At 43.5% G+C, this 1,153,433-nt stretch overlaps 10 protein-coding genes, 2 long non-coding RNA genes, 1 other non-coding gene and 5 pseudogenes across 118 annotated transcripts; 10 read left to right on the top strand and 8 right to left on the bottom strand.

The window, feature by feature from the left end:
• Positions 1–6,733: 6,733 nt before the first annotated feature.
• On the bottom strand, positions 6,734–18,872 carry GRM2 (glutamate metabotropic receptor 2). 6 transcript variants are annotated; one of them, XR_012431230.1, is made up of 6 exons: positions 18,759–18,872; positions 16,511–17,096; positions 12,180–13,017; positions 9,194–10,269; positions 7,529–8,555; positions 6,734–7,307 (listed from the first exon to the last, which is right to left on the bottom strand). XR_012431230.1 is itself a non-coding variant. In XM_005547266.3 (6 exons), exons 2-6 carry the CDS (start codon positions 16,958–16,960, stop codon positions 7,234–7,236), a joined length of 2,619 nt encoding a protein of 872 aa, XP_005547323.1. In that variant the 5' UTR covers positions 16,961–17,096; positions 18,759–18,872; the 3' UTR covers positions 6,734–7,233. The 6 variants fall into 6 exon arrangements, 3 of the variants coding, with proteins under 3 accessions (XP_005547323.1, XP_073888454.1, XP_015301453.1); XM_005547266.3 differs by having other exon boundaries at positions 7,529–7,709; XR_012431231.1 differs by lacking the exon at positions 16,511–17,096.
• Positions 18,873–21,599: 2,727 nt separating this feature from the next.
• On the bottom strand, positions 21,600–188,316 carry LOC102125569 (RAD54 like 2). 15 transcript variants are annotated; one of them, XR_012431228.1, is made up of 28 exons: positions 188,093–188,316; positions 185,357–185,509; positions 132,010–132,202; positions 93,007–93,208; positions 91,268–91,407; positions 90,343–90,459; positions 89,802–90,028; positions 87,225–87,407; positions 86,947–87,080; positions 85,193–85,389; positions 83,741–84,083; positions 82,927–83,104; positions 81,578–81,829; positions 81,249–81,367; positions 79,376–79,494; positions 77,299–77,398; positions 76,030–76,235; positions 75,475–75,647; positions 74,756–74,952; positions 69,567–69,766; positions 68,071–68,160; positions 65,611–65,703; positions 63,199–63,649; positions 51,241–51,532; positions 45,942–46,026; positions 41,184–41,405; positions 26,311–26,479; positions 21,600–22,199 (listed from the first exon to the last, which is right to left on the bottom strand). XR_012431228.1 is itself a non-coding variant. In XM_045386176.3 (28 exons), exons 4-28 carry the CDS (start codon positions 132,146–132,148, stop codon positions 21,907–21,909), a joined length of 4,836 nt encoding a protein of 1,611 aa, XP_045242111.1. In that variant the 5' UTR covers positions 132,149–132,202; positions 185,357–185,418; positions 186,892–186,942; positions 188,093–188,316; the 3' UTR covers positions 21,600–21,906. The 15 variants fall into 15 exon arrangements, 13 of the variants coding, with proteins under 13 accessions (XP_045242111.1, XP_045242110.1, XP_005547320.2 ...); XM_045386176.3 differs by lacking the exon at positions 45,942–46,026 and adding an exon at positions 186,892–186,942 and having other exon boundaries at positions 185,357–185,418; XM_045386175.3 differs by lacking the exon at positions 45,942–46,026.
• On the top strand, positions 31,278–31,392 carry LOC123572124 (5S ribosomal RNA; annotated as a pseudogene).
• Positions 109,898–110,003, top strand: LOC123572083 (U6atac minor spliceosomal RNA; annotated as a pseudogene).
• Positions 188,317–195,325: 7,009 nt separating the features above from the next.
• LOC102134018 (suppressyn-like) lies at positions 195,326–216,581 on the top strand (annotated as a pseudogene).
• A 10,736-nt stretch (positions 216,582–227,317) lies between these two features.
• On the top strand, positions 227,318–327,226 carry DCAF1 (DDB1 and CUL4 associated factor 1). Of its 4 annotated transcripts, XM_045384861.3 has the most exons (25): positions 227,318–227,444; positions 229,863–229,909; positions 242,653–242,770; positions 255,973–256,049; positions 260,099–260,172; positions 263,716–263,829; positions 276,897–277,034; positions 278,912–279,424; positions 279,738–279,839; positions 287,903–288,061; positions 290,212–290,391; positions 290,960–291,169; positions 292,901–293,070; positions 298,617–298,741; positions 300,038–301,301; positions 302,151–302,349; positions 302,827–302,909; positions 304,170–304,254; positions 310,494–310,727; positions 311,306–311,399; positions 311,963–312,067; positions 312,284–312,357; positions 312,856–312,957; positions 321,786–322,038; positions 326,241–327,226. In XM_045384861.3, exons 3-25 carry the CDS (start codon positions 242,661–242,663, stop codon positions 326,297–326,299), a joined length of 4,524 nt encoding a protein of 1,507 aa, XP_045240796.1. In that variant the 5' UTR covers positions 227,318–227,444; positions 229,863–229,909; positions 242,653–242,660; the 3' UTR covers positions 326,300–327,226. The 4 variants fall into 4 exon arrangements, with proteins under 4 accessions (XP_045240796.1, XP_045240795.1, XP_073888452.1 ...); XM_045384860.3 differs by lacking the exon at positions 229,863–229,909; XM_074032351.1 differs by lacking the exon at positions 260,099–260,172.
• A 3,342-nt stretch (positions 327,227–330,568) lies between these two features.
• Positions 330,569–333,683, bottom strand: RBM15B (RNA binding motif protein 15B). The gene has a single exon (XM_045384864.2). It carries the CDS (start codon positions 333,573–333,575, stop codon positions 330,903–330,905), a length of 2,673 nt encoding a protein of 890 aa, XP_045240799.1. The 5' UTR covers positions 333,576–333,683; the 3' UTR covers positions 330,569–330,902.
• Positions 333,684–335,611: 1,928 nt separating this feature from the next.
• On the bottom strand, positions 335,612–339,754 carry MANF (mesencephalic astrocyte derived neurotrophic factor). The gene is given in 5 exon segments (XM_065540647.2): positions 335,612–336,043; positions 337,088–337,229; positions 338,617–338,744; positions 339,516–339,713; positions 339,716–339,754. Coding segments are annotated over 5 exon segments (684 nt in total). The 5' UTR covers positions 339,747–339,754; the 3' UTR covers positions 335,612–335,858.
• A 119-nt stretch (positions 339,755–339,873) lies between these two features.
• LOC141409686 (uncharacterized) lies at positions 339,874–343,171 on the top strand. Of its 2 annotated transcripts, none has more exons than XR_012431227.1 (2): positions 339,874–340,396; positions 343,061–343,171. It is a non-coding gene; the product is annotated as an uncharacterized lncRNA (long non-coding RNA). The 2 variants fall into 2 exon arrangements; XR_012431226.1 differs by having other exon boundaries at positions 342,934–343,171.
• DOCK3 (dedicator of cytokinesis 3) lies at positions 340,729–1,028,450 on the bottom strand. Of its 17 annotated transcripts, none has more exons than XM_005547251.5 (54): positions 1,028,086–1,028,450; positions 952,615–952,698; positions 887,543–887,583; positions 841,626–841,681; positions 799,170–799,266; positions 669,919–670,067; positions 659,472–659,556; positions 643,992–644,033; positions 642,890–643,044; positions 581,196–581,277; positions 564,823–564,883; positions 563,423–563,570; positions 516,801–516,889; positions 511,967–512,092; positions 500,176–500,300; positions 498,493–498,655; positions 497,844–497,950; positions 497,100–497,271; positions 496,014–496,111; positions 489,468–489,551; positions 488,307–488,407; positions 475,718–475,799; positions 459,221–459,391; positions 453,201–453,393; positions 448,999–449,126; positions 446,450–446,596; positions 444,014–444,112; positions 415,619–415,713; positions 413,878–413,953; positions 413,379–413,479; positions 413,055–413,113; positions 410,816–410,964; positions 395,100–395,185; positions 392,332–392,358; positions 392,106–392,201; positions 386,953–387,013; positions 386,343–386,436; positions 383,991–384,139; positions 376,478–376,564; positions 375,028–375,132; positions 370,441–370,582; positions 369,213–369,379; positions 368,977–369,063; positions 368,329–368,508; positions 367,290–367,373; positions 367,052–367,168; positions 364,524–364,645; positions 363,167–363,305; positions 362,493–362,640; positions 350,656–350,774; positions 349,410–349,497; positions 345,354–345,476; positions 344,719–344,801; positions 340,729–343,873 (listed from the first exon to the last, which is right to left on the bottom strand). In XM_005547251.5, the coding sequence occupies exons 1-54, from the start codon at positions 1,028,120–1,028,122 to the stop codon at positions 343,364–343,366; spliced, it is 6,216 nt and encodes a 2,071-aa protein (XP_005547308.1). In that variant the 5' UTR covers positions 1,028,123–1,028,450; the 3' UTR covers positions 340,729–343,363. The 17 variants fall into 17 exon arrangements, with proteins under 17 accessions (XP_005547308.1, XP_005547309.1, XP_015301446.1 ...); XM_005547252.5 differs by having other exon boundaries at positions 350,656–350,756; XM_015445960.4 differs by having other exon boundaries at positions 362,493–362,574.
• On the top strand, positions 850,427–851,817 carry LOC102140211 (hsc70-interacting protein pseudogene; annotated as a pseudogene).
• Positions 943,696–944,709, top strand: LOC141406923 (zinc finger protein 652-like; annotated as a pseudogene).
• Positions 1,028,451–1,055,367: 26,917 nt separating the features above from the next.
• MAPKAPK3 (MAPK activated protein kinase 3) lies at positions 1,055,368–1,094,311 on the bottom strand. Of its 34 annotated transcripts, XM_074032327.1 has the most exons (15): positions 1,093,509–1,093,661; positions 1,092,930–1,093,024; positions 1,091,859–1,092,087; positions 1,089,118–1,089,279; positions 1,088,069–1,088,339; positions 1,064,484–1,064,623; positions 1,064,265–1,064,390; positions 1,063,166–1,063,230; positions 1,062,597–1,062,676; positions 1,060,135–1,060,258; positions 1,058,893–1,058,968; positions 1,058,414–1,058,538; positions 1,057,852–1,057,937; positions 1,057,474–1,057,554; positions 1,055,368–1,056,778 (listed from the first exon to the last, which is right to left on the bottom strand). In XM_074032327.1, exons 8-15 carry the CDS (start codon positions 1,063,227–1,063,229, stop codon positions 1,056,626–1,056,628), a joined length of 789 nt encoding a protein of 262 aa, XP_073888428.1. In that variant the 5' UTR covers position 1,063,230; positions 1,064,265–1,064,390; positions 1,064,484–1,064,623; positions 1,088,069–1,088,339; positions 1,089,118–1,089,279; positions 1,091,859–1,092,087; positions 1,092,930–1,093,024; positions 1,093,509–1,093,661; the 3' UTR covers positions 1,055,368–1,056,625. The 34 variants fall into 34 exon arrangements, with proteins under 34 accessions (XP_073888428.1, XP_073888415.1, XP_045242120.2 ...); XM_074032314.1 differs by lacking the exons at positions 1,064,265–1,064,390; positions 1,093,509–1,093,661 and adding an exon at positions 1,094,095–1,094,311 and having other exon boundaries at positions 1,088,970–1,089,279; XM_045386185.3 differs by lacking the exons at positions 1,064,265–1,064,390; positions 1,093,509–1,093,661 and adding an exon at positions 1,094,095–1,094,311.
• Positions 1,094,058–1,099,132, top strand: CISH (cytokine inducible SH2 containing protein). 3 transcript variants are annotated; one of them, XM_005547244.5, is made up of 3 exons: positions 1,094,058–1,094,201; positions 1,097,031–1,097,251; positions 1,097,482–1,099,132. In XM_005547244.5, the coding sequence occupies exons 1-3, from the start codon at positions 1,094,182–1,094,184 to the stop codon at positions 1,098,015–1,098,017; spliced, it is 777 nt and encodes a 258-aa protein (XP_005547301.1). In that variant the 5' UTR covers positions 1,094,058–1,094,181; the 3' UTR covers positions 1,098,018–1,099,132. The 3 variants fall into 3 exon arrangements, with proteins under 3 accessions (XP_005547301.1, XP_073888437.1, XP_005547300.1); XM_074032336.1 differs by having other exon boundaries at positions 1,094,058–1,094,816; XM_005547243.5 differs by lacking the exon at positions 1,094,058–1,094,201 and adding an exon at positions 1,095,047–1,095,244.
• HEMK1 (HemK methyltransferase 1, mitochondrial release factors N(5)-glutamine) lies at positions 1,097,481–1,137,271 on the bottom strand. Of its 27 annotated transcripts, none has more exons than XR_012431217.1 (13): positions 1,137,178–1,137,271; positions 1,134,782–1,135,183; positions 1,134,313–1,134,404; positions 1,133,905–1,133,998; positions 1,132,319–1,132,469; positions 1,131,230–1,131,300; positions 1,129,165–1,129,299; positions 1,128,778–1,128,842; positions 1,128,136–1,128,185; positions 1,126,279–1,127,189; positions 1,126,080–1,126,175; positions 1,125,790–1,125,903; positions 1,125,326–1,125,638 (listed from the first exon to the last, which is right to left on the bottom strand). XR_012431217.1 is itself a non-coding variant. In XM_074032305.1 (13 exons), the coding sequence occupies exons 4-13, from the start codon at positions 1,133,995–1,133,997 to the stop codon at positions 1,125,602–1,125,604; spliced, it is 918 nt and encodes a 305-aa protein (XP_073888406.1). In that variant the 5' UTR covers positions 1,133,998–1,134,057; positions 1,134,313–1,134,404; positions 1,134,782–1,135,183; positions 1,136,938–1,137,271; the 3' UTR covers positions 1,125,326–1,125,601. The 27 variants fall into 27 exon arrangements, 22 of the variants coding, with proteins under 22 accessions (XP_065396713.1, XP_065396716.1, XP_065396715.1 ...); XM_074032305.1 differs by having other exon boundaries at positions 1,127,084–1,127,189; positions 1,133,905–1,134,057; positions 1,136,938–1,137,271; XM_045386192.2 differs by having other exon boundaries at positions 1,127,084–1,127,189; positions 1,136,938–1,137,271.
• Positions 1,103,955–1,107,233, top strand: LOC123571826 (uncharacterized). Its single transcript, XR_006696089.3, has 3 exons — positions 1,103,955–1,104,086; positions 1,104,647–1,104,710; positions 1,107,045–1,107,233. It is a non-coding gene; the product is annotated as an uncharacterized lncRNA (long non-coding RNA).
• On the bottom strand, positions 1,115,479–1,115,550 carry TRNAA-AGC (transfer RNA alanine (anticodon AGC)). The gene has a single exon. It is a non-coding gene; the product is annotated as a tRNA-Ala (tRNA).
• Positions 1,137,272–1,137,349: 78 nt separating the features above from the next.
• LOC101866674 (uncharacterized protein C3orf18) lies at positions 1,137,350–1,148,720 on the top strand. 6 transcript variants are annotated; one of them, XM_015445301.3, is made up of 5 exons: positions 1,138,989–1,139,325; positions 1,140,882–1,141,277; positions 1,145,012–1,145,037; positions 1,145,695–1,145,842; positions 1,147,021–1,148,720. In XM_015445301.3, exons 2-5 carry the CDS (start codon positions 1,141,044–1,141,046, stop codon positions 1,147,099–1,147,101), a joined length of 489 nt encoding a protein of 162 aa, XP_015300787.1. In that variant the 5' UTR covers positions 1,138,989–1,139,325; positions 1,140,882–1,141,043; the 3' UTR covers positions 1,147,102–1,148,720. The 6 variants fall into 6 exon arrangements, with proteins under 6 accessions (XP_015300786.2, XP_015300787.1, XP_073888440.1 ...); XM_074032339.1 differs by having other exon boundaries at positions 1,145,570–1,145,842; XM_015445300.4 differs by lacking the exons at positions 1,138,989–1,139,325; positions 1,140,882–1,141,277 and adding an exon at positions 1,137,350–1,137,563 and having other exon boundaries at positions 1,145,570–1,145,842.
• The last annotated feature ends 4,713 nt before the right edge of the window (positions 1,148,721–1,153,433 follow it).

Below are 1,153,433 nucleotides of genomic sequence, written 5' to 3'. Positions count from 1 at the left end.
ACACCTAAAGCACAGGCAACAAGGGCAAAACTAGACGAATAGGGTTGCATCAAACTATAAAGCTCCTGTACAGCAAAGCACAAAATCAGAGTGAAGAGACAACCTGAGGAATCGGAGAAAAACTTTGCAAACCATATATGATAAGGAGTTCATATCCAAAATAGGTAATAAATTCATAAAACTTAATAACAAAAAAAACCTGATTTAAAAACGGGCAAAGAACATGAATAGACAGTTTTCTTTTTCTTTTTTCTTTTCTTTTTTTTCTTTTTTTTTTTTTTGAGACAGGGTCTTGCTCTGTTGCCCAGGCTAGAGTGCAGTGGCGTGATCTCGGCTCACTGCAACCTCCACCTCCCAAGTTCAAGCGATTCTCGTGCCTCAGCCTCTCCAGTAGCTAGGATTACAGGTGTGCGCCACCAGGCCCAGCGAATTTTTTATTTTTAGTAGAGACAGGGTTTCACCATGTTGGCCAGACTGGTCTCAAACTCCTGACCTCACGTGATCCGCCCGCCTTGGCCTCCCAAAGTGCTGAGATTACAGGCATGAGCTGCACTGGGCCAAATAGACATTTTTCAAATGAAGGCATACAAATGACAAACGGGATATGAAAAGGTGTTCAACATCACGAATTATCAGGGGAATGCAAATGAACACCACTATGAGATACCGCCTTGCATCTGTTAGAATGGCTATTATTAAAAAAGATAAAAGACAGCAAGCATTGGCAAGGATGTAAGAAAAAGAGAACTCTTGACCAGGTGTGGTGCTTGCGTCTGTAATCCTAGCACTTTGGAAGGCTGAGGCAGGCGGGTCACCTGAGGTCAGGAGTTCTAGACCAGCCTGGCCAATATGGTGAAACCCCATCTCTACTAAAAATACAAAAATTAGCGGGGCATGGTAGCACACACCTGTAATCCCAGCCACCTGAGAAGCTGAGGCAGAAGAATCACTTGAACCCAGGAGACAGAGGCTGCAGTGAGCCGAGATCGAGCCACTGCACTCCAGCCTGAGTGACAGAGTGAGACTCCGTCTCAAAAAAAAAAAAAAAAAAAAGAGAGAGAGAACCCTCATACACTGTTGGTAGGGCTGTAAACTGTGCAGCCATTATAGAAAACAGTACAGAGGTTCCTCAAAAACTTTAAAATAGAACTATTATATATATAACCCAGCAATCCTACTCCTTCCTGTATAACCAAAGGAAATGAAGTCAGTATTTTCAAGAGATATCTGCACCTCCATGTTCATTGCAACATTATTTGCAATAGCAAAAATATGGAACCAACCCAAGTGTCTACTGACAAATAAATGAACTTTTTAAATGTAGTATATATATATATAATCAAATATTATTCGGTCTTAAAAAGGAAATAAATTCTGTCATTTGCCACAACATAAACGAACCTGGAGGACATTGTGCTCAGAGAAATAAGCCAGGCAGAAAAAGACAAATACTGCATGATCTCACATTTATGAGAAATCTAAAAAAGTCAAAACTCATAAAAACCAAGAGTAGAATAGTGGTTGCCAGGGTCTGGGGGGAATAAGGGAATGGGGGATGTCGATCAAAAGGTACAGAGTTTCAATCAGACAGAATTAGTTCTGGAGATCTACTGTATAGCATGGTGACTATAGTTAATAATGACATATACTTGAAAATTGCTAAGAGAGATCTTAAGTGTTCTCACTACCAAAAAAAAAAATTCTAAACCTACATCAGGTAATTTTAAAAATAGTTAAAAAGGTAAATTTTATGTCATATATAATTTGACATAATTTTAAAAATCAATGGTATTTTTATACACTAGCAACAAACAACTGGAAAAAGAAAAGATACTTTAAAAAATTATTTCCAGGCCAGGTGTGGTGGCTCATGCCTGTAATCCCAGCACTTTGGGAGGCTGAAGCAGGAGAATCATGAGGTCGAGATCGAGACCACCCTGGCTAACACAATGAAACCCTGTCTCTACTAAAAATAGAAAAAATTAGCCGAGTGTGGTGGCAGGCATCTGTGGTCCCAGCTACCTGGGAGGCTGAGGCAGGAGAATGGCGTGAACCTGGGAGGCAGAGGTTGCAGTGAGCCGAGATCGTGCCACTGCACTCCAGCCTACCCAACAGCAAGACTCTGTCTAAAAAAAAAAAAAAAAAAAAAAAAAAAACCGAAAAAAAAGAAAATTATTTCCAGAGGGCAAGGTGGGCAGATCACCTGAAGTCAGGAGACCAGCCTGGCCAACATGGTGAAACCCCATCTCTACTAAAAATACAAAAATTAGCCAGGTGTGGTGGCACATGCCTGTAATCCCAGCTACTCAGGAGGCTGAGGCAGGAGAATCGCTTGAACCCAAAAGGCAGAGGTTGCGGTGAGCCGAGATCACAGCACTGCACTCCAGCTTAGGCAACAGAGTGAGACTCCGTCTCAAAAAAAAAAAAAAATTACCATAAAGCTATAGTAAGTCAGACAATGTAGTGTTTATTAGGATAAACAAGTAGATCAACAAAACGCAACAGAATCCAGAAATAGACCCACCCACTTATGGTCCACCGATTTAAAGCAAGGGTTATTACCAGTATAATTCAGTATAGGAGGAAAGTCTTTTCAACAAACAATGCTGGAACAACTGAATATCTATATGGGTAAAAAATAATATTGACCCCTATCTCACCCACAAAAGTTATTTTGAGAAGGACCAAAGACCTAAATCTAAAAACTATAATGTTTCTAGAAAAAATCAGGGCCAGGCGAGGTGGCTCATGGCTGTAATATCAACACTTCAGGAGGCCAAGGTGGGAGGATCACTTGAGGCCAGGAGTTTGAGGCTGCGGTGAGCCATGATAGTGCCGCTGCATCCCCACCTGGGGGACAGAGCAAGACCCTGTCTCTATATTAAAAAAAAAGAAGAAGAAGAAAGAAAGAAAAGGGAAGGAGAGGGGAAGGGAGGGGAGGGGAGGAAGAGAAAGAATCAGGAAAGAAGTAACATCCATGACAGCGACAGAGTAGGTAGGTTCAAGGACCCATCCCTCCCCAGGCATGCTTCAGTATGGTGCCTGCCTCCTTCCCATTGTTGAGTGTGGCTGCTGTGCATGAATGACAGGCATTCAGTCCATAATCCCAGGACCAGGAGCAGTGTGCATCGGACCCACTTGGGTCAGCAGACTCCCGCTTTCCCCAGGAGATGATTCCTTCCATTCACATTGCAAGGTTGACAACACAGGTCTAACTCTCCTCAGATCCCCTGAGACTGATGGAATGTTTACCTGTGAATGTCACTCCATCCCTTTTCTTAAACTTAGAAGGATCTTTCAAGGAGGAAAAATATCTCATGGTGCATAAATGTGGAGTTCAAGAATTTCTTGTTTTACTTCTGATTCATTTTCTTCAATTAGAGTCAAGTAAAATTAAATCTTTGCTAAAAAAAATAGACATATGGTATGATCCCATTTTTATGAAAGTATTTCTATCTCTCCTATCTGTAAAAATGCATAGAAATATGTTGAGGATGCTGTACCAGAAATGTTAATGACGGTTATATTTGAATGATAGAACTTGAGGTAATACTTTTTTCTTTTTGTACTTTTCTGCAACGCTTAAGCTGTTTGTAGGGAGCATATACTGTTTTCACAGAAAGAATAAAGTAATTTTTTTTAAAGAAAAAACTGACCCCCTGGCAGGAGGCCTTGGGGTTTAACACGTCCCTATTTTACTTTCCTCCTCCTGCTCCTCGCTTCCTGTCCCCTCACCCTCAGTCCCCTCCATTTCCCTCTTCCTGTTTTCTCACACACGTGCAGAGACACACATCCACACATGCGCACACACGTGCACATGCACCCTTTTCTCCTTCCCCCGCTTTCCCCACATCTAGTCTCTCTCCCACAGGCTGAGAAGTCTCGTCTCTCAGTGCTGAACTCCCCGCTGGCTCATGGGGGTAGGAGCCGTGGTCTCCATTCCTTTTTCTGCTGGAACTTGAGGCAGAGACATCTTGAGGGGCTTTTGAGACCTTCAGTGGTCCCTCCTTTCCCCTCTGCCTCCCATGACCCCTCAGCCCAGGGGAGAAGGATGAGCAGCCAGGCTGGGCTGGGAGAACAAGGGAGAGCATTGGCCTGATGCGGCTCTAGGCAGTGTCCACCTTCAGGGCTCTGGGGTATGGCAGATTCTGAATCTCATTCCCAGCTCCATGTCATCCCTTGGCTCCACTTTTTGTTCCCAGCCCCTTTGTCCAATGTATCCACTTCCTCTTGGATTTTGGTGTGCTATCTCAAGGGTCTGCTGCTGGACAGGGCTCAAATGTAGGAAGCGGGCATCGTCAGAGCTGCCATTGTAACATGGCTCTTCCCCTCCCCCTTTCCCATGTCAGGACTTGGGGAGCCAAGAGCAGCATGGCCCGAACCACCCTTTCCCAAGCTGCGGGAGCTTATGGTTCAGTAAGAGAGAGCCAGGCCCACCCAGACAGGGAGAGGGCTACTCTGCAGTCTTACAGGACCAATGCAAGGGACAGGGGAAAGGATAGAAGTGGATCTGGGAGAGCCTTCGAACACAGCCATGGGAGAAACACCTATGTCCCAGTGTAAGTTCTGGCTATCCAAGTAAAGCAACCTGGTAGTTACACTCACAGACAGTGAATTCACCATGATGGGTGCCTCCCTAGGGTGGAAGAGAACACAAAATGCTGGACACCTCTGGTCCTCAGTCTCCACAAGGGGAAGAGCTCTCCTTTGAGGACTCCAAGTCTAACGCAAGCAGATGGGTCAGTGTTTGTAGGACATGGACTATGGTATTGGAGAAGAGGAGATCCAGAGATGTAAAGCCAGGCCACTCCATATCCCAGGACTCCCAGCCTTGGAGCTCTGGCCTGGAGCTCCCACCAGGCCAGAGCTCCTCCGGGGACTGGAGAAAGCTGGCAGGTCTTAGTAATGTGTGCTAAGGACTGACAGCTGAGGTGTGAAGGCCAAGATTTGCTGCCCACAACACAATAAGGATGGGTGGGAGGGATCATGTAATACAGGTGTATGGGTCATGACTGAGGGGTGGAGCCATTGAGACAACAGGACAAAAAATAAGAAGGCCGCTCTCACAAATGCAGGAAGGGGAAATGAGAGGAGCAGGCGGAAGAAAAGAGGTGTGACAGGCAGATGTGAGGACTGGTCCTTAGGAATTCTTTCTGGACTTCTTCCCTGGCCCCCAGGCCTTTGGCTCTCCCTGCTAGATGGGTGGCAGGGATAGAAGGCGATTCCTCACTGGATACCCTTTGAACCTTTTTAGCTGCGAACCATGTTCGTAACTACTTGTTTTGTTGTTGCTGTTGTTGTTTTACATTTTAAGGAAAATATTCCTGAGCCATATGAAGAAGGGTTGCTTTTTGGGTACAAGGGGTTCAGAGCCCCGTCTTCATTTGTCTGGGTGCTGGGCATGGTGGGCAAATGTCCTCAGAGTCCAGTTTGGCAGGAAGACCCAGAAAAGGCCATACTGGAAGTGGGGGCTGGGGCTGCGGGTACCGTGGGGTGCATTTCCCTGGTGACCAGCCACTGGGGAAAGCACCCAGGCCTGAGTTATTGGGGGATCTAGAATACAGACTGGCCCAAAAGTGTTGCCAAAATGAACAGATGAAAATACAGGATGTCCAGTTAAAGTCGAATGTCAGATAAATAACCAAAATTTTTAATATAAGTATGTCCCAAATATTGTGTGGGACATATTTATACTAAAAAAGAGTATTCGTTGTTTATGATATTCAAATTTAACTGCGCAGTCTGTATTTCATTTGTCATTCGTACATCCCAGATGTTGGCTGTTCCTGCAATTTTCTTTGTTTATTTTTGTTTTTGTTTTTTAAATTGTTTACCCAAATTTCCACAGCCTTGCCAGCCTGTGGATGCAAATGGGCTCACTTAAAAATAACAAATGCCCTGGGCTGCTGGCTAATGCAGGACTTTGTCCCTCTGCGCCACGCAGTCTGGGGACTCTCCAGAAGCTGCTGTTTTCCGGTTCGGTGCCCGCTGCCTTCTAGGCCACAGGAGGGCAGCGGTCGCCTGGCCACAGTCATGTACCTTAGCGCCCTCTGCTGGTGAACCCTGACAGCAAACTCCGAAGATGCCCAAAGGCTCTGGGCTCCTCAACCGGCCCACCAGGCCAGAGCTCCTCCGCGGACTGGAGAAAGGTTCCCTTTTCTGACTTCTCGCTGGGCCTGACAGCAGATGGTGTCTCCAGCTGCTCCGCCTCTGCCCTCCCTGCTTCACCCACCCCCTCTCCCCAAAAGCTCTTTCTGCCTTTGTAAGTGCCATGTGAACAGGCGACGTTCAGTCCATGCCTCCTCTCGGTTCCCCCTGCACCAAATGCTTGGTGTGGCTCCATACACTTGGAGGATCCAGTGCCAGGCTGGCCAGCTGTGGGGAAAGCCCACTATTCCCGGAGGTCACTCCTGCTCCATCACCCACACCATCGTGGAGGCCAGGACCCCAGGGAAACCCCTGGACTGCCAGATAAGCCTGTTCATTCATCTCTATCCATTTAAAGCCCCCATCCAACCCCAGGATGCCTGGGCCAGTCTGCAGTGGCTCCTTTTAAGGGAGCATGGCTCATTCATTTTCCATCTCCCCACCAGGCAGGGCTGGGTCTGTCTCGGTGGCAGACAGGTCCTAACATCAGGCGCAGAGCAGAGTCAATGTTTAAACACTAGCAGAATGATGGCTGGGAGGCTGTGGAGGGCATGAGGGGCCTTGCTGGGTCAAAGGCAAAGAGTGATTTTTTAAAATAAAGCCACTTTATTTACAGGTAATACAAAATAAACGACAGGACAAACTACTGTGTGGGGGAGGGGCAGCCCCCACAATAACCACCCTCCCCATCCCAGAGTAACTGATATAAAAAATAAAAAAGGCCCTAGATAGGGGGAGGGGCTGGGCTGGAAGCACCTTTGCTGGTTAGGACTGGGGCCTGCCGTCCTCCGCCACCCCGGTCCAGGACAGACTGGACCCTGGCTTGCTCCTCTCCGAGCCCTGGGCCTGGCCAGGATGAAACACAGCTACAACGGCAGTTCGTGGCCACTGCAGAGGCTCCCGGCCAAGGCTCCTGACTTCTGAGTCTGAAGAGTTGGGGTAAGGAGGTGGGTAAGTGACTTTGGGGGCAGACATGGGGTGGGTAATAAATTATTGCAGTGCTCCAGCCAACTTCCTCCTGGCCCTGGACGCGGGTCTGCACTAGGTTTCCAGGAGCAGCTGTGTCAGGGCGGGAGTATGGGGTCTTCAAAGTGATGATGTTGTCGAGTCTACCACCTCACGGCCATTGCAAACGGTGGGGACAAACTGGGAGCCAGACCCTAAGAAAAGGAAGCCAGAGGTTGGGGCCACCTCCGAGGTCCTCCATGGAGGGCAGGCAGCGGGGAAGCAGGGCTGTGAGGGAAGCCTCCCCTCCCTTCTCCCATCCTCTCCTGCCAGTGTCATTTGAGGGGCACCTCACCCCCAGACAAGAGATCTCAGCAACCCAAGGAGCTGGACAGGGAGAGGGGAACAGGCAGAGAGGGCTGCTTACGACACTGACCTTGGCCAACGCTGGAGCTGGCCCTGGCAGCAGCACTGCCAAAGCGGCTGGTGGGCGCCCGGTGGCTAACCACGTTCTTCTGCGGCTGGAAGAGGATGATGTGCAGCTTGGGCGCAAAGAGGCAGCCAAGCACCACGGAGCCGCTGAGGCTGACTGACACGCACATGGTGGTGGTCTGTACCTGCAGTGGGTGAGTGGGTGAACAGGCACAGGTCAAGACCTGGGCCTGACCCCAGGATCCCCTGCCCGGGCTGTGGGGGAGGGAGTGGGGGAGACTGAGCATCCAACACTGGGCTGTGGTCCATTTGCCAGGTCCCAAAGCATTGCTAGGAAAATTGGGCACAGTCCCAGCATCAGACCCAGACCATTTTCCCAGGGTGACAAGAGTTCCAGCTGAAGGGGAGAACATGCAGGGGTGCATGTATGCACAGGGGTGTGTGCATTTGAGGGGGTACAGGTATGGAGTGCATGCATGTAGGTGTGTATATCTGTGTAAGTGCATGTATGTGGGGTGGTGAATTTCTGCAGGTGTCTGCATGAGTGTATGTGTGTGTGAGTGTAGGGTGCATGGATATGGATTCATTTGTTAGGAAGATATGTGTGTGTGTGCCAACGAGTGTGTGTATGTGGGATATGTGTGTGTGCATGCATGTGGCTATGTCTGTGTGTACAAGTGTGTGTGTGTGCATGCATGTATGGGTACAGTGTGTGTCCCAGGTGAGTCCTTAGCTGCCTGTGATTGGCATGCAAATGCAAATCATATGCAAATACAGGCTGAGTTGGAGCAGAATCCCTCCCCAGCCCTGGCCTCTACCACCCAAGCAGGTGGCCCAGCAGGTGCAAGCAGAGCAGCCAAGCCCAGCGGTCCCTGGCCCCCAGCACTGTGCCACCACACCTCTGTCCTGGGGAAGGGGCCTTTGCCGGGGCTTTCGCCTCAATTTTTCTGCAGTTCAGACCCTGCTCTGCACTGCCAAGCTGAGTGACCTTGGGCAAGGGATTGAACCTCCCTGAGTCTCTGTTTCTTCATCTGTAAAATGGGAGAGCCATGGAGCTTACTCAAGTCATGAAGATTAACCAAGATGACCCTCTTATTCAGGACACAGCTCTTCTGTCACCTCCTCAGGGCTTCCCTGACCACCCTATCTGAAGCAGTCATTGCCCCTTGGAGCTGGGGAGACCATTGAGACACAGTGCCAGTTGGAACCAAATTTGCTCAGAAGCCACCAACTGGGGAACAATTTTCACCTGCTTTAGCTTTTCTCAACTCTATACCACAGATCTCCTCCCCTACCCACCTTGCTTCATCTTTCCTGCCTTCCCTGGCTTCATCTCGCAACCCCTTCTGCAGCTGACCCCTCAGTGGAGCAGGGCAGAACCCTGTTCATTTGAACATATTTCTGCACCCCTATTTCCTCCCAGGATAGGGGATGACATGCAAGTCCTGAAATCCCAGCTCTCTCTAACTCGAGTTCCCCACCTCCCTGGCCATTTCCCTAGGCCCTATTCAGCCCTCCCACCTTCCCCTTGGGATCCACACAAGCTGTGGTCCCCTAAGTGGGCATTTAACCTCTTGGAGCCCCAGAGCTACCAGTAAATTAAGTAAGATACCAGGAAACAGAGGGTCTGGTGTCCCATCTCCCCTGACCTCTGTGGCAGGTAGCTCACCCGGTAGTCACTGGAGGTGACGTAGAAGATGGGCAGGAATGCCAGCCAGATGATGCAGGTGGTGTACATGGTGAAGCCAATGAACTTGGCCTCATTGAAGTTTTCAGGGCACTTGCGAGTCTTGAAGGCATAAAGCGTGCAGAGTGCGATGAGGAGCACGTTGTAGGCCAGCGAGCCCAACATACTTGCATCGCGGTGGTTGCAACGCAGTGTCACCACCTCCCGCCGTTCGGGGGCCGTCTCCTTGCCTGTGCCCGGTGCCTCCACCACCAGCCAGGCGATCACAATGAGCAGCTGGCCCGAGATAAGCGCCAGGCAGATGGCCACCTGTGAGGCAGGACTGATGAAGCGTGGCCGCTGGGCACCCTCCCGGGCCCCACCGAAGATGCGTGCAATGCGGTTGGTCTTGGTGAGCAGGGCTGAGTAGCAGACAGAGAAGGCAGTGCCCAAACCAAGACGCCGTAAGGTACACACTGCCGTGGATGGCTTGGCAATGAAGATGAAGGTCATGCAGTAGCAGAGGAAGACACCACCCAGCAGGATGTAGCAGAGCTCCCGACCCGAGGCCTTGACCACTGGTGTGGCATTGTGCCGCACAAAGACACCCAGCACAAAGAGGGTGGCCAGAGCACCCAGGCAGGCGATGGTGACAGGTCCCACGGCCCAGGCATCGCCCCAGCGGATGTACTCCTGGGGAAGTTCAAAGCAGCCAGTCAGGCTGGCATTGGGCCAGTAGCCCAGGCCACAGTCGGCACAGGTGAATTCGTCCAATCGGTACTCATAGGGCTGGCACGGGATGCAGAGCCAGCAGCAGACCTCGCCCGGCTGCACACTCTTCACCTCATTTCGGAGGCAGGGCTCACTGCAGCGAGAGGCAGGCAGGGGGCCGGCTGAGGGTGAGGCCCATGGGATGAGGCTGGTGTCCAGAGTCAAGCCTTCTGCCCAGTAGCCCACCTTCTGGTAGCGATAGCGCCCACTGCCTGCACGCAGATAGGTGAAGATGTTGTAGCGGCCAATACCATCACCAAAGCGGTCAAAGCGGACCTCATTGTGGGTGTCAGCTGGGCGAAAGGGGGCTAGGATGGGGAAGGGAAGGAAGAGAAGATTGGACTAGTGTGTTACCCTGATGTGACCTCAACATCCTCCCTAACATGGAACCCAAACGCCAGAGCTAAGGCCACCATTAGCCCTTCCAATCCTTAACCCAATACTAAATCCTGTCTTGACCCCAGTCATTTTTCTAAATGAGAGATGACAACAGTCTTACTCCTAAACTCCAACATCAAACCCCAACCCTAAATGCCAAATGTAATCCCAGCCTTAAAGCCCAGACATCTCCAAAAACCTAATGCCCACATCAGTCCCCAACCATGACTCCCCAAATTCAACTTTAGTACTATCCAACACTTTCCAACCCAGGCCCCAAATCCCAACTTCATTGAAACATACACTACAGCCCTCTCCCCAGACTCAATGCTAAGACTAAACCCAGTCTCAGTTCCAATCCTGTCCCCACTAATCCCAACAACAACCCCACCTCCAGCACCCCCAGTCCTAATAGTCATCCTGGTGCAAACTGAATCCCAACCTCAGAGGTCACCTGCAACCATTGCCATTCGCCAGAATGTGCTCAGTGGCTGGAAAATCACTTCCTCTCTCCACTCCCACTTCATCCCTCACATCTCCCAGCCAGGCTCTAGCCAGAATTTACAGCCATCCCCAGCCCGTGAGAAATCAGGGTTCAAGAAAGCAAAAGACATGCTTAAGGCCCCATGAGTGAATAGTGCAGCCTAGATTCAAACCCAGGTCCCCTCAAGTACCTACTCTTTCTACTCAGCCTAAAAGTTCTCAAAATCCAACTCTAGCCCTACCATAAATGCCACTCAAGTCAAACATGCTGAATTTAGCCTTGCTCTAACATCAGCCCAATTGGACCCCAGACTCCAACCCTAACCCCTACGCTGATTGTAGCATAACTCTGAATGTCACTTCTATTGGAATTACTCTTCATCTTAACCCTGAGCCAGGGCTTCCAAGTTTTGTCTCCCACTGTTCCCATGGTGATTCTTCCTGAAGCATAGTGATGATCTGTAGCACTCACTTCTCTTAAAGCTGGCACTCTTGTTAAAATAACTTTTGATTTCAGGAGACTTTCAGGTCACCTTGAGTGGAAAATCAAGATTAGGAATAGAAATTTTCCCTGAAGCTAGGCACAGTGCCACATGCCTGTCATCCTAGCTACTCTGGAGACTGAGGCAGAAGGATCACTTGAGCCCAGGAGTTGGAGGCTGTATTGTGCTTGTGAATAACCACTGCATTCCAGCCTGGACAATATAGTGAGACCCCATCTCTGAAAGAAAAAGAGAGAGAGAAAGAAAGAAAAAGAGAGAGAGAAAGAAAGGAAAGAAAGAGAGAGAGAGAGAAAGAAAGAAAGAAAGAAAGAAAGAAAAAGAAAGAAAGAAAGAAAGGAAGGAAGGAAGGAAGGAAGGAAGGAAGGAAGGAAGGAAAAAGAAAGAAAGAAAAAAGAGAGAAAGGAAAGAGAAAGAAAGAAAGAAGAAAGAAAGAAGAAAGAAAGAAGGAAAGAGAAAGAAAGAAAGAATATAGTGTCATCCTGATGCTCACCCTCAAGCCAGACTGATTCTAACTCTCACTGGTGCCTGAGAATGGGCTTGAGGTCTCCTGGTCTCCACCTTTGGCAAGATAAGGAGATAGAAGATAGAGGGCAGGGCCCAAGGAGGAGCCAGAGACCCTCAAAATGGCAGGACCAGGCCAGAGGTCTACTCTCTGGAAGAAAGTGGAACCTCAGCCCTGGCTTCAGTTGGAGTCCTCTCTGCCTAGCATCCTTGCCCTGGCTCTGATGCCACTCCTGGGTGAGTCCTTTACTTTCACTCTACTGTTTCCTTAGCAAAGGAATGGAAGCTGAAGGCCTGCTTCCCCTCATCCTCTGACAGCCAGCAAGCCAATGGACACTGGCCAACAACATTACCATCAAACTTGACGTTGAGCACAAAGTCCTTGTAGAGGCGGCGCCCGTTGACTGGCCGCATTGCGTCACAGAGCCGGGTGGTGTTGGGGCAGAGGGCACGGTGCATGTTGTGGAGCGCGTGGGCCATGGCATACACTGCATTGACCACAAACATGATCTTAGACTCCTGCTCAAAGGGCACGGCCCGGAGAGAGTGGACTGCGCAGTCTCGCTGCCGGAAGCTGCAGCGGAACCTCTGCTCCCAGAATTCACGGAACCAGGGATTCCGGCTGTTGTTCCAAGGGTCCAGGCTCTGGAAGTAGGAGGCAAAGTCACTGATGGGGTAGGAGGCCAGCTCGATGGTGATGGCACCCTCAGCAGCCCCCTCACTGCCTGCCACCACACTCTCCAGGGCCCCCCAGCCATCACTGGCCACCCAGGTGAAGCTGGCATTAAGACGCTGGCTGGCAGCAAGCAGCTCCCGGGCATCCTCAGAACGGGTGAACAGGACAGCCACGCGGGCACTGGGCTTCTGCAGCAGGGCTCGCACCACACCCTCAAAGGCTGCACGGTTCATGGCACGGCCCACTTTCTCCGAGGTGGCCACACAGATGTTGCGGGCACGAGCCTCTAGCTCAAAGGCCTCAATGCCTGTCTCGCCATAGTCGCCCTCAGACGCCACAGTGGACACATAGGTCCAGTTGAAGAAGCGGAGAATCTCAGCCATGGCCTTGGCTTGGAAGAAGTCAGGGGGCACTGTGCGGGCAAAGTAGTCATAGCGGGACTTGTCACTCAGCTTGGCACTGGTGGAGGCATAGCTGATCTGCGGGATCTGAAATAGCCGCAAGAGGTTGGCCACCTGGGGGAGGATTAGAGAAGGCAAAGATCAGAGGTCAGATCAAACACTAGAGACAGGTGCATCCCCCACAGCTAGCAGGTCTTGGTGTCAAGTGTCCGCAAGGTCAGCCCTAAAGGCTCCCTCTCTAAAGCCCTGCATCCCGACTTGACAGTCTTCCCTGTGGGGTAGGGAGTTTTTTTAATATCTTTCCAAGGGCTGAGGGAGAGAAGACCCAGGGCTGAGACACCACGGTCGTGAGCCACACCTGATCCCCTCTGCCATCCCCTTTTAGACACATGGCAGGGGGGCCAAGGGAAGGCCTGGGTGGAGGGAGGTTGGCACCTGGCTACACTGGGGCAGAGGGAGGCTTGAGATGGCATCTGGCTACTCAGAGCTCTTTGGCTCTCTACTTATTTGAGGGTAGGTAGCCCTTCCCCTGAATCAATCTGACAGAATGATACAGAAAGAAGGAAAGGTTCCCTCAGGAAGAAAGACACAGATCCCAGGGTCCCATGACCCTAATAGTCCAAGGCTTGGTCTCCATTGGATGCGTGAGTCTTAAATAAACAAGGCTTCTGCTCTACCACTAGCTTCCTGGCACCCCATCTTCCACCCTCAGGTCCCACAGGAGTGGGATCCAGCCAAGGGCCAGGTAGAGGGTGGGTAGGTGAAAGCAGAGCACGGCTCAGATTCTACAGCAGAGGGTGAGTCTTGTGTTGCAACTGGATACAGCCTATGGCTCTGACAGTCTAGGGTTCAATGTCTCCTCCCCTCCCACACGTTCTACCTTTGGGCCCCTGGAGTTGGCAAATCTCCCTGAGCCTCAGTTTCATGTCCCTGCCCTACAAGGCTGCTGAGAGGATAAAAACGATAATGCATGGGAGGCCACAGTGCCTGGCAAAGGGAAGATGATAGGGACATGGGCAAGAGAGAAGGAGCAGCCATGAGGGGGAATATCAACAGGTAGGTGCAGCCTACGGGTGACAGGCTAGCCTCATGTTGATCAGGACAAGGGAGAAGCAGACCACTGCTGAGGCATGGGTCCTGATCCAGGAGGCAGGCAGCTCGGGATGGCAAGCAGGTAACTGGACTTCTGGAGATAAATACATGGGCCCTAAGGAGAACTGTGGAGAAAACATCAGCAGAGGTCCTGGAAGACAGCAGCAGGTAGGAGGCCACCCACTCATCCCTGCCCCAACCCAGGGCTGCAGACGTAGATGCTAGCAAGCCACATTTCCCCAGGCTGCTGCCTAGCCACCTCCAGTGACTGGGACTAGCAGGACAGCTGCCTAGCCACCTCCAGTGACTGGGACTAGCAGGACAGATAATCCACTCCCAGCAGTGGACAGCGTGGCCAGGCCTCCCCGACTCCAGGCCAGTAACTGACTCCAGGGTTCTGATTGCTGCTTCTGCTCCATTTCTCCTGAACAACTGTTCCAGGATAGGGGGCCTGGCCCTCTCCATCATGACAATGCCCTCAGTCACTCTCCTATAGGAAGCTGAGGCCCAGCCAAGGCCTACCTTATGTCCCCCAGCCCTGATCCTAGCTCCAGCCACATCTTCCAGCAGCCTGTGCTGGGCACTTGGCAAGCGGGAATCTGGATGAGAGGTAGGACCCAGTCAGAGACAGGAGGATCACAGCTGGGCACAGCTCTGGGAGCAGCAGAGGGCTCAGCGGGGCCAGCAGCCTCTGCTGAAGCTGAACCACAGGGCACCCTCTGCTGGCCCCTGTGGGAAAGTAGGAGGCTAAGGGCAGGGGAGCTGGCTCCCCACCCTTCCCACCCCCTCAAATCCTGTGCCCCCTGAAGACTCTCTGGTGCCCTCCCCCGACACGTTCTGTTTATCTTCCTCCTGACTCCTCTGCCCTGATTCTCTCCTCTGGCCACTCCTGGATTCTATCTGGCCACCCCTCTCCAATCCAGGCAGAGATGATCTGACAAGTCAGGAGTCCCTTGGCCAAGAGCCGATTTCACAGCTCCCCTCCACCACTGCCTTGAATGTGGCCCACCTCTCTCTGAGCCTTGGTTTCCTCATCTATAAAATGGGTTAAAAACAATAGCAGCTAATATCAACTGTGCCCTTATGACTTGTCAGGCCCCCGATACATACTATGCATGTATCAACTCATTAAATTTCCATGGCAAACCTAAAAGTAGAAAGTATGTGGGCCGGGCACAGTGGCTCACGCCTCTAATCCCAGCACTTTGGGAGGCCAAGATGGGCGGATCACCTCAAGTCAGGAGTTTGAGACCAGCCTGACCAACATGGTGAGGTCAGGCTCGTCTCTACTAAAAATACAAAAATTAGCCGGGCATGGTGGCAGGCACCTGTAATGCCAGCTACTTGGGAGGCTGAGGCAGGAAAATCGCTTGAACTCAGGAGGCAGAGGTTGCAGTGGGCTGAGATCTCACCACTGCACTCCAGCCTGGGAGACAGAGCAATATCTTGTCTCAAAAAAGAAAACAAAAAAAAAGTGTTGTGAATCCAATTTTATAAGGAAGAAACTGTGACACAGAAAAGAGAAATAACGTGCCAGGGTCATGCAGTTAGTAAGTGGGGAGACCTGGCTATTAAGCCCCTCAGGGTTGTTTAACATCAAGGGTGAGGGTGTGTGTGTGTGAGAGAGGGTGTGTGTGGGGGTGTGTATGGGTGTGTGGGGGGTGTGTGGGTGTGTGTGTGGGGGGGGTGTGGGGTGTGGGTGTGTGTGGGGGGTATGGGTGTGTGGGGGTATGTCGGGGGTGTGGGTGTGTGTGGGGGGTGTGAAGGTGTGGGTATGGGTGTGGGTGTGTGGGGGTGTGTGGGTGTGGGTGTGTGTGGGTGTGTGGGTGTGTGTGGGGGTGCATGTGTGGGTGGGTGGGTGTGGGTGTGTAGGGGTGTGTATGGGGGTGTGGGTGTTTGGGGTGTGGGTGTTTGGGGTGTGGGTGTGGGGGTGTGTGTGGGGGTGTGGGTGTTTGGGGTGTGGGTGTGGGGGTGTGTGTGGGTGGGTGTGTTGGGGGTGTGTGGGTGGGGGTATGTGTGGGGATGGAGGTGTGGTTGTGTATGGGGTGTGTGGGGGTGTGTGGGTGTGTGTGTAGGTGTGTGGGGCTGTGGGTGTGGGGTGTGTGGGTGTGTGTGGGGTGTGTGTTGGTGTGTGGGTGTGTGTGTGGGTGTGTATGGGGTGTGTGTTGGTGTGTGGGTGTGTGTGTAGGTGTGTGGGGGTGTGGGTGTGGGGTGTGTGGGTGTGTGTGGGGTGTAGGGGGTGTGTGGGGGTGTGGGGGGTGTGTGTGGGGGTGTGTGTGTGTGTGTAGGGTGTGTGTGTGTGAGGGTGTGTAGGGTGTGTGTGGTGGGAGTAATAGGAGTAAGATGTTCTCCTGCACAGTCTCTAAAAATTGACCGCCATTATGTGACCAGGGCACTTTCTTAGCTTCTGTAAAAGCTACTGCAGGGAAGCTTCTAGTTTCCCTTTTCAGCAGGAATTCTGGGTCACCACCTCTGGCCTCCCTCCCTAGCCCCCATTTGGGTGGCCTCCACGTACCTGGATGGAGACATCACTGTAGGAACCGCCAATAACACCAGTGATGGCAGTGGGAGCATCACCATGGGTGGCGTAAGAGCCGTCAGGGCAGATGTGGCGTGAGCCATCAGCACCACGGCTGAGTGAGGCACGCACAAAGTCCAGTGCCTGCTCCAGCGCATGTGTGTCCTTGGAACAGCTGTCGAGGATGTGCGCACCCAGGCGCACGCCAGGCAGCAGGTGTGGGTCACGGTTGATGCGGTCCAGTGCAAAAAGCATGGCCTCCAGGCGCTGGATGCCACGGTGCTCATTGACAGGACCACAGTCCTCTGCTGGGCCGCCCTTCTGGTGCACTGGGAACAGCCCACCCAGCACCAAGTCTCCCTCCAGGGTCAGCACCTTCTTGGCTGGGCCCTCAGCCACAGCACCCCACAGCAGCAGCAGTGCCAGGAGCCCAAGCAGTGATCCCATGGCCCCAAAGGGGATGGATGGGTCCAGCAGACCTGGGTCTCCAGGGGATGAGATTAGAAGCAGCGAAGGCAAAGAGAGGAGGAAACAGGGACCAGGAAAGGACAGACAAGAAGAGAGATGCGAAGGGACCCAGCTCCTGCAGAGATACAGAAAGACAGAAAAACAGACCAGGAAAAGTGGAGCCTGAGAGCAGTTGCCCCTTCTGACTCTGCCTCCCCACAAGCCCCTTTCCTGGGTACTCAAGAACAAGGGACAGGATGGTGTCATTAAGTAGGTTGAGAAGCTCCTGGGACTCCCCTGGGCCTGTCTCTCAGCCCTGGCCTCAGCTGGGTGAGAGATGGGCCCTATTCACCTACCAAACTCAGCAGTGGGGAGGGATGCAAGCAGTGAAGTCCTAGGCAGAGGACAGGAGACCCTAGCCAATGCTGACCCCTCTGTAAATCAAAGGGTGTCCAAGAACAGTATAAACCTCCCAGGATCCTGAGGTCAATACCTTTGGAACAGACTATGTCAGAGTTACAAACTCAGAGGTCCCCATCCTGAGCCTTGAATTTCCAGAGAGAAGGAACTGCTGTCTAAGGACCCACCAGGGAAGAGGAAAAGACAGTCTCTAAGGGACAGTCTCCAACCCGTGGGGAGACTGGAGCCCATGTGAACACCCAAGGGTGCTAGCCTGTGGTTCTTAAAAAGCCATCCCCACAGTTTCCTGACTGAGGAAGAAATAGAGACACTAAGCCCTGGGAATGAGACAGCAAGGTAGAATGGCTGGCCTCAGGGAGGGTACCAAAGTGGCTCAAGGTCCTAAGTCAACAGGGCAAGCAGATGTTCATGTATGTGTGTGTCAAGGTTGGGGGCCAGAGTCTCCAAACAGTGCTGAGGGTGAGAGTGCGGGACTCTCTAGCTCTATGTAGAACGCTGTTTGAGACTTTGTGCCTCTGTTTTCTCTTCACTCCCAACCCAGCAGAGAAAGTCACCATTTCCAATCTCCCCATCCTCAGCTTCAGGGTCCTGCCCACCCTAGCCATGGCCCTCAGAGACCCCCTCCCTGTCTCTTCCCCACTGTGTCCTATCATTTGTACCCCAGTTGCCTTCCCAAACACACACCCCACAAGGCTCTCACAATCACACGGGCATGGAAAGGCTGGGAGAGGGACATACCTCTTTCCTCAGAACAGGAAAGGAAACTGAGTTTGAAGAAGGGCAGCAACTAACTCAGGGACCCCATGTGCTGGCCACGGAGGCTGGGCCTCTCCATTTTGCCCCTCCCCAGGGCAGGGGCACTGGGCTCCTCTGGGGATCAGGAAAGAAGCAGCTCACCCAGGCAAGCGAGGGAGAAGCGGGGAGGAAGACCAGCACAGATGGGGACAGGGACCCAGATGGGGGCTGAGGCCAAAACTGGTCAAGTCGCAAGCCTCCCACAGGGGAGGCCCAGATAGAAGCTCAGAGGCAGGAAGGGGACAGAAACCCGGAGTCAGGCAGCCGGGGGCCTGGGCCACAAAATCTGGGCAGGGAGCGAGCAAGCCTGAGAGGTTGAGACAAAGACGGAGGCACAGACAGAAAGAAGGACCAGAGGACGTTGGAGCAGGAGGAATGGGAGAGCGCGATGCGGGGCTTGCGTTTTCTGGAGAAGAAAGGCGGGACGCCCGGGGCTGTCTTCCCGCCTCCCAGAGCTCGCAAGGAACGTTGTCTGGACACCCCAGTGCGGACGCCCCACAACTCGAGGGCCCGCGGGGCCCTGGGACATAAGGTAAGGGCCAAAACGATCGGCAGCGGCAGCGGCACCGCCGGCTCACCCTACCTGGCGCGCCCGGCTCTGGCGCGGAGAGAACCGGAGTGGAGCTGGGGGCGCGGGGTTCCGGCTCCCGCTAGCTCGCTTGCTCGCTGGCTCTGCGCTCTCCGCCCCTGCGCTCTCCTCCCGCCCGCTCACCCCGCCGCTTTCAATCGCGGCCCGCCCCGCCCCCGGCCCCGGCCCGCCCCCAGCCCCTCCTCCGTTCCTCCCAACTCCGGGTCTCCTGCTCCCAACCCGGCCTCCGCCTGCCTCTGGACCCTCCACGCTCTTGCTCTTCTCGGGACCTCAGGACCTGGAGCTGTCCGCCTCGTGGTGCTGAATCCCCGAGCGCTCTCGCTCTGCGCTGGAGCAGATGCTTGGTGGCCCACTCCGCTCCATAGTCAGACTACCACCTAGAGAGCACAGGTGCGGGGCGGGGGGATGCCACGGGGCACGGGGTGGGGAGGTCACTGCGCCCCGACAGGTTCACATAGTGCTACTGCAGAATGGAGGAGTTGGCCCTGGAGGAGCTGGCCCTAGTGCAAGGGGTGCCTCTGGGGGATAGGTAAAGGGGCGCGTGGGAGACGGGTGGAGGCTATTCTCCCCACCCAGCCATTTCAGCTGGGTCCACATCCCAGGCCTGAGGTTGAGGCATATGTCCTCAGTCCCTTGTGAGAGCTGGAGCCCGAGTCACTAAGAGGAAAAGATTGGGGGAAGGGAGAGGTCAGAGGAGAATGGGGCTTCCCCTTCCTTCCTGCAGATGCCCTTTAAACCTGCCACCCACTCCCATGTAAAAAGGGTAGTTAAGCAAGGAGAGAGCAACCTGCAGGAAGGGTTGCAGAACCAAGTACTAGGGTCAACCCTGAGGGAGTGTTAGGGATGGCAGGGGGATCTGGGAGGGGAGGGGCCTAGGGAAAGGCTTCTGGAACTGGCTGCTGCGTAGGAGGGAGTGAGAGCTGGAGCCCAAGCAGAGGGAGGACAGCTCTGAGAAGATGCTCTTGACTCTTCCCTCCCACAGCAGGATGGGGAAGGATGCCCCTGGGTAGAGGGTAGTGGATAAGCTGTAGTGCCAGACTGTGCTGAAGGAATGGGGATTAGAGAGCCTGTGCTATCTGCCCCTAACATGTGCATACACTTAACAAGTGCCAAGGGGCATGGCATCCCCTACACACATTCCCCTGACACTGCCCTTTCTTCCACAAGTGTCAGTGGAAGAAAGCCCAGCTCAGATACATGCTAATGAACATGCCAAGCCCAGACCCCTCAGACACATACACCCACTTGTGCATGTGGCAGTTCGTAGGGGGGCGGGGGTGATCACCAAGGACGAGCATTTTCCCTGGACACAGAAACCCGATGCCCTGCTGCTGTGGAAAGAACACAGCTTTGAAACAAAACAGACACATCAAACCCAAACAAACACAAGCCCCATCACTAACAGGAGACAAGGTGGCAGTGGGAGACAGACATGCTGTCTTCTACCTCCAACTCTGCCACCGGCTGCTCTCACCCTCTCTGGCTGTTGAAGAGCAACTGCTCCCTGGGGTAGGTGAGCAATGGGCCAGGCCTCTGTTGACAGCAGGAGGGTGCTGAGGTGAGGAGTCACACACTCCTTCTAGCCACACTCCCAACCAGCTCTACAAGTCAGCCTCACAAAAGGCACAGGGCTGTAAACACAGATATGGCTATGTACAGCACCAGCCAGAAAAGTCCATGATGTGGCCTGCAGCAAACAAGCTGCACAGTCACAGCTCATGGACACACAGTTACACACAGCTAGGCAGCCACTACTCCCAGCTGTGTGCACACAGATGAGGACATACACCTAGCCTTACACACAGTTGTACATGTGGACATGGCCACATACACAGTACATGTAAACATGCAACCACACACAGCTATACTTGTAGACAGCAATAATACACATGGGCACACCCCTGCCCCTAAGAACATGTGACCATGTCTACACATGGCTGCACATGTGGACACAGCCACATATATACAGCTGCTCACACAGACATGCCACAAATAGCTGTACACCAAAACATGTCCACACATACATCGCCATAATTATGGATACACGGCTGCACAGAGCCATAGCTTTTATATGTGGACACAGCAAAACACATAGCTTTATACATGAATGTCATGAACATCACCACACACACAGTTACACACACAGCCACACACAGTTCTATATGAACAAAGACCCCATAGAGATGCTGTTAGATGGCCTCACATGCTCCTATAATACAACCATACACAGACACAAAGCACAGCAATACACACACACACACACACACACACACACACAGGCACACAGCCATCCACACAGACTCAGCCACGCTCAGGTACAATCATACCCTGATGCTCACCTGGGCACAGCTTTACCCAAGCAGCCCCATCCATGGTTATACAGAGCCAAATGCATGAGCATGGGGGCACATGCACACACACAGGTACACAGACACTGGTAGGCACAGTGGGGCAGCCTCGCCTACTGGGGAAGTACCAGCGTGCAGGCACACTAGAGCTACAGACACAAAGGCATCCCTTGGAGGCAGACAAAGACAGGCTGTGAGCTCCCCACTCCTGAACCCTGGAGGGTACCCCATGCTCAGCTCTCACCCAAGCCAGGCTCTGCTTGCTCTCTGGCAACTGCAGTGGGGGGGCAGCTGGCCACTGGGGTCACAGAGTAGGAGGTGGAGGATCTCTAACACCCCTCCTCCCCCGACCCCAGGGTACCTGCCATGTTCCCTCTTTTCTTTGTCCTGGGGAGGGGAGGCTCCTTCCCACTCCCAGCCTATCTGTACAGCCACTCCCCGCCACCCCCAACCAAGGCAGAACTAACAAACAAATACACAACCCAAATCCAGGTGAAACAAGTAAATCATTGGCTTTATTGTGGGTCCTGGAAGCTCCGATGTGAGTCTGAAAAAAAGACACAACAGGGGCGGCAGCCCTGGGTGCTGATGCAGAAAATAGTCCCTGGCTCCTTTGGCCCTGGGAGCCTAAAGGGCAGTGAGGAGAAGGCGTAGCAAGAGGCCTGGAGCAGGGGAAGTCAGGTCCCTCAGGAACCCCTCCTCCCCCAAAGGAAGGAGGAAGAAGGCTGGAGAGTCTGCTGGAGAGTCTGCTCAGTTCCTCAGCAACTGCACTGCAGGAGGGTGCAGGTCACGGGTTACTCCTTGCCCTTCTCAGGAGCACTGGGCTCCCAGGGCCACTTGGTAGTCCCCAGGGGCTCAGTCTCAGGTTCCAGCCGTGACTCCCCTAAGGGCCCCTCACCCTCCAGGTCCAGCTCCTCAAAAGAGGAGCCGCTGGCGCCTGACTCGCTGTAGCTGTGCTCGCTGCGGGTGTCACCATCATCCCAGCCACGGCTGCTCGCCCCAGGTGACAGTGTAGCAACTGAAGTCTCCCGGCTGCCAGGGCTCACCTCCAAGCTTACAGAACTCGTGTCACTCATTGTGTCAGCTCCTATGGCCAGGAAAAGGGAGCACAGGTTAGCCAGGACCACCCCACCCTCTCCTCCAGGGAGAGGCAACTCAGCACACAGTGCACTCATGAATAATGCAGCCTCCTGGGCTCAGGGGGCTCACTCCAGCTGCCCTCTGTCTTCTACCCTGACTGGGGCTGCACAGACAGGGCAGAGGGAAAGAGCGGGGAGGGAGGGAGGAGGTAGCTGTGCACTCCTCTCCCCACCCTGAATTAGCCTCAGCTCCCTGCACTTCCACACAGCCTGCTGCCCTTCCCCCTACATTTATTAAGGGCCACTCAGCCCTGAGGTGAGGAGCTGAGATAGAACAAAGAGACCCAAGTAGTGTCCCCTCCACCTTCCCCCAACCCCATTTCAAGCTTGGAGAGAGATGTATCCAGGGCCAGCTACAGAACATCACCCAAGGGCATGAGGACTGCAGAATACAGCAGGAGGCCCCTCTGCAGCCCTCCCCCATGCAGGGTTCCCAGGAGCAGCATCCAGGGAGTCAGCAGGCCCCTGCCTCTGGCCCACACCAAGTCCCCACTTGAGGGGGGAGCTGAAGTATGAGCAGGATGGAGAAGGCCTGAGAAACACTCAACCAGCTGCAAGGAGGAGGGTGCTGGGATAAAACATGTTGGCTTTCTCTCCCTATGCCTGGGCTGACCCTGAGAAACCCTTACCCACCCCACCCCCAACGACTGGTGCTTCCTGAACCACAAGATAGCAAAAGCGGATGATGAGAGCACTCTGCTGGTGGTTGGGGTGCCCCAAACCAGTGCTGAGCCAGGCTGATGGCCCAAACCCCTTCTAACCTGTTCCTTCCACCCCCAATACATCCTCCAAACAAGCAGCCCCTTCATCTGCCCTGTCCAGGAACAACCCCTGGGTTCATCTCCCTGGATCAGAGGCACTGAATGCAGGCTGGGGTAGCAAGGAGGAACACAGGGCTCAGGCCTGCTGTGTGCAGGAATCCAGACTGGGAGAGAGTGGATCTGCTACCCTTCATGTGTGATGGGGAGAGGGTCAGCTGTCAAACATCACAGGTGAGGGGTGGGCCAGCTTCCCCAGTCGCTGTCTCCATGGTGCTGGAGCCAAGCTAGGTGCAGCTGGGGTCTGCCTGGCACCTGGACTCAGCCTGGGGCTTTTCTTGAGCCTCAGCTGGGGCCTAGGTTAGGGGTGGGAGAATTAGGAGGTGGGGGAATTTGGGGTCTCTCCCTACCCCTACTACCCACTCAGCCCCCAGAATATGCCCTCTGGGTGCTACTGGCAGAGGTGAGGTAAGTCCTAGAAGCCCAGGCTGCTGGCTCAGGGCTCCCCTCCTGCTGAGGCCCCAGGTGTGGCTCCCAGGACAGGGGCCTGTGAATGAGGCGGTAGGGGAGAAGTGGGGGAATGAGTTTTGGGTAGTTTCTTCTGACCAGGGGACAGGATGCCAGGCCCTCACTGCTCCTTAAATAATGATCAGTGCCCTAGGGGCTGCAGGCCTGAAAAGAGCAAAGGAGGGAGACAGTTTCTCCCTGGCCCTATTAAACTATATGTTCTGTCTGCCCACCCACTCAATGGCTCTCTTGGGACCCCAGGTACAGGAATGTGCCTGCTTCCCAGCATGCTACCTCCTACCACCCAATTCCTAGGCTAGGAGTGTTCAGAGGAAGGAGCCTAGGGGTGCCACCTTCAGGCCAGGACAGCCTGCTGAGATGAAGACAGCCCCTGGGGACATATATACACTTCAAGCAAAGGAATTCAGCTGGAGGCCAGGCACAGTGGCTAACGCCTGTAATCCCAGCACTTTGGGAGGCTGAGGTAGGGGGATCACATGAGGTCAGGAGTTCCAGACCAGCCTGGCCAATATGGCAAAACCCCATCTCTACTAAAAATACAAAAATTAGCCAGGCATGGTGGCAGGCACCTGTAATCCCAGTTACTCGGGAAGCTGAGGCAGGAGAATCGCTTGAACCCAGGAGGCGGAGGTTGCAGTGAGCCAAGATCATGCCACTTCACTCCAGCCTGTGCAAAAAAGGAAAACTCCATCTTTAGGGGGGAAAAAAAAAAAAAAAAAGGAATCCAGCTAGGCATGGTGGCTCATGCCTAGAATCCCAACACTTTGGGAGGCTGAGGCAGGATCACTTGAGCTAACAAGTTCAAGGCCAGCCTGGGCAATATGGCAAAACACCATCTCTATAAAAAATACAAAAATTAGCCAGGCGTGGTGGTGCACACCTGTTGTCCCAGATACTTAGAAGGTTGAGGTAGGAGGACAGCTTAAGCCCGGGAGGCAGAGGTTGCAGTGAGCTGAGATCTTGCCACTGCACCACTCCAGCATGGGCAATAGGGTCAGACCTTGCCTCAGAAGAAGAAAAAAAAAAAAAAAAAAAAAAAAGCAATACAGGGAAGTAGCATCCCTATAGCCCCACTGAGATCTACACAGGAGGAGGTCCAAGAGTCCCATGCCTGCATCCCTGAGGAGAAGATACCAGGCAAGGCAGGGCCCTATCTAAATCCCCAGGGCTGCTGAGGCAGGGGATTTGAAGTCCACCCTCTTCACCCCAATCCCTCCCTCCCACTCTGCCCACAGCCAGTGCAAGATGATCAAATATTCATCGCCTCTCTGGAGCTAAATAATACATCAATGTAGTAACAGGCACAAGGCAGCTAATCACCCCCTTTCACCTCTCAGCCCAAGCTGGGGCCACAGCAGGGAGGTGGGCAGGGGCAGGCCAAGCCTTGGGCAGTCAGACACCCTGCATGCACCCACCACCAACTGCTGTGTCAGTGGCATGCACCTGGCGGGCAAACACCGAGTCCCTCTGGGGTGTCAGGACAGGCCCTGTGAGAGGCGGGCAGACCCCTTGGTCCCAACACCAGGGAGTGGGTGGGCGGGCTGGAGGGGAGGAAAACAGGCTGAGGAGCTGGGGAATGTGGGAGCCGCTGCTGCAGCCAGCTGTAGCGGGTGCCAAGCAGTCCTTCAATGTCCCTGGCAGGCAGTGTTTGGGAGGGAAGGAAGCTGGGTGGGTGGGTCAAGGAGGGGGAGGCTGGCAGCAGAGGGAGGTCACAGGAAAGTGAAGGCACTCTGTCTTCCTGCCCTGGAGGCTGCCTGGGCCTGCTGACCTTGTGCCATGTCCTGTGCCCACAGTAGGGGAACTGAAGAGTGTCTGCTGGGCACTACCAGGCAGAAGGGAGCTGTACCCCATGGAGGTAATTAAGTGGCAGATGAAGTTAACTGTGTTGGACACAGGCCCCTAGGGAGTAGAGACTGCTCCTGTCCAGCCCTAGCTGACACACATCTCCCTAGGGTGACCTTGGCTGTTGACTGGATGGGCAGATCATCTGTTAAAGAAGGAGGGGAGGAGGGACAGTTCCTCTCCCCACAGCCCTGTACCACTCCTAGAAGTCACAAATTCCACCAGGTTGGCCAAGGATAAGGTCCCCTGGGACCATCTGGGATGTAACCCAGCAGATCCCCTTGTGCCTGAGACAGCCCGGGGTCACAGAGATCATTGCAGACAGGTGGGCAGGCAAGCAGCCTTCCAGCCTGGACCTGGGGCCTTGAGGCTGCCAGCAGGAGTGTGGACTGGCCCTGGAGGATGGCGCAGGGGACGGATCTCCTGGCTCCCCTCTGCATGCTCCCTGGTTGTTCCCTGGCAGGGAGAAAGCAGCTGGCTCTGGGTGGGGCCCGTACTGAGGGACAGGAGAACACTTTGCTCCCTTCCTTACCTTCCAGATCTATGCCAATCTTACTTCCTGCTGAGCCCCACCCAAGGGACTCCTTTCCTGAGCAGCCTCAGCCCCCTCCCATGAACATCAAGTTGTCTGTGATCTTTGTTTCCAAGGGTACTCCTGCTGCATCTGGAGGGAATCCAGGCAGGGTCTTTGTATCTGTGTTGCCAGGAGGTAATGTGTGTGAATCCAGATCTATGTAGATCCATGTGTCTGGGAATAGGCAACTCCACATGTGGGTCCTCAGGTAGGTGGGTCTCCTTTCTCCCTCTGCCAAGCATAGCCTGACACCCACAGTGCCAACCCAGAGAGGGAGGAGCCTCCTCAACCAAGCCCCTGGAGTCCAGAAGAGAGGAGCTCCAGGAGGGCCCCATCCTCATACCCCACCTTCTGTACCTGTGCCATCCACCTGGGTATCACTGGCCTCCACAAGCCCCCGCCATTTCCGCTCTGTCTCCTTCACCTCAGGCACATAGAAGTCTCCCTGCCGTGCCAGTGGGCACATGAAATGGATCTGGTCTTCCTGGTAGATCTCCAGCCGAGGATAGGCACACAGCTTCCGTGCCTAGTCAGAGAGTGGCAAAAGGTAAAATGAGCCCTACAGGGCCCCTGACTCACTTGTCCCTGGGTGGCCCCCAGAACTGTCTATTACCTATTCCGTCCCAGGGGCTGGTTCTGCCTCTCAACCTCTTCCAAGTTCCAAAGCCCTGCTGAGGGAGGCACACATAGATCACCCTAACAGCAGGGTCCCATAGTCCAGAGTGCAATAATAGTCTGAAGACCGAGGATGACACCCTAGGGCAAGCGGTAAAAGAACCCAGGAGCCTGGCACTGCTCTCTTATGTGTACATCTGAGACCAGAAATCTGTTCCAGGAGGCACTGGTCTCACAGAGCCATAAAGCTTGGCACCCCTGGATCACCCCAGGATAGGGACCCCATGTGCCCAAGCCAAAGTCTCACCTGCCAGACTTTCCATCCCAGGACCCCCTGGACCTGACCTCCTCTCCACCCTGGACAACGCTGACTGACCCATAGATATCAGAAGACCAGTACCCTCAGTCCTTAGGCCTCCAGCCCTTGCTCTTGCAGACATGCTACTATAGACCCTGAACAAGGATCAAGGCCAGTTAAACACCACTTCCACTCCCATTAATTCCCCTGCTAGTTCAGATCTATATCAACCTCTGAGACTATCAGGTGTGGTTCCCATACCTCCTCACGTATAAACCCAGGGTTTTAGCTGATGGGGAGGAGGGAGACCCTGGACTGGAAGGGCAGGTAAGACAAGTAGATCTAGCACAGGACATTACGCAATGGGCTGATGTACCACCTTTTGGGCCCCAAGTTCCAAAAGGCACTCCACCTCCCTCTGCCTAGACACAGAATCCAGTGCTCTGATGTGTATGGAGGGGCACAGACATGCCAGAGCCACCCTGAGGCGGGCAGTGACAGCCAGAACAGGGGGTCAAGTGCTTCTCACTCACGGTCTGCCCTCCAACCTTTCCTGCGACGGAGCACAAATACCCACTAAGATGATTGCAAGGCCCCTGCCCTGTCACTGCTCACCCGCCAACCTTCACAACATGACTATTTATAGCACTTGCCCCGCTCTCACCATGAGCTCTGAAATGAGCCTTCCACTTAGCAGTAATGAGAAACTTATTGCCTGGCAAGGAGAAGCCATTCCAGGACTCCACTTGTCTGCCTGCCTGGACAACCCTAGGGTTGAGGAACCTCGTTCAACTAAAGCAAGCAAGCAAAGAACAGTTAAAAGCAAGCCCATGGATGATAAAGGGAAAGGGGAGTGAGCCTGAAAGGTTTATCTAGCTAGTACCCTCAGCAGCCAGCTGGAGGAAGGGTGCATCTAGGAGGCCACGTGGGAGGTGGATGGCCTGGCCCAGGTCTGGTTGTGGCTCAGCCTCTGACTCCACGGGTGATCCAGGCAAAGCCTTTCATCCTAAGTCTCCATGTGCTCAACGGCAAAGTAGAACACCCCAACCCTGATGCTTCCAAGGTCAGTGAAGGAAAGTCATTATTTTTTAATAGTTGGATTCAAATCTTCTTTGCCAACCTGGGTGCCCTTGGGGCTTCCTCCATCTCAAGAGTCCATGCCCCTGACACCTCCCATTTCTAAACACACAGATGGCTGTCTTTGCTTCTCTACCCACCCACATACCCACTCCAGCCTTGGTCTCCAGGAGGATGCTAAACAAGATCACAGTGTCAGGAAGCAGGAGCTGTCAGGCTCTGGGGCCCCTCCAATGCCAGCACTTAGAGGCAGGCATCTGCCAAACCTGAGCTCCACTCAGGAAACTGGGCCAGGTCACTGAGGCCAGGGGCAGGGAGGCCCCTGAAGAAGATCCAGGTCCTTCCCCAGTAGCTAGATGGAAGAAAAGGATCCCTGAATTTAGTCAGGGCATGGCCTTCACCAACATCCTCACACTCTGGACAAAGGGTCCAAAGGGTAGCAGCTGAGTGGCCATCACAAGAGCAGCAGACATTTGGCTTTGGGGAAGATCCCAGAGGCCAGAGCCTGTGTCCACCCACAGATTCCAGGGACAACAAGGACCCTACCCCAACCCCTCTCAACACTCAAGCCACCTCCCTAGCTTCCCTTCTGGAGGAACTTGGCAGTAACAAGATGATAAGAGGGAGTACTGCTCTTTCCACCCTCTCCCCTAGGCTGGGCAGCACCAGGCTGCCACCCGGTGCCACCTGCTCTGCCAGCCCCCTTGTTGGCAGGCGGGAGGCAGTCTGCGGCTGTTCTGCGCATCTGCCTCCTCCGGAGAGCCCGGCTCTGAAGTTGCCTGGCTGTGGACAGCCCCGTTGCCATGGAAACTGCATCCTCCATCCTTGCCATCGCCTTCATCTCAAAGCCATCGGGGAGAATAGAGGAACAAGGGAGACAGCGGATGGAGAGAAAACCATGTCCCTGCCACACAGCCCTTCCTTCTCTGCCCAGCTCTCCCTCCTCACAGCATCCCACACAGGGAGCACCAGGTCCTACAGCCTGTTCCCAGACCCCTGGAGGGGCAGCCTCAGGCCCAAAACTAGCCTGGTCCTACCCACTGTTACCTGGGGGCCCTGCTCCTCCCTACTGGAGGGAGGCATGGAGCTAATTAAAGTGCCATTGACTGTTCAGCCCCAAATCATTGTAACACCAGGTCCTACCAAAATTCAGACTTGGGTAGAGAAGGGGCAGGAAGAAGGCAAAGGAGCAAACTTATAAGCCAGGCCCACAGGCAGAGAAGGGGCTTGTAGCTGGCCCTGGCCCTTCCTGGGAGACTGCTCTCCCTTCCATGCTCTGCCCACTGAGCAAAAACGAGTCTAGTGGGGGCTGGGGATAGAGGGTGAGGGGCAGGACGAGCTATATGCTCTGTCCCTGAGTGACTAGGCAGAGAGGACAAGCCCTTTCCCTCCCAGTCAGGTGCAACCTCAGAGGGAAGAGAGGGTGACCATGGGCTGGCTCTCAGGTCCTTGCTGCGCGGTAGGAGCCATGGCCCGGGCAATATGTCAATGAGCCAGTAAATATTGGAAAATCATTGGAGGAAGGCGAGGCCAGCTGCCTCTCCCTCAGCTAGCCCCAGGGAGCCCTTGGAGAGCAGACTGCCAACGGCCAAGGACACTAGCTCAAGGTCACACTGGGCTGGCCCCTCTGGTGAAGAGCCTGGGTGGGCCTGGGGTCCTCCTACCCCTGGCACACCCCCTTCCACAGCCCAGACAGCCAGAAGTGTGTGGAAGCATTGCCAGGACATGAGAACATGCTCTGCCACTGACACCACTGGCCATCTGACAAACCCACAGCCCAGAGCAGCTCACTCCCACACACAGACCCAAGGAGGCCATAAAGCCTCTTTCCAAGGTGGGAAAGTTGCAGATGTTCACATTCCTCTCCACCTAACAGGCAAAAGTCAGTGAATCATGCCAAGGTGCCGCCAATGACTGCCAGAAACTGGATTCAGAGTTCCGGTCCCTCAGACACACCTCTGGGCCTTCCCTCCCACCTGGGTCTTCCACATGCAGAAACAAGATGGGGACTTGTGACACCACCCATGATGCAGGAATTTCTAAGAGACCCCAAACACCAGCACTTCCCTACCACCACCCCACCCTGCACCAACACCTGCTCACCCACTCAGGAGAGCTGGTAAAAAAGGGAAGGAGCAGCTCACCCACCTCACACAGGCTGCCACAGTGCCACTGCCTCGGCTACCTTGGGGACACGCCACACACTCCCAACTCACCTCAGCCTCAGTTCGTCTCCTGGGTAGGGTGCAGGCATTTAGCCCATTCAGCTAAGGGCTCCCACAACAGGGCAAGACTGATACACCAGGCCAAGGTTTCCCCACAGGACCCACAGTGCCTCCCCAGCAGGTCTTTCTGAATTATGGGAGAGGAAGAAAAGAGATGAGAGAGGACCTGAACTATCCTCATTTAGTGCTTTGTACTCAGGACATCACCCTGTGCCCTGGCTTCATCTAGGCGTTGGGAGCAAATCGAAGACAGAAGAGGTCAGGCCCAGGATGGAGGCTGATGATGGGTCCCACTCCCAGGCTACCCAGAGGCTGAAGGTTTGCTTAGAATTAGGTGGCTGCAAATGCTCAAAAGAAGGAGGCAACGTGTGGGCCAAGGACTGGGTCACATTTCCTACCTAAGCTCTAGGCCCAGAAAGGCATGAGGTCTGGCTGAGGGGCCCTGGGCCTTGCCTTACTGTTCACCCTGAGCTACCCAATCCTATCTATCCTTCTGTGCCAGGCTGGACACCCAGGCAGCTGCACAGCCAGAAAGCAGCTGTTGCATCCCACCCGAGGTGGTGGCGTCTCCTTGCTGGGCGAAGTGATGCATGTTCGTTTTTAATTACAGACACCGACATGTACCTGCCTGCACACAGCAGTCCCTGCAAGTGGGGGCTCAGACCCTGGAGGCCCCTCAGGCAGCTGGTCTTCATGGCATGTGAATGCTTTGGGGAGGTATAGCAAGAGGCTGCAGCTAGAAGGTAGCAGGTTATTATTCTGCCCAGAAACTTTCCTCTCACCCCCACCAGGCTGCCTCAAAGCCTCTGGCCCAGAAGCTAGACCTGTCTGTTGGTGCTCTGGGGCCTTGCCACACCAACAGGGAGAGCCTGCAGAAGGGCTGGTGAGCACTTCCCCTCTCTCTACTCTCCTCTCACACCAGGAGAGCCCAAAGCTCTGAAAATGGCAGGCAAAGGAGATAGGGAGTAAGACAGGATTGCCAGGGAGGGGAGAGAGAGGAAGTAGGACATGGCAGAGAGCACCCCAGGCAGGAGCCTAGGGCATTGGCTTGGCTAGACAAATGGGTAGCTTCCCTCTGGCCCTCAATTTGCCCAAGTATGAAATAAAGGGTCTACAGCCATACCACCCTGAATGCGCCTGATCTTGTCTGATCTCAGAAGCTAAGCAGGATCGGGTCTAGTTAGTACTTGGATGGGAGACTGGGAACACCAGGTGCTGTAGGCTTTTGGCCTATCGCTCCCTCCCTCTTTCCCTCTTTGGCCAGGCGTGGTGGCTCACGCCTGTAATCCTAGCACTTTGGGAGGCCAAGGCGGGTGGATTACTTGAGGTCAGGAGTTTCAGACCAGCCTGGCTAACACGGTGAAACCTTAACTCTACTAAAAATACAAAAATTAGCCAGGTGTGGTGGCAGGTGCCTGTAATCCCAGCTACTTGGGAGGCTGATGCAGAATTGCTTGAACGCGGGAGACAGAGGTGCAGTGAGCTGAGATCGCACCACTGCACTCCAGCCTGGGCAACAGAGCAAAACTCTCTCAAAAAAGAAAAAGAAAAAGAAAAAAAAAGAAGGAAGGGAGGGAGGGAGGGAGGGAGGGAAGAAAGGAAAGGAAGGGACGGAAGGAAAGGAAGGAAAGGGAAAGAAAGGAAGAGATTAGAATAGATGATCTCAAAAGAAGTGAGGAACTGGAAACGATGAATAAAAACACCATTATGTGAAGATAAGAAAACTGTATACTCAGAAAACCCAAAAAGACTCAATGGAGGGACTAGTACGAACATTAAGTCACAAAGGTAACTCAAGCACAGCCCATTTTTCTGTGCAGCAGATCAGCCAATTAGAAAACATAATGGAGGCCAGGCATGGTGGCTCACACCTGTAATCCCAGCACTTTGGGAGGCCGAGGCGGGCGGATCACCTGGGGTCAGGAGTTTGAGACCAGTCTGGCCAACATGGTGAAACGCTATCTCTACTAAAAATATAAAAATTAGCCGGGCATGGTGGTGGATGCTTGTAGTCCCAGCTACTTGGGAGGCTGAGGCAGGAGAATTGCTTGAACCCGGGAGGCAGAGGTTGCAGTGAGCCAAGATAGTGCCACCGCACTCCAACCTGTGTGACAGAATGCGACTCTATCTCAAAAAAAAAAAAAAAAGAAAACATAATGGAAACGAGATATAACAGCCCTCTTGGGGTTAGGATGAACCCAGGGCCAGTCTGGGAGCCCCGTGTTGAAAGGCAGGGAATGGCAGACGAGCCAGGCAGGCAGGTCCAGGCCTGGGCGGGAATGTGGGGAAGACTGCAGAAGGGGGAAGGTGTGAGGGAGAGTGGGGCGGGAGACGGTGTGCTGTGCCTGGCACCCCAGCCTGCTGCGCCTGCTGCTGCCACTGCCTGAAGACTTTTCATTTTCACCTCAGAGCCGGCAGCTTGCCACACAATTTACACCTCTGTTCATCTCCCTGGCACGACGCAGACCCTGGCTTCCTGGGCAGCCCGTGGAGGAGGGCCTAGGCAGCAGTCAAGCACCAGGGCAGTCTGGGGTATTGAGGGGTGGGGAAATAATGTTTCCTTCTAAGCAGGCACATGGGACACAGGCTCTGAAGCACCTCAGTGCCCAGATGGACTGGGAGGCCCCTAATCCTGCATCCATACCCAGTCTTACCTTTCTCTAGGCCCAGAGGGCCAAGATACAACCCTGGCTCAGCCCTGCTCTGGCCTTCTCGGGCCTGGGCCCTTGTGTGGCCGGACCAGAGCGTTGGAGAGTACGGGAGTGAGTACCCCAAGGAGAGCTCAGTTAGAGCACAGAGTGAGTCAGCCCTGAGATCCCATCGCTCTCCCTTGCAAATCTGGGAGGAGAGCTACAGCCTTCCAGATGATGGCCCTACCATCGCAGGCTCCACAGCCCACCCCCTCTCCAAGATCCAGCACTCTTAGCAGCTTGTCTGTGTAGTCAAGGACCTTGAGCCCTGTCCTGCTCACAAGCTGACAAACTGGTTGCTGATGATTATCCAGCAGCAGGAAGGCTGCTCGTACAGATGGAGCTGTGAAGCCAAGCACCTGAGAGCCAGAGGAGTCAGGAATTGCCAGAGGGGAAGGACAAGTGGGCAAGTGGGGATGCAGAGGAGACAGGGGACAGAAGAGAGGGAGAGGAAAAGGCCCTGAATTTCTCATCTCCAACTGGTACCTCTGACCTCTGCTCCACTCCTCAGGAAGTCCTTTCCTTCCCACCTGCGTAACTAGACAGCTAGCCTCTCCTCATCTGAGGGCTCAGCTGAAGGAGAAGTTGTTCTGCTTGGGGGAGAGGGGGTGCACTGCAAGTTCTTTCCTTGGAATCTCTTTCCTCTCCCTAATTCCAATCTTGAGCTTCCTGGAGAAGAGCAACAGAATTCTTCCTTGATAAGTAAATTCCATCTGCCTGGGGAAGAAGGCTCCCTCTGGATTGGTGACAGCCCAACCCCACAGCACCATCCAGACAAGCTTCAGCCCCCAGGGTCCTGCAGGGCTGCCAAGCTACAATATCCGAGCTGGTATTTTGAGAGTGGTGGCTCCCACGCCGCCCCAGCAAAGGCTGGCTTTGTGCTTTCATTCCTGGGGGAAGGGAGGGAGGTGGGGTAAAGCCAGAGAGGCTAAGGAGCAGGTTCCAGTGCCTAGGCCAACAAAAGGGAGAGGCCTGGCCCTCAACACCTCAACACCCAAGGGCAGCTCCCTAAGGGGGCCAGGGAAGCCAAGCCCTGATGTGGTGGGAGGATCGCCTCTTGGCTTGGGGACATCTGGGAATGAAAAGTCACTGCTACTTACTGCTAACTTGCATTATCCTTTTGCAGAATTTAGCTGTGGCCTCTGGCTCTTCCTCCTTATCTCCCAGGTACTCAAGAGACTTGATCTGAATCCCAGCTTGGATACTGTCACTCATCTGCTCAGACGCCATCAGTGTCTCCCTAGTGCCTGCAGGACCCAGCCTAATCTCTTAGGCCCAAACTCGCTCCTCTCCTGTACTCCAGTCTCACTGGATACACAAGCCATGACTGCCACCAAGCCAGTACCTCTGCCTGACATGCCTTGCCACCTGGGGAACACTGCCCACCTTATAGGTGCAACCCAAATACCACCACCCTACAAGGGTTGTTTTGCCTTTCCCAGTGAATCTATCCCTCCCCTCCCCACCCCCAGTCATGGCTAGGCTCTGTGGCTGGAGGAGATGGAGGAGGAAAGAGTGCTGGAGGATTGTCACTCAGCTCCAGGTCCTGATGCTGTCAAAAGTGCCCTCCTCCCTGTGCCAGAACAGGCCACTTAGCAGGTGGCAGCACCAGCAGGTGAACCAGCCCTTGAGATCCAGGGAGGGAAGCCTGGGAATAGAACCGCCTCTGCCTCACTGAGGGTGTGGACATGAGGCCTGATAAGGTGCCTGCAGCAGCTGCTTCCTGTGCCCAGGGCACTAGTGAGTGCCTGCTGGGCAAGCAGGTACACAGCCTCTTCTTATGCTTAGACTCGGCTCTCCCAGCAGTCTCCTAGACCTGAAGCCTCAGCCCCCAACTGTGACTACCAGGGTTGGAGAAAGAAGATCAAGTGGATTTGGGATATGCTCGGGATGGTGCCCTGCCAAATTGACGACAAGTCCTCGGCCTCTTGGTTCCAGCCCCACTTATGTATAGGACGAGTGGCAAAAGGCATGTAGCCATCAGAACGATCCTCAGCCTAAGGGACCCAGTCTGGACTCAGCCACTGCTCCATCCCTTGACCTTGGGGCACCTTCCTTCCCTAGGCCTCAGCCTCCCCATCTGTAAAACAATGAGGATGCTGGCTTTGATTAGGACTCTATCATGCCTCCTAGCTGGTTCCTCCATGCACAGAACAATGACACACACAAGAGACCTCAGTAAATAACTGCTGAATAAGTGACTGAGCTGAGATGCCAAGAGGGCCTCCCTTGTTAAAAATAAAGTTTGGAAGCCTCCCACGTTAGCCTGGCAAAGGTGACAGTCAGGAAGAGGGAAATGACCGCAGATTTCACATTCCTGTTAGGGCTTCCTCACCTGCTTTTTTTTTTTTTGAGATGGAGTCTTGCTCTGTCACCCAGGCTGAAGGGCAGTGTCATGATCTCAGCTCACTGGGCAGTGTTGTGATCTCAGCTCACTGTAACCTTTGCCTCCCGGGTTCAAGCAATTCTCGTGCCTCAGCCTCCTGAGTAGCTGAGATTACAGGCGTGTGCCACCAAGTCCAGCTGATTTTTGTACTTTTAGTAAAGATGGGGTTTCACCATGTTGGCCAGACTGGTCTCAAACTCCTGACCTCAGGTGATCCAGCCACCTCAGCCTCCCAAAGTGTTGGGATTACAGGCGTGAGCCACCATGCATGGCGTCCTCACCAGTATTTTCCCTGCCGTGGCCTTGTTGCTCTGCACTGGTGTTTTGACCCCAGCGTGGACTCAGACCCACCCACTGACTCCCTCAGGGTCACTGAGGCAGACTAAGGGGAAACAAACAGAAGGGGTTCTGTTCCCACTGGACAGAACACAGGCTGTGGCCAGGCTATTTCGAGCTTCCTCACAGCCACGGCTCAACAGGCTGACCCACTTCCACAGGCACCCTGCTGGGGCCCATAGGCCTTAGTTCTAAGATGGCTGCCCCATAATGCTATCACCACTCAGGAGTTCAGTCACCACCACCCCAGGAGAACTCCAACCTGCAGCTCCCCAGGGTCCCTCCGGGTCCAGCTTCCAATCAGTCACACTCCCCTCAAGACAAGTGCGTCTCTTTGGAGCCCCTGCCCTACCTGCACAAGGGCTGGGCCCTGGTGCCTCCCAGATCCACTCACACTGCAGTTACAGCATCCTCAGGATCGAGAACAGACATGCAGTGGGCGGGACTGGAGGTGGCATCTGCCCAGTATTGCACCTCTCTTAGGACAGGTTTTCAAACCAGTTGAGCCTCAGAAGCTCCCTTCCAAACAAAAGCTCAAGACACCTGGGTTGTAAAACGCACAGGCAGAACTACTTCAGGTGAAGCAGGTAAGGGTCTGAGTACAGCCTCCACCCTAGGCTAATAGCCACAGGGCACCTCAGCACAGTCAGAGCAGTCTGAGAACTATGGTCTGGGGTCCTTGCCTTACTTCCTTACTTTACTTCCTTCCTTTTCCTTGCTTCCTTCCTTTTCCTTCCTTCCTTGCTTCTTTTTTTTTTTTTTTTTTAAATGTTTTTACTTTTATTTTTTTGAGATGGGTTTCACTCCTGTTACCCAAGCTGATGTGCGATAGCGTGATCTTGGCTCATTGCAGCCTCTGCCTCCTGAGCTCAAGCAATTCTCCTGTCTCAGCCTCCCGACTAGCTGAGACCACAGGTCCATGCCACCATGCCCAGCTAATTTTTTTGTATTTTTTTTCTGTAGAGATGAGGTTTCACCATGTTGCCCAGGCTGGTCTCAAACTCCTGAGCTGGAGTAATCCACCTGCCTCAGCCTCCCAAAGTGCTAGGATTACAGGTGTGAGCCACCATGTCCTCTTCATTTATTTATTTATTTTTGAGCAGAGTCTCACTCTGTCACCCAGGATAGAGTGCAGTGGCATAATCATGGCTCACTGCAGCCTTGACCTCCCAGGCTCAAGCGATCCTCCCACCTCAGCCTCCTGAGTAGCTGGGACTATAAGTGCCTGGCTAATTTTTTTTTTTCTGTTTTTTGTTTTTTAGAGGCAGGGTCTCACTTATGTTGCCCAGGCTGGTCTTGAACTCCTGGGCTCAAGTGATCCTCCCGCCTCAGGTTCCCAAAGTGTTGGGATTACAGGCATGAGCCACCACACCTGGCCTTATCCCCTTTAAGCCCCTGGTAAGACAGTCCCAGTCAACTCAGCTGTCCCAGAATTCAGCCACCAAGGTTCCCCTCAGAGGCTTACTACATCCCCTCGGTGACCCCTCCCCACACACTTTTCTCCAATTTGATGGTGGATGGTCAGACATTAGTCTGACCTCCAGGGCCACCTGCACTCCCCAGCCAATCAGCCACTACATGAACAATGCCCTGTAACACCCTGAACTTGGGAGAAGAAGATCAAACCATTTTACAAAGACCCTCCCCTAAAAACTCCCTGAAATCAGAGACAACGGGGAAGGGCACTTATGAAAAGGATTTTGAACGGGTCTGGGAGAGAAGTCAGGTATGGGGGCTTGGCTATGCCAGTGGAGCACTCTCAATGGCCTGTCCCACCAAGTGCTACAGACAGATATGAGCAAACTGCACTAGAGACCTTACACACAAAATCCCACACATGGAATTCCCAGGCCCATCCCTCAGTCCTGGTCTGTTCCATGTGTCCGAAGCCTTCCCTGGACACTCATTAAGACTGTGGTGAATTTGGGGGCCTCTGCCCATTGCTCTGGGCCCCATCTCTCCTCTGCAGGTTTGCAATTTCAAACAAGTTCTGTTCCATCCTGCAGCTTCCAGAAGACACCCCCTTCCTGGGACTTGGGGAGTGGTCTCCTCCTGTACTAGAGGCCACCTCCTTGGACTCCAGGGGAGCAGCCTGATAAAGCTGAGGCATCTTCCATATGGAGTGATGGTCACACGGTACCCATGGATTCCTGGGGAATGAGTGTTCAGCCTGGGGGCCCTTAGCAGTTTATATGGAGAAAGGCAGAGTTCCAGCTCCTATAGCAGTTTGCCAGGCTGCCAAGCTGGGGAAGACTAGCCAGAGAGCCAGAGGCTGCCATGCAAACCAGGAAAGCTGAGATCAGCCATCCCTTCCAGAATCCCGAGAGTCCTGACAAGTGCTTCTCCTTGGGCCTCTCACTGTGAACTTCAGGTTTGTTGGTCTCAGGTCCCTCTGTCTCATGAGACCAATCTGGTCCCAGGCTCAGGCACATCTGCAACTCCCAGGACAGCAGCTGCTCTCCACCTCTCAAACCCAAAGCTAAGATCCATTCACCCCTGCCCCTCACCCAGCCTCTAGAGAGGCTGGTGAGCCTGACACATCCTCCCCCCGCAACTCCTGGCAGCAGGGCTCCTGGCCTCCCTCACCCCTGCCAAAACAGAAAGCTGATGGCTGCTGTCATTCCATTTGAAGAACCTTCACAGCAGTCCCAGATCCAGAGAGAAAAAAGAAGGGTGTACACACATGCACACACACACGGCTAAAGGCAGTCAGCTGTTGGTGCTACAGTCAGAAGCACCCAGTCTCATTAGTAATCTCCTTTCTCTGACCCCAGGGCAGGGGAGATGAAGGCAGGGATGGAAGGGAACCTTATATTCTCTCCTTGCTGTCTCCTGGGCTGAGAGAGGCACAGGGCCACCCCTGTCCACTGCAGGCTGTGACCAGCAAACAGAGCTAGCCCCTTCCTCATCTCTCCCCTGGCTTTGTTCCCTAAGACGCAAGGTCAGGCTAAACACAGGAGTAGAGGCAACCCCCACACCCTGCTGCCAATACAAGCCCAGGACCTTGGGCCATGCCTCTTCTGTGGGCAGCTGGTCTCTATCTTACTTTCCCTGCTGATGGCCAAGCCCACACAAGCATGCCTCACAGGGGAGAAGCCCCTTGCTCTCCCCCACATCCCTGGCTTTCTTGCCTCAACCCCCACTCTAGGAGCACAGCTGACAGGCTCCCATGGGAGCGGGGAGGAAGGAGGAAGGGCTTTCATCAAAGAGGTGACGTCAAAACCAGGCAACTTGTGAAACTGTCAGGGGCCAGGAAATTTGGACAAAGGTGTCTAAAAATAAACCCCTGAAGCCAGGAAAAGGCTTTGGTGGCTGAGTTGCTCGCCACCACACCACATGCCACACGTCCTGTTCTGAGGTCTGGAACCCAAGAAGTCTCTTCCCAGGGGTGCCCCTCCAGACGGGCCCATGAGGCTGAGGATGGCACCGACAGGACTGGAGAGGCCTTCCTTGAGTGAAATGGGGGAGGACTCCCTAGAGGTGGCACACTAAGCAGGCCTAGGGCACTGGTATCTTCCTTCCTGCCCACACCACCAGCCAGCCCACCCCCACCTCCAGTCCAACCGCAGCCAGGCAAGCACATCCTGCCTAGCACCCCTTCTGGCCACCACCCTCCAGCTCACAAAGGAAACTCCCCTCTATTTTCCCTGTGCCCCTGCCCTACCACTGTGACAGCCCTCCCCTTTCCAGGTCTTCTCACTCCTGATTCTTTAAACCTGTCCTTGACCACCAAGGACACAGCTGGTGACCCAGGGCCTCATTTATTCATTCCTCAGCCCCAACACCAGACTCCAGGGACATCTGAGCTCCCATTTCCATCATCAACACTCTGTCCCTTTCCCCAAGCTGCTTTGGTGAACAAAGTTGCAAGGATCCTCCAAGTGTACCAGGCTCTCACTCCCACTGACTCTCTTGTCCTGTTCCCTGACCCCTGCCACACTGGCCATACCCTCTGTGCAGCCTTTGCTGCCACAGGTTGTCTATCGCCTACCTGGCCCCACAGAGGCTGGGAGGCACAGGGCAGCCTCCCAGGTCAAATACTGCCAACAGGCTGATGTCCCCAAATATATCCACCAGCCCAGCCTTTTCTCAACTCCAGGCCACACATACCATTGCTGACTCCACACCCCCCAACTTAGATGTATCTCAGGCAGCTCCCCTGACATAGCCCAAATAGCTACCTTCCCCACAAAACCAGGACCTCCCTCAGTTTCCCACATGTCAGTGAAAAGCATCACTACACGCTTGCCCACCTGCCCAGGCCAGAGGGGAGCAGAGCCCTCTGTGACTCCCTCATTGCCTCTCCTTCCCCAACAGCGAATCCACCCAAAGTCCATCAGTTCTATCCCAAAAGTGATTGTAAATCTCTATCCTTGTCCACATCTCTGTAGCCACTGGGCCTGCCCAAGCTGCCACCACTTACAATGGGATTCATGACAGCCTCCTAGGCTAATTCCTCAGCCCTAGGTCTAAGCATCTCCACCTGGTCCCAGGTCTATGGTCCAGTCCCACCCTGCCCAGATATGGGACAGCCCATCTTGTACAGACGTGGCTCCAACTGTGTTATTTTCCTGGCTGGAACACTGCAGTGACTTCCTGATGCATGTAGATCAAAGCTCTGCCTAGAAGTTCTTATCTCCTCTCTAAAGGCTCTTGTAGGACTCTGCCTTGAGGTTGTCTCCTCTGAGAGGCTGTCCCTGATCATTCTGTCCAAGTTGGTTCCCTGACTTTTCTCACCCTCTCCTTCTCTAGCACATGTCCCATTTTTGTCTGACATTTATTACCTATCTTCACCACCTCACTGTGAATGTCTGTTTCATGCACCAATGTTTCATTCACATTGTGCCCATTATAGCACCTGGCACACAGACAATAAATACAAGTTAAATGAATGAACAAACAATCACGTCCAAACCCAACTGGGGTCATTTCCCTAGCACCCCAGTTTACAAAACGTTTAGGGGAGGAGGGATGTGTAACAGGGCATGTTTTTACAAAATATATCTCTGTAGACACAGAAATTCCTGTCAGATGACCTGGTGGCTGGCTCTCCTTCCTCCAGGAAGGTTGGGCTGCCAGCATTGCCAGCGACCAAGTCAGGAAGTAAAGGAGACAGAGCCTGCCACTGCTGCCCCAGCCCTGGCCTCTGGGAGCAGGTATATAAGCCCATGCAGAGGCAGGGCCACGGGCAATACATGATTACCTGGGGCCTGCCCAGACACTGGGAGCCTCAGGTCCTTGCTGTGCAGGCCTCCAGCAGGATGAGAATAAAGTGGCCTGTCCATTCATCTGAGCCAGAGTGTGGGATAAGCACTAAGGATGTCTTTGGTCAAAGCCAGAGAGCCAAACTAACCAGACCAGGTTTATGAACAAGCTCTCCATGCTCTTGGGATATGCTCCGGCTCCCACAAGATCTTGGGCATCTGAAAGAGATGCCAACAACCTCTGCCCATCTTCCTAGCTCCACAGGTACCTGTTCCATGAGGGTCCCAGGGTGCTGCTCTGCCAAAACCACCTCTTCCTCCCATTCTAGGCAGGCCTCCTCAGCTCCACCCAAGGGGCCTGGCTGTCCCCAACACACACACCCCAGGCCTGTGCCTCACCTTGATGTAGGTGTCCAAGGCAGGATGGACACGGCGGGTAGCCAGCCAGATGGACAGGATGGTGGTGTAGGGGAAGGTGGCTGTCACCACGTGGCTGGGTGCCGGGAAGGAGAACACCTTGAAGCCAAATTTCTGGTAGAGGTCGATGAGTTCAGGGGAGGGCGATTCCTCACCTTCACTCAGGATGCTGCCCACGGCACATCGGCACTTATCAGGGGGCACCTGGGGAAGCAAAGCATGGGTGTGAGAGTTGGGCAAAGGGAGGAGGCCCTCAGACCTCCTTCCTCCTGGAGTTGTGCCAGATCAGGCCTAAAACAACCACCAGCTCTGACAAGCCATGAAGCCCCAGATACCAGGACAGAGCTAGCTGTTTTCTTACTGGAACCCACCTATGGCCCCTGCCTGTGGCATCGTACCGCAGGACTCTCATCTATTCCTTCAACAAACAGGCCACGCCCTGTGGAAACCCAGGGATCATGCTGAGGGGTTAGACTTGGTCTCTGCCCTCCCAGAGGCCAGGAGAGGGAAGGACAGAGAGGACCTCTGACCATCACCCTCCACATGCCTCCACTGAGGGGGCCATTCCACCCCACCATGAGACCCGCTGTCAGCCCCCACGCCCCAGGGCCACCAGCAGAACTGTACAGTGGCTGATCCTTCAGCCTGGGTCCAGCACAATCCTATTAGCTCATTTCCCTCCTATCTCCTGGAGAAGAGCAGGCTTCAGGGGCAGAGAAATTATGGCAGGCAAGGGAGCAAAACTGAGGAGTAGGAATAAAGAGCTCAGAGCCCTCCAAGGTCATGCCCTAGGAAAGCAAGAACATATGTGTGTGTGTGTGTGTGTGTGTGTGTGTGTGTGTGTGTGTGTGTGTGTGTGTTTACACACATGCTTGCAGGGTCAGGACCTGGCAAGTGGCTGTGGAGGGGCTGCAGGAAGCACCTGTCAGGACACAGAATTGGGATCACTGGCCTCTGGGTTGCTGGTGAAATTCTGTGAAGAGATCATCCTCCCCATCCCTCTCGTAGGGCCAGCTACCATCACCAGAGCCTCTAGACTTCTTCTCCAACCCATGGCCCATCCAGGGACCTATCCCACTTCCTAAGTCCCTTCCTGGCTAAAAGCCAAGACCACTGGGTTCCCCTTCAAGTCTCTATAGGTTGTTAGTGCCTGCACTTTCCACTCTGCTCCTCTCCCTACCTAACTTCCCTCCTCTGGCTCCCAGAAACCTTAGCCATGTAAGGCTCCCGTGTGAGCCTCCATCACTTCCTAGGACTGACCCAAGGCTGCAAGACCCAGTACTCATTTCTCCTCCTGGCATCAGGAGGCCTCACTTTGTCTCACCTACTGCTCCCTGTTTCCCATGTCGGCTTTCCAGGTGCCTAAGTCTGTACCAGCCTTCAGGCTGAGCCCTCAGAGGCATGTGATCTTAAATCCAAGAGATTCAGCACAGACCTTGTACCCTCAATCCTGGGTTTTGCTCAACTCTAAAGGCTCCTTTCTCCCCACCCACCACAAAAAAATTTTTTTTTTGCCAGCAGTTCACCTTCACAGGGATGACCCCTAAGTTTAAACAGGCTTCTCCCTCTACCTCCACTTACTCCTGTCCCTACCCCTCCTTCCCAGCACTGTGAAGTCATTATTACCTGTTCTCACCTCTCCCTCCCATTACAGCCCTTTCCAAGCCCTCTCTGAAATCCCCTGGGGGTTTCTCAGCCCTGAATGGCCTCCTCTGCTGAAGCCAACCCAGCCCTTCCTTTTAGTCACAGTTTGCCTGGGACTTGGGCACCTATTCCAGGCTCTCACCTCTAAGCAGACCCTAACGGTAACCCTCAACTGCCTGTGGCTCTGGTCCCCTTGCAGCCCCCTTGAATCCTATGGCATCCAAACCGGGCTCAGAGCTTTAGTAGCAGGCAACAGGGTATAGTGGTCAGAAACACAGCTTGAGAGAGGCAAGCCATGGTGTGAATCTGAGTCGTGTGATTCTAGACAAGTCCCTTGGGTTCTGGGAGCCCCAGTGCCTCAATACCTATTACAGAACTGCCATATTAAACAAGAAACTTCACGAGAGCTTAGCCTGGGCCCAGCATTCAGCAAGTGCTCCATAATTGTTGGTTATTAGTAGCTATGACACAGTCCAAACAACTGTCCATGGCCTAGAATGCCCAGCGACCCAAACCTCTGAATATGCAGCTCCTCCCTGCCTGTCCTTCAGGTTCAAATGCCCTCTTGGAGAGCCTTTCAGAGTGGTTCAGTGGCACTCTCTTCTCCCCCAATAATTTGCTGTAAACTCTCTTGACCTCCACAAGTCTACCTTGCACACAGTCACTTCTCTTGGCCTAAAACTCCTCCCACCCCACCCAGAGGCACAGGAGACCACTGCAATACCACTTCTTGTCTCTAGATGGTGCAACTGCCCTACTCACACGCCAAGACTTGAGCATGACCAGATATAGGCAGGAAGTTACCTGGTGGACCTCCTGCTGACAAGCCAAGGGACACTGCCTGCCACAAAGCCTATCTTCATGTCCCTGACCTTACCAACCTGTGCTGTGCAAAAGAAACATCTACATAAGTCACATGGAGAAACAAGTGGAAGGTCACTTGATCTCTTCCTCTCTACTGCTGGCTTGCCTGGGTTTGAGTTCCAGGGTCTTTCCTGGGAACGCTTCAGCAGCCCTCATGGGACTCCCAGCTCAACATCCTCTTCAGTAGCCAAAAGGCAACAGAACACATGTGGTCATCTTGCTTAGAACCGCTCAATGGCTCCCAATTTACCTCTAGGATGAAACTAAATTCACAAGCCAAGTAGGCAAGGTTCTTTTGGAGTGGCCTACATAATACTGCATGAATTTGCCCACACACTCACCTTGCACTCCCCTTCTGCAGCCTCAGGCCCCAGCAGGGGCCACAGCTCAGATGGGCAGGCACCTACTGAGTGTCTGCATGGCAGAGGGAGGGATGGATCCAGGCTCTGGCCCAGCCCGCCTTGCCAGCCTCCTCACCCGCCACACCCCCACACACACCCACATGAAACTATTTGCAGCTCCCCAAACATGCCACGTCCTCCCATGCTTCCTGCCTTTGCGTAAGCTACTTCCTCTGTCTGAAATGTCCTTCTTCACTCTATTCCAGAGTCCCTTCTGCCTGGGAAACTCTTGCCCATCCTGCAAGACTCAGCTCAACTTTCTCCTTCAAAGCCTTCTGTTGCTCTCCACCAAGCAGCCCCTCCTCTCTGATCCCAAGTACCCACCAGGGAGAAGGTCTTGTGCTGCACTGTAACTGATGGCCTCCCCATCTCTCTCCATTACTCCAGGCCTCTAGGCAAAAAGGTCCAGGATCCTGCGCACACAGAAAGTTCTTGAGGCATGCTCAGTGACAGTACATGCATGCACACACAAGCCCTGCACCGTAACAAACTTCCTCTCCCTCTACCTGGAGAAAAGGTGGAGCTCCTGTCACAGTGGAAGAAGGGAGCTAAGAAGGCAGGGCTCCTAGGATCCAGGAGGTGTGTGGGGCACAGCAGCTCCTTTCCTGGCTGAGCAACCCCCTAATTCTACAAGTAAGAACACTTCCTACCCCCTCCCCTGCCTTGGCCTAAGTGGGAGCCTAGAAGGTCCCTCAGCAAGCCTACCACCCACTAAGCAGCCCCATGCAAAGTTGAAGCTGGGAAGCAGCTGAACAAGGCACCAGCAAGAAGGAAATGGAACAGGCCCTAAAATAACCCAGAGAGTGGCAAGGCTGATCCAGTGGCAGAAGAAAGCTTTCCTGGCCTCCCAGTAAAGCCCAGACCCGCCTCCAGGGAAAAGGCCTACTAAGGCTGTCAAGCACCCAGAAGGCTGGGATGTCCCGACGGGCAAGAGACCCCATCCACCTTGGCTCAATGCAGTATCTTTATTTGGGCCTAACCCTAGGACACAGGCCTGGGCCTCCCAGCTCTACCTGCCTGCTCCTCTTCCTCCCCAGATCAGCTATTTCTCTGGGTACCTCTGCCCAGAACAAGAATTGGATCAGAACTAGTACCTACAAGGAACCACACCCAGGAAACAGGGCAGTGGCCAGGCCCACCACCACTCGGGGTAAAGACAAGCCCATCCAGGATGTGTCCTCAAAGCAAGAGTACCAGGAAAACAATAGAGGCATGCCAGACCCCAGAGCATCTCCTTTGGGCAGAGAAGCCTCCTAAGTCCCATTACTGGGAGAAGAGGGCAATCTGCTTAGAACCTGAAGCTTTCAGGTCTGAACTAGTCCTAAGGCTGGCCCCACTGGCCCTTCCTGAGTGGTGTCACAGTGCCCTGCTGACCCTGTTGCGTGAGGCTATAGTAAAGATAGCCACTTCAGGGCCCCTGCCAAGCCAAGACTTTGATGAGTCTGGGAACTGGACAAGACTGATAATCTTTCAGGATGCAGGAATGAGAAATGGTGTCAGCGGCCCAGACCAAATGTAGCCGTTGGGTTCAGGGTTAATAGAAACAGCCAACCCCAGGCCCACAACCTACACAACCTGACAGGGACAGCAGCACCATCTCTCAAACCCAGGCACAGAGGGCTGCCCTTACTCTTCCCATGCCAGCCTACTGACCCAGAGCTACCCAAGTTAAGGGGGAAAGTAGAGGCAGGGCCCTTCGTTTGCACTGGTACTCCCAAGGGAATAGAGGAGCTGCACTGGCCCATGACTAGAGGGTTGATATGGGACCTCGTTTGCCCTCCTAGGTACTACAGGTCAACACGCCAACCCCCAACTTCCCTGGGAAGCTTACGCCCAAAGGCACATGGAGACAGGCACCAGTCAGGACACGAGATGATGCAGACAGCCAGGCCAGAGGACAGGACTCATTCTTCAGGCTCGGGAGGAAAGAGAGGAGTCAACAAGATACCAGCCCTCAAAGGTGAGTTTACTTAGAAACCTTTCAGGAACCTTCCTCTATACCCCTACACCTTCAAACAGAATCCTAAAAATAGCTGATATCTGACCAGGCACTCACCACTTTCCCCAGGTGCTGCCTTCCAAGCCTAAGCTCATTAAATCCAAACAGGCTTCTATGGTTGGTACTGTTTTCACCCCTGTTCCTGATTCAGCCAATATCACACAGCAAGACAGTGCTGAAGTCAGGATTCAAACCCAAGCAGACCAGCTTCAGAGCTGCACTACACAACCCAGAGGCATCCAAGAGTCCGAGAAATTGGCCCTGGCAAGGAGCAGGCTTCACAATGGCTTTTCCCTGTACTTTGCCACCTCACATTGCCCAGACAACCCGCAGGAGGCTGGGACTAAACCAGAAAGGCAGGCAGGGTCCCTAAAAGTACAAAGTCCCAGTGGCATGAGGTCCTCAGGCAGGACTGGATGTCAAGTGTGATACCCACCTATTAAGGGCTGGGTATTGGACCATATCCTTATCAATTAGCCCCCATAAAACAAAAACCCTGAGGTAGGGATTCTTTTATTCTCATGTGATAGATGAGGAGACAGACTCAGACAGGCCAAGTGAGTCACTTAAAGTCACACACTGGTTAGCAGTGGAGCCTTGATTCAAACCTATAAGGGCAAATCCAAAGCCCCTTCCTCTCACACCTCATCTCACCTCACCTCAAGGACAGTTCTAGTGGGCAGAGAGGAGCTCGTGCCTCCAGACCTGTTCCACATAGTTAACCTGCTGCACAGCAAATGCCTGGACTCCACTTGGCAGAAAATAACCATGGAGTAACCAGGATAGGGGGCAGCCTGGGCCCTCAGGAAACATCCCAGCCCACATTCCCATTGCCCTTGTTGAGGAGGTCAGTCCTGGGAAATCTTGTTCCCTCACCCCTTCCCAGGCTCCATCCAAACTAAGTGCCTCCAGGGAGGGCAGGGAGCCTCCTCTCCACACATACTGAGGGAAGAGGGAGTGTGACACAGGCCTATGTCAGAACTCTCACCAGCCTCAGCCCCTGCAGACCTAGTGGCCCTGGGCCTTGGTTCTCACTGGACTAGGGGAAAGGGGGCTTTGATGGCAGTCTTGCTTACTAAAGGCAGAAGCAAGTACCACCAGTTCCCCAACCCACTCCATGCCTGGAGCAAACACCACCTCCTAGGTGGTAGGTGTAAGCAGCAAATACAGGTCCACATAAATTGAACTAGCTGCCACACTCCTCTTGCCCCAGCCAGGCTCCCCAAACAAGCAAGCAGGCAGGTTGCTTAAGTCCCAAACACAGCAGCGGTAGTGGTGGTGGCATGGAGTGGGGCAGGAGGTAAAGGGCCAGCCTGGCAGACAGGATGGGCCCACAGGCACAGTGACAGCAGCCCATCTACTAGGGCCTGTCCACGGGCCAGAGCAGGCCAGGATCAAGCGAGGCACTCAGGGTCCTCCCAGCTCCTTCCTTCCCCTCCAACACTGAAGGCTCCCAGAGGGACAAGGCCCAAAAAGGGAGCCTGAAGTCACTTTCCAAGCCCCCAGCACCCACCCCAGAAGCAGGGCTGAGGGCAGAGCAGTTTTTCTAGTCAGGACCCTTCTTCAGCCATGCAAGGGCAGTATGGACCAGTGTGTGTAAGGTAGCAGATCTGTGACTGATATCCACCTACACATGACCCTTATCTCTGAACTCATCCCCCTTCCCTTGCATACCTTGAAGAGGAATGGCCCACACTCCATGAATGCTGGGCTCTGAGGTGGGTGAGTACACCCATGAGCCCCTGCCAGGGTCTGTCCACTTCCCAAGAGACTTCTTCCCTACCTTCCCATCCCCAACCATGCCAAGGCTTTCAGGGATGGAGAATGGAATCCTTCCTCCTGCCTCACAGGAACCACTCACCCAGACCTGCAGCCTCTTCCCATATAGGACTCCAGGGCTCAAGGCTAAGAGCTCCAGCAGCAGCTACTATGAACAGGTCCACAGCAACTGCCACTGTCCCACCTTAGTGGTACCCTTTCTTGTGCTACTTCCTGAGTCCACACCCAGCCTAGGTGGGACCAGCTTCCTCCCTGCCCAGCTGAGGACAGGAAGAGGCATGCCTAGGGAACTGTCCGTCACACCTCATGGGGGTGGGCAGCATCTAAAGGTGGCACCTCTCACCTGGTTACTCACCACCCCACTCACAGAGACTGACACAGCCTCACTGCCTCTCCACACTCACAGAGAAGCAGATACTGGCACCTGTTGCTCTGGGCAAGGGAAGGACACAATGGGGGTGGGACACTCAACAGGTCAGCCTCTATTCTCTTTCTCTGAGAACCAGAGCATGCCCCAGACTGCATACTGCTGGTGGAGGCAGCCTAGGGGGCAAAAAGCTTGGGTTCTCAGCCCACTCCAGGACCAGAATGGGGCCTTTCCTCTAGGCTCCTAACACCCACACACTGGCAGGTCCTGGTCCCCATGGTACCCTAGTGCCCAACACAGAGCCTCGTACAGAGCAGGTGCTCAGATATTTGTTAAATGAAAACAAAAACGTATGAGATCAGCACCTTACTCCTACTATCTGAACCTGTTTTCCCCTCCATAATAGGGACTGTGGACCAGGAGGCCTCAGGTCCTTCCGGACCAGTCTGTGATAGCCACGAGCACCTGAAGCCTGGGGATCCGTGGTTCCCTGAACCTGTTACAATCTCTGTCAGGCAGAGAATGCAATGACCAGCTCCCACAGTAGATGGGGACCCAAGTGTCCCTGAGCCATCCCACGTGCCAGAGTGTGATGTAGCTCTAAATGGGGACACAGGTGTCTTTCGGACTGACACAGGACTGGGAGGGGCAGGGTCACAAGGGCCATCTTGACCTGTTCATCATCCTCTGTGCCAGCCAAATGACCACAGCCAGGCCAAGGGTCTAGGTTTGCTCAGTCTGACCTCTCAGCACATGTTAGCACAAGTGGTTTTCCCACCTGTCTTTGTTGTTGTTAAGCATCTGTTGAGGGCTAAGTGCTGGGATAAATGCCTCACCTATATCACTTAACTCTTCTCAGTCTACTATGAAGCAGGTATTTTATCATTACTCTGCAGACAAGGAAATACAGGCTCAGAAAGATTATGTGATATGCCTAAGATCACTCAGCAGGATAGTGATGGGACAGAATCAGAACTCGGGATTGCTAGCCTCAAGGCTGTGCTCTCAGGCCACAGTCCCCCAGACAAGCACCCAAGTCAGACTATGACCAACCAACCCTGGAGACCCAGGGCCCACCCCATGGGGTCCACCACATCTCTGGGAAAGCTGCAGGAGGCAGTGGCCAGGCCAGAATATCCCATGCCAGGTTTCTTCCATCTCACTCTTCCCTAGACCAGCCTCCAGCACTGACCCCAGAGTACCCTGCTGCCTTAGCCCTTTCCCATCCAGGAATTAGCACTTCCAACCCAAGAGGCAACATGTTGATTCCAGAACAGGCAGACATGCCAATGGGAAGAGAGCCAGATGCAAGGACTCTCCTTGCAGAAGGCTCTGACAGGGCCAGGTGTGGAAGGAGGAGCAGGGGCTTACACAACAGAGCCTTTGAAGGGGTGAGGGTCACACATCTGATCTAGGAGCTCCCCATAGCCCACTGTCTGTCCCATCTCACTCAGGCTCCAGTGCTCCCAACTTCAGTTAGTGCCATCTCCTGGCCATGTGACTGCAAAACCTCAACCAACCCATGTCACCTCTCACCTGGGCCCAGCCCAATCTCTTCTATGGCCTCCTGCCTCATCTCCTTCCCTCCTCCACTTGCCCTTCAGCTAACTTCCTAAAACAAAGGTGGCAAATTGTGCCACACCCTTCTCTTCAACCTGCTGTACTTCCCTACCACCTGGCTGAGCAAACCCTTCCACCTTTCTCCACCCACAACATGTCTACTAACCACAATTCTCCAGTCATCCCATGTCTTCAGGCTCTTGCTGTCGCAGTTTTCTTAGCCAAGTACCCCTTCCCAACAGAGCAAAAATTCTACTTACGTGAGAAGGCCCAGTAGACATCTACCCCTTCTCTGAGCCTCCCCAGCAGACTCATGGCAGCCTCCCTGAACCTACAGCTCAAAGTTCTGTGGACATCAAGCACAGTGTCTTGCTGCAGAATCACTTGTGTGGGGCTGACATGTCAGCCACACAGAGCTTCCTGAGGGCACAGCCAGGTCTGATTCATCTCCAGAGTGTAGGTGTAGAGTAGAACCTGGCACAGACAGGGAGCCAGCACACCCTGTTTCAACTAGTGCCCCAGTGAGCCAGTCAGCAGGCATTGGGTAGGCTGCAGGGCTTGTCCACTTGAGCTCTCCAGGCAAAGAAATCAGAGCTGGGGATTCCAAATGCTTGGTTTGGCACAGCTTAGTATTAGAGGCTGAAGAACCCTTGACAGAGCTGCCAGCCCATCCAGCTGTGGGCAGCACCACCCCATAGCATAGCAGTAGGCTACACTGGCAAGCTCTGACTCACCATAGGTTGTAAGAACAGCCAGACGCCCACAGGGTGCTAGTGATGCTGGATTAGTCTTTGACATCAGCATTCTGAACAATCTTAGTAGCTCATCTGGCTCCACTAGCCCCCTAGGCCATCTCCCAACTAGGCAGCTTGAGGTCTAAGGAAATGCCATATCACTGGGTTGGGGGGCATCAGAATGGCTGAAGAGGTAAGATTCCAAGCCCCATGCCCAGGGACTGCCCTCTCAGCCCTCAAGGGCCTACAACTATGGCAGGAGAGCTGAGGGATGGAAAGCACAGAAACAGCAAGATGTAACCCCAAAGAGTGGGCAGAATCTGAATGGCTTGGCCTTAGAGCACTGGCCCCAAATGGAGATGGAAGGAGGGATGACAAGAAGAGGAGGCAGGGGACCAAAGTCCTGGCAGAAGCTAGGGATTCATGGTGGTATAGTCCACTGCATTTGGAAATCCACAATTAGCCATGGGCAAGGGGAACCAGACCTGGGCAAACAGAAAGCCCACATATGGATGCTGGGAGCAGAAGTCCAGGCTAAATCTGGAAGGCGCTTCAAGCTCTTAGAGGAGGGGTGTGAAAGCCAGCTTGAAGATTCTCCCACCCTTTCCTCAGCAACCAAAACTACCCTCCCCAAAGAAGCCCTGGCCCACCAGGTCCATCAATGGAGCAGAACCCCATGGAGGCTCCTTACCATGTGGGGGTTGTCATAGTAGACAGCGATGGAGCGGAGCTTGGGAGAGATGCTGCAGCTCTCGGTGAAAAGCCGCCCAGTCTCACCATAGGGCCCCATGTGGAACTTGTAGGCCACAGTGACGTTGCGGATGGGGGGTGACCCAGCACTCACTGCCACCCCAGCCAGCAGCCCTGAGTACCCGGCAAAGGCCAGCAGCGTCAGCAGCAGTAAGAGAGTCAGGCCCCCAATCAGGCCCAGTAGTAGCAGGTCCGACATGGCTCTGGACCCCCCACACTGCACCTCAAGGCAGCTGTAAAGGAGAAAGAAGGGAGAGGAGGCTGGTAGCCTGCTCTGACAATGTGCCCACCTGCCCGCCAAGCAGTTCTGGCCCAACCTCCTCAGTCCTGCCTTGGGTGCTCTGACCCAGAGAGGGGAGGGGCCAGAGGTGTTTACACACAGAGTGACCTAGAAGGGAGCTACAAAGGATGACTGAAGCCACAAGCCTCTTTATTTCTTAATCGCAGTTGGTGAGGATCTCAGAGCAGCTCTACCTGTGAGCTGGCAGCCCTGGTCATACCTGGGGAAACTGAGTCATAGAGGGGCACAGGAATGAGTCAGCCAGAGACATACTCCTGGCCCTGAAAAGTCTCCCCCAAGATGCACCAGATACCAGCCAGCCTGCCTTTCCTCCACATTACCTCTTCCTCCCCACAGCTGAACCACGCCACCAGCCCAGCCTCCCCAAGCCTCAGGGAGGACTGCCAGAGGGAGGACTGGCAAATGCTAGGGTTCAAACACTTATTAATGAACAGGGAGACAAACCATACCGAACAAAAACCCGTGAGGGAAAATGTGCCTCAGGAAGAGAATTCCATAAGAAACTCTCCTTTTCTAAGTACATCTGGCCTTCAGGGACCTTGCAATCCAGCAAGCTCACCCATCCAGAACCAGAGGAAAGACCAGAGCAAAACGGCCTGAGCAGCTAGAACAAAGTCCAACACTAAGCTTCCCAGACTTGAACCACCAATGTTAACAAGCTTCATCCCAATTTTCCAGCCCATAGAAGAAACAGTGAGGAGTAAGAGGAAAAGGCTGCTAAAAGGGGAGTCGCATAGCAGGAAGAAGTAAAAATTATCCATAAGAGGAAAAGAAGCTGTTCAACAGCAGGCCCAGGAACGTAACACAGAGGCCAGTGTGTGAGCTATTCAAGGCAGGCTGCCTAGGTCTTCAGGCAGCTTGGGGTCAGAGGCCTAACCCTCTTACAAGGAGGGCTTGACCTGAGTTGCCCAGGCGGGGGGAATAAATCACAGCCCAGAGAAGACTGTTTAAAGAGGAAGGGAGCCATGTGACCCACTGGGGGGACATTCCCACCTCAATTATTTAAAAGTAATATTTAACATTTAAAAAGTTTTGAAGCTGAAAAGGCCACACTGCAGCTTTGTGGAAAACTTAGCTCTGTGTAATTATTTCTTCCCTGTGGGTGCTGGGTGTTGATTTTATGCAAAAAAAAAAAAAAAAAAAAAAAAAAAACCGTCTTTGGAGTCAATGAGCACACAGTATTTGCTCACAAAGAGGCAAAGTAAATTTCTAAACTTTTTGTGTCAGGAAATTGAGGTGTTGCCCACTAGTCTCACCCATCTGTGCTTCTACCCATCAGTATCTCTCTCTTTTCTGCCTGTCCTACTCATCTCATCTCCAGTTACTTTCATTCCAATTTTCTTTGATAATGATGAGAAATCTTCCACAGAACACTTACTATATGCCAGGAACTGTCTAAATGTTGAAACACAGCTACTTCATTACCTTAAAGCAATCAAGAGGTAGGTAAGGCTAAAGGTACAAGTGGTTAGAGGTTAAGAGACTTGCCTAAGGTAACACAGGTATTAAACAGAGCCACGTGGACCAAAATGCAGGCAACACAAGCCCAGACACTCTGACTCCAGGCCCCCATTTCCACTTTCTCTCTCTTCTCTGGTGACTGGCTTCCAGAAAGGCTCAAGCATTAAATCCTTGTTGGACATCTCTGAGCCCAAAGCTGGAAAACTCTCAGCATCTAGGCCCCCACTTGCCTTGGGAATGACAGACTCTCACCCTGATCTGCCATTTCAGCTGAACACTTCCTGTCTCCTCAAGCAAACTTAGTATCTACCTTTCTCTTCCTCTCACTTCCCAAACTGCTCAGAAAGGGGGGGGGGGGGGGGGGAATGCACCTGTGCGTCTCAGAGGCTTGGTCGGCACGGGGAGGCGTAACATGAATTTCCCCTATATTCAAAAGTAAAGGAAGACGGTCTGGGAGTTCACCTGAAATGCCAGGCTCACTTTTAGTAACTGCTTGCATCCAGTGCGGCAGGAGCCGAGCGCTCCAGTGCTGGGAGCTGAAAGAACAGCCACCCCTGCCCAGGAAATAACCACTGAGCCGACCATCGTGCCCTGACTACCCTCCTCAGGGAAAGCCTACCGGGGCCTCTAAAGCACCGTCGTCCCATTCTCAAACCCTTTGGGGGAAATCAGAAGCTAAACCTAGCTTTACAAGGTCAGGGCTCTTCACTGGAGCTCTGGTCACGCCCCTCTTCCTGGAGGGCTCCAACCACACTTGGCGCTCAGAAACTGCCGCTGCCGCCGACCTTGGGCAGACTGCGCCCTCCCTCTAGCCTCGGTTTCCCCTCCGCTCGGAGGCCCGGCATGAACGCGTGCGGCCGGTGCCGGCGAGCGTCAGGGATGGCTGCGCCCAGCCGGCTTCCTGGTGCCGCTCACGTGCGAGGCGGCGGAGGGCCGGGCCCTTAAACGGCCCCAGTCCTAGGCTAAACTTCGGTGCTAGCAGGCAGCGGGTGGACTATGGTGGGTCGGGGACCGCCGCCTCCCACTTTCGGATTCCAGCCCCTGCTCATCCCGGGCCTCGCCTATTTACTCAGAGCCTTTCTCTTCGCCCACCTCCTCACGGAGCCCCACGCACATCTGTAACTTAAGGGACGCTAAAGTTTGCAGCCCAGGCTGCGAGGCGCGGCCTTGGGGGACAGGGGCGGAGTTAAAACGCGACTCGCGCCTCTTTCCCCCACCTCCACGGCCCCGGGGCATGCCCTGCACCGGTGGCCGCCGCAGTGGGCTGCCCGTAAGAGTAGGGGCTGCCCCAACGTCGCATCCAGGCCCTCGGACCCGAGGCCATCTGTGGGCAAGACGATGCAAAGAGCGGCCCGGGCCGCGGGGGTCACGGAGGGGACACGGGGAGTCCTGAGGTCGCGCCAGGGCGGACAGGGGTCCCAGACCTACGCCCCAGCGGGTATGCCTCTTCTCTGGCCCGGCCCTCACCTCAGCAGCCGCCCGCTGCGGACGCCGATCCGCGCAGGCGGCTCAGGGCTCGGTTACGGAGCCTGCGCGCGCCCGCCGCGCACGGTCGCTCCGCCCCCTCTCGCGGCGGGACGTGGCCGTGGCCGTGGGCGCGTGCGCGCGGGAACCCGAGAGCGGAGCCTGCCCCGCCCCGTCTCCATGGCAACGGGCGTGCGCCTAGTCCCAGCGCCAGCTGCGGCGGAACCCACGGCGTACCTTCCCGCCTCCAACAAACTATCCGGTTGCTGAGGTTGATTTAGCAACACCCCCCGGCATCTGGGTTGCCAGGAGCACCATAATGACAGCCTGGCCCAGGCTTGGGTACGGGAGGCAGCCCAGTGGTCCGCAGTAGAGGGCCAGGCTGGGGACCAGGGAGCTGGGGCTGAGGAGAATTTGTACAGGCTAAGGAGGTGCAGCACAGCAGTATCAGCCTCTGGCATTTGTACCACCTTTAGTCCTGCCACTTTCTCTCACTGTGGCTTCACAACAGACTTGGGAACCAAGCAAGGCATACACAGCTGAGGAAGCTGAAGCCCAGTCTGGGCTCGCGGAAGAAACTGGTGGATCCAATCTCTGCGTAGTGCAAATATCTGCTTCCTGCCTCTGTCCACCCATTCCCACTTCCGTGAGTACATTCATCCATGCAACACTTATTATCACTCCTTGCCAGGACAGTTCTAGGGGCTGGGGATAGAGTGAACAAAACCAAGGCACCGCCCTCCTGGAGTTCACGTTCCATGGGAATGCCCTTCTTCCAGGCTCCTCCCTCAGTGCCCGGGTTGTAGCTGGGGGAGGCTGGTCTACTTTTCTGGTTTAGCGATAACTTACGTGATTCCCACATCAAGTGTAAGCTCCTTGATGATTGGTTCAATCTTCGCCTCAAATTTCTGAGGACCTACAAACTACAAAGCACTCTTCTAGGGGCCCAAAGATAAAACGCTCCCCTAGTGAGAGTCCCGGACTTTTGGTGGGAGGTGGGGAACGTGACAACTATGCTTCTAAGCTTGGCTACAAGACCGGCGAGGCCAAGAGCTACTTTGGTATCCTGACAAGGACTGATGTTTGGGAGGGGATCCAGCAGATGGGAACACCACGAAGGTGGTGGTGGGAAAAGTCAGCAGTCACAGGGTGGTTCACCTTGTGGATCCCCACTACTGCACCAGCAAAGAGCAGGCTGGGCACACAGAGGCAGTCAGAATCCCAGCTTCCTTTCCCTGTGCTTCACATTCTTCCTTCTGCAGGCAGGGGAGATTGAACTTTATCCACAGGGCCAAGCCTGTCCCAGCTCTCTAGGCACACTGGCAGAACAGGCAGCTGGACCCTCACAGGCACTCCGGGCTGGGCCAGTGCAGGTCGCAGCAGTTGTTTTACCTATGAACATCAAGCACATGGTCAAACCCTCAGCTTAGGTGCCCCAGGCAGGCGGGCTACACACTTAGAAGCATTTCCTTTGACACAATGAGCGGCCATGGCCCAGGCTCAGAGACTGACAGCCTCTGCCTTCGGGGTCTGCGTGGTCATTTCTCCTGCTTCTCAGAAGGTGGTGAGCTTTTCCCAGGAAACCATTATAAGGAGGTGCCCATTCTTTATCTTGTTCTCTCTGCTCACTTCCTTTAGCCTGACTGGGGAACTCTAGAGCCCCACATCAGAGTTCAGCATGTGCCTCAGGAGCTTCAGCACCTCTTTTGTGGAAGGAGAGTCCGCTGGTGACTGGAGCTGCAGGCCATCACATCAGCCTGCCCAGCTTCACCTCAGGCTGCTTCCAACAGTGCCCAGTGAAGTCCCTTGGCAGGATCCCTGCAAGGCAGCGGCTGGCCACCAGGAGGCAGCAGCCTACTCTGCAAGGCACTTTCTTTACTCCAACCCCTTGTAACAAGTTGGAGGAAACAAGTTCGCCCAGCCACCTGCTACCACCCTCCACTCCCAATCTTTTTTTTTTTTTTTTTTTTGAGACAGAGTCTCGCTCTGTCGCCCAGGCTGGAGTGCAGTGGCGCGATCTCCACTCACTGCAAGCTCCGCCGCCTCCCAGGTTCACACCATTCTCCTGCCTCAGCCTCCCAAGAAGCTGGGACTACAGGCCCCCACCACCACGCCCGGCTTATTTTTTTTTTTACATTTTTAGTAGAGACGGGGTTTCACCATGTTTTGCCAGGATGGTTTCAATCTCCTGACCTCGTGATCCGCCCGCCTCGGCCTCCCAAAGTGCTGGGATTACAGGCGTGAGCCACCACGCTCGGCCTCCACCCCCAATCTTATCTCCCAATAGCACAGATTCCCCTATCATGAGTCCAGACTTGGCCTTCATCTCCTCTTGCCTTCCTCTGTCCAAGGAATCACTACAGAGATTCTTTCTCTATCCTTCTTTGTACATTTCCAGAAAATTGTTTCCCCAGGGCCCCTCCCCTTGAAGAATTAAACAGGAAGCTGGAGTAGACTGTCCCTTCTTTCCCCCACCTCTCACACTCCAAAGCTCTGGTTAACTCTGTGGGCCAGTGACTTAGATTCCCCAACACGGATGACAATCAGAGAATACACATGCAGTAAGAATGCTTTCGCTGCCACCAGCCACTCACAGACACACCATCTCCCACCCTCTGAAGGCACTGTGCCCAATCCCCAGCCACTCACTTGGTCTAGTCAGGGCTGCCCCTTCACTGGTCTTGCCTTGGCTGAGGACTAGCTAGCTTCAAGCCACTCTGAAGTCAGCTTGCTGTTTCCCCTGGAGCCTGGTAATACATCCTTCTTCAGGTGAACAAAAGCAGAAAAAGCCCAGTGAACCCCACTGCAACAAAGAGCCTGCCAGCAGTCTTCCTTCTTCTGCTCCTGCCTATCTCACCACCCAAGGGCTATCCCAGAGCCCACTATGTTCTAAGATCTATTCCTTTCACCACCACCCAGCCAAACAGCTATCCAGACAATTCCTTGATCAAGCAACACTGCCTTCTTGAGTTTAAATTTTATTTTACAAAAAGAGAAATAAAGAAAACTGATAGGCAGTTATACTGACTTACAATTGTTCTGTTTGCTTTTTTTTTTAAAAAAGTGACATGAAACACAAGTAAAAATAAATACGTCATAGAAACAGCCAGTTGCCCAGTCTCTGGCGCAGGAGCGCCTGCCCTGCTGAGAGGAGGGAAGCCCATGATCACACCAGCAGCTGGATCACCCAGCCACAGATGCTCCTCAAAGCCAGGCACAGGTCCCAGGCCTCAGGGGCGTCCTGAGGAAAGAAGACGGAAAACCAAAGCCAGATGCCAGGACCCTGGGGCCACCTCATTATCCCCCACTCCTCCTGGCAGCAGTCTGGTCTTAGTGGTTGTCCATAGCGACCCCCCTTAACCCACCTGGACCCTCTTCCCCTGACCTCTCTGAAGATGGTACAAGGGAAAAACCTGTCTTGGGCAGGCTGGGGGGGATTCTTCTGGTGAGTCCCCAGCCCACCCTGAGTAACACAACCAGATAACAGTCATTTTACACCCAGGTGCAGATGAGCACAGCACACACATACATACACACGCGCGCGCGCACACACACACACACACAGCTGGGCTGAGCTCTCTTCCAGGGAGGGTCCTGGGTCCGGTCACAGTATTAGGTCCTCTCTCTTCTGAATATCATCCCAGTAGTGGCAGCAGAGAGTACCCAAACCTCCCCAAGCCCTCTGCATTGCAGACACTGCAGCCTGCTTGGCTACCCCTCCCCAACGCACTAGATTACTATGTCAAATAGACCTGCAAAAGCGAAAGGTGCACACTCAGGTCCCTGAAGAGCAAAGAAGTTGGACACTGCCTGCTCAAGTTCATCGTTATAAGACTCAGATATTCATAAAAGGCCTAGGGCCAAGCTAGTAGCACAGAAAAGCCATTAAGGGGATCACAGCAAAATACACAGGGCAGAAGAGAAGAGCTGGCAGCAGGGGAACAGAGTCTGAAGGTGACCAATGGAGAGCACAGCATTCTCAAATAGTCCTTGAGATACTGATTCCTGGGAGTAGTCAGCAGAGGGCCAGAACATCTCCCCGGTGTCCTTTTGGGGAAGGATGACTTCACCTAGTTTTGGAGGTGAAGAGCCACTGAGCTGGGTGCACAGAAGGCCATGGCTCAGAAGGGAAAGACTGATCTTCTGAGAAATCAAAAGGAAGTGGGGGCTGGGAGCAGTGGCTCATGCCTGTAATCCCAACATTTTGGGAGGCCAAAGCAGGCGGATCCACTTGAGGTCAGGAGTTCAAGGCCAGCCTGACCAACATGGTGAAACCCCGTCTCTACTAAAAAATACAAAAATTACTGGGCGTAGTGGTGTGCACCTGTAATCCCAGCTACTTGGGAGGCTGAGGCAGGAGGATCGCTTGAACCCGTGAGTGGAGGTTGCAGGGAGACAAGATCATGCCCCTGCACTCCAGCCTGGGCAACAAAGCAAGACTCCATCTCAAAAAAAAAAAAAAAAAAAGAAGTGGAAAGCAGAAGGTAATATCCAGAACACTAGTAACAAAGAATGTAAAGCCCCCAGAAGACCTTCTCCATGGGATAAGGACTTAATTTCAGAACAATACCAGGCTTGAATAGACTGACACAGAGGGCCCTTCTCTGCTGACAACTTTGGGAGTGATGGTCCTACCCAGGTCACTTAAGTTTGGCTAAGTGTTTCAACCAATCTGCAAAACTTTACCCCAGCACTTTGCTTCCTGCTCCTGAATTGAGAAATTTCATATTTAGTTGTGAATCACAAGCATATAGAGACTCCACACACTAATTCTTAGGGAAGAGAGCTCCAAGGACCAGACAGAATTATCCTTAAATCAGGAGATGATGAGATAGATGGCTAAGAAGCATAACTCAAAGTGTGGACTTCATAGATATCCAATCTAAATAAAATGATATGACCCAACATGGTTCACTTCCTTTCTTAAATAGCTACTTTGTCCCTGTTCAATTTTTATCTACAAATATATTAAGGAAATCAAGCATCACTATAAATGGTAAACCTGAATCATTAAGTAGTACTGTGTTCCCCAGGCTGAGAACTTGGCTAAACCAGATGAATGGGGCTTGAGAGGCCCTTGAAAACATTTCATGAAGACAATGGTAAGGGAAAACGCCTAGGCCTGATTTTCTGCCCTCCCTCTTATTACCAGCCACAACCCCCACTCAGGCCTGGATGGTGGGTGGAAGACACCACCAAGTGTTTATGATCAAAGAAACTGTAAAACATGGTTCTTAGGCTCTGAGATACTTCCCGCTTCCCTCACAAACATGCTTATGTTTGGTATGCATGCACATTTGCCTACCAGCACACATAAAGAGACAGCGGAAAAGTCAGAAGTGTTTTCAGGTTCTTTTCTTTAAAAAAAAAAAAAAAAAGCAAAAACCACGGACCTGGTAGCACTCCAATTTCCCATGATCCCACCCCCAACCCCTCTACACAATAGAAACTGCACATATGAGAGAAAGTCTTCTCTAGTCAGGTCAGCCTCTCAGAATGATGGCCTCTGCTGAGTAGAAGCAAGACCCAGTCCCTGGAACACTGGGTAGAGAGTAAGCATGTGCTGCCTCTCAGAATACCCATTTACTTTCTGTCAACTTCAAAAGTCAAGCCCATCCCTCCAGGGAATGGTTTCAGTTCCCGGCTGGGAAGGTTTCCGGATTCTTGGAGGTTGGTACAGTGATTTCCTAGAAGTGAACACAGAAATACCCCCTTCTCCCGACAAAACACACACACACACACATACACACTTGCACACATGCGTCTCTGGGATCCCAGTGCTCCAGGGCCTGAGAGGCATCAGTGTAACCCAGGTTCTGAGTATGTCCTGTAAATTGGAGATTCAGTCTAGCTCACTCCTACTGCACCAGCCTCAACCTGAGAGCCCACTCCAACTGAGTCCCTTCACCATCCATTCTTGGGATGCATCTGAAAGAGAAAGCACTGGTTGGAACTGCTATTTTTAAATTATTAAAATAATTTGCATAGCTAAATTGTAGATCTAAGGCTTCCATGAGTAGAAGAGTTAAGTGTCTGGCAGGGTGCTTATGAAAACACAAAGCTTCTTAAGTTCCACTTTTGGTGTTATTGGACAGCAGACAAACACACATATACACATGCATCCCATCCATCATGTCCTTGTCTCTTCTCTGAGGACAATACCCCAGAGTCTGCTAAGGCCCTCCAAAGATGGAAATGGGCTGGTCAGAAGAACTGCAGGAGCTACTACTGGGATAACCTGACTAAGCTGCCTTCTGGGCTGGGAAGAGGCAGGTACAGCACCTGCCCAGTAAGGAGGGAGCCATGGGTAAGTGGTAAAGCTCTAAAGCCAAAGTTTGTTCATCATAAAGAACCGTCTGGCAAAGTCTTGGGGTGGTGGATACAGAGGGGGCAGGGACACCAATAGGAAGACAGCCAGTGTTTATGCTTAAGGACTAGACGACCCTCCCCTGGCAATGGCAATAATGGGAGACCCAGAATGACTGGCGCGTTAAGGTAAAACCCAGACTTAGGGCTCCTACAGAGAAAGGGCTCCTCCATGTTCCTTCAAATATGGAGGCAGCAGACACCAGGCCTACATGGACTACCTGAAGACATTTCCTAACAAGAAATCAATAATCCCTCAACCCAGCAACCACCTATCCACAGCTTCACTATTTGGCATAGACAGCCAGCCTCTAAGGTCATCCCAGGAGGATATAGCTCCAAATCTGGGGTCTCTTACTTTCCAATTGCAAACTCTATGATCACAACTTTCAATTTCTGTGGAATGAGTCCCACCCTCCACTAACTATCCAGTCTCAGGATTCCCTGATCTTCCTGAAAAGCCATCTCTCAAAAATATAGTTGTTTAATCCAAACCTTGGTCAAACCTAACTCTTTCCCTGGTCAATTTACCATCCATCCAGGATTGTTTTTCACCAGTAGCTATAGGGTCTGGGATATCTTAAAACTTCCCTTTCTATCTCCTATCCTCCTTACCCCTAACCTCCCCCCACCCCACCCCCAAATAAACAAGACACATGAAAAGTCCAAGTAATAAATAATTGCCCATAAGAAATAAATTAACATGGAGCTCTCTAAAGGGGAAGGAAAGAAACAGGAAAGACTACCAGGATAGGCAGCTGGAGGCTCAGTTCCACCCTGGTGAAAAATGTCTTTTCCAGCCACAACTCTATGACCTTTCATTCACATACTGCAGTGCTTCTCCCTCCCAGCCTCTGCACACAAACAACCTTCCACGCTGGAAAGGGAGAGCTGCTCAGAGATAGCCACCGGGGTTAAGAGACATAGATTGGTAATGCCCATTTTCTCTCATGAATTTCCCCACATTCTCACACAAATGTGGCTCTGAAAACCAGACACTTGAGTTAGCTGGGCCTTCTCTTCACCCATCTAGAAGGAAACTTGTGATTTCCATGGCTCTTCTGGGCTCACCCTGATGTTCACACTAATAGGTGCCATGAACCACCAAACTGACTTCCATTTAAAGAAAGATAAATTCATTTTTCAGTTTCCCTCTTAGTTCTTCCCTCCCTCCCCTCCCACCTTCACCCCTGCTCTGTTCCATACATATACATACATACATACATAAACATACACCCACACACTCACAAACACACATACCTGGTCAGCTTCCTTCCCAACCCCTAAAAAGACCCCACTTCACATGGGATCACAGTCTGCTCCTGCTACCCACCCTCCTTCTCTCACTCATTCTCCCTCCCTTCAATCCCCTCCCCAGGCCAAGCTAAGTCACCTAGTAAGGCAGCTCTCTTGGGAGAGAATGTTCCCAAAAACAGAAATGGGATGTGCGCTTCTACACTCAGATGGGCGAGTAAGCAAGCAGACAGCATAAGCAAGGCAGGAAGGAAAAGAGGCTGCACTGCCCCTCCATCCCTGTTTTGGGTCCCTGATTTCCCACTATTGCTGCTCTGTTGGACCTTTTTTTTTTTGCCTCTTTTGTTAAACAGCAACAGAGCTCTGCCACTTTGGCCAACCACCCTCCTTTGTCCTCTTCCTTTTCCCTCCTGCCAAGTGTCCTATTCTCAAAAAGTCTAAATCACTGCCTTCCAGCTTGGTGGGCAACCTGCTGGGGGCCCCAAGTGAGGTGGGGAGGGGCTCCCCAGCTATTTCCCAGTGACCTCTATCACATCATCGTCCTTATCCTCATCATCATTGGAGCTGAACCCCACCTCGGCGACCTCATGAGAGTCAAATGGAGGCACCTGGGACCGTAGAAGGCCACCAGCTGGGTAGCCTGCATGTGGGGACATGTAGCCTGGATAGATAGACATGCCCCGCGAAAGGTTGCTGGGCAAGACAGGGGAAGGAAAAGGCGCAAACATCCTCGGCTCGGACAGGAGTGGCTGTGAGAATGGGAGTGAATAGCTGGGTAGTATCCCTGGCACAGAAGGGTTGAGCATGAAGGAGGGGTTGCTGGCAGTGACTGAGGTAGCCGTGGAAGAGGAACTGACGGGGCCTGCTGGCACCAGAGGGTCAGTAGTCACTGGAAACACCAGGCGGGCATCTGCCAGCAAATTGGACAGCTGGTAGTAGGAGGGGGTACTGCCCATAAACAGGGAGTTCTCCCCAGCCTGGGAGGTGAAGGGGGTGGTGAGGTTATGGTTTAAGGAGACGGGTGGCATGGCAAACCCGCCAGAGACTGGATACCCGTGTTCATACGGCTGCACGGGGACTGGCAGATGACCCTTCCTGGACCGCCGGCGGGATGACTCCTGGGCAGCAGGTGGTGTGGCCAACTTTCGCTTGTGGCCCCTTAAGTCCAGCACTGGGTGCCTATCACCACAGGGCTGGCCAGTCACCAAGAGGGAACTACTGAGGCAATGACCCCCTAGTCGAGGCTCAGTTCCGAGAGCTGTCCCAGGAACAGCACTGCTGTCCATAAGTTGGGCCGGGGGGCCAGGCAGGGCGGCACTGGCGCTTGGGGAGCTCTGATGGGATTCCCGGGCAGCAGCCACATCTGCATACTGCTGAAGCTCACTGATGATCTCTGGGCTGTCAGGAGAGACGGGCCTGGCCAGCCCCTCAGGATCAGGGGCTTTGGGTGATGAGGCACTGTGTCTGCCGTTGCTTGTGGACTCGCAAGAAGGTCCCTGGGAACCTGGGGACAAAATGTAGGTAACTGAGAACCAGAGTGGCCAGGGAGAGAAGAAGGGTGGAGGAGAAAACTCCATTAAAAAAAATCCTATCCTGTAGTCCCCAAAATTATAATAGTTTGATGTCTAAACAACATCACCCAGTCAACCTTTTCCAGTCACAATGAAAGAAATTCTTTGACCCCAGAAATAAGTCTATCTATGACAAGACATGTAACTTTTCTGCATCCCAGTTCCCCAAACTGTAAAAGTATACCAAAGTAAATCCTATGAGATAAGGGATATGAAACACTAAGAGATCATTCTTAAAACTAGTCAAACTTTTTCTGGCAGTAAGAGACAGTCAGTGATCAGTGTGGGAGAAAGAGGAAAATCAAGCTAAAAAGCACTTCATTCTGATTTGAAAACAAAACAAAATCCATAGCTATGAAAGACAACTGGGACAAATAGGAATCTCAATTTTGGAATACTAGGTAATTTTATGGAACTGTTAGCTTTCTTTAGTGTAATAATGATATTGTGGCTAGGAAGAGAATATCTTTAATCTTAGCAGATGTATGTTGAAGTAGAGATAAGATGACATGATGAAAAACATGACATGATATCTTCAACTTACAAATGACTCAAATAATAGAAAGGGAGGGAGAGAAAGAAGAAGGTTTATGAAAACCAACAATCATTAAATCTAGGTGCAGGATATATGGGTGCTCATGGTGCTATTTTTCAACTTTTCTGTATGTATGAAAATTTGAAATTTCCATAATACAAAGCAGGGAATAAGAGCATTCTAGCCCTCTAGAATTCTAGCTTGGGGTGGGAGGATTCAATGAGAACCACTCCCACTGAGGGGAACTTGGCAAGAGTTCTTAACACTGTTCATGTGCCACACATACGCCCTTTGACCTGGCAATCCCACTTTAAGGAACATATCCTATAGATATAACCACCTCTGAAAAAGCACTGTCAGTGATGGTGGAGTATAATAATCAAAATGTATGTTGACAGGGAACTAGTTAATACATTGTGTTATAGCTCATCCTGTGCGAACCTTCAAGGAGACATATCTAGAAGAAATGATAAGGAATAAACTATTACTGGTAAGTGAAAAAAGGAGTAAATAGTATTTTATGGTATGTTAGCATTTGTTTTAAAAATACAAAGAAAGTTGGCTGGGCAAGGTGGCTCACACCTTAACACCAGCAATTTGGAAGGCCGAGGTGGGTGGATCACTTGAGGTCAGGAGTTAGAGACCAGCCTGGGCAACATGGTGAAACCCCATCTCTACAAAACATGCAAAAATTAGCTGGGTGTGGTGGCACGCACCTGTAATCCCAGCTAATTGGGAGGCTGAGTCAGAAGAATCGTTTGAACCCGGGAGGTGGAGGTTGCAGTGAGCTGAGATTGCGCTACTGCACTCCAGCCTGGGTGACAGAGCAAGACTGTGTCTCAAAAAAAAAAAAAAAAAAAAAAAAAGGAGGAGCAATGGATGGCTGCGAACATGGTGGAGGAAAAACTTATGGCCCGGCGTGGTGGCTCACGCCTGTAATCCCAGCACTTTGAGAGGCCGAGGCAGGCGGATCACGGGGTCAGGAGTTCAACACCAGCCTGATAACATGGTGAAATCCCATCTCTACTAAAAATACAAAAATTAGCTGGGTGTGGTGGCATGCTCCTGTAATCGCAGCTACGCAGGAGGCTGCGGCGGGAGAATCACTTGAACATGGGAGGCGGAGGTTGCAGTGAGCCGAGATTGCACCATTGTACTCCAGCCTAGGCAACAGAGCGAAACTCCATCTCAAAAAAAAAAAAAAAAAAAAAAAAACCTTACTTTTCACTTTACCTCTTTGTGTACATTCTGAATTGTGAACCATGTACATATTATCTGTTCACATAATAAGTTAATACCTAACCAAAATAAAGCAAACGAATGTTTGAAAAGTAAAATGGAAAGTAAAAGCCATCACACCTGAGGCAGCCATCCGACCATCTTCAGGAACCTTTGGTTTGCCAGTTGCCCGGACAGCAAAGATCCGTCCATCACTGGTACGGATGTATGTCCCTAAGAATAGACATGAGGAAGACAGTTAGAAGCAGACATTCAATACAGCCAATCCTGGGAAACTCCAGGCTATGCGCCATGGGCTTGTAAATAGCTATGCAATTAGCTATACCATCTCCCAAGACCCCTGAAATAAGGAGTGGGGTGACTGAGCTATGGACTCATAATTATTCATTTATTTCACAAACATTGATTACATGACTACCATGTGCCAGGCACTGTTCTAGACACTAGAATGCACAAGGCAGAAAAAGTCCCTGTCTCATGGAGCTTAGTCTCTAGAGGGAGACAGAGACTTACACCACAAAGTATCAGGAAGGGTTCAATGCAATGGAGAAATAAATAAGGTACTACAAAAGAGAGTAAGTTGGCATCCTATGTTCCCAGGCACTCTGGCCCAGGTCCTCCTCTTGATCTGGAAGGAAGGAACCTTATTGCTTCAATATCCTCTCTCCCCTAGTAGGAATAATTCAAGAAAGACCTGCATTCTATTCCCACAAGGCACTAATCTATCTTCTCTTCAGCCTTGGGTATGTCATTTGATCAACCTCCTTGAATGTCAGTGCTGCCTTTAGGCCGGGAGTTGGCAAACTTTTTTACAAGAGCCAGATAGTTTTTGGGCCAGGCAGGGTGGCTCACGTCTGTAATCCCAGCACTTTGGGAGGCCGAGGCAGGAGGATCACGAGGTCAGGAGATTGAGACCATCCTGGCTAACACGGTGAAACCCGGTCTCTACTAAAAATACAAAAAATTAGCTGGGCGTGGTGGTGGGCGCCTGTAGTCCCAGCTACTCGAAAGGTTGAGGCAGGAGAATGGCATGAACCTGGGAGGCGGAGCATGCAGTGAGCCGAGATCACGCCACTGTACTCCAGCCTGGATGACAGAGCGAGACTCCGTCTCAAAAAACAAAACAAAACAAAACAAAACAAAACAAAACAAAACAAAAACAAGAGCCAGATAGTTTTATAAGAGCTTTATAAGTCATAAAGTCTTTATAAGTCATAAACTCGTCAATTCTGCTGCTGTAACACAAAAATAGCTTGGCATGACTGTTCTCCAATAAATTTTTATGGACACTGAAATGTGAAATTCATATAATTTCACATGTCACAAAATATTACTCTTTTGATTTTTTTTCAACCAATTAAAAATGTAAAACCCATTCTTATCTTACAGATATTACAACAGGTAGCAGGCTAGATTTGGCCCATGGGGCATAGAGTTTGGTGACTCCTGCTATACACTAGGAAGAGAGCAGTAAAGGGGGCTGGGATCTAGACTAGGAAGAATCCAGTAAGGAGGCTGGGAATGGTGTTTTCTGTGAGTCCGGGTATTTCATGGCACTTTTTCCCTAACCTCAAAGGTATTCTAATCCAATAGAAGCTAGGGCAAAATCTCTTTACTGAACAAAAAGTCTCAAAGAGCCTCACACAATCATGGGGCTTAAAGGCTAATATGTAAAACAGGCTTGGTTAGGAGATGTGGGTGCAGAAAAGAGGGGGAAAAACAGGCTTAGATTGTGTCTCAACACTGTTCAGCTCAGCTTTTTTATTCCACCAATCTCATGTCCCTCTGTAAGGAAGACAGAGGCAGATGTGGACTTTTCAAATTACCACATGCAAAAATTCTATCATGCAACCCATGTGTAATTCATCCACATAATACATTTCCTATCAGGGGACTCCCACCCTGCTCCAAGCAAGTGGGTAAATATATGTAGGCTTATAACCCATTCCACCGCTCTTTCCCTCCAATTTTGGTCTCCTTGTGTCTACTTGTCCCATCCCAAGATTCTCATAAAAATGACAGTAAGGGCCGGGTATGGTGGCTCACGCCTGTAATCCCGGCACTTTGGGAAGCCAAGGTGGGCGGATCATGAGGTCAAGAAATTGAGACCATCCTGGCCAACATAATGAAACCCCGTCTCTACTAAACAAAAAAAAAAAAAGTACAAAAATTAGCTGGGCGTGGTGGCACGTGCCTGTAGTCCCAGCTACTTGGGAGGCTGAGGCTGAAGAATCGCTTGAACCTGGGAGGTGGAGGTTGCAGTGAGCCAAGATCGCGCCACTGCACTCCAGCCTGGCGATAGAGCGAGACTCCGTCTCAAAAAAAAAAAAGGACAGCAAGATAAGAGAAATGTAGGGACCTTAATTTCCTTCTTTTAAACCACTGACTAATAATCCTATGGGCTCAACCCAACTCCCCTAAGCTCCTACAAATGCTATTTTCTCATTCAGTTCCCAAATGTGACATCCTAATGGGATGATTCCTATGCCCTGTCTAGCTCAAGTCATACATATTTATTATTCTTCCCAGCCCAGCACTTTCAACCAAAGGCAGGGCACAGGTCCTTGGTCAGGCTCTTACCTTTTGTCCCACGGATGATGTGGATGCTCTCACCAGCATTAATTCTTGCCTGTACATCTGTGGAGCTGTTCAGTCCAGGAATAACAATATCTAGGAAAAACACAGATCTTAAATTTAGATTGCACGGGGCCTGACTGAAGGAGGGGGGGAAATTGCAAAGTCCCACATCTACCCCAGTTCTTCATTGGTTTCCCTACAGCCTCTCAGTGGGGCATAGGTCCAAAACCAAGGAAGGTAAAGCAAGCAGGATCTTTCACAATTATCTAAACAAAGAATACTATGAAAACAGGAACCTCGCCAGAAATCTGAGCTGATTATCTTTGTAATCAATTTCCCTTGATTTAAATAGAAATTCATAGTTTTTGGTGTGAAAAATGTTTTAGTTCAGATGGTTGTTTCTGTGTATTTTTTTCCTCCTCCCTAAACTATTTGCACGTATCTGCTCCACATCACTTTAGGCTCCAAAAATGGCCTAATCCTCTTCCTTGCTGGCATTACCCCCACACCTGGGAAACAGTATTTTCAAGAATTAGTAGATAATAGGATTACAAGGGGCTCTCTTTTTCACTCGTTTCAAATTTTTTACTTAGAAAAATCAGTTAAGATCTTTTCATTAAAATTTATATATTGGCCGGGTGCAGTGGCTCACACCTGTAATCACAGCACTTTGAGAGGCCACGGCGGGTGAACTGCTTGAGCTCAGGAGTTTGAAACCACCCTGGACAATATGGTGAAACCCCATCTCTACCAAAATACAAAAAAGTTCACTGGGCATGGTGGTGCATGCCTGTAATCCCAGCAACTTGGGAAGCTGAGGCAGAAGAATCACTTGAGCCTGGAAGTGCAGTGAGCCAAGATCGTGCACTCCAGCCTGAGCAACAGAGCAAGACTCCATCTTCAAAAAAGTAATAATAATAATAATTTATATATAACAAATATTTCCAAATAACAAGATAAAAAACAGGATCACAAAATGTTTTCCATCTTAATCATACTGAATTACAGAACAAGCTCCTGGAGTGGATGGGTTGGCTACCTCCCACCACTGCTGACTGGCCCACCATGCTCAATTTACATCAGACTCGCAAAGGTAGAGCAAGTGACAATTCAGGTCTTCTAATTATGTACAAAGGTTGACAGCTGTCTTTTAAACCCAGATGGCTCTACAGTCAGGCAGGGTTCAGCATATTCACAGCTCTGTAAGAACCTGAGACCGACCCTGTGTTCCAGTGACATTTCCACAATTCCTGCAGCGCTCAGAGTCTATCTCACCCACCAAATCCAAGAAAACCCAGTTCTGTGTTGTTATTCTCAAGATATTTCACTAGAATCCAAATTCCTCAAGACCAGGGACTGTTGTCTTCCCTATTTTTTATCAACAGTGCCAAGTGTAGTAAGGTCAAAAATACAAAAGGTGTTTAATAAGATACTTCCTAAATGAACAAAGTAATTTTAAAAGGGACAGCAGCTCTGCCACAGAACCCAGGAGTTCCCACCTGTTGTGGTGACCACCTTCTGCACAAGGACTCCTGCACGCTGCAAGTAGTTGATCGGAAAGTTCATGGATGGATTTGTGCTGGAGGCAGAGCTTACGCTGCCTCCCAGTGGGACATGCCGGGGCATCATGGGGATGGGGGTGGACTGTACAGGACGAACACTGGCCACAGGCTTTTCATCACCCTTCAAAGTTGGCTGCCTGTAAGAGAAAGACAAGGACACTAAAAGAGTTTGCCAGAACAACTCTTACCTTTCTCCAAAGGCTACAGAGCCTCTCTAGGCTGTCCCATTCTACACCATCAGTTGCTGCTCAGAGAAGGATCAGAAGAATCTGCAGGGTCTGGTTAATTCAAAAGGAGACTAGAAGGCAGGACTCAATTGTAGCAAAAGAGGCAGAGGGATAAAATCTGTCAAAGTCTAAGGATAATCAGATGTTGGTGGAATAATATTTTCTGGACACGCAAGACAGTATTTGCTCCTCTAGAACCTGGACTATCTACACTAGGAGTTAGTCCCTAAAGGGAAGCCAGGAAGCTGTCAAGATGCAATAAGGCAGGAAAAGTTCTCCTGACCACGGCATATGTTAAGTTGAGATGGGCAGAATTTTCCCCATTCACCCATGGAAAATGGGCCATGTAATGACACATGTTTAGGTGATCCTAAAAAATAGTGTCCCAACTTTAAACATCTTTACTTTCTCTCTGAAACCTTGAGTCTCAATAAGTAATACAGACACCTCTCTCTCTCTTCTGCATTACTTTTCATTGAGTTCATCCTAGCTCCAGCCTGGACCAACCCTCAAAGTGCCCCTCCAGTCATGACAACAAAAGCAGCAGCTGCCAAAGCACTGTGTACAAAAGCCAGGCTTCTACTGATTTAAGATTTTTGAAAAGTCCCTGTCTACAAGCTTTCTTAAGTCTGCATCTTTTGTCTTTGGGCCTGGGGCGGAGGCAGGGGGTTGTGGAAACCCTTGGACTGATACATTCTTCCTCATCTGACTGAAGACTGGCACATAAAATAACACTTTTATACCACTCTGCTGTTGGAGCTGGTCTGCATGACTCCTCAATCACATTGCTCTTAGGTTTTTAAAGGCCCCTTTGGTCAGCCCTTTGTCCCTGTGGACCTCCAACTTCCCAGATGGGCCCCAGACCTGTACTATCTGGCCTGTTTCCCCAATGTCTTCCTAGGATGGTTTGGCAGGAGTTAGAGGCCCTGGTCAGGTATCAATGTAACAGAAACCCAGCCCAAGCCTCATACCCTGCAGGCACTAAGACTAAGAATTTGGGTAAGAAGTGTTCCTCACATGTACCCATGTGGACAAAAAAAAACTCAGCAGGATCATGAACTCATCAAATGCTGTGAGAAGCTGGTGCCCCCATAGGGCCAGAACTAAGCCAGAAACAAAGCTGACATCTCCTTATAGCCAGCCTGGACCATTTGTCACATCTCTCCATGTGGCTTTTCTCACTGGGCTCAGATTTAGTCCATTCCTGATGTTACACAGAAAAGCCCAAAAAAGGGGGGGGGGGGGGGGAGAGGGGGACGCCGGTGGAGGAAAAGAGAAGAGACCATTCCTGAGCAATACTATCTTGGGAAATGACAGAAGTAAAGTCTGAAAGTTTTGAAAGAGAGTGACTTTCTCTTTTGAGATTGGGTCCCACTATGTTGCCAAGGCTGGTCTCCAATTACTGGAGTTTCTGCCGAGAGATCCACCGTTAGTCTGACGGGCTTCCCTTTATGGGTAACCCGACCTTTCTCTCCGGCTGCCCTTAACATTTTTTCCTTCCTTTCAACCTTGGTGAATCTGACAATTATGTGTCTTGGGGTTGCTCTTCTCGAAGAGTATCTTTGTGGTGTTCTCTGTATTTCCTGAATTTGAATGTTGGCCTGCTTTGCTAGGTTGGGGAAGTTCTACTGGATAATATCCTAAAGAGTGTTTTCCAGCTTGGTTCTATTCTCCCTGTCACTTTCAGGTACACCAATCAAGCGTAGATTTGGTCTTTTCACATAGTCCCATATTTCTTGGAGGCTTTGTTCGTTTCTTTTTACTCTTTTTTCTCTAAACTTTTCTCACTTCATTTCACTCATTTGATCTTCAATCACTGATGCCCTTTCTTCCAGTTGATCAAATCGGCTACTGAAGCTTGTGCATGCGTCACATAGTTCTCATGCCACAGTTTTCAGCTCCATCAGGTCATTTAAGGTCTTCTCTACACTGTTCATTCTAGTTAGCCATTTGTCTCATCTTTTTTCGAGGTTTTCAGCTTCCTTGCAATGCATTTGAACATCCTCCTTTAGCTCAGAGAAGTTTGTTATTACCGACCTTCAGAAGCCTGCTTCTGTCAACTTGTCAAAGTCATTCTCTGTCCAGCTTTGTTCTGTTGCTGGCAAGGAGCTGTGATCCTTTGGAGGAGAAGAGGTGCTCTGGTTTTTAGAATTTTCAGCTTTTCTGCTCTGGTTTCTTCCCATCTTTGTGGTTTTATCTACATTTGGTCTTTGATGCTGGTGACGTACAGATGGGGTTTTGGTGTAGATGACCTTTTTGTTCATGTTGATGCTATTCCTTTCTGTTTGTTAGTTTTCCTTCTAACAGTCAGGTCCCTCAGCTGCAGGTCTGTTAGAGTTTGCTGGAGGTCCACTCCGGACCCTGTGTGCCTTGGTATCACCAGCGGAGGCTGCAGAACAGCAAATATTGCTGCCTGAACCTTCCTCTGGAGGCTTCGTCTCAAAGGGGCACCTGGCTGTATGAGTGTCAGTCAGCCCCTACTGGGAAGTGTCTCCCAGTTAGGCTACACGGGGGTCAGGGACCTTCTTGAGGAGGCAGACTGTCCATTCTCAGAGCTCAAACATTGTGCTGGGAGAACCACTGCTCTCTTCAGAGCTGTCTGACAGGGACATTTAAGTCTGCAGAAGTTTCTGCTGCCTTTTATTCAGCTATGCCCTGCCCCCAGAGGTGAAATCTACAGAGGCAGGCAAGCCTGGTTGAGCTGTGGTGGGCTCCACCCAGCTGCAGCTTCCGGACTGCTTGTTTACCCATTCAAGCCTCAGCAATGGTGGACATCCCTCCCCAAGCCAGGCTGCCACCTTGCAGTTCGATCTTGGAGTGCTGCACTAGCAGTGAGCAAGGCTCCATGGGCGTGGGACCCACTGAGCCATGCACGCGGTATAATCTCCTGGTGTGCCGTTTGCTAAGACCATTGGAAAAGCGCAGTATTTGGGTGGCAGTGTACCAATTTTCCAGGTACAGTCCATCACGGCTTCCCTTGGCTAGGAAAGGGAAATCCCCAGACCCCTTGTGCTTCCCAGGTGACGCGATGCCCTGCCCTGCTTTGGCTCACCCTCTGTGGGCTGCACCCACTGTCTAACCAGTTCCAATGAGACGAACCAGGTACCTCAGTTGGAAATGCAGAAATCACCTGACTTCTGCATCGATCATGCTGGGAGCTGCAGCTTGTTTGTTTTTAACATGAGAATCTTAATAAGGAAAAAAAATTTTAGGCTGGGCATGGTGGCTCATGCCTGTAATTATGACATTTTGGGAGGCTGATATGGAAGGATCACTTGAGCCCAGGAGTTCTAGACCAGTCTGAGCAACACAGTGAGACCTCATCTCGACTAAAAGAAAATTTTTTTTTTTTTTTTTTTTTTTTTTTTTGGAGACGGAGTCTCACGCTGTTGCCCAGGCTGGAGTGCAGTGGCGCGATCTCGGCTCACTGCAAGCTCCGCCTCGCGGGTTCTCGCCATTCTCCTGCCTCAGCCTCCTGAGTAGCTGGGACTACAGGCGCCCGCCACCGCGCCCGGCTAATTTTTTGTATTTTTAGTAGAGACGGGGTTTCACTGTGGTCTCGATCTCCTGACCTTGTGATCCGCCCGCCTCGGCCTCCCAAAGTGCTGGGATTACAGGCTTGAGCCACTGCGCCCGGCCAATTTTTTTTTTTTTTTTTTTTTGAGACAGAGTTTCGCTCTTGTTGCCCAGGCCAAAGTGCAATGGCACGATCTTGGCTCACCACAACCTCTACCTCCCAGGTTCAAGCAATTCTCCTGCCTCAGCCTCCCAAGTAGCTGGGATTACAGGCACACGGTACCACACCCAGCTAATTTTTGTATTTTTAGTAGAGATGGGGGTTTCTCCGTGTTGGTCAAGCTGATCTTGAACTCCCGACCTCAGATGATCTGCCCGCCTCGGCCTCCCAAAGTGCTGAGATTATAGGCATGAGCCACTGCGCCCAGCCAAAAAAATTTTTTTAATTAGCCAGGCATAGTGATGCACACCTGTAGTCCCAGCTACTTGGGAGGCTGAGGTGTTAGGATCACTTGAGCCCAGCAGGTCGAGGCTGCAGGGAGCTGTGATCGCACCCCTGCACTCCAGCCTAACAACAGAGTAACACCCTGTCGCAAAAAAGAAAGAAAATTTAAATCTGTTCACATCAAATAATTATTTTTAATTCAAGATAATCAAATAATTAAAAATGCAAGCTACTGAATCAGGTAGCAGATCTGATCAGTAAGTGGAGGGTGAGAGCTGTGAGGCACTGTTTTGAAATTAAAAAAAAAAAATTAAACCTAGATAACTGTTCTGTAATATCTTACAAGGAGCCTCTCTCTCTGCTTAGCAGTTGGCTTCTATTCTGTTAATATTCTGAACAAGTCTAGATGTTGTACTCAAAAAAGAGATTTTTTGGTTCCAGATCATGGCACAGACATAGAATGAATCCCCTTAGGAGCAGCAGGATTCCCTGACTGTAATCTGAGAGAACAGATCCTTTATCCTTGAACATCACTGCTAAGTGAGGCCTAGAACTAAGGTGCTAGGGGTAAGATGCACCTGTGTGGAATGGCTGGGCCTCTTTTTGGGAAGTTTTATCCCCGACTCCTATCCAGGTGTCCAGAAGGACTCTCCTGGGTCACGGGCCAGCAGCTCACTTTTCCAGCTAGGGCAGTCAAAACCAGAACCATTCAAAACACCAGGGCTGCTGAACTACTTTCACACCTACCCTAGAGCAGAGCCTGTCAATTCACAGCAGTCAAGGAACAAGTTGTAGGCTCTGCTTTTGTTTAAAATATGAACAAGTTGAAAGGTGTTTGTGCCTGGCCCAGCAGGAGACCCTCCCCTTTCTGGCCATAACGGTATACCCAACATACCACCTGGGCATCATGGCAAGGGTTCCAGGAAGCATCAACTCACCAGTTTCTCTGGCTGAAGGCAGGGATGCTGGTCAGGCTCTGATCACTGGCAGGGTAATACTGCGCATACGATGGGCGGGTATAGGGGACTGACGTGCGTTTGTCTTCCTCATAGCTTTTCTTTGCTGCTTTTTTCTCAGCCTTGGTTAGCTTGTGATCCTTTCGGTTCAGGAGCAATGACTCATGCTCGAAAGGCTCCTGGGACACAGGAGGATGTTGATTTAGTTACCAATATGGCTGATGGATAATGAGCCTTACTTTAAGACCAAGAAAAGAGCTGGCTGTCTCCAGCACTAGTGAAGAGACTGCTCATAGATACACAGGCTGGTTTACTGTCTTTCTGTCAAGAGTGTAATTTATAGCTCTAACCTAGGACCAGCTTTAGACATCAAAGCCTGCCTTCCCTATCAAAAGAATGGGGGAGTTCAGATAATTAACAAACCACATTTTTAGAAATTTCCCCTCTCTTTCTGCTAAGAAGACTCACACTGGCCAAATTATTATACATGGCTAACCTTAGCACTCCCAGGACCAGATTAGGGAAGGGGGTAAGTGGTTGGGGAAAGGGAGGGGGACTGAGTGGGGCAAGAAAAAGAAGCCCTTGAGTCCAAGTCACCTGCATGAAACATCACCTTGGATGAAGAAAACAAGCTTACAAGACAAGCCTCCCTTGACAGAGAGATTCCCACTCCGGGGACTGCATGCATACCAAGTTCTTACCTTGGTGATGAGGTGAGGGTACTTCAGACAAGCCAGTTGCAGGACTGACTCCTTGATCCCCTTTATGTTCAAGGAAACTTGGGGAGCTGGCTCCTTCTCAACAAAGTGCAGTAGGTTTTCTACCTCTTTCCGGGTAAAGTTCAGCATTGGATTTAGATCATCCACCACCCGATCTAGAAGGATAAAAACATGGAGAAAGTCAGCACACCGCATTAAAAACTGTAAAGGTCAACAGAGAGAAGTAGCATAACTGTCACTAATAATGAAAAGTCATCCCATATCTGAAAGTCAAAGACTAGGTCTGAGGTCCTGGTGACACTGGAAACATCATATAAGGGGAGAACTTGTATAACGAGCTTGGTTTGTTATCATTAAACTCACCTTCAACAAGTTGAGGTCAATTACCTTTTAAGCAATGTGAATCAGAATGAGATAGGAGGAAATGATGGCTTTCTCGAAGCCTGCCTGTGTTCCCATATCCTGCTCCTCCTCTCCCACCCTTGATACTAAAAGGCTGTATAGATGTGCCTCTCTGAAGTCTGGAAGATGGCCCACCTGACATGCCCTGCTTGGAAATCTGACGGTCATAGATCTTCTTTTCTAGAGTGTAATCAGCCACAAGGCGATAGATGTAACAGGGCTTTTTCTGGCCATAACGGTATACCCGACATACTGCCTGGGCGTCATGGCAAGGGTTCCAGGAAGCATCAAACACCACCACTCGGTTGGCACCAATCAGATTCACACCCAAGCATCCGGCCCTTTAAAAGACAAGCCAACAATCACAGAATCTTTAGTCTTAAAAAAGGTTTTCAAATCAGTTTTGCCTTCTGTGACTTCTACCCCAATATTACTCTGTCCTAAGCCCTAAGCACAACATACTCAAGAATTTTGCTGTCCTGCTGATAAACAGTACATTCCTCAAGCACTGAAAATTGTGCCCTGAAATCCAACATGAAAGTGTCTACCAGCTCAGAAAGAAAACTTACTCTCCTCTTCTCTGTACCAAGTAAGGCCCCCACATCCTGGCCTTGGAGTGATGTTCCTTGGTGAGGGGAAACTTCTGCACACAGATGTTTCCACTATTTTTAGTCCAACAGCTTAGAAGAGTGACTGGCTCACAGCCTGCCAAGGGCATTATGATGGCAGAAGGCAGCACAGCCTTCAAGCTGCTTGGCATGAGACAATGCCATCAGCCTTTTACAGTTACCTTGCACTTTCTCCTTTTTAAAGCACTTTCACATTCACCACATCATCTAAGCCTCATAACACTCCTGAGAGAAAAGCCAATTAAAACCCTTGGGTATTTTTTGTTGCTGTTGTTTGTTTTTTTCAAAAATGAGACGGGGTCTCACTCTGTCACTCAGGCTGGAGTGCAGTGACTCAATCAGAGCTCACTGCAGCTTCAACCTCTCAGATTCAAGCCATCCTCCTGCCTCTGCCTCCCAAGCAGCTGGGACCACAGGCGCATGCCACCACACTCAGCTAATTGTTTGATTTTTTGTAGAGACAAGGTCTTAGTACGTTGCCCAGGCTGGTCTTGAACCCCTGGGTTCAAGCAATCCTCCCACCCTGGCCTCCCAAAGTGCTGGGGTTACAGGCATGAGCCACAACCATTGTTAATGAAGGTCTCAAAAAATTTTATGATACCATCATGACTGCCCTGCTAACCTAATTTCCTTTTGAAGTCCCCTCTCTGACCCCAAAAACAATTACAAATCTAAGCTGATCTCTTCTGAGGGAACTTGGAGTTTTGGGGTACCAGCCCAGGTGGCCAACAGCCTGTACAGATTCCTTTGACCTCACCTCTTGGGATCCACTCACCTTGTAGAAAGAAGGAACAGCCAGGTGGTGAGGTTGCTGGGATCATTGAACTGATTAATGAGCCGCTCCCTCTCAAAGGCAGGGGTGCTACCATCTAGCCCTAGGAGGAAGGAAAACCATAAGAAGTGGATATATTAGAGCAAGGATACACAGCAAAATCACTGGGCAATGTCTTTTAAAGAGCAAAACAAACAGAAACACAACAGTGCTCAGATCTCACCCCTTGGACATATCATGGGCCTACAGTAAGTAAGGCCCAGGCATCTACAATTTGAAAATATCCCCAGGTGATTCTCAGGTGCACCATGGATTATAAACTACATTTCTCCCCTTTAGTTCTTAGGTCAATTCTAAAGCCAAGAATCCTAGACTTCAGAGTGTATAGTAATCACCTAGGGAATTTGGAAAATACTGGCTCAAGGTGACCTCTCTGCCTCAGTCTTGTGAGTCCTGGTGAGTGCAGAAGGACTAAGAGTTTGTGTTTTGATATGGATTATGTTCCTCCACTAGGAATCTGCATTTTTAACAAGCTCCTGAGGCTAAGAACTTGCTGTAAGGAGACATAAAGGAAATACATCTGGAACAGTAGGATGAAACACATGAATGAAAGGTGGGAAGCTCAAAAGAGGGAGAAAAAATAGCCTTTAGGGCCGGATGCACTGGCTCACGCCTGTAATCCCAGCACTTTGGGAGGCCAAGGTGTGCAGATCACGAGACCATCCTGGCCAACATGGTGAAACCCCGTCTCTACTAAAAATACAAAAATTAGCTGGGCGTGGTGGCCTGTGCCTGTAGTCCCAGTACTTGGGAGGCTGAGGCAGGAGAGTCGCTTGAATCTGGGAGACGGAGGCTGCAATGAGCTGAAATCGTGCCACTGCACTCCAGCCTGGCAACAGAGTGAGACTTTGTCTCCCAAAAAAAAAAACAAAAAAAAAAAACTTCAGTTAAGAAACATAAATAGTAAGGGTAACACTTATCATCTTGAGTAAACAGCAAAACTAAGGGCATGAAATACCACCTGGAAAACTGAATTACTACTGTTGTAGGTAGCAACAGTTTAATTGCTTGGTACTGGGGTTCTATGTCAGGACCCAAACCTACCTTTCCAACCTGAGTTCCAACAGTTTCCAAGCACAGCTCACCATTGAGTTATAGGGCAAGCTCTGAGCCACACCTTGTGCTGGGGGTCTTCCTGCTACTCCCTGAACTTCCAGCTCTCTAAATCCTTCCATTAAGGCAGTGGAATGAGGGCGATTTCTCCACACTCCCACTCCCCACAGGACATCTGGCAATGTCTGGAGATATTTTGGTTGTCACTACTGCCATCTACTGAGTAGAAACCAGGGATGCTACTAAATGTCCTATAATATACAGGACAGCCCCTTAAAACAAAGAATTATCTGGCCCAAATGTCAGCAGTGCTGAGGTCTGTATTTCTCAACTTTTTTTTCATTACCACCCCACTAAGGAATGATTTTTTTTCCCCAATGACACTATGTCCTCCATGAAATTTAATACCACAGATATACTGTATATCTGTTTATGTACTGTATGTATATCTGTGACTTACACATTTTAAAAGTTAAGATTTCCACCCTCTGCTCAAAAAAAAAAGTTCAGCCCTTTAAAGTATTACCTCCCCCACAGAGAATGCATGATCTAGGCTTGTGTTCACTCTGATCTTTCAGCCTGGAATGATCCTCAGGCAACAATAGCCCTGTATATTCAAATCCTCCCCATTTTTGAGACACCTTGGCCAATCATCCTCACCAGAGTGATTCTATCCTCCTTAGAACCCCAGTTAGGGCACTCAATTGTTCTTGAATTGTCATATCTCAGATGAAGAGAAGGCCTATGCCTTCTATTTCTCTATACTCTCCCATCTCTCTCAATCCCCCAGCCCCTAGTACAGTACCCTGTACGCAATGACTGGCTCTTAGTATTCCCCTGCTCCTTGGCTAATCACAAATATTCCTATGCATTTGATGGAGTGGAGAAAAAGAAAAGAGAGAGAAGGAAAGGAAACCCTTAAGCAGACCTTGCCAAGGCTTCAAGAACAACGCAACAATGAACTCACGGAAGTAGCTAATGTTTCGAACCCACTTCTGTGCTCCTTGCCCCTCGGCACCAGGTGGACAGGGTACTTCTCGTTTTCCAAGGAATTCCTCGATGAGAGCCAAGGTGGAAAGGCTCTGGCTGAAATGGAAAACACTTTGTTCAGATGGCTCCCAGAATTGAGGGAACATTGTTCCCAATAGGTTCATACTCTTGTACAACTTTCTGACAATGGGAGCTCCAGAACCTAGCACTAGTAAGAGGTAACTCTAGGCTGGGCACAGTGGCTCAAGCTTATAATCCCAGCACTTTGGGAGGCCAAGGCAGGTGGATCACTTGAGGTCAGGAGTTCAAGACCAGCCTGGCCAACATGGCAAAACCCCATCTCTACTAAAAATACAAAAATTAGCTGGGTGTGGTGGCACACGCCTGTAATCCTAGCTATTTGGGAGGCTGAGGCAGGAGAATCACTTGAACCTGGGAGGCGGAGGTTGCAGTGCAGGATCACACCGTTGCACTCCAGCCTGGGCAACAAGAGTGAAACTCTGTCTCAGAAAAAAGGAAAAAAAAAAAAAGAGGTAACTCTAGGTTCAGCACAGTGGCTCACGCCTGTAATCCCAGCACTTGGGAGGCCAAGGTGGGCGGATTACCTGAGGTCAAGAGTTCAAGGCCAATCTGGCCAACATGATGAAACCCCATCTCTACTAAAAATCCAAAAATAATTAGCCTGGCATGGTGGCACGTGCCTGTAGTCCCAGTTACTTAGGAGGCTGAAGCAGGAGAATCGTATGAACCTGGGAGGTGGAAGATGCAGTGAGCCAAGATCGCACTACTGCACTCCAGCCTGGGCAAGAAGAGTGAAACTCCATCTCAAAAAAAAAAAAAAAAAAAGAAAAAGAAAAAGAAAGAGGTAACTCTACCAAGAACAACCAAGGGTATCCTTCCTAGCACATAATGGGAGCAGAGTCATCCACATACTTATGACTACCACCACACTGAAAAAATACTCTCTTCATTCTTCACTTCCACAGTTGAAAGTTTCTGGGGTTTAGCTCAATGCAGAGTAACAAATAGCATTTAGCATTAAACACTACCACTGCATGAATATACATCAGATATGATTATGGGTTTTACTAGAGAGACAAAATCACTCAACTGCTTCCAAGATATCATGAGAGCCAGTGTCCTTAGAAGTGATCCATAAAATCAACACTAGGCTCTCCCCAAGCTAGAATCACTGCTGTCCTCTCAAAGTGTGTCACATGTGGAAGCCCTCACTCTGAGGCTCCTGAGCCAGGCTCCTGCCACTTGGTTCTTCTTGGAGCATAATCTGGTCAGATTATAAAGGAGGAGAAGCAATCAACTTCATTTTCCTGGGGAGTCAAGTCTTAATGAGACTCAAAGCTCTAGCCAGACTGAGAATATAACTTGGAGCAAACTACATCACTTATTTGGCTTTACAGACAAAGCTTAAAACCGAAAATAAAAGGTTAGGGAGGGACAGAAGATTAAACCAAGGGTCAGCAAACATTTTCCGTAAAAGGACACACAGCAAATATTTTAGGCTTTCTTGGCCACATAGAGTCTCTGCCACATATTCTTTGTATGTTTTTTATAACCCTTTAAAAATGTAAAAACTATCCTTAGCTCTCAAAGTAAACAAAAACAGGCCAGAATTTGAAAGATTAGACTCCAATGCTAACCTAGGGTTCTAAATTGTTCTCTGTGGAGAAATCAAATTGGGCAATGAAATAAACTCCAAGAGACAGACAACATGCAAGAAGGTCCTCACAATAAGCACTTGTGGGGGGGCGGTGGCCTTGGTCTTGTTCTGTGGTGGTTTTGTCATTCTTTACCACAGACACACAGCCTCAACTGGAAGTTTCTCATCCTACCTAAACACAAGGATCTTGTCCCCAAGCTTCACACTTTCCTCAATCAGGTGGAAAAGCAGTACCATCTTGGGAGAGTTTTCTAAGACTCCAGTCTGGTAATTAGTCAGAAGGTCCTTGGCCTGCAAGAGAGAAACAAGGCAGCTTGGAGCAGGTGCAAGGTCAGATCACTAGAAATAAAATTCTTTCCTTCCAAGGCAGCAGCTCATTGGCCACCTTTGTAATTCCATAAAGAGACCCTAGCCGTGCATCCCTACCCTTTCCCCACGCAGGACTTGCACCACCCCTTCTCAGCAATAGTTTATGGTTCCTGAAGGATCTGTTTGACTTACCCATTCATATGTGACGATGTTGTTGCCTCGCTCCTGGAAAGGGTTGAAGCCAACGCCCTGTAGGAACTTGCTATTGGTTGCCTCTCCCACTGAGGAAGCCAAGGGGCTATCCTCCCCCTTGCCTTTTGTTCCCTGTGGTGGACAGCGGGTACTGGTCCCCGCAGAGCCAAGTTCTTCCACATCTAGGTCCTGCTCATTGGCCAAGCTCTCCTTCTGAAGGGCTTCATACAGCACATCAGGGTGATTCCAGATCTGAGGTTCAAGGAAAGGGAGAGGGGACACAGGACAAAGAACAATGCAAGGGTGTCCCAGGAAGTCTGGAAACACATACTTACTCAAACACACACGTTCCACAGTAAACACTGTCACACCAAAAATTAAAGTCAGAGCCCTTCACAGCCAAAGAGCCTGCATATTTGTTTTCATTGCCAGTTCTGGTCACCATGACACATGAATGGGAGCATTCATACCAGGAGCCATACCAGTAAGTATGTTTGCTACATAATCAAAAAAGCTGTCACAAGCCTTTTTGACATTCTTATTCAAATAAGAGTAAGAATGTTCCAGTTTCACCGTGTGACTACAGTCTGCTACTGTATAAAACTATAGACAAAAATGTATCCGACTTATAGTAGATCAATCACATATCATTTCAGGGAGTATTCCTAGCAAGAGTTGAGAACTCCCAGGAGAAGAGAGGAAAGGAAGAAGGAAGGATGCAGTGACACCAAAGCATCATCACAGAACATGTTTGCCTTAGTTTCCTGGCCTTGACTCAGCACTGTGGCTATAAAAGAAATATTTGGAAACCCCTCCTAAGCTCAGACACATACCTTCTGCTGACTTATCAAAGCAGTGGCCAATTAAGAATAATACCTAACAGGTCTGCTAAAGAGTAGCCAGAGGTAGAGGTACAAGGTCAATGAAACAGGTCCCTCAACAAAAGAATGAAAGCAATCTCAATATGATTAGTATGGAATCCAACGGAAGGTATCCCTAATAACTTGTCTAAGCTATATATCTCTTGAATTCTGATTATGCTAGCAGTCAAAAACACTGCCCCACAGTATTTTTCCATTATCCCCCTTGGTATAACAAGTTGTGCAGCTAAGTTGCACACTGCAGGAAGCATCAGTTATATTACACTGTGTGAATGGCACCCCCAGGAGTTATGTGGTACACGACCAGCACCTCTCTCCTTAGAGCCCCCAAACCTCCAGTGCAGTGAACTGAGGTGGCCCCTTCTCACTTTATTCTTCCTTTATTGAAGACTCTCAGTAGAAGTAACTCCCTTGGGACCATGTGTATCCTTAGTACCCATCTCAATCTTTCCTGAGGCCCCAATGCACCTTGCAACACACGCAGAATGCCTTAAGGGGGTTCAGCCCCAGCCAACCGCTGCTACCACAGTCCCTGAAGCGATCCATGAACTGCGTGTACAAATCTCGCTGGATCTTGGAGAGCCGCACAAGGATCACATTTTCTTCCTTGGCAGGGAGATGAATCTTCAGCACAGTGTGGCCTCTCCTACGGAGGCAAACAGATCAGAAATGGCAAGGTAGTGTGGCCAGGAGGGGTCAGAGCAAGATAAAAACAGAGCCTTTTGCACTCCTACCACACCTCCCTCTTGAGGATCTCAACATGCACTGCAGCCTTGCAATAATGCAGAGCGGTTCAACAAGCAAGAAGAAACTCACCTTAAGGATGAAAACTAACACTAAGAGGCAGAGTGACCTGTCCCAGGTCATGTTTGACTGCATGACAGAGACAGGGGAACCTGAGGTTCTTACTTTAATTTGGGCTGCCTCTCTGAGCTTTCGCTCCATATGCCATCTCAACAAGGAAAAATGAGGGATCTGCTTTAGACTAGCCTAAAGTAAGTCAGCAGAATGGTACCTTTTTCTTGCTTCTCTCAGCAAGAGAGGTGTCTCCAGTACCTTTAAAGATAACTTTTGAGAGAAGCACTTCTAGGCCAAACTTTCAGAGAATTGAAACAGTGGATATCCACCATCTGCTAGCTTGTCACAGGAAGCAAAGTTTTACTACTGCCTCAGGGAAGGGGCCCTCCTACTCCAACATCCTATCCTATATAACAGGCTTGGCATGCCCTTGGCAACAGGGCCCTCTGAAAATTCAGGAAGCAGGACCCTGAGGATGGCTCACCTCTGCACAAAGCCCTCCAGAAGGCTGTGCAAGACATGGCTCCGGTACCGCATGAGACGGACGTCCTGAGGTGTGCTGTCAATACATTGCCCGTTCAGGATAGGGCGTTCAAACATGTTGCTGAACTCCTGCCGGGTGCCAAGGAAGTCTGGGCGCACAAAGTCCACCATGCACCAGTACTCAATGAGGTTGTTTTGCAGAGGGTACCCCGTCAGCACCACCCGGCGGCGAGAGCGGATATTCTTCAGAGCCTGTGAGGTGCTGGCCTGGCAGTTTTTGATGCGGTGTCCCTCATCACAGATTACTACATCAGGGCCAGGGCGGCATAAAGCCTTCTCAAACTCTAGGGAGGGAAGAGGATCCGGAGTCAGAGGGTGACAGGGCCTGCTCTTAGTCAATAATATGAGAAGTAGGGGTGCACCCTGGAGGAGACAGAAGAAATGAAGGAAGCAGGAAGCAAGAGTCAGCCCCCCTTGGTGAGAGGGTGCCAGCCATTCAAGCTCCTGGATATGACTGGTATGACTTGGTATGACGCTAATCTGGCAGTTGACTCTTGCAATAAATATCCCTTTCCCCTGTTCCTTTCCTTACTTTGTTTTTCTTTATGTGAAAAGTATAACTGACTTGCATTCCTAGGGCTTGGACCAACTGGGCAGCAGAGAGAGGGACCTTACAGAGTGCCAGCCTAGGATTAAAAATGCATCTGGATGAAACCAATGGGAATAATCCAGACACTTTAGTGGGCTCTCACCATTGCCAGCGTCTTGACTCCATCTGAAGGCTGGCTGGTAAGAGCTAGCTAAAGGACAGGGTCTTCCCGCAGTTATTCTCCAGTCATTGCTAAATGGCAAATTCATCCCAGCTCTACCATAGAAGCAAACCTAAAACAAACATAATCTCATAGATGAAGAGACTTATAAAGTGAAATGGCCTCTGAGCCCTTAAAAACTTTCTTTCGCAAATGAGCAAAGGCCCCTTAGAAGATGGAGTAGAATTAGAACTATGACAGGAATGGTTTTCACTAAAAGCAACTGGGATACATTCTTTTTTATAAATTCACAAACAATAGTATTACTACTTTGTCTTTATATTAGTGATTTAAACACTTTATATTTTCTTCATGCTTTCTCAGAACATCTCTAGAAAGTGGTAAAGGAAATGGTTACTATTCCAACTGTTCTGTGAGAGAAACAGGGACAGACGAACAGAGGAATAATCTCCCCCAAGCCAGTGTGTGGCCTGGCCTAACCATAACTGCACAGCTGGCAGAGAAAGCAGTACCTTCTAAGAGCCATTGGAAGTCATCCTACTCATCTTGGGAACCAGGATTTTTGATCCATGATAACAATTCACATCAATAATGCCCTTTACATCTGACTAGGTGCTATTAGTAGACATGATTTCTTTTTTCGTGAAACACCAACAAGAGTATTCCTGGGATAGGCTGCCCACCTCTCCGAAACTCCTGCTGCCGATCTTCCTCATCTAGATCAATGATGACTGGGTGAGAACGTTTCTTGGTTTTCTTCGGTCTACCTGTGGCAAATGATTTCTTCAGAGTGAGGAGTCTGTACATCTCGTACCCCATCAGTAGCACCCCACCCTCTGACACCCAATCAGCCATTACTTTAGCACGAGATGCCATCGTCCTGCAAGGTAAACAGAGAAAATTGTGTGAGATGTGAATTATATCTCAAGAATTATTGTTTCCACTGCTCCCAAGGAAGAATTGCTCACAATCAAAGCTGTGTTGATGTACATTCAGAACTTCTTATTACCAAAGATTTCATGTGGCAGCAAGCACAGGGCTAGCTAGCCTACCACCCAAGGACCTCCCATCATCTCAGAGAAACTAATTGCACTCAGGATGAACTGGATCATTGATGGTGGTTAAACAACAAGAAACATAGCAATTCAACTACATAAGGCAACAGAAAATGAAAATCCCCTTGGATATTCACGCATGACTACAACTCAACATTTGAAGGAGCATTTCAATCCCATGATAAATACAAGGTCACAGAAGGAAGGGCAACATTCTGCAGTTTACTTGCCTGGGCTCAAGTGAATAAAGAGCCACAAACAGTAAAGAGGAAAGAGAAGAGACCAGATGACCCTCAGTAAGTCACTCCACTTCCAAACACCAGAGCCCTCACTGTATTTCATTGATTGCATGTGGACTAAAAGTCCTGAAATCTAAGAAAGCAGAGCAACCACCTGAGGTCAACTCATCATCTCCTCATTTTTATGTGTGTGTCCAAACATCACAAAAGGCACCCTCTGCAAAAAATACAGTAAGTCTACCTTCTCAATTATCCATACCAATGAGGGGAAAGGTTAGCATATAGAGCTGGTTTGTTGAACCAAGAAATAGCTTTAGACTTTTGGAAATCAGGTTGACTTTATGGCATACATAGATAGATAATTTTATTTAAATCTAAAACAAAGCAAGGCTTACACCTTTCAAAGCTTTGGGAGTTGTACCATTAAAGGTCAACTGCAGACCAGTGCCTAAAAGAAGTGACTAATGATTAGGTTTTTAAGAAAAGTGAAATGTAATAAGTAAAAAATTAGACAGTAGAGGCCAGGCACGGTGGCTTACGCCCGTAATCCCAATACTCTGGGAGGACGAGGTGCGTGGATCACCTGAGGTCAAGAGTTCGAGACCAGCCTGGCTAACATGGCAAAACCCTGTCTCTACTAAAAATACAAAAATTAGCCGGACATGGTGGTGGGCGCCTGTAAACCCAGCTACTCGGGAGGCTGAGGCAGGAGAATCACTTGAACCCAGGAGGCGGAGGTTGCAGTGAACTGAGATCGCACCACTGCACTCCAGCCTGGGTGAAAGAGCAAGACTCCGTCTCAAAAAACAAAAAAAAAAAATCTGACAATGGAAAGATCCATTGTTTCGTGCTGAATTTTACTACAATATGCATGGGGAAAATATGACCATCCCCACATATTTTTCAAGATCTAAAAGCCTCCTAAAGCAGAACACAGGAAATTTCTCAGGCTACTTAACTCTGGCTTTCCTGAAAAGCTAGGTAGAGAAAAAAATGAGTAGCAAGAACAGAGAAAGTAACACATCAAGAAACCAAAACAAATCTGGATGCACAGGCTACATACTCAAAGAGACTGCCTTAACATCAGATCCCAGACAGAAGTCTAAAAGGAAAGGGGCAGAGAGGAAAGGGCAGGCCACCTACTTGTGCTCATCATTCAAGATGTGAACTTTAAAGAACCGAGGCTGGACTTCTTCAGGCTTGTTGTCAGCCGGGAGGGCTTCAGGAGGTGGAAGCCACATGTTGAACTCTGCCAGCCAATTCTGAAGAGTATTAACCTATTAGAAAGCCAAGTCCAAAAAGAGAGTTTTATGGAACAAACTCAGAGCTGAGCTCATCAAGCCTTTTGGTGCCCAGTAAAGGCATTAACGCAGAGCTCTTCAGAGGAGTGACTTAAGTGGTGCCTTCCCAAAAACTCTTACCGGCACAATGGCAAGGACTGTTTTGGCTGGCGTGTGGCGGAAGAGGACATCGACGAAAGAGATCACTTGCAAAGTTTTCCCCAGACCCATGCTGTGGGCCAGAATACAGCCAAAGCCACTGCTGGTCTTAAACCTCTCCAGGGATTCCACCAAGTTATCATAAAGGAACCGGATTCCGCCAATCTGACAAGGGACAAAGACAAATGTCAGAGGGGCTCAAAAAGATGAGGGCTCCAGTTTTTACTCACTTTGTAATTAGTAAGAATTAAGTAAATGAGAAGGCATTATAATAGATAGCAGGTGTGGATGGCCATAGAAGATTCCCTGTACCTTGACTGGTCTATTTGCTGGTGACAGTCCTCTTGGAAAAAACAGAAAAGCATTCACTAGTACAGTGTAATGCCCCATGTAATGCATGAATCAGTAGTGTCAAATTCCTGACAGGATCTTTCAGTCAGTCTGGTTTCCCTCAGCGTTGGGAAGCTCACCCTCTTAAGGCAGCCCATTCCATAGGAGTAGTTTTTTTTGTTTTTGTTTTTGTTTTTGAGACAGAGTCTCGCTCTGTCACCCAGGTTGGAGTGCAATGGTGCGATCTCAGCTCACTGCGACCTCCCATCTCCCAGGTTCAAGCAATTCTCCTGCCTCAGCCTCCAGAGTAGCTGAGACTACAGGTATGCACCACCATGCCCACCTAATTTTTGTATTCTTAGTAGAGACGGGGTTTCACCATGTTGGCCAGGATGGTCTCAATCTCCTGCCCTGGTGATCTGCCCACCTCGGCCTCCCAAAGTGCTGGGATTACAGGTGTGAGCCACCACGCCCGGCCTGTTAAAGAGTTCTTAAGGCTGGGCTCGATGGCTCATGTCTGTAATCCTAGACCTTTGGGAGGCCAAGGTGTGCAGATTACCTGAGGTTGAGAGTTCAAGACCATCCTGGCAAACATGGTGAAACCCCGTCTTTACTAAAAATACAAACGATTAGCCGGGTACAGTGGCACACAACTATAATCCCAGTTACTTGGGAGGCTGAGGCAGGAGAATCATTGAGCCTGGGAGGCAGAGATTGCAATGAGCCAAGATTGTGCCACTGCACTCCAGCCTGGGCTACACAGCGAGACTTCATCTCAAAAACAACAACAACAGCAGCAGAGTTTTTAAGCTGAGTTATGCACAATAGCCAAAATATGTAATCAACGCAAGTGTCCATCAGTGGAAGAAAGGATAAAGAAAATGTGGTGCCTATGCACAATGGAATATTATTCAGCCATGAAAAATGAAATCCTGTTATTTGCAGCAACATGGATGGAAGTGGAGGTCATTATGTTAAATGAAACCCGCCAGGCACAGAAAGACAAGTATCACACATTCTCACACATGTGGGAGAGCTAAAAAAGTCAATCTCATGGAAGTAGAAAATAGAATGGTAATTACCAGAGGCTGGGAAGGGAGAGGAGGGGGAGGAAGAGACGTTGGTTAATGGGTACAAAAATACAGTTACTAGGTCAGGCACGGTGGCTCATGCCTGTAATCCTAATGCTTTGGGAGGCCAAGGCAGGAGGATCACTTGAGCTCAGGAGTTCAAAAACAGACTAGGCAACACAGTGAGACCTCGTCTCTACAAGAAAATTAAAAATTAGCTGGGCTTGGTGGCATGAGGCTATAGTCCCAGTTATTCAGGCTGAGTTGGAGGATCACCTGAGCCCAGGAAGTGAAGGCTGCAGGGAGTCATAATCACTGCACTCCAGCCTGGGCGACAGTGCAAGAGTCTGTCTCAAAAACAAAAAGTTCTCAGCCAGGCACAATGGCTTACGCCTGTTATCCCAGCACTTGGGGAGGCTGAGGCGGGTGGATCACTTGAGCTCAGGAATTCAAGATCAGCTTGAGCAACATGGTGAAACCTCATCTCTACAAAAAAAAAAAAAAAATTAGCTGGGTGTGGTGGTATAGGCCTATAATCCCAGCTACCTGGGAGGCTGAGGAGGGAGGATCACTTAAGCCAGGGAGGTCAAGGCTGCAACGAGCAGACATTGTGCCACTGCACTCCAGCCTCAGCAACAGAGCAAGACCCTGTCTCAGAAAAAAAAAAAAAAAAGTTCTTAATTGTAAACTGAGTCAATGTCTGTCTTCATGGAACTTTTACTCACCAGTCCTGGTTCCAGGGTCTGGATCAACACAAACTACTCTACTCCCTCCTATCAGAAAGTCCCTCCATCTTCTGACTCTCACATCTCTTCTAGATACAGACCTTCCTAATCAAAGCACTGCTCGCCAGAGACCACCTCAGTCATGGGATCCCACAGAAAGAGGCTCAAATTATTAGGTCAAGAGATCCAGTGCTTTCTACGGGGCAGGGCAAACCTGAAGCTTGTCTCTTCCCTTTCCCCATCCCTTCCTATTCATCAGGAATCCTGAAGCATCAACTGCTGGAAGGAAGTAGCAGGTCTTTTCAATAGCTGAACAAGCTGCTCTTGGTACCAAACAAGTACTTCACAGGCTGTGACGCTAATAACCACCAGCAGGCAATGTTCATAACAAGGAAACAAAAAGAAAAAGGAGAAACAGTCAAGGTTTGCTGTACCTGATGAGGTTTCACAGCCCGTGCCAACTGTGGGGCAAGGAAGACATTTTCCTCCTCTGGAGGGTGGTTTAGGTTGACAAGGACCCGCCCAAGGGCATCACGCTGGTTTAAGACATCATTGACATGGGTGCCACCCTTCTCTTCTTCCTCATCGTCTTCACTGACAGACTCACTGCTGTCCACAATATGCAGAGTGTCCTCCTCTCCAGAGCTCAGTTCTATCACCTCTGAGACAGCAAAAAAAGCAAAACCAAAAATCCATGGAGTGAAGATAATTTACTGCACACAGTCAGAGCAGAAGACTACAGAAACTTAAAGTTAGAACTTCTCATCACTTATTAAAATTTTGACTTTTACTATTTCTCTCTTTCAGCTCAAGTTAAGACAAGCAAAAAACTTATATTTACCAATGAGACACAGGGAAATTAGTCAAAGCCACATCCCAAACTGAATGAGGAAGGACTGGACTCTTTTCAAAGTACAGTCAATCTCAGCATGAACACCAGGTCGGGAGAAAGGGAGGCACCTGGTTTCATCTTACCATCTCGACTGCTTTTTTCATCCTCACTGCCACTGCTACTGTCCAAACAAATGACTTCCTGGGCCAAGACCCGAGGAGGCAGTTGGGGACCATCACTTGCTCTTAAAGCAATTTCCTCTAGGAAAAGCAAAATGGAAGGGAACGATGTCAAGACCACATTCGGCTCTAACATATTTCCCAAAACAATTCACCACCCCTTTTCTTTTATAGCTCTCTTGGGGAGTATCCACCAAGAAGAGAAACAGAGCCCATCTCAAAAACCTCAGCCCTCCTTCCAAATTCCCTTTCTCTACTGGTTTTTTCTTCCTGCTATCCACCTGACCACTAGAAAAGGTCCCAATCTTTTGGCAAGTTAAAATCCAAAGTTAAGAGAAAAAATCTAGATAAAAACCTATTTAAAGAGTACATTTTTATTCATTTTAGCTTTTTAGATGATTTTCTTCTGATTGTGTGCTCTCAAGAAGCTGAATGACTTTAAAGGATTCCTGAGAGGCCACAATCATTTTATTTTTATTTATTTATGTATTTATTTTTGAGATGGAGTCTCACTCTGTCGCCTAGGTTGAAGTACAGTGGCGCAATCTCAGCTCACTGCAACCTCCACCTCCCTGGTTCAAGCTATTCCCCCTGCCTCAGCCTACTAGTAGCTGGGATTACAGGTGCACGCCACCATACCTGGCGAATTTTTTTTTTTGTATTTTTAGTAGAGATGGGGTTTCACCATGTTGGCCAGACTGGTCTCAAACTCCTGACCTCAGGCAATCCGCCTGCCTCAGCCTCCCATAGTGCTGGGATTACAGGCGTGAGCCACAGCGCCCAGCCAAGAGGCCACAATCTTATTCCAGATCTGCTTTTGACCACTGTGTGCACCTAGGGCTTCTTCCTCCTGAAGCAAAGGGCCTTCCCTGCCATGTCCACTGCTTACCAGGGAGGAATTCCAGCGGAACAGTAGGAATAGGGGCTGCATAATCTTTCCTCTGCTGCTCCAGGCGCTTCCTTCTTTCCAACTCTTCTTGCTGTGCTGCTTTGGTAACAGGCTCCAATTGATCCTCCCGGAGTAGCTTTCTAAACATTCACATAAGAGACAGCACTTGGGTTCAATTAAGATTTGGGCAATGTAATGGCAAGCTAAAGAGAGAAATAGCCATTGCTGATCTCAGAGAGTTGAGGCAGGAGAAAGAGAAGCCACATCAGCCTCACCACACCCATGCAAGGAACAGCATTAAGAAAATAGGACATCAAGCTCAGATGGCTCTAGAAAAACATACTTTCCATATTATTTAACTCCCTGACAGATGCCCCTGCCAACTCATCTCTCCACATAACAGATCAAGAATAAACTAGAGTAATATTTGATTCACGAAGCTGAAAAGCAGTATTAAAAATAGTGTTGTTGGCCAGGCGCAGTGGTTCACGCCTATAATCCCAGCACTTTAGAGACTGAGGCAAGTGGATCACCTGAGGTCAGGAGTTCGAGCCCAGCCTGGTCAACATGGCAAAACCCCGTCTCTACTAAAAATACAAAAATTAGCCAGGTGTGGTGGTGCACACCTGTAGTCCCAGCTACTCAGGAGGCTGAGGCAGGAGAATCGCTTGAACCTGGGAGGCAGAGGTTGCAATGAGCCAAGATTACACCACTGCACTCCAGCCTGGGTGACAGAGTGAGACTTCATCTCAAGAAAAAAAATAATAATAATAGTATTGTCATGTAGAAAAGAAACTAGGATTGGCCGGGCACAGTGGCTCATGCCTGAAATCCCAGCACTTTGGGAGGCGAAGGTGGGCAGTTCACTTGAAGCCAGGTGTTCCAGACCAGTTGAACCAACATGGCAAAATCCTGTCTCTACTACAAATACAAAAATTAGCCAGGGGTGGTGGCGGATACCTGTGGTTCCAGCTACCCAGGAGGTTGAAGCACAAGAATTGCTAGAACACGGGAGGTGGGGGTTACAGTGAGCCGAGACTGCGCCACTGCACTCCAGCATGGGCAACAGAGAGAGACTTTATCTCAAAAAAATGAAAGAAAAGAAATTTAAAAAAAAGAAAAGAAACTAAATTTACAGGGATTTTATATTATTTTCAAACTCAGAGTAATATTTCAAGTTGTCATTATTGTTATTCTTTTTTAAGTGGAGGCAGAAGGAGAAAAAGATATCACTGATTTCCTTTCAATGGCACATATTGTTATTTGATAGAAGGAAGAACTGTTGGGGATTTGGACAGTTAAAGAAGTTCACATTTTTGCTCTTAGAAGGAGCCTTGCTTTGGGTCAGACAGTCCTCTACCATTAGAATTTGACATCTAAGAAGATGAGAACTCAACTTGTAAAGTCTTGTTTTGAGACATAAGAAAAATAGAGGAAAAACCGGAAAGTCCAGCTGAGAGCACCTTATCATCTTTGGGCTGCCACCTGGGGTCTCCAGAGAGTAGAACACCCTCCCACAGTGGTCAAGGCCTTTCTCATTCTCCCTACAGTCCTCTGAAAGCCCAAGTCCAGTGATCCTGAGCTGCACCTTCACTATTAATGGAGACACACACTTGACACTTTTCTCCTTTGGAGAGAGAATTCTCCTTCCCAAATCAGTCTTTCTGCTATTGACAGCCTTAAGATGAAGGTAAAACCTCTATTCCCTTCCCTCTCCTCTTACACAGAGCACAGCTCACCGTATGTTTCTTCTCATGTGGGAGGGCTTCTGAGCTCTCTTCTTTTTGGGGTCCTCTGAGACTAGGTTCTTGCCTTGGTGGTGCCTAAGCTGCTCTGAAGGCTCAGACTGAGATGAGGTAGTTGAAGTGCACCGCGGTGGCTGCTGCCCATCTTCTCCCAACTGGGCATGCTCAGTGCCACACATGCCTTCCAGGGATGGGTCTGAAAAAACAAAGGGAAAGACATTGCTTTACAGGGGTGAGGGGGAATGAGTTTTGATGCCAGACACACCTGGGTTCAAATCTCAACTCAGCAACTTATTAGCTGGGAGTCTAAGGCAAATTATTTATATCTCTCTGAACATCAGTGGATGTATCTACAAAATGAGGATAGTGAGGCCCATACCTCAGAGCTATTGTGAGGACTGAATAGTGTGCATGCCTAGAACCAAGCCTGGCCCAGAGTAAGCCCACAACAAATGATAGCCATCACTCTTACTATAGTTTAGTGCTATGATCAGAGTGAGGAAGTTTCATGGCCTCAGAATGCTCAGAAAGGGACAATCTGAGCAGCCGGGCTCCAAATATAGCTCATAATCAGTTGTATGACTTTAAGCAAGTCCATTCACCTCTCATCTGCCAACAGGGACAATATTACTCCTTTTAGTGTCGTAAAGCATTCACTCATTCAAACTTGCCAGTCATTTCATGAGGGCTTATGGCAAGCACTATCCTAGATGCTTCAAGGGATATTTCTAAGACTCCTTCCCTTCAAGAAGTTTAGAAGGTTTTGTAAGACTCCTTCCCTTCAAGAAGTTTGTGTTCTGCTTAGGGAGACAGGGCACGTACACACACAGACTCAACATGGCAAGGTGTGCTAAATATCACAGGAAGGGCAGATCAACAGATATAAAGAACTTTAAGGTTGACGACATCACAGGAATTTGAAAGACACTAATACATGTGATGATCATGCAGGAACTATATGGGAGGTAAAATGTGAGTCAGGCCTTGAAAGATAAGCAGAATGTCTAAAGGTAATACCTTAAAAGATAGTTGGGGGCCGGGCGTGGTGGCTCATGCCTGTAATCCCAACACTTTGAGAGGCTGAGGCGGGAGGATCACCTGAGGTCAGGAGTTCGAGACCAGCCTGGCAAACATGGCAAAACCCAGTCTCTACTAAAAATACAAAAATTAACCAGGCATGGTGGCAGGTGCCTGTAATCCCAGCTACTCGGGAGGCTGAGGCAGGAGAATCACTTGAACCCAGGAGGTGGAGGTTGCAGTGAGCCAAGATCACACCACTGCACTCCAGCCTGGGCGACAGAGTGAGACTCCGTCTATTAAAAAACACACACAAAAAAGGTTGGGGGTCCAGGGAAGATTCCTGATAGCAGGAATGTCATTTGTAACATCCAGTACCAGCAAGGATTGGGGTTGGAGTAGGCGAATCCATGTACACACCCCTGTCCTCAGCCTGCTGAGTAGCATTCTGTTCAATGGGTAGACAGGCTTTGAGAGTCACATAGACCACAAGCCTGTCCCCAAATTCGTCAGAGCTTCCCAGACATAAGCACTACACAACCAAAAGGTCTTTCCCAAAGGTAACAGGAATTCAGAACTAGAATATAAATGCCAGAACTGAGGTGCTCTAGACAATGCCATTTGGATCTTAGGCAGGAAGGAACCAGGAGCTTTGTGGGGTTTTTCTGTTAGTTTTTTTTTTTTTTTTTGAGGGGTGCAGTCAGGGGGCTGGTGGCTTATTGTTTGCTTTTAACTATAGACTTTATTTGGATTTCACCAGTTTTCCATTAATATCCTTTTTCTGTTACAGGATCCCATCCAGGATACCATGTTGCATTTAGCTGTCATATCACCTTAGTCTCCCCTAAACTATGGCAGCTTCTCAGTCTATTCTGGTCTCTCATGACTGTAACACTATTTTTTAGAGATAGGGTCTTGCTCTGATGCCCAATCACAGCTCACTGTAGCCTCAAACTCCTGGGCTCAAGAGATCTCCCAGTCTCGGCCTCTCAGGTAGCTGGGACTACAGGTGCACGCCATCACACCCAGCTAATTTTTTTTTTTCTTTTTTGTAGAGACAAGGTCTCGATATGTTGGCCAGGCTCATTTCAAACTCCTGGACTCAAGTGATCCTCCTGCCTCACATTTCCAATGTGCTTGGAGTATAGCCATGAGCCACTGCACCAAGCCTTACCCACTAATTTTAACGTTCATCAATGGGTCTTACCTAGAACTAATTATTATTGTAGTATGTTAATGGTGGTTTTCTATTTTCCTCTTTCCTTCTACATTTATTATTTGGAATTTTTCTGTAAGGAAGAATTGTCCTATTGATTGATTGATTGATTGATTGGAGATGGAGTTTCGCTCTTGTTGCCCAGGCTGGAGTACAATGATGCGATCTCGGCTCACCTCAACCTCCACCTCCCAGGTTCAAGCGATTCTTCTGTCTCAGCCTCCCAAGTAGCTGGGATTACAGGCATGCACCACCACGCCCAGCTAATTTTGTATTTTTAGTAGAGACGGGGTGTCTCCATGTTGGTCAGGCTGGTCTCGAACTCCCAACCTGAAGTGATCCGTCCACCTCGGCCTCCCAAAGTGCTGGGATTACAGGCGTGAGCCACTGTGCCCGGCCTCCCATTTATTTATTTATTCAATTTTTTTTTCTATGAGTATGCAGTCAAGGGTCTTTGGGGTAAGAAACATTCAACCTGAGAGCCTTTGGTAAAGAGACGTCGGGCTGTCATTAAGTCTTGATGAATGAACCTGTAGGCTGATGTCCCTAGGCCAAAAGAATGATGTACCATGGGTCATCATCATCCTATGCACTCAGTCACTACTAAGAAATAACATATGGGCTGTCTCACCACTCACTGGCTGAATCAGGCAATCATGAGTATCCATGTTACTGCTCACCTTCCATAGCTTGGTATGGCCTCCTCCTTGTCATATTACTACTCCAGCTTCCTTATGGTCCCTTTCAGATTGATGCCAGATTCTAGAACAGCATGAAGTTCAAAACTAATGTTTGCTAAGAGTTAACATGGCATAGGGGTGCAGTAAGGACACTGGAACCAGACCGATGGAGTGTGAACTCCAGCTATGCCCCTTATTATACCTTTCTGTTCATGTTTATAAAGGGACTGGAGGAGAACAATTGTAGTAACCTCTAAGGGTTGTGGTGATGATTTTATGAGATAGCCTAAATTAAGAACTAAAACAGGCCAAGTGTGGCTCACGCCTGTAATCCCAGCACTTTGGGAGGCCATGGTCGGGGAACAGCTTAAGCCCAGGAGTTTGAGACCAGCCTGGGCAACATAGCAAAACCCCATCTCTACAAAAAAAAAAAAAAAAAAAAAGAAATTAAATTAAATTAAAATGAGCATGGTGGCATGCGCTTATAGTCCCAGCTACTCAAGAGGCTAAGACGGGAGGATTGCTTAAGCTTGGGAGGTGGAGGCTGCAGTGAGCCATGATCACACCACTCACTGTACTGCATGCAGCCTGGGCAACAGAGCAAGACCCTATCTAAAAAAAAAAAAAAAAAAAGAAAGAAAGAAAGAAAGAACTAAAACAGTGCCTGCCACATAGTAAACACTACATTTAAAAAACAAATAAACAAACAAAAAACAGCTGCTGCTTTTACTATGACTACTACTACTCCAGGTATGAGGTATGGATTTAGTTTTTTACATTGCCTCCTTTCTCCCTTATAATAACTCTACAAGAGTTTTGCTCCCCTAATTCTAAACATGAGAATTTTTGCTCCCCTCTTTTTTTTTTTTTTTTTTTGAGATGGAGTCTCGCTGTGTCACCCAGGCTGGAGTGCTGTGTGGCGCAATCTCAGTTCACTGTAAGCTCTGCCTCCCGGGTTCACGCCATTCTCCTGCCTCAGCCTTCTGAGTAGCTGGGACTACAGGCACCAGCCAATACGCCCGGCTAATTTTTTAATATTTTTAGTAGAGATGGGTTTCACCATGTTAGCCAGGATGGTCTTGATCTCCTGACCTCGTGATCCACCCGCCTTGGCCTCCCAAAGTGCTGGGATTACAGGCGTAAGCCACTACGCTTAGACTTTGCTCCCCTAATTCTAAATATAAGACACTGAAGCCCTGAAAAGTTAAAAATACTTGCCCATGGGAATATAAGAAATAAGCAGAAAAACAGGAGCAGGCAGTTAAAAGTATGAGCTTTGCATTCAGGCAGTGCTGCCTTTAAATCCTGTAGCTCTATGTTTACAGACGCAACTTCTCTGAGCCACAGTTTCCACATCTGCAAAATAGGGATGTCAACGGTTTTCTTGTGGAAGATAGTATTCTTCAAACCCTTGTCTGCCTAACGCCGTGGAATTCCATACTCCCAACCACATTGAACGGTCTGGGAGCATGCAAAGCTCGGGGGCCTTGGTCAGACATGCTAACATTTGTGTGAGAATTCAAATCTCAACTATATATTCTAATCAAAGATCAGAAATAAGAAAGCAAAGGGGGAAGCAGAAATGACATGTGCAAACTGCATCTTGTCACAAAATCAATGTTTCTTACACACACACATACTGCCTCCATGAAATTGTAGACTACACTTTCACGTTAAACCTCTCCATGTGAGACTACTACAAACCAGCCACTGTTGCCTCTCCTGCTCCCTGCTTTCAATTTAGCCCAATACACATATGAGCATCTGCTAGGTACCAGGCCCTGTGCCAAGGCACAGTGGAACAGACCACATGGGGAAACACATATGCTATATGGAAAGTGCCCAAGAGCAATAACACTTGAGGAAAAGACACCAAATCCAGGCTTACTGGCTGGGCATTGGGGCGCTTCCTTGGGAAGACCGAGACCTGGTCTTCAAAATGAAGGAAGTAAAGCAGCAACAGGAAGGACCTTCCAACCCAAGAACCACTTTCCTGTGCCTTTCCTAGAGCTCCGCATCCAAGGGAGACTTAGGTGAGGATCTAAGATCCTTCTCTGTATGCTGGTACAGAAGTCAACCCCAGTCCTGGGGAAGACTACTCCCAAACCTCTCCTTCCTGGCATTCTACTTTCCACTGTCCTAGTGTTTGGGTGGAGAGGGGAGGCTAATGTGGTTAGAGTAAAAGTGGACAGATGGGTGGGTCTCACATGTGGATGCCCAGGATGATTCACTCCCCTGCAGCAGCACTGGCAGCAACTTCCTTGGCCCTCAACTGAGAGAAGGTTTCAGGTAGACAGCTTTTGCTTTTCGAAAAGCAGAGGGGACACGGTCAAGAAAGGCATCAGACAAGAAATGCTCATGATGGGACACTGCAATACCATTAACATAAGCAAGAGTTTAAAATGTCACACTCCCTTCTCCATTGCCACCGGTCTGTAGTAGGCCTACCACAAAAAGCCTCCCAAAGAAAGCAGAGCCTAGGGTGGCAAGCAGCACTAGGAATGTACTGTGTGTGTAAGCCTTGGCTCACGGACATGTTCTACCTGCTGAGGAAACAAAGTGCCATTGCTTATGTGCCCAGCCAGACATGAGAACTAAAAGAGAAGTTTCAAAATAGAGCTCCAAGTCTGACTAGTTGCCCTCCCAAATTCACTAACCTCTTCAAACAGTGCTCTCCAATTTCCATCTGAAACATCATAGGAGAAAGTTCAGCAATTCCCTGTTTTCCTTTAAAAGAACTATCACTCTTTCAGGCCCCCTACCCTTCCAAAGACCTAACACTTCCACAGCATTTCACATAATACTGCTGTCAACTTCTTCCTACTTCACAGCCCTGAATTCTTCCCTCCTAAAAGGGGAGGCCATCAAATTCCTCCTCCCAAACAAACAGTTGGCTGGGCAGCAGACTCCCCAAGAGGGGATATCCACTGCTAAATGACTACTTCCACCAATACTGCAGCTTGGCCTACAACATACCAACTACACTTGGGGCGGGGTTGACACACTTCAACTTAGTGTTTTGCTAGGTCCTCTGGCCTGGTTCTGATAATGACCCCGATGCTCTCCTGGTCTTTTTTGTTTTGTTTTGTTTCTATTTCACAAGAAAATTTATTGGGCAATCACTTGGAGAAACAGTTGGAGGCAAGATTAGAGAGTAAGCAGATAGGACAGAGTCAGAGAATAGAGCGCAAGTCCAGAGGGGTTTGAAATTGATCTGCTGGGCAGGGGGAACTTTTTGCCAACTGCTATATTTCCTTGTTCTAGCTTCTGCCTTGCGGAATGGGCTGTTCCTGGGAGGATAAAGAATAGAACCTGCTGACCTTTCAATATCACCAACAGATTTATTATCAAACATTCATCCCAAGTTACAAGGCTTGTGACCCAACTGTGAACTCCTGTCTGACATGGGGCTGAACATGGCCAAGTGCAGTAACAATTTTAAAATCATCAGGCACAGTATATTTAATTCTCATGCCTTATACAGATGATACACGTCTAAACCAGCTCCTTACCACCCAGCATTCTTTGAGTGAATCCTCAGCTTCTGGGTTCATCAACTACTTTTAGCTTATTAAAGGAATTTAGTTTACAGATGTGCTAATATTTAAAGCTCATTGTCATGTAAATCAATGTCTTTCAAGTGCTTCATTTTTGCTGTTTCATGATGATTATGGTTTTTACATAATAACAGATGCTATACCTTTAATAAACTATTCTTAATAATAAATCTATTTCAAAAATTCTATAATTAAATTTCCTTCAGTCAAAATGTAACTTTTCACTATGTGTTCTTTTTTTACCTTCTGAACACTGAATCAAGCGAATTTACAACCTAAGCAAAATAATTTAACTTCCAAAAAATAGCCCTTCCCCAGATTCTAGACTATAATCCACCAACAGTTACTGAGAGAAAAGAAAAAAAGTTCAATAAGGAGGAAAAGAGACATGTGCTTTGACAGACAACAAATGTAAATTAAATTAGTATCTGCATAGCTTAAAAGTCAATGACTATTACCACCACAATTCAGGATTACAGAATCAGACCTAGTTGCAAATACCCCTGAACTTTCTCCTTCACGTGAGCCAGCTGTGAGCAGTAACCGCAAGAGTTATATAAACACCAAAGAACACTTATGTAAGTTTCTTGGGAATGAATTATGAACACCACCACTATAAATTTGACCAGGCAAATGAGTAGCTTTGAAAGAAAAATTCCTACATTACATTCAATGAAGGCACAAGGTACAAACACTTCCAGGACTCTTTTTCCAGGGGTTCCATCTCTTCTCTCTCCTATGGTATAAAAAAGACTAACCGAACTCCTGAGAGATGCAATTTACCTATATAAAAAACCCACACATGTACCCCTGAACCTAAAAGTTAAAAAAAAAAAAAAGACCAGTAGGACCAGGCCCAGTGGCTCATGCCTGTAATCCCAGCATTCTGGGAGGCTGAGGTGGAAGGATCACTTGACCCCAGGAGTTCAAGACCAGCCTGGGCAACACAGGGAAACCGCCATCTCTACAAAAAATAAATAACAACAAAAAAAAATAGCTGAGCATAGTGTTGCAGGCCTGTAGCAACCCAGGAGGCTGAGATGGGAGGACCGCTCGAGCCCAGGAGGTTGAGGCTACAGTGAGCCAAGGTTATACCACTGCACCGCACTCTAATCTGGGCAACAGAGCAAGATCCCGTCTATTAAAATAAAATAAAAATAAAATAAAATAAAATAAAATAGACTCAAAGTCGCACCATATTTCTCCTGATGTGATGCAACTGGATGCACACACTACAACCTACGATGTATGTGTGCCAAAAACTCTGCACTGGAGCCTGAACACACCTTAAGATCTCACTCTTAGTTTACAAAAATACAGAGGACAACAGCAGAATGCAGTCTCTACAATGCATAATGCACAGAGACCATTGTTTAATCAAAATTCACTAGATATGCAAAGAACAGGAAAATATGATCCATAGCCCAGAAAATTCAGTCAAGAGCAATGTAGATAGACTAGCTGTTAGATTGCCAGCCAGGACCTTCCTGAATTGCTTACCTTCAGAAGCCAAGAGAAATAATAGTTTTAAGCCACTAAGTTTCAGGGTGATTTATGACACAACAGTAGTAATTGAAATAGAAATTTGGTACATGGGTCCTGCCACACAATAAAAAATTAAACCATGACATTGTATTTGAGATAAGGTGGTGAATGGAAAACTGGAAAGGCCATGAGGAGACCGGTAGTAAAAGCCTATAGGTCATCAAGGATATTGTTGGTAAAGTGTAAAGGAAAACGTTAAAGGAAGCTGGAAAAAAAGACAGAGACACATTGCACTGTGTCAGAAACTTGAGCAACTTTTGTCACCTGCAATAATATGAAAAACAGAGACTGAATCCAGAGCAGGCCTATGAGACCTTTTGTTACAGTCTCAGAAATATTTAAGATAGTGCCTAGGCCAGGCGCAGTGGCTCATGCCTGTAATCCCAGCACTTTGGGAGGCCAAGGTGGGCAGATCACGGGGTCAGGAGTTCGAGACCGGCCTGACCAACATGGTGAACTCCTGCCTCTACTAAAAATACAAAAAATTAGCCACTCATGGTGGTGGGCACCTGTAATTCCAGCTACTCAGGAGGCTGAAGCAGGAGATTTGCTTGAACCCGGGAGGCGGAGGTTGCAGTGAGCTGAGATCGCGCCACTGCACTCCAGCCTGGGCAACAGAGTGAGACTCTGTCTAAAACAAACAAACAAAAAAGATAGGGCCTCATAGACCTTTTCCAACAGATAAGAGACCTCCTGAAGATCTTAAAGGCATACCTAGCAGACCTTCTCCATTAAACAGAGCTTAGAAAAATCTTAGAGTTATGCCACAGCAGCTCCAGGAACTCCTTTCCCACCCACGTTCAAGGGAAATTAGAACCCACCTCTCAACTGGAGGAGTTATCAAGGTCAACTCTAGAAAAGCATGTGGGATAGAATATGTTGTTGTATTCATCTATGGAAAAAAGTCTGTCATATTCCACTCTCTGGCCACAGTAACTCACATTCTTCTCATATGCAAAATACACTTCCCTCTCTGAAGAACCCCTCCAAGTCATTACAGCATCAGCTCAAAGTCCAAGATCTTATTGTCTAACTCAAATTGATGTATGGATGTGGCTCTCCATTGTAGTTCCTTGGATACACTTTTTACGTATAGTTTCTCTTTCCTTCTTTCTTTATTTTTTCAGATAGAGTCTTGGTCTGTCACCCAGTCTAGAGTATGATGGCACAATCAATGCTCACTGCAGCCACCACCTCCAGGATTCAAGCAATCGATCCTCCCACCTCAGGCCCCTGAGTAGCTGGACCACAGACACATACCATCACATCTGGCTAATTTTGTAATAAAGATTTAATAAAGAAGGACACAAAAAGCTCAAATCACAAATAAAAAACCTGGTAAAATGTACTTCATCAAAATCTAAAACCTCTGCTCCTCAAAAGACACCGACAGAAAAAAGAAAATCAAGTCACAATCTGGCCGGTCGTGGTGGCTCACACCTGTAATCCCAGCACTTTGGGAGGCCAAGGCAGGCAGATCACGAGGTCAGAAGATTGAGACCATCCTGGCTAACACAGTGAAACCCCGTCTCTACTAAAAAAAAAAAAATACAAAATATTAGCTGGGCGTGGTGGCACGTGCCTGTAGTCCCAGCTACTCATGAAGATGAGGCAGGAGAAACGCTTGAACCCGGGAGGCTGAGGTTGCAGTGAGCCGAGATCCTGCCACTGCACTCCAGCCTGGGTGACAGAGTGAGACTCTGTCTCAAAAAAAAAAAAAAAAAAAAAAAGACATATATCTAGAAACATGTATGTATTAAGTATACATTATTTATTATATATTTAAAATGTGGTGTATTTATATTTTAGAGACAGAATTTTGTTCTGTCATGAGAGTTGAAGTGCAGTGGCACAATCATGGCAGCCTGAAACTCCCAGGTTCAAGTGATCTTCCTGCTCAAGTAGTTCTCCTGAGTAGCTGGGACTACAGGCAAGCACTACCACACCTAGCTAATTTTTAAATTTTTTGAAGAGACAGGGTCTCACTATGTTGCCCAGGCTGATCTCAAACTCCTAGCCTCAAGTAATCCTCCCGCCTCAGCCTCCCAAAGCTCTGGCCTAGAGTCACCACACCTGGCCTAGAATATATTTTTAAAGCTCTTACAATTCAGTAAGACTACACAGAATCCAATAAAAAGGGGCAAATGAGGAGAAACATACTTTACAAAAAGAGACATACAAATAGCCAATGAACATGTGAAAAGATGCTCAATATCATTAGAAAAATGCAAATTTAAAATATGAGATGACATTTGACACTCACTAGAATGACTAAAACTAATAAGACTGACCATACCAAGTGCTAACAAAGATATGGGGCACGTGGAACTCTCATACACTGCTGGCAGGAGTAGAGTGGTATAATCATTCTGGGAAACACTTTGGCAGTTTCTTATCAAGTTAAACACATCTATTATATAACCCAGCGATTCACTTCTTGGAATTTTATCTAAGAGAAACGAAAACATATCTATAATTTTGAAAAAAAAAACAGCAAACCATCTCTAGATGAATGTTCAGAGCAGCTTTATTCATAAGAGTCAAATGTCCATCAACAGGTGAATGGATAAACAAGTTTTAGTACACTGATACAATTGGAATACTACTCAACAATAAAAAGGAACAAACTATGGACACGTGCAACAACACAGATGAATCTCAGACATTACGCTGAGCAAAAGAGGCCATACACAGAAGAATATGTGTTGTATAATTTCATTTATATCAAATTCTAGAATAGGCAAAGCTAATCTATAATGACAGAAATCAGTTCATTGGTTGCCTGGAAAATTAAAGTTCCCAGAAAGAGGAATTTCTGGGACAATGGAAATTTTCTTTTCTTTCTTTTTTTTTTTTTGAGACAGAGTCTCACTCTGTCACTCAGGCTGGAATGCAGTGGCACGATCCCCACTCACTGCAACCTCCGCCTCCTGGGTTCAAGCAATTTTCCTGCCTCAGCCTCCCAAATAGCTGGGATTACAGGTGCCTACCACCAAGCCTGGCTAATTTTTCTATTTTTAGTAGAGACGGGGTTTCGCCACATTGGCCAGGTTGGTCTCGAACTCCTGACCTCAGATGATCCATCCACCTCAGCCTCCCAAAGTGCTGGGATTACAGGCTGAGCCATCACGCCCAGCCGACAGTGGATATTTTCTTTACCTTGATTATAGTGGTGATTACCTGGATGTATACAACCAATAGTCACATACATGTGAAATATGTGAGTTTTATTTTATTTAAATTATACAATAATGCTGATTTTTTTTAAAAAAACTTATGCCGGGCGCGGTGGCTCAAGCCTGTAATCCCAGCACTTTGGGAGGCCGAGACGGGCGGATCACGAGGTCAGGAGATAGAGACCATCCTGGCTAACACGGTGAAACCCCGTCTCTACTAAAAAAAAATACAAAAAACTAGCCGGGCGAGGTGGCGGGCGCCTGTAGTCCCAGCTACTCCGGAGGCTGAGGCAGGAGAATGGCGTAAACCCAGGAGGCGGAGCTTGCAGTGAGCTGAGATCCGGCCACTGCACTCCAGCCTGGGCTACAGAGCAAGACTCCGTCTCAAAAAAAAAAAAAAAAAAAAAACAAAACAAAAAAAACTTATGATATTGCTAGTTATGCTTAGGAGGAAATACATAGCCTTAAATGAACATGTTTAAAAAGAATAAAAGGTAAAAAGTCAATGATATCAATTTTCTTTTCAAGAAATTAGAGATACCAGAAGTTGGAAAGGTAGGGGAGAGAGGATGAAGAGAGATTGATTAATGGGTATAAATATACAGTATAATAGAAGAAATAAGACCTAGTCTTTGACAGATCAGTAGGATGAGTATATAATACTCTACTGTATATTTCAAAATAGCTAGAAGGGAATAATTTAAATGTTTCTAGCATAAAGAAAAGACAAATATTGAAGGTTATGGATATCCCAATTACACTGATTTGAACTTGAAACATATGAATGTACAAAATTATCACATGTGCCCCCCAAATATGTACATCTATTATGCATCAATTTTAAAAAGCCTTTTTTTGAAAAAGAGAGAACTAGAAATAAAACCCCAGAAAAGTAGTAGGAAGAAAACAAAAAGCAGATTAATAGAGAAATGAAAAATAATGTTAAGAACAAAAACATTGTAATCTTCTTTATAAACCAGACATAAGTTTAAAAAAAGAACAAAACCACAACCAAATTGTTTTGAAAAGACAAGTACAAATGCTGCCTCCTCAGAAGACTCCTGACCACTCTAGCTGAAATAGGCCCTTCCTCCCTACTGCTGGGGCTCACTCCTTTATTGTCTACATGGTTCTTACCAAGATCTTATCAATTTTAGTAATTTGATTAAAAACTTGTCATCACACACCGGGGCCTATCACGGGGAGGGGGAAGGGGGAGGGATTGCATTGGGAGTTATACCTGATGTAAATGACAAGTTGATGGGTGCTGATGAGTTGATGGGTGCAGCACACCAACATGGCACAAGTATACATATGTAACAAACCTGCACATTATGCACATGTACCCTAGAACTTAAAGTATAATTAAAAAAAAAAAAAACAAAAACTTGTCATCTGTCTCCCCTTCTATAATGCAGCTCCTTGAGGGCAGGGATTATGTCCATCTCAATCACCATTGTATCATTATGCCTGACAAAAATGCCTATCACATAACAAGCATTCAATAATTAATTTTAAATGAGTTTTTAAAATTTTTTAAATTTTAAAAATTTTGCCACTAGAGTAAAATATGTATGAATAAAAAATCCACTGACGTATATCAGTCCTTATTCAATATGTTTATTTATCATCTGCAATCACATGTTGATATTCTCTGTGGACCACACTTTCCCTAATTCTTCACGTTATACAAAGGCAATATATTTGCCAAGAGGCCTAAATAAATTAAAAACTCGGCCGGGCGCAGTGGCTCATGCCTATAATTCCAGTACTTTGGGAGACCAAGGTGGATGGATCACCTGAGGTCAGGAGTTCAAGATCAGCCTGGCCAACATGGTGAAACCCCATCTCTACTAAAAATACAAAAAATTAGCCAGGCATGGTCATGGGCACCTATAATCCCAGCTACTTGGGAGGCTGAGGCAGGAGAATTGCTTGAACCCAGGAGGTGCAATAAGCCAGTAAGCCAAGATCACGCCATTGCACTCCAGCCTGGGCAACAAGAGCAAAACTCCATCACAAAAAAATAAAATAAAATAGAATAAAATAAAATTAAAAACTAATTAAAAACTCATGCAAACCAAAATGTAATTCACCTTTGAAATAGTCATGAAGCCAGCTTTAGGGAAAAAAAAAAAAAATTTCTCATCATAGTTACACCCTGGGACAAAAAAAAAAATCATTATAGCATTAATATTAAAGGCAGCTGGGGATTCTAAATAAATCTTTAAAAATGGGATTAGAGGCCAGGGGCTAGTGGCTCCCGCCTGTAATCCCAGAACTTTGGAAGGCCAAGAGAGGAAGACTGCTTGAGCCCAGTAGTTCAAGACCAGCCCAGACAACATAATGATACCTTGTCTCTACTAAAATATAAAAAATTAGCCCGATATGGTGGCACATGTCTATATTCCCAGCCACTAGAAGGCCAAGATGGGAGGTTCACTTAAGCCAAGGAGTTCAAGGTTGCAGTGAGTTATAATTGCACCACTGCACTCCAACTTGGGCAACAGAGCAAGATCTTGTCTAAAAAAAAGAGATCTGAGAGCAAGGGGACCAAGATCATTCTGACTGCTCAAGAAACAACCTAAGCCAGGTGTGGTGGCTCATGTTTTTAATCCCAGTGCTTTGGGAGGTTGAGGCAGAAGGATCGCTTGAGGTCAGGAGTTTGAGACCAGGCTGAGGAACACAGCAAAAGCCCGTATCTACAAAAAATATAACAAAATTAGCCGGGCATGGTGGCACATGCCTGTAGTCCTAGCTACTTGAGAGGCTGACATGAGAGGATTGCTGGAAGCCAAGACATCTAGGTTACAGGGAACTAAGATCATTCCACTGCCCTCCAGCTTGGGCAACAGAGCAAAACTCTTTTTCTAGAGAGAGAGAAAAAAAGAAAAAAAAAAAATGAAGAAATGAAATGGCCAGCCTTCCCACTCAGCTCTCACAAGGGATGGGAACAACTACAGACCATTTTTAAAAGATAGCAAGGCTACACAGGGTTTCTCAACCTTAGCACTACTAACATTTGAGATTAGATAACGCTGTGGTGGGAGAAGCTATCCTGTGTGCTGTAGGACGTTTAGCAGCATCCCTGACCTCTATCCACTAGATTCCAGTAGCAGCATCCTGATTGTAACAACCAAAAATATCTCCAGACATTGTCAAATGTCCCCTTCAGGGCCAAATCACTCCCCCAGTTGCGAATCACTGCTTTAGCAGAATTAAGGCTAAAACAGTAGCAACGAAACAATCATTCTTAAATACAACTACATGCCTTTTTTTTTTTTTTTAGACAGAGTCTCACTCTATCGCCCAGGTTGGAGTGCAGTGGCATGATCTCAGCTCACTGCAACCTCCGCCTCCCAGGTTCAAGCAATTCTCCTGCCTCAGCGTCCAGTAGCTAGGACTACAGGTGCGCGTCACCACGCCCAGCTAATTTTTGTATTTCTACTAGAGACGGGGTTTCACCATGTTGGCCAGGCTGGTCTCGAACTCCCGATCTCATGATCTGCCTGCCTCGGCCTCCCAAAGTGCTGGGATTATAGGCGTGAGCCACCACGCCCAGCCTACATGCCTTTTTAACCATCTTAAATTCTATCCCTGTGCTGAAGACAGAATTAATTTTGACTCTGCTTAGCATCATGATGATTTTTGGCCACCACTGCAACCATAGGCAAGAATTACCATGTTCTCAGCAAACCAGCCACAAAGTGGGAACGTCTCAGATAGAAGTAAAAGAAGAAGGACTACGTATGATAACGTGAAGGGTTCTAGTTTAATTTCTGAATAACAGAGTTATGAAAACATATAAAGTATATGCCTGAGGCCAGGCTCACACCTGTAATCCCAGCACTTTGGGAGGCCGAGGTGGGCGGATCATGGGGTCAGAAGATGGAGACCATCCTGGCTAACACGGTGAAACCCCATCTCTACTAAAAATATTTAAAAATTAGGCCGGGAGCGGTGCCTCAAGCCTGTAATCCCAGCACTTTGGGAGGCCGAGACGGGCGGATCACGAGGTCAGGAGATCGAGACCATCCTGGCTAACACGGTGAAACCCCGTCTCTACTAAAAAATACAAAAAACTAGCCGGGCGAGGTGGCGGGCGCCTGTAGTCCCAGCTACTCCGGAGGCTGAGGCAGGAGAATGGCGTAAACCCGGGAGGCGGAGCTTGCAGTGAGCTGAGATCCGGCCACTGCACTCCAGCCTGGGCGACAGAGCGAGACTCAGTCACAAAAAAAAAAAAAAAAAAAGAAAAAAAAAAAATTAAAAATTAGCCAGGCGTGGTGGCGGGCGCCTGTAGTCCCAGCTACTCGGGAGGCTGAGGCAGGAGAATGGCGTTGCGTGAACCCAGGAGGGAGGGCTTGCAGTGAGCCGAGATCGTACCACTGCACTCCAATCTGGGCAACAGAGCAAGACTCGTCTCAAAAATAATAATAATAAATAAATAAAATAAAGTACATGCCCGGTTCTACTAAAATCTTATAGACAGGGAAGTATCAAGAAAAATTTCAAAAAGTCCAAAATTTTAAAATCCAAATTAAAACTAAAGACACTGATGAAAATCATATTCCAATCTTTAAAGTATGCCTCTCCTATGTCCTTACTTTTTCACTCATGAAATAAATGACTATGAAACAAGGGAAAAGACTGCTTAAACTGACTACAATAAAATTAGTTTTTGTTTTTTTTTTTTTACAACAAAGACCATCATGAACTAAGTTAAAAGATAAGCCACAGACTAGCTATTACTAACAATATAAGTAACAAAGGATTAGTATATCTAGAATACAAAAAGAACACTTAAAAATATGTAAAACACTGTTATCTCACATATCCAAAGCTAACATCACTGCATTACTGCTTCAGAAATTTGAACTGATTCTATTTTTTTGTTTGTTTGGTTTGGTTTTGAGACCGAATCTTGCTCTGTCGCCCAGGCTGGAGTGCAGTGGTGCAATCTCGGCTCACCACAACCTCCGCCTTCTGGGTTCAGGTGATTCTCCTGCTCAGCTTCCCAAGTAGCTGGGATTACAAGCGTCCACCATGCCCGGCTAATTTTTGTTTTTTTAGTAGAGATGGGGTTTCGCCATGTTGGCCAGGCTGGTCTTAAACTTCTGACCTCAGGTGATCCGCCCGCCTCGGCCTCCAAAAGTGCTGCGATTATAGGCGTGAGCCACTGTACCCGGCCTTGAGCTGATTTTTAAAAGTACTCCCCCACTTTCTCCAATCACTCAACTTCATTATTCCATCAGCTATGAGAAAAGATCCACTAATTTTATCTGTCTTTAACCAAAGTCCTTATGCCAAACATAAATGCTGAATCACATATTTAGTTCGATTTCCCTCATTCCTTCCATCTCCCAGAATTCCAGAAGCAATCTTATACATAGCCATCACCACACATTAAGGATGGGAAATAATATAAAAATTAGCCGGGCGTGGTGGCAGGCACCTGTAATCCCAGCTACTCGGGAGGCGGAGGCAGAGAACTGCTTAAACCCAGAGGCTGAGGTTGTAATGAACCGAGATTGCGCCACCGCACTCCAGCCTGGGCAACAGAGCAGGACTCCGACTCAATCAAATTAAAAAAAAAAAAAAAGAGGAGAGGGGAGGAGAAGGAAGGGGAGGGGACGGGAACGGAGGGGAAAGGAGGCGAGGGGAGGAAAGGGCAGTGGAGGGGAGGGGAGACACAGCAAAGATTGCAATGTCCTTGACAAGGATGAAAGAGGCCCTCGGCCTGAAAATATACATACAGTTAAGGCATAGCCACCTACTTTGAAGCATCAAACTATAGCTTTTATAACTAAAAGAATATAATTGGATTGTCTGCAACATAAAGAATATAATTGGATTGTTTGCAACATAAACAGTAAATGCTTGAGGGGATGGATACCCTATCTTCCATAATGTGATTATTATACATTGTACGCATGTATCAAAACATCTCATGTACTCCATAAATATATACACCTGCTACGTACTCACAAAAATTAAAAAAAAAAAAAAAAAAGGCAACAGGCAATCCTTGGTCCCTGTTACCCATCTGAACCCTTCCTTCCAGGCACTGCCAAAGGATTCAAGTGACAATAGGTTGACCACTTAAGAGCTCCTCTTACAATTTTACCTCCAAGGGTCTCTCATCTCTCTAAGGAAAAAAAATAAAAAATCTATTAAAGGAATGGTATCTGAATAGGAGAACAGAGGTGATAAAATATTTTCTTTTCCTTTTTTTTTTTTTTTTTTTTCCCTGAGACAGAGTTTTGCTCTGTCGCCCAGGCTGGAGTGCAGTGGCGCAACCTTGGCTCACTGCAAACTCCACTTCCCAGGTTCATGCCATTCTCCTGCCTCAGCCTCCCGAGTGGCTAGGACTAAAGGCGCCTGTCACCATGCCCAGCTAAGTTTTTGTATTTTTAGTAGAGATGGGATTTCACCGTGTTAGCCAGGATGGTCTCGATCTCCTGACCTCGTGATCCGCCCACCTTGGCCTCCCAAAGTGCTGGGATTACAGGCGTGAGCCACCACTCCCGGCCAATATTTTCTTGCTTACTTCCCAAAGTATGAATAAAACATGGGAATAAATAAAAATAGAATTAAAGCCTTAAGCATATTATTCTTGGAAACTTCAGAATCACTAAAGGGTCGGTGATTCCTCCACCTGATATTATGCACTACAAGGAATAAAATGGTTCCAGACACTGCAGTTGCCTGATGTGTTGGATTTAGAGCTGGTATAAGGGTCATATCAATCGGTGCTGGGCTTCCTGCCCCTCTTAAGGGCTCCAACTGGCGGCCTCTCTCAAGGAGACACAGAAAGCTCTCTCCTAGCATCTCCAGAGAGCCTGGGAGCTGAGAGTTGGAGGAGCAAAAGGAATCTTTATATCCTAAAAGGGGAGATTATTAAAGAAGATTAATTCTTTCTCTTTTTTTTTTTTTTTTTTTTTTGAGATGAAGCCTCACTTTTGTCGCCCAGGCTAGAGTGCAGTGGCATAATCTTGGCTTACTGCAACCTCTGCCTCCCAGGTTCAAGCGATTCTCCTGTTTCAGCCTCCTGAGTAGCTGGGATTATAGGCGCCTACTACCACGCCCAGCTAATTTTTATATTCTTAGTAGAAATGGGGTTTCACCATGTTGGCCAGACTGGTCTCAAACTCCTGACCTCAAGTGATCCACCCACCTCAGCCTCCCAAAGTGCTGGGATTACAGGCGTGAGCCACCAAGCCTAGCCCCAAAGATTCATTTTTTAATAACGAATGAGATACAGGTAATAATAATGAGAACAAATCTGTAGCCTCGGGGGATTGTGATCCTTCCCTAAGGGCTTAGCCAGGTAATACCTCATGTTATAGTGCAGAATCACACCCATTCTCCCTCCCCAAAATCCATTTTATTTATTTATTTATTCATTCATTCATTCATTCATTCATTCATTCATTTAGAGATGGAGTCTCGCCTCGCTCTATCGCCCAGGGTAGAGTGCAGTGGCTCACTGCAAGTTCCGCCTCCCGGGTTCACGCCATTCTCCTGCCTCAGCCTCCGGAGTATCTGGGACTACAGGCGCCTGCTGCCACGCCCGGCTAATTTTTTTTACCCCAAATCCATTTTAAATGGTGACAGAGATATGGAATAGTATACAAATCTTTCCATAACACACAAACTCCTCTAAGGCCCCGTGTAGAGGTGGCCACATCATTCGAGAAGAAACTAGGAGAGGAAACTACTGTCCCTTTTAAGAAGGAATGGGCAAAAAGGAACAATAGCTCATTCTGCTTATTTTATTTGAGAGGACTTAGGTATACAAACTAAAGTGATAATCCCTCCAAATTTTTTGCTATTATGTCTGTTACCTTAAGAGAGAAGACGACAATAAAATTGATCCTATGAACAAACAAAAGCATGCTAGCAACCTGTGCGGTGTGGGGGCGGAAGCCACAGAACTCAGTTTACTATTCCATTCGACTGGTGAACACTTTGAAGGACTGAAACTACAAACCACACATACACACACACACACACACACACACACACACATACACACAAATGCCCAAAAGGATTCAGTAGTTGAGGAAAAAAGGACTGAACGAAGACTGGGGTTTCACAAGCAGAGCATCAGATGTCATAGCAAACACTATGCTGGGAAAGCACAAGAGGCAAGGAAGAAATAAGAAACCTTTACAAAATCACAAATTAAAGAATATTGCTATAGCCCATAATTTCCTCCATAAAATGCACTTAAGTATAACTGAAAATTTTACATGATCCCTTCAGAACCTTAATGATGATAAGAATTGCTGATTCAGGAGTAGAGAATAGAGTAGGTTGAAGAGCATATGCTGTGGAGGGCAGGGCCAAGTTACCAGTTCCCACACCCCAGCCTAAGAGAAAGGATAAAGCAAGCATCATTTAAAGCCATGCCTTGGCAAAATAATAAACTAATGCATGTAATGAGCCTTCTGAACTATCTCATTAGTTGAAACCCTAAATCTTAACACTGTGAATGCAAAAAGCTGGAGAGTAAACTCTGGTCAGAGAAGGCAGGTAAAGCCTTTTCTGACTGGCCATTTAAAAACTAAAACAGGCTGGGCGCAGTGGCTCACACCTGTAATCCCAGCACTTTGGGAGGGCAAAGCAGGCAGATCACTTGAGACCAGCCTAGCCAACATGGTGAAACCCCATTTCTACTAAAAATACAAATATTAGCAGGGCGTGGTGGTGGGCACCTGTAATCCCAGCTACTCGGAAGGCTAAGGCAGGAGAATCTCCTCAACCTGGGAGGCGGAGGTTGCAGTGAGCTGAGATCGTGCCACTGTACTCCAGCCTGTGCAACGAAGCTACATTCTGTCTCAAAATAATAATAATAATAAATAATAATAATAAATAAAACAATAGGCTAGGCACAGTGGCTCATGCCTGTAATCCCAGCACTTTGGAAGGCCAAGGTGGGGGGATCACCTGAGGTCAGCAGTTTGACACCAGCCTGGCCAACGTGATGAAACCCCGTTTCCACTAAAAATACAAAAATTAGCCAGATGTGTGGCAGGCGCCTGTAACACCATCTACTTAGGAGAGTGAGGCCGGAGAATAGTGTGAACCTGAGAAGTGGAGGCTGCAGCGAGCCGAGATTGCACCACTGCACTCCAGACTGAGGGACACAGCAAGACTGTCTCAAAATACATACATACATACATACATACATTTTAAAAAATAAACTTTTTCCATAGGATGATAGAAAATTCAAAGAAAATATGTATTTATCTGGGACCATGGTGTAACATTGCTTCCTGATGGGTGAAAAGAAAGGAACAACGAAAAGAAGAAAAGAAAAAGAACAAAGAAAAGAAGAACACAGTACAAAGTCTCTAAGCTAGAAGGGCATTTTTAGAGCAGTGGCTCTTTCAAGATCCTACACTCCACAATGTCACCATCAAGAAAAAGAAAATGTCATCCTTGCCTTTTCTTATGTCCATCATGGATTCTGTACCTAAAGAGTATACCTAAGTATCTCAGGCTACTCCTCTCTGTACCATTGCTACTACCTGGTCTGGATTCCTACACCAACCTCCACATAGTCTCCCTGCCTCCTAACTTGTTTCCTCTCCAACCCACAATGCAGGGAGTGTGAGCTTTCTGAATTTGACCATGTGAGTCTTCACCCACCCAGGACCTTTTAAGACACTACACCTATCCCTTTTGCGCTTAGGATAAAAATCTAAAATGTTTAAGGGTTCTTTTGATTGCTCACCTCTTGCCTTCTCTCTGACCACCTACTACCTCCCTCCAACCACCTCTACCCACACAGCTTCTGCCCAGTGATCTTCAGTCTCAAAATCGCAGTGCTCTCACAGGTCTCTGGGCCTTTGCTGATGCTGTCTCCTTCTTTCCCCACCTCTTAATCCAACAGTTACGAATGACTTAATTTTAATTCATGTTCTCAGGTTTCAGTTTAATGGTTATTCCTCCAGAAAGCCTTCTCTAGGTTCCTTTCACTTTATTACAGTGTGCCCAACATTGCCACACTGCATGCCTATCAGTAAAGCTGCAGAGAGAAAGGCAATGGCTGCTGCTGTCTCTAATTATAATTACTGTTTGAGAAACTACATTCAAAACTAGAAGTATTTAAAATACACAAAATTCAGGCCGGGTGCAGTGACCCACGCCTGTAATCCCAGAACTTGGGAGGCCGAGGCAGGTGGGTCACTTGAGGTCAGGAGTTCGAGACCAGCCCAGTCAACATAGTGAAATCCTGTCTCTACTAAAACTACAAAATTAGCCAGGTGTGGTGGTGGGCACCTGTAATACCAGCTACTCAGGAGGCTGAGGCGGGAGAATCGCTGACAGCTGGGAGGTGGAGGCTGCACTGAGCCAAGATCACGCCACTGCATTCCAACCTGGGCAACAAGAGTGAAACTCTGTCTCAAAAAAAAAAAAAAAAAAACCCTCAAATTCAAGCAAATACATCCTGTTTCTGTAATCTTAATTGTATCAAAAGCCACTGGAAGGCCAGGTGCAGTGGCTCACACCTCTAATCTCAGTCAGCACTTTGGGAGGCTGAGGTGGGTGGATCACTTGAGGTCAGGAGTTTCAGACCAGCCTGGCCAACATGGTGAAATCCCATCTCTACTAAAAATACAAAATTAGCTGGGCATGGTGGTGGGGGCCTGTAATCTCAGCTACTCGGGAGGTTGAGGCAGGAGAATCACTTGAACCCAGGAGGCAGAGGTTGCAGTGAGCAGAGATCGCGCCACTGCACTGCAGCCTGAGCGATAGATCAAGACTCAGTCTCAAAAAAAAAAAAAAAAAAAAAAATTAGCCAGGTATGGTAGTTCACACCTGTAATCCCAGCTACTTGGGAGGCTTAGGCAGGAAGAATCACTTGAACCTGGGAGGCGGAGATTGCAGTGGACCGAGATCACACCACTGTCGCCTGGGCGACAGAGTGAGACTCCAAAAAAGAGAAAAAAAAAGAAAAAAGAAAAAAAAAAAGGAAAAGAAAAAGAAAAAAGAAGACCACTGGAAGACTTCAGAAGATAACAATTCAAAGAAGAGTTAACCAATTTCCCTTCAGGAAGGTTGGCAGAACAGACTATTGCCTACAGCCCCAGTCCCAAGTCTGTGATGAGCCCTTCTAGAGAGGAATTCCATTGTATTCCCACTCATATCCAAGGCCATCCAACAACTACTCCAGTCACTCCTGCAGGAGCACTGGGTCCAGCCCATCAGCAATGCTTATTATCCTTCTTCAGCTATTTAGTCACCTTACAACATAAACTAATTCAGTCATCAAACAATCCTATTAAGGAAATCATGCTCTAATTGTTCCCATTTTACAGATGAGGACATTTACTGCACAAAGCCCTAAGGGGTAAAGATAAGATTTGATTCCAGGCCGGGCGCAGTGGCTCACGCCTGTAATCCCAGCACTTTGGGAGGCCGAGGCGGGCGGATCACAAGGTCAGGAGATCAAGACCACGGTGAAACCCTGTCTCTACTAAAAATAGAAAAAAACTAGCCAGGCATGGTGGCGGGCGCCTGTAGTCCCAGCTACTCGGGAGGCTGAGGCAGGAGAATGGCACGAACCCAGGAGGCGGAGCTTGCAGTGAACTGAGATCGCGCCACCGCACTCCAGCCTGGGCGACAGAGCGAGACTCCGTCTCAAAAAAAAAAAAAAAAAGATTTGATTCCAAGTGGTTGATTTGTCTACAAAGTCCATGCTCTAACTCACCACACTGCACTACCTCCCCTCTACTCCCATTTCCCTGAAAGCTATGTGGGAACAAAATAGAGAGTTCAGATCCACACATGCACTATACCTTGGTTTACAACAAAGGGTACAACAAAAATGCAATGCAGAGTGCTGGATCAATTAGATAATCATACTGGGGCAAAGGGGGATGAACCTCGACCCCTATCTCACATCACACAAAAATCAATTCCTGATGGATTACAAACCTAAACGATGGATTCCAAAACCAAACTCCTATCTGCTCCCTGTCTGTACCTCCCCAACAATCTTCCCAAGCTCAGAAAATGGCATCTTCCAGTTTATCAGTCCAAGTACCATGGAATTCATCCTTAATTTCTCTCATACAATCTATATCCATTTGACTAACAAATCCAGTTAGCTCTATCTTCAAAACATATCCAGAATCCAACTACTTTCACCACCTCCACCAAGCTATCATCACCTCCTGCTTAGATTTCTGCAATATCTTCCTAGCTGGCCTCCCTGCTTGATCCCTTATCCCCCATACAGGCAATTATCTCCATATCGGCGAGAATGATCTTTTTTTTTTTCAGACGGAGTCTCGCTCTGTCGCCCAGGCTGGAGTGCAGTGGCCGGATCTCAGCTCACTGCAAGCTCCGCCTCCCAGGTTCACGCCATTCTCCTGCCTCAGCCTCCCGAGTAGCTGGGACTACAGGCGCCCGCCACCTCGCCCGGCTAGTTTTTTGTATTTTTTTTTAGTAGAGACGGGGTTTCACCGTGTTAGCCAGGATGGTCTCAATCTCCTGACCTTGTGATCCGCCCGTCTTGGCCTCCCAAAGTGCTGGGATTACAGGCTTGAGCCACCGGGGGCCCCTGGCCATCAGAATGATCTTTTAAAAGTCAGATTGTGTCACTCCTCTGCCCAAACTCTCCAACAGCTCTTGCTATTCCACTTGTCTACAATATTTTTTCCCTAGACAACCACCTGAGTAGCCCACTTACTTCCCTCAGGTGCAGTGCCTCATATCTGTAATCCCATCACTTGGAAGGCTGAGGTGGGAGTACTACTCAAGGCCAGGAGTTCAAGACTAGCCTGGACAATAGAGCAAGACCTCACCTCTACCCCCAAAATTATTTATTTATTTATTCATTCATTCATTCATTTATTTTTCAGGCAGCCTTCCAAGCCACAGTAGGCTTGGAGACCCCCATTTACTTACTTATTTATTTATTTATTTATTTAGAGGCAGAGTCTCATTCTGTCACCCAAGCTGGAGTGCAACAGCACAATCTTGGCTCACTGCAATCTCCACTCCCAGGTTCAAGCAGTTCTCCTGCCTCAGCCTCCCAAGTAGCTGGGATTACAGGTACCTACCACCATGTTCAGCTAATTTTTGTATTTTTTAGTAGAGACAGGGTTTCACCTTGTTGGCCAGGCTGGTCTCAAACTCCCAACTTCAAGTGATCTACCTGCCTCGGCCTCCCAAAGTGCTGGGATTATAGGCATGAGCCATTGTATCCAGCCTATTTATTTATTTTTTGAAACAAAGTCTCACTCTGTCACCCAGGCTGGAGTGCAGTGGCACAAAGTTGACTCACTACAGCCTCAACCTCTGGCTCAAGTGATCCTCCCACCTCAGCCTCCTAAGCAACTGGGACTACAAGTGCTTGACACCATGCCCGGCTTTTTTTTTTTTTTTTTTTTTTGTAGTAGTAGTAATGAGGTCTCACTCTGTTGCCTAGGCTGGTCTCAAACTCCTGACCTCAAGTGATCCTCCCACCTCAGTGTCCCAAAGTGCTTGGATTACAGGCATAAGCCACTAGTCTCAGCCTCTCTACAATAAGTTTTTTAAAAATTGCTGGAGTGGTGGTATGCACCTGTAGTCCTAGCTACTTGGAGGCTAAGGCAGGTGGATCCTTTCAGCCCAGCAGTTCAAGGCTACAGTGAGCTCTGTCTCTAAAAAAGAAGCACCACCCCAGACTTTACCTACTCTCCCTTTCTTCATAACACTTATACCTTCTGATATATTGTTTATATACTTGTTTACCATCTATCTCTCCCTACTAAAATGAAAATCCCATGAGGACAGGCATTTTTGTTCCCCATTCCCAATGCCCACGACAATGCCTGGCAAAGAACAGGTGCTCAATAATTATTATTGAATGCCTGGATGAATGTATTTCTTTCCCCTGCTGCTGTCACACACTGTTATTGCTTTCCTAATGCCCACTGGTCTCTTTGATACTCATGGGGCTACACAGCTTTTCAAGCAACTTTCACTCCAAGCTGACTTTTAACTACCAGGTACATACCTAACAAGAAATTAATTTCAACTAACGCTTTTGACAAAGTCTATTCTGATAGTCCTATAGATCATATGGTGATCTGTGGGCTGGAGAGTAGTCACATAGATTCAGAGACAGATGAATAACCTTATTCACTGAATGATAATGGTTCAGCTAAAGGGAGATCTCTAGCAAAGTGCCACTAAGTTCTATTCTCAGTTTTAATCTATTCCATTTTTTCCCCATAATGTGGATAGTCAGTAGTGTGGCAGAATCCATTATCTAAGCAAAATTAAAGCACATGCCCCACAAAGACTTGTACCTGAATGTTCATAGTGGTCTTATTTGTAACTGAAAACAAAAACAAAAAAGCAACATCTTGGGCCAAAAAAAAAAAAAAAGAAAGAAAACGAAGCTGAGTGCAGTGGCACAAGTGTGTAATCCCAGCATTTTGGGATGTGAAGGAAGGCAGATCACTTGAGGTCAGGAGTTCAAGACCAGCCTGGCCAACATGGTGAAACCCCATCTCTATTAAAAATACAAAAACTTAGCTGGGCATGGTGGCAGGCGCCTACAATCCCGGCTACTCAGGAGGTTGAGGCAGAGGTTGCAGTAAGCCGAGATCGCACCACTGCACTCCAGCCTGGGCGACAGAGCAAGACTCTTTCTCAAAAAAACAAAAAAAACAAAAAAAAAAAACCCAAATGGATAAACAAATTGGGATATATATCCATAAAGTGGAATACTACTGAGTAATGAAAGGGAATGAGCTATTCAAATATACGAGAATGAATCTCTGGCCAGGCGTGGTGGCAAATGCCTGTAATCCTAGCACTTTGGGAGGCAGAGGTGGGCGGATCACGAGGTCATAAGTTTGAGACCAGTCTGACCAACATGGTGAAACCCCGTCTCTACTAAAAATACAAAAATTAGCAGGGCATGGTGGCACGCACCTGTAATCCCAGCTACTCAGGAGGCTGAGGCAGGAAAATTGCTTGAACCCCTGAGGCAGAGGTTGCAGTGAGCCAAGATCATGCTACTGCACTCCAGCACTCCAGCCTAGGGGATATAGCAAGACTCCGTCTCAAAAAAAAAAAAAAAAAAAAGGTAGACACAGTGGCTCACGCCTGTAATCCTAGCACTTTGGGGGCTGAGGCGGGTGGATCACGAGGTCAGGAGTTCAAGACCAGCATGGCCAAAATGGTGAAACCTCATCTCTACTAAAAATACAAAAACATTAGCTGGGCATGGTGATTAGTTAGTTAGGAAATACATTTATTTTAAAAATCATGTGTTCATAACAATACTCTTAATTTCAGTTCTCCTATTCCATATCTGTATCTCTTCTGTCCCCCAGTGAGAACCTTGTTTCCAACAGCATCAATACATTTGCTTATTTGCCCAGTCCTACTCAAAATAGGTGGGTTTTGTTTTTGTTTTTTTGAGATGGGGTCTTGCTCTGTCACTGAGGCTGGAGTGCAGTGGTGCGATCTCGGCTCACGGCAACCTCTGCCTCCTGGGTTCAAGCGATTCTCCTGTCTCAGCCTCCCGAACTGCTGGAATTACAGGTGCATGCCACCACACCCGGCCAATTTTTGTATTTTTAGTAGAGACGGGGTTTCACGATATTGGTCAGGCTTGTCTCTTGACTCCTGACCTCATGTGATCTATGCGCCTTGGCCTCCCAAAGTACTGAGATTACAGTCGTGAGCTGCCACGCCCAGCCTCAAAATAGTTTCAAATAGTTTCATTACAAACAATAAATCTAAGTAAAGATCAAGGTTTTACTTTATTTTTTTGAGACAGAGTCTCACTCTGTCACCAAGGCTGGAGTGCAGTGGCATGATCACAGCTCACTGCAGTCTTGACCTCCTAGACTCAATGAGTCTTCCTGTCTCAGCCTCCTGAGTAGCTTGGACTACAGCTGCACACCACCACGCCTGGCTAATTTTTAAATTTTTTGTAGTGATGGAGTCTCATTATTTTGTTCAGGCTGGTCTTGAACTCCTGGGCTCAAGGGATCCTCCTGCCTTGGACTCCCAAAGGGCTGGGATTATTGGTGTAAACCATTGTGGCCAGCAATAAGATTTTTATTTTTTTACGGTTTTTTTCCCCATATAATATATTCCACTGAGTGGTATAGACAGAGTACTATATTAAAAGTTACTTGGGGCCAGGCATGGTGGCTCATGCCTGTAATCTCAGCACTTTGGGAGGCCGAGGCAGGCAGATCACAAGGTCAGGAGTTCAAGACCAGCCTGGCCGGCATGGTGAAACCCCATCTCTACTAAAAATATACTAAAAATACAAAAATGAGCCAGGCATGGTAGCAGGTGCCCGTAGTCAGTCCCAGCTACTGGGGAGGTTGAGGCAGGATAATCGCTGGAACCTGGGAGGCGGAGGTTGCAGTGAGCCAAGATCACACCACTGCACTACAGCCTGGGTGACAGTGAGGCTCCGTCTGGAGAAAAAAAAAAAAAAAAGTTAACTTGGGGTGAGGCACAGTGGCTCATGCCTGTAATCCCATCACTTTGGGAGGCTGAGGCGGGTGGATCACTCGAGGCCAGGAGTTTGAGACGAGCCTGGTCAACATTGTGAAATCCTATCTCTACTATTTGATTGGTGCAAAAGTAATCGCGGTTTTTTGTTGTTTTTTTTTTTTGTAAAAAATACAAACACTAGCCGGGTGTGGTGGGGTACACCTACAATTTCAGCAATCTCAGCTACTCGGGAGGCTGAGGCAGGAGAATTGCTTGAACCTGGGAGATGGAGGTTGTAGTGAGCCAAGATTGCATCACTGCATTCCAGCCTGGGTGACAGAGCATGAGACTCTGTCTCAAAAAAAAAAAAAAGATACTTGGATTTTTTTTAATTTTTTTTCACATTTTTCCCATCTTTATTCAGGTTTGATTGTATACTATTTATATAAAACTAATAAAAATCAAGATAATGATCATGTGTCACCCTGAAAGTTTTTATGCCCCTTTAAAGTCCTTCTCTCCTCTCTCTGCCCCTAATCCTATCCCTAGAGAAGCATTAAGCTGCTTTCTGTCATTAAGGATTGGTTTGTATTTTCTAGACTTTTAATACAAATGAAATCACATGATGTATTCTCTCTCTCTTGCTCTCTCACTCTCTTTTGGAAAAACTCTAAAACCATGGTTTTCCTCTGCTCTCACACACTACAACAACAATCACCACCACAGAAGAATTCTAGTGACCAAATGTGTGGGGATTTCTCCCCACCACCAAGCGACCAATTAATTCTGCAGTAGATATCAGCTAGGTGCCCTCCAAATCAATTATAACACTATCTACCTGGAGATAATGTCAGATCCCACTATGTCAGATAGTATCAAATCCATTTAAGTGCTCAGTCCCAAGACTGCGCCCTGACACACACCAGCTGATAGGCTTCCTATTGGGGTTCCCATGAACCCCTCCTTGGGTTCAATTAATTTGCCGGAACCACTCACAGAACTCAGAGAAACACGTTTACTGGTATTATAAAGGATATTACAAAGGACACAGATGAGGAGATGGTAGGGTAAGGTATGGGGGAAGGAGTGCAGAGCTTCCATGCCTTCCCTTTGTGTGACACCCTCCAGAAACCTCTACATGTTCAGCTATCCATAAGCTCTCCAAACTCGGTCCTCTAGGGTTTTTTGTTTGTTGGAGAGTCTCACTCTGTCACCCAGGCTATAGTGTAGTGGTGCAATCTTGGCTCACTGCAGTCTCTGCCTCCTGGGTTCAAGCAATTCTCCTGCCTCAGTCTCCCGAATAGTTGGGATTACAGGCATGCACCACCACGCCCAGCTAATATTTGTATTTTTTAGTAGAGATGGGGTTTCAACATGTTGACCAGGCTGGTCTCGAACTCCTGGCCTCAGGTGATTCTCCTTCCTCGGCCTCCCAAAGTGATGGGATTACAGGCCTGAGTCACCACGCCCATCCCCTCTAGGGTTTTTATGGAAGCTTCACGTCAGTATTACTTCCCCAGTGTATAAGTGGGACCCTCTCTGGAATGAGGGTCTTATGAGCCATAATTAGAAAGGGGGGCTTGGAATTTTAGAGTCCTGCCTTGGGGCAGGTAAAAGGATGGCAAGAGTAGGTCAGAGAGATTCTGTTTCCTGAGATATCCCCCTGAGGCCTAACACATGCACCATTATAACAAAAGACTGCAACAAAGACTATGGGAGTTAGAAGCCAAGAACTGTGGAAGAAAACTAATATATATGGCACTATATATATATGTGTATATATGTGTGTGTATGTATATAGCCATATATATATCGGTTTATATATATATATATTTTTAGATATATATAACAGTGTGTATATATACACACACACATATATACATATATATACACACACACACATATATATGTATACATATACACACACACATATATATAGCCCCTAATCCTATCCCTAGAGAAGCACTAAGCTGCTTTCTGTCATTAAGGATTGGTTTGTATTTTCTAGGCATATCCATATATATGCCTAGAAATATATATATATACACACACACACACACACATATGGCTATCCATATATATATATATAAAAAATGGCTATTTTAGGCTTAATACCACATTCTTCCTTATTCTCTCTCTCACTCTCTTGCTCTTTTTCTTTCTCTCTCAGGAGTTCTGGCTTTCACTCAGCATAATTATTTTGATATTCATTCTTTTTTTTTTTTTTTTTTTGAGACAAAGTTTCGCTCTGTAGCCCAGGCTGGAGTGCAGTGGCGTGATCTCGGCTCACTGCAACCTCTGCCTCCCAGGTTTAAGCAATTCTCCTGCCTCAGCCTCCAGAGTGCTGGAATTACAGGCGAGCACCACTATGCTCTGTCACCCAGGCTGAAGTGCAATGGCACAATCTTGGCTTGCTGCAACCACTGCCTCACGAGTTCAAGTGATTCTCGTTCTTCAACCTCCCAAGTAGCTGGGACTATAGACATGGGCCACCACACCCAGCTAAGTTTTGTATTTTTAGTAGAGATTGGGTTTCGCCATGTTGGCCAGGCTGGACTCTAACTCCTGACCTGAGGTGAACCACCCTCCTTGGCCTCCCAAGGTGCTGGAATTACAGGTATGAGCCACCGCGCTCGGCCAAAATATCTTACTTCATCTTAAAAAATATATGTGAATTTTTATTTCTATGTCATAATTTTCATTATAAAAAAAACATTTAAATTCTTTACCAGTTAAAGTACCAAACCTCCTAACCTTGACACCACTTCACCAATCTTCCGGTAAAACTGACGTTCCAACAAGTTTGTCAAGTTCATCCTAAAGCTCCATAAACTCCCAGTTATCCCCAACCACAAATGAAGGAACTAACTTTGGAAATAAAACCCTATGGCAAGCAGTCATTCTTAGAATAACCAGTAAGTTACTTATGTCTGTAGTTTCTGGTCTGGGCTTTGATTTGTTTTACAATAAAATTCTTGACAAAAGCCCTACTCTTTTTTTTTTTGAGATGAAGTCTCGCTCTTGTACCCCAGGCTGGAGTGCAATGGCGCGATCTCAGCTCACTGTAACCTCCGCCTCCCGGGTTCAAGCAATTCTCCTGCCTCAGTCACCTGAGTAGCTGGGATTACAGGTGTACCTGCCTCAGTACACCTGAGTAGCTGCCATCACGCCCGGCTAATTTTTGTATTTTTAGTAGAGACGGGGTTTCACCATATTGGCCAGGCTGGTCAAACTCCTGACCTCAAGTGATCCGCCCACCTCAGCCTCCCAAAGTGCTAGGATTACAGGCATGAGCCACTGCGCCTGGCCGAGAAAAGCCCTACTCTTGTCTTAGCTGAACATGGCTATCCACAATGTAGGCCAAACAGTTTTGATGAGCAGAGTGTTCTCAGAAGACAAGGATGGTGGTGGCTCAGGATACCTTCTTGGAGAACCAAAGACCAAAGAAACCAGCACAGGTAATAAAGTAAAAGCAATGGAGGAAAAGAACTGGGACATCTGGCTTTTCCTTGCAAATATTCACATGAGAAAAAGGGTAGCCTAAAAGAAATGCAAGTGGTACTGGGAAGGGGAATCTCATTATTAACTAAGATTTGACATATATCTGGAAAGTAGTTGAAATTCTGGAGTGAAACTAGGAACTGGATCCATAAGTCTGCATGAATAAGAAACATAAAATTCTTGTTAAACAAAGAAAACATATTAAATTCTAACAGTCTCCTTTACCCTCCAACCTTTAGTGCATATTCAAGCCCAGGTTTCTTCTTGTTATTTTTCTCCCATGTTTTTCTGCTGCAGGAGGGCAAGAAATTACTTTGGAGAAATAATATTAGGATTTTTGCCATTTGTACAGACTGACAGACCCTTGGACAACTCTCTTAGTCTGGGCTCCCTATCATGGACAGTTGACAGAGCTATCAACCATTAAGGAAGAGTCTACTGCAGGCTTAAAGAGTGATGTAAGGCCAGGAGCAGTGGCTCACGCCTGTAATTCCAGCACTTTGGGAGGCCGAGGTGGGTGGATCACTTGAGGTCAGGAGTTTGAGACCAGCTCAGCCAACATGGTGAAACACGTCTCTACTAAAAACACAAAAATTAGCCAGGTGTGGTGGTGTGTGCCTGTAATTCCAGCTACTCAGGAGGCTGAGGCAGGAGAATCACTTGAACCTGGGAGGTGGAGGCTGGGAATCTGAGCCGAGATCCTGCAACTGTACCCCAGCCTGGACAACAGAGTGAGACTCTGTCTCAAAAAAAAAAAAAAACAAAAAAAAACAAAAAAAAAAACAGTGAAGTGACATCAAGGAAATAAATAAACGTGCCAATGAACCAGCAATACACTGGAAAATCCCTTTACAAAGCCACGAAAACATAGGACTCTACCTGCGACATGTATCCAATCATTCCACACTTTCACATCCACTGGAACATACATTAAGCAGCAACTGGAAATAAACTTTTTAAAATAAAGGCTGGATTATTCCAGGAGTTCTTTTCATCTAAATATTCCAAAGTACCTCATGTGGGGCAATAGACTGGACCTGAAGCTAAGCTAGAAGAAAATATGGAGCCCCAAAACCATTACCAGGCCAAGTGCGGTGGCTCACGCTTGTTATCCCAGCACTTTGGGAGGCTGAGGCAGGCAGATTGCTTGAGTCCAGGAGTTTGAGACCAGCCTGGGCAACATGGCAAAACCCTGTCTCTGCAAAAAAAAAAAAAAAATTAGCCAGGCTGGGCGCAGTGGCTCATGCCTGTAATGCTAGCACCTTTGGGAGGCCAAGGCAGGAGGACTGCTTGAGGCCAGGAGTTCAAGAGCAGCCTGGCAACATAGAGAGACCCTGTCTCTATTTTTTAAAAAAATTTTAAAAGCCTGTAATCCCAGCACTTTGGGAGACTGGGGTGGGTGGATCATTTGAGGTCATAAGTTTGAGATCAGCCTGGCCAACATGGTGAAACCCCAGCTCTACTAAAAAAAACACACACACAAAAATTAGCCAGGCATGGTGGCACATGCCTGTAATCCCAACTACTTGGGAGGCTGAGGCAGCAGAATCGCTTGAACCTGGGAGGCGGAGGTTGCAGTGAGCTGAGATAGCTCCACTGCACTCCAGCCCAGGCAACACAGTGAGACTCCATCTCAAAATAAAATAATATATATTTTTTTAATTTTAAAAATTAGCTGGGCATGGTGACGCACGCCTGTAGTCTCAGCTACCTGGGAGGCTAAGGTGGGAGGACCACCTGACCCTGGGGGGGCTGCAGTGAGTCGTGATCATGCCACTGTACTCCAGCCTGAGTGATCCTGGGTGAGACCCTATCGCAAAAAAAAAAAAAAAAGAATGAATGAATGAAAGAAAAACCATCACATAAGGAAAGCCAATCCCAGAGGTATCAAATTTTGAACCTCTACCTTTAGTAACAACAGACCCTAAAGGTGTTAACACCCTACCTTCCCTACTATTCTGAAAGAATAGAGAAAGCTAAGGACAGATATCAGGAGAAAAGAAAAAGAGGGGGGTGAAAAACCAAATCTAAAATGTCTCACAACATGTCATGGGTCCTTTAACATGTTATAAACAAAAAGAACTATCTTCTCCTCACTTGAAGGTTGGTTTGAAGATAAAAGTCATGGTGCTATTCTCCAACAGCCAAACCTCTGTGTTCTATAATAACCAGTTCTTGCACTACTATTCCACTACTCAACATACAAAGGTCAGTATCAAGGAGGAAACAATGCCCCGACTTATTGTAGTAAAGCCAAAAATAGCTTTCACTCCCCCATCCACTCTCTATCCTGTTCATCCCACCTTTGTAAAAGATCTCATCATCTTCCTAGGCTTTTACCCATCCCTCTTCAATCTGCCCCACAAATCCAATAAGTCATCAAGTCCTATAAAATCCAATGCAACAAGTCTGACCATTTACTTCTCCTGTGTGATTGACTGACACAAACAGTTCTAATCCTCATTACCCTTTCCCATAGAGTTCTACTACAGACCTAATTGATCCTGCCTATCTACAATACAGTCCATGTCTTTGATGCAGTGCTAGAGTAACATTCCTGAAGTCAAAGGTCTGATGGATGCTCCTCAGTAAAAGTGCCCATCGGCCAGGCACAGTGGCTCACGTCTATAATCCCAGCACTTTGGGAGGCTGAGGCAGGTGGATTAATTGAGGTCAGGTATTTGAGACCAGCCTGACCAATGTGGTGAAACCCTGTCTCTACTGAAAATACAAAAAATTAGCAGGGTGTGGTGGCGGTGCCTGTAGTCCCAGCTACTCAGGAGACTGAGGCAGGAAAATCGCTTGAACCTGGGAGGTGAACGTTGCAGTGAGCCAAGATTGTGCCACTACACTCCAGCCTGGATGACAGAGTGAGACTCCATTCAAAAAAAAAGAAAAGCACCCATCAATTCCATGTTGCCTATAAAGCAAATTCTAAACTACTCCATGATCTATCTGACCATAGGTCATCTCTCCAGTCTGACTCCAGTGATCCCCGTCTTGTGTCCAGTGCATTAACAAGTAAGACAGCTCATCATTCCTTAGCATTTGCCATACTTTGCCTTCTACTTTGCCTTATACCTGCAGTTACTTCTAACTGTCCTTCCACCTCTGCTCTACAATAATCAACAATCACCTTCTTCCCTCAAAGCAGAAACTAGGAAAGAAAGCAAAATTATCACAGGAAAGGGTATTGTAAGAATCTATGGTCTCAGAAGCAGCATTGGTTTGAAAAAAGAGCACTGCCTTCAAGATCAAAAGTCTAGCTTTGCCACTTTCTTGTTAAGTTATACTGAGTAAGCCACTCACCTTTCTGAGTCTCAGTTTCCCCATATGTAAAATGTATCTACCCTACCTAACACACAAGATTATCCAGACAATTAAGTATGGGCCGGGCGTGGTGGTTCATGCCTGTAATCCCAGCACTCTGGGAGGCAGAGGCAGGCGGATCACCTGAGGTCAGGAGTTTGAGACCAGCCTGGCCAACATGGTGAAACTATGTCTCTACTAAATACAAAAACTTAGCCAGGCATAGTGGTGCATGCCTGTAATTCTAGCTACTACTCGGGAGGCTGAGGTGGGAGAACTGCTTGAACTCAGGAGGCAGAGGTTGCAGCAAGCTGAGATCACGCCACTGCACTCCAGCCTGGGCTACAGAGCAAGACTCCATCTCAAAAGAAAAAAAAAAGGAAAAGAAAAAAGAAAGACAATTAAGTATGATAAAGTGTGTCAAAATGCTTATGGGGGAACGGAGCTAAAGCTTATAGGGAAAATTATACCTTTAAATGCTTATATAGAAAAAAATCTAAAAATTAATGAGCTATGCACATTCTTAAGAAGTTTGAAAGAAAGCTTTAAATACTTATATAGAAAAACATCTGAAAATTAATGAGCTACACACATTCATAAGAAGTCTGAAAGAAAGGCAAAATAAACCCAAAAGAAATAGAAAAGAAAATAATAAAGTAGAAATTAAAAAGAAAACAAACACAATATACCAAAGCCAAAAGACAGTTTTTTGAAAAGAATAAGATTGTTCACATGCTTGTGTAAACTATGACAAACAATATAAAAGTAAGCTATGGTTATCCATTAGAAATGAAACTTCAGGCTGGGCGCGGTGGCTCAAGCCTGTAATCCCAGCACTTTGGGAGGCCGAGGCGGGCGGATAACAAGGTCAGGAGATCGAGACCATCCTGGCTAACACGATAAAACCCCGTTCTCTACTAAAAATACAAAAAATTAGCCGGGCGTGGTGGCGGGCGCCTGTAGTCCCAGCTACTCAGAGGCTGAGGCAGGAGAATGGCATGAACCGAGGAGGCGGAGCTTGCAGTGAGCCAAGATTGCACCACTGCACTCCAGCCTGGGCGACAAAGCGAGACTCCGTCTCAAAAAAAAAAAAAAAAAAAAAAAAGAAATGAAACTTCAAATAAAAAGGGCTGAAGGAAATTTCCTTTGTGAAATGGGTTTCTCAGATCTCAGTACTATTGACATTTGGGACAGATAATTTTTGAGGTGAGCTGGGGGCTCTCCTATGCATTATAGGATGTTTAATAGCATCCTCAGCCTCTATCCACAAGAAGACAGTAACATCCCTATCCTATCCCCAAGAATCCTGACAACCAATGTCTTCATACATTGTAAACTGTTCCCTAAGAAGCAAAATCATACCAGGATGAGAACCACTGCTCTAAGAAAACAAAAAGGCCGGCCGGGCGCGGTGGCTCAAGCCTGTAATCCCAGCACTTTGGGAGGCCGAGACGGGTGGATCACGAGGTCAGCAGATCGAGACCGTCCTGGATAACACGGTGAAACCCCGTCTCTACTAAGAAATACAAAAAACTAGCCGGGCGAGGTGGTGGGCGCCTGTAGTCCCAGCTACTCGGGAGGCTGAGGTCGGAGAATGGCGTGAACCGTGAACCCGGGAAGCGGAGCTTGCAGTGAGCTGAGATCCGGCCACTGCACTCCAGCCTGGGCTACAGAGCGAGACTCCGTCTCAAAAAAAAAAAAAAAAAAAAAGAAAACAAAAAGGCCACATCACACTACGCCAACTAAAACTAGATTATTCATAGCTATTCTTTTTTTTTTTTTTTTTTGAAACAGAGTCTCGCTCTGTTGACCAGGCTGGAGTGCAGTGGCGTGATCTCGGCTCACCGCAAGCTCCGCCTCCCGGGTTCACGCCATTCTCCTGCCTCAGCCTCCCAAGTAGGTGGGACTACAGGCGCCCGCCACCACGCCTGGCTTTTTTTTTTTTTTTTTTTTTTTTTTTTTTTTTTTTCTGTATTTTTAGTAGAGACAGGGTTTCACCGTGTTAGCCAGGATGGTCTCAATCTCCTGACCTCATGATCCGCCCACCTTGGCCTCCCAAAGTGCTGGGATTACAGGTGTAAGCCACTGCACCCAGCCTATTCACAGATACTCTTAATGGTAGAATAGCTAGCTGCTCTACCCATGACTACGGGATGGCAGCAAGGACAAGACTAAAGACATAGGCAGGTCTTGGATTTTTCAGGAAAATTGCATAGAGTGCTCAACATGAGAGGAAAAGAAAAGCTTTAGGCCGGGCTTGGTGGCTAACACCTATAATTCCAGCACTTTGGGAGGCCGAGGGGGGTGAATCACCTGAGGTCAAGAGTTCAAGACCAGCCTGGCCAAAATGGAGAAACCCGGTCTCTACTAAAAATACAAAAATTAGCTGGGCGTGGTGGCAGGCACCTGTAATCTCAGCTACTCAGGAGGCTGAGGCAGCAGAATTGCTAGAACCTGGGAGGCAGAGTCTGCAGTGAGCCAAGATCACGCCATTGCACTCCAGCCAGGGCCGACCAAAAAAAAAAAAAAAGCTTTAAGAGGTAAAATAGGATAAAAGACACTACAAGTAACAGAAGTATCACTTTTACTTTTGTGGCTCTAACACTGTAGTGAAATATAAAAGATGGTCCATGAGTCAAATTCCAAGAAGTCAGTTAACCTAGCAGAGCACAGCAGGACATAGTGCCTAATGGGACGTTTGTTTATCACTCTGAACTTCAATAAAAATGAGTCATTTCAAAATTTGAAAAAAGTATTTAAGGCTGGGCACAGTGGCTCGCCCCTGTAATCTCAGCACTTTGGGAGGCCAAGGCAGGCAGATCACCTGAGGTCAGGAGATCGAGAACAGCCTGACCAACATGAAGAAATCCCATCTCTACTAAAAATCCAAAATTAGCCAGGAATGGTGGCAGGCACATGTAATCCCAGCTACTCAGGAGGCTGAGGCAGGAGAATCGCTTGAACCCGGGAGGTGAAGGCTGCAGTGAGCCGAGTTGGCACCATTCCACTCAGCCTGGGCAACGAGAGAAACTCTGTCTCAAAAAAAAAAAAAAAATTGAATTACACAGCTACACTATTCTGAGACAAATCACAATTAAATTGTTGTCATTTCTAAATAATAGTAAAGTCCACAGAAGCATATCATAATTTTTGAATAATTAACAATTTTACAAGGAAAAGAGAATTCCAAGCAGCCAACAGGGAAGACAGTGTGTATAAATCCATTACATTCACCAGAAGCATCTAAAATCCAATCTAAACCTGATGGGAGTTCTAAGGGTGTCTGTAAATACAGTTATGAGAACCCAAATGATGAAAAGCAAAAAGTGATGTTGACACCTAGGGACTCTAACATCATCTCAGGAATAATAAGAACCAAGCAAACATTACTGTCTTCCATTGTTTCTATTCATTCTACTTTCTAGAAATAAGACTCCAACTGAATAAGCTAGCAATGGACAGCAAATGCTATTGGGGGGATAAAAGTGAAAGGTCATTTCCCTGCAGAAATGGAGAGAGGCTTCTAGACAGTATAAAGGAGGGCAAATGGATCCCAAGCCACATAACAGCTGTTAGGATGAATGAGAACTGAAGATAGTAAACATCAGCAAAGACGGAGGATCAGTGCTCATCCTCCTGGAATCTGGAGAATGGCAGGAGTGCATTTTCCTATGTTCCTTCAGATTCAAGTAAATAGATGATCTAATGCAAGGTTCAGTTCCACTAGGGGGTCTGCTATGAACAGACAAAAACCCTATTCCTCAGTCAGTAGGAAGCTTACAAACAACTAAATCCCATGCCATAAAAGGCTGGAATTAATTGAGAAGTCTTGTGGCTGGCCAAATGACCTAACATTAGACTGAACATTAAAAGTCCAATGCCATTTCAAGAAGCTGAGGGCAAAGAAAGGAGTGAGCTGAGCAAACCAAATAGAAGGCATCAAAAGGGGGCCTACCAGCTATGGAGATGCAGTGCCCTCCCAGTAGGAGCAATTTATAGTCACTGGAATGGCTAAGAGGTAGAGCAGCACTGCAGGAGATGCAGTGACCTTTCTGAAGTTGTGAAACTGTCTGAGAATCTCTGCCTGGGGAATTCTCTCATGTACACACAAGCAGAATTGTATGTATAATTTCAGAAAACTTACAGACCACTCACAGTTACCCTCACATCTACCTGAAGAGCCCATGGCCTCCAGACTGCAAAGTCTTACCATAGGGACTCTGCCATTGACTCCTCCATAACCTGGGCAAGTATGTAACACTCGAATCTCTGGACCTGAGTCCATAAATCTGTCAGAGACAAGCTAAAGGCTAAAGGTTCTTTCAGCAGTAAAACAAAGCTTATGTGGAGGAACAACAATCCACTTCCTAGGAAAGAGCAGCTGAGTTCATTGCATCTCAGTTCCTAGTCTGTGTCTTCTCACTATGGATGACCTAAGAAATCCCACTGGAAACACCAAAGTCTCCCAGCAAAAATTCCATTGGAGGAAAATATAAGGCAATTTCTGCCACTCAGTAGAGCCCACTTACCATCCAGCAGGTCTTCTTCATCATCCCTGTCACACTCCTCCACTGCCACCTCCTCCTCCTCCTCCTCCTCTTCCGCATCCTCCAGCTCCACGTCCGGGTCCAGGTCTGGATCGCTCCCTGAGGCAGATTCGTCTGACATGGCTCCCAGAGGTCCTCAGTGGGCATTACCGACTCATGGTCCACTGCAGGGGTGCTAGGAGGAGGATAAGAGACATCAGAATCACCAAGGGTTTTGCTTAGAAGCACAAGTCTTTCAAAGAAAAAACTGCCAGCTGGGCACAGTGGCTCACGCCTGTAATTTCAGCACTTTGGGAGGCCAAGGTGGGTGGATCACTTGAGGTCAGGAGCTCGAGACCAGCCTGGCCAACATGGTGAAACCCCATCTCTACTAAAAATACAAAAGTTAGTAAAGCATGGTGGCACACACCTGTAATCCCAGCTATTCAGGTGGCTGAGGCATGAGAATTGCTTGAACCAGGGAGGTAGAGGTTGCAGTGAGCCAAATGGCGCCACTGCACTCCAGCCTGAGCGACGAGGTGAGACTCTGTCTCCAAAATAAAAACAAATAAAAAAATGCTGAACATGAATTCCCTGGAACTTCTCTAAGAAAGGAAAGCTGGCCGGGCGCGGTGGCTCAAGCCTGTAATCCCAGCACTTTGGGAGGCCGAGACGGGCGGATCACAAGGTCAGGAGGTCGAGACCATCCTGGCTAACACGGTGAAACCCCGTCTCTACTAAAAATACAAGAAAATTAGCCAGGCGAGGTGGCGGGCGCCTGTAGTCCCAGCTACTCGGGAGGCTGAGGCAGGAGAATGGCGTGAACCCAGGGGGGCGGAGCTTGCAGTGAGCCAAGATCGTGCTACTGCACTCCAGCCTGGGGCACAGAGCAAGACTCCGTCTCAAAAAAAAAAAAAAAAAAAAAAAGAAAGGAAAGCTAACCGTACCCAAATCACAACATTCTCTATGAGTGTACTGGCTCTGAGTCATGTTTTGGTGACTCTGCATAGCTCAAACATCTCTTGGCTATTTTGACAAGAAAACACCTTAAAGTAACAATAACAACAAAACTATAAACCTTAAAATTCCCATTTGTTCATTCCTTCCTGCATCAACTGTTTCCTAAGCACCAACTCTCTATATTTCTTTATACATATACATATATGTGTGTGTGTATATATATATGTATGTGTGGGTGTGTAAATATATATGTACATATATATACACACAGAGTCCCCAACCTGCAATGGTTTACCTTACAATTGTGCGAAAATGACACACATTCAGTAGAAACTGTACTTCAAATTTTAAATTTTTCCCAGGCTAGTAACATATGAAACTATACTCTCTGGCAATGCTGAGTAGCGGCAACGAGCCGAAGCTTCCAATCCACCATGCTATCATAAAGTATGCAGTTTTCTGTGCTGCCAGATGATTTTGACTGTAAACAATGTAAGTGCTCTTTATTTTATTTATTTATTTTTAGACAAGGTCCAGCTCTGTTGGCCAGGCTGGAGTGTGGGTGGAGTACATTGGCGCAATCATAGATCACTGCAGTCTCAAATTCCTGGGTTCAAGCAATATTCCTGCTTAAGACCTCCTGAGTAGCTAGGATGACAGGCACATACAACCATGCCTGGCTAAGACAGTGTTAAGTGTTCTGAGCATCTTTAAGGTAGTCTAGGCCAAACTATGATGTTCAGTAAGGTAGGTGTATTAAACAGACTTTCAACTTACAATATTTTTAACTTACGATGCATTTACCAGGATGTAACCCCACTGTACGTGGAGGAACAGCTGTATATAATCGCAGGTGCTATTCTAGAGTTTGGGGACACAGAAGGAGGCAGAACAAAGCATGCAGGGAGTACTCAAGGCTGGTGTGTGGCAGGAGGAGCTGCTAGTTTATATAGGGGAGGTCAGTGAAGTTCTCACTGAGCAGAAACCAAAAGAAAGGAAGAAAGCCATACAGACATCTGGAGGGAGTGTGTTCCAGGTAGAGTGAGCACCAACGGCAGAGGAGGAGTGGCTGGGAGTACTCAGGAGCTAGAATTATGTTTTACCCAAGTTATTCATTCATTCACATTCAGTCCGTCATTTGTTAACCTGCTATATTATGTCTACCATGTGTCAGGTACTGTGCATGTCTGTTTGTCTCTCATCACTTTACCATTAGCTATAAAGGTCACTCCTTCTTGAGGGTTAAAAAAAAAAAAAAACCATGGTAAAGAGATGGCTAGTTGGGTAGCTCTGTGATAAAGTAAATATAGCAAAATGTTAACTAGTAAGTTCACTGGCCAATTCTTTCCACTTTTTCTGTATATTTCAATTTTTCTTTTCTTTTCTTTTTTTCTTTTTCTTTTTTTTTTTTTTGAGATGCAGTTTCACTCTGTTGCCCAGACTGGCATGCAGTGGCACGATCTCGACTCACTGCAACCTCCACCTCCTAGGTTCAAGTGATTTTCCTGCCTCAGCCTCCCGAGTAGCTGGGACTACAGGTGTGTACCACCACACCCAGCTAATTTTTGTATTTTTAGTAGAGACGGGGTTTTAACATGTTGGCCAGGCTGGTCTCAAACTCCTGACCTTAGGTGATCCTCCCTCCTTGGCCTCCCAGAGTGCTGGGATTACAGGCATCAGCCACTGCACCCAGGCTCAAATTTTCATACTAAAATCAGAGAAGAGGTAAATCATCTTTTTTTTTTTTTTTTTTTTTGAGACGGAGTCTCACTCTGTCACCCAGGATGGAGTGCAGAGGTGCAATCTTGGCTCACCGCAAGCTCCGCCTCCCAGGTTCACGCCATTCTCCTGCCTCAGCCTCCCTCCCCCGTAGCTGGAACTACAGGCGCCCACCACCACACCCGGCTAATTTTTTGTATTTTTAGTAGAGATGGGGCTTCACCCTGTTAGCCGGGATGGTCTCCATCTCCTGACCTCGTGATCCGCCCGCCTTGGCTTCCCAAAGTGCTGGGACTACAGGCATAAGCCACCGAGCCCGGCCATAAATCATCTTTTTTTTTTTTTTTTTTTTTTGAGACAGAGTCTCTCGCTCTGTCGCCCAGGCTGGAGTGCAGTGGCCGGATCTCAGCTCACTGCAAGCTCTGCCTCCCGGGTTTACGCCATTCTCCTGCCTCAGCCTCCCAAGTAGCTGGGACTACAGGCGCCCGCCACCTCGCCCGGCTAGTTTTTTGTATTTTTTAGTAGAGACGGGGTTTCACCGTGTTAGCCAGGATGGTCTCGATCTCCTGACCTCGTGATCCGCCCGTCTCGGCCTCCCAAAGTGCTGGGACTACAGGCATAAGCCACCGAGCCCGGCCATAAATCATCTTTTATAAGACAAACTGCTGTAGATAAATACATCAACAATCAGATCATCCTCAAATTCCTATCTCCCAAAATAAAAACTGAAGTACAAGTCTCTAGTCATTTAACATAAAAAGTACTGCAGAACTGCAATCTCTTACTAAGCTTCAGATAATTTGAAACATAACATCTATCTTCTCGTGAACAGAGAAGAAGAAAAGAAAAGCAAACTATTTAGAGTTTTGGAAAACTAGAACTTTAGGATTGTTCAGAGTTAGAAATAACAGGAATTAAGAGTACGTGTGTCCAGATGGTTCATGTACTTAGCCTCTTAAGACAAAGTAAAAAACAGCTGTGAAAGGATCTAGTAATAAAATTTAAATTTTTGCATTAATAACTCACTTTCAAAAACATCTGCAAAGGGCATTAAGGGACAGGGGAGAAATGTGATCAACAAATACAAATTCATATAACTAATGCTGAGCTACCATTCACTTAGTGACCTGGCAGATTTTAAATCTCTGTAGAAATGACTATCCGGACGGGCGTGGTGGCTCACACCTGTAATCCTAGCACTTTGGGAGGCCGAGGCGGGCAGATCACGAGGTCAGGAGTTTGAGACCATCCTCACCAACATGGTGAAACCCCGTCTCTACTAAAAATACAAAAATTAGCTGAGCATGGTGGCACATGCCTGTAATCCCAGCTACTCGGGAGGCTGAGGGGAATTGCTTGAACCCCAGAGGCACAGGTTGCAGTGAGCCGAGATCATGCCACTGCACTCCAGCCTTGGCAACAGTGCGAGACTCCGTCTTTAAAAAAAAAAAAAAAAAAGGGCCAGACAAGTTGGTTCATGCCTGTAATCCCAGCACTTTGGGAGGCCGAAGCGGGCGGATCACGAGGTCAGGAGATGGAGACCATCCTGGCTAACAGGGTGAAACCCCGTCTCTATTAAAAGACAAAAAATTAGCCAGGCGTGGTAGCAGGTACCCGTAGTCCCGGCTACTCCGGAGGCTGAGGCAGGAGAATGGCGTGAACCCAAGAGGCGGACCTTGCAGTGAGCCCAGATCGCGCCATTGCACTCCAGCCTGCGCGACACAGTGAGACTCCATCTCAAAAAAAAAAAAGAAAGAAAGAAAGAAAGAAATAACTATCCTGTGTCACTGGTTCATAAAGGAAGTAGTAAATCAATTAGCTATCAACAACTTTGGAAGTAAAATTTACTTCTTAATATTTGCAGTGAAATTTATTTCTGAATGTTAGTATATTCATCAATAACTACTCTGTGTTTGGAAGTCAATAGTTGCAATCAGCATAACCCCTCTCTTTCATCCTAGACTCCTTGAGATAAGAGTGTTTTGGCCGGGCACGGTGACTCAAATCTGTAACCCCAGCACTTTGGGAGGCCGAAGTGGGCAGATCACCTGAGGTCAGGAGTTCAAGACTAGCGCAGCCAACATGGTGAAACCCCCATCTCTACTAAAAATACCAAATTAACCAGGCATAGTAGTGCATGCCTGTAATCCCAGCTACTCAGGAGGCTGACGCAGGAGAATCGCCTGAACCCGGGAGGCGGAGGTTCCAGTGAGCTGAGATCCCGCCACTGCACTCCAGCCTAGGCAACAAGAGTGAAACTCCATCTCAAAAAAAAAAAAAAAGAGTGTTTTCTCTGCAGTGTGCTTGGCTGATTTTAGAGAACCATTTTTAATTAGCAAGTACTTTTAGGTAATCTGAATGCCTGTCATTCTAGGGAAGAAATTGTGTGGTGGCAACAGAGAGAGACTCCCAGGCCCCTGTCCAAAAAAAAAAAAAGGCAACAAAGAGCCTGGTGTGGTGGTTCGCGCCTGTAATCCCAGCACTTTGGGAGGCCACGGTGGGGGAACTGCTTGAGTCCAGGAGTTCAAGATCAGCCTGGGCAACACAGCGATGCCCATATCTACAAAATATACAAAAACTAGCTGGGCATGGTGGCGTGCACCTGTAGTCCCAGCTACTTAGGAGACTGAGGAGGGAGGATCACTTGAGCCCAGGCAACAAGTGAAAATGGCAGAGGAAAAGCTGGCCTTGGTGGGCAGCAGCAGTCAACTGTATTCTGTCTCTAAGGGGCTCCACACTCACACACACATACCTCTATGGGGGCATAGCCTTTCAGAACACAAGGCAGCCTTGATTCAGTACTCAGCTCTTAGAACTGTTAGACAGACACGGTTGGTGGGGGGGGGGGTGATAAAGAAAATAATCCATCTCCCTCATTTGCTCCTCATTCCAGGGAAAACACTGCTTCAATCTCCAGTGACAAGGAGCTCTGCCTCTAATGCATAGAAACCACAAGAGCAATAATGGGTATGCTGCACCTTAATGAGGACCTGTGTTCCTACAAAGCAAATTCTGGGAATCAAATTATATTTTAATGAAACTGGAGAACTAGCTATTTAAAGGAATTCTAAAGAGGACCACTCTGAAAAGCAAATATTCAACCCCTAAGTGTTTTAATAAGTCTGCAGTTTAATATATTGGGTTTGTTAAAAAGAGGCTGTAATTATTAAGAAACCCACAGACAATCCTAACCTAGCACCTCATGGCAATCTTGAGAGTGAAGGAAAATGTTGTTCGGCTTTGCTAAGTTCAAAGACAAAAACACCTGTCAGTAGAGTGGTACCTGGCCAAGAATCAGCAGAATTAATCATGCAGGCACAGCCCTTAGAGACATGAGGCATGGCAAGGTGGGGATATTAGGACATAAACAAGAGGAAACACACACACAAAGCCTTTGTTCACAACGCAGACCACCAGACTTGCAGAGTTCACATTGAAATCATAAGACTCCGAGCATACACGCTGTCTCATCATTGTGAGGCAGCTCATGAAATTTCAAAGATGTCATTATGGTCCTTGATAGCATCATGATTGTTCCTTTTAAATAAAAGGATCCTTCCCAGACTGCCATGTCCTCATTAATTTTGGTGACCTTGAGTAGTACTAAAATCTGTCAAATGATCTCAAAGCAAGTCCACGGCAAGCGCAAATGACTTGTTTTTTTCTTGAAGAATACACAAAACACTGGATTTGAGCTAATTTACAAGGAGAAGAAAGTCTTTTAAGAGTAGAAAAACAGGCCGGGCGAGGTGGCTCACGCCTGTAATCCCAGCACTTTGGGAGGCTGAGGCAGGTGGATGACGAGGTCAGGAGATTGCGACCATCCTGGCTAACACGGTGAAACCCCGTCTCTACTAAAAACACAAAAAATTAGCCATACTTGGTGGCGGGTGCCTGTAGTCCCAGCTACTCGGGAGGCTGAGGCAGGAGAATGGCGGGAATCCAGGAGGCGGAGATTGCAGTGAGCCGAGATCGCGCCACTGCACTCCAGCCTGGGCGACAGAGCAGGGTGACAGAGCAAGACTCCATCTCAAAAAAAAAAAAAAAAAAAGAGTAGAAAAACAGGCCAGGCATGGTGGCTCACTCCTATAACCCCAACACTTTGGGAGACTGAGGCAGGATAATCATTCGAGCCCAGGAGTTTGAGACCAGCCTGGGCAACATAGGAACACCCCATCTCTACAACAACAACAACAAAAATTAGCCAGGCATGGTGGTGTGTATCTGTAGTCCCAGCTACTTGGGAGGCTGAGATGGGAGGATCACTTCAGCCCAGAAGGTTAAGGCTGCAATGAGCCATGACTGCACCACTGCACTCCAGTCTAGGTAATAGAGCCAGTCTCAAAAAGTAAATAAATAAATAAATAAATAATTTTTAAAAAGAACATCAGGAAAACATTCAGTCCAAAGCTTTGGTCAATACCCTTAAAAAATTAGACAAGGAATTTATATAATTTAAAGACAAAAGAAAGAGTTCAGTTACTCCATAGAGTATATATAGTATAGTATATATAGCACATATATATATATAGTGTATGTAGTACTATATAGTACTCACCAAGTACCCACAGAATTCTTCCAGTCTGCTGAGAGATCCACCATGGATTGTTAAAGTTCTTTCCAAACACCTTCCTATGCAAAACAGACACTACTCCAATCACACCCAATGCATACTTCAAACCTCCAGTAGCCCAATGCCTTTTGAGTGTCTATCAGTTACTTAAAAAAAATTTAGATCACACAAAGCAGCCACAGAGCTAAACTGACATAACAGCTCAACATTTTTCTTGGAAATATAAAGATGATTTTGGCAATTTGAAACTTAAGAGAAAATAAGAAACAAAAGGTGAACAAATGCATTCAAGACTTGGACCAGGGCCACAGGAGACAACTCTCTCCACAGGAGACAACTACCTCCAAAAGATAGCACAATGGAGCCTGGCCCCAGGGAATCAGAACCTCGCATAGCACTAGACACATATTTACAGAATCAGTCAAGAAACCTAAATCCAGCCACAGCTCTATGAGTAACTAGCTGCATGACTTTGTGCAAGTCAGTCCTCCCTCAGCTTCAATCACTCCTCTTATTCCAACCCAGGGAGAAACGGGCCTGAGTTAATCTTCAAGATCTCTTCCAGATTCTAAAACAGCAATTCTCAAAGTATGGCCCGGGAACCCCTGGGAGTCCCCAAGACCCTTTCAATGGAACTACAATGTCAAAATTATAGTTTAAAGAGACATTCAGGGCATCTCTGAGCCCACTCTGGCTCAAGAGGCTACCCCAATTAAAAAACAACAACAAAAAAAGCCATTCAAAGCGCAAGATAAAAAATGGATTTTTATGTTAACAAAGTACAAAAAAATTTCTTCAGGTAATTTTTTCAAACTCTGTATTACAATTAACCTTTAAGAAGCTACCACTTGTCAGCCGGGCGCGGTGGCTTACGCCTGTAATCCCAGCACTTTGGGAGGCCGAGGTGAGCGGATCACGAGGTCAGGAGATCGAGACCACCCTGGCCAACATGGTGAAACCCCGTCTCTACTAAAAATACAAAAATTAGCTGGGCATGGTGGCACGTGCCTGTAATCCCAGCTACTTGGGAGGCTGAGGCAGGAGAATCGCTTGAACCTGGGAGGTGGAGGTTGCAGTGAGCAGAGACTGCTCCACCGCACTACAACCTGGAGATAAAGCAAGACTCCATCTCAAAAAACAAAAACAAAACAAAACAAAACAAAAAACTTAGTCTTTGCTGTTCTAAGACTACAAAACTCTAAGATCTATGATCTCCTCCCTCAAATTTTCAGGTGTCACAAAGAAAAAAAATTTACTTTTTTTTTTTTTTTTTAAACAGAGTCTTGCTCTGTCACCCAGGCTATAGTCCAATGGCACAATCTTGGTTCACTGCAACCTCCCCCTCCCGAGTTCAAGCAATTCTCCTGCCTCAGCCTCTTGAGTAGCTAAGATTACAGGCACCTGCCACCATGCCCGGATAATTTTTTGCATTTTTAGTAGAGACAGGGTTTCGCCATGTTGATCAGGCTGGTCTCAAACTCCTGACCTCAGGTGATTCACCCACCTCAGCCTCCCAAAGTGCTAGGATTACGGGCATGAGGCACCGCGCCCAACCAAGAATTTTTACATTCTAAAAATCTAATATGCAGAGGACCAAATTACATGTGAACATCATAAAATATCTGAACTGTTCCATATTGTCTTCAAATAGGCCAGACATGGTAGCTCACACCTACAATCCCAGCACTTTAGGAGGCCAAGATGGGAGGAATGCTTAAGTCCAGAAGTTTAAGACCAGCCTGGGAAGCCCGTGGTTGAGACTGCAGTAAACTGTGATCGTGCCACTACCCTCCAGCCTGGGAAACAGTGAGACAAAATAGTGTTTTGTCTCAAAACAACAACAGGCTGGGCGCGATGACTCACACCTGTAATCCCAGCACTTTAGGAGGCCAAGGCGGGTGGATCACGAGGTCAGGAGATCGAGACCATTGTGGCTAACATGGTAAAACCCCATCTCTACTAAAAATAGAAAAAATTAGCCAGGCGTGGTGGCGGGCGCCTGTAGTCCCAGCTACTTGGGAGGCTGAGACCCAGGAGGCGGAGGTTGCAGTGAGCCAAGATCACACCACTATACTCCAGCCTGGGCAACAGAGCAAGATTCCATCTCCAAAAAAAAACCAACAAAAACAACAACAACAAAATATAAGATTAATCTGATACATAAATGATATATGTATTTTACAAATGTGTTATTGATAGGTTATTTTATATACGTAAGTAGCCATCAAAGGCAAGCTTTCTCAATGACTGAAGTTAATGCTGTATTTGCAAAGTCAACTTTTTACCTTTACCACTGAATCTGCTATCCACAACTGGTTTAAAATGGACAAGAGCTGAGAGGTTCTCTGTGGCCCCCCTCAAGACTTCCCTGGCTTAGGCCCTTCAAGTAGGAAGTCATTGAATAGCACACCCCTACAGGATTATTCCCAGATATTTTGAGTAAATAGACGTAAAGTTCTAGAAGGCCATTCTGAGGGGAGCAAATGAAAGGTTCGTTTCCTTCTCCATGGAATCATGGCCAGCAGGAAAAAAAAAAAAAAAAACAGCAGAGTTGTGGGGGGTGGAGGGTAGAGAACAATTAGGAAGAGATGAGCTAAAGCAGGGACGACAGTTTGAGCTATAAGAAGCCTGTGTGACAGACACCGCTCCACCCTCTAGAAAGCTGAGCTCTGAAAAATTCACTCACAAACACACACACAAAACAAAAAACATCAGACCAGTGTAATATGAAGTGATAAAAAGAGGAAAAAAATAAGATCTCTGGATACAGGGGATGACGCAAGAATGAGAAAGAAATTCTTTGCATGTGAACAAAGGCTTTGTTTGTGTGTGTGTTTCCTCCTGTGTATGTAGTATGTTACCATTCGACCTGTGAGTCCTATGTCTTTCCACACAGCTCTAACTTCTTAAGATGGTGATTACTGGCCAGGCAGAGTGGCTCATGTCTATTATCTCAGAACTTTTGAGAAGCCAAGGTGGGAGGATCACTTGAGCCCAGGAGTTTGAGACCAGCCTGGGCAACATAGTGAGATCCCATCTCTACAAAAAAATTTAAAAATTAGCCAGCATGCTAGTGCCCACCTATAGTCCCAGCTACTTGGGAGGCTGAGGCCAGAGGATCACTTGAGCTCAGGTGTTCAAGGTTCCAGTGGGTCATGATCATACCCCAGCACTTTAGCCTGGGTGACAGAGTAAGACCCTGACTCAAAAAAAGAAAGAAAAGAAAAGAAAAGAAAAGAGAGAGAGAGAGACAGAGAGAGAGAGAGAGAGAGAGAGAGAGAGACAGAGAGAGAGAGAGAAAGAAAGAAAGAAAGAAAGAAAGAAAGAAAGAAAGAAAGAAAGAAAGAAAGAGAGGAAGGAAGGAAGGAAGGAAGGAAGGAAGGAAGGAAGGAAGGAAGGAAGGAAGGAAGGAAAAAAAAGAGGACAGAAGACTACAGAAACAAGAACCCACATGGCAGGGACATGGAGGGCCCACTTTCCTCAGAATTCCCTAAGCCTAAATCAGCCCTGAGTTCAGAACAGCTTAAAAGCAGATCAGGTTTATCTGCTAGACAATGAGACTGAAGAGGCTTGGAAAAAAGCCAAGCCACGCTCAGTGTCTCATCCTTCCAACTCCCCAATCACCACTGCCTCCATTCTCCCTTACCAGTCTCTTCTCAAATTTCAAGCCCTCTGAGGATCCTCCCTCTCCTGAGAGCTCTATCACAGAGCCACAGAGCTCAGTCTGGGTGCTTTCAAGTCCAGACCAATACAAGCTGTGCACAGAGGAAATGTTTTGCCCTACATAGCCGCACGAACATTCAGTATGAAATCCGTGACAAAGATTATATCTAGTCAAACTACTCACCAGACATGATCCCAAAAAGCTCTGTGGAAATAGCATTTCAACAAATCAAAGCTTTTAAATAAGACTTGCAGGAATTCTACATGAATCCTTCTATAATGCAAATAGGCACAGTGCCTCATGCCTGTAATCCCTGCAATTTGGGAGGCTGAGGTGGGTGGATCACTTGAGGCTAGGAGTTCGAGACCAGTCTTGCCAACACAGTGAAACCCCGTTTCTACTAAAAATACAAAAATTAGCCGGGTGTGGTGGTGGGTGCCTGTAGTCCCAGCTACCTGGGAGGCTGAGGCAGGATAATCGCTTGAACCCAGGAGACAGAGGTTGCAGTGGACCCAGACTGCACCACTGCACTCCAGCCTAGGCGACAGAGTCAGACCCCGTCTCGATAAGAATACTAACAACCACCGCTGATTTTCTGAGCTGACACTGGTCACTTTAGCTTTTCAATTACTAATTCTTTTAAAATAGCTACACCTACATGGTATACAGGTTGTTTCTAGACTACAGTTTTTCCTTAATTGGTATCTACTACAAATAAAAGTTTTAATGGATGACTACTAAGTTGTGATACATACTTTTGTATTTTCAAAATATTCTACAGAAAATAATATACTAATATTATTGCATTTGTATAGTTATTAACGCTTCTCCACTGTGACTTTGCCAGTGACTTGGGCATTCTATGCACTTAGCTTCAAGACAGGAGTAAACTCTTTTGGCTCTGCTTCTCACAGTTTAAAATCAATGTTAATGTTAGCTGCAGGCCCTTTGTGGTGCTTTGGGTATAAGACAAAAGATATTTGGTCTCTGTCCCAGGTTCCCAGCACAGAACTCCTAAAACCCTTGGAATTTCCTAAGTGATAGGAGTGTCTTTTGTTATTTATAATCAGCCCCTTTGGATCACACCAGAGTTTATGCTAATAAACTTAGGGGTGGGGCCCCTAGATAGCCTCAGGATGGGACTGGAAAGTCCTAGAAAGACCCTGTCCGTAGAATGACCAGGGACTACAGGATGGAACTTTCAGTCCCACCCACTGAACTCTAAGAAGTAGGGTTGTCAGGGCTGGAAATTGAGCTATATAAAAATTATTGAACAATGAGATTCAGAGCACTTCCAAGTTGGAGAACACATCAAAGTGCTGGGAGGGTGACACTCCAGGATAGGGCACAGAAGCTCTGCCCTCCACTCCCTCCATACCTTGTCCTTGGCATCTCTTCCACTTTGCTGTTCCTGAATTGTATCCTTTATGAGAAACAGGTAAACCTAAGTAAAGTGCGTTCCTGAGTTCCATGGGCCATTCAGGCAAATTATTAAACCTGAGGAGGGGTCTTGGGAATGCCCTATTCATAGCTGGTTGGTCAGAAGTTACTGGTGGGCCAAGACTTCAGACTAGTGTCTAAAGTGGGGGTGTTGTTGTAAGACTGAGCCCTTAGCCTGTGGTATCTGCTCCAACTCCTGGCAGTGTCAGAATTGAAGACTGTTGAACATCTAGTCGCTGTCCAGAGAATCGGACAATTGGTTGTTAATGCTGGAAACACCACGGTGCTGTTTGGAGAAGTGATTGTACAAGGATTTAAGTGGCAAATAAGGGTAAAAAGTTTCTATCTGCAAAGTGCAACAGAAAGTTTGAAGATTAATTTCTTGACTTCCCACATGTAAAAATAAACTATGGAAAACAACAGGTAAACTGCACCTTTTTTTATCTATATACTACTTATTTAACTTTTTTGTTTGCCTGTGATACAGCCTCAGAGATCCTGAGAACACAGGATCCCTGTGTACAGTGTACAGTTAAAGCCCCTAACTGTACCTTTAAACTACTAAATGTCACATTTCTAGTTATTAATTTAATGACTTAGTCATTAAATGGTACAGGGGTTTGTAAATAGAAATACGTAGTGAGTTTCACCCCCTCAATTCACAAAGGAGGACAAGAATCTCACATGAACCAAATTTGTTTCAGATGTACTGTTTTCCATATTTTAAGTAATAATAAAACTGATGGCCAGGCGCTGTGGCTCACGCCTGTAATCCCAGCACTTTGGGAGGCTGAGGTGGGCAGATCACGAGGTCAGGAGATCGAGACCACCCTGGCTAATACAGGTGAAACCCTATCTCTACTAAAAATACAAAAAAAAATTAGTCAGGCGTGGTGGCGGGCGCCTGTAGTCCCAGCTACTCAGGGAGGCTGAGGCAGGAGAATGGAGTGAACCCCGGAGGTGGAGCTTGTAGTGAGCCAAGATTGCGCCACTGCACTCCAGCCTGGGCGACAGAGCGAGACTCCGTCTCAAAAAAAAAATAATAATAATAATAAAACTGATAATGAGAATTAGGAGAAAACTGATGGAAACAGGAGGAAGGGAAATTCTGGGCAGAAGAGGGCAGGTCCCTGGCAAGGGCCCCACCCTCAAGCCTGGAACCATGGCCCAAAGTGAGAACTTACATCCGTTTTCCCAACCAAATGTCTGCTTTTCCAAAACCAACCAAGGCCTGCCCTGCCCCCAATCCTGCACCCATAAAAACCCCAGGCTCGAGGCAGAGTTTGCAGTGAGTCGAGATCATGCAGCTGCACTCCAGCCTGGGTGACAGAGCAAGACTCCGTCTCAAAAAAAAAAAAAAAAACAGGCTCAGCCAGCAGAGAGAGAAGCAGGTGTGCATCAGAGACTATGTTTGGATGTCACAGAAAAGCAGTTTGACTTCAGAGGGATAGCTTGATGGTGTAGCTTCGTAGAGGAGTCCAGCCAGGGAAGGCCTACAGGGAAAGATTACAGTCCCGCTCTGTCCCCTTTTCAGCCCCCCTTCTGGCTGAGAGCTACTTTCCTCAGCAATAAAAGCCCCCGCATTTACCACCTTCAATTCGTTCCTGCAACCTCATTCCTCCTGGACGCCGAACAAGAACTCAGGTGCTATGAGGGTGGGTGCAAGAGGCTGTCACACGGACCCTCCGCTGAGCTGTTAACACGTAAGCCATCCACAGATTACAAAGCTAAGAGAGTACTGCAACACTTCCTCAGCCTCACCCAGGAAGCACAAGGGGTCGGGGAATTCCCTTTCCTAGCCAAGGGAAGCTGTGACAGATGGTACCTGGAAAATAGGGACACTCCCACCCTAATACTGCACTTTTCCAGTGGTCTTAACAAACAGCACACCAGGAGATTATATCCTGCGCCTGGCTCAGCAGGTCCCACGCCCATGGAGCCTTCCACACTGCTAGCACAGCAGTCTGAGACTGAATTGCAAGGTGGCAGCAAGGCTGAGGGAGGGTGTCCGCCATTGCTGAGGCTTGAGTAGGTAAACAAAGCAGCCAGGAAGCTCGAACTGGGGGGAGCCCACCGCAGCTCAACGAGGCCTGCCTGCCTCTGTAGACTCCACCTCTGGGGGCAGAGCAGAGCTGAACAAAAGGCAGCAGAAACTTCTGTAGACTTAAACGTCCCTGTCTGGCAGCTGTGAAGAGAGTAGTGGCTCTCCCAGCACAGAGTCTGAGATCTGAGAATGGACAGACTGCCTCCTCAAATGGGTCCCAGAACCCCGAGTAGCCTAACTGGGAGATACCTCCCAGTAGGGGCCAACTGACACTTCATACAGCCAGGTGCCCCTCTAAGATGAAGCTTTCAGAGGAAAGATCAGGCAGCAACATTTGCTGTTCTGCAATATTTGCTGTTCTGCAGCCTGCATGGATGATACCCAGGCAAACAGGGTCTGGAGTGGACCTCCAGCAAACTCTAACAGACCTATAGCTGAGGGTCCTGACTGTTAGAAAGAAAATTAACAAACAGAAAGGACATCCACACCAAAACCCCATCTGTACATCACCATCATCAAAGCCCAAAGGTAGATAAAATCACAAAGATGGGGAGAAACCAGAGCAGAAAAGCTGAAAATTCTAAAAATCAGAGCACCTCTTCCCCTCCAAAGGAACACAACTCCTCGCCAGCAGTGGAACAAAACTGGACAGGGAATGACTTTGACAAGATGAGAGAAGGCGGCTTCAGACGATCGGCAATAACAAACTTCTCCGAGGTAAAGGAGGATGCTCAAATCCATTGCAAAGACGTTAAAAACCTTTAAAAAAACAGTAGATGAATGGCTAACTAGAATAAACAGCGTAAAGAAGACCTTAAATGACCTGATGGAGCTGAAAACCACGGCACGAGAACTATGTGATGCATACAGGAGTTTCAGTAGCCAATTCAATGAAGTGGAAGAAAGGGTATCAGTGATTGAAGACCAAATGAATGAAATGAAGAAAGAAGAGAAGTTTAGAGAAAAAAGAGTAAAAAGAAATGAACAAAGCCTCCAAGAAATATGGGAATATGTGAGAAGACCAAATCTCCGTCTGATTGGTGTACCTGAAAGTGATGGGGAAGATGGAACCAAGTTGGAAAACACTCTTCAGGATATTATCCAGAAGAACTTCCCCAACCTAGCAAGGCAGGACAACATTCAAATTCAGCAAATACAGACAACGCCACAAAGATACTCCTTGAGAAGAGCAACTCCAAGACACATAATTGTCAGATTCACCAAAGTTGAAATGAAGGAAAAAATGTTAAGGGCAGCCAGAGAGAAAGGTCGGGTTACACACAAAGGGAAGCCCATCAGACTAACAGCAGATCTCTTGGCAAAAACTCTACAAACCAGAAGACAGTGGGAGCCAATATTCAACATTCTTAAAGAATTTTCAACCCAGAATTTCTTTTTTTTTTTTTTTTTTTTTTTTTTTTTTTTTTTTGAGACAGAGTCTCGCTCTGTCACCCAGGCTGGAGTGCAGTGGCCGGATCTCAGCTCACTGCAAGCTCCTCCTTTTCGGGTTCACGCCATTCTCCTGCCTCAGCCTCCCGAGTAGCTGGGACTACAGGCACCCGCCACTTCGCCCAGCTAGTTTTTTGTATTTTTAGTAGAGACGGGGTTTCACCTATGTTAACCAGGATGGTCTCGATCTCCTGACCTCGTGATCCGCCCGTCTCGGCCTCCCAAAGTGCTGGGATTACAGGCTTGAGCCACCGCGCCCGGCCTCAACCCAGAATTTCATATCCAGCCAAACTAAGCTTCATAAGTGAAGGAGAAATAAAATCCTTTACAGACAAGCAAATGCTGAGAGATTTTTGTCACCACCAGGCCTACCTTACAAGAGCTCCTGAAGGAAGCACTAAACATGGAAAGGAACAACCAGTACCAACCACTGCAAAAACATGCCAAATTGTAAAGACCATCGATGCTAGGAAGAAACTGTATCAGCTAACGAGCAAAATAACCAGCTAACATCATAATAACAGGATCAAATTCACACATAACAATATTAACCTTAAATGTAAATGGGCTAAATGCTCCAATTAAAAGACACAGACTGGCAAATTGCATAAAGAGTCAAGACCCATCAGTATTCTGTATTCAGGAGACCCATCTCATGTGCAGAGAGAGACACATAGAGACTCAAAATAAAGGGATGGAGGATGATCTGTCAAGGAAACAAAACAAAAAAAAGCAGAGGTTGTAATCCTAGTCTCTGATAAAACAGATTTTAAACAAACAAAGATCAAAAGAGACAAAGAAGGCCATTACATAATAGTAAAGGGATCAATTCAACAAGAAGAACTAACTATCCTAAATACATAAACACCCAATACAGGAGCACCCAGATTCATAAAGCAAGTCCTTAGAGACCTACAAAGAGACTTAACTCCCACACAATAATAATGGGTGACTTTAACACCCCACTAGACAGATCAACGAGACAGAAAGTTAACAAGTATCTCCAGAATTTGAACTCAGCTCTGCACCAAGCGGACCTAACAGACATCTACAAAATTCTCCACCCCAAATCAACGGAATGTACATTCTTCTCAGCACCACATCACACTTATTCCAAAATTGACCACATAGTTGGAAGTAAAGCACTCCTCAACACATGTAAACGAACAGAAATTATAAAACACTGTCTCTCAGACCACAGTGTAATCAAACTAGAACTCAGGATTAAGAAACTCACTCCCAACCGCCCAACTACATGGAAACTGAACAACCTGCTCCTGAATGACTACTGCATACATAACAAAATGAAGGCAGAAATAAAGATGTTCTTTGAAACCAATGAGAACAAAGACACAACATACCAGAATCTCTGGTACACATTTAAAGCAGTGTGTAGAGGGAAATTTATAGCACTAAATGCCCACAAGAGAAAGCAGGAAAGATCTAAAATTGACACCCTAACATCACAATTAAAAGAACTAGAGAAGCAAGAGCAAACACATTCAAAAGCTAGCAGAAGGCAAGAAATAACTAAGATCAGAGCAGAACTGAAGGAGATAGAGACACAAAAAACCCTTCAAAAAAATCAATGAAGGCCGGGCGCGGTGGCTCAAGCCTGTAATCCCAGCACTTTGGGAGGCCGAGACGGGCGGATCACAAGGTCAGGAGATCGAGACCATCCTGGCTAACATGGTGAAACCCCGTCTCTATTAAAAATACAAAAAACTAGCCGGGCGAGGTGGCGGGCGCCTGTAGTCCCAGCTACTCCGGAGGCTGAGGCAGGAGAATGGCGTGAACCCGGGAGGCGGAGCTTGCAGTGAGCTGAGATCCGGCCACTGCACTCCAGCCTGGGCGACAGAGCGAGACTCCGTCTCAAAAAATAAATAAATAAATAAATAAATAATAAATAAAAAAATAAAAATCAATGAATCCAGGAGCTGGTTTTTTGAAAAGATTAACAAAATTGATAGACTACTAAGACTAATAAAGAAGAAAAGAGAGAAGAATCAAATAGACACGATAAAAAATGATAAAGGAGATATCACCACCAATCCCACAGAAATACAAACTACCATCAGAGAATACTGTAAACACCTCTACACAAACTAGAAAACCTAGAAGAAATGGATAAATTCTTGGACACATACACCCTCCCAAGACTAAACCAGGAAGACGTTGAATACCTGAATAGACCAATAACAGGCTCTGAAATTGAGGCAATAATTAATAGCCAACCAACTAAAAAAAGTCCAAGAGCAGACGGATTCACAGCCAAATTCTACCAGAGGTACAAAGAGGAGCTGGTACCATTCCTTCTGAAACTATTCCAATCAATAGAAAAAGAGGGAATCCTCCCTAACTCATTTTATGAGGCCAGCATCATCCTGATACCAAAGCCTGGCAGAGACACAACAAAAAAGGAGAATTTTAGACCAATATCTCTGATGGACATCGATGCAAAAATCCTCAATAAAATACTGGCAAACCGAATCCAGCAGCACATCAAAAAGTTTATCCACCACAATCAAGTTGGTTTAATCCCTGGGATGCAAGGCTGGTTCAACATATGCAAATCAACAAACGTAATCCATCATATAAACAGAACCAAAGACAAAAACCACATGATTATCTCAATAGATGCAGAAAAGGCCTTTGACAAAATTCAACAGCCCTTCATGCTAAAAACTCTCAATAAACTAGGTATTGATGGGATGCATCTCAAAATAATAAGGGCTATTTATGACAAACCCACAGCCAATATCATACTGAATGGGCAAAAACTGGAAGCATTCCCTTTGAAAACTGGCAAAAGACAGGGATGCCCTATCTCATCACTCCTATTCAACATAGTGTTAGAAGTTCTGGCCAGGGCAATCAGGCAGGAGAAAGAAATAAAGGGTATTCAATTAGGAAAAGAGGAAGTCAAATTGTCCCTGTTTGCAGATGACATGATTGTGTATTTAGAAAATCCCATCGTCTCAGCCCAAAATCTCATTAAGTTGATAAGCAACTTCAGCAAAGTCTCAGGATACAAAATCAATGTGCAAAAATCATAAGCATTCCTATACGCCAATAACAGACAAACAAAGAGCCAAATCATGAATGAACTCCCATTCACAATTGCTACAAACAGAATAAAATACCTAGATATCCAACTTACAAGGGATGTGAAGGACCTCTTCAAGAAAAACTACATGGCCGGGCGCAGTGGCTCAAGCCTGTAATCCCAGCACTTTGGGAGGCCGAGGCGGGTGGATCACGAGGTCAGGAGATCGAGACTATCCTGGCTAACATGGTGAAACCCCGTCTCTACTAAAAATACAAAAAACTAGCCGGGCGTGGTGGCGGGCGCCTGTAGTCCCAGCTACTTGGGAGGCTGAGGTGGGAGAATGGCGGGAACCCGGGAGGCGGAGCTTGCAGTGAGCCGAGATCACGCCACTGCACTCCAGCCTGGGAGACACAGCGAGACTCCGTCTCAAAAAAAAAAAAAGAAAGAAAAACTACAAACCACTGCTGAATGAAATAAAGTGGAAGAACATTTCATGCTCATGGATAGGAAGAATCAATACTGTGAAAATGGCCATACTGCCACAGGTAATTTATAGATTCAATGCCATCCCCATCGAGCTACCAATGATTTTCTTCACAGAATTGGAAAAAACTACTTTAAAGTTCATATGGAACCAAAAAAGAACCCACATTGCCAAGACAATCCTAAGAACAAAGCTGGAGGCATCACGCTACCTGACTTCAAACTATACTACAAGGCTGCAGTAACCAAAACAGCATGCTACTGGTACCAAAACTGAGATATAGACCAATGGAACAGAACAGAGCCCTCAGAAATAATACCACACAACTACAACCATCTGATCTTTGACAAACCTGACAAAAACAAGCAATGGGGAAAGGATTCCCTATTTAATAAATGGTGCTGGGAAAACTGGCTAGCCATATGTAGAAAGCTGAAATGGATCCCTTCCTTACACCTTATACAAAAATGAATTCGAGATGGATTAAAGACTTAAATGTTAGATCTAAAACCATAAAAACCCTAGAAGAAAACCTAGGCTATACCATTCCGGACACAGGCATGGGCAAGGACTTCACGACTAAAACACCAAAAGCAATGGCAACAAAAGCCAAAATTGACAAATGGGATCTAATCAAACTAAAGAGCTTCTGCACAGTGAAAGAAATGACCATCAGAGTGAACAGGCAACCTACAGAATGGGAGAAAATTGTTACAATCTACCCATCTGACAAAGGGCTAATATCCAGAATCTACAAAGAACTTAAACAAATTTACAAGAAAAAATCAAACAACCCCATCAAAAAGTAGGCAAAGGATATGAACTGACACTTCTCAAAAGAAGACATTTAATTTATGCAGCCACCAGACACATGAAAAAATGATCATCATCACTGGCCATCAGAGAAATGCATATCAAAACCACAATGAGATACCATCTCATACCAGTTAGAAAGATGATCATTAAAAAGTCAGGAAACAACAGGTGCTGGAGAGGATGTGGAGAAATAGGAACACTTTTACACTGTTGGTGGGACTGTAAACTAGTTCAACCATTGTGGAAAACAGTGTGGCGATTCCTCAAAGGTCTAGAACTAGAAATACCATTTGACCCAGCCATCCCATTCCTGGGTATATACCCAAAAGATTATAAATCATGCTGCTATAAAGCACATGCACACGTATGTTTATTGCAGCACTATTCATAATAGCAAAGACTTGGAACCAACCCAAATGTCCATCAATGATAGATTGGATTAAGAAAATGTGGCACATATACACCATGGAATACTATGTAGCCATAAAAAAAGATGAGTTCATGTCCTTTGTAGGGACATAGATGAAGCTGGAAACCATCATTCTGAGCAAACTGTCACAAGGACAGAAAACCAAACACAGCATGTTCTCATAGGTGGGAATTGAACAATGTCCCCACTTGGACACAGGGTGGGGAACATCACACACCGGGGCCTGTCATGGGGTGGGGAAGGAGGGAGGGATAGCATTAGGAGATATACCTAATGTAAATGATGAGTTAATGGGTGCTGCACACCAACAAGGCACATGTATACACATGTAACAAACCTGCACGTTGTGCACATATACCCTAGAACTTAAAGTATAATTTTAAAAAATAAATAAAAAATAAATAACTTTCTAAAAGACAATTACAAGGAAGAAAATAAATATTTCTGTCCCTAGTTCTCCAAAGATTTAAACACTTAAAAAATCCCAAAACATCTCATTTCAAAGTACAGATTTGGGCCGGGCACAGTGGCTCACCTGAGGTTAGGAGTTCAAGACCAGCATGGCCAACATGGCAAAACCCCATCTCTACTAAAAATACAAAAATTAGCCAGGTGTGTTGGCACACCTATACTCCCAGCTACTCGGGTGTAGTGGTGCATGCCTGTAATCCCAGCTACTTGGAGGCTGAGACAGGAGAATCACTCGAACCCAGGAGGCGGAGGCTGCAGTGAGATTGTGCCACTGCACTCCAGTCTGGGCGACAGAGCAAGACTCCATCTCAAAAAAAAAAAGATAGATTTGAAATATAACCTAACTGACCATTCTCTATAGTTAGTTAATAACAAATTAGTAACAAACTTCCTTTCCTTTAAGACACAATGACTTAGGGTTAAAAAGGCTAATTAAGCCTACCTTCTAAAGGGGTGAGTCTCTTTCCTTCTTCCTCTGAGCACAGCAGGAACTAGAACCATCTCTGAGGAAAAAGTCTCACTTGGCCTGTCTTTGGAAGGCTCTAGGCATGATCAATGATGTAAATAAACAGCACCCCACATGCGGGTAGAAATTGTACTCACCAGCTTGCCCTCCCTCTGTGTATGGATGTGGCCCAGTTCTGAAGAATCTTGTAAAGAGACTTATGTATCCATCTAGATTACATATTTCACTATTACTTTATGGACAAAGTTATTCTAACCTGTGCCCACATTTTCTGTTTCTGTTTTAGGCTCCTACACACACACATACACACACACATACACAACTCAGCATTGTAGAAATAAGAGAGCTTAAGATTTACAGCACCTTTTGCCGGGCGCAGCGGCTCACACCTGTAATCCCAGCACTTTGGGAGGCTGAGGCAGGCGATTCACAAGGTCAGGAGTTCGAGACCAATCTGGCCAACATGGTGAAAGGCCATCTCTACTAAAATTACAAAAAATTAGCTGGGCGTGGTGGCGGGCACCTGTAATCCCAGTTACTTGGGAGGCTGAGGCAGGAGAATCACTTGAACCCGGAAGGCAGAGGTTGCAGTGAGCCGAGATGGCACCACTGCACTTCAGCCTGGGTGGCAGTGCGAGGCTCCATCTCAAAAAAAAAAAGATTCATAGCATTTTTTTTTTTTTTTTTTTTTTGAGATGGAGTCTCACTCTGTCGCCCGGGCTGGAGTGCAGTGGCGCGATCTCAGCTCACAGCAAGCTCCACCTCCCAGGTGCACGCCATTCTCCTGCCTCAGTCTCCCGAGTAGCTGGGATTACAGGTGCCCGCCACCACACCCGGCTAATTTTTTGTAGTTGTAGTAGAGACGGGGTTTCACCATGTTAGCCAGGATAATATGGTGAAACCCTGTCTTTACTCAAATATAAAAATTAGCCAGGCACGATGGCAGGCGCCTGTAATCCCAGCTACTCAGGAGGCTGAGGCAGGAAAATCGCTTGAACCCCTGAGACAAAGATTGTAGTGAGTCAAGATCATGCTATTGCACTCCACCTGGGCAACAAGAACAAAACTCCATCTCAAAAATAAATAAATAAACAAAAGCCTATGCATTCTCTGTATAAAGACACCACACCAATGACAAAACATTGATTCTTAAAAATAAAAATTTTAAAGATGGACAGGTGCGGTGGCTCACGCCAGTAATCCCAGCACTTTGGGAGGCTGAGGTGGGTGGATCGAGAGGTCAGGAGTTCAAGACCAGCCTGGCCAAGATGGTGAAACCTCGTCTCTACTAAAAATACAAAAGTTAGCCAGGCATGGTGGTGGACGCCTGTAATCCCAGCTACTCAGGAGGCTGAGGCAGGAGAATTGCTTGAACCCAGGAGGCAGAGGCTGCAGTGAGCTGAGATCGCGCCACTGCACTCCAGCCTGGGTAAGAGTGAGACTCTGTCTTCAAAAAAAAAAAAAAATTAAAAAGGCTGGGCACAGTGGCTCACGCCTGTAATCCCAACACTTTGGGAGGTCAAGGCAGGAGGATCACTTGAGGCCAGGAGTTTGAGAACAGACTGGGCAACATAGTGAGACCCTGTCTCTATAAAAAACTAAAAAATCAGCTGGGCATGGTGGTGCATGTCCGCAGACCCAGCTACTCAGGAAGGTGAAGTGGAAGTATTTTGAGCCTAGAGCGTCAAGGCTGCAGTGAATTGTGATTATATCACTGCACTCCAGCCAACAGAGCGAGACTGTGTCTTGAAAATACAATAAAATAAAACAAATGATGATAAATAAAATGCTAGCATATTATAAAAATATAAATTAAAAAGACACTGTGCCAGCCACTATGATGCACAAATATAAGCATCAAATAAAAGAACTCAGATAAGAACAAAAAGCAGTAAGACTATTTGACTCAAAAATAGAGAGAATTAGGCCAGGCACAGTGGCTCATGCCTGTAATCCCAGCACTTTGGGAGGCCAAGGCGGGTGGACCATGAGGTCAGGAGTTCAAGACCAGCCTGGCCAACATGGTAGAACCCCGTCTCTACTAAAAATACAAAAATTAGCTGGGCATGGTGGCGGGCGCCTGCAATCCCAGCTACTTGGGAGACTAAGGCAGAAGAATTGCTCAAACCCAGAAGGCAGAGGCTACAGTGAGCTGAGATCGTGCCACTGCACTCCAGCCTGGTTGACAGAGCAAGACTCCATCTAGGAAAAAAAAAAAAAAAAAGAGAGAGAATCAACAAAAATACCCTATTTGGTCATCAAAGAAGTCTGTATCATTTCGTGAAAATAAATAATTCAAACTTAAAGCTGTCAGAATTTTAAATTATTCTGAGCCTTGAGAGGAATGTGGCTATGCTGTCTGAGTGACTTGGCATGCAGCTATAACTACTGTATTTTTTTCTATAAACAATTAGGAAGACCAGTGGCACTAGAGATAAGATCTCTCAGATCCCTGCCCCTATTTATTAAGTAATAAAGTAATCTTGCTTGAAATGTAGCAATCTATAACCAATCAAATGGCTGTAGATATGCATTGGTCTTCTGTGGAAAACGTTATAATCCTACTGGAACTTCTCTGTCTCTACCTACGTAAGTGAAACCTTAACTCTTCCACTTTGGAATGCTGACCCCATTTGTTTGGACTCAGTGTTTCCAGATGGCCATCCTCAAGCTTTGCACTCAAATAAATGCCATACTTAATCATATCCTCTGAAATGCATTATTTAAGGTTGACAATTTGAATAAACACCAAATTAAAACATATCATAATATAAAATTATATCCCTAATACAAAAATGAAAGATAGCACTACATTCCCCACCAGGAAATTTATAATCCTTTCTCTTCCCTAATTACACATCCTGCCTTGAACACTTCTACAGGCTCCAACCTGGTACCCTACTGCTCAAGGATACTCAGTTAAGAGTACCATGTAGGTCTGCATGATTTCTAACCATGGGGCCGCAGCCTGGAATTAAACCCCAAATCCCTGCCTCACCAGTGCTCACTGTGTCAACCTATAACAGTTGGCAACCAATCATTGTCTCAGACAATCTAGCTGACTAAGAGTGAAAAATAAAAGTGGAACACCTAGAAAAAGCTGCCAAAACTCAAGGACAGAGACTTTAGGCCTGCATTTGAGTAGGAGGGTTCATGAAGTTACAATCTTCCGGTTATTCAGTCAACAAGTAGTTATTAAACATTCTTGTGACCTAGTCTCAAGTGAACATTTCCCCAGCACTGTAGCCAAAATAAAAATGTCTGTCCAAAAAAGGGAAGAGGAGTGAATGACAGAAAAAGGACAGGATGAGGAGCTAATCCTCCCTTCTGCTCACCACAGCATACAAGAATGAGGACTGCAACTCACTGTTACATAACAGTGAAGCTGAACAAAAGGCCCAGCTAAGTCAATGATGACAGCTGCAGAACATTATAAACCAGGGCTGGAGACTGCCACTCAGCCATACGAAGTAGTAAACTACCAAATGCCCCACACCACAGCCACTTCTATTTCTAGAATCTCATCATCTCTCCCACTAAAGCTAAAAAACATGAGCTACCATAACAATTCGAAAGGAGTGCACCTTCACATCCAAATATCCCCATTTTTAAGATATTCCTGTTCTTTTTTTTTTTTTTTTTTGAGACAGGGTCTTGCTCTGTCACCCAGGCTCAAGTGCTGTGGCACCAACATAGCTCACTGCAGCCTCAACCAACTGGGCTCAAGGGATTTTCCTGCCTTATTCCTGCACTAAATTATTTTTTGTGCTAGCTTGGATATGACATACTGAAAAGGCCTCTACTTAGATTTCTGACTACATATTAATACTATACCAACTGGAGTTTACTCTTTACAGTAATTAAAATATTAAAATTAAAAGAATAATTACGTATTTTGAGCTTGGATAGAATCTGAAAAACACCATTCACATAAAAGGATGAGAAGGACCCATGTCGTTTTACAAACACCTTTAGTGCTGCTGCTGTCTTGATCAATGAGTATGAAATACGCCCATTTCAAATTTCAGAATTAACACAAACCAAGATTAAGTATGTCATTTTATAGCTTCCCTACTGATTCCATTTTTGCAGCAAAAGCCTATAAAATTATTATCTGCAAAAACAAAAAAATTGCAAAAGTTAACAAAAAAAAGTACTGAGAGGAAGTACTTGAATAACTGGTAGAAACCAACAAGATAACACAATGAAAAAGGTACATCTAACAAGTTGGACAAGAACTTCCTACTTGGTACCTTGGCAGTTAAAGAAAACATGCAACTTATCCCAATGCAAAACACCTAGAAATGTGGATAAAATTATAGTAACTGTCCTTTTTAAATGATTCACAGCTAGGCTTATAAAAAAGGTAATATAAACCCCCAAGGACCAAGAATGAAAAACAAACTGAAAACATAGACTAATACTCTTGAGAGCTGACACTGCAGCAGTTCTGGGAGAAGAGGTTGCCAATCTTGAGGAACAAATAAAAGGTAAGAGATAATGCCTTGGGCTCAAAAAAGCTAAAAAGGAGTAACTATGACCTCTACCTAAAGCCAGGACCTTAAGGAGTTAAAATCTCATGAAAGAATGAACTAGAAAAAAATCTGCCAGCCAATACAGAAGACAACATAAAAGCTGCGTCAACCTAGGTTGGAGGATGGAGACAAAATGGGAGCCTGTAATCATCAGTCGGCCCTCAAATCAGTTTGAGGTTTAAATACATACTTACCTACACTGTCCAAGAAATTAACCAAAACTAAAGTGGTCCTAGGCAAATGATACATCTTAGTTGCCTAGAAGCAAATGCAAAATAGCTCAGGCACATATCTCGACTCAGGCCATGTGAGATTCCCACAGATAAAGTCTTGCTCACAATCCAAACATACAAACACACGAGGAACAAATCAAACAGAAGAAAGAGCCAACAGGGTCAACAGACATAACTATCTCTAAAAATGCAGAAAAATGGTGGTGCATGCCTATAGTCACAGCTATTCAAGAAAGCTTAAGCCTGGCAGTTCGAGGCTGCAGTGAGCTGTGATGGCACCACTACACTCCATCCTGGGTGACAGAGTGAGACTGCCATTAAAAAAAAAAAAAAAAAAACACACACAGAAAAGGCTGTGATAAAATTCAGAACCTATTCATGATTACAAAAGCAAACAAACCCTTAGCAAACATGAGGAAAACTTCCACTGGATAAAAGGAGTCTACTAGAAACAAGCCCCACACAGTATAACTGGGAGCGTACCCTTTAAATTCAGAACAAGATAAGGTTGCATGCAGTCAGTCAGAGTGTTTCTCTCAACATCAAACTGGAGTCTACAATACGTAAGATGAAAAAAAAAGGCAAAGGGACTGGAACAAAGAAAGAAAACTGTAAAGTGTCAAGGACTACATTATCTCAACATAGAAAATCCACAGTCAGGCCGGGCGCGGTGGCTCAAGCCTGTAATCCCAGCACTTTGGGAGGCCGAGACGGGTGGATCACGAGGTCAGGAGATCGAGACCATCCTGGCTAACACGGTGAAACCCCGTCTCTACTAAAAAATACAAAAAAACTAGCCGGGCGAGGTGGCGGGCGTCTGTAGTCCCAGCTACTCGGGAGGCTGAGGCAGGAGAATGGCGTGAACCCAGGAGGCGGAGCTTGAGGTGAGCTGAGATCTCGCCACTGCACTCCAGCCTGGGTGACAGAGCAAGACTCCGTCTCAAAAAAAAAAAAAAAGAAAATCCACAGTCAAACTACTAGACACAACAGGAGCTCAGTGCCGGGCGCAGGGGCTCACGCCTGCAATCCTAGCACTTTGGGGGGCCAAGGCAGGCAGATCACGAGGTCAGGAGATCGAGACCATCCTGGCTAACACAGTGAAATTCCATCTCTACTAAAAATACAAAAAATTAGCCGGGCGTGGTGGCGGGGGCCTATAGTCCCAGATACTTGGGAAGCTGAGGCAGGAGAATGGCATGAACCCGGGAGGTGGGGCTTGCAGTCAGCCGAGATGGCACCACAGCACTCCAGCCTGGGTGACAGAACAAGATTCCGTCTTAAAAAAAAAAAAAGGAAGCTCAGTAAGGTGGCTACATGAAAGATCAATAAGGAAAAATCTATTTTAGGCTGGGCACAGTGGCTCACGCCTGTAATCCCAGCACTTGGGGAGGCTGAGGCGGGTGGATCACCTGAGGTCAGGAGTTCAAGAACAGCCTGGCCAACACAGTGAAACCCCATCACTACTAAAAATATAAAAATTAGCCTGGCAAGGTGGCACACACCTGTAATCCTAGCTACTCAGGAAGCTGAGGCAGAATTGCTTGAACTGGGGAGGCGGAGGCTGCAATGAGCCGAGACGGCGCCACTGCACTCCAGAGTGGGTGACAGAGCGAGACTCCATCTCAAAAAATAAAAATCTATTTTATTTCTATGTAGTCAATACCTACAAGTATAAACACACACACACACACACACACACACACACATATATACACACATATTTTTTTTGAGACAGAGTCTCACTCTCTCACCCAGGCTGGAGTGCAGTGGTGCCATCTTGGCTCACTGCAAGCTCGCCTCCTGGGTTGAGGCCATTCTCCTGCCTCAGCCTCCCAAGTAGCTGGGACTACAGGCGCCCGCCATCACGCCCAGCTAATTTGTGTGTGTGTGTGTGTGTGTGTGTTTTTTTGAGATAGAGTCTTGCTCAGTCACCCAGGCTGGAGTGCAGTGGTGCAATCTCGGCTCATTGCAAGCTCCGCTTCCCGGGTTCCCGCCATTCTCCTGCCTCAGCCTCCCGAGTAGCTGGGACTACAGGCACCCGCCACTACGCCCGACTAATTTTTTTTGTATTTTTAGTAGAGACGGGTTTCACCGTGTTAGCCAGGATGGTCTCGATCTCCTGACCTCGTGATCCACCCGTCTCGGCCTCCCAAAGTGCTGAGATTACAGGTGTGAGCCACCACGCCCGGCCTTTTTTGTGTTTTTAGTAGAGATGGGGTTTCACCGTGTTAGCCAGGATGGTCTCGATCTCCTGACCTCATGATCCGCCCGCCTTGGCCTCCCAAAGCGCTGGGATTACAGGCCTAAGCCACCGCACCCACCACATATATATATTTTTTAAGACAGGGTCTCATTTTGTCACCCAGGCAGCTGGAGTACAGTGGTGAGATCTCAGCTCACTGCAGCCTGCAGCCTCTACCTCCCAGGCTCAAGCCATTCTTCCATCTTAGCAACCCCACCCCCAACCCCAGTAGTTAGGACCACAGGCATGCGCCACCACACCAAGCTAACTTTTTTTTCACTTTTTGTAGAGACAGGGTCTATGTGGCCCAGGCTGGAAAGTATTTTTTTTAAAGCCTATTTACCTTTGCTACAATAATTATACAGTATGTTTTTGACATTCTAGCACCTCATGCAGGCTTCTCCAAGCACCTGAGGACTAGCAATTAGACTGAGTAGTGAGTAGTGTACAGGAGTGAAAAGGCCTCTTTGTTCTAATCTCAGGTCTAGACACTGACTTCAGAGTGTCATCAACAAAATGGGAAGAAATAAGGCTTTCCTCATTTGAACTTACAGAAAAGAATCAAACACGTGATCTTCAAATGAAAAGCTGTTTCTTACCAGCATTCTAACATATAAATAACATGTACTACATGCTCCTGCAAAGCTGTGACTGCTCTCTCTTAACTCTTTTTCCCCTATTATATTTGAGCCAGTTTTTTTTTTTAATTTTAAAAACTTAATAAACAGAAAATCAAAAAAATGGCCGGGCGCGGTGGCTCAAGCCTGTAATCCCAGCACTTTGGGAGGCCGAGACGGGCGGATCACGAGGTCAGGAGATCGAGACCATCCTGGCTGACACGGTGAAACCCCGTCTCTACTAAAAAATACAAAAAACTAGCCGGGCGAGGTGGCGGGCGCCTGTAGTCCCAGCTACTCGGGAGGCTGAGGCAGGAGAATGGCATGAACCCAGGAGGCGGAGCTTGCAGTGAGCTGAGATCCGGCCACTGCACTCCAGCCTGGGCGACAGAGCGAGACTCCGTCTCAAAAAAAAAAAAAAAAAATAGAGATGAGGTTTCACCATGTGGCCCAAGCTGGTCTCGAACTCCTGGGCTCAAGCCATCCGCCCACCTCAGCCACCCAAAGTGCTGGGATTACAGGTGTGAGCCACTGCGCCTGGCCTGAGCCATGTCTTCAACAGGCTAGTATAGTTAAGCCAAGAAGCCAATGTCTAAGTTTTGCTGAATCCTAATAATACTAATTTGCCTTATTTAGATGGCTAAAGGAAAGGGCAGACCCCAAGAGCTCCCCTTATACCTCCTCCTATCCAGTCTCTCCATTCCTAACTCCTGAGTCTATGTTTACATAGTAGTAGTAGATAACAAACCTCCTATCTGCAGTTACAGGACTCCAAATCTAATGTATTCTGTGGCCCAGAGTGAAGCATTCCCTGTTTTCCTGTGTAAGGCAGAGACATATTGCTTCATTGCGATTTAAGAGAAGAATAGAAAAGAAGCCTGGCCTGAGATTTCCTAAGGCTTTACCAGGCACTGGCAGCAGCCTCAAACCCTTCAGAAGGGTTTGTATCTATACAAGTCATTAACATCAGAATTAAAATACTATAGCCAGCAGACTCAAAACCTTGAAAAGCCCATTGATACCTAAATCAATTATTTAATTTTGCTTTCCATAAGTTGTCCCCCTCTGGGCTGCCTCTAAACTTGACAGGAAGTGGCATGTTTTAAGAAAGATTTACAAATAACCACAGGACATTTAGGGAATTATTTAAGAGAAACCTCCGTGAAAGAAAAGGGATCACGATCTGTGCAGAACAAGCTGATAGTCTACCACCTAATAACTAATCCTCCCACACCTGGGCCTTTTCCAGTGTCAGTGATAGTCAACACTTTCATTATCTGCAGGCTTAACAATCAGTTAAAACTCACTAAATGTATTACCAAATGCTTAAACACAGAAAAAAATAAAAAATAAACCCTTCTCTGCAAAATGATAAAGCAAATACTACGGTATTATTACTTTCTAACTATTGACCCTGATGATCTTTGATAAACACACCGGGGAGGGAACCGTGGCAAAAACCAGAAGGTCGTTCTACTAAAATGCACATTCTATGCACCCTGACATAAAGAGGCTCTCAAGGCATGGATCAGGCTGTTCTATGAAGCTTCAGAGAAAAAGTAAATGGGATGGATGAGAACCAATACTTGGAAAGCTCTTATACCATATGAAATGAAAGCCATTAAAATAAGGAACAGTCTCCTAGGGTACTAGTCCAAAAATGAAGACTAAATAGTAATAGAAGTTTAAAAAGGAGGAAGAAGATGGTTCTACAAAGATAGTTCTAACACATCCAGGTGCCAAAATCTAAACATGCTCTTATTAATAGGTTTATATCCTTCAAGTCAGAAATTGACCCTTACCTACTCAGGTTTTTTAAATTTACAAAACAGCTTACCAATGTGGAAGCTTTGGTGGTCTCTGGAATGTCTGCTTCTAGAGAGTCACATCTCCAAAGATTCTGTTCAGCTCAACAAAGACTTATTAAACAACTACTATCTACTGGAGACACAAAGATACACAGGTCAGGTCAGGAAAGGCTAAAAACACTAAGAGTGAGGCTCAAAGAGAGTTTTGAAGAAAGAATTGGACTGTTAGGTAATGTCCAGGGAATGGGGTAGGCAGAGGTACTGACTGGGAATGACTGGGAAGAACTTCAAAGACAAGAAATTTCTGGCCAGACTCAGTGGCTCATGCCTATAATCCCAGCATTTTGGGAAGCTGAGGTGGGAGAATGGCTTGAGTCCAAGAGTTTGAGATCAGCCTGGGCAACAAAGTGAGACCTCATCTCTACAAAATATCAAGCTGGGTGTGGTGGCTTTCACCTGTAATCCCAGAACTTTGGGAAGCCAAGGTGGAAAGATTGCTGAGCACAGACTTCGAGACCGGCCTAAGCAACATAGGGAGACCCCATCTCTACAAAAAAACAAACAAAAAAATTAGCTGGCCAGGCGTGGTGGCTCATAACTGTAATCCCAGCACTTTGGGAGGCCGAGGCAGGTGGATCACCTGAGGTCAGGAGTTCAAGACCAGCCTGGCCAACATGGTGAAACCTTGTCTCTACTAAAAACACAAAAATTGGCAGGGCACAGTGGCTCACGTCTATAATCCCAGCACTTTCAGAGGCCCAGGCAGGCAGATCACCTGAGGTCCAGAGTTCAAAACCAGCCTGGCCAACATGTATATTTAGTCTCTACTAAATATACAAAAATTAGCCAGATGTGGTAGCAGGCGCCTATAATCCCAGCTACTTGGGAGGCTGAGGCAGGAGAATTGCTTGAACCCAGGAGGTGGAGGTTGCAGTGAGCTAAGATCACGCCACTGCACTCCAGCCTGGGCAACAAGAGCGAGACTCCATCTCAAAAAAAATAAAATTTAAAAAATTTAAAGAATAAAAATACAAAAATTAGTTGGGTGTGGTGGCTCACGCCTGTAGTCCCAGCTACTTGGGGGGCTGAGGGATGATAATCGCTTGAATCCAGGAGGCAGAGGTTGCAGTGAGCCGATATCACACCACTGCACTCTAGCCTGGGCAACAGAGTGAGACTCGGTCTTGGGACGAAAAAAAAGATTAACTGGGCAGGGTGCCACACACCTATAGTCCCAGTTACTTGGGAGGCTGAGGTGTGGGGATTGCTTGGGCCCAGGAAGTCAAAGCTGTAGTGAGCCACAATTGCATCACTGTACTCCAGCCTAGGCAACAAAGTGAGACCTTGTCTCAACAATAAATAAATAATCAAAGAATCAGCCAAGTCAGGCGTGATGACCCACACCTGCAATCCCAGCACTTTGGGAGGCTGAGGCAGGAGGACTGCTTAAGCATAGGAATTCAAGACCAGTCTGGGCAACATAGGGAACAAAAAATAAAATAAAATAATTAGCGAGGAATGGTGGCATGCTCCTGTGGTCCCAGCTCCTCAGGAGACTGAGGTGGGAGGATTGCTTAGCCTGGGAGGTTGAGGCTGCAGTGAGCTGTGATTGCAATACTGCACTCCAGGCTGGGCAAAAGAGTGAGACTCCGTTTCAAAAAAAAAAGAAAAAGATAAAAGGGAATTTCGGCGGGGCGTGGTGGTGCATGCCTGTAATCCCAGCTAGTTGGGAGGCTGAGAGAATCACTTGAACCCATGAGGTGGAGGTTGCAGTGAGCCAAGATCACATTTCAGCCCTCCAGCCTGGGTGACAGAGCGAGACTGTTTCACCAAAAAAAAAGGGGGAGGGGGAGGGGAATTTCATGAACAATGATTCAGAAACAAGAAAGCAGAATGTTTTCAAGGAAATCCAAGAAGTCTGTATTACTAAAGCATAAAGTAGGAAGTATGGGATTAGAGTAGGAAATGAGCCTGGAGAAGTAACAGGGTCAAGAACATAGAGCAACTGGAGACCTGCTAAGGAGATAGGATTTTAGCCTCCAAGCAAGAGCTGAATGGTATAAGTAGATCTGTCTTTTATAAAGGTCACTCTGCGGCACAGAATGTTAATGCTTAAAAGCAGTTTCAAACTGAAAACAAGTACCAGCTCATTTTGCTACATGAGCTTCAGCAAGCTACCTAAATTCTTTGGACCACAGTTTGTTTCCTCACTTGTAAAATGAAGATATTCCCTACCTTCAAATTTTCTTAAGAGGATCAAGTGGTGAATGAATATAAATTGTACAATAAAGATACCTGGCTCAGTATTTAGCACATTGTATTCAAAACATGGCCTAGAAGAAAAATTTGCTGGAAGAAATGTGGAAGGCGGAATAAAGGGGGATTGAAAATAGAAGGCCAGTTAAAAAGCCAGAGGAAAGGCCAGATTTGAAAACTATTTGGGCGGCCAGGCGCAGTGGCTCACACATGTAATCCCAGCACTTTGGGAGGCTGAGGCGGGCAGATCACGAGGTCAGGAGATCGCATCCTGGCTAACGCAGTGAAACCTTATCTCTACTAAAAAATACAAAAAATTAGCCAGACGTGGTGGTGGGCACCTGTAGTCCCAGCTACTCAGGAGACTGAGGCAGAAGAATGGCGTGAACCCGGGAGGCAGAGCTTGTAGTGAGCTGAGATTGCACCACTGCACTCCAGCCTGGGTGACAGAGCGAGACTCCATCTCAAAAATAAATAAATAAATAAATAAAAGAAAACTACTTGGAAGGTAAAATAAACTACGCTAGTAAAGTACTGCTCTTCAAGCCTCAATAAAAGAGTAAAAGACATATGAGGTTTCTTTTCCAGGTTTCCCTAACCAGGGCCTACAGTGCTATTGTCACCTCCTCCTCAAACACCACCCCAGGCTGAAGACCAGACGCCACACATATTTCAGCTTTTACTATCAACGCTGCTGAAGGGGCCATAGGTATATCACGGGGTGGGAGCTCTTTGGTGTCAGACACCTGGTTTAACAGCACCACTTAACTGGAGCAAATCACTTAGTTTCTCACCTGTGCAACTGGCATAATGGCATCCACAGCTCTGTGCTGTGAGGATTCACACAGCATACAACATGGCAATCATTCAATAGCAGCACATCACAAACAAATCCTATATAGATGTGAAACATACTAAACAGTGTCTCTTATGAAAATACTACATAGCCTTATCATATCTGTAGTCCATTTGGAAGCTCCTGTAGCTGAAACTGCCCAGTACTCATCAGTATGTTGGCTCTCATACAGACAACCGGTGTTCCATTTAGAGGAAGATTGTTTTTATTTTCAATATAGGTATATCTTCCACCATAATATGTGCTATCTGGTTCCTAAACAAATAAAACTGATTTCAGAGAGTTCATCTCTAGAACAGCAGCTGGGATACAGTTTTACCCAAAAGTTAAGTAAAAATTTGGCCCCAAGCCCAGAAAACATGCATTCCTCACAGACAAAACTAGATAAACCAAATCTACAATGAGTGGATAAAACAGTAGGGAAGGGAAGAGCTCTAAGACAGCTAGAATAACCCAGATGGAAAGACCCACTCAGAATCAAGTGGAATCAAGTGAGGCAGTGGGATGAATCAGTTTGGATCTGATGAAGCACTCAGGGGAGGCACTGTGTTACCAAGTATAAGACACCAAACTTACTAAATTTAAGATATCTGGGACATAAATATTCTACATGTTATTTATGTAACATGAAAGATTTATGCAAGCACAAAAAGCCAACGTTCTATCCTCATTAAGATTCAAGATTCCTTATGAGAGGTTAGGAAGCTGGAGAGCATAACCTGGGGAGAATATCAGTGGAGATAAAATTTAGACACATTAAATGTGAAAGAGTAACCCTTTCCATTTCAGTGGGCTATTGTTGGCCGGGCATGGTGGTTCATGCCATTAATACACGCCTGTAATCCCAGCACTTTGGGAGGCCGAGGAGAGTGGATCACCTGAGGTCAGAAGTTCGAGACCAGCCTGGTCAACATGGTGAAACCCCCTCCCTACTAAAAATACAAAAAATCATCCGGGTGTGGTGATGTATGCCTGTAATCCCAGCTACTAGGGAGGCTATTGCAGGAGAATTGCTTGAACGTGGGAGGCAGAGGTTGCAGTAAGCCAAGATCATGCCACTGCACTCCAGCCTGGGCAAGAGTGAGACTCTGTCTCAAAAATAAATAGGCTATTTGTTAATGCTGCTATTGTTACACAGTTGATTTCTATTAAGGAATGTATTGACTGTATACTTCACAAGGCATTCTTTGCTATTCCACTTATAGGATAGTAAAAGAAATACCAGTATGGTGCCTCATGCCTGTAATCTCAGCACTTTGGGAGGCAGAGGTGGGAGGATTGCTTGAGCCCAGGAGTTCAACACCAGCCTGGGCAACATAGCAAGACCCCCATCTCTACAATAATTAAAGAATTAGTCGGGCATGGTGGTACATGTCTGTGGTCCCAGCTACTCTGGAGGCTAAGGTGGGGGGAGTCACTTGCACCCAGGCAGCTGAGGCTGCAGTGAACCATAATCATGCCACTGCACTCCAGCCTGAGCAACACAGCAAGCAAGACCCTGTCTCAAAAAAAAAAAAGAGAGAGAGAGAGAGAGAGAGAAGTGGACCTTCAAGGGAAAAAAGCTTGCCAAAATCACTTTGAAATGAAATTGATCTTTAAGATGCTGATATGGCACATAATTTTGATTAGAAAAAAATAGTCTTCCTCTAAACATCTAAGAAATTTTTCAAACATTTAATCTAAGAAAAAATTTAAAACATTTAAAACAGGAGCCAACTGACAGATAAGACCAGGTCACACGTCTCTGGTGGAGAAACTGGCTCTGAAAGCACAGATTAGGTCAATCAGTAAATTCTACTTTGCCCTAATCAGCTTACAAGCCAGACTTCATAAGATTCATAAACAAATCGGCCAGGGGTGGTGGCTCACACCTGTAATCCCAGCACTTCGGGAGGCTGAGGCAGGTAGATTGGTTGAGTTTATAAATTTTAGACCAGCCTGGGCAACACAGTAAAAACCCTCTCTCTACAAAATATACAAAAATTAGCTGGGCATGATGGCACACGCCTGTGGTTTCAGCTACTCCTGGGGCTGAAGTAGGAGGATCACTTGAGCCTTGGGAGGTGAAGGTTGCAATGAGCAGAGATTGCGCCACTGCACTCCAGCCTGGGCAACAGAGCAAGACCTTGTCTCAAAAAAATAAAATAGAATGTTCTTTTTTTTTTTTTTTTTTTGAGATGGAGTTTCGTTCTTGTTACCCAGGCTGAAGAACAGTGGCACAATCTTGGCTCACTGCAACCTCCACCTTCTGGTTTCAAGCGATTCTCCTGCCTCAGCCTTCTGAGTAGCTGGGATTACAGGTGCCCACCACCATGCCTGGCTAATTTCTGCATATTTAGTAGAGACGGTGTTTCACCATGTTGGTCAGGCTGGTCTCGAACTCCTGATCTCGTGATCTGCCCACCTCAGCCTCCCAAAGTGTTGGGATTACAGGCGTGAGCTGCCGTGCCCAGCCAGAATATTCTTATTAATTAAAGATAAACACTCAGTGTCAATGTCTAGGATCTAGCTTTAAAATATGCCAACAACAGCCTGGTGCAGTGGCTCACACCTGTAATCCCAGCACTTTGGGAGGCTGAGGCAGAAGGATAGCTTGAGCCCAAGAGTTTTGAGACCAGCCTGGGCAATGTGGTGAGACCCCATCTCTACAAAAATTTAAAAATTAGCTGGGCATGGTGGTGTGCACTTGTAGTCCCAACTACTCAGGAGGCTGAGGTTGGAGAATCCTTTGAGCTGCGAGGTCAAGGCTGCAGTAAGCCATGCCACTGCATGCCAGCCTGGGCAACAGAGTGAGACCCTGTCTCAAAAAAAAAGTCAACAACAACAAAAATTTGGGAATATATTGAAAAAGATGGGGAAGGATTGAAAATTGTTGAAACAGGGTGACAGGTACATGAGGCTTCATGATGCTATACTCTCCACAGCTGTACATGTATGCCACACATGTGCAACATCCCTCCCAGCAAGGATGATGGGAAAGGGGAAGTTAGAACAAGGGAGAATAAACATCAGGAAAAGAATCTTTGGTACAGGCAACGAGGAACTCACCTCAGAGATATTGCTCAGGAGGAATGTAGGACTAAGCCAGACAATAAAGGATTAAGAGATATATAGGCCAGGTGTGGTGGCTCATGCCTGTAATCCCAGCACTTTGGGAGGCAGAGGTGGGCAGATCACCTGAAGTCAGGAGTTCGAGAACAGCCTGACCAACATGCAGAAACCCTGTCTATGCTAAAAATACAAAATTAGCCAGGCATAGTGGCGCATGCTTGTAATCCCAGCTACTCTGGAGGCTGAGGCAGGAGAATCACTTGAACCTGGGAGGCAGAAGTTGCAGTGAGCCAAGATCACACCACTGCACTCTAGCCTGGGCAACAACAGTGAAACTCTGTCTCAAAAAAAGAGAGGGAGAGAGAGAGAGATAAAGCTTCTGGTTGGCACTGAGCGAGGTGGCCCACACCTGTAATCCCAGCACTCTGGGAGGCTAAGGCTGGAGGATCACTTGAGGACAGGAGTTTGAGACCAGCCTGGGCAACATAGGGATACCCTGTCTCTACAAAATAAAAAATAAAAAGTGAAATCTAGCCAGCCATGGTGACACCCGCCTAAGAGGATAGCATGGGCCAGGGAGGTTGAGGCCACAGGGAGCAGACTGTACCACTGCACTACAGCCCGGGTAAAAGAGCAAAACCCTGTCTCAAAAACAAAACAAAACAAAAAAGCAGTTGGTAAGGAAATGGCAGTAAAACTTAATGAGAGGATGATAAAAAATAAACCAAAGGAGGACAGGAAGGAGAAAGCTAGGCTATCATGAGAGGCACAGAGCTAAGCAGTTACTGTGGTCCTACTGTTATGTAGGAAAAACAAAAGGGGAGGGGATCAAGGCTAGGAAAAACTATAGGAGGACCTTAGAAAGGATGTAACAGGTAAATCAAGGTTACAGAAAAAACAGGAATAGATAAAATTCAATTCAAGGGGTTAGACTGAAAAAACAATGAAGACCATCTCTTCTGGGAGAATGAATATAGAGAAAGGTAACATTCTGAAACTAGAATGCAAAAGGGGCCATGTAATACCACAGTTAAGGGAGGAGGCTCTGACATTCAACCATTTGACTTTGATCTCAGCTTGTCACCGTCACTGAAGTTGACATAAGTAAAGTACTTGTGTCTGGGGGTAAATACAGACATATGCTGTTTCATTACTGTCAATGAAATGAATCTAACTGTAAAATAATTAGAGATTTATTCTGAGCCAAAAATGAATGACCATGGCCCAAGGCACGGTTTCAACAGGTCCTGAAAACATGTGCCAAAGGTGGTTGAGTTACAGCTTGGTTTTATACTTTTTTTTTTGAGATGGGGAGTCTCATTCTGTCACCCAGGCTGGAATGCACTGGTGCAATTTCAGCTCATTGCAACCTCCGCCTCCCTCGGGTTCAAGCAATTCTCCCGCCTCAGCCTCCGAGTAGCTGGGATTACAGGTGTGCAACACCATGCCTGGTTAATTTTTGTGTTTTTAGTGGAGACAGGGTTTCACCATATTGGCCATGCTGGTCTCCAACTCCTGACCTCAGGTGATCTGCTCCCTTTGGCCTCCCAAAGTGCTGGGATTACAGGTGTGAGCCACTGTGCCCGGCCAGTTTTATGTATTTGAGGGAAACATAAAACATCATCTCAGTATCTGTGAAGTATGTATCAGTTCTGTCCAGAAGGTAGCACAACTACAGTGGGGGAGGGGAGAGGCTTTACAGATCACAGATTAAAAGATTTTCTGATTGGCAATTGGCTGAAAGAGTTATCATCTAAAAACCTGGAATCAATAGAAAGGAGTGTCTGAGACCGCCACAATGGCTCACACCTGAAATCCCAGCATTTTGGGAGGCTGATGCGGGCGGGTCACTTGAGGCCAGGAGTTTAAGACCAGCCTGGCCAACATGGCTAAACCCTTTCTCTACAAAAAATACAAGAATTAGCCAGGTATGGTGGCACACACCTTTCATCCCAGCTACTCAGAAGGCTGCAGCAAGAGAATCGCTTGAACCTAGGAGGCAGAGGCTATAGTGAGCAGACGTCGTACCACTGCACTCTAGTCTGGTAGAGAGAGGGAGACCTTGTCTCAAAAAAAAAGAGAAAAGAAAAGAAACGAAATGAGTGTCTGAGTTAAGACAAGGGATGGTGGAGACCAAGGTTCTTATTATGTAGATGAAGTCTTAAAGGTGGTGCCCTTAGAGGCAATAGATGGCAAATGTTTCCTAGTCAGACCTTTAAAAGGTACTAGACTCGGCCGGGCGCGGTGGCTCAAGCCTGTAATCCCAGCACTTTGGGAGGCCGAGATGGGTGGATCACGAGGTCAGGAGATCGAGACCATCCTGGCTAACACGGTGAAACCCCGTCTCTACTAAGAAATACAAAAAAAAAAATAGCCGGGCGAGGTGGCAGCGCCTGTAGTCCCAGCTACTCGGGAGGCTGAGGCCGGAGAATGGCGTGAACCCGGGAGGCGGAGCTTGCAGTGAGCTGAGATCCGGCCACTGCACTCCAGCCTGGGCTACAGAGCGAGACTCCGTCTCAAAAAAAAAAAAAAAAAAAAAAAAAAAGGTACTAGACTCTCAGGTAATCTCTCCAGGACTGGGAGAACCTGGAAAGGAAAAGATCTAGTTGTGTTCATAGAGACTCTTTACAGATGCAAATTTTCCACCACAAATAATGGCTTTGCAGATGTCAAAATATAGCGAAGAAATATATTTTGGGTAAAATATTTTGATTTCTTCATCTGACTTTTATTTACTTATTTTTTGAGATGGAGTTTCACTCTTATTGCCCAGGCTGGAGTGCAATAATGTGATCTCAGCTCACTGCAACCTCCGCCTCCCGGGTTCAAGTGATTCTCCTACATCCTGAGTAGCTGGGATTACACCTGTGCACCACCACACCCAGCTAATTTTTTTTTTTTTTTTGAGAGAGAGAGTCTTGCTTTATCGCCCAGGCTGGAGTGCAGTGGCGTGATCGCGGCTCACTGCAACCTCCGCTTCCATGGATTAAGAGATTCTCCTGCCTTAGCTTCCAGAATAGCTGGGATTACAGGTGCGTACCACCAAGCCCGGCTAATTTTTGTATTTTTTGTATTTTTTTTTTTTTTTTTTTGAGATGGAGTCTCGCTCTGTCGCCCAGGCTGCAGTGCAGTGGTGCAATCTCAGCTCACTGCAAGCTCCGCCTCCCGGGTTCACACCATTCTCCAGCCTCAGCCTCCCAAGTAGCTGGGACTACAGGCGCCCACGACCACGCCTGGCTAATTTTTTGTATTTTTTTTTAGTAGAGATGGGGTTTCACTGTGTTAGCCAGGATGGTCTCGATCTCCTGACCTCGTGATCCGCCCATCTCGGCCTCCCAAAGTGCTGGGATTACAGGCGTGAGCCACCACGCCCGGCCTAATTTTTGTATTTTTAGTAGAGACGGAGTTTCACCATGTTGGTCAGGCTGCTCTCGATCTCATTTCACCATGTTGGTCTCTTGACCTCGTGATCTACCCACCTCGGCCTCCCAAAAGTGCTGGGATTACAGCCATCACGCCCAGCCTACAGAGATCTCTTTTATGAGAAGAAAAGCTGATCAATGCAGCGAATTTCACTGTTGTCTTATTTTCAGAAATTGCTACAGCTACTCCAATCTTCAGCAATCACCACCCTGATCAGTCAGCAGCCATCAATGTCTAGGCAAGATCCACAACCAGCAAAAGGATTCCAAGTCCTGAAGGCTCAGGTGATTGATTTTTTTTTTTTTTTTTTTTTTTTGAGACGGAGTCTTGCTCTGTCTCCCAGGCTGGAGTGTAGTGGCACAATCTCGGCTCACTGCAATCTCCACCTCCTGGGTTCACACCACTCTCCTGCCTCAGCCTCCCAAGTAGCTGGGACTACAGGCACCCACCACCGTGCCTGGCTAATTTTTTGTATTTTTAGTAGAGATGAGGTTTCACCATGGTCTTGATCTCCTGATCTCGTGATCCGCCCGCCTCTGCCTCCCAAAGTACTGGGATTACAGGCATGAGTCACTGCGCCTGGCCGGCTCAGGTGATTGATAACATTTTTTGGCAATAAAGTATTTTAAAATGAAGGTATGTACATTGCTTTTTTTAGACATAATGCTATTAGGAACTTAATAGACTATAGTATGGTGCAAACATAACTTTCTTTCCTCTAAGATGAGATCTTGTTCTGTCGCCCAGGCCAGAGTGCAGTGGTGCAATGATGGCATACTGCTGCCTCAAACTCCTGGGCTGGCAAGTGATTCTTCCACCTCAGCCTCCAGAGTATCTAGGACTAAACAGTTGTACACTGCAACACTCGGCTTTTTAAAAACTTTTTTGTAGAGGCAGGGTCTCGTTATGCTGCCCAGACTGGTCTTGAACTTCTGGCCTCAAGTGATTCTCCCATCTCCACCTCCCAAAGTACTGGAATTATGGACATAAGCCACTATGCCAAGCCTGTACACATAACTTTTTTTTTTTTTTTTTTGAGACGGAGTCTCGCTCTGTCGCCCAGGCTGGAGTGCTGTGGCCAGATCTCAGCTCACTGCAAGCTCCGCCTCCCGGGTTCCCGATAACTTTTATATGTACTGGGAAACAAAAAAATGTGTGTGACAGGCTTTACTGCAATATTTGCTTTATTGTAATGGTCTAGAACTCAACCTGCAATATCTCCAAAGCATGCCTGTATACAGTATGTGAGCTGCTATTATTATTATTAGTAAAACCAAAGATAGGCCGGGTGCGGTGACTCACACCTGTAATCCCAGCACTTTGGGAAGCCAAGACAGGTGGATCATGAGGTCAAGAAACTGAGACCATCCTGGCCATCATGGTGAAATCCTGTCTCTACTAAAAATACAAAAATTAGCTGGGTGTGGTAGTGGGCACCTGTAGTCCCAGCTACTCAGGAGGCTGAGACAGGAGACTCACTTGAACTTGGGAGGCGGAGGTTGCAGTGAGCCGAGATTGCACCACTGCCCTCCAGTCTGGCAATAGAGTGAGACTCCCTCTCAAAAAAAAAAAAAAAACGAAGTTAAAATTCATAATAGTCAAAAACTTCTCACAAATCAACAAAATAAATTAAATCAGCCAAAAAGTTGACAAAGGACAAGAAATGAATACACAGATGAAATAAACACGTGAAAAGATGCTCATCCTCTTCAATAAAGAAATATAAATAAAAATTAGTTACCTAGGCTTCAAATTGGCAAAGATTCAAAATATTGATTCCCTGCCTGGCATGGTAGCTCACACCTGTAATCCCAACACTTGCGGAGGCCAACTGGGGAGGATTGTTTGAGTCCAGAGGTTCAAAACCAGCCTGGGCAACACAGTGAGACTTCATCTCTACAAAAAATGGACATAGTAGTGAGCGCCTGTAATCCCAGCTACTCAGGAGGCTAAAGTGGGAGGATCACTTGAGCCCAGGAGACAGGTTGCAGTGAGTCATGATCATTGTGCCACTGCACTCCAGCCTGGGCAAGAGTCAGACCCTGTCTTTAAAAAAAAAGAAAAGGCCAGGCACGGTGGCTCGTGCCTGTAATCCCAGCATTTTGGGAGGCCGAGGCGGGTGGATCACGAGGTCAGGAGATCAAGACCATCCTGGCTAACACAGTGAAACCCCGTCTCTACTAAAAATACAAAAAATTAGCTGGGTGTGGTGGCGGGCGCCTGTAGTCCCAGCTACTCGGGAGGCTGAGGCAGGAGAATGGCATGAACCCGGGAGGCAGAGCTTGCAGTGAACCGAGATCTCACCACTGCACTCCAGCCTGGCAACAGAGCAAGACTCCATCTCAAAAAAAAAAAAAAGAAAGAAAAGGAAATGTATCCTACAGGCTGGGTGCAGGGGCTCATGCCTGTAATCCTTGCACTGTGGGAGGCCGAGGTAGGTAGATCACTTGAAGTCAGGAGTTCGAGACCAGCCAGGCCAACATGGTGAAACCCCACCTCTACTAAAAGTACAAAAATTAGCCAGGCGTGTGGTACACGTCTGTAATCCCGGCTACTTGGGAGGCTGAGGCACGAGAATCACTTGAACCCAGGAAGCGGAGGTTGCAGTGAGCCGATATCACGCCACTGCACTACAGCCTGGATGATAAAGTGAGACTCCACCTAAAAAAAAAAAAAAATTAAATTAAATTAGGCCGGGCATGATGGCTCATGCCTGTAATCTCAGCAGTTTGGGAGGCCAACACAGGCAGATCACTTGAGCCCAGGAGTTCAAGACCAACCTGGGAAACATAGCAAAATCCCATCTCTACAAAAAATACAAAAATTAGCTGGGCATGGTGGCATGCACCTGTGTCCCCAGCTTCTCAGGAGGCTGAGGCAGGAAGACTGCTTGAGCCTGGGAGGTCAAGGCTACAAAGAGCTATAATCACACCACTGCATTCCAGCCTGGCTGACAGACTGAGACCTTGTCTCAACAACAAAAAAGATTAAATGAAAAAAAAAAGTCACAGAAAGGTAGATAGACTGTGACCCCATTTCTGTACAAAGGAATTACTTTCTCTTACACATGTACACACATCTGTTAGTATGACTATCACTCAGGCTGGAGTACAGTGGCGCCATCTCAGCTCACTGAAACCTCCACCTCCTGGGTTCAAAGGATTCTCGTGCCTCAGATTCCCAAGTAGCTGGGATTACAGGCATGTACCACCACACTGGCTAATTTTTATATTTTTAGTAGGGACAGGGTTTCACCATGTTGGCCTAGCAGTTCTTGAATTCCTGGCCTAAAGTGATTTGCCTACCGCAGCCTCCCAAACCAAAATGCTGGGATTACAGGTGTAAGCCACCGTGCCTGGACTTTATTTATTTATTTATTTTTAGAGACAGGATCTCACTCTGTTGCCCTGGGCCAGAGTGCAGTGGCACAATAGCAGCTCACTGCATCTTCTACCTCCCACGGTCAGGCAATTCTCCCACCTCAGCCTCCTGAGCAGCTGGGAACACAGGGGCGCACCACCACACTGAGCTAATTTTTGTGTTTTTGTAGAAATAGAGCCTCCCTATGTTGCCCAGGCAGGTCTCGAAATCCTGGACTTAAGCAATACACCCGTCTCAGCCTCCCAAAGTGTTGGGATTACAGGCATAAACCACTGCACCCAGCAGGCCTAAATTTAAGGTAGTTAACAATGAAATATCAAATTATGGTTTCCTTTCTCTATTTAAAAATGCCTGAATTTTACTGTACTCATACATTGTTTATGTGACCAGAGAAAAAAGGTCAAGGACTTTCTAAAAGCAAGAGACTGGATGACGAAAGTATGGTGAGAGAAAGAATGGGGAAAATATTTGCGAACACAAGCCCTAAAATGAGGTCACTGGTTCAGCGCCTGGGGAAAAGGCACCTTTGGGAAACATGCAAACAGCTGCTGTAGGAAATGGGATCCTTAGGAGGCAGCACAGGAGCACCCTGAGGGGCAGAGAGAGCTCAGCTCAAGTGAGGCAGTAGGAACTGCTAGCAACCAAGATAGCACATGTTCCTGACTGTCCAGAAACACTAGGAATGGGCAGCCTAGGGGCAGTGAAAAGCAGCCAGGCAAGAGAATTCAGAGATAGCAACTAGCATAGCCGGCAGAGCACAAAGGGAGGCAAAGGGTTCTAATACCTGGGGAAGGAACACTGGAACTGTGGACCATGACCAACCAGAGCTAAGCTAGTAGGGGAGGTAGGTGAAACACAGAGAAAGAAAAATGAAGAGATAGGGTGTGGGGGACAGTGGTACTGGAAGGCACAATGACAGCAGAGCTCAAGCCAGAATACATCCATTTTTCTTCCCTCTTTTTGACTCGCTCTATCACCCAGGCTGGAGTGCAGTGGCGTGATCTTAGTTCACTGCAACCTCCACCTCCCGTGTTCAAGTGATTCTCCTGACTCAGCAATACCGAGTACCTAGGATTACAGGTGTCCGCCACCACGTCTCGCTAATTTTTGTATTTTCAGTAGAGACGGGGTTTCACCATGTTGGCCAGGCTGGTCTCGAACTCCTGACCTCAGGTGATTCCCCTGCCTCGGCCTCCCAAAGTGCTGGGATTACAGGTATAAGCCACCGCACCCAGTCTTTTTCTTCCAATTTCTATACAATATACATTAGGAGAAAGGCTCCTACTTGTTTCATGGGCCTCAATTGCAGAACTATCTCCACCTGGTTCTGGATTTTTCTCCTGACCACTAAGCAATCTGTGAAGACAGTAGAGCTCCCTCTAGTTTCCTCCAGCAGCCAGCTCTTCCAGAGTTACTGGGCTGCTAGGCCGGGAGCGATGATCCACGCCTGTAATCCCAGCACTTTGGGAGTCCAAGGCAGGTGGATCACCTGATGTCCAGGAATTTGAGTCCAGCCTGGCCAAATGGCAAAACCTATCTCTACTAAAAATACAAAAATTAGCTGGGCGTGGTGGTGGGTGCCTGTAATCCCAGCTACTCGGGAGGCTGAGGCAGAGAGAATAGCTTGAACTCAGGAGGCGGAGGTTGCAGTGAGCTGAGATCGCGCCATTGCACTCCAGCCTGCGCAGAGCGAGATTCTGTCTCAAAACACAAATACAAAAAACTTAGCCGGGCGTGGCGGCCCGTGCCTGTAATCCCAGCTACTTGGGAGGCTGAGGCAGAATCGTTTGAACCCCGGAAGCAGAGGCTGCAGCGAGTGGAGGCAGCGCCACTGCACTCTAGCCTGGGCAACAGAGCAGGACTCCATCTCAAAAAAAAAAAAAAAAAGCAGAGTTACTGGGCCGCTAGAGCAGAGATTCTACTCACTGTGTAGCACTATCTTCCTTGTGAGTATCCCCTATTGGCCAGCAGCCTGAAATAAGGGGTGACTGCCATGCCAAACTGAAGCCCTAACAATATCCTATAAGGATATAAAAAGAGATCTAAACTTAGCATCAGAAAACAGGCAGCAATTCCCAGCTTTTCTTATTATCAGCTCTGTGTACTGGAAAGCAAGCCACTTCACCTTTTCGGGTTTGCTTCCTCATCTGTATAATGGGGATACTTGCCTCACAGGGTTGTTGGGAGGATGAAGTAAATATATATATGAAAATGCTGGCCGGGCATGGTGGCTAACGCCTGTAATCCCAGTACTTTGGGAGGCCAACCAGGCAGATCACCTGAGGTCAGGAGTTCAAGACCAGTCTGGTCAACATGGTAAAACCCCATCTCTACAAAAATACAAAAATTAGCTGGGCATGATGATGGGTGCCTGTAATCCCAGCTACTCAGGAGGCTGAGGCAAGAGAATCACCTGAACCTGAGAGGCAGAGGTTGCAGTAAGCTGAGATCGCACCACTGCACTCCAGCCTGTGCGACAGAGCAAGACTTCGTCTCAAAAAAAAGAAAGTGGCAGGGCACAGTGGCTCAAGCGTGTAATCCCAGCACTTTGGGAGGCCAAGACGGGCGGATCACGAGGTCAGGAGATAGAGACCATCCTGGCTAACACGGTGAAACCCCGTCTCTACTAAAAAAAAACACAAAAAACTAGCCGGGCAAGGTGGCGGGCGCCTGTAGTCCCAGCTACTCGGGAGGCTGAGGCAGGAGGACGGTGTGAACCCAGGAGGCGGAGCATGCAGTGAGCTGAGATCGCGCCACTGCACTCCAGCCTGGGCGACAGAGCAAGACTCCATCTCAAAAAAAAAAAAAAAAAGGAAGTGGCTGGGCACAGTGGTTCACACCAGTGATCCACACCAGTGATCCCAACATTTTGGGAGGCCAAAGTGGGCAGATCACCTGAAGTCAGAAGTTCGAGACCAGCCTGCCCAACATGGCAAAACCCCATCTCTACTAAAAATACAAAAAATTAACCGGGCGAGGTGGCGGGAACCTGTAATCTCAGTTACTCGGGAGGCTGAGGCAGAAGAATCACTTGAACGCAGGAGGCAGAGGTTGTGGTGAGCTGGGATGGCGCCACTGCACTCCAGCCTGGACGAGCAAAACTCTATCTCAAAAAAAAAAAAAAAAGAAGTATTTTACAGGCTGGGCACGTCTGTAATCCCAGCACTTTGCGAGGCCAAGGTGGGTGAATCGCTTAAGCTCAGGAGTTCGAGACTAGCCTGGGAAACATGGCAAAAACCTCTCTCTGCAAAAAATACAAAAATTAGCTGGGCACAGTGTCACATGCCATTAGTCCTAGCTACTGAAGAGGCTGAGGAGGGAGGATGACTTGAACAAAGGAGGTGGAGGCTGCAGTGAGCTGAGATCATGCCACTGCACTCCAGTCTGGGTGACAGAGCCAGATCCTGTCTCAAATGTAAAAAAAAAAAAAAAAAAAAAGTGTTTTATAAACAGAATACGTATGCAAAGTATACTTATCATAGTAAAGCAAACATTTTTCATTTCTGCCTACTACTGATGGTACTACAAAACCATAAGCACATGTTAGTACCTCCAATGTGCCTCCACTGGCTGAAATTTCCTGTGTTTGTATCACTTTCAACCTATATGATAACATCTTCCTTCTTTTTTTTGTTTTTGAGGCAGGGTCTTACTCTGTCGCCCAGGCTGGAGGATAGTGGCACAATTACAGCTCACTCCAGCCTCTGTCTCTGGAGTTCAGGCAATCCTCCGACCTCAGCCTCCTAACTGGGACACTGGTAGCTCAGATGTGGCCCATAACTTCTAGGTGTATGTCACCTTGCCCAGCTAATTTTTATTTAATTTTTATGTAGAGATGAGGTCTCACTATGTTGCCCAGGCTAGTCTTAAACTCCTGGGGTCAAGCAACCCTCCCATGTCAGCCTCTCAAAGTGCTGGGACGCTGCACCTGGCCAACCAACAACTTCCTTTTTTTTTTTTTTTTTTTTTAAAGACAAAGTCAAGTCTCACTCCGTTGCCCAGGCTAGAGTGCAGTGGTGAGATCTCGGCTCACTGCAACCTTTGCCTCCCAGGTTCAAGCAATTCTCGTGCTTCAGCGTTCCAAGTAGCTGAGACTACAAGGCATGCGCCACCACATCCAGCTAATTTTTATATTTTTAGCAGAGACGGGGTTTCGCCATGTTAGCCAAGCTGGTCTCAAACTCCTGACCTCAGGTGATCTGCCTGCCTCAGCCTCACAAAGTGCTGGGATTACAGGCGTGAGCCACCGCCCCCAGCCTCAACAACTTCCTCCTAACATCTCGACGCTGCTCACAAAATGTCATCAATTTTTAACAGCTACTGCCAAATTTAAAGTGCCTCAGTGTTTTTGTTTTTGTTTTTATTTGCGATGGAGTTTCGCTCTTGTTGCCTAGGTTGGAGTGCAATGGCGCGATCTCAGCTCACCACAACCTCCGCCTCCCAGGTTCAAGCGGTTCTCCTACCTCAGCCTCCTAAGTAGCTGAGATTACAGGCATGTGCCAGCACACCCAGCTAATTTTGTACTTTTAGTAGAGATAGGGTTTCTCCATGTTGATCAGGCTGGTCTTGAACTCCCAACATCAGGTGATCTGACCGCCTCAGCCTCCCAAAGTACTGGGATTACAGGCGTGAGCCACAGTGCCTGGCCCTCAGTTTTCCTTTTTGTCTGATATCAACTTTTATCTTTAACCTAACTACAGTTACTTTACATGCTTTTATTTTCTGCAGTCTGCTATTTTATCACTTGCATGAAAGAATAATTGCATTTGGCTGGGCGTGGTGGCTCAAGCCTGTAATCCTAGCACTTTGGGAGGCCAAGGTGGGGGGTGGGGGCGGGGATCACCTGAGGTCAGGAGTTCAAGACCAGCCTGGCCAACATGGCAAAACCCTGTATCTACTAAAAATACAAAAATTAGCCAGGCGTTGTGGCACATGCTTGTAATCCCAGCTACTTGGGAAGCTGAGGCAGGAGAATCACTTGAACCCAGAAGGCAGAGGCTGCAGTGAGCTGAGATCATGCCATTGCATTCCAGTTGGGCTACAGAGAGAGACTCTGTCTCTAAAAAAAAAAAAAAGAATTGATGTAGGCTTTGATAAGTTTCCTAACACCCAGCCTTCAATAGGGATTTCTATGCAGTCTAATCACCCATAAAAACTAATTTGATTGGGAGGCCAATGCAGAGAGATCACTTGAGCCCAAGAGTTTGAGACCAGGCTGGGCAACATAGTGGGACCCCGACCTCTACAAAAAATATAAAAATTAGCCAGGCAAGGTCATGCATGTCTGTACTCCCAGCTACTCAAGAAGCTGAGGTGAAAGGATTGCTTGAGGCTGAGAGGTCAAGGCTACAGTGAGCTATGATCATGCCACTATACTTACTCTAGCGTGGGTGACAAAGAGAGACTCTGTCTCAAAAAAAAAAAAAAAGTAAAAATTAAAAAAAATCTTAAAAAACCTAATTCAGGCCGGGCGCGGTGGCTCACGCCTGTAATCCCAGCACTTTGGGAGGCCGAGGCGGGCGGATCACAAGGTCAGGAGATCGAGACCACGGTGAAACCCCGTCTCTACTAAAAATTACAAAAAATTAGCCGGGCGCGGTTGTGGGCGCCTGTAGTCCCAGCTACTCGGGAGGCTGAGGCAGGAGAATGGCGTGAACCCGGGAGGCGGAGCTTGCAGTGAGCCGAGATCGCGCCACTGCACTCCAGCCTGGGCGACAGAGCGAGACTCTGTCTCAAAAACAAAAAACAAAAAACAAAAAACAAAAAAAAAAAAAAAAAAAAAAAAAACCTAATTCAAAGTAATTTAGATAGTATACTCAAGTTATTTTACCACTAAGATCCAGGAGGGTGGCTAGGCGCGGTGGCTCACGCCTATAATACCAGCACTTTGAGAGGCAGAAGCAGGCAGATCACAAGGTCAGGAGTTCGAGACCAGCCTGACCAACATGGTGAAACCGTCTCTACTAAAAATACAAAAACTAGTCAGGCATGGTGGCACGCACCTGTAATCCCAGCTGCTCAGGAGGCTGAGGCAGGAGAATCACTTGAACCCGGGAAGCAGAGGTTGCAGTAAGCTGAGATAGAGCTACCACACTCCAGCCTGGGTGACAGAGCAAGACTGTCTCAAAAACAAAACAACAACAAAAAAGATCCAGGAGGGTAAATAAATTGGCACAATTCTGTAATTTCTAGGTAAATAACTCAGAACATACAGCTCCAGACACTTCAGAATTAGTACAGTATTAGACTGAGCAGAAAACGGATACAGATAATTTTACAGTCACTGAATTCTAACCCCTGAATAAAGTTTGTTCAAATAATTGTATTTCCTGAATATGGTGACACTGAGCTCAGATAGGTCTCCAAAAGGCCAACCAGGCAGCAAAAGTCACAATATCCTAGTGTTAAATCCATTACCCATTCCCAGGCCAGGCGCAGTGGCTCATGCCTATAATCCCAGCACTTTGGGACGCCAAGATGAGCGGATCACTTGAGGTCAGGAGTTCAAGACCAGCCTGGCCAACATGGAGAAACTCCATCTCTACTAAAAACACAAAAATTAGCCAGGTATGGTGGCGTACCTATAGTCCCAGCTACTTGGGAGGATGAGGCAGGACAATAGCTTCAACCCAGGAGGTGGAGGTTGCAGTGAGCCTAGATTGCGCCACTGCACTCCAGCCTGGGCGACAGAGCAAGACTCCATCTCCAATCAATCAATCAATCAATCAGGTCATTCCCCATTCCCAGCAGGTGGTGGCTCACCAGTAGTTAGTTGTCTAGATACCCTGTGGCCCAAACTAGTCACTTCTTTACATATGAGGACAAAGCACTCAGAGCAATAAATGGCCTGCAGATCAAACAATACCAATGAAGAACTGTCACATTTTCTCCCAAAGGAAATGTTTGCAAAACCCAAAAAAAGCAAGTAATAGCCCTCCAGCCTCAAAATTATGAACATATGAATAAGCAACACATTCTCATAACAAAGTGTTGCCTTTAGCAACCTGGAAATACAAAAGCGGAGATACTGCTTCAGCCAGGATCAGATGCAGCCACGAAGTCAGAACTCTCATCACATCACTAGCTCCACGGTGAATTATTTCCTGTTATTTCATAAGCAAAGGTTATTCATTTGTTCACTCAACAAACATTTGCCAAGTAGCTACCCTGTGCCAGAAATGGTCAGGTGCTGGGATATAAACAAGGCAAGCTCCTGCCTTCAAGTAGGTAATAAACTAGGTATGGGAAACACACAAAAAAATACCAAAACATGGTAAAAAGGAATTTGAGGAAAAAAAATAAAAATAAATATAATTTTAAAAAAAAAACCAAACCTTAGCAGGACAGAATGATTATAAAAGCTTGCACAGACTGCAATGTCATACAGAAGAGAGGCATTCTGCTGAACCTGGAGGGAATCAAGGAAGGCTTTTATTAAGAGAAGGTGGTGCCTGAACTCCTGGCTCAAGCCTTAGAGTCAGCCAAGCTGTAGAATGGAGAGCAAAGTATCACAGAAGGAATAGCCTGAGAATGCTGGGACCTTCAAGGAGTTCACTATAACTGAGCCTCACATGCCAGAGTAATTGTGGCAGGGGAGAAAGGAAGATAAAGAAGTGGCCAGGTGATAAAGGTCCTTATGAGATGCTGAAGCAGATACAGGCCAGGGTCTAGATGTTCAAGACCAGAGGTATATTATTTACTCTTATCTGGAATTAAAGACCACCAGAATGGAGGGGGCATTTGACTACAGCAAGACTGCAAGAAATTAGAGACCAGTTATTTCTTTTTTTTTTTTTTTTTTTTTTTTTTGAGACAGAGTCTCGCTCTGTCGCCCAGGCTGGAGTGCAGTGGCGCGATCTGGGCTCACTGCAAGCTCCGCCTCCCGGGTTCACGCCATTCTCCTGCCTCAGCCTCCCGAGTAGCTGGGACTACAGGTGCCCGCCACCTTGCCCGGCTAGTTTTTTTGTATTCTTTTTAGTAGAGACGGGGTTTCACCGTGTTAGCCAGGATGGTCTCGATCTCCTGACCTCGTGATCCGCCCGTCTCGGCCTCCCAAAGTGCTAGGATTACAGGCTTGAGCCACCGCGCCCGGCCCAGTTATTTCAAATCACTTCTGGCCTCTACTTATTTTTCTCTTAAATATTAGTGGGACTTTTTTTTTTCCTCTCTTATTGGGAAAAAATAAAACTGAAAATTCTATAACTAAGTCTGTGAGCCGTCTGTTCATCAAAAACATGCCTGAACAGAGTGCTAGATTCTACCAAAGTAGCCCCAATTAAAGAAGATGACAAATCTCTCCTGCATCTGGAGAATTCCTGGCAAAAACACCAAAGCCAGGTCTCTGGTGCCAGCAGAAGAAAGCTAGAAAAATGTCCTGATCGGGGCGATACAGAACACAATGCTGCCTGGTACACCGTAGTGTTCTATCAATGGGAATGCCCATGGTTCCCAAAGAACATGCCAAACGGTTACCTCCTGGTTTCTCCATACGAACTGTCAGGAAAAAAACCTTCTACTGCCAGGAATGACCTTGGACTTTATCGTGTGGACTCCTGCCTACCAGCACTGAATAAAGACAATCTCAAAATTCCCTCACCTGTCCGGAGTGCCAACAGGTACAGACAGCTGCCTTCCTCACCAGACAAAGAAACTGGGCACTTGAACCCTGCACAGCACCACAGCACCCAGCCACATTCCTACTATTAATACTACTGAGATTAGAGGTCCTATATAATAATACACATTAACTACTACTGACAGCCAGCACTGACCACCCCCAAAGCTTGAGGCCCTCATCTCCAGTCCTCAATGCAATCTGCAAAGAAGGCTGTATTAGGCCTATGTTACAGATGGAAAAACAAAACAAAACCAAAGCTCAGAGAGGTTAACAGTTTATCCAGGGTTAAAAATTGAGCAATAAAAAGTGTGAAGACTCCAAAAACCAAGCTCTTCCCATTGTACCAGACATTTCTTCTCTCAGGCTTTTTCTAAAGAAATAGAAACACTCTAAGCCTTATTTCCAAGAGTTTCTGAAGTTGATCCATTTAACTAAGAGGTGGCCAAAAACATTTATTTAAGCAATCACCTTGCCTTCAAGGCAACAAATAAACAAGTTTTTATTTTCTTTGATCAAGTGAATAGTCCAGATAGAAAACGAGATATTTTGAAGAATTCACTTATTATCTAAATACCTTGATTTTATATTTCTTCATTTATTTTTGCCCAAGATACATACACAGAGAGATAGAGAAGACAGCAAAAGGCAGAATTTCATTTTACTAAATCAGAATGAAGAGTAACAAAGCAAAAACATTCAGATTTACGTTATATTTTATGCAGTAAAAATGAAGAGACAAGTGACTTTCAAACAGACTGAGCCTTACCTCAATCTTACTCCTCCTGTTCCAAGGGACAGCACTCCAGGTGATCAGCAGACACTCCCAGCCTACATACAGTGAACCAGACACAGGGGATAAGCAACGCCTTCATGCTCCCAAAACCACAGTGGGAAGGAGTGTGATGGCTTCCTAGGGAATCTGAACACATATAGTATTTGTAAATCACTGCTCATTGAGACATACACCAAAACAAAATGTTTTACCTGTGGTTTGTCTACAGGAGTACTTAAAATTAACAGGTGTATAAAATAATGCAAAAATAATCCCATATCAACATGAACTCACAGTGATAGCTAAACTTTTTCCATGAAGATGTTAAGATAATTAACTGTCACCAGTCAAAATTAATACATTATAAAAACTTTATTCAATGGCTTTACTGATTACAAGCTTGATATACCTGAATCACTTCTTTCTTCAAAGACCTATAACCACATGTAAACCAGGAACTACCACTAATAAAATGTTAAAAATACCATCAGCATTTTGGAGGTGCCCAAAGCAGTACCTGGCATAATGCAGTCAATGTTCGTTTATGAAACAATGAATGGAGAGAGAGAAAGAATACCACTTTTTTTTTTTTTTGTGAGTCGGAGTCTCGCTGTGTCGCCCAGGCTAGAGTGTAGTGGCACAATCTGGGCTCATTGTTACCTCTGCCTCCCGGGTTCAAGTGATTCTTGTGCCTCAGCCTCCAGAGTAGCTGGGATTACAGGCACATGCCACCACACCCAGCTAATTTCTGTATTTTTAGTAGAGACAGGATTCTGCCATGCAGGCTCGAACTCTGACCTCATGCGATCCACCTGTCTCGGACTCCCAAAGTGGTGGGATTACAGGCGTTAGCCACCACACCCAGCCAAGAGAGAAAGAATACCATTGAAGAAAAATAATTATTTAAAGCTTAAGAAAAAAGATAATGTTTACCATAATGAGAACTCTCAGTACAACAAAAACAGAATTACCTAACATTGCACTTGAAAGTTTATACTAGACTCCAGTTAGGCTATACTTCCTACCACTCTAAACTCAGAAGGTACAATGATTCTGATACTGTTTCTGTACATGTTGGGTTCCCTTTATACCTCACCTACAGCCAACACACCAACTTTTGCCTGAATAATACATACAGAGCTCTGGCCCACAGCTGCAGGCCTCAGAGTTGGAGTTTGCGTACTGTCTTTCAATGATACAGATTGTCACAGGGAGACAGTGTACAGGCCAAATTCACTGAAGATGGATAATACTTCTAGTGAAGACAATGTCCTGTGAGAGTAAACAAGGATGCTGAAATGAGAGTCACTAAGATTTAACAGATTCAACAAACTCACTTCATGGCAGTAAGAGAAGATGAAATTTCATGGATTTAAGCATGGAAAGACCATTTAACAACATAAATGTTAAGGTTTTCCTATCCTTCTTTAGTGTTGCACACATTAAACAATGGCACACAAATTAGTGAAAAGAAGCTTTTAAATTAATTTAGATTTATAAGAATTGGACTAAAAATGCCTGGAACTTACATGTATGATGAAGTCTAAGTTTGTCTATCATTTCAAACAATAGCCACAGTGCTGAAAAGAAAGTATGAGTCACAATTCAAAAACAACGGAGGAAAGAAAAAAATGAACAAAGAAAAGCTGTGGATCCAAATACCACAAAGAAATTCCTTACTTAAAATGTTGTCAAATGACAACCACCACTCTGACTTGGAGTAAGAAAGAAAGGTCCACACTGTCCTCTACATGGGAACAAACTCATCCAGCCCCACATAACCCTTCCAGTTGCATACACCTCAATGTTCAGCCACCAATATAGTCAGCCACAATCCCTAGCAAGCAACAGGAATCCTAACAGATAATGAGTCACCCACTCCCACGCAGTAAGAGGTCATTCTCCATCAGGAAGCCCACTCTGCAAAGTTTCCTTGTTCATCTCCCAGGCTGCCACCACCATGACCCAAATAAAGCTGATTCTCCAATCTCAGTAGCCTATCAACCCTCGTCTACACTCCCCAAACCACAACTCCCACCAGCCTCACCCTAACGACAAGACAGCTAGCACTACTCACCGTGTGTCACTACTCACTCTTCTGATAAGTTCCTTGCCTGAGAACCACTCCTCGTCAGGGTGCATCAAGGCCCCGGAGGATCCAGTTCTCTGCTTAACTCTCCTGTGCCCAGCTGAGCTCCTGCCTTTCCAGGAACTAATCACCAGTTACCTCAGACAAGCTAAACTCTCAATGCCTCTTCTGCCCCAGCCCGACCGCAGTCTGCCAAATTCCCAGACCTCAGGAGAGGGTGGCCGGGAAACGCGTCCAGATGCGCCTTAGAGATTAGACACACAGAGGCCCCTAAAATTCCAAATACTTCCCCTACCCCACACCGCGCTCTGGTCATCCTCCGGGGCGCCAGCATCCAGCGCCAAAAGCGCAGGGCGACCACAGTTAGGTCTCCGTGTCCCTATGACTCCCTTCCCCGGCTACGAAATCCTCAAATATCAAGCCTCTGAGGCCCCGGGTCGAGGCCCAAGACCCCCGCCAAGCCTCCGGTCACTGGAGTTTCCCGGGTGGGACCCCGTGTCCCGAAGGCCCGGGGTGCTGGGTCCATCTAGCTGCCCCGAGCCACTGCATGCCAGGGGCCCAGGCCGCGTCTCCAGTCGGTCCCCATTGTTGCGGGACCCGGCGGCCCCGACCGGGAGCGAGGAACCGGCACCGGCTCTCACCTCCTGCGCCGCGGCTCCGGGCCGCGCCGGACCGCGCAGGGCCGAGGGACCTCACGTTCCGCTGCGCCCGCCTAGGCAAAGTCTGCGGCGGCGGAGGCGGAGGCGGCGGCTGAGGCGGGAAGCAGCCGGCCAGGCCCGGGCGCAGCGGGCTGGCTCTGGCCGAGCGTCGGTCTCCACCGGCGGCGGCGCTCGCCAGCCTCCGCTCGCGGTCCGCGCCAGAAAGCGTCCCCCTCCCGGCCCGCGCGCCCGACCGCACGGACGGGAACACGCGCCGCGGAGAGGAAAGTTCCGCTGAGAGCCGACTGAAGGCAGTTCCCCGCCGCCGGGTGTACGGCGATTCCTGCCTGGATGGGACCGTTTCTGGAGTGAATGCCGTACGGAAATCCCAAGCCAGAAGCTGCCTGAGAATGGTTCTAGGGGTGGGTCCAACGGAATGGTTTTGCACTCGCCAGCCATTTAGCGCCTCAATTGAGCCGCAGTTTCTCCTCATTTCTCATTGGGAATAATCTAGGCGGCTTGTTAGAATTGAATGAAGTGATGCGAATACCTCGCTCAGAGATAGGGAGCTCTACACTGGGGTTACGATCGTTACTGATCCTGCCAATGCTGCTGCTACTATTGCCTCCAACGTAGGTTGTGCTCAGCCCTCAAGGGCCCTTGAAATTATGCGCACCATGTAACTCTTCCTTTTTCACCCTCGGTCCCCACCTAGCATCCTGTTTCCTGTTAAGCTGTCTTCAGAATTCCCTGGAAGAGAAGCAGAAGCAAAACGGGGCTTTCTTGATTGTTGACACTCAAGTGGAGGTTAAGAATGCAGGTTCTCCTTCCTCAAGTTGGGAATTACTGCCATGTGGGCTCCAGTTACTGATGGGACTATAACAGCTCTCTCTGCTACAGCCTCAGGTTCTCTTCTCCTCTTCCCAAGACTTGAATGTTAACAAAATGATTTTTTTTTTTTTTTTTTTTTTTTTTTGAGACAGAGTTTCGCTCTTGTCGCCCAGGCTGGAGTGCAGTGGTGGGATCTTGGCTCACTGCAACCTCCGCCTCCCGAGTTCAAGCGATTCCCCTGCCTCAGACTCTCGAGTAGCTGGGATTACAGGCGCCCGCCACCAAGCCCGGCTAATTTTTTGTATTTTTAGTAGAGACGGGGTTTCGCCATGTTGAGCAGGCTGGTCTCGAACTCCTGACCTCAGGTGATCCGGCCCACCTCGGCCTCCCAAAGTGCTGGGCCACCAGGCGTGAGCCACCGCGTCCGGCCCACAAAATGGTGTTTTAAATTATGAAAGTGGATCTTTCTTTGAAGATTTTGTATTTTATTCATGAAATCAAGAGGATAACAATTCCTTTCTCGTCCCCACTTCCCTTTTCTTCTAGGCCTTCACACCTCTAAGACACCAGATGCAGTTATTTTTGGAGCTAACTATCGATGGGAATTAGGTCTGCAGAAGGTGTTCCAAAAAAATATCCTAGATTTAGGCCGGGCGCGGTGGCTCAAGCCTGTAATCCCAGCACTTTGGGAGGCCGAGGCGGGCGGATCACAAGGTCAGGAGATCGAGACCACAGTGAAACCCCGTCTCTACCAAAAATACAAAAAATTAGCCGGGAGCGGTGGCGGGCGCCTGTAGTCCCAGCTACTCAGGAGGCTGAGGCAGGAGAATGGCGGGAACCCGGGAGGCGGAGCTTGCAGTGAGCCGAGATCGCGCCACTGCACTCCAGCCTGGGCAACTGCGTGAGACTCCGTCTCAAAAAAAAAAAAAAAAAAAAAAAAAAAAATCCTAGATTTCAGGTGTTCTCAAATTTCCCATTTTTACATATCCCCTTGACTTCTGAGACACATATATGCCTGATTTTCCATGTATATTATTTTCTGGAGGTAATGAAAGGGTTCTGCCTGTCAAAAGGCACTTTGCTATCTGATATGGATCTGTGTCCCCACCCAAATCTCATGTTGAATTGTAATCCCCAATGTTGGAGGTGGGGTCTGGTGGGAAGTAATGGGATCATGGGGGTAGATCCTTCATGAATGGCTTAACACCGTGCCTTTGGTTCTCTTCTGGTGATGGTGAGTGAGTTCTCACAAGATGTGTTTGCTTAAAAGTGTATGGTGCCGACTAGGCCTAGTGGCTCACACCTGTAATCCCAGCACTTTGGGAGGCCAAGGCAAGTAGATCACCTGAAGTTAGGAGTTTGAGACCAGCCTGGCCAACATGGCAAAACCCTGTCTCTACTAAAAATACAAAAATTAGCCAGGCATAATGGTGCGTGCCTGTAATCCCAGCTACTCAGGAGGCTGAGGCAGGAGAATCACTTGAACCCAGGAGGTGGAGGTTGCAGTGAGCCAAGATTGTGCCACTGCACACCAGCCTGGGCAACAGTGAGATCGTCTTTAAAAAAGAAAAAAAAAAAGTGTATGGCACCTCCCCCCACTTCTCTTTTCCTCCTACTCCAGCCTTGTGAGGTGCTCGCTCCCCCTTTGCCTTCCTCCATGCATGTAAGTTTTCTGAGTCCTCCCCTGAAGTCTAGCAGATGCCAGCATCATGCTTTCTGTACAGCCATGAGCCAATTAAACCTCTTTATAAATTACCTAGTGCCAGGCATTTCTTTATAGCAGTGTGAGAATAGACTAATAGAGTGTCCCTTCTGGAAACAGCAGGCTCATGGGTTAGAAAACAGCACAGTCAAAGCCTCTGGAAGATACTCTGCTCCCTCAGGTGAGAGGAACTTCATCCTAGGTTCTTCAGAGGCAAAGGATGCCTCAAAAGCTGGTTCCAGCCAAGTGCAGTGGCACATTTCTGTAGTCCCAGCTTCTCAGAAGGCTGAGGCAGGAGGCTCACTTGAGCTCAGGAATTCAAGTTCAGCTTCGGCAATATAGCAAGACACTGCCTCTTAAAAAAATAAATAAAAATTTTAAAAGGCTAGTTAACTTCTCTCAAGCAGCCTGAGGTCAGATCAGCATTCCAATCCCTCCCAGCTTCACGTCTTGCATTTTACCCATTTGGCCTCTTAGCTGGGACTCTCTGGGTGACACAGAGAGCAGATTTGGCCTCAAGAATTGCAAAGGGTTCACATGAGAGCCCCAGAGACTACCAAAGAGAGAAGAAAGAAACCAGTCAGGTTGGTCAGATTAAAAAAAAACACTCCTATTGTTAATCCCCCCACCTCCATCCTCCGACCCCCAATTAAAAGACTTAAGGCACAACCACCAAAACACAGGCACTTACATTTCTCATATCACTAAAGTTGGAGCCACAAAGGCCAGAGCTAGCTCCCCTGGTGATGGAAGCCTCTTCCATTCCCTCCTCCCAGGATGCCATTGCCCTTCTGTAACATCTGTTTCCTCACCCTCCTAGAGCTTCCCTGACTACTTGGATGATGTCACACCCTCACAACAACCTCTGAGATTCATGGTACCCCAAAATTCACCTGTAGAAAGATGGGTTCTATTAGGGGGAAGTCCCAAGAGTGATTTATGCATATACCTGCTTATTGTTGGCTATACCTTTAAATGAGTTTAAAAGATCTGGGACTGCCCTTCTGGGATTAGGCAAAATTCTCCATGGACTTGTTGATTAATCAGAAACCAGAACAAGGCTGTCTTCATCACCATGAAAACACAAATGGAAAAACACCCTCTTCATTTTTTTTTTTTTTTTTTTTTTGAGATGGAGTCTTGCTCTGTTACCCAGGCTGGAGTGCAGTGTCACGATCTCGGCTCACTGCATCCTCCGCCTCCCAGATTCAAGTCACCCTCTTCATTTTATCTGTTTCACCTCCTCCTTATTCCATGAGAGTTAGCTTAATCCTGCATCCACCAGCCACACTTAATGGCCCTCCCTCACTTCTGAATGCCAAAGCCGTGATCATTCTGAACCAGATTCCAAGACGACAAAGAGTTGTATTGCTTTCTTCAACAGTTATCCCATTCTTAGGATTTTTTTTTACCTTTCTGCTTGTATAACACTCATCACCCAGATTATAATGTCCTAGGAGATTTTTAAAAAATTGACCCCAGTTTCTAATGACAGCCTAGTATAATTGCTACACCATAAAATTCCCCATTCAGCAACTATTTACTGGGTACCAATATGTACCAGGCACTGGCCAGGCGCGGTGGCCCATGCCTGTAATCCCAGCACTTTGGGAGGCTGCAGTGGGTGGATCACGAGGTCAGGAGATCGAGGCCATCCTGGCTAACATGGTGAAACCCCATCTCTACTAAAAATACAAAAATTAGCTGGGCGTGGTGGCGGGCACCTGTAGTCCCACCTACTCAGGAGGCTGAGGCAGGAGAATGGTGTGAACCCGGGAGGCAGAGCTTGCAGTGAACTGAGATCATGCCACTGTACTCCAGCCTGGGCGACAGTGTGAGACTCCATCTCAAAAAAAAAAAAAAAAAAAGTACCAGGCACTGTACCCAATGCTGGGGAATAGTAATAAGACATGACAGGCATGACCATAAGCATTTTACAGTTATTAACTCATTTAATCCTCACATCAACATTCCACTTCAAAGGTGGAAAAATAAGCTGAGAAGTAAGAAGAGGGATGGGGTTTGAGTGCAGACCATCTAGGTCCAGAGCCCATGCTTATAACCATCCCCATCATGAATGAAGAAGTATGTTCAGAGTTGAGCCTGGAAGAGTGTGGTCTGTAAAGTGTGACTAATAGAAACCTATCCTGTATGGATGTTCATTCAGATGAACAGATGTTTATTGTTCCCCAGTTGTATTTCAGATGCTGATATGCCCTGGGGAACACAGCACTAAACAGGAGGGAACAGGTATCTGCCCTCAAGTAGCTTACCTTCTAAACAGGGAGGAAAGACAGTACAAAATAATTGCAAATTCTAATAAGTGCTGAAAACACAAAACAGAGACCAGTATGGGAGAGAGGCTGTTGGAAGAGAGAAGGCATTGGGTAAGACCAACCCAATGAGGTGACCTGTGAGCTGAATCCTGAATGCCAAGAATGCTAGAGAGAATCACGTAAAGTCTGGGGGAAGAAGAATTCTAGGCAGAGGGACCAGAACTTGGGGGCAGCATGCTGTGTAGGTGTAGTGAGAAGCCCCAGAAAACTGCTCTTTGAAAGATTCTCCCCGGGGCCCGAAAGCTTGAAGGAATGAGTAACTCCTCCCTTCTCAGGCCCGGTCCCAAGGCAAAAGGCCACTTGTGCCAGGAGTATCTGTCAGCAAGATAGCAGAAGCAGGAAGAGAGCCGGCCAGAAGACATCTACCCAGGCCAGAAGACACCTACCCTGGCTGGAAGACACGTACCCCCGAAGATCAAGAAAAAGGCCACCCAGATACCACGTAGCAGTTACGCCAGACGGGGACACTTCCTGTTTACAGGAGACTATAAAACCCCTGCCCCATCCTCACTTGGGACTGATGCCATTTTAGGCCTCAGCCCACCTGCACCCAGGGGCTCATTAAAACAGCGTGTTGCTCCACACCGCCTCGTGTTGTCTGTTGGCGTGCTCCCAGGTTTCGGCACCCGATGAAAGTTCTTGTATCGGTTCAAACCCCGAGGGCGTGTTGTGGAGCAACACGCTGTTTTAATGAGCCCCTGGGTGCAGGTGGGCTGAGGCCTAAAATGGCATCAGCCCCAAGTGAGGACGGAGCAGGGGTTTTCCACTCCTCCTGGGCACCACCTCCCAAAAAGCTGAACTCATTGCTCTCACTCAAGCTCTCACTCTAGCAGCTGGACAACAAATTAACATATATTTGGATTCTCGTTATGCATTCCATATAGTACACTCACCACACTCATCTATCTGGAAAGAACGAGGTTTCCTAACTGCAAAAAACACTCCTGTCATAAATGGCTCTCTCATCAGCAAGCTCCTTCAAGCTGCCAGGCTCCCACAGAAAGTTGCCATCATTCACTGCAGGGGCCACCAAACCCCAGACAATCCCGTATTGGCCGGAAACGCTTTAGCAGATCAGGTAGCCAAACAAGTAGCTCTACAACCTGTGCAAGGCCAGTTTCTGTCCCTGTCCTTGTTCTCTCCTCTTTACTCCTCAGAAGAAAAGGAGGACTTCCAGGCCCAGAACCTCCAAAAGCAAGGACCACGGTATGTCAAGGAAGGGCACTTCATTCTTCCTCACTCTCAAACAATTCCTATCCTCCAAAGTCTCCACAACTCTTCATGTAGTTACAAACCTCTCTTAAAACTCTCTGCCCTATTCCCACTTGTTCTCACCTTTCCAGCTGCGTCCGAGTGATTTTTCCAGTCCTGCTCTATCTGCCACTCAGTGTCACCCCCGGATTCCCTCCAGCCACTACCTTTTCCTACCCACCAAGCCCAGGGCCAAATCCCAGGCAAGACTGGCAAGTAAACTTCACTCACATGCCGCCCAATAAACGGCTCTGCTATCTTCTAGTCTTTGTACTTTCTCCAGGTGGATAGAAGTATTCCCAATAACTTGAGAAGGGGCAAATATCGTCACACAAACTCTCATCATGCCTATAATTTCCTGTTTCGGACTCCCAACATCCATCCAGTCTGCTAACGGGCCTGCCTTCATCAGCCAAATTACCTAAGGCATCTCTACATCCTGAGGAATAAAGTGGATTCTCCACACACCTTACAGGCCTCAATCTTCAGGCAAAGTTGAAAAGGTCTACTCTGTCCTTAAAGTCCAACTCACTAAGCTAGCTCTAGAAACCCATCAGTCATGGACAAGAAATCTCCCCGTCACCCTCATGGGACTCTGCGCAACACCAAAAGCATCCTCTTTTTATAGTCCCTTCGAAATCATGTGTGGCCGAACTTTTGTCTTAGGGCCTTCATCCCCCCCAGACTCTGAGCCACTCAGGAATTACCTCCCCTCCGTAATCCAGACATGGTCTTTCATCTGTTAAGCAGCAAATGAGGCAATGCCTCTCCTGGTCGACACCTCCTTGTCCTCTCAATATAACTGTCTTGCAGGCACAGAGGTGTTCATCTGCCAACTCGACCCTCACAAAAAGCTGCGACCGAAATGGACAGGCCCCTACACTGTGATACTCAGCATGCCAACTGTAGTGAGAGTCCAAGGACTCCCCCACTGGATCCATCACAACAGGGTTAAACTCATCCCAAAGGCTACGTCTTCCTCTAAAACATTAACAGTTAAGTGGTCATCAAGCACAATTTCTCCTACCACGCTGAAATTAACCAAAAAACCTTCTTAAAACCAAAAACCCCCTAGAAAGCATAAACACAGGGAAGACTAATTACCTGCTTCCAGAAATGGCGTGTATCTACCCAACCACTTGCTGTGCCTCACTTCCAACCAAAAGTCTTTTTTTTTTCCTTTTTTGAGACGGAGTCTCACCCTGTTGCCCAGTCTGGAATGCAGTGCTGCTATCTTGGCTCACTGCAACTTCCACCTCCCAGGTTCAAGCAATTCTACTGCCTCAGCCTCCCTAGTAGCTGGGATTACAGGTGTGCACCACCACACCAGGCTAATTTTTTCTATCTTTAGTAGAGATGGGGTTTCACCATGTTGGCCAGACTGGTCTTGAACTCCTGACCTCGTGTTCCACCTGCCTCGGCCTCCCAAAGTGCTGGGATTATAGGCATGAACCACCGTGCCTGGCCCCAACCAAAAGCCTTAATACAGGAATATCCCTCATCACAATCCTAATGCTGTCAGTAGCCACCCTGCTGTCCACAGCAGCCCTTCAAGTTGCCGTGAGTGTTATCAGTCTTTCTACTATGGAGGAAAAAAATGCAACAGTCCTTTACTTACCATACTCATATAGAAAGATCCTGCTATGGAACCTTAGTTGAAAAATGTGTTGAATCAGGGAAAAGTTATTATAAAGTAAAAAATCTAGGAGTATCTGGCAGTCGTAATGGGGCTATATGCCCCAAAGGGAAGCAGTGGCTTTGCTTCACCAAAATTGGACACTGGGGAGTAAATACTCAAGTGCTAGAGGACATAAAGAGAGAACAGTTTATAGCCAAAGCAAAAGCCAAAGCCAACAACTATCACCCAAAACCACCCATAGTATTTCCATCCCTTTATTAAAAAAACTACGAGCAGACATATCCCTTCCCAAGCCAAGAAAAACCTGTTTGTAGATCTAGGAGAACGCATCGTGCTTACCATGAATGTGTCCAATTGCTGGGTATGCAGGGGAGCCTGTATGAGTGAACAGTGGCCATGGTATGGGATAGACATTCCCCCTTACTAATATCCCAAAACTACAGCCTCACTTTCACTCCTCAGGAATGCCTGCAGTCCTGGACACTTACCAACCCAGTAAGAGGGATGGTGTGCATATCCTACAAGTGGACTAATAAAACCCATTGCATTGTAGGTGAAAGCACTTGTCACCAAACCCTAACAGTCAACGCCTCCACAGCCGAGTGGTGGCCAAGGTTACTCCACAGAGCCTGGTCTCTCTCTAACTTAAGCTACCTCAATTGTGTTCCATCAAAAAGGGCCTGGAACTGTACAAATACCACTAACCCTTATGCCACATACCCCCGCCTAAGTGCACTATGGGAAAATCCTATGAACACCAGCCTACAATGGATTGCCCCAATGGATTCTTTTGGATATGTGGAATCCAAGCTTACTCATGGCTACCTTATCACTGGCAAGGTACTTGCTTCATAGGCACAATTAAACCTGACTACTGACTTGGCGAATGCATAAGGTGGGAGTGTTGTACAAAGGAAGAAGACTTGCTGAAGAAGGCCTTTTAAGGGTGAGGAGGACTCGGATTGAAGAACAGCATGACAAAAGGCATGGATGTGGGAAAGACAAGAGAGAGGTAGTCCTAGCTGGACTCGAGGGTTTGTCTGGGAAGGCCAGGATGTACCATTCCTAGTGACTCCCAACAGCTCAGTCAGTAGCCACTCTCAAATCACTGTAGAGCCAAAGTTTTGGTGGCAGGGTCAGCTTTCATGATAAAAATACTCAGCAAACTAGTAAAGAAAGAAAGTTGGTCAGGCACAGTGACTCACACTTGTAATCACACACTTTGGGAGGCCGAGGTGGGCAAATTACTTGATGTCAGGAGTTCGAGACCAGCCTGGCCAACATGGTGAAACTCCATCTCTACCGAAAATACAAAAAATTAGCCAGGCATGGTGGTGTGTGCCTGTAATCCCAGCTACTCATGAGGCTGAGGCAAGAGAATCCCTTGAACCCGCGAGGTGGAGGTTGCAATGAGCTGACATTGTGCCACTGCACTCCAGCCTGGGCAACAGAGGGAGACTCCCTCTCAAAAAAAAAAAAAAAAAGAAAGAAAGAAAGAAAGTTATTTAGTCTGAAAAGGGCATTTATATAAAACCCAAAGCTAAATCATACTCAATGATGAAATACTGAAACCTTTGTACCCTTTCTCCGTAAGACCAGAATAAGACAAGATGCTCACTTTCACCACTGTTATTTAATATTGTACTGTAAATTCTAGCCAGAGCAATTAGGCAAGAAAAAAAAAGGCATCTGAATTCGCCTTTTCATGAGAAAAGCACTCAACAAACGAGCAATAGAGAAGAAACATAATAAATATTGTATATGAAAAAATTCATAGCTAATGTCATGTTTAAGTATAAAACTTGAAACTGTTTCCTCTAAGATCAGAAACAAGACAAGGATGCCAACTTTTTTTTTTTTGGAGATGAAGTCTCACTCTTGTTGCCCAGGCTGGAGTGCAATGGCGTGATCTCGGCTGACTGCAAGCTCCGCCTCCCGGGTTCATGCCATTCTCCTGCCTCAGCCTCCTGAGTAGCCGGGATTATAGGCGCCTGCCACCACGCCCAGCTAATTTTTGTATTTTCAGTAGAGACGGGGTTTCCCTGTGTTGGCCAGGCTGGTCTCGAACTCCTGACCTCAGGTGATCCAGCCTACCTCGGGCTCCCAAAGTGCTGGGATTATAGGCGTGAGCCACCACGCCTGGCTTAGATGCCCACTTTTGCTGCTTCTATTTAACATAGTTCTGGAAATTGTAGCCAGAGCAATTAGGCAATAAAAAGAAATACAAGAAATCCAAATTGGAAAGGAAAAAGTAAAATTATCTCTATTTTCAGATGGCCATGATTTTTTATTCATTTCTTTATTTTTTAGAGACAGGGTCTCACTTTGTTGCCCAGGCTGGAGTGCAGTGATGCAATCGTAGCTAAGTGCAGCCTGGGACTCCAGGAAACTTAAGCAGTGCTCTTGCCTCAGCCTCCAGAGTAGCTGGGACTATAGGTACATCAGGCTTTTTTTTTTTTTTTTTTTTTTTTTGTAGAGAAAGGGTCTCACTATGTGCCCAGGCTGGTCTCAGAACTCCTAGCCTCAAGTGATATTCTTGCCTTGCCTCACCCTTCCAAAGTGCGGGAGCTACAGGCATGAGCCACCACACCCAGCCAGCTGACATGATTTTATATGTAGAAAACCTAAAGAGTCTACAAAAAAAAAAAGTGTGAGAACTAATAAAGGCAGCAAGGTTGCAGAATACAAAATGAACACACAGGCTGGGTGCAGTGGCTCAAGCCTGTAATCCCAGCACTTTGGGAGGCCAAGGCGGGTAGATCACCTGAGGTCAGGAGTTCAAGACCAGTCTGGCCAACAAGGTGAAACCCTGTGTCTACTAAAAATACAAAAAATTAGCCAGGCATGGTGGCAGGTGCCTGTAATCCCAGCTGTTTGGGAGGCTGAGCTAGGAGAATTGCTTGAACCCAGGAGGCGGTGGTTGCAGTGAGCCGAGATTGCCAATTGCACTCCAGCCTGGGCAACAAGAGCAAAACTCTGTCTCAAAACAAAAACAAAATCAACACACAAAAATCAGTTGAAGCCAGGTGCAGTGGCACACACCCATAATCCCTCAAACTCATGAGGCTGAGGCAGGAGGATTGCTTGAGACCAGGAGTTCAAGTTCAGCCTGGACACAACAATGAGACACTGTCTCTAAAAAGTAAAAAATTAAAAAAATTAAAAACTCAGTTTAATTTGTATACACTAAAAACGAACAATTCAAAGGAAATTAAGAAAATAGGCCAGGCATAGTGGCTCATGCCTGTAATCACAGCACACTTGGAGGCCAAGGCAGGCAGATCACTTGAGGTCAGGAGTTGGAGACCAGCATGAGTAACATGTTGAAACCCTGTCTCTACTAAAAATACAAAAATTAGCCAAGCATGGTGGCAGGCACCTGTAATCCTAGCCACTCAGGATGCTGAGGCAGGAGAATCACTTGAACCTGGGAGGCAGAGGTTGCAGTGTGCTGAGATTGACCCACTGCACTACAGTCTGGGTGACAGGGTGAGACACCATATGAAAAGAAAGGAAGGAAGGAAGGAAGGAAGGAAGGAAGGAAGGAAGAAAGAAAGAAAGAAAGAAAGAAAGAAAGAAAGAAAGAAAGAAAGAAAGAAAGAAAGAAAGAAAGAAAGAAAGAGAGAGAGAGAAAGAAGGAAAGAAAGAAAGAAAGAAAGAAAGAAAGAAAGAAAGAAAGAAAGAAAGAAAGAAAGAAAGAAGGAAGGAAGGAAGGAAGGAAGGAAGGAAGGAAGGAAGGAAGGAAGGAAGGAAGGAAGGAAGGAAGGAAGGAAGGAAGGAGGGGGAGGGAGGGAGGGAGGGAAGGAAGGAAGGAAGGAAGGAAGGAAGGAAGGAAGGAAGGAAGGAAGGAAGGAAGGAAGATAATTCCGTTTGCAATAGCATCAAAAAGAGCAAAATAGGTTAGGCATGGTGACTCACACCTGATTTTGGGAGGCCAAGGCAGGAGGATCGCTTGGGGTGAGGAGTTTGAGACTAGCCTGGGCAACGTAAAGAGACCCTGTCTCCATGAAAATATTTAAAAAGTAGCCAAATGGCGAATGTCTATAGTCTTAGCTACTCAGCTACTCAGGAGACTGAGGTGAGAGGATAGCTTGAGCCCCAGAGTGAGCTATGGCCATGCCAGTGCACTCCAGCCTGGGCAAAGAAGTAAGACCCTATTGCAAAAAGAAAAAAAAAAGGAATAAACTTAACTAAGGAGAAAAAAAGACTTGTACACAGAAAACTACAAAACTGCCGAAATAAAGACACAAATAAAAATCCTGTGTTCATGGATCAAAAGACTTGATGTCACTAACATGGCAATATTACCAAAAGTGATCAACAGATTCAATGCAATCCCTATCAAATTCCAACAATATTTTTGCAGAAATAGAAAAACCCATCCAAAAATGCATGTGAACTCTCTAGAGATCCCCAAATACCCAAAACAATCTTGAAAATGAAGAACAATGTTGGAGATCCCACACTTGCTGATTTCAAAACTTATTACAAAGCTATAGTAATTAAAACTGTGTGGTACTGGCACAAAGAACACCTTATAGACTAATGGAATGGAATAGAGAACCCAGAAGTAAATCCTTCCATATATGGTCAAATGATTTTCAGCAGGGATGCTAAGGCCATTAAATGGAAAAAAAGACAGTTTTTTTCAACCAATGGTGCTGGGAAAATTGGCTATCCACATACAAAAGAATGCAGTTGGACCCTTAGCTTACACTATATACAAAAATTAAGTTAAAATGCATAAAAAACCTAAATGTAAGAGTGAAGACTGTAAAACTCTTGGAAGAAAATATAGAGGGGAAAACTTCAGGACATTAGATTTGGCAATGAGTTCTTGGAAATGACAACAAAAATACAAGCAACAAAGTAAAATAAATAAATTGGACTTCATCAACATTAAAAACTCGTGTGCATCAAAGGACACTATTAACAGAGTGAAAAAGCAACCTATGGAATGGGAGAAAATATTTGCAAGTTATATGTCTGATAAGAGATTGGTGTCTGGAATATATAAAGAACTTCTGCAGGAGCCAGGCATGGTGGCTCACAGCTGTAATCCCAGGTACTCAGGAAGCTGAAGTAGGAGGATAGCTTGACCCCATGAGTAACATACCCTTAGCAACATAGTGAGATCCCAGCTCTCAAAAAGTAAAAAAAAAAAAAAAAAAAACTGCTGGGCATGATGGTGCACACCTGTAGTCTCAGCTACTTGGGAGGCTGAGGTTGGAAGATCGAATAACTTCAGCCCAGGAGTTTGAGGCTGCAGTAAGCTATGATTGTGCCACTGCACTTCAGCCTGGACAACAGAGTGAGACTCCGCTTCTAGAAATAAATAAATAAAGACAGAAAGAACTTCTACAATTAAACAACAACAAACACCTGATTCAAAAGCGGGCCAAGAATTTGGACGTTTCTCCAAAGAGGAGCTATATAATGGCCAATAAACTTGGGGAAGGATGTCAAACATCACTAAATAGGGAACACAAATTAAAACTACAGAAAGATATTACTTCACATTTATTAGGATGGATGTTTTAAAATATAGGACGTTATTTTTTAAAAAACAGAAAATAACAATTCTCAGTGAGAATGTGGAGAAACTGGAACCTTTGTGTCTTGCTGGTAGAGATGTAAAAACTACAGCAACTGTGTAAACAGTATGGCCATTTCTCAAAAAACTAAACATAGCATCACTGTAATTCCACTTCTGGAAATATATCCAAAAGAAACAAAAGCAGGCCTTGAACAGATACTTGTACATTCATGTTCATAGCAGCATAATTCACCATAGCTAAAAAGCAGAAGCAACCCAAGTGTCCACAGACAGATAAATGAATAAACAAAATGTGGGGTATAAATTGATGGAATATTATTCAGCCTTTAAAGGAAAGGAAAATCTGACACATGCTGTAATATGGGTGAACTTTGAAGAAATTATGCTAAGTTAATTATGCCAGACATAAAAAGGACAAATATTATATATTCGACTTATATGAAGTACCTAGAATAGTCAATTTTATAGAGACAGAAAGTAGAATGGTGGTTGCCAGAGACCATAGGGAGTGGGGAATGGGCAATTATTGTTTAATAGGTACAGAGTTTTTTTGAGAAGATGAAAAAGTTCTGGAGATCGATGGTGGTGATGATTGCACAACAATGTGAATGTAATGCCACTAAACTGTACACTTAAAAATAGGTAAAATGGGCTGAACACGGTGGCTCACACCTGTAATCCCAGCACTCTGGGAGGCCAAGGTGGGCGGACCACGAGGTCAGGAGTTCGAGACCAGCCTGGCCAACATGGTGAAACCCCGACTCTAATAAAAATACAAAAAATTAGCCGGGGGTGGTGGCACGTACCTGTAGTCCCAGCTACTCAGGAGGCTGAGGCAGGAGAATGGCATGAACCCAGGAGGCAGAGGTTGCAGTGAGCCGAGATCGCACCATTGCACCCCAGCCTGGGGGACAGAGCAAGACTCCCTCTTGAGAAAAATAAATAAATGAATAAAAATAGCTAAAGTGGGTCGGGTTCAGTGGCTCACGCCTGTAATCTCAGCATTTTGAGAGGTCGAGACAGGTGGATTACCTGAGGTCAGGAGTTTGAGTACAGCCCTACCAACGTGGTAAACCCCGTCTCTACTAAAATACAAAATTAGCCAGGCATGGTGGTGGGCGCCTGTAGTCCCAGCTACTCAGGAGGCTGAGGCAGGAGAATTGCTTGAACCTGGGAGACGGAGGTTGCAGTGAGCTAAGATCTCGCTATTGCACTCCAGCCTGGGCAACAGAGACTCCATCTGAAAAAAAAAAAAAAAAAAAAATTTTTTTTAAAAAGCTAAAGTGATAAATTTTGTTATGGATATTTTGTCACAATAAAAAAGCATTGGCCGGGCACGGTGGCTCAAGCCTGTAATCCCAGAACTTTGGGAGGCCGAGCCAGGCGGATCACGAGGTCAGCAGATCGAGACCATCCTGGCTAACACGGTGAAACCCCGTCTCTACTAAAAAATACAAAAAACTAGCCGGGCGAGGTGGCGGGCGCCTGTAGTCCCAGCTACTCCGGAGGCTGAGACAAGAGAACGGCGTAAACCCGGGAGGCGGAGCTTGCAGTGAGCTGAGATCCGGCCATTGTACTCCGGCCTGGGCGACGGAGCGAGACTTCGTCTCGAAAATAAAAATAAAAATAAAATTAAATAAATAAAATAAAATAAAATAGCATTATAAAGGCCGGGCGCAGTGGCTCACGCCTGTAATCCTAGCACTCTGGGAGGCCGAGGTGGGCAGATCACCTGAGGTTGGGAGTTTGAGAACAGCCTGACCAACATGGAGAAACCCCATCTGCACTAAAAATACAAAATTAGCCAGGCGTGGTAGCACATGCCTGTAATCCCAGCTACTCGGGAGGCTGAGGCAGGAGAATCGCTTGAACCTGAGAAACAGGTTGCAGTGAGCTGAGATGGCGCCATTGTACTCCAGCCTGGGCAAGAAGAGCAAAACTCCATCTCAAATAAATAAAAAAAGAAAAAAGCATTATAAAAATAGATAAATTGGATTTTATCAAAATTTAAAGTTCGGGAAATCATAGCCATTATCCGAAAAGTGAAAAGTGCTGGATGCAGTGGCTCATGCCGAGGTGGGAAGAAAACTTGAGCCCAAGCGTTTAAGACCAGCCTAGCCTATCTCTACAAAAAATTTAAAAATTGGCCGGGCACGGTGGCTCATGCCTGTAATCCCAACACTTCGGGAGGCCGAGGTGGGCGGATCACGACGACTTCAGGCGATCGAGACCATCCTGGTTAACATGGTGAAACCCCGTCTCTACTAAAAATACAAAAAATTAGCCAGGCGTGGTGGCAGGCACCTGTAGTGCCAGCTACTTGGAAGGCTGAGGCAGGAGACTGACGTGAACCCGGGAGGCGAAGCTTGCAGTGAGCCAAGATTGCGCCACTACACTCCAGCCTGGGCGGCAGAGCGAGACTCCATCTCAAAAAAAAAAAAAAAATTAAAAAATTAGCCATATGTGGTGGCACGTGCCTGTGCTCTCAGCTACTTTGGGGCTGAGGTGGGAAAGTCACTTGAACCTAGGAGTTTGAGGCAGCAGTGAGCCATAATCTTACCACTGCACTCCACTCTGGGTGACAGAGCCAGACCCTATTTCAAAAAAAATTAAAATTAAAATTAAATTTTAAAAATGTAAAACAAAAAAGAAAAAATGTGTGCAGGATTTTATTTTGGGGTGATGAAAATGTTTTGAAACTAGATAGAGGCTGGACACAGTGGCTCAGGCCTGTAATCCCAGTACTTTGGGGGGGCCGAGGTGGGTGGATCGCCTGAGGTCAGGAGTTCAAGACCAGCCTGACCAATACGGCAAATACTAAAATTACAAAAAAGTCAGGCATGGTGGCGTGCACCTGTTCTCCCAGCTACTCAGGAGGCTGAGACAGGATAATTATTTGAACCTGGGAGGCGGAGGTTGCAGTGAGCTGAGATCATGCCACTGCACTCCAGCCTGGAGGACAGTGTGAGACTCCTTGTCAAAAAAAAAAAAAAAAAAAAAAGCCGGGCACAGTGGCTCACGCCCGTAATCCCAGCACTTTGGGAGGTGGAGGCAGGCAGATCACGAGGTCAGGAGTTCAAGACCAGCCTGGTCAATATGGCAAAACCCTGTCTCTACTAAAGATACAAAAAATTAGCAGGGCCTGGTGGGGCATGCCTGTAATTTCAGCTACTTGGGAAGCTGAGGCAGGAGAATCGCTTGAACCTAGGAGGTGGAGGTTACAGTGAGCCGAGATTGCACCACTGCATTCCAACCTGGGCAACAGGGCAAGCTCTGTCTCAAAAAAGAAATAAACTAGATAAGGTGGTGGTTGCATAACACTGTGAATGTACTGAATGCCACTTAATTCCTCATTTAAAATGACTTTATGTTATATGAATTTTACCACAGTTTTAAAGAAAAAGAAACTGAAGCTCAGAGTGGTTGAGTTACGTGAGATCTTACAGCCAGTAACTGGTGGAACCATAAATTGAACCCAGATCCGTGAATTCAAATAAAGCATATGTTACACAGTGAGAAAGCAGGTGCATTTCCTTTACTTATTTCAGGGGTAAATGACTGTTATGCTGGTGCTTTCTCTCTCTCTTTCTTCCTTCCTTCCTTCCTTCCTTCCTTCCTTCCTTCCTTCCTTCCTTCCTTCCTTCTTTCCTTCCTTCCTTTCTTCCTTTCTTTCTTCCAGAGACAGGGTCTTCATTATCCAGGCCGGATTATAGTGGCATGATCATAGTTCACTGCAGGCTTGACCTCTTGGGTTCAAGTGATCCTCTCTCCTCAACCTCCTGTGTACCTGGAACTACAAGTGTGCACCATCACATCCGGCTAATTTTATTTTTATTTTTTTTGTAGAGACAAGGTCTCACTATGCTGATGCTGGTGTTTTTCTGAGAGCAGGTGTTTGTAAGGGAGAAGGGACAGTGCCTTCTGCATAGTAGGCACACAATTTCTGTTTCTCTGAGGAAGGAAAGAGCAATGATTCCCACTGATAAGGCTCTGAAGTCTGGAGAGAACTTAGGATGTTTAGGAGGGACCATAACTCCCTCAAAGCAATGAAAGGATCTTCCTTAGGGATAGGAGGGAGGGACTAGCTTCTTTCACATGCTGTGTGACCTTGGTCAAATTACTTAACCACCCTGAGCTAGGTTCTTCATCTGTAAAATGGGAATAACATGCTTGCAGTGGTGAGAAATGGGGAAATGCCTATAAACACTTTTTAAAGTGCTAAATGGGCCACATATGGTGGCTTACGCCTATAATCCCAGCACTCTGGGAGGCTGAAGCAGGAGGATCCCCTGAGCCCAGAAGTTCAAGACTAGCCTGGGCAACATAGTGAGACCCCATCCCTACTAAAAATAAAAATAATAGCTGGGCATGGTGGTGTACACCTGTAGTCCCAGCTACTTGGGGGAGCTGAGATGGGAGGATTGCTTGAGCCCAGGAGTTTGAGGCTGAAGTGAGCTTTGATCATGCCACCGCACTCTGGGCAACAGAGCAAGACCCTGTCTCAAAAAAAAAAAAAAAAAAAGCAATACATAAGTAAGCTGGGTTCCCCAGACTCAGCTGCACTTTTGCAGTTATCTAGATTATAGCATCCCATTCTTACTGGAATTGTATCTGATTGCTCCAGATGGGACCAGGTCAGTCTATTGCAGTAGCCCCAAAAGCCCCAAAGTCTGGATGAGGATTGGCTTCTGTGAGCATGTACTGAAGAGGATATTAGGGTTGCTACTGCCCACACATTTGCCATCTGGGGATTCAGTTTCATCCACCAGACCCAGGGGACTTGTTATACAGAGATGAAAACCTCACAGTCCCTAAGGCCCCTGGGAGAAACAGGTACACAAACATAATTTTTTTTTTTTTTTTTTTTGAGATGGAGTCTCACTCTATTGCCCAGGCTGGAGTGCAGTGGCACAATCTCGGCTCACTACAACCTCTGCCTCCTGGGTTCAAGCGATCCTCCTGCCTCAGCCTCCTGAGTAGCTGGGATTACAGGCACTTACCACCATGCCTGCCTAATTTTTGTATTTTTAGTAGAGTCAGAGTTTCACCATGTTGGCCAGGCTGGTCTTGAACTCCTGAGCTTAAATGATCCACCTGCCTCAGCCTCCCAAGGTGATGGGATTACAGGCATGAGCCACTGCGCCTGGCCAACAAACATAATTATAATACAGCCTTAACTCCTGTGAGAACAGAACTATCAGCAGGGGTGTTCAGAAAAGGAAATATTTGCCTCAGACATTTAGGAGTCAAATCCCTCCTTTGGCCACTCCTCACCCATTTCCAGGCCTCATCCTAATCCCATAAAGTCACCCAATGGGTTGGATGCACAGTAATGTGTGACTGGTCCAGTTCAAGCCAGAGGGTTATCTTTCCCTCCCGACTAGTAAATCTACTCCCTCTAATGCCCAGCCCAAATGTCACCTGTTTTGTGATGGCTCCAAGAACTTGAAGGCCAGCTTTTTTTCTGTGCTTTCTTTACAATTCATCCCACAAACACTTACTGGGTAAATTTCATTTTGGCCCTGGAGATGGATTTATACCACTTGGCTTCTGTCCTAAGCGTGTATATCCACTGGGGAAGATAGAACAGCAGCAGGCAGTGATAGTTACACCACTGCAAGAGGGGAGCACAAGGTAAATACTCCCTGAAGGAGCCATGGGAGACACCTTTGGGGTCTTTTTAGCCCATTTTGCCCTCTGTAAAACTGCTTACCCACTCAGGATTGAGGCTTGCAGACCCTGTGTGTCTAGTGAGTCTTAGTTCCCTACCAGTAGCTGAGTGGCCCAGGGAGATTACTTCATTACAGGTGGGCCAATTCGATTCTGTATCCCAGGATTTGGAATCAGTTTCAAAGATGCAGAGAGCTGTGAAACAATCAGGCAGAAAGCCCTGGGCTGAGAGTACCAGAGGAGGGAGGGAGGGAAGGACAAGCGTTGTTGCCTGTGGAGTCTAAAGAACACCCCCATACAATCAGTTCTTTACAATCCTTACAATCGTCTCCTTGTTTTGCTTAAAGGAGCTTCAAGCATTCTGGATACCATTACAATGGTCCTTATTGAGGCAAGAGTAGCCAGGCAGGCTCCCAACCTATGCTGAGGTAAAGGACAGAAGGGAGCAGGCAGGACAGGCCAGGGCCAGAAATTGGGGTTGGGTGAAAGATGCAGGAGAGGATTCTGAGCAAGGGGAACAGCATAGGCAAAGGCCAAGGGATGGGAACTCCAGGAGTAAGGTGCAAAGAGGCAAGGCTGGAGATAGGGCCAGGGCCACACAGGAACTTGTAAGCCACAAGGAAGTTTAAGAAAATTGCAATTTAAAGGGACCATAAAGGCACTAAGAGTAGAAGTCTGGGGATGGTGAAACCCTATAATGGCCCCTTTGGGGAGATGGTGGTGGCCTACATTGAAAGTGAGAGGACTGGACAAGGTGTGGTGGCTCACACCTATAATCCTAGCACTTTGGGAAGCCAAGGGGAACAGATTGCTCGAGCCCAGCAGTTTGAGACCAGCTTGGGCAACATAGCAAAATTCTGTTTCTTTTTTTTTTTTTGAGACGGAGTCTCGCTCTGTCGCCCAGGCTGGAGTGCAGTGGCGCGATCTCGGCTCACTGCAAGCTCCGCCTCCCGGGTTCACGCCATTCTCCTGCCTCAGCCTCCCGAGTAGCTGGGACTACAGGCGCCCACAACCGCGCCCGGCTAATTTTTTGTATTTTTAGTAGAGACGGGGTTTCACCGTGGTCTCGATCTCCTGACCTTGTGGTCCGCCCGCCTCGGCCTCCCAAAGTGCTGGGCAAAATTCTGTTTCTACAAAGAAGACCAAAATTAGCCAGGCATGGTGGCACATGTCTGTAATCCCAGCTGCTTGGGAGGCTGTGGTAGGAGGATTACTTGAGGCTGGCAGGTGGAGGCTGCAGTGAGCCAAGATCACACCACTACACTCCAGTCTGGATGAGAGAGATCCTGCCTCCAAATAAATTAATTTAATTTAATCAAATAATTTAAAAAAAATTTTTTTTTTTTTTTTTTTTTTTTTTTTTTTGAGATGAAGTCTCACTCTTGTCGCCCAGGCTGGAGTGCAATGGTGCGATCTTGGCTCACTTCAACCTCTGCCTCCAGGTTCAAGTGATTCTCCTGCCTCAGCCTCCCAAGTAGCTGGGATTATAGGTGCCTGCCACCATGCCAGGCTAATTGTTTTAGTTTTGTTTTATTTATTTATTTAGAGACTGAGTCTCGCTCTGTCGCCCAGGCTGGAGTGCAGTGGCACAATCTCAGCTCACTGGACACGACGCCTCCTGGGTTCATGCCATTCTCCTGCCTCAGCCTCCCGAGTAGCTGGGACTACAGGTGCCCGCCACCACGCCCAGCTAATTTTTCTATTTTTAGTAGAGCCGGGGTTTCACTCGTTAGCCAGTATGGTCTCAATTTCCTGACCTCATGATCCGCCCGCCTCAGCCTCCGAAAGTGCTGGGATTACAGGCATAAGCCACCATGCCCGGCCATTTTTTTTAATTTTTACTAGAGATGGGGTTTCACCATGTTGCCAGGCTGGTCTTGAACTCCTGATCTCAGGAGATCCACCTGCCTCAGCCTCCCAAGGTGCTGGGATTACAGGCGTGAGCCACTGTGCCTGGCCCTAAATCAAATAATTATAAAAAGAGGCTGGGCACAGTGGCTCACACCTGTAATCCCAGCAATTTGGGAGGCCGAGGTGGGTGGATTACCTGAGGTCAGGAGTTCAAGACCAACCTGACCAATATGGTGAAACCCCGTCTCTACTAAAAATACAAAAATTAGCTGGGCGTGATGGCGGTGCCTGTAACCCCAGCTACTCAGGAGGCTAAGGCAGGAGAATAACTTGAACCTGGGAGGCACGCGCCTGTAGTTCGAGCTACTCAGGAGGCTGAGGCAGGAGAATTGCTTGAACCCTGGAGGCAGAGGTTGCAGTGAGCCGAGATCATACCACTGTGCTCCAGCCTGGGTGACAGAGCAAAACTCCACCTAAAAAACAAAACAATAATAATAATAATAATGGAACCAAGCAAGAAAAGCTAAAAAGAGAGAGAGAGAGAAAGAAAACTGCATGTGGCTAGATGGAGGAGCAGGGGAGAGATCAGGGGAATGGAAGAGAAAACCTGTTGGAGTCTGTGGAGAATCAGGCCTTCAGCTCCAGCAGCCCCAGCCCCAGGCCCCTAAGGAGAGCGTTGAGATTCTTTCTTTCTTTCTTTCTTTTTTTTTTTTTTTTTGAGACGGAATCTTGCTCTGTCGCTTAGGCTGGAGTGCAGTGATGCGATTTCACCTCACTGTAACCTCTGCCTCCTGGGTTCAAGCGATTCTCCTGCCTCAGCCTCCTGAGTAGCTGGGATTACAGGCATGCACCACCACGCCCGGCTAATTTTTGTATTTTTAGCAGAGACGGGGTTTCACCATGATGGCCAGGCTGGTCTTCAACTCCTGACCTCAGGTGATCCACCTGCCTCGGCCTCACAAAGTGCTGGGATTACAGGTGTGAGCCACCGCACCCGGCCAATGCTTTCTTATTCTTCCCCCAGGGCAAGTGTCCCAACAGACCTGCTGGAACCACCAATCTACTCCTGCCCCCCTGGGAAGAAGAGGCAGTCCTCCCAGGTGGCCTTTTCATTAGGCTGCTGAGGGTGTGCGGTTGGGGAGTGTCCCTGGGGTGCTGGTGGAATGTTCACTTCTGTGCCTCCTTCCTGATAGAGGAGAGCAGAAACTTTGCCTGGACTGTTCTTGTAGCTGAGTAGCCTTGAATGTGTAATTTAACTTCCCTGGGGCTCATCTTACTCATCTGTTTAAAATAGAACATAATGCCTACCCTACCTTGTCAGACTGTCGAGAGAATAATTTGAAGGCTGAACATAGGACCTGGCACAAAGTAGGTGCTTACTTCCTCTCAGGAGTCTGGGCTGAGTGCAGAATTCTGTCCCCAACAGGGATTAGTAACTGTCATCAGAGGCCTGGCTTGTAGCATCACCAGTTAAGCCATGTGCCTGAGCCAGTGACAAAGCCTCTGATGCTTCAGCATACTGAGATAAAGGGCAAGAGGGACCTGTTCCCACCATCTCCCTCCCATGAATGACAGCTGAGAGGGAACCATGGGACAGAGACGGCAATAAAAGAAAAAGCCAACTCATATTGAACACTCATCTGGCCTAGGTTAAGCCCTTCACATCCCTTAGCTCATGTAATCCTTGCAAACCCCATGGGAAAGGGTTTGCATGTGTGAGTATTTATTTATAAATATACAGATGACCTTTGAACAACACAACATAGATTTGAACTGTGAGGGTTGGTTGGACATGGTGGCTCATGCCTGTAATCCCAGTACTTTGGGAGGCCAAGGTGGGAAGATGGTTTGAGGCCGGGAGTTTGAGACCAGCCTGGACAACACAGTGAGACCCTGTGTCTACCAAAAAAAAAATTTTTTTTGAGACAGGGTCTGGCTCTTTCACCCAAGCGAGAGTGCAATGGTGCAATCTTGGCTCACTGTAACCTCCACCTCCCAGGCTCAAGCAATCCTCCTGCTTCAGTCCCCCTAGTAGCTGGGACTAGAGGCATGTGCCATCACACCGGCTAATGTTGCTATGTTGCCCAGGCTGGTCTCGAACTCCTGGACTCGAGCCATGCACCCATCTTGGCCTCCCAGCATGCTGGGATTACAGGCAAGAACAACCATGCCTGGCCTCTACAAAATAAAAAAAAAATAATAATAATTGTGCCAGGTGTGGTGGCTCATGCCTGTAATCCCAGCACGTTGGGAGGCCGAGGCAGGTGGATCACCTAGGTCAGGAGTTTGAGACCAGCCTGGCCAACATGGTGAAACCCCATCTCTACTAAAAATACAAAAATGAACCGGGCACGGTGGCACATGCTTGTAGTCCCATCTACTCGGGAAGCTGAGGCAGGAGAATCACTTGAACACAGGAGGCAGAGGAGGTTGCAGTGAGCGGAGATCTCATCATTGTACTCCAGCCTGGGCAACAAAAGTGAAATTCCATCTCAATTAAAAAAAAAAAAAAAAAAAAAAAAAAAAAAAAGGCCGGGCGCGGTGGCTCAAGCCTGTAATCCCAGCACTTTGGGAGGCCGAGACGGGCAGATCACAAGGTCAGGAGATCGAGAGCATCCTGCCTAACACAGTGAAACCCCGTCTCTACTAAAAAAATACAAAAAAAAACTAGCCGGGCGAGGTAGCGGGCACCTGTAGTCCCAGCTACTCAGGAGGCTGAGGCAGGAGAATGGCGTGAACCCGGGAGGTGGAGCTTGCAGTGAGCCGAGATCGCACCACTGCACTCCAGCCTGGGCGACAGAGCGAGACTCCATCTCAAAAAAAAAAAAAAAAAAAAAAAGAATTGTACAGGTTCACTTATACAAAAATGTTTTTCAATAAATACATTGGAAAAAATTTTGGTGCAACAATTTAAAAAACTTGCAGATAAACCTTACAGGTTAGAAATATTTTTAAAATTTAAGAAACAGTTATATCATGAATGCATAAAATATATGTAGATATGAGTTCATTTTTTCATTTACCACCATAACATATTCACAAATCTGTTATAAAAACTTAAAATTTTTAGCCAGGCATGGTAGTGCACACCTGTAACCCAAGCTACTCGGGAGGCTGAGGCAGGAGAATCACTGGAACCCAGGAGGTGGAGCTTGCAGTGAGCCAAGCAAGACTCTATCTCAAAAAAATAAAAAATAAAATAAAATAAAAAGTTAAAATTTATCAAAACTTACACATACAAGGTCACACATGTGACTCACGCCTGTAATCCCAGCACTTTGGTAGGCCAAGGTGGGTGGATCACCTGAGGTCAGGAGTTCGAGACCAACCTGGCCAACATGATGAAACCCAGTCTCTACTAAAAATACAAAAATTAGCCAGGCGTGGTGGTACACATCTGTAATTCCAGCTACTTGGGAGGCTGAGGCACAAGAATCTCTTGAACCTTGGAGGTGGAGGTTGCAGTGATCTGAGATCGTGCCACTGCACTCTAGCCTGGGCAATAAATCGAGACTCCGTCTCAAAAAAACAAAACAAAACAAAACCTTATATATGCAAACACTTAAAGACTGTATATAGCACCATTTACAGCCAAGAGAAATATGAACAAATGTAAAGATGCAGTGTTAAATCATAATTGGCTGGGTGCAGTGTCTCAAGCCTGTAATGCCAGCACTTTGGGAGTCTAAGGCAGGAGGATCACTTGAGCCTAGGAATTTGAGACTGGCCTGGCAATGTAGGCAGACCCCATCTACACACACACACACACACACACACACACACACACACTGCTGGCAGAGCGTGGTGGTGTGTGCCTATAGTCCCAGCTAATAGGGAGGCTGAGGCAAGAGGATTGAGCAAGCCCAGAAGATCGAGGCTGCAGTGAGCCATAGTTGCACTACTGTACTCCAGCCTGGATGATAGGGAGAGAAGATTCAGTCTCAAATAATGGAATGATAAGTAAATAAATAAATCATAACTGCATAGAATTAACTAGTATGTACTGTACTACTGTAATAATTTCCTAGCCACTTCCTGTTGCTATTGTGAGCTAAAGCTTAAAACATCATGTGTTGCTAATCATCACATGAGCAATTCGTCTCTCCAGTAAACTGTGTATAGCACTAAAAGTGACCTCCCCCAGTTCTCTTGTATTTTTCATCCTGTTAAGTACAATACTGTAAACTTCAAATAACGCCATGGGACCCATGTGAAGTATCACTATTGATGCTGGAAGTGCTCCCAAGAAGCTGAGAAAAGTCATGACATTATAAGAAAAAGTTGAATTCCTTGATTGAGGTTTGCAGCTGTGGTTACCCCCATTTCAGTCAGATATCATTGTAAACAGATAATGTAAACTTACGATATTGATCAATAGAGTACTATAAATGTATTTTCTCCTATGATTTTCTTTCTTTCTTTCCTTTCTTTCTTCTTTTACATTTTTTAGAGCCATAGTTTCACTATGTTGCCCTACAGCCTCAAACTCCTGGGCTTGGATCCTCTTGCCTCAGCCTCCTGAGTATCTAGGACTATAGGAGGGTCACCATGCCTAGCTTGATTTTCTTAACATTTTCTTTCTCCTTTCTTTTTGTAGAGACAGGGTCTTGCTATGTTGCCCAGGCTGGTCTCAAACTTCTGGCCTCAAGGGATCCTCCCGCCTCAGCCTCCCAGAGGTGCCACTTCATCTTCCTTCTTTTTTTTTTTTTCTGGCTCTGTTGCCCAGGCTGGAGTGCAGTGGCACCATCTCCACTCACCGCAACCTCTGCCTCCTGGGTTGAAGCGATTCTCCTGCCTCAGCCTCCTGAGTAGCTGGGATTACAGGCACCTGCCAACATATCCAGCTAATTTTTGTGTTTTTAGTAGAGACGGAGTTTCACCATGTTTGCCAGTCTGGTCTCAAATTCCCGACCTCAGGTGATCCACCCACCTCAGCCTCCCAAAGTGCTGGGATTACAGGCCTGAGCCACCGCACCTGACGCCGGCCAGCATTTTGTTTTTCCTAGTTACTTTATTCTAACAATACAGTATATAGGCTGGGTGCGGTGGCTCATGTCTGTAATCCCAGGACTTTGAGAGGCCAAGGCGGGTGGATCACCAGAGATTGGGAGTTCGAGACCAGCTTGGCCAACATGGCGAAACCCCGTCTTTACTAAAAATACAAAAATTAGCGGTGTGTGGTGGCACATGCCTGTAATCCCAGCTACTGGGGAGGCTGAGGCAGGAGAATTGCTTGAACCTGGGAGGCGGAGGTTGCAGTGAGCAGAGATAGTGCCATTGCACTCCAGCCTGGGCAACAAGAGGGAAATTCCATCTCCAAAAAAAAAAAAAAAACAAAAAAAAACAAAACCAGAATATAATACATATAACATACAAAGTATGTGTTAATTGACTGTTAATGCTATCAGTAAGGCTTCTGGTCAAAAGTAAGCTATCAGTAGTTAAGTTTTCGGGGAATCAAAAGTTATATATGGGGCCAGGCACAGTGGCTCACGCCTGTAATCCCAGCACTTTGGGAGGCTGAGGCAGGCAGATCATCTGAGGTCAGGAGTTAGAGACCAGCCTGGCCAACATGGTAAAACCCCATCTCTACTAAAACTACAAAAATTAGCTGGGTGTGGTGGTGGGCACCAGTAATCCCAGCTACTTGAGAGGCTGAGGCAGGAGAATCGCTTGAGCCTCGGAGGCGGAAGTTTCAGTGAGCTGAGATTGTGCCACTGTACTCTAGCCTGGGCGACAGAGTAAGAGTGTCTCAAAAAAAAAAAAAAAAAGTTATGCATGGATTTTCTACTGTGGTGGGGGGTCAGCACCACTAACCCCCATGCGAGAGTCAACTGTATTACTTTTTTAGAGTAATCTTAAAACAGCAAAATTGAGCAGAAAGTACAGAGTTCCCATATGCCCCTGCTCCCACACATGCACGTCCTCCTCCATTATCAACATCCTACGTCAGAGTGGTACATTTGTTACAATCAATGAACCCATACTGATATATCATTATCGACCAAAATCCATAGTCTACATTAGAGTTTACTTTTGGTGTTGTATATTCTATAGGCTTTGAAAAACATATAGTGACATGTATAGCTTTACTTTTCTTTCCTTTCTTACTTTTTTTTGGAGACAGAGTCTTGCTCTATCCCCCAGGCTGGAGTGCAGTGGTGCGATCTCAGCTCAGTGCAAAGTCCGCTTTCTGGGTTCAAGCGATTCTCATGCCTCAGCCTCCCAAGTAGCTGGGATTACAGGCGCCTGCCACCACATCTGGCTAAATTTTGTATTTTTGGTAGAGATGGTGTTTCGCCATGTTGGCCAGGATGGTCTCAAGCTCCTGACCTCAGGCAATCTGCCTGCTTTGGCTTCCCAAAGTGCTGGGATTACAGGTGTGAGCCACTGCACCTGGCCTATGCTTTACTTTTCAGTGTAATTTTGTTTGTATTAAAGTGGTACACGCTCAGCCAGGTGCAGTGGCTCATGCCTGTAATCCCAGCACTTTGGGAGGCTGAGGCAAACGGATTGCTTGAACCCAGGAGTTGGAGACCAGCCTGTGCAACACGGCGAAACTTTGTCTCCACAAAAAATACAAAAATAGCTGGGCATGGTGTCATGCATCTGTATTCCCTGCTACTTGGGTGGCTGAGATGGGAGGATCACTTGAGCATGGAGTTTAAGGCTACAGTAAGCTGCGATTGTGCCATGCACTCCACCTTGGGTGACAGTGTGAGACTCTGTTTCAAAAAAGAAAAAAAAACCACGTATACTCAGTGGCTTAAAAGTCAAAGAATACGTCGGGTGTGGTGGCTCATGCCTATAATCTCAGCACTTTCAAAGGCCAAGGCGGGTGGATCACCTGAGGTCGGGAGTTCGAGACCAGCCTGACCGACATGGACAAACTCCATCTCTACTAAAAATACAAAATTAGCTGGGTGTGGTGGCACTTGGCTGTAATCCCAACTACTCAGGAGGCTAAGGCAGGAGAATCACTTCAACCCAGGAGGCGGAGGTTGCAGTGAGCCAAGATCACGTCACTGCACTCCAGACTGGGCAACAAGAGCGAAACTCCGTCTCAAAAAAAAAAAAAAAGTAAAAGAATTCAAAAAAGGCTTATATGGAAAACCCAGCGTCTCTCTTCCCTGCATACCCCACCCACTTCCTTTTTTTTTTTTTTTTTTTTTTTTTGAGACGGAGTGTTGCTCTGTGGCCCAGGCTGGAGTGCAGTGGCGCGATCTCGGCTCACTGCAAGCTCCGCCTCCCAGGTTCATGCCATTCTCCTGCCTCAGCCTCCTGAGTAGCTGGGACTACAGGTGACTGCCACCACACCCGGCTAATTTTTTGTATTTTTAGTAGAGACAGGGTTTCACCGTGTTAGCCAGGATGGTCTCGATCTCCTGACCTCGTGATCCACCCGCCTCAGCCTCCCAAAGTGCTGGAATTACAGGCGTGAGCCACCGCGCCCGGCCCCCACCCACTTCTTAACCCCAGCCCAGGCAGAGTGGCATCTTCTTATGTAATCGTCAGCCTTGGGATGGCCATACCCTTGCCACTGAGGTAATGTACCTTCTTCTCTGTATCAGGAACATCAAAGGGGACTGGAGCCAAGTGGTCAGACTGGCTTCTACTTCAAGGATCAGTCAGGCATCTCAGATAAGATAGCCTAAAGGTATTTTTAAATCCCTACTTGCTGCTTTAGAAGCCCCAGTAGGCTGGGTAGGGTGGCTCACACCTGTAATTAGAGCAACGCAGTGGGACCCTGTCTCTACAAAAAATAAACAATATATAAAAAACTAGCTGGGCATGGTGGCGTGTGCCTGTAGTGCTAGGTACTAGGGAGGCTAAGGTTGGAGATTAACTGAGCCTGGTAGGTTGAGACTGTAGCGAGCTATGATCGCGCCACTGCACTGTAGCCTGGGTGACAGAGTAAAACCCTGTTTAAAAAAGAGAGAGAGAGAGAAAGAGAGAAGAAGCCCCTATAGTAATTTTAAGAGTTTTGCTGAGAGAGGAAAACTAAAGTTCAATACAAAAAGACTGCTGTGATGTGAAGCTGCCTGGGAGGCGGCAGATTAAGATTCTTGCTGGCTGCATGTCTGGAGCAAACCTCTCTCCTTTGGACATTGAGATCTTCATGTGAAGACAAGGGGACTGGGTAGATGATCATTAGAGCTTTGTCCAAGATGACAGAGGGAGCTGGGGTTGTGGCTGCTGCTGCTAGCAGCTTCATCTCTGGAGCCCTTCCTGTAAGCCAGTGCTTCCCATTGCCCTCCTTGCAACCACCCTCGAAGCAGGTATTACTACCTCCATTTTTTTTTTTTTTTTTTTTTGAGACAGAGTCTTGCTCTGTTGCCCAGGCTGGAGTGCAGTAATGTGATCTTGGCTCACTGCAACCTCCGCCTCCCGGATTCAAGCAATTCTCCTGCCTCAGCGTCCCAAATAGCTGGGATTACAGGCACATGCCACCACACCCAACTAATTTTTTATTTTTAGTAGAGACAGGGTTTCACCATGTTGGAAAGGCTGGTTTTGAGCTCCTGACCTTAAGTGATCCACCCACCTCAGCCTCCCAAAGTGTTGGGATTTCAGGCATGATCCACTGTGCCCGGCCTACTACCTCCATTTTACAGAGGAGGAATTGAGGCTCAAAGGGTTGCCAGGCCCACACAACTAGAGAATCCAGGGTCATGATTCTAACCTAGAGCGTATGTTTCTTCCCCTCCCTGGAGCTGGGTTCCTGAGCCTTCTGTTTTGCTTTCCCCACAAGAGGTGCTCGGTGTGTGTGGGATGTGTGTGGAGGATGTGCAGGGGTGGGTAAGAGGGAGCCCTGTGGATCCCAGGAGCAGAAAGGTCCAGCTTACTAGACCCCAACATTTTAGACCTCTAGGCCCCACCTCAGGGTAAAGGTCATCATGCCCACATCCTAGTTTTTTTTTTTTTTTTTTTTTTGAGATGAAGTCTAGTTCTTGTCCCGCAGTCTGGAGTGTAATGGCGCAATCTGGGCTCACTGCCACCTCCACCTCCCAGGTTCAAGCGATTCTCCTGCCTCAGCCTCCCGAGTAGCTGGGATTACAGGCAACTGCCACCATGCCTGGCTAATTTTGGTATTTTTAGTGGAGACTAAAAATACAGGCACCTGCCACCATGCCCAGCTAATTTTTGTATTTTTAGTAGAGACAGGGTTTCACCATGTTCACCAGGCTGGTCTTGAACTCCTGACCTCAGGTGACCTGCCCGCCTCAGCCTCCCAAAGTGCCTCGATTACAGGCATGAGCCACCACACCTGGCCCGCCCACATCCTGTTTAATGCCAGTCTTCCTCCTAGACCAGAGGTTCTCCGCCTTAGCGGAGTATTCAGAGTATTCATTATCTAGGGAGCTTTGGAAAACATTGTTGCCTGTGCCCTAGAGATTCTGACTTAATTGAACTGGGATAGGGTCTTGACACTAGAGGTTCAGAAAGGCTCTGCAGGTGATTTGAATTGCAGCCAGGCTTGAGAACCTAGTACTAGCCTGTCAGCTTAGTCTTGTTCGTTCACCATGCCTGGCCCTAAGGAATGTTCGCTTTTCTTTGCCCTGCCTCACTAGCCACAAGGCAGAGAGCAGCCTTTGCTCTCAGTTATAATGCAGCTCCCTTTCCCTGCAACAGGGCTCATGGCACCATAACTCTGCTCTCCTGACTTGCTCTTAGAATGGGCCAAGGCCATGATGCTTCTCATAAATTCTTTGAAACAAAAGCTCATAGAATTCAGACATGCCTGCCTTGTAGGGTGGGAAGCCCATCTTGCCTGTCTTCCCTCTGATCTGTATCTTAGGAGAAAAGAAAATGGAGACGGCAGGTTTTGTACTGCACCCTGGCTGTCTGAGCATCTTCTGGCAGATGAGGTTGGCAGCCCATGAAATCAAACATGCCTTGCATCCAAAAAAGGACCAGGACAATTCCAGAGGCTACAAGGATCTCAGAAGAGAGTTAGGCAAAGATGAATGTTACCTGGAGAAAGCCTCCTGTCTCCTGCCTATTGGATTCAGGTACAGAGAGGTGACTGTTGTACTCCTGACTTAGAACCCATGTGGACTTTGAGCCCCTAAGGTCTACATGCTGATTTCAGATCCTGTAAGAGAGGAGCAAAGGTAGGAGCAGAGGGCCCACTGAGAGGTGGGCTGGGGACACGCTGGTGGCTGGAAATAAGCTGAACTGGAACCAGGAACGAGAAATAGTTGTGGCAAAAATATTCAGAGCAGGACTCTTGAGGTGGCCACTACATGTGGCATTCTTTGTCCTGTTCCCATCTTTCATAGAGCTCAGGCTTTGCAGTCACAGATTCACAGCACATGAAAGGGTCTGGAAGCCATGTGGTGCATTTTTTTTTTTTTTGAGACAGAATCTCGCTCTGTCACCCAGGCTGGAGTACAGTGGCTCGATCTCTGTTCACTGCAACCTCTGCCTCCCAGGTTCAAGCAATTATCCTGCGTCAGCCTCCTGAGTAGCTGGAATTACAGGTGCCCGCCAACACACCCAGCTAATTTTTTTTGTATTTTTAGTAGAGACAGGGTTTCACCATATTGCCCAGGCTGGTCTTGAACTCCTGACCTTGTGATCCACCCGCCTTGGACTCCCAAAGTACTGGGATTACAGGTGTGAGCCACCGCGCCCGGCCGGCTGGTGCATGATTTTTAAACTGCATTCCTTGTAACGCTAGGAGTTTCTCTGCTACATCATGTCCTAGAATCCCTTGCATCATTCCTTTTCTCTACTTAACAAAGAGGTATACAAGATTTCGCTGGGACCAAAAGGACTCTGTGGTAAAATCGTAATATTAACATAATTTGAAAATCGTGGACCTAGGCCAGGCACAGTGGTTCACACCTGTAATCTTAGCACTTTGGGAGGCTGAGGTGGGTGGATCACGAGGTCAGGAGTTAAAGACCAGCCTGGCCAATTGGCGAAACCCTATCTCCACTAAAAATGCAAAAATTAGTTGGGCGTGGCGGCATGCGCCTGTAATCCCAGCTACTCGGGAGGCAGAGGCAGGAGAATCGCTTGAACGGGGGAGGTAGAGAGGTGGTAGTGAGCCAAGATTGTGCCATTGCACTCCAGCCTGGGCAGCAGAGCAAGACTCTGTCTCAGAAAGAAAGAGAAAGAGAGAAAGGAAGGAAGGAAGGAAGGAAGGAAGGAAGGAAGGAAGGAAGGAAAGAAGGAAGGAAGGAAAATAAAGAAAAGAAAGAAAGATCATAGATCTAGTAAAGCCCTCCTTATGGGGGATGGATGAGGAAACTTGCCCAGAGTCACATCTAGTCTCCTGTACGTCAGACCAGACCTGTCCCACAGGATGCCTGTTGGCTCTGTAGAGCAGATGGCAGAAACCCTCAGTGGAGGCAAGGCTTGAACACAAAATGGCCAAGAGGTCTCCTTGGTCTAGAGGAGACACATGGTGGTGAGCCACTCTCAACATAATGACACCAAGACCCAGACCTGCAGACCCTGAGAGGCAGTGAGACGCTGTCTTAGCTTAACCGCCAAAAGTCCACAGGATTTGGTCTGTTTTTGCCTTCGTGAAATGTAGTGCCCTGGACTGGGATACAAGGCTCTTGAGTTCCAGGCTGCCCCTGACTTCTGGGAATAGCAGCCTTCATTTTAAGGGAGGGAGCTGCACATGGTCATTCAGTCCTTAGACTGTGAGCCTTGAGGGCAGGGTCTGTGCTGCATTCTCCTCAGCACTGAAGACACAGGGTGCAGGGCCAGGCACAGGGCAAGGGCTCAGGAATCGTAACTTAAAACACAGTTTAGTTCTTTTTTTTTTTTTAACAGAGTCTCTCTCTGTCGCCCAGGCTGGAGTGCAGCGGCGTAATTTTGGCTCATCGCAACCTCTGTCTCTGGGATTCAAGCGATTCTCCTACCTCAGCCTCCCGAGCAGCTGGGATTACAGGAGCGCCCAGCTGATTTTTTGTATTTTTAGTAGGGATGGGGTTTCACCATGTTGGCCAGGCTGGTCTTGAAATCCTGACCTCAGGTGATTTGCCCACCTCGGCCTCCCAAAGTGCTGGGATTACAGGCGTAAGGCACCCACGCCTTGCCACTTGTTTTTAAGACAAGGTTTCCATTTAGTGGCTGCCCCCATGCCCCACTTACGAGGTGTGACCTTCCAAGGCAGTAACTGAGTTTCCACATTTTATGGAATGACACTTTTTCTCCTGGGTTGTTTTCTGTTTTCTCCCCTGGGTTGCCTCTTCAGGAGGTGGTAGTCTCTACCCTCTGGAGAGAGTGGGCACTGAGTGCTCCAGTTTCTTCTCTTGACACTCTTCTTCCTCTGCGTACTCCAACAGGTAGGGGTGCCCCAAGGCTACCAGGGCTGCTTTTCAATGCAGCAGAATTTGGTAGCATGTGCTTGCCCAGGAAACAGGTAGAAAATGGATGGTCAGGCCAGGTGCAGTGGCTCATGCCTGTAATCCCAGCATTTTGGGAGGCCAAGGCAGGTGGATCGTTTGAGGTCAGGAGTTCGACACCAGCCTGGCCAACATGATGAAACCCCGTCCCTACTAAAAATACAAAAATTAGCCAGGTGTGGTGGCAGGCACCTGTAATCTCAGCTACTCGGGAGGCTGAGGCATGAAAATCGCTTGAACTCGGGAGGTGCACATCGCAGTGAGCCAAGATCATGCCACTGCACTCCAGCCTGGGGGACAAGAGTGAAACTCCATCTCAAAAAAAAAAAAAAAGAAAAGAAAAGAAAAGAAAAGAAAGTGGATGGTCACAGAGGGATGGCACTGAGGAGAGAAGATCTGGTCCCTGGCTCAGGGGCCTTAACCTCCTTTTTCCATGGATGACCTAGAACATCAGTGATCAGGACCCTTATATATATTCAAAAGGGGCAAGAGTCCTCCTCCAGCCCTAGGGTCTCAAGGGACAGGACAATGGTCAAGGAATACAGGCACAGGCCCCAGCTGTTCTCATCTTTTGGCGATCACTGAGACATGAGAAACTAATTCCATCCTGAGTCTCCAATAACCCTTCTTGCCCACTACAGCCTGAGGCTGGTCCACTGAGCCCCTCCAGACTCCACACCCCTCTCCAGAGCCTACAGGCTGTTGTGAAGTCCTTTCTCCCCTAAAGTCATGCCCACTAGTCCCTGGTTGTCCTGGTCCCTGGTCCTGTGGGGAGGCAACCAGCTTTGTGACTTCACAAAAGGCTATCTTGTGAGAAGCCTGGACCTGGTGAAGCAGGAGCAGGGCAGAGGTGGCTCCCCTCAGGAACATCATGTGACTTTTCATAGAGAGACATCTCCACCTCTAAGGGATGAAGAACTTCCCCATGGTAAGAGCCCACGACACCCTCTATACCTAGAAACTCCCCTCCTTGGTGATTTTGGCTCCCAGGCCTAACTGGGTACCTCAGGTTGTATCTGGCAACATCTCCAAGAGGGATAGGCCCATGGTAGAGGTATTTACTTTGGGTGGTGGGGTGAGTCTCTGACCTCTGAATTTGTCCCATTCGACAAAGCCATTCTTCTCTAGGCCTTCTCTTTTTTTAACTTAAAAAATTATTATTATTAATTTTATTGTTATTATTATTATTCAAGACAGAATCTTGCTCTGTTGCCTAGGCTGGAGTGCAGTGGCATGATCTCAGCTCCTGGGTTCAAGCAATCCTCATGCCTCAGACTCCTGAGTAGCTGGGATTACAGGCATGCACCATCACACCTGGCTAATTTTTGTAATTTTTTAGCAGAGATGGGGTTTTGCCATGTTGGCCAGGCTGGTCTTGAACTCTTGGCCTCAGGTGATCCACCTGGCTTGCCCCCCTAAAATGCTGGGATTATGGCGTGAGCCACCACACCTGGCCATAAGAATTATTTTTATTTTTATTATTTTTTATAGAGACAGGGTCTCACTATGTTGCTTAGGTTGGTCTTGAACTCCTAGGCTCAACAATCCTCCTATCTCAGCCTCCCTAAGTGCTGGAATTACAGGTGTGAGCTACTGTGCCAGGCACAGGCCCTCCCAAAATGAAAGAACTGATAGAGTGGTAAACTCTTTCTGACCTGAGTCATCATGAGGGTCTGCCCCAGCAGTCTCCAGAGTAACTTCAAATGGGTCAGGCCAGAGATCCCTGAATCCTGTTGAATGGTCTTTCAAAAAATCCAGGGGTGGCCAGAGTACAGTGGTTCACACCTGTCATCCCAGCAGTTTGAGAGGCCAAGGTGGGTGGATCACTTGAGGTCAGGAGTTCGAGATCAGCCTGGCCAACACGGTGAAATCCCATCTCTACTAAAAATACAAAAATTAGCCAGGCATTGTGGCAGGCACCTGTAATCCCACCTACTCAGGAGGCTGAGGCAGGAGAATCACTTGAACCCAGGATGCAGAGGTTGCGGTGAGACGAGATTGCTTCACTGCACTCCAGCCTGGGGACAGAGTGAGGCTCCATCTGAAAATAAATATGTAAATAAAAATTCAGGGGCTTCTGAGAGCTTGGAGGCCAGGCCAACACAGACTCTCATCCCAATGTTGACTCCACTCTTCCTCCTGGAAGGAGTTCCAACCCCAGGAACCTGAGGCAAAAGAGGCTAGGTGTGCTTGCTTTTTTATCTCCCTGTTACCTGTGCCCAATGGTCGATGTCAGCACTTAAGTTGTTGACTTTGGAGTCTGTTTCTTTCTCTGTAAATTGAGAGTAGTGGATGTAGATGTAATCAGACATAATTACACACCCTTTGGGAAATGTTGTGGTGTTCCCTCTCCTCATTTTATGGGGGTGGGGTATAGGGGCCACCAGGCAGGAGCAGGGTACCCAGTGAATGATTGGGATTTCCTCTTTGTCCAGGCTGGTGTTCCCAAAGCCTGGTAGTCTTGAGCCTCTAATTGGTAGCTCCTGCAACACTCCTGGACCTTTGCAGTAGCAGTCTTGTCTAGCCAACAGGAGAGCAGGGGTGGATATGAGACAGCTGGCCTCACTTTCCAGCCCCAGGGAATTGCTGGAAGAAGCACAGGAGTTGTGGGGTGGCACCAGGGTGAGGATGGGCTGGTGGGAGCACCTGGGTAAGCCTAGAAGGAGGTGCTGGGAGTGAAAAGCTCACAGAAGGATCGGAGCGGGAGAGGGAGGAAAATGAAGGAGAAGCTTGAAGCTCAGAGGGCTTGGTGCTGTCCATTTTCCTAGCCAGGGAGTGGGCGTGCTTGGAGGTGGGAGTAGGTAGAGCATGCCTATCTGTAGGCCTTGGTCCTGGGGCCAGAGTTGGGGTCTTCTTGCCTTTTCTCTGCTGCTGGGCAGCCCCCAAAGCACTCCTCACTCTTTCAGATGGGGCTTCCTCTTTCTTGGGCACACCATGGAGCAGGGGGTGGAACAGGCAGAGCAAGGTGAGAGGGAGTCCAGAGATGTCCTACCAAAGAGGCCAATAAATCTCCTCCCAGTGGTGCAGGACCCATGTGCCAGAACTAAGCCAGGTGTGTGGGCCTGGATTGTCTGTAGCTTTGTATGTGCATATGCTTAGATGTGGAAGTATTTGTTGTGAGGACTAGGTGCCTAATGTGTAGTGTGCATGCTTGTGTATCTGGCACATGTGGGTAATACTTGAACTGTGAAATATGCCACCAAGCACACTTGGAATGCGTGAGCAGTTGGGAAAGCCTGGGTGCTCCCTCTTCCCCTTCCCAGAGGTGGGAAGGAGGTGTTTGAAGGTGCCTGCAGGTGTGTGCCTGTGTGTGTGTTGGGGAGGGGGAGGTGTTGGCAGGGGCAGAGGAGGCTGCAGGAGTTAAGAGTGCAGAATCCTGAGGGTGTGGCTGCTGGACAGGCCCTGTTTGTCTCCTGCTCTGCTTCCCCTGCCTCCTAGGCCCTGGCTTCTCCAAAGCCCCTTCTTAATGCTTCTTGCTCCCATCACCAACCCAGGACCCCAGGCTGGGTTTCTGTTTTTAAAAAAAAATTATAAAAAAAAATTTTTTTTGAGATAGAGTCTCTGTCTGTCACCCAGGCTGGAGTGTAGTGGCACAATCACAGCTCACTGCAGCTTCAACCTCCCAAGCGCTAACAATCCTCCCAAGTCAGCCTCATAAATAGCTGAGACTACAGACATGCACCACCATGTCTGGCAAATTTTTAAGATATTTTGTAGAGACAGTGGAGTGGGGGGTGTCTCTCTATGTTGCCCAGGCTGGTCTTGAACTCCTGGGATCAAGAGATTCTCAGCCTCTCAAAGTGCTGGGATTACAGGCGTGAGCCACAGCACGCTGACCAGGTTGGGTTTCTGAAATGAAGCAGTGCCATCTGGTGGCAGGCTGAGGCAGTGCCAGGAGCTGGTGAGCTGGGCCTTGAGCTCCCTTAAGGGCTCTGCCTTTTAGGACCCCAGCCACTGGAGAAGTCATCACTGGGCCGGCTAGACCATAGACAGAGGGGAGATATCTAAGGCTTAAATGTCCCATCTCCATACATTTTAGGTTCATGGCCCAGGAAAGTCACCTGAAGGAGTGCTGGAGGAAAGGCATGTGGGTTCCATTCCTTGATCTACCTCTCTGGGTTCAGATTTCTCATCTGTAAAGGTGATTAACCATATCTTCCCTGTGTGTGTGGCAGGGTAGTGAGGGTTAAATGAGAGAGTGTGGCTAGAACACTTGGCTCAGAGCCCAGCATGCTCTAAAGTTGAAAGAAATGGTAGTGGCCATTACTGATAGAGGCAAAGTTCCAGAAGCACAGAGAAGAAAGCTGTGTGTTGTTGCAGGAGAAAGAAGTGAAGAGAGGTGACATGTCTGTGGCGCTCCCAGCACACAGTAGAGTACACATTTAAGAGAAGGAGGATGGTCTCTTTTCTGGAAAGAGGGAAATGGGATCTAGTGGGGAGTGAAACCAAGGGAACCAGGATTCAGGTTCCTTACTAGCTGTGGAACACTGAGCATAGCGGCAGGCTTGCTGTGTCTTGTGTTCATGTGACAGTATTGTCCGTGAAGACTCATGGAAATGCACGGAGACTTGCTCAGCATTCCCAGAGAGATAATGAGCTGCGTAAGGCCTTGAAGGTTGGGTAGGATCTTGTCAGGTCAAGATTCTCCTCAAATGTGGAGTCATGTTTATCTTCTATGCCCCGCAAAAGGGACCGCTGGTCGGAGTAAGGAGTCTTCTGGTTCTGCTAATTGGTTGTGTGATGCTGGGCAAGTCACTCACTCCCTCTGGGCCTCATTTTTCCCAATAACATGAAGAAATTGAATTAAGTGACCTGTGAGGTCAGTCCTGCCTCAATCTATGAGCTTTTGATTTTTCACTTCTCTGCCTCACGTATAATACCTGGCAATAAGTATCTATTGATTCCTACAGGCTAGGTCTTGAACAAAAAGAGAGGCTGGGCGCAGTGGCTCATACCTGTAATCCCAACACTTTGAGGGACTGAGGCAGGAGAATCACTTGAGCCTAGAAATTCAAGACCAACCTGGACAACACAGTGGGACTCCGTCTCTACAAAAATTTTAAAAAATTAGCTGGGTGTGGTGGTGCACACCCGTAGTCCCAGCTACTTGGGAGACTGAAGTGGGAAGACAGCTCGAGCCCAGGAGGTTGAGGCTGTAGTGAGCTGTGATTGCGCCATTGCACCCCAGCGTGGGTGACAGAGCGAGGCTCTGTCTCAAAAAAAAAAAAAAAAAAAGACGGAGAACAAAGAGGCTGGGAGGCCCCGGTGGGTGGACCGCTTCAGCCCAGGAGTTCGAGACCAGACTGGCCAATATGGTGAAACCATGTCTCTACCAAATACACACACACAAAACAAAAACAAAAATTAACTGGGTGTCGTGGCATGCACCTGTAGTCTCAGCTGGAGGCTGAGGTGGGAGGACTGTTTGAGCCCGGGAGGCGGAGGTCGCAGTGAGCTGAGATCGTCACTGCACTCCAGCCTGGGCAACAGAGCGAGGCTCTGTCTCAAAACAAACACATAAAAAACAACTAGTGCCTTCTGTTTTAATGAGTGCTGTGATTTCTGATATGTTTATGAGAAAATATTTTCTTAGATCACGGTATGTTCTAGGTAAGATGAGGCAAATAGCCGAATAAAACAGAGGCTCTTTGCGCACACAGGTCAGAACAAGACACTAAAGCATCAGGCGATTATAGTACTGTCTTGGAAGGATTGACTCCCTCACTTTTCACTTCCGCTTTCCGAAGCAGCCAATGAGTACTCAGCAGTTCGCATTTATCCAAAAAAACTACAAATCCAGAAGTCAATGCGCGGGGCGAAGAGCTCATGCGTCAATTGGGACTGGTGGGCCCGCCCCTAGACGCGGAACTTCATTTCCCAGGCGTCCCCGGGGCTCTTCGATTTTCCTCGGATCGTGCAGGCGTTCTCCTCCCGCCCCTTGCTCACTGTCCTCGCGCCAAGTAGGCGCGCGCGCCCGCGCGCGCGGTGCACGTAGCGCGCGAGTGACGCATAATATGTGGGCCGCTGTGGAGCCGTGGTCGCGCTGTGTGTGTATGTGAGTGAAGAGTGAGTGCGGGACCTGAGGCTGTGTGTGTGAACTGTGGCCACTGGCGGGGTCGCGGGGGGGCAGTGGCGGAGCCGCCTCGGACGGTGAGTGGGAAATGGAGGGAGGCGACTCTACGGGAGGGGCGCGAGGAGGCAGGGCGCGTGGCTGGCCGGGCGGCAGAGTGGGCGCCGGGCTGGGGGAGGGGCGGCACCTGCTTGGGCCGCCGGCGAGGAGGGGGCGGGCCGGTCAGCCGGGAGGCTGGGCCCGGGGCCTGACAGGACTTTTCCTCCTCCTGATTCTTGTCCCGGGGGCGGGGCCTCCACGTTCTTCCTCCACTCCCCACGAGAAGCTTCCCGAGAGTAACTCTTCCGCCCGGAGTGGGGGGGCGGGGTGTGTCAGCCCCTACCTGGAGGGAGGGGCGCATGTCATATCCCTTGTCATCTTTTCCCTTCCAATCTTCCTAGTCTCTGTTCCGTACGGGCTTGGGGGGGCTCCATCTTCCGTACTATACGGCGGGCCCCTTCACGGACTGTGTCTCCGCCTCCGGCTCCAGTCACCTGGGCGGGCTCTCCAGTCTCTCGGCCTCGTGCCACCTCTCCCTGCACCCGCCCGGCTCTTGGACCTTGCGACGGGGGCGGAGCTTTCTGGTCACTCCTCTCATCCCCATGAAGAAGGGAAGGGTTGGAAAGAGGTGTGCGGGTCCCGCAGCCTGGAGTCAAACCTCAGAGTGCCCGCCAAACTTCCCGGGAGTCTGTTTCCGGGGGTTATAGTAGTTTTCAACTGGGGTTTCAGAAGCGTTTGCTTCACAACTTCACTTCCTAGACGGTTTTCTGTCTGGCTTCCTCTTACTGCAGTGGCAGCGCTCTGGTTTTCCATTTGTTGAGGAAATAGTTTTGGAGTGTTTGTATTAGTTATTTTTGAGTCAGAAATGACTTGTCCTTGGCCACGTCATGTTGGTCTCGGTTTTTCCTTACCCTGTTTTTTCGATGAAGCCTTTTAATTAGTCTTTACACGTTTTAATTTTTTATGTTAGTAGCATCTTCCTGTTCAAAATGCATTGTTAATGTACAGAATGAGAGGTTAATTGGTAATATCCTTCATTTTCTTTTTCCAGCTTACTGGAGTTTACCTTTAATGTTTATGTGTGTATATGTAGACTTTAGGAATCGATTTAGTATTTTTCTTAATGATGTGAACATTTGGGTTTTCTATATAGCAGTTATTCATTACCCATTTTTGAGTAGGTATATATATTTGGATGTTGAGATAATAGAGAATTTGGGGAGTGTAGGGAAATCATTTTTTGCTCAGTACCTCTTGGGTAGTTGCTGAGTACAGTGTTTTACTGTTCTGCCTATTATACAGTTTTTAAATTTTTTATTTTTATTCATTTATTTTTTGTAGAGACAGTAGTCTTACTGTGTTGCCCAGGCTGGTCTGGAACTCAAGTGATCCTCCCTTGTCAACCTCCCAAAGTGTTGGAATTACAGGCACGAGCCACTACACCTAGACTGTTTTTTTTTTAGATACAGGATCTTGCTCTGTAGCCTAGGCTGGAGTGCAGTGGTGTGATCATAACCCTTTTTTTTTTTTTTTTTGAGACAGAGTCTCGCTCTGTCGCCCAGGCTGGAGTGCAGTGATGCGATCTCGGCTCACTGCAAGCTCCGCCTCCTAGGTTCACGCCATTCTCCTGCCTCAGTCTCCTGAGTAGCTGAGATTACAGACGCCTGACATCACGCCCGGCTAATTTTTTGTAGAGACAGGGTTTCAGTGTGTTAGCCAGGATGGTCTCGAGTGTGATCATAACTCATTGCAGCCTCTAACTCCTGGACTCAAAGGAGCCTGCTGCCTCAGCCTCCTGAGTAACTAGGACTGCAGGCACAGGCTACCATGATTGGGTAATTTTTAAATTTTTGTGTAGACTGTGTCTCGAAATGTTGCCCAACTGACCTCAAGTAATCCTCCCGACTTGGCCTTCCAAAGTGTTGGGATTACAGGCTTGAGCCACTGTGCCTGGCAAGTTTTTAATTTTTTTTTTTTTTTTTGAGACGGAGTCTTGCCCTGTTGCCCAGGCTGGAGTGCAGTGGCATGATCTCCGCTCACTGCAACCTCCGCTTCCCGGGTTCAAGTGATTCTCATGCCTCAGCCTCTGGAGTAGCTAGGGATTACAGGTGTGTGCTACCACGCCTGGCTAATTTTTTTATTTTTAGTAGAGATGCGGATTTGCCATTTTGGCCAGTCTGGTCTTGAACTTTGGCCTCAAGTAATCCACCCACTTCAGTCTCCCAAAGTGCTAGGATTACAGGCATGAGCCATTGTGCCCGGCAAACAATTGTTAATATTATGCCATATTTTTTCTGTTTTTGTGTGTGGTATCTATATATTTATTTTGTGGACTACGCTAGCAGACACTTGTTAGGATAAGGAAATTTTACATAAGTATTTCTTGAGGCTTTGTATTATCCCACCATGGGGACAATATTGTCATTTAACCCCGCACAACAACTGTTTCCATCTTACAGATAAGGAAATTGAGATTTGGAGAAGTTAAATAACCAAGACTTCACAGGTATGTCAGCAGAATTGGGATTTGAATCCTTGAAATACTTTTTCTACCTAGTACTAGCTGGTCTTGGGGACCTCTCGGAGCTTGTTTCCTCATGTGTAAAAAAGGGTAGGATGGTTGTGAAAATTCAGAATAATGTAAGTGTAGTAAATTACTTACTCAATGTCTGTTCCATACTAGATATTCACTAATTGGTAACTATGTGTCACCATTGGACAGACCATCATTTCTTCATAGCACTTAAATAACTCACTTAAGAACTTGAGTAATGCATCCTCACTGTCTTGGGCATAACAAGGTGAAGATGACTGTCTTTTTGCTCTTGTTGCCCAAACTGGAGTGTAGTGGTGCGATCTCGGCTCCCCACAACCTCTGCCTCCTGGGTTCAAGTGATTCTCCTGCCTCAGCCTCCCGAGTAGCTGGGATTACAGGCACGTGCCACCATGCCTGGCTAATTTTTTTTGTATTTTTGTAGAGACGCAGTTTCACTATGTTGGCCAGGCTGGTCTCGAATTCCTGACCTTGTGATCCACCGGCCTCGGCCTCCCAAAGTGCTGGGATTACCAGGCGTGAGCCATTGTGCCCGGCCTAATTTTGTGTTTTTAGTAGAGACGGGGTTTCTTCATGTTGGTCAGGCTGGTCTCAAACTCCCAACCTCAGGTGATCTGCCTGCCTTGGCCTCCCAAAGAGCTGGGATTACAGGCATGAGCCACTGTGCCCAGCCTTTTTTTTTTTTTTTTCTTGAGACAAGGTCTCGCACTTTTGCTCTGGCTGGAGTACGGTGGTGCAGTCATGACTCACTGTGGCCTACACCTCCTAGGCTCAAGCAGTTCTCTTGCTTTAGCCTCCCTGAGTAGCTGGAACTACAGGTTGCAGTGAGCAGAGATTGCGCCCCTGCACTCCAACCTGGGCAACAGAGCGAGATTCCGTCTCACAAAACAAAAAATCAAAACTAAAAAACAAACATTGAAGTAGGTACTACTATTACTAATTTTTAAATTTTTTTCATAGAGGCAGGATTTCATCATGTGTTGCCCAGGCTGGTCTCAAACTCCTGGGCTCAGGTGATCTGCCCACCTAGGTTTTCCAAAGTGCTGGGATTACAAGTGTGAGCCAGCACACCCAGTTGCTGACTGTTTTCATTGATACTAAATTAATTCACATTGCTATTATTAAGTCTATTATAAGTTTATATTTTCCTTTATGTATTTAAATAATAGAGACAAGGTCTCACTGTTACCCAGGTTGGTCTCAAACCCCTGGGCTCAAGTGATCCTCCCACCTCAGCCTCCCAAAGTGCTGGCATTACAAGTGTGAACCACCACGCCTTGCCTTTATATTTTTTTATTCTTTATTATTATTAATATTTTTTTGAGATGGAGTTTTGCTCTTGTCGCCCAGGCTGGAGTGCAGTGGTGCGATCTTGGCTCACTGCAACTTCTGCCTCCCGGGTTCAAGCGATTCGCCTGCCTCAGCCTCCCGAGTAGCTGGGATTACAGGCGCCTGCCACCACGTCTGGCTAATTTTTTGTATTTTTAGTAGAGACGGGGTTTCATCATGTTGGCCAGACTGGTCTCGAACTCTTGACCTCAGATGATCCACCCACATCGACCTCCCAAAGTGCAGGGATTACAGGCATGAGCCACCACGCCTGGCCTATTTTTTATTATTTTTTTAAATAATAGAGACAAGGTCTCACTAAGGTTTATATTTTCCTTGGGCAAATGGTTATTCCCACCAAAGGTTTTTTTTTTTTTTTTTTTGAGACGGAGTCTCGCTCTGTCACCCGGGCTGGAGTACAGTGTCGCAATCTCGGCTCACTGCAAGCTCTGCCTCCTGGGTTCATGCCATTCTCCTGCCTCAGCCTCCTGAGTAGCTGGGACTACAGGCTCTTGCCACCACGCCCGGCTAATTTTTTGTATTTTTTAGTAGAGACGGGGTTTCACCATGTTAGCCAGGATGATCTCGATCTCCTGACCTTGTGATCCGCACCTCAGCCTCCCAAAGTGCTGGGATTACAGGCGTGAGCCACCACGCCTGGCCTTATTCCCAAAGTTATAATTATCTTGAGGCATAGATTAGTTGGAAGTTCTGAAAATGATACCAGAAGTATATATGTATATGTTTCTAAGTTGAACTCTAAAATTTTAGTGTTTTAGACCAGGCATGGTGGCTCATGTGTACAATCCTAGTAATTTGGAAGGCCAAGTGGAGAGGATTGCTTGAGCCCAGCAACTTGAGACCAGCCTGGGCAACATAGCGAGACCCTGTCTCTACAAAATAATAAAAATTAAAAAATTTAAAAAATATAAAATTTTAGTGTTTTAATGCCCTTGAATTCATCTTTATTAGAGGTAGTGTTTTTTTAAAAATCATGTCTTTATGTGCTCTAGTAAGCTAACTGCTTAAGTTATCTAAGAAGCAGTCTCTTCTGGATCAATTCTTTTCTCATTAAAAATTTGTGGTATATTTACATAGCATAAAATTAACCACTACCCATTTTGAAGTGTACAAATCAGTGGCATTTGTAGATTCACAGTGTCGTGCAACTGTTATCTTTCTACTTCTAGAATGTTTTTATCACCTTAAAAGGAAACCTCATACCCGTTTAGCAGTCACTACCCATTTTCCCCCTTCTTCAAGCCCTTGGCAACTACTAGTTAGCTTTCTGTATATTGGTATACCTATTTCAAGGTTTTTTTTTTTTTTTTTTTTTTTTTAATGAGACGGAATCTCTTTCTGTCGCCCAGGCTGGAGTGCAGCAGCGTGATCTTGGCTCACTGCAACCTCCGCCTCCCGGGTTCAAGCAATGCTTCTGCCTCAGCCTCCTGAGTAGCTGGCACTACAGGCGCACACCACCACGCCTGGCTTATTTTTTTACTTTTAGTAGAGATGAGGTTTCATCATCTTGACTAGGCTTGTCTCGAACTCCAGACCTCGTGATCCACTCACCTTGACCTCCAAAAGTGCTGGGGTTACAGGTGTGAGCCACCGCGCCCAGCCTTCAGTGTTTTATATTAATAGAATCATACAATATGTGCCCTTTTGGGTCTGGTTTCTTTCACTTACTGTTTTCAAGGTTTTTCCACATCTATAGCATGTTACTACTTCCTTCATTTCTATGGCTGAATATTCCATTGTATGAATATACCACATTTTGTTTATCTGTTCATCTGGTGATGGACTTTTTAGGTTGTTTCTACTTTTTGGCTATTGTGAATAATGCTACCCTGAACATTTATGTATAAGTCTTTGTTTGAATTCCCTTTTTTTTTTTTTTTTTCCTGAGATGGAGTTTTGCTCTCGTAGCCCAGGCTGGAGTGCAGTGGTGTGACCTTGGCTCACTGCAGCCTCTGTCTCCTGGGTTCAAGTGATTCTCCTGCCTCAGCCTCCCCAGTAGCTGGGATTACAGGCATGTGCCACCATGCCCAGATAATTTTGTGTTTTTAGTAGAGATGGAGTTTTTTCATGTTGGTGAGGCTGGTCTCAAACTCCTGACCTTAGGTAATCTGCTCGCCTCAGCCTCCCAAAGTGCTGGGATTACAGGTGTGAGCCACCACACCCAGCCCTGTTTTCAGTTCTTTTGGATATATATCTAGTAGTGAAATTGCTGGGTCGTATAGTAATTCTACATGTGACTTAAAAAAAAAACCCTACAGCTTTTTGAGAGAGTCCCAAACTGTTTTTTATAACTACTATACTCTTTTACATTTCTACCAGCAATATGTGTTCCAGTTTCTTCACATGCTTGCCAATGCTTATATTTTCTCATTTCTTAAACTATAGTCATCTTAGTAGGTGAGAGGTGATAGCTCATTGTGGTTTTGATTTGCAGTTCCCTAGTGACTGATGTTGAGTATCTTTCATGTGTTTCTTGGCTGGTTTTTTTTTTTTTTTTTTAAGAAGGAGTCTCACCCTTTTGCCCAGGTTGGTGCGCAGTGGGCAACCTCTGTCCCCTCCGAGTTCAAGTGATTCTCCTGTCTTAGCCTCCTGAGTAGCCGGGATTACAGGTGCCCGCCACCATGCCGGGCTATTTTTTGTATTTTTAGTATAGATGGGTTTCAACTTGTTGGCCGTGCTTGTCTCAAACTCCTAACCTCAGGTGATCTGGCTAAAGTGTTGGATTATAGGCATGAGCCAAAGCACTTGGCCCATTTTTGCGTATACTGTGAGGCAAAGATCCAACTTCACTGTTTTGTGTGATAATATCCAATTGTCTCAGGACTACTTTTTTTTTTTTTTTTTTAAGACGAGTCTTGCTCTGTCACCAGACTGGAGTCCAGTGGCACAGTCTCAGCTCACTGCAACCTCTGCCTCCCAGGTTCAAGCGATTCCCCTCCCTCAGCCCCCCAGTAGCTGGGACTACAGGCGTGTGCCACCACACCTGACTAATTTTTTGTATTTTAGTAGAGATGGGGTTTCACCATGTTGGCCAGGATGGTCTCGATTTCCTGACCTCCTGATCTGCCCACCTCGGCCTCCCACGATGCTGGGATTACAGACGTGAGCCACCGCGCCCAGCCTCATCAGTACTTTTTTTTGTGTTTTTTTTTTTTTGAGACAGAGTCTCGCTCTGTCGCCCAGGCTGGAGGGCAGTGGCTCTATCTCGGCTCACCACAACCTCCGCCTCCTGGCTTCAAGCAGTTCTCCTGCCTCAGCCCCCTGAGTAGCTGGGGTTACACGTGCGCCACCATCCCCCGGCTAATTTTTGTATTTTAGTAGAGACGGAGTTTCACCATGTTGGCCAGTCTGGTCTCGAACTCCTGCTCAAGTGATCTGCCTGTCTCGGTCTCTCAAAGTGCTGGGATTATAGGCGTGAGCCACTGTGCCCGGGCAGCACTACTTATTGAAAATACTTTTTTCCAGCCGGGCACGGTGGCTCAAGCCTGTAATCCCAGCACTTTGGGAGGCCGAGATGGGCGGATGGCGAGGTCAGGAGATTGAGACCATCCTGGCTAACACAGTGAAACCCCTCTCTACTAAAAAATACAAAAAAGTAGCCGGATGAGGTGGCGGGCGCCTGTAGTCCCAGCTACTCGGGAGGCTGAGGCAGGAGAATGGCGTAAACCCGGGAGGCGGAGCCTGCAGTGAGCTGAGATCCGGCCACTGCACCCTAGCCTGGGCAACAGAGCAAGACTCCGTCTCAGAAAAAAAAAAAAGAAAAGAAAAAAAAAGAAAATACTTTTTTCCTATTGAATGGTCTTGGTATGCTTATTGAAAATTGATCATGGCCGGGCGCGGTGGCTCAAGCCTGTAATCCCAGCACTTTGGGAGGCCGAGACGGGTGGATCACGAGGTCAGGAGATCAAGACCATCCTGGTGAACATGGTGAAACCCCGTCTCTACTAAAAAATACAAAAAACTAGCCGGGCGAGGTGGCGGCGCCTGTAGTCCCAGCTACTCGGGAGGCTGAGGCAGGAGAATGGCGTGAACCCGGGAGGCGGAGCTTGCAGTGAGCTGAGATCCGGCCACTGCAACTCCAGCCTGGGAAACAGAGCGAGACTCTGTCTCAAAAAAAAAAAAAAAAAAAGAAAATTGATCATAAATGTGAGTGCTTATTGCTGGATTATCAATTCTATTGTGTTTGTCTATACGTTGATCCTTATGTCAGTGCCATGCTGTTCCATTTACTATAGTTTTGTAGCAAGTTTTGAAATCAGAAGTGTGATTTTTCCAACTTTTTTTTTTGTTTTTGAGACGGAGTCTCAGTCTGTTGCTTTGCTGGAGTGCAGTGACGCAATCTTGGCTCACTGCAGCCTCTGTCTCCTGGGTTCAAGTGATTCTCCTGCCTCAGCCTCCCGAGTAGCTGGGATTACAGGTGCCTGCCAACGCACCCAGCTAATTTTTGTATTTTTACTAGAGATGGGGTTTCACCATATTGCCCAGAATGGTCTCAATCTCTTGACCTCATGATCCACCTGCCTTGGCCTCCCAAAGTGCTGGGATTACAAGCGTGAGCCACCAAGCCTGATCTGTCATTGGGATTTTGATAGCGATTGCATTTAATTTGTAGACCACGTTGGAGTGTATTACCATCTTGATACTAAGCTTTCTAATCTGTGAACACAGGATATCTTTTTTGTTTAGGTTATTTAAAATTTAGGTCATCATGAATTGACTCCAGCAATGTTTTGTAGTTTTCAGTATACAAGTCTTGTGTTTGTGCCTTTTTTGTTGTCGAGACAGGGTCCCACTGTGTCTTCCATGCTAGAGTGCAGTGGTATGATCTTGGCTCACTGCAGCCTCAACTTTCTGGGCTCAGGTGGTTCTCCCACCTCAGCCTGCCAAGTAGCTGGGAGTACAGGTGCACACCTTGTACAGTTTCATACCATGCCTGGCTAATTTTTTGCCTTTTTTGTAAAGACTAGGTTTTGCCATGTTGCCCCAGCTGGACTTGAATTCCTGAGCTCAAGCAATCCATCCACCTTGGCCTCCTAAAGTTCTGGGATTAACAGGTGTGAGCCACCCTTCCCGGCCTTGTGCCTTTTAAATTAAATTTGTTTCTATTTTGTATATTTTTGGTGCTATTGTAAATGAAATTGTTCTCTTTATTTACTTTCATATTGTTCTTGGCTACTGTTTAGCAGTACAACTGATTTTTGCGTGTTGCTCTTGTACCCTACAACTTTGCTGAATTCATTTATTCTAATAATTTTTATGTGGATTCTTCAGGATTTTCTATATATGGATTATGTCATCTGGGAATAAAGATAATTTTACTCCTTTCTTTTCCACTTGGATACCATACACACACACACACACACACACACACACACACACACAGACACATACAGACTTTTTTTTTTCTTTTGAGACGGAGTCTTGCCTGTCACCTGGGCTGGATTGCAGTGGTGCAATCTCGGCTCACTGCAACCTCCGTCCGCTCCTGGTTTCAAGCCATTCTCCTGCCTCAGTCTCCCCTGTAGCTGGGAATTACAGGTGCACACCACCATGCCCAGCTAATTTTTGTATTTTTAGTATAGACGGGGTTTCACCATGTTGGCCAGGCTGATCTTGAACTCCTGACCTCATGATCCTCCCGCTTCGGCCTTCCAAAGTTGTGAGATTACAGGCATGAGCCACCGTGCCCAGCCTATATTTCTTTTTCTTGCCTAATTACTCTGGCTAGGACCCTAGTAGAGTGTAGTATTTTTGTTTTGTTTTTTGAGATGGAGTCTCACTCTGTCGCCCAGGCCGGACTGCAGTGGCACAATTGTGGCTCATTGCAATGTCTGCCTCTTCAGTTCAAGCAATTCTCATGCCTCGGCCTCATGAATATCTGGGATTACAGGTGTGCCCCATCATGCCCTGCTAATTTTATATTTTTATTGGAAATGAGATTTCACCATGTTGGCCAGGCTGGTCTCAAACTCCTAGTCTCAAGTGATGCCTGCCTCGGCCTCCCAAAGTGCCGAGATTACAGGTGTGAGTCACCACGCCAGGCCGAGGACTCCAGTACAGTGTTTTAATAGAAGTAGCAAAGGCAGACATTCTTGTCTTGTTTCTGATTTTTGGGGCAAAGCTTTCCGTCTTTCATCATTGAGTATAATGTTAGTTGTGGGTTGTTCATAATCCCCTTTATCATGTTGTAAGAGGTCTCTTCTGTTCCTAGTTTATTGAGCATTACCTTCCCCCCCGCCCCCCGCGCCGAGATGGAGTCTCGCTCTGTTGCCCAGGCTGGGGTGCAGTGGCATGATCTCGGCTCACTGCAACCTCCGCCTCCCAGGTTCAAGCAATTCTGCCTCAGCCTCCTGAGTAGCCGGGATGACAGGCGCGCACCACCACCCCCGGATAATTTTTTTTTTTTTTTTGACGAAGTCTCGCTCTGTCACCGAGGCTGGAGTGCAGTGGTGCGATCTTGGCTCACTGCAACCTCTGTCTCCTAGGTTCAAGCGATTCTCCTGCCTCAGCCTTCCAAGTAGCTGGGATTACAGGCGCATGCCACCATGTCTGGCTAATTTTTGTGTTTTTAGTAGAGATAGGGTTTCAGCATGTTGGCCAGGGTGGTCTGGAACTCCTGAATTCAGGTGTTCTGCCCGCCTTGACCTCCCAAACTGCTGACGTGAGCCACTATGCCAGTCCTAACTTTTGTATTTGTAGTAGAGACAGGGTTTCACCATGTTGACCAGGTTGGTCTTGAACTCTTGACCTGATGATCCACCTGCTTTGGCCTCCCAAAGTGCTGGGATTATAGGCGTGAGCCACGTGCCTGGCCTTAATTTTCTTAATACACTGTTGGATTCTGTTTGCTAGTATTTTGTTGAGGATTTTTATGTGTACGGTCATAAAGGATATCCGGCTGTGGCTTTCTTTTCTTGTGATATCTTTATTTGGCTTTGATGTCAGTGATGATGGCTTCATGGATGAATTAGAAAGTGTCTTTCCTCGTCAGGTTTTGGAGAAGTTTGAGAAGGATTGGTGTTAATTCTTCTTTAAATGTTTGGTAGGCCTGGTGCAGTGGCTTATGCCTGTAATGCCAGCATTTTGGGATGCCGAGGCAGGCGGATTGCCTGAGGTCACGAGTTCAAGACCAGCCTGGCCAACATGGTAAAGCCCCGTCTCTACTAAAAATACAAAAATTAGCTGGGCGTGGTGGCACATGCCTGTAGTCCCAGCTACTCGGGAAGCTGAGGTAGGAGAATCGCTGGAACCTGGGAGGGGGAGGTTGCAGTGAGCCAAGTTCACACCTCTGCACTCCAGCCTGGGCAACAGAGCGAGACTCCATCTCCAAAAAAAAAAAAAAAAAAAAAAAAATTTGATAGGCTGGGCATGGTGGTTCATCCCTGTAATCCTAGCACTTTGGGAGGCTGAGGCAGGAATATTGCTTGAGCCCAGGAGTTCAAGACCAGCCTAGGCAACATGGCAGGGAGACCCCGTCTTTAAAAAAGAGAAAAAGAGAGGAGAGAGAGAGAAAGAGAGGAGAGAGACAGAGAAAGAGGAGAGAGGAAAGAGAGGATAAAGAAAGAATTGGTTAAATTGTTGCCACATTCTACCAGCCTGGCTTGTACTCTTCAGGATTGTCAAGGTCATGTAAAACAAAGACAAGCCCCCAAACTATCCATCAAACTATCCATCATAGACCACAGGACACTAGATAGACATGACAGCTGAATGCAGTGTATCCTAGATGAGATCGTGGAACAAAGCACATGATTTGAAAAATGGTGAAATCTGGATCAGGTCTGGAGCTTAGTTAATAATGTAACAATGCTGGTTTCTTAATTTTGATAGTGTACCACTATAAGATGGTAACGTTAGCGAAAACTGAACTGGGTGAGAGGTATGTGGGAACACTGTTATCTTTGCAGCTTTTCTGTGAATCTAAAATTACTCCAAATAAAAAGTTTGTTTTGGCCGGGTGCAGTGGCTCACGCCTATAATCCCAGCACTTTGGGAGGCCGTGGTGAGCGGATCATGAGGTCAAGAGATTGAGACCAGCCTGGCCAACATGGTGAAACCCCGTCTCTACTAAAAATACAAAAATTAGCTGGATGTGGTGGCGCGCGCCTGTAATCCCAGCTACTTGGGAGGCTGGGGTGGGAGAATCGCTTGAATCTGAGATACGGAGGTTATAGTGAGCCGAGATTACGCCACTGCATTCCAGCCTGGTGACAGAATGAGACTCTGTCTTAAAAAAAAAAAAAAAAAAAGTGTTTTAAAAAAATATATATCAAGGCCGGGCACAGTGGCTCACACCTGTAATCCCAGCACTTTGGGAACCAAGGTGGGCGGATCATGAGGTTAGGAGTTCGAGACCAGCCTGGCCAATGTGGTGAAATCCTGTCTCTACTAAAAATACAAAAATTAGCTGGGTGTGCTAGTGTGCACCTGTAGTCCCAGCTACTTGGGAGGCTGAGGCAGAAGAATTGCTTGAACCTGGGAGGTGGAGGTTGCAGTGAGCCAAGATCGTGCCACTGCACTCCAGCCTGGGTGACAGAGCAAGATGCTGTCTCAAAAAAAATAAAATAACAATGTATATATAGTTAGTAGACAGTAAAATATGCAACCTGAGTTTTCTCGGGTTGAAGTCAGAAGTCCATATTAGTCTGTCACACCTACAGCATTTCCTTTTTGTGACTTTGGTTAGAAAGTCTGAAAATGTGGCAGGGTGTGGTGGCTCATGCCTGTTGTTTCAGCACTTTGGGGAGCTGAGGCAGGAGGATCACTTGAGGCCAGGAGTTTGAGACCAGCCTGGGCAATAGTGAGACCCCACCTGAACAAATCATAAAAATAAAAATAAAAATAAGCTGGGCATGGCAGCACATACTGTAATCCCAGCTACTCTGGAGGCTGAGGTGAGAGGATCCCTTGACCCAGGTGGTTGAGGCTGCTGCGGTGAGCTAGGACCGCACTGAGACCCTTAAAAAAAAAAAAAATCTGTCAGACATGGTTTTCATGGCTGTAACCCCAGCACTTTGGGAGGCCGAGGCGGACAGATCATGAGGTCAGGAGATCGAGACCATCCTGGCTAACATGGTGAAACCCTGTCTCTCCTAAAAATACAAAAAATTAGCCGGGTGTGGTGGCACGAGCCTGTAGTCCCAGCTACTCGGGAGGCTGAGGCAGGAAAATGACTTGAACCCAGCAGGTGGAGGTTGCAATGAGCCGAGATTGCACCACTGCGCTCCAGCCTGATGACAGAGCGAAACTCCACCTCAAAACAGAAAAAAAAAAAAAACCAAAAAAAACAAAAAACTTTTTGATTTTGTTCAGTTTTGGGAGTGGGGCAGATATTTTCCTTTGGAGTTATGTGTAACCCAGGTGACGTGAATCACTACTACTGGAATTGCGTCTACTTGATGAAAACACAAATATTATTTACGTTTTACAATGCAGTGCAATAATGCAATGAAATAATGATATCATCTTTTACATGTATTTTATTTGGTTTTATGATAGATATCTTTAGAAGTGTTCATTTTAGATCAGCTAGTAATTCCTTTCTGATGTGAAGCTCTTTTTATGGAATGGTTGCTATTTCTGAGAAGATAACACATTTTGCTTGGCAGAATATGACATTTTGCTTTTAAGGCTACTTTTATAAGGAAGTTGATGCTATAACCTGTCAGATGTTTGCGTCTCATTTATCCCTTTTGGATCCCCTTATAAGCCTCTTGCGTGTGGGTGTCTTATTTGGACCTCCAAAGCCCACCTCAGCTCCCTGCCCTTCTGCATTCCTAGTTTGACCACTCAACCCAACCAACCTTCTCTGCCTCTCTTCCAGCGTCTTCTTTCCAGGAAATCAGCTGTGAGAGAGGTTAGGAAGCTTGAAGGATAAATGAGTTTATAGTGTTCCTTCTCCACTTTCATGCTGGCAATAGGGTCCATTTCATTTATTGGCCTCCTTAAGAATTAACAGAGCTGGGCATGGTGGGTCATGCCTATAATCCCAGCACTTTGGTAGGCTGAGGTGGGCAGATCACCTGAGGTCAGGAGTTCGAGACCAGCCTGACCAACATGGTGAAACCCTGTTTCTACTAAAAATACAAAAATTAGCTGAGCATGGTGGCGCATGCCTGTAATCCTAGCTACTTGGGAGGCCGAGGCAGGAGAATCACTTGAACCCGGGAGGCGGAGGTTGCAGTGAGCCGAGATCATGTCATTGCACTCCAACCTGGGCAATAAGAGCGAAACTCTGTCTCAAAAAAAAAAAAAACAAAAACATAAAACGGAGTTCGAGATTAGCCTGGCCAGTGTGGTAAAACTGCCTGTCTACTAAATATACAAAAATTAGCCAGGTGTGGTGGCGGGCACCTGTAATCCCAGCTATTTGGGAGGCTGAGGCAGGAGAATTGCTTGAACCCAGAAGGTGGAGGTTTCAGTGAGCCAAGATTGTGCCATTGCACTCCAGCCTGGGTGACAGAGTGAGACTCTGTCTCAAAAACAAAAAACAAAACAAAACAAAACAAAACAAAAAAAACCAGGAGTGTGCCGTTTATCTTTGGTAGAACTTCCCTCAAAGAACTAACGATCAAAATATTTTTAGGAATAGTTTTAGCCACATTTTGTACTTAAAAAAATGTAAGCACAAACCTCAGAGATCTAGGCCTCGGATTTTTGTATAACAGGTAGGCATTAGGTAAATCTATTTTTTTTTTCTTTTTGAGACAGTCTTGCTCTGTCGCCCAAGCTGGAGTGCAGTGGTGTGATCTCGGCTCACTGCAATCTCTGCCTCCTAAGTTTAAGTGATTCTCCTGCCTCAGCCTCCCAAGTAGTTGGGATTACAGTCACCTGCCACCACGCCCAGCTAATTTTTGTATTTTTAGTGGAGACAGGTTTTCACCATGTTGGCCAGGCTGGTCCCGAACTCCTGACCTCAGATGATCCACCTGCCCCAGCCTCCCAGAGTGCTGGGATTATAGGCGTGAGCCACCATGCCTGGCAGTAAATGCATTTTTGATGAGGGAAAGGTACCATATCTTTTGTCTGATTTTCAAAGGGGCTCCTCAAAAGGTTAAGAGTCACTGTTTTGATCCAGCTTCTTGCCTCATTTGACAGTTGAAGCTGAGGCTGAGAAAGGTGAAAGTACTTATTCATCATGACTGAATGGGTATCTAGGCTTGATGAGTATCCTGAGTTTTCCGCTGTACCACAAATAAATCCAAAGGTTTCAAGGGGTTAAATTTAAATTTCCCTTTTTAATTATTTCTCTTGCTTTCTCATCCCTTTTCTACCCCTTCTTCACTTTTATTTGCTTGTGTTCACTTATTGGTTGTTTTTTTAATTTTTTTTTTTTGCTTCCTTAGGCAAAGCCATGACTACAGTAGTGGTACATGTGGACTCCAAAGCTGAGCTCACTACCCTGCTGGAGCAGTGGGAAAAGGAACATGGCAGTGGGCAGGACATGGTACCTATCCTTACCAGGTATGAATAATTTTTTTAAAACCTAATTTAATAAAAAACCTCACACAACTCATATGCTAGATTTCTTGATACATACACACACACACACACACACACACACACACACAAGCTAGTTTAAAAGAAGCAAAAATTGGTATGGAGAATAGCATAGGAACATTTTCACCTAGACTGTAAATTCTAAATCAATTTTTTTCTTTCCTCAGATTTAGTCAGATTTCCCTACTTCCTGAAGCTGTTTAATTTTCTTATTTTTTATTTTTGAGACAGAGTTCTGCTCTGTTGCCCAGGCTGGAGTACAATGGCGTGATCTCGGCTCACTGCAACCTCTGCCTCCCGGGTTCAAGCGATTCTCCTGCCTCAGCCTCCCGAGTAGCTGAGATTACAGGCTCCCACCACCATGCCCGGCTAATTTTTCTGTTTTTTAGTAGAGACGGGGTTTCACCATGTTGGTCAGGCTGGTCTTGAACTCCTCACCTTAAGTGATCCACCCACCTTGGACTCCTCCCAAAGTGAGTGCTGGGATTACAGGCATGAGCCGCCGCGCCTGGCCTTTTTTTTTTTTTTTCATAGAGTTTCGCTCTTGTTGCCCAGGCTAGAGTGCAATGGCATGATATCAGCTCACTGCAACCTCCGCCTCCTGGGTTAAAGCGATTCTCCTGCTTCAGCCTCCTGAGTAGCTGGGATTACAGGCTTCTGCCACCACGCCCAGCTAAGTTTTGTATCTTTTTAGTAGAGGCAGGGTTTCACCATGTTGGCCAGGCTGGTCTTGAACTCCTGAGCTCAGGTGATCCACCTACCTTGGCCTGCCAAAGTGCTGGGATTACAGGTGTGAGCCACCATGCCTGGCCTATTTTTAAATTAGAAAAATAAAAATAAAAAAATTTGACTCATTTTGTAACTGTTTGGTGAATGTATCTTTTTTTTTTTGAGACGGAGTGTTGCACTGTCTCCTGGGCTGGAGTGCAGTGGCGCAATCTTGGCTCACTGCAACCTCCGCCTCCCGGGTTCAAGCGATTCTTCTGCCTCAGCCTCCTGAGTAACTGGGATTACAGGTGCGCGCCACCACATCCGGCTAATTTTTTGTATTTTTAGTAGAGACGGGGTTTCACCATGTTGGCCAGCCTGGTTTTGAACTCCTGAGCTCAGGTGATTCACCTGCCTCGGCCTCCCAGAGTGCTGGGATTACAGGTGTGAGCCACCACACTCGTCCTGGTGAATATATCTTTACCTGGCTCTTCTGGCTCCGTTTTTTTGGAGACAGGGTCTCACTCTGTTGCCAGGCTGTAGTGGCATAATCTCAGCTCACTGCAGCCTTGATCTTCTGGGCTCCAGCCATATTCTTACCTCAGACTCCATACTAGATGAGACCACAGGTGTGCACCCCCACACCTGACTAATTTTTAAATTTTTTGTAGAGGGAGGGTCTCCCTGTGTTACCCAGTCTGGTCTTGAACATCTGGGCTCAAGCACTCCTCCTGTCTCAGCCTCCCAAAGTGGTGGGATTACAGGCGAAACCACCGTGCTGGCCTACTTGACTCTTCCACAGATACCTGAAACAGACCATGTCCAAAATTGAGCTTATCATCCTCATTTCTGTGTGCCTTCTCATTTATTCATAACTTAACACTTTTTTTTATTCCCTACTTAGTTTTAAACTAAATGATTTTAAACTGAAAAACTTTTTTTATTTTTTATTTTTTGGGGCGATGGAGTCTCACTCTGTTGCCTAGGCTGGAGTGCAGTGGCACGATATCAGCTCACCACAACCTCCACCTCCCGGGTTCAAGGAATTCTCCCTGCCTCAGCCTCCTGAGTAGCTGGGATTACAGGTGCCTGCCATGATGCCGGCTAATTTTTGTATTTTTAGCAGAGGTGGGGTTTTGCCATGTTGGCCAGGCTGTTCTCAAACTCCTGACCTCAAGCGACCTGATTGCCTCGGCCTCCCAAAGTGCTGGGATTACAGGTGTGAGCCACTATGCCCAGCCTGTTTTTACTTTTATTTTTTTTTTTTGAGACGGAGTCTTGCTCTCTGCCCCAGGCAGTGGTGGGATCTTGGCTCACTGCAACCCCCACCTCCTAGGTTCAAGTGATTCTCCTGCCTCAGCCTTTGGAGTAGCTGGAATTACAGGCATGAGCCACCATGCTCGGCTAATTTTTCTGTATTTTTTTTATTAGAGACAGGGTTTTGCCGTGTTGGCCAGGCTGGTCTTGAACTCCTGACCTCAGGCGATCCGCCCACCTCAGCCTCCCAAAGTGCTGGGATTATAGGAGTGAGCCATTGCGCCTGGCCTTCGTTAGGTATTGCTCATGTGGACTGGCCCATTAAGCAGTGTGCCTTATAAGTTTGTCTCCAGTTTACCTTCTTTTAATACATCCCCTTGCTGAAAGGTTCCTTTTTCTCATACACAAATATGATTTCCCTACCTTCATTCATAGTTCTTCTCTGGCTTCCTTTTTCCTACAGAGTAAAATGTAAAGTTTTTAGGGTGGCCTATGAGGCCATTTATGATGTGGCTTACTTTTATAATATTGTAGTTCTTTCTCTATAAAAAGTAAGAAATCAATGTGTAAAAAGTTGTTTTCACAGCTATGATATTGGGGATGGGATGTTGAGGATTCCCACGTTCCAGTGACCTTCTCCTTAGAAAACCCATGAGCACCTCTACCCAGCCTTTACTTTTCTCTCTTTCTACCTTAACAGATTTTTTTTCAATAAAATTATGTACCACACAGTTATCAAGTACCAGGTAGTGGGTAAATCATTATTTGAGGAGACACCAATAAAAAGACATAGTATCTGCTTTCAAGAATTTTACAGTTTAGTGAGGAACCACGTGAAAAAAAGTTATAGTGTGGTATAATGGTGGAAAATAAAAATACGTACACATGAATGATAGGAGTATCAAAACAAATCAAGGGGTGCTGGGTTGGATGCCTCACACCTGTAATCCCAGCCTGTCATAAATGGCATCACATCATAAATAGCCCCATAGGATGAGAAAAAGAAGGATGGCCTCTTTTTTCTCCCTCATAGTATTAGTCTCTTTCTGTAAGTATTAACATTTTTTTTTTTTTTTTGAGATGAAATCTAGCTCTGTTGCCCAGGCTGGAGTGCAGTGGCACAGTCTCGGCTCACTGCAACCTCCGCCTCCTGGGTTCAAGCAATTCTCCTGCCTCAGCCTCCCGAGTTGCTGGGATTACAGGCGCCCACCACCACACCCAGCTTATTTTTGTATTTTCAGTAGAGATGGGGTTTCACTGTGTTGGCCAGGCGGGTTGGCCAGGCTGGTCTTGAACTCCTGACCTCATAATCTGCCCGCCTTGGCCTCCCAAAGTGCTGGGATTACAAGCGTGAACTACTGTACCCGGCTGGATTAACATATTTTTTAATGTCTATGTGCCTTTACACTTGGTATTTCTTTGGCCTGAAATGCCTTTCCTTGGCATGTCTGCATGGCAGGCCTAGTCCTTACAAGAAGTAGTTCAAGAATCATGTCTGTAAAACCTTCACTGACTGACTTCCATAGGTAGGTTTGGGCTCCCCATCATTAAACAAAAAACTTTTTTTTTTTTTTTTTTTTTTTTTTAGTGACAGAGTCTCACTATGTCACCCAGGATGAAGTGCACTGGTGTGATTATAGCTCACTGCTAAATTTTTATTTTTTAATTTTTTTGCGGGAGACAGGGTTTCACTATGTTGCTTAGGCTGTTCTCAAACTCCTCACTTCAAACGTTCCTTCTACATTGTCTCCCAAAGTGCTGGGATTACAGGTGTGAACCACCATACCGGCCACCACTTTGTTTTAATACTCCTATCATTCATATGTATGTATTTTAATTTTCACCCATTATGCCACATTGTACTATGTGTGTGTGTGTGTGTGTGTGTGTGTGTGTGTATATATATATTTTTTTTTTTTTTTGAGACAGAATCTCACTCTGTCACCTGGGCTGGAGTGCAGTGGCGCGATCTTGGCTTACTGCAAGCTCTGCCTCCTGGATTCACACCATTCTCCTGCCTCAGCTGCCCGAGTAGCTGGGACTACAGGTGCCCGCCACCATGCCTGGCTAATTTTTTATATTTTTTAGTAAAGACGGGGTCTCAGGTTTCACCGTGTTAGCCAGGATGGTTTCAATCTCTTGACCTTGTGGTCCTCCTGCCTCAGCCTCCCAAAGCGCTGGGATTATAGGCATGAGCCACCGCACCCAGCTATAATTGTTTTTTTACACGTCTCTTCACTAAATTGTAAGCTTCTTGAAGGCAGAGACTATGTCCTTTTTTTTTTTGTTTTTTTTGTTTTTGAGACAGGATCTCCCTCTGTTGCCCAGGCTGGAGTTTAGTGGTGTGATTTCGGGTCACTGCAACCTCAACTTCCTGGGCTTAGTTGATTCTCCCATCTGAGCTTCTTGAGTGGCTGTGACTACAGGCACACACCACCCTGCCTGGCTAATTTTTTGTATTTTTAGAAGAGATAGGTTTCATTATGTTGCCCAGGCTGGTCTTGAACACCTGGACTCAAGCAATCCACCTGCCTCGGCCTCCCAAAGTGCTGAGATTATAGGCGTGAGCCACCATGCCTGGCCTACGACTATGTCTTTTTATTGGTGTCTCCTCAAATGATGATTTGTCCACTGCCTGGGATATGTAGGTATATATGTATGGTATATAATTTTATTTAATAAATGTGTCAAGATGGAGAAAAAGTGAAAAGTAAAGGCTGGGGAGGGGTGCTCATGGGTTTTCTAAGGGGAAGGTCACTGGAATGTGGGGATCCTTAACGTCTCATCTTCAATACCATAGCTGTTAAAAAATTGTTTTGTTTGTGCAGTGATCTCTTACTTTTTATGGAGAACTATGATATTATGAAAGTTTAAATGGGGATAAATGCATTGTTCCTAATTGCTTTTAATACATAGGGAACATGTGAGAATACCGCGTTTCTTTAAGGAACAGGATTATTGCTGACTGGTGGAAACTGGATTTTAATTGGTAGAGGCATTGGAGATTAAGAAAGTTAGGCCAGGTGTAGTGGTTTATGCCTCTAATGCCAGCACTTTGGAAGGCTGAGGTAGGAGGATCGCTTGAGGCCACAAGTTAAAGACCAGCTTGGGCAACATAGTAAGACCCCGTCTTAATTTAAAAAACAAAACAAAAAAAGAATAATTAAACACCAGCTATTAAACAAGATACTTGAAATGCAGCCACAGTGAGTTAGAGAATCTAAATATTGTGCTGTTAACATGTGTATAATTGATGTAACTGTGAAAGGAGGAGAGTGTTGTTAATGAAGATGGTTATGTGGATTCATTCACTTGTTCAAGAAATATTCTTTTTTTTTTTTTTTTTGAGACGGAGTCTCGCTCTGTAGCCCAGGCTGGAGTGCAGTGGCCGGATCTCAGCTCACTGCAAACTCCGCCTCCCGGGTTCACGCCATTCTCCGGCCTCAGCCTCCCGAGTAGCTGGGACTACAGGCGCTGCCACCTCGCCCGGCTATTTTTTGTATTTCTTAGTAGAGACGGGGTTTCACCGTGTTAGCCAGGATGGTCTCGATCTCCTGACCTCGTGATCCGCCCATCTCAGCCTCCCAAAGTGCTGGAATTACAGGCTTGAGCCACCGCGCCTGGCCAAGAAATATTCTTTGAGCACTTATACTAAAAGTACTTAATGTTTTATTTTCAACATTATTTTACATTATCATATTTTATCCTCAACTTTTTCAATATGCTATGCTCTTCAGCAATGCAAAACCTAAAATTTGTTTGGACAGAGGGGTACTGTCCTCAAGGAGATAACTACCTGGGAAGCAACTAAGACTAACAGAGGCCTGGCATGGTGGTTCATACTTGTTATCCTAGCAGTTTGGGAGGCCAAGGCAGGTGAATTGCTTGAGCCCAGGAGCTCAAAACCAGCCTGCCCAACATGGTGAGACTCTTGTCTCTACAAAAAATGCAAAAATTAGCCAGGCGTGGTGGCACGTGCCTGTAGTCTCAGCTACTCAGGAGGCTGAGGTAGGAGGATTGCTTGAGCCAGGTAGGTCGAGGCTGCAGTGAGCTGAGATTGTGCCACTACACTCCAGCCTGGGCAACAGAGACTCTTCTCAGTAACAACAACAACAAAAACTGACAGATAAGGAACAATGCATAGTAGCACAAAATAGTATATAATGATGAAGTGCCAAGTCAGGCAGTATGGTGGTTTGTGTGTGTTTGTGTGTGTGTATATATATATATATAAAAAACACACCTACTGGAATGGAAAGGTTTATAAATATTAAAGGGGTTATCAGAATGGAAAGAAAATGAGTGAATCGGTTCATTCCACTCAACAAATATTTGAGGACATTGTTTTGGTGTCAGAACTGTAAGAGGCACTTATCTGAACTTCCCCTTCCTCATTTGTCCCTCAAAGTATCTCTGAAAGATACATCATTAAATGATAGACTTTCTCAGATTTACTTGCAAAAAACTGCATAGTGAGGCAGTGGAAACTTAGGTTAGAATCCTGGGTTTTGACTCCAATTCCAATGTTTTTTTTTTTCCCCAAGGCTGGAGTACAGTGTTGTACTCACTGCAGTCTCAACCTCCTGGACTCAAGTGATCTTCCCACCTCAGCCCTCTGAGTGGCTGGGGCACATGTTACCATGCTCCACTAATTTTTTTTTTTTTTTTTGTAGATACGGGATTTTGCCAGGTTGCCCAGGCTGGTCAGTTTATTTTATTTTAATCGCGGGGCAACTTCCCTCCTTCACCAAATTGTGGGTCTGTTTACTGGGTATTTTCTGAAATAGTTTTAGGGTTTTGTTTTTTGTTTTCTTCCCTCATCTGGCTGCAGGTTTGCGTGTTTTAGTGTATTCCAGGAAGAGCAAATGAATTTTAGGCCTGGCTGCTTTTTTATTGACCATTATTTTTATGATCTTTTGACAGTTTCGTAAGAACAATGTATGTCATTTTGTAACCTGAATCATCCTTTTATTAGTTTTTGACTTGATTCTGCTGAAAGAGGCTGGCTTTGGGCCAAGCTATGTGAGTGGGCTTTTTTTAAAAAAATTTTTTAAATTTTTTTTTTTTTTTTTTTTGAGATGGAGTCTCACTCTGTCGCCCAGGCTGGAGTGCAGTGGTGTTATCTTGGCTTACTGCAACTTCTGCCTCCCAGGTGCAAGCAGTTCTCCTGCCTCAGTCTCCCGAGTAGCTGGGATTACAGGCACCTACCTCCACACCTGGCTAATTTTTTGTATTTTTTTAATAGAGGTGGGATTTCACCACGTTGGCCAGGCTGGTCTTGTTTTTGAGACAGAGTCTGCTCTGTCACCCAGGCTGGAGTGCAGTGGTGTGATCTCAGCTCACTGTAAGCTCCACCTCCCGAGTTCACGCTATTCTGCCTCAGCCTCCTCAGTAGCTGGGATTACAGGCGCCCGCCAACACGCCTGGCTAATTTTTTTGTGTTTTTAGTAGAGACAGGGTTTCACCATGTTAGCCAGGATGGTCTTGATCTCCTGACCTCATGGTCCGCCCGCCTCTGCCTCCCAAAGTGCTGGGATTACTGCTGGCATGAGTCACTGTGCCCAGCCGTTTTTTTTTTTTGAGATGTAATTTATATACTGTAAAGTACTCTGCTAGATGGATTTTTTTTTTGTAAGACCATTATCAAGATTGAGTTATAGTAGAACTTGAGTACCAGATTGCACCCTCCTGCCTCATCCCAGTCAGTAGCTACCCTAAATTAACTGTTTTTCCTATTTTTGATTCTCAGTTTTTTGTTTGTTTTGAGATGGAGTCTCACTCTGTCACCCAGGCTGGAGTGCAGTGGCTTGATCTTGGCTCACTGCAATCTCTGCCTCCCTGGCTCAAGTGAGTCTCCTGCCTCAGCCTCCTGAGTAACTGGCATTATAGGTGCCCACCACCATGCCTGGCTAATTTTCATATTTTAGTAGAGATGGGTTTTACCCTGTTGGCCAGGCTGGTCTTGACCTCCTGACCTCAAGTGACCCACCTGCTTCAGCCTCCCAAAGTGCTGGGATTATAGGTGTGAGCCACTGTGCCTGGCCCAATTCCCAGTTTTTATAATGCCAATTACTCTTGGAAAATGAGAAGAGAAGACTAAACAGAAGGAAAAACCCCCACAATTAACACCTGAAGAGCTCTTACTTGTCAGGTTTTGTTCTAATTAACTTAAACCCAGGGAAACTCTAATGTAGACTATTAGCTTGAGGCACAGAGAGGTTACATAATTTACCCAGAGTGTCTCACACTGTGGAAGAGCTCAGATTTGAACCCTGAATATCTGGCTCCAAAAGTCACTTTTACTATTTTTTTGGAGACATGGTGCAGCAATTTTTCTTCTTATTTTTTTTTTTATTTATTTTTTGAGACGGAGTCTCCCTCTGTTGCCTGGGCTGGCATACAATGGCACAATCTCGGCTCACTGCAAGCTCCGCCTCCCGGGTTCACGCCGTTCTCCTGCTTCAGCTTCCCAAGTAGCTGGGACTACAGGTGCCTGCCACCACGCCTGGCTATTTTTTTGTATTTTTAGTAGAGTTGGGGTTTCACCATGTTAGCCAGAATGGTCTCGATCTCCTGACCTCGTGATCCTCCTGCCTCGGCCTCTCAAAGTGCTGGGATTACAGGCATGAGCCACCGCTCCCCGCCCTGGAGTGCAGCAGTTTTATCATAGCTCACTGCAGCCTTGAATTCCTGGGCTCAAGCCATCTTCCAGTCTCAGTCTCCTGAGTAGCAGGGACTATAGGATGTGTTGCCACCATGCCTGGCTAATTTTTAAATTTTTAGAGGAGATGGGGGGATTTCCCTATATTGCCCAGGCTGGTCTCTTAACTCCTTACTTCTAGTGATTTTCCCGCCTTGGCCTCCCAAAGTGCTGGGATTATAGGCATGAGCTACTGTGTCTGGCCCAGAGGCCATATTTTTAACTTCTCTGCTATATTGCTTAGTTTCAACTGAGGATACTAGTAGATCTTTTTGTTTTTTTTTTCTTTTTTGATACTAGTAGATCTTACAATATATAATTCTAAATATATTTAGTGAAGCTGAGGTGGAAGTATTGCTTGAGTCCAGGAGTTCAAGACCAGCCTGGGCAACATAGCAAGATACTGTCTATATAAAAAATTAAAAAAAATAGCCAGGTATAAGGGCAGGCACAGTGGCTCACACCTGTAATCACAGCACTTTGGGGAGCTGAGGCAGGTGGATCATGAGGTTAGGAGTTTGAGACCGCCTGACCAACATGGTGAAACCTCATTTCTACTAAAAATACAAAAACTAGCTGGGCGTGGTGGTGTGTACCTGTAACCCCAGCTACTCAGGAGGCTAAGGTAGGAGAATCGCTTGAACCTGGGAGGCGGAGGTTGCAGTGAGCCAAGATTGCGCCACTGCACTACAGCCTGGGCGACAGAGCGAGACTCCGTCTCAAAAAAAAAAAAAAAAAACACCCAGGTATGCTTATGCACACCTGTAGTCCCACCTACTTGGGAAGCTGACGCAGGAGGATTGTTTAAGCTCAGGAGTTTGAGGCTGCAGTGAGGTATGATTGTGCCACTGTGCCACTGTAGTCCAGCCTGAGAGACAGTGAAACCCTGTCTCTTAAAAAATAAAAAAGTAAAAACCATCACCAACAAAAAAAATATGTACACATACATTATTTTGTGTGATTGCCCTTTGTGTCAAAGAGAGGTTTCAGAGTTTAGAAGGAAAGGAAGAAAAAGCAGAAATACTTCTGAAGCTTGATTAGAGTGGACCAGTAATTTTTGCAGAGAGTTTAACTCTTTATTTATTTTTTTGAGACAGAGTTTTACTCTTGTTGGCCAGGCTGGAGTGCGATGGCATGATCTTGGCTCACTTCAACCTCCGCCTCCCGAGTTTAAGCGATTCTCCTGCCTCAGCCTCCCGAATAGCTGAATTTACAGGCATGCACCACCATGCTTGGCTAATTTTTTTATTTTTAGTGGAGATGAGGTTTCTCCATCTTGCTCAGGCTGATCTCAAACTCCCGACCTCAGGTGATCAGCCCGCCTCGGCTCCCAAAGTGCTGGGATTATAGGCGTGAGCCACCACACCAGCCAAGAAAGTTTAACTCTTAAGACTAGAAAGGGCTGGGCTCACACCTATAATCCTAGCACTTTGGGAAACCAAGACGGGCGGATCACCTGAGGTCAGGAGTTTGAGATCAGCCTGACTAACATGGCAAAACCCTGTCTCTACTAAAAAAAAAAAAAATAATACAGAAATTAGCTGGGCGTGGTGGCACATGTGTGTAATCCTAGCTACTTGGGAGTCTGAGGCAGAAGAATCGCTTGAACTCGGGAGGTGGAGGTTTCAGTGAGTCGACATCATGCCATTGCACTCCAGCCTGGGTGACAGAGCGAGACTCCATCTCAAAAAAAAAAAAAAAAAAAAAAAAGACTAGCAAGGCTGGGTGTGGCAGCTGAACGCCTGTAATCCCAGAACTTTGGTAGGCCAAGGTGGGCTTGAGCCCAGGAGTTTGAGTCAGCCTGGGGAGCAAATTCCCCATCTACAAAAAATTTTTAAAGTTAGCTGGGCATGGTGGTGTGCCTGTAGTCCCAGTTATTCGGGAGCCTGAGGTGGGAGGATCACTTGAGGCTTCAGTGAGCCATGAGTCGTGCTGCTGCACTGCAGCCTGAGCAACTGAGTGACACCCCGTTTTTTTTTTTTTGGTTTTTGGTTTGTTTTTTTGAGAGAATCTCATTCTGTCACCCATGCTAGACCTTGTTTCTTTAAAAAAAAAAAAAAAAAGACTAGAAAGTATGGTGTCCTGGAAATAAGCACATAGGAGAGTTTGACATAGGACAGAGCATGTTAGATGGAGAGTATGATAGTCTTGTATTGGCTTGTCATTGTAATACAGTGTCAGTCTTAGGACACTCAAATAGTAATTTTTCTTGTTTTTTTTTTTTATTTAAGATGGAGTTTCGCTCTTGCTTCCCAAGCTGGAGTACAATGGAGTGCAACCTCTGCCTCCTGGGTTCAAGCGATTCTCCTGCCTCAGCCTCCTGAGTAGCTGGGATTACAGGCATGTGCCACCATGCCCTGTTAATTTTGTATTTTTAGTAGAGATGGGGTTTCTCCATGTTGGTCAGGCTGGTCTCGAACTCCTGACCTCAGGTGATCCACCCACTTTGGCCTCCCAAAGTGTTGGTATTACAGGTGTGAGCCACTGTGTCCAGCCATTTTTCTTGCTTTATAAATAATTCATGAATAGCCAGGCGCAGTGGCTCACACCTGTAATCCCAGCACTTTAGGAGGCTGAGGCGGGCAGATCACCTGAGGTCAGGAGTTCGAGACCAGCCTGACCAACATGGAGAAACCCCATCTTTACTAACAATACAAAAATTAGCCGGGCATGGTGGCACATGCCTGTAATCCCAGCTACTCAAGAGGCTGAGGCAGGAGAATCGCTTGAACCCGGGAGGCAGAGGTCGTGGTGAGCTGAGATAGCACCATTGCCTGGGCAACAAGAGTGAAACTCCATCTCAAAAAAAAAAAAAAAAAGACTGCATGAATAAAATAGAACTTTTCATATGTTCAGCAATATGGATGACTCTCAGAACATGCTATGTGAAAGTCAGATGTAAAAAGATTATATATGGTTCAATTTATGTGAAAGTCTGGAACAAGCCAGACACAGTGTTGCGTGTCTGTAGACCCAGCTACTTGGGAGGCTGAGGCAGGAGGATTGCTTGAGGCCAAGAGTTTGAAGCTGTAGTGTGCTATGTTTATGCTTGTAAATAGCCACTATATTCCAGCCTGGGCAACATAGGAAGACCCCATCTCTACAAGAAAAAAAAGAAAAAAAATTCTGGATCAGGCAGAACTCACCTGCAGTGAGAGAAAGCAGATGTATGGTTACTTGGGGCAGGGGTGGAGGCTTAGATGGTGGGAAGAATGTTACAAGCTGAGGTAATAGCACTGTAACCCTGAATAGGAGTGAAATTGGGCTCTTTGAAGAACAGTGACTGAAGCTTAATGCGGGGGGGTGGGGATGAGTGGAAGAAATGGTCAGGAAGCAGCAGGCAGAAGCCAGATAATTGCAGGCCATAGTAGTACTTGGATTTAATTCAGGGTATTGTGGTAAGTCATTGGAAGTTGGAGAATGAATTGCGTCAGGTCAGACATGGAAGCGAGAAGCAAGGAGACTGGTAAAGAGACCATTGGAAGTAATCCAGGCACTTGATGATGGTGGTCTGGATGAGGATAGGAGTGGTAAAGAGTTAGAGAAGTGATGTGAGTCAGGAAATACCTTGTAGTAGAGCTAATAGAAATTGTTGTGGGAGAGGGAGTAGAAAAGGAAGTTTTTTTTTTTTTTTTTTGATACGGAGTTTTGCTCTTGTTGCCTGGAGTGCAATGGCGCGATCTCAGCTCACCGCAACCTCCGCCTCTTGGGTTCAAGCGATTCTCCTGCCTCGGCCTCCTGAGTAGCTGGGATTACAGGCATGTGCCACCATGCCCAGCTAATTTTGTATTTTTAGTAGAGACGGGATTTCTCCATGTTGTTCAGGCTGGTCTCGAACTCCCAACCTCAGGTGATCCTTCTGCCTTGGCCTCCCAAAGTGCTGAGATTACAGGTGTGAGCCATCGTGCCTGGCAGGAAAAGGAAGATTTTAAAGATGACTCCTAGGTTTTTGGTTTCTGAGGTGAAGGTAATGTTATTTTTTGAGGCAGGGAAAGTTTATATAAGAATGAGTTTTGGGGGCGGGGTGTGGTAGCTCACGCCTGTCATCCCAGCACTTTGGGAGGCCGAGGCGAGCAGATCACGAATTCAGGAGATTGAGACCATCCTGGCTAACATGGTGAAACCCCGTCTCTACTAAAAATACAAAAAATTAGCTGGACGTGGTGGCGGGTGCCTGTAGTCCCAGCTATGCAGGATGCTGAGGCAGGAGAATGGTGTGAACCCGGGAGGCAGAGCTTGCAGTGAGCCAAGATCACACCACTGCACTCCAGCCTGGGTGACAGAGCGAGACTCCATCAAAAAAAAAAAAAAAAAAAAAGAATGAGTTTGGGAGAAGAAACTTTTATGAGATAATTGCTTAGATTTCGGTGTACGTCAGAAGAAATAGCCTTTTTCTAACTTTGGTTTTATTTTCTACCTTGACTGTCGAATTGACTGTTGTAGGAGGTGGTGCATTTTTTTATGCTTGTCCAGAGTTGACTTCTTGTTCCCTTTGTGCTAGGATGTCTCAATTGATTGAAAAAGAAACTGAAGAGTATCGTAAAGGGGATCCAGACCCATTTGATGATCGACATCCTGGTAAGACTTGTGCTCCTAAGTGTGGGTCTTTTTTTTCTCTTTTTTTTCTTTTAAGACACTTTTATTAAAGCAAGAGTCTTGGCCGGGCGCGGTGGCTCAAGCCTGTAATCCCAGCACTTTGGGAGGCCGAGGCGGGTGGATCACGAGGTCAGGAGATCGAGACTATCCTGGCTAACACGGTGAAACCCCGTCTCTACTAAAAATACAAAAAACTAGCCGGGCGTGGTGGCGGCGCCTGTGGTCCCAGCTACTTGGGAGGCTGAGGCAGGAGAATGGCGTGAACCCGGGAGGCGGAGCTTGCAGTGAGCCGAGATCACGCCTCTGCACTCCAGCCTGGGAGACACAGCGAGACTCCATCTCAAAAAAAAAAAAAAAAAAAAAAAAAAAAAAGCAAGAGTCTTTTTTTTTCTTTTTTAAAAAAGAAAAATTGCTTATGGGAATATTTTTGAGTTGCAATAGCATCTTCTGTGGTAAGTTTTAAGACCTTTTATTTGTTAAAATGTTGCTCAAGGTGGAACCAGTGAGGAGAAATAAATTTCTGGAAAAAATTGGAAATATTTTTGGTATTTGCCGATTAAATATCACTTAACTAACCTAAAGGAACAAAAGTAGGTGTACTTTAGTTAACTCGGTTGGTATGATGACAAAGAATTAAAAAGAAAAATTGGTCTTCCTTTCGGACTTTTTCCTTTTTGGAGACGGATACTCACTCTGTTGCCCAGGTTGCAGTGCAGTGGCATGATCATAGCTCACTGCAGCCTGGATCTCCTGGCTCAAACTGTCCTCCCACTTCAAGCCTCTTGAGTAGCTGCGACTACAGGCATGTACCATCATGCCTGGCTGATTTTTATTTTTTATTTGTTTGTAGAGATGGGGTCTTGCTTTGCTGCCCAAGTTGGTCTCGAACTCCTGGATGCAAGCTGTCCTCCTGCCTGGGCTTCCCAAAGTGCTGGGATTATAGGCTTGAGCTACTGTGCCCAGCCAACTTTTTTAAACCATAAAAGCAAAAGATGTTCTTCTCTGTGCCTTCATCTTTCTAATAATAGTTATCCTTTTAATAATTATCCTTTTACTGTTGGAGAAATATAGTTGAGAAAACATTCAGTGTCCTGCTTTTAGTTAGGAAGTTGGTATTTGGAACCTTGACGTTTATGTCTGCTTTGGTGTCTTGAGAACTAAAGTGTGCCTTCTCGTGTTAATTTGGTTTTATTTTGGGCTTATTTATTTATTTATTTTTTGAGATGGCGCCTTGCTCTGTCGCCCAGCCTGGAGTGCAGTGGCACAATCTTGGCTCACTGCAACCACGGCTTCTTGGGTTCAAGCAATTTTTGTGCCTCAGTGTTCCAAGTAGCTGGGATTACAAGCATGCACCACCACAGTCAGCTAATTTTTGCATTTTTAATAGAGAAGGGGTTTCACCATGTTGGCCAAGCTGGTCTTGAACTCCTGACTCAAGTGATCTACCTGCCTCCGCCTCCCAAAGTGCTGGGATTACAGGCGTGAGCCACTGAGCCTGACCAATTTTGGGCTAATTTAATTAAGGCCATGATAGCACCTGCTTTGGTATGGAATTTGCTACTGTGGTACAGAATTATGAGGGACTTGAGACTGCCATTTTATGTTTACTATAAAGTAGATCACCAGTAGGCAAAGCTGAAGTCATTCATGGGCCCATAGTGCATATAAGCTCTATAGCCTGAAGCAGTCCTTTCTGGAGAGGAGTCTGAAATTTTGGCCTGGTGCAGTGGCTCACGCCTGTAATCCCAGCATTTTGGGAGGCCGAGGCAGGAAGATCACCTGAGGTCAGGAGTTCGCGACCAGCCTGACCAACATGGAGAAAACCCGTCTCTACTAAATATACAAAATTAGCCAGGCATAGTGGTGCATGCCTGTAATCCCAGCTACTCAGGAGGCTGAGGCAGGAGAATTTCTTGAACCCAGGAGGCAGAGGTTGTGGTGAGCCGAGATCGCTCCATTGAACTCCAGCCTGGGCAACAAGAGCAAAACTCTGTCTCAAAAAAAAAAAAAAAGAAAATTTGTGTGTGGAAAGAGAGTGTGAATGAGTGGGAGTTATAAAAATAAGAACATTGTATATTCACCTGAATGTTCCAGGGTTTACTGCTATTTCTTATACTTTTGTTCTCACATGTAAGCTAGGCATTTCAGATTGAGAGTCTAGTTGCTTATGTGATGTTATCTGCTGTTCTTGTCCTGGACATCCCTACTTGTGACTACAGAGGAATAGTCACGATTTAACCCACATCTTCAGTAACTCAAATCAGAGCATGAAGAAGAAAGTGAATGTGAAATCAGAAATTAAGTTAATGCATAGGATTATGAAAAGCATTAAAAGATAGATGATCATGCTGAGTGTCATTGCCTGGAGATGGATTAAATGGCAATGAGGAAGAAAGGAGAGACAGAAAGATATGCCATTTTTCAGTAAAGCTTAAAAAGCAATTTTTTACTAACTGTTAATGTTAAGCAATATTTGTCAGTGGCATTATCTCTTTCATTAAAAATAAGGATTTCAGTTTCATGATTTATAAACAGCTAACATTACGTAATGTATGATCTTTTTTGTTTTGGTGGTGCTTTTCTCTAATGTTTCTTTTTGTGAATTACTTTGAGATACTAATTAACAGCTTGGTAAAAACATCAGCAGCTCACATCTTGTCTTCATCCTCTATTGTATGTTTTGACTAAATTTACCTCTCTAAATGCTCTGAAAGGAAATGAAATAAATTAGAGGTTTCTGCTTTAAAAGCAAACCAGGCTGTGCGCAATGACTTATACCTGTAATCCCAGCACTTTGGGAGACTGAGGCGGGCAGATCACCTGAGGTCAGGAGTTCGAGACTAGCCTGGCCAACATGGTGAAACCCCGACTCTACTAAAAATACAAAAATTAGCCGGGCGTGGTGGCAGGCACTTGTAATCCTAGCTACTTGGGAGGCTGAGGCAGGAGAATTGCTTGAATTTAGGAGGTGGAGGTTGCAGTGAGCCAAGATTGAGCTGCTGTACTCCAGCCTTGGCGACAGAGCAAGACTCCGTCTCAAAAATCCAACAACAACAAACCGTAATTCTCCCTTCCATCAACAAATTCTTCTGTCATTAGGCTATGCATTGAGTTGATCCTAGGCCCCTGGCCTCCTTTCTTTCCACAAGAGCTAGGAAGTTAAGATGGCCAAGGTTACTGTATCTTTAGGGTTAGTGATTGCTTGGTGGAATTCACCCCCGTCACCTTGACCCAGGGTGTCCTTACATGTTTGAGGATGCATCTCTGTTGCTATTGTCATTGTAGTAGAAGGAGAGGTTGGACTTGGAGCCTGTTTTCTTCAGGCCACCCATGGTTAGAAGCATGCTTCCTACCTTTTTATGGATGGGAAGTCAGAAGTTTTCTCTCTCTTAGGTTTCTTTATGATTCTTTTGTAGACCTTGTGTACTCTTGGTGATGCTGATCTGGATCTAGTACTTGTTTAATTCAGCAGTGCTGTATAGGCAGTATGCTAGGAGATGGGAAGGCTAGAGAGCAGTGTCTCAGGTTTTTACATTGTTATTTTTAAAGCATATTTCTTTTTTTCTTTTTTCTTTTTTTCCAGACAGAGTCTTGCTCTGTCACCCAGGCTGGATTGCAGTGGTGTAATCTCGGCTCACTGCAACCTCCACCTCCTAGGTTCAAGCAATTCTCCTGCCTCAGCCTCCTGAGTAGATGGGATTACAGGTGCCCGCCACTGCACCTGGCTAATTTTTGTATTTTTACTAGAGATGGGATTTCACCATGTTGGCCAGGCTGGTCTCAAACTCCTGACCTTGTGATCTGCCCGCCTCGGCCTCCCAAAGTGCTGGGATTACAGGCATGAGCCACCACACCCAGCCTAAAGCATGTTTCTTATGTAATCTAGTTTAGCACAATAATCTTTTGTTTCTGATTATTTTTGCTGGCATTTTATTAGTTTTTGTAACAACCCAGGTGCCTTTCCAGAGGTCTAAGTTGCTTGACTGGGGTGACTTACTCATTCCTTTGTTCCTCCCCTCTTCTCTTGGTAGGTCGAGCTGATCCAGAGTGTATGCTGGGCCACTTGCTGAGAATACTCTTCAAGAATGATGATTTCATGAATGCAGTAGGTTTGCTTCTTACTTTTCTCCAGCAATTACCACCTGTAGATTTTGTATCTTTATTGTTTTTTCATGAATAGTTTGCTTTCTCCTAAGGCCTTGACAAAGTTGGGAGTAGAGTTTTTTGCCAAAGTCCTGGTTGTGGCCATAATGCTTTCTCTTTGATATGTACTTTGATATTGGTGAGGCCTCCCAAGGTATCTACGCTCATTCTTGGGCAAAATGATTTTGAATTTGAGAGTATAGGGGCCCTCTTGAGTTTTTTAATGGAAAAATAAGAGTGATGCATACAGCATGCTTCTGCACTGACACTGTGGGGTATGCATTGGGCATGCAGAGGGGGATAGAAAGGTGCTTTCTCTCTATCTTGAGGGGCATGTGAGGAGTAAATGAGAATATACGTATTTTACTCAGCTCCTGAACATAGTAATTGCTCAACAAATTGTGGCTGATAGTTTTGTTTTTGGAGGTGGGATGCCATGATGTTTGAGAACGTGGGCTTTGGGAGTCCATGTTTTGGATTTAAATCCAGCTCCATATTTCACTGACAGACTTAAGTCCCTTCAAGCTTTATTTTCTCCCCGCCTTCTTTTTCTTTTCTTCCTTTAGAGACAGGGTCTGGCTCTGTCACTCAGGCTGGAATGCAATGGCACAGTCTTGGCTCACTGCAACCTCTGCCTTCTGGGCTCAGGCGATTCTCCTGCCTCAGCCTCCCGAGTAGCTAGGACCACAGGTGCCTGCCAACCACACCTGGTTTATTTTTTTGTATGTTTAGTAGAGATGGGCTTTCACCATGTTGGCCAGGCTGATCTTGAACTCCTGACCTCAAGTGATCCACCCACCTTGGCCTCCCAAAGTGCTGGGATTACAGACGTGAACCACTGCGCCCCGCCGCAGCCTTATTTTTCTAGTCTATAAAATGGAGTTAATAGCATTTAAAACCTTTTTGGTAATCCTTGAGTGAAATTAAGCATGAAGGTGCTTGGCAGAGAGCCAGGCACATGATGAAGGCCGAATAGGTATTAGCTATTATTATCATTTATTTATTTACTTATTTATTTTTTGAGACAGAGTTTCACTTTTGTTACCCAGGCTGGAGTACAGTGGCGTGATCTCGGCTCACTGCAACCTCTGCCTCCCGGGTTTCAAGTAATTCTTCTGACTCAGCCTCCTGAGTAGCTGGGACTACAGGCATGCACCAGCATACCCGGCTAATTTTTGTATTTTTGGTAGAGACGGGGTTTCTCCATGTTGGTCAGGCTGTTCTCAAACTCCTGACCTTGGGTGATCCACCTGCCTTGGCCTGCCAAAGTGCTGGGATTACAGGCATGAGCCACTGTACCCAGCCAGTGTTAGCTATTATTATCTGTATTATGTTGACTCCTAGATTTATTTCTGTATCACCAATGTGTCTTTCTTAGTTTCAGATCACTTCCAACTGCCTTCTAGACATTTCCTTCTGGGTATCTCCCATATACACCTTGAATTTTACGTATCTAACCCCGTTTGCTCCATAATTTATTTCTCTTGTTCTCTAGTTCAGTAATGATGTCCTTGTCTAGTCAGCTAGAAAGCATCCTTTACGCCTCCAAACTCTCTTATACAGTGGATTTACAGATGTCATTATTCCCTTCACCTTAAACTTCACAAATCTCTCTAGTTCTGTTCTTGTCACCAGACCCCATTTTAGCTAGACCACAGTTGAGCCAATCATTTCTCACTTGGTTACTGAAATAACGTCTTTACTGGTTTCTTGTCTTGTCCTCCTCTAATTCATTCTTCACTTTATAGCCCAGAAATTGTGGTACCCTCTTGCTTAAAATCCATTAATGGCTTTCTGTTACCTTCAGGATAAATTTTAAGTTTCTTAGTTTGGTATAAAAAGCAAATCTGTCTCTGAACTTTGTTCTCTGCAGTTTCAGTTCTTGCCTTCTGGCCCTCCTCTCCTCCAGTGTTTCCTTAGATACTTCTTCTCATCTTTTACATCCTGGCTTGGAATCCCTTCTTCTCTTAAGTCTTCTCTGATTCCTCTGCAGGGGTTGTGTGCCCTCCTAGGGGCGTCTGTAGCATCCTTTACTCATGGTATTACCTGTTTTCCCAAATGTCACCTCTATTGAATCACACATCTTTTTTTTTTTTTGGGACAGGATCTCACTCTGAGTGCATTGGTATGATCACTCACTGCAGCCTTCCATGCTCAAGGATTCTCCTGCCTCAGCCTCCTGAGTAGCTGAGACCACAGGCATGTGCCACCATGCCTGGCTAAGTTTTAAATTTTTTTGTAGAGACAAGATTTCACTGAGTTGCCCAGGCTGGTCTTGAATTCTGGGCTCAAGCGATCCTCAGATTTTGGCCACCCAGTGTGCTGAGATTACAGGGATGAGCCACCACATCCAGCCTGGATAATCTTGGGTTGGTGGGACTGTGTCAGTTATTTACTGTTATAGGCCCAGCACAGAACATAGTTCCACTTAATGTTAGAGATTCAGTAAATAAGTGCCAAATGGAGATTTTATTAATATATATTATTATATGTATTAATTATATATATAATTTATTATAAAATCTGAGTTTTTCATTAACCATTGTCAAGAATATGGGGCTCATATTGCCCTGCTTATGCTTTTAAAAAAGTGTATATGCAGTGGTGTAGGGGCCAGATGTGATGGCTCATGCCTGTAATCCCAGCACTTTGGGAGGCTGAGGTGGGAGGATCACTTGAAGCCAAGGCTTACAGGCTAGCTCGGGCAACGTAATGAGGCCCCGTCTCTACTAAAAATTTAAAAATTAGCTGGACATGGTGGTGTGCACCTGTGGTCCCAGCTGCTTGGGAGGCTGAAGCTGGGGATCACTTGAGACTGGGAAGTTGAGACTGCAGTGAGCTGTGCTTGTGCCACTGCACTCCAGCCTAAGTGACAGAATGAGACCCTGTCCATAAAAAAAAAATAAAGTGTATATGGAAGGGGTTAGGTTTCTTTGTGGCATTCTTTTTTTTTTTGAGACAGGGTATCACTGTTGCCCAGGCTGGAGTGCAGTGGTGATTAGGGCTCACTGCAGCCTTGACTTCCTTGGCTCTGGGCATCCTCTCACCTCAGCCTCCTGTTTAGCTGGGACTACAGGCATGGGCCATCACCCTTGACTGATTTATGTATTTGTGGTAGAGATGGGGTTTTGCCATGTTGTCTAGGCTGGTTTCAAACTCTTGAGCTTAAGTGATCCTCCTGCCTTGGCTTCCCAAAGTGCTGGGATTACAAGTGTGCATCACTGGCGTCAGCATTCGAGCTTTAATTTCTGTGATTGCTGAGTTGTTTTGGGGGGATTTGGCTTTAAAGCTGCAGAAGAAATTATGTGTGATATCATCATGGCTCAGCAGGATCATAAGTGTTTATAATAATTAAAGGTTTTATTAGTAAAAGTTTAATTAGTTACATACAGTCTTCTTTCATACCTGTTAAGAAAGTAATGGGAATATGTTGAGGTTTTATTAGATGTCCTTAGTTTGACTGGGTTGAATTTTAGATGAACACTATTTCTTTTTTTCTTTATAGCTGGTGAATGCATACGTGATGACAAGCCGAGAGCCCCCTTTAAACACTGCAGCTTGCAGACTCCTACTAGACATCATGCCAGGGCTGGAAACTGCTGTTGTCTTTCAAGAAAAGGTACTTAGCGAAAAGTAAAGTCATAATGTTATGTTGTAATTGAATTATGTTCTATTTGATTTGTCTTTGTGGTTAAAATCATTGTTACAGTTTTTGTTATTCATATAGTAATACATGTTATAAAAATCTAAGAGATCCTGATAGGCAATAATAAAATTATTTATTTTTTATTATCATTTTTAAAATTGAGATGGGGTCTTGCTGTATTGCCCAGTGAGCAGCTGGGCTCAAGTGATCCTCCCACTTTAGCATTTCAGATTGTTGGGATTATAGTCGTGAGCCTCTGCGCCCAGCCAGAAATTTAAAAATAGTTATTTTGATGAATACTTGTTGCTTGGGTGCTATAGTTTTTTTTTTTTTTTTTTTTTTTGAGATGGTGTCTTGCTTTGTCACCCATGCTGGAGTTCTATGGTGCAATTTCGGCTCACTACAACCTCTGCCTCCTGGGCTCAAGCGATTCTCCTGCCTCAGCCTGCCAAGTAGCTGGGATTACAGGCGCCCACCACCATGACCAGTTAATTTTTGTAATCTTAGTACAGATGAAATTTCACAATGTTGGTCAGGCTGGCTTCGAACTCCTGACCTCAGGTGATCCACTGCCTTGGCCTCCCAAAGTTCTGGGATTACAGGTGTGAGCCATAGCGCCCAGGCAGTGTATTAAATTTTATTTTATTTACTTTTTTTTTCTTTTTTTGAGACTGAGTCTCGCTCTGCCGCCCAGGCTGGAATGCAGTGGTGCAGTCTCAGCTCACTGCAACTTCCTTCTGGGTTCAAGCAATTCTTGTGCCTCAGCCTCCTGGGTACCTGGGATTATAAGTGTTTGCCACCATGCCTGGCTAATGTTTGTATTTTTGGTAGAGACAGTGTTTCACCATGTTGGCTAGGCTGGTCTCAAACTCCTGACTCAAGTGATCTGGTCATCCTCCTTGGCGTCCCAGAGTGCTGGGATTACAGGCATGAGCTGCCGCACCTGTTTAGTATAGTATTTTTTTAAATCTTGAAACTATATGTTGTGTGGGGTTTTTTTTTTTTTTTTTTCTTTTTTTGAGACAGAGTCTTGCTCTTGTCACCCAGGCTGGAGTGCAGTGGTGTGATCTTGGCGCACTGCGACTTCCGCCTCCCAGGTTCAGATGATTCTTTTGCCTCAGCCTACCGAGTAGCTGAGACTACAAGCTTGTGCCACCATGCCTGACAAATTTTTGTATTTTTAGTAGAGACGGGGTTTCACCATATTGGTCAGGCTGGTCTTGAACTCCTGACCTCATGATCCGCCCGCCTCAGTGTCCCAAAGTGCTGGGATTACAGGTGTGAGCCACCGCACCCAGCGTTTTTTTTGAGATGGGGTCTCTGTTGCCCAGGTTGGAGTAAAGTGGTGAGATCACCATGGCTCACTGCAGCCTTGACCTCTTGGGCTGAAGCTGTTCTCCCACCTCAGCCTCCTGAGTAGCTGGGAGTAGAGGCATGTGCCACCATGCCCGGCTAATTTTTAAATTTTTTTGTAGAGACAAGGTCTCACTATGTTGCCAGGCTAGTCTTGAACTTCTGGGCTAAAATCATCTTCCTGCCTTGGCCTCCCAAAGTGCTGGGATTATAGATGTGGGACACCATGCCTGGCTCATGTGTTTCTGGAATGGATTTATGATCTCAAACTCTTACTCTTGATGAATGACCTTCCCAGTGATGAAGAGCTTTGTATTTGAGGAAGCCTTTTCTACGTGGTATTTAGTATTCGTGTAGCTAATATTAGAAGATCTCTTTTGTGCTGTGTTTGTTGTAGGGGCTTGGAATATTTTGTTAGCAACATGAGAGCTTTACATTCATGTAGGTGTTTGGGGGTGGGCAAACAAAAGTAAACTGATAATTTGAAATAAGAGTAAGTGTTAGGAAGACAAGCAAATGTTAAATTGATAGTGACTATGCACATATACTTCAACTATCAAAAATTAGGGACTGGGTTGGCCGGGCATGGTGGCTCACGCCTGTAATCCCAGCAATATGGGAGGCCAAGGTGGGTGGATCACGAGGTCAGGAGATTGAGACCATCCTGGCTAACATGGTGAAACCCCATCTCTACTAAAAATACAAAAAATTAGCCAGGCGTGGTGGTGGGCTCCTGTAGTCCTAGCTACTTGGGAGCCTGAGGCAGGAGAATGGTGTGAACCTGGGAGGTGGAGCTTGCAGTGAGCCGTGATTGTGCCACTGCACTCCATCCTGGGCGACAGAGTGATATTCCGTCCCCCCCCCAAAAAAAAATAGGGGCTGGGCATAGTGGCTCACGCCTGTAATCCCAGCATTTTCGGTGGCCAAGGCGGGTAGATCACTTGAGGCTAGGAGTTTGAGACCAGTCTGGCCAACATGGCAAAACCCTGTCTGTACAAAAAAATACAAAAATTAGTTGGGTGTGGTGGGGTGCGCCTGTAGTCCCAGCTCCTTGGGAGGCTGAGGCATGAGAATCGCTTGAACCCAGGAGGTGGAAGTTGCAGTGAGATAAGATCATGCCACTACACACACCCTGGGCAACAGAGCGAGACTCCATCTCAAATAAAATAAAATAAAATAAAATAAAATAAAGAGAAAAATTAGGGCCAGGTGAGGTGGCTCATATCTGTAATCCCAGGACTTTGTGAGGCTAGGGCAGGAGGATTGCTTGAGCCCAGTAGTTTAAGACCGGCCATATGCCTTGGCAATACAGCAAGACCCTGTCTCTACAAAAATAAATCATTAGCTGGGCACGGTAGGTCATGCCTGTAGTCCCAGATATTTGGAATGCTGAGGCGGGAGGATCGCTTCAACTCAGGAAGTAGAGGCTGTGGTGACCCCTATTCATGCTACTGCACTCCAGCCCTGACAAGAGAGTGAGACAGAAAAAAAAATTACTCAAGTTTTAGAAGTAATGTAAATATTTTGTATCCTAGCTTTAAGAATTTGCTATGTGAATTGGATATGCCCCATGGCTTGTTTTTTTTTTTTTTTGAGATGGAGTCTCGCTCTGTCGTGCAGGCTGGAGTGCAGTGGCGCAGTCTCAGCTCACTGCAACCTCTCCCTCCCGGGTTCAAGCAGTTCTCCTGCCTCAGCCTCCTGAGTAGCTGGGATTACAGGTGCGCACCACCACGCCTGGCTAATTTTTGTATTTTTAGTAGAGATGGGGTTTCTCCATGTTGGTCAGGCTGTTCTAAAACTCCCTACCTCAGGTGATCCACCTGCCTCAGCCTCCAAAGTGCTGGGATTACAGGTGTGAGCCACTGCGCCTGGCCACTTGCTTTATTTTTAAAGCTATTAAATTTTTAATCTTCTTAAGCACTCTGGAAATCCTTTTTTGTTTTCTTTTCTTTTGAGACAGGTCTCATTCTGTTGCCCAGGCTGGAGTGTAGTGGTGTGATCACAGCTCACTGCAGCCTTGACCTCCTTGTCTCAAACCATTCTCCTGCCTCAGCCTCCCAAGTAGCTAGGACCATAGGCAAATGCCACCATGCCTGGCTAATTTTTAAAAAAATTTTTTGTAGAGATGAGGTCTCCCTATGTTGCCCAGGCTGGTCTCACACTCTTGGGCTCAAGCAGTTCTACCGCCTCAACCTCCCAAAGTGCTGGGATTATAGGAATGAGTCACTGCACCCAGCCTGGAAGTCTTATCATAGTTAAGTGTATGACCCAAATTAAAGATCTGGATTCTTATTTAGCTTTTAAGAAAATTCGTATTAACTTTTATTGCAGAATAATTGTGCCACATAAAGTATTTTAAAGAATAACATGTGATTAACGTTATAATTTGCAGTATTTCTTATAGACTAATATCTCCAGTTAGCAACCCCTGTGTGAGACTAGAAGAATCTATATCTTTGTAAAAAAATTTTGATGTGGATTCTTCTGAAAATCAGGATAGTACAAGCATTTATGGCAATATATTTGTATACACAAGGTTTAGCTAAGATTACAGATTTTTTTTTTTTTTTTTTTTGAGACAGAGCCTCACTCTGTTGCCCAGACTGGAGTGCAATGGTGTGATCTCGGCTCACTGCAACTTCCGCCTCTTGGCTTCAAGCGATTCTTATGCCTCAACCTCCTGAGTAGCTGGGATTATAGGCGCCTGCCACCATGCCTGGCTAATATTTTTTTGTATTTTTAGTAGAGATGGGGTTTCACCACATTGGCCCGGCTGGTCTCGAACTCCTGACCTCAGGTGATTCACCCGCCTCAGCCTCCCAAAGTGCTGGGATTACAGGTGTGAGCCACCGCATCCAGCCAATTACAGATGATTTAACTGGGCTTTTTGAAAATTTCCATGTTGTCTTTGTAGGAAAATCATCTCTGGTTCTTTATAGTTTCATCATTGTAGATCTAAAAAGAAATGAATGCCTTTTGGAGGTTAGAAACCCTATTTAAGGGAAATTATGAATAATAAAGCTTTCTGCAAGAACAGTTCTTAATTAATGGTTTATTGGGAGAAGTGACTTACTCCATTGTGCATTAGATTGGAAATTGTCTTGAATCCAGTGTTTAGAGAACAGATTGCAAGCCTCTTTCATATTGTGTTACTTGATTACATGATGATCTGTACTCTTCAGAAGTATCCTATGCAGCTTTTTTAAATGAATCAATGTTTCTTAAAATACTTTAATTATAGCAATTAATGAGTCAGAAATAATTATTTCTCAACAAATTGACTATTGGTGTTCCTCAAAGTTATAATTAAGAGTTATTCAGCCTGGATGACCTAAGGAGACCTCATCTACAAAGAGATGGAGTCTCTTTGTGGGTGTAGTGGTGCACACTGTAGTCTCAGTTGCTTGGGAGGCTGAGATGGGAGGGTTGCTTGGGCCCAGGAGGTGGAGGCTGCAGTGAGCTGTGATTGTGCCCCTGCTTTCCAGCCTGGGAGACAGAATGAAACCCTGTCTCAAAACAGAAAAGAAAAAGACTTACTGCTCTAGGACAATGTTTTTCAAATTTTGTGAAACATAGTGATGTACTTTTTTTTAAAACCTTGAAACCCAGTCCATACATTATATGTATGAAAAAGAAGTTTTAAAAACACTGTTTACTCTTAGTGCAATTCATTCTGATACTTTTTACTTTGTTTCTTTTTTAAAATGCTGGTTCAGTGTACTAAGTTGATTTTATTCAGCCACTGTTTTTAAAAAGTTGCTGACTTTTACTTTCAGAGATATTGAAAAAAAAGCTTTACAATTTTTTTTTTGAGACTGAGTTTTGCCTGTTGCCCAGGCTAGAGTGCAGTGACGCGATCTCAGCTCACTGCAACCTCTGCCTCCTAGGTTCAAGAGATTCTCCTGCCTCAGCCTCCCGAGTAGCTGGGATTACATGGACCTGCCACCATGCCCAGCTAATTTTTTGTATTTTTGGTAGAGATGGGGTTTCGCCATGTTAGCCAGGCTGGTCTCAAACTCTTGGCCTCAGGTGATCCACCCGTGTCGGCCTCCCATAGTGCTGGGATTACAGGTATGAGCCACTGCACCTGACCCAAAATCTATTTATTTTAAAAATATATATGAAAAAATAGAGACAGAGTCTCATTATGTTGCCCAGGCCGGTCTCAAACTCCTGAGCTCAAATGATCCTCCCTGACTTGGTTTCCCAAGGTGCTGGCATTACAGGCATGAGCCACTCTGTCTGGGCTAAAATTTATTTTTATTTAAAAGTATTTGACTGCAGGCTGGGCAACATAGTGAGACCCCTTCTGTAAAAATATGTGTGTGCATATATATATGTGTGTATATATATATGTTGAGTGTGGTGGCACATGGCTGTAGTCCTGGCTGGTCGGGAGTTTGAGGCAGGAGGATTGCTTCAGCGCAGGAGTTCGAGGTTGCCGTGAGTTATGATTATGTCACTGCATTCCGGCCTGGGTGACAGAATGAGACCTTGTCACTTAAAAAAAAAAAAGAAAAATAATTTCCTTTTTAAATTTTTCATTGCTAGTGTGTAGAAATGCAACTGATTTTTGTATGTTGATTTTGTGTCCTATACTTTGCCGAATGTGTTTCTTAACTGACGGGTTTTTTTGTGTATGGAGTCTTTAGGGTTTTATACATATAAGTTCATGTCATTTGCCAACAGATGTAATCTTCTTCCTCTCTAATCTGGATTCCTTTAATTTCCTTTTTTATGTCTAATTACTTTCACTAGAACTTCCAGTACTATGTTTAATAGAAGTGGCAAAAGTGGACACCTTGACCAGGCATGGTAGCTGATGCCTGTAACCTCAGTACTTTGGGAGGCCGAGGTGGGAAGATAGCTTGTGCTCAGGAGTTCAAGACCAGCCTGGGAAACACAGGGAGACCTTGTCTTTTAAAAAAAAAGTGGACATCTTTTTCTTGATCTTAAGGGAAAGCCTTTGAGTCTTTCACTGTTGAGTATGATATTAGCTGTGAGTTTTCATAAATGGCCTTTATTATGCTGATGTTTCCTTCTATTTCTAGTTTATAGTTTTTTCATTATAAGGTATTGACTTGTCAACATTTTTTTGGTATCAGTTGCAGTGGTCATGTGGCATGTTGAACTATCTTTGAATTCCTGAAATACAGTTTATTTAGTCATGATGTATAATCCTCTTATGCTGCTGAATTCATTTTCCTAGTATTTTGTTGAGGATTTTTATAACTATAGTCATTAGTGATATATTGGTCTATAGTTTTCTTTTCTCATAGTGTCTTTAGCTTTGGTAATGCTGGCATCATAAAATGAGTTAGGAAGTGTTACTTCCTAGTCAGTTTTTGGGAGGAGTTTTGAGAAGGATTGGTGTTAATTCTTCTTTATTTTATTTAATTATTTAAAGAGATGGGTCTGATTTTGTTGCTTAAGTTGTCTCAAACTCCTAGCCTCAAGTGATCCTCCTGCCTCAGCCTCTCAAATTGTTGGGATTACAGATGTAAGCCACTGTACCTGGCTTTAATTCTTCTTTAGATGTTTTGTAGAATTTACTAGTGAAGTCATCATGTCCTGGGTTTTTCTGTTTTGAGAAGTTTTTGATTATTGATTCAATTTCCTTGCTACTTATAGGTCTGTTTAGTTTTTCTGTTTATGAGTCAGTTTTGGTAGATTTGTCCATTTTATCTTGGTTATCCAATTTGTTGTTGTACAATTGTATATGGTATTCTCTTATAAATCTTTTTATTTCTATAAAGTTGATAGTAATGAGGCCTGTTTCATTTCTGATCCTAGTAATTTGAGTCCTCTCTTTTATTCTTGACCTGTCTTGCCAAAACTTTGTCAATTTTGTTGATCTTGGTAAAGAACTTGTAGTTTCATTGACTTTCTGTATTTTTCTGTTCTCTATTTCATTTTTCTCCACTATAATCTTTATTATTTCTTTTGCTAGCTTTGAGTATTGTTTTTTTCTAGTGTCATATAGAATAAGGCATAGTTAGGCCTAGTTCCGAATTTGATTTGAGATCTTCTTTTTTAATTGTATGTGTTTGCAGCTATAAATTTCATTCTGGCTGGGTGCAGTGCCTCACGCCTGTAATCCCAGCGCTTTGGGAGGCTGAGGTGAATGGATCACCTGAGGTCAGGAGTTCGAGAGCAGCCTGGGCAACATGGTGAAACCCCATCTCTACTAAAAATACAAAATTAGCCAGGCGTAGTGGCATGTGCCTGTAGTCCCAGCTATTTGGGAGGCTGAGGCAGGAGAATCACTCAAACTCAGGAGGCAGAGCTTGCAGTGAGCCGAGATTGTGCCATTGCACTCCAGCCTGGGCAACAAGACCAAAGCTGCATCTCAAAAAAAAAGAGAAATAAATAAATAAATTTCATTTTAACCACCGCCTTTGCTGCATTCCATAGGTTTTGGTATGGTTGTGTTTTCATTTGTCCAAAGTGACTTTCTAATTTCCCTTGTGATTTCTTTGACTCATTAGTTAGTCAAGAGTGATGTTTAATTTCCATGTATTTGTGAATATTATAGTTTTCTATTGTTGATTTCTAGTTTCATTGTGTTGTGACTAGAAAAGATTATGAGATTTCAATCATTTTAAAAAATTTATTAAGACTTGTGGCCTAACATATGGTTTACTCTGGGAAAAAAAAAACATAAAAGAACATGGAAAAAGTTCTATGTGTACTCGAGAAGATTGTGTAATCTGCTGTTGTTGGGTGGAGTTTTCTGTGTACATCTTTTAGGTTCAATGTCTTATAGTGTTGTTCACGTTCTCTATTTCCTTTTTTTTTTTTTTTTTTTTTTTTTTGAGACGGAGTCTCGTGCTATCGCCCAGGCTGGAGTGCAGTGGCCGGATCTCAGCTCACTGCAAGCTCCGCCTCCTGGGTTTGTGCCATTCTCCTGCCTCAGCCTCCCAAGTAGCTGGGACTACAGGCGCCCGCCACCTCGCCCGGCTATTTTTTTTTGTATTTTTTAGTAGAGACGGGGTTTCACTGTGTTAGCCAGGATGGTCTCGATCTCCTGACCTCGTGATCCACCCGTCTCGGCCTCCCAAAGTGCTGGGATTACAGGCTGGAGCCACCACGCCCGGCCACGTTCTCTATTTCCTTATTGATCTTCTGTCTGGTTGTCTTAATCGTAATTGAAAGTGAGGGCTATAGAGTTTTTGTTTGCATAGTGAAGAAGTTCTGAAAATAGATACTATACCAGTAATAGTTATTTAACATTGTGAATGTACTTAGTCCTACTGAATTATACTCTTAAAAATGGTTAAACTATTGGATGTAAAATAAGGAATCCGAACTCTAAGAAAAGTTCAAGATTCTATGAAAAAACAAAAATTATAGTTACGGAATTTAAAAACTTAGTAAATGAGCTGGGTATAGGGATGCATGCTTATAGTCTCAGTTGCTCAGGAGGCTGAGGCAGGAGGATCCCTTGAGGCCAGGAATTCAAGATCAGCCTGGGCAACAAAGTGAGACACCTGTCTCTCTGAGTTAGAGTGAAGTTTAGACAGAGCTGAAGATACAATTAATGGACTGGAAGATCTGACAGGATAACTAATAATGAAGCTCCTAGAAATAAGAAATGAAAAGTATAAAAGAAGTTGAAACATGTACTAGAATTAGAAAGTTCAGAATATCTAAAGGGAGTTTCAGGTAGAAGGAGTAGAGAGATGAGAAAGGACAAAGGCATATTCAGAGAGATGACAGCATTCAGAGAGATGACAGTAGAATTTTAAAAATTAATGAAAGACATCACCATTCAGATTCAGGAAGTACAATGAAGATTACCAAAGAGGAGATCTTAAAAGCAACTAGAGTAAAAAAAATTCCTGCAAATAATCAAACAGAGCAAACTTTGCCACAGTGGCAGTAGAGGTCAGAAGATAGTAGAAAATATCCTCAGTGTCTGTTTGTAAACATAGGGCTATTTTTTTTTTTTTTAAATTGAGTCAGAGTTTTGCTCTGTCACCCAGGTTGGAATGCAGTGGTCTGATGTCAGCTCACTGCAACTCTGCCTCCCGGGTTCAAGTGATTCTCCTGCCCCAGCCTCCTGAGCAGCTGGGATTATAGGCATGTGCCACCACACCCAGATAATTTTTGTATTTTTAGTAGAGATGTGGTTTCGCCATGTTGACCAGGCTGGTCTCAAACTCCTGATCTCATGTAATCCACCCGCCTCCGCCTCCCAAAGTGCTGGGATTACAGGCATGAGCCACCATGCCTGGCCTGTAAACCTAGAACTGTTAATCAAAAGAAACAGTTTAGGAGGACAAAAGGTGGAACAGAATTCTTCATAACATGTCAGTGGAAGATAATAGATAGAATTAATATTTTAAGTTTTTTACACTGTTTGGAAAAAGGGCACAAAGAGATACGCTGAAAATACATGGTAAATATATTCTGTATCAGTAGAAATTTTACAACAAAATTTCCAAAAATGTGTTCTTCAGAGTAGATATTTTTTTTTTTTTTTTTTTTTTTTTTTTTTTTTTTGAGAGACAGTCTTGCTCTGTCACCTAGGTTGGAGTGCAGTGGCACAATCTCAGCTCACTGCAACCTCCGCCTCCTAGGTTCAAGCAATTCTTATGCCTCAGCCTCCCGAATAGTTGGAACTACAAGCACGCGCTTCTGTACTCAGCCAGTTTTTGTAATTTTAGTAGAGACGAGGTTTCACCATGTTGGCCAGGAGGCTGGTCTTGAGCTCCTGACCTCAGGTGATTCACCCGCCTTGGCCTCCCAAAGCGCTAGGGTTACAGGCATGAGCCACCATGCCTAACCCATAGTAGGAATTTTAAAAAAATGGTAAAAACTTTTGGTAATATATAGGAGAATGAGCTGATGACTGTTTTGAAGAATTTAAGAAAAAGAAAATATTAAGTTTTTGAAAAATTTAAAAATTATTATTATTATTATTATTATTATTATTTTTGAGACAAAGTTTTGTTCTTGTTGCCCAGGCTGGAGCACAGTGGCACAATCTCGGCTCAGTGCAACCTCCCCCTTCCGGGCTCCGATTCTCCTGCCTCAGCCTCCTGAGTCGCTGAGATTACAGGCACCCGCCACCATGCTGGCTAATTTTTGCATTTTTATTAGAAACGGAGTTTCACCATGTTGACCAGGCTGGTCTCAAAGTCCTAACCTCAGGTGATCCACCCTCCTTGGCCTCCCAGAGTGCTGGGATTACAGGTGTGAGCCACCATGCCCAGCCAGTATTTTTTTTTATTTTTAAATTTATTTTTATTTTTATTCTTTCTAGGGATGGGGTCTTGCTTTGTCACCCAGGCTGGAGTGCAGTGGTGCAGTCCTAACTCACTGCAGCCTTGAACTCCTGGGCTCAAGTGATCTTCCTGCCTCAGTCTCCCAAGTAGCTTCGACTACAGGTGTCCACCACAATGCCCAGCTAATTTTTAAATTTTTTTTGTGTGTGGAGATGGGGTCTTGCTATGTTGCCTAGGCTGGTTTCAAACTCCTGACTTCAAACACCTGACTTCAAACACCTGACTTCAAGTGATCCTCCTGCATTGGTCTCCCAAAGTGTTAGGATTACAGGCACGAGCCACTGCTCCCAGCCTTAAGTATGCTTATAAGAAAATTAAGAACTTGGCCGGGTGCGGTGGCTCACACCTATAATCCCAGCTCTTTGGGAGCTGAGTGGGAGGCGGGTGGATCCCCTGAGGTCAGGAGTTCGAGACCAACCTGGCCAACATGGTGAAACGCCATCTCTACTAAAAATACAAAAATCAGCCGGGCGTGGTGGTGTACACCTGTAATCCCAGCTACTCGGGAGGCCAAGGCAGGAGAAACGCTTGAACCTGAGAGGCAGAGGTTGCAGTGAGTCGAGATTGCGCCACTGTACTCCAGCCTGGGTGACAGAGCAAGACTGTGTCTCAAAAAAAAAAAGAACTTTTGTTTAGCAAAAGACACTGACAAAAGCAAGAGTACTTCACAGAAGCAAAAACCTGAATGGTCAACACATAAATGAAAAAATGCAGAACTTATTTAATAACCAAGGAAATTCAAATTAAATGAAATGCTATTTTTACACCCATCAGACTGATAGTGGTAGTGTTGGCAAAGATGTGGAAAAAGGAAGAGAAATTTTATTCACTATTGGTGGAAATGTGAATTGTTGCAATCACTTTGGAAAAGTTTGGCCTCATTTAGTAAAGTTGAGCATGCACATACCCTATGACCTAGCAGTTCTGTTCCTAGGTTTGTATGTTAGATACTTGGCTAGCACAAACATAGTTTATATCATCATTATTGGTCAAGCCAATAAAATAGCAGAGTATGGCAGTGAAGAGCATCTGTAGGGGTACACTGTCTAGGTTCACATCCTAGCTCTGCCCCTAACTAGTTTTGTAACTTTTGGTTCATTAGCCTCATTGTGATTCATTTTCCTCATCTGTAAATATAGTACCTGCCCAATCCTACAGGCTTGATATGAGTATGAGATAGATTAATATTTGTAGCCTGTCTTGAGTGCTATTTAAGTGTGCTACATGCAGCAATATAGATGAATCTAAAAAACATATGCTGAGTAAAAAATAAGTTGCAGCAGAATATATACACTGTCACAATTTATGTAGTTCAAAGGCATATAGCAGTTAACAAAGTTTAACAAGAAAATTCTTAAAATTTAGGAGTGTTTAAACCTCCTTGCAGGAGGTGGCATAAGGAGGGGTACATTGGAGGTTTCTATTTCTTTAAAAATTTTTTTATTTTTAAATTTGTGATCTGGAAAAGGTAAAAGAATTTTAATGTATTACTTATTTTTATTTTATGTTTTTATCAATCTTGGCCTACAGAAAGTTTCTATTTCTTAAGCTGGGCAGTAGGACATAGGTGATTTTCAAGTTCTTTGGACCATGCATGTTTATATGTATTATATTTCATAATAAAAGGTAATTAGAAATAAGTTTGGGAGGCCAGGCATGGTCGCTCACGCTATAATCCCAGCACTTTGGGAGGCTGAGGTGGGCGGATCACTTGAAGTCAGGAGTTCGAGACCAGCACGGCCAACATAGTGAAACCCCGTCTCTACTAAAAAATAAAAAAATTAGCCGGCTGTGGTGGCACATGCCTATAGGCCAAGGTACTCAGGAGGCTGAGGCAGGAGAATCGCTTGAACCTGGGAGACAGAGGTCGCAGTGAGCCAAGATTACACCATTGCACTCCAGCGTGGGCGACAGAGTGAGACTTTGTCTTAAAAAAAAAAAAAAAAAAAAGAAGGTTCTGGTATGTGGGGCCTAAATTAAACACTACTTTGATGGAGTACTTCTCAGAATGTTAATATATTATTGTGAGTTTCTATGAGGGTTACTTTCAGTGATCCCCAGTTGATCATGGAGCCTTTCGGAAGTTAACATCTAGATTAGGACTATATTCTGGAGATTGTTAATTTTTAGCTTGAGTTTTATTTATTTTTTAATTATTTTTTTCTGACTGCAAAAACCTAAAAGAGATAGATTGAGTTTTATTGGCTGAATAGGCTTCTTTTGCACAGATACTTTATATAACTAAGGAACCTATTAGATGGTGTAGTAGTGCTTTTTTTACTCTTATGAACATTGAAATATTAAAATTTTTTTCATGAGACTGAAATCTTTGCTTATATTGTTAATCATGAATGTGGACTTTTTCCGAAATGTACTATTTAATTTCCTTTACTATAGGAGGGCATTGTCGAGAATCTTTTCAAATGGGCCCGAGAGGCTGATCAACCATTGAGGACATACTCTACTGGACTGTTAGGAGGTGCTATGGAAAATCAAGACATTGCTGCCAACTATAGAGATGAAAATTCACAGCTGGTAAGGACTGTATTAGAATAAATTTTTGTATAAGGTGGGAGAGTATTCACAAATTCTTTGTTACCTGAATCTGAATAAGTAGATCCTATTGATTACCTTGTACTGGAGCATGGCTATAATTTCAATATTAGTTTCCATAAGAGTTTTTAAAAATAGAAAATAGCTGCCTTTTTTTTTTTTGGAGACGGAGTTTTGCTTTGTTGCCCAGTTTGGAGTGCAGTGATGCAATCTTGGCTCATTGCAACCTCCGCCTCCCGGGTTCAAACAATTCTCCTGCCTCAGCCTCCTGAGTAGCTGGGATTACAGGTGCCCGCTACCATGCCTGGCTAACTTTTTGTATTTTTAGTAGAGACAGGGTTTCACCATGTTGGTCGGGCTGGTCTCGAACTCCTGACCTCATGATCCACCCACCTAGGCCTCCCAAAGTGCTGGGATTACAAGCGTGAGCCACCGTGTTTGGCACAAAATAGCTACTTTTAATCTTGTCAAGGATGATGACGTTGTATGCCAATAAAGAATAGTAACATTCTCTGTTTCCCTTTCTACCATTTGTGTTATGAAAATTTTCAAATGTGTAGTAAAATTGAAAGCATTTTACAGTGAACAACTACATATATACATCACCTAAATTGATTGTGAACACTTATAATATCCATCCCTCTGCCCTTTTTTTCCCCCTCCCCCCCATCAACTTTTATTTTAAGTTCTGGGGTACCTCTCCTGGATATGCACATTTATTACATAGGTAAACATGTGTCATGGTGATTTGCTGCACAGATCAACCTATCACCTAAGTAATAGGCCCAGCATCCATTAGCTCTTCTTCCTGATTCTCTTCCCACTCCCCTTCGACAGGCCCCAGTGTGTGGTGTTCCCCGCAATGTGTCCCTGTGTTCTCATCGTTCATTTCCCACTTATAACTGAGAACATGCAGTGTTTAGTTTTCTTTTCCTGTATTAGTTTGGTGAGGATAACAGCTTCCAAGTGCCCTTCCTTTTATCTATCCACTATTCTAATTTAAAAAATGCAATTCAAAGTAAAGTGCACACATAATCCCTCTCTTTTTTTTTGAGACGGAGTTTCACTCTTGTTGCCCAAGCTGGATCACTGCAACCTCCGCCTCCCGGGTTCAAACGATTCTCCTGCCTTAGCCTCCCCAGTAGCTGGGATTACAGGCGAGCGCCTCCATGCCCGGGAAATTTTTTGTATTTTTGGTAAAGATGGGGTTTCACCATGTTGGCCAGGCTGGTCTCCAACTCCTGGTCTCGGGTGATCCACCCATCTTGGCCTCCGAAATTACTGGGATTACAGGTGTGAGCCACTGCGCCTGGCCATCCCTCTCTTTTTAAAATGAAACACAGTACCACTTTATAGGGTTGGCCCAAAAAGTAAGTACTTAAGAAGTAAAAAAAAAAAAAAAAAAAAAAAAAAAGAACTTGAAAAATGATAATGTAGTTATGTATAATATAGATGGCAATATCTAATGGAATACAACCTGCAGTAGATAAAAGTTTGAGAAACTTTCATGTTTGGTTTTCAACGACACATTAGAAAAATCATGAATATATCTAATTTCTGCCTCTTCAGGTGTGATGGTCCAGGTCAAGTTGACCCAAACAGATCAGTTGTCCATGATGTATTTTATGTGCAAATCTTCTGGTTTGGGTTCTCTGGAAAATTTTATGAGGAATAATACTTAGCTGTTACTTATTTTATCAATTTGTGGGAATCAAAGCAACATATTTATCAAATTGTTGTTATTACCAGGTATTGGGCTCACTGTGTGAGTCTCCAGTTATGTGGAAATAAGAATTATTAAGGATTACTTAATCCTTAATAAAGAGGCACCCCATTTTTCTCCAATTATCTGTTGATAGGTGGCAATAGTGCTTCGAAGACTGAGGGAGCTACAGCTACAGGAAGTGGCTTTGCGGCAGGAAAACAAGCGTCCCAGTCCACGGAAGCTCTCTTCTGAACCCCTTTTGCCTCTGGATGAGGAGGCTGTGGATATGGACTATGGTGACATGGCTGTAGATGTAGTGGATGGAGACCAAGAGGAAGCTTCTGGAGACATGGAGATCTCCTTTCATCTTGACTCAGGCCACAAGACCAGTAGCAGAGTGAACTCAACAACCAAACCTGAGGATGGAGGATTAAAGAAAAACAAGTCAGCAAAACAGGGTGACAGAGAGAACTTTAGGAAAGCCAAGCAAAAGTTGGGTTTCTCATCTTCTGATCCAGATCGCATGTTTGTTGAGCTGTCTAACAGCAGCTGGTCAGAAATGTCCCCCTGGGTGATTGGCACCAATTATACCCTTTATCCTATGACTCCTGCTATCGAGCAGCGACTCATTCTCCAGTATTTGACCCCTCTAGGAGAGTATCAGGAGGTAAGCTTATTGGGAAGAGTACTGTTCACACATAGGAATTATTGTGTTCATTTCTCTGGTGTTTTATGGTAGCATTTTATACAAAGATATATTCTAACTCTGCCGCAAACAAGACTTTGCTTGAAACTGGTCAAGTCTTATGCAGGTTGTTCCTGATATGGTCTGTTTGATTACAGTGCGTATATACATTTATCTTCATAGGGAGGGAGGAAGAGGTGTGTCATTTCTTTAGGCTTCTATCCTCAAAGAGTGGAATAGGAAATACATGAAAATAAAACCACAATTTAAGACTTGTATTTGGTCTTCATTTCAGCTACTTCCCATATTCATGCAACTTGGATCACGGGAGCTGATGATGTTCTATATTGACCTGAAGCAAACTAATGATGTCCTGCTTACATTTGAGGCACTAAAGGTAAAGTTCTTAAAAATATTGGGTCACTGGGGATTTTTTAAAAACTTTATTTTTTTTAAAATTTATTTTTTTAAGATGGAGTCTCACTCTGTTGCCCAGGCTGGAGTGCAGTGGCGCGATCTCGGCTCACTGCAACCTCCGCCTCCCGGATTCAAGTGATTCTCCTGCCTCAGCCTCCTGAGTAGCTGAGATTACTGGCACATGCCACTGTGCATGGCTGATTTGTATGTTTTTAGTAGAGACGGAGTTTCACCATGTTGGCCAGGCTGGACTCGAGCTCCTGACCTCAAGTGATCTGCCCGCCTTGGCCTCCCACAGTGCTGGGATTACAGGCGTGAGCCACCGCACCTGGTGAAGCTTTATTTATTTATTTTTAGAGATAGGTCTCACTCTGTCATCCAGGCTGGAGTGCAATGGGGTGATCATAGCTCACTGTGGCCTTGACCTCCTAGGCTCAAGCAATCCTCCTGCCTCAGTCTCCTGAGTGAGACGAGTGCATGCCACCATGCTTAGCTAATTTTTAAAAAATTTTTGTAGAGACAGTCTTACTATGTTGCCCAGGCTGGTCTTAAACTAGACTGAAGCAATCCTTCTGCTTTGGCCTCCCAAAGTACTAGGATTATAGGTATGAGCCACCATACCCTGTGTCACTGACCATTTTATTGACAGAGATGTGCTGGGGGTTTTAACATGTAATTTCTCTGCATTATATTGCTCAGGATATTTCTATAGCCAGATGCATCAGAATAGTAACAATCAAAACATTCTTGTTTAGATAGAAGAGAGGAGGCTTACTGTGTATCTCTACAGAAACTTAGGTGTTAATCTAAAGGGCTGAGTGTTGAGATAAAAAGTGGATCTAGACATGAGTTGGCCTCCATTATTGTGGCTGAATAGGAGAGGAAAAATATGAAATAGTGCTTGCTTATGCGCTACTTTTTAGATATTACCTGTATCAGCTAACAACAATTTTTTCTTTTTTTCTTTTTTGAGATGGAGTCTTGCTCTGTCGCCCAGGCTGGAGTGCAGTGGCATGATTTCTGCTCACTGGAACCTCCGCTTCCTGGGTCAAACAGTTCTCCTGCCTCAGCCTCCTGAGTAGCTGGGATTATAGGCACCTGCCACCATGCCTGGCTAACTTTTTGTATTTTTAGTAGAGATAGGATTTCACCATGTTGGCCAGGTTGGTCTCGAACTCCTGACCTCAAATGAACCACTCACCTCGGCCCCCCAGAGTGTAGGGATTACAGGTGTGAGCCATCACGCTCGGCCACAAAATTTTTTCTAAACTATGTACATATTGTATATGTTAAATTACCTAGGGGTAACAAAATATAAACTAGAAAATGAGTAATGAAATAGCAGACAGAATTAGCTGGCCATGATGGCAGGTATCTGTAATCCTAGCTATTCAGGAGGCTGAGGTGGGAGAATTGCTTGAACTTGGGAGGCGGAGGTTGCAGTGAGCAGAGATTGTGCCACTGTACTCCAGCCTGGGCAACAGAGTGAGACTCCATCCCCAAAAAAAAAAAAAAAAAAAAAAAAAGGGTCGCAGACAGGCCAGGCACGTTAGCTCACGCCTATAATCCCTGCACTTTGGGAGACGGAGGCAGAAGGATAGCTTGAGCCCAGGAGTTTGAGACCAGCTTGGTCAACATGGGAGACCTGGTCTCTACAAAAAATATAAAAATTAGCCTGGCGTGGTATCTTGCGCGTGTAATTCCAGCTACTCAGGAGGCTGAGGCATGAGCATCAGTTGAACTCGGGAGGTGGAGATTGCAGTGAGCCAAGATCACTAGGATGAGCCTGAGCGACAGGGCGAGACTCTCTCGGAAAAAAACAAGACAGGCAGACCCTAATTCAGTAAAGGTTGCAAAGGAGCTAAACATAGGAGGGCAACTAAGTCTAATTCACAAGGTCCACACTTAATTCAAGGTGACTGCTGATCTGAATGGAGAGAGAGAGTTGAATGAATAAGAATGTAGCTATCATACAGTTCTCCTCAATAGGTAACTGTTGAGAGATGAGGTCATTAAAATTACTTTTTAAAAAAAATGTATTAACACTTTGTCCGGTGCAGTGGATCATGCCTGTAATCCCAGCACTTTGGGAGGCTGAGGCAGGTGGATCACCTGAGGTCGGGAGTTCGAAACCAGCCTCACCAACTAGAGATGGAGAAACCCCGTCTCTACTAAAAATACAAAATTAGCTGGGTGTGGTGGCACATGCCTGTAATCCCAGCTACTCAGGAGGCCGAGGCAGGAGAATCGCTTGAACCCAGGAGTCGGAAGTTGTGGTGAGCTGAGCTCCTGCCATTGCACTCCAGCCTGGGCAATAACAGCGAAACTCTGAAACTCCCTGTCTAAAAAAAAAAAAAAAAAAAAAATAGTATAACATAAACAACATTGTAACAATCCTGAAAGCCCAAAAGAAAATAACATTCAGTCTCGCTTATAATAAAATAACTTTTTATTTTTGTGCTTCATTCTAATCTTTAATAGACACAGTTGCTTTGAAAATAATTGTTAGCTAGACTTTACAGTTCAGCTTCACTTGTATCCTAAGAATGTTGACATGTAGCTATATGATTGTTCTATACAAATTAGATGCTCTGTAATTTTCTTAGTTTTGTGATATACCTGTGCTGTTTCATTTTTTTGTTACAGGGGACATTGCAGTGAACATCTTTGCATATAATTTTGAGGGTTTTTTTTTTTTTTAAATTTCTACTGCTTAAAACAGGGACTGGTATATGGTAAGCAATCAACAAATAGTAGTCACTTAGGAACTGAATGAATTCCCTTAATATTTGTTTGTTGAACCATGGAAATAAGGATTTTCATGAAAAACTGAAGTTACTCTGCTAGGCTAAAGTTTAATTTTAAAGTGAAATTACAGTTAAAAAAAAAAAAGCATAACCACTCCAAACTTTTAGTGAAATCTTGGGTATGCAGAAGTCAGAAAAGAATGAATGAATATGTAACAAGTAAAATTTTAAGATGAACATGTAACAGGTATAAAATTAGCCAAGATTTGAATGGAACACAAAGATGATAAGTTACTTTGTTATAAGTGATACTGAATATAACTTTTGTTTGGGTTTCTAGGATTGTTACAGTGTTTTCTTTCTTTTTTCATTTTTCTTTTTTTTTTTCTGGTGTAGTGACTGGACTACAACAATGTTGTTTGTGTTATACATTTTATTTTATTTATTTTTTGTTATTTTTGAGGACAGGGTCTTACTCTGTCACCCAGGCTGGAGTGCAGTGGCGTGATCTTGGCTCACTGCAACTTCCACCCCCCAGGCTCAAGCCATCCTCCTGCCTCGGCCTCCTGAGTAGCTTGGACCACAGGTGTGCACCACACTGCCCAGCTAATTTTTTGTATTTTTGGTAGAGACTGGGTTTCATTATGTTGCCCAAGCTAGTCTCGAACTCTTGGGCTCAAGTTTTCCATGTGCCACCCTCCCAAAGTGCTGGAATTATAGATGTGAGCAACCATGCAATGGCCTCATCTCTCAGTAGTTACCTGTTGAGAACTGTATGATAGCCACATTGTTATTCATTCAACTGTATTGCTCCATTCAGATCAGCTTAGTCATCATGGGTAAGTGGGGACCTTGTGAGTTAGTCTTACTTGCTCTCCCATGTTCAGCCCTTTTGCAACCCAGGAAGTAATTTCCCTTTAGTGAGTTTGGGGTCTTCTTGCTCTTTTTTTTTTTTTTTGACACGGAGTCTTACTCTGTCACCCAGGCTGGAGTGCAGTGGTGCTCTTTGCTCACTGCTACCTCCGCTTCCCGGGTTCAAGCAGTTCTCCTGTCTCAGGCTACCGAGTAGCTGGGACTACCGGCATAAGCCACTACACCCAGCTAATTTTTGTATTTTTAGTAGAGACAGGGTTTCACCATGTTTACCAGGCCGTTCTAGAACTCCTGATCTTAGGTGATCCGCCCGCCTCAGCCTCCCAAAGTGTTGGGATTACAGGCAAGGGCAACCGCACCTGGCCTTTTTTTTTTTTTTTTTTTTTTTTTGACTGAGTCTTGCTCTGTCTCCCAGGCTGGAGTGCAGTGGTGTGATCTCGGCTTACTGCAACCTTTGCCTTCCGGGTTCAAGTAATTCTCCTGCCTCAGCTTCCTGAGTAGCTTAGATTACAGGCATGTGCCACCACGCCTGGCTACTTTTTAAATTTTTTGTGGAGACAGGGTTTCACCATATTGGCCAGGCAGGTCTCGAACTCCTGACCTCAAGGGTCTACCTCAGCCTCCCAAAGTACTGGGATTACAGGTGTGAGCCACCGCACCTGGCTCTTTCTTTCTTTCTTTTTTTTTTTAAAGACACTCAAATATGTCAACTTTGTTATTTCTCTATACATACCTTTATTTGTACTGAAAATTGTAAAAATAACACGGTTTCATCTTATTGCAGTCTAGATTTTTGAAAGCCAGAAAATCTATTATACTCTAGCTAAACTACCCAATGCTCTCTTTACATTCTTTCCCCACAAGTGAGTTTGCTTCAGATTCTTGATGTTGGGTTTTGTCTCACTGACTTTGGGCTTCTAAAACACATGGGAATACTTTTGTCCTCTTGGTGCTTCTTTGGGTCAAATCAAACAGTAGAGCTAAAGTATACTGAAGTTATTCAAATACGTTCAAACTATGCAGATCCTTTATAAATTATTAATATCATGGTAGGAAGGAAAAGATACAAGAAGAAAAATACATCCTAGAACTTATTTCAAAATTATCGGTATACAGTCTATCCTAGCATGGGGTAGCTTTTTCAACCTGCTACATAAAATTACTAGCAAGAAAGAAAAGTACAAGAATAAGGGTTATGGCTGGCGTGGCTCAGTGTCGTAATTCTGTATTCTAGCATCCTCAGAAGGATCCCATCAATTATACATGCAGAAACTGCAGCGACATCTGAATGGTCCACTACTTGATTCATTCTGAACTCTCTTAAGCCCATTGTTTGTTAGTTTTCTTTCAAGCCTAGAAACTCTGCTGAGTAACATGTATCTCAGTTTTGCCATCCTTTTCTTTCTACACAGACAGCAGTGTTCTTACCCCTCTCCTGTAGAGCAACTCATCTCTGACTTCCCTGAGGATCACTGCTCCTGTATATTGTTGGGGTGAATTTTCTGGTAGATGGTAAGGGAATTCAGTACTAGGGTGTGTAGTCAAGTTACTAAGGTTCTTTATCAAAGTCTCGAAGCAGAAGTTTTGAGAGGCCCGCAAATCGTCCTGGGAATTTTCTTCAGTGAGCATTTGTGAAAACTCTGGGGACCAAGGTTGGATCAAACTTTTGTGATGTGCCCATCGGTGATCTTGACACAACACTCTTCTTGCTTTTTCTTTAATCATCTTCTAGTTTATCTTCTCTTTGCCGAACTGCTTATTTTACTACCACTTGGTAACTTTATTTTTGTGTTTGTTCTTTACTGAACATTTATTGAGTGCTTTTTATGGGCCAGAGGCTTATGTTCAGGTACGAGGGATACAAGGAGGCCAACGAATAAATAAATCAAGTCTTTGTCATTTTTTGTTTGTTAAGAGATACAGACATATAAACCTATAATTTTTTTCTTTTTTTTTTTTTTTGAGACAGAGTTTCGCTCTTGTCACCCAGGCTGGAGTGCAGTGGCACGATCTCTGCTCACTGCAACCCTGGCCTCCCGGGTTCAAGTGATTATCCTGCTTCAGCCTTCTGAGTAGCTGGGATTACAGGCATGTGCTAGCATGGCCGGCTAATTTTTGTATTATTAGTAGAGGCTAGGTTTCACCATGTTGGCCAAAGTAGTATAGTTCCAAAGTATTTTGAAATGGAATAGAAATGAGGAAATTTGCCTTTTAACTTTCAGAAATTTCAAGTTTGGAGGAGGTCAGACATAATTAGAGTAACGTGTTTCTACATGTGGGATTTGGTGTGTGTGTATATTAAGTGTGTAAGCTCATGGTTATACTTCGCACAGTGGGATGAAGCTGGAGATCAAAGTTGTCTCCAGTGGCCCAACGATATTGCTTTCAGATACAATTTCTGGTCCTGAACAGGGTGCAATGGAAGAAGGGATTGGGCAGTTGCTGTTTTTATAGGTTTTTGTGTGGAGAATTATAATGGGTGTCACATAGTTTAGCTGTGTCTTGTGGGAAGGAGTGTGTGGAAGTGTGGTAGAGTGTTGTGTAACAAACAAAAAGTAGGGTAATGATAGAAGGGATTTGAATTATATATAAGGGTTAGCCTGAGCCTGGTTGTTGAGAGAACTTTTTTGAAGAGGGCACATCCCTGTTTTTTTCCATTGACCTTAGTGAGATTTGTGCAGATATCAAATCATGTTTTTGTGCATTACAAATCTATGTTGTTGGTACCTGGAAGATACCTTGACGTGGGAAACAGTAGGGGGAGCTCTAGCTTTCCCAAGGCCCTGTTTATGTTGGCCTAGGTTCAGAGTCATCAAGCAGCCTGCTGCTTGGATTATATTCTTTGCTCATAACATTGTGCAGGAGATCAAGTCCACCCAGAGAGGCTAGTGGGACTTGAACAGGCAGTTAAAAAACCTTAAAAGATAACCTTTAAGGCATCTATTTAAAATGCACATGGTTAGTTCTAAAAATATACTTGTTTAGATAATTTGCTCAAGATTCTTCTTTTGGGGATATATTGATCAATTTAAAGGAAGGCAGATTTTGGGAATTCATTAGTTGATGAGTCATTGAGCAAAAGCTAGGATATAGAGCTATTTATATTAAAAGGATTAAAATGGGAAGGTTAGCAAAAGTCCGTTAGGGAAGCTATTAAGTTGGTGCAAAAGTAACTGCAGTTTTTGCTATTGCTTTCAAAGGCAAAAACTGCAGTTTTTCACCAACCTAAATATGTAATAGTAAAATGGTTGTAGGGTTACTGATTGATTGATTGACTGACAGGGTCTTACTTTGTCACCCAGGCTGGAGTGCAGTGGTATAATTGATCTTAGCTCACTACAGCCTTGAACTCTCTGGCTCAAGCGATCCTCTTACCTCACCCTCCTAAGTAACTGGAACTACAGGCATGTGCCACTGCATTTGGTTAATTTTTAAATTTTTTGCAGAGATGGGGTTGTGCTGTGTTGTCCAGGCTGGCCCTGAACTCCTGACTTCAAGCAATCTTTTCACCCTGGCCTCTCAAAGTACTAGAATTACAGGAGTGAGACAAGCCACCTGACCAATATCATTACTTATAGTAATTTTTTTTTTTTTTTTGAGACAGAGTCTTTTTCTGTCGCCCAGGCTGGAGTGCAGTGGTGTAATCTTGACGCACTGCAACCTCTGTCTCCCGGGTTCCGGCAATCCTCCTGCCTCAGTCTCCCGAGTAGCTGGGATTACAGGCACCCACTACCATGTCTGGCAAATTGTTTGTATTTTTAGTAGAGACAGGGTTTCACCATGTTGGCCAGGCTGATCTCAAACTCTTGACCTCAAGTGATCTGCCCACCTCGGCCTCCCAAAGTGCTGGGATTACAGGCATGAGCCACCGCACCCAGCCCTTATAGCAATATTTTTCACCTTCATAAAAAAATCAGGCTGGGCATGGTGGCTCACACCTGTAATCCCAGCACTTTGGGAGGCCCCGGTGGGCGGATTACCTGAGGTCAGGAGTTCAAGACCAGCCTGGCCAACATGGTGAAACCCTGTCTCTACTAAAAAATAAAAAAATTAGCTGGACGTGGTGGCAGGTGCCTATAATCTCAGCCACTCAGGTGACTGAGGCAGGAGAATCGATTGCACCCAGGAGGCGGAGGTTGCAGTGAACCAAGACTGCGCCATTGCACTCCAGCCTGGGCAACAAGAGTGAAACTCCATCTGGGAAAAAAAAAAAAAAAAAATCCCTGGTGTTAGGAAAGAAAAGAGAAATGTTAAGGAATCTTAGTCTTTTTGTTTATTTTAAATAATATTAGGTTTTCTTTTGTGAGGGATTGGTTGTCTCCTTAGAGGACTTTTGTATTTAACAGCTTAACTGAATATTAGGTCAAGAGATTTTGTTAATTTTCTAGGTTATTTTGTGGTAATTTGTGTCCTCATTTTTTAGCACCTAGCATCTCTCCTGCTCCATAACAAATTTGCCACAGAATTTGTTGCGCATGGTGGAGTACAGAAATTACTGGAAATACCTCGTCCTTCTATGGCTGCAACCGGTGTATCTATGTGTTTGTATTACCTATCCTACAATCAGGATGCCATGGAAAGAGTAAGTCTCATCTATACAGGTTTGTGGGGATGAGATTTGGTTGGGGACAACCTCTTTAAAAGATCACATTTGCAGAATGACTTTTGGATAAGAAAAAAACAATAGTTGAATAAATAAATTTTAATGAAAGAAGCAAGGAACGTGAATATCTAGTCTTTATAAAGCATTCTAAAAATGTAAAATTGTTTAGAAATGATTCTATTTTTTTCTGACTCTACTGGGAAAATGCTGGGTGGATTGGAGTCTGGGAGCTTTATTTAGTTTTTGCCATTTCTATGGCATTAAGATTAGCCTTCAGGTACTTTTCTGATGTCTTAGTGGAGTGACGTTTATGAGTTATTGTAAAAACAACAGGCTGGGCACAGTGGCTCACACCTGTAATCCCAGTGCTTTGGGAGGTTGAGGCGGGTGGATAACCTGCGATCAGGAGTTCAAGATCAGCCTGGGTAACATGATGTAACCCTGTCTCTACTAAAAGTGCAAAAATTAGCCAGGCATGGTGGCAGATACCTGTAATCCCAGCTACTTGGGAGGCTGAGGCAGGAGAATTGCTTGAACCCAGGAGGCGGAGGTTGCAGTGAGCCGAGACTGCCATTGCACTCCAGCCTGGGCTACAGAGTAAGACTCTGTTTAAAAAAAAAAAAAAAAAAAAAAAAAAAGCCACACGCAACAGACATAGTCTCTCACTGATTCATTCACACACAAATTTATATTGTATATAGGGGTGTATATGTGTGTATATTTTTAGATACAAGGTCTCGCCCTATTGCCCAAGTGCTCAGCCTGCTAGGTAGCTAGGACTATAGGCTTGTGCCACCATGCCTGGCTACTTTTTATACTTTTTTTTTTTTTTTTTTTTTGACAGAATCTTGCTCTGTTGCCCAGGTTGGAGTGCAGTGGTGCCATCTTGGCTCACTGCAGTCTCCAACTCCCAGGTTCAAGCAATTCTCCTGTCTCAGCCTCTAGAATAGCTGGGATTACAGGCGCCCACCACTGTGCCTGGCTAATTTTTGTGTTTGTAGTAAAGGGTTTCACCATGTTGGCCAGGCTGGTCTCGAACTCCTGACCTCAAGTGATCCACCCACCTCGGCCTCCCAAAGTACTGGGATTACAGGCATGAGCCACCATGCCTGGCTTTGTGATTTTTTAAAAGTGTAAATGGGTTATACATATGTATGTGGTTTTTCGTTTTTGTTTTTGTTTTGAGGCAGGGTCTGACTCTGTCGCCTGTGCTGGAGTCCAGTGGCATGATCTTGGCTCACTGCAGCCTCTGCCTCCTGGGTTCAAACCATCCTTGCAAGTAGCTGGGACAACAAGGGCACACTACCACACCTGGTTAATTTTTACATGTTTTGTAGAGGCAGGGTTTTGCCATTTTGCCCAGGCTGTGGGTTGTACATTTGAAAAGTGATGGGCTCCTGGGATCCCCTAGGAAAGCAAAGTTCTTGTTAGTTCTATTCCTGGAACATTTTTCTAGTATTCTTATTTGGTGTGTCTTTTCTGGTAGAGTGAAATGGGTAATTTCTTCTTGAGCTATGACATTATCTTTGCTTATTAATAATATCAGTTTTAATTTTTCTTTTGGTGTTTATACAAGATAGGTAGTCTTTTGGGAGTAATAAACTAATCTGTGTGTGTACATACAAAATTACTTATGGCTAAGATAGAGAAAAAAATATCAAGGAAACCTGGGGATGCTTTACAGTTTCATTTTGTGACCCATAGTAGACATCAAAATGTGTGTGAATTAACCAGAGAATGAATACCAAACTCCTAGACTTAGGATCAGAAATCTGAGCCACTTTTATCACATTGGAGAAGTTCCTTACCTCTTCCTCTTCTTTTAAGTGAGAATCCTAATACCTGTATAATGGAGCCCTCGTGAGCAGTAAATAATGTAAATATTTGTTGGCACTTAGTAAGTATAGGTTGTATTTAAATATTTATCTAAATTTAGGTCGTTTTCAGGTTCGGAATGGATTGTGTTCTAAAATTGCCTTTGTATTATAACCTAAACTTTGTACTAAGAGTGACTTGATTGGAAATGGTCATTGTATTCTGCAGATATCTATACTGGTGAATTTTTCATCCTGTTCGAGGCTCCTTTGCCCACAATTTAAAAGCATTGCTTTATTTGTATTTTTTTGCAGGTTTGCATGCATCCCCACAATGTTCTGTCTGATGTGGTGAACTATACCCTGTGGTTAATGGAGTGTTCTCATGCTTCAGGATGCTGCCATGCTACCATGTTTTTTTCAATTTGCTTCTCATTTCGGGCCGTCTTGGAGCTCTTTGACCGCTATGATGGTCTTCGTCGTCTGGTGAACTTGGTGAGATTATTTCAGTGCTTTTCTCACTAGGATTAAGGGTCCTGGTTGTCTTGGCTGCCCTTTAACAGCACACCCTTGAAGAAAGGAAGCTTTTGGTTAGAGGAGTTTTGCTGCCATTCTTTCTGTGAAGTTTTTTTTTTTGTTTTTTTTTTTCCTTCCTTCACAAATTTCTCTTTTTCTTTAGTAGTTTGAGGACACTGTGCCATTGTAGACTTGCCTTGGATATAGTAATCTTATCACGGGGATTGGCAGTTGATGATCTTGATCTTTCTAAAAGCAATAGTTTTATGCCTGTATATTTTTTGCTGTGATTAAAAGCTTGTTCATTTTTCGGTATGGGTTTAATGTTTTGTTTTCATATAGCTACTGTTATCATGTTATATACACAGATATACATAAATATGGTTTGATATTTGTCAGTATTGTTAAGCATAAAAGTTTACTGATACATAGCAGAATGTGTGTGGAAAATAAAAAAAGTTTACTAAAATATTTTCCCATTTTTTAATCTTTTTTCTTAACTCTTGCCTTTTCCCCTCTTTTACCCCAATATTTTGTATCTTAATAGATCAGTACTTTGGAGATTCTAAATTTGGAAGATCAGGGTGCACTTCTGAGTGATGATGAAATATTTGCTAGCCGCCAAACTGGGAAACATACCTGCATGGCCTTGCGCAAATACTTTGAGGCTCACCTGGCCATTAAATTGGAACAAGTGAAGCAGTCACTTCAGAGGACTGAGGGTGGCATTCTTGTCCACCCACAACCCCCGTACAAGGTGAGAGGACCTTGTCTTGAAAGGGAAAGTTCTGTTAGCCCTCTCTGTAGCATCTCAGTCCTGAAACTCACATTCAGATCAGTGGACTCTGTGTTATGCCCATTGTTGGAGTATACTTCCCTGTTTGAAGGCAGAACCAATTGAAAAATGGATGTAATAGGTGAATTTCAGGGAATTATTTTGCTTCCAGTTGTAAGTTGCTGGGATTCTAGAACTAAAAGATTAACTGAAGTGTGTATAAAAAAGCTTTCTTTTTTTCTTTTTGAGATAGTCTCCCTCTGTCGCCCAGGGTGGAGTGCAGTGATGTGACCACAGCTCATTGCAACATTAACCTCCCAGGCTCAGGTGATCCTCCCACCTCAACCTCCTGAGTAGTTGGGGGACTATAGGCACACACCATCACACCCAGCTAATTTTTAAATTTTTTGTAGAGTTGGGGGTGCAACTATGTTGTCCTGGCTGGTCTTGAACTCCTGGGCTCAAAGAGGCCTCCCACCTCGACCTCTCAAAGTGCTAGAATTATAGGTGTGAGCCACTGTACCTGGCAAAGAACTATTTTGTATGAAAAGTACTAGATGATTTGCCTTCTATGCAGAATTTCTTTTCTGAAAATGTGTTTGTAACTCTACTTCTCTATCATTGTGGAGTTTGATATGTTTTGGGATATAGATGAGTAGCTGCATGTTTTTTAAAAAATCACCAACTGATTTCTTGAGGCCAGTAGTTTGAGACCAGCCTGGGCAACAATAGTGAGACCCTGTCTTTACAAAAGTTTTAAAAATTGGCTGGGCCCTGTGGTGTGCATCTATAGTTCTAGCTACTTCGGGGGCAGAGGTGGGAGGATCATTTGAACCCAGGAGTTCAAGACTGCTATGATCATACCACTACACTCCAGTCTGGGCACAGACTGTCTCAAAAAAAAAAAAAAAAAAAAAAAAGGCATGGTGGTGCATGAGTAGCCTCAGCTACTCTGGAGGGTGCGGTGGAAGAATCACTTCAGTCTGAGGGTTTGAGGCTGCATGTGATCAGGCTATGGCACTCCAGTCTGGGCAACAGAGTGAAACCCAGTCTTAAGAAAAAAAAGTCACAAATTGAAAAGAAATCAGTCACATGATGCTTCTTTCTCTTGAGCTATAACTTATATGCACAAAGGAAACTTGTTATCTTTTTGGACAAATCATATTGTGAGTCTAATTATAAATAAGGTAAAAGATTAATCAATATATGGTCATTATTTCACATATGGGCTTTTGACTTAAGAATTTTGGAATTTGAAAGGTATTATTATTTACTTTTTAATTAAAACCTTGGCCAAGCATGGTGGCTCATGTCTGTAATTCCAGCACTTCAGGAGGCTGAGGTGGGAGGATCACTTGAGTCTAGGAGTTCAGGGCTGCAGTGAGCTATGATCGTGCCACTGCACTCCAGCATGGACAACAAAATGAGACCCTGTCTCTACGAAAAATAAAATAATTAGCTGGGTGTGGTGGCATGTGCCTATGGTTCTAGCTACTTGGGATGCTGAGACAGGAGGATAGCTTGAGCCTGGGAGATTGAAGCTACAGTGAGCCATGATCAAGCCACTGCCCTCCAGCCTGGGCGGCCAAGTGAGACCCTGTCTTGAAATAAATAAGTAAAATGAAATATCTTGGCCAGTGAGCTGCGCTCAAGAAGGTAGTAGGCAGATGTAGAGTTATATATAATAATAATACTGTATATCTCTCCTTATAGGCATGCTCATATACTCATGAACAGATTGTGGAAATGATGGAATTTTTGATAGAATATGGCCCAGCACAGCTATATTGGGAACCAGCTGAAGTCTTCCTCAAACTTTCTTGTGTGCAACTCTTGTTGCAGCTTATTTCTATTGCCTGCAATTGGAAGACCTATTATGCAAGGTGGGACCAGAGAGAGATTTCAAATGAAGTTTGATGCATCTTTTTACTAAAGTTGATGTTGGTTTGTGCATGGTATATGCTTAACAAAATTTCTTGAATTGAAATTTTGGACTTGAAACTGAGAAATTAGGCATGAAAATATGATTTTTAATTTACAGCACACTTGTTCATATGTATGGTCTTGGTGATTGTAAATATTACGTAATAGGCAAGGATCAGCGTCTGTACTGTCAGAGAAGGTACGTGATTTACATGGCCACAGCTGCAGAGCTGGGGTTAAAGTCTTGTCTTGAGGCTAGAGTCCAGGATTCTTCAGTGCTTAGACTTTAAGTGTCTTGCTAGTACTTGACAACCATATATAATGTTTATATTATGTTCATATAAAATTGTCCTTTTACTCTTGGAATTCAACACACTGTTAGGATTTTCACAAATTAGTTGAAGGGAGAGCAGGACAAGGCCCAGAAAAGGGTGGCTGATGTAATCAGGAAATTGGGTAGGTTCTATTTGAAGATGATATAAAAAGAAATAAAACTCTTTTGAAAAAGATGGGATCTTTTTTTTTTTTTTTTTTTTTTTTTTTGAGACAGAGTCTTGCTCTGTCACCCAGGCTGGAGTGCAGTGGCCGGATCTCAGCTCACTACAAGCTCTGCCTTCCAGGTTTACGCCATTCTCCTGCCTCAGCCTCCCAAATAGCTGGGACTACAGGCGCCCGCCACCTCGCCTGGCTAGTTTTTTGTATTTTTAGTAGAGACGGGATTTCACCGTGTTAGCCAGGCTGGTCTCGATCTCCTGACCTCGTGATCCGCCCGTCTCGGCCTCCCAAAGTGCTGGGATTACAGGCTTGAGCCACCGTGCCCGGCCAAAAGATGGGATCTTAAGAGAAGATAGTAAAAAAGTTTATAAACAGAGTGCTTGACCTTCTTTTCCTATTTAATCACAGCCATAAAGATAAGAGGGGCTTATTTAGGGGAATATAGTATGTTTGTTAAATCCCAGTGTTTAAATATAGTGAGGTACTCTTGGAGCAGGTGTAATTAAACTTTTTGGGTTCAGGATACCTTTACTGTATTAATAATTACTGAGAACTCTAAAAGGCTTTTGTTTTTGTGATATATCTATCAGTGTTCATTGTATTAGAAATTAAAACAGAAAAATGTAAAAATATTTATGCACTAAAAAAATGTGGGCCAGGCACGATGGCTCATGCCTGTACTCTCAGCACTTTGGAAAGATGAGGTGGGCAGATCACTTGAGGTCCAGAGTTTGAGACCAGCCTGGGCAACATGGTGAAACCCCGTCTCTACTAAAAATAGAAAAATTATCCGGGCGTGGTGTTACACACCTGTAATCCCAGCTACCTGGGAGGCTGAGGCAGGAGAATCGATTGAACCTGGGAGGCAGAGGTTGCAGTGAGCTGAGATCATGCCACTGTACTACAGCCTAGGCAACACAGCAAGTCTTTGTCTCAAAAAAAAAAAAAAAAAAGTGAACCCATTGCATGTTTGCATTATTCATGAAAAATTTCCAAAATAAAACCAGATAATTTTAGCAAGTTCGAAAAAATGTCTGCTTTTGTATTCAGTTTTTGTGATATCACATAATCTCTGGAAGACTCTCTTACTATGCAATGAGAGAATGAGAGTGCAAAAGGAAAGTAACATCTTATTATTATGAAAATAACTTTGACTTCACAGGACCTTCTGAAAGGGTCTCAGACTTCTCGAAGTCTTCAGACTATACTTTGAGAAGTGCTGTTTTAGAATATTGGAAAAGTAGGTTATTATATTTATTTGGAGAATTGTTTAAAAAGTGATGACAGACCAGGCATGGTGGTTCATACCTGCAATCCCAGCACTTAGGGAGGCTGAGGCAGAGTTCGATGCTTGAGATCAGGAGTTCGAGACCAGCCTAGGTAACATGGTAAAACCCCATCTCTACCAAAAATAAAAAAAAATTAGCATGGTGTGTTGCCGCATGCCTGTAGTCCCAGCTACTAGGGAGGCTGAGGTGGGAGGATTGCTTGAGCCCAGGAGGTGAAGGGTGCAGTGAGCCAAGACTGTGCCACTGCACTCTAGCCTGGGCAACAGAGCGAGACTCTGTCTCCAAAAAAAAGATTATGACAGCTCACAAGATAACTAGAAAGGGTATAAATACATTTTTTAAACTGGTACATATGTATTTATTTATTTTTTTGTTGGTTTTGGAGACACAGTCTTGCTCTGTTGCCCAGGCTGGAGTGTAGTGGCACGATCTCAGCTCACTCCAACCTCCACCTCCCACGTTCAAGTGATTCTCATGCCTCAGCCTCTGAAGTAGCTGGGATTACAGGCGCACACCACCAAGCCCAGCTAATTTTTGTATTTTTTAGTAGAGATGGGGTTTTGCCATGTTGGCCAGGCTGGTCTCCAACTCCTGGCCTTGAGTGATCTGCCTGCCTTAGCCTCTCAAAGTGCTGGGATTATAGGCATGAAACACTGTCCGGCCTGTATTTGGATTATTGAAAAAATAGTCCTTGATTTTAAAAGTTTATTTTTAGAAATAAAATTAGTAAATGTTTCTGCTTTAGAATATGCAGAATCTTTTAAAGAGAAAATTACTTAGCATTCATTACATAATATTTGTAAGTACACATAATTGATATTATACTTTTTAATCAAATTCATCTTTTTTATGAATATTTTCAAAATGTAGAAAGGCACAGAGAATAGTATAACAGCTGCTCCATCATTAACCAGGATAGGCATGTTGTTGTATTTGCTTTTCCCTCAGTTCTTTTTCTGCCTCCCCAGAGTCACTCATCTTCTGAATTTGAACCATATTCTCCCCACTCATGTGTTTATACTATATATATCTGTGCTGTGTTCATAAATAATAATATAGTACTGCTTTGCATGTTTTTAAATTGTTATTTTCCTAAGTTTGTCTTTTTGCAGCTTGCTGTTTTTACACTTCTATTCTTGAGATTTATATATGTTAATATTTATTTAAAACACTGTATTTCTATACTGCAGTTTATTCTGCCATTGATGGCTAATTTAGTGTTTTTGTATTTTTTTTTTTCCTATTAAATAAATGGTATCATGAACCTCCTTTTGGAGGCTCTCTTGAGGATATGATGTAGAGCATCTGGTTTTGTAGGGTGTCTGTGTTCTTACCTTAATTGGATATTGCCAAATTGCTTCTAAAAACGTTCATGCCATTGTCATTCCCCACCAGCAATATATAGGAGCTTTCATTTCTCTACTTTTTTTTCTTTTTTTTTTGAGACGGAGTCTTGCTCTGTCACCCAGGCTGGAGTACAGTAGTGGTGTGATCTTGGTTCATTGCAACTTCCGCCTCCTGGGTTCAAGCGATTCTCCTGCCTCAGCCTCCCGAGTAACTGGGACTGCAGGCGCCCACTACCACGCCCAGCTAATTTTTGTATTTTTAGTAGAGATGGGGTTTCACCGTATTGGCCAGGCTGGTCTCAAACTCCTGACCTCGTGATCCACCCACCCTGGCCTCCCAAAGTGCTGGGATTACAGGCGTGAGCCACCGCACCCAGCCGTTTTTTTCTTTTTTAACTACAAAAGACATCCAACATTTCTCTACTTTCTTGCCAGTACTTGGTATTGTCTGATTTTTAATTTTATATCTTACATTTTTTATTTTTATATCATTAATGATGTATTTTGAACCCTTTCCCTCATTCTTTAGGGTTCTTTGAAAATGATTGTCAATGACTGTAGTTTATGAGTGTACTGTAACACATATGTTGCTCTTGTCTATGTGGGTTTTCTCATTCTTTTGCTATTTTAATGTGGCTAATGAACATCTTAATACGTAAATTCTTCTGATTCTTTCTTTCTTTTTTTTTTTTTGAGACTGAGTCTCACTGTGTTGCCCAAGCTGGAGTGCAGCGGTGTGATCTTGGCTCACTGCAGCCTCTGCCTCCTGGGTTCAAGCAGTTCTCCGTGCCTCAGTCTCCTGAGTAGCTGGGATTACAGATGCCCATCACCACGCCCGGCTGATTTTTGTATTTTTTAGTAGAGATGGGGTTTCAACATGTTGGCCAGGCTGGTCTTGAATTCCTGACCTCAGGTGATCTGCCTGCCTCAGCTTCCCACAGTGTTGGGATTACTGGCGTGAAGCACTGCACCCGGCCTGAATCTTTTTTCTTTTCTTTTTTTTTTTTGGAGACGGAGTCTCTCTCTGTGGCCCAGGCTGGAGTGCAGTGGCTCGATCTCAGCTCATTGCAACTTCTGCCTCCTGGGTTCAAGCAATTCTCCTGCCTCAACCTCCCACGTAGCTGGGACTACAGGCGCCCGCCACCAAGCCTGGCTAATTTTTTTTTTTTTGTAGTTTAGTAGAGACAGGATTTCACCATGTTGCCCATGCTAGTCTTGAACTCCAGAACTCAGGCAGTCTGCCCGCCTCAGCCTCCCAAAGTGCTAGGATTACAGGCATGAGCCACCACGCCTGGCCCCGGCCTGATTATTTCTTTAGGACAGATTGTTAGAGGTGAAATTTCTAGGACAGGGTTTATGAACATTTTAAGAATCTTGTTTCATATTTCCAGATTACTTTCTTTTTTTTTTTCATTTTTCTTTTTTTGTTTTTCGAGACAGGCTCTCACTCTGTTGCCCAGGCTGGAGTGCAGTGGTGTAATCATGGCTCACCACAGCCTCAACTTCCTGGGCATAGGTGATCCTCCCACCTCAGCCTCCTGAGAAGCTGGGACTACAGGCAGGTGCCACCACATCCGGCTAATATCTTTTGTATATATATATAAAAATATATATTTTTTGAGACGGAGTCTCGCTGTCTCCCAGGCTGGAGTGCAGTGGCACGATTTCGGCTCACTGCAAGCTCCGCCTCCCGGGTTCACGCCATTCTTCTGCCTCAGCCTCCCAGGTAGCTGGGACTAAAGGTACCCGCAACCATGCCCGGCTAATTTTTTGTACTTTTATTAGAGACAGGGTTTCACCGTGTTAGGATGGTCTTGATCTCCTGACCTCATGATCCGCCCACCTCAGCCTCCCAAAGTGCTGGGATTACAGGCGTGAGACACTGTGCCCGGCCTATATTTTTTTTAATAGAAAAATATAAAACCATGTTGCCCAGTCTGGTCTCAGACTCCTGGGTTCAAGTGATCCTTCCATCTCGGCCTCCTAAAGTGTTGGGACTATAGGCATGAGCCACCGAGCCTGGCCTCCAGATTACTTTCTGGAAAGATTGTGCTAATTTCTACTCTCACCAAAAGTTTGAGAGTGTGTGTGTCTATATATTTTCGCTAGAATGAAATGATTCAGGATTATTCTGTGTTTTTTATTGTAGAAGTTTGATAGGTAAAAATTTTATTGCTGTATTTTTTGGAAGTAATGTCATTGTAACTATAAAATCCTCTCTTGTTGTGACAGCTCGAGATAGAGCCACACTGGTAGCGGTTCTGATTTATAGTCTCTCTGTGTGCGTGTGTCTGTTTCTGTCTCTCTATCTCTGTCTCTCTTGGTTCTTGTGGCTATATTCTAATTTCCCTTTGACTAATTCTTCTTACTGTCCAGGAATGACACTGTGCGCTTTGCTTTGGATGTCCTGGCTATTCTTACTGTGGTCCCTAAAATCCAGCTCCAGTTGGCAGAATCAGTGGACGTGTTGGATGAGGCTGGATCTACAGTCTCTACTGTAGGTAGGTTATATTTTGCCATTTTTGTTGTTTCTTGGTCTGGGTTTGTTTTTTCTTTGCCACTCTGGTTGTGGTTACCTACCTGACCTAATTTTGGATTTCAGAACAAAAGTAGTAGAGGGGGGCTCCTTGTCTGTCCTTTATAAGGACTACCATTCAGCAGATCAGAAACTAATTAAAAAAAAAAAAAGAAAACAAAAATACAAACGTAGTACCAGATAGTTTGATTTAAGGGGGTCATGCTAGTAAACTCAGGTTTTCTGGCATTTCTGCTATAATGGTATATTATAGCTTTCCTGAAAAGCTCACACTCTGCAGAGTCTTGCACTAAAAGTTCATGGGAAAAATAGGTTGAGGCAGATAGTAAAAAACTTAAGCATCACAGCTTTCCAGGAGTTAAAGGGGAAAAAAAAACAAAGTGAGCAATTTTGTAACCTGAGTTAGTAATTGGCAGGTAGCTCAAAATGGGTAGAAACCATCATACATATATAAAAAAAGGAAAATACACTTTGATAATATACATTATTAAGAGCAGGGGTGATCAGGGCACTGCTGGGGTGAGCATGGGAAGTTGTGTGACAGGACAAGACGCAGGATAGGACTAAGACACAGGCACTTGTTTTTAATTTTCTTAAAATAAAGTAGAAAGGGTTCTGCTTCCACAGTAGCAGCCCAACTGAGGGCTTTCTCCATTCCTAAGGTTTTAATGTATTAAAATTAATAAATCAGAAAAGGCCGAGCGCAGTGGCTCACACCTGTAATCCCAGCACTTTGGGAGGCTGAGGCGGGTGGATAACCTGAGGTCAGGAGTTCCAGACCAGCCTGGCCAACATGGTGAAACCCCATCTCTACTAAAAATATAAAAATTAGCTGGGCGTGGTGGCAGGCGCCTGTAATCCCAGCTCTTCAGGAGGCTGAGGCAGGAGAATCACTTGAACTGGGAGGCGGAGGTTGCAGTGAGCCGAGATCGTGCCGCTGCACTCCAGCTTGAGTGACAGAGCAAGACTCTGCCTCAAAAAAATAATAAAACCAGAAAAAATTACACACGAACCTTGGTGACTTTTCCATAATTATGACATAATTTCCCTATTTAATAACTGCATATGAGATCATAAAAATACATTGTAGTAGAACTGATTGTACTTTATACAAACAATTCCTTGCAGTTTTTACAAAAATAATGTAGTTTTTTAAAGTAAAACAAAGTCAGTGGAACACCAAATTTTGACTCTGGAACAACTATTGAAATTGGTCATTAGTTTTATGATGAATAATACAGAATTTTTTTTTTCCCATTAGGTATCAGCATTATTTTGGGAGTGGCTGAGGGTGAGTTCTTCATCCATGATGCTGAAATTCAGAAGTCAGCACTTCAGATTATCATCAATTGTGTGTGTGGCCCAGATAACCGCATATCCAGTATTGGTAAATTTATCTCTGGTACTCCTCGGAGAAAGCTGCCTCAGAACCCCAAAAGCAGTGAGCACACCCTGGCCAAGATGTGGAATGTGGTTCAGTCCAACAACGGCATCAAGGTGCTCCTGTCCTTACTGTCCATTAAGATGCCCATCACAGATGCAGACCAGATCCGGGCACTGGCCTGCAAGGCCCTGGTGGGCCTGTCTCGCAGTAGCACTGTCCGGCAGATCATCAGTAAACTGCCCCTTTTCAGCAGCTGCCAGATCCAGCAGCTGATGAAGGAGCCTGTGCTGCAGGACAAGCGCAGTGACCATGTCAAGTTCTGCAAGTATGCTGCTGAACTCATTGAACGGGTGTCAGGAAAACCACTTCTCATTGGCACTGATGTTTCCCTAGCACGACTGCAGAAAGCAGATGTTGTTGCCCAGTCAAGGATCTCCTTCCCTGAGAAAGAGCTGCTTTTGTTGATACGAAACCATCTTATTTCTAAAGGGCTTGGAGAAACAGCAACCGTGCTGACAAAAGAGGCCGACCTGCCCATGACTGCTGCCTCCCATTCTTCTGCCTTTACCCCAGTCACTGCTGCTGCTTCTCCTGTCTCTCTACCCCGAACCCCTCGTATCGCTAATGGCATTGCAACTCGACTGGGCAGCCATGCTGCCGTGGGTGCCTCTGCCCCTTCTGCCCCCACTGCCCATCCTCAGCCACGGCCTCCCCAGGGTCCACTAGCTCTGCCCGGCCCATCTTATGCTGGCAACTCCCCTTTGATTGGTAGGATCAGTTTTATCAGAGAGAGGCCGTCACCCTGTAATGGCAGGAAAATCAGAGTGTTGCGGCAGAAGTCGGACCATGGCGCCTACAGCCAAAGCCCAGCCATAAAAAAGCAGCTGGACAGACATCTTCCTTCCCCACCTACGCTGGACAGTATAATCACAGAGTATCTTAGAGAACAACATGCTCGCTGCAAGAATCCAGTTGCCACTTGCCCACCTTTCTCCCTCTTTACTCCTCACCAATGTCCTGAGCCAAAACAGAGGCGGCAAGCGCCAATAAACTTTACCTCAAGGCTAAACCGCAGGGCATCATTTCCAAAGTATGGAGGGGTGGATGGCGGATGCTTTGATAGGCACCTTATCTTTAGCAGGTAAGAAGAAGGCCCCTTCTTACTCTCTGGGAATTGGAACGATTCTTTTATTTAAATCAAATTGGGCAGTATCAGCATAGTTGGCTTGAAATACCACTGATTGTCACTTTGTGTAATACTTGAACAATGTAATTGTATCACCTTTTGTCAACCATGGGCTCCTTGTGTGATTGTTGGCAGTATATTGATATAATCCTTTGTGTTCTCATCTCAACTAGTATGTTTTCTAGAACCCACACCCCCTCATTACTGTCCATAAGGAGGCTCCCAAACTTGTGCTGTTGCAAGTGGCTTCCTGTTCTGATTCTTGACAAATCTTACATAAAGGTTATGGGATCACAGGTTTTAAACATGGGAATTTTTTTTTTGTTTGTTTGAGATGGAGTGTCTCTGTCGCCTAGGCTGGAGTACAGTGGTGCAATCTTGGCTCATTGCAACCTCTGCCTCCCAGGTTCAAGTGATTCTCCTGCCTCAGCCTCCTGAGTAGCTGGGATTACAGGCAGGCGCCACCACATCTAGCTAATTTTTGCATTTTTAGTAGAGATGGGGTTTTACCATTTTGACCAGGCTGGTCTTGAATTCCTGACCTCAACTGATCCCCCCACCTGTGCTAGGATTACAGTTGTGAGCCATTGCGTCTGGCCTAAACATGGGAATTTTTGTTATTTAAATTTGTAAGTGGAAATATTTTTCTTATTTAAAATAAAAAGCACTGAAGGTCACTGTGATTTTGGAAGAACCCATTTGAAACATTAATGTTCTGTGCTTTTTCTTCTGTCCTAGCAGTTTGCTTTTTCTGAGTCCCTGCACATTCTTTGCCTCTGATTCTCTCCTTTTTTTTGTGCTTAGATTCCGTCCTATTTCAGTGTTCCGGGAAGCCAATGAAGATGAGAGTGGCTTCACCTGCTGTGCATTCTCAGCTCGGGAGCGGTTCCTGATGCTTGGCACCTGCACAGGGCAGCTGAAGCTCTATAATGTGTTTAGTGGACAGGAGGAGGCCAGCTATAACTGTCACAACTCAGCCATCACACATCTTGAACCTTCCAGGGTAAGGGTTCCTTCCTAGGATGCTGTCAGTCATTCTTCCAAGATGAATTAGTGAACTAGAGTAAAGGAGGCTTACCCTTTATTGAGCTCTCTCTTTTAAATGAGTTCTCAACTGGAAAGTCTGGTTGAGGTTAACTCATATTTCAGATGGAGACTGAGGAATATGGCAAAGTTATTAGGAAGAAAGGAACTATCTTTGACATCGTCTCATTTTTCCCACCTCCCTTTTATCTGTTCTATTTTTGTGGCTAGTTCAGTAGGATTTAATACTCTCCTAAGTTTAGTTATTTTCTAGGACACTATAGGTATATGTATTCAAATCATAGTGGCTTCTGACCATTTCTTGGTTTCTGTGGGTTATAAAATTTTCTCTTTAATTCAACAACATTTTTATGCATATATTTAAAAATGCTAATGGCAGGTAGTGACATCTGCATGTATGTAAATGCATGGTTACCCACCTTGTGCCTTCTTTTAGGATGGGTCCTTGCTGCTGACATCTGCTACTTGGAGCCAGCCTTTGTCTGCACTTTGGGGAATGAAATCAGTATTTGATATGAAGTATGTATCTGCTTTTGGAACCTAGTCTGTGTTTTATTTACCTAGTTTGTTTAGACCCCCTTTCATTTGGTTTTTAGACGAAGCTTTTGGGGAAAGAGGATGCTGTCAGTTATTGTTAACTTCTCTCTTCCTCATCTAAGACTCATGTTTAATAAGACTTTATCTTTCTTAATTCCTAGATATTTTTATGAGGTATATACATTCTCATTATGCAGCAGACCCTGACCCAGAATCTATGTATTTTCCCGTGTTCACATAGGACATTGCCGTCTTTGCTGTGTCTCCTCTCCTCTCCTCCCCTCCCCTCCCCTCCCCTCCTCTCCCCTCCCCTCCTCTCCCCTCCTCTCTTTCCTCCTCTCCTCTCCTTTTCTCTCTCCTCTCGTCTCCTTTCCTTTTCTTTTTTTCTTTTTTTTTTGTGAGACGGAGTCTCACTCTGTCACCCAGGCTGGAGGGCAGTGGCCTGATCTCAGCTCACTGCAAGCTCCGCCTCCTGGGTTCACGTCATTCTCCTGCCTTAGCCTCCTGAGCAGCTGGGACTACAGGCGCCAGCCACCACGCCTGGCTAATTTTTTGTATTTTTAGTAGAGACAGCGTTTCACTATGCTAGCCAGGATGGTCTCGATTTCCTGACCTCGTTGATCTGCCCACCTCGGCCTCCCAAAGTGCTGGGATTACAGGCATGAGCCACTGTGCCCGGCTTTTTCTTTTCTTTCCTTCTTTCGACAGGGTCTCACTCTGTCACTTAGGTTGGAGTGCAGTGGCACAAGCATGACCTACTTCATCCTCTGCCTCCCAGGCTCAAGTGATCCTCCCACCTCAGCCTGCTGATTAGCTGGGACCACAGGCATGTGCCGCCATGCCTGGCTAATTTGCAATTTTGGTAGAGGTAGGGTTTTGACATGTTGCCCAGGGTGGTCTCGAACTCCTGAGCTCAGGCAGTCCACCTGCCTCAGCCTCCCAAAGTGCTGGGATTATAGGAGTGAGCTACCGTGGCTGGCCCCTTTGCTGCGTGTTTCAAAGGCACGTATGCCCTGTTTGTCATTTCTCTAAGGAATTCCCATTCATTATTTTGTATCTGCTTGGACAAGCTGATAGAAGAAATTTTCTTTGTAATCTAAGTGTATGATTGTTTCCTCTTTGGGAGTCCAGGATCTTTAGGTGAGTGTGATTGTGCAAGAGGCTGGGGGTCACCCATGTTTCAGTTGGTTGCAGGAATATGTCCTGAAGATCTGTCACTTCAGTGCTCCTGTTTGTCCACAGGCATTCCTTCACAGAAGATCACTATGTTGAGTTCAGTAAGCACTCCCAGGATCGGGTCATCGGCACAAAAGGAGACATTGCCCACGTAAGTACTTAAGAACCACTGTTTTCAAGCTGATTATGCCCGTTTGTTCATACTGAAATCTTGATAGAATGTGAGGACCTAAGTCCTTTGGGCAACTAGAAATTAATGATATTCCTTCCAGTTAGAATCTGAAAGTGTGATAATATAGTTCTGAGCTGTATGGGAAAAATGTGTAAGGGCTCAACGTGACATTGAGAAAGATGTCATTAGCACCACAGATATTTTTGAATTCTTAGTAAGTTTTACATTAGAAATGAAGTCCCTGCCTTTAGGGACCCTCTTTGGGGAGACAATAAAGAAGCAAATAAATATATGGTGAATTTAGGTGGTAAGTGTTTCAGAGAAAATGAAAGCAAGGTAAGAGGTAGGAAATCGGTGGTGGTGTGGGGGGACTTCTCTGTTATCTAGGGTAGACAGCATCACTGATGGGGTAATGTTTAAGCAGAGCCTTGAAGGAAACACGAGGTTCAGGAAGATACCTGGAAGAACAGCGTGAGGCACAGGAAATGGCAAGGGAAAGCCCTTGCTTGGGAGGTGAGAGGAGAGCTGAGGTCAGTGAGGGGCCCATATCTGGTGGCATCTTGTAGGTGATAGTTAGGACCTTTAGCGTTTCTTTTGAGTGAGATGAACACACTGGAGGGTGAGTAGAGGATACATGAGTGGATGTAAAGTTCCTAAAGTATGACTCTGGTTTTTGTGAGAGAAGCAAGAGCAGCCTTCCAGGTTAGAGGGAGTTGTACCACTTGACACATGAGAGGAGCTGCGGGTTTGGGCCTGGGTAGGCATGGTAGAGGCTATGAGAAATGGAGGGCCTTGGCCCTGGGATTTTGGACACATGAAATTTGAGATTCTGTTAGACATTCAAGTAGAGAATGGAGATTGAATACAAAAGTTGGGAGTTGGCCAGACTAATCTCAGCACTTTGGGAGGCTGAGGTGGGAGGCCAGGAGTTCGAGACCAGTCTGGGCAACAGAGAGAGACTCCCCCCATCTCTACAAAAAATAAACAAAATCGGCTGGGCTTGGTGGGCTTGGGACCTGTGGTCCCAGCTACTCAGGAAGCTGAGGCAGGAGGGTTGCTTGAGCCCACGAGTTGGAGGCTGCTGTGAGCTACGATTGTGTCACTGTACTCCAGCCTGAGTAAACAAGTGAGACCCTGTGTCTGAAAACAAAAACAACAAAAAATTGGGAGTTCAGGAGAGAGGTGTGGGTTGGGAAATATAAAATGGGACTTGTCCACATACTGATAGTATTTATTTATTTATTTTTGAGATGGGGTCTTGTTCTATCACCCAGGCTGCAGTGCAGTGGCATGATCACAGCTCACCACAGCCTTGACTGCCTGGACTCAAGCAATCCTCTTACCTCAGCCTCCTGAGTAGCTGGGACTACAGGCAAGCACCATCACATCTGGCTAATTTTTTTGTACTTTTGTAGAGACGGCATCTCCCCAACGTTGCCCACGCTGGTCTCGAACTCCTGGGCTCAAGTGATCCACTTTCCTTGGTGTCCCAAAGTGTTGGCATTATAGGCATGAGTCACTGTCCCCAGCTGATAGTATTTAGAGCCATGAACTTATATGAGATCATCAAGGGGACTATAGAAGAGTTGTGGGTACACAACCCTGCCATGTGTTTAGGAGTTGCCAAATGAGGAACTTGGGAAGGAAATCAAATATAGTGGCCAGTAAGGCAGAATGGAACCCCGAGAAAAAGAGGTGCCTGGCCAGGAGTGGTGGCTCACACCTGTAATCCCAGCACTTTGGGAGGCAGAGGCGGGTGGATCACAAGGTCAGGAGTTCGAGACCAGCCTGGTCAATATGGTGAAACCCCATCTCTGCTGAAAATACAAAAATCAGCTGGGCGTGGTGACGCACGCCTTATTCCCAGCTACTCAGGAGGTTGAGGCAGAAGAATTGCTTGAACCTGGGAGGCGGAGGTTGCAGTGAGTCGAGATCGTGCCACTGCACTCCAGCCTGGGCGACAGAGTGAGACTCCATCTCAAAAAAAAAAAAAAGAGGTGCCCTAGAAGCCAAGGGAAGATTGTGCTTCAAGGAAGGATTGATCAGCTGGATCAGAAACTGCTGATGAGTTGCATAAGCTGAGAACTGAGAGGTGGCCTTTGACTGAACAATGTGGAGGTCATTGTTAACCATGTCAAGAAATACTTCTGAGGTCGAGGTGGGAGTCTGAGACCAACCTGGGAAACAGAGTGAGACCCCCGTCTCTACAAAAAAAAAATTAGCCAGGTGTGGTGATGTGAAACTGTAGTCCTAGCTACTTGGGAGGCTGAGGTGGGAGGATCACTTTGAGCCCAAGAGGTTGAGGCTGTGGTGAACTGTGATCATACCACTGCCTGGGTGAGAGAGAGAGACCCAGACTCAAAACAGCAACAACAACAAAAAACTTGTGTACACTGGTGGGGCAAAAGCCTCATTAGAGTTGGTTCATGAGAACAAGGGAGAAATGGGCACACAATATAGACAATTATTTCAAAGTGTTTTGCTGAAAAATGAAGCAGAGAAGTAGGGTACTAGCTTGAGGGAGTGATATGAAGTGGTAAAGGGAAGCTTTCTTCTTTGACAAACCAGACAAAAACAAGTGATGGGGAAAGGATTCTCTATTTAATAAGTAGTGTTGGGAAAACTGGCTAGTGTTATGCAGGAACCAAACTGGACACCCTCCTTACACTTTATATAAAAATTAACTCAAGATGGATTAAAGACTTAAATGTAGGCCGGGCGCGGTGGCTCAAGCCCGTAATCCCAGCACTTTGGGAGGCCGAGGCGGGCGGATCGCGAGGTCAGGAGATCGAGACCATCTGGCTAACACGGTGAAACCCCGTCTCTACTAAAAAAAAAATACAAAAAACTAGCCAGGAGAGGTGGCGGGCGCCTGTAGTCCCAGCTACTCGGGAGGCTGAGGCAGGAGAATGGCGTAAACCCGGGAGGCGGAGCTTGCAGTGAGCTGAGATCCGGCCACTGCACTCCAGCCCGAGTGACAGAGCAAGACTCCATCTCAAAAAAAAAAAAATAAAAAAAAGACTTAAATGTAAAGCCCAACACTATAAAACCCTAGAAGAAAACGTAGGCAATACCTTCAGGACATAGGCATGGGCAAAGATTTCACCAAAAGCAATTGCAGCAAAAGCCAAAATTGACAAATGGAATCTAATTAAAACTAAAGAGTTTCTGCACAGCAAAAGGAGCTACCATCAGAGTTAGCAGGCAGCTTACAGAATAGGAGAAAACTTGCGCAGTCTATCCATCTGACAAAGGGCTAATATCCAGAATCTACAAGGAACTTAAAACAAATTTATACAAGGAACTTAAATTTACAAGAAAAAAAAACCCCATCAAAAAATAGACACTTCTCAAAAGAAGCCATTTATGTGGCCAACAAAACATATGAAAAAAACTCAACGTAGGCCGGGCGCGGTGGCTCATGCCTATACCGCCAGCACTTTGGGAGGCTGAGGCAGGCAGATCACAAGGTCAGGAGTTTCAGACCAGCCTAGCCAACATGGTGAAACCCTGTCTCTACTAAAAATACAAATAAAAGTTAGCTGGCCGGGCGCAGTGGCTCAAGCCTGTAATCCCAGCACTTTGGGAGGCCGAGGCGGGTGGATCACGAGGTCAGGAGATCGAGACTATCCTGGCTAACATGGTGAAACCCCGTCTCTACTAAAAATACAAAAAACTAGCCGGGCGTGGTGGCGGGCGCCTGTAGTCTCAGCTACTTGGGAGGCTGAGGCGGGAGAATGGCGTGAACCCGGGAGGCGGAGCTTGCAGTGAGCCGAGATCACGCCACTGCACTCCAGCCTGGGAGACACAGCGAGACTCCGTCTCAAAAAAAAAAAAAAAAAAAAAAAAAGTTAGCTAGGTGTGGTGGCGGCCGCCTGTCGTCCCAGCTACTTGGGAGGCTGAGGCAGGAGAATTGCTTGAACCCAGGAGGCCGAGTTTGCAGTAAGCTGAGATCATGCCACTGCACTCCAGCCTGGGTGACAGAGCAAGACTCCATCTCAAAAAAAAAAAAAAAAAAAGCAAAGCTCAGTGTCACTGATTATTAGAGAAATGCACATGAAAACCACAATGAGAGTGGGGTACAGTGGCTCACGCCCGTAATCTCAGCACTTCAGGAGGTCGAGGTGGGGGGATCACCTGAGGTCAGGAGTTCGAGACCAGCCTGGCGAACATGGTGAAACCTTGTCTCTACTAAAAATACGAAAATTAGCTAGGCATGGTGGTGCGCACCTGTAGTCCCAGCTACTTGGGAGGCTGAGGCAGGAGAATTGCTTGAACCAGCGAGATGGAGGTTGCAGTGAGCTGAGATCACGCCATTGCACTCCATACTGGGTGACAGAGTGAGACTCCGTCTCAAAAAAAAAAAAAAAAAAAACCCCAAAACAAAACACAAAAACAGCGCAATGAGGTACCGTCTTACACCAGTCAGAATGGTGATCATTAAAGAGTCAGGAAACAACAGATGCTGGAGAGGATGTGGAGAAATAGGAATGTTTTTACACTGTTGATGGGAATATAATTAGTTCGTCGATTGTGGAAGACAGTGTGGCGATTCCTCAAGAATCTAGAACCAGAAATACCATTTGACCCAGCAATCCCATTACTGGGTATATACCCAAAGGATTATAAATCATTCTGCTATAAAGACACATGCATATGTATATTTATTGCTGCAGCACTATTTACAATAGCAAAGACGTGGATCCAAGCCAAATGACCATCAGCGATAGACTGGATAAAGAAAATGTGGTACATATACACCATGGAATACTATGCAGCCATAAAAAAGAATGAGGTGGTGTCCTTTGCAGGGACATGGATGAAGCTAGAAGCCATCATCCTCAGCAAACTAACACAGGAACAGAAAACGAAACAACGCATGTCCTCACTCACTTATAAGTGGGAGTTGAAGAATGAGAACACATGGGCACATGGAGCGGAACAACACACACTGGGACCTGTTGGGTGGTGGCATGGGGGCAGGGAGAGCATTAGGACAAATACCTAATGCATGCAGGGCTTAAAACCTCGATGACGGGTTGATAGGTGCAGCAAACCACCATGGCACGTGTATACCTATGTAACAGACCTGCACATTCTGCACACGTATCCTGGAACTTAAAAATAAAAAAATCAACAAGGTCAACTGATAAAGAAGGTACCTTGTAATCTCTGCTTCTACAACAGGAATCCAGGCCCAGTCAATAGTTTTTCTTAGTTACCAGCTGTAATTAAGGCATAAGCCTCTCCGTGATAAATAAATGATTAAACGTATCAATAAGTAACTTCACATAGGTCTGGCCAAAAAAAAGAAAAAAGAGGGAGGTGGTGGAGGGAGATTTTCCCCCTCAACTTTTCATTTGAAAATGTTAAAATATACAAAGAAACGAAAAGAATAGTCCATATACCTACTACATAGATTCATCAATTTAGTATTTTGTCATATTTTCTTTCCATGAAATGTGTTTTTGTGAACCATTTGAAAATTGCAAGTGTCATGACATTTTATGGCTAAGTCTTATAGCACGTGTCTCCTAACAATGATATTACACAATGACACTATTACCAAATTTAAGAAAATTTATAATCCGCTACATAATCATCTAATAGCCAGTCCATACTTACTCAGTTTTTTCATTGTTCCTGACGTGTTTGGTTTCAGTTTTTTTTTTTTTTTTTGTCAACCAGGATCCAGCCGTGATTCACATACTGCATTTGGTTGTTACGTCTTACTAATGTTTTAAAGCCAAGAACTAATTTTCCAGTTTTCATGACATTGACTTTTGAAGATACCAGGCTAGTTTTCTTTTCCCATGATCTGGATTTGTTTGATTGTTTCCTTCTGGTGTCTCCTTATTTGTTCCTATGTTAACGGATAATTTTTTTTTTTTAAAGATTGGAAATGTTACAGCATGCATATTTATAAGCTGATGAGAAAGATCTGGTGTCTGCATGGGTTGTACTAAATTATATAGACTTTGGAAACTTTTAATATCGCAGGGCTAAAATATGTACATTGGGTGATTTTAAGGAGAAAAGGGTGTTTCATTGATGCCTTTCTCCAAAAAGTAACCCTTCAGGAGTATTCTGTGGTAATCATTGATCCATGTGGAGAATTTGTGTGTTAATCTTAGAAACTGCTTTGCACATTTTCTCTTTAAATTTGTCAGTGGATGGATTGGTCTGATTTTTCTCTTCCCACCCCTTCTTCTCTAAAGATTTATGATATTCAGACTGGCAACAAGCTGTTGACTCTGTTTAACCCAGATCTTGCCAACAACTACAAGAGGAACTGTGCCACCTTTAATCCTACAGATGATCTTGTCTTAAATGATGGCGTCCTCTGGGATGTCCGCTCTGCACAGGCCATCCACAAGTTTGACAAGTTCAATATGAACATCAGTGGTGTTTTCCATCCAAATGGACTGGAGGTGATCATTAATACTGAGATTGTATCCTTTACAATCATGTCTTACCTTCCATTTGTTGTCCGGTTTGTGGTGCAGAAATAATGTGTTCTGTCTTTACACCAATACCTGGTTAAAGTATCCACACTGGTAATAATATGGTGCCTGTCCTTTGGTTTGAAATGTTAGTGAAATCTCCAAAGCACTGTTGCCAGTGTTAGTAATTACTGACAACTTTCACTAGCATGTTTTCTATGTGTTTGTAAGAGTGACCAGTTTCCTACCTCCCAATTCTCCAAAAATTCAATTAGCTCTTATCTGTCTTCAGAAGGATTTTACTTTTGCACTATAAAAATCACTTGCCACATAAGAGGAAAATGAAGTACTACTGTTGGGAGGAAAAGAGCTCTTAAAGCATTCCTGTATATGAGGATACCCTAGGATATTTTCAGAGACATCATGCAATAATATGCATTCTATATGTATTTGTTTTACCTCGATCTCATTGACTTTTAAAGTGTCAATACCTGGCAGGAGGAAAAAAAGTGATATTTTAGAATTTCCTCCCATGAGATTAGATAAGTTTTGTGTAAAATAGCTTTCCTTGACCATTCCCCTCCTAGTGGGACCTTCGAACTTTTCATCTTTTGCATACTGTTCCTGCTCTGGATCAGTGTCGCGTGGTGTTCAATCACACGGGAACAGTGATGTATGGAGGTAATAAATCTTATTGTTCATTGTTCTCTTTCCTTCTGCTCTACCCCTTCACTTCATTTGATACTTCTTTTTGGAACCATCTCTCACTTGTGAACTAGAAAGCATTTGAGAGTTGTAACATAAAAGATAAAAAATTGGTAGTACAAATGGTGACAAAAGATATGAAAATAATGTTGATTTAGGGTGAAAGGCAGCTGACTTTGAAGATAACAAGGAAATCTTGTGTGGAAAGAAATTTCATGCAGTATTTTCCAGTGTGTCATTATGAACTTAAGAGCTTTTGCATTTATTCTCTTGTGGTGTTGTAAGTCTTGTAAGTACTGTAACACTTCTTGGAGGTAGATGAGAGGCTGAGGATATTATTTGTCACAATAGGTGGGATATGCAAGGAAGATGCTCTGAGAGGAGCTAAGTAGATGCAGAGTAGATTTATGTACAAGGGAATCTGTATGTAAACCTATATACAAGTAGATTGTTTTGATTGGCCATTAATGTTTTCTGCACTTGTGAAGAGGGGATGTTTGTGATTCTTAATAGTGTTTCCTCCCCAACCCCTGCTCAAGCTATGTTGCAGGCAGATGATGAAGATGACTTAATGGAAGAGAGGATGAAAAGCCCCTTTGGGTCATCCTTCCGAACATTTAATGCAACTGACTACAAACCTATAGGTAAGCAGGAAGGGACAGACATTGATCATGTTGCCATGTTTTGGTGTTCCTTATTTAAGGTCCTTCATTTTCTGGAGGCCTGTAATTTTTTATTGAAAAACAGAGGAGTTACGGAAATACTTTTGAGCAATCATCCTGAATTCCTTTAGAGGAAAAGCGGGTTTTAGGGTCACAGCAATAGTCCAATCCCAAGTCTTCTCATGTTCTATTTTCCAGCAACCATTGATGTGAAACGGAACATCTTTGACCTGTGTACAGACACCAAAGACTGCTATCTTGCTGTCATTGAGGTAAAGGGAGCTTGCAGAGGCCCTGCTCTTTTGTTCTGATGTTTAGGATAATTTTCAAGTTGTACTACATTTTGTCTGATATAAGATGTAAAGTCAATACATTCCTGAAGGTAGATTATTGATAACCTATTCATTTGATGGGGCTTGGGAGATGTACAGTACACAGAGAAATAGTAAGAAAATCCCAATATAAGACAGCTTAAAGCATCCTATCTCCTTTTTTTCTGGACTCACACTGTCATCCCTTTCTCAGAGGAATCTGGATCTCTCACCGGGTTTGTTCCCAGGGTGATGGTTCCTCACCAAGTCTTTTCATTCTGTTTTTATTCCCCTTTATGTGTCCTAGGTATAACATTTTCAGAGTCAGCCCAAGAATTTAGGGTATCAGAAGCTTTGATAATTACAGGGTCAAGGTCATGGGCACCAGTCAGGGCTGAGGCGTGGATGTGGACCTTCTGAAAACTAACTGCTCCTTATGGACTGGGTGTTCTATTTCAGAATCAAGGCAGCATGGATGCCCTGAACATGGACACAGTATGCAGGCTGTATGAAGTGGGCAGGCAGCGTCTGGCAGAGGATGAGGATGAAGAGGAGGACCAGGTCAGTGGTCTTCGAGATTTCTTTCTGCTGACAGTGCTTAATAGAGGTTATGCTCTGCTTTTTGCTGTAGGAGGTTTTAAAGGTCTGTTCAGCCTTTGCTACCTGTTGCCACATTCATAAGGCTTGTCATGTACCCTTGATGACTGAAACTCAGAAGAAATTTTATTACAAGATTTTAACCAGTATCTGATGGTCCTGTAAATTCCATTTGCAGATCGATTTAAAGTTTAGCAATCTCTGATTTTTTTTTTTTTTTTTTGAGAACGGAGTTTTGCTCTTGTTGCCCAGGCTGGAGTGCAATGGCACGAGCTCGGCTCACTGCAGCCTCTGCCTCCTGGGTTCGAGTGATTCTCCTGCCTCAGCCTCCCAAGTAGCTGGGATCACAGGTGCCCACCACCACACCTGGCTATTTTTGTATATTTTTAGTAGAGACGGGGTTTCACAATGTTGGCCAGACTGGTCTCGAACTCCTGACCTCAGGTGATCTGCCCACCTCGGCCTCTCAAAGTGCTTGGAGTACAGGCGTCAGCCACCGCACTCATCCTAGCAATCTCTGATTTTCATTTAGAGATTTCTTTGTGCCCTGTTCTGGCTTCAGATAAGCATCCCTTTATACTCCCAATGTCAATAAAAAACAGAACAGTCACTTTGGTGAGATGGAGGTAAAGATAAGATTTTGATGCTTTGGAGAAATTAAACATATATAAAATGTGGGTAGATAATATCATGTCCCTCAGTCTTTGCATTTTGTTTTCATAGGGAATTTTAATTTGTGGTTGTATTATGCTAGGTACTTGCCTGTGTGGTGTGTCAGTATGGGTTCTGAAGAGTTTCTCAAACTTCTGAGTTTCAGCAGACTTTTTCCAGCCTACAGGGCTCACACCACATTCTCTTTCCAAGAGTACACTCTCCAGGGCAGATTCTTTTGTCTACTTTTCTGAGAAGTATTTATTGCTGAGTGAGTACTATAAAGTTGAAAATGAATGACTAGGATTTGACTTTGCTCTTCAGATATTAAAGCAACTAAAAATGTTTTCTTTCCCAGTTCTTGAGTTCATTTCTGTTTTCCCCCCCACTATTGTATTCTTTAGTCTTGGTGCTTTGTCCCTTTTTTTTTTTTGAGATGGAGTTTTGCTCTTGTCACCCAGGCTGGAGTGTAATGATGTGAACTCGGCTCACTGCAACTTCCACCTCCAGGGTTCAAGCGATTCTCCTGCCTCAGCCTCCTGAGTAGCTGGGATTAGAGGCACGTGCCACTATGCCCAGCTCATTTTTGTATTTTTTTTTGGTAGAGATGGGGTTTCACCATGTTGGCCAGGCTGGTCTGGAACTCCTGACCTCAGGTGATCCACCCGCCTCGGCCTCCCAAAGTGCTGGGATTACAGGCATGAGCCACCATGCCCAGCCAGCTTTGTCTCCTCTTTAAGGGCACAGAGGTGCTCTGGATGAGGAGCAGTGGCATCACAGGACCGGGAAAAGTACAATTCCCTCAGTTTGCATTGCCACAACTCTCTTGCTCTCATCCCTCCCCTACTTTTTGATAAATCATGCTCAATGGTTAGGGCTAATGTAATAGTTTTCTCTTAGTGTCCTTTCGAAACAGCTTGTACTTACATTTAAAATAATTCTTTAAAAGCAAGAATTTTTGAAAATGGTAATTTTGTAAGGATGCAAGTCTAATACTAGGGCAAAGGACCCATGTTTATTTCTAGTAGGACTTAGTACGGACTAAGCAAGGGTGTTTTGTTGAGATTTAGCTAGTTTGAGATTTAGCTATGTGTTTTACTGTTGGGAGTTACAGGTTATGAGCATATAATTTGTTCTGTAAATCAAATCCTTTGAATACTGCATCACCTGTACATCAAAGATGACACAGTATACCTGGATCAAATACACCTGGGTGAAAAAGCTAGAACAGAGACTCAACCTAAAATCCCCTGTGTGTGCTCTCTTGGTCTTCACTGTTCTGACTGCCTAAGCATGCGTTTTATTAGAGGCCCGAGATGATTCATGATCTGCAGAAATAGGCTTCTGAGCAGAGTGAGGAGACTCTTGTGTGGTGGGCAGCTGGTGGCCACTGTGGGATCACAGCAGAGCTTTCCTCAGGGCCTGGTAAAGGATAATTAGGCTGTAGAGTTTGAAACAACTTCACCAAATGCTGCCAAGGATCTCCTAGTGTAGAAAGGCTTTCCTTTGCTGCTTTCCAGCTATATGGGCTCTATAGGGGCCTTGGTTTCATGGGTGAGAGGAGCCAGCAGTGTCTAAAGCTCATGTGAGTTATGAGATGTGCGTAGAAGGGAGAGGTTTTCTGATGGATCCTTGAGATCTTTGATTTATTTGTGACATGAATTTTAGTGTTTTCTTGAGCGCTATGCTGTTAGAGCTTGTACATGTTTTTAGTCTTTCTGGGTAGCAGAACTTGGTATTAAGTCCTCCAAATTTTATGTGGTTGCCTTGAGTGGGTTTCTTAATACTGCCTATTCTTTTATTCTCACTTCAGTTTGCTACCTACACACCTCACTGCCTAATGCCTACTTTTTCATGTTAGTTATCATGAAACAAGACGTAGTTTATTCTTGGGTCGATATAGAGGGTGTAGTTGTCAAGCCATTTGCGTGTACATTGCAATGGTGTGGGTGACTATCGACTGCTTTGTCCTCCATGGGTTTATTAATGACTACCAGGCATCAGTTCTGAATCAGGCTTCTTGGATGTTACATGTTGAAGCATAAATCTGAGGCCAAAACTGCGTTATTTGTCAACATCATTATCCTAGCCCTCCCATATCCTTGCATTTTATAAGGCAGTGGGCAGCAGTCTTCTCTGGGAACCATCACCTGGGTCCATGTGATGCCTGGTGTCTGTCTTTGAGCAGGAGGTCAACTCAGAGGAAAGTTGAGATTGCCCTAGACACCTTGGGAGTTGGAAGGCTATTCTCTGGGTTGGCCTTATTTTTGCACACATGGAGTGGTGAGAGGCAAAGGCACTGGTGATTGGTGGCTGGCTGTGGAAGCAAGAGGCCACCATAAGGGAATAATTTAAGAGTTACACTCCTCTTATTTCCTGAGGCTTGGGTCAGGAAAAAGACTGACTAATTCTTCTTTTTTTCTGCTTAACTTTTGAGAAGTTAAGGGAGAAAGATATTAGGAAGGGCATATGGTAGTGGTCAGGACTTTTGACTTGGGTGCAGGAAGGGAAGCAAGAGGCTGCCTCAGCATGACAGCCAAGAGTGAGAGGGGCAGGCTCAAGAGGACTCTGAGGAGTGGCTCTGGGGCCCAGCCTGTAGAAGAGCCAGAAAGCTTTCTAGCTCAGAGAAGACTATGTGGCAGGGTAGGTGTGCAACATGGCTAAGTTATTATTGTGGCTTCCAGATTTCTTAGGATCTAGGCATGTTTCACTCCATACTGATATTACAGCCCTTATTGACCATCTGGTGCATTTCATGTTTGAAGGACCTCTGTTAGAGAACTGCTTATCTCCTCAAACCCTTGGCATTTTGATTTTTGATTTAGAGATGTTTCAGCTGGGATAATATCATATCTATTTGAGTAGGTCTCCTTTGTAATCTTAATTCTGTTGATCCATGCTCCTTCTAGAATCTTGTGGTGGGGTTTGGCTGTTTTAACTGTCTCCATCAGATTTCTTCCCACTGCGCCTCATGCACAATGTGCCAGCTTGATTTTTTTTTAAACTCACTTTCCTTTGTAGGAAAACCAGTCTCTAGTTTTACTTTGCTTTGTATGCTTCACCTGATTTTAAAACTAGAGACTTTACATTTTCCTATGAATCATTTGCTATTCAAAGTTTTGCCCTAGTCTAGATATCTGTTCTCAGGTTTTCTCAGATGTTCCAGATATGACTTATATGGCTCAAGGATACAGGCACCTGTGACCAACACCTTTGAATTTGCCTTTTCATTATAGTAAAATAAATTCAGAAACCTGAATGATCAGCCGCCATCTAATAAAATGGTCCAGCTTATATAAAGAGCTTTATTGAGATATAATTGACGTGCCATTAAATAGTTGTCCTTTGTCCTTATGCTTAAATAAGTCTGGAGATTAAGAGGAAAGGATGAAAGGTACAGCAGTATCTAGATGAATGAAAACCTACACAATGTGTTGGACAGCCATAAATATTTGGTTCCCGAGGCTGCTAGTCTGCCTACCTTCAGGCATTTGATGAAAGTGGAGATAAGCTAGTCACCTATCAAAGCTCATTATTATCCATTAGAAGTTTGGTATCTGTTTCTTTTGAGATGGAGTCTCACCCTGTCACCCAGGCTGGAGTGCAGTGTTGCGATCTCAGCTCACTGCAACCTCTGCCTCCCAGGTTCAGGCAGATCTCCTGCCTCAGCCTCCCGAGTAGCTGGGATTATAGGCGCCCACCACCACACCCAGCTAATTCTGTATTTTTAGTAGAGATGGAGTTTCACCACGTTAGCCAGGCCGATCTCGAATTCCTGACCTCAGGTGATCTGCCCACCTCGGCCTCCCAAAGTGCTGGGATTATAGGCATGAGCCACCGCGCCAGGCCTGGTGCCTGTGTTTTTAGAAATCATTCATCTTTGATTTGGCTTTTAGAAAAGTTATAAAACTGAAGATGAGTAATTGATCATTGCTTCTAGATTTTGACAAGCCAATACATTTTAGCTAATTATACTTAACCTTAAATTTATAAGAAAAAGCTCAACAAAGGAATAATGCTGTCTATGTTCCACTCCATTTTGGCATTTGGGACACACCGTGTGCCGTGATTCTTGTGTGTTCTCCACTGCCTAGAAGCAGATGGTAAAAGTCTTTACTGATTACACACACCTGGTCAGAGCTGAATGTGATGATTCCTGAAAGGCTCTTTTTCCTAAATAATTAAAATGTAACTTGAGTTAGATTCTGCCAGTGAGGAAAAAAAAAACACAAACATTTATGACCCTAAAGTGAACCTATAGCTTTTAAGTACAGAAAAAGTATTTTTTAAAAAGTAGGCATTTATACATTTAGCAAAATATGACATGTTACATAAAGATCAGGATCAGATTTGAATGACTTTTTTTTTTGAGACGTAGTCTCGCTCTGTGTTGCCCAGACCTCCACCTCGTAGGTTCAAGTGATTCTCCTGTCTCAGCCTCCCAACTAGCTGGGACTATAGGCATGTGCTACCATGCCAGACTAATTTTGTATTTTTAGTAGAGATGAGGTTTCACCATGTTGGCCAGGCTGGTCTGGAACTCCTGACCTCAGGTGATCCACCCGCCTCAGCCTCCCAAAGTGCTGGGATTACAGGTATGAACCACCATGCCCGACCAAAGTATAGATAGAAGGCATCTGAAGCCTATGTAGATTGAGAGCTTATTAGGTTTGGGAGAACTGAACCTCTTGGCGTGGAAGGTGAGAAGCCAGTGTGAAGGTGGTGGTGAGGTGGGGATGAGAACAGTGTCTGTGGTAACAGGGTCTCAGGGTTGGCTGAGATCCAGAGCAGGAGTAGGCAGCATGCTTCCTCCTCAGACCAGGGCTGAAGGCAGGTTTAGATGTGGAGGGGACCAGAGAGCAGCAGAAGGAACTTCTGCCAGTTGGCCTATTTTCTGTAAAGGAAAGGGGTGAGTTGTTTATCTGCAGGGTTTGGGAGCTTTGGGTAACCATGAAATTGATGTAGGTGGAACTAAGGAGAGAAGAGTTTTAGAATTCTTTCTGTAGGGAAATTTATTAGTACCTTAATTTAAAATGGCCTGACCCTGAATTCCTCGGAGCCCTAAAAGAAGTCTTAGAGAATTGAAAAAAACAATATCCCTGGATCCAAAACATTATCTAAATGTTGTCAGAGTTGAGTCAGGATTCAACAAAATTTGCTTTTTTTAAAAAAGTTTTTATTTTTTTTGAGTCAGAGTCTTGCTGTGTCACCCAGGCTGGAGTGCAGTGGCATGATCTCGGCTCACTGCAAGCTCCACCTCCCGGGTTCACGCCATTCTCCTGCCTCAGCTTTCTGAGTAGCTGGGACTACAGGCGCCTGCCATCATGCCCGGCTAATTTTTTGTATTTTTAGTAGAGACAGGGTTTCACCGTGTTAGCCAGGATGGTCTCGATCTCCTGACCTTGTGATCCGCCCACCTCGGCCTCCCAACATGCTGGGATTACAGGCATGAGCCAACGTGCTCAACCTTTTTAAAAAAAAAAAAAAAAAAAAATGGGATCTCACCCTGTTGCCCAGGCTGGAGTGCAGTGGCACAGTCATAGCTCAGTGTAGCCTTGAATTCCTGGGCTCAAGTGATCCTCCTGCCTCAGCTTCCTGAGTAGCTGGGAGTACAGGTGCGTGCCAGTGTGCCCAGCTAAGCTTTGCTTTTTCATTAAATAATTATTTTTAGTTTTTACTTTTTGGACCACTCATTATTGGAAACTTTATTCTTTAGATCTGAAGGAGAGGAGCTCATGCCACCAATCAGTTACTTGACCAGCAGCGAATGCTCCTAAAATGGCTTCCTAGAATCTCTTTTGGGTTCTGCCACAGCATTTTGGATGGGTCTTGTGAGCCTCTGCTTCATGATCCCGGTTTCAGATTTAAAATTTGGAAAGTGAGTTTATGACTATGTCCATGTGTGACAAAATACATGGTGAGAAATCAGCATTGGGCAATAAATACAAAGTAGAGACAACAAAGTGAGGTGCTGCTCAACTTGAGATTCAGGTAGATCTCTTTCCTACTGATTTCCCCTCCTCTCTCATGGTCACATATGATGTGTTCGTGGCCTTCTGGGATGAATATATATACATCTGCTTCTTCTGCTATAAAACTAAGTAAAATTTGGATTTGTCTGCTGCTGGAAGAGTTTGGAATGGTATGTAGTTCAAAGCTTAGACCCTGCTTGAAAATTTTCCAGGATTGCTCTTGATTTGGAAGGTTTTTGTTCAGTTCTTCTGGATCAGCTAACCCTTGATGTTCCTCAAAATGAAAGAGAATTGTCTTCATGAATTTTCTGGCCAGCCTATGCCTATTTGAGCAGTTTAACCTTTCATGTACCCACTCAACCATGGACCTTTAGTTGTGCTATCTTAAATTTTAAATATAAATGTTCTGTCCATGAAGCCTAAAGAGACACAGGGCCCTGGATGCTTTCTTCTTTACTTACTTTTAACTGCAGCACTTTGTTAGTGGATTAGCTAATTTTGGTCAAGTCTATGAAAATATGCCTGGAAAAAGAGGCAAAAGTTGTAATCTGGTAAGCACTTGGATGATTTTCCCTGTATTTGGACCCTGCTCTCCTCTCCCAGTTATTTGTATGAGCTTGTGTGCTTGTAGGGGCTGAGAGCCTGTCTGTGTTTCAGTTTATCATTGTTGCCTCCAGACACTCATAGTTCCTTTGAGGTGGGTGAATGCTTAGTATTTATCCACTCACCTCTGGAGGGGATGTGTGGCCAAGGCTATGGAATAGTCTCAGGCCTTCTATGTGTGCATGTGTTGGCACATACACACATGCTCCCACAAAATCTGGTACAGACCATACATGCACTTGCACAAGTATTAGGAGTACTAGGTATTTAAAAGGGGCTCAGTTTTTCCAACGTAGCTGGCAGAAATTTTGAAGACTCTAAATTACTGAATTACACAGTTTATCAAAAAGTCACTAGTGGTGGTTCCAAAATTACCAGAAGTCCACGAAGTGGAGCTACCCTGCTGAATGATCCTAGCTTATGTTACACACTGGTTTCTAATGGCTGGGTAAGCACAAAATGCTTGTTTTTTAAGTGCTTGGCAGGCACTAACACCTTTAAAATGAAAAAAGATGTAACCACTCAGTATAAGTTTTAAAATAATAAAAACCAAAAAAATTTTTTTGTGCCTACGTCGGGCTTATTCCATCTTGACTTTCATTAGGTTGATGTATTATATGAATTTTACATTTTATTATTGTAACAATTAGAATCCTTTGCTATTGGCAAGGCTGACAGTTGATGTTTGAGCAGAAAGATAAGTGTCCTGAGTGGCAGCTACATTTACTTGGGAATGCCTGTTATCCCTGTCAAAGCAAAGAGATGGGTATCTTTGTGTCCTCTCCCTTTTGAAGGGAAACAGTTGGGATTCTAATGCAAACCTGAAATCTGTGGCAGATGCCAGAATGTACCATTTACAAAGCCCAGGGTCCCCAGAACAAAGTATTTCATTGATGTTCTGGTAATTTTCTTGCCTTTGGCAAGTTCTTGTAAGAATGGAAAGAAAGATAGTTTCTCTAGCATACTTTTTTTTTCTTTTTGGCTTATAACAGGAAATATGGGTTTCTGTTAGTGTTCTATATTTTAAGTCTTTTGTTGCAATGTTCTGATCAAATGTTTATGATAGCATGGTTAAGGAGCTTATCCACATTCTTGGTTAGAAGATCAAGGGCAAGAGCTTGAAGGGCTGAGGAGATAATGAGCAGCTGTGTTCTTCCATTTTGTTAAACTGTTGCATTTTAGATTCCAGGTAAAAGGATTTTTCTAGTGCCTCAGCTGATTTCCCTTGCTTTGGTTGATGCAGATGAGAAGGAAGAGCCCCCTTGGGTTCCAGAAGATTGATGGGAGAGACTTCTGTGAAGCGAGTAGACTTCTTGAGCCCTTGCATAAGGGCTGTGTGACCATTAATCCTTGTCTGAGGGGTGCTTTGACAGTCTTGGGGGACATGTGTGCCTATCTCAGCCATCACTGACAAGTCTGGCTGGCTCATGAAGTCTGTGTTCTTCTAGATCACTACCCCTTCTACTGACAGTTTCCCACCCTGTTCCTTTCGTCGACTTGCCATGTGGCCCACCTCTGGGTCAGGCCTCTGTGTTTGTACTAATGAACCTTATGCTTTCTTACTAGGAAGAGGAAGAACAGGAGGAAGAAGATGATGATGAAGATGATGACGACACCGATGATTTAGATGAGCTTGACACTGACCAGTTGCTGGAGGCAGAGTTGGAAGAGGATGACAATAATGAGAACGCAGGGGAAGATGGGGACAATGACTTCTCTCCGTCTGATGAGGAGCTAGCAAACCTTCTAGAGGAGGGAGAGGACGGGGAGGATGAAGACTCTGATGCAGATGAGGAGGTGGAACTGATCCTGGGGGACAGTAAGTATAGGGCAGAGTTCAGGCTGAACCTTGGCACCCAGGGCAAAATCTCTTCTTTTGTGCCTATACAACTTAGAGGGCAAAGCCATACCATGGTTCTGTGCCCCATAACTTGATTCACTGTTCTGGTCTCTTGAGGCAAAGCACCTTTGCATCTCTGCCCTCCTCTCCTTTCAGACTATGGAACCCAACCAAATGGCTGTCATCTCTTACCTTTCAAGTAGAGATTGGCAGACTTTTTCTGTAAGACTAGACAGTAAATATTTTATGCAGCCAGGAACGGTGGCTCATGCCTGTAATCCCAGCACTTTGGGAGGCTGAGGCGGGTGGATCACCTGAGGTCAGGAGTTCGAGACCAGCCTGGGCAACATGATGAAACCCTGTCTCTACTAAAAATACAAAATTAGCCAGGCATTGTGGCACATGCCTGTAAATCCCAGCTACTTGGGAGGTTGAGGCAGGAGAATCACTTGAACCTGGGAGGCGGAGGTTGCAGTGAGCTGAGATCACACCACTGCACTCCAAAGCACATATATATATGTGCTTTGTAGGCCATATGGCCTTTATTGCAGCTCTTCAACTCTGCTGTTGTAGTGAGAAAGCAGTCATAGACAATACATACATGAATGAATGTGGCTGTGTTCTAATAAAACTTTGTTTTGCAAAAATAGGCGGTGGGCTTGTAGTTTGTCAGCTCCTGCTTTAGAGAATTAGCCTTAGAATGAAAGGCCAAAGCGTAGCTCTCTGCTCAGAGGCAGGGCTAGAATCGGTCAGAAGTAGCCCCTCATGAGGTGCTGTTCTTTTTGGGGTGAATTATAAAGAAATGCAGGCCTTCTTGTGGAGAAGCCCTTTCGTGTCTCCCTTTGGCTAATCCCTTCTAACAGCCAAGGGACAAATATTTTCCCTTTGGCTTCTGGTTCATTCACTTCCTTTTATTTACCTTTTTTTCTTAATCCAAATTTTGAGGAACAAACTCCAGTTTTTCTAGTTACTTCCCATTAGGTTTCTGAAGTCAAGTTGTCCCCTGACTATGGTAATGAATCCTGCAAAAATCAGCAAATAATTCAAAGAGCCTGTTAGCTCTGCAGCTGTACATGAATCTTCTTACCAAGGCTGTATTTTGAGGAAGCTTGAGGGTGGGAGGGTAGGGTAGTGTCTTCTATCTGTTCATCTGCTGTTGATCAACTTCTGTTTTTTCATACTTGGAGGCTGAGGTGATTCAGTGGAGTAGGCCGAAGCCATGGTCAGACATTGGGCAAGTTTTAATGAACGTTTTTGTCATATGTGAATAGTGAGACATGGGAAACAAGTTATACCTCCTTTCAATTACAGGTAGTTAGCAGGGCAGGTTGGCAGGGTCAGCAAACAGCAGGCCAGCTGATGGTGGTGCTCCCAAAATAAGACAGCATCACTTTAATTTTTCCATTCTTAATTTGAATATAAAGCCACTCAGTTTGTATTTGGCCTGTACAATTACTACCTCTTTTAGCTGTTTAGGAAATTCCTTCTTTCAAGCCAAAGGTATAATCTGGAAAACTTTAACTCTTATCAGTTATGAGAATGTTGTTACTTTATGAGAATATTTACAATGTGAAAATAATGGATCACAACTTGAGGACGTCTCAGAGTGGACTTCAGAATTGAGGTGGAGATGCAGAGGTGGCATCTGGTGCACACTCCATAGCTCTTCTTGTGTTTCATAGAAGATCCCAGCTGCTGTCAGCAAGCAGAGCATTCTTAGCACCCATAGTTTTGCCTCACACTAATCCTTTAGAGCAGTAGCTTTGAACCTTACTGGGCTTATGAAGAGCCCTTTTAGGATAGGGTGAAAGCCATAGAAATGATAGCAAACTACACCCATGTGCCCCCATGTACCTTTACATAGGCCTTGGAGTCTGCGGGGACTTGATGATTCCAGATGCAGAGCACTGGCTCTAGGAAGAGAAACACCTTGATTCTGAGACTTTTTTTTTTTTGAGACGGAGTCTCGCTCTGTCACCCAGGCTGGAGTACAGTGGCTCAATCTTGGCTCACTGCAAGCTCTGCTTCCCGGGTTCATGCCATTCTCCTGCCTCAGCCTCCCGAGTAGCTGGGACTACAGGCGCCTGCCACCATGCCCGGCTAATTTTTTGTGTTTTTAGTAGAGACAGGGCTTCACCTTGTTAGCCAGGATGGTCTCGATCTCCTGACGTGGTGATCCGCCCGCCTTGGCCTCCCAAAGTGCTGGGATATAGGCGTGAGCCACTGCGCCCGGCCTGATTCTGAGATCTTTATGTGTCTGTGCTTGTCAGCCCTGCCTCCGAAGCCTGTATGTTGTGGAGTGATAGGTTAAACACTACAGGGATTAATTATACCTAGATTGTCTTTGCCTTAGTGACCTTTCAGAATGGGAGGTCCCAACCAGGGTTTAGGACTGGGTCACTTCAACACTTGGAGAATGGGGAAAGGATAAGGAAGGTAGAGAAAGGCGTCCTATGATCTGACCACCAGAGGGGAGTTGGTGCCCAAGCCCTGGAGGTTTTCTCTCAGACTCTGAGCCTGACAGTTATTTGCTTAAAGAAGATTGTGCTGTGATCTCGTTAAGCTGCATTTACAGTTCTTAGATGTGCGATAGCGTGGTTAAGATTCTTAGTTCTTAAGAGCTGCATAGCTGCTGGGCAGAAGGGTCTCAGGCCAGCGGGTCTGGCATTGTTGGCTTGTGGAGAGCACGAGTCCTGGGGGATGCGGTGGATGCTGCTGCAGGGATCAGGCAAGTTTGTGGTGTGGGGTGGGGACACGGTGCTGGACTTGGCTCTGGGGAGGAGGCCCTACACCTTCCTGTGACACTTCCTCCTGGAGCTCTTATAGCAGAGGAGCTGAGGCTTGCTTTGTTCAGCTGTGTTAGATAATAGTTCTTTGCCATCTCCATCTTGTTTTCCTACTCTTCACCAGTACAGTGTGCCCACTTAGACCCAGGAACACTGGTTTTGTCAGCCATTTCTTTTGCTTACTTCAAGACTTTTCTGTATCATTGCAATGCTTTTCTTGGTTTTCCTTTGTCCTCTTCAGTTGTGTTTGGGGATGGTGAATGAAGGAAGGTTTGGGAACATGAATTGTTCTTTCTCTGTTTGTCTAAGAGTTGATTCTCTTAGGCACTGGAAAAGGCTGATGAGGGGATTCTTTGCATCTAGTGACTGCCCCTTAACACACTGGGCATTTGCAGGGCTCCAGCTCAGGGTTTGTCTGTTTTACGGGGGACCTGGTTAAAATGGTTTCATAGCCTCCTGAGCTACGAGTAATCAAATTGGGCACTGAGAACTTTCCTTTTCTTTGACTCAGTGAATATTAGAGTCCCTACAGCTAGGTACCCTGTTTCATTCTGATTTTGATCAGCCAGACATGGTGTATCTACCTCATCTCGAGGGTCCTTTTTGCTACCACTTAAGTTTCACCCCTTAACAGATCCTTCCAGAAGTGTTAATGTGTCCATATGCTGCCAGAGAAGGCAGATTGTCAAGCAGAGAGGGTCCTCATCAGAGACAGTGCTGTCTTCCAGGGCGTCACACTGCTCCTGCTGGCCTCCTGCCTCTGGATGGGTAGCTGCTTCTCCTGTATTGCTGCAACTGGCCTGCACCTTTTTGGGAATATAATTTGCAGACCATATTCCGAAATTACAGAGGCATGAATGTAGGGTGACTATCTCTGTCTTGGTGGTTGGTGTTCTGAGGATCGAAGGGCGTGACTAAGGTATTTCAGAAAAGATACATCTCTCACTTTTGCCTGGTCTTAGCCTGCCTTTCTAGTAGTGGTCTCTTGAGGTCAGGCAGGCCTGTGCCCATCCTTGAAGGACACCAGAGGCCAAGGGCCATAGAGGCTCACTACTGTCCCCTCAGCTCTGCCCCTCTGCAGCCATTTAAAGTGGCATGGGGGGGAAGCTTCAGATGGCACTCGCTTGATTCCTTCAGCGCCTCCCAGGCAGGAAGCAGGGGCACCGTGTCCAGGCCCTTAGGAGAGCAAAAGGTCCCAGGGAGAATACAGTTGCCAAGCAACAGGAGTATTCTCCAGAGCCAGCTCCAAGCAGTTAATTGATGTGTTTTCTTCTTTCTGGAAACTGGTATTTAACCTTGCTCGACCATGAATGTATATGAGTGCAGGTGCTTCCTTATGAAAGCTTCCTATAGGCCTAGTGTGTAATCTTGTCTCTCCCTATTCTTCCCTTTCAGCTGACAGCTCTGACAACTCTGATTTGGAAGATGACATCATCTTATCCCTGAATGAGTGAGGAACCATCACTGCTTGGAAGAGATTCTTGGCAGGCGAGAAACTGAGTCAAATGAATTCAGAACATATTCCCTTCTCTTTCTCCCAGGGCTGTCTGTCTTTTAAGGAGCTGCATGCCCTGCATTCAGAGGATTATGGCTTAGAGAGCCTCATTGGCACCCGAGAGTCCTTCCAGAAACAATAACAACCACAAAAATGACAACAGGGACTAGGCCCTACTCTGCACCCCCGACCCCCACCCCACACCATTTCCTAGAATGGACATATCTTTCAAGGGAAAAAAAAAAACATGTCTCTGGGGTATTTCACAATATATTTTCTTTGTATAATGTTCTTTACTTAAAGAACAAGAAATAGTTTTTTATAAAACTTTAAAAAGGAAAAAAAAACAGGCATTTATAACTGAGGGTATGAACTTATATCCACCAGGTCTCTTGTCCCTGCACTTCATTTTCTTTGGAAGAAAATGATGTCTAAATAACAATATAGAGGCATTTTTACATACGTATTTAAATGAAAAGGAAAATCGTGGTTTCTTAAATTGATAAGGATTAAGAATATTTTATTATAAATATAATATATGATTTTTTAACCTGTTTTGTTGCCTCATATGCTGTCAGGTTAATTTGTTTTCCTTCGTGCCAGAGTGGGGGAGGAAGACACTCTGTCTGCTGGGTAAATGCCTAAATTCACTCACCTTCATGGTTTGGGGGCAGCATGGTCATTGTGGATATTGGTTTTGTGGAGTTGAGGGAACTTAGGATATAAGTTCACTCCCTCTATTTTTCTTTGTGATTCAGTTTTTCAAAAATCTTTTTTTCTTCCCTTTCTCCCCAATGTGGAAATTACAAATCAAAGGCCTTTTTCTTTAATGTAAAGTGTATTTATTTAAAAAAAATACAAAATAAACTACAAGTCTGTCTTTGTTTATGGCCTTTCCCTATTTTCTTTTACCCAAGTGGGGTGTGTCCCTTTTTTGCAGCTCTAGCCACGCCATAGAGGAGACACCTTCCAGGAGAGGCAGGGAGAGCATGTTCTGCCCACATAGAGCACTCCAGGGAGGAAAGTAGCTTACTCACAGTGTCTGCCCCTGCCCTGTAGCTCTCTCATGGGGAGGACCTGTTTTTGTAAGGGTAATGTGGAAAGAGGAGAAGTCAGGGCTGTGTCCCCTGTGGACGCAGCTCTCTGTCTTCATGTTCTGGATCCAGTAGGCTGCTCCCAAGTACAGATTTGGTGGAACTGGAAAGGGAGGTATTCTGGGAAGTTTTGGAGGATGCAGCTGGCAAAGCTAAGGAGTGAAAGCATTTTGGCCTTCTGTGTAGCTGGGGCAACGGCCACTAATGTTTTCTGAGAGGGATTGTGACAGTGGACTTGAGCAGTCCTGGCAGGTTTGGGGTAGTGGAGCTTGGTCTGTGTTTGTAGAAAGATACTTCAGAGGCCCCTAAAATTGGCCTATGGTGAAACTGTGTAACCATCAGGCAAAGGACCAGGGATTTCTACCTTTTCACTCACCCACCCCACCCTGTTTTCCATTCCCACAATAAATACAAGATCATAGTCTCTTTCTTCGTTTGATTTTGCCCAAATAACAGCTGCTGAGTTTGTTACATAGGTATTATCCAGCTAAAGTGACTTCTCTCCCTTAACAGAGAGAAGAGGGGAGAAATTTGTGAAGTAAACAAGAAACACAAGATGGCTAAAACTCTCCAGGGGCAGGTAAAGCCCTGCTGGGCTTAGGAGCACTATAGAATTTGCTGTACACACTGAAGTGGGTCTGTGTCACACAGGTATTTCTTAGTCCTCTGGAGAGCAGAGGACTCAGCTCTTTTGCTTCATGCCTCACTTTAATGGTAGTTAACACTTAACCAGTGGAATAGTCTGACTGCTGGTACTGACCAGCATCAGAAGAAAACAGGTTAACAATCAAGAAGTAGTGAAAGCACTATATTCTAGTCATTAACTCAGTGGAGCCAGTCTCAACTCTGCTGGGAGCACCCACAGGTCTCTAAGGGGGAGATAGGAACTATAATAGGGAGGCAGAATTCGGATTGGCTTGACAACACACCCTTAGGAACATGTGCTAAGGGGCTAAGGAAGCATCAGCTCTCTTCCTTATTCTACCAGGGCTCAAAATCGGAGTCACATAGGAGGCAGCATGAGAACAGTGGCACACCACCGGTGAGGCAAATGTTGCCTTTTTGTCTTTAAGCAACACCTTAGACAGGACCTGAACCCTGGGTGGGGTCACTGGATGCCTGAAGTAAGAGTTTTCTCACTGGGGCAGTTTCATAAAATCATCAGGGCATTGACCACCTGACTTCCCCTCACTAGTGCTGGCCAAGGCCCAAGAGTTCACAGAACCTGCTGGGTCTTAAGAGCCAGAGGAAGTGGTTGAGGGCCAAGAAAGAGAAGGAAGGTCATGCCAGGGTGTTACTCCTCACCAAAACTTGGCAGTTCTTTTTGGGTCCATGGGGCACCTTTCTCTGAAGAGGGGTTGGATAAGGCAAAGGTTGAAGTGTCTTCTCCAGGCACGTTTTCTAGCATGTTTCCTTTTACTTGGTTCTGTCTCAGAAAGCTGGGAGGTAGATTCTTCCGGGTCCTGAGCACCCGCTTCATGAAGGAAGATAGGTAGCCCAGAGAAGTTTTGGACTTACATACCAAGGCAGCTCTGGCCTGTGACTCAGGCGTTTGTTGGAGATCTGCAGGAAAAACCCTGCAGTGTGCCTTCAACAGGACAAGACCCACTCCTGTTTCTGGCAGTACCAGCTACCCTGGAATGGTGGCATGTCCTGCTGTACCCAGCTGACTTGCGTAGGTACCTAGCAGCTGTGACCACAGCTCAAGTAAAAACAGGCAAATAAATAAACATGTTTAACATGTCCTTGTGTTGCTGTTTTGTTATGAACGTGCTTGCTCTCTTGCGAAGCGCCTGTCCATTCCACATCACCGAGGGGTCTACAAGAGCACTGCCAAGTGTTCCTGTGGACCAGCGTGGCCTCTCCACAGCCTGCACTGAGCCCCAGCCTCTACTCTCAGGTGTCACTCATGCTGCCTCATCCCAGCTCAGGTAAGGGACCAGACCTGGGGCGAGGATGCCACGGCCAGCAGAATCTGGAGTTCCTGGTTATCTAAGGGCTCATTCGCTTACCAGAGCTTCTGTTCTCATCAGCCCTCACAATGTTCCCTTTGAACATCCAAGGTGCCACACAGACACTCTGAACAATGGCATTTGGGGTGTTCCATGGTGACAACTGTGTGCTCTGGTTTTCCTCCCTGGCCCATACTGTCCACACCACCTCTGCATCCCTTCCCTCCCCAACTGGCTTGAGTGGCTTCAACCTCTAGCACTGCCTGACCCCTCAGTGACTTGTGACTTACCCCCAGAAAAATATCTATTATTTCCCAATGGGCTCCACCTCAGCATCAGGGTACAAAGTGTAGGCACATGCTCTGATCTTGCACCTAGGAAACCGTCACATCAGTTACCCAGGGCATCCCCTAGTCCACTGTGCTCCCCTGTAGCTTTGTAAAAGTACTTCAGTCTAGAGGTTCAGTATCCCCCACAAAGCTCTAGGTATGACTGGGCACGGGCCTGCTCTATTACCCATCAGCCCTGAACGACCCAGAGAAAGCCAAAAATCACAAACATCTAGGCAAAGTTCATGAGTAAATCCAAGGAAGGCTGCCTCCAACCCTCCATTCCAGTATTCGGACTGCTGGGCCCCTGGGAATATGAGGCAACTCCGTCTCCCAACGCTGGATATCCCCAGGCTGAGTGAGGCTAGAAAGGAGGCCAAAACAGAGGGAGCGGAGCCTGGACAGATCAGGGGCCCTGAGGCCCCCTGGCATCAACAGTGCACAGCTTCTCTTTGTACAAGACTACACAGCTGCTGAAGGCTACCTGCTGCCAAACATGCTGAGTGGGCACTCTGTCCAACAGCCACAGCTCAAACTGATGATGGACACACACACCGTTTAGGGAAGAAAAAAACCATCAGTAGCTGCTAACCACAGGCCTTGGGCTCACCCCATCCCTTCCTTTGCATGGGCTCTACTCGGGCTTGTGTGGCAGGGTCCAGAGCCCAAACTGAAGCTTGCCTGTCAGCCAAGATAAAAATGAGTGATTAGAGTCCAGACTCAGCCTGAAGAACTGAGAGGCTGAGAGTGACCTATGCAGCAGTGGTGCTGGAAAGATGACGTAGGACATTCGTGTACATGCACTAGGGAAGTCTTCGATTCTTAGCTTGATTAAACCAGGACTCTGAACAGGTTTAAAAATCCATCCTGACAAAGGTTTTACTGACAACTTTCCATACAGTTGGTCAAAAAATAAAAAAATACAGAACCACAGCAGACAGTATCTTGTACACTAGAAATCAACATAACCGGATTCCCTTCTCATCATTGTTAAAAAAAAAAAAAAAAATTCCCCCAAATTCTAAGAACTTAGTTTTGGTGCTGGACAGGACTTTGATCCCCACCCAAATGAACCAAAATAACCCAGGAGATAATTCAAACCAAAGTGGTAAGGTAGACAGGGGATCAGATTTTTAAAATAACTGCTTTTGTGACACAAACATGACGCCGGGAAAGACAGGCTTGGGCTAGGCAGTGTCTCTGACGATGACTATCACCATGTGTTCTTCTTCTAGTTTGCCCAATGTCCTTAGTGCTGACTGGAGGTACTGCTGGGAAAAGTCGCAGGGTGGGAAGGCGTAGAGCATGCCTGTGCCATCTCTGCCCTTGGACCCCCCCACTGGCAGGCTGATCACCCCTGCGGCCTGCTTCTGTTTCAAGTAGGAGACCAGGTTCCTGAGAAGCCGCCTCTGCAGACCTGGCTCCACTGTGGGCATCCCCTCAGTGCCAAGCCCACTGGGGGTTGCCTGGGTGGCTAAGAGGACCGCATAGCCATTGGGGCTCCCCTGCTTGATGCGTCGTGTGACCTCATCGAGCTTGGGCTGGTCCAGTCGAAGGCGCTGGGCGATCTTCAGCTGGGTCAGCTTGCTCCCAGAAGTGTGGTCTTTGAGCAGACTGCTGATTACCCCCTGATCCCCCTCTAGGATGTGCATAGACGTGGGGAAGCAGCTGTTTTTCAACACCAGAAGCCCATTCCAACCCAGCTGTAGTGTCTGAGCATACTCTGAAAGATTCTTCAGCTTTTTGGTCTCATGTTTTGGCTCTTCAAGAGGCTTGGGCTCGGCCTCCGTGGGCCGGTGATTGCGCTCGCTGTCTCTTGTCTTCTTCCCATGGGAAGAGTCTGCAGCCTCGTGGTGGTGGTGGTGGTGGCCCCGTTCCTCAGCCCCGTGTCTGCTGTTGCTGAGGGAGTTGCTGCTGGACTCCTTGGTCCCTTCACTGGAGTGGTTCTCCTTGCGGCTGCGCTCAGGGGTGCGGTCGGAGCCCCGCTCTGACTGCTGCCCACTGCCCTTGGTCCTGCTCCGTTCCTCATAAGGGGAGTGGGTTGTCCTCCCACGGTCACTGGAAAGGCTCCTCCGTTTCCGCCTCTCTTCCCAGGGCTTGGGCAAACCACGGTCCCCATCTCCCCCCCAACGCTCACCACTCCGGCTGCGCACTGAGCGACTGTAGCCCTCAAGGCTGTTTCGGCGGTCAGAGCTTTTACTGGGGCTGGTCCAGTCCCCTTCCAAAAAAGTCCGGTCTCGGTCTGAGTACAGAAGGTGTGGGGGCGTCCTGTCCCGCACCAGGTCGGTGTCCAGGTTGCGGTGCCGGGTGTATCCATCTGTCAGCAGCTCATAATGCACAGGGAGTGGTGAGGGCTGGTACTGCTGGGGGTACCGAGTCTCCTCTGCTTTGGCAAAATCCACGCGGAGCCTGCGGTCTGGTCCACCCAAGGGAAAACCCCTCATTTTAGCACAGGCGGCCTGGGCTGCATCCAAGCTCTCGTACTGGATATAGGCAAAGCTATCTCCTTTGACGTGATCAATGGTCCGAATGCTCCCAAAGCGGTCAAACTCCCGGGCCAGAGCTGCCAGTGAGGTGTTAGGTCCCAGGCCACCCACCCAGAGACGAGTGGTGGGGTTGGCCTTGCCATAGCCTATCTTAATGGGGTTGCGACCAATCACTCGGCCCGACATGGCCACCTTAGCCCTATGGGCCATGTCCAGGTTCTGGAACTTGAGGAAGGCATAGGCACCACCTTGGCCACGGGCAGGTCTCTTGATGACCACCTCCTCGATGATGCCATATTTCTCGAAGGCCCGTCGCAGCTCCACCTCAGATACGCTGTGGTCCAGGTTCCCAATGAAGAGGTTGCGCGTGGCCCGCTGGTCGTCCTCGGGCATCAGGTCCTCCTCACACACAGTTGGGTAGCCATAGGGGCGCCCACGGTCGTCGTACAGCCCGTAGTAGTCCAGGGCCCGCTCTCGGGACAGTCCCACAGCGGCGGCAGCGGCGGCATCCAGGGCGAAGGCTGCGGCGGCGTGGCGGGCGCGGGGCTCCCGCAGGGGCGGGGCAGCGACGGGGGACAGCGAGCGCTGCTTGTACTGGTAGCCTCCGTGCAGCGGAAGGTAGCCGAGCGGGTCGGTGGGCGCGGGCGGCCCTGGGGGAGGCGTGGAAGCGGCGGCGCTGCTGCTGCTACTTCGCCGACTGCTCCCGCCGCCGCCGCGCAGGTACACGGGCTCTACCTTGAGCGGGCGGTCGTAGAGCAGCAGCTGGCGGGCCAGGGCGTGCTGGCGGGCCTCGCGCGCGTCTTGTGGGTGCCGGAAGTTCACGTAGGCCACACGGCCCAGCTCAGGCGTGTGCGACAGGCGGAGGCTGATCTCGCCGAAGCGCTTGAACTGGTGGAAGAGCCGGTCTTCGAGGTGCTCGGCAGGCAGCGCGGGGCTCAGGCTGCTGATGAGCAGCGTCTTGTACTCAGGCGCGGCTGCGGATGAGCCGGGACCCGCGGGCTCGGCCCCAGGCGGTGGCGGAGGCGGCGGCAGAGGAGACGCGCGGGGCGACAAGCCGGAGGCGCCCGGGTCCCCCGAGGCCTTGCCGCCGCGTCCCCCGCCGCCAGCGCCGGAGCCCGAGGAGCGCCCGCTACTCGCGCGGTGATTCGCGTCCCCGGTGCCGCGGCCGTCGCGATGCCCGCCCCCGCCGCTTCCGCTGCCGCGGGGTTTGTCGCGGGCCCGCGCTGGAACCGGGTGCTTGGCGCCGCCAGAGGCCTTGTGCGCCGCCCGCCGCCCGCCCGCCTCCGCCTCCCGTTCGCGCTCCCGCGGACGCTTGGCCGACGATGACGAGCCGCGCCCGCTCGGGCTAGAGTCTCGCTCGCTCTGCCGCTTCATGGCGCTGGCGCGGCGGGCGGGCGGCCCGTAGGTTTCTCACAGCGGCGGCGGCGGCGGCGGCGGCCGAGGAGGCAGCGCCCCCGGCGCCGCCATCTTGGACAAAAGGACTCGGCGCGGCGGTGGCGGCGGGGCGGGGCGGGAGCGGCGCCTAGGGGCCGGGCATTGCGTTATCAAGCTGCGCCGGCCGTGCCACGTGACCCTGCGGCGGGCGGGGCGAGATCCGCGCCGGGCCTGCCTCATCGCGCAGCGTCGCCCAGTGCCATGTGACCCTGTGAGTGCCGGGTGAGTGGGCCTGGGCCGCGCGCTCTGCCGCCACCGCGCGGCCCGTATGGCAGATGCTTGAGGCTACGCGGAGTGTAGGGAACCCTGAGAGGCCGGCGGGACGACCTAACGCTTTGTGCTCCCTGGCGTGCTTTGCCGCTTTGGGTCCAACTACCTCCTCCTGCAGGCGCTGGAGCCCGCGCTGATTGGAGCAAGAGTGACAGTTTCCATGGGCGTTGGGTCTGGGGCATTAACCCAGTCAGTGGTCTCTTTAGTATCCCCTCAGTCCCAGGACTAGGCTTGAGCAAACCCCGCATCACCCTCCTTGGCTTCTCCTGCCTGGGATCTGGGGTTGACAGCCCCAAGGACTAATGCATGCCCTTCCTTAGCCCCTGTCCAGGATCCAAGGCCCACATTCCGCGCATTCTCCACGTGTAGGTTCACCTGCAGGAGTCCCCGAAAATGCCATGAGGACAATTGTTGTCATTCAGGTAAGCGGAGACAAGCCTGCAGTTGCAGTTCAGTTGGAATAGACTCTCTAACACCACTCTTGGGTCCCACCCTCTTCTGTGGGCATCTGGGCAGACAGCAGGCTGGAAAGGTAGGGCCACAAGAGCTAAGGATGAAGAGGCCATATGCACAGATAGTGCCAGCCGTTATCAGTTTGCCACGCTGACCCTTCGTTGGCCAGTACCCTCCTGTTCATCACCTTCACGAGAACCTCTTCTCCCCAGGTGAGGTGAGGGAAAGGGTGCCCAGGTGCTCAAGCCTATTGAGGAAGCTTTCATTCTCCAAGGACAGTTGCTGGAGCCATGGTAGAACCTGACCCAATTCCCGGCACAGAATCCTTGCGATGGGGAAGAGCACACCAAGTCATGGCATCTTCTCACAATGAGAAAGCAGCTCCTGGAGCAGCTCAGGCAGGTGCAGGGGGAAAGGTCTTGGAAGAAAACAACGGGTTCCACAGCAGCCTGTAAGGCCTCCTACTGGCAAACTGAGCTTAGGAGACACAAGTGATCTGAGGCAAGAGCAATTCCTTGGAAAGCACTGGTTCTTAGTTCGTCCTTTCAGGTGGTTTCTACAGGTGTTTTCATTGAGCCACAGCTCACACTAACAACTGGGTTTCCTAAGCACCAATGCCACAGAGCGTGGCTTAAGAAGCAGACTCCAGAAAAACCCTGGACCTCAACTGTTTGACTAATGTAGGGTAAACAAAGGCAAAAGGCAGCTTCCCACTCCCTCCTTGTATAAGCTGACTCCTGCTAGTCTTGCAAAAACTGGAATAGACATCAGAGGCTTGGAATGGACAAAAAAGCAAGTAGGTGGCCAGGCCAACAGCATTGAGATGTCAGTGCTGACATGCACTGTTATTGAAGGCATCCTTGCGGAAAACCACACTCCACACACCCTGTCTTGCTTGTACTGAGCCACAATTTAAGGCCCTCCAATGTATCCAGACTCACTCCTCCTAAAGCTGTGGCCTCCAGCTCTCTTGGGTGGCTAAGACATACGGTATCAAGGGGCAGGGTATCAAGCCCAGCACCCCCTACCTCCTTTCTGCTGAGGTGCCTGCTGCCCTCTAGTGGCACACACCCAGGCACATCAGCGGGCCCTAGCCCCTATGTCCTGCTCTGGTCTTTTCAGCGCTGGTGGGTTGAGGGATAAATGGAAATGAATATCCCCCCAAACTTTGCAACTGGAAAGCATAAACTGGTAGGAACCTTCTGGGGCAAAACCCCATTTCAGTATTCACCATAATTCTCCACAGACAGCTAGAAATTTTTTTTCTTTAATAAAAAAATCCCAGACACACTTTGAAGTCCTAGAGTACACCAGCAACAGAAGGAAGGGAATCCCCTCATGGGGGTACTGTAGGGCCAGCATCATCAGGAAAGCTCCAGGCTTCACATCTGATACAGTATTGTCAGGAACCCACTTAAAAAATAAATTACAAAAAGGCTGTTTTGGGAGCAAGCAGTTGAACTGTTTTTTCCCCCTCAGGTGCAACAGAGATTGAGCAGACTACAAATCAGTCCGTGCACTGGCTGCCTTGGGGGCATATTTAGGCATCAGTTCATTTATCTTCCGGATGTAGTCAGACTTTTCTGCACAGCCTTTGCATGTCTCCCCCCAGTCATCCAGAATCTTCTTCAGCTCTTTAACTCGGAGCTTCTTCAGGTCCACTGTGCTCAGGTCGATCTGCTTGTCTGGAGGAGAGAGCAGGGAGAGTCACTGGCTAGGTGGAGCAGCCGCAGTCCCCCAGTAGTCCCAGAATATATCACTCCCTGAATGGCCAAACCAGCCCTACTGGTTTCAGAGGAAGAGACATTTTCAGACACATTTACAGGCATGTCAGTGCCTACTGCCACCACAAGAGGGAACTAGCCTCTTCACCAGGAAGGCTGGCCACATATTGTGTCTACTACAGATATGCAGTGTGGACAAGGATAGGGACAGAGGCCACACTGTCCTTACAAGAGAAACGTGGTTCCCATCTTCCAAGGGCCTCTGACATAGTCACCACAGACTAACAGCTCCAGGCTGGTGACAAAGAGCAGCCCTGCTCAGGCCCTTGAGGAACTTACTCTCCATGACCACAGTGACCTGGAGCCAACTGGACCTGTACCAGGATGACTCTCAGAAGACCCAAGTGGGCGAACACAGGTCCTTGGCCATTCAAGTTTTTCAGAAGATGCCCTGTTTCTGAAGACTGGGACTATGTACAACCAGAGACCCAGTCAGCAAGAGAGATGCTGTAGTTCCTAACTCTTGGGCTTGCATACTTGGACATAGCGTTTCTTTTCAGAATAGTAAAGATCACTGGGGCTTCAGAGCTGGCAGCCAGAACCAGCCTGTTAAACCCAAGTCGTACCATGTCACTTCTCTGCTCAAAAACTCCTAATGCTCCTAACTTCATGCAGATTAAAAGCCCTCACCAGCCTGCAATGCTCTCTGACTTGCCATGCCACTGGCCACCTTTATCCTGCCTGTAGCCTCTGCCTGGAATGCTCTTCCATTAGTTGGCCTCTTGGCTAATCCTCACCTCCTTCAAAGTTTGCTGAAATATCACCTATTCAATAAGGCCTATTCTGACCTCCACCCACTTCCATGCCAGAGCCCTCCAGCATTTAGCACCATCTGTCAAACGATACAATCCACTCATGACTCTAGCTCATCATTTTCCTCTCCCAGATGGGAAATAAACCCAGAAGGTGCACAGCATTCATTAAGTAAGGACTAGGCGTACTCACCATACTTTAGCTCACAGATCTGGCTGTCCTTCTTCTTAAGCTTCTCACAGATCTTCTCCACAGGGATGTGGTGGGCCAGAGGCTTTGATACCTCATTGATGATTTTGGTGGCTGCATCATCTGTGGCCCCGATATAGTAGCACTGCATCAAGAAAGGACAGTGGCCTTCAGGAGGTGCTTGAGAGCCATCGCCTCCAAACATACTGACACCTTGAAACATCATCTCTCTGGTAGGGCCTTTTTTTTTTTTGAGATAGGGTCCCCCTGTCGCCCAGGCTGGAATGCAGTGGCACGATCATGACTCCCTGCAGCTTCAATCTGTTGGGTGGTGATCCTTCCCACTCAGCCACCCTAGTAGCTGGGTCTACCAGTGTGGGCCACCACATCCAGCTAATTAAAACTTTTTTTTTTTTTTGAGACAGAGTTTCGCTCTGTCACCCAGGCTGGAGTGTAGTGGCATGATCTCGGCTCACTGCAACCTCTGCCTCCCAGGTTCAAGCAATTCTCCCTGCTTCAGCCTCCTGAGTAGCTGGGATTAGAGACGCCTGCCACCATGCCTGGCTAATTTTTGTATTTTTTAGTAGAGACGGGGTTTTGCCATGTTGGCCAGGCTGGTTTTGAACTCCTGACCTCAGGTGATCCACCCACCTCGGTCTCCCAAAGTGCTGGGATTACAGGTGTGAGCCACCGTGCCCAGCTTAAACATTTTTTTGTGGAGATGGGATTTCACCACTTTGCTCAGGCTGATCTCAAACTCCTAAGCTCAAGCAATCCTCCCACCTTGGCCTCCCAAAGTGCTAGGATGACAGGCATGAGCCACCACACCTGGCCCACAGCTGCATTTTTCAGTGCCCTGCCTGTACTGGTAGTCAGATTCAGTCAGTGTAAACCCTGGACTCTTAACACATGCTCAGTCCAAGCTGGCAGCCACCAAATGAGTTTAAATGTCACCAGGGTTCAAACCTTTAACAGATAAGCCAGAGACTGCCAGGGAAATTAAAGTTAGAAAACCCATTGCTTCACTAGGGCTCTTGTCTTGATTTGGCCCTTGCCTATCCTGTGGGCACCCTGTCACCTTCTCCTGTCCACATACATGCCAAACTCGTTCAGGCCTCTGGGCACTCACACTGCTGTTTCCTGTATGGGATGTTCTTATCTCACTTCAATGATAACCTTTCCTCAGAGACTTCATGGCCACTCTAAATCAGCACCTAATGGTCTATTTTCTTCATGACACCCAGACACTGCATTATTTGTGTGCCTGACTGTCACTTCTTTCCCCTGATATTCCCAGTGCCCAGCACATAGTAGGTGCTTAATAAGGACTAACAGGATTAAAAAAAAAATCACAGTTGCAGAATACATGCCTGCTTTGGGAAGGACATAGAAACACTTCAGTCTCACATTAGTTTATGGAGAGTAGCTGGCTTCCTGAATAGACAGGCGGGGAAGGCCTTTTATCAAAAGGCTAGTGAAGCTGAGGGTTAACATGAGCCAGGGCCAGTTGGGGAGGGTCACCAACTACTTACCAACCGATTCTCTTTGCCTCTTGCTTCTCGGCAGAACTTTATAAGCTCGTTTTCAATAGTGGCTGGTGAGAATGTGACATCTCTGTCTTTGAGGTCCTGGTAAAATCTTCCCAGATAAGAAATACAAACTGGAAAAGAGAGGGACGGGAGATGCTCAGCAATCACCAAGCTGTTCCAATCCACCAGGAAGGAACTCCGCCAACAATTTTAATAGGAGACATGAGGATGAATCATTAGAGGTGAGCTTTTCCATCACCGATTTTTCTCAGTTGCCTACAGGTAGACGGAACCCGGTTCAAGGTGGCAGGGGTCCCCTGGTACACCCAGGTAATCAAAAGACCAAGCATCACCCAATGACCTATAAACGACTCCTCCCTGCTCCTTTCATCAAGTTTAAGCCCATGGTGAACACGTGTCCTTGAGACGGGACTCACTGTGACCTCGTAAATGGAGAGACTGGAAGGTGAGGAGAAAAACCATCAAAATGCTGCTGCTAATTTCCAAATACAACAGCGCACCCAGAGGTGCAGCTTCGTGATCCCAACAGACAGGGCGCAGCACCCACGGCCAGCCCTGGGGCTCCCGACGTCGGACGGGGAGCGGTAACCTCTGGACGGTGGTGGGGACAATAACTCAGGCGTGATGGAGATTTCAGGCCAAGTTTTCAACGGGATCTAGTCTCAACTTTTCCTCGTCGGACCAATGTTTTCTAGGCCCGGGCAAGATTTACTAGGGCGGGCGCCGGGGCCTCCTCGTGCAGGCCCCGCCGGGACCCCCCGTCGCCCCCGCCCCCGCCCTCGCCCCCGCCCTCTTGGCCCCCGCCGTCTGGTGATTTTGTGGGGTTCAGCGCCGTCGCCAGAACGGTCACGGAGCGCGGCCCCAGGCCCCCCATCCAGCACCTTCGCAGTCGCCTGGCCGCAGCGCCCGGCCGCCCGGCAGCACGCTCAGAGCCAGCGCCACCGCCAGCCCCTGCGTAGCCCACATCCTCCTCCTCCTCCTCCGCCGCTGCTGCCGCCGCCGACCGACTAAACCGCACCCGCCGCGCCGCGCCGCCTCCAAGTCCCGGCCGCGCGCCGTAGCTCCCCATTGGCGGGGGGCCCTCCGCGCCCTCCCACACGCCACATCTCCATTGGTCCATAAGCCGTGGAGCCCAGACGGGCGGCTCCACGCTACCCTCCCTCATTGGCTGGTGGTGTCTGAGCCCTAGACAGTTGTCGGCCGCTGATTGAACCCGGGCCGGCCGCAGGAAGCGGCTACAGCAGCAACGGAAGCGGTGTGGGCCACCATATTGGGTAAGGGCAGCGACTCTACTGAGGCTGGGTACCGCTAGCTGAAATGGGGTTCGCCACTGCCTTACATCTGTTGAGTTGACCCGCGTACCCCTGCTCTGGGCCCCAGGCTTGCTCGAAAAACCCTGCGGATTTCCTCGCCCGGACTCCGACTCGTGGCGCAGTTGTTCTGGGGTCAGCCAAGACAGCAGGTTAGGCAGGGAGGGCGGGCGACCGCAGGCAAGACTCAAAAGTTTCTTTCCTTTTTTCTTCTTTCCTACGCGTGGGCAACGGACCCAACCTTTGGAAGCCCATCTGCTGAACCTCCACCTGACCAGAGCCCGCCGTGCGTAGGCTGACAGGAGACGTGCGGGGTGGACGGACTGCGGGACATCCGGAGGAAGGGCTCAAGGCGCGCCAATCTCAAAGCTGGGCCGCCACTCTAGACCGTGGAGGGCAGCGCCCGGGCCGGATCATCGGTCGAGGATATGGGGTCGCCTCAGCGTGGGAAGGTGAGGGGCTCGGGAGGTGCCCTTACAAGCTCAGAAGCGTGGCTCAGTGGCTGGCCCGCCTTCTCCTGCCTCCCCGCTAGGCCTTCGGGGTCCCCTGTTGCTGAGGGGCCTCCTGAGTGGGGTCCCGGGGATCAGCAGAGAAGCACTGGAGGATGTTTCCATTTCGATTGCCCTCCTTTCAAGTGCCCCCCTGGCTTCCTGCGTTGGGGAAGGGTTGGCTCTACTCAGTGCAAAAAGGACATGTCTATGGGGCTAAAAAGGGCTTGGAGCCCGGCGACAAGGGTTGGAGAGGGGCACATCCTCCGCTCCCATTCAGTGAATTCAGTGGATCATTATCAGATACTCATCTTTAATTCACATCACAGCAGTCAAGGAAGTGGGGAAAGGGGGAAAAAATCAAGTGGCAGATATTTACATCTAAAATTCACATTACTTGTTGGATTTTGAACATGCTACCACAATATATACAGTAAAATACCTCTTGGGACAATGGTACAAATTTTGTTTCCTTTAACTTTGCTTTTCTGGTACAGGTAAGATCATTTTTAAATCACTTGTTTTCTTTAAACATGAATACACAAAAGAATGGTTAGAAGTTTTCTTGTTTTAAATAAGCACAGAATGCGTGAGGTTAAAAACACATTTATAGTGCTGAATACCAATTGGACATCACACTCTATACATTTTTTGCTCAAATTCCTGTACAAATACACAGCATTCAAATAGGTATTTACAAATAAGCTTGAAAGAATGAAAATCAGTATTTTACAATCTTCTCAAAGGGTTCTCATCTCTGGCCTCCCATTTCCCCTCAGACTGAATAATTCTCCAACAAAAGGGATTTCAGAATGTGTCCTTTTCATTCAGTTAGGGAAAATGGAAAGGGGAAACAAACGGTTTCAACTTGCATAATGCGAAGCCAAATGAACCCATACTCCCCTCCTTACCTCTTGTGCCACGAAGTGGAGAAGGTAGCTGTTCTTATGGGATGACTGCCTTGTCCAGGGATTGACGTTCAGAAGTGCCTTAAAATCTAAGCCCTCCTACCTATGAATCAAATCTGAAGCTAGCCCCGACCTTCTAACACCTGTGAACACCAGATGCTCCAGAGATTGAAGCTTGCAAATAAATGTAGGCTGAGAAGCAGGCCAGCCCTTTGAGGTGAGGGCTGCTGTGACTGACCCACATCCTCAGCAGCCTTCTGCCCCACTCTGCCTGGAGTGAGCCTAATGGTATCAGAAGGGACCCACACTGATGATAAAGCCCCAGAAAAACCCTGAAGGTAATTTAGACCTCCATCTTTCCCAGTAGGTTATTAGCATTTCTGTTAAACAAGCTGGGGTTTGTTTACAAGTGAAAAACACCCTGACCATGGCCTTTACTGTCTGGAAATAGGGGCAGTGGAGAAGGGACGAGGGGCTCGGGCCCAGGGCCTGGCTGTGGAGGTCACACAGGCCAGCAGAAGAGGAAATGGGGGCAACATGCCTGCCCAACAAGGCAGCCTTGTGACCATCATTAATGTGAACTTGAGCAAATAAAAGAAAAGAAATATTTTGTAGGCTTTTTTTTTTTTTTTAAAGTAACTTAAAAGCACCCTGGTGAAGTACTACTATACCCACCTGACCCGATCCCCCCAAATAATAAACTGAGAGGAAAATCAGTGCCCTGACTTGAATGAGTTTCCTCTAAAGACACCACTGCTCTGCTTTATAGTTTCCTATAAAGACACCAACAGACTGGGGAGACTGGAGAAACTGCCCTCCTGCCAGCCCCAAACCCTGAGTGGTGGTCCCCATGGCCTGGAGCGGGTTGCTGTATGTGGCCACTTGGGAGATGACAATTCTACCTGCATGGCTATCTGCTTCCAAAAGGAGAAGCCCCCTCCCACCCTCTTTACCAAGGAGCCTGCTGAACCTGACCACATGTCCTCAGGGCCTGGAAGCCTGGCTAGGCAGCCACCCCCATGGCTCAGAGGTAGTGCTGAAAATCCCTGATTCAGGAGCTGATGGTAGGCATTCTGAACGCTTCTGAAAGCTTCGAGGATTTCTGGCGCCTGCCACACCCCAGACTCACTCTTACACCAGTCTCTACCACTTAGGAAGGGGACCAGCTCCCCCTAGGAGGAAGGTGGCTAGGATAGCCCCTCTGGCTCCATACCTCCACTCAAACCCCAGAGGGTGAGAGATAACCCTTGCAGATCCAGTCACCACTGGGGCTCCTGTGGGGCATGAGGTGTTTCAAGAATGGAAGGGAGCAAATGGTCAGAAATAATGTGATGGAGAGAAAAATCCAAGATGGAGTAGGAGACGGCTGGCCCATTGAACCCTGGCAGTTCCCTGGGCATGCAGTTAGGCCAGTCACGTGCCTGAGCCAGCAGGTTGGTCCAGCCAGCCCCTCAGTAGCACACTCCTGGATGGAAGAGGGGCAGGTGGACAGGCATTTGTGCAAAACGGCTTGTGGCCCTTTTTCCACCTGTGACATGTCTATATGGTCCTTGCAATCCCTGAATGCAACCATGAACTCTTCTGTCCATACAGCAAAGGAAGAGGTCCTTAGTGCAATTTCCATTCTGTGCATCTCTACCCTGGAGGGAGGACCTGGGCTCCTGCTCCTGGGCCCTGCAGTGTGGCAAAGTGATTCTGTCTGTGCAATTTCTCCATATAGCTCCACATGGTCCAGAACTGCAGGAGGAAGAAAGCATCTACTGCATAAAGGAAAGAAAGGAAAACTCATAGAAATGGAAATGTAAAAAAATAAAAAGGGAAGCCACAACCCTTCATGCTGCTGTGGCCTCTGTACATGGCAACACATGAGTTCACGGCAGTAGAATGGAGACTTGGGGTGGTTCTCTCCTGAGTGCCAAGCCTCTCTGGCTCCCTGGGGTCGGGCTGGGGGACTTGCTTTTCAGACCTGGAGTGGTTGGCAAGCTGCTTACTGAGGGCGGCATCCCAGCCGCCTCATTGCCCCTCACTGCTCCCCTCGGCCGTGCTCCCAAGCCATGCGGGCCTGCTCCTCCTTAGCGCTCCCAGGAGGCAATGAAGCCTTGCGGTGCAGGCCTCGAGGCCTCTCAGTCTCTTCACGCAGCAGCACCCCCTCATCGTGCTCCAGGGCTGGCAGGCGGGGGTGGTAGGGCTTGGGCGGCAGCGCAGGCGGGTCCATGGGGTCCTGAGGGATGACGCACCCTGGGGCTGAGTGGCTTCGGCATGGCTGGGCCTTGATGGAGTCCAGGACGGCAGACTCAGAGAGGCTGTAGTGGACAGGGAGGTAGGGTGGCTCAAGATCTTCGTCAGCATTCCATGCTTGGCTTGGCATGGAGTCCATGGTGTCAGTGCGAGGTGGGACCTCCGAGGAGTGCCCAAAGTTACTCTCACTCAAGGAGGACACGCCGCTGCTGGCACTGCCGGACAGCGTAGAGTTGCTGCCGTCCAGACCTGACTGGGGGCTTGTTGGGGAGGCTGGGATAGGGTGGAGAGGAGACTGTGAAGGAAAGGGTGGGCATGTTAGAATCCCTCTCTCCAGACAGGCTGACTTGCCTGCCATGGGAAGACCAAGAGCCTGCTTATGAATGAACTTTAACCCTCACCAACAGCATGTTTCTTGTTTCTTCAGCAGCAAGCTCCCAGCTCCTCCCACCACCCTGAAGTAAGCCAGTGGAACTCCAGAATCATCTGCATTTCAGTGGCCAAAAAATGGCCCTGCCCTGGCTGCTGGGCATTGGTGCCCCCTGGTCCCAGGTCCCAGGCTGCCGTCGGTGGCTCTGGGATACTGACATAAAGGCTGGGTCATCAGGCCTGTTGAGGGGGACAGAAAGAACCCTGGTGGGCCATGGACTAGAGGAATGTATTCTGCTGCTAAAATCTGTGATAGACTCAGTCTTTTCCAATTTGCAGACAAACTAACAGGTAGGAAATTTTACTCTCCTGAGTTTTTCATAAAGTTCTTTCTTTTACTGAATTCTAGTTTGAAATGCTCTCTGATCCACCACAGGAACGTTTGTTTAGCTAGCGAACTATGGTGTGTTGATACCTTGGTGCTGGCTGACAGCCCCCAGGTTTCCCAGTGCTCACTGCCCACACACTCTTGGAACTGTGTGGTGTTGTCTCCAGGACCCTCTGATCTCCCTGCCCCCATCACATTTGCTGCAGGACACAAGTGTGCAACTGCAGCTCAAGTGTGGCTCTGGCCACCCCCAGCTTCTGCCAGGCTGGGGAGAGAGGTGAAGGGGAGGGCTCCAGTTCCTCCTGTAGACCCCAAGGGTGGTTCTAGAGCAGACAAGATGACTCATCTCACAGCCTGGTGGGGCTGCCGCTTCAGTACATTACCTTGCGCAGGGTCCGGGCAGGGAGGGCTGGGGGGGTATCACCCAGAGGGTGGTGGAAGGCGTCAAAGTGTAGGGAGTAATGACCTGCAAAGGGAACAGAACCAGAGCCTCAGCTGGGGGCCCTGCACAGGCTTCATGCCAGCACCATCTTGCTGGGCCAACTGGGCAGGCATGAGAAGAGTCCCCCGGGGACCCCTCAGCATTGAGGGCTATGGATAAACCTCTCTTTACACTGGCCTTCTCCAAAACACAGGCTGCTGGGGTAGAAGAAACCCACTCCACACAGGAAGTCAGAAAAGTTGAGTGCTTCAGAGTCTGTGGAACAGGCCTCAGGCAGCGGCAGCTGTAGCCGACTGCTAGGCGATGAAACAGTCTGGTGAGAAGTGTGCCTGGCAAAGTCAATTCCATTGTCTTCAGCCTTCTAGTTGGGATGGCCTTCCTGAGCTAACCTGCTGTACTCAGAAACCTCACTGACCCCAAAGCCCAGCAGGATCCTTCCTGTGGTGGGGGTGTTTTTGCTTTGGCTGAGTCGGCCCAGAGAATGGCCAATCTTCTCAGCTTAGATGGTTGTTGCTGTGGCCCTTGAGCAGAGTCTGAGACCAGGGACTATTGGGGACCCGCTGGAGGTCTTCTTACCATGCAGCAGGCTTCGGGGAGGCACTGGGGGGGCCAGGATGCGCCCCATATGGGCAGACAGGAAGGGCTGGGCCTCTTGGGCTCCGCTATCCAGACTCCAGCTGCTGGGGGCTGCTGGCACAGCTGAAGGGTGGAAACAGATGGCATGAAGGGAGGTTACTTCTTGAGCCACCCTTTGGGAGAAGTACAGCCTGTGGCTTCTCCAGTGTGCACCATGTATCCAGCACACGTGTGGGGCATGCCAGCACCTGGAACTAAAAACACTGGCCTTGGCCGGGCGCGGTGGCTCAAGCCTGTAATCCCAGCACTTTGGGAGGCCGAGACGGGCGGATCACGAGGTCAGGAGATCGAGACCATCCTGGCTAACACGGTGAAACCCCGTCTCTACTAAAAATACAAAAAAAAAACTAGCCGGGCGAGGTGGCGGGCGCCTGTAGTCCCAGCTGCTCGGGAGGCTGAGGCAGGAGAATGGCGTGAACCCGGGAGGCGGAGCTTGCAGTGAGCGGAGATCTGGCCACTGCACTCCAGCCTGGGCGACAGAGCAAGACTCCGTCTCAAAAAAAAAAAAAAAATAAAAAAAAAAATAAAATCACTGGCCAAGCAAGGCACTGTGGCCCACAGGGGAGACTGCCCAGGGATTGAAGCTGCTTAAGAGGAGGGCAACAGAGTGAGCTTATATCTAAAGAGTATTCAGGATGAGACAGCTGAATGTGCAGCAAGGAGTGAACAGCTGCAGCCTCTGGGATCCGCCAGGAGGAGAAGAGAAAACAGGACAGAAGAGTAGAGATGAGAATGAGAGAATATAGAGAGAACACAGGACATAGAGCTCCTTGCCAAAGTCTAGAGTCAGCTCTCCTACTGCCCAGGCTCAGTAGGAAAAGCAGGGAGCAAAGACAGGTACCTGTTGGAAGAAACTGCAGCCCAGATTCAGCTGGACTCACTGCTTCCTAACAGGAGGAGGGAGGGCTGTGGAGCCCATGAGTGCCCTTTGGCATCTAGAGAACCCCAGTTCCTAGCACCCACGTGCCATGGATGCAGGGTGCAGTGGGCCCAGGATAAAGGGAAGCACAGAGTGCCCTTCTGTGTTAAAGAAGGAGTCTACTGCCAGAATACTGTCCCCTCAGCCACAGTTGGAATGACAGACTTTTCAGGAGGAGAGAGGAATGATGGCTGGACCTTGGGGTCTGAGGGTGCCACTCTGCAGAAGCAGCAGTGGACATGTGAATTCTCTTGGCCAGCTCCTCCTAGAGAACAAATACCAGCAAAAAGAAATATGTCCTTTCTCTGTTGGAGCCAGGCAACTCCACTCTCCCCTTTGGGCTATTAGCAGCAGAGAAGCAGCTCACAATCCAGGTGCTGTTACTGGATTTGTTCTCAGGCCGTAGTAGCTACATTGAGCCTGAGGTTTGGATTCTTCCTGGTCTAGACACAGAGAGGGGAATTTCAGGGCCTAATGGGAGCTGAGAAGCTTTGGAAGGGAAGGAACTAGAGTCTGTCCTTTGAAAAGGATGTGGCCAGAAGGGCTGGGCCCCCTCAGCTCTCCAGGGATAAGATTGTGACATCCATCCATCATCATCATCTTCCTCATTGCTCAGGAACTGGTGTGGGCTTGCAGAACACAGGGTAAAACTCCACTGTCTAAACAGCCTCAGTTCTGAGGAGAACTACCCAGTCTCCTGGTATTGTTGATTGCTGGTGGCAGGAAGGAGGGGTGTGCCAACGATTGAGTTGCAGGCAAGACACTTAGCTGTTGCCTGAAAGGAGGAAATAATTCTGCATCTAATGAGCATCAGATGGCTTTCACCAAATAGCCTCCTCAGAGAGCCTGAGCCATCCCAAGAACAGGCCCACTCACCCACACTCTCTACAAGATGCAGCATGAGCTTCTTGGTGCTAAGGCTCCCTGCACCTTCCCCTCTCTGCCAAAAAAAGCACCTTCTCCATAAAAAGCCACCAAAGAAGTATCAGGGAATAGGAAGCTTGGAAATGGGTCTGGGCAGCTTCCCTAAAGGGGTTCGGACAGCCCAGGATCTCAGATGCACACCTAGCCCTGGAAGAATTAAGGGGTGCAGATGTTCACCCACAATGGCTCAAAGGAGCTCTAGGCCAGGAAGGCTATGGGAGAAGAAAGCTGACAGGGCTGTAATGGTTTACAAAAGGGTGCCTGCCTGAGTGACTCCACGTAAACCAGAAAACATCAAGTTTGCCCTGCAGCCTGATGTCTATGAGCAGTGGGGCCAGTAGACCTTTGTCATGTAGCACATGTGCACTGGGGCTAGAGGGAAGGCTAATATAGAATGACTTATCGTAGGAAAAGAGGGGTGATCCCAACTGTATCCTGTCGCCTCCCTCCCTCACCATTAACAACTGTCCAGCACTGGCCTGAGGCCGCCAGTGCATAGCCCATGGTCCTGAGGGCAGGCTCGCCTGATCTGGGAGTCACTGCGTGGCAAAAAGAGATACCTGTGAGAGATGTAGTCCTCATGGGACTCAGAACCCTGACTGACAAGAGAATGATGACAAGTATGTACAGTTCCTGCCCTGGAGGATCCAGGTAGAGACTTAGGGAGCTACACTCCAGCCTGTGTGTTGCCACTGGGCAAATGTCTGATTAGCTGCCCTCTAAATGCTGGCCTTGTAGTATGGATATGCTTGCTCTGGGCTCACCTCTGTTCTGAGACAACCCTCCTTTCCTTCCACACCTAGTAGTGGGCATGTCCAGCTCCTTGATGTAGTCTGGCCTTGGCCTGAGGCCTGAAGCGCTAATGTATCTGGTTGGGGTAGGGTCCTGGTCTGGCCAACAGCACCTGTTTGAGCTCTAAGCCCATCTAGACTCTTGGCTACTTCTGACGTTGCTCTGCATCTCAGCTGAAGAAATGCCACTGTGGATTCTGGCCCTCCAGGCGAAAAGCGCACTCTGTTTTGGGTCACAGGTGCAGAAGTCCAAGAAGCTGCATGTTTTCGGGATATGCGACCTTGAAGCTATGAAGGCATCTTCAGCCAGTCTCCAGGCCCTTTGTGGTGGGGCACCCAGCTTCAGTGCCCATCAGTTTTTTGTCTCTTTAAAGAGGACACAGAGGTATGTCCTCCATGATGAGCAAAGGCAGAGCATAACAGTGGGGACAGCACATAGCACTCGATGAACAGGTATGATGATAACGTGATGATGACAGCTTTGGAGGGACATGTTCTGATGGAATAGGGGATGATAGGTTGTATTGGTGGGAACTGAATGTGCCCTAAACTCCAATAGATGGAACAGCTAGGCAGAGAACCTATGAGGAGAGGGGTGGATATGAGGCCAGGTTCTGGGTGGCAGGAAGGCTCTGCACTTAGTATTACTCTCTGTTAAAATTAACTCGGATCTCTGTGTCATGAGGTCTGAGTCTGCTTCTTTCATCAGCTTGCAGAAGCAGAACACAGGGTAAAATGCCCACTCTCTAAACAGCCACAGGTCTAAGGAGGATTGCTCAGTCTCACAGTATGGTTGGTGGCCTGGCAATAAAAGATGAATTCACAGCAGCTGCTGGCCACAGTGGCAACAGGAGGACTGGACTCCTTTGGGGCACCCTGGGCTTCACTTGGAGAAGCCTGTCTTTGGGAAATAGCATGTCTTTCCCCTTCCTCTTGGGGCTTGTTTCGCCATGGCCTATTCTGAGCTCCAAGGAAAGATCCCTGAGGGCCCAAGCTGAGAGGGACCAAAGGGGCCACAAGGCCTGCTGAATTCTGCGGGTGGTTGGGAGGAGTCTAGGGAAGTAGTTGTCTACAGTTTGCACACACAAGCCCAAGTTTCCATAAAGGTGGGCTCAGGGCAGGAGGCAGCTGGGGCCTCTTTGAGGGTAGGCCCTGGGGAAGGAGGGATACAGGATATAAACCTTAGCATCAAGCCAGACATGGGTTAAATAGTGAGCACAAGAATTGGTCAGAATTCTGGACAGACAGACAGACCTGAGTGTTGAAGTATGGCTTAGCCCTGGCCAGCTGGTACTCAGGGACAAGAGTCAGACACTCACGATGGGGACAGACATGGGGGGAAGGCCACCTGGGGAACAATACCTTTTTCAGCCACAGACAGATTGGGATCACTGCAAGGTTTGCAGGCTCCGACCACTTGCTGGAACAGGGCTCGCTGGAAATTTGGCGGCTGAAGGAAGGAGATAAACATTATAGAGAGTGAAAACAACCAGTTATATCTTGGGAGGCAGTGTTGTGGGCCACAAGAGACAGGGCATTACAAGATCAGACAGCGAAAACAAAGCAGTGGTACAGCTCACACTTGAGATATACTGAGACCTCCTGGTCAGCCCCAGGAAAGACTGTCCAGGATGTCTGGTTCTCATTGCTTCTATACACAATATTTGCGATATCATCCTCCAGTATCTGGCTGGGACCCAGGTTGTCTTATGTAGGGCCCAAGAAACAGAACATAGCTACCTGGGAGCATCTGTTTGCATCCTTTTGTCTGGCCAGAGAGATCCCCACTTCCCCATGAGCACTGACAGGTTTAGCCTCCTGGAGAGGCCCTGCACAGGCCCGTGTTAGCGCCGAAGGTAGAGGAAAGGACAGCATCAAGCCTAGTGTCACAGACAGGACTTGCTGTTTTGATGGGCAGCTGCCAAGCAAACCTCATCCCTCTAGCTGGCAGAGCCGATCAGGCACAGGGAGGTACCACTAAGAAACTCCTGGCATTCTGAGGCTAGGTAATGGTCACTGAGAGGTGACTTTTATGGAACCTGATAGAAGGGTGGGGGCAGACTGCCCAGGGGAGGGAGTTAATCCCTATAGCTTCTGGATCAAGGTCCCCAGGCAGAGCATTTGGAGAGTTGTGCAAATGGCATATAGAACAGCCCAGCAGGTAGTGAGGGACTTCAGCTGGATGGATGAATAAAAGAGGCAGACTTTGCTCCAGTGAGGATGCCACACAAATAGGGAGGAAGAACATCTTCCAGACCAATGTGTCCACCACTGCCTTCTCAGGACAGGCTGCAAAGAACCAATGACCTCCGCTAGACTGTTTAGGGATGAGGAGTCCAGGAATCTGGCGGGAAGGACAGATAGCTACATGAGCAGTGCTGGTTCCAGTGGTGGTTCCTGCCACCATTCTACTCACGCCTACACTCTGTCTGGATTGCTGGTCCTCAGGTTCACTGCACTCCACATCCAGGAGCCCAGCAGCCTTTTGAGGGATCTTACAGCGGAATGAGAGAGGCATGTAGAACAATGCAGAAGGCCCAGCAAATGCAAGGAGGGAAGCACAGGCTTCCCTTGGAGCAGAGGGCAGTCAGTGTGGTGGGTCTATTACCTGTCCGTTCTCCAGGATGGCTGCTGGATACATGGCACTGCTTGGGCGGTCCCGGTATGTGGGCAGCAACAACATCATTTCACGGGCATGGCGGTACTTATCTGGCAGAGAGGGAGAGCCTGTAACCAAGTGAGAACAATCAAGCACAGATGACAAGCCACAGATGGAGGGTCCAGCAGTCAAGCATCCTCAGGATTAGGGAACCAGGGTAGGTGTCCCTTGCAGTTAGGGTGAGGATGAACTCAGCAAGCACAGGAGGAATGAAGCAGAGCCTGGTTGTTAGATGGTGGCAGTGGCTGCACCTCATGTCCCAGCCAAGGTTGACATACGGCAGGCTGGTGAGATGCAGATCTGCTGACACAGCCCCCACCATGCTCAGAAGCAGAGGGTGAGGAGAGTTAAGAACTGGAGCAGGGTGGCTAGGGGCTCCCTGCATCCAGCACTATCAGGGAATGGGTGTGGCCTGTATGCTGGGCTCTCCTGGGGTCCAGGCATGGGAACAGGCCAGCTTGCAATGGAGACACTCACACAGAGACAGACACACTCAGATAACATAGCCACACTGTTATTACTTGACATACTGTGTCTTTACACACTTACCTTCTGACACCACTGGCCCTGTTCTCACCTGGCTCCCTACCGGCTTTTCTCAGAGGCTTCCCCCCCTCCAAATTCTAGGTACCCAGCGCCTGGCCTCTGCCTTCCTGCCAGTCCTACTGCAGCCCTAGAGCCAGGCTGGCTGGGGGCCAGGGCTCTGCACTCAGGTTGCTCTCTGGGGTTTTGCTCTGTGACACTTGCCCTTCCGTGAACTCAGGGTTCATGGAACTAATGTGGAAATTATGGGGCTTTAACCCAGGCTCTTTAGTTGACTTGATTCATGTTCTACTCCTGTGGCGTGCAGTGATTTTCCCTAGCCTGAGGGACTGTTATGGAGGCCACACCAAGCCACATGTGGTGTGACTCATCCCCATGGATTCAGGCCACAGCCATAGGTCCAGGAACTTGTCAACCCATGGTCCTTGAGAAGATCTTCCACAGAAGCAGCAAGAGTAACTTGCTGGCTTTCCTGGGGGAATGGGTAATTTGGAAGGCCCTCCAAATGTGCTCATTGTACCAGATACCAGCATATCCATGAGAAACCACTGGGGGAATCGGAGCCATCACAGGAGGATCAACTGGACCTCAAACCTCTGCCTGGCTCTTATGGTTGAAACCCCTGTCTGGGGTGTCATCTGAGTGAAGCTGGGTAGTTTAAACCAACCCATGGGCTCCAGCTGAATCTGCAGCTGGGGTCAATCTGCAGCTCCTAGAGGCTCTGTGTCTCTGGAACTCAGGGTCTCTGGGGCTTTCCCTTGAGTGTGCAGTGCCAGCACTGTCAGGACACAGCTAAAAATAAGTCTTCTTCAGCCAGCTTGCCACAGGAGTCCTTGAGAAATTCCTCTTGTATTCATGTCAGTCCAAGAAGATGAGACTAAAATACTTTGAAGAAGTCAGCTTAATAAATACCAGTAATGTAACTTTTTCCACAGTTGGTCTGAGTAATCCTGTTTGTAGAACCTCAGGGCTGGCTTTAAGACCCAGTCGTTAAAAAATGTTCTTTCACTTGTAAGAGAATGAATAAAGTATGATTTTTTTTTTTTTTTTTTTTTGAGACGGAGTCTCACGCTGTTGCCCAGGCTGGAGTGCAGTGGCGCGATCTCGGCTCACTGCAAGCTCCGCCTCCCGGGTTCCCGCCATTCTCCTGCCTCAGCCTCCTGAGTAGCTGGGACTACAGGCGCCCGCCACCGCGCCCAGCTAATTTTTTGTATTTTTAGTAGAGACGGGGTTTCACTGTGGTCTCGATCTCCTGACCTTGTGATCCGCCCGCCTCGGCCTCCCAAAGTGCTGGGATTACAGGCTTGAGCCACCGCGCCCGGCCATAAAGTATGATTTTTAAAACTCAACCTGAATTGCTATTTTGTGATTTTACTGGTTTCTATGTTCTCTTTTAGAACCTGTACTCTTAGGCAACCTCAAGAAGATGGCTATGTAAAGAGAAATGGAAAAAGCACCTATTCTCACTGACTGATATAATGCTTTCCCAGCAAGAAACTCTCAGAATGCTTCCTGAGCCTTGCAGCCCACAGCTCTAGACAGGACTACTCTCTGTTCAGTATGCACAAAAAAACACAGCACTTTTAGACCAACTCAGTAACATCAAACCCATATCTAATGCCCATTCCACACCAAGCATGTGATTGGAACCTGGTATACTGTCTTGCTTAGGTTGTCTGTGATCTCTCACCTCATGGAGCTCACAGCTCATAAAGAAAGCCCCACATCTGCATACTCAATATGCTGATCTGTGTGAGGGGGTTAGGATGGAGATACAGAAGCCTGAAGGCTGTAGCCAGGGCTCAGGGGCTCTGCTGAAGATTCAGACTCTTGTTATGGTGGTCTCTCTGGCTATGGTGGCCACAAAGGGGTGCTCTGTGCCACCACTAAATTTTTTACCCGTACCACTTCACTTCCCTCCCCCTGCCCTCTGCCCTGGGCAGCCAATCCCATGGTAGGAGAAGGTGATGGTTACTTTTCATGAAAACATTTGAACACCACAAGGGTTTCTGTGTTCATGGGACTTCTAAATTATGTGAGTTGTAGTCTAGTAAACCCTAGTGTCAATGAATTACTTAAGGATTATTCAAAATCCCTGTTTCCTAGCTCCAATCAGCCTTTTGATCAGCAGGGGGAGCTGTCAACTCACAAGAGTTTAGACTGCCTTGCAGGCCATTCCTCTCTGACATCTCCAAAGCAACAGGAATCACAGCAGTGTCCATGGGTATGGCAAGGAAGGCCACTGGTCTCATGACCACTCTTGAGAGTGGGGAAAGTAACCCCAATGCAAAGGACTTCCCTCAAGATCACCTTTATGAAAGCTTTCCCCTCCCTGGTAATACCAAACACAAACCTCAAACAGAGTGGACTGTTTCCTCCCTTTTTAGCCCAGAGTGCATCTACATCTACTACATGCATTTGAAAGTATCAGTCTTTCTCTATGATGCCATGTCACACAGACCCTTCTATTTTGTCTCCCAGGGCCTAACACCGTGCTTGACAGATGTAGGACCTGCACCTTTCTCCAGATGAGCCTGCACACGGATTGTATGGAAGTTGTGGTCTAGAAGGGACTTCCTTTCTTTCTTACTTCCTCTGATCTTGTCACTATTCTCTTTGGGCCCAGTTCTAGTTAACCATTTTGCTTATTTTTGCACTTAATATTTACCCCCAAAAGGGAAGGGCCTTCTCTCAGCCTTCCTTCCGGAGTTTGGCCATTGTGACAGCTCCTCTCCAAAAATGGTGACCATCAACGCCTTCCCTCCCAAAACACACACGCCATTCCTTACAACATGAGGTGTAATCTCATTCCCCTCTCTGGTATCTGGGTTGACATTAGTGACTTGACGAGACAATAGAAACATGGGGACTTCCTGGGACATCCAAGGCTGGGTAAAAAGGAGCCTTGAGGCTTCTTCCTGGGTCTCTTGGAATGCTTTCTCTGGGGATAATCAGCTGCCATGCTGTGAGAAGTCTAAGTCACATGGAAAGGTCATATGTAGGGGCTCAAGTTGACAGCCCCAGCCGCACCCCCAGCTGACCACCAGCATCAATTGTCAGCCACGTATGTGAGCCATCTCGAATATCCAGCCCAGCTGAGCCTTTAGATGATTCCAGCCAGTGACATCTGACTCCAAGTAAGAATTGCTCAGTGAGCCCTGTAAACCCACAGAATAAGAGATGATAATAGATTGTTTTCAGAAGTTTTGGGGGTGGTTTATTATGCAGCAACAGATAACCAAGTCATTTGAAGTAAAAAGGAGTTATTTCCAAACAAGGAGAAGATAATTTCTCTCTATTCAGCACTGACTTAGTGCACCACCTGCCCCTAAGGCAAGAGCCATGCAGATTCCTCACGAGCATTCAGTAAAAGCTTGATAAGTGAATAAATCAGTCAATAGCTGGAAGGAAAAGGTGGTAACCGCCAGCCTGTGAGGTCCCCAACAGCAGGGCCTGCTTATTCCTCCTCTTTCTTCTTTTCAGGACACTGAGTATCTGAAACAGCCTAGAGGAAGTGTCTGACCAATGTCAGAGTGTAATTGAGTTCAAATGTTCATCCTTGGTTGCCTTCTGTGTTTATCAGTCATCATGATTCAGAGATCTGTCCTCAGCAAGAATACCAGATAAAGTCTTAGATATGTCTGAGCATATCTTAGATATGCTTTAGGTTAGGGAAAAAAACAAAACCAGAGGGATTACAAAATCTGTTTCTGCAGCTCTGTTCAGGACTATTTACCTGAAGATACTGTAAATGCCAACCTCAACTGTGGCATTCATCGCTCAGGGTTTCTTTTTATTCCCAAGGCTGTCTTTCAATGTGCCTTCTTCATAACACGTATCACTGCTCCTTCTCTATGTCTGCAGCCTGCACATACTGACAAATCTTCAGCATGCACCAATCTTTTGGTTCATTTGTCCTATTTAGTACTAGAAATGTCTGCTTTCAAATGCTGGCTCCCCTTTTCTGACCTCAGAGTCCATGCTAGGGAGGCAATATGGGCAGTGGAATGGGCATGAGAGTGAGGGCTGGTGAGTGAAAGATTTGTGAACCAAACTTAGCTTGGCCATGAACTGGCTAGGTGGCCTTAATCCCCTTGCCCTGGAAATTAGGGCTTGGTCTGAATACTTCAGGTGGAAGTCTGACTGCCTGCTGCAACCTTACTCCACTTCCCTCTACAATCCGCCAAGGCTTTTCCCAGGTGGTCACTGCATCTTTTCACTGTGCCACATGGCCATCACTCCTACTGTGGGCTTCTCTCCATCACTCCCAGTTGTGGGCTTCATGGGTTTCTGTGCTTTGGAGAGCTTCTTTCCTTAACGACCTCTCATGTCATAAATTTGTACTGTTACACCATTCAGACGTAGATTTGGTCTTTTCACATAGTCCCATATTTCTTGGAGGCTTTGTTCGTTTCTTTTTACTCTTTTTTCTCTAAACTTCTCTTCTCGCTTCATTTCATTCATTTGATCTTCAATCACTGATACCCTTTCTTCCAGTTGATCAAATCGGCTACTGAAGCTTGTGCATGCATCACGTAGTTCTCGTGCCATGGTTTTCAGCTCCATCAGGTCATTTAAGGACTTCTCTACACTGCTTATTCTAGTTAGCCATTCATCTACTCTTTTTTCAAGGTTTTTAGCTTCTTTGTGATGGGTTCGAACATCCTCCTTTAGCTGAGAGAAGTTTGTTATTACTGATCGTCTAAGCCTCCTTCTCTCAACTCGTTAAAGTCATTCTCCGTCCAGCTTTGTTCCATTGCTGGCAAGGAGCTGCATTCCTCTGGAGGAGAAGAGGTGCTCTGATTTTTAGAATTTTCAGCTTTTCTGCTCTGGTTTCTCCCCATCTTTGTGGTTTTATCTACCTTTGGTCTTTGATGATGGTGATGTACAGATGGGGTTTTGGTACGGATGTCCTTTCTATTTGTTAGTTTTCCTTCTAACAGTCAGGACCCTCAGGTGCAGGTCTATTGGAGTTTGCTGGAGGTCCACTCCAGACCCGGTTTGCCCGGGTATCACCAGTGGAGGCTGCAGAACAGCAAATGTTGCTGTCTGATCCCTCCTCTGGAAGATTTGTCTCAGAGGGGCACCCTGCCTTATGAGGTGTCAGTTGCCAAATACTGGGAGATGCCTCCCAGTTAGACTGCTCGGGGGTCAAGGACCCACTTGAGGAGGCAGTCTGTCCATTCTCAGATCTCAAACTCCATGCTGGGAGAACCACTGCTCTCTTCAAAGCTGTCAGACAGGGATGTTTAATTCTGCAGAAGTTTCTGCTGCCTTTTGTTCAGCTATGCTCTGCCCCTACAGGTGGAGTCTACAGAGGCAGGCAGGCCTCCTTGAGCTGCGGTGGGTTCCACCCAGTTTGAGCTTCCCGGCCACTTTGTTTACCTACTTAAGCCTCAGCAATGGCGGACACCCCTCCCCCAGCCTCGCTGCCACCTCGCAGTTTGCTCTCAGACTGCTGAGACAGAGGTAAGCGAGGCTCCACAGGCGTGGGATCCTCCGAGCCAGGCGCGGGATATAATCTCCTGGTGTGCCGTTTGCTAAGGCCATCGGGAAAGCGCAGTATTAGGGTGGGAGTGTCCTGATTTTCCAGGTACCATCTGTCATGGCTTCCCTTTGCTAGGAAAGGGAATTCCCTGACCCCTTGCGCTTCCTGGGTGAGGCGATGTCCCGCCCTGCTCCGTGGGCTGCACCCGCTGTCTGACAAGCCCTTGTGAGATGAACCCGGTACCTCAGTTGGAAATGCAGAAATCACCTGTTTTCTGTGTCACTCACACTGGGAGCTGCAGACTGGAGCTGCTCCTATTCATGACGGGGAGAATGGAACCAAGTTGGAAAACACTCTTCAGGATATTATCCAGAAGAACTTCCCGAATCTAGCGAGGCAGGCCAACATTCAAATTCAGGAAATACAGAGAATGCCACAAAGATACTCCTCGAGAACAGCAACTCCAAGACACATAATTGCCAGATTCACCAAAGTTGCAATGAAGGGAAAAATGTTAAGGGCAGCCAGAGAGAAAGGTCGGGTTACCCACAAAGGAAAGCCCATCAGACTAACAGTGGATCTCTCGGCAGAAACTCTACAAGCCAGAAGAGAGTGGGGGCCAATATTCAACATTCTTAAAGAATTTTCAACCCAGAATTTCATATCCAGCCAAATTAAGCTTCATAAGTGAAGGAGAAATAAAATCCTTTACAGACAAACAAATGCTAAGAGATTCTGTCACCACCAGGCCTGCCTTACAAGAGCTCCTGAAGGAAGCACTAGACATGGAAAGGAACAACCGGTACCAACCACTGCAAAAACATGCCAAATTGTAAAGACCATGGATGCTAGGAATAAACTGCATCAACTAATGAGCAAAATAACCAGTTAACATCATAATGACAGGATCAAATTCACACATAACAATATTAACCTTAAATGTAAATGGGCTAAATGCTCCAATTATAAGACACAGACTGGCAAGTTGGATAAAGAGTCAAGACCCATCAGTGTGCTGTATTCAGGAGACCCATCTCGCATACAGAGACACACATAGGCTCAAAATAAAGGGATAGAGGAAGGTCTACCAAGCAAATGGAAAACAAAAAAAGCAGGGGTTGCAATCCTAATCTCTGATAAAACAGACTTTAAACCAACAAAGATCAAAAGAGACACAGAAGGCCATTACATAATGGTAAAGGGATCAATTCAAACAAGAAGAGTTAACTATCCTAAATATATATGCACCCAACACAGGAGCACCCAGATTCATAAAGCAAGTCCTTGGAGACCTACAAAGAGACTTAGACTCCCCCACAATAATAATGGGAGACTTTAACACCCCACTGTCAACATTAGACAGATCAACGAGACAGAAAGTTAACAAGGATATCCAGGAATTGAACTCAACTCTGCACCAAGCGGATCTAATACACATCTACAGAACTCTCCATCCCAAATCAACAGAATATACATTCTTCTCAGCACCACATCACACTTATTCCAAAATTGACCACATAGTTGGAAGTAAAGCACTCCTCAGCAAATGTAAAGAACAAAAATTATAACAAACTCTCTCTCAGACCACAGTGCAATCAAACTAGAACTCAGGATTAAGACACTCACTAAAAACTGCTCAACTACATGGAAACTGAACAACCTGCTCCTGAATGACTACTGGGTACACAATGAAATGAAGGCAGAAATAAAGATGTTCTTTGAAACCAGTGAGAACAAAGACACAACATACCAGAATCTCTGGGACACATTTAAAGCAGTATGTAGAGGGAAATTTAGAGCACTAAATCCCCACAAGAGAAAGTAGGAAAGACCTAAAATTGACACCCTAATATCACAATTAAAAGAACTAGAGAAGCAAGAGCAAACACTTCAAAAGCTAGCAGAGGGCAAGAAATAACTAAGATCAGAACAGAACTGAAGGAGATAGAGACACACACACACACACACACACACAAAAATCAATGAATCCAGGAGCTGGTTTTTTTGAGAAGATCAACAAAATTGATAGACCGCTAGCAACACCAATAAAGAAGACAGAAGAATCAAATCGATGCAATAAAAAATGATAAAGGGGATCACCACCGATCTCACAGAAATACAAACTACCATCAGAGAATACTATAAACACCTCTATGCAAATAAACTAGAAAATCTAGAAGAAATGGATAAATTCCTGGACACATACACCCTCCCAAGACTAAACCAGGAAGAAGTTGAATCCCTGAATAGACCAATAACAGGTTCTGAAATTAAGGCAATAATTAATAGCCTACCATCTAAAAAAAGTTCAGGACCAGATGGATTCACAGCCAAATTCTACCAGAGGTACAAAGAGGAGCTGGTACCATTCTTTCTGAAACTATTCCAATCAATAGAAAAAGAGGGAATCCTCCCTAACTCATTTTATGAGGCTAATATCATCCTGATACCAAAGCCTGGCAGAGACACAACAAAAAAAGAGAACTTTAGACCACTATCTCTGATGAACATTGATGCAAAAATCCTCAGTGAAATACTGGCAAACTGAATCCAGCAGCACATCAAAAAGCTTATCCACCACGATCAAGTTGGCTTCATCCTGGGATGCAAGGCTGGTTCAACATATGCAAATCAATTAACGTAATCCATCACATAAACAGAACCAAAGACAAAAACCACATGATTATCTCAATAGATGCAGAAAAGGCCTTTGACAAAATTCAACAGTGCTTCATGCTAAAAACTCTCAATAAACTAGGTATTGATGGAACATATCTCAAAATAATAAGAGCTACTTATGACAAACCCACGGCCAATATCATACTGAATGGGCAAAAACTGGAAGCATTCCCTTTGAACACTGGCACAAGACAGGGATGCCTTCTCTCACCACTCCTATTCAACATAGTGTTGGAAGTTCTGGCCAGGGCAATCAGGCAAGAGTAAGAAATAAAGGGTATTCAATCAGGAAAAGAGGAAGTCAAATTGTCCTGTTTGCAGATAACATGATTGTATATTTAGAAAACCCCATCGTCTCAGCCCAAAATCTCCTTAAGCTGATAAGCAACGTCAGTGAAGTCTCAGGATACAAAATCAATGTGCAAAAATCACAAGCCTTCCTATATACCAATAACAGACAAACGGAGAGCCAAATCATGAGTGAACTCCCATTCACAATTGCTTCAAAGATAATAAAATACCTAGGAATCCAACTAACAAGGGATGTGAAGGACCTCTTCAAGGAGAACTACAAATCACTGCTCAACGAAATAAAAGAGGACATAAACAAATGGAAGAACATTCCATGCTCATGGATAGGAAGAATCAATAGCGTGAAAATGGCCATATTGCCCAAGGTAATTCATAGATTCAATGCCATCCCCATCAAGCTACCAATGACTTTTTTCACAGAATTGGGAAAAACTACTTTAAAGTTCATATGGAACCAAAAAAGAACCTGCACTGCCAAGGCAATCCTAAGGCAAAAGAACAAAGCTGGAGGCATCACACTACCTGACTTCAAACTATACTACAAGGCTACAGTATCCAAAACAGCATGGTACTGGTAACAAAACAGAGATATAGACCAATGGAACAGAATAGAGCCCTTGGAAATAGTACTGCACATCTACAACCATCTGATCTTTGACAAACCTGACAAAAACAAGAAATGGGCAAAGGATTCCCTATTTAATAAATGGTGCTGGGAAAACTGGTTAGCCATGTGTAGAAAGCTGAAACAGGATCCCTTCCTTATACCTTATACAAAAATTAATTCAAGATGGATTAAAGACTTAAATGTTAGACCTAAAACCATAAAATCCCTAGAAGAAAACCTAGGTAATACCATTCAGGACATAGGCATGGGCAAGGACTTCATGACTAGAACACCAAAAGCAACGGCAACAAAAGCCAAAATTGACAAATGGGATCTAATTCAACTAAAGAGCTTCTGCACAGCAAAAGAAACTACCATCAGAGTGAACAGGCAACCTACAGAATCGGAGAAAATTGTTACAATCTACCCATTTGACAAAGGGCTAGTATCCAGAATCTACAAAGAACTTAAACAAATTTATAAGAAAAAAAACAAACAACCCCATCAAAAAGTGGGAAAAGGATATGAACAGACACTTCTCAAAACAAGACATTTATGCAGCGAACAGACACATGAAAAAATGCTCATCATCACTGGTCATCAGAGAAATGTAAATCAAAACCACAAAGAGATACCATCTCACACCAGTTAGAATGGTGATCATTAAAAAGCCAGGAAACAACAGGTGCTGGAGAGGATGTGGAGAAATAGGAACACTTTTACACTGTTGGTGGGACTGTAAACTAGTTCAACCATTGTGGAAGACAGTGTGGCGATTCCTCAAGGATCTAGAACTAGAAATACCATTTGACCCAGCCATCCCATTACCAGGTATATACCCAAAGGATTATAAATCATGCTGCTATAAAGACACATGCACACATATGTTTATGGCAGCACTATCCACAATAGCAAAGACTTGGAACCAACCCAAATGTCCATCAATGATAGATTGGATTAAGAAAATGTGGCACATATGCACCATGGAATACTATGCAGCCATAAAAAAGGATGAATTCATGTCCTTTGTAGGGATATGGATGAAGCTGGAAACCATCATTCTGAGCAAACTATTGCAAGGACAGAAAACCAAACACTGCATGTTCTCACTCATAGGTGGGAATTGAACAATGAGAACACTTGGACACAGGGTGGGGAACATCAGCACTGGGGACTGTTGTGGGGTGGCAGGAGGGGGAAGGGATAGCATTAGAATATATACCCAATGTAAATGACGAATTAATGGGCGCAGGACACCAGCATGGCACACGTATACATATGTAACAAACCTGCACGTGTGCACATGTACCACAGAACTTAAAGTACAATAATAAAAATAAATAAATAAATACATTTGTGCTATTTTTCTTTGGTTTCATAATAATGAGAAGAACAAAGAGACTCCCTCCTTCTGAAGCCTGGAAGCAAGAGCAAGTGACTGGTTGGCAAGTTCAGACCACTGTCACTACCCTGCAAAGCCAACCCTGGAAAGCATTAGATCCTATTTACCACAGCTAATTTCCATTCCACAGCAAATGTTTCTGTCTACAAGGGCAGAATCAACTTTCACTTGGGAACTAGGATTAGAATGTGAAAAAGATGCTGGCTCTCAAAGAACAATATTTATTCAACTGAACTAGAAATCAAGTAATAATTGGCAAAGTAAATAGGTTTTTACAGAGCCATCTCTTCTGAGAAAGCCTTTCCCAACTGAAGAAAAACTTTTTGGTTGCTGTTACTGTTTTAGAATAACATTTTCCAGGGTTAATTTTAGTCTCCCGATTTACTTTCCATATTTTGTCATCATGCCTGATTCCTCAAGACAAAATACTGACTTTTGCCTTGACTTTGATCTTTGTTCTAGCAAAAATTTCAATGAGAAAGAAGTGAGCTTTCTTCTAAGCTGTGTGTCCTTTCACTGAGGTAGAAATGCAATGGCTACACAGCAGCAGCCACTGCTCAGAGTGGAGTCTAAAGCCAGCCAGAGAAGAGGCCTGGAGGCAGGAACACTTGAGTCCCTAGTGGTAAAAGCACAAATGAGTATTCTCTAAGTCACAGGGCTGCTCTCAATGACACAGTCACAGATAACGGGAAGCTGAGTGGGGTTCATGAAGACCTCTCTTCTCCAGTCTGCAAGCAGCACCCTGCCGTCCTTACCTCGGGCACTGGAAGGGGCAGAGGTAATCATCTGGGATGGTGCTGAGTGAGTGGAACTCAGGCTGGAGGAAGAAGGGCTTGCCTGGGACGAGGACAGAACAGAGACGTTGGTGACCGAGCCCTGGTACCTGGGGTTGGGATACGCAAGCTGCAAAGGGAGAAAAATCAGCAGGATAGAGGTCTGAATGGCCAGGACTTTAGGGCTGGCACAGAGTTGGCTTTTTCATGCCCTGAGGTGCTCTGCCCCAGTGCCTTATGCTATACCCTGAGCCCTGATGGAGGCCAGGCTAATGGTTGGGCACTAGGGGCCACCCATACCACCCATATGGAACAAAGTTGTTGGGCTGGCCATACTACGGTGACCACGGAGGAAGCAGGACTAAGCCAACAGGAATGCCAGGCAAGGGGGCACTCTGGCAGAGGATCTTTCCCATGGGATCTCTTAAAGCAACCAGGGCTGAAGCTGGATTTTCTTCTTGGGAAATAAGGCCTGGGAACTGATACTTAGGATGGTGTGTGGAGGAAAGGCGGCTTTCTAGCTCTGATGAGGGGTGTTCTGAATTCGGAGCTAGAGAATTAGGCAGGGTTGCCAGCCCTCAGATCAGACATTGCAACAGCAAGGTGAGTCCTGTAGGCATGGTGCCCTGGCCCACTCTCCCTGGACAGCTCTGTACCTGCATGTGGTGGTACAGGTCCTCGGGAGCATCGCCCATGGAGCCGTCGCCCAGCATCACCATGTTTCCTGCTTCACTAGACGCATGTGAGGAGAGAGAGGATGATGAATGGCGGCCTGTGCCCATCAAGTTCATGGGGCTGTGAGCAAGAGTGGGAAATAGGGAGGAGTCAGGCCGATGGCAGGTGGCAGGGGGACAATAGAGCAGAATGTGTGGAACAGTCATCCCTGGTTTCAGCTACCACCGGTTTGGAGGGTTCCACAGCCAATGCTCATACCCATCTGAGGCCTGGAGCAGTCCTGAGCTGTACCCTGCTACTCAGGAGCCCTTGGTCTGGGAGAGACAATGGTGTGGTACACCGGACAAGCCTCTATCTACAGCTACATGGCTTATGGCCACTCAGTTTAACGACATTAGCAGTTTCTCAGGAGGAATAAAGAGATATGCCAAATCAGGTCAAAGATCTCAGGTCCCCCTTTCTATGGGGTATTAGTCTGGGTCAGTGCCCACCCCTCCACCCCCCACACCATGATGGGATCTGCTCCTTGGTCAGAGGCTTCTTCCTAGTGTGGGAAGCTACCAAAATAGCCGGCTGTGAACTATCTGCAGTCCTCTTTCCACATCTGTGGCCAAAAGGCTTGTCAATAGCTCTCCTCTAGCAATACCAGGAAAACCTCTCATTCATTTGTTCCTAAGTGCCCATTCTGTGCTGAGTTGCCACTCACACTGGAAAACAAGCCTAAGTGAGGGGCTCCTCTCACTGGTCTCCTCCTCCAACCTGGCCTTCCTGGCCTAGAGACTTTCAGTATTCTCAGTTGAGCCCAGGCAAACCAGTCTTTGATGTTCACATCACTATGCTGTTTCTTCCTTAAAACTGACTTGGTGATCCTCATTCTCCTTGGGATCAAGTCCAAAGGCCTGCATGAACAAGGCCCATTCAGAGTTGGTCCTATCCCCTTTTCCATGCCCTGGAATCCTGCACTCCAGCCACTTGACTCTACTCAGAGTGCTGACCAGGCTGGCTTGTTCATATCTTGAGGCTTCTGCATGTGTCAGTCAATTTGCCTAGATCTTGCCCTATCACCCTCCTAACCCCTAGCAAACATCTATTTATCCTTCAAGACTTCCCCAAATGCCCCCTCCTCCATGCTGCCACAATATCATGTATACACTTCCCTTAACCAGGATAGTGACTGACTGAATGCAGGGTGTGGGTCCTATGGCAGGAGCCACATAAGTGTTTGCTGTGTGCATGGGTAAGAGGGAATATGAGTATACACAAGGACTCTTTTGTCTGACCCTTGACAATTTAGACTCACCTCTCCAGAGGGAACCCTCCCCAGCCCTAAGGCCATACCTGTGCCGATGGGTCATCTTGATGCTCTCCGGACTCATGGGGCTATGGGATGCCAGAACATTTCCCCGTGGGGTGCTGGTGCCTGAACATGCAGGACTTAGCTTATCCAAACCTGGAAACTCCTGTTGAGAAATGAATGCCCCTTCATAGAGAGTAAAGAATAAATAAGTAACTAAGGGATATGAGGGAAGAACTGACTGGTGATCGAAAATCTAAAAGAAACAAAAAAGAGTCATATGGTTGGCTGAACCTGAACTGCTTCCTTTTGGCAATGCCCCCTTCATGACTAAAACACCCTCCTAACTGCATGGGAACCTAGACCCAAGGCCGTGTGCGAGGCCCCAGGTTGACTCCACACTAAGAGAAGCATATCTGGAATGAACTGAAGCTGGTCTGAGCTCATAGGAGTGTGTTAACAGGTTTTCTCGCTATGGAATAAGTAGAACAAGATTTGGGAAAAAGGAGAGGAAGAGCTTATTATTAGTTGTCAATCAGTGGGCACCAATTACATAAGGATTGGTGTCAAGTTTTATTAGACTGCTAAATGGCCCAGCTCTTAGTGACCTGGGTTGTCTGTGACACAGTCTACGGGGAGACAGAACATAAAATCCCGATGTATGTAACTGAAAAATAGCACAGATCTATTTTAGCTTAATTAATTCATATTAAGTATACAGATTTCTGGGCACACACTTCTGATCTCAAACCCTACTAGGTGACAGCATGTTTGTTTGCGTCCCTGTGTGCAACTCAGAGGAAATAACTGTTCAGGTTTCCTCAAGTCCTTCAAAATCTGTAGTGAACAGGGGCCCTACGTCCACTGGGGATATTTCTGAGCTTGGTGTGAAGAAGCACCGGGTTTTCCACCCACTTCTTCCAAAGTATACAGAGGGCTAAAATGTATTTCTGTAGCTGGATAAAGGATATGTGTGCACACAGAAGAATGTGATGTATATAGGAAAGTGTTTTGTGCTTTTTGCTGCAACCCACATGGCAGAGAACCTCCCCACTGGCCAGGCTCCAGCCTGCCTGGGTCACCTGCTGTGATGGGGAAGTATGCAGGAGACCTTGGAATGAGAAGTAGTGGAATGAATACCCACCAGGCTCAGCAATACTGCCCAAGTTCCTAACTAAACGATACTCCAATTTTTAAGGAGGAGATGTAAAAGAGCTTCTCTGCATATTTCACCTTGAAATACCACGGGAGAATCCTAACAGATGGGAGAAATTTCAGGATCTCCAGGCTTTCCTCTGGAAAATGTGCCCCTACCCCTCAAACTACAACAAGCTTCTTTTTCTCTTTTCATGTTATCCACACTTGTCCACACAGGCTGAGATCTGCACTGGGAGCCTGGAGGGACAGAGATGACCAGAACCTGCAGCATCCACGAACAAAGCAGGTCCGCCCCAAATGGGTCAGGCCCACTGTGTTTAAGTAGTTCAGCCTCTCTCAGGGCTCCTGTGGCCATGGGTATCCCTAGACGGGGATGTTTTTTGCTCATGACAACCTCGTGCAGCTCAAACAGCTCTACTTCTTGTCGACCTGCCACTACCCAGTGGTCCTGGGTGATGAGAAGAGAACTTGGCTTGGGTGCCAGGTAGCAGCAGGTAATTGGGCTCATACCCCTTAAGATCTGGGAGACAGCCTGTTTAGCAGGAAGGGATCTCTAGAAAACATTTGGAGTCGGCCCCACAGTTGAAAATGAGGTTTGGGTATGTGACTAGGGGGCTCTATCCTCAGCCAGTCAGCCCTTCCTCTAAGACCCTGCCAAGGAATACTGGTCCTGGAATATAAGTCCTGTTTGTGTGTTTAAGTCCTTGGGCCAAATGCTACTGTGGAGGCTGAAGAGCTGGGCCAGAGTTAGGGAGACTTTCAGGAGCCTGGTCCAGCCCCAGGACCTGGCTGACCCCTTTAAGAACCGCTAGCATCAAAGTACTGCTCATCCTAGACTATCTCAGATGTGAGCTTGGATCACCAGACATGATAGAGGAAGCTGGGAAGGAGAGGGAGGGAGGGAGGGAAAGAGGGAGAAAAGAGAGTTGGGGGAAGAGTAAAAAGAGGGAAAAGAGAACGATTAGAGGGAGAAGAATGAAGAAGGGCAGAGAAAGAGAAGAGGAGGAGGAGGGAGATGGGGAGAGAAGGCTGGCTCAGGCCATGCCTACCTCTTTAGGTTCTTGAGATGAAAAACATCTCCAAAAAGATCCCTACATGTGGGCCATATACTTTAGCTCTTTTCCTCCACATATGAAAACCTGTTCACTAGCACAGTGCTCTGAAACATGTTCTCTGCCCTTGAATCTGGCTCCTCCTTTGGGAGTGAGTGAGTGAGAGGATCCTTAGCATCCTTCCCCTGGATATAGCATCCATCCTTGCCCCCTGTCCCTCTGTGGGGAGGACAGCCTCTCTCCCTGACCCGGCCCCCACCCAGGCTCTCTCCCTCCTATTTTCCTTTGGCTTGTGGTATATAGGTCTGGAGAAAGTGACACCTGGTTCTACTGCAGCAGGGGCAGGACAGGGATTAACTTACATGGTAGAGACTGGCCCGCATCATCTGGAACTGATCAATTAGCTTCTTATGCAGAGGTCGCATTTCTGGGTGCACAAACTTCTCATGAACTGCTAGCCCAACTCCAAGGACATGAACCTATCAGAGTCACAAACAAGGCCACTCTGTGAACCATGAGCAGCCCCTGAGAACTGAAGCCATCTTGTAGTGCATGGCTTTTCTCACCTGGCTGCTGGTCCCCAAGCTCTCCAAGACATACCTGCTCCTGCATAAGCTCCTTGAGCTGGGTGATCTTCTCAGCATCTCCTGGGTGCTTGTTGATGTAATCTTTATCAAAGAAGGCCTGTGAAAGGAAAGGCCAAGTCAGGAAGACTCTTCCCAGGACTACTACTTATATGGGGCCCAGGAGATTTGAGTTCACTAATGCCACCTAAAACGTAGCCAGGCTGTCTCCTCATAGGTACATACACCAGTCTGGCCTGTTTGAACTTCTGGCAATTAGAGGTGTGTGTGTTTTATTTTATTTTATGATATATTTTTTGAGATGGAGTCTTGCTCTGTCGCCCAGGCTGGAGTGCAGTGGTGTGATCTAGGCTCGCTGCAAGCTCTGCCTCCTGGGTTCACGCCATTCTCCTGCCTCAGCCTCCTGAGTAGCTGGGACTACAGGCACCCGCCACCATGCCCGGCTAATTTTTTCTTGTATTTTTAGTAGAGACGGGGTTTCACCGTGTTAGCCAGGATGGTCTCAATCTCCTGACCTCGTGATCCGCCCACCTCGGCCTCCCAAAGTTCTGGGATTACAGGCATGAGCCACTGCGCCTGGCGAGGTGTGTTTTTTGTCTGAGAAGGATTGAACGTGGCCAAGCCATCTAAGTCTGGATGCTGACCCCAGTCCCTTATGGAGCCTGGATGGCCTAGGTAGGGCAGGCAGGACTGGTGGACTGGGAGTAGGGGCTAGCCTCTTATCCAGCCTATGACTCACTTCTCATGATGGGCTGGGCTCCAAGGCTCCTCTTGGAGGGCACCTAACATCTTCCCATAATCAGGATTACAGATTACCCATATCAGAGTTCAGAGAATAAAAATGAAGAAAAGGCCCTACCAGAGAACTGTGCCAAAGAAATAGGGAGTGATAGGGAGCTTAGGGCCTCGTTCCAGGACCATCCCAAGTTAGTTTAGTCAAGAGAGGGCATGTAGGGAAGGCTACCTAAGGAGACTACAATCTTGAAAAGAGAAGCCTGTGAGTCACCTTCCCAGCCAGGCTGCCTGCATGGGTTTGGTCTGTGGCCACAGCTCACCTCCTGATAGCGTGCAATGCCTCCATTGACAGCTGCATCAATGACACCATTCAGGCACATGCTTAGCAGGTTGATGTTGCCATGCACCTGCTTGTGTTGATACTGGCTGATCAGGGAGCGTAGCTCCTGGTTCTTATTCTCAACCACTTGGATGGCATTCTCCAGAGGGCTCACCTCCACCTAGGGGTACACAGCACACAGAGTCATCCCAGAAATGATGATAACCCCTCATCATATTCCTGAGACCTGGGGTCTAAGATCTGTGGTATTGATTCCCCTTCCTTGTTCCTGTGAACTTGAGACTCCCTGGACACTTTCCACTTCTGTTTTCTGATGTATAGGCACTTGGAAGTACAGCAAATAGTGAAGAACACTAGTTCTGAAATCAGAACACTCTGCTTTCTTGAATCTCAGAGAATAGTTTTCTCATATGTAAAGTGGGAGGCTGAAAATACCTGCTGCTCAGGGGTGTTGTATGGATTAGATGAGAGAAGATACACAAAGATCCTAGCACAGGGTTGACCTGTGGGAGCCTAGGCCAGGCAGGTGGCCGAAGCTCTCTTTATCTTCAGTCCTTAGAGAAGGGCCCCCAGAGCTGGGGCTGAGGGAGCAGTTGTGAAGCTCAGCTTCATCTGAGACATGTCTCACCAGTTCCCTTCTCTCCACTTCAAACCACCGTGAGATGCCAGGCAAGCTGTGGGTCAGGGTCAGTGTGGTACGTTCAATCCACAGGCTCTGTAGGGAGGGAACAGGCAGGTGTGGGCAGTTAGGCAAGTTTTGCCACACCCTGCCTACCTGAGGGATAAAACAGTGAGTTCCCAAGAAAGTTGAGCTTGCCCCTGGACTTGCTGTGTGTACTGCCCCTGTTTTCCTGATTTGTTCACCTTGAATTCATTCTCCTTGTCCTTGGGGCCTTTGTGAAAAGGCCTGTCGTACCGGAACTTCCTCACATTGTTGACGCGATAGAAGCTCTTGACGCGATCTGGTACCCTATCCATCTGCAGAACATCCACATAATCTGGAATGGGCGTCACTGCATAGATCTGCAAGTCTGGGCAGGAAGTGAAGGAGAAATGCAGACTTGCCAGAGATGGACCTGAGAGGTTGACCCCTGTTATCTCCTCAAAGGGGAGAAGTGCACCATAGCCCCTGCTCCTTACTGACAGCCCAGTGGTGGAGGCAGTGGTATCTTCAGGGGCAGATTAGAGCCAAGCACAGTTACGTAAATCTCTATCTGCTCTCTCCCTCTCCCTGCTCTAGTAGTTGAGTTTCATGAGCACTCAACCAAGGTGAGATGTCAACAGCCAAGTGTTCTCTGGTGCCCCTTTAAGAAACAAAGGGAAAGAGGGGAATGCAGGCATCCACCCCATGGGAGTGAGAGAAGGCTACAAGGGTCTGGGCTTCCCCTCTATAGGTAAAGTATGTTTACTGAAGAACAACTTTTAAATAAAATACTGTTTGAAATCTTTGTGGAAAAAAAGCAGGTAAGAGTCCACTTGCCCTCCCTTCTCTGAAACAAGCTTGCCATAGTCATGGCATCTGTCATGTGGTCCCCAAGGAAGCTGTGTGTGAAAGGTGAGGGGGAGGGCAGTGTTTCCATTCAGACTTCCAAGTGCCACCAAACCAAAGGAACTCCCCCATCCTCTCCTGCTCCGCACATCCTTGGGCCCTGCCCCAGTCCGCCTGACGAAGACAAGGGACAATAATAGTACACATGGGAGTGGCGCAGGTCACAGCACAGGTGGTGTTCCTGTGACAAGAGCCCTGATAGGACCCCAAGTCACCCTGTACAATGATTGCTCCTGGCTGCCTGGGCAGACTCCTCATAGGGCAGGGTGAGGATTAAGCTGTTGGAAGCAGCCAGTCTGAGGGATAAAGACCTTCCTGAAGTCCCACTGATGACTAGACCACCCACTGCTAAGGGCACGCCAGTGCTTCCTCTTTGAGGCATTAGTGCGTTTCTAAGTGTGTGCTAAGCAATGAGGACACACTCAGGTTTAGGGCTATGGGATATCTAACCTATATGGTTGGCAATGTGGTAGAGGGCAGCTGACTGGGTGGACCTCACCTCCCAGGGCCCCTGCCGTCCTCCCACCCAGTATCAAAAGATACACTGGGCATCGCACTGTAGGATGGCGTCATCAGGATGGTTGGGGTGCTGCATGGCGACAGCCTGCGGGAACTCACTGAGCATCCTCTGCTGGAAGGCCTCCAGCCTCTCGTAGTCATGGCCACGGCATACGTATTCTTTGTTCTGCCACAAACATAAGAGCACACTCTATGTATACCTTATTTGTAGCCCCCAACCTCCACAATGGAGTCAGTAGCTACATACATCACAAACATATCTTAGGAGTCTTCTCTGTATCAGGCCCTGGGACAGGCGCAGGGCATTGCCCTCAGTCTCCAGACAATCAAGGAGGGAGAAGAAAAACAAAGCGAGAATTACACTGTGGTGTGGCAGCCCCGAGGGAAGGGTACAGGCTGCAAGAAGCTTGGAAGAAGGAGAAAAACCTTACACAGGAAAGAGAGCAAGGTGGGAGATGTGATTTTAAAAAAATTGTGTTTAAAAAATGTCCTGAAAGGTCCACCTAGGTCAGGCTGGTATGGTATGGTATGAGTGGAGAAGGGCAATCTATGTGGATACTGTGACAACCAGGGCAACAACAATCAAGACAGGAAAAGGCGGAGCTGGAAAGAAGGTGTCTGTGTAGAGAACTGGTAAAAGCAGTTGGGCAGAGGGGCACTGCCAGCCCCTCTTGGCATGTCTTCAAAGGAAGAGAGAGAGAAAGAGGCATCACAGAACCAGCCATATGCTTCCTGGGACAGGGTTAATCACTGGGCAGGCCTTGGAAGACCCTGACCCTGACTCCAGTGTTACCAAGGAGTGATTGCTATGGGTGCCATCAAATAAATTTAAATGGCGGGGGGCAGTGATCAAGTGTGTGATTCTGAAGGATCACTTTTATTAGTTGAGACAAACAGTCTAATGTTGCCCAGTGCCCAGGAGGCATTCAGTAGCTGTTTATTGCATTAATAACCCTTTGGCAGCAAACTCCTTTGCAAACATGTCAGCAGAACAAATAGACATCATTCTAAGTACAGATTTCTTAAAATTTTACGTTATGTCACATTTAGTTTGGGTTATGTCTCAGTTTTTCTCTTCGTGGACAAGGCACCCCCAACTCTGCTTGCTTTGCCTATATCATAGCCGGTCATGAGTGGGTGGCTGGAGCAAGTTCCCCTGAAACCCACCGGTGACACAGTCTGCCCAACCAACTGCCTAACCAGACCCATTTCAACAAAATGGTATCAGGCACTGCCAGCCCCTCTTGGCATGTCTTCAAAGGAAGAAAGAGAGAGAGAGCCATCACAGGGCCAGCCATATGCTTCCCAGGAGAGGGTTAATCACAGGGCAGGCCTTGGAACACCCTGACCTTCTTGAAATAGGATTTCTGTCTCCCTTTTACTTCCTCTCTCACTATGGGAGAACTTGGCTAAGGCTGGGCCATGTATCTGTATTGTCTTTTGTTTTTTTGAGATAGAGTCTCACTCTCTTGCCCAGGTTGGAGTGCAGTGTTGCAATCTGGGCTCACTGCAATCTCCACCTCCCGGGCTCAAGTCATTCTCCCACCTCAGCCTCTGAAGTAACTGGGATTACAGGCATCTTGTACCATGCCTGGCTAATTGTTGTATTTTTAGTAGAGATGGGGTTTCGCCATGTTCGCCAGGCTGGTCTTGAGCTCCTGACCTCAGGTGATCCACCTGCCTCAGCCTTCCAAAGTGCTAGGATTGTAGGCATGAGCCACTGCGTCTGGCCTGGGCCATGTGTCTGGATGAATCAGAATGGAAGGGCACACTAGAAGGGAAGTTAAGGTCAGGAGGAACAGGCTGGCCACTCCAGTGGAATAGACCAGTAGTCAAAGGACAGAGGCATTTCTACATCTTTGGCTTGATAAACAAAACTGACAAAGAAAGTACTTGTGAAGAACTGGCCTTTTCATATCATTCATATGTACAACCCTCAACAATGTCTGTTCATGGGTCAAATGATGAGAAATAAAAATTCCCTCAAGAAGGGAGGGTTGGATGTTTTCCTGACTCTTTGCAGATTAGTAAATAATCACATTTGTGAGGGGAAGCAGGCAGATGGTCCAGAGAAACCAAGCTGACAGAGCTAAAGTAATAGATGGCCTGTGCATTCAGGGATGGTAGGAGAGTAGCCTAGCCTTCTGGGGAAGGCCCAGCAGGAACAATGCACAGTGTTGACCTTGAGGCTGACTGTTGGTTTCATGTTCGCCTGGGCAAGAGCCCCAGCATTCCCACAAAGGACAGATCTGGCCGCCACTCCTTTGTACCTGGTTCTCACCATCTGCAAGGCAAAGAGCTACCTCCACTGGGACTTATTATGTTTGCCACAAATGAACTGAGCAGCTGAAATAAGGGAAGGTAGCATGTGGGTTGGCCGAGGAAATTTGTATGCATGAATTATACATGCATTATACCTCCCCTTGAGATTGCATCTTGTGTGGAGATGGGAATGTATTGATGGGTGATATTTCCTAACACCCCTTGTTATTCTTCCTCCATTACCAGGGTCTTTGAAACATTTGTACTGTTACTTGTGAGCATGGTTTGGATGGCTTAGATGCAGGTTTTATGCCAGGTCCTACCTGTCAGAAAGCTCCAAGCACCCTGAGACACTAATGTGCCCTGTGACATGCGCATGAAAGGGTGGGAAACAGGTTGGACCATGATGGAGCATTCCTGCTTGGCAGAATAGAAACAGGGGACACCAGGGCCTGATTCTGTAATATCCAAAATAATGATGTTTTACAGTGAAATCTCAATTTTGATGTACAAATTGTGGATCTACACAAGAAGAAGAAAATGACAAGAAAGCATAATTTGCAAAGATAAAATGAGAAAAAGGCAAGTTACAAGACCAGAATCATTAGTTTGTCAAAGGACTTTCTGGAAACACTTTTGGTTTCTAATTCTTGTACAGCTGCTTCTACTTCTTTTGCTGACCTCCACCACTTCCATTGTTCTTATATGATCTATGTTGATGGGGCTAGTAAATATGCCACTTCTGAAATGCCTGGGCTGGATGGTCACTAGAGATGAAGGAAGCCTAGTCCTCTTAAGAAAGTCTCTCTTCTCATTTCCAGCCAGGTGCGGTGGCTCACACTTATAATCCCAGCACTTTGGGAGGCCGAGGCAGGCGGATCACTTGAGGTTGGGAGTTCAAGACCAGCCTGACCAACATGGAGAAACCCCGTCTCTATTAAAATACAAAATTAGCTGGGCGTGGTGGTGCATGCCTGTAATCCCAGCTACTTGGGAAGGCTGAAGCAGGAGAATCGCTTGAACCTGGGAGGCGGAGGTTGTGGTGAGCTGAGATCGTGCCATTGTACTCCAACCCGGGCAACAAGAGCGAAACTCTGTCTCAAAAAAAAAAAAAAAAAAAAAAAAAAAAAAAAGAAATTCTCTCTACTCATTCCCATTCTGCTACTAGAAACACACTCCTGTGGAACAGTTACAGCCTTCCCGGGGATCACAATTAGGTAAATTAGGCAGTGAGCTTGCTGTTCCTGTCATATTACCAGTGCCCACACAGATCATTTTTCCTTCTAGCCTAGAATGACTACTGCCCAAGAAAAGTGCAAGTTGACCTGCCTTACTTCTGCAATGTGGTTAGCCTGGACTCTGCCGCTAGCAGACTAGCTTTTTTTAAGGAGCTATTAAGCCCGGTTGACCTTTGATGTGATAACAAGTTTGTTATTGCTCATTGGCTAACCCAATTTCTCCAAGAATACAGGATCCCAAACATATCAAAGGGAATTTTCCCAGCTACTTTCTGAGACTTGTGGACAGTGAACTTTAAAGATATCGGAACTGGGGGTGATCAGAGATTAGGTCTCAACTGCTCCAGGGCCCACACATCAGGGCAGCTTCATTTAGATCATCTGAGAACACATCTCTATGGGACTCAGCCTGCAGTGTATGTTGACTGACTACTCCTGGAGCCTCTGAGTTGTGCTGAATAAATAAGAAAATCACAACTGGTGTCAGTAGATCTATACTCAGTCATCCTTTCCACTCTTTTTATATTCCGGTTCAACCTGCCAGGGAATGGTAGGGAGAAAAGGCTGTTGTCATCCTGGGTCAGAGAACTGGCTGCCTATAAGAGGCTTTCTACAGCCAAACACAGTGCTTGGCAGCTCCCTCAGGATCCCAGGAACCACATGCTGGCTACAGTGCAGCCAGGAGGAAAAACCATCATTTCAGATGACAAACTCTAAGAGGTCAGTCTACTGTTAAGATCAGGGCTTTATTGGCGCCCTGTATGGCTGAGAAGACTCACAATGGAGGTTCCAGGCACTGGAGGCAGAAGTTGGAAGGTACCTATGGGACATACTTAGACCCTGGTCACTTCCTGAAGAAACTCCATTGATTTGGTAAGAAAGCCACCCTCACACATTCCTGGTAGCTACAGAACAACAGAGCAGACTAAAACAGAGTCTGAAGTTGGCAGCCAGTCCAGTCAAATAAAACCAAATGCCTGTTGTTAACTGGTCTATCCTCTGTAAAAAAGTATTCAGCAGAAAAGGCAAAAAGGGGAAGACAAGAATACAGGTTTTAAGTGAATTATGTGTAAAATTATATAAGTTCTTGTGACCATCTGAATGGACTCACCCGAAGAAAGAAAGGAAACTTCCTGCCATAGAAGCCGACCCGAAAGAACTCAGGCTCCAGGCGTTGCTGCTCCATAATGTTGTCATAGTAGCTGGCCTCCATTTTCTGTGAATGAGAAAGGTCTTCGGGTTGGCTTGACTGCTGTTGGTATCCAAAGCAAGTTCTCCTAGGCCCAACTGGACACTGTCTTCCAGAAAGGGATCATGGCAACTCAATCTAGATAAGAAGTAAGTGAGCCTCTAGACATGACCAGCCTCTCTCTGGGGAGTTGCATTATGGAAGAGAAGGCCCTCCATCACCACTGTCTGATGGTGGGATGGGGACAGGCCTGCCCACTGCACCCCTGTGTAGCTGCTGTGAATGTCCTTCCTAGGGAGTGGACTCAGCCCTATAGATTCCTGTACTTGGGAGGCACACTTTTAACATGGACTTTTTCTGCCCAGGGATTTCTGGTTTTGACCAATACTCACTATACCAGTTGACCCCTGACTAGGTTGCTTGTAGCTGGCTATCAGCAATTCTCATCACCATTTTGTATCAGTCCAACTCTTGTTCATCTATTATCTGACTAAAGATGCTAACAACTGTAGTGATGAAGGCTCAGATGCTAACAGCACTGGTACTCATTCCAAGTTAAGATATTTTAAATTTGAAAAGCTAACTAATATCCATGATGTCTAGCATTCCAAGGTCTGTAACTTTTTTAGTTGTGGCTGACCTGGCTTCACACTCACACAAAACTCACTGAAACTTCGATTGGGAAGATAGCTCTAATGCATTAAATCAAGCCAGCCTGCCAGAACAGGTTAAGAAGCCACTGCTAGAGGAACATGCCCAAACACCAATCTGGATCAGAGAACAGGAGAGTTAGCCACAAGGATGAGGGTGCAGAAAGGGTGAGTTGAGACTGCCAGCCTCTTTTTCGCTGATGAAATCAGCAGCCATTATGATTGAGAACCCAGCACCAGCAACCAGAAAAAATTTGGTGCAGACCTTCAAAGCCCATCGGGCATTTAATTTAATTTTTTAATATTCTGCATCAAAGAAGGCAGCAAGTACAACATGTTTAAAATTGACCATAAGCAAAGTGGGGAAAGCTCTTATAAAGATTTTGGATGAAGCATCCATAAACAAAACCATTCCAGGAAAAGCTTCTCTGTGAAGCTGAGCTGCCACCTCCTTCTCTTTCTTGAAACCACCATCCTATCCTGCCTACGCTACTTCTCCCTTCTCTGACCACCATGGCTCTTGGGGTCCAGATCATACAATTATTTTTCAGGTGTTCTTTTTGGTTTCCTAGTCAGACTGCAAGTGTCCTGAAGGCAGGAGTCTTGGCTTTTGTTTCTCTTGTATTGTCCACAGCACTAAACCAAGGGCTAGGCCCATAGAGAATGCTCATTTAGAAACTGATGCCAGTCAGGGCTGGGGTGGGGGGAGGGGCACAGCTCACCCGAATCCAGCTGAGGCTCTGGTAATCATAGAGGCTCTCGTACTGACACGCCAGCTCCCTGCACAGTGGGATCCCAAACTCCCAGCTCTGTGTCAGAAATAGAAACAGGGCTTCAGCATCTCATCCTCAGAATGGCCGAAGCCCACATTAAATACATCAGAAGACACACAAAAGGTCTCCTGCCAGCTCCAACTTGTGTCACAAAGAACATATGCCTCAAAACCAATTTGGGGGTCGTGAACAGCCGTGTGGCTTTCTAGCTCAAGCATAGCTTTTAGGTCTCTGCTCAAATGTCTCCACCTCCAAGAGGCCTTCCCTGACTACTTTGTCAAGAAGAGGCACTTCCTTGTCCATTTCTGTTCTGTTACTATGAAGTTATCTTAATTTTAAAAAATTATTTACTTTTTTGTTGTATTAGTCTCAATCAGATGATAAACACAAAGAGGGCAGGGACCCTGTCTGTTTTATTCTCAGAGACTAGAACAATGCCAGGGATGTATCAGGTACTCAGTAAAGATTTATTTGATAAGTTAATGAAACACTGATTTTTAGATTAAGATTGTTTAAGCTCCAAAACAAGTATGGAAATCAAGAAGAAAATGCCTACTCAAGGACTTGGCAGTAGGTCGGACAATTTCCTTTATGGAACTATTTGACCTTAAATTAGGCTTCAGATGATCCTTGCCTAGTTAGATTCCAGGCTTTCTGTGGTATGGCTCCTGTTATAGTAACATGCCCATGCAACAGCCTGAGGGAAGGCTGCAGTGGCCTTCATTAAGAGGTGATATTATCCATTTCCTCCTTTAAAAAATGTATACCTCTTTTGGAAGTCAAATTGTCCCTGTTTGCAGATGACATGATTGTATATTTAGAAAACCCCATCGTCTCAGTCCAAAATCTCCTTAAGCTGATAAGCAACTTCAGCAGTCTCAGGATACAAAATCAATGTGCAAAAATCACAAGCATTCTTATACACCAATAACAGACAAACAGCCAAATCATGAGTGAACTCTCATTCACAATTGTTTCAAAGAGAATAAAATACCCAGGAATCCAGCTTACAGGGGATGTGAAGGACCTCTTCAAAGAGAACTACAAATCACTGCTCAATGAAATAAAAGAGGACATAAACAAATGGAAGAACATTCCATGCTCATGGATAGGAAGAATCAATATCGTGAAAATGGCCATATTGCCCAAGGTAATTTATAGATTCAATGCCATCCCCATCAAGCTACCAATAACTTTCTTCACAGAATTGGAAAAAAACTGCTTTAAAGATCATATGGAACAAAAAAAGAGCCCACCTTGTCAAGAAAATCCTAAACAAAAGGAACAAAGCTGGAGGCATCACACTACCTGACTTCAAACTATACTACAAGGCTACAGTAACCAAAACAGCATGGTACTGTACCAAAACAGATATGGACCAATGGAACAGAACAGAGCCCTCAGAAATAATGCCACTCATCTACAACCATCTGATCTTTGACAAACCTGACAAAAACAAGAAATGGGGAAAGGATTTCCTATTTAATAAATGGTGCTGGGAAAACTGGTTAGCCATATGTGGAAAGCTGAAACGGGATCCCTTCCTTATACCTTATACAAAAATTAATTCAAGATGGATTAAAGACTTAAATGTTAGACCTAAAACCATAAAAACCCTAGAAGAAAACTTAGGCAGTACCACTCAGGACATAGGCATGGGCAAGGACTTCATGACTAGAACACCAAAAGCAATGGCAACAAAAACCAAAATTAACAAATAGGATCTAATTAACTAAAGAGCTTCTGCACAGCAAAAGAAACTATCATCAGAGTGAACAGGCAACCTACAGAATGGGAGAAAATTGTTACAATCTACCCATTTGACAAAGGGCTAGTATCCAGAATCTACAAAGAACTTAAAACAAATTTATAAGAAAAAATCAAAGAACCCCATCAAAAAGTGGGCAAAGTATATGAACAGACACTTCTCAAAAGAAGACATTTATGCAGCCAACAGACACATGAAAAAATGCTCATCATCACTGGCCATCAGAGAAATGCAAATCAAAACCACAATGAGATACCATCTCACACCAGTTAGAATGGCCATCATTAAAAAGTCAGGACATAACAGGTGCTGGAGAGGATGTGGAGAAATAGGAACACTTTTACACTGTTGGTGGGACTGTAAACTAGTTCAACCATTGTGGAAGACAGTGTGGCAATTCCTCAAGGATCTAGAACTAGAAATACCATTTGACCCAGCCATCCCATTCCTGAGTATATACCCAAAGGATTATAAATCATGCTGCTATAGAGACACATGCACACGTATGTTTATGGCAGCACTATTCACAATAGCAAAGACTTGGAATCAACCCAAATGTCCATCAATGATAGACTGGATTAAGAAAATGTGGCACATATACACTATGGAATACTATGCAGCCATAAAAAGGATGAGTTCATGTCCTTTGTAGGGACATGAAGCTGGAAACCATCATTCTGAGCAAACTATCACAAGGACAGAAAACCAAACACCGCATGTTCTCACTCATAGGTGGGAATTGAACAATGAGAACACTTGGACACACGGTGGTGAACATCACGCACTGGGGCCTGTTGTGGGGTGGGGGGAGGGGGGAGGGATAGCATTAGGAGAAATACCTAATGTAAATGATGAGTTAATGGGTGCAGCACACCAACATGGCACATGTATACATATGTAACACACCTGCACGTTGTGCACATGTACCCTAGAACTTAAAAGTATAATAATAATAATAATAATAATAATAAATATATATATACCTCTTTTGGTTAGGTTGAGGGTCATTAGTTTACTTGATATTTTACCCAGACTCCTCAACTTCTCAATACTAATAAAAATTTTTTATTATAGGAAATTTAAGCATATAGAAAAATAGAGAGACTAGAAGAATAAACCCCTATCCACCATCCAGCTTCAACAATGACCAATTCACAGCCAATCTTGTATTATTCATACCCCATTCACTTATTCCTTCCCATAGCATTTGAAGCAAATCTCAGATATAATTTCACCAGTAAATATTTCAGCATAAATCATTAAACATAAGGACTATATTTGTAAGAATACTCTTTGAAATAGCATCAGGGAGAAGGAAAACATTGTTTCATTTGCAATTGTGTTTCTCAAAAGAATATATTTTTCTATCCTTCAAAGAAATTAACACCACATGGATTGAAACTGCAGGACCGATTAAAAAGATTAAAACAAACCAAAGAGGTGTTTGTTGTTGCTGTTGTTGTGTGTGGTTTTTTTTTTTTTTTTTTTTAGAAACAAGGTCTTGCTCTGTCACCCAGCCTAGAATGCACTGGCATGCAACCTTTAATGCTTGGGCTCAAGAGATTCTCTTGCCTCAACCTCCTGAGTAGCTAGGACTACAGGTGGGGCTAGGTGTGTGCCACCATGCCTGGCTAGTTTTTAAAATATTTTATAGAGATGGGGTCTCGCTATGTTACCTTGGCTGGTCTCAAACTTGTAGTCTCAAGCCATCCTACCACCTTGGCCTCTCAAAGTGTTGACATTACAGGCATGAGCTACCATGCCCAGCCAAACGGAATTTTAAATAGACCCTGACTCCTTGCTTTAATATAATGCCTGTGCCTCAGTGAGCTAGAAAGCCTCTTGTACCCCCATTATCACAGCTTTCAAGAGGGCGTATATCAGTCCTCTGCAAGTGCTGCTTGGGCAGGTTTCAGCAATGGACCCAGAACAGGGTCTATCTGGCTGGCAGCTTCATGGGGGCTAGCTAAGTTTATAGCTGAGTTGTGTAGAGACTTCTGGCCAGCCTTTCAAGAGCCACTCCATGGGAGACTGCTCATTTAGATGACAATGGCTATATGTGGGGCTAAAGATGCCCTGTCTGCTAACAGTAGCTTCCAATAAAAACAGGTCTTCTCCTCCACTGGGATCAATGCTCATCTATCTTGCTGGCATCTCTGCCCTAGCTTGTAACCCTGATGCTCCAAGGCATCCCTCCCCACCATAATTATCTTTAGAATGAACCAGGACCAAGAATTTTAAGACACCCTGCAAACCTTGAGGGGTATGCTGGAACACTGGTGGGCTTGGGGGCTTTGAGAGCTGCCTCTGCACAGAGTTAGTAAATATACTACAGGTGCAATGCATTCCCATCCACATCTTTCGCCTTGGTTTCCCTCCTTCAGGCAGGAGGCAAAGCTGACTCTAAAACTCCCTACCAGTGTCTAAAATCCAGTCACCTCTACCAGCTCCTGCAGATTTGTGCTTTTGTTTTGTTTTGAGACAGAGTCTTGCTCTGTCACTCAGGCTGGAGTGCAGTGGTGCAATCTCAGCTCACTGCAACCTCCACCTTCCATGTTTAAGTGATTCTCGTGACTCAGCCACTCGAATAGCTGGGACTACAGGCGTGCGCCACCACACCCGGCTAATTTTTGTATTTGTAGTAGAGACAAGCTTTTACCATGTTGGCCAGGTTGGTCTTGAACTCCTGACCTCAAGTGATTCGCCCACCTTGGCCTCCCAAAGTGTTGGGATTACAATTGTGAGCCACCTTGCCTGGCCTAATATGTGCTTTTATATATCCTTGTTGCTCCCTTGCAGGGACAGCACAAAAAGTTGTACTGACTTAGGGCTCATTCTAATCAAATGGCAAAGGAAGGGAAAAGCATGGGCCACCAGTCTGTTTGCACATTACATATTAGAAGTAACAGTCATTCCTTCAAAAGAGTGTGGACCATGGTAAACCCTCAAGCAGGAGAGCTCAAGCCCACTCCCACAGAAGTGGTTGGTGTAGCCCTGATGCTCTGCTAGCCTCTGTCTAGCTTCTCCTCCTGCCTGCTTCCTCCACCTAGAGATAAGGACCAGTTCTGACCTTCACATCACCCCTTTCTTCTCTCAACTCTCACCCTGCCACATCCTGTCTCTTTGGAGTTTCCTTCTCTCCTTGTCTGGCCTGGGAGAGCTGACTCTCTGTGGACCAGAGCCCAGTCCAACTTGTAGCAGGTTTATAAGTCAACTACCTCACTACAGGACAGAATGGCCCAGAACTAGACTATGGCCATGTTATTAGCCACGGCTAATCCTCTTGGGTACCCAGGACATAAACATGGGACCAAAGGAGATTGTGTTGTCTAAGGCAGACACCAGAGAGCATGTGCCAGCTTTGAGGGGTGTACTGGAACAATGGTGGGTCTGGGGGCTTTAAGAGCTGCCTCTGCATAGAGGTAGCGAATGTACTACAGGTGCAATGCATCCCCATCTACATCTTTCCCCTTGGTTTCCCTCCTTCAGGCAGAAAGCAAAGCTACTCTAAAATGTCTTACCAGTCTCTGAAATCCAGTCACTTCTCTTCTACTACTCTTTGTCCTCGTTCATTCTAAAGATAACTGGAGTAGAGGCCTTGGAGCGAGTGCCTTGGAGCAGCAGGGTTACAAACTAGGGAAGAGATGCCAGCAAGACAGATGAGCCTTGATCCCAGTGGAGGACATTTGTTTCACTGGAAGCTACTGTCAGCAGGCAGGGCATCTTTAGCCCTACATGGGGCCATCATCACCTAAATGAGCAGTCCCTATGGGGCAGGTCTTGGGGGTAATGTGTGGAAGAAAAGCCAGGAGGGGCTTGCCTTGTGAGGCAGGGTGTGCTGGCAGTGTTGAGAGGTAGAAACTCACTACCTGTTCCTCCTTTCTTTCTTTGCCCTTCTCTTGTTGCCAAGGTGGCTTTTCTCTTGGTGCCAAGCATCCCTGCCATAAGAACATCTTTTTCCCATAGCATCTACGTTTTGCTTTTCTAGAACCATGGTTTTCTTCTTGAAAACCCTGAATATTTTCAAGAAGAACTGGTTAATCTCACCTGATGGTTTCATCAGGAGCTGAGGCACAGGAACAGACAAGGTAGGCCTCCTGTGTGAGCCTAAGACAGTGGGCCTGATGACTGCTCCTTTGAAGATAAACTCATGAGAGGGCTCACTGAGTGGTCTCTACTCAGCATAGACTCTGCTCCTCCAGCAATTCAGGGCAAAGGCAGGATTGCAGAAGTGAGGAGATTCCTGAGAAGGTGGCCTATGGAGTCTCCTAGTCCTCTCCTTCTTGTCCATCTATAGTACTCAGGCACACTTTGTGTTTTACTCCCTAGTCCATGTTAAAGTTTAATCCTGCTTTTCTATGCATTACCATAATGTGGGATGAAGAGGGGACCATCAATGCTCATGCATCCCACAGGCAGACTCAGTCAGATTAGAATAACTCTCTACTCTGTACTTTGTGCCCATGGAAAGAAATGAGAATGAACGCACTAGAAGCACATATGCATGCTCACACCATGCTTATGTCATTCCCTGTGAGCTAGGAGGGCTTGCTGGGCATGTAGGTGAGGGGCAGCTCCAGGTTAGCCAGGAGCCAGAAAACCAGCCTAAAACTGCAAGTGAGGGGCTCTGTGTCAGGTCCTGGATCAGCAAGGACCAGAGGTTTTGGGTCAGCTTTGTGGATCAGTCGCACAGGCTGGCTGAGAGCTGAGCATGGGCATCCTTTCTGGGCTAGGTTACATAAGAGTTTCTGTGCTTTTGGAAAGGTTCCTGCTTACCAGTGCATTCTCTGCATGGGGAAATGTTTTCTGAGTGAATATTTTTGACAAACACAGAAGTCCCCCATGTTATGTAAAACTGAAGAATGTTTTCTGATTTATAGGCAAAAGCCATTAATGTTTACATCTTTCTTTTTGATGAAAAAACTCATCTCAAAAACCAATTTCTATTTGAGTCAGGGGCTCAGTTACTACAGTTCCCTGAATGACCCTATTTCAGCTTGAAAACGTGCTCAAAGCTTAGTAATGAGAAAATGGCTTCAACAAGTTTTTCCAGCACATGGGCCACATTCAACAGTAGGTAGTCAGAGGGCCCCACATAGAGCTTTCCCAGAGATGGGAGCGGAATGGCTGGAGCCCCAAGGAAGCCTAAACCAGTGCTGACAATGCTGCCAATCCCATAGAAACTAGTTTGATGGAAAGTAACCCCGATATGAGAGGAGCCCTGGCTGTGCTGTAGGGAAGGGAAATCTAAGAAAAGAACACATACCAGTAAGAAGCAGTTTAGGTCTCCTTTGGCTGTGATTAAAATCCATTCATTTCTACCACTCATATTTTATATGGCAGCAGATTAGAAAGCCATATCAGTTCTTTAAGTAAATCCAATAAAAACAAACAGGGTTCCAGAAGCCCCTGCTGTAGAAGCATTCGTATTTATAGATAGGCAAAGCTGGTATGTGGGGTAGTCTCTAACACCTACAATCTGGATATGGCTTTCAAGTCACAGAATTAAGCTGTTGTCTTTTTCTCCCTCAGAGAAAATCATGTGGTCTCCATATCTCAGGCACATAGATAGGCACCCACCCACTCACCACCCCATACACCACCCCCTGTAGCTGCTGTTAACCCTATGGTGTCAAGATGCCACGCATCACAGCAGAAGCTGGAAGGCTAAAGGGCTTGCCTAATGACGCGTACCTTGCCTTTGTTGAAGTAGTGAATGATCTTCCGGCACAGTCCCTCCTTCCGCTGCCACTCTGTCTGCGATGGGTAGTGGAGGAATTCCCGCAGTGGCCGGTCCTCCCACTGCAGCAGCTCACAGTAAAGGAGCAGGGTAAATGCGGCCTCTGTGGGGACAGACAGCACGGAGGTCCAGGGGCTTCCCTTGCTCAGGGGCCCAGGAGCAGCCTAGTGTCAGAGGACTATGCTGGGCAGAATGCCAGCGCAAGTCATGTGCAGCCCAGGTCAGGGACACTGGATACCAAAGACAGAACAGTGGGCCTGCTCAGCAAGCCAATAACCCTGGTCCATAGCATGAAGGAGCCAAATATCCTGGTAGACACCTTCCTTCCATGGCCTGGTCACCTGTTCCGGCCTCCAGATTAATAAAGAATGACTCAGCTACCCAAAAGTCTGTGTACAGGTGGCTTTGCTGTGGGAGACGTTGACACATCAGAGAGAGCTCTTGGGTTCCTTTCTGCTCAACTGACTACAGCTTCCTTTCCAACCTTCTCAGAACTGGCTCTTAGGGCTCCATTACCAAAGGAACCTAAATTGATACTAGACCCAGAGTGAAGGCCTGGCAACATCCTACTCTATGTGTGGAACAATTAGAGAGGGTTATGTAAAACAGCAGCAGTGAAATACCACGGCTCCCTACATTCCGAGGGATGAGTCACACTGAATCACAGCCATGGCTCAGGGGCCTCATTACACAGTTTTCTCTCTTCTGTTCCATTTGTTCATTTTTAGTGGGCATCTCCTACTGGCAAGTTAATTAGTTCTAGCTTCTGTGCTTCTGCCTGGTTTTCAAGGTTCTACTCAAATCTACTCTCCATGACTATGAAGAATCTCATTTCTAACCATTTATTGACCCACTTCCAGCTTTAGCTAGGCCCACTTGCCTGTGTCCACTCTTTAGGCTCCTCCTCATCCTTGCCTCTTTGCCTGTGCCCTTGCCACTGGAACTTCCTGCCAAGGAATGTACACGCCTCCTCATGGGATCAGGAAGCCTTTTTTCTCTAGCAACAAGCCTTGTGGAACTCACGGCCTCCCTCTGGAGCTTAGGAAATCATGGAACGTCTTTTTCTTCCTTGCCTATATTATTTTCAGATGTCATTCCCTGAGCCATCAGAGACAAGGCTTAGCACTCTTTCTCTGTTAAAGTCCCTGACCCAGCCTCTCAGTCATGGCCCAGTTCCCCAGAAGTTTAGCAAATGCTTCTGCTGATACACAACATTTATTAAAGTCTTTCTCTTCACTGCCCTCTCAGAGGGTTGCTGGATCATGGGTGCAAGTGGATGCAGAGAATGGTAGACTCAGCCCAGTCATTTTATTAGTCAGCTGAATTTAAGATTCAAAGCCCAGTCATTTTAGATTTAATTATTGCCAAGCTGTGCTATCAGATAATATATCATCTATGCCAAACACTCTCTAACAGCTAGAGATAAAGAAGGAGGATTCTCTGTTTCTACAAATCTATCTAATTGCAATAGTGTTTGCAGAGAAGGATAGCTTAAATTTCCTGGTCTATCACACAAATTCAAGTCCTATCACCTAAGAGCTAAGACATAATGGCTGGTCACCACAGTGGAGAAAATAGTTCTTTGGGGGGAACGATGGCATGTCAATCAGACAGGACACACACACATGCGCACAACCCCCTGATTCAGCGTGGTTCTCAGTAAACAGTTGTGACAGCCACTCTGAAATGCTTTAAAATTTGTTCTAGTTAGAAAAGGCCTTGATGTTGGATTATATTGTAGATACAATGACAGGCCCTGTCTGGCCTGTCAAGAAGTCAGATGAACACTCTTCATACTCTGCACTGGGAGCGCAATGTGAGCCTGCTATGCAGTTGCAGGGTCTGAAGAACCTAGCCTGCAAGGAAGGTCTGCTAGTGAGTTCTGGAAGTTCCAGGGTTAGGGGGATATTTCTTTGTTATAACCTTAGCTCCAGCTTTGAAAGTCCTAAAAAAGGCTCTCTGTTCATAAGGAGTGACAGTTAGCTCAGGATGCTCTGAACCTGGTGCACCAGAATTTGGAGGTCACCGTTGAGACTTCAGAGGGGTGGACAGGAGGGAAGGAGAGTGAAACAGCCTCAAGTAGTGGAGGACATGGCACAAAGGCACAAGTGGAAGTTCTGCCTGCTTTCTCTCTACCATGTGCCACAAAGGAGTTGAGGGAAATGAGTGAGGTGAGGGGATAGCACAAGCCCCAACATTCTGCTGAGATCTGGCAGGCACCACCCTGAAGCCTTTCTCTGCCTATTGTACAAATCCCTTCAGTTTGTCCTCATGGTCAGGCATGGCTCTCTCTTTTCCCCACTTACCTGTGTAGTTTTCGGCCTGCAAGTGCATGTCACAAAGCTTATGGATGTAGCGGATATACATTTCTTCCTTGTTAATCTCAGATTTGTAAAAATTCTATAATAAAGAGAAGGAAACACCTGTTAACTACCTGTGGAGGCCATAGCCAAGCTCTGGGCAGCTGGCCAAAGCCGTGGGTGTGCTGGGCAGGAGAGGGAGGGCAGGCTCCTGGAGGCAGACAGCACCAGAAGGAGAAAGCACCAGCCAGAAGGAACACCTGCTGTGGGTGGAACCACTGGCAGGTCTATGGGAGCCCTGGGTAGTGTGAAAGAGGAAAAGCATCAGGGCAGATCAGGAGTCAGGGTTGACTGTGAATTGGGGCATGTCAGAGTTAGTGGGTCCCTGCCAAGAGGCCAGGCTAGAGTTCGGTACAAAGAGAAGCTCGTTTCATTCCTTCCCCAAGTAGGAATGTGTCTGGGGAAGTGCAGGCCTCTAAGATACCAGTAACTGGGCTGATGTCCTGATTAAAACCCTCAGGCCTATAGCCATGTATTGTAGAAGGGCCAAGCCAATCACAGCGCAGGACAGAAACCATTTCAGTAGGCAGAGAGGTCAGGGCCCATGTCCTCTCACCATCAGGTTAACAGTACAGCCAATCTTCTTATTCTCTGTTTCCTCTCCTTTCATGCAGTCCCTGGAAGAGACAGCACAGATGAGCACCAGATATGAAGTGGGGCCTTGAGACAACACATAGAACTGTACTATTACTGGGGCATTAGTATGACCAAATCCCAGATTGAGATGGCCTCCAACAGTAACTGTTTCCATAGATGAGGAGTCTACTGTGAGCTCCTTCAGCTTTGGACCCACTCTCGGGGCTCAAATATCTCTTCAACTGAGCCCCTTATTCTGATGGCAGAGCACAGACAGAGCCCAGAGCTACATCAGGGTATTAAGTGGCACCTACAAAGGTCCTTGGCACAAAAGGGCATATTAATTAGGTGAAAAGCCAAATCCTCAACTTCCCATAAAGGGAGGCACAGAATTCTCCTTAAAGGACAGGTTTCATTTTGTAGGAGTGCTGAATAGAAGCCAAGATCCTCCACTTCATGGCCCTAGCTTCAGGGCTCTGTACATGTTCACCACATAGTTGACATTTCTCCCTATGGTTTCCTTCCTGTGTACTAGTCTTTGGAGCCATCTATCACCAGAAGCAGCAGGTCTCGTGCTTAAGGCATCAGCCAGGACTGAGCTGCATTCATACCTAGCAGGGTCTGGGTATAGGAGGTATCAGGGATGGCCTGTGAGAGACAGGAAAATAGGAACACTGAGAATGGATCCTTTCCAAGTTAGGGAGAGGGTTGGTCAAAGCCAAGCTCCTCTGGAAAGGAGCAGAAGCCTGGCATAAGGAGATGAAGGAGAATGAGAACCAGACTGGTGAATCCAGCAAGAAGTCTCCTATGCACACAGCCAGCCAGAGAGCCATCTGCCTGATGTGTCTCCTTCCAGAGCAGCCCACACTGCTCTAGAGAAGATCTAGTTTCTTGTGCAGCTGTATATTAGCAGCTCTGGGGAAAAGCTGCAGAAAGGGGTTTATACAGATTTCTAGGGTCAGGTTGGAGAGTGTCTTTGGCTTTGCTCCACTGACAGGCACAGGGCCCAGTGAAGAGCAGTGCAGCTGGGAATCAGGGGCCCTAGGCCAAGTCACTGAGCCTCTGGATGGCCATTTGACAAACCCAGTTCTCCCCACCTTCCCATCATGCAGAGGAAGAACCCCGGGATGACTCCTCTGAAAGAAAAAGATGTTGAAAATCCATACTCCTCTCATGATATTTTGCAAAGCCAAATGTCCTTCCTGTGGAAGTCTCTGGTCAGAGTTGACAGGTTTGTGATGTTTGGAACCAAGGCCCTCCTTTCTTGAGCGGGGGGTTGACCTATCACCACATAAGACATTTGGTTCCTATGTAGCCAGACATGAGGTTCCTGAACATCCTTCTGCAGAACCTGTCCCTTTAGTGCTAGCAGGGCCAGGAAACTGCTTGACTTTTCAAGAGAAGCGAGCCTGAGGTCAGATGGCCAAGTTGTTCCAAGCAACCCACACAATGGTAGAAGGCATCTGTCTCCTGAGTAAGTTGGCCCCATGAAGGGCAGTGAGATCTTACCTAGCCACTTCAGCATTTAGTGTAGCTATAGGCAGGCATGTAGCTGTGCTACAGAATGGGGGGATGCTTAAGACAGGAGCACATTTCCCAGGAATTCCATTTCCATTTAGTGATTTGTATTTTCTATAAAGCATCTGAAACACTTACCAAGCATTAACTTCTGTTTGGCCATAACTAGAACTTCATAGCTAAGTCCCTTAAACAGAAAGGAACTGGCCTCAACACTGTGATACCAGGGGCATCCTATACACTTCTGTGCTCTGTGACTGCTTCTCCTCTGCACTGCTGACAGCAGACTCTTTTTTGTGTAGCTTTGCATCACTTCTGTGTGGCTACTTCATGGTGGATGCCTTTTAAAGTCTGACTTAGGTGCAGCTGTTGCTTTCCCTCTTGCTCTTTCTCTGAAGGGTGAGCAGGGAAGACTCCTGAAAGAGGCTTCTGAAGCATCTGGCTCACCTGGGTAGTGGGCTGGCTGGGGACTACATCAGTGACCAGGCAGCCCTCATTGCAACCCGAGGGGCCTGGGAAAGGCAGGCTTCATAACCTTCAGTTGCCCGTTCCAGGTACAGGTTCCACTTTGAGCCACAAGGGCTTGGCAACTCTAGCTCTGTCCCTGTCTGTTCCAGGCACAAAGAAAACCCTTCTAGGGCCCTGCTTCCTATCCTGGGAAATATAGTTACTACCAGTGAGAATCTTCATGCTTGACACAGAGTGTCTGAAATTCACACAAAAGTTAAAGACATTGATATAAAAGCTGACGAGGTACTCCTTTGAGTATCTAAAGTTTTGCTAGTCTAACATTGAATCTTACATAACAAGTTCAGGTAATTCTAGAGTACAATCTGTTGATTATGTTTAATCAATGTATATATTTTAAAACTCTGAACAATTATTTTTTTCCTTTTTGTTTGATGTCCTTTCCTTGAGTCATATCAACAACTATTTTCTTTTACTTTTTTTTTTTTTTGAGACAGGATCTCATTTTGTCACCCAGGCTGGAGTTCAGTGGCGCAATCTTGGCTCACTGCATCCTCGACCTCCCCAGATAAAGTGATTTGCCCACCTCAGTCTCCAAAATAGCTGGGACCACAGGTGCATGCCACCACACCTGGCTACTTTTCCAATTTTTCATAGAGATGGGGTTTCACCATATTGCCCAGGTTGGTCTCGAACTCCTGAGCTCAAGCAATTTGCCTGCCTTGGTCTCCCACGGTGTTGGGATTACAGGCATGTGCCATTGTGCCTGGCCAATAACTCTTTTCTTAGTAAGTTCTTGAACTAACTGCATTGAGGTAGAGGAAAAGAGTTGCTTGGTTTCTGCATGGTCTTTCCAACAAGTTTATCACTCATTATTTACTCTGTACCTGCCAGGAGCCAGCCCCCATACAGGGGAACAGGGAGATAAGGACAAGGTTCCTATCCTCAAGGAGCTGGTCCTTTTTGTAAGGTAAGACAGAAAGATGATAAATGATCATAATTCAATGTGTGCACAGACAGGTAAGCTCCTGGCTTGGGAAAGCTTTCTTAATAGGGGTGAGTTGGAAGACCACTCTTGGGAGAGAACACAGCATATAGAGAAACCTGAAGGGAAAATACAAGTGGTTAAGTGGTGACAACACGGAGAAAGAGACAGGGCATGGTTCTTGAGTCAGCTAGATCTGGATTCAGATCCTAGCAGTGGTACCTCTTAGTTTCTCCTCATGGATAAAAAGAATGAGGATGCTTATAGGATTAGAGAAAATGTATGTAGAGCACTCAAGTGGTGGATTTTCAATAGACAGGGGCCATCATCAACATTATGCTGTTTCCTTTCACGTTAGCAAGGAGCAACACTGGGAGGCTGGGGTGTAGGGCATGAGTACTGGGGACTAGCAGAAGATTGGTCTGGAGAAGTGAGCAAAGGCCAGTGATGCCATATTAAGGATTTTGGACTTTTTGTAGATACCACCACCGAGACAAGAAATAGAGAATGAAGTTGGTTTTGGGCATGAGTTTGAGCAGCTTGTAGAAGGTAGCTAAAGAAATCAAACAGGCAGCTAGAACAAGGCCTTGGAGCCTAAGAAATTATTTTCTGCTCCTTCGTTAGGACATGGTGAATAAAACCCAACTTTAGAAAATGTTTTGGTAAGGGGGAGGTGCAGCGCTTTGTTCACCTCTCTTCCCTTTCTAATTGTAGCTGCAGGAGAAGCTACGGACCTGGTGTGAACAAAGAAGTCTCTTGCTGTAAAAGGGGCCCCAAGGCCAGCTTTGAACTTGAAAGGCCCAGGAAAAACGGCCTGAAGTTCACACAAGCATAGCTGTGCTACAGAACGGGGGGATGCTTAAGACGAGAGCATATTTCTCAGGAATTCCATTTCCATATCCAGGCCAGTGCATTGGACACCTGAGTCTTTTGCACAGCAGCACCTTCTACTTCAGCAGCAACTGGAGCCAGGCTTAACTCTCCTATTTCCTGATCCATGAGCTCAAAATGCTCTCCTCATTTGGCATTTGCACAGCTTATAGCACAGAGAAGGCAACTATTGCTTGGAGCTGGGTTTCATTGATCATTTCTCCTCACCTTCCTCCAGGCTCCCAAAAGGTACCTTTAGCCATCACCTGAACCCTGCTGAGAGAATGATTAAGGCTGCAGTTGTGGTTTCATTGTCATGTTTGGACTAATTCAAAAGCCATGATACAACTGAGAAGGCAGACTTCCATTAAGAAATTCTAATTCTGGCTGGGCGCAGCAGCTCAGGCCTGTAATCTCAGCACTTTGGGAGGTCGAGGTGGGAGGATCACTTGAGCCCAGGAATTTGAGACCAGCCTGGGCAACACAGTGGGACCTTGTCGCTACAAAAACAAAAAAAACCCAAAAAACAAAAAATTAGCCAGGCATGGTGGCATGGGCTTGTAGCCTCAGCTACTCCGGAGACTGAGGTGGGAGGACAGCTTGAGCCTAGGACTTTGAGGCTGCAGTGAGCCATGATTGCCCTCCAGTCCGGGTGACAAAGCAAGACTGTCTTCAAAAAAAAAAAAATTCTTATTTCACATGAACTCCCAGACTGAACATAATATGAAGATCTCTGAGCTCACAGGCTGTTTCCTCTAATCTATTCTGGCCATGACCAGGGGACAGAAATAAATAGACTTTAGACAAAGAATATAGGCATTGAAAAGTGGGGTCCCTAGTCCCTGGAAAAGCCAACTTCATGTCCTCTAGGTGATACTTCTCTGCTCATCTGCCATATGGTTCGGAGGAAAGTCTGCACTAAGGACCTATAGCTGTTCCCTGCCCTGCTCTGGAGATAGCTTTACTCTTCTCTCTTGCTGTGCCCATTCCTCTGAGCCTTAACCCTTCTGGATGGAAGGCCAGATGACTACATATCCCCAAGATCCCTCCTGGGTACATGTGCCCACATTTTAGCGGGGAATCCCAGGAGGCCCTAGCCTACCCCTGGGAAAAGTCTCTGTCTCTGTCTCTTCTTGGTCATCAGCAGATTCCTACTGACTGGTGATGGCACCCAATATCACAACAGTGCTCCCCATGAAGGGCACATGGTCTCAGTTTTCAGGTCGGGGGATTCCCTTGCTAGAGAGAGTATCCTGACAAAAGAAGAGGTGAGCGGGTGGCTGAGAAGATACCTGTAGTCAAGAAGACGTTCCATGAGGCGGGTGACTGAGGTCACAAAGGAAATGCCGGTCTCACGCCATGTTTCTTGTTCAACCTTCTCCAACAGGCTATTGGTGGAGGGGTGGAGAAAGCAAACACAATTCATGAGCCTTCCCCTGGGCACAAGAGTGAAGTCCAAGAGCCCATGGAGGCTGTGATGGATCTGGAGACAGCAGACTTACCACACTGCAGTCTTACCTGGGGTAGGGCCCAAACAGCTGGGTTCTACTCCATGCAGCAGAAAGCAAAGACAAGGAGGTTACTGAACTGGCAGCAACAAATGAAAACACGTCTTCTATTTCCATGTACAAGTTCCTAAGGATGCCACTGAGGAGGAGGGGAGGGAGGGGCTCGGCTCCAGCCACCTTAGGCATACACTGTAACTACCTTCTGTTCTGAAGGAGTAGTTGAACAAGAGCCCACTGAGGGATAAGCCTGGCTTTGCCAATGGCTGACTGTCTTTATCACTGCCCAGAGTCATCCTCAGCAAACATACAAACCAAGCTCTGTTTTTCAAAATTTTAATTTTTCTTTTTTAAGATGGGGTCTTGCTATGTTGCCCAGTCTGGTCTTGAACTCCTAGCCTCAAGTGATTCTCCTGCCTCAGCCTCCCAAAGTGTTTGGATTATGGGCATGAGCCACCGTACCCAGCCTAAACCCATCATCTTCATGGAAACTAAGGGAAAGATTCTCATTAGTCTTGGGGCCCCAAAATAAGGGAAAGTGAGCAAGTCCAGGAGCTATACTTGGCCATCCTACTGTTGCAGGGAATGCTCCCAAGCAAAATGTGCCAGAGCCAGGAGCTAAATGCCCAGGTTCTTTTCTTACTTGACAACCTCATGCTCCTGGTACCTCAGGGCAGCCCCTGGCTTCTCCAAAAGCCTGGCTTCTGAGATCCTCTGCCATCCCACAGGTCTTTCCTAAGGGACAATGACTTGAACTCTTTTGGCTCGCTCCAGTGATGAGCCATCCTTCACTCCATACAATTTTATTCCTGATTCCTTTCCACACTATTCCTTGCTCTCTAAGGTCATGAGAGTCACCTGGGGTGGCACACCCAGCTAGGGGTCTAGCACTGGGTACTCAAACCCACACCCTGACTGCTGTTAATGCTGCTGCTACAATGATGACTGTCTCCTTGCACAGAGCATACTGCCTAGGCCAGGCTTCTGGGAAAGTGAGGGTTCTCCAGGTAACTCCTGTTGTTAGAGAAGGTTAAGAACACTGAATCTGACTTCTGCGGCTTTATCCATTGAGAAATGTACCAGCATTTTTCAACTGTGTTCTGCAGAGGTCTCTGTCCTAGAGGACAGGTGGAAATGTTCTGTGAGCACACAAGCATGGGAAATTGGGAAATGCCGATCGCTATACCCTCCTGTTGGAGATTTTTCATATCCTTTTTTTTTTTTTTTTTTTGAGATGGGGTCTTGCTGTGTTGCTCAGGATAATCTCGAACTCCTGGGCTCAAGCAATCCTGCCACCTTAGCCTCCCAAGTAGCTGGGATTACAGGTAAGTACCACTGCACCCAGCTCATATCCTTTTGCACAACAAAGTCTTTGAGAAGTCCTAATAAAGAGGCTTGTTCAATTTTGCTTAGTTGAATCTTTTCTAAACTAATTCACCCATGATTTACATTTTTTTTTTAGCTTCCAAAAACACAAATTTGAAAATGCTGCTCCATGTTATGAGTGGTTCTCAGTTCTTAGACTGTTTTAAAAGAGCTTATAAACATGATTTGGTCAGGTAACTAGTAATTGCAGATTATTTTTGTACTTTTTCCTTTGTAGCAGTCATTTGTTAGCGGCCAAGGAACACTGCCTTGTTTCCACAATTAGACAAATCTTTGGCTAAAAAAGAAATACTAAAGGATGGATTCATTTTCACAAATTATAATTATTTAAATTTAAAATAAATTTACATTTTACCTCATGACTCCTCAAGAAACAAAGTGGGCATGGTATAGCGGAAAGACTCCCCCATCTGGAAATTAGAAGATCTGGGCCCTCCTTCCAGAGCTGTCTGTTACTGATGACACAACTGAGGGCATGCTGGCACTTCCCTGAGCCCAGTTCTTTATTTCTCAAGTGGGAGGGAAGATAATTTCTACTCTGCACACCTTGCAGGTATGTTGTGAGGATCAAATAAGGTAAGAAATGCCAACACATTTTGCACACTGGAAAGTTCTAAGCAAATGGATAGTATTCCTGAAAAAATACGCTAGAGGTTTGTTTTCAAAATGGAACTAAAACAAAGAACATCTCAAAGTTGGACATAAGTACAACAGGGAGGGTATTCTAGAGCTGTAAATATCTTAAGATTTCATTTTTTAGGAAGATAAGATAGCAACATCACTATCTACTTGGGAGTGCCATAGTTCCCCTGGGTCTCTCTTCAGGTCTCTTTGCCTCCATCAACTTAAGCCAGAAACCATGGAATGGAGGACCCAGAAGAACCCTGACATCATTCAGTACAACCATCTCATTCCACAAACATGAAAACTGGCCTGGAAAGAGTGTTGCAGCTTGTTCAAGAGCTCACTGCAATGTTTTTCAAGCTGACTGTACTAACTTACCAAGCAGGGTAATCAGGAACCTGTCTCTCAAAGGAGGATTTATCCCCCACCTTGAAATGCCAGCATTGAGCCCAGAACTGAGTCTCCATGAACTGTCTGCCCCCCATCCAGATGCAGTGCATGTTATGAAGACAAACAATGATCCTTTTCCTTTCAGCAAATCTAGGAGCTCAGAGGTTACCTGTTTTCTATCTTTTCAGTCAACTATGGGAATCCCTGAAAGAGCTTGGTTTCTTGGTGACAGAAGTTGAGCATTGCTACCATCAGGAACAACCCAGGTCTCTCTTGATAACCAGACTCTAAAGCCTGCCAGTGCAGTTGCAAACTCTACTTTTCATTGGCCCACTTCATCCCATCCCCCATTGTGATGTGCCTGGGGCTGGAGCAGCTTACAGTAGGCTGAAGAGCTCCCTGTAGCTCTCGTCACCTTTCCCTTCTGATACCATGCTGTCCAGCTTGTCAATCAACTCGGCCTCCACCTAGAAGGAAGCAGAAACTTCATAAACCTGAGATGACCTCAGAAGAAGAATGGGAAATCCAGTTCCTGTGGTGGGTGAGGATGGCGGTAAACTACTTCCTGATTCTGTCCTTGTTCCAAAGAAATCCCAGGGAAGATAGTATCTTACCTATAGCACCAAGAAATCACTCTGCCTCCCCAAATCAAGAAGGCCTCCCACCCTAGTGGTCTGAAAAGGAGGTAGGACTTAAAAGTCTCAGGTACTCTTTCCCATCTAAGGGCAAAAGGCAAGGATTCCCTACCGAGAAAAGTATTTTGGATTCAAAAGAGGGCTTTTTCAGATTTTTCCCCCCTTTAAAAACATTAATTCAAAATAATTTGTAGGCATAAAATACATTTGGTTAGAACTTTACCCTCTAGTCAGCCAGTCAAAAAAGATGCTTTCTGGGGAGCTTGTCCTCACTCTAATGGCTGGCATTAAATGGAGCTGAATGAGATTTGAGTGTTTCCTCCTGAGATTTTCCTTCAGGATAACAGGCTCCACTGTTTGTACCCACAGAACCTAGAGCCCTTGAGGCTGCTGTTCCTATCACTGGACCATCACTGGGCCCCTGCATTTGTTATTGGATACCTAAATCATAAGAAGCACGACTATATTTGTTCCTACCCTGTGGATTTGCAAGGGCATTCAGCAGTACTCACTTTTCTTTTTTTTAATTTAATTTAATTTTAAGTTCAGGGGATACCTGTGCTTGACTGTTTGATTGTTGATTGATACCTGTGCCAGGTTTGTTATGTGGGTAAACATGTGCCACAGTGGTTTGCTGCACCTATCAACCCATCACCTAGGTATTAAGCCTCAGATGCATTGGCTATTTATCCTAATCTCAGCCACTTTTCTAATAGGTCTCACTGGATTTACTCTGAGGTGAGAAACTGGTTGTAAGTGATATGATATAAAATTGTTTTAACCTTTTATTAACCTTTATTTATTTATTTTGAGATGGAGTCTCACTATGTCACCCAGGCTGGAGTGCACAGGTGTGATCTCAGCTCACTGCAACCTCCACCTCCCAGGTTCAAGCGATTCTCCTGCCTCAGCCTCCTGAGTAGCTGGAATTACAAGCATGCGTCACCATGCTGGCTAATTTTTGTATTTTTAGTAGAGATGGGGTTTCACCATGTTGCCCAGGCTGGTATTGAATTCCTGACCTCAGATGATCCACCTGCCTCAGGCTCCCAAACTGCGGTCAAGCCACCGCGCTCGACCCCTTTATTAACCTTTAAACTATAGTACTGTGACATTATTTATTTAGTATTTAATATAAACAAAAAAGTCACAGCATGGCTGCATGAAATAATGTGCTATAAACAGAAGCCTTTCTCACTCTACAGAGAACAAAGAATCCTAAGGCTAAGAAATAATAAAAGAGTAACTGAATTAGTAAATTCAATGAAGGCAATTAGGGCCTCTGAAGTCCGATGACCGGAAAATGAGGCCTTTTTTTAAAATAGTGGTCTGCTACATGGCCAGGGCAGGGATGAGTGAGTTGCTTGAATACACATTTGAGAAGAAGCAGAAAGTCTGAGACCCGGAGTCCTTAGGGATTGAAGCCCTCTCACTCTCTCTGTGTGGAGAAAAGGCATAAGCAGGGACTTGCCTGGGGTTATGTTACGTCAGGTAGAGCTGCATCTAGAAGCCAAAGTGGATTAGTCCCAGTTCAGAGCTTTTCTTGCTCACTGGGTCAACCTGCTGGCTAAAAGGTCCCCAAGAGAAGGGCCTGATTATAACAAGGGATCTCTCTTCACACATGGTGGTATAGGTAGATTGTGCCTTCAGAACACAGCAAAAAGGTGGGGAGGGGACCTGGAGCAGCAGAGTGTACAACAGTGTAAACAGGGTACAACAGTCCACTGGAATCTAAATGGTTCTCAAAATGGGTCTCTGGGCCAGCAGCAGCAGTTTCACCTGAGATCTTGTTAGAAATTAAAATTCTCAGGCCTCATCTAGTTTGTCGGATCAGAAACTCAGGGTGGGAGTGCACAAGCTGTGCTTTAATGAGTCTTCCACGTGCTTCTGAAACCTATTCAAGTGTTTTGAACTTTGTATTAGGCAAAGAAGCTGGTGACGGGGCTGGGCGTGGTGGCTCACGCCTATAACCCAGCACTTTGGAAGGCTGAGGTGGGCAGATCAACTGAGGTCAGGAGTTTGAGACCAGCCTTACCAGCATAAAAATATAAAAAAATTAGCCAGGTGTGGTGGCACCTTGCCTATAGTCCCAGCTACTCGGGAGGCTGAGGCAGGTGAATCACTTGAACCCAGGAGGTGGAGGTTGCAGTGAGCCAATATCATGCCACTGTATTCCAGTCTGGGCAACAGAGTGAGATTCCATCTCAAAAAAAAAAAAAAAAAAAAAAGCTGGTGATGGAAGGATATGGGAGACATGACTTAATCACCCCTACAGAGCTCATAAAGGAGCAAGTTATTAGGAGAAATCTAGAAATCTAAAACATGGGACACTGAATATCAACACATGCAAAATCAACATCTCTAAGTCAAACAATAAGTTCTTCAAACATATTAGGTCATAATTAGTGACACTGACCATCAAGTTTGTAGTTACTTTTATTCCATAGAAACAATATTCCTGAAGTGACATCTTCATTCAACAAATATTTGTCCTGTGACATAATGATATGCACAGTTCTAACATTTACCTCTCTAAGCCCAATTTTCTACGTTTGTGAAATAGGAATGGTGGTAACATTCCTCTTTGGTGTCACTGTGCCCTGGATCTTGGGAAGTACTTAATAAATGCTAGTTTTGATTTTCATCTGTATGAGCCTACCATGTCCCAGGCACCATGGTGGGTTCTGAGATATAAAAATGCACAAGAAATAATCCTGGTCCCTAAAAGCCCATCATCTGGCAGAGGTGGCAGGTAGGACAGCTGACACATCTCAGCATGGTAATTGCTTAGATGGAACATACACAGAAAAGGTAGTCTGGATTTCAAAGAATTGTGCTATAAAAACTTAAGAAAGGTTTTTGACTCTTTGATCTAGTGATTACAGGTTGAGAAATTTACCTAAGAAAATAAGAATAAATGTTTTTGGCAATATTAACAACAAAAATTTGGAATGAACCTAAATTGCTAAAATTAGGGGCTGAGAGAGGTGGGTCATGACTGTAATCCCAGCGCTTTGGGAGACGGAGGTGGGTGGATCACATGAGGTCAGGAGTTTGAGACCAGCCTGACCAACACGGTGAAACCCCATCTCTGCTAAAAATACAAAAAAAATTAGCTGGGCATAATGGCGCACACCTGTAATCCCAGCTACTTGGGAGGCTGAGGCAGGAGAATCGCTTGAACCTGGGAAGATGAGGTTGCAGTGAGCCAAGATCATGCCATTGCACTCCAGCCTGTGCAACAAGAGGGAAACTCCATCTCAAAAAAAAAAAAAAAAAAAGTCTGCAATCCCAGCACTTTGGGAGGCCCAGGTGGGCAGATCATGAGGTCAGGAGCTTGAGACCAGCCTGGTCAACATGGTGAAACCCAGTTTCTACTAAAACTATAAAAATTAGCCGGGCGTGGTGGCATGCACCTATAATCCCAGCTACTCAGGAGGCTGAGGCAGGAGAATCACGTGAACCCGGGAGGCAGAGGTTGCAGTGAGCTGAGATCATGCCGCTGCACTCCAGCCTGAGCAACAGAGCAAGACTCAGTCTCAAAATAAATAAATAAATTAATTAATTAAAAAAATTAAATTACGAGCTTAACAAAATACCTTATGATCCAGCCATACAATGGAATACCATATAGCCTCTAAACTGATGGGGTAGTATAGGGGAGCATTAATTCACATGAAGAGGTAGTCATGACAAGTTGCTACCAAAAAAGGGAGATTACAAACCAATATATACAACACTTTCATTTTTTTGGCCATTTTTTTTTTAATACTTTAGGTTCTGGGGTACATGGGCAGAACGGGCAGTTTTGTTACATAGGTATACACATGCCATGGTGGTTTGCTGCACCCATCAACCTGTCATCTACAGTAGGTATTTATTCTAATGCTATCCCTCCCCCAGCCCCCCAGCCCCTGACAGGCCCTGGTATGTGATGTTCCCCTCCCCGTGTCCACGTATTCTCATTGTTCAGCTCCCACTTATGAGTGAGAACATGCGGTGTTTGGTTTTCCGTTCTTTTATTAGTTTGCTGAGAATGATGGTTTCTGGCTTCATACATCTCCCTGCAAAGGACATGAACTCATCCTTTTTTATGGCTGCATAGTATTCCATGGTGTATATGTGCCAGATTTTCTTTATCCAGCCTATCATTGATGGGCATTTGGGTTGGTTCCAAGTCTTTGCTATTGTGAATAGTGCCACAATAAACATATGTGTGCATGTGTACAGTAGAATGATTTAGAATCCTTTGGGTATATAGCCAGTAATGTGATTACTGGGTCAAACGGTATTTCTGGTTCTAGATCCTTGAGGAATTGCCATACTATCTTCCACAATGGTTGAACTAATTTACACTCCCACCAACAGTGTAAAAGCGTTCCTATTTCTCCACATCCTCTCTTAGCACCTGTTGTTTCCTGACTTTTTAATGATTGCCATTCTAACTGGTGTGAGATGGTATCTCATTGTGGTTTTGATTTGCATTTCTCTAATGACCAGTGATGATAAGCTTTTTTACATATGTTTGTTGGTCGCATAAATATCTTCTTTTGAGAAGTGTCTGTTCATCTTCTTCACCCACTTTTTAATGGGTTTTTTTTTTCTTGTAAACTTGTTTAAGTTCTTTGTAGATTTTGGATGTTAGCCCTTGTCAGATGGATAGATTGCAAAAATTTTCTCCCTTTCTGTAGGTTGGCTGTTCACTCTGATGATACTTTCTTTTGCTGTGCAGAAGCTCTTTAGTTTAATTAGATCCCATTTGTCAATTCTGGCTTTTGTTGCCATTGCTTTTGGTGTTTTAGTCATGAAGTCTTTGCCCATGCCTATGTCCTGAATGGTACTGCCTAGGTTTTCTTCTAGGGTTTTAAAGGTTTTAGGTCTTACATTTAAAGTCTTTAATTCATCTTGAGTTAATATTTGTATAAGGTGTAAGGAAAGGGTCCAGTTTCAGCTTTCTGCATATGGCTAGCCAGTTTTCCCAACACCATTTATTAAATAGGGAATCCTTTCCCCATTGCTTCTTTTTGTCAGGTTTGTCAAAGATCAGATGGTTGTAGATGCATGTTGTTATTTCTGAGGCCTCTGTTCTGTTCCATTGGTCTGTATATCTGTTTTGGTACCAGTACCATGCTGTTTTGGTTGCTGTAGCATTGTAGTATAGTTTGAAGTCAGGTAGCATGATGCCTCCAGTTTTTCTTTTTGCCTAAGATTATCTTGGCTATGCAGACTCTTTTGGTTCCACATGAAATTTAAAGTAGTTTTTTCTAATTCTGTGAAGAAAGTCAATGGTAGCCTGATGGGGATAGCATAGAATCTATAAATTAGTTTGGGCAGTATGGCCACTTCATGATATTGACTCTTCCTATCCATGAGCATGGAATGTTTTTCCATTTGTTTGTATCCTCTCTTATTTCCTTGAGCAGTGGTTTGTAGGTCTCCTTGAAGGGGTCCTTTGCATCCCTTGTAATTTGTATTCCTAGGTATTTTATTCTCTTTGTAGCAATTGCGAATGGGAGTTCACTCACGTTTTGGCTGTTTGTCTCTTACTGGTGTATAGGAATGCTTGTGAATTTTGCACATTGATTTTGTATTGTGGGACTCTGCTAAAGTTGCTTATCAGCTTAAGGAGATTTTGGGCTGAGACTATGGGGTTTTCTAAATATACAATCATGTCATCCACCAACAGAAACAATTTGACTTCCTCTATTCCTATCTGAATACCCTTCATTTCTTTATCTTGCTTGATCACCCTGGCCAGAACTTCCAATACTATACTGAATAGGAGTGGTGAGAGAGGGCATCCTTGTCTTATGCTGGTTTTCAAAGGGAATGCCCATTCAGTTATGATACTGGCTGTGGGTTTGTCATAAATAGCTCTTATTATTCTATTTTGTTGATCTTTTCATAAACCAGCTCCTGGATTCACTGATTTCTTGAAGAGTTTTTGTGTGTCTCTATCTCCTTCAGTTCTGCTCTGATCTCAGTTATTTCTTGTCTTCTGTTAGATTTTGAATTTGTTTGCTCTTGCTTCTCTAGTTCTTTTAATTGTGATGTTAGAGTGTCAATTTTAGATCTTTCCTGCTTTATCTTGTGGGCATTTAGTGCTATAAATTTCCCTCTACACACAGCTTTAAATGTGTCCCAGAGATTCTGGTACATTGTGTCTTTGTTCTCATTGGTTTCAAAGAACATCTTTATTTCTGCCTTCATTTCGTTATTAACCTAGTAGTCATTCAGGAGCAGGTTGTTCAGTTTCCATGTAGTTGTGCAGTTTTGAGTGAGTTTCTTAATCTGTGGTCTGAGAGAGTGTTATGATTTCCATTCTCTTGCATTTGCCAAGGCGTGTTTTACTTTCAATTATGTGGTCAATTTTAGAATATGTGCAATGTGGTGTTGAGAAGAATGTATATTCTATTGATTTGGGGTGGAGAGTTCTGTAGATGTCTATTAGGTCCACTTGGTCCTGAGCTGAGTTCAAGTCCTGAATATCCTTGTTAATTTTCTGTCTCATTGATCTGTCTAATATAGACAGTGGGGTGTTAAAGACTCCCACTATTATTGTGTGGGAGTCTAAGTTTCTTTGTAGTTTTCTAAGAACTTGCTTTATGAATCTGGGTGCTCCTGTATTGGGTGCATATATATTTAAGATAGTTAGTGCTTCTTATTGCATTGATCGCTTTACCATTATGTAATGCCGTTCTTTGTCTCTTTTGATCTCTGTTGGTTTAAAGTCTGTTTTATCAGAGATTAGGATTGCAATCCCTGCTTTTTTTTTTTTGCTTTCCATTTGCTTGGTAAATATTCCTCCATGCCTTTATTTTGAGCCCATGTGTGTCTCTGCATGGGAGATGGGTCTCCTGAATACAACACACTGATGGGTCTTGACTCTTTATCCAATTTGCCAGTCTGTTGTCTTTTAATTGGGGCATTTAGCCTATTTACATTTAGGGTTAATATTGTCATGTGTGAATTTGATCCTGTTATTATGATGCTAGCTAGGTATTAGCTAGAAACTAGCTAGCTAGTTTCTTCATAGTGTTGACGGTCTTTACAATTTGGTATGTTTTTGCAGTGGCTGGTACCAGGTTATTCCTTTCCATGTTTAGTACTTCCTTCAGGAACTCTTGTAAGGCAGGCCTGGTGGTGACAAAATCTCTCCACATGTGCTTGTCTGTAAAGGATTTTATTTCTCCTTTGCTTATGAAGCTTAGTTTGACTGGATATGAAATTCTTGAAAATTCTTTTCTTTAAGAATGTTGGCTGGGCGTGGTGGCTCACGCCTGTAATCCCAGCACTTTGGGCGGCTGAGGTGGGCAGATCATGAGGTCAGGAGATTGAGACCATCCTGGCTAACATGGTGAAACACCGTCTCTACTAAAAATACAAAAAAATTAGCTGGGTGTAGTGGCGGGCACTTGTAGTCCCAGCTACTCGGGAGGCAGAGGCAGGAGAATGGCATGAACCCAGGAGGCGGAATTTGTAGTGAGCCGAGATCGCACCACTGTACTCTAGCCTGGGCGACCAAGTGAGACTCAGTCTCAAAAAAAAAAAAAGTTGAATATTGGCCCCCACTCTCTTCTGGCTTGTAGGGTTTCTGCAGAGAGATCAGCTGTTGGTCTGATGGGCTTTCCTTTGTGGGTAACCTGAGCTTTCTCTCTGGCTGTCCTTAACACTTTTCCCTTCATTTCAACCTTGGTGAATCTGATGATTATGTGTTTTGGGGTTGCTCTTCTCAAGGAGTATATTTGTGGCATTCTCTGGATTTCCTAAATTTGAATGTTGGCCTGTCTTGCTAGGTTGGGGAAGTTCTGCTGGATAATATCCTGAAGAGTGTTTTCCAACTTGGTTCCGTTCTCCTCGTCACTTTCAGGTACACCAATCAAACATAGATTTGGTCTTTTCACAAAGTCCTATATTTCTTGGAGGCTTTGTTCATTCCTTTTCATTTTTTTTTCTCTAATCTTGTCTTCTTGCTTTATTTTATTAAGTTGATCTTCAATCTCTGATATCCTTTCTTCTGCTTGATCAATTTGGCTATTGATACTTGTGCATGCTTCATAAAGTTCTTGTGCTATGTTTTTCAGCTCCATCAGGTCATTTATGTTCTTCTCTAAACTGGTTATTCCAGTTAGCAATTTGTCTAACCTTTATTCAAGGCTCTTAGCTTCCTTGCATTGGGTTAGAACATGCTCCTTTAGCTTGGAGGAGTTTGTTATTACCCACCTTCTGAAGCCTACCTCTGTCTATTCATCAAATTCATTCTCCATCCAGGTTTGTTCCCCTTCTGGCTAAGAGTTGTGATCCTTTGGAGGAGAAGAGGCGTTCTGGTTTTTAGAATTTTCATTGTCTTTGCAGTATTTTCTCCCCATCTTCATGGATTTATCTACCGTTGGTCTTTGATATTCGTGATCTTCTGATGGGGTCTCTGAATGGACGTCCTTTTTGTTGATGTTGATGCTATTCCTTTCTGTTTGTTAGTTTTTCTTCTGCCAGGCCCCTCTGCTGCAGGTCAGATGGAGTTTGCTGGACGTCCACTCCAGACCCTGTTTGCCTGGGTATCACCAACAGAGGCTGCAGAACAGCAGATTGCTGCCTGTTCATTCCTCTGGAAGCTTTGTCCCAGAGGGGCACCTGCCAGATGCCAGCCAGAGCTCTCCTGTATGAGGTATCTGTTGGCCCCTAATGGGAGGTGTCTCCCAGTCAGGAGACATGGGGGTCAAGGTCAGGGACCCACTTGAGGAGGCAGTCTGACCCTTAGCAGAGCTCGAACGCTATGCTGGGAGATTTGCTGCTCTCTTCAGAGCCATCAGGTAGAGACGTTTAAGTCTGTTGAAGCTCCGCCCACAGCTGCCCCTTTCCCCAGGTGCTCTGTCCCAGGGAGATGGGGGTTTTATATATAAGCCCCTGACTGGGGCTGCTGCCTTTTTTTCAGAGATGCCCTGCCCAGAGAAGAGGCATCTAGAGAGGCATTCCGGTCGCAGCGGCCTTGCTGAGCTGTGGTGGGCTGCATCCAGTTCAAACTTCCTGGTGGCTTTGTTTCCACTGTGAGGGTAAAACCACCTACTCAAGCCTCAGCAATGGCCGAAGCCCCTCTCCCAACCAAGCTTGAGTGTACCAGGTTGGCCTCAGACTGCTGTGCTGGCAGTGAGAATTTCAAGCCACTGGATTTTAGCTTGCTGGGCTCCGTGGTGATGGGATGCACTGAGGCAGATCCCTTGGCTCCCTGGCTTCAGCCCCCTTTCCAGGGGAGTGAAGAGTTCTGTCTCACTGGTGTTCCAGGCACCCCTGGGGTATGAAAAAAAACAAAAACAAAAACAAACTGCAACTAGCTCGGTGTCTGCCCAAAGGGCCGCCCAGTTTTGTGCTTGAAACCCAGGGCCCTGATGGTGTAGGCACTGGAGGGAATCTCCTGGTGTGCGGGTTGCAAAGACCATGGGGAAAGTGCAGTATCTAGGCCGGACTGCACCGTTCACAGTCCCTCATGGCTTCCCTTGGCTAGGGAAGGGAATTCCCTGACCCCTTGTGCTTCCCGGGAGAGGTGACACCCCACTCTGCTTTGGCTCACCCTCTGAGGGCTGCATCCACTGTTCAACCAGTCCCAATGAGATGAGCTGGGTACCTCAGCTGGAAATGTAGGAATCACCCGCCTTCTGTGTTGATCTCGTTGGGAGCTGCAGACCGGAGCTGTTCCTATACGGCCATCTGGCCAGCCCTCTAACAATTTCATTTTTTAAGTTAAAAAAAGCCTACGTATTGAGAAGAAAAAGTCTAAAAATGACATAAACTGCCTCCTCTCCAAGTTCCTAACAATGGTAGGATTGTGTTAAAATTCTGCATTATAGCTATTGCATTTTTTAATTTTTTTGAGATGGAGTCTTGTTCTGTCACCAGGATGAAGTGCAGTGGTGCAATCTCAGCTCACTGCAATCTTCACCTCCCGGGTTCAGGCGATTATACTGCCTCAGCCTCCCGAGTAGCTGGGACTACAGGCACACGCCACCATGCCCAGCTAATTTTTGTATTTTTAGTAGAGACGGGGTTTCACCATGTTGGCCAGGATGGTCTTGATCTCTTGACTTTGTGATCTACCTGCCTTGTCCTCCCAAAGTGCTGGGATTACAGGTGCAAGCCACCATGCCCAGCCCACTATTGGATTTAAAATTTTTCTACACTAAATAAATATTGTTCTATAATTAGAAAAAGTAGTTTTAGGCTGGTCAGTGTTAGTGATGGTGGAATGCAACCCAGCCCCATTTTCAGCTGACTCAGATGACCCACAGTGCAGCTCTGCAATGTCATCCACTTCTTGGTAAAATTTTTTTTTTTTTTAATCAGGTGGTGTGCATTTTGCACATTTAGAAGGCACAAGTTGTGACAATACAGAAAAGTAACAGTTCCTGTTTTGTTTGAAGTTATTATTTCCCAAAGACCTGGAGGCATTAGAGTTACACACTCCCAAACTGATCTAATCTTAAATACTATTTACCCATGTTAAAAGAATCTATAAAAAACTTAGAACTAGTATCATATTTATTTATTTGTTTAATAGGAGAAGCACATAAGGATAGTATCATATTTACTGGTAAAACACTGGTGAATACTTTCTTCTAAGAACAAAGCAAGTTTCTCATTGCTCTTATTTAACATCATCCTGGAGGTCCTAGCTGATGTGATATGGCAAGAAAAATAAGAGATCTATAGAGTAGAAGGGAAGAAATAAAACTCTCTTTTCTCAGATGACATGATTGTCTAAACAGAAAATCCCAAGGAATCTGCAAAAAAGCTTCCAGAACTAATAAGTAAATTTAGCAAGGGTACAGGATATAATGTCAATATATAAAAATCAATTGAATTTCTATATCCTAGAAACAAAAATAAAACAAAATTTAAAAATTGCAATTATTTATTTATATAAACAAAGTGGAACATTTTAATTGAACTTTCTTAAAACTAATGGATCAAGTAGCAAAGCAGTAAGGCTACAGAAGTTCAAACAATATAATTAAGGAGCTTGAGCTACTAGATAAACATAAATTTTACTCCCTCACCCACAGAATACCCATTGTTTTCAAGTTCATGTAGAACAATTTTTTGAAATGCTGCATACTTGGCAATAAAGGGAGTCTAAAATTTGCTCAAGGAATCAATATCAATCAGTTGCATGGAATTATTTAGAAGAGCACCAAAAAACAGGAAATACATAAAAATCTAATAATATATGTGTAAGATCTCTATATAAAACACTGATGAAAGAAATAAAAGAACACCTAAATAAATGGAAAGACATACTGTTTTCATGGACTATTAAGACATCAATTCTTCCCAATTTTTTTATATATGTATAATTATATATATATAACATATATTAATTTTATATATATATATAAATAATTATATATATATTTATTTTATATATAATATATATATATATATTTTTTTTTGAGACAGAGTCTTGCTCTGTTGCCCAGATTGGTGTACAGTGGTGCGACCTCAGCTCACTGCAACCTCCCTCTCCCGGGTTCAAGCAATTCTCCTGCCTCAGTCTCCTAAGTAGCTGGGATTACAGGCACCTGCCACCACGCCTGGTTAATTTTTATGTTTCTAGTAGAGATGGGGTTTCACTGTGTTGGCCAGGCTGCTCTCGAACTCCTGATTTCAAATGATCCGCCTGCCTTGGCCTCCCCAAGTGCTGGGATTGCAGGCATGAGCCAATGCGCCCGGCCCCCAATTTGATTTACAGAATCACTGCAATCCCAGTCAAAATCTCAGCAGGAATGTTATAGATATTGACATACTGATTCTAAAATTTATTTAAAAAAGGAAAAAGAATTAGACAGCTAACACAATACTTGAAAAAAAAAAGAACAAAGGTGGAAGATAGATTCATATCACCTAGTTTTAAGACTAACTATAAAGCTACTATAATAAGGTAGTGTGGTATTGATGAAAGAATAAACATTGATCTATGGAAAGACTAGAGTCTAGAAAGAGATTCACACAAATATAACTGATTTTTTAAAGTAGTTTTAAGTGACAATAATTATATGTATTTATGGAGTACAATATGATGTTTTGATATATGTATACATTGTGAAATGGTTAAATCAAGCTAATTAACTATCTGTCACCTCACCTAATTTTTTTTTTTTTTGCAATGAGAACATTTAAAGTCTACTCTTTTAGCAATTTTTAAATAAACATTATTATTATTATTATTTTGAGATGGAGTCTCACTCTATCACCTAGGCTGGAGTGCAGTGGTGCAATCTTGGCTCACTGCAACTTCCACCTCCCCGGGTACAAGCGATTCTCCTGCCTCAGCCTCCTGAGTAGCTGGGACTATAGGCACGTGGCACCAAGCCTGGCTAATTTGTGTACAATATATTATTATTAACTATAGTCACCATGTGGTGCAATAGCTCACTAAAGCTTATTTCTCCTAACTTTGAAACTTTGCATCCTTTGATGGTCAGTTGATTTTTTCTTTTTCTTTTTTTTAAGCCTCTCCTTATCCAAATCCACTTGTTTTTCTTTTTTTTGGCGATTGATTTTTCACCAAAGCATAAAGACAGCTGAAGAAAGGATACTCTTTTCAACAAAAGGTGCTGGAATAATTGGACATCTTGTTGCAAAATAAAAAAAAGAACCTGCTCCATCCTTCATACCTTATACAGAAATCAACTCAAAATAGATCATAGATCTAAATTTAAAATGTAAAATTATAAAACTTCTAGAAGAAAATATAGGAGAAAAATTTTTGTGGCCCTATGTTAAGAAAAAGTTCTTGGGGTATGACCCCAAAAGCATGATCTATAAAAGAAAAACACTGACAAATTGGACTTCATAAAAATTAAAAACTTTTGTTCTAAGAAAGATATTGTTTAGTAAATGAAAAGATAAGCTAAAGATTTGCAGAAAATATCTGTAAATCATATGCTCAACAAAGGACTTACATACAGAATACATAAAGAACCCTAAAATTCAACAATAAGGAAAGCAACAACTCAAATGAAAATGAACAAAAGCTTCGAACTCATTTCACCAAAGAAATATAAGGATGGTAAATAAGCACATGAAAAGGTGCTCAACATCATTAGTCACTAGGGAAATAGAAATGAAAACCACAATGATATACAACTATACACCTATTAGAATGGCTAAAATAAATGAACAGATAATAGTAAGTACTGGTTAGTATGTGGAGCAATTGATTATATACTGCTGCTGGGACTTCAAAATGGTATAGCTATTTTAGAAAAGAGTTTGAGAACCTCTTTGAAAGCTAATTATACACTTGTCACAAGGCCCAACAATCCTATTCCTAAGTATTCACTCAAGAAAAATGAAAGCTTATATGCATACAAAAACCTGTAAAGAAATGTTTTTAGTAGCTTTATTTATAATTGACAAAAAAGGAAACAACCTAAATGTCTTTCTTTTTTTTATTATTATACTTTAAGTTCTAGGGTACATGTGCAGAACGTGCAGGTTTGTTACATATGTATACATGTGTCATGTTGGTGTGCTGCACCCATTAACTTGTCATTTACATTAGCTGTATGTCCTAATGCTACTCCTCCCCCTTCCCCCACCCCACGACAGGCCCCGGTGTGTGATGTTCCCCACCCTGTGTCCAAGTGTTCTCATTGTTCAATTCCCACCTGTGAGTGAGAACATACGGTGTTTGGTTTTTTGTCCTTGTGATAGTTTGCTCAGAATGATGGTTTCCAGCTTTATCCATGTCTCCATAAAGGACATGAACTCATCCTTTTTTATGGCTGCATAGTATTCCATGGTGTATATGTGCCACATTTTCTTAATCCAGTCTATCATTGATGAACATTTGGGTTTGTTCCAAGTCTTTGCTATTGTGAATAGTGCCGCCATAAACATACGTGTGCATGTGTCTCTATAGCAGCATGATTTATAATCCTTTGGGTATATACTCAGGAATGGGATGGCTGGGTCAAATGGTATTTCTAGTTCTAGATCCTTGAGGAATCACCACACTGTCTTCCACAATGGTTGAACTAGTTTACAGTCCCACCAACAGTGTAAAAGTGTTCCTATTTCTCCACATCCTCTCCAGCACCTGTTGTTTCCTGACTTTTTAATGATCACCATTCTAACTGGTGTGAGATGGTGTCTCATTGTAGTTTTGATGTGCCATCTCATACCAGTTATAACGGCGATTATTAAGAAGTCTAAATGTCTTTCAAATGGTGAGTGAATGAACTAAATACTTCTCAGCATAGAAAAACTACTGATACATGCAGTAACATGGATGAATTTCTCAAAGCATTATGCTAAGTGAAAGGGGCCAGTCTCAAAAAGGTGCACTTTGTTTGATTCCATTTATATGACATTCTAGAAAAGGCACAACTATAGTGATGAAGAACAGACCTATGGCTGCATTTGTTAAGTATAGGGGAAGGGTTTGACTACAAATAGACAGCAAGATCGAATTTTTAAGTATTCAAAAACTCTTGATTGCAGTGGTGGTTACACGAGTATGCATTTGCCAAAACACATACAATGTAAATCAGAAAGAATACATTTTACTCTATGTAAATTTAAAAATAAATAAATATTTAAAAATTACTGCTTCCCTGGTCTACTTCTCACTGTTACAGTCACCTATTCTAAGACCACTGGTTCATCCTAGAATCACAGGCTCAGAAGGAGCTTAGTGGGGAACTGGTACAATTCCCAAGCCAATACAGAAAATTCCCCTAGAGGTGTCCTGGGAGCTTCTGCTTGAAGATCATCTGCTAAGAGAGAAAATCTCTATCTCCCAAAGCAGGCCTGCTTACAGTGGACAGTTTTTGTTGTTAGCAAGTTATTTATTTTATTAGCTAAAATTGGCTTCCTCACCAATAGCCCCTATTGGTCCTGGTACTATGCCCTAGAACTACAGATATAAAGGCAGGGGCCATGTCATCCACCTTAGTGATGGCAAAAGAACTACACAGGAGGACAGCCTGAAGCCACTCAGTTGAAAACCAAGGGGCCTGTATCTCCTGGACCAACCTCTCTGTGCAGTAGTCTGTAAAATGCTGGGCTACCCTGAGCCATGAGAACTCAACTGGTCTGGGCTACTGCCCTAGAAATGCCTGGACTATACAGTGAAAATCCTCTGTAAAGGAATGACATCACACACTCCCAGGGCCCTATCCTGAATGAAACTGGGAGGCTACAGTCTCAATCATTCTCTCCTTGATCAGAAAGTTATAGTGATGTTCATTCTTTGCTGGCCTCATTATTTTCTGGCCTCTAACTTCATGAAGAAAATCCACAAATCAATTATGGCTAGCAAGTAAGGGAAAACCCTTGAACAGGATTCAAATTAGCCAAGCTACAGCCCATTCCCACTAGAATCATGGCTTGGTCATCTAGGCCACCTGCCTAAGCAGAAGGGATCCATTCCAGAGAATACCCTGAACACTGTGCCAGGTTTCTTACCTGTTTGAAGTTGCCATTTTTTCTCTGCTCCCAGTCCATCATGTCATGAAAGATAGGAATCATGATATTCCGTACTTCTGGCTGTGGGACCAGTGTCACACCCAGAAAAGGACCAATCATTCCCGGAATAAAGTGGATCTTATGTTCACCTGAAAAACAAAACCCAAATTAGTTTATGCCTGCTTTGCTCCTTTCATGGAAGATTCCCAAATGGGGCCACAACACATGCTATAATCTATATTGGAAGCTTCCAAGAGCAAAGCAAGCTCTCCCCTATGGTTTTTTGTGATACTCCCCCTCAACTTTTTAGAGTTTATGGATAAAGTTGGCCTAGCCCAGTTAAAGTAAATGTGCAACAGTCACAAAACTGCTTTTCCAAAGAACTTCCTGACAGGTCCCACAAACTACCTGAAAATCTCTCTGAGATGAAGGAACAGAGTTTGCTAATCTAGACAGAACAGGTTTCTGAGTAACCTATGAGTGTCAGATGGTCTATTCACAGTGTTTATTGGAAAAGCCTATATATTTCTGCTTAAATACAATGCACTCCCCTTGGAGTTTCTAGCTGTAGCCCAGAGACATTTAAGTGATGAGGATATCCAGTCCCTGGTCTAGCCACCAGAGGCCTAATAAGTCCATGGACCCTTACACCGCCTATGTTCATCTATGCCAAAGAAGTCCTCCTCCTGAGCTAGCAGGAGCCTCCTGTACAGCCCTACCCTAAAAGGCTGGCTTAGAGATTCTCTCTTTACCCATCCTGAACTTTGTGTTCATATTGCATATCTGATGGTACCATTACACCTACTTGGCTCAGCTCAACCCTCAACTTCCTTAATGAAGCATTTCCATAGTAAGTGCGTGATGTGGGTTTCCCTCTCACTGGCCTGCCATCTAGGGTATGTTACCAGAAGCCAGAGACAGTCCTGTGGATGGTGGGATAGGATTTTTCTCTTCCTTGCAATGGTAAAATGGAGTGAACCATTTTTTAGAGCTCTGCTCTCAGTCCTTCAGAGACTAAGGAGGAGATAAACTGTGGGTCTGTGCAATAAATGCTACAACCAAGTAAAACCATTTCTTGGGGACCAGAGAATGTCATTTCCACCAAAAGCAATGAGGCAGTAAAGGCTTTATCAGGCAAATATGGCATTAAAAAAATTTCCATTTTGAAAACCTGTCTAAGAAGCAAATGTTTAGCCCTGAAGCTGGTTCAGCATATTCCAATTTTGGTACATGGCACAGTAGCCAGTCTCTTGCATTCCTGGGAATTTCAGAGTCAACTTTGGGTTAAAATCCATTTCCAAACTGTGCTGGATACAGGGAACCAGAGTGCTGGAAAGTCATGCTTGGGGAAATGCATCCCCACTCATGAATAGAAGGCCCTCCCACTGGCAGAAATACCTCACATCTTGCTTGCTGCCTCTAGGTTTGTGGTGGGGATGGTTAACAGAGGACTGGAGATTTTATGACTATCATTCCTATAGCTTCAGAGCCATGAGCTCAGCTGAAAGCAAACTTTACTTGAAATAATAATAGTTATCTAGCATCTTGACAGGCCACTCAGATCTCTACAATATCACAGGATGGCCCACTCAGTCACCAGGGCAACCCAGAAATTCTACCAAAAACACTGATCTGACAAATTTAGATTCAAAGCAGTGGCTATTTTCAAAGCTTTCAAAGCAGAAGCTGTGCAAAGAAGGAAAGCCAAAGCTGATCTCACTCAGAGGTTGCAGTTCTCTTCTCATATATTACTCCATGCAATTGGTGTCAAGTATCTGATCTGGATGCATGAATACCAGAGATCCAAGAAATGTTTCAATCTTTATTAAAATCAATGGCCACCTCTGCTCATGTACTGGGTATCTCCGATCTAAGCTTTTGAGCCTGCAACATCCAGATTGGGAAGTGAAGAGTATGGAGGATCTTACAGGCATGGGTTCTCAAATTGGAAAAAAACTACTACAGCCCTCCTCTTCTTTTTCTTTCTTTTGACTTTAGTTCCTAAAAAGGGGGATTTTGCACATATATTACTAAGGTCTTATTTCTCAGCCAAACTCTCCTTGCCAAGGGCTTTATGCACATGTGCTACACCATCCATCTGAGGTGTTATGTGAAAGATATGTAAGGATCTCTTGGGTCTGAATTAACATTCATAAAGCCTGGGAGATGTTATTAGTCTTGCTACTTTCTATTTGGCTATGCAATATATAGAAGGGAAGAATAGAGATAAAAAACATACCCAAATTCTGCCACATGCTGAACAGTTCATAAGCCATCATTACACGCATGTCCCCATACCTAAGAATAGTAACACAGGAGCCAACCGTTAGTGGGAGAAGGTTCAGGAAGATAGGGCTGCAAACCCATGAGGCTAGTACTTCAGTACTGTTTGTTTCTAATGCTTCCCAATGCGCTAAGCCATTGGGCTCTCGACTGAACTCCCACACCTGGCCCCTGGGAAACCACCCAGCTGAGAACCTGTGAACCTCTGAAGGAACTCTCATGGAAACATAGCCCTATTTGGCCAAGTGGTAATGAGATGAATATAAGACGTTTATCTTACTTATCTAGAATCTTCTTCCTTTTGACTGAGGTGATAATTTCTAGCTGAAGGCTTGGCTGATTTATGAATAGAACTGCCAGGCTAAAATAAGAATTCCACACCTAGAGAGACAGAGAAAGAGAAAACGTGACAGTCTAAGAACTCAATCTTGTAGGGAGAGTTACTAAATACATACATGTAGCATAGAACCCATTTTATAATCTTAAGATCCTCATTTTTTTTCCCTTTTAAATATCTTTGTGAACAGGAATTTGTTCTTCTTCTTTCCCCTCTTGACTCCTTCTGAAGCCAATTGTGTTGATTCTGGACTAGAAAGCATACTCATGGAAGTCTGGCTACCAACACTTTCAACAGGCGTACCCCAGGTCATATTCTAATCATCATCAGGCTTAGAAGCTGTTTGATACTATGAATCTATTAATAAAGCAAAAACAAGTGAGCTTGGTTTTGGCTTTCTAAGGTTATTGCAATAATACTGATGGATTTCAGGAGTGCCTACCTTAAAGTCAAAGTCAGTCTCTGTGAAATTCTTGTGCAGTGCAGAGGACAGGTACTGGACAGTAGTGACTATAATACTGCAGTAGGGAAACAAGGCATTGGCAGAATTAAAAGACTAACAATGGCATCTGATGGCTTGGCATCAGCTGTCTATAGCCTGTGTGCAAGCTTCTTGGGTACAACTTGTTCCCATGTAAGATGTGACTATAAAGGAAAGAGAAAATGGTACAAACTCTATAGAAAAAACTCTACAGAAAACCAGTCTTGGATAAACGCCCCACAGTTGGCAGGACAGCACGGGACGTCACTGGGTTCTAGACCTAGTTCTGCCATTACCTGGCCTTCATACTTCTCTCTGGGTCTCATTTTCCCTACCTATAAAAGGTGGTAGGAGTTCGATGGTTCTTTAAAGTTTCTCTCAGTTCAGAGTAGTTCTAGTATTTTGGGGACCTCTGGGTAATCAATAGATATTATGATCACTTTCTAGGACTTAGAACATAATTTTATTATTATACTGGATAACAGGGGTTTATATAGGTAATAAATCTTTGCTTTAATCATGTACTATTATTTTCATCTATGTGTCATTTGAATTCAGCTCTTTTGATCTAGCTTGAGTAATCACTCTCAATCTTAGCCTGGGCACGCAGAAGGGACAATGGGAGGCTGTCCTGCTGGAACAAGAGAGTGAAATGGAGAGGAAGTCTAGTGGTACAGTAGGTTTCATTTTCATTACATAGGGCCTTGGCTACCTGACAAAGAGACTTATGTCTAACAGTGGCCACCTCTGCTTAGATGCAGAAGAACATGACAAAAACAGTGCATTAGAAACACTAGCCCACCACTAGAGGGGGTGAAAAATTTAAAGGGTCACAGCTTTGAAAGAAAAAACTGCTCTTGCAGGACAGGCTGGGGAGCCTGAAGTGCTCTGAATGGAGTTAAGAGATAGAAACAAGAAGGATTCAAATGGAAAAGTCACTATGTGAGGAAGTATCTGTGCAACTTTGTTTATAACCATCCTTCCATTCTTTATAAAACATTTGCATTTTGGAAAAAGTTACAGTGCGCTATAAAAGGTGTAAAGTGGAAAGACCATGCTAGTATCTTGTTAATATATCTAACAAATACTTTAATTATATTTTACATGTCAATATAAAAGGCAGATCAGTGGGAGGAGGCAATGGGCTAGAGTGTGTAGGCCAAGTAGCCTTCTTCTGAATAGAGAGAGACCAGATGAGCCAGCCCCTTACCACATGCATCATTTGTCTGGTTTGCCAGGAGGAAGCACAGGCTAGAAATATAAATGAGGCAGTCAGGTTAGGGTTATCTTTAGAGTAAATTCTATGTCAGTAATCAGAAGTGGTCAGAGCCTTGCAGCCAGGTCTCAGGTGGGTAACTGGCACTGTCTATGGTAGACAACACAATTTAAATCGAGAAGGTGGCTTGGGACAATGCCTAAACCTACAGGGCAGCAGAGGCCAATGAGACACTAAGCAGGCCTTCCTCAAGGAAGAACCCTTCTCAGGATATTATATTTCACATCCTGAAAACTTCCTTCTCTATCCTTACTGTGCCATCATCTGCCAAGCACAAAAACGTTTTTCTCATTTGCCCTCTCCTCTCTTTTCCCATGGTCCTGCCCTTCATTTGTCTTGCTCATGTGCTCCCTCTCTGAAACACACATACTCTTCTTAGTCTGAGAACAGCTCAGTAATGCTGACACAGATCCCTTCCATACTCACTTGCTTGTGAGCAGTCTCATTACCATCCAGTCCCGAGGGAACACACTCATCTTCATCAGGTTCCGGAACACACAAAAAATCTTCAGCAGAAATTCCTGACAGCAGAGGAAAGCTGATGTGAGATACCACCACTACAATATGCATCTCCTCAATAGGCCACTCCTGGCCACTAGATCATGAGAATGGGTGGGACCAATGAGTTACGTATGGTTCTCTCTGTGAGTTGTTTCTTAGATGGCTACATGAGAGTGAGTTCTGGGTACTCTCACAGGCCAGATGGGAGCAGACCCAAACTGGGCAGAACAGAGGTAGCTCTATTCCCACAATGCCCAAAGCAGCTCTATACCCACTCTATACCCACAAAGCCCAAAGCATGGGACAGACTAAGGTCTAGCCAAACTGGTGTCCGACTGAATCCATGGGCTTCATTTTCTGGGGCATGGCCCCCGAGCGTTAGATTATAAGAACATGCTTTTTTGGATATTAAGAACACAATGATGGGAGAGGCATTTTAGGAATGGCAGATCTCTGAAAATCTGCTTGTCCATGAAAGCAATGGGGTGGCTAACACTGGTTAACCAAAGGCTTGTGACAATCCAAGAAATGTTTATTCAATGATAATGGATGAATAATAACAATGAGCTTTGTTGAATTTTTAACTTGCACTATTCCCATCCCCTCCTACCTCCACAGTAGCCTTAAAAACAAGCTGCTGTAGAATCATGAAAGTCATGAAACACCAGCAGCCTAGCAGCCATTAGAAGGGAGAGAATGGTTTTGGAACTCCTACAAAAAGTTCCGACCCACAGAATTGTTATTATTTGATCTGTTTGGCAGCTTCTTGGAAAAACTCCATTCATAGGGCTTGTCTTAATTTAACCTGACTCAGAGCTTACTCAAGTGAGGAAAACTCTATACCCAAGGCATTTATTGGAGCAAAACAAAAAACAAAAAAACGTATAATTTAACATCCCAGCTGCATGAAGCAGCCATGTCATTTGAGGCAAACAAGAGAACGACTAAAAAAAAAATTATATAAGGAAAATCTGAGGAATGAAATATCTGTAGGGGGCCTTGAAAAGCTCTGACATATTCCTGGGAATCTAGAAGGCCACACATGTATACAGGGCTGTGCAAATTCCTAGAGAAGGCCTGAGAAGGCCTAATCTCTCACCAGTGCTGACCTTGAGGCTCTGGGTAAGCAGGAAGTGAAGGCTATGGCTGAACTGAAAAGTGCTGGAGCAATGACAGTGAGCCTCAACACATACATATAAAAACCCCCTTAAAATGTGGAGAGTTATTGATTTAAGGCATTTAAGAATATCTCTGTTCAGTTATTAGCTGATCATTAACTAACTGCATGGAGACTTTAGTGACTGCATATAATTAAAAAATACAGATATTAAAGAATGGGTCCAAGAATGGTGGCTCACACCTGTAATCCCAGTGCTTTGGGAGGCTGAGGCAAGAGGATCACTTGAGGCCAGGAGTTTGAGACCAGTTTGGGAAACATAGCAAGATCCCTGTCTTCACAAAAAATTAAAAAATTAGCTGCATGTGGTGGTGCATGTCTGTAGTCCAAGCTACTCAGGAGGTTGAGGTAGGAGGATTTCTCGAGCCCAGGCAAGGTTGTAGTGAGCTATGATCACATCAGTACGCTATGGCCTGAGCAATACAGCAAGACCCTGTCTAAAAGAACCCCAAAAAGCAATGAGTCCAATAATATTACTAAAAAAAGAAACAAGCATCGTCAACAACATAAAACAATAAAAAGCAACAATAACAAACCCTGGGGATGTGGGGAAGGGATCTGATTTTCAGAGTTGCCAAATTATTTAAAATGTCATTTTCAGCAAAATATCATAAGATATAAAAAAACAGGAAAGTATGGCCCATACACAGGCAAAAAGAAGTTAATAAAAACTTTTCCTGAGGTAGCTCAAATATTGGACTTGCTTGGAAAATACTTTAAACAAAGAACTGAAGGAAATCACACTTAAAGAATTAAAGGAAAGTGTAAGAACAATGACTCACCAAATAAGAGGATACCAACAAAAAGGGTAGAAATTACTTAAAGTACACCAAATATAAATTCTAGGACTGAAGAATACAATAACTGAAATGAAAAATTCACTAAAGGGGCTCAGCAGCGGATCTGAGCTAGCAGAAGGATTAGCAAATTTGAAGCCGAGTTAACTGAGATTACCTCAAGTAAGAAAAACAAAAAGAAAAAAGAATGAAGACAAATGAACAGAGCCTCAGATATCTGTGGGGCATCATTAAGGGTATAAACATACACATAGTGGTAGTGCCAGAAGGAAAAGAGAAAGAGAAATGGGAAGAAATAATGGGGAAAAACTTTCCAAAATTGATGAAAAAGTCTTCACACAGCCAAGAAGCTCAACAAACTCTACATGGGATAAAATCAAAGAGATTCACATATAGTCACATTAGAATCAAAAGTGTCAAAAGCCAAAAATAAAGAGAATCTTGAAAGCAACAAGAGAAAAACAAATAACCCTCAATAATATTAACAGGTGACACCATCAGATATAATGGAGGCCAGAAGGCAGACAGCAGAAATATTCAAAGTCTGAAATGAAAGACCATCAACAAAGAATCCTATAGCCAGCGAAACTACCATTCAAAACTAAAGAAACTGCAAAGCACAGTGGCTTATGTCTGTAATCCTAGCACTTTGAGAGGCTGAGACAGGAGGACTGCTTGAGCCCAGGAACTTGATACTAGCCTGAGCAACAAAGCGAGACTCCATCTCTACAACAATAAATTAAAAAAAGAGAAAAAAAAAACTAGCTGGTGATGTGCACATGTAGTCCCAACGACTTGGGAGGCGGAGGTGGGAGAATCCCTTGAGCCTGGGAAGACTGAGGTGGCAGTGAGCTATGATTGTGCCACAGCACCCCAGCCTGTGTGACAGAGCAAGACCCTGTCTCAAAAAAAAAAAAAAAAAAAGACGAAATCAAGGCAGCCATCACTGCAGCTGCCTGCTGTCTAAGACAACTGAGCTCCTGAGGGAGAGGGGAGGCCGTCATCACTATGGCTGCCTGCTGCCTAAGACAAATGAGCTCCCCAGGAGAGGGGCAGCAGGCATCACTATGGCTGCCTGCTACCTTATCAGTACCATGTGCTAACCGATTGTGCCACTGGAGCCACTGCCTGCTACCTAAGATGACTGACTCCCTAGGGGAGGGGCAGCAGCCATCACTGTAGCTCCAGTCTGCGGTTTTCCCCTGCTGGTGTGGGGAGACTGGATGGTTTGGACCCAAACTGCCACACTGGCTGTGGCAGACTGTGGCCAGACTGCCACTTTAGGTCGGACCCTGAACCATTCTTCTTCATTGGGTGGGGCCTCCCCGCAGGAATTTCAGCAACTCCAGCCAGGGGTTTAGGGACAGAACTTTGATCTCCCTGGGACTGAGGGGTGGCCATGGTCTCCGTGGATCAGCAGACTTAGTCTTTCCCCCGCTAGCTCTGAGGAATCCAGGCAGCCCAGACAAGTGGGACTCCCCCGCAGCACAGCACACCCCCTCTGCCAAGGGGCAGCCAGAGTGCTTCATTAGGTGGGTCCCAGATCCCATGCCCCCTGACTGGGTGAGACCCTCCAATAAGGGCTGCCAGACACCTTATACAGGAGCATTCCCACTGGCATCAGGTCAGTGCCTCTCAGGGACAGAGATCTCAGAGGAAGAAGCAGGCAGCTATCTTTGCTGTTCTGCAGTCTCCTCAGGTGACACCTCTGGGTGTGGGAGAGACCCAGGTGAACAGGGTCTGGAGTGAACCCTCAGCAAACCACAGCAGCCCTACAAAAAGGGGTCTGATTATTGAAACAAAAACAAACAGAAAGCAACAACAACAGCATCAACAAAAAAGTCCCCACAAAAACCCCACCCAAAGATCAGCAGCCTCAAAGATTGAAGCTAGACAAACTCATGAAGATGAGAAAGAATCAGTGAAAAAACACTGAAAACTCAAAAAGGCAGAGTGCCTCTTCTCCAAATGATTGCAATACCTGGGCAGAGGCTGAGATGAATGATTTGACAGAAGTAGGCTTCAGAAGGTGGGTAATAACAAACTTCACTGAGCTAAAACAGCATGTTCTAACTCAGTGCAAAGAAGCTAAAAACCATGATAAAACATTACAGGAGCTGTTAACCAGGATAGCCAGTTTAGAGAGGAACATAAATTACCTCATGGAGCTGAAAATACAACATGAGAACTTCATAGTGTAAACACAAGTATCAATAACTGAATAGATCAAGCAGAGAAAAGAATTTCAGAGCTTGAAGACTATCTTGCTGAAATAAGGCAGACAAGATTAGAGAAAAAAAAAATGAAAAGGAATAAACAAAACCTACAAGATTATGTAAAAAGACTGAACCTATGACTGATGGGGGTACCTGAAAGAGACAGGGAGGACAGAACCAAGTTGAAAAACATACTTCAGGATATCACCCAGGAGAACTTCCCCAACCTAACAAGACAGGCCAACATTCAAATTCAGGAAATCCAGAGAACCTCAGTAAGATACTCCATGAGAAGATCAACCCCAAGACACATCATCATCAGATTCTCCAAGGCCGAAATGAAGGAAAAAATGTTAAGGGCAGCCAGAGAGAAAGGCCAGGTTACCTACAAAGGGAACCCCATCAGACTAACAGCAGACCTTTCAGCAGAAACCCTATAAGCCAGAAGAGATTGGGGGCCAATATTCAACATTCTTAAAGAAAAGAATTTTCAGCCCAGAATTTCGTATCTGGCCAAACTAAGCTTCGTAAGTGAAGGAGAAATAAAATCATTTTCAGACAACCAAATGAGGAGGGAATTTGTCACCACCAGGCCTGCCTTGCAAGAACTCCTGAATGAAGCACTAAATATGGAAGGAAAACCATTACAAGTCACTGCAAAAAAAAGTACAAAGGCCAATGACACTATGAAGCAACTACATCAACAAGTGTGCAAAATAATCAGCTAGCATCATGATAACAGAATCAAATTCACACATAACAATATTAACTGTAAATGTAAATAGGCTAAATGCCCCCAATTAAAAGACACAGAATGGCAAACTGTATAAAGAGTCAAGACCCATTGGTGTGCTGTATTCAAGAGACCCATCTCATGTGCAAAGACATACATAGGCTCAAAATAAAAGAATGGAGGAAAACTTACCAAGCAAATGGAAAGCAGAAAAAAGCAGGGATTGCAATCCTAGTTTCTGACAAAACAGACTTTAAACCAACAAAGATAAAAAAAGATAAAGAAGGGCATCACACAATGGTAAAGGGATCAATGCAACAAGAAGGGCTATCGTAAATATATATGCATCCAATACAGAAGCACCTAGATTGATAAAACAAGTTGTTAAAGACCTATAAAGAGACTTAGACTCCCACACACAATAACAGTGGGAGACTTTAACACTCCACTGTCAATATTAGAAAGATCACTGAGACAACGCCGGGCGCGGTGGCTCACGCCTGTAATCCCAGCACTTTGGGAGGCCGAGATGGGCCGATCACGAGGTCAGGAGATTGAGACTATCCTGACTAACACAGTGAAACCCCGTCTCTACTAAAAAATACAAAAAACTAGCCGAGCGAGGTGGCGGGCGCCTGTAGTCCCAGCTACTCGGGAGGCTGAGGCTGGAGAATGGCGTAAACCCGGGAGGCGGAGCTTGCAGTGAGCCGAGATCCGGCCACTGTACTCCAGCCTGGGTGACAGAGCAAGACTCCGTCTCAAAAAAAAAAAAAAAAGAAAAGAAAAAAGAAAGATCACTGAGACAGAAAATTAACAAGGATATTCAGGATTTGAACGCAGCTCTGGATCTGATAGGTATCTACAGAAGTCTCCACCCCAAAACAACAGAATATACATTCTTCTCGGCACTACATGGCACTTACTCTAAAATCAATCACATAATTGGAAGTAAAACACTTCTCAGTGAATGCAAAAGAAATGAAATGATAACAAACAGGATCTCAGAACACAGTGCTATCAAATTAGAACTCAAGATTAAGAAACTCACTCAAAATCACACATCTACATGGAAATTGAACAACCTGCTCCTGAATGACTCCTGGGTAAATAATGAAAGTAAGGCAGAAATCAGGTTATTTAAAACCAAAATCAAGAAGTTATTTGAAACCAATGGGAACAAAGAGATAATGTACCAGAATCTCTGGGATGCAGCTAAAAAAGTTTAAAGAGGGAAATTTATAGTACTAAATGCCCACATCACAAGCTAGAAAGATCTCAAATAAATCTTTCTAATATCACAACTAAAGAACTAGAGAACCAAGAGCAAACAAACCAAAAGCTAGCAGAAGACAAGAAGTAACCAAGATGAGAGCAGAACTAAAGGAGAGAGTGACATGAAAAAGCCTTCAAAAAAATCAATGAATCCAGGAGCTGGCTTTTTGAAAAAATTAGTAACATAAATGGACTGCTAGTTAGATTAATAAAGAAGAAAAGAGAGAAGAATCAAATAGACACAATAAAAATGATAAAGGGGATATCACCACTATTCCTACAGAAATACAAACAACTATCAGAGAATACTATAAACACCTTTAGGCATGTAAATTAGAAAATCTAGAAGAAATGGATAAATTCCTTGACATGTACAGCCTCCCAAGACTAAACCAGGAAGAAGTTGAATCCCTGAACACACCAACAACAAGCTCTGAAATTGAGGCAGTAATGAATAGCCTACTAACCAAAAAAGCCCAGGACCAGATGGATTCACAGCTGAATTCTACTAGAGGTACAAAGAGGAGCTGGTACCATTTCTTCTGAAATTATTCCAAACAATTGAAAAGGATGGACTGCTCCCTAACTCATTTTATGAGGCCAGCATCATCCTGATACCAAAACCTGGTAGAGATACAATAAGAAAAAGAAAACGTCAGGCCAATATTCATGATGAACATTGGTGCAAAAGTCCTCCATAGAATATTGGCAAACCGAATCCAGCAGCACATCAAATAGCTTATCTACCATGATCAAGTTGGCTTCATCCCTGGGATGTAAGGCTGGTTCAACATATGCAAATCAATAAAGGTAATTCAGCACATAAACAGAGCAAAAGATAAAAACATGATTATCTCAATAGATGCAGAAAAGACCTTTGATAAAATTCAACATCCTTTCATGATAAAAACTCTCAATCAACTAGGTGTTGATGGAACATATCTCAAAATAATAAGTGGCATTTATGACAAACCCACAGCCAATATCATACTGAATGGGCAAAAGCTGGAAGCATTCCCCTTAAAAACCGGCATAAGACAAGGATGCCCTCTCTCACCACTCCTATTCAACACAGTACTGGAAGTTCTGGCCAGGGAAGTCAGGAAAGAGAAAGAAATAAAGGGTATTCAAATAAGAAGTGAAGAAGTCAAACTGTCTCTCTTTGCAGATAACATGATCCTATATCTAGAAAACCCCATTGCCTCAGTCTAAAAGCTTATTAAGCTGATAAGCAACTTCAGCAAAGTCTCAGGATACAAAATCAATGTGCAAAAATCACAAGCATTCATATACACCCAAGGAGAGAGCCAAATCATGAATGAATTCCCATTCACAACTTCTACAAAGAGAATAAAATACCTAGGAATACAGCTAACAAGAGAAGTGAAGGACTTCTTCAAGAAGAACTACAAACCACTGCTCAGGAAATCAGAGAGGACACAAACAAATGGAAAAACATTCCATGGTCATGGATAGGAAGAATCAATATTGTGAAAACGGCCACACTGCCCAAAGTAATTTATAGATTCAATGCTATTACCATTAAACTACCATTGACATTCTTCACAGAATTAGAAAAAACTACTTTAAAATTAATATGGAACCAAAAAAGAGCCCATATAGCCAAGACAATCCTAAGCAAAGAGAACAAAACTGTAGACATCACACTACCTGACTTCAAATTATATTACAAGGCTACAGTAACCAAAACTACACGGTAGTGGTACCAAAACAGACACATAGACCAATGGAACAGAATAGAGATCTCAGAAATAAGACTGCATACCTACAACCATATGATTGTCAACAAACTTGACAAAAACAAGCAACAGGGAAAGGATTCCCTATTTAATAAATGGTGCTGGGAATACTGGCTAGCCATATGCAGAAAATTAAAGCTGGACGCCTTCCTTACACTTTATATAGAAATTAACTGAAGATGGATCAAAGACTTAAATGTCAAACCCAAAACTATAAAAACTCCAGAAGAAAATCTAGGCAATACTATTCAGGACATAGGCACCAGCAAAGATTTTATGATAAAAACTTCAAAAGCAATTTCATCAAAAGCAAAAACTGACAAATGGGATCTAATTAAACTAAAGAGTTTCTTCAGAGCAAAAGAAACTAACATCAGAGTAAACAGACAACCTATAGAATGGGAGAAAATTTCTGCAATCTATCCATCTGACAAAGGTCTAATATCCAGAATCTACAAATAACTTAAACAAACTTAAAGAAAAAAACAACCCCATTAAAAAGTGGGCAAAGGAGATGAACAGACACTTCTCAAAAGAAGACATTTATGCGGCCCATAAACATGAAAAAAAGCTCAACATCACTGATCATTACAGAAATGCAAATGAAAACCACAATGATATAGCATCTCATGCCAGTCAGAATGACAATTATTTAAAAAGCCAAGAAACAACAGATGCTGGTGAGGCTGTGGAGAAATGGGAATGCTTTTACACTGTTGGTGGGAATGTAAATTAGTTCAACCATTGTGGAAGACAGTGTGGCGATTCCTCAAAGACCTAGAAGCAGAAATACCATTTGGCCCAGCAACCCTATTACTGGGTATGTACCCAAAGGATTATAAATCATTCTATTACAAAGATACATGCATGTGTATGTTCACTGCAGTACTGTTCACAATAGCAAAGACATGGAATCAACCTAAATGCTCATCAATGATAGACTGGATAAAGAAAATGGGTTACATATACACCCTGGAATACTATGCAGCCATAAAAAGGAATGAAATCATGTCCTTTGCAGGGACATGGATAGAGCTGGAAGCCATTATCCTCAGCAAACTAACACAGGAACAGAAAACCAAATACTGTTATGTTGTAACTTATAAGTGGGAGCTGAACAATGAGATCATATGGACACAGGGAGGAAAACAACACAGACTGGAGCTTTTTGGGGAGTGAGGTGGAGGGAGGGAGAGCATTAGGAAAAATAGCTAATGCATGCTGGGCTTAATACCTAGGTAATGGGTTGATAGGTGCAGGAAACCACCATGGCACACATTTACCTATGTAACAAACATGCACATCCTGCATATATACCCTAGAACTTAAAATCAAAATTAAAATAAAAAAAAATGGTTTTTTGAAAAGATCAACAAGATGCACAAACTTTTAGTTGCATTGACCAAGAAAGAAAAAGAGAACTCAAATTAGTAAAATTAGGAACAAAAGAAGTAACATCATTACCAACGTTATAAAATCAGAAAGGATTACATGGTTCTACTATGAACAAATGCATGCCAACATTATATAACCTAGATGAAACTGACAAATTCTTAGGAAGTTACAAGCCACCAAAGTTCATTCATGAAGAAACAGAAAATCTGAGTACACCTATTCACAAGTGAAAGATCAAATAATTAAAAACGTTTTCACAAAGAAAATTCTAGGACAAGATGGTTTCACTACTAAAATCTATGAAATGTTTAAATAATTAATACCAGTATTTGTCTTCTTCATTATATCTACTTTTTTTTTTTTTTTTTTTTTTTTTGAGACGGAGTCTCGCTCTGCCGCCCAGGCTGGAGTGCAGTGGCCGGATCTCAGCTCACTGCAAGCTCCGCCTCCCGGGTTCACGCCATTCTCCTGCCTCAGCCTCCCGAGTAGTTGGGACTACAGGCGCCCGCCACCGCGCCCGGCTAGTTTTTTGTATTTTTTAGTGGAGACGGGGTTTCACTGTGTTAGCCAGGATGGTCTCGATCTCCTGACCTCGTGATCCGCCCGTCTCGGCCTCCCAAAGTGCTGGGATTACAGGCTTGAGCCACCGCGCCCGGCCTTTTTTTTTTTTTTTTGAGATGGGGTCTTACTCTGTTGCCCAGGCTGGAATGCAATGGCACAATCATAGTTCACTGTAGCATCGACTCCTGAACTCAAGGGATCCTCCTGCCTCAGTCTCTTGACTAAAGAAAGTCTCAACAAATTTAGCTGGGACTAAACTGGGACTACAGGCATGCACCACTACACTCACCTAACTAAAAAAAAGAATTTTTTTTTTTTTTTGGTAAAGACAGGGTCTTGCTCTATTGCCCAGGCTTGTCTCCGACTCCTGACTTAATGCCTCATGACTTGACTTCCCAAAGTGCTAGATTACAGGTATGAGCCACCATGCCTGACCTGTTATATCTACTCTCAGTGTGAAGTGCTATCTTGCGGATTTAATTTGCATTTCCTTAATGAGTAATAACGTGGAGTATCTATTCTTGTGCGTACTGGCTATGTGTCTGTCTTCTCTGGGGAAATGTCTATTCAAATCCTTTGCCCATTCTTAAACTGGGTTTTTATCTTTGAGTAGTAGGTGTCTTTCTGAATACATTCTAGACCACAAGGTGTTTACTAGATGTATGTTTTGCAAATATTTTTTCCCATTCTGTGGGTTATCTTGATGGTAGCCTTTGAAGCACAAAAATTTTTAACTTTGATGAAATCTAACCCTATTTATAAATTTTGTTTGCACTTTGGTGTTACATCTATGAAACCACGACTTAACACAACAAGATATACTACTATGTTTTCTTCCAACAGTTTCATAGTTTTAGCTCTTACATTTAGGTCTAAAATCCATTCCAAGTTAATTAATTTTGTATGTAGTATAAGGTAGAGGTGCAATATCATTCTCTTACATGTGGACTTTTTTTTTTTTTGAGACAGAGTCTTGCTCTATCTCCCAGGCTGGAATGCAGTAGCATGATCTCGCCTCACTGCAACCTCTGCCTCCTGGAGTCAAGCGATTCTCATGCCTCAGCCTGCTGAGTAGCTGGGATTACAGGTGCCTGCCACCATGCCTGGCTAATTTTTAAAGTTTTAGTAAAGACGGGGTTTCCCCATGTTGGCCAGAGTGGTCTTGAACTCCTGACCTCAGGTGATCTGCCTGCCTTGGCCTCCCAAAGTGCTGGGATTACAGGCGTGAGCCACTGCACCTGGCCCTACATGTGGATATTAAGTTGTCCCAGAACCATTTGTTGAAAAGACACTTCTTTCCTTACAGAATTACTTTGGCATTATTATAAAAAATCAATTTACTTTGGGAGGTCAAGGCGGGCAGATCACGAGGTCAGGAGATCAAGACCTTCCGGGCTAACACGGTGAAAGCTCGTCTCTACTAAAAATATAAAAACATAGGTGGCCGGGGGCAGTGGCTCACGCCTGTAATCCCAGCACTTTGGGAGGCCGAGGCGAGTGGATCACGAGGTCAGGAGATGAAGATCATCCTGGTTAACAAGGTGAAATCCCATCTCTACTAAAAATATAAAAAATTAGCCAGTTATGGTGGCGGGTGCCTGTAGTCCCAGGTACTCGGGAGGCTGGGGCAGGAGAATGGCGTCAACCCAGGAGGCGGAGCTTGCAGTAAGCCGAGATAGCACCACTGCACTTCAGCTTGGGTGACAGAGTGAGACTCCGTCTCAAAAAAAAAAAAAAAAAAATCAATTTAAATAAGAGTTTATTTTTGGACTCTTCAGTTTTGTTCATCTATGTATCTATCTTTATGTCAGTACAAATCTTGATTACTGTTACTTTGCAGTAAGTTTTGAAAATGGGAAGTGTGAATCTTTCAATTTTGTTCTTTTTCCAGATTGTTTTGGCTGAGTCCCCAATATTTCCACATGAATTGAAGGCTCAGACTGCCAATCTCTGCAAAAATAAAGCTGGAACTTCTTTTTTATTCATTTTGATGATATTGTAACTGGAATTTTAATCTTAATTTCATTTTTTGGATCATTTATTGCTAGTGTATAGAACTATAGAGTTTTGGATATTGATCTTATGTCCTGAAATCTTGAACTTGTTTGTAACTTTTGATAATTTTCTTGTAGATGCCTTAGAATTTTCTGTACATAAAATCAAGTTAGCTTGAGCAACATAGTGAGACTCCATCTCTTAAAAAAATTTAAAAAGTTAGCCAGGCATAGTTGTGAGTGCCTGTAGTTCCAGCTACTTGGGAGGCTGAGGCAGGAGGATCACTTGAGCCCAGGAATTTGAGGCTGCAGTCAGCTATGATCATGCCACTGTACTCTAGCCTGGATGACAGAATGAGACCTCGCCTTCTAGAAAAAAGAATCAGGTCATCTGTGAATAGAGATAGTTTCACTTCTTCCTTTCTAACCTGAAGGGTTACTCCCCACCCCACAATGCCTTATTGCCCCAGCTAGACTCTCCAGTATAATAAATAAAAATGGCTAGAGCACACATCTTGCCCTTGTTCCTGATCTTAGGGGAAATAAATTAATCTTTTGTTACGAAGTATGATGTTAGGTGTGTGCTTTTCGTAGATGCCCTTTATAAGGCTGAAGAAGTTTGCCTCTATTTTTAGTTTGTTCAGTTATTACAAAATATCAAAATTGTTGGCACTTTTTTTAGTGCTTTTTCTACATTTGCTCTGGTTTGGATATGTCCCCTCCAAACCTCATGTTGAAATCTCATCCCCAATGTTGGAGATAGAACATAATGGGAGGTGTTTGGGCCATGGGGTGGATCCATCAAGAATAGATAAATGCCTTCCCTTGGGGGAAACGTGAGCTCTCACTCTATGAGTTCCCATGACAGCTAGTTGTTAAAGAGAGCCTGGCACCTTCCCCCTCTTTCTTGCTTTCTCTCTCACCATGATATCTCTGCACATACTGGCTCCCCTTCACCTTCTGCCATGAGTGGAAGCAGCCTGAGGCCTTCACCAGAGATCCAGTCTTAAACTTTTTCAGACATTAGAATTGTAAGCCAAACAAACCCATTTTCTTTATCAACTAATCAGCCTCAGGTATTCCTTTATAGAAACACAAAACGGACTAAGACAACACTCACTGAGACGATCATGTGGTTTTTGTCCTTTATACCATTTAAGGGTGTATTACACTGATTTTCTTATTAAAAATTTTATTTTAATTGACAAATAATAATTGTATATAATTATTAAACACAATCTGATGCATCAATACATGTATACATTGTGGAATGAACAAATCAGGTTAATTAGCATATCTATCACCTCAGATATTTATCGTTTTTTGTGGTAAGAACACTGAAAATACTCTTTTAGCTATTTTGAAACACACAGTTCCATTATTAACTATTGTTGTCATGCTGTGCAACAGAACACCTGAACTGAAACTTTGCACCCATTGACCAACGTCTCCCCTTTCTCTGTCTACTGCCCCCACCCCCAGCCTCTGGTAACCATCACTCTACTACCTACTTTTTGAGTTCAATTTTTATTTATTTATTTTTTTTGAGATAGAGTCTTGCTCTTTCACCCAGGCTGGAGTGCAGTGGCGCGATCTTGGCTGACTGCAAGCTCCACCTCCCAGGTTCATGCCATTCTCCTGCCTCAGCCTCCCGGAGTAGCTGGGACTACAGGCACCTGCCACCACGCCTGGCTAATTTTTTTGTATTTTTAGTAGAGATGGGGTTTCACTGTGTTAGCCAGGATGGTCTTGGTCTCCTGACCTCTTGATTCGCCTGCCTAGGCCTCCCAAAGTGCTGGGATTACAGGCGTGAGCTACCACGCCCAGCCTCAAGTTCAATTTTTTTACATTCTACACATAAGTGAGATCACATGATTATTTGTCTGTGCCTGGTTTACTTCACTTAACATAATGTCCTCCAGGTTCATCCATGTTGCTGGAAATGACAAAATTTCCTACTTCTTTTAAGGCTGAATAGTATTCCCTGTGTATATATACCACATGTTAAAAATCTACTCATCTGCTGATAGACACTTAGGTTTTTTCCATGTCTCTGCTATTGTGAATAACGTTACAATGAACATGGAAGTGTACATATCTCTTTGACATACTGATTTTAATTCCTTTGGGTATATACCCAGAAGTGGAATTGTTGGATTATATGGTAATTCTATTTTTAGTTTTTTTGAGAAAACTTCATATTGTTTTCTAAAATGGCTGTATTTACAATATCACTAACAGTGTACAAGAGTTCCTTTTTCTCCACATCCTCACCAACACTTATCTTTCATCTTTTTGATTATAGCTTATCAAACAAATGTGACATGATATCTCACTGTGGTTTTGTGTTTTCTGATGATTAGAAATGTGGAGCATTTTGTCATATATCTGATGTCTTCTTTGAAGAAATATCTACTCAAGTCCTTTGCCCATTTTAAAAATAGGGTTATTTGTAGTCTTGTTATTGAGTAGCTTGAGGTTCCTTGTGTATTTTGGATATTAGTCCCTTATCTGACATGTAATTTGCAAATATTTTCTCCCAACCTGTAGGTTTTCTCTTCATTCTATTGTTTTCTTTACTGTGAAGAAGCTTTTTAGTTTGATGCAATCCTATTTTCTGTTTTTATTTTCATTGCCAGTGCTTTAGGGATCATATCCAAGAAAGCCCTGCCTAGATCAACGTCATGTGTTTTCTAGTAGCTTTATCATTTCAGGTCTTCAATCCATTTTCAGCTGATTCTTGTACAGGGAGGTGAGGTAAAGGTCTACTTTCATTCTTCTATATGTGGTTTATCCAGTTTTCCTAACATCACTTATTGATGAGACTCTCCTTTCTTCATTGTGTGTTCTTGCCATCTTGGTCAAAAATCAATTAATGGTAGATGTGTGAGTTTATTTCTGGGTTCACTATCCTATTCTGTTGGTCAATGTGTCTGTTTTTGTGCCAGTATCATGGTGTTTTGATCGCTATAGTTTTGTAATATGCTTTGAAATATGGTAGTGTGATGCCTCCAGTTTTGTTCTTTTTATTCAAGGTTGCTTTGGCTATTTTGGGGCCTTTTTTGATTCCATACACATTTTAGGATTTTTAAAAAATTTCTGTGAGGAATGACATTGGAATTTTGATGGAGATTGCACTGAATCTGTAGATTGCTTTAGGGAGTATAAACATCTTGACAATATTAATCCTTCTAATCCATAAACATGAGATATCTGTCAATTTATTTGCATAATCTTTAATTTTCTTAATCAATATTTTATAGTTTTCAGTAAACATGTAGATCTTTAATTTCCTTGGTTAAATGTACCCCTAAAACTTGGTCAACATGGTAAAACCCCATCTCTACCAAAAAATACAAAAAAAATTAGCTGGGCGTGGTGGCATGCACCTGTAATCTCAGCTACTCAGCAGGCTGAGGTGGGAGAATCCCTAGAACCTGGGAGGTGGAGGTTGCACTGAGCCAAGATTGTGCCACTGCACTCCCATCTGGGAGACAGAGGGAGGCCCTGTCTAAAAAAAAAAATTTTGACCGGGCGCGGTGGCTCAAGCCTGTAATCCCAGCACTTTGGGAGGCCGAGATGGGCGGATCACGAGGTCAGGAGATCGAGACCATCCTGGCTAACACGGTGAAACCCCGTCTCTACTAAAAATACAAAAAAAACTAGCTGGGCGAGGTGGCGGGCGCCTGTAGTCCCAGCTACTCGGGAGGCTGAGGCAGGAGAATGGCGTAAAAACCCAGGAGGCGGAGCTTGCAGTGAGCTGAGATCCGGCCACTGCACTCCAGCCCGGGCAACACAGCGAGACTCCATCTCAAAAAAAAAAAAAAAAAAAAAAAAAATTTTTTTTTAACTCCTAAGTATTTTGTTTTTTAAAAATACCATTGTAAATGGGACAGTTTTTGTAACTTCTTCTTTAACTTTTATTTTTGTAGAGAGGAGGTCTGACTATGTTGCCCAGGCTGGTCTCAAACTCCTAGGCTCAAGCGATCCTCCCATCTCAGCCTCCCAAAGTGCTGGTATTACAAGTGTGAGCCACCACAACTGGCTTGTTTTCATAATTTCTTTTTTAGACAGTTTGTTGTTATTGTATAGAAACACAACTAATTAGGTGTTGTCTCCTGCAACTTTACTGAATCTGTTTTCCAGTTCTAACAGGTTTTTTTGTAGTCATTGAAATTTTCTACATATACGACCATGTCAATGGCAAACAGAGATAATTTTACTCCATCATTTCCAATTTGGATGCCTTTTCTTTCTTTCTCTTGCCTAACTGCTCTGGCTAGGACTTCTAGTATTGTGTTGAACAGTAGTCAGAGTGGGCATCCTTGTCTTGTTCCTGATCTTTAAAAAAAATGCTTTCAGTTTTTCACTGTTGAGTGTGAAGTCAACTATATGGGTTTATCATATATGATATTTATTGTTTTGAAGAACATTCTTTCTATACGTAATTTGTTGGGAATTTTAAAATCATGAAATGAAGAATTCTTTATATGCTTTGCCTGCATTTATTGAGATGATCATTTTTTTTTCTCCTTCATTCTGTTAATATGGTAAATCACATTAATTGATTTGTGTATGTTGAACCAACCTTGTATTCCAGCGATAAATCCCACTTGATCATGGTGAATAATCCTTTTAACGTACTGTTGAATACAGTTTGCTAGTCCTTTGTTGAAGACTTTTGCATCTATATTAATCCATGTTACTGACTTACAGCTTCCTTTTCTTGTAGTGTCATTGTCTGGCTTTAGTATCAGGGTAATGCTAGCCCCATGAAATGAGCTTGGAAATATTCCCTCCTCTTCAATTTTTTAGAAAAGTTAGCGAAGGATTATTATTAGTTTGTCTTTAAATGTCTGGCAGAATTCAACTGTGAAGCCATCTAGTCCTGGGCTTTTCTTTGATGGGAGACTCTTAATTACTGATTCAAGCTCTTTACTAGCTATTAGTCTGTTCAGATTTCCAATCTCTTCATGATTAAGTCTTAGTAGATATATGTTTCTAGGAATTTATCATTTTCTCCTAGGTTGTCCAATCTGTTGGGATATAATTATTTGTAGCAGTCTCTTATGATCCTTTATATTTCTGTGTTGTCAGTTGTAATGTCTTCTCTCTTCTTCTACTCTAGCTAAAAGTGTCAATTTTGTTTTTTCAGAAAATAAACTTAAGTTTAGTTGATTTTTCTTTTTTTTTTTTTTTTTAGTCTCCATTTCATTTACTTCTACTCTGATCTTTCTTATTTCTTTCCTTCTGTTAACTTTGGGGTTAGTTTTTTCTTATTTTACTAGTTCCTTGAGGTGTGACACTGGGTTGAGATCTTGCTTCTTATTTGATGTAGGGATTTATCGCTATAAACTTTCCTCCCAGAGCTGCTTTTGCTGCATTCTGTAAGATTTGATATGTTTCCATTTTTATCTCTAGATATTTATTATTTTTGTTATTTTTATTTATTTTTTGAGATGGAGTTTCACTCTTGTTGCCCAGGCTGGAGTACAGTGGCGCGATCTTGGCTCACTGCAACCTCCGCCTCCCGGGTTCGAGAAATTCTCTGCCTCAGCCTCCCAAGTACCTGGGATTGCAGGTGCCCGCCGCCATGCCTGGCTAATTTTTGTATTTTTAGTAGAGACAGGGTTTCACATCTTGGCCAGCCTGGTCTTGAACTCCTGACCTTGTGATCCACCTGCCTTGGCCTCCCACAGTGCTGGGATTACAGGCATGAGCCACTGCACCCAGCCCATTGTCTCTTTTTATAATTTTTGACCTAAAGTCAACTTTGTCTGAAATAGTATAGCTACCCCTGCTCTTTTTGTTTCCATTTGCATGAAATGTCTTTTTTCATCCCTTCACCTTCAGTGTATGAATGTCCTTTAAGGTTAAGTGAGGCTATTGTAGGCAGCATATAGTTGGGTCTTTAAAAAAAATCCATTCAGGAACTCTACATCTTTTGATTGGAGAATTTAATTGATTTACATTCAAAGTAATTACCGATAGGCAAGGACTTATTTACTAGTGCTGTTTTAATTGTTTTCTGGTTGTTTGTAGATCCTTTGTTCTTTTCTTCCTGTATTGCTTTCTTCCTTTGTGGCTGGATGGCTGTCTAGTGGTATGTTTTGATGCTTTTATCTGCTGCATATTCATTACAGGCTTTTGCTTAGTGGTTGCTCAGTAGCTTACATAAAACATCTTATACTTACAACTTGCTACTTTAGGCTGATAACAACTTTGATTGTATAAAGAAACTCTATACTTTAATTCCCCTCCTCCTACCCTCCACCTTCAAATAGGCCCTAGTGTCTGTTGTTCCCTTCTTTGTGTCCATGTATAGCTCCCACTTATAAGTGAGAACATGCAGCATTTGGTTTTCTGTTCCTGCATTAGTTTTCTTAAGATAATGGCCTCTAGCTCCATCCGTGTTGCTGCAAAAGACATAATCTCATTCTTTTTTATGGCTGTGTAGAATTCCATGGTATATACGTTCTTTTTAAAAATAACCTAGAGCTGTTTCTCTATTTTGTCACTCCTGTCCTAAGTCATTTGTACTCAAGTCTCTCATCTGTCTTCCCCCAGGCTATTCCCTTTCCTCTCTTTACTTCCTCCGCCCATTTAAATACACACACATGCGCACACATGCGTGTGCACACACACACACACCCTCCTGGGCTAGGCTGTTTCAGCTTAGGAAATAAAAAATAAAATCTGTTGGCTTATGAGTAGCCTTTACCTGTAGTCAGAGAGGCACACTGCTATCAAGGAAGTCAGTCTTTCATGCTCTCAGTTTCTTTCTTCAGGACCATTTCCTCTGGTCCTTTTCTTTCAAATTCATTTTCAGGAAAACTAGACCATTAGTCATTTACTCCCTCATTCTAAGTGAGTTTTTGTCACTTGTTACTTTGAGTAAAAGGTATTTAAAAGTCTTTATGTTAATTTTTTTCTTTCTTTTATTTTAGGTTCAGGGGTACATGTATAGGTTTGTTATACAGATAAATTGAGCATCATGGAGGTTTGGTGTCCAGATTATTATATTGCCCCAACAATAAGCATAGTACCTGATAGGTAGTTTTTTTTATCCTCACCCTCCTCCCACCCTCCACTCTTAGGCCCTGATGTCTGTTGTTCTCTTAGTTTTTTTTTCCTTTTTGAGACTGAGTCTCACTCTGTCACCTAGGCTGGAGCGCAGTGCTACGATCTTGGCTCACTGCAACCTCTGCCTCCTAGGTTCAAGTGATTCTCCTGCCTTAGCCTCCTGAGTAGCTGGGATTACAGGTATGTGCCACCATGCCTGGCTCATTTTTGTATTTTTAGTAGAGACGGGGTTTCACCATGTTGACCAGGCTCATCTTGAACTCCTGACCACAAATGATCCACCTGCATCAGCCTCCCAAAGTGCTGGGATTATAGGCATGAGCCACTGAGCCTGCCTGTTGTTCTCTTCTTATGTCCAGGAGTACTCAATGTTTAGCTTCCACTTACAAGTGAGAACATGTGGTATCTGGTTTTCAGTGTTAGTTCACTTAGGACAATGACCTCTAGCTCCATCCATGTTGTTGCAAAGGACATGATCTTGTTCTTTTAAAATGGCTGTGCAGTATTCCAACATGTATATGTACCACACTTTCTTTATCTAGTCTACCACTGATGGGCATTTAGGTTGATTCCATGTCTTTGCTATTGTGAATAGTCCTGTGATGAACACATACGTGTGCATGTGTCTTTATGGTAGAATTATTTCTTTCCTTTGGGTGTATACCAGTAATGGGATTGCTGGGTTGAACGATAGTTCTTTTTTAAGTTGAGAAATCACAAAACTGCTTTTCATAATGGCTGAACTAATTTACATTCCCACCAGCAGTGTATAAGTGTTCCCTCTTCTCTGCAACCTCACCAGCATTTGTTATTTTTTGACTTTTAATTTTTTAATTTTAATTTTTACTATTTTGAGACAGGGTCTTGTCCTGTCACCCAGCTTGGAGAACTGTGGTATAATCGGTTCGCTGCAGCCTTGATCTCCTGGACCCAAGCAATCTTCTGAACTCAGCCTCCCAAACAGCTCGGACCACAGGCACATGTCACTGTGTCTAGGTAATTTTTATTTTTATTTTTGTCAAGATGGGGTCTTGCTATGTTGCCCAGGCTGGTCTTGAACTCCTGGGCTTAAGTGATCTTGCTGCCTCAGCCTCCCAATTTTTTTTTTGACTTTTTAATAACAGCTATTCTGAGTGGTCTCAGATAGTATCTTGCTGTGGTTTTCATTTGTATTTCTCCAGTGATTAGTGATGCTGAACATTTTTTCATGTGCTTGTTTGCTATATGTCCTCTTCTGAAAAGTGTCTGTTCATGTCTTTTGCCCACTTTTTAACAGGGTTGTTTTTTTGCTTGTGAATTTAAGTTCCTTACAGATTCTGGTTATCAGAGCTTTGTCAGATGCATAGTTTGCAAATATCTTCTCCCATTCTGTGGCTTGCCTGTTTATTCTGTGGAGAGTTTTTCTGTGCAGAAGCTCTTTAATTAGATCACATTCATCAATTTTTGCTTTTGTTGCAAATTGCTTTTGGTGTCTTTGTCATGAAATCTTTGTCAGGGCCTACGTCCAGGTAGTTCTTTTTAAAGTTATTTGAAAATCTTCCAGAGTTTTTATAGTTTCAGGTTTTACATTTAAGTCTTTAATACATTTTGAGTTAATTTTCGTATATGGTGTAAGGAAGGGGTCCAGTTTCAATCTGCATATGGCCAGCCAGTTATCCCAGCACTATTTATTGAATAGGGAGTCTTTTACCCATTGCTTGTTTTTGTCAACTTTGTTGTAAATGAAATTGTTGTAGGTATGCAGCTTTATTTCTGGGCTCTGTATTCTGTTCCTTTGGTCTATGTGTCTGTTTTTTTGTATCTGTACCATGCTGTTTTTGATACTGTAGCCTTGTAGTATATAGTTTGAAGTCAGGTAATGTCACACCTCCAGCTTTGTTCTTTTTGCTTAGGACTGCTTTGGCTATTCAGGCTTTTTTTAAAATTCCATATCAAGTAAATTTTTTTTTTAAAATTCTGTGAGAAATGTCATTGGTAGTTTAATAGGAATAGCAATGAATCTGTAAATTGCTTTGAGTTGTAAGGTCATTTTAACAATATTGATTCTTCATTTCCTATCCATGAACAGGGAAAGTTTTTCCATTTGTTTGTGTCATCTCTGATTTATTTTAGCAGCTTTGTAACTCTCCTTGTAGAGATCTTTTACCTCTCTGGTTAGTTTTATTCCTAGATACTTTATTCTTTTTGTGGCTATTGTGAACGGAATTATGTTCTTGATTTGGCTCAGCTTGAATGCTGGTGTATAAAAATGCTACTAATTTTTTTCATCGATTTTTGTATCCTGAAACTTTGCTGAAGTTGTTTATCAGATCTAGGAATTTTTGGGCAGAGGCCATGGGGTTTCCTAGGTATAGAATTATAACATCTGCAAACAAAGATAGTTTCACTTCCTCTTTTCCTATTTGGATGCGTTTTCTTTCTTGTGCCTGATTGCTCTGGCTAGGACTTCCAAACTAAACTCTTCTTTTATTTGAGATGGAGTCGTGCACTGTTGCCTGGGCTGGAGTGCAGTGGCATGATCTCGGCTCACTGCAACCTCTGCCTCCTGGGTTCAAGTGATTCTCCTGCGTCAGCCTCCCAAGTAGCTGGGATTACAGGTGCCCGCCACCACACCCAGCTAATTTTTTGCATTTTCAGTAGAGACAGGGTTTCGCTATGTTGGCCAGCCTGGTCTCAAATTCCTGACCTCGTGATCTGCCTGCCTTGGCCTCCCAAAGTGCTGGGATTAGAGGCGTGAGGCACCGTGCCCAGACTTACCTCTTTTTAAAATTTCTTTTCTTTTTGTTTCTCAGATTATATAATTTTCAGTGACCTATTTTTGATTTCACTAATCCTTTCTTCTGCTTGATCGTCTGCTGCTGAATCCTTTTATTGAAATTTTCAGTTTAGAGTATTCTTCAGTTCTATGATTTGTTTGGTACTTATGTATACTTTCTATTTCTTTGTTGAATTTCTCAGTTTATTCTTTCATTGCTCTCCTGACCTCAGTAAACATCTTTATGAACATTATTTTGAATTCCCTGTTGGATGATCACATCTCTACACTTCACTTGGGCTGGTTTCTGGAGATTTATCTTATTCTTTTGTTTGAAATATACTCCTGTTTATTTTCCTCGATGCTCTGTGGTTCATTTCTGCATATGAGATAAGACAACTATTTCTCCCAATCTTGTCAGATTGGACTTGTGTAGAAGGATCTCACCAATCCATCCATCCAGAGATTCTAAGGTGCCTCTCAAATCTTTGTGTATCTCCAGACTGCTGTCTCTGTTTTGGGTGACTTCCTGGAGCTTAGGATGTGCCATGTCCTCTCCATACTCTGAAACTGATAACTTAGGAGCCAGACTCTTGTTATGTAGCTGCAAAGGTTAAAGTATTGGATGCATGCTCCAGTTTATAGTATCTTCATGGTAAAGTTGAACATGGGCATTTATCTCCCACTGTCACTGCACTAAGCTGGGGAAGAGGATTTGTTGCAAACACTGTATGTCTATGTCTTGGCTTTCCGTGATCTAGGGCCACTCAGGAATGCAAAGCCCCATTCTCCCAGGGTTAGGTTATTAAGGAGATAGTCTCTTGGGTGGGAGCTATAGAAGTTGTGGTACTTAATGTGTGGCCAAACGCCTTCCAGGAAGAATGGGTACACTTGGACTTATCACTGTGGTGAGCCAAAGGAAAGGCTCATGAAGTGCTGAGCCTTGGCTCAGGCTGCTAAATGGCTATTGTTTGTTTTCTCCATTAGCTCCCTGAAACAAGTTCAATGTAAGCCAAGCTACAAAGCAGCCACTGGAATTATGTGCCATGAGACCTTTCTAAAGAGAAAAATTGGAGCTGCATGTTCCTGCTCCTTTTCTTCACTGCTTCAAAGGGGTGTTAGCTCCTGCAAGTGTTTGTGTGCCCACTTAAAACCATCTTTGTTCTGTGATCTGGGGAGATTCATAAATGCCTCTTTCCGCTCCTAGAACTAAGAGGTTTAACATAGAGTCCTTTGAGAGGTAACTGTAAAAGTTGCGGTACTTGATGCATGGCATAAACCCCTTCCAGGGAGAAATGAGAGGTGAGTTTTTAAAGCCACTTTTCTGTACTGATCCTGGGAGATGAAGACCCTGGAAGTAGTTATGTGCTTATATAAAACTGCAACTTTTTTTTCCTGAGGTCTAGACAGCCTCATATATATGCAGCTTCCTTTGTTCCTAATGCTAGGAGGTTTAGGATGCAGTCCTTCGGGTAGAAGCTGTAAAAGTTGGAGCACTCATATGTGGACAATTCTTTCCAGTAGGGATTAACAGGCCTGGAATTATTCCTGAGATGAGCTGGGGGAGAAGGCCTGTGAAGTACCAATCTGCTTCTCAGGCTGCGGGTGGGCCAATACTTGCCTGTCCCTTTAACTCGTGAATGTAAGTGAGTTAGAAGCCAGACCACCAAGTAGTCATACACCCCTTACAGGGAGAAACAGGGGAACTGTGTTTTTAAGCCCTTTCTCTGCACTGTTTCAGGAGGATAAAGCCCCAGAAGTGCCTGCATGCCCATATGAAACCACGACCTTTTTCATGTAGTCTAGAGACACACGGAAGCCAGTCCTCTTTGCTCCCAGAACAGGGAGGTTTAGGATGCATTCCCTTGGGTAGAAGCTATAAAAGTTGGGATGCTCCATGTGTGGACAAACTCCTTCTAGGAGAGGAGTTTGTTTGAAATTATCACTAGGGTGAGCTGGGGGAGGAGGCTCAGGAAGTGCCAATCTGCTGCTCAGGCTAGCAGCAAGCTACTACTTGTCTGCTCCTTTAACTCCCCAGTCTAAGTCAGTAAGAAGCCAGACTGCCACATGTGCACTGAAAGAATTTGTCTGTTCCTGAGAGACACATGGAGCTGCATTTTTGGAGCCCTTTCTCTGAGTGCTTCTAGAGGATAAAGCCCTGGAAGTGCTTGTGTGCCCATATAAAACTGCTGCTTTTTCCTTGTGATCCAGAGATGCTTACATGTGTCAAATTTCCTCCCCTCCCAGAGTTGGTGAGTTAGGAGCCAAACCACTGCAAATCTTAGAATTAGGGTGGTATATGTGAAGTCCAAACCCTCCTCTCCACAAGGAGCAGGTAAATGTTAAGGATTCCGTTCCTGATTTTATGGTGCAGTGCCAGGGGTGGGGTCTGTGCCTGAGTGTGCCTCTCAGCTTTTCCTACCCATTCAATGTGGATGTTTCCTCAGTTGCCTGGTGGGTAAGAGTCTTTCAATTGGTCTCCTTCTCTCAGAGGGAAGTGATCCATGAATAGATGTTTATATGGTGTCTGTGGGTGGAGGGGAAGTCAGGAGCTTCCTATTTTTCTGTGTGGCTCACGCCATTCCTTGACGATTTTCACATGTTAAGCCAACCTTGCATTTCTGGGATAAATCCTACTTGATCATGGTATATAATCCTTTTACTTTACTATGTTGGTGGATTCAGTTTGCTAGTATTTTAGTGGAGATTTTTGTGTTTATATTCATAAGGGGTATTGGTCCGTAGTTTGCTTTTCTTGTGATGTCTTTGTCCAGTTTTCTTATCACAGTATTTATTAATGACCTCATAAAATGAGTAGGTAAATGTTCTCTCCTCTTCTATTTTTTGGGATAGTTTGCAAAGGACTGATATTAATTCTTATTTAAAAATTTGGTAGAATTCACCAATTAAGGCATCTGGTCCTGGGCTTTTCTTTGTGGAAGTTTTTTTTTTTTTTTTTTTTGAGACAAGAGTTTAGCTCTTGTTGCCCAGGCTGGAGTGCAATGGCACGATCTTGGCTCACCGCAACCTCTGCCTCCCAGGTTCAGGTGGTTCTCCCACCTCAGCCTCCCGAGTAGCTGGGATTACAGGTGTGTACCACCACACCCGTCTAACTTTGTACTTTTAGTAGAGACAGGGTTTCTCTATGTTGGTCAGGTCAGGCTGGTCTCAAACTTCTACCCTCAGGTGATCTGCCTCCACCCACCTCGGCCTCCCAAAGTGTTGGGATTACAGGCGAGAGCCACTGTGCCTGGCTGGAAGTCTTAAATTATTAACTTGATATCACTATTTGTGATGAGTCTTTTTAAGATGGATATAATCAGAAGCATTAAATTGTACACTTGTGAAAAGTATGAATTTTATGGTATAATTGTATCTCAATAATACTGTCATAAAAAAAGAAAACACATACAAAGCTCCATATTCAGTGTGGTGGACAGAACATGTTCCCTTACCGTGGCTTCTCCTCAAATCCTCTAAAATAATAGCCAAGAAAGAGAAATGCACAGACCCACACAAAGAAAACAAGAGGGGAGAAGATGGTAAGCAAATGAGGTCAACAAATACTGAAAACTTGAAAAAGAAGAAACTGGTAACTGACTTAACAGACCTGGGAATACCAAGGGCCAAGGGCCTTTGGGGATGAGAACAATAAGAAGCAAGGCACACAAACTGAAGCGCCACTAGGCACCTCCCGTAATCTAAGGTATGAGGGCTAAGAATAGGAAGATTAAAGTCTAACATCCCCTCTGCTATCTCATGTCACTAGCTAGTAAGTTTTTCTCTGCCCTGCCAGAGTACTGAGGGCTGTTTTCTGGAGGAGTTGATCACTGAGGGTCTGTCTTCAAGGATACATTAACAGCTGAGGACTGAGGTGCCAAAATGAAAATAGGCATTTAAAGAAACTTTACCTGCTGAACTGGAAGACTCACAGCCCCTTTTTGCTATGTCGTTCCTAAAATATTGGTAGGTTACTCCATTTCCAGAATGCAGAAAATGAAATACACAGAGGTTCCTCTTCAAAGGAACTTTCCTCCCAGTCTAATTAAGAATAGATAGTAACCTCTCTTAGAAGCAAAATTTACTCAAAGACCAGTGCTAATATTCTCAAATTCTGCTAGCTGTAATAAAGAAATCAATATACTCTGTTCTCAGCTTCCACATTTTAGCCTAGATATCTGCCCTGGCACGCCTGAACCAATCCAAGCAAGCATTAGGTCATAGCCTATTCCTCTCTCTTATTTGGAAGTGTTTTTGCCTCTCTCAGCATTCCACAAGTTACTTCCTCTCTTCCTTTGTTCTCCTCTACCTTTACCTCTTTTGGGAAGTTCTAAGTTGCTAGCCAATCGGGTCGAGTATAGAATGTGAGATCCCGTTCCAGCCAATGGAAACCAGACACAGCAGTAGGGTGGATGGGTCAGGTTACAGATGACCCTGTCTCCTTTGTTTGTTTGTGCTCTTGTGGCTGGACTGCTGGCGAGGGCACCCTTTCTGCAGAAAGTAAACTAGCCTTGCTGAGGAATCCTTTGTCTCAGTGTTGATCTTTTGCGACACTGAACTCCTGTGCCCAACACAGGAGAAGTAGAAGACTCCCCTCTAGGGAATGAACAAGTCCAAGTCCTGCAGATACAGGAATTAGGGAATGCTCTGACCAAAAGGGCAGATCCTCTTTGGCCATCTACAGGGGAGCCTGCTAGAGAAAGCCCTGCCTATACATAGAGTTTGTAATCAGCACTAAAGGACTTCACTTTTAGATACACACTATCATCCAGGAGTCTCTGCAGGAAAGTCTGTAGGAGGAGAGTCTCCAACACAAAAGATAGAGACTGAAATAAATAAAAGCAGTAGGGGAGGAAATCTCTAGGAAAAAAAAGTGACCTGACATCTGATACATTTGACCATAAGGCAAGCTAGAAGAAGAGATACATTAGAAAGATGATAGCAAGAGTGGTAAATCCTCACCAGATTTGAAGACCAAAACAAAACATAAGCAAATAAAAAAAAAGAGGGAATTAATTTTTATAAAAACAATAAGTTTGACAACAAGCTTGTCTAACCCATGGCCCATGCGCCACATGCAGCCCAGGATGGCTTTGAATGAGGCCCAAAACAGATATGTAAATTTTCTTAAAATATTTTATATATATGGGTGTGTGTGTGTGTATACATATATGTGTGTGTATATATATATATTTGTTTTTAGCTCATCAGCTATTGTTAGTGTTAGTGTATTTAATGTGTGGCCCAAGACAATTCTTCTTCCAATGTGGCCTAGGGAAGCCAAAAGACTGGACATCACTGTTCTATAAGAAAAGAAACATAATCCCAGGACAGTCTTGGCTCACCACAGTACTTATTTAGCTGTAATAAAGAAAAGATAGGCCAGGCGCGGTGGCTCAAGCCTGTAATCCCAGCACTTTGGGAGGCCGAGACGGGCGGATCACGAGGTCAGGAGATCGAGACCATCCTGGCTGACATGGTGAAACCCCGTCTCTACTTTAAAAATACAAAAAACTAGCCGGGCGAGGTGGCGGGCGCCTGTAGTCCCAGCTACTCGGGAGGCTGAGGCAGGAGAATGGCGTGAACCCGGGAGGCGGAGCTTGCAGTGAGCTGAGATCCGGCCACTGCACTCCAGCCTGGGCGGCAGAGCGAGACTCTGTCTCAACAACAAAAAATAAAAATAAAAAAAAATAAAAGAAAAGATAACCAATATAACCAATGCAAACAAAAATATATGAAAACTACATTGGGAGAATGGGAGAAAGGATGTGTGTGGGAGAGGAATGATTCTGGAGAATCACCTTCATTTTCCATAGAAAGGGAAAAATAGATAATAACTAATAGCTAAAAATAGTAGTAGAAGCTTCCTGAAGAATAGCAAATGAATTGAAAATGGCTGCCTTTGTGGAGCAGGGACTGGACATGAGTCAGGCTGAGCCAGGAAACCACTAAATTAAAAAAAAAAATTATTCCTGGGCTCAATCGATCCTCTCACTTTAGCCTCAAGAGTAGCTAGGACTACTAGCTAAAAAAAACAGGTGTTTTATATTATGAACTTTATAGTACACTTTGGCTTTTTAAATTATGTATAGCAATCTGTGACAAAAATAAGCCCTTCAGTGTTCCAGACCCAGAGTCTGGCAGCAAATGAGCAGTGCACACCTTGCTCTCTAAAGGTATCTTCCACAAATATATTTAAATGAAAAAAAGTTGTCATCATTATTATTAAAGGCATTAAAACAGCAAATCCCAATTTGTAGGTACAAAATATAAGGGTAACTGCCAAGTTACTAAGAAAGGAAGGAGTCCTGGTTTTCCGACAACCAGTGTGGGACTCTAATAGAGGCACATGATCACAGGGCTGCCAATAGTTAAGGAAAACTTGGCAGTGTTACCAGGGTCCAGCTGTGTGGGGACACTGCTGGCTTTCAGCTTCTAGAGGCCAACACTCAGCTGTAAAGTAGGGCTGGTGAATCCTACACCCGTGGCAATGCTAGTCACTTGCACTCATCCCCCTGACAGGGAAAAAGCCCCTGGGGAGTGTTGGCTCCCACATGAAAGGTGTTCTACTGCCTACCTTGAGTTCATCTTTGCTCTGGAAGTTGTCCAGGAGGTGCTGGAAATGGGTGTCACACATCTGGCGGAGCAGTGAGAGAAGGCAGGACACATATTCGCCCTAGGGACCAACCCAAAAAAAACACTTAGCATGGCCAATTGCAAGGGCTGTGTTCCCCCCATCCATAGAGGGCAAGGAGAGAAGGGAGGGTATGAGATGGCCCCAATGATCATGGAAGAAAGATGACAAATCTGGCCCTCTAAAGCTTCTTTTCTGCTAAGGAAAGCCTGGAGGGATTGGGGGGGAATAAGGTCTCTGCAGTATGGGGCTACTGAAAAATCTTACACAATAATAAAGTAGTATTGCAAAGTGAGACAAATACTCTCCCTTTTTTTCCTAGGAAAGTTTTGGCTAAATAGTCCTTTGCTGCCAAGGCACTGTACTTAAGTCTATAGAGGATACTTGGAACAGGGGAGAGCTTAACCTTCTCTGGATAGAATTTGGATTCTGCCGATCCTGCTGGGCTAGAGCAGCCCTTGTACAAGGACTTCTTTGGAATCTCCTAGAATTTGCACAGGGTTACTAGACTGGGCAAACAAAACACAGCAGATCAATATGCCTGTCTGAAAGGCAGATGAGTTAAAATTGACCTTTTTGAGGGGACAAGCTATGGGCTTTAAGACAAGTAGAAATTAAAGGATAAATATCAATGTTCAAAATGTCTTCAAGTTCCAACTGGGATACATGGAATAAAATCCTGCTTTAAGGACTTCAAAAACCATCTTATTGCAACTTTTGGCATGGAGCAGACAAGCATGGCCTCCTCTTAGTTGCCTCTTTAAAAGGGAGGGAGAACATTTACTTCTCGTGGGCAATTTTCAAATATTTATGAACTCGTGAGAAAGTGACAACAGTTTTTAGTCTCTCAAACCCTTTCTAGGTCTCTGAAATTATTATTCTTGTTTCTTGAGACGGAGTTTTGCTCTTGTCGCCCAGTTCAGAGTGCAATGGCACGATCTTGGTTCACTGCTACCTCCACCTCCTAGGTATAAGCGATTCTCCTGCCTCAGCCTCCCGAGTAGCTGGGATTACAGGCACCCACCACCACGCCTGGCTAATTTTTTTTGTATTTTTAGTAGAGACTGGGTTTCGCCATGCTGGCCAGGCTAGTCTTGAACTCCTGACCTCAGATGATCCGTCCGCCTTGGCCTCCCAAAGTGTTGGGATTACAGGCATGAGCCACCACGCCTGGCCTGAAATTATTAAAAATACATGTGTGCAAAATATATATGTTCATGAACCTCATTTTTATCTCAAAAATGGGCATAAAAAGCTATAGGTAATTTGTCATGAGGGTCACATGGGTTAATGTATATAAAGCATTTAAGAATAAAGTCCATTATGTAAAAAGGTACTAAATAAATTACAATTATCATCATCCTCATTATAATCTACATAAAATGAATCACTTCCTCAGTACTGCTAAATGAGCTAATATTGGACAAGTGCATAAAGCAGATTCTGGCCCACAGCAAGCACTGTGTAAGTTTGGTTAGAAGGCTGGGTTACCAGGAAATGCCAGGGTACATATACATATATGTTTTTTACTTACAGTGAGAGTGCCTTCAACAGAGGCTCCTAAAGGAGCAGACACTCTTTCCAAGCCCAGTGCTTCAGAACACGTACCTGCTCCCTGAGTGCTCCCTGCTCCCCCTAGCACGCTGTAGCTTGGGCTTGCTCCAGAGGGTTTTCTTCAGAGAGATCACTGTAATCTCCCATCTGCCAATGGAAAGATTCCACGAAAACTGTTTATCATGTCCCCACCTCAGGGCTGAGAAGTCTATTCTGGAGTTGGGGTACATGAGGGGCCCAAGGCATCGTCTCTCTGCCCCTCCTGAGAAGCCTTCCCAGTTTGTTTCTCTTCTAGTTAGATTACAGAAAAATCATTATTCAGTAATGCCAGTGAAATTTACCTCATCACATTTTTCCAAATCCTAAAAATGTAGATACAAACATAATGGACAAAAGCAACTAATTTGTAGATAGAAGCCAATTCTGAGAAAATTATTCTGTCCTGTACATCATTTAGGAGAACCTATATGAGGGGGTTCCTAGAAGAAGTAGTCTGTTTTTCAACTTCAACTTCTTACTACATCTTACATACATCCCTGCTTCATTCCACAATATAGAAAATGACTTGGCTCAAAGTATGCAGGAAAACAGGACAACAAACATTCCCCGGATCTGCCCTAAAGAAGAGTTCTGGGAATATGAACCTAGCGCTTTCAGAGTGGAGAGGAGAGTCAGATTCAAGGAGGGAAGAGGGCAGCATGCTGACAACCATGCAGGAGGGGAGGCTGAGATGAAGGTGATGGGATGGTAAGATGGAGGGGGAGTACTGCGGAGAAGCCCCAGGTTAGAAAAGAAGGCAAGAAAACCTGGATGTTAGTTACTAACAGTGATCTCGGCTGTGCACTGCGGGCACCGCTGCCCTCTTACCGCCTCCTGAGCGTGTGATTTGCTCATGATGGTGAGCAGAGTCTGCAAGAGCACGTCCAGGAGACTCTCCACCATCATCTCTACTTCCTCCATGACATCTGCCTCCTGGAGCGAGCAGTAAGAGAGCACACCGTTAGCACCAAGCCAGGCTGAAGTACAGCTGGCAGCACTTACTATGTCAGGTACATCAGCAGTAGTCTTCTGGATTCCCGACACCAAGCTCTCAGTCTCACCAACATGCAGTGTCAAGGAACCCAGGACAATGGCTTTGACAGGAGGTGAGGCACAACTGCCACTGCTGCCCAGGCATGGTGGCTGGGGCCTTACCCTAACTCAACACCACCTGCAACTTCGAATCTCAAGCAGATACATTAATTTTGATATACAGGGCAGAAACAAAGATCCTGAGTTAAATGTTTTCTTTGATTTCCCTAGAATAGTCAGGAGAAGGCACAACTCTGCTGACACTTTTGGAAATGATAAAGTTTGAGAAATGGTGACGAATTCACACTACAGGGTGTGGCAGCAGTACCTTCACTAGTGCATAGCACTAATGCACAGAAGTAGCTCATCTTTCTGAGCACCCTGTTTTCTCCTCAGGGTTTTCCCCTTGGGTGCCCTCAATTTTTGCCAGCCTGGACTGCTGCCTAGATATGCCTGGGTCCACTTCTAGCTCCTCAGCTCTCTCCTTTGTGTTACAGGGTCCATTTGAAGGACTCCAGCCTCAGTGCATCTTTCTCTGGCCACCTCACAAAAACAATAAAGCATGTCTCCTCACTGAGGGCCACTTCCTAATTTAGGAAGAATCTGTTATCCTATTATAGACCTCTCACATTCATCTCAAATTCTGTAGCATGATTTTAATTATCTCACAAAGAGATTCCTGTTGCCCCTTGCCTAAGATGTTTATACTATCACTGGTCCTAGTGTCTATCCTTCACCCATCCATCAATCTATCATTCACTAAACATTTACCATGTGCCAGTCACTGTTTGTGAACCTGAATATATAGAGGTGAACAAGAGAGATAATATCTCTGCTCTCATTGAGCTTCAATTTCATTGTTCCTCTACCCATCCATCCATTTTAACTATACTCTGCCCCATTCCACATGAAGAATTTGAGTAGCTCTTGGGACCAAAGTCATTTTTCCTATCTGTCGAACTGATCATAACACTTACCAGTGATGTATCTTTGGGTAGTCATAAGCAACTCATTACACTGACTCTAGCCCCACAAACACAACCAAACCATCACCTCCAGGTTTTTACTGGTTCCCACTCCTGTTCCATTCCTCCTCTTTTTTTGCTTCAATTTCTCTCCTTCCTTTAGCAATAAGCTGTCCCCCCCTCAATACAACCTTGGGCTACGAGTAGATCTTATGTGCTTGGTGTGGCTTCTCTGAGGCCTGGTGGGAAGAAGAGCTGCCAAGTCTTACCTGGAGCCAAGAGCAAATAATAGGGCCATTATCACCATCATAGTCACTCTCTGCCAAGCTAGACCCCTGTCACCAGATGGTACTTTGAGTTTGAACATCAGAGTATCCTATTGAGTCCCTGTCCCCTGCTCAAACAAAATATACTTTTTTTTTTTAGGTGCCTCTCCCACTACATGTAGCTAGCCTATCCTTGTATATTCTTATCACCTGGTAACTGCCGTTCATTTTAAATGCATGTGAAATTCTATTCTCTAGCAACTTAATAAAACGGTATAATTTAAAAATCCATTTTTGTTTTACATTTCTTTCCTTATGCTTTCCTATCATTTCTGAATTTTCTATAAGTAATATGCCTTTCTTCTATTATCAAAAGTACATGAAATAAGTATCATTAAAATAAATTCCTACTCTCACCTGTGCCTGATTCATATCTTTTCTTCTCTCTTTCCCTACCTCAGTTCATCCCCGCCTACCACCGATTTCTTTCAAAAAGAAAAAATAAAGAGGAAAGAAAATGGGTAAAAGCAGTATCAGTTGAAACCCGACCCTTAAAGCACAATTCTACCATCCTCTGAGGCTCAGAGCTCTGGTGGGCAACATTAACCTCTTGTATGCCCTGACCTCATTTGGCACAGTATAGGAACGCCATATGGGTGGAATCAAGCTGTCAGGAAGCTAACAGAAGAGCCTGAATAAGCAAGCTACCTCTCAAGTCTGGGTCTGCCTCCCTGTGCTCATGCCTGAATATTCTCAGAAAACTCCCAAGAATGCAGAATTAAAACCTATTGATGGAAACAGCATGACACAGAATTGGGCTTTGTGGTACTACAGATAACTATATTTCTGGGTAGATTTGATAGTGCAACCTTTAAAAATAGCAAGAATACGTTGTACAGAGAAACCTGTTGGGAACACACAGGCCACCATTCACTTGGGCACCTTCCTGTCACTGATGAAAGCATCTGTGACTGAAAAGTGTACAAAGCGATCTTTGTTGGTCTGCCTCTGGCTAAACTAATACAAGACTAGGGAAGAGCTGAGCAGGGTGGAGTGGGTGTGGGGCTACTACCAGAGAGCTGGTCTTGACGATGGAGAAGATGCTGCCAAGAATTCCTGAGCAAATAAGCAGCTCTTTCTGCTGCCTCAGGTGAAGGTGAATGTGATGGAGAACCACAGGAAGCAGGATGCGGCGGGATTCTGGGAGAGAAAACACAAAGGTGAAGAAGCCTTTAGAGGAGAACTAGCTACTGCGGGAAGCCAGTGGCATTATAGGACCTAGCTATTCTCAAAGCAGGTGGGGTTGAGACTAGAGCAAAAGTGAAGGTAATCCCCTTACCTTACAAGGGCCTGAAAGCTCACTGCCTGGAAATTATAAGCCATCACATGACATTATTCTTCCATCTTTTCTTTGTTCTCATTTCAATACCAAGCATCCATGATATTTTGTGCAGGATGAATGTTAGGAGTCTGCTTCACTTGGAATGAAGTCTCTTTTTTTTGGAGACAGGGTCCCATTCTGTCACCCAGGCTGGAATGCAGTGGCATGATCATGGCTCCCTGCAGCTTCAACTTTCTAGGATTGCTAGGGCAATCCTCCTACCTCAGCCTCCCACACAGATGGGACCACAGGTGTATGGCACCACACTCAGATAATTTTTTAATTTTTTGTAGAGATGAGGTCTCACTATGCTGCCCAGCAAGTCTTGAACTCGTGGGCTCAAGCGATCCTCCCTCCTTGGCCTCCCCAAATGCTAAGATTACAGGTGTGAGCCACCACACCCGGTCCCAAATGAAATCTCTTTAATGAATAGACTCCAAATTAAAAGCACAGTTTACAGTGAAAATTCCATTTAAATGGTATACTTAGTATGAACTACACTGCCTGAACTTGCAGGCTTGAAATGGATTATAGATTGTCCCTCTTTATGCCCTGGCTAGGTAGGTAGTCTGACACTTCCACCCCTGTGGGCATTTACCTTGCCACAGCCAACAGGCCTGCTCCCTTTCCCCCACAGCCTTGTGAGATTACTGCTCAGTGTGTACACAGCAATGAACACAATTGAAGCACGACCTTTGTATTGTCACAAGACTTTGATAATTAGCCAACATTTATCACCAATCCCACTGAACACTTCAAATGATTTTCTTTTACTTTCTCCCAATGTTACCAGAATAGCACTTTCATCAGAAGGTGACTATATTTAGAATCCCAAATTCAGGAAGGCTGTCCTACTTCAAGCTCCTTTATTAACTCATTCTGAGACCTCAGGCAAGTTGACTCCTCTCATGAGCTTTATTTTCCTCATCTGTAGAATGGGGTGTAAGGGCCTCTTCTAGAATACATTTACTTCACAGGGGAGGTTAGGAGACAAGTGAAATGCAAATGTGAATGTGTTTCTGGCACCCTGTATTCCTACGTGGTCAGTGATGGTGTGACTCTGCAGGTCCCATCATATCTGGCCAGCATGATTTAGTCAGATTATCAGTAACACAAACAAGCCATGGCATTTTGGATTTATCGTTCTTATCTGTCTTTAGTTAAGAGTTCCACATGAAATTCAGACATAAAATCTTTTTCAGTCAAAGACAAATTACATGATATATAAGAAATTTGGGCCTGCCTTGTCAAATGCTTAGAATATGTTCAAACAGGATAGAATACTAGCTAGTCTAGATTTAAAAGGCTGCTTGAATAAAAAAAGTTGATACCGCACTGTGTGGATGAAAATACCAACATACTTAGTATTTGTAATAACCAATAGCTGCTTACAGAAAAAAACAGTGGTTTGTTACTAGAACCTGCTGAAGAAGAGACCAAACTTATACTTTGAGAATACCAGTGCTGGTTAAAGGACATCACTGGTAAAGAACCTTTTGCTTCAGGGAAGATGCTGCAACTCAGGCATTCAATGAAAGTGAGATGCAAACAAAATTTTGGCGGTGTTTGTCATCTAAAATCCAATTACATAGTCCAAGGCCACATAAGTATCAAGAAAATTTTTCTTAAGTGTTTGTGTGAAGCAGCAAGTACATGCAGAGATATTAGAAATAAAGTATGTCAGTGAGAGCAGTCTGCTGTTCCCCTTCCCACATATTTTGAAAGCATTTTTTTTTTTTTTTTGAGACAGAGTCTTGCTCTGTCGCCCAGGCTGGAGAGCAGTGGTGCGATCTCAGTTCACTGCAAGTTCCGCCTCCTGGGTTCACGCCATGCTCCTGCCTCAGCCTCCTGAGTAGCTGGGACTACAGGCACCCGCCACCACGCCCGGCTAATTTTTTGTATTTTTAGTAGAGACGGGGTTTCACCGTTTTAGCCAGGATGTCTCAATCTCCTGACCTCATGATCCGCCCACCTCGACCTCTCAAAGTACTGGGATTACAGGCGTGAGCCACCACACCCAGCTGAAAGCATTTTCTTTTAAGCAGTGCACAAAGCTCAAGTGTGTACAGTGGCCTTCAGTGACAGTGTGCCCAAACCATTAATAAAATCTTCAACATAGGAGCTGAAGAGAGAATTGTTTACCAGCATAAACAGTTACTGGTCGAAAAAAGATGACTTTCTTGGTGGCAGCTTTACTACTACTAGCAATACCATACGCTGGCAGAGCTAAGTCAAGGGGAACACTTATTTAGTATTACAAATATGTGTAGCACTGGGCTGAGAAATTTTTGGTCTTATACTTTAAAAGTCAAACCTGGCCGGGTGCCATGTCTCACGCCTATAATCCCAGAACTTTGGGAGGCTGAGATGGGTGGATCATGAGATCAGGAGTTCGAGACCAGCCTGGCCAACATGGTGAAACCCCGTCTCTACTAAAAATACAAAAAAAAAAAAAAAAAAATTTAGCCAGGCATGGTGTTGCATGCCTGTAGTCCCAACTACTCGAGAGGCTGAGGCAGGGGAATCGTTTGAACCTGGGAGGCAGAGGTTGCGATGAGCCAAGATCACGCCACTGGACTCCAGCCTGGGCAACAGAGCGAGACTGCATCTCATTAAAAAAAAAAAAAAAAAAAGTCAAACCTAAAAAATTAACCACCAAAATTATAAAAATTCTAATAATTGTTTTGCTGGTGTTTTGGATTTATTTTGGTGCCTCAGAAGTTTATCCTAGCACAATGATATTATATTTAAAGAATTAGGCTCATATTGATCTTAATATATGGCCATTGAGCATTTGGTTGTCCCTGCAAGGCAGAACTTGATCACATATGATGTGGCTTCAGGAACAAAACCAGAAGTTCTTCGTGAAAGACAGACTAGGCTGCTAATATATTAGATTGTCCTGACCCTTTGGGGAGCATAAAGAGCTCCCTGTCTATTCCTCTCTCTAATCCTTGTTGGTTCTCCAAAGACTTTCGGAAAATGTATCGACTGGTATGGCAAGGAAACAAGAAAGCACAGGGTCCTCAGGGCCCCCTTTCAGGGCCCTTTTTTTTTTTTTTTTGAGATAGTCTCGCTCTGTTGCCCTGGTTGGAGTATAATGGCATGATCTCAGCTTACCGCCACCTCTGCCTCCTGGGTTCAAGCAATTCTCCTGCCTTAGCCTCCTGAGTAGCTGGGATTACAGGTGCCCACCACCACGCCTGGCTAATTTTTTGTATTTTTAGTAGAGATAGGGTTTCACCCTGTTTGCCAGGCTAGTCTTGAACTCCTGACCTCAAGTCATCTGTAGGGCCTCTTTTATTTTCTTGGCTTATCCTTGTTTCCTTGAGATAGTCCCTTCTCTCTTCCTCTCCTTCCCTTCCTGAGTGTATGGCAAGCTCTGTTCTTGGAAGCTGTGGGCCTGGAGGCAGGGCCCTTATGAACAAGATTAGTGACCTTTTAAAAAAAGAGACCCCAGAGAGCTGCCTTGCCCCTTCTGCTATGTGACAACACAGAGAGAAGACAGCTGTCTATGAACCAGGAAGTAGGCCTCACCAGACACTGAATCTGCTGGTGCTTTGATCTTAGACTTCCTAACCTCCAGAACTGAGAAAGTTTGTTGTTTACACGCCACCCAGTCTATGGTATTCTGTTACAGTAGCCTGAATGGACTCAGACACCACCCCAGTGACATGCCCGTATGTGTGGATTCCTAGGAATAAACTGTGAGTAAGACAGTAGACCTAGGTCTTGGCTACATTCTCTATTATAGTTTACCAAAATATTCTGCATCTTAAGGGTCACTGGTTTCTTGCATAATGGTTGAGGAAACTGATCCTTTGATTATCACTTGGCTATCACCCCTAGAAGGAAGGAAAGGTGAGTCTGACTCTCATCCCAACTTGATTTACCTGAGAAAGAAAACAGGCGGCTATCCACTGTCCTGGCAATGGACTGCAGCTTGACCACGTCCATTGACTGCCCAATGTGCACAGTGCTGGGCATGCTCCCCAGTGTCCCTCTCACAAACTCTGCCACCTCTTGCACGGTGAACATTTGCAGCAGCTCGTCAAAGATGGTTGGGAAAGAATTGAGGAGTGCAGCCTGCAGAAGTAAATGAAGCTATGGTTAGCACAGAATTAGGGTGTGTGTCTATCTTTCACACTCAGACAATGACACAAGGTGGTAAGAGGCTGAGAAGGCACTGTAGCATCTCTGCCTTAGGTGGGCTCCTCCCTGGCCACTGACTACAGCACTCAGGCATGGAGCAGGAAAAACCAAAAAGGAAACCAAAACAAGATAATTTACTGGGATCCAGGAAATCTGAGGCTTTCATAACTTGCATATAGCATTTGCTGGCAAAAGAATGGGGTATAAAGAAAAATCTGCTCAGTGTGGCTTAAGATCCACAGCTGTTTTTGTTCATAAAATGTATTTATATTTTTGTTCATCTCTATGATCAAGTTCTTAACTTTCCAATTTTGGTTCCAAACTCAAGAAAGTATGGCAGAGAGCTGAGTTCCTTCAAGCAGCATCAGCTGAACTCTGCTCACAGCCCTGCAGCCAATGATCCAGTTCTGAGAGCTGTACCATTTCCCCAGAATAGAGATTCTTATTTGCAACCATGAAATATGAAGGCTTCATAAATTATTTTTTTCATAAGTGATGCCTGGTAGTCTCAAGAGTAAATTCAAGAGGATGAGAAATCTGTGTATTTGGTTAGCCATAAACTCTTGAGGACTGTTGACGTGGGCTTAGAGTTCAGCGACCTAGACACCCAAGCAAGGGGAGTGGGAGTGTGCATGTTAGGCTTTTCTTCTAGGATGTAAGCTCTGGTAGACCACAAGGTAGTTTCTTGAGAAAAATCTGATAATAGAACAGTTCCAGAACCTTTGGGAGGCAGAGCACTATAAGAGAAAGAGAATGGGTTTTGGAATTACACGAGTTCAAATTCGAGCTTTACCACTTACCTGACACATAAACTTTGGCAAGTTAACCTAATTCTCTGTTTCCCCATCTATAAAATGGGGATGATGCTATTACTTATTTCTTGATGCTGGTATGAGGGAAATTTTTACATAAAGTTTCCAGTAGAATGTCTGGAACACAATAGGCCTTTGATATATGCTGGTTCTCATGATTTTCTCTTGTGGAAGTGGAAGCAGCATGAAGACTTTTTTTCACTTCTCAGTCCCCTTATGCCATTAACTCAGGATTTACAAAGAGAAATGGAGTGCCACCTTGAGACAAAAAGGTGAGAACGCACCCTTCCCAAATGGCAGGCTGGGGAGGGAAGGCTGTTTTCCTGACTGCTCTATCAGGCAACAGACACTGGCTTAGAGTGAGTGAAAATTTATGCCATGGAAAACAGGCTTGTGCTGTGGTTTTTATTCAGGCCAGGCCCAACTGGAGCACTTATATGAGTTCTATCTGCAGATTTATAACTCCTGGAATATTGAGGAGATTGTTTCGCAGTAATTAGAACCAGAACAAAACATATTGTTAGCAGCTTAGATATAAAAAACAAAGGAGTGGTGAAGTAGGTGCTTTATAATCAATAACAAACAGTAACTCATTTGCTTTCTTAAATGGTGAAATATCCTGTACTTAGACACCAGGACAGAAGGACTTTCACACCCTGACATCTTCTAGTGGTCATAATCAAAGATATAAAGTCTAAGTGAATAATATGCATACATGTGTGTGTGTGTATCTCTCTCTCTATATATATACACACACATACACACACACACACACACACACACACACATATATGTGAAACTCACGAAACATGAGCCTTGCACCAAAGAAGGTGGTCAGATTCTCACCCAGGTCTTAGCTGAGACCAGATCTAAGCTATTTATCTTGATGTAGTAGGAGTGTGCCACTCAATACAGGGCATTACTGTGTTACCAAGTTCCCAGAAAGCATATGTGCATTGCTTTGCTAGCTACCTCTAATCTCTCCGTATTCTGGCTGTGGGAGGGGAACGGAAGAGGAACATGAGCAGCTTAAGGTACTTAGAAGGGGAGATCACAGGTGTCTTCCTTACAGAAGCACCTGGAAGCCTTGAGGTACTCCCTTATAGAGTTCCTTATAGACTCCCTTATAGAGTATATTTCCTTATAGAGTCAAGGAAGTCTTAAGGTACTCCCAGTTGATTACCTGTCCTCTGGGCTGAGAAACCTACAGGCGACTGGTATCAAGAGGCAACACAGAGGCAAGTGGAAAACAAAATTTTTTTTTTAAACTTTTTGTTTTTTAATTTTAATCTTAAATGAGACAGTTTAAATATATACTTGGGCTAACAATATACTTGGCAGTGACTGAATGACTGGACATGAGAGAGGCTCTCTGATCTTTGCTTACAGGTTTTGGCGTAATATTTAGCTTCAAAAAGTTGAAGAATATAATCCATTACATAAAAATTCTGACATTCATTTTGTAAGGAAAAATACTTCCCTTTTGACTGGGGTAATGAATTCTTGATTTGTTCTAGGGTAAGACTGTGTGGAAAGGTAAAAGATTAGCTGGCCAGGCAGTTTTGTTCGTTTTCGAGACAGTGTCTTACTCTGTGGCCAGGCTGGAGTGCAGTGGTCCAATCACAGCTCACTGTAGCCTTAACTTCTTGGGCTCAGGTGATTGGCCAGGTAGTTTTAATAAAAGAAACCAAATTTTCTTCCCATACTGGTATTTCTAATATTGAATCTAATCTAATCTTTTTTTGAAGTTTCATTTTAATTAATTAATTTATTATACTTTAAGTTCTGGGATGCATGTGCAGAACGTGCAGGTTTGTTACATAGGTATACACGTGCCATGGCGGTGTGCTGCACCCATCAATCCGTCATCTACGTTAGGTATTTCTCCTAATGCTATCCCTCTCCTAGTCCCCCGATCCCCCCTAGGTGTGTATGTTCCCCTCCCTGTGTCCATGTGTTCTCCTTGTTCACCTCCCACATATGCCACATATGAGTGAGAACATGTGGTGTTTGGTTTTCTGCTCCTGTGTTAGTTGACTGAGAATGATGGTTTCCAGCTTCATCCATGTCCCTGCAAAGGACATAAACTCTTCGTTTTTTATGACTGCATAGTATTCCATGGTGTATATGTGCCACATTTTCTTTACCTAGTCTATGACTGATGGGCATTTGGGTCGGTTCCAAATCTTTGTTATTGTCAGCAGTGCTGCAATAAACATCCGTGTGTGGCTGGGCGCGGTGGCTCATGCCTGTAATACCAGCACTTTGAGAGGGTGAGGCAGGTGGATCACCTGAGGTCAGGAGTTCAAGACTAGCCTGGCAAACAGGGTGAAACCCCATTTCTAATAAAAATATAAAAAATTAGCTGAACATGGTGGTGTGCGCCTGTAATCCCAGCTACTCAGGAGGTTGAGGCGGGAGAATCGCTTGAACACGGGAGGTGGAGGTTGCAGTGAGCTGAGATCGCTCCATTGCACTCCAGCTTGGGCAACAAGAGTGAAACTCCATTTCAAAAAAAAAAAGAAAAAGAAAAAGAAAAAGAAAGAAAAAAACATACGTGTGTATGTGTCTTTATAGTAGAATGATTTATAATCCTTTGGGTATATACCCAGTAATGGGATTGCTGGGTCAAATGGTATTTCTAGCTCTAGATCCTTGAGGAATCACCACACTGTCTTCCACAATGGTTGAACTAATTTACACTCCCACCAACAGTGTAAAAGTGTTCCTATTTCTCCACATCTCTCCAGCATCTGTTGTTTCCTGACTTTTAAATGATCGCCATTCTAACTGGTGTGAGATGGTATCTCATTGTGGTTTTGATTTGCATTTCTCTAATGACCAGTGATGATGAGTTTTTTTCATGTTTGTTGGCCATGTAAATGTCTTCTTTTGAGAAGTGTTTGTTCATCTCCTTTGCCCACTTTTTTATGTTTTTTTTTTTTCTTGTAAATTTGTTTAAGTTCTTTGTAGATTTTGGATGTTAGCCCTTTGTCAGATGGATAGATAGCAAAAATTTTCTCCTATTCTATAGGTTGCCAGCGGAGGCTGCAGAACAGCAAAGATTGTTGCCTATTTCTTCCTCTGGAAGCTTCTTCCCAGAGTGGCACCCACCAGATGCCAGCCACAGCTCTCCTGTATGAGGTGTCTGTCGTCCCCTACTGGGAAGTGTCTCCCAGTCAGGAGGCATGGGGGTCAGGGATCCACTTAAGGAGACAGTCTGTCCCTTAGCGGAGCTCGAGCACTGTGCTGGGAGATCTGCCACTCCCTTCAGAGTCGGCAGGCAAGAACACTTAAGTCTGCTGAAGCTGTGCCCATAGCTGCCCCTTCCCCCAGGTGCTCTGTCCCAGGGAGATGGGAGTTGGACCTGTAAGCCCCTGACTGGGCTTGATGCCTTTCTTTCACAGATGCCCTGCCCAGAGAGGAGGAACCTAGAGAGGCGGTCTGGCTATGGTAGATTGACAGCACTGTGGTGGGCTCTGCCCCCTCCAAAGTTCCTGTCAGCCTTTCTTACACTGTGAGGGGACAACTGCCTTCTCAAGCCTCTGTAATGGTGGATGCCCCTTCCCTGACCAAGATTGAGTGTGCCAGGTCGACGTCAGACTGCTGTGCTGGCAGTGAGAATTTCAAGCCAGTGGATCTCAGCTTGCTGGGCTCCATGGGGGTGGGATTCGCTGAGCTAGACCACTTGGCTTCCTGGCTTCAGCCCCCTTTCCAGGGGAGTGAACAGTTCTGTCTCGCTGGTGTTCCAGGTTCCACTGGGGTATGAAAAAAACTCCTGCTGCTAGCTCAGTGTCTGCCCAATCAGCCGCCCAGTTTTGTGCTTGAAACCCAGGGCCCTGGTAGTGTAGGCACCTGAGGGAATCTCCTGGTCTGCGGGTTGCAAAGACTGTGGGAAAAGCGTAGTATCTGGGCCGGAATGCACCGTTCCTCAAGGCACAGTCTCTCCTGGCTTCCCTTGGTTAAGGGAGGGAGTTCCCTAACCCCTTGAGCTTCCCAGGTGAGGCGACACCCCACCCTGCTTCTGCTTGCCCTTCATGGGTGCACCCACTGTCTACCCAGTCCCAGTGAGATGAGCCGGGTACCTCAGTTGGAAATGCAGATCATCCGCCTTTTGCGTTGATCTCACTGGGAGCTGTAGTCCAGAGATGTTCCTATTTGGCCATCTTGCCAGCCCTCTGATCCTAATTTAATCTTAATTCTTAGCCAAAGCTTCCTAGTTAATCCTACTGTTTTACAAATTATTTCATTCAACTTCTGGAATGGACAAAAGCTAATCTAAATTTTCTTTTTTCCTTTTTCTTTTTGGAGACAGTCTCACTCTATTGCCCAGGCTGGAGTGCAGTGGTGCAATCTTGGCTCATGGCAACCTCCACCTCCCGGGTTCAAGCAATTCTCCTGCCTCAGCCTCCTGAGTAGCCAGGACTACAGGTGCATGCTAATTTTTTCTATTTTTAGTAGAGATGGGGTTTCATCATGTTGCCCAGGGTGGTCTTGAACTCCTGAGCTCAAGCAATCCGCCCACCTTGGCCTCCCAAAGTGCTAGGATTACAGGCGTGAGCCACTGTGCCCAACTTTCGTTAATACAATGCTTAATCAGGAAATAAAATTCCCCATACATTCTGATTATCTCCTATGAATAAGATGTTCATAAAAAACTAAGTAGTATGTAGCTAAATAAATTTGGTCTAAAGACTGTTCACAAGAACAAATTTGTGCTTCATCTCCAACATAAAGCCAATGAGCTGTTTTACATCTGGCAGCTGAGGCACGGCCAGATTTGCAGTAAAAGCAGCATTTTGTTGTATCAGGTATTTCCTTATAAATCACCCTTTACCCAACACACATGATCCTGGCAGGGTTTCTTCATCTCTGAAAACCAGAAGACAAAGAAACCACCCGCTGAGAAAGAGGAACCCAGCAGCAAAGCTTCCCTGCAGTGTGCGAACCTGAGTAAAAAGGAGTGTTTCTGAGTTTCTGCTGTCCAGACTGAGCACAAACCGGATGGACTGGAAAAGTTCTTGGATACTCGATCTGAATTGTTCCTCTTCCATTCCACAAGTGGCTCGTGAGTACAGGATCCGTGACTGTACAATGAACTTGAAAAGGTACTCCAAGGCCTGGAAAGTGTGGGAGAAAAAGTGATGGAGAGGTGTTGAAGATGGTCAGGAACTCACATAGCAGAAAACAAAGGGCAAAGTAACAGCAGTTTCTATATCAAAATCAGGTGATGGACAGTTCTAACTATGGAGATAGATAGGCACTTTATTTTTTAAATTTTTTTCTCAAATATCCAAATTGTCACTAAGCAGCAGCTACCTTCTTATTGAAAGAATCATTAAATAATTTCACAACTGTTTTCTGAGGTTCTGGAATTAAGGAGCCATAGACTGTTATAGAAATAGTTGAATTCAAGAACATTCAGAGTTTAAAAAATAAGTTTCTTTGTATTTTTTTTCAGGTCTGGAAATAAAAGGGTCACAAGGCAAGGATGTAAGAAACACTCAAGTTTACTGCAAGAAGGAAGTATCCTAAAGGACTCAGGAGTCCTCAGACTTAGGAGTCTCCTACATCTTTAAGATATAGCTGGGGCCTGACACAGTTCCTCCTTTTTCACCAGGGGTCACAGAAATCTGAAGAAAACTTGTCCCAGGCTGCACAGCAGCCGATAGGCCTGATACATCCAGTATCCACCCTCTTTCCACAAAGACATCTGCCATAAACAGTTCATAAATAGTATAAGATGAAGCTTCTGCAAAAAGTTTGGGAGCAGAATCTGATTCTGAGGAGTTCCTGACGCTTGGCCCATGCTTACAGAGTAATTTCCTTTTAAGAGAACACATTCAAGACCCAATACTATGTTTTCTAATTAAAAAAACAAAAAAAACCAAAAAAACACAGATTTCCCAGACACTGAAAAGGAAGAGATAATGGAGAGAAACTTCTGCAACGCTGAAACAAACAGAAGTCAGGTACTTGAAACATAAACAGGAAACAATTCCTGAACTCCCTTTCATGATCTATCCAGCTGTTAGACGGTTTGGAAAAGCAGAACTTAATATTTTGTGGCCCATACAAAATTCAGTTGGCACTGGGGAATGCCAGTTTAGAAAATGTGTCATCCAGGGATTGTATCAGATGATTCTGTAGAAGAAATGAGTGTGTGGCCTCGTCTCCATAAATGCTACACCCTCTGTTCTAGTACCTTTTTAATGCCTAGTCTATAAAGAACTTGAAAAATCTGTCAGTTGTTAAACCCAGACACTTGCAGGCTGGACTCTGCCACTGCTCTAGTATGTCTATATTGCGGTGACTCTTCGGGCCCATGAAGCAGAAAGTATACGCTTCTGAGCCAGCTTCATTTATTAGGTCACGCCAGTTTGAAGTCACTGAAGTAGGACGTATTTTCTATTAAAATAAAGAAAATAAACGTGCACATTTTCCAAACTAAATGGCTAGGTAGCAGGTCTGACCTTTCCCTTTAGGTACTTTGGTTTTGTATGATTAACATGGCTTGCTGGGCTCAGCAGAGGACAAAAGAGGGACAGGGTCAGGATTGACACTCTGGAATCCTTAGAGGTAGGGATTAGAATCCCTATAGGTAAAAGATAGAATAGATCTTGGAGCAGCCTAAAAAGGCCAGGATTGCTTCCTCAGTTAAGTCACATAGAAAATGAAAAGCATGCTAAGACCTGGAAAGATTCACCAAAAATGTACTATGCATAGAAGAAGAACATGAACTTATTGAGCATCCTACTATCATATGCCCAAGCCCCAGAAGATGCAGGAAGGATTGGTAATTACGTGGAGCACTGGAAATAAAGACAGTAAAATAAACTAATATTTTTTCTGAAAAGTATAATTTTAGGACACCTGAGAGGTAGGCAAATCTAATTATGTGCTCCATACTACTCTTCTAATTTTAAAAAGTTTTTTTGTTTGTTTGGTTTTTAAGTTTGAAACAGCTACCACAAGAGATGTAATGAGTGGCATTAAACATTTGCCAGTTTCAGGGAGGTAGAACTAGACAGCAAAGTGACTTGCACCTTTTGGGCATGAGAGCTTGCTTCCTCTATTAGGTTACACAATATAAGACAACTAGCAGAGGAGCACAAGGCTGATGTCAGAGAAGTCTCCATGCAAACCCGGATGAGGACATGGAAAATAAAGCCACTTCCAGTCATTCGTCAGTACCTGACTTCCCTCCTCCCCACTCCTCTTGAATCTCTTGAATTTTTGGATCAGTACCATCTTGATCAGGACCAGGTGATGCTGGCCACCTCTGACAGATTCAACTGGGGAAGGAGAGTGGGGCAGAGGAGTGGAATAGAAGGTGAGAGGTGGAGCCTGTGGAATTTGTTCAAGCTTTAAAGGTGCTCCGATTACTGTGTAGAGACAATGGAGCACTTAACTGTGGCTCAAGCAGCTGCCCTGTCCATTTTTGCTTAAGTTAATAAACCTGTAAGAAAAGAGATCCTAAAAGTTATTACCATGTTTGTATCACCAAGAAGATCCACCGTGCCCTCTCTTTCCTCCTTGTGGCTACTTGCTAAGGAACTGATACAGCTCAGCATGGAAAAGTGTGCTGTTGTTTTAGAATGCCTTGTGAAGAGCCACCCTAAAACCCACAATGACACCCCTGCATGCCTCTCACATTGTGAACAAACAATAAAACCAAGTAAGAAATAATGAACTTTTTATTTTCACCTTCTTCAACAGAACTTTTTTTAAGGTCATGATTCTGAAGGTAAAAGGAAGAGATAAGGTTATGAGTGGAAAGATATATTGAATCAAAAGTATTAAGGAAGAAGTTTCCTGGTTCATGGCTTTTGATACTGGAACGAGAAGTATCAGGCCAGGAGCATGCATCCTACGAAGAAGGAGGAAAACAGGATTAGATGGAAACTTACTAATTTGGTGAAGGAGACATGTAAACTGAAATCAGATAAAGAAGAGGAAATGAAATGATAAAACCTTAGTGTTGGATATATTACAGAACAAGTGTGAAATGGTGAGAACAAATATGAAAACACCTCAGAAAAATGCTCCCCGAAAGGGAATTCTTCCTTTTCCCTACCCAAACCTTATCTTTCCCAGAATTCTGTACCTCCATAAATGGCCTTGCCATCAACTCAGCTGATTTAGCAAAGACCCCTTAGAAACAGTCACAGTTCTCCCTTATTATCATCTTCTACATCCAATCTAGCATTTGAAAGCCCTTGCTTTAGCCACATCAATTGCCTTTTGGTTCCTTAAAAATCCAAGCTCTTGGGGCCCGGTGCAGTGGCTCATCCCTGTAATTCCAGGACTTTGGAAGGTGGAAGTGGGTGGATCACCCAAGGCCAGGAGTGGCTAACTAGAACACACAGTGTAGAGAAGACGTTAAATGACCCGATGGAGCTGAAAACCATAGCACAAGAACTACATAACACATGCACAAGCTTCACTAGCCGATTCGATCAAGAGGAAGAAAGGGGATCAGTGATTGAAGATCAAATGAATGAAATGAAGTGAGAAGTTTAAGAGAAAAAAGAGTAAAAAGAAATGAACAAAGCCTCCAATAAATATGGGACTATGTGAAAAGACCAAATCTATGTCTGACTGGTGTACCTGAAAGTGACAGGGAGAATGGAACCAAGCTGGAAAACACTCTTCAGGATATTATCCAGGAGAACTTCCCCAACCTAACAAGGCAGGCCAACATTCAAATTCAGGAAATACAAAGAACACCACAAAGATACTCCCCAAGAAGAGAAACTCCAAGACACATAATTGAAAGTTGAAATAAAGAAAAAAATGTTAAGGGCAGCCAGAGAGAAAGACTGGGTTACTCACAAATGGAAGCCCATCAGACTAACAGCGGCTCTCTTGGCAGAAACTCTACAAGCCAGAAGAGAGTGGGGGCCAATATTTAACATTCTTAAAGAAAAGAATTTTCGGGGGGGCGGAGCAAGATGGTCGAATAGGAACAGCTCCAGTCTCCAACTCCCAGTGCGAGCGACACAGAAGACCGGTGATTTCTGCATTTTCAACTGAGGTACTGGGTTCATCTCACTGGGGAGTGCCGGACAATCGGTGCTGGTCAGCTGCTGCAGCCCGACCAGCGAGAGCTGAAGCAGGGTGAGGCATCGCCTCACCTGGGAAGCGCAAGGGGGAAGGGAATCCCTTTTCCTAGCCAGGGGAACTGAGATACACAACACCTGGAAAATCGGGTAACTCCCACCCCAATACTGCGCTTTAAGCTAACGGGTACACCAGGAGATTATATCCCACACCTGGCCGGGAGGGTCCCAAGCCCATGGAGCCTCCCTCATTGCTAGCACAGCAGTCTGTGATCTACTGGCAAGGCAGCAGCGAGGCTGGGGGAGGGGCGCCTGCCATTGCTGAGGCTTAAGTAGGTAAACAAAGCCGCTGGGAAGCTCGAACTGGGTGGAGCTCACAGCAGCTCAAGGAAACCTGCCTGTCTCTGTAGACTGTAAGAAAAGAGATCCTAGGGGATCTGGGGACAGGGCACAGTAAACAATAACAAACGCAGCAGAAACGTGTGCAGACGCAAACGACTCTGTCTGACAGCTTTGAAGAGAGCAGTGGATCTCCCAACACAGAGGTTGAGAGCTGAGAAGGGACAGACTGCCTGCTCAAGTGGGTCCCTGACCCCTGAGTAGCCTAACTGGGAGACATCCCCCACTAGGGGCAGTCTGACACCCCACACCTCACAGTGTGGAGTACCCCCCTGAGAGGAAGCTTCCAAAGCAAGAATCAGACAGGTACACTCGCTGTTCAGCAATATTCTATCTTCTGCAGCCTCTGCTGCTGATACCCAGGCAAACAGGGTCTGGAGTGGACCTCAAGCAATCTCCAACAGACCTACAGCTGAGGGTCCTGACTGTTAGAAGGAAAACTATCAAACAGGAAGGACACCTACACCAAATCCCCATCAGTATGTCACCATCATCAAAGACCAGAGGCAGATAAAACCACAAAGATGGGGAAAAAGCAGGGCAGAAAACCTGGAAATTCAAAAAATAAGAGCACATCTCCCCCGGCAAAGGAGCGCAGCTCATCGCCAGCAATGGATCAAAGCTGGATGGAGAATGACTTTGACGAGATGAGAGAAGAAGGCTTCAGTCCATCAAACTTCTCATAGCTAAAGGAGGAATTACGTACCCAGTGCAAAGAAACTACAAATCTTGAAAAAAAAGTGGAAGAATTGATGGCTAGAGTAATTAATGCAGAGAAGGTCATAAACGAAAGAGATGAAAACCACGACACGAGAAATACATGACAAATGCACAAGCTTCAGTAACCGACTCGATCAACTGGAAGAAAGAGTATCAGTGATTGAGGATCAAATGAATGAAATGAAGCAAGAAGAGAAACCAAAAGAAAAAAGAGTAAAAAGAAATGAACAAAGCCTGCAAGAAGTATGGGATTATGTAAAAAGACCAAATCTACGTCTGATTGGGGTGCCTGAAAGTGAGGGGGAAAATGGAACCAAGTTGGAAAACACTCTTCAGGATATCATCCAGAAGAACTTCCCCAACCTAGTAGGGCAGGCCAACATTCAAAACCAGGAAATACAGAGAACGCCACAAAGATACTCCTCGAGAAGAGCAACTCCAAGACACATAATTACCAGATTCACCAAAGTTGAAATGAAGGAAAAAATCTTAAGGGCAGCCAGAGAGAAAGGTCGGGTTACCCACAAAGGGAAGCCCATCAGACTAACAGCAGATCTCTCGGCAGAAACTCTCCAAGCCAGAAGAGAGTGGGGGCCAATATTCAACATTCTTAAAGAAAAGAATTTTCAACCCAGAATTTCATATCCAGCCAAACTAAGTTTCATCAGTGAAGGAGAAATAAAATCCTTTACAGATAAGCAAATGCTTAGAGATTTTGTCACCACTAGGCCTGCCTTACAAGAGACCCTGAAGGAAGCACTCAACATGGAAAAGAACAACCGGTACCAGCCATTGCAAAAACATGCCAAAATGTAAAGACCATCGAGGCTAGGAAGAAACTGCATCAACTAACGAGCAAAATAATCAGTTAATATCATAATGGCAGGATCAAGTTCACACATAACAATCTTAACCTTAAATGTAAATGGACTAAATGCTCCAATTAAAAGACACAGACTGGCAAACTGGATAAAGAGTCAAGACCCATCAGTCTGCTGTATTCAGGAGACCCATCTCACATGCAGAGACATACATAGACTCAAAATAAAGGGATGGAGGAAGATTTACCAAGCAAATGGAGAACAAAAAAAAGCAGGGGTTGCAATACTAGTCTCTGATAAAACAGACTTTAAACCATCAAAGATGAAAAGAGACAATGAAGGCCATTACATAATGGTAAAGGGATCAATTCAACAGGAAGAGCTAACTATCCTAAATATATATGCACCCAATACAGGAGCACCCTGATTCATAAAGCAAGTCCTTAGAGACTTACAAAGAGACTTAGACTCCCATACAATAATAATGGGAGACTTCAACACCCCACTGTCAACATTAGACAGATCAATGAGACAGAAAGTTAACAAGGATATCCAGGAATTGAACTCAGCTCTGCAGCAAGCAGACCTAATAGACATCTATAGAACTCTCCACCCCAAATCAACAGAATATACATTCTTCTCAGCACCACATCGCACTTACTCCAAAATTGACCACATAATTGGAAGTAAAGCACTCCTCAGCAAATGCACAAGAACAGAAATTATAACAAACTGTCTCTCAGACCACAGTGCAATCAAACTAGAACTCAGGACTAAGAAACTCAATCAAATCCGCTCAACTACATGGAAACTGAACAACCTGCTCCCGACTGACTACTGGGTACATAACGAAATGAAGGCAGAAATAAAGAAGTTCTTTGAAACCAATGAGAACAAAGATACAACACACCAGAATCTCTGGGACACATTTAAAGCAGTGTGTAGAGGGAAATTTATAGCACTAAATGCCCACAAGAGAAAGCAGGAAAGATCTAAAATTGACACTCTAACATTGCAATTAAAAGAACTAGAGAAGCAAGAACAAACACATTCGAAAGCTAGCAGAAGGCAAGAAATAACTAAGATCAGAGCAGAACTGAAGGAGATAGACACACAAAAAACCCTCCAAAAAATCAATGAATCCAGGAGTTGGTTTTTTGAAAAGATCAACAAAATTGACAGACCGCTAGCAAGACTAATAAAGAAGAAAAGAGAGAAGAATCAAATTGACGCAATAAAAAATGATAAAGGGGATATCACCACCGACCCCACAGAAATACAAACTACCATCAGAGAATACTATAAACACCTCTATGCAAATAAACTAGAAAATCTAGAAGAAATGGATAATTTCCTGGACGCTTACACTCTTCCAAGACTAAACCAGGAAGAAGTTGAATTCCTGAATAGACCAATAGCAGGCTCTGAAATTGAGGCAATAATTAATAGCCTACCAACCAAAAAAAGTCCAGGACCAGATGGATTCACAGCTGAATTCTACCAGAGGTACAAGGAGGAGCTGGTACCATTCCTTCTGAAACTATTCCAATCAATAGAAAAAGAGGGAATCCTCCCTAACTCATTTTATGAGGCCAACATCATCCTGATACCAAAGCCTGGCAGAGACACAACAAAAAAAGAGATTTTTAGACCAATATCCCTGATGAACATCGATGCAAAAATCCTCAATAAAATACTGGCAAACCGGATTCAGCAACACATCAAAAAGCTTATCCACCATGATCAAGTGGGCTTCATCCCTGGGATGCAAGGCTGGTTCAACATTCGCAAATCAATAAACATAATCCAGCATATAAACAGAACCAAAGACAAGAACCACATGATTATCTCAATAGATGCAGAAAAGGCTTTTGACAAAATTCAACAGCCCTTCATGCTAAAAACACTCAATAAATTTGGTACTGATGGAACGTACCTCAAAATAATAAGAGCTATTTATGACAAACCCACAGCCAATATCATACTGAATGGGCAAAAACTGGAAAAATTCCCTTTGAAAACTGGCACAAGACAGGGATGCCCTCTCTCACCACTCCTATTCAACATAGTGTTGGAAGTTCTGGCTAGGGCAATCAGGCAAGAGAAAGAAATCAAGGGTATTCAGTTAGGAAAAGAAGAAGTCAAATTGTCCCTGTTTGCAGATGACATGATTGTATATTTAGAAAACCCCATTGTCTCAGCCCAAAATCTCCTTAAGCTGACAAGCAACTTCAGCAAAGTCTCAGGATACAAAATTAATGTGCAAAAATCACAAGCATTCATATACACCAGTAACAGACAAACAGAGAGCCAAATCAGGAATGAACTTCCATTCACAATTGCTTCAAAGAGAATAAAATACCTAGGAATCCAACTTACAAGGGATGTAAAGGACCTCTTCAAGGAGAACTACAAACCACTGCTCAGTGAAATAAAAGAGGACACAAACAAATGGAAGAACATACCATGCTCATGGATAGGAAGAATCAATATCGTGAAAATGGCCATACTGCCCAAGGTTATTTATAGATTCAATGCCATCCCCATCAAGCTACCAATGAGTTTCTTCACAGAATTAGAAAAAACTGCTTTAAAGTTCATATGGAACCAAAAAAGAGCCCGCATTGCCAAGACAATCCTAAGTCAAAAGAACAAAGCTGGAGGCATCACGCTACCTGACTTCAAACTATACTACAAGGCTACAGTAACCAAAACAGCATGGTACTAGTACCAAAACAGAGATATAGACCAATGGAACTGAACAGAGTCCTTAGAAATAATACCACACATCTACAGCCATCTGATCTTTGACAAACCTGAGAGAAACAAGAAATGGGGAAAGGATTCCCTATTTAATAAATGGTGCTGGGAAAATTGGCTAGCCATAAGTAGAAAGCTGAAACTGGATCCTTTCCTTACTCCTTATATGAAAATTAATTCAAGATGGATTAGAGACTTAAATGTTAGACCTAATACCATAAAAATCCTAGAGGAAAACCTAGGTAGTACCATTCAGGACATAGGCATGGGCAAAGACTTCATGTCTAAAACACCAAAAGCAATGGCAACAAAAGCCAAAATTGACAAATGGGATCTCATTAAACTAAAGAGCCTCTGCACAGCAAAAGAAACTACCATCAGAGTGAACAGGCAACCTACAGAATGGGAGAAAATTTTTGCAATCTACTCATCTGACAAAGGGCTAATATCCAGAACCTACAAAGAACTCAAACAAATTTACAAGAAAAAAACAAACAACCCCATCAAAAAGTGGGCAAAGGATATGAACAGACATTTCTCAAAAGAAGACATTCATACAGCCAACAGACACATGAAAAAATGCTCATCAACACTGGCTATCAGAGAAATGCAAATCAAAACCACAATGAGATACCATCTCACACCAGTCAGAATGGCGATCATTAAAAAGTCAGGAAACAAGAGGTGCTGGAGAGGATGTGGAGAAACAGGAACACTTTTACACTGTTGGTGGGACTGTAAACTAGTTCAACCATTATGGAAAACAGTATGGCGATTCTTCAAGGATGTAGAACTAGATGTACCATATGACCGAGCCATCCCATTACTGGGTATATACCCAAAGGATTATAAATCATGCTGCTCTGAAGACACATGCACACGTAAGTTTATTGCGGCACTATTCACAATAGCAAAGACTTGGAATCAACCCAAATGTCCATCACTGACAGACTGGATTAAGAAAATGTGGCACATATACACCATGGAATACTATGCAGCCATAAAAAAGGATGAGTTTGTGTCCTTTGTAGGGACATGGATGCAGCTGGAAACCATCATTCTTAGCAAACTATCACAAGAACAGAAAACCAAACACCGCATGTTCTCACTCATAGGTGGGAACTGAACAATGAGATCACTTGGACTCAGGAAGGGGAACATCACACACCGGGGCCTATCATGGGGAGGGGGCAGGGGGGAGGGATTGCATTGGGAGTTATACCTGATGTAAATGACGAGTTGATGGGTGCTGACGAGTTGATGGTTGCAGCACAGCAACATGGCACAAGTATACATATGTAACAAACCTGCACGTTATGCACATGTACCCTAGAACTCAAAGTATAATAATAAAAATAAATAAATAAATAAATAAATAAAATCAAAAAAAAAAAAAAAAGAATTTTCAACCTAGAATTTCATATCCAGCCAAACTAAGCTTCATAAGTGAAGGACAAATAAAATCCTTTACAGACAAACAAATGCTGAGAGATTCTGTCACCACCAGGCCTGCCTTACAAGAGCTCCTGAAGGAAGCACTGAAGGTGGAAAGGAACAACTGGTACCAGCCACTGCAAAAACATGCCAAATTGTAAAGACCATTGATGCTAGGAAGAAACTGCATTAACTAACGAGCAAAATAGCCAGCTAACATCATAATGACAGTATGAAATTCACACATAACAATACTAACTTTAAATGTAAATGGACTAAATGCCCCAATTATAAGACACAGACTGGCAAATTGAATAAAGAGTCAAGACCCATCAGTGTGCTGTATTCAGGAAACCCATCTAGCATACAGAGACACACATAGGCTCAAAATAAAGGGATGGGGGAAGATGAACCCCATCTGTTGCTTGCTGTTTCCCAAGCAAATGGAAAACAAAAAAAAGCAGAGGTTGCAATCCTAGTCTCTGATAAAATAGACTTTAAACTGACAAAGATCAAAAGAGACAAAGAAGGCCATTACACAATGGTAAAGGGATCAATTCAACAAGAAGAGTTAACCATACTAAATATATATGCACCCAATAAAGGAGCACCCAGATTCATAAAGCAAGTCCTTAGAGACCTACAAAGATATTTAGACTCCCCCACAATAATAATGGGAGACTTTTAACACCACATTGTCAACATTAGACAGATCAACGAGACAGAAAGTTAACAAGGATATCCAGGACTTGAACTCAGCTCTGCAGCAAGCAGACCTAATAGACATCTACAGAACCCTCCACCCCAAATCAACAGAATACACATTCTTCTTAGCACCACATCACACTTATTCCGAAATTGACCACATAGTTGGAAGTAAAGCACTCCTCAGCAAATGTACAAGAACAGAAATTATAACAAACTGTCTCTCAGACCACAGTGCAATCAAACTAGAACTCAGGATTAAGAAACTCACTCAAAACTGCTCAACTACATGGAAACTGAACAACCTGCTCCCGACTGACTACTGCATACGTAATGAAATGAAGGCAGAAATAAAGATATTCTTTGAAACCAATGAGAACAAAGACCAATGTACCAGAACCTCTGGGACACATTTAAAGCAGTGTGTAGAGGGAAATTTATAGCACTAAATGCCCACAAGAGAAAGCAGGAAAGATCTAAAATTGACACCCTAATATCACAATTAAAAGAACTAGAGAAGCAAGAGCAAACACATTCAAAAGCTAGCAGAAGGCAAGAAATAACTAAGATGAGAACCGAAGGAGATGGCAACACCAAAAACCCTTCAAAAAATCAATGAATCCAGGAGCTGGTTTTTTTGAAAAGATCAACAAAATTGATAGACTGCTAGCAACACCAATAAAGAAGAGAGAAGAATCAAATAGACGCAATAAAAAATGATAATGGAGATATCACCACCGACCCCACAGAAATACAAACTACCATCAGAGAACACTATAAACACCTCTACTCAATAAACTGGAAAATCTAGAGAAGAAATGGATAAATTCCTGGACACATACACCCTCCCAAGACTAAACCAGGAAGAAGCTGAATTCCTGAATAGACCAACAACAGGCTCTGAAATTGAGGCAATAATTAATAGTCTATCAACCAAAAAAAGTCCAGGACCAGACAGATTCACAGCCGAATTCTACCAGAGGTACAAGGAGGAGCTGGTACCATTCCTTCTGAAACTATTCCAATCAATAGAAAAAGAGGGAATCCTCCCTAACTCATTTTTGAAGCCAGCATCATCCTGATACCAAACTCTGGCAAAGACACAATGAAAAAAGAGAATTTTAGACCAACATGCCTGATGAACATCAAAATGCAAAAATCCTCAATAAAATACTGGTAAACTGAATCCAGCAGCACATCAAAAAGCTTATCCACCATGATCAGTGGGCTTCATCCCTGGGATGCAAGGCTGGTTCAACATACAAATCAATAAACGTAATCCATCACGTAAACAGAACCAAAGACAAAAACCACATGATTATCTCAACAGATGCAGAAACGGCCTTTGACAAAATTCAACAGCTCTTCATGCTAAAAACTCTCAATAAACTAGGTATTGATGGAACATATCTCAAAATAATACGAGCTATTTATGACAAACCCACAGCCAATATCATACTGAATGGGTAAAAGCTGGAAACATTCCCCTTGAAAACTGGCACAAGACAGGGATGCCCTCTCTCACCACTCCTATTCAACATAGTGTTGGAAGTTCTGGCCAGGGCAATCAGGCAGGAGAAAGAAATAAAGGGTAATCAATTAGAAAAGAAGAAGTCAAATTGTCCCTGTTTGCAAATGACATGATTGCATATTTAGAAAACCCCATTGTCTCAGCCCAAAATCTCCTTAAGCTGATAAGCAACTTCAGCAAAGTCTCAGGATACAAAATGAATGTGCAAAAATCACAAGCATTCTTATACACCAATAACAGACAAACAGAGAGCCAAATCATGAGTGAACTCCCATTCACAATTGCTTCAAAGAGAATAAAATACCCAGGAATCCAACTTACAAGGACCTCTTCAAGGAGGACTACAAACCACTGCTCAACGAAATAAAAGAGGACACAAACAAATGGAAGACTATTCCATGCTCATGGATAGGAAGAATCCATACCGTGAAAATGGCTGTACTGCCCAAGGTAATTTATAGATTCAATGCCATCCTCATCAAGCTACCAATAACTTTATTCACAGAACTGGAAAAAACTACTTTAAAGCTCATATGGAACCAAAAAAGAGCCTGTATTGCGAAGATAATCCTAAGAAAAAGAGCAAAGCTGGAGGCATCACACTACCTCACTTCAAACTATACTGCAAGGCTACAGTAACCAAAACAGCATGGTACTGGTACCAAAACAGAGATATAGACCAATGGAAGAGAACAGACCCTCAGAAATAACACCACACACCTACAACCATCTGATCTTTGACAAACCTGACAAAAACAAGCAATGGGGAAAGGATTCCCTATTTAATAAATGGTGCTGGGAAAACTGGCTAGCCACATGTAGGAAGCTGAAACTGGATCCCTTCCTTACACCTTAAACAAAAATTAATTCAAGATGGATTAGAGACTTAAATGTTAGACCTAAAACCATAAAATCCCTAGAAGAAAACCTAGGCAATACCATTCAGGACACAGGCATGGGCAAGGACTTCATGATTAGAACACCAAAAGCAATGGCAAGAAAGCCAAAATTGACAAATGGGATCTAATTAACTAAAGAGCTCTGCACAGCAAAAGAAACTATCATCAGAGTGAACAGGCAACCTACAGAATGGGAGAAAATTGTTACAATCTACCCATCTGACAAAGGGCTAGTATCCAGATTCTACAAAGAACTTAAACAAATTTACAAGAAAAAATCAAACGACGCCATCAAAATGTGGGCAAAGGATATGAACAGACACTTCTCAAAACAAGATATTTATGCAGCCAACAGACATGAAAAAATGCTCATCATCACTGGCCATCAGAGAAATGCAAATCAAAACCACAATAAGATACCATCTCACACCAGTTAGAATGGCGATCATTAAAAAGTCAGGAAACAACAGGTGCTGGAAAGGATGTGGAGAAATAGGAACACTTTTACACTATCCGTGGGACTGTAAACTAGCTCAACCATTGTGGAAGACAGTGTGGCAATTCCTCAAGGGTCTAGAACTAGAAATACCATTTGACCCAGCAATCCCATTACTGGGTATATACCCAAAGGATTATAAATCATGCGCTATAAAGACGAATGCACATCTATTCACAACAGCAAAGACTTAGAATCAACCCAAATGTCCATCAATGATAGACTGGATTAAGAAAATGTGGCACATATACACCATGGAATACTATGCAGCCATAAAAAAGGATGAGTTCATGTCCTTTGTAGGGATATGGATGAAGCTGGAAACCATCATTCTGAGCAAACTATTGCAAGGACAGAAAACCAAACACCGCATGTTCTCACTCATAGGTGGGAATTGAACAATGAGAACACTTGGACATAGGGTGGGGAACATCACACACTGGGGCCTGTCGTGGGGAGAAGGAGGGGAGAGGGAGGAGGGGGGAGGGATAGCATTAGGAGATGCTATCTAATGTAAATGATGAGTTAATGGGTGCAGCACACCAACATGGCACATGTATACATACGTAACAAACCTGCACGTTGTGCACACGTACTCTAGAACTTAAAGTATAATAATAATAATAATAATAATAATAAAACAAAAACAAAAACAAAACCCAAGCCCTTTCCCATCTAGGCTTTTAAAGATTCTGTTTCCTCAGTCTGGAGTGCTCATTCCTTAACTCTTAACACTGACTTCAGCTCGGAGATCACCTCCTCGGAGAAGGTTTCCCAAACCCTTGATCTGAAGTAAACCCCCCTTTCCAGCTAGTCTGTTCCATTATCTTGTTTATTTACTTCATAGTACTCAACTATTTTTTTTTTTTCTTGAGATGGAATTTTGCTCTGTCACCCAGGCTGGAGTGCAGCGGCACGATCTTGGTTCACTGCAACCTCCGCCTCCCAGGTTCAAGCAATTCTTGTGCCTCAGTCTCCCGAGTAGCTTGGATTACAGGTGCATGCCACCATGCCTGGTTAATTTTTGTATTTTCAGTAGAGATGAGGTTTCACCATGTTGGCCAGGCTGGTCTTGAACTCCTGACCTCAGGTGATCTGCCCGCCTTGGCTTCCCAAAGTGCTAGGATTATAGGTGTGAGTCGACACGGCCAGCCAAGTTTTTTTTTTTTTTTTAACTGACTTTGTAAGCCAAGGTTGGTGGCAACATTAATTAGAATTACGATAAATACATGTATTTATCTGTTTTATGTATATTGTATGTCTTTCCCCACTTGAATGAAAGTACTATGAAGCCCTAGCCATTTTTATTTGGGCCCCTGCTGAAACTCCAGTGGTTAGTACAATGTCTGAAGCATGGCAGGTATCAAGCAACATTGACTGAATGATTAAACAAATTATTTTTAGGAGAAATTAACTTCTGTGCTGCCTTCTCCAGTATCCTTAAGCAATTATTTTTTAGGCTCATATAGAATCTTTTGCATTTAACTCAACTTTTATCCACTCAAAGATTGTTAGGTACCTGACAGGTGCTAGGGTTCTGAGAAGAAGAGAACCCAGGCCCTTTCCTCACATGCCTCAGCACCCTGCCCTACACTTGTGTTCGTGCCGCCCCTTAGGACACTGCAGATATGTTCTTGAAGAAGATGGGCTGATTTTATTCATCATTGCATCTCAGCCCCTAGGACAGATGGTACTGCTCAGTAGACATTTGTATGAAAGAGGACAGAAAAGAACTTTGTAGCCTCAGATTTTTACAGAATGTGCAAAGAAGAAGCAGGGTAAATGCAAATCTATGATTTGATTTTGCCCCTTCAGTCTGATAATGTTTGAGAAGACATTATGTTGCACCTGTTAAACATGTGGAAAAGGACAAAAACACAGGTCCAGTACTACTCTGTGCAGGTGATGTGATACTAAAAGAGGACAGAAATAAAGCAAAACTAATTTGCTTTTTTTTTTTTTTTTTTTTGCAGAAGCAGTAGCCATGAAAAGAAGTTACCAGACAGTGAGTTAACTCAAAATGAGAACAGTCCCCTGTCAATTGGAGCTACCCAGCAATACAAAGGGGTGCCTTGTCAGGGAACCTGTCCAAGCAGGAATGCTGACAATGGTCACGACCATGGAAGACCACAGTTCTTCCTAAGGCCACAATTTTAAGATTATCTTCTTCTGAACAAATCCACATACAGTGCATCTACTCAGCTTTTTTTACTTAAAACAGTTCAAAAAATGAATGCTTAGTAACTACCAAAAAACAGAACACTATTAGAGGATCTTAATTCAATCAACATTGCCACCAACATTGGCTTAGAAGGAGTTACTATACTTTAGCCAGTGGTAGAAAGGACTGATACTATGGGTAAGAAATCAGGCAGGGGAGGATGGCCAGGAGCCATGTGCATATCATCTCTCCCTCCTTCTTTAAAATTACCAGGAATAAAGGTTTTCTGGGACAAAATCAAGGTAAAGAAAGAGAAATTATGTGGATGAAGACAGTAATTCCTGAAAGCAGGCCAGGTACTGCGATGTCAACATTTGTCATGGACATTATATCATTGAGATTACTCACAAATAATTGCATGAGTGGGTCTCTTATGTATGGAGAGGTTAGTACATTACCCGCATGGCTTCTTGAATGTGGTCCTGTCGAATCAGTTCTGCTGAGCAGTCCATATACCACTTCAAACAGCGGATGAGCTCCCTGGGAAAGAGAACAGTTCCAGAAACCCCACTTTAATTCAAAAGTAATGCAGACTGAAATGTTTGTAGCCCTGAATTAGGCAAATAGGAAATAATATTCTGCTGATAAGCTAGAAAGGAGTGGCAGATCCATTATAGCTTTGGAATATTCAGGTCATTTGAGAACAAACAACACCCTTTGTCCATAGGAGTTGCCACATTTTAAACAGCAATTAAAATAACTTTTCCCCACTATCTCTGACATATATTTCTTTTTGATTACAAGAAAGTTTCCACCCAAGTCTGGGCAACATGGTGAAACCTTATCTCTACAAAATAATACAAAAATTAGCCAGGCATGGTGGTGCACGCCTGTAGTCCCAGCTACTCAGGAGGCTGAATCAGGTGGATCAATTGAGCCCAGGAGGTAAAGGCTGCAGTGAGCCATGACTGTGCCACTGCACTCCAGCCTGGGCAACAGAACAAGATCTCATCTGAAAAAAAAAAAAAAAATAGTTTTCCTAAAGACCTGGACTGGATGTGTATATTTTTATTTTGTCTTAAATTGCTAGGTTTTCAGAACATCTGACACCAGCTAGTAAATAGTAGACTCTGAATAAAAGTATGTAGTCCCAGGAGTCCCTATTCACAACCCCTGCTCTATCCCATCTACCTTATTTCCTTAGGAATAAGTCATCTGAATGGAATGAGATTACTGGGTCAGAAGGTCTGCATATTTATATGGCAACAGAGCACAGAGGTCAGGAGTATAGGCCGTGGATATTCTGGAGCCTATCAATATCTAGTTTTGTATCATTGAATGAGTTATTTAATCCCCTGTGTCTCGTTCTCTTCAATGAAAATATGGGGAAATGGTACATCTCAAAGTTATTGTAAACACTAATAGAATGACGCATATAAAGCACATAGTACAGTCCACTCTCCAAAGTGACATTAAAGTATCAGAGTTCCAGTGACTCCACAGCCTTGCCACCATTGGGTTTTATTTATATTTTCAATAATTATGCTAATTTCGCATAAGAAAATGGTGATTTCTGGCTGGGTGTGGTGGTTCATGCCTGTAATCCCAGCACTCTGGGAGGCTGAGGTGGGTGGATCACAAGGTCAGGAGTTTGAGACCAATCTGGCCAACATAGTGAATCCCCATCTCTACTAAAAATACAAAAAATTATCTGGGTATGGTGGTGTGTGCCTGTAATCCCAGCTACTTGGGAAGCTGAGGCAGGAGAATCATGTGAACCCAGGAGGCAGAGGTTGCAGTGAGCCAAGAACAGGCCTTTGCACTCCAGCCCAGGCGACAGTACAAGACTCTGTCTCAAAAAAAAAAAAAAAAAAAAAAAAAGAAAGAAAGATGAAAGAAAGAAAGAAAGAAAGAAAGAAAGAAAGAAAGAAAGAAAGAAAGAAAGAAAAAGAAAGAAAGAAAGAAAGAAAGAAAGAAAGAAAGAAAGAAAGAAAGAAAGAAAATGGTGATTTCTTATTGCTTTAATGGTCTTATTTATTTTTTTCTTTGAGACAGACACTTGCTCTGTCAACCAGACTGGAGTGCAGTGGCGCGATCTCAGCTCATTGTAACCTCTGCCTCCAGGGTCCAAGCAATTCTTGTGTCTCAGCCTCCCAAGCAGCTGGGATTACAGGAAGGGGAGGATACACCACCATGCTTGGCTGATGTTTGTATTTTTAGTAGAGATGGGGTTTCACCACGTTAGCCAGGCTGGTCTCGAACTCCTGGCCTCAAGTGATCCACCTGCCTCAGCCTCCCAAAGTGCTGGGATTACGGGTGTGAGCCACCATGTCTGGCTTGCTTTAATGGTCTTAGATAACCTGTGTTTCTCACATTTGTTTACTAGTTATATAAACTCCTTTATGAACTGTCTTTTTATATTCTTTGACATTTTTTTGTGGGTGCTATTTTAGCTATTCAAATGTTTCTCATGGAAAAAACAAGACATTTTTAGCAGCTTTACCATCATTTCCTAGAAGTAAAAGTATAGCAACTATGTAACAAACTATAGTTTGAAATATCAGCTGAAAGCCCACAGCTAACATCAAACATAATGGTAGAAGACTGAAAGCTTTTCATCTAAGATCAGAAACAAGATAAAAATGCTTGTTTTTGACATTTTTATTCAACATAGTACTGGAAGTCCTAGCCAGTAACATTAGGCAAGAAAAAGAAATAAAATACATTCAAATTAAAAAGGAAGAATAAAATGCTCTGTTTTCAGATGATACAATCTTATATGTAGAAAACCCTAAAGAATCCCCCCAAAAAACCTGTTAGAACTAATAAATAAATTCAGTAAAGTTGCAGGACACAAAATCAACACAAAAAATAAAATACATTTCTATATGCTAAAAATGAATAATCTGAAAATGAAATTAAGACAACAATTCCATTTACAAGAGCATCAAAAAGAATGAAATACTTAGGACATATTTAAGGAGACAAAAGAGTTTTATACATGTTGCTTAAAGAAATAAAAGATAGCAATAAATGGAAATATATCTTATATTCATGAATTAGAAGGTTTAATATTGTTATTAAAGATGTAAATGCTACCCAAAGTGATCTACAGATTCAATGCAATCCCTAACACAATTCCAACGGTATTTTTTGAAGAAAAAAAAAAGTCCATCCTAATATGGAATTACAAGTGACCTGGAATAGCCAAAAGCATCTTGAAAAAGAGGAACAAAATTGCGGTCTCACACTTCCTGATTTCAAAACATCACAAAGCTACAGCAATCAAAACAACGTTGAATTAGCATAAAGACATATTTATAAAACAATGGAAAAAAATAGGCCAGGAATAAAGCCTCACATATATGGTCAAGGGGCCAAAGTACCACCCTTTTGACAAGGATGCCAAGGCCATTCAGTGGGGAAAAGACAGCTTCGATAAATGGAACTGGGAAATTGGATATCCACATGCAAAAAGAATGAAGTCACACACTTATCTTACACAATATACAAAAATTAACTCAAAATGGATCAAAGACCTAAATGAAAAGGCTAGAATTATAAAACACTTAAAAAAAAGACAGGTGAAAGCTTCATGACATTAGGCAATGATTTCTTGAAAATGACACCAAAAGCACAGGCAACAACAAAAAACAAGGTGGACTACATCAAAATTTTAAAAACTTCTGTGTCTCAAAGGACAAAATCAACAGTGAAAAGGTAACCAAGTGATTGGGAAAAATATTTATAAATCATATAACCGATAAGGGATTAATACTCAGAATATATAAACAACTCCTATAACTCAACAATAAAACAAATAACCTCTTTTAAAAAAATGGGTGAAGGACTTGAATAGACATTTCTCCAAGGAAGATAATTAGGGAAACACAAATAAAAAACATAAAGAAATATCACTCTACACCCATTAGGGTGGCTACTATCAAAAAAACCCCCAGAAACCAGCCTGGCCCTCAATGGCTCTGGAGGAAAGGTGAGTGAACTATTAAGGAGCAATTTGCTCTTACCAATGGCCTCTGGAACCCTGACAGAAGGAGAACCCTCAACTACCACAGATACTTGAGTTGGCAGGGAGAGCTGCTTAGAGAAGTGGTAGGCGTAGCAAACCAGCTGATGTGGAGCCCAGGGGTGTTGGTGTGGGAGTGTCGGCAGTGGTGCATAGCCAGGGATGGCCATCCCCTTAGGCTTGACTTGCTCCCATGGGAGACTTCAGCCCTAGGGGAACTGTTGCTCTTGAACTCTACAGGGCGGTCTTGCTCATCAGATGGGGCTGGTCTATCCTGAGCACTCCTTGATCGGCTGGCCTCTCCTGGGGCCCAAGTCTGGCCATACCTGCTTGCAGGGCAGCCTCAGGTGACCTGCGGGCCCCACATCATAGTTTCTACACAGACCATGCTTGACGGTGGGGAGAGCTCCACTGCAGCGACCCTATGCCACGCACCAGCCCGCATGCCCCCTCCCCATACTGCAGGTTCCCCAGGACCCATGGCAACTCTCCACAATGCTTTACTGGCTTGTGTCTGCACTGGCAGGTTTTGCTTTCCTTTTTCCATTAAAAAGTGGGCTAGCATGTAGGAGTGCAGCCTGCCCCCTGCTCCCACCACCACTGCAGATAGAGCCTTGGTGGGCACAGAGCCAGCCAGCCCTGCCCCTGCCAGTGCCCCACCCTTGCCCTAACACTGTGCAGAGAATAGCAGATCCTCCCCTATCCTGAGTGACCACTTCTGCTTGCAGGACACAGAGAAAGCACCCAGACCTTCAGTGTCCCAACCCTGCACCATCACCACCTCTACTGTGACTGTGCAAAAGTTGCCAGCAGGGGCCCCAGCTCTGCCCAGCTGTGCTGCCTCTGCCACCTTGGTCAACACGTGCAGGGAGGCAGGTACCCCGGCACCAGCACCTGCTAGCACTCTGCCACAGGTGACTCTGCCACAGCTGCTGTACCCACTGCTGCTGGCACATGTGAAAGGGGATAGATCCAGCTGTCACTGCACTATGAAATACTTTGGCTTACACCACCCAGCCAAAGTGAAATGGCCAGCAGTCTGGGAGCATCTCAGCCTACCCAGTACAGTGGATTCCTAACCTTGAGGAGCCAGAGAACAAAGTTGGGGCCCAATACAAGTCTCCAAGTTGTGTTAGAGTGCACAGTCCAGGAGTTAGGAGTTGAGCACTGACCCCTAAAATGTTCCAGGAATGAATCCAGCTGGCTGAATCCACCTTACACCACAATCAAACACTCAAGGTCATCAAATAGGATAAAAGGAAAAAAAAAACCAAAATTCATCCAAAGGACAGCAACCTCAAAGATTGAAGAGTGACAAGCCCACAAAGACGAGAAAGAACCAGCACAAAGACCCTGGCAACTCAAAAAGCCTTCTTTCCTCCAAATGATTGCATCACCTCTCCAGCAAGGGTTCTGAACTGGGCTGAAAGGGCTGAAATGACAGAAATAGAATTCAGAATATGGATAGGAATGATGATCATTGAGCTACAGGAGTATGCTGAAAGTTAATCCAAGGAAGCTAAAAATCATGATAAAACAATGCAGGAGCTGACAAACAAAATAGCTAGTATAGAAAAGCATGTAACTGACCTGACAGAGCTGAAAAACACTCTACAGGAATTTCAAAATGCAATTGCAAGTATTAACAGCAGAATAGACCAAGTTCGGGAAAGAATCTCAGAGCCTGAAGACTGGCCTTCTGAAATATGACAGTCAGACAAGAACAGAGAAAAAAGAATGAAAATGAATGAACAAAACCTCTGAGGAATATGGGATTATGTAAAGATACCAAGTCTACAACTCACTGGTGTCCTTGAAATAGACGGGGAAAACTGAACCAACTTAGAAAACATATTTCAGGATATCATCCATGAAGACTTCCCCAACCTAGCTAGAAAGGCCAACATTCAAATTCAGGAAATGCAGAGAACCCTAGTAAAATACTTCACAAGAAGAACATCTCTAAGACCCATATTCATCAGATTCTTCAAGGTCAAAACGAAAGAAAAAAGTATTAAAGGCATTTAGAAAGAAGGATCAGGTCACCTACAAAGGGAAGCCCATGAGACTAAAAGTGCACCTCTCAGCAGAAACCCTACACATAAGAAGAGACTGGGGGCCAATATTCCACACTCTTAAAGAAAAGAAATTCCAACAAATAATTTCATCTCCAACCAAACTAAGCTTCATAAGCGAAGGAGAAATAAGATCCTTTTCAGACAACCAAATGTTGAGGGAATTTGTTACCACCAGACCTGCCTTATAAGAGCTCCTGAAGGAAGCACTAAATATGGAAAGAAAAGACCATTACCAGCCACCACAAAAACACACAAGTACACATACCAGTGACAATATAAAGCAATTACATAAACAAGTCTGTAAAATAACCAGCTAACATCATAACCGGATCAAATCCACACATATCAATACTAACTTTGAATATAAATGGACAAAATTTTCCATTTAAAAGGCATAGAGTGGCAAGCTGGATAAAGAACCATGACCCATTCTCAGCAAACTATCACAAGAGCAGAAAACCAAACACCGCATGTTCTCACTCATAGGTGGGAACTGAACAATGAGATCACTTGGACTCAGGAAGGGGAACATCACACACTAGGGCCTATCACGGGGAGGGGGGAGGGGGGAGGGATTGCATTGGGAGTTATACCTGATGTAAATGGCGAGTTGATGGGTGCTGATGAGTTGATGGGTGCAGCACGCCAACATGGCACAAGTATACATATGTAACAAACCTGCACGTTATCCACATGTACCTTAGAACTTAAAGTATAATAAAAAAAAAAAAAGAAAGAAAGAAAAAAAAAGAACCATGACCCATTCATATGCTGTCTTCAGAGAGACCCATCTCACATGCAGTGACACAAGTAGGCTCAAAATAAAGGGATGGAGAAAAATCTACCAAGCAAATGGAAAACAGAAAAACAGTAGGGGTTGCAATGCTGATTTCAGACAAAACAGATTTCAAACCAACAAAGATTACAAAAGACAAAGAAGGGTATTTACATAATGTTGAAGAGTTCAACAAGAAGACTTAACTCTCCTGAAGCATATATGCACCCAACACAGGAGCACCCAGATTCGTAAAGCAAGTTCTTAGAGGCCGTCACAGAGACTCAGACTCCTACACAATAATAGAGGGAGACTTCAACACCACACTGACAATATTAGACGTATCATCAAGACAGAAAATTAACAAAGATATTCAGGACCTACACTGGCACTAGATCAAATGGACCTGACAGATATCCTACAGAACTCTCCACTCAAAAGCAACAGAACATACATCTGTCTCATTGCCATATGGCATATAGTCTAAAATTGACCACATAATTGGGACACAAAACACTCCTCAGCAAAATCACTGAAATCATACTCTCTCAGACCACAGCACAATCAAATTAGAAATCAAGACTAAGAAATTCACTCAAAACCATAAAATTACATGGGAATGGAATAACTTGCTCCTGAATAACTTCTGGGTAAATAATGAAATTAAGGCAGAAATCAACAAGTTCTTTGAAACTAATTAAAATAAAGATGCAATATACCAGAATCTCTGGGACACAGGTAAGGCAGTGTTAAGAGGGAAATTTATAGCACTAAATGCCCAAATCAAAAAGTTAGAAAGACCTCAATTTAACAGCCTAACATCAGAACTAAAAGAACTAGAGAACCAAGAGCAAACCAATCCCCAAACTAGCAGAAGACATGAAATAACCAAAATCAGAATTGAACTAAAGGAGATTGAAACACAAAAAACCATTCAAAAGATCAATGAATCCAGGACGATTTTTTGAAAAAAATAAAATAGACTACTAGCTAGATGAATAAAGAAGAAAAAAGAGAATATTCTAATAAATACAGTCAGAAATCAAAAAGGGGATATTCCCTTTGACCCCCACAGAAATACAAATAACCACAAGAGAATATTATGAACACCTTTATGCACATAAACTAAAAAATCTAGGAGAAATAAATTCATGGACACAAACACTCTCTCCCAAGAGTGAACCAGGAAGAAATGGAATCCCCAAGCAGACCAATAATAAACTCTGAACTTGAGTCAGTAACAGCCTACCATCACCACCACCACCACCACCACCAGCCCAGGACCAGACAGATTCACAGCCGAATTGTACCAAATGCACAAAAACATGAGGCCAGCAGCTGGGCGTGGTGGCTTATACCTGTAATCCCAGCACTTTGGAAGGTCGAGGCAGGCAGATCACGAGGCCAGGAGATCGAGACCATCCTGGCCAACATGGTGAAACCCTGTCTCTACTAAAATACAAAAAAAAAAAAAAAATTAGCCAGGCATGGTGGTACACACCTGTAGTCCCAGCTACTCAGGAGTCTGAGGCAGGGGAACCACTTGAACCCAGGAGGTGGAGGTTGCAGTGAGCCAAGATGGCACCACTGCACTCCAGCCTGGCGAAGCGCAAGACTCTGCCTCAAGAAAAAAAAAAAAAAATGAGGCCAGCATCATTCTGATACCAAAACCTGGCAGACACACAACAACAGCAAAAAGCTACAGCCCAGTATTCTTGATGAATATTGATGCAAAAATCCTGAACAAAATACTGGTAAACCAAATCCAGCAGCGCATCAAAAAGCTTTTCCACTACAATCAAGTAGGGTCAAGTGGGGTTTATCGGCCGGGCGCAGTGGCTCAGGCCTGTAATCCTAGCACTTTGGGAGGCCGAGGTGGGCAGATCAACTGAGGTCAGGAGTTCAAGACCAGCCTGGTCAATATGATGAAACCCCATCTCTACTAAAAACACAAAAATCAGCCGGGCGTGGTGGCATGTGCCTGTAGTCCCAGCTACTTGGGAGGCTGAGGCAGAAGGATCACTTGAACCCAGGAGGTGCAGGTTGCAGTGAGCCAAGATGGCACCACTCCACTCCAGCCTAGGTGACAGAGTGAGACTCTGTCTCAAAATAAATAAATAAATAAAACGTAGGCTTTATCTTTGGGGTACAAGGTTGGTTCAACATATGCAAATCAATAAATGCGATTCATCACATAAACAAAACTAAAGACAAAGCCCCCTTATCTCAATGGATGCAAAAAAGGCTTTTGCTAAAATTCAATATCTCTTCATGTTAAAATCTCTCAATAAACTAGGTATTCAAGGAAGATGCCTCAAAATAATAAGAGCCATCTATGATACACCTATAGCCAACAACACACTGAATGGGCAAAAGCTGGAAGCATTCCCCTTGAAAACTGGTATGAGACCAGGATGTGCTCTCTCACAACTCATATTCAACACAGTATTGGGAGTCCTGGCCAGGGCAATCAGGCAAGAGAAAGAAATAAAAGGCATCCAAATAGGGTGACAAGAAGTAAAACTATCCCTCTTTGCACACAATATGATCCTATAGCTAGAAAACCCCACAGTCTCAGTCTAAAAGCTCCTTAATCTGATAAACAATTTCAGCAAAGTCTCTGGATACAAAATCTACGTGCAAAAATCACTAACATTACTATATGCCAACAACAGTCAAGCCAAGAGCCAAATCAGGAATGAAATCCCATTCACAATTGCCACAGCACACACAAAATACCTAGGAATACAGCTAACCAGGAGGTGAAAGATCTCTACAAGGAGAACTATAAAACACTGTTCAAAGAAATCAGAGATGACATGAACAAATGGCAAAACATTCCACACTCATGGATAGGAAGAATCAACATCATTAAAGTGGCCATCCTGCCCAAAGCAATTTATAGATTCAGTGCTATTCCTATTAAACTACCATTGTTATTCTTCACAGAACTAGAAAAAAAATTGTTTTAAAATTCATATGGAACCAAAAAAGAGCCTGAATAGCCAAGGCAATCCTAAGCAAAAAGAACAAAGCTGGAGGCATCATGCTACCTGACTTCAAACTATACTACAGGGCTACAGTAACCAAAACAGCATGGTACAAAAACAGACACGGTGGGTGGATCACGAGGTCAGGTGATCAAGACCATCATGGCTAACATGGTGAAACCCCATCTCTACAAAAACACAAAAAATTAGCCAGGCATGGTGGCAGGTGCCTGTAGTCCCAGCTACTTGGGAGGCTGAGGCAGGAGAATGATGTGAACCCGGGAGGTGGAGCTTGCAGTGAGCCGAGACCGTGCCACTGCACTCCAGCCTGGGCGACTTAGCAAGACTCCATCTCAAAAAACAAACAAACAAACAAACAAACAAAAACCAAAAAAAACCCCCAAAAAACCAGACACATAGACAAGCAGAACAAAATAGCGAGCCCAGAAATAAGGCTGCATACCTACAACCATCTGATCTTTGACAAAGCTGACAAAAACAAGCAATGGAGAAAAGGGCTCCCTATTCAATACATGGTGCTGGAATAACTGGCTAGCCATATGCAGAGTATTGAAACTGGACCCCTTCCTTACACCACATACAAAAATCAACTCAAGGTAGATTGAAGACTTAAATGTGAAACCCAAAACTATAAAAACCCTGGCAGACAACCTAGGCAATACCATTTTTGACACAGGAATAGGCATAGGTTTCACAACAAAGCCGGAAGTAATTGCAACAAAAGCAAAAATTGACAAATCAGATCCAATTAAGCTAAAGAGCTTCTGCACAGCAAAGGAAACTATCAACAGAGTGAGCAGACAACCTATAGAATTGGAGAACATTTTTGCAAATTATGCATCTGATAAAGGTTTAAGATCTAGCAACTATAAGGAACTTAAATTTATTTTTAAAAAACCCCAAAAGACCCCATAAAAAAGTGGGCAAAGGACCTGACTTTTCAAAGGCCAACAATCATATGAAAAAGGTTCAACATCACTAATCAGAAAAATGCAAATTAAAACCACAAGATACCATCTTGCACCAGTCAGAATGGCTATGATTAAAATGTCAAAAAAGAACAGATGCTGGTGAGGTTGCAGAGAAAAATGAATGCTTATATACTGTTGATGGGAGTGTAAATTAGTTCAACCATTGTGGAAAGCAGTGTGGCAATTTCTCAAAGACATAAAAACAGAACTACCATTTGACCCAGCAATTCCAATACTGCATATAAGCCCAAAGGAATACAAATTGTTCTATCATAAAGACACATGTGTGCATAGGTTCACTGCAGCACTGTTCACAATAGCAAAGACATGGAGTCAAGCTAAATGCCTATCAATGGTAGACTGGATAAAGAAAATGTGGTACATATATACCATGGAATACTACGCAGCCATAAAAAAGAATGAGATCATGTCTTTTGCAGGAACATGGATGAAGCTGGAGACCATTATCCTTAGCAAACTAACACATCAACAGAAAACCAAATATCACATGTTCTCACTTATAAGTGGGAGCTACATAATGAGAACGCATGGACGCATAGAGGGGAACAAAACATACTGAGGCCTATCGGAGGGTGGAGGGTAGGAGGATGGAGAGGATCAGGAAAAATAACTAATGGGTACTAGGCTTAATACCTAGGTGATGAAATAACCTATACAACAAACCTCCATGACACACATTTACCTATATAACAAATCTGCACATGTACCCCTGAACTTAAAATACAATTAAAAAACAAACAAACAAAAAAACTCCAGAAAATAGGCTGGGTGTGGTGGCTAATGCCCATAATCCCAACACATTGGGAGGCTGGAGGAGGAGGATTGCTTGAGGCCAGGAGTTTGAGACCAGCCTGGGAAACATGGTGAGGCCCCTTCTCTACAAAAAATTTCTTAAAAATTAGGCAGGCATGGTGGCATGTGCCTATAGTCTCAGCTACTCAGGAGGCTGAGAGAGGATGATCACTTTAGTCTGGAAGTTTGAGGCTGCACTGAACTATGATCATGCCAGGAAAAAAAAAAAAAAAAAACAAAACCCAGAAAATAGCAAGTCTTGGTGATATGTGGAGAAACTGGAACCCTTGTGCACTGTCAGGATGTAAAACAGTGCAACCGCTGTGGAAAACACTATGGTGTTTCCTCAAAAAGTTAAACATAGAATTACTATATGCAGCCATCCCACATCTCTGTATACACCCCAAAGAAGTGAAAGCAGGGTCTTGAAGAGATATTTGTACACCAGTGTTTATAGCAGTATTTTCAATAGTCAAATGGTGGAAGTAACTCAAGTGTCCACAGATAGGTGAATAGATGAATTTAAAAATGTGGTAAATGGCCAGGTGCGGTGGCTCATCACACCTATAATCCCAGCACTTTGGGAGGCCAAGGCAGGTGGATCACAAGGTCAGGAGATTGAGACCATCCTGGCTAACACGGTGAAACCCCGTCACTTCTAAAAATACAAAAAATTAGCTGGGCGTGGTGGTGGGTGCCTGCAGTCCCAGCTACTCGGGAGGCTGAGGCAGGAGAATGGCGTCAACCCGGGAGGTGGAGCTTGCAGTGAGCTAAGATTGCACCACTGCACTCCAGCCTGGGCGACAGAGCAAGACTCCGTCTCAAAAAAAAAAAAAAAAAAAAAGTGGTAAATATATACAATGGAACATTATTCAGTCTTAGAAAGCAATGAATTCTGACCCATGCTAAAACATGGATGAGCCTTGAAGACATTATGCTGGGTAAAACAAGCTACCCACAAAAGGACAAATACTGTGATTACACTTACATGAGGTACCTAGAGTAGTCAAACTCATAGAGACAGAAAGTAGAATAGAATGGTGGGTGCCAGGGGATAGGGGAGGGGAGAATGGAGAGTTATTTTTAATGATTACAATATTTCAGTTTTTTAAATGAAAAGAGTTTTGGAGATTATCTAGAGTTCTGGTGATGGTTTTACAATGATGTGAATGTACTTAATGTCACTGAACACTACACTCAGAAAATGGTTAAGATGGTCAATTTTATGTTATGTGTATTTTATCAAAATTACAAATATAAAGTTTTTAAAAAGTCAGCTGAACTTTTTAAATGGTGGTTGCAGTTAAACTTTTTTAAAGCCTGTATTTCTACTCAAACACAAGTCCTAATGATGATACCAAATGGAACTTACTTGTATGCCAGAGCTCCAGCAAAGTGCTTTTGGATATATGTGTCCATCACAGGTCGAAAGTGGAAATACTTGATGTCTCGGAGCAGGTTGATGATGAACACCTGGGAGATATGGAGAGTAAGCCACCAGGGTTCACTGGAGGCCTCAAATCTATCCCTAGCAGGAAACACAGTCTTCCTTCTCCAAGGAATGGCAAATTGTCAGTGCTTTCCTCTAGCATTCCTCATGGGTAGTGAATGTAAGATTTCCATTCTGTGTCTGTACTTCTGTCTTGTCTTTTCTCTAACACCCCAGCCTCCTAATTCAGACCCAGGCTCATCAGTCTCTTCCTGTATTTACTCTGAGCCTCTCCCTTCACAATAACGCTGGGTAGGGAAAGGCAAAACAGTATGTGTGCAGATGGCATAAACAATAAGGTGTCCCCCAAAACTTGGAGAAGACAGGAGAAAAAGCTTGTCCTCTGAGCCAAATCAGCCTATGAAAGGCTGTGCCCTTCAGAAATGGGGCTGGTGGACAGGGAAGTTAGGATGAAGAAGAGCCAGAGGGGCAAACTATGCAAGTACTCATTCCAACTCTCACCTCTGCTCCCCATCTCTCAGAGTATCTGGCTCTCTTTGAATGTGTGGCTCTCCAAGGGACTGGATATATTACGCAAAATGCACTAAACATTCAAATCCCTGTCCATTTTCATTAACCAACCTTCTGAGACTCTAGTTCTGAAACAACTGCACAGATTCTGGACCTGCACAGGTCTCTAGAGACCAGCATTGGTAAGTCTCTGCTTTTCATGATGGTTATAACCTACTCTGTAAGCGAAAAAATAGGCCATCTGATTTCTTGTATTACTCTCTGGGTTTCTGACCTCATGGAGGTCACTATTTCAGGGGCCAGGCATACTGCAATAGTGATGAGATGGAAGATCCAGAAACTATAAAGCCAAGGTCTGGACTTGATCATGTTGGATTCTTCAAATTTGATCTGCCTGGTTGGTTGCTTGGTCTTCCTTGGGCGACACTCCTTAGTCCCTTTTCTATTGGAAACAGCTACATCTTGTGCTGATTCACTCTAATAAATTGCTTCCCTTAAATTTTCTGAAATATATGAATAATTAATATATATAGGAATAATTAATAAAAGTAAAGAGTCGGGAAGGTGACTTACCAGAGACTGGAAAACCAACAGGCCGTACTTCTCTGTATTATCATCCAAAATCACAAAGAGTGTATCTAAGATGTCCTGCAGAAACTGAAACAACATAAAAAGCAGAGGGTTCATGTCTCAGGACCTTACATGCACAAACTTCCATAAACCAATGAATTTAACTTCCAATAAAAAAGTGAAAGATCTCTTAGGATCTCAAAATACTACTTAAAAATCATCTAGTACCCTGACCCTCCACCCAGCTAAGTGATAACTAGGTGGACTTGGGGTGTTGGCTTAATAGCCCAAAGGGCCCCAAGAAAGACTTAGAGAGGCTCTTCCCGTTCGGTGGGTGATACATGTCTAAGGAAAGGGCAATGACCTAAAAACCACAGAACACCTATGCAGAATAGCAATTTTGAAATAAAAACAATCTAAGTGATACTGATGCTAAATTTATTTTGAGAAAAAGAGCTCACTTTACTGGTATCCCCAAAAGTTCAGTAGTCTCTTGCTCTCTACTGTGGCCTAACTATATAGAGTATATTTGGATAAGGGTATGGCAAACTAGGCTTTACCTACAGACATTATTTTTTGGTCTAAGAATTAGTATTACAGGAGAAGGGAGAATGCAGTCAATGAGGGCTGTCAGTGGGGGTAAAAAATGTGGCAGTATTTTTGTTGTTGTTTGAGCATGTGACTATTTTTTAGATGCAAAACAAAGGAAGAGAATAATAAATATTGACGGACACTTGCAGCCTTTAAAACTCAAGTATATCCTTCTTCCAGTTTATAAGATACAATGTTTACAATTCATTTCTGAAAAATATGAGGCAGAAGGTGTAGATAGGGGTAATAATGATGGGTCAGGACTAGCCATGGGTTAACAGTCTTTGGGGCTGGGTTGGTTCTTTATACTGTTCTATATACTTCTGCATATGCCTGAAATCTTCCAGTAAGAAGTAAACATATTTCAAAATGCTAGCACATTCTCTTTACATTCTCTTCTGTGGGGAAAAGAGAGATCAGACTATTCCTGTGTCTATATAGAAAGAAGCAGACATAAGAGACTCCATTTTGTTCTGTATTTGAGATGCTGTTAATCTGTGACCCTACCCCCAACCCTGTCCTTGCAAGAGACACGTGCTGTGGTGACTCAAGGTTTAATGGATTTTGGGCTGTGCAGGGTGTGCTTTGTTAAACAAATGCCTGAAGGCGGTATGCTTGTGAAAAGTTATCACCATTCTCTTAATCTTAAGTACCCAGGGACACATACACTGCCAAAGGTCGCAGGGACCTCTGCCTAGGAAAGCTAGGTATTGTCCAAGGTTTCTCCCCATGTGATAGTCTGAAATATGGCCTTGTGGGAAGGGGCCTGATCGTCCCCCAGCCTGACACCCGTGAAGGGTCTGTGCTGAGGACTAGTATAAGAGGAAAGAAGGCCTCTTGGCAGTTGAGATAGAGAAAAGCATCTGTCTCCTGCCCGTCCCTGGGCAATGGAACATCTCGGTGTAAAACCTGATTGTATGTTCTGTTTACTGAGAAAGGAGAAAACTGCCTTAGGGCTGAAGGTGGGACGTGCTAGCGGCAATGCTGCTCTTTATGCACTGAGAAGGTTTATGGAGATGTTTGCAAATGCATATCAAGGCACAGCACTTTTCCTTAAACTTATTCATGTCACAGAGATCTTTATTCATATGTCTTACTGCTGACCTTCTCCCTATTATCCTGCCACTTCCCTTTTTTCTAAGATGATAAAGATAATGATCAATAAATACTGAGAGAACTCAGAGACCGGTGCTGGCGTGGGTCCTCTGTATGCTGAGCGCCGGTCCCACTTTTTCTTTCTCTATACTTTGTCTCTGTGTCTCATTTCTTTTCTCAAGTCTCTCGTTCCACCTAACGAGAAATGCCCACAGGTGTGGAGGGGCAGGCCACCCCTTCGTCTTCTAGCTAGCTGGAGACAAATTATTGATGCTAAAACCAGATATGCTGGTAGGATGTTCTCTTCTCAGGAATATAAAAGCTCACCCTTGAAAAGGCAACAGACTTCTTAATATCTTGTTTACTGGTTGATGTTTTCAACATTCTTAGAAGGAAAGTATGAGTATGAATTTATCTTAAGTTTCAAAACTAGCATTAGATTGTTCTGAATAGTTTAAAAATTTTTATGATAATCTGATCACATAATTAAAACAACATTCATACATCAACTTCATGAAAGTACACAGTGGTATACAGGCTTTAAAACTCTTCCTCATTTGGAAACACTGTGTTGTATATTATTGAGTTAATGGAGCTGTGAAAGCAAAATTAGATGGTGCATTTTTTCTAATTCATTTGACACTTACAATGGCAAAGCTAAGAATGTTCATTATGCACAGGATGCCTCCTCCAGATTTAATCTCTAGTCTACATTCCATTGCTTGCTGATAACGAAAAATACTTCCATTTTCCTCAGTAGAGTTTAGTCCACTGTGTAGGATTCACCTGATGGGCTTTCACCACCAGGAAGTGCCTGGGGTTTTTATTGAGCTAAGGGGAAACACTCCGCCCAGAAAAGCCCTATGAAGGCAACTGGGGACTGGCAGTGTTGATGTCAGCCTGCTAAAGCCAGTAGATAGGGAATGTCACAAAGGTACAGTTAATGTAGGGGTAAGAAAGGAAGGTATTATGGACTCCAAGTGAGAGACTAGACAAAATCAGCAGGTACAAGTCAATGAGCAGTATTTGGAGTTCTTAAAATTAGGAGAGTAGAGCCAGAAAGATATCAGGCTTAAATATAGTTTTTAAAAGTTAATAAACTGATATGCTATATACCTTTAAAAACAGAAGCTAACAAAAAAATCCCAAAGTATGATTTCTTGAGTATGACCCCCAAAGCAAAGGCAACAAAAACTGATACAAAAAAAACAGACAACTCATGGATTGGAAGAAAATATTTCCAAACCATGTATCTCTGATAAGGAACTAATATCCAAAATGTATAAAGAACTCAAACAACTCACTAGCAAGGAAACAACCCAATCAAAAAGATGGGAAAAAGGACTTGAGTAGACATTTCTCAAAAGAAGATACACAAATGGCCAACAGATATATGAAAAAATGCTCATCATCACTAATCATCAGGGAAATGCAAATCAAAACCACAATGAGATGTCACCTCATCCCAGTTGGGAGAGCTATTACCAACAGATAAAACATAACAAGTGTTGGTGAGCATGTGGACAAAAAGGAATTCTTATGCACTGTTGCTGGGAATGTAAATTAATACAGCCATTATGGAAAACAGTATAGAGGTTTCTCAGAAAACTAAAAATAGTATTACCATATAAGCCAGCAATCCCACTACTGGGTATATGTCCAAAGAAATTGAAATCAGTAGGCTGAAGATGTCGTGGACATCTTCAGAACATGGGAGATGTCTGCACTTCCATGTTCACTGCAAAATTATTCATAATGGCTAAGATATGGAAACAACCTAGGTGTTCATCAGCAGATGAATGAATAAAGAAAATGTGGTATATGTTAACAAAAGCCAGTAGCTTTTCTCTATACCAACAACATTCAAGCTGAGAGCCAAATCAAGAATGCAATTGCATTTACAGTAGCCATACACGCAAAATACCTAGGAATACATCTAACTGAAGTGGTGAAAGACTTCTACAAGCATAACTACAGAATACTGCTGAAAGAGGACAGGTGCGGTGGCTCAGGCCTATAATCCCAGCACTTTGGGAGACCAAGATGGGAGGATCACTTGAGGTCAGGAGTTCAAGACCAGCCTGACTAACATGGTGAAACCTCATCTCTACTAAAAATACAAAAAAAAAATTAGCAAGGCGTGGTGGCACATGCCTATAATCCCAGCTACTAGGGAGGCTGAGGCAGGAGAATCACTTGAATCCGGGAGGCGGAGGTTGCAGTGAGCCAAGATTGCGCCATTGCACTCCAGCCTGGGCAACAAGAGCGAGACTCCATCTCAAAACAAACAAACAAACAAATAAATAAATAATACTGCTGAAAGAAAAAATAAATGACACAAACAAATGGAAAAACATCCTGTGCTCATGGGTTGGAAGAATCGACATTATTAAAATGGCCATACTGCCCAAAGCAATCTATAGATTCAACACCATTCCTATCAAACTACCAACATCATCTTTCACAGAATTAGAAGAAACTATTCTAAAATTAATACGGAACTGAAAAAGAGCCCAAATAGCCAAAGCAATCCCAGGCAAAAAGAACAAAGCTGTCGGCATCACATCACCCAATTTCAAACTACACTACCAGGCTACAGTACCAAAAATGCATCATACTGGTACAAAAACAGACACACAGACCAATGCAACACAACAGAGAGCCTCAAAATAAAATAGCCTACCTACAGCCATCTGATCTTTGACAAAATCAACAAAAATAACAATAAGGATATAACTCCGTATTCAATAAATGATGCTAGCAGCAAAAGAAATACCAACAGAGTAAACAGACAACCCTCAGAGTGTGAGAAAATATTTGCAAACCATGCATCCAACAAAGGGCTAGTATCCAGAATCTACAAGGAGCTCAAACAGATCAGCAAAAAACCACAAATAATCCCATCAAAAACTGGGACAAAGGACGTGAATAGACATTTCTCAAAAGAAGATATACAAATAGCCAACAAATGTATGAAAAAATGTTCACCATCATTAATCATCAGGGAAATGCAAATTAAAACCACAATGAGATACTATCTCACACCAGTCAGAGTGACTATTAAAATGTCAAAAAGCCGGGGCATGGTGACTCACTTCTATAATCCCAGCACTTTGAGAGGCTGAGGCAGGCGGATCACTTGAGGTCAGGAGTTCGAGATCAGCCTGGCCAACATGGCGAAACCCTGTCTCTACTAAAAATATGAAAATTAGCCAGGCATGGTAGCACACACCTGTAATCCCAGCTACCTGGGAGGCTGAGGTAGGAGAATCAGTTGAACCCAGGAGGCAGAGGTTGCAATGACCTGAGATCATGCCACTGCACTCCAGCCTGAGCAACAGAGCAAGACTCCGTCTCAAAAAAAAAAAAAAAGAAAAAAAAGGTAAAAAAAATAACAGATGCTGTTGAAGCTGCAGAGAAAAGGGAACTCTTATACCTTCTTGGTGGGATTGTAAATTAGTTTAGCTCCTGTGGGAAGCAGTTTGGAGATTTACTAAAAAAAAAAAAAACTCAGAACTACCATTCGACCCAGCAATCTTATTACTGTGTATATATCCATAAGAAGAAAAAATCATCCTACCAAAAAGACCCATGCACTTGAATGTTCATTGTGGTATTATTCACAATATCATAAGACATGGAATCAATCTAGGTGTCCATCAGCAGTGAATTGGATAAAGAAAATGTGGTACACAGGTTGGGCGCGGTGGCTCACGCCTGTAATCCCAGCACTTTGGGAGCCAAGGTGGGCAGATCACAAGGTCAAGGGATGGAGACCATCCTGGCCAACATGGTGAAACTCCATCTCTACTAAAAATACAGAAATTAGCTGGGCGTGGTGGCACGTGCCTGTAGTCCTAGCTACTCTGGAGGCTGAGGCAAGAGAATTGCTTGAACCTGGGAGGCAGAGGTTGCAGTGAGCCAAGATTGTGCCACTGCACTCCAGCCTGGCGACAGAGTGAGACTCTGTCTCAAAAAAAAAAAAAAAAAAGGACAATGTGGCACATGTATGCCACGGAATACCATGCAGATAAAAAAGAAGAAAACCATGTCCTTTGCAGCAATATGTATGCAACTAGAGGCCATTATTCTACGGAAACTAGCAGGAACAGAAAACCAAATACTGCATGTTCTCACTTGTAACTGGGAGCTAAACATTAGGTACTCGTGGACATAAAAATGGTAACAGCAGACACTGGGGACTACTAGAGTGGGGCGGGATGGCGGCAAGGGTTGAAAAACTAACGGCTGGGTACTATGCTCAGTACGTTAGTGATCGCATCATTCGTATCTCAAACCTCAGCATCATGTAATATATTTATGTAACAGACCTGCACAAGTACCCATTAAATTTAAAATAAAAGCTGAAATTATAAAATAAAAAAAGAAAACATGGCATATAAACACGGTGGAATGCTATTCAGCCTTAAAACGGGAGAGATCCTGTCGTTTGAGACAACATGGATAGAACTGGAGGACATTAAGCTACGTGAAATTAAGTCAGGCACAGAAAGACCACACTATGACACTTATATGTGGAATATAAAAAATATATAGAAGTAGAAAGTGCAATGAGGAATACCAAAGGCTGAGGGAAAGTTGTGGTCATTCTGCATTGTGAACATATATTCTGCATTGTCAAAACATCATATCGTATCCCATACAGATAAACAATTATTATTTGTAAGTTAAAAATAAAATCAGAAGTATTCCAAAGGAGGAAAAGGAAGCTAACAACAACAACAAAAAACAACAATCTGATGAAACAGTCTCAGAGGGTTATTGGCAAAAATCATGACAAAGTAAGGTCTTCTGCCCAGATTCTTCCTCATGCAGTATGTTTAAATTACGTGGAAGACATACCTTAACAATTTCCTCCCCACTGACATGCCGCAGCCGCCCTAGTACATCCATGATCCGGTCGGGGAAGGCCTTCCACTTCAGCAGAGCTAGGAGGTCCACTAGAAAGCAAGCCCAAAAGAGGATGAACCCTGGCTATTTTTTGTCTTTTTTTTTTTTTTTTTTTTTGAGACGGAGTCTCACTCTGTTGCCTGGGCTGGAGTGCAGTGGCCGGATCTCAGCTCATTGTAAGCTCTGCCTCCTGGGTTTACGCCATTCTCCTGCCTCAGCCTCCTGAGTAGCTGGGACTACAGGCGCCCGCCACCTCGCCCGGCTAGCTTTTTGTATTTTTTAGTAGAGACGGGGTTTCACCGTGTTAGCCAGGATGGTCTCGATCTCCTGACCTCGTGATCCGCCCGTCTCGGCCTCCCAAAGTGCTGGGATTACAGGCTTGAGCCACCGTGCCCGGCCGTCTTTTTTTTTTTTTTTTTTAAGACAGAGTCTCACTCTGTTTTCCAGGCTGGAGTGCGGTTGCGCGATCTCAGCTCACTGCAACCTCTGCCTCCTGAATTCAAGTAATTCTCCTGCCTCAGCCTCCTGAGTAGCTGGGATTACAGGCATGCGCCATCATGTCCAGGTAATTTTCGTATTTTTAGCAGAGATGGTGTTTCACCATGTTGACCAGGCTGGTCTCGAACTCCTGACCTCAAGTGATCTGCCCGCCTCAGCCTCCCAAAGTGCTGGGATTACAGGCATGAGTCACTGCACATGGCCAAACCCTGGCTATTGTAAGGTCAAGCAAGGCCCAGACTCTCCCAGTCAAGGACAGGTGAAATCTAGAGGAACAGAACTAGCTGCAAGCATCACCGCAGACTGAGATCAAGGCCAAAGACTCATCTGTGAACTCCGGATGTATTGTGGAGCTACTAAAACCATGGAAAACCTTGTAGGCTGCTATTGCTGAGTGATTCCTTCAACTTCAAAAGAAAAGAAGCTCATTATTATGGCATCAAGAAGGAATAATTTCTGTCTCCCTTCACATGCACTAGTAATGTGGAGTGAACAATGGAGGAGGGTGGAGGGCACTACCGTGCAGGCACTATCACCTACCATTCTGGGTGAGTTTGGTAGAGGAGAGCTGAGTGGAGATGAAGAAAGACTCTTTGGTGCTGCGCTGGAAGATGAGGCTAGACGGGATATTAGGGCAGCCATTGTAGTCCTCTTTGCAGCAAGGCAGGCCCAGGTACAGAGCATGGTTATTAAACGTGCTATTCTCATCACACTGTAGGCAAAAATGGAGAAAAAAATGTCCCCTGAGCCATGCAACATGCAAAAACCAGATCCTAGGAATTTCTGGGCTGATATTTGCTCTCATCTTCCTAAGGCTGAACACTGAGCCTCAGGTCATCTTGGAAGAGTACTTTCTGTTCAGAAACTCCCTAGAACAGCTCATGTGCCTTTTAAACAGAGTATAGTGGGGCATGTGGTTGCCACCTGATGTGCAAGTAACCTTGGGTGGCAGCTATGCTGTGGCAGCTAACAGTACCATGATCTCAAGTAGCAGGTCTAAGAATGTACTAAACAAGACCACAATGGCAATGAGGGGCTGGTAATGGATTTCCATCCAGTGAAGTGAGAAGTAGAAAACAAAGAACCTGTTGGGATTACTTGTGGGAGGAAGGCCACTGCACTTAGAAGACAGAAGCCTGATCAAAGATGTCCCATTGTCACCCATCAGTGCACTTCCCTGGGTCTTCTGGCCTGCCCAGTGAAAACCACCTAACTGAGAACCATATGTGAGAGCGGCCTCAGGGCAGGTGAGGGGTGGGGATGAAAGGCAGCTAGGCTTCATACCTTGTACACATAAAGCTCGTGAATATCATCTGAGAGGGTGGTGCCATCATCACGCATCAGGGGTGAGAATGCAAAGCCAAAGAGTTTCTTTTCCCCTTTGTCCTTTGCTGCAATCAGAGCCAAGTATTAGTTGTTTTTTGCCTTCCACTCTGCTTCCTCATGGAAATTCTCCTTGTGCTTATCACCTATGCTTTTGTTCCTCACCTCTTTCATTAACTAGGTGGCAACTTGACTGCAGGAACGATGAGAAATGTACTGAAATGAGTTTCCATTCATACTTAAGGCATATAGGCTACCTAGACCCAAAAAGAAACTAAATTGCTGGTCTTGATGAACCAGGGTCTCTTTAATAAGGAGTTTAATAATGGTACAAAGGAATATGCAAAGGAGAATGACAATGGATAATAATTTCAGACACTAGGTCAGACACTAGGAAGGGCCAACACAGACTTTGTGGTTTTGCATCACTGCTTTTACAGTCCCAAGAACAGCCTCTGGTGACAACCCATCTCTGAGTATCTATTTATTCCTAACTCCTCATTTTCTTGCCCAAATAATACGAATCCACTTAATTCTGTTCCAGAGAGGAGAGAGTTATATTTATATTCTCAAGGGAATGTGTGTGTGTGGCGGGGGAAGTCTAACTCACTGGAACAATGTCTGAACTCGAAGCGCAGGTGGGAGCCCCGGAACCGGTCAATGGGGATAGGCAATTTGATAATTTCTCCCCAGCGAGGACTATTACTGTGGTAGAGGACAAAGGAGTGGTAGGAACTCCTATTTGGCTCTCCTGAACCCAAGCTGATGCAATCCTAGAAGAAAGAAACAAAATAAGATGTCATCTTCCTGGTAGGAAATGTCTGGATTTCTGTGTCACTAGGACACTTTTCTTTCTCTTGTCTAAAGGTCTCATTTTTGCTCTAATCAAAATCTATGAGATAAGAAAATGCATTTGCTTTAAATTCAATACTTTTGGAAACAGTTATGTAGATGGTATATGAAATCAGCAGTCACAATGCTGCTTGTTTTCTTTGGGGTGAAAGTAACCACATGTACTCTTCAAAAACAGAGGGAAGCAGGGTGGTACATCTAAATCACTAAGGTAGGCTCTTCATCCTCACTAAGAAGAGAAACAACAAGCTGCATGAGAAAAGTCAACTTTTTGTAACATTTTACCAGATCAGAAAAAAAATTAAATTACAAAGTGGAGAGAGTCTGTTTTCTAATTGTCCTCAGTTCCACATTGGACTGGCATTTTAGGTCACCCTTGGCTGACTTTCTTTAGATATAACCAAGTTAGGCCAGATTTAACTTAACCCATCTCCCAAATATTGCCATGAAGATGCAGTCTCAGTACTGCCCATGCCCTTGTCTGGACGACAGGAAGCTCTGGGCCTCATAATCCAGAGTAGGTCCCTGTCCACACAGGGGTGATGTGATCAGCTGACCATTCTCCTGCCACTGGCACACTCCATGCAAACAGTGAACAGGCTTAGGTTCTTGAGTTAAGTTTTTAAAATGACACACAAAGCATTGTTTCTACTACTATTTCAACATTCTCCTTTATTTCTGTCTTGATTTGGGAAATGATTTTGACTAATTTTACCTTTTTTCTCTGTCAAATGGGAATGATCATTCCTGTTCTATCTCACAGGGCTGCTGCCAACACACAGAAGCAAGGTTTGTTCAACACCGATTTGTCTTCTACCAAGCGGGCTGCAAATGATGCCTTGTTATTCACTGCAGACTTTACCATGACATGACTGAAGAAAAAACTCACATGCAACAGAAAAATAGCACTCCAAGTCTTCACTTTCAGTGAAGACAATGTAGTACAAGGACACTTGTACTACGTTGGCTTTAATTAATCTTCCAGGGCCTGAGTCTGCTGTTCTTTGTCCTGTAAGTTGGTACCAGGAAGTGATTGTCTAAGTTCTACCCTTGACCAAAGTGTAAATATAACTTTCTGTATTAGCTCAAGGAATAAAAAGGCAGAATGGGACCTAATAACAGTTACCAAAAGTAGGCAGCTCTATGCTAGGTGGAATGGCAGGAGAGGCAACATGTAGGACAGAACTAGAGGGAATAGGTCTAAAATGGAGCAAGAGGGATTCAGGTCAGACACTAGGATAAATTTCCACAATGGCTGTACAATACTGGAAGTCATTATCAAAGCACACTTTAGGGTTTTCTTCAAGAAAGAAAAAGGCAGAGAAAAAGGTTGATGGGGTGATTTTAATCCTGTTTGAAGAGAATGGGCCTCTGGATAAAGTCCACAGAGAATTATTATAGGATTATCCTCCAACCCAAATGACTGACTGGCAAGCCTTACCTTCAAGATTTCTCCATCTGCATAAAGCACATACATGGTCACTTCAATATTCTTTTGTACACTCTTTCCTCCTCTCTCGAAATCCCCCTTCTCCAGGGTTAGGTACAGGTCATTGCGGATATCACCTGTGGGGAAAGAAATGCCACATCCTTATGACTCCACAAGCCATACCGCCCCATTTTCACAGAGAACTAGGCTAGCATTTGGATCTTCTGGGGCTTGGGTGGCTGCTCAGGGCATTCCAAGCTTGGTTAATAATGATGGACATTCTACCAGTATCAGTGCAGCAGCACCCAGGTTAGTCATGTGTCCTCTAAGTCTGAATTCTAAAGATGTTCACTACATCTTGTCAAGGGTGGAGAATCTTTCAGATTGTAGATACTCAGACTGCTCAGTGTTTCTCCCTTCCAGGAGAATGGCTGTAATGTAAGCCTCCCAAAGTGGGAAGATTCTAGAATCAACAGGAATAACATTTTAACATGCCTATGTTTTAACTACGAATCCCTCTTCTTTTCCCTCAAGAAGGGTTTCTCTTTTATAGATTTATACTTTTTATATGCTTTCTTTTTGCAATCCACATCCATTCTGACTAGAGGATATATTACTTTTCCTTCCTCCTGGAGGCTTTGTTCCAAATCCCATTGCCTGCTGGAGTGACAGGTAGAGGTCACTGGACTACCTGTCACTTTTTCTTCTTTTTGTTTGCAAGTGCACTGGGAGATCACTTTCCAGAAGCATAGGCAGTAAGGCAATGAGGCAACAATGTGTTGTGCTTTTTTGCTTCCCTGTGCTCTGACTCCAGCCCAATTTGCCCATCTCTGTTGTTCAAGACTGGGGAGGAGAAGCTCAAACTTCAAGTCTAAAATGACCCAAGTTATATCTTCCTTTTTAAGGTGATGAGTTGAGGGGAGACAGCATTGCCTGTTCATGTATAAGAGTGTACTTAGGTTGCTCTAAGTTCCTAAACGTTTAACATAACCAGTTTTATTCATATGAAAAAAATAGTAAAAGCTGTGGGGGCAACAAACTTCAAAGGGAAAAAATGGCAAAGGAAAATGGGTAAGACCAAAGTGAAGATGTGTTAACAGCCTGAAGAAACCAAACGAGAGGTAATGAAACAACTTGCAAAACATGCCAATTTGGAAATCAGATATTTTTTTCTACTTCAGTTCTTAGAAAAACTGGTACATTTAAATATGTTACTACCTGGAATCACAATGATAGAAGCAGGGTTTGTTTTTGGTTAGCAAGTGGACTTTCTGGTTTGGTCAGACATAAATGACAATGCTCTCTTTTTTGCACTGACTACCTCTCTAATAATGGAAGCATCTGAGTTTCTGTCACGCAGGAAACAGGAATAGACCAGGACTGGCACATATTTGAGGATTTCAGGGTCTTCGTGACTAGCCCTTCCATTATTCAGGTCATTTTCCTATCACAGGTATGCAATCTTGCAATCATGGTTATTTGGTGGCATAATGAAGGTTCTCAAAATACTGTAGCTAAAGTGGGGAAGAAAATTTCATGACAAGTAATTAATTATCCCTCAGAAGCCCTAAGAACTTTCCCTAATGTGTGAAAGCCATCTTCTTTCCCAAACAAGCAACCTTGAGGTTACCATGAAGGAAAAAGAAAATGTGTTTTGAAAATCATACCAAAATGCCACTGTTGCATATGTGGGATAGTCTGGAGGACCACATCTGCACAGACCCTTGGATTGGGAAGTGCCTCTGCTTTAAATTCTGATGAGTCTAGAATCTTAATCTGCTTCCTTTTGGACATTGCTGCTTGGGCCCTCTTGGTACACTATTTAAAGCACCCAGGAGTACACGGTAGGTTTGGGTGGGGAAGACAGGTAGAACGAGAAAGGAAGCTCAAATTCATCAGTCTGTTACTGTCAGGACAGAGGCTGAATAAAGTCAGTCCTGAAAGTAAAATCCAAACTTAACTGAGAACTTTACTATGGCTTATTGCTATTTTTCTTCATTTAAACTTTCCCTTTAAAGTCAGGTTATTGCTATTATAGTGGGATAAATCATAGTTATACCTAGAATTTTTAACAATTGAAACAGGCTTCTTATAAAAGTCTTTTAATTGTACATTAGTTTTCCTATGGAATTTAAGTAAATTTGTAGACTGATTTAGCACAAAGTGAATAATCTAGAATTTTAAAATTATTTATTCTAAAATTTTAATTTTTATCCTTTTCTGAGTCAAACAGTCTAGAAAATTTTAATGCTTAATCTAAAGAATAGCTGCTTGGTTTAAATACTACCCTGGTTTGAACTCTCTGGAAGTTATTCTCAAAATAATCTATGAGGCTTTTAAAAGCAATTAATTACCTGTTGGCTACCAGCAACATTATTGTAGGTTGTACAAACATTTTTAGTTTCTGTGGCTCTATATACAGGTTAATCAATAAACATATCCTTCAAATGAAACATTTTCAAACTTTTCCTAGTTATATATTATATAGATTACTAATATAAAACTAGGGGCTGAGCATGGTGGCTCATACCTGTAATCCCTGCTATGGATTATAAGGAGGCTGAAGTGGGGAGATAGTTTGAGGCTAAGAGTTCCAGACTAGCCTGGGCAACATAGTGAGGCTCTTCAAAAAAAAAATTTTTTTTTTAAATTAGCTAAACATGGTAGTGCACACCTGTAGTCCTAGCTACTCAGGAGGCTGAGGAGGGAGGATTGCTTGAGCCCAGGAGTTTGAGGCTGCAGTGAGCTATAATCATGCCAGTGTACTTCAGCCTGGGTGAGAGAGTGAGACACTGTCTCTTAAAAAAATAAAATAAAATAAAAATAAATAAATAAATAGATAAATAAAATTAGTTTCTTGGAGATTGTTAATGACAGAATTTGATCTGTGTTGACCATACAGAGATATGCTCAGTTTCTGGGCAGAGCATTTTAAGGTAAAATGTCAGGTTCAAAATGGAAGGATTAAGCTACATATTCCTGTAGTTTTCATTTTTTAAAAAAACAGAATGCCCTTGGTGATCAACTAGCTGAGAAAATTTATCAATACAAGTAATTTTACCCTCTGAGTTACAGACTGAAGCAGTTTATTTTCATCAGGTCTTTAGCTGCTCTTTATTTGGAGAACAGACCTGTCTAGACTAGAACTATTCTCAGCCAGGTTAGGTATTAGGCTATTGGGCTTATGGGTTGTAATTATGCAATTATGGTTTCAATTTCAAGAGCGACAATTTGTGAAAATGAACGTTGCTGGGAGGGAGAGGCTTCTTGTCAAAATCTCTCTGGGGGATCATTTCAATCAAGCTCTCCACTAATTCTCTTGGAACTAGAAGAAAACATAAGCGGAAGCAAATGTGAAAAGCTCCAGGGATCTAATGACCCAGACCCCTGCCTGCCTATCTTACAGATAGCCTTCTATGGTTCCCCCACTCTTCAGCTGTCCCTATTGCATGTTACACGTTCACAAAACCTACCAGTGGGATCATGCCTTTGGGTTAAGGCTCTGTTTCCAAGAGGCTCCTGTAGACTTTGGCACTAACTGCCAGGAAGTATTGCCAGGAGAGACAGGCATGAGGGCAGGCACATTACAATGAAGATGAGAAAGAGAAAGATGGAGCAGTGGTTTTGGAGGTTAGTTTGCATACCAGTGCCTGGATGATTGCATTCGAACCACCTGGGGAACTTGTTGAAAACAGATTTCTAGCATGCACACCTTGAAATTCCAGTGGGTCTTGTGTACATATATTTTTAAAAAAATCACCAAGTGATTCTGATGTTCTTCATTGTTTAACACTAGGAAACCAGAACATGAAGGTCTGCTGGGAGGACACTGATGGAGTTTGGGTAGGGGTGGGGGACTGGGCAACTCTTAGGCAGCATGGAGGAGTGCTGAGAGGGTGAGTCTTTACAAGAAGTAGGAGTAGGTATTTCTGAGGGTAGCCCTGATGATGGGTCTCTCTTTTAGGAAGGACTTTGGGCAGCCCTGACTCCCGTTGTTAAGTGCCTTCTGCTTCCTAAGGTTGGCAGGGCATCTTACAGCATCAGTAATGCCTTACATTGAGTGCTTAGTGCCTGGGTGACATCCAATAGAGTTTCTTGAATGAAGTGGAATGATTTGAGTTTTTTCTTATAAGAGGGTTTTGGAATAAAATATCTGTCCCTTTCACAGTCTCACAGGATCTGTTGATACAGCTGCACTCAGAAAACTGGGCACTTAAGTTTACGGGAGTTGACAAACGTTTTCTGTAAAAGACTAAATAGTAAATATTTTAGGTTTTGTTGGCTACACATGTCTCTGGCAGGTGTTCTTTGTTTTTACAACACTTTTAACATGGAAAAGAAAAACATTTTTAGCTGGCAAGAAGTACAAAAATAGGCTGTTGGCTGGATTTGGCCCATAGGCTATAGTTTACTGATACCTGGCTAGAAACGTTTATGTGTGAAGAACAGCTGCACTACACTGCAACTGCACATCAAAAATACAGATTCTTGTGCACCTAGACAAACAGCTACTGGGACAAGGCAAGGTAATGAACCTGGGGCTATGTTATTATGACAGGGATTGGCCTGGAATACTCTTGAGGTGCTTACGAAGTAAGCGATCTTAAAAGTAAACAGTGCTGTTCAGCTACCAGAAATCTTAGGGGGATAGATAGGGAGCACTCTGACAGACGAGTGACAGGTCTGATCCTCTGAAGACCTGCATCCTGGTGACTCTGGAGAAACAGTTCATGATGTGTTTGCAGATTTCTTCTGAGAGTAGTCTCAGAAGTCTCCCAACCTCTGAAGTCTAGCTCAGACACCAGAATATTTGTTAGCAAAAGAATATCTTGCCAAATACTCCAGTACTACTTGGAACTTGGGGCCAAATGTTTCATTAGTGCTAGCCTATGTGGAATTCCATCCCAGCAGAAATAATCTGGCAAGGCCCAAACAAATTTGGCCAAAATCTGATATGAGTTCTTTATTATATCCACATTCCTTCTGTATAAATTACTCACACTTCATATTAGGAGGCTCTGGGTTTGAGTATTTATATATTTTTATATATATGTGTGTGTGTGTGTGTGTATGTGTTTTGGGGATGGAGTCTCGCTCTGTTGCCAAGGCTGGTGTACAGTGGCGCAATCTTGGCTCACTGCAACCTCCACTTACCGGGTTCAAGCGATTCTCTAGCTTCAGCCTCCTGAGTAGCTGGGATTAAAGGCTCCCGCCACCATGCTGAGCTATTTTTAAATTTTTAGTAGAGACGGGGTTTCACCATGTTGGCCAGGCTGGTCTGGAACTCCTGACCTCAGGTGATCCGCCTGCTTTGGCCTCCCAAAGTGCTGGGATTACACACGTGAGCCACCACGCACTGCCCAATAATATTTAATACTATACTATTTATATCTTGCCTACTTCTAGACAGGATTAGGACGGGTTTCTATAGATGTGCTTTCTCTTCCTTAAGATCATGTAAGATGAGAACTGACTTTCTTTCAGTACAATTGGGATGATGCCAAGCCTATCTGTTGGAAGAATAGAAGGATGTCTCCTAACAGTATACATGGAAATGTAGCAATGTCAGCTACCATTTAACTTCGATGGTTTTAGGTATGTAACCAATGGAGTATTCTTATTTTCCTGAGGAAGAGACAAAAAGAAAAAAAAAAAAGGCTCTTGAGAAGACTTCTTTAGAGTACCCAGGAAAGGAGGATTCTTTCTTTTTCTTACCATGTCTTTGGTGTCACACTTCCGGCTTCCATTGCAACAAAGTCAGTGATGCTCTTTGCTCTAACAGGATGAAAGGTATGGGCATAGTGTGACATCACTATATATAGTTTTTCCTTTCCTGAATCAGGGATGTGATGATCTTCCAACCTCTTTTGAGACTGGATGTGATTATTCTTAAACCATCCCTTAGATACACTGCCATAGCCTCATTTGACACTCAGATTGATGAGCACTATGAACCCACTTGTGGTAAATAATGTCATTGCTCCCCTTGAGGAAAGCTTTCTTCCAAAAACCATGTCTCTGCTGGTTTGCCTTTTCATGTGAAGTATGTCCCAACAAAGCCAAAAAGAGAAGCTTTCTGCCTTTCTGATTCTTTGTGGCTTGGAGTAAGCACAATTCCTTTTCTTTTCAATGAATGTAACTGATCAGTCTCATACAAAAATTGTTTCCTGTATCTATACACCTTAAGCTTGTTAAGATTTTCTAGACATTCCAGTATGTCCCCAGTTTCTTCAGATCTTAGTGAATACTCAAAAGTAATACATAGTGCTATAGGATGGGCTGGTAGCTTTTCTTTTTATGTCTTGTCAGTTACCCAAGAAGGTGAGGCTGATGAGGATTATTAATATGTACATGACACCCCACCCCAGTATTGCAACATTCCATGAAACAAATGAAGATGAGAACAAAGCAGGCAATAAGCAGACAGAGACACAAAAGACAGAACTTACACCCAACTGTCTTCATCTCTGCATCAGAAAGAAAGGGACGAAAATGAAGGGACAGCACAGAGAAAAACAAGAACAATTAAGACAAACAGGAAAAGAAAGAAACATCACTTGAAGGTCAGTGATGAAACATGCACATTTCTGTCAGGAGTCAAAGAAAAGGACAGAGTGTGTTTCTGAGCACAAGGGGAGGAGTCAGAGGGTCCTCTAAAAGGATGTTATGCCTATATAGCTGCCTTCTAATAGATATGTCCAGAGGGGAGCAGTAATTGAGTACAGGGAATCAAGAGGGGGAGAAGCATCCATAAGCAGAGTACTTTCTAGGACTTGGTTCTCAAAGGGTGTCCCAGACCAGCAGCATCACCATCATATGAGAGCTTGTGAGAGACGCAAATTGCCAGGTCCCACCACAATCCTACTAAGTTAGAAACTCTTTGGGTGGGCCCAGAAATCTGTTTTATGGGCCTTGCAGGGGATTCTGAAGCACACTAAGGTTCGGGAACCACTGCTTTAGGAAAAAAACTTAGTCATCTGTTAGAACAACATAATGAATCGTAGATGGGCTTCTTATGACAAGACAGAAAGCCATTTAATATGAAATTTGGTTCATATCACCTACAGTCAATGATAACTTTAGAAATTCAAGGCCTAGAAAACAGGTTAAATCATTGTGCTTCCCAAAGAACCACGACAAAGCCCTTTATCTCCACTGACTACAGGGTACAGACTTTCCAGGAAAGCAAAGAAAGACAGCCATAGCAAGTGGTGGCACATCTCTGCTGGCTTAGACATGGTCTGAAGAAGGGTACAGTCCCTTCTTGAGCAAGAGGTTTTTGTTTTGTTTTGGTTTTGGTTTTGAGACAAGTTCTGCTCTGTCGCACAGGATGGAGTGCAGTGACACTATCTTGGCTCACTGCAACTTTCATCTCCCGGGTTAAAGCAATTTTCATGCCTCAACCTCCCGAATATCTGGGACTACAGGTGCACGCCACCGTGCCCGGTTAATTTTTGCTTTTTTTTTTTTTTTTTAGAGATGGGGTCTTGCCATATTGGCCAGGCTGGTCTTGAATGTCTGGCCTCAGGTGATCCACCTGCCTTGGCCTCCCAAAGTGCTAGGATTACAGGCGTGAGTCACCGTGTCTGACCAAGCAAGAGGTTTTATTTTATTTTAAGTTTTTTGTTTGAGTTGGGATCTCGCTCTGTCACCCAGGCTGGAGTGCAGTGGTGCCATCTTGGCTCACTGCAACCTCCACCTCCCAGGTTCAAGCGATTCTCCTGCCTCAGACTCCTGAGGAGCCAGGATTACAGGTGCCCACCACTACCTCTGGGCTAATTTTTGTATTTTCAGTAGAGATGGGGTTTCACCACGTTGGCCAGGCTGGTCTTGAATTCCTGACCTCAAGTGATCTGCCTGCCTTGGCCTGCCAAAGTGCTGGGATTACAGGCATGAGCCACTGAGCCTGGCCCGAGTTAGAGGTTTTAAATCATTTCTTTCAGGTTATACATTTTTGGCTAACCGTTTTCTTTAAAGTTTTATTATAGTTAATTCTGACACAGGAGTTACAGAAAACAATGTTAACATCAATTTGTTTACCTGGAACACCTGTCCTGTTTGTCTTGCCTGCCCATCTTCTTAAAAAATCTAGAAAAGGACTAAAAGTGTGCCATAGAGTTATTATTAGCTTTTGTACTTCACTAAAATGAGTTCAGAAGGAAAGAAAAAGTATCCACTGAAATATGGTGATCAACTAACAAAAGGTTATGTGCTCAGTTTTAAAAAAAGTGGCTAAATTTCTCATATCTATTTGTTCTTCCATAATCTAAGATGGCATTTCCTGGTTGGCTCCCAGAACACCAGCAGTATCACTGTTGCCTCTTGCTCATTACCAACGGTCATGAGCAGAACTGAATGGCTATGCAGTCATGGCCTCAGTCATGAAAGAGCAGAATATCTCATGCTCACATCATCCCTGTGATATGTATGTACGCTCTCATGGAAAGCAATGGTAGAATGTCAAGAAGATCTTTTTAGAAATCATATGTTAGCTACTGGTGTGGCTAGAGCCTGTGTGAACTCTCCCTTACAGCTCTGCCAGTATGCTTTGACAAGGACCTATCTGGGCCATCCTGACCAAAAAAAAAAAGACCTTTCCAAATGAGTGATAGTTTCTGCCAAATGCTGGACAGTTTTAAAATAAGGATCACAGTTTATGAATAATTCTGATTTTTTCATTTACTTTAATTTCTCAGACTTATCATGCTGTCATGGTCACAGTTACTGACATGATTTCTTTCCTTCTTATTTCTCGACATGTTCATGGGTCAAGAAGATGAAGTTGTAATTTCTTGTAACTTGGTCACACCAGCACCGTGAGAGCTGAGGGACTGTACAACTCAAGTAAAACACTCTCACAGATGATGGGTGGACTAGCTTCAGGTAGAGATGTGGCCAGGGTTTGAAAAAGACTCCTAAGGACTTCTTAACAGTCACTGTTTCCCAAGACAGGCTGACCACAATGTAAAACACTCCTGCATACTTTTCCTGCTGATCCAATAGGACCTGCAGGTACAGTCCTATCACTTTGCCCAGGGACTGCAAACCTACTCTTGACAGTATATTGGGGCATATTAAGGGGGAAATGAGAGTTGTTAACAGCCCACAACCCTGGGAGTGGCCATCTGTGCAAAAGTTCTTTTCTCTGGAAGAGAAAGGATGGAAGATTATGGAAAAGGGCTGTTCTGCCTATGAATCAGTCCTCACTTTCGGCTATAGCACTCAGTACTTCAAAGGCAGGCTCACAGCCCCACAGGCCCCCCACTGGGCCTGCCACGACTGCCCAGTATCTCTGCCTTGTGGGGAAAATCATATGATGATATCTTAGCTGCCCAGAGGAGGGAAAATCCCCTTAACCTCAGCTTGCCTTACCAATGCTTGAAATTGTACATTTGCACAGTCATGTCTAGCTGTGTGCCAATGATACAAAGAGATGCAGAGTATCCTAAAAAAGATTTCTTTCCACAGATGAGATTTTGACAATGTAACTTAAAATCAAATTTTGCTTAAATACATTTTTGACTGAAGCTTGTTCCTTTCTAGTCTCTGATCACTTGGTTTTAATCCCAGGAGTATGTGAAGACTATCAGGAAGATAGTATCTGAATCTTAGAAAAGTTCTTAAGAGAAAGGAAGGACTTTAAGTATATCCCCTTGGGATACATTCCACCACATAAGCCTAGATATCTAATTTTTAAAAGATCACCAGGTTGATTTTGGTATCTATTTATTCTTTTTTCAATTTTGGTAACGTTTTGTTTGTTTGTTTGTTTTTCTGAGACGGAGTTTCGCTCTGTCTCCCCGGCTGGAGTGCAGTGGTGCGATCTCGGCTCACTGCAAACTCCACTTCCCGGGTTCACACCATTCTCCTGCCTCAGCCTCCCAAGTGGCTGGGACTACAGGCGCCCACCACCATGTCCAGCTAATTTTTTGTATTTTTAGTAGAGACAGGGTTTCACCATGTTAGCCAGGATGGTCTTGATCTCCTGACCTCCTGATCTGCCCACCTCAGCCTCCCAAAGTGCTGGGATTATAGGAGTGAGCCACCGCGCCTGGCCCATTTTGTTTTTTTTTTCATAGTCAAGAAGCCTGACTATGCTTGGGCTCTTTTCCTAATTAGCAGCCCAGAAAGAGCTAAGAAAGGTGTCACGACAGGATGGTAGAAGTGTCCTGTGGCGGTCATTACCCCTACAACAGCTTTCAAAAGCATGAAGTCTCCCTAGCATTTAGATAAAAACATAATTGATCTACTAGCCTACGTTTCCCATCCAAAAGACTCTCCTGTGTGCATTAGTAGAAGATGAAGGCTGTGCGTGGCAGCTTGCTCTGCATTTACTGTGTCTATGGAGGGAGAATGAAGGTGACAGGAAATAAATCTGGGCATAGCCTGGGAAGTTGGAAGGCAGCTGGAACCCATCACATAGGCCTTCTCTATGGCCAGGCTACCCAACCCTTTGTGTATGTGCTGGCAAATGCTTCCAACAAGAGAATTTAGTGAACCACCATGAAGAACTCCAAATAAGTGATATTTAAAGTGATCATAATCAGTTCAGTCTAGTCTGGCCTAGCCCTTTACAATAAAAGCAAATAAGCTTTTAGCAGGGCATTAAAACTCAACTGAGGCCAGATGCAGTGGCTCAAGTCTGTAATCCCAGCACTTTGGGAGGCCGAGGTCAGGAGTTCAAGACCAGTATACCAGCAATGGATCACTTGAGGTCAGGAGTTCGAGACCAGTCTGGCCAACATGGTAAAACCCTGTCTCTACAAAAATTAGCCAGGTGTGGCGGTGTACATGTGTAGTCCCAGCTACTCGGGAGGCTGAGGCTGGAGAATCGCTTGAACCTAGGGGGTGGAGTTTGCAGTGAGCCAAGATAGCGCCACTGCATTCCAGCATGGGCAACAGAGTAAGACTCTGTCTCAAAACAAACAAACAACAACAAAAAACTCAACTGAGAGGGTAAGTCCACTCCTCCTATAATCTATCCAGACAACCAGACATTTACCTGTTCTAATCTTCTTCTCCTTATTTGCATCTTCTCTGGTTATCTGAACACCTACCATCCATCTGAACCATGCCTCTACCCCTTCTTCACTCCTGATAACTCCCTTGGCTCTGATGCCCCATTTGGATCCACTTTTCCAGTCCTACCCATGTCTGCCTAATTAGAAAACATGAACCTGATATTGACCTACTGGGACCACAGTTGAGGGTCAATTCATTCCCAATTTGTGCCCTGGCTCTCCACTGGGCATTAGATGAAATGGGTGAGACAATTTCTGAGAAGCTGGCCAGGTAGTGCTATATTCACAATGTCTAATTTATACCATTTGCCTGATGTATTTTTCTGATACATGAAAATGGCAAGGTATCTGCTATTCCTACACATATGGGATTCACTGATACTACACGCATATATTTTGATATATTCTTCCCCTTAAGCAGGAAGTTCTTGTGAGACAATTATCTTCTAAGAAAAGGAAGGAAGAGTATAAAAACTCTCCATGAAGGTTCCATATTCACTTCTACCATCCAGGCTTCATAGAAGACAACAAAGCCTACCTATCTGCTGGATTGTCATGTTGCACTGGTGAATGCAATGTAGGGGCTTCTGGAAAAGAACAAATGCCTATAAGAGCCGAAGGGCCATTGACTGCAGACTGCAGTAAGCAGTCTGACTTGGGATGTGGGAGATTTTAATGGCTGCAGGTCTCCTCCATAGCACAGTTCACCACCTTCTCAGGAGGGGAGCACTAGACTCCATCCTAACCCATCTACCTTCCCAGCCCCAAGCAGTTCTGCATACCTGGCATAATGACATCAGGAAATCCCAATTTTCTTGTAATTGCCAATCCCCTATTAAATATCATGGGATTTTCTCTCCGAATCTGTTCCATGTCTCCACGAAGAAGCTGCAGAGAAATGATAAGACCTGCAAAACCAAAAGCATTTTCTTAGAACCACAGTTCTACCCTGTTATATAGTACTAGAAAAGACACAGTTACATTTTCCAGAAGAAAATTTGCAAAGTTCAGCAAAATTCTTGAGAAAAACTTTGAGGCAGAAAGTGTAAGTTATTTTCAAGAAACATTTTGGAAAGCTAAAGAAATTTAAGTTAAAGTGACCCCAATAACCCAGAGAACTAGTCTATTAAACACAGACTGAGGTCTGGCAGATTGAGTTGTCTCTCCCTCTGTTCCCCAGCATCCAACTAGGGTCCAGCTGGCCCTACTGAATGAGAGGGTTGAACTACGTAAGTTATATATTTAGGAACCTAGAGAAATCTATAGAGTAGAAACAAGCATGGCCAAAGAAGACCTTCAGTCAGGGCATCCCAAATATGAGAAATGAGCAAGCTAAGATGTGCTGTGTTTTATGCTGGGAGTATGTCAAAGTGTGGGAAGTAACTTGCTAGTTTAATCTTGCACTGGCTAGCAACAGAGGAGACATCACATTCTGCAAAGAAAAGAGGGTGCTTTTGTGGGACTAACCAAGCCTTGACTCCATGAGGATTTCAGATCCTCCACATGATCTTTAATCAAAACTTGGGAGTATTTGAAATATCACCCCAGGTGAGCTGCCTTCTGGCTCATTACTTACACCCTTGGAGTTGTGCACAAAGCTAGAATCTCCTGAAATTTCCACCTCCACAGCACCCTCCTGAGGGTCCCCTCTGCAGCTACTGGCTAGAAGGCTGTAACAGTCAAGCCTCTATGGAATTAGGAAGTGCTACCTCTATAACTGTGAATGGGTTTAGCTGTTAACAGGATGAAGAATTTAGGCGTTGATCTATGGGTTGAGAGGAGGCACCCTCATTGGTCTATAAACTTGGGAGTTAAATAGCAGATGAACATCTATAGAAATGAGGGAATAAGGTGTTATGATAATGAATACAATTACAAGAGTAGTAGCTGGAATGGAGATAGTAACAAGTAGAATTGTAAAATAAGAATGGTCTAGGAATGGTGATGGAGGAGGGAATGGAAAAGTAGACAAAGACAGAAGTCAGATAAAAGAGTTACAGATATTTTATCTGGCAAGAAAAGTATGCCAGTGGCCAGGAATATGTACTCTCAGAGCTGGGCCAAGGGATGAAATATGGTTCTACTACAGCTCAGACAGAACCTCAAGATTATCTTGTTGCTTCTGCTAAACTCATGCTTCCCAAGAAACCTTGGGATTACAAACATGGTATCTCAAGTGTCATTAACACCAGGATCACAGTGCCCTGAAAAGGCAAACATACAGTATTCCAGTTGGTATTCTGGTTAGATAATCAGTGTTTAAGATTTCAGCCCCTCTAAAGTAATTATCTTAAACCTAATCACTGTCGGACTAAACTGCAATTAGTTTATGAACCTGAAAGGCTGGGAGCCATAACCAAAACCACAACAATCTTTGTAGAGAACAGCTTAGGATATATCTGCCCTCCCCTCATAACCCTAACTTATTCATCTTTGTTGTGTTTACACAGCTATCAAATCATATCCTCTGGGTAAACAGAAATCAGACTTATGAGACAGCCCAGCATGAAGCAAACAGCTGGGGATGAAAGTCTCCATAATTTGAGGGAGTTGCGGTTAGAGGGCAAAAGCCAAAAAAAAAAAAAAAAAAAAAAAAAATCAGTGGGTATACTCTAACCATTCTGCATTGGCAAGGGTTTATTTAAGTACTTGCTGACTGCCTTTTGTCCCTGCATTTTCTGAGCAACCAAAACGGCCTACAGATGCAAAGTGAAACTCATGAAGATGTTGACTAAAGGTGCTGAGAGTATCACAGTTAGCTTTTGAGTTACCCAAAGGGATCCTAAAGAGCTGCTCTCTACTTCTAAACATAACAAATAAGAGAAAACCTTCAAGTTCATGCAAGGGATCAGATGAAAAGACATGCAAAGAATGAAAGAAATCAACAATGGAGGCTATAAAAACTGTATGTCCTTTTGTAGAGTTGGGATCCTGGAACTTGTGGGTTTCCTTTCTAGTTCTGAAACCCTGTGTTGGTATGAAGCACATACCAAATAATGCTAAGGCATGATTCTGGGCACAAGAGGGCCTTCATTAATAGTTCAGAAAAGTGACCCACTCACTCACCCAGTACGCAACCAGTCCCTTGGCAACACTTGATGTTCTACCTGACCTCAAATCAAAGAATTTGAAAATAACAAAGTCTATACAATTTCTCTGTTAATCTGGTCTCACTGATTACCTGACACAAGAAAACCATTTTCTTACTGAACCTCTTATTGGATTAAAGACTGACTCATAAAAAAGTAACTGGACAAATTAACACCTGTGTAAAATATTCGAGGGCACCAACTTGACTCTGTTCTTGTGCCACACGCCCCCACCCCTCCTTGTGGAAATGCTGGATGAGGATTAATTATATAAATTAATATCAGCCCAAGATATGGAAATAAATTGTAGTTAACAGTCATTTTAAAATAAATATAAAACTTGTGTGTCAACTGCTTTATCTTCACTTGTCCTTAATACTCTTCATGCTACTACTGGAACTGTTAAAAGTTCAGTTTGTAGCTACATATCCAAGAGGCCAACAATGGAAATGAAGACCCACATCTATTAAAGTTCACATAAAAGAGTTATTGCTGGATGATACATTTACTCTCAGCATTCAAACCCAGTGTAGCAATTGCTTCTGCATTTTTAAATTATGTGACTTGAAGGAAAAGCACTAATGACTTTGGAAACAGAACTGCAAGGCAATGAACTGCCCACAATATTTAACAAAGATGGGTAAAAGTTTATAGCAAAGTAAACTGATTTTTAATAAAGATGTATCTTTAATTAAGCAGACTAACAAAGACCTGAAATATTCCTTGAGCAATCTATAAAATTCTCTGACACGAAGACCCCAGAGTCCAGCAGTAGAAAACCCATGCTCAGAAGCTTGGCAACTGAGTAGAAAGGCCAAAGGTCTGGAGTCTGGAGACCTGGGTTCTATCCTTGTTCAGCCACTAAGTCATTTTGCTGAGCTTCAGTTTCCTCATTTGTTTAATGAGGGGGTTGAAACAGGTGATTTCCAAGGTCTCAGCTAGCTTCTAACATACTTCAAAAAGAAGCAGCCTGTTCCTCCTACTGACTTTTCCACAACTACACAGAGACCTCCTCTCATTACAGCCATCCCAACTGAGGCTCTCTGAAGTCTGTGGTGCCCCGCAGAGAGGTCTTTCTAACACTGTTTAAATGGCAAGTGTCTGTGAGTTCTAGACAAAAATCAGACACAGAACATGGCACAGTCCCTGCTCGCTCTGGGGAGCAAGACAAATCTCATCATCTTAACCCGGTGAAGCAATGGTAGCTCTTTCACGAATTAGTACTATCATCTCTCTTTTTAAATATTCTCTATATGTTTTAATCATACTATGTCCCAAGAATGTGTAGTCAAGGGCACCTCTTTATAAATCAAATAAGTAAATAAAGCAAAGAACATGACAAATATGGATGTGAATTGTAGTTTCCCAAATTGCTAGTAACTTTCCTATATTTTCAAAATAAAATTTTATTTGTCTCTTGCTTTAGCCTAGATTTAGCATACTGCATGGAGCTACTTGGCATCCAGGCACATGTATAAGGGAAAACTGTCATTTAAAAATAGTGAGAGGCTCTCAGATATCACCTAAACCCCCACTAGGGTTTTAGAGGAATCAAGTTGTTACAGCTGAAGGTCTCAATCTTGGCAGCCTCTGGTGTGGATCTCCTCTAAGGATCCTCCTAGTTGAGTATCTGCTCACCCCAACAGAGAAAAAACGAAGTTTTCTACAACAGGTACTACTCTTTAGAAACTGCTTGCCTCTCAGTGATTTTACACTGTCATTTAAGGACAACTTATAATTTCCAACAAGGTCTATGCAAGTTAAAGAGGATTATGTAAAAGAGGTTATAAAATGATTTAGAGGTAAAAACTGTCAGGAGTAACTTGGTTCTGCGTAAATTAGATAGCTATCTGCAAGGGTCTATAAAGGCACATAGGCTTTTAAATAATGTTTCTAATTTAATCAAGCATTAATGTTTAACTTAGAAAACAATACAATATGTAGAACTGTACTGAGATTTTATAGAAATTATTTAAACAGAGTTTTTAAAGAAAGGACGGGAAAAGGAAAAGGAGAAGTTGAGCTAAAATGAAGCTTCTTTGAAATAAAGATTTTCCATTCTAGTTTCAGAATGACTGATACTGACAGACTAATCACTGATTCTCATTATGGTCAGTTTTCAGGAATAGAAAGAGAAGTGTGTGATGTCTATATCTATATAGATATCTAGCTATATATAGAGAGCGATATTTATTTGGCTGAGTATAATCTTTTTTTTAGGCAAACATAGACTTCACAATGTAACAAACCCTGCAACATTTTTGCTCACTCTGGATTTGAATTAGAACTCAAGTTACCTATCAAAGCATATGGAACTCATCCTAGAAAAAGCAGAAAATGTATTTTGGTCAGCAGATATTAGGGAAAGCCTCAAATTACTACAAAAAGAATGGGTAGGAAATGCCTGGACAGGAGAATAAATGTCCGTAGGGAATACAGCAGGCAATCTGCACCAACCAACTGAAGTACTGTATGATTAGCAACTACAAATGCAACACAAAATGTTCTAGTCAGAGAAGTACCTCACCATGGCTGGCGCTGGGGGCAGAGTACTTGGCACTGGACTTTCGGATGATGTTCTCGTGGATCTGGGACCACTCACTCTCATTGTTGCACCTATAACAGAAGGACAGGTGTTATAGCACTCAAGTATTTTAAACACCTGGTTTGATGTTCCAATGTGTAACACTTAAGTTCAAAGGGAAAAGGATCCCTCACTTTCCTAAAGAAATGGTGTTATGTTTTACTAAATTAAACAAGGCTCATTTCCTATTAAGCACAAAAGACATACTTGGGCAAAGGATAGAAACTCTAAAATGAATCCCTACAAACATTTAATTGGCAAAATTCCTTCTCTCAGAAGTAACACTATTCCACATGAAAAGTTGTTTCTTTTCTAGCACCCACTGCATGCGTGCGCACAGACATACAAACAGGTCCCAGAGGAAAGTTCCTGATAGAGGAAAAACATTTCCTCTCAACAAGTACTACTGTTTAGAAACTGCTTTGGCATTGGTTTTTTACTATCATACAGCTGTCATTATGACTGGCCCCAAAGGACAGCCCTGCTAAGCTATAAGCAATGTTGATACTATTTGCATGAAGCTATGTTTCAACCAGACCAAGTTAAGAAGAAAAGCTTGTGAGAGCAGTGGGCTTGATTTACCATGAAGTCTTCTGTGGTCAGGGAGAAGGAGGACTTAGCAGACAAAGCTGATGCCTAAATGTGTAAGAATAAAGTTCCTTCCTAGGAATAAAGCTGCTTCCTAGGAACCATGGGATCGAGACAAAAGAGGGGAGGAATAACAGTGCATTTCTGTTACATTCCGATGTTTTAGTGTCTTCCTTCTAAAGGTCAATTCCCGGAGAACTGCAACCACATAACCATTTGGAACAAAGTTTAGGAACAGAGACTACGAATTCCTTATGCTAGTACAGACACCTTAATAAAACATTTGGAAAAAGATGAGGGTAATCTCTTGAAAATTCCATTTGACACTCAGGGAGTTCCCATAGCCCTGGTTCTACCCCCTCCCCTGTTGGTTAGGAAGGTATGGATCTACCTATCTCAGAAAACAGGACCCATGCAAAAAGAACCCATGGAACTTTCCATGGATTACTCAGATGTGTCCAGTTCAGCATGGCCACTTCCAGGAGGACACCCCAGTAAGAGTTCTAGAATGTGCCATCCAATAGTATGAAGCATATCAGGTCTCTAAATAAAAGGGTTGGAATAGAGGCCACTCAGAGATAAAGCAGGTCAGTTACTAGCTTAACTAACTGCTACCCAGTCAGTGGCTCTTTGGACTCCTTAGCCATACAAATATGCCTCATTTACTCAGAGCTGTTGTGATGAATGGTTAAAGGAGGTTCTCAAAGCCCAGGGCTCTGAGAATAACTTTCTGCCTATAGAATTCCTTCCAAACAAGGAAAGAGGGAAGAGTATCCTTTAAAACAATCTCTTGTGATTTAGCAACTTAGCAGGAAATTAAAAGCCTTGAAAATTACCTCCCCTACTGGATGGGGCAATTTCAGTTTTTCTCCAATAAAATACTCACTGGTCCCTTGGTGGTATAATGGGGAGCTGGAGCTTTGTCAGTCATACCAACAGTGGCAATCTGTATTACTTCACTCACATCTACCCCTCCACCCAACACACATAATTCAGATGCTAGACAACTGACAGCCTGTTCCTGCCATTCCTCTCCCCTTGCATATCCCTTACCTATTAGTGACCTTCACAGCTCTGCCTTCAGCCCATTTCTTTCTCACTCTACAAGCCTTCCTGGGCAATCTCAACCATTCCCATAGCTTCAACTACTGCCAAGCTCCAAAGCATTGTCTCCAGTCCAGATTCATCCTAAGCTTCTGATCTACATGGCCAAGAAAATTCATTTCTCCCCAACCTGACTGGACCCAGAGATGCCCTCTCACTGAGAGGAACTCAGTAGTACTATATCCCTCCAGCATTCACCATATCCTACAGATTTTGCAATAATCAAATCTCACATTTTACCTCTCCTCCCTCTTCATTGTCTTGGTTTGGTCATTATCATCTCTCTTCTGGACCAGTACAATAATCTTCTAACTGGTCTTTTACACATCTTTCTTTCTAGAATGTCAATTTGGTTATATGGCCGCCCTTCTTAATGCCCTTCACAGGTTAGAGTTCAAACTTTTCAGCAAGTCATTTAAGGCAGACTCATCAGGGTCCTCTCTTACCTCTCCAGATCTCTTTTACATTGAAAAAGCTTACAAAGACTCTATTAATTGTATTTCTTTCCTTTCTTTTCCCCTCTTTTTTATTTTTTTAAAGGATTCAGTTCAATATTGCTTTTTCTATGAATCCTTTCCAGCTTGCTCTATTATTCTCCATTCTCAACATCCCTACCTTAGACCTGACCACTACCTCTTTTGGGTCTTCGCTGAATTCTGATTTCTAGAAGAATGCCTATTATATTTTAGGGCACCTATTTGTCTACTTCACCCGACTGCAAGTCCTTAGATGATAAGGACTATGTCTTGCTAATCATCTCCACCAGGCAGCAAAACTTATAGCACATAATAAGTGCTTAATATAATATTTGTTGAATACATAAATGGAATAATTGCCAAGGTCAACTGGTTATTTCTTATAGCTTAAATGTTGCTAATTAAAACTCTGCCATCATTCTGCATCAGAATTACATTACACTAAAGGCAGATATTTAGGAAAACATTCTGCATTATGGTCATCTTATGAAATCATTACTATATTTATCTTAAGAGGAAAACAGTAAAAGAGCAGTGAAAACAATCACATTTCTGGGAAAGGTAAAGGAAAAATGGATGGCCATATTTGTGCCTATTTGAATCAAGGAGGATGGGAGCACTAGCGGCTGGAAGTATGCTTGAAAGAAGCTCCTGCTAGCTCCAAAGGAAAGATGGTTTGAAATCAAATGTCATGCAGATTCATTCACAGGCTGCAAAGAGTGAACTCTCGAAATTTTGCAGTCTACTCATGACTGGCCATAAACATGATTTAGCTTTGCAGAACTGCCAAGTTATTGCTACAAAGGCATCAATTTACCTTCAATTACCAACGCTTCTTTTTATTCTCTTAATACAATACTTGCTTTCAAATACTATATGCTGTTATTGATGAATTCTTTCTTTCTATCTATCTATCGACTGATCTATACAGGGTCTCACTGTCGCCCAGGCTGGAGTGCAGTGCTGTGATCACTGCTCACTGCAGCCTTGACCTCCCCAGGCTCAGGTGATCCTCCTACCTCAGTCTCCAGAGTACCTGGGACCACAGGCACACACCACCATGCCCAGCTAATTTTTGTCTTTTTTTTTTTTTTGTAGAGATAAGGTTTTACCATGTTGCCCAGGCTGGTCTCAAACTCCTGCGGCTCAAGCAATCCTCCTGCCTTACTTAGCCTCTCAAAGTGCTAAGATTACAGTCACGAGCCACCACACCTGGGCCAATTGTTCAGATTTTAAAATTATTCTCTTTAGTCCTAACCCCATAAAAGTCTTCATCATTTCATGCCTATCTTACTCTTCCATTCCTTTAGCAGCATCCTCATGTTATACCTGATGTAGTTATTAAAGGCATATTTAGGTAAAATTGCTTTCTAAACCCTTAAACCTCATTATGTGGTGATAGATGTACTACACCTTCTTATTTTTTTTATTTTTTATTTTTGAGGAGGAGTCTCCCTCTGTTGCCCAGGCTGGAGTGCAATGGCACGATTTCGGGTCACTGCAACCTCTGCCTTCCTGGTTCAAGCGATTCTCATGCCTCAGCCTCCTGAGTAGCTGGGATTACAGGCACCCGCTGCCATGCCTGGCTAATTTTTGTATTTTTAGTAGAGACAGGGTTTCACTATGTTGGCCAGGCTGGTCTCAAACTCCTGACCTCAAGTGATCCGCCTGCCTCAGCCTCCCAAAGTGCCAGGATTACAGGCATGAGCCACGGTGCACAGCCTAGATGTGCACCTTCTAAAGCTATTCTTACTCACAATTGCTTAGTTTGAATTAGTATAAAGAGCAAGTGGGTTTTCAAACCCACAGAAATGCACACACAGATTGTATTAGGCACAGTCTCACTAGATCCATCCCTCCCTTTCCTTGTCTTTTTTTTTTTTTTTTGTGAAGCTACAAATGACCTGTCAGTGAATGATAAATAACAATATTACATTCAAAATAAACTTTTGAATGTAATCACTGAACATCAAGAAAAAATATATTTCTGCAAGCTCATGATGAAAATAAAACCTAAGTCAGCCTTTGTCTCTTGTCTGCTCACTGAATTGAGGGACCTACCCCACTGCTCTGTATCCTCTGCTCTAAGAGGCCCAAGTGGCTCTGTTGCAGTCTCTGTTACTCTTTGACTTGAAGTTAGCAGGAGATCCCTAGGAAGATCTTCATAGTGTCCAGAGAATTGTCCCTGTATCCCAGAACAAGGAGGTGAAGAGAACAGAGTGAAAAGCACCTGTGGTTAAGCAGCTCCGCAGGTATGCAAGGTGCAGAAGCAGGTTCACCAAGAGGTGGAGAACTTTCCTGAGTCTATTTGCTTCTCCAGCCTCCCCTGACATCTTGTCCCTGAAATGTCTGAGGAGCAAGATATCATTTTCAAACCTAGCCTTTGACAGACTGCTTGCTGTCCTGCAGCCCAGCAGTGCCAGGACTGAGGCATGACAGAAACTCGAGCTGTCACTACTGGGAATGGGGAGTATGCTGGAAGCATACCTACAGCCAGAGCTAAGAAGCAAGCAAGGCATGGGGTGTAGCTGCTGGAGATGAGAAGTGAGTGCCACCAGGATGGAGACTGGGATGCAAGTGGTGTAAAATTTGCCACTGGGACTTGATCACCAGTTGGGTGGGGCTCCTGCAGCTGAGGTGGGCTACCCTTGCCAGGGCCAGGGAGCAAGCCCCATTGAGACTAGGGTGTGAGGAATGTGCATTCCCACCCGCTGGCCCAGGCTCTGGTCACCGAGGATGACCCAACCCTCTATTGTGACAGGGTGTTAGCACAGCTGCTAACACCCCTCACCTGAGCACTCCATCTGGGGCCTGCGGAGTGCCCTGTCCATGACAGCTGGTGCTGTTCTCACCATTCGAAGGTCTGAGCACAAGCCTACCTAGTCCAGCTTCACTCTCTGCTGTGTGACAGAGAACACAGCCTAGGGTCCTGGCAAATACCCAACCCAACCACTTTAGGCACCTGAGTACTTCTCCTGAGGGCATAAACTCCTGGCTGCTATCACCTCATCTGCACCTACCTGCAAGTGACACCTGAGTTCCTGGAGATTGGGTTACCCAGCCCTTCAGAGCCACCACCAACATCAAAGCACATCACTCAGGACCCAGAGAGTTGTCCCACTCCTGCTACTGCTATCACTCATGCCATGTAACTGCCCAGGAACCTGAGAATCTGTCCACTTGTACAATCCACCACTGCCACTACCAGCATCTGAGCAAGCCACATGGAGGCCCACCAACCGACACAACAATAATTGCCAACATGGCTGCCAGTGTACCCTGCCCAGTGACACTATCACTGGCCCACTTGCCATCCTAGTCCCCAGCACAACTTCCCCACAGCCTTAACTAATAACTGTACCCTAACCTATCAAGGAAATCACAGATGCCACTAATGCTGTTTACAGCCAAAGAAATCATACAGAGATGACACTAATGCACACACCAGAGTCAAAGCCAAAGTACCCTACCCAACCAACACCACAGACACCATAGATCTTTAGGAAAAGGTCTTTCCCTACTAAAGTAAATTCAAAACAGGAATAAGTGACTGTTACTCCAGATGCACAGATTTCAATGTAATGACACAGAAAACATGAAAAAGCAAGGAAATATGACACTTACAAAGGAACAGAATAAGTCTCCAAAAATAGATCTTAATCAAAGAAATTTTTGAAATCCCAGATAAAGAATTGAAAATTTTGATTTTACAGAAGCTCAGTGAGATACAAGAGAACTCAGAAAAACAATTCAGGATATGAATGAGAAATTTACCAAAGAGACAGTTTTTTAAAGTACCAGATAGAAATTCTGCAATTGAGTTCCAGAGCAAGATGGCCAAATAGGAGCACCTCCAGCCTCCAGCTCACAGCACGAGTGACACAGAGGATGGGTGATTTCTGCATTTTCAACTGAGGTACCGGGTTCATCTCACTGGGGAGTGCCGGACAATCGGTGCTAGTCAGCTGGTGCAGCCCGACCAGCGAGAGCTGAAGCAGGGCGAGCCATCGCCTCACCTGGGAAGCGCAAGGGGGAAGGGAATCCCTTTTCCTAGCCAAGGGAAACTGAGACAAACAACACATGGAAAATTGGGTAACTCCCACCCTAATACTGCGCTTTACCAAGGGTCTTAGCAAACAGCACACCAGGAGATTATATCCCACACCTGGACAGGAGGATCCCACGCCCACAGAGCCTCCCTCGTTGCTAGCACAGAAGTATGAGATCTAACTGCAAGGCAGCAGTGAGGCTGGGGGAGGGGCACCCGCCATTGCTGAGGCTTAAGTAGGTTAACAAAGCTGCCAGGAAGTTTGAACTGGGTGGAGCCCACCGCAGCTCAAGGGGGCCTTCCTGTCTCTGTAGACTCCACCTCTGGGGACAGGGCATAGCTAAACAAAAAGCAGCAGAAACCTTGGCAGAGGTAAATGACCCTCTCGGGCAGCTTTGAAGAGAGCAGTGGATCTCCCAGCACAGAGGTTGAGATCTGAGAATGGACAGACTGCCTGCTCAAGTGGGTCCCTGACCCCTGAGTAGCCTAACTGGGAGACACCCCCACTAGCTGCAGACCAACACCTCACACCTCACACAGTGGGGTACACCCCTGCGACGAAGCTTCCAGAGGAAGAATCAGACAGCAACACTTGCTGTTAAGCAATATTCTATATTCTGCAGCCTCTGCTGCTGATACCCAGGCAAACAGGGTCTGGAGTGGACCTCAAGCAAACTCTAACAGACCTACAGCTGAGGGTCCTGACTGACAGAAGGAAAACTAACAAACAGAAAGGACACCCACACCAAAACCCCATCAATTTGTCACCATCATCAAAGACCAAAGGCAGATAAAACCACAAAGATGGGAAAAAAGCAGGGCAGAAAAGCTGGAAATTCAAAAAATCAGAGTGCATCTCCCCCTCCAAAGGAATGCAGCTCATCGCCAGCAATGGATCAAAGCTGGATGGAGAATGACTTTAACGAGTTAAGAGAAGAAGGCCTCAGTCGATCACACTTCTCAGAGCTAAAGGAGGAACTACATAACCAGCGCAAAGAAACTAAAAATCTTGAAAAAAGAATGGAAGAATGGATAACTAGAATAATCAATGCAGAGAAGGCCATAAACGAACTGACAGAGATAAAAATCATGACACGAGAAATACGTGACAAATGCACAAGCTTCAGTAACCGATTCGATCAACTGGAAGAAAGAGTATCAATGACTGAAGATCAAATGAACGAAACAAAGTGAGAAGAGAAGTGTAGAGAAAAAAGAGTAAAAAGAAATGAACAAAGCCTCCAAGAAATATGGGATTATGTGAAAAGACAAAATCTACATCTGATTGGTGTGCCTGAAAGTGATGGGGAAAATGGAACCAAGTTGGAAAACACTCTTCAGGATATAATCCAGGAGAACTTCCCCAACCTAGTAAGGCAGGCCAACACTCAAACTCAGGAAATACAGAGAACGCCACAAAGATACTCCTCGAGAAGAGAAACTCCAAGACACATAATTGTCAGATTCACCAAAGTTGAAAAGAAGGAAAAAATGTTAAGGAGAGTCAGAGAGAAAGGTCAAGTTATCCATAAAGGGAAGCCCATCAGACTAACAGCAGATCTCTCGGCAGAAACTCTCCAAGCCAGAAGAGAGTGGGGGCCAATATTCAACATTCTTAAAGAAAAGAATTTTCAACCCAGAATTTCATATCCAGCCAAACTAAGTTTCATAAGTGAAGGAGAAATAGACTATTCTATAGACAAGCAAATGCTTAGAGATTTTGTCACCACCAGGCCTGCCCTACAAGAGACCCTGAAAGAAGCACTAAATGTGGAAAGGAACAACCAATACCAGCTATTGCAAAAACATGCCAAAATGTAAAGACCATCAATGCTAGAAAAAGATGCATCAACTAACAAGCAAAATAACCAGCTAATATCACAATGACAAGATCAAGTTCACACATAACAATATTAACCTTAAATGTAAATGGACTAAATGGTCCAATTAAAAGACAGACTGGCAAATTGAATAGAGTCAAGACCCATCAGTTTGCTGTATTCAGGACACCCATCTCACACGCAGGGACACACATAGGCTCAAAATAAAGGGATGGAAGAAGATCTACCAAGCAAATGGAGAACAAAAAAATGCAGGGGTTGCCATCCTAGTTTCTGATAAAACAGACTTTAAACCATCAAAGATCAAAAGAGACAAAGAAGGCCATTACACAATGGTAAAGGGATCAATTCGACAGGAAGAGCTAACTATCCTAAATATATAGGCACCCAACACAGGAGCACCCAGATTCATAAAGCAAGTCCTTAGAGACTTACAAAGAGACTTAGACTCCCATACAATAATAAGGGGAGACTTCAACACCTCACTGTCAACATTAGACAGATCAACGGGACAGAAAGTTAACAAGGATATCTAGGAATTGAACTCAGCTCTGCACCAAGTGAACCTAATAGTCATCTACAGAACGCTGCACCCCAAATCAACAGAATATACATTCTTCTCAGCACCACATCGCATTTATTCCAAAATTGACCACATAGTTGGAAGTAAAGCACTCCTCAGCAAATGTAAAAGAACAGAAATTATAACAAACTGTCTCTCAGACCACAGTGCAATCAAACTAGAATTCAGGACTAAGAAACTCACTCAAAACCACTCAACTACATGGAAACTGAACAACCTGCTCCTGAATGACTACTGGGTACAAAACGAAATGAAGGCAGAAATAAAGATGTTCTTTGAAGCCAATGAAAACAAAAACAAAACATACCAGAATCTCTGGGACACATTTAAAGCAGTGTGTACAGGGAAATTTATGGCACTAAATGCCCACAAGAGAAAGCAGGAAAGATCTAAAATTGACACCCGAACATCACAATTAAAAGAACTAGAGGAGCAAGAGCAAACACATTCAAAAGCTAGCAGAAGGCAAGAAATAACTAAGATCAGAGCAGAACTGAAGGAGATAGAGACACAATAACCCTCCAAAAAGACAATGAATCCAGGAGCTGGTTTTTTGAAAAGATCAACAAAATTGATAGACCTCTATCAAGACTAATAAAGAAGAAAAGAGAGAAGAATCAAATAGACGTAATAAAAAATGATAAAGGGGCTATCACCACCGACCCCCGACAGAAATACAAACTACCATCAGAGAATACTATAAACACCTCTATGCAAATAAACTAGAAAACCTAGAAGAAATGGATAATTTCCTGGACACTTACACTCTCCCAAGACTAAACCAGGAAGAAGTTGAATCCTTGAATAGACCAGTAGCAGGCTCTGAAATTGAGGCAATAATTAATAGCCTACCAACTAAAAACTGACCAGGACCATACGGATTCACGGCCAAATTCTACCAGAGGTACAAGGAGGAGCTGGTAGCATTCCTTCTGACACTACTCCAATCAATAGAAAAAGAGGGAATCCTCCCTAACTCATTTTATAAGGCCAACATCATCCTGATCCAAAACCTGGCAGAGACACAACAAAAAAAGAGAATTTTAGACCAATATCTCTGATGAACATCGATGCAAAAATCCTCAATAAAATACTGGCATACTGAATCCAGCAGCACATCAAAAAGCTTATCCACCGTGATCAACTGGGCTTCATCCCTGGGATGCAAGGCTGGTTCAACATACACAAATCAATAAGTGTAATCCAGCATATAAACAGAACCAAAGACGAAAACCACATGATTATCTCAATAAATGCAGAAAAGGCAGAAAAGGCCTTTGACAAAATTCAACAGCCCTTCATGCTAAAAACACTCAATAAATTCAGTATTGATGGAACGTACCACAAAATAATAAGAGCTATTTATGACAAACCCACAGCCAATACCATACTGAATGGGTAAAAGCTGGAAACATTCCCTTTGAAAACTGGCACAAGACAGGGATGCCCTCTCTCACCACTCCTCTTCAACATAGTGTTGGAAGTTCTGGCTAGGGCAATCAGGCAAGAGAAAGAAATAAACAGTATTCAGTTAGGAAAAGAAGTCAAATTGTCCCTGTTTGCAGATGACATGATTGTATATTTAGAAAACCCCATCATCTCAGCCCAAAATCTCCTTTAGCTGATAAACAACTTCAGCAAAGCATCAGGATACAAAATGAATGTGCAAAAATCACAAGCATTCTTATACACCAGTAACAGACAAACAGAGAGCCAAATCATGAATGAACTTCCATTCACAATAGCTTCAAAGAGAATAAAATACCTGGGAATCCAACTTACAAGGGATGTAAAGGACCTCTTCAGGGAGAACTACAAACCACTGGTCAGTGAAATAAGAGGACACAAACAAATGGAAGAACATACCATGCTCATGGATAGGAAGAATCAATATCGTGAAAATGGCCATACTGCCCAAGGTAATTTATAGATTCAACGCCATCCCCATCAAGCTACCAATCATTTTCTTCACAGAATTAGAAAAAATTGCTTTAAAGTTCATATGGAACCAAAAAAAGAGTCCATATTGCCAAGACAATCCTAAGTTAAAAGAACAAAGCTGGAGGCATCACACTACCTGACTTCAAACTATACTGCAAGGCTACAGTAACCAAAACAGCATGGTACTGGTACCAAAACAGAGATATAGACCAATGGAACACAACAGAGCCCGCAGAAATAACACCACACATCTACAATCATGTGATCTTAAAAATTCGATCTTGCTGTCTATTTGTAGCCAAACCCTTCCCCTATACTTAACAAATGCAACCATAGGTCTGTTCTTCATCACTATAGTTGTGCCTTTTCTAGAATGTCATATCAATGGAATCAAACAAAGTGCAGCCTTTTGAGACTGGCCCCTTTCACTTAGCATAATGCTTTGAGAAATTCATCCATGTTACTGCATGTATCAGTAGTTTTTCTATGCTGAGAAGTATTTAGTTCATTCATTCACCATTTGAAAGACATTTAGACTTTTTAATGATCGCCATTATAACTGGTGTGAGATGGTAAATCAAAACTACAATGAGATACCATCTCACACCAGTTAGAATGATGATCATTAAAAAGTCAGGAAACAACAGGTGCTGGAGAGGATGTGGAGAAATAGGAACACTTTTACACTGTTGGTGGGACTGTAAACTAGTTCAACCATTATGGAAGACAGTGTGACGATTCCTCAAGGATCTAGAACTAGAAATACCATTTGACCCGGCCATCCCATTACTGTTTATATACTCAAAGGATTGTAAATCATGCTGCTATATAGACACATGCACACGTATGTTTATGGCGGCACTATTCACAATAGCAAAGACTTGGAATCAACCCAAATGTCCATCAGTGACAGACTGGATTAAGAAAATGTGGCACACATGCACCATGGAATACTATGCAGCCATAAAAAACGACGAGTTCGTGTCCTTTGTAGGGACATGGGTGCAGCTGGAAACCATCATTCTCAGCAAACTATTGCAAGAACAGACAACCAAACACCACCTGTTCTCACTCATAGGTGGGAACTGAACAATGAGATCACCTGGACATGGGAAGGGGACCATCACACACCAGGGCCTATTATGGGGAGGGAGGGGGGAGGGATGGCACTGGGAGTTATAAGTGATATAAATGATGATTTGATGGGTGCTGACGAGTTGATGGGTACAGCACACCAACATGGCACATGTATACATATGTAACAAATCTGCACTTTGTGCACATGTACCCTAGAACTTAAAGTATATTTAAAAAAATAAAAAATAAAAATAAAATTAAAAAAAAATTCTGCAATTGAAGAATTCACTATAAGAACTACAAATTAAAGTTGAAAGCTTCTGCAGTAGACTAGAATAGGTAGAAGAATCTCAGAACATGAATAGATATCTTTTGAAATAATCCCATCGGACAAAAATAAAGAAAAGGAATAAAAAAGACTGAGCAAAGCCTTTGCGACAATTAAATATTAAAATTATCAATATCCACAAGGTCAAAGAGACAATGACAGGATTGGAAAATGTATTTAACTAAACTATAAATGAAAACATCTCAAGTCCAGCAAAAGATCTAGACATTTCAGATACAAGAGACTTAGCAATCCCCAGGAAAATAAAAATACAATTAAAAAAGGTCGTTTCCACAACACATTATAGTCAGACTGCCTAAAATCAAAGATGAAGAACAAATCCTAAAAATAGCAAGAGATAATCATCTATTCACATATTCACAGGCCAGAAGAGAATGGGATAATATATTTAAATAACTAAAAGAAAAAAATCTGGCCAAAAGCAGTGGCTCATGCCTGTAATCACAGCACTTTGGAAGGCTGAGGCAGGAGGCTTACTTGAGTCCAGGAGTTTCGGAACAGCCTAGGCAGCATGACAAGAACCAATCTTCGGAAAAAAAAAAAAAATTAACTGGGTGTGGTGAAGTGTGCCTGAAGTCTTAGCAACATGGGAGGCTGGGGCAGGAAGATTGCTTGAGCCTGGGAAGTTGAGGCTGCAGTGAGCTGTATTTATACCAGTGCACTCCCACCTGGGTGACAGAGTGAGATCCTGTCTCAAAAAAAAAAAAAAAAGGAAAAAGAAAAAAATCTGACAGCTAAGAATGCTATATACAGCAAAATTATCCTTCATAAGTGAAAGAGAAATAAAATCTTTCCCAGACAAGCAAATGCTAAGGGGATTCACTGCCCCTGGACTGGCCCTACAAAAAAATTCTCATGAGAGCCCTAAACCTGCAAGTGAAAGGATGACATTTACCAAGATTAAAACACACAAAATGGCCAGGCGCAGTGGCTCATGCCTTTAATCCCAGAACTTAGGGAGGCTGAGGCGGGCAGATCACCTGAGGCTAGGAGTTTGAGACCAGCCTGGCCAACATGGTGAAATCCCGTCTCTACTAAAAATACAAAAAAATTAGCTGAGCGTGATGGCATACATCTGTAATCCCAGCTACTCAGGAGGCTGCAGCAGGAGAATCACTTGAACCCAGGAGGTGGAGGCTGCAGTGAGCCAAGATCTCACCACTGCACTCCAGCCTGAGTAACAGAGCAAGACTCTGTCTCAAATAAAGAAAAAAAGAAAGAAAACACACGAAAATATAAATCTCTTTGGCAAAGTAATCACATGGAGAAAGAGAAAGAACTCGAATGGTACCACTGCAGAAGTCCAGAAAACCACAACAACCAGTAAAAGAAAAAGGAACAAAACTGTATAAAACAATCAGAAAACAATTAAGAAATGACAGAAACAAAGCACCACATATCAATTATAACACTGACCATAAATAGATTAAATTTTCCACTTTAAAGATACAGAATGGCGGAATGGATTTTTAAAAATCCACAATCCAATTATATGCTGTTTACAAGAACCTCAGGCCAGGTGCACTGGCTCATGCCTGTAATCCCAGCACTTTGGGAGGCCAAGGCGGGTGGATCATGAGGTCAAGAGATCAAGACCATCCTGGCCAACAAGGTGAAACCCTGTCTCTACTAAAAACACAAAAAAATTAGCTGGGCATGGTGGTGTGTGCCTGTAGTCTCAGCTACTTGGGAGGCTGAGGCAGGAGAATCACTTGAACTTGGGAGGCAGAGGTTGCAGTGAACTGAGATTGCACCACTGCACTCCAGCCTGGGCAACAGAGCGATGCTCTGTCTCAAAAAAAAAAAAAAAAAAAAAAAGAAACTCACCTTAGCAGTAAAGACACATACAGACTGAAAATAAAGAAATGAGGCCGGGCGCGGTGGCTCAAGCCTGTAATCCCAGCACTTTGGGAGGCCGAGACGGGCGGATCACGAGGTCAGGAGATCGAGACCATCCTGGCTAACACAATGAAACCCCGTCTCCACTAAAAATACAAAAAAATTAGCCGGGCGTGGTGGCGGCGCCTGTAGTCCCAGCTACTCGGGAGGCTGAGGCAGGAGAATGGCGGGAACCCGGGAGGCGGAGCTTGCAGTGAGCCGAGATCCGCCACTGCACTCCAGCCTGGGCGACAGAGCAAGACTCCGCCTCAAAAAAAAAAAAAAAAAAAAAAAAAAAAAAAAAAAAAAAAGAAATGAAAACAAGATATTCTCTGCAAATGGAAATCAAAACGGAGCAGGAATAGCTATATTTATACAAGAGAAAACAGACTTTAAGTCAAGAACAGTAAAAAGAAACAAAGAAGGTCATTATTTAAAGATAAAGGGATCAATCCAGCAAGATGATAAAAAAATTCTAATAAAAAATTCTAAATATATATGTAACCAACATTGGAACACCTGAATTCATAAAGAAAATGTCATTAAAGCTAAAGAGAGAGATAAACTGCAAAACAATAATAGTGGGGGACTTTAACATTCCACTCTCAGCATTACACAGATAATCTAGACAAAAAATCAACAAAGAAACATTGGATTTAAGTTGCACTTTAGACCACATGGAGCTAACTGACATTTCAGAACACTCTACCCAACAACTGCAGAACATATATTCTTTTCATCAGCACAAAGAACATTCTCCAGGAAAGACCAAATGTTAGGTCACAAAACAAGCCTCAACTCATTTAAAAAAATCAAAATCATATCAAGTATCTTCTCAAACCACAAGGGAATAAAACTAGAAATCAAAGCCAAGAGGAACTTTAGAAACTATAGAAATACATGGAAATTAAACAACATACTCCTGAATGACCACTGGGTCAACAAAGACATTAAGATGGAAATAAAAAAAATCTCAAAATAAGCAAAAACTGGAATACAACATACCAAAACCTGTAGGACACAGTAAAAGCAGTGCTACGAGGGAATTTTATAGTAATAAATGCCTACATAAAATAGTTGACAGATTACAAATTAACAATCTAACAACATATCTCAAGGAACTAAAAAAGAAAGAATAATAAACCAAACCCAAAACTAGCAGAAGAAAAGAGCAAAATGAAATAGACTGAAGAAAAACAAAAAAAAGGATCAACAAAATGAAAAGCTGATTATTCAAAAAGATAAACAAAACTGATAAACTGCTAGCTAGACTAACCAAGAAAAAAAAAAAAAAGAGAGAGAAGCCCCAAATAAACAAAATTACAAGAAACAAAGAAGACATTACAACTGATACTACAGAAATGCAAAGGATCATTAGAGACTATTATAAACAACTATATGCTCACAAACTGAAACACTTAGAGAAAATAAATAAACTCCTAGAAACATACAACCTACTAAGATTGAATTGGAAAGAAAGAAAAACCTTGAACAGACCAATAATGCATAGCAAGATTGGATCAGTAATTAAAAAGTCTCCTGAGAAAGAAAAGTCCAGAACCAGATCGATACACAGCCAAATTCTACCAAATGTATAAAGAACTAAATACCAATTCTCTTGAGACTACTCCAAAGACTGAAAAGGACAGAATTCTCTAACTCATCCTACAAGATTATCAATACTCTGATACTAAAACCAGGCAAGAATGCAACAACAACAACAACTACATGCCAATATCCCTGGTAAACACAGATGCTAACATCCTAAACAAAATACTAGCAAACCCAATCTAAGAGCCAATAAAAAAGTTAATACATTATGATCAAGTGGCATTTATACCAGGGATTCAAAATGGTTCAACATAAGTAAATCAATAAACATGATACATCAAGTAAATAGAATAAAGGACAAAAATCATATGATTATCTCAACAAATGCAGAAAAAAATTTGATAAAATTCAACATCCCTTCATTATAAAAACTCTCACAAAACTAGGCATAGAAACAGCATATCTGAAAACAATAAAGGCCGCATACAACAAACCCATAACTACCATCACACTGAATAGGGAAAAATCTGAAAGCCTATCCTCTGAGAACTGGAACAAGACAAAGTCGTCCACCTTCACCATTCCTATTCAATATTGTACTGAAAGTCCTAGCAAGAGCAATCAGGCAAGAGAAAAAAACTAACAGTCATCCAAGTTGGATGATTTAGCCTGAGTTAGCTAGTAGACTTCCACGAAGTCCCCTGTGATGGAGAATCAGGAATGGCTTCCCTTAGTCCAAGCTGAAGCCTGGGAATGACCACAAGGCTGTACATCTGACTCCTGCACTTGTAGCTACTGCATACTTCCTATTTGGCCCCTGGTTCTGACCAAGAGAATTCATGCCCACTCAAGATTGTATCACAAATTTCAGTTGGGAGCTTCTCTCAACCTTTGACTGCTGCCTGAGTTAGCTAGCAGACTTCCATGAGGTCTCCTGTGATGTAGAATGAGGAACGGTTTCCCTTGGTCCAAGCTGAAGACTGGAAATGCTCACAAAGTTCTTTTCCTGCTGCTCCTACTTTTATATTCTTCACCACTCCCTAAATAGTTCCAATGCTGGGTGGGGTTAAGGCCTTCCTCTGTGGGCTGAATTGTGAGGCACTGGCATCTGGGTTTATCAAGGATATTGACCTGTTAGTTTTCTTTTTTTCTTGTGGAGTTATTGCCTGGTTTTGCTATCAGGGTGGTGATGATCTTGTAGGATGAGTTAGAGAGAGTTCTGTCCTCTTCAATTTTTTTTTTTTTTTTTTGGAACAAGCGGAAGAATGCAACTGGACCCCTATTTCTCACCATATACCAAAAAAATCAACTCATAATGGATTAAAGACTTAAACATAAGACCTGAAACTATAAACATAATAGAAGTTTGAAAACCTAGGGAAAACGCTGCTGGACATTGGTCTAGGCAAAAAGTTTATGACTAAGATCTCAAAAGCATAGGCAACAAAAACAAAAATAGACAACTGGTAATATATTAAACTAAAAAGCTTCTGCACAACAATAGGAGATGTTGTATAAGTAGTATGGAAACATTTTTCCCTTTCAACAGGTTGTCTCTTTAGCAAACCAGAAGCAAACCTGAGTAAACAGACAACCTGTTGAATGGGAAAAATATTTCCAAACTACTTGTACAACAAGGGACTAATATTTCCAAACTATTTATACAAGAAGTGACTAATACTCAGAGTATACAAGGAACTGAAAAAACTCAGCAGGAAAAATAAACTAATAATCCCATAAAAAGTGGGCAAAGAGTTTTTGTGTTTTTTCCTCCCAAGATGGCAGATTGGAGGTAGTGTCAGCATGTCTCTTCCACTTGGAAAGACAATAGTGTGTAGAGATTCACACTGAACTTTTTTTCCAAGAAGCAACACAAGAACTGAACGGGATAGCTTAAAGAAACCACAGACCTTTAAAAGAAGTGGCAAGCTGCACATTATATCATGAAGCAGGTATAACTGACACCAAATCCCCTGAGTGTGAGGGGGAGACACTGCCTCCAGGATATACACCACCACTGGGAACCTGGCAATTCAACCACACGGAAAGGCCTTAATCCTACCCAGCACTGGAACTGGTTTAGGGAGTGGTGAAGAATATAAAAGTAGGAACAGCAGGGAAAGAGCCTTGTGAGCATTCCCAGTCTTCAGCTTGGACCAAGGGAAGTCATTCCTCATTCTACATCACAGGGGACCTCACCGAAGTCTGCTAGCTAACTCAGGCAGTAGTCTCAGGTTAACGGAAGCTCCCAACTGAAATCTGTGATATAATCTTGAGTGGGGATAAAATCCCTTGCCCAGAACCAGGGGACAAGTGGGAAGTGTGCTGTAGCTAGGAGTGCAGGAGCCAGGTGCTCTAGCTTTGTGGGAGTGGACTGGGAGGGGTATAGCATGAAAGCCCCAATTGCTGTCTCCATGGGGAAGATTTATAGCCTGGGGGAGTTTCGAGTTCTGAGTGTAGACAGCCTGGAACTTAGCTAGCTGCTGCTAATGGATCACTGCAGATGTGAGACCTGCCTTGCCAGTTGTGTAAGAGTTGGGTGGGGCTTACTCTCACCTACTACTTTCCACTCCCTCTGCAATCTCTTCTGTGCAGCAGAGGCAGCCACCTTCCTCCATGGAACATTACCTCAGTGTCCAGTAAACCACCTGCAGAGGTGGTAATCTCCACAGAGATCTCTGTGATCTCCAGAGAGGCCAGTGCTTGCCCTGCAAGTGGAGAGCCAGGGTGTGGACCTACCTGACCCAGTTCCCACCTGGCTTTGTCCCTCCACCCACCCTGGTAGCAAAACACAAAGAACAGAAACTTTTGGGAGCTCTCTAGTTCCACCCCTCACCTGAGAAACCAGAACACCTCTCCTGGGTAACATAAGGCAAGCACAAATCCCACTGCTACTACAGCAGGTGGTGCTCTTTTCCTAGTGCTGTCTCCTAGCCGGGAGGCCAAATGACACAGTTCATTGCAGCACCTGCAGATAGAATAACACTGTGTCCGGAAAGGAGAAAACTTGTATGTTACCTCAGTTATTACCATTGCCTGCACCACCCTAGCTAACCAGGAGGTCCTGAGTCTGTCCCGGTGACCAGTTCATTACTACTATAACTGGCATCTGAGAAAGTCAACACACTAAGGCTATTTATAACCAAGGAATCTCACAGAGTTTACATCACTCCTCTGTCATGCCTATCAGAGCTGGTGCTGATAGCTGCTGGTGGGAGACTTGAGGACAGGTCATATCACTGGATCTCTTGCATAGGATCACCAGCACCAGTCTGCAGTATGGCAGCCAGACTGGGCAGCTAGACCCAGAGAGCAGCAGCATTCACAGCAATCTGGCTCTAAGTGACTCCTACTCCTAAGGAAAGGGGGGTACATCACATCAAGGGAACACCCTGTAGGACAAAAGAATCCAGATGGCAGGCCTTGAATCTTAGATCTTTCCAATGGTGGGTAGTTTCCTTCAGCAGAGGCATAGCTGAAGTGCTGGGCTTAGTGGGGAAAGTCTGTGGCTGTACCCCACCAGTCAGAAAGCCCTTGCACTTGTGAAGGGTCCTGAGAGGGATACATCTTTTCCCTCTCATCACCACTGTAGACAGAGCTGAGGCTTCTCCCATGGGAATTCAGTGTGGGAGCACCTATTGAAAGCCTTTCAGGAATGTGGCGAAAAGGGAACGCTTATACACTGCTGGTGGGATTAGTACAACTTCTATGGAAAACAGTATGGGGATTTCTTAAAGAACTAAAAGTAGATATACCATTTCATTAAGCAATTCCACAACTGGGTATTTATCCAGAGGAAAAGAAGTCAACATACCAAAAAGACACTTGTATATGTAAGTTTATTGCAGTACAATTAACAACTGCAAAGATATGGAACCAACCTAAGTGCCCATAAACCAATGAGTGGGTAAAGAAAATGTGGTATATATACACCATGGAATACTACTTGGCTAAAAAAGAAATGAAATAATGCCTTTTGCAGAAACTTGGATGGAGCTAAAGCCCTTATTGTAAGTGAAATAACCCAGGAATGAGATACCAAATACTGTATGTTCTTACTTACAAGTGGGACCTAAGCTATGGTATGCAAAGGTATAAGGAATGATATAATGAACTTTAGAGATTCAGAAAGGGGAGGGTGGGAGAGAGATGAGGAATACAAATCTACATATTGGATACAATGTACACTACTCGCGTGATGGCTGCACAAAAATCTGACTTCACCACTATATAATTCATCCATGTAACCCAAAACCACCTGTACCCAAAAAGCTACTGAAGTAAAAAAATAATAGTGGGCAAAGAATCTGAACAGAATTTCTCAAAAGAAGACATACGAATGTCCAACAGATGAATGTAAAAATGTTCAACATCACAAATCATCAGACAAATGTAAATCAAAACCACAATGAGCTATCATCTTATCCCAGTCAGAAAAAGGAAAAAATAACAGATGTTTGCATGGATGCAAAGAAAAGGGAACTTTTTTTTTTATTATTATACTGTATGTTCTAGGGTACATGTGCGCAATGTGCAGGTGTGTTAAATATGTATACATGTGACATGTTGGTGTGCTGCATCCATTAACTCATCATTTACATTAGGTATATCTCCTAATGCTATCCCTCCCCCCTCCCCCCACCACACAACAGGCCCCGGTGTGTGATGTTCCCCTTCCTGTGTCCAAGTGTGCTCATTGTTCAATTCCCAGCTATGAGTGAGAACATATGGTGTTTGGTTGTCTGTTCTTGCAATAGTTTGCTGAGAATGATGGTTTCCAGCTGCATCCATGTCTCTACAAAAGACATGAACTCATCCTTTTTTATGGCTACATAGTATTCCATGGTGTATATGTGCCACATTTTCTTAATCCAGTCTGTCATTGACGGACATCTGGGTTGGTTCCAAGTTTTGCTATTGTGAATAGTGCTGCCATAAACATACGTGTTCATGTGTCTTTAGAGCAGTATGATTTATAATCCTTTGGATATATACCCAGTAATGGGATGGCTGGATCAGATGGTATTTCTAGTTCTAGACCCTTGAGGAATCACCACACTGTCTTCAACAATGGTTGAACTAGTTTACAGTCCCACCAACAGTGTAAAAGTGTTCCTATTTCTTCACATCCTCTCCAGACCTGTTGTTTCCTGACTTTTTAATGATCGCCATTCTAAATGGTGTGAGATGGTATCTCATTGTGGTTTTGATTTGCATTTCTCTGATGACCAGTAATGATGAGCATTTTTTCATGTGTCTGTTGGCTACATAAATGTCTTCTTTTGAGAAGAATCTGTTCATATTCTTTGCCCATTTTTTGATGGCATTTTTTTTTTTCTTGTAAATTTGTTTGAGTTCTTTGCAGGTTCTGGATATTAGCCCTTTGTCAGATGAGTAGATTGCAAAAATTTTCTCCCATTCTGTAGGTTGCCTGTTCACTCTGATGGTAGTTTCTTTTGCTGTGCAGAAGCTCTTTAGTTGAATTAGATCCCATTTGTCAATTTTGGCTTTTGTTGCCACTGCTTTTGGTGTTTTAGTCACGGAGTCCTTACCCATACCTATGTCCTGCATGGTATTACCTAGGTTTTCTTCTAGGGTTTTTATGATTTTAGGTCTAACATTTAAGTCTCTAATCCATCTTGAATTAATTTTTGTACGAAGTGCAAGGAAGAGATCCAGTTTCAGCTTTCTACTTATGGCTAGTCAGTTTTCCCAGCACCATTTATTAAATAGGGAATCCTTTCCCCATTTCTTGTTTTGGCCAGGATTGTCAAAGATCAGATGGTTGTACATGTGTGGTTTTATTTCTGAGGCCTCTGTTCTGTTCCATTGATCTATATCTCTTTTGTGTACCAGTACCATGCTGTTTTGGTTACTGCAGCCTTGTAGTATAGTTTGAAGTCAGGTAGCGTGATGCCTCCAGCTTTGTTCTTTTTGCTTAGGATTTTCTTGGCAATGCAGGCTCTTTTTTGGTTCCATATGAACTTTAAAGTAGTTTCTTCCAATTCTGTGAAGAAAGTCATTGGTAGCTTAATGGGGATGGCACTGAATCGATAAATTACCTTGGGCATTATGGCCATTTTCATGACATTGATTCTTCCTATCCATGAGCATGGAATGTTCTTCCATTTGTTTGTGTCCTCTTTTATTTCATTTGGCAGTGGTTTGTAGTTCTCCTTGAAGAGGTCCTTCACATCCCTTGTAAGTTGAATTTGCAGCTATTTTATTATCTTTGAAGCAATTGTGAATGGGAGTTCACTCATGATTTGGCTCTCTGTTTGTCTGTTATTGGTGTATAAGAATGCTTGTGATTTCTGCACATTCATTTTGTATCCTGAGACTTTGCTGAAGTTGCTTGTCAGCTTAAGGAGATTTTGGGCTGAGACGATGGGGATTTCTAAATATGCAATCATGTTATCTGCAAACAGGGACAATTTGACTTCCTCTTTTCCTAATTGAAGACACTTTATTTCTTTCTCTTGCCTGATTACCCTGGCCAGAACTTCCAACACTATGTTGAATAGGAATGGTAAGAGAGGGCATCCCTGTCTTGTGCCAGTTTTCAAGGGGAATGCTTCCAGTTTCTGCTTATTCAGTATGATATTGGCTGTGGGTTTGTCATATATAGCTCTTATTATTTTGAGATATGTTCCATCAATATCCAGTTTGTTGAGAGTTTTTAGCATGAAGGGCTGTTGAATTTTGTTAAAGGCTTTTTTTGCATCTATTGAGATAATCATGTGGTTTTCGTCTTTGATTCTGTTTATCTGCTGGATTACGCTCATTGATTTGTGTATACTGAACCAGCCCTGCATCCCTGGGATGAAGCCCACTTGATCATGGTGGGCTTTATGATGTGCTACTGGATTCGGTTTGCCAGTATTTTATTGAGGATGTTTGCATTGATGTTCAGGGATATTGGTCTAAAATTCTTTTTTTGTTGTGTCTCTGTCAGGGTTTGGTATCAGGATGATGTTGGCCTCATAAAATGAGTTAGGGAGGATTCCCTCTTTTTCTATTGCTTGGAATAGTTTCAGAAGGAATGCTACCAGATCCTCCTTGTACCTTTGGTAGAATTTGGCTGTGAATCCATCTGGTCCTGGACTGTTTTTGGTTGGTAAGCTATTAATTATTGCCTCAATTTCAGAGCCTGCTATTGGTCTATTCAGGTATTCAACTTCTTCCTGGTTTAGTCTTGGGAGGGTGTATGTGTCCAGGAAATTATCCATTTCTTCTAGGTTTTCTAGCTTATTTGAGTAGAGGTGTTTATAGTATTCTCTGATGGTAGTTTGTATTTCTGTGGGGTCGGTGGTGATAGCCCCTTTATCATTTTTTATTACGTCTATTTGATTCTTCTCTCTTTTCTTCTTTATTAGTCTTGATAGAGGTCTATCAATTTTGTTGATCTTTTCAAAAAACCAGCTCCTGGATTCATTGATTTTTTGAAGGGTTTTTTGTGTCTCTATCTCCTTCAGTTCTGCTCTGATCCCAGTTATTTCTTGCCTTCTGCTAGCTTTTGAATGTGTTTGCTCTTGCTCCTCTAGTTCTTTTAATTGTGATGTTCGGGTGTCAATTTTAGATCTTTCCTGCTTTCTCTTGTGGGCATTTAGTGCCATAAATTTCCCTGTACACACTGCTTTAAATGTGTCCCAGAGATTCTGGTATGTTGTGTTTTTGTTTTCATTGGCTTCAAAGAACATCTTTATTTCTGCCTTCATTTCGTTTTGTACCCAGTAGTCATTCAGGAGCAGGTTGTTCAGTTTCCATGTAGTTGAGTGGTTTTGAGTGAGTTTCTTAGTCCTGAATTCTAGTTTGATTGCACTGTGGTCTGAGAGACAGTTTGTTATAATTTCTGTTCTTTTACATTTGCTGAGGAGTGCTTTACTTCCAACTATGTGGTCAATTTTGGAATAAATGCGATGTGGTGCTGAGAAGAATGTATATTCTGTTGATTTGGGGTGCAGCGTTCTGTAGATGACTATTAGGTTCACTTGGTGCAGAGCTGAGTTCAATTTCTGGATATCCTTGTTAACTTTCTATCTCGATCTGTCTAATGTTGACGTGGGGTGTTAAAGTCTCCCATTATTATTGTGTGGGGGTCTAAGTCTCTTTGTAGGTCTCTAAGGACTTGCTTTATGAACCTGTGTGCTCTTGTATTGGTTGCATATATATTTAGGATAGTTAGCTCTTCCTGTCGAATTGATCCCTTTACCATTGTGTAATGGCCTTCTTTGTCTCTTTTGATCTTTGATGGTTTAAAGTCTGTTTTATCAGAAACTAGGATTGCAACCCCTGACTTTTTTTTGTTTTCCATTTGCTTGGTAGATCTTCCTCCATCCCTTTATTTTGAGCCTATGTGTGTCTCTGTATGTGAGATGGGTCTCCTCAATACAGCACACTGATGAGTCTTGACTATTTACCCAATTTGCCAGTCTGTGTCTTTTAATTGGAGCATTTAGCCCATTTGCATTTAAGGTTAATATTGTTATGTGTGAACTTGATCCTGTCAGTATGATGTTAGCTGGTTATTTTGCTTGTTAGTTAATGCAGTTTCTTCCTAGCATCGATGGTCTTTACATTTTGGCTTGTTTTGCAGTGGCTGGTACCGGTTGTTCCTTTCCATGTTTAGTGCTTCCTTCAGGAGCTCTTGTAGGATGGGCCTGGTGGTGACAAAATCTCTCAGCATTTGCTTATCTGTAAAGGATTTTATTTCTCCTTCACTTATGAAACTTAGTTTGTCTGGATATAAAATTCTGGGTTGAAAATTCTTTTCTTTAAGAATGTTGAATATTGGCCCCCATTCTCTTCTGGCTTGTAGAGTTTCTGCTGTGAGATCCACTGTTAGTCTGATGGGCTTCCCTTTGTGGGCAGGTAACCCGACCTTTCTCTCTGGCTGCCCTTAACATTTTTTCCTTCATTTCAACTTTGGTGAATCTGACAATTATGTGTCTTGGAGTAGCTCTTTTCGAGGAGTATCTTTGTGGCATTCTCTGTATTTCCTGAATTTGAATGTTGGCCTGCCTCACTAGTTGGGGAAGTTCTCCTGGATAATATGCTGCAGAGTGTTTTCCAACTTGGTTCCATTCTCCGTGTCACTTTCAGATAGATCAATCAGATGTAGATTTGGTCTTTTCACATAGTCCCATACTTCTTGGATGTTTTGTTCATTTCTTTTTACTCTTTTTGTCTAAACTTCTCTTCTCGCTTCATTTCATTCATTTGATCTTCAATGTCTGATACCCTTTCTTCTAGTTGATCGAGTTGTTTACTGAAGCTCTTGCATTTGTCACGTAGTTCTCATGTCATGGTTTTCAGCTCTATCAGGTCATTTAAGGATTTCTCTCTATTGGTTATTCTAGTTAGCCATTTGTCAAATCTTTTTTCAAGGTTTTTAGCTTCTTTGCGATGGGTTCGAACTTCCTCCTTTAGCTTGGAGAAGTTTGATCATCTGAAGCCTCCTTCTCTCAACTCATCAAAGTCATCATCTGTCCAGCTTTGTTCTGTTGCTGGCGTGGAGCTGCGTTCCTTTGGAGAAGAGGCACTCTGGTTTTTAGGATTTTCAGTTTTTCTGCACTGCTTTTTCCCCATCTTCGTGGTTTTATCTACCTTTGGTCTTTGATGATGGTGATGTACAGATGGGGTTTTGGTATGGATGTCCTTTCTCTTTGTTAGTTTTCCTTCTAACAGTCAGGACCCTCAACTGCAGATCTGTTCGAGTTTGCTCTAGGTCCACTCCAGACCCTGTTTGCCTGGGTATCAGCAGTGGAGGATGCAGAAGAGTGAATATTGCTGAACAGCAATTGTTGCTGCCTGATCATTCCTCTGGAAGCTTCGTCTCAGAGGGGTACCCGGCCATGTGAGGTGTGAGCTGTCAGTCTGCCCCTAGTGCGGGGTGTCTCCCAGTTAGGCTACTGGGGGTCAGGGACCCACTTGAGCAGGCAGTCTGTCCGTTCTCAGATCTCAAATGCTGTGCTGGGAGAACCACTACTCTCTTCAAAGCTGTCAGACAGAGACATTTAAATCTGCAGAGGTTTCTGCTGCCTTTTATTTGGCTATGCCCTGTCCCCAGAGGTGGAGTCTACAGAGGCCGGCAGCCCTCCTTCAGCTGCGGTGGGCTCCACCCAGTTCGAGCTTCCCAGCCGCTTTATTTACCTACTCAAGCCTCAGCAATGGCAGGCAGCCCTCCCCCAGCCTCGGTGCCACCTTGCAGTTACATCTCAGACTGCTGTGCTAGCAATGAGGGAGGCTCCGTGGGCATGGGAACCTCTGAGTCAGGTGCGGGATATAATTTCCTGGTGTGCCGTTTGCTAAAAGCCTTGGTAAAGCGCAGTACTAGGGTGGGAGTGACTCAATTTTCCAGGTGTTGTGTGTTACGGTTTCCCTTGGCTAGGAAAAGGAATTACCTTCCCCCTTGCACTTCCTGGGTGAGGCGATGCCTCGCCCTGCTTCAGCTCTCACTCGGTGGGCTGCACCCACTGTCCTGCACCCACTGTCCAACACACCCCCGCGAGATGAACCCAGTACCTCAGTTGGAAATGCAGAAATCACCCATCTTCTGTGTCGCTCACACTGGGAGCTGGGGGCTGGAGTTGTTCCTATTCAGCCATCTTGGAACCCTCCAAAAAGGGAACTCTTATACACTGTTAGTGGGAATGTAAACTAGTACAGCCACTATGGAAAACAGTATGGAGATTTCTTAAAAAAACTAAAAACAGAATTACCATTTGATCCAGCAATCCCACTACTGACTGTCTACCCAAAGAAAAAAAAACCAATATATCAAAGGGATATCTGAACTCACAGGTTTATTGCAGCACTACTCACAATAGTGAAGATATGGAATCAATCTAAGTGTTCAATGGATGAATAGATAAGAAAATGTGATATACACAGCCACACCCCCAACACAAAATACTATTCAGCCATTAAAAAGAGTCAAATCATGTTACCTTTAGTAACATGGATAGAACCAGAGGTCATTGTTTTAAATGAAATGAGGCATGAAAAGACACTCTCACTTACAAGTGGGAACTAAAAAATTTGATCACATGCATGTAGAGAATGGAAAGATTAATAACAGAAGCTGGGAAGAGCGAGTAGCGGGAAGGAAACTGATGAAGACAACTTAAAGGATACAAACACACAGTAAGGAGGATAAAATTCAATGTTTCAAAGTTGAGTAGGTTCACTATACTTAACAAAAATGTATTGTACTTGCATGGTGGACACCCTAAATACCTTGATTTGACCACTATGCATTATATACACATAATGAAATTCCTCATATACCTCATACATTTGTAGAAAATAAAACCTATATCATTTTTAAAAACAATCACTATGTTTAACCTATGCTGTCTTCAGTGAAACCTATTTAAATAAGTAATATGTTTTAGCCTTACAATGTTTAGCATATTTAACAAACTTCATTTTCTCTTAGAATAACATTAATTCTCTGCTTTCCACTTGGTACTAATGTGCCTCCAAGATATGAGGGCATCTCATGAAGAAATTTTTAAAAATGAAAATATTTTAAAATACAAATGAGAAAAAAGGAGCACAAAAGACTATGTTGAGCATTTCTCTAGGGAACAGATAAAGGAAGGCTCCATTGTTCATCCTGAGTCTAGCTCTTTCCTCTAACAGCTTATAAGTCACTAATGCCCACTCTGCCCTCCTTCACTATCACAATCATATTACACGAAGGCACATCCTGAGAAATCATTCTGTACTATAGTCACTGTATTGGTCCGTTTTCGCGCTGCTGATAAAGACATACCCCAAACTGGGCAATTTACAAAAGAAAGAGGTTTAATTGGACTCACAGTTCCATGTGGGTGAGGAGACCTCACAATCATGGTGGAAGGCAAGGAGAAGCAAGTTATATTTTACAAGTATGGCAGCAGGCAAAAAAAAAAAAAAAAAAAGCTTGTGCAGAGAAACTCTAGTTTTTTAAAACTATCAGATCTCAAGAGATCCATTCATGAGAACAGTACAAGAAAGACCTGTCCCCATAATTCAATCATCTCCCACTGGGTATCTCCCACAATATGTGGGAATTATGAGAGCTACAAGATGAGATTTGGGTGGGGGCACAGCCAAATCATATCATTCTACCCCTGGCTCCTCCAAAATCTCGTATCTTCACATTTCAAAACCAACCATGCCATCCCAACAGTCCTCCAAAGTCTCAACTCATTTCAGGATTAACTCAAAAGTCCACAGTCCAAAGTGCATCTGTGCCAAAGCAAGTCCCTTCCACCTATTAGTCTGTAAAATCACAAGCAAGTTAGTTAATTCCTAGATATAATGGGGGTACAGGAATTGGGTAAATACAGCCATTCCAAATAGGAGACTTTGGCCAAAACAAAGGGGCTACAGGCTCCATGCAAGTCTGAAATCCAGCGAGGCAGTCAAATCTTACAGCTCCAAAATGATCTTCTTTGACTTCATGTCTCACATCCAGGTCATGCTGATGCAAGGGGTAGGTTCCCATAGTCTTGGGCAGCTTCACCCCTGTGGCTTTGCAGGGTATAGCCCCTCTCCTGGCTGCTTTCACAGGCTGGCGTTGAGCATCTGTGGCTTTTCCAGGTGCAGGGTGTAAGCTGTCTGTGGATCTACCATTCTGGGGTCTGGAGGATGGTGGCCCTCTTCTCACAGATCCACTAGGCAGTGCCCCAGTAGGGAATCTGTGTGGGGGTTCTGAACCCACATTTCCATTCTGCACTGCCCTAGCAGAGGTTCTCCATGACAGCCCTGCTCCTGAAGCAAACTTCTGCCTGGACATCCAGGCATGTCCATACATCCTCTGAAATCTAGGTGGAAGTTCCCAAATCCCAATTCTTGACTTCTGTGCATTGGCAGGCTCAACACCATGTGGAAGCTGCCAAGGTTTGAGGCTTGCATCCTTTGAAGCCACAGCCCAAGCTCTTCATTGGCCCCTTTCAGCCACAGCTGGAGCAGCTGAGATGCAGGGAACCAAGTCCCTAGGCTGCACACAGCACAGGGACCCTGGACCTGGCCCAATAAACCACTTTTTCCTCCTAGGCTTCTGGGCCTGTGATGGGAGGGGCTGCCGTGAAGACCTCTGACATGCCCTGGAGACATTTTCCCCATTGTCTTGGGGATTAACATTTGGCTCTTCATTACTTACGCAAATGTATGCAGCCAGCTTGAATTTCTCCTCAGAGAATGGGATTTTCTTTTCTTTTGCATTGTTAGACTGCAAATTTTCCAAGCTTTTGTGCTATGCTTCCATTATAAAACTGAATGCCTTTAACAGCACCCAAGTCACCTCTTGAATGCTTTGCTGCTTAGAAATTTCCTCCACCAGATACCCTAAATTATCTCTCTCAAGTTCAGTGTTCCACACATCTCTACGACGGGGCAAAATGCTGCTGGTCTCTTTGCTAAAACATAACAAGAGTCACCTTTGCTCCAGCTACCAAAAAGTTCCTCATTTCCATCTGATAGCAACTCAGCCTGGACCTTATTGCCCATATCACTATCAGTATTTTGAGCAAAGCCCCATTCAACAAGTCTACAGGAAGTTTCAAACTCTCCCACATTTTCCTATCTTCTTCTGAGCCCTCCAAACTGTTTCTCTGCCTGTTACCCAGTTCCAAAGTTGCTTTCACATTTTTAGGTATCTTTTCAGCAGTGCCCCACTCTACTGGTACCACCTCAGTCTCATCATATCATATCAAGGGTACATACTGCAGCATGACTTATGCCTGCTGATGTTATCCCTGATCATCTGGTTGAAGTAGTGCTTGTCAGGTTTCTTTACTGTAGTTTCCCTCTGCTCCCTTTCCACACTGTTCTCTTTAGAAAGAGTTCAGTATGTACATCTCACACTTAAGGACTGGGGAATTATGCTCCACCTCCTTGATGGTTGAGTATCTATATACATACATTACTTGAAATTCTTCTACATAGCAGATTTGTTTCTTCTCCCTCAGTTATTTATTCCATCATATTTATTCAAGTATTGACTCATGGATATTTATCTTATACTTTGGGTTAAAATTCAGTATCTTTTTTTTTTTGTTCCAATTTTGGCCATTGGAAGTTCTTTCAGTTGGCTTCAATGTTCCTTTGATACACTCCCACCACTGTAGATCTTCTAAAATTTAAAAAAAATTTTGAGCACGTCTTTGCTTTCTGACACTTTCTGCTCTAGGATCATTTTGTATATTACCTACTCTAGTCCTAGACTGAGCCATTTATCTAAAGAGCCCTGGGTTTTTTTTCTTTTCTTTTTCTTTCTTTCTTTTTTTTTTTTTTTTTGAGGCAGAGTTTTGCTCTTGTTGCCCAGGCTGGAATGCAATGGCACGATCTTGGCTCACTGCAATTTCTGCCTCCCAGGTTCAAGCAGTTCTCCTGTCTCAGCTTCCTGAGTAGCTGGGATTACAGGCACCTGCCATCATGGCCGGCTAATTTTTGTATTTTTAGTAGAGACGGGGTTTTGCCATGTTGGCCAGGCTGGTCTCGAACTCCTGACCTCCGGTTATCTGCCCACCTTGGCCTCCCAAAGTGCTGGAATTACAGGCGTAAGATACCACTCCTGGTCTGTATTTTTTTGTTTGTTTGAAAATGATATTAGAAACCAAGGTCTAGGCTCTAGGTATGGTCATTGCAATTGGAGTGTTGTTTCCTGTAGGCCCTCTCAGCTGACAAAGTGAGGAAATATTTGTGTGTATACTAACGTATGTATGTAAATATATTTAAAATCTTTTAATATGTAACGGTATGCACCTATATTAAGCTAGATATGAGTTTATACAATGTCTCCAACCCTATTCCATTGCTATGTGAAGTATTTCAATCTATAGCCCCTGCTTATGTATAATCTCCTACTCTAAGAATGAGTAGGAGTCTGGCATAAACTGCTCCTTCATGTTTATTCTTGTGAAACTTTATTTTTACTTCTATTTTATCATGTATTTATCACGTATTATAATTAATTTATGTTTGGTTTTCCCAATGAGACCGTTAACTCCTTGAAAGTTTCAGTGATGTCTTTAATTACAGAATATTAGAGGTAAAAGGAATTTTAGAAATCTAGAGGAGAAAAGGATACATACCATTTAGACCCTATAGGGATCTGAGTCTCAGCTCCCTGATGTACAGCCCAAAGTCCCTCCTACTATTCCTATTCCCCTCACTCTTCCCGTCCCAACCCGCAACCATTTCAAGATAGCTCTTCTTCTCACTCTTGATGAGAATGAGTAAAAACGCCACTGGTATCTCACCATTCCTTCACACTTTAATACACCCAGAAACCAAAGAATGGGTTAGTATACATTTAATTTTTACAATGCTAGGCACATGCAATCAACCATGAATAAGTAAATAAAAATGTTTGTACTTTCACAAAGCAGATTTGATTTCCTCAAGTATTTAATTTCATATCAGAGGACAATGCTTAATCAATGTCTAATCAATACTCAAAGTAGAAATGAACTACTTTAATTCATTTTATTTCAAGTATACAAAGAGCCACACAGGAAGTGGCAGATGGAGAAATTCTGGGAATTAGGGTTCATGCCTTAAAGGAGATAGCCAGACTTAAGTTAGCCGATGTTAATGAGGAACCCAGGTGCATACATTTGTCTGTGAGCCAGGATTAGCACAAAAACTGTACTCAGAGAGGAAATAGCAACAGGCTGTTTGCTGATCAAGTTCTCACTGAAGTTACACCACCAATTTGGCAGAAGTTAAAACCATGAGTTAGAGAGCTGGAGAAACAATTCTGCCTCTGTCTATAAAAGCTTTTTTGGAACTGACTGAAGAATCACATAACCCTTTGAAAATTTTAGAGAGTATCTGATAGCAGGAGAAACATTATCACAATCTTCACTATGGCTTAACATCCAGGGCAATAAAGATCAAAACCTCTCATTCTCATTACACCATTTGGAGGAGTCTCCACTTCTCAGTTGGTTTAAAAGCCAAATATATTATAATAATCAATTAGAAAAACTTTAAGGTGAAATATGAAGGTTTCAAAGAATACTACTTCCTCCAAGTATCTCTTTCTCTATTAGCAAGAAAAGAGGCAGCTGGAGGCAGAGAAAGACCAGTGGCTTCTTATGGGTCCTGAACAGGAGGTCCTCTCTGGAAAGGAAGGAATAAATACACTAAATAGTACCTCCAGGATGGAAACTGCCAGGGAAAAAGTCTAATACCTTAGAGTAATGTGGCAAAAACCACAATTACTTTTGTACCAACCTACTAGTAGCAACTGGCCCTTCCTAATCGACCAGGTACCATACCAAGGGCTTTACCTATATTGACTCATTTGATGTTCACTGCAACCCAACAGGATAGATATCATTAAAGATGAGAAAACTGAGGGATAGACAAATTAAAACCCTTGCCTGAGGTCATACAACCTAGATGGTGGAGCCAAGATTCAAACATAGGCAGTTTAGCTCTGGAATCTGTACCTTTAACTATGCTAGCTCTACTGGGAAGGCACCTACCTCTCTGTGACTATTAAGTAAAAGCAAATCCACCCTTATCCCAGAGCAGGAAGTTAAAAAAACAGACTTTGCTTTGTATACTCTTTCTACAAAATTATTTTTTTAACAACAGTGAATGGATATAAAAGATAATTTATAAAATGTATAAGAAGTGCTGTCCTCAGACCAGCAGAACTGGCATCAACAGTGAACTTATTCGAAATGGAAATTCTTGCACCCCATCCCAATCTACTACATTAGACACCCCACGGGGTGCCATCCAGTACTGTGTTTTAACAAGCCCTCCATTGATAAAATATTGGTATCATTAACACCTGTGTACTCACTGCTCTTGTTAGAAAATAAACATTCTAACCCCTCTGAAGTTCCTCCTCAATCCCGCACCCTTCTCTCTCAGGAACTCCTCAGAGGTAATCACTATCCTGAACTTTGTGGTTATCATTTGTTTTCCTCCATCACTTTCTGTTTTGAATCTACAATAAATATACTGTTTATATGTTATTAAATAGGCTATTACGCCTTTCTGAATAAGGTTCTTACAGCAGTTAACAGGAAATGTATTAAAAATTACATTGATTTATAAAAATGTAAACTATTTCTTATTTTACAATTTGTACATGTTTACTTTAATAGTCGATTAAAATAAAGACAAATAGCCTGTATGTGAATATACATGTAATTACGCAATTTAGCAGAACCATTTATTTTTACTCCTCCTTCCATGTTTCTGTAACACTGAGGGCCTCTCTGCCCATTCACTCACCTTACTGGGAGAAGTAATAAATTCTCTTGTCAGTGCATCTAGAACACATGTGTATGAACATCTCAGTTCTGCCTCTTCCCTCCTTTGGACTAACCTCCTTGCAGAGAGCACACAATCTCTCCACCACAAGGCTCCACATTGACAGTGATTTTAAAGGTCTTTCTAATTAAGTGTTCATGTTAATCACAAGATGTAACGGGTTGAATGGTGGCCCCCACAAAGATATGTCCTCATTTTAATCCCCAGAACCTGTGAATTACCTTATTTGGAAAAAGAGTCTTTGCAGATGTAATTAAATTAAGGATTTTGAAATAAGGAGATTATCCTGGATTATCAGGGTGGGCCCTAAATCCAATGACAAATATTCTTATAGGACAAAGACAGAGGGATATTTAAGACAAACAGAAGAGAAGACAATAATGTGAAAAAGCAGCAGACAGGAGTGATGTGGTCCCATTCAGGCATGTTGACAGCCAGAAGTTGGAAGAGGCAAACAATACGTTCTCCCCTACAACCTCAAACGTGAGTACAATTGTGCTGACATCTTGATTTCAGACTTCTAGCTTCCAAAACTGTGAGAATGAATTTCTGTTGTTTTAAGCCACCAAATTTGTGATAATTTGCTATAGGAGCCACAGAAAACTAACACACAAGTCCACGTGGCTCATAAATCTAAACCATGATCTCAAATTCAAGTTTGTTGCTAACAAAGGTGGCACTTGTGGTTTTTTTTTTTTTTTTTTTTTGATACAGGGTCTTGAACTGTCACCCAGGCTGGAGTACAGTGGCACGATCTAAGCTCACCGCAACCTCTGCTTCCTGGGTTCAAGTGATTCTCCTGCCTCAGCCTTGCAAGTAGCTGGGATTACAGGTGCCGGTCACCACGCCCGGCTAATGTTTGTATTTTTAGTAGAGATGGGGTTTTGCCATGTTAGCCAGGCTGGTCTTGAACTCTTGACCTCAAATGATCCACCAGTCTCAGCCTCCCAAAGTGCTGGGATTACAGGCATGAGACACCACGCCCGTTGGCACTTGTTTTTTCTTGAGACAAGGTCTTGTTCTATTGCCCAAGTTGAGTGCAGTGACATAATCATGGCTCACTGCAGCCTTGAACTCCCAGGCTCAAGCAATCCTCTGACCTCAGCCTCCAAAAGAGCTAGGACTACAGGCATGCACCACTACGCCCGGCTAATTTCTTATTTTGTAGAGATGAGGATCTCACTATGCTGCCCAGGCTGGTCCTGAACTCCTGGATTCCAGTAATCCTCCTGTCCCCTTGGCTTCCCAAAGTACTGGTATTACAGGCAAAGGTGGCACTTTTGTCCACACTACTTACTACTTACATTAGATAGTTATATTTATGCTGTTCTACATTGTATGTCTATTTTTATCTACACTTGCTTTACCTCTACGTTTTGATTTGTTTTGATCTCAGCCAGGGAGATCTATGATATCCATTAGGCAATGAATAACATTCTTAGTTTTCTTGAAATTGTTAAATAATTGAGAATGAGGGCAAACGGCAATGAATAACATAGTTTACTAACTTGAAATTGTTAAATAATTGAAAATGAAGGTTGACCTCTGTTAAATACTTTTTTGATACCAGGATGACTATGGTATTCTACCTTTGGATGACTGGTAAGATGCAATGTACAATAATTGCACTGGGATCAGAGAGTAAAGGCTGTGCAATTTCTGCCTTATGAAAATTATAGAAGTTTTTTCTATGAACAATTTTTGTAAATGTTCCACAAGCAATGGAAAATATGTATTCTGTTTGTTGGACAAAAAAATGTGTTTACAGCTGGGAGGACAATATGGCCTGGCATACTCTACACCTGTTGTCCTGACATCAATACCACTCCCTTTGACTATCACAGTGTTCTGGTTTAGACTAAGTTATGCTCACCCTATTTAAAGGTAAGAGAGAAAGTGGTTAAAAGCATGGTCTATTAACCGGGTTGCTTAGGCACATTCCTCCCCACTCTGTACCTTGTTTCCTCATCTGTAAAAGAGAAAAAATAACAGCCCAGGGTGAGTGCTCAATGATGCCTTTATTATCTGTTACATCAACTTTATCCAAATTCTCTCTGTACTTATTTCTGTGTTCATACCTGTCAAGAAGCAAGTGAAAGTATCTTTTTACTATACTTTTGTCTTTGCTTTTTATTTCTAATAAATTGACTATAACTTTGAGTTAACATTATTATATGCTTTAAGGTCATGACAATTAGATCTTCACTATAAATTCCACCATGGACTGGAATGACTCTTCTATCCCTGTGAAGAAAAAAAGGGGCTTTTTGGAACAGTAAAGAGCTGGAGGCAAACTCTTCAAAGGTCCCCCAGTTCTGGCTCTGCTTTCTCTTCCTAGCTAAGAAGGCGGGTATGTTAAGGCTGAATTTGGTCAGTGTTCCTTTAAACAGAAGTGCATGAACGGTCAGGAAAATTCCTCCAGCATGGGAGTGTGAACGCTGAATTTAATGGGTAGCAAAGAGCAACGCTCTACTTTGCAGAGATCAGGCAATCAGGGGCTGGTCCTGCTAGGGATTCTGGGGCTGAATGAGTGGTGATGTCACATGCTATGCTTGTGCCAATCCTGAAAGGCCACTTTGCTTGACATGAGATCATGTGTTCTTGCATGATAAAATAAGAAACTGAATTTAACCTTACAGTGGGCATATGTTCTCTTTCCATCAAACCCTGATACTCCTGACATGACACATCCATTTCATATCTTTCACCTTATACTTTATTTTTATTATTAATATTGTGACATTTGTTTTCATTCTGTTTATATTTGATTATACTCAGCCTGTTTACTTTTAGTCTTTGTGAAACTCTTATTAATATCATATAGATGGATTTTGTTTGTTGACTATTTTAAGACTTTTTTTTTTTTTTACTATTTTGAGATTTTTTTTTTTTTTTGAGATGGAGTCTTACTCTGTCTCTCAGGTTGGAGTGCAGTGGCATGATCTCAGCTCACTGCAATCTCTGCCTCCCAGGTTCGAGTGATTCTCTTGCTTCAGCCTCCTGAGTATCTGGGACTACAGGTATGCACCACCACGCTGAGCTAATTTTTGTATTTTTAGTAGAGACGGGGTTTCACCATGTTGGCCAGGCTGGTCTGGAACTCCTGACCTCAGGTGATTTGCCCATCTCGGCCTCCCAAAGTGCTGGGATTACAGGCATGAGCCACTATGCCCGGCCAAGAATTTTTATCTTACATATTTTTTCATCTTATTTACATTTACTGTTGTAACTGACACAGGCCTTCTCCTATGCTTTGCTCATGGCTTCTGATTTTTAAATGCTATTTTACAGCAGCTTTTGAACTATATGGTTTGTGTTCTTACCTGTACCTTTGTGGGGAATAATTATACGCCCTGCATTTGTTTCTATGAGGGGTTACCTCTAGATTAGCAATGTCCAAATTTTTCCTATAGTTTGCCTCTAAAACAAAAAGAATGCCTAAATTTTAACTAATAGAAATATTAATGCTATTTTTGATCTAATGTATGCCTATATTATTGGTTAATAAGAGGTATGATAGTCCAACAGCAATAAAAACTAAATGCTGATCATAAAGAAGAATAACACTTTAAAAGTAACATGTTCTATAAAGCCTGTGATATGGTATCTATCCCTAGCATTTTTGGTTATTGTTGCTTTGTTCTGAATCATCACAGATTAAACAAAAAATTAATTTTGAAATAAAACTACAATTACTAGCATTATCTTATTCTTTCAAGAAATGTTATCAACTTGCTGGATCACCTACTTAACCAGGGTGTGACCATATCCTCCCCGTAAAGCCTGACTGATTACACAGGGTTAGTATGAGGTTTCAAACTGTATATCCAGAAGGGCCCTGAAAGTACACAGAATAATAAACAAATGTATACTGGCATTATTATTAACACAGGTGACATTTTATGTGACCACTATGGAGTAATTAAGATATTATTGATGGAATTATGTAGGATGTGTAGTTTAAATGTAAAAGTGGAACTTACCAATAACCAACAGTCACTAGAAAAAAAAGACAAACCATTTTAGATGGCATGCAGCATGCCCATTATTTCAGTACACCTCATTTTCTGAACCTCCAGTTGTATAATTTATGTTTTTCATCTCTTTCTTATTTGATTCACTAGTTCATAGGGGTTCTCTTTTTCTGTCTCTCTAGATTGCCTTATTCTTTTAAGTCACCTGACAAAGCTAACTTAACAAAAGGTAATAAAGTTGACAGCAGCAGACCTTATTAAGACTCTGTTTGTCCACTCTTTCACAACCTTTCTTTTTTTTTTTTTTTTGAGACGGCGTCTTGCTCTGTCGCCCAGTGCAGGGGCAAGATCTCAGCTCACTGCAAGCTCTGCCTCCCGGGTTCACGCCATTCTCCTGCCTCAGCTTCCTGAGTAGCTGGGACTACAGGTGCCCACCACCATGCCCAGCTAATTTTTTTTTGTATTTTTAGTAGAGATGGGGTTTCACCGTGTTAGCCATGATGGTCTGGATCTCATGACCTCGTGATCTGCCCACCTCGGCCTCCCAAAGTGCTGGGATTATAGGCATAAGCCACTGCGCCCGGCCCACGAAACAAGTCTTAGCAAATTCAGGAAGAATGAAATCTCAACTATGTTTTCTGACCACAACGGCATGAAACTAGACATCAATAACATGAGGAGAACTGAAAATTTCACAAATATGTGGAAACTAAACACTTTCTTGAACAACTAATGGGTCAAAGAAGGAAATTCAAAATATACCTTGAGATAAATGAAAATGAAAACAAACCCTATCAAGACTTATGGCATGCAGAAAAAGCAGTTCTCAGAGAAACATTTACAGCAATAAATGCCTACCTGCAGAAAAAAGATCTCAAATAATGTAATGTTATATCTCAAGGAACTGAAAAACAGCAAACTAAGCTCAAAGTTAACAAAAGGAAGAAAATAATGAAAGTTAGGGCAAAAATAAATGAAACAGAGACAAGAAAGACAACAGATAAACATAACTAATAGTTGGTTTCTTGAAAAGCTAAATGAAATTGATAAATCTTTTTTTTTGTTTTTGAGACGGAGTCTCGCTGTGTCGCCAGGCTGGAATGCAGTGGCACGATCTTGGGTACGATCTCTGCCTCCCGGGTTCAAGCCATTCTCCTGCCTCAGCCTCCCGAGTAGGTGGGATTACGGGCACGTGTTACCACACCTAGCTAATTTTTGTATTTTTAGTAGAGATGGGGTTTCACCATGTTGGCGAGGACAGTCCTGATTCCCTGATCTCGTGATCCACCCGCCTTAGCCTCCCAAAGTGCTGGGATTACAGGCGTGAGCCACTGCGCCCGGCTGACAAATCTTTAGTTGAATTAGCCAAGAACAAAAAGAGAGAAGACTTGAATAAATAAAATTATAAATGAAAGAGTAAACATTACAGCTGATACTACAGAAGTACAAAGTTATCATAACAAACTTCTATGTACAAGTATATGTTAAGAAATTAGATAATCTAAGAAAATGGATAAATTCCTAGAAACATACAACTTACCAAGATTGAATCATAAAGAATCAAAAAATATAAACAGATCAATAATAAGAATACAGAAGCAGTAATAAAATCTCCCAACAAAGAAACGCCCAGGACCAAAAGGCTTCATGGGTGAAGTCTACTAAACATTTGAAAAATAATTAATGTCAATCCTTCTCAAACTCCTCCAAAAAAAAAAAAAAAAAAAAAAAATGAAGAGGAGTGAGCATTTTCAAACCCATTTTACAATGCCAACATTATCCAGATACTAAAGTCAGATAAAAATACTATAGGTTGAGTAACCCTTATCTAAAATGCTTGGGACTAGAATTGTTTCGGATTTTTAATTTTTTCAGATGTTGGAATATCTGCATTATACTAACTGGTTGAACATTCCTAATCTGAAAATCTGAAACCCAATATGCTCCAATGAGCATTTTCTTTTGAGAATCATATTGGCATTAAAAAAATTTCAGATTTTGGAGCATTTCAGATTTTAGATATTAAACCCATATAAAAAAAGAAAATCACAAGTCTGATGAACACAGATGCAAAATTTCTCAACAAATACTAGCAAACCACATTCAATAGCACACTGAAAGGATCATACACCACAATCAAGTGAGATTTCATCCCTGGGATAGCAGGATGGTTAAACATACATGAATCAATAAATGTGACATACCACATTAAGAAAATGAAGGATAAAAATAATACGCCCATTTTTTTTTTTTTTAACTTTTATTTTAGGTTCAGGGGTAAATGTGAGGGTTTGCTATATAGGTAAACTCGTATCACAAGGGTTGGCTGTACAGATTATTACCCAGGTACTAGGTCTAGTACCCAATAGTTATTTTTTCTACTCATCTCCCTCCTCCCACCCTCATCCTCAGGTGGGCCCTGGTGTCTGTTGTTCCCCTCTTTGTGTCCATATGTTCTTATCACTTAGCTCCCACATACAAGTGAGAACATGTGGTATTTGGTTTTCTGTCTCTGAGTTAGTTTGCTAAGATTGATGGCCTCCAGTCCATCCATGTTCCTGCAAAGGACAGGATCTTGTTCTTTTTTATGGTTGCACAGTATTCCACGGTGTATATGTGGCACATTTTCTTTATGCAGTCTACCATTGATGGGCATTATGCTGATTACATGTCTTTGCTATTGTGAATAGTGCTACAATGAACATACATGTGCATGTGTCTTTATGACAGAAAAATTCATATTCCTTTGGATATATATAGAGTCATGGAATTGCTGGGTCAAACGGCAGTTCTGCTTTTAGGTTTCTGAGAAATCGACATACTGCTTTCCACAATGGTTGAACTAATTTACACTCACACCAACAGTGTATAAGTGTTCCTTTTTCTCTGCAACTTCACCAGCATCTGTTATTTTTTGACTTTTTAATGATAACCACTCTGAGTGGTGTGAGATGGTATCTCATTGTGGCTCTGATTTGCATTTCTCTAATGAGATGTTGAGCTCTTTTTCATATGCTTGTTGGCCACATGTATGTCTTCTTTTGAAGGTGTCTATACATGTCCTTTGCCCAGTTTTTAATGGCGTTCTTTTTTCTTATAAATTTGTTTAAGTTCCTTATCAATGCTAGATATTGGACCTTTGTCAGATGCATAGTTTGCAAATATTTTCTCCTATTTCTGTAGGTTCTCTGTTTACTCTGTTGATAGTATCTTTTTTCATGCAGACTCTCCAGTTTAATTAGATCCCACTTGTCAATTTTCACAGTTGTTGCAATGGCTTTTGTCATTTTGATCATGAAATCTTTGCCCATTCCTATGTCTAGAATGGTATTGCCTAGGTTGTCTACCAGGGTTTTTATAGTTTTGGGTTTCATGTTTAAGTCTTTAATCCTTCTTGAGTTGATTTTTGTATATGATGTAAGGAAGGGGTCCAATTTCAATCTTATGCTTATTGTTAAAAAGTTATTCCAGTGCCATTTACTGAATAGGGAGTCCTTTCCCCATTGCTTGTTTTTGTCAGCTTTGTTGAAGATCAGATTGTTGTAGGCATGCTGCCTTATTTCTGGGCTCTGTATTCTGTTCTATTTGTCTATGTGTCTGTTCTTGTACCAGTACCATGCTGTTTTGGTTACTGTAGCCCTGTAGTATAGTTTGAAGTCAGGTAGCATGACACCTCCAGCTTTGTTCTTTTTGCTTAGGATTGCCTTAGCCATTTGGGCTCTTTATTGGTTCCATGTGAATTTTAAAATAGTTTTTTCTAGTTCTGTGAAGAATGTCACTAGTAGTTTGATAGGAATAGCATTGAGTGACCATTCCAACAGATGTAGAAAAAGTGTTTGACAAAATTTAACATCTTTTCATGATGAAAACTCTCAATAAATTAGATATATAAGAAATGTATATAATAAAGGCCATTTACAATGAGCCCACAGCTAATACCATATTCAATAGTGAAAAGCTAAAAGCCTTTTTCCTAGGATCAGAAACATGACAAAGATGTCCACTCTCATCACTTTTGTTCAACACAGTACTACAAGTTCTAGCCAGAGCAACCAGGCAAGAAAAAATAAGACACATCCAGACTGGAAGTGAAGAAGTTAAACTGCCTCTGTTTGCAGATGACATGACCTTATATACATATAAAAAGCCTAAAGACTCAATCAAAAAACCATTAGAATAAACAAATTTGGTAAAGTAGCAGGAGATAAAATCAACATAAAAATCAGCAATATTTCTATATACTAATGACAAGCTCTCCAAAAAAGTTAAGAAAACAATGTCATTTACGATAGCATCAAAAAATGTAATATTTAGGAATATTTTAACCAAGAAAGTGAATGATCTATTTACTGAAAACTATAAAACACTGATGAAAGAAATTGAAGAAGACACAAATAAATGAAAAAATATCCAGTGTTCATAGATTGGAAGAATTAATATTTTCAAAATGTCCATATACTACCCAAAGTGATCTACAGATTCAAGGCAGCCTGTATCAATATTCCAATGACATTTTTCACAGGAATAGAAAGGAACAATCCTGAAATTTGTATGGAACCACAGAAGTCTCCAAATAGCCAAAGCAATCTTGTGAAATAAGGACAAAGCTAGGGGCATCACACTTCCTGATTTCAAATAATGTTGTAAAGTTACAGTAATCAAAATAATATGGTAATGGCATAAAAACAGACACACAAACCAGTGGAACAGAATACAGATCCTGGAAATAAACTCAGTGAACAGTCTTTAACAAGGGCACCAAGAATACACAATGGGGAAAGGACAGTTTTCAATAAGTGGTGCTGGGAAAACTGGACATCTACATATAAAAGGATGAAATTGGACCTTATCTGACATAAAATACAAAAACTAACTCGAAAGATATTAAATACTTAAATATAAGACCTAAAAGTGTAAAACTCCTAGGAGAAAACAGAAATAAAGGCTCCTTGACATTGGGTCTTAGCAGTGATTTTCTGAGATATGACATGAAATATACAGGCAAGCCAAAATAAATAAATGGAACTATATAAAACTAAAAAGCTTCTTCACAGCAAAGGAAACAATCAACAAAACGAAAAAGCAATCTATGGAATGAGAAGAAATATTTGCAAACCATGTAACTGATGGGGATTAATATCTAAAACTATATAAAGAACTCATATAACTGAATTCCATAAAAACAAATAACTCAATTACAAAACAGGCAAAAAGGCCTGAAAGACATTTTCCCAAAGAAGACACAAAAATGGCCAACAGGCATATGAAAAGGTACTCAATATCACTAACCATCAGGAAAATGCAAATCAAAAAGAAAATGAGATATCACCTAACATCTCTTAGGATGGTTGTAATCACAAAACAAGAGATAACAAGTGATGACAAGAGTGTGAAGACAAGGGAACTCTTGAACACTGTTGATGGAAATGTAAATTGGTATAGTCATTATGGTATGGCAGTTCCTCAAAAAATTAAAAATAGAACAACTATTTGATCCAGCAATCACACTTCTGGTATATCCCAAAGAAAAAGAAATCAGTATCTTGAATAGATATCCGCACTCCCAGGTTTACTGCAGTATTATATACACTAGCCATGATATGGAAACAAGCAGCCATCAACAGATGAATAATAAAGAATATATATAGGCCGGGCATGGTAACTCACGCCTATAATTCCAGCACTTTGGGAGGCTGAATATGAGGTCAGGAGATCAAGACCATCCTGGCCAACATGGTGAAACCCCATCTCTACTAAAAATACAAAAATTAGCTGGGCATGGCGGTGAGTGCCTGTGGTTCCAGCTAGCTACTCGGGAGACTGAGGGAGGAATATGGCTTGAACCCAGGAAGCGGAGGCTGCAGTGAGGTGAGATCGCGCCACTGCACTCTGCACTCCAGCCTCGGCGACAGAGCGAGACTCCGCATCAAAAAAAAAAAAAAAAAAAAAAAAAAAAAAGGGCTGCTAAACAAGTACTCTTAAGACAGTTGCATGGGTAAGGTGATTATGAAGCAAAGAACCCAAAGACAGTATTCTCAAAAAATGCCTGAATAGGCCTAGTGTCTATCCCAAATATGAGGAGCAGTTCCCTTCCAGTCATCACTCACAGAAGAGGTTGCCACCTCATATTGCTTTAATTAAAAGAAGTTTATTTCTTCACATTTTTAATTTTTGTGGGTACATAGTAGGTGAATGCCACTTGATGTTTCCAGTCTCATAAAGCCTTTCATGATATGGGGCAGTCTCTGCATCTCTTTTTTTTTTTTTTTGAGATGGAGTCTCGCTCTATCGCCCAGGCTGGAGTGTAGTGGCGCCATCTCAGTTCACTGCAAGTTCTGCCTCCTGGGTTCATGCCATTCTTCTGCCTCAGCCTCCTGAGTAGCTGGGACTACAGGTGCCCGCCACCGCACCTGGCTAATTTTTTGTGTTTTTAGTAGAGACGGGGTTTCACAGTGTTAGCCAGGATGGTCTCGATCTCCTGATCTCGTGATCCACCTGCCTCAGCCTCCCAAAATGCTGGGATTATAGGCGTGAGCCACCACGCCCGGCCTGAATCTCTTTATTTTGAACATCGCAGCATTATTTGGGTAAGTTATGCTAACCTGAAATTACCTCAATCAATGGGAGGTTTTAGATGCTTATGAAGGTTATCTGGCAGAATTGGTTGACTTTTTTTTTTAAAAAAAGAGCAAAGCTACATAGAATTAGTAATTATGGTTGGGGTATGATCACCAAATTGAAGTGTTAAATGCGATTGTAAAAATCACCATAAAAGTAGCATAGTAAGTGGTGGTATCATCTTGTGCCTCAAGATGAATTTCCAGTGTGAAAGCGTCATGAAAGTGTCAAAGAATGATGCATCAAAGCCAATCTGATGGGAGTAAAAATAATGTGCCTCGGAAAACTGTGTCAGATAATTCAGAAAGTGGCTTAAGTGAAGACAAAGACCTGATGACATGGCTGCATATGAATAATTTAAATAAATTTTTTCATAAAATTTGAGAGTCAAGAATAAGCAATACATCTCAATTTTATATAGTATGTGATTTTATATGTGTATTACATAATTTGTAATACATATTTTAAAATATAAAATACACTGTAACCCAAATTAAAAATTTAATGTTCAAAACATGTATTTATCTGTTTCATTAAGGTTGGCCTAAATACGTTTATTTGGACATTTTTCATTGTAAAATTGGACAGCGATCATCACATATTCAAAGCCATCTTGTATTTGGTTACATGCATTATTTACGGACACCCACCTCCTCCAATGTGGGCTTTAGCTCCTGGTTTTTGGGTTCTAAGTACAGCATGCCCTGTGCCTGCTTGTGACCTCTTGTCCTTCTGGTCAAGAAAACTATGGTATCTGTATCAGACTGAAATGTACATATGGTTATTTATTTGTGAGTTTTAAGGCTTTTGACTTATTAGGAAGTGACCTAGTTTTCATGCCTCAGCTTCTTATTGCAATTTTCTTAAAAGGATGTAGTACCTTCCCATACACATGTGAAAACAACATTATATAGCAGAGTAGTGGCCTTGGCAGAGACAGACAGGAGTTTCTATCTTCTCTGGATAAGGTTGACTATGAACAATGAAAGAAATGATGAGAACGTGAACAACTAATCAGATATTTGCTAACTCATTCATTAAAACTGTATAAGAGGTTTTCATCTTTGTAAAGTCCTGTCCTAGCAAAGGCTAAAGCACTATCAACTGCAATTAGTAAACTCTTTAAGCTTCCAATTCAATCTAACCAACAAAAATGTTGCCTGAAACTTACTGGAAAATATTGCTTCTCCTGGGGGCTAGATTCACTGTGCTGATGTGGATTAAAATGACTAATCCTAGAATAATTCTATACTGCACACAAAATCAATTTCACAAACATGCATTTGATAGTCCGTTTGAAAGTCTGTTAATATTTTCAAGTGGAAAAATTATTGAACATTTTTACTCTATTAATCCTTCAAAAGAAAATTTGAAAAAAAATCTTCTCTATAAACATATTTTTCTTCAGCTTTTTAGAACTAGTATACTAGACACAGCCCACCCATAAGAAGGAGCTAAGAAAAATATATACGTGAATCCTGTTTCTCGCAGAAAGCTGTTGCTTTAGAAGCAATTAGGCCAATTGAGCCTGACAGCATGATTTCAGGAGGAATGCTGTGCAAGCTCCTATCTGTAATGAAAATTTGCACTGAAACAAGGAAGGGATAATACATGCAAAGAGATAACAATTCTGGAGTGCTCTCTATAAATCCGTTGCCCTTGGAAGGAATACAGTGGAGTAAGATGATAATGATGATTTTGGATTTCTGTTTAGTCCTTTTCAAAGGGAGGAAGGCACATAAACTAGCAGGTTCCACCACCCATCAATGTGAGGATTTGGTAAATGGAGAAAGCCTGTGACTGACGCATGGAAGGAGGAGAAAACCAGCCAAAATTTTCTTTGTAAGTTATGATTCCAAAGGAAGATTCCTCATCCCATAAAGTATACAACTCTGAATAGAACAAAGCTGAAGGGAAAATAGGTAATGAGGAGATTGGGATTTTATTTTGAAATTAATCAAATGTGGCTTAACAGATATTGTGAATTAAGCTTATTTCATGCCCAAGTCAGAAACAGCAACAGATACTACAGAAAAATCTCTATACAATATTATGGTGAAGATACATTAACATGGTGATTGGCAGTATTTGATTTAATTTGGACAAACAATACTGGGTTTAAACTGAAAGATGAGTTTTTAAAAATTCTCACAGTTTTAAATATACTTGCTTTAAAAACTTAATAAACTCATCGGTGATCATTTTTTAGCACTACAGTTTGTGTCTAACTCTACATGAGCAAAGAAGAAGTATATGACTGAATTCTGTACTTCTTTTCATTATTGTGTTTTTCCTATTGTTTCACAAGTTAGAAGGAGATGGACTGCTTATCTAAGACAATATCCCTTGGTTGAAGATCACTAAAAATAATGCCATGCCTGGTTGGATATGACTTATCGATCTCCAGTGGCACAAGTGAAGAATAATATCTTGGTTCCTCAGAAAAACTGGCTATCTTTCAAAGATAGAGAAACCTGACTCATGATCATTCTTTTAAACAATCTTGATCATTAGCCAGCTCAGTTATAATAACTGGTGGGCAAGCATTAGACACACAAGACTCTCATAGCCAAGACACATGAGAAGTATATTGTTAGCTTTTCGGCAAATATATAAGATTGGTTAATTCTGGAGAAAAAAGAAAATGTGTACTACATTGTCGCTTTAGGACAGAAGGTCCCAAACGAAGCTGTTTCAGAATTACCTGGGAAGCTTATTAAAAACAATGCTGCCTGGGTCCCACCCCAAATCTTAGATCAATCTTCTGCATTTTCAAAAAGCTCCCTTTCCTACATCCTGGTGATTCTGTGTCCACAAGGTGTTGTTGTTTTTTTTTTTTTTCTTTCTTTCTTTTTTTTTTTTCTTCTTCTTCTCTGAAACAGAGTCTCAGTCTGTCACCCAGGCCTGAGTGCAGTGGTACAATCTCAGCTCACTGCAACCTCTGCCTCCCGGGTTCAAGAAATTCTCCTGCCTCAGCCTCCTGAGTAGCTGGGACTACAGGCGCATGCCACTATGCCCGGCTAATTTTTTGCATTTTTAGTAGAGACGAGGTTTCACCATGTTAGCCAGGGTGGTCTTGATCTCCTAACCTTGTGATCCGCCCACCTCAGCCTCCCAAAGTGTTGGGAATACAGATGTGAGCCACTGTGTGGCCCGTGTCCTCAAGGTTTCAGCACTGCTGCTCTCAAGGACAGTGGTGGGATGTCTTATGCTACAAATCATTAATATTCCTGATGTCCATTACTCACGTGTAAACCTTAAGAACAAAATCCTTTTCTTCCTTTACTTCTGTGAGTGACTGCAGGACATCCAAGATGCTTAGGACCGCACAGCCATATGGTCGCCTGTAGTGCAGGTGAGGAGGACCTTTCTTTGAGTCGTTCAGGAGCATCCGGCCTTGGGCACAGCAGAAAACACCAGTCAGATTGAGAAAAGCATGCTCCTCTCCAGTATTGCCTAATTGTCATCCAAGGATGCCTGAGCTACAGGCACCTAGGAAATCCTCTAAGTTGGAAGACTATAGGGCTGAAGGATATTTATGTGTAAGAACACCAAAGAAGCCTCTGGCCAAAGCTCTTCCCTGTACTACATTCAATCAATCATTCTTATCTAACTCTAAATCAATATCAACAGTTCATTTATTAATCACATGAGAATAAAAGTGATTTTATGAATTTCTTAGAAAGACCAATGTGCCAATAATAGATTTACACTTCTCAGGTACGTTATAGGTACAAAGTTTAGTATTTTAGCTGCCAGGTATAAGCTACGTATGTACAGACAAGGAGGATACTGTGTTCTTTCAACCAAATTCCGCTGTTCAACATCATCCTGAACAATTGTGGGATTGAGAGTAGTCTTCAAAAGTGGATGAATATTTACTTTTCCAGCTTACCAAAGCTGTGCCTACAGCAGCAAGAAGAGTTGCAAATGCTGGAACCTTAACAAACACTTTAAGTACAGCAAAATAGCTGTTTTGCTGGCAAGGGATTAAAAAATATTCTTTGATAAAAATGTACATGATAGGCCAGAACTCAAACCTATGAAGGAGGACTTGGTTCGCCAGAGGCCCAAAAGTTATATCATAAACTTGAAATAAGTCTGAGCAAACCAACCACAGAACAGTAGTAAAAATCACTTTTTCATCTTGGGTGGGATAGAAGTGAAATACCATCCATCGTTGGGAGTGATGACAATAACTCTAATTTTGTGGAAAGAACCACAGATACATAATTTAAAACACAACCAATAGGTGCTGAATGGCATTTGCTGTGAAGTTGGTACCTCTGGAAAACTGCTATAAGATCTCTGAGGGAAAGGGTAGGTACAGAGGCAGGGCACTGTGTTAGAAATAATGTCTATAAGCAGACCATTTTAAATAAAAACTTTGGGTCTAAAAACAGATAGGGAGCAGAAGGTTTTAAGTGATTAAAAACCACAAACAAAACCCACTCCCCCAAATCCATTTATATCAAACCAAGCTACCACAGCAGTTGAGCTTAGGCATAGCTTCAATACAAGTTGGACTCTAATCCTGAGATCTGAAATTACAAGTAAGATCTAGGGAGAAAACAAAGCTCATGCACAAGACATACTTGTTCCAAGTTGGGCCAGTCTTAGTCATGTGAATGGGTAAGGTGAACAGTACCTATTCGGATCACATGGGCAACGATATACAAATCTCTCTTCATATCTTTGCTGCTCAGATCCTAAGAGAAAAAAATAAGTAAACTCAGGCAAGGAACACACAGAAAATAATTAAAAATTCATTTTGAATCTCTAGTCATTTGCTTTTACTGTATGTTATAGGTAGGGGAAGGGAAATTATAGCACATAGCACTTTAATAGTTTATAAGAGGCCTGGAGTAAAAGTCTGGATATCTTACAGGCCTTTGGAAGTTTACTTTATTGACAACATTTTTCTAGTTCTCATTTAAACCACTTAACAAATAAAAAGTCTATAAAAGTTCTCACATTAGAAATCTGCATGATATTGCATATTCCATGTTTACTCTAACATCATATAAAAACATTCCGTAACAGAAGGAATAAATGTTCAGCACAGAAAAAAATGGGAAACCACCAAAAAGCTCTTCAATAACTAAAATTCTGTAAGTTTGTTCTCCACTAATTTTACACTGATTCCTCTGTCCACAGATGATTATTACACACAAAGTATGTCCCACTTAAAAGAGATTACTTTATCAGTAAAACCTCAATAATTTGATTTCCATTTCTAAATTCTGATATTTATCATTTGTACTAAATTATAGTTGAAAATAATCTTAGTGAAAAATATTAAGGGTTTCCTTTAAGTAAACAGATATAATCCAGAATCAAAACTAATTTCCAAACCAAAGAGTTATGAAAATCATTCCTTTCTCTTTCTTTCTTCCTTTTCATTAAAAAACAAGGTGTTGTACAAAGATACTTAGACTCCCACACAATAATAATGGGAGATTTTAGCACCCCACTGTCAACATTAAACAGATCAACGAGACAGAAAGTTAACAAGGATATCCAGGAATTGAACTCAGCTCTGCACCAAGGGGACCAAATAGACATCTACAGAACTCTCGACTCCAAATCAACAGAAAATACATTCTTCTCAGCACCACATCACACTTATACCAAAATTGACCACACAGTTGGAAGTAAAGCACTCCTCAGCAAATGTAAAAGAACAGTAATTATAACAAACTGCCTCTCAGACCACAGTGCAATCAAACTAGAACTCAGGACTAAGAAACTCACTCAAAACCACTCAACTACATGGAAACTGAACAACCTGCTCCTGAATGACTACTGCATACATAACAAAATGAAGGCAGAAATAAAGATGTTCTTTGAAACCAACGAGAACAAAGACAAAACATACCAGAATCTCTGGGACACATTTAAAGCAGTGTATAGAGAGAAATTTATAGCACTAAATGCCCACAAGAGAAAGCAGGAAAGATCTAAAATTGACACCCTACCATCACAATTAAAAGAACTAGAGAAACAAGAGCAAACGCATACAAAAGCTAGCAGAAGGCAAGAAATAACTGAGATCAGAGCAGAACTGAGGGAGATAGAGACACAAAAAAACCCTTCAAAAAAATCAATGAATCCAGGAGCTGGTTTTCTGAAAAGATCAATGAAATTGATAGACCGCTAGCAAGACTAATAAAGAAGAAAAGAGAGAACAATCAAATAGATGCAATAAAAAATGATAAAGGGGGTATCATCACCGATCCCACATAAATATAAACTACCATCAGAGAATACTATAAACACCTCTATGCAAATAAACTAGAAAATCTAGAAGAAATGGATAAATTCCTGGACACATATACCCTGCCAAGACTAAACCAGGAAGAAGTTGAATCTCTGAATAGATCAGTAACAGGTTCTGAAATTGAGGCAATAATTAATAGCCTACCAATCAAAAAAAGTCCAGGACCAGACGAATTCACAGCCAAATTCTACCAGAGGTACAAGGAGGAGCTGGTACCATTCCTTCTGAAACTATTCCAAGCAATAGAAAAAGAGGGAATCCTCCCTAACTCATTTTATGAGGCCAGCATCATCCTTATACCAAAGCCTGGCAGAGACACAACAAAAAGGAGAATGTTAGACCAATATCCCTGATGAACATCGATGCAAAAATCCTCAATAAAATACTGGCAAACCGGATTCAGCAACACATCAAAAAGCTTATCCACCATGATCAAGTGGGCTTCATCCCTGGGATGCAAGGCGGGTTCAATATATGCAAATCAATTAACGTAATCCAGCATATAAACAGAACCAAAGACAAAAACCACATGATTATCTCAACAGATGCAGAAAAGGCCTTTGACAAAATTCGACAGCCCTTCATGCTAAAAACTCTCAATAGATTAGGTATTGATGGGAGGTATCTCAAAATAATAGCAGCTACTTATGACAAACCCACAGCCAATATCATACTGAAAGGACAAAAACTGGAAGCATTCCCTTTGAACACTGGCACAAGACAGGGATGCCTTCTCTCACCACTCCTATTCAACACAGTGTTGGAAGTTCTGGCCAGGGCAATCAGGCAAGAGAAAGAAATAAAGGGTATTCAATCAGGAAAGGAGGAAGTCAAATTGTCCCTCTTTGCAGATGACATGATTGTATATTTAGAAAACCCCATTGTCCTAGCCCAAAATCTCCTTAAGCTGACAAGCAACTTCAGCAAAGTCTCAGGATACAAAAACAATGTACAAAAAACACAAGCATTCTTATACACCAATAACAGACAAACAGAGAGCCAAATCATGAGTGAACTCCCATTCACAATTGCTTCAAAGATAATAAAATAGCTAGGAATCCAACTTACAAGAGATGTGAAGGACCTCTTCAAGGAGAACTACAAACCACTGCTCAATGACATAAAAGAGGACACAAACAAATGGAAGAACATTCCGTGCTCATGGACAGGAAGAATTCATATCGTGAAAATGGCCATACTGCCCAAGGTAATTTATAGATTCAATGCCATCCCCATCAAGCTATCAATTACTTTCTTCACGGAATTGGAAAAAAACTACTTTAAAGTTCATATGAAACCAAAAAAGAGCCCGCACTGCCAAGAAAATCCTAAACAAAAAGAATAAAGCTGAAGGCATCACGCTACCTGACTCCAAACTATACTACAAGACTACAGTAACCAAAACAGCATGGTACTGGTACCAAAACACAGATATAGGCCAATGGAACAGAACAGAGCCTACATATCTACAACTATGTGATCTTTGAAAAACCTGACAAAAACAAGCAATGGGGAAAGGATTCCCTATATAACAAATGGTACTGGGAAAACGGGCTAGCCATATGTAGAAAGCTAAAACTGGATCCCTTCCTTGTACCTTATAGAAAAACTGATTCAAGATGGATTAAAGACTTAAATGTTAGACCTAAGACCATAAAAACCCTAGAAGAAAACCTAGGCAATACCATTCAGGACATAGGCATGGGCAAAGACTTCATGACTAAAACACCAAAAGCAATGGCAACAAAAGCCAAAATTGACAAATGGGATCTAATTCAACTAAAGAGCTTCTGCATAGCAAAAGAAACTACCATCAGAGTGAACAGGCAACCTACAGAATGGGAGAAAATTTTTGCAATCTACCCATCTGACAAAGGGCTAATACCCAGAATCTACAAAGAACTCAAACAAATTTACAAGAAAAATTCAAACAACCCCATCAAAAAGTGGGCAAAGGATATGAACAGACACTTCTTAAAAGAAGACATTTATGCAGCCAACAGACACACGAAAAAATGCTCATCATCACTGGCCATCAGAGAAATGCAAATCAAAACCACAATGAGATACCATCTCACACCAGTTAGAATGGCGATCATTAAAAAGTCAGGAAACAACAGGTGCTGGAGAGGATGTGGAGACATAGGAATGCTTTTACACGGTTGGTGGGACTGTAAACTAGTTCAACTATTGTGGAAGAAGACACTGTGGCGATTCCTCAGGGATCTAGAACTAGAAATACCATTTGACCCAGCCATCCCATTACTGGGTATATACCCAAAAGATTATAAATCATGCTACTGTAAACACACATGCACACGTGTGTTTACTGCGGCACTATTCACAACAGCAAAGACTTAGAACCAACCCAAATGTCCATCAATGATAGACTGGATTAAGAAAATGTGGCACATATACACCATGGAATACTATGCAGCCATAAAAAAGGATGAGTTCATGTCGTTTGTAGGGACATGGATGAAGCTGGAAACCATTATTCTGAGCAAACTATCACAAGGACAAAAAAACGAACACCGCATGTTCTCACTCATAGGTGGGAATTGAACAATGAGAACACTTGGACACAGGGTGGGGAACATCACACACCGGGGCCTGTTGTGGGGTGGGGAAAGGGGGAGGGATAGCATTAGGACATACAACTAATGTAAATGACGAGTTAATGGGTGCAGCACACCAACATGACACACGTATACATATGTAACAAACCTGCACATTGTGCACATGTACCCTAGAACTTAAAGTATAATAATTCTAAAAAAAAAGAATAAAAGTTTTAAAAGAAAACAAAAAAATAAATAAGGTCTTGCTCTGTCACCAGGATGGAATACAGTGGTGTGATCACGGCTCACTGCAGCCTTGTCCTCTGGGTCAAGTGATTCTCCCACCTCAGCCTCCCAAGTAAGTGGTACTACAGGTGTGCACCATCATGCCCAGGTATTTTTAAAATTATTTGTAGAGATGGGGTCTTGCTATGTTGTCAGAACTGGTCTTAAACTTCTGGGCTCAAGCAATCTTCCTGCCTCAGCCTCCCAAAGTGTTGAGATTACAGGTGTTAAGTTACCATGCCCAGTCTGATAATCATTCTATTTGTGTTTAGAACATATGTTGAAATGTCTGTTGATAAGTATGCATTATGCTTTTTAAATGTATTATCCTTGAAATAACAAAAATTCATTTAATATATATTCTGTTTCAGATTTTTCACCAGGCCGTCAACTTGCTGCTCTCTCAGTCATTATTGCAAGTTAATGGTACTTGATGGAATAACCTTTGCCCTTAATGTGACTGGTTTCTGTGATCTCCCTTTTGCTTCTAGGAAAGGCTTCCTTAGTTTCGCTTCCTTTTCCTTTTTCATCTTTTGATTGACCCCGATGCCTGTCTCTCTTCAATTAAAAAAAAAAAAAAAAAAGGTACAATCAAATGGCAGTCATGATTTGGAAGGAGCTTAAGAGAGTCAGAGTCTCCATGCTTCTTAATTTGTAAACCCTGTTGCAGGATTAGCACTAGGGTGAGGCAAGCAAGGCACCTAAGGTGCAAAATTTAAGAAGGTACTCACTCTCAAGATGCTGTGCTTTGTTTGCTTTAGCCTAGTCCCAGCCTTGCCCTATTAAATGGTCCTGAACATATGAAAGAAAAGGAGACATTAAGAAGTAATATGTGGGCCAGGCGTGGCGGCTTATGTCTGTAATCCCAGCACTTTGGGAAGTCAAGGTGGGAGGATCACTTGAGGTCAGGAGTTCGAGACAGCCTGGCCAACACGGTGAAACCCCACCTCTACTAAAAATACAAAAATTAGCTGGGTGTGGTGGCATGCACTTGTAATCCCAGCTACTCGGGAGGCTGAAGCAGGAGAATGGCTTGAACCTGGGAGGTGGAGGCTGCAGTGAGCTGAGATCGTACCACTGTACTCTAGCAACAGAGAGACTCCATCTCAAAAAAAAAAAAAAAAAGTAATACATAGTGGTGAAATTGAAGCTTTTAGATGGTTATAATATTTTGCCAAGTTCTTAAAATAATAACGTATGTTTACAATGAAACAGGTTACAAAGTAATTAAACATAAATTGATACCTGGAATCATAAAGATATGTTTTTACATGAAAGTTGTGTTTGATATTGAAAAAGGATGTTTCAGGACCCATTACACTAATTCTTTTAATTAAAAATGGAATTTAAAATAATATTATTAAAACAATGCTATATTTTAACACTTATTAAGGTGGTACTAAACAAGTGAAAATTGAAAACCAGGTTACCATTTTTATATACTTTTTGGATGGAAAGATGTTGATTACTAAAGGATATAGAAATGTTCGACACATTTCAAAGTGAAATGGTTCCACAGCCTGGATTATGTACATCCAAACTATCAAATGACTTGTATAATCACTGACTCCAATGTACCTATGGAATTCAAGCCAGTTTCCAAAGATGTCCAAATAAGGGAAACTAATCTGATGGATTGTACACAAAAATACTAAATGTTTCCCTTGGCTCTGCTGAGTGAATAAAAGAAGACTTAAGTATAATTTATGGTATTTTCCAAGTGGCTGAGTAGGGGCTCTTTCTGACTTTCATGTACACAGCATCCAGAACTTTCAGTGGTATTTATTTGACATCAATAGGACAATAATTAATGCAAGAAAATATTTTAAGCAAAATAATTATTTGTGAGTTCCACAGAATTTCAATATAAAAGCTATCTTATTAAATGTAAGTGCATGGCTAAACACAGTTACCACAGGGTTTGTTAAACACATATTCTTCAAGACTAAGCACCAAGGGTGGTTATCTATGTTAAATTACTCACATGACCTGTAAAAGCAAGATGAGAAGAGTGATGTATCTATCATTCATCTGGTGAGCAGGATTTCAATCCTGATTACATGGCAGGAATTAGATTTGTTCACTGGACCAAACTCTCTAATCCTACTTACCTAGGAAGCTGGTCCCAACTAAACAATGTGTAGAAGAAACAACTGAGGACAGTGACTTAGGGTCCAGCATCTTAGACTTACTCATTTGAAACATTAAAAAGTTAATTAACTTACCTGTGCTGGGGATACTCTTTTTCTATAGAGATAATGAGATTCATGAATACAAAATAAAACCAGCTTATTCACATGTAAGTTGCAGAAAATAAGGTATTTTAATACATAATGTTATTATAGTAATAATCAAGTTCAATTCTGAACTAAAAAGATCATTACTTAAAATTCTATCTTGGAATGTAGAAGAGTATAAATAAATATATAAAATAAAATGCCAACTAATGCATGGATAACTGTACAAATTCATTCTCTGAGTTTGTCACTTGAATATGACAACAAATAAACATATATTCATTTGTTTATGTAACAATTACTGACACCTTTCAGGCAGTGTGTATGAAGTCATGAATATCCAAGAATGAGTAAAAACAGATAGATAAACTTTCACGCATTTGTATATAGAGCCATTGTTTAGCATGAAAGTCAGCAAAATCCTCATTATATTGGCCATCCACGTAAGTATAAAACACATTCCCCTTGGATAAAATTCTTCCTTGGTAGGAAACCCTAAAATCTAACCAAGTCAGAAAAACTAAGGCCTCAAAGAGAATAAGGCTGTGCCAAATAATGTGACTTTAATGTGGCTCTGAAGTGTGCTGAGTAACCTTGTAATCTGCTCAGTTTGTATGATTCCCTTTTCCCCATTCTAAGGTAAGCTAACAGGTCAGCATCAACCATAGTTGTGGCTACATATTCTTGCATTTATTCTGAGACTTTGCAGCACATACGTCAATCTAGGAAACTCCTTTAGTTCATAGGAGGAACTCAAGTCTCAGATAATGAGAAAACAGGTCCCACCAATATAATCTCATATAGCTTAAACTAAAACATAGAAATCCTGGCTAAGATAATATTGTTCAGAAATCTTGTGTGCTTTGTAAAAATTCCTCAAATCATGTTTGGGACATTTTAAAAAAATCTAGGGCTGGGCTGGGTACGGTGAGTCACACCTGTAATCCCAGCACTTTGGGAGGCCAAGGTGGAAGGGTTGTTTGAGGCCAGGAGTTCACGATCAGCCTGGACAAAATAGCAAGATGCCATCTCTTAAAAAAAAAAAAAATTAGCCAAGCTTGGTGTGCACCTATAGCCCCGCTACTCAGAAGACTGAGGCAGGAGGATCGCTTAGAGCCCAAAGGTTCAAGGTTTCTACATGAGCTATGATCACGCCACTGCACTGAAACCTGGGCCACAGAGTGAGACCCTTACTGCAAAGAAAAAAAAAAAAAATCCAGGGCTGCACTGCATATAGAATTATGGAAGTATTAATAGTATATTTAGCACCCTGTACCTTCCCATTGTGGCAGAACAAGAGCACATCATGCGTGTTATGTGCAATAAAGTTGGAGCTATAGCTTTGGCCTCTGGGCTCATATGGATAATTAAAATGCTAAATGAAAATTTTGATTTATTATAATTACATTTAAATACCACCCTAATTAAGTTCATTTTTCAAAAGACAAGGACTGTACTCATCATATTCAAGAATTCAAGGACAGTACATGCATGCAGCTCTGTTCCCACAAATCCAAGAAACAAGGAATCAACAATTTCTCTTGATGCTTTACCAGGTAATATCAGAGAATCAGAATTTAGAAAAAGTTCCTAAGGTTACTGAGACATTCTAGAAGATGAGTGTCTCTTACTAATTCTGTTTCAGAAAGGAGGTCCCACAAAACCACCTCAGTGTTCAGGCACTCTCACTTCGGAAGCTCTCACTCAACAGACTAACTTAAATCCCATTTACTACAATTTAGATTCTTTCTTTCATTCTTTTCCAATTGAAGACACAGTGCTGATCTTCCCAGACTAAGACATCTCAACTCCCTTAACCACCATCATGGGTCTGCTTTTCCTGTTCTTTCTCCTTGTATTATCTCCTAAGCCTTTACTGCTAAGCTCAAAGATGGATGAAATATTATTTTACCTTAGCTAGATTTATAAATCTTTCCACACATCTGGAATATTATCAATAAAAGCTATCTCTGTGAAAGTGATATCTGATTCTGCATAATATCATTTGATGTTTTGAAAGATAAAGTTGCAGTAAATGAACTAAAAAGTGAGGTGAACAAATATAACTGTATCTTTTACAGAAAGTCACATATCAGATCTCCAGATAAATCCTATTTGCATTTAAGAGGCCCAATGTAAGCGTTACGATATCTGTCACCTGTCAATCACACACCATAAGCAAGGTCAGTGAAACTGTGAAACCAACACAATAGGTTTTGATGTATCTCAGGATCACTGAAACAGATCAAAGAATTCACAATAATCAAAACTGGTTTAAAATTGTGACACAGTCTTGTTTTCTTCTATAGTAAATAAATTAACTCAAATAAATACTGCTGGATAGTTTTTTTAACAAGGTAAAAACAAATTAGTAAATCAGAATAAACTTGAAGAACACACAAGGCAAGACGGGATTGTGAGGTTTGGTATTTTCTAATCAGCAGGTTTCCAAAACTTTTCTAACTTGATTGGTCCATGGTTGTAGAGACCATGAACAACAGTATGGCTTTTCAGAAAAAACTAAAGTACAGAAACAAGGGGATTCCGTTCTAAGACAGGCAAATAGGAACAGCTCAGGTCTGCAGCTCCCAGCGTGACTGACACAGAAGACGGTGATTTCTGCATTTCCAACTGAGGTGCCTGGTTCATCTCATTGGGACTGGATGGACAGCGGGTGCAGCCCAAGGAGGGCAAGCCGAAGCAGGGTGGAACATCGCCTAACCTGGGAAGTGCAATGGGTTGGGGGATTTCCCTTTCCTAGCCAAGGGAAGCTGTGACAGACCGTACCTGGAAAATCAGGACACTCACGCTCAAATACTGCACTTTTCCAATGGTCTTAGCAAATGGCACACCAGGAGATTATCTCCTGCACCTGGCTCGGTGGGTTCCATGCTCACAAGCCTTGCTCACTGCTAGCGCAGCAGTCTAAGATCAACCTGCCAGGCGGCAGCCTGGCAGGGGGAGGGGCATCCGCCATTGCTGAGGCTTGAGTAGGTAAACAAAGTGGCTGGGGAAGCTCCAACAGGGCAGAGACCACCACAGCTCTGCAAGGCCTGCTGCCTCTGTAGACCCCACCTATAGGGGCAGGGCATAGCTGAACAAAAGGTGGAAGAAACTTCTGCAGACTTAAACAACCCTATCTAACAGCTCTGAAGAGAATAGTGGTTCTCCCAGCATGGCATTTGAGCTCTGAGAATGGACAGACTGCCTCCTCAGGTGGGTCCCTAACACCCGTGTAACCTAACTGGAGATACTTCCCAGTAGGCGCGGACGGATACCTCATACAGGTGGGTGCCCCTCTGGGACGAAGCCTCCAGAGGAAGGTTCAGGCAGCAATATTTGCTGTTCTGCGGCCTCTGCTGGTGATATTCAGGCAAACAGGGTCTGGAGTGGACCTCCAGCAAAGTCCAACAGACCTGCAGCTGAGGGAGCTGACTGTTAGAAGGAAAACTAACAAACAGAAAGGAATAGCATCAACATCAACAAAAAGGACATCCACACCAAAACCCCATCTGTAGGTCACCAGCATCAAAGACCAAAGGTAGATAAAACCACAAAGATGGGGAGAAACCAGAGCAGAAAAGCTGAAAATTCTGAAAACCAGAGTACCTCTTCTCCTCCAAATGACTGCAGCTCCTTGCCAGCAACGGAACAAAGCTGGACGGAGAATGACTCTGACAAGTTGACAGAAGTAGGCTTCAGAAGGTAATAATAACAAACTTCTCTGAGCTAAAGGAGGATCTTCGAACCCATTGCAAAGAAGCTAAAAACTTTGAAAAAAGATTTGACGAATGGCTAACTAGAATACACAGCATAGAGAAGACCTTAAATGACCTGACGGAACTGAAAACCAGGCACAAGAACTACATGACACATCCACAAGCTTCAATAGCCGATTTGATCAAGTGGAAGAAAGGGTATCAGGGACTGAAGATCAAATTAATGAAATAAAGTGAGAAGGGAAGTTAAGAGAAAAAAAGAGTAAAAAGAAACAAAGCCTCCAAGAAACACTAGACTATGCGAAAAGATCAAATCTACGTTTGACTGGTGTACCTGAAAGTGACAGGGAGAATGGAACCAAATTGGAAAACACTCTTCAGGATATCATCCAGGAGAACTTCGCCAACCTAGTGAGGCAGGCCAACATTCAAATTCAGGAAATACAGAGAATACAACAAAGATATTCCTTGAGAAGAGCAACCCCAAGACACATAATTGTCAGATTCACCAAGGTTGAAATGAAGGAAAAAACGTAAAGTGTAGCCAAAGAGAAAGACTGGGTTACCCACAAAGGGAAGCCCATCAGACTAACAGTGGATCTATCAGCAGAAACTCTACAAGCAGAAGAGAGTGGGGGCCAATATCGAACATTCTTAAAGAAAAGAATTTTCAACCCAGAATTTCCTATTCAGCCAAACTAACCTTCATAGGTGAAAGAGAAATAAAATGACAAGCAAATGCTGAGAGATTTTGTCACCACCAGGCCTGCCTTACAAGAGCTCCTGAAGGAAGCACTAAACATGGAAAGGAACAACTGGTACCAGCCACTGCAAAAACATGCCAAATTGTAAAGACCATTGATGCCAGGAAGAAACTGCATCAACTAACGAGCAAAATAACCAGCTAACATCAAAATGACAGGATCAAACATCTACTTATAACCTTCTGTCTCGTTGATCTGTCTAATATTGACAGTGGGGTGTTTTTATCTACTTTTGGTCTTTGATGCTGGTGACCTGCAGATGGGGTTTTGGGGTGGATATCCTTTTTGTTGATGTTGATGCTATTCTTTTCTGTTTGTTAGTTTTCCTCCTAACAGCCAGGTCTCTCAGGTCACATATAACAATATTAACCTTAAATGTAAATGGGCTAAATGCCCCAATTAAAAGACACAGACTGGCAAATTGCATAAAGAGTCAAGACCCATCGTTGGGCTGTATTCAGGAGACCCATCTCATGTGCAGAGACACACATAGGCTCAAAATAAAGGGATGGAGGAAGATCTACCAAGCAAATAGAAAAAACAAACAAATAAACAAACCAACCAGGGGCTGCAATCCTAGTCTCTGATGAAACAGACTTTAAACCATCAAAGATCAAAAGAGACAAAGAAGGCCATTACATAATGGTAAAGGGATCAACTCAACAAGAAGAGCTAACTATCCTAAATATATATGCGACCAACACAGGAGTACCCAGATTCATAAAGCAAGTCCTTAGAGACCTACAAAGAGACTGAGATTCCCACAGAATAATAATGGGAGACTTTAACACTCCACTGTCAACATTAGATCAACAAGACAGAAAGTTAACAAGGATATCCAGGACTTAAACTCAGCTCTGCACCAAGCGGACCTAATAGACATCTACAGAACTCTCCACCCCAAATCAACAGAATATACATTCTTCTCAGCTCCACATCACTCTTATTCCAAAATTGACCACATAGATGGAAGTAAAGCACTCCTCAGCAAATGTAAAATAACAGAAATCACAACAAACTGTCTGTCAGACCACAGTGCAGTCAAATTAGAACTCAAGATTAAGAAATTCACTCAAAACCAGACAAATATATGGAAACTGAACAATCTGCTCCTGAATGACTACTGGGTTAATAACTAAATGAAGGCAGAAATAAAGACATTCTTTGAAACCAATGAGAACAAAGACCAATGTACCAGAACCTCTGGGACACATTTAAAGCAGTGTGTAGAGGGAAATTTATAGCACTAAATGCCCAAAAGAGAAACTAGGAAAGATCTAAAATTGACACCCTATCACAATTAAAAGAACTAGAGAAGCAAGAGCAAACACATTCAAAAGCTAGCAGAAGGCAAGAAATAACTGAGATCAGAGCAGAACTGGAGACAGAGACACACAAAAAAAAACCCTTCAAAAAACCAATGAATCCAGGAGCTGTTTTTTTTTTTTAAAAATCAACAAAATTGATAAATCACTAGCAAGACAAACAAAGAAGAGAGAAGAAACAAATAGATGCAATAAAAAATGATAAAGGGGGTACCATCAGCGATCGCACAGAAATACAAACTACCATCAGAGAATACTATAAACACCTCTACGCAAATAAACTAGAAAATCTAGAAGAAATGGATTAATTCCTGGACACATGCACCCTCCCAAGACTAAACCAGGAAGAAGTTGAATCTCTGAATAGACCAATAACAGGCTCTGAAATTGAGGCAATAATTAAGAGCCTACCAACCAAAAAAAGTCTAGGACCAGATGGGTTCACAGCTGAATTCTACCAGAGGTACAAGGAGGAGCTGGTACCATTCCTTCTGAAACTATTCCAATCAATAGAAAAAGAGGGAATCCTCCCTAACTCATTTTATGAGGCCAGTATCATCCTGATATCAAAGCCTGGCAGAGACACAACAACAAAAAAACAGATTTTTAGACCAATACCCCAATAAATGTTGATGCAAAAATCCTCAATAAAATACTAGCAAACCGAACCCAGCAGCATATCAAAAAGCTTATCCACCACGATCAAGTTGGCTTCATCCCTGGGATGCAAGGCTCATTCAGTATATGCAAATCAATAAAGGTAATCCATCACATAAACAGAAGCAACAACAAAAACCACATGATTATCTCAACAGATGCAGAAAAGGCCTTTGACAAAATTCAACAGCTCTTCATGCTAAAAATTCTCAATAAACTAGGTATTGATGAAATGTATCTCAAAATAATAAGAGCTATTTATGACAAACCCACAGCCAATATCATACTGAATGGGCAAAAACTGGAAGCATTCCCTTTGAAAACTGGCACAAGACAGGGATGCCCTCTCTCATCACTCCTATTCAACATAGTGTTGGAAGTTCTGGCCAGGGCAATCAGGCAAGAGAAAGAAATAAAGTGTATTCAATTAGGAAAAGAGGAAGTCAAATAGTTTGTTTGCAGATGACATGATTGTATATTTAGAAAACCCCATCATCTCAGCCCAAAATCTCCTTAAGCTGACAAGCAACTTCAGCAGTCTCAGGATACAAAATCAATGTGCAAAAATCACAAGCATTCCTATACACCAATAACAGAGAGCCAAATCATGAGTGAACTCCCATTTACAATTGCTACAAACAGAATAAAATACTCCCTAGAAATCCAACTTACAAGGGATGTGAAGGACTTCTTCAAGGAGAACTACAAACCACTGCTCAATGAAATAAAAGAGGACACAAACAAATGGAAGAATATTCCATGCTCATGGCCAGGAAGAATCCATATCATGAAAATGGCCGTACTGCCCAAGGTAATTTATAGATTCAATGCCATCCCCATCAAGCTACCAATTACTTTCTTCACAGATTGGAAAAAACTACTTTAAAGTTCATATGGAACCAAAAAAGAGCCCATGTTGCCACGAAAATCCTAAGCAAAAAGAACACAGCTGGAGGCATTATGCTATCTGACTTCAAACTACACCACAAGACTACGGTAACCAAAACAGCATGGTACTGGTACCAAAACAGAGATATAGACCAATGGAACAGAACAGAGGCCTCAGAAATAACACCACACATCTACAGCCATCTGATCTTTGACAAACCTGACAAAAACAAGAAATGGGGAAAGGATTCCCTATTTAATAAATGGTGCTGGGAAAACTGGCTAGCCATATGTAGAAAGCTGAAACTGGATCCCTTCCTTACACCTTACAGAAAAATTAATTCAAGATGGATTAAAGACTTAAATGTTAGACCTAAGACCATAAAAACCCTAGAAGAAAACCTAGGCAGTACCATTCAGGACATAGGCATGGGTAAGGACTCCGTGACTAAAACACCAAAAACAATGGCAACAAAAGCCAAAATTGACAAATGGGATCTAATTCAACTAAAGAGCTTCTGCACAGCAAAAGAAACTACCATCAGAGTGAACAGGCAACCTACAGAATGGGAGAAAATTTTTGCAATCTGGCTAGCCATATGTAGAAATAAATTATGCATTAGAAATTATACACCTCAGAGAAATTCCCAGTGGCCTTTGCAATCTACCCATCTGACAAAGGGCTAATATCCAGAATCTACAAAGAAATTAAACAAAGTAACACGAGAAAAAACAAAGAACCCCATCAAAAAGTGGGCAAAGGATATGAATAGACATTTCTCAAAAGAAGACATTTATGCAGCCAACAGACACATGAAAAAATGCTCATCATCACTGATCATCAGAGAAATGCAAATCAAAACCACAATGAGATACCATCTTACACCAGTTAGAATGGCGATCATTAAAAAGTCAGGAAACAACAGATACTGGAGAGGATGTGGAGAAATAAGAACACTTTTACACTGTTGGTTCAGTTTTACACTGTTGAGTGTAAGCTAGTTCAATCATTGTGGAAGACAGTGTGGCGATTCCTCAAGGATCTAGAACTAGAAATACCATTTAACCCAGCCATCCCATTACTGGGTATATACCCAAAGGATTATAAATCATGCTGCTATAAAGACACACGCACACGTATGTTTATTGAGGCACTATTCACAATAGCAAAGACTTAGAATCAACAGAAATTCCCATCAATTATAGACTGGATAAAGAAAATGTGGCACATATACACATGGTATATACTATGCAGCCATAAAAATGATGAGTTAATGTCCTTTGCAGGATGAAGCAGGAAACCATCATTCTGAGCAAACTATCGCAAGGACAGAAAACCAAATAGCACATATTCTCACTCAGGTGAGAATTGTACAATGAGAACACTTGGACACAGGGTGGGGAACATCACACACTGGGGCCTGTTGTGGGATGGGGTTAGGGGGAGGGATAGCATTAGGAGAAATACCTAATGCAAATGATGAGTTAATGGGTACAGCAAACCAATATGGCACATGTATATCTATATAACAAACTTGCATGTTGTGCACATGTACCCTAGAACTTAAAGTATATATATATATAAAAAGTACAGATGACAGTAGGAAAATATCCCCCATTTGGTATTTGGAAGAGGACTATTATATAGTTTGTCTTGCTGTATATGAACTCACTAACAAACTACAAAGCTGTAAACTTGTTGGATACCTTTAAAATAAATTATGCATTAGAAATTATACACCTCAGAGAAATTCCCAGTGGCCTTGGATAAGAATAGTAAGAAAGACCTATGTCAGATTTTGGTTTGTTTGTTTGTTTTTTGAGACAGGATCTGGTCTCACTTTTTCACCCAGGCTGGAGTGCAGTGGTGTGACCTTGGCTCACTGCAGCCTCAACCTCCTGGGCTAAGGCGATCCTCCCGCCTCAGACCCCCAAGTAGCTGTGACTACAGACACATGCCATGCCTGGCTAATTTTTGTATTTTTTGTAGAGATGGGGTTTGGCATGTTGTCCAAGCTGGTTCTGTCAGATTTTAAGTGTCTATTGTATGAAATAGCTTATACAATCTATATCAGTGAAAGGTACTTGATTGTATTTCATTAATAAAAATTAAGTTTAAAACTGTATATAATTTCAGTTTTCTATAAATATTTCATTAAAACCTAACAGAAACATAAATCAAGTCCTATTCTCTCCCATGTGTGTGGAAATAAGAATAAATGCTTGTTTTCAGGGTGACAATATCCACATAGCAGGCCACTGGTTAGAGTCAACAGCAAAGAAGGAAAAGAGAATTTGTACATACTGTAAAAAGGGCACACATTCGTTCGATCTTCTCTGGGTTCCTTGGCCCACCATTCTTGTTCAGTCTTACCAGAAACCGCTCACTGAAATGTAGGAAAGAAAGATACAGAGAAATGTGAGTAACACACTCCAGAACAGAGGAAAAGGGCAGATAAGGAAAAACACTAAACATATTTACATAACAGCTTGCAGTGACAAGCAAGGCCAAAAACACATGTCTAGTGGCAGGATACTCTCTTTTTTCCTGCTAAGTAACATACAAAGGATACTACAAACTACCTGATAGGTGCTTCTGTTTATTTGCTGATTGTAGCTGTGTGTTTTATCTGTTTAAGGTGTGTGCTCCCTGAGGGCAGTAAGGAGGGCAGTAATATCTCCCAGATATTCCCAAAGCACTGGCATGATGCAAAATCCATAACAAGCATATACATTCTTAGATGTGAGCACTCAGATCATAAAACCATTCATCATATTAGATCCGAAAGAATCTACATTACCAAATTTACATCTTCTATATTAGAAGTCCCCAATCCCCAGGCTGCAGACTGGTATGGGCCCGTGGCCTGTGAGGAACTGAGCCACACAGCAGGTGGGTGGCAGGTGGGCAAGTATTACCACCTGAGCTCTGCCTCCTGTCAGATCAGCAATGGCATTAGATTTTCATAGGAGCACAAACCCTATTGTGAACTTCACGTGGAGGGATACAGGCTGTATGCTCTAACTAGTGCCTGATGATCTAAGGTAGAGCTAAGGTAGAACAGTTTCATAGAACAGTTTCATTCCAAAACCATCCCACACCACTGCCTCCACCCATCAGTCCATGGAAAAACTAGCTTCCATGAAATTGGTCACTGGTGCCAAAAACAATGGAGAATGCTGTTTTATATAACTCTTGAGAATCACTTTAGGGCAGCGGCATCCAATCTTTTGGCTTCCCTGGGTTGCATTGGTAGAAGCATTGTCTTGGGCCACGCATTAAATACACTAACACTAATGGTAGCTGATGAGCTAAAAAATAAAAATCAAAATTTAAAAAGTCTCATGATATTTTAAGAAAGTTTATGAATTTGTGTTGGGCTGCATTCAAAGCCATTGTGGGCTGCATGTAGCCTGTAGACTGCAGGTTGGACAAGCTTGCTTTAGGTCTTAAAAAATGTTACAGCAACATATAAAAACTTTGGTGGAAATTCAAAAAGAAATGATGTGTTATAGCTAAAGCTACAATCAGAATTTAATAGAGCCACTAACTATTTTATTCTCCAAATAATATACATAATTTCAAAAGAAAATTACAATTACTAGACTAGAAAACTTTAGAAACAGTGTTTGCAACGTTTGGAGAAATGTCTCTTTACTCTCGCATCTCCTTCCTGCCCCTGTGCAGAATCTCATTCCCATCTCTTTATCCAAAGATTCACTACCAGCTGTAAAGGAAAACTGTGCCATGGTGAAGACAAAGTATGTGATTCCAAAAGTAACTTACTTATTTTGTGCCTCCAGTCATATATTCATGGAATATATGTGGTATCAGTTTAGTTTGCTCATGTATTCATTTGATCAGTCTACAAATTGTTATTAAGTCCTGTGTACTTGGCATGTGAATATAAATGTGAACAAGACATATACAAGGTACTTTTTCCTCATACAGCTGTGGTCCTGGTAGGCAGTTAGACATGCAGAAATAAATCTCAGAAAGATTTGGGTCAGACATAAATTTGAGATTCTTCAGTCAGGGGAACAAACGGGAATAAGCAGGGAACATGCAAAGAACAAAGAGGAAAAGGGGCTTTGGTCAGAATGCCGAGGGACAATGACATTTAAGAAATGGGTAAAGAAAAACTATCAAAGTAGACACATGGGGCAAATGGAAAAACAGAAGAAAAATATGAAGGATGGTAAGATGTTGCACTGGTCAAGTGAAGAGAGTGTTTGAAAGAGGAGGGAGGGGTCAGCAAGGTCCAGGACCGTTGAGAGTCACATGTAACAAGGACAAAACTCTTGAACACAGATCACTGGTGATTCTGGCAAGAACTGTTTTAATGAAATGGTAGAGAAAGATGCCAGTGTAAGGAGTAAGAAAGAAATGATGAAGCACAGTCTAGACCACACTTTAAAGAATGATTGTGAAGAGGTGGAAGTGATGCATTTTTAGTTAAATAGGCATGTGGGGTTGAGGGAGGTCTTTGTTAAAATATGGGATAACCCATATATACAAAGTCAATTGATTTCAAATAAAGGTATCAAAGGGGGTGTACACCACGTTCAGCAAATGGTGCTGAACAATCCATATGAAAAAACTAAGCCTTGACCCTTGCTTTTAAAAATTAACTTGAATGTATCACAAGCTCGAATACAAGAGCTAAAACTATAAAAGAAGAAAACTCAGTGAAAAACGAAGACAAGTATCTTGTATATCTTTTTCACATTTGTTTCCACATTTAGCACATAGTAGAAAACTTTCTGTGGCCCGAGATTATTAAGCAAAAATCACAAATCACAACAAAATGATAAATTAGACTTAATTTAGACAGAAATTAAAAGTTTTCTTTTTAAAAGACACTAGTGAGAAAAGGAAAGGACAAGCTACAGACTGAGAGAAAATAATCACAAAACATTCACCTAAGAAAAAATTGTATTGAGAACATATAAAATGCCCAAAAAGAATAAACATTCAAATAAAAAATGGACACAAGATCTGAATAAACCCTTCACCAAAGGATGTGCAGAGATGGCAAATAAGCACAACAAAGTATCATTAATCATTAGAGAAATGCAAATTAAAAACACAGTGAGGGCTGGGTGCAGTGGCTCACACTTGTAATCCCAGCACTTTAGGAGGGTGAGGCAGGTAGATCTCCTGAGGTCAGGAGATCGAGACCAGTCTGGCCAACATGGTGAAATCGCATCTCTACTAAAAATACAAAAATTAGCCAGTCATGGTGGTGGGCGCCTGTAATCCCAGCTACTCAGGAGGCTGAGGCAGAAGAATCGCTTGAACCCAGGGGGCAGAGGTTGTAGTGGGCCTAGATCGCGCCACTGCACTCCAGCCTGGGCAAAACAGCAAAACTCCATTACAAAAAAAACAAAAAACACAGATACCATTACACACCTACTAGAATAGCTATAATTAAAGAAAGAATATACTGGCCAGGCGCAGTGGTTCACGCCTGTAATCCCAGCACTTTGAGAGGCCGAGGCAGGCAGATCACTTGAGGTCAGGAGTTCGAGCCCAGCCTGGCTAACATGACGAAACCTCGTCTCTACTAAAAACATAAAAATTAGCCGGGCATGGTGGCATGTGCCTGTAATCCCAGCTGCTCTGCTCTGGAGGCTGAGGCAGGAGAATCACTTAAACCCGGGAGGCAGAGGTTGTAATGAGCCGAGATTATGCCATTGCACTCTAGCACGGGCAACAAGAGAGAAACTCTGTCTCAAAAAAAAAAAAAAAAAAGGAATCAATATACCAAAGGTTGGTAAGAATGTCGAGCAACTAGAACTAAACCTCTTATAAACTGTTGGTAAGAATGCAAAATGGTATATCCACTTTGGAAAACAGCTTGATAGTTTCTTATAAACATACACATACTAAATGACCCAGTAATTCTCCTCCTATGTGTTTACTCAGGAGAAATGAAAAAAATCCACAAAGATCTATATATAAATATTTATAGCAGCATCATCCACAATGGCCAAAACATGTAAGAACCCAACTATCCATCAGGGGGATAAATGAATAATCTACATAATAGAATATCATTTCACAATTTTAAAAAACAAACTACTGGGATGTATAATAATATGGATGAATCTCAAAAGCATTATACTAAATGAAAAAACCCAATGAAAAAAGGCCATAGGCTCTATGTCTCCATTTATATTGCATTCTGGAAAAGGCAAAACTATAGGAACAGAAATCAAATCAGTTGCTAGGACTGGGGAAGAAGGGTAGGGACTGACTGCAAAGGTACATGAGGGAACTTTTTGAGAGTGATGAAATGTTCTATTTTTGACTGTGGTGATGGTTTCACAACTATATACATTTGTTAGGACTCACTGAACTGTGCATTAAAAAGGGTGAATTTTACTATGTATAAATTACATTTTAAAAACCAGACTCAAAAAAAGATGGAATACACCTAAGAAAATGTGTATCTAATGGGACAAGGCTTATAGAAGGAGAACTACTGAAGACACAGGATATAACTGGTAAAGGAAAATCACTGAGTAGGTGAAGAGGGATAGAATCCAGGAAAGAGTGAAGAAGGAAACAATAGGTGTAGATACAAATAAGCTGTGGTTTTAGTAATAGTGTAGATACAAATAAGTTGTGAGTTTTATCACAGACAGGAAATAAAAAACAGTAAAGTAAAAAAAAAAAAAAAAAAAAAAAAAAGACTTCCAAAAATAACAGAAAAAATTCTCAAGACCATTTAAGAGAAAATATAATGGGGAAAAGTAGAAAAGACAGCTGTGACACAGACAAGTGAAAAAGTGGCAAAAACATAGAGTCAAGGCAATCCTCTCTCCAAACTATCTTCAATCTTTATAAAGCTTGCCATCTTCTTTGCTGTCACTAGTCTTGGCCATTACTTGACTAACCTGGATTATTATAACAGCTTCCCAGCTCTACTTCCCTTTTGCCTCTCTAAAAGCCATCCTTGGAGAGACTGATCCTTTTAAAGTATCAATCAGATCGTATCTTTTCCCAGCTTAAAACCTTTTTATGAGGTCAACTGATTTTTTACAAGAGTGTTAAGACAGCTCAGTGGAGAAAAGAATAGTATTTCAACAAACAGTGTTGGGACAACTAGATATTCACATGCAAAAAATGAAGCTGGATCTTTATTTCACACCATATATAAAAATTAAGTAAAAACGAACCACAGACCTACATGTAAGAGCTAAAGCTACAAAATCCTTAGAAGAAAATGTAGGTATAAATTTTCATGACCTTGAATTAAGTAATGGTTTCTTAGGTAGGAAGGACACCAACAGCACAAGCAACAACAACAAAAAAAGGGACTTCGTTAAAGCAAAAAATTATTGTGCATCAAAAGACACCATCAAGAAAGTGACAAGCCACGGAATGGGCAAAAATATTTACAAATCATATACAGATAAGGGACTTGTACCTAGAATATATAAAGCTCTCTTAAAATTTAATAATAAAAAGACAATTCAAAAGTGGGTAAGTAACTTGAATTGGTATTTCTCCAAAGAAAATACACAAATGGCAAATAAACACATGAAAAGATGTTCAACATCATTAGTCATCAGGTAATTGCAAATCAAAAGCACAATGAGGGTATCACTTCAAACCCCTAGAATGGCTTTATTCAAAATGATAGATAATCGTAAGTGCTGACAAAGAAATGGAGAAATTGGAACTATCATACACAGCTGATGGGAATGCAAAATGGTATTGCCACTTTGGAAAAACAGTCTTGAAGTTCCTCAAGAGGTTAGCATAGTTACCATATGACTCAGAAATTCTACTCCTGGGTATATATCCAAGAGAAATAAAAACATATGGTCACACAAAAATTTGTACATGAATGTTCATAGCATTATTAATAGTAGCCAGAAGGTGAAAACAACCAAAATATCCACCGACAAATGGATAAATAAAATGTGGTAGATATAGCCAAATAACAAAATATTATTCAGCCATAAAAGTAACGAAGTACTGACACACACTAAAATGTTGATGAACCTTGAAAACAATATGCTAAGTAACGGAAGCGAATCACATAAGACCACACACTGTCTAATTCCATTTTTATGAAATGTCTACAATAGGCAAACCTACAGAGACTGAAAATAGATTAGTAGTTGCCTAGGGCTGGGGATTTGGAGGAAACTGAGTGACTATTAAATGGTATGGGATTTCTTTTTGAGTTGATGAAACTGTTCTAAGATGGACTGTGGTAATGGTTGCATAACTCTAATAAAAGCCATTGAACTGTACCCTTTGAATGGGTAAACTCTATAGTATGTGAATTATATTAACATAAAGCTGTTACAGAGAACAAACAACAACAAACTTTTTCGTGGTTTACTCTCACTCTCAGATAACATGTAAACTCTCCAAGATCTGTATGGCCTTGTGTGAAACACTTGACTCAGCCTATCTTACAGCCCTATCTCATCTCACATGAGCCTTTCTTGCTTACTCGCCACACACACACTGGTGTCCTAGATACAAGTTTCTTGAACTTGCCAAGCTCATTCTTGCCTTAGGACCTTTGTGCATGTTGTTTTCTCTGGAATGCTGTTCTTTCAGCCCAAGTGGCTGGCTCACTACCATCCTTCAGATCTTAGCCTCCAGTTTCCTAGAGAAGCCAACTTTGATATGTTGGCAAGAGCAGTACTGCTTTACCCTTTCCCATTACTTACTCTCTTTTTTACAGCATGTGGCACAAACTAATTATTTTCTTTCTTTATTGTCTTTCTCTTACACAAGAGAATAAACTCCCAAGGATAAGGACATTGTTCCCTTCGGTACCTCTAGTACTTCTAAGAGCCTGACCCTACAATAAATGTTGAATGGAAAAAGGTGGAAATGTCCTGAGAATTGCTGTGTGGTATGTGGAAGTTTGCTAATGAGGGTCACAATAAAATGGATGGGTACATCACCATCACACTATGCAGAAACATCTATGAGCCAGAAGGGAGCAAATGAGATAGCACAAATCAACCTTCTAATTTGGTGACCAAGGACCAAGATGCAACAACTATGTTGTGACAGACACAGTCCCCCAGATGCTCACTAAATCCATGTTTTCTGTTTCTTCTTGGGTACAGAGCTAGAGTATACATCTTAGCCTCCCCATTGCAGTTGAGTGGAGCCATGTGACTGAATTGTGGACACTAAAGTGTGAATGTGATGTGTGCAATTTCTAGGCTTAGTCCTAAAAATTTCTTATATATGTGCCTTCATGCTTTCTCCCTTCTAGAAAGCTGGAGTGGAGATGACCCCCAGTACAACCTTGGTGCTATGTATTGATGATGGCAGATTATCCATTAGTCTTGGTCCCTAAATGATTGTGTGGATGAAGACTGTCTTACTAACTTAAAACACCCACCCAGGGCTGTTATAAAAGCAAGAAAATACACTTTTATTGTGTTTGAACCATAATATATTTTTTATTTGTTACAGAAGTTGATCTATTCTAATATGTATACCATGCATGTAACAATCCCCAATTATCTGATAATGTGATAATATATCTTTGCAAATACATGAGTATAAAAGTAGGTTTTGGGAAGTTTATGTCTTTCAAGGAGATTTTCAAGAGAATCTATTATAACTTCTGTACTATTCTTCAGAAGGAAAACATACAATTGCTCTCATCCTCACACTATACACTCTGTGAATCTCTCAAGAGCAGACACCTCCCCAACAGGCTGCTTTTTGGAGCTGCCCATAGAGGGGTACTATTTGGAGGGACTTACACAAGCTCTTGTTCAAAGATAAAATAGTAGATGAAGTAACTATCTAGGTAAATAGGGCTGCTGGCTCTAACAGAACATAGGAACTTCTCTTTTTCTCCTCAATAATGAAAGGAAGCCCTTTCCTTTCATTAGTTCTCACATTGCCAACCTGAGCTTTATATCTCCTCAAGATTTTCATACTCTAGTTTCACCTGGCCTTTTTGATGATTTTTAATACTCAAAATAACTGTTTTTTTCGCTTCAGAGGGCTTATGGCATACATATAATTATTTCATTTATTTATCACACCTGTTTATATACCCGTTTATTTATATATTTTGCTAGCTTCCCCAATGGGTATGATAAATAAATGCTTCAAACTATTTGAAGACAAATAATCTATCCAATGTTCCCATGATTTGTCAATAGATGTTTTACAAAAAAAGTGGCAAAATATTGTTGGGAAATACTGTATTGAAACAGACAGGTTTCTACCCTCTAGGACTTTTCAGAGGCTTAAAATGGTAGTATATGTTTTAAGAACTAAGGGGACAGGTTACATTTTACCCCACAACCCACTTTTGTGTAAGGCAATGGAGTCTGTAGAAACATAGTAGATAAATGCTGACTGAATCTACTTGGCAACTAGAGCAACAGCAAGTACTTGTATTCTTCAAAGGTGCAATAGAAACTGTGGCCAAGAGAGTCAAATTTACCCATGAGATTTCATAAATATTCACACCTCTATATGAATAATTCTTTCTCTTTATATGAATGAGAAACCATCTAAGTTACTATTTGATCTCTTTCAAGAGAAAAAGAGATGGTTAATTCTTACTCTTCAGTAAGCAATATTACAAGGGAACTACTCTACCTTTAGCTGTTTTTATGATGATGAACTACGGACATACAGCATATGAAGTTACATTAATTTCATATTATTGATCAAGTTCTTACAAATGAATCCCATAATTTCAATCTGTGACAAGTCTAATGGTGTCTTAATTTTAAGATAACTTCCGTTTTTGAGATTGATAATTCTTGGATGGCACCGCATTTTGTATATGCCTTCATTGATGGCAATTCATGCATCCCTTCAACAAATGTTTGGTGACTGCCAATGAGGTACCAGCCCATGCCAGGGACTAAGGCAGAGATGAGTTTCTTATCCTCAAAGAGGGTACATCCTAAAGACACTGTTTTGGAAACAGAAGCAGTTTTCTCAAATAAATTTAGAGGAATTCTCCCAACTTTTTCAATTTAATCTTTATGTTCCCCGTTCAGTCCTCCATGAATATGGATGCCAACTGCTTAGCATCTCTCCCATGATAACCTGCCAGGTGCTTGAAAATAAGCAAGTAGCCCCAAGGTTATACTACACTGTATGACCCAACAGAGTAGGAAATATCTAATATCCCCTCATAGATTCATTTTCCAATTTAGATCACTTGGCTTTATTTCTCAAATTCTTTAAGTTTTCCCACTTCATTTTAAAGCACAGAAAGCAGAAATCCACAAAAAAAAAAGGGGGTTTTATAAAGGCAAATGATGGTCCAGGGCTATGGTTTCCAAATTTACTTTTAGTGTCAGCTTTTCTCTTCTTTTCAACAAAACCTTACCCTGTTCACCAACATACAAAAACTTAAGAAGCAGATTTTCTTGGGTTGAATCAGAGGTGAGGGTTTCAGGAAAGGGGGATAATGCAGGAATCCTCCATAGTTAGGCCTCTACTCTGACCACCGGTTCTCCTTGAGATACTTCAGGACTCCAAGTAACATTTTTGTGACTACTGGTATAATGCAAGCATTCTTTCTGGCCTTCCTATTTCCCTTTAATTCTTTTGACAAACATTCACTAACTACTATCATTTTGCAGAAACTGAGCTAAATGCTGAGGCTATAGAAATAAAGTAATCCCTGTCCTCAAGTCTAGTGGAACAGAGACACACATAAACAAAAAATTGCTCCACAATGTGAAAATGCTATAATTACATAGAAAGGGGCTGACAAGGCCGGGCACGGTGGCTTATGCCTGTAATCCCAGCACTTTGGGAGGCCGAGGTGGGCGGATCACAAGGTCAGGAGAGCAAGACCATCCTAGCTAAAATGGTGAAACCCTGTCTCTACTAAAAATACAAAAAAAAAAAAAAAAAAAAAAAATCAGTCAGGCGTGGTGGCGGGCACCTGTAGTCCCAGCTACCGGGGAGGCTGAGGCAGGAGAATGGCGTGAACCCGGGAGGCGGAGCTTGCAGTGAGCCAAGATCGCACCACTGCCCCCTCCAGCCTGGGTGACAGAGCAAGACTATGTCTCAAAAAAAAAAAAAAAAGGGGGGGCCGACAAACTACTGGAATGAGGATAGGCTGCCTGAAGGAGGTACTGGAACAGGTTCTTGAAAGACTTTTGGTAAGGGGTAATTAGAGATGAAGAAAAAGGTATTCTAGGAGGAGAGAGTGAGCAGTGCAGACTTTCTAAAGGATGATGTAGCTTATTGTATGGGGAAGCTCAGAGCATGAGTTAAGAGGGTACTGGAGGCTGCATGCAATGGCTCGCACCTGTAATCCTAGCACTTTGGGAGGCCGAGGCAGGAGGATTACTTGAGCCCAGGAGTTCAAGAATAGCTTTGGAAATATGGTGAGATCCTGTCTCTACAAAAAATTAAATATTACCTGGGCATGATGGTATACATTCATAGCCCCAGCGACTCAGGAGGCTGAAGTGGGATGATTGCTTTGAGCCTGCTGACGTCAAGGCTGCATGCAGCCTTGCACTCCCAGCCTGGGCAACAGAGCGAGACCCTGTCTCCAAAAAACTAAAACTAAAACTAAAACTAAAACTAAAACTAAAAATAAAAATAAAATAAAATTAAAAAGAGAGTACTGGATAGCTAGTCAGAGGTGCCAAACACAGTGTGGATTATTTACATGTGAGGATTTTCCAAATTTGGCTACCATTTGTAGTACCTGGCAGCTTACTTAAAATGCAAATATCCTGGGCCAAATCCAAGATCATCTGGATCAGAATCTCTAGAGGAAAGGATTCCCAGAGACAGTCCAGGAATCTATAATTTTAAGGACTTCAACTGGTGTTAGGGTTAACGAGTTTGAAAAACCCTATTGTGGGCCTTAGAGAGGCTCTGAAAGTTCAAACTTGAGAAGCAGCATGATCCCATAAGTGTTTAGACTGAGCATTTGGGCTGCAATGCAGAAACCAGGTTAGTAACATAGAAAGTACTCCAGAGAGACAACAGGAGTAGCCCAGGCAAGCTATGATGCAGTCTTGAAACTGAGGAGAAGTGAATGGATGTGAGATATATTTAGGAGACACAGCTGACCAGATTTAGCAGTTGACTGGATGTGGTTGTATCAACCAGAGAAGATATAAAGGAAGATTATATAAATTTTGGGTGTACATACTGAATTTGAGGTCTCTGTGGAACACAAATGTGAACAGAAAACAGGTAGCTAAAAACTCGTGTGAAAGAGAAAATATGTGAGAGGGAGATACAGCTCTGGTATTAATTATTTTGCTGTAGTAGCTGCAACAGCAGCCACTTAGTGTTTTTTGTGTGCCAGGCATTCTTTTAAGTATTTCTTTTCTTACCTAATTGCACTTGATCTTTACAACAGGTATTTTACCTCTGAAAAAACTAAGAGTCAGAAAGGCAAAGTTCCTGGCTTGAGATGAAAAAGTGGAGAGTAGTAAAGCTGAAATTCAAATCTGGATCTGTTTGACCTCAAAGCCCATGCTTTATCTGTTATTTCAACTCATGAAATAAGTACTGAAAAAAAAGTGTTGGGGTGTGGAAAGTTGGGTTCCATGGGAAAATATACCTGGGAAATGCTGCAAGCCACATCTTGCTCCAGAGATGAAGAGTGTCTGTGTGGCATAGGCTCCTAGAGGTGCTGCATGAAAGAAACCTATCTACAGGATTCCTATTACCTACATGTACTCTGACTCTTCCAACTAGAAAGTCTATGCCACGTTCCCACTCCAGCTCTTCTGGAGGCACACAGTTTGTTTGAAGTTCATGACATTCCCACTGAAGAGATGTAGATAATGATTTGCTTAAGAACAAGCAGAAACTTGAATGGCAAATAATCCCAGAAAACTGGCTTTTTCCATTTTGTCTAAGATAAAACAGACACATGAGTAAATCTGTTGTTACATATTCTCAAGTAATTATAATAACGTTTTTGTAATTATACAGCCCCTATCAAGTCTTCAGAAAACAGAACTACCATTTCACCCAGTAATCCATTGCTGAATATATACCCAAAGGAATATAAATCATTCTACCATAAAGACATATGCAGGCATATGTTCACAGAAGCACTATTCACAATAGCAAAGACAGGGAATCAACCCAAATGCCCACCAATGGTAGACTGGATAAAGAAAATGGGGTATATACACACCATGGACTACTACACAGCCATAAAAAAGAACGAGATCCTGTCCTTTGCAGGAACATGGATGGAGCTGGAGGCCATTATTCTTAGCAAACTAATGCAGAAACAATACATGTTCTCACTTATAAGTGGGAACTAAATGATGAGAACACATGGACACAAAGAGGAGAACAACAGACACTGGGGCCCACTGAGGGTGAGGGTGGGAGGAGGGAAATGAGTAGAAAAAATAACTATTAGGTACTAGGCTTAGTACCTGGGTAATGAAAGAACATTCTATCACCTCTGAAATTCCTTCTCAGTCCTGCACCCTTCCCTCTTAGTGGGCCCAAATCAATAATTCAGCCTGACCCAACTCTATGTTCCTTCCACCATTATCCCACACCCTTAATATCCATTCCCATGCCTGTTCTCCAGATTTCTGTTTGTATAAATTAGACCCAGCGAACCCATTACTTGGTATATATCCAAAGGATTATAAATCATGCTACTATAAAGACACATGCACACCTATGTTTACTGCAGCACTATTCACAACAGCAAAGACTTGGAACCAACCCAAATGTCCATCAATGATAGACTGGATTAAGAAAATGTGGCACATATACACCACGGAATACTATGCAGCCATAAAAAAGGATGAGTTCATGTCTTTTGTAGGGACATGGATGAAGCTGGAAACCATCATTCTGAGCAAACTATCGCAAGGACAGAAAACCAAACACTGCATGTTCTCACTCATAGGTGGGAATTGAACAATGAGAACACCTGGACACAGGATGGGGAACATCACACACTGGGGCCTGTCATAGGGTGGGGAGAGTGGGGAGGGACTGCATTAGGAGGAATACCTAATGTAAATGATGAGTTGATGGGTGCAGCATACCAACATGGCACATATATACATATGTAACAAACCTGCACGTTGTGCACATGTACCCTAGAACTTAAAAGTATAATAGCAATAACAATAAAGAAAACTACTCAAGCAGTTCTTTTCAAGTGTAGTGCACCTTCTCATGGGTCACACTCTCAGCCTCACCTCTAGGGACCTACCGGGACTTTAGTTATAGCTCTAGAAGCAAACAGGGGTATTGGGAGTGGGTCCTGAGGAAAATCAACATTTTTCTGCCTGGCAACTGCCTCAGGGGAGGACATCAGTGTTGTCTCAGGGAGCACAGCATTTATCTCCTCAGACAAAGGTGGAAAGGCTGATGGCAGCTTGGGCCGGGGAGGGGATGCTGACATGACTGGGGATGGGGACGGTGTTCCTTCTGGCAAAAGGAACTCAGTGCCCCCAGCTTCATCAGGGTCCTCCCACACGTCCCTATTCCAAGTTGCAGGGTCCCATTCTTTTCCAATAAATGCCCTCACTTTAACAGTAGACACCTGGCAAAGCTGTGCATCCATTTTTTATTGCAGAACAGCCACTCACATGGTAAGAGCTTGTGTGTTTTTCCACAATTCCAGCTCTTTCTCTACAGGAACATAATGAAGCTGGTTGGTTGCTCCTAAGTTTGGTGGACAAAGTGATGAAACAAAATGATGAACTTAGGGATTCTATCTCCCAGCTTCAGAAGCAGATACCGAGCCTCAAATTTGCTACAATTGCCCTGAGTGAGAGTCTTATCTCCTGAGGCAGTTGCCAGGTAAGATAATGTTGATTCTCCTCGGGACCCACCCCAACACCCCTGTTTGCTTCTAGACCTATAACTAGGCTAAAGTCCCAGCAGGCCCCTAGAGGTGAGGTTGAGAGTGTGACTCATAAGGAGGTGTGCTACACTTGAAAATAACTGCTTGAGTTTTCTAATTTATATAAACAGAAATCTGGAGAACAGGATGGGAATGGACATTAAGGGTATGGGACAATGGTGGAAGAAACACAGAGTTGGGTCAGGCTGAATTTATTGATTTGGGTCCACTAAGTAGGGACTCTGCATTTAATGTTGCAGCTTGGGGAGTTAAAAAAGGTTCTAATAGTTTCTTTGGTTAGCTGAAGTATGGATTAAAAGATGGTTCACTGTGAGAAAGCTGGAAATGCCTGATCTCCCTTTGTTTAATGTAGAGGAAGGGATCCAAAGGCTTAGGGAGAGGGATGGTGGAGTGTATTAGTCACCTTAGACCTACTCATCCCAGCTGGGAGGGTCCAGAAGATACACCCTTGACCAATGCCTTGTGAAACAGATTTGTGAGGGCAACACCTGCATTTTGAAGATGTCCTATAATTTGAAGAGCCCTGTAACTGCTCTTCTCTGTATGCCAGATCTAACAGTGGGAACCACAGTCACTCAACTACAAAATTTAAATACAGTGGAAATAACTGGATCCCGAGGTGGCAGGGGCCAGGTGGCAGCACTCAACTGTCAAAGGCAAAATGGGCCTACCACGACGGACAGCGGAGGCAAAGCGGCAATCAGAATAGTCTGACTCATGTAGAGCTCTGGCACTGGCTATTTAATCATGGTGTTCCTAGAAGTTAAGCGGATAGGAAGCCTACTGCATTCCTACTTAATTTATACAAGCAGAAAATTTCTAGGTTGAACAGACACAAGACTAATCTGAATTATAAAAACAGAGAATCATGGCCCCAAATCAATTTCCAGACTTGAACTAGTTTACAGATCTAGAACCCCTTGAATGAAGGGAGGCCAGGTACCCCAAAGAAGGACCCCACTACATTACCAACAATTTATGCAGTGAATCTTTCTCCCATCCTTCCCCAAGAAGACCTCCGGCCTTTTACCAGGGTAGCTGTGCACCGGGGAAAGAGAAATGATCAGGCATTTCGGGGACTACTAGACACTGGCTCTGAGCTGATGTGGATTCCAGGGGACTGAAAACATCACTGTGGCCCTCCAGTTAAAGCAGGGGCTTACAAAAGTCAGGTAATTAATGGAGTTTTAGCAGGTCTGACTTACAGTGGGTCCCCTGACTGATCCTATGGTCATTTCCCCATTGCCTGAATGCATAATTGGCACAGACATATTAAGGAGCTGGTAGAACCCCCACATTGGCTCCCTGACTAGTAGGGTAAGGGCTATTATGGTGGGAAAGGCCAGATGGAAGCCATTAGAGTGGCCTCTACCTAGACGAATAGTAAATTTAAAAACTATTGTGCCCGGGTGCAGTGGCTCACGCCTATTATTCCAGCAGTTTGGGAGGCCGAGGTGGGTGGATTGCCTGAGCTCAGAAGTTTGAGTCCAGCCTGGGCCACACGATGAAACTCCACCTCTACTAAAGTACAAAATATTAGCCGAGTGTGGTGGTGCACACTTGTACTCCCAGCTACTCAGGAGGCTGAGGCATGAGAATCACTTGAGCTCAGGAGGCAGAAGTTGCAGTGAACTGAGATCACTCCACTGCACTCCAGCTTGGGCTACAGAGTGAGACTCCATCTCAAAACAAACAAACAAACAAAAAACCAATATTGCATCCTTGGAGGGATTGCAGAGATTAGTGCCACCATCAAGGACTTGAAAGACGTATGGGTGGTGATTCCCATCACAACCCCGTTCAACTCTCCCATTTAGCCTGTGTAGAAGACAGATGGATCTTGAAGAATGACAGCGGATTATCGTAAACTTAACCAAGTGGTGACTCCAATTGCAGCTGCTTTACCAGATGTGGTTTCATTGCTTGAGCAAATTAACACATCTCCTGGCACCTGGTATGCAGCCATTGACTCTGCAAATGCCTTTTCCTCCATTCCAGTCCATAAGGCCTACCAGAAGCAATCTGCCTTCAACTGGCAAGGCCAACATTATATCTTTACTGTCCTACCTCAGGGGCATATTGACTCTCTGGCTTTGTGTCATAATCTTATTTGGAGAAACCTTCATCACTTTTCACTTCCGCAAGATATCACACTGGTCCATTACACTGATGACATTATGCTGATTAGATCCAGTGAGCAAGAAGTAGCAAACACGCTGGACTTACTGTGAAACATTTGTGTGCCAGAAGATGGGAAATAAATCTGACTAAAATTTAGAGAACTTCTACCTCAGTAAAATTTCTAGGGATCCAGTGGTGTGGGGCCTATCGAGATATTCCTTCTAAGATGAAGTGTAAGTTGCTGCATTTGGGCCCTCCGACAACCAAGAAAGAGTCACAATGCCTAGTGGGCCTACTTGAATTTTGGAGGCAAGATATTCCTCATTTGGGTGTGTTACTCTGGCACATTTATCAAGTGACCTGAAAGGCTGACAGTTTTGAGTGGGGTCCAGAACAGGAGATGGCTCTGCAACAGATCCAGGCTGCTGTGCAAGCAGCCATATGACCCAGCAGATCCAATGGTGCTTGAAGTGTCAGTGGCAGATAGGGATGCTGTTTGGAGCCTTTGGCAAGCCCCCTTAGGTGAATCATAGCAGAGGCCTTTAGGATTCTGGAGCACAGCCCTGCCATCTTCTGCAGATAACTACTGTCAGTTTGAGAGACAACTCTTGGCCTGTTACTGGGCTTTGGTGGAAACTGAACGTTTGACTATGGGTCATCAAGTCACCATGCGACCTGAACTGCCTATCATGAGCTGGGCGCTTTCTGACCCATCTAGCCATAAAGCGGATCATACACAGCAGCATTCCATCATCAAACGGAAGTGGAATATACATGATCAGGCTTGAGCAGGTCTTGAAGGCACAAATAAGTTACATGAGGAAACGGTTCAAATGCCCATGGTCTCCACTCCTGCCACCCTGCCTTCTCCCCCTAACCTGCACCGATGGCCTCATGGGGAGTGCCCTAGGATCAGTTGACAGAGGAAGAGAAGACTAGGGCCTGGTTCACAGGTGGCTCTACCCGATATGCAGGCACCACCCGAAAGTCAAGAGCTGCAGCACTACAGCCCCTTTCTAGGACATCCCTGTAGGACAGTAATGAAGGGAAATTTTCCCAGTGGGCAGAACTTCAAGCAGTGCACCTGGTTGTGCACTTTGCATGGAAGGACAAATGGCCAGATGTGTGATTATATACGAATTCATGGACTGTAGTCAATGGTTTGGCTGAAGGGTCAGGGACTCGGAAGAAGCATGATTGGAAAATTGGTGAAAAAGGAATCTAGGGAAGAGGTATGTGGAAGGACCTCTCTGAGTGGTCAGAAACTGTGAAGATATTTGTATCCCATGTGAATGCTCACCAACAGGTGATCTCAGTAGAGGAGGATTTTAATAATCAAGTAGACGGGATGACCCATTCTGTGGACACCACTCAGCATCTTTCCCCAGCCACCCCTGTCATCCCACAATGGACCCATGAACACGGTGGCCATGGTGGCAGGGATGGAGGTTATGCTTGGGCTTAGCAACTTGGATTTCCACTCACCAAGGCTGACCTGGCTACGGCCATTGCTGAGTGCCCAATTTGCCAGCAGCAGAGACCAACACTGAGCCCTGGATATGGCACCATTCCTCAAGGTGACCAGCCAGCTGTGGCAGGTTGATTATATTGGACCTCTTCTATCATGGAAAGGGCAGAGGTTCGTCCTCACTGGAATAGAACTTACTCTGGATATGGATTTGCCTATCCTACATGCAATTCTTCTGCCAAGACTACCATCCACGGACTCACAGATGCCTCATCCACCATCATGGTATTCCACACAGCATTGCCTCTGACCAAGGCATTCACTTTTACAGCTAAAGAAGTGCAGCAGTGAGCTCATGCTCATGGAATTCACTGGTATTACCATGTTTCCCATCATCCTAAAGCAGCTGGATTGATAGAACAGTGGAATGGCCTTTTGAAGTTACAATTACAATGCCAACTAGGTGACAACACTTTGCAGGGCTGGGGCAAAGTTCTCTAGAAGGCCGTATATGCTCTGAATCAAAATCCAACGTATGGTACAGTTTCTCTCATTGCCAGGATTCACAGGTCCAGGAATCAAGGGGTAGAAGTGGAAATGGCACCACTTACCATCACCCCTAGTGATCCACTAGCAAAATTTTTGCTTCTTGTTCCCACAACATTACATTCTGCTGGCCTAGAGGTCTTAGTTCCAGAGGGAGGAATGCTGCTATCAAAAGATACAATGATTCCATTAAACTGAAGTTAAGTTTGCCACCTGGACACTTTGGGATCCTCCTACCTTTAAGTCAACAGGCAAAGAAGGGAGTTACAGTGTTGGCTGAGGTGACTGACCCGTACTATCAAGATGAAATCAGTCTACTGCTCCACAACAGAAGTAAGGAAGAGTAAGCATCGAATACAGGAGATCCATTAGGGCATCTCCTAGTATTACCATGCCCTGTGATTAAAGTCAATGGGAAACTACAACAGCCCAATCAAGGCAGGACTACAAATGGCCCAGACCCCTCAGGAATGAAGGTTTGGGTCACTCCACCAGGAAAAACCCCATGACCTGCTTAGGTGCTTGCTGAAGGCAAAGGGAATACAGAATGGGTAGTAGAAGAAGGTAGTCATCAATACCAGCTATGACCACGTGACCAGCTGCAGAAACGAGGACTGTAATTGTCACAAGTATTTCCTCCTCCTTTTGTTAAGAATGTTTGTGCATTTGTACTAAGAAAATATCTTGATTTTATTTTCTTTCTCCTTTATCACATGATACAAGATTTATTGACTTCACATCAGCATTTAAGTATTGTTAACGTAATAGTATTTGGGTCGGGGATTGGTGCATTTCCGGTTGTGTGAAGGATAGTTGTATTATGTTGGGCTTAATTATGACCTTATTATTGTCTTTATTCAAAGATTATGAATGATTTCAGGAGATGTGTATGGGTTCAAGTTGACAAGGGATGGACTTGTGATGCTTAATACGGAGTGTCAACTTGATTGGATTGAAGGATACAAAGTACTGATCGTGGTAAGTCTGTGAGGGTGCTGCCAAAGGAGATTAACATTTGAGTCAGAGGGCTGGGGAAGGCAGACCTACCCTTAATCTGGGTGGGCACAATCTAACCAGTTGCCAGCACAGCTAGAATACAAGCAGGCAAGAAAATGTGAAAAGAGAGACTGGCCTAGCCTCCCAGCCAACATCTTTCTCCCAAGCTGGATGCTTCCTGCCCTTAAACATGGGACTCCCAAGTTCTTCAGTTCTGGAACTCGGGATTACTCTCCTTGCTCCTCAGCCTGCAGATGGCCTATTGTGGGCTATCTCATTAGTTCTGTCCCTGTAGAGACCCCTGACTAATACAGAGGGGAACAAGAGACACAGGGGCCTACTGGAGGGTGAAAGGAGGGAGAGGATCAGGAAAAATAACTAATGGATACTAGGCTTAATACCTGGGTAATGAAATAATCTGTACAGCAAACCCCCATGACATGAGTTTAGCTATGGGACAAATCTGCCTATGTACCCCTAAACTTAAAACAAAGAAACCATATACTTAACAAAAATTAACTAAACGGTAGCTTAATGTGGTAAGCTACAAACAGCTGTTTTCACTCTAATAATTTCTGCTCTTATCGCAGGATCAGACTCCTAATTCTAACAATAACAAGCATGTAGATGAATAAATGGTGGTAAGGCTCTGATGACAGGACAGCACAATGCTAAGTCAGTTCATCTTTGCTGTCTCCAACATTCAGGTCATAATGCTTCTGAGGAAGGTGTGTGTCCATGTGAGGACGCTGGAGGATGAGAACACTGACCCTCCCTTCCATGTGTTTTGCTAATCACACCTATGGGGACTAAAGAAGTATACATTTTATATTTCTCAGGTGAAAGTTAAGTAGTCTGAAGTACTTACAGAGAGAAGTAATCCTGCTTGGCCCTTGATGCCAGAAAAGCAATGTTATTAATAGAATAGCAGCTGTTTCTCCTTATTCAGGAAAAACTCTTTTGCCTGGTGTAGAAGAATGCACCTTTCCTACAGAGGCCTTTGCAACTTCCCAAGAGTAACCCAGACCTAGCAGTTTTGAATGGCATGCTGAAATAATGATCAGATAAATAAATGAATGAAGGTTGAAGAAGCCAATTTAGTTTAGAATTAGTTCATCAAATGTACAAAAGACTATTCTCTCAGTCAATCTGACTGTACTTAGATAAATATGTAACCTAGCACTATCACAAGTAAACAACATATTTAAGAGCAAATAACTGATAACATGATTTAGTGTTTTCCTATTTATTGTTTTCCAACTTATTTACTATATAAACTGAAAAGATTTAAACAAGTGCTAAAATGTGCTTGCTCTCTTAAAGCCTCATGTAAAAACACTGTCTTAGCAATAATAATATTGACGGTCTTCCTGATTTTGTTACTCTCCCTCATTACCTACGCTGGTATTGATAATCTTGTTCTGTGCTTTCCAGTTCCTTACCACAACATGAACATTTTTGTTCTTTTTAACTTCATTCCTTTACTCATTATACAAGCTTTTTTCTGTTCAGCATAAAACAAGATATAACAGTATTTAAGGGTTTTTATAGTTGCCATGTAATATATATACTCCTCTATATTTGTCCTGTTTTGATTACGGAAGTCCTCTAAGAATATCAGAATACACAGTATTTATATTTATTAACTTGTTCTTTTCACTATTTCTGCTGCTGTTTCTGTGTCTCAATGAGGCAAAGCCTTGCTTGTTTAATATGATAACATGTCACAGCACAAGAGACTTAGTCCAAAATGAGGGAATCCTGATGAGAAAGGCAGAGCTTACAGAAACCAAACACACACAGAGGAAACAGACAAATATAGAGTGTTTATAAATGGGAGCTAGAAAATTCAGCCATCCTGAAAGCCACCCTAATATTTAAATTTGTCAGATATTTCACTAGATATTTTCTAGGCTTTTAAAGTACACAACTGGGAAGTTCAGGAACAATTTCAGGGAAGAACAGCAAAGAAAGTTCCTAAATGCTTTCGAATTTTTAGTACTTAAGAACTTTTAGGTTTTAGAAACATTTAAAATATAAGAATGTCCACTGCACTATGTTAAATTATTTTTCACTCTCCCTTAATATCAAAAAATTATGGCTATTTATTTATTTATATTTGAAGTGGAGTCTCACTCTGTCGTCCAGGCTGGAGTGCAGTGGCGTGATCTCAGCTCCTAGGTTCAAGCGATTCTCCTGCCTCAGCCTCCAGAGTAGCAGGGATTACAGGCATGTGCCACCACACCTGGCTTTTTTTTTTTTTTTTTTTTTTTTTTAAGTAGAGACAGGGTTTCACCATGTTGGCCAGGCTGGTCTTGAACTCCTGACCTCAGGCGATCCACCAACTTCAGCCTTCCAAAGTGCTGGGATTACAGGCGTGAGCCAACGCACCCAGCTTTATGGCATTATTTTAAAAACAGTGTTATGTTATAGTATTGTAGCTAATAAGCTACAGAGACAAGATTTTAGCCTAAGCCTGGCTTTTCCAAAATCTGTACTCATTCCAACTGTCTCTCAAGATATAGTATCTGAATGGTGAAAATAAGATTTAATATTGATCAAAAAGAAAGCATTTGAAAACAGCTACATCTCTCTAAATATTACATATTTATAAATGTGCACAAATGGATATATCCGGACTTCAAAGAACTCTCTTAATTTTCTTCTTTTGCTTCATGTCTTTCCTTCCTCTTGATATCCTGTGCACTCAGTCTATCCTTTCTGCCATGGCCCTGAACAACCAGCTTACCAGATCGTTCAGCCCACCAGGTTTCATGCTGTGCTAACCAATGGGGTAGCCACTAGCCACATTTTGTTATTTACATTAAAATTAAGTAAAGTTAAAGACTCAGTTCTTAGTCACATTAGCCACATTTCAAGTGCTCAACAGTCACATGTGGCTAGTGGCTACCAAAATGCCCCCCATATATAGAACGGTTCAGTTGTATTGGACAGCATAGCCCTGCAGGGTCTGTGAGGGGTCACTGAGACAAAAGACCCTATACTATTGCATAGCAGCACTGTTCTCATATTAGAGAAAACTACATCAATTTCCAAAGTACAACATTACAATGCTAGCAGCACTGAGGTCAGGATACACAGGTGGGGTTCTTGGGCTGGAAGGAGGATGTCCAGAAGACCAGATCTAGGAATGGCACTCTCTGGTACAGGCATTCCTGGTCTCCAAGGCTTAAAAATGGCAAGAGGAAACTTGACATCTAAAAACCTAACAGTCAAAGCATAGCTGAAGAAGTCTGTGGTTTACATGGACATGGTGGGCCAAAATTCTATGAAACAGGAGCTTGGGGCACAGAAAAGAGTTAACACAGCAGGCCTGAGACTGCTATCCTTAGAAAGGTCTGCTTGCAAGGCTGGCCCTTGGCTAGCATCTGGTATTTGGCTTTCAGAGTGTTCCCAACAATTAAGGGTGGCTCACTACGCCTAGACTGTCTGTGTGAACAATATGGCTTATGTTATATACCTGCTTCCCTTCTGGGAGCTTGGAATTTGGCATGTGCTACACAGAGGGTGCCTATGTGACAGCCCCCAATAAACCTTGGCTGCTGAGTCCCTAATGGGCTTCCCAGGGCTGAAACATCGCATACTTAATGCTACATATTCATTGCTGGAAGAGTGCTCTGTGTGACCCCTCATGAGAGAGAGAGCACAAAGAAGCTTGTGCATAGATTCCTCCAAAGTCTGTGTCTTTCTCTGTCATGATCCAGCTACGTATCCTTACTACATCACTGTCATAAGTCTTAGCCATGACTACAAGTATATGCTGAGCCCTATGAGCTCTTTGTAATGAATAATCACTAAGGGTGGTCTTGGAGAACTCCAACACGTCTTTTAAGTCCAGTGTCCTTGTCTGCAAAGCAGCAGAGACTGTAGGTCTTACATCTCTGCAACCCTCAAAGAATATAGTGTAGGGCAGGTAAGGCCAGTGGCAGTGTGAGTTCAGAGTTTAGGACAAGTACAAGGACAGATCTCAGAGGTCAAACTCAGGAACGAAGCTGGAGAACCACAGGCAGGTCTAGTGTTGGGTGGAGATGGACCATGGGTAGGATGAATTATCCTCAGGGGAAGTGGAATGAAGCTACAGACTGGTTATGGCTGACCACACACTGGTCAGGAGCAAAGTGTGGAGCCAGAGTAGGCAGATAAAATGAAGTGGATGCTGAGGCATGAGGTATATGACAGCATGGGAACTATTACCAAAGTGGGTCTTTTATGCTTTAAAGTACAGTTTTCAATCTGGGCTCAAGACAGGTTTCAGAAGATCCACGTATCCTCTGCAGCAGGATGTAAACAATTACGTGTCTGTGTGCACATGCAATCTTCTAAGGAGAGAGTAGCAAAGGGTCCCAGCATCCTTCCTAATCTATCTCTATGTCCTCATATATCCATGAATCCTGCCAGGCCCATGTCAGACGTCAGGATGCTCTTCCGGGCAGTGGGAAGACGGCTGCAAGTCAATACCTCCATTTCCTTTTTCACTTTTTCCATTTCCTTTTCCACTTTTAGGGTCAGAAGTCAAAAAGTCTGGCTTTTGACTTTTTGACCCTATGCAAATACCATTAACCAAGTCAAAATAAATTAGGTTGGGGGGCGCGCTCAAGATGGCCGAACAGGAACAGCTCCAGCCTCCAGCTCCCAGGGTGAGCGACGCAGAAGACAGGCGATTTCTGCATTTTCAACTGAGGTACCAGGTTCATCCCACTGGGGTGTGTCAGACAGTTGGCACTGGTCCGTGGGTGCAGCCTGACCAGCGAGAGCTGAAGCAGGGCGAGGCATCACCTCACCTGGTAAGTGCAAGGGGGAAGGGAATTCCTTTTCCTAGCCAAAGGGAATTGAGACACACAACACCTGGAAAATTGGGTAACTCCCACCCTAATACTGCGCTTTACCAAGGGTCTTAGCAAACAGCACACCAGGAGATTATATCCCACACCTGGCCCAGAGGGTCCCACGCCCATGGGGCCTCCCTCATTGCTAGCACAGCGTCTGAGATCTAACTGCAAGGCGGCAGCGAGGCTGGGGGAGGGGGCGCCCGCCATTGTTGAGGCTTAAGTAGGTAAACAAAGCTGCCAGGAAGCTCGAATTGGGTGGAGTCCACCACAGCTCAAGGAGGCCAGACTGCCTCTGTAGACTCACCTCTGGGGACAGGACATAGCTAAACAAAAAGCAGCAGAAACCTTGGCAGAGGTAAATGACCCTGTCTGACAGCTTTGAAGAGAACAGTGGATCTCCCAGCATGGAGGTTGAGATCTGAAAACGGACAGACTGCCTGCTCAAGTGGGTCCCTAACCCCTGAGTAGCCTAACTGGGAGAGATCCCCAACTAGGTGCAGACCAACACCTCACACCTCACACGGTAGGGTACACCCGAGACAAAGCTTCCAGAGCAAGCATCAGACAGCAACATTCGCTGTTAAGCAATATTCTATCGTCTGCAGCCTCCACTACTGATACCCAGGCAAACAGGGTCTGGAGTGGACCTCAAGCAAACTCTAACAGACCTACAGCTGAGGGTCCTGACTGACAGAAGAAAAACTAACAAACAGAAAGGACACCCACACCAAAATTCCATCAGTACGTCACTGTCATCAAAGACCAAAGGCAGATAAAACCACAAAGATGGGGAAAAAGCAGTGCAGAAAAGCTGGAAATTCAAAAATCAGAGCGCATCTCCCCCTCCAAAGGAACACAGCTCATCGCCAGCAACAGAACAAAGCTGGACAGAGAATGACTTTGATGAGTTGAGAGAAGAAGGCTTCAGTCAATCAAACTTCTCAGAGCTAAAGGAGGAATTATGTAACCAGCACAAAGAAACTAAAAACCTTGAAAAAAGAATGGATGAATGGATAACTAGAAAATACAGAGAAGACCTTAAAAGAACTGATAGAGATGAAAACCATAACATGAGAACTACGTGACAAATGCACAAGCTTCAGTAACTGACTCGATCAACTGGAATAAAGAGTATCAACGACTGAAGATCAAATGAATGAAATGAAGCGAGAAGTTTAGAGAAAAAAGAGTAAAAAGAAATGAACAAAGCCTCCAAGAAATATGGGATTATGTGAAAAGACCAAATCTACGTCTGATTGGTGTGCCTGAAAGTGACGGGGAAAATGGAACCAAGTTGGAAAATACTCTGCAGGATATTATCCAGGACAACTTCCCCAACCTGGTAAGGCAGGCCAACATTCAAATTCAGGAAATACAGAGAACATCACAAAGATACTCCTTGAGAAGAGCAATTCCAAGACACATAATTATCAGATTCACCAAAGTTGAAATGAAGAAAAACATGTTAAGGGCAGCCAGAGAGAAAGGTTGGGTTACACACAAAGGGAAGCCCATCAGACTAACAGCAGATCTCTTGGCAGAAACTCTGCAAGTCAGAAGAGAGTGGGGGCCAATATTCAACATTCTTAAAGAAAAGAATTTTCAACCCAGAATTTTATATCCAGACAAACCAAGTTTCATAAGTGAAGGAGAAATAAAATCCTTTACAGACAAGCAAATGTTTAGAGATTTTGTCACCACCAGGCCTGCCCTACAAGAGATCCTGAAGGAAGCACTAAACATGGAAAGGAACAACAGGTACCAGCCATTGCAAAAAATGTGTCAAAATGTAAAGTCTATCAATGCTAGGAAGAAACGGCATTAACTAGCGAGCAAAATAACCAGCTAATATCATAATGACAGGATGAAGTTCACACATAACAATATTAATCTTAAATGTAAATGGACTAAATGGTCCAATTAAAAGACACAGACTGGCAAATTGGATAAAGAGTCAAGACCCATCAGTTTGCTGTATTCAGGAGACCCATCTCACATGCAAGTCACACATAGGCTCAAAATAAAGGGATGGAGGAAGATCTACCAAGCAAATGGAAAAGAACAAAAAGCAGGGGTTGCAATCCTAGTTTCTGATAAAACAGACTTTAAACCATCAAAGATCAAAAGAGACAAAGAAAGCCATTACATAATGGTAAAGGGATCAATTCATCAGGAAGAGCTAACTATCCTAAATATTTATGCACCCAATACAGGAGCACCCAGATTCATAAAGCAAGTCCTTAGAGACTTACAAAGAGACTTAGACTCCCATACAATAATAATGGGAGACTTTAACACCCCACTGTCAACATTAGACAGATCAACGAGACAGAAAGTTAACAAGGATATCCAGGAATTGAACTCAAGTCTGCACCAAGCGGACCTAATAGACATCTACAGAACTCTCGACCCCAAATTAACAGAAAATACATTCTTCTCAGCACCACATCACACTGATTCCAAAACTGACCACATAGTTGGAAGTAAAGCACTCCTCAGCAAATGTAAAAGAACAGCAATTATAACAAACTGTCTCTCAGACCACAGTGCAATCAAACTAGAACTCAGGACTAAGAAACTCACTCAAAACCTCTCAACTACATGGAAACTGAACAACCTGCTCCTGAATGACTACTGGGTACATAACGAAATGAAGGCAGAAATAAAGATGTTCTTTGAAACAAATGAGAACAAAGATACAACATACCAGAATCTCTGGGACACATTTAAAGCAGTGTGTAGAGGGAAATTTATAGCACTAAATGCCGACAAGAGAAAGCAGGAAAGATCTAAAATTGATACCCTAACATCACAATTAAAAGAACTAGAGGAGCAAGAGCAAACACATTCAAAAGCTAGCAGAAGGCAAGAAATAACGAAGATCAGAGCAGAAGTGAAAGAGATAGACACACAAAAAACCCTCCAAAAAAATCAATGAATCCCGGAGCTGGTTTTTTGAAAAGATAACAAAATTGATAGACTGCTGGCAAGACTAATAAAGAGAGAAGAATCAAATAGATGCAATAAAAAATGATAATGGGGATATCACCACTGACCCCACAGAAATACAAACTACCATCAGAGAATACTATAAACACCTCTACTCAAATAAACTAGAAAACCTAGAAGAAATGGATAATTTCTTACACTCTCCCAAGACTAAACCAGGAAGAAGTTAAATCCCTGAATAGACCAATAGCAGGCTCTGAAATTGAGGCAATAATTAATAGCCTACCAAACAAAAAAAGTCCAGGACCAGATAGATTCACAGCCGAATTCTACCAGAGGTACAAGGAGGCGTTGGCAGCACTCCTTCTGAAACTATTCCAATCAATAGAAAAAGAGGGAATCCTCCCTAACTCATTTTATGAGGCCAACATTATCCTGATACCAAAGCCTGACAGAGATACAAAAAAAAAAAAAAAAAAGAATCTTAGACCAATATCCCTGATGAACACTGATACAAAAATCCTCAATAAAATACTGGCAAACCGAATCCAGCAGCACATCAAAGAGCTTATCCACCGTGATCAAGTGGGCTTCATCCCTGGGATGCAAGGCTGGTTCAACATATGCAAATCAATAAACGTAATCCAGCAGATAAACAGAACCAAAGACAAAAACCACATGATTATCTCAATAGATGCAGAAAAGGCCTTTGACAAAATTCAACACCCCTTCATGCTAAAAACGCTCAATAAATTCGGTATTGATGGAACGTACCACAAAATAATAAGAGCTATTTATGACAAACCCACAGCCAATATCATACTGAATGGGCAAAAACTGGAAGCATTCCCTTTGAAAACTGGCACAAGACAGGGATGCCCTCTCTCACCACTCCTATTCAACATAGTGTTGGAAGTTCTGGCTAGGGCAATCAGGCAAGAGAAAGAAATAAACGGCATTCAGTTAGGAAAGGAGAAGTCAAATTGTCCCTCTTTGCAGAAGACATGATTGTATATTTAGAAAATCCCATTGTCTCAGCCCAAAATCTCCTTAAGCTGACAAGCAACTTCAGCAAAGTCTCAGGATACAAAATTAATGTGCAAAAATCACAAGCATTCTTATACACCACTAACAGACAAACACAGAGCCAAATCATGAATGAACTCCCATTCACAATAGCTTCAAAGAGAATAAAATAGCTAGGAATTCAACTTACAAGGGATGTAAAGGACCTCTTCAAGGAGAACTACAAACCACTGCTCAGTGAAATAAAAGAGGACACAAACAAATGGAAGAACATACCATGCTCATGGATCGGAAGAATCAGTATCATGAAAATGGCCAAATTGCCCAAGGTAATTTATAGATTCAACGCCATCCCCATTAAGTTACCAATGACTTTTTTCACAGAATTGGAAAAAACTGCTTTAAAGTTCATATGGAACCAAAAAAGAGCCCGCATTGCCAAGACAATCCTAAGCAAACAGAACAAAGCTGGAGGCATCACGCTACCTGACTTCAAACCATACTACAAGGCTACAGTAACCAAAACAGCATGGTACTGGTACCAAAACAGAGATATAGCCCAATGAACAGAACAGAGCCCTCAGAAATAATACCACACATCTATAGCCATCTGATATTTGACAAACCTGAGAAAAACAAGAAATGGGGAAAGGATTCCCTATTTAATAAATGGTGCTGGGAAAATTGGCTAGCCATAAGTAGAAAGCTGAAACTGGATCCTTTCCTTACTCCTTATATGAAAATTAATTCAAGATGGATTAGAGACTTAAATGTTAGACCTAAAACCATAAAAACTCTAGAAGAAACCTAGGTAATACCATTCAGTACATAGGCATGGGCAAAGGACTTCATGTCTAAAACACCAAAAGCAATGGCAACAAAAGTCAAAATTGACAAATGGGATCTAATTCAACTAAAGAGCTTCTGCACAGCAAAAGAAACTACCATCAGAGTGAACAGGCAACCTACAGAATGGGAGAAAATTTTTGCAATCTACTCATCTGACAAAGGGCTAATATCCAGAACCTATAAAGAACTCAATCAAATTTAGAAGAAAAAAATAAACAAACAAATACCGCATGTTCTCACTCATAGGTGGGAAATGAACAATGAGATCACTTGCACACAGGAAGGGGAACATCACACACCGGGTCCTATTGTGGGGAGGGGGGATGGGGGAGGGATAGCATTAGGAGATATACCTAATGTAAATGATGAGTTAATGGGTGCAACACACCAACATGGCACATGTATACATATGTAACAAACCTGCACATTGTGCACATGTACCCTAGAACTTAAAGTATAAAAATAATAAAAAAAATTAGGTTACACTGTTCCTCTTAAGCTATCCATAGGGTGCTCAGCCTTATCAATATAAGCATTAATACACTTCACACATTTCTTAATGGAAGTAAAAACATGTTTGAATGCAAAAATCCAAGACAAACTATTTAAGACATATAACAATTGTGTATTCCAGGGTTTCTGAAGCATACAAATGTTTAATTGTTTTCCTTTCTTTCTCTCTCTTTATCTTTCTTTTCTTTTATTTTGAGACAAAGTCTTGCTCTGTTGTCTGGGCTCACTGTAACCTCAAACTTCTGGGCTCTTCCCATCTCTGCCTCCCAAGTACCTAGGACTACAGGTGCACACCATCATACCTGGATGCTTTTAAATTTTTTTGTAGAAACCGGGTCTTGCTATGTTGCCCAAGCTGGTCTTAAACTCCTGGCCTCAAGCAATCCTCCTGCCTTGACCTTCCAAAGTGCTGGGATTACAGGCATGAACCACTGCACCAGCGCTAAATGTTTAATTTTGATATCAGGAAGTTTATTCCTCAGACTTTTTCCTTAAATCTGAGCTCATGATATGCTTCCAGGGATATAATATTCTGGCCATAAAGAATAAATAATATCCTAGGGGGTTGCTGATAGGGAAACTTGCCTGTTGTTTTTTAGAAGGGACAGTGAGCAGTTATCAAGCACAGATCCTTGGACTTCTGGAATCCATGACTATGACCATTAGTTCCTCTTAAAAGCTTCCGATTTCTATCTCATGCTAATCCTGTGATATGGTTGGCTATTCTCTTATGAATCTCTGAAGCAATAGGAGGTAATGAAAATAATGCAAGACACCGACAGGGATTTAAATCTTGGATTGGATACTAGCAAACTGTTCAACCTCACTCAGTTGATTTAGGGACTGGATTAAATAATGATGTAAAGCTCTTGACACAGGATTTGGCACATACTTCAGAGAAGTGTTCACTCTTGCCCCTTTCTCTCCCTCATTCCCCACAAAGACTGATCCAGACCTTTACATTTTTCCTTAAGCCACTTAGAAAAATACAAATCATTGGACATAAATGTCTTCCAATTGTCTTTAAAACTTATCATAACTCAACTTATTAATGATTGCAGGTATTTCTATCCTTCCTTCCCAGTCCCTGTGGAATAATGCCCCACTGAGCAATCTTTCCTCATTGAAATCTCCATGTCCCCCTTCTCTGCCAGCTCTTTTCCTGCTCTAAAAGCCTTGCCTGGGATTCCTGGGCAAGGTGGCTGAATAGGAAAAGCTCCAGTCTGCAGCTCCCAGCAATACCAACGCAGAGGGGGGTGATTTCTGCATTTCCAATTGAGGTACTCGGTTCATCTCACTGGGACTGGTTACACAGTGGGTGCAGCCCATGGAGGGCGAGCAGAAGCAGGGTGGTGCATTGCCTCACCCTAAAAGCGCAAGGGGTTGGGGAACTCCCTCCCCTAGCCAAGGGAAGCCATAAGGGACCCTGCTGTGAGGGAGGGTACTATCTGGCCCAGATACAACGCTTTTCCTATGGTCTTTGCAACACACAGACTAGAAGATTCCCTTGGGTGCCTATACCACAAGGGCCCTGGGTTTCAAGCACAAAACTGGGTGGCGGTTTGGGCAGACGCTGAGCTAGCTGAAGGAGTTTTTTTTCTTCTTTCTTTTTCATACTCCAGCAATACCTGGAATGCCAGCGAGACAGAACCATTCACTCCCCTTGATAAAGGGCTGAAGCCAGGGAGCCAAGTGGTCTTGCTCAGCAGATCCCACCCCCATGGAGCCAAGCAAGCTTAAGATCAACTGGCTTGAAATTTTCACTGCCAGCACACAAGTCTCAAGTCGACCTGGGACGCTCGAGCTTGGTGGGGGGAGGGACATCTGCCATTACTGAGGCTTGAGTATGCGGTTTTCCCCTCACAGTGTAAACAAAGTCACCAGGATGTTTGGACTGGGCGAAGCCAAACACAGTGCTACAAAGCCACTGTAGCCAGATCTGCCTCTCTAGATTCCTCCACTCTGGGAAGGGCATCTCTGAAAGAAAGGCAGTAGTCCCAGTCAGGAGCTTATAGATCAAACTCTCATCTCCCTGAGACAGAGAACCTGGGGGAAGTGGCAGGTGTGGGCGCAGCTTCAGCAGACACAAATATTTCTGCCTGCCGGCCCCGCAGAGAGCAGTGGATCTCCCAGCATAGTGCTTGAATTCTGTTAAGGGACAGACAGCCTCCTCAAGTTGGTCCTTGATCCCCGTGCCTCCTGATGGGAAGAAACCTCCCAGCAGGGGTCGACAGACACCTCATACAGCAGAGCTCTGGTTGGCACCTGGTGGGTGCCCCTGTAGGACATAGCTTTAGGAAGAAGGACAGACAGCAATCTTTGCTGTTCTGCAGCCTCCACTGGTGATACCCAGGCAAACAGGGTCTGGAGTAGACCCCTAGCAAACTTCAGTGGACCTGCAGAAGAGGGGTGTGATTGTTAGAAGGAAAACTAACAAACAGAAAGGAACAGCATCAACATCAACAACAAAAAAAAAACGACCACACACAAACTCCATCCAAAGGTCACGAACAGCAAAGACCAAAGGCAGATAAATCCAAGAAGATGAGGAAAAACTAGTGCAAAAAGGCTGAAAATTCCAAAAGCAGAACACCTCTTTTCCTCCAAAGGATCACAACTCCTCGCCAACAAGGCAACAAAACTGGACAGAGAATGAGTCTGATGAATTGACAGAAGTAGGCTTCAGAAGGTGGGTAATAACAAACTCCTCCGAGCTAAAGAAGCATGTTCTAACTCAACGCAAGGAAGCTAAGAACCTTGATAAAAGGTTAGAGGAATTGCTAACTACAATAACCAGTTTAGAGAAGAACATAAATGACCTGATGGAGCTGAAAAACACAGCATGAGAACTTTGTGAAGCATATACAAGTATCAACAGCCGAATCGATCAAGTGGAAGAAAGGATATCAGAGATTGAAGATCAACTTACTGAAATAAGGCATGAAGACAAGATTAGAGAAAAAAGAATGAAAATGAACAAACAAAGCCTCCGAGAAATACGGGACTATGTGAAAAAACCAAATCTATGTTTGATTGGTGTACCTGAAAGTGATGGGGAGAATGGAACCATGTTGGAAAACACACTTCAGGATGTTATCCAGGAGAACTTCCCCAACCTAGCAACACAGGTCAACATTCAAATTCAGGAAATACAGAGACCATCACAAAGATACTATTTGAGAAGAGCAACCCCAAGATACATAATCATCAGATTCACCAAGGTTGAAATGAAGGAAAAAATGTTAAGGGCAGTCAGAGAGAAAGGTCGGGTTACCCACAAAGAGAAGCCCATCAGACAAACACTGCATCTCTCTGCAGAAATCCTACAAGCCAGAAGAGAGTGGGGGCCAATATTCAACATTCTTTTTTTAATTTTTTATTTTTTATTTTATCATACTTTAGTTCTAGGGTACATGTACATAATGTGCAGGTTTGTTACATATGTATACTTGTGCCATGTTGGTGTGCTGCACCCATCAACTCAACATTCTTAAAGAAAAGAATTTTCAAGCAGAATATCATATCCAGCCACACTAAGCTTCATAAGTAAAGGAGAAATAAAATTCTTTCCAGACAAGCACATGCTGAGGGATTTTGTCACTCTCCAGGCCTACCATACAGAAGGAAGCACTAAATATGGAAAGGAAAACCCGGTACCAGCCACTGCAAAAACATACCAAAATGTAAAGACCATTGACACTATGAAGAAACTGCATCAACTAATGGGCAAGATAGCCAGTTAGCATCATAATGACGGATTCAAATTAACACATAACAATATTAACCTTAAATGTAAACGGGCTAAATGCCCCAATTAAAAGGCACAGACTGGCAAATTGGATAAAGAGTCAAGACCCATTGGTGTGCTATATTCAGAAGACCCATCTCATGTGCAAAAACACACATAGGGTCAAAATAAAGGGATGAAAGAATATTTACCAAGCAAATGGAAAGGAAAAAAAAAAAAAGCAGGGGTTACAATCCTAGTCTCTGATAAAACAGACTTTATCCAACACAATCAAGACCAACAAAGATCAAAACAGACAAAGCAGGGCATTACACAATGGTAAAGGGATCAATGCAACAAGAAAAGCTAACTATCCTAAATACGTATGTACCCAATACAGGAACACCCAGATTCATAAAGCAAGTTATTAGGGATCTACAAAGAGACTTAGACTCCCACGCAATAATAGTGGGAGACGGCCGGGTGCGGTGGCTCAAGCCTGTAATCCCAGCACTTTGGGAGGCCGAGACGGGCGGATCATGAGGTCAGGAGATCGAGACCATCCTGGATAACCCAGTGAAACCCCGTCTCTACTAAAAAATACAAAAAAAAAAATTAGCCGGGCGAGGTGGCGGGCGCCTGTAGTCCCAGCTACGCGGGAGGCTGAGGCAGGAGAATGGCGTGAACCCGGGAGGCGGAGCTTGCAGTGAGCTGAGATCCGGCCTGGGCGACAGAGCCAGACTCCGTCTCAAAAAAAAAAAAAAAAAAAAAATAATAATAATAATAATAGTGGGAGACTTTAACACCCCACTGTCAATCTTAGATCAATGAGACAGAAAATTAACAAGGATATTCAGGACTTGAGCTCAGCTCTGGACCAAGCAAACCTAATAGACGTCTACTCTCCACCCCAAATCAACAGAATATATATTCTCAGCACCTCATAGCACTCATTCTAAAAATGATCACATAACCGGAAGTAAAGCACTCCTCAGCAAATGCAAAAGAATGGAAATCATGACAAACAGTCTCTCAGACTATAGTGCAATCAAATTAGAACTCAGGATTAAGAAACTCACTCAAAACTGCACAACTACATGGAAATTGAACAACCTGCTCCTGAATGACCACTGGGTAAATAATGAAATTAAGGCAGAAATAAATAAGTTCCTTGAGACCAATGAGAACAAAAACACAATGTACCAGAATCTCTGGGAAACAGTTAAAGCAGTGTTTAGGGGGAAATTTATAGCACTAAATGCCCACAGGAGAAAATAGGAAAGATCTAAAACCAACGCCCTAACATCACAATTAAAAGAACTAGTAAAGCAAGAGCAAACAAATTCAAAAGCTGGCAGAAGAGAAGAAATAACTCAGATCAGAACAGAACTGAAGGAGATAGAGATGCAAAATTCCCTTCAAAAAATCAATGAATCCAGGAGCTGGTTTTTTGAAAAGATTAACAAAAATAGATCACTAGCCAGACTAACAAAGAATGAAAGACAGAATAATCAAATAGACACAATTAAAAATCATAAAGAGCTGATCACCACTGATCCTGAGCAATACAAACTACCATCAGAGAACACTATAAACATCTATAAGCAAATAAATTAGAAAACTTAGAAGAAATGGACAAATTCCTAGACACATACACCCTCCCAAGACTAAACCAGGAAGAAGCCAAATCCCTGAATAGACCAACAACAAGTTCTGAAATGGAGGCAGTAATTAATAGCCTACCAACCAAAAAAAAAACACCCCAGGACCAGATGGATTCACAGCCAATTTCTACTAGAGGTATAAAGAGGAGCTGGTACTATTCCTTCTGAACTTATTCCAAACAATAGAAAAAGAAGGACTCCTCCCTAACTCATTTTATGAGGCCAGCATCATCCTGATACCGAAAAGTGGCAGGAACACAACAAAAAAAAAGAAAATTTCAGGCCAATATCCCTGATGAACATAGATGCAAAAATCCTCAATAAAATACTGGCAAGCCCAATTCCAGTAGCACATCAAAAAGCTTATCCAATATGATCAAGTTGGCTTCATCCCTGGGAGGCAAGGCTGGTTCAACATATGCAAATCAATAAACGTAATCCATCACATAAACAGAACCAATGACAAAAACCACACGATTATCTCAATAGAAGCAGAAAAGGCCTTCGACAAAATTCAACAGCCCTGCACGCTAAAAACACTCAATAAAGTAGGTATTTGTGTTAAATGTCTCAAAACAGTAAGACCTATTTATGACAAACCCACAGCCAATGTCATACTGAATGGGCAAAAGTTGGAAGCATCCCCTTGAAAACTGGCACAAGACAAAGATGCCCTCTCTCTCCACTCCTATTCAACAGAATATTGGAAGTTCTGGCCAGGGCAATCATGCAAGAGAAACAAATAAAGGATATTCTAATAGAAAGAGAGGAAGTCAAATTGCCTCTGTTTGCAGATTACATGATGGTGTATTTAGAAAACCCCATCGTCTCAGCCCAAAAGCTTCTTAAGCTGATAAGCAACTTCAGCAAAGTCTCAGGATACAAAATCAATGTGCAAAAATCACAAGCATTCCTATACACTAATAATAGACAAATAGAGAGCCAAATCATGAGTGAACTCCCATTCAGAATTGCTACTAAGAGAATAAAATACCCAGGAATACAACTTACAAGAAATGTGAAGGACCTCTACAAGGAAAGCTACAAACCACTGCTCAATGGAAGAAGAGAGGACACAAACAAATGGAAAAACATTCCATGCTCATGGATAGGAAGAATCAATATTGTGAAAATGGCCATACTGCTCAAAGTAATTTATAGATTCAATGGTATTCCCAGCAAGCTACCACTGACTTTCTTCACAGAATTAGAAAAAACTACTTTAAATTTCATATGGAACCAAAAAAGAGTCCATATAGCCAAGACAATTCTAAGTAAAAAGAACAAAGCTGGAGGCATCACGCTGCCTGACTTCAAACCATACTACAAGGTGACAGTAACCAAAACAGCATGGTACTGGTACCAGAACAGCATGGTACTGGTACCAAAACAGATATATAGACCAAAGGAACAGAAGACAGGCCTCAGAAATAACACCACACATCTACAACCATCTGATCTTTGACAAACCTGACAAAAACAAGAAATGGGGAAAGGATTCCCTATTTAATAAATGCTGTTGTGAAAACTGCCTAGCCATATGCAGAAAACTGAAACTGGACCTCTTCCTTACAATTTATACAAAAATTAACTCAAGATGGATTAAAGACTTAAATGTAAGACCTAAAACCAAAAAACCCTAGAAGAAAATCAAGGCAATTCCATTCAGGACATAGGCATGGGCAAGGACTTCATGACTAAAACACCAAAAGCAATGGCAACAAAAGCCAAAATTGACGAATGGGATCTAATTAAACTAAAGAGCTTCTGCATGGCAAAAGAAACTATCCTCGGGATGAACAGACAACCTACAGAATGGGAGAACATTTTTGTTATCTATCCATCTGACAAAGGGCTAATATCCAGAATCTATAAAGAACTAAACAAATTTAGAAGAAAAAAACAACCCCATGAAAAAGTGAACAAGGGATATGAACAGACACTTCACAAAAGAAGACATTTATGCAACCAACAAACATATGAAAAAAAGCTCATCATCACTGGTCATTAGAGAAATGCAAATCAAAACCACAATGACATACCACCTCATGCCAGTTAGAATGGCAATCATTAAAAAGTCAGGAAAAAATAGATGCTGGAGAGGATGTGGAAAGGGATGCTTTTGCACTGTCGGGAGTGTAAATGAGTTCAACCAGTGTGGTGATTCCTCAAGCATCTAGAATGGTATTTCTCCATTTGACCCAGCAATCCCATTACTGGGTATATACCCAAAGGACTATAAATCATTCTACTATAAAGACACATGCACACATATGTTTATTGCAGCACTATTCACAACAGAACCAACCCAAATGCCCAACAATCATAGACTGGATAAAGAAAATGTGGCACATATACACCATGGTATACTATGCAGTCATACAAAAGGATGAGTTCATGTCCTTTGCAGGGACACGAACGAAGCTGGAAACCATCATTCTCGGCAAACTAACACAGAACAGAAAACCAAACACCGCATGTTCTCAGTCGTAAGAGGGAGTTGAACAATGAGAAAATATGGGCACAGGGAGGGGAATATCACACACCAGGGCCTGTTGGGGGTTGAGGGGCAAGGGGAGGGATAGCATTAGGAGAAATACCTAATGTAAATGACAGGTTGATGGGTTCAGCAAACCACCATGGCACACGTATACCTATGTAACAAACCTGCACGTTCTGCATATGTGTCCTAGAACTTAAAGTATAATAGTAATAATAACAAAGAAATAACAACAAAAAAGCCTTCCCTAACCCTGTCCATTTTGTTTTCCACCAAACTTCTACAGAGTTATCCTCATTTCTGCCTGTATATTCCTACACTGCTCTTTCATTCCTCAGCCAACTTTGGTTAGGTTTCTACTTATCCAAAAATTTAAAACACTTTATTTAAACTAAAATCTCCACTGATGGCCTCCATATCCAATCCTATCACTGTGTCACTGCTTTGCAGTCTCTGGCATTGATGTTGGTGTGAAATAATGTTGGCCACAGGAAGCTTCCCTGCCTCATCCTCTCTCTACTCTTGAAACGTTTCCTTTGTTGGCTTCTATTGATTCTCCTGTCTGACCGCTCCTTTACAGTCCAATTAGCTAGGTCTTCTTCCTTTTCCTTCCTCAGTTCTTTCTTCATCCAATTCTTTATCTAAAATATTCCCCCTTGGTTATGTGGCACATTGTTCTGATGTCAACAATCATTGAGTGCTATTATCTAAATCTCTGGCCTAGACCTCTTTCTACATATCTAACATTCCAATCGTTCAGACATTGTTTTTTTTTTTTTTAATTTTTTTTATGAGACAGGGTCTTGCTCTGTTGCCCAGACTTGAATGCAGTGATGCAATCATGGCTCACTACAACCTTGACCTCCTGGGCTCAAGTGATCCTCCCACCTCAGCTTCCCAAGTACCTGGGACTACAAGCATGCACCACCATGTCTGGCTAATTCTTATTTTTTTTGTAGAGATGGCATCTTGCTTGTTGCCCAGGCTGATCTCAAACTCCTGGTTTCAAGTGATCCTCCCTCCTCAGCCTCCAAAAGTGCTGAGATTACAGGCTGTGACTATCAATTTATAACAAACTCTCAAGTTTTACTGATGCTATTTGTCTTTGAATCAAACTTCAAATAGCTAGGTTTGAAAGACCTCTAATGACAAAAGATTTGTTGAACCACTGGGCACTGCAGAATAGAGGAAAATTCTGAGTATCAGTGTTGGGGTATGAGGGATTAACAGGTATATTAGATCACTGATGGAGACATTTATGTCAGTCCAGTGATTTATCTGGGGTCCTGCAGTGTCTCAGTGCCTTATGACTGGGAGTCTGTCTGATTTATAGACCAAGGGAAGTTGTCAGCAGCTCTGGAGTCAGGGTGGATTAGTGTTACTGGTATGTGGATTAATGTTCAAGAAGCTTCAGCGTTTCAGTGATGTTACAGCATCTAGCAATAGTATGTGGGGGGCAACACCAGTGGATTAGTGGGGTCTTTTAGAGGTCAATGGCTGAGGAAGCCTAGAGTTTTGCAACTGAAGGGGAATTGTTGTGGGGTCAGTCACTGGAGTCCTGAAATGTTCAGTGTTTTAATAACCTGCAGAGTCAGCGCTACCTCTTTAGAGAGGTCATGCCTAACCGCCCTACTTTAAAAAGTGCCATGCCCTATTTCTGTGATTCTCATTGCTTCATTTTCTTCAAAGAATTTACCCAATGCCAGTTTTATAATATATATTTATTTATTGTCTATCTCCCCCTCTGGAACATAAACTACAAAAATAAGGGGATTTTTTCTGTCTTGTTTTATGCTGAATCCTCAGCATCTGGAACAGTATCTTATACATGGTGGCATACAATGTGTTTTGAATAAATAAACAAGAAGAATATTATAATCTCAAATCCACTCAAATTTGTAAAAAGTAAATGCTTTTCAAATCAGCACTGTATTAGTAATGAATTACTTATAATACCCTCTTAATACCTTTTAGGTGCAGCAGCTCTACCCAAAATCCAACAGAGTCCTTGAGCTCAGCTGTCACAAGCACTAGTTCTTTGCCTTTCCTACACGTTGAAATCATCTGATAAATCCTCATTTAATTAATCTGTAGAGTGGCCAGAATATAAAAAACTTTAATTGTATGTGCATTTAACATTAAGAACTCCTGGTTCAAAACCTGTCCACTCCTTTTGCATACCCTCCTGTGGCTAATGGCTTCTACATACACTCAACAGTCGCCCCTCCCACTTCACATATCTCTAAAAACAAGTCTCTTGAATGTGTCCTTTTATCTTTATTGTCACTTCCACTACCCAGGTTGCAAACTATGCCATCTCTCTTTTGCTCTCTAAATGTACCAAAGCACAGTTTACATATGGTAATAGGCACAAATCTAAGTATACAACTTGATGAATTTTTGCTTAGGGAACCACCATGGCAGATCATGATGCAGAATTAATTCCACCATCTAAAAGATTCCATTGTGATCTTTCTAGTGAATACTACCAACCATGACTATAGTTCAGGTTTGCCTATTCTTGAACTTTACATAAACAAAATCACTCAGTACGTATCCTTTTGAGTCTGGCTTCCTTTTTTACTTACTTATAATCTCTATTCTTTTTTTTTTCCAAAAAATGTATTAGTGCTACAATGAATATATGCATGCATGTGTCTTTATAACAGAATGATTTATATTCCTCTGGGTATTTACCCAGTAATGGGATTGCCGAGTCAAATGCTAGTTCTGTTTTTAGGTATTTGAGGAATTGCCACACTACTTTCCACAATGGTTGAACTAATTCACACTCCCACCAACAGCGTATAAGTGTTCCCTTTTCTCCGCAACCTCACCAGCATCTATTATTATTATTATATTTTACTTTTCAATAGTAGCCATTCTGACTGGTGTGAGATGGTATCTCATTATGGTTTTGACTTGTATTTCTCTAATGATCAGTGATGCTGAATTTTTCATATGCTTCTTAGTCACATGTATGTCTTCTTTTGAAAAGTGACTGTACATGTCCTTTGCCTACTTTATAATGAAGTTGTTTTTTTCTTATAAATATGTTAAGTTTCTTATAGATGATGGATATTAGACCTTTGTCGGGTGCACAGACTGCAAAAATTTTACCCTATTCTGTAAGTTGTCTGTTTACTCTGTTGACAGTTTCTTTTCCCATGTGGAAGCTCTTTAGTTTAAACAGATTCCATTTGTCAACTTTTGCTTTTGTTGCAATTGCTTTTGCTGTTTTCATCATGAAATCTTTGCCCATTCCCACGTCCACAATGGTATTGCGGGTCTCCATTGGTCTCCCAGGCTATATTTAAGTCTCTAATCCATCTTGAGTTGATTTTTACATATGGTATAAGGAAGGAGTTCAGTTTCAATCTTCTGCATATGACTAAGCAGGTATCCCAGCACCATTTCTTGAATAGAGAGTCATTTCCCCATTGCTTATTTTTATCAGCTTTGTCAAAGAACAGATAGTTGTAGGTGTATAGCCTTATTTCTGGTCTCTCTATTCTGTTCCATTGGTCTATGTGTCTGTTTTTGTACCAGTACTATGCTGTTTTGGTTACTGCAGCCTTGTAGTATATTTAAAAGAACAAAGTAGAGTAGCATGATGTCTCCTGCTTTGTCCATCTTGCTTAAGATCGCCTTGGCTATTCTAACAATACTGATTCTTCCTATCCATGAGCATGGAATGTTTTTCCATTTGTTTGTGTCATCTCTGATTTCTCTGAACAGTGTTTTGTAATTCTCATTGTAGAGATCTCTCACCTCCCTAATTAGCTGTATTTCTACATACTTTATTTTTTTGTGTGTGGCAATTGTGAATGGGACTACCTTACTGACTTGGCTCTCAGCTTAGCTGTTGTTAGGTATAGGAATGCTAGTGATTTTTGTACACTGATTTTGTATTCTGAAACTTTGCTCAAGCTGTTTATCAGCTTAAGGAGCTTGGGGCCAGGATTATGGGGTTTTCTAGGTATAGAACATGTCATTTGAAAACAGAGATAGACTGACTTCTTCTCTTCCTATGTATAGGCCCTTTAATTCTTTCTTTTTCCTAACTGCTCTGGTCAGGTTTCCAATGCTCTGTTCAATATGAATGGTTAGAGAGGACATCTTTGTGCCAGTTTTCAAGTGGAATGCTTCCAACTTTTGTCCATTCAGTATGAGGTTGGCTGTGGGTTTGTCATAGATGGCTCTTCTTATTTTGAGGTATGTTCCTTCAATATCTAGTTCATTTGAGAGTTTTTAACATGAAGAAATGTTGAATTTTATTGAAAGCCTTTTCTACATCTATTGAGATAATCATGGGGTTTTTATCTTTAGTTCTATTTATGTGTTGAATCACATTTATTGATCTCAGTATGTTGAATCAACCTTGCAAATCAGAGATAAAGCCTACTTGATCATGGTGGATACATTTTTTGGTGTGCCGTTGGATTCAGTTTGCTAGTATTTTGTTGAGGATTTCTGCATCAATGTTCATCAAGGATAATGGCCTGAAGTTTCTGTTGGTGGTGGTGGTGGTGGTGGTGGTGGTGGCACACACCTGTAGTCCCAGCTACTTGTGAGGCTGAAGTGGGAGGACTGCTTGAATATGAGAGGTAGAGGTTACAGGAAGCCAAGATCATACCACTGCACTCAAGCCTGGGTGATAGAGTGAACTCTATCTCAAAGAAAAAAAAAAGAGAGAGAGAAAAGGAGATTCAAAAACACACAATCTGGAATGACATTTCAGACATTTACCATTATATAATGCTCATCTTTTTAATTTTTGTTGGTGTGAAATCTGTTTCGTCTGAAATCAGGATTGCAATCCCTGCTTTTTTGTTTTCCATTTACTTGGTAGATTTTTCTCCATCCCTTTGTTTTTAGCCTATGGGTATCAATGAATGTGAGATGGGTCTCTTGAAGACAGCATACCACTGGGTCTTGCTTCTTTATCCACCTTGTTACTCTGTGCCTTTTAATTGGGGCATTTTGCCCATTTACATTCAAGCTGTGTTTCAGAGATTCTCATATGTTGTATCTTTGTTCTCATTTGTTTCAAAGAACTTGATTTCCACCTTAATTTCATTATTTACCCAAAAGTCATTCAGAAGCAAGTTGTCCAATTTCCCTATAATTGCGTGATTTTGAGAGATTTTCTTCTTCTTGAATTCTATTTTTATTGCTCTGTGGTTTGAGACAGTGGTTGGTGTGACTTTGCTTGCTTTGCATTTGCTGATGATTGTCTTACATCTAATGGCATAGTTAATTTTAGGGTATGTGCCATGTGTAGATAAGAACGTATTTTGTTTTTTTGGAGTGAAGAGTTTTATAGATGTCTATCAGATCCATTTGGTCCAGTGTTGAGTTCAGGTCCTGCATATCTTCATTAATTTTCTGCCCTGATGATCTAATACTGTAAGTGGGGTGTTGAAGTCTCCCACTGTTACTGTGTGGGAGTCTTAAGTTTCTTTGAAGGTCTCTTAAGAATTTGTTTTATGAGGCCGGGCGTGGTGGCTCAAGCCTGTAATCCCAGCACTTTGGGAGGCCGAGACGGGCGGATCATGAGGTCAGGAGATCGAGACCATCCTGGCTAACACGGTGAAACCCCGTCTCTACTAAAAAATACAGAAAACTAGCCGGGCGAGGTGGCGGGCGCCTGTAGTCCCAGCTACTCGGGAGGCTGAGACAGGAGAATGGCATAAACCCGGGAGGCGGAGCTTGCAGTGAGTTGAGATCCGGCCACTGCGCTCCAGCCTGACCGACAGAGCGAGACTCCGTCTCAAAAAAAAAAAAAAAAAAAAAAGAATTTGCTTTATGAATTTGACTGCTCCTGTGTTGAGTGCATATATATTTAAGATAGTTAGGTCTTCTTGCTGAATTAAACCCTTTACCAACATAACGCTCATCTTTTTTATCTTTGTTGGTGCGAAATCTGCTTTGTCTGAAATCAGGATTGCAATCCCTGCTTTTTTCTGTTTTCCATTTCCTTGGTAGATTTTTCTCCATCCCTTTATTTTCAGCCTATGGGTATCAATGAATGTGAGATGGGTCTCTTGAAGAGAGCATACCACTGGGTCTTGCTTCTTTATCCACTTTGTTACTCTGTGCCTTTTAATTGGGGCATTTTGCCCATTTACATTCAAAGTTAGTATTGAATGTGTAACTTTTATCCTATATTCATGTTTATTTGTTTAAGCTGTTAATTTGCCAACTTGTGTGGCTGCTTTATAGTGTCACTGGTCTGTGTACCTAAGTGTGTGTTTGTGGTGGTTGGCAATGGTCTTTCCTTTCCATACTTAGTGCTTATTTTAGAAGCTCTTATAAAGCAGGTCTGGGGGTAACTAATTTCCTCAGCATTTGCTTGCCTGACAAGGATCTTCTTTCCCCTTTCCTTATGAAGCTTAGTTTGGCCAGATAAGAAATTCTCTGTTGGGATTTCTTTTCTTTAAGAATGATGATAACAGCCTGGCCAACAAGGCAAAATCCTGTCTCTACTAAAAATATAAAATTAGCCAGGCATGTGCCTGTAATCCCAGCTACTTGGGAGGCTGAGGGAGGAGAATTGCTTGAACCCAGGAGGCGGAGGTTGCAGTGAGCCAAGATCACGCCACTGCACTCCAGCCTCCTGCACTCCAGACAAAGCAAGACTCCGTCTCAAAAAAAAAAAAAAAAAAAAAAGAGAGAGAGAGAGAAAGAAAAAGAATGTTGAATATTGGCCCTCAATCTCTGCTGGCTTGTAGGATTTCTGTTGAGAGGTCCACTATTCGTTTGATGGGTTTCCCCTTGTAGGTGAGCTATCCTTTCTCTCTACCTTGCCTGTAATATTTTTTCTTTCATTTCAAACTTGAAGAATATGATGACTTATGTGTATAGGGGATGATCCTCTTGCGAAGTATTTTGTGGGAGTTTTCTGCATTTCCTGAATTTGAATGTTAGCCCCTCTAGCTAGGTTGGGAAGTTCTCATGGACGATATCATGAAATATGTTTTCCAAGTTCCTTCCATTTTCCCCATCCCCATCAGGGATGCCAGTGAGTTATAGATTCAGTCTCTTGATAATCCTATATTTATTGGAAGTTTTGTTTATTCCTTTTCATTCTTTTTGCTTTATTCTTGTCTTATTTCAGAAAGCCAGTCTTCAAGCTCTGAGATTCTTTCCCCAGCTTGGTCTATTCTGCTGTTAATACTACTTCTAGAGTGTTTTTCAGCTGTATCAGATTGGTTATGTTCTTTTCTACACTGGCTATCCAGTATTGTATTATTTTGATTCATAGCTTTCTTAGATTATGTTTCAATGTTCTTCTGAATCTCAATGATCTTCATTCCTATTCATATTCTGAATTCTATTTCTGTCATTTCAGCCATCTCAGCCCAGTTAAGAACCCCTGTTGGAGAACTGTTGCAGTTGTTTGGAGGAAAGAAGACACTCTCTGGCTTTCTGAGTTGTCAAGAGTTCTTGCACTGGTTCTTTCTCATCTTTGTGGGCTAATATTCCTTCACTATTTGAAGTTGCTATCCTTTGGATGGGTTTTCGTTTTTTTTTCCCTTTTATACTACTTAATGACCTTGGGGTTTGACTGTGATATAAGGTGGGTTCAGTCAACTAGCTTCATTACTGGAAGCTTTTAGGAGACCAAGGCTCAGCTCAGGACTTCCATATTGTTTGGTTTCACTCTGGAAACTGATATCGGGCTTGGCTTTGAAATCTGGCTTGAGGTTAGGAACCTGCTGCACTGGAGGGGCCAAGGTGTTCTGGGACTGCTGGTCACAACACTGTTGGGTGAGTCAAAGTACTTCATATGGTAGTGGCAGCGGAATCTGTCCTTGTTTTCATGTGCCAATGGCAGCAGCAATGCAGCAGGGAGCACACTGGAGCAGGGTGCTAGTGGGTACTGAGGTGCCAACCTCCATTCAGGCATTTGAAGTATGGCTGGGGGGGGCAACCCCTCCTACTAGTGACTATGCTCACATTTGCACAATGGTGGTGTTAGCACGGGGGCGGCACACTGGTGGGAACAGGACTGTGTGTATCCACTGTATGCACTGACGCTGGCAGCAGTGGCTGCTCAGGGCTAGGGGCAAGTCCACTGTTTTCCATGCCTAGTTTTGTGCCAGCACCCCTGGTGCAGGGGCAAGGCACTGGTGGGGGAAGGAGCCCACTAACATTCTGAAAACAATGGCGGTGTGGCAAGGGGGGGCAAGGGCGAGGTACACTCATGTAGGCAGGTGTGGTATGGCAGGGTGCATGCACACACACATGCCTGCAAAGTGATATGGAGAGTGGCCGTGGTCAAGTGTCTGCATCTGCAGGCAAAGTGGCATGGGGAGGCTGCAGTGGCGGAAGGGTGTGGGTGGGCTGGAGCCTGTCAGTGGGAGCTGCTGTGCTGGAGCTCTCTGCCAGTCAAGTGTGGTCCGCCAGTGAAGGAGCTACGACATGGGTACCCACAAATTACCTGAAGGCTGCACTGATGCAGGCACAGCCAGGCTGGGGCCCTGGGAGAGGCTAGCCAACTGAGGGGTGCTCAGGTCTGACCCGCCGGCCCTATCTCGTGGGCCAGATCACCTTGCAGAGTTCAGGTCAGACAGTTCCCCTAGGGGCTAAAGTCTCCTATTGGAGCAAGTGAAGCCTAGCAGGAGGGGCATCTCTGGCCACGCTCCACTACCCATGCTCCCACATCAAACCCTCTGGGCTCCATCCTGGCCAGAGTTCTGCCCCTACTACTTCTCTAAGCAGCTTTCCCTGTCAATGTAAGTGTCTGTGGTGGTTGAGGGATCTCTTCCTGCCAGGATTCCTGGGGCCTGTGGCAAGAGCAGATAGTTTCTTGTCTGTTCAACTCACCCCCTATGCAGGAGTTGTTGAAGGTCAGGAATGAATCCTGGTGCATGGTAGCCCCATGCAGAATTCCCAGCTTCTTCCCCCTTCAATCCAGCCTCAATGGCTTCCCTCCATTTGCTTGCAATGCCTTCCCTCTGAAGATCTGCTAGGAGTGCAACCATCTTCTCAATGTCTGGATCTCTCAGTTGGAAATGTTCTTCTGGCTCCGTCTAGTCGGCCATCTTGGAGCAGGAGTCTGTGCCTGGCTTCCTTCACACAACATAATGCTTTCAAGATTCATTCATGTTGCTGTATGAATACTTCATTCTTTATTGCTGAGTAATATTCCATTATATATAGATACAATGTATGTATATAGATACGATTATTTATCAATTTTCCTGTTGATACGTGATTTGTTTCCAATTTTTGGCTACGATGAACAAAGCTTCAGTGAACATTCTTGTTTAAGTCTTTTTTATGGGCACATGCTTTGTTTCTCTTGGATATCTATCCTAGGAGTAGAACTGCTGAAACAGAGTAGGCATATGCTTAACTTTGTTAGAAACTACTTAAACTTCAGACCTAACCTCTGCACATTATCTGTGTGCTATGAGATCCTCACCATCGGAGGGATGATTTGATATTTAAAGATGACTATGCCAGGCCCCTCCTTAAAATTCAATCATGTTCTTTATCATCTTCTTTATAAATAAGGCCCAAGACCCTTAGTTGGCACAGAAGACTCTTTTCCCTCATCTCTGATTTCACCATTCATACTATAACAACATCAAATGCTTGTGGTGCTTCCTGCCACTGCTTATTTCCCAAGTCTTTACTCACACTCTCTTCTTTGCTTGGAATACCTTCTGCCCCTCAGTGCCAAGATTAGTAGGAGTACTCATGCTTTCCCACTCTCTCTCCCAGAAAACTTTTCCTAACCCTCAGGAAGAAATGGGAAATTCTCATTAGCTAGGTGTGGTGGTGTGCACCTGTAGTCCCAGCTACTCAGGAGGCTGGGGTTAGAGGATCACTTGAGCCTAGGAGGTTAAGGCTTCAGTGAGCTGTGATTCCACCACTGCACTCCAGCCTGGGAGACGGAGCAAGACCCTGTCTCAAAAATATTAAAAACATTTTAAAAATTAAAAAAGGAATGGGAAATCCTCCTAGACATTCTGACAATACCCTGAGCAACTCTTCATTGTTGTTAATATATTTTTCTCAGATTATAAATGTTTACTACAGTAAATCTAGAAACTACTTAAAAGCAAAAGCAGAAAGCTGTAATTGTCCACAATCCTACTAAAATTGTTCACTCAGAGGCAATCATGAACACTGTTAAAATTTCCACATAAAAGCCATTTTACTGCCGCCACTGGTCCAAACCCAATCTCTCCAGCTATGATTATATTAGTCTCCCAATTGGACTCCTTGTTTTTGCCTGCACTTCCCACAATCCACTGTCAATATGGCTACTACAGTGAACAGGTTAAAACCCAAGTCAGAACATGTCCCTCTTCTCAGAAACTTCAATGGTCCCCATTTCACTTAGAGTAAAATCCAAAGCATTTACAATGGCCTTCAGAACCCTACAGTTCTCTACTAGTCCCTCGCCAAGGCGATATTTGTTTCTCTGACTTCATGGTCTACTTTGTCCTAAGTCCTTGCTCACTTTGTTCCAATGACACTGGTCTCCTTGCTGTCCTCAAGCTCATGCTTCTGCCTGAGAGCTTCTGAACTTGCTCTGATTCCCTGTACATGGAAACTTCTTTTCCAAAATATTCACCTGACTGTTGCCCCAATTCTTTTAAGTCTTTACTCAATTGTCATCCTCTGAGTAAACCTCCCTCCTCATTTATCCTATCAAAAATTTCCCCTATTCCATGTTCTAGCTCCCTTCTCTGCTTTATTTTTCTACATACAATATCTATATATAAACAATTGAACACATTACATATTCCACTTACCCTGTTTTTTGTCTGCTTCTCCCTCATCCCCCATGATGGGTAGAAATATTGCTGTCTAGCTCCCTAGTATATCCCCAGGACATGAGAAGAGGGCTCATTCCATTGCGTAGTTGGATAAGTGAATATCCTCCCAGTTTTTTTTTCTCCTTGAGCACAAACATAGCTCAGGAAGCTCACAGAGTCCAACTTGGCCAAAGAAATGTATCCTTCCTTTGTATACATAAGGCAATAGATTTATATTAAGTCCTTGAAGGCAGAGGTATTTTACTGATTTTCACTGATATCTGGGACTTAGAATAGGACCTGGAACACTGTAGGCACTAAATACAGTCAACCTGCTTTAAGCATTTGGAGAATTGTTTTGAACCTTCTATGAGACTGTTGCACATGGCTTAAGTATCTTGGGAGTAGCTCATCAATTTTTTGAGGGTAAATTTATTAGAAATGGCAGAAAGTAATTCAGAGCTAAGTTTGGTGAATGTAGATAATCAAGAAAGGTAAAATTATTTTTGTCTAATAAACAGGATGACAATAAGACTCGTTTTCCTGTGCCATTTATATACTAGCTTTGCTTTCACTTTCTGAGATGCTAGAATTTATCTCTTCTGTTCTATTCCCTCTTTTCTGCGTGAGCATGTCACCTACTTTGCTCTGTAGTCTCACTGTAGCACAGGCTCCAGCTCTTGGGCCTGTACCATCATTGATTTAGTGCATCTGCTATATACCTCTCTCCATTCTATGTCTTGGGGTGCTGACATATTTATATTTTCCATTAAAGGCCGTTGAAAGAAAAAGATATCTTTTTATATATTTAGGTTCAAAACTTAATAGCAACAATCAGGTAGACATTCAATAAAGAGTTCTACAGTTTTGATTTGAAGAGTCCATATATAAAGGGTATTGTGGCTTTCCTGCAGTGGGAGGGGAATAGTAGTTTTAATGATAATTGAGTTCAAGATAAACAACTGGCAGAATCTATTTCCAAGGGAGTCTCTGTTCTAAACGTGCTCAGAGGGAAAGATATTTGGAGCATTCCTTCTCAGAAACCAGCAGCCATATCTTTAGATGCCATTAAAAGTTTACACATAGACAAAATATTCTCTTTTCTAACCAAGAACTGATTTTTAAAAATTCATAATTGTATATATTTTGTATGTGAAATTCTAAATTTTCTATTTTTCTCTCATACCGTTTAACTTTTTCTAATGAGTCATAATTATTGGACTCCTGGTTCCCATGCATTGCAAAGGAGTCATCTAGTCTCAGGGCTTCCTTTTGTTTGTGCTATTTCTACAACACTATTTCTTCTGTTCTTTTGCAGCTGATTTCTAGTTACCCTAACAACAGCCACACAGCTTACTCCATGGACAGCAAGTGTACATATATGTCACTCAATTTTCCATTCTCTCTCATGAGTCTCCAGACTTTGTTTTTAAACATCATTTAGCACATTCCTCAAAATATAAATCCTGATATACTGATCCAGACTTTGTTTTTAAACACCATTTAGCACATTCCTCAAAATACAAATCCTGATATACTGATTGATTTGCTTACAGGATCCAGTACCTTGTGTTCTTCACTTCCATGTGAAGATTAAAATATCCAGTTTTTAAAATCTTGCTCTGTCTTGAGATGATCTTTAATAAATCCTGATCTACAGCCAGGCAGATATTTTACATTGCTTTGTAAATGTAAAAGAAGAGAAAATAATCCCCAGTTTATGAATAAATGCTCTGGCTCTGACAGAAACACCTCCAGTCACTAGAAGTCTGTGTCAGGGAATCAAGCCTCAGAGACCCTCAATGATTGTTACTCCAAAGACACCAGCCACAGGCCTTACAATTGAGTTGTTTCTCCAAGTACCGTGTTTTCAGATAAACACAAATTAGTTAAAATTTCCCCAGCTAAATATATTTTAACGACAACAAAACTTTTTAAAATAAGTGCAAGAAAGGTAGCAAACTTCAATCTTGTATTTTCTTTGATTCCTTCATATTTTCCTTTATCTCCAACTCTGGAAAAGCTTTAGTGGTACTTTGTAAATTTGAGGTTTAGCCAAGTGGATGCTGGGATCGGAGGGGAAGTGACTGTCTGTTTAAATCACCTTTTCTGTGAGCCTGGCTTTGAGGCAGGAGTAGAAATGGGAAAAAGCCTAGAATGCCTTAATCCGAATTCAGCTGGATTCTACACGAAGCCTTTTTTGCAACTATAGATTTAATGCTGGAACTCCATCTTGAGAGTTTATAACAAGTCATTTGTTCAATTGATAAATGTTACCAGCTCATAGCAGGCTCTGTAACAGTCTTTTTTTAGCCTTAGTTGCCAGCTGCTTTGCATCTGCCTTGGATATGCATGGTTCAGAGGTGAGCCAGTGACATGGGCAGAGCTCATATACAGAATCTGAGATTCCCATTTCCTGCTCTCTTCTCTCCAGAACTCCCTCTAGTGGCCATACTTGCCCCAGGTTCCATCTCTTGGTTCCTTAGGCTAAAAATATGGCAGGCTTTCTAATGGAGTTTTAGACACTCTATACTATGCTAGGAGTACAGCTCACTTTCAGATCAAAACCACAAAAACAGAAAATTCACCTCATGTTGGTCTTTTTCTCCAACTTTTTACTGCCTTACAATATCTGCCTGCTTTACTCATTCGGCAGCACTGTCAGGTAGTTTTTGGATTTTGCCCAGTGTTAATTGTAGGAGGGTCAGACTGTCAGGGACTTACTCCACCATACCAGAAATAAAATAAGCACAGTTCTACCTTTAGAAGATAGCCAGAATCCAAGCCACCATCGTCTGTCATCTGGTCACTGCAAAGACTTTCTATCTAGTTTATTTATCCTTAAGTAACTAAGGATGACATGGCTGCCAGTAATTTGATCCCTTAGCTCCACCTCATTAATTTAGAAATCATTTAGAGATCAAAGGATGAGAGGATGGGAGAAATTAAGTCTCTTCCCTGGAAGGTAGCGCATGGTAGGTGTACCTACCCTGACAATCTTATTTAGCATAGCAAATCTCCCTTATACTTTACTTTTTCTATCCCATAACACTTATCCCTTCAAATATGATACAATTTACTTATTTTTATTTACTGTCTCTTCCTATTATGTAAGCTTCATGAGAACATGGATTTTTGTGTGTTTTATCCACTGCCATATTACTAGAGCCTATAACAGCACAAGCACATAGCAGGTGTAAAAATAAACATTTGGTGCATAAATGACTTTACCAAACACTGTAACTTCTACCTCTGATCTCACTTAATTCTCCATATTCCTCTCCTGACAGAGGATTTCTTTTTATATGTGAAAAGCATCAGTCATTCTGCTCTACTTTGTCCTACGTATTATGTTTTAGGCAGAGAAGAAGTCAAATTTCTTGTAAACAATGTGAAACTTTCTAAAGAAACTGATCATTTCTTTCACTGTTTCTAACTAGACTCTGTAGGACGATACGTTAAAAATTTTTCGCAGCCTAACAGCTAGACTCAGAACATAATGAGGGATGGCATATATAGAACAGCAGTTTCTGATCTTATTTTCAGATGAAAAAGGCAGGTTTAACCATAGGCCAAAGTATATATCTAAAGTAAAAGTTTCACCATGTCTATCTCTCAAAAGACTTTCACTTTAATGCTTCTGAGTAAGAGCTGATGTGTTGGGCATATATGTAGAAGCATGTCAAGACAGCCTGACCACTAGTATGAAATATACTTAGCTTTAAACCCTATTTGAATTCATTCTCTCTATATTTTCAGTTTTGAGTTATGTAACAAAATATATTAATGAAAAACTTAGCAGGGCAACAGGATTATAAAGTTTCACTTAAACATCCATTTGTTGGCCTCCTCATCCAAAGGGCACAGAAATCATTAGCTTTCTTTGTGGTTGTGTGAGAAAGAGAAAGAGAGAACACTATTAATCTCTCTAGACCCTTGTAATTTTTAGGGAAGATACGTATACTGACAATGACAGACCAGAGAGCAGGGCAGAAAAAGAAAGTGATGTTAACAGTTACCAGAGACAAGGTACCAGCTCCTCTCTTATTTCTGCTAGAACTCACAGAAAATCCTTGTGAAAATGTTGGTTAGTGAGCTGGAGTCTATGTCCTGGACCAAGTTAAGACAGGCTAGACTGTACCATGGGGCCTAGGGTCTAAGGACCAAGACTAAATTGCAGGTCTGTTAGTAGACTGCCTAAATCCTACGGATAAGCTCCAGCTGCATTACATACATTACCTCTTTTGCAGACGGAAACAAAACTGTTTGCTTTAATAAAAAAGTGCTCACCCATCATTTTAAAATAAAATTTATCTTCAGGGTCCCCTAAAATTTTCACAGACGCAGATTATCTCATTTAGGTGGAATGCTTGACTCTCAGGGACAGCCCTCTATTTCAATTATAGAAGCAGCTGATTTTCAACAAAAAGTTTATTTTATGCAAGGGTATCTTGAATGCTGAAAAAACTCCAAGAGAATAAGAATGGGACTTTGGGTCAGGCACGGTGGCTCACACCTGTAATCCCAACATTCTGGGAGGCTGAGGCAGGCAGATAATAAGGCCAGGAGTTCAAGATTAGCCTGGCAAACATGGTGAAACCCCATCTCTAATAAAAACACAAAAATTAGCTGGGTGTGGTCGTGGGCACCTGTAATCCCAGCTACTCAGGAGGCTGAGGCAGGAGAATACCTTGAAACCAGAAGGCGGAGGTTGCAGTGAGCCGAGATCGCGTCACTGCACTCCAGCGTGGGTGAAAGAGCAAAACTCCAATCGGTGGCTGGCAAGATGGCCAAATAGGAACAGATCTGGTCTGTAGCTCCTAGCAAGATCAACGCAGAAGGCAGGTTTTTCTGCATTTCCAATTGAGGTACCCAGCTCATCTCACTGGGGCTGGTTAGACAGTGGGTACAGCCCATGGAGGGTAAGCTGAAGCAGGGTGGGGCGTTGGCTCACCAGGGAAGTGCAAGGGGTCAGGGAACTCCCTCCCCTAGCCAAGGAAAGCCGTGAGGGACTGTGCCATAAAGGACAGTGCGCTCTTACTATGCTTTCCCCACAGTCTTCTCAATCCACAGACCAGGAGATTCCCTCAGGTGCCTACACCACCAGGGCCCTGGATTTCAAGCACAAAACTAGGCAGCCGTTTGGGCAGATACCGAGCTAGCTGCAGGAGGTTTTTTTTGTACCCCAGTAGTGCCTGGAACGCCAGTGAGACAGAACTGTTAACTCCCCTGGAAAGGGGGAGCCAGGGAGCCAAGTGGTCTAGCTCAGCAGATCCCACGGCCATGGAGCCCACCCAGGAGGCTAAGATTCACAGACTTGAAATTCTTGCTGCCAGCACAGCACTCTGAATTCAACCTGGGATGCTCGAGCTTAGTAAGGGGAGGGCCAGCCACCATTACTGAGGCTTCAGTAGGTGGTTTTCCCCTCACAATGTGAAGAAAGCCACCTGGAAGTTCAAACTGGGTGGAGCCCACTGCAGCTCGGCAAAGCCTCTGTAGCCAGACTGCCTCTCTAGATTCCTCCACGCTGGGAAGGGCATCTCTGAAAGAAACTTAGCAGCCCCACTCAGGGGCTTACAGAACAAACTCCCATCTTCCTGGGACAGAGCACCTGGGGGAAGGGGCGGCTGTGGGCACTTAAATGCTCCTGTCTGTGAATCTGAAGAGAGCAATGGATCTCCAAGCACAGGGCTTGAACTCTGCTAAGGGACAGACTGTCTCTTCAAGTGGATCCCTGACCCCTGTGCCTCCTTACTGGGAGACATCTCCCAGCAGGGGTCAACAGACACCTCATAAAGGAGGCTCTGGCTGGCATCTGGCAGGTGCCCCTCTTGGACAAAGCTTCCAGAAGAAGGAACACTGCTGTTCTGCAGCTTCCGCTGGTGATACCCAGGCAAACAGGGTCTAGAGAGGACCTCCTGCAAACTCCAGAAGACCTGCAGCAGAGGAGCCTGTTAGAAGGAAAACTAACAAACAGAAAGAAATAGTACCAAGATCAACAAAAAGGATGACCAGACATAAACTCCATCTGAAGGTCACGAACAGCAAAGACCAAAGGTGGATAAATCCAAGAAGATGAGGAAAAACCAGTGCAAAAAGGCTGAAAATTCCAAAAACCAGAACACCTCTACACCTCTTCTCCTCCAAAGGATCACAACTCCTCGCCAGCAAGGCAACAAAACTGGACAGACAATGAGTTAGGTGAACTGACAGAAGTAGACTTCCGAAGGTGGGTAATAACAAACTCCTCCAAGCTAAAGGAGCATGTTCTAACCCAATGCAAGGAAGCTAAGAATCTTGAAAAAAGGTTACAGGAATTGCTGGCTACAATAACCAGCTTAGAGGAAGAACATAAATGACCCGATGGAGCAGAAAAACACAGCACAAGAACTTCGTGAAGCATACAAGATGACATGATTGTATATTTAGAAAATCCCATCATCTCAGCCCAAAATCTCCTTAAGCTGATAAGCAACTTCAGCAAAGTCTCAGGATACAAAATCAATGTGCAAAAATCACAAGCATTCTTATACACCAATAACAGGCAAACAGAGAGCCAAATCATGAGTGAACTCCCATTCACAATAGCTTCAAAGAGAATAAAATACCCAGGAATCCAACTTACAAGGGATGTGAAGGAACTCTTCAAGGAGAACTACAAACCACTACTCAACGACATAAAAGAGGGCACAAACAAATGGAAGAACATTCCATGCTCACGGATAGGAAGAATCCATATTGTGAAAATGGCCATACTGCCCCAGGTAATTTATAGATTCAATGCCATCCCCATCAAGCCACCAATGACTTTCTTCACGGAATTGGAAAAAAACTACTTTAAAGTTCATATGGAACCAAAAAAGAGCCTGCATTGCCAAGAAAATCCTAAGCAAAAAGAACAAAGCTGGAGGCATCATGCTACCTGACTTCAAACTGTACTACAAGGCTACAGTAACTAAAACAGTATGGTACTGGTAACAAAACAGAGATACAGACCAATGGAACAGAACAGAGCTCTCAGAAATAATACCACATATCTACAACCATCTGATCTTTGACAAACTTGACAAAAACAAGAAATGGGGAAAGGATTCCCTATTTAATAAATGGTGCTGGGAAAACTGGCTAGCCACATGCAGAAAGCTGAAACTGGATTCCTTCCTTACACCTTATAGAAAAAGTAATTCAAGATGGATTAAAGACTTAAATGTTAGACCTAAAATCATAAAAACCCTAGAAGACAACCTAGGCAATGCCATTCAGGACATACACATGGGCAAGGACTTCATGTCTAAAACACCAAAAGCAATGGCAACAAAAGCCAAAATTGACAAATGGGATCTAATTAACTAAAGAGCTTCTGCACAGCAAAAGAAACTACCATCAGAGTGAACAGGCAACCTACAGAATGGAAGAAAATTTTTGCAATCTACCCATCTGACAAAGGGCTAATATCCAGAATTGACAAACAACTCAAACAAATTTACAAGAAAATATCAAACATCCCCATCAACAAGTGGGCAAAGGATATGAACAGACACTTCTCAAAACAAGACATTTATGCAGCCAACAGACACATGAAAAAATGCTCATCATCACTGGCCATCAGAGAAATGCAAATCAAAACCACAATGAGATACCATCTCACACCAGTTAGAATGGCGATCATTAAAAAGTCAGGAAACAACAGGTGCTGGAGAGGATGTGGAGAAATAGGAACACTTTTACACTGTTGGTGGGACTGTAAACTAGTTCAACCACTGTGGAAGACAGTGTGGCGATTCCTCAAGGATCTAGAACTAGAAATACCATTTGACCCAGGCATCCCATTACTGGGTATATCCCCAAAGGATTATAAATCATGCTGCTATAAGGACACATGCACACATACGTTTACTGTGGCACTATTTCCAATAGCAAAGACTTGGAACCAACCCAAATGTCCATCAATGATAGACTGGATTAAGAAAATGTGGCACATATATACCATGGAATACTATGCAGTCATAAAAAAGGATGAGTTTGTGTCCTTTGTAGGGACATAGATGCAGCTGGAAACCATCATTCCGAGCAAACAATCGCAAGGACAGAAAAACCAAAGACCTCATGTTCTCACTCATAGGTGGGAACTGAACAATGACAACACTTGGACACAGGAAGGGGAACATCACGCACCAGGGCCTATTGGGGGTTGGGGAGCAAGGTGAGGGATAACATTAGAAGATATACCTAATGTAAATGATGAGTAAATGGGTGCAACACACCAACATGACACACGTATACATACATAACAAACCTGCACATTGTGCACATGTACCCTAGAACTTAAAGTATAATAATAAAAAAAGGAGCCAAATCAATCAAGTGGAGGAAAGAATATCAGAGACTGAAGATCAACTTAATGAAATAAAGCGTGAAGAAAAGATTAGAGGAAAAAACAAATGAAAAGGAATGAACAAAGCCTCCAAGAAATATGGGACTATGTGAAAAGACCAAACCTATGTTTGATTGGTGTACCTGAAAGTGACGGGAAGAATGGAATGAAGTTGGAAAACCTCTTCAGGATATTACGCAGGAGAACTTCCCCAGCCTAGTAAGACAGGCCAACATTCAAATTCAGGAAATACAGAGACCACCACAAAGATACTCCTCGAGAAGAGCAACCCCAAGACACAAGAGCAACCCCAAGACACATAATCGTCAGATTCGCCAAGGTTGAAATGAAGAAAAAAATGTTAAAGGCAGCCAGAGAGAAAGGTTGAGTTACCCAGGGAAGGGTAGCCCATCAGACTAACAGCAGATCTCTCTGCAGAAGCCTTACAAGCCAGAGAGAGTGCGGGCCAACATTCAACATTCTTAAAGAAAATAATTTTCAACCCGGAATTTCATATCCAGCCAAACTAAGCTTCATAAGCAAAAGAGAAATAAAATCCTTTACAGACAAGCAAATGCTGAGAGATTTTGTCACCACCAGGCCTGCCTTACAAGGGCTCCTGAAGGAAGCACTAAATATGGAAAGGAACAACCAGTACCAGCCACTGCAAAAACATACCAAATTATAAAGACGATTGACACTATGAAGAAACTGTATCAACGAATGGGCAAAATAACCAGCTAGCATCATAATGACAGGATTAAATTCACACATAACAATATTAACCTTAAATGTAAACGGGCTAAATGCCCCAATTAAAAGACATAGACTGGTAAATTGGATAAAGAGTCAAGACCCATCAGGAGACCCACCTCACATGCAAAGACATACATAGGCTCAAAATAAAGGTATGGAGGAATATTTACTAAGCGAAAAGAAAAGAAAAAAGAGAAAAAAGAAAAGAAAGAAGCAGGGGTTGAAATCCTAGTCTCTTATAAAACAGACTTTAAACCAACAAAGATCAAAAAAGACAAAGAAGGGCATTACATAATGGTAAAGAGATCAATGCAACAAGACTGATCTTGTTGATATTGATATATTGGGTGCATATATATTAACTATCCTAAATATATATGCACCCAATACAGGAGCACCCAGATTCATAAAGCAAATTCTTAGAGAACTACAAAGAGACTTAGACTCCCACACAATAATAGTGGGAAATATCTAAAAGCTATGCCCTAACATCACAACTAAAAGAACTGGTGAAGCAAGAGCAAACAAATTCAAAACCTAGCAGAATATAAGAAATAACTAAGATCAGGACACAACTGAAGTAGATAAAGACACGAAAAACTTCAAAAAAAATCAGTGAATCCAGGAGTTCGTTTTTTGAAAAGATCAACAAAATAGATAGACCGTTAGCCAGACTAATAAAGAAGAAAAGAGAAAAATGAAATAGACACAATAAAAAATGATAAAGGGGATATAACCACTCATCACACAAAAATATAAACTACCATCAGAGAATAAACATCTCTACGCAAATAAACTAGAAAAATATGGAAAAAATGGATAAATTCCTGGACACATACACCCTCCCAATACTAAATTGGAAAGAAGTCAAATCCCTGAATAAACCAACAAGTTCTAAAATGGAGGCAGTAATTAGTAGCCTACCAACCAAAATAAGCCCAGGACCAGAGAGATTCACAGCCGAATTCTACCACAGGCACAAAGAGGAGCTGGTATTATTCCTTTTGAAACTATTCCAAACAACAGAAAAAGAGGGAATCCTCCCTAACTCATTTTATAAGGCCAGCATTTAACCTGATACGAAAACCTGGAAGAGACACAACAAAAAAAAAAGAAAATTTTGGGCCAATATCCCTGATGAACATTGATGCAAAAATCCTCAATAAAATACTGGCAAACCCAATTCCAGCAGCACATCAAAAAGCTTATCCACCATGATCAAGTCAGCTTCATCCCTGGGGGGCAAGGCTCGTTCAACATATGCAAATCAATAAACGTAATCCATCACAAAAACAGAACCAGTAACAAAAACCACATGATTATCTGAATAGACGCAAAAAAGGCCTTTGATAAAATTCAACACCCCTTCATGCTAAAAACTCTCAATAAACTAGGTATTGATGGAACGTATCTCAAAATAGTAAGAGCTATTTATGACAAACCCACAGCCAGTATCATACTGAATGGGCAAAAGCTGGAAGCATTCTCTTTGAAAACTGGCACAAGGATGCCCTCTTCTCTCACCACTCCTATTCAACATAGTATTAGAAGTTCCGGCCAGGGCAGTCAGGCAAGAGAAAGAAATAAAGGAAAGAGAGGAAGTCAAATTGTCCATGTTTGCAGATGATATGATTGTAAATTTAGAAAACCCCATCGTCTCAGCCCCAAATCTCCTTAAGCTGATAAGTAACTTCAGCAAAGTCTTAGGATACAAAATCAATGTACAAACATCACAAGCATTCCTATACACCAATAATAGATGAGCAGAGAGCAAAATCATGAGCGAACTCCCATTCACAACTGCTACAAAGACACTAAAATACCTAGGAATACAACTTACAAGGGATGTGAAGGACCTCTGCAAGGAGAACTACAAACCACTGCTCAAGAATATCAGAGAGGACACAAACAAATGGAAAAACATTCCATGCTCATGGATAAGAAGAATCAATATCATGAAAATGGCCATACTGCCCAAAGTAATTTATAGATTCAATGCCATCCCCATCAAGCTACTACTGACTTTCTTCACAGAATTAGAAAAAACTACTTTAAATTTCATATGGAACCAAAAAAAGAGCCTGCATAGCCAAGACAATCCTAAGCAAAAAGAACAAAGCTGGAGGCATCATGCTATCTCACTTCAAACTATACTACAAGACTACAGTAACCAAAACAGCATGTTACTGGTACCAAAACAGATATATAGACCAATGGAACAGAAGAGAGGCCTCAGAAATAATACCACACATCTACAACCATCTGATCTTTGACAAACAACACAAACAAGCAATGGGGAAATGACTCCCTATTTAATAAATGGTGTTGGGAAAACTGGCTAGCCATATGCAGAAAACTGCAACTGAACCCCTTCCTTACACCTTATACAAAAATTAACTCAAGATGGATTAAATTGCTGCCTGTTCTTTCCTCTGGAAGGTTCGTCGCAGAGGTGCAACTGCCAGATGCCAGCAAGAACTCTCTTGCATGAGGTGTCTATAGGCCCTTACTGGGAGATGTCTCCCAGTCAGGATACATGGGGGTCAGGGACCCACTTGAGGAGGCAGTTTGACCCTTAGCAGAGCTCAAACGCTGTTCTAGGAGGTCTGCTGTGCTCTTCAGAGACGTCAGGCAGGGACTTTTAAGTCTGCTGAAGCTTCACCCACAGCCGCTCCTTCCACCAGGTGCTCTGTCCCAGGGAGACGGGGGTTTTATCTATAAGTCCCTGACTGGGGCTGCTGCCTTTTTTTCAGAGATGCCCTGCCCAGAGAAGAGAAATCTGGTAGTCTGGACACAGCAGCCTTACTGAGCTGCAGTAGGCTCCACCCAGTTCAAACTTCCCAGTGGCTTTGTTTATACTGTTGAGCATAAAACCACCTACTCACGCAACAAGCAATGGGGAAATAACTCCCTATTTAATAAATGGTGTTGGGAAAACTGGCTGGCCATATGCAGAAAACTGCAACTGAACCCCTTCCTTACACCTTATACAAAAATTAACTCAAGATGGATTAAATTGCTGCCTGTTCTTTCCTCTGGAAGCTTCGTCGCAGAGGGGCAACTGCCTCAGTAATGGCAGATGTCCCTCGCCGCACCAAGCTCGAGTGGCCCAGGTTGATCTCAGTCTGCTGCTGTGCTGGCAGTGAGAATTTCAAGCCAGTGAATCTTAGTTTGCTGGGCTCTATGGGAGTGGGACCCACTAAGCCAGACCACTTGGCTCCCTGGCTTCAGCACCCCTTTCCAGCGGAGTGAACAGTTCTGTCTCGCTGGCATTCCAGGTGTCACTGGGTTATGGAGAAAAAAAACTCCTGCAGCTAGTTCGGTGTCTGCCCAAATGGCTACCCAGTTTTGTGCCTGAAATCCAAGTCTCTGGTGGGTTAGGCACCAGAGGGAATCTCCTGGTCTGTGGGTTGCAAAGACCATGGGACAAGCGCAGTATCTGGGCCAGAGTGCACGGTTCCTCAGGCTCAGTCCCTCATGGCTTCTCTTGGGTAGGGGAGAAAATTTCCCAACCCCTTGCGCTTCTCGGGTAAGGGGATGCCCCACCCTGCTTCGGTTTGCCCTCCATGGGCTGCATCCACTGTCCAGCCAGTCCCAATGAGATGAACTGGGTACCTCAGTTGAAAATGCAGACATCACCCAACTGCTGCATCGATCTTGCTGGGAGCTGCAGACCAGAGCTGTTCCTATTTGGCCATCTTGCCAGCAATCCACCTTTTTTCTTTTTTTTTTTTTTTTGAGACCAAGTCTCGCACTGTCAGTCAGGCTATAGTGCAGTGGCGCGATCCCAACTCACTGCAACCTCCGCCTCCTGGGTGGAACCGATTCTCCTGCCTCAGCCTCTGGAATAGCTGGGCTTACAGGAGCCCACCAACACGCCCAGCTAATTTTTTGCATTTTTGTTAGAGAAGGGGTTTCACTATGTTGGTCAGGCTGGTCTCGAACTCCTGAGTTCGAGATTCACCCTCCTCAGCCTCCCAAAGTGCTGGGATTACAGTAGTGAGCCACCGCGCCCGGGCCACAATAATGGAATAGTTTTATCTGTTTCATATATTGGACTTTCTCATAAAATTTAGCTTGAAGAAAGGATTTTTACACACACACACACAAAATAGAGTTTACAAAAAATCTGGGTAGGAAAAGAACAGCAGCCAGAATCTATATCCACACAGTCCTGGCCCATAGTCTTGCCTGTGTGCAACAGTTTTAGCTTTCATCAATACCACTGCTACTTTCTCTACAATAACTGTCCCAAGGGCACATACTAGGAGCCATTGGTGATAAGGAAAATTCACATGTCCTGATCAATGGGTGCATCATTTTATTCCTATGCCAAAGTAAAGCACAGTGTATTAATATTTTTGTCAAGATCAGAGGCACTGTGGGGCATGCAAATTAACTGTTTTTCTTTTGAATTCTGCTTTAACTTCCATTTCTAATTTTCCCACATGTGATGTATAATTGGAAAAGTGAAAAATCTGCTTTCGAATTTTAAGTACTAAAGCAAGTAAAAGCCATAAAGCACTCCTAACACAAGAAGTTCCCAAGCAATGTAAAAGAAACCCAGAAGATGCTCTCCTTTCATGGGCTGCCCAGACAAGACACCATCAGCCCCTTTTTTCTGCAAAACCTCTCTTCCACAGCAGCAAGCCAAGGCCCAGGGCTTCCTGCACTCTGGAACTGTGTGTCTCTGCTGCATTTGCCTAGTTCTATGTTTCTCCTGTGTCTTTTCTTGGTATTAAATAGATGCATCTTTTTCTCTCTGTGAGGTGGTGGCAAAGACTCAATTTTGAGCTTCTATGTGGAAAAAGGCATAAAAAAGGCGGCCACCCATGGTATGGTTTAGATGACTTAAGGGCACACAGGGAATTGGGGCCAAAACTCCTAGCTAATGAGATGAGGTTACCTTATCTTGTTTTGCCTCTTCTGTGCATCTGTCTTCTCTGAAGGTCAGAGATGCGTATGACCCATACCATCCTAATATAGAATCACAACCTCACCAGAATTTCCAGTGACTCTCACCTGATCTGCTTGCCTTCCCTCATGTCATATAAGGAAAAGAAGACATCGGTATCTTCCCCAATAGTATTGTAAGTGAAACTCTTCAGGCTGAGGAAGAAGTGATGTGGCACTGGCATCCGACATGTTTCCCCATGACGTGGGCGCATTGTATCTACCTAATGAGGAAGAAGAAAACCCGGTGATTTTTATTTTAGTTTTTATATTGATCATTAAAAGGTGCAAACTAAATTACAAACTCTTTTCACACTACTGAAGGAGATTATTTGAGAAACTGAAGATGTTTTCTTTGCTTGTAGGGGATGCTGCATCAACAGACTTGGGTTGAGGTGGGCAAGCAAGCAGCTGGGAGGAATAAACAGTGAAAGAAATATAGGGACAGTAATTCCAACTTATAAGTGAACTAAAGATCTCCACTAGGTGACAAACATCTTAATTCTCCAGGAAACCATTTTCTATTTTTCTTTTTTCTTTTTTCTTTTTTTTGAGACAGAGTCTCACTCTGCCACCCAGACTGGAGTGCAATAGCATGATCTCGGCTCACTGCACCTCTTACTCCAGGGTTCAAGCAATTCTCCCTCAGCCTCCCGTGTAGCTGGGATTACAGGCACTCACCACCATGCCCAGCTAATTTTTGTATTTTTAGTGGAGACGGGTTTCACCATGTTGGCCAGGCTGGTCTCAAACTCCTGACTTCAGGTGATCCACCTGCCTCGGCCTCCCAAAGTGCTGGGATTACAGGCATGAGCCACCGCGCCAGGCCCAGAAAACCATTTTCAAAGTCATTTTTAAGAAATGCCATTATGACCCCAATGCACTTGATTTACACTGTTACCCAGTAATAGTTATGATTCTAAATAACATTTTTATTTTCTCCCAGACTGATTCATTTTAGTTTCAGTCTGCTTTAATTGTGCTTATGCAAATTTGCACAGTAGAAGTAGAGTCTGGCCAAGACTGTTTAGAGGTCAAGGCTCCTCAGATAAAGACACCACACAGTCGAGAAGTCAGTGGTGTCTGTCATTTCCTGGTGTATTCATATGTTGTAATCTCTTAATAGAAAAAGTTGACAGGAAAGGCTGGAAGACCCAGGAAAGCTACTTACCTGGGATGTGCTTTGCTGTACACTCTGCCGACTAGATAAATGCTATGGAAAGAAGGAAAGAAAAATAAACTCTACCAGGAAAGAAACTAAATTTTATTAAGTACTTTCGATATGCTGGGCAGTCTGCTATGCCTTTTATATTCATGATCTCATTTGATACTGATAACTCTGTAAAATAACTGTTACTCATATTTGGTGGAGACAACTAAGGCCTAGAGTAAGGACATGATTTGCTGAAGGTCACATAGCAACAAAGTGGCAACGTCCAGATTCAAACCTTAGCCCTTCCAGATCTGACTAACAGACAAGTCACAAGTGGGTGACTGCCACTAAATTTTTGCTTTGCCACTGTCCTCTCCACATACTGTACCACTTTCTGAGCTGCCTGATCCGGCTTCTTCAGACTTTCCACACTGATACCTTTAACAATAAAGGGCTCCCTCCAAAACACTTCTCCATGCTGTTCCTTTACTGCTGGCTGGTTGAAATTAGAAGCAGCAGATTCTAATTCGAGCTATGCCACTCATAGACTGTGAAATTTCAGACAAATCACTTAATCTCTCCAAGAGACACTTTCCTGAATGTAAAATTCAGATAAGAGTCTGTATTATCTTCCTTACAAAGTTATTGAAGCTCAAATTACATAATGAGCATCAGTATGATACAGAAGTTAGGGACCTAAGTGCAGAAGTGAGGATCCTAGGTTTTGAATTTTTAAAAAATGTTTAAATTGATATATTTTAAAATATTTATGAAGTACATGTGATATTTTGATACATGCATACAATGTGTAACTATCAAATCAGGGTATTTAGGATATTCACTGCATCAAACATTTATCATTTCTTTCTGTTGGGAACATTTCAAATCTTCTCTTCTAGCTACTTTGAAATGTACAATAAATTACTGTTAACTACACTCACCCTATGGTGCTATCAAACACTACAACTTATTCCTTCTAACTAGATGTTTGTACTTGCTGACCAACCTCTCTTCAACCCCACCACCCCACCATTCTCAACCCTTGGTAACCACTATTCTATTCTCTGTCTCCAAGAGATTCACTTTTTTTTTTTTTTTTGGTTTTGGTTTTGTTTTTTAACTCCTACATATGAGAGAATATGAGATATTTGTCTTTCTGTGCCTGGCTTATTTCATTTAACATATTGACCTCTACTTCTATCCATGTTGCTACAAATGACAGGATTTCATTCTTTTTATGGCAGGATAGTATTCCATTGTGCATATATGCCACACTTTCTTCATCCTTTCATCTGTTAACAAACACTTAGATTAATTCTATATCTTGGCTATTGTGAACAGTGCCACAATAAACACAAGGGTGCTGGTGTCTCATTGATATACTGATTTTTCTTTCTTTTTGATAAATATCCAGTAGTAGGATTGCTGGATCGAATGGTGGTTCTGTTTTGTTTTTTGGGAAGTCTCATACTGTTTTCCATAGTGGCTGTACTAACTTACATTCCCACCAACAGTGCGTAAGAGTTGCCTTTTCTCTCGTGAACCTGGGAAGCAGAGCTCACAGTGAGCCAAGAATGCGCCACTGCACTCCAGCCTGGGCGACAGAGTGAGATTCCATCTCAAAAAAAAAAAAAAAAAGAGTTGCCTTTTCTCCACTTCTTTGTCAGCATTTATTTATTTATTTATTTATTTATTTATTTATTTATTTATTTATTGTCTTTTTGATAACAGCCATTCTAACTGTGGTTTTCTGCTGCGGTTTTGACATTGCATTTCCCTGATGATCAGTGATATTGAGCATTTTTTCATATAGTTGTTGGCCATTTATATGTCTTTTTTGGAGAAAGATCTATTAGGATCCTTTGCCCACATTTTATTTTCCTTTTTTTTTTTTTTGGGGGGGGGGGACATAGTCTTGCTTTGTTGCCAGGCTGGAGTGCAGTGGCGCAGTCTCAGCTCACTGCAACCTCCGCTTCCCAGTTCAAGCGATCCCCCTGCCTCAACCTCCCGAGTAGCTGGGACTACAGGCATGCCAACACGCCCGGCTACTTTTTTGTGTGTGTGTATTTTAGTAGATATGGGGTTTAACCATATTAGCCTGGATTGTCTCTATTTCCTGACCTCGTGATCCACCTGCCTCGGCCTCCCAAAGTGCCGGGATTATAGGCGTGAGCCACTGTGCCTGGCCCCTTTGCACACTTTTTAATGGAATAATTTGGTGTTCTGCTGTTGAGTAGTGTGAGTTCCTTGTATACTCTAGATATCAGTCCCATGTTAGATGAACAGTTTGCAAATGTTTGCTCCCATGCTATAAATTGTCTCTTCATTCTGTTGTTTCTTTTGCTGTGCAGAAGCTTTTAATATGGTCCTCTTGGTCTATTTTTGCTTTTGTTGCCTGTGTTTTTGAGGTCTTAGTCATAAAATCTTTGCTTTGATCAGTATCTTGAAGCTTTTCTCCTATGTTTTCTTCTAGTTTTATAGTTTTGTATCTTCAGTCTTTAATCTATTTTGAGTTGATTTTGGTACATGGTGAGAGATAGGGGTTTAGTTTCATTCCTCTGGATATGGGTATCCAATTTTCTTGGCACCACTTATTGAAGGGTGTCTGTATGTTCTTGGTGCATTTGTCAAAAATCAGTTGACTGTAAACAGTTGGATATATTTCTCATTTTTCTATTCTGTTCCATTGGTCTATGAGTCCTTTTATACCAATACCATGCTGTTTTCATTAATCTGGATTTGTAGTGTGTTTTGAAATCAGGTAGTGTAATGCTTCCCGATTAGTTCATTTTGCTCAGTATTGCTGTGGCTGTTTAGGGTCTTTTGTGGTCCCATACAAATTTTAGGTTTTCTATTTTTTGTGAAGATTGTCATTGGTATTTGGATAGGAGTTGCACTGAATCTGTAGATTTCTTTCTGCAGTATGGTCATTTTAACAATATTAATTATTAAAATCCATGAGCATCAAATGTCTTTATGTTTGTGTCCTAATTTCTTTCAATAATGTTTTATAACTTTCGTTGTAGGGGTCTTTTACCTCCTCGGTTAAATTTATTCCTAAGCATTTTATTTTTCTGTAGCTATTGTAAATGGGATTGCTCTCTGATTTCTTTTTCTGACACTTCATTATTGGTGTATAGAAACACTACTGATTTTTGTATGTTGGACTTTGTATCCTACAGCTTTCCTGAATACATTTATCAGTTCTAAGAGATTTTTAGTAGAGTCTTTAGGTTTTCCTATGTATAAGATTATGTCATCTACAAAGAGGGATAATTTGACTTCCTCGTTTCCAATTTAGATGCCTTTTCTTTCTTTCTCTTGCTTGACTGCTCTGGCTATGACTTCAAGTACTATGTTGAATAGGAGAATTAAAAGTGGGTATCTTCGTCTTGTTCCAGTCTTAGAGGAAAGTATTTCAGCTTTTCCTCATTCAGTGTGATGTCAGCTGTGGATGTGTCATATACAGCTTTTATGTTGAGGTATTCTTCTATGTCTAACTTGTCGAGAGTTTTTAACAGGGAAAGATGTTAAATTTTATCAAATGCTTTTTCTGTCCTACTGAGATGATCATATCGTTTTTGTCCTTCATTCTGTCAATGTGATGTATCACACACTGACTGATTTGCACATGTTGAACCATGCTTACATCACTGGGATAAATTCCATTTGATTATGGTTTCTAATCTTTTTGACATGTTGGATTCAATTTGCTAGTATTTTGCTGAGGATTTTTGTGTCTGTGTTCATCGTGTTCACCAAGGATACCGGTCCATTTTTTTTTTTTCTTGTGTCCTTGTCTGACTTACTATCAATGTAATGTGTAATGCTGGTCTCATAGAATGAGTTAGGATGAATTCCTCTCTGCCTCAACTTTTTGGAATAGTTTGAGAAGATCTGGTGTTAGTTCTTCCTTATAAGTTTGGTAGAATTCAGCAGTAGAGCCATACAGTTCTGGGTTTTTCTTTGCTGAAAGATTTTTTATTACTTATTTGACTCTTTTCTCATTATTGGTCTATTCAAGCATTTCATTTCTTTCTGGTTCAATCTTGGTAGATTGTGTGTGTTCAGGAATTAATCTATTTCCTCTAGGTTTTCCAATATGTTTGCATATAATTGTTCATAGCAGTCTCTAATGATCCCTTGTTTTTGTTTTTTTGTTTTTTTTGAAACTGAGTCTCACTCTGTCACCCCGGCTGGAGCGCAGTGGCAGAATCTTGGCTCACTGCAACCTCCACCTCCCGGGTTCAGGTGATTCTCCTGCCTCCTGAGTAGCTCGGATTACAGATGTGCACCACCATGGCCGGCTAATTTCTGTATTTTTACTAGAGATGGAGTTTTGCCATGTTGGCCAGGCTGGTCTTGAACTCCTGACCTCAGGTGATCCACCTGCCTTGGCATCCCAAAGTGCTGGGTCTACAGGAGTGAGCCACCATTCCGGCTGATCCTGTGTATTTCTGTGGCATCAGCCATAATGTATCTTTTTTTGTTTCTGACTATTTGGATCTGTTGGGAACAGGTTCCCAAAATCTGGCCATAAACTGACCCCAAAACTGGCCATAAATAAAATCTCTGCAGCACTGTGATATGTTCATGATGGCCATGATGCCCATGCTGGAAGGTTGTGGGTTTACCGGAATGAGGGCAAGGAACACCTGACCCACCCAGGATGGAAAAACCACTTAAAAGCATTCTTAAACCACAAACAATAGCATGAGTGATCTGTGCCTTAAGGACATGCTCCTGCTACAGACAACTAGCCAAACCCAACACTTTGTTTTGGCCCATCGCTTTGTTTCCAGTAAGGAATATTTTTAATCTATAGAAACAATGCTTATCACTGGCCTACTGTTAATAGATACATGGGTAAATCTCTGTTCAAGGCTCTCAGCTCTGAAGGCTGTGAGACTCCTGATTTCCTACTCCACAAGTCTATATTTCTGTGTGTGTGTCTTTAACTCCTCTAACGCCACTGGGTTTGGGTCTCCCAAGCAGAGCTGGTCTCAGCATGAGTCTTCTTTTTTCTCAATTAGTCTAGTGGTTTATTGATTTTATCTTTTCAGAAAACCAACTTTTTGTTTCACTGATCCTTTGTAGTGGTTTTTTCAGCTCTATTTTGTTTAGTTCTGCTCTGATCTTTATTATTTATTTCTACTAACTTTAGGTCTAGTTTGTTTTTCCTTTTTGGGGGTCCTTAAGGCATACCATTAGGTTGTTTATTTGAAATCTTTCCAATTTTTATGCAGGCATTTATTGCTGTAAACTTTCCTCTTAGTGCCATATCTCATAGAATTCGGATATGTTGTGTTTCCATTTTCACTTGTTTCAAGCAAGCTTTTTATTTCCTTTTTAATTTGTTCATTGACTCATTGCTCATTCAGGAGCATGCTGTTTAATTTCCATGTATTTATACAGTATACAAAGTTTCTCTTTTTATTGATTTCTAGTTTTATTTCCCTGTGGTCTGAGAAGATACTTGACATGATTTTGATTTTTCAATATTTGTTGAGATTTGTTTGTGGCCTAATACGTGCTGTATCCTGGAGTATGTTCCATGTGCTGATGAGAAAAATATGTGCTCTATAACTGTTGAATGAAATGTTTTGTAATGTCTGTTAAGTACATTTGTTCTATAGTGCAGAGTAAGTCTGATGTTTGTTGACTTTCTGCCTGGATAATCTGTCCAATGCTGAAAGTGTGGTGCTGAAGTCCCCAACTATTAATGCATTGGGGTCTGCTGAACTCTTTTGTTCTAATAGTATTTGCTTATATATCTGGGTGCTCTGGTATTGGATGCATATATATTTACAACTGTTACATCCTCTTGCTGAATTGATCCCTTTATCATTATGACCTTATCTATTTTTATGTTTTTTGATGTAAAGTCCATTTTCTCTGATATAAGCATAGCTATTATTGCATACTTTAGGTTTCTATTTGCATGGAATTTTTTCAATCCCTTCACTTTCAGTCTGTGTGTCATTATAGGTAAACTGAGTTTCTTGTAGAGAACATATAGTTGGGTCTTGATTTTTAAAATCAATTCAGTCAGTCTATATTTTTTAATTGGAGAATTTAAACAGTTCACATTCAAGGTTGTTAGTGACAGGTAAGGACTCATTCCTGCTTTGCTAATTATTTTGTGATTGTTTAATACACTCTTCATTTCTTTCTTCCTTGTTGTTTGCCTTTAAGATTTGGTGGTTTTTTGTGATGGTAATGTTTAACCCCCTTCTCATCTGTGTATGTATGCCACCAGTAAGCTTTATATTTTTGTGTGTTTTCATGATGGTGGACGTTGTCCTTTCACTTCCAGATATAGAAATCCCTTAAACATTTCTTGTAGGACTGGTCTAGTGGTGATGAATTCCCTCAGCTTTTGCTTGTCTAAGAAAGATTTTATGTCACCTCATTTAAGAAGGATAGTTTTGTTGGGTGTAGTATTCTTGGCTGACAGTTCTCCTCATGCCCCGACCAATCCCTCACCCCAGGACTTTGAATCTGTCATCCCATTCTCTCCTGGTCTAGAAGCTTCCTGCTGAGAAATGTACTGTTAGTCTGGTGGAGACTCCCTTATATGTGACATGATGCTTTTAACTGTTTTTAGAATTCTTTGTCTTTGATTTTTAAAAGTTTGATTATAATATGCCTTTAAAATCTTATTAGATTAAATCTATTAGGGGATATTTGAGCTTTCTGTATTTGGATGTCTTTATCTCTTGCAAGACTTGTGAAGTTTTCAGCTATTATCTCATTAGCAGGTTTTCTATATCTTTGCCCATGCCTTCTCCTTGTGAAACTCCCCAAATTTGAATATTTGTTTGCTTCTGGTATCCTGTATCTCACATAAGCTTTCTTTACTCTTTTTTCTTTTCATCTGTTTTATATCAAAAAATCTGTCTTCAGATTCAGAAACTTTTATTTATTTATTTATTATTTTCTCGAGATGGGGTCTTGCTCTGTCACCCAGGCTGGAGTGCAGTGGCATGATCTCGGCTCACTGCAACCTTCACCTCCTGGGTTCAAGTGATTCTCCTGCCTCAGTCTCCCAAGTAGTTGAGCCTACAGGTGCACAGAACCATGCCTGGCTAATTTTTTTTTTTTTCTATTTTTAGTAGAGACAAAGTTTCACCATGTTGGTCAGGCTGGTCTCGAACTCCTGGCCTCAGGTGATTCACCTGCCTTGGCCTCCTAAAGTGCTGGGATTACAGCTATGAGCCACTGCACTTGGCCAGAAAGTCTTTCTTTAGCTTGATTTAGTCTGTTGTTGAAGCTCTTGATCGTATTTTTAATTTCATTCACTACACCTTCAGTTCCAGGATTCTGTTTGGTTCTTTTCTATGATGCATATCTCTTTGTTAAACTTCAGCTCATGAATTGCTTTTCTGATTTTTTTATCATTTATCTGTGTTCTCTTGTATCTCACTGAGCTTCTTTAATCTTATTTTGAATTATTTTTCAGAGATTTCATATATTTTCTTTTCTATAGGATCTGTTACTAAAGAACTATTGTCTTTTTTTTGAAGTGTCATATATCCTTGCTTTTTTATGTTTCTTGTGTCCTTACATTGGTATGTGGACATCCAGTGTAACAGCTGCTTGTTCTAATTTTATAGATTGGTTTACATAGGGAAAGGCTTTTTCCTATAGATATATATTTAGTGTGACGTAGGATGCTTTGGCTTTGATTATAGGTGAGTGCAGTAGCAGACTCTCCATATGATTTCTTCAGCTATAATCAGTGTCAGTGGTGTTTGTGAGTTCTGTAGTGACTTAGACTGTGGTTGTTAATGGATGCTGCGGTGAGGCTTAGCTAGGAACAAGAATGTCAGATGGGCTGGTCCTCAGGTCCCTAGGTGGTGTATGTGGGACTCCATGGTGGAAGGTCAGTCCTTGGGCCTCCAGGCAGCATGCTTGGGTGCTAATGATAATTATCAAGTGGGTACTCAGGCCCCCAGGTGGTACATGTGGCACTGGCAATGGCAGTAGCAGTGGTGTACCACCTCTCAGTTCCCTTAGTACACAGGCAACATCTAGGGCAGTTTCACGAGGCTGATCACCAGGCCCCTGGATGGCACATGGGGACAACAGTTATGAGTAGGAGAGGTCTGTTCTCTGGCCCCCAGGTGGTAAACACAGGTGTGGTGGCAGGAGGAATGCTAGTCAATACTCAGGTCCTGGAAAGCATGTGTGGGTACTGGTGGTGATAGGTGAGGTAGGTCGATCCTCAGTTCCTTGGACTATGCACTTATGTGCCTGTGGCAGTGTATGAGGCAGATTGGTCCTCAGTCCCCGGGACAATGTACACACGTGAACCAGTCCCCCTGCCCCTTGAATGTGTTGAATGTCTGCGCAGGTATGCAGAGGCTCTGCCACTGGAGGGAGCAGGGTTGCTATCAGTGGCAGTGGCCCCAGACATGCAGCTCTCAGGCTCTGGGGAGCACAAGCTTTAGCTTTCTTTGTCATGGGGGCAGTCTCCTAGGTGCACTGAACCACCCATTCCCCAGGTAAGTCACTGTGTGGGCTAAAGTGCTGAAGACCCAGGCACAATGCTGGGGCCAGTATGTATTGTGATGCTGCAGCCCTCTGAATGGACATAAGGGGATGTCAGCAGGGTTCCAGGGATGTGGAGATTCGGGTGTGTTGGACCCAAGGGTGGAAAAATGTAGTCTGGTGGGAGCTAGGCTCTCAAAATGACACCGTGCTGTGGCTGCTTGAATCTCAGAGGTAGTGTGAGGCCCAGCCCAAACTCTCTCTCTGGAACAATGCCTTTTCCCCACAATGGGGAGTTCCTTCTAGCTCCAAGCTTATCCTGGGTGGGCTGGCTGCTTTGCTTCCCTCTCCTTCCATGACTCCGAAGTTTCCTGTCACTTCCTTGATGAACTCCAGTATTCTGTCTTAGATGCTCTATTCAATATGTAGTTAATTACTCACTGAGTAGAAGGCAAGTGCCTGATGCCTCTACTCAGCCATCTTGATGCCGCCCCCTGCAACCCTCTAGTTTTGAATCCTGTTTTTTTTTTTTTTTTTTTTGAGACAGAGTCTTGCTCTGTCACCCAGGCTGGAGTCCAGTGGTGCGATGTAGGCCCACTGCAAGCTCTACCTCCTGGGTTCTCGCCATTCTGCCTCAGTCTCCTAAGTAGCTGGGACTACAGGTACCTGCCACCACACCCGGCTAATTTTTTTTTGTATTTTTAGTAGAGATAGGGTTTCACCGTGTTAGCCAGGATGATCTCGATCTCCTGACCTCATGATCTGCCCACCTTGGCCTCCCAAAGTGCTGGGATTACAGGCATGAGCCACCGTGCCCGGCCTAGTTTTGAATCTTGATTCACACTTATATCTGTGTATTCATTATCTGAAAAGTGAGTATAAAATTTTATGCCTAATTCAACCTCACAGAGTTTGAGCAGACAGACTCAGCATATTATCTATCATACTGTAAGTGGCTGATAATTATTATCCACAATTGGTATTTTTATTATTAGTATAATTGTTATTCTTTTTTATAATTAGTTATTATAGAAAGTCATTCACATTTAGAAGTAAACCCTGGCCAGGAATAATGATGAATTTACAAATGTTCAGTGCCTGGTGTTGGTAAACTCAACAACGAGAGATTTCATCCTGCTTCCTTTTGGACCCTAGAGGTATGGTACCACACTCATTTGTTGAATTGCTCCATATCACATGGGTAAGAAGAATGGTTGTGGCAGTGGAAGTTTCCATTTCTTTTCCAAACACATATATTTAACCCTATATAAAAGAGAAGTAAAATTAAATATTAATTTAAATGTGTCTGACCAGCTATATTTGCTTATTATTCAATATCCATGTATATATTAGCAGTATTAACTAATTATTATTGAGTATTAATGTTCATTCATGGAAATATATGTTCCCATGATATATATGAAATACAAAAAAATAAAGTCTCCACCAGCTGGGCAAAAACATCATATAGAATGTATATGCACAAAAGAAAAATTCACATATAAAATAGGTTTTTAAAAAGTAAAAAAAAAAAAATTCAAGCGTTCAAAAACAAATCAGGTTTTCTGTGGTTTACTGTTCATATCTCACTGGAAGGTTACTAGACTAAAATAAATTCCATTGTTTTACTTTACATCCAGGAGCTGCACTAAGCTGTTTTTCTCAAGTACATTTACTGTTAACCCATTAAAAGGTCTACCAATCTTGGTAGTCATAAATTTTCAATTAGAATTATATACAGAAGGAGTTTATGAAACAGCTAATTTCAGTATGAAACATCCCTGTTGACAATAACAAATCTTTTTTTATTTCAGTCATTAAGTTTTGAGAGAATGATTTAGTCTGAAAGCACACCACATGGGCAGCCAGAGAAAGGCATCGGAACTGGCATTCTGGAACCTCTTTCTGGGCACTCTTGTCAACTAGCCTTCAGCTGGTCAGCCAATATCTCCCTTTTCAGTGTAATCATCATCTCTATTAGGGTTGTAATGCACTGTTTCCCTGTTTGCTACATAACTCCAGACTTTGCACTTACAAGGAGCAAAACATTGTCTTATTTATCTTTATATTCCAAGTGCCTAGCAATGTACATCCAAAATATAAATTAATTAAGAAAGGCATAGAACACATTACTGCCTCTGCCAATTTTTCCCCAGTAGAGAAGTCACTTTCAGCCCTGTAAAGTCTCTTGTTCATTTAGTCTACAAAAGTCTAGCAATACGGAAAGAAACTATGCAGCTTTGAATATGCTAATCAACTGAATAACAAAACTAATTGCCTGCTATATATGTTGGGGATTGTGTTAAATATTGTGAGTCTTACAAGGAAATATAAGGCATATCTAGTCAGAATCTATGAAAGGATGAAGCATATAAAATCACTGATTTTTAGTAAAGAATCTAATTGATTTATCCCAGAAATGAATGTATAAACATTGAGCTATTAAAAATATTAACACAAGAAGACAACAAGCAAACATAAATCCCAATACATGATAATGTGGATGGATAATAATGAAGCAGGGGGCTTTAATGTGAGCATTCTGTTACATCTTGCCACAATTTAGAAACTCTCATATTATGTAATTTTTGAGTGTCACATTTCACAAAGATGCATGGCTAATTAAGATTAACAAAAATAGTTTGTGGTGCCTTTTGAAATACTTTATATTTTCGGCAGCACCAATTTTCTATTGTTTAAAATGGATTTAGAGTTGTTATGATGCAAAATTGAAGAGCACTAAGGACTTCCTCTGGTTTTCATCATAAAGAATGCTAAGCACGGTGGTTCATGCCTATAATCTCAACATTCTGGGAGGCCAAGGTGGGAGGATCGCTTGAGCCCAGGAGTTGAAGACTAGGCTGGGCAACATGGCGACATCTCGTCTCTACCAAAATAAATAAATAAATAAATAAATAAATAAATAAATAAATAATAATAAAATAAAAATTAGCTGAGTATGGTGGCACGCACCTGTACTCCCAGTTACTTGGGAGGTTAAGGTGGGAAGATTGCTGGAGCCCAGGAGGTGGAGGTTGCAGTGAGCCCAGATCACACCACTGCACTCCAGCCATGGCAACAAAGACAGACTCTGTCTCAAAACAAACAAACAAAATAAAACAAACAAAAAGAATGCAAAATCCAACTGTGTATTTAAAGAGACTTTTATCAATCATTATCATTCAACATTTGCATGGAGGCTTCATTTTTTTATTAAAAAATGCTATGAGTGTAAACTTTAAGTATAATCTTATTCATATAGGATTTTTTCCCCAAAATCAATGGCAAGGAGTATTATAATCAGAAAGTTTCATATAAAGTATTCATAATTTCCAGTAATAGATTTACATGTTAACACAAAAAGGTTCTAAAAGGATATTCTTTTGAATCTTGAACTTTTAAGATTTAACCAAAACATTTACTGTGCAATTTAACATATAAATCCTAAGTGGTTTTTAATAAATTTGTGGACTCCTTTAATTGTTTTTTATCATATCTGTTTGTATGAAAAAGCAAAATATGAGATAAAAAAGACAGAACATTTAGCAGAAAATGAAATAAACATGGCTTTAATTGTGTCAGAATCCCTTTCCCGGATAACACACAGTAGACCTTTTGATTTACTCCTTCATTTTAGAAGGAATAACTTACTCTTCAGTAGTTTCCTTAAAAGGAGTTAAAGAGCATTGTTATTATTGTTGTTTTGAGACTCTGAGTGACCAAAATTCTCTTTAGGCTTCTCTCCCACTTGATTTATAATGTGGCTGAGTAAATACAGAATTATGGGTTGAATGTTATATTTCCTCAGAATTCTGAAGGCAATGGTCTTATGTTTTCTAATTTTTAATGCTGCTATCAGAAAGCGAAATGTTTTTATTACAACAAATCCTTTGTATGTAATCCATTTTGTTCTCTGGAAGTTTTAAACTCATCTCTATCTTTAGTGAGCTGAAATTTCATAATTATGTTGGGCCCTTTAAATCTAGAGACTCATATCCATGTTCTGAGAAAGTTTTTAATATGATTCCTTCAGTAATTGTCTTTCTTTGTTTCTTTATTCTCTCTTCTGAATACTGAGCTTCCTGAATTGAACCTCTAAACTTTTAAACCTTTTCTCTCCTACTGTTACTTTATTTTGTTGTTGTTCTGTTTTCAGGGAGATTTTTCTCTATTTTCTAACCTTTATTCCAAGTGTAATCCAGTAATCTGCTTTTTAATTTTGTAAAGCTCTTTGGATTGTTGTACTCTGTTTCCTAACTGTTTCCTCATTTCTCTCTGCAGACAGCAATCACCATCTTCTTCTGTTGGGCTGTCTCTTTCTTCCAAGGTCCTTTTATATGTTGTTCATTTTGGTCTCTCTCTGTTTCTCTTTCTCTCTCTCTCTGTCTGTCTGTCTCTTTTCTGAAGATTCAGATTCGTTGTATGGATGTTGCAAAACTGTGAGGTCTGGGCTTCTAGTGTACCCATCACCCAAATAGTGAACATTATGCGAGAGCTTTGCCTATTGATGCTTGGTTGGAAGTGCTGTATGGCCACTGGGTTTCACCGTATGAAGGTTTGGGCAAGGGGGTGGTCATCTAATTCAGCCCTACAGCTTTATATACCATATGTAATATGATGGCTCTAAAACTGTTTTATCTGAACTTCACTTATGAGCTCTAGTCTTTCAGCATCTCTGGTGGGATGTCTAAAAGGCATCTCAAACGTGAAAAGAAAATCAGAACTATAGATCCTTACCTGCCTCACTCTGCAAACTACTTCTTCCACAAGGTTTCCCATTTCACTTTTATACAATTAGGCAGGTCAAAAACACAGGTATAACTCTTTTCTGACCTTTCCCTTTCTTGTATACACGTACGGCAATTTAATCTATCAACAACTATGGTTCTGACTTCAAAATATATTCCGAATCCAACAACTTCTTACTAGTTTCACTCTTCCAGCTCTAGCTCAAGCTACTGAAATTAAGATCTCCTGCTTGAATGACTCCTCTCTACTTCTATTCTTGCCCCACTCCAATCCTTTTCCACACAGCAATCAGAGGCATCTTTTAAAAATGTAAGGCTGATCATGTGATTCTCCTGCTCAATTACCTTCACAAGCTTACTGTCACACTAAGAATAGAATCCAAAACCTTTATCAAGAACACAGCATCCTCCAACTATTCCAAGGGGAATTCTTAGTTTCAAACTCTCATTCTCTCTTCACTTTCCATATTTAATTGATCATCAAAATTTATCAGTTTTAATTCCAAACATCTACATTCTTATTGTATTTCTTGTCCATTGCTGCCTAGCCATTTTTCTTACCTGAATCACTACTGTGGGTCTCTGAATTCTATGCATGGGATTCCTCCCTCATTCCAGTCTTTTGCATTTTATATTATCTCTAGACAGAGTCAACATTTGAAATCAATATCTGCTTATGTCACTCTCATGCTTCTTTCAGACTACTGGATAGAGTCTAATTTGAGAAATACAAAGCTCTTCATGGTCTGACTTTTGTCTCCTTCTTGGCCTGACTCCCACTAACTAACATGAGTTAGTGGTACTCCATGCTGAAGTTATTAAATATCTTATATAGTTTCCTGGAACTGCCACTTCCACATGCTGTGTGCCTTTTTGGAATGTCTTTCCTTCTCCTTTCCTACTCCCAAGAAACCAGTCACTACCTCTAAGAGCATCAGTGTATACTTAAATTATGCTACACAGCACATATATGCAGCACACGTATGGCTGTTTGACTGTGGTCTATTGATTCCACTAGAGTAGAGTTTCTAACATACGGTCCATGCATGGGCTTCACAGCAAGCATCAGGAGAAACTATCCATCAATTCTCTAAAACTGATCATAAAACTTTGTATGCAAAGCATACTTGCATTGTCCTGGGAGAAAGTTTCACCTGATCTTCTATGACCCAAAAGGGATTAGAAACCAATATCCTAGATAGTGAGATTCTTTAGGGAATAGATAAGTCTTGTTCATACTTTTTGTTTTTTAAATAGATCGGTCTCACTATGTTGTCCAAGCTGCTCTCAAAATCCTGAGCTCAAGCGATCCTACCACTTCAGCTTCCGGAGTAGCTGGCTGTACCTACAGGTGCATGCCACCACATCCAGCTATCTTTAATCTCTGTATCTCACACTTATCAACCTATTGCATTGCATACAGCATAGTTAAAGCAACTGTACACAATTGCTTGGGTATGCTAGTAAGTACACACAAGGAAATATGCAGAAGCAATTGATATGTTATTAGCATATTAGGCAAATTTCGTTAGGTCCTTGTCCAGGCAATATACTTAGTACCCTCTAAGTTCCCTAGAAATATTACTTTCTTAAACAGACTCTAAAACTTATAAATCTCACCAATACATACTCATCAAATACATACTCTTCAAAATAAGTTTTTATCCAGTCTGTTAGTCTAAGCATAACTGCCACCACCTAAGGTTTCTTCTGTTTATTTATTTTACTTTAAAATATTGTACCCTTCATTTACTCACTTTGCATCCAGACTATAAAATGTAATCTTGATTAGTCAACCCAATAGATTTTTATAATAACCAACAGATAGCTAAGAATCTATATCAGGTTCTGTCTCTCTAGAAAGACTGGTACATTACTTCCAGGCTCAATTTCTCTATTACCTAATAATTGGCTCTTTCCAGCTTTAACAACTTTCTCTTTTAAACAGATGAGAGGAAAGAAACATAACTTTAGTTATGCTGCAGGCTGAAGGAGCTCTGGTTTACCAGGAAAGTCAACAAAGAAGTAATGCTTAGATAATCTAGTAAGCCCAGTATCCGTAGGTTACTACATTGGAATCCCATTTGGAAAGCTAGAGTGATAGATATGGCCAAAATAAGAAATATCACTTAAATACACTGGGAAAGAGGCAAAAAATAATAATTTTAGCAATGTTGTTTCATAACATTAGAGAAAATAAACAAAAGAGAAAAAATGAGGTATGCAGGAACAAGCTACCTCATATTAGATTTCTTACCATCTTATAGAGATCTGAGACACTAATCTGGTCTGAGTCCACTACTTCAAAGTCCTTCCGAGGCACCAGGTCCAGGCCCAAATGTCTAGTAAAGAGAGAGACTACATTCAGTATGCCATGTACTCATATTACTTATCTCTCTTTATGTGCCTGGGAACCCATACCTGCCACATCTTGTGGACAGACGATCAGACACTGTCCTAGCAGGAACATGTCTTTATAAAGCAACATCTAATTGTGTTCACTTCTGGGTAAATAAATGAGGCTAGGGATTTAAGGTTGACACAATTCCAGTTCAGGCAGTTCCACTCATGATGGTAAAAAGGTTTCATTCAGTATTACATTATATCAGCATGCTTGAGTTCATTAAGGATAGGTTTTCTTTAGATCATTAATAAGTCATGTTTATTTTTCTGTTTCTCCCCATCTGACAAACATGCTCAAGGTTTAGTTATGCATTAGTTTCATTAGGATGAAAAAAAATCTTCAGGATGTAATTCAAAGACAAACACATAAAATTCACCTCTTAAAAGTTACTAAATTCAAAGAGATGTATCTTTTTCTCTTTATTCATTTATTTTATTTTTTATTTTTAAGTTCTGGGGTACATGTGCAGGATGTGCAGGTTTGTTACACAGGTGAACATGTGCCATGGTGGTTTACTGCACCTCACAACCCACCACCTAGGAATTAAGCCCAGAATGTATTAGCTATTTTTCCTAATTCTCTCCCTCCCCTCACCCTACCCCCAGATAGGCCCCAATGTGTGTTGTTCCCTTCCCTGTGTCCATGTGTTCAAAGAGATGTATATTTTGGCTGAGTTTCATCTCATTTTCAATTTAATTAATACTGATACTGGTAAAGACCTAGCTATGCATTAGCACCAATATTTTAAGAAATGTTAGATAAAAGTTTAACCAACAAGTATTACTACTCAAGACAATAGTATTTGGAGGATCTTTGGGGCAGTAAGAAGAAGTGATGGTAATGGCAGTACTGGGCAGCAGAAATAACTCTGGACATTTTGGGTTCAAAATGGTATCTAATTTATGGTCAATAAATGTTAGCTCCTTTTTCACACTCTAAGACAACAGTTCTAAGCCAGGAATTCAATGGAGTTTATAGGGTTGTAGACCTCTGAAACTACTTATGACACTGGATGAGTTTGTGTGTGTATTCATTATATATTTTTTCTGATGAGAGGGTCTATAACTCTCATCAGAATTTTGGAGACACTCTGTGACCACCCTACTACAAAACAAGGGTTATGAATTATTGTGTCTGGCAAAAGCATTCCATGGGATTATAGAAGAAGAAAGATTTTTTTATCTCTTCAACTAGACTATGAACTATTTTAGAATATGCTAGCACAGCTAAATCTGTAAGCTCTTTCTGTGCATAAAACTCATCGTTAAAAATAAAATCAGGTGCACATCCAAAATTCAGATTCATTTACAATTTATACCCTGTTTATAGGAAAATATGATAAAATTACATTGCAGTAAGGTTGATAAAATAAAAATGGAAAATCAAACCTATATGGAGGAGGTATTATAGAAGCAAACGTACTAATAGCATATGCTAAAATGGTTACTAGGATTAAGAATTAAAATTTAGATGTACACTTTCTAGCAGGCAAGAAAAAAAGAAAAAACATGTTATTATATTATATGATAATTTAAAGGATAAAAACTATTAAATAATTTAAAGGATAAATGACTATTAAAGGATAAAAACTTACGTTTTTCTGTCAAAGTAGTGTTTTTTTCTATTATCCACTAATTTAAAAAATGAGATTTTAAAGAGAAAAAGGTTTTGAATCAAATGTTAAAAATAACCCACAGTTTTGCATAATGAGATCAGTAACAAACTTTTGGCCTTATCCATGATGGTTTACAATCTAATGATAAAACTACGCCAACTGAAGTTGATGCATTTAAATCTATGAAATTTTATTTTTCTACAATTGGAATCCTGACTTCTTATATCAAAGAAACACTCAGTTCCATCACCTCTTATTAGCTATTCTTCATTTACTTGAAACAATTTCAGGCCTCTGGCTTCTAATGGTTAGAGCATGCAAAGGCAGTGGTGTTCATGGAGTTTAAGAGAGAGCTGCAGTATATCCTTTCTACCTCTCTTCTTAAAAAAAGCAACTGACATTATAAAGATAATTTTGCAGATATAATCTCAAATATTTAAAATACTTCTATGGAGATATGGAAAAACAATGGAAAGATCACAAGAATATTAGCATTTTTATTAGAAAACTGAAATAGTACTATTTAAAACACTTTCAAAATTTTCTGTAGTCACATTATTTAAACTTTTTAAAATAATAAAAAATGAAGAGACAACATTTCATACATATTCTTTAATTATCCAAAATCTAAAAATATATGTGAACTAGTCTACAATTAGGAAACAACAACAACAAAAAAGAATGAGTAAATAATATAATCAAAATAGGTGTTTTTTATGGCCAGGTGCGGTAGCTCATGCCTATAATCCCACAGTTTTAGGAAGTCAGGGAGAGAGGACTGCTTGAGACTAGGAGTTCGAGATCAGCCTGGGCAACTCAGTGAGACCCCCATCTCTAAAAATAAATAAATAAATTAGCCAGGTTGTGATGACATGTGACTGCAGTCCCAGCTACTCAGGAGGCTAAGGCAGGAGGATCACTTGAGCCCAGGAGTTTGAGGCTGCAGTGCATTATTATTGTCTCACTTCATTCAGGCTTCAGGGACAGAGTGAGACCCTGTCTCAAAAAAAAAAATGTTTTCAGCTGGGCGCCATGGCTCAGGCCTATAATCCCAGCACTTTGGGAGGCTGAGGTGAATGGGTCACCTGAGGTCAGAGTTCAAGATCATCATGGTGAAACCCCATCTCTACTAAAAACACAAAAATTAGCTGCGTGTGGTGGTGTGTGCCCATAATCCCTGCTACTTGGGAGGCGGAGGCGTGAGAATCACTTGAAACCAGGAGGCAGTGGTTGCAGTGAGCTAAAATCATGCCACTGCACTCCGGTCTAGATGACAGAGCAAGACCCCATCTCAAAAAAAATGTATTAGATACAACAGTTTAAAAAATATCCAGATGACACTTAAGTCATTAGGCCTAGAATTGAGTGTATGTGCTCCTCTGTGGTAGTGCACCACACAGTGATGGCCATGTCTGGAGACTCGTATTATAAGAACTCTATCTTAGCATCATGGCAACCTTAGCTTGCTTGTACAGTCAGCCACCCACCCATATAAATATCCATTCACCCCACAGAACTTTCTGAGGAACTATCATGTATCCTACCAATGGTGTTAGACATAGAGAATACAGTAGCTCTGAGTCATGCAAATGTTCATATTCTTCATGTCAATCCTCTCTTGAGAGCAGAGTGTTTTCCCTCTCCTAAAAGTAACTAGAGCACAGTATCTTTCAGTTTTGTAATTTCATTATCTTGAGAAATAAGAGAATAATTAATGGGTGATTTGGTAAAAACCAAAAGGAGTTCCTCCTGTTAAGACTATCTTTAATGGAGAAAGGGTAGTTTGCCAGTTATATTAGTGACTATCCTCATTTGAAAAAGGCAGAGATGTTGGACAGTGAGAACCAATATGTGTTCACTACAAACTTCACTCTCAAAAAGAGGCTCCTGGCTATTTTTTCCTATGGTTTACTCCAAGAATAGTGAACATCGAGCACAGGGAATGGTCAACATGATCTCTATCTTCACAGCAAAAGATGCATTGCATTGCAGTATTCAGGAGCATGGGTTCTGATGTCAGTTCGCCTGGTCTGTATCTTGGGTATACCACCAAACCACACTGTCTAAAATCTACTATAATAGGCTGTTGTAAGGATTAATCCATGTAAAGGACCCAGCACAGTACCTGGCATTGTAAACTGCTACTGTCGTTTTAATTGTTATCCCTATGTTACATTGTTAGCCAAAAAATGGCTTAGACTATAGGGATTGTGATCAAAGAAGTATGGCGTCTGAATAAAAAACTCTTTAAACAGATGAACGCAAGCAGGGGGCAAACATCTATGTATATCTACATGCATATGTAGTACAGAGTTAAGTTTTCAGAAATGGTCTTACCAATTGTTTAGGTAAACAGTCTTCACAAAAATACTTGGTCTTCTCTCACCTATCATTGATCATTCATTCATTCATTCCAATAATCCAACGAATATATATTAGAACCTACTCTGTGCTAAGCTCATGTTGGACCTAGGGACACAGCAGCTAGTAAGGACATAATCCTGACCCAATATTCTTTAAGTGGAGCTCTCTGAGGCCCTGAATCTCTATTTCTTTTAAATGCTCTATACTCTGTATTCTATGTCCTATTTTATCTTTTTCCTCTCCTCATCTGAACCACAGAATATAGAAAATAATCTGAAGTTAATTAATTATATACAATGGATACTTTAAGGCAGTGGTCCCCAATCTTCTTTTGTACCAGGGACTGGTTTAATGGAAGACAATTTTTCCACAGACGGTGGCAAGGGTGCAGGGTTAGGATGGTTTCAGGATGAAACTGTTCCACCTCAGATCATCAGGCATTAGATTCTCATAAGGAGCACACAACCTAGATCTCTCGCGTCACAGTTCACTATAACAGGGTTCACACCGATTTGAGAGGAGGTGGAGCTCAGGCAGTAATACTGGCTCACTGGCAGCTCACCTCCTGATGTGCGGCCCAGTTCCTAACAGGGGTCCGCAGCCCAGGGGATGGGGATCCAGTATCAGTTCAGAAAAGATGAAGATGTTAAGATTTCTTGTGGAGCAGTTCCCTTTTCTAATGCTTATAGTAAAAACAGCATACAGATAAGAACTATACTAATGAAAACACAGCATATTTATATTTATGTAACATATAAAAAGATATAATTAGTAATTACTACCCTTTCCCAAACATTTACGTGGGCTATGTACATCATCTCTAAGCACTTTGGGAAGTAGATAGTATTAGACCCATTTTCTAACAGAGGAAGCTGGGGCCCACTGAGGTTAACTAAGTGGCCTTAATATTAAAAGAGTGGAGCTGGGCTTGTCTCAAGTTGGCTTGTTCTCATTCTTAACTTACGGTATTTCCATTATAACTGCTGTCTTTTTAAAAATAACTGTGAAAGTTATAATAAGTAATAATGGCTACAAGTAGTTGTAAAATCAATTTAGTCATAACTGTTTGAAAGATGACTGTGCGTCAAACATCAAACCAGAAGGAAACTGTCCACCAGGCATGAAAACAAATCCACTTTATTACTCAAATATGTTCACATAGTGCCTACCAAGTGCAGAGTGCAGGTTATAATGATAAGCGAAAAATGCCAAAAGAGTGTCAGTGTAAGAGTGTGTGTTAGTCAGTCGACTGAACATAAACTTGACAGGACTTCGACCATACATACTTTAAACATAGTCAAGACATCCCAGACTGTGAAGAGGGCAAGACACTGATCAGTGAGCACACCACCAGGTATGGGAAGAACCATAACTGTGAAATCATTGAAAATTTCTGCTAATTTCAGGTGTCCCAAAGTTGGAAAATATCAGTATATCCTTAAGGGTAAAGTACTAAGCCACAAACCCTTCTGGATCCTGGCTAAAAATCTACTTAGAGGAAACTCACTGGGGGATATTTTCTGCATATAACAAACTAAACTACTGCTTGTATATCTTACTCCAAAAGCAATTCCCTTGATGAGAGACATATACTAAGTGGGAAGAAAGAGATAGAGATGGGTTAGAATATGTAAAAATATGAGAAAGTAGAAAAGGGGAGGAGGAAGAAAAAATGACAGAGGGGGAGAAAGAGAATAAAAGAACCAGAAGTTTATATATATATATACACATATAAATACATGTATATGTATATATATTAGTGATTTGTGTTAAATTATTATTCGAAGAATAAAATATTTCTTAGGTATTTTTCTAAGGCAGAGATCAATTAGGCTATGTCAGTTCTGGGTTAATGCAATTTTAACTTAGCTAGCTACTGTAATGATGAAATTAGAGACACAAGAAACTTAGCATCTTTAGAGAAGATGTTGAAAATATTAAGTTAAAATTACATCACTAGACAAATTATTTTAAAATTTATTTGGAGTGGATCTAATTAACTGACTAATTCTCTATGTAAGACACTTGAGCAAAGATGATGACTAATTTGAACACAGCTTTATGCCCTTCTAGTAATGCAGTTCCTAAAAATATAAGAGCACAATGTAGTAAGTGCTGGTTTCTATTTGATACAATTTCATAATTTTTAGTTATGAAGTATCTACATATAGGCCAATAAGTTTAAGTCACATAAGTTTAATGTCTGAATATTCAAATTTTAGGCCAAATAAATAATTCCTAATCTCAGGAAACAAAATAAAAAATTGTTATCTAGATGTGGAGAGTTCCTCACTAAATTAAAACTCTAAATGAAAGATTACAGGACCAGGTCAGTTTCTATCCTTGGAAGTTCTAACTGAATGTTACTCAGATATACATCACAGGATATAACAGTATTCACACTTGCAGAACAGAACAAAGATCAAATAGCCTAACGACTAAAAATACTGGCCCAGGATGGAGTGCAGTGGCATGATCTCAGCTCACTGCAACCTCTGCCTCCTAGATTCATGCCATTCTCCTGCCTCAGCCTCTTGAGTAGCTGGGACTACAGGTGCCCACCATCATGCCCGGCCAATATTTTGTATTTTTAGTAGAGACGGGGTTTCACCGTGTTAGCCAAGGTGGTCTCCATCTCCTGACCTTGGCCTCCCAAAGTGCTGGGATTACAGGTGTGAGCCACCACGCCCAGCCAAGGCATAGTAGCATTTCATTTCAACAGTGCATGAAGTGAGACCATGTACTTGCCACAGTGATGTAGACATATTTAATCAATACACTACTAATAACAAATAGTAGTTTGTGAAATAGAGTCTGAAAGGGCAGAGCTATAATGTCTGTGTAAGAGCTTAAAGACATAACAAGTTTAAAATCATATATTTAATTACATCTATTAAAACATTAAAATACATTTGGCAAACAATGATTCAACATGTTAATGTGCTAAACTTCAAGGTTTTATGGCATTTATAAAAGTGTGGTGGAACAAGAAGTGTGGAACTATCAGAATAAAATGGGAACAATGGTTATAGTCATCTGTTCTCAGCTTTTGTGTAGAACAGTCTATTTTACATAACCTAATGGTATAAAATGACTTTGTTTTTACAATATGCCATCTTTTCTTTCAAAATAGGAAGAAAAATTTTAAAAAAGTAAGCTCAAGGAGAAACCAGAAAGAAGAGTCCTATCAGTTTTGGTGCGACATGTTTTTTCCTTTCAATAATGACACACCTGCAAAGTTCTTATTTAGGTTTTTAAGTGACTATATTTTCCACTGAAGGAAAGGAGGAAACAAGAAAAAAAAGGAAGACAGGGGTGGAGGGAAAGAAGTGCAAGGGGAGGAAGAAAGGGGAAAAAAAGAAAGAAGATGGAAAGTAGGGAAGGGAGAAAAGGAGAAATAGGAAAGAGGGAGAAGAAAAGTAGGGAGGGGAGTGGAACTGTGTTTTTTACCTTTGCTTATTAAAATATGCATATACATACCCCTCCAACTCACAGACAGACAGACAGACAGACACACACACACACACACACACATTTCATTGAGAAAAAGTTAGTCATGAAATTGGAATAGCCCTGTAATTTACTGGGAGGTATTTATAATGTTCTGAGCCTTTTTCCAGTACAATTTGAACTTGTTTCTAAGCTATCATCTATATATTTTCAGATTTGATTGCAAAATCAGATTGGTTTGTTTTTCAAGTTTCATAATAAAGAGGTATAGGTACTCATAGTTCTGAAATAATTCTATTTACTGGAATCTATAGTGGCAGTTAAACTGCAACATAATGAATTACACATTTATTAGTGTCAATTCAAGTGTGACCAATTTGCTTGCCACACAGTAATGTTGTATTTGCAATTTCTGTATTCTTATCATTGACTTAAAAATAAAAACAGTGACATAATTTTATAACATAAAAATGTTTGCATTTGAAGAGGCAGAATCAGTAGCTATGCTGCACATCAACATACTGTATTTTACTAAATTTTTATTCCCCAAAGTTAGATTTAGAGAACACTGATCTATGGTACACCTAAATTCATGTTATATACTATTATAGAAGGTGGTCTGTGGTAGATGCCAAGCAATCCTACTAACAGTCGTGAGAGGGTATAATTAAACAAAACAAACAAGGATAGAATGTTGTGGCTTCAAAAAGGTCACAAATAACCAATTTAGTGTTATATTTTCTCTTTTCTACTGACGAACAGTAAGAATTTGGGTGTGATCCACTGTTTATTAGATTCCATGTTTCCTCTTTCCTGATTTATTCTACTTTGCAGGAGCACATCCTCAAGTCCCTTCTTAAGAAGGGGTCATGAGAGGTAACTTCTGTGCATCCCTGAACATCTAAAAATGGCTTTATGGCTTTGTGTCCCCTCTCACTTAATTAGATGGTTGGGTATTTTAAAATAAAACTCTGGCTGGCAAATCATTTCCCTACAGAACTCTGAAGATATTATTTCATTATCTTCTAGCACCCAGTTAATGATAAAACTTTTGAGGACAGTATGATTCTTACACTTTTGTGAGAGGAACTATTTTTCTCTTTAAAACTCTTAAATAGTCTTCTCTTCATTCCTAGAATACTAAGGTATCTTAATGTGCCTCGCTGTGAGTTTTTTTTGTTTTGTTTTGTTTTCCCATTTATTATAAGCATCTGGTGGGGCCCTTTCAATCTTAAGATTCCTGTTTTTTTGGCTCTGACAAATTCTCTATTATTCCTTTAGAATTTCCTCTGTTCTTTTTCTGGAAGGCAAAATGTTTGATATTGGACCTCCCTGGGTAGAGCCTTTGTATTGAACTTCTTTCCTCATGTATTGCCTATATATTTGTTTTATTTTCCTAGAGATTACATAAAATTTATCTTCTCTGAGTATTTTATTTTGGAAATTACATTCTCCATTTCTTTTACATGGCATCTTATTCTACATAATAGATCTTCTAGATTCTATTTGAGGATATTAAAGTGTTTTTGTTTTGTTTTATTTTAAAGTACTTTATCATCTCAATTTGCTCTGGGGACAGTTTACTTTCTTTGGGCACAGGTGTTTTGTTAATCTTCGTCTCTCTCTTTCCTGTAGAAGCGTTTCTTCAAACATCTGGTGATACTTGATTGTCCATTCAAACTTAAAAGACAGCAGAAGAAATGCAGAGTTTTTTTGTACATGGGTAGGTGACTGGCAAGTTTCCCTTTCTGCTAAGTGGGAGCAATCTGCTCATTATACTTTAAAGTCCTTAAATGCCAGAATGTGGAGGGTTTTGCAAAGTCCCAGTTCATACCCCTGTTGCCCAGTTTTCCAAGAGGAAATACCTGGCCAGGCTTTCTGCTCATTGACTGGGGTAGACTGTTCCCTAGACACTCTTTTAAGCCAAACCCTTTACAAAGCTTCAAGGCCTATCCCACCTTCCATGATTCTGGAAGCTGTGAGGCAGACTGACTCTCTCATTAACTAAGGTTTCCTCCACATATAATGGACTTACTCTGTCATTAATCTTTCATCTACTTTCCGGCTTCCAGAAATGGGCTCATAGATCTCATTTATTGGTGGACCCCTCCCAAAAAGGATAAGGAGCTGAAGACACACGTTTAAATATACTTAAGGCAATGCATATTTTAAGTAGAGGCAACCTGGTCACTTAAAAGTTCAGTGGACCCAATTTTAAGAGAATGAGACAAAAGCACCTGACATTTATATCAATTATAAAATTATATTATTATATCAATTATGGATATAATATATCAATTATATCAATTGAAAATTATACCCTAACTTCCCATACCAAAGTCTTCAAATTGTACTTGGATGGCAATAGCAAATCATAGTCATTTCATAAATGCAAGACTATTACTGAATGACAAGGTAGTTAAAAATATTCTGAAGTACAAATGTAGACAGTTTCCATTTGTAGGTTATGCTCATTCAGATTCATTGTATGGCTATAAAATGTAAAGGACACCAAATTCACGTTTGAAGAAAGCAATAAAAATTTTTTAAGTGTATTCTGATTAGGAGGTATAGAATCAAGAAATCTGAGGTCAAAGAAATTTAACTTTATAGGATAATCTAGTCGTATTATTTACCTCTTCTTTCCAGAAGCAAAAACAGAGGCTGAAAGAGGTTCAGCAACTAGAACCAGTGAGTACCCTTTGCTAACTAGGACAAATAACTGTTCCTACCAAAAATGATAAAAGCTTAGTGAAGAATGTAACATCGTCTTCGAATCATTAAAGAGAAGCTTTGTATAGGTGCAAACTCCCTGAAGAGTGAGTTACCACAAGTGAAACTTAGAGATACCCAAACAATTTTCATACTTACTCATTACCCCAGTCCAGGCGCACGGTGATGTGCCGCTTAACCTCCCGCACCTGATCCTGAGTCAGGTGACCAGACAGTAGCTGCCTTCGCAGGTCAATAAGTTCATTCATCACATGGCGTAGTTTGTAGAAAAGATCTACTTTGTGTTTCTGAAAGGGCATTTTTGGTGTTGGATGAAATACAAGAGATATGGAAAAGGAATGAAAAGAAAAAGAGAAATAGTTAAACTGTGAATAGTGCTCATTTCTCTGAACCACTAAGGTAACATAAAGAGGAACTTAATTTTAAAGTCTGAAAGTCATTACCTCCTTCTATCCAAAAATCTCTACATAGTGACATCTAAGAAAGTAACATAATTGATCTGGATCATGCAAAAGTAGCATTTATCTCTACCACATCCTAGATTATTCACTTCTTTAGGAAATCAAAGTTACTAAACTTAGAACAGAATGTTACACAGGAGCCCAGAGCTGTTTTCCCTCATAGAAATTGCAGTTCACATAAAAGCAAAAATTTCAACCATCCAGCAATAACTCTGGTTTCTCCAGGAGGGATATCCAAGTTGGGAGAGGAAGAATCATTTGCCCTATTTTGAAGCAACTGAAGTTTCAATATAAAGCCACAGTCCCTGGAGTGAAATTCACTCCTGATTTCTAGGCCTCATCTAATTTTCTAATTAGCTTTTCTAAACAGTGTGTCGTTCCCCGACTCCCTTTGGTGTAACAGATTTCCAGTCTTTTCCGTTTAATAAAAATTGTCACCTTTGTAAGAGTTAAATGGAAACATCTTAACAAACTTAATTATGGACATTATAGTGGTTTTTAACCTTAAAAGTAGAAAAATGTAAGTGTCATGAGAACAGATGCTTCAGAAAAAAGATGTACTTAAAAATAACATATGAATTTAAAAACTCAAGTCCTATTTGCTGATATGTGAAATCCTGATTTTAGAATCTTTTGGTTTCCGTATAATTAAAATTCTTCGGATGTAACCGATCTATAAATAATGCTTCTGAAGGCAGATTAAGATGTTAGTAGAATATCTGTATGAGATTTACCCTAAAAAAGATGTTTGCCAAAATAAACTCAAGTCAAAGAAGCTATAAATAAAATTAGCTACAAAGCAAATCACAAAACAGTAGAATCAGCCAGTGTTTTGAGGTGGCAGTGACCTTATAATGAAAGCATTTAGAATATCACACTACTTAGAAATCATCTAATGAGACTTTTTTCTATTAAGAGACAGGATCAATATAATCATAGCTCACTGCAGTCTCCATCTCCTGGGCTTGAGCAATATCCCAATTCAGTCTCCTGAATGGCTGGGATTACAGGCCTGGCTAATGTTTTTTGTTTGTTTGTTTGGTTTTTTTTTTTTTTTTTTTTTTTTTGAGATAGGGTATTGATAAGTTGCCCAGGCTGATCTCAAACTCTCAGGCCTAAGTAATCCTCCTGCCTCAGCCCCCTAAAATGCTGGCATTAGAGGCATGAGCCACCATGCCCGGCCCCATTAGACTTTTAAAGATCCATCTTAAAGAGAAATTATTTTAAACTAGAAGATGTTAGGAATCATACACTCTAACTTCTCCTTTCTTTAACCGATGAAGAAAAGTTAAGCATCCTGATGGTACACAATGCTGGCAAAAGGTGAGAACTCACAAATTCCTGCCAGCTCAAAAATCAGCAAAGCCTAAGCAAACTATATCATCTGGAAAACTGGAATCTTGAAGATTAAGCAATAAAGGCAATGTGATATTTGTTTCCAACACAAACATTTCTTATTGATAAAACAAAGTCACCTGTTTAAGTATAAAACAGAAAGTTTGAATTATTTTTTCCCATCAAAGCCTATATGATAGTCCATTGCATGTATACATCCACAAGCATTCATTCATTCATCCAATTAACAGATGCTTGTGCGGCACCTGCTGAGTTCTATCTAACACCTTGTTGCTATCAAAAGTCCCTGCTCTCATAGCACTTTCGTTCTAGAGAGCAGGCAATAGGCAAATCATTAATGATGGTAATAAATTATAAAAAAAAATCGAGTGGCCAAGGGTAGGCTGGTTGGGGAATTGGGGAAGGTACTGCTTTAGGTGGAGTTGTCAGGGAAAGACTTTTTGGGAGCTGAATTTTGAGAATACAACTGAATGAAGTAAGGTGGCAACATTTAAGGAAACTGGGGACGTTTTTCAGGCATAAGAAACAAGTGTAAAGGCCTTGAGGTGGAAGTCAACGTGGCATGTTCAGGAAGAACAGGGTAAGTGTGTCTTGAGCGAAGTGAACAAAGGGAAGAACGATGACGCAGAGAGGCGCAGGGACCAGGTTAAATGGAGATTTTGTAAACCACCTTTAGGGCTTTGGCTTTTATTCTAAGCAAGATGGGAAGTCACTGGAGATCTGGAGAAGAGGAGTGATGTGTAAGTCTTGAAAGCATCACTCTTGAGTGCTCTATTGAAGATAAACCATAAAAAGGCAAAGAGGAAGGCAGGGATTCTAGTCAGGAGGCTATTTAGTGCAACAATTTACAGCATAACAGCTGCTTGGATGAAGGTAAGAATGCTGATGTTAAGAAGGGCTTGGAGTTTTGACATGTTTTGTAGGTAGAGGTGTCAGAATTTGCTGATAGACTAGATGTGGGTTATGAACACAGTATCATTTGTGAAAACTAATTAAAAGTAATGGGTGGGTGGGTGGGTGTGTGGGTGTGTGTGTGTGTGTGGTTTCTTTTTCTAGCCGAGTCTAATGAAGTATCACTCTTGTTTTGTGGCCTGGAAAGCATGTCTGGAAGAAGGAAACTAAGTTTAATTTTGGACATGCTAAGTCCGACATTGATTTCCAACATTCAGAGGTTAGGAAAGTGAGAAGTATTTAGCAGAGGAAACCAAAAAGGAGTAAGCAGTGAGGTGAGAGGAAAAGCAGGAGAGTATGTGTCATGAAAGCCAAATGAAAATTGGATTTTAAGGAGGACTTTGTCAAGTGCATTGGCGGGCGGTTAAATAAATATGAACTTAGAATTGGCCAGGGGATTTGGCATTGTGGTGGCTGTCACTGACCTCTACAGGAACAGTTTCAATGAAATTGTTGGAGTGAGTTTGAGTGAGATGGTGAGAGGAAGAAGTGGAGAAAGAGCACAGACAACTCTTTTGAAGAATCTGCAGTAACTAAAAGCAGAGAAATGAGGTAACAGAATGTGACTGTGTGGTTAAGGAAGGGTTTTTTAAAGATTTGACAAAATTTCAAACTAAATTTTGAAGGGAGTAATCTAGTAGAGAGAGAAAATGTGATGATGCAGCTGTTAAATCCTTGACTAGACATGAAGAGATGGATCCTGAGGAAAAAAAGGGAGGGTTTGATTTAGGTAAGAGGCTTGATACTCTGTGTCACCTATTTCCTCACAGAGAGGAAAGATACAGAATATGGGTAGTGAAACAGGTAGCTGGTAGATCTGGTAATAAGAGAACTAAAATTTTTCTCTGACTGCTTTATTCCCAGAGAAATAAAAAGCAACATCATAAGCTGGGAGTGAATAGAGTGGGAAGGGGTATTTGAGATTTGAGAATAGAGGAAACAATATAAAACAGTCTCTTATGGAGTGGTAAATCGAATTGACCGGAAAGTTAGTTTCATTGCTAGGTAGTTTTGAGATTTGTGAAAACTAATTAAAAGTAATGTGGGGTGTGTGCGTGTGTGGTTTTTTTTTCTAGCCAAGTCTAATGAAGTATACTGATAATGAGGCATCATGTGTATTCATGTACATGTGTGCTATGGTCCAAATGTCTGTGTTTCCCCCTCAACAAATTCATACGTTGAAATCCCAACCCTCAAGGAAATGGTATTAGGAGGTGAAACTATTTGGGAGATGATTAGGTCATAAAGGCCAAGCCCTCATGAATGGGATTAGTGCCCTTATAAAATAGGCCCAAAGGCATTATCCTAAGAAAATTAATGCAGAAACAGAAAAACAAACACCGAATGTTCTCATTTACAAGTGGGAGCTAAACACTGGGCACTCATGAACATAAAGACAACAGCAACAGACACTGGGGACTATTAGAGGTGGGGAGAGGGTGAAGTACAAGGGTTGAAAAAATTACCTGTTAGGTACTATGTTCACTACCTGTGCAAGGGGATTATTCGTATCCCAAATGTCAGAATCATGCAATATACCCATGTAACAAACCTACACATGTACCCCCGGATCTACAAGAAAAGTTAAAATGATTTTATACATATATACATATATATGTAATTATTTTATACATATATATGTATACACACAGACAAATTTCCTATTAATATTTAATTAAATATTTGTATTTGTTACCTTAAAAAATAAAATAGGCCCAAGGGGAAGGTTTTTTCATCCCCTCTCCCACGTGAAGCCATAGCAAGAAGGTGCAAACCATGAGGAAGTGGACCCCCACCAGACACTGAATCTGCCAATTCCTTGATCCTGGACTTCTAGGCCTCCAGAAATGTGATAAATAAACTTCTGTTGCTTATAGACTGCTCAACTTAGAAAATTTTGTTATAGCAGCCCAACAAACTAACATGGCATATATGTATTATCTATGTGAATATTAATGCATATACATGTACATATACACACATAATAATACATAAATGCACAATACACATATACAATATCTATGCCACATATACACACATACAGTATCTATGCAAGAATATACAAATGCAGTTTTTTAAGACATTGTACATGTTTTTTTTTTAATCAAGAGCTTCACAGATTGCATTTTCCAAAGACAACTACAATATCTCCCATGCCAAGTGGTCTTTTGCAATGTCACTTTGATACTCTTCCAGCATGACATGGAGTCTATTTCTCCACAGTTTTGAATCTGGGCAGGCCCTGAGAATGCTCTGACCAACAGACATGGCAGCAGCGAGCTAGGCCAGTTCTCAGCCTTTAACTAATCTGGCTGCCTCTGATTCCTGCGTTTTGGAATGCATGTTCTTGGCAGCTGGGGCCATAAGTAAGGAGTTTCAATGGTGTGAGTGAGCAGTCTTGAATACTTAGCCCCGCTGAGCCTTCAGAGGACTACAGCCCCTACCAATATTCAACTGCAACAGAATGAGAAATCCTAAATGAAAAGTGCACAACTGAGTTCACCATATCCAGAAAAGAATGAAAAATATAGTTATTTTAAGCCACTAAGCTTTGGATGGTTTGTTATGTAGGTAATTGAAACAATTACACATTTTTTTACAATAGAAAATCAGTTGTTTCCAAATACATGAAGATGAAATTACTTGCCCTACACCAATTGTGTAAAGATGCACAAAGAATGAAATGGATTAAGTAAAGCAGCACTGTTATTATAACCAATGTGGTGTTAATTTCTTTTTCCAGGTCAACCTAATGACCTCTCTGACCAGAGACCCTAGTAGCAGAGGCCCCACCAACATTGCTCCGACACCACACTGTGTTCTTGGGTTTGTTAGCATAAGACAGTATATATCACTCAAGGTGAGCAATCTGGGTGACTAGCATGAGAGCATACATTCACCTAGAATCATTTGATGCCACAAAACAGCTAAATACCTCACTCAGGATAAACAATCCTTTTCTACTTAGAGACCTGTTCCTCAGTGGATTAAAATAACAGTATAATTAGGTTGGCATTACATGTTTTGTTTTCTGGCACAATCATCCCTATTTCCTGTCACCACTAAAATAAAAGGAAAATTCCATGAGGAGGAGGTTGGGCAGAAGAAACCTGTATAGCTCATCTTAGCAACACATCCAGCCTCTCCAAAAACTCTACAGGCTAGTATTTGTCAAGATCAGTCACAGATTATTTGGAAAGTACACTGAACAGTCACCAGAAACCATAAATTTAGAATGATTAAACTACTTTACAAACACACGCCAAGTACAATTTGCCTCATTGTTGTGAAACAATCCCTGGAGCTCTGCAGAAAACAAGAATACGTTTTAGTGCTTATGTTTTAAAGATAATTTTTCCTAAATTATTTTTAACCCAGTATGGAAAGAAAGGTTATGCCACAGTGATGCCTCTAAGTCAGTAAATGAGCAAAGTTGTAGGGCATTCACCAGAAAGTATATTACCTTTATTTTAAAACTACATATGCTTAAAGACCAATTAATATAAACTAACACAGCATCATAAAAATCTAATTAAAGAAAAATGACATCAGAAATAATGCTCTCCTCAAAGAGAATAGTGTCCTGAGGCCATGAGTACTAAAAACTTTATATCAAAATCAATTTAATAGAAGCTAAACATTGCATTTAAATTTCAAGTTGCTGTGGGAAGATTACCAGATCTTCCCTATTTTACATTTTCTTTTTGAATATTCCTTTATTTATACATAAGTAGATGGGTTTTTCCTCACTTTCTTTTTAACAAATTAACCATTAAGAACTTGAGTTTATTCAAAACTCCCAAAACAGCATTCTTTTTTCATTACTACTAATAATCAAGTCTCTTCTCATGAAGTAACCTCTAATCCTATTCTAAATGTTTTCTTATATTCTGAAACTCAACCCAATATAATGAAAAAATTTCTAGACTGCAGTAGTTGGAACCCTAATGACCTTTATGTCAAAAATACCTTTAAACGGCCAGGCACGGTGGCTCACACCTGTACTCCCAGCACTCTGGGAGGCTAAGGCGGGTGGATCACAAGGTCAGGAGATCGAGATCATCCTGGCTAACACTGTGAAACCCTGTCTCTACTAAAAATACAAAAAATTAGCCAGGCGTGGTGGCGGGTGCCTGTAGTCCCAGCTACTCAGGAGGCTGAGGCAGGAGAATGGCACGAACCTGGGAGGCAGAGCTTGCAGTGAGCAGAGATCGCACCACTGCACTCCAGCCCGAGGCACAGAGCAAGACTCCATCTCAAAAGATAGATAGATAGATAGATAGATAGATAGATAGATAGATAGATAGATATTTTTAAAAATATCTTTAAATCCAGGAATCTAAATTTTCATTTTAGGTTGCCGAACAACATAGAAACTGAGTAAAAAAGAGACATTTTTGTGAAACAAAACAGTACTTAAACCAAAACTAATTTACACTGACTTTCAAGCACATATTTTCAACAAATGAAAACACAAAGAAACAATATGAAAATTCTTTTTCTCTTCACTAATATGAGGAAGTACCTATACAATATCTATTTCCTTGGCACACACATCTAACTCCTCCACATTTCAAGGGCCACGATGTCATCCTCACTCTACCCCCAGCCCAAATACATCCTCCATTATAGAGTTGATATTCCAAATAACAAACAGCATTATAGCTCTATTCCTCTCTTACAACACACATATTTGCAGAAGAGCTAAGATTTGTAAAAATCTTTCTATTCCACAGAGCAGATCTTCATAAGAAAGGAACAACACCAAAGGTAGAAAGGAACAAAAAATATTAGAGATATGAAAATGGAGGGTGTAGTTGCTGAAGTCATCCATTCATGGATGGACAGATGCCAAGTGAAGGGCATCCATTCACAATACTGAACAAGGTAGACTTACCTAACAGTGGGCAGTAAACAGCTGAGGCGTTCTCAGGCTCACAGTCATTCCTACTACACAGGATAGATCAAATCTCTACTTAAAGTCAGTCCTTAATGTGTCCATAGGCATCTCTTCTTAGGGAGATGAATAAAAAGCCAGCCTCAATCTTTCCCATGTACAACTACCCACTCTACCAAACATTAAAGGTGAAAGCTGGAAAGCAGATGACTTGTCAAAGAATAGAAAACTAAAAAGCCCTAAGAGTAGGGTGGAGGAAGACAAGCGAGGAGGGTGGGAAATAGGGAAGAAATCAATAAGACACAGCAAGCGTCTTACTTCTGGAGGTACCAGAAACCTCTGAAGCCTAGAAGTATTATCAGAAACCTCTGACGTATTATCAGAAACTTCTGAAGAAACCTAGAAGTAAACCTATTATCAGAAACCTAGAAGTATTATCAGAAACCTCTGAAGCCTAGAAGTATTATCCCCTTTTACCCCCAACCCCTGCCCACTGCCCTTTTCACATCGAGCTCCCCAAATGTTAACAACTAGGCTGATACCTTCATATGAAAAAGAACAGAGAAGATTCCTCTTTAGGAAAACTCAGCCCAGGGGAAAAGATTCAGAAATATTGACAGCTGCTCTACCTTTTCCCATGAAAAGCCAAGCCCTATTCTAATCCCTCTAAAGTAATGTTCACCAATTGATAAATACTAGCCCAATTCACAGAGCTTTCTGTCAACATTTTAATGTCTCATTCTTAAATATGAATGGACAAAGAACACCATATAACAAGGAAGGCTTCCAACATGAAGGGAACAAAACAATCAGAAAAATAGATATTGGAGGAAACAGACATAATGACAAGAATAAAAGAAAATTTCAAAGAAACAATATTTTATAAGACCATAGAAATTATAGCACATCCATCCAAAGAAGAATAGGGCATAATAAAGGGGCATTAACACCCAAAACCCAAAAGGGCTTTTGGAAGTTAAAAGCAGGGTAGTTGTAATTTAATATTAAAAAAACAGTAAAATAATAAAACACAAAATTGAGGAATCCTGCCTGAAAGTAGAATGAAAAGGTAATGCAATCCAATAGATAAATGGGAGACAAAATGTAAGAAAATTAGTGAATCATTTGAAGATGTTCAATTCTAATCAAAGGGTTCCAGGAAGAGAGGACTGTGAAAACAAAGAGGAGGGAAGTATCGAAAAACGAAATACAAATAAAATGTCCCAGAATTGAAAGAAATTAGCTTTTAGGCTAAAAGAATTGGCTGATTAGCCAGAATTACCAATGAAAAAAATCTAACTACATCAAATCATTGTAAAATTTCAGAACACTGGGGCAAAGAGATAATACTAAATTTTTCATAAAAAACAACTTGTCAATAAAAGGATCAGGAACTAGAAGGGCATTGGGACAGGACATGGAACATCTCAACAACACTGGAAGCTAGAAAATAATGAACCAATGCTTTTAAAATTCTTCATCTTATTTGTAACAAAGAAGTATATATCCAGCCAAACTATCAATCAAAGGTAAGGGTAAGCTAACACATTTTAAATATGTAAAACCTCAGAAATAAAAATTCTCCCACACACTTTTCTTTTTTTTTTTCAGGAAGCTATGGGGAAAGTGCTTCACCAAATGAGGAAGTTAACCGTTAACCAAGAATTAAAGCAACACTGACTTAACCTAAGAGACAAAGGGACCTAGGAGAGAAGCGAAGAAAATTCTCAGGTTGGAGTAACAAAGAGGGTGGCAGGGTCCATGCAGGATATAACTGAGAAAAAAAATTCAACTGATAAAATACCTGAAGTTCTTGAACCTAGTCAAAGATTTTCATTTATGCCACAAGATTGAAACATAGAAAACAGAGGAAATAAAGCAAATTAAAAAGGAGAAACAATTATTAACTATAAGAAAAACAAAGTTACACAAGAAAGGAAATGTAACCTTAATTCACTATATGTGAAGTGGCTACACAGACACAGTAACAACTAAACACTGGTTCAAAACATGGTGATACAGCCGGGCATGGTGGCTCACGCCTGTAATCCCAGCACTTCAGGAGGCCGAGGCAGGTGGATCACGAGGTCAGGAGATCGAGACCATCCTGGCTAACATGGTGAAACCCCATCTCCAGTAAATATACAAAAAATTAGCTGGGAGTGGTGGCGGGTGCCTGTAGTCCCAGCTACTCGGGAGGCTGAGGCAGGAGAATGGCATGAGCAGAGATGGCACCACTGCACTCCAGCCTGGGGGACAGAGTGAGACTCCGCCAGACGGGGAAAAAAAAAATAGTGATACAACTAGTTTGGAAGTACTGAAAGGGTAAAAGTATGTATGTAGGGACAAGAGCATTCGGAGCTTAATTCCTATCTTCTATAATAAGGAGATCACTGAACTATAACTTAAATAGAAAAATCAAGATATACATTAAAATAACTATTTAAAAATGTAAAATACCAGAAGAAACAGCTAAAAGGGCTTAAAAAATGTGGAGTGAGAATCAGGAATGGGGAGAAATAGGGCCAGGAATTTAAAGCTATTTGTTCAATACCAAGTAGTCTGTAATATATGACTTAAAAATCCATATATACATATATCTTTGACTTTTTTAAAAGATGAAACTGAGTAATTCTTACTATAAAAGGCCCTCCTCCATCCTCCACCCCAATTGGGTTGCTATGGGTCACAAAGTTAAGCAGAGTCTCAATTTAGCCCTCACTGCTATTTATTACTTTAAATAAATAGAACCAGCCAAATCTGCACTAGTGCAATGATCCCTCTCAGAATCAACACAAAAGCTAGACCATTTATACATCTCATTCCTAGAGTGGATGAGAAATGACACACATTTCACAGCAAAAGAATGCTCTAGGGAAAGCTCTGTCTCTTGATTACATATAGCATCTGTCCCTTCACAGCTTTCACATTGGTGACAGTACATACAAGGCAGAAATGATAGTAGCTACCCTGCCAACCAAGCCCCTACAAGATCTGAGTCTCCCTGCTAAGGCAAAGAAAGGAAAAAAGTGGAAGGTGCACACTGGCATGCAAACTCTAGAGATGCAGCAGGCTCAGTCCTTTTACACGAAAAGAGCTGAAATTCCAAGGGCATCCAGGAATTCTCTATTAAAGGCATTATGTTGCGTTAACTCCTACCTCTAGTTTAGTCCATTCATTCATTCATTTTTTAGACAGGGTCTTGCTCTGTTGCCTAGGTTGGAATACAGTGGCACAATCATGGCTCACTGCAGTCTTTACTTCCCAGGCTCCAGTGATGCTGCCACCTTGGCCTCACGAGTCGCTGGGACTATAGGCATACCATGCCCAGCTAAATTTTTGCATTTTATAGAAACAAGGTCTTGCCATGTTGCCCAGGCTTGTCTTGAACTCCCAGGTTCAAGCAATCCACCCGCCTTGGTCTTTTAAAGTGCTAGGATTACAGGCATGAGCCACTGCACCCAGCCTACTCTAGTCCTTTTAAATGACTGTCTTACCTCGTGAAAAAAGAAAGCTGAGAACTTCAAACAAACCTGTGAAATTTATCCACATCATTTCCTGCCTTCCTACTACTCATCCTTTCTCTGGAGTTTCATAATTCTTTAATATAAAGATAATAGAGCATAGTGGGTGATATAGTTCAAATGCCCCCTCCAAATCTCATGTTGAGATGTAATCCCTACTATTGGAGGTGAGGACTAGTGGCAGGTGTTTGGATCATGGGGTGTAGCCCTCATGAATGGCTTAGCCCCATCCCCTTGGTGATGAGTGAGTTCATGTAAGATCTGATTGTTTAAAAGTGTATGGCACCTCTCCAACCACCTTGCTCCCACTCTTGCCATGTGATGTGTCTGCTCCCATTTTGCCTTCTGACACGAGTAAAAGCTCCTTGAGGCCTCCTCAGAAACTGAGCAAATACAAGGCCATGCTCGTACACCCTGCAGAACTGTGAACCAATTAAACTTCTTTCTTTATAAATTACCCAATCTCAGACATTCCTTTACAGCAACGCAAGAATGGCCTAACACAGTGGGAAAGGGTATTGGCTTTAGATTCAGAATGGTTGGTTTTCTATATCAACTCTGCCAACTACAGTACCTTAGGCAAATTTACTAACTACTTGTGTGCCTCAATTGGCTCATCCATTTACAAAAAGAAAAAAGAATAAGGTCATCTACCAAGGATTATTACAGGGGTTAACTGTGCCTAGTACCCAGTAAGGGCTCTGTGATTGTGACTATTACCATATTCCTTGACTTCCCTCCAAAAGACACTCTGCTCTGAGCCTGGCTCCCAAACATCAACAAGTCTTCTAGTTGTGTTTCCAGGACACCACATCTGGCCTTTGCTGTTGAGTCTCACGTGCACCTCTCTAATAATAATCCTTTTCAACTTCCTACAGGTAACCATCTTCTTAATTAGTATCCTTTTGTTCCTTTAAATTTAACTACTTAATATATCCCTTTAAAAATTGTTTCGTTTTATCTATTTTTAAAAACTTTATATGAAGAAATTCTGTACCCTCTTGACTAAGTCAACCTTTACTTTTGAAGAAGATGTTACTCTGAATAAGGTAGACAGAAACTATTTATAATTTTTTTCTCAGAACAGACATTTCTCAAAAGAAGACATTCATACAGCCAACAGACACATGAAAAAATGCTCATCATCACTGGCCATCAGAGAAATGCAAATCAAAACCACAATGAGATACCATCTCACACCAGTTAGAATGGCGATCATTAAGAACTCAGGAAACAACAGGTGCTGGAGAGGATGTGGAGAAATAGGAACACTTTTACACTGTTGGTGGGACTGTAAACTAGTTCAACCATTGTGGAAAACAGTATGGCGATTCCTCAAGGATGTAGAACTAGATGTACCATATGACCCAGCCATCCCATTACTGGGTATATACCCAAATGATTATAAATCATGCTGCTATAAAGACACATGCACACGTATGTTTATTGCGGCACTATTCACAATAGCAAAGACTTGGAATCAACCCAAATGTCCATCACTGACAGACTGGATTAAGAAAATGTGGCACATATACACCATGGAATACTATGCAGCCATAAAAAGGATGAGGATGAGTTTGTGTCCTTCGTAGGGACATGGATGCAGCTGGAAACCATCATTCTTAGCAAACTATCACAAGAACAGAAAACCAAACACTGCATGTTCTCACTCATAGGTGGGAACTGAACACTGAGATCACTTGGACTCGGGAAGGAGAACATCACACACCGGGGCCTATCATGGGGAGGGGGGAGGGGGGAGGGATTGCATTGGGAGTTATACCTGATGTAAATGACGAGTTGATGGGTGCTGACGAGTTGATGGGTGCAGCACAGCAACATGGCACAAGTATACATATGTAACAAACCTGCACATTATGCACATGTACCCTAGAACTTAAAGTATAATAATAATAAAAAATAAATTAAAAAAAAAACTGAAACAAATAAATTGAGCATTACTAAGTCCTAGACCCGAACCCAAGGAACTGCCATCAAACTGTTACATCACAAAGTGTAAAACCAAAAATTTAATAAGAATTAAAACATTTTCACTTGTTATTTTCATTAAAATATATGTGGTTATCTATACTCATATAATGCTATATGTGATGGTTAATGTGTTAACTTGACTGGGCTAAGGGATGCACAAATATCTAGTAAAACATTACTTCTGGGTACCTCTGGAAGAGATTAGCATTTGAACCAGCAGACTGAGTAAAGAAGAACTAATATGGATGGGTATTATACAACATGCTGAAGGCCTGAGAAGAATAAAAAGGCAGAGGAAGGTCAATTCACTCTCTGCTTGAGCTGAGACATTGATCTTCTCCTGCCCTCCATTTGCCTCTCATTTCTCAGGTTCTGACTCAGACTGAATTATACCACCGGCCTTCCCGGTTTTCCAACTTGCAGACAGAAGATCATGGAACTTCTTGCCCTCTATAACAGTGTGGGCCAATTTCTAGACTAAATCTCCTCTTATGTATGTATCTATATATATCCTATCGATTCTGTTTCTTTGGAGAACCCTAATGTGCTATAATTCTATAAATCTCCTGTATCAATTGGCCTGCTGATGTTTACTGAACAGAATATTAGTTTTAAGCCACATAAAAATATTATTATTTAATCTGGACTGGAGTGTAGTGGTGCAATCACAGCACACTGTAGCCTCAAACTCTTAAGCTCAAGTGATCCTCCCACTTCTGCCTCCCGAGTACCTAGGACTACAGGTGTGTACAACAATGTGCAGGTAATTTAGTTTTTGTTTTTGGTAGAGACAGGGTCTAGCTGTGTTTCCCAGGCTGGTCTCAAACTCCTGGCCTCAAGCAATCCTCCCACCTCAGCCTCCTCAGTAGCAGGGATTACAGGTATAAGCTACCACACCCAGCTTATTCTTTTCAATCCATGAACATGAAATATCTTTCCCATTTGTTTGTTTGAATTTCTGTCATCAAAGTTGTATATTTTTTTTATTGCAGGGATCTTCAATTTCCTTGGTTAATTTCACTCCTAAATATTTTATTCTTTTTGATGCTATTATAAATGGGATTTTCTTAATTTCAAATAGTTCTTTATTACAGACATGCAGCTGATATTTGTGTGTTGATTTTCTATCCTGCAACTTTACAGAATGTGTTTATTAGTTCTAATATTGGGGTTTTTTTGGTGTGTGTGTGTGGACCTGTTAGGGCTTTCTACACATAAGGTCATGTTTCTGAAAACAAGAGATAATGTTTCTTCTTCCTTTCTGATGTGAATACCTTTTATTCTTTTTCTTGTCTATTTGTTCTGGCTAGGACTTTCAGTATAGGCTGAACATCCCTAATCCAAAAATCCAAAATGCTCCAAAATTCTAAAATTTTGAGCACCAGTATGACATTACAAGCGAAGAATTCCACACCTAACCCCATATGATGGGTCACAGGCAAAACACTGGTACAGAACAGTGTATTTAGTGTCCCCAAAAGAAAACTGATCTATAAAGTTAGCTAGCCATTTAAAAAAGGAACCAGCATAATGCCTCCTCATCCCTACAGGACCAACTTCCAGGTCCCTCAACTGCTTCTGGTATTTCTTCTCACGAAACAATTAAAATACAGTATACAGTAATCTTCTTTTTCTTTCTTTCTTTCTGAGACAGGGTCTCACTCTTTCACCCAGGCTGGAGTGCAGTGGTACAATCTCAGCTCACTGCAATCACCACCTCCCAGGCTCAAGCGATCCTCCCGCCTCAACCTTCTGAGGAGCTGGGACTACAGGCATGCATCACCACACCTGGCTAATTTTTGAATGTTTTGTAAAGACAAGGTCTTGCCATGTTGCCCAGGCTGGTCTCAACCTCCTGAGCTCAAGGAATCTGCCTGCCTGGCCTCCCAAAGTGCTGGGATCACAGGCATGAGCCACGGCGCCTAGTCTACAGTAACCTTTTAATCAAAACACAGTATTGTAAGTAGAGACTGAAAGCCTGCCACTGTTTGTTGCTGCTGTTGTTTAAAAGCTGATACAGGTATTCTGGTGATTCTGCTGTGCTGCTCAGTTACCCTGAACACATTATTTTCCATTGTATTAATGGCGTGTCAGAGTTTTTACTGTTAAGTACTTATGTGTAAGTTTAAGAAAATAATTGCTTATTGCTAGCATATAAATTCAGAGTCAGGAATAATGACGACACCAAACAATCCAGACTACCCACATGGATGGCTGAGATAATGGCACCTTTGCTTCATGAAGGTTTGACGTAAACAAACTTCGTTTCCTGCATGAAATTATTTAAAATATTATACAAAGTTACCTTCAGGCTATGTGTATAAAGTGTACACTAAACATCAATGAATTTCATGTTTAGAAATTCTAAAATTTCTTGGGGTCCCATCTCCAAGATATCTCATTACATATATGCAAATATTCCAAAGTCCAAAAAATTCCAAAACACTTGTAGTCTCAAGCATTTCAGATAAGGGATATTCAACCTGTACTGTGTTGAATAGTGGCAAGAGTAGGCATCCTTATCTTATTCCTGATCTCAGAAGAAAACTATCAGCTCTTCAGCACTGCATATGAATGATATAAGCTGTGAGGTTGTCATACATGTAGCCTGTATTATGCTGAAGTACATTCATTGTATTCTTAATTTGTTGAATTTTTTTTTTTTTTTTTTTTTTTTTTTTTTTGAGATGGAATCTCACTCTGTCGCCCAGGCTGGAGTGCAGTGGCTGGATCTCAGCTCACTGCAAGCTCCGCCTCCTGGGTTTACACCGTTCCCCTGCCTCAGCCTCCCGAGTAGCTGGAACTACAGGCGCCCGCCACCTCGCCCGGCTAGTTTTTTGTATTTTTTAGTAGAGACGGGGTTTCATCGGGTTAGCCAGGATGGTCTCAATCTCCTGACCTCATGATCCGCCCGTCTCGGCCTCCCAAAGTGCTGGGATTACAGGCTTGAGCCACCTCACCCGGCTTTTTTTTTTTTTTTTTAAATCATGAAAGGATGCTGGATTTTATCAAATGCTTTCCTCCCATCTATTGAGATGATCGTATGATTTTTATCCTTAATTCTGCCATTGCGGTATATTGCATCAATTAATTTGTATATGTTGAGCCATATTTGCGTCCCAGGATTACTTGATTTGATGTATGATCCTTTTGGTGTGCTGCTGAATTCAGTTTCTGAATACTTTTTTGAGGGTTTTTGCATCTATGTTCTTAGGAATAGAGGCCTGAAATTATCTTTTCTTTTAGCGTCTTTGTCTTGCTTTGGTATCATGGTGATGCTGGCCTCATAAAATGAGTTGGAAGTGCTCCTCCTTCTGTTTTTTGTAAGCGTTAACAAGGATTGGATTAATTATCTAAATGCCTGGTATAATTCAGCTGTTAAGCCATCTGGTCCTGGGATTTCCTCTGTTGGGAGATTTTTGATTACTGATTCAATCTCCTTATTTGTTATTGGTCTGTTCAGGCTTTATCTTTCTTCTTGGTCAGTCTCGTGAAGTTGCATATTTCTAGTAATTTATCCATTTCTTCTAGGTTGTCAATTTACTGGCATATAATTATTCATAATAGTCCCTTACATCATCTCTGTGGCATCAGCTGTAATGTCTCCTCTTTTGGTTCTGAATTTATTTATGAGTCTTCTCTCTTTTTTCTTAGTCTACCTAATAGTTTGATTTTATGTTTCTTTTCAAAAAACCGTCTTTTTTATTTTTTTCTATTGTTTTCCATTCTCTATCTCTGCTGTAATTCTTATCATTTCCTTCCTTCTGCTAACTTTAGGCTTAGTTAGTTCTTCTTTTTCTAGTTTATTGAGGCATAAAGCTGGACTGTTTATTCAAGATCTTTTTAAAGTGTAGATATTTATCACTATAAATTTATCTCTTTGTACTGATTCTCCTGCATTCTAAACATTTTGATATGCTTTGTTTTCATTTTCATTTCCCTTGAGATACTTTCTAATTTCCCTTTTAATTTGCTCTTTGACCTAATAATTATTCAAGAGTGTTAATTTCCATGTATTTGTAAACTTTTTTCATTCCACTATTATTAGAAAATATATTTAAAATGATTTCAAACAAGTATGTTAAGACTTATTTTGTGATCTAGCACGTGATCTATCCTGGAGAATGAACTTGGAAAACGACTGATTCTCTTGCTATTGGGTGACATGTTCTGTATATGTCTATTGGGTCATTTGGTCTATAGAGTTGTTCAGGACTGCTGTCTCATTGATTTTCTGTCTGACCTATCCATTATTGAAAGTGGGGTACTGAAGTCTCCCATTACTGTATTGCTATTTCTCCCTTCAGATATGCCAATGTTTGCTTTATATATTTAGGTGTCATTATGGGTGCATATATATTTATAATTGTTCTATCTTCCTGTTAAATTGATTCTATCATTATACAAAAACCTTCTCTGTCTCTCACAACAGTTTTTGCCTTAATATCTATTTTGTCTGGTACACATATAGCTACCTTTGCTCTCTTTATTACCATTTTTATGGAATATTTTTTCCATCCCTTCACTTTTAGCTTATGTGTCTCCTAAAGCTAAAGTGAATCTCTTACAAACAACATATAATTAGATCTTGTTTTTAAAATCCATTCAGTCACTCTACATATTTTGCTTAATGAGTTTAATGTATTTACATTTAAAATAATCCTTGGCAGTTAAGGACTTACTATTAACAGTTTGTTAACTACTTTCTCTGTTTTGTATTTATGTTGTTCCCCTCTTCCTCTCTTCCTTTGTGATTTAGTGACTTTTTTTTTTTGAGTGATATAATTTCATTCTTTTTTCTATATCTTTTAAAAATCTACGACAGGTTTTCTTCTTTGTGGTTACCATTAGGCTTTTGTAAAACTTCTTGTAACAGTCTATTTTAAGCTGATAACAATGTTACTTCCAACTGCATACTAAAACTACAGTGCTGCAGGCCTGCTGTCAGGGTCCACGAGCAGGAGAGCTGCTACCCATCTGTATTGCTTCTTAAACAGTTTGGAAATCTATAATTATCTCAAAATAAAAAGTACAACCCAAAAAATGTAAGACAATAAAATAAGATGCTCATGGTAAGAACGACTTAATATTTTAAATAAATCAAATATCTCCAAATTAATCCCTAATTTCAATGCTATTCCATTATAAATTCCAGGAGCTTTTTTAATAAAGAAATTCTATAAACCAAAGTATGTTATCATATGAATTAAGACCATGAATAGTTACATCAACTTTGCAAAAGATGAAAAATAAAAATAGACCTGCCCTACGAAATACAGGCATATCTCATTTTATTGCATTTCACTTTATTGAGCTTCACAGATATTACAGTTTTTACAAATTGCAAAACTGGGTCAAGTGAGTCTATCAGCTCCATTGTTCCAAGAGTATGTACTCACTTTGTGTTTCTGGAATTTTGGTAATTCTTGCAATATTTCAAATGTTTTCATCATTATTATATATGTTATGGTGAACGGTGTGTGATTAGTGATCTTTGATGTTACCATTGTAATTGTTCTGGGGCATCATAAACCACACTAATGTAAGATGGAGAAATTATTCGTAAATGTCTGTGTTGTCACTGCTCCACCAATCAGGCATTCCCCTATGTTTTTCCCTCTCCTCAGGCCTCCCTATTCTCTTAGACAAAATAATATTAAAATTAGGCCTAGTAATAACTCTACAATGGCCTCTAAGTGTTAAACGGAAAGAGTCATGCATCTGTCACTTTAAATCAAAAGCTAGAAATGATTAAGCTTAGTGGCAAAGGCATGTTGAAAGCTGAGACAGCCCAAAAGCAAGACCCCTTGCACCAAACAACCAAGCTGTGAATGCAAAGGAAAAGTTTGTTGGGGGAAATTAAAAGTGCTACTCCAGTGAACACAAAATGTTAAGACAGCAAAACAGCCTCATTACTAACACACACAAAAATCTGAGTGGTCTGGGTAGTAGATCAAAATGACTACAATACTCCCTTATGCCAAAGCCAAATCTAGCACAAGGCACTAATTCTCCTTAATTCTATGAAGGCTAAGGTGAGGAAGCTGCTGAAAGAAAGTCTGAAGCTAAAGAGGTTGGTTCATGAGGTTTAAAGAAAGATGCTATCTCCACAACACAAAAATGCAAGGTGAAACAGCAAGTGCTGATGGAAAAGCTGTAGCAAGTTACTCAGAAGATCTAGCTAAGATCACTGATGAAAGTGGGTACAGTAAACAACAGATTTTCAAAACAGCCTTGTATTGGAAAAAAACAAAGCAGTCTTCTGTTAAAAGAAGACAAGAAGATGCCATTTAGGGATTTTTTTTTTTTTTTTAACTTTTAAGTTCAGGGATACAGGTGCAGGCTTGTTACATAGGTAAACTTGTGTCATGCAGGTTTGTCGTACAGATTATTTCATCACCCAGGTATTAAGCCTAGTACCCATTAGTCGTTTTTCCTGATCCTCTCCCTCCTCTTACCTTCCACCCTCTGAAAGGCTGCAGTGTGTGTTGTTTCCCTCTGTGTGTCCATGTGCTATCATCATTTAGCTTCTACTTATAAGTGAGAATATGTGGTATCTGGTTTTCTGTTTTCTGTGTTAGTTTGCTAAGGATAATGGCCTCCAGCTCCACCCATGTCCCTACAAAGGACATGATCTCATTCTTTTGTATGGCTGTATAGTATTTCATGGTATATATATATCACATTTTCTTTATCCAGTCTATCATTGATGGACATTTAGGTTGATCCCATGTCTTTGCTATTGTGAATAATGCTACAATGAACAGACACGTGCATGTGTCTTGATCATCAAATGATTTATATTCCTTTGGGTATATACACAATATTGGGATTACTGGGTCAAAGGGTATTTCTGCTTTTAGGTCTTTTAGGAATTGCCACACTGCCTTCCATAGTAGCTGAATTAACTTACACTCCCAACAACAGTGTATAAACATTCCTTTTTCTCCACAACCTTGCCAGCATCTATTATTTTTTGACTTTTTAATATTAGCCATTTTGACTGGTATTAGATGGTATCTCATTGTGGTTTTGATTTGCATTTCTCTAATCATCAGTGATGTTCAGGTTTTTTTTACATGATTGTTGGCCACATGTATGTCTTCTTTTGAAAAGTATCTGTTCATATCCTTTGCCCACTTTTTAATTGTTTTTTTCTTGTAAATTTGTTTAAGTTCCTTATAGATACTAGATATCAGACGTTTGCTGAATGCATAGAATGCAAAAATTTTCTCCCATTCTGTAGAGTGTCTGTTTACCCTGTTGATAGTTCCTTTTGCTGTGCAGCTCTTTAGTTTAATTACATCCCATTTGTCAATTTTTGCTTTTGTTGCAATTGCTTTTGGTGTCTTTGTCATGAAATCTTTGCCTGTGCCTGCGTTCTGAATGGTATTGCCTAGGTTTGTCTTCTAGGGTTTTTGTAGTTTGGGATCTTACATTTAAGTCTTTTATCCATCTTGAGTTAATTTTTGAATATGGTGTAAGGAAGGGGTGCAGTTTTAATCTTCTGCCTATGGCTAGACAGTTATCCCAGCACCATTTATTGAATAGGGAATCCTTTCCCCATTGCTTTTGTCTGTTTTGTTGAAGATCATACAGTCGTAAGTGTGCAGTCTTATTTCTATGTTCTCTGTTCTGTTCCATTGGTCTGTGTGTCTGTTCTTGTACCAGTACCATGCTGCTTTGGTTACTGTAGCCCTGCAGCAGTTTGAAGTCCAGTAGTGTGATGCTTCCAGCTCTTTTTGCTTAGGATTGCCTTGGTTATTCCGGCTCTTTCTTGGTTCCATGTGAATTTTAAAATAGTTTTTTCTAGTCCTGTGAAGAATGTCAATGGTAGTTTAATGGACTAGCATTGAATCTATAGTTGCTTTGGGCAGTATGGCCATTTTAACTATATTAGTTCTTCCATCCATGAGTCCGAAATTTTTTTTTTAATTTGTTGGTGTCATCTCTGATTTCTTTGAGCAGTGGTTTGTAGTTACCCTTGTAGAGATCTTTCAACCTCCCTGAACAGCTGTACTCCTAGGTGTTTTATTCTTTTTATGGCAATTGTGAATGAGAGTTTGTGATTTGGCTCTTGGCTCTACTGCTGTTGATCTATAGGAATGCTAAAAGTTATTGCACATTGATAGTGTATCCTGGGACTTTGCTGACGTTGTTTATCTGCTTAAGGAGCTTCTGGGCTGAGATGATGAGATTTTCTAGATACAGAATCATGCCATCTGCAAACAGGGATAGTTTGACTTCCTTTCTCCCTATCTGAATGGCCTTCATTTTTTGCTCCTGCCTGACTGCCCTGGCCAGAACTTCCAATACTATGTCGAACAGGAGTGGTGAGAGACGGCATCCTTGTCTTGTGCCCATTTTCAAGAGGAATGCTTCCAGCTTTTGCCCATCCAGTATGATGTTGCCCATTCAGTACGTGGGTTTGTCATATGTAGCTCTTATTATTTTGAGGTGTGTTCTTTCAATACCTAGTTTATTGACAGTTTTTAACATGAAGGGATACTGAATATTATCAAAAGCCCTTTCTGCATCTATTGAGATAATTATGTAGTCTTTGTCTTTAGTTCTGTTTATGTCATGAATCACATTTATTGATTTGCTTGTGTTGAATCAACCTTGTATCCCAGGGATGAAGCTTACTTGATTGTGGTAGATTCACTTTTTGATGTGCTGCTGGATTCAGTTTGCCAGTATTTTGTTGAGGATTTTGGCATCAATGTTCATTAAGGATATTGGCCTAAAGTTTTCGTTTCTTTGTTGTATCTCTACCAGGTTTTGGTATCAGGATGATGCTGGCCTCATAGAATGAGTTAAGGAGGAGTCCCTCCTCTTCAATTTTTTGGAATAGTTTTCAGTAGAAATAATACCACCTCTTCTTTGTACATATGGTAGAATTCAGCTGTGAGTAAGTTAGGGCTTTCATGGCTAGGGAGAAGTCAGTGTCTGATTTCAAAGCATCAAAGGACGAGCTGGCTCTCTTGTTAGAGGTTAATGCAGCCAGTGGCTTTAAGTTGAAGACAATGTTCATTTACCCTTCCAAATACCCTGGGGCTCTTAAGAATTATGCTAATTCTACTCTTCTTGTGCTAAGTGGAACAATAAAAGCTAGATGACAGCCTATCTGTTTACAGCTAGTTTAGAAGAATATTTCATGCCCACCGCTGAGACCTATTGCTCAGAAAAAAAGATTCCTTTCAAAACATTACTGCTCTTTGAAAGCACACCTAGTTACCTAAGATCTCTGATGGAGATGCACAAGGAGATTCATGTTTTCACGCGTGTTAACACAAGATCTATTCTGCAGGCCATAGATAAGGGAGTAATTCCCACTTTCAAGTCTTATTACTTAAGAAATACATTTTGTAAGGCTGTAGGTGCCATAGACAGTGATTCTTCTGATGGATCTGGGCAAAGTAAATTGAAAATCTTTTAGAAAGGATTCACTATTGTAGATGCCATTAAGAGCATTTCTGATTCATAGGAGGAAGTCAGAATATCAGCAGTAACAGAAATTTAGATGTTCATTCCAACCCTCATGAATGAATTCAAGGGGTTCAAGACTTCCATGGTGAAAGTAATCACAGATGTGGTAGAATTAGCAAGATAACTATAATTAGAAGTGGACCCTGAAGACAGAACTCAACTGCTACAATCGCATGATAAAATCTGAACAAATGAGGAGTTGCATTTTATGGATGAGCAAAGGAAGTGGTTTCCTGAGATGGAATCTACTCCTGGTGAAGATACTGTGAACATTATTGAAATGACAACAAAAGATTTAGAATATTACATAAACTTTATTGATAAGCAGTGGAAAGGTTGGAGAAGCCTGACTCCAATTCAGAAAGACGTTTATGGGTAAAATATTACCAAACAGCACTGCAAGCTACAGAGAAATCTTTCATGAAAGGAACAGTCAATTGATGCAACAAATTTCACTGCTGTCTTAAGAAATTGCCACAGCCAGACCAACCTTCAGTAATCACCACGCTGATCAGTCAGCGGCCATCAATATGTAGACAAGACCCTCCACCAGAGAAAAGATCATGACTGGCTGAAGGCTCAGATGATCATTAGCATTTTTTTAAACAATAAAGTATTTTTAAAATGAAGGTACGTATAGTGTCAGCATAATTTTTATATTCACTAGGAAATCAAAGCATTCATGTGACTTGCTTTAGTGCAATATTCACTTTGTTGCAGTAATCTGGAACCACATTTACAGTACCTCTGAGGTATGGCGGTAGTAAGACATGCCTTGTCATGTATTAAGACAGATCACAAAGCCATTTTGATAAAAAACTGGCACATTTCAGACAATAAAAGAAGACTCTAGAAATAAATTGAAGTATACATGTGAATCTGGCATTTGGTAGAGACAGCATTAGAAGTCAATGAAGTACAAACAGATTGATTAGTAGGTGGTATAGAGAAAACTGGCTTATCATATTGAGAAAAGTAGAGATTACAAATTTCCATCTGGACAGTGAGTCCCAGATGGTTTAAAGGCATGAATGTGAAAAGTAAAATTATGGAGCTAATAATATAAAAAGTAGTAGGAATATCTTTGTGACTCTGAAATGAGAAAACAAATAAAATGAAGTCTTATATGTTTTTTTAAAAAAAAAAAAAAAAAGACCTCAAAGCACAAGTTATAATGCAGAAACCTGAGGGTGATTACATTACTATTTAGAATTTCTGCAGTATGAAAGAATCGCAAAGGTAACAGACAGATGATAGACTGTGGGTAGAGAGTAGACATGATAGACTGGGGGTAGATATATATAACAGCCAAAACTGACCATGAGAGATCTAAAAAATTATAAGGAGTTTCTACAAATCAAGAAAAAACAAACCCAAAAGGAAAATAGACAAAAGATAACAAATAATAATTCAGAGAAAAAGAAATTTGAATAACAAATAAAGCAACTGTCAACAATACCACTAATCAGAAAAATGCAAAGGAAAAAGTAAGATGCCACTTTATAGCCCCCAGAATTGTAAAAATCACGGTAAAAGTACAGCTTAGCCAGCAATTTGGGGAGTGATTTGGTAAAATTAAATAGGCATGTACCCTACAATCCAGCAATTCCACTCCCAGTAATATCCCAGAGGAACTCTCACACTGGTCCTTGAGGAAACATTTATAAGGATGTTTATCTCAGAACTTTTTACCCTGTCAGAAAACTGGAGGCAAACTAGAAGAAAAAATAAAAAATACACTGGGTGCAAGTGGCTCACCCCTTTAATCCCAGCACTTTGGGAGGCTGAGCCGGGCGGATCACCTGAGGTGAGGAGTTTGAGACCAGCCTGGCCAACATGGTGAAACCTCATTTCTACTAAAAATACAAAAATTAGCCAGGTGTGGTGGCAGACACTTGTAGTCCCAGATACTCGGGAGGCTGAGGCAGGATAATCCCTTGAACCTGGGAGATAGAGGCTGCCGTGAGCCAAGATCAAGACTCCATCTCAAAAATAATAATAATAATAACATTAAATAATAATAATAATATTATAAAAATATTATTTTATATTATTTTATATTAGTATTAAATAATACAACATTATTCTGTGTAAAGAAATATATGTTTTGATAACTTATATAAATTAAAACACATTTCTAAAACATTTTGGAAATAACTGCATATCCAAAAAATATATTAGAATATGTGCCCATACTTAATATATGTGTGGAAGAACAGGAGATGGGATATGGAATAAAGGGGGAAAAGAGCCATATATAAATAAGATTAGAGAGGATCATTAAATTGACTGATGACAATAATGTGCCATGAACCAGGAAATATGATTACTTCAACCCTTACTTGGGGTCCAAAAGAAACTAATGAACAAAAGCAAAACAATATGCCAAGTTATCACTATATGGTGAGACACAGTAATAGAGCCGGATGTTAGCACTGGCCTTACCAACACTGTACATAGAGAGTTAAAACATCAAAATCCTACTCATTTGGAATAAACTTTAACAAGAAGAATCTGGTATCATTTAAATGTTTAAAGAAGTCACAGTATGATGGACTGATGTATTCATGTCCACAGTGTATTGAAACCAGATCTCTCTCTGCTATACAAACGCCTCTCTTCTATGAACTGGGGCTCACGAAATCTCCACTGGATATGATTATTATGAACGGTTGGTTTCCACTACAGTACCTGGCTTTTACCTTTTTCTCACCCAATCTCAAATTCCATTTCATTTCATAGCTGACTCCTGAAATCAGTTCTCTCTTGCCTAGATCCTAAAACCCTGCCCACCCACCTCATATACCCTATACAGACCCTAACTTACCAGCAAAGGTATACCCTAAAAATGGAAGTAGTAGTTGGCCAGATTAATAGGGCTCCCTTTTAGTAAAAAGTATCTGGATAGGCAATACTAGCACTTGACTCTGTGATTCTATCCACCAGAATTGCAAAAATCATGGTAAAAGTACACCTTAGCCCACAATTTGGGAGAGTGATTTGAAAAAATTAAATAGGCATGTACCCTACAGTCCAGCAGTTCAACTCCCAGTAATATCCCAGAGGATTCTCCCTTCTTTTTTCTGTTTCAATTGTTTAAAAATTACTCTTCTGGCTGACACATTTTTCTTTAGATGAATTCACACTGGTTCCTAAACAGTCTGGTAGGCTGCATTCTCTTTCTAAGGTGTCTTAGTCAGCTGCATTTACTGTAACGAAATACCATAAACTGGTAGCTTCAACAACAGAAATCTAGTTCTAAGGACTGTGTTCTAAGGCATAACACAATTCCTTTAAGTACTCAAGAACTATTTGATTAATGAATAAAACAATGAGACAAAGAAAAAACACTTGATTATGCTCCACAGATATGACCCTACTCAATAAATCTTCTTACAGGTTCTCTGAGAGGTAATTTAATGAAATTAACTACAAAAGTTCTATCACTAAACTGTAAAGTCCATGAAGGCAAAAATAGTGTATATTCATTAACTGTTGCAACTCTAGAACCTATAACAATGTGGGGCATGTAATAAAAAACTAATATTTCTGGAAAGGAATGAATAAAAACCTCATGAAGTATTCACATAGGAAGAAAACTATAGAGAAAAACAACAAGGAAATGATTATCACCAAAACCAAAATCTCACAAATCACCAATAAAGAACTAACTCATGTAACCAAATACCACCTGTTTCCCAACAGCCTATGGAAAAAAATTTTTTTTTAAATTTTAAATAAAGATAATGGTCATTTCAGTAGGAAGGGAAACACAGGGGACTTCTAAAGTACTGGTAATGTTTCATTTCTTAATACGGGTGGTTGTTACACAGCTGTTTGCATTACATTTTTTAAAACTGTACCTATATTATTTACATACTCTGCTCTATGCATATTTTGTCATTTAAAAGGAAAAAAAAATCCCCAAGTCTTAAAGGTCATCAAAAATATAAAACATATAAATAGATGTGTATTAGTCCGTTTTCAAGGTGCTGATAAAGACATACCTGAGACCAGGAAGAAAAAGATGTTTAATGGACTTACAGTTCCACATGGCTGGGGAAGTCTCACAATCAAGGTGGAAGGCAAGATGGAGCAAGTCACATCTTACATGAATGGCGGCAGGCAAAAAGAGAGAGCTTGTGCAGGGAAACTCCCATTTTTAAAACCAGCAGATCTCAAGACTTAATCACTATCAGGTGAACAGCATGGGAAAGACCCACCCCATGATGCAGTTACCTCCCACTGGTTCCTCCCATGACACGTGGCAACTGTGGGAGTTACAATTCAAGATGAGATTTGGGTGGGAACACAGCCAAACCATATCAATATGTTTTTGTTTTTGTTTTTTAATTAACCTAGTTGTGACTCCAAATACATCTAAAGTAAAGAAAAATGGAGCTTTAGCTGGAAAGAGCGCTAAGGGTATCAGAGTAAGGTATAGTATGAAGTTCAGCATTCTGTCCTTTAAGACATATTAAACCTTTAAGGTAGCATTTTAGATATACGACTATGAGAGAGTAAAAGGTATAAGACTTACAGCATAAGAGAAACTACCGAAAGGTAGAATGATCACCCATTTAAATTAATCATTGCTCAGACTCTCAGGCAATGAATATTTTGATCTCTACAATCAGAAATTAACAGGAAAGATAAATTTTATGAAAGATTGACTGTATTATAGCCATAGGGTACCAGGTATCTGGGTTCTGCAGATCACAACTGTACTTCATTCCATTCCCTCAAGAAGGAACATAGTGTTAGAGTTCCACTCCCCAGAGGGAGGAGTAAGTGTCTAACAAATTGATCCTCCTATAAATGACAGCTATAAACTCTGGGCAAAACACAAAACACCAACTATATGAGAGTTCTGAAGACTGAATGAAGGCAGGTAGATTTTGGAAGGGAGTATGGAGCAAGTGACTACCATGAAATACCACCACATCCCCAGTGACCTTCAAAATTTTTTTTTAGAGATTTTGCCCTAAGGACATCTACCGTCTTCATATCTGCTAAAACTCTGATAAAAAGCCAGTCACCTTTCTGGTCAAAGGAATCAGGAGAAGATTATAGGCAACCAGGGCACTAGTGAGGGAGAAAAAATACTAAAAAGGAGCAAGCCTGTTAAGGGTGACCCTGACTTCTGTGTTTAAATGCAGACCAAGTCTTTGGCTGATTTCTGAGTCATGCATGCACAGAGCAAACTGAAAGCAGTTTGTACCTGGGGTTTAGAGAACTGAACTGAGATCTAAGCCACTGCCTGCCATAGGCGTAACAGTGTATAGTTTCAGTCTAGCCAAATTAACCAACTGTACAACCAAAACACTAGTACTCTCAGGATCAACAAAAAAGAATCTAGATTCTCTATAACATTTACAATGTTTAGGACACAATAAAAAATTAACCAACATCTGATAAGCCAAGAAAAGCTTACCCAGTCTCAGGAGAAAAGACAGTCAACAAATGTCAACCCTGAGATGATAAGATGTTGGAATTATCAGGCAATAATTTAAAAGAGTTACTAAAACTACAGTCAGTGAGGTAGAGAATGATATGCCCTTAGTAAATGACAAAGTAAGAAATCTCAAAAGAAAAACTGAATTATAAAAAAGAACTATTTGGATTTAATTTTAGAACAGAAACACAATATGAGAAATTTAAAGATCACTGCATGAGCTTAATGGCAGAACAAAAATGACAAAACGGTGAACCTGAAAGATCAACAGAATTAATTTCATCTGAAAAGACAACAAAAAGAAACAATCTCAGAGACTTGTGGAAAAAAGTTAAAATATCTAACATAATTAGAATCTAGGGGTTGGAAGAGGAGAGAAACAGACAAAAAGAGAATGAGCCAGAAAAATTATTTGTAGAAATAATGACAATTTTCCAATATTGGTGAAGCATGTAAATTTAGAAATTTTAAACTACAAGAAATGTATAATATATATTCAATAATAAGTTCAATGAATCGCAAACAGACTAAAGGAATTAATGCATAGGTACACCATAGTCAAACTACTAAATATAAAAAAATACAGATCTTAAAAAATCAAAGGAAAACAACAGATCACATAGAGTAGAACATGATCACTGATATCACACAATCATCAGAAACTGAGGCCAGATGACAATGGAATAACATATTTAATGTATTAGAAAAGAAATCATCCCAGAATTCTATATCTAGAAATAAAGACTGTTTAAAAAAATGAAGGTGAAATAGGGCATTTGCAGAAAAAGAAAACTGAGAGACATCACCAAACTCACACTAAAAGAAATGCTAAAATTTTCACACTGAACTTTCCCAAGGGGAAACTCCTAAATCTATAGAAATGAGTAACACTGGAACCAGTAAATGTATAGATAAATATTGAGGACTATTTTTGCTACTGATTTCTTTAAAATATAATTGATTAAAGAAAAAACCACAACACTGTCTTAAGGAATCATAATATATAAAGATATAATAGAAATGATAAATGTAACAAAGAATAGAGTAGGATGTATGTTTATAAATATACTCATCATACAGTTGTAAAGTATCTACATTTCATGTGAAGTGGAACAATACTAACACCAAGTAGACTATAAAAAGCTATGACTGTATAATTCCTACCGTAATAACCAAAAAATAATGCAAAGAAGTATATCTTAAAAGCTGACATACAAATTATAATAGAATTCTTAAAATTATTCAAATAATCCAAAGGAAGATGCAAAAGGGAAAAAACACATGGAAAAGCTAATGAAATGGTAGGCATACAAACAATATCAATGACTGCATTAAATCTTTATAATACAGAGTAAAAACTCTATATTATAAACAAACTTATTGTGAGGCTTAAGTGGAAGAATGGTGAAATCATCAATGCTTTACAAAAAGTTTATAGAGACTTTTACCCATAAACTTTTCGGCCCCAAAAGTTTAAGTTTATTAAAGTTTAAGTTTATTTCTTTGGGCCCCAAAGAAATAAGCAGTTTACAAATAGATAACTTGTTTTGAGAAGGGAAGAGGCGCTGTTGAAGATGAAGCCTATAGCCGCAGACCACCCACCATGTCAATTTCTGAGGCAAAAATTAATCTTGTTCATGCTCAAATTGAAAAGGACCAGTGATTAACAGCACAAACAGCAGCCAACCTCAATTGGTTCAACTTACACAATTATAACTGAAAAATTAAAGTTCAGCAAATGTTCCACTCAATGTCTGCCCAAACTGTTAAATTGCATTCAGAAGGGGGGGGCGGAGCAAGATGGCCGAATAGAAACAGCTCCAGTCTCCAACTCCCAGCGCGAGTGACACAGAAGACCAGTGATTTCTGCATTTTCAACTGAGGTACTGGGTTCATCTCACTGGGGAGTGCCGGACGATCGGTGCTGGTCAGCTGCTGCAGCCCGACCAGCCAGAGCTGAAGCAGGGCAAGGCATCGCCTCACCTGGGAAGTGCACGGGGGAAGGGAATCCCTTTTCCTAGCCAGGGGAACTGAGACACACAACACCTGGAAAATCGGGAAACTCCCACCCCAATACTGCGCTTTAAGCAAACAGGCACACCAGGAGATTATATCCCACACCTGGCCGGGAGGGTCCCACGCCCACGGAGCCTCCCTCATTGCTAGCACAGCAGTCTGCCATATCACAGCAAGGCAGCAGCGAGGCTGGGGGAGGGGCACCCGCCATTCCTGAGGCTTCAGTAGGTAAACAAAGCTGCTGGGAAGCTCGAACTGGGTGGAGCTCACAGCAGCTCAAGGAAACCTGCCTGTCTCTGTAGACTCCACCTCTGGGGACAGGGCACAGTAAACAATAACAAAAACAGCAGAAACCTCTGCAGACACAAACGACTCTGTCTGACAGCTTTGAAGAGAGCAGTGGATCTCCCAACACGGAGGTTGAGATCTGAGAAGGGACAGACTGCCTGCACAAGTGGGTCCCTGACCCCTGAGTAGCCTAACTGGGAGACATCCCCCACTAGGGGCAGTCTGACACCCCACACCTCACAGGGTGGAGTACACCCCTGAGAGGAAGTTTCCAAAGCAAGAATCAGACAGGTACATTCGCTGTTCAGCAATATTCTATCTTCTGCAGCCTCTGCTGCTGATACCCAGGCAAACAGGGTCTGGAGTGGACCTCAAGCAATCTCCAACAGACCTACAGCTGAGGGTCCTGACTGTTAGAAGGAAAACTATCAAACAGGAAGGACACCTACACCAAAACCCCATCAGTACATCACCATCATCAAACACCAGAGGCAGATAAAACCACAAAGATGGGGAAAAAGCAGGGCAGAAAAGCTGGAAATTCAAAAAATAAGAGCGCATCTCCCCTGGCAAAGGAGTGCAGCTCATTGCCAGCAACGGATCAAAGCTGAATGGAGAATGACTTTGACGAGATGAGAGAAGAAGGCTTCAGTCCATCAAATTTCTCAGAGCTAAAGGAGGAATTACGTACCCAGTGCAAAGAAACTACAAATCTTGAAAAAAAAGTGGAAGAATTGATGGCTAGAGTAATTAATGCAGAGAAGGTCATAAACGAAATGAAAGAGATGAAAACCATGACACGAGAAATACGTGACAAATGCACAAGCTTCAGTAACCGACTCGATCAACTGGAAGAAAGAGTATCAGCGATTGAGGATCAAATGAATGAAATGAAGCGAGAAGAGAAACCAAAAGAAAAAAGAAGAAAAAGAAATGAACAAAGCCTGCAAGAAGTATGGGATTATGTAAAAAGACCAAATCTACGTCTGATTGGGGTGCCTGAAAGTGAGGGGGAAGATGGAACCAAGTTGGAAAACACTCTTCAGGATATCATCCAGGAGAACTTCCCCAACCTAGTAGGGCAGGCCAACATTCAAATGCAGGAAATACAGAGAACGCCACAAAGATACTCCTCGAGAAGAGCAACTCCAAGACACATAATTGCCAGATTCACCAAAGTTGAAATGAAGGAAAAAATCTTAAGGGCAGCCAGAGAGAAAGGTCGCGTTACCTGCGCACAAAGGGAAGCCCATCAGACTAACAGCAGATCTCTCAGCAGAAACTCTCAAAGCCAGAAGAGAGTGGGGGCCAATTTTCAACATTCTTAAAGAAAAGAATTTTAAACCCAGAATTTCATATCCAGCCAAACTAAGTTTCATAAGTGAAGGAGAAATAAAATCCTTTACAGATAAGCAAGTGCTTAGAGATTTTGTCACCGCTAGGCGTGCCTTACAAGAGACCCTGAAGGAAGCACTAAACATGGAAAGGAACAACTGGTACCAGCCATTGCAAAAACATGCCAAAATGTAAAGACCATCGAGGCTAGGAAGAAACTGCATCAAGTAACGAGCAAAATAACCAGTTAATATCATAATGGCAGGATCAAGTTCACACATAACAATATTAACCTTAAATGTAAATGCACTAAATGCTCCAATTAAAAGACACAGACTGGCAAACTGGATAAAGAGTCAAGACCCATCAGTCTGCTGTATTCAGGAGACCCATCTCACACGCAGAGACATACATAGGCTCAAAATAAAGGGATGGAGGAAGATTTACCAAGCAAATGGAGAACAAAAAAAAGCAGGGGTTGCAATACTAGTCACTGATAAAACAGACTTTAAACCATCAAAGATCAAAAGAGACAAAGAAGGCCATTACATGATGGTAAAGGGATCAATTCAACAGGAAGAGCTAACTATCCTAAATATATACGCACCCAATATAGGAGCACCCAGATTCATAAAGCAAGTCCTTAGAGACTTACAAAGAGACTTAGACTCCCATACAATAATAATGGGAGACTTCAACACTCCACTGTCAACATTAGACAGATCAACGAGACAGAAAGTTAACAAGGATATCCAGGAATTGAACTCAGCTCTGCAGCAAGCGGACCTAATAGACATCTATAGAACTCTCCACTCCAAATCAACAGAATATACATTCTTCTCAGCACCACATCGCACTTACTCCCAAACTGACCACGTAATTGGAAGTAAAGCACTCCTCAGCAAATGTACAAGAACAGAAATTATAACAAACTGTCTCTCAGACCACAGTGCAATCACACTAGAACTCAGGACTAAGAAACTCAATCAAAACCGCTCAACTACATGGAAACTGAACAACCTGCTCCTGAATGACTACTGGGTACATAACGAAATGAAGGCAGAAATAAAGATGTTCTTTGAAACCAATGAGAACAAAGATACAACATACCAGAATCTCTGGGACACATTTAAAGCAGTGTGTAGAGGGAAATTTATAGCACTAAATGCCCACAAGAGAAAGCTCGAAAGATCTAAAATTGACACTCTAACATCACAATTAAAAGAACTAGAGAAGCAAGAGCAAACACATTCAAAAGCTAACAGAAGGCAAGAAATAACTAAGATCAGAGCAGAACTGAAGGAGATAGAGACACAAAAAACCCTCCAAAAGATCAACGAATCCAGGAGTTGGTTTTTTGAAAAGATCAACAAAATTGACAGACCACTAGCAAGACTGATAAAGAAGAAAAGAGAGAAGAATCAAATTGACGCAATTAAAAATGATAAAGGGGATATCACCACCGACCCCACAGAAATACAAACTACCATCAGAGAATACTATAAACACCTCTACGCAAATAAACTGGAAAATCTAGAAGAAATGGATAATTTCCTGGACACTTACACTCTTCCAAGACTAAACCAGGAAGAAGTTGAATCCCTGAATAGACCAATAGCAGGCTCTGAAATTGAAGCAATAATTAATAGCCTACCAAACAAAAAAAGTCCAGGACCAGATGGATTCACAGCTGAATTCTACCAGAGGTACAAGGAGGAGCTGGTACCATTCCTTCTGAAACTATTCCAATCAATAGAAAAAGAGGGAATCCTCCCTAACTCATTTTATGAGGCCAACATCATCCTGATAGCAAAGCCTGGCAGAGACACAACAAAAAAAGAGAATGTTAGACCAATATCCCTGATGAACATCGATGCAAAAATCCTCAATAAAATACTGGCAAACCGGATTCAGCAACACATCAAAAAGCTTATCCACCATGATCAAGTGGGCTTCATCCCTGGGATGCAAGGCTGGTTCAACATTCGCAAATCAATAAACATAATCCAGCATATAAACAGAACCAAAGACAAGAACCACATGATTATCTCAATAGATGCAGAAAAGGCTTTTGACAACATTCAACAGCCCTTCATGCTAAAAACGCTCAATAAATTCGGTACTGATGGAACGTACCACAAAATAATAAGAGCTATTTATGACAAACCCACAGCCAATATCATACTGAATGGGCAAAAACTGGAAAAATTCCCTTTGAAAACTGGCACAAGACAGGGATGCCCTCTCTCACCACTCCTATTCAACATAGTGTTGGAAGTTCTGGCTAGGGCAATCAGGCAAGAGAAAGAAATCAAGGGTATTCAGTTAGGAAAAGAAGAAGTCAAATTGTCCCTGTTTGCAGATGACATGATTGTATATTTAGAAAACCCCATTGTCTCAGCCCAAAATCTCCTTAAGCTGATAAGCAACTTCAGCAAAGTCTCAGGATACAAAATTAATGTGCAAAAATCACAAGCATTCTTATACACCAATAACAGACAAACACAGAGCCAAATCATGAATGAACTTCCATTCACAATTGCTTCAAAGAGAATAAAATACCTAGGAATCCAACTGACAAGGGATGTAAAGGACCTCTTCAAGGAGAACTACAAACCACTGCTCAGTGAAATAAAAGAGGACACAAACAAATGGAAGAACATACCATGCTCATGGATAGGAAGAATCAATATCGTGAAAATGGCCATACTGCCCAAGGTAATTTATACATTCAATGCCATTCCCATCAAGCTACCAATGAGTTTCTTCACAGAATTGGAAAAAACTGCTTTAAAGTTCATATGGAACCAAAAAAGAGCCCGCATCTCCAAGACAATCCTAAGTCAAAAGAACAAAGCTGGAGGCATCACGCTACCTGACTTCAAACTATACTACAAGGCTACAGTAACCAAAACAGCATGGTACTGGTACCAAAACAGAGATATAGACCAATGGAACAGAACAGAGTCCTTAGAAATAATACCACACATCTACAGCCATCTGATCTTTGACAAACCTGAGAGAAACAAGAAATGGGGAAAGGATTCCTTATTTAATAAATGGTGCTGGGAAAATTGGCTAGCCATAAGTAGAAAGCTGAAACTGGATCCTTTCCTTACTCCTTATACGAAAATTAATTCAAGATGGATTAGAGACTTAAATGTTAGACCTAATACCATAAAAATCCTAGAGGAAAACCTAGGTAGTACCATTCAGGACATAGGCATGGGCAAAGACTTCATGTCTAAAACACCAAAAGCAACGGCAGCAAAAGCCAAAATTGACAAATGGGATCTCATTAAACTAAAGAGCTTCTGCACAGCAAAAGAAACTACCATCAGAGTGAATAGGCAACCTACAGAATGGGAGAAAATTTTTGCAATCTACTCATCTGACAAAGGGCTAATATCCAGAACATACAAAGAACTCAAACAAATTTACAAGAAAAAAACAAACAACCCCATCAAAAAGTGGGCAAAGGATATGAACAGACATTTCTCAAAAGAAGACATTCATACAGCCAACAGACACATGAAAAAATGCTCATCATCACTGGCCATCAGAGAAATGCAAATCAAAACCACAATGAGATACCATCTCACACCAGTTAGAATGGCGATCATTAAAAAGTCAGGAAACAACAGGTGCTGGAGAGGATGTGGAGAAATAGGAACACTTTTACACTGTTGGTGGGACTGTAAACTAGTTCAACCATTATGGAAAACAGTATGGCGATTCCTCAAGGATCTAGAACTAGATGTACCATATGACCCAGCCATCCCATTACTGGGTATATACCCAAAGGATTATAAATTATGCTGCTATAAAGACACATGCACACGTATGTTTATTGCGGCACTATTCACAATAGCAAAGACTTGGAATCAACCCAAATGTCCATCAGTGACAGATTGGATTAAGAAAATGTGGCACATATACACCATGGAATACTATGCAGCCATAAAAAAGGATGAGTTTGTGTCCTTTGTAGGGACATGGATGCAGCTGGAAACCATCATTCTTAGCAAACTATCACAAGAACATAAAACCAAACACTGCATGTTCTCACTCATAGATGGGAACTGAACAATGAGATCACTTGGACTCAGGAAGGGGAACATCACACACTGGGGCCTATCATGGGGAGGGGGGAGGGGGGAGGGATTGCATTGGGAGTTATACCTGATGTAAATGATGAGTTGATGGGTGCTGACGAGTTGATGGGTGCAGCACACCAACATGGCACAAGTATACATATGTAACAAACCTGCACGTTATGCACACGTACCCTAGAACTTAAAGTATAATAATAATAAATAAATTAAAAAAAAAAATTGGCCGGGCGCGGTGGCTCACGCCTGTAATCCCAACACTTTGGGAGGCCGAGGCGGGCGGATCACGAGGTCAGGAGATCGAGACCATCCTGGCTAACACGGTGAAACCCCGTCTCTACTAAAAATGCAAAAAATTAGCCGGGCGAGGCGGCGGGCGCCTGTAGTCCCAGCTACTCGGGAGGCTGAGGCAGGAGAATGGCGTGAACCCGGGAGGCGGAGCTTGCAGTGAGCCGAGATCGCGCCATTGCACTCCAGCCTGGGCGACTAAGCGAGACTCTGTCTCAAAAAAAAAAAATTGCATTCAGAAAGCTACAGACAACAGCAGAGCTTTCAACAGGAAGTTTAGACAAGTGTGATCAATATCCTGAAGCACTGCTTCAAATAATTGTTAACAGGAGATGAAACATGGCTTTATCAGTATGATCCTGAAGACAAAGCACAATCAAAGCAATGGCTACCAAGAGGTGGAAGTGGGCCAGTCAAAGTAAAAGTGGACCAAGTAAGACTGAAGGTCACAGAAACAGTTTTAAGGAAGGCTCAAGGCATTTTGTTTACTTTCTGAAGAACGGAAGAAATAACATCTGCTTATTATGAGATTGTTTTGAGAAAGTCAGCCAAAGCTTTAGCAGAAAAATGCCTAGGAAAGTTTCACCCGAGAGTCCTCCACTACAACAATGCTCTTGCTCATTCGTCTCATCAAATAAGGGCAATTCTGTGAAAGTTTTAATGGGAAATCAAGCATCACCTTACACAGTCCTGATTTGGATCCTTCTGACTTCTTTCCTAATCTTAAAAAATCTTTAAAGAGCACCCACTTTTCTTCAGTTAATAATAGAAAGGACTACATTGACATAGTTAAATTTCCAAGTCCCTCAGTTCTCAAGATGAACTAAATAGCTGATATAGAACAGTCTAAACTTGATGGAGCTTATTTTGAGAAGTAAAGTTTATATTTTTATTTTATTTTTGAGACAGGATCTTGCTCCATTATCCAGACTGGGGCACACTGGCACAATTGTAGCTCATTGCTGTCTCAAAGTCCTGGGCTCGAGCAATCCTCCTACCTTAGCCTCCCAAGTACTTGGCACTACAGGACAGGTGCCACCATGCCTGGCTAACTTTTTTTTTTTTTTTTTTTTAGAGTCTAGGTCTCATTATGTTGCTTATGCTGGTCTTAAACTCCTGGCCTCAATCGATACTCCTGCCTCAGCCTCCTGAGTAGCTGCAATTATAGATGTTAGCCACTGTACCCAGCTTCCACATTTTTCATTTTTATTTAGTATAAGAAAAAATTTGTCTATGAACTTTTTGAAGTCTCCTTATATAGGAACACAGAAAGATTGAAAATAGTTGGAAGAAAAAAATAACCATGCAAACACAATAAGCATAAGAAGGCTGGAGTGGCTAAATTAAAAGATAAGATAAACTTCAAAACAAGGATACCAATGTCAAAATAAAAACTGTACATTTTAAATGTATGCAATATATTCCATGTAAATTATTTATCAATAAAGTTCAGTAGAGTATCAATTTAGGATTTGGGGGCACTAACATGAAACTTAAGTTGTAGGGACTAAATCATATTCTTACTAAGACTACTAAAGTAAGCAACTTTCTGTTTTATCAAGATTGCAAACTAGTTTGGGATGCCAGCTACATCTCCGAAAATAAACTCTGGAAAAATCATTGAAGTGAGAAATAGAGATTCTTGGAAGTAACATGCACACTTATACACACACACACACACACACACACACACACATACAGAGGGAGGGAGGTACTTGAGGACACTCAAGATTATCTTAAACTGATGTATATGTGGAAGGTGGTGTCTTAGTTTCATTTAATTTGTGCAGCTGTAACAAAATACCTTACACTTGGGTACTTTATATACAATTAAAATTTATTTTTCACAGTTCTGGGGGCTAGAAAGTCTAAGATCAGGGCACCAGTACACTACACCCATTATCTGATAAAGGCTGTTTTCTGCTTCCAAGGTGGTACCTTGTTGCTACATCCTCTGGAAGGAATGAATGCTATGTTCTCATATGCTGGAAGTTCCCTCCAGCATTTTTGTAAGGGCATTAATCCCACCCATGAGGGCAGAGCCCTCATGGCCTAGTTACCTCCTAAAAGGAGGTACTTCTTTTAACTCCCAATACTTCTGCATTGGGGGTTAAGTTTCGACATGAATTTAGGGGCAGATACAAACATTCAAACCATAGCAGGAAGGTAAATAATGTGAGCCATTATTTTGAATACTGTTGTTGTCTCTCCAAAAATACTAAGAACATTACTGCTGGTTCTTTCACCATAAAATCAGTAGCAACAATTAGGGTTGCCCTATCAACATGGTAAAATCAGGATAAAGGGCAAGCTTTTCTGGGACAAAGTACTGATGAAAATAAGTGCTGGCACAGACTTCTTTATCCTCTTGCTCCCCATTCAGAGACTCTAAGGCTGGTGGATTAAAATATAAGGAGACAGCTTCCTCCTGATGCTGCTTATCCCTGAGTTTAAAGGTATAATCATGGGCCAGAGTTTTCTTGGAGATATAACAAAAACTGCAGTGATCAATATATGGTTTTATGATCTTGTACTCTCCTTTCTAAGGCTCAACTCTTAAAATTAATCAGGATAGCTATCCACTAAAGCTTAGATTTCAGCTCTAACCTACCCCAAAATCTATTACCAACAAAGTAGCGGATCAAAAAAGGATGAAAATAAAATATGGAAGAAAAAAGTAATTGTTATAGACATATCAAATTGAAAAGTACGAAAATTTCTGTGTCCTAGTGATGATAGTTTCCAGCAGCCCAAAGCTCCTGTGAGTACAGCTATAAAACATGAAAAAGTACAGAGCATATCTTTTTGAAGTTAACGAGTTTTCAAGACAGCCAGGCATTACAAAGCAAATATCAAGGAAAGAAGGAAAACTCAGTGGGGTAGCCCAACATTCTGCATGCCATTTTCCCAGAGATTTAATGATTCTTGGGTTGGCAAGAAAGGCTAAGAAGCCAGAGAGAGGATGGCCACTAATAGTTGAGAGCTTTTGGTAGTCACACAGGACGAGGAAGACAAAAATTGGGATTTGTGCTGCCAAGGTTGCCAAAATTTGAGGGGCTAAGATTTAAAAGAAAACAGAAGCCTATTTAGGTATACTCTATGCTCTTGGAGATGTTATTCCTCTTGACACATTTGCTGATTCTTAAAATGCTTATTACTCAGCACTAAAATGTCTAACAGAAAAGTAAACTAAAAGTAGAACAGATTTTAGCAGTGTTTTGGAGACAAAAATTGGATTCAGAACTTGACAGGAAGGTAAACAACACACAGTAAACAACCTAGCCTCTCAACTAGAACCACTAGAGGGTGTATCCTAAAAATGAATATTAATCAGAGGTAGACTGTACCTTACCATGACTATAATGCTGCCTCATCAAAGAATCTGCCTCACTCAAATAGCCAGGGGATAAAGTGAGCACTCTATGGGAGAATAGGACAGCATGCGAATTCTCTATAATTTTTCATACATGATATCTGCGATTCCATTAAAAATTATCAGGCCTACCAGGAGACATGACCATGGAAAAAACAGTCAATTGAAACAGACCGAAAGATGGCTGACTAGGAACAGCACAAACAAATTCTCCTCAGAAAAAAGATCAAAGTTATTAGTGAATGGTCAAGTTTTGAGAGGAAAATGGAAGGTGGAGAGCCAGGACTTGTTGGAATGCCCAATCAAAGAAGTGGGGTACATAGAAAATGAGCAGCAAAAGTCTGTCTGGCATTGACCTCCAAAGAAGTCGGAGTCCAATGGAAAGAGCAGGAGACAGTGCTTTCCTCCTCCCCTTCTCCCTCTGATAATCTGCTTACTGCCAAACTGTTGAAGAGCACCTCTGCCCCCCATGACCCAGGGAAACACAATCAGTGGCAATGAGAGATCTTCTCAGGAACGGAGAACCAGGTGGCCACCTTGAGAAGATGTGCTGAAACTGCCCCTTCAGATGCAGACTGAGATAGCAGGTGCCATGCTAGCTGTGCAAATGTGGTACCGCTGCCCTGATTGGAGATTCTCCACCTTTGAGCCACTGCACTCTCAGACCACCAGCAGATATACTCCACCACCCACTCTGACTCTCGCAAGCATGAGGGACTGTTGGATCTCCAGGGAGTTGTGGGTCCCCTGGAGATATAACCTTCAACACAAACTGCACCTAAGGGAAGGAGGAGTACAGCACACCAAAGCCTCATCTTGGGACAAAGGGAATGCAGGTGTGGCACCAACCACTTCAGGGGGTTCCACCAAAGCCTGGAAATGAACATGAAGAGAGAATCGTCTCTTTCCCCCATTCCCCTCCCCCGTGCACTATTGCAGACATGGCAGAAGCCCTTCCCACTGGGGCCTCATGAGCGTGCACTGAAAAAGAACGATTTTTGTGTTTCTTTGGCAGCCCCACCCCCACTGAAAGCTAAGTACATGCTGAGAGAGAGCTTTTCATGCTTTTATGGCAGCTCCAGCCCCACAGAGGGTGAGCAAGCATCAACTAAGTAAAAGCCTACCTGCTGGCTCTTACTCTTAGGCACTATCTACCAGACTGCAGCCTGAATTACACAACTAAACAAAAATACATCATTACAAGTAGCATCTGAGAAAATGAATGCATGAACCTATCTGTAACCAAGGAACTCATACAAAACCTTGGCCCTCTGAAAGCATAGAGAAATGATAATACACAACATACAGCACAGTCATACCCTCAAGGGAAAGAAGAATAAAAAATCAAAAAAGCCCATTAAAATTAAAGTAAGTTTTTTTAAAAAAGAAACATCAGCTCTCTCAGATGAAAAGGAATCAGCACAAGAACTCTAGCAATACAAAAAGCCAGTGTTTCTTCACCTCCAAAGGATCACACTAGCTCTCTAGCAATGGATGCCAACCAGACTAAAATGTCTGAAATGACGATATAGAATTGAGAATATAGATGGCAAGAAAACTCAATGAGATTCTCATGGACGTTGAAATTCAACATAAAGACACCAGAGAAATGATCAAGATATGAAAGACAACATAGCTATATTTAAAAAGAATCAAACAAAACTGGGATTTAAAATTTCACTACAGGAATTTCAAAATGCATTGGAAACCTCAACAACAGACCAGACCAATTAGAAGAAAGACTTTCACAGTTTGAAGACCACACTTTTGAATCAACCCACTCACACAAAAATCAAAGAAAAAACAATTTAAAAAACCAAAACCTTCAAGAAATATGGGATTATGTAAAGCAACCAAGCCCATGACTTATTTTCATTTCTGAGGAAAAAAAAAACAAAAAGTAAGCGATTTAGAAAACCTATTTGAGGGTATGATTCAGAATAATTTCCCCAATCTTGCTAGAGGTTGACATGCAGCTACAAGAAATTAAGAGAACACCTGCAAGATGACATACAAGACAACCATACCCAAGTTAGACAGTATTCTGATTATCCAAGGTCAATGTGGAAAAAAAAAATCTTAAAAGTAGCTAGAAAAAAGGGCTAAATTATCTATAAAAGGAATTCCATCAGACAAACAGCAGACTTCTCAGCAGAAACCTTATAAGCCAGAAGAGATTGGGGGCCTATTTTTAGCATTCTTAAAGAAAAGACACGCCAGCCAAGATTTCATGTATCACTAAGTTAAGCTTCATAAATGAAGGAGAAATACAATCCTTCCTAGAAAAGCAAACGTTAAGAAAGTTCGCCACCACCAGTCTGGCCCAACAAGAAATGCTTAAGAGAGTTCTAAACATGAAAATAAAGAACAACACTTGCTACACAAAAGCACAAAAAAGTACAAAACCCACAGACCCTATAAAGCAACTACACATTCCAGCCTACAAAGTAACTAACACCACTACGGCAGAAACAAAACCTCATATATCAATATCAAGGTTGAACCTAAACAGCCTAAATGCTCCACTTAAAAGATGTAGAGTGGCGAATTGGATTTAAAAAAAAAAGAGAGACCCAACTTTCTGCTGTATTCAAGAGACTCATGGTCTCATGTAATGACACTCATAGGCTCAATGTAAAGAGATAAATACCATGCAAATGAAAAATAAAAAAAGAGGAAGGTGGTGCTAGTCCTGTATCAGATACAACAGATGTTAAACCAAAGACAATAAAAAGGACAAAGAAGGGCATTACATAATGATAAAGGGTTAAATTCATTAAGAAGAGTTAACTATCCTAAATATATATGCACCCAACAACAAAGCACCCAGATTTATAAAACAATTACAACTAGACCTAAGAAAACAGCCACACAGCCACACAATAATAGTGGGAGACTTCAACACCCCATTAACAGGGTTACATAATCATCAAGGCAAAAAACTAACAAAGAAATTCGGGACTTAAATTGGGTACTTAACCAATGAGACTAACAGACATCTACAGAATACCCCACCTAAAATCCACAGAATATAAAGTTCACTCATCTATACATAGAACATACTCTACGATTGACCACATGCTCAGCCAAAAAGCTAGTCTCCATAAATTGAAAAAAAAAAAAAAATCAGTCATACTAAGCATCTTCTCGGACCATAGTTGAATAAAATTAGAAATCGATACCAAGAGGAACTCTCAAAACCACACAAATACATGGGAACTAAACGAGTTGCTTCTAAATGACTTTTGCATAAAAAACAAAATTAGGGCAGAAATGAAAAAATTATTTCAAACAAATAGAAACACCACACACCAAAACCTCTGGGATGTAGCAAAAGCAGTGCTAAAAGGAGTTTATACTGCTAAATGCCTACATCAAGAAGATAGAAAGATCTCAAATTAACAACCTAGTGCCCTAAAGGAACTAGAAAAATAACTAAATAAAAATCTAGCAGAAGAAAAGAAATACCTAAAATCAGAGGACTGAACAAAAGAGCAACCAACAAAACTATACAAAGGATCAAGGAGAAATTTGGTTCTTTGAAAAAAATAAGATTGATAGACTACTAGTTAGATTAACAAAGAAAAAAGAGAAAATCCAAAAAAGCACAATCCAAAATGATAATACAACTGTTGCCACATAAATACAAAAGATTCCCAGAGATAACTGCAAAAATCTCTACGTGCACAAACTAGAAAATCTAGAGGAAATGGATAAATTCCTGTAAACACACAATATCCCAAGACTGAACCAGGAAGAAATTGAAACCCTGAACAAACCGATGATAAGTTATGAAATTGAATAAGTAATAAAAAGCCTAGCAACCAACAAAACCCCTAGACCAGATGGATTCACAGTTGAATTCTATCAGATATACCAAAAAAGAGCTGGTACCAATCATACTGAAACTACTTCAAGAAAATTGAGAAGGAATGCCTCCCCAACTCATTCTATGAAATCAGTATCATCTTGATACCCAAAGTTGACAAGGACACAATAAAAAAAGAAAGAAAGAAAACTACAGGCCAATATCCCTGATAAACATAGATGCAAAACTTCTCAACAAAATACTAGCAAGCCAAATTCAGCTGCACATCAAAAGACAATTCACCATGATCAAATGGGTTTTATTCCTGAGATGCAAGGATGGTTAAACGCATACAACTCAATAAATGCGATTCACCACATCAATGGAACTGAAAACAAAAAACCGTATGACCATCCCGATAGACTCAGAAAAACAACTGGATAAAATCCAACATCACTTCATAATACAAACCCTCATTTTTTCATTTTTTATTTTTTCAAAATGGCAGATTGGAGGCAGTGTGAGCTTGCCTCTCCCACTTGGAAGGACAGAATAGTGGGTGGAGATTCACACTGCGAATTTTTTTTTTTTTTTAAGCAAGAACCAACACAGGAACTTAATAGAAAAATCAAAAGAAGCCACAGACCCTTTGAAACAAGTGGCAGGCTGCAGCCTACTCCATGAAACAGGTGAAAAACTAAGTTCTCAGAGTGTGAGACTGGGAGAGTCTGCCTCTGAGTACATCTCCACTGAGGAATCTGAAAATTCAGGCCATGGAAGACCTTAACTCTGCCAAGAGCTGGATCAAATTTAGAAAGTGGCATAAAATATAAAAATAGAAGCAACAGTGGGATGAGGCTTGCAGGCATTCCCAGTCTCCAGTGTGAACCAAGGGAAGCCACTCCTGACTATATCTCACAGGGGCCCTTGGGGAAGTCAGTCAATGAGGGAGAATTCACAGGGTAAAAGCAGTTCTCAACTGAATTTTGTGATATAATCTCAAGTGGGGACAAACACGCTCTGAACAGAACCTGGGGAGTGAGCAGGAAGTGAGCTGCAGACAAGAGTGCAGAAGTTGGGCACCTGACCTTGCAGAAAGAGGAGGATGAGCGTGGCCTGAAAGCTGTGGTTGCTATCTTTGTGGGGAAGCTTATAGGCTGGGGCAGGTCTGAGTTCCGTGTGCAGACTGCCTAGATTTAAACCAGGTGCTGTAACCAGAGCACTGCAGGAGTGACACCGACCTTGAAAACTATGTGGGAACTAGGTAAGGGTCACTGCTGCCCACTACTCCCCACTCCTTTTGCAAACTCCTCTGTGCAGCAGAGGCAGTTATACTCCCCTGCGAAACATTACCCCAGTGAACTGAGAACCACCTTCTTCTCTCACAGGGGCCTTAGCTGCCTTGCACAAGGAGAATCAGAGCTCAGGCCCACCTAACCCTGACCCAACCTGGTGGTATTTCTCCACCTGCCCTGGTAACTTAATACAAAAGACATAAACTTTTAGGAGACTTATAGCCCCACCCGTCACCTAAGAAATCAGAATACTTCCCCTAGGCAACTTAGGGCAAGCTCAAATCCCACTGTTATTACGGCAGCTGGTGCTCTTTTGAAAGTGGCACCTCCTGGCTGGATGCCAACCTACAAAGATCTTGATACCATTTCTAGATGGAATTACACTGTGCCCAAGAAGGAGAAAAGAGCTGCGTGACCTCAGCAATCATCACTGCCTGCAACACCCTGGCAAACCAAAGGTCCTGAGTCTGTTCATGTGACAAGTTCACTACCAGTATTACCATCATTCAAGAAAGGCAGCACACTAAGCCTATCTACAACCAAGGAATCTCAGAGTCTATATCACATCACTGATCCCTTGCAGACATTCCCCAATTCAGGGAAAAATTCAGGGTGACTGCAGCCCCACAGGAGGAGCACTGCCCAAATGTAGGCTTGCACAAGAGGCAGAGTCACAATTCCTCCTTACCTGGAACATCAATATTTCTACAGAAGACGTGCCTGTCTGATCTGAACAGCCAGAACACTGGGAAAAGAGTAAAGCTGCGAGGTAGAAAGCTTTTCTGCTGGCCTAGCAGGGAAGCTGAGGTAGCTCTCACCCTTCACCCTGATAAAATCTCAGAACATCTAATTGAAAGCAACCCCTGACCTCCCTGTTGCCTTTATGAAGACTGGGACCTCTGCCCACCACTGGGTATTACATCTACCCACCTGCTTTAGCTACAGCCAGTGCCTACCCAGGGATACCTCCACAACTGGCCTAAAGTCTGAATCATCAACTTAGCTGGGGAAAATTGAATAAATAAATAAACAAACTGTACCCCGTGAAAGAATGAGATAAGCTTCAGGGAATCCCTGCCATTTCAACCCAATAGGAGACAGTGAACTGGTCCACACACCAAGTACATAACTACTACAACCAGCATCTGGGAAAGCCATTGCACAAAGACTTTCTATAACTAAGGAACTCATACAGAATCTTAACGAAGCCCCAAGAATCAAATTAGGCTAAAATAATTTACTACAAACAATGAAGTCAGACCCTTAAAGTAAAAAAAACCATTAAAAAAAACCGTGTAGTAAAAAATAAATTCAAGAACAATTTGAAAAAATAGGCTACCCAAATTAGAAAGAAAATCAGAAATGTAATTCTGGTAACATGGCAAAACAGGAAAACCCCCAAAACGTCACAACAGCTCTCCAGATATGGATCCAAATGAAGATGAAATACTTGAAATGAGACAAAAATAATTCAGAAGGTTGATTATCAAGCTACTCAAGGAAATACCAGAGAAAGGTGAAAAACCAACAAAAATGAATTAGAAAAAAAGTCAAGGATATGCATGAAAAATTTCCAGAGAGATAGATAAATATAAAGAAAAAAACAATCAGACCAAGCGTGGTGACCCATGGCAAACCCCAACACTTTGGGAGGCCAAGGCAGGCAGATCAGCTGAGGTCAGGAGTTTGAGACTAGCCTGGCCAACTACTAAAAACACAAAAATTAGCAGGGTATGGCGGTGTGCACCTGTAGTACCAGCTACACAGGAGGATGATGCGGGAGAATCGCTTAAACCCAGGAGGCAGAGGTTGAAGTGAGCCGAGATCATGCCACTGCACTCCATGGCGCAACAGAGCGAGACTCTGTCTCAAAAAACAAAAAACAACAACAACAAAAAGAAAAAACAATCAGAACATCTGGAAATGAAAGACAAACTTAGGAAAATGCAAAATGCAGTGGAAAGTTTCAACAATAGATGAAGAAGGAGGAAGAATTTCAGAGCTCAAAGACAGGCTTCCAAATTAATGCCATCAGACAAAGATAAAGAAAAAAAAAAGGAAATGAATAAAGTCTCCAAGAAATATAAGATTATATAAAATGGGTAAACCTAAGAATAACTGGTGTTCCTGAGGGAGAAGAGAAGTATAAAAGTCTGGAAAACTTATTTGAGGGAATAATTGAGGAAAACTTCCTTGACATTGTTAGAGATCTAGATATCCACCTATAAGAAGCTCAAAGAATTCCTAGAAAATTCATCGCAAAAAGACCACAGCCAAGGCACATACTCATCAGTCTATCTAAAGTTAACACCTACACCAACTGATCTTTAACCCAGTCCACAAAAATAAATAATGGAGAAAGTACACTGTTAAATAAATGATGTTAGAAAAACTAACCATGTGCAGAAGAATGAAACTGAGCCCCTACCTCTCACCATATACAAAAATTAACATAAGGTAGATTAAAAACTTAAATGTAAGAAGTGAAACGATAAAAATCCTAGAAGAAAACCTAGAAAATACTCTCCTGGACATTGGCCTAGGCAAAGAAAACAAAAATTGACAATTGGGACCTAATTAAACTCAAGAGCTTGTGTACAGCAAAAGAAACAATCAACAGAGTAAATAAGAAACCTACAAAATGGGAGAAAATACTTGCAATCTATACATCCCCAAAAGGACTAATATCCAGAATCTATAAGAAATTTTATATGCATAAAATAAATGTAACTATTGTGTATGCCAGTAACATACACATTAGCAGTATGTTCCATGTATCTAACATACATGTGACTGGAGTTCCAGAAAGAGAAGAAACAAAAATGGAGAAGTAATATTTAAAAATATAGTTCTTTTAAGTCAAAGAAAGACATCAAGCCATAGATTAAATTAGTGCTAAGAACTCCAATCTACATAAATAAAAAGAAATCCAGACCAAAGCACGTTACAGTAAAAGTGCTGAAATCCAAGAGAAAGTGGAAATGTTAAACTGTCATTATTCAAAGGCAACAGAATTATGTGTAAAGAACTTCCAGAAGAATCTACAAGTAAACCGTTATATTTAATAAATGAATTTAACAGGGTCACTAAATACACAGTCAATGTATAAAATCAAATCAAGTCTATCTACCTATAATAAAAAACTAGAAAGTAAATTGTCAAAAAACTTAAAAGTTACAAGTGAAAAAATAAATACAAATTTCTAAGTTTAAAGCTAATAAAAGAAAAGCAAGAGTTTTGTACTGAAAACTCTAAAACATTTCTGAGAAATATTAAAGGTGACCTACACAAATGGAGGGATGGATCACATTCACTGATTAAATAATTTAACATTGTTAAAAAATGTAAATTCTCGGCCCGGTATGGTGGCTCACACCTGTAATCCCAGCACTTACGGAGGCCAAGGCAGGCGAATCACAAGGTCAGGAGTTCGAGACCAGCCTGGCCAACACAGTGAAACCCCTTCTCTACTAAAAATACAAAAAATTAGCCAGGTGTGGTGGCAGGCACCTGTAATCCCAGCTACTCGGGAGGCTGAGGCAGGAGAATTGCTTAAATGCAGGAGGCGGAGGTTGCCGGGAGCCAAGTTCATGCCATTGCACTCCAGCCTGGGTGACAGTGCGAGACTCCGTCTCAAAAAAAAAAAAAAAATGTAAATTCTCCCAGAAATTATCTATTGATTTTAAAACAATCCTAATCAAAGTCCTCGAAAGAATCTTATTAAGGAAAGTAAATTGGCTGAAATGCTTATTTTAAAATTTGGATAGAAATATAAAGGGCTAAGAATAGCCAAGAAAATCATAAATAACTTCCTTAAATCTTAAGGAATTTGGAGAATTTATACTACTAGAAAAGGAAACTTATGAATCTACATTAATTGAGACATGTTTGCTAAAAGAATATATAAATAGGATTTCCACTGAGAGGTTCACTGTTAGTCTGATGGGGTTTCCCTTTGTAGGAGACCTGGCCTTTCTCTCTGGCTGCCCTTAACATTTTTCTTTCATTTCAACCTTGGAGAATCTGATGATTATGTGTCTTGGGGTTGATCTTCTAATGGAGTATCCTACTGGAGTTCTCTGGATTTCCTGAATTTGAATGTTGGCCTGTTTTGCTAGATTGGAAAAGTAAAGGACCTCTTCAAGGAGAACTACAAAACACTGCTGAAGGAAATCAGACAGGACACAAACAAATGGAAAAATATTCTATGTTCATGGATAGGAAGAATCAATATCGTGAAAAATGCCAAGAACCATTTATAGATTCAATGCTATTCCCATTAAACTACCACTGACATTCTTCACACAATTAGAAGAAACTATTTTAAAATTCCTACGGAACCAAAAAAGAGCTCAAATAGGCGAGACAACCCTAAGCAAAAAGAATAAAGCTGCAGGCATTATGCTACTTGACTTCAAATTATACTACAGGGCTACAGTAACCAAAAAAGCATGGTACTGAAACAAAAACAGACACATAGACCCATGGAACAGAGTAAGAGATCTCAGAAATAAGACTTCACATCTACAACTATCTGATCTTCGACAAACCTGACAAAAACAAGTAATGGGGAAAGAATTCCCTATTTAATAAATGGTACTGCGAGAACTGGCTAGCCATATGCAGAAAATTGAAACTGGATCCCTTCTTTACACATTATACAAAAATTAACTCAAGATAGATTAAAGACTTCAATGTAAAACCCAGAACTATAAAAACCCTGGAAGACAACCTAGGCAATATCATTCAGCATACAGGAAAAGGCAAAGATTTCATGATGAAAACACTAGAAGCAACTGCAACAAAAGCAAAAATTGACAAATAGCATCTAATTAAACTAAAGAGCTTCTGCACAGCGAAAGGAACTATCATCAGAGTAAACAGACAACCTACAGAATGGGAGAAAATGTTTGCAATGTATTCATTTGACAAAGGTCTAATAACCAGCATCTATAAGGAACTTAAACAAACTTACAAGAAAAAAAACAAACAACCCCGCTAAAAAGTGGGCAAAAGACATGAACAGACACTTCTCAAAAGGAGAAATACATGCGGCCAACAAACATATGAAAAAAAGCTCAACATTGCTGATCATTAGAGAAATACAAATCAAAACCCCAATGAGATACCATCTTACGCCAGTCAGAAGGGCTATTATCTAAAAGTCAAAAAACAACAGATGCTGGTGAGGTTGCAGAGAAAAAAGGAATGCTTTTACACTGTTGGTGGGAATGTAAATTAGTTCAACCCTTGTGGAAGACAGTGTGGCAATTCCTCAGAGGCAGAAATACCATTTGACCCAGCAATTCCATTATTAGGTATATACCCAAAGGAATAGAAATTGTTCTATTATAAAGACACATGCACACATATATGTTCACTGCAGTACTATTCATAATACCAAAGACATGGAATCAACCTAAATGCCCATCAATGATAGACTGGATAAAGAAAATGTGGTATATACATACCATGGAATACTATGCAGCCATATAAAAGAAACAAGATCATGTTTTTTGCAGGGACATGAATGGAGTTGGAAGCCATTACCTTCAGCAAACTAATGCAGGAACAGAAAACCAAACACCACATGTTCTCAATTTTAAGTGGGAGCTGAATGATGAGAACACATGGATGCATGGTGGGGTGGGGGAACAACACACACTGGGGCCTGCTGGAGGTGGGGGTGGAGGGAGGAAGAGTATCAGGAAGAATAGCTGATAGAGGTTGGGCTTAATACCTAGGTGATGGGTTGACCTGTGCAGCAAAGCACCATGGCACATGTTTACCTATGTAACAAACCTGCATATCCTGCACATGTACCCCAGAACTGAAAATAAAATTTGAAGGGAAAAAACAGAATATATAAATAAATCAATGAAATAAAACAGAATATGGAAAGAGACCCACACATACAGTCACTAGATTTATGACAAAGGTGACACTGCAGTATAGTGAGAAAAGCATTTTCTTTTTAACATGAGGTGCTTCAACTAATCAACTGATACCATATTTCCAGGACTAAAATTCAACTCCAGGTGTATATTAGATCTGAATGTAAAAGGAAAACAATAAAGTGTGTATGTGGTAATCCAGTCATGAATTTGCAATAAACAAAGATTTCTTTAAAAACAACACAAAAAGTGCTAGGTATAAAGGGAAAGGTTGATAAAGTAGACTACGTAGTATATAAGAATTTGTGTTCACCAAAAGACACCACTGACAGCCTAGGCAACATAGCAAGAACTCATCTCTACAAGAAAAGGAAAATAAAAAAATTTACCAGGAGTGGTGGTAGCTCATGCCGATGTCTTACCCCACTCCCTCCAAAAAAAGACACCACTGGGATTAAAAATATAAGCTACAGTGTAGGAGACTATATTTCTAACAACATATACAATAAAAGATTCCTATCCAAGATAACAAAACATGTCTACAAATCAATAAAAACACTGGTAAATTTTTAAAAACTGAACAGAAGAATAGGAATTTTACAAAAGAACATATAGGATGAGCATTTATAATCTAAAAGTTGAAAATCCAAAACTTTTGAGCACCGACATGATGCCACAAGGGGAAAATGCCATACCTGTTATCTTTGTTTCATATCTAAAACTATTAAAAACAGCACATAGAATTACCTTCTGACTACATGTATAAAGTATACATGAAATATAAATTAATTGTGTGTCTAGATTTGGGTTCCCTTCTCCAAGACATCTTATCATATATATGCAAATATTTCAAAATCTGAACAAAATCTGAAGTATTTTATATAACAGAGACTCAAACTGTACTGATATATCCAAATGGCCAGTTAGCTTACAACGAAGTGTTCTTCTTTTTTTTTTTTTTTTTTTTTTTAAGTAAATAGTGTCTCACTATTTACTTAATGTAGCAATAGTGTCTCTTTTTTTTTTTTTTTTTTTTTTTTTTTTTTTTTTGTAGCAATACTGTCTCACTTTGTTGCCCAGGCTCATCTTAGACTCCTGGACTCAAGTGATCCACCTACCTGGGCCTCTCAAAGTGCTCAGATTACATGCGTGAGCCACCACGCTCAGCCAACGTGTTCTTAATCATTAGGAAAAAAACCAAAATTACATTGACATGTTAGTAAATGCTCAGCAGAATAGATAAATGAAAAAGACTGACAAAACCAAGAGTTTTGGTGAAAGATAAAAAGATACAGAAAACTGGCGGTGGCTCACACCTGTAATCCCAACACTTTGGGACGTTGAGATGGGTGGATCACTTGAGGTCAGGAGATCAAGACCAGCCTGGCCAACATGGTGAAACCCCATCTCTACTAAAAATACAAAAATGAGCTGGGCATGGTGGCAGGCACCTGTAATCCAGCTACTTGGGAGGCTGAGGTAGGAGAATAGCTTGAATATGGGAGGCAGAGGTTGCAGTGAGCTGAAATCACACCACTGCACTCCAGCCTGGGCAACAGAGTAAGACTCGGTCTTTAAAAAAAAAAAAAAGAAAAAGATACAGAAAACCTAAAATTGTCATACGTCATTGACAGAAGAGTAAATTTGCATAACTATTTGGAAAGTTGTTGGGCAGTGTCTATTAAAGTTAGCATTATTTTCTCAACACATGATCACTCTCAATGATAGACCATATGTTAGGGCACAACACAAGTCTTAAAACATCAAGTATCCTCTCTGACCACAATGGAATAAAGCCAGAAATCAGTAACAATAGAAATTTTGGAAACTATACAAACACATGAAAACAATATGCTCCTGAATGACCAGTGAGTCAATGAAGAGGTTAAGAACGAAATTGAAAATTTTCTTGAAACAAACAACAGAAACACAACATGCCAAAACCTATTGGATATAGCAAAAGCAGTACTAGGAGGAACATTTATAGCCACAAGTATCCATGTCTAAAGGAGAAAAAATTTAAATAAACAACCTAACAATGCATCTTAAAGAACTGGAAAAGCAAGCACAAACCAAACTCAAAGTCAGCCAATGAAAAGAAAAAAATAAAGATCACAGCATAAAGAAATTTAAAAGAAAACAAAACAAATGATCAATGAAACAAAAGTTGACTTTTTGAAAAGATAAACAAAATTGACAAACCTTTAGTCAAACTAAGATAAAAAGAGAAAACTCAAATAATAAAATCAGAGATGAAAAAGAGACATTGCAACTGATACCACAGAAAAATCAAAGGATCATTAGTGGCTACTACGAAAAACTATATGCCAATACACTGAAAAATCTGGAAGAAATGAATAAATTCCTAGACACACACAACCTACAAAGATTGAACCATGAAGAAATCCAAAACCTGAACAGAATAACAACAAGTAATGAGATCAAAGCCATAACAAAAAGCCTCCCAGCAAAGAAAAGACACTCAATGGTTTTACTGCTGAATTTTACCAAACATAAATGCCAACACTACTCAAACTATTCCAAAAAACAGATGTGAAGAAAATACTTACAAACTCTTTCTACAAGGCTGGGATTACCCTGATACCAAAAGCAAAGACACATCAAAAAAAAAAAACTACAGACCAGTATCTCTGATAAATATTGATACAAAAATCCTCAACAAAATACTAGCAAACCAAATTCAACAACACATTAAAAAGACCATTTGTCATGACCAAGTGGGATTTCTCGCAGAAATTCAAGGATGGTTCAACATATGCAAATCAATCAATGTGATTAATCACATCCACAGAATGAAGGACAAAAACCATATGATCAACTGATGCTGAAAAAGAATTTAACAAAATTCAACATCCCTTCGTAATAAAAATCTTCAAAAACCTGGGTACATTAGAAACACACTTCAACACAATAAAAGCCATATATGACAGATTCACAGCTGGTATCATACTGAATGAGGAAAAATCCGAACACCTTTCCTGTAAGATCTGGAACATGACAAGGATACTCATTTTCACCACTGTGATTCAACATAGTACTGGAAGTCCTAGCTGGAGCAATTAGACCAGAGATATAAAGAAACGGCATCCAAAGTGGAAAGAAAGATGTCAAATTATCCTTGTTCCCAGATGATATGACCTTATATTTAGAAAAACCGGAAAACTCCACAAAATAACTATTAAAACTGACAAACTCGGTAAAGTTGCAGGATACAGAATCACAATATGAAAATCAGTAGCATTCCTATATGTCAACAGCAAACAATCTGAAAAGGAAAGCAAGAAAATAATCCCATTTACAATACCTACAAATTAAATACCTAGAAATTAATTAAATCAAAGAAGTGAAAGTTCTCTACAATGAAAGCTACAAAACACTGATGAAACAACTGAAGAGGACACTAAATGGAAAGACAGTCCATGGATTGGAAGAATTGATATTGTTAAAATTTCCATACTACCCAAAGCAATCTACTGATTCAATGCAATCCCTATAAAAATACCAATGACATTCTTCACAGAAATAGAAAAAAACAATCCTAATATCTGTATGGAACCGCAGAAGACACAGAATAGCCAAAATCATTCTAAGCAAAATGAAAAAAATTGGAGGAGTCACATTAATAATACTAATTTTATATTTAAGAGATTATGAAAAGTTTGTATACCATGTTGAAGAATCTGGACTGCATTCGAGAGATGACAGCAAATCAATGGAGGTATTTAACCAGAAAATCATATTATCAAATAGATTCAGGAAACTGATTCTGAAAGCATTGTACAGAATGATGGGTATAACTGTTGAGGGAGGTGGAGAATGTAAGAGAGAATGAGCCAAAAACATGCCAAATTGTAAAGAATGCTAGGAAGAAACTGCATGAACTAAAGGGCAAAATAACCAGCTAACATCATAATGAAAGGCTCAAATTCACACATAAAAATATTAACCTTAAACGTAATTGGGCTAAATGCTCCAATTAAAAGATACAGACTGGCAAATTGGATAAAGAGTCAAGACCCATCATTGTGCTGTATTCAGGAGACCCAACTCATGTGCAGAGACACACACAGGCTCAAAATAAAGGGATGGAGGAAGATTTACCAAGCAAATGGAAAGCAAAAAAAAAAAAAAGAAAGAAAGAAAGAAAAAGAAAAGAAAAGAAGGGGTTGCAATCCTAGTCTCTGATAAAACAGACTTTAAACCAACAAAGATCAAAAGAGACAAAGAAGGCTATTACATAATTGTAAAGGGATCAACTCAACAAGAACAGCTAACTATCCTAAATTTGTATGTACCCAATACAGGAGCACCCAGATTCATAAAGCAAGTCCTGAGAGACCTAAAAAGAGACTGAGATCCCCACACAATAATAATGGGAGACTTTAACACCCCGCTGTCAATATTAAACTGATTAACAAGACAGAGGTTAACAAGGATATCCAGGACTTGAACTCAGCTCTGCACCAAGCAGACCAAACAGAAATCTACAGAACTCTCCACCCTAAATCAACAGAATATACATTCTTCTCAGCACCACATCACACTTATTCCAAAACTGACCACATAGTTGGAAGTAAAGCACTCCTCAGCAAATGTAAAAGAACAGTAATTATAACAAACTATCTCTCAGATCACAGTGCAATCAAATTAGAACTCAGGATTAAGAAATTCACTCAAAACTGCTCAACCACATGGAAACTGAACAACCTGCTCCTGAATGACTACTGCGTAAATAACAAAATGAAGGCAGAAATAAAGATGTTCTTTGAAACCAATGAGAACAAAGACACAATGTACCAGAATCTCTGGGACACATTTAAAGCAGCGTGTAGAGGGAAATTTATAGCACTAAATGCTCACAAGAGAAAGCAGGAAAGATCGAAAATCGACACCCTAACATCACAATTAAAAGAACTAGAGAAGCAAGAACAAACAAATTTAAAAGCTAGCAGAAGGCAAGAAACAACTAAGATCAGAGCAGAACTGAAGGAGATAGAGACACAAAAAACCCTTAAAAAAAAACAATGAATCCAGGAGTTGGTTTTCTGAAAAGATCCACAAAATTGTTAGACTGCTAGCAAGACTAATAAAGAAGAAAAGAGAGTAGAATCAAATAGATGCAATAAAAATGATAAAGGGGATATCACCACCGATCCTACAGAAATACAAACTACCATCAAAGAATACTATAAATATCTCCACGCAAATAAACTAGAAAATCTAGAAGAAATGGATAAATTCCTGGACACATACACCCTCCCAGGACTAAACCAGGAGAAATTGAATCTCTGAACAGACTACTAACAGGCTCTGAAATTGAGGCAATAATTAAGAGCCTACCAACCAAAAAAAGTGCAGGACCAGACAGATTCACAGCCAAATTCTACCAGAGGTACAAAGAGGAGCTGGTACCATTCCTTCTGAAATTATTCCAATCAATAGAAAAAGAGGGAATCCTCCCTAACTCATTTTATGAGGCCAGCATCATCCTGATACCAAAGCCTGGTGGAGACAACAAAAAAAGAGAATTTTAGACCAATATTCCTGATGAACATCAATGGGAAAATCCTCAATAAAATACTGGCACACTGAATCCAGCAGCACATCAAACAGCTTATCCACCAAGATCAAGTTGGTTCCATCCCTGAGATGCAAGACTGGTTCAACATACCCTAATCAATAAACATAATCCATCACATAAACAGAAACAAAGACAAAAACCACATGATTATCTCAATAGATGCAGAAAAGGCCTTCAACAATATTCAACAGCCCTTCATGCTAAAAACTCTCAATAAACTAGGTACTGATGGAACGCATCTCAAAATAATAAGAGCTATATATGACAAACCCACAGCCAGTATCATACTGAATGGGCAAAAACTGGAAGCATTCCCGTTGAAAACTGGCACAAGACAGGGATGCCCTTTCTCACCACTCTTATTCAACATAGTGTTGGAAGTTCTGGCCAGGGCAATTAGGCAAGAGAAAGAAAGAAAACGTATTCAATTAGGATAACAGGAAGTCAAATTGTCCCTGTTTGCAGATGACATGATTGTATATTTAGAAAACCCTGTTGTCTCAGCCCCAAATTTCCTTAAGCTGATAAGCAACTTCAGCAAAGTCTCAGGATACAAAATTAATGTGCAAAAATCACAAGCATTCTTATACACCAATAACAGACAAACCCAGAGCCAAATCATGAGTGAACTCCCATTGAAAATTGCTACAAAAAGAATAAAATACCTACGAATCCAACTTACAAGGACCTCTTCAAGAAGAACCACAAATCACTGTTCAACAACATAAAAGAGGACACAAACAAATGGAAGAACATTCCATGCTCACGGATAGGAAGAATCTATACTGTGAAAATGGCAATACTACCCAAGGTAATTTATAGATTCAATGCCATCCCCATCAAGCCACCAACGACTTTCTTCACAGAATTGGAAAAAACTACTTTAAAGCTCATATGGAACCAAAAAAGAGCCCGCATTGCCAAGGCAATCCTAAGCAAAAAGAACAAAGCTGGAGGCATCATGCTACCTGACTTCAAACTATACTACAAGGCTACAGTAACCAAAACAGCATGGTACTGGTACCAAAACAGAGATATAGACCAATGGAATAGAACAGAACCCTCGAAATAACACCACACATCTACAATCATCTGATCTTTGTCAAACCTGACCAAAAACAAGAAATGGGGAAAGGATTCTCTATTTAATAAATGGTGCTGGGAAAACTGGCTAGCCATATGTAGAAAGCTGAAACTGGATCCCTTCCTTATACTTTATATAAAAATTAATTCAAGATGGATTAAAGACTTAAATGTTAGACCTAAAACCATAAAAACCCTAGAAGAAAACCTAGGCAATACCATTCAGGACATACACATGGGCAAGGACTTCATGTCTAAAACACCAAAAGCAATGGCAACGAAAGCCAAAATTGACAAATGGGATCTAATTCAACTAAAGAGCTTCTGCACAGCAAAAGAAACTACCATCAGAGTGAACAGGCAACCTACAGAATGGGAGAAAATTTTTGCAATCTACCCATCTGACAAAGGGCTAATATCCAGAATCTACAAAGAACTTAAACTAATTTACAAGAAAAAATCAAACAACCCCATCAAAAAGTGGGCAAAGTATATGAACAGATATTTTTCAAAAAAAGACATTTATGCAGACAACAGACACATGAAAAAATCCTCATCATCACTGGCCATCAGAGAAATGCAAATCAAAACCATAATGAGATACCATCTCACACCAGTCAGAATGGTGATCATTAAAAAGTCAGGAAACAGGTGCTGGAGAGGATGTGGAGAAATAGAAACACTTTTACACTGTTAGTGGGTGTAAATTAGTTCAACCATTGTGGAAGACAGTGTGGCGATTCCTCAATGATCTACAACCAGAAATACTATTTGACCCAGTGATCCCATTACTGCGTATATACCCAAAGGATTATAAATCATGCTACTATAAAGACACATACACACATATGTCTACTGAGGCACTGTTCACAATAGCAAAGACTTGGAACCAACCCAAATGTCCATCAATGATAGACTGGATTAAGAAAATGTGGCACATATACACTATGGAATACTATGCAGCCATAAAAAAGGATGAGTTCATGTCCTTTGTAGGGATATGGATGAAGCTGGAAACCATCATTCTGAGCAAACTATAGCAAGGACAGAAAACCAAATACTGCATGTTCTCACTCACAGGTGGGAATTGAACAATGAGAACACTTGGACACAGGAAGGGGAACATCACACACCGGGGCCTGTTGTGGGGTGGGGGAATGGAGGAGGGATAGCATTAAGAGAAATACCTAATGTAAATGACAAGTTAATGGGTGCAGCACACCAACATGACACATGTATACATATGTAACAAACCTGCATGTTGTGTACGTGTACCCTAGAACTTAAAGTATAAAAAAAAAAAAAGAAATGATGAAGGTCTGTGGAAGCAGAGCTTGAGGGGAATGGGTAGCTTTGGAAAGTATTTAGGAAGTACAATTGATGAGACTCAATCTTTTGAAGGAGTGAAGGAAAGGTAGAAGTCTTTGGCAACTTCCAGGTTTCTTTACAAAGAATCTGAAAGAGTATTTGGGAGTACAGGAGAAGCATTTTAAAGTATATTGATTTGAAGTATCAATGGGATCTACTAGAGAGGTACAGTGGGTAGTTGGCTGTAAGCAATACACAAAACAATTTTTTTAAATCCCTTCTCTCATGAAGTTTACATTATTGGGGAAAGGAGAGAAAAGATAATTAAGCTGAATAACTAGGTTATAACTTAGAGGTGATAAGTGCTACAGAAAAAAAAGGAGGATTGGGAAATAAGAAGTGTGAGAGGAAACATTTATAATTTTAAACACAGTGGCTAGGAGACTGGCTGAGACTGACATGAGCAGAGACACGAGGGAGAGAGAATGAGCTGTGAAGATAACTAAGTGGGGAGCATTCTAGGCAGACAGAACTGGAAAGACAAAGGCTGTAAGGTCAATGCTTGCTTGGCACTGACATACTTAAAGAATACAAAAGAGACTAGGGTAGCTGGAGTGAACTAAAAGAAAGGGGCAAAAGAGAAAGCAGGAAATAGAGTCATATATATAACCAAGGGCAGATCCAATGAGACCATTTCTAGAGTTCTGCTTCTACTCCAGGTTAGATGATAGCTATTGGAGGGTTTTAGGCAAAAAAAAAAAAAAAAAGACATCTGGTCTTTGATTTTGAAACATTTCTCTGGATGTTAGTTGGGGGAAAAATGGAAGGGGCAAGGGAGGGAGGAGAGAAACCAGTTAGGAGATTATTGCAGCCATCACATAAACGATGATGTTGAGGGTGAGAATAGTTCAGGTGGCAAGTGGTCAGATTTAGATGTATTTTGAAAGTAGAGCTGACAGAACCTGCTAAATGTTTGACTGGAGTTATAGTATGAGAAATTCCAGATGTCTTTTGCCTAAACCATTGACTGAGATAAATACCAAGAAAGGAACCGTTTTGCTGATACAATATGGAATTCTGTTTGGGAGCTATCGAGTTTGAGGTGCTTATTAGACATCAAAACAGAGATAAAGTTTAGTTAAAAGTGTGGAGTTCAAGGAAGCAATATGCACTGAAGGAAGTTCAAGGAAGCAATCTGCAAGTCTGGAAGTCAATGGTGATAATGGGGAGAGGGGACAGTGGCAGGATTGGGTATAAACAGAAAAGAAGAGGTCAGAAATTAAGTTTGGGGGCGTCAGCAGTGTTAGAAACATAGAAAGATGAAGAGGAACCAGTAAAAAAAAAAAATTGATAAAAGTTACTGGTGAGTCAGAAGAAAAAAATCTGCCTTAGTGCAGTGTTCTAGAGGTAGAGAAAAAAAATCTCAAAGTGAAGGGAGTAATCATCTCTGCGAACAGACTACTGAATTGCGCTTAGAAATATTTTTAAATCTTCTTTTTAATCTTTACTTCAAAATAACTTCTTTAAAATGTGACTCAAAACATAGGATGATATGACATCATAAACAGTATTTTCTCTTAAAATGAAGAATGTTTCATGCTCAGTCAACACAACATATAAATTAAGAAATAAGAAGACTTAGTTGCTCCACCAATCTTAAATGAATAAAAGGACGTTTAAAATTAGATTAACTCCATATATCCAAGATGATGTTGTCAAATGAAATATGAAACGTAAAAGATGTGTAGGCCTGAATGAGTAATAGTTTAAGAGTAAGAATACTATGGGAAAAGATATTCCACTTAAGTAACTTATAACTATATAGCAAAAGTCATTGTGATCATCACTGTTCTACATTTCCAGTCTGACCACCTAATGAGATATTATGTAGGAGGTTTGTAAAAAAAAAAAAAAAAAAAGACCTTAAATCTTTTCTTCAAAATGTAGTTTGCATTATAGTAGAAAGGGGAGAGAAAAGAATAAAATTAAATCAGTAGAATAATGCAGTATTACAAATTATCTACTACAATCATTCTAGTATATCATACTACTAAAATCATGGTTTCAAAGTTTCATAAACACAGTTGGAATCACAATCTCTACCATATTTATGACAAGAGAAACTTAAACCTAATCCATTATTTTAGTTCTCTATTGCTGTATAACAAATTACCCTACAACTTAGAGCCTGGAAATCACAAATATGATCTCATAGTTTTTATGGATCAGGAATCTGAAGTGGCTTTATTAAGTAGTCTAGCTTAGGATCTTATGTGAGACTACAATTAAAACACGTTAGCCAGGCTGCTGTCATTTCAAGACTTGGCTGAAGTAAAGTCTGCTCTTAAACTCACTCACATGGGCCTCTCCATAGCTTGCCTCACAGCATGGTAGCTGGATTCCCCCACAGTGATTGATCCAAAAGATAGAGACAGAAAGAGAGAGAAAGAGAGAAAAAATGGGCATCCAAGATGGAAATTCCAGTCTTTATAACTTAATCTCAAAGATGACAACCTACATCATTTTTACTGCATTCTATTCACTAGAGGCAAGTCATTACATCAAGCCCACACTCAAGTGGAGGGTACTTCATGCGAGTGTTAATTATCTGAAGTCAATGAGCATAATTGGAGGCCATTTCAGAAGCTGCCTAACACACCTACCTTTCCCAGCTACGTACATAGTTAAAATTTCTTGATTCTTAGGAAGGTAGGCTGTTTTGTTGTTGTTTTTACTTTAAGTGTATTAATTTTTTGGTAATATCCTAATGGCTAGCAGTTTTTCCCCAGCAAACCCAGAACTCAATCCATTTCACCAACACCTGGACAAAAATTGCTCAAATCCAAACACATTTGGAAATATGTATTTCCTTTTTCTCTGAATAGAATGTGTCCAAGTGAAAAATTACATTGAAGACATTCCAAGAGACAAATATGTTATGAAATTGTACCAGCCTATTGTATAAAAAAGTAGGAGAAGCTGATTAATGATAGAAAATCAAAAAGTTGGCATAGAAAATGGGTAAAAGTTACCTACGAATTCTCCAGTATGGAAAATGTTAAGATTTCCCACTTGGTATCAGGTCTATTACTAACAAATAGGTTCAGTAAGATCCATCATGCATATATATAAATCATTAGGGTAAATGTATGCCTTTCACTTGCAGCTCTATGAATTGTTTTGGTAAACAGTAAACTGTACTATAACTAAAAATTTATCTCTAGATGTTTTTAAGTTTCACCAATATATATAGAGAGAGGGATTCAGAGATTACAGAATTTCACTTGTAAATTGACCTTACCTCCTTACCTGCTTTGCTGTACAGCTCTCTGCTTCCATTCCCAATCAGCCTATAGACTACAGAGTAATGTATTGCTTAGGCTGGACACACTTTCTGCTAGAAGACTGACTAGCAGCTCTTTAAAAAATATGAAGAGTCACTAAGATCTATTTGAGGTTTTCTTCTCATCTTCTTTTCCCCTTAACTACTTTTTAATGAATCAATAGGAAAATGCAAAGCACTGAAAAGAAGAGAGCTACAAAGAGAGTCTAGCTATCTGAAACATTTTATGTTAGGAATATATATTCACGTTTCCGTCTTTATGTTTCTAGACTCTATGCCCCATATCTAAGGAGTAATCTCTTTATTATATTTGACGAGTCAGAGCATACCACATAGACTTAAATAATGCTTTCCAGAATGAATAATAATCATTTAAAATTAATCACATTAACAGATCAGTTATTTCTTTTCAAATACTTTGAGGTTGAAAGGGTCAAATATAGCTTAAGAAAAAAATGTCATACCAAGTGGAAATGTAATTTGTCTAAGATCACTAAGTGGGTCAGAAAGGAGCTACAAGCTTTTTATCCCAAATGACAAGGGAATAAACAATAGGAGGGGTGATAAGTCTGAGTGCAGAAAACAGTCCTTTTAACGAATTGAATTTGTCAAAGTTCAAGGCTTTTTAAACAAATGTGGTTTTGAAACAACTGGATATCCAAATGCCACTGCCCCCCTAAATAAACCTTGAATCTTACATAAAAATTAACTTAAACTGGATCACAGTTATAAGACTATACAACTTACAGAAAAAAATATAGGAAAAATCCTTATAAGCTGCGGATGAGCTAAGAATTCATAGTCTTGATATCAAAAGCATAATCTATAAAAGATCAATAAACTTGGATTTCAAAATTTGAAACTTTTGTTGCGTGAAGTTACAACTAAGAAATGAAAAGACAAACTATAGACAAAGAGAAAATATCTGCAAATCAAATATCTGACAAAGGACTAATACCCAAAATATAGGAAAAACTCTATAATCTCAACAAATAAACTAATTTTAAAATTAGATAATTCACTAGAGAAGATATACAAAGGAAAAATCAGCTGGGTACGATAGCTCATGCCTGTAATCTCGGCAATTTGGGAAGCTAAGGTGTGAGGATCACTTGAGGTCAGGAGTCTGAGATCAGCTTGGGCGATATAGTGAGACCCTGTCTCTACCAAAAAAAAAAAAATAGCTATGCATGGTCATGTGTGTTTATAATCCTAGCTGCTGACGATGCTGAGGCAAGAGGATTCCTTGAGCCCAGGAGTTTGAGATGGCAGTGAGCTATGAATGCAATACCACTGCATTCCAGCTTGGGTGAAACAGTGAGGCCCTGTCTCTTAAAAAATAAAAATAAAAAATTAGTCATGAAAAAATGTTCAACATCACTAGCCACTAGTGAAATTAAATTAAAACAATGGTGACAGACACACCTATCAGAATAGCTAAAATAAAATATACTGACAATGACGAGTACTTTGAGAATGAAGTACAACTGGTACTCTCATATATTACTGGTAGGAATGTAAAATGTGACAATTTTGGGAAACAGTCTGGCAGTTTCATAAAGTAAAACATATACTTACAGTATGATCTAGTGATTCCACTCCTAGATATTCACCCAAGACAAATAAAAAGATACATCTACGTAATACATACACCTGGTATTCGTGACTGTAAGCATTCTCCAGAGAAACAGAACAGGATGTCTACATACAGAAGGAGACTTATTACAGGATTTGCCTCATGCAATTATGGACACTAAGAAGTCACAAGATCTGCAGTTGGCAACTTTGACACCCAGGAGAGTCAATGATGTAGTTCCAGTCCAACTCCAAAGGCCCAAGAACCAGAAAAATCTATGATGTAAGTTTCAGTCTGACAGCCAGCAGGTTCAAGACCCAGTCAGAGCCAAATGTTTCCGTTTGAGTTAGAATGTAGGACAAAACCAATGTCCCAGCTCCGTAAGTTAAGCAGGAGGAGTTCCTTCTTACAGGAAAGTCAGTCCTTTTTGGTCTGTTAGACCTTCAACTGATTGGATGAGGGCCACCTACACATGGGGAGGGCAATATACTTTACTCAGTCTATTCATTCAAAATGTTAATACTGCCCAAAAACGCCAGATTAATATCTCACCAAATATTTGGCAGCCCAATCAAGCAGACAAAATTAACCATCACAACTGCTTTATTCAAAAAAGACCAAAATTGGGAACAATCCAAAAGTTTCCCGACAGGTAGATAAATAAATTGTGGGATGTCCATCAAATAGAATTCTACTCAGGATAAAAATAAATTAACTGGGTGATGTTAGAAAATGGCAGAACAGGCTGCATGTGGTGGCTCACACCTGTAATCCCAGCACTTTGGGAGGCCAAGGAGGATGAATCACCTGAGATCAGGAGTTCAAGACCAGCCTGGCTAACATGGCGAAACCCTGTCTCTACTAAAAATACAAAAATTAGCGAGGCATGGCGGTGCGTGCCTGTAGTCCCAGCTACTTGACGGGCTGAGGCAGGAGAATTGCTTGAACCCAGGAGACGGAGGATGCAGTGAGCCAAGATGGTGCCACTGCACTCCAGCCTGGAGACAGAGTGAGACTCTACTTCAAAAAAAAAAAAAAAGAGAGAAAAGAAAAAGAAAATGTTAGAACAGGCACCTCTAAGTGTTTGTTCCCTTATAGAACCACTGAAATATAAGAAGAAACTATTAGACCCAACATTGTCAGAACTCTGAAAACCAAGCAAATGCTAAACCAAGATAAAGGCAACTTGAAAACGAACGTTTTGTGGTGGTTTTATCTGCCGTTGTCCTAGCCCTTCCCCAGCAAGGCAACAGTCTTAAAGCAGTGGTAGCAGTCAGGCAGCAAGCTGTGTTCCCAGTATGAGACCCTGGTCCCTGGTTCTGAGGGGAGCAGAAGAGACTTTATTCACAAATTATTTTATCTGTCTTTTCTAACTTGTCTATTTAGATACCTGAAATGCTGCCACAAGGCACTTTTGTCTATTTTGCCTGATTTGGACATAGGCTGAAAAAGTGGCTGGCATTGTTCAAAAACACTGTAAGATGAACTTACAAACCATAGTCGCCTGGGCAAAAGATCACGGGGTCAAAACATATAACAGGCCATTCAAGGTCCAGAAGCAAAAACCTGAGAAAGATTCTATGGGAAATTAGAACATTTAAAAGCATCCAGGTATACAAGGGAATTTAGAAAGCATACACATGCTAAGAAAAGACCAGAGAAGACCCTCAGTTTTCACTTTGGGCTGATCCCTAGTTCCACTGCAAGCCTAACTAGGTGTTGAAGCAGTGGCCAGCACAGGGCCAGTCTACAAAGAAAGGGAGTGCTATTTAGTTTTATTGTGTGTTGTTTTACTGTTTTTTAGTTTATGGCATTCAATGAAATCTATTAAAATTATAGATGAACCCAAGCTGAAGAAACAGAGACACTTCAGTGATCATACACAACAAGGAATGCAGTCTTTGCAAAAATAGTTTGAAAAGTAAAGAGACCTTAATCATTTTGGTCTATTAGCAGGACTGAACTGCCATTTACCAAGAAGGAGAAGTCTGAGGTGGGAAGCAGAGTCTAAGAATTTGTTTGGCACATGCTGAGTTTGAGATTCCTATTGAACACCGAAGTGAAAATGTTGGACAGACAGTGGATATCTGAAACCTGAGTACAAAGAAAGGTTCTAACCAGAAATATAAATTTCTGAGTCATCAGTATGAAGAGAATATTTAAAGCTACAAGGCTGGATAAAACCTAGGGTATAAGGAGAGGTCTGGGTACTGTAAATTTTAGAGATCATAGAATGTATGTTTCAACGTAAATAACTAGATTTCTATTTGGAGAAATCCCCAATATAAGTACTTGAGTAAAAGCAGGGGCTGGATGTTATCTCCTTTGAGTCTCCCCACAGCCTGCTATCACAGTGTCTAACTCTAACCAGAGATCTCCACTGCAATGGCTATGCCATAGTTTCAAGAGCATATGGTCTTTCAATCCCTCTCTTTGGAAATTTCAGATCAAGCTGAAAAACTGACAATATATTAACTAATAACTGTTATTTACTCTTACATCTTAACAGGTTGTGCAAACATTTCCTATTTTGGTTGTCATTTTCTGCTAAATGTGCATTTGAGGCATTATTTCTATGGTTTTAAGCAGTAAAATTCTTTAAAAATATTTGCTTCATTGATAGCAATAAATGCTACACCACAATAAGCTATAATTTCAACTATTTTTAATTTCCAGAGGAACATTAGTGTTGGTTAAATGAGCCTAAAATTTTAATAAAACTTAGAAGAATATTACTTAAGTACAGATTAATAACATTTTAAGCCAACATTTTGATATGAATATTTCAAGTTTTACAATTAACCAGAACAACATCCAAAGGAAATAACTTCTGTAATCTTTTTAATCATACTGCAGGATTAGTTGCTAGATTTATGGTGCTTATCTAAATGACAGTTTTCCATGGATAAAATAAAGATGTTTAAACTTTTGTATATTAAATTTAAGTAATCCTTTGCTTATGAAAAAGCCATAACATAATCTTTACATTGTTTATTTAGAATCTGGACATTTTCCACGGAAATAATTAGACATACAGTAGTTAGACCTCTAGGTCTTGAAGAAACTAAAAGATATTGCTATATTAATGATGCTATGATTTTTAACACTATTTGTAAAAATTTTCTAGGAAGAAAGTATTCAGAGCATGGCCTTGGGAATACCAGGTGCCCATGGCTTAGGTATCAGAGACTAACCTTCTTTTTATTGTCTCCCTCCCAGCTTTCCAGAAATTGTATCAACTCATGTGTAAACCATGGATGCAAGCTCCAATAGTCTGCAATAACCCTCACTACATCAGAAACACCTGAAGAGTCTGTTGTTTTTTCTTAAACAAATCTGGGCCCCATCTTCAGAGATTCTGATTCAAATACTTGGTGTGCAGCCTGGGCGTATTTTAAAAGCTCTCCAATTAGTCTAATCAAGAGCTAGCATTCAAAGTCCCAGGTCTGGAGTACATCCAGATCTAATGCTGAGGGATGAGGGCTAGGAAGACCTATAACACAAATCTAGCTCCTTTGTTTACTAGCTTTGTGCACAGGGCGATTTTTGTTACCTCTCTAATTCTCAGCTCCTTTGTTTGTAAAATGTGGTTAATATTATCTTCAATGCTATTTCAAGGATTTGATAAAATAATGTCTATATATAGAAAATATTCAAAAAGTATATTACTCATCTCAAAAAGTTTGTAATATAGTACCCCAACATTATATTCTTTAAAAGTAGACCCATTAAAATACATTATATTCTTTAATATTACATCTCATTACAATTGAGAGAAGCAGCAAAGTCTTCAACAGAAAATTAAAAAGCTCTTTCCAGTCTGCTTTATTTTAAGCAAGTAATTTTAGACATCTAATTTTCTCTTCCTGGTAATTGGCCACAATAGGGATTTTAATTTGATTTAGAGAAAAAGCTACCAAACACTCCTCCAACTGATCCCTATGCCTAGCCAATTATTTTTCCAACATCAAAAAGAGCGAGGTGGGTAGGGGCGGTGCATTCAACCCAGCCAGTGCAGCACCAAAGCAACCACCAGCACAATGGCTCAGGTGTCAGGGGGAATTTGGTCCTTTCTGGGTCCCATTTCTAAAAAGAGACACTTAACTCTTATCATTTGAGTGTATTTCTTTCCAATGTTTTATTCATTATAAAATAATATACCCTTATTTTTAAAACTCAATATAGACATAAATTCAAAGTCCTCTATTTTTGGAGTGTGCCTCGCCTACACCTACTCCCATTATCATTTCCACAATAACCAATACTAATGGTTTAACTATATACACACACACACACACAAACACACACACATATATATACAAACACACACACACATATACTTCCAAGTTTTTGTCTGTACATTATGATTATCTTTTTTCCTAAAAGATATGAACATATAACATTTTTCCTCACATACATTGCTCTGTAATCTTTTAATTTAATATATACTAGACAATCTTTAACTTCAATAAAAATTCATTTATTCAATAGACACTGTGCATTTTTTATCTTTGGCATAATGAAAATTAATTGGGGGGGGGCGGAGCAAGATGGCCGAATAGGAACAGCTCCAGTCTCCAGCTCCCAGCACGAGCAACACAGAAGACAGGGGATTTCTGCATTATCAACTGAGGTACTGGGTTCATCTCACTGGGGAGTGCCGGACAATCGGTGCTGGTCAGCTGTTGCAGCCTGACCAGCGAGAGCTGAAGCAGGGCGAGGCATCGCCTCACCTGGGAAGCACAAGGGGAAAGGGAATCCCTTTTCCTAGCCAGGGGAACTGAGACACACAACACCTGGAAAATCGGTAACTCCCACCCCAATACTGCGCTTTAAGCAAACGGGCACACCAGGAGATCATATCCCACACCTGGCTGGGAGGGTCCCACGCCCACGGAGCCTTCCTCATTCCCAGCACAGCAGTCTGCGATCTAACCACAAGGCAGCAGCAAGGCTGGGGGAGGGGCGCCCGCCATTCCTGAGGCTTAAGTAGGTAAACAAAGCCCTGGGAAGATCAAACTGGGTGGAGCTCACAGCAGCTCAAGGAAGCCTGCCATTCTCTGTAGACTCCACCTCTGGGGACAGGGCACAGCTAAACAACAACAACAACAACAACAAAGCAGCAGAAACCTCTGTAGACGCAAGCGACTCTGTCTGACAGCTTTGAAGAGAGCAGTGGATCTCCCAACACGGAGGTTGAGATCTGAGAACAGACAGACTGCCTGCTCAAGTGGGTCCCTGACCCCTGAGTAGCCTAACTGGGAGACATCCTCCACTAGGGGCAGACCGACACCCCATACCTCACATGGTGGAGTACACCCCTGAGAGGAAGCTTCCAAAGCAAGAATCAGACAGGTACACTCGCTGTTCAGCAATATTCTATCTTCTGCAGCCTCTGCTGCTGACATCGGGCAAACAGGGTCTGGAGTGGACCTCAAGCAATCTCCAACAGACCTACAGCTGAGGGTCCTGACTGTCAGAAGGAAAACTAACAAACAGGAAGGACACCCACACCAAAACCCCATCAGTGCATCACCATCATCAAAGACCAGAGGCAGATAAAACCACAAAGATGGGGAAAAAGCAGGGCAGAAAAGCTGGAAATTCAAAAAATAAGAGCGCATCTCCCCCTCCAAAGGAACGCAGCTCATCTCCAGCAACGGATCAAAGCTGGACGGAGAATGACTTTGACGAGATGAGAGAAGAAGGCTTCAGTCCATCAAACTTCTCAGAGCTAAAGGAGGAATTACGTACCGAGCGCAAAGAAACTACAAATCTTGAAAAAAGAATGGAAGAATGGATAACCAGAATAATTAATGCAGAGAAGGCCATAAACGAACGGACAGAGATGAAAACCATGACACGAGAAATATGTGACAAATGCACAAGCTTCAGTAACCGACTCAATCGACTGGAATAAAGAGTATCAGCGATTGAGGATCAAATGAATGAAATGAAGTGAGAAGAGAAATCTAAAGAAAAAAGAAGAAAAAGAAATGAACAAAGCCTGCAAGAAGTATGGGATTATGTAAAAAGACCAAATCTACGTCTGATTGGGGTGCCTGAAAGTGAGGGGGAAAACGGAACCAAGTTGGAAAACACTCTTCAGGATATCATCCAGGAGAACTTCCCCAACCTAGTAGGGCAGGCCAACATTCAAATGCAGGAAATACAGAGAATGCCACAAAGATACTCCTCAAGAAGAGCAACTCCAAGACACATAATTGCCAGATTCACCAAAGTTGAAATGAAGGAAAAAATCTTAAGAGCAGCCAGAGAGAAAGGTCGGGTTACCCACAAAGGGAAGCCCATCAGACTAACAGCAGATCTCTCGGCAGAAACTCTCCAAGCCAGAAGAGAGTGGGGGCCAATATTCAACATTCTTAAAGAAAAGAATTTTCAACCCAGAATTTCATATCCAGCCAAACTAAGTTTCATAAGTGAAGGAGAAATAAAATCCTTTACAGATAAGCAAATGCTTAGAGATTTTGTCACCACCAGGCCTGCCTTACAAGAGACCCTGAAGGAAGCACTAAACATGGAAAGGAACAACTGGTACCAGCCATTGCAAAAACATGCCAAAATGTAAAGACCATCGAGGCTAGAAAGAAACTGCATCAACTAACGAGCAAAATAATCAGTTAATATCATAATGGCAGGATCAAGTTCACACATAACAATCTTAACCTTAAATGTAAATGGACTAAATGCTCCAATTAAAAGACACAGACTGGCAAACTGGATAGAGTCAAGACCCATCAGTCGGCTGTATTCAGGAGACCCATCTCACATGCAGAGACACACATAGGCTCAAAATAAAGGGATGGAGGAAGATCTACCAAGCAAATGGAGAACACAAAAAAGCAGGGATTGCAATACTAGTCTCTGATAAAACACACTTTAAACCATCAAAGATCAAAAGAGACAAAGAAGGCCATTACATAATGGTAAAGGGATCAATTCAACAGGAAGAGCTAACTATCCTAAATATATATGCACCCAATACAGGAGCACCCAGATTCATAAAGCAAGTCCTTAGAGACTTACAAAGAGACTTAGACTCCCATACAATAATAATGGGAGACTTCAACACCCCACTGTCAACATTAGACAGATCAACGAGACAGAAAGTTAACAAGGATATCCAGGAATTAAACTCATCACTGAAGCAAGCAGACCTAATAGACATCTACAGAACTCTCCACCCCAAATCAACAGAATATACATTCTTCTCAGCACCACATCACACTTATTCCAAAATTGACCACATAGTTGGAAGTAAAGCACTCCTCAGCAAATGTACAAAAACAGTAATTATAACAAACTATCTCTCAGACCACAGTGCAATCAAACTAGAACTCAGGACTAAGAAACTCACTCAAAACCACTCAACTACATGGAAACTGAACAACCTGTTCCTGAATGACTACTGAATGAAATGAAGGCAGAAATAAAGATGTTCTTTGAAACCAATGAGAACAAAGATACAACATACCAGAATCTCTGGGACACATTTAAAGCAGTGTGTAGAGGGAAATTTATAGCACTAAATGCCCACAAGAGAAAGCTCGAAAGATCTAAAATTGACACTCTAACATCACAATTAAAAGACCTAGAGAAGCAAGAGCAAACACATTCAAAAGCTAGCAGAAGGCAAGAAATAACTAAGATCAGAGCAGAACTGAAGGAGATAGAGACACAAAAAACTCTCCAAAAAATCAACGAATCCAGGAGTTGGTTTTTTGAAAAGATCAACAAAATTGACAGACCGCTAGCAAGACTGATAAAGAAGAAAAGAGAGAGGAATCAAATAGACGCAATAAAAAATGATAAAGGGGATATCACCACCGACCCCACAGAAATACAAACTACCATCAGAGAATACTATAAACACCTCTACGCAAATAAACTAGAAAATCTAGAAGAAATGGATAATTTCCTGGACACTTACACTCTCCCAAGACTAAACCAGGAAGAAGTTGAATCCCTGAATAGACCAATAACAGGCTCTGAAATTGAGGCAATAATTAATAGCCTACCAACCAAAAAAAGTCTAGGACCAGATGGATTCACAGCTAAATTCTACCAGAGGTACAAGGAGGAGCTGGTACCATTCCTTCTGAAACTATTCCAATCAATAGAAAAAGAGGGAATCCTCCCTAACTCATTTTATGAGGCCAACATCATCCTGATACCAAAGCCTGGCAGAGACACAACAAAAAAAGAGAATTTTAGACCAATATCCCTGATGAACATCGATGCAAAAATCCTCAGTAAAATACTGGCAAACCAAATCCAGCAGCATATCAAAAAGCTTATCCACCATGATCAAGTGGGCTTCATCCCTGGGATGCAAGGCTGGTTCAACATACGCAAATCAATAAACGTAATCCAGCATATAAACAGAACCAAAGGCAAAAACCACATGATTATCTCAATAGATGCAGAAAAGGCCTTTGACAAAATTCAACAGCCCTTCATGCTAAAAACGCTCAATAAATTCAGTATTGATGGAACGTACCTCAAAATAATAAGAGCTATTTATGACAAACCCACAGCCAATATCATACTGAATGGGCAAAAACTGGAAAAATTCCCTTTGAAAACTGGCACAAGACAGGGATGCCCTCTCTCACCACTCCTATTCAACATAGTGTTGGAAGTTCTGGCTAGGGCAATCAGGCAAGAGAAAGAAATCAAGGGTATTCAGTTAGGAAAAGAAGAAGTCAAATTGTCCCTGTTTGCAGATGACATGATTGTATATTTAGAAAACCCCATTGTCTCAGCCCAAAATCTCCTTAAGCTGATAAGAAACTTCAGCAAAGATACAAAATTAATGTGCAAAAATCACAAGCATTTTTATACACCACTAACAGACAAACAGAGAGCCGAATCATGAATGAACTTCCATTCACAATTGCTTCAAAGAGAATAAAATACCTAGGAATCCAACTGACAAGGGATGTAAAGGACCTCTTCAAGGAGAACTACAAACCACTGCTCAGTGAAATAAAAGACGACACAAACAAATGGAAGAACATACCATGCTCATGGATAGGAAGAATCAATATTGTGAAAATGGCCATACTGCCCAAGGTAATTTATAGATTCAATGCCATCCCCATCAAGCTACCAATGAGTTTCTTCACAGAATTAGAAAAAACTGCTTTAAAGTTCATATGGAACCAAAAAAGAGCCCGCATCTCCAAGACAATCCTAAGTCAAAAGAACAAAGCTGGAGGCATCATGCTACCTGACTTCAAACTATACTACAAGGCTACAGTAACCAAAACAGCATGATACTGGTACCAAAACAGAGATATAGACCAATGGAACAGAACAGAGTCCTCAGAAATAATACCACACATCTACAGCCATCTGATCTTTGATAAACCTGAGAAAAACAAGAAATGGGGAAAGGATCCCCTATTTAATAAATGGTGCTGGGAAAATTGGCTAGCCATAAGTAGAAAGCTGAAACTGGATCCTTTCCTTACTCCTTATACGAAAATTAATTCAAGATGGATTAGAGACTTAAATGTTAGACCTAATACCATAAAAACCCTAGAAGAAAACCTAGGTAATACCATTCAGGACATAGGCATGCGCAAGGACTTCATGTCTAAAACACCAAAAGCAACGGCAACAAAAGCCAAAATTGACAAATGGGATCTCATTAAACTAAAGAGCTTCTGCATAGCAAAAGAAACTACCATCAGAGTGAACAGCCAACCTACAGAATGGGAGAAAATTTTTGCAATCTACTCATCAGACAAAGGGCTAATATCCAGAACCTACAAATAACTCAAACAAATTTACAAGAAAAAAACAAACAACCCCATCAAAAAGTGGGCAAAGGATATGAACAGACACTTCTCAAAAGAGGACATTCATACAGCCAACAGACACATGAAAAAATGCTCATCATCACTGGCCATCAGAGAAATGCAAATCAAAACCACAATGAGATACCATCTCACACCAGTTAGAATGGCAATCATTAAAAAGTCAGGAAACAACAGGTGCTGGAGAGGATGTGGAGAAATAGGAACACTTTTACACTGTTGGTGGGACTGTAAACTAGTTCAACCATTATGGAAAACAGTATGGCGATTCCTCAAGGATGTAGAACTAGATGTACCATATGATCCAGCCATCCCATTACTGGGTATATACCCAAAGGATTATAAATCATGCTGCTATAAAGACACATGCACACTTATGTTCATTGCGGCACTATTCACAATAGCAAAGACTTGGAATCAACCCAAATGTCCATCAGTGACAGACTGGACTAAGAAAATGTGGCACATATACACCATGGAATACTATGCAGACATAAAAAGGATGAGTTTGTGTCCTTTGTAGGGACATGGATGCAGCTGGAAACCATCATTCTCAGCAAACTATCGCAAGAACAGAAAACCAAACACCGCATGTTCTCACTCATAGGTGGGAACTGAACAATGAGATCACTTGGACCCGGGAAGGGGAATATCACACACCGGGGCTTATCACGGGGAGGGGGGCGGGGGGAGGGATTGCATTGGGAGTTATACCTGATGTAAATGACGAGTTGATGGGTGCTGACGAGTTGATGGGTGCAGCACACGAACGTGGCACAAGTATACATATGTAACAAACCTGCACGTTATGCACATGTACCCTAGAACTTAAAGTGTAATAAAAAATAAAATAAAATAAAGAAAATTAATTAGGTAAATAAACAAATGTATTTGTATGTATAGGGTGCATTATTAGGCACTGGGTACACAGCGATAAAGAGAACAGTGCTCATTTTCATGGAATTTACAGATTAGCAGGGAAAACAGTAATCGCTAAATTATAAACACAAAAGATCACTGAAGGTAATCTACATAGTACTGTCATAACAAATACCAGGGACCTATTTCTATAGGACTGCTGGGGAAAGCCTCTCAGATGAAGAGCCAGGGATGAACAATCCAGATAACAGAAGCAGCATGAGCAAAGATCACAGGTAGGAAACAGGTTAGTACCTCAGCAAATGGGCAAAAAGAAAAGAGGTGCAGTCAGAGACAGAGCCAGGGATTGGCTCTTATTCTAAATACAATCAGAACCACTGCAAGGCTGACCACTGAAGAGACACAATGGTCCCATATGCATTTTTAAAAGTTTGTGGCTCCTGTTGTATAGAAAGAATAAAAGGAAAGGGGAAATTAAAATGCCATGCACTACCCATTTCCTCTTTTCTTCTCTTTTTTCATTTAGGCTAGTGGTTACACAGTTTTCCCCCCTAAGAATCAAATCAGTAAGAAAAGTAGTAAAGAGAAAGAAATTGAAAGTCAAGGTGTATTATGGAGATAGAAATAATGGGGTTTATTGTTATATATGTAGAGAAGAAGGAAAATAAATTACAAATAGTTAAGAAAAGGCCAGACACAGTGGCTCACACCTGTAATCTCAGCACTTTGGGAGGCCGAGGCAGGCAGATCACGAGGTCAGGAGATCGAGACCATCCTGGCTAATACAGTGAAAGCCCGTCTCTACTAAAAATACAAAAAATTAGCTGGGCATGGTGGCTGGTGCCTGTAGTCCCAGCTACTCAGGAGGCTGAGGCAGGAGAATGGCATGAAACCAGGAGGCGGAGCTTGCAGTGAGCCGAGATAGTGCCACTGCACTCCAGCCTGGGCGACAGAGAGAGACTCTGTCAAAAAAAAAAAAAACAAAAAGTTAAGAAAAAAATCCTGCATACAGTCTTGCAAATAAGAGATCAATAACACGGCCGGGTGCAGTGGCTCACACCTGTACTCACACCACTTTGGTGGGCCGAGGTGGGCGGATCACCTGAGGTCAGGAGTTCGAGACCAGCCTGGCCAACATGGTGAAACCCCGTCTCTACTAAAATTACAAAAATCAGCTGGGTATGGTGCTCGGGAGGCTGAGGCAGGAGAATTGTTTGAACTTGGGAGGTGGAGGCTACAGTGAGCCGAGATCACAGCACTGTACCCCAGCCTGGGTGACAAAGCAAGACTCAGTCCCCTCCGCCCCAGCCAAAAAGGAGATCAACAATACCTGATGACAGAGTAAGTGGCTAAATAAACTGACGCACCATGTGGGTCCTATTCTACAGGACCAATGCCTGACATTCTGAGACCCTGCCCAGTCTCTCTAGGTTGAAACACCCTTCTTCCCATTATGCCCCTACTTTCTTTCAATATTTCAATCTTATAGATATAATTTCTCTTCCACGCCTCCTGAACTGTTCTCACCAATCTCAAACTTTCAAGAAGGCCTGTAATACTCACTGTCTCTACTACTTGTTAGGGAATAGAGAGAATCTTTTATTGCCCTATATCACCTCTCGTGTGTGAACCTTTCTTCCTCTGCAAAGTCTGTAAGCACTTGAAGGTCTGGGACCATATTTTATATGTGCATTCTCCACACTCCACTCTTCCTCTTTCTCCAACTGCCCAACTGAGACCTTAAAGGAGTATGAGCTCAACAAATAATGGCTGTTCGCAAGGTCTTTTTTGCTGCACACATCAACATCTCAGAGACATTGCTAAGGACTATGCCTCTTCATTAAATATTAAACAGACTTTGTAGGTGGCACTGATTAAACTGCTAAAAAACACTCCATACCTAGTCTGTTTAAACAGAAACTAACAGCTGGCAACCTTTTGCCAGACAGTTGTAATTTAGGCTTTTTATTATAGATGTAAAAGTTTAAATCAGTTGACTTTTCCAAATGAATGTAATCACTAGAAGAACATTTTTCTATTGAAAAGATAAAAGAACATGTGAAAGTAACAGTAGTACATATAAATATAAAAACACTGTATTAAAATAATACTAAAGATGAGAATCCAAATGCTTTTCATTTAGAAATATGAACATTGAGATAAACACTGAGTTATTTATCTCCTATAGAATGCCTGCTCTTTCATGACATACCTAGCATACCAACATAATTCATTAAGAAAATCATGCTATACATGTTTAGCAAAATTATAAGAAATCTGAGTTCTCATCCTTACTGTCTTTTAATGGTATACAATAATGATGATAACAGGTAACATTTACTGATCTCTTAGAGTGCTCCAGGCACTGTGCTATGTGCTCTTTATATACCTTATCTAATTGAACTCTCACATCAGGCCTCTAAAGTCACACTTTCTCCCTGGGGAATCTTGGGCCCTTCTATGTCTCTAAACATCGCTGACAAACAATTGCATAACCTCACTCTGCAATCCTACTCTGCCTTTGGAAATCTACAACCATATGGCCAACTGTTTACAGATATCTTCACCTGGATATCCAGAAATAAAGTCATCTTTTGTTTTCCCACTTTCATCCCCATCTTTTGACATATACATACTTGTTCTTCAAAATCTTTCCCATTCTTAGGTGTTACATCTTAGCTAACACAACTGATGTCCACTGGCTTTTTTGAGTTAGAAACAGCACAACTTTGACATCACACTACGTTTGAAATCTTACTGCCATCACTCTATAGCTGTGAATGGGTAAGGTACTTAATATCTCTATGTCAGAGTCTCCTTTACTGAAAAGCTGAAGATATTAATAATACTTATCTCACAGGATGACTGTGAGAAGTAAAAGAGAATATAGTAAAATGTTTAAAATGGTGTCCAAAACATTGTAATTGCTTGATAAATTTACATGTGAAATACTTTATAATTTTGACTTCTCTTTTTCCCTTACCAATCACATGCAGTAAGTTGCTGACTCTCACTAATTCTATCTCAAAAAGCATTTCTGTATGAAACCTCTGCCATCCTCCTGGACCAGGCTCTCACTACTTGTCATCTTCACAGGTCCCTCAGTCCTGCCACTCAGTCCAGTATCAACGCTACAGAGGCAGAAATATCTTTCTACTGCTTTAACTCTTTTCTTGTGGTTCCCTGCAGACTCCTCACTGCCATAAAAAAAAAGAAACTTTATAACTTAGGACCAATAGCCTTTTCCAGACCTGTATTAGACAGTTTTACCTCCAAGGCCCTGTGGCTGGGAGGCAGCACAGAGCAGACAGAGCAGAGCTTGATCAACAATAGTAGTAATTTGGGTCTTTGCTCTCCAGATCACAGGAAGTCATTAAAGGACTTTAAGCAGTGCAATGGCATGATCAAATCTGAATTTTAAAAAGGTAATTTTGGCTACAATCCCTAGAACAGACTACAGGAGCCTAAAAATGGAGGTGTAGATTCTACTACTGTTGTACTGGTGAGTAATGACAGATCAGAATGAAAGCAATGAAAGTAAAGCCATTAAAGAAATATTTAGTAAAACTATAGAGAACCAGATAGTGAGTTCATATGGATTTTTCATGTGCACAATAAACTGATGAACACTGGGAAAAGACCATGCTGGGGGTGCAGAGGAGGATAGAACTTTCTTGTTTTGAAAGTCCAGGGCTGAGTTGCCTTGAGACAATCTGAAAGAGATGTTAATTAAGAAGATTTCTATTTCCAGTCATTCCAGGCTAAGCTATTTATATCTCCTTGCTGAAATTACCTAAAATTACTGGATAAAATATTATAAAAATTCAGCTTCTGAAAAGTATCAAAGAGCTAGCAGGATGGCAAGGAATTATTAAGCCAAATTTTGAAAAAAGGCAAAAACCCAGAAAAAGAAGCCAAGTAACCAAAACTGCTTTTTCCCCAAGGGCAATTGCTAATTCAAGCAAAACCACAGTTTTGACAGCTCTTTTAGCCAAGGGGACAGATAGGAAAGCTCACTCAAGTGGAGAGTCTAATAGGAGGTCCCATCATATTCAACTAGAGCCTCAATGGCTACAATCCAGAGATAGGAGAACTAGAAGTAAACTGTCCTCTCATATTAATTACCCCAAGGGATTGAGGAGATGGTCTGTTGCTAAAGAGGGATGTCCCTAAAGGGTGTAATCATTAATGGCTTTTGTGTAAATTTGATGCCCAATGTACTTAACACATCACTGGCATAGTACAAAAAAAGAACACAATTTTAGGTTTTTAGGCTGTGAATCCATCAGGTCCGGAGCTTTTTTTGATCGGTAGGCTAATATTACTGATTCAGTTTTGGAGCTCGTTATTTGTGTGTTCAGGGAATCAATTTCTTCCTGGCTCGGTCTTAAAAGGATGCATGTGGAATTTGTCCATCTCTTTTAGGTTTTCTAGTTTGTGTGCACAGAAGTGTTCGTAGTAGTTTCCAAAGGTTGTTTCTATTTCTGTGGAGTAGTAGTAACATTCCCTTCTTCATTCCTAACTGCGTTTATCTGAATATTCTCTTTTCTTAATCAGTCTATCTCTATCTAGTGACCTATTCTATTATTTAAAAAAAAAAAAAAAACTCCTGGGCTGGGCGTGATGGCTCACATCTGTGATCCCAGCACTTTGGGAGGCCGAGGCATGCGGATCACCTGAGGTCAGGAGTTCACCAGCCTAGCCAACACGGTGAAAAGAAAATTAGCCAGGCATGGTGATACGTGCCTGTAGTCCCAGCTACTCAGGAGGCTAAGGCAGGAGAATCGCTGGAACCTGGGAGATGGAGGTTGCAGTGAGCTGAGATCATGCCACTTCACTCCAGCCTGGGTGACAAAGAGAGACTCCATCTCAAAACAAAACTAAATGAAACTCCTGGATTCGTTGATCTTTTGAATTGTTTTTTCACATCTCGATTTCCTTCGGTTCAGTTCTGATTTTTGTTATTTCTCATCTGCTAGCTTTGAGGTTGATTTATTCTTGCTTCTCTAATTCTTTCAGCTGTGAAGTTATGTTGTTAATTTGGGATCTTTCTAACTTTTTGACATGGGAATTTAGTGCTGTGAGTTTCCCTCAACACTGCCTTAGCTGTGTCCCAGAGATTCTGGTATGTTGTTTATGTGCTCTCAGTCCTTCAAAAAACTACTTTATATCTGCCTTAATTTCATTATTTACCCAAAAGTTATTCAGGAGCATGTTGTTTAATTTCCATTTAATTGCATGGTTTTGAGTGATTTTTTATAGTCTTGACTTCTATTTTTATTGCACTATGATTGAAGAGTGTATTTGGTATGCTTTTGGTTCTTTATATTGGTTGAGGATTATTTTACGTCCAATTATGTGGTGGATTGTACAGTACGTGTCATGTGGCGATAAGAAGAATGTATATTCTGCTGTTTTTTTGCTGGAGAGTTTTGTAAAGGTGTATCAGATGCAATTGGTCCAATGTAGAGTTTAGGTCTTGAATATCTTTGTTAATTTTCTGCTTCAGTGACCTAATACTGTCAGTGGAGTGTTGAAGTCTCTCACTACTATTGTGTAAAACTGTGTGTCTCTTTGTAGGTCTCAAATAGCTTGCTTTATGAATCCAGGTGCTCCTATGCTGGGTGTATATATTGAAGAAAATTAAGTCTTCTTATTGAATTGAACCCTTTATGATGATACAAAGCCCTTTACTTTTTTTTTTTTTTTTTTTTTTTTTTTTTTTTTTTTGAGACGGAGTCTCGCTCTGTCACCCAGGCTGGAGTGCAGTGGCCGGACCTCAGCTCACTACAAGCTCCGCCTCCCGGGTTTACGCCATTCTCCTGCCTCAGCCTCCTGAGTAGCTGGGACTACAAGCGCCCGCCACCTCGCCCGGCTAGTTTTTTGTATTTTTTAGTAGAGACGGGGTTTCACCGTGTTAGCCAGGATGGTCTCGATCTCCTGACCTCGTGATCTGCCCGTCTCGGCCTCCCAAAGTGCTGGGATTACAGGCTTGAGCCACCACGCCCGGCTACTTTTTAAATCTTTGTTGTTTTGAAACGTTTTATCTGAAATTAAAAATCACACCACCTGCTTTTTGTTTTCTATTTGCTTGGTGAATTTTCCTCTATCCCTTTATTTTGAGCCTATGAGTGTCATTATGTTTGAGATGGGTCTTCTGAAGACAGCATACGATTGGGTCTTGCTTTTTTATCCAGCTTGCCACTCTGCCTTTTAAGTAGGGGATTTAGTCTGTTTACATTCAAGGTTAGTATTGGTATGTGTGGATTTGATCCTGTCACTGTGCTGTTAGCTGGTTATTATATTGGCTTGTTTGTGTGGTCCTTTACAATGACACTGGTCTGTATGTTTTTGTATTAGCTAGTAGCAGTCTTTTCTTTCTACATTTAGTACTCCTTTCAAGATCTCTTGTAAGGCAGGTCTGGTAGCAATGAATATCCTCAATGTTTGCTTATCTGAAAAGGATCTTATTTATCCTTCACTTAGGAAGCTTAGTTAGGCTGGTATAGTGGTATAATACTGAGTGTGAACTTGATTGGATTGAAGGATGCAAAGTATTGTTCCTGGGTGTGTCTGTGAGGGTGCTGCCAAAGGAGATTAACATTTGAGTCAGTGGACTGGGAGAGGCAGAACCACCCTCAATCTGGGTGGGCACCATCTAATCAGCTGTCAGCACAGCCAGAATAAAAAGCAGACAGAAGGACATGGAAACATTAGACTTACCCTCCCAGCCTACATCATTCTACCATGCTGGATGCTTCCTGCCCTTGAACATCGGAATCCAGGTTCTTCAGCTTTGGGACTCAGACTGGCTTCCTTGCTCCTCAGCCTGCAGACAATCTACTGTGGGACCTTGTGATCATGTGAGTTAATACTCCTTAATAAACTCCCTTTTATACATACATCTATCCTATTAGTTTTGTCCCTGTATAGAACCCTAATACAGTTAGATATAAAATTCTTAGTTGAAGAATTTTTTCTTTAAGAATATTGAATATAGGCCCCCAGTCTCTTCTGGCTTGTAGGGTTTCAGCTGAGAGGTCTGCTGTTAGCCTGATGGAGTTCCCTTTGTAGGTGGACCTGCCCTTTCTCTCTAGCTTCCTTTAATGGTCTTTCTTACATTTCAGCCTTAGAACATCTGACAGTTATGTGATGTGTCTTGGGGATGATCTTATGTAGAAACTTGCAGGAGTTCTCTGTATTTCCTGAATTTGACTGTTGGCCACTCTAGCAAGGTTGGGGAAGTTTTCATGGATGATATCCTGAAACACATTTTCCAAGTCGTTTTTGCTTTCTCCCCCTGCCTTTCAGGGATGCCAATGATTCATAGATTTGGCCTTTTTACATAATTTCATACTTTTCAGGGGGTTTTGTTCATTCACGTTTAGTCTTTTCTCTTAATTTTTCTCTTGACTGTCTTATTTCAGAGAACTGGTCTTCAAATTCCAAGATTTTTTCCTCAGCTTGGTTCATTCTGCTGTTAATACTTGTGATTGCACTGTGAAATTCTTATACTGTGTTATTCAGCTCTGTCAAACCCATTAGGTTCTTTTTTATATCTGCTATTTTGTTTTTCAGCTCCTGTATCACTTTATTGTGATTCTTCTTTTCCTTGGATTGGGTTTTGCCATCCTCCTGACTCTCAATTATCTTTGTTCCTCTCCATATTCGGATTCTAATTCTGTCATTACAGTTGGTTCAGCCTGGTCAAGAACTCTTGTTGGAGAACTGGTGTGGTCATCTGGAAGATATATGACACTGTGGCCATTTGAGTTACCAGAGTTCTTACATTGGTTCTTTCTCATCTCTGCATGTGGGTGTTCCTTTAACTACAGTGTAGATTGAGTACAGTCAATAGACTTTTCTGGATGTTTTCACTGAGCTGAGGTGCTGTGCAGGGGTTTTATTTGAAGTTGACTTCTTTCTGGTTTCAGAGGTGGGTATGTAAGAGAGAGATTTTGTGTTGAAGCTTCGGGATGTGATCCAGCTAGTGGTGGCACTTAGGTTTATTGGTCAATTGGTAGATGCTTCCTTCGTTGTGTGGCTCCCCTGTGTTTCCTCATGGTTGCAGCCATGTTCCCTCTCAATGCTGTGAAAATGTGGGTTCCTCCCCCCGCTTGACTGCTAGCTGTACACCGTGACTTGGCATTCCTGGGCTGCCCACTGTAGCTCTGGGGCAATCTCAGTGTTTATGTTATGCCTCCTCCAACTTGGAGGCAGCAGAGGAAGGGATCTTAGATGTAGATTTGCCCAAAGGTCATTTGCGTGTCTCCCAGGAGCTTCACCCCAGAGAGATGCAGGTCAGCAATTACTCAGTGCAATCAGCCCAGGATGGAGGGTCTGTGCTGTGGGCCCAAGCCAGGGGTTTCCTGTCTGGTGACAAGCACTGGGTGGGGGTGTGAGACCCACACGAGACAGACCAGCCTCTTCTTGGGTCAACTGCAGCTTATAGGAGGTTTGGATAAAGCACGCAGGGGTCTTTGTTCCCTTTTTAGTCCCAGGGTGGCAAGGGCGGTTCCACTGCAGAAACAGTGCCAGAGAGGCTTTCTATTGCCCCTGGAGGCTCTGTCCAGGGAGTTGACAAGTTGCTACTTGCTTGATAGCTCTGGCTGGGGGAGGCTGGAGGTGCAGGCCTGGGGGACCTGCCCAGTGAGGATATATGGGAATGGGTGCCCACATAACAATCTGGCCACTTTTCTGTAGGGCTGCTGCGGTATGCTTGGGACCTGTTCCAGTCCCTAGTCACTTTGGATTTTCCAGTACCTGGAGGTGTCACAAGTGATGGCTGCAAAACAGCAAAGATGGCAGTCTGTCCCAGGGAGATACGGGCCAGCTGCCAGCCTAAAGACATCTGCAGGTGGCTGGAGACTCTGGTTGGGAGGTTCCATCCAGGGAGGAGGAATGGGATTAGGGACCCACTTAAAAAAGCAGTCTCGCCACATTTTGGTAAAGGAGCTGTGCTGTGCTGGGCATCCACTTCAGCCCCCTATCACTTTGGACACTCCGAAGCCCTATGGTGGGAACAGCTAAGTAGCCCAAACAGCAAGGATGGTGGCCCGCCTCTCCCCTGGCAGCTCCATCCCACAAAGATTACAAATGTCTGTCAGCCACAGAACACCAACAGGGATGGCTGGAGGCCCTGATTGGGAGCTATGACACAGTGAGGAGTGGGATCTGGAGCCTGCTTAAAGCAGCAGTGTGGCAATGTTTTAATAAAGCAGTTGTGCAGTGCTGGGGGGGGGGGTCCCTTCTGTCCCCAGGGAGGTTCACACTCTCCAAAGCCCAAAGGCTGGAATGGCTAAGGTGCCCAAAGAGCAAAGACGACAGCTCCCTCTCCCCTCAGGGACTCCTTCTTAGGGAGGTACAATGCTGCTACCAGTGGCTGGGTGGAATTCCAAGCCAGTGGGTCTTGTGAGGCCTGCAGGTTGTCACTGCTTAACTCCCTGGATTCAGCCTCTTTCCTAAGGGTACATACAGGGGTCTAAACTCCTACTTTTCAGCTACTTTTGCCAGAAAGCCCAAATATCTAGGGCTCCAAGGTCTCCATGCATGCTTTAGCAAATGCTCTGCTGAGACTCCAAATAGCTCTGTCTGTCAGACTGAAGGCCCTGGCGGAGTGCGTTCACAAGGAGATCTTCTGATCCAAGAGTTGCAAAGATCCACTCAAGAAGCGTGAGTTTCTCAGGGCTGCACATTCACTCACCGCTTCCCTGGGCTGGGAAGGTTCCCCTGGCTACATGTTGCTCCCTGGTGGGCCACTATCCTGTCTTTGTTCTCCATGTGTCAAGTTGTTTCCTTGATTAGTCCTAATGTGAGTACCTGGATGTTTCAGTTGAAGGTGTTTTATTTACTTGTCCCTTCCATTCCTCTCTGTGAGAGCCACATATACTAGCTGCTTCTGGTGGGCCATCTTGGCCACTTGCCCCACCAAATTTTTTAAGTTAGTATTGTAAACCACAAATAGTAAGTAATAAAAAGTAACCCAGGGTAGGTTGTAATGTTTTTGTCCTTCAGTATCCTCCTCTAAAAATGGAATCATAATTATATCTCACTCATGAGATTGTTCTAAGGATTAAATAAGATCAGGCAAATGATCAATACACAGTCATTTAAAAATGTAACTAACTACCAGCTACCATTATTAACACATTAAAATAAAATGTAAACGGTCAAGGAAAAATTCCTAGAATGTATTCTCTATGAATAGAATTTCTAAATATTAAATCAATATAAAAAAGAAACTCTTCTTACAGATTCTAGCATTTCAATCCTACCAATGTGTATTCAACAGCAAAAAACCAGTATTGTGATCAAGAGACTATAAGGAAATAATAATTAAGAACACACATATCCCTTGTCATGTGGCCCTTTGGGAAGGTACTCAAAAATATAAGAAACATACTTTGTTAAAACATTAAAATCACTGTGACTGAAAAACATAAATACCAGGAAAGACAAAATGGACTACAAATTGGAGAATGTTGCCTGGAGAATGGACAGAGTTAGTATGTGGTTACTAGGCAATGGGTTTCCAGGCTCCAGCACCTTAAGATCATAGCAGCATGCTGCTTTCATAAATGATACATAGAGATTTAATTTGTAGGAAAAGTATGAACAACTTTAGGATCTTTAACATCTTTTCTTGTAAAAAGCAAGCCTGTGCTTAGACTGAGGGAATACAGAGTTCTGTGTAAAAGTATATTGTTTTTATACTAGATAGTTTAATCTGTCTCATAGATATTTATACAACATAAAATATACATTTTAAAATATAAAACATGCCAGGTGTGAGGCAGAAATAAAAGATTCAGTATAATGTTAAGAGAGAAAATCCAAAAGAATATGATTATTTGGAACATTTGGAAAAGCAATGCAAATTGTAATTGGGCTTACTTTGAAATTTCCAAAGCTATTCTAGTAAGGATGGGAATGGGCCCAAAAAATCCTGTACCAAGAAAATGTCATTGTGTAACTGGGTAGGAATACAGTATGGGATGTGTGTGAGTATGTGGGTGAATTTGTCACATGTGAATACTACACACAGCATTTATAGTAGCCAAACTAATCTTCACAGATGAATGTCAACTTCACTGACATTTGTCATTCTTGGAGAAGTATGTCACAGGCTATCAGGCAAACTTGTTAGATAGCATTAAAGGGGTTTGTGATAAGGAGAAAAGAATGGGCATATATATGGGTTTTACTTTAGATTGTAACTATATACTTGCAAAATATTTTATTGGCTTATTCATCTACCTCTTCCATCACTCTTTATACACTCTAGGATAAAAATCATAGGTCATTTATCTTTGTATTCCTGGGTTCTAAGGGAGGATCTGGACACATGGTAGCTTCTCAGTAAATGTTAATTAAACATAATAGAAACTGAATCAAATCAATGTTGTACTAGAAATAGTGACTCAAAGGTTCAAAGTCCAAATACTTGCAGATTGGGGAATGACAACATATAAAGTAAATAGATATTTAATAAAAAAAATAAGCACAAGGTAGAATGCCTAGGAGAAAAATTTACTATATTGACATAAAATCTTTAAAACATTTAAAATAGATTAGCTAAAAAAAATCTTAGAAGAGGGCCACATGGCTATCTTACAGAGACAATACATCCCTGGTTTATTAAATAAATTAATTTAATTAATTTAATTAATAAATTCAAATTTAAAATACTATCTCCATAGTTCTGGAAATACATTCACACCTATCAAAATAAAATGCTGACCTAAGACATAATAGAGGTCTCTTGAGTTCAATAACCTGTCTTAATCATATGTTATGGTGCCCAGCACAATGCCTGGCACATCATGAAAGGAGCTCAGTATATTTATTTTTTGAACTGACTAGAAGCAGAGTTGTCATTTTAAATGGGAAGCCCAATACCTGCCTGTCCAACAAACAAATATGTACTCTCGAATTCCACTGAAAGTGATTAAAAGCTATGCAACCAGAACAAAGTGTCTCTACAATGTTGCTCATGCAACTGTCCGTTAAAATCACCAGAGGGATTTTTAATCTATTAAACAGAAACAATAAAAATATTAATATTTAATGTGAGGATACAGGAAAAAAATTAAGTTCACATGACATATCCATAGGCATTTTCATGAAAAAATGTTGCTGAAAAGCAAAACTTACTCTTGTACAAATCTGCTTTAAAAGGACAACTGAGGATACAGCAGAAAATTTGTATACATATTTTCACTGTAGGCTTTTAATAGTAATCAAAATTTAAAAGCATATGTCCAATACAGAAAAACCTAATATGCATCCATATGTCAATACACATTCAGTTTTAAAATTTTTGGTGATTGCTTGTTAAAATTCTGACAATTCAGGAATACAAAAGTGAAAAAAGCAAGTCTCATAAAAATACATATAATGTGATTCTATTTTGTGTATTTAAGACTTATACATATGTGTGAACATAAGTGTATTTACACAGGTACACAGTCATCCCTTGGTATCCCTGAAAAACTGGCCCTAGAACCCCCTTGAATACGAAAACCCATAGATACTCCCCACTTATATAAAATGGCACAGTATTTGCACACAACTTACCCACATCCACACATGTACTTTCAATCATCTCTAGGTTACTTATAATATCTAGTAACAAACGTAAATGCTATGTCAATAGTTGTTATATTATTTTTTAATTTCTGTAATGTTTTATTTATTTTTTATTTTGTTGTTGTTCAAACATTTTCAATCCGTGGTCAGTCGACTCCTCAGATACAGAACCCATGAATACAGAGGGCCAACTATATATATACAAATAAGTGCCGTTTTGGTTATTTTTACCTGACATTCAGGGGTCCCTTTCGGTCTGAAGTTTATAGCAAGAGAAATGAATAAAGTAACATATAAGAAAACCCCCATCAGACTAACAGTGGTATTCTCAGCAGAACCTTTTCTCCTTAGGCCAGGAGAAAAGAGGATGGCACAGTGAAGAAAGAAAAAAGTGCTAGCCAAAAGTACTATATGAAGCAAAGCTATCCTTCAAAAATGAAAGCGAAATAGTCTCTACCAGACAAGCAAAAATTGAGGGAACTCATCACCACTACACTGACCCTACCAGAAATAGCTTAGGAGAGTCCTGCATCTAGAAGTGGAAGGATGATATGTGCCATCATGAAAACACATAAAAGTATAAAATTCACTGGTAGAGCAAGCAAACAAATGAGAAAGAACTCAAATGTTACTGTTACAGGATCTTTGGGGTGCCGCTTTTCTGACTGGAAACCTTTGTGGCCAGTGGCACCTTTGCTTGTTTTTCTTGGGTCCACTGGGTTTGTTCTGCCACTCAGCCTGGCAGGCTGCACTAGGCTCATGCAACTGGTCGGGATCCCACACCTGCCAAGGGCAAGTAAGGCATAGAGTGGCAAGGGGTGTGTGAACAAGTGTGGGGTCTGGCAACTGTGCAGTCAGACATACTGGCTGCTGCAGCGGGCAGGCAGCTTCAGGTGCCAGCTCTCCATGAGGCTGCGGCTAGACCAGGTGCACTGCAAGCAGCTTCCACAGCTGGCACCGGGGAACAGAGTGGCAACAGGAAGCTTGGAGACACCAGGAACAGGAGGGCCCCAAAGAGAGAGTCATAGTGCTGGTGTAGAGGACTGTGTGCTCACAAACGAGAAGTTCCCGATAAGCCCTGCTCTTGCAAACAAAGCAGGACATTCCTTCTCTGCAAACAAGAAGGATAAAGGAGCCAGCTGTAAACAGTGGGCTCTGGGAACTGGTCAGTGTTTTACTGATCTTGCGAGTCAAGGAAAGGTCAGAGAAGCAACACATGTCTCATGACTTGGCAACATTCCACAAACGGCTGGATAAAATAAAGCAGTGTGTGCCGTTCGGGGCGGCCGCCATGTATGTCTTGTCCTGTGTTGTCTTGTGTGTTCATTCCTTTGTTTAGGAAACACGCGGACCCCAACACCTGGTCTGAGTCATAGCCCAGGACTGAGCTCCCCAAAGGGCCGCAGCTCTTCTCTTCACCTGCAACATGGCAAGCAAGGAGCATGTTTCAGCCCTGTTTGTGTTATAGCTCTTTTAGCCTCACCAACTGGCGGGTCCTGTCTTCTTGTTCTGTGACCAGGAAGAACGAGATATGCAGGCAAGTGGAGGGTGAGCAAAACGAAGGGAATCTTTATTGGGCAATAGAACAGCTCAGATGAGACTCACAGTGGGCAGCTGCTCTCTGCAGCAAGGGTGTCCCAATGAGTGTTCAGCTCCTAACAGAGAGGGTAGGTAGCTTCTCTCTGCTAGGCAGGCTATCCTGACTAGTGTTCAGCTTTCAGCAGAAAGGGTAGCTCCTCTCTGCAGCTGGTCATCCCAAAAAGTGTTCAGTTATCAGCAGATATGGTAGCTCCTCTCTGCAACTGGTCATCCCATCGTCTGTCCAGCTCTGGCTGAGCCTGGGCTTTTACAGGCCACAGAGGGAAGGAAATGTGTATGATTGGTCCACGTGCAGCCATGGGTGTGCCCAGAAAAGGTACCACAAGTTCCTCGACTAGCAGCCCAGCCCGCAGCCTTCAGGTCCTCCCTAGCCAGAAGGTGGGGCCTCATCGGGGACCCACCCCCTTCCACCCAGGAGCCTGTCTGCCTCCTCCTGTCATCATGGCACTGAGACTGCTTGCACCAAGGGGCACCTGCAGGCCAGCATCACAGCCACCCTCAGCCCCACCTCAGCTCCCCTACCCTCTGTGCACCCAAAGTTCAGAAGGGCACCCGAAGTCCAGAGGGGGCTGAGGCAGCAGAGGTCTGGTATGTCGGCATTGCCTCAAGCACGCACACACCTGGCTGGGCTGTGACAGTGCCTGGGCTTGGCCCGAACCCTGCTCCAAGATCTGAGCGGATACTGGGGGCAGGGAGAGGCCAGGCAGCGAGAGTAAAAACCCTTGAGCTTTTTGAGGAATGGGCGGTCTTCCCAGGTGCCCAAGAGTGCGGAGATGCCCAGGTCCTGCACCTGGGAGGGTGGGGCTCTCGCTCACTCCCGCTCACTCCCACTCAGTGGAGCATGCAGGCAGCCCTGGCTGGGTCTCCTTGCAGCCTGGGGCAGGAGCTCCAGGTCGCCTCACTGGTCCCCTCTCTGCCCACCCCTGTGCCTGACCGCACTGCTCCTCCACTGGCAGGCAGCTCAGCCCAGCCCCATCGTAGTGATCCCTAGGGTGGTGGGCTCAGGTGGAGCTCCTGCTTGTCCCTGGTTCATGCTGCCTCCATGGAGCCTAGCACTCCCCAGGCCCAGCTCCACCTCCTCCCTGTACCCTCTCAGCAGCAGCAGCAGGTGAGAGCAGCAACACAGGGCCAGGGTCTGGAGTGGTGGAGACTCCAGGTCTGGGGCTGACACAGTTGGCTGCCTCAGGGACACGAGGCACAGGGGTCTCATCACCGCCATTCCTGCTCCACTGCTGCTGCTGCAGCAGCCATTCCTGCCACCACTGCTTACACCTTCCCGCTGCAGCCAGCATGCTACAAAAGGCCTGCTGCTGCCATCATTACCACTACAAAAAACCACCAAATTGCGGTGATAAACAAAAATACAGGAATAAACAAAAGATATGAAAAATAACCAGCAAACAATTAACAATAGAATATGATCTATCAATAATAACTTTGAGCATAAGTAGGTTAAATTCCCCACTTAAAATACACAGATTGAATGGATTTTTTAAAAATATGACCCAGCTATATCCTGCCTACTAGAAATTCACTTCACCAAGAAACATAGACTAAGGCCAGAGGCGGTAGCTCACCCCTGTAATCCCAGCACTTTGGGAGGCAGAGGCAGATGGATCACCTGAGGTCAAGAGTTCAAGATCAGCCTGGCCAACATGGTGAAACCTCATCTCTACTAAAAATACAAAAATTAGCTGGGCATGGTGGCATGCTCCAGTAGTCCCAGCTACTGGGAAGCTGAGACAGGAAGAGAGCTGCTTGAACCCAGGAGGCAGAGGTTGCAGTGAGCCAAGATTGCGCCACTGCACTCCAGCCTGGGTGACAGAGAGAGACTCCATGTCAAAAATAAAATAAATAAAAAATGAAACATAGATTCAAAGTAAAGGCATGAAAAAAGATATTTCATGCAAATGGAAACCAAAAGCAAGTAGGAATAGCTACATATACATCAAACAAACTTTAAGTCAAAAACTATTTTTAAAAAGAGATAAAGAAAGTCCTTACACAATGAAAAGGGGATTGATTCAGCAGGAGGATATAATTATTGTAAATATATGTGCACCTAATACTGGATTGCTCAGATATATAAAGCAAATATTATTAGATCTAAAGAAAGAGCAGACTCCAATACAATATAGTTGAGGACTATAACAGCCCACTCTCAGCTTTGGATGGATCATTGAGACATAAAATCAACAAAGAAACATTGGATTTAAACTACACTTCAGATTGAATAGATAAGACAGAACATTTTCTCCAACAGCTGCAAGACACACATTCTCCTCATCAGTAAACAGAACATTCTCTAGGCCATCTGATAAGTCACAAAACAATTTCAACAAAATTTTAAAAACTGAAATCATATCAAGTAAGTTGTCAGATATACTGTGATCTGTCACAATGGAATAAAACCAGAAATCAATAACAAGAAAAACTTTTAAAATTGTACAAATACATGCAAATTAAACATGCTCTTGAATGACCACTGGGTCTATAAGGAAATGAAGAAGAAAATAAACTTTCTTGAAACAAATGAAAATTAAAATACAGTATACCTAAACCTATGGGATACAGCAAAAGCTGTGCTAAGAGGGAAGTTTACAGCAATAAATGCCTACTACATAAAAATGTTGAATAAGTTATAATAAACAACCTAATGATGCACCTCAATGACAGAGAAAAGAACAAACCAAATCCAAAATTAGTGGAAGGAAATAAATAATAAAAATGAGAGCAGGACTAAACAAAATACAGATGAAAGGCAATACAAAGGATCAATAAAACAATAAGCTTTTTTTAAAAAAGATAAAATCAACAAACCACTATCTAGACTAACCAAAAAAAAAAAAAGAGAGAAGACCCAAATAAATAAAATTAGAAATGAAAAAGCAGATATTATAGCTGATGCCAAAGCAATATAAAGTATAATTACAGATAATTATGAACTATATACTAACAAATTGGAAAACCTACAGAAAACTGATAAATTCCTAGACATATACAATCTACCAAAATTGAACCAGAAAGACAAAGAAAACCTGAATAAACCAGTAACAAGTAATAAGACTGAATCAATTATAAAAAGTCTCCCAATAAGGAAAAGCACAGGAATGCATGGCTTTATTGTTGAACTTACCAAACTTACAAAGAAGAACTAACACCAATTCTTCTCAAACTATTTCAAAAAACTGAAGCAGGGAAAATTCTTCCCAACTTACTCTATGAGGCCAGCATCACCTGATAGCAAAACCAGACAAGAACACAACAAACAAAAGAGAAAACTACAGGACAATATCCCTGATGATCATGGACACAAAAATCCTCAACAAAATACTAGCAAACTGAATGCAACAACACATCAAAGAGATAATACATCATAGTCAAATAGAATTTATCCCAGCAATGTAAGCATGATTCAACATCTGCAAGCCAATAAATGTGATACATCACAGCAACAGAACAAAAGACAAAATATGATACATCACAGCAACAGAATGAAAGACAAAATGAAAGACAAAATATTGTCATCTCAATAGACACAGAAAAAGCATTTAATAAAATTCAACAAACCTGCATCACAAAAACTCTCAGCAAATCAGGCACTGAAGGAACGTATCTCAAAATAATGAAGTCAATACATGAAAAATCCACAGCTAACATCATACTAGAATGGGGAAAAGCTGAAAGCCTTTCCTCTAAGAACTGGAACAAGACACAGATGCTCACTTTACACATTCTTTTTCAACACAGTACTAGAATGCCTAGCTAGAGCAATCAGGCAAGAGAAAGAAAGAAAAGGCATACAAGTTGGAAAACAGATAATCAAGGTTTCCCTCTTTGTAGATGATATAACCTTACATATATAGAAAAAGCTAAAGACTCTACCAAAAAACTCTTAGAACCAATAAATGAATTCAGTCAAGTTGCAGGATACAAAATCAATACACAAAAATCAGTACCATTTCTATATACCAAAAAGAAACTAGTTGAAAAAGAAATCGAGAAAGCAATCTCTGTCAGTCTGTTGCTATAAAGGTATACCTGAGACTGGGTAATTCAGTTTTTTAAAAAAAGAGACTAATTAGTTCATGGTTCTGCAGGCTGTACAAGAAGCATGGCACCAGCATCTGTTACTGATGAGGGGTTTAGGGAGCTTCCAATCATGGCAAAAGGGAAAGGGGAGTTCAAGTGTGACACAGCCAGAGATGGAGCAAGAGAGTAGGAGGGGAGGAAGTCCCAGACTCTTTAGCACCCAGAGCTCATGTGAACTAACAGAGCAAGAACTCTCTTATAATGGGGAGGGCACCAAAACATTCATGAGAGATCCACCCCCATGACCCAAACACCTCCCACTGAGCTTCATCTCCAATATTGGGATCACATTTCAACATGAGCTTTGGAGGGGGCAAATATCTGAACTATATCACAATCCCATTAACAACAGCTACCAAAAAAATGTAAAACCTAGAAATAAACTTAACTAAGAAAGTAAAAGACCTCTACAAGGAAACTACAAAACACTGATTAAAGTAGTGGAAGAAGACACAAACAAATTGAAATACACTGAATACCCATGGATTGTAAGAATACTGTTAAAATGACCATACTTCCCCCCAAAACCTACCGATTCAGTGAAATCCCTATCAAAATACCAAAAACATTATTCATAGAAATAGCAAATCCATGCTAAAACTTGTATGGAATTAAAAAAAAAAAAAAGAAAAGAAAAAAGAAAAACAAATAGCCAAAGCAACCCTGAGCAAAAAGAACAAATCTAGAGGTGTCACATTACCTGATTTCAAAATATACTACAAAGCTATAGTAACCAAAATAGCATGGTATTGGTATAAAAACAGACACATAACCAATATGACAGCATATAGAAACTAGAAATAAATCCACCAGGGAACCTCATCGCTTGTGTTTCCACATCAATGGAGTCCTAGCAGACATTTCTCAGCACCCACATGAATTGCAGCAGCCATACAAGGCTGGTTGAACCAAGGAGAGCTGCAAGGTTCCCAGTGTCCCAGTCCTCAGGGAATGTTGTTCCTAAGGGAAGAGTGCAGCCCACCAAACGGGCACCCCTTGAGACAAAAGAGACTATAGTGCATGCTTTCCCTTGCCTGAGAGCTGCCCATCTGTGGGGTAAAAGTGACTACACCACTTCCAATGGAGATGCAGATGTTGCGCTTAGTTCCAAAAGGGAAAAGTGTGGTTCCATACCAGAAGCCAGGCAGCCTCAGTGCTCAGGCACAGATATAGAGAGGGAGACTTCTCTCCCACCATTACCCACTGCTGCAGACAAAGTCATGGCTGTTCCTGCAGGAGGTTGGTGAAGGCACACTGGAGGATGTCTATTCTAGGGCTATTAGGGGGCAGCAGCATCCCCACTGGTAGTGTGCCCACCTGGCCTGGCCTTGCACAAAATGCAGGGCCCCTCCCAGCAGCAGCATACCTGCAGTGAAGAGCAGGAGAACCACAGAGCTGTGTGTTTTGGGATGAGGGAGGAGGTTCCACACAAAAGACATTCTGACTGTGAGCCACAGGATAGGTATCTTCACAGTTATTGGCTACACTGCAGCCTGGAGACAGAAAGCACTGTCTGTCCAATCTGGTGTTCTGAGCACTGGACAAAAGCATGACAGGGAAGTGGATCATATTTCTGCCTGTATAGGTCATGGAGCTGGGGCAGCAACCCCACCTCCTGTGGGGACCTCAGCAGATTTCACCAGGAGTTCCCCTTGCCACTCCAATCAGTGTTGGTGCTTGTGCTTGGCATTGGGGTATCTGAGAGTAAGTGTGAGGGTTCAGATCTGCCTGGTTTGTTCCCCACGTCAGTTACTGAGCAGGGATCTAAGGCTACTGTGTATTCTACAGACCAGCCCAGTTCCTCAGGCAACAGAGAGCTGCTTCTGGTAAATAAAGTCCTTTTATCTGTCTAGCATATACACGTCTGCTTCTGCCTCAGCCAGCCCTTACCTGTAAGCGTCACCTACTGGCCTACATATTGAACTGCAAAACCCAATACAAAATCTGCTGACACAAGTGCACAGCACCAGGAAACAAGGTTAGTTTCCTAAGACCTCGCCATCCTGGCCCCGCAAGAGGGTATGAGTCTGTTCATACATCTAGTGCATTGTTACTACAACCAGCATTTAAGAAAACCATCCCACAAAGGCTATCTATTACAAGGAGTTCATATAGTCTTTACCACTAAAAGCATCCAGAACCTAACAATCCTATACAACATACATTATAGTCACATCTTCAAGGGGGGAAACTAATACCATCCAACATAAGTAAATTCAAAAATAAGAAAAATAGATAGTTTATTTAGACAAGAAGGAAACAGAGAAACAATTCTGAAAATAGTTAAAAAAAAAAAAAAAAAGAGCATTACAACACCCCCAAAGGATCATACTAATTCTTCAGCAATAGATCATACTAACCAAAATGAAATCTTTGAAATATCAGATGAAGATTTCAAAACTGATTTTAAATAATCTCAATGGGGCTGAGCATGATGACACACAGCTGTAATCCCACCATTTTGGGAGGATAAGGCCAGAGGATCACTTGAGACCAGGAGTTCAAGACCAGCCTGGGAAACACAGTGAGTCCCCTATCTCTAAAAAAAGAAAAGAAAAAAAAAAAATCACATCAGTGTGGTGGTATGTGCCTGTAGTCCGAGATACTTGGGAGGCTGAGGCAGAAGGATCACTTGACCCCAGGAGTTTGTGGCTGCAGTGAGCTATTTTTGCACCACTGCACTACAGTCTGGGCAAGAGAGTGATACCCTGTTTTAAATTTTTTAAAAAAAAAGGGGGGGCTCAATGAGATCTAAGAGAAAGTTGAAAATCAATACAAAGTAATCAGAAAAAAAATTCAGGACATAAATGAAAAATTTACTGAACAGATACACACTTTTTACAAAAAACAAATAGAACTTATAGAAATAAAAGGTTCACTGAAGACAACAGACTGGAACAAGCAGAGGAAAGAATCTCAGAGCTTGAAGACATGTCTTTCTAATTAACCCAAGCAGACAAAAATAAAGAAAAAAGATTTCAAAAAGTGAAAAGCCTTCAAGAAGTAAAGGATTATGCAATATATCCAAACCTATGTGTTATAAATATTCCAGAGGGAGAAGAAAAAGGAAAAAGTTTTGGTATACCTATTTGAGGAAATAATTGAGGAAAATTTCCATAGTCTTGCTAGAGATTTAGATACCCAGATATGAGAAGCTCAGAGAACTCCATAAAGATATATTACAAGATAGACCTCAGCAATACATACAGTCATCCAACTATCTAAAGTGAACATAAAGGAAAAAGTCCTAAAATCAGCAAAATAAAAGCACATAATCACCTATAAAGGAGTCACATCAGACTGACAGCAGACTTCTCGGCAGAAACTTTATAAGCCAGAAGAGACTGGGTCCTATTTTCATAGTTTTGTTTGTTTTTTTTGTTTGTTTGTTTTGCTTTTTTTGTTTTGTTTTGTTTTGTTTTGTTTTTTTAGACAGAGTCTTGCTCTGTCGCTCAGGCTAGAGTGCAGTGGCGCTATTTTGGCTCACTGCAAGTTCCGCCTCCCGGGTTCATGCTATTCTCCTGCCTCAGCCTCCTGAGTAGCTGGGACTACAGGCGCCCGCCACCATGCCCAGCTAATTTTTTTGTATTTTTAGTAGAGATGGCGTTTCACCATGTTAACCAGATGGTCTCGATCTCTTGACCTCATGATCCGCCCACCTCGGCCTCCCAAAGTGCTGGGATTACAGGTGTGAGCCAACGTGCCCGGCCTCATAGTTCTTAAATAAAAAAGTGTCAATCATGAATTTTTTATCCTGCTAAACTAAGTTTAATCATGAATGACAAATAAAGTCTTTTCTAGACAAGCAAACACTAAGGGAATTAATCACCAACAGATCAGTACTAAAACAAGTGCTCAAGAGAGTTCTAAACATGAAAACAAAAGGTCGATGCTTGCCACCATAAAAACACACAAAGTATAAAACTCACAGGCCTTATAAAACAATTACAAAATTGAGACTACAAAGCAACTAGGCAACAGTTAACATTATGACAGGAACAAAACCTCATGTATCAATATTAACTTGGAATATAAATGAATTAAATGAACCATTTAAATGATACATATTGGTGGAATAAATTTTAAAAACAGGATCCAACCATATACTGCTTACAAGAAACCCATCTAACTTGTAAAGACATTTATAGACTCAATGTAAAGGAGTGGAAAGGGATATTCCATGCAAACAGAAACCAAAAGTGAGCAGAAGTGGCTATATTTATATTAGATAAAAAAGACTTCAACAACAGAAAAAGATAAAGAAGGTCATTATATAAGGATAAAGAGAACAATTCAACAAGAAGTTATAACAATCCCAAATATTCATGCCCCCAAAACCAGAGCACCCTGATTTATTTAACAAATACTACTACACCTAAGAAAAGAGACAGCAATAGAATAACAATGCAGAACTTCAAAATCCCACTGACAACACTAGACAGATAACTGAAACTGAAATCAACAAAGAAATCTTGGACTTAAATTGGACTCCAGGCCAAAATGGACCTAACAGACATGCATAGAACACTCTACCCAATAACCATAAAATGTGCATTCTTCTCATTAGCACATGGAACATTTTGCAAGATGGGCTATATATCAGGACACAAAATTAGTCTCAACAAATTTTTTAAAAATTGAAATCATGGCTGGGCATGGTGGCTCATGCCTGTAATCCCAGCACTTTGGGAGGCCAAGGTGGGTGGATCACTTGAGGTCAAAAGATCAAAACCATCCCGGCCAACATGGTAAAACCCCATCTCTACTAAAAATACAAAAATTAGCTGGGCATGGTGGCGTACACCTGTAGTCCCAACTACTTGGGAGGCTGATGCAGGAAAATCGCTTGAACCTGGGAGGCGGAGGTTGCAGTGAGCCAAGATAGTGCCACTGAACTTCAGCCTGGCAACAGAGCGAGACTCCGTCTCAAAAAAAAAATGAAATCATATAAAGTATCTTCTTGGACGAAAGCAGAATAAAGGTAGAAATAATTCCAAGAGAGACTCTCTAATAAACTATACCAATAAATGAACCCTTATGAGTACAATGTACACTACTCCGGTGACAGTTACACTAAAAGCTCAGACTTCACTTTACACAATACAACCACAGAACAAAACTGCACTTGTACCCCTGAAATCTATTTATTTTAAAAACAGAGGTAGACAGGGTGATGTGTGCCTGTAGCCTCAGCTACTCCAGAGACTGAGTTGGGAGGATTTCCTGAGCTCAGGAGTTTGAGGCTGCAGTGAGCTATTATTGTGCCACTGCACTCCAGCCTGGGTGGCAGAGACCCTGTCTCAAAAGAAAAATGAAACTAAAAAAGAAGACATACAAATGGCCACGAGGTAAATGAAGACATGCTCAACATCACTAATCACCAGGGAAATGCAAATCAAAACTATAATGAAATACCACCTCTCCTCAGTTAGAATGGTTAATATAAAAAACAATGCTGCTGAGGATATGGAGAAAAGGCAACTCTTACACACTGTAGTGGGAATGTAAATTAGTACAGCCATTATGGAAAACAGTACGAGATTTCTCAAAACAACTGAAAACAGAACTACCATATGGTCCAGCAATCCCACTAGTGGGTATTTGATATGGTTTGGCTGTGTTCACTCAAATCTCATCTTGAATTGTAGTTCCCATAATCCCTACATGTCATGGGAGGGACCAGCAGGAGATAAATGAATCATGGGGCAGTTCCCCCATCCTTTTCTCGTGACAGTAAGTTAGTTCTCACCAGATCTGACAGTTTTATAAGGGGCTCCCTCCTTCACAGGGCACTCATTCTTATCCTTCCTGCCATTATGTGAAGAAGGATGTATTTGCTCCTCTGACACCATGATTGTAAGTTTCCTGAGGCCTCCCTAACCATGCGAAACTGTGAGTCAATTAAAACTGTTTCCTTTATAAATTACCCAGTCTCAGGTATGTCCTTATCAGCAGTGTGAAAAGGGACTAATATGGGTATTTATCCAAAGGAAAGGAAATCAATCTAAAAGATACTGGCACTCCCATTTATCAAGGCACTATTCACAATGGCCAGGATATAAAATCAATCCGTCAATGGATGAATGGATAAAGAAAATGTGGTATAGATACATAATGGTATGCTATTCAGCCATAAAAAAAGGAAGGCCTGCCATGTGCAACATGGTTGGATCTAGAGGTCATTACGTTAAGTGAAATACGCCAGGCACAGAACGACAAATATCACATGTTCTCACTCATACGTGGGAGCTAAAAAAGTGGAGGCACAGGGTAGAATGTTTACCAAAGGCTAGAAAACATGGGCAGGAATGAAGAGGTTTGTCAATGGCTACAAATATACAGTTAAATGATTAAGTTCTAGTGTTTAAAAGCCCAGTAGGGTGACTGTAGTTAAGAATACATTATGTATTTCAAAACAGCTAGAAGATATGAAAAATTCTCAACACAAAGAAATTATAAGTGTTTGAGGTAACAAAATATTCTAAATACACTAATTTGATTATAATTACCATATATCAATAAAAAGATTTTTTTAAGGAAAAGGTGAAATTCTGCCTCATTCCCCTATAAGGTTACAGGAACAAAAAAGGGCATTATAAATGTTTGATTCTAATCATCACAAGACTTTTGTTCCATTGTTTCCAACCTGGGCTTGTACCCCTTCCTTCAGGCAACTTAATCATTCCCTAGTCCCAGGAGTTTACCATACTAACATCCATGTTAGTGCAGATACCCAATCAGCATAGTGCACTACAGCCCAGAAATCCTGGATGCAATTCTCCTGCCTCAAACTCCAAGTAGCTGGTGCCTTTTACCACATCTGTCTATAGATATTTTCCCAAAGATATACCTATGACAACAGGTGTATGAAAAGGTGTTCAATATCACTAATCTTCAAATAAATGCAAATCAAAAGTAAAATGAGATATCAACTCACAAGTAAGTGTTAGAATGGCTATTTTTTTTTAAAAAAAAAGAAAAACAAGAGATAATCAGTATTGATGAAGGTGTAGAGAAAAGAGAATTCTTGTACACTAAAGACAGGAGTGTCAATTAACATAGCCATTATGAAAAAACAGTACAGTGGTTCCTCAAAAAAATTAAAACAGAACTACCATACAATCCAGCAATCCCACTTCTGGGTATATACCCAAAGGAATCACATCAATATCTCAAAGAGATATCTGCACCCCCATATTCATCCACAATAGCCAAGGGATGGAAACAACCTAAGTGTCTGTCAGTAGATGCATGGGTAAAGAAAATGTGGTGTATATATACAATAACATGTTATTCAGCCACAACGAAGAAGATCTAGCCATTTACAACAACATGAATGAAATGTCCTGGAGGATATTATGCAAAGTGAAATAAGTCAAACACATAAAGACAAATCTGTATTATCTCATATGTGGAATCTAAAAAAAAAAAGAATTCATAGAAACAGAGAGTAGAATGGTGGCTGTCAGGGACTGCAAGGTGGGGGAAATGTGGAAATGCTGATCAAAGGATACAAACTTTCAGTTCTAAGATCAACAAGTTCTAGGGATCTAATGTACAACATGTGTGGCGATAAATGTGGTCCTTTGAGTGCGATAATCACTATGTAACGTGTATATAATGCACCCAATCATCCATTGTACACCTTGAATATATACAATCTTCGTCAATTAAATATTTTTAAACTAAAAAATGTTTAATTTAAAAATGTTTGATTTTGTCTTCAATTTCAGGAAGAACTTGCATAGACCTGGTACAATCTCATCCAAAAACATGTAAAATTCTAAAGGGAAGCCATTTGAGACTGAAGTTTTCCTTGTGAGAAAGTGTTAAACTAAAAAATAATTTTATTTGATTGATAGATATATTACAGTTATTATATACAGAAACAGATCACCTATTTCTTCAGTGAGTCTTAGTAGTTTACGTCTTTCATGGAATTTGTCATTTCATCTAATTTGTCAAATTTACTGGCATAAAGTTTTTCACAATATTTCCCTCATTCTCTCTCTCCCAGCCTCTATTTGGTTTTTCTATTTCGTTTATTTCTGCTCCGATCTTTACTATTTCTCCTTTTCTACTTACTTGGGAATTAATTTGCTCTTCTTTTTCCTTTTTCCTAAGGTGAATGTTGAGGTCACTGAGATCATTCTTTTCTAATATAGACATTTAAACTATAAATTCTTCTCTACTGCTTTAGCTGCATCCTACAAATTCTAATACCTTTCATTTTTATTCTAGTCAAATACATCATCATTTTTTTGACTCATGAATTATTCAGAAGTATGTACATTATAAACATTTTGAGATTTTCCAGATGTTTTTAACATTGATTTCTAACTTAATTCCACTGAAGTCAAAGAACATACTTTATATGACGTGAACTGTATTACTTTTATTGATTCCTTCTGCCTGAAGAAATTCCTTTAACATTTCTGGCGGTTCAGGTCTTCTAGTAATACATTCTTTCAGCTCGGTTTATATCTAAAACATCTTTATTTTGCTTTCATTTTCTAAACATAATTCAGTGGGTATAGAAATCTAAGTTCTTCTTTCAGATTTTGTTCTTCTGTCCTCTCATTTACATTGTTTCTGATGAGAGCTCCTGTTATCCTTATTTTTTATTCTCTTTACCACTGCTTTTGAGTAAACTGATTATGGTGTGTTCATTTTTTATTATGATGTATATTCTTTTGTTTCTTCTATTTGAGATTCATTAAACATCTTTCACAGTAGGTTTGCAGTTTTCATCAAATCTAATTTTTTTAGTCATTATTTATTTAACTATTTCATCTAACTCCTGTCCCTTTTTGGAGACTCAAAATTACATGTATATTAGGCTGCCTGAAGTTGTCTCACAGCTAGTTCATGCTCTTTTCATTATTTTGGCTTATTTTATCACTTTTGAGCTTCATTTTAGAGAATTTCTATTGCTAAGTCTTTTAAATTCACTAATCTTTTCTCCTCCTTTCTTCAATCTGCCACTGATCTCATTCAGTGTATATTTTATCCCAGACGTAATTTTTACCTCTAGAGATTCAAACTTGGGTTTTATTCTGGTATGCAGTTAAACCATTTGGAAATAGTTCGATCCTTTTGGTCTTGCTTTCATGAGTTGTTTTATTATTTATAGTGCTCAATGTAGTGCTGATAATTCCCCACTACTGAAGCAAGTCCTTCCTGAGTATTCTACCTAATGCTCTGTGAATGATGAGCTTTTTCAGTGTGCACTGTAGGAACAGACACTATTTGCAGCACAGTGTAAATGCAGGCGCTGTACTATTAAATCCATTCTAATGAGTGTTTCCCCATCCCTGAGTAGTTTCCTCACATGATGCACTGATCAGCACACTGCTGAATACACAGAGGATACCCTCTACAGATCTCTAGGTCTCTTGAAGCTCTCTCCTCTTCAGCACTGTGTCCTGCCAACTCTAACTGCCTTCTTGTTCTCCCTAGAATCTCAATTCTGTCTCCTCAGTTCAGGGAACCCCCTGGATTCCACTTGAATTCCATCTCCCTGTAATGCAATGCAGAGGAGATGCCCCAGGCAGTAAGCTGAAGCAATCTTATACCTCACCTTACTTGTTTCCTGTGTCTAAAGGATCACTATCCTTTTTGTTTGATGTCCAGTTGCTTTAAAACCCTTATTTAGTACATTTTATCTGTGATGTTGCTGTTGTTCAAGTGGGAAGGTATATACTGTCTGGGTATACACAGTTCCAGTGACTTTATCGCGGGCAGAAGCAGAAGTCTATATTGATTTTTAAATCAAGTTTATATTCTCAGATAAACAATATTTGGTCATGATGTGTTACTTTTTACATATCTGGATTCAATTTGAATACTTTGTTTCATGTCTAAGTTCACAAAACAATATAAATATAATGGCTACCACAAGAAGAGGAATAAACAACACTACCATCCTGTCATATTTACTAGAAGTAATCAGAATGACACAACAGAAACAGAAGTACAAATTTTATGCAAAACTTTTCAAGAACTGACAAAAGAAACAAGACTTACAGGTAAGATGGTCTGGATATACATTATGATGTTTTGCAAGAGGACTCAGCAATTTATTTCTCTGTTTTTGTTGTTGTTTTTGAGACAGTCTCACTGTCACCCAGGCTGGAGTACAATGGTGCAATCTTAACTCACTGCAACCTCCACTTCCTGGGTTCAAGCAATTTTCATGCCTCAACCTCCCATGTAGCTGGGATTACAGGTGTGCACCACCACGCCTGGCTAATTTTTGTATTTAGAGACAGGGTTTCACCATCTTGGCCAGGCTGGTCTCAAACTCCTGACCTCAGGTGATCCACCCACCTCAGCCTCCCAAAGTGATGGAATTACAGGCATGACCACTGCGCCTGGCCCAAATAATTTCTTTTCAAAGTAAGTTTAATTATTGCATTTAAAACTTCCAAAGCTATTGCATAAAGGCAGGAATATTTACATACTCTGCATATGGTTACAGGAATATTTACATACTCTGCATATGGTTGCAGAGACCCATAACCAAAAAGAATTAGGTAGAACCTAGAAGAGATGAAAGCATGTACAAGAAAGAACAAGATGAAAAAATAAAAAAAGTCCTAGGCATTAGTAATGTTCTCTGAGCTACAGGTCTCACTAGGTCTAACTATCTCCTTACCTAGGAACAGTATTCTGAATTTTTATAAAAATATTCAAATACTGAAAGTATACATGGATTTATTTGAGCTCTAAGAAGGAAAAGTGGTGTAAACCATTGTTGCTCTTAGAGTGAACTAGCTCTGTACATCTATCTAGGAATATAACTGTGTTCCATGGCAGGTATCTAGTCCTCATGAAAACTGGGAAGTGAGAAACAGAAGTCCACACAAAGTAATGCTACAGTACCACACAAGATTTGCCTAGATGTAAAAAGTCAAAAGAATTACTTTAACACCAAAATCAGGGAACTAAATAACAGCCCTTTAGATAGATATCAGAAGAGGAACTTTTTTTTTTGAGACGGAGTCTCGCTCTGTCGCCCAGGCTGGAGTGCAGTGGCCAGATCTCGGCTCACTGCAAGCTTTGCCTACCAGGTTTATGCCATTCTCCTGCCTCAGTCCCCCGAGTAGCTGGGACTACAGGCGCCCGCCACCTCGTCCGGCTAGTTTTTTTTGTATTTTTTAGTAGAGACGGGGTTTCACCGTGTTAGCCAGGATGGTCTCGATCTCCTGACCTCGTGATCTGCCCGTCTCGGCCTCCCAAAGTGCTGGGATTACAGGCTTCAGAAGAGGAACTTTCACTTCAATATGCATTATAAGCCATCATGATTTTCATAAAATATACCTTTATATCTTTTGTTGCAAAAACGTGGTTCATCTCATAAGTGGGAGTTGAACAATGAACACATGGACACAGGGAGGGGAACATCACACACCAGGGCCTGTTTGGGGGTCGAGGGGCTAGGGGAGGGATAGCATTAGGAGAAATACCTAATGTAGATGACGGGTTGATGGGTGCAGCAAACCACCATGGCACGTGTGTACCTATGTAGGCACGTGTGTACCTATGTAACAAACCTCTACATTCTGCACATGTATCCCAGAACTTAAAGTATATATATATATATATAAAAAAAAGTGGTTCATGTTACATCGATGGTTTCATAACTTCTAGTAGTTGTGTACTATGAACTAAACAAGATTATGCATGAATTTTTTTCCCCATAAGAAGGCTTGGATAATATTTAAAAATTAATAATTCTTTTCTATTAAAATTATGAAGCCATTTCATACATACCATACTAAACAGATCAGAGATTTAGTAAGACCAAGGAGTAGACCAAGATGGGTAAGGGGATAAATTATATCATGTAAAGCTTGCACTGTCTTTGGAAGAATCATATTCTCCCTGTATAAGTACTCATTAACTTTTGTTTCATTTAACCTTTAGAGAAATAAGATTCAAAAGTCTAATTAAAGTCCTCTTATCTCATTTACCACTTTTTCCCCTGTCACTTCCCTAAAGCTACACATACAATGATCTAATTTTTGTTCCTGGAATAAGTCCAATATGTTCCTAACTCAGAGCCTTTGAACTTGTTCTTCCTCTGCCTAAACCACTTTCTCCAGATATTATCAAGTTTCAACTCTTCATCTTCTTCAGGACTCTGCTCAAAAGTCACCATATCATGAAGGACTTCCCTAATCATTCTGTTTATAAACTAGCAATCCAACACCAGCCCTAGAACTTCCTATTCCTCTCACTGCATTCTTTCTTTTGCATGTATCCTCATTTGATATTTTACCATTTTTCCCTCAATCTAAGATATTATTCAGTATAACATCACTCTGACAGAAAAAAACATGCCAACCATAATTGTAAAAAAAACTTATAAGATGTTTCCCAAATTTTTTAACAAGTTGATCCTAAAACTCACATGAAAATGTAAAGGACCCAAAATAGCCAAAGCAATTTTGAAAAAGAAGAACAAAGCTGAAGGACTCACACTTGTTGACTGGTTTTACAATTACTACAAAACTATACTTACTATATTTACCTATAAAACCACAGTAATCAAGTAAATGTGGTATTTGTATAAAGACAGAAATATAGAACAACTGAACAGAATTTAGAGTCCATAAACTTTCCCTTATATTTTTGGTCAATTAATTTTTGACAACTGTGCCAAGACAACTCAATGGGGGGAAAGAATAGTCTTTTCAACAAATGATGGTGGAACAATTGTACATCTACTTGCAAAAAACTTAATTTAGATTTTTATCTCACACCACCACAGAAATTAACTCAAAATGGATTACAGGTCTAAATATAAAAGCTATACTATAAAAGTCTTAGAAGAAAATATAGAGTGACCTTGAGTTAGACAGAATTATTAAATATGACACCAAAAGCACAATACATTTTTTAAAAAATGGATAAACTAGGACTTCATCAAAATTAAAAATGTCTCCACTTTAAAATATGTATTAAGAAAGTGAAAAGAACAGTCACACACTGGCAGAAAATATTTTCAAATCATACCTCTGATAAAGGGATTATCTACAAAATATATAAAGAACTTTTATAACTAAGACAAACAACCTAATGGAAAAAAAAATGAGTGAAAGATTCAAGTAGACATTTCACCAAGAAAGATACATAAATGGCCAATAAACAACTGACAAGATGCTGAACATCATCAGCCATTAGAAAAATGCAAATAAAAACTACAACGAGATACCATTTCTCATACAGATAATGGCTATGATTTAAAAAGGGAGACAACAATAAGAGTTGCCAGAGATGTGGAAAAAATAGATCCCTCACACATTACTGGTGAAAATATAAAATGGTACAGTCATTTTGGGAAACATTTTGGCAGCCTCTTTAAAAATTAGAAATAAATTTACTATATGACCCAGAAATACTACTCTTAGATATCTACCCCTACAAGGAAAACATATGTTTACACAGAGACTTGTACACAAATGTTCACTGCAGTATTATTCATAATAACCAAAAAGTGGAAACAATCCAATGAATGATAAAATATTATCCACAGAATGGAATACAATTCAGCAATAAATGAGCATGAACTACTGATTTCATGCAATGACACAAACCTCAAAAACATTACGCTAAGTGAAAGAAGTCGACATGGATGAACCTAGAGGACATTATGCTAACTAAAATAAGCCAGACACAGAAAGAAATATACTGCATGAAATCACTTACATGTAGAATCTTAAAAATATATACATAGAGGGCTGGGTATGGAGGATCACGCCTGTAATCCCAGCACTTTGGGAGGCCGAGGCAGGCGGATCACGAGGTCAGGAGATTGAGACCATCCTGGCTAACACAGTGAAATCCTGTCTCTACTAAAAATACAAAAAAATTAGCCGGGCGTGGTGGCAGGCACCTGTAGTCCCAGCTACTCGGGAGGCTGAGGCAGGAGAATGCCATGAACCCAGGAGGCGGAGCTTGCAGTGAGCCAACATCTCGCCACTGCGCTCCAGTATGGGCAACAGAGTGAGACTCCATCTCAAAATAAATAAACAAACAAATTAAATAAATGAATAATATATATATACACACACACATATATAAAAAGTAAAATGTGATCACTAGGGATTGAAAATGGGAAGATGCAGGTCAAAGGTAGACAGTTGTAGTTATATAGGGAGACTAAGTGTAGAGATCTAATGTACAACATGAAGACTATCATTAATGATACTGTATTTCATACTGGGAATGTGCTAAGAGTAGATTTTAGATACTCTCATTATTAAAAAAATAAAGAAAGGTAACTATGTAAGATGATAAAGTATGTTCATTTGCTTGACAGTAGAAATCTCTTCACCTTAAATGTTTGTCAAAACATGATGGACACTTTACATACAGTAAAATCAACCTATTCATCAATAAATGCAACAGTCTATTATTTAAAAAGATACTAGATACAAAAGGCTGCGCATTTTATTACTGTATTTAAATGAAATGCACAGAAAATGTAAATCTACAGAAACAGAAAGCAGATTAATGGTTGTTTGAAATTTGGCAAAAGTGAGGAATGATGGCAAATAGGAATGACGGATCTTTTTGGGGTGATGGAAATATTCTAAAGCTGGATGTGGTGATAGTAGCCCTACTTTGTAAATCGACTAAAGATCATGTAAATCTATACTTAAAATAAATGAATTTTATGGGTAGGTAAAGTGCAAAATTATTTGGCAAAAATGCTTCCCAATGTCTACTATAAATCAGAAATGTGAAACATATATCTTACAATATATTAAATCCATTTCATTTTTGGGGGGGGCTCACTAAAATATTTTTTAAAATGCATTTCTTCTATTTGTTTTCCCACACTAGAAAGTGAGCTCCAAAAGGGCAAAGATTTTCTTTTTATTTACTGTTGTATTCCAGCAGCAATGTGGAGCAACCTTGTAATGTACTGAACACAGAAAGCATTCAATATTTGTTGAATGAAAAAATAAATTATCAATGTCCTTTGAAGAGAATATAAATTCAGCTTCTGTTATGCTCGGCACTGCCCACACCACTAATTGCATACACTTTTAGAAGTGCATCTGGAGCAATGATTATCTAGGGCTTACATATGTATTATCGTAGTTGATCCTTGCAAGAGCCTGGTGACATAAAAAAGATGAGAGGGCACAGAAGCTGAAAAGACATGTTGGCCTTGATCCACCTGTGGTACACTCAGGCAGATATAGCTAACAAGCCAATAGGTAGTTGGAAATAGGAGGATGCTGCTTGGTGGAATGATTTGACTCATCATACTTTGGGAATCATAATTTTTGTGAAACTACAAGACTGAGCAAGCAGGGGTAATGAATATAGAATGAGAACTGAAGGTGCAGCTATTCTTTCTGCTGAAGACAACCCAGTCAAGGATGACTTCTGAGTAGAGGAATAACATAATAAGAGTGACATGAAATAGTTTGCAGGAAGAAACACACTAAATCTTATCAGAGGAGATGAATATCTAGACAATAGCAGTGGGACTGGACAAAGAGAGGAGAAATCAGAAGACATATCAAAGGAAGAACTGGTATGGGTGACAAAATACTTGTTGTCTGCAGGGTAGGAGAGAAAAAGAAGAGGAATCTACAGAAAGAAACCAACTTAAGAGGCCAAGAAAAACAAAAAACACTAAATTAAAGAATAGGTTTTCAAACAGAAAAAAAATAGAATAAACTAGGGAAATTGTGGAGTGGAAATTTTGGCTTTAGTTAATTTAAATAATTTAACAATCTTTCTTTCTCAATTAACCTAGTGAAGTCAATGAACAAACGAAGAGAACTAGAATTATTCTAACACTTGCTAGAGAATAATACAAACAATAATACAAACAATCTGTCACATACCAGGTTTTATCCAGAAGGTTTCTGGATAAAAACTTGTCTGATGTTCTGGCTGGTGTTCAACAGCATTGTAAGCATTCCTTACAATATTTACCTGAGTGTCATAGATTTAGTAAACACAGATGTTATTCGTCTAAAAAAACAATTCCTCCATGAAACGTTTGGTTCTACTCTAACAAAGTATTATTATGTAAGTGCACAGAATGATGAGACAAAACAAAGCTGGCACTGTGTCTAGTGGTAGCAACATCCAATGGAAGTCTCCTGGCATTGGTTTTGATAGGTTAGCAGAATAACTTTCAGAGTAAGGTAGTCCTAAAAATATTCAAGATCTGGAATAGCAACTAGGTAGTTCTAGATTACAGAAGCTAAGGGAGTAATTAGAAATGAAATCTAATGTTCATTAAATGTTCATTTTTAAAAGAAAGTTATTTTATCTTAAATATCAATTTGAAACCAAAGGAACTTCAATATCAGTACCTGGCTCTAAATGTTTTCCTCTTTGTTGGCAGGAAAGTATTGTTTCTGTATTTAGACAACAGCTATTTATTTGAAATATTATGAATCAAAATTTTCTTACAATATTAAACATCTCAAATAAATACACAAATATAAAAGGAAAGGGCTGGTACAATATTGCAATTTGTCCATGACTTAGCATGATGCTTCAATGAAAAATTGATTAATATAAAATACTCTGGGGCTGGGCATGGTGGCTCACGCCTGTAATCCCAGCACTTTGGGAGGGCCAGGCAGGCGGATCACTTGAGGCCAGGAGCGAAGGCGGAGGCATGAGAATCACTTGAACCCAGGAGGTGGAGGTTGCAGTGAGCCAAAATGGCATCAATGCACTCCAGCCTGGGCAACAAAACAAGACTCTTGTCTCAAAAATAAAATAAAATAAAATAACTCATCAACTTTTCCATTTTAAAATCTTTACACTTAATGGTTAACAAGTACTGTGAATTTGTTCATTTTAATTGGACCTAACTTTCTTAAAATGGAAAACTTGGAGTCAAAGCAAGGCACTTAGATTCTAGTTTCATTTTGCCTACTCAGCTAGACAAAATCTACGTCCTTCAGCTTGGCCATGACACTCCTCTTCTCTAGTCTTCCATTTCCTCATCTAAAACAAAGAGAATGAGGAAAAAGCAATCATCCCTGCCCACCTTCTGGGATGTAGTAAACATAAAATGGAATAATGGACTCCAAAGCACTGAAATTGACAAAAGAATGCACTGGTATAATCATCACCAAAATCCAACCTGTAGTTCACAAAATTTAAATACTAGGCTGCTTGTTTTAATTCAATCTTATAAACAGCCAAAATGAATTAAGCCCAATACTGTGACTCACAAGATAAAAATAAAGCATCTAATTATACAAGGAGTTGTAGTGAAGACATGAGGAATCTTGATGTAACAATCTGCGGTTCTTAAAATATCTGTGCTTCTAACAACTGGTCCACTGGTACTAAAGTTTCTTATTTATTATTGGAGTTGCTCTCCAACCACAGATTTTTTTCCTTTTTCCACAGCTTTCTCTAAAATATCTTCTATAAAATGCAATATGAAGTTCAGATAGACTTGATATATCTAAGAATGCACAATGCTAAGAAATCAGTTGACTTCTCAAATTCTGAACTAAGTGCAAATGAAACAGTGGCTGGTGACTGACCAGCTTTTCAAAAAAACAAATGTGGTACACAGAAAATAAGCAGCTGACCTCAGTAAAAATTCAGCATCACAGTCAAAGTAGGCTCTGCTGTGAGTAAAGGGAAAATTCCAGATACTGATTTGAAATGATAATTTCAACAAAAGTACCATCATCCTCAAAGGACATAAAGAGGGCCAGGCATACATAAGCATCTTCAGAAGAGTTAGTAGTAAGCAATCAACCATTATCCTTTTTTTTGGCTTTTGTTTTCCATTCAGGGGTACACATGCAGGTCTGTTAGATAGGTAAATTCATGTCACAGGAGTTTGTTGTACAGATTATTTCATCATCTGGGTTCTACGCCTAGTACCCAATAGTTATTCTTTCTATGCTCCTCTCCTTCCTCCCACTCTCCACCCTCAAGCAGGTCCTAGTGTCTGTTGTTCCCTTTTTTGTGTCCATGTGTTATCATTTAGCTCCCACTTATAAGTGAGAATATCAGGTATTTGGTTTTCTGTTCCCACTTCAGTTTGATAAGGATAATGATCTCCAGCTCCATCCATGTTCCAGCAAAAGACAAGATCTCATTCTTTTTTATGGCTGTATAGCATTCATGGTGTATATCAACCACATTTTCTTGATCCAATCTGTCATTGATGAGCATTTAGGTTGATTCCACGATTTGGCTATTGTGAATGGCACTGCAATGAACATTGGTGTGCATGTGTCTTTACGGTAGAAAAATTTATATTCCTCTGAGTACATAACCAGCAATGAGACTGCTGGGCTGAATAGTTCTGTTTTTAGCTCTTCGAGGAACTGCCACACTGCTCTCCACAATGGTTGAACTAATGTACATTCCCACCAACAGTGTGTAAGTGTTCTTTCTTCTCCACAACATCGCCAGCATCTGTTATTTTTTGACTTTTTAAAAATAGCCAATCTGACTGGTGTGAGATGGTATCTCATTGTGGTTTTGATCTGCATTTATCTAATTATCAGTGACACTGAGGACTCCCTTTTCAATAAATGGTGCTGAAATAACTGGCTAGCCATATGTGGAAGATTGAAACTGGACCCCTTCCTTACACTATATACAAAAATCAACTCAAGATGGATTAAAGACTTACACGTAAAACCAAAACTGTAAAAACCCTGGAAGACAACCTAGGCAATACTATCCTGGACATAGGAATGGGCAAAAATTTCATGACAAAGATGCCAAAAGCAATAGCAACAAAAGTAAAAATTGACAAATAGGATCTAACTAAACAGCTTCTGCACAGAAAAAGAAACTATCAACAAAGTAAACAGACAACATAGAGACTGGGAGAAAATATCTGCAAACTATGCATCTGACAAAATTCTAATATCCATCATCTACAAGGAACTTAAACAAATTTACAAGAAAAAAAAACCTCATTAAAAAGTGAACAAAGGACATGAACAGGCATTTTTCCAAAGAAAATATACATGCAGCCAATAAGCATATGAACTTTTACCCTTAATTGTTCTCCTTGGGCCAGTCACTATATTGAGTACTTTATATAAATAATATAATTTATACAACAGTCCCATCAGAAAGGCTTTATTTTCATTATTTCATAGATGAGGAAGCTGCGATTCAGAGAAATTACAAATCTCCAACAAGGTCATAGAGCATGTGAGTGACCTAGACAGGATTTAAACCCAAGCATACATATTTAACTCCCAAATCCTGGTTCTTTCTGTATTGTTATATATATGAAACTCAGATTCCACTGACACTGTACATAAGATGGAGAATATTCAGCCTTAAAAAGGAAGGAAATCCTGACACATCCTGAACCCATATGGATGAACCCAGAAGACATTATGCTAAGTGAAATAAGCCAGTCACAATAGGACCATATGATTCTACTCATATAAGGTACTTAGAGCAGTCAAATTCATAGAGGTGGAAAGTACACTGGTGGTTTCCAGGGTATATGGGAGGGAGAAACGTGGGATTAATGTTTAATAAGGATAGAGTTTTAATTTGGCAAATGAAAAAAAATTCTAGTGATGGCTGGTGGTGGGGGTTGCGTAACAATGGTGGGGAATGCATAACAATGTGAATGTACTTAATACCACTGAACGATAGTTGAAATGGTAAATTTTATGTCATATTTTACTACAAAAAGACTTTTAAAAATTAAAAAAGAATAGGTAGATATATAGTTGTTTTGTTGTGTGAGAATTCAAATATATGTAGAAGAGTGCATATGAAAGCTTAATAGCCAAAAGAATGAACTGTGCTAGTTAGCAATTTGTTGCCTCTCACATCCAAATTCACTCTTTGCCCACTCTGCAAAAATTATTGTGAGGAGGTGAAATTTTAGCTGACAATTAAAGAATATGACAATAGTCACATGAATGTTAACAAATTTTTTCATTCCTCCCAAGATATCCTAGGAAGAATCTATCTATGTATTTGTATACGTAATTGTATTTATCATATTTCCTAAGGAAGTACATTCTTCAGTTGGGAGTCATCCACATGCATTTTATATTCAATGTACTGAATTTTCTGAGATTTCCAGTCATCTAAGAAATGAACCTTTCCTCTTCCCATGAGACCTCAATTGGCAGGCTGTATAACTAGGTGTGGAAAGTGGAATGAGACAATTCACAATAGTCTTCTATGGTTCTCTTGGAAGACAGGAAGAACACAAGCCCTGCTATGTCCACTCTGAGAATACTGCTCTAATGTGAAGACTTTATCTTCTTCACTTTTTTGGTTTTGGGAAATATAGCAGATCAACCAGCCATTCATTCACTTGTGGACTATCCTAGAAACCAAACATCATTTTCTAAATAGGAAGAAATCTGAATTTTTAAAATTACATTTTAAGACTGGAGTCTTTTCTTTTCCCTATAGTCTACTTGATTCTGCTTAATTTCAAAAGAGTGTTTATTCTAAAATTAAAGAAGAAAGATTAATCAAGTTTCAAGAAAACAATATGCATCAACTCTGAGGAAAACTTCTAAAATCTTTAGTTAGGGATTAGAAAGTCAGAGAATGGTTTTAGGAGCTATGACATCATCTGAGGAAGGTAGGAGTCACATAAGCAATTAGCAAAAATCTTAAGAAAATCACTTAAGTTTCATCAACCTTCAGTACCTCAAACATGCCAGATACTCAGGAAAGGGCCTTCATGTACTGTTATTCATTTGTTATTTATTTTCACAATAACCCAACATACTGGCTCTTGTCTCAGCTTCACAGATGAGGAAACTAAGATTCGGTGTTTAACTAATTTGCAGTAACACACAAACCTAGAAATTTGGGGAGTTGGGATCCAAGCACAGGTATATAATATAAAAGCCTATGTACTTTCCACTCCTTCCAACTATTACATACAATTAAACTGGTATTGTGCCTGATAATTATGGCCTCTCATGGAACCCAGTGACACTGATTCTCCTGGGTGGAAGTTGTGACAAGGAGGATGAAGAAGCTGGCCAATCTAGGAGGCACTACCAAATCCTTTACATGGGAATAAGTTAGTAAATAGATATTTATTGAGCATGAAAATATATGGTATTTCTAAAGGCAAGTTTCTAAAAACCAGGTCCTTCTTTAGGAGAGAATTTTGAGAAAACCAGACACTTACTTTCTTTTAAATATCTTTTTTTCTATGAACAGTTTCTTAGTTTCTTAGCCCCTAGGTTCGTCTTTTGGTGAAAAAGCAGATTAATATCCTTTGAGCCATCTCTAAACACTGCTGTGCTCCTGCACGTTTTTGATCCAAAGTTTTAGAACATTTGACACCTGAAAAAATCACTCTTAGGTCCTGTTAGGTAAAAACATTTCCCAGGAATTAGGAAAGTATTATACTATTCCAATCTTTTTAATATGTTGCTGTCATAATTCAGATTTAAAGAGCAAGCCTCAGAGCTGGCTATGTCTCACTGAAAGAATGTCCTTGGGTATAATTTGCTCTTCCAATTCTCTGCACACAAATATAAGAGGACATGCAACTCCACTGGGGCGGCTTCTGAGACAACTAAAGCTCCCTAGTCAACCCACCACTGTTTGTCTGAAATATTAAGTGTATTTCTATTGAAAATGTGCTTAAAAGAAGCCTAATAAGTTGGCCCAAACTACATTTACACAGAAGGATGCCCTGATTTTTAGACAATGTTGGAAATGAATGTTGTGCTATAACTGCCACAGGTCATAATGGCATCAAACAAAGGTAAGTTAAATGAAATCAACTGCATTATGCCATCATGAAAGTAGTGAGGTCTTATGTATTTTTTTTTCAGTCTTAGCATTATATAATCTCCTTTAACAGTGATTTCTATCAAGATTGTTTTAAACCAGGAAACCAATGGTCTAAAACACCATTGCTAAAATTAAAAATAATTATGAAAGAACTGACAACCCAAAACAGTCTGAGTAATCCTACTATAAATGAAGGAAAAGCTCTAACAGCAAATTAGATAGAATCATGCAATTTTAAATACTATTTTATGTCCCTTGTTCCACTGATGTAGATGAATCAGGACCAATCGTTTGCCTGTAAATCAAGATTTCAGCATCATTTTTACATTGATATTGCCCCTAAACAGGTTTAAAGAAAAGCCATGATATAGTCCATAAAGAACTCATATGGAAAAAAATACTGATTTTTCATTTGTGAACTCACAGGAAGCCAAATGCGGAAAAGAAATGAAGATTAGTCAACATAGTAATACAGTGAATCTTCCTGGGAACTGGCTGGAGACAAGGTTTGAGGCAAAAAGGATAACCCAAATTTGTCATCCATCAACTATTATCTAGTGAAATCTCATTGATAGGAGAGAAAAAAGGAAGGACGCAGTGTGTTACCAAGTCAGTTTAGTTACTTCCTACATGTGAGACTCACCAATGCTAAAACAGGATATCAATGCCCATCTCACAAGGTTATTGTGAGAACAAAATAGCTGTAAATGTATAAAGTGCTGTGTCTGTAGCAAACCATCAATAAATGAGGGCTATTTCTTACTAACAGAGGGAAGAAACCCCTTTCAGAGAGTTGTTTTAAAAGAAATAGCTTTCGAAAGCAAACAATATTTATTCTAAGATGTAGGAATATCACAGGAGACAGAGACAGAGACAGAGACAGAGACAGAGAGAGAGAGAGAGAGAGAGAGAGAGAGAGAGAGAGATTCCCTCCACATAAAATATGTCAGCAAATGTTGGCTAACATCAAAATGAAAGTAAAACTTATTTACTATAGGGTTGAGTAGAAAGTAAGACCAAAACAACTATAACGTTGTAACAAGGAGGACTGCATTTTAGCATCGGATTTCCCCTTGTCCTGTGAGCACCTGCCAATCCCTGGGTTTTGGGTAAAGTGGGTCAAGAGGCCAGGTCTTAGGCAAAACCTAAGCAGGAGGTATTAAACCCTGGAAGGCTGCAATTCTAGAAGGTGGGTGCTCTCCTAGAATTAGGAGGGGAAAATTCCACCAGGCATAGAGGCACTGAAGCTAGGTATGGGTCTCAGCTTGGGTCTCAGGGATAAAGGGCAAAAAGGAATATTAACTGCAAATGAGCACTACTATGAGTTTAAAGAAGAAATCCACACTACTACGTTATGGCCTAACAAACTTCAATCTAAATTTTAATGTGTTTCCAGGTAGGTAACACTTCAGGAACTTGGCAAAACCACCAAATGCAAAACTTCCCCGAAGAAATGTTTTAATTCTGGTTTCAAGGCATTACTACACTTAAGAGTTCCAAGGGACATTAGCTCAAAATAAAACATGTCAAAAACAAAACTAAAACAAGTGAACAAAAGCAAGAGTCAGCAGATTTTTAAAAATTTGAATCAGAACAACAAAACCTGAAGGTATTGAAATCATCAGATACAGAATATAAAATGGCTACCCATAATAAGTTTAAAGAAATAAAGGAGGACACTGAAAGTATCTAACAGGCAGAAAGGACCGTCAAAATGAACCAGGCAAACTTGAAAAATAACCAAATAGAATTTCCAGAAATGAAAACTGTAATAAATAAAATATGAACTTGTGGCTGTTTAAACAGCAGACCAGTCATGGCTGAAGAAAAGAATTAAAAATAAATAAGCTAAGTACCTAACTTTATAAGCTGGAAAAAAAATTGGATAAACCCACAAAAATGTAGAGACAGAAATGAAGAACAGAAGTTAAATAAAAAATAAAACTATAATAGAGGATCGGCAAAGTCAAAAGTATTTCCTATATAGGTTACTAAAAGAGACAGAAGTCTAGCAAGAGCAAGAAGAACAAATAAACACTAGCATTGTAAAGGGGAAGTAATTATGGGTATGGGAGAAGGCAATTTTACGGCTTTACCATTAAAAACTTGGGTAAGATGGAAAAATTCCTAGAATATAAATTATCAAAATTGATCAAAAACCTTGAATGATTCCCAAACCATTAGATAAATGGAATCAATAATTTTTAAATGACTAATATAAAGAAAACACAATCCTAGATAGCTCAAAGGTGAATTCTACCAAATGTTTAAGGAACAGATAATCACAAACTTAAAAACTGATTACAAAAGCAAAGGGATTGAAGCCCAAACTCACTCCTAAACATGGATAAAGACGAGAATTAATGTCAAACAACAATGAAATGGAGAAATTTTTAATTTGTATTTCCCTGATGACTAATGATGTTGAGTATCTTTTCATTGGTCATTATTTTTTCTTCTTCTATAAACTGTGTATTTAAATCATTTGTCCTTCTCTGTTGGGTTGTTTTATTATTGAATTGTAAGAGTCAAGAGTTTTTTTCTCTTGATGTGACTCCTGATATATGAAACATAAATATTTTCTCCCACTCTGGGATTAGTTTCCATTTTCACTGTAGTATATTCCAGAGAACAAAAGTTTTTTTTTTTATAGAATCCAAAATGTCAGCTTTTTTCTTTTATAGTTTGTGCTTCTAAAGTACTAAGAAATCTAGCCTATTCTAAGGTTAGGAATCCTTTGGTTCTAGTACATGGTGTAAGGTAAGGAACTGGGTTCATTTTTTTCCTCCACATGAATATTCATTTATCCTCATTTGTTAAAAAGCCTTCCTTTTCCTCATTTAAGCGCCATCTCACCTTTACCTAAAATTAGCCATATATGAATTGTCTCTATTCTGTTTCATTGATCTATATGTCCATCCTTTTGTTAATACCACAGTCTTGATTACTATATTTTATACTCTTGAAATCAGGCACACAAAGACCTCCAGCTTTGTTCTTCTGAGGTTTTTCTAGTCATTTACTTTTTCCATATACATTTTAGAGTCAACTTATCAGGCTGGATGTGGTGGCTGATGCCTGTAATCCCAACACCTTGGGAGTCCAAGGCGGGAGATAACTTGAAACTAGTAGTTTTGAGACCAGCCTGGGCAACATAGTGAGGGAAGGAGGGAGGGAGGAAGGGAGGGAGGGAGGGAGGGGAGGGGAGGGATGGCAAGAGGGGGAGGAGGAGGGGGAGGGAAAAGAAAAGAAGAAAAAAGAAGAAAGAAAAAGAGAGACAAAGAAAGAAAGAGAAAGAGAGAGAGAAAGAGAGAAAGAAAGAGAAAGAAAGAAAGAAAGAAAGAAAGAAAGAAAGAAAGAAAGAAAGAAAGAAAGAAAGAAAGAAAGAAAGAAAGAAAGAAAGAAAGAAAAGAAAGAGAGAGAAAGAAAGAAAGGGCCGGGCGCGGTGGCTCAAGCCTGTAATCCCAGTACTTTGGGAGGCCGAGGCGGGTGGATCACGAAGTCAGGAGATCGAGACCATCCTGGCTAACATGGTGAAACCCCGTCTCTACTAAAAATACAAAAAAACTAGCCGGGCGTGGTGGCGGGCGCCTGTAGTCCCAGCTACTCGGAGGCTGAGGCAGGAGAATGGCGTAAACCCGGGAGGCGGAGCTTGCAGTGAGCCGAGATCGCGCCACTGCACTCCAGCCTGGGTGACACAGCCAGACTCCGTCTCAAAAAAAAAAAAAAAAAACAAAAAAAAAAAAGAAAGAAAGAAAGAAAGAAAGAAAGAAAGAAAGAAAGAAAGAAAGAAAGAAAGAAAGAAAGAAAGAAAGAAAGAAAGACAGAAAAGAAAGAAAGAAGAAAGAAAGAAAGAAAGAGAGAGAGAGAAAGAAAGAAAGAAAGAAAGAAAGAAAGAAAGAAAGAAAGAAAGAAAGAAAGAAAAAGAAAGAAAGAAAGAAAGAAAGAAAGAAAGAAAGAAAGAAAGAAAGAAAGAAAGAAAGAAAGAAAGAAAGAAAGAGAAAGAAAGAAAGAAAGAGAAGGAGAAAGAAAAGGAGAGAGAGAGAGAAAGGGAAAGGGAAAGGGAAAGAAAGGAAGAAATAAAAGATGAGCCGGGTTTGGTGGTCTCAGCTACTCAAGAGGCTGAAGTGGGAGGATATCTTAAGTCCAGGAGTTGGAGCTTACAGTGAACTATGATTGTGCCACTGCATTCCAGCCTGGGAGACAGAGCAAGACTCTGACTCAAAAAAAAAAAAAGATTAAAACTTCAACATCAATTTCTACACACAAAAAATATCTGCGAAGGCTGGGCACGGTGGCTCACGCCTATAATCCCAGCACTTTGGGAGACCGAGGTGGGCAGATCACGAGGTCAGGAGATCAAGCCATCCTGGCTAACACGGTAAAACCTTGTCTCTACTAAAAATGCAAAAAATTAGCCGGGCGTGGTGGCAGGCGCCTGTAGTCCCAGCTACTCGGGAGGCTGAGGCAGGAGAAAGGCGTGAACCCGGGAGGTGGAGCTTGCAGTAAGCCAAGACAGCACCACTGCACACCAGCCTGGGTGACAAAGCGAGACTCCGTATCAAAAAAAAAAAAAAAAAACCTGCGGAAATTTTGATTTTCACTAGGATTATGTTGACACTACACATCAATACTGGAGAGAACTAACATCTTAACCATATTGAGTCTTCCACTCCATAAGCATATCTCCTCCATTTATTTCAGGTCTTTTAAAATTTCTTTCAGTAGTGTTGTCTAGCTTTTCGTGTGCAGGTATTCCATATATTTCATTAAACTCACCTAATGCTAACCACACATGCTTCAGTTTATTAGCATATCTTGCTTGGAAAATGGGAGTAGTTCAGGAGCCCAGAATAGGATTTGTGAATATGTGAGATACAATCCAATTTTAACATTTTGTTTCCATACAACTATACTGATGCTATCTTATTGTATTAATACAATTCCTCAATGATGACATAAAAGTAATCTAATAACCCTGATAAATTATTTCTCCTGCAAACGCTTTCAACTGAAATGGAAATTTACTTCACTGAAATCTAGTCAAGTAGAAAAGGCATATAATCACTCTAAATAATTTGACTACTTAGGTTATCTCTTCTAGAGTTACCATGTCTTCTTGGGGACTAAAAGCTTTCAAACTATTATAAGTTGACTATGTCTGGTGTGAAAGCTATATATTACAAAATTAAAATAAATCATATTTTGAAGAAAAAGTAAATTTTAAAACATATATTTATACAAATAATTTGAGAATCAATTTCTATTTCAATACAGACAGTAGTGAAGGTAAGCGCACTATATTACATAAAAAGCTAGTAAATTAAAAATAGTGGGAATCAATCATTTAATGAGTTAGTTCACTATTCCTCAGTGGCTCCTGCCACTATATCCAGCTAATTTTTTGTACTTTTAGTAGAGACGGGATTTTGCCACGCTGGCCAGGCTGGTCTCGAACATCTGGCCTCAGGTGATCCACTCACCAAGACCTCCCAAAGTGCTGGAATTACAGGCCTGAGCCACCGTGCCTCACCTATAAAGTTTTTTGATGAAGATTTCCTAGTGGCTAGAAAATTCCCTTTTTCTTATTGCCAGAGTAACTCTAAAAATAAAGAATAAAGATGATTCTGGGCAATAAATTCATTTTCTAGCTTATATTAGTACTTGGCCTTAATTACTACCTTGGCAGAGGGAAAAATATAAATTCTTTTTGTGACCTCTAATGTGCTTTTGGCTTTTAAAAAATAGTATGTGAAACATAAATAACTATTTAAAATATGACAATCTTTTTTATAAGACCAGTCAAGTGCAGTATTGAGAAGAGGGAACAAGGAGAACAAGGAGTTCAATCTGTAATGACAAATCTTGTTCTGACAGGAATGCATAATATAATGTCAACATTTTCCACAAATGATGGTGCTCAGATAATCTGTTTCACATCAAAACAAGATTACTGGATAGAGAGATTATGGTTTTAACTGCCTCAGAGGAATGGGGTTTTTCTCTTCTGGTTCAAATAGAACAATTTAGAATAATTTATTTGACTTTAGAGTAATCAGTTATTGATTCTGCAGTTATCAGTTTCAAAACCATAGCCAAGTTAAGTAAATTCAGACCCTCTTATGTTAACTTTGTAGCATTAACATCAAATCCAAAAAGGATTCTTCAAATTTATGTTACAGTTTTTGGAATCAATTTAGTTAACACTGCCAATCATAATTAAAATCTCATGCATAAATAATAGCATAGCATAATAGCTATTCATAATAGCATAATAGCATAATTCACACTAAAAATATCTAAAACATTATTATTTTTATTAGTAAAAGTTTTTAGTTTTAACAAAAATTTTTGAGACCATCTCTGTCACAAATAAGCTATTTCTTTCCATGAAGCTTAAAATTTAACTTTGTTCATATGGTATGTGATATCAGGAAGAAAATGTCAATCACATTGACAATTTTTGTCCTAAATTACTGAATATCTGGCAAACATTCCTTTTTAAACCTCTGGTGTGTACAACTCTGATATTCACCAGGACTTGCCAAAAACATACAGAGAATTCCATATACCATTTACCCAGCTTCATCCACTGATAAGATCTTATGTAACCACAGTACACTGTCAAAACCAAGAAACTGACATTGTTACAATATTATCAACTCCATTACAAAGAAACCACATGTGTAAATTCAAATAGCTATCACCATAATCAGAATTCAGAATGGTGCCATCACCATAAAGATACTCTCTCATATTAAGCCTTAATAGTCACACCCTGACCTCAACCTTCTCTTGGCAAACACAAATCTGTCTTAATTGCTATAATTCTGTCACTTTGAGAATGTTATGTAAATGGAATCATAGAGTATGCAACCCTTTGACTTTTTTGTTTGTTTGTTTGTTTTTGAGACAGAGTCTCGCTCTGTCGCCCAGGCTGGAGTGCAGTGACGCAATCTTGGCTCACTGCAAGCTCCGCCTCCCGGATTCACGCCATTCTCCTGCCTCAGCCTCCTGAGTAGCTGGGACTACAGGCACCCGCCACCACACCTGGCTAACTTTTTGTATTTTTTTTAGTAGAGACGGGGTTTCACCATGTTAGCCAGGATGGTCTCAATCTCCTGACCTCGTGATCTGTCGGCCCACCCGCCTCAGCCTCCCAAAGTGCTGGGATGACAGGAGTTAGCCACTGCGCCTGACCAAAGTTACATTTTTTTAAGTAGCATCATGCCCTTGAGATCAATCACTCTAAGTTGCTGGATGTATTAATCATTACTCCTTTTTGTTTCTGAGTAGTATTCCATAGTTTTTTCTTCTACGCACCTACTGAAGGATATTTGGATTGTTTCCAGTTTATGCTATCACAAATAAAGCTTTTATAAACATCCATGTAAAAGCTATTATTTGAACAGAAGCTTTCACTTCTCTAGGGTAAAAACAGGACTGTGATGGCTGGGTCATATGTTAAGTATATGTTTAACTTTATAAGAAAAGTCCAAATTTTTCTCCAAGTGGGTGTGCCATTTTACCTTCTAACCAGCAATGTATGAGATCTGGACCCACATCCTTGACATGACTTGGTATTAGCAGTACTTTTTATTTCAGTCATTCTAACAGATATATATTAGTATCTCATTGTAGCAATTATTTGCATTACTCTATTGGCTAATGATATGGCAAAATCTTTTCATGTGCTTACTGGCTAGCCACATATCCTCCTTGTCCCTATTCAAGTATTTTGCCCAATTCCTAATTGAGTTGTTGTATTACTGTTCCATTTACAGAGTTCCATAAATATTCTAGATACAAATCTTTTGATGGATATACAATTTTCAAATATTTTCTTCCAGTATATGGCTTACCTTTTCATCCTTTTAACAGGGTCATTCAAGAGCAAAAATTTTGGTTTTGATGAAGTCCAATGTATTGCCTTTTTACTTTATGGATCATTTCCTTTAGTGCCATGTCTCCACTTAAGACTAGGTCATGAACGTTTTCTCCTAAAATTTTCTTCTGAAAGTTTTATCGTTTTACATTTTACATTTGAGCCTACAATCCATTTTGAGTTAACTTTTTATAAAAAAGGATGAGACTTAGGCAAGTTTCTTTTTTTTTTTCCTTTTGCCTATTAATATCCAACTATTCCAACACCATTTGTTGAAAACACTATCGTTCCTCTACCTAATTGCTTTTGTACCTTTGTCAAAAATCAGTTGTGCACACTTGTGTGAATCTACATCTCAGCTCTTTATCTTGGTCCCTTTAAGTGTCTATCCCTCTGCCACTACTACTCTGCCTTGATTACTGCATAGTAAGTGTTAAAATTACACTGAGTGATTCTTCCAACTTTATTATTCTTTTCAAAATTGTTTAACCATTTTAGTTCTTTTGCACTCCCCTAAAATTTTAGTTTTAATTTAAAAAAATAATTTCAACTTTCCCTATAAATTTTAGAATCAGTTTGTCTATTCTAAAAAAATCCTGCCAGGAATGTTTTAGGAATTACATTAAATATACAGATCAATAGTCTGGATAGAACAAATATTTTTAATATGTCTAATCCATGAGCATACTGCCTCTCCATTACTTAGGTCTTTTAATTAGCATTGTGTAGTTTTCAATATACAGATCTTGTACATGTTCTGTTGGATTTATGCCCAAGTGTTTCTTTTTTTTCCTTCTTTTTTTTTTTTTTTTTTTTTTTTGGTAGAAATGGGGTCTTGCTATGTTGCCCAGGCTGATCTCAAACTCCTGGGCTCAAACAGTATTCCTGCCTCAGTCTCCCAAAGTGCTGAGAAGCATGAGACACTGTGCCTGGCCTCATTTTTTCTTGAGCAACTAATAAATGGTACTGTGTTCTAAATTTCAGTTTTCAATTATTCATTGTTATTTGTGGAAATATGATTTTGTGTGTGTGTGTGTGTGTGTGTGTGTGTGTGTGTGTTTGGATATCTCCAACCATAAACTTGCTTATTAATTCTAAGAGGTTTCTTTTTAAACTCTAATGTCTTCTTGTTTGTAGATTCCTTGGGATCTCCCATGTAGCCAACCATATAATCTGCAAACAGGAAGAGTTTTATTTCTTCCTTTCTATCTCTATATCTCTCATTTTCTTGCTTTGCTCCATTGGTTAAATCTTCCAATATTGTGTTGATAGGAGTGCTGAGAGGTAACATCCTTGCCTTGTTCTCAAATGCAAACTGTCTCTCATCATTATGACATTTGCTGTGGGTTTTTATAAATATCCTTTATCAAGCTGAGGAAGTTTGCTTCTTTGCTAGTTTACTGAGAATTGTTATCATGAATGGGTGTCGAATTTTCTAAAATACTTTTCTGAATCAACTAATGTCATCAGGTGGTTTTTCTTCTTTAGAATGTTAATACAATGGATTATACTACATGATTTTCAAATACTGAACCATCCTTGCATTACCAGAATAAACCCCACTGGCCGTGATATATTATTATTTTTATATATTGATCAAGTTGTTAATACCTTATTGAGGATGTTTATGTCTATAGTCATAAGAGCTACTCCGTATTTTTTTCTTTTTGTACTGTCTTTGTCTAATTTTGGTATCAAGGTAATAGCAGCCTCATAATATGAATTAGGAAGTATTCCCTCCTTATCCATTTTCTAGAAGACTCTGTATAAAACTAGTGTCATTTATTTGACCAGATGGTTCTTTTTGGAAGGATTTTAATTATAAATTCAATTACGTTAACAGTTGCAGGATTTTCAGATTATCTATTTTGTCTTGGGTGAGTTTTGACAATTTATGGTTTTCAAGAATTTGACCTATTCATCTTAAACTATCATTATGTATGTAAAGTTCTTTACAGTATTTTCTTTTTGCCTGCTTAATGTCTGTGATGTCTGTGGTGATATCTCTTTCTTTACTCTTGATATATTGGTAATTAGTATTTTCCCTCATTTTCTTTTTCAGTTTTGCTAGGTGTTTATCAATTTTATTAATCTTTTATAAATCAGTTTTTGCTTTGATTTTCCCTATTGCTTTTGTATTTTTATTTATTTCATTAATTTCTGCTCTTCATTTTTTCCTTCATTCTGCTTGCTTTGGCTTTTTTTTTTTTTTTTTTTTTTTTTTTTTTTTTTTTTTTACAGAGTCTTGCTGTGATGCCCAGGCTGGAGTCCTTTTTTAGTTTCTTACAGAAGAGCAGGAGCTGAAATTGTCTGATTTGAAACCTTGCTTTCTTTTTTCCCTATTATTAGGACTTAAAGCATACATTTTCCTTTCAACAATGCTTTTGCAGTATCCCACAGATTTTAATATATTTTCTTTTAAATTCACTTTGATATATCTTTTATTTCTCTCACAGTTTCCTCTTTGACACAGATCATTTAGTGGGTTGTTTAATTTTTAAGGTTTTCCTGGTTTTTTGTTTTTTCTTGTTACTGATTTCTAATTTGTTTCCATTACGGTTAGAATATCCTTTGTATGACTTCGATTACTACAAACTTGTTGAGATTTGCTCTATGAACTAAGATATTGTCTATCTTGGTGAATGAACATGTTTGACTGAAAAGAATATGTATCCTGATTTTATTAAGTATTCTATAAATTTCAATTAGAGCCTATGGTTGATTGCACTGTTTCGTTCTTCCCTATTCCTGATGACTATTGCCTAGTGGTTATACAGATTACAAAGAGAATGGGTCATTAACCCCCAACTACAACAGTGATTTTTTTTCTCTTTTCTCTATTCAGTTTTTTCAGGTTTTGCTTTATTTATTTTGCACCTCTGTTAGATTAAGATTATTTTGTCTTCCCAGTGAATTGATCCTTCTATCATTTTGTATTGTCTCTTTGTCCCTGGTAGTTTTCTTTGCTCTGATATTGAATTTTTCTTATATTAGTACAATTAATAGTATTTATTTAAGGAAAAAATTATTCACAATATAATGACATGTTATTAATATAATTACCCTGTTTTTCTTTCATGTTTGCATAGCATATATTTTTCTATCTGTAAGCCTCCCTATGTCATCATATAGACAAGTGAGTTTGAAGTGAGTCTCATATAAACAACATATCGTTTTTTTTATTGTACAATTCTGCTAAACTCTATCTTGTAATTATTCATATACTAGGATTTAAGTCTGCCATTTTAGTATTTACTTTTGTGTTTGCTCCCTCTATTTTACCTGCCTCTATGTTCCTTTTCTTATTTTTCTTTCTTTTTTTTTTGAGACAGAGTCTCGCTCTGTTGCCCAGACTGGAGTGCAGTGGCCGGATCTCAGCTCACTGTAAGCTCCGCCTCCTGGGTTTACGCCATTCTCCTGCCTCAGCCTCCCAAGTAGCTGGGACTACAGGCGCCTGCCACCTCGCCTGGCTAGTTTTTTGTATTTTTTTAGTAGAGACAGGGTTTCACCCCCGTTCTTATTTTTCTGTAGGTTATTTGAACATTTTTAGTATTCTATTTTGATTTATAATACTTTTTATTACATCACTTTATGTAATATCTTAATGATTGCTCTAGAGATTGCAATATACATATGGAGCTGCTCAGTCTACCAGTATTAATTTTTGTTGTTGTTGTTTTTCGAGACAGAGTCTCGCTCTGTCACCCAGGCTGGAGTGCACTGGCACGATCTCAGCTCACTGTAAGCTCTGCCTCCCTGGTTCACACCATTCTCCTGCCTCAGCCTCACGAGTAGCTTGGGACTACAGACACACGCCACCACATCTGGCTAATTTTTTTTTGTATTTTTAGTAGAGACAGGGTTTCACCGTGTTAGCTAGGATGGTCTCGATCTCCTGACCTCATGATCTGCCCACCTTGGCCTCCCAAAGTGCTGGGATTACAGGCGTGAGCCACCACACCCGGCCGAATGTTTTAATACTTAAAATAGAATGTAATTACTCTATCATAATTTATGTCCTTTTCCCTCTCCACTTTATAAAACAGTTTTTTGGGTTTTTTTTTTAGATGTAGTTTTGCTCTCATCACCCAGGGTAGAGTGCAATGGCACAACCTTGGCTTACTGCAACCTCCGCCTCCCAGGTTCAAGCGATTCTCCTGTCTCAGCCTCCCATGTAGCTGGGAATACAAGCATGCAACGCCATGCCTGGCTAATTTTTCTATTTTTAGTAGAGACAGGGTTTCACCACATTGGCCAGGCTAGTCTCAACTCCTGACCTCAAGTGATCCACCCACCTCGGCCTCCCAAAGTGCTGGGATTACAGGCGTGAGCCACCACACCCGGCCAACAGTTTTCTTAAATATTAATTCAACATACACTGAAAATTGTATCAACATTATAATTTTTGCTTTGTATTATCAAACATAACTTTAAAAACTGAAGAGAGAATTAATCTACCCTTTCCATTGCTTTCTTCATTCCTAATGTTCCAAGTATCCTGTTGTCACTTCCTTTCTTTCTGAACAACTTCCTTTTATAGTCATTCTTTTATAACCAATCTCCTGTCAACAAATTTTCATACTTTCTTCCTTCTGATATGGGTTGATTACCCCTTCATTCCTGAAGCATATTTTTGCTGGATACACAATTCAGGATAATCTGCTTGTTTTTTTGGGTTTTTTTTCTTTAAGCAGTTGAAAAATGATGGGATACTTCCTGTCTGCCATACTTTCTGATGAGAAACCTGTTACTCAAATTGTTGTCACAGGTAATGTGTTAAATGTCCTCTAGCTACTTTCAAGATTTCTTGTTTGGCTTTAATTTTCAGAATTTGGACTATGATGTGTCTGAGTATGGATTTCTTTGGGGTTTTCCCATTTGGAGTTCACTAAGCTTCCTGAATCTAAGATGCTTATGTCTTCTGCCAAACTGGGAAATTTCAGCCATTATTTCATTTAAAAAAAAGAAAAAAAATTTTTTTTTTTTTTTACTCCACATCCTGTCCTCTCTATCTAGTATTCTGAGACTATAGTGTTACATCTTATCTTATTGTCCCACAGGTCTCTGGAAGCAGAGCTCATTTTTTCTATTTTTCTCTCCATTATTTGTATGGGAGAATTTCTAGTGAACTATCTTCAAATTGACCAATTCATTTCTCTATAATTTCTATAGGCTGCTATTGAGCTTATATAATATATTTTTAATTTTGGTTATTGTATATTTCAGTTCTATCATTTTCATTTGGTTCTTTATAGTTTTTACTTTGTTCCTAAGGTTGTCTATGTTTGTTTGTTTCAAGAGTGTTTGTAATTGCTTGTTGAAGCATTTTTACAAAAGCTTTTTAAATGTCCTTGTCGATCATTCCACATCTGTGTCATCTCAGTATCAGCATCTGCGGAGTTTGGATTTTCCTGATTTTTCATACGACAAGTAATTCTGCACCATATCCTGAACATTATTGTACTATGACACTCTGGTTCCTATTTAAATCATCTATTTTAGCAAGTAGTCAACCTGCTTAAAACTGCAACCTTCTCACCTTTATGAGCTGTGGATGAATGTAAATCTAGTTATAAAAATCTCTGCAGTGCTTTTCTAATTTCCCTCATTTGTGTTATGTAGATGATATAACTTCACCCCACTATCTCCTCAGTTTGGGTTTGGGTGGGGACAAGCACTGCCTCATTTTAGCAGGGCAAGGATGGAAGACAGGGTACTATCCCACAGGGTCTGCCTCATCAATGCAGTGGGGAAGGGAGGGTGGAAGTCAGAGTCTTGCCCACAGACTCAGCTGGGGAAAGCACAACAAGGAAAGTAGAAGTCAAGAGTTCCAACCACAGGTTTCTCCATGGAAAGTTACCTCCTCCTTACTTCATATTCCGCTGAGGTGGGGCACCACTTCATTACTATAGGGTAGGGGGTGAATGTCTAATTTTCTGAGTTCCTCCCGGCCACCCGCCCCCACATTTTTCCAGATTTTTCCAGTTCATTCTACAGTCTCCACTGGAGAGGGGCATCCTCTTGTTACTGTAGGAGGGGGAGGATGTATGTATAAAACAGCACTGGTTATGGATGCCAGTGCTGAAATGCCTGTTAGGGTAGGAGAGAAATACAGCTTTTATTGTGTGTTCTCTTAGAGAACAGTAAAGTATTACTAAAAAAGTTTCTGTCTTTTGGGGCTATCCTCTGGCTACAGAGAACAGGCTTTCCTTGGCACTAATTTTCCTTTGTTGGTTTCTACCCACTGGCATTTCCAAGTTCTGTGCCTCTCCAGAGACCAGGTCAGGATATATGAAGGTAAGGAAAGGGAAAAAAGGAGAGAGAGAGAGAAAGAAAATTCATTTGATCCTGAGCCCCCAAATCCCTTGGCAGTTCATTCTCTTTTTTCTAACTTTCTGAGTTTTCCAGGAGGTGAATTATGTGCTTTATCCAGGCCTTTTTGTTGTATTAGTAGAAGTAAAATAAAATGTGTTTACTCCATATTGTCCAGAGTTCAAACCCTGTCACTTATTTTTAGTGTAGATATTATGATTATTTCTACATCTTATCACTCTCTACTTTCTAAGTTTTCTGAGAACTTTATTACTTTTTTATTAGGTTTCTATTACTTTTTTTTTAAGAGACAGGGTCTCATTCCTTAGCCTCCCAAGTAGCTAGGACTACAGGCACACACCACCATACCCAACTAAATTTTTAATTTTGTGTAGAGATGGTGGTCCCCAAGGTAGTTTCAAACTCCTGGCCTTAAGCAATCCTCCTGCCTCGGCTTCCCAAAGCACTAGGATTACAGGTGTGAGCCACCATGCCTGGCTTCTATTACATTTTCTATTAATTTATTGGGCCAGCAAAGTGTCAGATATGACATATCCTTGAAGCTTAGTAGCTGCTATAAACTGTTAACACAATTTATTGGCCTTTATATCCACCATTAGGTTCACAAAAGATAAAAATAAATAACTCTCAAGTTGGTTCATTTGTTCTGTAATTATCTGTTTTATGAAAACATCTGGGGACACAACAATGAGTAAGACAGCTAAGATCCCTGGTGCTATGCAACATATTCCAGCGACTGGAGTAGAGAAACTACAGGCATATGAACAATAATGTGTGCTCCTCAGGTTGAAAAAACTCAGTCTGCTATGTTTCAGTAAATACTAAGAATATACATCTGATAAACTGCAAATATTCAGAAATCTAAAACTGCATACTTAGCACAGGTTAATATTTTTACTTGGTACACTAAACTTTAATGATCCAATAAACCAGTAATCAACTACTTACCACATACAACTGTTTCCACAAACTTGCCCATTCTTGTAGAGTTGCTGTAACCTCAGTCACAATAGAATCTTCAAGTGGAACCACAGTTTCATACTGCCTAGAACCAGAGCCACAAAAGACAGTCATATTATCTCTGAAAAAAATCTCAGCAAACTGTTTCCTGTCTTTTACTTGTTTAACTCACATTTTAAATTTATGCAAATAAAAAGTATACCTAATTATCAAAGACCTTTTTATAATGATATACTGCAACAGTGAAAGTGAACTGAATTAAAGAGATTTGGGTTTTACTGCGTAAGTTCTCAGTTTTACTTTTTATAATACTATCCTTAAAACACACTTTTTTAAGAACAGTCTCTAAGCTTTTTTCCTTCAATGAAAACCCATGATACTACCCAAGTCTCGCTCAGATTAATTTTTTTAAATTATTTATGTCCTTTAACATTTTTCTGCATGAAAGTTTGCTCATACCCTTGGTTAAAAAAAAAGATCTGGAAAAATGTGGGGGGTTGTGGCAGGGAGGAACCCACACAATTAAACTTTGAAAAGTTTAATGCATACTCCATTATATTGGTATTGTATTTCTTGCAACACAATGTCAGCAGAGGAATTCTAAGTCTGGTAGAGGAATTCTGAACCTAGTAACAGAAAGGTGCTTGGATTCTCTCTGACTACTTCATAAGCAGCATCCACTATAATGCCAGTCCCTGTGCCAACTGTCAAAAATTTATCAGTGAACAAAAATGAACAAGATTACTATCTTCAGAAATCTCTTGGTCTGGACAGGGAATCAGACAGACATGGACAGTAATAAATATAAAATGAAAATGAAAAGGTACTGATGTGGTTTGGCTGTGTCCCCATCCAAATCTCATCTTGACTTGTAGCTCCCATAATTCCCATGTGTTGTGGGAGAGACCCGGTGAGAGGTAATTGAATCATGGGGACGGGTCTTTCCCAAGCTGTTCTCATAATAGTGAACGAGTCTCACAAGATCTGATGGTTTCTATAAAGAGGAGTTCCCGAGCACATGCTCTCTTGTCTGCTGCCATTAAGATGTGACTTTGCGAGGGCGGAGCAAGATGGCCGAATAGGAACAGCTCCAGTCTCCAACTCCCAGCGCAAGCGACACAGAAGACCGGTGATTTCTGCATTTTCAACTGAGGTACTGGGTTCATCTCACTGGGGAGTGCCGGACAATCGGTGCTGGTCAGCTGCTGCAGCCCGACCAGCAAGAGGTGAAGCAGGGCGAGGAATTGCCTCACCTGGGAAGCGCAAGGGGGAAGGGAATCCCTTTTCCTAGCCAGGGGAACTGAGACACACAACACCTGGAAAATCGGGTAACTCCCACCCCAATACTGCGCTTTAAGCAAACAGGCACACCAGGAGATCATATCCCACACCTGGCCGGGAGGGTCCCACACCCACGGAGCCTCCCTCATTGCTAGCACAGCAGTCTGTGATCTACCGGCAAGGCAGCAGCGAGGCTGGGGGAGGGGCGCCCGCCATTGCTGAGGCTTAAGTAGGTAAACAAAGCCGCTGGGAAGCTCGAACTCCTTGGAGCTCACAGCAGCTCAAGGAAACCTGCCTGTCTCTGTAGACTCCACCTCTGGGGACAGGGCAATAACAAACGCAGCCGAAACCTCTGCAGACGCAAACGACTCTGTCTGACAGCTTTGAAGAGAGCAGTGGATCTCCCAACACGGAGGTTGAGATCTGAGAAGGGACAGACTCCCTGCTCAAGTGGGTCCCTGACCCCTGAGTAGCCTAACTGGGAGACATCCCCCACTAGGGGCAGTCTGACACCCCACACCTCACAGGGTGGAGTATACCCCTGAGAGGAAGCTTCCAAAGCAAGAATCAGACAGGTACACTCGCTGTTCAGAAATATTCTATCTTCTGCAGCCTCTGCTGCTGATACCCAGGCAAACAGGGTCTGGAGTGGACCTCAAGCAATCTCCAACAGACCTACAGCTGAGGGTCCTGACTGTTAGAAGGAAAACTATCAAACAGGAAGGACACCTACACCAAAACCCCATCAGTACATCACCATCATCAAACACCAGAGGCAGATAAAACCACAAAGATGGGGAAAAAGCAGGGCAGAAAAGCTGGAAATTCAAAAAATAAGAGCGCATCTCCCCCGGCAAAGGAGCGCAGCTCATCGCCAGCAATGGATCAAAGCTGGACGGAGAATGACTTTCACGAGATGAGAGAAGAAGGCTTCAGTCCATCAAATTTCTCAGAGCTAAAGGAGGAATTACGTACCCAGCGCAAAGAAACTACAAATCTTGAAAAAAAAGTGGAAGAATTGATGGCTAGAGTAATTAATGCAGAGAAGGTCATAAACGAAATGAAAGAGATGAAAACCATGACACGAGAAATACGTGACAAATGCACAAGCTTCAGTAACCGACTCGATCAACTGGAAGAAAGAGTATCAGCGATTGAGGATCAAATGAATGAAATGAAGTGAGAAGAGAAATCTAAAGAAAAAAGAAGAAAAAGAAATGAACAAAGCCTGCAAGAAGTATGGGATTATGTAAAAAGACCAAATCTACGTCTGATTGGGGTGCCTGAAAGTGAGGGGGAAATTGGAACCAAGTTGGAAAACACTCTTCAGGATATATTCCAGGAGAACTTCCCCAACCTAGTAGGGCAGGCCAACATTCAAATCCAGAAAATACAGAGAACACCACAGATACTCCTCAAGAAGAGCAACTCCAAGACACATAATTGCCAGATTCACCAAAGTTGAAATGAAGGAAAAAATCTTAAGGGCAGCCAGAGAGCAAGGTCGGGTTACCCACAAAGGGAAGCCCATCAGACTAACAGCAGATCTCTCGGCAGAAACTCTCCAAGCCAGAAGAGAGTGGGGGCCAATATTCAACATTCTTAAAGAAAAGAATTTTCAACCCAGAATTTCATATCCAGCCAAACTAAGTTTCATCAGTGAAGGAGAAATAAAATCCTTTACAGATAAGCAAATGCTTAGAGATTTTGTCACCACCAGGCCTGCCTTACAAGAGACCCTGAAGGAAGCACTAAACATGGAAAGGAACAACTGGTACCAGCCATTGCAAAAACATGCCAAAATGTAAAGACCATCGAGGCTAGGAAGAAACTGCATCAACTAATGAGCAAAATAATCAGTTAATATCATAATGGCAGGATCAAGTTCACACATAACAATCTTAACCTTAAATGTAAATGGACTAAATGCTCCAATTAAAAGACACAGACTGGCAAACTGGATAAAGAGTCAAGACCCATCAGTCTGCTGTATTCAGGAGACCCATCTCACACGCAGAGACATACATACGCTCAAAATAAAGGGATGGAGGAAGATTTACCAAGCAAATGGAGAACAAAAAAAAGCGGGGGTTGCAATACTAGTCTCTGATAAAACAGACTTTAAACCATCAAAGATCAAAAGAGACAAGGCCATTACATAATGGTAAAGGTTTCAATTCAACAGGAAGAGCTAACTATCCTAAATATATATGCACCCAATACAGGAGCACCCAGATTCATAAAGCAAGTCCTTAGAGACTTACAAAGAGACTCACATACAATAATAATGGGAGACTTCAACACTCCACTGTCAACATTAGACAGATCAACGAGACAGAAAGTTAATAAGGATATCCAGGAATTGAACTCAGCTCTGCAGCAAGCAGACCTAATAGACATCTATAGAACTCTCCACCCCAAATCAACAGAATATACATTCTTCTCAGCACCACATCGTACTTACTCCAAAATCGACCACGTAATTGGAAGTAAAGCACTCCTCAGCAAATGTACAAGAACAGAAATTATAACAAACTGTCTCTCAGACCACAGTGCAATCAAACTAGAACTCAGGACTAAGAAACTCAATCAAAACTGCTCAACTACATGGAAACTGAACAACCTGCTCCTGAATGACTACTGGGTACATAACGAAATGAAGGCAGAAATAAAGATGTTCTTTGAAACCAATGAGAACAAAGATACAACATACCAGAATCTCTGGGACACATTTAAAGCAGTGTGTAGAGGGAAATTTATAGCATTAAATGCCCACAAGAGAAAGCAGGAAAGATCTAAAATTGACACTCTAACATCACAATTAAAAGAACTAGAGAAGCAAGAGCAAACACATTCGAAAGCTAGCAGAAGGCAAGAAATAACTAAGATCAGAGCAGAACTGAAGGAGATAGAGACACAAAAAACCCTCCAAAAGATCAACGAATCCAGGAGTTGGTTTTTTGAAAAGATCAACAAAATTGACAGACCACTAGCAAGACTAATAAAGAAGAAAAGAGAGAAGAATCAAATCGACGCAATTAAAAATGATAAAGGGGATATCACCACCGACCCCACAGAAATACAAACTACCATCAGAGAATACTATAAACAACTCTACGCAAATAAACTGGAAAATCTAGAAGAAATGGATAATTTCCTGGACACTTACACTCTTCCAAGACTAAACCAGGAAGAAGTTGAATCCCTGAATAGACCAATAGCAGGCTCTGAAATTGAGGCAATAATTAATAGCCTACCAACCAAAAAAAGTCCAGGACCAGATGGATTCACAGCTGAATTCTACCAGAGGTACAAGGAGGAGTTGGTACCATTCCTTCTGAAACTATTCCAATCAATAGAAAAAGAGGGAATCCTCCCTAACTCATTTTATGAGGCCAACATCATGCTGATACCAAAGCCTGGCAGAGACACAACAAAAAAAGAGAATTTTAGACCAATATCCCTGATGAACATCGATGCAAAAATCCTCAATAAAATACTGGCAAACCGGATTCAGCAACACATCAAAAAGCTTATCCACCATGATCAAGTGGGCTTCATCCCTGGGATGCAAGGCTGGTTCAACATTCGCAAATCAATAAACATAATCCAGCATATAAACAGAACCAAAGACAAGAACCACATGATTATCTCAATAGATGCAGAAAAGGCTTTTGACAACATTCAACAGCCCTTCATGCTAAAAACGCTCAATAAATTCGGTACTGATGGAACGTACCACAAAATAATAACAGCTATTTATGACAAACCCACAGCCAATATCATACTGAATGGGCAAAAACTGGAAAAATTCCCTTTGAAAATTGGCACAAGACAGGGATGCCCTCTCTCACCACTCCTATTCAACATAGTGTTGGAAGTTCTGGCAAGGGCAATTAGGCAAGAGAAAGAAATCAAGGGTATTCAGTTAGGAAAAGAAGAAGTCAAACTGTCCCTGTTTGCAGATGACATGATTGTATATTTAGAAAACCCCATTGTCTCAGCCCAAAATCTCCTTAAGCTGATAAGCAACTTCAGCAAAGTCTCAGGATACAAAATTAATGTGCAAAAATCACAAGCATTCGTATACACCAGTAACAGACAAACAGAGAGCCAAATCATGAATGAACTTCCATTCACAATTGCTTCAAAGAGAATAAAATACCTAGGAATCCAACTTACAAGGGATGTAAAGGACCTCTTCAAGGAGAACTACAAACCACTGCTCAGTGAAATAAAAGACGACACAAACAAATGGAAGAACATACCATGCTCATGGATAGGAAGAATCAATATCGTGAAAATGGCCATACTGCCCAAGGTTATTTATAGATTCAATGCCATCCCCATCAAGCTACCAATGAGTTTCTTCACAGAATTGGAAAAAACTGCTTTAAAGTTCATATGGAACCAAAAAAGAGGCCGCATCTCCAAGACAATCCTAAGTCAAAAGAACAAAGCTGGAGGCATCACGCTACCTGACTTCAAACTATACTACAAGGCTACAGTAACCAAAACAGCATGGTACTGGTACCAAAACAGAGATATAGACCAATGGAACAGAACAGAGTCCTCAGAAATAATACCACACATCTACAGCCATCTGATCTTTGACAAACCTGAGAGAAACAAGAAATGGGGAAAGGATTCCTTATTTAATAAATGGTGCTGGGAAAATTGGCTAGCCATAAGTAGAAAGCTGAAACTGGATCCTTTCCTTACTCCTTATACGAAAATTAATTCAAGATGGATTAGAGACTTAAATGTTAGACCTAATACCATAAAAATCCTAGAGGAAAACCTAGGTAGTACCATTCAGGACATAGGCATGGGCAAAGACTTCATGTCTAAAACATCAAAAGCAACGGCAGCAAAAGCCAAAATTGACAAATGAGATCTCATTAAATTAAAGAGCTTCTGCACAGCAAAAGAAACTACCATCAGAGTGAACAGGCAACCTACAGAATGGGAGAAAATTTTTGCAATCTACTTATCTGACAAAGGGCTAATATCCAGAACCTACAAAGAACTCAAACAAATTTACAAGAAAAAAACAAACAACCCCATCAAAAAGTGGGCAAAGGATATGAACAGACATTTCTCAAAAGAAGACATTCATACAGCCAACAGACACATGAAAAAATGCTCATCATCACTGGCCATCAGAGAAATGCAAATCAAAACCACAATGAGATACCATCTCACACCAGTTAGAATGGCAATCATTAAAAAGTCAGGAAACAACAGGTGCTGGAGAGGATGTGGAGAAATAGGAACACTTTTACACTGTTGGTGGGATTGTAAACTAGTTCAACCATTAGGAAAACAGTATGGCGATTCCTCAAGGATCTAGAACTAGATGTACCATATGACCCAGCCATCCCATTACTGGGTATATACCCAAAGGATTATAAATTATGCTGCTATAAAGACACATGCACACGTATGTTTATTGCAGCACTATTCACAATAGCAAAGACTTGGAATCAACCCAAAGGTCCATCGGTGACAGATTGGATTAAGAAAATGTGGCACATATACACCATGGAATACTGTGCAGCCATCAAAAAGGATGAGTTTGCGTCCTTTGTAGGGACATGGATGCAGCTGGAAACCATCATTCTTAGCAAACTATCACAAGAATAGAAAACCAAACACCGCATGTTCTCACTCATAGGTGGGAACTGAACAATGAGATCACTTGGACTCAGGAAGGGGAACATCACACACAGGGGCCTATCATGGGGAGGGGGCCCGGGGGGAGGGATTGCATTGGGAGTTATACCTGATGTAAATGATGAGTTGATGGGTGCAGCACACCAACATGGCACAAGTATACATATGTAACAAACCTGCACGTTATGCACATGTACCCTACAACTTAAAGTATAATAATAATAAATAAATAAATAAATAAATAAATAAATAAAAGATGTGACTTTGCTCCTCCTTTGCCTTCCACTGTGATTGCAAGGTCTCCCCAGCCACGTGGAACTGTGAGTCCATTAAATCTCTTCTTTATAAATTACCCAGTCTCAGATATGTCTTTATTAGCAGCATGAGAACAGACTAATACAGGTACAATGAAAGATTTTTAGCTGTGGTATACAATTTACAATAAGCAGATCAATAAACTCTTCTCTGAAGAAGTGTCAAGGCCCAATACATGCAAAAAAATCATGACATGAAAAGTGTGTGCAAAGGGAGAAAATGAGTTATGGTGTCACCTGCAAATGAGAAAAGTATGTAAGATGTCACTGAGTTGGAAAACAATTTCACACATCCACGATGGAAAAAAGCTGGTATGACTGGGACCAGCTCTCATAGGACCTTTTCAAAAGGCAGTAAAAATTCCAGATCTTAACACAAGTAACCTGAAAGAAAAGTTACTGAAAGCAGGAAGACTAACTTGATAATATTTCTATAATGTCTACACCAATGTTGAGGGTTAATAAAATACTTTATATGACCAAAGATTTGATATACTGATACACTGAGGTAACTTATACACATTTATTAGCCAAGGGGAATATCGTCCATCTGAAAAAAAAACGTCCAGGAAAATATATTCCACAAAATTAGCATCAAGTATTATTTGTTTCCACAAGAAGCAGCTGACAAAGCACCACTGTGTTCAAAGATGACTCAGTGCATTAATATTGAGCATCGATGAATATATAAGTTATCTGATTATGCCTCATGGTTTTACTGTGTTATTTTGTGTGACTTACCCCCACAGCTCACAAAAAGTCACCTTGAAATAATGCCATGGCATTATCTATATTCATCAAATTTACAAGCTCATTAATATAAAAGCCTTCATCAAGGGCTTGTTAAGAGTAAAATGTGACAAAGGTAGTATCAGCAAGATGGCAGAAGAGGTGCTTTCTATTGTCACATGCCCCCAAGAAGCATCAATTTTCACAACAACTTGTGGACGAGAGCACCTTTGTGGGAGTCTAGGAATCCCGCAGAAAAGTTTCAGCACACTACTGAGGCAAAAAACCCAGAATAGACGCAGTGGAGAGAGTAAGAAGTTTCATTTTACCTGCATCACCCCTCCCACAAAGCAGCACAGCTCAACAAGAGAAACTCCATAACCCTGCAATTTCTCAAAGCGGAAAGTAAAAGCACAATGATTAGGCACCCGGCTCCAACAGCCATGTAAGACACTGCCCAAGAGACTCACTTTTCTCACCCCACCCCGAATATTGTGGTGATCAGCATGCTGAGTATTTAGGGAAGATGGGAGCAGGAAAATAACTGTGGTTTAATTTACTTTCATTTTTTGAAATAGATCATATTGATCTTCTCAGATGAAAAAGAGGAAGCTAATGATAAATGTCATAAGAAAGTCATGATGACTTGCTACACAAATTCAAATTGAATGAGAAGACATCCTTTATTTCTTCAAGCTACTGGTTAAACGTTGCAATTTCTAAAGTTATTTCCATATACTACATCTTAAGAATGCTGCGGAGATAATTAGGAGATGTATAGAAACAATCGGAAATCACAATCTCAGTAACAAAACTTAAACATAAAGCACAAATAGATGCTATATGTGTGACATCAACTATAACATCTAATGTTCTAAAAAGGTTCACTGTAAACTGTTGCAGACAGATAAAGATTCATGAAGAAAGTGAAGTTACTAGAAGAGGCTTGCATCTGAAAGGCAAGCAGGTGGAGAGAGAGTCCTAAAGACCGTACTATGCTATAAAAAGTGGCACAGAAAAAATAATGAGCAAGGCATATTAAAGAGAATTCATGCTATTGATGGCAGCAGGCCATCTGTAGTGGGGAGGCGTGGGCGGTGGAGGCAGGAGTGGCTGCAGGAGCAGCAATAGCTGTGGTGAGTCTCTCGTGCCCTACCTCCAGGAGGCGGCTGACTGCACTGCCCTCACCCTTACACAGCCAGGCAGGACCCAGCCCCAGGCCCGGAGCCTCTGCAGCTCCAGAAACTCTCCCCAAGTCACTGCTCTCTCCTGCCACTGCTGCAGGGAGGGTGATGGGAGGAGGCAGTGCTGGAGCCACGCTTCAGGGGCCAGGGGCAGGAAGTGAGAGTGGTGCCCACTTCGGGGATCAGCCAGCAGTGCAGTCACCATGCCCACCTCACAGAGAGCACTGGATTCCTGCGCCTCTGGAGGAGGCTGTCTGCACAGGCCCGCCCAGGGTCACATGCCCAGGGTCGCATCCCCAGGGTCTACCCCATATAGGTCTGCACAGTATCACTCCCAATGGCCGGCCCAAGGCCTGCGAGCCACTCCTAGAGATGCCCATCCTGGGCAGGGCCCCAAGCCAGGTGAGGGGGAGCTCTGGGCCACCCCTGAGCACTGGAGCCACCGAGGGAGCTCGGGGAGACGTTGCCCCTGCCCTGGACACTGGCCGGGGCCCAGCAAGGACCTAGAGCCCCAGCCCCAGGCTGTGAGGGAGCACAGCAGGGGCTGCATGCTCCAGAGGGCCAGGAGCTACAGGTAGCAGCCCCACCGTTTTGGGCATGGCTGCAGCTGCCCGAGTCAGGGTTGTGGACCTGGGCCTCCCTGGGCTCTTGGGGGGCAAGGAGTAGGCAGGAGCCTTGCACCAGTGAGGCTGCAGCCGCCCAAGTCGGGGCTGTGGATCCGGACCTCTGCACTCACTGCAAGGCTGTGAGATTTTAAATTTGACACTATGGAAATAGGGAAACATGAGCGATGTTAAAGGAGTGTTGTGTTTTAGTAAGATTAATGCAGAAATGATATGCAAGAGAAAGTAAAATATAATTTCCTTGGAGTTTCATCTATTAGGTCTTTGGCTACTTTAATCATTAAGATCTATAAAAAACTGAGATTGTTCCTATCTTACAGTTCTAAGACATAGGACTTATGATAATTTGGCCTCAACTGCTAGTTTCCTCACTTCCTAGCTATGCTACTTTAGTAAAGGTATTTGAACTCTCAAAGCCTTGCCTTCCTCATCGGGAATAAGTGGATAATTCCACTATGAATCTGGGATACCAAAGTGTGATGTGGTTAAGTGTGAAGTACCAAATAAAATGATTAGTATATAGGATATTTAATAAATGGTAGCTATTGTTGACTCTCAATCTTTAATTTTCATTGCTTACAATTAAGCAAAGAGTTTCTAGAATAAAATGTCAAAATCAGCTAGATTTTATATTGTACTTTATATTTTTTACAGATGTCTTATCAAAATAGCTCAGTAAATTCTTATTTTGACATATTTCCTCAGCTCCAAAGACACAGCAATTATAGGTAAAATATAAATATTTTTGAGATCCAAAATAAAATAAATATCTCAGTACAGCAACAACAGAACAACAATGACAACAACAAAAACACAGCAGTGAACGAGGGTGAAATCACAGGTCTTCTAGACTCTGAAGTCAAAAGCCAGCGCTGGTGACTAGGAACTTAGGGGGATAACAAGGAGGGAAAAAGTGCTCAAAATGAGATGGGAACCAAGGCCAGATTCACTGGATGAAGTTTTGGAAAAGAAAGCCAACATGAGGCACAACACCAACTGCTATTAAACCTCATTTAGGACTATGGTTTTCAGCAAGCTGCAGGACTAAGGAGACTGGACCTTAAGCAGCCCCCTCCCCACTTCAGCCAAGGGTCAGAATCTACCACAGCCCCAATGTCACTGTGGGGAAGAAGCTCTAAAGTGCTGCTGAAGGACCTGGTTCCACACTGGAGGTTAGGGGACAGATAGCAGTAACTGCTCAAGCACTAGACAGATATGCTCAGAGGGAAAAACGGAGAGGGGAAACAAAATCATCCACTTCTGAAATCCAAAATTCTACAATGCATGAAGACTCTATTATGTTAAAAGGCTTAAAAATAACACAAATGCTGTTCAACTTACAACGGGGTTACATCCTCATAAACCCATTGTAAGTTGAAAATACCATGAAGTCAAAGATGCATTTAATACACCCAACCTGCCAAACATCCATAGCTTAGCCTATCCTCCTTTAAATGTACTCAGAACACTCATATTACCCTACTGTTTGGCAGAATCATCTAACAAAAAGTGTACTTTATAATAAAGTGTTAAATATTTCATATAACTTGTGCAACACTGTACTGACAGTAAAAAACACAATGTTTGTACAGGTACCCAAAGTATGGTTTCTACTGAATGCGTATCACTTTCGCACCACTGTAAAGAGGAAAAATCTTAAGGCAAACCATCATACGCTGGGGGCCATCTGTAAATCCTTTTCAGATAAAATTAACTTTATGAAATGGCCTGATAAACATTTTTAAATGTTTAGGATGCTTAGAGAAATGAAAAGAATCACTTCCATTTCAGAAAGGAAAAAGTATGAAACAGAACCAAGCACAAATAAAACAAGAAACGATGATATGCAATAGAATCAACTAGGAAACTTGCAAACGAAAATTATTAACACTCAAGTGTCCATCAATAGATGAATGGAAAATTTAAATGTGGTCTATATAAGTGCAATGGAATATTATTCAACCTTAAAAAGGAATGAAATTCTAATACATTCTACAACATGGATGAATCATCAAAGCACTATGCTAGTGAAATATGCCAGATACAAAAAGACAAATGTTATGATTCCATTTATATTAGGTACCTAGAATATGAAAATTCATACAGACAGAAAGTAGAATAGAGATTACCAGGGGCTGGGTAGAGGCAGAACGGGGAGTAACTATTTAATAGGGACAGAGATTCTTTTGGCGATAATGAAAGTTCTAGAGATGAATTGTGATGACAGCTGCACAACATTGTGAATGTATTTGATGCCACTGGGTTGTACACTTAAAGAATTGAAATGGTAAACTTTATATTATATATATATATATTTCACCACAATAAAATCACACAAAAACATTGCCAATGAAAAAAGAAAACCTCAATAGAGAGGATATATGTTAGAAAGAATTCAAAAGAAAACAGTCGCAAGCCAGTACTGATGAAATCTCTCTAGAATGCAGGTCAGGGGAAAAAAAGAGACCCAAAGTATCTGTGAGTACTTAAGAGTACATGGGAGAGAGGTGGAAAAACTCTAATCTACTGCTAATAGGTATCCCAAAAGAAGTAAATGGCAGGGTTACAGACAATTGTGGGATTATTTTTTTCCTTCTCTGTTCTGCCTCATAATCCCCTTCCCCTAGGTGGAATGTAGAGACAGATTGTCCTCCATTCTGTGAGTGTAAAATGATGGATGCTTGATTTATCAACCTTCCTGCATCTGGGGAACACAGGGCTATGACCTAAGTTCCTTTCAACCCAGACTTAGAAAAGGAAACCAATGACTTAAAGAAGCAAAGACTGAAAAGAAGACAACTTGGTAGCAGCTACAGTCAATTTCCAGAGACAGCAGTCTTTTTCTAAATTTCCCATACAGTACTTATTTTATTTTCATTTTTTATGGATGTATAATAGTTATACATATTTAGGGGGTACATGTAATATTCTGATATAAGCACACAATGTGTAATGAGAAAACCTTGGTAAATGAAATATCCATCACCTCAAATATTTATCATTTCTTTGTATTGAGAACATTCTAAATCTTCTCTTCTAGCTACTTCAAAATATACAATAAATTATTGTTAGCTATAGTCATTCTGTTGTGCTATAAAACCACTAGATCTTATTCTATCTAATGGTATTTCAGTACCCATTAACCAATCCCTCCTCATTCTCCAGTCCCCACTGCCCTGTGGGAGCACCCAGTTTTAAGTTGGTGAGGGGAAGGAAGAAGGCAGAAGTAAATACTGTAGTCAAGGTATGTTTCATTGAGAAGATTTCAGAAAAGGCCTGAAGGAAGTGACAAAGCTAATCAGGCACAGCATCCCATGCATAAGAAACAACATAAGCCTCAAGGCAGGAGCATACCTGAAATGACTGAATAAAAGCAAGAAAACCAGTGTCACTGAAGGTTACAGGGTGACAGGAAGCCACATCATAAAACTTGTAAGCCTTTGTAAGAACTTTAGTGTTTGTTCTGCATGAGATGGGAGTCGCTGGAAGGTTTTAAGCACAGGAGTAACATGATCTAACATATTTTTAAAGAACAACTCTGGCAGTTATGTTGCAGTATAAACTGTAGGGGAACGTGGATAGAAACAGGGAGACCAGTTAGAAGGTAGTGCTGTAACACAGGCAAGAAAATATAACCCCAGGAAGTACCTGTTTTTCATTCCATGCCATAATGGGACAATTTAGGACACCAAGATTCTCCTTCTTCTCAGCTGTCTAATGCTGTACCAACTCCAACCGACAGTCCATAAGGTGCTCACATCTTTCCTACCATTCTTTGGCAGCTGACTCTCAACAACTCTCACAATCTTGCTATAGTGGGCACACATGCTAATTCCCTTTCAATTCCCACTTTCATCTAACCACTGAAATTAGAGATTTGGAGCCCCAGATCTCTAACCCTCTCTGGTTATGATAATGTCAAGGTTCCTATAACACTTATAAATAAAATATATATAACTAGAAGCAGAGTCTAATACTGTCTCCATCCTAGAGGAAAGCATGAGATTGAGTTTGAGAAAAGCTTTGCTAAATAAGACCAAGAATGAGGTCACAGAATGAATTAATAAATGGATGAACAAACAAATGAACAAATAAATAGGCAAACTTTTTTAAAAATAAAAAAAAACTCTTGGTCTGGATGCTCAAAAGCAAGAAATCTTCCAGGTACTGCTGATCTACTGATTCTCCCTTTAACTCTAATCCAAACTAAGAGTTAACAAATCTAGCATATGTAGAATGGATATATAAAAATTGATTACATGAATTGGAATTATCTTGGCATACCCAACTAAATTAATGTCAAGAGCCTGGGTCGGGGGAGGAGGGAAGCACTCGGGCACAAAGCACCTGTCCAAGGGTTCTATCACAAGCCAGCTGCCAAAGTGGCCCGCTATAATTTTGGGAGGCCGAGGCGGGTGGATCACCTGAGGTCAGGAGTTCGAGACCAGCCTGGCCAACATGGTAAAACCCCATCTCTGCTAAAAATACAAAAACTAGTCAGGCGTGGTGGTGCGTGCCTTGTAATTCCAGCTACTCAAGAGGCTGAGGCAACAGAATCACTTGAACCCGGGGAGGCAGAGGTGACAGTAAGCTAAGACTGTGCCATTTGCACTCTAGCCTGGGCAACAGAGTGAGACTCTGTCTCAAAAAAAAAAAAAAAAAAAAAAAAAGACTAGTTTTACCTAGTAGCTGCTGAAATGAACTGCCATGACTCTAAGAACAGTTTTACCTACTGCCATCACTCATCCAACCAATCAGAGCTTGCCAGCTCCCAAAAACTTCTCTAGTGTAAGTTTTCTTTCAAAACAATATGTAACATTTCTCTAATAAAACCCCAACCTTCTGTTTCTTCTTCAGACACACAGAAGACTACCCTGTCTGTGTGTATACCCTGAATGGCAATTCTGCTTTCCTAAATAAAACTTTTTTTTTTTTTTTTTTTTTTTAAAGGAGGCAGAGTCTTGCTATGTTTCCCAGGCTGGAGTGCAATGTCTACTCACAGGCATGATCATAGTGCACAATGGCCTCGAACTCCTGGGCTCGAGTAATCCTCCTGCCTCAGCCTCCTGAGGAGCCAAGACTACAGGTATGTGCCACTATGCCTGGCCTTCCAAATAAAATGCTTTGTTTAGAGATTTGTCTCTCTATTTTTATTTGACTTTGACAGATGGATGAGACAATTTGATATATACAAAATACTACTTGGAAGAACAATCTCTAATCAGGAAACCAGGACTGCAAAAGGCTTAATGCTCACTTTTCTGATGCTCATGCAAGAGTTCATTTTCTCTTTCAGCTTCATCACTCATATAGCCAAAAATCAAACTCAAGTTTTGATCCTAAGGATTGCTGAATTACAAGATCAGTTGAATTCATGGCCTTTTCATTAAAATTAAGATAAAAGGCAGGGTAGTAACATAAAAATAACAGTAACCTGTGAATCAGAATAGAGATAGAAGAAAGACATGGGCTAACTTAGGAAAGTCTGAGCTCCACCCCTAGTAAACCTTCTTTTGGCATCAGAAAAAGTCCCTCCTTCTGGGCTGATGAGGGTATCCTTGCCTTGCTTACATACTGTGAGATTACCTCACCTGAGTGAATTATCTTGCAAAGAGAAGCCCATTTTCCTTAGACCGTACACCATCCCCATAACTGTCCCCAGTGTCCTGTAAATTCAATGTTTACTTTCCCAGCCATCCTGAAAAGAACGCTGTGAAAGAAATAGCAGCTATAGAGGAGCTCAACTCTATGAACTTTCCCTCACCGAGGCTAATCTGACACTACAACTACTGAATCAGAACGGACCGGTAGCAGTGGGCAACCCTGAGACTTGGATGTGGTACACATACTCCAAGTTTATTAGCCAACTGCCTACAGGCAAGCTTATACTTTTGACCCCGTTCATGACAAAGAGGATGAGACTTGGACTTACTTTCCCTGGCTGCTTCATTTCTGGAAACATAATCTTCAGCAGAGTATTTAATACCTTATTTGCCATAACTCTCTTGCATACAAAACTGGAATATGAGCAAGGAATTCACTTTAAACAAAAAGAAGGAAAATAAGGAGCTGAAACTCACCGGATTAACTGATCTTACTAATTACTTCATCACCCAGAGCAACACACTGTATAGAACAATAGACAAGACTATAGAAGACTTCATTATACTAGCTTTTTAAAGGTTGGGGCAATCCACACGTTAAGACAATTATTCTGAACCAGTAACTAATATAAAGTTATGTTTCTCCCATAACCAGAATACATGGATCCAGAAACATGAAGTAGAAATGTAAAGGACAATTTCTCATTTTCACACGTAATGACTCACTTGCAAATTTTTTGCTTTCTATCTTTGAGGACTCTGGCTCTGCTAATTTAGAATTCAAGGGAAACATGCATACACCAGATAAGAATATGATTCAATTATATCGAAGCTGAGATTCCCATGAGGCCATTTCAGGTTCAGGTTACCCCTGCCACTGAGCAAACAAACAAACAAAAAACAAAACAGAGGCAGTTTTGGCATTGGTTGGCATGATTTTTACAAGTCTTTAACAGAAATACTTTTGGTGCTATATAATAGAGTAGGAAGAAGTATGAATGGAACCCAAAAGATCCCCAGGGAATATCATAATACTACCATGCTCTGTGGTAAAAGTTAGTGCAAGAGTACAGCATCCCTCTGCATACTGAACCATCAAGGGCTCAAACACCACAGCTAAGTAGTACCTAGCTAAGGCAAGGAAATTATAAAATGGGTGGTAAAGTAAGGAAATCACTAATGCAGATTAATTTCTGTGACCAAGTAGAGAAACATGTCTATAATATCCACGATATATTATTCCTTGTTATGTCATGTATTCATTTATAAATTTAACTTCATTGACTTTTCCCCTCTTCCATTCCCCAGTGATTGTTTCCCCACCTATTTTTAAAAAGGTAGTGATAAGGTTTAGCTTTACACTAAAATCTATAATTTACAGAATAGCAAAAGAGAAACATTATAAAACTAAAGGAGAATATTGGAGAGACTATCAATTTGTAAATTTATATTAAGTATTAAACATTGTGGAATACAGCTAAGGTATTATATAGAGGGAATTCCATAATATTCAATTCTTGCATGAGATAAACCTAAAAATAAAAACCACTGTGGAAAATAGCGTGGAGTTTCCTTAAATAACTAAAAGTAGAACTACCATTTGATCCAATAATCCCACTACTGGGTATCTACCCAGAGGAAAAGAAGTCATTATACAAAAAAAGATACTCACACACGCATGTCTATAGCAGCACAATTCGCAATTGCAAAAAGGTAGAACCAAACCCAAATGCCCATCAATCAACAACTGGATAAAGAAACTGTGGTATATACATATACGATGGAAGACAATAAAAAGGAATGAATTGATGGCATTCACAGCAACCTGGATGAGACTGGAGTCTATTATTCTAAGTGAAGTAACTCAGGAATGGAAAACCAAGCATCGTATGTTCTCACTCATAAGTGGGAGCTAAGCTATGAGGATGCAAAGGCAAAAGAATGATGCAATGGACCTTGGGAACTCAGGGAAAAGGTGGGAAGGGGGTGACGGATAAAAAGACAACAAATTGGGTGCAGTGTATACTGCTTGGGTGATGGGTACACCAAAATTTCACAAATCACCACTAGAGAACTTTCTCATGTAACCAAATACCACCTGTTCCCCAATAACCTATGGAGAGAAAAAAAATTTTTTTTTAAAGACTAAAAACAAATTTGCTAAGTGCATAAACATCAGAATTGACAAGAACAAAAAACAAAAGTACAAAACTTCAGAGGTAAGAAAAAACACAAAATACAAACTATCATTCATGACAACCGAAACAAATTAATGAGATAGAAAACAAACAATATTAAGAATAAGCAAAATAAAAAAGCTGGTTCTTTATAAAGTCAAAGCAGAAAAACTTCCGAAAAAATTGATGTGAAGAAAAATTTTTAAAAACACAAAAGCAATATTAGTATAAAAGGGATGAGCATAATCATAGATTTGATCTGAAATTTTTAAAATATTCTTAAAAATACAATGAATAAGCTTATAGTAATAAATCTAAAAAAAATATATGGATGTAAAAATTTCCAGGAAAATATAAAGTACTAAAATTTACTCAAGAAGAAATAGAACACCCGGATAAATAAAAAAACCATTAAAGAAACTGAATTAACCCAGTAATCAAGTTTTTCTCCCCTACCCACCCTACTACCCAACTCATTATCTAAAAGATAGCAGGCCCAGACATTTTAAAAGACAAGTTTTATCAAACCTTTAAAGAAGGGTTAATCTCTACATTCACTTTTTTAGTCTAGCAATAATGTGAAGGTTATTCCACTCATGCTACAAAACTAGAATAGTATTTAGACCCAAATTAGTAAAGGATATGACAAGAAAAAATCATAGACCAATCACATACATAAATACAGAAGCAAAAATCTAGAAAATCAAAAGCAATAGTGTAATAAAAATAATACATCATTACCATGACAGGTAATGGGAACATCCGTGTCTTGCCTCTAATATCTCAACATTATTACATTCCATAGGTCTTTCCTACTTTCTTAAAATATGTATTTTGAAATGATTACCAAGCAAGATGTACAACTAAAAGCCTCTAGCACTTGTTTCCCTCATAAAGGGAGCCAAAACAATTAAAAGACAACTACTTTTTTTTTTTTTTTTGAGACAGAGTCTCGCTCTGTCGCCCAGGCTGGAGTGCAGTGGTACAATCTCGGCTCACTGCAAGCCCCGCCTCCAGGGTTCACACCATTCTCCTGCCTCAGCCTCCCGAATAGCTGGGACTACTGGCGCCTGCCACCACGCCTGGCTAATTGTTTTCTATTTTTACTAGAGACGGTGTTTCACTGTGTTAGCCAGGATGGTCTCGATCTCCTGAGCTCGTGATCTGCCCGCCTCATTCTCCCAAAGTGCTGGGATTACAGGTGTGAGCCACCGCACCCGGCCAAGACAACTACATTTTAACAAAAATAACTGAGGGACAGTGCCAGAGTGCATCAAAGGAGCAATACAAACTTTGGTGAAAAAAGAAACTTGGCCACGTAGAGAATGGAAAGAAGCATCGGGCCCATCTCCCAACTGGGCTCAGCTGGAAACCAGGAGGAACTTATCCCAACAGTAAGGAGTTAAGCTAAAGGATACCAGGAACACACATTAACACCCTGGACACTTGCAGGCCTCACCACTCAGGCCAATGCAGTCCTCATAGGAACTAGACCCAGCTGAGGGAGATGCCTGGAGTCCACACAGCTGTGCTTTCCCCAGAGAAGGAGGTGACACCATCTCCCATCCCCTATGGCCCACATGGCTATCACACTTCTCCATTTTGGAACTGAACTATGGCTGGAGTGTATCTTGCTTTGGGGGCGAACAGACGTGGCATTCCTTCATCTCTGCGGCTGAGGCAACACAGAACCATCACAAACCTATGGCTGGATATCCCCAAGCTAAGTTGTGAGCAACTGTTAGACCCCTCCCCATAGAAACAAGCAAAGATGGGACCACTCTACCTAACCTTCCCTCTACTGCTGTGGGCCAGAGCTGAAGTAGTATCCTCATCTTGAAAACACGGTACCTTGGTCACCTAGAACAGTCATGCCTCTCCAGTAACTAAGCTGAAACAAAACAGTGCCTTGGCCACTAGGGATTGGCTCCACACCCTAGTACCTCCACTGAAGCAGCTCCCTGCATTCCAGGAAAATGATACGTGGGTCACCCAGAACAGTCAGACCTCTCCCCAGGCCTCAGCTGAAGCAGCACATCACCCCCTGGAAAACTGGTGCCCTGGCAAGTGGAGCAGCTGTGCATTCCAGGACTGAGTTGGTGTAGTACCCCATGTCCCAGAGAAACAGAATGGTGTCTGAACTTGGATACCTTGCTCTATAGGCCACGCAATACTAGCATCCTGCCTTCCATGCAGGTGAACTCATCCCCTAGTGCATACGCTGCTGAAAGACTGCTCTCCCTGGGGAGGGCAGTCATTGCTGTACTGTTCCCTGTACCCTCCAGGGACCAAACAACAGCTGTGCTTCACCATTCTACAAGGGCAGGTACATTCTGCCCCTGTACCTGACCTCACAGTCTGAGATACTGCAAAGTCCCGCCATCTAATGGTCTAGAGTCACTACTACAAGATGCTTCATGCCCTGCCCCTGAGTTCCACTGGATCAGGATGCCAAACTGCAGCTGGACCCTGCTCCTAGGCCCAAACCTCCAGAACACCTCTTCCCTGGAGTCAAGCCAGTGCTGTACCCTGCCAGGCAGAAGTAGAATCACAACTAAAACCTGGCACTCGGCCCATACTGCTAAGGGGTGCCTCAAATTCACAAATCTTGGCTGTGTGAGCAATCTATATCCAACTCTGCCACAGAGAGTAAACCTAAACCCCAAGACCCAGGTGCTGCAATACATTCATGACACCCCGAAGCTAGAACACTAGTCCCACAGCCACTTCGAGAACATCCACCTAGAATCCAGCACCACTGCAAATGCTTGTGGGCCTGTCAAACATGACACCAAGAGGGATCCCATTGGTTAAGTCTCCCCATTGTGGGAAAAGCAAAAATTAACCAACAAATTGGTTTTGGAGATTTAAACACCCTACTATCAGCATTAGACAGATCATCTGGACAGAAAATCAACAAAGAAACATTGGATTTAAACTATACTTTACATTAAATGGACCAAACAGACATTAAAGAACATTTCATTCAATAGCTGAAGGGTAAACATTCGTATCATCAGCACATGAAACATTCTCCAGAACAGACTGTATGTTAGGCCACAACACAAGTCTCAACAAACTCAAAAGAACTTAAATCATATCAACTATCTTTTCTGACCACAATAAAACTATATATCAATAACAAGAAAAACTTTCAAAATTACAGTTACATGCAAATTAAATAACATGTTTCAGAATAACCAATGTCTCAATGAAAAAGTTAACAATAAAATTTAAACATTTCTTGTAACAAGTGAAAACAGAAACACAACATACTAAAACCTATGGATACAGCAAAAGTGGTATTAAGAGGAAAGTTTATAGAAATCAATGCCAATATCAAAAAAGTAGAAAGCTCTCAAATGAACAACCTGAAATAAACAACAAGAATGAGTGTAAATAATTAGATGAGCAAGAACAAACCAAACCTAAATATAAGAAAATAAACTATGAAGAGCTGAAATAAAATTGAGGAAAAAAATACAAAGAGCCACAAAATAAAAACTGGGTTTTTTAAGAAGGTAAACAAAACTGACAAACTACTACCTATACTAACCATGAAAAACAAAAAGACCCAAATAAATAAAATAAAATAAAAAAGAGAGACAATACAGGGAGGACAAAGCAAGATGCCAGAATACAAGGCTCGACCAACTGTCCTCTCCCTGCAACACAAGGACACCAATTTAACAACCATCCACACCAAAAAAGCACCTTTATGAGAACTAAAACTCAGAAGACCTCCATATAGTACCTGGTTTTAACTTCACACTGCTGAAACAGGCACTAAAGAGGTATAAAGAACAATCATGAATCGCCGATGCCACTCCTTCCCAATCCCCCAGCAGTAGTACAGAGAGGGTTCCTGTGCACTGAAGACAGGGAACTTGCAGCAATTCTAAGGCACTGAATTCAGTGCTATTCTGTTATAGCACAAAAACAACACAGACGAAACTCAGTTGATACCCACCAACTAAGGGATCATTGTAAACCAGCCGTAGCCAGAAGGGAATCAACAATTCCAGTGGTTGGAATGTGAGTTCCCGCAAGCCTCACCACTGTGAACATGCTTTGGGGCCCTAATCTTGAAAGGGAGTCCAGGGCACAAGTACTGCAACTCCTGTGTGAGTGCTGAACTGGGCCCAGAGCCAGTGGACGGGAGGTGCATGAGACCTAATGGCACAAGAGCCGAAGCAACTAAGAGAGTGCTGACATCACCCCTCTCCTAGTCCCAGGCTGCACAGCTTGCAACTCCAAAAGACAACTCCCTTCTGTTTGAGGAGAGGAAAGAGTGGGGAAGACTTTGTTTTGCATATTGGATAACAGCTCAACCACAGCAAGATAGGGCACCAGTCAGTCACAAGGTCTCCTTTCCAGGTCCTAGCTCTCAGACCTTACTAACCTGCCAAACTAAACATACCGAGGCCAGAAAAAAACCCGCTGCCTTGAAAGGAAGGATCCATTCCAAAATAAATTGATCACCTGCTAACTGAAAAGCCCCTGGGCCACGAATAAACACCAGTGATACCCAGGTACTATGTCAAGGGCCTTGGGTGAGAATCTGAGAGCTGCTGCCTTCAGGTGAGACACAGAACATTCCCAGCTCTGGTGGCTACAGGGCAAGACTTCTGCTTGAGAAAAGTTGAGGGGAAAAGTAAAGAGGGCTTTCTCTTGCACCTTAGGTACCAGCTTGGTCACCAGTCAGTAGGGAACAAAGCGGGCTCTAGGGGCCCTCAATTCCAGGACTTGGCTCTTGGATGGCATTTCTGGAACTGTCCTGGGTCAGAGAGGAGGCCACTGCCCCAAAGGGTGAGTCCTAGGCAAGGCAAGATTCACTGCATGCTGACTCAAGAGCCCTTAAGACTTAAGGGAACATCAACAGTAGTCAGGCAGTACTCCCTGTGGGGCTGTGGGCCTGTGGGCCTGTAGCAGCAGTGGCTACAGGGTGAGGTTTCTCTGCCTTTGAAAAAGGGAAGGAAAAGGGGGAAGGATGGTGTCTTGTTTCAGTAACAGCTCAGCTACCTAGCACAATAGAACACCAAGTAGATTTCTAAAGTATTGGGTGAAACCCCGCCCCCGATATTCACGAGTTCTTTTCTATTTCCCTAAGCGTTGGCTGGTCCGAGAAATAAAGGGAAATAATATAAAAGAGAGAAATTTTAAAGCTGGGTGTCCAGGACAGACATCACATGTCAGCAGGTTCCGTGATGCTCCCTGAGCCGTAAAACCAGCAAGTTTTTATTAGAGATTTTCAAAATGGGAGGGAGTGTACCAATAGTGTGGGGGTCACAGAGATCACATGCTTCACAAGGTAATAAAATATCACAAAGCAAATGGAGGCAGGGCAAGATCACAGGACCACAGGACGGGGCGAAATTAAAATTGTTAATGAAGTTTCGGCACGCATTGTCATTGATAACATCTTATCAGGAGACAGGGTTTGAGAGCAGACAACCGGTCTGACCAAAATTTATTAGGCAGGAATTTCCTCGTCCTAATAAGCCTGGGAGCACTACAGGAGACCGGGGCTTATTTCATCCCTTTGTCTTCCACGATAAAAGACAGCCGCCTCTACAGTGGCCATTTTAGAGGCCTACCCTCAGGGGCACATTCTCTTTCTCAGGGATGTTCCTTACTGAGAAAAAGAATTCAGTGACATTTCTCCTATTCGCTTTTGAAAGAAGAGAAATATGGCTCTGTTCCACCCAGCTCACCTGCAGTCAGAGTTTAAGGTTATCTCCCTTGTTCCCTGAACATTGTTGTTATCGTTCTTTTTTCAAGGTGCCCAGATTTCATATTGTTCAAGCACACATGCTCTACAAACAATCTGTGCAGTTAACGCAATCATCACAGAGTCCTAAGGCAACATACATGCTCCTCAGCTTACAAAGATGACAGGATTAAGAGATTAAAGACAGGCATAGGAAATCACAAGGGTATTGATTGGGCAAGTGATAAGTGTCCACGAAATCTTCATAATTTATGTTCAGAGACTGCAGTAAAGACAGGAATAAGAAATTATAAAAGCATTAATTTGGGGAACTAATAAATGTCCATGAAATCTTCACAATTTATGTTCTTCTGCCATGGCTTCAGCCGGTCCCTCCATTCGGGGTCCCTGACTTCCCGCAACACTAAGGTTTTTTACTAGTTCCTGGCTCCTGGACATCACCTCTGGACCCACCTGGGAACTAAGGAAACATGGCATCCTGAAGGAAAGGACACAGGCCTGGCTGGCTTTGCCACCTGCTGACTGTAGAGCACCGGGGCCATGAGCAAACATACACAGTAGCCAGGGAGTTTGGCTATAGTAGTCCTTGCGTGACATTCAGTGCCATGCAAGCTTCAGGTCTGACCCAGCACAGAGCTAGTGGTGGTGACCACAGAGGTGCTTATGTCACTCCATCCCCAGCTTCAGATGGCTCAGAACACAGAGAGGGAGATTCTGCTTATTTGGGAGAAAGTAAGGAAAAAGAACAAGAGTCTCTGCCTGGTAATACAGAGAATACTTTTGGATTGTGTCAAAGAGTATCAAGGTGGTACCTCATGATCAAGTGGAATTCATCTCAAGGAAAGAGAAAGTAACAAAGGGCATCTAAATTGGAACGGAGGAAGTAAAACTGTTTCTGTTTGAAAACAACATGATCATATGTATCTCTACAAACTCTACCAGAAAATTAATTATAACTGAAAGGCAAATTCAGTAAAGTTGCAGGACATAACATCAACCTGCCAAAATCAGTAGCACTTCAAGAGATCAATAAACTGGCAGAAAAAGAAACCAAAAAGCAAGCCCATGTATAATAGCTACAAAAAAATAATAAGATCCCTAGGAATAAATTAAACAAGGTAGTGAAAGATCTCTACAAGGAAAACTATTAAACACTGATAGAAAGAAACTGAAGAGGGCACAAATAAATGAAAAGAAAATCCATGTTCATGAATAGGAAGAATATTGTAAAAATGACCAAACTACCAAAAGTGATCTGCAGATTCAATGCAATCTCTCTCTCTCTCTCAAAAAACAATTACATTCTTCACAGAAATAGAAAAATCCTAAAATTTGTATGGTACTACAAAATTTTCCAAATAGCTAAGGCAATCCTGAGTAAAAAGAACAAAGCTGGAGGCATCACACTACCTGACTTCAAAATATACTAAAAGCCACAGTAACCAAAACAACATGGTACTGGCATTAAAAACAGATACATAGAGCAATGAAACAGACTAGAGAACAAAAATAAATCCACACATATAAAGTCAACTGATTTTTGTCAAACGTGGCAAAAACATACATTGGAGAAAGGACAGTATATTTAGTCAATGGTGCTAGGAATACTAAATATCCATGTGTAGAACAATGAAACTAAACTCCATCTCTCACCACATACAAAAGTCAACTTGAAATGGATTAAAGACTTAAATGTAAGACTTGAAACTATGATATCACTAGAAGAAAACATTGGGAAAACTCTCAGCACATTGTCTGGGCAAAGATTTTTGGAGTGAGACCTCAAAGGAAAAATAACAAAAGCAAAAACAGGCAAATGGGATTGTATCAAGCTAAAAAGCTTCTGCACAGAAAAAGAGGCAATCAAGAAAGTGAAAAAACAACCTATAGAAAGGGGGAAATATTTGCAAACTATTCATGTGACAAAGGATTAATAACCACCATATATAATGAACTCAATTCCACAGCAAAAAGACAATCCAAATAAAAATGGACGAATGAGGGAAGGCATAGCAAGATGGCCAAATAGAACCCTCCAGCAATCATCCTCTGCAGAACACCAAACTCAACAACCACCCATGCAAGAAAGCACCTTCTTAAGAACCAAAAATTAGAGGTGAGTGGACAGAGCACCTCGTTTTAACATGATATCAAGGAAAGAAGCGTTGAAGAGAATAAGAAAGGCTTACTTGCATTGCCTACACCACCAATCCCTATCCACCATTGGCACATGGAAAGATCATCTGTGTGCTTGGGGGAGGGAGAACAAAGTGATTGTAGGGCTTTGCATTGGAACTCAGTGATTCCTTATCACAGCAGAATGTAACACATGGCAGAATTTGGCCAGTGCCCATGGAGGGGGCTCTTAGAGCAGCTTCAGCCAGAGGGTAATCTTACACCCCAGCAGTAGGCACCTGAGTGGTGGCTAGCCCCACCGCCAGTGCACTAAAGTGCCCTTGGGTTCTGAACAAATCTGAAACGCCGTCTAGGCCACAAGGACTGCAGTCTTTGGGCAAGTCCTGGGGCTGTGCTGGGCTCAGAGCTGGTGGACTTGGGGTGCACATGACCCAGTAAGACATGAGATGGGGCAGCCAAAGGAATGCTTGTGTCACCAGTGGAAGAGATCTCTCCCTGAGCTGCACTGTCTAGAGTGTAAGGAGGGGTGATGCTGAAAACTCAAAAAGCCAGAGTACCTTTTCTCTTCCAAATGACTGCAATACCTCTCCAGCAAGAGCACAGAACTGGGCTGAGGCTGAGATGGCGGAATTGACAGAAGCAGGCTTCAGCCAGCTTCGTTGAGATAAAGGAGCACGTCCTAACCCAATGCAAAGAAGCTAACAATCATGAAAAAATAATACAAGAGCTGATAATGAGGATAACTACTTTAGAAAGGAGCACAACTGACCTGATGAAGCTAAAAATAAAACACAGGAAATTCACAATGCAATCACAAGTATCAATAGCAGAATACACCAAGCAGAGAAAATAATCTCGAAGCTTGAAGACTACCTTTCTAAAATAAGACAGGCAGACAAGAATATAGAAAAAAGAATGAAAAGGAATGAACAAAACCTCTGAGATACATGGGATTTCGTAAAAAGACCAAACCTACAACTGATTGAGTTACCTGAAAGAGATGGAGAGAACAGAACTAGGTTGGAAAACATACTTCAGGATATCATCCAGGAGAGCTTCTCCAACCAAACAAGACAGGCCAACATTCAAATTCAGGAAATCCAGGGAACCTCAATAAGAAACTCCACGAGATCAATCCCAAGACACATAATCATCAGATTCTCCAAGGTCAAAATGAAAGAAAAAAGGGTTAAGGGCACCCAGAGAAAAAGAACAGGTCATCTACAAAGGAAAGCCCACTAGTGTAACAGCAGACCCCTCAGTTGAAACCCTATAAGCCAGAAGAGATTGGAAACCAGTATTCAACATTCTTCAAAAAAAAAAATTCCAACCCAGAATTTCACATCTGGCCAAACTAAGCTTCATAAGCGAAGAAGAAGTAAGATCCTTTTCAAAGAAGCAAATGCTGAGGGAATTCATCAACAGGCCTGCCTTGTAAGAGCTCCTGAAGGAAGCACTCAATATGGAAAGAAAATACCATTACCAGCCTCTACAAAAATGCACTGAAGTACACAGAAGAACAGTGACACTATGAAGCAACCACATGAACAAGTCTGCAAAATAACCAGCTAACATCATGACAGGATCAAATTCACATATAACAACATTAAACTTAAATGTAAATGGGCTAAATGCCCCAATTAAAAGACACAGAATGGCAAGATGGATAAAAAGTTAAGACCACTGGTATGCCGTCTTCAGGAGACCCATCTCACGTGCAAAGACATACATAGGCTCAAAATAAAGAGATGGAGGAAAATTTATCAAGCAAAAGGAAAACAAAAAAAAGCAGGCATCACAATCCTACTTTCAGACAAAACAGACTTTAAACTACCACATATCAAAAAAGACAAAGAAGGGCATTACATAATGATAAATGGTTCAATTTAATAAGAAGAGCTAAATAACCTAAATACATATGCACCCAATACAGGAGCACCCAGATTCATAAAGCAAGTTCTTAGAGACTTACAAAGAGACTTAGACTCCTGCACAATAATAGTGGGAGACTTTAATGCCCCACTGACAATATTAGATCATCAAGACAGAAAATTAACAAAGATATTCAGGACCTGAACTAAGCCTGGATCAAGCAAACCTGATAGATATCTAGAGAACTCTCCAACCAAAACCAACAGGATATACATTCTTCTGATTGCCACATGGTACTTACTCTAAAATAGATCACATAATCAGAAGTAAAACACACCTCAGCAAATGCAAAAGAACTAAAATCAAGACAGTCTCTCAGACCACAGCACAATCAAATTAGAACTCAATGTTAAGAAACTCCCTCCAACCCTCACAACACGTGGAAACTAAACAACCTGTTCCTGAATTGACTACTGGGTGAATAATGAAATTGAGGCAGAAATCAAGAAGTTCTTTGAAAATTATGAGAACAGGCCGGGCGCGGTGGCTCACGCCTGTAATCCCAGCACTTTGGGAGGCCGAGGTGGGCGGATCATGAGGTCAGGAGCTCGAGACCATTCTGGCTAACACGGTGAAATCCCGTCTCTACTAAAAATACAAAAAAATTAGCTGGGCGTGGTGGCGGGCGCCTGTAGTTCCAGCTACTGGGGAGGCTGAGGCAGGAGAATGGCGTGAACCTGGGAGGCGGAGCTTGCAGTGAGCCGAGATCACGCCACTGCACTCCAGCCTGGGTGACAGAGTGAGACTCCGTCTCAAAAAAAAAAAAAGAAAAGAAAAGAATGAGAACAAAGAGACAATGTAACAGAATAGCTGGAATGCTGCTAAAGCAGTGTTAAGACACAAGTTTATAACACTAAATGCCCACATCAAAAAGCCAGAAAGATCTCAAATGAGCAGCCTAACATCACAACTAAAAGAATTAGAGAACCAAGAGCAAAGAAACCCCAAAGATAGCAGAAAGCAAGAAATAACCAGCATCAGAGCAGAAGTAAAAAAAAATTGAGATTTAAAAAAAAAAAAAAAATCAATGAATCTGGAAGCTGGTTTTTTGAAAAAATTAATAAAATAGACTGCTAGCTAGACTCATTAAAAAAAGAGAGAAGAATCAAATAGACACAATCAGAAATTAAAAGGGGATATCACTACTGATGGCACAGAAATACAAACCACCACTAGAGAATACTATGAACATCTCTATGTCCATGAACCAGAAAATCTAGAAGAAATGAATAAATTACTGGATGCATATGCCCACCCAAGACTGAACCAGGAACAAACTGAATCCCTAAATAGACCAATAACAAGTTCTGAAATTGAGGCAGTAATAAATAGCCTACCATGCAAAAAAGGCCCGGTACCAGAAGGATATACAGCTGAATTCTACCAGAGGCACAAAAAAGAGCTGGTACCATTTCTACTAAAACTATTTCAAACCAATGATAAAGGAGGGATTTCTACCTAATTCATTCTATGAGGCCATCAATACTTTGATACTAAAATCTGGCAGAGATACAACAAAAAAAGAAAACTTGAGGCCAATATACCTGATGAACATCAATGCAAAAATCCTCAACAAAATACTGGCAAACTGAATCCAGCAGATCATCAAAAGCTTATCCACCATGATCAAGTCAGTTTCATCCTTGGGATGCAAAGCTGGTTAAACATATGCAAATCAATAAATGTAATTAGGCACATAAACAGAACTAAAGACAAAAACAACATGATTATCTCAATAGATGCAGAAAAGGCCTTCAATAAAATTCAACATCCCTTCATGTTAAAAACTCTCAATAAACTAGATATTGAAGGAATATAACTCAAAATAATAAGAGCTACATAGGACAAACCCACAGCCAATATCATATTGAAAAGGCAAAAGCTGGAAGCATTACCTGTGAAAACTAGGACAAGAAAAGGATGCCCTCTCTCACCACTCCTATTCAACATAGTATTGGAAGTTCTGGCCAGGGCAGTCAGGCAAGAGAAAGTATTCAAATAGGAAGACAGGAAGTCAAATTATCTTTGTTTGCAGATGACATGATCCTATATCTAGAAAATCCCATAATTTCAACCCAAAAGCTTCTTAAGCTGACAGGCGACATCAGCAAAGTCTCAGGATAAAGTCAATAGTGCAAAAATCACTGACATTCCTATACACCAACAACAGGCAAGCAAAGAGCCAAATCATGAATGAACTCTCATTCACAACTGCTATGAAGAGAATAAAATACCCAGAAATACCGCTAACCAGACAGGTATAGGACCTCTTCAAGGAGAACTACAAACCACTGCTTAAGGAAATCAGAGAGGATACAAATGGAACAATATGCCATGCTCATGGATAGGAAGAATCAATACCGTGAAAATGTCCACACTGCCCAAAGTAATTTATAGATTCAGTTCTATTCCCATAAACCTATTATTGACATTCTTCACAGAATTAGAAGAAACTATTTTAAAATTCCTGTGAAACAAAAAAGAGCCCAAATAGCCAAGACAATACTAAGGAAAAAGAACAAAGCCGTAGGCATCACTACCCAACTTCAAACTATACTACAAGGCTCAAGTAACCAAAACAGCATGGTACTGGTACAAAAACAGGCAAACAGACTGATGGAACAGAACAGAAACCTCAAAAATAAGACTGAACATCCATAGCCATCTGATATTTGACAAACCTGACAAAAACAAGCAATGGGGAAAGGATTCCCTATTTAATAAATGGTGCTGGGAGAACTGGCTAGCCATATGCAGAAAATTGAAACTGGATCCTCACATCTTACACAAAAATTAACTCAAGATGGATTAAAGACTTAATTGCAAAACCCAACACTATAAAAACCCTAGAAGAAAACCTAGGCAATATCATTCAGGACATAGGCACAGGCAAAGATTTCATGACAAAAATGCCAAAAGCAACTGCAACAAAAGCAAAAACTGACAAATGGGATCTAATTAAACTAAAGAGCTTCAGCACAGCAAAAGAAACTATCACCAGAGTGAACAGGCAACCTATAGAACGGGAGACAGAATCTATAAGGAAGTTAAACAAATTTACAAGAAAAAAACAAACAACCACACTAAAAAGTGGGCAAATGACATGAACAGACATTTCCCAAAAGGAGACATACACGGAGCCAACAACACAAACTGGGACCTGTCAGGGGGATGGTGGGAGAGAAAGGATCAAGAAGAATACCTGCTTGCTTTCTTTCTTTCTTTATGGCAAGATGGCAGAATAGGAACAGCTTCGGTCTGCAGCTTCTAGCGACATCAATGCAAAAGGCAGGAGATTTCAACATTTCCAACTGAGGTACACAGCTCATCTCACTGGTTAAACAGTGGGTGCATCCCACAGAGGGTGAGCTGAAGCAGGGTAGCGTGTCACCTCACTCAGGAAGAGCAAGAGGTCAGGGAATTCCCCCTCCTAGCCAAGGGTAGCCATGAGGGACTGTGCCTTGAGGAACAGTGCACTCCGGCCCAGATACTACACTTTTCCCACGGTCCTTGCAATCCACATACCAGAAGATTCCCTCGGGTACCTATGCCACCAGGGACCTGTGTTTCAAGCACAAAACTAGGTGGCCATTTGAGCAGACACTGAGCTAGCTGCAGCGTATTTTTTTCATACTCCAGTGGCGCCTGGAACGCCAGCAAGACAGAACCGTTCACTACTCTGGAAAGGGGGCTGAAGCCAGAGAACCGAGGGTCCACCTCAGTGGATCTCACCCCCATGGAGCCAAGGAAGCTAAGATCCACTGTCTTGAAATTCTTGCTGCCAGCACACCAGTCTGAAGTTGACCTGGGACACTTGAGCTTGGTGTGAGGAGGGGCATCTACCATCACTGAGGCTTGAGCATGCGGTTTTCCCCTCACAGTGTAAACAAAGTCATCAGGAAGTTCGAACTGGGCGAGGCCCACTGCAGTTCACCAAAGCCACTGTAGCCAGACTGCCTCTCAGGATTCCTCCTCTCTGGGCAGGGCATCTCTAGAAGAAAGGCAGCAGCCCCAGTCAGGGGCTTATAGATCTAACTCCAATCTCTCTGGGACTGAGCACCTGGGGGAAGGGGCAGCTGTGGGTACTGCGTCAGCAGACTCAAATGTTCCAGCCTGTCAGTTCTGAAGAGAGCAGCGAATCTCCCAGCATATTGCTCAAGCTCTGCCAAGGGATGGACTGCCTCCTCAGGTGGGTCCCTGACCCCGTGCCTCCTGACTGGGAGACACCTCCCAACAGGGAGCGACAGACACCTCATACAGGAGAGCTCCGGCTGGCATATGGTGGGTGCCCCTCTAGGACAAAGTTTCCAGAGGAAGGAACAGGCAGCAATCTTTGCTGTTCTGCAGCCTCCACTGGTGATACCCAGGCAAACAGGGACAGGGTCTGGAGTGGACCTCCTGCAAACTCCAGTAAACATGCAGCAGAGGGGCCTAACCATTAGAAGGAAAACTAACAAACAGAAAGGAATAGCACCAACATTAACAAAAAGGAGGTCCACACAGAAACCCCATCCAAAAGTCACCAACATCAAACACCAAAGGTAAATAAATCCACAAAGACAAGGAAAAACCAGAGCAAAAAGGCTGAAAATTCCAAAAATCAGAATGTCTGTTCTCCTCCAAAGGATCCCAACTCCTCGGCACCAAGGGAACAAAACTGGATGGAGAATGAGTTTGACAAATTGACAGAAGTAGGCTTCAGAAGGTGGGTAATAACAAACTCCTCCGAGCTAAAGGAGCATGTTCTAACCTAATGCAAGGAAGCTAAGAACCTTGAAAAAAGGTTAGAAGAATTGCTAACCAGAATGACCAGTTTAAAGAAGAACATAAATGACCTCATGGAACTAAAAAACACAGCACAAGAACTTCGTGAAGCATACACATATATCAACAGCCGAACTGATCAAGCGGAAGAAAGGATATCAGAGATTGAAGATCAACTTAATGAAATAAAGTGAGAAGATAAGAGAAAAAAGAATGAAAATAAAAGAACAAAGCCTCCAAGAAATATGGGACTATGTGAAAAGACCAAACCTTCATTTGATTGGTGTACCTGAAAGTGATGGGGAGAATGGAATCAAGTTGGAAAACACTCTTCAGGATATTATCCAGGAGAACTTTTCCCCAACCTAGCAAGACAGGCCAACATTCAAATTCAGAAAATACAGAGACCACCACACACCACAAAGATACTCCTCAAGAAGACTAACCCCAAGACACATAATTATCAGATTTACCAAAGTTGAAATGCAGGAAAAAAAACGTAAGAGCAGTCAGAGAGAAAGATTGGGTTACCCACAAAGGGAAGCCTATCAGACTAATAGCGGATCTCTCTGCAGAAACCATACAAGCCAGAAGAGAGTTGCAGGGGTCGGGGGCAATATTCAACATTCTTAAAGAAAAGAATTTGCAACCCAGATTTTCACATCCAGCCAAACTAAGCTTCATAAGTGAAAGAGAAATAAAATCTTTTACAGACAAGCAACTGCTGAGAGATTTTTGTCACCACCAGGCCTGCCTTAGAAGAGCTCCTGAAGGAAGCACTAAATATGGAAAGGAAAAACTGGTACCAGTCACTGCAAGAACATAACAAATTGTAAAGACCATCGACGATATGAAGAAACTGCATCAAGTAACAGGCAAAATAACCAGCTACCATCATAATGACAGGATCAAATTCACACATAACAACATTCACCTTAAATGTAAATGGGCAAAAATGCCCCAATTAAAAGACAGACTGGCAAACTGGACAAAGAGTCAAGATCCATCAGTGTGCTGTATTTAGGAGATCCATCTCAGGTGCAAAGACACAATAGGCTCAAAATAAAGGGATGGAGGTATATTTACTAAGCAAATGGAAAGCAAAAAAAAGCAGGAGTTGCAATCCTAGTCTCTGATAAAACAGACTTTAAACCAACAAAGATCAAAAGAGACAAAGAAGGTCATTACATAATCGTAAAGAGATCAATGCAACAAGAAGAGCTAACTATCCTAAATATATATGCACCCAATACAGAAGCACCCAGATTCATAAAGCAAGTTCTTAGAGACCTACAAAGAGACTTAGAATCCCACACAGTAATAGTGGGAGACTTTAACATCCCACTGTCCATAACAGACAGATCAACGAGACAGAAAATTAACAAGGATACTCAGGACTAGAACTCAGCTCTGGACCAAGAGGACCTAACAGACATCTACAGAACTCTCCATCCCAAATCAACAGAATATACGTTTCTCTCAGCACCACATCACACTTATTCTGAAATCGACCACATAATTGGAAGTAAAACACTCCACAGCAAATGCAAAAGAACAGAAATCATAACAGTCTCTCAGACCACAGTGCAATCAAATTGGAACTCAGGATTGAGAAACTCACTCACAACCACACAACTACATGGAAACTGAACAACCTGCTCCTGAATGACTACTGGGTAAGTAATGAAATGAAGGCAGAAATAAAGATGTTCTTTGAAACCAGAGAACAAAGGCACAATATACCAGAATCTCTGGGACACACTAAAAGCTGTGTGTAGAGGGAAATTTACAGCACTAAATGCCCAGAGAGAAAGCAGGAAAGATCTAAAATCGACACCCTAACATCAAAATTAAAGGAACTACAGAAGCAAGAGCAAACAAATTCAAAAGCTAGCAGAAGACAAGAAATAACTAAGATCAGAGCAGAAATGAAGGAGAAAGAGACACGAAAACCCCTTCAAAAAATCAATGGATCCAGAAACTGGTTTTTTGAAAAGATTAACAAAACAGGTAGACTGCTAGCCAGACTAATAAAGAAGAAAAGAGAGAAGAATCAAGCAGACACAATAAAGAGTGATAAAGGGGGTATCACCACTGATCACACAGAAATACAAACTACCATCAGAGAATACTATGAACACCTCTATGCAAATAAACTAGACAATCTAGAAGAAACTAATAAATTCCTGGACACATACACCCTTCCACCACTAAACCAGGAAGAAGTCAAATCCCTGAATAGACCAATAACAAGTTCTGAAATGGAGGCAGTAATTAATAGCCTACCAACCAATAAAAGCCCAGGACCAGACAGATTCTCAGCCAAATTCTATCAGGGATACAAAGAGGAGCTGGTGCCTTTCCTTCTAAAACCATTCCAAAAAACTGAAAAAGAGTGACTCCTCCCTAACTCATTTTATGAGGCCAGCATCATTCTGATACCAAAACCTGGCAGAGACACACAAAAAAGAGAAAACTTCAGGCCAATATACCTGATAAACTTCGATGTGAAAATCCTCAATAAAATACTGGCAAACCAAATCCAGCAGCACATCAAAAAGCTTATCGATCATGATCAAGTCGGCTTCATCCCTGGGATGCAAGCTTGGTTCAACATACACAAATCAATAAACGTAATTCATCCCATAAACAGAACCAATGATAAAAACCACATGATTATCTCAATAGAGGCAGAAAAGGTGTCCAATAAAATTCTACACCCCTTCATGCTAAAAACACTCAATAAACTATATTGATTGAAAGTATCTCAAAATAATAAGAGCTATTTATGAGCCCACGGTCAATGTCATACTGAACGGGCAAAAGCTGAAAGCATTCCTCTTGAAAACTGGCACAAGACAAGGATGCCCTCTCTCACCACTCCTACTCAACATAGTATTGGAAGTTCTGGCCAGGGCAATCAAGCAAGAGAAACAAATAAAGGATATTCTGATGGAAAGAGAGGAAGTCAAATTGTCTCTGTTTGCAGATTACATGACGGTGTATTTAGAAAACCCCATTGTGTCAGCCCAAAATCTCCTTAACCTGATAAGCAACTTCAGCAAACTCTCAGGACACATAATCAATGTGTAAAAATCACAAGTATTCCTATACACCAATAATAGACAAACAGACAAATCATGAGTGAACTCCCATTCAGAATTGCTAAAAGAGAATAGAATACCTAGGAATACAACTTACAAGGGATGTGAAGGACCTCTTCAAGAAGAACTACAAACCACTGCTCAAGGAGATCAGACAGGACACAAACAAATGGAAAAACATTCCATGCTCATGGACAGGAAGAATCAACATCATGAAAATGGCCATACTGCCCTAAGTAATTTATAGATTCAATGCTATCCCCATCAAGCTACCACTGACTGTCTTCACAGTTTAGGAAAAAAGTACTTTAAATTTAATATGGAACCAAAAAAGAGCCCGTATAGCAAGCTGGAGACATTACATTACCTGACTTCAAACTGTGCTACAAGTCTACATTAACCAAAACAGCAAGGTACTAGTACAAAAACAGATATATAGACCAATGGAACAGAACAGAGGCCTCAGAATTAACACCACATGTCTACAATCATCTGATCTTTGACAAACCTGACTAAAACAAGCAATGGGGAAAGGATTCCCTACTTAATAAATGGTGTTGGGAAGACTGGCTAGCCATATGCAGAAAACTGAAGCTGGATCCCTTCCTTACAGAACCTTATACAAATATTCACTCAAGATGGATTAAAGACTTAAACCTAAGACCTAAAACCATAAAAACCCTAGAAGAAAACCTAGGCAATACCATTCAGGTCAGAGGCATGGGCAAAGACTTCATGACTAAAACACCAAAAGCAATGGCAACAAAAGCCAAAACTGACAAATGGCATCTAATTAAACTGAAAAGCTCTGCACAGCAAAAGAAACTACCATCAGAGTGAACAGGCAACCTACAGAATGGGAGAAAATGTTTGCAATCTCTCCATCTGACAAAGGGCTAATATCCAGAATCTACAAAGATTAAACAAATTTACAAGAAGCCCATCAAAAAGTGGGGAAAGTATATGAACAGACACTTCGCAAAAGAAGACATTTATTGGCCAATAAACATATGAAAAAAAGCTCATCATCACTGATTATTAGAGAAATGCAAATAAAAACCACAATGAGATACTGTTTCATGCCAGTTAGAATGGTGATCATTAAAAAGTCAGGAAACAACAGGTGCTGGAGAAGATGAGGAGAAATAGGAACACTTTTACATTGTTTGTGGGAGTGTAAATTAGTTCAACCATTGTGGAAGACACTGCGGCGATTCCTCAAGGATCTAGAACCAGAAATATAATTTGAACCAGCAATCCCTTGGGTATATACCCAAGAGATTATAAACCATTCTACTATAGAGACAAATGCACACGTATGTTTATTGCAGCACTGCTCACAACAGCAAAAACTTGGAACCAACTAACCAACCCAAATGCCCATCAATGATAGACCTGATAAAGAAAATGTGGCACATACACACCATGGAATACTATGCAGCCATAAAAAAGGGATGAGTTCATGTCCTTTGCAGGGACATGGATGAAGCTGGAAGCCGTAATTCTCAGCAAACTAACATAGGAACAGAAGACCAAACACCACATGTTCTCAATCAAAAGTGAGAGTTAAACAATGAGAACACATGGACATGAAGAGGAAAACATCACACACTGGGGCCTGTCAGGCGGTGGGGAGATAGGGGAGGGATAGCATTAGGAGAAATACCTAATGTAGATGATGGGTTGATGGTGCAAACCACCATGGCACATGTATACCTATGTAACAAACCTGCGCATTCTGCACATGTATCCCAGAACTTAAAGTATAACCAAAAAAAATTAAAAAAAAAAAATATTTGTATCCCCTTACCTCCCTCAGCATGCACATGGGCACACAGTTTATGATGGCCTGCATACTGCCATTGCAATGCTCAGGCCTGAATAAATATAATTTCCTTAAAAAAAAAAAGAAAAAAGAATAGCTAATGAATGCTGGGCTTAATACCTAGGTGATGGGTTGATCTGTGCAGCAAACCACCATGGTACACATTTACTTATGTAACAAACCTGCACATTCTGGAACCCTATACCCTGGAAGTTAAAATAAAAGTTGAAGGAAAAAAACTTTTTCAAACTTTAAAAAAAAAAAAGGAAAAATAAAGGTAACTAAGCATTTCATATGGATGTTGAAATAAAAACTAAGATTACTTTTTTATGTGATTCATTTCTGATGTTTTTTGTTTGAAGCTTTTATCCCAACTGATAAAAAAAAAAAATTAAAATTTCCTTTAATAGAAGAAGTGGTAGAAACTAGACCTTTAACATTACTGGAGGAATACTTTGAAAATAAATCACTTAGCAGTCAGAATAACAATTTGGAATTGTGACCAAATAGTCAAAAACAGCTGGGAGACCTAGAATTCAACAGAACATTGTTTTAACACTTAAGAGTTGTGTGACCTAACAGAAGGGAAGAATATATAAGAATAAAGCTTAATTAACCAACTATGTAAACAGAACCAATCGTTATTCATAGTTCCCTTAAAAGTAATTAATATTTGCTAAACTTAAAAGATTTGCATGCTATAAAAAAAAATCAAAAACAAAAACCTGACTTTAATTCCCACAACAAATGTTTTATTGTTCATGACACAATTTACATATTTTATATTGTGCATCTACTAACAAGTTTTTGTAGTTATATTCTTAATACTGCTGTCTTTTAACTCTTAGACTGTTTATACACTATCTTTACAGTATTCAAATATTCTGTATATGTGTATATATTTGCCCTTGCCTGTGAATTGTGTACTTTTGTATGCTTTCTTGTTGCTGTGTAGCATCATTTTGTTTCAACTCAAAGAACTCCTTTTAGCATTTTTTTATAAGGCAGGTCTAGTGGTGATGAACTCCCTCAGCTTTTGTTTATCTGGGAAAGCCTTTCTCTCTACTTCATTTCTGAAGGACAGTTTTGCTGGGTACTGGTTGACAGTTTTTTTGTTTCCTTCAGTATTTTAAATATATCATCCTGTTCCCTTCTGGTCTATAAGGTTTTGGCTGAGAAATCTGCTAACAGCAGATTTATGGAAGTTCTCTTATATAAGACAAGTCCTTTTCATCTTGCTACTTTCAAAATTCTCTTTGACGTTTGGCAATTTGACCACAATGCGTCTCAGCATGGATTCCTCTTAAAGGGTTGTTTGGACTTCAAGGATCAATGTTCATTTCCCTCCCCAGATCTGGGAAGTTTTCAGCCACTGTAAGTTTCCTGCTCACTTCTCTTCCTGCTCTCCCTCTTCCTCTCTCTCTTGCCCTCCTTCTGATAATCCCATATTGAGCATATTGGTTTGCTTGATGGTGTCCTTTTAGTTTCTTAGGATTTCTTCACTCTTTCTCCTTTTTGATTCTCTGAATGAATCATTTCAAATGACCTATCTTCCAGTTGACTCGCTCCTCTATTTGATCAAGAATGCTGTTGAAGTTCTCTATAGAATTTTTGTATTATTTATTGTATTCTTCAGCTCCAGAATTTCTGTTTGGTTCTTTGCTTTCTTATGGTTTCTATCTCTTTGTTGGTATTCTCATGATTTTCACTTTTCATTTTCCTCATTTAATTTAGTTGTCTATCTGTGTCCTCTTGTAACTCATTTAGTTAAGTAATCTTTAAGACTATTATTTTGAGTTGTCTTGTAGGCAATTTATAGAACTCCTTTTCTTTAGGATCTGTTATTGAATATTTATTTTGTTCCTTTGATTGTGTCATGTATTCCTGATTCTTCATCTTCCTTGCAGCTTTGCTCTGGGGCCTGTACATTTGAAGAAACAACCACTCCTCCCAGTCTTTATGGACTGACTTCAATAGACAAAGACCCTCAACCAATCAGCTCAACCAGATTCTGGGAACCTCTCAAATCTATTCTATGAATGTACGCACTTCATTCCACCATCCATCCTGAGAGTCTCAGGGTTGTGTGCCTTCTCCCAATCTCACAAAGAAACGATGGCCACAGTAAGAGGCCCATCTCTTTTCCCTAGGGCAGTACTCTAAAATTCCAGGATGCATGCTTCATTCTTCTCATTCCCTTCTGAAGCAGAAGATTCACAGATATGCACCTTCTCCCAACCCTGCAGAGCTCTACTGGCCACAGTTGCCTGCCCTCCACTTTTCTCTAGAGTGAGGCACTGAAATGACGGGCTACTGCTCCCACTCCTCTCCCTCCCTCCTACAGAAATCTGAGGGTTGTGCACTTTTTCCAATCTTGCAGAGACAAGCAAGCTGCAGTGAGCCTCTCACTCCCTTTCTTTGTTCTTAGCTTCCCCCGCAGGTTTAAATTATGCTGGCTACTCCAGCACTCTGGGTGAGGTGGGATAGAAAGAGGTCATTCAAGCAGCACCCACAAATGCTAGAGATGTTTGTTGTACAGTCCACTTGTTCTTTGCCCCACTGGAGGAGTCACAGTCTGGGACAAATTCTCTCTTAACCAGCTGGGAGAAGGGACTGACAAAGCTAAGAGTGAAATTGCTCTTCTTAGCCATTTCAATGTGTCTACTCTCTGTTTTGTGCTCCTCTGGAGTACTGCAACTTCTTCACTGGATACTGGACCTCTTATAAAGGTATTTTTCTTGGTATACCATTGTTAAATCTGTGTTTCTGTAGGGGGATGAGAGCTGAAACTTCTTATTCTGCCAAACTGCTGATGTCATGAAAGACTACTACTTTCTGGTTGGGTTCTATTCCACTACAACATAGTAAAATGAAAAATTCTCTGGAGAAAAAGGCCAAAGTAAACATGAATCTCTCCTTGTGCACATCCCTTCCATCAAAGATCACAGCCCCTCAAGATTGGTCTTGCCCAACCAATTGTTCTCCAGTGCCTGTAGACAATTGTTTTTTAATATTTTCTCCAGATATTAGAATTTTTATTCTGGACCACCAACTTATTGGACATTTGGATATGGAAGTAAATTCTAAATAGCTTTCTAAGATTTACATCCCACTTCCAGCAAATATGGCTTCTCTGTGTGTAATTTTATGTACAGCCACAACACTTCTACTTTCCTGAAGCAAACTGAATCCAGGTGGGGATTCTTCTGCTAGCAAAGTGTTCCCCAATGTCCTTTGTAACTATTATAAATGGGACATATGACTCATGAACTTAGGGTAAGTTCCTTATCATCAGAAAGTGTATTATTTTGCTGGTATTTTCTAAGGCACTCTATTTCAGAATCCCTAGATACTATCTATATCTCCTTTTCTCACCTTGGTCCCTCATAGCTTCTGCCCACTTTCAGCTCTGATCAGCCTCATTACTGATAAATCAAGGATATTATTTCTGAATTTTGTGATAAGCCATTCACATTCAGAAAATGTTTTTAAGCACTTTCCAAAATATATGCTCTGCTAATCCCAAGTCGAAATACTCTCTTTTCCTTTTCTCACACTTCTATCCAGGCTCGATACTTCTGATAGTCCTTACTTATAAACTTGAGATGGCAGATTATTTGCCGCAAAGGTTCATAAACATGAGATGTATAAGTTGTTTTTCTTTTTTATGTCCTTATGGCTTTACATGTTTTGTAAAAGGAGAAGGAGAAGAATAAGAAGTATGCTGGTTGTGGATTCATATCAGAATCTTCCAAGTTATATTCTTACTATTTCCCCAACACAAATTTTATATTGGAAGGCATACAAGACAATTAATAATAACTATCATCTCCAAATCTATTCTTCTTTTTTTTTTTTTTTTTTTTTTTTTGAGACGGAGTCTCACGCTGTTGCCCAGGCTGGAGTGCAGTGGCGCGATCTCGGCTCACTGCAAGCTCCGCCTCCCGGGTTCCCGCCATTCTCCTGCCTCAGCCTCCTGAGTAGCTGGGACTACAGGCGCCCGCCACCGCGCCCGGCTAATTTTTTGTATTTTTAGTAGAGACGGGGTTTCACTGTGGTCTCGATCTCCTGACCTTGTGATCCGCCCGCCTCGGCCTCCCAAAGTGCTGGGATTACAGGCTTGAGCCACCGCGCCCGGCCCAAATCTATTCTTCTAAGTACTAATCATGAGGCTAAAATCCACAAGCTGTGTTTTGCAGTCTCCATTGCCAGCTGGGAGCATTAGAAAGATACTGGGGAAAAGAAGGTAAAGAAGTGTGTTTCCTGCTGTTCCTGTAAACAAGTTCTTTCAGTGAAAATTGGTTCCAGCCTCCAGTTGCTTTTGGCATTCCCCAAAACAGCCTCATTACCACCTTCTTTACACATACCAACAGTAGCTATTTGATATTTCCTCCTCAAATTTCTGAGCTCCAGTGTCTCTAGATCTAATTTCTGTGTTCCTGGGTTTCGGTATCCCCAACCCACTATCTTTTGTATCCCCACCATTAATGTGTAGACCGCTTTATGCAGTTATAATCTATGGGTTACATCAGGATTTCCTCTTTTGTTCTTTCACTCTTCAAACGTGTGTAAATAATTTCCCACATTAAATTCCACCTCATAAAGTGACTCATGTTTCTATTTTCCTGAATGAACCCTAACTGACCAGAAGGTTACTCTGATGCTTACTCACCCTCCAATCAAGAACAGTATTTCTACTTTAGGAAGCTACCTTGGTTACAAATTATATAGTACCTACATTTTATGTTTTAAAATAATAAATTTTGAAAAATAAAATCAAAACTATAATACTTACTATTTTTAAAAACAGAACACGATAAAGAATTTTTTGAAAACTCATTCATATTCCCAACATGCAAAAACAAGTGGTAACACTTTGATATATTTATTTCTTGTCTCTTTTTAGGGAGATTGCTTTGTTTTTAAAATTTGTGATAAACCGTTTTGTATATTGTCTTCTTATGGTTAAGGTATACCTTTAAACTTTTTCAATTTCAACTTGCAAATAAAAAATTTTAAAAGTCTCTTTCACTTTGTAAAAACAAAATGACATATTTTTCTTTAACTCCTACCCTATGAATGACTATGCTCAAAATAGTACTTAATTTTTTAAAACATACTGCATGCCTAATTTATTTTATAAAATTCACAGCTAACGTCACTTCTTTCGTATACAAGAAAACAGATTAAAGTTGTCTGTATTTTAAGAAAACATTATTCCCTTAGAATTACATGATAAAGCATGTACATTTTTGCCAGGAAAACATGTCAATGGTATATTTTATACTATGAACCAAAAAGAAAAACAATCCTCCTCTATAGCCTATAAAAATTGTAAATAAATTTAGTAAGGCCAATTACTCACCCCCTATTACTGACAATTGCCTTTTTCAAGTGAATGTAATTTGCAGGAAAGATCCCCTGTAAAAGAGAAAATATTTCCCATTAGAAAAAATAAACTGTGATTAACATTCATATATACAAAAATAGCAATCAGATCTCAGCACAGAAACATAGTAGATCTCCTGCTACAGCAACCACTTTGCACATTAAGTATGCAGAGCTGTACAAAGTATATTAGGTAGGAATTTCATGGCCATATGCAATCAAAATCTATCCTCAGGAGACAACCATGATCTTTAGCACTGCAAAAATAAAACTTTAAATTTTAAAAGAGTTATAGATTAGAGATGGTCCATCAATTCACTCTCCAGATATAGTATTATGTACAAAACTTGTCACATATCTCCAAAACTAGTATCATCATCTAACCAACAACTTACAGATTATCTAGCTCTGAGCTGGAAAAACAATCATCAGATTCTAGCTAACATTAATGTTCACAGGAGTGAATCAACTCGAGAACTTCTAAAATATGTCTTCTTTTACTCTTTCCAAAACTGTTTCTACTTTGTTATTTACCATAATTTGATTCCAATCCCTAAAGAATAAGTAGCGTATTTAAAAAAAAAAAAAAAAAAAAACACGTCAGTTTTCCAATCAATGTTTCACCCTATCTCCTGATGTATAAAATGCTCTTCAAATAAAACATGAATGGCTTACAGGTTTGGTGGCTCATGCTTGTAATCCCAGTGCTTTAGGAGGCTGAGGTGGGAGGACTGCTAAAGGTCAGGAGTCCATGACTACTCTGGGCAACATAGGGAGACCCTGTCTCTACAAACAATTAAAAAGTTAGCCAGGTGTGATGGTGCACACCTGTACTCCTAGCTACTTGGGAGGCTGAGGTGCACACCTGTAGTCCTAGCTACTTGGGAGGATGACTTGAGCCCAGAAGTTGGGGCTATAGTGAGCTATCATAGCACCACTGTACTCCAGCCTATGTGACAGAGCAAGAACCTGTCTTAAACACACACACACACACACACACACACACACGTCCTAAATATTTTTTATACTCTGTGGCCCACACTACCACCAATAATCATCCCAATGAAGGCTATAAGCAATTAGACTACAGTAATAAATTCTGTGTGTTGGCTCATAATAAAAGAGCATATGCTAACGTAAAATCCTAATATGGGAGAATAGAGGGACTTAAAAAAGGATTTAAAATGCAACCGCATGTAACCATAGCTAAATGATGACTATTGTTTATCTGTTTTTAAAAAAAGGAATTGATAGTAAAAAGCTTTAAAATATACACGCTCAGCATACACTTCTGAGAAGATGAAAGAAACATACATTTCAGTATTCCTCCAAATAAACACCTAGTGCATACCTAAAAACTCTGGAATATAATATATACATACATAACCAAAATAAAAATATTCTGAAAGGTAGAGAGAAGAAGGCAGACCAACTAGGGATTGTGGGAGACACAAAAAAACATAGTGGTGAATTCCCTAGTTTATCTTTTTGCATATATATCAGGCTATTTGAAAGTGAAGAAGCTGGAAACCTGGAAGCATCAACAGGCACAGACAGAAAGAAACTCCAACAAAAACTTGCTCTCTCTAGCCAAAGAACCAGGAAAAGGTCATCCTATTAAGACAGAAAACTTTTAAACAATAACCACTATACTGCTGTCAAACAGCACCCCTTTCTGCCCCCAACTCCAAAAAACTGTGACCTAATCCCCACCCACACAAGCAAGGTCAATTGGAGATACTAGACTTTCACCATCATCAGGCAGTAACGAAGCACTCAGACCCATACTGGGGTAGCATAAGAGATGGCTGGCTGTTTGGGGACCCGAAAACCTTCTCCAGTAGCTAGTAACAAGCTCCCACCACACAGTGGCAGTGGAGATTGCCTGGATTATCTGGATTTACACCCCTAACCAGCATTAATAGGACTCCCTCCATCAGCCTTCTCTGGTGGTATCAGAACTGCCCCACGGGACAGTTGGACTGAAAAAGTACATGAAGAAATAATGGTATACTAGTGAGGATGTGATGCAACCTCATTCATTGCTGGTAGGAATACAAAATGGTATGGTCACTTTAAAAGACACTCTGGCAGTTTCATACAAAACTAAACATAGCCTTACCATATGATCCAGTAATTACACTCCTAAGTATTTACTCAAATGAGTTGAAAATTTGATGTCCATACAAAAAAACTGCATACAAAAGCTTATAGCATTTTTCTTCATAAATGCCAAGACTTGGAAGCAACTACGATGTCCTTCAACAGGTGAATGGATAAGCAAACTGTAGCACATCCATACAATGAAATATGATTCAGCAATAAAAAGAAATGAGCTATAAAGCCACAAAAACATAGGGAAAACATTAACTGCATATTGCTAAGTGAAAGAAATCAATCTGAAAGGCTACATACTGTATGACTCCACCTATATGATATTCTACAAAAAGCAAAACCATAGAGACAGTAAAAAAAACAGTTGTTGCCAAGGTTCCTAGGGGAAGTGGGAAAGGATGAACAGGTGGCACACAAGGGCATTGTTAGGGCAGTGAAACTATTCTGCATGGTACTGTAACGACAGCTACATAACACTATGCATTTGGTAAAACCCTTAGGACTGTACAACACAAAGAGTAAACCCTAATGTAAATAATAATATTAATAGTGTATCAATACTGGTTCATCCATTATAACAAATGTTCCACAATAATGCAGGATGTTAATAATAGGAAAACTGAAGTGGGGGGTGGAGAGGAAAAGCCTGTACTTTCTGCACAATATTTCTGGAAGCCTAAAACTCTTTAAAAAATAAAGTCTAATTTGAAATGTAAAATTTAAAAAATGACACAAAACTTCCAAATTTGGAAAAAGACATAAAGGTACACATTCAAGAAGTTGAATGAATCCCAAGCAGGAAGAAAACCAAGGAAATACACAACAAGTTACAACATAGTCATTTTGGAATACTATGGGCAAAGAAAAAATTGACAAGAGAGAAACAACACTTTACCTATAGTGAAAAAAATTATATTAATTTTTCATCGAAACCATAAAAGATAGCAGCACCAGTCACAATAGCCAAAAGCTGTTTACAACCCAAATGTCCATCAACTGATAAATAAATGAGCTGTTCATATTATTGAATGGTATATATCCAGCCGGGCACGGTGGCTCACGCCTGTAATCTCAGCACTTTGGGAGGCCAATGCAGGCAGATCACCTGAGGTCAGGAGTTTGAGACCAGCTTTGCCAGCATGGCAAAATCCTGTCTTTACTAAAAATACAAAAATTAGCTGGGCATGGTGGCGGGTGCCTATAATCCTAGCTACTCAGGAGGCTGAGACAGGAGAATCGCTTGAACTCAGGAGGTGGAGGTTGCAGTAAGGTGAGATGGTGCCACTGCACTCCAGCCTGGGAGACAGAGCGAGACTCCATCTCAAAAATAAAAAAAAAAGAATGGTGTATAATTGCAGTGAAACATTATTCAGTCATAAAAAGGAATGTACATGAATGAACTCAGAAAACAATATACTGAATGAAAGAAGACAGATGCAAAAGACACCTATTACATAATTTCATGTACACGAAATATTCAGAATAGGCAAATACACAGAGACAGAAAGAAGTCAAATGGTTGTCAGGAGCAGGAGGATGAAAAAACGTGACTGCTTAAGGGGCTTGGAAGTTTCTGTTTGTGGAAATGAAAACGTTTTGGAGCATAATAACGGTGATGTTTGTAAAACATTATGAATGTACTAAACGTCACTCATGGTAAATGTTACATGTATTTTACATTCTAGATTTTTGAAAAATACGTATAAAATATTTAAAATACAAATTCCTATAATTTTCACTGAAAATATAGAAGACAGAAGGAAGTGGCACATTTGTCAAATGCTGAAAGGAAAGCATTGTCAATCTAGACTCTTATACCTACCAAAAATACATTTCAGGCATGGAAGAGAAATCAAAACATTTTCAGATGAAGGAAAATGAAAATAATTTGTCACCAACAGAAATACCCTAAAAATAAAGGTGAAAGAAAATTCTCTAAGCAGAAAGAAAATGATAAAACAAAAAACCATGGAACTACACTAAGAAGGAAAAAATGTAAGCAAATCCATGGGTAAATATAATAGACTTTCATTTTTCTCTTGAATTTTCTTAATTAGATTTGATGGTTGAAGCAAAAACTATAGTACTAACTTATATGATTCTTAGTTTATGTAGAAAAATAACTGATACAATTATATTATCAAAGAGTAAAGTGATATAAAAGAAGATAACGTTTCTATAATTTACTCCATTGGAAAAAATGACAATAACAGCTGACTATAAGTTCTGCATATATGATATAAGCCTAGGGGTAACTACTAAAAGAGCTCTACAAAGGGATATATTCAAAAACACTATATATCTAGACATGTGTACATGTGAAAATGGAATTCTTTTCAAAATTTCAATTAAACCACAAGAAGGCAGGACAAAGAAAAGAGAAAAATAAAAAATTATTTTATAGAGAAAACGGGAACAGAACATAACAAAATAAAATGGCAGACTTAAATCCTAATACATCAATAATTACACTAAATGTAAATTATATAAATGCACTCAAAGACAGAGACAGGCAGAGTATACAGGTAGATATGACCAACCTATATGGAGTCCACAAAATAACTCATTCTAAATACAGTGATACAAGCTAGCTGAGTGTAAAAGGACAGGAGGATATGTTATACAAAAATTAATCAAAAGAAAGCAGTAGTTAATATCAGATAAAGTGGACTCCAAAGCAAAAAAGAAAAAATTACAAAACACAAAAAGATACCTTATTTAATGACACAGGATTAACCACCAAGACGTACCAATTATCAATGTGTATGCACCAAACAAAAGCTACAAAATATATGAAGTAACACTGACAGGAATAAAAATAGGTAAACCCACAATTACAGAGAGGTATAGAACTAGACAGAAAATCAGCAATGATAAAGAAAAACTCAACAACACTAACAACCAACAGGATCTAGCAACAGTCATTGAATAGCCACCTAACAAAAGCAAAATATACTTTCTTTTTTTTTTTTTTTTTTTTTTTTTTTGAGACGGAGTCTTGCTCTGTCACCCAGGCTGGAGTGCAGTGGCCGGATCTCAGCTCACTGCAAGCTCCTCCTCTCGGGTTCATGCCATTCTCCTGCCTCAGCCTCCGGAGTAGCTGGGACTACAGGCACCCGCCACTTCGCCCGGCTAGTTTTTTGTATTTTTTAGTAGAGACGGGGTTTCACCGTATTAGCCAGGATGGTCTCGATCTCCTGACCTCATGATCCGCCCGTCTCGGCCTCCCAAAGTGCTGGGATTACAGGCTTGCGCCACCGCGCCCGGCCGCAAAATATACTTTCACTTCAAGTGTGTACACCAAGGACATACACCAAGAGGACATACACCAAGAAAGATCATATCTTGGGGGAAAAAAAACATTAAGATTAAAAGAAATGAAATCGTACATGGAATATTTTCTCCAACCACAATGCATTGAAACTAAAAATTGGTAACAAAAAAAAATTTCTAAACGTTTAGAAACAAAACAATATACTCTAAGTAATCCATGCAAAAAGAAATTCTCAAGGCAAATAAAAAATTATACCAAACTGAATGAAAATGACAATACAATATAACAGAATTTATGGAACACACATAAAGCAGTGCTGAAAGGAAATTTTATGACAGCTAAATACACATATTATTAAAGAAGAAAAGTTTCAAATCAATAATCTAAGCTCCCACCTCAAGAAATTAGAAAAAATAGAGAAATATAAAACTGAAGCAAGCAGAAAGAAGGAATACAATGTAGAAATCAATAAATTGAAAACAGAAAAGAAACAGAGAAAATCAATGAAATATAAAGCTGGTACTAGACAATATATATATAATCAATTGATTTCCAGTCAGGCAAAGAAGAAAATAGAGAAGATGCAAATTATCAGTATCAGGAAAGAAACAGGGTATCATTACAGATCCCACAGATATCAAAATGTTTATTTTAAAAATACTATAAAAATCTCCACACACATCAATGTGACAACTTACAGGAAATAGACCAATTCCTTGAAAAACACCAACTACCACAACTCACTCAATCTAAAATAGATAATTTGAACGTCCTATATACTATTAAGAAATTTTAATTTATATTTTGAAAACTCCTAAAAACTCTGCAGCCCCAGATGGCTTCACTGCTAAATTCTACCAAATGACTGCAGAAGAATTAGCTCTAATTCTACCAAATCTCTACCATAGAATAACAGAAGAGGGCCAGGCACAGTGGCTCACACCTGTAATCCCAGAACTTTCAGAGGCAGAGGCAGGAAGATGGCTTGAGCCCAGGAGTTTGAGATCAGCCTGGGCATTTTGTAGAAACCCCATCTCTATTAAAAAGTTTAAAAATTATTCAGGTGCAGTGGCATGTGCCTGTAATCCCAGTTACTTGGGAGGCTACGGTGGATCACTTAAGACCAGGAGTTCAAGACTGCAGTGACCTATGATCACACCACCGCATGCCAGCCTAGGTGACAGAGTGAGACCCTGTCTCTAAGAAAATTTTAAAAAGAATAAAAGAAAACAATATTCTTCAATACATTTTTAAAAGCTGGTACTACCCTGATACCCAAATTGAACAAAGACAATATAAAAAATCACAGACTAATATTCCTCATGAATATACGTATAAATATGCCTAATCAATTATTACTACATATAATTCAGTAATATGTAAGAGTTAGGCATTGTGAGGGTTATTCTAAGGATGCAATTCATCTTCAATATTCAGAAAAATCAATGTAATGTACCACATTAATAGTTTAAAGAAAACAATCATATAATCATATCAATTAATACAGAAAATAAATATGACAAAATTCAACACATATTCATGATAAAAATAAAATTCTTGGAAACACCAAAACAGAAAATTTCCTCAACCTGATAGAAAGCACCTACAAAAAAAGCTACAGCTGGCTGGGAGCGGTGGCTCATGCCTGTAATCCCAGCACTCTGGGAGGTCAAGGTGGGCAGATCTCTTGAGGCCAGGAGTTCAAGACCTGTCTGGCCAACATGGTGAAACCCCATCTCTACTAAAAATACAAAAATTCACCAGGCATACTGTAGTCCCAGCTATTCGGGAGGCTGATGTGGAAGGACTGCTTGAACTCAGGAGGCGGAGGTTGCACTAAGCTGACATCATGGCACTGCACTCCAGCCTCAGAGACAGAGCAAGACTCCGTCTCAAAAAAAAAAAAAAAAAAAAAAAACCTATAGTTAACATTAATTAGTGGTGAAAGAATGTATATATTTTCCTCCCAAGATCAGAAACAAGGCAAGGTCCACTTTCAACACTCATATCAATATACTGCTGGGAACTCTATCCAGTGCCATAAGGTAAAAATGTAAAAAGTAAATAAAAAGCATACAAGATTAGAAACAAAAAAAATTAAAATGCCGCCTAGAACAAGAGAATTCTGAAAGGTTGCAGATACAAATAAACATACACAAATCAATTATATTGCTATATGCTAGCAATAAATTCTGAAACTAAAAACACAGCACCATTTACACTCACTCAAAAAGAGTGATTCAGTTAGATATAAATCTAACAAAACAGACACACAACTTGTACGTAGAAAACTAAAAAACACAGATAAAGATATCAAATATCATACTATGCTTATGGAAGACTCAATAAAAGGATGCAAATTCTCCCAAATTGGTAAATAGGTTTAATATGATTCCCATAAAAATGACTTATATGGAAAGGCAGAGAGACTAGAAGAGCTAAAAATAATTTTGAAAAAGAATAAAGTGAAAATAACAGTCTACTTGATTTTGAGATTTATTATATAACTAATCAAGACTGTGCAGTATTGGCAAAGGAATTTACATATAGATCAATGAAACAGAGAACCTATAAACAGATCCATACAAACACATGCCACTAATCTTCTATAAAGATGCAATAGCAATTTAATGGGAGAAAATAACCCTTTCAACAAATGATACCAAAGCAAACGGACATCCATAAACAAAACTATAACCCTCAATCTAAGTTTAAAACATTCTATAAAAATTAACTTAAGATGGATCACATCTTAATTGTAAAACTGTAAAACTTTTAGAAATATAACACAGAATAAAAATTTCAACTTCTAGGGTTAGCCAAAAATCCACAGACTTGACACCAAATGGACAATCCATGAAAGGAAAAATTAACAGATAGGAATTCATCAAAATTAAAAACTATTTCTCTGTTCAAAAAAAGAAAACTGTCAAGAGCATAAAAGGACAGGTTACAGACTGGAAGAAAATATTTTCAAACCACACATCTGACACAGACTAGTATCTAGAATATGTAAAGAACTCTTCCCCCTTTCTATGCAGTCAAACTGAGCCAGCATCTGGGCCCATCATCAGGCCACACCTTCCTCAGTCACGCCCTCTGCATCCTGATCACTGACGACAACTAAGTGAGCTAGCTTCAGCAGGATCCAAACATTCTGCATACCAAAAAAAAAAAAAAATGCGCTTCCTGAGGAAGTGGGTGGAGAACATGGAGGCTAAAGTATTATCTGTTATTTGCAAAGTTGAATCAGAAGAAAATATCAAGGAAAAAAACAGAGTAGGAAAGTAAAGGAAAACAAAAAGATAGATGAACCATTAAGTCAGGAAAGTGATCTAGAAATCAACAATGAAGATGTGATTGAACCAGATACTGATGCCTCTCAAGAAATGGGAAATGAAACTGTAAATATAACTAAGAAGATGAAGATCAGGCAAATGGTAAGAAAGCGGCTGCAGCCAGGTGCAGTGACTCACGCCTGTAATCCCAGCACTCTGGGAGCCTGAGGCAGGCAGGTCACGAGGTGAGGAGTTCGAGACCAGCCTTACCAACATGGTGAAACCCCATCTCTACTATACAAAAATTAGCCAGGCGTGGTGGTGCACACATGTAATCCCAGCTCCTCAGGAGGCTGAGGCAGGAGAATCGCTTGAACCCAGGAGGCGGAGGTTGCAGTGAGCTGAGATCATGCCACTGCACTCCAGCCTGGCAACAGAGCAAGACTCCATATCAAAAAAGATAAGAGAGGGGAGGAGAGTGGAGGAGAGGGGAGGGGAGGGGAGGGGAGGGGAGGGGAGGGGAGGGGAGGGGAGGGGAGGGGAGGGGAGAGGAGAGGAAGCGAGGCTGCCATTGAAGCCCCAGATAAAGGTGCACTACAGAAAGCCACTGTCTTGTTCACAGATGCCACCAAGCTGAATCCTCACTTGACCATTCTGTATGTCAAGAGAGTCAGTGTCTTTATCACATTACAGAAGCCAAACATTGCCATTCGAGACTGACAGAACAAATGAAATAAATTCTGATAAGGCTCAGCCTTACAAGCGGTGAGGAAAGCACACAAATTTCTGGGCCATTGGAAAGCAGCAGCTATAATCTTGCCCCTGACTATAAACTAGATTGTGATAAAGATGCTAGTGCAATGCTGAAAGAAGTTCAACTGAGGGCCAAGAAAATTGCAGAACATTAGAGAAAGGTTGAATAGAAGTATCAAGAGCAAGAAATCAAAGAAAGAATAAAAAGGGTTAAAGAAGGCTCCATAAGATCATGAGAGAGCTCAGAGGCAGAAGAAGCCAGATGACATTCAGGAGCTCAGTATGGCTCTTTTCAAGGTGGCTTTCCCAGGGGAATGCCTGGTAATTTTCCTGGAGCAATGTCTGGAATGGCAGAAATGCCTGGATGCAATGAAATTCTTAGTGATCTAGAGCAGCGGTGTTCAATCTTTTGGCTTCCCTGGACCACACTCAAAGAAGAATTGTCTTGGGCCACACATAAAATACAGTAACACTAACAAGAGCTGATGGGCTTTAAAAAAAAAAATCGCAAAAAAACTCATAATGTTTTAAGAAAGTTGACAATTTTGTGTTGGGCCACATTCAAAGCTGTTCTGGGCTACATATGGCCCATGGGCTTGACAAGCTTGATCTAGAGGTTCTTGCAGCCATGCAGGAAACAGAAGTTACGGTGGTCCTTCCAGGATGTGGCCCAGAACACAGCAAATATGTCAAAACACCAGAGCAACCAAAAAGTTATAAATCTCATCAGTAAATTGTCAGCCAATTAAGTGAAGCAAAATGCCCTTTGGACAAGTAAAACTCCCTAGGTGAAGGAAAAGCAAACTAGATCACCTAATAAATGTTACAATAATACAAACAAGTGTACCTCTGATCAAGACAACTAGAAGGCTTTGAAGATCATCTCTATCCCTCTTTCCCAAATGCAGCTGAATATTTTACTATGGTTTGCCATTAGGATATTCATTCAAATCATGTGTTCCTGCTAGAAATTACAAACTATAATAAAATACTAAATATTTATACTGAATAAAATACTAAATATTTTAAACCTTAAAACATTTAAAACAAAAGGATGTGTTAGTTCATATATTTTTCTTTAATAATCATTTTGTATTTTTCCCTTAAATCATTAGGCAAGGAAGATACTTAAGTATGGAAGATTTATTGCTCTGGTTTTAGTGAAATACAGGTTTACAAGTGGGAGACAAATAAAACTAATTTAAGTAGATAAAGTTTGAGTTGAATATATGATTAGTGAGCAATTTTGATTTCTCTTTTTAAATGATTTTTTTAACATGAAGAATTCTGATAAAACTATTAATATTACCAGTATTTCAACAGAACCTGAGGAGAGACTGGAAGTACTTGGTATAGCAGCAGTAATCTTATTATGTTTTACATAGCATGCACCCTCGTGCCAGTTACATTTAAACCTTACATAATGGTAAAGAATTTTCTTTAATGCTCCAGTAGAGCTGGCTTATTCAGCTCTGTTCTTGTTCAATATATCAAGAAAATGTTTCATATTATTTCAACAGCGAACAGGCAAAGACTCTCAAAACACAACAGTTTTTTTTTTTTTTTTAATTCAAAAACTTAAAGAGGAAGAGACGATTGCAACTTCATTCTATGAGGCAAGCACTGCTCTGATACCAAAATCAGACAGGGACACAACAAACAAGAAAACTATAGGCCAATAATCCTGATCAACATAAATGCAAAAATCTTCTACAAAATATTAAATACTCAAATTCAACAACATATCAAAAACATAATTCATCATGATCAAGTGGGATTCATCCCAGGGAATCAAGAATGGTTAAACATATGAAAATCAAAAAACATGATACATCGCGTCAACAAAATCAGAGACAAAACCCGTATCATTTCAATGGGTGCTGAAAACGCATTGATAAAGTTCAAAATCCCTTCATGATAAAACCTCTAAACAAACTGAGTACAGAAGGAATTTACCTGAACACAACAATGGCCACACATAACAAACCCATAGCTAATATTATACTGAACGAACAGGGAAAAATTGAAAGTCTTTCCAAAGAGATCTCAAACAAGACAAGGATAAGACTTCCACCACTTTTATTTAACATAGTACTGCAAGTCCTAGCCAGAACAAACAGGCAAGAGAAAGAAGTGAAAGGGCACTCAAATTGGAATTTTAAAAATCCAATTATCCTTGTTTGCAGACAAAATAATTTTTTTTTTATTTTACTTTAACTTCTGGGATACATGTGCAGAACGTGCAGGTTTGTTACATAGGTACACATGTGCCATGTTGGTTTGCTGCACATATCAACTCATCATCTAGGTTTTAAGCCCCGCATGCATTAGGTATTTGTCTTAATGCTCTCCCACCCTTTCCCCACAACTCTGGTGTGTGATGTTCCCCTCTCTGTGTCCATGTGTTCTCATTGTTCAACTCCCACTTAAGAGTGAGAACGTGTGGTGTTTGGTTTTCTGTTTCTATGTTAGTTTGCTGAGAATGATGGCTTCCAGCTTCATTCATGTGCCTGCAAGCACATGAACTCATTCTTTTCTATGGCCACAATAACCTTATATTTAGAGAAACCTAAAGACACCACCACAAAAAAGCTCAGAACTGAAAAACGTATTTAGTGATGTTGCAGCATACAACCTCAACATACAAAAATCAGTAGCATTTACACATACTACCAGTGAAAAATCAAAAAAGCTATCTGATTTACAATCGCTACCAAAAATAAAATAAAATACTTAGGAATAAATTTAACCAAGTGGAAGATCTCTACAAGTAAAACTACAAAACACTAATGAAAGAAACTGAAGAGGACACAAAATAAATGGAAAGATATGCCAGGTTCATGGATTAGAAGAATTAATATTGTTAAAATGCCTATACTTTTTTCGTTTTTTAAATTTATTTCTAAGATATAGGGTCCCATTTCATCACCAGGCTGGAGTGCAGTGGAACAATTAGCTCACTGCAGCCTTGAACTCCTAGGCTCAAGGGATCCTCCTGCTTCAGCCTCCCAGGTAGCTGGGACTACAAATGCATCCACCATGCCCAGCTAATTTTTTCTTTTATTTTTTGCAGACATAAGGTTTTGCCATCTTGCTTAGGCAGGTCTCAAACTTCTGGGCTCAAGTGACCCTCCCACCTCAGCCTCCCAAAGTGCTGAGATTACAGGTGTGACCTATCACATCCAGCAAAATATACTTCCCAAAGCAATCTATACATTTAATGCAATTCCTATCAAAATACCAATGACAGGAGGAAAAGATGGAGCAAGATGCTGAAATAGAAAGCTCCACTGATCACCCCACTGAGAGGACAATTTAACAAAAAACAAAAGAAAAGAAAAAAACACCTTCATAAAAACCAAAACTCAGGCAAGTACTTACAGCATCCAATTTTAACTTTACGTTACTGAAAGAGAAAATGAAGAGGTAGAAAAAACAGTTTTGAATCACAGACACCACATTTCCCCCAACCCATAGCAGCTACTGCATGGTGCAGAGAATAATTCTGTATGCTGGGGGAGAAAGAGCGCGTAGAAATTGGGAGACATTGAACTCAAAGTTGTTCCATTAGAGCAGAAATAAAAACCAGAATAAATTTGGCTGATGTGTGCCCATGAAGAAAGCATTTAAACCAGCCCTAGGCAGAGGAGAATAGCTGATCTCAGTGATTGGAACTTGAGTTCCTGAAAGTCTCACCACCTCAGGCTAAAGACTCTGGGGCTCTAAATAAACTTGAAAGGCAGTCTAGGCCACAAGGACTGTAACTCCTAGGTGAGTCCCAGTGGCAAACCAGACCCAGAGCCAGTGGATTAGGAAACACACAATCTAATGAGAGAACAGCTAGGGTAGCTAAGAAAGTGCTGGCATCACCTCTCCCTTAACCCCCCAGGCTGCACAGCTTGCAGCTCCAACAGACCCCTTCCTTTTGTGTGAGGAGAGGAGAGGAAAGAGTGAAGAAGACTTTGTCTGGCATCTTGGATACCAGCTCAGTCACAGCAGTATAAGGCACTGCTCAGAGTCGTGAGGTCATGAGGTCCCCTTTCCAGGCCCTACCTCCCAGACGACACTTCTAAACATGCCCTGGGCCAGAAGAGAACCCGCTGCCTTGAAGGGAAGGGCAAAATCCTAGCAAAATTCATCATCTGCTACCTAAAGAGCCGTTGGGGGCCTGAATAACCAGGAGTGATACCCAGGTACTACATCAAGGGCCTTGGGTGAGAATCTGAAACTTGCTGGCTTCGGGCGAAACTCAGCACATTTCCAGCTGTGTTGGCTACCAGGCAAGCCTTCTGCTTGAGAAAAGTGGAGGGGGAAAGTAAAGGGGGCTTTCTCTTACACCTTAGGAACCAACGAGGTCACAGGTAGGTACAGAACAAAGCAGGCTCTTGGGTCCCTGATTCCAGGACTTGGCTCTTGGACAGCATTTTTGGACCTGTCCTGGGCCAGGGAGGAGCCCGCTGCCCTGAAGGGTGAGTCTCAGGCCAGGAAAGAGTCACCACAAGCTGACTGAAGAGCTCTTGGCCTTAAAATATTGGTGGTAGTCTGGCAGTAGGCCCCATGGGCCTGTGATGGCAGGGGTCACAGGATGAGGCTCCTTTGCCTTTGGAAAGGGGAGGAAAGAAGGGGAAGGATGGTGTCTTGTGGTTTTGGCGTCAGCTCAACTATGGTACAAGAGAACACAAGGCAGACTTCTTAGGTTTTTGACTGTAGTCCCTGGCTCCCAGATATCACCTCTAAACCCACCCAGGAACTGGGGAAACTCAGTACCCTGAAGGAAAGGACACAGGCCTGACTGGCTTTGCCACCTGCTCATTCTAGAGCTCCAGGGCCTTGAACAGACATATACAGTAGCCAGGGAGTGGTTACAGTAGGCCTTGGGTGAGACCCAGTGGACCTGGCTTCAGGTCTGACCCAGCACGGTCCTAGTGGTGGTGACCACAGAGGTGCTTGCGTCACTCAAACTCCAGCTTCAGGTGGCTCAAAACAGAGAGAGAGACTGCTTGTTTGGCAGAAAGTAAGAGAAGAGAACAAGAGTCTCTGTCTGATAACACAGAGAATTCTTCCAGATATTGTCCAAGACCATCAAGGTGGTCCCTCTACAAATCTGAAAAAACCACAGCATTAACTAGACTTGGGGTCTCCCCTAAAGCAGACACAGCTTAAATCACAACAGCCAAGTCCCTTTGAATATCTGGAAGGCCTTCCTAAGAAAGACAAGTACAAACAAGCTCAATAAATAACTAACTCAAAGACTGCCTTAAATAACTAACTCTTCAATGCCTACCACAGACGAAACTCCACAAGTATCAAGACCATATCGAGGAAAATATGGCCTTACCAAATAAACTAAATAAGGCACCCAGAACCAAATCCAGAGAAACAGAGATACATGACCTTTCGGAGAACTCAAAATAGTTGTTTTTAGTAAACTCAAAGAAATTCAAGATAACACACAGAAGAAATCCAGAATTCTATCAGGTAAATTTAGCAAAGAGACTGAAATAATTTAAAATAATCAAGCCAAAATTCTGGAGTTGAAAAATGCAACTGACATACTGAATAATGCACCAGAGTCTGTTGAATCAAGAATGATTCATTCTGCAGAATGAATCAAGCACAAGAAAGAATTAGTGAGTTTTAAGACAGGCTATTTGAAAATACACAAAGGAGACAAACATTAAAAGAATAAAAAACAACGAAGCAAGATGACAGGATCTAGAAAATAGCCTCAAAAGAGCAAATCTAAGGGTTGGCCTTAAAGAGGAGGTAGAGAAAGAAATAGGGTTTGGAACTTTACTATAAGGAAAAAAAAAAATTAGCCAGGCGTGGTGGCGGGTGCCTGTAGTCCCAGCTTCTCGGGAGGCTGAGGCAGGAGAATGGCGTGAACTCAGGAGGCAGCAGAGCTTGCAGTGAGCGGAGATCATGCCACTGCACTCCAGCCTGGGCCACAGAGCGAGACTCCATCTCAAAAAAAAACAAAAAAAAAAAACAAAAAGAAATAATAACAGAGAACCCTCCAAACATAGCGAGAGACATCCATATCCAAGTTCAAGAAGGTTACAGAACACCAAGCAAATTTAACCCACAGAAGACTACCTCAAGACATTTAATAATCAAACTCACAAAGATCAAGGATTTAAAAAAGGATCCTAAAAGCAGCAAGAGAAAAGAAACAAATAACTAACATACAATGGAGCTCCAACATGTCTAACAACAAACTTTTCCATGGAAACCTTACAGGCCAGAAGAGTGGCATAACATATTTAAAGTGCTGAAGAAAAAAACAACAACTTTTACCCTAGAATAACGTATACAGGGAAAATACATTTAAAACATGAAGGAGAAATAAAGGCTTTCCCAGATAAACAAAAGCAGATGGATTTCATCAACACCAGACCTGTCCTACAAAAAATGCTAAAGGGAGTACTTTAATCAGAAAGAAAAAGGATGATGACAAGCAACAAGTAATCACCTGAAGGTACGAAACTCATCGGTAATACTAAGTACACAGAAAAATACAGAATATTATATATAAAACTGTAACTGCAGTCTGTAAACTACTCTTATTCTAAGTAGAAAGAGAAAATGATTAGTCCACAAAAAATAATAACTACAACAACTATTCAGGAGAGGCAGTACAATAAAATATAAAAAGAAACAACAAAAAGTTGAAAAGCAGGGGAATTAAGTTAAAGTGAAGTTTTTCTAAGTTTTCTTTTTGCTTGTAAGTTTATGCTAACAGTGTTAAGCTGTTATCAGCTAAAAATAATGGATAATAAGGTAGTATTTGCAAGCCTCATGGTAATCACAAAAAAAAAATACAAGAGATCCAAAAAAAGCAAAAAATTAAATCATATCACCGGAGAAAAATATCTTCACAAAAAAGTAGAATGGAAAGAAAGAAAAAAGAGAAGACAACAAAACAACCAGAAAACAAATAACAAAAGAACAGGAATAAGTCCTTACTTATCAATAATAATGCTGAATGGAAAGGGACTAAACTTTCCAATCAAAGGATATTGCATGGTTGAATAAATGAAAACACAAGACCCAATGATCTTTTGCTTACAAGAAGCACACTTACCCTATAAAGGTACACGTGCACTAAAAATAAAAACATGAAAAAAGATATTCCATACCAATGGAAACCAAAAAAGAGCAGAAGTAGCTATACTTAGACAAAATAGATATCAAGACAAAAATTAAAAGAAGATTTGAAGAAGTACACTATATAACAATAAAGTGTCAATTCGGTAAGAGAATATAACAATTTTAAGTACATATGCACCCAACACTGGAGAACACAAATATACCAACCAAATATTATTAGAGTGAAAGACAAAGATAGACTTTAATACGATAATAGCTGGAGACATCAAAACCCCACTTTCAGTATTGGAGATATCTTCCAGGCAGAAAATCAACAAAGAAACATCAGACTTAATCTGCACTACAGATGAAATGAATCGAATAGATATTTACAGAACATTTCATGCAAAGGCAGCAGAATACACATTCTCTTCCTCAGTACATGCATTATTCTCAGGGACAAACTATATGTTAGGTCACAAAACAACTCTTAAAATATTTTTAAAATGGAAACAATATTAAGCATCTTCTTTGACCACAATGGAATAAAACTAGAAATCACAACAAAAAGATTTGTAGAAACTATACAAATATACGCAAATGAAACAACATGCTCTTGAATAACCAGTGGATCAGTGAAGTAATTTTTTAAAAAATTGAAAAATTTCTGGAAAGAAAACTACAGCAAAAGCAGTACTTTGATGGAAGTTTAGAGCTATAAGTACCTACATCAATAAAGAAGAAAACTTTAAACAATCTAACAATCCATCTTAAAGGACTAGCAAAGCAAGAGCAAATCAAACCCAAAATCAGCAGAAGAAAAAAAAAGATCAGGTCGCACATGGTGGCTCACACTTGTAATCCCAGCACTTTGGGAGGCCAAAGCAGGTGGAGTTTGCTCTCAGGAGTTTGAGACCATCCTGGCCAACATGACAAAATCCCATTTCTACCAAAAACACAAGAAATTAGCTGGGCATGGCAGCACGCGCCTGTGGTCCCAGCTACTCAGGAGGCTGAGGTGGGAGAATCACTTGAGCCCAGGAGGCAGAGGTTGCCGTGAGCTGAGATCACACCACTGACTCCAGCCTGAGTGACACTGAGACCCCATCTCAAAAAAAAAAAAAAAAAAAAATCAGAGCAGAAATAAAATTGAAAGAAAGAAAACAATGTTTAAAAATGAAAAAAGTTGGTTTTTTGAAAAGTTAAACAAAACTGACAAACTTTTAGCCAGACCAAAAAAAAAAAAAAAAAAACCAGATTATCCAAATAAATAAAATCAGGGATGAAAATGGAGACATTACAACTGATACTGCAGAAAAATAAAGTGTAAAAATAAATAATAAAAATAAATAATAAAATCATTAGTGGCTACTATGAGCAAGTATATGCCAATACCACTAAATTGGGAAATCTAGAAGAAATTCCTAGACCTACAACTTACCAATATTAAACAATGAAGAAATCCAAAACCTGCAAAGACCAGTAACAAGATCAAAGCCATAATAAAAAATCAGCTTGGTGCAGTGGCTCACGCCTATAATCCCAGCACTCTGGGAAGCTGAGGCAGGTGGATAACTTGAGCCCAGGAGTTTGAGACCAGCCTGGGCAAAATGTTTCGTGAAATCCCAACTCTACAAAATATACAAAAATTAGTCAGGTGTGGTGGTGTGTGCCTGTAGTCCCAGCTACTTGGGGATCTGAGGTGTGAGAAATGCTTGAGTCCAGGGAGGGTGAAGCTGAAGTAAGCCATAATCATGCCACCACACTCCAGAATGGGTGACAGAGTGAGATCCTGTCTCCAAAGGAAAAACAAAAGCAGGCCGGGCATGGTGGCTCAAGCCTGTAATCCCAGCACTTTGGAAGGCTGAGGTGGGCAGATCACGAGATTAGGAGATTAAGACCATTCTGGCCAACATGGTGCAACCCTGTCTCTACTAAAAATACAAAAATTAGCTGGCTGTGGTGGCACGTGCCTGTAATCCCAGCTACTCAGGAGGCGGAGGCAGGAGAATCACTTGAACCCGGGAGGCGGAGATTGTAGTGAGCCAAGATCGTGCCATTGCACTCCAGTCTGGCGACAGAGCGAGACTCCGTCTCAAAAAAAAAAAAAAAAAAAAAGTCTCCCAGTAAAGAAAAGCCTGGGACCCAACGGCTTCAGTGCTGAATTCTACCAAACATTTAAAGAAGAACTAATACCAATCCTCTTTAAAATATTACAAAAAATAGAGGAAGAGGGGATACTTCCAAACCATTCTATGAGGCCATTATTACCCTAATATCAAAATCAAACAATGACACATGAAAAAGGAAAACTACAGGCCAGTATCTCTGGTGAACACTGATGCAAACATCCTCAACAAAATACTAGCAAAACGAATTCAACAGTATATTAAAGAGATCATTCATCATGATCAAGTAAGATTCATCCCTGGGACAGAAGGATGGCTCTACATACACAAATCAATGTGATACATCATTACCAACAAAAGACAAAAACCATATGATCATTTCAATTGATTATGAAAAAGCATCTGATAAAGTTCAAAATCCCTTCATGAAAAAAAAAAACAACCCTCAAAAAAAACAGTAAGTAACTAGAAACACACCTCAACATAATAAAGGCCATATATGACAGACCCACAGCTAGTATAATACTGACTGCGGAAAAGCTGAAAGCCTTTCTTTCCTCTAAGATCTGGAACACTATAAGGATGCCCGCTTTCCATGTTTCTCAACATAGTACTGGAAGTCCTAGGTACAGCAATCAGACAACAGAAAGAAATACAGGGCATCCAATTTGGAAAGAAAAAAGTCAAGTTATCCTTGCAGATGATATAATCCTATATTTAGAAAAACCTAAAGACTACACACACACACACACACACACACAAATTCAGTAAAGTCACAGGATACAAAATGAACATACAAATGTCAGTAGCATTCCTATACGCTAATAGTGAACAATTTAAAAAAGAAATTCAAAAAGTAATTTTCTTTACAATAACCACACATAAAATTAAATCTATGAGGTAACCAAAGAAGTAAAAGATTTCTATCATAAAAACTATAAAACAAGGACTAAAGAAATTGAAGGGATGCCAAAAAATAAAAAACATTCCATGTTCATGGATTGCATGAATCAATGCTGTTAAAGTGTCTATAGTTCCCAAAGAAATCTACAGATTCAATGCAATCCCTACTAAAATACCAATGACATCATTCACAGAAACAGAAAAAAAATCCTAAAATATATTTGGAACCACAAAAGAAACAGAATAGCCACAGCTACCCTAAGAAAAAGAACAAGTCTGGTGGAATCACATTACCTGACTTCAAATTATACTAGAGAGCTATAGTAACCAAAAGAGCATGGTATTGGCATAAATAGTGGCATAAATATAGACATACACACCAAAGGAACACAATAGAGAACCCAGAAACAAACGTACACATCTACAGTGAACTCATTTTCAATAAAGGTGCCCAGAACATACACTGAGGAAAAGACATTCTCTTTAACAAATGGTGCTGGGGAACCTGAGTATCCACCTACAGAATGAAACTAGACCCCATCACTCACCATATAAAAATATCTAATCAAAATGGGTGAAAGATTTGAATATACCCTCAAACTACAAAACTACTAGAAGAAAATCTTGGGGAAACTCTCCAGGTCATTGGTCGGTCAAAGCTTTGTCTAAAAAAAAAAAAAAAAAAAAAGAGTTTCGCTTTGTCACCAGGCTGGAGTGTAGTGCCACGATCTGGGCTCACTGTAACCCCTGACTCCCTGCTTCAAGGGATTCTTCTGCCTCAGCCTCCCGAGTAGCTGGGATTACAGGCACATGCCACCATGCCCAGCTAATTTTTGTATTTTTAGTAGAGACGGGGTTTCACCATGTTGGCCAGGATGGTCTCGATCTCCTGACCTCGTGATCTGCCCACCTTAGCCTCCCAAAGTGCTGGGATTACAGGCGTAAGCCACTGTGCCCAACCCCGCCAAAAAATTCTTAATACCCCAAAAGAACAGGCAACAAAAGAAAAAATGGACAAACGGGATCACATCAAGTTACAAAGCTTCTTCACAGCAAAGGAAACAATCAACAAAATGAACAACCCACAGAATAAGAGAAAATATTAATGACCAGAATATATAAGGAACTCAAACAACTCTACAGGAAAAAAATCAAATAATCTGATCAAAAAACGGGCAAAAGATCTGAACAGACATTTCTCAAAAGAAAATATACCAACTGTAAAACAGGTATATGAAAAGGTACTCAACATCACTGATCACCAAAGAAATACAAATCAAAACTACAATGAAATATCATCTCACCCGAATTAAAATGGCTTATATCCAAAAGACAAACAATAACAAATGCTGGTGAGGATGTGGAGAAAAGGGAAACCTTGTATGCTGTTGGTGGGAATGTCAATTAGTACAACCACTATAGAGAACAGTTTGGAGGTTCCTCCAACAACTAAAATTAGAGCTACTATATGATCCAGCAATCCCACTGCTGGTTATATAGCCAAAAGAAAGGAAATCAGTATATCGAAGAGATACATGTGCTCCCATGTTTGTTGCAGCACTGTTAACAACAGCCAAGATTTGGAAGCAATCTAAGCATCTATCAACAGACAAATGGATAAAGAAAATGTGGTACACATATACAATTGAGTACTATTCAGTCATAAAGAAGAATAAGATCCTGTTATTTGCAACAACATGGATGAAACTGGAGATCATTACGTTAAGTGAAATAAACCAGGCACAGAAAGACAAACATCACATGTTGTCACTTATTTCTGGGATCTAAAAACCAAAACAACAGAACTCATGGAGATAGAGAGTAGAATGGTTGCCAGAGGGTGGGAAGGGTCATAGAGAAACAGAGGGTGAGGTGGAGATGGTTAATGTGTACAAAAAAATAGGGAGAATGTATAAGACCTAAAATTTGAAAGCACAACATGGTGACTACAGTCAATAATAACTGGATTGTACATTTAAAAATAACTAAAATAGTACAATTAGACTGTTGGTAACACAAAAGATAAAAGCTTGAGGGGACAGATACCCCATTCTCCATGATGTGATTGTTACACATTGCATGCCTGCATCAAAACATCTCATTTACCCCATAAATGTATAAATCTACTATGTACCCCCAAAATTAAACATTAAAAATTAAAGAGAAAACCTCTGACACTCCTCACAGAAAGGGAAAAAAAATCTTAAAATGTATGTGGAACCACAAAAGACCCCAAACAGCTACTGCCGGGCAAAAAGAACAAGGCTGGAAGCATCATAATACCTGACTTCAAAATATACTACTACAAAGCGACAGTAACCAAAACAGCATGACTGGCATAAAAACACACATAGATCAATAGAACAGAATAGAGAACTCAGAAATAAGTCCACACACTTACAGCCAATTCATTTGCAACAAAGGAACCAAGAATATACATTGGAGAAAGGAGTCCCTTTAATAAATGGTGCTGCGAAAACTGGATATCCCTACGCAAAAGAACGAAACTAGATCCCCATCTTCAGCCATATACAAAAATCAACTCAAAATGGATTAAAAACTTAAATGTAAGACCTGGCACTATTAAACTACTAAAACAAAACAAAATTAGAAAAACACTACAGGACATTGGCTTGAGCAAAAATTGTTGGGGAAGACCTGAAAAATCACAGGCAACAAAAGCAAAAACAGACAAATGGGATTACATCAAACTAAAGTTCTTCAAAGCAAACAATCAATAAAGTGAAGAAAGAACCTACAGAATGAAAGGAAATAATCTGCAAATTATCCATCTGTCAAGGGATTAATAACCAGAATATACGAAGAACTCAATAGCAAAAAAAAAAAAAAAAATCCAATTTGAAAATGGACAAAATACCTGAATGGACATTTCTCAAAAGATGTATAAATGGCTACAGGTATATTAAACAATGCTGCTCAATACCACTAATAATCAGGAAAATGTAAATCAAAACTACAATGAGATACTCACCTTACCCTAGTTACAATAGCTATTACTAGAAAGACAAAAAAATAACAACTACTGGCAAGTAATGTAGAGAACAGGGAAAGCACACACACTGTTGGCAGGAATGTAAAGTGACATAGCCATTACAGAAAACAATACAGGGGTTTCTCAAAAAACTTAAAAAGGACTACCATATGATCCAGCAATCCCCTGCTTGGTACATATCCGAAGAAAAAGAAATGAGTGTGTAGAAGATAGAGCTGCATGCCTATGTTTATTGGAGCACTACTGGCAATAGTCAAGATGTGAAATCACCCTAAGTGTTCATCAACACAAGAAGGGATAAAGAAAATAAAGCACATATACAAAACTGAATGTTATTCAGTGATAAAAACAAATAAAATCCTGTCATTTGCAGCAACATAAATGGAACTGGTGATCATTAGGTTAAGTGAAACAACATAGTCACACAGTTTGTTTGTTCTCAAGATGCCTGACTAGGGATGTTGGGTGCCAGCTCTTCTCAGAAAGAAGATCAAAGTTACTGGTGAATGGACAAATCCCAAAAGAAAAACTGAGAAAAAGTAGCCAGGACTTGTCAGAGTAGCCATGGGAAGAACATGGGATTCAAAAAGGAAAGTATCAAGAGTCTAGCAAAGATCAACCGCTGGAAAACTGGAGTCTCATGGAAAGGATAGGTGGGAGTACTTCTGTGCTGCGCACACCCCTGTAACATTCTATGAATCACCAAACTGCTGGAAAGTCCCTCTGCCCTTGTAACCCAGAGCTATGGTATTGGTGATTATTTGGGAACTTCTCAAGGACAAAGAACTGGGTAGTCAGCTCACACAGGCTACCTACATTCCCCTCAGACCTGAACTGAGACAGACCATGCCATAGAGGTTCCGCACTTGTCGTAGGCCACTACCATGCCCAGGGACTCTCTGCCCTTGAGTCACAGCACCACCAGATCCCCTGCAAACATACCCTACAATCCACTCTGACTTTGACAAACACAGAGAACCACTGAGTCCCTGGGAAGCTGCAGGATGCCTGGAGATCTAACCCTCAGTGTAGGCCACCCATAAGGGAGGGGGAAGTGCAGCCCACCAAAGCCCTCGTTGGCACAAATAAAACACAGGAGTAGTGCCAATCACTGCAGGGGCCAGCATCAACACCCAGAAATGGCTGTGGAGAACGGGTCCTCTCCCACCCTAACTGCTCCCATTCATTGTTGCAGAAGCAGCAGCAGTTCTTCCCACTGGAGGAAGACACATGTGTACTTGCAGAAAGTGTTATTTGTGCTTTTCATGGTGGCTACACCCTTGCTGAATGTAAGCCCATGCCACTCGGGCCTACATGAAAGGAAGGGCCCAACTCCCCCTCCCTACACAAAATGGCAGTGTCCTGGCAATAAAGGACAGCCAATTCATGAAGTTGCCTGCTCTGGATTAGGGGAAGAGGCTCTGCCCAGAGCTCATTTGGTGGTAGCCATGAGAAGGGCTGCAGCCACATTGAAGCCAGGAATGAAAAGACAAAGTCTTTATGAAGTGAAGGTCATGAGCCCTACAACAAAGGCATGATAGGGAAGCATACTGCACTCCTACCTAATAATGACGAGGAGCTGATGCACTCCTGAGCCCCTCCCCTAAGAACTAAGCACACTCCAACAGGATCACTTCCTGCCACCCCCACCAGCAGGGCAGGTGCTTCCACTTATCATCAGCCAACCTAAGGGAAAACCAGCTCTTACTCTTAAGCACCACCTACTGGATTTCAGCCTGAACTGTACCACCAAATAAAAGACATGCTGCCCAAAGGGCTTGGTGCTTGATAAGTTAAGCTTCCTGAGTTCTCTGTATCCTCAGCCCTGAAGGATATATGTAAGCTAATTCATCCAATACATCACTACAACAAACAGTATCTGAGAAAGCTGCCACACAGAAGATACCCACAACCAGGGAACCCATACAGAGCCTTGGCCCCCTGAAAGCACCCAGGAACTAAGCCAAACCATTATGCACATCCAGACAAGCAACTGCTAAAAGAAATCATCGCCACCAAATCAATCACACAAGAAATGCTCAAAGGAGTTCTAAAGATGAAAAGGAAAGATACTTGCTACCATAAAAGCACACGTAAGTATAAAGCTCACATATCATATAAAGCAATTATACAATTGAGACGGCAAAGCAACTAGCTGACAATACCATCACATGGACAAAATCTTACATAGCAATATTAACCTTGAACATAAAATAAATGAAACAGCACATTTAAAAGACAGAGAGTGGCAATTTGCATTAAAAAAAAAAAAGAACCAACCTTCTGCTGCCATCTCATATGTAATGACACCCAAAGGCTCAACATAAAGGGATAAAGATCGCACAAATGCAAAGCAAAAAAACAGAGACGGTGTTGCTCTTATTCTATGAGATAAAACAGACTTAAGACCAGCAACAAGAAAAAAAAGACAAAGAAGGCCATTATGCAACAACAAAGGGGTTCAATTCAAAAGAAGATTTAACTATCTCAAATATATACACACCCAATATCATACCACCCAGGATATAGAACATATACTACCAAAATTACAAAAAGAGACAGAGAGCCATACAGCAATGGTGGAGAACTTCAATACCCACAGACAGAACTAGACACATCACTGAGGCAGAGAAAAAAGAAACTGTGGACTTAAATTAAATTCTTCACCAAATGACCTAATATTCATCTACAGAATACTCCAGGCAACTACCACAGAATATACCTTTTTCTCATCTGCAGATGGAACACTCTCAAAAATTGACCATTGGGGAGTGGAAAAGATGGCTGACTAGAAGAAGCTAGTGTATGTGTCTCTCACAGGAACAAAAGGCGTGAGTAAATACAACACCTTAACTGAAACATCCAAGTACTCACACTGGGATTAATCAAGGAAACAACTTGACCCACAGAGAACAAAGAAAAGCAAGACAGGACAACGACCCACCTGGGAGCAACATGGAGCCAGGAGATCCTCCACCACCCAGCAAAGTGGTGAGTGAATAAGCAACCCTGGAAAACCATGCTTCTCCCACAGATGTTTGCGACCCTCAGATCAGGAGATCCCACTAAACCAGGACCTTCAGTCTTCAGTCTGAGCTACGCAGAGTCTCAGCAGAGCAGTCCCTCAGGCATGCATGGAGACCCTGGAGCCCTAGATACTTGGGCTTCCAGCAAAAGTAACCAGAGCTACAGCAAAGTGGAAGGTTAGGCTGCTGTATGTACCCCTAGGAAAGAGACTGAATCCAGAAAGCTCAGCAGCAATGGCCTGCAGGCCACACTTCCATGGCACCTCAGAAGATACAACCCACTGGCTTGGAATTTCAGCCAGCTGCCAGTAGTGGCATTGAACCTCCCTAAGAAGGAGCTCCCGGGCAGGGGGAAGGCTGCCATCTTTGCTGTTTGGGTGACATGGCCATTCCAGACTTTGGGCTTTGGAGTCTCTGAAGCGAGCAGGGACTGAACAGGACCCCAAGCACAGCACATCTGCTCTACCAAAACATGGCCTACTTTTTCAAGTAGGTCCTGACCCATTACTCCTCACCAAACAGGACCTCTCAACCATGGTCTCCAGCCACTTCCTACAAGTGGCTGTGGGCCAGCAGCCAGTTTGTATCTAGAATATACCCCAAGCATACAGTAGCAGCCCTTTGGAAAAATGGCCAGACTATTACATGAGTACCTGTTCCCATAACTCCTCACTGGGCAAGTCCTCCAGGCCTGAGCCTCGAGCCAGCCCCCACTAGAACTATCAAGCCAATACCAACTCAGCAACTCCCTGACCAGAGCCTCCAGGGGCAACTGAAAGCCTCTCTGGCACTGCTTCTGCAATGGAACTGCCCTTCCTACCCTCGGAATAGAGGAAGAAAAGACCCTAAGGGCCTTATCCACACCTCCAACAAGCTGCAGTCGACCCAAAAAGAGGAGGCCATTCTGTCTCCTGCAGGTCCCATACAACCCCCACGGCTCATCACCAGACAAGAAACCCCTGACTTGGGCCGACAAACCCTCCATCATGGACTGACTGCACTGAGCAAATTCTGACCTGCATCTCTCTGGGTTGGGGTCCCCAAGAGTCAACCAAACGACCCTTGGCCACAACCAGTACCAAGATCTCTTCCTCTGCTGCCTCTAAGCTGGGAAAGAAACATAAACACTCGGCACAGAGTTGCAGTGGGCAGTCAAGAAGTACAAAGTCATAAATTACAGCCAGCACTCAAGAAAGAGGGGAACCCACACTTTCACAGCATTGAGAGGGAACATGGCTGCAACTGTGAGGAAACACAGGGAAGCCACACAACCAAGCAAGAGTCTAAAACTGACCAATGAGCCTAAGTGTCACCTTCTGGATTATACCCCCAAGCTTCAACACCAAAAATACCTCACTAACATAACCCCCTCTGAAACGAGAGACAAGAAGTCAGCTTGATATAAAACCCCCGCACAAAGCCTCAGCTTAGTGAAAACATCCAGCAAAGTCTACTGACTGTACTCAATCTATGCTGTAGTTAAAGGAACATCCTCGTGCAGAGATGAGAAAATACCAATGCAAGAACTCTGGTAACTCAAATGGCCAGAGTATCATATGTCCTACAAAAAAATCACACCGGGCCGGGCGCAGTGGCTCACACCTGTAATTCCAACACTTTGGGAGGCCAAGTCAAGAGATTGAGACCATCCTGGCCAACATGGTGAAACCCAGTCTCTACTAAAAACACAAAAATTAGCTGGGCAAGGTGGCGTGTGCCTATAGTCCCAGCTACTTGGGAGGCTGAGGCAGCAGAATCACTTAAACCCGGGAGGCGGAGGATGCAGTGAGCCAAGATCAGGCCACTGGCACTCCAGCCTGGCGACAGAGTGAGATTCTGTCTCAAAAAAAAAAAAAAAAACCACACCAGTTCTCCAACAAGAGTTCTGGACCAGGCTGAATTAGCTGGAATGACAGAAACAGAATTCAGAATATAAGTAGAAACAAAAATAATCGAGAGTCAGGAGGATGACAATATGAAACCCAAGGAAAGTAAGAACCACAATAAAGTAATACAGGAGCTGAAGGACAAAATAGTCGATATAAAAGGAACCTAATGGGTCTGACAGAACTGAATAACCCAATACAAGAATTTCACAGTGTAATCACAAGTATTAACAGCAGAATAACCTAGCTAAGGAAAGAACGTCAGAACTTGAATACTGGTTCTCTGAAATAAGACAGAGAAAAATAAAGAAAAAAAGAATAAAAAGAAATGAACAAAACCTCTGAGAAGTATAAAATTATGTAAAAAGAGGCCAAATTTATGAATCATCGGCATCCCTGAAAGGGAGGGTGAGACAGCAAACAACCTGGAAAATATATTTCAGGATATCATCCATGAAAACTTCCCGAACCTTGTTAGAGAGACCAACAAGTCAAATTCAGGAAATACAGAGAACTCTTGCAAGATTCTACACAAGAAGATCATCCCCAAGACACATAACCATCAGATTTTCCAAGGTTGGAATGAAAGAAAGAATGTTAAAGGCAGATAAAGAGAAAGTGCAGGTCACCTACAAAGGGATCCCCATCAGGGCAACAGCAGACCTCTCAGCTGAAACTCTACAAGCCAGAAGAGACTGGGAGCCTATGCTAAACATTTTTTATTACTATTATATTATTATTACATTTTAAGTTCTAGGGTACATGTGCACAACGTGTAGGTTTGTTACATAGGTATACATGTGCCATGTTGGTTTGCTGCACCCATCAACTCATCATTTACATTAGGTATTTCTCCTAATGCTATCCCTCCCCCTACCCCCCATCCCACAACAGGCCCCCGGGTGTGATGTTCCCCACCCTGTGTCCAAGTGTTCTCATTGTTCAATTCCCATCTATGAGTGAGAACATGAGGTGTTTAGTTTTCTGTCCTAGTGACAGTTTGCCCAGAATGATGGTTTCCAGCTACATTCATGTCCCTGCAAAAGACATGAACTCATCCTTTTTTATGACCACATAGTATTCCATGGTATATACATGCCACATTTTCTTAATTCAGTCTATCATTGATGGACATCTGGGTTGGTTCCAAGTTTTTGCTATTGTGAATACTGCCACAATAAACATACATGTGCATGTGTCTTTACAGTAACATAATTTATAATCCTTTGGGTGTACACCCAGTAACGGGATTACTGGGTCAAATGGTATTTCTAGTTCTAGATCCTTGAATAATCGCCACACTGTCTTCCACAATGGTTGAACTAATTTACACTCCCACCAACAGTGTAAAAGTGTTCCTATTTCTCCACATCCTCTCCAGCATCTGTTGTTTCCTGACTTTTTAATGATCGCCATTCTAACTGGTGCGAGATGGTATCTCATTGTGGTTTTGATTTGCATTTCTCTGATGGCCAGTGATGATGAGCATTTTTTCATGTGTCTGTTGGCTGCATAAATGTCTTCTTTCGAGAAGTGTCTGTTCATATACTTTGCCCACTTTTTGATGGGGTTGTTTTTTTCTTGTAAATTTGTTTAAGTTATTTGTAGATTCTGGATATTAGCCCGTTGTCAGATGGGTAGATTGCAAAATGTTCTCCCATTCTGTAGCTTGCCTGTTCACTCTGACAGTAGTTTCTTTTACTGTGCAGAAGATCTTTAGTTTCTGTGCACAAACTAGAGGAAATAAATAAGTCCTGAAAAGAATCTCCCAAGATTGAATCAGGAAGAAGCTGAAGTCCTGAACAGACCAGTATCAAGTTTAAAAATTGAATCAGTAATAAAAAACCTACCAAGCAAAAAAAGCCCTGGACCAGGCAGATTCACAGCCGAATTCTACCAGACGTACAAAGAAGAGCTGCCACCAATCTTACTAAAACTATTCCAAAATATCGAGGAGGAGGAACTCCTCCCTAACTCTTCTACTAAACCATTATCATCCTAGAACAAAAAGCTGGCAAGGACACAACAAAAATAGAAAACTATAGGCCAATATCCCTGATAAACATAGATGGAAAAATCTTCAACAAAATACTAGTAAACTGAATCCAGCAGTGCATCAAAAGATAATTCATCACTATCAAAAGGGTTTGATTCCTATGATGTAAAGATGATTAAACATATGCAAATCAATAAATGTGGTTTACCACATAAATTTTTTTTAGAAAACATATGATCATCTCAAATAGATGCAGAAAAATCATTCAATAAAATTCAACATCCCTCATGATAAAAACCCTCAACAATCTAGGCATCACAGGAACATACCTCAAAATAATAAGAGCCATAGATGACAAACCCACAGCCAACATCATAATAGGCAAAAGTTGAAAGCATGCCTCCTAAGAACTGGAACAAGGTAAGAATGTCCCCCGACACCACTCTATTCAACATACTACTGGAATTTTTAGCTAAAGCAACCAGGTGAGAGAAAGAAAAAAAAGGCCATCACAGCAAAAGAAACTATCATCAGAATAAACAACCTACAGAATTTTTGTAATCTATCCATCTGAAAAAAGGTCTAATATTCAGAGTTCACATGGAAATTAAACAAATTTACAAGAAAAAAAAAACATTAAAAAGTAGGCAAACAACATGAACAAAAACTTCTCAAAAGAAGACATACATGTGGTCAACAAACATATGAAGAAAAAAAAAAAAGCCCAACATCACTGATCACTAGAGAAATGCAGATCCAAAGCACAATGAGATACCATCTGATGCCAGTCAAAATGGCTATTATTAAAAAATCAAAAAACAACAGATGCTGGCAAGGTTGAGGAGAAAAGGTAACATTTTTACACTGTTAGTGGGAGTGTAAATCAGTTTAACCATTGTGGAAGACAGTGTGGTGATTCCTCAAAGACCCAGAGCAGAAATACTATTTGACCCAGCAATCCCATTACTGGGTATATACCCAAAGTAATATAAATCATTCTATTATAAAAATACAACCACACACGTTCGCTGCAGCACTATTCACAATAGCAAAGACATGGAATCAACCTAAATGCCCATTAGTGACAGACTGGATTTTTTTAAATGTGATACATACACACCGTGGAATACTATGCAGCCATAAAAAGGAATGAGATCACGTCCTTTGCAGGGACATGGATGGAGTTGAAAGCCGTTATCTTCAGCAAATTAACACAGGAACAGAAAATCAAACACTGTATGTTCTCACTTAAAAGTGGGAGATGAATGATAAGGACACATGGACACATAGGGGAAACAACACACACTGAGGACTGTCGGCGGGAGGGCGGGTAAGGGGACGGAGAGCATCAGAAGAATAGCTAATGGATGCTCGGCTTAATACGTAGGTAATGGAATGATCCGTGCAGCCAACCACCATGGCACATGTTTAGCTATGTAAAAAACCTCCACATCCTGCACATGTATCCCTGGACTTAAAAGTTGAAAGGAAAAAATAAATAAATAAATAATAAAAGGTATCCAAAAAGGAAAAGAGGAAGTCAAATTACCTGTTCACTTATTACGTGACCCTATCCCTAAAAAATTCTAAAGATTCCTCCAGAAGTCTCCTAGTCCTGATAAATTACTTCAGTAAAGTTTCAGGATACAAAAATCAACGTACAAAAAACAATGTCACGTCTATACTCCAATAGCATTCAAGTTGAGAACCAAATCAAGAACTCAATCCCATTTACAACTGCCACAAAAATAAATAAAATAAAATAAAATAAAATAAAATAAAATACCTAGGAATACATTTAACCAAGAAGATGATGGATCTCTACAAGGAGAACTATAAAACACTAATGAAAGTAATCATAGATGACACAAACAAATGGAAAAACATTCAATGCTAATTCAAAGATCTGTATCACTAAAATGACCATGCCACCCAAAATAATCTACAGATTCAGCACAATTACTATCAAATTACCAGTATCATTTTACACAGAATTAGAAAAAATAATTGAAAAATTATTTTTAAAACCAAAAAAGCACCTGAATAGCCAAAGTAATCCAAAGCAAAAAGAACAAACCCAGGAGCATCACATTACCTGACTTCAAACCATACTACAAGGCTATAGTAATGAAACAGCATGGTAATGGTACAAAAACAGACACATACATTAATGAAACACAGAAAACCCAGAAATAAAGCCACATACCTACAATTAACTGATCTTTGACAAAGTTGAGAAAAGTAAACAACGGGGAGAGAACACCCTATTCAATAAATGGTGCTAGGAAAACTAGCTAGCCCTATGCAGAAGAATGATACTGAATAGATCTCTCTCATCATTTACAAAAGTTAACTCAACATGGACTAACAACTTAAATGTAAGACCTGAAACTACAGCAATCCTAGAAGAAAACATAGGAAAAGCCCAGCACAGTGACTCACATCTGTAATCTCAGCACACTGGGAGGCCAAAACAAAGAGGACTGTTTGAGGTTGGGAGCTCAAGACCAGCCTGGGCAACATAGTGAAATGAGGGGGAAAAAAAAAAACAGCTGGGGTGATGCTGCTCATCTGTAGTTCAAGCAACTCTTTTGAAAGCTGAGGCAGAAGGATCACTTGAACCCAGGAGTTCAAGGCTTCAACGAGCTATGATCGCAATACTGTACTCCAGCCTGGATGACCAAAATAAAAAAAAAAAAAAAAAAGATGAAGGGAGGGGAGGGGAGAGAAGGGGAGGGGAAGGGAGGGAAGTAAAAGAAACAACTTCGGCCGGGCGCAGTGACTCACGCCTGTAATCCCAGCACTTTGGGAGGCCGAGGCAGGTGGATCACAAGGTCAGGAGATCGAGACCATCCTGGCTAACACAGTGAAACCCCGTCTCTACTAAAAATACAAAAAATTAGCCGGGCGTGGTGGCGGGCGCCTGTAGTCCCAGCTACTCGGGAGGCTGAGGCAGGAGAATGGCGTGAACCTGGGAGGCGGAGCTTGCAGTGAGAGCAGAGATGGCGCCACTGCACACCAGCCTGGGCGACAGAGCGAGACTCCGTCTCAAAAAAAAAAAAAGAAAAAAGAAACAACTTCTACACACTAGCCTAGGCGAATAATTATAACTAAGATTTCGAAAGCAAATATGAAAAAAAAAACAAAAATAGACAAAGGGGTTTAATTAAACTAAATAGCTTCTACACAACAAAAGAAGCAATCAAGAGTCAACACACAATCTACAGAGTGGGAGAGAATATTTGCAAACTATGCATCTGACAAAGGACTACTATCTAGAATCTATAAGGAACTTATTAAATCAACAAGAAAATTACAAATATCCCCATTAAAAAGTGAGCAGAGGACATGAATAGACAAGTCTCAAAAGAAGACACAAAAGCAGCCAACATACATGAAAAAAATGCTCAATATCACTATTCATCAGGGAAAAGCAAATTAAAACCACAAAGAGATACCACCTCATACCAGTCAGAATGGCTATTATTAAAAAGTCAAATAATAACAGATGTTCTCAAGGATGCAGAGAAAGGGGAACACTTACAAACTTTTGATGGGAATGTAAATTAGTTCAGCCCCTGTGGAAAGCAATTTGGAGACTTCTCAAAAATAAAAATAAAAATAGAACTACCATTCAACCCAGCAATCCCACTACTGGGTACCTACCTAAAGGAAAAGTAACTGTTTTATGGAAAAGGTAACTGCACACATATGTCTATCACAGAACTAATCACAATAGCAAAGTCATGGAATCAACCCAAGTGTCCATCAACAGTAGACTGGATAAAGAAAATGTGGTTATATATAAAACAGGAAATACCAGGCTGCCATAAAACAGAATGAAATCATGTTCTTTGCAGCAACATGGATGCAGCTGAGGCCATTATCTAAAATGAAATAACACAGAAACAGAAAAACAAATACCACAAGTTCTCACTTATAAGTAGGAGCTAATCAATGAGTACACGTAACATAAAGATGGAAAACAGTGGACACTGGGGACTCCAAGAAGTGGGAAGGAGGGAGAGAGGCAAAAATTGAAAAACTACCTCTTGGGTACTATGTTCATTATTTGGATGATGGGTTTGCTAGAAGCGCAAACCCCATCCCTCATTACACAATATACCCATGTAACAACCTGCACATGTATCCCTCTAAATCCATAATTTTAAAGAAAAAAACAGTCAATGGCGATCATTAAAAAGTCAGGAAACAACAGGTGCTGGAGAGGATGTGGAGAAATAGGAACACTTTTACACTGTTGGTGGGATTGTAAACTAGTTCAACCATTATGGAAAACAGTATGGCGATTCCTCAAGGATCTAGAACTAGATGTACCATATGACCCAGCCATCCCATTACTGGGTATATACCCAAAGGATTATAAATTATGCTGCTATAAAGACACATGCACTCGTATGTTTATTGCAGCACTATTCACAATAGCAAAGACTTGGAATCAACCCAAATGTCCATCAGTGACAGATTGGATTAAGAAAATGTGGCACATATACACCATGGAATACTATGCAGCCATCAAAAAGGATGAGTTCGTGTCCTTTGTAGGGACATGGATGCAGCTGGAAACCATCATTCTTAGCAATCTATCACAAGAACAGAAAACCAAACACCGCATGTTCTCACTCATAGGTGGGAACTGAACAATGAGATCACTTGGACTCAGGAAGGGGAACATCACACACAGGGGCCTGTCATGGGAAGGGGGAGGGGGGAGGGATTGCATTGGGAGTTATACCTGATGTAAATGACAAGTTGATGGGTGCAGCACACCAACATGGCACAAGTATACATATGTAACAAACCTGCACCTTATGCACATGTACCCTACAACTTAAAGTATAATAATAATAAATAATTTTTTTTTAAAAAAAAAAAAAAGAAAAATACCATATGTTCTTACTCTTATGTGGGAGTTAAATAAGTGGATCTCATGAAGAGAGAGAGTAGAATGATGGTTACCAGAAGCTGGAAGGGAAGGGGGAGAAGACAATGAAGAGAAATTGATTAATAGGTACTAAAATACAGTTAAAAGGAATAAGTTCTACTGTGCGATAGTACAGTAGGGAAACTACAGTTCATAATTTATTGTATATTTCAAAACAGCCAGAAGAGAAAAACTGTAACGTTTCCAACAGAAAGGAAATATGAATGTTTGAGATGATGGATATATCCCAATTACCCTGGTTTTGATCATTACACATTGTATGCAAGTACCAAAACATCACATGTATCCCATAAATATGTACAACTATATCAATTTTCAAAAAAGAAATAGTGTAAAGCCAGGAGACAATAAATTGATGTGTTTAAATTTTCACCTAGAATTGTATATCCAATAAAAATATCTTTTAAAAATAAAAGTGAATAAATCCTAAGTCAGTAAAATGAATAGGATAAGAGCAGATATATGTTAAATAACAGAAAAAAAATCAGAAAGTTAAAAGTTGATTTTTGAAAACATTGACAAATGCAACAAAAACCTAGTTAGACTTGATCAAGAAAAAGAAAGGACAAAAATTCCTAAAATCTGAAATAAATGAGGATTATCACTAAATACCTCACATGCATTAAAAAATAACAGTATGATTAACTAAAACAAATTCAAAAATGTAAAGTGGACAGATTTCTTAAAATATAAACTGACCAAAACCAGATGAGAAGTTAGACAACCATAATAAAGACAAAACATAAGAAACCTTGATAATAAACAAAAAGTTTAAAATGACAAATTGGACTTCCTTCAAGTTAATATCTACTCCTCAAAACACAACATTAAGAAAACAAAAACACAGGCTACGTATATTGAAAGAAGGACTAGTATTTAGAATGAAGAATTCAGAAATTGGCAGACTGGAGGCTATTAGCATGCCTTAGCCATTTGGAAACAGCAAGATCATGCATAAAGATCAACTCTCTGAGCTTTAATTCAAGAAGGAAAATACAAATCCACCAGATTGTGAAGAAACCTCAGATCCCAGGGAGGAAAATACTAGCAAACAACTCCTGTGACAGTGTCCAGCTGATAAAAGTGAGTGAAGCCCTAGTACGTGCAAGAGGCAGAGAATCTCCCTCTGTAACTTACCTTTCCACTGGGGATCTAAGCAAGTCAGGCCAAGGGAAAGTACTCTGCTTCTCCCAAGCACTGGAGTTAAATTGGGGAGAGGCTTGGAGATACTGTGAGAAAAAGACACCAGGAAAAGATGCATACAGTTTTCCAGGCCGCGGCCCAAGAGCAGAATGTCATTTTTAATCCAGGTGTATACAAAGCCATTCTTTGGCAACCTGGCAGCATGACCATATAGGCATTTTAGTGTTGAACCAGAGATGGGAGTACCTGTTCTGAAGCAGGGTAGAGGCCTCCACAGCCAGAACTGTGGAAAGCACATTAACAGTAGGTGCTTGAAGTGTGATTTACCCTGTCACAAGCCTGTGGTGGGAGAATTGCTACAACTGCGGTTTCTCCAGGGCAATGAGACTGGCAGCCAGGGCCAGCTTGGTGACCTGGAACCAGTCTGCATGTGCCATTGCTGGATGCCCCAGCCTGCTTCCCTGAGATCAAGATGCAGCAGGGTCCTCTCCATTCCACCCCCAGGCAGAAATTCAGGCATATGGGGCATCTGCTTGCCTAGACCAGCAGCCTGTGCCATCCCATCCTTTATGGTCATTGACCATGGTGCAGCAAGACCCTCTCCACTCCACGCCCAGGTAGATCTCCAGGCATTTGGAGTTCTAGTTCATCTGGATCAGCCGCCTGAGCTGCCCCACCCTTACTGCGCAGAGATCCTGGTGCAGGGAAGCCCTCTCTGCTACACCCAAGCAGATCTCCAAGCATTCAGAGCACCTGCTTGCCTTGTTCGGCAGCCTAGTTGCCCCACCCCTCTTGTACATAAATCCTGGTGCAAAGGGGCCCTTCCCCACTACATGCCCAGGCAGATCTCCAGGCATCTAGAGTACCCAATCTCCTGAATTAGGAATTTAGGCCACCCTCAATCCCACCATTCATATGCAGAGAATTTGGGGGCAAGGAGGTTTCCCATCTCCACACCTAGGCACTCTCTGAGTGCTTGATGGCCACCTACTATATTCTCCCTCAGTGCTGGTGCTTGTGTCAGCACTAGAGGACCTACAGGCAGACCTGCATGGTCCACCCTGCCCATCATGGCCCCCACTTCCCTGGGGCTGAGCAGGGAGCTCAGACCACTGTATATTTCATGAATCAGTCCACTGCCTGAAGCAACAGAGACTTCTGCCAGTAAACAAGGACCAAGTACATATTCAGTCCCATTGGCCACAGGTGGCTTTTACCTATAAGTGCCATCTATTGGCTTGTAGGTTGAACTGCACAGCTGAATATAAAACCTGCCAAAGTGTGTGCATAGGGCTACAGAAGCAAAGCCAAAGTCCCTACCCAGCATTCTCTACTATTGCACATCCTAAGGAGAAGGAGAGAGAGAAAACAAATAAACAAAACCATATCATAGGGAAAGAAAGAAAAAGAAAAAATCCTATTCACACAAAAATAATTTTTAAAATTAGAAGTGCCAGTGTCTCCAGATGAGAAAGAACCAGGGCAAGAATTCTGGCACCATGAAAAATATGAATATAATGACACCATCAAAGAATTGCACAACCTCTCCAACAATGGTTCCTAACCAAAATGGAGACTCAGAAATGACAGATAAAGAATTCAAAGCACGGACTGTAAGGAAGCTCAACAAGATCCAAAATGAGGTTTAAAATCAACACAAAAAAACTTTTTTTTTTTTTTTTGGAGACAGAGTCTCACTCTGTCGCCCAGGCTGGAGTGCAGTGACACAATCTTGGCTCACTGCAATCTCCACCTCCTGGATTCAAGCGATCCTCGTGCCTTAGCCTTCCTAGTGGCTGGGACTACAGGCGCGTGCCACCATGCCCGGATAATTTTTGTATTTTCAGTAGAGACGGGTTTCGCCATGTTGGCCAGCTGGTCTCAAACTCCTGAGCTCAGGTGATCCGCCTGCCTCGGCCTCCCAAAGTGCTGGGACTACACGCGTGAGCCACTGCGCCCAGCCGATACAAAGAATCTTCTAAAGCAATCCACACAATGACTGAAGAGATAAACATCTTAAAAGGAAATCAGTCAGAGCTTCTAGAATTCAAAACTCAAAGAATTTCAAAATACAATTGAAAGCTTTATTGGTAGACTGAACCAAGCAGAAGAAAGAATGTCAGAGCTTAAATATTAGTTTTTTAAAGATGAGGTTTCGCTATGTTGCCCAGGCTGGTCTCAAAGTCCTGTGCTCAAGTGATCCCACTACTTTGGACTCCCAAAGTGCTGAGATTACAGGCATGAGTCACCGTGCCCAGCTGAAAAGTATGCTTTTAATTGTATCTTTCTGGAATTTGTTTTTCTGCAAGTTGTGAGAAAGGCATCTAATTTTTACGTTTTCCAAAAGTGTATCTGATTTTCTCAATAGCATTTATTCTGATTTTGAATACTCTAGTCTTCATTGATATTTTTTATCAATTCCTGTGCCTGCTTAATTACTGTATCCCAGGCATGGTGGCATGTGCCTGTAGTTCCAGCTACTCAGGACATTGAGGTGGGAGATCACTAAGGCCTAGGAGGTCAAGGCTACAGTGAACTGTGATCATGCCACCGCACTCCAACCTGGGTGACAGAGAGAGACCCTGTCTCAAAATAATAAGTAAATAAATAAAGCAAATATATATATATATATATATGAGATATATATACACACACGTTTCTTGGCCAGGCATGGTGGCTCCCACCTGTAATCCCAGCACTTTGGGAGGCTGAGGAAGGAAGACTGCTTGAGCCCAGGAATTCAAGACCAGCTCTAGAAATGTGGCAAGACTCTGTCTGTACAAAAAATTTTAAAATTAGCCAGGCATGATGGCATGTGCCTGTGGTCCCAGCTTCTCAGGAGCCTAAAGTAGAAGGGCCGCTTGAGCTTGAGAGGTCAAAGTTGCAGTGAACCATCACACCACTGTAGTTTAGCCTGGATGACAGAAAAAGACCCCGTCTCAAGAAAGAAAAAAAAAAAAAGTTTTTTGAGCTTATCCAGACAAAAATAAAGAAAAAAGAACTTTTTAAATATGAACAAAGTCTTCAACAAATATGGGATTATGTAAAGCAACCAAATCTATCAATTACTGGCATTCCTGAGAAAGAAGGAGAAAAGGTAAACAAGCTGGAAAACACATTTGAGGAAATAAAGAAAATTTCCCTAATCTTACTAGCGAGGAAGACATCTAGACACAAGAATTCCAGGGAACACCTGTGAGGTGCAATACAAAATGAAAATCACCAAGGCATATAGTCCACAAGACTGAACAAGGGCAGTGCTAAAGAAAAAATCTGGAAGGAAGCTAGAGAAAAACATCAGACCACATGCAATGAAGAACCCCATCAAGATAACAGTGGACTTCTCAACAGAAAACTTACGAACAGGAGAGATTGGGGGCCTATTTTAGGCATTCTTAAAGAAAAGAAATTCCAACCAAGAATTTCATATCCTGTCAACTAAGCTTCATTAGCAAAGGGGAACCAAAATCTCTCCCAGACAAGCAATCACTAAGGAAATTTGTTACCACTAGTCCAGGCTTACAGGAGATCTTAAGAGTTCTAAACATGGAAACAAAAAGAACGATACCTGCTGTCACACAACCACACTTAAGTACATAGCCTATAAAGCAACTACACATTAGAAACTAAAAAGCAGCCAGCTAACAACTTCACGATAGGATCAAAACATCACATATCAGTATAAATGTTGAATGTAAATAGTCTAAACACTCAATTAGGAAAGAGTAGCAAGTTGAACAACAACAACAAAAAGACCCATCTGTCTGCCATCTTCAGGAGATCCATCTCAGATGTGACAACACCCATAGGCTCAAGGTAAAGGGCTGAAGACAGATCTACTATGCAAATAAAAAAACAAAAAAGATCAGGGGTTACTATTCTTATATCAGATAAAACAGACTTTAAACCAACAACAATTTAAAAAAGGACAAAGAAGAGAATGATATAATGATGAAGAGTTGAATTCAACAAGACTTAACTATCCTAAATACATATGCACCCAATATTGGAACACACAGATTCCTAAAATAAGTACCTCTAGACCTATGAAAAGACTTAGACAACCTCAAAATAACCGTCAGGCTTTTTTTTTTTTTTTTTTTTTTTTTTTTTGAAATGCAGTCTCGTTCTGTCACCCAGGCTGGAGTGCAGTGGCACAATCTCGGCTCACTGCAACCTCTGCCTCTGGGTTCAAGCAATTCTCCTGCCTCAGCCTCCTGAGTAATTAGGACTACAGGTATGCACTACCATGCCCAGTTGATTTTTGTGTTTTTACTAGAGATGGGGTTTTACCATGTTGGCCAGGCTAGTCTTGAACTCCTGGCCACAAATGATCTGCCCACCTCAGCCTCCCAGAGTGCTAGAATTATAGACATAAGCCACTGCACTCAGCCATAGTGGGGGATTTCAATATCCCACTGACAGCATTAGATCACTGAGACAGAAAACTAACAAAGAACATCTGGATTTAAATTCAACACTTGACTAGTCAGATCTAACAGACAGGTAGAGAACACTCCACCCATCAACCACAGGATATTCTCACATTCTTCTCATCTACAGAAGTCAATGGAATCAGAACATATTCCAAGATTGACCACACGCTCAACCATAAAGCAAGTTTCAATAAATTTAAAAAAATGGAAGTCATTTTTTTCTAGTTACCAACTATTCTCTTAGGTAACAATGGAATAAAACAGGAATCAATACCAAGAAGATTGCTCAAAACCACTAATTACATGGAAATTTAAAAACTTGCTCCTGCATGCCTGTTGGATAAACAACAAAATTAAGGCAGAAATCAAAAAATTATTTAAAATAAATGAGAACAGACACAACATACCAAAACCTCTGGGATGAAGCAAAAGCAGAGTTAATAGGCAAGTTTATAACGCTAAACACCTACCTCAAAAAGTTAGGAAAAAAAATTAGCAATTACACCTGAAGGAACTAGAAAAACAAGAAGAAAGTAACCCCAAAGATAGCAGAAGAAAACAAATAACTACAGTCAGAGCAGAACTGAACAAAATGGAGACCCCAAAATCCACACAAAGAATCAACAAGACTGATGGACTGCCAGGTAGAATAAGAAAGAAAAAAAAGAAAAGATCCAAATATGTACAAACAGAAATGACAAAGGTGACATTATAGCCAATCCCACAGAAATACGATAGATCCTCAAACACCATTAGGAACATATGGAAGACATACAGGAAACTGGAAACTAGAAAATCTAGAGGAAATGGATAAATTCCTGGAAACACACAAGCTTCCAAGATTGAATGAGGAAGAAATTGAAACCCTGAACAGACCAATATCAAGTTCAAAAACTGAATCAGTAATAAAAAAACCTACCAACCTAAGCAAGTCCTGGACCAGACAGATTCACAGCCAAATTCTATTAGATGTACAAAGAAGAGCTGCCACCAATCTTACTGAAATTATTTCAAAACATCAACGAAGAAGGACCCTTCCTTAACTCATTCTACTAAACTAATATCACCCTAGAACCAAATTCTTTCAAGGACACAACAAAAAGAGAAAACTATAGGCCAATATCCCTGAACACAGACCAAAATCCTCAACAAAATACTGGTAACCTGAATCCAACACCACATCAAAAGATAATTCATCACAGACTGTTGCCCCAACACCTTTTCCCCTTTGCTGATTTTTCTTTCTATTCTTTCACTGTAATAATTCATAGCTGTGAGTACCACTATATGCCATTATTCAGTACTCATGCTACTCCACAGTACCTGAAACCATTAATTGCCCCTGTTTTTAAAAAATGTTCTCCTTGGCCAACTATGACCTCCATTAGTCTTTTTTTGCCAGTTCCTCTTTCTCTGTCCTCCAAGTTAGCAGTCTTTGCAGTCTCATTTGCAGTGCTATTCTTTAATAGTAAAAGATGATGTGCAAAAGAATTATCATGTTCTTATGTGCTAGGCACTGCAATAAAGGCTTCATATCAACTCTCTGATTCCTCATTACAATTCCATGAGATAAGTAATAACATAATACCCATTTCAAATACAGACAAAATTAGACAACAGTATAAGGAATCTCCACAAATCCATCACTCAGCTTCAACAATTATTAACATTTTGCCAATCTTGACTCATCAATCTACACACATTTTACCCATTATAGTATTTTAGAGAAAATTTCAGAAATTATCCATAAATACTTCAATATTTACCTTAAATATTCAAGGAGGTTCAATCGCTTGAATCTCTGCCTCCTGAGTTCAAGCGATTCTCTTGATGGTAAACACCTTCAATATTTACCTTTTGTTTTTCTGATAAACCCTATCTTCTAGTTATATTGTATGACAGTAATGAAGCTACATCCCTGTTGAATGACAGATTCCCTGTTGCCAAAGCATAAACTCCTTAGATTTCTTTGGCATATGACTCTAAATATATAGGTCCAATCTACCTTTCTTGCCTTACCATCCATCACTTTCCCCTGCACTATGCCTTACCCAGCTTAAAACATTTACTATTCCACGAACATGTCTTGCAACTTTTTTGTTGTGCAAAACATTCCATAAGGCCCTGTTCCTATCTCACAGAATACTACACATCCTGTTCACAATTATTGTATAAAAGCTGATCCTGAAATCACAAAATGGAAGTAAATATAAACTGCACTGAATTTCATTATTCCTCTTGAGCATATATTTTATAAAAAGCACAAAATTAAAATCAATATCTGTTGTCCTTTTTTCTCAATTGTATTTCTTATTCTTTAATTCTTCATGTATACTCAAGTTTTTTTGTTTGTTTTTTTTTGTTGTTGTTGTTTTTGTTTTTGTTTGTTTTTGAGACAGTCTTCCCTTGTTGTCCACGAGATCTCAGCTCACTGCAACCCCCACTTCCCGAGTTCAAGTGATTCTCCTGCCTCAGCCTCCCAAGTAGCTGGGATTACAGGAGTGCACCACCAAGCCAGGCTAATTTTTGTACTTTTAGTAGAGACAGCGTTTCTCCCTGTTGGCCAGGCTGATCTCGAACTCCTAGCCTCAAGTGATCCACCTGCCTGGGCCTCCCAAGGTGCTGGGATTATAGGCGAGAGCTACTGTGCCTGGTCAGAAAGTCAATATTTTGATGACTCTAACAAATACATATCATGGCATTTCAGCAGTGGAACAGAACACTATGTCTCAAAACCTTGCTTTGGTCTCTAAAATTATAAAACTAAAGTAAGTTCTACTGTAGAAGTGTATGCAGAAAAACAAAAACAAAGTCCTCAAAAAATGAAAAGACAATAAACTATCATTCTGAAAATCATCTAGCATAAAATTTAGTTATACTTCTTGCCTATCATGCTTCTCTTTAACTGTAAAATTTTAATATGCAGTCATAACAGAAAGGGTATTTTATAATCACCCCAGTTTTTCCTTCTAAATGTTTTACTATAAAATAATATAGGCAACAAAAAGATTAAGCTTTGCAAATTTTTAAAAACTTTTATAGGAAGAACTGTTTCATCATTTACTAATATATCTAAGTGCTGGCCAGGCACAGTGGCTCACGTCTGTAATCCCAGCACTTTGGGAAGCTGAGGCAGAAGCATCGATTGAGCTCCAGAGTTCGAGACCAGCCTGGGCACATACAGACACCCCGTCTCTACAAAAAGTGGGAAAAAAAATTAGCTGGGTATGGTGCTATGCACCAGTAGTCCCAGCTACTCAGGAGGCTGAGGGAGGACGGTAGCCTGAGCCCAGGAGTTCAAGAATATAGTGAGCTATAATCATGCCATTGGACTCCAGCCTGGATGACAGAGAGACTCAATCTCATTCATTCACTCACAAATAAATAAATAAATAACTATATTCACTGTCTAGTTCAGATATTATTTTATTTGAGCTATTTTGTGTTTTACTTATTAGTATAAATCATACATGACTAAAGACAAACTTTAATAAGTCATGTTTATTTTTTCCTTTAACCACTAATAGCTATGAAAAACCTATAGAAAATTTTACTTATTATGACTGAAATAAGATCATTTCTTAGCCTTTTGGTTAAGATCAAGTATAGTAGGACCACAACATTAGCACAAATAAAGAATATATAGAAATGCATTTATTTTTGTATTATTTTAATTATGTGGTATCCCTAAATGATTGTATTTTACAAACACTAAATAACTGGTTCCATAAAATATCACTGACACAGGATGAAATTCAGTTACTAATACTGTCTTTCCATATTTTTTTAAGTTTAAGAATACAAATACAAGCTATTAAGAGATATATAGATACATGTTGCTAATAAATGCTATAATAACCTAAGATTCTAGAATAGAGATATTACCAAAATATGCAATCTCTGAATACATTAGCCCCCAAAGTAATAAAATTAAAGGAGTCTGATCAGATAAAAAGAGCTCTAACATTCTTTGGAGTAGTGTGAGTTAGGTTCCTCATTTTGTTTAGCTTGCCAAAACACTGCTAAGAGTAATCACAAAATGGCCTCACCCACAGAGTCCAAAAACTAAGAAAGACAATTAAGAACTTAAGTATGAGGTTCCAAGTACTTTTCCTTAACTCTAAAATAAAACTCTAATTACTTGCTGGAGAAACCACGTGAAGCCACATGGAAACAGGGAAACCCTAAGACTACACAGAGACGCCTGGTTATCTTGGTGGTCTAGCTGAAGACAGTCTTCCAGCCAACCCTGCCAAGATGCCAGACATATGAGTAAACTATCTTGGACATTCCTACCAGAATGTCTTGGACACTGACCCCACAGCTGACTGTTGCCACAGGTAACCTCATACATCCCAGAATAACTAGCTACGCAGCTGACCCAGTCAAGCCACAAAAGCATGAGAGATAAAATGTTTATCAGTTTAATTCACTAAATTTTGGAGTACTTTGTTGCACAGGAAGATATAATCAAAACAGTTATGTTTAATATATTTTAAGGGTATCATCATTCCTGTCTCAATAATGTTTTCAAGCCACAAACTTTGCATCAATCTGATACTTTAATCACAAACATACAATAATTTTAATAAGCACAGTCTACACACTGATCCCCAAACACTAGTACTGGAAATAAGGTAGTGGGAGGTAGCCAAGATCACAAATATTACTAAAAATAAATCAATAGCATGCAATATCACAAATTACAAATATTCATTTTTAAGATTCCTCATTTATTCCAGTTCTAACTTTTCAACAATTTTAAATCAAAATTTAAAAAATAAACCACAAGTAGAAACTATTCCCACAGAAGCATTCATGAATGTATTTCAAAATAGAAATATAAGAAAAATTACCTATAAGCAGTGCTTCTCAACCAGGGGTCATTTTGTCCCCAAGACAAATTCAGCAATGTCTGAAGTCCTCTTTTGCTGTCATACTAAGGGACAGAGGGTTGCTGGCATCTAGTAGGTAGAAGCCACATACTCTGCTAAACATCTCACATTGCACAAGACTGTCTCCCACAATAAAGAATTACCTGGCCCAAAATGTCAACAGTGCCAAGAATGAGAAACCACAGCTAGGAGGCATTAAAATATAAAGATATTGTTTCCTTATAATCATTACCTTAAAATTAATCAAACTGAATGATTCTACTGGCAAAACTGATTATTAGAACTCTAAACAATTTTCTTTTTGAATGAAAACGTGATAATTTTGGTATTTTTCTATACAAAGAAAAGCATACTGCATCAAATATTAAGCTACAGAAACATACAAGAAAAACTGATAATATTAATTACATGAAAACATATGCAGAAAGAAGTGTTTGCAAATACATTACTGGGAAAGATTATTTCTAACTGCATTATAACTGCTAATTAAACTATATTTTGTTTCATCAATATTAATTGTAATAAATATAAAATCTAGTACATAAAATTAGTATTCTATACTAATACCTTGCTTAAATTCATATTTCAATAAATTATGATTAGAGAAATATCTAATTGGATTATTTGAAAATATTTTCCATTGTGCATTTTAAAAACAATTCATCTAATTATATGGTTCCACAGGACTAGGCCTGTGAATAAGTCAATTTACTTTTTGTCAAATACCTTAAGGAAAAAATATTTAAAAGCCTGAATAGGCTTTTCCAAGATAAGCTTTGGAGCTATGACCATATTTGCATTTCCTGTCCTTTTAGAAGAAACATTTTAATATGCTGAGACAGAGAAGAGTTTTCTGCAGTTTTGTAAAGGAAAGAATCATTGTGGCTATTGTAAAAGATTAAAAGATGAACCACTAAGAGTTGTTATACCAAACAAACGTACAAGGTATTTCCTTCCTACATTAGAAAAGGTAACAATAAACTTTTCATTACCTTCACATTTGGCTTCTTTGTTGAAACTCCTCTGTACCAACCTAAAACAAAGCACAAGAGGATATTAAAATCACAATGTCATGTTCAGTAAGAGACACAATAGTATTTTTTGAAAAAAACAGATAAATGCACATCTTTCCTTAAATCACCCATTGTGGCTTTATTAGGATCTAGAGTTGTCATAGTAGCTTACTCCAAAAGGAACAGTCATAGGGTGAATAAAACATTTCTAATTTTCATTACAAGGCATAACAAGCCCTTTCAACTGAGTAAAATGCAATTAGAAAAGACCTCAGAGGACATGTAATTCAAAAGCACAAAAATTCCTACATAAAGGTGTTGGGGCGGAGAAATGCTAAAATTGTATGACTTTTTTCAAGGCAGATAGGGAGTATAGCCCAGACTTTCTGTTTCACGGTCTCATCCAATCTCCCATGCAGTATACTACACTACTCTCACTTATTTGCCTTCCAGCTGCTAAAGTCAACATCCTTGCTAGTGCAGATCACCTTCTTTCTTTATTTCCTTTCAGCATTCACATTCAGCAATACTAATAAAAGTTTCAATTATACAATAAAAAACAATTTTCAGAGAAAGAAAATTTTACTGCCAACTTTTCTCAATTTCAATGTATTATTTTCAGAGCTTTGCTATAGTTTCTTTATTTGGGTTTAAAAGGAAGCAGTTCCAATGGGTAGGAGAGGAAGCCAAGAGTTCCTTTAAAGAAGGAAGATAAAGAAGAGATTGCTGATGATAGCTAAATTAATTGAGAGGTTATCACTGACAGTTTGTCCCACATATTAACTTTTAAAATAACAAAGCTATGAAAAAAATCAACTTTTTTCACCTGAAAACATAACAAACAACAAAAGAGATGAGCCTTGCTCCTATTTAGAACAATAGCTGAAAAAATAAATTTCATGAACTCATTTTATACCTTGCGTCTCAGTTTCTCCTTTTTGAAAAATGATGATAACTTACCAATGTGACATTTTACAGTATTTTAAGAAACATAACAGAAAATGACATCAAGAGGTATGGCAGAGTAAGTCTCTTCAAAGAGCCTCTCCTCAAAAGCAATGAGAACACTATAAAGCTAAAGTAATCAAGACAGTATGATATTGGTGAAAGATTAGGCAACTAGAGAACTTAACAGAGAATCCAGAAATAGACCCACATAAATACAATCAACTGATATTTGACAAAGGAGCAAAAGTAGTAAAATGGACAAAAAAGAGTTTTCAACAAATGGTGCTGGAACAACTGGACATCCATATGCAAAAAAATGAATCTATGCACAGATATTACTCTAGTCACAAAAATAAACTCAAAATGGATCATAGACCTTAACGTAAAATGCAAAACTACAAAACTCCAACAAGATAACATAGGAGAAAATCTAAGTAATCTTGAGTACAGCAATGACTTTTTAACTACAACACCAAAAGCATGATCCATGGAAGAAATAATTGATACACAGAGCTTCATTAAAATTAAAAACTCCTCTGTGAAAGGCAATTGTTAAGAAAATAAAATGACAAGCCACAAACTGGGAGAAAATATTTACAAAACACCTATCTGATAAAGGAATGTTATCCAAAATACACAAAGAACTCTTAAAACTCAACAAGAAAATAAACAGCCCGGCCAGGTGCAGTGGCTCACACTTGTAATCCCAGCACTTTGGGAGGCTGAGGTGGGCAGATCATGAGGTTAGGAGTTTGAGACCAGCCTGACCAACATGGTGAAACCCCATCTCTACTAAAAATACAAAAATTAGCCAGGCATGGTGGCATGCGCTTGTAATCCCAGCTACTCAGCAGGTTGAGGCAGGAGAATCACTTGAACCCAGGAGGTGGAGGTTGCGGTGAGCTGAGATGGTGTCATTGTACTCCAGCCTGGGTGACAGAGTGAGACTCCACCTAAAAAAAAAAAAAAAAAAAAAAAAGAGGCCAGGCGCAGGTGGATACCAGCCTGAGCAACATGGTGAAACCCCATCTCTACTAAAAATACAAAAAAAAGTAGCCGGGCATAGTGGTGCATGCCTGTAATCCCAACTACTCAGGAGGCTAAGGCAGGAGTATCACTTGAACCTAAGAGGCTGAGATTGCAGTGAGCAGAGATCACACCAGTGCACTCCAGCCTAGGCAACAGAATGAGATTCCGTTTCAAAAAGAAAAAGAAAAAAGAAAGAAAGAAAGAAAAGAAAAGAGCCCAATTAAAAAATAAGCAAAACATCTAAACAGACACTTCACCAAAGATACAGGATGACAAATAAGAATATGAGAAGATGCTCAACATCACTGTGTGATTAAGCAATTGCAAATGAAAACAACAATGAGATACCACTGCATGCCTTATCACAATGGCCAAAATCCAGAACACTGACCCAAACCAAATGCTGGTGAAGACATAAAGCAAAAGGAACTCTCTCATTCACTGTTGATGGAAATCCAAAATGGTACAAGGCACTCTGGAAGACAGTTTGGCAGTTTCTAACAAAACTAAACATATTGTTACCATATGATTGAGCAATCCATTCCTTATATTTACTCAAATGAGTTGAAAACTTACATCCACACAAAAAAACTACAAATTGATGTTTACAGCAGCTTTATCATACTTTCTGCCAAAACTCAAAAGCATCTAAGACGTCATTCTTCAGCAGATGAGTGAATAAATCAACTGTGGCACATCCATTCAATGGAATGTTATTCAGAGACAAAAAGAAATGAGCTAACAAGCCATGAGAAGACACTGAAGGAATCTTAAACGCATACTATGGATACATTTAACACCATATAATGATAACGCAAATGTGACACCATGCTCTCTTGTAGTCAACTCTCCTCCCCATCCTCTTCCCCCAGCCCTGACAACCACTAAGTAGTTTCAAAACCACATTATCATTTCTAAGGGATGCCACCATTATAAGGTGCGCATGAGAATTCTGCTCAGTGAACTTCAGCCATCACCTTTTCTTAAACCCGAAACTCTGCTACAAGCTTTGCCAAATTTATCCATTCCATGACTAAGAAGAATTGAAGACAGTAAGGAAAAGAGAAAAGGAAGAACAACTCATTATTTTTGTTTCTCACATAAGAAATAAAAAAGTTCATAAGCTCTCAAAGAAACAACTAAAATATCTCCCAAATCATTATGAATCAACAGGAAATATATGCTTTTCATGAACCAGTACAATGAAGTATTTTCCAAATGTCAATCTACCTACTGTCCAAGAACTCTGGACAATCTACCTCTGCAATTATATTCTCCCCTTTCATTTTCATCATTAATATCTTGACTTTCCAAAATTTCAGAATACTAGCAAAGAAAGTGAAACTCCCCTTGATGTTCAGATTGTCTGAGTCTTCATCAATTTCAATGTCATCATATGCATTTAACCGAAGAACACATCAGAGTCTCATTTGGTGAGTAAAACATCTGCTGGTTTGATTACTACTAGGAACTTAAGGTTAAGGCAAAGTTTTATACTCTAACATTTTCAGATATAAATTTTTGTAGAAATTAAAGAAAGGAAGGCATTCTCACAACACTCAAGTTTATAAAGATTTATGTCTAACTTTAAGTCAGAAAAATATAATTGAATTCTATAAAATGCTAAACAAGTATTGCCTCCAAAAGTTCTCTATTGGTCTTCTATCCCTTCTACCTATAAATACCAGCTCTTCCCTTCCTCAGTAACTTGCTGCAACTCTCTAACTTCTAAGCTAGGGGCATGTTACTCACAGCATGATTGCAAGAAACACAGACTTTTTCCACTTTACCCAAATGTATGGAAATGAAAGAATTACTGGAAACGGTTTGGGTATTAACTTCACATTCCAAAAGAAAAGTTTAAGTTTTTGAGCCTCAGTTACTCCTCTGCTCTAAACTCTCCAAAAGCATCCCAGATCAAAATAAAATCCAAACCCTTTATTAGAGCCTCTGCCGATCTCAACGTCCACCACTCTCTCTGCTTCTCCCCATCCCATCCATCCACTGCAACCATAATAGTCTCTCTGCAATTCCTTCAACTTACTAAGCTGGCTCCCGCCTCAGCACCTTTATACTTTTTGCATCATATTTCTGGACTATTCTTCCCCTCCCCAAACCCCTTCTACCCAGAATATCTCAGGATTGCTTCCTCATTTCCATCTGTTCTCTGCCCAAATGTTATCTTCTCAGAAAGGCCATCCTCAATCATCCTATTTAAATAAACAAGAGAGAAGTTTCCCCCCATCTCCCCACTAATATGGTCTGGCTCTCTGTCCCCATCCAAGTATCATCTTGAATTGTAATCTCAAGTCTAACCCCCACATGCTGGGGGAGGGACCCAGTGTGAGGTAACTGAATCTGGGGGCGGTTACTCCCATGGTGTTCTCATGACAGTGAGTTCCCATGAGATCTGAAGGTTTTATAAGGAGCTTTCTCCCCTTTGCTCAGCACTTCTCTCACTTGCTGCCATATGAAGAAGGACGTGTTTGCTTCCCCTTCCACCATGATTATAAGTTTCCTGAGGCCTCCCCAGCCATGCAGAACTGAGTCAATTAAACCTCTTTTCTTTATAAATTACCCAGTCCTGGGTATTTCTTCATAGCAGCATGAGAACAGACTAATACACTAAATTCATACTGCAGAGTGTAGGGTGCTGCTATAAGGATAACCAAAAATGTGGAAGCAACTTTGGAACTGGATAACAGGCAGAGGCTGGAACAGTTTGGAGGGCTCAGAAGAAGACAGGAAAATGTGGAAAGGTCTGGAACTTCCTAGAGACTGAGGGCTCAGAAGACAGAAAGATGTGGGAAAGTTTGAAACTTCTGAGAGACTTGTTGAATGATTTTGACCAAAATGCTGATAGTGATATTGACAATGAAGTCCAGGCTGAGGTGGTCTCAGATAGAGATGAGGAACTTGTTGGGAATTGGAATAAAGGTGGCTCTTGCTATAGTTTAGCAAAGAGACTGGTGGCATTTTGCCCCTGCCCTAGAGATCTATGAAACTTTGAACTTGAGAGAGATGATTTAGGGTATCTGGCCGAAGAAATTTCTAAAGAGCAAAGCATTTTCAAGAGTGTAACTTAGCATAAAAGTTTGGAAAATCTGATGTGGTAGAAAAGAAAAATCCATTTTCGGGGGAGAAATTCAAGCCTGCTGCAGAAATTTGCAACGTAATGGGAAGCCAAATGTTAATCACCAAGACAATGAGGAAAACGTCTCCAGGGCATGTCAGAGACCTTCATGGCAGCCCCTTTCATCACAGTCCCAGAGGCCTAGGAGGGAAAAATGGTTTCCTGGGCAAGGTCCAGGGCCCCACTGCTGTGTGCAGCCTGAGGACTTGGTGCCCTGTGTCCCAGCTGCTTCAGCTCCAGCCATGACTAAAGGTACACCTCAGGTCATTGCTCCAGAAGGTGAAAGTTACAGCTCAGGCCACTGCTTCAGAGGGTGGAAGCTCTATGCCTTGGCAGCTTCTATGTGGTATTGGCCCTCTGGGTATGTAGAAGACAAGAATTGAGGTTTAGGAACCTCCGCCTAGATTTCAGAAGATGCATGAAAATGCCTGGGAGTCCAGGCAGAAGTCTGCTGCAGGGGCAGAGCCTTCATGGAGAACCTCTGCTAGGGCAGTGCAGAAGGGAAAGATGGAGTAAGAGTCTCCACACGGAGTCCCCACTGGGGCACTGCCTAGTGGAGCTGTCAGAAGACAGCCACCATCCTCCACAATGGGATCCCTGGGAATTAGAAGTGACAGATCCCTCTCAGAATCTAAGGCTCTGTTCTGTTTTGCATTGTGTTATCTGATGTTTTTTACTTTTGGGTGTATCAGAAATTACTTCACATTATGAGAGAACTTTGGGGTGTGATAACCAAAATATACTTTGGGAGGAAATATATTTTTAGCAATGGCTACTGCAGTTATGGGGGGATACTTGGCTCTTTGCATGTTTGGATAAGAGAAGCAAGCTCTTGGCAACCTGGAAGGAATGAAGATATCCCTCTCCCACAACTGAGAGAGATAAGATCTCATGGGGTTGGGTTAATCACAGAATGAGCTGATTGGCTTTGGGTTGCTTTGCAATGAAATGCACAGTAAAATCATTGCACTGTCTTGTTCCATAATGTTTTTCTTTTGGGGATCCAGAATCTGCTACAAAAATGGAACCCTTAATTTTGGGTTTTGTTAATCTGTTTTGCCTTCCAGTTGTGCCTGCTTATTAGTCCCTAAAAACTGCATACTTTAAAGAGAAACCTAAAAACTGGCGAATAAAAAAAATCTTACAAGTACTGGATCTTCTTCTGTCTGTGTGTTTATATGTGTTGTATGTGTGATATGAGGCTTTAATAGAGGCTGCCCTAAGGAATTTTGTCATCCATGAACAATTGTTGTCTTGTTTTGATCCTATTAAAAAGATGTTTTATAGTCAGCTATATAACTTTGACAGGTGCTCTTGAATGGAGGTGTCTGGTAAGTTTGAAGACTGTGATTTTGATTAATTGGTTTAAAGGTAATAAGCACTTAAATATTTTGTCAGAAAAGTAAAAAGTGCAATGCCTTTTAGTTCATGTGACTTAAGTAATCTTTGGGAAATAAAAACAGTTTTGCATGCAAGATGTGTAAAGAAAGTGATATGTGATTTGGTAAAAGATTATAAAAAGGCATGTGAATGTGAGGTAGTTTTGCCTAGATTAAAGGGTTAAATGATTGTTTTAAGTTAGATAGGATATAGCTGAAGATTTGTGCAAGTTGTGAAACATTTGTGAAAAATTAATCTTGTAAAAAAAGTCTGTGTGTGAACAATGGAATAAACGTACAACAGGGTTTTCTCAGAGCACTAACCTGCCTTCTGTAACAAAAATTTGTAAACAGTTATAAAAAAGGTTTATGAGAATCTACCTTATGGTCAAAGTGATTAAGATTGAATAGAATTGTCTATAAGGTTTTAAGAATTGGGTGTGACATTAATAGTACACTAATGCAAGGGTGAAATACAGCTTTCTGTCTTGAACGAGATTTTCATGTTACATTAAAAAATAATGAAGGGGTCGGGAGCGTTGGGTCACACCTGTAATCACAGCACTTTGGGAGGCCGAGGCAGGCGGATCATGAGGTCAGGAGATAGAGAACATCCTGTGAATGGTGAAACCCCGTCTCTACTAAAAATACAAAAAATCAGCCAGGTGTGGTGGCGGGCACCTATAGTTCCAGTTACTCAGGAGGCTGAGTCAGGAGAATGGCGTGAACCCGGAAGGCAGAGCGTGCAGTGAGCCGAGATAGTGCCACTGCACTCCAGCCTGGGTGACAGAGCAAGACTCCGTCTCAAAAAAAATAAAAAATAAAAAATAATGAAGGATTTTTGTTTGCTCCTTTTGAATAACTACAGGAAAAAGAAGAGAAAGAAAAAAGACACTTTGGAAAGCTAAGTCTTCCCTCTTAGTTTCTGCCTTTTTTAAATGTTTGAGTTATCATTTTGGCTAAATTAATGACTTATAGTGACATGGAACTCTATTTTATAATATGAAGTGTCTTAAAACTTTGATATTTGACAAACTTTCCAAAATCAAATTATAAAGTATGACTTTCTCTGACTTAATGTTTTAGCTATTAGGTCACCTAAGGTCCAAAAATGACATATTCGGCTTATTTGGTATACAAACCATACAGAAAGCACTGTCAAATAAGGAATGGTGTTTGGCTTTCTTGGGGATACATTTGTGTTAATGTTATTAGTATGTGTCCCAAAATTATGAAAAACTCCTATAAGCCTGATATGACTTAGCATGTGTTATTAATAATTATAATTGTTATGTAAAATTGTTGAATGCCACAGAAGTAACTAAAACTCCTAGTCAAATATAGCTTTAATAGGGGCTTCCCTAAAGAATTTGGTCATCCACGAACAATTGTTTTCTTGCTTTAATTCTCTTCAAAAACAATTGTTTTCTTGTTTTGATCCCTTGAAAAAAATCTCTTCAAGGTTTATAATTAGCTATAGAACTTTGACAGGTGCTCTTGAATGTAGGTTTCTGGTAAGTTTGGAGATTGCAACATCAGAATGCAGAAAAAACTTTCAGGACTCTCCTGGAGAGCTGAAATGTTCATGAATATCAAGCAGAAGAGGAGTTAACTGCAAGGACTAAACTAAAAAGTTCAAAGTAATCTTTTTGACTTTGCTTAAAATGTTGCTGATCCTTTGTTTTGTTTTTTAGAGTCAAGAAAACTTTTCTTTTGAGCTACTTACAGTTTTTAACCATTAAGTATACTCCTGTGAATAAAATTTGGAGCATATTTGTTTCTCTCTACCTGATTTCTCCAGAATTTGCAAACTATTTGTGAGTATTCTTAATTTATGGCAATATAGTTATTTGCATAAGTGCAGTAAGAATGTTTTCTTTTGCAACAAGACACAATTGGAGAAACTGGTTATTTTACCAAGGTTTTGACTGGAATGGTGTGCTTTCCTTTAAGGAATCAAATTTGACATACAGAGCCATGAAAGCCCCATGGGAAAACCGACCTCATACCTTGCCTACACAGTCACTGTACAGGACTGACCTCTGGTAAGTAAAGAATGTCACTTTCTGAAAGGTCCAGGGGCCCCAAATAGTCTTGAGACCTCAAGAGGAGATGCGTTTACCCAATTCATAGGTATTTGAGGGTACACAAACAAATGGCTGGGCTTGGCTTTAAAAAAAATCTTATCTGAGATTTCTTATGGAACACAGTTCCATCAAAGCCTATTTAAAAAGTCTATGTGACAAATAATTATTCTTGCTACACTTTAAACAAATAATCAGGCCAAGTATAAGAATAAGGCTTATTTTTGCAAACAAATTGGTCCTATTACAATTTGTCTTTAGTAAAAATGGAAGACTAAAGAAAAAAAAATGTTTCAAGAACTACGGTATGCCTGATTAGATTCTAGTCTCATCAGTTGTTTCGAAGTTTTATCTGCATTTTAGACTAACCCTGCTTATCCTGTGAACCAACCAGTGATCTCTGACTGCTGCTCAGAAGAAAGAGAGGGATGACTAATGCAAACATATAGATCAATATTCTAATTCTGGGCACACATTGGCATCAGCTAGCAACCCCATATCAGCTTGGTTCCAACAACTGCCCAGTTCATGAAAAGCTTTCTTATTTAGTTTACTTGGGATAATTTTACTTATTTTGCTTTACTGTTGTGGAATATATTGCTGTTATACTCTTTGTATAGGAATGCATGATAAGCTTACCGAATGTTTTCTTAAAATTGAAGACTTGTTAATCCTCCAGATATCACCTTTCTTCAAACTCACAGTTATGAATGGCCCTCGACATACCAATGCTTTCTGACTGAGTTCCTCTCTAACATGAATACAAGGGACCCTGAGAGTTAGGCAGGAATATCACCGCCCCTATTCAGCCTGAAGAAGTTACAGAAGATGGATCTTCATCCCTCTACTAACCTTAGGATTAAGAGTTCCCTTGTAAAAGGGAGAAGAAAAATACGTCAGAGGTGTTTGAATAAGACCAACTCCATCTCGAATAGGGGCTAGGTAAAATAAGGCTGAGACCTACTGGGTTGCATTCCCAGGAGTTTAGGAATTCTAAGTCACAGGATGAGACAGGAAGTCAGCACAAGATACAGGTCACAAAGACCTTGCTAATAAAACAGGCTGGCCAGGCGCGGTGGCTCAAGCCTGTAATCCCAGCACTTTGGGAGGCCGAGACGGGTGGATCACGAGGTCAGGAGATTGAGACCATCCTGGCTAACACGGTGAAACCCCGTCTCTACTAAAAAATACAAAAAAAAAAACTAGCCGGGCGAGGTGGCGGGCGCCTGTAGTCCCAGCTACTCGGAGGCTGAGGCAGGAGAATGGTGTAAACCCGGGAGGCGGAGCTTGCAGTGAGCTGAGATCCGGCCACTGAACTCCAGCCTGGGTGACATAGCGAGACTCCGTCTCAAAAATAAAATAAAATAAAATAAAAATTAAAAAATAAAAATAAAAAAATAAAACAGGCTGCACTTTTCTTGTAAATCTGTTTAAGTTCCTTATAGATTCTGGATATCAGACCGCGGTCAGATGGGTAGATTGCAAAAATTTTCTCCCATTCTATAGGCTTCCTGTTCACTCTGATGATACTTTCTTTTGCTGTACAGAAGCTCTTTAGTTTAATTAGATCACATTTGTCAATTCTGGCTTTTGTTGCCATTGCTTTTGGTATTTTAGTCATGAAGTCTTTGCCCATGTCTATGTCCTGAATGGTATTGCCTAGGTTTTCTTCTAGGGTGTTTATGGTTGTAGGGCTTACGTTTAAGTCTTTAATCCGTCTTGAGCTAATTTTTGTACAAGATGTAAAGAAGGGGTCCAGTTTCTATTTTCTGCATATGGCTAGCCAGTTTTCCCAACACCATTTATTAAATAGGGAATCCTTTCTCCATTGCTTGTTTTTGTCAGGTTTGTTGAAACAACCTCATCAAAAAGTCGGCAAAGGATATGAACAGACATTTCTCAAAAGAAGACATTTACGCAGCCAACAAACATATGAAAAAAAGCTAATCATCACTGGTCATTAAAGACATGCAAATCAAAACCATAATGAGATACCATCTCATACCAGTTAGAATGGTGATCATTAAAAAGTCAGGAAACAACAGATGCTGGAGAGGATGTGGAAAAATAGGAAGACTTTTATACTGTTGGTGGGAGCATAAATTAGTTCAACCATTGTGGAAGACAGTATGGTGATTCCTCAAAGATCTAGAACCAGAAATACCATTTGACCTAGCAATCCCATTACTGAGTATATACCCAAAGGATTATAAATCATTCTACTATAAAGACACATGCATACATATGTTTATTGCAGCACTATTCACAATAGCAAAGACTTGGAATCAACTCAAATGCCCATCAATGATAAACTGGATAAAGAAAATGTGGCACACATATATACACCATAGAATACTATGCAGCCATAAAAAAGGATGCGTTCCTGCCCTTTGCAGGGACATAGATGAAGCTGGAAACCATCACTCTCAGCAAACTAATACAGGAACAGAAAACTAAACACTGCATCTTCTCACTCATAAGTGGAGATGAACAATAAGAACACATGGACATAGGGAGGGTAACATCACACACCAGGGCATGTCGGTGGGTGGAGGACTACGGGAGGGACAGCATTAGGAGAAATACCTAATGTAGATGACAGGTTGATGAGTGCAGCAAACCACCATGGCACGCATACACCTATGTAACAATTCTGCACATGTATCCCAGAACTTCAAGTATAATTTTAAAAAATAAAAACAAAAAAACAGGTTGCAGTAAAGAAGCCAGCCAAAACCCACCAAAACCAAGATGGCAATGAAAGTGACCTCTGGTTGTCCTCACTGCTCATTATATGCTAATTATAATGCATTCGCATGCTAAAAGACATGCCCACCAGTGCCATGATAGTGTACAAATGTCATGGCAATGTCAGGAAGTTATCCTATATGGTTTAAAAAGGGGAGGAACCCTCAGTTCCAGGAATTGCCCACCCCTTTCCTAGAAAATTCACGAATAATCTACCCTTGTTTAGCATATAATCAAGAAATAGCCATAAAAACAGTCAACCAGGAGGGCTGCTCTGCCTGTGGAGTAGCCATTCTTTCATTCCTCTATTTTCCTAATAAACTTCCTTTCACTTGAAAAAAATAAAAATAATATGCATTCTTATTTAGATGGTGAAATGCCCTTGCCAGTCACTCAATGCAAGTGAGGCTATACTATCCCAAAGAGCCAACAGTACCACAACAATTGGTGCTGACAGAGAAGCTACAGAACAGTGTCGGCAGTGTGAACCTAAAAGAATGAAGCCTCTATACAGATCAGGCTATGTGACAGTCAACAATCAGCAATCCTTTACAAAGATTCCAGGTGCAAACCATTCAAACCAGATCAAAAGGATCAAATGCAGTCCAACAAAAAAATACCCCTTTGACAAGAAGTTTCAAAGATTAAAGTTTTTTATTCCAAAGGTTTAACATATATTCCTCACTGATGAAAGGAAAAAATGAAAATGTATTTATATCCAATACCTGGCTAATAGCTGCAGAGGAAGTAGAGACAGGTAGAAGATAAGCACAAATTCTCTCCCATTCCATTCCATGATTTAAAGTAATTTAATAACAAACTATGGTTCTTTGTGAAGACTTGCACGAGGACCCACTTTAGATATCATTTAAGCAACCAACTGTAAATTCAAGAGCCAAAAACAAAATCCACAATCTTTTTAAAATACTGATTTTTTTCTCCCTTTGTTGAATCAATAAAAATATATGGAGTTCACCCAATTCTGGATCCCTTTTCCAGTTATATAACTAATGATAGGCAGGAAACAAAGTGCCAACCACTTGTAAAAATAAGAAACTTGTAAGAGAATTCAGCCACAAAATAGAAAAATGTAATTATTCAAAAGGTCTACATTCAAAATCCTCTTTCCATTATTTGCACTGAAAATTTTACACAAAAGCAGCTCAAGGAAACCTGCCTGTCTCTGTAGACTCCACCTCTGGGGACAGGGCACAGTAAACAATAACAAACGCAGCAGAAACCTCTGCAGACGCAAACGACTCTGTCTGACAGCTTTGAAGAGAGCAGTGGATCTCCCAACACGGAGGTTGAGATCTGAGAAGGGACAGACTGCCTGCTCAAGTGGGTCCCTGACCCCTGAGTAGCCTAACTGGGAGACATCCCCCACTAGGGGCAGTCTGACACCCCACACCTCACAGGGTGGAGTACACCCCTGAGAGGAAGTTTCCAAAGCAAGAATCAGACAGGTACACTCGCTGTTCAGAAATATTCTATCTTCTGCAGCCTCTGCTGCTGACACCCAGGCAAACAGGGTCTGGAGTGGACCTCAAGCAATCTCCAACAGATCTACAGCTGAGGGCCCTGACTGTTAGAAGGAAACCTATCAAACAGGAAGGACACCTACACCAAAACCCCATCAGTACGTCACCATCATCATCAAAGACCAGAGGCAGATAAAACCACAAAGATGGGGAAAAAGCAGGGCAGAAAAGCTGGAAATTCAAAAAATAAGAGCGCATCTCCCCCGGCAAAGGTGCGCAGCTCATTGCCAGCAACGGATCAAAGTTTGACAGAGAATGACTTTGATGAGATGAGAGAAGGCGGCTTCAGTCCATCAAACTTCTCAGAGCTAAAGGAGGAATTACATACCCAGTGCAAAGAAACTACAAATCTTGAAAAAAAGTGGAAGAATTGATGGCTAGAGTAATTAATGCAGAGGTCATAAACAAAATGAAAGAGATGAAAACCATGACACGAGAAATACGTGACAAATGCACAAGCTTCAGTAACCGACTCGATCAACTGGAAGAAAGAGTATCAGCGATTGACGATCAAATGAACGAAACGAAGTGAGAAGAGAAACCAAAAGAAAAAAGAAGGAAAAGAAATGAACAAAGTCTGCAAGAAGTATGGGATTATGTAAAAAGACCAAATCTACGTCTGATTGGGGTGCCTGAAAGTGAGGGGGAATATGGAACCAAGTTGGAAAACACTCTTCAGGATATATTCCAGGAGAACTTCCCCAACCTAGTAGGGCAGGCCAACATTCAAATCCAGGAAATACAGAGAACACCACAAAGATACTCCTCGAGAAGAGCAACTCCAAGACACGTAATTGCCAGATTCACCAAAGTTGAAATGAAGGAAAAAATCTTAAGGGCAGGCAGAGAGAAAGGTCGGGTTACCCACAAAGGGAAGCCCATCAGACTAACAGCAGATCTCTCAGCAGAAACTCTACAAGCCAGAAGAGAATGGGGGCCAATATTCAACATTCTTAAAGAAAAGAATTTTCAACCCAGAATTTCATATCCAGCCAAACTAAGTTTCATCAGTGAAGGAGAAATAAAATCTTTTACAGATAAGCAAATGCTTAGAGATTTTGTCACCACCAGGCCTGCCTTACAAGAGACCCTGAAGGAAGCACTAAACATAGAAAGGAACAACTGGTACCAGCCATTGCAAAAACATGCCAAAATGTAAAGACCATTTAGGCTACGAAGAAACTGCATCAACTAACGAGCAAAATAACCAGTTAATATCATAATGGCAGGATCAAGTTCACACATAACAATATTAACCTTAAATGTAAATGGACTAAATGCTCCAATTAAAAGACACAGACTGGCAAACTGGATAAAGAGTCAAGACCCATCAGTCTGCTGTATTCAGGAGACCCATCTCACACGCAGAGATATACATAGGCTCAAAATAAAGGGATGGAGGAAGATTTACCAAGCAAATGGAGAACAAAAAAAAGCAGGGGTTGCAATACTAGTCTCTGATAAAACAGACTTTAAACCATCAAAGATCAAAAGAGACAAAGAAGGCCATTACATAATGGTAAAAGGATCAATTCAACAGGAAGAGCTAACTATCCTAAATATATATGCACCCAATACAGGAGCACCCAGATTCATAAAGCAAGTCCTTAGAGACTTACAAAGAGACTTAGACTCCCATACAATAATAATGGGAGACTTCAACACTCCACTGTCAACATTAGACAGATCAACGAGACAGAAAGTTAACAAGGATATCCAGGAATTGAACTCAGCTCTGCAGCAAGCAGACCTAATAGACATCTATAGAACTCTCCACCCCAAATCAACAGAATATACATTCTTCTCAGCACCACATCACACTTATTCCAAAATTGACCACATAATTGGAAGTAAAGCACTCCTCAGCAAATGTACAAGAACAGAAATTATAACAAACTGTCTCTCAGACCACAGTGCAATCACACTAGAACTCAGGACTAAGAAACTCAATCAAAACCGCTCAACTACATGGAAACTGAACAACCTGCTCCTGAATGACTACTGGGTACATAACGAAATGAAGGCAGAAATAAAGATGTTCTTTGAAACCAATGAGAACAAAGATACAACATACCAGAATCTCTGGGACACATTTAAAGCAGTGTGTAGAGGGAAATTTATAGCACTAAATGCCCACAAGAGAAAGCAGGAAAGATCTAAAATTGACACTCTAACATCACAATTAAAAGAACTAGAGAAGCAAGAGCAAACGCATTCAAAAGCTAGCAGAAGGCAAGAAATAACTAAGATCAGAGTAGAACTGAAGGAGATAAAGACACAAAAAACCCTCCAAAAAATCAATGAATCCAGGAGTTGGTTTTTTGAAAAGATCAACAAAATTGACAGACCGCTAGCAAGACTAATAAAGAAGAAAAGAGAGAAGAATCAAACAGACGCAATTAAAAATGATAAAGGGGATATCACCACCGACCCCACAGAAATACAAACTACCATCAGAGAATACTATAAACACCTCTACGCAAATAAACTAGAAAATCTAGAAGAAATGGATAATTTCCTGGACACTTACACTCTTCCAAGACTAAACCAGGAAGAAGTTGAATCCCTGAATAGACCAATAGCAGGCTCTGAAATTGAGGCAATAATTAATAGCCTACCAACCAAAAAAAGTCCAGGACCAGAAGGATTCACAGCTGAATTCTACCAGAGGTACAAGGAGGAGCTGGTACCATTCCTTCTGAAACTATTCCAATCAATAGAAAAAGAGGGAATCCTCCCTAACTCATTTTATGAGGCCAACATTATCCTGATACCAAAGCCTGGCAGAGACACAACAAAAAAAGAGAATTTTAGACCAATATCCCTGATGAACATCAATGCAAAAATCCTCAATAAAATACTGGCAAACCGGATTCAGCAGCACATCAAAAAGCTTATCAAGTGGGCTTCATGATCAAGCCCACCATGATCAAGTGGGCTTCATCCCTGGGATACAAGGCTGGCTCAACATTCGCAAATCAATAAACATAATCCAGCATATAAACAGAACCAAAGACAAGAACCACATGATTATCTCAATAGATGCAGAAAAGGCTTTTGACAACATTCAACAGCCCTTCATGCTAAAAACGCTCAATAAATTTGGTATTGATGGAACGTATCTCAAAATAATAAGAGCTATTTATGACAAACCCACAGCCAATATCATACTGAATGGGCAAAAACTGGAAAAATTCCCTTTGAAAACTGGCACAAGACAGGGATGCCCTCTCTCACCACTCCTATTCAACATAGTGTTGGAAGTTCTGGCTAGGGCAATCAGGCAAGAGAAAGAAATCAAGGGTATTCAGTTAGGAAAAGAAGAAGTCAAATTGCCCCTCTTTGCAGATGACATGATTGTATATTTAGAAAACCCCATTGTCTCAGCCCAAAATCTCCTTAAGCTGATAAGCAACTTCAGCAAAGTCTCAGGATACAAAATGAATGTGCAAAAATCACAAGCATTCTTATACACCAGTAACAGACAAACAGAGAGCCAAATCATGAATGAACTTCCATTCACAATTGCTTCAAAGAGAATAAAATACCTAGGAATCCAACTTACAAGGGATGTAAAGGACCTCTTCAAGGAGAACTACAAACCACTGCTCAGTGAAATAAAAGAGGACACAAACAAATGGAAGAACATACCATGCTCACGGATAGGAAGAATCAATATCATGAAAATGGCCATACTGCCCAAGGTTTATAGATTCAATGCCATCCCCATCAAGCTACCAATGAGTTTCTTCACAGAATTGGAAAAAACTGCTTTAAAGTTCATATGGAACCAAAAAAGAGCCCGCATCTCCAAGACAATCCTAAGTCAAAAGAACAAAGCTGGAGGCATCACGCTACCTGACTTCAAACTATACTACAAGGCTACAGTAACCAAAACAGCATGGTACTGGTACCAAAACAGAGATATAGACCAATGGAACAGAACAGAGTCCTCAGAGATAATACCACACATCTACAGCCATCTGATCTTTGATAAACCTGAGAGAAACAAGAAATGGGGAAAGGATTCCCTATTTAATAAATGGTGCTGGGAAAACTGGCTAGCCATAAGTAGAAAGCTGAAACTGGATCCTTTCCTTACTCCTTATACGAAAATTAATTCAAGATGGATTAGAGACTTAAATGTTAGACCTAATACCATAAAAATCCTAGAGGAAAACCTAGGTAGTACCATTCAGGACATAGGCATGGGCAAAGACTTCATGTCTAAAACACCAAAAGCAACGGCAGCAAAAGCCAAAATTGACAAATGGGATCTCATTAAACTAAAGAGCTTCTGCACAGCAAAAGAAACTACCATCAGAGTGAACAGGCAACCTACAGAATGGGAGAAAATTTTTGCAATCTACTCATCTGACAAAGGGCTAATATCCAGAACCTACAAAGAACTCAAACAAATTTACAAGAAAAAAACAAACAACCCCATCAAAAAGTGGGCAAAGGATATGAACAGACATTTCTCAAAAGAAGACATTCATACAGCCAACAGACACATGAAAAAATGCTCGTCATCACTGGCCATCAGAGAAATGCAAATCAAAACCACAATGAGATACCATCTCACACCAGTTAGAATGGCGATCATTAAAAAGTCAGGAAACAACAGGTGCTGGAGAGGATGTGGAGAAATAGGAACACTTTTACACTGTTGGTGGGACTGTAAACTAGTTCAACCATTATGGAAAACAGTATGGCGATTCCTCAAGGATCTAGAACTAGATGTACCATATGACCCAGCCATCCCATTACTGGGTATATACCCAAATGATTACAAATCATGCTGCTATAAAGACACATGCACACGTATGTTCATTGCGGCACTATTCACAATAGCAAAGACTTGGAATCAACCTAAATGTCCATCAGTGACAGACTGGATTAAGAAAATGTGGCACATCTACACCATGGAATACTATGCAGCCATAAAAAAGCATGAGTTTGTGTCCTTTGTAGGGACATGGATGCAGCTGGAAACCATCATTCTTAGCAAACTATCACAAGAACATAAAACCAAACACTGCATGTTCTCACTCATAGGTGGGAACTGAACAATGAGATCACTTGGACTTGGGAAGGGGAACATCACACACCGGGGCCTATCATGGGGAGGGGGGAGGGATTGCATTGGGAGTTATACCTGATGTAAATGACGAGTTGATGGGTGCTGACGAGTTGATGGGTGCAGTACAGCAACATGGCACAAGTATACATATGTAACAAACCTGCACATTATGCACATGTACCCTAGAACTTAAAGTATAATAACAATTTTAAAAAAAAAAAAAGAAAAGGGTAAAAGGGGCCAGGTGCGGTGCCTCACGCCTGTAATCTCAGCACTTTGGGAGGCCGAGGCGGGCAGATCACAAGGTCAGGAGTTTGACCTCATATCTGACCAACATGGTGAATTCCGTCTCTACTGAAAATACAAAAATTAGCTGGGCATGGTGGCACACGCCTGTAATTCCAGCTACTCAGGAGGCTGAGGCAGGAGAATCACTTGAACCTGGGAGGCAGAGGTTACAGTGAGCAGAAACTGTGCCACTGCACTCCAGCCTGGGCGACACAGCGAGACTCCATCTCAAAAAAAAAAGAAAAGGGTAAAAGGCTGGGCGCAGTGGCTCATGCCTGTAATCCCAGTACTTTGGGAGGCCAAGGCAGGCAGATCACTTGAGGTCAGGAGTCCGAGACCAGCCTGGCCAACATGGTGAAATCTTGTCTCTACTAAAAATACAAAAATTAGCAAGGTGTGGTGGCACACACCTGTAGTTCCAGCTATTCGGGAAGCTGAGGCCACGGAGGCAGAAGCTGCAGTGAGCCGAGATGGCACCACTGCACTCCAGTCTGGGTGACAGAGCGAGACTCCATCTCAAAAAAACACACACACACACAACAAAAAGGAGTGCATGTTTCAAACTCTAGGATAACCACTAAGGGAAAAGCTGTAAAACCAGTAAGCTAATAGAGGAGCCTAAATGAAATAATTAAAATGCTGAGTTAATTCAAGGTAAGTAAGAAAGGATAAGTTGAGAAACTAAGGAACAAAAAGAAAACAAGGACCAAGATGATACACTTACACTTAACTATATCAAACTGCAAAAGAACTAAATAATCCAGATTGCTAGATTAAACAAAAATAAACTCCCAAACTATAAGCTATAGGTTGGTGCAAAAGTAACTAGGGGTTTTGCTGTTACTTTCAATAGCCAAACCACAATTACTTTTGCACCATTCTAATATTTATATATGCTACAGACAGAATGTTTTGTGTTCCTCCTGCAAATTCATATGTTGAAACCTAATCCCCAATATAAGCGTATCCAGACATCAAGCCTTTGAAAAGGTGATTGGATCATGAGAACAGGGCCCTTATAAAAGGAATTAATGACCTTACAAAAAAGACCCCAGAGATCTCACTTGCTCCTGTTTCATAGATGCAATATCTTCCTTTATCTCTCAGAGGATATTAATGGTAATCTTTCTTCACCCTGTGCAGTCTGTTTCCTACAAAGTGATTTTTCATTTTAGGGGACAGAATGGGAGATAGTTAAATACGGCCATCTTTCATGTTAGAGGCATCCTCAAATATCCTGTATCCTTGGTTGCCAGTTCATATTTAAAGCAAAGGAAATAAAAAGTTAACTGGAAGCTCCAAATAGTTGGGTGAAGCTTGATGACCTTATGGTTCACTGCACAGAGATCTCAGTGTATCATTTGTTGTGGAGACCCAGACTTCAACAGTATCAAGTGGGAAAAGTCAGGAGACAGAAAATATACCAATCATTCAAACAGGAAAAATTTACTATAAAGAAATATTAAATAGGTAAAAGATGGTAAACAACTGAAAATGGAAGAGAGCTCTAATATATAACGGAGGTAGCAACTACAGAAAGCAGCTGCCACATTTAAGGCTGAGGGAAAAGTAAACAAGGAAAAAAAAAAAGGCTTACCAACTTACAAAAGGGGCCCCAAAAGGCTAAGATACAGATCTGTGAGGAAATGTTCGACTACTGCAGAAATATGCTATCCACTGACTGCTCAGTGAGAAAGGATGCTGCTGAAGGTCATGCATCAGAACAAAGACCACTGCTTGCCATGGGAAATACTGTGGGTATCAACTACTTGCAGAGCAGTCTGCCACTGTGATTGAAAAAAAAAAAAAAAAACCATGAAGAACCACATCCCTTCTTCCTAATAACCTCCCTACTGCACTCCTTTATTGGCAGTGACTAACATAGATTCAGCTGACAAAGAAAAAATGTATTTTGCAGAGTCCAGGGCCTTCCCCTTATCATGGATTTGCCCACACAAAAGTCTTCTAGTCTCCTGCTTGAAAGGGGAAAGGACTGGCTGCCAGGATTTTGAGAGCCAAGTACAGGATGAAGGCTGTCAGTCTTCAATATTCAGTAGGCATACTGTCACTTAACCACCCCCGACCCAGTTTTAATATGGAATGCTTTTCCTCAACTGTGCATGAAATCTCCCAATCCAAGGATGCTCTATTTTAACCCTCCATCAAAAACAAACCTCAAAACTTCTACCAGGATGAGATAAGAGTGGCCATCAAATGAGATGAAGTAAAGGAGAACCACTTAAAAATATATTCATCCTCAGTTCCAAAGGTATCTGGTGCTAAAATTTACTATGCTTTTTGAGGATATGCTGTGTAAACAAGGTTAGTTCTCAGCTATTCCTGCTACCACCTTGGGATTCGGCTATCTCAGCTCTACTAAGTGACAGTTCCTACTCTTTCAATGCCTTGCCAATTTCCTTGTCCTTATGGGTATATGACATTTTATAATCTCTGTATCTTCTTTTTTGTAGTGTTTCAGAGAGAAGCAAAGTTAAATACAGATATTCAATACTCCACTGTAACCCCAAAGCTTCCAAATATTATTTTCAACTTGGTAGCAAATTTTTATCCTTTGACAGTTTGTAAACTTACTCTGAGGGAAATTCCAAATATTTTTTATAAAAGCCCAATATTATTAAAATAATTATATAATCGGCCCAAGTGCCTGTTATAGGTACAACATTCCTCTAGATGTACGTGCTATAACATTTGCTTTTAAACTGTTTGCTAATTTATGATATTTAATATTAAACAAAATTACAAGAAGGATTAAAGATTAATACAAAGATACATGTTCTTTTTTGAGTCCTAACACTAACACTGAAACAAACGTAAGAGAAAAATTGGAATGAACACCAACCATGGCACAGATATAATCTTCCTAGTCATAGCTCAAAGGTTATTAGTTCATTTACCCACCTAAAATTTACATGGAAAAATAGCTATGTGGCAGAGGATAACTTGAGGCATCAGAAAGTCATGCTCACTGTCATAAATCATCCAAAACAGAGCTAGAAAAAGACCCTGGTCCATTATCCTCTCTACAAAGCCAATAATACATCCAGAAAAAGGTACACTAGGAAATGGCAGTGAACAGGCAAGACTTGGGAGCACAAGGAAAAGATACATATCAGTTTGAATTGCCTGTGAGCCATTCATCAAAGGCCATGAAAGACTTAGGTTATCTACATCATTTTGACCCCTTAAAAAATTTGGTTTCAAATATGTACACAAAATCACAAAACAAATTACGACCCTCCTCTGCCTACCACAGGCTATCTTCAAGACCCAGGAGTAGGCAAAACATATTAATATAAACCTTCAAACCCTGAGGCTTCTTTTTCCAATAGCCCACAGTCTATTACTAACTTAGCAAACTCTTATATAATTCCCCATGAATGAAAAGCTTTCCAGCTGACCAGAGAGCTATAGTTCAAAGTTACCTCTATTGCTCATGTGTTCAAAAATAGAAAACCTCATAAATATGTTGTATTCATTTACTCACTTTTTAAAGTAGCCTAATAGGGTAAAGAGCAAACCCCATAAAACCCAATAGACTAGTAGGGTAAAGAAACAGAAAACCTCATAAATATGTTGTATTCATTTATTCACTTTTTCAAGTAGCCTAGCAGGGTAAAGAGCAAGCCCCATACAACTTTGTAAATGGCTCTCAAAAAATACTGGTCTAGACTATCAGTGATCTTTCTAAACTTAAGTCACTCAGTGAGTTCCAAACAGCTTAATACTCAAGGCAGATTAAGAGAGTCCAAATACACCTTCTGTCATATATAACCTATGTTCTACTCAGCCACCTTTAGTTTCCTCAACTAAAAAATGGAGGTAGTAATATCTCACAAGACTACTGTGAGATTAGTTAAAATAATGAATGTATAATACCTACTACTGGTGCCTAGGACATGGTGGTTAATGAGCAAATGATAACTATTATAAAATTCCAATTTATTTTTAAAAATTAAGTTGCAAGTATAATGAAAAATCTGTCAAACGCATTTAAAAGTAATAGTGTTAAGTATTTAGAACTATATTTTACAAATGTATGCTAAGTGTGCTGATTTCAAATTCTATGACAATATTCAAACATAAATCAGTTCCCAGAGCTAACAGAAATGAAGTCTTTATAACTACAAGAAGCCTTTTTTCTTATCAAAAAGATGAAAATGTCAATTCTCCATATAATCTCATTAAAATTTGAAATCTTAAGTGTCATTAGTAAGTGGCAGGAATATATTTATCCACCAAAGTACAGTAGAGACTAATAAAAATGGTACCTAAGGCCAGGCACAGTGGCCCACGCCTGTAATCCCAGCATTTTAGGAGGTCAAGGCAGGGGGGATTGCTTGAGCCCAGGAGTATGGTACCAGCCTGGGCAACACAGCAAGACTCTACCAAAAAACTTTAAAAATTAGCTAGGCATGGTGGCACATGCCTGTAGTCCTAGCTATTCAGGAGACTAAAATGGGAGGATCATTTGAGCCCAGAAGTTTGAGGCTGCAGTGAGCTATGATTGAACCACTGCCCTCTAGCCTGGGTGACAGAGCAAAACCCTGACTCTAAAAAAAAAAAAAAAAAAAAAAAAAAAAAAGTATCCGAGCTAGAAATATCCTTATATCTTTATTGTATAATTTATCAATATCATTCTGACAATGTAATTCTATACCTAGAAAATCCTAGACTCTGCCAAAAGGCTCTAGGAAGTGATAAACAACTTAAGCAACGTTTCAGGATACAAAATTAACGTACAAAAATCAATAGCATTTCTATACACCAATAACATCCAGACTGAGTCAAATCAAGAACACAATCCCACTTACAATAGCCACAAAAAAATAAAATAAAATAAAATACCTAGGAATATAGCTAACCAAGGAGATAAAAGATCTCTACAAGGAGAACTACAAAATACGGCTGCAAGAAATCAGAGATGACATAAATAAATGCAAAAACATTCCATGCTCAGGAACTTAATCAATATTGTTAAAATGGCCATACTGCCCACAGCAATCTACAGATTCAACACTATTCCTATCAAACTATCGTCATTGTTCATAGAATTTAAAAAATAATTCTAAAATTCATATGGAATAAAAAAAGAGCCCAAATAGCCAAAGCAATCCTAAGCAAAAAGAACAAAGCCAGAAGCACTTCATTATCTGACTTCATACTATAAGGCTACAGTAACCAAAACAGCATGGTACTGGTACAAAAACAGACACAAAGATCAATGGAACAGACACAAAGATCAATGGAACTCAGAAATAAAGCTGTAAAACTGAGAAATAAAGCTCAGCTACAACTGTCTGATCTTCATCAAGGCTGACAAAAGCAATGGGGAAAGGACTCCCTATGCAATAAATGGTGCTGGAATGGTTAGCAATATGCAGAAGAATGAAACTGGATGCTTATCTTTCACCATACATAAAAACTTACTCAAGATACATTACAGATTTAAATGTAAGACTTCAAACTATAAAAATCCTATAAGAAAACCTAGGAAATACCTTCTCGGCATTGGCCTTGGCAAAAACAAACTGTGGCTAAGTCTCCAAAGCAACTGCAACAAAAACAATTGACAAGTGGGACCTAATTAAAGAGCTTCTTCTGCACAGCAAAAAAAAACAAACAAACAAAAATAATGAAAACTGTCAGCAAAATAAACAGACAACATACAGAATGGGAAAAAATATTTGCAAACTATGCATCTGACAAAGGACTAATATCCAGAGTCTACAAGGAACTTAAATCAATAAGCAAAAAACAACCCCATTAAAAAATGGCCAAAGGACATGAACAGACACTTCTCAAAAGACAACATACAAGTGGCCAACAAACATGAAAAAATGCTCATGATCACCACAACCACAATGAGATAGCATCTCACACCAGTCAGAATGGCTATTACTAAAAGCTTTAAAAAAAAAAAAAAATGCCAGCAAGACTGTGGAGAAAGGGGAACACTTATATACTTATTGATGGGAATGTAAATTGGTTCTGCCCCTGTGGGCAGCAGTCTGGTGATTTCTCAAAGAACTTAAGGCTACCATGTGACCCAGCAATCCCATTACTGAGTACATTTCCAAAAGAAAACAAATCATTCTACCAAAAAGACACATGTACTCGCATGTTTATCACTGCGCTATTCACAATAGCAAAGACATGGAATCAACCTGGGTTCCCATCACTGGTGGACTGGGTAAAGAAAATGTGAAACATATATACCATGGAATACTATGCAGCCATAAAAAATAATGAAATCCAACAAAAGCCAAAATTGACAAATGGGATCTAATTCAACTAAAGAGCTTCTGCACAGCAAAAGAAACTACCATCAGAGTGAACAGCCAACCTACAGAATGGGAGAAAATTTTTGCAATCTACTCATCTGACAAAGGGCTAATATCCAGAACCTACAAAGAACTCAAACAAATTTACAAGAAAAAACAAACAACCCCATCAAAAAGTGGGCAAGGGATATGAACAGACATTTCTCAAAAGAAGACATTCATACAGCCAACAGACACATGAAAAAACGCTCGTCATCACTGGCCATCAGAGAAATGCAAATCAAAACCACAATGAGATACCATCTCACACCAGTCAGAATGGCGACTATTAAAAAGTCAGGAAACAACAGGTGCTGGAGAGGATGTGGAGAAATAGGAATACTTTTACACTGTTGGTGGGATTGTAAACTAGTTCAACCATTATGGAAAACAGTATGGCGATTCCTCAAGGATCTAGAAGTACCATATGACCCAGCCATCCCATTACTGGGTATATACCCAAATGATTTTAAATCATGCTGCTATAAAGACACATGCACACGTATGTTCACTGCGGCACTATTCACAATAGCAAAGACTTGGAATCAACCCAAATGTCCATCACTGACAGACTAGATTAAGAAAATGTGGCACATATACACCACGGAATACTATGCAGCCATAAAAAAGGATGAGTTTGTGCCTTTGTAGGGACATGGATGCAGCTGGAAACCATCATTCTCAGCAAACTATCACAAGAACAGAAAACCAAACACCACATGTTCTCACTCATAGGTGGGAACTGAACAATGAGATCACTTGGACTCGGGAAGGGGAACATCACACACCGGGGCCTATTATGGGGAGGGGGGACGGGGGAGGGATTGCATTGGGAGTTATACCTGATGTAAAGGACGAGTTGATGGGTGCTGACGAGTTAATGGGTGCAGCACACCAACATGGCACAAGTATACATATGTAACAAACCTGCACATCATGCACATGTACCCTAGGACTTAAAGTATAATAATAATAATAATAATAATGAAATCATATCCTTTGTAGCAACATGTATGCAGCTGGAGGCTATTATCCTAAACAAATTAACACAGGAACAGAAAACCAAATACACATGTTCTCATTTATAAGTGTGAGACAGGAATTTGGCAGGACTGATTTCACAATGTACAGGTCACAAAGACCCCACTGATAAAAAATGAGATGTGATCACTCCTACTTGTCACAGGGTGAACCCCAAAATTGGGGTTTAGCTGGGAGGCCATGTGGGTTCTTGGCTTCACACAGGAAGGAATTTAAGAGTGAGCCAACAGAGTAAAGTGAAAGCAAGTTTATTTAAAAAATAAAGGAATAAAAGAATGATTACTGTATAGACAGAGCAGCGGCATGGGCTGCCTGAGTATACTTATGGTTATTTCTTGATTATATGCTAAACAAGGAGTGGATTATTCATGAGTTTTTTGGGAAAGGGGTGGGGAGTTCTTGAACTGAGGCTTTCTCCCCCTTTCAGACATATACTGTAACTTCTAGATGTTGCCACGGCGTTTTTTGTTGTTGTTGTTTTTTATTTTAAGACGGAGTCTCGCTCTGTCACCCAAGTTGGAGTGCAGTGGTGCGATCTCAGGTCACCGCAATCTCCACCTCCCAGGCTCAAGCAATTCTCCTGCCTCAGCCCCCTGAGTAACTGGGATTACAGGCGTGCGCCACCATGCCTGGCTAATTTTTGTATTTTTAGTAGAGACGGGGTTTCGCCATGTGGGCCAGACTGGTCTCAAAACTCCTGACCTCAAGTGATCCACCTGCCCTGGCTTCCCAAAGTGCTGGGATTACAGGCGTGAGCCACTGTGCCCGGCCCACCATGGCCTTTATAAACTGTCATGGCACACTGGTGGGAGTGCTGTTTAACATGCTAATGCATTATAATTAGTGTATAATGAGAAATGAGGACAACTAGAGATCGCTTTTGTCGCCGTCTGGTTCTGGTGAGCTTTGACTGGCTTCTTACAGGCGTGAGCCACCATGCCACACCTAGATTCTGTTATTCTTAAAACTTTGGCTAATCTAAGGAATAATGTGTTCGATACACTTTAAAAGAGAAATCTACTATGAAATATGTGTGAAACTATCTATGATTCAGAAAAAAGTCAGATTTACACTCTCCAGCTTGATGGCAGAAATGTTCTTACAGAAGAGCCAACATCAATGTTACTGCTACAAGCAGCACAGGAATGGGCAGCTAAGTCAAATCACACTAAGAGAACAAGAAAGAAGAGGTAGAAGGTAGAAATGCTCCAGGTAAACTGGAAGCTGGAATCAAGCAAAAAATCTATAGCAGAAGTACATGCAAGTGTCAAAGTCAAAGCATGATACAAAACTCAAGTCTAGATTAAGCTAGGACATGAGAAAGATGGCTTCAGGGAGCTATATGGAGAACAAACCAACAAACTGATGCAGTTTGGATCACTGGTACCAGTCTTCCAGCACAAAGCATTTATTTTTAAAAAACAAATAATATATCAATATTTAAGAGGATGTTTAAGCTAGCAATACTTAAGCTAGAGAATGAGCCCAGGAAGTGCCTATTAAGAAGAATCCTGGCTTAGAGGTGATGTAATGAAGACAAGGTACCTACTTGAATAGGCTCTTGAAACAAAGAGATTCTAACACTAATTAGGACAGGGAAAATGACATTAAATAACCAACAAACATCATGCAATGGTCTGAGGGCACCTGACTGCCACCACAAGCAATTTCTAACTACTCCAAACACCATCAACCTCTAAGACATGGTAAACTTCTCTTTCAAGGCAGTTCAATACCAAATAATTTCTAAAATCTTCCCTGCTCTTCTCCCCTCTCCCTTCCTGTCCCAGTGAAGCCAACAGCTCAGACCCTCAGTGTAGTATCCATAATACACTGCACTTGACTTCTACCTAACATGTTCAAATATAAAAATGTCTTCATATTTATATTCACCTATCACCCCAAGCCGACATGCACTCCTTGTAGGCAGACAGAGGAACTATAACATTATGTATCACCAGAGCCAGCCCAGCAAGGGTTTATACGCGGTAGGTATCAGGCATCTGCCTAGGACAAAATAATTTAGATGACAGCAAACAAGAAGCACTTAAAACATTTGGAAGCGTAAGACTCAAAAGACAAATACTGAAATCTAAGCCCACATGCAGATAAGTCAACAAGAGTCAATTCCCATTATAAAACCCCAGAAAATATTAGGAATTCAAGGCATCAGACAATTCAGGAGGCCTGGGTATGGCATGGGTCTGATAACAAAAGAACTAGTTGACACTGTTCAAGAAAAACAATCAGAACTCTATGGTTCTTCCTCTATTCTGCCCACCAAGTAGGGCTAGACATGTGTCCACCACCAATCTGAAAAGAGAATAATCACTCCTAGAGAATTTGGACAAGTCAGGCTCAAGGTTCAGGGACCTAGGTTTTGCTGAGTATCAGGGATGGACACCAATCTGAAAACAGATTCCAACCCCTATTCCTATTGGGCAGCCAGGACAATGGCAGAGGCTTCTACCTCCATGCGTAATACTGAAGGATTAGTCAAGATAACTAGGTAAAGAGAAAAAGACAAGGATAGTAGCAGTTGGGCTGGGAGTGAGGCAAAAACTTCAAATGAAATGAAAATGTCAAGGTAGCTAGCTAATCAAGTACTAGTATAAAGCCCTCTTCTCAGCCTCAAACTTGCAAAACTAACGCTCAGCAGCCATTTAAACAAAGCCTTTAGCACAAAGCACAAAAGTCAAAACAGAAAGATTTGAGGAAGACAGAAAAAGGAGACTCAGAGGAGAAAGAATCCAGCAAGTGGAAAAAAAAAATAGTCCCAAAGAGAAAAAGTACATTTACATCCATAAAGCAAGAACAAGAAGTTATAACATTTAGATAGTGAGAAAACGCTCTTAGAAAACGAAAATATGGCCAGGTGCAATGGCTCACGCCTATAATCCCAGCACTTTAGGAAGCCACAGTGGGAGGATCACTTGAACCCAGGAGTTCAGGACTAGCCTGTGCAACATAGGGGGAACACTGTCTCCACAAAAAAAAAAAAAAAAAAAAATCAATTAGCTGGCATGGTGGCTCATGCCTGCTGTCCCAGCTACTTAGGAGGCTGAGTTGGGCAAATGGCTTGAGCCTGGGAGGTTGAGACTGTGTCAGAGGCATGTGAACCAGAACAACTCCATCTTAAATAGGAGCTGGGTAAAATAAGGCTGAAATCTACTGAGCGACATTCCCAGACAGTTAAGGCATTCTAAGTCACAGGATGAGACAGGAAGTTGGTACAAAATACAGGTCACAAGAGTGACTTTTGGTTGTCCTCACTGCTACACTCTCACCAGTGCCATGATAGTTTACAAACGCCATGGCAATGTCAGGAAGTTACCCTATATGGTCTAAAAAGAGGAGGCATGAATAATCCACCCCTTGTTTGGCATATCATCAAGAAATAACCATAAAAATGCCAGCAGCTCTCTGGGCTGCTTAGTCTATGGAGTAGCCATTCTTTTATTCCTTTACTTTCCTAATAAACTTGCTTTCACTTGAGGGCGAGTCTATGGACTCGCCCTGAATTCTTTCTTGCACAAGATCCAAGAATCCTCTCTTGGGGTCTGGATTGGGACCCCTTTCCTGTAACAGCTGCAGTGAGCTGTGATCATGCCACTGCACTCCAGCCTGGGGGACGGGTCAGATCCCATCTCAAAGAAATAAAGAAGAAAGAAAAGAAATGAAAATAAAAGAAAGAAACAAAAATCCAATAGAAGCCTTGGAAGATATTACCTATATATACCAGAACAAAGAATAAAAAGATAAAAACAAAGAAAAGATTAGGAAAAAATGACAATTACAGACTCAGCCTAGATAGGAGAGGCACCATTCAAGTAACAGAAGTTACAAGAGGCCGGGCATGGTGGCTCACACCTGTAATCCCAGCACGCTCGGAGGCCAAGCGGGCAGATCACCCAAGGTCAGGAGTTCGAGACCAGACTGGACAACATGGTGGAAACCCCATCTCTACTAAAAATACAAAAATTAGGTAGGCATGTTGGCAGGCACCTGTAATCCCAGCTACTTGGGAGGCTGAGGCAGGAGAATCACTTGAATCTAGAAGGCAGAGGTGGCAGTGAGCCGAGATCACACCTTTGCACTCCAGCCTGGGTGACAGCAAGATTGTCTCAAAAAAAAAAAAAAAAAAAAAAAAAAAAAGAGTTACAAGAACAGAAAAAAACATTAAGGGAGAAAATAATCCTAAAAACAATGAAAAAAAAAACTGAGAATGGAAAAACATTAGCTTCCAGACTGAGTACTCAGCACAAAAAAATAGTAAGGGGAAAAATAATACATATCTGTTAGACGAAATTATGAAAGGCCATTGTTTTGGACTGAGCTCTTGCACTAGGAGGTGCAACAGATCAACCAAATCAAAATGAAGTTACTCATGTTAAGTGCCACATAATCAAACTGAAACTTGAATGAAGCAGACAGATCTAAAAAAAAGACCAGTTTTTGCTGAACACAAGAGATTCCAGGCTACCTGAGTCAGTGTTTAATAAAAGTCCTCTCTGCTTTAACTCTTACAAAAAAGTAAGCTAACATTAACCAGTCAAGAGTTTTTTCTATTTTTCCATTTCTCTGTTCCGACTTTACAAAATGCACATTCTGCTACTGCCTAGTGGGAGCTCTCACTCTATTCTGTAGAACGAAGGCTACCCCAACCCATGACTCACAAATAAAGGCCAAAGAGATCTATAAGTAAATCTGTTGTAATTTTGTCTTTTGACATACCCAAAAGTATATCACAGTAAAGTGTCAGAATCCTGCAAATAAAAACAGTCTAAAAAGCTTCCAGGTAATAAAAGGATCAAAAATCAGAATGCCATCTTAATAACGCAATGCAGGCCGGGTACAGTGGCTCAAGCCTGTAATCCCGGCACTTTGGGAGGCCCAGACGGGCGGATCACGAGGTCAGGAGATCGAGACTATCCTGGCTTAACACGGTGAAACCCCGTCTCTACTAAAAAATACAAAAAAAACTAGCCAGGCAAGGTGGCGGGCACCTGTAGTCCCAGCTACTCGGGAGGCTGAGGCAGAAGAATGGCGTAAACCCGGGAGGCAGAGCTTGCAGTGAGCTGAGATCCGGCCACTGCACTCCAGCCTGGGCAACAGAGCGAGACTCCGTCTCAAAAAAAAAAAAAACAAAAACGCAACACAAATGAAGCAATGCCTTGAAATGTAGGATAAATAATTCCCAACCTAGGAGTCCACACCCACTGAAATTATCAATAAAGCATGAGAGCAAAATAAAGATCTTTCAGGTATTCAAACACTCAAAAAAAAAAAAAAATGCCTTCCGTGACATTTTTTTCTTAGGAAACTCCCAGGGGATTTCCCAGAGGACAAAAATTAGAAAATTGACCAAGAAAAAGTTTAGAATAGGACCTAGGAAATAGAGAGGGTCCAACATGAAAAGAGACAAAGGTCAATTTCATGATTATGAAGTGAGGTACAAAAACCAAAATCCAAAACATCTGAATGGTCTAACAGTTTCATTTCCAGCAAAGAATTTGGGGAGAAATTGATAGGTACATGAAAAACTAGATAAATGAAAAAATAAGTTAAATATTAATTCCAAAGAAAACAAAAAGTAATACAAGATATAATCATAAGATGCTATATAGCTAAGTTATGAATTAATCATAAGCCAAATACTAAATTAACCAAAAAAGGTAAATATATTGGAAGAATGAAAGGAGAAGTATGTTTGGAATAGGAAATAATAATAGAGCAGAAGTCCTGATTTATACTGCAGAGTGAATATATAAAAATAAAATGAGGCCGGGCACAGTGGCTCACACCTGTAATCCCAGCACTTTGTGAGGCCAAGGCCGGCAGATCACAAGGTCAAGAGATCGAGACCATCCTGGCCAAAGTGGTGAAACTCCGTCTCCACTAAAAATACAAAAATTAACTGGGCATGGTGGTACACACCTGCAATAAAATAAAATAAAAATGAAAAAAGTAAGAAATAGAAATATAAGCAAGTTATTTTAAAATATGAAAGTATATTCCAGCAGAAACAAGAAACTAAAAAAAAAAATTGACTTTTGAAATATAATTCTTTAAGATAAATAAAACTGAAAGAGAAAAGGCATTTTATATCCAGTTTTAACGCCTCTTCAAAAATCTATCATCCTGGACTGGATTATAGAACAGAAAAGAAACAGCAGTGAGCAAATTCAAACAAAGTCTATGGTTAAGTTCCTAATATTCCACCAGGCCAGGTGTGGTGGCTTATGCCTGTAAATCTCAACGCTTTAGGAGGCCAAAGCAGGGAGATCATTTGACACCAGGAGCTCAGTACAAACCTGGACAACATGATGAAACCCAGTCTCTACCAAAAAAAAAAAAATTAGTCTGGCATGGTGGCATGTGCCTGTAGTCCCAGCTACTCAGGAGTCTTGAGATGGAAGGATGGCTTGAGCCTGGGAGGCAAAGGATGAAGTGAGCTGAGATTGCTCCACTGAACTCCAGCCTGGGTGACAGGGCTACCCCCTGTCCCAATAATAATAACTTACAAATATTAATTCTTCCTTTTAATAATTTTATCATGGTAATGGAAAAATATAACATTTAAGGGAAGTTGAACAAACAAGGATATTCAGAAACTATGTACTATCTATATCATGGTTATGGAAACATTTAAGGCAAGCTGAATGAACAAGGATATTCAGGAACTATATACTATCTTGCAACTCATTCTAAAAGTCTAAAATTATTCCAAAACAGAAAGTTTTATTTTAAAATCTATCATGAAGTATTTGGGAAAGAAAAGGTATGAAATATCAGTATTATAATAAGGCCATGTACTCACTCCACAACTAAGAAAAGAAACAGTGCCCATACATTTTGTACCCCCTACCCAGATACACTGCACTTGGTATTTATTATTCTTATGCATTGTTTATTTCTACTTTCATTACATAGTATAGCCTTCATGCATACACACAGTATTCTTTTGCATGCTTTTACACTTCATAGAAATAGCTTCATATAGTGAGTATTCTGCACACTTAGTTTTTGATTGATGTTGTTATGTTTATGAGGTCTGTTTATATTAATATGTGAGCTACAGTTCATTCATTTCATTTTGAATACTATTTCATTGTAAAATATATCCCATGATTCAGAGATGGTCCCTGACTTAAGGTGGTTTTACTTAAAATTTTTCAACTTCATGATGGGTTTATCAACACATAACCCCATCATAAGTCAAGAAGCATCGGAACTTAAGGTGGTTCAACTTAAATGATTTTTCAACTTTAAAATATATTTATTGAGGTATTAAATGCATTTTCTTTTGTGTGTGTGTGTGTGTGTGTATGTGTGTGTGTGTGTGTTCTTTCTTTTTAAGACAAGGTCTCACTCTGTCACCCAGGCTTGGAGGCAGTGACGATCACAGCTCACTGCAGCCTCAAACTTCTGAGTTCAAGCAATCCTCCCGTCTCAGCCTCTTGAGTAGCTGGGACTACAGACATGCTCCACTACACCTAATTCTTGTTTATTTTTTGTAGAAACAGGGTCTCACTATGTTGCCCAGGCTGGTTGCAAACTCCTGGCCTCAAGTGATCCTCTCTCGCCTCAGTGTGCCAAAGTGCTAGGATTACAGGTTTGATCTTTATCAGTTAAATGCACTTTTTACTTAATGATATTTTCAATTTACGATGGGTTTACCAGGACATAACTCCACTGTAAGTCAAGGAGCATCTGTATTTCTCCAACTTTGTCTTGTTGGTAGACATTTAAGACATTACCAATCTTTTGCTACTACAAACAATTCTGTGGATGTCTTCATGTGTACATGTGTAGAAGTTTCTCCAGATCCGCTTTTGTGTATTTTTTTCTTACCATGGCCCAGACTTAGAAATATGTTTTAGATCATAACCCCATTCACATAAAATTGAAGCAAATCTCATGAAGAGAAAAAACTTAATGATGCTACATGCAATTGTGCCGGTTACCAATTTATTGCCCCTCAGCACTAAACTCACCCTTCTTTGCCCTGGTTAGTAATACCGGAGTTGGAGCCTGTGATGGTTACTATTATGTGTCAACTTGACTGGGGCCACAGGATGCCCAGATATTTGATTAAACACTATTCTGGATGTGCCTGTTCGGGTGTTTCTGGATGAGATTAACACTGGAATCAATAGACTGAATAAAGCAGATGGCCCTCCCCAATGTGGGTGGCCCACATCTGATCTTCTGAAAGCCTGAATAGAACAAAAAGGCAGAGTAAGAGAGAATTTGCTCCGCCTGCCATTCTCTCTGAGCTGGAACACTGGTCTTCTGCCCTTTGGGCTTGGACTAGAACTTACACCGTAAGCTCTCCTGGGTCTATAGTCTGCTGACTGCCCATCTTGGGACTTCTCAGCCTCCGTAATATCTTTTATTTATATACAGATGTATTAGTCTGGGTTTTCCATAGAAACAAATATTCCAGAGCACACACACACAAAATCCTTCTCTTGAAAAGAGACTAATACAACCCTATAAACATTTTTCTTTTGCCAGCTCACGGGGAGTTGGGCTTTAAGAGAGCGTGCTGAAGGGATTTGGTGTGCTACTGTTTTACTGTAAGCACTCTACCCAGGGCACTTGTAACACTGGAGGCCCAGCAGTGCTTATCTTAGCCACCTGCACACACTAGCTATGGCCCTTATTCTCTGGCAAGTTTCTCTACCACCTGGAGAGCCACACCTATGAATCTGCTCTGGCTCATTCATGCCTTTCCACAAGTTTATCTACCATCCAGGTTGCTCCTATAGACCAGCTCCAACGCATGCCCTCTGGCAAGTTTCACCGCCACCAGCAGGCTACACATTCCTATGGAATCCATGCTCTTTCCCATAAATTCTGAATCTTAGGCTAGAAAGATACGGGTTAAGTTCTTAGTTTCTTGCTTCTCCACTCCCTCTCAGCCCTACAGGCAGTAGCTGATTTCTGCATTTGCTATTCCTTTGAGTCTTCCTTTAGCCCTTTTAGCAGTTAACCACTTTTTACTAGTTAACAATTATTTATATTAAATATTCTCTATTCAAATTAGTGATTTCTCTCTCTTGATAGGATAATTGTTATAGCAATATATTTAGATATTATTCTATTCTTTTTTATTCATACAGAAAAGTGAGCCACTAAATATAACCATAATAATCCCCTAATGATTTGATAAAGATAGCTTGAAAAACATTTATCTAAGGTATGTACTTAAGAATTAAATGGCTAGGTCATAGGACATGCACATTTAACTTCACAAGATACAACCAGCATATAAGCATTCCAATGGTAACATATCTGTGCCAATATCTGAATATGTGAGACATTTCAGTTTTCTCAAACTGATATGTATAAAACCATTCATCATTCTGATTTTAACTTGCTATTCTGTGAATAACTCTTTTTCTTTCTTTCTTTTCTTTTCTTCTCTCGCTCCCTCCTTCCCTTCCTTCTTTCCTTCCTAACAGGATCTCATTCTGTCACACAGGCTGCCTCCTGAGTAGCCAGAACTACAGGCATGCACCACCACACCCACCTAATTTTTTCTTTTCTCTCTTCTCTTTTTTCGTAGAGACAGGGTCTTTCACTCGTTGATTAGGCTGGTCTTGAACTCCTGGCCTCAAATGATCCTCCCACCTCAGCCTCCACTGATGATTACAAGCATAAGCCACCATATCTGGTACTCACCTATTATTTATTCTTATTGGTTTATAAGACATCTTTTATATTCTGATTGCTTATTTTTGTTGTATCACTGCAAAAATGTTTTTATCTGTGACTTGATTTTTTATTTTTAAACCTTTAATCCAGTTCATTGATGCATAATTTACATATAGTAAAAAATACAGATCATGAACATACAGTACAATGAGCTTTGACAAATGTAATAACCCACATTTCATCCAGATACAGAACTTTTTAATCACCCTGAAAGTTTCCTCATACTTCTTTCCAGTCAACCCTTTCCAAGAAGCAACTACTGTTCTGGTTTCTATCACCATAGATTTGTAGTGTTGCTTATTCTTGAACTTCATATAAATGGAATCAATACAGAATGTAAACTTTTATTTGTGTTCTTTTGTTTAATATATTTTTCAGATTTTTCCATATTGTTTAGTTTTATACTTTTATCAACTTTTTTACAAAGTTGTTTTACTTTTTAAAATAAACGTTTTATTAATATGTAACATCCGTAAGTGTGAAAATCATTAGTGTACAGCTAAATAAAAAAACAGTTTTTTGAGACAGAGTCTTGCTCTGTTGCCCAGTCTGGAGTGCAGTGGTGCAATACCGGCTCACTGCAACCCAGGTTTTAAGTGATTCTCCTGCCCCAGCCTCCCAACTAGCTAGGATTACAGGTGGCCACCACAACACCCAACTAATTTTTGTGTTTTTAGTAGAGACAGAGTTTCACCATGTTGGCCAGGCTGATCTCAAACTCCTAACCTCAAGTGATCCACCCACCTCGGCCTCCCAAAGTGCTAGGATTACAGGCATGAGCCACTGCACCCCACTAGCTAAATAAATTTTTAAAGAGTATACATACCTGTCTGCCCACCACTTAGATAAATAAAACAGTAGCAGTATCCTAAAAGCCACCAGTACCTCCTCCAGTCATCAACACAATGCACACACCCTTAAAAAGGTTTTTTTGAGACAGGTTCTCACTCTGTCACCCATGCTAAAGTGTAATGGCACAGTCATAGCTCACTGCAGCCTGGAACTCCTGGGCTCAAGCAATCCTCCCACCTTACCCACCTGAGTAGCTAAGACTACAGGCACACACCACCATGCTAATTTTTAAATTTTTTGTAGAGACAAGATCTCGCTATGTTACCCAGGTTGTTCTCAAATTCCTGGCCTCAAGTGATTCTCCTGCCTCAACCTCCCAAAGTGCTGAGATTACAGGCACAAGTTACTGCTCCCAGTCAATAACCACTAATCTGAAAAATATCACCTGATTCAGTTTTGCCTGATTCTGTCCTTTTTGTATACAAAATCATAATAACACTAATTCTCATATCTGGCTTCTTTTTTCAATAATATGTCTGTGATGGGTCATCGTATTGTATGTAGAAATAACTAACTCATTTTCCTTTCTATATCACATTCAGTTGCATGAATATACCACATATTTGCCCATTCTGCTGCTGATGAACATTTTCACTTTTTCCAGTTTGAGGCTATTATGAACAAAGCTGATACTAACATTTCATAGGTATTTTGCTGTTGGGTTCATATTTATGAGTAGAATTGTTAAATTATAAGGTATGTATATATTCAGCTTTAGTATATAGTGCCAAGGAGTTTTCCAAAGTGCTAATAACATTTTCCCCACCATCAGTAATGTCTGGGAGTAACAACCAATCAACATTCTCACTAGCACTTGGTATAGTGGTTTAATTCTTAGTCGATAAAGTGGCCATCTTGAGCTCACTATAGTTTTAATATGCATTTCCCTGATGACTGAGATTAAGCACCCTCCATATGTTTTTGAGCCACCAGGATATGTGTTTTTTCAGGAGTCTACTCAAGCCTTTTGCCTGCTCTTCTATCAGATTATCTTTTAATTTTTGACTTCTAGCCATTCTTTATATGCTCTGAATACAAGCCTTTTGTAAAATAACTCATTGTGACTTCCTTTTCCCTCTACTTAATGATCTTCTGAACAAGAAAATTTTCATTCTAATAAAGTATAACTTACCCATCTTTTCCTTTATGGTTAGTGCTTTTTGTATCTTTATAAAAAATCTTGTATACACCAATGTCAAGAAGAACAGTTTCCTATGCTTTCTTCAAGGTGAATTATTTTTACATTTCACATTCAGATCTACCATCTACTTGGAATTGAGTTTGGAGTATATTCTGCGAGGCAGGAATCAATATTCATTGCTTTCAGTATTGGTCCAGTATCATTTATTGGATAGGTAATCATTTTCCATTTCAATTGGCATAGCATCACTTATTGTAAAGGGCATCATTTCTCCACTGCACTAGTGGATGATATATGTCCACGGAGTGGACAAGCAAGAAACTGAGAACTTAAAAGAACCCCTTTCCCTTCAAGGCTAAGATCCAGAATCTGTGGGAAAGAGAATGGCTTCCACAAGAACATGCAGCCTGCTGGTGATGGCACAACTTCCCAGGGCACTTGGGTTGGAGCTAGTTTCTAGTAACAACCTGCTGATTGGCAGAGCAACTTTTGGAAAGATATCAGTGAGCCAGAGTTAGCCCACAGGTGTGGCTCCAGGGTCTATTTCTGGCTCCTCTATTCTGTTTCAGTAGTCTGTCTTTCACCCCAAATCACAGTCTTAATTTATAATAAATCTTGATATCTGGCAGCATAAGTCCTCTAGTTGAGATAATCTTCAAGATTATCATGTTCTTTGTAACCTTTTGCATTTTCACATGAATGTCATAATTAGCTGTTCAATTTCCACACCCAAAAAAGGCCTGCTGGATTTTTATCAGGATTGCATTAAATCATTAGATTAACTTGGGGAGAACTGGCATCTTTATGATAGTCTTTCAATTTGTAAACATAGTAAATCTTTCCATTTGTTTAGATTTTAATTTTTTCAATATTTTTGTAGTTTTCAACATGAATGTCTTATATTTTTTATTTCATTCCTTAGCATTTGATACTTTTGATACTACTATAAATAGCATTGTTTTATTCATTTTGTAATTCTTCTTTGCAAACATAGAGAAAAACAATGTGCTTTTAAAATACTGACGTTTTGACTAAGTGCAGTGGCTCATGCCTGTAATCCCAGCACTTTGGGAGGTTGAGGTGGGAGGACTGCTTGAGACCAGCCTGGGCAACATGGCGAAATCCTGACTCTATAAAAATAATTAAAAATTAGCTAGGCATGGTGGTGCACACCTGTAGTCCCAGCTACTCAGGAGGCTGGGGTGAAAGGACTGCTTGAACATGGGAAGGCCAAGGCTACAGTAAGCTGTGACTGTGTCACTCCACTCCAGCCTGGGCAACAGAGCAAGACTTTGCATCTATCAATCAATCAATACAATACTGACATTGTAGCCATCGAATTCCCTTAGTTATTCTCAGTATTTTCTACAGATTCTATTGCACTTTTTCACATAAAATCATATCAAATATATATGATTATTTCAACTTTTCCTTTCCATTCTGTATGTTTCTTACCTTACTGTATGTACTAGCTAGTACTTATAATACTATGTTCAACAGCTGTGGTGATCGCAGGTGCTGTAGTTTGAATGTTTGTACTCCCAGACATCATGTTGAAATTTGATCCCCGATGTCGGAGGTGGGTCATAATGGGAGGTGTCTGGGTCATGAGGGCGGATCTCTCATGAAGAGACTAATGCCCTTCAGGAGGGGGAAGGTGAGTGAGTTCTCACTCTGTTAGTTCCTGGGATAGCTGGTTGTTAAAAGATTGAGCCCAGGAGTTCAAAGTTGCAGTTAGCTATAATCGTACCACTGCTCTCCGGCCTGGGTGACAGAACTAAGATCCTGTCTCAAAAAAAAAAAAAGAGCTTGGCAGAGCAAGATGGCCGACTAGAAACACCTGGTGCTTATCTCCTCCACAAGAACGAACAAAGGTAAAAAGATAAATAGCTAAGATTTGACTGAAGTGTTGAAGAAAGAAAAGCGGAATGCCACAGGGGAGTGGAGATGCATCTGTGGTGACAAGAAGGCAGTGTAAAGGCATCTGACCTCTGCAGCACCGTCTCGCCAAACCAGCCCAAAGACAGGAGGGACTTCCCATTGTAAGGGAAAAGTAAGCAGAAGATCCTCACCATCCCCTACCACCACTGCAAAGGCCTACAGTCCTTACACGCCCTGAGCCCAGTTTGGAAAGCTGCCAGAAATTCATGCAACTACACTGCTCCAGATTGGGAACACAACGTGTGCTAACCCACCCCTTGTGAGCCAAGCTGTTGTAGCAAGACACCATCTTGAGACTAGAGCCACCTCTGGAATGCTCCCTCCTCTGGGGTACAGTAGGCACTGTACCTCTCCAACACTGGGGCTCCATCTTCATTATACCAAGCACCCACAGATGGCTAAATGCCACAACCCCAGATGCACAAAGCTTGGGCTCAGGATTGCCTGTGACTCTGGTCCTGCACGGCAGGGAAACCAATGCCTGCTGCTACACTTCCAGCCAGAAGAAAGTCTGCCATTCCCACCCAGGGTGAACATGACCTTGAGAGCCAGCCACGTCCTTGCCCACCCTCCCCCAAGCAGAAGAGGTCCCTGAGCCTACAAGGAGCCAATATTCCCTGGGGCCAGTGGCCTGGCTACAAGCCTGCAGCACTCCCACCCACCACAGACATGCCCCTGGCCTACCCAAAGGTCCTATGCTCCCAATAAGGGCTTGAGAGAAGTCCCACAGGCCACCCTCACAGGCGTGCCCCCAGGCCAGCCAAGCAGCAAAGAGTTCAAGTCTTGGATCTGAAAAATAGCCCTGCAAGCCACACCCAGTAAGCACACCCCTGAGCTGGCTGAGCAGCTTTACACCTGCATCCCAGACCTGAGAAACAGCCTCATAAGCCACCCCTGGCAGACATACCCCCAGGCCTGCTGAGCAGTTGTGTACCCACATACCAGCCTCAAGAAACAGGTCTGTGGGCCACCTCTAGCAGGCATGCTCCCAGGCCAACTAAGCAATCCTGTGTCTGCATCTCAGGCCTATGAAACAGCCCTATGGGCCATCCTCTGCAGAAGCACCCCCAGGCCAGCTGAGCAGCTGCAGCCACGTCACAGGCTTGAGAAACAGCCCTAAGTCTGCCCCCCAGCCCCTGACGTATTCCCCCAAGCGAGGCAAGCAGCCTTGCACATACCAGGCCTCAGAAACAGCCCTACAGGTTGCCAATGGCAGACACAGACCCAGGCCAGTCAAGCAGGTGCACATCCACATCATGAGCCAGAGAAACCCAGTGAACCACCTCCAGCAGACATGCACCCAGGAAAGCTGAGCAGCCACTCACCCACATACAAGGCCAAAGAAATAGCTCCACGGGCTGTCCATGGTGGGCAAAATCCAGATCAGATGAGTAGCCTTGTGTCCTAAGCCAAAGAAACAGCCCTGTGGGCTGCGCCTGATAGACAATCCCACAGGTCAGTCAGAAAGTCTTGTGTCCACATCTAGCACCTGAGAAAAGGCCCTGCAGGCAGACCCTGGCAGACATATCCCCCGGCCAGCTAAGCAGCTGCTTGCCTGCATCCTGGGCCAGAGAAACAGCCCAAGACATTCTGGGAAGGCATGTCCACCAACCAGCCAAGCAACTGTATACCTATGTTCAAAACCAGAGGAATGGCTCATGGCCCCAACCCCAGCTGACCGCACCCCAAGTTGGCTGATCTACTGTGTACATACACATGCCCCACCCAGAGAAACAGCCCCAGCAAGCCCATCCCTGGAAAACCTGTACCATTATCACCACAAACTCTCTCAGCCTAGGCCACTCAGAAACATGCAAATTCCACTACTATGGGTTACAGCTGAAAAAACTACATGGAAACTAGGTCAATACACCCCACCAAACCAATGCCCCAAGACTCATTCAAATTAGAATTTCCCTAAGAAACCTACTCCATAAAATTGGAAGAGGCGACTTTTCTGCTAGATGGATACAAATCAATATAGGGACATATCAACCAAGAAAAAGCAAGAAAACATGTCACTTACGAAGAAAAACAAATTATCAGATATAAGAAAATACGTGAAATGCCAGAAAAAGAATTAAATGTTAATCTTAAGGAAACTCAGTGCCATACAAGAGAAGACAGATGATTCCACAAAATTGGGGAAATCAGCTCATGATTTGAATAAGAAATTTGAGAAAAGATAAACCAAACAAAAAATCTTATAGTTGAAGAATTCAATTACTAAAACAAAAAATAAAATCAAGAGCTTCTAGAACAGACTAGACTAAGCAGAAGAAAGAATTTCTGAACTTCAAGACAGGTCTTTTGAAATAACATAGGCAGACAAAAACTAAATTATAAAAATGAAGAAAGCCTGCAGGATTTATGGAACACCATCATGTGAATAAAGTATTATAGATATTCCAGAAGGAGAAGAGAAGGAAAAGGTGGGGAAAACATGTTTAATGAAATAGAAGAAAATTCCCCTGAGTATTGGGAGAGATATGGACATCCAGAATCAGGAAGCTCAAAGAACTCCAACAGATTCAACCCAAACAGGTCCTCACTGAGGGACATATATATCTAACTGTCAAAAGTCAAAGACAAAGAAATAATTTTAAAAGCAGCAAGAGAAAAGTGTCAAGTCACATATAAAGGAGACCCCACTAGACTAACAGTAAATTTCTCAGGAGAAAACTTACAGGCCAAGGGAGAGTGGGATGATATATTCAAAGTACTGAAAGAAAAAATTAAAATTAAAAATGACAATGAGGAATATTACACCCAGCAAACCTAGACATTAAAAATGAAGAATAGGCCGGGCGCGGTGGCTCAAGCCTGTAATCCCAGCACTTTGAGAGGCCGAGACGGGCGGATCACGAGATCAGGAGATGGAGACCATCCTGGCTAACATAGTGAAACCCCGTCTCTACTAAAAATACAAAAAAACTTAGCCGGGCGAGGTGGCAGGCGCCTGTAGTCCCAGCTACTCGGGAGGCTGAGGCAGGAGAATGGCGTGAACCCGGGAGGCGGAGCTTGCAGTGAGCTGAGATCCGGCCACTGCACTCCAGCCTGGGTGACAGAGCGAGACTCCGTCTCAAAAAAAAAAAAAAAAAAAAGAAGAATAAATAAAATCTTTCACAGACAAGAAAAACTAAGAAAATTCATCACCACTAAACTGATCTTGCAAGAAATACTCAAGAGAGTCTTACATCTGGAAGTAAAAAGATGATAACCACCATCAATAAAACATACGAAACAATAAAACTCATTGGTAGGACTCATACACAAACGAGAGAAAAAGAAAACCTTATCACTGTGAAACACCACTCAACTGTAAAAATAATGAGAGGAAGTAAGAAACAAAGGATACACAAAACAATCAGAAGACAGTAAAATAACAGGAGTAAATCCTCCCCTATCAATAATAATCTGGAATACAAGTGGATTAAATATACATTTAGAAGATACAGATAGGCTGAATGGATAAAAAATAAAGACCCTATTATATACTGCCTACGAGTAACTCACCTCACCATAGACTGTAACTGAAGGAATAAAAAAGATATTCCATGCAAAAGAAAACCAGAAGTTAGCAAGAATACTTGTACTTATATTGGACAAAAAAAGACCTGAAGTTAAAAGCTGTAAAAAGAGACAAGGTGACATAGTAATAAAGCAATCTATTTAGCAAGAGAATGTAACAATTATAAACATATATGCACCCAACATCAGAGCACCCAGACATATAAAACAAATATTATTAGACCCAAATGAAGAGATAGATCCAAACACAATAATAGTTGTGGACTTCAACACCCACTCTCAGCAATGGACAGATCATCCTGACAGAAAACCAACAATGGGACATCAGATTTAAACTGCACCACAGACCAAATGGACATAACAGATATTTATAGAACATTTCACCCAACAGCTATAGAATACACATTCTCCTCATCAGCACACCGAACATTCTCCAGGATTAATCATATGTTAGGACACAAAACAAGTCTCAAAAAAAAAATTAAGATTGTTAGATATTAGTTCTAAATTTCTCTTCAAAGAATCAGTATGTCCATATGTTCAATTCTTTGCCTTCTACTTTTAAACTTAACTTCCTCATAAAGCAACTTTTTTCAATCACCTGCTCCACCCTGACTCATTCCAATAACCTGCTCCACCCTGACTCATTCCGATTACCTGCTCTGCCATAACCATTTTTCCCACCAAACCACTCACCACGTCACTCTCTTTAAATTAGCCTATCAGAATTAGTTTAGCCTGTGTGGCCTAACCCTAGTCAACAGGGGGAATGACACAGCAGCAGGGGCCACAGGTGTCAGGAATAAGAACCCCTTCCCCTCCCTTGTCCTGGTGTGTGCTCACCATTGCTCCATCTGTGAGGGTGCACCCTTCTATAGAAGTAAATTGCCTTACTGAGAAGAAAAAAAAAGAAAATTTTATATTCGAGTGCTATTTCTTTTACGACACCAAAACTTTATTTATAACAAGATAAAAATCATATCAAGTATCTTCTCAGACCAAAATGGAATAAAACTAGATATCAATAGGAAGAGAAACATCTGAAACTATATAAATGCATGGAAACTAAACAACATGCTCCTGAATGACCAATGGCTAGAAGAAGAAATTAAGAATGAATTTCAAAATTCCTTGAAATGAAAATAGAATCTTAAGATCCCAAAACCTAGGGAACACAGCAAAAGCCGTATTTAGAGGACACTTTAGGGAAATAAATGCTGAAATCAAAAAAACTAGAAAGATTTCATATAACCTAATGGTGCACCTCAAGGAACTAGAAAAGCACGAACAAACCAAAACAAAAAGTTAGCAGAAGTAAAGAAATAATGACCAGAACAGAAAACAAAATTGAGACTAAAAACAAAAGATCAACAAAACTAAAAGTTGTTTTTTTGAAAATAAATAAAATTGGTAAATCATCAGCTAGACTAAGAAAAAAGAGAAACGATCCAAATAAATAAAATCAGAAGTGAAAAAGGAGACAGCACAACACGACCCATGGAAATACAAAGGCTCATTGGTGATTACTATGAAATAAGTCAATAAATTTAAAAACCTAGAACAGAAAAATTCCTGGACACCTACAACATACCAAGAGTAAACTAAGAAGAAACAAAATCTGAACAGACCAATAACAAGTAATGAGATCAATTCAGTAATAAAAAGCCTTTCAACAAAGAAAAGTCCAAAAACAATGGCTTCACCAAAGAATTCTATCATTCTTTTAAAGAAGAATTAATACCAAGTCTTCTCAAACTATTTCAAAATGTTGAAGCAGGGAATTCTCACTAATTCATTCTACAAGCCCAGCATTACCTTGATAGCAAAACCACATAAAGACACAACCATAAAAGAAAATTACATGCCAATATCCCTGATGAACACAGACACAAAAATCCTCGACAAAATACTAGCAAACCAAGGCCAACAGCATATCAAAAAGATAACCATAACCAAGTGGGATTAATCCCAGGAATATAAGAATAATTCAACACATGCAAAGAAATAAACATCATACATCACATCAATAGAATGAAGGACAAAAACCGTAACATCTCAGTCGACTCAGAGAAAGCTCTTAATGAAATTCAACATCCCTTCATGATGAAAACACTTAATAAATTATGTGTAGAAGGAAAGCATCTCAATATACAAAGGCCATATATAACAAACCCACAGCTAGCATCTTCTGGAATGGGAGAAAAACTGAAAGATTTTCCTCTAAGAACTGGAACAAGACAAGGATGTCCACTATTATTCAACATAGCACTAGATGTCCTAGCCAGAGCAATCAGGCAAGAAAAATAAGTAAGAGGCATCAAAACTGGGAAGCAGAAAGCCAAATTGTCCCAGTTTGCAGATGACGTGATCTTATATATACAAAAACCTAAAGACTCTACCAAAAATCTCTTAAAACTGATAAACTAATTCAGTAAACTTGCATTATACAAAATCAATGAACAAAAATCGGTAGCACTTCTATACAGGAACAATGAAAGAACCAAAAAATGAAGAAGGCAATCCTATTTACAATTGCTACCAAAAAAAAAATACTTAAGAATAAATCTAACCAAGGAAGTGAAAGATCTCTACAAGGCAAACTACAAAACACTGATAAAAGAAATCGAAGAGGACAAAAAGAAATAGAAAGAAAGGCCAAGTTTATGAATCAGCAGAATAAATATTGTTGAAATGGCTATACTACCCTAAGCAATCTACAGATTCAACACAATCCCTAACAAAATACCAATGACATTCTTAACAGAAATAAGGGGGAAAATCCTAAAATCGGCATGGAACCAGAATAGATCCCAAACAGTCAAAGCAATCTTGGGCAAAAAGAGCAAAGCTAAAGGCATCATACTACTACACCTCAAAACATACTACAAAGCAATAGTAACCAAAACAGCATGATACTGGCATAAAAACAGACACACAGACCAGTAAAACAGTATAGAGAACCCAGAAATTAATGCACATATCTACAGCCAATTTGTTTTTGATAAAAGTACCAAGAACACTCATTGGCAAAGGGACCGTTTTTTCAATAAACTATGCTGAGAAAACTGGATATTCATGTGGAGAACAATGAAACTAGACTTCCACCTCTCACCCTATACAAAAGTCAACTGAAGTAAATCAAAAACCTAAATGTAAAACCCAAAACTATAAAACTACTATAAGTAAACAGGAAAAATGCTTCAGGACATTGGTCTACACAAAGATTTTATGAATAAGACCTCAAAGCGACATAAGCAACACAAGCAAAAATAAACAAACTGGATTACATAAAATGAAAAAGCTCTGCAGAGAAAAGGAAATAATAAAGTGAAAAGACAACCTACAGAATGGGAGAAAATATTCTGAAACTACTCATCTGACAGGAGACTTAATAACCAGAATATGCAAGAAATTCAAACATCTCAAAAGCAAAATTTAAAAAATCCAATTACAAAATGGGCAAATGAGCTCCTGTGAGAATGCAGGCTTGACCTATATCTGATCTCCTTCCCCAGGACACGGTTCTTTCTGTGGCACAACCCCTGAGATGGCACTAATAAGACCATATCTGCTATTGCAGGTGGGATGATCTCATTTCATTTGCAGGTGGCCTTTCTCATTCTCTTGTCATTGTCATGAACTGGGGTATCCCCAGCAGGAAAACTGAGTATTATGCACATAACTCTGCAGATCATGGGCAGTGCTTGGTCAAGTTCTTTCTATGGCACTGTGGTTAAAAGACTACAGACCATTCCATAGTGAGACCTGGTTTTTCTCTACATTTTGCTCTTTTTCTCTGTGAAGTATGACTCTTGCCTCAAGATCTGGTTGACTGGCATGGTTTTTCCAGCATTGTTAACTAAATTCCTTGATATATTTCCCTCCTCTCATGCAATACATTCCGCCTATGATCAATACTTTCTACCTAACGGCTATTGCTTAACTGCCGTATATTTTTGCATTTATTTATACTGTGGTCAGAATACAAAATTAGCTATTCTTTCTTTGTTCATCATTACAAGAAGAGTGACATATGTGTTACAATGTTTTGTATTCTTTGTCTAATGCTATGAATGCTGTGCCCCATAATTTTCATAAATTTCTCTTTCTATCTGTAATTCCTCTTTAGATTTGAAAATACAATTAATGTTGATATTAAAGGCTAAAACAATTAAAATTGAAAATGGGCAAATAATCTGAACAAACATTTCTCAAAAAAGACATATAAATGGCCAATAAATATATGAAAAAAATGCTCAACATCATTAATCATCAAAGAATTGCAAATAAAACCAACAATGAGGTATCATCTCACCCCCAGTTAAAATGGCTATCATCAAAAAGACAAAAATAACAAACACTGGCAAGGATGCAGAGAAAACAGAACTGTTATACACTGTGCTGGAGATGTAAACTAGTATACCACTATGGAGAACAGTATGGAGGCGCCTCAAAAATACTACAATTGGCTCTTCCAGAACACAGAAGCAGAGAAGCCTCTGAAGCACTGACATTTAGCTGGAAAGGCGCTGCACCTTGGGTCTCATCTGCTGTCTGGGACAACAGAGAGGACAAGATGACCAACCAGACACAGCTGAACCACCACTGCAGTCAGAGCCTTGCGGGGCACAGAGCAAGGCAGACCCACCCCTTCCAATGCCCCGCCCTTGCACCAACACTGCCACAGGAGTGAAACTAGGCCTAGAGAAGAGCAGACTCTCCCACTTTCTGAGTGACTACCCCATAACACACAGGCCTGCACCTGACAGCGCCCCACCTCCATTCTCACATCACCACCAGCACACCCATTTGCACAGTCACCAACAGAAGCCCCAACCTCCCCCAGTCATACTGCCTCCCCCGCTGTGGTGAATGCTTGCACAAAGGCAAAAACCTCAGCATTCACCAGCACGCTGCTGCAGCAGTGTGCACTCCACCATGTTGTCACTGCTGCTGCTGGCAGCACATGCAAACAAACATGGATCCTGCTGTCACCACACTACAAAATGCACTCCAATTGGAGTGTAAGTGACCTGTGGTCCAGGAGCACCTCAGCCCCTACCCCCACCAGCACAGTGGATTCCTAACTTCAAGGAGTCAGAGTGCAAAGTCAGGATCCAACACAAGTCACCCAGAGTTAGAGCATACAGCCCAGAAGTTGTGAGTGGAGCATTAGTCCCCTAAAATCTGCAAACTAAGCCAGTCAGCTGAATTCACCTTATAACACAATCAAAACCCTCAAGGTCATCAAATAGGATAAAAGTTAAAAAAAAAAAAAAAACAAAAAAAAAAAACTCTAAAGGTTAGCAACTTCAAAGACTGAAGAAACATCAGCCCACAAAGATAAAAAAGAATCAGTGCAATAATTCTGACAACTCAAAAAGTCAGAGTGCCTTCTTTCATATAAACAACCACACTAGCTGGACATGCTGGCTCACGCCTGTAATCCCAACACTTTGGGAGGCCGAGGCAGGTGAATCACCTAAGGTCGGGAGTTCGAGACCAGCCTGACCAACATGGAGAAATACCGTCTCCACTAAAAATACAAAATTAACTGAGCATGGTGACGCAAGCCTATAATCCCAGCTACTCGGGAGGCTGATGCAGGAGAATAGCTTGAACCTGTGAGGCAGAGGTTGTGGTGAACCAAGATCACACCATTGCACCCCAGCCTAGGCAAGAAGAATAAAACTCCATCTGAAAAAAAAAAAAAAAAAAAAAAAAAAAACAACCACACCACCTCTCCAGAAAGGGTTCCCAATGGGGCTGAGATGGCTAAAATGACAGAAATATAATTCAGAACATGGTTAGGGAGGAAGATCATTGAGATAACAGAATATGCTGAAACCCAACCCAAGGAAGCTAAGTATCACAATAAACTGATACAGGAGCTGAAAGTCAAAATAGCCAGTATAGAAAAGAATGTAACTGACCTGACAGAGCTGAAAAACACACCATAAGAATTTGATAACGCAATCACAAGTATCAACAGCAGAACAGACCAAGGTGAGGAAAGAATCTCAGAGCTTGAGGACTGGGTTTCTTAAATACAACAGTCAGAAAACAACAGAGAAAAAGAATGAAAAGGAACAAAATCTCCAAGAAATATGGGCTTATGTAAAGAGACCAAATCCAAAGGCCAAGGCAGGCAGATCACGAGGTCAAGAGATCAGGGCCATCCTTGCCAACATGGTGAAACCCCATCTCTACTAAAAATACAAAAATTAGCTGGGTGTGGTGGCAGCACGCACCTGTAGTCCCAGCTACTCAGGAGGCTGAGGCAGGAGAATCACTTGAACCCGGGAGGCAAAGGTTGCAGTGAGCCGAGATCATGCCACATGGCACTCCAGCCTGGCAACAGGGAAAGACTCCATCTCAAAAAATAAAAAATAAATTTAAAAAAAAGACACCAAATCCATAACTCATTGGTGTCCCTGAAAGAGACGGGGAGTGTGTAAGAAACTTGAAACTTGAAAAACATATTTCAGGATATCAACAATGAGAGCTTCCTCCAACCTAGACAGGCCAACATTTAAATGCAGGAAATGCAGAGAACCCCAGTAACATACTTCACAAGATCATCTCCAGGAAATACAATCATCAGATTCTGCAAAGTCAAAATGAAAGAAAAAAATGTTAAAGGTAGCTAGATCAGGTAATCTACAAAGGCAAGTCCATCAGACTAACAGTGGACCTCTCAGGAAAAACCCAAGCCAGAAGAGACTGGGAGCCAATATTCCATATTCTTAAAAAAAGAGATTCAAACCCAGAATTTCATAGCTGGCCAAACTGAGCTTCATAAGCCAACAAGAAATAAGATCCTTTTCAGACAATCAAACATTAAGGAAATTCGTTACCCTCAGACCCACCTTTTCAGAGCTCCTGAAGGAAGCACTAAATATGGAAAGGAAAGACCATTACCAGCCACAACAAACACAAACTTAAGTACACAGACTAGTAACACTATAAAGCAACCACACTAACATGTCTCCATAATAACTAGCTAATCATGATAACAGGATCAAATCTACGCATATCAATAATAACCTTGAATGTAAACGGGATAAATGCCCCAATTAAAAGGTGCAGAGTAGCAAGCTAGACAAAGAACCAAGATCCATTAATAATGCTGTCTTCGAGAGATCCGTGTCACATGTAAAAACACCCACAGACTCGACATAAAGGGATGGAGAAAAATCTACCAAGCAAGAGAAAACAGAAAAAAAGCAGGGGTTGCAATCCTAATTTCAGACAAAACCGACTTTAAACCAATGAAAATCAAAAAAAGACAAAGAAGGGCATTACATAATGGTAAAGGATTCAATTCAACAAGAAGACTTAACTATCCTAAATATATATGCACCTAACACAGGAGCACCCAGATTCATAAAGCAAGTTCTTAGAGACCTACAAAGAAAGACAGACTCCCACAAAACAATAGTGGGAAACTTCAACATGCCACTAACAGCATTCAACAGATCATCGAGGCAGAAAATTAACAAAGGTATTTAGTACTTGAACTCAGCATTGGATCAAACGGATCTGATAGACATTTACAGAACTCTCCACCCAAAAGCAACAAAATATACATTCTTTTCATTACCACATCACACACAGTCTAAAACTGACCACATACTCAGGACACAAAACACTCCTCAGCAAATGCAAAAGTGAAATCATAACAACCACTCTCTCAGACCACAGCACAATCAAATTAAAAATCAACACTAAGAAATTCACTCAAAACCATATAATTACACATAAGTTAAATAAACTGCTCCCAAATGACTTCTGGGTAAATAATGAAATTAAGGCAAAAATCAACAAGTTCTTTGAAACTAATGAGAACAAAAATACAATATACCCAAAATCTCTGGGACACAGCTAAGGCAGTGTTAAAAGGAAAATATATAGCACTAAATGCCCACACCAAAAATAAATATCTGTCTCAATCTAACATTAAAACTAAAAGAACTAGGGAGCCAAGAGTAAACCAAGCCCAAAGCTAGTGGAAGACAAGAAATAACCAAAATCAGAGGTGAACAGAAGGAGAGGGAAACACGAAAAACCATTCAAAAAATCAATGAAGGCAGGGGTTGGATTTTTGAAAAGAAAATTAATAAAACAGGCCAGGCAAGGTGGCTCATGCCTGTAACACCAGCACTTTGGGAGGCCGAGACAGGTGGATCACATGAGATCAGGAGTTCGAGACCAACCTGACCAACAAGGCGAAATCCTGTCTCTACTAAAAAATACAAAAATTAGCTGGGTATGGTGGCACATGCCTGTAATCCCAGCTACTTGGGAGGCTGAGGCAGGAGAATCGCTTGAAGCCAGGAGGTAGAGGTTGCAGTGAGCTGAAATCATGCCACTGCACTCCAGCCTAGGCAACAAGAGCGAAACTCTGCCTCAAAAATAAAATAAAATAAAATAATTAAATAAAATAGATAGATGGCTAGCTAGACTAATAAAGAAGAAAAGAGTGAATATCCAAATAAACACAATTAGAAACAGCAAAGGGGATATTACCACTCATCCCACAAAAATTCAAATAATCATCAGAGACTATTATGAACACCTCTATACACATAAACCAGAAAATCTGGAAGAAATGTTTACATTCCTGGACACATACACCCTCCCCAAAACTGAACCAGGAAGAAACTGAATATCTGAACAGACCAATAATGAGCTCTGAAACTGAATTTTAATAAACTTCCAACCAACCAAAAGAGGCCAAGGAGCAGACAAATTCACAGCCAAATTCTAACAGATGTACAAAGAAGAGCTATTACCATTCCTACTGAAACAATTCTAAAAAACTAAGGAGGAGGGATTCCTCCTCGACTCATTCTTTGAGGCCAGCATCATCCTGATATCAAAACCTGTCACAGAACAGGCCAATATCCTTGATGAACACCAATGCAAAAATCCTCAAAGAAATATTCGCAAACCAAATCCAGCAACACATCAAAAAGCTTATCCACCATGATCAAACTAAGCTTTATCCCTGGAATGCAAGGTTGCTCTAACATATGCAAATCAATAAACATGATTCATCACACAAACAGAACTAGAAACAAAAACCACACGATCATCTCAACAGATGCAGAAAAGGCTTTTGGTAAAATTCAACACCCCTTTATGATAAAAACTCTCAATAAGCTTGGTAAAATAATAACAGACATCTATGACAAACCCACAGCCAACGACATAATGAATCTATAAAGCTGGAAGTAGTCCCCTGGAAAACCAGCACAAGACAGAGGTGCTCTCTCTCACCACTCCTAGTCAACACAGTATTGGAAGTCCTTTCCAGAACAATTAGGCAAGAGAAAGAAAGAAGCAGCATTCAAATAGGAAGAGAGGAAGTCAAACTATCCCTCTTTGCAGATGACATGCCTTATACCTACATAACTCCACGGTGTCAGCCCCAAAGCTTCTTAAGCTGAAAAACAACTTCAGCAAACTCTGAGAATACAAAATCCACATGCAAAAATCACTAGAGTTCCTATACACCAACAATAGCCAACTCGAGAGCCAAATCAGGAACAGAATCTCATTCACTGCCATAAAAAGAATGAAATACCTAGAAATATAGCTAACCAGAGAAGTGAAAGATGATTACAAAAAGAACTACAAAACATTGCTTTAAAAAAAAAAAAAAAAACAGAGAGGACACAAACAAATGGAAAAACATTTCATGCTAACAGAGAAGAATCTATATCATTAAAATGGTCATACTGCCCAAAGCAATTTACAGATTCAATGCCATTCCTATCAAACTACAATGACATTCTTCACAGAACTAGAAAAATCTATTTTAAAATTCACATGGAACAAAAAAAAAAATCCCGAATAGCCAAGGCAATCCTAAGCAAAAAGAACAAAGCTGGAGGCATCATGCTACCCAAATTCAAACTACACCACAGGGCCACAGTAACTAAAACAACATGGTACTAGAACAAAAACAGACACAGAGACCAGTGGAAAACAACAGAGCACCCAGAAACAAGTCCACACACTTACAACCATCCGATCTGCAACAAACCTGACAAAAACAAGCACTGAAGACAACTCCCTATTCAATAAATGGTGCTGGCATAACTGGCTAACCATACGCAGAAGATTGAAACCGGAACCCTTCCTTACACCATACACAAAAATCAACTCAAGATAGATTAAACACTTGGCCAGGTGCAGTGGCTCACGCCTGTAATCCTAGCACTTTCGAGGCCGAGGCAGGTGGATAACCTGAGGTCAGGAGTTCCAGACCAGTGTGGCCAACATGATGAAACCCCATTTCAACATGGTGAAACTAAAAATGCAAAAATTAGCCAGGCATGGTAGCGCACACCTGTAGTCCCTGCTACTTGGGAGGCTAAGGCAGAAGAATCGCTTGAACCCGGGAGGCAGAGGTTGCAGTGAGCCAAGATCGCACCACTGCACTCCATCCTGAGTGACTAAGCAAGACTCCGTCTCAAAAAAAAAAAAAAAAAAAAAAAGATAGATTTCACACTTAAATGTAAACCCCAAAACTGTAATAGATCACCTAGGCGATACCATTCTAGACATAGGAATGGGCAAAGATTTCATGACAAAGGCACCAAAAGCAATCACAACAAAGGCAAAAATTGACAAATGGGATCTTATTAATTTAGGAGCTTCTGCATAATGAAAGAAACAACAACCTACAGAATGGGAGAAAAATTCTGCAATCTCACCATCTGAAAAAGGTCTAATATCATCTACAAGGAACTTAAACAAATATTCAAGAACAAAAAAAAATCCATTAAAAAGTGGGCAAAGGACATGAACACATGCTTCTCAAAAAAAGACATTCATGTGGCCAAGAAGCATATGCAAAAAAGCTTAGTATCATTGACCATTAGAGAAATGCAACTCAAAATCACAATGAGATGCCATCTCACACCAGTCAGAACGGAAGATCATCACCCAGGCACACAGTCATCAGGTTATCTAAAGTCAAGACAAAGGAAAGAATCTTCAGAGCTGTGAGGCAAAAGTATCAGGTAACCTATAAAGGAAAATTTATCAGATTAAAAGCAGATTTCTCAGCAGAAACCCTACAAACTCAAAGGGACTGAGGTCCTGTCTTTAGTCTCCTTAAACAAGACAATTATCAGTCATGAATGTTTTATCTAGCAAAACTGAGCTTCGTAAATGAAGGAAAGATAGTCTTTTTCAGACAAACAAATGCTGAGAGAATCTGCCACTACCAAGCCAGCAAGCACTACAATAACTGCTTAAAAAAAAAAAAAAAAAAAGAAGAAGAAGAAGAAGAAGCTCTAAATATTGAAACAAAACCTCAAAATACACCAAAATAGAATCTCCTTAAAGGATAAATCTCACAGGACCTATAAAGACCTATAAAACAATAGCAAATGAGAAAAAACAAACAAACAAGGTATTCAGACAACAACCAGAATGATGAACAGAATAGTACCTCACATCTCAATACTAACATTGAATGTATGGCCTAAATGCTCCACTTTAAAGACACAGAATGGCAGAATAGATAAGAACTCACCAACCATGTATCTGTTGTCTTCAAGAGACTCACCTAACACATAAGGACTCACATAAACTTAAGGTAAAAAGGTGGAAAAAGATACTCCATGCAAATGAACACCAAAAGCAAGCAGGAGGAGCTATTCTTATATCAGACAAAACAAATTTCAAAAGCAAAAGCAGTTAAAAAACACAAAGAGAGATATTATACAATGATAAAAGGATTAGGCCAAGCATGGTGGCTCATGCCTGTAATCTCAACACTTTGGGAGGCCGAAGTGGGCAGATTACTTGTTGCCAGGAGTTCCAGATCAGTTTGGCCAACATGGTGAAACCGCATCTCTACTAAAAATACAAAAATTAGCCGGGCATGCTGGTGCACAACTATAGTTCCAGCTACTCAGCAGGCTGACACACAAGAATCGCTTGAACCCAGAAGGCACAGGTCACACCACCGATGACACCAAGATCACACCACTGCATTCCAATCTGGATGACAAAGAGAGAGACTATCTAAAAAACAAACAAACAAAAAGATAAAAAAAACTAGTCCAACAGGAAAATATCAGAATCCTAAATATATATGCACTTAACACTGGAGCTTCCAAATTTATAAAACAGTTACTACTAGACCTAAGAAATGTGATGGATGGCAACACAATATTGGTGGGGGACTTCAATAATCCACTGACAGTACTGGACAAGTCGTCAAGACAGAAAGACCACAAATAAACAATGGACTTAAACTATACCCTAGAACAAAGGAACTTAACAGATATTTACAGAACATTCTACCCAACAACTGCAGAATATACATTCTAATCATCAGTATATGGAACATTCTCCAAGACAGATCATATTATAGGCCACAAAACAACTCTCAATAAATTTAAGAAAATCAAAATTACATTAAGTACTCTCTCAGATCACAGTGGAATAAAATTGGAAATCAACTCCAAAAGGAACCCTCAAAACCATGAAAATACATGGAAACTAATCTGCTGCTGAATGATCATTGGGTCAACAATGAAATTAAGATGGAAATTAAAAGTTATTTGAACTGCATAACAGTGACACAATCAATCAAAACCTCTGGGATGCAGCAAGAGGTGATAAGAGAAAAGTTCTTAACGTTAAACACCTACATCAAAAGTCTGAAAGAGAAATAAGAAGACAGTCTAAGGTCAAACCTCAAGGAACTAGAGAAACAAAAACAAACAACTGAAACCCAGCACAAGAAAAGAAATAACAAAGATCAGAGCAGAACTAAATGAAATTGAAACAAACAACAAAAAAGAAACAATACAAAAGATAAATGAAACAAAAACCTCGTTCTTTGAAAAGATAATAAAGGGGGGTGGCCAATAAAGGAAGGGGACGGGGCGGGCACACACCCTCGCAGCCACTCACCTCCCTCCCTGCACGCACATCCGCACACCCACACTCCCTCCCCTGCCTCCCTCCCTGCACTCTGCCCACCCTGCCGCCCTCCTTGCCCTCAGACACTCAGAAGGAAGTCCAGAGACATGGGAGCGGTGGCCACGTAGCACAGCGGCCAGCAGCCAATGCCGGGTCTGAGGAGCAGCCCTGAGGACAGACATTGGGCAGTAGTGAGGGGCCAGACTGGCTGGAGGTTGTGACTCTGGCTACAGTCCCCCCACTGCAGGGACAGACTGCCAAGGCTTTGATCTAGGTAGTGGAAGTGGCCGGCCCAGATGAGATGCTCCAAGTCCCTTGTAATTCTGTTCAGAAGAAAAATCACTAGTGGTCTGCTCTTGCCATAATACCAAACCTTTTTGACTTACGCTTTGGTGCTGCAACACTGGAAGAATTCAGTTTCCAGGAATATCTTTTTTTCATTTGAGTGATTCTTTGGGATGGAAAAATATTTTAGTCTTAATAATTACTTTGTTTTAAAGCTATTTTCTTTACAGTCTGAACTGCTTAATAAATGGAACCATTTACTAACAAGGTACACAGCCATTTCTCATCAGGAGCTGGTTGAAAACTGTGCTGTGAGTATAGCAGGAATGGCACAAGAAGATAGCCATCATGGGCAAGTGCCATCCAGCTTTCATCATGGTGCCAACAAGGAACTTGACCTATCCACCGAAGTGTAACACAGGGAATCAGGAAGTCCTTATTCTACATTTGTGGACACCACGATGAGTAAACCACATCTCAATGAAACAAAGAACAGTCATACTTCAGGGAGACAAGAGCAGAGTCTGACAGGCATGCTATTAAGAAAGACCAGGAGAATTCTGATGACACAGAAGAGGAGGAAGAAGAGGAAGAAGTCTCTTGCAAAAGGGAGCAGATCATAGTGGAGGTAAACCTTAATAATCAAACATTAAATGTACCTAAAGGGGAAAAGGGTACCTCTTCTCAATCCAAAGAGACTCCTGTTCTTCAACAGCGAGGAGGAAGAGAGTGAGGAAGGGGCCACAGATAACAGCAATGACTGGAGAGAATGAAAAGCAGAAGAAAAAGAAGAAGATAATAGAGAAAGTCAGAATTACAGAAAGGAGAACGAGGAGAGCAGCCTCTGTTGCTGCAGCTACAACTTCCCCTACTCCCAGAACTACAAGAGGTTGCAGGAAGAGCGTAGAGTCACCTAGGCGTAAGAAGCGGGCCACAAAGGAGCCTGAAGCACCAGTTCAGAAAGCTAAGTGTGACCTGTGAGAAGTGCCCCAGGGTTTTTTGTTTTGTTTTGTTTTTTGTTTTTTTGAGACTGAGTTTTACTCTTGTTGCCCAGGCTGGAGTGCAACGGTGTGATCTCGGCTCACCACAACCTTCACCTCCCGGGTTCAAACGATTCTCCTGCCTCAGCCTCCCGAGTAGCTGGGTTTACAGGAATGCGTCACCACACCCAGCTAATTTTGTATTTTCAGTAGAGACGGGGTTTCTACGTGTTGATCAGGCTGGTATCAAACTCCTGACCTCAGATGATCCACTCGCCTCGGCCTCCCAAAGTGCTGGGATTACAAGCATGTGCCCCAGGGTATTTAACACTCGGTGGTGTCTGGAGAAGCACATGAACCTTACTCATAGGCACATGCGGATTTGTGATAAATGTGGCAAGAAGTTTGTCCTGGAAAGCGAGCTGTACCTTCACCGGCAAACAGACTGTGAAAAAAACATTCAGTGTGTTTCCTGTAATAAATGGTTCAAGAAACTGTATCCTTCATTAACATATCAAGATTATCCATGGTTACGCAGAAAAGAAATTTTCCTGTGAAATGTGTGAGAAAAAAATCTATACCATGGCTCATGTGCGAAAACACATGGTTGCACACATGACAGACATGCCATTTACATGTGAAACCTGTGGAAAATCATTCAAACGTAGTATGCCACTCATGGGGCATTCCCTGCAGCATTCTGGAGAGAAGCCCTTCAGAGGCGAGAAATGTGATGAAAGGTTTCAGTACAACTACCAGCTACACACCCACATGAGCATCCACATTGGGCACAAACAGTTTATGTGCCAGTGGTGTGGCAAAGATTTCAACATGAAGCAGTATTTTCACGAACACATGAAAACAAACACTGGAGAGAAACCCTTTATCTGTGAAATCTGTGGCAAAAGATTTCATAAATCATAAAGGCCAGAGTAAGGACAACTTTAAATGATAAAGGCCAGAGAGAGAACAACTTTGTGCGGCAGCTGGCAAAGAACAGTTCAGCACAGCATCACTAACATCCATCTCCTTAAGTGTGTTCTCCAGGAGATACGTTCCCATGTGTGAATGTGCACAGAGAGAGTCGGTGGGTGTTTCTTTAGTTCTCAGACTCTCCTCAGCCTCCACTAAGAGTTCTGTCATTGTCATTGAAACAACAGATCTAAGGAAATGAACAAGAAGACGACCTTGAGCTCGCAGAGGGACTGTCATCTAAACCAAGGGAACCACCAAACTAAAGCCTAATTTGGTTGCATTTGCTGGTGACTTTTCTAAGTTTCAAATACTCAAGACTTCTGGAATTTTATAATTTCCTATCAGTTGATTAAAGAAAAAAGAAAAGATGAATAACACTGAAAGACCATTAGGAAGATTAACCAAGAAGAGAGAAAATCCAAATAAGCTCAATTAGAAACAAAACGAGAGATATTACAAGCAATACCGAAGAAATACAAAAGATCATTCAAGGCTACTATGAACACCTTTATGGGCACAAACTAGAAAACCTAGAGGAGATGGACAAATTTCTGGAAATATACAACCCTCTTAGATTAAACCAGGAAGATATAGAAACTCTGAACAGACAAATAACAAGCAGTGAGACAGAAATGATTAAAAAAAAAAATGCCAACAAAAAAAGGCCAGGACCAGAAGGATTCACAGCTGAATTCTATCAGATATTCAAAGAAAAACTGGTAAAAATCCTACTGAAACTATTCCAAAAGACAGAGAAAGAGGCACTCCCTAAATCATTCTATAAAGCCAGCATCACCTTAATACCAAAACCAGGATAGGACATAACAAAAAAAGAAAACTACACACCAATATCCTTGATGAACATAGATGTAAAAATCCTCAACAAAATACTAGTTAACTGAATCCAACAGCATATCAAAAAGATAATGCACCACGATCAAGTGGGCTTCATACCATGAACACAGGGATGGTTTAACATAGGCAAGTCAATAAATGTGATATACTACATAAACAGAATTTAAAACAAAAACCACATGATCATCTCAATAGATGCGTAAAAAGCATTTGACAAAATCCAGCACCCTTTGTGATTAAACCCCTCAGCAAAATTGGCATAGAAGGGACATACCTTAATAAAAGCCATCTAAGACAAACCCACAGCCAACATTATATTGAATGAGGAAAAGACAAAAGCATTCCACCTGATAACTGGAACAAGACATGGATGCCCACTTTTACCACTTCTCTTCAACATAGTACTGGAAGTCCTAGCCACAGCAATCAGACAAGAGAAAGAAATAAAGGACATCCAAACTGGTAAAGAGGCAGTCAAATGATCACTTCTCACCAATGACATGATCATATACCTAAAAAACCCTAAAGACCCATCCAAAAAGCTCCTAGAACTGAAAAATAAACTCAGAAAAGTTTCGGAATACAATCTTTTTTTTTTTTTGAGATGGAGTTTTGCTCTTGTCACCCAGGCTGGAGTGCAATGGCACAATCTCAGCTCACTGCAACCTCTGCCTCCCAGGTTCAAGCAATTCTCCTGGCTCAGTCTCCCAAATAGCTGGGATTACAGGCGTGCACCACTACACCCGGCTAATTTTTGTATTTTTAGTAGAGACAGGGCTTCACCATGTTAGCCAGGCTGGTCTCAAACTCCTGACCTCAGGTGACCTGCCCACCTTGGCTTCCCACAAGTGCAGGGATTATAGGCGTGAGCCACCGTGCCTGGCCACAGGATACAAAATTGATGTACACAAATTTGTAGCACTGCTATACACCAACAGCCACCAGGCTAAGAATCAATCAAGAACTCAACCCCTTTTACACTAGCTGCAAATAAAATAAAATACTGAGGAATATACCTAATCAAGGAAGTGAAAGACCTCTACAAGGAAAACTATAAAACACTGCTGAAAGAAAACACAGATGACACAAACAAATGGAAACACATCCCATGCACATGAATGGGTAGAATCAATATTGTGAAAATGAACATACTGCCAAAAGCAGTCTACAAATTCAATGTGATTCCCATCAAAATACCACCATCATTCTCCACAGAACTAAAAAAAACAAACTTACAATTCATATGGAACCAAAAAACAGCCCACACAGCCAAAGCAAGACTAAGCAAAAAGAACAAATCTGGAAGCATCACATCATCCTACTTCAAACTATACTATAAGGCTATAGTCACCAAAACAGCATGGTACTAGTATAAAAATAGGCACATAGACAAATGGAACAGAACAGAGAATCCAGAAACAAAGCCAAATACTTATAGCCAAATGATGTTTGACAAAGCAAACAAAAACATAAAGTGGGGAAAGGACACACCCTATTCAACAAATGGTGCTAGGATAACTGGCAAGTCACATGTAAAAGAATGAAACTGAATCCTCATCTCTCACCTTACACAAAAATCAACTCAAAGACGGGTGCAGTGGCTCATGCCTGTAATCCCAGCACTTTGGGAGGCTGAGGCAGGTGGATCACTTGAGGTCAGGAGTTCAAGAGCAACCTGGCCAACATGGTGAAACCCCATCTCTACTAAAAATAAAAAAATCAGTCAGGCATGGTGGCAGGCACCTGTAATCTCAGCTACTCGGGAGGCTGAGACAGGAGAATTGCTTAAACTTGTGAGGCAGAGGTTGCAGTGAGCCCAGATCATGCCATTGATGGGACTTACTTAAACTAAAAAGCTTCTGCACAGCAGAAGAAATAATCAGCAGAGAGTAAAGAGTAAACAGATAATCCACAAAGTGGGAGAAAATCTTAACAAACTATGCATCCAACAAAGGACTAATATCCAGAATCTACAAGGAAGTGAAACAAATCAAGAAGAGAAAAACAAATAATCACATCAAAAAATGGGTTAAGGACAGGAATACACAATTCTCAAGAATTGTCCATTGAGAAATGCAATTAAAACCACAATGAGATACCACCTTACTCTTGCAAGAATGGTCATAATTTAAAAATTAAAAAATAATAGATACTGGCACGGATGTGGTGAAAAGAGAATACTTTTATACTGCTGATGAGAACATAAACTGGTACAACCACTATGAAAAACATGTGGAGATTCCTTAAAGAACAAAAAGTAGATCTACCATTCGATCCAGCAATCCCACTACTGGGTATCTACCCAGAGGAAAACAAGTCATTATACAAAAAAGACACATGCACACGCACGTTTATAACAGCACAATTCTCAATTGCAAAAATATGGAACTAGCCCAAATGCCCATCAGTCACTGAGTGGATAAAGAAAACATGTGGTGGTACAGACACACACACACATGCCATGGACTATTCAGCCATTAAAAAAAAAAAAAAATCATGGCATTCACAGCAACCTGGATGGAACTGGAGACCATTATTCTAAGTGAAGTAACTCAGGAATGAAATACCAAACATCGTATGTTCTCACTTGTAAATGGGAGCTAAGCTATGAGGATGCAAGTGCATAAGCATGATACAATGGACTTTGGGGACTTGGTTGGGGGAGGAGTGGGAGGTGGGTGAGAGACAAAAGGCTGCACATTGGGTACAGTGTACACTGCTCGGGTGATGGGTGCACCAAAATCTCAGAAGTCACCACTAAAGAACTTACTCATGTAACCAAACACCACCTGTTCCCAAAAACCCCATTGAAATTTTAAAATTTAACTTAAAAATAATTTTTTTAAAAAAGCTACATGCAAAAAACAAAAACCTCAAAAAATAACAGGTACTGGTGAGACTGCTGAGACACAGGAATGCTTAAACACTGTTGGCAGGAGTGTAAATTAGTTCAACCATTGTGAAAAACAGTGTGGCAATTCCTCAAAGACCTAAAAACAGAACTGCCATTCGACCCAGCAATCCCAATATTGCATATATACCCAGAGGAACATAAATCATTCTATCATAAAGACATATGCATGTGTATGTTCACTGCAGCACTATTCACAATAGCAAAGACATGGAATCAATCTAAATGTCCATCAATGGCAGACTACAGAAAATGTGGAACACATACACTATGGAATACTATACAGCCATAGAAAAGCACAAGATCCTGTCCTCTGCAGGAACAAGGATGGAGCTGGAGGCTATTATCCTTAGCAAACTAACATGGGAACAGAAAACCAAATACCACATATTCTCACTTACAACTGGGAACTAAAAGATGAGAACACATGGACACATAGAGGGCAACAACAGACACTGGTGACTACCAGAGAATGGAGGGTAGGAAGAGGGAGAGGATCAGGAAAAATAACTAATGGATACTAGGCTTAATACCTGGGTGACGAGATAATCTGTACAACAAACCCCTGTGACATGAGTTTACAAATATAACAACATGTACATGTACCCCTGAACCTAAATCAAAACTTAAAATAAATATTCCAATTAAAAAAAAAATACTACAAATAGAACTACTATATGGCTGAGTGCGCTAGCTCATGCCTCTAATTTCAGCATTTTGGAAGGCTGGGGTGGGCAGAGCCCAGGAGCTCAAGACCAGCCTGCCTGGGCAACATGGCAAAACCCTGTATCTACCAGAAAATGCAAAAATTAGCCAGGCCTGGTGACATGGTGCACCTGTAGTCCCAGCTACTTAGGAGGCTGAGGTGGGAAGATCACCTGAACCCAAGGAGGTCGAGGCTACAGTGAGCTGTGATGGCACCACTGCACTGCAGCGTGCTGACAGAATGAGACCCTGTCACCAATAAAGATACTCAAGATATGGAATCAATCTAAGTGTCAAATAACAGATGGATGAAGAAAATATGTTGTATATACACAATGGAATAGTATTCTGCCATAAAAAAAATACTGAAATCCTGCCATTCGTAGTAATGTGAATGGAACTAGAGGACATTATGTTAAGTGAAATAAGCCAAAAAGAGAAAGTTAAACACCTCATATTCTTACTCATACGTGGAAGCTAACAAAAAAAAAACCTGAACCAAGGACACTGGGAGGGGAAGGGTAAGGGAGGATTTGAAGAGATTTGTCAAAGGATACAAAATTACAACTAAATAAAAAGAATGAGTTCTAATGTTCTATCCCATATGACTATAATTAATAATAATATACAGTTTCAAAAAGCTAGAAGCAAAATATTGAACTTTCTCAACCAAAAGAAATGATGTTTAGGATAATGGATATTCTAGTTACCCTGATCTGATCACTATATATGTATCAAAACATCACTATGTACCCATGAATACAATTATCATTTGTCAATTAAAAAATACAAATTTTAAACAGAGCCTGGCACCGCCCCTCACTCTTGCTTTCTCTCTTGCCATGTGATCTCTGCACGTACAGGCTTCTCTTTGACTTTTGGCATGAGTGGAAGCTTCCTGAGGCCCTCACCAGAAGCAGAAGTTGGTGTCACAGCCTACAGAACCATGAGGCAAATAAACCCCTTTTCTTTATAAATTATACAGCCTCAAGTACTCCTTTATAACAACAAATAAACAGAATAAGACAGTAGGTATTGTCTCACTTTCAGATCTCAGTGAAAACTCTTTCAATATTTTACGACTGAATATGATGTTTGCTACAGGTATTTTAGTAGCTACCCTTTATTAGATAAAGAAAATTACCTTCTATTCTCAGTTTCCTTAGAGTTGTTATCATAAAAGGGTGCTGATTTATACTTCTGTTCTTTAAAAAATTTTAAACGGGTGTAGCTCACTTTCCAGAAAAAGTGCATTCCTAAATATATATGATTCCTGGGTCATGGTAGGTTACATGTCCCCCCATACCCCTCTTAACAGTAACCCAACTAGATTAGAGCTCCACTCTCATATACATTGGTTCTATACCCACACTGCAACAGTTCTACTTCATCATATCATCTGAGACGGCTTGTAGCCATGCTGAACTGCTAGTCCAGGCTGCCCAAGTTATTTCCCATGGCATCAATTTTGCTTTTGTTAATACTCTGATTTTGTGTAATTTCTCTCTAAATTTATTTTTCCCACATATCTTATTGATTTAAGTACAGATTCTGGAGAACATGATCCATCTGAAGAATGTGTAAATGTTACAGTAGAAATACCCATATATGCCACAGAAGAGGATAGCCGTCAAGCCAAACTACATTTAAACGTATTTAGGCTGGGTACAGTGGCTCACGCCTGTAATCCCAGCACTTTGGGAGGCTGACGCAGGTGGATCACCTGAGGTCAGGAGTTCAAGACCAGCCTGGCCAACATGGTGATATCCCATCTCTACTAAAACTACAAAAATTAGCTGGATGTGGTGGCGGGTGCCTATAATCCCAGCTACTAGGGAGGCTGAGGCAGGGGAATTACTTGAACCCAGGAGGCAGAGGTTGCAGTGAGCCAAGATTGCACCATTGCGCTCCAGCCTGGGCAACAAGAGCAAGACTCCCTCTCAAAAAAAATTATAAATAAAAATCAAAAAATATTTAAGGGCTTGTTTTAATTAGGACTAAAGATGCCCAGTCAATCAGATGGAAACGCACAAATGAATGGACTATAAGGTAGTTCTATTCAAAGGCAGCTAAGCATGGGTAGATTACCTATTTGTAAAAAATAAATAAGAGGGCACAAAATACAGTTAGATACAATGAGTAAGATCTAGTATTTGATAGCACAATAGGGTGACTACAGTCAGCAATAATTTGTTGCACATTTTTGAATAATTGAGGGAGTACAACTGGAACTTTTGCAACACAAAAAAAAGTAAATGCTTGAGGTGATAGATACTACATTTACCATGCGATTATTACACATTGTATGTCTGTACCAAAGTATCTCATGTACCCCATAAATATATGTAAAAAACATGTTCTGACAGCCAGAAATTAATTATCTAATTGTTGCTAATACATTAGAATCAAAAAAGCTCACACCTTTATGCTGAACATAGACCAGAAAGAATTTTATATAACACTATTTCATCATGTGACTAATTATGGCTCCAGAATTACTGCTTATAATCTTATTAGCACAAAATAAATGTATATAATACTGCCAAAAATGATCACAATTTATGTGCTTTGTAGGTCCATACTCACCTTCACATTTTTCAAGAATCTGGACTGTTTCTCCTATTTCTAAGACCAACCCTTGAGGGACAGATCCTCGAAAGCTGCATATCACTAGAAAAGCAAGGATAAACACACCAATTAGCATTTTTAAACACTGAGACAGGGTCAGAGTCACTGAATTAAGCACTAAATTTTCTTAAATGTATACCTTCCCTTCTTTACTAATTCCTCTTTCTAAAGTGTAAACCCCTTTCCATTTAATCTACATTTTGAAAAATAATATTAGCAGTTTGGGACAATAAGACACATTGTGGGAAAACTGCTATCCATGAGTGGTGGGTTCATGTCTGCTTGTAGAAAAACATTTCTATTAACAGAGTCTCTGTCCCTTGGATACCCTGTGTTTGAGTGTCCTTTTTCAGCAAGTTTGTATCAATTACTTAAGAAAAAAATAATATTAGGAGCTTCTTATCTACCACAAGCAAACAAATAGATATGTTTTAAAAGAATCGTCAAATAAATTTGATCATGCTTTGAAAAGCAAAAATCTCATAATAAAGATGAACAGAAATTAATGAAATAGAAAGCAAATGCACAACAGAAAAAATCTATAGATAACAATCAAAATCCCGTAACTTTTTTAAGGAAATTGAAAAACTGACTCCAAAATTCATATAAGAATACAAAGAATAAAGAAAAGCCCCATCTTACCTCAAAGTAATAAAAGCCATATATGACAAACCCACAATCAAATCACACTGAATGGGGAAAAGTTTAAAGCATTCCCCCTTAGAACTGGAACAAGATAAGGATGCCCACTTTCACTTGTCTCTGACATAATACTAGAAGACCTAATCAGAGCAATCAGGCAAGAGAAAGAAATAAAGGGCATCCAGATTGGAAAAGAAGACGACAAACTGTGACTATCCATCAATGATATAATCATACACCTAGAAAACCCGTCATACAAAAGATTCCTAGATCTAATAAACTAATTCAGTAAAGTAAGGTCTCAGGTACAAAATCAATGAAACAAATCAGTAGCACTGCCATACACCAAAAACCAATCTGAGAATCAAATCAAGAACTCAATCTCTTTTACAACAGCTGCAAAAACTAAAAATAAAATACGTAGGAATATACTTAACCAAGGAAATTAAAGATCTCTACAAGAAAAACTACAAGGCACTGCTAAAAAAAAAAAAAAAAAAAAAGTCACAGATGACACAAACAAATGGAAACACATGCCATGCTCACAGATAACAAGAATCAATATTGTAAAAATGACTGTACTGCCAAAAGCAATCTACAGATTCAATGCAATTCCCATCAAAATATCATCATCATTTTCCCCAAGAACTAGAAAAAACAATCCTAAAATTCACATGGAACCAAAAGAAGGCCTGAACAGCCAAAGCAATATTAAGTATCACATTATGGGACTTTGAATTATACTACAGGGCTATAGTTACCAAAACAGCATGATACTGGAATAAAAATAAGCAATGAAAAAAAAAATAGAGAACCCAGAAATAAAGCCAAATGGTATTCAACGAAGCATACAAAAACATAAGCTGGGAAAAAAAAAACCACTGATATGGTTTGGCTCTGTGTCCCCACCCAAATCTTATCTTGAATTGTACTTCCATAATTCCCACGTGTTGTGGGAGGGACCTGGTGGGAGATAACTGAATCATCGGGGCAGTTTTCCCCATACTGCTCTCATGGTAGTTAAAAAGTCTCACAAGATCTGATGGTTTGATAAGGGGAAACCCATTTTGCTTGGCTTGCATTCTCTCTTCTCTTTGTCTGCTGCCATGTGAGAAGTGCCTTTCACCTTCCACCATGATTGTGAGGCCTCCCCAGCTACATGGAACTGTAAATCCAATAAACCTCTTTCTTTTGTAAATTGCCCAGTCTTGGGTATGTCATTATCAGGAGCATAAAAACGGATTAATACAGACACCTTATTCAATAAATGGTGATGAGAAAACTAACAAGCCACACGTAGAAGAATGAAACTGGGTCCCCATCTATCTCTACACAAAAAAAAAAAAAACTCAAGATGGATAAAATACTTAAATCCAAGACTTGAAACCTTAAAAATTTCGCAAGATAACATCGAAAAAAACTCTCCTGAACATAGGCTTAAGCAAAGAATTCCTGAGTAAGACCCAAAGGCAAATGCAACAAAAACAAAAACAAATAAATGGAACCTACTCAAACTAAAAAGCTTCTGCACAGCAAAAGAAATAATCAACAGAGTAAACAGACAACCCACAAAGAAAATATCTGCAAACTATGCATCTGACAAAAAAACTAGTATCCAGAATCTACAAGGAACTCAAATCAGCAAGAAAAAAAAAATCACATAAACAAGTGGACAAAGGACATAAATAGGCAGTTCTCAAAACAAGATAGACAAACAGCCAACAAACACATGAAAAACAAAAATGCTCAACATCATTAATCATCTGGGAAATGCAAATTAAAACCACAATAAGACACCACCTTCCGCAAGAATGGTCATAATTTAAAAATCAAAAAACAATAGATGTTGGCATGGATGTAGTGAAAAGGGAGCACTTTTACACTGCTGGTGGGAGTGTAAATTAGTACAACCACTACAGAAAACAGTATGGAGGTTCCTTAAAGAATTAAAAATAGATCTACCATTCGATCCAGCAATCCCACTACTGGGTATCCATTCAAAGGAAAAGAAGTCATTATATGAAAAAGACACATCCACATGCATGTTTATAGCAGCACAATTCGCAACTGCAAAGACATGGAACCAACCTAAATACGCACTGACCAACAAGTGGATAAGAAAATGTGGTATATACACACCATGGAATACCACTTAGCTATTAAAAGGAATAAAATAATATCTTTTGCAGCAACTTGGATGGAGCTGGAAGGCATTATTCTAAGTGAAGAAACTCAAGAATGGGAAAGCAAATACCGCATATTCTCATTTACAAGTGGGAGCTACGCTATGAGGACACAAAGGCATACAAAGTGATATAACAGACTCTGTGGACTTGGTGGAGGGAGGTTGGAAGGGGCTGAGAAATAAAAGACTACATATTGGATACAGTGTACACTGCTCAGGTGACAGGTGCACTAAAATCTCATATTTCATCACTAAAGAACTCATCCATGTAACCAAAGCCTACCTGTACTCTCAAAACTATTGAAAAAACTAAGAAGAAACTCCCTGTCAATCTTAAAGAACTTCCGCTACTGTAAATCAAGTCTTATAACCTAAAAACTGGTTCTTTGAAAACACTAACATTGACAGATATCTAGAAAAACTAATTAGGAAAAAAAGAAAAGAAACAAATTATCAATATCAGCAATCAAAACATTAAAATCATCATAAAAGGATATTACACAACAAAAGTTATACCAACTAATTTGAAATTGTACATGAGAGATGAATTTACAGCAAGGCAAAATCTACAAAAACTGGCAGAGAAGTTAAAAATTTAAATAGTCCTATATTTATTAAAGTAAAGTGAATCTGTAATTAAAAACTTCCCACAAATGAAATACCAGGTCCTGATGACTTTATCAGTGAATCTGTCCAAATATCTGAAAAAAATAACACCAATCATAAATAATCTCTTCCAAAGAGGGAATTCATTTTGAACTCAGCATGATAGCAAAGCCTGAGAAAGACATGAGATGAAAGGAAAATTACAGGCTAATCTTTCTCATTAATATAAACAAAAATATTTTTTAAAAAATACAAAGCAAATCAAATCCAATTATGCATAAAAAGGATGAAGCATCATGACCAGTTGGGGATTATTCCAGGAATGCAAGATTGGTTTAATATTAGAAAATCAATGAAGGAAAAAAAATCATATGATCATCTCTATGTATGAAAAAACTGATAAAATTCAAAGTCCACTCATGACAAAAATTCTTAACACAATAAGACGAGAAGAGAGCTTCCTTAATCTGATAAAGAGCATCTACAATGTGTCTATAGCAAACATCATATACATGGTGATATATGAAACATTTTATCACTAAGATTAGGAACAAGAAGAGGACAGTCACTGTTACTATTTCTATTCAACACTGTATGTAGGACCAGTCAACACAAATAAGGCAATTAAAGGTGTAATAATTGGAAATGAGGAAATAAAACTGTCTTCATCAGCAGGTCTGACTGTGTATGCAAAAAAGTCAAAAAGAATATAGACATAAACTATTACAACAAATACATGACTGTAGCAAGGTCACTAGATACAAAGTGAATATTTTTAAGTCTATATATCAATAAACAATTAGAAAATTAAATGTTTTGAAAAATACACCACTTAAAACAATATCAAAAAATGCCATGTAACTGGAAATAAGTCTAATGAGACATGTAGAAGAACTCTACACAAAAAGCTATAAAATATTAGAGACATTAAAAGCCTAATAAAAGCATACATCATATTAATGAATTAGAAAACTCAATAGCATAAAAATATATATTCTCCCTAAATTGATCATTACATTCTCTGCAATCCCAATCAAAATCCTAATAAACTTTTTTGTAGAAACCAATAAACTGATTCTAAAATGTGTATAAAAATGCAAAGGATGAAGGAGGTGAACATATACTAAGAGATATCAAGCCTTTCAGTTGCAAAGAAAATAAGCTGTGAAAAAAATGTATATACCATGAGTCTATTTGCATGTGTATATATGTGTATATTTATATTTGATCTCTGCTGAAGACATCAAACCTGCTATTGGTAATCTGTATACTGTGGGAATATTTGGCTATATTTTCAAATACTTGTAGCATTATAAATCTGTAAATGTTTTAAATTCTCAAATTTAAAACAATTTAATTAATTTAATAAAATTAAATTCTTAAATGTATTTGGAAAATAAATTCTGAACAAAAACTTCTCAAATTTTTTAAAACTTTAAAAAACAGTTATACCAAGCTCTCACTTAATATTGTACAGACTTGGGAACTGTTAAGAAACATCAGATACTCATCGGTATCTTACTCTGACTACCAAGAGAAAAAGAAATGGTCTACCGTAGGATTTACTGCATCGAACCCTCCAACGGGGAGGGGAAAGGATTAGGTTCTGTAGTCTCAAGTCATTGCAGGTAGCCACAAATTAACAATGATACAGCTGTCTAAGATCAAAGACGTATTCTAAGCATGGCTCATAAATAAAACTACAATGAATTGCATAAGCACTTAAGAATTTAACATCAGCAGTTCTTTTACTCTTTAACAAACTCTTTATTGAGGCCCTTACTATTAAATTTCAATCTCCGGAGCACTCACCACCACTCCTGTCTTCTTATCTACATCACTAATTAACAAGAACATGTAAATTAACAACAGCCTTCATTGCTTAAAATTGAGTGTTTCGGCCAGATACAGTGGCTCACGCCTGTAATCCCAGCACTTTGGGAGGCCAAGGCGGGTGGATCACAAGGTCAGGAGACCGAGACCATCCTGGCTAACACCGTGAAACCCTGTCTCTACTAAAAATACAAAAAAATTAGCCGGGTGTGGTGGCAGGCACCTGTAGCCCTAGTTACTCAGGAGGCTGAGGCAGGAGAATGGCGTGAACCTGGGAGGCGGAGCTTGCACTGAGCCAAGATTGTGCCACTGCACTTCAGCCCGGGCGACAAAGCAAGACTCCATCTCAAAAACAAAAAAAAAAAATTGAGTGTTTCATGTGTATTCAGAGAACCCATGTAAACTTCCCATTTCCATAACAATCTTCCTTCTACATTGGCTTTCAAATTATTTTTTAAAAACTAATACAGATCAATGTCATGAAGTGCTTCCCATTTTCTTCTAGTAGTTTTAGAGTTTCAGGTCTTACATTTAAGGGTTTAGTCCATTGTGAGTTGATTCTTGTAAATGGTAAGAGATAGACGTCTAGTTTAATTATTCTGCATGTGAATATCCAGTTTTCCCAGCATAATTTATAGAAGAAACCATTCTTTCCCCAATCAGTATTCTTGGCACCTTTGCCAAAATTAAGTTGGCTGTAATTGTGGACTTATTTTAGGTTCCCTATTCTGTTCCATTGGTCTATGTGTCTGCTTTTATGCTAGTACCACACTGTTTGGGATAATATTGCTTTATTGTATATTTTGAAGACAAGTAGTGTGATGCCTCCAGCTGTGTTCTTTTTGCTCAACATTACTTTAGGTATTCAGGGTCTTTTGTGGTTCCATACTAATTTTAGGATTTTTTTTTCCTATTTATGTGAAGAATGTCATTGGTACTTCGATAGGGATTTCATTGAATATGTATATCATTTGAAATAGTATGGACATTTTAACAATATTAATTCTTCAAATCCATGAGCATGAGATCTTTCCATTTATGTGTGTCCTCTTCAGTTTTTGTCATTAATAGCATTAGTTTATCATTGTAGAACTCTTTCACCTCTTTGGTTAAATTTATTCCTAGGTATTTTTTGTTTTAGCTATTGTATATGAGATTGTTTTCTTGTGACTGAATATTCGTAGCATATATAAATGTTACAGATTTTGTATGTTAATTTACGTTTATTTTTAATTTTTGTGGATACGCAGTAGGTGTATATGCTTATGGTATACATGGGATGTTTTGATACAGGCATACAATGTGAAAATAAGTGCATCATGAAGAATGGAATATCCATCCTCTCAAGCATTTATCCTTTGAGTTACAAACCAATTACACTCTTTAAGTAATTTTAAAATGTAAATTAAGTTACTGACCATAGTCACCCTGTTGAGCTATCAAACATTAGGTCTTTCTCATTCTTTGTAACTATTTTTTGTAGCCATTAACCATCTCCACCTCCCCTCACCCAGCCACCCACTACCCTTCGCACCCTCTAGTAACTATCCTTCTATACTCTGTCTCCAATAATTCAGTTGTTTTGATGTTTAGATCCCACAAATAAGTGATAATATGTGATGTTTGTCTTTCTGTGCCTGGTTTATTTCACTTAATATAATGATCTCCAGTTTCACCCATGTTGTTGCAAATAAAAGGATCTCATTCTTCTTTATGATCGAATAGTACTCTGTAGTGTATGTGTACTACATTTTCTTATCCATTCATCTGTTCATGGATGCTTAGATTGCTTCCAAATCTTGGCTATTGTGAACAGTGCTGTAACAAACATGGGAGTGCAGATATCTCTGATTTCCTCTCTTTGGGGTATATACCCAGCAGTGGGATTGCTGGATCACATGGTAGCTCTAGGTTCTGGGTTTGGTTTTTTGTTTTTTTTTTTTTTGAGATGGAGTCTCGCTCTGTCGCCCAGGCTGCAGTGCAGTGGCGCGATCCCGGCTCACTACAAGCTCCGCCTCCCAGGTTCACGCCATTCTCCTGGATCCTCGTGATCCGCCTGCCTCGGCCTCCCAAAGTGCTAGGATTACAGGCGTGAGCCACCACGCCTGGCTGATAGCTCTAGTTTTAGTTTTTGGAGGAACCTCCAAACTGTTCTCCATAGTGGTTGTACTAATTGACATTCTCACCAACAGCATACAAGGGTTCCCTTTTCTCCACATCCTCACCAGCATTTGTTATTGTCTGTCTTTTGGATATAAGCCATTTTAACTCGGGTAAGATAATATTTCATTGTAGGTCTCATTTGCATTTCTCTGATGATCAATGATGTTGAGCACCTTTTCATATGCCTGCTTGCCATTTGTATAACTTCTTTTGAGAAATGTCTGCTCAAATCTTTGGCCCATTTTTTGATCAGATTATAAGATTTCTTTCCTACAGAGTTGTTTGAGCTCCTTATATTTTCTGGTCATTAATCCTTTCTCAGATGGGTAGTTTGCAAATATTTTCTCCCATTCTGTGGGTTGTCTGTTCACTTTGTTGATTGTTTCCTTTGCTGTGAAGCTTTTTAACTTGATGTGATCCCATGTGTCCATGTGTGCTTTGGTTGCCTGTGCTCTGAGGTATTGTTTAAGACGTTTCTGCCCAGACCAATATCCTGGAGATTTTCCCCAACGTTTTCTTGTAGTAGCTTCATAGTTTGAGGCTGTAATCCATTTTGATTTGATTTTTGTATATGGCAAGAGATAGGTGTCTAGCTTCATTCGTCTCTATATATGGATATCCAATTTCCCCAGCACCATTTATTGAAGAGACTATCTTTTCCATAGTGTATTTCTTGACATGTTTGGTGAAAATGAGTTCGCTGTAGATGTGTTAACCTTAACCCTAACCCTAACCCTAACCAGTCAGTTAAGGTTACAGCTAGGGTTAGGGTTAGACAAATCCTGTTTCTGGGTTCTCCATTCTGTTCCATTGGTCTGTGCGTCTATATGGAGCATAATCTGAAAGTCAGGTAATGTGATTTCTCCAGTTTTGTTATTTTTGCTTAGGAATGTTGTGGCTACTCTGGGTCTTTTGTGGTTCCGTATAAATTTGAGATTTTTTTTTTCTATTTTTGTGAAGAATGTCATCACTGTTTTGATAGGCAGTGTCTCGAATCTGTAGATTTCTTTGGGTAGAATGGACATTTTAAAAATACTGATTGTTCCAATCAATGAACATGGAATTTTTTTTCATTTTTTGTGTCCCCTTCAATTTCTTTCATCAGTGTTTACAGTTTTCATTATGGAGATCTTTTACTTTTTTTGGTTAATTCTTAACTATTTAATTTTAGGTGTAACTATTGCAACTGAGATTACTTTTTCCTTTCTTTTTAAGATTGTTCACTCTTGGCATATAGAAATGCTACTGACTTTTGTATGTTGATTCTGTATCCTGCAACTTTACCGAATTTATCAGTTCTAATTGTTTTTTTGTTGGGAGTCTTTAGATTTTTCCAAATATAAGATAATATCATCTGCAAATATGGATAATTTGACTTCTCCCTCTCCAATTGGGATGCCCTTTATATCTTTCTCTTGTCTGACTGCTCTATCTAGGACTTCCAGTACTATGCTGAATAACTGGTGAAAGTGGGCATCCTTGTCCTGTTTCAGATCTTAGAGGAAAGGCTTTGTATGTTGCAACTTTACTGAATTCTCATTTCTTAGTTTTAATAGTTTTTTTGGTGAAGTCTGTAGTTTTCAATATATAAGATCATGTCATCTGCAAACAGGGACAATTTGACTTTCTCCTTCCCAATTTAGACACCCTTTATTTCTTTCTCTTGCCTAACTGCTCTGGCTAAAACTTTTTTTTTTTTTTTTTTTTTTTTTTTTTTTGAGACAGAGTCTCACTCTGTCACCCAGGCTGGACTGCAATGGCACAATCTCAGCTTACTGTCACCTCCACCTCCCAGGTTCAAGTGATTCTCCTGCCTCAGCCTCCCAAGTAGCTGGGATTATAGGCACCCACCACCACACACCCGGCTAATTTTTGCATTTTTAGTAGAGACAGGGTTTCACCATGTTGGCCAGACTGGTCTCGAACTCCTGACCTCAAGTGATCTGCCTGCCTCAGCCTCCCAAAGTGCTAGGATTACAGGTGTGAACCACCATGCTCAATCAAAACTTCTAGTACTGTGTTGAACAGGAGTGGTCAAAGTGGGCATCTTCATCTAGGTCCATATTGTAAAGGAAAAGCTTTTAACTTTTCCCCATTCAGTATGATGTTAGCTATGGGTTTGTCATATATGGACTTTATTGTGCTGAAGTACGTTCCTTCCATTAATATATCTAACACGTTTAGAGTTTTTATTATGAAGGGATATTGAATATTACTGAATGCTACCAGTAAAGACCATGGGAGAAATAATGCATAATATTAGTCTGGCAAAGGCACAGGCCAGAAATGTTTAACAAAAAACGATTACATTAAACTAAATTCTGCACAGTAAAGAAAACAACAGAGTGAAGGACAATTTACAGAATGGGAGAAAATATTTGCAAACTATGCATCTGACAAGGGATGTTAATATCCAGAATATAAAGAACTCAACTCAACAGCAAAACAAAATCCAATTAAAAATAAACAAAAGATTTCTCAAAAGAAGACATACATGTGATGAACAGGCATATCAAAAAATGCTCAACATCATTAATCATCAGAGAAATGTAAATCAAAACCACAATGAGTTATCACCTCATCCCAGTTAGGATGGCAATTATCAAAAAGACAAAAAAAAAAATGCTGATGAGAATGTGAAGAGAAAGGAAACTCTCATACACTGCTGGTGGAAACGTAAATCAGTACAGCCATTCAGGACAATGGTATGGAGGCTCTTCCAAAACTTAAAAAATACAAATAACATATGATTCTACAATCCCACTACTGCATATATATCCAAAGGAAATTAAATCAGTATGTCAGAGATATCTGCACTCCCATGTTTATTGTAGCACTATTCACAAGAGCCAAGATACAGAATCAACTTAAGTATCCATTAAAGGATGAATGAATTTTTTAATGTGGTATATATATATACACACAATAGAATACTATTCAGCCATAAAAACAGAATGAAATCCTATCACTTGCAACAAGATGGATGAAACGAGAAGACATTAAGTGAAATAAGCCAAGCACAGGACAAATACTGTATTATTTCACTCATGTGGAGTTTTAAAAAGTTGATCCCACAGACATATACAGAACAGTGGTTACCAAAGGCAGGGGCAGGGGCTGGGGGTGGTTAAGGGATGGGGAATGGTTAGAGGTTTGGTCAAACAAAGTTGCAGTTAGATAGGAGGAATACATTCTGGTGTTCTATTTCATAGTAAGGTGACTACAGTTAACAATAATGTATTGTATATTTCAAAATAGCTAGAAAAGAGGATTTTGAATGTTCTCACCAGGAAGAAATCACAAGTGCTTGAGGTGATGGAAAACCTAACAGCCCTGATTTGATCATTACACAATGTGTACATGTATCAAAACATCACACTGTACCCCATAAATATGCATAATTATTATGTGTCGATTAAAAATAAAACTTTAAAAAATGAATTAAATTTGTTTAATTAATATAAAAAGAGGAGGAAAAAAATAAATTATGCCTGCTAGAAAAGCAGGGAGCCTGAAATAGAGTAGAGCTTTCTCCCTATAATCATGGATCCATTTTCAGGCCTATACTTTATCTGCAGGCATATCATGAAGAATAAATCTACAAGTTAATAGATTGTTTGGCTCTGTTCCCCACTGTGTCTGTCAGATACTATATAAATTCTAAGAAAGGCCTGACATGCAGGCTCATGCCTGTAATCCCAGCACTTTGAGAGGCCGAGACGGGCAGATCACTTGAGGTCAGGAGTTCGAAACCAGCCTGGCCAACGTGGTAAAACCCTGTCTCTACTAAAAATTCAAAAAAATTAGCCAGGCATGGTGGCACGTGCCTGTAGTCCCAGCTACTCGGGAGGCTGAGGCAGGAGAATGGCGTAAACCCAGGAGGCGGAGCTTGCAGTGAGCTGAGATCCGGCCACTGCACCCCAGCCTGGGCAACAGAGTGAGACTCCGTCTCAAAAAAAAAAAAAAAAAATTTTAAGAGATGGGGTCGGCCGGACACGGTGGCTCACGCCTGTAATCCCAGCACTTTGGGAGGCCGAGGCAGGTGGATCACGAGGTCAGGAGACAGAGATCACCCTGGCTAACACGGTGAAACCCCGTCTCTACTAAAAATACAAAAAAATTAGCCGGGTGCGGTGGCAGGTGCCTGTAGTACCAGCCACTCGGGGAGGCAGAGGCAGGAGAATGGCGTGAATCCGGGAGGCGGAGCTTGCAGTGAGCCGAGATCGTGCCACTGCACTCCAGCCTAGACGACAAAGCGAGACTCCGTTTCAAAAAAAAAAAAAAAACAGATGGGGTCTTGTCATGTTCCCCAGACTGGTCTCAAACTCCTTGGCTCAAGTGATCCTCCTGCCTCACCCAAGCAGCTGGAACTACAGGTATGTGTCATCATACTGAGCCGCTAATTCTTAAATTTTGTAGATATTTATTAACTTCAATTTTTTTCATACTATGTTAAGTAGAAAGGGTTATAAACAGTATTTACAGCATAATTCCACACAGTCATCCCTCAGTGTTCATAGAGGATGGTTTCCAGGAATTCCTAGATACCAAAATCTATGGATGCTCAAGTCCCTGATATAAAATGGTGTAGTATTTGTAAATAACCTATACACATCCTCTTGTTTGCTTTAAACCATCTCTAGATTAGTTATAATGCCTAATACAGTATACATTCTGTATGCCTGTAATAATTTTGTATTTTTTATCATGGTATTGTTATGTTTTCTATTTTTGATCTGCTGTTGGTTGAATCCACAGATGCGGAACCCAAGGGTATGAAAGGCCAATTGTATACAGCTTCTGTAATATTTATTTGTTTATTATTCAATAATATGAAATCTGTGCTAAAAGAATACATGTTAGCATTACCAGACTAAGCACTAAGCACAATATTCCCAATTCACAGGAAACCATCTATCAGGAAAAAAAAAATGTAATACAACATCTCATCACAGAATGTCAGAAAAATAGAAATGAAAATAAAACCAGCAAAAGTAAATTTCTGAGTAGCTCATTAGCTAGTCGTACAAGGAAAGCCACCTACAAATAATGAATTAATTAAACAGTGTTTGATCACAGCAAACAAAGAAATATGTCCTGAGAATATAAACTTGTTCAAGACCATTAGCATTTTGGTGAGAACAAGTGCTCTAAGGGTTGTATACATATAGACCAATATCCATAGTCAATTTGAAAACAGAGCAAAGAAACTGATGAAACCAAATGTTACTTTCTTTGAAAATATCAGTAGAATTGATTAATCCTTTAACCAGACTGACCAAGAAAAAGAGAGAGAAGATTTAAATTACTAATATCGGGAATGAAAGTGAAGCTATTACTACCAACATTTAAAAAAATAAAAAATATTTAAAAGAAATACTTAGAACAACTGCAAGCCAAAATTTTCGATAAGCTAGATTAAATGGACAAATTTCTAAAACGAAACATATGATCAAAACTGACTCAAGAAGAAACAGAGGTCAGGCACGGTGGCTCACACCTGTAATCCCAGCACTTTGGGAGGCCGCGGCAGGTGGCTCACCTGAGGTCAGGAGTTTGAGACCAGCCTGGCCAACATGGCAAAACCCCAACTCCACTAAAAATACAAAAATTAGTCAGGTGTGGTGGTATGCACCTGCAATCCCAGCTACTCACGAGGCTGAAGCAGTAGAAACCACCTGAACCCAGGAGGCAGAAGTTTCAGTGAGCCGAGTATCTCACCACGGCACTCCAGCCTGGGCAACAGAGTGAGACTCCATCTCAAAAATAAAAATAAAAAAGAAGAAACAGAAAAATCTGAATTGATCTCTAATATGAAAAGAGACTGAAGCAGTAATCACAATGCTTCTCACAGGTGCGAGACCAGACAGATGGTCCCTGACTTAACAATGGTTAGAAATATAATTTTCAACTTTCCAATGGTTTATTGAGATATAACCCCATTGTAAGTTGAAAAGCATCTGAACTTACAACTTATTGACTTTACAATGGGTTTATCAGGGTATTTTCAAATGGAATTTCAACTTAACAATATTTTCCACTTATGATGAACTTATTAGGAAATAACCCCATTGTAATTCAAGGGGCATCTGTCCTGGTGAACTTTACCAAATGCTTAAAAAAGAACACTAATCCTTCAAAAAAAACTTTCAAAAAAATAAAAAAAGGAAGGAACAACTCCCAAGGCAATTATTACTTATTCTCATGCCAAAACCAAACAAACATATTACAAGGAAAAAAATATCCATAACATATAAAGATGATTACATGTGATGAAATGGGATTTATTCTGGATGCAGAAATAACATTTGACAAAATCTAATGCCCTTTTATGATTAAAAAAAAAACTCAGAATATTAGGAATAAAATATAACTTCCTCAACCCAGAGGTAACATCACACTTACTAAAGAAAAACTGAATGCTTTGTAAGATCAGGATCAGAAAGTAGGGTACAAAACCACTCCCATTTAAAGATGACAGGATCTTGTGTGTATTTTTTTTTTCTAAATAAAGAATCCGTCCAGGTGCGGTGGCTCACTCCTGTAATCCCAGCACTTTGGGAGGCTGAAGTGGGAGGATCATGAGGTCAGGAGATCGAGACCATCCTGGCTAACACAGTGAAACCCCGTCTCTACTAAAAATACAAAAAATTAGCCAGGCATGGTGGCAGGCGCCTATAGTCCCAGCTACTCAGGAGGCTGAGGCAGGAGAATGGCATGAACCTGGGAGGCGGAGCTTGCAGTGAGCAGAGATCACCCCATTGCACTCCAGTCTGGGAGAAAGAGCAAGACTCCGTCTCAAAAAAAAAAAAAGAAAAGAAAAAAAATCCGCATGAAACTATTAGAGATAGCAAACTAGTTCAGCAAGATTGCAGGATACACAATCTGTACAGATGCTCCTCAACTAATAATGTGGTTACATTCTGATAAATCCATCGTAAGTTAAAAATATCTTCAATTGAAAATGCATTTAAAATATCTAACCTACCGAACATCATAATTTAACCTAGCCTATTTTAAACATGCTCAGAACACTTCAATTAGCCTACAGCTGCACAAAATCATCTAACACAAAGCCTATTTTATAAGATGTTCAATGTCTCATATAATTTAGTGAACATTATACTGAAAGTGAAAAACAGAATGGTACTATGAATATTCAAGGTATGATTTCTACTGAATTCACATCACTTTAACACCATAGTGAAGTCCAAAAACCCTAAGACAAACCATCCTAAGTCAAGAACAATCTGCATATAAAAATCAGTTGTGATCTTAGAAACAAACCCTCAAATAAATGATCACTTGATTTTTGACAAGAGTGCCAGGACCATTCAAAGAACTGACTGTCTTTTCAATCAAAGGTGGCGGAAAACTGGATGCCACATGCAAAAGAGTAAGTTGGATGGACCCTTATCTCACATCATATACAAAAATAAACTAAAAATGGCTCAAAGACTTAAAAGTAAAAGCTGTAACTGTAAAACTCTTAGAAGAAAACAAAAGGGAAAAGCTTCATGACACTGGGCTTGGAAATGATTTCTTCATGACCAAAAGTACAGGGGAAAAAAAAAAAAAAAAAGAGTCTGACTTCATCAAAATTTGAAACTTTTATGCATCAAAGGCTACATCAATAACAATCCACAGAATGGGAAAAAATATTTTTAAATCATATATCTGATAAGGAATTAACTGACAGGATAAAGAACTCCTACAGATCAGCAATAAACAAACTGATTTTTTTCTTTTTTTTTTCTTTTTTTTTTTTTTTTTTTTTTTTTGAGACTATCTCACTTAGTCACCCAGGCTGGAGTGCAGATCACAGCTTATTGCAGCCTTGAACTCCTGGGCTCAAGCAATACTCCCACCTCAGCCTCCCAAGTCTTCCTGTAGCTGGAATTACAGGCATGTGCCACCATGCCCCGCTAATTTTTTCCATTTTTTTGTAGAGCTGGGTCTTACTTGTCACCAGGCTGGTCTTGAACTCCTGGGCTCAAGCAATCTTCCTGCCTTGGCTTCCCAAAGTGCTGGGATTACAGGTGTGGGCCAACACACCCAACCCAAAATGATTCTTAAAATGGGCAAAAGACTTGAGTAGGCATTTTTGCAAAGAAGATACACAGATGCTCAACAGGCACATAAAAAGATGTTCAACATCCCTAATCATGAGGGAAATGCAAATCAAAGCACAATGACATGCCACTTCATACCCATCTGGATGGTTATTATCAAAAAATAAAAAAGAACAAATGTTAAAGGTGTGGAGCAATTAGAACCTTTTTGCATTGCTGGTGGGGATGTAAAATGGTGCAGCCGCTGTGGAAAACATTATAGCAATTCCTAAAAAAATTAAACAGAATAATCAAATATAATTATTTTAATTTAAAAAGAATGTAAATTAAATATTTAATTTAGTTAAATACCTAATTTTATTTAACAAATTTAATTTTAATTTGATATTAAACAGACTTATATGATCCAGCCATTCCACTTCTGCATATATATCCAAAGGCAGGAGACAAGGACAGATATTTGTATGCCCATGCTCTAGCACAATTATACACAACAGTCAAAAGGTGAAAGCAATCCAAGTGTCCACTGACAGATGAACAGATAAAGATAAAATACCGTATGTGCCTACAAAGGAATATTATTCAGCCTTGCAAAGTAACAAAATCTTGACATGCTACAACATGGATAAACCTTGAAAGTACTACACTAAATAAAGTAAGCTAGTCACAAAAGGAAAATTTTGTATGATTCCACTATAGACGATCCTCAACTTATCAAAATCAATTCATGATTTTTCAATCTTACAATAAGCTTTTTGGATGTACCCTCATCAAAAGAGGAGTATCTGTAATATAATGTTCCTAGAGTGCTCAAATTCATAAAGAAAAAAGTAGAATTTTGGTTGCTGGGGGCTGGGAAAGTGTGGAATGAAGAGTCAGTGTTTAATGGGTACAGAGTTCAAGTTGAGGAAGATGAAAAAGTTCTAGATATAGATGGTGGAGATGGTTATTTAACAACAGTGTGTATGTACTTGATGATGCAGAACTGTACACTTTCAGACAAGATCGGGTGTATTCAGGGTGGTATGGCCACAGACAGAGCTGTATACTTTCAAATGGTTAAAATTGTAAATATAATTATATATCTTTTCTTTACTGTGGTAATATATAAGCACAATAAAAAAAAGAGATACATAGATCCAGAATATCCAAAACAATCTTGAAAATGAGGACAAAATATAAAGGATCCACACTTACCAATTTCAAAACTTACTATAAAGTTACAATTGTGAAGATAGTGTGGTAGTGGCATAAGGATAGAATTATGTCAAAGGAAAAGAACTAAGACTCCGGCAGGATGGGGGGTCCCGGGAGATAACCTTCAAATTTAAATTTATGTCCAATTAATTTTCTTTTTTTTTTTTTTTTTTCCCGACAGAGTATCGCTCTGTCACCCAGGCTGGAGTGCAGTGGCGCGATCTCAGCTCACTCTAACCTCCGCCTCCCAGGTTCTGGTACCAAAACAGAGATATAGACCAATGAAACAGAACAGAGCCCTCAGAAATAATACCACACATCTATAGCCATCTGATCTTTGACAAACCTGAGAAACACAAGAAATGGGGAAAGCATTCCCTATTTAATAAATGGTGGTGGGAAAATTGGCTAGCCATAAGTAGAAAGCTGAAACTGGATCCTTTCCTTACTCCTTATACGAAAATTAATTCAAGATGGATTAGAGACTTAAATGTTAGACCTAAAACCATAAAAACCCTAGAAGAAAACCTAGGTAATACCATTCAGAACATAGGCATGGGCGAGGACTTCATGTCTAAAACACCAAAAGCAATGGCAACAAAAGCCAAAATTGACAAATGGTATCTAATTCAACTAAAGAGCTTCTGCACAGCAAAAGGAACTACCATCAGAGTGAACAGGCAACCTACAGAATGGGAGAAAATTTCTGCAATCTACTCATCTGACAAAGGGCTAATATCCAGAACCTACAAAGAACTCAAACAAATTTACAAGAAAAAAACAACCCCATCAAAAAGTGGGCAAAGGATATGAACAGACACTTCTCAAAAGAAGACATTCATATAGCCAACAGACACATGAAAAAATGCTCATCATCACTGATCATCAGAGAAATACAAATCAAAACCACAATGAGATACCATCTCACACCAGTTAGAATGGTGTTCATTAAAAAAATCAGGAAACAACAGGTGCTGGAGAGGATGTGGAGAAATAGGAACACTTTTACACTGTTGGTGGGACTGTAAACTAGTTCAACCATTGTGGAAAACAGTGTGGCGATTCCTCAAGGATCTAGAACTAGAAATACCATTTGACCCAGCCATCCCATTACTGGGTATATACCCAAAGGATTATAAATCATGCTGCTATAAAGACACATGCACACATATGTTTATTGCAGCACTATTCACAATAGTAAAGACTTGGAATCAACCCAATTGTCCATCAGTGACAGACTGGATTAAGAAAATGTGGCACATATACATCATGGAATACTATGCAGCCATAAAAAAGGATGAGTTCGTGTCCTTTGTAGGGACATGGATGCAGCTGGAAGCCATCATTCTCAGCAAACTATCGCGAGAACAGAAAACCAAACACCGCATGTTCTCACTCATAGGTGGGAATTGAACAATGAGATCACTTGGACACAGAAAGGGGAACATCACACACCGGGGCCTATTGTGGGGAGGGGGAAGGGGTGAGGGATAGCATTAGGAGATATACCTAATGTAAATGACAAGTTAATGGGTGCAGCACACCAACATGGCACATGTATACATATGTAACTTGCACGTTGTGCACATGTACCCTAGAACTTAAAGTATAATAAGAAAAAAAGAAAAAAAAAGTAAGCAAAGAACATGAACACTTTTCAAAAGAAAACATACACTCAGCCAAGCATATGAAAAAAAGCTTAATATCACTGATCACTAGAGAAGTACAAATCAAAACCACAATGAGACACCATCTAACACCAGTCAGAATGACTATTATTTAGAAGTCAAAAAATAACAGACACTGGCAAGGTTACAGAGAAAAGGGAACCCTTCTACACTGCTGGTGGAAATGTAAATTAGTTCAGCCATTGCAGAAAACAGTTTGGCAATTTCTCAAAGAACTTAAAACAGAACTACCATTCAACCCAGCAATCCTATTACTGGGCATATATTCAACAAGCAATCCCATTACTGGGTATATATCCAACTAGCAATCCCATTACTGGGTATATATCCAAAGGAATATAAATCATTCTCCCATAAAGACATATGCATGTATATGTTCTTCGCAGCACTATTCACCATAGCAAAGACGCAGAATCAATCTAAAAGCCCATCAATGCTATACTGGATAAAGAAAATGTGGTACATATACACCATGGAATACTACACAGCCATAAAAAAGAATGAGATCATGTCCTTCACAGTAACATGGATGGAGCTGGAGGCCATTTTCCCAAGTGAACTAACATAGAAAAATAAAAACTAAATATTGCATGTTCTCACTTATGACTGGGAGGTAAACACTGAGTATACACGAACACAGAGAAGGGAACAATAGACTAGGGCCTACATGCGGGTGGACAGTGGGAGGAGGGTGAGAATAGAACACAACCTATTGCATACTATGTTTACTACCTGGGTGATGAAATAATCATACGACAAACCTCCATAACATGAAATTTACCTATATAAAAAATCTGCACATGTACCCCTGAACCTAAAATAAAAATTTTTTAAAAACAAGATTCCAGGTAACAACTTTGTATGTTAAAGTTTGAAAAACACTATTCTAGAGCATTATTAAAAGAGTAGATTTTAAATGTTTTCACCACAAAGCAGAACACAGAATTAGTGAACTTGAAGACAGATCAATAGAAAATATCTAAACTGTCTTTGTAGACATTGACACCACCCAGAGCCCTGACATCACCGTGGATCGTATGCCCTTGGGCTGCATCTCCTTCAAGCTGTTAGCAGACAAACTTCCAAAAAACTTTCATGCTCTGAGCACTCGAAAGAATGCATTTGGTTATAAGTGTTCCTGCTTTCACAGAGTTATTCCAGGGTTTATGTGTCAGGGTAGTGACTTCACACACCATAATGGCACTGGTGGCAAGTCCATCTATAGGGAGAAATCTGATGATGAGAACTTCATTATGAAGCATACAAGTCCTGGCATCTTGTCCGTGACAAATGCTGGACCCAACACAAATGGTTCCCAGTTTTTCATCTGCACTGCGAAGACCTCAGTGGTTGGATGGCAAGCATGTGCTCTCTGGCAAGGTAAATAATAGCATTAATATCATGCAGGCCATAGAGTGCTCTGCATCCAGAAATGGCAAGAACAGTGAGAAGATCACCATGACTGACTGTGGACAATTCTAATAAATTTGACTTGTGCTTTATCTTAACCATCAAACCATTCCTCCTGTAGTTCAAGAGAGCACCCTCCACCCCATTTGCTCACAGCATCCTATAATCATTGTGCTCTTGCTGCAGTTCTTTGGGTTCCATATTTTCCTTATTGTCTTCCATGCCTAGTTGGATTGCAGAGTTAAGTTTAAGAGTAAGAAATAAAAACTAACAAAAAAAAGAAAATACCTAAACTGAAACAGAGAGGGAAAAACAAGTAAGAGTATAATAGACATGTGAAACTTGATCAAAAAATCTAAAAAACTTACAGCTAGAGTCCTTAAAAAAAGAGAATACAAGAGAAACGATATTCACAAAGATAATGACTGATATTTTCCTCAAACTGATTAAAAACATCAACCCGCGGCCAGGTGCGGTGGCTCACGCCTGTAATCCCAGCACTTTGGGTGCCCGAGGCAGGCGGATCACGAGGTCAGGAGATTGAGACCATCCTGGCTAATACAGTGAAACCCCATCTCTACTAAAACATACAAAACAAAAAATTAGCCAGGCATGGTGGCAGGCGACTGTAGTCCCAGCTACTCAGGAGGCTGAGGCAGGTGAATGGTGTCAACCCAGGAGGCAGAGCTTGCAGTGAGCCAAGATCACACCACTGAACTCCAGCCTAGGTGACAGAGCAAGACTCCGTCTCAAAAAAAAAAAAAAATCAACCCACAAACTTGAAGGGAGATTATAGCTAGAGAGGATGGCAAAAGGAATCCAATATATGCATAATTGAAATTCCTAAACAAACCCAAAACAAGAGAAGATTAATTCAGAAACATAATTACAGAGATATAATTCAGGAAGGTTTTCTTGTGGGAGGATGAAAAATACTGTAACATATATTTTGTGCCAAGAAACACTGACACAGAATGCTCCACACAAGACATAACCTAGAAAATTTATTAGACTTTAAAACTTAAAAAGAAAAATAAAAGTGGTTAAAGTCATACTAGCCTCAGATTTCTCCACTGCAATATCTAACACTGAAAGACACCAGAGAAACATTTTAAAGATACTGAAGGAAAGAAAATATAAGCAAAAGATGTTCCATTCAACCAAGATGTCCTTAGAGAATAAAGCATAAAAGCTACAAACAGTTCTGAACACCTAAAAACTCAGGGAATATCTTGCTCATGATTTCTTATTGAGGAAACAGGATAGTTTTGAGGAAATTTCACAAAAAAGAGCTGACAATGAGCACTGAATAAATTTGATAGCTGAACTAAGAATAAAACAAATACGGAGATTAGAGTGACAGGATATAAATGTTATATGCCCTGATAATGTAGAATGACACACCCAAGAAAAAACTGAAAAGGAAAGAAGGTGAGAGGCACATTGAAGGTGCTGATGGCCTCATCTGTAACCACTGGAATTCAAAGTATATTATTTAGATATTCTGATATACTTGATATATATTGTAAATGCTTAATATAACATAAACCAAGTAAGGAATATAAGATTATTTAATAATGCAAAAGTAAACACAAACACGGCTGGCTGCAGTGGCTCACGCATGTAATCCCAGCACTGTGGGAGGCCGAAGTGGGCAGATCACTTGAAGCCAGGAGTTCGAGACCAGCCTGGCCAACATAGTGAAACCCCAACTCTACTAAAAATACCAAAAAATTAGCCGGGCATGGTGGCGCACGCCTGTAATCCCAGCTACTCGGGAGGCTGAGGCAGGAGAATCACTTGACCCAGGGAGGTGGAGGCTGCAGTGAGCTGAGATTGCACCACTGCACTCCAGCCTGGGCAACAGAGTGAAACTCCATCTCACATTTTAAAAAAGTAAACACCTCCAGCCTGGGCAACAGAGCGAGACTCCGTCTAACATAATAATAATAATTACTAGAAGAATCTAAAAACTACCTATTGGGTACTGTGTTCACTACTTGAATGCAATATACCCATGTAACTTATCTGCACATGTACACCATGTATCTAAAATAAAAGTTGAAAAAAAGATTTCAAAAATAAAAGCATTTTACTCCCCAAAAAAAAGTAAACACAAAGACACTTTGTTATTAAAATCAGGTGTGGACAGAAAGGGAAAAAATAAACACTATTCTGCAGGTGATTTCACAAACTCAAAAAACCCAAGATAACTAGAAAAAAAGTTACAATTAAAGGTATATATATATGTGTCTATATATATGTCTATACACACATATATACGCACATACATATGTGCATATATATGTATACATATACACACATACATAAATATATGGAATCAATAGAAATACAATCATAGAAAAGATCCCATTTACAACAACTACAAAAAGGTAACTACCTAAGAACAAACTAAGAAATGGGCAAGATCTACATAAAAAAGAAAAAGAAAAAAACTTCAAACTACCACTGAAAGACAAGTGCATATACTCAGAGATTCTACATGTCCAACACCTGTAACTTTATCTTACAAGTATATTTGCACAAGTGTAAATGAGGATTGGCAAGTATATACAAGGTCATTCCCTGAAGCACTGTTTCTATTAGCAAAAAAATGTACATAATGCAAATATCCATTAATAAAGGACTAGGGTTAAATTATGGCATATCCATGTACTAGAACACTATGCAGATTTTTAAAATAAGGACTCTCCCTATGGACTATATTAAAAGATCTCGAAGAAGTATTAAGTAGGGGGAGAAATTTGCTGAACAGTAAATACAGCATGCTACTTTTAGTATCAAAAAAAACAAAATGTAAGAATATGCATTAATATTTGCTAGCATTGTGAATGCACAGAGAAACTCCAGAAAAATACACAAGGAACAACTGTGGAAAAAGCAGAGAACTGAATGGGCAAGGGAAGCATCATGGTGGTGTATACCATATCATGGGATTTTGAAGCCTCTATTAGTTATGCAAATATATAAATAAGATCCAAATAAAAAAATAAGTCAGAATTAGAAACTAAAACAGTTTAACAGGAATAAGGATTAAAATCCCTAATTTAGGTTCCAAAGATCAACTATAAATAAAAAAATCTTAAAAGTAATTCATGTAAAAAGCTTGATAAGCTTTGGTGGATAAACATAAACCAAAAATTACTATACCCAAAAATATATATATTTATGTATATAATTATATAAATATATATAATTATATGTATGTATATAAAAATATAATTATATTTATGTATATAAATATAATATACATAATATATAACACATAAATATATAATTATATTATATACATAAACAATTATATTTTTATGTATATAAACATATATTTTTTATATATATATATATATATATATTTTTTTTTTTTTTTTTTTTTTTTTTCTTAGAGACGGAGTCTCGCTCTGTCACCCAGGCTGGAGTGCAATGGTGCAATCTCGGCTCACTGCAAGCTCTGCCTCCCAGGTTCACACCATTCTCCTGCCTCAGCCTCCAAAGTAGCTGGGACTACAGGCGCCCGCCACCACGCCCGGCTAGTTTTTTGTATTTTTTAGTAGGGATGGGGTTTCACTGTGTTAGCCAGGATGGTCTCGATCTCCTGACCTCATGACCTGCCCGCCTGGGCCTCCCAAAGTGCTGGAATTACAGGCATGAGCCACTGTGCCTGGCCAACTACACCCAATTAATGCCACTGTCAATTTCATTAAGAAAGCAGACAGCAAGAAACACAGGTAGTAAAAGTGTTATTCTACAGGATCCATATGGTATGCTGTACTCATTTTGAAAGAGGCATTGATAAGAGTATACCAAAACTGTACCAAAAATGACCTAAGTTCTCTGTGGGATACAGAGAAGTGTAATACACAAAATCTGATTTCAAAGAATAATGATCTTGCTTAGGATATAAACACCTAGTGTATCAGGATAAATAAGATAGCAGCCTTCACTCACTTAAGATGAATCACAGCTGACAGAAAGAAGACTGTTGTATTAAATAATACATTTTTAGAAAAAAACCTAAGACATAACAAAAGTTTAATAAATGTTAAAATATCCTCCTTAACATGAATGGCCCCTAATGCCAACCAGAAGATAATTACCTTTAAGGCCCTCCATGATCTTGTCTCTTCTTCATCACTAGTCCCATCTCTCAAAAATTCCTCAAATTCACACTCTACCTGGTTGGAACTATGGGCAGTCAGCTGCTTAATGTCCTGTGCTTTTTCATATCTTTGTGCCTTTGCAAATGGTGTTCTGTCCTCCCAAAATGCCCTTCCCCTCATCACCCTCGTTCTCACTCCAAAATACTGAAAACACCTACTCATTTTTCTTTCTTTCTATTTTTTTTTCCTGAGACAGGGTCTTGCTCTGTTGCCCAGGCTGCAGTGCAGTGGCACGATCATGCTCACTGCAGCCTCAACCTCCAGGGCTCAAGTGATCCTCCCACCTCAGCCTCCAGAGTAGCTGGTACTACAGATACACACCACCATGCCTAGCTAATTTTTGTATTTTCTGTTGACATAGTGTCCTACTATGTTGCCCAGGCTGGCCTCAAACTCCTGCGCTCAAGTGATCCACCCACCTCAGCCTTCCAAAGTACTGGGATTACAGGCATGAGCCGCCACCACGCCTGGTCCACCTACTCATTTTTCAAGCCCCAACTCATGCATTTCCTTGTATCTGAAACATTTCCTGACCCACCCAAGCAAAGTTAATTATGACAGTCATTTCTCAACATTCAGTAAATATGCACTGAGCATTTTCCATGTGTCTGGCAAGATGCCAGGTGCTGGAGATACAGTAGTGAACCAGACAGACCCAGATGCTGTCCTTTCAAAGCTCACAATGCTGTGGAGAAAAAAACCAAGTAATCCTTATAAAATATGTTGAGTGCAATTGCTAAAGCACATAAAAGGTTCAGTAGGTGCATGTAACAGAAAAATAAGGCCGCGCGCGGTGGCTCAAGCCTGTAATCCCAGCACTTTGGGAGGCCGAGACGGGCGGATCACGAGGTCAGGAGATCGAGACCATCCTGGCTAACATGGTGAAACCCCATCTCCACTAAAAAAATACAAAAAACTAGCCGGGCGAGGTGGCGGGCACCTGTAGTCCCAGCTACTCGGGAGGCTGAGGCAGGAGAATGGCGTAAACCCGGGAGGCAGAGCTTGCAGTGAGCTGAGATCCGACCACTGCACTCCAGCCTGGGCGACAGAGCGAGACTCCGTCTCAAAAAAAAAAAAAAAAAGAAAAATCAAACCTGGTCTGGGGTCAAGGAAGGCCTCCTTGAACAACCTCAAAACTGAAGAATGAATACGAGTAAGGCAAAAATGGGTGAAAAGGAGTAAAAGTGTTAGAACAGCATGTGCAAAGAGCCAAAAGGCAAGAGAAAGAATAACTCTCTTAGGAACTAAAAGATACTTGATTGATTGGATAATACGGCTGGAGAGAGGGAGACCCAGAGAGGTAGTTAGAAGCTGGGTGCGGTGGCTCACCCCTGTAATCTCAGCACTTTAGGAGGCTGAGGCAGAAGGACTGCTGGTGACCAGCCTGGGCAACATAGAGAGACTCCATCTCTACAAAAAAATGTAAAAATTAGCCAGATGTCCTGGCATGCGTCTACAGTGCCTTGAGCCCAGGAGGTCGAGGCTGCAGTGAGCCATGATCACACCACAGCACTCCAGCCTCCGGTAACAGAGGGAGATCCTATTCAAAAATAAATAAGTAAATAAAAGAAGTAGTTACAGACATAAATCAGGACCAGATCTGCAAGAACAGCAGGCTACAGAGAATATTCCACATTTTAAACTCAAAAAGTTCAATATGGCAGATTAATAGCTCGGTGATAAAGGATGAAGCTGGTGAAGTAAGCAGGAGCCAGAAGTCCAAGTTGCTTTTAAGTTATTTTAAGAAATGTATGGCCGGGCACGGTGGCTCAAGCCTGTAATCCCAGCACTTTGGGAGGCCGAGGCGGGTGGATCACGAGGTCAGGAGATCGAGACTATCCTGGCTAACACGGTGAAACCCCGTCTCTACTAAAAATACAAAAAAAAAAAAAAACTAGCCGGGCGTGGTGGCGGGAGCCTGTAGTCTCAGCTACTCGGGAGGCTGAGGCGGGAGAATGGCATGAACCCGGGAGGCGGAGCTTGCAGTGAGCAGAGATCACACCACTGCACTCCAGCCTGGGAGACACAGCGAGACTCCGTCTCAAAAAAAAAAAAAAAAAAAAAAGAAATGTGGACTTTATCCTAAACGATGCAATAAGAAGGTTTTAAGAAAGGGAGTGCCAAGACATGGTTTGTTTTTATTAAAATCACTTGGGAAGTTACAGTGCAGAAAAGGGAGAGAGAACAATAGCAAAATTGAATGCAGGAAGATTCTGCCCAGCATGGTGGTGTACGCCTGCAGTTCCACTTAGGAGGCCGGGGCAGGAGGAATCACATAACCCCAGGAGTTTGAGGCTGCAGTGTGTGATAACTGCTCCTGTAGACTGCCTCTGCACTCCATCCTGGGCAATACTGTGAGAGCTCATCTGAAATTAAAAAATAAATAAAATAAAAATGAAAAACCTGATCCAGCAGTTCAAAAAGAGATAATGGTGTAATGGTGGCCTGCTACACTTACCTCAAGAGCTCTTCAGAATCAATACTTAGTGACTAATTGAATATGGACTTGCAAACTTGTACCTTCATCTGACTAATATCATTTATTGAGCCAAAAAATACTAAAACAAGAACAGACTGGAGATGACTAAAGATCATGATCTCCATCTAGACATGTAGTTGAGGTCTCTGGGAGACATCCAAATGGCAAAATCTAATAAGTATGGGATATCTGCATCCAGAGCTCAGAACAGGTATCTAAAACAAAATATATATATATTATGTATCAGACTACAGACAGTAACTTTTCTTGTGCCACCACCATACCTAAGACATATCAAAATTACTGTACTCGAAACACTGAATGTGATTGTGAATTCTTGAACAAGAGGAGCTCAGCCCATGCCTAACACAAAATAAATTCTCAACAAGTTTTTAATGAATTGAATGTAAATTTCTTTCTGCATAAACTCTAAATAGGCTTCATAGTTCTAGTCTCTTCTTCCCATTATCCATATAACCTCACTAAAACAAAATGTTTATTTCCTAAAACTTCAGTAGTTTCCCAGTGCATATAAAAGCAAATCCTTAACCTTAACCCTTTACAAGATTCTTTTAATTCATCTTCAACCTGGGGCACGCACACCCCTGGAGAAAAATAAAGTCTTACTAAAAGATAAAGAACCACAAATGGTTTTAAGATAATCCATTTCCAGATCCTTTGTCTCCTTTATAGGACTTCCTCAAACAAATCTGCCTGAGAACACACTTAAAGTTGAGGCACCCATACTGGTTCCTCCTTTCTCATCTCCCTTTGCACAGTAATGTCTCTTCACCCATCTTCAAACTAACCAAGGTGCACTCCCCTGAAACTCCATCCAGGACATCAAAGGAATCATTCTAAGAACTGGGAAAGAACCAGAGACCTACATATATTTCTTACTAAGGGCAAAACATTGTCTGTTTGAGGCCTAAGAGACAATTACAAAACATTCCACCCAACAACAGCAGCATAGTTATCAAGTGCTCATGAAACACTTGATAGAGCCTGTTATGCCATAAACAAGTTTCAATAAATGTAAAAGGGCTGAAATTACATAAACTATAATCAATCTCCTGTAACAGCAGGAAAATTAGGGAATATACAAATATCTGGAAATTAAACAACACACTCCTAATTAACCAGTGAGTCAAAGAGGAAATCAGAAAGGAAAACAGAAAAGACTTTGAGATGAATAAAAATGAGACTACCACCTGTCAAATCTTACAAGAGGCAGCCGGACATGGTGGTTCATGACTATAATCCCAGCACTTTGGGAGGCCGAGGCAGGCAGATCAGTTGAGGTGAGGAGATCGAGACCAGCCTGGCCAATATGGCGAAACCCCGTCTCTACTAAAAATACAAAAATTAGCCAGGCGTGGTGGAAGGTGCCTATAGTCCCAGCTTCACAGGAGGCTGAGGCAGGAGAATTGCTTGAACCTGGGAGGCACAGGTTGCAGTAAGCTGAGATCATGCCACCACACTCCAGCCTGGGCAACAGAGCGAGACTCCACCTCAAAAAATAAAAATAAAAAGTCTTACAAGAGGTGGCTGGCCGGGCGCGGTGGCTCAAGCCTGTAATCCCAGCACTTTGGGAGGCCGAGACAGGCGGATCACGAGGTCAGGAGATCGAGACCATCCTGGCTGACACGGTGAAACCCCGTCTCTACTAAAAAATACAAAAAACTAGCCGGGCGAGGTGGCGGGCGCCTGTAGTCCCAGCTACTCAGGAGGCTGAGGCAGGAGAATGGCGTGAACCCGGGAGGCAGAGCTTGCAGTGAGCCGAGATCTGGCCACTGCACTCCAGCCTGGGCGGCAGAGCGAGACTCCGTCTCAAAAAAAAAAAAAAAAAAAAAAAAAAAAGAGGTGGCTAAAGAACTGCTTAGGGGAACATTTATTGCTATAAATATCTCTACTAGAAAAGAAGAAAAATTTAAAATAACTTAAACGTCCACCATAAGAAACTGGAAAAAAGAATAGAAAATTAACTAAGGCAAGCAAAGGAAAAAATGACAATGATTAGAGTTGAAGTAAATGAAATAAATGGAAAATAGAGAAAACTGGCAAAACTGAAAGTTGGTTTTTTGAAAAGATCCATAAATGTGGCAGGCCTTTAGTCGGACTGACCAAGATTTTTTTAAAAGACTTAAATTACTAAAATCAGGAATAAGACATGGAACATCACCACCTACCTTATAAAAGTAAAAAATGATTATAAAAGAACACTATGGACTGTACACCAGATTAGATAATTTACAAGAAATGGACAAATTCCTAAAAAAGACAAATTACTGAAGAAATAGAAAATCTGAATATGCCTGTAACAAGTAAAAAGATCAAATTAGTACTTTTAAAACTTCCTACAAAAAAAAAAGCACAGCCCAGAAAAGCACAGCCCAGATGGCTTCTCTGGAGAAATCTACCAAACATTCAAATAATTAGTATCATCAATCCTTCATAAATTCTTGCAAGACAAAAGGAAAGAACATTTCCCAACTAATTATATGGGGCCAGTATTACCCTAATATCAGAACAAGACAAAGACATCAAACAAAAACTACAGAGTAATATTTTTTATTAATACAAACACAAGAATCTTCAACAAAATATTACCAGCAACATTAAAAAGGATTGGGCCGGGCGCAGTGGCTCACGCCTGTAATCCTAGCACTTTGGGAGGCCAAGGAGGGTGGATCATGTGGTCAGGAGATCAAGACCATCCTGGCTAACACAGTGAAACCCCCATCTCCACTAAAAAATACAAAAAATTAGCCGGGCATGGTGGCAGGCGCCTGTAGTCCCAGCTACTCGGGAGGCTGAGGCAGGAGAATAGCGTGAACCCAGGAGGCAGAGCTTGCAGTGAGCCAAGATCACCACAAGCCTGGGCGACAGAGCGAAACTCTGTCTCAAAAAAAAAAAAAAAGGACTAAGCAACATTACAAGTACGATTTATTCCAGGAAATGCAAGGTCAGGTCAATATATGAAAATCAATTCATGTACTATGTAATATTAATAAAGGACAAAAACCATAGTCATCACAATATATGTATGCAAGAAAAAAGCCAGTGACCTTCTTTATTATTTCAAAAGTTTTTGGGAAACAGGTGGTTCTTGGTTATATGGATAAGTTCTTTAGTGGAGATTTCTGAGATTTGGGTACACCCATCACCTGAGCAGTGTATGCTGTGCCCAATGTGAAGTATTTTATCCCACCTCTTATGTCTTTACATCCTCATGGCTTAGCTCCCACTTAGAAGTGAGAATGTATAGTATTTGGTTTTCCATTCCTCAGTTACTTCACTTAGAATAATAGTCTCCAACTCCATCCAGGTTGCTGCAAATGCCATTATTTTGCTCCTTTTTATGGCTGAGCAGTAGTCCATGCTGTCCATATCACATTTTCTTTAGACACTCATTGGTTAACGGGCATTTAGGCTGGTTCCATATTTTTGCAATTGCAAATTGTGCTGCTATAAACATGGATCTGTAAGCATCTTTTTCATATAATGACTTATTTCCTTTGGGTAGTGAGACTGCTCAATCAAATGGTATTTCTACTTTTAGTTATTTAAGGAATCTCCATTCTGTTTTCCATAGTGGTTGTACTAGTTTACATTCCCACCACCAATTTAAAAAGTGTTCCCTTTTTACTACATCCATGCCAACATCTATTTTTTTATTATTTTGTAATTATGGCCATTGTTGCAGAGTAAAGTGGTATCTCGTTGTAGTTTTGATCTCATTTCCCTGATAGTGATGTTGAGCATTTTTTCATATGTTTGTTGGCCATCTGTATATTGTCTTTTGAGAACTGTTTATTCATGTCCTTTACCCACTTTTTGATGGGATTATTTGTTTCTTTCTGTTGCTGATTTGAGTTCCTCATAGATTCTGGATATTAGTCCTTTGTCAAATGCATAGTTTGCAAAGATTTTCTCTGGGTTGTCTGTTTACTCTGCTGATTTTTTTTGTGTGTGTGTGCTGTATAAAAGTTTTTTAGTTCAATTAGGTCCCATCTATTTATTTTTATTTTTGTTGCATTTGCTTTTGGGTTCTTGGTCATGAACTCTTTGCCTAAGTCAATGTTTAGAAGAGTTTTTCTGATATTATCTTGTAGAAATTTTTGGTTTCAGGTCTTTTTTTTAAAGAGATGGGAGTCTTGCTATGTTGCCCACGCTGGCCACAAACTCCTGGGTCCAGTGATCCTCCCACCTCAGCCTCTCAAGTACCTGGAACTATGGCAAACATCAGCATGCTCAGCTTCCAGCATCCTTTTGCAATAAAAACACTAAACAAACTAAAATAGAAGTGAACTTCCTTGGCCTGATAAAGCCCACCTGTTTGTTTATTTTTGAGATGGAGTCTCACTCTTGTCACCCAGACTGGAGTACAATGGTGTGATCTCAGCTCACTGAAACCTCCACCTCCCGGGTTCAAGTGACTCTCCTGCCTCAGCCTCCCAAATAGCTGGGATTACAGGCACCCACCACAACACCAAGCTAGTTTTTGTATTTTTAGTAGAGACAGGGTTTCACCATGTTGGCCAGGCTGGTCTTGAACTCCTGACCTTAGGTGATCTGCCCACTTCAGCCTCCGAGAGTGCTGCGATTACAAGTGTGAGATACCATGCCCAGCCCCACCTGTTTAAAAAAAAAAAACCATGGCTAATACTACAATGGTGAAGGACTGAATGCTTTCCCCTTAAGATCAGGAACAAGACAAAAATGTTCACTACTGTCAGCTCTACTTAACATTATAGTGGAAGAAAAGCCATTTGGTAAGAAAAAGAAATAAAAAGGCATCCAGATTGGAAAGAAAGAAGTAGAACTATCTCTAGTAGCTGATGGTATGAGTTTCTATACAGAAATTTCTAAGGAATCTACTAAAAAAAACTATTAGAATAAATAAGTTCAGCAATGTTGCAGGACAGATGATCAATATACAAAGTCAAGTGTATTTCTATGAATTAGCAGGGAACAATCCAAAAATAAAGTGAAGAAAACAATTCCTATTATAAATAGAATTCCACTAACAAATGTCTAACAAGTGACATTCCTTGACTATTATCAGGATTAGGAGTCTCAGCACTTTTGTCCATTGCATCTTGGTATCACAGCTGCCACGGAAAACACAAGAAAGTCGAGCACTGGATGGAACAATGCTTTACTTGCATAAACGAAAACAGAACAGAGAGATGATGGTGGGCTTCAAGATGGCTGACTGGAGGCGACTAAGGCTCATTTCCTTCACCAAAACACTAAGTAGATAACCACACATCAAACAGAGCTTCTAAGGAAGAACACTGAAATTCAGCATAGAAGTGACAAGAAATCTCTGAGGCATAAAAGGAAAGGAAAGCAAGGCAGCCAGCCAGGTTTGGCTCAGTGCCAGGAGGCACTCCTCATTGTGAAAAAAAGGTAAATGAGAGATTCCCAAGTGATGCAAATTCCCATTGCAGACTCCCACAATCGTAGCCATGGGAGAGCCCCTAGGCCCTTGTGGACCCTAAGACTATTAAAGGGAGATCCCAGGAGCCCACACAATGGCATTATTGCAGAGAAGGCATTACTGCCAGGTCCTACATACCCATTAGAGACACGAGCATCCACAGCATAGTGCCATTTTGAAATCACAGCCCCCACTAGACTACATCCTCCACTAGGGCCCTACAACCCTTAAATCTCCACATCCCTAAAGCCCCAGTGACATCCTCCCATGTCCACCTGAAGCATCAAGACACACCACCTGGACCCAGTAGTGCAACCAGGTCCCCTGCAGTACAGCCAATGCATTGCCCTACATCCTGAGAAATGGGCAGCACAGCACACCAGGGAGGCTGCCCCAAGGACAAAAAGAACAGAAGCATACACTCCCCACAGCCTGAGAGTCACCTACACAGGGCCACTGCCACTGACAGCAACCTCAACCCCTCCAGCAGCAGGGTTCCCATGAATATTCAAGGGCCTTTAGAGTGCCTAGAGACCAGTCTGCCTGGATGCCATCCCAGGAACTGAAAATAGGTCCACACCGCCCACCACCACCTGCATGTACCATTAGCAGGGCCAGAGGACTGCCCACACTACCCACCACCACCATTGTCAACACCTGCACATGCCATCCAAGTGTGTGTGGATGGGCCACTCTGTCCACCACTAGCAACGCACATGTGGGCTGTCCAAAGGCATAAAAAGGGGGCCACCCCATCTAGCTGAAAACACCTATGTGCACCTCACAGGGGCCTAGGGATCAAAATGCCAAGACTGCACCACCACCACCACACACATACCCCACCTGGGGGCCAGGAGACTGTCTTGCCCAGCCCACCACCACCACCACTGGCATCCATGCACACCAATCGGGGCCTAAAGGTGGCACACCACTGCCACTGCCACCACCAACATCGTGCACACCACCCAGGGGCCTATGGCAATGGCCACTCAGCCCACCACTGTAATCACTACCACCTGAGAATGACACCAGAAGGCCCAAGAACTGACCCAGCTCAGACTCACAACTACAGATACACACATACACTGCCCAGTGGCCCAAGGACTAGCAAATCTCTCCCGCTACCACTGCCCAAGGACCAGCCCATCTGAAATCCCCATCCCCACCAAAGACTCACCAGTTTCCACTAACAACCACAGCCTAAGCCACTGAGAAATTCACAGACAACACTGACACTCATTACAGCCAAAGAAACCATACAGGGATGTATTAGGCTGTTCTAGCATTGCTATGAAGAAATACCAAGGACTGGGTCATTTTTTTTTTTTTTTTTTGAGATGGAGTCTCTCTTCTGTTGCCCACGCTGGAGTGCAGTGGCACAATCTTGGCTCACTTCAACCTCTGCTTTCTGGGTCCAAGTGATTCTCATGCCTCAGCCACCCAGACAGCTGAGATTACAGTCGTGCCCCACCACACCCGGCTAATTTTTTTGTATTTTTAGTAGAGACAGGTTTTCACCATGTTGGCCAGGCTGGTGGCATGAGCCACTGCACCTGGCCAAGACTGGGTAATTTTGAAAAGAAGTTTCAAACTGGCTCACAGTTCCACAGGTAGTAGCATGGCAACATCTGCTTCTGGGGAGGCCTCAGGGAGCTTTTACTCATGGCAGAAGGCAAAGCCAGAGCAGGCATCTTCACATGGCCAAAGCAGGAGAAAGAGAGAGAGGGAAGAGATGAACACTATACATTTTTAAACAACCAGATCTCACAACAACCCACTCGCTCACTATCATAAAAACAGCACTGAGGGGATGGTGCTAAGCCATTCATAAAGGACCATTCCCACAATCCAATCACTTCCTACCAGGCCCCACCTCCAATACTGGGGATTACAATTCAATGTGAGATTTGCTGGGGACACAGAAAAAAATCAGAACTTTTCTCTTTTCAAATAACCAAGTCAAACCAAAAAAAGAATATAAAAGAGTAAAGAAAGCCTATGAGACACACAAGACACCATCATAAAGCAAATAAATAATTGAATTTTGAGAGTTCCAGAGAAGAGATGGGCAAAGGTATAGAAAACTTGCCTAACAAGGTAATATCTAAAAACTTTCCCAGTCTTGCAAAAGACAAACACATCCAGACACAGGAAACTTAAAGGTCTCCATATAGATTCTATCCCATAAGGTTTTCTCCAAGGCACATTTTACCCAAACAGTAAAAAGTCAGACAGAGTTCTAAAAACAGCAAGAAAAAAGCATCAAATAACATATAAGGGAAACTTCATCAGACTGACAGCAGCTTCCTCAGCAAAAACCTCACAGGCCAGGAGAGAACAGAATGATATATTCAAAGCACTGAAAGAAAAAATCTGCTAGGTAACAATACTATATTCAGCAAAACTATCCTTCAAAATAGAAATAAAAGTCTTTCCCAGACAAGCAAAAACTGAAACAATTCATAACCACTATACTGGCCCTAAAGAAATGCGTAAGGGAGTCCCACATCTGTAGCAGTCCTTTTTCACACTGCTATAAAGAACTTCCCTAAGACCGGGTAGTTTATAAAGGAAAGGGTTTAATTGACTCATAGTTCCACATGGCTGGGGAGGCCTCAGGAAACTTACAATCATGGCAGAAGGCAAAGGAGAAGCAGGCGCCTTCTTCACAAGGTGGCAGGAGGGAGAAGTGGACATACAGGAGAAAACCGTCACTTTTTTTTTTTTTTTTTTTTTTTTGAGACAGAGTCTCACTCTGTCACTCAGGTTGGAGTGCAGTGCCATCTCAGCTCACTGCAACCTCTGCCTCCCAGGTTCAAGCAAGTCTCATGCCTCAGCCTCCCGAGCAGCTCAGATTACAAGCGTGCACTGCCATACCCAGCTAATTTTTGTATTTTTTAGTAGAGACGAGGTGTCACCACGTTGGCCAGGCTGGTCTTGAACTCCTGGCCTCAAGTGATCCACCTGCCTCAGCCTCCCGAAGCGCTGGAATTACATGTGAACCACCATGCCCAGCCAGAAAACTGCCGCTTTCAAAACCATCAGATCTCGGCTGTGCGGGGTAGCTCATGCCTGTAATCCCCACATTTTGGGACACCAAGGTAGGCAGATCAAAAGGTCAGATCCAGACCAGCCTGGCCAGCATGGTGAAACCCCATCTCTACTAAAAACACAAAAAATTAGCCGGGCATGGTGGCGCGTGCCTGTATCTCTGCTACTTGGGAGGCTGAGGCGGGAGAATTGCTTGAACCCAGCAGGCAGAGGTTGCAGTGAGCCAAGATCACGCCACTGCACTCCAGCCTGGGCAACAGAGCGAGACTCCAAAAAAAAAAAAAAAATCAGATCTCGTAAGAATTCACTCACTATCAAGAGAACAGCATGAAGGGTACTGCCCCCAGGATCCAATCAACTCCCTCCCTCAACACGTGGGGATTACAGTTCAAGACAAGATTTGGGTGGGGACACAGAGCTAAACCATATCAACATCTCAAAGCAAAAGGTGATACATATCATCATGAAAACACATGACAGTATGAAACTCACTGGTAGAACAGGATACACAAAAGAGAAAAAGAGTCAAACCACTACAGAAAACCGCCAAATCATAAAGGCCGACAATAAGAGAGGAAGAAAGGAACAAGGAATAGATTTTTAAAAATCAGAAAACAAGTAGCAAGTAGCAAACGGAGAGGTATAAGTCCTTAACTATCAGTGACAACCTAGAATGTAAACAGCTTAAATTCCCCAATTAAAAGATACAGAGGCCAGGTGTGGTGACTCACGCCTGTAATCCCAGCACTTTGGGAGGCCAAGGCAGATGGATCACTTGATGTCAGGAGTTTGAGACCAGCCTGGCCAACATGGCAAAACCCTGTCTCTACTAAAAATACAAGAAAAAAAAAATTAGCCGGGCGTCATGGCACATGCCTGTAATCCCAGCTACTCGGGAGGAGCAGAATAGCTTGAACCCAGGAAGGGGAGGTTTCAGTGAGCCGAGATTGAGCCACTGCACTCCAGCCTGGGTGACAGAGTGAGACTCTGTCTCAAAAAAAAAAAAAAATTGCTGCCTACAAGAAATGCACTTCACCTATAAAGACACACATAGTCTGAAAGTGAAGAGATGGAAAAAACATGTTTCCACGCATACTGGAGTAATTATAGTAACAGAGTCATTATATGATTACTTTATACTTATATAACAAGAATATAACAACCATAAATAAAATGCATCCAACACTGGAATACTCAGATACATACTGCAAATAACAGAACTAAAAAGAGAGATACCAGTACAATAATAGCTGGGGAATTTAACACTCACTTTTAGCACTGGACAGACCACCTATACAGAAAATAAACAAAGAAACTTCAGACTTAACCTGCACTGTAGAACAAATGGACCTAACAGAGATTTACAGAATATTGTATCCAACTGCTGCAGAATACACATTCTTCACATCAGCACGTAAAAGTTTTCCCAGGATAGACCATATGTTAGGTCATAAAGCAAGCCTCAACAAATTCTTAAAAATCAAAATGATATCAAGTATCTTCTCAGACCACAATAAAACAAATTAGAAATTAGTAACTAGAGGAATTTTGGAAACTGTACAAATAAATGAAAATTAAACAACATATTCCTGAATGATCACTGGGTCAATAAAGAAATTAGGAAGAAAATCAAAAACTTTCCTGAGACAAATCAAAATGGAAAAATAAAATACCTAAATCTATGGGATATGGAAAAAGCAAAGCTAAGAAAAAAGTTTATAGAAATAAACACCCATGTCAAAAAAGTAGAAGTTAACCTAACAATATACCTCCAAGGAACTAGAAAAGAACAAAAAAATTACAGATGAAAAAAACAATAAATATCAGAGTGGGACTAAATGAAAGAAACCAAAATATACAAAGAATCAACAAATGAAAACTTGTTTTTCTAAAAAGATAAACAAAATCAATAAACAGCTAACTACAGTAACCCAGAAAAGAGAGAAAACCCAAATAAGTTCATAAACAGAAAAGAAGACAACACAACTGATATCACAGATACATAAAAGAATCATTAGACTGTATGAACAACTATATGCTAACAAATTGGAAACCCTAAAGAAAATATCTAAATTCTTGGACACATAAAACCCACCAAGACTGAACCAAGAAAAAAAAAAACAGAAAACCTGAACAGATCCTCAATAGTAAGTAATGAAATTGAATCAATAATAAAAAGTCTGCCAAAAAGAAAAAGGATCAATGGCTTTACTGCTGAATTCTACCAAACTTATGAAGAAGAACTAACACCGGTTCTTCTCAAATTATTCCAAAAATTGAAGTGGAAGGAATCCTTCCCAATTCATTCAACAATTTTAAGGAAGTTGAAAGCTTTTCCTTAAAATCTGGACCAAGACAAGGATGCCCACTTTCACTACTCTTATTCAACACAGTACTGCAGGTCCTAGCTACAGCAATCAGGCAAGAGAAATAAAAGGCATTCAAACTGAGAAAAAGGAAGTCAAACTGTCCCTCATCTGAAAACAGTATGATCTTATACACAGAAAAAGCTGAAGACTACAGGGAAAAAAAAAAGTCTTAGAACTAATAAATGCATTTGGCAAGTTACAGGATACAAAATGAACATACAACAATCAGACTGGGCACAGTGGCTCACGCCTGTAATCCCAGCACTTCGGGAGGACGAGATGGGCAGATAGCTTGAGGTCAGGAGATTGAGACCAGCCTGACCAACATGGTGAAACCCCATCTGTACTAAAAATACCAAAAAAAGTTAACTGGGTATGGTGATGCACACCTGTAATCCAAGCTACTCGGGAGGCTGAGGCAGGAGAATCGCTTGAACTCAGCAGGCAGAGGTTGCAGTGAGCTGAGATCGTGCCACTGCACTCCAGCATGGGCGACAGAGCAAGACTCCGTGTCAAAAAAAAAAGAAAGAAAAAATCAGTAGCATTTCTATATGCCACTAATGAACTAGCTAAAACACACATGGAAAAATAAAACACCTAGGAATAAATTTAATCAAAGAGATGAAAGACCTCTACAACAAAAATGACAAAACACTGAAGGGAGAATTGAAGAGGACACAAAGAAATGGAAAGAAAGCCCATAATCATGGATCAAAAGAATTAATAGTGTTAAAATGACCATACTATCCAAAGAAATCTACAGATTCAATGCAATCCTCATTAAAGTACCAATTATATTCTTCACAGAAATAGAATAAACAATCTAAAATGTGTATGGAACCATAAAAGACCACGAATAGCCAAAGTAATCTTGTGCAAAAAGAACAAAGCTAGAGGCATCACAATATTGGACTACAAAGCTACAGTAAGCAAAGCAACATGGTACTGGCATTAAAAACAGACACATAAACCACTGGAACAGAATAGAGAAAACCAGAAATAAATCCACCTATTTACAGCCAACTGATTTTCAACAAAGGTGCCAAAAATATACATTGGAGATAGGACATTTTCTTCCATAAATGGTGCTGAGAAAACTGGGGGTATCAATATGCAGAAGAATGAAACTAAACACCTGTCTCTCATCACACACAAAAATCAACTCAAAATGGATTAAGGACGTAAACATAAGACCCAAAACTACAAAACTACTAAAAGAAAACACTGGTCTACACAAAGATTTTATGACTAAGACCTCAAAAGCACAGGCGACAAAAACAAAAATAAACAAATGGGGCTACGTTAAACTAAAAGCTTCCACACAGCAAAGGAAAACAATAAATAAAGAGACAACCTACAGAATGGGAGAAAATATTTGCAAACTATTTATCTGGTAAGAACTAACATACAGAATATACAAGGAACTAAACAACAAAACCAAATAATCGCATTAAAAAGTAGGCAGCAAGCTGGGCAACAGCAAGCTCATGCCTGTAATACCATCACTTTGGGAGGCCAAGGTGGAAAGATCACTTGAGGCCACGGGTTCAAGACCAACCTGAGCAATACCGCAAGATCCAGTCTCTACAAAAAATTTAAAAATTAGCTGGGTGTGGCGGCGTGGACCTGTTGTCCTAGCTACTCAAGAGGATAGCTTGAGCCCAGGAATTCGAGGCTGCAGTGAGCCATGATCCTGCCACTGCACTCCAGCCTGGGTGACAAAGTAAGAACCTGTCTTTAAAAAAAAAAAAAGGCCAGGTGCGGTGGCTCACGCCTGTAATCCCAACACTTTGGGAGGCCAAGGCAGATGGATCACGAGGTCAGGAGATCGAGACCATCCTGGCTAATACGGTGAAACCCTGTCTCTACTAAAAATACAAAAAATTAGCCGGGCGTGGTGGAGGGTGCCTGTAGTCCCAGCTACTCGGGAGGCTGAGGCAGGAGAATGGCGTGAACCAGGGAGGCGGAGTTTGCAGTGAGCCGAGATCGCAGCACTGCACTCCAGCCTGGGCGACAGAGCGAGACTCTGTCTCAAAAAACAAAAAAAAAAAAAAAGCCACAAAGACTCTGTGTAGATATTCTCCAAAGAAGACATACGAATGGTGAGTGAGTTGGCATATGAAAAAATGATCAACATCACTAACCATCAGGGAAATGCAAATCAAAACCACTAGCTATTAACTCACCCCAGTTACAATGGCTATTATCAAAAAGGCAAAAAATAACAAATGCTGGCAAAGATGCAGAGAAAAGGGAACTCTTATGCACAGTTGGTAGGAATCTAAATTAGTATGGTCATTATGGAAAACAGTATAGAGATTTCTCAAAGAACTAAAAACAGAACTTCCATATGGTCTAGCAATCTCACAACCCAGTATCTATCCAAAAGAAAGGAAATCAGTATATATCAAAAGGATACTGGCACTCCCATGTTTATCACAGCACTATTCACAATACCCAAGATACAGAATCAACCTAAGTGTCTGTCAGTGGATATGGATAAAGATAACGTGGTATATACACACAATAGAATACTATTCAACCATAAAAAAACAATGTAATTCTGCCATTTGCAGCAATGCAGATGGAACTAGAGGTCATTATGTGAAATGAAATAAGTCAGGCACAGAAGACAAATATTACATGTTCTCACTCAAATGTGGGAGCTCTTTAAAAAAAAATGGATCTCATGGATGTAGAGAGTAGAATGATGGTTACCAAAGGCTGGAAAAGGCGGGGAGGAACAAAGGGGCGGTTGGTCAATGGGTACAAACACATAGTTAGATTGAAGAAATAAGTTCTAGCACTGGACAGCACAGTAGTAATATACAACTTATTGTATATTTCAGAAAAGCTAGAAGATAATATTTATTTTGTCTTGTCTTCTTTGACACGGAGTTTCACTCTTTTCACCCAGGCTAGAGTGCAATGGTGCAATCTCCGCTCATTGCAACCTCCACCTCCTGGGTTCAAGTGATTCTCCTGCCTCAGCCTCCCAAGTAGCTGAGATTAGAAGCATGCACCACTATGTCTGGCTAATTTCGTATTTTTAGTAGAGACAGGGCTTCACCATGTTGGCCAGGCTGGTCTCGAACTCATGACCTCAGGTGACCTTGCCTGCTTCAGCCTCCCAAAGTGCTGGGATTACGGGTGTTTGCCACCACTCCCTTCCAGAAAAGGACATTTGAAGTGTTTCCAGTACAAAGAAATGATCAATGTTTGGGGTAATAAATATCCTACATACTCTAATTTGCTCACTAAACATTGTATGCATGTATCAAAATATCACATGTATTTCATAAATATGTACGATTATCACATATCAATAAAAAAGAAAAAGAAATAGAGCAAGATCAGCTTCAGTAGTAGACTTTTGTCTCCCATGGCTAGTGGATCCTTCCTGATAGCTGACACAGGGCAATAGGTTGGACTGCAAGCCTCTTGAGCTGCAGTAAAAGAACCTTGTCCCCTCTCTGCAGAAGACAGATATAGTAACAAAGTTGACTAGTTGCCATATGATATATACACTTAAGCAGAACAAGGGAATACACACAGTCTTAAAAAGGGAGATATTCCCATACAAGGGGATAAGTCCAACACAGGCTGAAGATTCTTTCTCTTCTAAGGACATATTCCAGGCCCAAGGCCCATTCTTATGAAGCCAAGACAGAGTCAAAAGACTGAGCACATGACTTCTTTCCTACCAATTCCACTTATAATAGAATCAAAAAGAATAAAATACTTAGGTACAAAGTGTCTAAAAACAAGTGCAATACGTACATTGAAAACTGTAAAATGTTCCTGAAAAAAAAAATTAAAGAAGAACTAAACTACAAATACATGGTTCAGAAGACTTAATGTTAAGATGGCAATAGTCCACAAACTGATCTACAGATGCAATGCCATCAATACCAAAATCACAGCTGACCTTACAGTAACCGACAAGCTGGTCTTTAAAATTCATAGAGAAATACAAAACCTAGAATAGCCAAAAAGATCTTGAAAAAGAAGAAAGTTATACCAATTTCCAAATTTCAAAGCTTACTACAAATCTGCAGTAATCAAGACAGTGTGATAATGGTATAACTCTCAACAAAATTGAACTGGATGTCCAGAAATAAACCCTTACATTTACAGTAAAGTGATTTTCAAGAAGGGTGCCCTTCCTCAAGAATAGGCAAAAAAGAGTCTTTTAAGCAAATAGTACTAGAACAATTGGATATTCACATGCAAAAGAATAAAACTGTACTCCTACATCAGAGAATACACAAAATTAACTCAAAATATATCAAAGACCTAAAAGTAAGAGCTAAAAATATAAAATGCCTAAACAAAACATAATAGTAAATCTTCATGAGCTTAGAATAGGCAATGACTTATTATATACAACACCAAAAGCACAAACAACAAAAGAAAAAGTACTAGGCTTCATCAAAATTTAAAACTTTTGTGCTACAAATGATACCATCAAGAAAGTGAAAAGACAATTCACAAAATGGAGAAACTATTTGCAAATCTTATACTTGATAAGGAACTTTTAACTAGAATATATAAAGAACTTTGAAAACTCAGTAACAAAAAAAGACAACCTGATATTTAAAAGGCAAAGCATCTCAGCCAGGTGCAGTAGCTCATACCTGTAATCCCAGCACTTTGGGAGGCTGAGGTGGGAGGGATCATGTGAGGTCAGGAGTTCCAGACCAGCGCGGCCAACATGGTGAAACTAAAAATACAAAATACTAAAAATACAAAAATTAGTTGGGCATGGTGGCATGCCTGTAAACCCAGCTACTCAAGAGGCTGAGGCAGGAAAATTGCTTGAACCCACGAGACGGGGGTTGCAGTGAACCAAGATCATACCACTGCACTCCAGCCTGGGTGAGACAGAGCAAGACTCTGTCTCAATAAAAATAAAAAATTTAAAAAAAACCCACTCAAAATTGGAATTATCAAGTCTGTAGAAACAAAAAAGATTGAGGAAAAGTAAACAGAGACTAAGAGACATGTGGATACCATCAAGCAGACCAACAGACAAGTTGTGGGTATCCCAGAAAAGACAGAGAAAGGAGCAGAGGGCTTATTTGAAGAAATAATTACCAAAAACTTCCAAAATTTGGTCAAAGATATGAATATAAACATCTGAGAAGCCCAATGAACTCCAAGCAGCATAAACTCAGAGACTCCCAATGTGGCACATTATAATCAAACTTTAGAAAGACAAAGACAGAGAATCTGGAAAGCAGCAAGAGAGAAGCAACTCATCACAAAGGAAGTGTCATAAAGTTATCAGCAGATTTCTCAGCAGAAACCTTCAAGATCAGAAGAGATTTAGTTGATTCGACATGTTGAAGGGGACAAAAAAAACAAAAACTGTCCACAAAGAATCCAGCCAAACTACCCTCCAAAAATGAAGGAGAAATTGAGATATTCCCAGACAACAGAAGCCATAAGACCTTGTTACTACTAGTCCCACTCTGCAAGAAATGCTAATGGGAGTCATTTGGGTTGAAATGAAAAAACATTAGACATAACTTGAAGCCATGTGGGAAAAAAAAAAGAGCACAACTCCATTTACAATAGCATTGAAAGAATAAGATACAAATGCTCCTCTACTTACAATGAGATTATGTCCTGAGAAACCCATCATAAGTATAAAATAGTTGAAAATGCATTTAATACATCTAACCTACTGAACATCATCACCTAGCCTAACCTACATTACATGCTCAGAACATTCACATTAGCCTACAGTTGGGCAAATTCATCTAACAAAAAGCCTGTTTTATAATAAAGTGTTGAATATCTCATGTAATTTATTAAATACCATAACGAAAATAAAAACAGATTGGTTGCATGGGCACTCAAAGTATAATTTCTACTGAATGCACATCACTTTCGCCCCATTATAAAGTCGAAAAATTGTAAGTCAAACCATCATAAGTCAAGGACCATCTGTACTTAGGAATAAACCTAACCAAGGAGGTAAAAGACGTGTTCATTGAAAACTACAGGCCAGGCGCGGTGGTTCACGCCTGTAATCCCAGCACTTTGGGAGGCCGAGACAGGTGGATCACAAGGTCAGGAGATCGAGATCATCGTAGCTAACACGGTGAAACCCCATCTCTACTAAAAATACAAAAAATTAGCCGGGCATGGTGGCAGACGCCTGTAGTCCCAGCTACTTGGGAGGCTGAGGCAGGAGAATGGCGTGAACCTGGGAGGCGGAGCTTGCAGTGAGCCAAAATCACGCCACTGCACTCTAGTCTGAGTGACAGAGCGAGACTCCGTCTCAAAAAAAAAAAAAAAAGAAAGAAAACTACAAAACATTACTGAAAGAAATCAAAGAAAACAGAAATACATGGAAGGATATCTGGTGTTCATGAACTGGAAAACATAATATTATTAAGATGTCTACACCACCCAAAGTGATCAACAGATTCAATGTAATTGTCATCAAAATTTCAGTATCATTTTTTACAGAAGTAGAACCATCCTAAAATTCAAATGGAATCTGACTGATCCCCAAAGAACCAAGCCAACTGTGAAACAAAAAAGTTTTTAAAAACTCACATTTTCCTATTTCAAAATATATTACAAAGCTACAGTAATCTAAAGAGGTATGGTACTGGCATAAAAACAGACATACAGACCAATGAAATAGAACAGAGAACCCAGAAATAAATTCTCACATATACAGTCAAATGACTTTCGATAAGGATACCAAGACCACTCAATGAGGAAAGACAGGCTTTTCAAATGGCTCTGGGAAAAACTGAATATTAACATACAAAAGAATAAAGATGGGCCCTTATCTTATGCCATATACAAAAATTAACCCAAAATGGATTAAATATCTCAACATAAAACCCAAAACTATAAAACACGTAAAGAAAACATAGGGGAAAATCTCCCATAATATTAGGCTTGGTGATGTCTTCGATGACACCAAAATCACAGGAAACAAAAGCAACAAAAAACATAAAGGACTATGCCAAACTTAAAAACTTTTGTGCATCAAAAGACAGTTAACAGAGCAAAAAGGCAACCTACAAAATAGAAAAGACTGGCAAATCACATATTTGAAAGGGGTTAACATCCAGAAAGAACTCCTACACCTCAATTACAAAAAAAAAATCAGGCCGGGCGCGGTGGCTCAAGCCTGTAATCCCAGCACTTTGGGAGGCCGAGACGGGTGGATCACGAGGTCAGGAGATCGAGAGCATCCTGGTGAACATGGTGAAACCCCGTCTGTACTAAAAAATACAAAAAACTAGCCGGGCGAGGTGGCGGCGCCTGTAGTCCCAGCTACTCGGGAGGCTGAGGCAGGAGAATGGCGTGAACCCGGGAGGCGGAGCTTGCAGTGAGCTGAGATCCGGCCACTGCACTCCAGTCCGGGCGACAGAGCAAGACTCCGTCTCAAAAAAATAAATAAATAAATAAACAAAAAAAAAATCAAACACCCCAATTTAAAAATGGTTAACGGACTTAAACAGATAGTTCTCCAAAGATGAAACACAGACAGCCAAAAGCATATGAAAAGATGCTCAACATATCTAATTATCAGAAAAATGCAAATCAAAGCCACAATGAGATATTACTTCACGTCCACTAGAAAGGGTACCATCAAAGAAAAAACAAAACAAACAAACAAAACAGAAAACAAGCATTGGCAAGGATGTGGAGAAACCGGAACTCTTGTGTATTGTTGGTAGGACTATAAAATGATGCAACTTCTATAGAAAACAGTATGGAGTTTCTCAAAAAAAAATAAAAATAGAACTACCATATGAAACAGCACTCCCACTTCTGGATATATACCCAAAGGAACTGAAAGCAGGGTCTGGAAGAGATATCTGCATGCCCATGTTCACAGCAGAACTATTCGCAATAGCTAAGAAATGGAAGCAACCCAAATATCCATCAATGGAAGAGTAGATAAACAAAATATAGTATTAGATACAAGAAATGTTAGCATTAAAAGGAATGAAATCCTGTCACATGCTACAACATGGATGAACTTTCAGGACATTATGTTAAGTGAAATAAATCAGTTACAAAAAGACATGCTATATTTATACCACTTATATAAGATAACTAAAGTAGTCAAATTCACAGAAACAGAAAACATAATGGCAGTTACCAGAGAATGGGGGAGGGTCTAGAAAAAGGGGAGTGATTGTTTAATGAATTTAAAATTTCAGCTTTGCAAAATGAAAAAGTTCTGTAGATGTGCTTTTCAACAATGAATACACTTAACATTATTAGGCTGTATACTTAAAAATGATTGAGATGGTAAATTCTATGTGAAAATTCCAGGTAAAAAAAATTCCACAATAAAAAAAAAATGCACTAAAAAATATTATGCAAAAATTAGCCAGGCATGGTGGCATGCTCCTGTAGTCTCAGCTACTCAAGAGGCTGAGATGGGAAGACCATCTGAGTCCAAGGAGGTTGAGGCTACAGGGAGGTCAATGCTACAGTGAACCATGATGGAGCCACTATACTCCAGCCTGGGCAACAGAGTGAGATCCTGTCTCAAGAAAAAAAGAAAAAAAAACCGCTGCATTATGAACCACTGTATGCCAACAAACTGGATAACCTAAGTGAAATCAGTAAATTCCTAGAAACACAAAACCTAACAAGAATGAATCACTGCCAGGTATGGTGGCTCACGCCTGTAACCCCATCCCTTTGGGAGGCTGAGGCAGGAGGGTCACTTGAGCCCAGGTGTTCAAGATACGCCTGGACAACATAGAGAGACCCCATCTCTACAAAAAATAAAAAATAAGCCAGGCGTGGTGGTGCACACCTGTGATCCCAGCTATGCAGGAGGCTGAGGTGGGAGATTCACTTCCAACTGGGAGGTCAAGGTCACAGTGAGCCATGATTGCACCACTACACTCCAGCCTGAGCAACTGAGACTGTCTCAAAAAAAAAAAAAAAAAAGAAGAAATAGAAAATCTGAATAGACTCATAACTAGTAAAGAGACTGAATAATCAAAAACCTCCCAGAAAAATTTAAAAAGCCCTGGATCTGATGGCTTCACTGGTAAATTCTACCAAACATTTAAAGAAGAACTAACACCAATCCTTCTCAAACTCTTCAAAACAACTGCTGAGAGAAAGCACTTCCTAACTTATTCTGAGGCTGCCATTACCCTTATACCAAAAGCAGACAAAGGCACAATAAGAAAACTATAGATCAATATTCATCATGAACATTACTAGTATTTTGTTGATGATTTCCACATCAAACAGAATTCAGCACCATGTGAAATGGATTATACATCATCACCAAGTAGAACGTATTCCTGGAATACAAGGATGGTTCAACATACGAAAAATTATCAATGTAACCAGGAAAGTAATCCCAGCATTTTGGGAGGCTAACGTGAGAGGATCACTTGAGCCAGAAGTTTGAGACCAGCCTGGGCAACAGAGCAGAACCCCATCACTTAAAAAATGTCTAAATTAACTGGATGTGATGGCACGTGCCTGTTTCCCAGCTACTTAGGAAGCTGAGGCGTGAGAATCACTTGAGCCAGAGAAGTCAAGGCTGCCATAATCATGCCACTGCACTCCAGCCTGAGCAACACAGTGGGTCCCTCCCTGCCTCAAAAAAGAAAAAAAAAAAAAAAAAAAGAAATGATCAATGTAATATACCACATTAACAGAATACATGGGGAAAAAAGTACATGATTATCTCAGTTGATGCAGAAAAAGCATCTAGCAATATAATACCCTTTCCAGACTAAAACACAGACACACACAACAAATCAGGAATAGAAGGAAACTACCTCAACATAATAAGTCACATATGAAAAACTCACAGCTAACACACTCAATGGTGAAACAAAGTTTTTCCACTAAGATCAGGAACAAAAGAAGGATGCCTGTTTTTGCCACTTCTATTCAACACAGTATTGAAAGTTCTAACCTGAACAACTAGGCAAGAAAAAAAAAAATAAAAGGCAACCAAATTGGTAAGAAAGAAGTACAATCAGAAACCTCTGGATCACTGAACATATGAAGGCATCTGGAGGGCGATACACTGAGAGAACATGGATGGTTCACACTCCTTCCCCAACACCTTGTCCTATGCATCTCTTCCTTTTGGCTGTGAATCTGTATCCTTTGGCTTGGATTATTTTCTTCTCCCTGAAATACAACCTTTAGAACTTTAATGGAGATCTGTGGTAGTAGGTACCTGTGAATGTCACCAATCAAGATCACTTTGAGACAGGGTCTCGCTCTGTCATCTAGGCTAGAATGCAGGGGTGCAATCACAGCACATTGAAGACTTGATCTCCCAAGCTCAAGGAATACTCCCACCTCAGCCCCTAAGCAGCTGGGACAACAGGCATGCATCACCATATCAGGCTAACTTTTTTATTTCTGTAAAGATGTGGTCTCATTATGTTGCCCAGTATGGTCTTGAATTCCTGAGCTCAAGTGATCCTCCCATCTTAGCTTCCCAAAGTGCTGGGCTTTGGGATTACAGGCATGACCCACCATACCTAACTCAAGATCACTTTCATATTTTTACTTCATCTATAATTTAGTAGACAGTTTTTTAAAAATTATTTCTATGTGCTGGTATTATGATCTTATCTATGGAAAACTAAAGATTCTGCACCAAAAAATGTGAAAAGGATTCAGTAAAGTAGCAGGATAAAACACCATCAACACACAAAAATCAGCTGCATATCTATACACTAACAATAAATAATCCTAAAAAGAAATGGAGGAAAAAATCTACTTACAATAGCATCAAAGAGAATAAAATACTTAGGAATTAACTTAACCAAAGAGTGGAAAGCCTTGTATAATGAAAATTACAAAACACTGCTGAAAGAAAACAAAGAAGACATAAATAAATGAAAGGGATTCTCATGCTTACAAATTGAAGAATTAAAACTGTTATGATGACAATACTGCCCAAAGCAATCTACAGACTCAATGCCCTATCCAATACCTAACAACAGGCCGAGCGTGATGGCTCACACCTGTAATCCCAAAACTTTGGGAAGCCAAGGTGAGGGGATCACCTGAGATCAAGAGTTCAAGGCCAGCCCAGCCAACATGCTGAAACTCTGTCTCTACTAAAAAAATCCAAAAAAAAAAAAAGAAAAATTAGCCGAGCATGGTGATGGGTGCCTTAAATCCCAGCTATTCAGGAGGCTGAGGCAAAAGAATTGCTTGAACCCAGGAGGCAGAGGTTGCAGCGAGCAGAGATCATGCCACTGCACTCCAGCCTGGGCAACAGAGCAAGAATCTGTCTCAAAAAAAAAAAAAAATGCCCAACAACATTCTTCGCAGAAATAGAAAAAGTCCATCTGAAAATACACATGGAATCCAAATAGCCAAAATAATATTAAAAATAAGAACAAAGTTGGAAGGCTCAACTTCCTGATTTTAAAACTTATGACAAAGCTACAGTATCAAAACAGTATGACACATGTGTAATGACAGACAAATAGACCAGTGAAACAGAATAGAAAACCCATAAATAAACCCCCACATATATGGTCAAATGATTTTTGACAAGGGTGCCAAGATCTCATTTGATGGGAAAAGGACAGCCTCTTCAACAAATGGTGCTGAAAAAACTGAATATTCACATACAAAAGAATGAAGTTGGACCCTTCTCTACTATCACATACAAAAATTAACTCAAAATAGGTAAAAGACCTAAAATGGATTTGGCCATGATTTCCTTGATACACCAACAGCACTGATGACAAAAGAAAAATTCACAAATTGGACTTCATAAAAGCAAACTATCAACGAAGTGAAAAAGCAACCTACAAGATGGGAAAAAAATCTGTAAATCACTTATCTGATAAAGGATTGGTATCTAGAATATGTAGAGAACCCCTAAAACTCAACAACAAAAGAACAGACCCAATTCAAAAATGGGCAAAGGAACTGAACAGACATTTCCCCAGTGAAGAGATACAAATGGCCAATAAGCACACAAAAAGAGACTTAACATCATTAGCCATCAGGGAAATGCAAATTAAAACCACAATGAGATGCCACTTCTTAAAAGACAGAAAACAATTAGTATGGGTGAGGATATGAAGAAACTGGAATCCTTGTGCACAGCTAGTGGGCACATATGAAAAACAGTGCAGCCTCTACTGAAAAAAAAGTGTTAACAGTTCCTCAAAAAACTAAAAAATTACCATATGATCCAGCAATTCCACTTCTGGGTATACAGCCAAAAAAAAAAAAAAAAAAAAAACTGAAAACATACATCCACAGAGAAACTTGTATATGAATGTCTGTAGCATAATTATTCATAACGATGAAAAATGAAAAAGTAGAAACAATCCAAGTATCCATTCTGGTAGATGGACAAATATAGTATATCCATATAATAGAATATTATTCAGCCATAAAAAGGAATGAAGTATTGATATATGCTAAAACATGGATAAGCCTTAAAAACATACTCAGTGAAACACAAAAGGTCACATATTACATGATTCCATTCATATTAAATGCCTAGAATACGCAAATCCTTAGAGACAAAAAGTCAATTGGGGGTGCCAGGGTGGGGGAGACAGAATGAGTAGTGACTGCTAATGGGTATAGGATTTCTATCAGGGGTAATGAAACTGTTCTGGAATTAGATACAGCTGATGAAGGCACAACTCTACAAATATATTAAAAATAATGGGATAGTACAGTTTAAAGGCTTAACTATATGGTATGTGAATTATACCTCAACACCCTATTTTTAAAAGATAAAAAAAGAAAAATAGTAAGCAAAAGATGATAAACATCATGGAAGAAAATTTATTATGAGAATAAATTTTATATAACTGATTTTTACCTCAAAAAAATTAAAATAGCAAAGACTTTAGGACCTAAGACCAAATACAATCAATTATCACAACAAAGCAGCAGACAAAAACAGGTGTCTCTCCAGTCACAGGAAGTCATCACAGAAGAACTTTAAAAGCATTAGAGAATTATAATGACGAGCTGAGTCACACTGAATAAACAAAAACCCATGAGTCCATAATAATAATAAAAGAAGAAATGACAAAACAAGACAAAAAAGCAATCTTCTAGAGGCTAAGGTTGTGCCCGGCTCATTTTGGGGGTTTGTTTGTTTGTTTGTTTGTTTGTTTTTGAGACGGTGTTTTGGTCTTATTGCCCAGGCTGGAGTGCAGTGGCGCGATCTCAGCTCACTGCAACCTCAACCTCCTGGGTTCAAGTAATTCTCCTGCCTCACCCTCCCAAGTAGCTGGGATTACAGGCACCCGCCACCACACCCCCAGCTAATTTTTTGTATTTTTAGTAAAAACGAGGTCTCACCATTTTGGCCAGGCTGGCCTTGAACTCCTAACCTCAGGTGACCCACCTGCCTCGGCCTCCCAAAATGCTGGGATTACAGGCGTGAGCCACCATGCCCAGACTTGCATTTTCCTTTAAACTCTTCATTTCAATTAAGTAAATGACAGAAATAAATTCTGAAACTAGAATTCAGTGCTATGGGCGAGCACAGTGGCTCATGCCTGTAATTCCAGCACTCTGGGAGGCCGAGGCATGTGGATCACTTGAGGTCAGGAATTTGAGACCAGCCTGGTCAACATGGTGACACCCCGTCTCTACTGAAAATACAAAAATTAGCCAGGCATGGTGGTGCACACCTGCAATCCAGCTACTCGGGAGGCTGAAGAGGGAGGACTGCTTTAACCCAGGAGGTAGAGGTTACAGTGAGCCTAGATAGCGCCACTGCATGCCAGCCTGAGCAACAGAGTGAGTGAGATTCTCTCTTTTTAAAAAAAAAAAAAAAAAAAAGAATTCAGTGCTATGTGTCAGAAAATCAGGAGCATAAAGGTGGGCTTTAAAAAGTATACACACAATGTAGAGAAAAAAAGACAAGTTGAAATGTTTGAAGTGGAGATTCTTAACCTGAGTCCAAAGATAAGCAACAAGAAGTCCATAAATATTCTGACACGACTAGTAAAATTTTACTTGTGCATATGTGGGTTTCCCATAGCACTTATCAGATTCTCAAAATGGAATTGACACCTACTCCACCCCACCCCCAAAAAAGTACCACTAGATTAAAGGGAAGATGGTAGCTGCAAATAACATGGTCCTCCCAAAACACCTTGCACAAATCTTTCATACCTTACTGTCCCCTGCGACCTGAATTTGCTCTCATGCTTCTTTTTCACTCAAAATCCTATTCACTCATCAACACTCAGTTGTACTTTCACTCTTAGGGATATTGCCTTGTATGCCCCCAAGCTCTGAACTCCTACAGCACATTCTACTTCTATCCATTGTTCATGTTTGACATTTACAATAGCTTTGTGCACGCAATGTGCATAAGGTAGTCTTGTCTCCTTACTGTTCTGTGTGCTCAGCATTCCTAATTCTTACCTTTTACAAAATCTCCCCCACTCTAGTGATTTCAGTGGGGCTATCAATTAGACCCCTTCAATAACTGGGTATATGAAGTAGACTGGGCCATATCATTCATTCCTTAAGTTTTCCTGACTGGAAACAGCTCTTTCCTATTCCATCATGCTGTTGTAAACATGTATCCAGAACTGCAGGAGCTATGGTCCCCAATAATAAAAGGAGTAAATTTTTAAAAGTAAATGACTGCAAGAAAGAAAGCAACACATAGACACTAAGATATCAAATGGAGACACAGAGGTCCTGATGCCTTAAGGACCTGATTCTGTTCAAACCATGTTCAAATAAGACAAACCCCAGGCTATAACCAATCTGGCCACTTCTGTACCTCACTTCATTTTCTGTACATCATTTTCCTTTTTCTGTCCATAAATCCTCCTCTACCATGTGGCTGGGCTGGAGTCACTGAGCCCACTCTGGCTTAGAAGGCTGCCCGATTTGTGAATCATTCTTTGCTCAATTAAAGTCTTTTAAATTGAATTCAGCTGAAGTTTTTCTTTTAACAGATGGTGTCAGAAGTGGGATCCGAAGTAGAGCTTCTAGCGACCCCCAGGAGCACTGAGTGACCAAGCGAGGTACCCACCAGGCCCACTGTGTCCATTCCTCTCTCAGAACAGCTGAGGATCGTGGTAAGTCCTCTCTGGGATTCCTAAGTTCCACAGATTGGTGTTTAGAGCTCTTCAAGTTTATGTGAGCAAACTTCTGATCCAAACTGGGTTTGGAGGTCATGACAGAAACTGGACTGTCTGGGATCAGATTACATCTGGTATTAACTGGCCTGGATCCAGTTAGAGGCCTCTTACATTTGACTGGGTCAGAAAGAAACTGGTAGTAAATGGCAATAATTGGAGGGGTTATAAAATTTGGCTTTTGGAAATTCACAGGGATTTGTGCGTTCTACCCTCTGTTTCATTTTTCTTGTGTACTTGGAAAAAAAAACATTAGCTAAGTTCATTAGGGAACCTGAGAGCAAAGCCAGTATTTGAGGTAAAAAGAGGCTCCTTAATTTGTGAAGAACTGAGTTCCTTCCGGCTTATACATGCATAAGTATTAGGCTCTGCAGGCAGCAAAGTCTTACAGAAATAGTGAAATCTTACTAAAGTTAAGTTACAGTGCAACGTTCCAAAGGAACAACACTCAACTGAAGTGCATGTGATTGGGGGCTCCCAAATTAGTCTTATCTAGGGATGCCTATTGATATGTAGAAGCTTCTAAAAAGATTGCAATATTTTTATCTAAAGACTTTATCAAAAGCAAATAAAAACCTTAAGTGACTAATTGATTTTTTAAAAAAATTAAATCTGCTAAACTTTTGGCTTAGTTATTAGCCTGCCCCAAAGGGGAAAAGAAAGCTATCCTAGATAAGGTGTTTATGAAGGTAGGCCCTCAATTAAAATAGGCTTGCTTCTTTTTCAGATCTATTTATACTGAGTTCTTTTTGTTTTTTGTTTTTTGTTTTTTGTTTGTTTTGAGACAGAGTCTGGCTCTGCCGCCCAGGCTGGAGTGGAGTGGAGTGATCTCAGCCTCACTGTAACCTCCACCTCCCCAGTTCAAGTGACTCTCATGCCTCAGCCTCCCAAGTAGCTGGGATTACAGGCATGCGCCACCACGCCCAGCAAATTTTTGTATTTTTTAGTAGAGACAGGGTTTCACCATGTAGGCAAGGATGGTCTTGAACTCCTGGCCTCAAGTGATCTGCCTGCCTTGGCCTCCCAAAGTGCTGGGATTACAGGGGTGAGCCACTGCACCCAGCCTGTTGGCCCCATTCTTTAATGGGCTCCAACCATTACTCTGAACTCAGTAATTTTAGCTAAGAAACAGTAGTTATGTTAAAAATAATACCCTATTGAACTAAAATACACCTTTCTGGAATTTAATTGGCTATCCTGAAACTCTTTTGTAAAAGAAATCTGTATCTACAAAGGAAATCTACATTTTTAGGGATATCTGCCTCTGAGTATTAGAAACTCTTAAATTCTTTTATTTTTATTTTTATTTATTTTTTAGTTTTTTTGGATACAAAGTCTCACTCTATCCCCCAGGCTGGTGTGCAGTGGCACAATCTCAGCTCACTGCAACCTCCACCTCCCAGGTTCAAGTGATTCTCATGCCTCAGCCCCCCAGGTAGCTGGGATTACAGGTGCCTGCCACCACACTTGGCTAATTTTTTGTATTTTTAATAGAGATGGGGTTTGGCCATGTTGGCCAGGCTGGTCTCAAACTCCTGACCTCAGGTGATCCTCCTGCCTCAGACTCCCAAAGTGCTGGGATTACAGGCATAAGGCACCGCACTCGGCCAACAATTTTGTATACAGCAAACCTTAAAGTATTTTTTTAAAGGCCTATTAGAGCTAATAAATGAATTCAGCAGTGCGGGACATAAAATCAACATGCAAAAACCAGCTGTATTTCTGTATATGAACAACATGAGAATGATATGAAAAGGAAGGCCAGGCGCAGTGGCTCACACCTGTAATCCCAGCACTTTGGGAGGCCAAGGTGGGAGGATCATCTGAGGTCAGGAGTTCGAGACTCACCTGGCTAACATGGTGAAACCCCATCTCTACCAAAAATACAAAAAATTAGCCAGGCATGGTGGCAGGTGCCTGTAGTCTCAGCTACTTGGGAGGCTGAGCCATGAGAATGGCTTGAACCCAGGAGGTGGAGGTTGCAGTGAGCCGAGATCATGCCACTGCACACTAGCCTGGGCGACAGAGTGAGACTCTGTCTTAAAAAATAAAATAAAGGCTGGGCGCGGTGGCTCACGCCTGTAATCCCAGCACTTTGGGAGGCCGAGGCGGGTGGATCACAAGGTCAGGAGATCGAGACCACGGTGAAACCCCGTCTCTACTAAAAAAATACAAAAAATTAGCCGGGTGAGGTGGCGGGCGCCTGTACTCCCAGCTACTCAGGAGGTGGAGGCAGGAGAATGGCGTAAACTCGGGAGGCGGAGCTTGCAGTGAGCCGAGATCACGCCACTGCACTCCAGCCTGGGTGACAGAGCGAGACTCCATCTCAAAAAAAATAAATAAATAAAAAATAAATAAATAAATAAAAATAAAAAAAGGAAAAGGAAAGGAAATTAATTAACAATATGAAAAGGAAGAAAACAATTCCACTTACAGTAGCATCAAAAAATGCAATACTTAGGTATATGTTTAACCAAAAAAATGAAAAATTTGTATACTGAAAACTACAAAACACTGCCAAAAGAAATTAAATACCTAAATAAAGATAGCCCATGTTAACTGATTGGAAGACTTAACATTGTTAAGATGACAATCCTGCCCAAAGCAATCTACAGATTCAATTCAGTCCCTACCAAAATTCCAACAGTATTCTTTGCAGAAATATTTAAAAATTCATCCTGAAATTCACATGGAATCTCAAGGGTCCTCTAATAGCAAAAATAACTGGAAAATTAGAACAAAGTTGGAAGACTCACACTTCTGATATTTAAACTTAGTATAAACCTACAGTATCAAAACAGTGTGATACTGGTATAAAGACAGAACTATACAGACCAATGAAACAGAATACAGAGCCCAGAATAAACCCTCACATATACTGTCAAATGATACTCGACCATGGTGCCAACACCGTTTAATGGGAAAGGGATAGTATCTTCAACAAATAGTGCTGGGAAAACTGGATATCCACAAAGAATAAAATCAGAACCTTATAATACCACATATAAAAACTGACTCAAAATGGATCAAAGCCTTAAACATAAAAGCTAAAGTTAAAAAACTCTTAGAAGAAAACATACGGGGAAAGGTTCATGACACTGGATTTGTCCATAATTTCTTAGATATGTCACCAAAGACACAGGCAATAAAAAAAAAAAGATAAATCAGCTTCATCAAACTTAAAACTTTCTTGCATCAAAGGACACTATCAACACAGTGAAAAGGCAAACAGCTTCAGAATGAGAAAATATTTGCAAACCATGTATCTGATAAGAAATTAATATCCAGAATATATAAAGCAGGGGTCCCTAACCCCTGGGTCACAGATTAATACCAATCTGTGGCCTGTTAAGAACCGAGCCGCAAAAGCACGAGGTGAGCAGTGGGTGAACGAGCATTATTGCCTAAGCTCTGCCTCCAGTCAGATCAGCAGGGGCACTAGATTCTCATAGGAGTGTGAACCCTATTGTGAACTGTTTATGTGAAGGATCTAGGTTGCACGTTCCTTATGAGAATCTAATACCTGATGATCTTGAGGTGGAACAGTTTCATCCCGAAACCATCCCCTCTGTGGTCCGTTGAAAAATTGTCTTCCACGAAACCAGTCCCTGGTGCCAAAAATGTTGCAGACTACTGAAATAAAGAACTCCTACACTTCAACAACAAAAAAACAAAAACAAAAACAAAATTGAGGCCAGGCACAGTGGCTCATGCCTGTAATCTCAACATTTTGGAAGTCTGAGGCAGAAGGATCTCTTGAAGCTAGAAGTTCAAAACCAGTCTGGGCAATATAGCAAGACTATTACCTCTAAAAAATAAAAAATAAATTAACTAGGCACGGTGGCACACAGCTGTAGTCCCAGCTAGCCAGGAGGCTGAGGTGGGAGAATCCCCTGAGCTCAAGAGTTTGAAACTGCAGTGAGTTATGATCATGCCACTGCGCTCCAATCTGGTGACAGGGTAAGACTCTGTCTCAAAAAAAAAAAAAAAAAGAACTTTTCAAATTGACTTCCAAAATGGGCAAAGGATTTGAACAGACATTTTTTCCAAAAAAGACATACAAACGGCCAACAAGCACATGAGAAGATTCTCAACATCACTAATCATTAGGGAAATACAAATCAAAACCACAATGAGACACCACTTCACATCTATTTGAAAGGCTATGATCAAAAATCAGAAAACAACAAGTACTGGGGAGGATGCAGAGGAACTAGAATCCTTGTGCACTGCTGGTGGGAATGTAAAGTAGTACAGCTACTACAGAAAACAGTACGCTAGCTCCTAAAAGCACTAAAGACAGAATTACCATATTGTTCAGCAATTCCACTTCTTGGTATATACCCAAAGAAATAGAAAACAGGGAGCTTAACAAGTATTAGCATGCCAATGTTAACTGCAGCATTATTTACAATAGCCAAAAGGTAGAAACAACCCAAGTGTCCATCAGCAGAAGAATGAATAAATCAAATGTGGTATACCCATACATTGAAATATCATTCAGACATAAGAAAGAACAAAGTTACATAGACTACACCACGGATAAACCCTGAAGACCTCATGCTAAGTGAAATATGCCAGACACAAAAGGACAAACATTGTATGATTACTTTTTTTTTTTTTTTTTTTTGAGACAGAGTCTCACTCTGTCGCCCAGGCTGGAGTGCAGTGGTACAATCTCAGCTCACTGAAAGCTCCGCCTCCTGGGTTGACACCATTCTCCTGCCTCAGCTTCCCGAGTAGCTGGGACTACAGGCGCCCGCCACCACGCCCGGCTAATTTTTTTGTATTTTTAGTAGAGACAAGGTTTCACCATGTTAGCCAGGATGGTCTTGATCTCTTGACCTCGTGATCCGCCCACCTCGGCCTCCCAATGTGCTGGGATAACAGGCGTGAGCCACTATGCCCAGCCATATGATTATATTTATATGAGTTACCTAGAATAGTCAAAATCACAGAGATAGAAAGTAGAGGCCAGGCACAGTGGCCTTTACTTGTAATCCCAGCACTTTGGGAAGCTAAAGTGGGTGGATCACGAAGTCAGGAGTTTGAGACTAGCTTGGCCAACATAGTGAAACCCCATATCTACTAAAAATACAAAAATTTGTTGGGCGTGCTGGTGCGTGCCTGTAGTCCCAGCTACTCAGGAGGCTGAGGCAGGAGAATCACTTGAACCCAGGAGGCAGAGGTTGCAGTGAGCCAAGATCACACCACTGCACTCCATCCTGGGCAACAGAACGAGATTCCATCTCAAAATAATGAATGAATGAATGAATGAATGAATGAAGAACAGTAGTTGCCAGGGGTTGGAGGTGAGGGGGAATAAAGAGTTATTTAACTGGTGTAGAATTTCAGTATGGGATAACGAAAAAATTGCAGAGATAGACATTTGATGATAGTTACACAACACTGTGAACACACTTAATGCCACAGAACTATATGCTTCAAAATGGGCAGGGCACAATGGCTCATGCCTGTAACCCCAGCTCTCTAGGAGGCCAAGGTAGAAGGGTCTCTTGAGACCAAGAGTTCAAGACCAGCCTAGGCAACATGGCAAGACCCCATCCATACAAAAAATTTAAAAGATTAGCCAGGCATGGTGGCACACACCTGTAGTACTAGTTACTGGTGAGGCTGAAGCAGAGGATCACTTGAGCCCAAGAGTTTGAGACTACAGTGAACTATAACTGCATCACTGCACTCCAGTCTGGGTGAGAGAGCAAGACCTTGTTTCAAAAAAAAATGGTAAAAATAGCAAATTTTATGTTACATATGTTTTGCCACAATAAAAATAAATTATAAACAATCATAGAGGAAAAGCTTCATGATCCTGACTTTGGTAACGGTTTCATAGCATGACACCACCAGTACAGACAACAAAATAAATTGGACTTCATCAAAATTTAAAATTTTTATACATCTAGAGACACCATCAAGTGAGCAAAAAGACAACCACAGAATGGGAGAAATATTTCCAGATCACCTATCTGATAAAGCAGGGCTCCCCAACCCTGCTTTATCCCAGTTAGGAACTAAGCCACACAGCAGGAGGTGAGCAGTGGGTAAAGAAGCAAACCCACATCCGTATGTATTTACAGCCACTCCCCACTGCTCACATTACCACCTGAGCTCCGCCTCCTGTCAGATCAGCAGCAGCATTAGATTCTCATAGGAGCACGAACCCCATTGTGAACTGCACATGCAAGGGATCTAGGTTGTATGCTCCTTATGAGAATCTAATGCCTGGCTGATATGGTTTGGCTGTGTCCCTACCCAAATCTTATCTTGAATTATAGCTCCCATAATCCCCATGTGTCGTGGGAGGGACTTGGTGGGAGGTAACTGAATCATGGGACCGGTTACTCCCATGCTGCTGTTCTCATGAAGATTTGATGGTGAGTTCTCACAGGATCTGATGGTTTCACAAGGGGCTTTTCCCCCTTTTGCTCAGCACTTCTCCTTGCTGCTGCCATGTGAAGAAGGACATGTTTGCTTCCCCTTCTGCCATGATTTTAAGTTTCCTGAGGCCTCCCAAGGCATGCTGAACTACAAGTCAATTAAACCTCTTTTCTTTATAAATTACCCAGTTTCAGGTACGTCTTTATTAGCACCGTGAGTATAGACTAAGACACTGATGATCTGAGGTGAAGCTGAGGCAATGATGCTGGCACTGGGGAGCAGCTGCAAATACAGATTAACATTAGCAGAGAGGTTTGACAATCAATTGCTTGTAGGCTCATTTGAAACCCTATCAGTGAGTGGCAAGTGACAATTAAGCTGCATCGGGTGGCAGGCTTTATAGTGGCAAGTGAGTTAATGTACTTAACACAGCTGTATCTGGTGGCAGGCTTTAAGTCACAATCCAACACTTAATTTAGTCCTTAAATGGCCTGCCCATTATTTTATTTACAGTCCATGCCTCTTTCCCACATGGTGTATTTGTCTCAGTCACAGTTTTGGTAAGCCCACAAGCTAGCTCTAGCCAAAATGAGTAAAAAATAAACATCACTGGAAAGCTTCTTTGAAAAGTGGGGAAGACTCAATGATGAGACAGAAGACTCTAAGACACTCTAAGAATGCCAACAATAAAGAAAGCTGCATTTAAAAGAAAATACCGGCTGGGCATGGTGGCTCATGCCTGTAATTCCAGCACTTTAAGAGGCCGAGGCAGGCAGGATCACCTGAGGTCAGGAGTTTGAGACCAGCCTGGCCAACACGGCGAAACTCTGTCTCTACTAAAACTACAAAAATTAGCCTGGTGTGGTAGCATGTGCCTATAAGCCCAGCTACTCGGGAAGCTGAGCCAGGAGAATCGCTTGAACCCAGGAGGCAGAGGTTGCAGCGAGGCAGAGGCTGTACTCCAGCCTGGGCAACAGAGCAAGACCCCATCTCACAAATCAATCAATTAATTAATGAAAATACCAAGAGTTCTACTTACATTTCAGGTTCCTTGCAACAAATGATTCACATTCTCCAAGTGCTTTGTATAATATGTGGCAACCAGCTATCCAACAAAGCCATGAAAACCTTCAAAACTGTCTCACCACATGGAGACCAAGCACCCTGCATTAAAAGACAAGCCTTTGGAGTTTTTCAAAAGAAAAAAAAAAATGAAACACTAAGAATAGAAGCAATTACTGGAGGCCAAGTGCAGATCAAATGTGTCTGCACTTGAGAGCATCATTCTTAGTGGCTAACCACATCGCTAAAACTAAGAAGCCCTTTATTATTGGTGAAAAGTTGATCCTGCCTGCTGCTGAGGACATTTGCCATAAACTTTTAGGAGAGGCTGCAGTTCAAAAGGTGGCACACATTCCTCTTTCGGCTAGTACTATAATTAGACAAATAGATAAAACAGCAGAATATATTGAGGTACAACTGTAAGAGAGGACTGAGTCACTGTGGTACACAATCCAGGTTGACAAGTCCAGCAATGTTGACAAGGCAACAGTGCTTGCTTTTGTGCAATATATTTTTCAGGAGGATGCACATGAGGATATGTTGTGTGTACCTTTGTTGCCAACCAGCACCACAGCTGCAGAACTATTCAAGTCTCTGATTACATATCAGGAAAATTGAATTGGTCATTTTGTATCAGTATATGCATAGAAGGAATGTCTGCCATAACTGGACAGCTTTCTAATTTCACTACTCAGGTCAAAGAGGTCACTTCGGAATGTGAGTCTACGCACTGTGTCAAAAAATGACAAAAAAAAAATGTCGCCTAAACTTAACAGTTTGCAGGATGTGATTAAAATTATCAACCACATTAAAGTACATGCCCTTAGCTCACGTCTATTTGCACAGTTCTATGAGGAGATGGATGCAGAGCTTACATGTCTTCTCTTATATACAGAAGTGAGATGGCTTTCTAACGGTAGATCACTGGCCAGAGTTTTTGAGTTATGAGAGCAGCTCCAGTGATTTCTTTTAGAAAAACAGTCACCACTGGCAGCACATTTCAGTGACACAGAATGAGACACAAACTGCTTACTTCTGTGACATATTCAACCTGCTCAATCTGTCACTTCAAGGGAGAACAACAACTGTGTTCAAATCAGCAGATAAAGTAGCTGCATTCAAAGCCAAACTGGAATTATGAGGGCGATGAGTGAACACTGGGATTTCGCAGAATTTTTTTTTTTTTTTTTTTTTTTTTTTTTTGTGACGTAGTCTCACTCTGTTACCCAGGCTGGAGTGCATTGGCATGATCTTGGCTCACTGCAACCTCCGCCTCCCAAGTTCAAGTGATTCTCCTGCCTCAAACTCCCGAGTAGCTGGGATTACAGGCACCTGCCATCATGCCCAGCTATTTTTTGTATTTTTAGTAGAGATGGGGTTTTACCATGTTGGCCAGGTTGGTCTCAAACTCCTGACCTCAAGTGATCCTCCCACCTTGGCCTCCCAAAGTGCTGGAATTACAGGAGTGAGCCACTGTGCCCAGCTTTTTTTTTTTTTTTCTGAGACAGAGTCTTGCTCAGTCGCCCAGGCTGGAGTGCAGTGGCACAATCTCAGCTCACTGCAAGCTCCGCCTCCCAGGTTCATGCCATTCTCCTGCCTCAGCCTCCCGAGTAGCTGGGACTACAGGCGGCCGTCACCACAACCAGCTAATTTTTTTTTGTATTTTTAGTAGAGACAGGGTTTCACCATGTTAGCCAGGATGGTCTCGATCTCCTGACCTCGTGATCTACCCACCTCGGCCTCCCAAAGTGCTGGGATTACAGGCATGAGCCACCGCACTGGCCTTTTTTGTTTGTTTGTTTGTTTTTGAGACAGAGTCTCGCTCTGTTGTCCAGGTTGGAGTGCAGTGGCACAATCTCAGCTCACTGCAGCCTCCACCTCCCAGATTCAAACGATTCTCCTACCTCAGCCTTCCCAGGAGCTGGGATTACAGGTGCATGTCACCATGCCCAGCTAATTTTTGTATTTTCGGTAGAGATGGGGTTTCACCATGTTGGCCAGGCTGGTCTCAAACTCCTGACCTCAGGTGATCCACCTGCCTTGGCCTCCCAAAGTGCTGGGATTATAGTTGTGAGTCACCACACTCGGCCAGCAGAGATTTTAAAAGAGACTGAGCCAGGGCCTTCTTTCTCCCAGCTGGTGCATGATCACCTATCTCAGCTTTCAAAAGAGTCTGAGCATTATTTCCAAACCACAAAAGGCCCCCAAACTGGGAAGGAATAAATCCACGACCCATTTGTGAATAAACCAGGTGAACTGACTTTGTGCGCACTAGAAGAGGATCAACTGCTTGAGATTAGAAATGACGGTAGCCTTAATAGTATGCTTGGGACAACTTCAAATCTCCATACATTCTGGATTAGAGTCAAGGTGGAATATCCTGAGATTTCCACAAAAGCACTGAAAAGCCTGCTTCCATTTCCAACATCTTATTTTTGTGCAGCAGAGTTTTCTGGAGTGATGGCAACCAAAGCGAGACTAAGACATTGACTAGACATAAGCAACACACTTCTGGTGTCACTGTCTTCCGTCACCCCCAGATGGGACCATCTAGTTGCAGGAAAACAAGTTCAGGGCTCCCGCTGATTCTACATCATGGTGAGTTGTATAGTTATTTCATTATACATTTCAATGTAATAAAAATAGAAATAAAGTACAAAATAAATGTAGTGCACTTGAATCATCCCAAAACCATGCCCTCATCCTGTCCATGGAAAAACTACGTTCCATAAAACTAGCCCCTGGTGTCAAAAAGGTTGGGGACTGCTGTATAAAGGATTACTATCCAAAAAATATAAAGAACTCCTATAACTCAACAACAAAAAACCAAACAACTCAATTAGAAAATGGGCAAGGCTTTGGAGATGCCACTGCCCCTGAAAGCTCCCTGCCACCAGCCATGGTCAACCCCACCATGCTCTAGGCCATGGACAGCCCCTGAGCCACGTGTCCTTTGAGCTGTTTGCAGACAAAGTTCCAAAGACAGCAGAAAACTTTCACGCTGCAACCACTGGAGAAAAACGATTTGGTAATAAGGGTTCCTGCTTTCATATAAATATTCCAGAGTTTTTGTGTCAGGGTGGTGACTTAACACACCATAATGGTGTGGCAATTTTCATAATGGTGTGGCAACATCCATAGGAAAAACTAGCAATTTTCCTATGGATGTCAGCGAGGAAGAAACAAATATCCCTGTATTAATGTCATAACCATCGTAATCACTTGTCTGTATTAATAATGTCAAATCACCAGAAACTCAGTTAAACAACTGATACTCAAGAAGTGGAACTGGTAGTAGGGGACCTTTTACTTTTGTCATGCTTGAGGATTTACTCCTCTCAAGCATGTATCAATTTTGAAATTTTTCTTTTTTTTTTTTTTTTTTTTTTTTTTTTTGAGACGAAGTCTCACTCTGTCGCCCAGGCTGGATTGCAGTGGCGCGATCTCTGCTCTCACTGCAAGCTCCGCCTCCCGGGTTCACGCCATTCTCCTGCCTCAGCCTCCCATGTAGCTGGGACTATAGGCGCCCGCCACCGCGCCCGGCTAATTTTTGTATTTTTAGTAGAGACGGGGTTTCACCGTGTTAGCCAGGATGGTCTCGATCTCCTGACCTCGTGATCCGCCTGTCTGGGACTCCCAAAGTGCTGGAATTACAGGCGTGAGCCACCGAGCCCAGCCAAAATTTTTCAAAATGCAAATCTGCGGAGGAAATAATGCCCTATTATAACAAAGCTGCAGAAAACAAGTACTCTCACTGTCCTGGAGGGCAATCTGGCAACAGTTAATTTCAAACAACTAACTGCTCAAAAGTAGGAAAATAAGTAAAGGACAGTATACATGTATTACAGAACGGCAGTCTTAAAAGAGTGAAGAATCCAGATATAAGAACATGTTCAGGCCGGGTGCGGTGGCTCAAGCCTGTAATCCCAGCACTTTGGGAGGCCGAGACGGGCGGATCACGAGGTCAGGAGATCGAGACCATCCTGGCTAACACGGTGAAACCCCGTCTCTACTAAAAAATACAAAAAACTAGCCGGGTGAGGTGGCGGGCGCCTGTAGTCCCAGCTACTCAGAAGGCTGAGACAGGAGAATGGCCCGAACCCGGGAGGCGGAGCTTGCAGTGAGGTGAGATCCGGCCACTGCACTCCAGCCTGGGTGACAGAGCGAGACTCCGTCTATTAAAAAAAAAAAAAAAAAAAAAAAAAAAAAAGAACATGTTCAAAATACAATAGATTTAAAATAAAAGTAGATCATAAGACAATATAAGCAGTACGGTTCCAAATTTATTTTAAATGCCTACTTAAATGTATATACAAAAAAAAAAACTAAAAAGATATGCCAATATGTTGAGAGGTACTGTCCGGGTAACGAAAATAAGACATCACCTTTATGTTCTTTTTTGTATGTTTTTCTGTATTTACTGACATTTCTGTAATGATATATATGTTATGTAATCAGAAGGAAATGTTACACAGGAAAATAAAAAGCTCAAATGTATTCAAGATACTGAATTCACAATATAGCAAAGACTAAATATGTCATATTTTAGAAAAAAATCTAGGGCCAGGCACGGTGGCTCAAGCCTGTAATCCCAGCACTTTGGGAGGCCGAGACGGGCAGATCACGAGGTCAGGAGATCGAGACCATCCTGGCTAACACGGTGAAACCCCGTCTCTACTAAAAAATACAAAAAACTAGCCAGGCGAGGTGGCGGGCGCCTGTAGTCCCAGCTACTCGGGAGGCTGAGGCAGGAGAATGGCGTAAACCCGGGAGGCGGAGCTTGCAGTGAGCTGAGATCTGGCCACTGCACTCCAGCCTGGGCGACAGAGCGAGACTCCGTCTCAAAAAAAAAAAAAGAAAAAAATCTAACAAAAATAGACAAAATCTTTTCTTGGTGCTCTTAAAGGTTTAACCTTGAATTCCCTGGAAAAGTCACTCATCCAAAACACAGCATTCCCCAAAGATGTCAAACAAAAGAGGTATTGTCAGGATAAGTTCAAACTGCATCCCAATTACCTGCTGTAAGACTTCTGGATCACTGTTGTGATGACTGTGAAACTGGAGGTGAGAGAGAGGGATTCATACTGGAATCCTAAGGCTCCCACTCAAAATCTGTCATTTGAACTTAGCCATAGGCACTAAACCTCTCTAACAAGCTCAAGAAAGAGAAAGGGCAAGAGAAAAAAAGTATACTCATGATGTCACAAATTTCTAACAATCAAATATTATTACGTTTACAGCCTGCCTTTTAAAATACCATCAGGATTAATAAAACAAAATAAAATTCTTCACTAGGTTGGATTCTTAATTAAGCATTCACCAGTCACTCACTATGAACTAGGTCCTGATGATACAAACATGAAGACAAAGTTCCTTATCCTCAGTCCCTGAGGCAGAGATGCAATTAAGCATGATCTAAAAGGCTAAATGCCATACTAGAGGTTGGTACCAACTGCAGTAGAAGCAGCAATGCTTATTTATATCAGGCAGAGTGGGAAAAGGCATAAAAAAGAGACGACATTTGAGCTTTTTCAGTTAACATTCCCCAAGCAGAGAAAGGGAATCATGGGATTCCAATGATATAACAACACCCTGAGCAAAGCAATAAAGGTAGGAACATTATAGCCCTGTCTGGAAAAGGGTAAGTTGCCCAGCATATCTAGAGCACAGAAAATGCGGAGAGAGACCGGGCACAGTGGCTCACGCCTGTAATCCCAACACTCTGGGAGGTCAAGGCAGGCAGATCACTTGAGGTCAGGAGTTCAAGACCAGCCAAGAGAAGAGGGAAGAGGGGAGAGGGGAAAGGGGAGAGGGGAGATGGGAAAGGGGAAAGGGGAGAGGGGAGAAGGGAGAGGGGAGAGGGAAGAGGGGAGAGGGGAAAGGGGAGAGGGGAGATGGGAAAGGGGAAAGTGGAGAGGGGAGAAGGGAGAGGGGAGAGGGAAGAGGGAAGAGGGGAGAGGGGAGAGGGAGGGGGGTCGGAGAGAGGAGAGCAGAGAGGGGAAGGAGAGGAGGGGAGGGGAGAGAAAATGTCAGAAACAAAACTCTGAGAAAAGTTTAGTGCCACCCTTCCTCCTGTACAGGAAGACAAAAATGAAGTTAACATCTTTTTAAAGCTGATATTTCTTTCTCATTCCCCATGCCTTAGTAAGTCCACACAGACCTTTTAGTAGCATCTTTGCCCCTTGTTAAAACATCGTAGCCATGAACTAAGGCTAAGGAGCCCATCCTAACCTCAAACATTATCAAGTTCACAAAGGTGGCACAGCTGGCACTATCAAAAAATGTTCACACAGATAATCTGCATTCAAATCACAACACTGCAAACACTACTTGTTTATACACTAGACATAATTTCTCCCTAGGACAATAAAATTTTCTTCCTCTCCTGTCCAACCCTTTTTATTCTTTTTTTTTTTTTTTTTTTGAGAAGGAGTCTCACTCTGTCGCCCAAGTTGGAGTGCAGTGGCGTGATCTCAGCTCACTACAAGCTCCACCTCCCAGGTTCACGCCATTCTCCTGCCTCAGCCTCCCAAGTAGCTTGGACTACAGGCACCCGCCACCACGCCTGGCTAATTTTTTCTATTTTTTACTAGAGACAGGGTTTCACCATACTAGCCAGGATGGTCTCGATCTCCTGACCTCGTGATCCGCCTGCCTCAGCCTCCTAGAGTGCTGGGATTACAGGCTTGAGCCACCGCGCTCGGCCCTGTCCAACATTTTTATTAACCACTTGGAAAAACATAGAAGACAAACCGTGTAAAGGTTCAAAGAAAATATAGTAATATCTTGGATCACAAACTTAAGCTTCAAAAAGATTTGACAGGTTGTACTCATGAGCCAAATACAGTGGTTAAAATGTTAACAGAAATAGACTACGTGCTCGCAAACGAGACATTCCTGATATGCCCTGCTCTTGCAAACGAAGCAGGGCGTTCCCGATAAGTCCTGCTCTTGCAAACGAAGCGGGGCTTCCTTCCCTACAAACAGGGAGGACAAAGGAGCCAGCTGCAAACAGCAGACCCTGGGGGCTTGTTTATGTGTAAACATCTTGAAAATCCAGAAAATCAGGGAAACGTCAGAAAAACAACAATGTGTCTTGTGACTTGGCAACATTCCACAAACGACTGTATAAAATAAAGCAGAGCGCACCATTCGGGGAGGCCGCCATGTTTGTCTTGTCTTGTGTTGTCTTGTGTGTTCATTCCTTTGTTTAGGAAACACGTGGACCCCAACAAATATTGTTTAAATGAAACTAAAATTTTACATTTCTGTTTAATATCATACAAGTTCAGGATGGACGGGATATAGCTTGACCTCAGTTCATATAAAATAAAACTTAGAGTTATCATTTCAGTATCAGCAATTAGTGTGAAATGGCAGCTCAGAAGTCTCTAAAAATCAGTCTTTATATCACATTAACAAAAATGTCCAATTCAGTGCTACAAATATGTGTGTAAAACCTTCTGCATGCCTGGTTCTGAGGTGCATCGGCTAAGAATACAAAGACAGGCCAGGTGCAGTGGCTCACGCCTGTAGTCCCAACACTTGGGAGGATCACAGAGTCTTACTCTGTCACCCAGGCTGGAGTGCAATGGTGCGATCTCGGCTCACTGCAACCTCTGCCTCCCAGGTTCAAGCGATTCTCCTGCCTCAGCCTCCCGAGTAGCTGGGATTACAGGCGTGCACCACTACGCCCAGCTAATTTTTGTATTTTTAGCAGAGGTGGGGTTTCATCATGTTGACCAGGCTGGTCTCAAACTCCTGACCTCAAGTGATCCACCCACCTAGGCCTCCCAAAGTGCGGGGAATACAGACATGAGCCACTGTGCCTGGCCCAAGATAACAATTTTAAATGTATTTTTTTATTGTAGGTCATAGTCAAAAGTTGGAAAGACACTGGTCTAATGAACAGGATAAAGTATACATATCACTATAAACTACAAAGTATAACAGGATTTAACAGAATAAAATATATCTGGTTGGAGAAAGAGAGGGGTAGGGCCAAGAATCTAGGAAAGGATTTACAGAGATAACAATATATGAGAGAAGTCTTGGCAGGCTGGAAATAATTTAAGAAATAAAGACATGGGGGAAAGGCACTCTATGTAGAAGGAACAATATTAACAAAGACATGATGCAGCAAATAAGTGTTTAATGGTCCTGGGACATGGCAGCACTGGTTATAAGTTAAGCACAAACAGAAGAACCTGAGGAAAGTTCAGTTTGGCTAACGTGTAAAGTATTAACAAGTCAGTGGATGAGGCTGAACATGCACATCTGAACCATAACATGAAAGTGTTGGATACATTAGATAAACCATGAATGCTAGCTATTCCAACTAGTCTTAGCTCTGGGGCCTTAAACCATATTATCTCTAAGATTTCTTAGAGTTCTAAAATTTATGACTTACTGAAGAGCTATGATACAAGTTATTTATATGCAGGCACAGAACAAGGACTTATAAGAAACTACAGGGATTCATTACTCTACTCAATAAGAAAGAATGTTCTCATTACAGCTAACAATAAAATGGGCTGTCCCAAAAAGTAGTGAGGGCACTGGCAATAGATATGTTTGAATATAGGCCAAATACATATCTGTTGAAGGTATGGTACTAAATCAGTACTATCAAGTTCTGTGTTTATCACACTCTAATTCTTCTATCATGTTGGTTCTCACTTATTAGCAAGAGCTCATGAATGAGTTCCAAAGGGAGAGGGAGAATCATATTGAAGTAGGAGGATGGGATTTTATTCCATTGTAGATAAGCAGGAAAATGGGAAGCTTCTGAATGACATTTCCCAACATAGTAATTATCTTTACTAGAGTATCCTAAGGTGTGATATAGCAAACCAACTGCAAGTACTTAGCTAAAATAATTTGGTGATGTATAAAAAAAAAATTTTAAAGTTTTAAGAGCTAAAATATGTGAAAAAAATACTTGCTTTTCCAGGCAAAAGCTGTCAAAAGGGGGTATGCAAACACTTAAATGCATAATCATAAACAGGTTTGGTTTGTTCATTACAATAAAAGCATAACATTGGAATTAAAATCCTAATATAGCATATCCAATAATGCTCACATATTGGGAATAATTTCAGATCATTCTTAAAGAATAAAGACACAAAAATTTTAAAAAATTCAAAATACAAGCTATTAAAAATTAAAATTTAGCACCAATATAAAAATATGGTATGAAGATAAAGTAGTTTCAAACTCAATGACCATTCTTTTGAGACTGTCCTGCTTCAGAATGCGTCTAATACTACACAGAAATAGGTGCCATGTTTACAATTTAGCTTAATGTTTCTAAATCATAGTCTAATACTGCATGATAAAATGAACTAGAAATCTGAAGTCTACTGAATAGATTTAAGATGATTAAAAACTTAAACATAAGACCCAAAACTATAAAACTACTAAAAGAAAACATAGGGAAAATGCTTCAGGACATTCATCTAGGCAAAGATTTTATGACTAAGACCTCAAAAGCACAGGCGACAAAAACAAAAATAGACAAATGGGGCTGCATTAAACTAAAAGCTTCTGCACAGCAAAGGAAACAAACAGTAAAGAGACAATCTACAGAATGGGAGAAAATATTTGCAAACTATTTATCTGATAAGGGACTAAAATACAGAATATACAAGGAACTCAACAGCAAAACCAAACAACCCCATTAAAAAGTAGGCGACAGGCCGGGCGCAGTGGCTCAAGCCTGTAATCCCTGCACTTTGGGAGGCTGAGACGGGCGGATCGCGAGGTCAGGAGATCGAGACCATCCTGGCTAACATGGTGAAACCCCGCCTCTACTAAAAAATACAAAAAGCTAGCCAGGCAAGGTGGCGGGCGCCTGTAGTCCCAGCTACTTGGGAGGCTGAGGCATGAGAATGGCCTAAACCCAGGAGGCGGAGCTTGCAGTGAGCTGAGATCCGGCCATTGCACTCCAGCCTGGGAGACAAGAGCGAGACTCCATCTCAAAAAAAAAAAAAGCAGGCGACAGGCTGGGCACAGTGGCTCATACCTGTAAACCCACCACTCCTCAGGAGGGAGGGCCTCCTGAGGCCGGGAGCTCAAGACCAGCCTGAGCAAAATAGCAAGACCCAGTCTCTACAAAAAAAAATTTTAAATTAGCTGGGCATGGTGGCATGGAACTGTTATCCTAGTTACTGGAGAGGATGGCGTGAGCCCAGGAGTTCAAGGTTACCGTGAGCTACAATCATGCCATAGCACACTAGCCTGGGTAACAAAGCAAGACCTCATCTTTAAAAAAAAAAAAAAAAAAAAAAAGCAGGGCACAGTGGCTCACGTCTGTAATCCCAGCACTTTGAGAGGCCAAGGCGGGCAGATCACTTGAGGTCAGGAGCTCAAGACCAGCCTGGCCAATATGGTGAAACCCCGTCTCTACTAAAAATACAAAAAAATTAGCCAGGCGTGGTGGTGCACACCTGTAATCCTAGCTACTCAGAAGGCTGAGACAGAAGAATCACTTGAACCCAGGAAGTGGAGATTGCAGTGAGCCGAGATCACACCACTGCATTCCAGTCTGGGCGTCACAGCAAGACTCAGTCTAAAAAAAAAAAAAAGAAAAGAAAAAGAAAAAGGAAAAAAAAGTAAAAAAGTCCAATACAGAAATAAAATTCCTTAAATGTAACTATCCAGTTTAAATTGAAAACTGTAGAGTATATCTCATCTTTCAAGCCAGAGTCATACTACTGACACATTCCTCTCAGAGGACACAGTGTAATAATACAATCTGTGGCTTAGAATCTCAAAGTTCTACATTCAAATCTCAACTCAGCACTTACTATCTAAAGTACCTTAGATCAGTTACTTAATTTCTCTCAGCTAAAGCTGCTTTCTCATCTGTTTAAAAAAGAGGGGAGAGGCGGTGATATAGTGTAAAGCTCAAGTAGAATCATGAATGTGGAAGTTCCCCATAAACACTAAACAAGACATCAAGCACATCCTCACTTTTCAGAACAAAATAAAGTTATAGGTATATGAAATCTTTCCTACCCCTAGTGGATGATGCCTTTACCTCTAAAGGGGTATTGGGGTCCTTCCAGAGGTTGCAAAGGTTGGGCTTCCCTCACTGAATAAATATCTAAAGAGCACACTGTCTTCAGACAGTGTGAATTCTAGTACATTTACCAACAGATTTACTCAAATTTTGTGAACACTAATTATTTCAGATCTGGTTTCAAGGATCTATTCCCTCCCCACCTTCAGATTATTTTCCTGCACCACAGGATCTTTACAAGTTTCTTTTAAGGACTCAGGGTTCGTTTTTTTTGTTTGTTTGTTTTGGTTTTTTGTTTTTAAGTGCTTTTCTTCCCTATCTGGGGAAACCTAACCAAAAGGAAATTAGGTAAAAATAATGCATAAAATATGCATTACTTTTTAAATAGGAAAAAATATAACATTACAAAACTAAAATGTAAGGTCTTCAGATTGGTAATGAAAAAAATTTTTCATGTTCTACTAAAAGGGATTAAGAAAAAATAAGCAATAAATGCCCTAAATTATTTAAAAATTTGCCTTAGCTGGGCACAGTAGTTCACAGGCATAATCCCAGTGACTCGGGAGGCTGAGATGGGAGGATAACTTGAAGCCAGCAGTTTGAGACAAGCCTGGGCAACATAGCAAGACCATATAACTAAAAAATACTTTTTTAATTAAAATTTTAAAATTAGCCAGGCAAGGCTGGGCATGGTGGCTCACACCTGTAATCCCAGCACTTCGGGAGGCCAAGGCGAGCAGATCATGAGGTCAGGAGATCGAGGCCATCCTGGCTAACACAGTGAAACCCCATCTTTGCTAAAAATACAAAAACAAAATTAGCCGGGCATGGTGGCGGGCACTTGTAGTACCAGCTACTAGGGAGGCTGAGGCAGGAGAATGGCATGAACCCGGGAGGCGGAGCTTGCAGTGAGCCAAGATCATGCCACTGTACTCCAACCTGGACGACAGAGCAAGACTCCATCTCAAAAAAAGGAAAAAAAAATATTAGCCAGGCAAGGTGGTAAACACCTGTAGTCCCAGCTACTTGGAAGGCTGCAGTGGGAAGACTGCTTGAGCCCAGGAGTTCAAGGCTGCAGAGAGCTATGATCATGCCACTGCACTCTAGCCTGGATGACAACAGCAGAATCCCATCTCTCAAGCAAAAAAAAACAAAAAAAACAAAAAAATTGCCCACGACAGCAGCAGAATAAACAAGATGACCTGAAGCAGTTTCCACTTCTAAGACGTCAAACTAATACATACATACTCAAACCTTTACCGCTCCTCTATTCAAGGAATTTAATTACAAACATTCTTGTTTTAAAAATTGGTTGGTGTTTGTTGCTCCTGCTGTTGCTCCTGTTAGAGGGTAAGAAAAGTATTTTCTTGGTTTTTGTATTCTACATTTGGTACTTTGGGTACAGTCAGTATAGGGAAAGACAGGTGTTTCACAAAAATAGCTGGATTTTTCTCACCTAATACACTTTAGAGCAGGAAGCTTCTTGGAAAGGTAGAATAAAGAATGGAAGGATGCAGGACTTTCCAAGCATTCATGGCAACAGAAAGGAAAGCAGAGATTCTCTAAGAGGGAAAGAGACATAAGAAGTCAAAACGCGGGCGAATGGGTACGGTAAAGAACAGTACCTTACAGTACCAGAGAAAGAAAGCAAGACAGTCAAGTATATCACAAAATACTGCCCACTGCCAAGAAGAAAATTAAGGAAAATATACAATCGTTGAAAGACAAAAAAAAAGTATTAACAATCTTTGGGATTCAGTTTCTTCATCTATGATAGTCTTAAGACTACTCTGGGAATTGACATGGGGTTACCTAAGTGAGAGTCCCGGGCACATTGACAGGCCGATCACTGACCCTCCGAAAAGGATAATGTCCTCCCCACTGCCTAAAGTCACTCACAGAATATTATAATGGAAAGGGGAACTCAGTAATCACCTCATCCTAAATGAATAAACCAAACAATTCAGTCGTGTTATAACCTGTCCAGAATTCCTATATTATAAAAAATTTAATAAGATATTACTATAGGATCTCAAAGCCTTACCAATGTCAAATACAAATGAACGGCTGCAGTGGAAAAAACCCTTTGTACTGCTGCAACAGGAGACTCCTTCCCTCACTAACATCAGGGCAAAAGGAGGCCCTCGAGGCCCTCCTCCACAAATTTCTCCAAACTGGTAGGAAGTTAAGTATAAGGGGTTTCCCTCTCTGCTATATGGTTATAGGTTGACAAACAGAAACAGAAATCTGTGCTCCAACTTAGTCATAAAAATCAAAGCTGAAACTCAAACATTTTCTCACAGGAAAATGATAATGCTTAAATTTTCAAGCTAGCCTTCATAGCAATTAAATGATGCGGCAAAAATGCCATTTTAATTGACTTTTTCTCATAAGTATAATGAATAAGCTACTTCATAAAGCGGATTTTATGAAAAGGTCTAGAAGTGTAGCCCTAACATCCTTATGGAAAAAAAAAAAATTGTGTCCTGAGTTTTAAACAATTTACACAAAAACTTTTAGATCATAACTAAGGAGGGGACAGTAGAAGACTGTGAGATAAACAGGGAGAGAGTTGCTTGGTTTGGTAGAAAAGGCATCTAAATTATACTAAACCACAGCTGCTATGAAAACGTCTTCAGTGTAACTGTCTCTCTCATTTAGCAAGCATTTAAGCTCTGCCCTGAGCCCAATGCAGTGGCCTCCCAAAGGGAGTAACAATTTTTCTAAAGCTAAACACACAGTCCTAGGAATGCAAGAATTCCGTTGCATCTTGCTGGGTAAATCACACACCAAATCCTAGTGCTTTCAGATTCACATGTACCTATCTTGATTACCTTGCATTGGCTCTGTCTCAGAACTAACACACTTAGTGTTATTAGTCTAAATACCAAGGGGAAAAGAAGAAACCAACGCTTATTAAGCATTCCGCATGTTCTCATTTCACTTTCACAACCCTGTAAGATAGGTAAACATTATCCCCAATTTATACATTAAGAAAATGATGTTAAATTACTTGCCCACACCACCAGTAAAGAGAAGCTAGGACTCTGAATTCCACTTTGTTCACTATTCAAGGGCTCCTCCCCACCCCAAAAAAAGGGCTCCTCTCCCCTCCAAAAAAATCAATCATGGGGTGCCACTGGAGAGTTGACCACTCACATTGATTACTTGTTATTCTAGTTCAGCAGTTCTGGGAGCGAGTTATGAAGAAGATAAACCACCAATTCCTCATTTCACAGAATCAATTCAGTATTCAGGGAATACTCTAAGGGGTAAAATGTCCTTAGAGGTGAATCCTAGCTCTTCGCATCATTTCCCAATTCCTTCTCAATAGAGACTCTAGGACCAGAGCTCCCGTTATCACCTCCACCCTAGCATAGCTAATTGTTTCACAAAGTTTCCTTTTAAAACAAGACTTTCTACCAGAATAGAAGACCTCTCTGCTGGTCCTCAAATTTAAATAAATTTCATTTTCACACGATAACCTGCCTAATAGCATTCCAAAACACTCGTTACCACCGCAGTTTCAAGTTATTTGGTAGTGAACTGTGAACTAAATCTTGACTAAATTGCAGTAAAGATGGGAAACAAAAATCTGTTTAGACAGATTTCCTATCTAAAATTTTCCACTACGAGCTTAGGAAAAATAAAACCTGTACACTCAACATTTTAAATCTGTTTCTAACTGAACAAGATGATAGGTGATGCAATGAGGCTTAACTCTTATCATGTAATTGACACAAAAAACTAAAATTGTAAAACATTCAATACTTTAAATTACTGAATATTCTTTTTAAAGAAGTAGATTACTGTAAGAGTTATTTAGCTTCTGGAGTTTAACACTTATAACAGATAAAAAAAGGTTTCTAAGAGGAATAGGGTCTCAACTGAAAACAGATTAAAAAAAAAAACCCGTGTCTATAAAACATCTAAACATTGATACATGTCCAAAAACATTTCCCATTGTAAAGTATTATTTCTAATACTAACAGCAAAACAAAACAGATCAAACATTTGCAGTCAAATGTCCAAATTTTTGAACTGAGAAAATGATGTCAACGTTTTTCATCCGTTTAAGGTTCCAGACCAAAAATAAACAGCCACCGGGTTCATCAATTCAGGTGCGGAAACTCATTAAAATTGAGCTTCTGGAGCGAAAAAAACATATTATCGGAATTTGGCTTCTCGGGTAAAATTGCCCCGTGGCCCACACCAGAAACCTCGGGCAACTGCCCGGGCCTTGCCCACCCCTCCCGCGGGCCGCACCTGCCAAGGCCGCACCGCCAGCGCCCCCTGCCGCCCTCTCTGCAGAGAGACCCGCGCCCACCCCCGCACCCGCACCCGCACCCGCCCCCACCCCGCGCTAGCCCGGCGCCGAGGCCGCGCAGCCTGCGGGCAGGGGCGGGGGCGAGAGGATGCGAATCCAGGCGGGGCCGGGAGCTGGGCGCGTCCCTCAGAACCCCAGGCAAGGCCAGGCCGGAGCCTCACCTACCTACGCCGTATTTCTCCTCCTCCGTGGGGGTCCACATGACCGTGCCGGGCGCGGCCCCGCGGGCGCGGCAACCGGGCGACAACGCGGCGGGGACGGCCGCGGGCCCGGCTGTGGCGCACCGCGAGTCGAGGCGGGGACGGTCAGGCGGCGCGGGGCAGTGGGCGGCGCATCCCTCACAGGCCGTCCGGGATGCCGCCGCCACCCCCTCCACGTCTGGACCGCGAGGCTCCGCGGGTGGCCCAGCAGCCCCTGGCGGCGCGGGCGAAGGCTCGCCACCTGTCCTTCGCCGCTGCTCCCGTGCCGCCGCTTGCTTCCTCCCAGCTCCGCCGCCGGGCTCCCGGCGCCGCCGCGGCTCGGCTCGCCCCAGCGGGCTCGCAGGACGCCCGCGCATGCGCCACTCCCTGCCGCGCAGGGGCTCGCGCTGCCCGGGCTCGCGCCGTCCCGAGCCCGCGCGCGAATCCACGCGCCGCTGCTGCGCGCCAGCAGAGGGAAATCCGCGAGAAGCGATTGGACTGCCCGGCCCCGGACTGGCTTTCTCGCTGGTCTGGGGCCCTCAGCTGCAGCAAACTACGGAGGGGGCGAGGCCGGTCAGGTGGGCGACTCCCTCTACCCAGACTCCAGACTCGCTTCCGCTTCCAATGCCTCCTGCCTGCGCCCGGAGATGGCCAAAGGCCTCCTGCTCGGAGAGGGGAGATCTGGAAAAGGAGGAGACGACACCATTTTCAGACCCATCCCAGTGTCACCCACAGTGCTGTCGGAAAGGTCCCCGGAGCCACCCTGTGCATTCCCAGGGTCCGCAGGGTGGAGTCGCCACGAGGGAACTAGGTGGGGTGCACTCGTGGCCGTCTCTCCTGGATACCCTCTGGGCTGAGGCCGCTGACACCTAGGTTCTTGCTTCTCTAAGTTGGCCTGAGTGGTGAATGTTTGGGGCCAGAATAATCACAGCTGCCTTGCTAGTAAAGAAGCACTTCATTGGGCCCTTCAGGTTCCTACCCAGGACACGGCCTCTGCTGCTCCTGGGTGTCTGCCTCCCTTGGGGCCCTAAGTACAGGCTCCTACGGGAAACTCCTCCTCTCTCTCCTCCCTAAGAATCCATTCATTCTGATGCCTGTAAATGTCACCTTGTGACCCCCAAGTCAACCACTTACCAAAGACCATGAACTGCAGAACTTCTCCTTTACACCTACATTTGGACCACATGCCCTAATCCCAGCAGATTTGCCCATCTCTGTCACTAGCACTACTAAGTCAAAACCCTAGTGTCATCCTTCACTAGCGCTCTCAGACACCCCCACAACCTTCAAAGTCCAGCTCAGCCCCTCACCTCCAAGAAGCCTGCCCTGACCCATAGGCTCCTTTCCTTCTTTGTCTGGAATTGGAGCTATGTTCAATTTGTCTTATTTCCCTTATAAGACTGTCAGCTCCCAGAAGGCAAGCTCCAGGCTAAAATCATCTTTCTAACCCCTCACCACCAACCCAGCACCTGGTGTATAGTTGTTGCATGGGAAGCCAGACTAGTACAAGAATATCTTGTAATCAACAGATCTTGATTCTTCCTTCAAAGTGTCATTATTGGTAACTCCTCCCAGGCCTGATTGTGCTCTCCTGGGTTATGGCCACCCCTTTCCACCTTCCGATCTTTAGGCTCCTCCCCTCACTAATCATAGCTGCCCACTCCTGCCCAGAAAATGTCTGTTCTGTGAATGATAGAATTTCTCAATAGCCAGATACACTTCTATTTAGGGGTAGCAGGGATGTCCAACAACATAACGAAAGAGCTAACCGTCCGAGAAGACAGACCCCTCCCCAGTGGCCACCATGGAAGTATACTATGGAATGAAGCCACATTCTTACAGAACTCTCCAGGGAGCTAGTCAACAAGTGGGGCTGAGCTACGCAGGCCTTTGGGGAACAACCTTAAAGCTCTTATTTCATCCTCTAAGTTCACTCCCTTGTCTGCTGTATGTGATGACAGTCACAGAGCCTAGGGCCAGTTTTTCCAAAGTTTATACTCTTGTTCCCAGTCTGAATCCATCTTAGATTATGGCTTTCCCAGATGAAGAAAATTCTCCATGATTGCACACCTCAGCTCCAGGGTGGAAGGGCATTAAACCCAACCAGGGAAGGGAAAAGAAGGGACCAAAGTGAGAAGGAAGGGACTTAGTAAGCCTGGACTCCTACACTCTTGCTATTTGTATAAATTTAGATTGCGTGAGTTCAAGCAAAAGGGCATAGCACACATTGGCCTTCAGCAGGACCGTGCACCTGCTCTCTTATCCCCCTAGCATCTGCTCTGATCCTTTCCTTCCTCAGGCTCCCAGTCCACTCAACACACCACACACACACACTCTCCCAGTATATGAGCTACCTTCCAGCTTGCCTCTGAAAATCAAGACCCTCAGCATAGTAACCTTCCCTCCTCTCCAATCGCTCTGCTTTGTGTTCTCGCCACCACCAGGCTCACTACCTACTGCTTCTCAGGATCCTCAACTATCATTGCCCCGTCTCCCATTTTCACCCTGACCTGCTCCATAGACTCCTTCTGCAGTCCTAGGAAGACCTGCCCTGTTGGTACCCTCATCCCCCCATTTCCTCTCTCTTCCTCCTCTCTCCATCTGACTACAAAGGAGAATCATCCACTCCAAATCCTTTTATTTCAATGTAATTCATTTGATTCTCAGCACCTGAAGGTCTGCATTCTGACACTGTCACCTCCTGGAAACTACTTTCCCAGAATTTCCCAGGGCCATCCCAACTTCAGACCATTGCCTGGTTCTGGCTGGGCTTTTGCATACAGTTTCCCTCAACTCGTGTCCTCTAGTCTTGAAACCCACACATCTGCATCATCCTCCAAGAGCTGTCTCAGGGCCACTTTCCTGAGGAAGACTTCCCCAACTGCCGTTAGTTCAGCTGGATTTTTCACACCCATTATGTCCTTTCCTGTAGCACTTACTCATTCCACCTTTCTCCAAGAAATCAAATGGGTCTGCTTCTCACATTGGCAAACATCTGTTTTCTTCTTCAGTGACAAGGATTGTTCTTCAATTATTTTTACCTTACACAGAGACTAACATAGTGCCTACCACCTAACATGAATTTAACATACAGTCTTGGGTGAATGATCTCCCTGTATGTTTTCTGAGACCATAATGAAATAGGTTGGAAGAGAGAACTGAGATGTTTACCTCAGCAAGTCACAAATCTGCAAACTCAGAAACTCTAATTAATTAAATTTCTTTATTATAGATATATTGGTTTTAATTAAAAATTCATTGCAATGTCTTATTGAGTAGCTATATAAAAGATAAATATGATAGAGCAATTTAAGAAACAAAGTATGCAAACAGTTTGACTTATGTCACTGTTACTTTTAGGTTTAACTCATTACCTTAGATGATAAATTGCAACTCGATGAGCAAGAAAGGAATCAAGTTTTCTACAGGAAATTCGTTAAGACTGGTGGCTGTTAAAAACAGCCTATAACCGCCGGGCGCGGTGGCTCACGCCTGTAATCTCAGCACTTTGGGAGGCCGAGGCGGGTGAATCATGAGATCAGGAGATCGAGACCATCCTGGCTAACACGGTGAAACCCTGTCTCTACTAAAAATGCAAAAAATTAGCCGGGCATGGCGGTGGGCGCCTGTAGTCCCAGCTACTCGGGAGACTGAGGCAGGAGAATGGTGTGAACCCGGGAGGCGGAGCTTGCAGTGAGCCGAGATTGCGCCACTGCACTCCAACCTGGGTGACAGGGCGAGACTCCGTCTCAAAAAAATAAAATAAAATAAAATAAAGCCTATAACCAAACAAATTTTATAAATGATTTACAAGAAACGCAGACAGCATCATCTTTTTCTCTTAGAGTTTAAGTTGATCAATAATTTTTTATCACGAGCGAACTCCATAACGGTAAATCCCCCATCACCTTTGGTGAATGATACTGGCCCTTTGCAAAGCTCCATGAGATACACTTCTAATCTTCTCTCCTTGTTTTCTGCTGCCTGGAGAATCACACAGCAGTACTTAAGGAGCCAGCCAGTCTGATGACTCAGCTCATAAAACAATGTGTGGCCACAAAGATGATGTTTATCCATGAGCATTCTGGAGGCTCTTGCTACTGAAGTCGGCAAGCAGTGGGTAAGTGGCACACGATGCTCATTCTCAAGAGTTCTGGCAACGGTGCCACCACAGCACTCACTTCCCTCTCTCAGCAGTTGATTTCATCTGATGCTCTGTCCAAGCAGAATGGTAGAAAAAAACTTCAGAGAAATGCAATGGGTATAGAGGCAAATCCAAACAAAGTGCAGGTGATAGTGGTGACATTCTGCCTTCTCTTGATCAGGAAGTGCCAGCAGCTGGAGCTTATACCCATATGAACCCCAGGGTCAGGTAAATGGAAGGCTCAAGAACACATTATCCAACTTACTTCTGCCCTTCTGGGTTCCTCAAGGAGTGGGTCTGCTGTGGTTGTAAAACATCTGCAGAGCTAATTTTCTTCGTGGCAGAGAGACACGCAAGCTAGTGCCACTTCACCACCACCCCTTATTTATCCCAAAGCAACACCTTTTAGGAAGCCTCCTTTCAGGAGGCAACTTTAGAATAAGGGGCTAATTCAAAGTAAGTTAACACAAATGGACGCAGTGGCTCACGCCTGTAATCCCAGCACTTTGGGAGGCTGAGGCAGGCAGATGACTTGGAGCCAGAAGCTCAAGACCAGCCTGGTCAACATGGTGAAACCCCATCTCTACTAAAAATACAAAAATTAGTCAGTCATGGTGGTATGCACCTGGAGTCCCAGCTAATTAGGAGGCTGAGACAGGAAAATCACTTGAACCTGGGAAGCAGAGGTTGCAGTGAGCCGAGATTTTGCTCCACTGCACTCCAGCCTGGGTGGAGTCTGAAAAAAAAAAAAAAAAAAAAAAAAGATGAAGTTAACACAGAGATGGCTGACACAGTTAGAGCCCCTTCAGGTGAAGAGACCTAAATTGTCTAAGAAGATATTAGTGTTTTGCTTTAAGATTTGTTGTATCTGAATATATTTTCAGTAGGGAGGGGATAGGGAAGAGTGTGACAGAAAGACGGATTAAGCAGTGCAATATTTCATTATTTTCCCTAAAATGACACACTTTAACCATCTGTTCCTATTTTATCAACCCATTCAAAATATTATTAAAATGTGGATTTCTTTCAGTTAGCCAAGGTCTTCAAATGAGAAATGGTCAAATCTCCCCGTTTGTAATTCCTGGAGACTGATACGGCACTTCTGGATGGGGTCTAATGAACAAGCCCCACCATGAGAAGCACCCCCAGATGTGTCCAGATGTGTCAGAGAATTCTCAGCACTTGTGTCCTGCCCACTCAAGACTGTGAGCTACCTGGAGACAGCACCATGCTATATTCTTTTTTATTTTTAGTGACTAGCATGCAGCATCTGACACATAGTAGGTGCTCAGTAAATGTTGTTTGGATGAATATATTCGTAAATTAGTGCTTTTAATGTTTTCCAGAAATTCATATTTTTGTTCCAATAGGGTTTTTGTTTGCTTGTTTATTTTCTGTCCAGGAGAAAGGGCGGAGATAGAATCAAAAACAAGATACCCCCTGGAAGGAAGCGCAAGTAGATGGAAACTTGGCATTACCTAGTTCTCTTTTCCCTTGGGGGAAATAATTATGTCCTTAAATTTCTGCACTAAGTCACCAAGGAGGGCTTGAAATTAAAAACCTTGGAGAGTAATTAGCAACAAAACGTTCTGATGTCAAGAAGCAAATTTTATGGAACCATATTTGTAATACTAATTGGGCCTCTGCATAGCCAAATGGTGAAATTATTGCTACAATACAAATAGGCCCAAAAGAGAAAAACAGCCCAAAATAGCACAGATATTCCAAATCAGGACAGAGGTAATTTATCTACACATAAAAAGCCACCAATGGAAATGCCTTCACCAACTCACTTGAGTTAAATGAGTTAAAAGCTGGCCGGGCGCGGTGGCTCAAGCCTGTAATCCCAGCACTTTGGGAGGCCGAGGCGGGCGGATCACAAGGTCAGGAGATCGAGACCACAGTGAAACCCCGTCTCTACTAAAAAAAAAAAAATACAAAAAATTAGCCGGGCGCGGTGGCGGGCGCCTGTAGTCCCAGCTACTCAGGAGGCTGAGGCAGGAGAATGGTGGGAACCCGGGAGGCGGAGCTTGCAGTGAGCCGAGATCGCGCCACTGCACTCCGGCCTGGGCGACAGAGCAAGACTCCGTCTCAAAAAAAAAAAAAAAAAAAAAATGAGTTAAAAGCAAAAGCCTGTTGTGTAGTGTAGCACCACCTACCCCATCTCTGAAATGCTATGGGACTGGGGCTAGGAAGAGAACTGAGACTTATCCGCACCAACTTTTCCTACTTTTTATCTTGAAGTGTAAAAAATTTGAGTCATTTATTTACCAAACATTTATTGAGCACCTATTATGGGCCAGGTCCAGAGAAAATAAATAAATAAATAAATAAATAAATAAATAACAGGGAGCCACTGCGTCCAGCCTCTCTTCATGGAGTTTAACATCTAGCTAGGTGAAGAGACATTGAACCAATAATCACACCAGCAAATATCTAACGAAAGACACAGGACAGGCGCAGTGGCTCACGCCTGTAAATCCCAGCACTTTGGGAGGCTGAGGCAGGCAGATCACTTGAGGCCAAGGGTTCCAGACCAGCCTGGCCAACATGGCGAAACCCCATCTCTAATAAATATACAAAAATTAGCCAGTGTGGTGGCAAGCACCTGTAGTCCCAGCTACTAGGGAGGCTGAAGCAGTAGAATCACTTGAACCCAAGAGGCAGAGGTTGCAGTGAGCCGAGACTGCACCACTGTACTCCAGCCTGGGTGACAGAGCAAAACTCCATCTAAACAACAACAACAACAACAAAAACAAACAAAAAAACAAAAAACAAAAAAAAAAAAATGAAGAGAGAGACAAGTACTAGGAGAGAAGAGAAAGAGAAAGTGTACATGTACAGAGGGAGCCTCAACTAGGGGTTCTGACCTAGTTTGCAAATAGGGAAAACTTCCTGGAGGAAATGATATTTAAACTGGAGGCTGACAATACATACAAATCAGCCAAGTAAAGAAGAGAAAAGTGTTCTAGGCAGAGGGAGTAGCATTTTGGGGAGGTGAATCTGGTGAAGAAGGAGCTTAACGTATCCAAGGAAAGGAAAGGCCAGTGTGACCAGGACGTGATGTGTGAGTGAGCAAGTAGGGAGTGGGGAGAAATGTGGGGACTAGAGTGGGAGACAGGGCAGCCGTCGGGGCCTTGCCACGTCCCATGACATTAGGGAACCAACCATTGACAGACCTTGGATCAGAAGCAGAGATGAGAGACATGAATAAGAACGTGATCTCCCCTCAAAGAGATCCTGGGCTTGTTGAGGGAACAGCATAGGAGGAAGACTTATCCTCTTGAGTCCTGGGCTCAGAGGCACCACTGCACATTCCCCAATTCTCTGAGCACCAACAAAGTCTGCCCAGAAGCATCTAGGACCACTGCTCACACAGGACCACTCCAGGCTTCTTTCTCCTCCTTGAGCCAATCTTTCCTTTGTTCTCGAGATGGCACACCTGTGTCCAGGGTCTAGCGCTCATCTCCCAGGTTTGGAGGGGAAGCACAGCTTACGTCCCTACACAGCCCACTCTCCAGGTTCTGTGACCCACTGCTTTAGCTGTGGTCTCAACACCTTGCTTGTCCATCACACCTCTGCCCATGCTAAGGGTCCAGAGAAAGAACATTGCCGGGGCACCAACAAGCAATTGGCCCTGAATCTGATCAAGGATTATGGCTAATCTCTTCCTTGAAGAACATTTAGTAGGGGATGCCAACAAAGAGAAATCTTTAGAAAACTCTCTCACAAGATCAAACCTTGGACTTCTACTCAGAACATGCAGGGCCCTGACCCAGAGAGCAGCAAGAATAGTACTCACCCGGTCACCACTGAGGAAAAGCAACTCTAAGAAATGGGGACTATTCTGTTCTCCAATTAGCATTGAGGGTGATGGATCAGAATTTATAATATGCAGTTATGAATTATGGAACAATCAGAGAAGTGATCCTGATTCAGAAATCTGCCATTCTGGGAGCCATGGCAATTTTTCATGAGAACTCAACATGGGGTGGCCCCTGGCCAAACCTCACTTGCACCCAGCCTGTCCCAGCCCCAGTCTGTCACTCCAACCCACTGACAGCCTCAGGCTTTTTCAAGTTTCAGGTGACCTAGCAACAGGGAATAGAACTTGAGGGCTCTGGAGTCAGAGCTGGGTTCACATCCAGCTCCAGATAGATACTTCCTAACTGGGCGACCCCAGGCAAGTAGCTTAATCCCTCTGAAGCCAGTTTAATGGCTTCTACATCAGGGATGCTTCTGAGGATAAAGCCTGCAAAGTTCTCAACACAGAGCCTGGCACAAGGTTAATGTTCACAAAACTTTGGAACCTTGCTCCCCTCCTACCGGCTCAAATTGCTTCCCAGAAATGCTGGGTCTCCTTGTATTTGTGGAATCTACTTCTCCTACAAGTTAGCCTGTGAGAGCTGGTTTGGTCACCCCTGTGCAGCTGGGCTGGCCTCCTGCATCCGCCTCTTACCAGCCAGCACTTAACTCAGCGTGAGCCTCTTCTCTCTATTTAACACCAAAAGGTATTGATTTCCCTAAGCTATTTCCATGATGCAACACCCCTGAGAACTACGTATTGCATTAGTTCTCCTCCATGACCATCAAACCCCCTGCTTACAGCCACTCTCCCTAGAGCCACAAGGTCCTCAGCTGCCAAGGCATAGATCTGTTTCATTTTGCACTTGCTTAAAGGTCAAACATGAATTTTTCCCCATTATTGTACTGTGTCTTGTCACACAGACTCTCTGTTTCATGGATTAGTCATAGTCTTGCTATCAAATTAAATATTCCTTGGTAGTTATTTTTAGAGAAATCTTTTTCTAATTCTACATGGTGCAATGATGTGTGTGCACCCACAGCTCTGGAATCCAGGCATTACCAGGTGGGTTCCAAATTGTATGAGGGTTCACATTCCTCTAGAAAGCAACAGCCAGTGAAACAGTGGAGTTTGTAACCTGACTCTGTCCATGGACTCTTCTGTCCAGCCCAAAATAATTAATCCCCATGCCTTGGATAATCCAGTCACTTATCATCGGTCCAGTAAAAGCCCAAAGGAGGTTCTTGATACAATTGTGAGTTAAGCAAAACATGTCTATGCCATCCCAACCTCTTGTTTGACTCTCTCCTTGATCTTAGTACAGAGGCACCAAGGGCAATTGTGCCTTCGTGCCCTACACCCCATGGAAGACTGCCCTCAAGAAAGGCCCTGTCACCCCCTTGACTGAGGCCTGAGTGAATGATACTGGTTACATCCCTGCCTGCTCCCATGGTTCTGCCTGCACACTCAGACCAGCGTCCATAGGGAAATGAGGTCCTCCGAACCAAATTTTAGACTTAACTGGGGTGAGTGTGCATGGAGAAGGAAGGGCTTGCTAAGAGGGAGTCCTCTTCACCTGCTCGAAGGCACTGTGAAGATAAGAAGCTGTACATACCTTGGGCTTTAAGGACTTTATATAGTTGGTCCAGCATAGTTGAAGCAACAAAACCCATAGTAACTCTATTTTTGTTGTTATTGTTGTTTGTTTGAGACAGAATATCGCTCTGTCACCCAGGCTGGAGTGCAGTGGCGTGATCTCAACTCACTGCAAGCTCCGCCTCCCAGGTTCACGCTGTTCTCCTGCCTCAGCCTCCCGAGTAGCTGGGACTACAGGTGCCCACCACCTTGCCCGGCTAATTTTTTTGTATTTTTTAGTGGAGACGGGGTTTCACCGTATTAGCCAGGATGGTCTCGATCCCCTGACCTCGTGATCCGCCTGCCTTGGCCTCCCAAAGTGCTGGGATTACAGGCATGAGCCACAGCACCCAGCTAACCCACAGTAACTATTAATTCAAGACAGAATTAAAAAAAAAAAAAAAAAAAAAAGACAGGATTTAGCATTTGCTCCTGGGGTATGAACTGTGAGGAGGGGGGCAGATTTCCCACTCCCATGCTTTCTTCTATGTGTGGGTCTCCACTTGCTGGGATGTGTGGGGCCTCACTTACCCAAAACAAGTGAGACTAGGGGAAGGGGGAAAGTCAGCCCAACACAGACCCATGTGACTTCACACTAAGCCACTTCCTCCTCTAAGCCTTCTTCAGTAAAGAAGAAAATGCTTTGACCTCCATCTGAGTTTTTATTTCTCCATTGTTCAGAACTTGGATGAGGTAAAGAGGACTACTTATTGGGGACCGTCTCAGAAAGCCCCTATAGATTATAAATGCTTCAGCTGTTCAGAGGTAGGGGAGGCTGAGTGGATTGGAAAAATCTGGGAAGGCTTGGCTGAGGCGGCGAGATCTCAGAGGATGAGTTTAAATGGATATGACTCTCAGGGTGGTCTCATGAACCAAGGCACAGAGGCAGGAAGAGCGAGATGAATGGGATGCAATGACAAGGCCAGTGTGACCAGAGCCCAAGACTTCCTTGGGGGTGGGGGCAGGGTGGCAGGTGGGTGGAGGCAGACTATGAAGAATTCTGAGTAGTCAGTAGAGACTAAACTAGTCAGTGGGTCGAGGTATATTTTCTGAAGGCTCTTCAGGGTCCAGGGGAAGTGGCTGGGGATAGTCAATGCTGGCTTAGAGGAGAGTCTGTGGGGCAGGCCAAGAGGCTGCTATGAGGCATTTAGGAGGAAGAGTGCAACTGTGAAGACTGGCTGAAGGCATGGAGACAATGCAGGAGGACACAGAGATTTGACCTTGCATCATTCCAGCTGGTGAGGACAGCCCTAGCAGGGCTGATGAGCCATTCAGAGAGCCCCTGGGGAAAGGTACAAATTTGGGTCACCTGATGGAAACTGCTTCCTCCCGTGAGGAGAAATAGAATAGTAAATGAAAAGATGGGAAAATGAACATCTTCTTTAACTATCAAGAAAGACAAATTGAAGCTACAAGAAGACCCCTTCTCTTTTTTTTTTTTTTTTTTTTTTTGAGACGGAGTCTCGCTCTGTTGCCCAGGCTGGAGTGCAGTGGTGCAATCTCTGCTCACTGCAAGCTCCACCGCCTCCCAGGTTCATGCCATTCTCCTGGCTCAGCCTCCCTAGAAGCTGGGACTACAGGCGCCCGCCACCACGCGCGGCTAATTTTTTTGTATTTTTAGTAGAGACGGGGTTTCACCGTGTTCGCCAGGATGGTCTCGATCTCCTGACCTCGTGATCCGCCCATCTCAGCCTCTCAAAGTGCTGGGATCACAGGCATGAGCCACCGCGCCCGGCCTCCTTTTTTTTTTTTTTAATGGAGTCTCAACTGTCGCCAGGCTGGAGTGTAGTGGTGTGATCTCGGCTCATTGCAACCTCTGCCTCCCGGATTCACGCGATTTTCCTGCCTCGGCCTCCCGAGTAGCTGGGATTACAGGTGACTGCCACCACGCCCAGCTAATTTTTTGTGTTTTTTTCTTTTTTTTTTGTAGAGACGGGGTTTCACCATGTTAGCTAGGATGGTCTCGATCTTCTGACTTTGTGATCTGCCTGCCTCGGCCCCCCAAAGTGCTGGGATTACAGGTGTGAGCCACCACGCCTGGCCTTTTTTTTTTTTTTTTTTTTTGAGATGGAGTCTCACTCTGTCGCCCAGGCTGGAGTGCAGTGGTGCAATGTCAGCTCACTGTAGCCTCTGCCTCCCAGGTTCAAGCGATTCTCCGCCTCAGCCTCCTGAGCAGCTGGGATTACAGGCACAGGCCACCATACCTGGCTAATTTTTCTATTTACTTAGTAGAGACAAGGTTTCACCATGTTGGCCAGGCTGGTCTCGAACTCCTCACCTCAAGTGATTTGTCCACCTCAGCCTCCCAAAGTGCTGGGATTACAGGCGTGAGCCACTGTGCCCAGCCCATTAAAATTTTTTTATTTGGGTCAGGCACGGTGGCTCACGCCTGTAATCCCAGCACTTTGGGAGGCCAAGGTGGGCAGATCACGAGGTCAGAAGATCAAGACCATCCTTGCTGACACAGTGAAACCTTGTCTCTACTAAAAATACAAAAAAATTAGCCCTGTGTGGTGGCATGGCCTGAACCTGGGAGGCGGAGCTTGCAGTGAGCCGAGATCACGCCACTGCACTCCAGCCTGGGCAACAGAGCGAGACTCTGTCTTTAAAAAAAAAAAAAAGGCCGGGCGCGTTGGCTCAAACCTGTAATCCCAGCACTTTGGGAGGCCGAGACGGGTGGATCACAAGGTCAGGAGATCGAGACCATCCTGGCTAATCCGGTGAAACCCCGTCTCTACTAAAAAATACAAAAAACTAGCCGGGCGAGGTGGCGGGCGCCTGTAGTCCCAGCTACTCGGGAGGCTGAGGCAGGAGAATGGCGTGAACCCGGGAGGCGGAGCTTGCAGTGAGCTGAGATCTGGCCACTGCACTCCAGCCTGGGCGACAGAGCGAGACTCCGTCTCAAAAAAAAAAAAAAAAAAAAAAAAATTTAATGACTGTGTGCAGTCAGTTAGTGTAATAGTAGGCTACTTATTTCAAGCAGGGTGGGTCCAGGTTGACCCTCCCACCAACCTATGACAAGTGGGTATCAAGAACCCCCCCCAAAAAAATGTTAGTTCTGTGAAAATGGATTGAGAGAAGTTTCATTTCTATAGATATCCAATGTAATATTGTCTATAAATATTGGAAATAATCCCAGTGACAACCAGTAAGGGATGAAGTGATTGAACATGGGACATTACCCCATGTAATTGTATGCAACCAATAACAACCATGAAATCCATCTATCAACAAAGAGAATGCTAGTATATCACATTCAGCAAAAAAAATCAGGCCCAAAACTCTGTTCACAATGTGGTTATAATTATGCAAGAACAATCACATGTAGATACAAACCAGAGTAAAATATACCAAGAAGAGACCCTTTCCTCCTTTCTGCAATTTCCCAATGATTATGTGTTGCTTCTCTGACAAATTTACCTGTATGCAGCAGTACCACTTTCTCAGGAGAATAATACACACAGACGGGACATGGAGCTCGGCAGCACTGGCCACCCTGTACTCTGCAGTCCACCCACTTTGGAGCTCATCCTTCCTGCTAATGAGCAGGGAGTATTTTCAAAGCTAAGCTCTTGTGACAGAGAACTGTGACAGCACTGAACATGGATTCTTTTACCTGATTCATCCTTCCCAGCCTAGCTCATCTACTCATCCACTCTGGCCAACCCAGGCCCTGAATTCCAGGACATAGGACCCATTTTTGTCTTTCTCTTTGGCCACTGAGGGCTCTGGTCAGTCAGAGGAGAAGCCCAGAACTCAAGTCTCCTCGTGGTGTGCCTGGAAAAAGGCTGCCACTCCCCTTCACTGCACTCACTATCTCCACCTCCATACTTCTCCCCATGTGGGCTTCCAGTCCTATTGGCAAATCTGATTATTGCTTCTCTGTTTTCATCCTACTTTTCCTGTGCAACAGCATTCAACACAGTGACCATCCCTTTTTTATTTTTTTTATTTTTTTTTAGTGGCACGATCTCGGCTCACTGCAACCTCCGCCTCCCGGGTTCAAGCGATTCTCCTGCCTCGGGACTCCTGATTAGCTGGGACTACAGGCGCATGCCACCACACCTGGCTAATTTTTTTGTATTTTTAGTAGAGACAGGTTTTCACCGTGTTAGTCAGGGTGGTCTCGATCTCCTGACCTCGTGATCCACCCACCTCAGCCTTCCAAAGTGCTGGGATTACAGGCATGAGCCACCCACCCAGCCGTGACCATTCTTATAATACTTGCTTTCAGAAGCTTCCAATAAACCATACTCTCTTGGTTTTTCTCTTAGCCGGCTGCTCCCTCTCAGTTTACTTTTCTGGATTCTTCATATCTCCCCAACCTCTGCCGCAGGATTGAGTTCCCTTTTCGTCTCTCTCCACATTCTCTCCTCTTGTCTGATATTGTGGGTTTGGACCCCCTATAAATCATGATGTCTCCCAAAGCTGTGCCCCAAGCTCCATCATTCCAACTGCTTTCCTGACACCTTGAATGTCACCTTGAATATCTTGAAAGTGGCCAGTGCTGCAAACCATCCCCTCCACACACAGTCTTCTCATCTTAAGAGACAGCACCTCCATCTCTCTAGCAGCCCAAGGCAACACTCTAGCAGTCACCTTGGTGCCTCTCTCCCTCTTACATGTCCATCTATGATGAAATGGTTTTGATATTTGTCCCTGCCAAATCTCACGTTGAAATGTCATCCCCAGTGTTGAAGGTAAGGCCTGGTGGGAGGTGTTTGGATCGTGGGGGCCAATCCCTCATGAATGGCTTAGCGCCATCCCAGTGATGAGTAAGTTTACCTGAGATCTGGTTATTTAAAAGTGTATGAAGGCCAGGCACAGTGGCTCACGCCTGTGATCCCAGCACTTTAGGAGACCAAGGCAGGCGGATCGCTTGAGGTCAGAGGTTCTAGACCAGCCTGGCCAACATGGTGAAGCATTTAGTCTCTACTAAAAATACAATAATTAGCCGGGTGTGGTGGTCCACTCCTGTAATCCCAGCTACTTGGAGGCTGAGACACAAGAATAGCTTGAACCTGGGAGGCGGAGGTTGCAGTGAGTTGAGATGGTGCCATTGCACTACAGCCTGGGCAACAGAGTGAGACTCTATCTCAAAAAAAGAAACAAACAAACAAACAAAAAACGGTGTATGACACCTCCGCCTTCTCTCTCTTGTTTCCACTCTTGCCATGTGACATGCTGGCTCCTTTTGGAAGCTACTTGTTTGATCATGACAGTGACCAATGGACAAACCTATGGCGCTGTTCTTTGTTTTTTTGAGACAGAATCTCACTCTGTCACCTAGCCTGGAGTGCAGTGGCGCAGTCTTGGCTCACTGCAACCTCTGCCTCCTGGGTTCAAGCGATTCTCCTGCCTCAGCCTCCTGAGTGGCTGGGATTAAAGGCGCATGCCACGCCCAGCTAATTTTTGTATTTTTAGTAGAGACGAGGTTTCACCATGTTGGTCAGGCTGGTCTCAAACTCCTGACCTCATGATTCACCCGCCTCAGACTCCCAAAGTGCTGGGATTACAGGCGTGAGCCACCGCGCCCAGCCCTGGCACTGTTCTTAGAGTCCATCACAGACCTTAACTGCTGAATGCTATTCCTCATGGAAACTGAGGCATGGACATTTCTGTAGCTCCCCCTTGGATGTGGCCTGGAGGAGTTGGAGAAATCAGGCCTGGGAGCATACAGCATGTATTTGATCTGATTCATTCATCAGGTTCAGGTTAGGCCTTGACTTCTGGGCTTACAAAACTGGCCCTGGGGAGCATAAGGCGTGTGGATCTGCACTTAGTAAGATGGACAAGGACTGCTGGGGGACGAGGCTGGAACAGGGGGCTGAAAGCATGCCTTCCTTGGGCCTGGAACCAGGTAGTGCTCTCAGAGTTTATCGTTTGCTTAGGAAACGTTCTTATTCCTGTTGGGCTGTCCCCCAGCACCCAAGGCCTGAAGCATAACCCAAGTTCATGAGCATAGGTGTGGCCTTTGGAAAAGAGCACTATGTCTCTAGCTCTTTCCACCTACTCTCTTCTTCCTCCAGGCTGGCCACTGGCCTCCCAGTACTGGCTCCCTGGACCCCAAGGTTTTGACTACTGTCTATATAAACTCTTCTAGGTAAACAGCAGACTACCCTCAATGTCTGCAGGGCAGGCATTGTACAGCAGAGACCTGGGCACAGCATAGGAGCCCCTGAATGAATATAACTGCTCTGGCCCTCTCTGTCAGATCAGATGCTACCTGCCCTCCAGCCCCTTTCGCCTCCCCATTCTGTAGAGCTGGTCCAGGGCCCCCCAGCTCCCCTCTAACCTGAAGTAATTCTATTATTGGAGCACCAGACTCTGTAATTATGGTATTTTCTCATGTGTTCTCACATGAAATCCTCCCAATAATCCTGTGAGCATAATTTTGGCCATTTTACAGTTAAGGGAACTGAGATTGCAAAGAACAGAAGAGACTTGTCTAAGATCAGCCATAGCAGCCATCCCCAGAGTTCTGAGGACTTCCCGACACCAAAACCCCTTCTCTATATCCAGGGAAATCAGCAACCACAATATTTAAGAGGCTGACCTTCAAACTTTTGCAGAACCTGGAGTGGGCACTATCAAACCTAAGACTGTGACATAGTCTTAGTGACAAGTCTGGAAGCTGTGGAAGATACTTTGGGGAAGAGGAAAGTGGCAGAGGCTTTCCCCTATCCCCTGCCCACTTCCAGGATATAGTCTATGTTTATGTGCTCTTTTCTAAATGCAGAGAAAACCCTGAGGGCTTCTTGAAAGGTGGGAGAAGTGATGGTGGTTCTTGATGCTGGCAACCACCAGCCAGAAAAAGACCACTAGAGGTGGCCACCTGGAGCCAACCTCCCCATACCCAGTTGTGGAGCAGTATCACTCAAGAAGCCTACAGTAAATGCAGGCACCATCCACACTCAAGCAGGTTCTCAAGGTGGGGGCCCCAGGGAGGTTCTGATGGAGCCCCAGGGAGGTTCTGATGGAGCCCAGAGCCAGGGGAACCCCAGAGTCAAGGGACCAGTAGGGACTGTGGAGTCTGAGAAGACTTGGCTCATCGGGAGATGTTAGGTATAAAATGGGTGCGAATGGCACCTGCCTCTGACTGCTGCAAGGATTACATGAGCTGAGGGGTTCAGGATCCATCTGTCAATAATGCCAGTTTTCCTTTATCCTTCCATTGGACAGGATGTCCTAGGCTGTGGGGAACCTCAGGTCTGGCAGCATGAGAACTGCCCGGCTCACCTGGAAAACATACCTGGTGCTGGTTTAAGAATGCCCTGGGGAGAGCTTGTCAAGGAAGACTCTAACCAAGAGTGGACATGAGCCAGGGGTTAATGATGATTTGCATGGGAATCATCCTGGGTTGTCTCTGAGCATCCATCCACAGTCCCAGTCACCCTTGGAGAGGAACATCTACCCTGAGGCTGTGCTACTTGAATCTGGGAGAAATTGTGAGGAGAATTCCTCCACTCTGACTTCGTCATTGCCAATTCCCAGGCTAAGCTGCCCCAAACCACTCTCTTGTCACTTCTCTTCAGTCCAAGAGACCCTAATGGCTCCCTGTTGCCTCCAGAGCCTGGCATTTATTTTTCCACCCCAGGCTGGGCACTTAAAGCTTAAGAGAGGCCCTGCCCTTTCCTAGCCACACTCCCCACACCCAAATCAGCAAGACTATTCCCAGAGTCATGCTGTGCCCTCTCTGCTTTGACCTTCCACATTCCTTCCAAACCCACCTCAAGTCCCAAGGCCAAGCAAAACTACCACTCTCCTCTCATGATCTCCATAGCCCTGATTCTCTGAAAGACATCCTTATGCCGTAGAGCCTATAGGCAGTGGCCGCATTTCCAGCCGGAGAGTAGGGACTTCAACTCAGCCAGGCCATGGCATCCAACATTTCCACAGCCCCACTCCAACCACAGAATGCACACAAGAAATCCCTGTTTCTGTCCACCCTTTGGGCAGTTGTCGCCCTGAGAGTTGTAGGCAGGGGGACATCAGTAGCCAGCCCAGAAACCAGGGCTCTCAGGCTTGAAGGGCCTCTGGGTTCCAGCAGAACATGCATGGGATGGGGTCTGAAAAACCCTCTTCAGGCCTCCAGGCTCTCTAGGCCCCAGTAATTCAGCATCAGTCTCCCTGCACATCTGCACTTCTCTCCATGCTATGGGCAGAGCCCCTTACACTGATCCCAGTGCCAAATACTGATGGTCTTTTCACTCAAAGCCTTTTGAAAGGAGGCCTAAGGAAGCCTAATTAAGAGCTATGGATGCCACAAAAACAGTCACTGATACCGTCCCCTTCAGGAATAAGCAAAAATGGAAAACAGCTCTACAGGAGAAGGTGAGAGCCAGAAAGACCTGAGAGGGAACTCTAAGACCAGGGAAGGCAAGGTGGCCCAGCCAGTGGTCAGGGGGCTGCAATGTTGGGCGAGACAGTTGAAGCTGGGTAGCTGGCTTCTGAGTCTCAGTTTTCTCATTTATAAAATGAAAATCAAATAGTACTTTCCAGCTCTGACCATCTTGAAGTCTATTTAGAACTGCCTGTCCATTCCAGCTCTCAAGCTGTTTCTGAACCATGCCTGTGTCAACTTTCATTTTTCCTGGATCCACTTCCATCCTTGGAGGACTGGGTTTGGCCAGTCCAAGAGGACAAACATGGAGGCAAGAAACTGCAGAGGCCCAAGAGATACCATCTTTTTCTAAGGGTAATCATACTCTAAGGAGGAATCATCACAAGTCCTGAAGCTAGAACCGCAAGCTCTTTTTTTTTTTTTGAGACGGAGTCTCGCTCTGTCGCCCAGGCTGGAGTGCAGTGGCCGGATCTCAGCTCACTGCAAGCTCCGCCTCCCAGGTTTACGCCATTCTCCTGCCTCAGCCTCCGAAGTAGCTGGGACTATAGGCCCCCGCCACCTCACCCGGCTATTTTTTTTTTATTTTTTTAGTAGAGACGGGGTTTCACCGTGTTAGCCAGGATGGTCTCGATCTCCTGACCTCGTGATCCACCCATCTCGGCCTCCCAAAGTGCTGGGATTACAGGCTTGAGCCACCACGCCCGGCCAACTGCAAGCTCTTCTAAGTCCCTCCAGTCCCCATGCCCTTTTCCTCTGCCCCTATGATTCAGACCATCTCCAGGGAGCCTTCTTTTGTTCGTAGATCTAGCTACTAACCTTCTGGGCAACCTTGGACAATTCAGCTGACCTCTGACTATCATCTCTCCAGAGTGTGGAAACTGGCTGTCTGCTCCTTCCCTAAACCCCCTTTCACACTTGCACGGCATCCTAACCTCCTCCAGGCAGCCCTCCCAGCTTCAGGTGGGAAGTATTTATTCCCTGGAACTAACTCTCTCAGAAACCCACCTGACTTCCAGAGCAACAGAAGGAAGAAAACCTTCTCAGGGCAGGCTGGGAAAGGTGGCCATAGGAGGAAGATGGCTGTCCCAGGAAGAACACTTTGGGATCCCCTCATCCCTTGGCAGTGCTCCTAGCCCAGGCCCCTAGCCTGCACTGACTCATGGGCTAGAGGGAGGAGGGGCTTGTCTCTTGCTTGCTGAGATTAGAGTGTGTGACTATTGCTGAAAATCTCTGCTCACCTCTACTCCAGGATCTCCCTCCCAAGCATTCATATAACTGTGATAAGATCAAGCCTAGTTACAGGAGCTCAGTAACAGGAATCCACCTCTCTCTTCCAGGCCCAAAGGGCAGAGCCCTATCTCCATGTAATCCATCTCCAGAGGTGAGTTGTATCTTATTGCATCTTGGTGTGAAAACAGGCACAGCCACTGGCTTTGCTGATGTTAACAGCCCCAATGAGCCGTGCATCCACAGTTTTGTGGGTTTAATTTATTGCCAGCAATTAGATATCAAAGCCATCTTAGGAGCTGGTGTTCCATCTGTAAAGTCAAGGGCCAGGTGGGGGCTGCTTCACACCTGGCCAACCCATCCTGAGCCCTGGACTCATTCTATTCTGGGTGGTCAGTGGCAGAACCTAGAGAAAGGTGCCTCCAAAAAGCTTGACTTCCTTGGGTCCCATAAGAATGCCCACATGCTCACTTCTGTCTGAAGGAGGCTAGACGAGACCAGCGCTCTCTATATTGTGCTCTTTTCTGCTCCTCAGAATCCCAAAGGCTGTTTCCACTATAAGGCCTTTGCGCTTGCTATTCTCTCTTCCTGGGATGCCCTTCTTTTCTTTTCTTTTTCTTTTTTTTTTTTTTTTTTTTTTTTTTTTTTGAGACGGAGTCTCGCCCTTTCATCCAGGCTGGGGTGCAGTGGTACGATCTCGGCTCACTGCAACCTCGCCTCCCAGGTTCAAGCAATTCTCCTGCCTCAGCCTCCCAAGTAGCTGGGATTATAGGTGCATGCCACCACACCTGGCTAATTTTTATATTTTTAGTAGAAATAGGGTTTCACCATGTTGGCCAGCCTGGTCTTGAACTCCTGACCTCGGGTGATCTGCCCACCTCAGCCTCCCAAGGTGCTGGGATTACAGGCATGAGACACCATGCCCGACCTCTCTTTTCTTATAATCAACTTCTTGTCATTCATCCTTGGCTGAGTGTCCCCTTCTCAGAGACACCCCCCACCTCCCGACCCTTCTGTCCCTCTCTGTCACTCCACTGTTTGGCTGTTGGCTCCATCATTGTAGAAGGAGTCCTGTCTGCTTAACTTGACTCAGCCAACAGCACAGAGACACCTGCCCAAAGGAGGCACGCTGGGCCAGTCCATCCCATCACTAGCTGGTACGATGCCCCACAGTCTCTGGCTCCCTTCCTGACCTTGTAAGGAGGGGTTCTCTGTACCTGCCTGATGCCACTGGGCAGAGCCTCACCTGCTTCACCTGTATTTCACAGCAGCCCTGGCCAGTCCCACTGCGCAGCCTACTAGGGCCTGGCCTGGCAGGAACCGAGAGAGAGAGAGAGAGAGAGAGAGAGAGAGAGACCGACCGAGACCTCAAGGGCAGGTGGGCGGCTCAGTTAGACAGGAGCTCTGACTACAGCTTCTCCCAGGAAGTCAGCCTCCTTTCTGAAGGCTTTAACCTGTGACTCAATACTTCCTTAAACACTGTCCCACCCCACGCGGTCTCATGTGAGGTGAATTTTTTCAGGACCTGTGACATGCTGGTAGCGCAGCAAACTGTCGTGCCTGACCTCTCCCGGTCTCACAGTCTGGGGGGCAGGCATTGCTATCCATATGTTCTAATGAGGAAATGGGCTCAGAGAGATTAAGGGAGTTGTCCAAGGACGCAGAGTGGAGTCAGAAGGGGATCCCAAGCTGTGTGACTCAGACCCAACATCTGTCTCCTCTGCAGGGAAGCACTCTGACTTTAAAGCATCCCGAGAGGTGCCAGGCACTCCTTGCCCAAGTTCAGGGACCAGAGGCCATAGAAGGGCACCCCCAAGAATCCTTCCTCTGGCATCGAGGGGCATAGGAGGTCAAGGCAGAGGAGGAACGGGTTTGTGACGTCTTCTCCAGCTAGACCAGATCAGGGAAGGGGTCAGATGACATTGGAACTCTTTGGGCAGGGATAGCCTTCCCATTAGGAAGGGGATTGTGAAGCTCCATGCCCCTAGCTTCAGACCCTGGTCCTGCCACACACCACTCATAGGAACCTAGGAAGTTTCTTCTGCTACTATTCAAGTTTCCGTGACTTCATCTGCAAAATGGGCATGATCTCTGCCTGGGAGGGCTACGAGAAGAACAGAAAAGTAAACAAAGCCAAGTATGAGATATGTCGGGCACACACTATGTGCTAAAACATGAGCTCCAAGGCATGACTCAAACAGGCCCAGAGCTAAGAGCCCAGCCCCTCACCCCCCTGGGCCTTTTCAGGGGGCCCTGAGACCCTCCATCCAGCCCTAGTAGCTCATGTGGGGGAAACATGACCCATGAGTGAAGGTACTGTCACCTGGAAGGGAGGATGGGGTGGGGAGAGTCCCTGCACCGGGGACACTGCTTCAAGAGGTGGCTGAGGGGCCTGCCTCATTCCCACACGGGGCATCTCTGGCAGGTTTGAGGGTTGATTACTCCCTAGCTTGCTGTGAACACAGATCAAGGTCAGGAATGGGAATGGGGGTGTCATTTGCTTTATCTACACAGCCTCTACACTGGGGCAGGGTTTATAGGCTAAGGCAGGCTTCCCAGTGCTTCCCCTGCTGCCTCAGTCCCACCACCCACTCTCTGCCCCAACTGTCTCTGTCCAGAGTGAACTCTCCAGAAAGGGGAAAACAAGCCTGCCTAAGACAGCCATGACCACCCAGTCATCTCTGCTCCCCTTGTCAACACCGATGCCCCACCAGACAATGCCGGCAGGTGCCTGTGCCCATGAAGTATGGACTCTCTGAGAGCAGGAACCATGGGAGAAAGGACAATCTTGTAGCCATTTTGCCACATCAGAGCCCTGCCTCTTGTCCTCACCAGCCATGAACCTCGGCAAGCCACTTAGTTACTCCAAGCCTTAGTTTCTCATCTGTAAAATGGAGATCTTAATGCCTGACTTGCAAAATTTGAGATCAGTTTTGTTAATGTCTAGTTCAGTGTTCCATAAACTTTTTTAACGCGTGTAAACTTGTTCAAATTATATCTCAGGACACCAATCTATGAAATAGCTGTGTTGGAAGGAAAAGTGGAGGGCCCTAGGACTCCTTCACCAAATCCTGGGGAGTTCAGGGAGTCCAATGTGAAAAGATCTGGCCCCAACTCTAACAGCCAACTCTGAAATCAACCAGAAATGCTAGAGCAGTAAGAGGGGATGGATAGACTGTCTCACACATTGGCTGGGTCTATCTCCAGAGGAGCCAGAGGTGCACATGTGGAGGGGAAATGCACCACCCATGGGAGAACCCTGGGGGCTCTAAGAAAGAGGAGCTGTTACCAGGGGCCCATTGTCTTATCCCTGAGCACCCCATTCTGACTTCCTACAGGAGGTGGGACAAGGAAATGAGAGACCCCTGTGCCACGGCCACCTCTCACCCAGTAAATAGACTTGTTCTCCATTCTTCACACAAAATGCCTTGCCTCCCCGTGTACCTGCCAGCCAAGTCCCTAAATGTTTGTCTATCCAAATCTGGCTTTCCCTTTGAGTTCATATTGTCACCACCTTTTGGAAGTCTTCTGTGATTGCCCCTAGCCAAAAATAGCATTTCCTTCCTTTGACCTCCTCTAGCACAGAGAGCAGCAGCTAAGAGCTTGGGACTCAGTTTCTCTATTTGTAAGATGAGAATGTGAGGACTGAGATGATCCATGTAAAGCTTTAGTACAGTCCTGGCACACAGTAAGCACTCAATAAATGTCAGCTATTCATTATGGTGCTGTGGTCTCTCCCCTGCCCCACAGCTCCTTCAGGCTGTGGCACACAGTAGGTGCCCACTGAATGCTTATCCAGGTGACCAGCAGGTGGCCCCACACCCCAATTAACCTCTCTACCAGCTCCTCTGAGCCCCAGAGAACTTGTTCCCTTGAGTCAACAGCTGCCTTCTCCTGGTCAGGGGACACAGAGAGGGTAGAACTGGCAGAGTGCTGGGCAGCTTAGTGCATCACCTAGCAGACGCTTGGGCTATGCTGGTGACCAAGGCCTTTGGGCTGAGCCATCCCTCTCCCTGTCTTTATTGCAGCCCTGCCCCATCCTTGTGAGAATTATGCTAACAGATAAGAAAACTGAGGCTTGGAAAAATGCATGATCTGCTTGAACATAGAACATTCCTCACAATCCATCAACTGGTAGTGATATGTCTGTCAAGGATGCTGGAATAATCTGGTCCTGTTAATTCAGTCTCTCACTTTACTGATGGACAACCTCAAAAATAAGAACTGCCTTGCTCAAGGCCTCATGTAAACCAAAGCTCATGTCTCCTGGCTCTAGACAACCCCACTCCATCCCACACACAGCAGGGGAGGTGGGCTTGCCAGACCCTTCCCTGCCTGCTGGTTAAGCATGCTGGCTGCTCAGTATGACAAAATGAAGAATTTTACCCTGCTGGCATCCGTTGTGGGCAGCCATGAGGACCCACGACGGATGCAAAGACTCGGCCCAAAGCAGCCAGGCCCAAGGCGGCCAGGTCTGGTGACAGCCACACACAGCCTGCCCTCCCCCCTTCCCCATGCCAGCCAGAAAGAAAGTTTCAAGCAGGCTTGGAAGCATGGAGACCCCTGCAGAGGCTGTAGCAGGCTGCATTTTGAGGCTCAATTCTGACACTGCAGTGAAGGGGCTGAATTGAGGGCAGAGAGGGGCTGGTGTAGAATAGCAATGAGCCAGGCTATTGGAAGCCAGCCAGCATCAGGTTTGGAGGACAGAATCAGGGCGGTTGGCCAGGTCAGGGGAACATCACTGGGAAGAGATGTTACACACGCACGCATGCACGTGCACACGTGTGTATATAGCTTATGGCTTTTTTTTTTTTTTTTTTTTTGAGACAGAGTCTGGCTCTGTTGCCCAGGCTGGAGTGCAGTGGCAGGATCTCGGCTCACTACAAGCTCCGCCTCCCAGGTTCACACTGTTCTCCTGCCTCAGCCTCCCGAGTAGCTGGGACTACAGGCGCCCGCCACCACACCCAGCTAATTTTTCGTATTTTTAGTAGAGACGGGGTTTCACCATGTTAGCCAGGATGGTCTCAATCTCCTGACCTCGTGATCCACCCGCCTCGGCCTCCCAAAGTGCTGGGATTACAGGCATGAGCCACCGCGTGCTGCCATTTTTTTTTTTTTTTTTTTTTTGAGAGACAGAGTCTCGCTCTGTTGCCCAGGCTGGAATGCAGTGGTACAATCATGGCTCACTATAACTTCAAGCTCCTGGGTTCAAGCTATCCTCCTGCCTCAGCCTCCCAAGTAGCTTCTTATGGAATTCCTTACCGAAAGCTGCCAGGGAAGCTATCATAGAGCCCATGCAAATGCCTGTGCGTCTGGACTCGCTGATGAGAACAAGTGGCCACTTGGCTTCTTAGCTCACCTAATACTAGCTGATTGTCAGAGATTTGCGCCCATTTCATGGACAGCCACACTGAGGCCCAAAAAGGAGTGTGACTTGGCCAGGCATCCAGCCTCCCGGTCCTGGCTTGTAAGAGCAACACCTGATGCTGGAGATCACGGAGCCAGGCCCTGGGCTGGGCTAGCAGCTGGATCAGGCTCCTCATAGGCTCTTGGAAGTGGCCAAAAAGATGTGGGAGATAATGAGGCAACCCTTCCATCTGCTCCTCTGCTAAATGCCTCTAGGGCACCCCTCCCCACCTAGTTACAGGAGGGGCCCTACCCTCTCCCCAACAACAGCAAGGGGCCAAATGTGACCAATAAGAACCCTCCCCTGAAACTGACATGTGGACACCTGAGCAGATGACCTCCCCAGCTAGGACTTCTGCAGCTCTGGTTTTGCCAGAGCTGTGGAGGTTTTTTTTTTTAAAAAAAAAAAAAAAAAAAAAAAAAAAAGACTGGGCGCGGTCGCTCACGCCTGTAATCCCAGCACTTTGGGAGGCCAAGGCGGGCAGATCACGAGGTCAAGAGTTCAAGACCAGCCTGACCAATATAGTGAAACCCCATCTCTACTAAAAATACAAAAATTAGCTGGGTGTAGTGGCGCACACCTGTAATCCCAGCTACTTGGGAGGCTGGGGCAGCAGAATCGCTTGAACCCGGGAGGCGGAGGTTGCAGTGAACCAAGATGGCACCACTGCATTCCTGGGCGACAGGGTGAGACTCCGTCTCAAAAAACAAAAAACAAAACAAAACAAACCACTAGTGCAGGCAGAGGATCAAGGCCAGCCCCAGGGAGAAGCACAGACTGGCAGAGAGGAGTGGCAGACAGAAGTCCTAGAGCAGGGAGTCCCTCTGTCCCTGAGGCCCTGGTCCCTGCACTTCTGCCTGTAACCCTGTATCCTATCAGGCACCTAGGTACCTTTCCCAGCACTGGGATGCATACATTCTCTCTTTGGCTCAAACTGTCCCATGACACCTCCTTCTCCTGGAGCCATGTTCTTCCATCACAGACCATATCAAGACCTTGATTAAACATTTTTTTTTTTTTTTTGAAATGGACTCTTGCTCTGTCCCCAGGTTGGAGTGCAGTGGCGTGACCTCGGCTCACCACAACCTGTGCCTCCAGGGTTCAAGTGTTTCTCGTGCCTCAGCCTCCCAAGTAGCTGGGATTACAGGCACCTGCCACAACGCCTGGCTAACTTTTTGTATTTTAGTAGAGACAGGGTTTCACCACATTGGCCAGGATGGTCTTGATCTCCTGACTCCATGATCTGCCCGCCTTGGCCTCCCAAAGTGCTGGGATTATAGGCGTGAGTCACCACGCCTGGCCAATTTAACATTTTCAACATGTGATGTTTTCACCTTCTCCCACATGAATGTAAACACCTTGAGGTGAGCCCCCTGTCTGAAGTTCTCACTGCAGCCTTCCTTGTACCCAGCACAGCATCTCAGGTACACTGGATGCTTGGCAGCCAAGCGAGGGAGGCCATCTGTGCCTCCACAGCTTTGTGACTAGATGGACTACGTCTGCCTTTGCATCTGGCCAGCATTCCTCCAGATGTAGAGTACACTAGGAAGGCTGGGCTGAACCACAGGCTCCATGGGGTCTCTTGAACTTACCTGGCCACCCTCCTGGAAGCCCAGTACTGGAACCAAGGCCCAGGAGGCCCACATGATGCTGCTCTGGAAATAAAACCCCATGGGTGAGGAAGGCCTGATTGTCTGGATAGAAATTTCCTGAGGTAGAAGTCTAGAGACTTCTAGATACTCTAGATATAACTCTAGATATTCTCTCCTTCCTGAGGTAGATTTGGGGCTGCTTTTTCTTCTAGAGACTTCTAGATACTCTAGATGTAACTCTAGATACTTCCTTCCTTCCTGATGACTAAGGATGTTAGAGTAGCTAATGACTGTGGGGCATAAGCCACGCACCTGGCACCTCACTAAGTACTTCACACACATCATCTGCTCAAATCCCCCACACAACTCCATGAGATGGGCACTATCATCACCAGGACACAGCTGAGGAAACTGAGGCCAAGAAAGCTGCCCAAGGTCACCAGGCTGGGAAGCAGCAGAACATCTCAGGCGTGTTTGCCTGTCCCCTGCTTTCCAGCAGCTCTGCACCCTCCCCCACGCCCTGAAGGAAGCGGGGTGGAGGAGCGAGCGCTGCAGGCAGCAGATGAGCTCTTGGAAAACTGGGAGTTTCAAGATAGGAGCTGGGAGAGAAATGCCACAGTTAGAGCCCTCCTTGAGGCTGCCCGCAAGGGCTCCTGAGGGGTAAGAGTGCTCTGTTACTGGAGTAGTCAAAAGACAGTCTTGCAGCATGCCGCCCCCTCCCCTCCTCGATATTCTCACTGCCAAATGAAATCTGGCAGTTTCTGAAAATAGCTCAGCGCTGCAGCAGGCACTCTGCCCGCCCTTCAGCAGGCTGGCACGCAGCTGGGGGTGGCCACTGTGGGCAGACACTGGCACACACAGGACCGGGGGTAGGTGTCACACACACTGCACAGGGGCGGCACAGAGCTGGGGGCATGTGGCAGCTGTCATCCCTCAGCTCTTCTGACCTTTCTACGCCTAGCGAGGACTCAGTGGCCTTGGAGTTAGCATGGCATGCTTACCAGGCCTGAGGCACCCCCTCCAGCTGGGGTGAAATCACTAGTGGGTCTGAGAAGCTGCCCTTGGGCCACTTTTGTCCATCCCTGTAGACAAAAAGTAAACCTAGGAGCCAGGAGAAAATGATGAAATGGTGTTTATTACTATCTGGATGTAAAATCCAGCAGTGTTGTCCTATCTGACATGGTCTAGGGTTTTCCAGCCAGTGAGAGAGGGGCCAGGAAGGAACTAGGCTGGGTGTCAGGCACTTGTCAGGCAGCATCAGGCACTCGGCACCCTGAGGCTACCATGGTGGGGTGGGGCTGGTAAGTCCTGATCAGCCAGGAAAGGCCCTCTCTGCCCCACTCAGGCCCAAGCCAGGACCAGATGTTCTGAGCATGGCTCGGTCGCCTTCCCCAACCTCAGGTCTGACCCAGAGTAAAGAAAGAGACCTCAGGTTAATGGGAAGCCTCTTGGCCCTGCTCCCAACCAGCCACTTTCACATAAGTTCACCAAAAGATAGCCCCTCACATCAACAGAGAGAGGCTTTCCTGCCTGAGATCTGGTGAGCAGATGGGTGCAGGGGAAGTATACTGGCTTTTCTCACAGTGACATTTTCCAAAGTGGAAAAAGGTTAAAAATATCCCCCACCTTAAGTTCAGATGAAAAGCCACCATTTGGGTAGGGAGTAGTGAGGGGATAGCTAGGCCCAGGGACTCCCTCAGGGGAGAGTGCTGTGTTCCCTCTGGGCTGGGCTGCAGCAAGGCAGGGCCGGACTGCACAGGGAGGCAGGCAGACCAGATCCAGCAGCCTCAGGGAGCCCAAGGAGGAGTGAGACTGAGAGGGCCAGCCAGTGTGCGAGAAATCAGCCTCCCCAAGAAGGCAGAGGTGAACCCTTAGTTGCCCCTCCTCCCTTACTCGCTCACTCAGCATTCACAGGCAGCAATGTGGTCCCTGGTCACCATGGCAACCAATGGCCAATGCCTTTCTCAAGGCCAGGCCCATCTGCCCACCCCGCAGGGGGATGTCTCTGTGGAAGACATGGAAGATGGGAAGCCCAGCCACAACTCCCAGTGGCCTAGAAAGCTAAGGCCATGGACCAGGGCAGGACAGCACAGAGGCCTCACTCAGGCCATCCTGGCTAAAGGTGCTGCTATGGCAGCAGGCAGCTCCCAGCCCCTAGGCCCTGCCCGTCTCTAGGGCTTGAGCCTGGGCCAGAGATCTGAAGGAGGTTTAGGGTCAGGGTCCTCCATCCTGAAGTTCCAAGTGACAAATTAAAACACAACAAAATAATCCTTTTGTTAAAAGAATGACCCTGGGCCCTCCTGGCCAGGGCCTCAGCACATTCCAGTCTGTCATGCAGGCTGAGAGGCCAGGCTCCTCCAAGGTCCCATGAGCTACTGGTTGTTGCAGCCCTGAGAGGCAGAGGAGCTGCCTGCCTGCTTTTTTCTCCTCTTGTTGAGGAGCCGGTTGTTAGAGGTCTTCAGGTCCTTGATCTTCACCTGATCGTAGTCCACCCGCATAGTGGCTAAGGCACTGGTCATCTCCTCCTGGGGACAGACAGGATGGGGGGCACTAAGAGGTCAGGATGTACTGACGTTAGGAACTATCACCCCCTGCCTGGGCAGCCCCTTAACAGTGTCAGTGACAGCCTGTGCTGCTTCTGTGCCCACTGTGTGCCCAGCACTGGGCCAAGCCCTTTGCATCACATGAGGGACCGCACTACAGTCCTCAGTGGCAGACACTGAGCTTCTTCACAAAGGCACAAAAGGAGAGTTATTCCCTGGGACCACACCAAGGGTAAGTGGGATAGTGAACTAAACCACTTCCACCACAGAACCACAAGACCTTCAGAGAATGCCATCTCGCTGGGCAACCAGCACACTGGGGCGTGGAGTTTGTGCCACTGGAGCTGCTACCCCATATATTCAAATGTGGCCTCTGCTGGGTCTAAACCAGGCTGACCACCCTCCCAAATGTTGTTGGTTATAAGAGAGGTCATCATTCAAGCTTGGTACCAAAGCCCTGTTTCATTGAGAAAGTACACCAGGAGCACCACACTGAATGGGGTAGTGAGGCCCAATCCTTGGAGTGCCATGGTTGGACCACTGTGACAGTCACTGACATCCTGTCCTCCAGGCATAGAAAGGGGCCAAAGACCCCAGACTCTGGGTAGCCACCCCCCTGAAGTCCCTTTTGCCCAAATCCTGGCACCTGTAGTGAGACTGAGGCAGAGCCCACCCACCTTGACTTCGTCCCAGTGGTCTTTGTCTTCCTGCAGCACTCGGGCCGTGTGGAGTGGGGTCTGTGGCACCACCATCGATTGCTGGAAGGAGCCCCATGCCCATGGATTAGAAACTGGAGGCACCTGGGACAGCACTGGTTCCCCCAACTCCATCCCCTTCTCCGAGTCTCAGATGGGAAAACTAAGGCTTGGGGTGCGGAAGGACCCTCAATGGGGCAGTGGCAAAGCCAGGTTGTAGGTGAGGCCCTACTATCTACCTGTGCGCATGGGCCCATTCCAGCCCTGTACTGGGGCCTCAAAGCAGAGCCACCACCCTCCTGCCCGGCAGTCCCACTCCGGCTGGACACCCTGCCTGCCATGGGAGGAGGAGGGGCTCACGTTGATCCAGGGGTGGTTCATAAACTGAGTGATGGTCAGCCTCTCTGTGGGGTCCGTCTTCAACAGGAGGCGGATCAGCTGCTTGGCTAGGGAGGCCAGGGAAGAGAGGGGAGAGGTGAGGTTGCAGAGTTCCTCAGAGCCAGCCCCTCCACCCTTCCCCATAGACCACAAGCTCTGCTGAGGCAGGGGCTGCATGTGCTCCCAAATTCCCAACCCACAGAAAGAGTGAGCTAACAACTATTTCTTGTTTTGAAGCACTAAGTGTCCAGGATAACTGGTTAAGCAGCAGTAGATAACTCATACAGGGCAGCCTTGTTTGTGGTCCTCAGAAGGGAAAATATGAATGAGGAATAGGAGTTAGAGGGAGTTTTGAGGAAGCAAGTTTTGAGCCTGTTTGACAGATGTAGAAACTGAGGCTCAAGAAGGTTAGGGGACTTGCCTAGGATCCCATAGCTGGGAAGAGGGGGAGCCAAGATTTGAACACAGGTCAGTTTGACACCAAAGTGATGTTTCCCAGAATGAAAGCTGCAGGGGCCAGGCTGGGACAGAGAGGTTCACTCACCATCCTCAGAGACCTCTGACCACTCAGGATTGGGGAAGCCATACTGGCCCAGGCGGATCCTTCTCTTCATCCCTGGGGAGATGGCCTGGCCCGTGTTGGAGTAGAAGGGTGGGAAGCCACAAAGGCTGGGGGAAGGGGTAAGTCATTTGGCATAGGGTGGGACCAGTGCCAGGGTAGACCCATTTCCCCTCAAAAGTCCCTGACTGGGGAGACAGGCAACCAGACACCATGGCAATAATACCAGCCCTCCAGACTCCCAGGCATATCCCAGGAATGCCATCAGCCCTTGGCATGGGGAGACCCTCAGGCACCTGAAGGAGTGGTGTCCCATGACCAAAAGGGAAGGGCAGCCTGCATGAGGAGTGACACACACAAGCCCCTCACCAAGGACATGGGGGTAGGGGGACAGAAGTGGTCCTGAGGGCTCACAGTGGGGGTGAGGACAGAAGATGGAGGCAGGAGGTGGGGAAGGTACTCACAGGATGTACATGATGACACCCAGGGACCACATGTCACATGACTTGTCATACTTCTCTGGACCCAGGACCTCAGGGGCTGCCAGGGCAGAGGGACATCAGGGCTCTCAGACCCAAGGGTCTTAGAGCCCAGGCAGAAGCCTGAAGCCTGGGCGAGGTGGGGAGCAGGTACCTGGGCTGGGAGGTAGGGCAGAGCAGACTGGCGTCTGGCACCTTTTGGAAAGGCAGCACGTGTGTGAAGCTGGGGGAGGAGAAAGCTCCCGGAAAAAAATCAACCACTTTCAGACATACCCCTAGCTCCCTTGGGCCTGGGCCCCTCTGCCAGTCTCAACCTTGGTGAAATAAGAGAAGGCCAGTCTGGGGCTTGGTGGGAAACTGCCGTAGGTGAGAGGGTCTTGGCCTGCCAGCTGTCCTGTGTCCCTTGCCTCCCAGAATGCACAGCCTAGGTCACAGGCAAGGAGGAACCAGGGGCAAGGCTCTGCATTCCATCATCAGCTTGGCTACCAATCCATGGGGCCTGTCTTCCCTGTGCAATGAGGTGGGTAGGCTAGAAGATTTCTAAGTTAAAATACTGCAAAACACATCCTAGTTAACAGAGTGCCATTTCAACTATCTCAGGGAGCTTCCCACCCCTTCAGCAGCCCTCCAGGAAGACCTCTTCTGAGGAAGAAAAGCCCTCTGTCATCAGCCCACTCTCAGGTTAGGGGGCAGTTTTGGCGAGGAGCATTTTCAGATCTGGGGGTTGCCCACTTGCAGAAGGGCAAGGAACTTTTCCAGGAAACATGAGTATGTGCACACCTCCAAGCCCTGGCTTTAGTGACTCTCTCCCACAAGGCAGGTGACTGGTACCCTTTGTCCCTCCAGGTTAGGAGGAAATGCCTGCCCGCTTTCTGAATATGAATCCCAGGAAGACAAAAACTAGAGAAAAACAACCGCGGTTGGGCTCCGTCCCGAGCTGATGGCAGCCTTTTATCACATATATATTTAGAGCTGCTGTGATGTCATTCAGCTCACAGGCCACAGCCAGAATTTTCCTGGATCTATTTTCAAAAGCAGAAGCTGAAGTTTGGGAGAATATTTTTGCAGCCTCCGGCCCCCCACGTCACCCGCCTCCATGCAGACAGAATTCTCCCCCTCCCTCCTTGCTGGGCTTTAACCCTTTGTTTTCTGCAACCCACCGGCTACCCTACAATACAGCTGTATAAGTTGGGGTGAGGAGTTACAAATCATGTCCCAAGGACTCACCCACATAATAGGGAGTATAGCAGGGTGTCTGCAGGGCATTTTGGGTGGTCTCCTTAGCAAAGCCAAAATCGGTGAGCTTAAGCACTGCGTCTTTCTCCTTAGATGTGTAGAGCAGGTTTTCAGGCTGGGCCAGAAAGAGAAAACATTGGTTTGGAGTTAGGAACCAGGCAGGAGCAGAGCCCCAAGGTGATCTTCAGCCAGACTCCCCAACTCCATCCCAGTGCAGAAGGAGCCAGGTCCATTTATAAAAAGACCTGGGCCTTGCCCACCAACATGGGTCAAATATAGAGAAACCCAAGGTGCTACCTGCATTCACAAAAGGGGAAGCAAGGCAGGTGTTCAGCCAAGGCTGTGAATGACCAAGTGCCATAGAAAGTCTCGGGGCAGGAACTTCTTCACCCTGGCTAACCCGGTGAAACCCCGTCTCTACTAAAAAAAAAAAAAAAATACAAAAAACTAGCCGGGCGAGGTGGCGGGCGCCTGTAGTCCCAGCTACTCGGGAGGCTGAGGCAGGAGAATGGCGTGAACCCGGGAGGCGGAGCTTGCAGTGAGCTGAGATCCGGCCACTGCACTCCAGCCTGGGCGACAGAGCGAGACTCCGTCTTAAAAAAAAAAAAAAAGAAAGAAAGAAAGTCTCGGGGCAGGAACTTCTGATCCTGAGTTGGTGACATTGCCATGAAATGCTATAGCAAGGGTGCTAGGGGAAGGCAGGCTGCTCATAAGTCAGTGTTGCCAAGCACATGTCCCATACCCAGCCCAGAGTGAATCCTACAGGGCTAGAAGGACAGCCCCAACTGAGGTTGCTTAGGGGAGAAGGCCCTGGTTGCTCAGACCCCAGCTGCTGCACAGGGGCAATCTTCCTGTGTCCCAGGAGTAGCCAGGGGCCTGGCAGATAAGGGCAGTGGGGAGGTCTGTCCCTGAAACTGGTTTTTAATGAATGGGTAGGATATAGGCCCATGGAGAGGAGCAGAAGAGACCCCCAAGCAGAGCTGGGGTAGAAGGATGGGGTGTTGTTAGAAGGATGGGGTGGTGGTTTAGAACCAATGGATGCTATTTCTCAGGTTCTGTTTGAGAAGATCTGACCTTCTCAATTGTGATAAAAATTGTGATAAAAACAGAAAAGCAGTTTTAGTCTATTCAAGGGAATCTCCTCTGCAGAAGGCTTTTCTCTCTTTGGGAAAAAAAAGAAGCCAGGGTCCAAGTAAAGCAAGGATTTACAGGTTGTGGTGCTCAGCCAGAGGGAGGACCTGATGCAGCAACTAGAACCTCAGCTCGCCTCTGCCCAGTCTGAGGAGGAACTAAACCAAGGAAGGTAATGTTCTAGGCTTGGGGCAGAGGGTCCAGGAGAAGCAGACTCTGCTCTGATAGTGCTCACACATGCTTATGTGTGCACGTGCATGTGTGTGCTGTACATGCAGAGTGCCTTGGTTTGCATTTCATCCATCTGATCCAGATGACCTCTAAGACCCAGTTCTCCCAGGATAGGAAATTTGGAGAGCTGACCTTCCAGCCTCAAGACTGGAAGGTGGCCCAACAACTGGCACTATCTCTATTCCTTCCTCCAGTGCTCAGCAAATGGCTTCTTTTCCTTAAAATGCTGGTATCAGAGGGCCTGATCTATCAAAGCTATGGCTGTGACTTCACAAAAGCCCCAACAGGGCCAGGTGCAGTGGCTCACACCTGTAATCCTAGCACTTTGTGAGGCCGAGGCAGGTGGATCACCTGAGGTCAGGAGTTCAAGACCAGCCTGGCCAACATGGTGAAACCCCATCTCTACGAAAAATACAAAAATTAGCCAGGTGTGGTGGCGGGTGCCTGTAGTCCCAGCTACCTGGGAGGCTGAGGCAGGAGAATCGCTTGAACCCGGGAGGCAGAAGCTGCAGTGAGCCGAGATCGTGCCACTGCACTCCAGCCTGGGTGACAGAGTGAGACTCTGTCTCAAAAAAACAGAACAAAACAAAACAAAAAACCCCAACAGCATCAGGCAGCCCCTTCCTGAGGTTGCATGCACACAAAATTTCTTGCTGAACAAGTGAACAAATGAATGAATGAATCCCAGTGCAGCAACTACACAGCCCTGGGCATGTCACTTAATCTTTCTCTGAGCCTTGTTTTCCTCATCTGTAAAATGGGTAATGGCACTTGTCTCACAAGGCTGGGTGAGAGTGAAATGAGATTGCTTGTCAGGGCCTGCTAGCTTCAGGCAGGCACTTGGTTATTCTTATTACTATTGGGATTACTCAGTGTTTGAAAGAAACAAGGGGACCCATCTGGTGAGAACAGAATGAGTATGCTGAAACCAGAGAAGAGGCTGAGAAGAGCAGTCTGGGACACAGAGCGGATGCTTTGAATGTGACTATGGAATATGGCCTCCACCCAGTGGGTCCTGGATGCCATCAGGGATTGTGGAGTGTGACAATATCCTCTTCCCTGGGTCCCCAACCTGAATCCTAGAGCCTCACCTTGACATCTCGGTGGGCGATGTTATGGCTATGCAGAAACTGGATGGCAGTGCCGATATCCCGCATTATCTCTGCAGCTTCTGCAGAAACAGAAGAGGAGGGGGTCAGTGATGCCAGTCAAAGGTCAAGCTCCCACCCTATCATCCCTCCTGGACACAGTCTAGCTGGCCAGCACAAGACAAGAAGACAGTGACAGCACTCCTGCTATCCAGGTTCTCTATCCCGGGATGTCTACCCCACCCCAGATACCCCAGTTTCCTCCGAGGATACCCCCAACCCATCTAAACTTCTTTCCTCAGTCCTGAACTACCTCTCCCCAGCTCAGCTGCAAGGCAGCACCAAGAGGCTTTGAGGCCTCCATCCCAAAGCCATAGAGAGTCCATCTTCGACAAAGTGTCTCAGACTCAGAGAGTCCCTTGTGGGGTTGGACACTGAGTCCCACCCTTTCTTATTCAGATGGGAAGACTGAGGCACAGAGAGGAACAGGGTCTTGCCCAGCATCACACACAACTCTCTGGTCCATACCTCTCACCCTGAATCCTCCTGCTGGTCCAGCTACATGCACATACCTCTCTCCGTGAAAGCCTGGTCGCCACGCTCCTGAATCCTGCTGAACAACTCACCACCTTCCATGCTGTAAAAGAGGTGACTATAAGCAGAGAGGGGGAAACTGCACATCATCGTACCCTTGCCCCTGCCCCAAATCACAGGACCAGGCTTCAAGCCCTACCACTCTGCTCCTCCCCTACTGAACAGCCACTGTCACCCTCCCTGTCCCTTGCAGAACCTGGTGCATGGTGGGTTGTCAGCTTGGGTGGCTTGAACTGAACTCTTGGAACTAGAAGAGGGTGGTGGGCTCTGATCCCTGCCAAGAAGCCTGTGTGTTCCCAGTGGCACGGCCCCTACCTGACTGTGAGGGCTTGGGTACTCCCAACCCTATTCAAGTCTCTGTTTCCCCAAATGTGGGATGAGATGTTAATTATCATCATATGACCACTGTTCTCTGGGCACCTACTATGTGCCATGCCCTGGGATCCACATTTCATGAGTGCTGTTGTGTGATCCTGGGCTGGTTCTTTCACCTCTCTGTGCCTCAGCTGTCTCTTTTGTATAATAGGCATGACAACACCAACCCCATAGTCATGCAGATTGAATATGCAATACACATGGGCCACGTAGAATGGAGTCAATCACAGGGTAAATGCTACATTAAGATCTTCTCCACATCTTACATGTGAGTTACAGAGATTCAGAGAGGTTAAGAGCTGCCCATGGTCACACAGCTAGTGGGTAGCAGAGGCAGGATCTGAACCCCAAATCTGAAGAACTGGCTAACCGGTACAGGAAGGGGGGACTTGAAAGGCAGACAGGGAGGAGCTGGGGACCCAGAGTCCAAGGACAGCTGGTGCTGAGCCACGGTGTTACAGAAAGAAGCCCAGGGTGGAGCAGGCTGCTGGCTCCTGGTTCTAGGCCCCAAGCACCCAATTCCTGGTGGGACCATGGGAGCACATATCCAGGTCAAAAGGAGAGAAAGTTGAGGGAACTGTGTGGGTCCTGTTCTTCCCCACATCCCCCATCCATCCATATTCAGGGATTGGGAGGCTTCTCTGACAGCTCTTCTAGGCCTCCTCACAGAGTAGAAATCACACTCAGGGAGGCCATATTAACCCCTATGGTTTCTTGTCCACCCTTGAGGGAATGTCCTTATGGCCAACTCCATAGATCCACAGGCAGGGCCTGTGGCTGCCTGCTCCATTGCCCCTCAGGGGCTACAGTGGCATCCAGATCTGCTACCTGGAAAACAAAGAAAGTCTCTAGAAGCATGGCAGGGAGCCTGGGGGCCACAGGGATGCCGAGGGGGTATGGAGACAGGGCAGGCCAGCATACCATTCCATGATGATGAGGAGACAGCGCTTGCCATGGTGCATGTTCTCATACACATCCAGGATGCGGACAATGTGGGGGCCGCCAGAAGCCTGCCAGTGATGGTCTACCTCCTGCCGGGCCTTGGGGCTGTCATATAGGAGCTGTGGGTGGGTGGGCATAGAAAGCATCAGGCTCAGAGCCCACCATCACTTTGCAGACAAAAACATATAAGCTCAGAGGCCTGTGACCTGCCCCAGGTCACACAGCTTATAAGGAGCAGAATGAGAATTTGAATCCAGGTTTCTCTGACTTGTGGTCCAATGAGCCTCTGGACTTGAGGGTCAGTCCTGGGCTCAAGCAGCTTGGCAGGTAGTTCAAGGAGTCTCTGGGAGGTGGCTGACTGCTTCGAGGGGCTCAGAGGCCAAAGAAGCCCTTGCCTCCCTTCTCAGGGACTGCAAATAAGATGGAAATTGAGTGGGTTTTATAACCCCACTCTAATCACACAGCAGCCATGGGACCTCAAGCCAGGGGCCACACATCCCTTGAGCCTCATTTTTACAATGAGGATGACACAGTTGTTCTATTTCCTAGGCTAGGGTTGGAAATTGTACATGTAAATTGAACAGGATAGCACCTGGCACATAGTAGGCCCTTGGTGCCTCCCTTGTGATTCTCACCCAGCACATCTATGAGAAACATAAGTGTAGATGTAGAAGGTGCTGGGGAAAGGCTGGGGAGGGGAGAGGGTGCACTAACACACAAATCTGCCCTACAGGCCGCAGCATGATCAGGAGAGTGCTGGAGTGGGAAGGAAGACTTCCTGCAGTAGAGGTTGAGGCCTGTGTCTGTCAATCTATCTCCCACAAAGAAACTGGCCTTGAGTGGAGGGAGACAAGGCCACACTCCTGTAGGGGTAAAAGTAATTAAGACTTCAAATTCTCCAGGAGTGGGAGCGAGAACAAAACTGTCACTACCAAGTAAAGTGCTTCTAAAATGAGTTGCTTGGTCATGACCGCCCAGTCAGTCCCCAGCTCCCAAGGTAACTTTGTAGCCTGCCTGGGAGCTGCTATACAATACCAGGGCAACAATGTCATCCCGCTGTGAGAGAGGTGGGGCCATCTCAAGGTGACCTAGCTGCCTAGCCTCCACCCTCATCCCATGCTTACAGATCTCCGGTGAGGACCCAGAGGTAGCGACTGGGGGCAGGGAGGACCCTAGTTGAAGGAGATGACAGCTGAGTGGAGTGAGATGTGGGTTTGGGATTGAATTCCTCCAATGACTCGGTGTGACCTCAGGCAAACATTCACAGCTCCAAGCTGCAGCCCACAACTCTGTAAAATGGAGTAATAGCAGAGTCATTCCCACAGGGTGCATCCCAGCAAGGCAAGCATCCGGTGGGCAGGCATCAGGATCCTTGCTTGGGTTAACTTAGCCCTGGACTGTGGCTGCCAACCAGCACCACAAATGAACAAGGTCTCACAGTGGCCCTGCTGTAGGAGGAGAAGAAGTCAGCATGCATGAGGAGATGGCCCAGAATAGGGACAGCAGGGACAAGCCACTCCCCAAAAGGGTTGCTCACTCAAGGACCAGCCATGACACTGTGTTTCCTAATGGAGGAGGGCTGGGGACCAGGGCTGATGCTCAAGACTGGGGCTCAGATCAGCACTGCTCAGCATCCGTAGGACCCTGGGCTGTCCCAGCCTTAATTTCCTCCTCTGCAGGATGCGGACAGCCAGGCCACTTTACACAGGGCACTGTTGGGGGCAGGCTCTGGGACCACACACCCTCTCTAGGTAAAGACAAACTGGGGCAGGGCAGTGTCCCAGAGAGGGGAGAGGCAGGCAATGGTTTCTCGAGCCTGCTGCCCTTTGGCTGTCCCTCCTTTTCTGGAGCTGCTCCCGTCAACTCTAGCCTGGGAATACAGGCAGTGCAAGGAATATAGAGAGCCAGGGTCTGGATAAGCCCTCCAGCAGCTCTGTGCCCCTGCTCCATTAACCAGAGCAGGCTGGGGGTATGTGTCAAGGCTGCTGTGGGCAGATGCTCCTGCCTGGACACTGTGGATCATTGCTTATGCTGCCCTTGCCTTCCAGAACACCCCTCAGGTTGGTGTCCGCACAATTCCCAATCACCAGCTTCTTCCTCAGCGCTGGGACCAGAAAGCTCAGTGCCCCCAACTCACCTCCACCATGTCCTGGGGTGGCTCTAGCTGGGGGTACCCCAATCCTCAGCCATAGGAGCCAAGAGGCACCATCCTCCCTCCCTGCACCTGGTTCCTTCTTTGCCTCCTCCCCTTCCCCCTGCCTGATCCCCTCCTCCCCAGCCTGACCTAACCATCTCCTCTCAGGCCTAGCAGGCTGGCTCCCACACTCCCTCCTCACTCCCCATCTTGTGGCATCTCATTCCCACATCAGAATCCTCCTCTTCTCTCTTAAAAGCCCGAGCTCACAGCTGGAATGCTTTCAGTAGGGTCCTCAGCCCTGCCTCTCCCTTTATGACTGTAATCCGCCTGTGGCCACAGACACTTCCTCACGTCTTCCAGATAAATGTCCTCCCCCAGCACGCAGGGCTTACCTTCCTTTCCCACCTCACTTCCTGCTACCTCTGGGCCAAAACCACTTTGTTCTGGCCAGAAAAATACATGTGCTGTTCCCAAACAGGCCTTACTCCCCCAGGCCTCTGCGTCTAGGCCTGTGCTGGTCCCTGTCATGTGCATTCTTGCCTCATCTTCTCTGTTGGGTCAACTCCCTCTTTTTGAGGAATCTTCAGGGCTCAATTCAGATCAATCAATCAATCTCTCTCTCTCTCTCTCTCTGTGGAAAATCCTCCCAGTACCTTTCTTACTGGTTTTGCCTCTGTTCCTCCTATCAGCCTGGGAGCAGCTTGAGGACAGAGGCAGGTCAAATTCAGCTGGGGGTCCCTGGCTGGGGCCTGGCAGGAAACACTGGGCTCCTGAGCAAACAAAGGATGGGAGGATGGGCCCAGGACTGGAGGGAGAGAGGGAGAGAGGGAGGGCGATCGATGGCCAAGGAGCCGCCAGAGAGCCTTCCAGCCTGGGACTGTAGCCTGTGCTTTGCTGAGGTAGAGGAGCAGGTGGAGCTGCCCTGAGCTGGAGCCTCTCGAGGCTTCCTGCCCCACTGCGTCCATATTTAGGAACCCATTTCCCACATGGATTAAAATAGTCCTTCTACAAGTGCCAAAGCCCTGAAAATAGGCACAGGGGCAGGGGAGAGGGCTGTTTCCGGAAAATATAATAAACGCCCCACTGGCCTCTCTACAGAGCACATCACAGGAGACAGACCCCTCAGCCTGGGCCCAGGTCCAGCTGCCAAGAAATCTCCTAAGCTATCTCTCCTGACCCCTTGAGTTGAACATGAGCATAGCCCAAAACCTCCTAGAGCCTCAGTTTTCTCATCTTCCTTCCCCTTAGCCAGAGCCTTCTCCTCCTCCAGGTCTCCCCTCAATGTGGTACACCTCAATGTCATCTCATCTCAGAAGCCCTCCCTCTTCATCCTTTGTTTTTCTTTCTTTCAATATATGCTTCGTTTATTGAGGTGTAATTGACATATAGTAGAATGCCCAGGTCTCAAGGGTCCAATTCAATGAGTTTTGACGATTGCACACACCCTTGGGACCCAAACTTCCATCAAGATGGAAAACATTCCTAGCTCCCCAGAAAGCTCTCACATCATTGCCCTTTTTACTTCCTGTGCAGCACTTGCTCACAACCTGCAATTAGCTTGTTCCTTTGATAACTCTTTAAGCAAACACACACATACAGATATTGTACTTTCAATGTGCCTGGCTCTGTTTGGGGTACTTTATAAACATTAGGAGGAAAGGACTTCATTATCGCCACTTTTTGGATGAGAAATTGAGGCACAGAGAGAGAAAGTAATTGGCACCAAATCACATGGCTGATCTCTCATCAGACTGTGGGCCCACAGGGCAGGGTCAGTCTGCCTGGCCACCTCTAGGTCCCAGTACGGGGATACAGGGCCTGACACAGAGCACTAACTCAGGTAATAGTTGTAGATTTCTTTTTGAGACAGAATCTTGCTCTGTCATCCAGGCTGGAGTGCAGTGACACAATCATAGCTCACTGCAGCCTTGATCTCCTGGGCTCAATGATTCTCCAACCTTAGCCTCCCAAGTAGCTGGGACCACAGGTGTATGCTACCACACATGGCTAATTTTTTTTTTTTTTTTTTTTGAGACAGAGTCTCGCTCTGCCGCCCAGGCTGGAGTGCAGTGGCCCGATCTCAGCTCACTGCAAGCTCTGCCTCCTGGGTTCACGCCATTCTCCTGCCTCAGCCTCCTGAGTAGCTGGGACTACAGGCGCCCGCCACCTCGCCCGGCTAGTTTTTTTTTTGTATTTTTTAGTAGAGACGGGGTTTCACCGGGTTAGCCAGGATGGTCTCGATCTCCTGACCTTGTGATCCGCCCGTCTCGGCCTCCCAAAGTGCTGGGATTACAGGCTTGAGCCACCGCGCCCGGCCTTTTTTTTTTTTTTTTTTTTTTTGTAGAGACGGGGTTTTATCATGTTGCCCAGGCTGGTCTCGAACTCCTAGGCTCAACTCCTCCTGCCTTGGCTTCCGAAGCAATGAGATTACAGGCATGAGCCACTGCACCTGTTAATATTGGTAGATTTAATAAATCTATAGAGTAAGGATGAGGGGAAAAACCTCTCACAACCTATCATGAGGACAAGATAAGATTAAATTGGCTGCGTGTGGTGGCTGACGCCTGTAATCCCACCATTTTGGGAGGCCGAGGCAGGTGGATCATGAGGTCAGGAGTTCGAGACCAGCCTGACCAACATGGCAAAACTCCGTCTCTACTAAAAAATACAAAAATTAGCCAGTGTGGTGATGTGCACCTGTAACCCCAGCTACTCAGGAGGCTGAGGCAGGAGAATCACTTGAACCTGGGAGGCGGAGGTTGCAGTGAGCTGAGATCGCACCACTGCACTCCAGTCTAGACGACAGATTGAGACTCCGTCTCAAAAAAAAAAAAAAAAGATTAAATTGAGGAGGCCCCAGTGAGGCTCAATAAATGGGAGACATGACAACCTGGCCAAACTTTCTCCCTGCTGCCCAAGGGCAGCCTGTACCTCACCTACCCGCTCTGTTGAACCAGGCTTTACCTCCTCTTCCAGGGAGCCCATCATGACTGCTCCATTCCACAAGGCATTGCTGCAAGTTGACCTCCTTCACATAGGTACATGACTCCACACTACTCTTCACAAAAGATGTCCCAAAGTAAGAGCTCCATCTTCCCAGGTATGAGAATGAGCACAGAGCCAGGACACAGGAGGCCCAGGTTTTATCCCTATTCTCAGTATGACCTTAGGCCAATCCCTTTTCCTCTCTGGGCCTCTGTTTCCCCAGTGTTAAGTTGTAGGGCTTGGGCTACATAGGGTGGGGGAGAGAAGTGGGTAACAAGGCGGACTTCTAGACAGGGGTTCCTTGCAAAGTACCTACCATAGTACCACTCCCACATCATTGCCCCCATGGAGCAGCCTCTGGGTCCCCATGGCCTCCACACCACATGCCTGAGCCCACTGGGGGCTACCTGGAATGGGCAATGATGTCATGGTTCCCAGTCACAGCTGGGAAGACAAGAAGATAGGAGGGGGCTAAGCACGGTGGATCATGCCTGTAATCCCAACACTTTGGGAGGCCGAGGCGGGAGGATCACCTGAGGTCGGAAGTTTGAGACCAGCCTGGCCAACACGGTGAAACCGCATCTTACTAAAATACAAAAAATTAGCCAGGTGTGGTGGCACACACCTGTAATCCCAGCTACTTGGAAGGCTGAGGCAGGAGAACAGCTTGAACCTGGGAGGTAGAGATTGCAGTGAGCCGAGATTGCACCATTGCACTCCAGCCTGGGTGACAGAATGAGACTTTGTCTCAAAAAAAAAAAAAAAAGAAGAAGAAGATAGGAGGGGACTTCTGACAACCCAACAGGCCCCTACCCTTGCCTCACTCCTCTCCTATGTTCCCTGAGCTCCCCAGCGGTCCATCAGAACTGGAGGGTCTGTGATGGCACTTGGGCAGCTCCACAGCTCTAGCTAGTGCCCAGTAGGTACACACAGACACACACACTCACCACACACACACAGACATACACACACATACACCCCTGTGAGGTGGAAACTGCGCTTCTTCCTGAAGAAGGGGATTCCTGGCCATGCACCTGAGGTGTGGGTCCCCACTGAAGCTCAATGAGCATTGAATTTGAGATGACATTTCCTTTAGCGAGTGACCGCAGGCCTCAGGCTTTGATGTACTGGTTTTCACTTCCCCCTTCTCCCCTCATCCTCCTTTGCCAGATTCTCTTTCTTGCCCCCAGAGCCAGCAGCCAGAGGCCAAGACCCCTACTGACTTCACCAGCTAGTGAGTCCCAGCAAAATTTGAGAGCAGAAGGGCTAGTGCCCCTCTAGCATCACCAGGTGGAATGTGGGGGCCTCAAAACAGGCCAGGCCCCTCACTATCACCCTACTATGTCCCTTCCCACCCTTGCAAGGACACGGTTTACTTGTGGGTGGAGGAATTCTTGAGTTCCATAGCTGGGAAAACTACAGCACCATTTGCCTGTTTGGAAAACAATTTGCAGTTTACAAAACACTCTGCTGTCCCTTATCTCATGGGAATCCTTGGCGCCACCCTGTGAGGCAAGCAGGGTGGGAACCATTAGCCCCAATTTACAAATTGAGGAAACACAGGCTCAGGAGGATGAAGTCATTGCCCTGTGGCCACCTGGCTACAGGATGGCAAGGCTGGAGAAGGAAGGAGAACAGGACTTTTGAGAGAGCACCCAGACAACCCCTCCCTGAGGGGAGATGAGAGGAGGGGGTGGCCCCAAGTTGGAGAGGCACTGGTCAAATCCACAGCTTGCACAAACTGGGGAAGCTTGTTCTGAAATAAATGTGTGCATCGGTGAGTGGGTGTGTGCATATGTAGGGGTATGAGGAGGGTATGTGGGGGCATGTGTGTGTGTGGGAACATGAGTGTGTGCATGCATGTGTACATCCATGTGTAGGGGTGTGTGCATGGGTGTGTGGGGCGTATGGGAGTGGGTGTGTGGGCCCATGGGCATATGTGTGTCTCCAGTCTCTGCAATGTTGACTTTGAACTCGCAGAGAACAGGATTTATCCATCTGTCCATTTGTTCATCTAGTATTTTCTACTTCTCCAAAGTACCTAGCAGAGAACTGGCCACAGAGAGGTGCCCAAGAAACATTGGGGGGTCTTATTGCTACAACTCAACCTAGGACAGCCTGTGCAAGAAGGTGACCAAGAGATGGGCGGATCACGAGGTCAGGAGATCAAGACCATCCTGGCTAACACGGTGAAACCCCATCTCTACTAAAAATACAAAAAAAAAAAAAAAATTAGCCGGGCGTGGTGGCGGGCGCCTGTAGTCCCAGCTACACAGGGGGCTGAGGCAGGAGAATGGCGTGAACCCAGGAAGTGGAGCTTGCAGTGAGGGGAGATCACACCACTGCACTCTAGCCTGGGCGACAGAGCAAGATTCCGTCTCAAAAAAAAAAAAAAAAAAAGAAGGTGACCAAGCCCAGATGCCTCCATTATTCAGCATTCAGACCTCCTCTCCCACTGGGACCCCATCTCCATGGCAGGGCCTAACACTTCTTTTTGCCCAGAACTAGAAAAGCACTCTGTCTGTCTTCTTAGAGATCGAACAAAGCTGGGATGTCTGCAGTGACTCTTGGGAACCAGTCCCCAACACCCTCCTCCAGCCACCTCCTTTCCCAGGAAGGGCCCCCTATCCAGGTCCACCCACCCACACATGGGTATCCCCATCCAGCTCACCCCAGTGCTGGGCTCTTCTCAAGTAAAAGTGCCCACAGTATCTCCGTCTCTCACATATAGGAAGCGTCCAGGCTACCAGCTTGGAAAAGCAGTTTCCCCAACACCCCCTGCAGCCACACCCCAACCTCCATACCCCTGGCCAATTAACCTGCAGCCCCGGCCAGGCTGCTATATGTATGGTCTCTGCCAGAACACCCACTCTTTCCGGGGGAAGAGAGCTGACTTATCTCTCCCATCAACGAGGCAGTAATAAATTAAGAAGCTGAAGCTATGGATTTTGTGACAACTCACAATATGAGAGACATCAGCCCTACAGCAAAGGGAACTTCCTCCTGGAGGCCAGGGTTCTAGTTCCTCTCACCACCCCTTGAGGCCCTCCAAGCCCCATTATTTCTGCAAGCCCTGCTTATTAACAACAGTATTTCAGACATTTTATAATTCTAAAACAAGGCAAAAGCCAAACCAAACAAAAACAGAAGATTTTCTTTAGAATGAAGAAAAAGATAAAATGCACCAGAAACCCATGCAAGTTCAAAACTACAAATGAGGACAAATTTTAATTCTGAGCTTCCTGGAAGTCTTGGCAAAGATGGAAACCAGTTAGGCTCTGCTGCTTTTATTACCCCATGAAGAGGAGCACAGACATTCACTGAACATTTTCTAAGACAAAATTCTAAAAAGGATTTCACATCAAACCTTATATGGGAGAAAACCTTCTGACAACACCTTCAACAGCAATTTTGCAAAAGATACAGACTCAAATGAACATATCTAATATGGATTCCCCCATGAAGACTGACGCCAGCACATGGGCCTCAGCTATTGCCTGGCATGTGGACCAGGAGTGCTGAGATAACATCACCAGACCTTCATTTTCTTGGGATTCCAGCTTTGTTTTGTGCCGGAGGGCAGAGAGGAGAGGAGCAGCAGGGACCATCATGGCCTCCAACACCTTCTGTCCCACCTAAGGGTCTCGTCCCAGCCTCAGGCAAAGGCAGGCCAGGATGCTGAAGATTAAATCTCAGCGCACGTGCTCAACACTAAATCTCAGGCAGCGAAACTGTGGAGAATGTTGTAGGGAAATTTAGGTTTCATTGTTAGGAACCCCTATTCTTACAGAGACAAGCCATAAATAAGACAAAGCACTTTGAACCTACCATACTTCCTCCTTGACAAGTCTTCGACTCAGCCATCTCTAAGATCTCTCCCAGCTCCCAGTTGTATGATTATTTGTGATTGTTTCCCATGAGGATCACATCTCAAATGATGTAAGAGACACCACTGGAATAGCAGAATTCATTTTACAGCCAGTTGTTGAAACCCCTGCCAGCAGTGCTGGCACCTGTGTGGGCAATTAACACACTCGGCCCTGCCAGCCAGTGTGACCCTTGCGGGCTGCTTTGCCCACTCGGAGAATGGGTCACAGCCTCAGCCTCTGCTCTGTGGGGAAGACATCAGGATGGGACTGACCCTGAATTTAGAGTTCAGAAGCAGGCTTTTCCTTCTTAAGGCTTCAGCATCTTCCTTATAATGCCAGAGCCCCACTCCTGCCCCCCGTGTCCTCCTTCTCCCTCCCACCAAGGGCACCGGTGCTATTTGGAGAGCTGGAAGTAGTGTAATATCTAACTTTTTAGCCACAGTTTCAAAACAGAGCTGCAGACCCGTGCCATTATTCTCTCACACACTCATTTTCCCAGCTTTTGTATCTCATTAAAAGAGCTAATGGAACCAATTTTGCAGCTATGGATAAGTTGGCCTCCTGACAGATGAGACCTCGCTTCATTAAGTTCTGAATCCTGTCCTCTGTCTCACCCTGCCCATTGACCTCTCCTCCTCAGAGGCTCAGTTCCAAGGAGGGCGGCTCACGTGATACTACTGACCCCAAACGTCCAGGCCCCAGGTGGGTGCTGAGGGAATGATGGAGTCAGGTAGGATTAGCTCTCGCTACATGACAACAGTCTGTCCCTGGTGCTGGGCCAGTACTGTGCTGAGGCCACCTCATACAGTGCTCACCATAACCCAACGAGCATCAGCAGTGCCCTTCTACCTGTAGGGAAATGTCCCTCTAGAAGGTTAAGTGACTTGCCCAAAGTCACACAGCCGGGCAGTGAGAGTCAAGACTTGAACCTGGACCTGTCCCCTGCACTGGGAACCATGTACAGCTGCTTCACCCCTTTTCCATGCAGCTTCAAGGCTTGGAGCAGGCACTCATCCCTACAACACCAGCCTGGGGAAAACAAACAGAGAAGGCCCTGCCACTCCTTCCGAGAGCTTGGCCCACGCCCCTGGTCTGGACCAGGCCCTGCTGCTTGGTGGTTGTTACAATAATGGCAGATGTTCACGGAGCCCTGCCCTGTACCAGGCATGTCACACCCATTAGCTCTTGCCCTTCAACAACTCCATTGTTAGCCACCATTTTCAGATGAGGAAACTGAGGGTCAGAGAGGCTTTGTAGATTCTCTGGGTCACATGGTTTGCACATGGCCACCTCTGAGTCAGAGTTCTTTGGGAAGCAGGATTCAACTTTCATCCCCAAGGAGGCCTGCCCATGTACAGATCCCCTCCCAATTCCTGCAAACATGTACTGGCCCTGTCTGGGGGCTAGGTAGACTGGGACTGGGAATGCTGCCATGGGCACTCTGTCCTCAAGGATTTAGGGGTCTATGGATGAGTCACTGCCAAGTGGGATGCTTGATGATGACATGTACACCCAGGAAACTGGTCCTAGCTCCTTCCCTTCCCTTCTCCTTTCTTTCCAGAACCAGAACCTGGCAGAACAGGCGAGATGGGGAAGGCCAGCCCCTCCTGAGGGAACTCACAAGAAAGGAAGATGCTTGAACAACCACTCCCCTTCTAGGCCAAGGCCAGGACACCTGATGGGGGCAGGGCGCAGCTTGACAGGCTGGGAACCTCCACCTGACCACTTCCCACTAGAGTTCTTGGGGGGAGAGGGAGTAGCTGAGGTTCCAAACCTAGTGTCTTCCCAGGAAGCTCTGCTGACAGGACAGCCAACACAAATTTTGAAATCATCAAGTCTTAGGCCGGGCGCGGTGGCTCACGCCTGTAATCCCAGCACTTTGGGAGGCTGAGGCGGGCGGATCACGAGGTCAGGAGATTGAGACCATCCTGGCCAACACAGTGAAACCCTGTCTCTACTAAAAATACAAAAAAATTAGCCAGGCATGGTGGTGGCAGGTGCCTGTAGTCCCAGCTACTTGGGAGGCTGAGGCAGGAGAATAGTGTGAACCCGGGAGGTGGAGCTTGCAGTGAGTGGAGATCACGCCACTGCACTCCAGCCTGGGTGACAAAGTGAGACTCCATCTCACATTAAAAAATAAATAAATAAATAAAAAATAAATCCTCAAGTCTTAGGAAGACAAGATTCCTCCAATTTACTAAATTTTGATGGCCTCAGTTGGTCTGTTTCCCATCAGCCCCAGACAACCTGGAAACAAAGGCTGAAATGCTAAGTCTGGGGGATGGGAAGAGTGGAGGGAAATGCTTCTAGAAAGAGGGACCTGAGGGAGGCTCCCGGGAAGGAAGAGGGAAGAACAGTGGGAATGTGAGTGCTAGGGGGTCCCAGTGCCCCAGACCAGGGACCATGCACAGCAGGACTAGCTGTAGCCACAGGGGTCCAGGTGTGTCCCCAACTCCCCTGTGGCCTTAAGCAGGCCATTCAGCCTCTCTGAGCCTCACGGGCCCAATCTGGAAAGTGGAGATGGTGCTAACACTCCTGTTCCCAGGGAGCCAGGAGGAGGGAATGAGAGCACACGCAAAGCGCTCAGATGAACTCGGTGTCGGGTGTACACTGAAGGAATTGAGGGGCCATGATGGTACAGGTGAAAACAGTTTCCGGGTTTGCTTAGGGACTCCTGGCTTCAGGATTCCCCTGGGTCTTCCTGAAATGGCCTTACACTCCTCCCCTCCTTGTTTCCCAGAACTCAGGGAAAGCGAGGTGCAGCCTTGGGGACCCGGGGGAGGCAGAACCCCTCCAATCCAGCAGGTCACAGGAAATGGTCTCATATCCTCAGAGGTGCACGGCCAGACTGGGCTCTTCAAAGATGGACCAAGAACCTTGAGTTCATGAATCCTGTTTAGCTGTGAAAGGCTCAATAAGAAAGGGGAAGACCCTCCAGGGTGGAGAGGGTGGCTGATCTCAGGGGAGGGACCCTGGGGAATGGGAACCAAGACTGAAAGGACAGAGACCCACAACAGAGAACTCACCCAGCTTTCAAGCTTGGTCAACTACAGGAGGGGGCCCATCTTCACTTCTTTGTGGAAGCCCCCTACTCTCCCAGGTAGCAGACACCTTTACACCCCTCGATAACTCCTCGCATCCTTTTGAACAATGTCCCTCCTGCAAAGTGTGTGACCATGGCCAGTCCTTTTACCTTCCTAAGCCCCAGCTTGCATCTGTGAACTGGGTACCCACTCTCCTCCCACATGGCACCTGTGTTACAGGTGGGGAGAGGCCCAGAGACAGCTATGGCCTCCTCCCCTCCCCCAGAGGTTCTACAGTGAGAAAGTGGCAGGATCAGAACTCCCTCTGCCCTTGACGGGTGTGGGATCCCAGCATTCTGCCCACGGCCTTCCCACAGAGGGCTGGGGGAGGCCGCAGAGACCACTTGTGAGCCCCCTGAGTACACACTCAGAAGATCTAGGTTCTGGTATCTTCCTTTAACTTCAAAGAGGAAAAGGGGATTTTTCTATCAAAATCAGCTACATAATCTGTGAAACTTTACCCTGGTTCTATTTCTTCTATGACAGTGTAAAAATAGGACATTTTCATCATAAGACTGGAACATTTTAGCAAACACAAGTGTTTTGTTGCAATCTCAGAAACAATGTCCCATCAGCGGTCTCTCTTCATGAAGAGACTCCACAGCAGCTATGAAATATGTGCCCCCAACTGGCCAGTTGTGTGACAGTGATGCCCACATAGCTGCCACAGGGTTACAAATGGCCATAGAACCCACCCTAACAGGGGTGGCCAGGGCAAGTGAGGTCATGCCTAGGTGACCCCTGCTGAAGCACTCAGCAGGTCAGGCCTCTGGTCAGCTCTGGAGAGAGGGGACCCAACACCCTCCAGCTTTCAGAAGAATGACAGCTGGTCTCCCTCACCCGGAGGAGATGTCACAGAGATGACAAAGGAATCAGAAGTGGGCGTGAGGAGATGCACTGGCTCACCCCCAGAGGCATGGCACAGAGGCCCTAGGGAACCTTCCATCCCCACCCCCGACACTGACCTTCTATCTCATATCTGCTCAGCATGTCTCCCTCATCCTTTGGCTTCATTCACGTCTCTGCAGCTCGCCACACAGGCCTGGGTGAGCACAGGCAGCCATCGCTCTCCTCAGGCTCCTCCCAGGGGTAGCAGGAGCACTGGCCATCCAGGCTTCCAGTCTCCCTTGGTCCCTGGCCCCTCTCCCCTCCTGCTCATGCTCAACCAGAGGACTCCCAAGGCACTGACACCCAGCCGGCTCCCAGGAGGCTTTCCTAGTCTCTGATCACACCATGGAGCCATAGCTACGAGGAAGAGGGGGAGGCCCTGCCCTCTAGGGGACCAGAGTGGTGGCCTGGCAGCTCTGAGGGACACTGCCTGTTCCTGCCATGAGACTAGGTGGCAGTGACTCACTCCCCCTCTCCTGGGCCTGCCTAGGGTAAGGACACACCCTGGTACTGGCTCAGCCTGACTCAAGCACTTAATTAGGCCATGAAGTACAGCAGAAGGGGTCCCCAAACCTGAGTCATAACCCCCAGAGTTCCTGAGCCTGGCAGAATATAGCCCTTGCTGGTTGCATCACCATAGACAAATGTTCCCCCTGACAACACCATTTGCTGACTGGTGTGGGAGAGGCATCCTGGGGCACTCTCTGACCAGTCTCTATGCTGTCTATCTACTTGCAAGATCAGCCCCAGCAGTGGGCAAGGCAGGTCCCCCTGACCTGCCTGCTTCCCTGGTACTGCCGATGATCATTGCCCACCTAACATGTCTTCGCAACCAAAATGGAGGCCTTTGCCAAGCAGAGCACCCAGACCTTCATTTTTTTTTTTTTTTTTTTGAGATAGAGTTTCACTCTTGTCGCCCAGGCTAGAGTGCAATGGCACAATCTCAGCTCACTGCAACCTCCGCCTCCCAGGTTCAGGTGATTCTCCTGCCTCAGCCTCTCAAGTAGCTGGTATTAAAGGCATGTGCCACCTCATCCAGCTAATTTTTCTATTTTTAGTAGAGACAGGGTTTCACCAAGCTGATCTCGAACTCCTGACTTCAGGTGATCCACCCGCCTCAGCCTCCCAAAGTGCTTGGATTACAGGCGTAAGCCAGCGCACCCGGCCCAGGCTCTCATTTTGCAGATGAGCAGACTGTGGCTCCCGATTCCCAGAGGAGCATACACGCAGGGAGGAATGGCTGAGAGCCAGGCCTGGGTTCCAGCACAGGGCCATGTCCATACTACGTGACCCTGGGTGAGTTACTCTGCTTTTCTGAACCTGTCTGCATCCATGGCATGGGGGTGATAATCCATTCTGATTCTGCCATGTTTGCACCTGGCATGTAGGAGACACTCAGCAAGTGGGTACCCTTATTGCCATCCCCCAGCCCCCTGTGCCACTGCCTGCCAGAAAGCATGGAGAGGCCAATTCTTCTGCCACATCCTGAGAAGGGGGCTGTTAATGTTGAGTGAGTATCTTTGGATGAGCTATGGGTCTCTTGTGGAGGCTGAACCCTTAAGAATGGGGCAATGAGTGTAGCAGCTCAAGGTCCTGGTCCCACAGGCCCCTGAATGTAGCCTCTGAGCCTTAGCAGGGCGAGGGCGGTCAGGTGCAGGGTGCCAGCTAGAGATTCTTGAGTGTTCACCCCAGCTAGTGCAGGTGTAGCTCACACTCAGTTATGCCCTCTGTAAAAATGGAAGCAGGTTGTACCTCACACCTTGAGCCCTCCCAGACTCCCACCAGCTCCTCTGGCTGGCTCTAAGGCTCTGACTCAGGTCAGATCTCAGCCCCATCTACACCTGACTGTGGCCAGGGAACCCCTGGAGGTTGTACTGTGCCTAGTCCCACACAATTGTCCCAAGCAGAAGTCTCAGACCATTGGGCTGTAAAAGGAGACCCAACAATAGAGACTGCAGCTGAAGCTGACTTCACACAAGCCATGGGGGGGTGGCGGGGGACCTCCTCAGGTTACAGCTCAGCCCAAGAACTCCTGACTCCACTGTTCTGACTGCCAAGGCTGCTAACACCTGGTCAAGGCGGGTAGCAGGAGGGGACACTGTGAGTGGCATGGGTACAGCAGTCACTCCTTCCTTCCCCACCCCCACCCTCCCCTGGGGTGGGGGTGGGGGAGTGAGCTGCCTGTTGACCAGGATGAGTTCTCAGCACCTGACCTGGCCCTGCTCTGTCCTCCGCCTGCCCTCAGCCTGCTGGGCTGAAGAAAAGAGGCCATCAGGCCTGAAACACATGAGACAGGCAAACTGGCAAGGCCCGGGAGAGTGGGGACAGAGCAATAGCAGGAGAAACAGGTGGAAAAGGAGAAATGAGAGGGACGAGGAGGCAGAGGACAGAAATATCGCTAGTGCCATGAGAAGGCAGCAAAGACAAAGCCCTATCTAAAGAAAAAGGCAACCCTAATCCCAAACTCGCCTCAAAAACAAAAGCAATCTTTCCGCATCCCTGGCCTGTCTAGTGCTGAAAGGGCCTCCTGAGGCTCCTTGTTCCCCAAACAGGAGCCTCGTGTTCCTGCTCTAAGCAAAACCTCCATGGTTCCCACACAGCAGGATTTTAATCACAATTGCACAGGGCCTAATCCACTTAGTTCCAAAAGGGCAGGAGGGTAGGGAAGAGACCAGGATCCAGAGCTCCCTTCACACCATTCTTTCCTGTCCCTCAAGGGGCTGGCTTCCCCAGATGCAGGGTGAACCCTCATAAAAACCAATAATGTTTCACCAGCAAATGCACCCAGGCCACCCCAAATGAGAGCCCTGCCTTCTGAGAGTGTCTGCTGGCCTATGTTGTCTCATAGCATGAATGCAGGGATAGTAACAGTCACCGAGACTGGATCCTATTCCCCACCACATATTCAAACCCAGGGTTCAACTGCACCACAAAATGACGGTTTTGCAAAAGATTATGAAACCGCGTTTAGTCCAAAGTCACTTAGAGAGAATGTCGCAGAAAACATTTTAAGCTGAGAGCACTGTTCCTCTCTCAACCCCAGGTGGGGCCTTTCATCTGGGACCACACAAGATGTCCAACAGATGGAGGGAGAGCAGTAGAACTAATGTTCTCCAGGGAAAACACCAGCGCTCACAGGAGCCATGGTCTCACTGCCCTGAGAGCAGCAGAGCCAGCTGTCCAGGAAGCGCTTGGTGCACACTCTCACAGCACAGGTATGCTTGGAATGTCTCTCACCTAGGGATGTCCTCAGCTCTTGCCTGTGGGCCTTCACTATTAGACATGGCAGCCTGGAGCCAAGGGAGGCTGCGGGCTTACAGAGCCAGATGTTCCAACCGCTGCCTCCACCCAGGGGTCTTCCATGATAATGGCCCCAGTAGAGAAAGATGAGGGATCTAACTCCACTTCCCCAGGTGTGAAGCTCAGAAGAGATATAACAGACCTCTGTTGTAATGAAAACTGAGTCCTTCCCACATAGTCTGAACAACAGCCCAGGTGATCCAGGAGTCCCTGCAGCACCCTCAGCAACGGTGCTCTACCCTTTAAAGCCCTACACAAATGCCTCTTCCTCCACAGATTCCTCTGGTCCTCCCTCAGCTTCCCAGGCTTTGTCAGGACTTTGACACCGGCCTGCTGAGGTCAACCACATCCTGCCAGAACACAGGTCTGCGAGTGGGAAACTGGTACTCCACAGCAGGTACTGAATGTCTAAACCAGGCATGTTGTGACACACACGCATACACACATACACATACACACACACCCGCCCACACGCGCACACACGCACACAGGCACACACATACACCCTGTGCCTTCCTCTGTCATCCACATCCTTCTCAAACCAGAGGTCTGGATTAAACTGGCAACCTCTTCCAGGAAGCCTCTCCTAGCTGGCCCAGCCCAGATACAGTTTCCACTCGCCCACTCACCAGTCTGACTTCCTGCCCGTGGTGCTCTGGGCTCTGCTCAGCTCCACTTGCCTGAGACTCACAAGGCCTGGGAAAAGGCACATGACCTTTCTGAGGTGGCCTCCACAGTCATCATGGTCCTTGTGTGCTGGCCTCATGGGACTGCCACCTGTCCAATCACTGGCATAGAGTTCCATACAGTGAGGAGGACTGGGCAGATGTAGGCAGACACTGGCAGCAACACTCAGGGCCCAGCTGGGGCTGCCAGGGATCCCAGTGGAGCAGAGAGGACAATGCCAGCATCCCTCCAAGGGCCAAGTCTCAGAGACCCTCCCGTGTTCCCACAGACTTGCATGAGGAGTGAGATGACTTAGATGGTAGGACTCTGGCATCAAACTGCCTAGGCTCACAGCTCAGCCCTGCTACCCACTAGTTGTGCACTTTGGGCAAGTTGCTGACCTCTGAACCTCATCCATATAATGGGAGTGATAAGAGTTAGGTAAGATAACTCATGCTGTGCATCGTTGTGCACTGTGGACAGGACCTGCTGGGCAGAATGCTGTGAAAAACTGTTAGCCGTTTATGGGGGTATCAGAATCCACAGCACCAAGGCCTGAATCCTGGAGAGCTGGCATCAGCTCCTAGATGGGATGGGGAAAGATCCTAGAAGCCCCAGCAGAGGTGATCCTCAGAGTAGGCCGGTAGCACAGCTTCGAAAACAGTAAGCAAGGCCAGCCAGGCACGGTATGAACCATCTCAGAACAATCAACCTCTGCCTAAAATTCCACTATTTGTATTTTGTAGGGTTTGATGCCCTCCCCAGGATCTTCATGAAAAAGCAAATTGCCCATCCCTGGCAGTTAACACTCTGGCTCCTCAGATTCTTTCCTTCCAGGTAAGGAGCAGCGTTGGGAGAACGCAGGGGGCAGTGAAACTATTTTAAGGGACTCTGTTGTACAGGGCTGCCAGGCCCTCCATGTGCCTCCTGATTTGTTGACTCTAATGGGTGGCCCTGCAGAGGCTGATCTGACCGGTCTGGAGATGGTAGGTGAGGGGTTGGTGGCTGCCAAATGAAGAAGGGCCTGGCTTGCCTAGCAGCTTCACCTGGCTTCAAATCCAGCTCAACAGCACTAGCCCCAACAGGCCAGCCTCACCCATGGAGCAGTGGGCACCATCCCCCCAGGGAGAGTGAGGCATCCAGGGTACTGGGCTCTGGATCCACTGCTTCCCAGTCTCTGCATCCATCATGTTCTATCTTCCTTTCGGCATTCTGGTTATACCCTCTGTCTACTCAGAGGTGCAGCCTGGACAGCAGGCAGTGGGCAGAAACGGCCTCATGAATGGGCATTTCCTTTCTCCCAGGAATTCCCCATGAGGTCTGTTGAGGCAGTGGAACTGTTAGATTCCAATAACAATGTGAATTCTCAGACTTTAGGAGAGGAGAAATAACATTTCTCTGTGGCTTATCTCTGAGCTGCAATCCAAGAACCCCTCTCCTGTGGAGAAGGTGTAACCTGGAAAAAGTCCAGTTCCTGATGCTCCTTCCAAAGCTCAGAGGGGCCAGAGCCTGGTTATTTTCATAAGCACTCATGAGTCCCCGATACATGCCAGGCCTTGGGCCCAGGTGCTATAAAGGTGCTTTGAGTCAAAGGGGAGTATTATGGCTTTAGGGGTCAAACAAAGAAGGTTCCATTGCCCCAAAGCCAGGAACTCTGGGCAGCTTCCTGGAAGAGGTGGCACTGGGGCTGAATCTTGACAGATGGGAAGAAAGTCTTCAGTGCTGGAGAAGGAAAGATGTCACCTAAGGTAGAAAAGGGAGGTGGGTTGGACTGCAGAGGCTTTGAATGCCACAATTAGAGACTCAGAACATATACAGCCAAGTCCCCAAATCCCTGTGTAATCTCAAATCCCTGTGAGATCTCCTCCTGGTTTCCAGAGCTTAGTTTCCTATCTGTCAGGAGAAATATGCCCTCTTCTGTGTTGTGCTTTGGGGCATCACTGAGATCCCACATGCAGAGCAGCCTGGCTCACGGAAGCCAACTGGCATCAAGGGGAAGGAAACTATCCCAGAGAAGGCAGCTCCAGCAACCTCCCAGATCCTGGGAACGAGAAGGAAGATGCCTGCTACAGAGACTTGACCCAGAGGACTCTGCAGGGGTCTCCTGGACATGTGGATCCACCACCCCACCACTCTACTCTCCTTAACAAAGAAGGGAAGAGGGCACTGGGAGCCCAGAAGAGCTTCCAACATGTTTTAGGGGTCAGAGGGGAAGAGCTCCCAGCCCCACAGTCCAGAACACAGGGGCAGGAAAGAAGACCCCACCATTATGTCTCCGTAAGGCCTTTTATTGCTTTTCTTTCTTTCAATGTTTGAGACAGGTCTCACTCTGTCACCCGGACTGGAGTACAGTGGCATGACCACAGCTCACTGCAGCCTCAAACCCCTAGGCTCAAGCAATCTTCCCACCTCAGCCTCTTGAGTAGCTGGGACTGCAGGTGTGTGCCACCACACCTGGCTAATTTTTTTTTTTTTTTCCTGAGACACAGTCTCACTCTCTCACCCAGGCTAGAGTGCAGTGGCGTGATCTCGGCTCACGGCAACCTACGCCTCCCGGGTTCAAGCGATTCTCCTGCCTCAGCCTCCCCAGCAGCTGGGATTACAGGCGCTAGTCACTGTGTTCAGCTAATTTTTGTATTTTTAGTAGAGACACGGTTTCGCCAGGTTGGCCAGGCTGGTCTCGAACTCCGGACTTCAAGTGATCCTCCCACCTTGGCCTCCCAAAGTGCTGGGATTACAGGCATAAGCCATCATACCCAGCCCTAATTTTTTAATTTTGTATAGAGATAGGGGTCTTACTATGTTGCCAGGACTGGTCTTAAACTCCTGGACTCAAGTAATTCTCCTGCCTCAGCCTCCCAAAGTGCTGGGATTATAGGCACGAGCCACTGCACCCAGTCTATTGCTTTCATTTAGAGATACTAAGTGCCATGGTCACTTTTGCCTGCCAAGAGGCCAAAAACCACAAGAGGGCTGGGCAGGAAATCAGGAGGAGAGAAAATTATGGCCTCTGCTACACCTCCCACTTCAAGCCATGTGACTCACTTTGGGTCCCAATTTTCACATATACGATAAAGTTTGAGGGACTGGGTCTTGGATGTGGTGGGGTAACTGATTTGTGATAAATCTGCAGGGCTGTGCCCAGTTAAAGGGAAAGCTGAAGGGTACTAATTAACTAGTTAAGCCTGGGAGAGGGCACAAGCAAGAGGTCAGGAGGAACAGACACTGGAGGACTGCCTGGCCCATACACCCTCTCCAAGAAAGGCAGTCCTCCAGTTCCTGCCAAGAGGACAGCAATGAGTGCTCAGAGTAGAATGGAGTAGAATGGCTGCACTGGCAGCAGAAGGTAGCCTTGGGAGGGAGCCACTGAGTATGACTGAGGCCAAGATGAACCTAGCAGGTGGTCAGGGGCTAAGGGAAAGCAGAAGAGGCCCAGCTCCCTGGGAGGGAGGGACCTGTTCCTCTAGGGCCTCCACAGAATAGCAACAGTTACAGGGACAGTGGCCACAGCTCTTCCTGTTTCATGAGTATTTGCTGAGTTTCAGGCTTCCTGTTAAGCACTATCTGCCATCTTGCTGCAACAGAGTCAAGAGAATGAGCATGAGACAAATGGGCAGAGATGGCCTGAACAAGTTCAGGTTATAAAACAAGGACAGGCCAGCCTGGTAACCTGGGGCACATCACCAGGGAGGCAGAAAGACACAGAGCCCATAACTGTTGCCTACGCTGAGCTGGGGCAACTGGGGGGAGAGGGCTAGGCAGATGTAAGGAAAGGACTGTGATCCATCACGAGCTGGCTAAGCTCCCTGGGCCCAGGCCTGCCCATGCACTGAGGTCCCCAGGTCCTGGCCCTCCTGGGCAATGGGCAGAAGCTATAAGTGGGGAAGTGCCACCTTCCTCCTCATGGCCACAGCTACCACTCACAAGACAGGTAAAATGACTGTACCAGAGGTTGTGCTTAGCCCAATATTGGGAGATAGTAAATGCCTACTTAGCTGGGTAGTGACTTCTAGGCTTGGTCACTAGGGATACCAAGAACAGGAAGGTCCTGGAGTGGGAGCCACATCTAATCCATGTCCCCTTTGAGTGCCAATTTAGGGCCAGATCCTGAAGGTCCCACGCTAGTAGCCCCAGCCATGCTCACCCATAAAGGGGTACAGAGGGAAACCCACTCCAGGCCTGACCCAATTCCCAGTCCAGAACAAGGGGAGCACTGATGAGGTGCTATGGAAGTTCCTGCAGTCAGAAGTTACCCCAAGTCACTCATCAGACATAGCATCTATGGGGAAGGGGTTAAGTCCAGCCTTACTTATAACTGGCACTGTGTGGGCCTACAAATTCTCATCTCCCACCCCATCCCTGACTCACCCACAGCATCTGGACACCACAGGGGCTGGTCAGAGCTCAGTCTTGGCCCACAGGGCCAAAGCCTTGGTATTAAGAAGTGGGTCTCTGGCCTCAATCCCTCACCACCCAGACTGCCCTCAATCATAGCACAGGTGGAAGGGCTAAATGGTGCCCAGAGGGGGATGAAAACTCTCATTCCTCATCCCCTTATCCCCATCTGCCCTCAGAATCCCAGTCTGCCCTCAGAAGAGTCACTTTTTCCCTAAAAGACTCAGAGAATCCCATTCCTGAGACTCTGAAAATCTCCCGCACCCCATTCGACTGCTGGGTTAGTGGGCAAAGAAGCTATACCTGGGGCCCAGCCCCACCAGCCCAACCCTGATCCTCTCCTAGAACCATCCGCATGATCCCCTCCAAGGCAGTCTCGGAGACAACCTCCTCTGTTGGCCCTAGTGGTCCTGGGAAAGACACAGAGAGCTGGGCCCAGCTCCCTGCTCAGATGCTTTAAGATCCTGTGCTTTAAATAAGTCCTGTAACCTCTCCAGACCTGTATCAGGTCCTGTACCAAGTGCTTTAAACGTATAATCTCATTTCATCTTCACAACAACTCCTTATCTTTCCCCATGAATAGATGCAGAAACCTGGCTTCAAGAGTCTGGGATATCATACAAGGTCATGAAACTGGCAAACACAGGATACCTATTAGCCATATCTAGAGGACTCTGCACTTGGACTCATAATTAAAAGTTGTGTAAAGGCCAGGTGCAGTGGCTCACGCCTATAATCCCAGCACTTCGGGAGGCCGAGGCAGGCAGATCACGAGGTCAAGAGATCGAGACCATTCTGGCCAATATGGTGAAACCCTGTCTCTATTAAAAATACAAAAAATTAGCTGGGCATGGTGGCACACACCTGCAGTCCCAGCTACTTGGGAGGCTGAGGCAGGAAAATCACTTGAACCTGGGAGGTGGAGGTTGCAGTGAGCCAAGATCGTGCCACTGCACTCTAGCCTGGCAACAGAGCCGGAGACGGAGCTCCAGAGGGAGACGGAGTCTCAAAAAAACAACAAAAAAAAAATCTTTTGTAAAATGAGAAGGGCTGGCCGGGCATGGTGGCTCAGCCTGTAATCCCAGCACTTTGGGAGGCTGAGGCGGGCAGATCACAAGGTCAGGAGATTGAGACCATGGTGAAACCCCGTCTCTATTAAAAATACAAAAAATTAGCCGGGCGCTGTGGCGGGTGCCTGTAGTCCCAGCTACTGAGGAGGCTGAGGCAGGAGAATGGCGTGAACCCGGGAGGCGGAGCTTGCAGTGAGCCAAGATTGCGCCACTGCACTCCAGCTTGGGCGACAGAGCAAGACTCTGTCTCAAAAAAAAAAAAAAAAAAAAAATTGAGAAGGGCCTTTGCTGTACTTCTAGCCTCCAGGAGTCACTATCCCTGCCATGCTCTACCTATCCATTGGCACAAGCTACAGATGAGTAAAGACCCCAGAGATGACAGATTCAAGGAATTCTGGGTATGGGGTGTGGCCCAAGGCCCAGATGTATGCCTTAAGCTAGAACTAGGTACCCAACCCCCGCATCCCCCTGATCCCCACCATGCCACCTATATCAGCATGCCAGGTCTCCAGGGAGCCTATAGTCTGAAGTAGTTAGATGGCTGGCCCGCCCTCTGCCCAGGAACCAGGGGTGGGTTGGACCAGGGCCTGTCCCTTTCAACAGGGGACCAGTGACTCGACAGGAGTCCATCAGCAGCCTCCTGAGGCTCCACAGGTGCAGTGGGCATCAGCCTTGTCTTCTGGCCAGCCCTGGGAGGCTCACACCACTCCGGCCCAGACAGGCAGGGGCCACAGGGAAGAAGCAGCCCCACCCAAGCCTTGGTGAGGGCTCAGCTTCCAGCAAAGGGAAACAGATCCATTCCAGTCAAAGGAGCTTCACATGGAAGGGGCAGCCAAGCTGAACAAGAGACCCCCTTTGGGCCTGAACACATGGGTCCAGCCAGAACCCCAGAGTCAGGAGTCACCCCTTCCCTGCTTCCGGGTACAGCAGCTCTAGCCATACTGACTCCACCCCTTGCTCACTGGGACACCCAAAGCTTAGCTAGACTACACCTCAGTTTCCCCATCTGTAAAGTAGGGAGGACCACGAGCCTGACCTTACAGGAGAGTATGAGGATGAAACATGTTGCTGAGCATAGGAAGCTTAGCAGGGGCGCTAGACACAGCTTCACCCACAGGCTTCCGCTGTGGACCCTCCAGGATAGCCCAGGCCTCAGTGAGGGCTCACTGACCTTCAGGGCACACTTCTGCCCAGTGCGCCGATGGAAGCACTCCAGCACCTTGCCGTTCACACCCAGGCCCAGCACCTGCTTGGACAACTGGTAGTCGTCGGTCACTGCGTACTTCTTGGGCTCCCGCCGCCCCCCCGGAGCACCGCCCAAGCTGGGTCCGCCGGGTGCAACTGACGGGGGCACAGGGCCCCCCTGCTCATCTGCTGTTTCACCATCCATGGCCCCCGCGGGGCGCTCAGAGGCGGCCCCAGCCTGGCGCTTCTAGTGGCACCTGGGGGAAAGGGGAAGAGTGAGTCCAGCCCAGACTTTTCCAACACACCCCAGCTTTGGAGCCTCTGAACTGGGCTGGGCTGCTAGCCTGGGGCAAGCTGGGAGTGAGGGACGAACGGCCAGAGAGTACAGACTTGCCGCAGGGGGCGGTGGTCGCGCGGCCGGGTACAAGCGAGCGCCGCCTGGGCACGTGTTAAGAAGGGAAGGGGCCGGGCGCCTAATGGCCGCGAGGTCCCCGGAGGAGGCCGCAGAGGGGACCCAGGAAGGCGTACCTGGCGAGGGCGTACCTGGCGGCAACGCACCTTGCTGAGGCACCAGCGAAGGGCAGGGGCGGCGGTCGCGGGAGCTGGCGGCCGCAGAGCGCCCAGGGCCGAGAGTCGCGCTGCCGGCGCCCACGTGACCTCCCCCGCCCTCCACCCCCAGCTCCTTGCGCGTCATCCCAACTTGGGGCCCCGCTAGGTCAGCCTTAAAGGGCCAGGCGGGCCTCGACTGGGTCCCGCCCCCGAGCCGGAAAAAAATAGGAGGCGTGGCTTCCCGAGGGGGCGGTAACTTCCTCGGTTTCCAGGGATACCCAGGGAGGCTCCTGCACTGGCAGTCCGCTACTGTGCGGGTCCCGGGTTTTATTCGCGACCTAGAACGTGACAGCGCAGGACGTCTTCTTTCTCTTGAAAGCTCTCCTTGAGTCAGGTGTTTGCTCTGCACGCTGCCAAGTGGCCCTCCAGTATGGCTTGCTAGGCTTCCGACTTGCCTAGTGGTGGCCAACCCTCAGAGTACTCAACTTTTTAATTTTTGCCAACATGCCGAGGGAAGTGGCATCTCGTCGTTGTTGAATTCGCCACTCTTTAGCCTCTGGTGGCTCTGGGCGTCTCCAGCACTGGCGACTGTCCCCTTTTGTGCAGCTCCCGCTTGACTCGTTGCTTCCCTTTGGTATATACAGCGTCCTGGGGACCAGAAATCCCGAGTTGCCATTTAGTCAGATCCGCCAACTTTTCACTTTATGGTTTGGGCTTTTGGCGTCGTGTTTACAAAGTCTCTGCCCCCCATCCGAGTGACAGATATTCTCCATTAGCTTTCTAGTTTTGCCTTGCACATTTAAGTCTCTGTTAAGCCCATCTTAGACCACATTATGTATTTTGAGCCAGTTTTCCCAACACCGGCTGTTAAACAGCTCTCATTTCACAGATGAGGAAACTGGGGCCCCTGGGGAGAAAACAACTTGTCTAGAGCCATAGGGAGGGTGGCTGTGGCTGTCTCCTGGGACAGATCTGAGCTACTCGCGCACAGCACATCACTCCCCCAATCCGGAAGCTGAGGGACCTGAGCGAGCTGGTTCACTTGGGACTGGGAAGGTTGCGGCTCAGGGCAGGGGCTCTGCGTGGGCCTCTGCTGTCATCTACAGGCCATCTACAGGACTGCAGGTACCAGGACCTCGGTCCCACTCAGAGGCATCTCCCAGCCATCCTACTCCTGGCGTCGGAATTTAGGCCTAGTGAGTGCCTTCCCCTCAGCCCCACTGGTTAACACACACACACTCACGGACCCCTGGGCTGCATGTCCAGCCTCATCAGAGAAGTAGCTCTTGGAAAGATGCTCGTCCTCTGAATGAATGAGTGAATGAGTGACTGAAAGGATGCTACAACTTATTCGTGGGTACCCCCTGTGTGCAGATGTTGAGTGGAGACGGGTTTGGGGGCTCTGCCCCTATTTCTTTCAGGCGACCTTCAGGCTAGCAGTATTCAGTGAAGCAGGAGGCTCCAGACAATAGCCTCAGCTGGCCATAGTGAACACTTCTTGTAGACCAGATGCTGGGTAGGTGCTCTCCCTGGAACCCCCTGACCTTACAGAGACTGGAGGAGGTCACACTATCCCTTCTGCCCCACGCTACAGACACACAGGACAGAAAAGCCCAGAGAGGTTAGGTGACCTGTCTGAGGTCAGCAGCTGTCATGACAGAGCCCCCATTCCAACTCCAAAGCACAACCTCAGGGCTGGGCTCTTATCCTCAAACCATGGCCTCCTCTCCTAGTCCTTTCTGGCTCCTCGCACAGCCACATGTACAAACGTACTCTCACACATGTACACATGCAGTCACACCTTTACACATGTGCATACACATGCATATAATATACATGTGTAAATACACATTCATATAACACACATGTACACAGATACACATGCACATGTGCACACACACACGCATTTATGCCCAGCTGGACCCAGGACTGATGTCCCTGAGCCCAACCTAAGAATCTGATTCAAGATCTCAGAGCCTCTTAGAAAGCCCTATGATCTGGAAGCTTCTACTGCTGGGGGCACTGAAGAAGGCTCTGCTCTGTAAAGGCAACTAGTTTGAGCCTGGTGAACCTGAGGCTGAGCAAGATGTCATTCTGGATGAGTAGAAGGCTAGGCAGCTGAGGGTGGAGGCTGGCTCCTTGCCTCAGCCAAAGGCATCTCACTGAATGTTATGTGAAGATGTCTCGTTTCTTTAAAATGGAGTTAGAGTATAATTGCTCTAAAAATTTTATAATTGTATTTTTAAGCTTGTCTCTTTTTATTAAAATTTTAAATTGCATAAGTAAAACTTGCTCATTGTCATTAATTCAAATTATACAGAAGTATGAAAAGTAAGCAAAGGTGCTGCTTCTCCCCTCCCAGTCCCTATAACCAGTTTCCATAGGCACACGCATTCATAGGCACACGCATTCCCCACATGGGTCCATCAGAGAGATGACTTGCAACTACTCACTTAGCCCAGGAAAGTCAGAATATGTGGTTTTCCCTTAGTGCTCATGTTCCAGCAACCACCTGCCACATCCCCTCCACTATGATGGGAGGATTTGGCATGTGGGATGGCTAGGCCTGGTCAGGAGTGGGTTCATGGTGGCAGACTCTGCCACATAGTCCTTCATATAGCTGTGTGTCCAAGGGGACAGAGACCTTGGAATAGCTTAAAGTGAAGGTGGCTAAATCCTACACACACACACACACACACACACACACACACACACACACACACACACACACACACATTATGTCCTTCCTGAAGAGGGGAGGCTGCACATGATGAAAGGATAGAGGACAAATGAGGGAGACTTTGGGGAAGGCACTGCTGTGTATTCTTGTGACTCATTTTGTGATTGTTCTGGGTAGGGAGGGGCAGGGGAATCTTGCAGTAAGGTCAATCCCCGGAGTGCAGGGGAGGGTATCCTAGAAGGGAGGAATCCATGGAGATTTGGCTAGTGAGGGCATGAGAGGTGGCACCGCTAGGTGGCAGTGTGGGCCCAGCAATCAGAGCCAGGGCTTCTAGGGAGCAGCCAGGGCAGGAGAATTAACTACTAAGTTGGCCAGAGGGACCCACAATGCCTGAGGCAGGCACTTGGGGCAGAACAGGGGCACATCACTATTCCCAGCATGCAGGTGAGGTGCGCAGTGCTGTCATAGTCACGCATGCACAAAACTAGTTGGAAGGCCAAAACCCTTGGGACCCTTTGGTTTACACATAGACCGCATAATCACTGACCTCTGTAGGAGATGCTTTCAAAGGGACACCCATGGTGCTCTCACATTGACAGGCCTGGGGGCAGAGAAGCTTCACTGAGGACCTTAAAGCTGGATGTCTAGGAGTCGGCAGATCACCAGCACCCACAGAGGAAGTAGGAGGAAGTGTGTAGGCTCCTGACTTCAACCATTACTTGCCAGTTGGGAGATCTAGGGTATATTGTAACCTCTCCATGCCTCAGTTTCCACACCTGTAAAGAGGAGACAATATGTGGTAGTTGTGACAATGACATGAGGCTGCAAATTGCTGAGAGTGCTTGGCACATAGTAAGTGTTCAGTTGAATAGTCATGGTGAGGGGTAAGAAGTATAGTTTTGGTAGAGAGCCTGGGATTTGGCCCCATAAGAGACCCAAGTTCAAAATTGTAACTCTGTTGCCTGGCAGCTGCAAAGTCCTTTTGTCTTCATAGTAATGAGACAGTGGACAGTTCCTACTGCCAAGTCAGTGGTCCACACAGGGACCCCATACCAGGCTATCCAGGTATCCCACCCCTCAAGGTGGGTTATAAGGTATCCATCCCCTCTACCCTCATTCCAAGAAACTGGCTTCTGACCAACTCAGGAGGGGGCTGGCAGAGTTGCACTGATGAAGCCTGGCTTCCCTTTAGGAAAGCTGCAGAGAAGTTACTGCCCTGAAGTCTGAAACTTAAACCATTTTTCCCCCAGTTTCATAGGGTTTTGCTTTCAGGTCTCTTGCCTTCTGCCATTCTGGGCAGAGCAAGCTGAGCTCTGTCTTCCCTGGACACTATCGTTCAGGCCCTTCAACACAGCCAGGGGTCTGTCATCCCTGCCCAGGATCTCAAAGCTAGCCTCCTTTCTGAGGACCCTGGGTGCACACACTGGGAGGGGGTGAGGGGTAGGGAGTGGACCTGCGACCTCTCCAAATCCCACAGTTCTTCTGGCCCAAGGATTTGGAGGAGAGTCACACAGACCCCACATAGATGCTCCACAGTGAATCCAGTGAACTGAAACAGGTGGAGAGGGTCCTGGTAGGAGTGTGGGCTTCTGATTCAGAGCTGGGATCAAGCTCTTACCCTGCCATTTCCTAGCGTTTGTTCCCTGGGGCTGTCTTCCGTCTGCATAACGGGAGCAACACCAGTTGTAGAGGATCAAATGCAGCAAGTACTCCCTGTAGATAAGAGCGAGTGTTACTACTCTGCCCCACCACCCTGCCCCAACCTCTACTACCCTGCTCCCAGATTATCTCCCAATGTTTTGAGCTGCAGGACTCTCTCTCTCAGCATTTTTTTTTGGGGGGGGGGGGGGCACCAACGCAGAGTCCGGGCCATCTGGGGCTGTCTCTGCTTGCTTCCTTCAATCTGTAGTCTCTTCTCCCCTGACTGGCCGGGCCGGCCAGAATTTGAAAAGTTGGGATGTGCTTTCTCCTTCAACTCTCAAAGAAAACGTTCTTGTCTGGATCTTTCTGGCTGTGGTGACCGCCAGCTTGACCCCAGTGGACCCACTCATTTCTGGAACCGTCCTCTGCACCCCACCCTGCCCTAAGTCCCGCTCCAGACCTCACCCCATGCCACCCAATCCGACACCCGACACACAGAGTCCTAGGGTCCAGGAGCGGCCGTCCCAACACCGGGCGTTTGCCCACGCCGACAGACCTCCTTGGAGGAGTCGCTAGCAGGGAGGACGAGGCCGGGACTCCGCCCCCGCCCTGCCAGGAGTTCCACGGCGAGATAAGAGGGCCGTTCCCCAACGACGCAGAATGCCAGAAGGCAATCTGGGCGCGGGTTGCTGAGCCCGGGCCCCTCCTTAACTTTCCCCACCCGGTCTTTCCCTACTGATCTCTCCGTCCTACCCCGCTGGGTAGCGTCAGCCCCGGGTCCACGCGCTGCTATTGGCCCTCCCCGACCGCTCGGCTCCACCTTCAGCGTCGCGATTGGTCGGCTCGCAGGGCCCCGCCCCGTTTTCCTGGAAAGTTCTTGGAAATCTGTCAAAGTATTTCCTTTCACTGCCCAGGGCCCCAGACCCGGCGACTGCGCCCGCGCACCCCGCCCGGGCCCCACCGCTCAGCCTGCGGTTCTAGGAAGACGCCGCTTCCGGGAAGGGCTGGGACGCGGCAGACAAAGGATTAGGCAGCAGCTCGCCCCGCCCCTCTCGTCCGGCCCGCCCCACCTTGCCCTCGCAGGCGGTCCTCGCCACTGCCTCTCAGTCCCTGCCCTGCGCCCGCGCGCCCCGGGAGCCTACCCTGCACGCGCTCCGCGCCCACTGGTTACTTCCCGCCGCCGCCGTCCAGCCGAGTCCCTACTCCGGAGTCGCCGCTGCCGCGGGGACATGGTCCTCTGCGTTCAGGGGTAAGCGCGGCTCTCTGCCCCCGCCTGGCCACCAAGAGGGGCGCACGGGAGAACAGGGGCCATGTGCTAGCTGCCGGGCATTGGGAGGGCTTGACGGGCCAGAGGTGACTGAGCGCGGACAGACCTCGGGAGCGAGGCTCTGTGTGGGGCTGTGACACTCCTACTCCCCACCCCCACACACTCACCTCAATTCCCACTGTGGATTGGGAAACCGGGGGCTGGCTGGCTACAGGAGGAACTTACGGGGTGGGCTCAGCCTGGGTTCTCACTGGAGCAAATGGACACCAACGGCAGGGCGTCCACCAAGATGTGGCCAACAATCCCAGATCTTCTTCTGGGCCCAGAGCACTCTACACTAGCCTGCCGGCTGCCCTGCCTGCTAGTAACCTTGGACCAGCCCCTGGCCCCCTCTGTCCTGGTGTCCCCTCTCCTGCCCCAGGCTAGCAAATAGGCTCTTTTTTCTTTTTTGGGAAGACAGCCCGAGATCCTTGCCTTTCCTCAGTCTGGCACCTGATGGTCAGCAACTCTTGGGAGCAACCCTTTCAACCAAAGGGTCTGATGCTGGCCATGGTGATCTGACAGGAGCTCAGGGAGCTCCAAGGAGAGAAGAAGAAGGTATAAATGGGTGTTCTGCACTCAGGGAGAACTGGGTGGCTGTGCTTATCACAACTGGCCTGGTGCCAAGTGAGGGAGGGTGGAAGGTGAGGCCAGGGAAGAGGACATGAAGGTGCTGGGAAGACTACTTCTCCCTTGCTGTCTCCAGCAAGTTCCTTCCTCCTGTCTGCATTCGGGGACTCCTGAACACCTGCTCCACCACTACCTTCCTCCCCAGGAGCCTCCCCCTGCATTCTGGGGTCCCATAGGCTCTTTCACTTTTTACCCTAGCTAAGCACCCCCTTATAAGCTCAGGGCCAGTGTTGGGTGTCGGGGAACAAAGTTTTTAACAGACTGCTGGGCTCCAAAGCAGGCACACACATGTACCTAGAATACACCAGCCACTGTCCCCACCATGATGACACAGCCATGGACACACCCCTGCCCAGGTACACAGTCACTCACCAGGAGCTTGTGGTGATCAACACAGCTATTCATACACCCAGCTACCACGTCAGCCCCAGAGGTGCCCACACCCACAGGTGGAATCTGTCTGAGGACCGGCTAAGCTATCTGGACATGGCCACCCACAGAGGTTCCAGCCTGACTGGCTAGCCACCAACCGTGCCCCTGGGAAGGTAGCTCTGGGCTCCAGCAGGCAGGTCATCTCAAAATTTGGCCTCCAGTTCTCCAAGAGGGATTTCCGAGCTCCCACAGTACAGCCAGGGTAGGTGTGGAACAGTTTTTAGCAGTCTGTGGTGTGCCAGAGTTGTGTGGCCTTTCTCACTGTGAGTGATCATAGGGCCATGATTTATTAGAACCTAGAGCATCACCTATAACCTACACAGGAGTCAGGTCTGGCTCCTGCTACCGGCTCCTGCCTACCCCTCCCTGCCTCACAAGCAATACTGGCGCTGTTTGCCCATGCTGTCCTCTCTGCCTGGGGTACCTTCCCCCAGCTCCTTCCTTTGTCCTGGAAGACTCAGCTCAGGAGCAAGCAGACCCTGACTCCCCCACAACACCTGCAGTTTTATGACTTTGCATTATAATTACTCTTAGTGCCATCTTCCCCAGCCAGTCTGGTTGTCCTTGAGGGAAAGGCCATGGTTTCATTATCTCAGTGTCCTGAGGCCCAGCCAGGGACTAGACCCAGAACTGAGGCTTGGAGATGTATTTTGCAAGGAGTGAGGGAGGAGCAGCAGTCTTCTTGGGGAAGTAGAGCCAGTCCCTGCTGCTTTCCCAAGGAGGAAGCCCTAGTATCACCATGCTGGGTGGGCTTCCCCTAGGAGAAATCCCCTTACTCAGAATTTGGTCAGTTTAGTTCCCTCAACCCCAGCCATCCAAGAATATGGTGTTACTGACCCTCTCAGTGTATGGGTTCGTGGGACCCTTTATTTTGGGAAAGAGAAACTGAAGCCCAGTGAAGAGCAAGCTTTGTACAAGATCATAGAGCCTGATATGGCTGGCTTGCCAGGGTGGGATCTGGAGTGTGGGCTAGGTCCCTGCTATTTGGTGGAAGCTCATACTGACAGGAGGTGAGACTTGCCAGTGCCTTTAGAGGCCACTGTCCACCCCAGACCCTCCACTGGGAGAAGCAGAGGCCAGGATAGGCTGACTTGTATGGGTAGGGGATTATTTCAGTCTCTATGTCCTGGCCATTGTGGACCTAGGTCCCTCTGAGAGACACTCCTATCCATGGGGAGGTAGCATGTGACCTCAGGCAGCCTACCATAATCCTGGGAATTCTCTGGAGGACCCCACATAGATCTATTGTAGGATAAATCTACCTGTCTATCGTAGATCTATCGCTCAACTAGGACTGTTCATCAGTGGGCCACTTAGTCAGCCCACCTCAGCCAGGAGGGCACAAACATGAAGCTACTTTGCACTGAATCCTATCAGTGTGGCAAGAACATTAGAAATGCCTATAGGGAATGATCTGTGTTTTTGGTTGATGTAAAATAGAGATCGATTAATTACTGTTTAGTAAATGCAGGGCAGTGGAAAAGAATCTTTCAAAAGAGGATCCCCACATGGAAACAAGGGGGCTTTTGTGATGACAAGTGGGGAATGAGATACTGGACTAACTGAGCCCATGGCTGGGTAGAAGGGAAGCTGAGGCTTATAGTGAGATGGGCCAGCCAGAGGTCATGCAACTAGTCTGGGGCATAGGGGGGTCTCTGGAGATGGGAGAAGCATGGGTCCTCCACTCACTGCTCATCCACTGCTTTCTAGACCTCGTCCTTTGCTGGCTGTGGAGCGGACTGGGCAGCGGCCCCTGTGGGCCCAGTCCCTAGAACTGCTCGAGACAGTCATGCAGCCCTTGCCTGCTGGGGCCTTCCTGGAGGAGGTGGCAGAGGGGACCCCAGCCCAGATAGAGAGTGAGCCAAAGGTGTTGGACCCCGAGGAGGATCTGCTGTGCATAGCCAAGACCTTCTCCTACCTTCGGGAATCTGGTGAGTCTGAGGGGGGAGGCAGGCCTTTTCCTGGGTGGTCTGGTGGAAGAAGCTGAGTTCTGCCATTGAGTCTGATTTGCGATGCATAGCCCTGCCCAGGAGAGTCTGATGGGAGAGGCACAGCCCTCTCCAGGGAAGTGTGAAGCGAGAGGCACTGCCTTGATTTACCCTGGATTGGTACCCCCAGCTAATTTCCACTATGTCCCTTGTCCCCCTCTGCACTTGCCTAGGCTGGTATTGGGGTTCCATTACGGCCAGCGAGGCCCGGCAACACCTGCAGAAGATGCCAGAGGGCACGTTCCTAGTACGTGACAGCACCCACCCCAGCTACCTGTTCACACTGTCAGTGAAAACTGCTCGTGGCCCCACCAATGTGCGCATTGAGTATGCTGACTCCAGCTTCCGTCTGGACTCCAACTGCTTGTCCAGGCCACGCATCCTGGCCTTTCCGGATGTGGTCAGCCTTGTGCAGCACTATGTGGCCTCCTGCGCTGCTGACACCCGAAGCGACAGCCCCGATCCTGCTCCCACCCCGGCCCTGCCTATGCCTAAGGAAGATGCGCCTAATGATCCAGCACTGCCTGCTCCTCCACCAGCCACTGCTGTACACCTAAAATTGGTGCAGCCCTTTGTACGCAGAAGCAGTGCCCGCAGCCTGCAACACCTGTGCCGCCTTGTCATCAACCGTCTGGTGACCGACGTGGACTGCCTGCCACTGCCCCGGCGCATGGCCGACTACCTCCGACAGTACCCCTTCCAGCTCTGACTGGGCCGGGCACCCTGCCCAGCCTCACCCAGTCACACCCTGGAGGGGACATCAGCCCCAGCTGGACTTGGGCTCCCACTGTCCCTCCTCCAGGCATCCTGGTGCCTGCATACCTCTGGCAGCTGGCCCAGGAAGAGCCAGCAAGAACAAAGCATGGGAGAGGGGAGGTGTCACACAACCTGGAGGTAAATGCCCCCAGGCCCCATGTGGCTTCATTACACTGAGCCATGTGTCAGAGGATGGGGAGACAGGCAGGACCTTGTCTCACCTGTGGGCTGGGCCCAGACCTCCACTCGCTTGCCTGCCCTGGCCACCTGAACTGTATGGGCACTCTCAGACCTGGTTTTTCAATCCCCAGGGTCGGGTAGGACTCCTACCAGCAGCCAGCCTCCATTTCTGGGAGGATGACAGGCAGAGGAACTGAGGTCAACCATGACTAGTGACCCCTTGTTGAGGGGTAAGCCAGGCTAGGGGACTGCACAATTATATACTATTTATTTATTTATTCTCCTTGGGGTTGGTGTCAGGGGTGAACCAAGCCCACCTCTATGCCCTGAGCCCTGGTAGTCCAGAGACCCTAACTCTGCCCTGGCTTCTCTGGTTCTTCCCTGAGACATGTTGCTGGAACCAAGGCAATCCTGGATGTCCTGGCACTGACCCACCTGTCTGTGAATGTGTTCACTCTTTTCTGCCCCCAGCCATACTTGGGGAGGATGGACAACTACAATAGATAAGAAAATGCAGCCAGAGCCTCAGTCCCCAGCAGAGCCTGTGTCTCACCCCCTCACAGGACAGAGCTGTGTCTGCATAGAGCTGGTCTCACTGTGGCACAGGCCCTGGGGAAATGCCTGTGCTGTCAGGAAGAGGGGGTGCTGGTTTGAGGGCCGCCGCTGCAGTTCTGCTGGTCTGCTTCCTGCCCAGGAAGGTGCCTGCACGTGAGAGAAGGAGAGAAATACACATCTGATAAGACTTCATGAAATAATAATTATAACAAAGAACAGCTTGGTGGTCTTTTCTTTTCCACTGATATTTCTGTAATGATATTATACCTTTATTACCTCTTTATTTTATTACCTCTATAATAAAATGATACCTTTCATGTATGGAGCCTTCAATGGGGCCACTTTTGAGTTGTGTACACAATGTGTCCCCTTTGATCTTGTTACCATTAGCCCTCATTTGATATCTGGGCTAGTGGAGAGGCCCGGAAACCCTATGTGGCTGAGCAGTCCCTGCTGGGGACTCACTGAGGAGTGGAAGAGACAGGGAGCAGCCTCTCCTGTCGTCTCCCCTGGGTCCCCTTGGGAAATGGGAGCTAGGAGACGAAGGCCAGTTAGACTGCCTGCAGGGTGATTGTCCTGGCCACTACCAGGCGGGGGCTGGGGGGAGGTTGGCAGAGGGGCACCAGCCCTGAGAGATGTGTAAACAAGAAATGCCGACTCCAAATCACAAGTGGAGAATATCCAGGGGGAGAGAGCTGTGGACCCCTCCTGGGGTCAGTGTCTTGAGATGAGGAAGCCAGTAGTCAGATTAGGGCTGGTTCTCCCAGAAGAAGGTACAGTGAGTGCAAAGGCACCGAGGCATGACTGGGAGGCCCGTGTTCTTGACACACAGACCTGAGGAGGGCTTGCTCTGCAGTGGGGCAGGGCAACTGAATCGGGGTAGGGGCCAGTGAGCTGGCGGAGTCTGGCCTGGGGTGGGAGTGTCTGGATTCTGGTCCACACTGGTTGGAATTGGGGCATCCTTTCTTCTCTCTCAGGGTTCAGCACACCACAAGTGTGTGGAAGAGCAATTACAATGAAAACACCCTCCTTTGCCAGACAGTCTGACTTTGGAACACTGTCTGTTTTTGGAACACTATCTGTTGCAATCTCCCTATGTCCTGAAGTTTTCTGCACCTTTGCTTGAGGGCCCCACAGGAAAGCTTCTCTAAAGCTTTCTAACCTTTATTCTGGAAACAATCCTAACCTTCCTGTCGTCTCAGCCCTCAAGCAATTAGAAGTCTTAGAGTAGAAGAGACACTTGTTGGCAAGTTGAGAGCAAGAAGGGGTGAGGAGTGACAGGCTGATGACAGGGAGGGGTGAGGACGAGGATAGACAGCAAGAACTTTGGAGTTCACACAGGACCCTGGGGACATGGAGGCTGTCATGGCAAAGAATAGGCCTGACGTTTGGTGAGAGTGGGCAAGAGGTGGGTGATGGAGGGAGGGTGTCTTTCCTGGATGTGGCGCCCAGACCCAGGTGGCCAGCCACGTGCCTTCCCTGTTGCTGGCGGCGGCCTGGGCACTTGGCTGGCTGTAGGGCCAGATGGCACACTTCCTTCAGGTCACCATGACCCAGCCAGGGGTATTTGCAGTTCCTCATTCCTTCAGTCTGAATTTCAGCTGCTTCATTGCTTCCAGAATACCTGAGGTAACCCCTCTGTCTGCTTCACCCCAGATTTGTCACCTAGTGGACGGGTAGTGGACACAGAGGGGCCAGTGTCAAGCTCTTCCTCACCTGGTGCTGCAGCCTGGACAGAAAGCTGCTGTGGTGAGAGGAAGCACAGAAAACTGCTTTGTCCACAGAGAGAAAAGCCTCAAGGTGCCTGCCAGGTGCTGGGCATGGGCCGAGGGCTTGCACCTCATACAGCACTCACCACAACTGTGGGAGTCAAGTCCAAATATTACCCACGCTCCACAGATGAGGAAACCGAGGCACACAGCGGGGAAGGGGCTGACCAAGGCCACTCAGCAAGTGGGGCTCAGAGCAGAGCCAACCCTGGGGGGTCCTGACTGACCTTTTGTCCTCTGGATTACTACATGAGATAGGGAGAACAGGGATGACGGCTTCCAGGCAAGTTGCTCTTGGATGCTGTTTTCTATCTCCTGGTCTCCCTGCCTGCTGAGAGCTCTTGGCCACTGGCCTGGCCACCAAGGTCCTGTTCTCTTCACCCTGGCCTCAGCTCAAGCCAGGGCCCAGCTCCTATCTGGGGAGGGGCTGCCAGCTACTTCTGACTCCCAACATGCTCCAGGTTCCATCTTTTCTTGTTTCCCTACCAGGGTAGCGAATGATGCCTGCCCAGACCCCAATCAGAGATTCAGCCTAACAGATACTGAAGATCCGCTGGCCAACATGATCACCACTGGGTGGTCCTGGCCTAGGAAAAGGGGCACACATGTTGACACTAGCCAGGAACAAAGGGATGAGCTTTCTGGTGGGTGCAAGGACCCTGCACAACATACAAACAGTAACGAAGGTCACACTTTACCGTTAAGTCCTCCACCAGCACACATGCTCCAAAGGCACCAACTGGGCCAGACTCCATCTAGGTCCTGGGGACAGCAGGGAACAAGACAGACACGGTCCCCACCCTCATGGGGCTCATGGGCTAGTGGGAGAGACAGAGAGTGAACTAGTGAACAAATGGGTGCACAGGACAAGCTTTGAGAGTGTAAAGACAGAAAAGCAGGGGGGTGCGGGGAGAGTAACTTTGGGTACAGGGACACCCTACAGCTGGGAGGGCGTTGGGGATAGCTCTGCAACTTTGGGTGGCACTGAGCCTGGAGACCCAAGCAAAGAGCAGGAGCTGGTCATGCAGACAACGTGCAGAAGAGATGTCCCAGGTGAAAGGAACTACAAGTGCAGTGGCCCTGAGGCAGAAACCTAGAGCCCAGAATGGCTGCCCAGAAGGGGCGAGAAGGGCAAAGGAAGCAGGTGGATTTTATTTGAGGATGGCGAAGCACCTCTTCAGAGCCTAGCAGGGGAGTGCTGTGATCTGAACCTCATTTCTAAGGGAGGTATCTGTACTCATGAGGGCCTGGAGGCAGGAGGCCAGAAAGAAGGATCTGGAGGGTAGAGTGTGGGAGCAGGGGCAGGAAGAGGTGAGGGCAGCAATTCTGTGACTCTGGATGGGGTTCCTGCTCCACTAGCAGAGGCTGTCCTCATCTACAGCTGGAGAGGGAAGGCTCAGAGAGGGATGATGAGAGGCAGAGCCAGAGTTCACATCCTGATTCCAGACCTTGTTTATGTAACCACTGCTCTATTCTGCCTCCAAGGGGCTGGCTTGCTAAAGCCTAGGCACCCACAGGTTCAGAAGGCATGCAGAAGGGTGGGGAGATTCAGGAGGGCTTTCTAGAAGAGTTGGTCTAGGGGCTGGGCCCTAGAGGATTCTGTCTCCAGGTGGGAAATGGGTTTGGAGATTGATTCTGTGTGGTGTCCCTCCCTGGATTCACAAGCCTCCCTCTGGAATGACCTTGGGACAGAGATGCTACTAAGCCATCCAGGTATTTCTTGTTGCCCCCAAGGAGTATTTGCTGGATACCAGCCCCCTTCAAGCCACGCCACTGGGGTATCATTGGTACCAGTGTATACATCTCACTAGGTCCCTGCACCTACACCTAGGCTGGACTTTTAATCTACTGACTGAGCAAATCTCTCCTGGCCAAGTCTGAACACACATCTGAGTGGGGCTGGGGGCCATGACTAGGCCCACCTCACTCTCAGATGGGGACCCTTCCATCCTGCACGGTTGCCCACAGTGAAGTGGAAGGTGAGGGGCCGGGGGCCTAAAGGCCTAGAGGCCTGACTGTGAAGGCAGGAAGACTCAGGGTCTGTGCACAGGACATCCCAGACTTCCTGGGCTCTCATAAAGGCCCTCTTCCTCCAGGAGAAGTAGGCCCTGTGCAAGCCTGGGCAGCCTTTGACACCAACCTGCTAGACCAGTTTTAATATAAAGTAGGCTTGAGCTTTGCCGGAAATTCAACAGCCTCTCATGGTGGATGCGTCCTCCCTACCCCTCCCTGGCTCACGTGGAACACCCAAGGGGTCACTCCAAGAGTCACTCTGGGGCAGCAGGCTGGAGTTCCCACATCTGAGACTCAAGCTAGAGGAGGTCCCTGGAGGTTTAATTTTGGTCAGAATGCAGACCTCAGAGTGGTTGGAGAGTGGCTGGGCCTCGATGCTGGAGAATGGAGAGTGAATGGAAACTGATGCTCTGAGCAGGAGGAGACACAGCAGGCCCAGGGCAGGGGAGCGTTTGTGATGTGGTCAAAGCTTCCTGCTCAGTGGAAAGACAGTTGCTTCCATGACCCGGGCCTCAGTAAAGCAGGCAGGGCCTCTGAGGGCTACAACCTAGGACTGCCATGACTCCTCCAGGCAGCCCTCCAGGACTGTCTCACCCACACAGACCCTACTAGTGAGACGCTTGTGCTGGCACCGATGATGCCCTGATGGCATGCTTGGTGGGAGGGTGGTATCTGGCAAATGCTCCTCAGGGCAGAGTTCTGCTCCAGGGACTCCCCACACCCAGCACCCATGAGCCAGATGGAGCCCTTCCTGTCACTGGAGCTGGGCTCCTCCACCTGAGGTGGGGGTTGCACTCATAGTCCAGACTGGGCCAAAGCTCTGTTCTTCAAAGTACCTCCCAACCCTCAGCCTCCTCCCAGGAAGCACTTCACTGCTCCCACCCCTACCAGCCTCGTGTCAGCGACATCACATGTATGTGTGTGTGTATGTGCGCACACGCGCGTGCGTGCGTGTGCTGACCTTTCCACTTGGCCAACATGCCTTTGTTTTTCTCAGCTCCTTCAAGTGGATGGCTGTGGGAGGAGGAGCTACTAGGAGAGTAGGTTCTCAGGAAACATTTCCCCCAAAGCCCCAGAGACACGGAGCCCACGAGACATGAGAAAATGAGGCTTAACCAGAAGGAGAGGTGTTCCAAGGGCAGTTCGAGGGGTGTGGGTGAGAGACAAGGAGAGACCCCTGGCAGAGATCACTGTTAACCCTGGTGTGTGAGTGCCTGCGGGGGCATGCTCCCGGGCATCCTTGCCAGATCAGCACCATCAGCCTGGCACCTAGTGGGCAGGCTGAGCTTATAAGGGCAGCCAAAGCTGGGTGGCCCTAGGCAAGTTGCTGCATCTTGCCGGGACATATATGGCTCAGAGTAGGCCAGGGTCCTGGGTTTGCAGTTGTGGGATCAGTTCACTCTCTCTCCTGCCCAGAGGCGCCTGGTTGGGAGCTGTGGACTTTGGGGGCAGGAGCAGCCCCTCCCAGCACCTTAACAATCACCCCCTTTCTCTTCTGAGTCTCAGTGAGTAACTGGGGTGGAAGCTAGCTTCCAGAGGATCCCTGGGCCTTGCGGAGGGCAGAGAAGGCCTGGCGTGGGCACCCCCCACCCCCAGCCTGGGTGAGGTGTTTTCGCCAGAATTGCAGCAGCTGCGGCTGGAGGCCTCTTCCCAGGAAGAGCAGAGCGCCTCTTCCAAGAACTCAGAGGAGGCCGCAGGCGGGAGGGGAAGCGGGGGAGTTAATTTTAAACCACACTGCCTTCAACGCTTCTCAGGAACTGGTTGCTCAACGTGATCTGGCAGGTCCCAGGCAGCTGGGCAGGCCTGGTGCCAGCTCAGAGGTGGCGGGTGGAGGACACACCCCAGGGGAAGGCCCAGTGACCTTGAGGGAAGTTGGGGCCTGTCCTTGACCACTTATCAGGGCCTGTCCCCCATTCACCTGACCCAACTTGCTGGGGGGTGTGAGGTGGGGTGATTTACGCAGTTCTAACCAGGCAAGATAAAACCATAACAGGATTAATAACACAATTGTGATGGCCTTCCAAGGGCCCCAAGACTGACGATCCCATCCCCCTTCCCTGCTCAGAACCTGCCTGTCCTGCACCCTGGCCTGTCCTCTGGAGGTTGTCTGATGAGAGCCTATTCTGAGGGTAAGACCTGTGCTGATTCTGTATGGGACCCTGGTACCAGGCTAGCGGGGGGAGGAGAGATGGGGGCGTGGAGGGACCCCCCCACGTCCTAGGTCACTCTGGACCTAGGGAGTGAGCCTCCTTTTTGTGCAGGGAGAACTCATGGGCCCGCACCCCATGGTTTACTGGAGTCAAAGCACCCGCATTTCACCGACCTCCTGTCTCCCACCCTAGTGTGGCCAACCACTCCTGGCTGACAGCCTAGGTCCACCTCCCAGTGTCTGGTCCATGGGATGTTCCCCCTGCAGAGACATGTCCCAGGGCACCCCCTTCCCCCACTACCCCCACTGGCTGCCCTCTGAGACCCCAGCAGTCTGGGCAGAGCAAGCCTTGAGTTCTAGGAAAGGATCCTAAGCAAATGCTGCCAAGAGCTGCAGTTCTTGGAACCAGCACTGCAGGGCGAGGGGACACTTCCTGGAACCTGCTGGCCCTTCCAGGGAGTGAGGCTCAGAGGACAGCCAATGACCTGGGGTAAGTGGGGGGAGAGGGTGCTGAGCCCTTAGCTTGAGTCTCTGCCTCCAGGAAGCCCTCCCTGACTGCAGGTGCCTCCTTAGACTCCTCCATGTCTGTGCTGGATCTGGCATGACCTCTGAAGTGCCCAGTGTCCAGCCTGGCAGAGTGGACGACGAGAAACAGGTGTTAGCAGAGAAAAAAAGGGCATGTGTACCTGTGGAGGTAGCATGTGGGTGTGGGTCCACAGTGAAAGCAGGAGGTTAGACAGGAGTGTCCTGCCTAGGCCAGTGGGCAGCCGGGGGTGTGAAGTTCCAAGGGAGAGTAGGAAGGAAAGCAAGGTGGGGTCAGCAGTGCCAGGCCCTGCTCACTGAGCCCTCTTTGCTGGTGGGCAGGCAGCCTCTGGCTCTAGTCACTAGAGGCCAACCTTGTCTCACCCACAGTTCCCCGTCCCACAGCTAGGCCCCAGCGTCAGCATCAAGCCACCCAGGATATGCATCCAGCCTGTTGGAGAATGGCCTGGAGAATGCGGAGGAGAGGCTGCAGTGGGTGGGCACTGACACCTGTCTGGGACTGAGTTGAAGTCTGGCCACATTTCAAGGGAATGGCCATGAGTGTTCCCATCACAGGATCCCAAGGGCAGCATTGTCAGAGCAGCGGACTGGAAGTCTGGCTGAGGGTGCTGAATGAGCAGGTTAGGGTCGCATAGCTGGGAGGCACTAGGACAACCTTTTAACCACTCGTGACCCATTTACCTTCAGAATGGAGAACCTCCCCTGGCCAAGGCTGGACAGGGGTGTCAGCAAGAACTTGCCTCTCCCCTCCCACCCTCAGGTCACTCTTTGGCCCTCACTGAGCACAGCGCCAAGCTTGTTACCCACCCACCCCAATGTCACAGAGAAGGCAGGGACGATGCTGGGGTTAAGAAGGGCTAGGACCCAGTGGGTTGGTGGCAGCTGTGAGGTTGGGCTATGGCAGAGAGGTCCTCCCACCCCTGTAGGAGGGCAGTGGGGCAACCCAAGGACACAGGTCATTGCTGTGCTTGTACTTTGCAGTGGCCAGTTCTCAAAGGCTACCTGGGGCAGCTGGCAGTGGGCGGGAATGCTGCATTCTCTGTCACTTAGAGGCCTTGGTGCCTGCACCCAGGTCAGGCTGGCTGTGGCTGGAAAGAACCTGCTGTGGATGAAATTGACCTGGGGACCATCTGACCTGAGTGAAAAGAGCTATGGGTTTGCAGAGGACTCCGGTGCCCTGCTGCACGTGGTTCTAGAACTAGGTATCCTGCGTCGTGACTTGAGCAAGTCATGAACCCACTCTGAGCCTCAGTTTCTCACTCTGTTTTTGGTGTTTTGTTTTGTTTGGTTTGGTTTTGAGACAGGGTCTCACCCTCTTGCCCAGGCTGGAGTCCAGTGGCACAATCTTGGCTCACTGCAGCCTCTACTACCTGAGCTCAACCAATCCTCCTACCTCAGTCTCCCAAGTAGCTGGGACTACAGGTGTGTGCCACCACACACCACTAATTTTTTGCACAGATCTAGTTTCACCGTGTTGCCCAGGCTGGTCTGAATTCCTGGGTTCAAGCAATTCTCCTGCCTCAGCCTCCCAAAGCACTAGGATTACAGATGTGAGCTACTGCACTGGGCCTCCACCTCTGTTTTGGGGACAATGTTATCAAGTGATATTCCTTATGGAATCTTTGTAAGAAGGAAATGTGTAGACTTGGTGATTTTTGTTTCTCCTCGGAGTCTTCCCCTGGATCCCACCTCACCCCTCCAGCTCCCGCTTCACCATGAGCCCATGGAGACATGAGCCCCAGGACAGCTCTTTCTCTGGTCTCTCTTGCAGCGAGAAGTACCTGTGGGCACACTGGAGCACAGGCCTTGATGTTTGCAGTGCTCCAGGCAAAAGGACAAATGGAGGCCCATATACCAGAGTCTAAATATTAAACAACCATAAATCAAGCTGCTAATAAAATGTGTTCTATCTTCCTACTGAACAAATAAGCTTTCATAGCAGTAAAAACATCTGTAAATCTATGGTTTTTATGTCTGAAAGTCAGCAGATATCCAAAATGATGGAACTTAATAATTATCACTCATGTCCAGGTGTTCAGTGACCTGAGGTTTAAGTGAGAGAATGAAGACTTGCCTAATGCCTAAGACATTCTGTATTTATTCTGTAACATTGATTCTCCTCATCTTTATTCTAGTAAAACGACTGATTATGTTGTTACAGTCAAGACTTCTACACTATTACTGTTCTTTTCATGGTAATGATTCAAAAGATTAGAATAAGGCTGGACATGGTGGCTCACACATGTAATCCCAGCGCTTTGAGAAACCAAAGTGACAGGATTGCTTGAGGCCAGCAGTTCAAGTTTATAGTGAGCTATGACTATACTACTGCACTTCAGACTAGGCAACAGAGCAAGACTCTGTCTACAAAAAAAAAATAATAATTTTTAAAAAGACTAAAATAAAATATTGGCCAGATGTAGTGGCTCACACCTGTAATCCCAGCACTTTGGGAGTCCAAGGTGGGTGGATCACCTGAGGTCAGGAGTTCAAGACCAGCCTGGCCAACATGGTAAAACCTCATCTCTACTAAAAATACAAAAATTAGCCAGGCGTGGTGGTGCACACCTGTAATCCCAGCTACTTGGGAGGCTGAGGCAGGAGAATTTCTTGAACCCAGGAGGCAGAGGCTGCAGTGAGCCGAGATTGCACCACTGCACTCCAGCCTGGGTGACAAGAGTGAAACTCCATCTCAAATAAATAAATAAATAAATAAATAAATAAATAAAATAATGAAATAAAATATTACATTCAAATAACATAAAAATATGTTAAATGAGATATAGCAAAATTTCAAAATATGTTATAGTCCAAAAAGTTATTTTTATTTTAAAATTAATTTAATTATTATCATTATTTTTTGAGACAGGGTCTCACTCTTTTGCCCAGGCTGGAGTGCAGTGGTGCAATCTTGGCTCACTGCAGCCTTGACCTCCTAGGCTTAAGTGATCCACCCACCTTAGCCTCCCAAGTAGCTGGTACTACAGGTGTGTGCCACCACATCCTGCTAATTTTTTTGTATTTTTTGTACAGATGGAGTTTTGCCATGTTTCCCAGGCTACTCTCAAACTCCTGGGCTCAAGGGATTCTCCCGCCTCGGCCTCCCAAAGCTTTGGGACTTCAGACATAAGCCATTACGCCTGGCCTTAATTGTAATTATTTTTTGAGGGAGTGGTCTTGCTCTGTCACCCAGGCTGGAGCACAGTAGTGTGATCATAGCTCACTGACACCTCAAACTCCTGGGCTCAAGGGGTCCTCCCACCTCGGCCTCCCTGAGTAGCTGAGACTACAGGCACCCGCCACCACACCTGGCTAATTTTTGTATAGAGACAGGGTTTCGCCACATTGCTCAGGCTGGTCTTGAACTCCTGAGCTCAAGCGATCCACCCACTTCAGCCTCCCAAAGTGCTGAGATTACAGGCGTTAGCCACCACACCCAGCCTAAAAAGTTATTTTTTAAATAATCAAAATCACCTAGTAAAATTGAGGCAAAACAAACTATAAGTTATAATTGTATTAAAATTTAAGTTAAGAAGATTTCAGGCCGGGCGTGGTGGCTCAAGCCTGTAATCCCAGCACTTTGGGAGGCCGAGACGGGCGGATCACGAGGTCAGGAGATCGAGACCATCCTGGCTAACACGGTGAAACCCCGTCTCTACTAAAAAATACAAAAAAATAGCCGGGCAAGGTGGCTGGCGCCTGTAGTCCCAGCTACTCGGGAGGCTGAGGCAGGAGAATAGCGTAAACCCGGGAGGCGGAGCTTGCAGTGAGCTGAGATCCGGCCATTGCACTCCAGTCTGGGCGACAGAGTGAGACTCCGTCTCATAAAAAAAAAAAAAAAAAAAAAAAAAAAAAGATTTCAAACTAAAATTTTACTTAACTTTTTGAAATTGTTATTGAATATTGCTAAATGTTTTTATAAAAAGGAACCTTAGCAGAGTGCAGTGGCTCACACTTGTAATCCCAGCACTTTGGGAGGCCAAAGCAGGAGGATCGCTTGAGTCCATGAGTCCAAGACCAACCTGGACAACATAGTGAGACCTTTTCTCTCCAAAAAATATTTTTAAAATTAGCCAAACAAGGCAGGGCATGTCTGCAGTTCAGCTACTTGGGAGGCTGAGGCCAAAGGATCACTTGAGCCCAGGATTTCGAGGCTGCAGTGAGCCATGATTATACCACTACACTCCAGCCTGGGTGACAGAGCAAAACTCTTCTCAAAAAGAAAGAGAGAGAAGAAAAGAAATCTTCAGTATTCACAGTCAAATTCTCTGTGAAGGCTGAAGTAGTGTTTGCTCTGCAGTTAGCCAAAGCACAACCTCCATGCGTTGCCCTAGAACGCATGTTATCATGAGTGTGGGTGTTTGGGTTTGTCTCACAATGCACCAGCACTGAGTGTCAAATCCCAGTGATGGGAATGCACATGAATTCTTTAATCAATTTATTTGAAATTGATCACTTGTATGTTTGTGATATACTCTAAGGAACAGGCCACAGGCGGATTAGAAGAAAGTGGTAAGAGACTAAGCACAATTTCCAGTCAGTGATACTGGAGCAACTTGGAGGGAAAAAAACTGCAATGTCTACCTCACACTTTCCACCATAAATTCTAGATGGACCAAATATTAAACATTAAAAATGAAATTCTAAGAGTCCTTTAGAGCACCTGCCCTGAAGTCCCAGCAGTATCAATCCTAGGTGTGGAAACCTCTTCCTTTGTGTGGCTCCCCTGTGATGTTTGCAGGACAGGTCTGGAGGAAAGAGAGTCAGTCACCCCAGAAATACACCGATGCCTATATAGTGCTATCTCTCCATCTTGGGTTTTTCCCCCCAGAAACGACTCTAAGACAAGCATCCAAATGCAAATAGATTATTTGGGAAGTAATGCCAAGAAGCACCAGTAAGGTATTGAGAGACAGTTCCCCATGGTTCTCTCCTATTTCTGCACATTTGCCAGTAGAGGCACTGGTTGCCCTTGTTCTAAACTATCTTTACAAGGGTGATTATTATAGTGAGTAGCGTTAGAAGATAGCGCCACTACACTCCAGCCTGGACGACAGAGTGAGACTCTGTCTCAAAAAAAAAAAAAAAAAAAATACAAAATAGCTGGGCGTGGTGGCCTGTGCCTGTAGTTCCAGTACTGGGGAGACCGAGGCAGGAGAATCGCTTGAACCCGGGAGGCAGAGGTTGCACTCCAGCCTGGCAACAGAGTGAGACTCTGTCTCAAAAAAAAAAAGAAAGTTGGATAAAATCTCAGCCTTCACACTTACTGATGTAAAACGGGAGAGGGGGTGAGACAGGGAAGGAAAGGCAGTCAAAGGAGATAGGTGGGTTAATGAGTGGGTTCCTTCTGTAGGCAACTGAGGCTCAGTCTTCAGTTGAGAGCTGGCAGAAAACACAAGCCATGGTTGTCCCATGCAAGGGGTGAGGGAGCTGGGCATGTGTCTACCAACTCTCTCTCTTCCTTGGTTTCAGGCTGCTCCGGGGGATTAGCTCTTGGGCACTTTTGTTTACTTACCCACCTGGCCTCTGCAGCAGAGAAAACCTCAGCTCACCATTACAACTACTCTGTGGGAACTTGAGTGAGAGGGGATGTGAGCTGCTTAGATCCCACCAGACTGTGATGGGGGCCTGTCTGAATAGTGCCCATTCCTGGTGCCTGGCACAGTGCCAGCAGATGGTGATTGAATGCACGCCCCATGGCCTAAGGATAAGGATCTATTTGCCTGCCTCTATCTATCTTCCACCAGGCCACGAACTCCTTTTGAGTAGGAACCATGTCAATTTTTCTTTGGTACCACAGTATGACAGTGTAGTCCTGGCAATCAGCTCACTGAAGGTCTGTTGCATGAATGAAAGATGGAAAAAAAAAAAAAAAAGCCTCTAAAATAAACAAAAATCAGAGTCAGCCAGAACTAGACTGAACCATTAAGTAGAAAAGGGCCGTCTATCCAAAATCAATAGCAAATGCACTCGACAGGGAGGGACCAGAGGCACCCCAAGTGAGAAACAATATACAAATGCTCTAGTTGTTACTGTTTTTCAACATTGTATTGAAGGTCTCAGCCAAGCTATTAAACAAGAAAAATAAATAAGAGCCATAAGTATTAGAAAGGAAAAGACAGGCCAGATATGGTGGCTCATGCCTGTAATCCCAGCACTTTGGGAGGCCGAGGTGGGCAGATCACTTGAGGTCAGGAGTTCGAGACCAGCCTGACCAACACGGCAAAACCCCATCTCTACTAAGAATACAAAAAATAAATTAGCCTGGCATGGTGGTGGACGCCTGTAACCCCAGTTACTCGGGAGGCTGAGCCAAGAGAATCACTTGAACCTGGGAGTCAGAGGTTGCAGTGCGTGGAGATCACACCACTGCACTCCAGTCTGGGCAACAGAATGGGAATCCGTCTCAAAAAAAAAAGAAAAAAAGAAAAAAAGAAAGGAAAAGACAAATTTGTCATTATTTTCAGTGGTAAAATGTCAATGTAGAAAATCCAAGAGAAGCAACAACCAGCACATCTTGTAAGAGAAACCAAAAAGGTGTCCAGTTATAAGATAAACCCTTGTAAATTAATGACTTGACCTTGCAGCAGCAAGAACCAGTTAGGCTATCTCTCTGTGCAATACATAACAAGAAAAACTGTAACACCTGAGACTAGATAAGCAGGAAAGTGAACCTTCCATGAGGGGCATGGCCCTGGTGCAGCCAGGGTAAAAAGAAATGAGAAGCGGGGAGCTGAAAGCCACCTCCTGCTTGGCTGTGAGTTGTATTCTCCTGCCCACCCTTAGCCCACCAAATCTTCTCTGGGGCCCCTGAGTCAGGTGCACGGGCAGGTTCCTAATGTCCTTCCCTAAACTAGCCCCTCTGCACTAGGGACTGGACGCAAGCTGGCTGTCCTAGAGTGTGGAGTGGCTGTGTTCTTTCCCTATAGCAAAGCCAAGGACATCAGTACAGCTATGGGCAGGGTTCCTAAGCCGGGCCTGAGGCTCCCATCGGGAGTGGGAGTGGGTAGTGAGAGAATGAGGGGACAGCCAGATAGTGAGAGGGTTCAGAGCTCATGGGGTAAAGGCAGCCTCTCTGGCCTCTCCTCAAGACCAAGTGGAAGGGAAGAGCTCTGCAAACTGGCAGAGAACTTGGTCTGGGGCCATGTAGTGGAGGGGCAACACCCCAAAGACCTGAGGCTTCTCTACAATTTGTCTGGCCCCCGCCCCTCACCCTGCCAAATACAGGCACAGGCCTGACACCCAGTTAATGGTGCTCAGGGTACAGAGGAGTAAATAAAAGCTGGAATAGCAAACTCCACGGGGCCAGCTTTGCCTCGGGCCCAGTGCTCCAGGTCTCCTCCCACAGCCAGCAGCCTCCTCTGCCCTTGGAGGGCACACAGGACCTTGTTGGGCCTTCGGAGGAGAAGCAGGGTTGAGGGCAGGTGGTGACTCTGGTGGAGGCTGTTTCCTCTTCCAGCTCCAGGGCCCACCCCACTGTGACTGGCAGAGTCTGAAGGGCTGGGCTGTTCTGGGTGTGGTCCCAGCTAAGAAGATCCTCCACCCAGAGTCTCGGGCTCTAGGGGTCAATTTTTGGCCTTTGTGGGGAAGTAAACAGGAGGTTAGAATGAGGGGATAGATGCTGGAGGGAAGCTGGCGACAGGGGAAAGTTCCAGGGGGTCAGAGAAAGTAGAAGCATTTGAGTAAAATTTGGAAGGCTGAATTTTATTCAAGGAATCAGGGAGGGAGGGTGGCAGGGAGAATGAGTTTCAGGTGCCCAGCACAGCTAAGCAAAGCACTGGTGTTGGAAATCCTGGGGTTGGTTAGTGAAGGTTGGGAGGAGCCTGTGGTTAGTTCCCAGGCGGGTTTGCTGGGAGAATCACCAGTCTCCATTTCCCAGAGGTCAATTGAGTGTGGTTCGCAGGGGATGCCAAGCTCCAAGCATGAAGCAAAAAGGTCAGGGATGTGGATAAGGTCTGGTTCATTTCCCTCCCAGACCTGCCCCACCTTGCTGTGTGACACTGGGCAAGTCATGGGCCCTCTCTGAGCTTTGGCCCTGTTTTCTATGACATGGGGCAGTGTATGGGCTCTGCACTCCCATGACTTGGAGGCAGTGGTTGGGCCTCTGAGGCAGAGTGACACGACACCACACACACACACACACGTGTGTGTGCATGCAGCCCTGACCTGGTTTCCAGAGCCTGGAGCTCCCCGATCCAAGGGAGGCCCTGCGTGGACACCTGTGATTATGGACATGGACCCAGTTGGCCAGGTGCAGTGGCTCACGGGACCCAGTGCTCAAGGCCCACGCCCATGAACATACATGTACATGTGGCTGCCTGTGCAGGGGTGTGTGAGCCTCTGTGCTATGTACATGTGATGTGGCTTGGCTTCCCCAGAGCCTAGTGCCTCCCATGGCTCCCCATTGCTGACCAGAAAACTCGTAAAGACCCAGCCACTCATGAGGGGCCTGTCAGGAGGACTCTATGTGCAAGTCCGTAAGTTCTGCAAGGACAGGGTCCCACCTGAACCATCCAACCTCCTGGGCCTGGCTTACAGTTGGTGCCTAATAAATGACTATGCAGGAATGACGGGCCTGCAAGTAGGAGGTGAGACAGGTCAGATGAGAACCTCAGTTACCCCTTTCCCAACTTTGGGAAGGCAGTCTCAGCCCTCAGCAATCCCAGGACCCCTCACGGAGGCTGTTGGCAGGAAAGGAGGACTCGTCCCAGATGCTGTGTCCTGGCCTGACCTTGAATTCTGCCCCACCCAGTGGCCCTAAGGGAGGCTCAGATACTGAGCTCTCGGCTGTGACTAAGCGGAAGGAAGAAAGGAGGGGTGATACTGGGGCCCTAGGGTTTTGCTTCTCATTTCTCTCTTTCCAAAGCACAGTCAGTTCCCAGAAATGAAGGTACCCAGAACCAGTGAAACTCTGGGCTTTCAGGGGCACAGGGTTCCCCAGTCTTTCCACCCTTGGAGGCACCACCAAGGGCCTGGGGAAGTCCCTAGCCCATGTCTACTGCTCGGGGCTTTCTTCCCTGCCCCAGATCGGGGATGTAGTACTTGGAGCATCCACACTGGAACCAGGTGGGGCTCCCAGGATCTTTCAGGAGCGTGTGGCCCAGATTCATTTGCTGTGACAGATGCTGGGTGGGAGGTGCCGGGAGCCTCAGGCTATGGGGGCTGGAGCAGTTGGGGCAGACCTCCAGGAAGGGAATGGTCACGTGGGGCATCAAGTGCCCCAGATGCCCCACCCCACAGGAGTTCCTTTTCTTTCTTTTCTTCTTCCTTTCTCAGCTCACTGCAACCTCCGCCTTCTGGGTTCAAGAGATTCTCCTGCCTCAGCCTCTCAAGTAGCTGGGATTACAGGCATAAGCCACCACACCCGGCTAATTTTTGTATTTTTAGTAGAGATAGGGTTTCAACATGTTGGCCAGGCTGGTCTTGAACTCCTGACCTCAGTTGATCCGCCCGCCTCAGTCTCCCAAAATACTGGGATTACAGACGTGAGCCACTGTGTGCAGTCCCTTTCTCTCTTTCTTGCTTCCTCCTCCCTTCTTCCTTTTCTTTCATTTTTAAAACATTTTTTTAAATTACTATAATTTTTAAATTTTATTTATTTTTTTGAGACGGAGTCTAGCTCTGTCGCCCAGGCTGGAGTGCAGTGATGTGATCTCAGCTCACTGCAACCTCTGCCTCCCAGGTTCAAGCGATTCTGCTTCAGCCTCCTGAGTAGCTGTGATTATGGGAGCCCGCCACCACACCCAGCTAATTTTTGTATTTTTAGTAGATGGGGTTTCACTGTGTTGGCCAGGCTGGTCTCAAACTCCTGACCTTGTGATCCCTGGCCTCCCAAAGTGCTGGGATTAGAAATGTGAGCTACTACGCCAGGCCTATTATTATTATTATTATTTTTTTTTTTTTTTTTTTTTTTTTTTTTGAGACGGAGTCTTGCTCTGTAGCCCGGGCTGGAGTACAGTGGCCGGATCTCAGCTCACTGCAAGCTCCGCCTCCCGGGTTTATGCCATTCTCCTGCCTCAGCCTCCGGAGTAGCTGGGACTACAGGCGCCCGCCACCTCGCCCGGCTAGTTTTTTTGTATTTTTAGTAGAGACGGGGTTTCACGGTGTTAGCCAGGATGGTCTCGATCTCCTGACCTCGTGATCCACCCGTCTCGGCCTCCCAAAGTGCTGGGATTACAGGCTTGAACCATCGCGCCCGGCCAGACTGGAGATGCTGGGGATCGAACCCGGGACCTCATGCATGCTAAGCATGCGCTCTACCACTGAGCTACATCCCCATTTTTTTTTTTTTTTTTTTTTTTTGAGACGGAGTCTTGCTCTGTCACCCAGGCTGGGGTGCAGTGGCCGGATCTCAGCTCACTGCAAGCTCCTCCTCTCGGGTTCACGCCATTCTCCTGCCTCAGCCTCCCGAGTAGCTGGGACTACAGGCACCCGCCACTTCGCCCGGCTAGTTTTTTGTATTTTTTAGTAGAGACGGGGTTTCACCGTGTTAGCCAGGATGGTCTCGATCTCCTGACCTCATGATCCGCCCGTCTCGGCCTCCCAAAGTGCTGGGATTACAGGCTTGAGCCACCGCGCCCGGCCTTATTATTATTTTTGAGACAGAGTTTCGCTCTTGCTGCCTGGGTGGGAGTGCAATGGCGTGATCTTGGCTCACTGCAACCTCTGCCTCTCAGTTTCAAGCGATTCTCCTGCCCCAGCCTCTCGAGTAGCTGGGATTACAGGCGTGAGCCACCACACCTGGCTAATTTTTGTATTTTTAGTACAGACGGGTTTTCACCAGGTTGGCCAGCCTGGCCTTGAACTCCTGACCTCAAGTGATCTGCCTGCCTCAGCCTCCCAAAGTGCTGGGATTACAGGCATGAGGCACTGTGCCCAGTCTAAAATTATTTTTTTAGAGACAGGGTCTGACTCTGATGTCCAGGCTGGAGTGCAGTGGTACAATTATAGCTCATTGCTGTCTTAAACTCTTGGGCTCAAGTAATCCTCTTGCCTCAGCCTCTCAAGTAGGTGGGACCACAGGAATGTGCCACCATGCCCAGCTCATATTTTTAATTATTGAAAAAAAATCCAATTTTTAAAACCACGCACAGACTCAAATGGGCACAGCACCAAATTATGACACATTAGAATCCTTCCCATGTACTCAGAGAACAAGGTTTGTGCTGAGCTTGAAATAAGGCTTCTCTTGCTGTCCCTGTCAATCAAAGAGACTGCAAGGTGGGCTTCAGACACAGTGCTAGCATTTGTAAACACTTATTTGTGAGAATCAGCAGTCACTTCATCCTGTGCTACCAAAATCAAACACTGAAAGAAACTGGACATTGAGACCAACATAAGACTACAACTACCATCCCAGCCCCCAGTTCAAACATTTGTGTTCATTGCTGTTCGACTTGATGGATTGTATGCTGAGAAATAATTTGCATTTGCAAAATACATTTATGCTAACAAGATGCTCATTTTATCTTTTTAAAAATATATATTTGAGTTGCACACGAAACGTGCTTTGAAAGAATGAGCTCCAAATTTCTGGGGGACTGAGGCAGGAGGGCTGAGGGAAATGAAGAAACAGTGGTTTTCAGTGCAGGCCAAGAAAGTAGGCAGCAATGGTCAGTTCTTGAGCTGTGGAGTGCCTTCAACAAGGGTTTTTAGACACATGCATCTGGTGCCTCATCCCAGAACCTCACAGGCCTAGGGACCTGAAATGCTCCCCGTGACAAGGCAAACTTCATATCCTCACATGCTGAGATGGACTCAACTTTCAGTCTGGAATTGGGCTGGGTGTCTGTCAGTCTGCACCACCCATATCCGGAGTATATGAGTCTGGGTTCAGTGGCAACCACTTTCGCTGCCCTCTCCTGCCCCGCACCTAGTGCTCTGCCTGGCCCCTTTGCTGTGGGCGTGAAAATCTGGCACCCGGGCTGACGGGGAGAGAGCTCAGTCTGCATCTGCTGCTTTCTGTTTGATTCATCACTTTCCCCTTCACTCTGGAGCCCACGTTGGCTGTGGGGCACCTCACTGGCTCCTGGGGCCCCTCTGGGGGTTGAGGCTCTGGGCTGCATTTGGCCTCTGCAGCCTGCTCACGCCTCTCCTGGCTGGGACGTCAGAGGACTAGGTTCAAACTCCAGCATGGCCAGTTGCTGGCTGTGTGGCCTTGGGCAGGTTAAGCCTCAGTCCCTTCATCCGTACAGTGGGCCAAGGAAGGGATCCCTGATGTGCCAACAGAAAGACTTATGACAAAGTGTGTGCAGCACCTGGCACTAGTTTACATACTGCAGGTGCCCGGTACTGTTGTCAGCACTCAGGTCTAGGAGAGTGTTCTTCCCAACTCTACCTCAAGGGCTGCCTTTGGACTGTGTCCCCACATGGTCACATTTGCATCTCCAGACACTCCGATGCTGCCTCTCGGATATTCTGGAAGCATCCTATGCTGTCAAGCTCCCCGACTGTCCCCCCCCCAGCACCCCAGTCTCCAACTCAGGTGGCCCCATTTCCCCCACGTCCCAATCAGAGCCCTGGGTCCATTGTGGTCCTGGCCATCCCACATCCAACCCCTCAGCAATGGCTGTGAGTCAGTTCTGTTCCAGAGTATCTGATGCCACTGCTACAGACCCCAGCCACCTCCAGACCCTGGACAGTTGCAGCCTCCTGCCCCAGTCCCTTTTTCCTGGAAGCCAGAAAGAGCAGCCTCAATGCCTCTCTAACTCTGTAACTCAGCTCAAAAACCTCTTTAGGGTCCTGGTCCCCAGAAATGCATTCAGAGCTCAGCCAAGGGCACCCCCCAGCACCAGCTTACCCCTATACATCCCTACCCGTGTGTCTGCAGAACTCCAGGCCTTTGTCCAGACTGTCCCTACGGCCTGGTATATTCCTGTCCTATCCACCCCTCTCAAGCCTGGTGTGACGACTAAGGCGTCCAGCTCCAGGTCACTCAGCCTGTGCCAGAATCACAGCTCAGACAGCATACAAGCAAGTTTCTTAGACCCTGTGTTTGTTTCCTCGTCGGTATAACGAGAGGGTTCACAGCCTCCATCTCTCAGGATGTCATGAAGGTTGAGTAAGATAATCCTGGAAGTACTTGGCGCAGGATGCACCATATTCTATAGGACCCTCCACTTGGTATCATCTCCCTGGTGCCTGACACATAGCAGGTCTTGAGAGACTGAGGCCTTGGCCCTATACCTCAGGAGACGCACCCAGGTGCAGCTGCAGGTCTTCTAGAAAGCCCTCTAGGGACAGCCCTGGAAACCCTTGCTCCTGCTCCAAGGGTCCACAAGCCCAGGTGACTTCTGCACTAAGCTCTGTAGAGGACAGCCCAGGACCTAGTTATGCTGGCCTCAGTGTCTCTGATAGTCAAATGGGCACCAATGGCAGCCTCATCCTCCCTTCCAGTCTAGCTATGCAACCTGACCCGTAACTGCATCCTGCTGAGCCTTGATGTCCTCAACTTTGTAATGTGGGGACAATTAAAAATCCCATGTGCCAGCCCTGGCAACATCAAGAGACCCCGTTTCTACAAAAAAAAAAAAATTAAAAATGAGCCAGGCAGGGTGGTTCGCACCTGTAGTCCTAGTTTGCTTTGCTTGGTCATGTAGCTCAGCCTCACGCTGACTTCCAGGAACAGCAGAGGGACTTGGCCGCCTCTCCAGGCAGGCAGGCCTGTTCCTGGAAAGCAAGGCAGGGTGGGGGGTCTTCGGGTGGCAAAGGAAAGACTGACAGTTGGAGCCAGAGAAGAGACCTGGGATTGTGCCCCAACTCTGCTCCTGTCCTGCTAAGCCTGAATTTTCTCATCTGTAGCGCAGGGATCTCTGTGTTTCAGGCACCAACAATCTGCTCCCTGGGCTCAGTAGGGGATATCTGATCCCACCATTTCCCCAGCCACATGCCCCAGAAGAGGGCTGCAGACCTAGTACAAGACGGAGCAAAAAGGTGACATCCTCTGCTCTGAGAGTTAGAGTGTCTGAGGAAGACTCCAGACCCTGGGAAGGGGGCCACTTAGCCAGGCCTGCCTACCATGGAGCATAGTTACTCTGAGCTGTCACACCCTCCCCCTTTAGGCATAGCTGGGGCAGGTGGAGGTCAGCCCAGTTCAGGGCTTTCAGTGAGGCTGAGGTAGGCTTCCTTGCCTTTCCCACTCTGTGAGCTGTAAACTTGGCCTTTCCTGACCATTTTCCTGCAGGACTGTTGTATGTGTGAGAGGTAGTCTTTGGAAGAAAAGGGGCCCCTAGAATTTGAAGCTTCTGATTCCTGGTTATGAGGCCAAAGATCCCAAAGGTCCTTCCAGACACCTCAGGAGGGCCCTGGGAGGGAAGAGGCTGGGGGTTGTACAGTCAGTTCCCTCAGAGGGGAAGGCGCCCACTCATTCCGCAAGCGGGGGATATCCTGCTCTCCTCCCACAGCTACCAGAGTTTCTGATGGGACCCAGATCTGTCTGCACACCCAGGGGCTACAGTTGGCCTAATGTGGCTCTTACCTGCCCATAAACCTGGCCCAGAGGGCTTTATGGGCCTGAATCCCTGGGTTTAGTAGCTACAAGGACAGCCATATGAGCACCACCTAATTAACTTAATTAACTAACCACAAACCCTTGGAAGCAATGGCAGATGAGAGCACCACACTGGGAGTCAGTAGTCAAGTGCTGTGTTACTTTAAGTAAGCCCCATCCCTCTCTGGGAAAAAAAGATCAGGGATTGAACATAAGTCTTGCCAAGATCCACCCCTTCCAGTATAAACAGGCCCTCCTGGCTTCATCCAAAGTGTATCCAGGTGATTTGGGGCCAAGCTGACCCTTGAACCCAGGTGTCCATGCTCTCTGTCCCCTAGCTTCTCAGCTCTGAAACCCAGCATGAGGCCCATGTCTGGCTTCCCAGTAGTTCTCCATATGGCTCCTGGGTTAGGACTGGCCTCAGGAGCCCTAAGCCTTGGCCAGGTGGGATAGTGTCTCCAGAGTCCCTTAGTACCCCTGGAGAGGGAGGTCCTAGTCCCAGCCTGGACAGGGACAGGGCTGAGGGCACCAGTTGGCCACTTCAGTTTTAGGGACCAGGAGGTTGAGAACCCCAGGGATAGCCCCATTTCACCATAGGAACAGAATGGTGACACAGCTCTGCTCAGGCCTATGGCTTACATGGAGGGGCCAGGCCCATTACCTCAAAGTCAGGGGCTGCTGTGCTCATTTCACAGATGCAGTACCTGCAACCCAGAGAGTATAGGGCCCCTGCTCATCCTCACACACCCAAGGGGTCCTGGGCCAGTCATATTAACTCCACAGGAAAGCAGGAACAGGCTTGGCCCCAGTCTCTGAGGTCCTCTCTGGACCCAGTCTCTGGAGATGGGTCATGGAGGCCAGCCTTGCACTCTCTCCCCACATCCCAGTACCATTCCTCACCCACTCCCTTCTGGGACCCATGCTGGTCAGTCTTCCAGTCTTCTCACTCTGGGAAAGGGCCACCCCTCTCCAAGTAAGAGTAAAAAATGGGGAGCCTGGGCAGTTTAGGTCTGAAGGTTGAGGAAGAGTTCCCTGGGCCATATCACCTATCTGAAGAGAGGTGGTTAAGGCAATTTATCATGACTCAAAATTCGTCCAGCCTCTGCCCATTTCCACATTGCAATTCCAAAGCCACTTCAGTCAGTAGGCATGTGTTACAGCAGCACTAATTTGGGCACCACAATCTGTATTCATTTCCCATGGCTGCTGTAACAAATTATCACACATTTAGTGGCTGAAAACAACACAAACCTATGATCTTACTATTCTGGAGGTCAGCAATCTGAAATCAGTTTCACAGGGCTTAACATCAAGGTGTTGGCAGGACTGCATTCTTCTTGAGGCCCCAGGGAAGAAAAGGCTGTCTGCATTCCTTGGCTCATGGCTCTTCCTCCAGCAATTGCATCACTCTGACCTCTGCTTCCATTGTTACATACATTTTCTTCCATCACTCTGACACTCCTGCCTCCTTTACAGAGGCCCTTGTGATTATACTGTTTACCTGAAAAATCCAGGATACTCTTTCCATCTCAAGATCCTTAATCACATCTGCAAAGTCCATTTTGCTATGTGAAGGTAATATAGTCACATGTTAAGGATTAGGTGATTAAGACACTGCGATTTTGGGGGGTCACTGTTCAGCCTACCAAAGCAGTGGTAGAGTTGCTTTGACAGTCCCAAATCCAGTTCAGGGGGCTTGTCCAAGGTAGAAAGTCATGAGGGGGAGATCAGGTCTCTGCCCTAGCCAGGACTCTGACTGGGGGCTGGCTGAAGCCAAGAGCTCCAGGAAACCTGGCGCCTGCTCCTACTGCCGCCAAGGACAGCCTGTTCTCCTGGCATGGCTGTCGCACAGGGATCAGGTGCACTTGAGCATTCGAAGTGGCCACTGCTCAACTTGAATGGCTGCCTGGGTCGGGCAGAAGGCCAGGTCCTCATGGCTTCCTCTCCCTAATGACCGGAATACATGGGCCACCAGGTCAGATGTGGGCCACATGGGAAGTCCCAGCTCTATTCTAGAAAATGCATGTACCATCAGCTTACCGGTAGACATTTACTGAATCTGGGTATGCCAGATCCACAGGGGGCCCCAGAGATGAGGGGGATAAGAAGGTTTCTGAAGGCATGGTACAGAAGGTCATTGGTGCCGGCAGAGGTATGAGCTAGGGGAGGCAGGGAGAGCACACAGCAGTTGTCCTAAAGGAAGCAGCATTTGTGTTGGAGCTTGAAGAAGTGGATTGTTTGCACTGCCTGGGCAGAGGGAAGGTGTGTGTTCAGGGCATCAACAATGCTGCACAAAGGCTGAAGCCCAGGGCAGTAGAGAAAAGAATCCACTAAGAAGAAGCCAATGAAGAGAGAAAAGAATCGAAGGTGGATAGGGAAAGACATGCTGTCCCGCAGAGGTTAAAGGGGTTCCCACCTCAAGCCAGCAGTTCTCAAACCTTGCCAGCAGTGGAACCCTTTATTCTGATGGCAGCCTACTCAGAGCACTAATGGGGCCTTGGGAGGGCCCCCAGGGCTTTTCCCACAGTTGTCCTCCCCCATCTCTTCAGAACTGGATTCCATAGGACACAAGAGAACACACTTAAGTCATGGGGAGCCAGTTAAGTGTTTGGGGCAGGGATTGGGAGCAGCCAATGGCCCAGGGCCCAGGTGGGGGTAAAGGAGCCAAAAAGAGTAGATTTCTTGCATTTACAGGGTTGGAGGCGTATTTCAATAAGGCAGCTGGATGAGCCCCATGGAGAAACCCATTGACAACTGGGAAAAGCATCCAACTGTGAGATAAGGCCTCAGTTTCCCCAACTATCAGAAGAGGAGATAGAATTACTTTCCCAGAGTACATCAAACAGGGACTCCTACACTCCTGTCTGTGCTCTGGGCTCTGGCTGAAGGAGGCTGCATGGGCAGTAGGCACATCTCTCAAGACCTCAGGGGCCTGCACAGCCTGGACTCCACCATCAGCTCCATGTCCTCCTCCCATTCTGCCTGCAAGTGCTTCTTGACATATGCTGGTGGTGATGGGGAGGTAGTTCAAGTCTCTGGCTTTGGCCTCAGGAGCAAGGGAGGGGATAGGGCAGGTGAGCCTGGCTTTCCCTGAGCTGGAGCCACTGGCTGCCCTGGCCTGGGCCTCAAGGCACTGGGGCCATAGTGAGGAGGGGCTGAGGGGAGATGTGGGCTGCCAGGCTACCAGCCTGCTGGCTCCATCTCTAGACAACAATGAGGAGTCAAGAGCCCAAGACTGAAACTCCTGCCTACCCTTCTTTCCAGACTGCCTTGTATCCCTGCCTACCTTATGTTGGTCCCAAGCATCAGATGGATGCCTGAGAGCACCAGGTCCTTCCTCCCTGTGTCTGCCCTCTGGGGAAGGCAAGAAAAAATGCCACAATGTGCCAAGCCAGGCACCTTCCATGGGTTCCTCACACGCATCCTATGAAATAAAGCACTTAGGGCCGGGCGCGGTGGCTCAAGCCTGTAATCCCAGCACTTTGGGAGGCCGAGACGGGCGGATCACAAGGTCAGGAGATCGAGACCATCCTGGCTAACATGGTGAAACCCCGTCTCTACTAAAAATACAAAAAACTAGCCGGGCGAGGTGGCGGGCGTCTGTAGTCCCAGCTACTCGGGAGGCTGAGGCAGGAGAATGGCATAAACGACAGAGTGAGACTCCGTCTCAAAAAAAAAAAAAAAAAAGAAATAAAGCATTTAGTCACATTTCTCAGTCTTAGAAGCCAAGGCTGAGTGAGGTGAAGTCATCTGCCCAAGGTCACATTGTGGTGAGGGGCAGATTCTGGGATTGAAATCCAGGCTGGTGTGGCTACAACATCAGGGCTCAATGTCCAGGGCCCAATCAAGCCAGTGGCTGCAGGCTTGAGGCCCCACCTGCCAGTCCTCTTGGCTTGGATCTTTTCCTCAGCAGAGTCAAGCTGCACATTTTTCTGGGCAGAAAGTTGTCCCTGAGGGCCGCTCCTGCTTGTGGCCCCAGCTGCCCCAACACTGTCACTCTCCAACACTGCACTCTCTTCTGGTGCAACATCCACAAGCTCGCCAAGGCCCTTCCTCAGGAATGGGCCTGAGGCCAGGAGGGTGAGACCATCAGGGAAGCCAGGACTGGCTGAGGGGTGGGGGATGACAGACTGCACTAAGGTCACGGCAACTACCCTGAGATGCTGCTGAAGACAGCAAGAGCCAAACGGCACAGGGAGGAAGACAGAAAGGGCAACACTGGTGAGGACCTTAGCAGGCAAAGGTCTGTGAGCACAGGGAACTCAGGGAGTGGGGAGCCTCGCCCTGGTTGTGCACCCCTTCGCCTCCCAACCCAAGTTCCTTCTGGAGCAGCCTCCTCAAAGGAAGCCAGGGGCAGTTCAAGGTTCATGCAGCTGGGGCTGGGCATGGGGCAGGCCACTGGGGCGCTAGGAGCTGTAGCGTGACCTCTGCCAAATGCATCCTCCAGCCATAGTGCAGGGCGACACTTAGGCTGGGTGTGACTCCAGCAATATAGGCTCCCCAAAGGGACGGATCTAACTTACTATCTCCACTTGGCCACTATCATGGGACCTCAGGCAGTTCACACCTTCTCTTGTTCTCTCTGCCTGGAGAATGGACATTCAGATGCCAGCATGCACATTCCATTGGCTAAGAGGAAAGAGGCTGCCACTTGGCGTTGACCTTGGACTCAGAAGAGCCAGCTTCTCATAGGGAAAGGAGCTGCCCAAGGTCCCACTGCAGGACACAGCCTTGGAACTCAGCTCTCCTGGCTGCAGCAGAGGATGCTGCCCATTGGATCACACTGCTCATCAGACCATACTGCCAGGCCCTGGGAAGTGCTGGAGTGGCAGGGGGCAGTCTAGTGGAATGAGCCAGCCTGGTTTGCCATGTTCCTTAGGACCCACCCTGAAGCAGGCTCACACCACCAGTACTCACCAACCTAGAGATTTCCTGTCACTGTTGATAGGAAGGCTGGATCTGCAAGCCTCCTGGTGGCCATGAGTCTGCACAGACCAGAGCTGGGGTGGAGGCCACAATCCTGTGCCCAGTATCTCAGTTTCTCACTCTCCCCAGCCCTAACCAGGTACACATGGGTTATTTGAAACCCCAGGGGGTCAACTCAGGAGGGATGTTTTAGTTAAAAGCTATGGGGATAAAAAGGAAACACCCCTCACTGGCTCAAGCCTTCCGTTAAATGAATGTGGATGTGCGACCCAGGAACTGTGCAGCAAGGACCTCCAGGCCCTCCCCTCCAGAAAGCAGGCAGTCATCCTTAAGCCGAAATGCAGATGAGCTTCCTGTGCTTGAGCCAGGCTTGGCCAGGGAAGTGTGTTCGCATGCACCCAGGGCAGTGGAGGACTGATCAGTCCCTGGGAGTGAGCTGCTCTACACCAGGCCCCATGGTATCCAAGGCCAGGAGTGAGGACTCACGTGCCTTCCTCCACGCTGCACCCGCATACCCCTACCAAGCAGGGGACTGATGGCCAGCCCTGCTGGGGCAGAAGGAAACTCTCGCCCTGGCGCTACCTGGGAGTAAGGGGTCAGGGGACCTGCAAGTCATGGAACAAATCATTAGGTCACCATTTGTTAATCTCTCAATACTTTACTGGCCATATCCCCCAATACTCCCACATCTATTTCACCAACACACAGCAACTGCCCTCGGCCACCCTGATGTGATGGAGCCAGACTGAGAACTTGGGTCTACCCAGGTGTCCTAGAAATATCCTAGAAATGCAGAGCATGGGTAAATCACAGAACCTTGGGAAATGCCATAAGCACTTGGGTTCTGGAAAGTGCCATCCACCTCCCTCCGGTCAGGCTGGCGCCACTGACAAGGCATCCACAGGGCAGCCACACTATGGCCTAGACCTCTGGATATGCAGGAACCGGGACCTGAGGAGACAGGGATAGGGGCTGGTTACCACCTGGGCCTCGGGGAATGAGCAGGGAGTGGGAACAGCACACTCTCCTGACAGCCAGGGCTGAGGATGGCCCCAGTGGAAAGACCAGCATGCTACAGGGCTAAAGAGGGGTAGGAGCTCACCTCCCACAGAAGTCCTTGCGCACAGCCACAAGATTAAGGTACAGTTCAGGCCGGCTCTGAAGCCAGCTGCTGACAAGCTCCGGGTGCCTTGGGTCCACTTCTAAGAAGATACTACTACATGGGGGAGAAATGGGTAGGCTCAGTAGGACAGGTCTGGGGCCTGCCCTTCTGGGCTGCTTGGGCTGATGAGGTGAGGGTCCTGTGCTCATCTCTGCCAGGGCCTGCCCAGTACACATTAGGAGCAGTGGAGGCTGCTGGGGACAGACCTAGGAGACCCATCCCGTTCATACCCAGAGTCCTTCAGGAGCCGGGGTGCCAGGGCCAGGATGTGGGTAATGATGTCCATGCCCTCCTCCCCACCGTCCAGGGCCGCAGGGTCTTCATAGCTGAAAGGGAAAGCAGTGGGAGGTGACAGCCTGAGGAAGGGGTATCTGAAATGCACGGAGGGTATGGGCAGAGCCTCCACAAATGGGGCCCTGTGGAACTTACACTCTAGACTGAAGGGCAAATCTGAGGACCCAGAGAAGGAGGGCCCCAAATGGGTGGCAGCTCCTCTTCCCTTCCTCTCATGGGCAGCACCCTGCCAGGCAGTGCCAGGCGTGCTTGCTGAATCCCACTGGCTGATGGCCTCTCCTGATGGACTGACTCATGTCAGGGCATGAATGTCTCCCCACAAGGCTGCTCCTCTTCTTGGTTTGGGAGATCTGGGGCTAGTCCTGACCACTCCTGAGAGCCCAGAAAGGGAGAGCCAACACCCCAACCCCATCCAACATGACTGCTGCCCCATCCAGGACTCCTGGGCTGCCCCTGGTTCTCAGCCCCTGTGTAAGAGCAGGATCGCCTGGTGCAAAGCTAGCCTGGGGCCAAGTTTTAGTCCCAGCTTTCCCACTGAGCCCCCATGTGACCACAGACAAGACACCTTCCCTTTCTGGGCCTCAGTATTCTATAAAATGATGTGCCCATCTACATAGCACCCCCTATGAGTCCTCCACTGTGTTTGATGCTTTCAAGTCGTCACTGAGTCCTCCCATGGCCCTGCAGAGCACTGCCTCTCTTTTTTCAGAGGCAGGAAACAGGCCCAGAGAGGTTCGGTGGCTGTTCAGTAGTCTTAAGTAGGGAGGCAGATGCTGAATCTAGGTAGGATTGTGGGCTCTCCAGTGCGTCCACGTAACACCACTGCCTGTTTCAGCACCAACTCCTCTGTCCCTCTAGATGACGTGGTCCTCGATCGAGGGCAGACTAATCCCATTAGGCCTTTCCAGGCCTGGCCTCCCTGGCCCACCCTGCTTAGCACCTGCGGATCTCGGGGGCCAGCTGTTCCATGTCCTGGTGGAAGATGTAGGGAGGGTTGCTGACGACCAGGTCCACAGGGCCCCAGGGCAAGTGTGTCCAGCTCCTTTCTGTCGTCAAAGAAGAGGACACACAGTAGGGACTAACCCATTGGGAGGTAAAGGATGGTAGCTCCCCCTGCCACTATGTCCCTCTTATCACGCCACACCTTGGGCCTGCCACTGGATCTGATAAGTCAGACCTGCAAATTAGTGCCCAGGGTCCTCAGCTGACAGCCTGGTGGAGGATGTGCATGCTTTAACATGGCAGCCCTTCATTTCAAGACATAGAGTGTCCTTGCCAAAAATCCTCATTACACAAGACTCCGTTCAAGTGCCACTTCCAGGGCATCCTTCCTGATTGCCAAGGCAGGAAAGAGCCTTTCTCTTCTGTAGCTCCACCAGCCTTATAGCCAACATGGACTGAGAGTACACAGAGGGTGGGCCTGGCCTCATCAGCCAATTCCTGATGGCTCTGACTACTGGTTTCACCCTGTGCCGGGTGCTACACCAAGTATATCACACTCCATGGGGGGGGCACATGAGGCTCAGGGATCCCATGGGTAAGGCAATGGAGCCAGAACTGGAGTTGGAGGCCCAGAGACACTGTAAAGGCTATGGCTGAGCTGTGCAGTGCCTGGATCGCTTCTTCCCAGGCCAGGCAGGGGGAGAGGGGCACTCAAGTATTTTGGTCCTGAAGGCATTATTTTAAGCTTTTGCTTATCTGTTGTTGCTTATCAACAAGCAAGTCCTTAACTCATTAGTTATGAGGAATTCATTGACCTGACCCTTATGGGTCAGGTCAGCCTAGGAGGCAAAAGCAACTTGTCTGTCCTCAGCCAAGGCTTCGTTTGAACTGCCACACACAACCACACACACACACACATTTGTGTGTGTTCATGTGTGTGGTTGTGTGGCTTTTGGGGAAGCCCTCCCTCCATGTCCGCGGAGTGCCTCATCCACCCAGCAGCACCTGTATCTAGTCTCCCTATGTTAAGGAACATTCAGGGGAGGGTACCTGAGGTCATGTCGAGGTGGATGATCCAAATCCTGTCCTGCAACTGAAGCCTAGATAGACAGGGAGAAAGGGGTGGGCACGGGGGCAGATCCCTACCCTTCACTACAAGAATGAGGTCTTGGGCCGGGCGCGGTGGCTCAAGCCTGTAATCCCAGCACTTTGGGAGGCCGAGATGGGCGGATCACGAGGTCAGGAGATCGAGACCATCCCGGCTAACACAGTGAAACCCCGTCTCTACTAAAAAATACAAAAAAAAAAAAACTAGCCGGGCGAGGTGGCGGGCGCCTGTAGTCCCAGCTACTCGGGAGGCTGAGGTCGGAGAATGGCGTAAACCCGGGAGGCGGAGCTTGCAGTGAGCTGAGATCTGGCCACTGCACTCCAGCCTGGGCGACAGAGCGAGACTCCATCTCAAAAAAAAAAAAACAAAAAAACAAAACAAAACACAAAAGAATGAGGTCTTGTAGTCAACCTTTCTTGGACCGGCAAGATACTCACTGCCCACTACCCATTCAGAACCCCATGGGACCCATGCCAGGCTACCCCACTGCTTCCTCCTTCTTGGCAGGAGAAATCAGACATTAGTGAGTTTGAAACCTGAAAAGGAGTCAAGATCAGGCTCCAAAGTGCAACTCCCCCACCTACCTCTGAGCGTTCTCATGGGTCAGAGAGATGGCAGCTTCCCCCTTATCCACAGCAATGACTCGGCTCTGTCCCAAGAACAAACAGAGGATATGTGGAAGGCAATGCTGAGAGATGCTGGGAGATACTGGGCCTGGGAGACCCTCCTCCAACCCCCCACCAGAAGAGAAGGGAAATACCCAACAGCCTTTTCTTCTTGGCCAAAATCTAGCCAGATACATGTGGTAGGCATTAGAGTCTGTGAACCACAGTGGGCTAGGGGCAGCCCTGTCCTCCCTCATCTAGCTGCTTCCCCTCAAGTGCTCCTAGCAGAGGGATGTGGGGGAAGCACTAATGGGAGGGACAGTGAGTGTCAGTCGCAGTCTATCCAGAGTGGGTGGAGAGGCTCACCTGAGGGAGCTGGCTCAGCAGGCTGAGGGAGATGGCTCCCGATCCACAGCCTACCTCCAGAATGAGGGGGCTGCCTGGGGATCCCACAGCATAGGACCTCTGGGCCACCTCTTCCAGCACCCACTCAACCAGTTCCTGTGAAGCAGAGGGGTCTGGATCAGAGTTGGTGCCTGGGGGTGTTGGTACAGAGGCCTAAGCAGTTACCCCTGTGAACGTAGGAAGGGGAGGTAGCCAAAGCCAGACTAACCTTCATGTCAGCTGGGCCATGGCCAAGTCACCCTGCCCCTCCACGCCTCAGCTTCCCCATCTGTACAACTGAGCCCAGTTGAGGATAGCCTACCTCATGGGGATATGGTGGGGATTAAATGAGCTAATCCACACCTGTGTCATGTTAAGTGTTTAATCAACCCCAGCTAAGCCCTTTACAGACATCCTCCCATTCTTAGCATTTCTGCTGGGCACAGTGGCTCACGCCTATAATCCCAACACTTTGTGAGACCAAGGTGGGCAGATCACTTGAGTTCGGAGTTTGAGACCAGCCTGGCCAACATGGTGAAACCTCATCTCTGCTAAAAGTGCAAAAATTTGCCGGGCATGGGCATGGTGGCGGATTTCTCTAGTCCCAGCTACTCGGGAGGCTGAGGCGGGAGAACTGCTTAAGCCCGGGAGGTAGAGGTTGCGGTGGATCAGGATTGTGCCACTACACTCCAGCCTGGGAGACAGAGCAACACTCCATCTCAAGAACTGTATCTGATAGTTCCTGGCCACTCCCTCTGGCCTGATCCTGCTCCCAGAGCTTTTCCTGTATTAATCTGTTAAATCCTCACAAGTGTCCCATGAGGAAACTGAGGCCTGGGGTCAAGGCCCCACCTGAGCCTACCTAGCCTGTGGTTCATGGTGGCCAAGAATCAGGAGCTGGTGTGACAGAGCTGAGCTTGAGGCCCCAGGGAGGCTCCTAAGCCAAAGGGACAGGGAATTCCCTCCTTTGGAGAAGATGGGTCATGGGGGAACATGGTCCTGACTAAGGACCTGAGGGGTGTGGCATACACAGGCATAGCTCAACAGGCATGGGTGCAGAGGGAGGTGCCTGCCCTGGCAGCAGGAGGACATTTTCAGACATTGCCACTTTGGAAACAAGAGGGTTTCAAGCCTTGCCTACCCAGCCACTGCCTGCGAGGACTATGCCTGCAAACCAACATAGGGTAGGGGTGAAGGGTGGAAGGCTCCTACCGTCCAATGGCCAAAATGTTTCCCAGAGGGTCAGAACTCCTGGGACCCCAGGTCTCAGGAAAGACTGGCTCAGGGAGCTAGGGATGGTGGGCAGCAAGTGGGTGCTTCCCTGATCTGAAAAGAGGACCACCTTTTCCATAAAGCCTTCCTCAAGCCTGGGCCAGGCTCTACCATGGCTTTCCCCACCCTGAGCCTAAGGTCTAGCCTAAGGATGCGGTGTGCCTCTCCCACCAGACTCCATAACAGGAAGACCTGAGGTCAGACTCATCGCAGTGTGTCCCACACTGGCAGGGCTTGGCCCACAGACAGACTTCTTGGCTACTTTCTTTTTTTTTTTTTTTTTTTTTTTTGAGACAGAGTTTCGCTCTTGTTGCCCAGGCTGGAAGGCTGGAGTACAATGGCGCAATCTTGGCTCACCGCAACCTCCGCCTCCCAGTTTAAGCAATTCGCCTGTCTCAGCCTTCCCGAGTAGCTGGGATAACAGGCATGCAACACCATGCCTGGCTAATTTTGTATTTTTAGTAGAGACAGGGTTTCTCCACGTTGGTCAGGCTGGTCTCGAACTCCCAACCTCAGGTGATCCGCCCGCCTCGGACTCCCAAAGTGCTGGGATTACAGGTGTGAGCCATGGCGCCCGACCCTCTTGGCTACTTTCTAAGTGCTGGGCAAACTCTCTGTGGCACCACCCTCTGCGTCTCACACTGCCAGGTCTCCCCAACACCCCAATGCCATCAGCCTCACTCACACCCATTTTCCACATAAGTTCCCCAGTGCTGGGTTCCAAAAAGTATCTCACCCTTCCAGGCCCCCAACCCCAGCAACAATGTTCACCCACCCTGAGGATGGCAAGTCCAAGCCAGGCAGAACTTGGCCAGCAGGTGCAAACCTCCCTGTTCCAAGCCTCTTCTGCATCAAACAAATGATTGCCTGTGGGTGAGGGGGTCCAGCTCCAGCAGGAGAGGGCATATATTCACTAGCTCTCACCAGCCCTGTGCTAGGCACTACCGGAGGCCACTAGGGTACTTGTGGCAATCTGGGCCTGCAGGGTTGGGACAGGTACAGAGTGAGCAGTGTAGGGTTGTGGCTGAGAGCCTGTGGTCTCAGTGGTGAGGCCACACGCTGAGAGGTTGGCAGGGTGACCAGGACTTGTCAGGTGTTGAGCCTCTCTTGGTTTCCTGGCCATAGACCTACTCTGGCTGGGGAATGAACCCTCAGTCAGCCACACTGGCCAGTCACCTCACAGAGATACTCAAAGACACACCCCACATATGTGGATGGCCACCTTGGGGAGGGTGAGAAGCTGAGAAACTGAGCCCCTGCCACGGCTATTGGCCTCTTGCTTGCCATAATACTCCAGAGCACAGGAGGCTCATCTTGGTTGTAGGGCCACTTGGGGCAGGGATAGACAACAGCACAAGAAGTCCAGAAACTTTCTCTTCTCCGCCCAGTGAAGAGCCTCCCTCAGCCTGACGCTGGTGGCTCTTTCAGGGAGACTAAAAGCCAAGCTGGTCACAGGCTCAAGGCACCCCCTCCAGGTGAATATGGAAAGAATCCAAAAACAGGGTGGGGCACAGGGGCATGCAGGAAGGAGGCGAGGGGCAGGCAGCTGTTGGCTCTGCCTAGAACTGCTGCCCCAACATGGACTTCATACCCCATCAAGAGGTTGGCCCAAGGCCTCAGCAGAACCTGAGTGCCCACAAGTATCCTCTATTAGGATGGCATCCCTGGTGGAGCAGACCCAGGGAGGTGGCATTGCCTCCTTCGAGTCAATCACAGACAAAACACTGATCCTCCCACAACCTGTACAGCCTCACAGCAGGCCAGGTGAGAATGGTTCACACCCCCAGCCCTGAGTTTCCTACTGTACTCACTGCCAGGCCAGAAGCTGAACCACCTTCTCACCCCTAGGGAAAATCCAACTCACTGGTCACATGCCTCCTGCAAGTTTGCACTTCAGACTCCTCCTTCATCAGACACCATCCTCTGCACCCATTCTCACCACTCTCTGCCACAGGCCACGTCCTCTTGAGTTCTTGGTAAGGCATCCCCCGATGTGGCTTTACATTGGGGTGAACCTGGTGAGTTCTCAGAAATGTCTGCACAGTGAGGTGAGCACCTGGCCTCCCAATCGCAGCATCTCCCCTCACCCCACCCCTTGCAGTAGAGCTGCTCTCTTGGCCCAGACCAATCTAAGAATCAGGGGCCACATGGGAGCCAAAGTCCACACTTGATACTCAGAACCCTGGCACATATGGCTGGTGCCAGGTCAGCTCTGAAGGAACTCAAAGGTCACCATGCCCTGACCCTGGGCAGCCGGAGACAGCAAATGATCTCTTCGCCAGAGATCACGTGTTTTTGGGAGCCACAGGTAAGCCTCCCAAGGCCTGCAGGTGGCAGGCCACACCTTGCTCTGGGTCTCCGTACTGTGTCCTAGGTCATGCCAATCCCAGATAGGGGAGCCACCATGAGAGGGATGGGGCTCTGACTTGGGAGTCAGGAAGTCCAAGTGCTGCCCTCATGCTCCCTTCCTTGACAGCCCTGTGACTTCAGCAAGGCCTCAGATTCCCTACTGTCCCTGCCCTGACACTGGGCAGTGAAGCAAGGACCTGGCCTCCCAACCAGATGACATGGAGGGGAGAGGTGTCAGAGAGTTTCTTGGCTAGGGGACAGAAGCTGGGAAAGTGAAGGAAGGGTTTGGGGCCCCTGGCCACGGCAGGGGAATGGGAATCTTTCCCAGAAATGTTTGTGTGCTTGGGTCTTTCTAGAAACATTCCTTCTCAGAACGTGCCGCCCTCTGACTTGCCCACCAGCTCTCACTCAGCTCTACTCCCTGGTCTGTACCCTCTGGCTCCCAGCTCTGCCACCTACAAAGTCAGAGGGGAGTCCAAGAAGGGCCATAGAAAACGTCTCTTCCAGGACCAGGGTGCCTTACCAAGGGATAGCACACTTGCGCCGCACATCCCTAGTCCTAGTAATTTGAGGGACAACACGGGTGATTACCAGACCAGTCAGTAGATCAGATTCTCTGGTCTGGAGGCCTAACCCTCTCATCAACTGGGCCCAGAGAGGGCAGTAGGGCAGTGACCTGCCCGAGGTCACACAGCTGATACCAGGTCTCCAGGTGTCCGGCTGGAGCCCTCTCCACTTCCTCCATGCCTCCTGAGAAGCTGCTGGAGGACACTGTTCCCTGTGGGTTGGGTAAGCCATGGGACAGCTCCCAGAGAAACAGCGGAACAGTCTAAGTACTTGGGCAGCACTATTTGAGGCACTCTGGGACATTGCCAGACCTAGAGGCTGGGGTGGTAGCTTGGAACATGACAGTCAAGGGGACCAACAGGAATCTTGTCCTCTGGGCTCTGCCACCACAGACAGTGAGAAGATACGTGTCTAGAAAGGCAATGTCCCTGAAGTCATGGGGCCCCAGTGCCCCCTGGAGGAAGCCTGGGGTAAGACCGGTACCCTGAACTCCACCCTCATCCTGATCCTGCCTTGCCCTGGTGGCACACCTACCTCTGTTTCTGGCCGAGGAATAAACACTGGGGGCACCATCCTCAGGCTGAGCCCCTGAAAGTCCCACTCTCCAAGGATGTACTGCACCGGCATCCTGCAGAGGGGGCAGCCGGGTGGTCATCATTGACAGAGCCAGGACCAATAGGACCATGCCTGGGTTGAGAGATACCACTTGTGGCCAAGGGTATCAGGCAAGACCATGTCTCCAGGGCCTTGGGACTCCTGAGGCAAAGCCTTCCCTCCCTCCCTTCTTCTATTCACTACCCCAGCCCCACTCTTGCCACCCCTGCACCCTAACACCTCCTTAGTCCTTGGACATTCTCCTCCTCCCTGAACTTGGTGGGGATAGGGGAAGCTGGACTGCTGCTCCCCAAACACATTGTTCAGGTCTGATCCATGGGTGCTCACCTCTGCAATCGACGGCTACTCAGCTCCCGGATACACTGTAGTTGCTGAGAGGTCAAGGGCTGGGTCCAAAGTGCCGGCCTCAGGCTCTGAAACTGTCCCCACAGAGAATGTAAGTGGCTGGCTCACTGGGCCCAGGGGCCCCAACCCAGGTGTCTTATGTGGATAATGCCTGCCTAGCACTGGTCTGGAGGCCCAACGCTCTCATCATCTGGGCCCAGAGGGGGCAGCATCCTGCCCAAGGTTACACAGCTAATACCAGGCCTCCAGGTGTCTATCCCAGAACACTTAGGCAGAGATTTATTCATTCATCCAACAAACTGTTACAGTGTGTGCCAGGTGCTAAGACGTTCCTTCAGAAAAATCCCATCAGTCTCAGCTAAGAACTCTTAGTGAACAGAAAACCTGGATATCCCTTCCCAAAGTCCTCCCTCCTCCCTCTTCCTGTCCTCTTGACAACACTGAACTTAACTGTTTTGGCTCCAAGGACATGAGCCACGATGTACTCACTGGATTCCCGGGCCTCAGGGATACCTCTTTTCTCAAAGACCCTAGTCCAGTGGCTGACCAGTTCTGTGGCACTGGATAACCCAGCCAGAGGTGGTTGGGGTTGCCATGAGCTGAAGGCCCAGCCGAGGGTACTTCCCCTTCTCCCTGGGCCAGACAGGAGGGCCCACAGCATACGGCCCCAAAGCTCCATGTCTCAGGAAAAGGTTCTCCAGAGTGCTTCCAGGTTCCCAAGTCTGCCTTATGATGTCAGCTGCTGAGGTGGGTGCTGAGAGTGGCCCCTGGACCCAGCTGGGTGGAGATGGAGAGGTCACAAGTTCTGGTGCCCCAAAATGGCTCTGGTCCTCAGATATAGTTGGTTGCCACCCTGGGAGTGAAAGGAACCAGGAAAGCAGGTGAGCCTTGTATGACATCCCCCCTTCTACCAGTACATTGCCTGAGAATAGTTGTGCTCTTGCTGACACCCCCTTGACTCCATTTAGAGCCTCACCCACCTATCTGATCATTCTTGTCTTGGCCACTTATGTTTTTTTTTTTTTTTTTTTTTTTTTTTTTTGAGACGGAGTCTCGCTCTGCCCCCCAGGCTGGAGTGCAGTGGCCGGATCTCAGCTCACTGCAAGCTCCGCCTCCTGGGTTCACGCCATTCTCCTGCCTCAGCCTCCCGAGTAGTTGGGACTACAGGCGCCCGCCACCGCGCCCGGCTAGTTTTTTGTATTTTTTAGTAGAGACGGGGTTTCACCGTGTTAGCCAGGATGGTCTCGATCTCCTGACCTCGTGATCCGCCCGTCTCGGCCTCCCAAAGTGCTGAGATTACAGGCTTGAGCCACCGCGCCCGGCCTTTTTTTTTTTTTTTTTGAGACGGAGTCTCTCTCTGTCACCCAGGCTGGAGTGCAGTGGCCGGATCTCAGCTCACTGCAAGCTCCGCCTCCCGGGTCTACGCCATTCTCCTGCCTCAGCCTCCCGAGTAGCTGGGACTACAGGTGCCCGCCGCCTGGCCCAGTTAGTTTTTTGTATTTTTTTAGTAGAGACGGGGTTTCACCGTGTTAGCCAGGCTGGTCTCAATCTCCTGACCTCGTGATCCACCCGTCTCGGCCTCCCAAAGTGCTGGGATTACAGGCTTGAGCCACCGCGCCCGGCCTGCCACTTATGTTTTCTTCACATTTTTAGCTGGAATGGGCTCAGCCCATGGCTCAGTCTCTGCTAATAAATGGGTTGGTGGCAGGTTAGGGCACATATTTGGGGATAGGACAGATCTGTGTCTAACCTAGTGTGTGTGATCTTAAGCAAGTCATTATTTCTGAATTTCACTTTCTTAATCCGTAAGATGGGAGAAAATCACACCAAACCCATGGCAAGCAAAGCATTAGACTATGAATATCCAAGGCCTGGGAGGCAGCTCAACACACAGCAGAGACCAGATGTTACACGATCTTAACTGATGTTACAAGGGGCAGATGATTGCCTTTGATTGGGAGCTTTGAATCTGACATTTTGTGTGTACTGTCAAGGATTTATATGCTGAAAATTTCCTCCTAATTTAACCCATAATCCAGAACATTAGTGTAAACCGCCAACTAAAAAATTTACAATTTTATATTTAAAGATGTCACAAGCAAGTTTAACTGAAGGTTTAAAATCAGCGGTCCCCTTTGCTTCCAGATAAAAGTCCAAACTAGCATTTATTGAGCACCTGCTAAGTGCCACATCTTCAAATACAAGTAGGGTCCGAGAAGGGAAGCGACTTGCCCAACGTCACTTAGGTAGAAACTGTCCCAGGTAAGCTGGGCACAGTGGCTCACGCCTGTGTAATTCCAGCACTTTGGGAGGCCGAAGTGGGCGGATCACGAGGTCACGAGTTCCAGACCAGCCTGGCCAGCATAGTGAAACCCCGTCTCTACTAAAGATACAAAAAATTAGCCGGGCACGGTGGCGGGCGCCTGCAGTCCCAGCTACTCGGGAGGCTGAGGCAGGAGAATTGTTTGAACCCAGCAGGCAGAGGTTGCAGCGAGCCGAGGTCACGCCACTGCACTCCAGCCTGGGTGCCAGAGAGAGACTCCGTCTCCAAAAAAAAAAAAAAAAGAGAGAGAGAGAAAAAGAAACTGTCCCAGGCAAGACACGAACCCGAGAGTCCACCAGACTCCAGAAGCGGCTCTGTGCACCAGTACGCCGTCCCAGGAACCAAGGCCCGAAGTCAGAGGTGTAAATTCCCTCACAGCTATGCACTGCATTGTTAACGACCCAGACGGGGTCCCCTCCCTCCAACCCTGTTTCTCCATCTGCACTATGGAGAATGGGACCGGCCAGGTCTCCAGGCGGTTGCAGTCGAAACATCCCCTTCCGATCCCCACCTCCCGTGCATACCTGCCTGAGAGGCTCCCCACCCTCCCACCAGCCGGAGAAGCTGCCCCGTACTGAACGCCAGGACGTGCGTGGTCCGTCGCTCGCTCCCTTGGATGCCCCGCTTCCGGGGTTGGCGCATTTAAGAAAAGGCTCGGGCGGACGCCGTAGCCCAGCTTCAGGGTTCCCATCGCCTGTGGGTTCCTCCCAGGAGACCCCTGCGGATGGGTGGGGAGGGTGTGAATTCCACGCCCTCTACGCCCGCAGGCCTACATGCAGGAAAGTGCGGGGGATGTGTGTGGGGTTGACCCCTGGAGACCCGGACCTGCTGGTCTTCCTTAAAATCACATCAGGGATTTGGCTCCAGCCCAAGGGGATTGCTCCGAGCTGGCTTTTAGGAACCGAGCCTGGTAGGTGTGTGGGCAGAGCCCAGTAGCCTGCCGGAACGGAGGCGTGTCACCAAAGGGCCTGTGTGTTCGGGCGGGGACCAGATGTCCGGGGGCGTGGTCTATCTTAGCCGGGTGGAGCTGTGCGAAGGCGGGTTCCAGTGTTGAAGACAGGTCCAACTTTGGGGTCCAGTCCCAGTGTCGTGACCCTACCTAGGTCAGTGGCCGAGCCCACCAGGGGGCCGGCTGAGTGGCAGCCAGACCCCAGGGGCCACTCTTTTCCTGGTGCGAATCCTGACTCTATTTGGCAACTCATCAAGAGACTTTGTCCAGGTGTTGGGACCCCTCTGGACCTCAGTTGCGCCTTCTATAAAATACACGGCAGCGTCTCGCAAAGTGTGTCTTGTCAACATCCCCCCACCAGAATGTACTGTTAACTACCTTTTTTTTTTTTTTTTTTTTTTGAGACGGAGTTTTGCTCTTGTTGCCCAGGGTGAAGTACAATGGCGCGATCTCTGCTCACTGCAACCTCGGACTCCAGGTTCAAGCGATTCTCCAGCCTTAGTCTCCCAATTAGCTGGGATTACAGGCGTGAGCCAACACTACCGGCTAATTCTGTATTTTTAATAGAGACGGGGTTTCACCATGTTGGTCAAGCTGGTCTCGAACTCCTGACCTTAGGTGATCCATTGCCTCGGCCTCTCAAAGTGCTGGGATTACAGGCGTGAGCCACCACGCCAGGCCTTAAACTATTAAACATGCCGTTTCCCTGGATCCTTCCCAGACCGGGAGACACAGGAGCGTTCGCATTTGTACCAGGCTACCCTGTGACCCCCATAAACTCCTTTGAAAACCGGCGGATTAGGAGTATCTGAGGGCTCCGGAGTATCTGAGGGCTCCTTCCCTGAGCTGATCATGCTGTGGATGGAAGCTATTGTAAGGGTATATGTAGACTTGCCTGGGTCGGGGTGCCCAATAATAAATCCGCCCCACTCTCAACTTCTCTGGACGCAGATTTCCCATTTCTAGCCCGGGGTTGGAGTCATTTGCCAAGAACCCTCACACCAGAGGACCCATCTGAGTAGAAAGCCAAGGTTCACGAAGGGAAAAGTAGTTTCTTCAAGGTCACAAAGTCAGCCAGAGTTCAGTGCAGGCCCAAGGACTCCCAGTCCACTGCTCTCCCCAAGTCTCCTCTGTACATCCGCGTTTTGGGGGCGTGAGTCTGCCCTGGCACGGGTAGCTGGCAGGGGTCCCGAGGTCTGGCCTGGGAAGGACCTAGCCACGTACGGTCCCCAGCCCAACTTCAGCGCAGGCCACGCAGTCAGGGCTACTCTCTAAAAACTGCAACCAGGCTCCAGGCTCCAGGCTCCAGGCTCCCTCTAGGGGTGGAGCCAGACCCGAGCGACAAGCGAACAGTCCAATTCTGGGCGGGCTCTAGGCCCGACAGCCAATCGGGGACCGGGGGCGCGGAGCGCGCAGGGAGGCAAGGCGCTGTAGCTTCGGGGATCCCCCGAGGCTGCCCGCCCGGCCCCACCCCCGCCGTGGGTCCCGGCCCTACCCACACTAGCTCACCCACCCTGGCTCAGGCCGGCAGAGCCAGCGCTCGCAGCTGAGGCCGGTGCGCAGTAGCGGGCCTGGCCAGCGGCTCGGAGCTTGCAGGGAGGGTGGACCTCTGGTCGGACCCGCAGCCCCACGCCGGGCCTGGGGGTTCCCCCCGCCCCGGCCTCCTGCCAGTCACTACCACCCCTAGCCTCTCCAACTGAGCTCGGCGCCGGGAGAGGATTAAGTAAGTGCTGAGGTCGCTGCTCCTGTGCAAGAAGGGAGGCATCACAGGGTCGCGGAGGCGGGCATGGGGATTGGGGCAGGGAGGACTGAGAGACCTGGTGGAGAACGGCATGCGGGTTCTCAAAGGTCGCGGTGCCGACCCCTTTCACCCCGGTTTCCTTCCCTTACCCTTTGGACCCTGAGGCACTTTCCAGGCGAAAGTGGTCAGTAGGGCCCCTTCTCTCCTTTGGGAGGCGATGTAAACAGAGCCCCAGAGTTAAGGGTTTGGCCCAAGGTCACGCCCGGGATCAGTTGCAAAACCAATAAAAGAACCCGGGACTTCCTATGTGCCCAGCCTAGCTGGAGGGAGAAGGCAAAGAGGGATGAGCCTTTCTACCCCATAGCCCTCTGCCAGCCTTGCCCCTTCCTCAGGGGCCACCAGAGGTGTGTACACACCTCACACACATACATGCATCTGCACAGGGAGGCACCCCCACTAATGCCCATGAACCAGCACAGAAAGGGACGTGTGTACCCATGAGCTAGGTATCCTTCCTCTCCCTAGGCCGCCGCCTCTGCAGCTTGGCTGGGACCTCTTCCCACCCCACCTTAACCAGGGCCCTCTGCACTGGGCAAATCTCTCACCTTCTGCTTCCAGAGGAGGAGGGTAAAGGAAGAGAAGGCGCCCAAACTGGGAGCTCCATTCCTTCCTCGCCTTTCTTCTTGACCCTAGCAGCCCCTCTATTGTTGGTGGGTGGGAAGGGCAGTCCAATGTCCCCGAGAGCCTGCAGAGAAGCCCGGCCAAAGAACCAGAGCCTCTATCTCCTTCTTGTCTTCTGGTCTTTCCACATCAGCCTCCCCACACTCCAAGCATAGTCTGGACCACACAGTGGACTGGGTCCAGGGGCTCCCATGTCTCCCCTTTGTGACTGGGTTGGCCATGGGGAGAAAATCTAACATGTAGTGGATTCTTACTGTGGATGGGGGTTGTGCTGAACTAAGTCTTTCTTTGAGACCTGTTTGTTCTGCCATTTCTGTAACCCCATGACCCTGTAGACTCAGGAAAACAGAGACACAGAGAGGTGGAGTGACTTTCCAGGGATCACTAGTTAAGCGGCTGAGCTAGGTTTCAAAGACAGGCTTGTCTGACTCTTGGGCAAGTGTTTCCCTCCAGGAAAGGAAAAAGCTGTGGTATTTTTTCCGCAAGCAGGATGAGGGATGTGGGAGGCAGGGAATGAGGCGGTGGATGTGGGGTGGTGGGGGATATGGGGACGCAGGTTGTGGGGAGTTTTTGATCAGGGGAGGGAGACCTTTTCTTTCAAACATCCCTGCTGTCTTTCATATCTTCCAGGTTTGATCACTATGATCATCTTATCCACAGAGGATGCAGGGCTTCATTTTTGTTCCTAAAAACAGGGGTACCATAGATATGTAAATATGTGTCCTAATGCCTCCTGAACTTGCCCTCATCCTTGCCCTCAAACCTTTACCTCACCAATGCTTTCAGAACCTAGAGAGACTTCATCTCACTACGAGTCCCTGTCCTTAGCCTTATGTTTCTTATTCTTTCCTTTCTAGCACCCAGGAAGGCAGGGGGCTCCCTTTATCCAAGGAGGTGACTGTGCAGGTGGCCACCACAGGTGGCAAGAACCACAGGCTGGGGCACTCCGGAGTCAGGAGTGAGTGGGCAGGTTGACTGGCCTCAGGCAGCCTCTCAGCCAGGGCCCTCTCCGCGTCAGCATGAACTCCAGGACCGCATCTGCTAGGGGCTGGTTCAGCAGCCGCCCACCCACCTCTGAGTCTGACCTGGAACCTGCCACAGATGGGCCAGCCTCCGAGACCACTACCCTCAGCCCAGAGGCCACCACCTTTAATGACACCAGAATCCCTGATGCGGCTGGTGGCACGGCCGGCGTGGGTACCATGCTTCTGTCCTTTGGGATCATCACGGTGATAGGCCTGGCTGTGGCCATGGTGAGAGCTGGGGTAGGCTGGGGGAGGATAATCAGTATTTAGATTTATAGAGAACCTGTTCAATCAGAAGACAATCTGGTTGTTGTTGTTGTTGTTTTTGAGACAGAGTCTTGCTCCGTCATCCAGGCTGGAGTGCAATGGCTCGATCTTGGCTCACTGCAACCTCTACCTCCTGGGCTTAAGCGAGTCTGCTGCCTCAGCCTCCCAAGTAGCTGGGATTACAGGTGTGAGCTGCCATGCCTGGCTAATTTTTTGTACTTTTAGTAGAGATGGGGTTTCGTTATGTTGGTCAGGCTGGTCTTGAACTCCTGGCCTCAAGTGATCTGCCCCCGTCAGCCTCCCAAAGTGCTGGGATTACAGGCATGAGCCTCTTCGCCCAGCCAACAATCTATTAATGAGAGTGCGGTCCTCCTCTCTGACAGAGATTTGTCCATTGGGGCCCAGAGACCAGAGACCAGAGACCAGAGACCAGAGACCAGAGAGGCAATGCTTCCAATTGGAAGAAACAGAAAAGGTTCTCGGGAATTACATGGTGTCTTGAGCTGGGTGGTGAAGGCCACATAGTAGTCAGGGAGTTCCAAGTGGAGGGTCCTGATGGGCAAAAGTTTGGAGGCAGACAGGAGGTTCTGTGAGCAGCCAGCAGGACAGTTAGGGCAGTGGGTATGGGGTTGCAATAGGAGAAGAGGCTTAAAGGTGGTTGATGTGGACTGTGGGCAGCAGAGTCTGGGTGAGCTGATCTGCGCCTGGGAGGCTGTTGGCAGTGAACATTCATTTATTCACTTTACTGAGTGTACCTGCCCTGGACCAGGCCTTTGGGACCCAATAGAGGCTAGGAAGACAAGGTCCTGCCCTGTGGTTCTTACAGGAAGCGGGAAACATAAAAACCAAGGGTTCCAAGGGAAGCCTGCAGGGACTGACTTGGGGACTCAAGCAGGAAAGCAGGAGCTTTCCAGGCTGGGTGGTTAGGGACAGCTGAGAAGCAAAATTAGAGTTGAGATCTCAAAGTGCAAGCCTGGCCTCCGTGTCATGAGAAGGGGTGGAGGTGGTAGCCATCAGGAAGGAAGGGGGCTGGGGAGAGGGCTGCAGGTATCATCCAGTAGTGAGTGTGACGCCTCTTGATCTGGTGTCAGTCCCTAAGGATATGGACTGTCCCCCTAAGATGATACATGGACACTCAGAATGTCACTGAGGGACCACTGGAGATCGTGCAGGCTGAGACTAGGGAGGATGGGGTGCCCCTGAAGTTCCCCAGTGTGCCTGGCAATGGTAGGATTCTGCTCACTGCCCCTTGCAGGCTCCGATGGCTGGCCTTGGGCTCAGGAGCATGTTGCTCTGACAAGTAGGGCTGTGGATGGTCCATCATGGCCTGGTTGGAGCTGCTGTTAAACCAGGGTTGCCATATGGGCCCCACAGGCTCCAGATTGCTGCCAGGGAGCAACTGCCAGCCAGCAAGCAGGCCCAGGGTGCAGCATAGGCAGAATGAGGCCAGGGCCTGAGAGGTCTCCTGGGTGGGGGTAAGGCAGGATGCCAGTGTTTTCCCTTGGCACCCATGCAGTGGGTAAGCAGATGGAGGCACCCTTAAGGGCAAAATGGGGCCTAGAAACTGCCCTCTTTACTCTCAGTGAAAGGTTTTGTCCTTGGAACTTGAGAACGCTTTCTTACTCTTTGTTCTAGAGGAACATTCAGAAGGCCTGGGTGGATGGCCCGCTTGCCAAAATCAGAGAGGTAGGAAGCTCGTAGGACAAAGGCAGCGGAGGGCAGAAGATAGCTCCTGGGGACTGCAGACAGGCCCAGAGGTGCTCACTAAGTGCTGCTTCCTCTCCCCGATGCCAGCCTCAAGGAGGGCTGTGGGTACAAGGAGGAGCAAATCTGCACCAGGCTTTCTGCCTTACCCAGGAGGAAAAAGTGCTTGGCACGGGCAGACCAGGATCAGTGGTGGGGGAGGTTCCTGGAGGAGGCGGGGCTGCACCTGCTGGACAGTGAAGGGTAGAGAAGATTTGGAAAGGAAGGTGTGGGGGTGGGTGTTAGCTGAGGAACAGGGAAAAAGGCATGGAAATTGAGTAAAAGTTCTGGCCTTTTCTGTAGATCCTTCTGAATCCCAGGGTCTCAGGGGAGGGAGGAGGGCTTGGGGCAAGGGCTGAGAGGTGGGGACCGCAGAGGCTGGGGCTGGGGCTGGATCCACTTGCTCATGGTGGCAGGGGCTGGGCCAGAAGATCCCAGAGTTCCTGTCACAGCCTACCCACAGGAGAGCAAGGGAGCACCCCTACGTGGGACCCTGGACAGGAAGGGAGAATGAGGATCGATACCCCAGTTTCTTTTTAGGTTTTGGGGGTCCTGCAGGAGGAGCTCTGGGCCAGGCTGGAAACCAAACCAGATTCAAGCTGTGAATGGGCCACAAAGAATGTGGGAGGATTTGGAGCAAACCACAGGGCTGTGCTTTCCCCCAGGCAGAGGTAGTCATGCTCCTGGTAGTCAGAAACTGCCAGTTTAGGGAAGAGCAGGATGATGGCAGAAGTCCCTGGATTCCCTACCCAAGGTGGTCCCACAAGTGTTACCTGCTTCCTTCCTCTCCTCAGTGCATTGTACAGGGTTTCTTGCTCTGACCTAGAAGTCCTAGATGTTTTCTCAGGCTGCCTAGGCCCTCATCTTTAAGGTTGTACATTGAGGGACCGGACCTCAGGGGTTCCTCTTGCATCAGAGCTTTGGGGGATTGACCTGGGCTGATGCGAGGGGCTGCGGTCCCCCACCCCTACCTTAGTCCACTGGGAGCCGTCAGCCTCCCATAGGAACTCCAGAGACCACGAGCTCAGGGCCTTGCCTAGAGCCACTGCTCTACACACTACAGAGTCTGGCCACTGCCTGTCCCTGGTTCTTTTTGTTGTTATAGAGATGGGGTGCCAGTATGTTGCCCAGGCTGGACTCGAACTTCTGGGCTCAAGAGATCCTCCTGCCTCAGACTCTTGAGTAACTGGGACTACAGGCATGCACCACCTTACCTGGTCCCTTTACTTTTTCCCTGCATGTGGCTTTGAGCCTGGGAAGAGTCGAGCGGAGGGTACGTGCTGAAGTCTTCCCTTTCCTCTTCAGTCCTGGGGAGCCACAGGTGGGTGCTGAGTGGCTGGAGCTATAGTTAGTATTGGCAGCTCAGCCAATAGGTGGGGCCCACCAGTCCCCAGGCTGGGCCTAACTGTGTGGGCTCCCAGGCTGGAGGGAGCCTCTGAGTCTCCAAACTCAGCCTGGGCACTGTCTGCAGCTACAATGTCAAAAGGAGGCATGGGGCAGGCGCGGGGGCTCACGCCTGCAATCCCAGCACTGTGGGAGGCCAAGGCGGGCTGATCACGAGGTCAGGAGTTCAAGACCAGCCTGGCCAACATGGTGAAACCCCATCTCTACTAAAATTACAAAAATTAGCTGGGTGTGGTGGTGCACGCCCTCCCAACTACTTGGGAGGCTGAGGCAGGAGAATCACTTGAACCCGGGAGTGGAGGTTGCAGTGAGCCAAGATTGTGCCACTGCACTCCAGCCTGGGTGACAGAGTGAGACTCTGTCTCAAAAAAAAAAAAAAAAAAAAAAAAAGGGAGGCATGAAGGTGAACGGGGGTGGTGTATGTGTCATTAGGATGGGGACCCACGGGTCTCTTGTTCGTCAGCCTCAGCATGTCCCCATCCAGAGGGGCTGCTGGGTTCCTCAGGGCCTCCTCTCCTTGCCATTTGATGCTGCTCCTTCTCTTGCAGGTTTTGTACATCAGGAAGAAGAAGAGGTAATTCCCCACCCCAACCAAAATCCCAACCAAATCTCGAGCCCATGGGCAGTGCTGGGCTGGGCTCTGAAGGAAGTAGGTGAAAAGCTGATCAGGGAGTCAAGGCCTCTTCTGCCCATTCACAGTTGGGGGTGACCACTTTCCTTTGGGGAGGGTTGAGGGCCCCCCTCCCACAAGGATCTAACACACAGGGCAGGCAGGTGTGAGGATTCTAGATAACTGGGTATAACCCTGGGATTGGGGATGGGCAGGGAGGGGGAAGGCTGGGATTACTCCCACCCAACTGCCCACTACCCTTGCCCTGCTGCTCTGAGCTGACTGCTACTGGCTCCCCAACCCCGCCTGAGACTCAGACGCTGTGGGTTACAGCAAGGCCCTAACCTAGGTGATCCCTGTAGGGCCCATGGATAACAGCTACTTGGCCTATGGCCTTACCCTGGAGTGGATAACTGCTGCCTCCCTGGCTACCCATTTAAGGGATTGAGCTGGTATTATAGGTACAAAAATGTCTGTCATTTGTTCTCATTTCAAGGAAAATCTTAAGGCCCTAAGCATGGTTGTGTGCTATGGCTCAGCTTGTCAGCAGGCAAGGCCTGGAGGGCTGCTGGGAGGGGAAGGGCCTGCCCTGTCCCCAGCAGCCTTTGCCCCCATCTCCAGGCTGGAGAAGCTACGCCACCAGCTCATGCCCATGTACAACTTCGACCCCATGGAGGAACAAGATGAGTTGGAGCAGGAGCTGCTGGAACATGGGCGGGACGCCGCCTCTGTGCAGGCTGCCACTTCTGTGCAGGCCATGCAGGGCAAGGTGGGCACTGACCAGGCTCCCCACCCCGCCTGCAGCGTCCTTTGTCCTCCACCCTCACCCTCCCTCCTTTCTCATGCAGCTTTCTAGCACCTGCCTTCTGGTCAGATAGCAGGTATTGGGTACATGGCTTTTGCCAGATTTGTTCAGAAAGTGGTCAGATTGCTCTGGGGCCACACACAAACTCACAGCACAAGGCCAGGCCGAGGCAGTCCTGGGATCCAGCCTGGCTCTGCCCCATAGCCTGCTGATCTTGGGAGACCCACTGGCATCTCCGAGCCTCAGTGTTCTCATCCACAAGTGAAAATCCTAATTCTTGCTCCGTGTGCCCCCACATACTGGTTAGGAAAGTAGGAAAGGACTAATGGGGGAGATTGTTGGTGGCTAGGACCCCAGATTCCTCTGCTTCCTGAGAGTCCATGGCCCTGAGTGGGTTGTGGATGGGGTCAGACTCTTGGGCAGCAGTACCTCTGAGTAGGCTGGTGGATTCCCAGGAGCTGACAGACCCAGGCATGTGAAGACCCCAGCCAAACTTGCCTCCTGTGTCCAAAGGGATAGGTACCTGTGTGGCCATCCTGCTGTAGCCACTGGGCTGCCTGACCACTTGCTACCATTCCCCCAAATCCCCCCGGGCCAGAGCACCATCAGCAGGCCTGACCTGCCCCTGAGTCATCCAGCCTCTTTGCGTCTTCTTGGGCTCAGAAAGAATCCAGGCTGGGAGTCTGAAGACACTTTGGTTTTGCCAAAGGTTCTGCATCACCTGGGTCAGGATATATTGCCCCCTTGGGATATTCAGGAACTCGCACTGAGAACCTTGGTCCACCCAGCCGCTGGGACTGCTGGCCACTTGACGCTTGTTTCCCATGTTCCTCCCTGTGCCAGGCCCTGTGCTAGGGCTTGGGGGTACAGAGTCCTGCCCTCTGATCCCCCGGTGGGAAAAGGCGATGCATGCGTAATTAAATCAACACAGTAAGTGCCTCCAAGGTGACAGGGCAAGCTAGGGAGGAGTCATCTGAGCAAGTAGTATTTCTAGGCTGAGCTTACAGGGAGGGCATTCCAGGCAGAAGCCATTGCTGGTGCCAAGCATAAGCAGGCACCAGGAAGTGAGGGTGGAGGTGACCAGGCCAGTGAATGCATGGCCTTGCCCATGGTCTCTGATGCCTCTGCCTGTCTTCCTGCAGACTACTCTGCCCTCCCAGGGCCCACTGCAGAGGCCCAGCCGGCTGGTGTTTACCGATGTGGCCAATGCCATCCATGCGTAAGTGGCCTGGGACAAGCCTGAACTTCTGATAGAGACCCGCCATGGTGCCCACAGAGCTCCCCACTCCCTGATTGTCAAGACCTACTCTGAGGACCTGCCCTGCCAAGACACGAGAGGCCCTGCCAGGCCCCAGCTGTTCTCCAGACCCACCTGCTGACTCTAGGCTCTAAGAGAGGGCCCTGGCTGGGCTGGACTTCTGACCACTGACTTCTCCTGACCTGGGGGCCCTGGCACAAAGGGCATCCCTCATGCTGAGAAGGTCAAGAGCCTCTGCTGGCTTCCTCATCCCCTGTCCAGATCGCTCACATTAGGGTCTGCCCTGCTAACGTGGAGGAAATCGGGGGAGATACGGAGTGGGAGGGATTGGGGGAGGAAAGGGGAGGTTTCCCTCTGTTAGGGAAAGACCTGTTTTTTGGAATCTGGAGCCTCCTCTGGGGTGGGTAGAGGAAACCACCCAAGTTATAGGGACAGGGTAGGGCAGCACCTGTTATGGGCCCTGAGAAGCCCAGAGATGGAGCTGAAACTGCCCAGTATGCAAGGATGCCAGGAGAAGGACAGTTTATACCCAGGGCCCATCCATACTACAGAGGGTCCAGGGGGTCTCCCAGCCACCCATCCTTGGCAACCAGATGTTACTGGGGCCAAGCTAGGATGGGAGCTGAGGGGGAAGGAAGTAGGGGAACAGAAGTGGAAGGATGCAGCCCCCCAGACCTGCCGAGAGGCCTCATGCATGTGCATGAGTGTGCCCATGGGCAGACGTGCCTGTCCCAGCACAGAGGGCAGGATGAGATTGTCCACATTGGCCCCACCCTCCAAGTCGACCTGTACCCCATGGTATGTAGCAGAGCATCAGGGTAGGCTATCTTCTCTGCCTTCAGTCTTCAGGGACTGCTGGGAAGAGGGAAGCATGCACGGCAGGGTTTCTCTCTCCACTGCATTGCTTCACTGGGCTCACCTGCTTCTGAAAACGGCTCCCTGTCTTGGGCTCTACTGAGGATCTGGGGTTGGGAGAGGCTGTTGGTCTGAAGGCAGTAATCACAGGCTGCAGGCTAGAGGGGGCAGTTATGACTGCCTGAAATTGAGTGAGGGATTGCACCTCAGAAAAAGATCTAAAAAACCTAGTCTATGAATTTCCCACCTCCATCCCATCTATGGGAAGAGCCATTCAGTGTTTAGAGAGTGGGGAGATGGGTCCCTGCACTTGGCCTCTCCATAAGCCTTGGAGGGTCAGGGCTGATGCCAGGGGTCCTGGCAAGGCATTGGGCAGAGACAGACCCCAAGAGCGGAGCATCTTTTTACGCTGGACATACGTATACACACAAGCGTGCACAGAGGCATGTCCCGTGCCCAGCCTCTCCACCATCACTGTCCGCCGCTGGTTGGAGGGGCTGCAGGGGTAGTGTGTGCAGATCTTCCATTGGGCAAATGCCACGTGTCAGGAGGGAAGGGCCTAGGAAGCCCCCATGAAGAAGGTTCTGGATTTATTCCCTCCTCTAAATGCTATAAATATGTTAGCACTTGAGCCGACTGGAGGCTGCCAGGAATTCAGGATGCATACAGCTGTAATTTAACCCAGAGCAGCTCCATGTGAGAGCATTAAAGATGTAATGAAGATGTTTACATGGAGGGAGTGTGAGCCTGTGACACTTGGCGGTGTGGAACCCCAGGAGGGGCAGGATGGGTGAGGGGCTGTCGGGGGCCTGGGGATAGTTTCTTGGATCACAGCTATGAGGTGGCAGCCCAGGTTTCTCTTGAGCCATCTGAGGAAATGCCTCTGGCCCTGACTTCAAGGTTGCCCTGGGGCTTGGGGTCCCAAGGCCTGCCACCCCCTAGGGTGGAAAGGTCAACTGGACAGGACCTTGTGGGACTAGGGGAGGAAGGAGGCTTGAGCCCCAAGGGCCCCGGGGAAGGTATGGCGCCTCAGGACCCATAGGAGCTGAGTCTGAAACACGAAAGGAAGCAAAACAGTGTCGCTTTTTCTGGGGCACGAGGGTACAGGGGAAGGGTGAGGGGTGGGAAGCCATTAGGGTCATCTGTGTGGAACCCACCTGCAGGGTTCAGAAGGGTTTGGGGGAGAATGACACTAGGGTGACCAGCCATCCTGCTTTTCCCAGGACTATTCCAGTTTTAGCCCTGAAAGTCCCACAGACCAGAACTCTAAGTGACATCCAGGCCCTTCCCAGAGAACTGAGCCTGCAGGCCAGCGTCATGAAAATAAGGGGCAGGTGAGCCCCCCCACCCCCCAATTCCACGATGGAGGGTTGAGCTAGAGGAAGGGGCCAGCAGACAGGGCCTTAGGTGAGGGGAGGGCCACGTGCCCACGGACCAACCACACTGGGGTCACAGCTCAGCCTGTCAGCGATGGCCTTGATCTTTGGAAGAGGTCTCCTTCCCTCAACAGATTGGCAAGATTCTGGAGGGGCATGAGTGAGAGGAGAGGTGGTGGTGGGCTGTGTCCTCCCTTCCTGTTGGGTGGCCCTTCAGCCCAGGGATGTGGGAGCTGCAGAAGACCCAGCGTCTGGGGGATCCTGAAGAAACGGGGCCTGCGGAGTAAGGCTGGCTTCCAGGGACCAGGACCTGGACAGTGGCTCCAGGAGGACCCCAGTGCCCATCCGCTCCTGCTGCCTGCCCCATGCCCCTCTCCTGCAGGGCGGGCTTGGCTAGACGATGTGCACAGGGCAGCAGACTCTGTGGGTGCCAGGGCCCCTGTTCACACCTCTTGTGCCCTCACAGGCACCTTCTCCCCATCCACCCACCTTCTGCTCTCTATCTCTTATTCCCAGTCCTTCAGGAAAACCAAGTTCCCAGGTCTTCCAGAGTGTGGGGTCAATAAATATTGGGATGAAATGTTCTGGTTGGCGTGTCCTCCTTGAGGCCTTGAGCCTGGTGTGCTCGCCACCCTCAGCCAGGCAGTGGGATGAGATGGAGTCACCTGCCTGCCTCACTGCTCCTGAAATTGACTGTTAAATGGAGCCCTTTGAGAAATGCCCCCTGCCCAACAATACACACACACATACACACACACACACACACACTCTCTCTCTCTTCCATAAGTAAAACCCTTCCTTGGGAGTAGCAACCAGGGCTTGGGCTCAGAAGCTGGGCAGTTTGCGGTAGGTGGTATCTGAAGACGTGGCTTGGCGCCTTCAGAGGCCATCTTCTTGTTTAATAAAGTGAAATGTCACCTTTGAGCCAAAGTGAATGAAATAATCCCATTGCCTGGCTGCAGGCAGACACTGGGGATGCCTACAGAATATAAAGGAAAGTTCTTGTGGGGGAGGGCCCAGAAACTCCAGTACAGCAGCCTGACCTTGCTATGGATTCCTTCCAGAAACATTGCTAAGCGTCTATCATGAGCCTGGCATCACGGTCCTGAGGGTGAACCAACCTAGACTCTGCATTTCCATTCTAGATGGAGAAGACAGATGTCAAATAGGAAAACAGGTGTGTGCGTGTGTGTACACACATAACACACATTCTATAGGTCTATATATCTCTATATGTACAGCTGTAGGAAAAAGAAGGTGGGGTGGGGGCAGGGTGTGCCTAGGGATTTTATAGGCTGAGGGCAGACACCCCCGCCCCATCCTGCCCAGCTGCACCCCTCAGTAGGCCTCAGTGTCGAGAGCCGTGGTCCATGATATCTGGGGGAACCCCAGGAGACGCTGTTTTGACATCCCCACACAACTTGTCCTCTGAGGGCTCAGGACAGGGGGGCCTTAGTCACCCAGAGGACACTCTAAAAGGCCAGAGTTGCTGAGAGAAGAACAAGAAATGTGTAGACATCAGCTGCAGGAAAAGGAGGAAGGGAGGGGGAGAGCATGGAGACCCCTTAGGTGGGGTGGGACCAGGATGCCCTCCCACCTGGGCCTGGGTCTGCCTGTGGCACCTTCTGTCACCTCCCCTCGGCCCTCAAAGCTCCTTGGCAGCAATCCCCGCCCCTCACCCAGGCGCTTTGGTGCTGCCAGTGGAAGATCAGGGCAGGTGTCAATGCTCCCCAGGAGCAACTCCCTGCCCCTCTGCCCCAACCTGAGGGAGCTGGGGGAAGGGCAGCAGGCATACAGGGAGGAACAAGAAGTGGGTGTCACCTCCCCCACCCCAGAGAAAACTCTAGGGCTTCAGCCCAGGAGAGGGTCTGTGGGGGAAGCAGAGAGGGAGGCGGAGCTGAGACCTACCTGGGAAGGTGGTTTCCTTTTCCCAGCCCCTGGCCTGGGGAAAGCAGTCTGTGTCAAAGAGACCTTCTGCTGGGTAGAGGAGGAGGACCTGCTTCTCAGGTCTGCCCTCAGCTTTGAAGAATCCCCCTCTCTCTCAGGGTTCTGCTGGGAAGGTGATCCTCTGGGAGCCTGGGGCCAAGGTTTCTGTCTGGGGATGTTACCCTGAACTCAAATCTGCTGACAGGGGAGGGAGGTCTAGACAACCTTGACTCTGAGGCCAGGGAGCCCCCTACCTGGCCTCACCCAGGGGATACCAAGGCCTTCAGTAAGCCAGGTCAGCTCTGATCAGTTGGTCACAGCCTGAGCCAGATGTTCACATTTTGGGCAAAATCTCAGGTAGCCCATCGTGCCATTTAACTTGAAAGCGAAGTGAAAAATCACACAGGGGCCTCCCTGGTGTCTCCCTCATGCAGAGTCCACAGGAGGAATTAAGCACTTTCGGTATGCTCAACCATGTGCTTGGAGGTGTGCTTGCTGCCCTTGAGAGCCAAGTCTGCTGGTCAGAGAAAGTGTGCTGACTGAGTTGCTCCCAACTCCAAGAGTTGCATTCAGGGAGGCCTGCCTGGAGGAGGCACAGGAGCAGCACCAGCCGCCTTCACTTTCTGCCTGACTCACCAGGACCTGGGTTGCAGGCCAGGATGTGGCAGCCTCTGCTGCCTATTCTGTGGGTGTGGTTGTGGTTGTGACAGATGTGACACAGGCTGTCTAGCAGTGGAACAGAACAACAGACCCCAATGAGAAACATTCTCTACCCGTGGCATTTCCCAAGAAACCCAGTGGAGTGCTGCTCTCTCTTCCAGCAGGCACAGCAGCATCCAGGAGGTGCCACACTCCTGGCTGATCCTCCTGTGGCAGCAACACCAGCTTCCCTTCTCTGGGTCCAGGTCATGGCCCAGCAGAGCAGCCCCTCATTCCCAGCCTGGGAGACTCAATAACATAAAAGCCAGTCCCACCAAGAGGTGTTAAGAGGGCAGGACACCAGTTAGAAGCCACCGGGCCTGGGCTGATGGATGGCCCCAGTGGGCCAGACCTGTAAGAAAGAGGTGCCCAGCCCTGTTTACCCATGAGGAACTGGGTGGTCAGAGGGGCTGAATGAAGTGTCCATGATTGCCCCACTGTGTGGGGCTTTGGAGCCCCATGCTGTCTGCTCTTCCCACAACACCAAGGGAGAAAGTGAAGTTGGCAGCCACTTGGCCCCTTACCACAGTTCTTGGTACCAACTTCGGGCTTGCCCTGGCTGAGGACTTTGGGGGCTGCAGAAGAAGATGGCCCCATGGTTCCAGCCTGGGTGAGTGGGCAGAGCGATGGGGAGGGGAGCTGGGGTGGAGGCTTGAGAAAGAGCAGGTCCTGGGCCATAGAGGGAGCAAGAAATGAGGGTGAGGAGGTTGTTCCTCGGGAGTCTCAAGGTTCAGGCCCCAGTCCTGGATTTGGCATGAACTGACCAAACCAGGAGGGAGGATCTGTTCCCTCCTCTGGCCCTCAGTTGACTCATTTGTAAAGTGGACAATGTAATCCTGCCCTTCTTTCTGCCCAGGCATGGGGAGGTGGGAGGCAGGAATTGGTCGGATAGGCTTTGAAAAGGGAAGGCCTAGGTGGAGCAGAGAAGGGGCTAGGGGCTGTCATCTGGGCCCACCTTCAGACTGGCCAAGCTCCAACAAGGCTCAGAGTCACTCGGTGCTTCCCCTTCACTGGGAACCTTGGAGAGACAGCCTGGGACAAAGACAACGATTCAGAGCTTCTCCAGCCACACCAAATATAACTGCTTCCCAGGCCCTGAAGTCTCCCAGGTCTAAAGTGAAGGACAAGGATTGTCTCTCAGCAGGGGACCTTGGAGGGGGGATTTGGATGAAGTCTCCTTGGGGACCTCATATCTTTGATTTTGGAGGGGGCAGGGTGGTGGGTATGAGAAGGAGGCCTGCCTGATGGGTTCGTGGGCACCACCTCTGTCCGTATGTCCTAGTGACAGAAGGAGACACAGTTCAGCCAGTGGCTGGAGCTTGGGTAAAGCCTTGAGTCCAGCTGGAGGGGCTGGCAGGGCAGGGGCCTGGTGCGCCCTCCTGCCGGGGGTGCGCTCTTGCTGGAGGCCAAGGCAGGCGGGGGGCTGTCCCCTGTGCCAGAG

Source organism: Macaca fascicularis, chromosome 2, assembly GCF_037993035.2.
Source record: "Macaca fascicularis isolate 582-1 chromosome 2, T2T-MFA8v1.1".
In the NCBI taxonomy this organism is placed as follows: Eukaryota; Metazoa; Chordata; class Mammalia; order Primates; family Cercopithecidae; genus Macaca; species Macaca fascicularis.
Note: the sequence above shows the minus strand (reverse complement) of the source record. Positions and strands in the feature narration are given on the sequence as shown.

What these genes read in the sequence shown, in the direction of transcription:
- GRM2 (XM_015445967.3), bottom strand. Translation starts at nt 17,227, where the DNA reads ATGACACCATCCTGTCCCTTGTTCTTGAGTACCCAGGAAAGGGGCTTG. An exon ending in GCTCAACGTCAAGTTTGATG is followed by an intron (nt 10,270 to 12,179) that starts GTAATGTTGTTG and finishes TCCCCATCCTAG; the next exon opens with CCCCCTTTCGCCCAGCTGAC. An exon ending in TCACCTCCAGTGACTACCGG is followed by an intron (nt 7,710 to 9,193) that starts GTGAGCTACCTG and finishes CACCCACTGCAG; the next exon opens with GTACAGACCACCACCATGTG.
- DCAF1 (XM_045384860.3), top strand. Translation starts at nt 242,661, where the DNA reads ATGACTACAGTAGTGGTACATGTGGACTCCAAAGCTGAGCTCACTACC. An exon ending in TGATCATTAATACTGAGATT is followed by an intron (nt 310,728 to 311,305) that starts GTATCCTTTACA and finishes TTCCCCTCCTAG; the next exon opens with TGGGACCTTCGAACTTTTCA. An exon ending in GGGAACAGTGATGTATGGAG is followed by an intron (nt 311,400 to 311,962) that starts GTAATAAATCTT and finishes CCCCTGCTCAAG; the next exon opens with CTATGTTGCAGGCAGATGAT.
- DOCK3 (XM_005547251.5), bottom strand. Translation starts at nt 1,028,122, where the DNA reads ATGTGGACCCCCACGGAGGAGGAGAAATACGGCGTAG. An exon ending in GAATGTGTGCCCTTTTTACA is followed by an intron (nt 564,884 to 581,195) that starts GTATGTACAAAT and finishes TTTTTCTCTTAG; the next exon opens with GATCTGAGCAGCAAAGATAT. An exon ending in ATGAGACTGCTCACAAGCAA is followed by an intron (nt 413,954 to 415,618) that starts GTGAGTATGGAA and finishes TCCCTACTGCAG; the next exon opens with TATTATAGTCACTACTGTCC.
- MAPKAPK3 (XM_074032314.1), bottom strand. Translation starts at nt 1,088,287, where the DNA reads ATGGATGGTGAAACAGCAGATGAGCAGGGGGGCCCTGTGCCCCCGTCA. An exon ending in CTATACTCCCTATTATGTGG is followed by an intron (nt 1,058,969 to 1,060,134) that starts GTGAGTCCTTGG and finishes CTGCCCTGGCAG; the next exon opens with CCCCTGAGGTCCTGGGTCCA. An exon ending in ACCACTGGGACGAAGTCAAG is followed by an intron (nt 1,056,779 to 1,057,473) that starts GTGGGTGGGCTC and finishes GTCTGTCCCCAG; the next exon opens with GAGGAGATGACCAGTGCCTT.
- RBM15B (XM_045384864.2), bottom strand. Translation starts at nt 333,575, where the DNA reads ATGAAGCGGCAGAGCGAGCGAGACTCTAGCCCGAGCGGGCGCGGCTCG.
- HEMK1 (XM_045386192.2), bottom strand. Translation starts at nt 1,135,009, where the DNA reads ATGGAGCTTTGGGGCCGTATGCTGTGGGCCCTCCTGTCTGGCCCAGGG. An exon ending in ATGTCCTTGGAGCCAAAACA is followed by an intron (nt 1,134,405 to 1,134,781) that starts GTTAAGTTCAGT and finishes CTGTGGGGACAG; the next exon opens with TTTCAGAGCCTGAGGCCGGC. An exon ending in TTGGACTTGCCATCCTCAGG is followed by an intron (nt 1,129,300 to 1,131,229) that starts GTGGGTGAACAT and finishes TCTGCTTCACAG; the next exon opens with GAACTGGTTGAGTGGGTGCT.
- CISH (XM_005547243.5), top strand. Translation starts at nt 1,095,177, where the DNA reads ATGTACCTAGAATACACCAGCCACTGTCCCCACCATGATGACACAGCC. An exon ending in ATGGACACACCCCTGCCCAG is followed by an intron (nt 1,095,245 to 1,097,030) that starts GTACACAGTCAC and finishes ACTGCTTTCTAG; the next exon opens with ACCTCGTCCTTTGCTGGCTG. An exon ending in CTCCTACCTTCGGGAATCTG is followed by an intron (nt 1,097,252 to 1,097,481) that starts GTGAGTCTGAGG and finishes GCACTTGCCTAG; the next exon opens with GCTGGTATTGGGGTTCCATT.
- LOC102125569 (XM_045386176.3), bottom strand. Translation starts at nt 132,148, where the DNA reads ATGTCAGACGAATCTGCCTCAGGGAGCGATCCAGACCTGGACCCGGAC. An exon ending in TCCGCTGGAATTCCTCCCTG is followed by an intron (nt 90,460 to 91,267) that starts GTAAGCAGTGGA and finishes TGCTTTTCCTAG; the next exon opens with AGGAAATTGCTTTAAGAGCA. An exon ending in TGGTCGGATGGCTGCCTCAG is followed by an intron (nt 63,650 to 65,610) that starts GTGTGATGGCTT and finishes TTTTGTCCCCAG; the next exon opens with GTTCCCAGGGACCTTCTTGC.
- LOC101866674 (XM_015445300.4), top strand. Translation starts at nt 1,137,446, where the DNA reads ATGTGTGTGGGGTTGACCCCTGGAGACCCGGACCTGCTGGTCTTCCTT. An exon ending in GCTTTTAGGAACCGAGCCTG is followed by an intron (nt 1,137,564 to 1,145,011) that starts GTAGGTGTGTGG and finishes CTTCTCTTGCAG; the next exon opens with GTTTTGTACATCAGGAAGAA. An exon ending in TACATCAGGAAGAAGAAGAG is followed by an intron (nt 1,145,038 to 1,145,569) that starts GTAATTCCCCAC and finishes TCTCATTTCAAG; the next exon opens with GAAAATCTTAAGGCCCTAAG.